This window comes from Ornithorhynchus anatinus, chromosome 4, assembly GCF_004115215.2.
Source record: "Ornithorhynchus anatinus isolate Pmale09 chromosome 4, mOrnAna1.pri.v4, whole genome shotgun sequence".
Lineage (NCBI taxonomy): Eukaryota > Metazoa > Chordata > Mammalia > Monotremata > Ornithorhynchidae > Ornithorhynchus > Ornithorhynchus anatinus.
Genome location: NC_041731.1, coordinates 118,916,706 through 119,916,808, shown reverse-complemented (window position 1 = coordinate 119,916,808; position 1,000,103 = coordinate 118,916,706). Strand labels below are relative to the sequence as shown.

General features: G+C 43.1%; 2 protein-coding genes and 12 non-coding genes across 22 annotated transcripts; 4 read left to right on the top strand and 10 right to left on the bottom strand.

Annotated features, from left to right (window-relative positions):
- The first annotated feature begins 63,328 nt into the window (after positions 1-63,328).
- LOC114811726 lies at positions 63,329-63,466 on the top strand. The gene has a single exon (XR_003759422.1). It is a non-coding gene; the product is annotated as a small nucleolar RNA SNORA7 (small nucleolar RNA).
- Positions 63,467-74,492: 11,026 nt separating this feature from the next.
- Positions 74,493-153,535, bottom strand: TAPT1 (transmembrane anterior posterior transformation 1). The gene is made up of 15 exons (XM_029063588.1): positions 153,488-153,535; positions 153,181-153,301; positions 131,434-131,564; positions 125,546-125,664; positions 103,740-103,902; positions 100,662-100,797; positions 99,780-99,877; positions 99,549-99,618; positions 93,235-93,315; positions 91,645-91,754; positions 87,199-87,258; positions 86,570-86,638; positions 83,644-83,720; positions 79,697-79,857; positions 74,493-76,686 (listed from the first exon to the last, which is right to left on the bottom strand). Exons 1-15 carry the CDS (start codon positions 153,533-153,535, stop codon positions 76,457-76,459), a joined length of 1,674 nt encoding a protein of 557 aa, XP_028919421.1. The 3' UTR covers positions 74,493-76,456.
- A 70,143-nt stretch (positions 153,536-223,678) lies between these two features.
- LOC114811385 lies at positions 223,679-223,816 on the bottom strand. Its single transcript, XR_003759089.1, has one exon. It is a non-coding gene; the product is annotated as a small nucleolar RNA SNORA7 (small nucleolar RNA).
- An 8,396-nt stretch (positions 223,817-232,212) lies between these two features.
- Positions 232,213-232,350, bottom strand: LOC114811676. The gene has a single exon (XR_003759372.1). It is a non-coding gene; the product is annotated as a small nucleolar RNA SNORA7 (small nucleolar RNA).
- A 56,721-nt stretch (positions 232,351-289,071) lies between these two features.
- On the bottom strand, positions 289,072-289,209 carry LOC114811761. Its single transcript, XR_003759457.1, has one exon. It is a non-coding gene; the product is annotated as a small nucleolar RNA SNORA7 (small nucleolar RNA).
- A 16,575-nt stretch (positions 289,210-305,784) lies between these two features.
- LOC114811530 lies at positions 305,785-305,922 on the bottom strand. Its single transcript, XR_003759227.1, has one exon. It is a non-coding gene; the product is annotated as a small nucleolar RNA SNORA7 (small nucleolar RNA).
- A 31,516-nt stretch (positions 305,923-337,438) lies between these two features.
- On the bottom strand, positions 337,439-834,832 carry LDB2 (LIM domain binding 2). 9 transcript variants are annotated; one of them, XM_029063421.2, is made up of 9 exons: positions 834,679-834,832; positions 701,434-701,509; positions 571,488-571,590; positions 424,832-425,004; positions 417,428-417,550; positions 415,924-416,007; positions 347,030-347,153; positions 344,412-344,563; positions 338,500-338,730 (listed from the first exon to the last, which is right to left on the bottom strand). In XM_029063421.2, the coding sequence occupies exons 2-9, from the start codon at positions 701,491-701,493 to the stop codon at positions 338,500-338,502; spliced, it is 1,050 nt and encodes a 349-aa protein (XP_028919254.1). In that variant the 5' UTR covers positions 701,494-701,509; positions 834,679-834,832. The 9 variants fall into 9 exon arrangements, with proteins under 9 accessions (XP_007662468.1, XP_001505683.1, XP_028919254.1 ...); XM_007664296.3 differs by lacking the exon at positions 834,679-834,832 and adding an exon at positions 341,763-341,910 and having other exon boundaries at positions 338,647-338,730; positions 344,412-344,560; positions 701,434-701,792; XM_001505710.5 differs by lacking the exon at positions 834,679-834,832 and adding an exon at positions 341,763-341,910 and having other exon boundaries at positions 338,647-338,730; positions 701,434-701,789.
- Positions 411,955-412,090, bottom strand: LOC114811794. Its single transcript, XR_003759490.1, has one exon. It is a non-coding gene; the product is annotated as a small nucleolar RNA SNORA7 (small nucleolar RNA).
- Positions 426,477-426,613, top strand: LOC114811938. Its single transcript, XR_003759633.1, has one exon. It is a non-coding gene; the product is annotated as a small nucleolar RNA SNORA7 (small nucleolar RNA).
- Positions 648,665-648,802, bottom strand: LOC114811714. The gene has a single exon (XR_003759410.1). It is a non-coding gene; the product is annotated as a small nucleolar RNA SNORA7 (small nucleolar RNA).
- Positions 781,372-781,509, top strand: LOC114811829. The gene has a single exon (XR_003759525.1). It is a non-coding gene; the product is annotated as a small nucleolar RNA SNORA7 (small nucleolar RNA).
- A 9,726-nt stretch (positions 834,833-844,558) lies between the features above and the next one.
- On the bottom strand, positions 844,559-844,696 carry LOC114811528. Its single transcript, XR_003759225.1, has one exon. It is a non-coding gene; the product is annotated as a small nucleolar RNA SNORA7 (small nucleolar RNA).
- Positions 844,697-896,571: 51,875 nt separating this feature from the next.
- Positions 896,572-896,654, top strand: TRNAL-CAG. Its single transcript has one exon. It is a non-coding gene; the product is annotated as a tRNA-Leu (tRNA).
- An 80,824-nt stretch (positions 896,655-977,478) lies between these two features.
- Positions 977,479-977,616, bottom strand: LOC114811633. The gene has a single exon (XR_003759329.1). It is a non-coding gene; the product is annotated as a small nucleolar RNA SNORA7 (small nucleolar RNA).
- Positions 977,617-1,000,103: the final 22,487 nt, after the last annotated feature.

Below are 1,000,103 nucleotides of genomic sequence, written 5' to 3'. Positions count from 1 at the left end.
GGGGGTGAATAAAGGGAGAAAGTTAAAGCAAAGCAGACGGGAGTGGGAGAAGAGGAAATGAGGGCCTAGTCGGGGAAGGCATCTTGGAATAACAATAATAATAATTATGTTGGTATTTGTTAAGCGCTTACTATGTGCAGAGCAGTGTTCTAAGCGCTGGGGTAGACACAGGGGAATCAGGTTGTCCCACGTGGGGCTCGCGGTCTTAATCCCCATTTTGCAGATGAGGTAACTGAGGCACAGAGAAGTTAAGTGACTCGCCCACAGTCACACACAGCTGCCGAGTGGCCGAGCCGGGATTCGAACCCATGACCTCTGACTCCAAAGCCCGTGCTCTTTCCACTGAGCCACGCTGCTGCTGGCTGGAAGGTGATGTGCTTTCAGTAAGGTTTTGAAGCTGGGGCAGGGGGGAAATAATCGCCCGTTGGATATAGAGAGGAAGGTGTTCCAGGCCAGAGGCACGATGTGGGCCAGAGGTTGGTGGTAAGATTGAGGTACAGTGAGAAGGTTGGCACTAGAGGAGCGGTGTGCTGGCTGAGCTGTAGTAGGATAGTAGTGAAGTGAGGTAGGAGGGGACAAGGTGATCGACTGCTTTAAACCCAACGACGAGGCACTGCAGTTTGATGCGGAGATGGGTGGGCCACCACTGGAGGGTTTTGAAGAGTGGGGAAACATAGCCTAAAAGTTTTGTAGAAAAATGACCCGGGCACCAGAGCGACATATGGACTGTAGTGGGGAGAGACAGAAGGCTAGGAGGTAATCGAGGAGGCTGATACGGTAATCAATGTGGGATAGGATAAGTGCTTGGATTAACAGGGTAGCAGTTTGGATAGAGAACATTGTACTAAGCGCTTGGGAGAGTATAATGCAACAGAGTTAGCGGACACGTTCCCTGTCCACTGTGAGCTCTTAAGAGAGATGAGTTGAGGATATCGACAAGGTTACTGGATTGTGAGACAGAAAGGACTGTCTACAGGGATGGGAAAATCTCAGGGAGGACAGGGTTTGGATGCAACATATCTATTTTGGACATGTTAACCTTTAGGTTTTGGCGGGACATCCAAGAAGAGATGTCTTGACGATAAGAGGAAGTGCAAGACTGAAGAGAGGGAGAGAGATTAGGGCTGGAGATGTAGATTTGGGTGTCATCTACACAGAGGAGGTAGTTGAAGCCATAATAATAATAATGATAATGTTGGTATTTGTTAAGCGCTTACTATGTGCAGAGCACTCTTCTAAGCGCTGAGGTAGATACAGGGTAATCCGGTTGTCCCACGTGAGGCTCACAGTTAATCCCCATTTTACAGACGAGGTAACTGAGGCACAGAGAAGTGGTGACTTGCCCACAGTCACACAGTGACAAGTGGCAGAGCCAGGATTCGAACCCATGACCTATTACTCCCAAGCCCAGGCTCTTTCCACTGAGCCATGCTGCTTCCCCATAGGAGCTAATGAGTTCTCCAAGGGAGTGGGTGAATAAAAGGGGAATAAAAGGGTGAAGGAGAATAAAGGGGTCCCAGAATTGAACTTTGAGGGCCCTACCACAGTTAGGCGGTGGGAGGCAGAGAAAGAACTCATGTAAGAAACTGAGAATGAGTGGCCAGAGAGGTAGGAAGAAAACCAGGAAACATCAGTGTCAGTAAAGCCAAGAGGAAATAACGTTTCCAGGAGAAGGGGGTGGTTCACAGTGTTGAAGGCAGCTGAGAGTTTGAGGAGGATTAGGATGGAGTAGAGGCCGTTGGATTTGGCAAGAAGGAGAACATTGGTGACCTTTGTGAGGGTGGTTTCTGTAGAGTGAAGGGGTTGGAAGTCATATTGGAGGGGTTCAAGGAGAGAACTGGAGGAGAGGAATTTGAGACAGCCTGTGTAAACAACTTGTTCAAGGGATTGAGAGAGGAATGGTGGGAGAGACATAGGGCAATAACGAGGAAGATATGGGGTTAAGGGAGGGGTTTTTTTAGAAGAGGGAGACATGAGCATGTTTGAAAGCAGTGGGGAAGAGTCACTGGTGCTCAAACAGTTGAAGATGACAAACAGAGAGGGAAGAGGGAGGGAGCATGTGCTTTAATAAGGTGCGAAGGGATACGGTCAGATTCATAGATGGAGGGGGTAGAATTTGAGAGAAATAAGGAGATCTCTTCTTGAGATACTTCTGGGAAAGAAGGGAGAGTTAAATAAGGGGCAGGAGAAGGGAGGGACTGGAGAGGAGGGGAGATTTTAGGGAGATCACTCTAGACGGTTTCAATTTTCTCGATAAAGTAGGTGGGCAAGTCATTGAGGGATGGGGGAGGCTGGGGAACAGGGGGTTTGAGGAGAAAGTTAAATATCTGGAACAACTGATGAGGGTAGTGGGCCTGGGTGTCATTAAGGATGGAGAAGGGCAGAGTTAAAGCAGGCAAATATGAAATTGGGATGGAACAGATCTGTCTGATTTCTAAATTTCTGTCAGCAGTGCTCTGTAGCTCATTCCCAGGAGCCAAGGGCGTGGACTGTGGAGGTGATTCAAGGCTGTGGGCTTTTGGTACAAGATCGATAAAGGGATGGGGAGAGAGTGAATTGAGTTCAGTAAAGACGGTGATGTTGAAGGTGTCAATTTGGTTGCTCTGGGAAGGAAGTTCGAACGTGGAGGCTTAAATGGGGCATGATAACTTGAGAAAATCAGATGGGGTCGGGGAACAGGATGGATTTGCGAAGAGACATGTGGGAGAGAAGGCAGGTGAGGCGGCTGTGATCAGAAAGAGAGATTTCAGAGGTGTTGAGGGTAGAGACTGTACAGTGACTAGAGATGATGCGATCTAGGATGTGCCCAGATTGTTGAGTTGGCTAGCTGGGGTGGAGCAGGAGGTCACTGGAGTTGAGGAGTTATCAAGTGGGCAGAGGAAGGGTCGTCCCTATGTGACAATTGAAATGCCCAAGAATCTGTGTGGGGATTGAGAAAGAGAGAAAGAATATGAGAAGGGGATCAAAATGCTTCAAAAAGTTGGAGGGAGGGCCTGGGGGGCAGTAGATGATTGTGACTAGTAACTGGAGTGGGTGGTATAAGCAGATGATAGGCCGGTATCCCACTTTAAACTGTAAGCTTCTTGTGGGCAAGAATCATGTCTACCAAGTCATGAGAGTAAGGTACTCTCCCAAGCTGTGCACACCATAAATGCTCAATAAATATTGACTGATTGAAGTACTATATTAAACTTAGGGATAGATAGTCATTCATTCTTTCAATTAATCATATTAATGAGCACTTACTGTACTTTACACTATACTAAGCACTTGGGAGAGTTCAATACAACAACAGACCCAAAATTATCTGATTGGACACAATTCCTGTCCTATATAGGGGTCACAGTCTAAGGGAAGGGAGAACAGGTATTGAGACCCCATTTTACTGATGAGGAAACTGAGGTTCAGAGGAGTTTAGTGACCCATCCAAGGTCACATAGCAGCAAATGGCAAAGCCAGGATTAGAACCCAGGTCCTCGACTCATAGGTCTGCTGCTCTTTCCATTATGCAGTGCTGCTTCCCAATGAGGTGTTCACTTATGCTGCACAAAGTACTGGTAATTAGAAGGGTTTGGGTAATGACAGTGCCTGTTGTAGGTAGTGAAGGAGTGGGAAAAATAATTAAAATACAAATTATTGCTCTCCCCCACTTCAAAACCTTATTGAAGGCAAATCTCCTCCAAGAAGCCTTCCCTGACTAAGCCTTCCTCTCCTCCTTGCTTCTTCTCCCTCTCCCTTCTGCATCGCTCTGACTTGCTCCTTCATTCATCATCCTCCCTCCCCTTCCCACAGCACATATGCATATATCTGTATAGATCTGTAAAGTCTTTATTTATTTATGTATTTATCTATTCATTTATTTATATTAATATCTGTCTCCCCTCTAGACTGAGTTCACTGTGGGCAAAAATGCGTCTGTTTGTTGCTATATTGTACTCTCCCAAGTGCTTGGTACAGTGCTTTGCACACAGTGAGCACTCAATAAATATGATTGAGTTTTTGTGTTCTACAACATGCTTTACCTAAACCATCCTACGGACATGGAGGTAGAAGACAAAAAGCAAAGAGAGATAATAACGTTGGTATTTGTTATTGGTATTTGTTAAGCGCTTACTATGTGCCAGCACTATTCTAAGCGCTCGGGTAGATACAGGGTAATCAGGTTGTCCCACATGAGGCTCACAGTCTTCATCCCCATTTTACAGATGAGGGAACTGAGGCACAGAGAAGTGAAGTGACTTGCCCACAGTCCCACAGCTGACAGGGATTCAAACCCATGACCTCTGGCTCCCAAGCCCGGGCTCTTTCCACCGAGCCACGCTGCTTCCCGTGTCTTACCTTGCTTGCCTCCCTTCTACTGTTCGTTCTTGCTAAGGGTCCATTAAGGCTTCTTTTCCCTTTTGTAGCCAAACCCCTCCCTGCCTGCTGAGAACTTACTGTTAAACCAAATGGGAACACAAAGAGAACCTCCTACTCTTGTCCATGTTAGGCAAGATAAAAGAATTCCTATCCCTGGACTAAGCCAGTGGAAGGAAAAGGCTATTGAAGCAATAATCAAACAAACAAAGTCGTTGGCTTACTCTGCTTGCTGTCATGGGGCTCCTGGTATTGGGACCAGGGTCCGGGAGTGACTGGGTGGGTGCGCAGAGGGGAAGGAAGGGCGTTTACACTGGGAGGATGCAAGCACACAGGAAAATGGTGTTTGAAACAAAACAGAACAGAAAAGAACTGTAAAAATAATTGAACTAGAGAGGAACAGCAAAGAAAATACAGCAGTTTAAAACAGTTTTCAGGTATTTCACGGCTCCAGGCTAACAGTTCTTTGTGAAAAACTGCCGCGATCTTCCCAACATTCTAAAGGTGTCAGGGGCCCTGGTCGACTCCGGGAGGGAGGGGAGGTGGAAGGGTCTTCTCCTTGGCGTTTTTTTTTTTTTTATGGCATTCATTAAGCACTTACTCTGTGCCAGGCACTGTACTAAGCACTGGGTAGATACAAGATAACTGTGTTGGACACAGTCCTTGTCGGGCACTTATATTTATTGAGCTCTTACTGTGTGCTGAGCACTGTTCTCAGTGTTTGGGAGAGTACAGTAAAACAATATAACAGATACATTCCCTGTGCACAATGAGCTTACAATCTAGAGAGACAGAAAATATAAATAAATTATAGCTATGTACATAAGTGCAGTGGGGCTGAGAGGGGGAATGAATAAAGGGAACACATCAGGACAATGCAGAAGGGATCTGAAGAAAAGGCAAAGAGGGCTTAGTCAGGGAAGGCCTCTTGAAGGAGATGTGCTTTCAATAAGGCTTTGCATGGAGGGAGAGTAACTGTCCATGAGGCAGGCTGTGGGTAAGAGGTCGGCGGAGAGCTACACAAGATCGAGGTACAGTGAGATCAGCATTATTCAATGGTATTTATTGAGCGCTTACTATGCGCAGAGCACTGTACTAAGCGCTTGGAATGAACAAATCGATAACAGAGACAGTCCCTGCCCTCTGACGGGCTTACAGTCTAATCGGGGGAGACGGACAGACGAGAACAATGGCAATAAATAGAATCAAGGGGAAGAACATCTCATTAAAACAATAGCAGATGAATAGAATCAATGTACATCTCATTAACAAAATAAATAGGGTAATGAAGATATATACAGTTGAGCGGACGAGTACAGTGCTGAGGGGATGGGACGGGAGAGGGGGAGGAGCAGAGGGAAAGGGGGGAGAAGAGGGTTTAGCTGCGGAGAGGCGAAGAGGTGGGAGGAACAGAGGGAAAAGGGGAGCTCAGTCTGGGAAGGCCTCTTGGAGGCGGTGAGCTTTAAGTAGGGTTTTGAAGAGGGGAAGGGAATTAGTTTGAAGGAGGTGAGGAGGGAGGGCGTTCCAGGACCGCGGGAGGACGTGGCCCAGGGGTCGACGGTGGGATAGGCGAGAACGGGGGACGGTGAGGAGGGGTGGGCGGCAGAGGAGTGGAGCGTGCGGGGTGGGGAGCAAAATGGGTGGGCTGGGGTGTAGTAGGAGAGTAGTGAGGTGAGGTAGGAAGAGGCAAGGTGATCGAGTCCTTAGTAAGCACTTAATAAATAACATCATTATTATTTAAAGCCAATGGTGAGGACTGAGGTCAGTCTTAATCCCCATTTACAGAAGAGGTAACTGAGGCTCAGAGAAGTGAAGCGACTTGCCCCAAATCACACAGCCTAATCCCAGATTAGGAGCCAGGTCCTCCTGACTCCCAGACCTGCACTTTGTCCATTAGGCCACACTGCTTCTCAGTGGCTGGGGGCCCCTGCCCTGGTCCTCAGGGTGATCCCACTGCATGGGACCTTTTGACCATTGAACTAGAGCTTCTCCCCCATCGTTTCATTACGCTGGCCACTTTGGCTTCTTCACAGATGTGATTTATCCACCAGATTTGTAAACTCAGCCTGACTGTCTGCTCCTTGAGAATAGCGATTGTGTCTACAAACTCTATTGTACTTTCCGAAGTGCTTCGTACTCTGCATACAGTCAGCTCTCAAGAAACAGTACTGACTGATACACTTGTATTGATAGATGACATTTGCTCTGGGGAAGCAGCACGGTGGAGCAGATAGAGCACGGACTTGGGAGTGAGAAAGTCATGGCTTCTAATCAAGCCCGGCTTTGCCGCTGGTCTGCTGTGTAACCTTGGGCAAGTCGCTTCTCTTCTCTTGGCCTCAGTTACCTCATCTGTAAAGCGGAGATTGAGAGAGTGAGCCCCACGTGGAACGGGACTGCGTCCAACCCAATTTGCTTGTATCTGCCCTAGCAATTAGTACAGTGTCTGGCATGGAGTAGGCCCTTAACAAATACCACAGTTATTATTATTAAAGGTTTGTATAGGTAAAAGTGCTTTTCAAGAAATATTTGTAATAATAATAATCATAATAATAGCAGCATGTGTCACACACTGTAATAATAATAATAATAATGTTGGTATCTGTTAAGCGCTTACTATGTGCAGAGCACTGTTCTAAGCGCTGGGGTATATGCAGGGTAATCAGGTTGTCCCACGGGAGGCTCACGGTCTTAATCTCCATTTTACAGATGAGGTCACTGAGGCACAGAGAAGTTAAGTGACTTGCCTACAGTCACACCACTGACAAGGGGCAGAGCCGGGGTTAGAACCCATGACCTCTGACTCCCAAGGCTGGGCTCTTTCCACTGAGCCATGCTGCTTCTCTGTACCAGGTGCTGGGGTAGATACAAGATAATCAATTTAGACACAGTTCACATGGGCTCACACTCAAAGTAGGAGGGAGAAAAGATAATGAATCCCCATTTTACAGATGAGGAAACTGAGGTTCAGGGAAGTTAAATGACTTGCCCTAGATCACCCAGCAGGAAAGTGGCAGAGCTGGAATTAGAATCTAGGTCCTCTGACTCCCAGACCTAAGATCTTTCCACTAGGCCACAATACTTCGGTTGAAAATTCCTTGCTTTGCCTGAATCTGCTGAACCCAAAGCTATTTCACTCCTTCATTCAATCGCATTTATTGAGCACTTACTGTGTGCAGAGCACTGTACTAAGTAATGATATTGTTGGTATTTGTTAAGCGCTTACTATGTGCAGAGCACTGTTCTAAGTGCTGGGGTAGATACAGGGTAATCAGGTTGTCCCATGTGAAGCTCACAATCTTAATCCCCATTTTACAGATGAGGTAACTGAGGCCTGGAAAGTACAGTCCCGCAGTACAATTTGGTACCATTTCTAAGTGCCAAATGAAAGTTCAAGGAGGGCTGTGTGGTGGAGACAAATCAGAATTTTTAGAATGATCTGTTGACTCCCACCTCATCCAGTGAAATCTGTTGAGTGCTTACTCCGTTCCAGGCACTGTACTAAAGCACTGGGGTAGATACAAGGTAATCGGGTTGGACACAGTCTCCGTCCCACATGGGGCTCATAGTCTTCATCCCCATTTTACAGATGAGTAACTGAAGCATAGAGAAGTGAAATTACTTGCCCTAGGTCACACAGCAGACAAGTGACGGAGTCTGCATTAGAACCCAGATCCTTCTGATTCCCAGGCCCTAGCACTTTCTACTAGGTCACCACGCTGCTTCTCCTACCCCCTCCTCCTCTTTGCCAGAAAGCATGTTGGACTTGTCTTCCCTTTGCTTCAGTCTAAATCCCCACAGCAGGGGGACTTCAGGAAAATCCCCGGAGCCTAGGAAAAATGACAGTCAGGAGGAATGGTGGTAAGGAGCACAGGGTCACAACAATTAGCCGTCAGCCAAGTGAATTCTCTGGCGAATCAGGAGGCATGTACAGGATGTAATCTGCCTCAGATTGCAGATCAACAAATCCAATCTGTTGCTTTTCAGTCTATCCATGCTGAATGCCAACTAAAAATACTAATGATGATGATGTTGGTGGCATTTGTTAAGTGCTTACTATGTGCAAAGTAGTATTCTAAGCGCTGAGGAGGATACAAGGTGATCAGCTTGTCCCACGTGGGGCTCACGGTCTTCATCCCCATTTTACAGATGAGGGAACTGAGGCCCAGAGAAGTTAAGTGAGTTGCCCGAGGTCACACAGCTGACAAGTGACAGAGCTGGGATACGAACCCATGACCTCTGACTCTTAAGCCCGAACTCTATCCATTGAGCCACGCTGCTTCTCAAATAGCAAAATCTCCCCATGTTAATTTATTAGATAAACCAGATATCAATAGAGTTCAGGTAGAATCAAACCGGTAGGACGGCTCTCTACAGACATAGATTTAGTCACGGAAAAATTCAAGTATTTTCCTATTGATGACTACACTTCGTGCAAATCAACAGGAACTGCAGCATATGCTTAGCATACACTAGAAGCTTCTCATATTTATTTCTACCTAATAATTTTTTAGCAGGCCTGTTTCCCCTACGCAAGGGCTTTGAGGTTTGTTATTTTATTAAAAATGATATTGTCTGAATTTTATGACTAGAAAAATGAATGTGGTGATGCTCACTGAATTTTATCTAGGTCACTTTGAAAGAAAGTCTTTTAGATCACTACACAACCTGCAATCTGAATCCAGAAGCAGCATGGCCTACCAGATAGTGCACAAGCCTGGGAGTCAGAAGGGACCTGGGTTCTAATCCCAGCTCCACCACTTGCCTGCTGTGTGACCTTGGGCAAGTCACTTCATTTCTTCCTGCCTCACTTACCTCATCTTTAAAACGGGGGTTACCAACAATTAATAATAATAATGATAATCATGATATTTGTTTAGCACTTACTATGTGCCAAGCACTGTTCTAAGCACTAGGGTAGCTACGAGGTATTCAGGTTGTCCCATGTGGGGCTCACAGTCTTAATCCCCATTTTACAGACCGTGAGCCCCAAGTAGGACATGGACTGTGTCCAAACTAACTAGAATGTATCTACCCCAGCATTTAGGACAGTGCCTGGAATATAGTAAGTGCTTAACAAATACCATAGACATTCAAACAGTCCAAGATATATAAACTGTAATAAACAGTGCTCCAGTTCTTTGAACGGTGCCTGGCACATAGTAAGTACTTAACAAATAGCATTATTATTAATAAAACGTGAGAAATAGGATGCTAGTAGTCTCACTTGCTACAGCGGTGCCCTGGTGTAGGCCACTTTATATTTTTTTTTGTTTTGCCTTTACTCTTTGGCTTATACTTACTATCTAAGTGCTGGGATGGATTCAAGAAAATGAGTTTGGATATAATAATAATAATTGTGGTATTTGTTAAGCACTTACTATGTGCCAGGCACTCTACTAAGTGCTGGGGTGGACACAAGCAAATTAGGTTGGATACAGCTCCTGTCCCAAATGAGGCTCAAGGTCTTCATCCCCATTTTAAAGATGAGGAAAGTGAGGCACAGGGAAGTAAAGCGACTTGTCCAAGGCCACAGAGCAGACAAGTGGCAGAGTCAGAATTAGAACCCACGACCTTCTGAATCCCAGGCCCATGCTCTATCCGCTACACCGTGCTGCTTCCCCCGTCCCACATGAAGCTCACAGCCTAATAGGGGAAATAGGGTTTTATCTCCATTTTACAAATGAGGTAACTGAGGCACAGAGAAGTAAAATCGCCTAAGGTCACACAGCAGATAAAAGGCAGAGGTGGGATTAGAACTCATGGCCAAGCTCTTTCCACTAGGCCATGTTTCTCTTCTCAGAGCCAAATAGAAGCCCACATTTGGATCTTCCTGAATAGGTGGAGAGAGTGGAGATGGGAGAGTCCTTGTGTACTCGAACAGACAACATGAGTAAGAGTCCACAGGGAGAATTGTGCATTGATGGTAGGTTTTAGAATTAGGCTCCTTCCTCTAATAATAATAATAATAATGTTGGTATTTGCTAAGCACTTACTATGTGCAGAGCACTGTTCTAAGAGCTGGGGTAGATGCAGGGCAATGAGGTTGTCCCACATGAAGCTCACAGTCTTCACCCCCATTTTACAGATGAGGAACCTGAGGCACAGAGAAGTGAAGTGACTTGCCCACAGTCACAGAGCTGACAAGGGGCAGAGTCGGGATTCGAACCTATGACCTCTGACTCCCAAGCCCGGGCTCTTTCCACTGAGCCACGCTGCTTCTCTAGACTGTAAGCTCCTTGTGGGCAGGGAATATGTCTACCGATTCTACTGTACTGTATTCTCCCAAGCAATGAGTGCAGTGCTCTGCATACAGTAAGTGCTCAATAAATATCACCGAATGAACGAATGAATGAGAAGAGGAAAGGGGAGCTTAGTCAGGGAAGGCCTCTTGGAAGAAATATGCCCTCAGAAAGGTTTTGAAGGCAAGAGTAATTGTCTGTCAGATTTGAGGAGGGAGGGTGCTCCAGGCCAGAGGCAGGATGTGGCCCAGGAGTCAGCGAGGAGACAGATGAGATCGAGGTACAGCTAGAAGGTTAGCATTAGAGGAATGAAGTGTGCGGGCTGGGTTGTAGTAGGAGAGTAATGAGGTGAAGTAGGAGAGGGCAAGGTGATGGACTGCTTTAAAGCCAATGGTGAGGAGTTTTATTTGATGTGGAGGTGGATGGGCAACCACTGCAGTTTCTTGGGGAGTAGGGAAACGTGTCCTGAACATTTAACATCTGGGAAACAGAGTAAAGTATGGACTGGAGTCGGGAGAAAGAGGAGGTTGGGTGGTCAACAAGGAGGCTGATGCAGGATGCGTGGTTGTATTAATGCAGTACCAGTTTGGATGGTGAGGAAAGGACAGATTTTAATAACGTTTTGACAGTGGGACCGACAGGATTTAGTAATGGCTTGAATATGTGCGTTGAATGAAAGAGAGGAGTCAAGGAAAACACCATGGTCATGGGCTTGTGAGACAGGAAGGATGTTGGTGTTATCTACAGTCGTGGGAAATGAAGGGGAGGAGAGGGTTTGGGCGGGAAGATAAGAAGCTCTGTTGTAGACATATTAAGTCGACGGGAGGACATCCAAGCAGAGATGTCTTGAAAGCAGGAGAAAATGCGAGACTGCAAAGAGGGAGCGAAATCAGGGCTGGAGATGTAGATTTGGATATCATCCGCATAGAGGTGGAAGTTGAAGCCATGGGAGAGAATGTTATCCAAGGGAATGGGTGGGATGGAGAATAGAAGGAGACCCAGAACTGCACCTCCAGGGACACCCACAGTTAGGGGGTGGGAGACAGAGGAGGAGCCCGCAAAGGAGACTGAGAATAAACAGCCGGAGAGATGAAAGGAGAACCAAGGATCTCTCAAGGATCTAACAATCTAGACGGGAAGACAAACATTAAAATGATGTGCAGTTAGAGAAAGCAGCAGGGTACAAATATATGTTTGTAAGTGCTGTAGGGGTGGGGGAATATCCAAGTGCTTAGCAGTGTGTTGACGCCAGTGCACTGGTGACACAGAAGGGATGGAGAATAAGGTGGGGAGAACTCCTAGGAGTCGTCTACACTCGCTGCCTTGAATTCCTCAACTCCAATTCTCTCCTGGACCCTCTCCAATCTGGCTTATGTCCCCTCCACTCCACCAAGACTGCTCTCTCAAAGGTCAGCCATGACCTCCTTCTTGCCAAATCCAATGGCTCCTACTCTATCCTAATCCTCTTCAACCTCTCAGCTGTCTTTGACACTGTCGACCCTCCCCTTCTCCTCCACACCTTATCTCACCTTGGTTTCACGGACTCCGTCCTCTCCCGGTTCTCCTCTTATCTTTCTGGCCGTTCATTCTCGGTCTCCTTCACGGGCTCCTCCTCCCCCTCCCATCCACTAACTGTAGGGGTTCCTCAAGGGTCAGTTCTCGGCCCTCTTCTGTTCTCCATCTATACTCACTCTCTTGGTGAACTCATTCGCTCCCACGGCTTCAACTATCATCTCTATGCAGATGACACCCAAATCTACCTCCTCCCCTGTTCTCTCCTCCCTTCAGGCTCATATCTCCTCCTGCCTCCAGGACTTCTCCACCTGGATGTCTGCCCGCCACCTAAAACTCAACATGTCCCAAACTGAGCTCCTTATCTTCCCTCCCAAACCCTGTCCTCTTCCTGACTTCCCTGTCACTGTGGACGGTACGACCATCCTTCCCGTCTCTCAAGCCCTCAACCTTGGTGTCATCCTTGACTCAGCTCTCTCATTCACCGCACACATCCAGTCCGTCACCAACTAACCTGCCGGTCTCACCTTTACAATATCGCCAAGATCCACCCTTTCCTCTCCAACCAAACGGCTGTCGCGCTGGTGCAAATTCTCATAATATCCCGACTGGATTATTATGTGAGCTTCCTCTCCGATCTCCCTTCCTCCTGTCTCTCCCCACTCCAGTCTATTCTTCATTCCGCTGCCGGGATTGGAGTTCCTCAAGGGTCAGGTCTTGGCCCTCTTCTGTTCTCCATTTACACTCACTCCTTCGGTGAACTCATTCGCTCTCAAGGCTTTGACTACCATCTCTACGCAGATGACACGCAGATCTACATCTCCGCCCCTGTCCTCTCCTCCTCCCTTTGGGCTCGCATCTCCTCCCGCCTCCAGGATGTCTCCACCTGGATGTCGGCCCGCCACCTAAAACTCAACATGAGCAAGACTGAGATCCTCATCTTCTCTCCCAAACCCGGTCCTCTCCCAGACTTCCCTATCACCGTGGATGGCACGACCATCCTTCCCGTCTCTCGGGCCCGCGATCTGGGTGTCATCCTTGACTCGTCTCTCTCGTTCGCCCCACGCATCCTATCCGTTACCGAGACCTGCCGGTCTCACCTTTACAATATCGTCAAGATCCGCCCTTTCCTCTCCACCCAGACGGCTACCTTACTGCTACGGGCTCTCGTTATATCCCGGCTAGACTACTGTGTCAGCCTTCTCTCTGATCTCCCTTCCTCCTGTCTGGCCCCACTCCAGTCTATTCTTCACTCCGCTGCCCGGCTCATCTTCCTGCAGAAACGATCTGGGCCTGTCACTCCCCTTCTTAAACACCTCCAGTGGTTGCCTATCAACCTCCGCTCCAAACAAAAACTCCTCACTCTAGGCTTCGAGGCTCTCCATCACCTTGCCCCTTCCTACCTCTCCTCCCTTCTCTCTTTCTACCGCCCACCCCGCACGCTCCGCTCCTCCGCCGCCCACCTCCTCGCCGTCCCTCGGTCTCGCCCATCCCCCCGTCGACCCCCGGGCCACGTCCTCCCGCGGTCCCGGAACGCCCTCCCTCCTCACCTCCGCCAAACTGATTCTCTTCCCTTCTTCAAAACCCTACTTAAAACTCATCTCCTCCAAGAGGCCTTCCCAGACTGAGCTCCCCTTCTCCCTCTACTCCCTCTACCGCCCCCCTTCACCACTCCTCAGCTTAACCCTCTTTTCTCCCCATTTCCCTCTGCTCCTCCCCCCTCCCTTCCTATCCCCTCAGTACTGTACTCGTCCGCTCAACTGTATATATTTTCTTTACCCTATTTATTTTGTTAATGAATTGTACATCGCCTCGATTCTATTTAGTTGCCATCGGTTTTTATGAGATGTTCTTCCCCTGACTCTATTTATTGCCATTGTTCTCGTCTGCCCGTCTCCCCCGATTAGACCGTAAGCCCGTCAAACGGCAGGGACTGTCTCTATCTGTTGCCCACTTGTTCATTCCAAGCGCTTAGTACAGTGCTCTGCACATAGTAAGCGCTCAATAAATACTATTAAATGAATGAATGAACGGATCATCTTCCTACAGAAATGCTCTGGGCATGTCACTCCCTTCCTCAAAAACCTCCAGTGGTTGCCTATCAACCTTCCCATGAAATAAAAACTCCTCACTCTTGGCCTCGAAGCTCTCCATCAACTTGCCCCCTCCCACCTCACCTCCCTTCTCTCTTTCTACTGCCTACCCCGTACACTCCACTCCTCTGCTGCTCACCTCCTCACCATCCCCCGTTCCCGCCTATCCCGCCGTCGACCCCTGGCCCACGTCTTACCGGTGTCCTGGAATGCCCTCCCTCCTCACGTCCGCCAAACTAACTCTCTTCCCCTCTTCAAAGCCCTACTGAGAGCTCACCTCCTCCAAGAGGCCTTCCCAGACTGAGCTCCCCCCTTTTCCCTCTGCTCCCCTCCACCCTCTGCTCCTGCCCCTTCCCCCTTCACTTCCCCTCAGCTGAGCCCCCTTTCCCTCTGCTCCTTCCCCCTCCCCCTCCTTTCAGCACTGTGCTCATTTGTATATATTATTTATTGCCCTATTTATTTTGCTAATGAGGTGTACATCCCCTTGATTCTATTTATCATGATAGTGTTGTCTTGTTTTTGTTTGGTTCTGTTTTGCTCTGCCACCTGTCTCCCCCGATTAGACTGTGAGCCCGTCATTGGGCAGGCATTGACTCTATCTGTTGCCGAATTGTACATTCCAAGTGCTTAGTACAGTGCTCTGCACGTAGTAAGTGCTCGATAAATACTATTGAATGAAGGAATGAATGAATAAGAGGTTAGTGAGGGATGGCTTCCTGGAGGAGAAAGGATTCTAATAAGGCTATGACGATAGGGAGAATGACAGTTTGTTGAATATGAATTTGGAGAGAATTCTAGGCGGGAAGAAAAAGCATGAGCCAGGGTCAGTGACTAGGTAGCCGAAAGCAAGTCACAGTAACTAGAAGCTTATCCACTTTCTTGAAAATGGATGTAAAACTCGTTCAATTACAAGATTTTATCTGGTAGTGCAGAACCATAACTTCTTCCTCTATTTTCACATGTTGCAATGGATGTATCAGATCGTTTAATTTCTATGAGGTCTTTGCTGAGCCGTTCCTCTGCATGAGGTATAATTAACTCATTGGCTTCTGCCCTACCCATTTCCAAAATAAACAGTCTCCCCAGCTCAGCACGTCCTTCTGTTATCTGCTCAGGAATCTCTCCAGTACTTTGAAAACCTGAAAGATCATATAAGAACGATCTGGACGAGAAGTAAAAGAATATGCAGGGAATTTTCCAGTGATTCTAAATTGCAATCACAAACACATCTGTGTGACAGTGAATATGGCAGTTTTAATGAACCACTGAGTACGTTCAGAACAGGGTAAACAGAAAAATTCAGCTTGCAAAACCAGACTAGCAGCTTGTGAATTTAACTCCAAGCAAACACACCTGGATCAGGAATACAAGAAACCTGACATTCGCTGACACTGAACAGACTGCAGGGAATTAGGGATTAGGAATTAGGCATTTCTCGTCAACTAGCTGGTGCCCCTGAATCCTCCTCGGGTGATTGAGCCTAGCCCAGCTACACTCAGGCTGCCACAGCTGACATCCCCAGTGCTTAGAACAGTGCTTGGCACTTAACAAACACCGTAATTATTATCCCTTCACAGTGCATTTTCCATCTCTCCTTGTCAGATTCTCTTCTCTCCCACCTGCTAATTAATAATAATAAAAATGATAATGATGGTATTTGTTAAGCACTTGCTCTGTGCTAAGCACTGTTCTAAGCCAGGGTGATCAGGCTGTCCCACGTGGAACTCATCCTTTTAATCCCCATTTTGCAGATGAGGAAACTGAAGCACAGAGAAGTTAAGTGAATTGCCCAAGGTCACAGCGGGCAAATGAAGGAGATGGGATTAGAACCCCTGTCCTCTGATTCCCAAGCCCAGGCTCTTTCCACTAAGCCACGCTGTTGTATTGTACTCTCCCAAGGGTTGAGTACAGTGCTATGCACATCGTAAGCACTCAATAAATACCATCGATTGATTCTTTCCACCTGCCCTGGCCACCTCAGGGTGGCAGTGACGTGGTTTTCTCCTCCTTCACCCCCGTTGCAAGGCTACAGATCTTCCTACCGGCCACAAATACACTTCCGCTCCTTCCCTATTTTGGCTGGGCTGCAGTGTCTTCCAGATTGCACCCTCTTCTTCCCCCTATCCCTCTGCTCCTCCCCCTCTCCCGTCCCATCCCCTCAGCACTGTACTCGTCCGCTCAACTGTATATATCTTCATTACCCTATTTATTTTGTTAATGAGATGTACATCATCTTGATTCTATTTATTTGCTATCGTTTTAATGAGATGTTCTTCCCCTCGATTCTATTTATTGCCATCGTTCTCGTCTGTCCGTCTCCCCCGATTAGACCGTAAGCCCGTCAAAGGGCAGGGACTGTCTCTATCTGTTACCGATTTGTACATTCCAAGCGCTTAGTACAGTGCTCTGCACATAGTAAGCGCTCAATAAATACTATTGAATGAATGAATTGCATAGGCTGTGCCTCTCCCGAAGTCTGGCATTCTTCAGGGTCATGACACCTATAATCCCCAACCTTCCTCTAATCCCTCAGACCAACCTGCTCATGCTCACTTGTGCTCAGCTGCAGTGCTCAGGTAGCTTCCACAGGTTTGTCTGGTCTTCTTTTTCCCAGTAGCCTGGAAGTTGCCATAATAATTAATAGTTGTCTATGTTAAGTGCTTACTATGTGCCAGACACTGTACTCCAACAAATACCATCATCATCATCATTACTAAGCCTACAAGCAAATCAGGTTGGACACAGTCCCTGTCCCTCATGGGGCGCACACTCTCAATCCCCACTTTACAGTTGCGGTAACTGAGGCCCAAAGAAGTAAAGTGACTTGCCCAAGGTCACATAGCAGACAAGTGGTGGTGCCAGATTTAGAATTCGTGACCTTCTAACTCCCAGTCCCATACTCTAATTGATACTCCGTGCTGCCATGATGCAGAATGGCTCTGGTTGGGCTCTGCTCCCCGATCAATAGATTCTGGTGCCCAACACATTTTCCTGCTTCCCCACTGATTAATCAATCAGGAGTATTTACTGAGCATTTACTCTGTGCAGAGCACTGCACTACACATTTGTGAGAGTACCATAGTTAGAAGACAAAAACCTACCATCAAGGAACTTACATTCTAGTGGGGAAGACAGACCCTACACCAAATTATAAGTCAGAGGAACATCAGAGTTGAGAGATGCACACTTGTGCTAGCAGGAGGAGGGAGCATTGTGAGTACCCAAGAGCTGAGGGAGGCGAGATCCCAAATGATGCTGAAATGCCACAGTGGCAATAATAGGGGTAAATAGGGTGGGATGATGAGATATTCATCAGAAAGGCCTCCTGGAGAAGATGTGATTTGATCAGTGCTTTGAAGTGTGTAAAGCTCGTCTCTGAACTGTAAGCTTGTTCTGTCTTTACATCCTCTGTTATATTTTACTCTTTCAAGCTCTCAATAAATACATGGATTGATTGTAAGCTCTCTGTAGGCAGGGAATGCGTCTACCAACTCTGTTGTTCTCTTCCGGGCGCTTAGTACAGTGTTTTGCACACAGAACGGGCTCTATAAATACTATTGATGAGAGCAGTGATCAGGTGGATGTGAAGGCAGGAGGACTGCAGGTACTTTCTGGGGTAGACGGGTCCTTCCAATTTCGCTAGAGGCTCAAGAGTTTGGAGATTTCCCATCTTCATCTACACCACTTTCCTGTTCCCTCAGCTAGCTCAGTTGATTTCCCGTGTCCAAGTGCTCGAGGTTAAATGTTCTCTTCCCACTTCCACAAAGCCTACAGCATGGTGCAGTGGATAGCGCACAGGCCTAGGAGTCAGAAGGTCACGGGTTCTTATTTTGGCTCTGCCACTTTTCTGCTGAGTGACCTAGGGCAAGACACTTCACTTCTCTGGGTCTCAGTTACCTCATCTGTAAAATGGGGATCGAGACCGTGAGCCTCATATGGGACAGGGACTGTGTCCAATCCAATTTCTTTGTATAGACCCTGGAGCTTAATACCGTCCCTGTCGCAGAGTAAGTGCTTAACAAATACCACAATTATTATTATTATTATTATTATCCCTTGGGGTTGGTAGTCCAGTTTTCTCTGTCTGCCTAATGACTCAAGGGTGGGTGGACCCGGAATAAATAATCGCTTAATTGGGCTTAATCAATCAACGGTATTTATTGAGTGCTTACTATGTACAGAGCACTGTTCTAAGTGCTTGGGAGAGCATGATACACAGAATTAGTAAATGTGTCCCTGCGCATTAAAAAGCTTAATCAATCAGTCAGTTGCATTTTTGAGCCTTTACCGTGTGCAGAGCACTGTACTAAGTGCTTGGGAGAGTACACTACAACAGAGTTGGTAGACACATCCCCTGACCACAGGGAGCTTCCAGTCTAGAAGGCCAGGGGTCTACTAGCCACCTCAGTCCCCATGCTTTGAACAACCTGACGGTGACTATCTTTCCTGATTTTGCTCCAGCGTCTGGATTCCCATCGCTTTGAGTAAGCGTCTCCTTTCTCCCCAGGCCCACTCCCTCGTCCTTCTCTCCATGCGTTCGCAGTTGACACCAATATCACCGGGAAATGCTATCGTTACTATGCACGCAACCTCGTTTATCTTCTCAGGTTATGACCCATTACCGGGAACTGAGCCTTCTCCTTCTCTAAAGGCAACTAAACCACAGTTTATACAAATAATAGCAAAGCGATGTGATAGTAAAAGCCACCAGGCTTGGAAGAAAAGCAGCTAAACCATTACAGTTGAGAATCTCATTCATTCTATTGCATTTTTTGAGCGCTTTCTGTGTGCAGAGCACTGTACTAAGCGCTTAGCACCTTTCTAAGCACTTAACCTCAGCACCAGAGCATGGATTATAAAATTTCCCATTAAATTTTATGCTCAGTCACGAAGACTTAGGCGACCAGAACCTGTGGCGAAATACCTGGTCAACCAATTAATCCATCAATAGAAATTATTGATTACGTACTGGGGGCAGAGCATTGTACTGGGGCCTTGGGTGAGTGCAGTGGAGTAATTAGACCAGATCCCTACCTTCGAAGTGATTACAATCTAATGGAGAAGTCGGACCAAGAATTCTTCTGCCCTCCCCCCACCCAATTTAGGAGAGGAAAGAGGAAACTAAGAGAGAGGATCTGGGTTCTAATTCTGACTCCACTTCCCTGCTGTGTGACCTTGGCCAAGTTACTTAACTTCTCTGTGCCTCATTTCCTCAGATGTATAATGGGGGTTCTCCCTCTCCCTCCAACTGTGAGCCCCATGCAGGACAGGGACTGGATCTGACCTGATTGCCTTGTATCTGACCCACTGCCTTGTATTTAACCATCTAATCTACATTGTTCGGCATGTAGTAAGTGCTTAACAATTATTATTATCATCATCATTATAGTTATTATTATTATCCCCGAAGCACAGGGGGAGATGTAAGGGAAGATACAGTCAGTTGTAATTATGGGACACAATTGCAAGATTTCAAAACAAAACCAAAAAAACCAGAAGTACCGATTTGGAAGGAATGAGGACATTAATATGTATAAATCACTCAGCCACATCTAAAGAATTTGAAAGGCATAAAGATCAAAGAAGAGGAATTATTTAGGAGTGTTTAGCTTGGAGTGCTAGGAAGAAATTAAAGGAAGTAAAATTTAGATTGAAAACGAGGAAAAAAATCAGCAGTGAGAATGGAAGTACTGCAGCTTGAGCAAGTGAAACACCTTGAAAGACCCTTTGAAATGCATTTTAAGGCGAGGTTAGGGCAATGTCAGAAGCCAGGAAGTAACAGATGGGACCAGAACATGTTGACATAACACAGTGAGGACATATTCCGTTTCAAGAAGGGCACTGGTCTGTCTACAGGAGAAAAGAGAGCCACAGACAGCTTCCCGCTGGGGAAGAATCTACCATCAACTTAGGATCAGCCTTTTCACCCACATTTATCTGGGAGGCAGTGTGGTCTGCTGGGTAGAGCATTGGCCTGGGAGACCCGAGTTCTAGTCCTGGCTCCAACCTTGCCTTGCTGGGTGTGACCATGGGCTAGACACTTAACCTCTCCGGGGCTCAGTGTCCTCAACCATCCCGACTCTGCCCCTTGTCAGCTGTGTGACTGTGGGCAAGTCACTTCGCTTCTCTGTGCCTCAGTTCCCGCATCTGTAAAAGGGGGATGAAGACTGTGAGCCTCACGTGGGACAACCTCATTCCCCTGTATCTACCCCAGCGCTTAGAACAGTTCTCTGCACGTAGTAAGCGCTTAAATACCAACATCATTATTATAAGAAGGGGATTAGATACCTTTGAAAGGCACCATGGCTTAGTGGACAGACCATGGGTCTGGGAATCAGGAGGACCTGGGTTCTAATCCCGGATCCGCCATATGTCTCCTGTGTGATCTTGGGCAAGTCACGTCACTTCTCTGGGCCTAAATTCCCTCATCTGTAAAATGGGGATTACGAGTGTGAGCCCCATGTGGGACGGGGACTGTGTCCAACCTGATTAACTTGTATCTACCTCCAGCAACTAGAAGAGTGCTTGGCACATAGTAAGCGCTTAACAAGTACCATAATCATAATCATCATATCTGTTCTCCCTCCCTCTCAGACTGTCTCATGTGGGACAGGGACATGGTCCATTCTGCTTATCCAGTATCTACCCCAGCATTTAGCATGGTGCTTGGCACATAGCGAGAGCTTGGTAAAGGCCATCATTAATAGAATATTTTTTAGAAAAATCACCACTGTCAAGCAGCTGGAGCAGTTTCAAAATTCAAAGTTTGGCAATGGATTCCCAGCACTCTCCTCCCAAGTCCTAGTCTCTCAGGTTCCTACTGCCTTAGGAATTGGGTCCATATAAGGACATTTTCCATTAAAACTCCCAGTTTAACCAGGATTCTCCATGGGGTGAAGGTGATGCTCAGTCCCTGATGGTGTTAGGATTGTGCCTACGCATCAGTACGATTGAGGGGCCCCCATCATTTGTCCAGACATAAGGTTTAGTTTCCCTGGTTGGTGGAGTGCCTTAACATAAATACTAATAACAATTCGACTCCCGGCTCTGCCACTTGTCAGCTGTGTGACTGTGGGCAAGTCACTTCACTTCTCGTTGCCTCAGTTATTTCATCTGTAAAATGGGGATTAACTGTGAGCCTCACGTGGGACGACCTGATTACCCTGTGTTCAGAACAGTGCTCTGCACAGAGTAAGCGCTTAACAAATACCAACTTTATTTTTCGAATCCCAGCTCTGCCACCTGTCAGCTATGTGACTTTGGGCAAGTCACTTCACTTCTCGGTGCCTCAGTTACCTCATCTGTAAAATGGGGATTAAGACTGTGAGCCCCAAGTGGGACAACCTGATTGCCCTGTGTCTACCCCAGCGCTTAGAACAGTGCTCGGCACATAGTAAGCGCTTAACAAATACCAACATTATTAATAATAATGAAAATTATGGTACTTCTAAATGCTTACTATGTGCTGAGCACTGTTCTAAGTGCTGAGGTAGATACTAGTTAATCAGATTGGACACATTTCCTGTCCCTCATAATAATAATATTAATAATGATGGCATTTGTTAAGTGCTTACTATGTGCCAAGCACTGTTCTAAGTGCTGGGATACCTACAAGGTAATCAAATTGTCCCATGCAGGCCCCACAGTCTTAAACCCCATTTTACAGATGAGGGAACTGAGACACAGAGAGGTTAAGTGGCTTTTCCAAGGTCACAGAGCAGAAAAGTGGTGGAGCTGGGATTAGAACCCATGACCTCTGACTCCCACACGCTCAATCCCCATTTTACAGATGAGGGAACTGAGGCCCAGAGAAGTTCAATGACTTGCCCAAGGTCACACTGCAGACGTGTGGCAGAGTCAGGATTAGAACCCAGATCCTTTTGACTCCCAGGCCCACGCTTTATCCACTAAGCCATGCTGCTTCTATGCATATGTATATAAGTGAAGGAGGTGTGAATTCAAAGCCTTATCGAAGGCATGGCTCTTCCAAAAAAGGCCTTCCCAGATTAAGCCCCACTTTTCCTCATTTCCCACTCCCTTCTGCCTCAATAATGTTGGTATTTGTTAAGCGCTTACTATGTGCCGAACACTGTTCTAAGCGCTGGGGTAGACACAGGGGAATCAGGATGTCCCACGTGGGGCTCACACTCTTAATCCCCATTTTACAGATGAGGTAACTGAGGCACAGAGAAGTCAAGTGACTCGCCCACAGTCACACAGCTGACAAGTGGCAGAGCCGGGATTCAAACTCATGACCTCTGACTCCAAAGCCCGGGCTCTTTCTACTGAGCCACGCTGCTCCTCACCCTGACTTGTTCCCTTTGCTCTTCCCCCTTCCCAGCCCCACAGCATAAAAGTCCATATCTGTCATTTTATTTATTTAAATTGATATGTCTCCCAATCTTTGGACTGTAAGCTCATCGTGGACAGAGAATGTGACTGTTTATTGTTGTATTTTACTCTCCTAAGCTCTAAATACAATTCCCTGCAGACAGTAAGAGCTCAATAAATACAATTGAATAAATGAATGAATGAATAAAGCCATGGGAGCAAATGAGTTCTTCAAGGGAGTAGGTGTCAATAGAGAATAAAAGAGGACCCAGAATTTCGCCTTGAGGGATTGCCACAGATGGGGGAGGAGCAAGAGGAGGGGCTGCAAAAGAGATCCAGAATGAGCAGAGAGAGAGAGAGAGAGAGAGAGAGAGAGAGAGAGAGAGAGGAAAAGCAATGAAGTCTAGTGATTAGAGTAGGTGCCAGAGAGTCAAAAGGAGCTTGGTTATAATCCTCACAACTTGTTTGCTCTGTGATCTTGGGCAAGTCACTTAACTTATCTGTGCCTCAGTTGCCTCAAATTTGTCAGGAAGATCGTCGGCCTGGACTAGGCCTGCGAGAATGCAACACAGTCTATAAATGTGCCGCTGCAATGAATGAAAAGGGACTCGTTTAAAGCAAGAATTGGTTTTGGTGGTGACTAAATCATATTCACCCCTTTTGCCCCTCATTCCAGTTGGTTGAAGCATTTTACATATTTGTTTTCTAAAGCCTACCAGGAAGACAAATGACGTTTAATTCAATTTCCTGCTGACAAATTTTAATGGAGGGTCAACCCGTCCCATCTGGAAGCAGGTGACGGCTTATAGACCTTTCGATTCCCACAAGTCTGTTTATACCAACCCATTAATCTGTGATATTTGTTGAACACTTACTATGTGCCAAGCACTGTGCTAAGTGCTTTGGAGAGTAATAATAATTTTGGCATTTGTTAAGTGCTTACCATATGCCAAGCACTGTTCTAAGCACTGCGGAAGATACAAGGTAATCAGGTTGTCCTATGTGGGGCTCACAGTCTTAATCCCCATTTTACAGATGAGGTAACTGAGGTTCAGGGAAGTGAAATGGCTTGCCCAAGGTCACATAACAGCCAAGTGGCAGAGCTGGGATTAGAAGCCATGTCTTCTGACTCAGAGGAGAGATCTGATGCAGATTAAATGAGAGAGTTGTCAAGGATAAAGCCAAGGTTACAAGCTTATGATACTGGGAGTATGGTGGTGTTATCTACAATGATTGGAAAGTCAGGAGGTGGACAGAGTTCGGGTGGGAAGATGAGAAGTGCGGTTTTGAACATATTAAGTTTGAGGTCGGGTCCTTTGACCCAAGGGCACAGGAATTTGTCCATTTATGCAATCCACATACACACATACACACACAAGAACATGCACATCGTACACTCACACAATCCCTGCTGGCATGAAAGATGAGATTGATTTGCATTTTTAAATACATTTTTATTTTTATTCCTCCCCGTACTATTTTCTTCAGGCCCTGGCCATAGCCAGAAATCTGTTCAGCCTGAGTAGAAAAAAAAATAATGCTAATTTTAGGTCTATAGCTATTAGCAGAAGCCACATATAGTACTGGAGCAAGACTGTGCTGTGTAGGACATTTGCATGTTCAATTTGAGAGCTGGTCATTAAATTTCCTGATAAAGGGATTTTTTTTTTTGCATGTCCTTCTTAGTTCTTAAATTAGTCCTGTGAAAGCCTATAACGTCAGTCACTATTAATGTTTGGAGTATCACTAAGAGGTTTATGAGAGTTTATATTAATCTTCTTGGGTTAACTTTTGTATCAGCACTGCTTCGGTTTTGTTACAGGATTGAAAGGATGCCACTCAATTTGCTTGGGCAGAAAACAGAGTTAACAGATTAAATATGGCTTTGATCATGGTGCTATGAGGCCATTTTAAGTAAATCTGTGCTCAGTAAGAAACTTCACAAGAGTACAATGTTGGGTTTCTCTTTTTGAGCAATTCATCATCTCTTTGACATGAAAAGTATTAACAGACTTTACCTTTCAATACATTACATGACATTACCACATGTGCAAATCTTAGTACTAAAATGAGAAAGTTAAGATCAGTAATGAGAATCAGTGTGGCCTAATGGAAACATTCCAGGTCTGGGTGACAGAGGACCTGGGTTCTAATCCTAGTTCTGCCATTTGCCTATGTGACCATAGGCAAGTCATTTAATTTCTCTGTGCCTCAGTTATCTCAACTGTAAAATTGGGAATCAGGCTGTAAGCACTTTGTGTATACCACCTGATTATCCTGTATCTACACCGGCATTCAGTACCGCACTTGCCGTAGAGTCGGCACTTTGAGTAGAGTTTCTACTCTAATGTTTAGTACAGTGTTTGGTGCATAATAAGCTCTTGACAAACACCACAGTTACTTTTCATTAATCTTAATTTTTATATTTTATCATATTATTCACAATGACGCCTTTCTCTACGACTTGATTTTCACATGGAAAGCAAATACCGCCATTATTTTTTAATCATTATTCCTATTATTAACGCCCTTTTTATCTAAAGCTTGACTTTCACTACCGGAGAACATCTGTTTTGTGTTTGAACTTAGTGGCCTTACTAAACTGGGAAGTGTTTTTCCTCTGAGAGTTTTTCAAGTTGTAATTTTCTCCATTCCCGTGTTCCTACCTAACCTAGTGTTTGGAAAGATCCCACTGTCCATATTCAGAATCAGTTTTGCAAGGTCTCTCTAGACTATAAGCTCCCTCATGGCAAGAGATCATATCTATCAATTCTTTGTATTGTATTTCCCCAGTCGCCCAGTCCAGTGCTTTGACATCGACTGATTTTCTCTCTTTCTGTATTTGTAGAAATAATCGAGAAAAGCAATCAGCTCCATTTTCCTTCTGCTCCATGCGTCAGTGCATCTCTTCTGCACAACTGGCTTCCCAGTAGAAGGAAAAGTAGGTTAGTGCAGAAGGGATGAATATGATGGTCATGCGTGTCATCCCGGGCACTCGGCATAATGTTATGACATCATGGGTACTGTTTTGTGGTAGTAAATTCGAGTTTAGCCAATCCTACAATGTTTCTTTGGGGGAACCCTGACCCTCCCCAACTATGTCCCACAGTCTGTCCCATAGTTAGGCTTCCCTCCTGATTCCAGTGAACTCTTATCTAATGCTGCAGCGGAGGTGAGGAGACTGGTGTAGCAGGAGCCACGGTAGAGGCTTTCCCTGACTAATCCCTCCTTTCCTCTTCTCCCTCTCCCTTCTGTGTCACCCTGGCTTGCTCCCTTTATTTATCTCCCCCAACCCCCCAGCCCCACACTTATGTACATATCTGAAATTTATGTAATTGTCTGACTCCTGTTCTAGAGGATAAGCTCATCGTGGGCAGGGAATGTGTCTGTTTATTGGTACATTGTACTCTCCCAAGCACTTAGTACAGTGGTCTGCAAACAGTAAGCCCCAAATAAATATGATTGATTGAATGAAAGGAAGGTTCAGCCCTTAACATTTAAAAACCGTCTATTAAAACTTCCAGACCAACTGTAAACTGGACTGCTCAGTATAATAATTGTAGTATTTGTCAAGAACTTACTATGAGTTGAGAACTGTATTAAATGCTGGAGTATATGCGGAATATGCAAGTCAGGAAGAGTCCCTGTCCGACAGAGCTCACAGCCTATGTAGGAGGGAGAACGGGTAGAATTAGACTCAGGTCTTCTGACTTCTAAGCCCATGCATTTTCTACTGGGCCATGCAGCTTTCCCCGATAAAATCTGACAACGGCCACCCGACCCTGCTCACATAAAACACTCTCAACACAAGAAGGATATTAGGAAGACTGTAAACTTCTTAAGGGCAGGGATGATGTCTACTAACTCAAGAGTGTATCCAACCCGATTTGCTTGTATCCACCCCAGCGCTTAGTACAGTGTGCCTGACACATAGTAAGCACTTAACAAATACCATTATTATTATTACAAGTGCTTAGTCCAGTGCTCTGTACTAATTAGTCATCCTTTACCTAGATCCACTCCTTCCTTCTCTTATTCCAGATGACTGAGGCCAGCTCTGAGGTTGACCTCTTAGAGCTAATGAGGAAAGAGAGAGTTTAGAGATCATTCGACTAGCCACCGAAAGCAGCAAAATGAATCAAAAAAGAGGCACTTGCCTTGTCCCTTTTTCTTAGTAAACAACATCTGTGAAGTGATAACAGTTTGACTTTTAGGAGCAAATATAAAACTGCGAGGGTTTGACATTATTAATAGCAAGAAAGCCTAAGTGATTGACATTTTAAGATGCTTTGCTCCAGATTTTCCTCTTGTTTGTCGGCTGAGGCACCAATTGTTCTCTCCATGAACGGGTACTGGGCAGCCTTCATTGTAATGGGGTGGTTTCAAATCAGGAGCCTATCTGAAAATTACTTAGAGCACTCAGCAAGGAGCACAAAAAGCTCCCGAGAGTCTTTGCCTCAGTTGTTTTTCCTTTACAAAGTCTTAAGGCAGATCAAAAGAAACTGAATGGTGCTAAAAGAAGCCACCCCAGACTGTGCTGATTCAGGTGTGCATGGTAAAACGGAGTTTGCAGCCTCTGATTTTCACAGCCTGCCTCTGAGATTCACTGAAAGGGTAGGGAGGGATGGAAAATGATATGGGGAAGGAATGTAAATGGCATTTTAATTAGAGATACAGATGATGGTGTAACCAAGGGTAGCCAGCTCACTGCCTGCTCTCCGCTCAGGTTGTATACATGAATTAAATACAGCAGGAACATGGATGGCTTGGTTGAGGAGTCAATTCAAAATAGCACTGCCTCTGCCTTAGAGAATCTCTATCCAAGCTTCAATTCTACAATCTGGATGTTTCTGGACATTTTTTTCTTAAATGTAGAAGACACTTTTTGATACAAGGACTCCTATATAATCAGGCCAAAATGTGTCTTTTAAATAAATAAAAAAATTCCTCGAACTGACAACATCCGTGCCAACCTTTCATTTTGAGTGTGGGGGTGGAAAAAGGCGGGATTTTAGAGGGAGCAAGGAGGCTGAGGCTTGTCAGTGGCAGAAATTAACACTTACAAGCTCTGAGATGGATGAGATCGTTAGATAGGACCCAATCTAAGTCCCACATGGGGCTCATTGTCCAAAAGGGAGGGAGAACAGGTATTTCTTACCTGTTAAATTACGTTTTTAATGGTATTTTGTTTAGTGTTTACTCTGTGCCAGGCACTGTACTAAGTGCTGAGGTAAATACAAGTTACTCGGGTTGGACAAAGTCCCTGTCCTACAAGTGGCTCACATTCTTAATCCCCATTTTACAGATGAGGGAACCGAAGCACAGAGTGACTTGCCCAAGGTCACAAAGCAGACAAGTGGCAGAGCCGGATCTCGAACCCAAGTCTTTCTGACTCCCAGGCCCGTGGTCTAACCACTAGGGCACGCTGCTTCTCTTGCCCAAAGTTACCGAGCAGGCAAGGGGCAGAGCCGGGTAGATCTTCCGACTCTGAACGTTGCGCTCTCTCCGCTAAGCCGAGCTGCAGAACAAATAGCTAGAAAGTCCCCACTTGGATGTTTCGTTCTTGCAGAGGAGAGATCTGATAGCTGTCAGAGACCTGGGGTGAGCGAGCCTGAGGGTCCAGGTCAAAAAGGACGGAGCCGCTCATCCCTTGGAATTGTCTCCTCAGCCGCCATCCATATTCCTGCTGTATTTACATTCATGTGTATAACCTATTGAGGAGGGCAGGAAGTGAGCTGCTGAAGCAGCATGGTGTAGTGGCTGAAGAACAGGCCTGGGAGTAAGAAGGTCATGGGTTCTAATCCCGGCTCTGCCACTTGCCTGCTGTGTGACTTTGGGCAAGTCACTTCATTTCTCTACATCTCAGTTCCCCCATTTGTAAAATGGGGATTAAGACTGTGAGCCCCATAGGGGACGGGGACTGTGTCCAACCCGATTTGCTTGTATCTTCATTCGCTCTTATTTATTCAGCGCTTACTGTGTGCAGAGCACTGTATTAAGTGTTTGTATCTACCCCAGCACTTAGTACGGCGCCTGGCATGTAGTAAGCGCTTAACAAATCTCGTTTTACAAGATCTAGTCGTCTCCGACTCATAGCGATTCCATGGATACATCTCTCCCAGAACCCCCCCACTTCCACATGCAGTCATTCTGGTAGTTTATCCATAGTTTCCTTGGTTAAAAATCCCGAAGTGTTTTACCGTGGCCTCCTTCCACGCAATCAACTTGAATCTCCACCCTCGACTCTCTCCCGTACCGCTGCTGTCCAGCACAGGTGAGATTTGACTTGTAGCAGATTGCCTTCCACTCGCTAGCCACTGTCCAAGCTAGGAATGGAATGGACAGCCCTCTGCTTGACTCTCTTTCCCAGAGTAGAGGCTGGTAGAGGATATCGTTATTATTATTATTGTTATTAGTATTCTCTAGACTTCAGTTCCCTCATCTGTAAAATGGCGATTGGGACTGAACCCACGTGGTTGCATCTACCCCAGAGCTTAGTACAGGGCCTGAACCACAGTAAGCACTTATATTTTGAGAAGCAGCATGGCATAATGGATAGAGCACGAGCCTGGGAGTCAAAAGGTCATGGGTTCTAATCCAGGCTCGGCCACTTGTCTGCTGTGTGACCTTGGGAAAATCACTTCACTTCTCTGTACCTCAACTGCCTCATCTGTAAAGTGGGGATCCAGACGGTGACCCCCATGTGGGGCAGGGACTGTGTCCATCCCGATTTGCTCGCATCCAACCCCAGATCTTAGTACGGTCCCTGCAAATAGTAGGCACTTAACAAATACCATAATCATTAATTATTATTACGCTTAGTTGCTCCACCACCTGTGTGATTAAAAAATTACTTATTTATATAATGTACTATAAATTACTTATTTATTCATATTAATGTCTCTCCCTCTCTAGACTGTAGCAATTAAAAATGAATTAATTATAATTTATTATGAATTATTCATATTAATGTCTGTCTCCCCCTCTAGACTGTAACATAGTTTAGTGGATAGAGTACGGGCCTGAAAATCAGAAGGACATGGGTTGTAATCCCAGCCCTGACACTTGTCTGCTCTGTGACCTTGGGCAAGTCACTTTACTTCTCTCTGCCTCAGTTCCCTCATCTGTAAAATGGGGATTAAGACTGTGAGTCCCCTGTGGGGCTGGGACAGTGTCCAACCTGATTAGCTTCTATCTACCCCAGAGCTTAGAACGGGACTTGACAAACGATAAGCACTTAAATACCATCATTAAACTGGTTGTGGGCAGGGGACATTTCTGCTTATTCTCCTGCACCGTACCCTCCCAAACGCTTAGAACGGTGCTTTGCAAATAGTAAACACTCGATAAATAACACTGAATGATTGATTATGCTCGTGGAGTTGGTAATTAAGACCGACAAGAACAATAACAACTGTGGTACGTGTTAAGCACTGCACTAAATACTGGGATAGATACAAGATAATCAAGTCAGACAAAGTCCCTGTCCCACGTGGGGCTCCTAATCAGCCATTTTTAAAATAGCTAGGTCACACAGGCCGCAAAAAGTGGTAACTGTTGCCTGCTGTCCTGTGCTGCAAATGAGTCTCGGATGGATAATTCTGCCATCTGCTTCACAACGTGCTGCTTCCCTACCTGCCTTCTCGCTTATTGCCCCTGCTGCCCCAGCCGGAACATGCCAGGCAGATACAAAAGCCAGTTGCACTGCGCAAACCCCATGCTCTCTCATCAATCTCTTAGCTCGGCATGGCTGGGAGTCAGAAGAACCTGGGTTCTAAACCCGGCTTCACCACTTGCCTGTGTGTGACCCTGAGCTAGTCACTTCCCTTTTCTGGGCCTCAGTTACCAAATCTATTAAATGGGGATCAGGACCGTGAGCCCCATGTAATAATAATAATAATAATGTTGGTATTTGTTAAGCACTATGTGCCGAGCACTGTTCTAAGCGCTGGGGTAGACACAGGGGAATTTTGGTTGTCCCACGTGGGGCTCACAGTCTTCATCCCCATTTTACAGATGAGGTAACCGAGGCACCGAGAAGTTAAGTGACTTGCCCAAAGTCACACAGCTGACAAATGGCCGAGCCGGGATTCGAACCCATGACCTCTGACTCCAAAGCCCGTGCTCTTTCCACTGAGCCACGCTGCTTCTCAGTCCATGTGAGACATGGACTGTGTCCAACCTGATTCGCTTGTATCTATCCTAGTGCTTGGTACAGTGCCTGGCACATAATAATAGTGTGGTATGTGTTAATCTCTTACTTGTTCCAAGCTCTGTTCTAAGCGCTAGGGTAGATATTCATTCAGTAGTATTTATTAGCGCTTACTATGTGCAGAGCACTGTACTAAGTGCTTGGAATGTACAAATCCGTAACAGGTAGAGACGGTCCCGGCCCTTCGACGGGCTTACAGTCTTCTGGTCGGACACAGTCCCTGTCCTGCGTGGGGCTCACGGTTTTAATCCCCATTTTACAGATGAGGTAACTGAGGCACAGAGAAGTAAAGTGACTTGCCCAAGGTCACGTAGAAGACCAGAGGCAGAACCAGGATTAGAACCCAGGAACTCTGACTTCCAAGCCCGTGCTACTTTCCACTAGGCCACGCTACTTCTCATTCATTCATTCATTCAATAGTATTTATTGAGCACTTACTATGTGCAGAGCAGTGTACTAAGCGCTTGGAATGAACAAGTCGGCAACAGATAGAGACGGTCCCTGCCGTTTGACGGCTTACGGTCTAATCGACGGGCTTACAAACTAGGCCAGGCTACAACGCCATAAAAATAAACCCAAAAACAAAGCCTCTTCCACCGCAGGGAGGCTCAGCCGATGTTTACAGAGGAGGATCCTGCCATCATTTCTCCTCAAGCAAAACTGCATCGGGAAGCGCCTTGCCTCGACGTGGGTGAACTCTGACTGGGTTCCAATAACTCAGCGAAGACACAGGAACCGGTCCGCATGGCAACGAGTCACTCGTTGGAAAGTAAACAGCCTTTTTCGTGCTCTAGATGTTAAATTACTCAGCGTAATGAGTTCTTTGGAAAGATGTTGTTGTTGTGACTTTGTGATGTGGATTCCATCTGAACCGCTGGGAAGTTTTAGTACTCCGGGGACTGAATGAAAATCAGCGGGCCAAAATTTGCCCTGAGATACTGTTCTCATGCAACTCACATTTTTCTATTCTTAGCACAATGGTTGTTTCAGAAATGTTCATTTCCACTCCTGTTGGCTCGGGAGCTGGTAATCATGACCTCAAAGGTCTTGGTAGAAAGAAATCCATAGTTACAACATTCCCTGTGAATACGTTTCAGCAGTATATAAATATACTGCAATCAAGTGCTATTATTCCCCTTTCCTCTCCACCCAAACGGCTACCTTACTATTACGGGCTCTCGTTATATCCCGGCTAGACTACCGTGTCAGCCTTCTCTCTGACCTCCCTTCCTCCTCTCTCGCCCCGCTCCGGTCTATTCTTCACTCCGCTGCCCGGCTCATCTTCCCGCAGAAACGATCTGGGCATGTCACTCCCCTTCTTAAACAACTCCAGTGGTTGCCTATCGACCTCCGCTCCAAACAAAAACTCCTCACTCTAGGCTTCAAGGCTCTCCATCACCTTGCCCCTTCCTACCTCTCCTCCCTTCTCTCTTTCTACCGCCCACCCCGCACGCTCCGCTCCTCCGCCGCCCACCTCCTCGCCGTCCCTCGGTCTCGCCTATCCCGCCGTCGACCCCTGGGTCACGTCCTCCCGCGGTCCTGGAACGCCCTCCCTCCTCACCTCCGCCAAACTGATTCTCTTTCCCTCTTCAAAACCTTACTTAAAAATCACCTCCTCCAAGAGGCCTTCCCAGACTGAGCTCCTCTTCCCCCTCTACTCCCTCTGCCATCCCCCCTTTACCTCTCCGCAGCTAAAGCCTCATTTTCCCCTTTTCCCTCTGCTCCTCCACCTCTCCCTTCCCATCCCCACAGCACTGTACTCGTCCGCTCGACTGTATATATTTTCGTTACCCTATTTATTTTGTTAATGAATTGTACATCGCCTCGATTCTATTTAGTTGCCATTGTTTTTACGAGATGTTCTTCCCCTTGACGCTGTTTAGTGCCATTGTTCTTGTCTGTCCGTCTCCCCCGATTAGACCGTAAGCCCGTCAAACGGCAGGGACTGTCTCTATCTGTTGCCGACTTGTTCATCCCAAGCGCTTAGTACAGTGCTCTGCACATAGTAAGCGCTCAATAAATACTATTGAATGAATTGAATGAATATTATTCCTCTGCTTATTCTTCTTGCGCCTCAAGGGCTCCGGTGAGTTCCACCAGGAGGAATGGCCTCAGGTAAAAGAACCAGGACCACCAACTTTAATAAGATCTTGTTTTAATCATGTGTTTTTAAGATTCAGATCTTTTATGTATTCGAACGATGTACAAATTAAAATGCGTTTCAAACCGTTCTTATCCTTAGAGGGAAAGGGGTTTTTTTATCCTATGGAAATTTAAATTCAAGATAAAAAATTAATGCTCAAGGAACTGCACGTTCACCAAGAAATTCAAGATAGGGAAAAATTAAAATAATAACTATCCTATTGGTTCTGCTTATTATATGCCAAACACTATGCTAAATTATGGATTAGAGACAAGATTATAATAACTCTGGTATTTGTTAAGTGTTTACTATGTGCCACACACTGTGCTGTATTGGACAAGCAGTGTGGCTTAGCAGAAAGGATACTGGCTTGGGAGTCAGAGGTTGTGGGTTCTAATCCCGGATCCTCCACTTGTCACTGTGTGACTTTGGGTAAATAACTTCTCTGTGCCTCATCTGTAAAATGGGGACAACCTGATGACCTTGTCTCTACCCCAGCATTTAGAACAGTGCTTGGCACATAGTAAATACTAGAGAAGCAGCGTGGCTCAGTGGAAAGAGCACGGGCTTGGGAGTCAGAGGTCACGGGTTCAAATCCTGGCTCTGCCACTTGTCAGCTGTGTGACTGTGGGCAAGTCACTTAGCTTCTCTGTGCCTCAGATACCTCATCTGGAAAATGGGAATTAAGACTGTGAGCCTCACATGGGACAACCTGATTACCCTGTATCTACCCCAGTACTTAGAACAGTGCTCTGCACATAGTAAGCACTTAACAAATACCAACATTATTATTATTAAATACCATTATTATTATTAGTATTGTTACTAAGCACTGGGGCGGGGTGAGGGTGGTGATATGCAAATCAGGCTGGACACAATCCGTGTCCCATATGAGGCTCCCAGTTTCAATCCCCATTTTTCAGATGAAGTAACTGAAGCCCAGAGAAGTGAAGTGATTTGCCCAAGGTCACACGGAAGATAAGCCGTGGAGCGGGGATTAGAATCCATGACCTTTTGACAATCGGATTAAACAGAGTCCCCATCCCCCGTAAGGCATGTAGCGAGTGCTTAAATACCACAATTATTATTAAAGGAAGGAGGGCAGAAGAAACGTTTTAAGAACATGGAAAAACAAAACCACAAACATCCCAGCTGAAAACTAGAGTCAATGACTAAGGATAGAGCGGCATTATTTATCACATAAGGAGAAGCTCTCTGAGTAAAAATGTGGGACAGAATTTGAGACAAGGAAGAAAAAAGAGAAAACAGAACCAGCGGTTGCAAACATCAAACTGACAACACAAGTGATGATCTTTTTGCTTGCAAAATGTGGTCAGGACAGTGGATCCCACATTGCACTTTTCTCCCACACACTCTTGTGAATTTCACAATCGATGGACTTCCTCAAATACAAAGGACAATGAGAAGCAGCGTGGCTCAGTGGAAAGAGCACGGGCTTTGGAGTCAGGGCTCATGAGTTCGAATCCCAGCTCTGCCACTTGTCGGCTGTGTGACTGTGGGCAAGTCACTTAACTTCTCCGTGCCTTAGTTCCCTCATCTGTAAAATGGGGATTAAGACTGTGAGCCCCACGTGGGACAACCTGATTCCCCTATGTCTACCCCAGCGCTTAGAACAGTGCTCGGCACATAGTAAGCGCTTAACAAATACCAACATTATTATACACACACACAGTCACTCTTTTAAGGATTCTGAAATTCTAAACAAGATTCCCTTTGTTCAGAGAAGCAGCGTGGCTCAATGGAAAAAGCACCCACTTGGGAGTCAGAGGTCAAAGACCTGCCGGTTTCACCTCTACAATATCGCCAAGATCCGCCCTTTCCTCTCCACCCAAACGGCTACCTTACTATTACGGGCTCTCGTTATATCCCGGCTAGACTACCGTGTCAGCCTTCTCTCTGACCTCCCTTCCTCCTCTCTCGCCCCGCTCCGGTCTATTCTTCACTCCGCTGCCCGGCTCATCTTCCCGCAGAAACGATCTGGGCATGTCACTCCCCTTCTTAAACAACTCCAGTGGTTGCCTATCGACCTCCGCTCCAAACAAAAACTCCTCACTCTAGGCTTCGAGGCTCTCCATCACCTTGCTCCTTCCTACCTCTCCTCCCTTCTCTCTTTCTACCGCCCACCCCGCACGCTCCGCTCCTCCGCCGCCCACCTCCTCGCCGTCCCTCGGTCTCGCCTATCCCGCCGTCGACCCCTGGGTCACGTCCTCCCGCGGTCCTGGAACGCCCTCCCTCCTCACCTCCGCCAAACTGATTCTCTTTCCCTCTTCAAAACCTTACTTAAAAATCACCTCCTCCAAGAGGCCTTCCCAGACTGAGCTCCTCTTCCCCCTCTACTCCCTCTGCCATCCCCCCTTTACCTCTCCGCAGCTAAAGCCTCATTTTCCCCTTTTCCCTCTGCTCCTCCACCTCTCCCTTCCCATCCCCACAGCACTGTACCCGTCCGCTCAACTGTATATATTTTCGTTACCCTATTTATTTTGTTAATGAATTGTACATCGCCTCGATTCTATTTAGTTGCCATTGTTTTTATGAGATGTTCTTCCCCTTGACGCTGTTTAGTGCCATCGTTCTTGTCTGTCCGTCTCCCCCGATTAGACCGTAAGCCCGTCAAACGGCAGGGACTGTCTCTATCTGTTGCCGACTTGTTCATCCCAAGCGCTTAGTACAGTGCTCTGCACATAGTAAGCGCTCAATAAATACTATTGAATGAATGAATGAATAATCCCAACTCTGCAGCTTGTCAGCTGTGTGACTTTGGGCAAGTGGCTTAACTTCTCTGTGCCTCAGTGACCTCATCTGTAAAATGGGGATTAAGATTGTGAGCCCCACGTGGGACAACCTGATCACCTTCTATCCAAACCTCCCCCCCGCCACCCCCCCACGCTTAGAGCTGTGCTTGGCACCATAGTAAGTGCTTAACAGATATCATTATTATTATAGTATAGTTATCAGTTTTGAAAAATAGGTTTTTATTAAAGCCATATCATGACCAGATAGATAGGACCTATGAAACAGCAATTGGATGATTCTCTCTCCCGCCCTCCCTGACCGCCATCTTCAACTGTCTGATCTCCAATGGCTTTTCCCCCACTGTTCTCAAACATGGGTATCTCACCTATCCTAAAAAAAAAAAAACCTCCTTTGACCCCAAGGCTCCTTCCAGTTATCACTCCATCTCCTTCCTACCATTCCTCTGCAAACTCCTTGAGCAAGTTGTTTACACCCGTAGTCTCCACTTCCTCTCCTAGAGCCCCTCCTATCTGGCATAACAATAGTAATAATAATGGTACTTGTTAAGCACTTAGTTTGTGCCAAGCACTGTTCTAAATGCTGGGGTAGATATAAATTAATCGGGTTGGACACAGTCCCTGTCCTACATGGAGCTCACAGTCTTAATCCTCATTTTACAGATGAGGTAACTGAGGCACAGAGAAGTTTAAAATGACTTTCCCAATGTCACACAGCAGACGTGGTGGAGCCGGGATTAGAACCTAGGAACTCCTGTCTCCCAGGCCCCTGTTCTATCCATTAGGCCACACTGCTTCCACTCCCTTCACTGCACAGAAACTGCCCTCTCAAAAATCACCAGTGTTCTCCTTGCCAAATCCAACGGCCTCTATTCCATCCTAATCTATCTCGACCTCTCAGATGCCTTCAACAATGTCAACCGCCCCCTTCTCCTGGAAATATTATCCAACTTTGGCTTCACTGGCCCCGTCTCCTCCTGATTCTCCTCCTCTTTGGTCACACTCTGTCTCTTCGTCTTTCACAGTCTCCTTCTCTGTCTCCCATCACGTAACTGTGGGTGTCCCTCAAGGTTCAGTTCTGCTTCTCCTTCTATTCTCCATCTACACCACTCCCTCGGGGAACTCATTTGCTCCCAGGGCTTCAACTACCATCTCTATGCAGATGATTCCCAAATCCAAACCTTCAGCCCTCATCTCACTTCTCTTCAGTCTCCCAGCTTCTCTTTCCTTCAAGACATCTCTACTTGTAGGTCCCACTGACAAGTCAGATTTAACATGTCCAAAACAGAACTCCTTATCTTCCCCAGCAAAACCCTGTCCTCCCCGTGACCTTCCTGTCACTGTAAACAGCATCAATGTTTACAAGCATCGTAAACACTTTAACCTTGGTGTCTTTGTCAACCCATCCCTCTCTCTCACTCAGCCCATATAATTAATCTGTCACCAAATCCCTTTAGTTTAACCTTCACAGCACTGCTAAAATCTTCCCTTTCCTCTCAATCCAAACTGCTACCAAATTAATCCAATCGCTTATCCTTTCCCTCCTTGATTACTGCATCAGCCACCTTAGTAACCTCCTTGCCTCCTGTCTCTTCCGACTCTACGCTAAACTTCATTCTGCCGTCCAGATCGTTTTCTACAAAAACGTTCAGTCCATGTTTCCCCACTCCACAAAAAGCTCCAGTAGCTGCCCATACATCTCCTCAACAAACAGAAACTCCTTATCATTGGCTTTAGAGCACTGGCTCACCTTGCCCCCTCCTAACCTTACCTCACTGCTTTCCCACTACAACCCAGCCCACATACTTGGCTCCTCTAATGCCAACCTATTCACTGTACCTCCATCTCTTCTATCTCGCTGCTGACCTCTTCGTAACAACCTGCCTCTGGCTTGGAATTCCCCTCCTCTTCATATTGGACAGATGATCACTCTCCCCACCTGTGAAGTCTCACTGAAGGCACATCTCCTCCAAGAGACCTTCCCTGACTAAGCTCTCATTTCCTCTTCTCCCCCTCCCTTCTGCATCACCTTTGCACTAGGATTTGCACCCTTTATTCACCCCTCCCTCAGCCCCAGAGCACTTACATATGTATCTATAATTTATTTATATTAATGTCTGTCTTCCCTTCTAGACTGAAAGCTCATTGTGAGCTGAGAACATATCAACCAACTTTTGTACTCTTCCAAGTGCTTATTTATAGTGCTCTAAACACTGAAAGCATTCAATAAAAAAGATTGGTGATGCAAAGGAATCAGAAACTTATAGACACATTTTTCCTCAAAACACTCATTGGATGGTAACATAAACCCTGTGTGGGCAGGGATCGTCTCTCTTTATTGCTGAACTGTATTTTCCAAGCACTTAGTACAGTGCTCTGCACACAGTAAGCGCTCAATAAATACAGTTGAATTAATGAATGTGCACCCTGCAGATTTAACTTCGTCAAGTTCTGTCTGAGATTTCTCCAAATCCAAATCACTTGAAAAATAGCTTGAGATAATTTTTTGACCCTGTCATCCCAAGTTTTCCTTGCTTTGAGTTAAACCATTTAACTTCACATTTAACTGGGCAGCATAATTAAACATAGGGTATTCATCTAGCACTCTCAGTTCCTCACAGGGAAATGACATATAAAGAGATAAAAAAAACCAGAAATGCAAGGAAAGACAGACCAATTTGGAATTGTAAAACCGAAGTGTGACTCACGGAAACGTTTTGTCTCCTCCTCCCCACCAGGGCCGATGTGGTGGATTTGAGCCGGGGATCCGTTGGTCTGTCCCCATCTTGAGGAAAGCACAGTGGGTCACAATTGCAGGGGGGCCACTCACCCCCCCACCCCCACCCCCACCCCAAGGGTTTCCCATTATGCAGCAGGAATGGGGTGTCATAAGGGTCGTCCCACCATTGAGCCCCCCCTGCACCCTCCATCACCATTCAGCATGAGGATAGTATAGTCACCCCCCCTCTAAACCTCTAAGTGGATCAGGAGGAGAAGCAACCCCTCACAGAGGGTGCCAGGGATGAGGGTGGCAGGACGGAACGATGGCAGGTCTCTCTCACCCACTCACCCTCCCCGCATCGTGCCCCTCCAGACCTCAGGTACTCTCCTCACCATGGGTCAAAGAGATGATCAGAGTGAAAACACCAAAGGGGCTTAATTTAATTTAATAAGATAGGGAGGAGTATTAAAGGGGAAAAGACTCCAGAGTAATTAGCAGGCCAAACCAAAGTCTGATCAGAACCTCCTAGCCTACCAATCCACAGACTCTTGCTAACTAACAAGTTTTCTCCTCCTTTTTAGTCATTCATTCAATTGTATTTATTGAGCACTTACTTTGTACAGAGCACAGTAATAAGTGCTCGGAAAGTACAGTTCAGCAATAAAGAGTGACATCCCTACCCACGCTGAGTTTACAATCTAGAAGGGAGGAGACAGACATCAAAACAAGTAAACATGCATCAGTATAAATAGAATTATCAATATACACACATCAAAACAACAGACATCAATATAAATATATAGCATTATAGATATAGACATAAGTACTCTTTCTTTAGAAGATCTTTCTTGTCTATTCCATTTGCACATTACAGAGCTTCTGCCTCCTTCAGCAAGGCTAAAAAGATTTGATTCTTTTCGGATAATCTACTCACAAAAGCTCATATTTCTGCCTTTCCATTTACACCTTCCTTTCATGACATCTTTCCCCAAGTCCTCAGATGATCGATTCTCCCTAAATAATCAGGTGGGCTTGAGTAGATGCACAATTAGCCCACTTTGATGAATTAGTTTGACTAACAGGTTTTATGGGTTTTTTTATGGCATTTGTTAAGTGCCTTACTATGTGCCAGGCATTGTACTAAGTGGGATAGATATATCAGGATGGACTACAGTCCCAGTCCCACATGGGACTCACAGCCTTAATCCCCACTTTAATAATAATAATAATAATGATGATGTTGGTATTTGTTAAGCACTTACTATATGCAGAGAACTGTTCTAAGCGCTGAAGTAGATATAGGGTGATCAGGTTGCCCCATATGAGGCTCACAGTCTCAATCCCATTTTACAGATGAGGAAACTGAGGCACATAGAAGTTCAGTGACTTGCCCATAGTCAAACAGCTGGCTCAGTGGAAAGAGCACGGGCTTTGGAGTCAGAGGTCATGGGTTCGAATCCCAGATCGGCCACTTGTCAGCTGTGTGACTTTGGTCAAGTCACTTAACTTCTCAGTACCTCAGTTACTGGGACAACCTGATTCCCCTGTGTCTACCCCAGTGCTTAGAACAGTGCTCGGCACATAGTAAGCGCTTAACAAATACCAACGTAATCATTATTGTTATTAAGTGGCAGAGCTGAGATTCGAACCCATGACCTCTGACTCCCAAGCCCGTGCTCTTTCCACTGAGCCACGCTGCTTCTCTACATATTTTACAGATGAGATAACTGAGGCACAGAGAAGTTGTGGCTTGTGACTTTCCCGAGGTCACACAGAAGACAACGTGGCAGAGTTGGGATTAGAATCCAGGTCCCCTAACTCCCAGACCCACGCTCTTTCCACTGAGCTGTTAGCTAAATTGTTTCTTCTGATTAACTGCCTCCCTCTTAATTGCATTGATTGATTATCCCTGGCACGAGCAGCTGATGAGTACTTAGTACAGTGCCTGGCATATAGGAAGTGTTTACCAAGTACCTAATAGTTATTAAACCAAAATAAACTCCCTCCTCTCTTTTTAAAGAGTTAAATGAACTAGCTTGTTACATGGAGGAAGGTGTTAGCAGCTAAACTGACCCCTCTCTTCCTCTATCTCTATTGAACCAGTGTGGAACTCTAAGCAATTCAACCAAACTTCTGGATTTGGGGAACCTTCTCTTTCTCCTCCCCTGTTCCCCATCCTCTTGGACCAGTACACCAGGCATTTAAGTAAACAGTAGAGTCTCCTAGGGCAGAGAGGCTCTGGTCAGGTGAACCCCATCTAATAATAATTATGGTATTTGTTAAATCTTACTATATGCCAGGCAGTGTTCTAAGTGTTGGGATAGGTACAAGATAATCAGGTTGGACACAGGCCCTGTCCCATATAGGGCTCACAGTCCTAATCCCCGTTTTACAGATGAGGGAACTGAGGCCCAGAGAAGTGAAGTGACCTACCCAAGGTCACACAGCAGACAAGTGCTTCACTCTGCCGCCCGGATTATCTTTCTACAGAAATGCTCTGGGCACGTCACTCCTCTCCTCAAAAATCTCCAGTGGTTGCCTATCAACCTTCGCATGAAGCAAAAACTCCTCACTACTGGCTTCAAAGCTCTCCATCACCTTGGCTCCTCTTACCTCACCTCCCTTCTCTCTTCTACAGCCCATCCCGCACACTCCTCTCCTCTGCCACCAATAATCTCCTTAGTGGGTCTCTTTCTCGCCTGTCCCGCCATCGACCCCTGTCCCACGTCCTACCTCTGGCCTGGAATATCCTCACATCTGCCAAACTAGCACACTTCCCCCCTTCAAAGACCTTTCCAGACTGAGCCCCCCTTTTCCTGTGCTCCTCCTCCCCTCCCCATCACCTTGACTCCCTCCCTCTGCTCTACCTCCCTCACCACCCCACACCACTTGTGTATATATGTACATATTTATTATTCTATTTATTTCACTAATGATGTGTATATATCTATAAATCTATTTATTTATATTGATGCTATTGATGCCTGTCTACTTGTTTTGTTTTGTTGTCTGTCTCCCCGCTTCTAGTCTGTGAGCTCGTTGTTGGGTAGGGATTGTCTTTATTTGTTGCCGAACTGTACTTTCCAAATGCTTAGTATAGTGCTCTGCACACAATAAGCACTCAGTAAATACGATTGAGTGAATGAATGAATGAAAGTGGTAAACTGGGATTAGAACCCAGGCCTATGCTCTATCCTCTAGACCATGCTGCTTCTCCTACTGTGGGGGCTTGTCTGATGCCTGGCTGGTGACCAAGGCCTCTCTCCAAGGGAAGAGTCCTCCCTGGGGGAAGGATAGCCTCCGATTATCTTAAACCAGGATGGGATGTCCTCCCTTCAATAATAATTATGGCATTTATTAAATGTTTATAATGTGCTAAGCGCTGGAGTAGACACAAAATTATAAATTCAGGTACAGTCACCGTTCCACGTGAGGGTCCCAATCAGTCAGTCTGTTATAGTTATTGAGTGTTTACTATGGGCAGAGCACTGTACTAAGCACTTGGGAGAGTACAATATAACAATAAAAAAGCATACTCCCTGCTCACAACAGGCTTATAGTCTAGAGGGGGAGGCAGACATTAATATAAATAAATACATTACAGATATGTACATAAGTGCTGTGGGGCTAGGGGGTGGGATGAATAAAAAGAACAGGTCAGGGTGACACAGAAGGGAGTGGGAAAAGAAGGGCTTACTTAGGGAAGGCCTCTTGGAGGAGATATCCCTCTTCTCCCCATTTTACGGGTGAGGAAACTCAGATCTGGAGAGCTCTGAGTAGTAGTAGCAGTAGAATAATTGATAATGATAATTGTATCCTTTATTAAGCAATGACTCTGTGCCAAGCACTGTACTAAATGTTGGGACGGATGCAAAATAATTGGGTTAGACACAGTCCCTGTCCCACAAAGCTCTGGTAGTCTAAGCAAGAGGGAGAACAGGTATTAACTACCCATCTTACAGATGAGGAAAGTGAGGTCCAGAGAAGTTAAATGACTGGTCCAAGTTCACACAGCAGTCAAGTGTCAGAGCTAGGAGAAAATCTCAGTTCCATTTTTTCAATGGAATTTGTTAAGCATTTACTATGCATCAGGCACTGTACTAAGCGCTGGGGTAGAAACAAGCTAATCACGTTAGACCCAATCCCATATAGGCCTCACAGTCTTAAACCCCATTTTCCAGATGAGGTAACTGGGGCACAGAGGAGTTAAATGACTTGCCCAAAGTCACACAGCAGACAAGTGGCAGAGTCAGGATTAGAACCCAGGTCCTTCTGACTCCCAGGCTCATGATCTATCCACTAGGCCATGCTGCTTCTCCACCAGACCATACTGGACCATCACAATCTCCACTTTGGGTGTTTTTCGATTTTTTAAAAAAATTGTACTTTTTAAGTGCTTACTATGTGTCAGACAGTATACTAAGCGCTGGGATAGATACAAGCTAGTCCGATTGGATACAGTCCATGTCCCACATGGCACTTACAGTCATAATCTAATTTTTCAGATGAGGTGACTGAGGCACAGAGAAGTGAAATGATTTGCTCAACGTCAGCTTTGTCAGCTTGTATAGCTGACAAGTGGCAGAGCCAGGATTCTAACATTACCCCAATGATGAGAGGAATAAGCACCGAAATCTTCCTTAGTGAATTTAGTGGACCTCGCCTGGAATGATTTAGGAAAAGAGCAAACGAGCTTTTCCCCCAAACCATTCTGTTTGGTTCTGCAAGAAGCAAAGTGGAAAAACAGAAACTTCTGCAAATGACACCCACCTGGCCAACTTTCCACTGGAATAGAAAATACTATTCCAAATGCAGTCAGTGAAACAAAAAGTAGCTCAGAGTCAAAACATGCAGACCCTTTAATTAGATCTGACCCACTATCTCAGCTGGGGGCCTACTTAGGGGGTTAGGGAAAATCCCAGTATTTTCCTGATCGAGTGTTCCCAGGGTCAGAAAAACTCACAGGTCATTGAGGCACTTTTCTCATGGCTTGTGGGACAAGATGCCATAAATGATGAATGATGGGAGGGAGCAGCACATCCTGGCCCGCTCCTCGCCCTGCCCCCACCCCCCCCAGTGATGTCACAACAGATGCCACCTATCCCCAGGGCTTTGACCTTGGACACTTAGAGCGGTCCACGTTACCTGCTTAATCCTGACTCTGCCACTTGCCTCGATCTCATCTATTTCACCGCCGACCTCTTGCCCACATCCTGCCTCTGGCCTGAAACGCCCTCCCTCCTCATATCCGACGGACAGTGACTCTCCCCAACTTCAAAGCCTTACTGAAGGCACGTCTCCTCCCAGGGGGCTTCTCAGACTAAGCCCCACTTTTCCTTTTCTTCAAATCCCTTCTGCGGCACCCTGACTAGCTCCATTTATTCTTCCTTCCTCCCGGCCCCACAGCACTTATGTACATATTCCCAATTTATTTATTTATATTAATGTCCATCTCCTCCTCTATACTGTAAGCTCACTGTGGGCAAGGGATGTGTCTTTTATATCGATATATTGTACTCTTCCAAGGGCTGAGTATAGTGCTCTACACACTGCAAGTGCTCAATAAAAATGATTAACTGACTGACTTGCCCGTTCTGCGACCTTAGGAAAGTCACTCAGCTTCTCTGGGTTTCAATTTCCTCACTGAAAAATGGGAATAAGGTGTCTGTTCTCCCTTCCCTGTAGACCTTCCTTGAATCCTACATGGGACAGGGATCGCAACTGATCCGGTCATGCTCTGTCTCCCCCAGGGCTTGGCATATAGTGAGCACTTAAAACATACCACAGATATTACTCTCCAAGACCCAGTTTCTTCCTTGGTAAAATGTGGACTAGCACTTAAAATGGCATGTACTACCACTTCTGTGAAGGACAGATGGATAATGCTGTGAAAAGCTTTGAACTACATCAGGCAAGGAACCAATTGCTCTACAAAGAGTACTTGGTCCCATGTGCAGAGCACTGTACTAAGCACTTGGAAGAGTACAATTTATTTTATCGTCACTAAATTGTAAGCTCACCGAGCACAGAAATTATTTTCCTAATCTGTTGTACTCCCCCAGGCATTTAGCAGAGTACTCTCCACACAGTAAGTGCTCAATCAGTTGCTCAATTGATAGTATTTATTGAGCACATTCATTCATTCAATAGTATTTATTCATTCAATAGTATTTATTGAGTGCTAACTATGTGCAGAGCACTCTATTAAGCACTTGGAACGTACAATTCAGCGGCAGATAGAGACAATCCCTGCTCAGAGTCTAAATGGGGGAGACAGACAGCAAAGCAAAACAGAACAAAACAAAACAAGACAACATCAGCAAGATAAATAGAATCAAGGAGATATACAGCTCATTAACAAAATAAATAGGGTAATAAATAATATATACAAATGAGCACAGTGCTGAGGGGAGGGGAAAGGGGAAGAGCAGAGGGGGAGGGGAGGGGAAGCAGAGGGAAAGGGGGCACTCAGTCTGGGAAGGCCTCCTAGAGGAGGTGAGCTCTCAGTAGGGCTTTGAAGAGAGGAAGAGAAGAGCACTGTACTAGAAGTGCTTGGGAAAGTACAATATGATAGAGTTGGTAGAAATGTTCCCAGTCCACAACGAGCTCGCAGTCTAGAGGGCGAGCCCGGTGGTAATATAATTAAATAAATTAATTAAGGATACATACAAAAGTGCTGAGGGGCTGAGGGAGGGGTGAAGAGAGGGTGCCAATCCAAACATAAGAGCAGTGCAGAAAGGAGTGGGAGAGGAGGAAATTAGGGACATATTCAGGGAAAGCCTCTTGTAAGAGATGTGCCTTCAATAAATCTTTGAAGGTGTCCTCTCCGTCCACTCCTGGTTCTTCTCATATCTTTCTGGCCGTTCATTCTTGATCTCCTTCGCGGGCTCCTCCTCCCCCTCCCATCCTCTAACTGTAGGGGTTCCTCAAGGGTCAGTTCTTGGCCCTCTTCTGTTCTCCATCTACGCTCACTCCCTCGGTGAACTCATCCGTTCTCACGGCTTCAACTATCATCTCTATGCAGATGACACACAGATCTACATCTCTGCCCCTGTTCTCTCCCCCTCCCTTCAGGCTTGTATCTCCTCCTGCCTCCGAGATGTCTCTACCTGGATGTCTGCCCGCCACCTAAAACTCAATATGACCAAAACTGAGCTCCTCATCTTCCCTCCCAAGCCCTGTCCTCTTCCTGACTTCCCTATCACCGTGGATGGTACGGCCATCCTTCTCGTCTCTCAGGCCCGCAACCTCGGTGTCATCTTTCACTCACCTCTCTCATTCACCCCACACATCCAATCCGTCACCAAGACTTGCCGGTCTCTCCTTTATATTATCGCCAAGATCCGCCCTTTCCTCTCCACCCAAACGGCTATCTTACTGGTACAGGCTCTCATGATATCCCGGCTGGATTTTTGTGTCGGCCTTCTCTCTGATCTCCCTTCCTCCTGTCTCTCCCCGCTCCAGTCTATCCTTCATTCCGCCGCCCGACTCATCTTCCTGCATAAGCGCTCTGGGCATGTCACTCCCCTTCCTAAAAACCTCCAGTGGTTGCCTATCAACCTCCACACGAAACAAAAACTTCTCACTCTAGGCTATGAGGCTCTCCATCACCTTGCCCCCTCCTACCTCTCCTCCCTTCTCTCTTTCCACTGCCCACCCCGCACGCTCCGCTCCTCTGCCACCCACCTCCTCACCGTCCCCCGTTCCCGCCTGTCCCGCCGTCGACCCCTGGGCCACGTCCTCCCGCTGTCCTGGAATGCCCTCCCTCCTCTCCTCCGCCAAACTGATTCTCTTCCCCTCTTCAAAGCCCTACTGAGAGCTCATCTCCTCCGAGAGATCTTCCCACACTGAGCTTCCCCTTTTCCCTCTGCTCCCTCTGCTGCCTCGCTGCCCCCCCTTCACCTCCCCTCAGCTAAGTCCCCTTTTCCCCCCTTTCCCTCTGCTCCTCCCCCTCTCCCTTCCCCTAGCACTGTGCTCGTCCGCTCATTTGTATATATTTTTATTACCCTATTTATTTTGTTAATGAGATGTATATCACCTTGATTCTATTTATTGTTATTGTTTTAATGAGATGTACATCCCCTTGATTCTATTTATTGCTATTGCTTTTGTCTGTCTGTCTCCCCCAGTTAGGCTGTAAGCCCATCAATGGGTAGGGACTGTATCTATTGCCGATTTGTACATTCCAAGCACTTAGTACAGTGCTCTGCACATAGTAAGCGCTCAATAAATGCTATTGAATGAATGAATGAATGAATGAAAGGTGGGGAAAGTCAAATATAAAGAGGAATAGTGATCCAGGCCAAAGGCACGGTGTGGGCAAGAGGTCGGCCATGAGATAGACAGGCTCGAGGTACAGTGAATAGATTGGCATTAGAGGAGTGAAGTGTGTGGGCTACCCTGTAGAAGGAAATCAGGGAGGAAAGGTAGGAGAGGGCAAGGTGGTTGAATGCTTTAAAACTAATGGTAAGGAGTTTCAATTTGATGCAGAGGTGGATGGGCAACCACTGGAGGTTCTTGAGGAGTGGGGTAACAAGGGCTGAATGTCTTTTGTAGAAAAATGATCTGGACAGCAGAGTGGAGTATAGACTGGAGTGGGGAGAGACGAAGCGGGAGGTCAGCAAGGAGGCTGATGTAGTAGTCGAGGTGGGAAAGGATAAGTGCTTGGATTAATGTAGTAACAGATTGGATGGAGAGGAAAGGGTAGTTTTTAGTAATGTTGCGAAGGTTAAAATGACAGGATTTGGTGACATTGAATAAATGGGTTAATAAATTAATCAATAAGTATTACTGATCAGTCGATTGACTGATTCCAATAGATGTGTGAGACTTGCTCTGCACATAGTAAGCGCTCAATAAATACTATTGAATGAGTGAATGAACACTCCTCTGACCAAGTACATTTACTTGTGACTCAGATTGCTGAGTGTCATTCGTTCATTAATTCTTTCAATCACATTTATTGAGCGCTTACTGTGTGCAGACCACTGTAATAAGCTCTTAGGAGAGTACGGTTTAACAATAAACAGACACGTTCCCTGCCCACAAGAAGCTTACAGTCTAGAGATGGGAAGACAGACATGAATATAAATATTACAATCTCCACAGATTTATGGAAAAACAGGACAGCAGAGGAACAGAAATGACAATCATGCCAGGCTGATTCTAGCATCTTTTCATGTTTCCCTTATTGGGGACGCAAGGCAACGTGGTAGGTTAGAAGTAGGCACTCCATAAATACAATCGATCGATCCACGCGGAAAAGACTAATAAGCAAATTATTCCTTGCCCTTTCCAACCTGGCTCCTATACACCTGCCCCATTCCCAAAGGAAGAACAAGGAAGGCTGCAGTCCCCAGGATCGACCCTATTCAGGAACAAATCTGTTCAGACCACTTTAGCCACTGCACAATCAATGGTGCGTCTTCAAACGCTACTGAAAATACATCCACCACACGAGAATTATAAGAAATGCAAAACAGGAAATTTCCTCGTTTGTAGTTACGGTAACATAAGGAGAGGCTGAACCCCAGAGATGCCTGATCAGACACCTGCCCCGAATCCATCGATCAATCAATCACAATTATTGAGCACTTACATTGTGTGGAGCACTGTACTAGGCGCTTGGAAAAGTACAGTACAACAGAGATGGAAGACACATTCCCTGCCCGTAAGCTCACAGTCTAGAGTGGGAGACAGACATTAATATAAATTAATGAATTATGGATACGTATGTACAAGCTGTGGGAATGAGGGAGGGGTGAATAAAGGGACCAAATCAGAGTGAACCAAAAGGGAGTGGGAAAAGAAGAAATGAGAGCTCAGGCAGGGAAGGCCTCTTGGAGGAGATGTGCTTTCAATAAGATTTTGGAGGTCAGGTGAGTAGATATCTGAAGTTTCTAACACTGTCATGCGCCGGAATCCGCAAGTGGAGAAACAGATGTAGCATCCCAAGTTATGTTGCTAGGTGACCTGCTTCATATCCTCCAGCATGGGATTGCTCTCGGGCCCTCCCGAGGCCACTAAGGGCTCAACGCAAGCCCCCAGGGTGTTGACAGAGCACGCTAACTCTTACCTTGGGACGAGGGATCTTCCTTCCTGGTGTCTGGGGGCAGAAAATCTGCAGAACTGGTGAAAGACAGGTTCAACAACACTCTAAATGTAAAGGGAACCAACCACTAAGTTGACACAACAGCTTCCTAAAAAAGCCAGAGGATGCTCAATCAATCAATGGCTATTTATTTATTCATTTTTTGTTAAGTGGTGACTGTGTTTCAGGCACTGAACTAAGAGCTGCGGTAGATGCAATATAATCGAGTTGGACACAGTCCAGGTCCCATATGGGGCTCAGTTTTAATCCCCATTTTACAGATGAGATAACTGAGGCCAGAGAAGTAAAGTGACTTCCCCAAGGTCATACAGAAGACCAGTGGTGGAGCTGGGATTAGATTCTAGGTCCTTCTGACTCCCAGGCCTGTGCTCTATCCACTTTGATTTAGGCTCACAGTCCAAGGGGTAGGGAGAACCCAGTTACTTAATTCTCATTTTACAGATGAGGAAGTACAGAGTAGTTTAGTGACTTATCCGAGGTCAAACAGCAGGTAAGCGGCAGAGCCAGGATAAGAACCAAGATCCTCTGACTCTCAGTCTTGGTGCCTCAGCCCAGCATCAATAATAATGATAATAATAATGATAATGATGGTATTTGTTAAGTGCTTACTACGTGTTAAGTACCTTTCTAAGCGCTGGAGTAGATACAGGGTAATCAGGTCGCCCCATTTGGAGTTCACAGCCTTAATTCCCGTTTTACAGATGAGGTAACTGAGGCACAGAGAAGGCAGATGACTTGCCCCAAATCACACAGATGACAGCTAAGAAAATGAGGGCTTACTTGGGGAAGTCTTCTGGGAGGAGATGTGATTTTAGGAGGGTTTTGAAGGTGGGAAAAGTGGTGTTGTTGGATATGAAGTGGGAGGGGATTCCAGAGCTGGGGGAGGATGTGGGCAAGAGGTGAGACAGATGAGACCGAGTCAAGGTACAGTGCATAAGTTGGCATTAGAGGAGTAAAGTGAGCAAGGTGGATTGTAGTAAAAGATCAGAGAGGTCAGGTAGATGGAGGAGAACAAGGTTGCGTATGACTCTGTCCAAGCCACCAACACGAAAATAAATTTCTCAGTCCTGAGGTCTTCCTAGATTGATTGGTGGCTCACCGATGTGTCTGTGAAGGGAGATTCTACCATCCTCACATCCTCTTGGACTTGATTTTCAAACATTTCCTCTAATTAGAGAGAAGCAGCAAAGCAGAGAGAAGCAGCGAAGCAGAGAAGCAGCGTGGCTCAGTGGAAAAAGCCCGGGCTTGGGAGTCAGAGGTCATGGGTTCTAATCCCGGCTCTGCCGCTTGCCAGCTGTGTGACTTTGGGCAAGTCACTTCACTTCTCGGTGCCCCAGTTACTTCATCTGTAAAATGGGGATGAAAACTGTGAGCCCCACGTGGGACAACCTGATCACTTTGTATCCCCCCAGTGCTTAGAACAGTGCTTTGCACATAGTAAGCGCTTAACAAATACCACCATTATTAACCAAGCTGCAGCAAAGAGTGCAGGATACGGTACTGAAGGCCTACATTTTCCCAAATTAAAAGCTCCCAAAGACTGCCGTCCCTAAGAACACTAGAAAATTTTGAAGTGGAATGTAATATTCATCTTATAAATTCCACTAATACCCACGTTTACAAAGTCAGGTCCTGTCTCTGATCTGATGATGGGTTTTCGACTCTTGCCTGTTTGGAATGTAGTGATTCTAAATGGCAGAGCTGCCCTTTGAATTATCATTTGCCGACCACTCAATCCCGGTCGACTCCTCCTCTAGGATGTAAACTCTTTATCAGTCAATCAATTTATGGTATTTATTGACTGCTTAAAGCATGCAGAGCACTATACTAAGTGCTTTGGAGAGAGTACAATGCAATAGAATTGTAGAAAAGATCCTTGCCCCCCAGGAGCTGACAGATGAGGGGGGAGACACACATTAAAATAAATTTCAGATGGATAAAAACATAAGGGTTGTGGGATTGGGATGAAAATCAAAGTGCTTCAGGGGTTCACACTCAAGTGGACAGATGATGCAGAAGGGAGGGCCAATAAGGGAAATGAGGACTTAGAGAAGAGATATGATTTTAGTAGGGCTACAGGAAGGAGCAGGATTTCATTTTGGGGAATCCATGTTTTTTATAGTACTTGTTAAGCACTTCCAAAGTGCCAGGCACTGTACTAAGCACTGAACCATAGGCACTGTAGAGAAGCAGCATGGCTTAGTGAAAAGAGCACGGGGTTGGGAGTCAGAGGTCATGGGTTCTAATTCTGGCTCTACCACTTAGCGGTGTGACTTTGGGCAAATCACTTAACTTCTCTGTGCCTCAGTTCCCCCATCTGTAAAATGAGGATTAAGAATGTGATCCCCACATGGGACAACCTAATTAACTTGTATCTACCCGAGCACTTAGAACAGTCCTTGGCACATAGTAAGCGCTTACAAAGACCATCATTATTATTATTAAACACTGGGGTAGATATAAGCTAATCAGGTTGGACACAGTCCATGTCACACTTAGGACTCGCAGTCTTAATCCCTATTTTACAGTTGAGGTAACCGAAGCACAGAGATGTTAAATGACTTTCCCAAGGTCAACATCAAACAGCAGAGCCAAGATGACTCCCAGGCCCGCGCTCTTTCTGCTAGGCTATGTTTCTTCTCTAATTGTTAGTTGAATCCATCAGCTAATGATGCCATGGGTACCCAAAGTTTAGGGCCTTGCATCTGGACACAGTTTCTTGGGAAGAGAGGAAATGATATGAGCAGAGTCACTACCGTGATCACAAACTCTGAGGTGTGTGTGTTTGTGTGCAGGTGTGGGTGTGCATTTTCAGGCAAACTTGGATAAATGAACTTACTTAAATGAGTCCTGCTAATCAATCAATCAATCAATCAATAAGTGATAATTATTGAGCATCTACTGTGTCCAGAGCACTCTATTAAGAGCTTGAGAGAGTACAACATAACAGAATCGGTAGATGTTCTCTACTCACAATGAGCTTACAGTATAGTGGGGGAGACAGATAGTTATATAAATCAATGTTACAGATATGTACCTAAGGGTTGTGGGGCTGCGGAAGGGGCGAATAAAAGGCGCAAATATAAGTGCAAGGTCGACGTAGAAGGGAGTGGGAGAAGAGGAAATGAGGGCTTAGTCGGGGAATTCCACTTGGAGGCAATGTAATTTTAATAAGACTTTCCATTGCTACAGCTAATGGGCAGTGTACTGAGTTATATTATAGTAACCTTAGAACTAGTTTCTGAAAACCATTTATTCCCCCCAAACCGTTGCAAAATTTACATTCGTTCTTTCAAAATTGATCACTTCTTTCCCTTCTCAGCACCTTCTCCCCACTGTATTAGGGCCAGAGAAGCCAGGTAACCCTCCGCCCCAGATACACTCAGAACCCCAACCCAAAATCCAGGGAAAATCAAGCTGAAGGGAATAGAAATGAGAGGCTGGTGAGGTCATCATGTATATTTTAGGCCAGCAGCCTGATCTCTTTTCAGCCAAAGACTGTCATTTCCCATTCACAGGGAGTTCAGGGACAGATGTGGTGAAAGAAAATCTACCTGCTTTCTCAAGGTTTTAGCTGGCAGCCTTGGTAGATATTGAGAAGGCTACCAAAGTGAAATAGTACCAGTGTTGGGCCTGATGAACAGCACGAGAAGGAAGAAGACTGCTTGCCATCTTGGAAAATGTGTCATTTCGGGATCCTTATTTCCCAGTAGTGCAATACCTCTCTCCTTTCCCTCAAAACTTTCTCTCAGAGAAGCAGCATGGCCTAATGCATAGAGCACGGGCCTGGGAGTCAGAAGGACCTTGGTTCTAATCCCGGCTCTGACGCTGTGTAACCTTGGGCATGTCGCTTCTCTGTGCCTCAGTTACCTCATCTGTAAAATGGGGATAAAGACTGTGAGCCCCCCACGGGACATGCACTGTGTCCAACCTATCTGGCTTGTACCTACCCCAGAATTTAGTACAGTGCCTGGCTAAGCGCATAATAAGCGCATAATAAGCTCATAACAAATACCATTAAAAAAATACGCCATGGCTTGGAAGCTACTTCCTTTATTAAAATAATTTATTTCCTCTCTTGGGAATTTGCGGTGAAATCCAAACCTGGCGCACTGCTATTTGCATCGTGTGCAGTTGAAGGTGTCGAGGGCCCAGTCAAAAGTGGCATGGGTGCTGCAGACTGGGGCTTGGACACAAGGATGGGATATGGGATATGGGCTTGGGATACGGGCTTGGCAAGGGATGGGATATGGGAACAACTGAATGCAGCTTGGGCAGAGTGGAATGCAGCACGGACACTGCAGAAGGTGAAATACCCCACTGGGTCTCAGTACCGGACTGGCGGCTGGGTAACCCGAGGATGGCCCCTCTTCCTCCGGTGTCTGTCTTGGCCAACCCCTCACCCGCTAGGACTCTAATCCCTAACGCATCTCTGCCGGTGCCCCCCTTGGTGGACCGAGACCTTCCTTAATAGAGCAGCGAGCCAAACGGTAGCCAAAGTATTCTGCTCCCTGAACCCAGCTCCCGGTGCAGCTGGCCTCCGGATTAGCACCTAACGCTCCCTGATTGACACGAGGCTGCTCCGCTTCTAAGGGGCAGTCCGGAAAATACCGTAGCCTCGTTTTTATCAATCGTATTTATTGAGCGGTTACTCTTTGGAGAGCACTGTACTAAAACGCTTGGGAGGGTACAATATAACAATAAACGGACACATTCCCTAGCCCACAGTGAGCTTTCTAGAAAGAAACTCCAAAAGAGAGCTCTTTGGAGCTCTGGATAGGTCAGGGCAAGCCCCTACTACTAATCGATCAGGGGCATCAGGACATTCCACAATTGCTGGAGATCCCTCGCTCCCCCCGGAGGCCTTGCTCATCTCCTTGGTCCTAGGGGATTAAATGAAATTCCTTCACCAGCAAGACCTTCCTGCCCCGGACACGTGAGGAGAAAAGTTGATCTGGATTCCGAGTGGTTTTATGGAATTGAATGCAGGTGTGGAACTGAGCGTCAGCCAACTCCTCCAGCAGGAGACAGACACTTTGGCACAGTCTGCCCAGTCCAGATTTCTCCTTCCAGGTGTGATCTAGTTTTCAACTGCAAAGAGGGAGACTATTAATAATTTCTTAGTAATTTTGGTATTTGTTAATCTCTTATTTTGTGCCGGACACTATACTAAGCACTGGGGTGGATACAAGCAAATTGGGTTGGACATAGTGCCTGTCCCATATGGTGCTCACAGGCTTAATCCCATTTTACAGATGAGGGAACTGAGAACCAGAGAAGTGAAGTGTCTTGCCCAAGGTCACACAGCAGACAAGTGGTGGAGCTGGGATTAGAACCCATGGCATATGGGCTGGTAAATCACTCTGTTGGAGGGAAATGTATGTGGGCAAGGGCAGGAAGGCAGAGAGGAATAAGGAGGAAAAGGCAGGGGGGATAGGAATGGAGGAAAGAGGGGGAGGGTGGGAGGAGGGGAAGGGCAGGGAAGTAGGTTCTTAGCTCATTCGGCATTAGATTTGCTAGGAATCTCTCCACGGATAAGGTCACTCTCAGCAGTTCAGGACACTGACTCAATTCTCCAATCCAGCTAATCTGGGAAGAATCACATTCTCCCTTTTGTACTGGATTGATTATGCACTGGTGGCTTTTCTAAAAAGACAGTGTTATTTAGAAGTCAAATACCTAAAACTTTTTAATTGCCAGTAAAGGCATTGTCTTTCTAAGAGGGTGGTTTGGGGCACAAGTTTTATTTTTAAGAGAATTTAATTGGAGACCAAAGAGCCAAAATTAGATAACTGGATTCCTATTCCATAAATCCACCCAAAACCAGACGGTCAAATATGGATCTTTATGTCAATTCAAGTTCTGTGAATTTGTACACAAAAACCACAAGCTGTGACATGTGACACATGGGCAGCTTCTCAACCGTGTGCAGCATCCAGGATGACCGACAACCCTTCTGGGACCACTTCCTCCATTCCCTCCCTGCTTCGCACCCTCCCTCCCCCACCCCAAGCCCCTGGGCTTCCAGAACTCCCGGGTTGGTATGGGAGAGAGGGCAAAAGAAGGCAGCACTAGTAAAAGGCAATTATTCAAAATCCAAGGGAATCAGGCCAGTGAGTAAATAGAGGAAGAGAAACTGGGAGAGAGAATGAAAGGAGAGCAATGGAAAAGGGAAGAGAGAGGAAAAAGAGAGAAGGAGAGAGAGCAGAACAGAAAGAGAGGGTAGGTCAGAGAGCGCACAGATATACGTATCTGTGATGTAGTTATTTCTATCAATGTCTGTCTCCCCTCTCTAGACTGTTAGCTTGTTGTGGGCAGGAAATGTGTCTGTTATATTGTTGTATTGTATTTTCCCAAGTGCTTTGCACATAATGAACGCTCAATAAATATGATTGAGAAAGAGAAAGAGAGAGAGAGAGTAAAAGGGAGAGAAAGGCATTCTAAGCATGGGATTTTAGATTTCACCTATCTACACTTCCTGTATTACCAGTGAAGAAGTTGACACAGAATTAAAGGCCCGGAGAGGATCTCAGAAAACATTTAGTTACTTGTACGCCTCTTTTGGGAAACCAAAGGCCAAATGCAGAGTTAGACCCACCTTGTATGAACCAAGAGCTCTACAAAAGTGCCCGAGACTACTCCCTTCTTTATATACTCATTGACCTTAGAGCACACTCGGCATTTACTGTATTTAGCATTTCCATGCCTGTTCTACATAAAGAACTTCAGGACCTGAGAGTCCCTAAGCTATAAGCCTAAACACTCCAGAAAGTCTGGGTAAATGAGTCTTCTAAATTCACTATAGACTGGATAAAAAAGCATCTATTGTGGAAGGAATTAGATTGGGGTTTTAGTCCTAATCTACCTGTGGAGGAGCTAAATACTATCCAATTGTGACTTCCCCTATTCATCCTCCCCCTTCGCCTATGCACTTAGGTCTGGACTCCTTAAACACTGACATTCACCCCATCCTCACAGCCTTATACTCTGCTATGTCTTCTCTATGTAATATATTTTTATAACCTTCCTCCCTCTACACTGTAAATTCCCTGTGGGCAGGGTTCCCATCTACCAATTCTCTTGTAGTCACCCAAGTATTTAGTACAATGTTCTGCACACAGTAAGCACTTAATACCTGTGCTTGGTTGAAATAGCTGGCTGGGCCACTGCTCTTCGCATCTTCCTCCACGGGGAATCCTGCTACGTGCTATCAGGCCTCTCACAGTCCAGTTTGGAGGAGGAGGAGGAATGACTGGCCCGGGGGGTGAGATTTAAGCCCTGTCCTGGCTCCTGACCGACTTTCCAGAACAGCTCAGAGTTTGAGGTGTCACTTTTCCTCTATTCAGCTCATGCCGCTGGAAATCAGAAACAGCAAGCTGCATGGAATATTACATAGGGAATTACGGAAAACATTATCTGGAGCTCAAAATGGTCCATGTTGAAAGAAAGGAGGTGAGGAAAAAAACACAAGAAATTGAAGAATGAGGCAGGGGAGGGAGTCCTTTCCCCTAAGAATCCATAATGGCCAGCAGAAAGACAGGTAGATGTGACTTCAAAAACCCCAGGTTGGCTGAGGTAACTCAAATATTTGGATAGTTAAATATTACTAAAACACCCAAGCCTGCGGAAACTAAAGAAAGCCTATGACTCTGCTTCTGTAGTGACTACAGAGAAGGCTATTGTTCTGGAATAAAAGTGAATAGCACTTTCTAAAAGCTACCCAAAATGGTCTCCAGCCTCGGTCACAAGGAAGCTAGCCAGAGTTGCTAGGAGACAAGTCGGTTCAAAAGGACTCTCTTAATATGTTCTACAAAATGGCCTGTGCAGGGAAATCAGCTTTCCTCCCTAGTGGTGCCTCCAGGACCGATCCAGAGGGAAAAGTCCCTTGGGAAACCCAGGTCTCTTCCTTATCGGGCCCCTCCTGGAATTCTAATCTGATGTCCATTAGCAGGAAACAACTGTTAATCGCACCTGCCCTGAGAGAGGCAGGGGGAAGGGAGGCGGTGGTAACCCTGGCCCTGGCCATCGCCTAGGGAGATGCAGGTGAAAATCAACACCTGGAGCGGTTAAGGGAATAAACAGGTGACCTGAGCAGGCAGCAGGCACCTCTGGCAGTAATAACAATAAAGATGGTGATAAAAATAATAATGGTATTTGTTAACAATAATGATTATGGTATTTATTAAGCACTCATTATGTGCTGAGTACTGTTCTAAGTGCTGAGGTAGATACATGATCATCAGATTGTCCCACGTGGAGCTCACAGCCTTAGTCTCCATTTTCCAGATGTGGTAACTGAGGCCCGGAGAAGTGAAATGGCTTGCCCAAGGCCACACAGCAGACAAACGGCAGAGCCGGGATTAGAACCCATGTCCTCTGACTCCCAAGCCCGTGCTTACTATGTGCCAGGCACTGTACTAAGCTCTGAGGTAGATATAAGCAAAGTGGTTGGACAGAGTCCCTGGCCCACATGGGGCTCATGCTGTTATTCCCCATTTTACAGATGAGGTAACTAAGGCCCAGAGAAGTGAAGTGACTTGCCCGACGTCACACAGCAGACAAGAGGCAGAGCCGGATTTCGAGCCCCGGTCTTTCTGACTCCCAGGCCCGTGCTCTATCCAGTAGGCCATGTTGCTTCTGGTGAAAAAACAGGGTTGGCATTCAGCACTAGTGAAATTCCCAGATGGGAGGCTAGGCAATCTTCACATAGTCACTCTATCACCAGATCTTTAGGTTATTGGCTTCGTTGAGCCAAGCACTCACTTACCATATCCCTCGACTACTGCATCAGTCTCCTGGTTGACCTGCCTGCCTCCTGTCTCTTCCCACTCAGTCCATACTTCACTCTGCTGCCCGGATCATTTTTCTGAAAAACTGTTCAGTTCACGTCTCCCCACACCTCATAAACCTCCACCTTCGCATCAAACAAAACCTCCTCAGCATCAGCTTTAAAGCACTCAATAAGCTGGTCCCCTCTCATCCAGCGCTTAGAACAGTGCTTGGTACATAGTAAGCGCTTAACAGTTATTATTATTATTCCCTTGCTGATTACCTATTACGACCCAGCCCGCACACTTTGATCTTCCAACACCAACCTGTTCTTTGTAGCTCTATCTCACCACCGTCACCTTGCCTCTATTCTTCCTCTGGCCTGAAACTCCCTCCCCCTCTACATATGCAGGGCTTAGAACAGTGCTCTGCACATAGTAAGCGCTTAACAAAATACCAACATTATTATTATTACATAGAACAGACCACCACTCTCCCCATCTTCTAAGCCCTATTAAAGTCACATCTCCAAGAGGTCTTGCCCAACTAAGTCCCTACTCCTCTCCCTTTTCATTCATTCAATAGTATTTATTGAGCACTTACTATGTGCAGAGCACTGTACTAAGCGCTTGGAATGTACAAATCGGTAACAGATAGAGACAGTCCCTGCCCTTTGACGGGCTTACAGTCTAGTCGGGGGAGACGGACAGACAAGAACAATGGCAATAAATAGAATCAAGGGGAAGAACATCTCATTAAAACAATAGCAATAAATAGAACAAGGTGATGTACATCTCATTAACAAAATAAATAGGGTAATGAAGATATATACTTGAGTCACCCTTACACTTGAATCCTTACTCTTTTAGCACTTGATAATCACCCCACCGTCAGGCCCACAGCAGTTTAATCTCCTTCTCCGTTGCATTGAACTCTCACAAGTGCTTAGTACAAAGCTCTGCACACACTAAATTTAACTTCTCTGTGCCTCAGTTACCTCATCTGTAAAACGGGGATTAAGACTGTGAGCCCCACGTGGGACAACCTGATTTACCTGGTATCAACCCCAGCGCTTAGAATAGTGCTTTGCACATAGTAAGCGCTTAACGAATACCATAAATATTATTATTAGATTGACTAGAGAAGCAGCGTGGCTCGGTGGAAAGAATATGGGCTTGGGAGTCAGCGGTGGTGGGTTCTAATCCTGGCTCTGCCACTTATCAGATGTGTGACTTTGGGCAAATCTCTGTGCCTCAGTTACCTCATCTGGAAAATCGGGATTAAGACAGTGAGCCCCACAGGGGGACAACCTGATTACCTTGTATCTGCCCAGTGCTTAGAACAGTGCTTGGCACATACTAAGAGCTTAAAAAATACCAAAACTATTAGGTGGATGAAATGAGTTTTGGGCAAGTCACTTCACTTATCTGTGCCTCAGTTACCTCATCTGGAAAATGGGGATTCATTCATTCATTCAATGGTATTTATTGAGCGCTTACTATGTGCAGAGCACTGTACTAAGCGCTTGGAATGTACAAATTGGCCACAGATAGAGACAGTCCCTGCCCACTGATGGGCTTACAGTCTAACTGGGGGAGACAGACAGACAAAAGCAATAGCAATAAATAGAATCAAGGGGATGTACATCTCATTAAAACAATAGCAATAAATAGAATCAAGGGGATGTACATCTCATTAACTAAATAAATAGGGTAATAAAAATATATACAAATGAGCTGACGAGCACAGTGCTGAGGGGAGGGGAAGGGAGAGGGGGAGGAGCAGAAGGAAAGTGGGGGAAAGGGGGCTTAGCTGAGGGGAGGTGAAGTGGGGGGCAGAGAAGCAGCAGAGGGAGCAGAGGGAAAAGGGGAAGCTCAGTGTGGGAAGGCCTCTTGGAGGAGGTGAGCTCTCGGTAGGGCTTTGAAGAGGGGAAGAGAATCAGTGTGGCGGAGGTGAGGAAGGAGGGCGTTCCAGGGCAGCGGGAGGACGTGGCCCGGGGGTCGACGGCGGGACAGGGGAGAATGGGGGATGGTGAGGAGGTGGGCGGCAGGGGAGCGGAGCCTACCGGGTGGGCAGTAGAAATAGAGAAAGGAGGAGAAGGGATGAAGACTGTGAGCCCCGTGTGGGACAACCTGATCTTCTTATATCCCCCCAGCGCTTAGAACAGTGCTTTGCACATAATAAGCGCTTAACAAATGCCATCATTATTATTATTAAACTGAGTTGAAGATAATGTCAAGGTTGTAGGCTCCTGAGTCAGGGATGATACTGGGGTGATGAGGCGTGATCTGGTCCCCCTATCAGGACTGCATCTGGAGAGTTTCCAGTGCTCTACTAGTTTGGGCTATTGGAGGGAGAGTCAAGACAAGGCCTGTCCATTCCTCTCCTAGCTTGGCCAGTGGCTAGTCAGTGGGAGGCCATCTGCTACAAGTCAAAACTCACCTGTGCTGGGCAGCAGTGGCATGGGAGAGAGACGAGTGTGGAAACTCAAGCTTACTGTGTAAAAGGAGACAGTGGTAAACCACTTCTATATTTTTACCAAGAAAACTCTATGGATACCCTACCAGAATGATTACGGATGGAGGTGGGACATTCTGGGAGAGATGTGTCCTTGGAGTCGCAGTGAGTAGGAGCCGACTCGACAGCATAAGCAAGACAGTGATGGGGAAGACAGAAGGAGGTCAGGATTCGGGTGGGAAACCGAGGACTTCTGTTTGGACATGTTTAATTTTAGGTGTCAGCAAGACATCCAAGAAGAGATATCCTGAAGGCAGGAAGAAATGCAAGACTGCAGAGGAGAGAGGTCAGGACTGGAGAGGTAGATTGGAGAATCATCCACAGAGAGATGGTAGGTGAAATGGTGGGAGCAAATATGGCTCAGTGGAAAGAGCACGGGCTTTGGAGTCAGGGCTCATGAGTTCGAATCCCAGCTCTGCCACTTGTCGGCTGTGTGACTGTGGGCAAGTCACTTAACTTCTCTGTGCCTCAGTTCCCTCATCTGTAAAATGGGGATTAAGACTGTGAGCCCCACGTGGGACGACCTGATTCCCCTATGTCTACCCCAGCGCTTAGAACAGTGCTCGGCACATAGTAAGCGCTTAACAAATACAAATACCAAATAGGTTTTCCAAGGGAGTGGGCGTAGATGGAGAATAGATGGGAACCCAGAACTGAACCTTGAGGTCCAGTTAATATCACTCAGTTTACAATTATAATTATTACAATAATTATGATAGAGAAGCAGCATGGCTTAGTGGAAAGATCATGGGCTTGGAAGTCAGAGGACGTGGGTTCCAATGCCGCCTCCACCACTTGTCTTTGGGCAAGTCACTTAACTTCTCTGTGCCTCAGTTACCTCATCTGTAAAATGGGGATTAAAAGCGTGAGCCCCACATGTGGCAACCCGATTACCCACTGCTGATTATCTACCCCAGTGCTTAGAACAGTGTTTGGCACATAGTAAACGCTTAACAAATACCATAATTACTATCACTGTTATTATTAAACAATAATAACAACAACGATAATAGTTCTCGTTAAGCGTTTACTGTATGTCAAGCACTTAGTGCTGGGGTAGATATAAGTCAGTCAGGTTGGACACAGTCCCTTTCCCAAATGGGGCTCACATTCTTAACCCCCATTTTACAGGTGAGGTAACTGACGCCCAGAGAAGTTAAGTGATTGCCAAGGTCACACAGCAGACACATGGCAGAGTCGGGATTAGAACGCAGGTCCTTCTGACTTCCAGACCCGTGTTCTATTCATAAGCCACTCTGATTATTAGGTCTTTTCTCTCCCCAGCACCTCCTTGATCTCGCCCTTCGCCGCTGGCCCATATCCTGACTCTGGCTTGGAATGCCCTCCCTCCTCAGATCTGACAGACAATTATTCTCCCTTCTTTAAAGCCTTGTTGAGAGCACATCTTCTCCAAGAGGCCTTCCCAGCCTAAGCCCCACTTTTCTTCATCTCCCACTCCCTTCTGCATCTCCTGACTTGCTCCCTTTGCTCTTTCCCCTTCCCACCCCCACAGCACTATGTCCATTTCTGTCATTTTATTTATTTGTATTGCTGTCTGTCTCCCCACCTCTAGACTGTAAACTCATTGTGGGCAGGGAATATCACTGTTTCTTGTTGTACTGTAGTTTCCCAAGCACTTAGTACAGTGCTCTGCACACAGTAAGGGCTCAATAAATACGATTAAATGAATGAATCTTGTTCACCCACCCCTCCATCTCCATTTTGGAAGCTTTGTCGGGTGTCTAGCAATCACGGGATTTGCCTGGCCAGTGGGGCAGAAGTTGTTCAACCAGACTGTATCCTGATTCCAGAGGAAACTGACATTAGAGATGGGATCGAGGAGCTACCTAATCTCAAGCAAGATTAAATTAAGCATCAGTTGACCAGAGTCACAACTCTTTCAGAGTTAGTTTGATGGATTTTGGCTATTTAGAAATGGGCCGGGTTCCTCCCTGAGGCTGTTTTGCTCACTCCTGTTCTAATTCACTCAGTGATTAGTGCTCAGTAAGTGCTTAAAACTATTATGATGAATTCCAACCTTCACAAAGATACACAGGTGAACGCTGGCAAGTTATATGTTGCTTGTACACATATACCCATTTTGAAACTCCATTACTAATTGGGATATATTAAAAGCTTCCACGCAAGAATGATTTTTTTTCCGAGTAAAGGAATAATTTTTACATGAATAGACAGGCATTTAAAATGGGGCCAATTGTTTGCTTGGGGAATGACCTGCAGCCTAATTAGATAGTTTATAATAAAGAGATCTTGGTAAATTTTTCTCTGTTGAAGGGGACACTTTATTGGTGCCAGTACTTTACGTAAATGACAGAGCTAATTAACATCGTTTTAATTAGAAAGTTCCTTAGATTGAACAAATCTGTTTTAGCCCAAGGTGCTGGGTGATGAGTTACCCCTAACTTTTCCTAGCCAGCCCATCACCCGGGGTGAGCAGCATTAACTGCGGTCCAGCCCTCAGCTAGAGCCCACCTACAAACTTCCAGTCATTATTCTGAACTCTCCGAAGCGCTTAATATAGAGCTCTGACACAGTAAGCGCTCAGTAAATACGATTAAATGAATGAATGAATACCGCAGGGTCCTCAGGTGCAGGGCATCTTAGGAAGACTTTTGGAAGAGACCTCACAAGGCACTCACAAACCAGTACTGGGAGCCAAGCATGTCAGACATGAGGATCTTTTCCAGGTCTATGGTCCTGAATCTCCTCTCTGCCCTGCTCCGCTCTCTTGAGGTATTCACATTCCAAACCTGAAGGACGTGATGATCCTGGACAGTTTCTCACTTGCTTCACTCCAAGAGAATGAGCGCTGAAGCAGCGTGGCCTAAAAGAAAGAACATAAGGTAGGAGACAGCGGACCTGGGTTCTAATTCCAGCTTTTCCGTTACTAGTTGTGTGACTTTGGGCAAGTCACTTAACTTTCTTGTGCCTCAGTTCCCTCTTCTATAAAATGGGGATTAAGTAGCTGTTCTCCCTTCCTCTTAGACTGCAAGCCCCATGTGGGTCAGGGACTGTGTTTAACCTGTTTACCTTGTACTCATTCATTCAATTGTGTTTATTGAGAGTTTACTATGTGCAGAGCACTGTACTAAGAGCTTGGAAAGTATATCTCCCCTAGTGCTTAGTACAGTGCCTGGGTCATAGTGAGCACTAAACAAAGGCCACATTGTCATTTTTGGATGCCTTGCTAAAATACCTAGTGTGTGAAGCATGTCCCTTCTTGAGACCAGGCAGTCAAAAGGAACTTAAAGAGATGTACAATCTAGCCAGAATCCAATCCAATACTTGGACAAGCTATAAGACTCTGATTGGGTACACAACGTGGGTGTGGGTTTTTAAGCTACATCTATTTGGATTCCGGCTGTTTTCGGTGCCCTTCTCCGATCATCCTTCACTCAGCAGACGGGGTTAATATATATCAAGGTTATAAGTTGGGCTACTGACAACTAGAGCTGCAACTTTTTATCAATTCCTGCTGACAGGATCTGAAACTTTATTGAAATTTTATTAAAATTTTAGTAGAGAAGGAGACCCCTCTCAGAGTCGCCCCTGGAGAGTTTTCAGGCCTCTACCAGTCTGGGCTCTGGGAGGGAGAGTCAAGCAGAGGCCTACCCATTCCATTCCTAGCTTGGCCAGTGGCTAATGAGTGGAAGGCAATCTGCTACAAATCAAAACTTACCTGTGCTGGGCAGCAGCGGCATGGGAGAGAGTCGAGGGCGGAGACTCGAGTTCACTGCGTCGACGGAGGCAGTGGTAAACAACTTCCGGATTTTTACCAAGAAAACTCTATGGATACACTACCAGAGTGATTGCAGATGGAGGTGGGGTATTCTGGAAGAGAAGTGATCATGGCATCGCTATGGGTCAGAGATGACTCGACAAGGCAAGGGAAAGAGAAAGAGAGAGAATGTTTCTGAAAAAACAAAATCATTACCTTTCCTTGTCCCCAGCTCCACTGTCGACGTTGCCGAAAGGGTTTAGAGACGGGACCTTCCTGACAACTCAATCTGAAACTTTATTAATAAGAGTGTGCGCCTGTTGGTGGGTAGGGATTGTCTCTATCTGTTGCCGAATTGTACTTTCCAAGCACTTAGTACAGTGCTTTGCACATAGTAAGCACTCAATAAATAGGGTTGAATGAATGAATAATAAAAATAATAATAATAATAAATATAGTATATGTTAAGCGCTTACTACATTCCAGGCACTGTTCTAAGCACTGGCCTAGATACAAGATAATTGGGCTGGACAGAGTCCCTGGCCCACATAGAGCTCACAGTCTTAATCTCCATTTTACAGATGAGGAAATGGAGGCCCAGAGAGGTGAAGTGATTTGCCCAAGATCATACAGCAGACAAGTGGCAGAGCCGGGATTAGAACCTATGACCTCCTGGCTCCCAGGCCTATTCTATCCATTAAGTCACACTGTATTAGAGACCAAGAAGCAGAGAGAAAATTTCATTAAAAATCAAAATCAGTATTCTTTCTCATTCATTCATTCAATTGTATTTGTTGATCACTGTGTGAAAAAACTGTACTGACACATTCCCTGCCCATAAAGAGCACACTTTCATCCACACTTCCATTGTTCCTGGAGCAGGGGTTGCCCTGCGACTTAGCAGAGAGAGAAAGAGAGAGACAGAGAGACACAGAGAGTGTGTGTGAGTGTGTGTATATGGGGGGCAAGTGGGGGTTGCTGAAGCTTTTTTAAAATCCTCCTGTTCCCAAATAATAGTGACAGCACAGTGGGACACAGAGACCAAGAGATAGAGAGAATATTTCTGAAAAATCAAAATCAGTATTATTCCCCGTCCCCAACCCTATCGTCCCTGCTAAGGGAGGGGTTTGGAGGCTCCATGGGGCAGAGTCACAGAGGGGAGATGGCGAGGAGGTGGAGGGGGTGCCTGGGAGGGGAAGAAACTGAACTCACCAGCACTGGGGGATTTCTTCTTGACTTATTTTTAAAGAAAAAGAATGGCTGCTGCCTCCCCTAACCCTAACCCTATCCACAGACTGGGAGCCCCAGCACTGGGGGATTGATTTTGGATTTAGGGGAGCTCTCCATCTCACTCTCTTCCCCTCCCTCCTGCAGCTGTGAGAGTGCGGTGGTGGTGGCCGGGGCAGGAGCCGCAGGCCTCCGTGACCAGCACAGAGACCCCGAGAGACCTCCGGCCCCACCCCGGCTCTGCCGGCCCAGACCGGGGCCCCGCTCTTCCGTAGGAGTCCGTTCCAGGTCACCCACACATGCTTTGGGTTTCGGGGGAAACTGGGCAGGCTCTCGCAAACATTCGGGGGTCTTCCTTTCTAGCTTCACAGTCTCACCTCCCCCTCCCCTGCTCCTTCTCCTGCTCAGCAGATAGGGTGGCCTGGGAAATCCAACTGACAGACAGATTGCCCCGAAGACATTTCAGATTGCCCTCTGATATATCATCTTGACAGATTTTGCCTGAATAATGAGCTATAGTAAAAAATGTGCTTCCTTTAGGGTGAAACCCTCTGATTAAGGTATTACTAGCTAGGAGACTGTAAGCTCACTGTGAACAGGGAAGGTGTCTGTTTATTGTCGTACTCTCCCAAGCACTTAGTACAGCGTTCTGCACACGGTAAGTACTCAATAAACGCGATTGACTGACTGACTAGCAGAGCTGGTTAATCAGAGAAAAGGAGGCAAGATAGTAAATTCAAACAAAGATAGATTTAAAGGCCTCAACTAAGATTTACCAAAGGAAATCTCCAAGATAGATCCTCAATCCCTCTTCCCCGACCTGCCTTCCCATCAGTGGGCTGGGAATGTGTCTGTTATATTGTCGTATTGTACTCTCTCAAGCGCTTAGTACAGTGCTCCGCACACAGTAAGCGCTCAGTAAATACGACAGACTGACTGACAATAGCTTAATCGAGGTGTGTGAAGCATCGCAGTGAGCAGGGACTGATTCCACCCAGTTATCAGGACTTGGACCACAAGGAATTGAGCAAAGGAATGAACTGACTATGGTGAGAACAGATTGTAACAGTTTTAATGTTCTCTCATTCCTGTCTGCCGTGTTCCTGCTCGGGGAGTGAGCGCAACAGGTTAGTTGGCAGGCAGGGGTGCAGCATGTGAAATGCTGCTTACAGCACTTACTACAGTGCCTGATAATAATAATTAATAATGATGGTATTTGTTAAGCGCTTACTATGTGCCAAGCACTGTTCTAAGTGCTGGGATAGATACAAGGCAATCAGGTTGTCCCACGTGAGGCTCCCAGACTTCATCCCATTGTCCAGATGAGGGAACTGAGGCACAGAGAAGTGAAGTGGCTTTCCCAAGGTCACACAGCAGACAAGTGGCAGAGCTGGCATTAGAACCCATGTCCTCTGACTCCCAAGCCCGGGCTCTTTCCACTAAGCCACGCCAGTAAGCGCTTAACAAATATCTTTTAAAAAAAGTTCATGAAAGAGTAATACATGCTGTGACATTACTGGAGGTTCTCATCCTAAATCCTGGTTGAAATGACCTCCAGGGTCCTTTAGGAGAGTTAGCTTCTCACATCCCAGCGTGGCTTAGTGGAAAGAGCCCGGTCTTTGGAGTCAGAGGTCATGGGTTCTAATCCTGGCTCCGCCGCTTGTCAGCTGTGTGAACTTGGGCAAGTCACTTAACTTCTTACAGTTACTTGCAGTTATCTCATCTGTAAAATGGGGATGAAGACTGTGAGCCCTACGTGGGACAACCTGATTACCTTGTATCTACCCCAGTGCTTAGAACAGTGTTTGTCACATAGTAAGCGCTTAACAAATACCAACACTATTATTATTATTTCTGGGTCCCAAAGCCCTCCAGTTCTTTCTTTCCAATGATGCCCCCTCCCATCCCACCCAGTCCACACTTTGCTCCTCTAATGCCAACCTTCTTACTGTACCTCCATCTCGTCTATCTTGCCGCCGACGTCTTGCCCCCGTTCTGCCTCTGGCCTGGAACTCCCTCCCTCTTCGTATCCGACGATGACTCTCCCCTCCTTCAAAGCCTTATTGAAGGCACATCTCCTCCAAGAGGCCTTCTCTGACGAAACCCTCCTTTCCTCTTCTCCCATTCCCTTCTGCGTCACCCTGACTTGCTCCTTTTATTCTTTCCCCCTTCCCAGCCGCAGAGCACTTATGTACATATCCGTAATTTCTTTATTTATATTAATGTCTGTCTCCCTCTCTAGTCTGTAAGCTTGTTGTGGGCAGAGAATGCCTATTAGTACTTATATAATACTCTCCTAAGCAATCAGTACAGTGCTCTGCATTCAGTAAGCGTTCAATAAATACAACTGATTGATTATTCAGCAGATTGGAAACTTCTACCCAGTTCACCCCAAATCTCCGCACCGGTATCTGAATCCCAGCACGCTCCCAAAGAGGAAGGAGTCATCGGGGACTAATCAACCACCCCCTTCCTGGAGGTGGCTACCAGAAGCTTGAGGGAAAATGCTACTTCCATGACCCCGACTTCCAGAGCATCTGCCCTTACCAGAGGTAGGCACCAAGGTCAGAGTGCTTAACTATTTTTTAATAGTCTAGTTAATTTGGTACCGATAAAAAAATTGGGGTTCATTCTGCCTTTCCTAGCTCTAGCACCGTTCCCCCAAGGCTAATCTGTACTTCTAGTAGGCATCCAAGGACCCCATTTTGCAACCTCTTCTTCCAAGATGACCGAGGATCCAGTTCCCCAACTGCTTAGCCCACTTCCTCACCAATCCTTCCCTCTGATTGGCTCAGCTTCCAAGACATTAATTAATAAGGCATTAATTACCCTTTCCTCAAGGAGGGTTTCCCTGGCTTCCTCTTCTCCCTCCTCAGTGTCAGGGGTCAGTTGGACTGTCTTGCACACGCACAGGCACGCACACGCATTCAATCATTTGTATTTATTGAGCACTTATTGTGTGCAGAACACTGTACTAAGCCCTTGGGAGTGTTGGTAGACCTGTTCCCTGCCCATAAGGAATTTCCCTCTCTCTCTCTCTGTCTCAATCCAGAATGTCAAGATCCGTGAGCCTCAAATGCTTGCAGCAGATCTTTCCATTTTTACGGAGGGGGAGGAGGAGAGTTTTGATTTCTTTTCTCTTCGGAAACTCAATTTGAAATACCTTTCTCTTCGGAAACTCAATTTGAAATACTATCTCCCAAACTCCAGGACAACCTGCTCTATTATCTCTTCTGCATATGTGTATTCCATTTAAAATGAAATCAATGGGATAATAAGCAAAGAGCCTCTGTCCTCTGTCATCAGATATCATCATCATTATGGACAAAAAAAAGTGTTATCTGCCTTCCTGGAAGGGACAAGTGACAGAACCTTCTCTAAAATGAATATTAGAATGTAACTCTACCATTTATTTATTTCAACATGATGCCAAGTGAATCGAAAGTTTTGTCCTTGGGCACAAAGGTGCTTTATTTACAGACACAATGAGGACTTTGAGTGAAGCTCTCTTTTTCTGAAATTTTGTCTTCCCCTGAACTCTACTTGAATTGAGATCATTTTATTCCTAATTTATTTGGTCTTGGTGGACTTGAGAATGAAGCGGGCAAATTAAAGGTCGGTGAACAATCCACCCTGGAGGACCATCCTGGGACACCGGATGCTGCATTTTCAGTTACCCAAGTCTCCATCAGGATGCTGAAACTCAACAGATTTCCAGAGGCAAGAATACCATTTTCTAAAACTATTTTGCTCAAGTATCCATCCTTGAAAAAAGGTAAACAGTACCATGGAATAGCCAGAGGTATGATTTGTGAGCCCGTTGTTGGGTGAGGATTGTCTCTATCTGTTGCCCGATTGTCCGTTCCAAGTGCTTAGTACAGTGCTCTGCACACTGTAAGTGCTCAATAAATATGATTGAATAAATGAATATCCATTCATTGACAGAAGAGTCGACATTTGTCATGAATTGTCAAGAATCGTCATTGACATTGACGGAAGAACTTTCCCTAATTCGGCAGTTATGTTTTAGCCCAAGGATGTAATAAAAACACCCGTTTCGGAAACTCTGGCTGTACTATTAAACCTATTTGAGCAAAGTGTGTTATATCCCATAACTATTTCACCATCAACTTTTACTGATTGCCATCACCTCAGGGCACATTCTCATTTCTGAAAAGTGGGTAAAGAACCAGGTGCAATTTGTGTATCCTAAGACTAGATTTGATATGCCCCACTGCCTTATAAACATAAGGGCTGCACTCTTGCAGAATCCCACGTTCAGAAAACTCGCATGATAGCACTCATCCTTCAGAGGCTTAATAAGGTCACATCTCCAAGAGGCCTTCCTCATTAAAGCCCTCTTTTTCCCCCACTCCCTCTCCCTCCTGGGTCATTGGGTCTGTGACCTTTGGGCATTTGATGTGGCCCCACCCTCAAGCCCACAGGCCTTAGGTACGTGTCTTTAAATTACATACGATAAATTATTTATTTGTTTGAATGTCTGCTCTCTCCCTCTGGACTGTAAACTCGTTGTGGGCAGGGAACATATCTATCACCTCTTCCCAGTACTTAGTAGAGTGCTCTGCGCACAGTAAGGACCCAGATACCATTGATGATGATCCCACATCTGATGTCAAAGGCTCTCAATCAATTGCTTCTGTTATGCCGTATCCAAATGCACATACATTGACGGAAGAACTTTCCCTAATTCGGCAGTTACGTTTTAACCCAAGGATGTAATAAAAACATCCGTTTTGGAAACTCTGGCTGTATTATTAAACCTATTTGAGCAAAGAAGTGTGTTATATACAGTACCTATTTCACCATCAACTTTTACTAAATACTTATTGTTGCACAGTACCGTACTATGAACTGGGGAAAAAACCGTACACTAAGAAATGACAGACTCCCTCCTCTAGAAGTCTACAATAGAGAAAACAAGAGGGAAAAGAACACATACAGTAAATTGAATGGTAAGCGTACAGATACAAATGGTAAAAACAAAGGCATGGAATTAAAGAATTAAAAGATGCACCCCTAAGTCTAACCCTAATTAGTGCTAAAGTGAGTAGAGTGACATTACAAGGTGGGAATTAACCAGGTAATGGCAACTGGAGGTGGTGAATTTTAAGGTTGTTGGAGCTGGTAAGGGTGTGGTTTGGCAGATTTGACTGGAGAAAGGGTTCCAGGCCAAAGGTTTTCGTTTTTTTTTTCAAATGGTATCTGTTAAACTCTTACAGGCACTCTATTAAACGATGGGGTAGATACAAGCTAATCAAGTGAAGTCTTAATCCCCATTTTACAGATGTGGGAACTGAGGCCCAGAGAATATAAGTGATTTGCCTAAGGTCGCACAGCAGACAGGTGATGGAGTCGGATTATACCCCAGGCCCTTCTGACTCCCGGGCCCGTGCTCTATCCACTAGACCATGATGCTGAGCAGTGGATTAGAATCAGGACATTTGTGAGAAGCAGCGTGGCTCAGTGGAAGGAACCCGGGCTTGGGAGTCAAAAGTCATGTGTTCTAATCCCGCCTCCACCTCTTCAGCTGTATGACCTTGGACAAGTTACTTAACTTCGCTATGCCTCAATTACCTCATCCATAAAATGGAGATTAAGACTGTGGGACCCAGGTGGGACCATGTACCCGACCGTGCTTGGCACATGGTAAGTGCTCAACAAATGCCATTATTATTATTATCATTGTGAGGAGTGAAGTGTGAATTGGGGTGTAGCAAAAGGCAAATGGATGAGATAGTTGGAGAGCCTCTAAACTAAGGATTAGGAATTTTCACATTTGGAACAGAAACGGGTTGCTCTGGCCATTGTTGAGGAGGACGAAGCATGTGAAGGGCATTTCAAGTTGAAAGAGGCAACTGAACGTAAGTTAGGTTGAAGGGAAAAGTTTAGGCAAGGAGACTAGAAAGAAGGCAGCTCTAATAACCCGGTTGGGTGATGAGAGGGGTCTAAACCAGGGTAATGGCTTTACTGGGAGAAAGGAAGGGATTGGCCTTTATACATTTGTCCCTGTAGATGAAAAAAATTGTTGCGTGCTCCACCTCCTTAGATTATTTTTTCACTCCCCAAATTTCTAAAGATTCTTCTGGACAGGTTTACTTATGTCTTTGTGGAAAATTAATATCATTTTTTATGTTTTCAATAAACATGGAAATTTTTTATGGTACTTGTTAAACTATTACTCTGTTCCCGGCACCGTGCTAAAGCATTGGGGTAGATACAAGCTAATCAGAGTGGTCATTGTCTATGTCCCACAGGGGCTTAGTCTTAATCCCCATTTTATAGATGAGGTAACTGAGGCACAGGGAAGTGAAGTGACTTGCTCAAGATCACACAGCAGACAAGTGGTGGAGCCAGGATTAGAACCCAGGTCCTTCTGACTCCCAGGCACATGCTCTATCCAAGAGGCCAAACTACTTCTCTATTTAGTCCTTCACCTGTAATGTTAACCAAGATATTTTGCCTACCAAAATAACATTAGCATGTCTATTTCAAATGATCAAACTATTTTTCATTACTTCTGATTTTCAAGCATCATTTTGCCTACTTCCAAAAGTGTACAATTGTTAGCTTTTCAACTCTCAACCTACTACTAAGATTTCATTTTCAGAGCAGGACACCGATTTAAGAATTTAGGAGAATGCAATAATAATAATAATAATATTGGTATTTGTTAAGCGCTTACTATGTGCAGAGCACTGTTCTAAGCGCTGGGGTAGATACGGGGTAATCAGGTTGTCCCACGTGGGGCTCACAGTTAATCCCCATTTTACAGATGAGGTAGCTGAGGCACAGAGAAGTTAAGTGACTTGCCCACAGTCACACAGCTGACAAGTGGCAGAGTCGATAGTTAACAGACACCATTGCTGCCCTCAAGGAATTTATCATCTCATCTTTACATAATTGGGACCTTGTTCTTATATCCATTTTCATTGTTTACAGAATAATTAAACTTGCCTGTCACCCATATCCCACTACAGAGGGCCAGAATCACACCTTTGGCTTCCTCTAGACCGAAAACTCCTGGTGAGCAGAGAATGAATCTACCAACTCTGTTGCAGTCTCCCAAGTGCTTAGTACAGTGCCTGGCACGAAATGAACACTCAATAAATACCATCGATTGATTGATGTAGACTCCCAAACACTTAATTCTGCTCCATCCACGGTAGATGCTCAGTAAATACCATTGATAATAATCGTAATTGCATTTGTTGAGCACTTACTAAATGCCAGTCTGTTCTAAGCGCAGGGGTAGAAACAAGATAATCAGGGTGGATACGATCCCTGTCCCACATAGGGCTCGTTATTTTAATCCCCATTTTACAGATGAGGGAACTGAGGCTCAGAGACGTTAAATGACTTGCCCAGGGTCACAGAGCAGACAAGTGGTAGAGCTGGGATTAGAACCCAGGTCCTTCTGACACTCGGGCCTGTGTTCTATGCACCGGGCCATCATGCAGCTCTACTAGTCCTCAGCCGTGAGTCTGCCAGCTTAGATTCTCCCCTCTAATAACTGGGCAGAAAGGAAGGCCTGCCCCAATAAATCACTAGCAAATGCTTCCATAATGTGGATCGATCAATGGTATTTATCGAGTGCTCACTGCGTTCACTAAGCTCTTGGGGGAGTACAGTGCAAGAGTTGGTAGACAGGGTCCCTGCCTACAAGGAGCTTACAGTCCAGAGGGTAGACATATACTAAAATAAATTACAGATATGTAAGAAGTGCTGTGGTGGGGTGACTATCAACCACCAATATTAACCACCTTGCCCCCTCCTACCTCACCTTGCTGCTCTACCACAACCCAGACCTCACACTTCGCTCCCCTGGTGCTAACCAGCGTGGCTCGATGGAAAGAGCCCGGGCCTGGGAGTCAGAGGTCATGGGTTCGAATCCGAGCTCTGCCACTTGTCAGCTGTGTGACTGTGGGCAACTCACTTCACTTCTCTGTGCCTCAGTTACCTCGTCTGTAAAATGGGGATTAACTGTGAGCCTCACGTGGGACAACCTGATTACCCTGTATCTACCCCAGCGCTTAGGACAGTAGTAAGCGCTTAACAGATGCCAACATTATTATTATTAACCTTCTCATTTTACCTCGACTTCATCTATCTCGCCCACATGAAATCCCGTCCCTTCTCATATCAGATAACTACTCTCCCCAACTTCAAAGCCTTACTGAAGGCACATCACCTCCAGGAAGCCTTCCCTGAGCCCTCCTCTCTTCTCTCACTCCCTTCTGCGCCATTCCTGTTCCTTCATTCATCCTCCTTCCCTTCCCCATATATCTGTAATTTATGTATTTTAATGTCTGTCTCCCCCTCTAGACTGTGAACTCACTGTGGGCAGGGAATATGTCTGATGTTATACTGTACTCTCCCAAGCGTTTAGTACAGTGCTTTGAATACAGTAAGTGCTCAAGAAGTATAATAATACTTACGAGGTACAGATCCAAACGCACAGGCGATGCAGAAGCGAGAGGGAGTAGGGGAAATTGGAGAGGATGTGATTTCGGTAAGGCTTTGAAGGTGGGGAGAGCGATGGTCTGTGGAATCTGAAAGGGAATGGACTTCCGGGCCAGAGCGAGGACACGGGCCAGGGGTCGGTGGTGAGATGAGGCTGAGATGATTACATAATTCTAGGTCATCTCAGCCCTCAAAACAATGTGCTTAATCCCTTCTGCCAGTTGCTCACCCATTTAGAAACATTCATTTTGTTCTTTTGGCAATGGAGGATGAGACCCATTCTCATTTGTTTCAATGCACAATGGCCATTTTGATTCCCAGATATATCCCAAACTTGTCTTAGTACGGATTCACTGATATTTATGGAGCACTTATGTGAGGAAAGCACTATAATAAGTGCCAGAGAAGAGTTCAATCAATGATAACTAAGGCACCATCACTGGTTCACAATCTACAAAGGGGAATAACAAAGTAACTGAATATCACCTGCGGTTTATATTAAAATGTGGATTCTGTAGAGGAAACGAGCAAAACAAGTGACCCACAGCTGCGATTTAAGAGCAATTATCAGCAAAGTCAATCTGTTCCGAGAATTATAGCTAGGAATAGATGAACAATAACAATCACAATGGGAAGCTATATTTATTAATAGTACGATATAATTGTGCATCACTTTCTCCATCTATTTGGTCGACGCACACAAATGCTTTATAACTTTTTCATAACACAAATTTAAGGAAAAGTGATTTGGTCTAAAAGCCTCTCCTCTTTTTCATTCTGGGGTACTTGAACAGGTTTTTTGAACATTCATCTTGTTGCTAAGACCAATCACTCCTAACCCCGCAGCATTACGTGGCTCAGTGGAAAGAGCCCGGGCTTGGGAGTCAGAGATCATGGGTTCGAATCCCAGCTCTTCCACTGGTCAGCTGTGTGACTGTGGGCAAGTCACTTAACTTCTCTGTGCCTCAGTGACCTCATCTGTAAAATGGGGATGAAGACTGTGAGCCTCACGTGGGAAAACCTGATTACCCTGTATCTACCCCAGCGCTTAGAACAGTGCTCTGCATATAGTAAGCGCTTAAATACCAACATTATTATTATTATTACTAGGCCACTTATTTTCGTGGGCCAGTTCGATATGTGTGCCCTCTTAAACATCTCCTTCAAATTTGCCACAATAAGAGGAAAAGGTAGCCACAGTGAAAAGTTACTATCAAACGAAGCTGTGAATGTTAATCGAGTCACTGAATAAATTCAGAGTCACAGTGGTTTAAAAAGATTACAAAATTGAATTTATTGAGTTTCACACAAGATGCACTTATAAAATTGGTACTGAATGTCATTTTAACAGAAGACATGGATATCATCCCAAACTCCCTGGAGCAACTGCCAAGTAACTGAAAAATTAAAAATGACATTATGTTAACTGAATATCTGAATTAAATTTGAAGGTACCACCATCCGAGTAAGCATCAACACACCAAAAACAACTGCTGCTTTCCGAATTGGGTCGCAGTTGTCATATTCCCCCCTGCTCTCACTGTTCTCATTCACCTTAGCTCCTAACCCAGCAGCTGATGATGGATAAGAAGAGGGAGGAAAGACAAATAATGCTAAGGGGCTTTCCTCGCATCAGATAATCAAAGTCTCTTCATTTAACTTCATGTCCTTCTTGGTGTATCGTAAACACATCTCTGTAGATTCCCCACTTTTCTCCCGTATCAAGAAGACTATTTTATAAAGTATCGTCAATTATTCCGCACGGACCTTCGTATACCAAACGCACAAGCTAAAGCTTTAAACCATGGCTCTTCTATCCTGTAACACACTATTCATTACCCAGTGAGATAACTTTTGTATTTCTTTAAGCCTGAAATACCTGCACTGAAGCCTCGCCCCTCTCAAATCGAAACAATAACCTCACGGGAAAGTACTTAGCATTAACAAAAGCTTCTTATTTGAAACCAGAAGTTACAACCCTTTAAAAGAAAATGCACGATGGCGTCTCTGCCCAAGATATGACAGGAAATTCCTCTTCCTGGAATGCAGTCCGGACGACACAACGAGCCAAAATGGAATTCTTGTTCGCAGTCTAACTCAAAGGACCTTTCTGTTGCTGTTTCCATATCACTCATACATACACACAAGCACGAGAAGGCTGCACTGTATTGCAGAAACCCAAACCCATGTCACGAGGCTGCTGTTCAACCTATTTAGGTAGCTTGCTTTAGAATTGCTGCTTTCCAAAAAAAAAAAAAAAACCAACATGAACACTGTTTGGCGGAACTTTGGAGTTCTCCTAAGTCACCAACAATGTTCTTAATCAAATGATTTAAAATGAAATGTAAGTTAACTTTTTCACATAGCACAAGGTAATTCACAATTTCACAGAGTGAAACCACTTTACCTTTTCAATTTAACACTGCCTGCTCTCAAGTAAAATGTGCCATTCTGTAACAAAATCTCTAGTTCTTTCACTGCAAAACACAACCAATACCTCTCTATCTTGCTTTGCAAAACAGTATAGAGAAAAATGACGAGACTTGATTCCTCAGTGACACAGAACCTGTTGTAATTTTCCCCTCCTCTGTGTGCTCTGGCCCTCTTCTCTGGTTTAGGTTTTTAGGATATAACACTACTGCACATTACCTGTCTCATTTAAGAAATGATTTTATTCTGATTAGTTCGGATACATCCTCAAGGGTTTTTCTGGTGCTACACAACGTCATTCTTGACTTTACTGTTTAACCTATCAAATGTTTATTTTAACGTTTTGGCAGATGAAGTGAAAGTCTGAAAACTGCTTCTGAAAACGGTACGGCACTGGAAAGTTAACTTCACGTAAAGCGATTCACATCTTTCCAGGCGTATCCTTACACCGAAGAGTCCTTGAAGCACAACAGTATATGTTCTGGAAGCACAGTTCGACCAAGCAAAAGTGGTTTTAATTTTGTTTCCGTCTATTTCCAGGAAAGTGAAACTGAAGCTCTGCCAGGTGGGTGAGAGATTTTCGTAATCCACCAAATTTTCCAAATAATTTTAAAGATCTCTGTTGTTACTTGATCTGACCTGCAACCAAGCCAAGTTACTTGTAGAGATGACTACTTCCTTGCTATTAATAATTTAAGGTTTTAAATAAATACGTAAGTGCCGTTTTTGGCAACTGTCCATTCTCAGGGGCAGACACTTGCCACCCCGAAGCTCAGGATCCTAAGCATATATATTCAGAGAATTTAGTCAATGCGGTTTCCACAAATTGTAAATCTGTCTATCTCCAACAAATCTTTCTTTGAGGATCGGTGTTTTAATTCGGGGTTTTCTTGGCTCAGGTCTTTCTCGTCCCCATCTGGGGTTGTCAGAAATTGATCCGAATTGCTCGTCACAAGTAACGGTGTGATGTTTTCCTTCTGAAGAACAGGCTGGCTGGTAACGGAAGCAGTTAAATTCTCTTCTGTGGGAATTCCTGTTGATAAAGCAGAATGCAATAATGTTGAGAAAGGCTTGACCAAAAAAAAAAAAAACAAAAAAGCAAACTCAAGTTTTGGATAGCTGATAAAATTGTTGTCTACCAACACCTTCTTTAGAACCAGTAAACTATCCATGAGTGTGTGAACACAACCTATTGTCCACCAACAAAATTCTAGGGGGAAATATTAGATGTGTTTCTCCAGGAAGCATTTTTGTTTTTAATTAATCCTTTCTGGGTAAAGGCCTCAAAAATCCTGAAAAAGCCCAACTTTATGTGATTATGACATTAAAAATCACTCCTGGCATGCATCCCTGACCCTTAAAGGAACCGTGGGCTGATTAAAGCAATTTTAAGAACTTCTGCCCTTCCCTTCTATTTTGGTGGGAGCCAGTGTGGAAAGGTGAACTTGTGGACTGAAAGTTGATTTTTGTTCCCTAGGGCGATAAAATCTGAGTTATGAGTAGAAGTTGATCATGGCCATAGGTGAAAGAGAATGGAGGTAATAAATGCATGGGCCAATGCAAATTACACATTTAAGTAACCTGTCTGAAAATAGGTATTCCTTGAAAAATTGAATAATAATAATAATGATGGTATTTATTAAATGCTTACTATGTACCAAACACTGTTCTAAGTGCTGGGGTAGATACAAGGTCATCAGGTTGTCCCACGTGGGGCTCACAGTCTCAATCACCATTTTGCAGATGAGGGAACTGAGGCACAGAGAAGTGAAGTGACTTGCCCAAAGGCACACAGCTGACAAGCGGCAGAGCCGGCATTAGAACCCACGACCTCCGACTCCCGGTTCTACCGGGGCTCTAGAACTGGGGAAGCTATGAGGTTAACTTCTATATATTTTTCTAAACGATTTATTCCCAACTTCAATAAAATGCCCAGGTGCCTAAGTTCTATTTTCTATCGAGTTAAGATTTTTTCACATTTTTGGGTCATTTACAATTCAGAAAAAATGATCTCCTTGAAAGGACTGGTCTCATATTTCAGACAGCTTCTATATTAAGCTGTCTTCTCAATTTCAGGAGCCAACTTTTTTTTAACCTTCTCTGCTAAGTAGTACAGATGCAATTAAATGGCTTCAATTTCAAAAAGCTATTATTGTGCTTTAGTCATAGTTCCCACTTAATTTTCTTAGTGATCTGATTCAAAGCATGGGAGATTCAAGTTCAGAGGAAGATCGCTTCAGGTCAGATGAAGCTAACCTAGATTTTTGGTGTTGGATTTGGTGCACTGAATGCCAGAGAGCTCCTGAAGCATAGATATTAATGATTCCAAAGAGTTTAACAATGATAATGCTAAGAGATGGGAGAGGAGATAGCTTGAAAAAATGCTTAGGAAATGTTTGGCTTAGAAGTGGTGCAATTATCGTCTAGACATTTGATTTTATAAAAGAAAACATACAGAATAATCTTCTAAAAACCAAGTTTCCTTTCTGCTCTTTGAAACTCATAAGATGGGAATACATTTCTGTGAAAACACTGAAGCATAGAACCTTTTTTTTTTAAAAAAAAAAAAAACAAACGTATAACAAACAAACCCTATCGTTTTGCTCCTTCGAAAGCAATTGGTCAATTTACAAAATACATTTTCTGCTGCCTCAGGGAAAAAATGCTTTCAGAATACATTAATAAGAAAACATTAAGTGACATTAGAAAATGTTTTGTTAATGCCCTGCACATATTAAGTGTTCAACAAATGCCACTGATTGACAAAATTTAAGAGGAGCAGTCGAGAACTCAACAGAGCATTTTTAAAAGTTTGAACCATTTGAAAAAAGCATACAGGAGAAAACAACATAAGTAAAATTATACAAAATGCATAATCTGAGTACCCCTATTCTTCCGACTGAATTGATGACTGAACATAAAGCTTTGAACTATTTTCATGAAAAACACACAGAACACTGTGTTGCAACTCCATCTGCAATGGTTACTTTATACAAATGTTCACAAAACTTAACCCAACTCCGTAACTGGCAGGACTTGTATCCCTCTATTTTATGCTGTTTGCAAGAGTGGTTAGCCTTTCGGTGAGAACGTAAAAAGATTCACGATGAAATATTATTAGTCCCCACTGAATTTCTTCCACAGGTTAAAAATCATTCTGCTGAACTGATGACAGAATGTTTCATTTATTCTTCATAATAATTTATAATAATTACCATATGCAAAAATATAGGCCCATCATTAAGCGTTTCTTTCACTGAACTAGTGTAATTGTTAAGCACTTACTATGCGCCAGGCACTGTACTAGGTACTGGGGTGGATACAAGTAAATCAGGTAGGACAAAGCTTTTGTACCACACAGGGCTCTCAGTTTCAATTCCCATTTTATGGATGAGGAAACCGAGGCACAGGGAAGTGAAGTGACTTCCCCAAGGCCACAGAGCAGACACAGAGCTGGGATTAGAATCCAAGACCTCCTGAATCCCGGGCCCATGCTCCATCCACCATGCCGCTTCTCCTTTCGATCTGTTCGGCTTAAAAAAATTGTATATATCCTATGCCTTATTGAGGAAGATCCTGTGAAGTGAGTCTTATTGTAACCCTTCTGATAGACTACAAGATGGTCTTTGAAAAATTTCAAAAATAACAGATTATTGTTCGTTCATGCTTCATTCTCTCAGTGCTTTGGCCGGAGCATGCAGGAGACCAATGAGGGTCCCCTTGCTAGCCCAGCTCCCAGTTCCAGGGCTCTACCTTGGGGAGAAATTGTGGAGAAAACCATGGATAGGAGCCTTATGGACTAGGAAGAGAGTAGGAAGATCACCAAAGGAGACCTGACATTTCTAAATGGATTTTACTGATTTGTTTATTTAAGCAATCCCTCTGTATCGTTTATTGAGAGATTGTATACAACCACTCCTTCAATCGCCAACTATTTTTCTTAACCGAGTAAAAACCAAAGCACATTCACTGTTTGCTGGAAGATGAACACAGAGTGAATGTCGACTTCATGACATCCCTTCTTAATAATACGGTCAACTTACCTTGGGAAGTTTTACATTTGTTCTGTGGTTTATTGGATGGTTTGCCTGGGGTACAGGTTGGAGGGGGATTAAACAATTTTTCTTCCATTTTGGCTTCCTTTACATATTGGCATGACTTTCCCAGCAACACAATGCTATTGAGGACTTTCAAAGATATCAATCTAAAATTAAAAAAAGAACACACAACTCAATTATTTCAAAGAAAATTTTAAAATCATTGAATAGTGTCATCAAAAATGCACGCTAAGGAGCTACCTTTTACAAGATCCAGGCCACACAACAAAGAGGGCACCATCCCATTCAGAAAACAAAACAGAAAAAGTCTGAACACCTGTCCAATGCAATAATATATTCTAGTGTGTATAAAAAAGGTAGAAGGGTAGTGAACAAATTGGGAGTTGAGATTAGGTATACTATAAAAATAACAATGGAAAGAGCATAGGCCAGTAATTCAGAGGACCTGGGTTCTAATTCTGACTTTGCCACTTGTCTGCTGTGTGACCTTGGACAAATCACTTAACTTCTCTGGGCCTCAGCTTCCTTATCTATAAAATGGGGGTTAAGACTGAGTCCATCACAGGACATGGACTGTGTCCAATCTTATTAATTTGTATCTACCCCTCTGTTTAATACGATGCTTGGCACATAGTAAGCACTTAAATACCATTAAAAAAAAAAGATTCACTATAGGGAACACAAATGAAATAAGAAAGTTTCCAATTTCTCCAACAGTTGTCTTGGCAATTGAGTTCAGAGGCAAACCAAATTATCTTACAGAACTCAGCTTAGATCCTGGTTTTTTTTCATTCCAGATACATGAAAGGACCTGGCAAATCATTCAACTGCATTTACTGAGTGCTTACTGAGTACAGAGCACTGTACTAGGCACTTGGGAGAGTACAATTAGAGTTGGTAAACACGTTACCTGCTCACAACGAGTTTCCAGTCTTTGCAAACTTCTCCATATGGAACAGACTTGAAGCAGTCTTAAATGAGTTTGGAAAAAGCTACAACTGAGTGCCTTCAGAGCAAGTTTTCTAAAGCCCTGAAAGATGTCTAAAAAACCACTCAAAATGGTCATTATTTCAGAAACACAACCAGTGACAAAATAAAGGGGAAAAAATGTGGATTCCGAGGTGCGACAGGTTCATCCATCGTTTGAGTGATTTGTTGATGCCTAAGAAAACCCTGCAGCAGCTTTACTGTGGTGTTACAACAATGTAGGGGAAACTGGGGGAAATAATACCTAGGATGCACGGAGAAGATTTATGGGAGAACACTTGAGGACTAATGACAAATTAGAAAGGCCTCACACCACGGGATTATTTTTAACCCAATGTGATTTAACCTATTAAATATTCCACGTAAACATTAAACATTAAACCCTTCCCTCAGGAATCTTGGTGAAACTACAGGTCTCCTTAATGACAGATCACTGGTGTACAATGCCTTTTTCTAAAATAGCAAATCCAGGAGCAGAAAACGAGATAAATTCCTGGGCCTCCGGCAAAATATGGTCAATTTGGCAGGGTAAATGCTGAGAATATAAGTGAAGCAGCTAGGAAAGGAAAAGTGCTTTTGCCACTAATAATGATGAAAATAATGAATGACTGACTTTATTAAGCACTTACTATGTGCTAAGTGCTGGGGTGTGGGATTGGACCCTTCCTCATATAGGGTTCAAAATCATTTTATCACCATTTCAGGAATGAGGAAATTGAGATCCAGTAACAGAGCTGGGGGATTAACAACATGCCTAATTTCATAATGTGAAACACTAGAGAACTGGCTGAAGCAAGGTTAATTGTCAAAAACATCTTTCAAATCCAAAATGAGATTAAAAAGAGAATCCCTCCAAATCCTTAGGACCCTGAAGACTGGACTCAGAGGCATGTGATCTGTACTTTGCATCCTACTGGTGTTCCTGCTCCTGCCATTCGCTACTTTGCCAGGCAACGTCTATCAATTCTGCTGTACTGTACTGTTTTATAAGTCAGCTCATAGTGGGCAGGGAATGTGTCCATTTACTGTTATACTGTACTCTCCCAAGCGTTTAGTACAGTGTTTTGCACACTATGAGAGCTCAATAAATATGATTCAATGAATCAATGAAGTATATTAAAGACATGTTCCTTGTGGACAGGGAATATGCCACTTTTTTATTTTGCACTTCCCAATCCTTAGCCCAGTGTACTGCACTCCATGGTCACTCAAATGCTATTACTACTGCTTGGTAGGCCGAATCATTTTCTGAAAAGATAGCTTGTGTTTATGTTTTCCAGGAAAGTTGTGTTGCTTCCACTGACTCTGGATTATAAACTGGTTACGGGCAGGAAACGTGTCTACTAACTCTGCGTTCTGTACATTCCCAAGCACTTGGGATAGTGTTCTGCACACAGTAAGAGGTCAATAAATACTACTGATTGACTCATTCATTAGAGATCCATAACAGGTGAACCTCTAGGCAAGGTAGTGGCCTGGGGGATGAATAAATTGTCTTGAGATGCTTTCCAGAGCTAGACAAAGGTACTGAGATACAGTGCCTAGAACACTGCCAAGCAACTAATAATAATGTTGGTATTTGTTAAGTGCTTACTATGTGCCAAGCACCGTTCTAAGGGCTGGGGTAGATACAAGGTAAACAGGTTGTCCCACGTGGGGCTCACAGCCTTCATCCCATTTTACAGATGAGGGAACTTAGGCCTGGAGAAGTAAAGTGGCTTGCCCAGGGTCACACAGCTGACACGTGGCAGAGCCGGGATAGGAACCCACGTCCTCTGACTCCCAAGCCTGTGCTCTTTCCATCAAGCCACACTGCCTCCTAATCTATTTATCTAAACTATCCATGGGTGCTCAAAAATACTAATCAAATGAACTTCCCCAGCGCCTGAAACCAAAAGACGGGAATGCTCCAAATATTAACCCTAGATAGGTCAGAAAGGGACAAAAACCTCCCTAAAGACAGCTTGGAAATTCCAACTTTTCCCAGGTCTTCTAACAAATGGGCTTAGTAACTACTTAGATGTATAGAGGATTAACTAGCTACTTACCATTGATACTCTTAAAATATGACCTTCATAAATTCTACATTAAGCTAAGTATACATTCTTCAAGACTATAGAGCTAATAAACCAGGGGCTAGAATATGTCTGTGCTCCAAATCATTAAATCATTTTTTTGAAGTAAGGAAAGTCTACTGTCATAGGGTTCTGAAACCACAGTTTCTGATATAATTGCATTCCACAAATGTCAATGACAGAGGATTGAAGTGAATGGAATTCTACCAATAGTTTTAAGTCAGTCAGTCAATCAATCGTACTTATTGAGTGCTTACTGTGTGCAGAGCACTGTACTAAGCACTTGGGAGAGTACAATATAACAGATCCCTTCTCCGGAATTAATACAGTTTTGTTTCCCTTCAAACCACAGGTTGCAGTTTCTACAGCGTGTCTGCTTTGGTCATTTTTGAAGTTCCTGATATGTACTTAGGATTCCACAGATCTAAAACCTTAACTACTCCAAATGTTGCAATCTTCAGAAAGGTTTACGCGATTCACTGATTAGAGGAGACACACATTAAAAGCGAACCTGCTTCTAATTATTTGCTTACAAATCACAATCTCAACATTTTAGATTTCACTGAATAAAGGAACTGGCTAAAGTATAACATACACATAAAATGGTTTATTACAGCTATGATAGTTACTCAACTGCACCCTTTTGTTCACGACCACCAACAGAGGCCTGAAAGGTAGGAAAGGCTGTATAGAATTTTCCTGGTTTCTGGGACTACTGTCTGCTCCCAGAGGAATTCCTTTTTCTACTGAACAGGGGTTCACTGCCTGCACCACAGGTTTAATGATTACAGGCATGTTAATCACCTCTGTTTTTAACATTTTTTAGAGTGTTTATTACATGCCTCAAAAATGAAGGATGGTTAATCTTACCCACAGTAGAAGAGAACCACACAGGCATAAGACAGAATTCCTTGTACCTTTATTGAGCTTGTAACAACTCTGATGAGCTAGAGAGAAACAAACACAAGAGCAAAAATCCTAAAGTCATACTCTCCCTCAGAAATACATTTCTGGATCTCGAGGCGGGGAATGGGGAGGAGGGGGAAAGGATAGACACACACATGAGAAGCCAAAGTCCCAAAAAGTGCAAAATGATAGCTCTCCTCACGAAGTTCCCCACTGGAGGGGGAATGTTACTTCTTTATAGAGATCTTTCTCTTCTCTCCCCTCATATTTTTTCCTGTCATGTCCTTTGTCTCCTAATATTCTACCATCTCTAGCCAGCCAACCTTTCACAGTACCTAAAGCTTTCACCAAACTTTATGTCCAGAATTTGGGTCGACCGCTTCCCAGTTACCATCTAGTGACCTCATCTGTGATGGCTAGTTATCATTTACTATCTAGCAGTTGGCATTTTTTAAAGTGAGGGACACCTAAATTCAATGTTCTTGTTTACCCTACAGAGATGTGAGGATTAAGAATTCGGGTAATTTCAAGTGTAGCACTTAAATCACTTTGTGCCTCTCAAAATAAAAAGGTTAGCTAAATGTTAATATGCTCACTAAAATGGCATTGTAAAATTAAAATAATACAACCAGAGGGTAAAGAAACAAGAATAATGACAGATCTGATATACTATCTTGTGCTTTGTAGGTGAAATGGGATTCTATATTTAAATCAATCAATCTTTTCAATATTTTCAGACACTAACAAAGGATTCATTGTCTAGCATCTCCAAAAGGGAACGGTGTTCATACCACCTCAAAAAAAAAAAAAAAAGATTTCCTTAAGTGTATTTAGCTGTTTCTATTTTAGAACAGCAAAAATGGCCATGTTTTGGTGGTTTATCTAAACCAGGTGACCATTTCAGAAATCAATTTAATAAACAGATACAATGGACTTCACTATCTTAGCCAAGAAGACCATCTGACTGCTTTTAAAGCAGCATTACCTCTCTGAACATTAGGATTAACTTAGTAAATTAGACCCTCTAACACATTACAGGTTAATACAGAATACTGAATGAGCTAATGCAAATATTAAAAAGTGAGCAAGTCTCAGTATTTCATTCTTCCTGTCAGGGAAAAACACTATGCCACTGTGGAAAAAAGTGACCCAGTTTCTGTAACTAAGACCATGTCTATTCCACTGTTTAAGGAAAAAAATACCCTAAATGAAAATCAAACAGTCACATATGTTGCTCAGGAAATTAAACACACTTTGAGATTTCTCTCTGGTAATCTGGAATGTACCAAGTACTGTCAGTTCTCCTATGAGTGTTTTCACTATGGGTCTTGGGTAGAACCCTGTTGGCCAATTAGCAAATGCCCTCCTGACAATCTGTAAAGAATGCCTTTGTGCATCTGGGTAGCGGTTGGCCAAGGCCTGCCCACTAAACTGCATGTTTTCCTTATCAGAGAAAAGCAATCCCTTCATCAAAGGAGAACTGAATGTCCTCACAGATCCATTTAAAATAAAATTTAGCCCGCTCATTCCATTTAGTTCTAAAAAGGCATAGTCTTTAGAGGCCTACAAAGTTAATAAAATACCAACACCTCACATCACTGCAGTGAAGAAATCATTATTTCTATCACAGGATTTCCTAAAACCGTGTTTACTACTGATACACTTAAAGCCTCTTAGGGTTACTGCGAGGACCTTGAAACTTGAAGCAAATGTGGAGACCCTAAAATGAAAAAATTGGGATACAATTATCCAACGTAAGATGCTTTCTGGGCTGGCATCTCGTGACTGAACATTTAGGATTCTGGCAAAAATGAGGGCAGTCAGAATTAGAAAGGAAGGACCCAACCTTTTCATCACCCTAGGACCTGGGAATGAACGGTCTGGCATGCTCTGAACATGTGCTGGGAACCAGCTAGGGCGAAACTACTGAACAATTTCCCAATACTTTAGCAACATGTTTTTTTTTTTTCATAGCTTCCCCTCCTCAGACCCAATTCCAGGAGGGTGGGAGAATGGAGATGAAACTGAGGTCCTGACCCCTATCTCCCTGTCTCCCTCCTTCAATAAATCTAAAGTGTCAGCCACCGCACTGAAACCCCTTTCCCTTCGCTGAAGTCCCTTTCTCTTTGGATAAGCCAATGAGGCATCATTCACTGAAACATCGTCATTCTCCTGGGAGGAGAGCAGCTCCCTTTTTCCTCTGAAGAGGCAAACCTGAGCTGGCTAAGGTTATGCTAAGACATGGGTGATTGCTGGTGGGGGTGGAAGTGAGATTTTTATCCTGTCTCTTCCTTACAACGTTGCCTGGCCACCGCCCATGTCGACTGGAAAGAGAGATGCACATTCCTCCAGAAATTCATCATCTATATATTCATAAAAGAAAAGAGTTGACACAATATTCATTTCCCTAGATTTTCATAAAGATTTCAAAGCAACTTTCTTTTCTACTTTTATTCAAAATTAAAAAAAATGCCATTACTATGTTGGACCATGATCCTCTCGGCCCAGATTCTGTCTCCATCAGCAGCAGTGGGATGCTGGGAGAAACCACATTATGGGTGCCATTTCTATGTTGATTCTGATGTTTAAAGACATTCCACTGAACATCCCTAACTTTTTTCCCTTCTACACCCCCATTTTTCCCTTTGGTTCCTGCTAGAGTTTATGGTTTTAAATCGAAACTTACGGGAAAACAATAAAATTCAAACAGATATTCTCTATCTAGCCATTTATTATTAAAAGCAAAAACTAAGCTATTCCTTTTTAAACATTCTACTAATGGTAGTTTTGTGCTATTTGTGTGTTAACCCACTAATAATTATTTTATTGTGAATTGTCACTATATCCCATTCCTGTTAGAGAGAGAGAGAGAGAGAGATAAAGTACTTACTAAAACAGCCAAAGGGAGAGGAATAAAACCCATCCTCCTTGCAACAGAGTCACTGTAATCTGTATATGCCTACAAAGGGGGAGGGAAAAAAACAAATCCATTTTCCATATTTCAAATTTTCTAAAATAAAAAGTTTTACTTGGAAAATTTGATTATTACTAGCAAATACTGATAGACAACTGCTCTGATGTTTGCAAGGAGGGAAAGGCACACCTAACTGCTGCTAGCTAGGAACTCTAACACTATTCTAAAGATACTGCACAAAGCCCATAAGAACTAATACTAGTTGTAAGGCTCCTTTAATGATGGGGTTGGGGATATTAGCAGCCAGGGAGAGAGAAGTGGAGGCAACTTGGACCTATTGCTGCTCCTCAGGGGATGGGGAATGAGGTGCAGGATGAAGTCAGCAAGATGGGATGTTGACAGTTTGGACGATTCTGGGACATTTTATGCGAACTTCTAATGACTGTCCTATATTTTTGTGCAGTTAATACAGTGGATGAGCTACTTTACCTGGTTCAAAAGTCTCGATTTACAAAACCCGTACAGTGAGAAAATTTAGATTTCTTGCAAAATTCCTTCTTAATTTAACAATTGATCTTGGAATAAAATTTTGATTTAATGCTTACATTTTTCTGTCTGCTACTAACAAGGTCAAACGCAAGGCTAGCTCTGTACTCGCTGTAGACCTAAAAATATAGATATTAAAAAAAGAATATGAGATCAACATGTTCTTCTATGCAACATTCATAACTTCATTAATAACGTTTGGTCATATAATATTTTTTAGAATATTTAATCTTGCAATACCAAGGGATCATCTTCCATCTGAGGCCCTCCTATTGGTCAAAATAGTCTAAGATTTATGAAAATGACAAAATGCACCATTGCCACAATTATCTAACCTCATAGAGAGCTGGTCGCTATACTAAACATACAACATGCCAAGTGCTGATCTGTTGTTGCCTTGTATGGAAATGGAAGACAGAAGTGTTTTTAGAACTATGTGGAAAGAGCTGTAAAATCAGTTTTCCAAGTTGACGGCACATCTGTGAAGAATTTAATGTTATACACTATAAAAGTTCTATTTTGGAAAGAACATAATTGGCTCTAACAGGGCAGTACTGAGGGTATGAATGATGGACTCTAAACCCCAAGTGTCTAAAACTCTGCTCTCTTGGAAACAGTAACCTATTGATCCTAATCATGAATCATTCGTATTTATTGAGTGCAGCCTATGTGCAGAGCACTTGGGAGCATACAATATATCGACTTAGTGCCCACAAGGAGCACTGTATTTACCACTATGCTTGATTTTTATGCTGTTTTCATATTTTTGGTGTTTCATTTTCCGTATGTACTTGTTGCCAACTTTCTCTCTGCCCTCTATTCTTTAGGCTGGGAGCACCCTGAGGACCAAGGATCGTGTCTACTTCTCATATATCTATTTTTTCCCCCATACTTAATCCGATGTTTCACACCCAAAGAAGTATATTACTTTTACTATTGAGACCCATGTTTGAACATATGGTAGGTAAATTGTAAGGATGCTGTTTTTATTTAAATAAATTATACTGACTACAGTCAGTTCTCAACATTCACGAACACCTTTTATGGATTTCTTTTCTGTGAGCTCTTCCTTTCTCAAACCACCTGTCCCCAAACTCTCCCCATCGCTTCATTCATTCAATAGTATTTATTGAGCGCTTACTATGCGCAGAGCACCATACTAAGCGCTTGGAATGTACAATTCGGCAACAGATAGAGACAATTCCTGCCCATTGACGGGCTTACAGTCCAACTGGGGGAGACAGATAGACAAAAACAATAGCAATAAATAGAATCAAGGGGATGTACATCTCATTAACAAAATAAATAGGGTAATAAATCGCTTGCCTTTAATGACCTGGGCACACACTTTATTGATAAAATTGAAACTATCAGGCAGTCTCCCAAAAATCTCCCGTTTCCCTTCTCCTGTCCCTTCTTTGACTCTCCCATCTTTCCAAGGCACATGTCAAGAGGAGGTCTCCTGCTTCTTCTCAAAATCCAGTTCTCCATCTGTTCCTCTGACTCCATCCCTCGGCAACTTCTCAGCGTTCAGTACAGTGCCTGGCACATAGTAAGCACTTAAATACCATCATTAGTAAAACATCTGACCCCTTTATATTAATAATAATAATGATGATGGTATATATTAAGCGCTTACTATGTGCCAAGCATTGTTCTAAGCGCTGGGGTAGACACAAGGTAAGCAGGTTGTCCCATGTGGGTCTCACGGTCTCAATCCCCATTTTATAGACGAAGTAACTAAGGCACAGAGAAGTGAAGTGACTTGCCTAAAGTTACACAGCTGACAAGTGGCGGAGCAGCATTAGAACCCATGACCTCTGCTATCTTCAACTGTTCTCTCTCCAATGGCTTCTACCCCCACTGCTTTCACACATGCTCATTTATCTCCTAACCTAACCCCCCCCAAGACAAACAAAGCAAAACAACCCCCCCTCCACAAAACTCTCCCTTGACTTCACGAATCCCTCCCTCACCTTCCTACCCAAGCTCTGTCCTTTCTTGGACTTTCTCATTACGGTAGGCAGCACCACCATCCCCCCATCTCACAACCTCGGCATTATCTTCTACTCATCTAATTCAACGCACATATTCAATCTGTCATCAAATCCTGTCTGTTCTACCTCCACAACATTGCTAAAACCCGCCTTTTCCACTCTACTCAAATTGCTACTATGCCGATCGATTAGACTGTAAGCCCGTCAGACGGCAGGGACTGTCTCTATCTGTTGCCGACTTGTTCACTCCAAGCGCTTGGTACAGTGCTCTGCACACAGTAAGCGCTCAATAAATACTATTGAATGAATGAATGAATGATCCATGAACCTCTAGACTGTGAGCCCGCTGTTGGGTAGGGACTGTCTCTGTTGCCGAATTGTACTCTCCAAGTGCTTAGTAGAGTGCTCTGCACAAGGTAAGCACTCAATAAATACGAGTGAATGAAGGAACTTCTCCTATCCTGCCTTGACTCCTGCATTAGCTTCCCTGCCGACCTCCCTGACCCCTGGTCTCTCCCCACTACAGTCCATACTTCATTCACTCTGCCTGGATCATTTTTCTAAAAAAGAGTTCAGTCCATGCTTCACCCCTCCTCAAGAATATCAAATGGTTGTCCATCCACCTGCATATTCTGGATCTTATGTATATATCTGCAATTTATTTTAATGTCTCTCTCTCCCTCTGGGCTGTAAGCTCTTTGTGGTCAGGGAACATGTCTACAAGTGTTATACGTACGATTACGAAACATTAGTTTTTTACTAGTTTACTGCAGCCTTTTTTCTATCCCAGTGCTTAGCAAAGTGCTGGCACAAAGTAAGTGCTTAACAAATATTATTATTATTATTATTATATGGCTAAACCGATTCCCTCCCATCTCTAACATCACTCAGAACAAGATTCCTGCTCTGTATGTATCCATCATTTTAAAAAAACCAAACAGCAATAAATTATTGAACCGAGCCAATTTATCTCCCTTTTGATGCTAAGAAAATGATCCTAAAAGGGGAATTTTTTTTTTACTAAGGGAACAGCAACAGAAGGATGAATATCCTCTTCCAGTAGTATATGGGAAACACTGACAAATATTAAAGGTAATTGAGTCTTCCAACAAAAAACTGTGTTAATAATAATAATGATAGTATTTGTGAAGCACTTACTGTGTGTCAAGCACTATTCTAAGTGCTGGGGTAGGTACAAGGTAATCAGGTTGTACCACAGTCTTAATCCCCATTCTACAGATGAGGTAACTGAGGCACAGAGAAGTTAAGGGACTTGCCCAAAGTCACACGGCTGAAAAGTGGCAGAGGTGAGATTAGAAACCACGACCTCTGACTCCCAACCTCATGCTCTTTACATTATGCCACACTGCTTCTCTAAATATAATAGTGTTAAATATCACACCAAATAGCATATTGATTTGTAATACACTTTTTGCAATCTTAGAAGAAAGTGGGCCATGCAAAAATGCTTGCGGCTTAAGAATGCCTATTAAAGGCATTTATTAAACTTGTCTTTGTAACTCATAAAATACATAAACATACAAAAGTGATATTTCTAATAGGGAGCTCTTTTTTTTTTTTTTAAGAAAAAGGGGATACGAGAAAAATGAAATCTTATCCTGTCCTTAAGGGTCTAAATTTAAAATTTCATTCTATGATCTACTAAATATCTACTTAATGTTCTAATCAGATATAATAACATCCCCAAAGTCCATAATACTTTAATGAGAAAGAATAAAATATTATATATGCCTCGGGAAATTAACAGGCCAGAATTTACATTATACTTTACAATCAAAACTAACAAGACAGCCAAGGAAAGTGCTTACGTACTTAAATTTCAATACTGGATCACATTTTAAAAATACAATGGAAGAATAATGTTTTTCAAGTCTAAAATTTCTAGGGAACAAATACCGCAACACCAGATGCCTCGATAAACTTTGGTCTCTAGGTATTACAGTCACTCAACAGTACACCTTTCAAAACTCTACATTAGCTGCATAAAGTCCCTCTGAGATTATGTCATCAGTGTTCCTTTTCTAGAATCTGATTTTCAGAACTATGGTTATCAGAGAAGTGGCAAAAATAATTCCAGGAGAAAGATTCTAAACATTTAAAAAATATATAACATGAAATCGTCAATTTTAAAGGAACCAATTAACTTCTTACACTGTGACTAGACACATTATTTGCTACTAGTCTGCAAAATTATATTTAATTTTTGCCCACCTGATCATACATAATAGATGGTGGAAGAAAAGAATCAAGAGGGTGAAAAATAGGGAGCTGGGGGCGGGGTGGGTGAATGGAAGAAATGAAAGAGGAAAGAAACCCAGAGATGGCAGGAAATATATTGAAAAGCTAATGGTAAAGAATAGTTAAAGAATATGGAAAGACCTTTGAGTGTTTTTTGGCCTCAACTAGTGAACTGTAATAAACACCCAAAAGCAGAAAAAATTTAACTGCATTAACCTAAAATACCAAGAAGCTTATTATGATACATACGTCTGCTGTTATGTCATTGAATTTGGTAATGAAAGCATGTTTTACAATGTCCACAGCAGTTTCTGATGCAATCACCATGCAGACATCCGGGAACAGCACCCAGAGGTGGTCTGTAGAATTAAGAAAGGCGTTAATTCCGTATAAAGAAAAGCTGCAACATTATGATCTTTCTAGAAGCCCCAATTCTCCAAAAGCAGGTATTCATTCCCCCTCTCAGCCCCACGGCACTTATGTACATATCTGTCATTTATTTATTTACACTCAGGTCTGTCCCCCCTTCCCTCTAGACTATAAGCTGGTTATTGGCAAAGATTGTGTCTGTTTATTGTTATACTGTACTAACCCAGGCCTTTAGTACAGTGCTCTGCACACAGTAAGCTCTCAAGAAATACGACTGAAAGAATGAATTTTGACAAGGAGGCTGAGACGCTTCCCCTCCACTGTCTGTGAATACGTATACTTTGTTGCCCTTGCCAAAGGGCTGTGAAGCTCTGTAACACAGATAGAACCGAGGGGCACCTGATGTGGGGAGCTCAGAAAGCCCAGTACAAAACTAAGCTCTAGGTCAGCGAGAGCTCTGCGCCTATTCTTGAGAGTCTGTAGAAACCACCCTGTTTGTCCCACTCTGTAGAGGAAATGAGCTGGAAGATAGATAAACTTGACAATGGGGACAGAACTAAATTTTCAGTATCTTAATTTCCAGTCTTTTTTAAAATCCAACAATCTATTGGGCATCTTTCATTCATATATTCATATTTATTGAGCGCTTACTGTGTGCAGAGCACTATATTAAGCGCTTGGATAGTACAGTTCAGCAACAAAGAGAGAATCTCTGCTCACAACGGGCTCACAGGCTAGAAGAGGGGAGACAGATATCAAAACAAGTAAACAGGCTTCAATAGCATCAATATAAATCAATAGAATTATGGATATATATACTCAACAAAACAAGCAAACAGGCATTAATATAAATAGAATTATGGATATGTACATATATACACAAGTGCTGTGGGGCAGGGGGAAGGGAATGATGGGAGGAGGGGGAAATTGAGGAAAAGGGGGACTTAGTCTGGGAAGGCTACCTGGAGGAGGTGAGCCTTTAGTAGGGCTTTGAAGAGGGGGAAGTGTGATTGTTTGGCAGATTTGAGGGACACGTGAGAACAAGGCATGGTGAGAAGGTTAGCACCGGAGGAGTGGCGTATGTGGGCTGGGATGCAGAAGGAGAGAAGGGACACCATGAGTCTTATGGAATACGGCAGAATGGATATTTGGATAGAGATCATTCCCACCCCATTTCAATACTTCTACACAATTTGGAACGGCCTATCTAAAAAAAAAATCAATTTCAATCCATACTCTGTTGCCACATGAGACCTGTCTTAAAATGGGCTATTATGTGCTGCTTTACAAAAACTACCAAATTGCTAGGTTGGCCCGTATACGCAAAATACATTGTTTACATATACAAACAGCTGGGCAGAGACCCAAGAGGAAATTATTTATAAACAAACACCATATTTTACCCAAATATATCTCAATATTCGTTCACAATTAGAACCGACACCCTAAAATATCTAAATTCTCAATTACCTGGATTCCAAGAGAACTGTTCCATGTTTCTTAGGCATACTATTAGTAAGAGGACGTAGTTTGTGAACCGTTCTTTAATATCTGAACAAAATGCAAAGAATACATTCACTGTTAGGTCTACCTAATGTTTTAATTATATCGAGATAATATGACAGTAAACATTTCTTTGTGCAGTAGTTCCTTTCTTTTTATAATCAGATCTGGAGGTCATTTTTCTGCAAATAACCCTAAGCACTAGCTTTCTAAAGGTTGCGAGTTTTACTTTATTCGGGTCTGAAAAAGATGACTTTCGTAACAAACTCACAAAAAATATCAAATCATCTTTAAAATAAGATTGGGAAGATTATTTTCTCTGCAAACAAAATTAATTACTAACTTTATACACTTTGTGATTTTCACCTACAGATCTGAAAAATGATTTTCATAGCGAACTGACTAAAAATATTATGCCATTATTTGGCTTTGAAAAAAATCCTGAATACAGGCAATACCACCTGAAGAAGACTAGCAGCAAATTTTCCATTTTACAGGAGACAAACAACAGGTATAACAAAGAAGGCTGCTGTCCCATAAGAACCAGAAATAAAAGTTAGGTCGTTTTTGGGGTGTTAATATTGAGCTCCTTTTCTTGGCGAAAAACTTTGCTAACTAGGAATACCATTGAGGTTAATAAAGCGAGAGAGAGAAACTACCAGAAAATAAACACAACGAAAGCATTTTGGACAGGCATCATCATATATCTGGGTTTCCTCTTGCACATCAATACAGATGTAGTAATCTATTTGGCCTCATATTTTACTTCGTAGAGGAGAAAATTACCTACAAATGATTACCCACCTTGGATCAAACTCCACTGAAAATGTACTGCTCCTTAGCATGGTAAGACCAAACTCTGATTTAAACTCTCTAGACTAAGCTGGTTGTGGGCAAAGAATGTGATTGCTTATTGTTGTACTTTCCCAAGCACTTAGTACAGTGCTCTACACACACTAAGCGCTCAATAAATACAAATGAATGCATCAAATTTAGTTCTAAGGATACCTCACTCTGCACTCCTTGCAAAGGTTTCCCGTTGCCCTTTACATCAAAATGCACTGCTTCACCATGAATTTCAGGGTTCTTCACCAGGCTAAGGAAATTTCTCCAATTCCCATTCCTTCCAGTCCTTGCCACCATCTTTCCCCAGGCAAAACCATTCATTAGTCTCTGCCATTTGCTATGCGTAACAATTCTGGTGAACTCTCCATATAAATATTACAGTGGCAAGCTCCTAGCGGTAAGTACATTCGCTTACATCCAAAGTTGTAATACTGTCCTTGGCACATAGCTTCACAATAAAATACATAATTCCATTTACCAAACTCATGCCTAAGACTGTGACCCATCACTTCCCACCTCTAACCAACCTCCCCCAAACACCACTCAGCATGTAAATCCTCCGCCCCAAATTCCAATCTGTGGCTAATTGGCAATGTTGCACCAACTCTTTTTCCCCTTTCTCCTTCTCCCTCTCAAATTCTCTTTCTCCCAGTGTAATCACCAGTAACTACCATTGAGGACAGAATAAACCCTAGGATGAACATATATTTTTCACACAAGACAAAATTCGGTGGGAGACAGTGCAGTAGTTTTCAGAGATAAGTAAACTTTCAAGATGGAAGTATCTTGAATTCAGTAGTTAAGTTTCATAATTATACAATTTACACATAATTATGAAGATGGATTATGTTTTAGAATGAGCCATGTATCCTTTAGAAAATTCATAAGAGTTGACTGATAGATTTGGGGGGTAAACCAGATCTGCCAAAATATCTTCAGTAATGTCAACTTCGATTACAAAGAAGCCTTCTTGGCGCATACACACATATCCAAAAAACACTGAAATTACTTTATACGGCTAAGAGAGTATAAGATTTTAAAATGCTGAACACAAGTCTGCATAACTCTAGGAAATGTAAAAAATGTGGTCAGATGGGGGTGGCTATTCAAGGCAACTGCTATATAACTCAGGGGTGAAAGTAGAAACTTTCTTATCTGTTCTTCCTCCCACTTAGACTGTGAGCTACATGTGGGACAGGGACTTCATCCACCTTCATTGTGGGCAGGGAATGTGACTGCTTATTGTTGTATTGTATTCTCCCAAGTGTTTAGTACAGTGGTCTGCACACAGTAAGTGCTCAATGAATACGACTGACAACCTGATTGACATATTTACCCCACTGTTTAGAAAAGTCCTTGACAAAGAACATGCGCTTAACTACCATAATCATTATAATCACTATATCCTCAATATCAACGGGAGTGATACTAAAAAAGAATTCTACTAAGCAAATGTGTTAAACTAAGATTGAGTTCAGATGATTAATTCAACTCTCTTTATATTGATGCCTGTTTATTTTGTTTTGATGTCTGTCTCCCTCTAGACTATAAGCCTGCTGTGGACAGGGATTTCCTCTCTTTACTGCTGTATTGTACTTTCCAAGCACTTAGTACAGACTGAGCTTCCCCTTTTCCCTCTGCTCCCTCTCTTTCCCCCCCTTCACCTCCCCTCAGCTAAGCCCCCTTTTCCCCCCTTTCCCTCTGTTCCTCCCCTTCTCCCTTCCCCTCCCCTCAGCACTGTGCTTGCCCACTCAATTGTATATATTTTCATTACCCTATTTATTTTGTTAATGAGATGTACATCACCTTGATTCTATTTATTGCTATTGTTTTAATGAGATGTTCATCCCCTTGATTCTATTTATTGCCATTGTTTTTGTCTGTCCGTCTCCCCCGATTAGACTGTAAGCCTGTCAATGGGCAGGGACTGTCTCTATCTGTTGCCAATTTGTACATTCCAAGAGCTTAGTACAGTGCTCTGCACATAGTAAGTGCTCAATAAATACTATTGAATGAATGAATGCTCAGTAAATATGATTGAATGAAATGAATGAATAGTACTCATGTTGCATTAATACATCAGTCAATGGTATTTACTGAGCACTTAAAATATGTATGGAGTACTGTATTAAGTGCTTGGGGGGCTACTATATAGCCCTCAAGTCCAACGGATGTGACAATATGCAATTACATATATATATATATGTAATTGCATTATGTATATATGTAAATTCATGTAGCTACTCTTCTCTTTGGAAATTTTATTTCATTCTAAATATATTCTGAAAATTCTTAATTGTAAATTCCATGTTCCCCCCCACAAAAGTTGAACTACTTAACTGCATAATGTTTTGCAGAACTATACTGGAGGGCTTTGTATTGGTAAAAAAAATACCAGGACAGAGACTCAGATGGAGCCCCAGACCAAAGGGAGCTTAAGCTAGAGAGGCGGGGCATCGAACAGATGTACACGGTAACAAGAAAAAATACATTTAACCAAAGCCATGAAAATAAAAGCAGTCTGTTCCTGCTGCAATCTTGTTTGCTCCAGGGGCTGCCTTGGTCTAGTCAGTAGAAACACAATTACTGGAATTACCTAGGAATAGGCAGAGTTTAGTTAATCAATAATGCCGATAAATGACTTGATTAAATCGGTTCTAATACCGTGTAAGGAACAAATGGAACGATAACTAGGGAACCTGAAAGGATGTAAATACTGGAAGATAAATTTTGGTGATTTAAGCGTATAACCCAGGCCAAAATACATAGAAACAGCCTGTTCTGCACAGTCACAACTGGAGCATGCTAAACTATACCCTGAATCATAAATGACTTGGATAAGCAGAAGAGCCAGATAAGCATGGTTCTGATAAATGAGGCTACGTTATATTTTAAGTGGTATGTACAGAAAAAAGACTAGAGGGAGATGGGTGAGGTGACAGTGTTTCATAGGTTTTCTGAGAAAATTTTTTTGCATTACTATTATTTATGGGCACCTTGAATGGGAAAACTGGTATAAGAAAATTTAACAATCAATCTCATTTCTATACAGACTATCACTAAAAACAGTGCTTTGTGAAAGCATGGTAATTTACCAGGGCCTTCTAAATATCAAATTTACACTCAAATTATTTCACTGGTAAATATGTTAAAATTTGATTCTGTTCTGCACACTAAAAAAATAGCATAATTAACCACTGAAATACAGGAAGAAATAAATTGCCTTGCTTGATTAATCCTGCAATAATAAAAGGGTTTCAGACCAATGTTATAGTGATTCAGAATTTTAATTATGCTTTTGCCTCACAGTTAAATAGATGAATTTGACCTTCCATTATGGTTCGCTAACCTGCCCAATCCTACTGGTTTATAAACTGTACGTTTGTTCACTTTTATTTGCCCATTACAAAAGGGGAAATCTGACATCTTTCCAGAAAAAGGCCATTACGAATACAGAAAATGGAGCGATTGAATTGGATGGGGAATAGCTCAGCATCTAATGAGGTAACAGCTGAATTATTTTTAACTCTGACAAGTCAGAGTGTGGCCAGGCCTTTCACTATAGCAGCGGGGCCTAACAGGACCGCTCTACTTCTGCCAGACTATAAAAACATCACTAAGGTGAAGATACTGCAGTGGCTATTAAAGAAAAGAGGTAAGCAGTCCATGAGGCAAAGGGGAGTAGTGTTGCCCAGTGGATAGGGCACGGGCCTGGGAATCCCCGCCCCACCACTTGTCTGCTGTGTGACGTTGGGCAAGTCACTGAACTTCTCTGTACCTGTTAACTCATCTGTGAGTCCCATGTGGGACTGTGTTTAACATGATTAGCTTGTATCTACCCCAGGGTCTGAGACGTAGGTAAGCACGTAATACCATAGGGGAAAAAAAAAAGTGAAGTCAGGGAACGTATAATAGGATGGGGTGGTCATAGCTCAGAATTTCCATAATGTCTGGCGGGGACAATTTGATTTACTGTATTTCTATGCTGTCACTAACACATCCCTCTTCAGGTAGAACCCAAATGGAGAATGATTTACTAACAGACTGCATCACACAGAGCCCAATCCATCGATTGTATTTACTGAGCGTTTACTGTGTGCAGATCATGGTAGTGCTGAAAGTGCTTGGAAAAATACAATAAAACAGAGGTGACAGACATGCTCTCTGCCCACAAGGAGCTTAAAGTCTAGAGGGAGAAACGAGACTAACATATTCAATGATATTAACTGAGCACTTACTATGTGCAGAGGACTGTACGAAGTGCTTGGGAGTACACAATGCAACAGAATTAGGAGACGTTCCCTGTCTATTATGACTATGGATTTGTACAAAAGTGATATGTGGGGCCAAGGGTGGGGTGGATACAACCAAAATCCAGAGAAAATCCCCATAGAAAAAATAAAAGTACAACCAGGGGATTGTTAATGTTCTTTCGCCCACCTTTCAAACCCCTTCTCAGGTGCCTTTCCTCTCATTTATCTCATGACACTGCACATTTTCTAAATCTTTACACTCTTTTACTACTGTACCCTAAAAGAAAGAAACCCGGCCTGGGTAATTCTCTGGTTGCTCCTGTAAACTCTCTCCTTGAAGGTGAGAACCACAAGAGACTGCTAGACACAATTTTTTCTTAGAACTAACAACTTCACGTTTTTACAATATCTCACTTGCATATTCCTTCCCAACGCTTGGTACAGTAATATGCACTTGAGAAGCAGCATGGCCTAGGGGAAAGAACATAGGCTTGGGAGTCAGAGGTCCTGGGTTTTAATTCCAGCTCTGCCACCTGTATGCTGGGGGAACTCGGGCAAATCACTTGACCTCTCCATGCCTCAGTTACTCCAGCTGTAAAATGGGGATTGAGACTGTGAGCCCCATGTGGGACACAGGGACTGTGTCCAAACCGATTAGCTTCAATCTACCCCAGCACTTTGTACAGTTCCTAGCACGTGGTAAACGCTTAACAAATATCACAAATACAATACAATAAATATTACCGCTACTACAATGTCCTTTTTCTTGCCTTCATTAGCAATTCAAAAATGTTGTTCAAAGAGTCCATAGTATTGCCCAGCACCAAAATCCAAACAGGGAAAAATGAGACTCCAGTGTCATGCATTAATTATAACCTGATGTTCCTAGTATCCAACACTAATAACTACGGCTCAACAAAATCCTCATCTCCTCCTTGGCAAGTCAGTGAAAAATCAATGTTGAGGAGATTCCCAATATTCCCATATAGCCTGCAAATAATGCAGTGGGAATCAGTGGGGTACTAAGCTAAGACAGAAAACAGTGACATCAAAGCCAGGACCTACAGACAGTTTATCACGCCAGGAATAATTCTGTTTGACCAAAGAAGTGAGTCAATCCTAATGCCTACAGATATTAAAATAACAATAGCAGTTCTGAGGAGATCCATGAATTGAACCTACCGCTGTTGGACATTTGAAATAGATTGTTCTTCTCAAACTTCTTAAAAACACTTCCTTTTATTTCAACAAACTGTAATTGAAACAGAAATTATTACTTATTTCACAATGGAAATAACGGAAAGTGCTAAATGATTTTAAATGGAAAGTATATGATTCATTCTGACACCATTTAAAACAGATACTACAATTCAGTTCTCTGGCATATGCAGTAAATTCACTTTTAACACTTACATTATTAGACATCATGATAGTAAGCAATGACTTGTTGTGGGAGTTAAAGGCTACATTGAGAGTCGTTGCTTGAACCATTATAAGAATAGCATGCAAGACTGTGAGCAACTATGTTAAGGAAATGACACTTTTATACCATGTTAGGATAACCAGTTTAAATGGTTTATTTTGCAAATACATACCAACGAGAAGAGAGTAGAACACGTAGTCATTTGCTTATTTTGGGTTCAAAATAAATCCTAGCCGAAGGGAATTTTCTTTGTACCTTAACCCAGTTGTTTCTGATATAGCCAGATTTTTCTGGATCAATCAATGGCATTTATTGAGCACTTTGTGTGTGTAGAGCACTGTACTAAGCACTGGGAGAGTACAATACTTAATGGAGTTGGTAGACACAGTCCCTGCCCATAAGGGGCTTACTGGTACAGTTTCAGAATAGGGCACTGTGCCAAATAAGCACTCAATAAATGTTACTCTCTCACTGCACCCCCATCCTCTTTAAACTTTCTCTCCCATTCCTTCACCTCGTCGGTGTCTTTTATAATTGTCTCCCCAGTTCCTCATGGCTCCCTGCACCTCAATCCCCATCATCACATCTCCAGAGCTCGTGTCATAAAGGAGGCTGATAACTGCTACTTCGCGTAAAGTAGAAACTCTCCTGCTCTAAAGCTGAAACGGGGTCCATTTAGAAACACACAGAATACATCATTCATCTTAATTCAAAATGACTCAAGACGAGTACTTTTTACATAATTACTACTTTCAGCCTGTTACTCCTGAAAGAAAAACTAATCAATTTTTTTTTAGCATTCACAATTAATCTCCAAAACGGCTTCTGACTTTAGGAAATAATTGCATAATTTTTCAAGAGTTAAAGGATACAGACATACAGCACTGCCATAAAAAAATGTGGAATCACACCAATATGAGCTCTTTTTCTTTCCTTAGGTTCAGTTGCTGTCCAGTAAAGAGCATCCAAAATATCTTGTCCAAATGATGAAAACAGCCGATCAGCCACCTGGAGGGACAGACTTATTTTTTTTAAACAAGAAAGTATATTTCAATGGAATTTGAAACGACAAACAAACCAAACATAATTTATACAAGCAACTCCAGAAACCCAAATGCTTTTTACCTTTTGCCCTACTCATTTACCTCTCTCCATTAAATATGTAGTAACAGCAAAGAGGCACAGGATAATATCATGTCAAAATCTTACTTTGATTAGTCTTGGCAAAAATGTATTCATATTCAGGAACTCAAATTTATGCCCTTCAGTAAAAAATACACGTGATCATTCCACCATGCTAGTCAATGTCACATCCTCCTCCAGACATTTTAAAGTCAATTCGAGTCATTATTTGGGGGTTTAGTACAGCAAGAAGGGCATATGTAGATGTCTTTACTCCTGAACACATATTTTGATGAGACTGAGCTAAAATTATTGCCATAAATTGAAGCATTTCCATTTTTACTATTTAAGCTATTTCAACTTCTGCCTCCTTGTCTCTCATTTCCCCCAAAGTCGTCGTGGGCAGGGAATGTGTCTACCAACTCTGTTACATTGTACTTTCTCATGAGCTTAGTACAGGACTCTGAACACAGTAAGCACTCAATAAACATGACTGATTGATTGCATATCTCAGCCAGATACTTCTTTCCCAGTTCTAAGTACAGTGCTTTGCCCACATGAGGTGCTAAATAAATACTTTTATTACTGCTCCTCCTCCTCTTCCCCACACCACATGAGGAAGAGAGTAAATGGCGAAGACAAAGTTAGTGACATTTTCCTTCTACCTGCCACACTTCTTCCACTTTTTCTACCTTCTGCCAATTCTTCCTCCAAACCAATTTCCACTCAGCCATCATATCATCATATAAGCTTCTTTTTTAGCCTTATAATAATAATAATGGTACTTATTAAGTGCTTATTATATGCCAAGCACTGTTTTAAGCACTGGGGCAGACGCAAATTAATCAGCCTTCCCATGAGGCCTCCTATCCCCTGCCTCTCCCACATTGCTTATGGCTGTCTGATCATAATCTTGAAATGCTCATCATACATTTCTCTGCTCCTCAGAAATCCCCAATGGGTGTCCATCTCCCTCTGCATTAAAAAATATAAATCCCCTTCTGTCACATTTTCCCAAGCGCTTAGAACAATGCTTTGCACTAAGTAGCTCAAAAAGACCCGTAACTATTGACTCCTGTGCTATTTCAGATGCAATCTCCATTTTGTGGGGCAGTGGCCCCCCTGAAATGAACAGGTAAGAAAGTCACTCTGGCCGAAAAGGTAGCTTCCCAATTGCACATGCCATTTCGACACAGAACAGTATTTCTCCAATGCTACACTGACCACAGAAAACACGTATGCACAGTTTGGCCAGAAAGGGGTGGGGGGTGCGAGATCAAACATACACTTCCTCTTATTCCAGGAATCAGCACTACAATGTCCATGTCAAGGAAATGGGGTCCTTCTTGACCTTGCGGTGTCATGAGAAGCTACCGGAATGACTGGGAGAGCATTCCAAACGTGGAGAAATCATACTAGGTGGTTTGAGTTCATTCATTCCCGATCTGCCCAATGATTGGAAGAATTTACCTCATGTAAAAGGGACGAATGATGGTTTAAATGATCAATCAATCCTATTTATTGAGGGTTTACTGTGTAAAGAGCACTCTACTAAGCGCTTGGAAGAGTTCAATGTAATAAAGTAGGTAGACATGTTCTTGAATTTATGTCTACATTTTTTACATGAAAATCTTTCATTTTATACCACAGATTGATCCGGTCTTTACTCGAACTGCTTTAGGTTAAAGATTAGGGGTTTTTTTTTATACTTTGCAGTGAAACCCACGAACATTAGTTTTACATTTAATGTTTTTTTTTCAAAATCAATGTTTAAAATGGTAAAGTTCCAGCAAAGGAGGCATTTTACCCTCAATATACAAAGAGATTATTTTCCACTACTTCCACAGAAATATATGCCTTTTGAAAGGACATTAAGAGCAAATGATGTCACCTTTCAGATGAGACTATAAACTTCTCGTGGGCCAGTAATGTGTCTGTTATACAGTTGTGTTGTATTCTCCCAAGTATTTAGTACAGTGCTTTGCACACAGTAAAAGCTCAATAAATACAACTGATTGACTGAGGATACAAACAGAAATGACTCCACTTTCTCATGACCCTTGAGCACATCATTATTTATTTACTTATATAAAAGATGCTTTACTGTCATTTAGCTTCTCTATTAAGAGGAATAATCCTCTAAACTGAAAGCTCATTGTAGGCAGGTAAAGTGTCTGTTTATTGTTCTTTCCCAAGCATTTAGTACAGTGCGCGGCACTGAGTAAACACTCAATAAATACAATTGAATGAATGAACTGAAGACTCCAAAGACATAGAAGATACGGGCTGGATGAATATAGAGTTGTTCACCAAAACCTATGCATAAACAGGTCTAGGGAAGCTTCGAGACGGGAGGTTCGATATTAGCAATAGAAAGAAAAACCCAACAAGGAGACAATATATAGAACGGTTTTTTCCTATTGTCAATTTGCTGAGACAGAAAATGGAAATAGGTTAACAAGGGGTTAGACTAATTTGTGGGGAAGGAAGGTGGGGGGGGGGGTCAACATTTGGCTCTTGGAGGGAACAGTTAAGGCTATGACAGGACTCAAGAAGGCTTTAAATAGAGGAGAAAAGTAAGAGATGCTTGACAGTAGACATCCTTGAGGATGGATATCCAGGAAGACGGCTACCATGTCATTTTTTTAAGTTTTTTTGTGCCTTTGTCGGGAACCGAGTACCAGTCTGTCTCAGTACAGCAGTTCTTGTGTTCTGAGGGAGAGAGAGTCAAACAAAATGCCAAGTGCAGGACAAGAACAAAGCACTTCAACAAGTATGCCAAGGCAATCAACATTTCTTTTAGAAAAGACTTAAGCAGATATCCTTACCTCCAGCATGTTGTAGATGATATATAGTTTTATGACAGATTGCCCTCTTATCAAGTGATACATCATAGAGTAATCAACATAATGCATCATGAAGTAGCAGATAACCAATATCACTCCTTTCAAAATATCACACACTTGAGCAGGCTGAAGCAAACGCCTGTCCCTGAAACATGTAAAACATACGGGAAATTATTAAACGCTAACCCATATTATGCATTGGTACAGTAAGGTAAGACCATGGAAAATTAGGTTGGATTTAGAAATTTTTGAAATAAAACAATCCAAACCCAAGAGACTAGCAACACTTAACTATCAAGTACAAAGAGAGGCATGCTCCTCTTCCTCTCTTTAGAATGAAACTTCAAACACTAAAGGCTAAAATCCTATATTTCTTATTTCTTGACATGGCTAAAGTCTAATACAGACTATGTTCAATGTGATTATTTTGGGTCTGCTCCAGTGCTTTATATTATCAACACTAGATATAGTAATGTAGCAACTAACAGAGAAGGCACTAACTTGCTTATTAATTAAATTCTATGAACACCCTAATTCCCAATTATTTCCATTATGCTATACTCCTATAACCCAGTTAGTACTGTTAACGGGTTTCATGAAAACGGGTTGAAATAAAAGTGTGATAAGCAAATACGATTTCCCTTTGGGAATAATGTAAAGTATATTCATGGGTCTCCAAGAACTAAAATGCTGATGTAAAACTATTTTAAAAAGTGATAAAAACCAAAACAATTATAGTTACAATATTAAAGAAGACAGAAAATATATGCCAGTAGTGCAAGAGTTTTGAATAGCTTCATGTCAGTGGGAAGAAAAATCACTTCTATAAGTGATATTAGATTAACTTTCCTGTTTAGGGAATCTGCCAGAGAAATAATGCTGCTTCTTCCTTCCTAGCTGCACGCACCCATTCCAGGGGACTTCTTGGCACTTCTCCACCCCCTGAATTTATCTCCCTGTCATCCTGTGTAGTCGAAACCCATGACGGTAGTTTTCTTTTTCCTACAGCTACAACGTGCTGGACATCACTGCTGGCGTTGGAGCAGCTACTCCAGCCCCGCTGTGCCTAGCGAGTAGAGCCTGCCTCCTGGACCTGAAATCTCAGGGAGGCATCGTTAGATGTAAGGGGGAGACAAGATGTGGGGGACAACTGGGAGCGGTGGAGGGGGACAAACTGGGGAATGTCTAAGGTTCCTCTCTGATACCCTCTTCCTCCTCCACCTGCTCTCTCCCTGTCTCAGCTGCAGTCCCTGACACTGTATCCCTGGATGAGAGTGTGTGTGTTGGGGGCTGAGGGGGGCAAGGGAGTGGAGGGAGGGAAGGGGCGGGACCTGTAGAAGCCACAACGGTGGGGGCAAGGTAAACTGGAAATGCATTACAGGAGTGAACATGAAATGGAAGAGGAGAATGGGAAGAGAAGCCAGGCACACACACCCAAGTTGCCCAACTCCTTGAAAATGGCAGGGATGCCACTGCACAGAGATTGGAGCTAGTTTTATTCATTCATAAGTTCAATCGTATTTATCGAGGGCTTACTGTGTGCAGAGCACTGTACTAAGAGCTTGGAAAGTGAAATATAGCAGTAAAGAGAGACAATCCCTGCCCACAATGGGTTCATGCTTTTATGTTTTCATAAATTTTATTTTTATAAATTAGTTTTATGTAATTCAACAGGAAAGAGATACACACATGTTTAGCCCAGCATAGCAGGGGTCATACTCTCAATTCCATGGTACTTTCCAATTAATCAGAGCCATTTTTTAATGGTATTTGTTAAGCACTTACTCTGCACCAGGCACTGTACTAAGTACTGGGGTAGATACAAGTTAGTTGTGTTGGACACAGTCCATGACCCATATCGGTGCTTTCTGTGTACAGATCACTGTACTAAGTACTTAGGAGAGTACAAGACAACAATATAACGGACAAATTCCCTGCCCACAGTGAGCTAACAGTCTAGGGGGTAGACAAGCATCAACATAGATTAATAATGTTGGTATTTGTTAAGCGCTTACTATGTGTAGGGCACTGTTCTAAGCGTTGGGGTAGATCTACATCTACAGATCTACATCTCCGCCCCTGTCCTCTCCATCACCCCTTCCCATCCCCACAGCACTGTACCCGTCCGCTCAACTGTATATATTTTCGTTACCCTATTAATTTTGTTAATGAATTGTACATCGCCTTGATTCTATTTAGTTGCCATTGTTTTTACGAGATGTTCTTCCCCTTGACGCTGTTTAGTGCCATTGTTCTTGTCTGTCCGTCTCCCCCGATTAGACTGTAAGCCCGTCAAACGGCAGGGACTGTCTCTATCTGTTGCCGACTTGTTCATCCCAAGAGCTTAGTACAGTGCTCTGCACATAGTAAGCGCTCAATAAATACTATTGAATGAGTTGGGGTAGATACAGGGTAATCAGGTTGTTCCACATGAGGCTCACAGTTAATCCCCATTTTACAGATGAGGTAACTGAGGCACAGAGAAGTGACTTGCCCACAGTCACACAGCTGACAAGTGGCAGAGCCGGTAGTCGAACCCATGACCACTGACTCCGAAGCCCAGGCTCTTTCCACTTAGCCACGCTGCTTCCCCATACATCTCTCCTTCTACAACGTGAACTCATTGTGGGCAGGAATTTGTCTGGTGTGAAACTGTACTCTCCCAAGCACATAGTACAGTATTTTGCAGGCAGTAAGTACTCAATAAATATGAGTGAATAAATGAATGAAGCGCTATAGAGTAAAGAGGAGGTAGACACTACCTCTGACCACACGTTTACAAACTACAAGGGGAGACAAACACAAAATAAGTAACAGATTGATGTAAACCTAAGTGCTGCGGGGTACAGTAAAATCAAAATGCTTCAGGGTTACAAACCCAAATGCCAAGGTGATGCAGAAAGGAGGGCAAAAAGGGGAAGTGAGAGTTTAGTCAAGGAAGTTCTCTTGGAGGAGATGTAATTTGAGTAGGGCATTGAAGGATGGGGAGGGAGATGGTCGGTGGGATAGAAGTGGGGTAAGTGAGCTCCAGGCCAGCGGGAATGTGTTCAGTACAGTGATCTGCTCACAGTATGAGCTCAATAAATACTACTGATTGACTTTCTGAATTAACTAACGACCATGGTACTTGTTAAGTGTTTACTGTGTGCCAAGCACTGTACTAAATGCTGGGGCATATCCAAGATAATCAGGTTGGACACAGACTAAATTGGAAGGAGTAGGATTTAATCCCTATTTTACAAATGATGACATTGAGGCTCTGAGAAGTTAAATGACTTGCCCAAAGTCCACGACAGGCAGTGCTAGAGCTTAGAATAGAACCCAAGTCTCCTGCCTCCCAGGTCCAAGCTCCTTCCCCTAGGCCAATCTGCTTCCCAATTTAAATACGGACAATGTCAAAATGGTATCTTTAACATCCATTAAGCAAAAAGCCATTTGTGCTGGCAGATTACAGCTGTCATTATCTAAGTTAAACAGATTATCTATGTTAAATTAAAACGGGCTCTAATCACTCTATCCAAGAGAGAGAAAAGATAAAAAAGGGGAGGTACTTAGGCCAAGGTACAAGGATGGTGAAGGAGAAAGCAGGACAGTGACCTCACTATGCAGTTAAATAGAATACTTGTGTTGTTGAAAGATAAAGGTTTTGAGCATGCCCACAGCCAACATGGTTTACCTAATATAATGAGGAATTTATCAGGAACTTTACCAATCGCATTTACTGAGCACTTACTGTATGCAGAGCATTGTACTAAGCATTTAGGAGAGTACAACAGAGTTGGTAGACACAATGCCTGTCCACAATGAGCTCAGACTAAAGGGGGAGGTAGACATTAATATCAAAAAATAAATTATGATTACGCATATAAGTGCTGTGGGCTGAGGGTGGGGTGAATACGGGGAGCAAATCAGGGTGATGCAGAAGCGAGTGGGGAAAAAAGGAAATGAAGGTTTAGTCAGGGAAGGCCTCTTGGAGGAGATGTGCCTTCAATAAGGCTTTGAAGGAGGGGAGATTAACTGCCAGATAAGAACAGTGAAGACGTTCCAGGCCAGAGGCAGGAGATGGGTGAGAGGTTGGCAGCGAGGTAGAGGAGATCAAGGTACAGTGAACAGGTGGGGATTAGATGAGTGAAAGAGTTGTAACAGGAGAGCAGCGAGGTGAGGTAGGAGGGGCAGGGTGATCAAGGGCTTTAAAGCCAATATTAAGAAGTTTCTGTTTGATGCTCAGATGGATGGGTAACCACTGGGGGTTCTTGAGGGGTGGGGAATCATGGGCTGAATGTTTACGCAGCAAAATGATCGGGGCAGCAGAATGAAGTATGGACTGGAGTGGGGAGGGACAGCAGGCAGGGAGGTCGGCAAGGAGGCTGATACAGCGCTCAAGGTGGGATAGGATATGTGCTTGCATTAATGCGGTAGTAGTTTGAATGGAGAGGAAAGGGTGGATTTTAGCAATGATGTGAAGGTTGAAACTAGAGGATTTAGTGAGAGATTCATTATGTGGATTTAATCAGAGAGATGAGTCCGGGATAATGCCAAGGATTCGTGCTTGTGAGACAGGAAGGTTGGCAGTGTTGTCTATGGTGCCAGGAAAAATCAGGGGGAGGACAGGGTTTGCGTGGGAAGATAAGGAGTTCTGATTTGGATAGGTTATGTTTGAGGTGACAGCGGGACATCCAAGTACAGATGTCTTGAAAGCAGAAGGAAACGCGAGACTACAGAGATGCAGAGAGTGAAGGGCTGGAGATGTGTTACTGTATTGGAGAAGTGACTATACCTTCCACTCTACCCTCTTTTCCCTTTTCCTTGCCCTACTCTTTTCCCAGCAAGAGATATTCTCCATTAATGTTCCAACTCAATGCCGTTAGAGCCAGTCCCAAGGTTTGAAGAATTGAATACAATATCAGTTACATTTTTTTTTACTAGCTAAAAGTGTGACTGAATTACCACTTCTAGTCAGACATCAGCAGGTTACAAACTCTCTTTTTCTACCTTTCTTTCCAGAATACAACTTCCACATTTTACATATGTCCCTTCTTACTGAGCCTGGAATAGGAGGGCTCCCCCCCTTTTTTATTTAATAAACGTTTCCAATGGGTTTAGATAATGCAATTTGAGTTTTGGGTTACAACTAATCTGGGTCTACTTGAAATACAATGCAGTGCTAGTTCCTCGACCTAGAAGAGCTTGGGCCTGGGTGTCAGAACAAGACTTAGGTTCTACGCCCAGCTCTGCCACTTGCCCGCTTTGTGACCACGGCGAGTCACTTGACTTCTCAGTGCCTCGGTTTCCTCAACTGTAGAACTAGGGTTCAATACCAGCTCACCTGCCTCCTCAATTAGACTCCCCTTCATCACTTGATCATATTTAAGGAAGTCTAAGCACTTGAGGGAGTACAACAATAATAATAATTAGGATATTAAGCACTTACTATGTGCCAGACACTGTACTAAGCGTTGCGGTGGGAAGAGAGCAAATTCACAATTTGCTGAACTGTACTTTCCAAGCACTTAGTACAGCGCTCTGCACACAGTAAGTGCTCAGTAAATACGATTGAATGAATGAAATCAGGTTGGACACAATCTCTTGTCCCACACTGGGCTCACAGTCTCAATCCCCATTTTATAGGTAAGGGAACTGAGGCACACAGAAGTGAAGTGACTTGTCCAAGGTCATAAAGCAGACAAGTGGTGGATCCAGGATTACAATGCAAGACCTTCTGACTCATTCATTCATTCATTCAATAGTACTTATTGAGCGCTTACTACGTGCAGAGCACTGTACTAAGCTTTTGGAATGTACAATTCGGCAACCGATAGAGACAATCCCTGCCCAATAACGGGCTTACAGTCTAATAGGGGGAGACAGATGGACAAAAACAAGACAACATAATCACGATAAATAGAATCAAGGGGATGTACACCTCATTAACAAAATGAATAGGGTAATAAAAATATATACCAATGAGAACAGTGCTGAGGGGAGGGGAAGGGAGAGGGGGAGGAGCAGAGGGAAAGGGAGCTTAGCTGGGGTGACCAAGGGGGGTGGGGGCGGGAGCAGAGGGTGGAGGGGGAGCAGAGAGGGAGCAGAGGGAAAAGGGGAAGCTCAGTCTGGGAAGGCCTCTTGGAGGTGAGCTCTCAGTAGGGCTTTGAAGAGGGGAAGAGAGTTAGTTACTCTCAGGCCTAGGGCCCAGGTCTATCCACTAAGCCATGCTGCTTCTCTAAGTGGACTGCTCAGGCTAGAGGGAGAGACAGACATTAATATAAATAATGGCTAAGCACACGAGCATACAAATGCTGTGGGGCTGAAGTAGAAGTGAATAAAGGAAGCAAATCCAAGGTCATGGGTGACCTAGAAGGCAGTGGAAGAAGAGAAAATGAGAATTCATTGGGACAGCCTCCTGGTGCTGTGCTCTTAATAAGCACAGGTGGGGAGAGGAAATTCCAGGTCAGGGGCAGGACATGGGTGAGGGACCAGGGGCGGGACGGCCCACAGAAGAGATTGAGAAGGCGTGGCCAGAGAGCTAGGAGGAGAATCCAGAAGAAGATAGTGTCGGTGACGCCATGGCTGGAGAACATTTCTAAAAGGGGGTGGCTGACGGTGTCAAAGACAGCTGAGAGGCTGAGGATGATTAGGATGGAGTAGAGGCCAAGAAGGTGGTCATTTCATTCAATAGTATTTATTGAGCGTTTACTATGTGCAGAGCACTGTACTAAGCGCTTGGGATGAACAAGTCGGCAACAGATAGAGACAGTCCCTGCCGTTTGACGGGCTTACGGTCTAATCGGGGGAGACGGACAGACGAGAACAATGGCAATCAACAGCGTCAAGGGGAAGAACATCTCCTAAAAACAATGGCAACTAAATAGAATTGAGGCGATGTACAATTCATTAACAAAATAAATAGGGTAACGAAAATATATACAGTTGAGCGGACGAGTACAGTGCTGTGGGGATGGGAAGGGAGAGGTGGAGGAGCACAGGGAAAAGGGGAAAATGAGGCTTTAGCTGCGGAGAGGTAAAGGGGGAATGGCAGAGGGAGTAGAGGGGGAAGAGGAGCTCAGTCTGGGAACGCCTCTTGGAGGAGGTGATTTTTAAGTAGGGTTTTGAAGAGGGAAAGAGAATCAGTTTGGCGGAGGTGAGGAGGGAGGGCGTTCCAGGACCGCGGGAGGACGTGACCCAGGGGTCGACGGCGGGATGGGCGAGACCGAGGGACGGTGAGAAGGTGGGCGGCGGAGGAGCGGAGCGTGCGGGGTGGGCGGTAGAAAGAGAGAAGGGAGGAGAGGTAGGAAGGGGCAAGGTGATGGAGAGCCTCGAAGCCTAGAGTGAGGAGTTTTTGTTTGGAGCGGAGGTCGATGGGCAACCACTGGAGTTGTTTAAGAAGGGGAGTGACATGCCCAGATCGTTTCTGCAGGAAGATGAGCCGGGCAGCGGAGTGAAGAATAGACCGGAGCGGGGCGAGAGAGGAGGAAGGGAGGTCAGAGAGAAGGCTGACACAGTAGTCTAGCCGGGATATAACGAGGTCATTTGTTCTATTAGAGAAGGCTGTGAGTCCCTCGTGGGACAGAGACCGCATTCGACTTGAATATCTTTTATCTACCTTGGTGTTTAGTACAGTTCTTGGCACAAAGCAAGCACTTAATAATAATAATGGTATTTAAGTGCTTACTATGTGCCAAGCACTCTTCTAAGCACTGGGACAGATACAAGGTAATCAGGTTGCCTCATGCAGGGCTCACCGTCTCAATCCCCATTTCACAGATGAGGCAACTGAGGCCCAGAGAAATTAAATGACTTGTCCAAAGTCACATAGCTGACAAGTGGTGGAGTCAGGATTAGAACCCGCGACCTCTGACTCCCAAGCACAGGCTCTCTCCACTAAGCCACACTGCTTCTTTCTTTGGATTCATAGGACTACAGAATGTCTGATACCTTAAACTTCAGTCTATCACATCTTTTCTTGGTAAAAGAAGTTCTGTCATTCACATTCCTCTGGAAAAGCTTCTTCCCCACTGACTGGGGAGCAATACAGAGCAGAAAAAACTGAGCCTCCCTCTCCACTCTCTAGGCATTCCAGGTACATGGAAAGTAGCACTAATGGCATTTACTGAGCCCTTACTGTATGCAGAGCATTGTGCTAAATGCTGGGAAAGAGTAAACAGGTTGGAATTAAGACCCAGACCCAGATCTTTTGAGGGTCTCACCTTACAAGTGACCTGTTGATAATATCTGTTGATAAGCTTTTCATATCCCAAAGTGCTCTGCTCTGTAATACCGGCTCCACTTTTTGCTAACGTGCTTCGCCCTTAGATGCAACCGCAAAGTAAGGCAAGGCTTATCGACCCAAGGTTATTATAGAGAGGGTAGTTTCTAGCTTATCTTTACCTCCACCGAGAACAGAGGAAGAGAAAAATGCCTAAATTTCACCACCAAGTTCTGAAATCGGATGTATGGCAGCACATTCAGAGAGTAAGAGATTGTTAAATACTGAAATGGGGTTGCTAGGAAAGATAAATTAGTCTCATTCTTCTGGGGCATTCTTAACTTTCTAGGATGATTCAGGGTAATTTGCCCTAAAGGCTGATCAGACCCCAGATGACTTTCTCAATATCCTTTCCCAAACTGCATTCCAGGGTCTAAGCCTTCAAGACAGAATTCTCAAGTTAAAGTGACACTAACGTGAACTGACAAACACTGAAAATAAAACTAGACTACACAATCTATTTTCCCTTAAACCTAGTCTTGACAGAATTAGAAAGGCTGAAGGAGAGAAAGGATAAAGGTGAGGACAACTGTACTCTGAAAATTCTTATTCAAATTACAGCATATATCTTCACTGTGGTTTACAGCTGACTTCCAAAGATGATTTGGATATGAATTGAGTGAAATGCTGAAAAAGAACTGGGAAAGTAAATTGAATTTGAGCTTAGGTAACTACGACAGGCTATTTTCTTCTCAAAATACAATGCCATAAAAAATGAATTTCCCACTGCATTCAGAGCAGGTGTTTTGTTTTTTTTTCTTTCTACAGAAGAGATGTGGATGAACAGCATTGACCTGCCTGAAGGCAGGGGCCTGGTTTGGATGATCTCCTGGGGTTCCCTGATTCTACAATTCTGTGATTCATTACATTGATATTTATCCTGAGGGAGGACACAATTAAAACGATGGACAATTGTCAAATCCTAAGGGACCTATATATTTTTGAGAAATCCCTTGATGAATTTGTATTTTCAAAACTAATACTTGAAATGATTTACATGTATAAATTTTATACATTAAGTCCCGCTACTTAATAAATAAAACCAACTAAAATGCAAAAGTTTAAGTCCACGTTATTGTTGCAGCCTCCCAACCACCAATCCCGTATCAATTAATAGTAATAAGATGAAACATGATTCTCTGCCCAGCTGGGTAGATAGGGCTCAGGGGAAAAAAAACAATCTTTTCAATGTTAAGATCTTATGAAGTTTTTAGGCCAATTTATAAAAAAATTAATACATCAACCAAGATAAGAAACCCTAATGCAATTACTGAAAGGACCACAATGCTCATGGTTAAATATGAAAAACAACTATACTCCTTTAAAATGAAAAACAAGCATTTTGCCCATGTGATTCAAAGGTTTTTGACCGTATTTACATGAAATTCACATCACGGTCAGGAAGAAAAATGTCTAAGTCTACACTTATATTTTCTTGACAAACACTGCCTCACTTCAACCACATAAATCTAGTATTCTAAACGGCACAAATAACTTGGACCAAAAGTGACCTCTATGTTATCGGGTTGAAAATCTCTAGATCTAGTTAAGCCCTTTAAAAGAAAATACCCTGCCTTCATGATTAGGAGAGTTCAAGCGACACAGAATCGGGATGCTCTAAGGCAGCTCCAGAGACACTCTGCTTCCACTGCTGTTTTCCCAGATTAGCGGTTGGATGGAGACATCTTTTACTGTAGGTGAAATCTACCTTGTATAAATTCAACTGCTTAGTTAAAAATGGGAGTTAAAAACTAAAGAACTCAAAACTTATGTCCAAAAAACCCATCCAGATCTAGCTTAAACATCTTAGTGTATCAGATAATTCCAGGTTTTAAATTTAAAAAGTGTTTACAGAGGTATGTATCAGACTAAAATTGTGTGTGCATGTGGAAGAGCAGCAGCCATTCAAAAACTATATATATTGCCTAGATCTAACAACTAAAATTTGTTATAAAAAAAAATGGAACAATCCAGATCCAATGCTTACATTTTTTAAAATAAAATTTCATTTATACTACATATAAGGAAGGCAGGCTGCAGAGAGAGTCAAACAGGCCATCATTTCAAATAACAATGACTTTTCCTTTTGCCTACTTATGCAATATCATAAACCAGATTTATTTTACCAACTATGAATGACTCAAAACACAGATAATTGTCCCTGGGCAAATTCAAATGGTATTAGTTCTTTCGATTTCAATGTAAAATTGCAGTTTGAGTCTTGCCTGGGTCTTAGGGATAGATGATGTTACTGAAGATTTTCACTAAGCTTGCACTGAAATGTGCACATGACACTTAAAGATCATTAAAACGGAGGTTTTATACGAAAAATAGCTTTTCCAAAAAATGAAAGGCATCTATCTGATCTTTTTAATATAATTTATGTGACAACCCTGAATTGGGAGAAGTGGCCGATTTATCCGGCACACTGCCTTAGCATTCTTGGGAAAAATTTAGAAACCATGATGTAGCATGTACTGTTTCCGTTTCTTGTTCCCATGATTCTTGTTTGTCTCGATCTAATTTTGCTTCTCTGGGATTTACTCCTCTCTGCCACACATCCTTATTTTAAAATCCTTGTCTGGACACGTCACAATTCTCTTGCCTTGGGGATGATTGTGGTTTTGAGAGGATTATGATTTCAAATAAAGAGTGGGCATGAAACAGGTGAACTCTTGAGAAATAAAGGTGTTATTTTCTTGTGTGTGTGTTTGACTAATCAATGATTTTTACTGCGCATGTAAGAAAAGTATACTATGCATTTGGGAGAGTACAACACAACAAAGTTAGCAAACACGTTCTCTGTCCACAACGAGCTTATAGTCTACAGAACTCAATGTCGTTTCTAAAGCAAAGGCATTTTCAAGTTTACGGGAAATATCAGTGAACTTTTATTGATATAAACTAAGTTTATCCATGAAAGCAATTTAAGCCACATTAACCTTGATATAATGACTGCTTTCCTGTTACTTCATTTTTCTCCCTGAAAAACATTCCTCTTTCTTGCATTAAAAAAATGCACCCACTAGTTCTCACTGCATTTTGAAATTAAGTGAGCTATATGTGGTGCTGAAAATAAACCCGGAAAAAATACTTGATTTATCCTCTTTCAAAGAAAAATGTTTTCATCTTAAATGTCAGTGAAATGGCATTCAACTGTAATTCATTTTGCAAACAGAGAAAATCTTACATGCACACTCAAATGGAAAAAAAAAATCCTGCAGCACAAAAAGTGCATCCACCTGATATTTAGGCTCTGGTGAGAGCTGTCTCAAGACAAGTAATACAAAATGAGACTTCAGATGAAGGTTAATTAGCAATTCAAAAATCACTCCTGATGGGAGCTAACATTTTAAAAAGGAACTTTATCACAAATCTCAGCCCTGGGACTGTCACTATACGGCATGTTCCTCTTATACGGTTCTGAGGTATTTCCGACCCCCACGAGACCTTGTCTTCTCTCTACCCGAGCTGATGTGGAACTCATGAAGGGCAGAACAGGAGAGAATTATCGAGGAGACCATCAAGTAGCTGGTATTTCTCCCTGTCCCTCATCCTCTTTGGTTCCCTAATCTACAAGCAGCAGCAGCTGAATGAGGGGCCCAGATATCAAGCGGTCTGCCTCTGATTGATTGGGGCAGTTTTAGTAACCTGCAAGAGGTGAAGAGGCCATTAGGAGAAAGGCTTGCAGCTGTTGGAGGAGAAGATATGATGTCCGAATAATTCTCACCTATTTGACTACAATGAGAGGCAACAGGGACAGAACAAAATGTTCACTTTGCAAAATATAAAAATGAAAGTGTCTTGTGGTTTTGCCTACACAAGTTATGTTAAAAAAAAAAACTTATTTTTTTTTAAAGAAGCTGAACCACATTTAGAGGCAAACTTTAAAAGCACAAATATCTCACAAGAGTTGCCCTACTTACATCCTCCATATGTAAATAACATACTCCACTTGAAGAAATCTGCAAATTTAAAATCAAAGTGGTCTAAGTTATTTCCAAGGTAATATTGAAATCTTTAATAAACCTGGAAATTAACTTACTGGTCAATGTCAGGGAGAATAAAGAAAGTTAGTTTTAAAAAGTAATTTTCAACAAGTAGAATATTTAAACCCTTCCTTTTATTTAAACAGTTTTAGATGAAAAAAAGAATGGTTCAGTAAAATTACAGGGAGAAATATTAGGACCCAGAATGTCCTTTACAGCTATTAGGAAGGGCTAACAGAAATAAATTGAAATACACTGAAAAAATGCCCAGCAAGTATAACTGAAGGGTATGAGTCTATGAGGTTACTCTCTTTTCCTAAAGCTAGGACAAACAGTGCAGAGTTAGATTTTTCCAGTATTTTGAAGGACAAGAAAAAGGGGCAAGAAGGTGCATATCAAATCACCATGTCCTAGTTACTTAATGATCCCTTTACCCCACATAAGTCATTAAATGGATAGTTTCAAAATATGCTATTAATGGCTATATTAATGTCATCTCTCTCTTTATATATATATATATATAGCCTATGCACTTTGGATCTGTACCTCTACCACTTCTCCTACCTTTAATTAATTTAAATGCCTGTCTCCCCTACTAAACTGTAAGCTCCTGGTGGACAGGGGTCATGTCTACCAACTTTATTGCACTGTACTCTCACATGTGCTTGGTACAGTGCTCTGCACGAGGTAAGCTCTCAAATACTACTGATTGGCTGTAAACTATATGACTAGGGTTGCAAATGTTTTCTTCCAACATAAAAACAGCAGGTTTTCAACAAGAATATTGAAGTGCCAAAACTGTATATTTTTATTTTTTTTTTTTTGCACTGCCATCCATACTGATTTTTACTGATGTCAATTTGGCCAAGTGTATAGAAGGAAAATCAGGGTTTACTCACCACAAGGAGTCCCTGTGACACCACATTCCATCCTATAAAGGAGGTGAAAGTGCTCCTCCCTTGGGTCTGATTTATGAGAGAGAAAGAAAGAGAGAAGGTTGTAATGTCGCTACGCTACGAGGAGTGTCAAGGTGAGGAAATGGGAACGACAAACTCTGAAGTGGCTAAGCTCTCCCAAATAGTAGGTATGTACCTGAATGAAGTGTTCCTAAAAATGGGCAGGCTAGAAATGCCCTCGTGGAGAAAACAAATTACAGATCTGCTACAGGAGACTAGAGTTCTCTTCACCCTACACATGTGTGTTTGTGCTGGAATGAACAGTCCCTGACAAAAATTAGGGTTGGGTAAAAAGATGAAGAAACTTAAAGCTGTATAAAAATTCATTTAAAAAAGGAGCTATTTGAGATGGAAAAAAACTAGACAGAGATGAGATTCAAAGGGAAGCAGCGTGGCTCAGTGGAAAGAGCCCGGGCTTGGGAGTCAGAGACTATGGGTTCGAATCCCCGCTCTGCCACTTGTCACCTGTGTGCCTGTGGGCAAGTCACTTAACTCCTCTGGGCCTCAGTGACTTCATCTGTAAAATGGGGATTAAGACTGTGAGCCTCACATGGGGCAACTTGATTACCCTGTATCTACCCCAGAGCTTAGAACAGTGCTCTGCACATAGTAAGCGCTTAACAAATACCAACATTATCATTATTATTAAAGGGAGGAAAAAAGCCTCAAATTCCAAACCCACTTATTTGGAATTAACCTTTCTAATTTACCAAAGATCAACAGTCGAAATAGATAGAATTTTCCTATGGAAGAAGCCTGTTTCATATGAAAAGAACTCTTTATTCCATTCAAGAATCTTGAAAAAAATGACAGAGCTACAAGTATACTACAATGAGATATCAGGAAAGAGTCATACACAGGTAGAGACAATGGAATATACAGAGGGGGCTAGCAGAAATGTGCAGAACTGGGAGTCAGGAGGCCAAGATTTTAAATCCTGGCTGGACCACTGTCCTCTTAGTCCTTGGGCCTCCTCATCTCTAAAATGGGGATAAAAGAGACTGTGAGCTCTATGTGGGACACAGACTCTGCCCAATCTAATAATCTTGTATCCTCCCCAGCATTTGGCACAGAGTAAGCACTTAATAAATGCCATGGTTATTACTACTGGGTCAGCCTGTTGGGTGACTTGGGCAGCCTAACTTCAGCATCTCCATTTTCTCATGTATCAAATGGGGATAAAGTAGATTTTGGGGCCCATGTGAGACAGGGACTGACTGATAACCATGCATCTACAGAGGGTTCAGTCATACTAAGCCCCAAATAAATGCCATAATTTCAAATGAATGACAGCAAGATAACTCCCTTTTTCTTTTAATCAAAGAGGACAATTTGGGAGAAACTTTTCCAAAAAATAGGTAGCCACTGCATGACTGATGTCCTGCCCCACCTCCCTGTAATTGTAAAATGTGATTCTCTTTAATGTTAAAATATGATCTAGCTGCCTTTTCTAGAAAATACTCAGACTCCTAAGGGTAAGGAGGAAAATCTGTATGGCGGAAATACTAAAATACAGGCAAGCAAACTTATTCTGAATTTAAATTGGATAGAATACCTTTTTCTGTGGAGACTTCATTTAAACTCAACCCTCCACATCTTTTTAAAAAATTGAATTCCAATCCCAAGAATTCTGGAAGCACCTCTCAAAAGAAATGGAAAAAAAAGTCTTAAGTTTCCAAACATGCTAACTAGGCACTCAGCACAGTGCTGGCTTGGCACACAGTCAGGCTTAATATCTGTTACTATATGATATTAATTCCACTCTACTTGCCACCTCTTGAATACTGTGCTTCAGATTCTAAATCCAAAAGTTTCCAGAACACAGTTAGTTGTTCAACATGACACTGTTCTGTAGAATAAGTAAAGCACCGATGACTTAGCTTCCTAAGATTCTGGAAGCATTTTCCTAGCTTGAACCTGCCACAGAGACCACATTTGTATTTTTAAAGGCCCAATATATTCCACTGATTTCTGGCTACCAACTTTCCTACTGGATGAGTGCCATCTCTCCAGAGGACCAGTGTTGTCTAACGGAGAGAGCAGGGGCCTGGGAGAGGACCTGGGTTCTAATCCCACTCCGCCACACGTCTGCTGTGTGCCCCTGGGCGAGCAGAAGTAATAGTATTAAGAACCTACTTTGTGTAGAGCACTGTTCTAGGCACTGTCACAACTTCTCTGTGCCTCAGTTAACTCCTAGGTAAAACAGGGATTAAGAGACTATGAGCCTCACATGGATCATCATGCACTGGGCCCAACCTGATGAGTTTTGTCTATCCCTGTGCATACTACAGTACCCGGCACATAGTAAGTGCTTAATACCATTAAAAAACTCAGCAGGCTTAGCATGACTATAACTACAGAACTAAGAAAATTATTGTGCCAACCTCTCAGTCGGGGCAAGAATATATCAAGCTCCAGATGAGACGGCCACTCTTCCTGACAGTCTGTCCTGCCAGGATAAAAGCAGCTTTTACTTGAAGGACTGATCTAAACCTCAAATGCAAGGCCAAAAACAGCAATTAAGTTGATACTGAAAAGTCTTTCTTATTAATTTATTAAGGGAAAAAACTGAAAATATAACTCGTAACCCGGAAAATGAAATCCAAGGTTAAAAAGAGGGCAGAATGATGTCAACTGTGTGTACGAGGGCCGAGTCACTTAACTTTTCTGTGCCTCAGTTTTCTCATTTGTAAAATGAGGATTGAAACTCTGATTCCCATGTGGAACACAGACTGGGTCCAACCTGACTGGCCTATATCTACCCCAGCGCTTAGTACAGTGCCCAACACAGAGTAAGAGCTTAACAAATACCATTTAAAAAGATGGAAAACTGAAGGGAGAAACAGGACATGAGCACACTTGCTTTGCTAAACTCCTGTACCTCATCCCCTTATCAAATAACATTATTAAAAATATACACCAGACTGAAGGAAAGAGCACTTTTGCTTCTTGCGAAAAGTCTATTTTAAAAGGATGGAATAAGATGACAGTTCTAGGCAGTGAAGAAATTTGGGAGCTGAATTAAGCTGTGAGGAGGGAATATTCAGGATTTACTGAATCAAAGTCTAGAAACAGTCGAAGTGTGTTCACACTTTCAGTTTTCATTTCATAGATTCACATGTCCTGCAAATATTAATGTTCCAAGAGTATGGGGCCTCTATTTTTAAAGACACCTGAAGTTTTTAAATGGCTTAAAATAAAAATTTCCACATTGCATCACAAATATATAGTTTAACAACACTGGTAAAATGTTTGTCACATTGAGTACTTCAACACAGAAAGGACATACTACCACAAGCTGTGAAAGAGGAGAGAATTCCTAAACGGGACACGGCTGCAATTCGGTGGTTGAATTGAAGAAAAACGTTTTATTTTGCGATGCGTATTTACGAAATAGAATGCCAGAACAGGGTAAGTCATGCACGGCCTGCTTCAGGCTGTTGACAGAGTAGCTTTCACACTAAAATAAAGCTTCAGCGGATTCAAGGTAGGCAGTGGAACAGACTGCCCTCTAGTGTAAATATACATAAAATATATATATATCTTTTTAAAATGCAAATTTCTAAGATGAAATATATCCTGGAATACGAAAGAAACTACCATGTCATTCCATTTACATCCCGAACTATGTCCATCACTGGACATACTCTGTCCATCAGGGGAAGCAGCGTGGCTAAGTGGAAAGAGCTTGGGGTTCGGAGTCAGAGGTCATGGGTTCGATTCCAAGCTCTGCCACTTGTCAGCTGTGTGACTGTGGGCAAGTCACTTAACTTCTCTGTGCCTCAGTGACCTCATCTGGAAAAAGGGGATTAACTGTGAGCCTCACATGGGACAACCTGAATACACTGTATCTACCTCAGCGCTTAGAACAGTGCTCTGAACATAGTAAGCGCTTAACAAATACCAACATTATTCCCACTGGGGGCCCTTCAGGACCAAGAGCAGAAGCAGGCCAGGGCTGGGGGGCGGTGGGAGTCAGGGTTGACAGCCTTCTGTACATCTTGGCCTTCAAAACGCCAAAACAAGAATAATAATGATGGTATTTGTTAAGCGCTTACCCTGTATCTACCCCAGCGCTTAGAACAGTGCTCTGCACATAGTAAGCGCTTAATTTATGCAGAGCACTGTTCTAAGCCCTGGGGCGGGGGGAGAGAAATACAAGGCGATCAGGTTGTTCCAAATGGGACTCATGGTCTTAATCCCCATTTTATAGATGAGGGAACTGAGGCACAGAGAAGTTAAGTGACTTGCCCAAAGTCACACAGCTGACAGGTGGCAGAGCCGGGATTAGAACCCATGAACTCTGACTCCCAAGCCCAGGCTCTTTCCACTGAGCCACGCTGCTTCTCCAAGACCGGATGGGTTGGGGGTCCCCGGCCGAAGCACCCAATTTACGGCCACTATAAAGCTATCGTAAGGCAGAGCGGCAGGAGGGGCCACGTTCCATGTCCTTCAGATGACGTCTCCAGCCTCAGATACAAGGGTCAGGAAAAACAAAACCTACGGGCAAACTGGGGGTGACATCACATTGGTCTTCGATTCTACCTCAGAATGGGTTCTCTGCTTTGGGTTGCCAATGTAGCTAACCAACACGATAACTCTGGCAGATGAAAGATCGCCTCAGAATATCTTCCTCTCCTCGGACAAATGCGATTTCACCTTTTGGGCTTCTCTGATGATTTCTTATCCTGCTTCCTTAAAATGGGGACTGCGATACGCCTCACTGCATACGGTGCGGCACCACAGTGTAAAATCCGAACGTGATGAATTGCCATTACACTTACAGATGCACATAAGTCACTTTCTTTCTAAAAACCCACTAGCTAATAAAGGATCGATGCAGGCTAAATTTCTTGTTCTTTTTTCTCTAAGGGAAACAGAGGGGAAGTTAGAAGATTATTCCTAAAAGTAAATCGCCACTGATTTAGATTGCTCACTGAAGCAAATAACTTCACCTACACACTACTCTGTGTGCAAATTAACTGACAGCCTATTTAACAATACATATGTGGCAGGAATAAACAACTACAAACAATCCACAGTGCATAAACTATTAAATTATACTCTACACTGCTCAAGCATATGGTCAGATTAAACACCATCTGACTCCAAACGTTCCATAACTAAGCTACTTCCCCAGGCACTTGAGTATACTTCAAAAATCATATCCTACTTCTCTACTCTGGGCAGTGGGAATTTCTTCTGTCCCGCTCCTCTGGCCAAGCAGTTGGTCCACTCGCGTGTTTATTCAGTGGCTCATTTCCCTCGTTAAATTTTACGCTAGAAGGAGGAAAGGACCATGGACCGTTTTCCCTTCAGTTCCCTTCGCAGCTAATGCAGTGCTGGACACTAAGTGGGTTCTCTATACACACCATTAAAATATGCATTTATGTTTTCCCTTCCTAAAGTCAGCGGATCAGATCAATCAGCCAATGACTAAAGTACAATACATTCTCAACAGCAATAATGGAGGGGTGCACTCAAACAGATCATTAAAATCCCGGGTGACACACAGATACGGTCAGACACTCACCGCTTTCCGCCGGGCCCCGGCATAATCACTGGGTTCAGTTTTCCTATTGTGGTGGTGAGTTTCACCGGCCCTAGACTCAGGCAAGCAGGATGGGACCTGGGCCAGGGTGAGCAGGGCAGATGCCTGAATGCTAGCGGATGGGAGAGCAGTAGGAGCTTTCCATAGTTAGGAGAAGGGAGGAAAGAAGAAATACGGGGCGGCAAAGGAGTGACTTTCTGAGCAGCTGAAGGTGAGGGTGACTCAGGACCTACCTCCCTGCTTCCTGGGGAAAATAGCCCAGACCTGCTAGCGAAGCAGCGTGACTCGGTGGAAAGAGCACGGGCTTGGAAGTCAGGTCATGGGTTTAAATCCCTGCTCCGCCACTTCGCTGTGTGACTTTGGGCAAGTCACTTCACTTCTCTGTGCCTCAGTGACCTCATCTGTAAAATGGGGATTAAGACTGCGAGCCCCATGTGGGTCAATCTGATCTTGTAGCACTCCCCCAGCACTTAGAACAGTGCTTTACACATAGTAAGTGATTAACAAATACCACCATCATCATTATTATTATTAAAATTGTGTCCTAGTGGATAGAGCCCGGGCCTGGGAGTAAGAAGGTCGTGGGTTCTAAACCAGGCTCTGATACTTGTCTGCTGTGTGACCTCGAGCAAGTCTCACTTCTCTGGGCCTCAGTTACCTCATCTGTAAAATGAGGATTGAGATTGTGAGCCCCGCGGGGGACAGGGACTGTGTCCAACCCCATCTGCTGGTATTCACCTCAGCACTTACGACAGTGCCTGGAACATAGTAAGTGCTAAATACTACAATTATTATTACTATTAAAATGTATAAGGCAGCTGCCCAAATGGGGAGGCAGCAAAGCAGCCGGTTGGAACGAAAGAGTATGGCCAATTCTTTCAAAATGGACACTTTTCATTTTCTGGCACCAAGCAGTCTGAACGGGAATTCCACGGAGGTACAGGACTGGAGGTCACCGCAATACCAACCTCTGGCCTGAGCCTGTGGCACAGGGCTCTCACTTCAGACGTGCAAGGCTGCCTGTCGGCCGCCAGCAGCACGACTGGCTCCTGCAGTGAGCTGCCGGGGCTCCCCCAAATCTCTTTCACCTCTGAGTCCCCTCCTCTTTCACCACTGGCAGTCTGACCCCGGCTGTTGCCGCAAAGCTCACTGACCGGACCACCTTCCTGCACCCCGTGGCCAGGGGGTCAAGAGCTGAGAGTAGGCATTGGCATACTGGAGATCCGTCCTCTCCCAAATCATCTCCTTCGGGGAAGGCCCAGCAAATCGGCAGGAATTGGGGCGGCTGGACATCAGAAGGGTGGCGAGGGGGCTGCTGCCCAATCAGATTTGATCGACCTGAACTAGGCACTGAATATGAAAATAAACGATTTCCCTTCTAATGCAGAACTTCTTAAATTATGAGGGAATAACTGGGGGAGGCTTTAAAAGCCTTGGCCCCACACTTTGGCCTGATGTGAATGAATTTTTATTTCCATTCTGCTGAAGAGAGGCAGAGAAGTCTAGAGGAGCATCGGAATAAGAGCCTGGAGATCTGGATTCTAGTCCACGTTTTCTGCCACTGACCTGCTGTGTGACCTTGGGCAAGTCACTTAACATCTCTCAGCCTCAGGTTTCTCACATGTAAAATGGACAGAAGATACCCGATCTCCCTACACCGTTACGACAGTGGTATCTATTGAGCACCAAATGAGGGCAGTAGCCAATACTAGGAGTCTGAGAAGTTCAAAACAAGTAAATGACATTCCCTCCCTCCTAATATAGGCGACAAACGGAACATATGTACTAACAGAATAATGAAACAAAGTAGTTGAATAAACTACCTACAAAAGTGCTCAGAGTAGATATAAGCAAGGACATAAATATTACAGATTACTGGTAGGCTTGCATGACTTGGAGTACAGGACATGAGTGGGCAAGACATGTTGGGGGAGGAGGGATGGCAGAAGGACACTGATTGTGGGGAACACTGTCCGTGGTCTGTTTGGAAGGGACGGCATTCCAGGCCAGAGACCAATAAGGACAAGAGATCTAACGGGGGAGAAGCAAGAGCTGAGTACGGTTAGAAGACTGGAGGAGTGAAGAAAACACGGAGTACGGTGGGGTGGCTTGGCTGACAGCCTTCAAGCTGAGGGTGAGTCATTTTTGTTTGATTCAGAAAGACAAGAAGCTGGTGGAGATTTTGAAGGATGGTGAAATGTGTGCTGAGTCACAGTCTGAGAAGATGATCAGTTCAGCAGGGATACACTGGATGGGGGAGAGGCAGGAGGCAAGGAAACCAGCAACAACAACAATAAAAAAAGACTATAGAACTGTAGCATAATGACTAGTTTGGACCAGGGTAGTAACTGGATGGTGAAAAGGGGTGGATTCACGACTTATTACGTAGGAAAAAGCCCAGCATGATTTTGCAATACAATGAATGGAATAATTCTAAGATACCGAGAAGTCCAGGATGACACCGAGCCCCACGTGGGACGGGAACTATGCCTAATCTGATTAGTTTACGCTTGGCATATAGAGCGCCCTCGATGACGCCCACAATTACTGTTATTATGTGGAAATTTCCTGACCCAGCAAGGAGACTGTGCAGAACGCTAATAAACTATATTATTAGTTTTCATTTATATTGAGTATCCTTAAGAGACTTTGTAAAATCTTACTCATCTTATTTAATAGAGTGATCCTCAAAATAACTCTGGAAGGAACTGTATTACACCAATGATGAAACCAATTCATCATTCTCCCTCCTTCAACAAAACCACACACCACATAACATAATAAAGAGCTATTCGACTGAAATATTCATTGTCCTGCCACTTATAAGATAAATGGTAATATAAGCCTGCTTTCAGGGAGATGAAATAAGCTTTGATAGGTGTCATTTATTTAAAAATATTATCAATATTGAATTAATTCAATGCCAAATCAATGAGAAAATGTAAAAATATTTTAAGATCATCCAAAACAAAGGATCATAAAAGACATCCAATTCTGAAAGCTACAAGTTACTACTTTTCCAAACTTACCTTAAACCGTAACAAGGCAAAGTGAAGAACCGGAACAGTGCCAGAAACACTCTCAAAGGAAGTAGGGTAAACACATATAGAAAAGCATCCAGGCACAGAAAAATTCCAAAAAACATGAGCTGGATTATTTTTAGAGAGAAAGAGAAAAAAGTAGGTTATATTTTAAAATGAATGGAAAACCCGTTTCAATAGCTCATTAACAGCTTTTAAATTCAACACAATTATCTTCTTCCCAGGAGTTCCCTTCCCCCAAAAGGCTCCTCCCCCGTATTCTCCTTCCATGGAAGGAACAAAGGATGCACAGTTTAGGATTACAAAAATGATAATAATAATTGTAGTACTTAAGCGCTTACTATGTGCCGCACACTGTTCTAAGCGCTAAAATAGATACAAGTTAATCAGGTTGGACACAGTCCCTGCCCCAGAAAGGACTCATTTTTACTCCCCATTTTTTTTTTTACAGATGAAGTCACTAAGGCCCAGAGAAGTGAAGTGACTTAATAATAATAATGTTGGTATTTGTTAAGCGCTTACTATGTGCCATGCACTGTTCTAAGCGCTGGGGTAGACACAAGAGAATCAGGTTGTCCCATGTGGGGCTCACAGTCTTCATCCCCATTTTACAGATGAGGCACCGAGGTAACTTAAGTGACTTGCCCGAAGTCACACAGCTGACAAACGGCCGAGCTGGGATTTGAACCCATGACCTCTGACTCCAAAGCCCGTGCTCCTTCCACTGAGCCACGCTGCTTCTCTAAGTGACTTGCCCAAGGCCACACAGCATGGAATCAGGATTAGAACCCATGACCTTCTTACTCCCAGGCCTGTGCTCTATCCACTATATCATGCTTCTACACCAAGCAGCAGGCCTGGGTGGATAATAATAATAATGATTAAAAATAATGGTATTTGTCAGTCACTGACTTTATGCCAACTACTGTACTAAGGTGCTGGGGAAGATACAAGATAATCAGGTCCCACATGGGGCTCATAGTATAATAATAACCAATAATAATTATGGTATTTGTTAAGCGCTTACTCTGTGCCAAGCACTGTTCTAAGCACTAGGGTAGATACAAGATAATCGGTTTGTCCCACGTGGGGCTCACAGTCTTAATCCCCATTTTCCAGATGAGGTAACTGGCATAAAGAAGTGAATTGGCCAAAATCACACAGCTGATAAGTGGCAGAGCCGGGATTAGAACCCACAACCTCTGGCTCCCAAGCCCGTGCTCTTTCTACTGAGCCATGCTGCTTCTCTAAATAGGAGGCAGTATAGATACTGAATCCCCATTTTTCAGGTGAGAGAACTGAGGCACGGATAATAATAATAATGATGGTATTTGTTAAGTGCTTGCTATGTGCAGAGCACTGTTCTAAGCGCCGGGGTAGATACAGGGTCATCAGGGTGTCCCACGTGAGGCTCACAATCTTAATCCCCATTTTACAGATGAGGTAACTGTGGCATAGAGAAGTTAAGTGACTTGCCCACAGTCACACAGCTGACAAGTGGCAGCCCAAGGTCACACAGCAACTAAACTGCAGAGCCGGGACTGGAACCCAAGGTCCCAGGATACAACCCAATAGAAATCCGAGGAAATAGTCCTCCCACAACATGGGCTGTTCTGGGTACAACCTGATCCACACACTGATTCAAGTCGATGTGAATTCCACACTTTTCAAATTTATTACTCCTTATTACAAAATTCCACACTTTTCAAACTTATTACTCCTTATGACAATCCCATTAGGAAAATTAGCAATGCATCCTGCCAATGGAGCAGAACCTTCAGGCCTTGGTTTTCTACTATATAGCTCAGAATATTAGAGCCCATGTTAACTTCGTACATATTTTTATTAAATTAAATTCTAGTAGATGCGCTGGAGGAGTTGATCTTTATGAAGTTTCACAATGAAATGCTCAAATGCTCAATGAATGCACAATGAAATGCTCAAATATTTCTGTAGAAGTGAGAGGTAAAGGCATGGTACTTTTGCTAAGATTGTCTCTATTTTCTAACCATAAAAAGTTCATTAGGCTACTGCCTGATGACATAGCTGATTTTATCAGAGTTGAAACTGGCATGCCTGTTGCTTTCCCTCACTACCACTGGAGTAAAACAGGGAAGTGTGGTAATTCCAGAACTTTTCATCCGATTCTACACGACCATAGTTCACGATGCACAGGGGACACCTGAAAACTGGTGTCAAAAGATACTTCTGACTCAAAATACAAAGAAAATAAAAACAAAACAAAAAAACACTTCTTCCTACTGAAATAAAATGAGGTTGTTGAAATTAAGACTTTATTTTAAGTCACCTAGGAGCTGCAGTTTGCTAATGACTGAGCTCTAGATATGTACAGGGAACAAGATGACCTGAAGTACACCGGCAGTGAAATCTGTCCTGCAGAAAACTTTCACCGAGGAAGTCCAATTAGGCCAAATAATAAAATCATATGCTTTACAGTAATTAAATATGGTCCTTGATGGGAAATCTCAATCTGTTAAGAGGCACATTGGGAAAAAGACCTCTGCTGACCTGTCCGCACAGGATGGATGCAATGGGAATGTGGCTCCTTTCAATCAGTGGTATTTATTGAGCCCTAACTGAGTTGGGGAGCACACCCTTCTGGAAAAAAATAAAGGCTTGTGCTTGATCCACTAGGTGAAGCTACTTCATTACTATCAGGGTCCAAATCTCATAACCCTGCACAGGAATAGGTGAGGAAAATGTAGGAGGATGGCCCAAACCAAATCCGGATACGGCCCTCGGGGAAAAGAGGTTTGGTCGCCTCTGCCCTACCCAACCAAAGACTTTCATCAGCATCTCCACTTAAAATTCTGTAAACCAGGCAATAATGCACAATAAGAACTGCAAATCAAATTGAGAAAGCCAACATGTCTCTTGGGAAATTCACCCAGAGTATGGGGACAATGAGTCATCAATCAAAATTCTCTAGCGGTGAGCTGAAACAGGCCTGCACTCCCATCGTAGACCAGGCTCTCTATGCCAATGAGATAGGCGATGCATTTAAACAGTTTTCCCCAATGTATTTTAAAAGCTTATTTTGCTGTCTGTAACGAAAAGCTTAAACTGCTAACAACTAGTTGACAAACAAGCTCAAAAATCTGCTGTCCCTGTGGAAAGGAAACCTCAGATTAATCTGAGATTAGAATAAAAACGGTTAGCATGTAATTGAAACCAGTGAAATTTTCCTCTAGACTGCAAGTTCGTTGTGGGTAGGGAACATGTCTACCAACTCTACTATACTTTACTCTCCCAAGCACTTAGTATTGCTCTACACAAAGTATGTGCTCAATAAATATGATTGCTTGATTGATTTAGGCAATTTCAAATACGTGACCACTGACTGTTATGTGGATTAGTTAACTTCTGCCAAGAGTCAGTCAATTCTGGCTCGAATCTCAGAGGACTCAGTTCCTGAGAGCAGGTTGCCCATGGGACTAATTTCATTGTAGAACAATTCACAAAACGGAACTTACAAGGCAATAAAAAATATGAAGATATTAACTGAGTTGTGCTCCCTTCCTTCTCAGAGTTCAGCTGTGCCTTGGCACGATGCACATTTTAGTTCTGATACAAAACACTCAACCTATCCGAAAAAGAAAAGCAGCCACCAGACAGTTGATTACCCAAGGCCAAGTAATTTCATCTACAAAACAAAACTGGCAACACCACCATAATGACTTCATTTCTCAACAATCAATTGCTGGTATTTACTGAGCATTTACTGTGTTCAGTGCATTATACTAGGTGTTTGAGAGCATAAAATGCGACACAGTTGGTAGATAAATTCCCTGCCCACAAGGAGCTTAAAGTCTGGGAAGGAGACAGACATTCATAAATTAATTATGAATATGTATTTCTAATTTGGGCAGGCATCACATCTCCCAATTCTATTATAATGTACTTTCCCAAGCACCTTAGAACACAGTGAGTATTCAGTAAATACCACCGACTGTTGGAACTTTATGGAGCAAGGTGGATGATTCCAATAGACTGTGTTGTTTACATAAGTCATCTTATTCTCTGGGGGGGAAAAAATAAGCCTCAGGATAGAAAAGAAACCCTTGAGCATTGCCACTTGACAGCTGTGTGACTTTGGGCAAGTCACTTCACTTCTCTTTGTCTCAGTTACCTCATTTATAAAATGGGGATGAAGACTGTGAGCCCCACGTGGGACTACCTGCTTACCTTGTATCTACCCTAGTGCTTAAGAACAGTGCTTGGCACATAGTAAGCGCTTAACAAATACCATTATCATTATTAATAATACCTGAAAAAGAGCATCACCACTAGAGAGTATCCCTCTATCAATCAAGGTTTGTGGAAATGCTCCCGATAAAAAGCTGATTTCTAAGTAGGTACAGTTAAGGAGCCATCCAAAGGCCAAGCTAAGAGGTAACCGTTACCCGTTCACCAGCAAGACAGAGTTTACTAGGCCAGAGTTTTCCTACTTGTTTGGTACTCGTTGTGGGCAAGGAATGTGTCTATCAGCGCTGTTGTACTGTACTCTCCCAACTGCTTAGTAGAGTGAAGCACAAAGTAAGTGCTCTAGAAGGGCACAGATTAGAACTCGGGGTCTCTTCCTCCCAGGCCCCTTTCCACTCGACCACGCTCTTTCCCATAAAGATTAGACACAGAAAAGTTGCTCCTAACTGGCCTTTTGAAAAGATTACAGGTATCGGAGAGGTGAGGTTGGCCTAGGCACTAAAAGAGAAGCAGCATGGCTCAGTGGAAAGAGCACGGGCTGGGGAGGCAGAGGTCATGGGTTCAAATCCCAGCTCCGCTGCTTGTCAGCTGTGTGTCTTTGGGCAAGTCACTTAACTTCTCTGTGCCTCAGTTCCCTCAACTGTAAAATGGGGATTAACACTGTGAGCCCCACGTGGGACAACCTGATCACCTTGTATTCTCCCCAGTGCTTGGAAGAGTGATTTGCACATAGTGAGCACTTAAATACCATTATTATTATTATTATTATTAAAAGGTGAAGAGGGTGGCTAAGTGTAACTGAGATTGAGGCAGAAAAGGCACCCAGGAAACAGGATTTCCCTCAGTTCAAATAGAACTGTCATGTTTGACTCAACAATGACGTACTCTGAAAATAGAATAACAAAATAATTTATTTTATTTGAGAGTTCTAATTTATCTGTGATTATGAGGGTTTCTGTTTTCCAATAAATTTTCTGCTGGGAGATAAATATTCTATCAGAGATTATTTTAAATAAGCAAATTTTTGAATGGAGGTAGCTCCAAAAAAAGGGGTTCATATTTGTGTCCACTCGTGCTCTATTAATGAGGAATAAAATCATTTAAATCAAATAAACCTACTCAAAGGTTTATTTTTTTCTAAAAAAGGTAGTGTAGTGTAGTTTAACCAAGTGTAAGCAATTTTTAAAAGTCTAGGTAAAATACATTTATCTCCCTCTGTCTAGTATTTACTGTGTTGGGATAAATGGAGCTGACAGTTGAACAACAAATAGAATGGAATCTCTATCCTATTTGCCTTTGCCTCACCTCTCAGTAAAAACAAAAATAAAGCTGTGAAGAAATAAGAATTGGAGAAGTGCAGTTTTAACAAAATTCAATATAGCCTGCAAAAATACTCCCCGTAAGTATTCATACTGTAGAGGTCACGGAAAGCTTACTATAAATATAACCACACAGTCTGCTCATTCTTCTACAATTCTAACCCTCCAAAACCTGACACACTGACATCAAAATAACAAATGGCATTACAGCCTCAATAGAAAAACGCCACAAAATAATGTAAATCTGTCAAACAGAATTTTTCATCATGAAGTACTTTTATGTGATTATCATTACAAAAATGAGACGAGAGAATTTTTAATGAATAACTCTACCTTTTCCAATTCTCTGGGTATTCGTAAACATGTATATACTCTCTCTCTTCGCTCTGTATACTTTGCCTCATTATGTTCAAGGAAGTATCCTCTCGTTAGTTCAGCACCGAGAAACCTCAACAATGAAAGTTCTGCAGAAAAATAAAAGGACACCAAACAGGAAGAATCAATACAAGTAGTAAAACTTGAAACTCACAGAAATGCAACTGACCATCAGGTGGCATTTTTATCCAGCCTTGGGTCACATTTAAAGAAAAAAAAAGGTATTTGTTCTACTTTTACTATGCGCCAGGCACTGTATTAGGGGTTGTGGTAAATACAAGCTGATCAAGTTGGACACAGTCCATGTGTCACAGGGGGCTCAGTCTTAATCCTCCTTTTACAGATGAAGCACAGGGAAGTTACACAACACACAACAGATAAGTGGCATCTGACTCCCAGCCCTGTGCCCTATCAATTAGACCGTGCTGTCTAACTGCTGTCACCAAACTCTCTTCTCCTCTTCAAAGCACTGAGAGCTCACCTCCTCCAAGAGGCCTTCCCAAACTGAACTCCCCCTTTTCCTTCTACCCCCCCCCCATCCTCTGCTCCTTCCCCCTTCCCCCTTCACCTCCCCTCAGCTGAGCCTCTTTTCCCTCTGCTTCCCCTCCCCTCCACACCCCACACTCCGCTCCTCCCCCTTTCCTCTCCCCTCAGTGCTGTGCTCATTTGGATGTATTATTTATCACCCTATTTATTTTGTTAATGAGGTGTACATCCCCTGATTCTATTTATCGTGATAATGTTGTCTTGTTTTTGTTTCATTCTGCTTTGCTCTGCCGTCTGTCCCCGCCCCGATTAGACTGTGAGCCCATCATTGGGCAGGGATTGTCTCTGTTGCCGAATTGTCCATTCCAAGAGCTTAGTTCAGTGCTCTGCACATAGTAAGCGCTCAATAAATACTACTGAATGAATGAATGCTGTTTCTACCTCTTGCCTAGATGGTCAAAGCACCTTTTTCTCTGGACTCTTTTATTCATGAATAGCCCCTCCAATTAATTTTCAATAGGCCTGTCTATCCCCTTATTTTGAAGATCCGAGTCATATTTTCCTTAGAGACTTTTACACTACTGCACCTCTACCAGTGCTAATCAATTCATCACAATCAGTGGTATTTACTGAGCACTTAAGGGGTGCAGAGCACTGAGCACTTGGCGGAGTACAAAAGAATTGGTGGACGTCACCTTTGCCCTCCAGGAGACTACAGTCCGGTGGGAGAGACAGACAACCTGTTACAAACAGGGAAAATGGCCCGAGTAACGGGATACGTACAGAAGTGCTGCGGGGCTGGGGATGGGGTGAGTATCGAAAGAACTTAAAGACCCCAGAACACAGGTGTGACAGAGGGAGTGCAAATAGGGTGGGAAAATGAGACCTTAGTCAAGGAAAGGTTGTCGGAGAGAAGGTTTTAGTAGGGTTTTGAATGGGGAGGGAGTTCCAGGCAGTAGAGAGGAGATGAGAAAGGACTGAATTCACTTAACATCTTTTGCAGCCATATGATACATCCACCATCCCATTCCTGCTTATAACCTCCTCCTCTACCTTACCATATGCCTAGAGTACTCTCGCTCGCTGTCTTTAATCACTCAAATAGCTCTTGAAATCATACTTCTGCCATGATGCCATTACGAACCGGAGGTGATGACTTCACTCCAACCACACTTTTGCTAAATAAAGGATGTCCTTGAATTAAGATGTTTAAGTTAAAGCAAAGAGAACTCATGCTTCTAAATTTAGCCTGAATATCCGTTTCACTTTCACAGCACTAATTTCCCTTATGGCATCAGCACAAGGGGCTTGGTGGTAGAGATGGGAGAACTGGTGCATGACATGGGGAGTTGGGGAAGAGAAAAAAAAAACTTTAAAAAGGGCTGGGGGAGGGGAACAAAATGGGACAAAAGGGTGGCAAGGAGTTGGGGGTTACCTGATTCCTAGGGAGGGGCAATATGTCCACCTTACTTTGAGTAGAGTAAAAGTTGGCTACCCTATTTTAGAACCTTTCTATGAATATGTATGCATCAATACAGTTACTGTATTTACTTGCTTCATTTTTGCAATCTCAAAACAGGAGAGGTGCCATCACGTGGTAGAGTCTAGCAATAAGGGGCACAGGAGGAAAAAAAAAAAGAGGAAGAAAGGGAGAGAAAAGGAAGAAAAAGTAAAAGCGCCATTTGAAAATAGGCATTCAGTGAATTGTTATGACCACCTCCACCTTCTCTTCTTCTTATACTCATGAACTTGAGTCTGGACCTGAGCAACCTCATTTTGCCTTTTTTTCTATATTTTTTGGTATCTTTTAAGTCCTTACCATGTACCTGGCACTGCACTAAGTACTGGGGTAGACATAAACCTAATAGGTTGGACACAGTTCCTGTAGTATATAAGGACTCACAGTCTTAATCCCCATTTTACAGATGCAGTAACTGAGGCAGAGAAGTTAAATGACTTTGTTCCTAACCCAGAGTGTACCACATAACACTGCTTTAAAAAAAAAAAATAAAGGAATTTCCTTTTCAGAAATTGGGGGGACGGTGGCGATATGGGGAAGAAAGTGTCTATGTCAATATAGTATGGAACTCACCTGCAATTGACATAATTCTGGAAAGTTTTAGTAAAATTCTCTCATCTTTTATCTACCTCAGCACTTAGCTTAGTGCTTGGCACATAGTAAGCACTTAATAAATACCATTATTATGATGATTATTAATAAAAACAGGATATCTAATGCTGCAAAATTATGGTGTTAAATGCTTCCTATGTGCTAAGCACAGTTCTATGAGAATCCACTATTTACAATATTATTCGTCTGAGAAAATTGGATCTGACTTTAAGAACAAGTTTTCAAGAACTTTACTTTTTAATGGTATTTATTAATGATAATGACATTTAAGCGCTTACTATATGTAAAGCAATTAAGCACTTACTATGTGCCGGGCACTGTACTAAGTGCTGGGGTAGATACGAGATTTTTGGGTGGGACACAGTGCATGTTCCCTATGGGGCTCCCAGTCTCAATCCCCAAATTAAAGATGAGATAACAGTCACAGAAATCAGGCGACACCTCCAGGGTTACACAGCAGACGAGTAATAGAGCCAAGATTAGAATCCAGGCCCTCTGACTCCCAGGCCCGTGAGGTCTGCTGTGCTGTGTTGCTGTGTCACACAGCAAACCTTGAGTAAGTCACTTACTTTCTCTGTGCCTCAGCTTCCTCATGTGTAAAATGGGGATTAATCCTACTCCCTACTACTCAGTCTGTGAGCCCTGTGTGGGACAGGGACTGTGTCCAACCTGATTAACTTGTATTTACTTCAGCGCACAGAACAGTGTTTGGCACAAAGTGCTTAACAAGTACCAAGATTATTATTTCAGCAGACAAGTAGCAGAGCCAGGATTAGAATCCAGGTGGAAAGAGTCTGGGCTTCGGAGTCAGAGGTCATGGGTTCGACTCCCGGCTCTGCCACTTGTAAGCTGTGTGACTGTGGGGAAGTCACTTGACTTTTCTGTGCCTCAGTTACCTCATCTGTAAAATGGGGATTAACTGTGAGCCTCACGTGGGACATCCTGATTACCCTGTATCTACCCCAGCACTTAGAACAGTGCTCTGCATATAGTAAGCGCTTAACAAATACCAACATTATTATTACTCCCAGGGCTGTGTACTTTTCACTAGGCCATGCTGTAATTCTGAAGACCATTTGTGTCTAACTTCCATGAAACTCTCTAGATCTAGTATTCTACTGATGCATGTATCTCTTATTTTCACTGAATATTACTATTATTATATTGAAGGACCTCTGTGCCAAACACTGTTCTAAGTGCTAGGGTAGATACAAGATAATCAGGTCAGTCACAGTCCCTGTCCCACATGGGCACACAGGATGAGTAAGAACAGATATTAAACCTCCATTTTACAGCTGAGGAAACAAGCACAGAGAAGCTAAATGACTTACCCCAAGTAGCACAGCAGACAGAGACAGGATTAGAACCCAGATCTTCTGACTCCCAAGCCAATGGACCTTCCTCTTGGGTAAACTATTACTTATCTATATACCTGTTCAGTGTTGGCTTTTATGTCTGTCCACATCAATATTATCTTTGAATGCTACAGGAAGACTGGCATCCTCAAATCACTAGCATAAATCATGTAAATAAATATGCTTAAAAGTGTTTGAGAAGCAGCGTGACCTAATGGATAGAGCACAGGCCTGACAGTGAGAAGGACAGGGTTGAATCCTGGATCTGCCACTAGTCTGCTGTGCAAGCTAGGGCAGGTCACTTCACTTCCCTGTGCCTGTTACCTCATCTGTAAAACAGGGATTAAGACTGAGAGCCCCATGTGGGGCACAGACTGTGCCCAATCTGAGTAGCTTGGCCCTTAATGTCCCAGCCCTTAATGTACTAGTGTACTATGTACCTGGCATATAGTAAGCGCCTAACCGAATACCGTTAAAAAAAAGGGGTTTGTAATATTTGCTACATTTTTGCTTCCTACTGTGATTCAGTATTAGGATTTTTTAAATTCTATAAACTTAATATCTTAAAGGAAACCTTATACAGTCAGCATTTTTTTCAAGGCCATATGAACCCTGGGTATTGACTAAAGGGAAGAATTCATTCAAACATATTTAATCATTTTTATTGAGTGCTTACTGTGTGCAGAGCACTGTTCTAAGAGCTTAGACTGTACTAAGCACTTAGCAATACAGCTATTCCCTTCAGTATGGTCAGCTTCATACTAAAGAGCTAACTGTGCACCCTAAAAGGCTTTTCTAGTTCTCAGCCACTGAAAATGACTACTTCAACTTACCAGGCTCCTAAATGTCATTTTCTTATTTCTGTGGTCATCTATCCATTCTAGAGAACCCTGTCATACAAAAAGATTCTTCTGAGACTAACCCAATATGAAGTTGCCTGAGTGACCTACCTTGGAGAACTCTGACTCCCATGGCTTCAACTATCAGTCAATGGGATCTTTCGAGTGTTGACTGTGTGCAGAGCACTGTACTAAGTGCTTAGGCGAATACAAGAAGTTGGGACACCTTCTCTGGCCACAATAAGCTTACTGAGCTTACAGTCTACCAACTCCATGCAGACGATTCCCAAATCTACACCTTCAGTTCTGATCTCTCTCCCTCTATGCGGTCTCATGTTTTCTCCTGCCTTCAAAACATCTCTACTTGGATATTCCACCAACACCTCAAATTTAACATGTCCAAAACAGAACTCCTCAACTTCCCACCCAAACCCTCTCCTCCCCTTGAAGTTTTGATAACGGTAGACAGCGTCACCATCCTCCCTGTCTCACAAGCCTGTAACCTTATCCTTGCGTGTTTTAACTCTGCCCTCTCCTCACCCTGGCAAAATTATTTCTCCACCCTTTCTGACACCCATGTCAACTGCCCTCATCAGCTGTTCCCTATGTTTAACTCCCTCCTCAAACCCTCTGTGCCCTGGCCTCTCCCAACCCTTGCTCATGAAAACTTGGACACCTACTTTGAGAAAACTGACCTCCTAAAACCTCCCACTCTCTCCCCCATCCTGACCTTTCTTCGACTCTCCTAACTTTCCCGGCAGTATCTCTATAGGATATCTCCCGCCTTCTCTCAAAATCCACCTCCTCCACCTGAACATCCGCTCCTATTCCTTCGCACCTTATCAAAACACTTGCTCCCTCCCTCCTTGCCTGCTATCTTCAACTGTTTGCTCTCTGACCCACTGCTTTCAGAGAGGTCCATGTCTCCCCAAATCTTAAAAAAACTCTCCCTTGACCCCAGAACTCCCTTCAGTTATCACATTTCCTTCCTACCATTTCTCTCCAAACTCCTTGAGTTGTCTACAGCTGTCTCAAATTCCCCTCCTTCAATTCTCTTCTTCACATCCTCCAATCTGGCTTTCATCCCCTTCACTCCATAGAAACCACCCTCTCTGAAGTCATCATGAACGATCTCCTTCTGGACAAATCCAAAGGCCTCTACTCCATCTTGATCCTCCTTGACCTCTCTGCTGCCTCTGAAACGTCGACCACCCCGTCCTCCTGGTATCATTATCCAACCTTGGCTTCAATGACTGTCCTCTCCTGGTTCTCCTCCTTACCTCTCTGACCTTCTATTACCCTCAGCATCTCTCATTCAACCCACATATACAATCTGCCTCCAAATCCTGTTGGTGCTATCTTCACAATATTGCTAAAATCCACCTTTTCATCTCCAGACCAACTGCTACCATGCTGATCCAAGCACTCATCCTATCCCACCTTGACTACTGCATCGGTCTCCTTGCTGACCTCCCTGACCTGTCTCTCCTCAGTCCATATCTCATTCTGCAACCTGGATCATTTAAAAATAATAAATAAATAGAAAAGGATCAGTCCATGTTTCCCCACTCGAGAACCTCCAGTGGTTGGCCATCCACCTCCCCATCAAACAGCAATCCTTATCAATAGCTGTAAAGCATTCCATCACTTTGCCCCCTCCTACCTTATCTCTGTGATTTCCTACTACACACACAAACCTTGAAACGCTAATGCCAACCTACTCACTGTACTTCGATCTTGTCTTTCTTGCCAGTGACCCCTCACACACAACCTGCCTCTGGCCTGGAACTGCCTCCCTCTTTATATCCAACAGAGGATCACTCTCGCCACTTTCAAAACCTTATTAAAAGCACATCTCTTCTAGGAGGCCTTCCCTAAGCCCTCTCATTTCCCCTAATTCCTCTTCCTCTGCTTCCCCTTTGCACTTGGACTTGTACCCTTTCAGCACTTGATGTTCACCTCACCTCTCAGCCCTAAAGCACTTTAGTACAATATCTATAATTATTGTACTCTCCCAAGCACGTAGTACAGTGCTTTGCACATTGCAAGTGCTCAATAAATATGATCATCTGATTGAAGGGACTCTCCAGGTCACTAAACTGCCTAAACTTATTCTGAAAATAAGTTCCCATCCAGTAGTAGGTAACAAAAGTCATTTAAAATAAAAATTGCAAGAATTTTCTGATTTTCAAGTATCACATATATTAGGAGGAAAATGCGCTTGTTTTAAGAAACAGCCCAAACCGTAATTACCGCAGTCAGTTTTAAATATTTTTTACTTCTTAAGAATCTTCTGGTGAGTAAGCTGATGCATGAACTTAACTGACCACTGAACTTTGATATCTGGCAAAGGGTAGATTCAAAGAGAATATGCAACGGTTAACACACAAAAGCACACAATCTTTGGAATTCGATCTCTGAACCAAAAGTAAACACTACCATAGGTCTGTGGTCACTAAGTCACCAAAAACGAGCTCTGAGCAAAGCATGAGAAAAATTATTAGAGCCTTGCCCTCCCCACCTGCCCAATGGCAATCTGAATTTTTCTACAATTCAAAACCATTGAAACAGTTGGAGGGTGAGTTTTCCTTTCCTACCCACCAACAACAGGGGGAGGAAGTCACAATCTTGCAACTTGTGTGCCAGGCCAAAAAGGATTGCAGCCCCCTGGACCGCTGCTCCCTGCCCTTGGAGCTCCAGGGTCCCCGGGGGTGGGGACTGAGGCTGCAGGATCTCGCCAGTTCCTTACTGCCGGGGAGAGGTCCATCTGATCGATCAATCAATCACATTTATAGAGCACTTACTTCATGCAGAGCAGTTGTACTAAGATCTGGGGAGAATTCACTACAACAAAGTTGGTAGACATGATCCCTGTCCACAAGGAACATACAGTCAAGAGGGGGAGACAGACACTAAAATAAATTATGGCCCCCATTTTGGAAAAGTCATGGCTGAGGACTAGTAGAGAAACAGTGTGGTCTAGTGGACAGAGCACGAGTCTGGGAGTCAGAAGGACCTGGGTTCATATCCCGGTTCTGCCACTTGCCTGATGTATGATTTAGGGCAAGCCACTTAATTTCTCTGTGCCTCAGTATTTCTCATCTGTAAACTGGGGATTAAGATTGTGAGCCCCATGTGGAACCTGGACAATATCCAGACTGCTTAGCTTGTATCTACCCTAGAGCTTAGTACAGTGTCTGGCACATAGTAAGCTCTTAACAAATATAAACAAAACAAAACAAACAAAACCCTTGCTTTTCTTATCTCTGTATCTGTTGTGTTTTGCTGTAGTTTCTTTTTGGGACTCAGTGATACATGAACTTCATCGCACTCGTCCATTTAATCCACTCACCAGCATTTTCCTTGGGTATGACTCCTCAGTCCCTAGAAACAGGGTCAACCCAGAGAAACCAGAGGATTATCTTTTCATTTCTAATCCTAACCCACTTTCCACCTACCCAGTTTGCTCTGAACATCACTAGGTCCCCCAATTTAGGTTTATTTCATGTTGTCTCTCTTTACATCTATTCTTTCCCTTTCCTAAAAGCATCCATTTTATCTTTTTTGGGACATTTCTCTAGCATTCTACAGCTCCCCCTAAATTATCTGCAATGATGCAGTCCTACTTAATCATTCCAGTATAGCTTAATACTTTTCACAACCTGGCTCCACCTGACTTCAAGAATTCTCCGTAAAGACTTTAAGCTAAATGCAATCTAATCTTGAATGACTGTTCTTACATTTTACTTCCAATTCTTGAGACTTTATATTTTACAAATATCATTCTTCACCATGTTATCTCTGAATCTTAAATTGAGATGGCTCCAACTGTCTCTAGTCCAAATGTTTTCCGATCTCTAACACGAACCTTCTCATCGTGCCCCGATCCCATCTCTCTCGCTGCCGACCCTTGCCCACGCTCTTCCTCTGGCCTGGAACTCCCTCCTCTTTCACATCTGAGAGATCACTACTCCTCTCCATCTTCAACACCCCTCTAAAATTTTATCTCCTCAAAAGAGCCTCCCCTGACCAACCACTCATCACCCCACCCTACTTGCCCTCTCTTCTGTATTCCTTCTGCACATGGGTCTGTACATGGGAAGCAGCGTAGCTCAGTGGAAAGAGCCTGGGCTTCGGAGTCAGAGGTCATGGGTTCGACTGCCGGCTCTGCCACTGGGCAGCTGTGTGACTGTGGGCAAGTCACTTAACTTCTCTGTGCCTCAGTTCCCTCATCTGGAAAATGGGGATGAAGACTATGAGCCTCACGTGGGACAACCTGATGACCCTGTATCTACCTGGTGCTTAGAACAGTGCTCGGCATGTAGTAAGCGCTTAACAAATACCAACATTATTATTATTACCCCTTAAGCGCTTGGATAATTACCCCACTATCACAGTATGTATGTACTTATCCCTACAGTCTGCCTCTTCCCCTATCAGTAATGTATTTAAATATGTCTCTCCCTCTCCATTGAAACCTCCTTGGGGGCAGGAATTGCGTCTACCAACTCAATCACTCAATCAGTGGTACTGATTGAGCACTTACTGTGTGCAGAACGCTGTACAAAGCGCTTGGGAGAGTACACCATAGTTGACATGCCCCCTGCCCATAGCAAGCTGAGTCATGATGTGCAGTGGGGTTGTTTCCAACTTTTACGGATGATTTGTGGTCACCAGGTAGTGGTGGAGCAGTGGTCTGAATCATAACAATAGTTTGCAGTACTTAGGAGCTTAGGGTGCACAGTCCCAGGCTATACTTCTTGTGTACCAGAGGGGAGGCAGTCTGATGCAGTGGAAGGGGAGCGAGGCCGGGTTCTGGAGGATTTACGTTTTTGTTCCGGTTCTGACTCTTGCCTTGCTGCGTGACCTTGGGCCAGTCACTTCACTTCTCTACATCTCAATTTCCTCGTCGGTACAATGGGTGTAATAATACTGGTCTTTCCCTACTTTCCAGGGGTGCTGTGAGGACTAAAATGGGTTTTGTGAAAGTATTCTGGGAAAGAAAGCATTACATAAAAAGCAAGATACTAGCAAGAGGAAAGAAAGAGATGTATCCACCAAACCCCACCAAAAGCAGCTAAACATCTTAAGTAAATTAATCCAGGTTATTTGTAGACTCCAGTCATCCAAAAGTAATAATTTTAGAGAAGCAGCATGGCTCAGTGGAAAGAGCACGGGCTTTGGAGCCAGAGGTCATGGGTTCGAATCCCGGCTCCGCCACTTGTCAGCTGTGTGACTGTGGGCAAGTCACTTCACTTCTCTGTGCCTCAGTTACCTCATCTGTAAAATGGGGATGAAGACTGTGAGCCCCACGTGGGACAACTTGATTCCCTTGTGTCTACCCCACCGCTTAGAACAGTGCTCTGCACATAGTAAGCGCTTAACAAATACCAACATTATTATTATTATAATTTGATCTAGGGGAGTAGTAAGCTAGTTCGTTCACTCTTTTTGGCCTACCTATTGAAAGAGAAAGGAGAGGTGCCTTTTAAAACAATAAGGAGGATGACAGATTCAATTATTGTACTTTTTAAATGGGATGGGATGGTAATGGGAATATGACTACCAACTCAACTATACACTCTCCCAAAAGCTTAGTTTAGGGCTCTGCACACTAAGCACTCAATAAATACGATGACTGATTAATTACCCACTCTGAATAAACAGCTCATAATGATATTTCATCGCTAATATTTGATTTTCTCGAGGCAGAATTCAGGAATGTCTTGCAATGGGACAGTGGGGAAAGTGAACCAATACTCCACCGTAATGAACTCTCCAAGGTGCTTAGTACAGTGCTCTGCATAAAGTGAGCACTCCAATGGCATTGATTCTTCTCTCGATGTCATTTATTGTGCACCTAATGAATGCATCGGTCCCGGGGATTCGAACACACCCTGTTTCTAATCCCACTTCTGCCTGCTAAGGCTTTCAGCGTGGCTTAGCAGAAAAAGCACGGGATTGGAAGTGAGAGGTCATGGGTTCTAAGGCTGGCTCCATCGCTTGTCAGCTGTGACTTTGGGCAAGTCACTTCACTGCCTCAGTTACCTCATCTGTAAAATCGGGATGAAGACTGTGAACCCTAAGTGGGACAACCTTAAAGCTCACCTCCTCCAAGAGGCCTTCCCAGACTGAGCTCCCCTCTTTTTCCCTCTGCTCCCTCTACCCCTCCCCTTTCACCTCTCTGCAGCTAAACTCTCTTCTCCCCCCTTTCCCTCTCCTCCTTCCCCTCTCCCATCCCACCCCCTGAGCACTGTACTTGTCTGCTCAACTGTATATATCTTCATCACCCTATTTATTTTGTTTAATGAGACGTACATCACCCTGATTCTATTTGCCATTGTTTTTATGAGATGTTCTTCCCCTTGACTCTATTTACTGCCATTGTTCTTGTCTGTCCGTCTCCCCCGATTAGACTTTAAGCCCGTCAAAGGGCAGGGACTGTCTCTATCTGTTGCCAACTTGTATATTTCAAGCGCTTAGTACAGTGCTCTGCACATAATAAGCGCTCAATAAATACTATGAATGAATGAACAATCTGATTACCATGTATCTATCCCAGTGCTTAGAACAGTGCTTGGCACATAGTGAGCGCTTAACACATACAAACATTATTATTACCATCAGTAGAGAAGATTACTGACTGAAAAACCACTTGTTCCACGAGGTGGGCAGCAAGCCGAGCCCAGGCCTGAGCCTGGAAAAATAGTGGAATAACATGGGTGGCAAAGACAGGCAGCAGCTACAAAGGCGATTGTCTGCCAGGCCCGACAGCTACCCACTGGTACTATGCTGCAGTCACTCTGGCCGTCTTCCTGACTTCCCTATCACTGTGGATAGTATGACCATCCTTCCCGTCTCTCAAGCCCGCAACCTCGGTGTCATCTTTGACTCGGCTCTCTCGTTCACCCCACACATCCGATCCGTCACCAAGACCTGCCGGTCTCACCTTGATAATATCGCCAAGATCCGCCCTTTCCTCTCCACCCAAATGGCTATCTTACTGGTCCGGGCTCTCATAATATCCCGGCTGGATTACTGTGTCAGCCTCCTCTCTGATCTCCCTTCCTCCCCTCTCTCCCCACTCCAGTCTATTCTTCATTCTGCTGCCCGGCTCATCTTGCTGCAGAAACGCTCTGGGCCTGTCACTCCCCTTCTTAAAATCCTCCAGTGGTTGCCTATCGACCTTCGCACAAAACAAAAACTTCTCACTCTAGGCTTCAAGGCTCTCCATCACCTTGCCTCCTCCTACCTCTCCTCCTTTCTCTCTTTCTATCGCCTACTCCGCACGCTCCGCTCCTCTGCCACCCACCTCCTCACCGCTCCCCGTTCTCGCCTATCCCGTCGACCCCTGGGCCACGTCCTCCCGCGGTCCTGGAATGCCCTCCCTCCTCACCTCCACCAAACTGATTCTCTTCCCGTCTTCAAAGCCCTACTGAGAACTCACCTCCTCCAAGAGGCCTTCCCACACTGAGCTTCCCCTTTTCCCTCTGCTCCCTCTGCTGCCCCTCGCTTCACCTCCCTTCAGCTAAGCCCCTTTTTCCTCCCCTTTCCCTCTCCTCCTCCCCTCTCCCTTCCCCTCCCCTCAGCACTGTGATCGTCGCTGCTCACTTGTATATACATTTTTATTACCCTATTTATTTCGTTAATTATTCTATTTATTGCTATTGTTTTTGTCTGTCTGTCTCCCCCGATTAGGCTGTAAGCCCGTAAATGGGCAGGGACTGTCTCTATCTGTTGCCGAATTGTACATTCCAAGAGCTTAGTACAGTGCTCTGCACATAGTAAGCGCTCAATAAATACTATCGATTGAATGAATGAATGAACGGGCAACACCTCATTGTGCTCCACCCCTGCCCTCCCTGTCAGTCCTCTTCTCACTGGGTCACAGAGGGCAACGGCAGGGTAGAAATGCCACTGTGCAAATGACCAGCACCAGAATCAATTCCTTCGTGCATGTAACAAACCCGTCTACTTGATTGAAAAGCAAAGCCCACCCACCAACAGGAGGCTTCATCATAGAATCCAGAGCACTGTATTAAGTGCCTAGGAGATAACGGAAAAAGAAAAACGAAACACACACATTCTGTGCTCTAAGGGCTTTACGATACAACTTAAGCAGTTGGACCACATAATTGAGATTAGCCTTCAGTTACATTTGTGAACAATAATGTGAATGGTAGCTTTGGTTTAAGCTATAGACTGTAAACTCCTAATTTCATTGAATGAATGTGTGAATGAAATTTTAAATTTATTTTCATTGTTCATCAATGTACAAGAAAAAAATACTGCTTCTACACGGTGAAGGATTCAAGGTTTGTTGAAGCTATTTTACACAAGTATAAGCTAAGCAGCTATAAAATCCACGGGCAGAAACTTCCTAAGCTAGATGTCATCTCCCCCATCCTCTGTTTTTAGTCAGTGGTCATCCCCCAGTTACGATGCCTTTAAAACCCCATTAAGAATCCTGATATGAAGTGACCAAAACACAGCTCAAACTTTTGCCAAATGATATGCCATTAAGAGGAAAAGTAGAAGCGTGAGCCTCTTCTAGACTGTGAGCCCACTGTTGGGTAGGAACTGTCTCTGTTGCCGAACTGTACTTTCCAAGCACTAAGTAGAGTGCTCTGCACACAGCAAGTGCTCAATAAATACAACTGATTGAAATACGTTCACTGACATGCCAGAAAACATTTTTCTTTGTCATTTTGTTGAATAAGTAAAACTGTCAATTTTTAAATGATTTAAATTCAAAGGTTTAAGGATTTATAGATTCCTTAAAATCAGCCCAGGAAAAAACCAATTTACTAAAAGTGTAAAATTAGAGCCATGCCACTATATTGTGAGCAAGGATTGTCCCTCTTTATTACTGTATTGCATCTTCCCAAGTGCTTAATACAGTGCTCTGCACACAGTAAGCGCTTAATAAATACAACTGAATGAATATATTTGCACCTAATATGCTAGTATTTATAGATTACATGAATTCCTCTGCCTGCTTTCTCCAACAGACTCATGTAACTTTTTGTTTTTTCAGATTTTTTGTTTTTTCAGATTCCAAAGAATATGACAAGGGAGGCAGTTCAGTCTCAAGAGTTTCACTTCTGTTCTGCTTAAATTGGGATGTCTGGTCAAGTTAACCTAGGAATCCCTAACAAACCTACCTAGCTTCCAAAGTTCTGAGCTCAAAGCAGTTTTGGATGAGAATTTAGCCCTGGGTCCAAGGCACCTGGAATGGAGATTCCCATTGGAGCACTCCTGAAATGGTGAGAAAGAAAGGCCAAAATATCGCTAAACTAAGATCAGGTTAAACAGTTTGGTCAGGGTTCAAATGCTAGTTGATGACAGTGGAAAAAATATCAGAGTTGAGAAAACTTCCTTCCTTAATCTCAACTATTCTGCATGCAATTAGAAAACACATGCACTATTCTGCAAGTAAGTAAAAACCAGGGAAAGAAAACAACCTAAAACACACAAAGGACATCTGACTAGATGTAATTAAATTGAACAGTATTTGTTGAACCCTATTATGACCACTTTAATGAAGGAAATTAAACAGTTTAACCAGAGTCACCATTAAATCAGGGCCCGGAATTTTAACGTCTTAATAAACCTTCTTCATACTGACCATGATGCCTTCATAATGATGATGATAATAATATTTATTAAGGGCTTGTGCTGTGCCAATCTCCCTTATTAAGCACAGAAGTACATGCTGGATAATCAGATCACACTATCAAAAATGAAACTACAATTTGAAACTGGTGCAGGTTCTCACAACACAGTTTTCACATACAGAGTTATTTGTTCAATGCGATTAACTGCATTTCAATACAACATTTCTCATAAATGGTCCTCAAATGATCAGGATTTAACCACTTACCCAAAATGCCGAACATCTGGATCAGAAGCCTAACAATTCCCATTTCCAGCTCCAGGTCAAAGAGCTTATTTGATTAAAACACCAAGAACTTTTAAAAGGAGATCAGCAGCTTGTCTTGGGGAAAACTAATTACATTTCCTCTGCTCCAACTAGAGTTCTAATCTATCCTACACTACTGAGCAAAAAGGTATTTCCTAATTCTGTGTTGTGAACAGCTTTATCCTATTTGAAAAATGACACTAGGTAGTGGTCCACTGAATTTTACCTACAAGAGACTCTTTCTACCCCTCCAGTCTACTCCCGAATCCTTCCAATTCTTCCTCCACACCATTTCCAGAATCTGCCTGTTCCTCTCTATCCAAATTGCTAAGACACTGGTCCAGAAATGTGTCATATCCTAGGATGACTACTGCATCAGCCTTCTTTTTGACCCTCCCACCTCTCCTCTCTCCAATCCAAACGTCACTCTGTTCCCCGGATCATTTTTCTATAGCACTCTGTGCTGCCCAAGTCTACTCACCCTTCAAAAACCTGCAGTGATTGTCCACTCCTCACCTCATCAAGCAGGGTATTCTGAGAACAGTGCTCGGCACATAGTAAGCGTTTAACAGATACCATCATTATTATTTAAACACTTGATCAAATCTTAACCTCTTATCTCCTCTTTCTTCCTGCTACAACCCCAGCTTGCCATCTTCCTTCCCCTCAAACTAGCCCATTCACTGGGCCTCTTTCTTGTCTCTTCTACCCGCATCCTCTCGTGTCTTCCCGGAGGGCTTCCCTGAGGAATCGCTAACCCCCTGCAAATGATATGCCCCAAATGCCATTTCAGGCCTTCCAATCTAATTGAAAACTGGAAATCGACTGCTGAGGACAGCCCAGCATGGCACACTGCCACGAAGGAGGGTGCGGCTCTCTCTAAGCAAATGCTTCACCTACAGAGGGACAAGGAGGCAAAAGAGAGCACAGTGCCAGGAGCCGCAAATATTAAGCACATCGCCACCATAAGCGATAACCTTTTCATGTGTCCAGTGGGACTGTGGATCCCTCATTGGACTTTTTCAGCCACACACGTACTCGTAGGTGAACTTCACCACTTCTTGGTATATATGTGTGTGTAAATCTTCATATAAATGCATAGATATTATATAGATATCGATCAATGGTATTTACGGAGTGCTTACTACATGCCGAGTACTGTGCTAAGTGCTTGGGAGAGTACAATGCAATGGAATTAGCAGACACGGTCCCTGTCCGTAATGAGCTTGTCTTTCTTATTCAAAGAAGTGGCAAGTCAGATATTCTCATTTTGGGGATGGACCTACCAAGGAGGATGTACAAAGCCGAACCAGGGCTAATACCTTGACCGTGGCCAGCAGACCAAAGCTGAATCTAACAACATGCCTGGAGACCTCAGTGAAAAAGAATGTGAGAACTACATCTTAATGGGAAAATCATGATATTTACACAACCATGAGCATTACAGACCTCTCTCTCTCTCCTCTCTCTATCACGGGAATTTAGCAATTCATCCTTTAGTGACCGATTTAACCACTCTGAATTACTTGTAGGGCAGGGGCGACTCTGCGGTATCTGGAGCCAAAGCAACAGATCGTCTGCAACAAGCCTCCTTCATGCTTCTGAAAACTTGATTCTTCTTTCTGCCAATCAAACACTTTCTGAACATCATCTGTGAGTCAAGAGGGGCAGCTGACCGATAATAATAATTTTGATCTTTAAAGGGCTCACCAAGAACTGTCACAAGCACTGGAGTAGATACAAGATCAACGGATTGGACACAAGTCCTGTACGAGATTCACAATCTAAGCAGGGAGAACAGGTATTTAATGACCATTTTACAGATGAGGAAATTGGGGCACAAAGAAGTTGAGTGACTTGCCCAAGGTCACACAACAGGTAAATGGCAGACAGGGGATTAGAACCCAGGTCATCTGACTCCCAAGCCCATGGTCTTTTCAATAAATCACTTTCACTCTTGACCACTGACTGTAAAATAAGGTTTCATATAATGGAGTAGATTAGTATAAAATACTGTATATGAAAATCAATCAAATGCTTAAGGAGATTATCTTCTAAAGTTTCCCAAAGATTGCAAAGATATATTTTTAATTCTGAAAAGTTGATTTTCTATTCTAATAAGTAAAACACCTCTACTTTCCCATCTCCAGCAAAGGGATTTCTGAAATTCAGATATATTTAAAGAAATAGTGGTGAAGCCTGGCATCATCCAAATCTATTTATCAGAGTGCTTTTTATCTTCCAGTGTACTCACTCAGCCAAAAGGCCAATTTAATTTTTTTTGCTTGGCTTAGTAATGCCTGCCAATCCCGAAAGTAAATAATCATTCAATATAGCATTATTTAATTGAGATGTAAACAAAACAACACAATTAGAAACTTGAGAAAAAAGATGAAAAGTTTAAGTGAACAACATGATGAACTTGAGCAATTTTAAGGATACTGCTGCTTCACTCTATGAATAAATCACATATTAAATTGGCTTCATTTTATAAATTCCAGCAAAACATATGTCTGATATGGGGAAGCAGCGTGGCTGGAGAAGCAGCGTGGCTTAATGGAAAGAGCCGGGGTTTGGGAGTCAGAGGACATGGGTTTTAATTAATCCCTGCTCCGCCGAATGTCCGCTGCGTGACCTTGGGCAAGTCATTTAACTTCTCTGTGCCTCAGTTACCTCATCTGCAAAATGGGGTTTAAAAGTGTGAACCCCACGAGGGAAAAGTTGATTACCTTGTATCTACACCAGTGCTTAGAACAGTGCTAGACACATAGTAAGTGCTTAACAAATAACATAATTATTATTTAGATAATTCAAAGAAAGCATCTGGTAGGATGCTATAAAACCATGAAAAAAAAAAACATTTGGTCATTTGCTATTAAAATATAAGCACTACCCTTTCTGTTTCAGTTTTCCCATATCACAGTAACGGAGGGAACAGATTATTCGTTTCACTTTCAGACTTGATGAGCTTCTGAAAAAAATCTACAGGAGTTAAGCATCCTTTCTTTAATTGAAAGTAAACACTTTTTAACTCCGTGATATGAAAAAAGAATTACTAACGGTTCACTTTTAAAACAATTAACAGCCGAGGAGATTTTTATCAGCTCATCTCTGACACCAACGTTTCTTTGAGGCAGTCATATTCACAGATGGAGTAGCATCGCTGAACATCAACTGGAAAAAATGGCAACTGTACTCACAGTCCTGACTTGCTCATATATGTTAGAAAAATGGACCGACCAATATCAAATTGGTCAGAAGATGGGCCACAAACCCTGAAAAAAACCCACCCATCTCCACCTGGCTCAAAATACTGAAACATGAGAAACAAAACCAGACGCAGTGTCGTCTGGTGGATAGAGCACAGATCTGGGCGTGAGAGGGACCTGGGTTCTAATCCCAGATCTGCCACTTGTCGTCTGGTGACCTTGAACAAGTAACTTAACTTCTCTGTGCCTCAGTTATCTCATCTGTAAAATGGAGATCAGGACTGTAAACCTCAGGTGGGACACGGCCTGTGTCCAACCTGATTAGCTTGTCTCACCCCTAGAGTTTAGAACAATGTTTAGCAATTGCGGCATTTTGTTGCGTACTTAAATACCATTATCATTACCGTTTCAATTTTAGAGACCCACCACCCGTCCCAGTGTTCAAGTGATATTTTTATATCTGCATGCCTCACCGTTGCACCGTTAATGAAAACATCACAACGATACATCGCTTAGCGGAACTTCGGAAACCACAACAATTTATTTTCTCTGCTCTGACAGTGACGTTCAGGTCGACGTGAGCCGCAGAGTTGGACGACTTTGAAAGAGGGAAGAAACATCCCCTGCAGCAAGGGGATCACACTCACACTGGGGCAAGGCTTTCCAAGAAGTCTTCCCCGGACAAGGAAGGTCTCTTCAATCAATCCATCCTATCTGTTGAGCATTTATTGTGAGCAGAGCGATGTACTAAACACTTGGGAGTAGAGAAGCAGTGTGGCTCAGCGGAAAGAGCACGGGCTTGGGAGTCCTTCGAATCCTGTCACTGCCACTTGTCAGCTGTGTGACTGTGGGAAAGTCACTTCACTTCTCTGTGCCCCAGTTTCCCCATCTGCCCAATGACGATTAAGTCTGGGAGCCTCACTGGGACAACCTGATTACCTTGTATCTACCCCAATGCTTTGAACAGTGCTTGACACATTATAAGCGCTTAATGAATTCCATCATTATCATTATTTTTTGTGCCTCAGACCTCTTATATGCAAAATAGGGATTCAATACCTGTTTTCTCTCCTACTTCCTACTTAGTGGAAAGAGCCCGGCCTTGGGAGTCAGAGGTCGTGGGTTCTAATCCCTGCTCCGCCACTTGTCTACCGTGTGAACCTAGGCAAGCCGCTTCAATTCTCTGGGGCTCAGTTCCCCCATCTGTAAAATGGGGATTAAGACTGTGAGCCCCATGTGGGACAACCTAATTACCTCCTACCTACCTTCATTAATATAGTGCCTGGCACATAGTAAGCACTTAAATACTATCCTCATCATTACTGTCTGTATCTACCGCGGAGCTTAGTTCACTGTCTGGCACACAGTAAGCACTTAAATACCACCATTATTCTTACTGCTTGTTATCTACCCTGGCGTTTAGTTCACTGTCTGGCACATAGTAAGCGCTCAACAAATACCATCATTACTACTATTGCTTGTATCTACTCCAGTGCTTACTAGAAGGAGCCAGAGCTTGGAAGCCAGAGGTCATGGGTTCTAATCCCGGCTCCGCCACTTGTCAGCTGTGTGACTTTGGGCAAGTCACTTCACTTCTCTGGGCCTCAGTGACCTCATCTGTCAAATGGGGATGAAGACTGTGAGCCCCACGGGGGACAGCCTTGTATCTCCCCCAGCGCTCAGAACAGGGCACACAGAAAGCGCTTAACAAATGCCATCATTATCATTATTACAGTGTGTGGCACATAGGAAGCCCTTGAGAAATTTGATGATAATAATAATAATGATTACTGTAAGCGCTCTGCAGACACGACGGGTGTTATTGTTGGGGCTGGACGTCGCCGGGCCTGGTCCCCTTTCCCTCTGCTCCTCCTCCCCTCCCCATTTTTCCTCCTCTTTCCCTCTGCTCTACCCCCTTCCCCTCCCCACAGCACTTGTGTATATTTGTATGTATTACTTATTATTCTATTTATTCTATTAATGATGCGTACATATCTATGATTTTATTTATCTATTTTGATGGCATTGATGCCTGTCTACTTGTTTTGCTGTCTGTCTCCCCCGTTTAGACTGTGAGCCCGTTGTTGGGCAGCAGGGATCGTCTCTACCTGTTGCCCAACTGTACTTTCCGAGCTCTTAGTACAGTGCTCTGCACACAGTAAGCGCTCGATAAAGAGTGCTCTGCACACAGGAGGTGCTCAACAAATAGTGCTCTGCACACAGTAGGAGCTCAGGAAATCGTGCTCTCCAAACAGGAGGCGCTCGGTAAATAATAAAAATGTTGGAATTTGTTAAGTGTTTACTATGAGCCAAGCACTGTTCTAAGTGCTCGGGTAGACACAAGGTAATCAGGTTGTCCCACGTGGGGCTCACAGTCTTCATCCCCATTTGACAGATGATTCATTCATTCATTCAATAGTATTTATTGAGAGCTTACTATGTGCAGAGCACTGTACTAAGCGCTTGGGATGAACAAGTCAGCAACAGATAGAGACAGTCCCTGCCGTTTGACGGGCTTACGGTCTAATCGGGGGAGACGGACAGACAAGAACAATGGCAATAAACAGCGTCAAGGGGAAGAACATCTCGTAAAAACAATGGCAACTAAATAGAATCGAGGCGATGTACAATTCATTAACAAAATAAATAGGGTAATGAAAATATATACAGTTGAGCAATGAGGGAACTGAGGCCCAGAAAAGTGAAGTGACTTGTCCAAGGTCACACAGCAGACAAGTGGCGGAGCCAGGATTCGAACCCACGCTCTCTGACTCCCAAGGCCGGGCTCTTTCCACTGAGCCACGCTGCTTCTTTAGTGCTCTGCACACAGTAGGTGCGCGATAAACAGTGCTCTGCACATAGCAGGCGCTCGACAAAGTATTCTGCACATAGTAGGCGCTTAATAAATAGTGCTTTGCACATAGGTGTTCGATAAACAGTGCTCTGCACACAACAGGCGCTCGATAAACAGTGCTCTGCACATAGTAGACGCTCGACAAAGAGTGCTCTGCACATAGTAGGTGCTTGATAAAGAGTGTTCTGCACACAGTAGGCGCTCGACAAAGTGTTCTGCACATAGTAAGTGCTCATAAAGTGCTCTGCACACAGCAGGTGCTCGATAAAAAGTGTTCTGGACATAGTAGGCGCTCGATAAAGAGTGCTCTGCATATAGTAGGCGCTCGATAAAGAGTGCTCTGCACATAGTAGGCGCTCGATAAAGCGTGTTCTGCACATAGTAGGCGCTCGATAAAGAGTGTTCTGCGCATTCATTCATTCATTCATTCATTCAATAGTATTTATTGAGCGCTTACTATGTGCAGAGCACTGTACTAAGCGCTTGGGATGAACAAGTCGGCAACAGATAGAGACAGTCCCTGCCGTTTGACGGGCTTACGCATAGTAGGTGCTCGATAAAGAGTGTTCTGCACATAGTAGGCGCTCGACAAAGTGTTCTGCACACAATAGGCGCTCGACAAAGTGTTCTGCACATAGTAGGAGCTCGATAAAGACTGTTCTGCACATAGTAGGCACTTGATAAAGAGTGTTCTGCACATAGTAGGCGCTCGATAAAGAGTGTTCTGCACATAGTAGGCGCTCGATAAAGAGTGCTCTGCACATAGGAGGTGCTCGATAAGCACAATGAGGGAATGCATAAATAGGACTGAGTGAGTGAGTGAGTGAGTGAAGTGTGTGTGGCGTGCGGGCCCCAGGCCCCTCCCCCCGCCCCGTCGGGTCCCGCCCCCCCCCCCCCCCGGCCCCGCACCTGAGCGGCCCTTGCTGGTGTCCCGGCGGCGGTCGCTCTCGTAGAAGCCGAGGGTCTCGGGGGGCGGCGGCGGAGAGGAAGGAGGAGGAGGAGGAGGAGGAGGAGGAGGAGGAGGAGAGGCCTGAGGGGCGTGAGGGGGCTGAGGGGGCTGAGGGGGCGGTGGCCCTGTGCCCCCGCCGGGCCCGGGACAGAAGCCCCGGCCGCCGCCGCCGCCGCCGCCGCCGCCGCCTCCCGCCGCCCCCTCGGCGCGGGGCTCCTTCTCCTTCTCCTTCTCCGGGCCGCCGTCGCCATGGCCGCCTCCGCCGGCCCGGGCGGGGTCCGAGGCCGCCTCGCCGCCCCCCGCCACGGCCGCCATGGCCGCCGCCGCCGCCGCCGCCGCCTCAGCCGCCTCGCCCCTCGCGTCACCGCCCCGCGACGCCCGTGACGTCACCAGGGCGCGACCGCCCCCTCCGGACCGCCGCGCGCACGCGCAGAAGCCCCAGCCCGCCCGTCCGCGCCGCGCCGCTCCGATCCGTACTCCGGGCTCCGGGCTCCGCCCGCTCCCGGCTCCGGCTCCGCCCGCTCCCTGATCCGCCCCGGGTCTTCGGGGTGACCTGGGGCCAGTCGCGGCGCTTCATAATAACAAGCAGGATAAGGGTGGTGTTTCTTCATTCATTCATTCATTCATTCATTCAATAGGATTTGTTGAGCGCTCACTATGTGCAGAGCGCTGTACTAAGCGCTTGGAGTGGACAATTCGGCAACAGTTAGAGACCATCCCTGCCCATAAGCACCTACTATGTGCAGAGCACTGTACTAGGCGCTTGGAATTCATTCATTCATTCAATAGGATTGATTTATTGAGCGCTCACTATGTGTAGAGCACTGTACTAAGCGCTTGGAATTCATTCATTCAATAGGATTTATTGAGCGCTTACTATGTGCAGAGCACTGTACTAAGCGCTTGGAATGGACAAATCGATGTACAAATCGGCAACAGATAGAGACGGTCCCTGCCCATAAGCGCCTACTATGTGCAAAGCACTGTACTAAGCGCTTGCAACGTACAAATTGGCAACAAATAGAGACAGTCCCTGCCCAAATGCGCCTACTATGTGCAGAGAATTCATTCAACGATATTTATTGAGCGCTTACTATGTGCAGAGCACTTTGCTAAGCGCTTGGAATGGACAAATCGACAACAGATAGAGTCCCTGCCCATAAGCGCCTACTATGTGCAGAGCACTGTTCTAAGCGCTGGGGGAGATACAGGATCATCAGATTGTCCCACGTGGGGCTCACAGTGGAAAGAGCCCGGGCAGAAGTCATTCCTTCATTCAGTCATATTTACTGAGTGCTTACTGTGTGCAAAGCACTGTACTAAGCGCTTGGGAGAGTACAACACAGCCACGAACGAGACACATTGCCTGCCCACAACAAGCTCACAGTCTACAGGGGGGTACTGACATTAATATAAGTAAATAACGGATATATACATATGTGCTTTGGGGATAGGAGGGAGGATGAATGAAAGGAGCAAGTCAGAATGCAGAAGGAAGTAGAAAAAGAGGAGGGCTTAGTCAGGGAAGGCTTCTTGGAGGAGATTCATTCAATAGTATTTATTGAGCGCTTACTATGTGCAGAGCACTGTACTAAGCGCTTGGAATGGACAATTCGGCAACAGATAGAGACAATCCCTGCCCAGTGACGTGCTTGCAGTCTATTCGAGGGAGACAGATGGACAAAAACATGACAACCTAATAGCAATGAATAGATTCGAGGGGATGTACACCTCATTAACAAAATAAATAGGGTAATAAATAATATATACAAATGAGCACAGTGCTGAGGGGAGGGGAAGGGGGGGCAGAGAGGGAGCAGAGAGAAAAGGAGAAGCTCAGTCTGGGAAGGCCTCTTGGAGGAGGTGAGCTCTCAGTAGGGCTTTGAAGAGGAGAAGAGAATTAGTTTGGCGGAGATGAGGAGGGAAGGCATTCCAGGATAGCGGGAGGACGTGGCCCGGGGGTCGACGGCGGGATAGGCGAGAACGGGGGACGGTGAGGAGGTGGGCGGCAGAGGAGCGGAGCGTGCGGGGTGGGCAGTGGAAAGAGAGAAGGGAGGAGAGGTAGGAAGGGGCAAGGTGATGGAGAGCCTCGAAGCTCAGAGTAAGTTTTAGTTTTGTGTGGAGGTCGACAGGCAACCACTGGAGGTGTTTAAGAAGGGGAGTGACAGGCCCAGAGCGTTTCTGCAGGAAGATGAGCCGGGCAGCGGAGTGAAGAATAGACCGGAGCGGGGCGAGAGAGGAGGAAGGGAGGTCAGAGAGAAGGCTGACACGATAATCGAGATGGGATATTATGATAGCCTGTAGCAGTAAGGTAGCCGTTTGGGTGGAGAGGAAAGGGCGGATCTTGGCGATATAAAGGTGAGACCGGCAGGTTTTGGTGACGGATCGGATGTGTGGGGTGAACGAGAGAGACGAGTCAAAGATGACACCGAGGTTGCGGGCCTGAGAGACAGGAAGGATGGTCGTACCGTCCACGGTGATAGGGAAGTCAGGTAGAGGACAGGGCTTGGGAGGGAAGTTGAGGAGCTCAGTTTTGGACATGTCAGCTCAGTTTTGGACATCAGCATCAGCCACCTCGCTGACATCCCCACATCCTGCCTCTTCCCTCTCTAGCACAGATCATTTTTCTAAAAAGTTCGGTTCATGTCTTCCCACTCCCCGATAATCTACAGTAGTTGCCCATCCACCTCTGCATCAAAAAAACTCCTTAACATCCTCTTTCAAGTTCTCGATCAGCTCCCTCACTCCTACCTTACTTTGCCGATTTTCTACTACAGCCCAGTCTATAGACTTGGTTTCTCCAACGCCACCTACTCACTGTCCCTCGATCTCATCTATCTTGCCACCGACCTCTTACCCACATCCTCAACGGCAGCATGGCATAGTGATTAGAGCATGGGCCTGGGAGTCAGAAGGTCACAGGTTCTATCCCCAGCTCCGCCACTTTCTGCTGGGTGGCCTCGGGCAAGTCGCTTAACTTCTCTGTGCCTCCGTCACCTCATCTGCAAAATGGGGTTTAAGACTGTGAGCCCCGTGCAGGTCAGGGACTGTGTCCAACCCCATTCGTGTGTATCCAACCTCAACGCTTAGTATAACAGTGCCTGGCATGTGGTAAGTGCTTAACAGATATTATTATTACTATTATTATCCTCCCTCTGGCCTGGAACTCCCTCCCCCACATTGCATGACACACCACCACTCTCCCCCCACTTCAAAACCTTATTAAGAAGCCAAAAGGCAATCTCCGATTCAGAACTCATTCCCTCTTCTCCCTCTCACTTCTGCATCATGCAGGCACTTGGATTTGTACTCTAAAAGCACCTATCTACCCCACCCAAAGTTCCACAACTCTTATGTACGTTTCCATAATTTATTTTAATATCTCCCCCTCTAGACTGTAAGCTCTCCGTGAGCAAGGAACGTATCTACCAAGTCACATTGAACTCTCCCAAGCATTTAGTATAGTGGTCAAAGTTAACATGTCCAAAATGCAACTCCTCATATTCCCACCCAAACCCTGCCCTCGTCCTGACTCTCCCATCGCTGCAGACAGCAACACCATCTCCCTGTCTTAAAAGCCTGTGACCTTGGTGTTATCCTCAGGACATCTCTCTTTCAACCCACGGATTCAGTCTGTTACCAAATCCTGCCTGTTCAATCTTCACAATACTCCTAAAACCACTACTTTTCCTCTCTAGCCAAACTGCTACACAGCTAAACCAAGCACTTTTCCTATTCTGTCTCGGTTACTGCATCGGCCTCCTCGCTGACCTTCCTGACTCTTGTCTCGCCTCACTTCAGTCCATAGCTCACTCTTCTGCCTAGATCATTTTTCTACAGAACTTTTCAGTCTATGCTTCCCCACTCCTCAAGAATACCCAGTGGTTGCCCAAACACTTCAACGTTAAACAGAAAACCCTTAAGCACTCAATCACCTTGCCCCTCCAAGCTTACCTCTCTGATTTCCTACTTACAACCCAGCCTGCATATTTGGGCTAATTCATTGCCAACCTACTCACTGTACCTCAGTCTCATCTATGTTATCACTGACACCTTGCCCAGATCCTGTCACTGGCCTGGAATTCCCTCCCTCTTCGTATATGACAGCCGATCACTCTCCCCACCTTGAAAACCTCCCCCTCCCTTCAGACTCGTATCTCCTCCTGCCTCCAGGATGTCTCTACCTGGATGTCTGCCCGCCACCTAAAACTCAACATGTCCAAAACTGAGCTCCTCGTCTTCCCTCCCAAGCCCTGTCCTCTTCCTGACTTCCCTATCACTGTGGATAGTATGACCATCCTTCCCGTCTCTCAAGCCCGCAACCTTGGGGTCATCCTTGACTCGGCTCTCTCGTTCACCTCACACATCCAATCCGTCACCAAAACCTGCCAGTCTCACCTTTATAATATCGCTAAGATCCGCCCTTTCCTCTCCACCCAAACGGTTATCTTACTGGTACCGACTCTCATGATATCCCGGCTGGATTATTGTGTCAGCCTTCTCTCCGACCTCCCTTCCTCCCGTCTCTCCCCGCTCCAGGCTATTCTTCATTCCGCTGCCCGGCTCATCTTCCTGCAGAAACGCTCTGGGCAGGTCACTCCCCTTCTTAAAAACCTCCAATGGTTGCCTAGCGACCTCCGCACAAAACAAAACTTCTCACTCTAGGCTTCAAGGCTCTACATCACCTTGCCCCTTCCTACCTCTCCTCCCTTCCCTCTTTCTACTGCCCACCCCGCACGCTCCGCTCCTCTGCCGCGCACCTCCTCCCCGTCCCCCGTTCTCGCCTATCCCGCCATCGACCCTGGGCCACGTCCTCCCGCTGTCCTGGAATGCCCTCCTTCCTCTCCTCTGCCAAACTAACTCTCTTCCCCTCTTCAAAGCCCTACTGAGAACTCACCTCCTCCAAGAGGCCTTCCCAGACTGAGCTTCCCCTTTTCCCTCTGCTGCCTCTCTGCCCCCACCTTCACCTCCCCTCAGCTAAGCCCCCTTTTCCCCCCCTTTCCCTCTGCTCCTCCCCCTCTCCCTTCCACTCCCCTCAGCACTGTGCTCGTCCGCTCATTTGTATATATTTTTATTATCCTATTTATTTTGTTAATGAGAAGTAAAACCCCTTGATTCTATTTATTGCTATTGTTTCTGTCTGTCTGTCTCCCCCAATTAGACTGTAAGCTCGTCAATGGGCAGGGGCTGTCTCTATCTGTTGCCGACTTGTTCATTCCAAGCGCTTAGTACAGTGCTCTGCACATAGTAAGCGCTCAATAAATACTATTGAATGAATGAATGAATGCTCAATAAATACTATTGAATGAATTGAATTGAATAAAAACACATCTCCTCCAAGAGGCCTTCCCTGACTAAGCCCTTAAATTCCTCTTTTCCCAATCCCTTCTGCATCACCCTTAGATTTGCGCCTTTTACTCACCCCTTCTTCGGGCCCACAGCACTGATGTACAGAGCTATAAATGATTTCTTTATATTAATGTCTGTCTCACCCTCTAGACTGTAAGCTCGTTGTGGACAGAGAACCAACTCAGTTATATCGTACGCTCCCAAGTACTTAGTACAGTGCTCTGCAAACAGTAAACATTCAATAAATACGATTGATTGATTAATCTGTACACTGTAAGTGCTCAATAAATCTTTGCTTGATTTTGAAAGTTCTCTGACTAGCAGTGGCTAAACTCAAAATTTCCAGGTGAACTAATTTCAAGCTGCTCTTTCCAATGGAACCTTTGCCTTGGGCGCACTATCCTTCTTTTTGCGCTCCAGAATTTTGAGGTGTGCACTGAGAATTACAAAAAAAGCTTTTAAACTGTTATTCTTACTTTTCTTCTGTAAAAACCATATCCAACAATCCAAGACTTGGGCGCATCTTAATACTGTAAGCTCGTTGTGGGTAAGGACCAGGTCTACAAACGTCCAAGTGCTTAGTACAATGCTCTGCACAGAGTAAGTGCTCAATAAATATGACTGATTGATTGACTGAAATCACACATAAGAGAGATGATAATACAAATGACCTTTGTTTCTTTTGTTCTCAGTTCAGGGTTGGGGGTTGACCTAAGGTGGACTTTACCCTTTTCTAATATCTACTTAACAGTATGGCAGAAAAATCTTTAAGAGTTTCCATGAGAGGTCACTGTGGCATTTCAAGCCCCAAACAATCCATCCGGTCCCATCTAAGTGCTACTACCAAAGATGCCTGATATTTTCACAGAGTTGTCTTCAATTAGTTTAGGATTTTAATATTTACCTAGGGTGAAATTGTTCTGTGGCCAGCCAGGAAGAGAAAGTAGAATTTTTTTTAAAAAAAGGGGGCGGTACAGTTTTAGACCCTGCTAAGCTATTTTTCCCCTGGTAGGACCTTAAGTAAGTTGCTCCCGTTCGCTTCACACAAACTTTTGCTCATAATGGCTAGAGAAAATTGTGCCCAGAGAGCCCAGCGGGGTAAATGCCTACTGATCGTGACTGCAGTGATACTGCTTTCTGTCATCGTGCTGACTACCACCTTGCTTATCTTCAAGAAGAAAAAGGCAGAACTGCAAAAGTGGCAGGGCAGAGAAACCACAGAAAACTTACAAGAAATCATCCTGGGGAAGGTGTTTCAACTTCATCAGAATGGTAAACCCGGACCAACAAAGGTGAGTGGTCATTAGTTCTTTTGCCATCTGCTCTAAAATCCCCTCGGGAGCCCCAGTGAAGGAACAAAAGGATGTAACCACTTGTTGAAACAGTGTGCCTGCTGTTCGGAAATCTGATGGAAGCCAAGAATCGGCAGAGAGTTTTAAAATTCTCTCCCCCTAAGTTGTACTTGGCGTTACAGCTGCTGCTAAGTGTTCTAAAGACGGGGGCAGGGTGATGAGAAACAGCACAATTCATCTTCCACTGTTTGGTTACTCTGTTCTGATAATCTACTTCTCTAATTCTAAAGAAATGCTTCCTTAGAACTCAGTTTTGCCTTTTCATCCTAGCTGCACTGATTTTAGAAAAGGGGGTTACTGATTAAATGAAGTTGATTTCAGGGATGAACTTTAGGGTTGGGGAGAGGGGAAGGGGGATTCATTCATTCATTCATTCATTCATTCATTCATTCATTCATTCGATTTTATTTATTGAGTGCTTACTATTTGCAGAGCACTATACTAAGTGCTTGGAGTGTACAATTCGGCAACGGATAGAGACAATCCCTGACGAACAATGGGCTCACAGTCTAAATGGGGGAGACAGACAACAAAACAAGTAGTCTGGCATCAATATCATCAGGATAAATAGAATCATAGATATATACAAACCATTAACAAAATAAGTAGAGAAATAATATATACAAATATGCACAAGTGCTGTGGGGAGGGGAAGGGGGAAGAGAAGAGGAAAGGAGTAGGGGGAATGGGAAGGGGTGGAGGAGCAGAGGGAAAAGGGTGACTCAGTCTGGGAAGGCCTCCTGGAGGAGGTGAGCTCTCAGTGTGGGGCTTTGAAGAGGGGAAGAGAGTTAGTTTGGCAGATGTGAGGAGGAGGGCATTCCAGAATAGTGGTAGGACATGGGCCAGGGGTCGACGGCGAGAACAGGCAAGAACAACGCACAGTGAGGAGGTGAGCAGCAGCAGAGGAGTGGAGGGTGCGGGCCGGGTTGGAGAAGGAGAGAAGGGAGGTGAGGTGAGAGGAAGCAAGGTGATGGACAGCTGTGAAGCCAAGAGTGAGGAGTTTTTGTTGGATGCGAAGATAGATAGGCAACCGCTGGAGATTTTTGAGGAGGGGGGTGACATGCCCAGGGCTTTTCTTTAGAAAGATAATCCGGGCAGCAGAGTGAAGTATAGACTGGATTGGGGAGAGACAGGAGGATGGAAGATCAGAAAGGATGGTGATGCAGTAATCCAAGCGGGATAGGATGAATGATTGCACTAACAAGCTAGTGGTTGGGATGGAGAGGAAAGGGCAGATATCCTTCCCCTACCAGCAATGTATCTTAATGTTTGCCTACGCCTCTAAATCGTAAAGTCCTTGAGGGCAGGACTAGGGTCTGCTTACTCTATTGTACACTCCCAAGTGCTTAACACAGTCTTGTCTTATGCCATCGGGTCATCTGCGACCCGTAATGGTACCATGGACACATCTCTCCCAAAACGCCCCACCTCCATCTGCAATCTTTCTGGTATTGGATCCATAGAGTTTTCTTGGTCAAAATGTGGAGGCGGCTTACCATTGCCCTCTTCTGCTCAGTAAACTAGAGTCTCCGCCCTCGACTCCCTCCCGTGCCGCTGCTGCCCAGCACAGGTGAGCTTTGACTTGTAGCAGATGGCCTCCCACTCGCTAGCCACTGGCCAAGCTAGGAACGGAGTGGGTAGGCCCCTGCTTGACTCTCCTTCCCGTAGTCGAGACTGATAGAGGACTGGAAACTCTCAGGTGTGACCCTGAGAGGGGTAACACAGACTAAGTGTTGAATAAATACCACTGATAGAAGCTTGTTGAGGCTACAGACTCTTGCCTTGTACTCTCCAAAGTGATTAATTCTGTGCTCTGAGCAAACGCTAAATAAATACCACTGATCGATTGATTGCTGAGCATTCTTGGGGGACTTGCAGAAGATCAGTACAGGTGGTTGAAGGTAATAATAATAATGTTGGTATTTGTTAAGCGCTTACTATAATGTTGGCATTTGTTAAACGCTTACTATGTGCCGAGCACTGTTCTAAGCGCTGGGGTAGACACAGGGGAATCAGGTTGTCCCACGTGGGGCTCACAGTCTTAATCCCCATTTTACGGATGAGGTGACTGAGGCACAGAGAAGTTAAGTGACTTGCCCACAGTCACACAGCTGACAAGTGGCAGAGCTGGGATTCGAACTCATGACCCCTGACTCCAAAGCCCATGCTCTTTCCACTGAGCCATGTATTTCAAGTTAGAAATTTTATTTTATTTTAGTTCTGACCCCATGGCTGGTTGAAACTGAAGGCAGAAAATGGAAAAGTTAACTAAGTCCTGAGGTGAACAGGCGTGAAGTCTAACGGCTGTGAGAAGAAAATCAACTACCCACTACACGAAGATCTGCAAAAGAATTCATTTAACATTTGGATGGAAAAGTATAAAGAAATGGATTTAGTGAAAAATAAATTGAACTTGGATTCCTTTAATCAGTGTTGCTACTTTGGTCATTGTGGTGAATTCTAAAAGTATTCATTAGATTTGGTAGGTCAACATCCGGATCTCTTGCAATCATCAGTCTAAAAAATGTCCTCGTGAAATTTGAACAAGTTGTTAACTGACAGGTATGGTGCTGGATAGAAGGTAAAAGTAATTTTCTCTGCTCAGTAGCTCACCGTTTAATAAGCAGTAATTTCCTCTGCTCGGTAGCTTGCCATTTAATAAGCAGAGATGTGTATTAGTTATCTGTTCTTTTTTTAAAAAACTCCAGAATGTTGTACTTCACCAAAGAAAAATCTTGGAGTTTCCTAAACCTAGGACACTTCAGTGCAAAAATCTTTCTATTTCTCTCAGAATGGCTACTTTTAATCAAGGGGAGAGGGTGTTTTATCCATCGTATTTATCAAGCACTTATTGTGTGCATTCATCATTCATATTTATCGAACATTTACTGTGTGCAAAGCCCTGTACCAAGCGCTTGGGAGAGTTGTGGTCTTATGCTGTCGAGTCGTGTCTGACCCACAGTGATGCCACAGACACATCTCTCCCAGAACACCTCACCTCCATCTGCAATCATTCTGGTAGTGGATCCGTAGAGTTTTCTTGGTAAAAACTATGGAAGTGGTTTAACATTGCCGCCTTCCGCGCGGTAAACGAGTCTCCGCCCTCGACTCCCGTGTCGTCGCTGCCCAGCACGAGTGAGATTTGACTTGTAGCCGTTTGCCTTCCACTCGCTAGCCACTGGCCAAGCTAGGAATGGGAAGGGTAGGCCTCTCCTTGACTCTCCCTCCTGAAGTCATGATTGGTACCGGGAAGTCTCCAGGTGCGACCCTGAGAGGGACCTTGGGAGAGTAACCTAAAACAATAAACACATTCCCTGCCCACAAGGAGTTTACAGTCTAGAGACAGACATTAAGATAGAACCCAGCATTAAGCACATGGGAGAATACAGTATAACAGAGTTGGTAGACATGTTCCCTGCCTACAGCAAGCTTACATACCTGAGGGAAATACATTTATTAAATAAATAGACCTCAGATAAATAATAATGATAATGATGGCATTTGTTAAGCACAGACTATGTGCAAAGCCCCATTCTAAGCGCTGGGGAGGATACAATAATAATAATAATGATGTTGGTATTTGTTAAGCGCTTACTATGTGCAGAGCACTGTTCTAAGCCCTGGGGTAGATACAGGGTCATCAGGTTGTCCCACGTGAGGCTCACAGTCTTAATGGCCATTTTACAGATGAGGTATCTGAGGCCCAGAGAAGTTAAGTGACTTGCCCAAAGTCACACAGCTGACAAGTGGCAGAGCCAGGATTTGAACCCATGACCGTATACAGAAGTGCTGTGGAGATGAGGGAGGGGTGAACAAAGGGTGAAAATCCAAGCGTAAGGGTGAAAGTCGAACCGAATCCAGAAAATCTTAGGGCTGCATGTCCACAAATATTGTTAGAAAGAAATGTCACTATTCATTCATTCATTCAATAGTATTTATTGAGCGCTTACTATGTGCAGAGCACTGTACTAAGCGCTTGGGATGAACAAGTCGGCAACAGATAGAGACAGTCCCTGCCGTTTGACGGGCTTACGGTCTAATCGGGGGAGACGGACAGACAAGAAAAATGGCAATAAATAGAGTCGAGGGGAAGAACATCTCGTAAAAACAATGGCAACTAAATAGAATCAAGGCGATGTACAATTCATTAACAAAATAAATAGGGTAACGAAAATATATACAGTTGAGCGGACGAGCACAGTGCTATGGGGATGAGAAGGGAGAGGTGGAGGAGCAGAGGGAAAAGGGGAAAAAGAGGGTTAAGCTGCGGAGAGGTAAAGGGGGGGTGGAAGAGGGAGTAGAGGGAGAAGAGGAGCTCAGTCTGGGAAGGCCTCTTGGAGGAGGTGAGTTTTAAGTAGGGTTTTGAAGAGGGAAAGAGAATCAGTTTGGCGGAGGTGAGGAGGGAGGGCGTTCCAGGACCGTGGGAGGACGTGGCCCAGGGGTCGACGGCGTGATAGGCGAGACCGAGGGACGGCGAGGAGGTGGGCGGCAGAGGAGGGGAGCGTGCGGGGTGGGCGGTAGAAAGAGAGAAGGGAGGAGAGGTAGGAAGGGGCAAGGTGACGGAGAGCCTCGAAGCCTAGAGTGAGGAGTTTTTGTTTGGAGCGGAGGTTGATAGGCAACCACTGGAGGTGTTTAAGAAGGGGAGTGACATGCCCAGATCGTTTCTGCAGGAAGATGAGCCGGGCAGCGGAGTGAAGAATAGACCGGAGCGGGGCGAGAGAGGAGGAAGGGAGGTCAGAGAGAAGGCCGACACAGTAGTCTAGCCGGGATATAACGAGAGCCCGTAGCAGTAAGGTAGCCGTCTGGGTGGAGAGGAAAGGGCGGATCTTGGCGATCTTGTAGAGGTGAAACCGGCAGGTCTTGGTAACGGATAGGATGTGTGGGGTGAACGAGAGGGACGAGTCAAGGATGACACCGAGATTGTGCCTATCTCTCTACTGCAGTCATTTGAGGATCCTGTATTCTCATTTTACAGGTACCAATACTTTTGCCTTTTTCTGAACCATTGGTAAGGGGAGAGTATATAATCTAGCAGAGTTTTTTTTTAGCAACTAGCTTCCTGAAAATCTCATGCTATTCTATTTTGAAAACTGTCCACAAGTGTTTTTTTTTTTCTTCTGCCCCAGTATGCAGAAACACAACTAAGCTCTTTGAGGGCAGGGATGGAGTCTATCAATTCTACTATGCATTCCCAACCATCCCAAGCAGAAACAACATGGTAGACTGGATAGACCACCGGCCTGGGGCCCAGAAGGTCATGGGTTCTAATCCTAGCTCCTTCATTTGTGGCCTTGGGCAATTCCCTCCAATTCTCTGTGCCTCAGTGACCTCATCCGTAAAATGAGGATTGAGAATGTGAGCCCTGAGTGGGATGGAGACTGAGTTCAACCCAATTATCAACCCCAGCACTTAGTACAGTGTCTGACACACAGTAAGCGCTTAACAAACACCATCATTATTATTATCTAGTACAGTGCTCTACACAAAAGGCACTAAATAAGCAGTGTGGCTCAGTGGAAAGAGCACGGGCTTTGGAGTCAGAGGTCATGAGTTCGAATCCCAGCTCTGCCACTTGTCAGCTGTGTGACTGTGGGCAAGTCACTTCCCTTCTCGGTGCCTCAGTTACCTCATCTGTAAAATGGGGATGAAAACTGTGAGCCCCACGTGGGACAACCTGATTCCCCTGTGTCTACCCCAGCGCTCAGAACAGCGCTCTGCACATAGTAAGCGCTTAACAAATACCAACATTATTATTATTATTAAATAATACTGGGCTGCTAGTGCTATCTATTAGACTGTAAGCTCATTGTGGGCAGGGAATGTGTCCGCTATATTGTTATATTATATTCTCCCGAGTGCTTAGTACAATGCCCTGCACACAGTAAGTGCTCAATAAATACGACTGACTGACTGGATATGGGAGGATGTGTGTCCCTTTCATCCCTCGGGGAGGGGAGCTCAGGTTTTGCGGTCATAATGATGGCAGCGACTGGAGTTTGGACTCTGAACAGCTCCTCTTCCATTCTTTGCTATATTCCTGGCAGAAATGGGAACAATGGCAAACCTAAGAATAATCAATCAAGCAATCCGTGGTATTTATTGAGCGCTTACTACACCAAGTGCTTGGGAGAGGACAATATTAGAGTTGGCAGACATATTTTCTGACCCCAGTGAGCCTACTATTAGAGGAGGAGGCAGACATTAATAGAAATGATTCATAATACATTATTTAAAGCAAAGTACATAATAAATAAGCAGAGCAGCAGCAGTCATAAAAAAACCACCAAACGAAGGAAATTTTTGATGCATTTGTCATTGCCGCCAATCCCATCATCAGGGTTTGGTCTCAGAACCTGAGATAGTCACCGCTGTTTCCACAGTGGTGGTTTCTATCCTAACCTGCTCCCTTAACTTGGGAAGCAGCTTGGCTCAGTGGAAAGAGCCCAGGCTTGGGAATCAGAGGTCATGGGTTCGAATCCCAGCTCTGCCACTTGGCAGCTGTGTGACTGTGGGCAAGTCACTTAACTTCTCTGTGCCTCAGTTACCTCATCTGTAAAATGGGGATTAAGACTGTGAACCTCACATGGGACAACCTGATTACCCTGTAATAACAACAATAATGTTGGTATTTGTTAAGCACTTACTATGTGCAGGGCACTGTTCTAAGTTCTGGGGTAGATACAGGGTAATCAGGTTGTCCCACATAAGGCTCACAGTTAATCCCCATTTTACAGATGAGGTAACTGAGGCACAGAGAAGTGAAGTGACTTGCCCACAGTCACACAGCTGACAAGTGGCAGAGCCGGGAGTCGAACCCATGACCTCTGACTCCGAAGCCCAGGCTCTTTCCACTGAGCCATGCTGCTTCTCCAGTATCTACCCCAGTGTTTAGAACAGTGCTCTGCACATAGTAAGCGCTTAACAAATACCAACATTATTATTATTATTATTATTATTATTATTATTATTATTACTATCTTCTGGACAGTGTAGTGATCAGAGAAGCAGCATGGCCTAACGGCAAGAGCACAGGCTTGGGAGTCAGCGGTCGTGGGTTCTAATCCCAGCTCCGCCACTTGTCTCCTGCATGACCCTGGGCAAATCTCTTTGCTTCTCTGTGCCTCAGTTCCCTCATCTGTAAAATGGGGATAAAGAGTGTGAGCCCCACGTGGGACAACCTGATTACCTTGTATCTACTCCAGCGCTTAGAACAGCACTTGGCACATAGTAAACGCTTAATAAATCATCACTATTTAGGTGAGAGCCTGTCAACCTGTAAATGCCCACTTCTTCCCTTCCTCCTTCCCTCAGTCAATGAACCATAAGTATTTAATGAGAGTCCACAGTGGGGAGGACACTGTACCGAAAAGCAGCATGGCCTGATGGATAGAGCACAGGCACGGAAATCAGGAGGACCTGGGTTCTGATCCCAGCCCCGCCACTTGTCTGTTGTGTGATCTTGGGCAACTCACTTATTTTCTCTGTGCCTCAAGTTACCTCATCTGTAAAATGTAAGACAGGATTATTTTACAGGATTATTTTATGCGGGACATGGATTATTCCTAATCTGAGTTACTTATATCCACACATTCATTCATTCATTCATATTTATTGAGAGCTTACTCTGTGCAAAGCATTGTAGTAAGCACTTGAGAGAGAACAATATAACAACAAACAGTGTTCAGAACCCCAGTACACCAGTGCTTAGTACAGTTCCTGGCACATAGTAAGTACTTAAATTATTATCGAATGTCGTCCAGCCGTTTCCGATTCATGGTGACTCTATGGTTATATTTTCTCCAGAAAGTCCTATCTTCTGCCATATTCTGTAACCTTGCTAACAGTTCTTCCATTATCATTGTTATGATTTCTAGCCATCTAGCTGCAGGTCTGTGTCTTCCACGTTTTCCCTGGACTTTTCCTAGCACTAGTGTCTTCTCCAGGGAAGTGGTCCTCCTGTGATGGGTCCAAAATATGCTCATCTAAGTAGAATCATTTGTCCTTCAGAAGACCACCTTGGCTTAATTTACTCCAAAATCCATCTGTTTTTCAGGCCGTCCATGGTATTTGCAAAAGCCTTCTCCAACACCACGTTTTAAAATAGTTGATACTCTTTCTATCCTCCTTTTTCACCAACCAGCTTTCGTATCCATATACAGTCACTGGAAACACCATAGAATTGACAATTAGTATTTTTGTGGCAATTGATACATCAGTGGATTTCATGATTTTTTTCAGGGTCTTCACAGGAAATCTCCCTAACATTAACTTTCGGTGTATTTCTTGACTACTAGTTCCTTCATTATCAATTATTCCTTCATTATCAATTATTGATCCCGGGAGAGAGAAATTGTCAACTATTTCAATCTTCTCTCCAAGTGCTATAAATGTGTTAAAACTTCTTCTTGGAAAGTAAATTGCTATTTGATTATAATGTAGCATGTAGTCCTTGTCCCAAAGCACACAGTCTAAGACATATCCTGCCTCGACTATTGCATTAGCCTACTCTCTGACCTTCCTCCCTTCAACGTCTCCCTTCAACAGTCCACACTTCAGTCTGCTTTCTTCTAAAAGTCATTCTTTTTATAATGGTATTTGTATAGTGCTTACTATTTATTCAACACTGTTCTAAGTACTGGGGTAGGTACAAGCTAATTAAGTCAGACACAGTCATTCATTCATTCATTCAATAGTATTTATTGAGCGCTTACTATGTCCAGAGCACTGTACTAAGCGCTTGGGATGAACAAGTCGGCAACAGATAGAGACAGTCCCTGCCGTTTGACGGGCTTACGGTCTAATCGGGGGAGACGGACAGACAAGAACAATGGCACTAAACAGCGTCAAGGGGAAGAACATCTCGTAAAAACTGATGGCAACTAAATAGAATCGAGGCGATGTACAATTCATTAACAAAATAAATAGGGTAACGAAAATATATACAGTTGAGCGGACGAGTACGGTGCTGTGGGGATGGGAAGGGAGAGGTGGAGGAGCAGAGGGAAAAGGGGAAAATGAGGCTTTAGCTGCGGAGAGGTAAAGGGGGGATGGCAGAGGGAATAGAGGGAGAAGAGGAGCTCAGTCTGGGAAGGCCTCTTGGAGGAGGTGAGTTTTAAGTAGGGTTTTGAAGAGGGAAAGAGAATCAGTTTGGCGGAGGTGAGGAGGGAGGGCGTTCCGGGACCACGGGAGGACGTGACCCGGGGGTCGACGGCGGGATAGGCGAGACCGAGGGACGGCGAGGAGGTGGGCGGCGGAGGAGGGGAGCGTGCGGGGTGGGCGGTAGAAAGAGAGAAGGGAGGAGAGGTAGGAAGGGGCAAGGTGACGGAGAGCCTCGAAGCCTAGAGTGAGGAGTTTTTGTTTGGAGCGGAGGTCGATAGGCAACCACTGGAGTTGTTTAAGAAGGGGAGTGACATGCCCAGATCGTTTCTGCAGGAAGATGAGCCGGGCAGCGGAGTGAAGAATAGACCGGAGCGGGGCGAGAGAGGAGGAAGGGAGGTCAGAGAGAAGGCTGACACAGTAGTCTAGCCGGGATATAACGAGAGCCCGTAATAGTAAGGTAGCCGTTTGGGTGGAGAGGAAAGGGCGGATCTTGGCGATATTGTAGAGGTGAAACCGGCAGGTCTTGGTAACGGATAGGATGTGTGGGGTGAACGAGAGGGACGAGTCAAGGATGACACCGAGATTGCGGGCCTGCGGGACGGGAAGGATGGTCGTGCCATCGACGGTGATAGAGAAGTCTGGGAGAGGACCGGGTTTGGGAGGGAAGATGAGGAGCTCAGTCTTGCTCATGTTGACAGGTTAACAGCGGATAAGGAAAGTGCTGAGGGGATGGGAAGGGAGGGGGGAGGAGCAGAGGGAAAGAGGGGAGAAGAGGGTTTAGCTGCGGACAGGCGAAGAGGTGGGGGGGGGGGGGTAGAGGGAGCAGAGGGAAAAGGGGAGCTCAGTCTGGGAAGGCACTGTCACCCCCCACGACAAGATTGTAAGGTCCTTGTGGGCAGGAATCATTTTTACCAACTCCGATAAACTCTCCCATGCATTTAGCACAGTGCTCTGCACATGGTAAGGACTTGTAGTAGTTACAGCACGGGCCAGGGAGTCAGGTCATGGGTTCTAATCCTGCCTCTGCCGTTTGTCTGCAGTGTGACCTTGGGCAAGTCACTTCACTTCTCTGTGCCTCAGTTACCTCATCTGGGGTTTGAGACTGGGAGCCCCATGTTGGAAAGCGACTGTGTCCAACCCGATTTGGTTGCATCCACCCCATTGCTTAATACAGTGCCTGGCATACAGTAAGTGCATAATAAATACCACAATTACTATTATACCATTGATTGATTAGAAAATGAGAGATTAGTTAGGGAAGGCCTCCTAGAGAAGATGAGATTTCAGTAAGACAGCGAATTTGGGGAGAATGGTGGTCTGTTGGATACTCATTCATTCATTCATTTAATCTTATTTATTGAGCGTTTACTGTTTGCAGAACACTGTACTAAGCGCTTGGAAAGTACAATTTGGCAACAGATAGAGATAATCTCTACCCAATAACGGGCTCACTATTTAGAAGGGGGAGACAGACAACAAAACAAAACAAGTAGACAGGCATCAATACCATCAAAATAGATAAATAGAACCGTAGATAATGCACATCATTAATAAAATAAATAAAGCTATAAATATGCACAAATATACACAAGTGCTGTGGGGAGGGGAAGAGGGTAGAGCAAAGGGAGGGAGTAGGAAGGATGGGGAGGAGAGGAGGGCAGAGGAAAAGGGAGAGCTCAGTCTGGGAAGGCCTCCTGGAGGAGGTGAGCGCTCAGTAGGGCTTTGAAGAGGGTGTGGGTTTTCCAGGTGGGAGAAAGAGTGGGAGTCAGTCAGGATTTATTGAGGGCTTACAGTGTGCAGAGAAGTTGGCAGGTTGACAAGAGTGAGGCACAGAGAGTAGTGTATATTACCTCCTCATAATTTATGTGGTTGACATATGACTATTCTGGGCAACGAGTCACTCATCACTTATCATACCATACTCATCATGAAAGAGTTTTCGTTAATGGGAAGTTTCCGATATTCAGCCTACATTTCTCACTCATTCTATTATTTTTAGTTTAATTCTCATGAAAGAGGATCACTAATTCATCTTTCTCCTCAGCGTGCACACTGTTCAAATATTTAGAGGCAGCAATGATGACCTCCCTGTCATTAAGCTCTATGAAAATTTAGCTCCTATAATATTTGTCGTAGATCACTTCCTCTCTTAACTTAATCATTTTTTTTTTACTGTTAGCCTTTGAATTCCTGCATCTTTCTATTACCAAAAAGATAAAAGTGAATACTATGTTAACTAAACCAATCATCTTTCCTTAGCTATTCACCTTCCTTTTTGCTGTTACAGTTTAGGGCAAATTCCTCTTGAATTTCCATAAACTTAATACAGTATTTTGAAGACTTCTGCTTTTCAGGATTTATGGTCTGTGGAAAATTTAGATTTCAGATCATTTTTCTCTAGGGATTTCTGTTTGTATTTTTAAAGCGCCTATCTAGTCATTTTTTGTGTTCTGTTTTATTAATTTAGCATTATTTATGTAATCCTGTTGTTATTGGTGTGTGACCTCATAGAAAGATCATGGAAAGCAATAAATATGAGAAGCAGCATGGCTCAGTGGAAAGAGCCCGGACTTGGGAGTCAGAGGTCAGGGGTTCTAATCCTGGCTCAGCCTCTCGCCGGCTGTGTGACTTTGGGCAAGTCACAACTTCTCTGGGCCTCAGTTACCTCATCTGTAAAATGGGGATTAAAACTGTGAGCCCCACTTGGGGCAACCTGATCACCTTGTATCTCCCAGCGCTTAGTACAGTGCTTTGCACATAGTAAGCGCTTAAATACCAACATTATTATTATGGAAATGAGACTTGGGCTCTAACTCTACTTCAACCACAATCTGCTATGGGACTTTGGGCATACCACTTATTCTCTCTGTTTCTCAGTTTCCTCATCTATAAAATGGAGATTAGATATCTGCTTTCCCTACCACTTGGGTTGTTCCCCTATGAAGGGCAGTGACCGTGTCTGCTCTGATTATCTGTTGTATTGTCCTCTCCCGAATGCTTAGAACAGTGCTCTGCACATGGTAAGCACTCAATAAACACCATCGATTGTTATCTAGACACAGAGTAAGTGCTTAACGAATATGATAATACTACTTTTTCATTCATTCGTGTTTATTGAGCGTTTACTGTGTGCAGAGCACTGTACTAAGTGCTTAGGAGAGTACAACAATAAACAGACATATCCCCTGACCACAATGAACTCAATAATAATGTCTGGGTCCTTAGGACAAAGGTCGATAAATAATAAATTCTTAATAAGTAGCATAATTGGGGACATTTAATGCCCAGTATGGTCTTAATAGCAAGCTTCTTGGTTCTTCCTTATTGGGAAAACACTGTGGCGTAGTGGAAAGAGCATAGATCTGGAACTCAGGGACCTGGATTGGGCAAGTCACTTCACTTCTCTGTGCCTCAGTTACCTCATCTGTAAAAATGGGGATCGAGACTGTGAGCCCCACGTGGGTCAGGGACTGTGTCCAACCTGATTCGCTTGTATCCACTCCAGCGCTTAGTATAGAGTGGGGCACACAGTAGGTGTTTAACAAGTACCACTTAACAAATCCTGGCTCTACCACTTGCTTGCTGTGTGAGCTTGGGCAAATAATAATAATAATAATGTTGGTATTTGTTAAGCGCTTACTATGTGCCGAGCACTGTTCTAAGCGCTGGGGTAGACATAGGGGAATTAGGTTGTCCCACGTGGGGCTCACAGTCTTAATCCCCATTTTACAGATGAGGGAACTGAGGCACAGAGAAGTTAAGTGACTTGCCCACAGTCACACAGCCGACAAGTGGCAGAGCTGGGATTCGAACTCATGAGCAAATCACTTAACTTCTACATTCCTTAGTTTCCTCATTTGCAAAATAGCGATTAAATATCTGTTCTCCCTCCTATTTAGAATGGAAGCCTCTTATGGGAAGAACTCCCACAGGACCTGACCTGATTTCGTATCCACCTAAGTGCTTTGTACAGTGCTTGGCATATAGTAAGCTCTATCTCTCCCCACTCCAGTCCTTACTTAACTCTTCTTCCTGGATCGTTTTTCTAAAAAACAAGAAACAAAAAAACCCTTTTAGTCCACTTTCCTCAAGAATCTTCAGAAGTTGCCCTTCCACATCTGCAGCAAACAGAAATTCCTTACCATCGGGTTCAAAGCTCTCAATCATCTCTCCCCCTCCTACCTAACTTTTTTTTAAAAATGGCATTTGTTAAGCACTCACTATGTGCCAGTTACTGTACTAAGGGCTGAGGTAGAGACAAGTTAATCAGTTTGGACACAGTTTCATGTGGGGTTCACAGTCTTAAACCACATTTTATGGATGAGGTAACTGAGGCACGGAGAAGTTAAATAAAGGTCACACAGCAAATAAGTGGTGGAGCAGGAATTAGAACCCAGGTCCTGCCGACTCCCAGGTCTGGGCTCTATCTATTAGGCAATTTCTTTGAGTTCCTCCATACAAACAACGCGGCCTCACACTTTGCTCCTCTAATGCTAACCTACTCCCTCTATCTTGAGAGAAGCAGTGTGGCTCAATGGAAAGAGCCAGGGCTTGGGAGTCAGAGGTCATGGGCTCTAATCCCAACTCCACCACTTGTCAGCTGTGTGACTTTGGGCAAGTCACTTAACTTCTCTGTGCCCCAGTTACCTTATCTGTGAAATGGGGATTAAGACTGTGAGCCCCATGTGGGACAACCTGATTTCCTTGTATCACCCCAAGCGCTTAGAACAGTGCTTGTCATGCCATTATTTTGAGAGTTTACGTCCTCAAAGAGGCCTTCCCAGACTGAGCTTCCCCTTTTCCCTCTGCTCCCTCTGCTCCCTTTCTGCTCCCCCTCCGCCCTCTGCTCCCTCCCGCTTCCCCCCTTCACCTCCCCTCAGCTAAATCCCCTTTCCCTCTGCTCCTCCCCCTCTCCCTTCCCCTTCCCTCAGCACTGTGCTCATTTGTATATATTTTTATTACCCTATTTATTTTGTTAATGAGGTGTACATCCCCTTGATTCTATTTATTGCTATTAGGTTGTCTTGTTTTTGTCAGTCTCTCTCCCCTGATTAGACTGTAAGCCCGTCACTCAGCAGGGATTGTCTCTATCTGTTGCTGATTTGTACATTCCAAGCTCTTAGTACAGTGCTCTGCACATCCCAGTTCTGCCACTTGTCAGCTGTGTGACCGTGGGCAAGTCACTTGAGAAGCAGCGTGGCTCACTGGAAAGAGCACGGGCTTTGGAGTCAGAGGTCATGGGTTCGAACCCCGGCTCTACCACTTGCCAGCTGTGTGACTTTGGGCAAGTCACTTAACTTCTCGGTGCCTCAGTTCCCCCATCTGTAAAATGGGGATTAAGACTGTGAGCCCCACGTGGGACAACCTGATTCCCCTGTGTCTACCCCAGCGCTTAGAACAGTGCTCGGCACATAGTAAGCGCTTAACAAATACCAACATTATTATTAACTTCTTGGTGTCTCAGTTACCTCATCTGTAAAATGGGGATTAACTGTGAGCCTCACGTGGGACAACCTGATTACCCTGTATCTACCCCACCGCTTAGAACAGTGCTCTGCACATAGTAAGATCTTAACAAATACCAACATTACTATTGCTATTGTTCCTGTCTGTCCGTCTCCCCCGATTAGACTGTGAGACTGTCTCTATCTGTTACCGATTTGTACATTCCAAGCACTTAGTACAGTGCTCTGCACATAGTAAGCGCTCAGTAAATACTATTGAATGAATATTATAGTAAGCGCTCAATAAATACTACTGAATGAATGAATGAATCTTGATCTATTCTATCTCACAGCCAAACCCTAGCCCACATCCTCTCGTTGGCCTGAAACTTCCTCCCCCTTCATATATAACTTGATCACCCCTCTCCCCACCTTCAAAAACCTCCTAAAATCACATCTCTCTCCAAGAGCCCTTTCCTGACTAAACCTTCATTTCCCCTACCTGCACTCCCTTCTAAGTTAACTGTGTGCTGGGGTTCGTATCTTTTAAGCATTTTGATGCTCACCTCAACCCCTCAGCACATGTGTAAATATCCTTATATTCTACTATTTCTCTTCTCTTTCTTCCCGAGTAGACTGTAAACCCCTTATGGGGAAGGGGAGCATCTCCCGAGTCTGGTATATTATGCTTTCTCAAGATAGTACATTGCTCTGCACACAGTAAGCTCTCAATAAATACCACCGATTGACCGAATGAGTCAGATCACAATGCTGGTGCAAACGGGTGTGGATGGAGGTACTTTCACTCATTCATTCAGTTGTATTTATTGAGCGCTTACTGTGTGCAGGACACTGCACTAATCGCTTGGAGAGTACAATACGGCAATAAAGAGAGATGATTCTTGCCCACACCAGGCTTACATCTAGAGGTGGGGGGGGGAGGCAGACATCAAAACAAGTAAACAGGCATCAATATAAATAGAATTATAGATATGTACATATATACATCAGTGCTGTGGGGCGGGGAAGAGCATGTGACTGGTCCAGAGTCCTCCAACAGAACAGCTTTTCAGTGCTGTCTGTCAGCAAATAGGAACACTTTCAGAATGGTTTTACCTTCACTTATTTGTCCTTCTGTGGGTGCAGAGTTTTTTACCTTTCTTCCATTTGGCTTTTTTCCGTAAGCGTTTAGCACGGCGCTTCGCACACAGTAAGCACTCAATAAATACAATCGAATAAATGCGATTGAATTTGGCGGCCCATTACTAGAAAGCCCAGATCACTTGCCGTTGAAATTCATACAGTTAAAGGTTTCTAGGGTCTGACTCATAGCTTGTTCACTGTCTTAGTTGATTACATTACTCAAAGACGATTGCGGCTTTCACCTTTCATTTCTTCATTGTCGTAGATTGGGAAACCCATGTGTGACAGGGACTGTGTCCAACCTGATGATTCATTCAGTCGCATTCACTGAGTACATACTGTGTGCAGAGTTCTCTCTTGAGCACTTGGGAGAGGACAAAATACAACTAAACAGATCTATTCTCCTCCCACAATGAGCTTACAGTCGAGAGAGGGAGACAGACAATAATATAAATAAATAAATTACAGATATGTACATAGTGCTGTGGGGCTGGGAAGAGGGATAAATAAAGGGCAAGGTGATGCAAAAGGAAGTGGGAGAAGAGGAAACGTGGGCTTAGTCAGGGAGGGCTTCTTGGAGGAGATGTGTCTTCAATAACGCTTTTAAATCGGGGGGGAAGAGTAATCATCCATCATATTTGAGGAGGAAGGGCATTCCAGGCCAGAGGCAAACCTTGGGTGCGGGATCGGTGGCGAGGTAGATGAGATTCAAGTCCACTGAGAAGCATAGCATTAGAGGAGCGAAGAGTGCGGTCTGGGTTATATTCAGAAGGTAGCAAGGTGAGGTAGAAGGGGGCTAGGTGATTGAGTGTTTTGAAACAGATGGTGAGGAGTTTCTGTTGGATGCGGCGGTGGATGGGCAACCAGTGGAGCTGCTTGAGGAGTGGGGAAGCATATCCCCCAGTGTTCAGTACAGTGCGTGGCATGAATAGTAAGGGCTTAAGAAATAGCGTCATTATTATTATTATTATTATTACCTTCATTCATCACTATTATTACAATTATTACTTATGCATTATTACCACATAATCATTCATTCATTCATTCAATAGTATTTATCGAGCCCTTACTATGTGCAGATTAAGCACTTGGAATGTACAATTCGGCAAGAGATAGAGACAATCCCTGCCCAATAATGGCAAAATCATTACCTAATAATAATCATTACATAATTATTATATTATTACATAATTATTACATTATTACATTCTTCCTCCAACCATTGACAAGTCCTTTACAAGACTACATCCCCGTCTAGACTGTAAGATAGTTATGGACGGGGAATGTATCTGTTTATTGTTATATTGTACTCTCCCAAGCATTTAGTACAGTGCTCTGCACAGAGTTGGCATTCAATAAATACAGTTGATTGATTGATTAATGCAAGGGCTACAGTAAGCACAGCTTTAGGCTCCAGCTTAGCAGGGCCCCTTGGGCATTCCACAGAGGTGCACCATTTCCCAGACTGAGCCCCCCTTTTCCTTGGTTCCTCCTCCCCTCCCCATTGCCCCGACTCCCTCCCTCTGCTCTATCTCCCTCCCCTCCCCACAGCACTTGGGTCTATATGTACCTATTTATTATTCTCTTTATTTTATTAATGATATGTATATATAATTCCATTTATTTATATTGATGATACTGATGCCCATCTACCTGTTTTGTTTTGTCTCATTGTCTGTCTCCCGTTGACTGTGAACCCATTGTTGACTGTGAACCAGTAGGGACTGTATCTGTTGCTGAATTGTATTTTCCAAGTGCTTAGTACAGTGCTCTGTACATAGGAAGTGCTCAATAAAAACGATTGAATGAATGAATGAATGATTTCAGCTGTGGCTACTGCAGATGGCCTTTGTGTGCCTCATGACCTTATCAAAATGGCTTCTGCCCTGGACCTGATGAAGATGGAGCCCCAAACAGACCTTCCATAAATGGGCCCTGCACATTTTCAACAGCGGAGGTAATCATTACAGTGCTCGTAAAGCGCTCACTATGTGCCGCACACTGTTCTAAGCACTGGGGTAGATACAAGTTAATCGGGTTGGACACAGTCCCAATCTCTCATGGGGCTCATAGTCTCAATCCCCATATTACGGATGAGGTAACTGGGGCCCAGAGAAGTGAAGTGACTTGCCCAGGGTCACACGGCAGACAGGTGGCGAGCCGGGATTAGAAGATCCTGGGATGTCCCAGCCCCGGGGTCTATCCACTAAGTCACACTGCTTCCCACAGTACAGGTAGCACAGAGAGCAGAGCAGGAGTGGTGTAGGTCTGCGGTTCCCACTCCCTGCCCTTCTCTCCCCACTCGTTCTGAAATTGGGTGTGTGTGACAATTACTTTCAATTTCTCAACTCTTGAAAGGGCAGGGATCGCTGACGGAGAAGAGAGAAAAGACTGTTTGAACTGCGGTAATAGTAATAGTGTTGATTGAGCGCTTACGCTGTGCAGAGCACTATTCTAAGCTCTGGGAGAGAATACACAGGTGGGAATTAAACATGGTCCCTGCCCCTTGTGAGTTACACTGTAAGCTCTTTGTGGGCGGGAAACATTTCTGCTAATTCTGTTGTGCTCTTCCAAGTGCTTAGTAAAATAGTCTGCATATAATAAGTGCACAGTAAGCATCACTGAATGATTGAATGATTGACTGAGAGGCGCTTGTATGTCCCAGGGCTAGCAGAGGATATATAACTGTAGGAGCCACTCTGTCTCTCCTCCCCACCCCAGATCCCAGTAAAATCTGTAAGAGGAGGTCCTGGATGGATGGGGAACAGGGACAGGCTTGGCTTTTCCCAATGGGAATTTCTCAGTCTCACTCCCTCGCTCAAGTGTGTGTGTGCTCACTCCTGTCTCATCTTGGTGGTCAGGGACCACCCATAGCTGTAACGCTTTGGGCTCTTTGCCAGAGATGGGTTTGGCTTATTGCTTTATCACTCTCCTATCCTGTCTCCGCTGTTAGGCTGGATTGTTGTTTTTTTGGGTTTTTTTGTGTAGGTTTTTTTTGCTGCAGACAGCAGAAATGTGGGGGAACTGAACCCAACTCTTGGCAAAAAGTCAGGGCCACCAAGGATTGCTGGCTTCCAAATCCCCTCCTTTCCTCTTAACATGGCTTCTGGTCCACTCTGGTTATCTCTATAAATGGGACACCCTCACAAAACGATTGGGCCCCAAATTCCAGGGGGCAGTGATTCAGTCCTGCTTCCACCTCTACCTACCCCTCTGCTATCCCACAATACAGCCGAATAACTGCAAGCGGAATCCACTAGGTGTATCAGGGCAGTGGATAAAAGTCTACTCTGCTGAACTATCCCAGAGTGCCTGTCCTCAAGATTATGCAGAAAGAGTCAGTCAGTCAGCCAGACAAATATATTTATTGAGTGCTTACTGTGTGCACAACACTTGGGACACATTCCCTGCCCACAACGAGCTTACAGTCTAGAGGGGGAGGAGGACAAGCATTAATATAAATATAGTAGAGCAGCAACTGGATTCAGATGCTTCATATTTATGCCACTGGGCCTACCTCTCCTCATTTAATAGTCTGGGTGCCCTAGGGCTATATGATTAGTACCGACAAATGGACCTTTAATGTTGAGAACCACAGTCACCAGACCCTATGAGGGAAACGGGAACTAACCTCATTATTATCCTTGGGAATGTACAGGGCAAAGCAAAAAACTGGGGCCCTCTGTGTTTAGAGAACTGTACTGGGCCCTTTTTTCAATGTCCTGGTCAAATTTCTAGACCAGGGAACTCTCTCTGCTGTTTTCCCAAATTATATTATTGCCTATCCTGTGCTATGGGCTGAAAATGCTATTAATTTCTGACTAAGAGCTATAGCTTTATAGAAGTTGTAAGTGAAATGTTCCTTAAATGTGTTTTTTTCCTACCTGCTATGGACTATCATTTCTGCTACATCATGTGTTTTCATTACATGGCCATGTGGAAAGATCACGGGCCTGGGTGTCAGAGGACCTGGGTCCTTTGTCTCCGTTCTGTCTGGGCTCTGTAATCGGTGCTGAAGATTTATGACTGAAGAACCATCTACGGCATTTTGCAAATTAATAGACCCACAGAAATTCCCTCTAATAGCTGGCTAGCACAGGTGGCCACCACCGTGATGGCTACCAGGGTAACCGATTTAATAATGTTGGTATCAGTCTTAATCTCCATTTTACAGATGAGGGAACTCAGGCCCAGAGAAGTTAAGCGACTTGCCCACAGTCACACAGCTGACAAGTGGCAGAGCCAGGATTCGAACCCATGACCCCTGGCTCCCAAGCCCATGCTCTTTCCACTGAGCCACAACCGATTTCTGGATCATGGTGTTCTGGAGCAGCATGGTTGGGGTCACTTTGACCACAAGTAGGGTGCAGCATGTAAAAATGTATATGTTTATTGTTGTAGTATACTCTCCCAAGAACTTAATACAGTACTCTGCACAGGGTAAGCACTCAATAAGTTCGATTGAATGAATGAATCCCTCCAAATGCAGTTTGTAATTCACTCTTTGTATTCTGTGTCCCACTGGAGATGTAGCTGGCAGGGAGGAGAGTTCAGATGGTACTGCGCAAACCACTGGCCTCAATTCCAAAGTCTAGGGCCAAGATTCACCCATTGTTCCTGACAGGAGGCTCCATCAGCCTGATGGAAGTATTAGGTAATGTTCTCTCCACAACACGAGTCTGTTTTGGTGCCAAACTGTCATTCATTCATTCATTCAATTGTATTTATTGAGCACTTACTATGTGCAGAACACTGTACTAGCGTTTGGGACAGTACAATATAACAATAAGCAGTCACATTCCCGGCCCACAGTGAGCATCCACAGGATGGCACAAGATCTAGTGTAGGAAGAAATGATTGGGTACATGATCATGGAGTCAGTCATCAATCGGTTGTATTTATTGAGCACTGTACTAAGCACTTGGGAGAGTACAGTAGGTCATGAAGCTGTTACTCCTCCCAGCTTTCGCCTTGCCATTTGAACCAAACAGTATTTTTGTGGTTTTGCCGCTTTGTTGTTCTCAAAGAGTAGCGCCAATGGAATATATTCTTAAGTAGTTGACAAAACAATAATATAGAGATTTATATTGAAAAATGTCAGTCACAGTGATACTTTCAAGCCATCTAGTACTTGGAATGGTAGTACTGATTAAGGATTTCCCATGTGCAGATCACTGTACTAAGCACTGAGATAGAATGCAGAGGTGGGAATTAGACATTCTCCCTGTCCCTCAGAGGACTCACATTCTAAAAATAAAAATGGGGAGAAGGGATTGGCAACAGATGTATAAGAAGAGATGAGATGAAACAATTAAGCCAATGAATGCAAAGCAAAAAGATGCAACAAGAGGAATTTCAGGCTCCTCACACCTCAAGAATACACAGTCACACCCACAGCCATAGTGAGTGCTCCAGCAGCAGCTGCCTGGTCTCCCTGAGTTTTATTCATTCAATCGTATTTATTGAGCAATTACTGTGTGCAGAGCACAGTACTAAGCGTTTGGGAAGTACAGTTCGGCAACAAATAGAACCAATGCCCGCCCAAAAACGGGCTCGCAGTCTAGAAGATTTAGTGGCGGCAGCTGCTTTTCTCCCTCTCACAGGGACAGTGTGAGGTGGGTCTGGATGGAGACTCTACGGTGAGGTGGACGAGAGCCGGGTCAGTCCGGGAAAGGAGAATGCCGAGGGCCCAGGGTAGGTCAGCGAGTCCCTGAAAGAATCACATAGCCAACTGGTGGACTGGTCCAGGAAGCGATCGGTGGCCTCGTGTGTGACCCAGGGTTACACAGGATGGGCCGGGAGCAAAGCTGAACTCTGAAGCTCATTGTGAGCAGGGAATGTGTCCATTTTTTGTTCTGTTGCACTCTCCCAAGCGCTAAATACAGTGCTTTGCACAGGCTTAGTGGAAAAGAGCCTGGGCTTCAGAATCAGAGGTCATGAGTTCCACTCCCGGCTCTGCCACTTGTCAGCTGTGTGACTGTGGGCAAGTCACTTCACTTCTCTGGGCCTCAGTTACCTCATCTGTAAAATGGGGATTAACTGTGAGCCTCACGTGGGACAACCTGATTACCCTGTATTTACCCCAGTGCTTAGAACAGTGCTCTGCACATAGTAAGCGCTTAACAAATACCAACATTATAAGTACGACTGAAGGATTGAATAAATGAGAACCATTGAGGAGAGGCGTACCTCGTAACTCATTAATTCTCATTAAACCGATTGTTCCTCTAATACAAATATTATTATTATTAGCAGTAATAGTAATAATAAGTTCTTGGGAGCATAAATACAAAAACGTTGGTAGACATGTTCCCTGCCCACAATAAGCTTACAGTCTGGAACGGGAGACAGACATGAATATAATTTCTCTCATAACACAAGGTTCATTCTCCCGCTCTAGTTTGTAAGCTCATTGTGGGCAGGGATGTGTCTGTTTGTTGTAATATTGTACTCTCCCAAGTGCTTAGTACAGTGCTTTGCACACAGTAAGTGCTCAATAAATATGATTGAATGAATGAATGAAGAATCTACCATATTATAACCAAAATGACCTTCTTTGTGATTTTGGAGAATCCTAAATAACAGAAACTATAGCGATTTGTTATATTTAATGTCCGGCTTGATGGCCTTGGTCAACAAAAATGATCAGGTAAGGATGGTTCATACATCTTCAATCAGAATTTCCTTCCTCAGAGATAATAAATGTATATCCTTTGTGTTTTACAGCAGGCAATTTTACTTTGGCAGCCTGTGTGAAATTTTAATTTGTATTTGGAACATCAAGGAGAAATCATCAGTTCTTTCCACAACACCTGCTTCTGCAGCAGGAATTCTGGAAAATTACAGGAAAAACACTGGACTAGAATTTCTCAAAAATGCTTTTTACCAGCATTTAACCATTTGGTCCAGTTTACCATGTCCCCCTGATAATATTTTCCAAATTTTCCTTTGGTCAATCTTTAACACCTAAAACTAGCTAGAAGCAGCATGGTCTAGTAGAAAGAGCAGAGGAATGGAAGAAAGGAAACCTGGGTTCGAATCCCAGCTCTGCCACTTACCTCCTGCGTGACCTTGGACAAGTCAATTGCTTCTCTATGTCTCAGTTTCTTCATCTGTAAAATGGGGATCATACACTTATAATAATGGCATTTGTTAAGTGCTTATTATGTGGCAAGCACTGTTCTAAGTGCCGTAGCAGATGCAAGGCATTCAGGTTGGACACAGTCCCTGTTCCACATGGGGCTCACAGTCTAATAAAGGGAGTAAGATTTAATTCCCATTTTACAGATGAGGAAATTGAGGCAGAGAAGCAAAGTGATTGTCCAGGGTCACACAGCAGACACGTGGCAGAGCTGGAATTAAAAGTCAGGTCCACTGACTTCCAGGCCCATGCTCTTTTTGCTAGGCTACACTGTTTCCCGATACTTGTTCCCCTTCTCCCTTAAACTGTAAGCCCTATGAGGGGCTAATTTTGGATTCACTAGACCATGCTGCTTCAAGCTACAAAATAATATTTTGTATCCACTCCAGTGCTTGGCACATAGTGAATTCTTAACAAATACCACAATTATCATTAACTATATAGCAATGAAAGAACATTACGTTCCAATCTTAACGTTAAAAAGGAAGTTTTCCCATCAGGCAATGTTATGCTCATCTCAACCTATTTTGTACTTGTGATCTCAGTATTTTACCCTTTGAAAAGGTTAGTGGGGCTTAGTGGGTGATATTGGACTAAGAATCTAATAACAGTCATAATAATAGTAAAAGATTAACTAATACAATAATGATAATAACAATGGTCCATCAGTCAATCATATTGATAGAGTACTTACTATGCGCAGAACACTAAACTAAGTGCTTGGAAGAGGACAATATAACAATAAATAGACCCAACGATTAGACTGTAAGCCCGTCAATGGGCAGGGACTGTCTCTATCTGTTGCCTATTTGTACATTCCAAGCACTTAGTACAGTGCTCTGCACATAGTAAGCGCTCAATAAATACTCCTGAATGAATGAATAGTAATACTGTGATATTTGTTAAGCATTTACTACGTTCCAAGCACAAGATAATCAGATGGGACACAGTCCCTTGCCCCTTTGAAGTAGGAGGAAGGACAAAAATTGAATCCCTCTTTTACAGTTCAAGAGATTGAGGTACAGAGAAGTTCAGTGATATGCCCAAGGTCAACCAGCAAGGAAATAGCCCAGGTAAGATTAAAACTGAGTTCTTCTGACCTAAAGGCCTGTGCTCTTCTAGTTCTCTAATCTGAGGAACAATTACTTTCCACAACCTGGCTCTGGCATGGAACACCCTCCCTCCTCATATCAGACAGATAATTAGTCTCTCCCATTTCAAAATCTTATTGAAGGCCCATCTCCTCCAAGAAGGCTTCCCTGACTAAGATCCCCTCTCCTCTTCTTCCAATCCCTTCTGCGCCGCTCTTACTTGCTCCTTCATCCATCCTCCATCCCATCCCCACAGTACATATGTCTGTAGCTGTAAATTATTTGTTTATTTTTCTATTTACATATTTATATTAATGTCTATCTCCGCCTCTATGATCTCACTGTGGGCAGGAATGTATCTGTTGTTATATTGTTTTCTCCCAAGCACTTAGGAGAGTGCTTTGCACACAGTAAGCACTTAATAAATATCATTGATTGAGGGAATAAATGAGCAATATCTAAAGAAGTAGATGCATATTTGGGTGAGAGGTACTCACCCATGTGACGTGTGATGTCCTTTATTTCTGAATCCGTGATAACTTTGTCCTTACTATCTGTTCATACACTTTCAAGGGTTGACTTTATTTTACTCTTGAGCTTCCGGGTGTCGTGGAGCCTCCCTCCCACCTTCCATCCAATCCTGATTCCACTCAGGTCCTGTCTGCAGCCCTTCTGTCTACAGTATTTAATAAGAACTGTGGTGTTTGTTAAGTGCTGATTGAGAAGCAGCATGGTCTAAGGGATAGATCACGGGCCTGGGAGTGAGAAGGTCATGGGTTCTAATCCCAGCTCCACCACTTGTCTGGTGGGTGACCGTAGACAAGTCAGTTAACTTCGATTAGACTGTAAGCCCGTCAAACGGCAGGGACTGTCTCTATCTGTTGCCGACTTGTTCATCCCAAGCGCTTAGTACAGTGCTCTGCACATAGTAAGCGCTCAATAAATACTATTGAATGAACTTCTTTATGACTGCAATTCCTCTTCTGTAAATTGGGGATTAAGACTGAGCCCTATATGGGACAGGGACTGTGTCCAACCCAATTATCTCATATCCATCCCAGTGTTTAGAACAGTGTCTGGCCACATCACAAGTGCTTAACAAAACCATAATCATCATTATCATCATCATTATGTGCCAGCACTGCATTAAGCACTGTGGTGGTTATAACCAAATCAGGTTGGACATAGTCCCTGTCCCACGTGGGGCTCACAGTCTCAAACCCCATTTTACAGATGAGGTAGCTGAGACCCAGAGAAGTGAAGTGCCTTGCCCAAGGTCACACAGCAGACAAGTGGTAGAGCCGGGATTAGACCCCACGATCTTCTGACTCCCAGGCTCATGGTCTTTCCTCTATGCTATGCCACTTCTCATAATTTAGTGGCTGGGCTTTTAGTGCTGACCATGCTCTCTCATCCAGCTCAATGTGTTCCAGAGAAGCAGCATGACTTAGTGGGAAGAGCACGGGCCTGGGAGTCAGAAGACCTGAGCTCTAATCCCGTCTCTGCCACTTGTCTGCTGTGTGACCTTGGGCAAGTCATTTCACTTCTCTGCACCTCAGTTATCTCATCTGTAAAATGGGGATTAAGACTGGGAGCCCCATGTGGGACATGGACTGTGTCCAACCCGGTTAGCTGGTATCTACCCCATTGCTTAGTACAGTGCCTGGCACTTAGTAAGCGCTTAACAAATACCACAGTTATGTGATATTATTACTATGCGGACGGCGTCTGCTTCCTTTGCGGTCCTGGCTTGGGTCCTAGGGAGCAATTTCTGTTTGATTCAAAGCAAGATCCTGAGTGAACCATAACTGTCGGAGCCAGGAAGTGGCTGTAGCCAAGCTGGTGAGGTCCCAGCTCACTCTCCCCTGTCATCAATACCTTCCCACTGCACCCAGCAACAGTATGCTCAAAAAAGCCCTAAAAAGGGCCTGATCAAACCAGGAAGACACTGGGGAGGCCTGTTCAAAAACAAAATCTCCTCACATTGACTTTAAAGCAGTCCATCACCTTGCCCCCTCCTAACTCACCTTGATTCTCTCTTTCTACAACCCAGTCCGCACGTTTCGCTCCTCTAGCGCTAACCTTCTCACCGTGCCTCCATCTCGCCTTTCCGTCCACCAACCCCTAGCCCACGTCCTGCCTCTGGTCTGGAACGCCCTCCCTCCTCTAATCCGACAACCACTCTCCCCCGCTTCAAAGCCTTATGGAAGGCACATCTCCTCCAAGAGGCCTTCCCTGACTAAGTCCCACTTTTCTTCATCTCCCACTCCCTTCTGTGTTGCCCTGACTTGCTCCCTTTGCTCTTTCCCCCTCCCAGCCCCAAAACACTTCTGTACCTATCTGTCATTTTACTTATTTGTATTGATATCTGTTTCCCTCACTGTAGATGGTGAGTTCATTGTAGGCGGGGAATGTCGCCATTTATTGCTGTATTGTACTTTCCCAAGTGCTTAGTACAGTGCTCTGCACACAGTGATTGCTCAGTAAATATGACTGAATGAAAGGAATGAAATACTCTTGTCCTGCCTCAAGGTGCCTGCCAACAAGTTTCAGGAGAGGGGAGGGGTGTTCTTTCTGTGCAACTCTGGCAAAACCCTCGAGACAGTTATTTGAATGAGAGAATGTTGGTATTTGTTAAGCGCTTACTATGTGCAGAGCACTGTTCTAAGCGCTGGGGTAGATACAGGGTAATCAGGTTTACCTACGTGAGGCTCACAGTCTTCATCTCCATTTTACAGATGAGGGTAATGAGGCACAGAGAAGTCAAGTGACTTGCCCATAGTCACACAGCTGACAAGTGGCAGAGTCGGGATTCGAACCCATGAACTCTGACTCCCAAGCCCGGACTCTTTCCATTGAGCCACGCTGTTTCTCTAGGCAGTGTGGCCTAATGGAAAGAGCATGGGCCTGGGAGTCAGAGGATCTGGTTTTAATCCTGGCTTCCTGACTTGTCTGCCGGGCGACCTTGGGCAAGTAATTTCATTTCTCTGGGCCTCAGTTTCCTCATCTCTAGAATTGTAATTAACATTGTGAGCCCCATGTGGGACATGGGACTGTATCCAGCCTGATTAGTCTGTATCAACCCTCATTCTTATAGCAGTGCCTGGCAATAGTAAGAGCTTAACAGATACTGTGAAAAAAATATGGGGGGGGAGGAGTTCTAGGAAGAGAACCCAAGAGGAGAATGGCAGATGGTGGGGAGGAAGGAAGGGAAATGGGGATGAGGGTTGGGTGGAGAATAAAGGTAAGAAAGAAAAAAAGGGTCTCTCCCCTGTGTCTTGATTACGTTGTTGGCAGTCTCCCCAAGTCAGAAGCTCACTAAATAAGTCCTCTTGGGCCTTCTCCATTTCAAAATACTGGTTTTGGCTAGTGATTCAAAGGAGGCTTGTACATCCTGAATCTTGAATTCAGATTCCACGGTTATAAGATTGGGCACAGCTGAACTTAGCAGAAACACACAATATCATGGTGGAATTTATTGCTAGTACTTTACCATCAATAAGATTTTTATTCTTTAGGTCTGCTGATGGCTGACTTGAAGGCACAATTTTACCCTTCCAGACCTTGACTTGTCTCCCTAGAGAGAAGGGAGGGGAGGGAATGGGGTTGGAAGAAGGAACTAGCCTCTTTAAAAAAAAATGTGGAGTTTATTAAATGCTTACTATGTGCCAGGAACTATTCTAAATTCTTGGGTATATACAGGCTTTTCTGTGCTACTTCTGGCTTCCAGACTCTTCCCCAGTGGTAAGCTCCTTACCATTAGCTTTAAAACAGTCAATCAGCTTGTCCCATCAATAATGATAATAATAATGTTGGTATTTGTTAAGTGCTTATTATGTGCCAAGCACTGTTATAAACGCTGGGGTAGAGACAAGGTAATCAGGTTGTCCCACGTAGGGCTCACAGTCTTCATCCCCATTTGACAGATGAGGTAACTGAGGCACAGAGAAGTTAAATGATTTGCCCAAGGTCACATAGCTGACAAGTGGCGGCACCGGGATTAGAACCCACGATCTCTGACTCCCAAGCCCATGCTCTTTCCCCTAAGCCACGATGCTTCCCTAAAAAGTATTTAAGTGCTTACTATGTGCAAAGCACTGTTCTAAGTGCTGGGGGGATACAAGGTGATCAGGTTGTCCCACATGGGGCTCACAGTTTTAATCCCCATTTTACAGATTAGGTAACTGAGGCACTGAGAAGTGAAGTGACTTGCCCAAAGTCACACAGCTGACAAGTGGCAGAGCCAGGATTTGAACCCATGACCTCTCACTCCCAAGCCCGGTATCTTTCCACTGAAAGTTGTAAGTTGTTAAAGACTTACTGTGTGCCAAGCACTGTTCTAAGATCAGACATAGTTCTGTCCCACATGAGATTCACAGTCTGAAGGAGAGGGAGAACAGGTATTTAATCTGTGTCCAACTGTGTCCAACCTGATTTACTTGTATCGACCCCAGCTGGTGTTTAACAAATACCATAATTATTAATTTTTACTATTAGTATTAATCGCTTTTTTACAGATGAGGAAACTGAAGCACAGAGAAGTTAACAGACTTGCTCAAGGACACAGCAGGCAAGTGGCAGAACTAGGATGAGAACCCAGGTCTCCTGACTCCCAGTCCCATGGCCTTTCCACTAGAACAAACTGCTTCTCTACAATATTCATTCAATCATATTTATTAAGCATTTACTGTGTGCAGAAAAGGTGAATTGGAACTGGGAGTTAAAATTTCATATAAAAGCTACTGGGTGAGTGGAAACAGTGATTTATTTGTGGGAAATGTCATTAATTTTATATATGTGTCTTTTATTACCATCCTAAATCATATAATTTTGATTAAGTGGGCAATTACTGCCTTTTTGATTTTATTTGTTTCATCTTCCTGCCTATGAAAATAAAATTATTCAGATATTTCTTCGGTTAACTTCACTTGCTGACTTTCACTGTGACATCGTGATTAAATCCCCTTTTACTGTACTGAGATAGACATTGCTCTAATTTACATAAATGACTTTTGGATATGTGAGGATCCAATTATGCTAAAAGCGAGATATCTATTGATTTGGGGGGAGTAATTAGCCAGATAACGCAATGATATTAAACAGAACAAATGTCTGATTAAGGAGTTTGCCAGCATTTGTCTTGATTTAAATAGAGCTGCCAAAGATCTATGAGGGTGTAATATTGAGAAAGAAGAAGAGAAAACATAGGGTATTTTGGCACAAAACTACTTCAGTAGATTTCAGAGGTTAGATGTTTTTTGCCCTGTCACCTTTGCAGGATGATGGTGTTTTTATTTGCTAGAGGAATCTGTGATGTGTTAAATTCAAATTAACATTTAATCAAATTAAGTGCTTCTGGGTGTAGTTTCAGTCAATCATTCATTCATTTAATCGTATTTATTAAGAGCTTACTGTGTGCAGAGCGCTGTACTAAGCACTTGTGAAAGTAAAATACAACAATAAATGGTGACATTCCCCGATTACGTCCTCCTTTCTCCTTCTTCCACTCCCTTCTGCACTGCTATTGCACTTGGACTTGGACCCATTATTCACCCCTCTCTCTGCCTCACAGCACTTGTGTACAAATACATAAGTTATTTTTATTTATATTAATGTTCCTTCATTCATTCAATAGTATTTATTGAGCGCTTACTATGTGCAGAGCACTGTACTAAGCGCTTGGGATGAACAAGTCGGCAACAGATAGAGACAGTCCCTGCCGTTTGACGGGCTTACGGTCTAATCGGGGGAGATGGACAGACAAGAACAATGGCAATAAAATCTCTCTCTCCCTCTCTAGACTGCAAGCTCATTGTAGACAGGGAGTATGTCTACCAACTCTATCGTTTTGTACTCTCCCAAGTGCTTATTTAGTACGGCCCTCTGCACAGAGTAAATGTAAGTACTCTGCACCCAGTAAGCGCTCAATAAATACAACTGAATGAATAAATATGATTAACTAAACTCAGCCCTTGGGAGAATAAAATATACCGGGTTGAAAGACACGTTGCTTCAGCCCAAGGAACTTTCAGACTAAAGTGGGAGATGAACATTAAAATAAATTACGGACAAGTACATAGGGCTGTGGGGCTGGGGGTAGGGTGAAAAGCAGAGAAGCAGCGCAGGCACGTAGATAGAGCACGGGCCTGGGGGTCAGAAGGGCCTGGGTTCTAATCACGGCTCTGCCACCTGTCTGCTGTGTGATCTTGGGTAAGTCACTTAACTTCTCTGTGCCTCAATCTCCTCTATAAAATGGAAGTAAGACTGGGAGCCCCACGTGGGACAGGGACTGTGTCCAACCTGATTAACTTGTATGTACCCCAGTGCTTAGTAAGGTTCCTGGCACATAGTAAGCGCTTAACAAATACCATTAAAAAATGCAAGCGCTTCAAGGGTATAGATCCAACTGCAAGGGCATTGAAGAAAGGAGACGGAGTAGGGGAAATGAGGGCTTAGGTCTCCTGGAGGAGATGTCATTTTAATAAGGCTGTGAAGGTGGAGATGTGATGGTCTGTCAGATATGAATCATGCTAAACATACCATAAAGAATAACTAGGGCTAAACCTCTTTTGGAACTCATGGATTCCTTGGATGCATGTGGTAATAATGATAATAATAATAATGATAGTGGTATTTGTTAAGCACTTACTATGTGTCAGACATTGTACTAAGCACTGGGGGGATACAAGCAAATTGGGTTGGACAGAATCCCTGTCCCACATTTTACTTATTTATTCTTCATTTTACATTCTACTTATTCATTCATTCAATAGTATTTATTGAGTGCTTACTATGTGCAGAGCACTGTACTAAGCGCTTGGGATGAACAAGTTGGCAACAGATACAGTCCCTGCCTTTTGACAGGCTTACGGTCTAATGGGGGGAGACAGACAAAAACATAGCAATAAATAGAATCAAGGGGATGAACATCTCATTAAAACAATAGCAAATAAATAGAATCAAGGTGATGAACATCTCATTAACAAAATAAATAGGGTAATGTAAATATATACAGTTGAGGGGACGAGTACAGTGCTGAGGGGAGGGGAAGGGAGAGGGGGAGGAGCAGAGGGAAAGGGGGGAAAGGAGGGCTTAACTGAGGGGAGGTGGGGGGTATTGTCTCACTCCCCATTTTACAGATGAGGTAACTGAGACACAGAGAAGTTAAGTGATTTGCTCAAGTTCATATAGCAGGCAAGCAGTGGAGCTGGGATTAGAATCCATGTCCTTTTGACTCCCAGACCCGCACGCTATCCACTAGACCATGCTGCTTGCATGCCTACTAATAATAATGTTGGTATTTGTTAAGCGCTTACTATGTGCAGAGCACTGTTCTAAGCGCTGGGGTAGATGCCGGGTAATCAGGTTGTCCCACGTGAGGCTCACAGTCTTCATCCCCATTTTACAGATTAGGTAACTGAGGCACAGATAAATTAAGTGACTTGCCCACAGTCACACAGCTGCCAAGTGGCAGAGCCGGGATTCAAACCCATGACCGCTCTCAAGAGCTTATCATTGTCCTCTGCACAAAGTGAATGCTCAATAAATTCTACTAATTGATTTTTTTAATGGTATTTGTTAAAAAAATCTGTGCCAAATGCTGTTTTAAGCACTGGGATAGATACCAATTAATTAAGTTGGACACAGTCCCTATATAATATATAGTTAAGGAAACTGAAGCTCGGAGAAGTTACTTGCCCAAGGTCACAAAGCAAGCATTTATCAGAGTCAGGATTAGAACCCAGGTCCTCTAAATCCCAGGTTTGTGCTCTTTCCACTAGGCAACACTGCTTCTCTGATTGATTAATTGATGGAAGGCAGTACCTGCCCCAGTGACAGTTGTTCAGAGGAACGCCGCCGCTTTTTTTTTTCCATTCTTCTTGTCATTCTACTGTGCGCTTCCCAGGGATGTAAGGCCAGTATCCCAGAGTTTATGCCTTCAGAGAACTAGCATGGGCTCCTGGATAGAACATGAGCCTGGGAGTCAGAAGGACCTGGGTTCTAATCCTGAGTCCGCCACTTGACTGCTGTGTGACCTTGGGCAAGGCACTTCCCTTCTCTGTGCCTTAGTTAGCTCATCTTTAAAATGGGGATGAAGACTGTGATCATGTATCCAGCCTGATCTGCTTGCATCCACTCCAGCAATTACTACAGTGCCTGGCTTTAAGGATTCTGTTTCCCCATCTCCCACGAAGCAGAGCTGAACCAATCAACAGTCAAATCAGAGGGCAAACCAGAGAGAAACCAGACAACAGGTCAAGACTAACAATAATAATAATTATTATTATGATATTTAAGTGCTTACTATAGGCCAGTCACTGTACTAAGCGCTGGGATGGATTCAGAGAAGCAGCGTGGCTCAGTGGAGTCAGAGGTGATGGGTTCGTATCCCAGCTCTGCCACTTGTCGGCTGTGTGACTTTGGGCAAGTCACTTCACTTCTCGGTGCCTCAGTTCCCTCATCTGTAAAATGGGGATGAAGACTGTGAGCCCCACGTGGGACAACCGGGATTCCCCTGTGTCTACCCCAGCGCTTAGAACAGTGCTCGGGACATAGTAAGTGCTTAACAAATACCAACATTATTATTATTATTATTATTCAAGCGAATCAGGTTGAGGTTGAACACAGTCCCTGTCCCACGTGGGGCTCACAGTCTCAATCCCCATTTTGACCACAGATGAGGTAACTGAGGCATAGAGAAGTGAAGTGACTTGCCCACAGTCACATAGCTGACAAGTGGCAGAGTCGGTATTCGAACCCATGACCTCTGACTCCCAAGCCCGGGCTCTTTCCACTGAGCCACGCTGCTCCCATGATCTGCTGACTTCCAGGTCCATATTCTATCCACTATGCCATTCTGCTTCCCGTAATAGCTAAACAGTTCCCTTATTCAGAGTCCACCTGCATCTGCCCCTCCTTAGGACAGGATGGACTCAAATACCAGTGACAGTGTGAGCTTTCCATCATTCCCCTAATCCAAACTCGAGGGCCTACCTGACCAGAGAAAAACTGCTTCACCCCATCACAACCAGGACTCCCATCAGGCCCTCCTCCAGTCCGGGGAAGACTCAAGCACAGGCAGCAGCGGGAGTCCTTTTTTTCAAAATGGCATTTGGTAAAACATTGACTTCTCTGTGTCTGTTTCCATATCTGTAAAATGGGGATTAAACCCCCATTTTATATATGCCAGGCACTGTACTAAACGTTGAGGTAGATACAAGCTAATCAGGTTGGATGCAGTCTGTGTCCCACATAGGGTTCACAGTCTTAATCCCCATTTTAAAGGTGAGATAACTGAGGCCCAGAGAAAAGAAGTGACTTGGCCAGTATCACATTTCAGACAAGTGACAGAGCTGGGATTAAAACCCTCCTTCTGACTACAGGTCTGTGCTCTATCCACTAGGCAACACTGTTTCTCTCTTTATAGAAGGTTGGAGAAGCCTCCGTATGGCTAGCGATGTGGCTACCAGTATGGCTCCAGGTGTGACTTCTGTGACTGTTGGCCTGCTGCTCCTCTTGTACAAATAGTTATCCTTTTTTTGTTCCATCTTTACTGATGTGTAATTTTTTATGGTATTTATTAAGCACTTACTAATAATAATAATTATAGTATTTTCTCTGTGCCAAGCACTGTAGTGGGCATTGGGGTACATATAAATCATTAGATTGGACACAGTCCCTGTCCCAAATGGGGCTCACAGTCTAAGTAAGAAGGACTGGGATTGAATCCCCATTTTACAGATATGGAAACAGACACAGAGAAATCAAGTGATTTGGCCAAGGTCCCACAGCAGACAAGTGGCAGTCAGAATTAGAACTCAGACCCTCTAACTCTCAGGCTCATGCCCTTTCCTCTAAGTCACATTGCTTTTTCATATGGCTTCTTCCCTTCTGTTTTCAAACATGATCGTGTAACTCCTAACCTCCCCAAACTCTCTCTTGTTCCCATAACTCCCTCCAGTTATTGTCCCATCTTGCTCCTTCCACTTCCTTTCCTCCATTTCTCTCCTTGACCCCCTCCAATCTGGTTCTGCCCCTTCATTCCACGTAAACTGCCCTCTCAAAGATTCACCAATGACCTTCTTGCCAAATCCAATCTATTCTACTCCATTCTAATCCTCCTGGATCTCTCAGCTGCTTTCGACACTGTAGACCACCTCCTTCTCCTGGAATCATTGAGGAAGAGGTGTGGCCCAGGGGATAAAACACACACCTGGGAGTCAGAGGACCTGGGTTCTAATCACAGATCCACAGCTCGTCTGCTGTGTGACCTTGAGCAAATCACTTTTCTTGTCTTGTCTTAGGCCGTTGAGTCGTCTTCAACCCCTAGTGATGCCGTGGACACATCTGTCCCAGGATGCCCCGCCTCCAACTGCGATCATTCTGGTAGTGGATTCATAGAGTTTTCCTGGTAAAAATCCGGAAGTGGTCAGTAAACGCGAGTCTCCGCCCTCAACTCTCTCCCATACCGCTGCTGCCTAGCACAGGGGAGGTTTGACTTGTAGCAGATGACCTTCCACTCGCTAGCCACTGCCCAAGCTAGGAAGATAAAGGACAGGCCTCTGCTTGACTCTCCCTCCCTTAGCCAAGACTGATAGAATACTGGAAATTCTCCAGGTGTGACGGAGAGGAGCCCTTCAATTACCTCATCTGGGAAATGGAGATTAAAACTGTAAACCCCATGTGGGACATGCATGAACTGTGTTCAACCTGCTTATCTTGTATCTACTCCAGTGCTTAGTACAGTGCCTAGCACATTATAAGTGTTTAAGAAATACAGTTTAAAAACAAATAAAGCAAATAAACAAAAAAGTTTCCAACCTTGCCTCTTCTGAGGCTGTCTTCTCCTGCTTCTCCTCCTATTTCTCTGGCTGCTCATTCTCAGTTATGCGTCTCCTCTCCTTCTCCCCTGCCACCTAACAGAGGGAGTCCCTCCAGGTTCAGTTCTTTTCTCCATCTACAACACACTCCCTTGGAAAACTCATTCGCTGCTAGGGCTTCAACAACCATCTCTATGAGGATGATTCTCAAACTTACATCTCCAGTCCTGATTTTTCTGCTTCTCTGCAGTCTCATATTTCCTCCTGCCTTCAGGGCAACTCTACTTGGACATTGCACTGACATCTCAAAATTAACTTGACAAAATAGAACTGCTCATCTTCCTACCCAAACTCTGCCAGCCCCCTGACTTTCATTCATTCATTCATTCATTCATTCATTCATTCATTCATTCATATTTATTGAGTGCTTACTGTGTGTGGAGCTAAGCACTAGGGAGAGTACAACAAGTGATAAACAGATACATTCCCCGCCCACAATGAACTTACAGTCTTGAGGCTGGGAAACAGATAAGACAAATAAATAAATTACACATATGTATACAAGTGTTGTGGGGTTGGAAGTGGGGATGTACAAAGAGTGCAAGTCAGGGCAACTCAGAAGGGAGTGGAAGAAGAGCAGAGTGGAGATTGATCAGGGAAGGCTTCTTGGAGGAGATGTATCCTCATCACCTGGGGGATGAAGGGTGTGAGTTGAGTAATTGTCTGTTGGATTTGAGGAGGGAGGGCATCCTAGGCCTTAGGCAGCACATAGGGTGAGGGGTCAGTGGCGAGATAGACAAGATGAAGGCACAGTGAAAAGGTTAACGTTAGCGGAGCAAAGTGTGCTGGCTGGGTTGTAGGCGGAGAGTAGTCAAATGAGGTAGGAGGGGGCAAAGTGATTGAGTGCTTTGAAGTCAATGGTGAGGAATTTTTGTTGCAAAGGTGGATGGGCAACCGCTGGAGTTTCTTGAGGAGTGGGGAAACATGGCCTGAATGTTTCAGTAGAAAAATGATCTGGGCAGCAGAATGAAGTATGGCCTAGAGTGGGGAGAGACAGGAGGCTGGGAGGTCAGCAAGGAGGCCGAAGCAGTAATCCAGGTGGGATAGGATGAGTGATCGTATTAATGTGGCAGCAGTTTGAATGGAGAGGAAATGGCCGATTTTAGCAATGTTGTGAAGGTGGGACCCATAGGATTTAGTGATGGATTGAACATATGGGTTGGATGAGAGTGAGGACTCTAAGATAATACCATGGTTATGACTGGCTTGAGAGACAGAAAGGATGGCACCACTATCCCTCCTGCCTTACAATCCCATAACCTTGGCATTATTCTTGACTCATATCTCTCATTCAGCCCACATATTCAATCGGTCCCCAAATCCTGTTCATTCCATCTTCACAAGATCACTAAAATCCATTCTTTTCTCTCCAACCGAAAAACTACCTTGTTGATCTAAGCACTTATCCTATTCCTCTTTGACAAATACATCAGCCCCCTTACTCACCTCCCCACCTCCTACATCTCCCCACTCCAGTCCTCACTTCCCTCTACAAACCACTCAGGCCATGCTTCTCCATTCCTCAAGAACCTCCAGTGGCTGCCCATCCACCTCCCCATAAAACAGAAACTCCTTATCATTGACTTTAAAGCACTCAATCACATTGCCCCCCTTATCTTACCTTGCCAATTTCATTCTACAGCTTACTTCTCTCCTCTAACTCCAAGCTACTCACTTTACCTCAATCATATTTATCTCACCACAAACCTTTTTCCCATGTCCTACCTCTGTCCTGGAGCTACCTTCCCACTCATATCTGACAGACCATCACTTTCCCCTCCTTCAAAGGATTATTAAAATCCCATCTCCTCCAGGAGACCTTCCCCGGTTAAGCCCTCATTCAAAAATTAATAATAATTATGGTATTTGTTAAGTGCTTATTATGTGCCAGGCACTGTATCAAGTGCCGGGGTGGATAAAAGCAAATTGGGTTGGACACAGTCCTAGACCTTTATGGGGCTCAGTCTCAATCCCCATTTTACAGATGAGGTAACCGAGGCATGAAGAAGTTAAGTGACTTGCCCAAGGTCACACAGCATACAAAAAACAGAGCCGGAATTAGAACCCATGACTTTCTGACTTCTAGGTCCATGCTCTATCCACTACACCATGTTGCTTCTCAAATTATGGAACTCATTAAGCGCTTACTATGTGCCAAGCACTGTCCAGCATAGCTCAGTGGAAAAAGCCCGGGCTTAGGAGCCAGAGGTCATGGGTTCGAATCCCTATTCTGCCACTTGTCAGCTGTGTGACTGTGGGCAAATCACTTAACTTCTCTGTGCCTCAATTACCTCATCTGTAAAATGGGGATTAAGACTGTGAGCCCCACTTGGGACAACCTGATTAGCGCTTAGAACAGTGCTCTGCAAATAGCAAGCACTTAACAAATACCAACATTATTATTATTATTACAAGGTAATCAGGTTGGACACGGTCCCTGTCCCACAAGGAGCTCACACTCTTAATCCCCAGGCTCACACTCTTAATCCCCATTTTACAATTGAAGCAACGAAGGCTCAGAGAAGTTAAGTGACTTGCCCAAGGTCACACAGCAGACACGCGGTGGAGCGAGAATTAGAATACATGACCTTCTGACTCCCAAGCTTGCTCTCTATTCACCTCCCCCATCTTCCTTCAGCTTTGTCCTTGCACTTGGATTTGTACCCTTTATTCACCCCACCCTCAGCCATGCAGCATTTATGTTTATACCTGTCATTCATATTAATGTCTGTCTCCCGCTCTAGTCCGTAAGGTTCTTGTGGGCAAGGAGCATATCTACCAAATCTGTTATGCAGAACTCTTCTAAACCCTTAGCACACAGTAAGCATTTGATCAAAACAATTGATTGAGATTTCTTTGGCCAACCCCTTCCCTGACTTATTTTTTGGGTAATTCCCTTGGAGGCCTGGGCTATGACTATATATCATCTTTGTACTTATTTCTCCCCACTTGATAGAGTGTTTTGCCCACAATACTATGATTTCCACCACCAGTCTCTTAACCTTCCCCGGCCCAGTCCAGCCTGTGCCTCTCTACTGTTGATCTACTGACCAAATCGAGTGGAAATAGCCTAGGCCGGGAAGTCATTCATTCATTCATTCCATAGTATTTATTGAGCGCTTACTATGTGCAGAGCATTGTACTAAGCGCTCGAAATATACAATTCGGCAATAGAGACAATCCCGGCCCAATGACGGGCTTACAGTCTAATCGGGGGAGACAGACAAAAACAAGACAACATAATCACGATAAATAGAATCAAGCGGATGTACACCTCATTGACAAAATAAATAGGGTAATAAAGATATATACAAATGAACGGATGAGCACAGTGCTGAGGGGAGGGGAAGGGAGAGGGGGAGGAGCAGAGGGAAAGGGGGCTTAGCTGAGGGGAGGTGAAGGAGGGAGGGTGGAGGGGGAGCAGAGAGGGAGCAGAGGGAAAAGGGGAAGCTCAGTCGGGAGACCTGAGTTCTAATTTTGCCTCTGTCACTTGCCCGCTGGGTGTACTTGGACAAGTTAGTTATTTATCTGTGCCTCAACTATAAAATGGGAATGCAATAGCCATTCTCCCTTTTCCTTATACTCTCACCTGATTGTAGTATACTATCCCAGTGGTTAGCAGAGTGCTCAGCACATAGTAAATGCTTAACCGATATCATAATTATTATTATACATTCTGCTTCCTAACTGCGGGTCCCAACACAACTCAAGAGCTGACCTGCTGCCTTCTTGCCCGGAAAGGACCTTGGGGTGTTTCTTCTATCTCTTTCTCTTCCTCCTCTTCTCGCTGCTACTTCTGTTGCCAAAGGGAGACTTTCCATCATAATAGAAATCAGAATGGACTTACAGCTATATATTTTTAAAAAAATCACAAAAACAGGCCTGAATAGTCCCTGTTAATTCCAGATCGGCGCAGACGATTATTTTTGGCGATAACTTTTAATTGAGAGGATAATTTTCCCACTGATCAATCCTCTCGGAAAATATCTGTCTCGTCCAGTATTTGGGGGGAAGGAGGAGGGGGAGGCCTGATTGATCCGGACATTAATATAAATAAAATCTGAAAATTATCTCACGGAGTTTTCAGTTCGACTCCAAGTACCGAAACTCTGAGATTGAAATTCACAGCTGAAACCTTGAGTAAAATGTAAATCGCAATTGTGTAATGAATAAGAACCTGTGATTTATTATTGCATGCTGCCATCTGCTGTTTCGCTCTTTAAATGGCATTTGCACCTCGGATTGTAAGTGTCTATTTCCCATCCCATCTCTAAAACATTTGGGGATCGGAATGGCAGTTGCCGTACCCTCAAATCAAATATAGTTGTGCACTGCGGTGCTGTACAACAAATAAAGATTGGGGAAAAAGAGCATATTCAGAGGAATCAGAATCCCAAAGGAACTGAGCAATTCAAACCAACCCCATACTTGACCCCATTCCTAAACTAAGCCAGAATAATAATAATAATGTTGGTATTTATTAAGCGCTTACTATGTGCAGAGCACTGTTCCAAGCACTGGGGTCGATACAGGGTAATCAGGCTGTCCCACGTGAGGCTCACGGTCTTAATCCTCATTTTACAGATGAGGGAACTGAGGCACAGAGAAGTTAAGTGACTTGCCCACAGTCACACAGTTGACAAGTGGCAGAATAGGGATTCTAACCCATGACCTCTGATTCCCAAGCCCGTGCTCTTTCCACCGAGCCACAAACAGGTGGAGATCGTTAAGAGGTCCATGTGTGTGTGCTTACGAGATTCCTGAAGGAGGTGGAGTTTAGATGGACCAGAGGTTTAGACTTCTGAATGAACTAGAAAGCTAAAGTAGGGTGGCCTAGGGGATAAAGTACGGGTTTGAGAGTCAGAGCATCTATGTTTTAAATCCTGATTCTGCTACTTGTTTATTCTGTGACTTTGGGAAAGTCATTTAACTTCCCTATGCTGCCGATTGCTCGTGTGTAAAATGAGGGTTAAGACTGTGAGCCCCATGTGGAACATAGACTGTATCCAACCCGAGTGGCTCTTATCTACCCCAGTACTTAGTACGGTCCCTGGCAGAGAGGAAGTGCTTAGCACATATCATGAAAAAGTAATCAAATGAGAAACTAACTGGAGAGTGAATGGGACAAAAAGTAGGTCTGTGGGGAGAGGTTTCGCTTCTCAGATGAGGGAAGCTGCAATGTGAATTTACAAGAATATCGTGTGGTCTGAGAAGGAGGAAGAGCTTCTTTCTGCTTGGGACTGACTGCAGAAGAAGTGACTGGTGAGTTTTGTATTGACATATTCTGCTCCTTGCTTGATTTTTCAGGTGTACATATGCCATCGAGTTTCCTGGTAGAGGAAATTATGATGAAAATCATGATTACTGCTGGGACAATCAATTTTAGGAGGAGTCTCAAGCAAAACCATTTTGAGCACACTGCCCTGGCTGATGGTTTCATGGCATGAAATAGGGCTACAAATCATTATTCTTGGTTTCTAAGGATAGATGAAGGTGGTAACGAGATGGAAAAAGGGGACAAGGGGAAGAGAAAGCCAGAGGAACAAGGGACTCCTGAATCCTGTGGTGTTTCTTCAGGATAATCCAAGCATCTGTGATGGGGTGTGCTTTGTAGAGAGGTTTTCGGTTGGCTTACAAACTCGTCAAAGAGTCCTGTCAGTTCTACAGATCCCAAGGGGAAGAAGTTGAATGACCACCCAACATGGCGCCGCTTCTCCCCATCAGTCATATTATGTAACCTGCCACAGGTTCGGTGAGGGGCCGGGTGCTTTTCTCACTCGATTTCTTATGATTTTTTTTTTTAATAAAAAGAGAATGAACATAAGCCTCCTTGCTGTCTGAAGATTGTCACAGGTGCTTTTCTGTTTTACCCACTGGAACACTCACTCTGGATGGCTGGCTCCTAACCCTACCACACTCTCAAGCAGTTGGTACTGGCAGTGATAACAGCCACGGAAAATTGCTCCCCTTCTTTTCACAGCCTTATTGAAGGCATATCTCCTCCAAGAGGCCTTCCCTAAGTTCCTTTTCTCTCCTCCCACTCCTTTCTGAATCACCCTGAATTGGTCCCCTTATTAATTCCTCACCCCAGCCCTCCACCACTTATATACATATCTGTAATCAATGTATATTAATCTGTCTCCCCCTCTAGACTGTAAGCTCAGTGTGGGGAGGGAATATGTCTTTTCAGTGTTGTACTGTACTATCCCAAGTGCTTAGTACAGTGCTCTGCACATAGCAAAATGCTCAATAAATATGATTGACCGAATGGTAGCGACAGCTCTCAGCCCCTGGCTGGAAAAGCCATGGTTCCCACTCCAATTGCAGTCCTGGGTGCGGCGGTGATGGCGACAGGTCTCCATGTTCAGCTGGGAAAGCCCCGGTGGTGGAAGCCCAAGCTGGGGTCTCCCCTGCCCCTGGTGTGGGAGTCAGATCCTGAGGAGAATCCCATCTGTCTCTTTCCAGGTACCACCCCCCGGTCAGACAGCCAGGAGACTTTGTGACTTGCAGTATGCAGGCAGCAGGTGCTCTAAACTCCTTCTTTCATGGATCATCTTAAAACATTTCACCTGATTAGTGATTTGTAGGGTAAAATGTGCCAATCTGCTGTGGACCCCGATCCAAGACGCCAAGAGGGACAGATTTCTAAACCCATTAGCGTCCTAGCTATTTTATCCAGCTTGGAATGGCATGGGCATAATCCCATCAATTTAGTTCCATCCATGGAAATGGACTTGGTACTTTTTGAAGCATAAAGTTATATCTGATAATCTCGGAATCTGAATGAATCTATTGGGCCAACGTCATGGCCTAGTGGATAGAGCACGGGCCTGGGAGTCAGAAGGACTGGGTTCTAATTTCAACTCCACCACTGGTCTGATGTGTGACCTCAGGCAAATCACTTAACTTTGCTTTGCCTCAGTTCTCTCATCTGTAAAATGGGGATTAAGACTGTGAGCCCTCTGTGGGACAGGGATTGTGAGCCACCCTATTATCTTGTACCTACCCCAGTGCTTAGTACAGTGCTTGACTCATAGTAAACACTTAACAAATACCAGAACTTCTGGACTAAAACCAAATAGTTACTTGTACCTGACTTTCTTATTCACAGCATGGTGTAGTGGATAGAGCACGGGCCTGGGAGACAGGAGGTTATGGGTTCTAATCTTGGCTCTGCCACTTGTCTGCATGTGACCTTGGACAAATCACTTTAATTCTCTGGGCCAAAGTTCCTCATCTGTAAAATGAGGATAGGGACTGTGTCCAACTCAATTTGCTTGTCTCTATCCCAGTGCTTAGTACAGTGTCTGGCACATAGTAAATGCTTAACAAATACCATTAGTATTATTACTGAGTCAGGCTAGTGGTCCCTTCATCTCAATAGTCTGTCTCTGACGGGATCACAGGTTGATCATCCTGGAAAACATCTATCCTAAGAGTTAGGGATGTATTCTCTAATGTCCTTAAACTGTTTCTTTAATGGTACAGACTTCATTAAATCTTGCTGCAGTAGCTTAGAATGGATTATTCAGAGAGTCATTCTGATTGAAAGTAAAACAAAACCTCATATTAGTTTGGATTTGTTATGTTAATGTTATTTAATCTCTGAAAACTAACTAACCTCAATTAACATTGTGAATATTTTGACCTGTAATGACCAGTTATTCCATTACATTATGTAAATTCTTTGCATTGTAATTACAATTTAGCTTTGTCGATAATTGGAATTGTTTGCCTTCTGGTAATGTAGCACAAATGATCACCCCTCACCCCCCATTAATCACAAGGCATACCTTAGTAGAAGTCATAAAGGAGAAAGTGATAATATCACTAAACTCTTGGTATCTGCTTCATCCTTGTTTAATATGCTAAACAAATGTCATCAATTAACTTTCAGATCATTTTTAGAATGCTGGATGGTTTATATAAATATCATCAGGACAAAAACTCCAATTTGACTTTGGCATATTTTATTGGGAGGATGCTCTTACATAATATTGCCCCTCTTTCTCCATGGCATACTAAAAAAAATAGAAATGGATAGCATATATTTTGGCCTCTTACTGTTCTGTATGTTGGAAGATGGTTAGGGTTAGGGTTATATTTTATATTTAGTTATAGGGTTATATACTATATGTGGGAAAATATGCTTTTTTAGTTTGTAACTTGTTGCTCATTTTAGTTCTTAAAATGTATTTCTAGATGCCTCCCCCTCCCTTTTCTATGCATAGACAATCAGGATCAGGGTCTAGGTGTATGCTGTCATCCTGAGAGACTCTGAACAATCTTCACTATCTCATGATGATGATTTTACTTTTGTTCAATCTTAAGTAAGTTGATCATTGACTGCTCTCTCAGGTTGACCTTTGTCTGTACCTCATTCCCAGAATTCCACAGCCCGGCCTGAAGTTGAGTTTTTAGAATATTCTTAGAGCGTTTCCTTAGACTGTTCTTGCTGGGTCTATCCCATTTCAGATTTTCCCTCTACCTCACAAGCCCAGAAGTAAAGTGTTTTTTTTTCTTTTTTATGGCATTTGTTGAAAGTTTACTGTGAGCCAGACATTGTACTAAATGAAGTAGATACAAATTAGAGTGGACAAAATCCTTGTCCCATGTGAGGCTCACAGTCTTAATCCCCATTTTACAGATGAGGGAAGTGAGGCACAGAGGAGTGAGGTGATTCGCCCAAGGTCACATAGCAGACAAGTGGTAGAGTCAAGATTGGAACGTGTCCCTTTTTTTTTAAAAAAAAAGGCATTTAAGTACTTACTATGTGCCAGGCACTGTACTAAGCCCTGGGGTAGATGAAAAGCTAATCAGGTTGGACCCAATCCATGTCCCATGTGGGATGTAGGGTCTTAAACCCCATTTTACAGATGAAGTGACTGAGGCTCAGAGAAATCAAGTGCCTTGTTCAAGGGCATATAGCAGACAAGTGGTGGACCCGGAATTAGAACCCAGGTCCTCTGAATCTCAGGCCCATGCTCTTTCCACTAAGTCATGCTGTTTCTCTTCTTCTACAGAGTAATGTTTTAGTGCTGGTAGGGTCATTTAAAACAGTTAATTACATTTGTTATTTAATGTTAAATAAGCCAGATGTTATTGATGTACTGAAGACTCACAGCAATGAAAGCTAGATATATCACTTATGCTTGGTAACTTCAAAGAATGCTGCTTTCTGTGATTACTGATGGGATAAAAAAACAAAGAAAAAAACAAATCACCAGAGGCCACTCTAAAGTGGTGCCTGAGAGCCGAGAATATTTTGTCTTTTATACCTTTTCTGAGCTCTTAGAAAACTCTGAATTCATCAGTTGTGAGCAGTCAATTCATGCAGTCTTGAGCTCATTTATCACGGTGACACCTTTCAAGCTGCTAGATAATGATTGAGAGTCATCTATGAGCGATTATTCAGTCTTTAATCTGAGAATTATTTACATAATTTACCTGCCTAAGATATGAAAAATAATTGTAGCCTGGGATTAAATATGAGCACTTGGCTCACTCCTCACTGCATATTTATGAATAACTGACTTTACTGGGATCGGGTCTACTTCATTATACTCTCCCAATCACTTAATACACTGATCTGCACACAAAGAGTGCTCAATATTTAGCACCAGTTGATAAAAGGAGCTCAAGGCATTATGAAGACTCAGAGAATGAGAATCAGCCTGACTAAGCAGTGTGGCCTAGTGGAAAGAGCACAGGCCTGGGAGTCAGAAGGATCTGGATTATAATCCCAGGTCCTCCACTTGTCTGCTGTATGACCTTGGCAAGTCACTTCACTTCTCTATGCCTCAGTCATCACAACTGTAAAATGGAGATTTTACATGTAGGACAGGGACTGTGTCCAACCTCATTAGTTTGTATCTACCCCAGTGCTTAGAACAGTTCCTGGCACATGGTAAATGCTCCACAAGTATCATTAAAACAAAACAACAACAAAAAACTAGGAAGAGAGCCAGGATTAGAAACCGGATCCTTTGACTCCCAGGCCCCTGCTTCTTCCATTAGGCTGTGCTGTTTGCCATGGAAAGAAATCGACACAGATACATTGGTGTATTTATATTGTCAGAGTTTCAACAATAGGGCAAACAACTTTTGGTTCATCAGAAATACATAAGAATGTTTACAGATAGTCACCAGAAATGATTAGACTTTACAACTGACTGCTTATATGCACGAGTGCTTTTGAAGGGTATGAATGTACAAATATTTATATAAATATGTGATCCTTTCAGGCATCTGGGTTGATGTGACTAGGGGTGTTGGGAGTTAACCAGGGAAAACTTTTGGGAGGAAGTGGGGTTTTTGAATTTGGGGAGAGTTGTAGTCTGCCAGAGAGTAGGGGACTGGTGAGGGATTTCCAGTCAGAGGAACAGCATGATTGAGGGTTTGAAAATAGAAGGGTTAAGAACTTGGTATGCATGGATTTAGTTTTTGGTGAGTAGAAGCAACTCTGTTTCTTCTAGGCAACAATCCTTGCAAGCTAAAAAAAATACTAACAAGATAGAGTGCACAGAGAAACAAACTTTCTTGACATGGGAATTAAAGTAGGTGTGTTCTGGACCCTTGGTTCCCTGCCTGCTTGAGATGAGCATTTTAAGCAAATCTCCCTTTAAAAAGAAAAAATTTTTCTAGAATCAAATGTTGTCTAGGTTCATATGTAAATGAATTCTTGCCCACGATATTTTACTAAAAGAAAAAAATGCTGAGCAGCAAATTAAAGATTAAGAGCTCACTATCTTTCAAAAAACAAAAGGCTGGATCAGTAGTATAGTCAAACGTGCTGAAGTGTAAATAAATTAATTGGTGACAAATCAATGTGAAGTAAAGAGTAGTGATTTCAGGTCTTCATCACTCTTTGTGTGTTACTTAAAATCCAAAAAAAATAAAGATTCAGAAGATGAGTTTGCATGTATTATTAATGATGTGATTAAAAGGTGAATCTCTGCACGTGAGAAATCCTTCACACAAAACTGTGCACTTTATAAAATATGAAGAATTGATGTTATTCTAATAGGAAAAGACTAGAAGACAATACATATTTTATAGCGTTAACTTTTGTTAAATGTGATACAAAAGAAAACACCACTACAGTTACCTAAAATGTAAGGAGGTTTCCAGTCAGCTACCAATTAATGGCATTTACTGAATACTTATTGTACGCAGCCCAGAGTGCTGATGGCCCAAAAAGGAAAAGAAATAACTAAATGTTTTGAGGATTCCAAATCCACTTGGGAAGTTCTTCTGAAGGTCCTTGAGCCACACCCAGTTCCCTTTCAAAGCCCAGGTTGCATTCCCACAGCCAGTCCCACCCACCAACCAGAATCCAAAACCAAACAGCTGAGTGTCAGCGTGATCTCTCTAACTGACTTCCTCTTACACGCACAGTTAATGAAGGATTCCAAAACTTTGTGATTTCCCCTTCCTATTGCCCAGCTAAGCCCATCTTTTTTTTGTTGCTTTGTCCCCTTCTCCCCCTAATTCAATACTCTATAACCCTGAATCTTTCAATTTAAACAAACAAACAAAAACTCCAGTCTTTCCTTACTGCAGCCACTGGGATTCTTGAGCTGTGGGATACAAGAAGGTAGGGTCATAATACATGAAGCAGAATGCAACAGCAGTTGATAGTCATGATTCCTATCCTCTAGCACTAAATAAAAAATTACAAATAAAATTACATTTGGCAGAGAAGCATTCATTCATTCAATCATATTTATTGAGCACTTACTGTGTGCAGAGCACTGTACTAAGTGCTTAGAATGTATAATTCAACAACAGAGACAATCCCTGCCCAACAAAGTCTAAAAGGGGGAGACAGACAGCAAAATACAAGTAGTCCGGCATCAATACCATCAAAATAGATAAATGCATTCATAGACATATACACATCATTAAATAAAGTAATAAATATATACAAATATACACAAGTGCTGTGGGGAGGGGAAGGGGGTAGAGAGAGGGAGGGAGTGGGGGGAATGGGGAGGGGAAGGGGGTAGAGAGAGGGAGGGAGTGGGGGGAATGGGGAGGGGAAGGGGGTAGAGAGAGGGAGGGAGTGGGGGGAATTGGGAGGGGAAGAGGGGCAGAGAGAGAGGGAGGGCTCAGTCTGGGAAGCCCTCCTGGAGGAGGTGAGCTCTCAGTAGGGCTTTGAAGTGGGGAAGAGGGTTAGTTTGGCAGATGTGAGGAGGGAGGGCATTCCAGGTCAGTGGTAGGATGTGGGCCAGGGGTCGACGGCGGGACAAGCGAGAATGAGGCACCGTGAGGAGATTAGTGGCAGAGGAGTGGAGTGTGCGGGCTGGGCTGTAGAAGGAGAGAAGGGAGGTGAGGTAGGAGAGGGCAAGGTGATGGAAAGCTTTTAAGTCACGAATGAGGAGTTTTTGTTTCATGCAAAAGTTGATAGGCAACCACTGGAGATTTTTGAGGAGGGGAGTGACATGCCCAGAGTGTATCTGTAGAAAGATAATCTGGTCAGCGGAGTGAAGTATAGACTGAAGCGGGGGTAGACAGGAGGATGGGAGATCAGGAGGCTGATGCAATAATCCAGTTGGGATATTTCTGCACCAGCAAGGTAGCAGTTTGGATGGAGAGGAAAGGGCGGAACTTGGCGATATTGTAAAGGTGAGACTGGCAGGTTTTGCTGACGGATTGGATGTGTGGGGTGAATGAGAGAGCAGAGTCAAAGATGACACCAAGGTTGTGGGCCTGTGGGCCTGTGAGACGGGCAGGATGGTAGTGCCGTCCGCAGTGACAGGAAAGTCAGGAAGAGGACAGGATTTGGGAGAGAAGATAAGGAGCTCAGTCTTGGACATGTAGTGTTTTAGATGGCAGGTGGACATCCAGGTGGAGATGTTCTGAAGGCAGGAGGAGATCCGAGCCTGGAGGGAAGGAGAGAGAACACTGGAGGAGATGTAGATTTGGGTGTCATCTATGTAGAGATGATAGTTGAAGCCGTGGGAGCGAATGAGTTCACCAAGGGAGCTAGAATAGATGGAGAACAGAAGGGACCAAGAACTGACCCTTGAAGAACCCCTACAGTTAGGGGATGGGAGGGGAAGGAGGAGCCCGTGAAGTCTACTGTATAGAACAGGGGGCCTGGGAGTCAGAAGGACCTGGGTTCTAATCCCGGCTCTGCCATTTGTCTGCTGTGTGACCTTGAGCAAGTCTGGGCCACTTCTCTGGACCACAGTTACCTCATCTGTAAAATGGGAATTAAGACCGTGAACTCTGTGTAGGACAGGGACTGTGTCCATCCCAGTGCTTAGTATGATGCCAGACACTTAGTAAGCACTCAACAAATACCAAAGTTATCAGTATTAGTACTACAACAGATTAAAGGCTAGATTAAACAGTCTTTTATGGATTCAGTCATACATCCTTCTCTGCCCATCTCCTTCAGAGGTGTAGGATTTAAACAAGCATTAGGGAAGAAACCTGGAAAAATATCACAAAAAATTAACATTGCCTTTGGGGCTGTTAAGGTTCTGCATGAAAACCTTAAGGATCTGAATGGACAAAATGCTATCCAATTATCACCCTCTTGCTATGACATGAACCAAAAATGATAATTGTGCATCAGAACATGTACTATAAGTGGAACAAAAGGATTATTTCTATTGATGCTGAAAAGAAAAATGGAGCTGGCTGTGGCCTTTTAACCTAAAATGCTTCTCCAAGAACAATCTATGACAAAAAGGTGTAATTAATCATTGTCAGAACACTACTTTTTATAGCTGCCTCTGGTGAAATCCTTTTGCTTCAAAAATGTTTTCTACATTTATTTTTTTACCTGTAATTACTAACTGAAAGCCCCATCGAAGGGTGAGCGATGGGGAAGCCAGTTGGGAAGGGAAGGAGCTTAGAGAGGAGGCTTGAGGAGTTATGGTGGGGCTTAGTAAGTAGGGGAGCGTTGAGGGGGAAGTTCTAGAATAATAATAATGTTGGTATTTGTTAAGCGCTTACTAGGTGCCAAGCACTGTTCTAAGCGCTGGGGGAGATACAGGGTAATCAGGTTGTCCCACATGGGGCTCATACAGTTTTAATCCTCATTTTACAGATGAGGGAACTGAGGCACAGAGAAGTGAAGTGACTTGCCCACAGTCACACAGCTGACAAGTGGCAGAGCCGGGAGTCGAACTCATGACCTCTGACTCCGAAGCCCAGGCCCTTTCCACTGAGCCACGCTGCTTCTCCAGCAGTCAAAGCCACAGAAGCAGGGATGACTGGAGAGCATCAGCCTGGAGTTTCTTGGGAGAGGAAAAGCAAAAGAGCCAGAGAGATGTCATTCTCATTATCCCAACCCCATTCTCCAAGGCCAGATCCCTTCTCCAGCAACTCATCCCTCAAGCTTCCCCAGGCTCTGACCTGTTTCAAAAGGCAAAATAGTCACTACTCCCTCCAGAGCAGTTGTCTTATGCTGTCAAGTCATGTCTGACCCATAGAGACGCCATGGACACATCTCTTCCAGAATGCCCCACCTCCATAAGCAATGGTTCTGATAGTGTAGTCATAGAGTTTCCTTGGTAAAAATACGGAAGTGGTTTACCACTGCTTCCTTCCATGCAGTAAATGAGTCTCTGCCCTTGACTCTTTCCCATCCTGCTGCTGCCCAGCATGGGTGAGTTTTGATTTACAGCAGATTGACTGCCCCTCACCTACCCCTGCCCAAGGTAGGAATGGAATGGGTAGGCCTCTGCTTCACTTTCCTTCCTATAGTAGAGACTGGTAGAATACTGGAAACTCTCCAGGTGCGACTCTGAGAGGGGATTGCAAAGCAATACTAAGGTCCTATCTCCTCCAAGAGGTCTTCCCTGATTAAGCCATCTTTTCCCTGGCTTGCTCTCCCTTCTGCATCATCCTTGCCCTTCTAACTGTGATCTTTAGACATTTGATATTCGCCCAACCCCACAGCACTTATGTATGTATCACTGAATTATATAGTATTGTTTATTTCATATTAATATCTTGTCTCCCATTCTAGACTGTAAGCTTATTATGAGCAGGGAACGTATCTACTAATTCTGTTGTATTGTACTTTTCCAAGTGCTTAGTACAATTCTCTGCACATAGTAAGTGTTCAACAAATATGACTGATTCAGGTGGACCCCAGAAGACCCACCAATCATGGTGACAAAATTAGATCAGGCCCAGAGAGTGGTTTAAATAGAAGACTTCCTGCTTCTGCCCATTGGTGGCGTGAAGTTTGAGGAACTGGGGCCCTTTGGAGCGGGAAACGTGACAGAGGGTGGAGATGGTCCCCCAGACTTGGATGTGCCCTGAGTCATCCTACCACAGCCACCCCTTCAGACAGTGATTCACACCTGCTCTAAAGCAGTCACTTAAAGTTGCAAGGTAGCAGACAACCACTATCCTGTTAGTACAGTCACTCCTCATATCCCATCTGGATTACTGCATCAGCATCCTTTCTGATCTCCCAACCTTCTCTCTCTCCCCACTTCAGTCCATACTTCACTCTGCTGTCCAGATTATCTTTCTACAGCAACACTCTGGACATGTTATTCCCCTCCTCAAAAATCTCCAATGGTTGCCTGTTAACCTCTGTATCAAGCAAAAACTCCTCACTATTGGCTTCAAAGCTCTCCATCTCCTTGCCCCCTCCTACCTCACCTCCTTTCTCTCCAAATACAACCCAGCCCACACACTCTGCTCCTCTGCCGCTCACCTCCTCACGGTCCCCTGTTCATGCTTGTCCCGCCGTCGACCCCTGGCCCATGTCTTACCACTGTCCTGGAATGCCCTTCCTCCTCACATCAGCCAAACTAACTCTCTTCCCCTTTTCAAAGCCCTACTGAAAGGTCACCTCCTTCAGGAGGCCTTCCCAGACCAAGCCCCCCTTTTCCTCTGTTCCTCCTCCCCTCCCCATTCCCCCTACTCCCTCCCTCTGCTCTATCCCCCTCCCTACCCCACAGCACTTATGTATGTATGTATATATTTATTATTCTATTTATTATCTATAATTCTATTTATTCATATTGATGCTATTGATGCCTGTTTACTTGTTTTGATGTCTGTCTCCCCACTTATAGACTGGAGCCCATTCTTGGGCAGGGATTGTCTCTGTTGCTGAATTTACTTTCCAAGTGCTTAATACAATGCTCTGCACTCAGTAACTGCTCAATAAATACTAATGAATGAATGATAGAGCCATTTTTGTTATTTATTGAGCACTTACTTTATACAGAGCACTGCACTATGGGCTTGGGAAAGTTCAGTTCAATGGAGTTGCTAGACACATTCCCTGCTTACAGTCTAAAGGGGAACACAACATTTAATATAATTTATGGATAGGTACACACATGCCACACAGGAGAATATCAAATGCCCAGAGGGCATAAATAATAATAATAATAATGTTGGTATTTGTTAAGCGCTTACTATGTGCAGAGCACTGTTCTAAGCGCTGGGGTAAACACAGGAGAATCAGGTTGTCCCACGTGGGGCTCACAGTCTTAATCCCCATTTTACAGATGAGGGAACTGAGGCACAGAGAAGTTAAGTGACTTGCCCACAGTCACACAGCTGACAAGTGGCAGAGCTGGGATTCAAACTCATGAGCCCTGACTCCAAAGCCCGTGCTCTTTCCACTGCGCCACGCTGCTTCTCATAAATGACACTGAAGGCAGAGGGAGTCTATGGGGGGACATTGGGCTTAATTAGGAAGTCCTCTTGGAGGAGATGTGACCTTAAGAAGGCTTTGAAGGTGGGGAATATTCTCATCTGGCATACATGGAGGGCGAATTAGTTCCAGGCCGGAAGGAGGGCTTGTGAAAGAGTTGGTGGTGCTATAGTTGAAATTGGGGCACAGTTAGCAAGCTGGTGCTAGAGTAGTGAAGTGTGTGGGCTGAGCTGTAGTAGGAGATCCTTGAGGTAAGGTAGAAGGGGGCAAGCTGACCTGATGCTTTAAAGCCAGTGGTGAGGAGTTTCTGTTTTATGTGGAGATGGATGAACAACCACTGGAAGTTCTAGAGGAGTGGGAAATTGTGAACTGAAGGTTTTTGTAGAAAACTGATCTGGGAAGCAAAGTGAAGTATGGACTGAAATAAGGAGAGTGAGGAAGCAGATGCAATAGCCAAGACAGGATAGGACAAGTGCTGAGAACAACACTGTAGTAGTTTGGATGGAGAGGAAAGAGTGGATTTTAGTGATGTCGTGAAAGTGGAACTAACAGGATATGGTGACATTAAATTTGTGGGTTATATGAGAGAGATGAGTAGAACATAACATTAAGGTTCTGGGCTTGGGAGATAAGGAAGATAGTGGTATTTTCTACAATGATGAGGAGCACAGGGTTTGGGTGGGAAAATAAGGTATTCTGCCTTTGACAAGTTGGGATTGAGGTGTTAGTGGGACATCCATTTGGAGATAATCTGAAGGCAGGAGGAAGAGACAACAGGACCGGAGATGTACATTTTGGGAAGTGTTTGTGTAAAGATGGTAGTTTCAAGCTCGTTGTGGGCAGGGAATGTATCTGTTTAATGTTGTATTCTACTGTCCCAAGCACTCGGTACAGTGTTCTTCACACAAGTGCTCAGTGAATACAATTGAATGAATAATGAGTTCTCTGAGGGAGTGGTCATAGATGAAGAACAAATGGAGAACCATACCTGAACCTTTAGAGAGCCCCACTGTCAGAGGGTGGTAAGCAAAGGAGGAGCCCATGAAGAAGATTGAAAATGAGTGGCCAGAGACAAAGAAGAACCAGGAGAGGACAGTGTCAGTGCAGTCAAGTTTGGATAATTTTTCAAAGAGAACGGCGTGGTCCACCATGTCCAACGCAGCTGAGAGGTGGAGGAGGATGAAGGTGGAGTAGAAGGAAGTTGTTTGTGATCTTAGGGGGCTGTTTCTATAGAGTGAAGGAGGCGGAAGCCAGATTGGAGCGGGGCAAGGAGAGGAAGTTTAGGCAGAGGATGGTAGGAGGCAAATGGGGCAATAACTGGAGGGAGCCGTGGAGTTAAGGGAGGGATTGAGTCGTTCCGATGGTTGGGCCACATATGCCTTGTATGTTTTAAACTAGATCTATCTCACTATACAACGGGGCTCTATTTCTTGAAAATGAAGTCTTATTGAGGGCTATACTTTCCCTTACACTTAAAAGTCAGAAATTAGGATCCATTCTGGAACCTCTGGAGAGGTAATATCAAATTCCTTTTCATGATTTTTACTGCAATAGTGATAAGCATTACTAAACCACTGTTAAATCATTAATAAAATAATTGAAAGTGTAACATTGCATTTTAAATAAATGAGATATATGGTGATTGAAACTTTGCAGGAGGCTGTAGGAAGTAGAAGCTTGCTCTATGAATATGGTAGTGGTTTTTGAATTTTAGGGAGGAATTTGTCCCTTTTAGGCCTGAACAACAGCCTCTTTTTCTCAAAGAACTTGTTAGTGGGCTAACTTGTCAGTTGGTCAGCTGAAAGAACCCAGGCTTAGGAGTCAGAGGTCATGGGTTTTAATTCCGACTCTGCCACTTGTCAGCTGTGTGACTTTGGGCAAGTCACTTAACTTCTCTGCCCCTTAGTTACCTCATCTGTAAAATGGGGATTAAGACTGTAAGGCGTGGGATAACCTGATTACCTTGTATCTACCCCAGTGCTTAGAACAGTGCTTGGCACATTGTAAGTGCTCAACAAATACCATCATCATCATCATTCATTCATTTAATTGTACTTTATTGAGCACTTATTGTGTGCAGAGCACTGTTCGAAGTGTTGGAGAGTGATGATAATAGTAATTGCGGTATTTGTTAAGTGCTTTGTGCCAGGCACAGTAGTAAGTGCTGGGGTGGATACAAGCAAATTGAGTTGGACACAGCCCCTGTCTCACGTTGGGCTCACTGTCCCAATCCCCATTTTACAGGTGAGGCAACTGAGGCCCAGAGAAGTTAAATGATTTGCCCAAGGTTATACAGCAGACAAGTGGCAGAGCCAGGATGAGAATACTCAAGCCTGTGCTCTATCCACTGCCCCATACTGCTTCTCTACAAAATAATATAACATCCAGTTGGAGATGACCTGAAGGCAGGAGGAAGAGACATTATGACTGAATTGTAAATTTTAGGAATTCCTGCCCACAAGGAGCTTACCGCCTAGAGACTGTAAGAAGCCTAGTGTTCCAAACTTCTGAGTACTACTGCCCTCTTCTCTCCTTTAGTATTTACTTCTTCAATCCTATTTGAAAATCCATTTATTTGCTATTCGAAAACTAATACGTAAAACATTTTAATCCCGACTTTAGCTAGTGGTAGAGAACCACAAATTATTTTTCTTTCTTTTTTTTTTTTTTATCTCGCAATGATGCATTAGATTGCCAGAATTCAGTGAGGTTCTCTTTGGACAAGAAGTCTTCTAGATGAGATGAAATTAATCACAGGCACCTGCATCATCCATTTTAAAATTAATTTGCCTCCTCCCTCTCTCTTAGACTGTGAACTCTGTGGAATAGGGACTGTGTTCAATCTGATTATTTTATATTTACCCCAATTCTTAGTACAGATTTAGACACATAGAATGGGCTTAATGATCAACCAATCATATTTATTGAGCACTTACTGCATACAGAGCACTGTACTTCGGAGAGTACAGTATGATAGAGTTGGTAGACATGTTCCCTACCCACATAAAGCTTACAGTTCTAGAGGGGGAATTGTTATCATTATTAATCTGTGACTATCTGGGTTTCTTAAATGACTTGAACAGCTGATGTCAGTGGATGGCAGAGCTTTCTCCAAGATCTTTTCATTGTTGATCGTTTAATTTTGGCCTGGGTGGGGAGGAGTGGAAGTAAGGTTTTCTTACTATAGAAAGAAGTGGACTGGTTAAGGGTCACAGAGCAAAGCATCATATCTGTAATTTTATTTACTTGTATTGATGTCTATCTCCCCTACTCTTGACTGTGAGCTCGTTGTGAGCAGGGAATGTCACTATCGTTGTATTGTACTTTCCCAAGCGCTTAGTACAAAATCTGTCCCTTTCTCTCCATCCAACCAGCTACCATATTAATGCAAGCACTTAGGATAATCAAGGCGGGATAGACTATCCACCTCCTTGCTAACCTCCGTGCCTTTGTCTCTCCCCGCTCCAGTCCATACTCCGTTCTGCTCCCCATCTCATTTTCCTTCAGAACTGTTGAGACCATGTTTCCCCACTCCTAAGAAACCCCAGTGGTTGTCCGTCTACCTCGGCATCAAACAAAAACTCCTCACCATTGGCTTTAAAGCACAAAATCACCTTGCCCCCTCCTACCTCACCTTGTTTCTCTGCTACTACAACCCAGCCCGCACACTTTGTTTCTCTAATGCTCACCTTCTCACTGAGATTGTACCTCAATCTCATCTATCTCGCCACTGAACTCTCACCCACATCCTACCTCTGGCCTGGAATGCCCTCCCTCCTCATTTCAGACAGATAATGGGTCTCCCTGACCCCAAACCCTATTGAAAGTGCATCTCCTCCATGAAGTCTCCCCTTACTAAGCCCTCCTCTCCTCTTCTCCCACTCCCTTCTGCACCGCTCTTACTTGCTCCTTCATTCGTCCTCCCTTCCATCCTCACAGCACATATGTATATATCTGTGTATATATCTGCAATGTATTTATTTATATTGTCTGTCTCCTCCTCTGGACCGTGAGCTCACTGTGGGAGGAGTGTGTTATTTTGTATTCTCCCAAGCCAAACCAAGTACAGTGGTTTGCACACAGCAGGCACTCAATAAATACAATTGAATAATGAATGAATCGCTTAGTTGGTCAATCGTTTTTATTGAGCACTTTGTGTGTGCAAAACACTGTACTGAGCACTTGGGAGAGTACAATATAACTATCACAGACACAGTCCCTGCTCACAGTAAGCCTACAGTCTAGAAGGAGAGCCAGACATTAATATAAATAAATTTGCAGATATGTACATAAGTGCTGTGGGGCTGGGAGGGGGGCTGAATAAGAGGAACAAGTCAAGGTGATGCAGAAGGGAATGGGAGAAAAAGGAGGGCTTAGGGAATTCCTCTGGAAGAAAATATGCCTTCAGTAAGGCTTTGAAAATGGGGAGAGTCATTGTCAGGTATGAGGAGGGAGAGAGTTCCAGGCCAGAGGCATGGTGTGGGTAAGAGTTTGGCGGCCAGATAGGCAAGATCGAGGTACAGTGAGAAAGTTGGCTTGAGTAACCTGTAGTAAGCCAAACTGCTTACTACATCCCTTGGTTGACTGTTATTGAAATGTGATTGTAACCTAGTCTATGAGATAATTTCTTTGTAAAATTAATTAGCAATTCATCACACTCTCATTTCCTCTCCTATATAGTATTAGTGGTTTAAGATTGGAAAGTAGAAGAAGCTGGAAATTCTCTGAACCTCCCTACTCCCTTCCAAAGGGGTTCCACTCCTTCCCTATTAAACTAGGAGCTTGTTTCTTTTCTCCTTGTTCGAGGTTAGAGGGGTTCCTCTGTGAGGGTTCTGGCCTGCTTGGCTGTTGGTAGAGAGGCTCAGTGGAAATCTGAAAGCAGCTTCTGAACTGTGGTGACAGCACCAGCCTCTTCGGCTCAGGCTGCTGGCAAATGTAGATAGAGGAGGACAAGACTCGACTTTGTTTAATCGTTCCCTTGCTCTCTCTTCCTCCCCTATTCTCTTTTGATCCACGTGTCTCTGTCCTACAGGTCACAGGCATCTTCAGCATAAACCTCGAGTTTGAAATGACTTTAGCCTCACCTATTTTACGTCACTAATTCTTAGGGATCAAGAACCTGGCAGAAAAAAAAAAATCTATGCTTGTGCAATCAATCAGTCGCTTTTATTGAGTGCTTACTTTGTGCAGAACACTGTAGTAAGCGCTTGGGGGAGCACAATGTAAGAGTTGGTATACACGTTCCCTGGACAGAATGAGCTCACGGTCTAGAAGATAATACAGACGTTAATATAAGTAAATTATAGATATATACGTAAGTGCTGTGGGACTGAGGGAGGGGTGAATAAAGGGTGGAAATCCCAGTGCAAGGTGATGCAGAAGGGAATGGGAGAAGAGGAAATGAGGGCTCAGTTGGGAAGGCCTCTTGAAGGAGACATGCTTTCAGTGAAGTTTTGAAGAAGGGGAAAGTAATCATCCGATATGAAGGGGAGGGGCAGTGATTGGGGCCAGAGATTGTGCTAGTGGTTGTGGTCTTTATTGTGCCTCTTGTACTACCAACAAGTGAGGAGGCAAGGGCTATACCTTCTGTGATAAAGGTTTCTGAAGATGGAAGGGTCCAAGAGGCATCCCGAAAATCATCTGGCTAATGTGGATGAAGTCCAGCTAGACCCAGAGCGGCATGGTTATTGAGAAGCAGCATGGTGTAGTGAATAGAACACTAGGAGTCAGAAGGTCGTGGGTTCTAATCCTGGCTCTGTCATTTGTCTGCTTTGTGACCTTGGACAAGCCACTTCACTTCTCTGTTGCTCGGTTACCTCATCTGTAAAATGAGTTTTGAGACTGTGAGTCTTACGTGGGACAGGGACTGTGTCTAGTCCAATTTGCTTGTATCTGTCGCAGTGCTTAGTACAGCACCTGGTACATAGTAAGCACTTAATACCATAATTATTATTATTATTGTTAAATATCCACCTGCTGATTCCCAGCCCAGCATCAGCACTGTGCCCCTGTCACCCTTGTCACATTGCTTATAAATGGGACCTACACCTTAAAATTATATATAATATATATATTCTTCTTGCCCACCTGCACTTGTGTTGCAATACCACTCATTTACTGGTTTGATGTCGATCTAGCACTATCTAAAAATTCCTTGGCTCAGGTCTCAGTCCTGAAGTTTCAGGACTGAGGATTATCTTTCATTCCTCACTGGAGACTCTGTTGTCATAAAGGTGGCCACGGACAGCACTCACGAATGCTGGACACCCCTTTGATGGCTCAGAATAACAGACGTACGTTAGACCTGTTACCTAGGTTATGGAACCCAGCTGTTATTAGTTATTTAGAACGTTTTGTGGAAATCTGCGAAACCTCTAGCCAGTCCCAGTAGTGTGCCCTGGTCTTTGCTGAAAAAATAGTGTGTATAAAGTGCTTGAAGAGTACAAATCGAAGTGAAAGTGTTACGCAGAAGGGAGAGGGAGTAGGGGTTGTGAGAGCTTAGCTGGGGAAGGCTATTGTGTGCTTTCCCTGAGTTCTGTTAAACATGGGCACTGCTCCCGAGCCACAGAACTCGGCCAGGGGATGCGGAATACTTTAACAAAAGCTGCACAATTAAAACGACCAACCAGTGTCTTACTTGGACAGGGTTAGACTGGTCTCTGATATAAAATCAGATAAGTGGTGACCTCACTTGTTAATCCCATGAAAAATCTATTTTTTTTTTGCATTTTGTGAACTAATTTATTGCACTGAGGTTCTTGTGATCCAGTAATAACTTGACCTGAATCAAATATTTGCTTAAATACATTGATCAGGTTGTAGGGGTCAGTGCTTTTCGTATTTTTCTCTTGAGACTTCTCTCACAAGTCACTACTTCCTACTCTTCCACAGAAACAGAATACAAGGGGTTTTGACGCTGTGATGTCTTGGGGGCATTAACGTATTTTCACTTCATTTCTAAGACTTCTGATTGGTCGATCATGATACCAATACATTTATACCACTAAATAGAATTCATTTATGACTGGCCTCTGATATGCCAACTAGCTCGAGCTGTTTCTTTAAAGAAATCCATTACAATCTGTAATTACTGTTAAACACACTGTCATAGAAAAACCAGCAAACAAGTCACAGCAGGTAACTATTGGTAATTCTCTCCAGTGATCTGAAAGATCAACCCCTACGGCTGTGGCTTGCCTTTAAGAGAAACCAAATGAGGGAAGAAAAAGGCAATAAATAAACTCAAATGTCCATTTCAACATCTGATGAATACATCAGTGTCTCTTGGGGAATAAATCAAGGTCACTTGGTTTCTCAAAGGTAATGAAAGGATTTAGAAATTTGGGCAAAGATTGTAATCCAGGCTACCAGTCCAAGAGAAAGTGCTTTGGTGATCATTTTTAGTAGTTTACTTGGCTCATCCTCCTTTTCTAATTGGCGTTCTAATGGACATCCACTACACTGTAAACTCACGGGCAGGGAAAGGGCCTTTTTATTGTTATTTATTTTGTACACTCCCAAGGGCTTAGTACAGTGCTCTGCACACAGTGGAGCGCTCAGTAAATACAAGTGAATGAACATTCCTCAATCAGCAGTGCCAACTGTGAAGTTTAATCATTACCCCTGTTCCAGTACAGGTTGGCACATTTTGCTCTATGAAATATTATTCAGGTGAAATCCTTCAAAATTATATGACAAATTGGCAGTTTTTAATGTTTTAAACTCCAGAAGAAAGTACCCAGAAGCAGTATGCCATAATGGATAGAGCATGGGCCTGGGATTCAGAAGCTCATGGGTTCTAATTCTGGTTCTACCACTTGTCTTTGTGACCTTGGGCAAGTCACGTCACTTCTCTGGGCCTCAGTTACCTCATCTGTAAAATTGGGATCGAGACTGTGAGCCCCACTTCGGACAAGGACTGTGTTGAAGCAACGTGGCTCAGTGGAAAGAGCACAGGTTTGAGAGCCGGAGGTCATGCGTTCGAATCCTGGCTCTGCCACCTGTCAGCTGTGTGACTGTGGGCAAGTCACTTTATTTCTCTGTGCCTCAGTTCCCCCATCTGTAAAATGGGGATGAAGACTGTGAGCCCCATGTGGGACAACCTGATTATCCTGTATCTATCCCAGCGCTTAGAACAGTGTTCTGCACATACTAAGTGCTTAACAAATACCAACATTATTATTATTATTACAACCCAATTCGCTTATACCCACCCCAGCACTTAGTACAGTGTCTGGCACATAGCATTTAACAAATACTAGAGTTATTATTATTATTACCCAAGCCAACTGTGCCCACAGGGACAGTCACTTGGGTCACAAGTATGCACGGTTTCCTCCAAAACCAAAGCATGTGTGGGTGAACCTGGAGCTGATCCCCACAGCAGGGGGGAGGGCAATCCCTTCTGGACCTTTTGCTAAGCGGTTAATACAGTCCTCAGCACAAAGTAAGTGCTCAATAAATATGATTGAATGTCAAGAAGCAGCTTGGCCTAGTAGAGAGAGCATGGGCCTGGGAGGCAGAAGGACCTAGGTTCTATTCGCAGCTCCACCACTTGTCTGCTGTGTGACCTTCGGGCAAGTCACTTAAATTCTCTGTACCTCAGTTACCTCTATCTATAAAATGGGGATTAATAATAATAATGATATTTGGTAAGCATCTGCTATGTGCCAAGCACTGCTCTAAGCTCTGGGGTAGATACAAGGTAGTCAGACTGTCTCACAAGGGGATCACAGGCTTCATCCCCATTTTACAGATGAGGTAACTGAGGCACAGAGAAGTTGTGACTTGCCCGAGGTCACACAGCAGACATGTTATGGAGCTGGGATTAGAACCCAGGTCCTCTGGCTCCCAGGCCCGTGCTCTATCCACTAAGCCACTCTGAGTGTGAGCCCTATAAGGGACAGGGTTTATGTCCAACCTGATTTGCTTGTATCTACACCAGTGCTTTGTACGGTGATTGGCACCTAGTAAGTGCTTAACAAATGCCATAAGTATTATTATTATTATGAAGAATGAATGAATTCCCCGCTACAGCTAGGGATCTTCTGTCAGGGCATGGAGAGTTATTGCCACTGCGATCCCCCTCCCAGCCCCACAGCATTTGTGTATATATGTACATATCTATAATTCTAATTATTTCTATTAATGCCTGTTTACTTGTGTATTTATTTATAATTCTATTTATATTGATGCTATTGATGCCCATTTACTTGTTTTATTGTCCATCTCCCCCCTTCTAGACTGTGAGTCAACTGTGGGCAGGATTGTCTTTTGCTGAATTGTACTTTCCAAGCCCTTAGTACAGTGCTGTGCACACAGTAAGCCCTCAATAAATATGATCGAATGAATGAATGTGGTCCACCAGGCATCGGGAGGAGTGGGAGCAGGGCTGGGCTGATGGGGCAGGGCTGCTCTTGGGATCGCGGTAGGGCAAGGAGATCGGGAGGGTTGCGAGGAGCCACTGAGGCTACCACCTCCACTGCCATGTTTGGGCATGTGGTAGGGTTAGAACCCAGGGTGTATTAGGGTTGCTGATGGGTGGGGGTAGGTAATAATAATAATAATGTTGGTATTTGTTAAGTGCTTACTATGTGCCGAGCACTGTTCTAAGTGCTGGGGTAGACATAGGGGAATCAGTTTGTCCCACGTGGGGCTCACAGTCTTAATCCCCATTTTATAGATGAGGGAACTGAGGCACAGAGAAGTTAAGTGACTTGCCCACAGTCACACAGCCACAAGTGGCAGAGCTGGGATGCGAACTCATGAGCCCCGACTCCAAAGCTCTTTCCACTGAGCCACGCTGGTGCCAGATGGCATTTGGGAAGCAGCGTGGCTCAGTGGAAAGAGCATGGGCTTTGGAGTCAGAGGTCATGGGTTCGAATCCCGGCTCGGCCACTTGTCAGCTGTGTGACTTTGGGCAAGTCACTTAACTTCTCGGTGCCTCAGTTACCTCATCTGTAAAATGGGGATTAAGACTGTGAGCCCCACGTGGGACAATCTGATTCCCCTGTGTCTACCCCAGCGCTTAGAACAGTGCTCGGCACCTAGTAAGCGCTTAACAAATACCAACATTATTATTATTATTATTATTATTACTCCCCCCTGTCAAAAAATGCAATGATTGGTTCTAGTTCTGCCCCTTCACTTTAGGGTTGAGAGAACCGATAGGATTCCCAGACAAAGGTGTAAGACAATCAAATGCCTCGTACGCAGCTCTCACTCCATTTTTTTCCTTATTTCCTCTCCGTTTTCATTCATTCATTCAATAGTATTTATTGAGCGCTTACTATGTGCAGAGCACTGTACTAAGCGCAGTCAGTCATATTTATAGAGCACTTACTGAGTGCAGGGCACTGTGCTAAGTGCTTAGGAAGAGTTCCAAACAGCAATATAACTGACACATTTCCTGCCCACAACCACTTCACAGTCTAGAAGTCACACTTTTGTGTTGCCTCTGCACTTGGGAGCCGTACCCTTTAAGCAACTGATAGTTATTCCACCAATCTCAGCCCCACAGCACTTGTCTGTCTCTTCCTGTACATTTTGAGCTCCTTTTGGGCAGGGATTGCCTAGTGCAGTGTTCTGCACACAGCAAATGTTCAAAAAATGTTCAAAAAATAGTTGCCATTGTTTTTACGAGATGTTCTTCCCCTCGACTCTATTGCCATTGTTCTCGTCTGTCCGCCTCCCCCGATTAGACCGTAAGCCCGTCAAACGGCAGGGACTGTCTCTATCTGTTGCCGACTTGTTCATTCCAAGCGCTTAGTACAGTGCTCTGCACATAGTAAGCGCTCAATAAATACTATTGAATGAATGAATGAAAAATCCCACTGACCGAGGAGTCCTTTTCAAAATTAAATCCACACTGCTTTGAAATGACAGTGGTGAACAATTTGGTCCGTGAAGTCCAAAAGTTGAAACATGGTGGTGACTGTGACCCTTTTCCCAGACCGTGATCAGTGTTCACTTGGATTTGTAGTGTCACTTGCCTAGACCATCTTTAGAAAATGATTTATGAGGCCTGATAAATGCCTTTAGTTGAATAGCAAGTATATTTTCAAAACCCAACTACAGCCAGAAACGGAGAACAGTTCTCCACAAGATGGAGCTGTGGACCAATGAGAATATTCATATTCACAAACGAAATATTTTTATTTCCCCCCTCCTTTCATGTTTTATCGTTTCCTGATGTACTGCATCTTGACTTTCTGCATTAATTCGGTATTAAATAGTCCCGTTCTGGAATACCATCTCTCATGTTCATGATTTAGATATTTATTTTTACATCATCCTCAATGAACTTTGAAAAACTGTCACTCGGAGCCCATTTCAAAGGCACGAAGTTACCCATGTTTTATACATAATCTCCAATTTACTAAAATGCTGTGAATATTTACTGCTAACATCTATTCTTCCTGAGAGAGGGGGAAGATCTGAGGAGAGAGGAGGAAGAAATAGAGGAAAGCCATAACTTTGGCCCTACAATCAAGCAACATATGTTGGAGTCATGATAAGCTTGCTGAGTGAATATAACAGAGGGATAATCTGCATATGATCAATTCTGCCTTCATTAAAAGGCTCCTCATTGTCTTTATAGGGGAATGTATCTAACTTTAAAACTTATCTTTGTAGCCAAACTGTCCTACTCCTTTTGCTCTCTTTTTTCCCTAAAGAAGCATGAATTAAATGACTTACTATTATGTTGGAAATTGCATACACAAGAAAAAATGAAACAAAAAGCTAGGTAAACCTTCAACTTGTCTTTACCTAGCACTGACTTTAGGGTATTGAGAGGTTGCCAGCCTTTCCCAACTTCAGTCTATACCTCATTCTGCTGCTCAGATCATTTTTCTATAAAAATGTTCAATCCATCTGTGCTCACTCCTCAAGAAATTCCAGTGGTTGACTGTTCACCTCCCTATCAGATAGAAACTCCTCCCCATTGGCTTTAAAGCACTCACCTCACTTCCCTCCTACCTTGCTTCACTGATGCCTCAATTTCCCCTACTCTCTCTCCCTTCTGTGTAGCCTATGCACTTAAATGGTATTTAAGTGCTTACCATATGCCAAGCATTGTGCTAAGCACTGGAATCTTGTCTTATGCCGTCGAGTCGATTTCGACCCACAGAGACACCACAGACACATCTCTCTCAGAATGCCCCGATTTCCATCTGCAATCGTTCTGGTAGTGGATCCACCGTTTTCTTTGTAAAAATATGGAAGTGGTTTACCACTGCCTCCTTCCACACAGTAAACTTGAGTCTCCACCCTCGACTCTCTCCCATGCCACTGCTGCCCAGCATGGGTGAGTTTTGACTTATAGCAGATTGTCTTCCACTCACTATACACTGGCTAAGCTAGGAATGGAATGGGTAGGCCTCTGCTTGACTCTCCCTCCTGTAGCCAAGACTGGTAGACTACTGGAAACTATCCAGATGCAGTCCTGAGAGGGGAAAGCGCTGAGGTAGATACAAGCTAATCAGACTGGACATAGTTCATGGCCCACAGGGGGCTCACCTCTATTATTCCCTTTTTACAGATCAGGTAATTGAGGCCCAGAGAAGTGAAGCAACTTGCCCAAGGTCACCTAGCAGACAAGTGATGGGGCTGGGATTGGATGCCCCGGTCCCCTGATTCCCAGACCTGACCTCTTTCAACTAGGTTAAGATGCTTTGTTCTGCATGATTTAGATGTACAAACTTGGAACTCCAATGTCAGAGTGCAGGGGCCCGGTTTAGAATAGCAGGATCCAGCAGCTGTTCAGACAGGCTTGAGTGGCCTCAACTCAAGCAGTTTTATTGTTGTTATGCATTTGTTAAGCGCTTACTATGTGTCAAGCACTGTGGAGGAACTTGGTTTGAAGGGACCTGGGAAGACTTGGCTCAGCTGAAGGAGAAAACAGAGCTGAATGGTCGGTGCCGGGCACCAAACAACCCTCAGATGAGTCGTCTGAGACACATTAAGTCATCCAATTGTGTTTAGTAAGCACTCAGTGAGTGCAGAGCACTGTACTAAGCATTCGGGAAAATACAATACAGCAATCAAGTGTGACAATCCCTGATCTCAAGCTTATCAGTTATGTAGCCTCATCTTGGACAGAAAACACAGTCAAGTTCTTTGAGGGCAGGGATCATGTCTACCAACTGTATTGCACTATACACTTCTAAGTGCTTACTAAAGTGGTCTGCACACTTTCATTGAATCCATATTTATTGAGCGCTTACTGTGTGCGGAGCACTGTACTAAGAGATTGGGAGACTACAATATCACAAACACATTCTTTGCCCACAAGGAGCTTGCAGACAGACATTATGACCACCATTGATATGATTCTATAATAATTATAATTATTCTTGTTAAGCATGTACTGTGCACCAAGCACTGAGGTAGATAAAAGACAATCTGAGTGGACACAGTCCTGTCCCATGTGGAATTCAAGTTCTAAGTAGGAGAGAGGTTCTACAGATCCTTCTGAGGCTCAAGGCAGATTTTCATTATCCCTATATCCCCATGCTAAATAATAATAATAATAATGGTGGTATTTGTTTAGCCCTTACTAAATGCAAAGCACTGATCTAAGCGCTGGGGGGATACAAGGTGATCAGGTTGTCCCATGTGGGGCTCACAGCCTTAATTCCCATTTTACAGATGAGGTAACTGAGGCATAGAGAAGTTAAGTGACTTGCCCAAAGTCACACAGCTGGCAAGTGGCGGAGCTGGGATTAGAACCCATGACCTCTGATTCCCAAGCTGGGGCTCTTTCCACTGAGCCACGCTGGTTCTCTGCTAAAGTGGGAGTGACCTGTTCCTTGTGGATAGAGCACGGGCCTGCGAGTCAGAAAGACTTGGGTTCTAATTCCACCTCCACCACTTCATTCATTCATTCATTCAATAGTATTTATTGAGTGTTCCACCTCCACCACTTCATTCATTCATTCATTCAATAGTATTTATTGAGTGCTTACTATGTGCAGAGCACTGTACTAAGCGCTTGGAATGAACAAGTCGGCAACAGATAGAGACAGTCCCTGCTGTTTGACGGGCTTACAGTCTCACGTGGCCTGTGACCTCGGGCAAGTCACTTCACCTCTCTGTGCCTCAGTTACCTCATCTGTAAAATGGGAATGGAGACTGTGAGCCCTATGTGGGACAGAGCCCGTGTCCAACCCAATTACCTGTATTTACCCCAGCTCTTAGAACGGTCCCTGGCACAAAGTATAGAAAGTGATTTAGACCTGGGTTAGTGAGCCCTTGGTAATGGGATAATCATCTCTGCCATTGTCACTTTCTTTGCCAACTAAAGAGGCAAAGTAGTGATAGAAATAATACCATACGATATGAGAGATGCAAGTGTGGCCTAGTGGAAGGAAGGATTATCCAACCTCGCCTTCAGGGACACCGTTCTCTCCAGGTTCTCCTCCTACCTCTCTGGCCCCTCATTCTCAGTCTCTTTTGCAGGCTCCTCCTCTGCCTTTCACCTCCTAAGTGTGAGGGTCCCTCAAGGATCAGTTCTGGGTCCCCTTCTATTCTCCATCTACACCCCTTCCCCGGTAGAACTCATTGGCTTCCATGGCTTCAACTACCACCTCTATGAGAGTGATACCCAAATCTCTTCTTGGATGGCCTGCCATCACCTCAAACTTATGTCCAAAAGAGAACTCCTTATTTTCCCACCCAAACCCTGTCCTCCCTAGGACTTTCTCATCACTGTAGACGGCACCACTATCCTTTCTGTCTCACAAACACATAACCTTGGCGTTATTTTTTTTATGGTATTTGTTAAACACTTACTATGTGCCAGGCACCGTACTAAGCACTGGAGTGGATACAAGCAAATCGGTTTCGATACAGTCCCCGTCCCACGTGGGGCTCTCGGTCTCAATCCCCATTTGACAGAAGAGGTAACAGGCACAGAGAAGTGAAGTGACTTACTCAAGGTCACAAAGCACACAAGTAGCAGCGCTGGGATTAGAAACCATGCCTTTCTGACTTCCCGGCCCTTGCTCTATCCACTATCATGCTGCTTCTCCATTGACTCTTGACTCCCCTCTCTCTCTCGTTCAGCCCTCATATTCAATCTGTCAGCAAATTCTGTCGGTTCCAGTTTCATAAAATCCACCCTTTACTCTTCAAACTGCTTCCACGTTAATCCAAATACTTATCCTAACCCTTCTTGATTATCATATCAGCCTCCTTGCTGATCTCCATGCTCCCTGTATCTCCCCACTCTAGTCCTTATTTCATTCTGCTGCTTGGATCATTTTTCTACAGAAACGTTCAGTCCACATTTCCCCACTCCTCAAGAGCCTCTATCCTTTGCTCATCTTCCTCCGCATCAAACAGAGACTCCTTACCATGGCCTTTAAAGCACTCCTTTCCCCGTCCTGCCTTACCTTACTACCCACCTACTGCAACCCAGCCCACAAGCTTTTCTCCTGTAATGCCAACTTACTCACTTTACCTTGATCTTGACTAGCTTGCTGCTGACCTCTTATCTGTGCCCTGCTTCTAGCCTGGAGTGCCCTCCTTCCTATCCAACAGACAGTTATTCATTCATTCATTCAATCGTATTTATTGAGCACTTACTATGTGCAGAGCACTGTATTAAGCACTTGGAAAGTACAATTCAACAATACTCTCCCCACCTTCAATGCCTTACTGAAGGCACTCCAAGAGAGCTTCCTTTTCTTCCTTTCCCTTCTGCACTGCCCTATATGCTCCCTTTATTCACCCCCTCCCACTGGCTCCGCCACACAGCACTACGTATATATCCAGAATATATTTCTATTAAGGTCTGCCTCCCCCTCTAATAGTAATAATGTTGGTATTTGTTAAATGCTTACTATGTGCAGAACACTGTTCTAAGTGCTGAGGTAGATACAGGGTAATCAGGTTGTCCCAAGTGAGGCTCACAGTCTTCATCCCCATTTTACAGATGAGGGAACTGAGGCACAGAGAAGTGAAGTGACTTGACCACAGTCACACAGCTGACAGGTGGCAAAGCCTGGATTCGAACCAATGATCTCTGATTCCCAAGCCTGTGCTCTTTCCACTGAGCCACACTGCTTCTCTAGACTGTAAGTTCATCGTGGGCAGGGAATGTTTGTTATACAGAGAAGCAGCGTGGCTTAGTGGAAAGAGCACGGGCTTTGGAGTCAGAGGTCATGAGTTCGAATCCCGGCTCTGCCACTTGTCAGCTGTGTGACTGTGGGCAAGTCACTTAACTTCTCTGGGCCTCAGTTACCTCTTCTGTAAAATGGGGATTAAGACTGTGAGCCCCATGTGGGAAAACCTGATTCCCCTATGTCTACCCCACTGCTTAGAACAGTGCTCTGCACATAGTAAGCGCTTAACAAATACCAACATTATCATTATTATTATTATACTGCACTCTCTCAAGTGCCTAGCACAGTGTTCTGCACACAGTAAGAGGTCAGTGAATATGATTGACTGGGAAAGGACCTGGTTTCTAATCTTGGCTCCACCACTTTCCTGCTTTGTGACCTTGGGAAAATGCCTAGTTACATCATTGGTAAAAAGGGGATTAAATACCTCTTCTCTCTCCCTCTTAGACTCAGAGCCCTATATAGGATTGGGTTTGTGTCCAATAGGCTTATTTTGTATCTGCCACCATGATTAAAGCCGCAGTTGGTATAGAGTAAATGTTTAGCTATTATTATTATTATTTTTAGTTTAGGCCAGGAATCTGAGAAAATGTATTACTTAAGCCTCTGAAAATTTTCACATGTCCTATTTGCAGGTTACAAAGATCTGAACCTTGGTTTCCAAATGCCCAGAACTTAGTCGAAACTAGGTTGCATTATCAGAAAAAATAATTCAGAGAAAGTCTAAAATAATGTCAGTTTTCTGCACATCCTTAATCTTAGGTCAGATTATTATTATTATTATTATTATTATTATTATTATTATTATTGTACTAGTTAAGTGCTTCCTACTTGAACTGTGAACCCCATGGGCGGCAAGGACTCTGTCCAACCTGATTGACTTGTATCTACTCCAGTGCTTAGAAGAGTGCTTAACCCATAGTAAGGATTTAACAAATGCAATAATAATAATGATGACCAAGTTTGTGTTGAACTACTGACACATGTTTGTCCAGCTTCACAGAGGGAATAAGGTCAGGATTAAACTGTAAAATCGTTGTGAGGATCACACTTTCTGGATTGTGAAGAAAACATACTATAGGGAATAGACTCCATACATCCCCTTGGAAAGAACTAGGACACATGGTGTGTTTTGTCTTTTGAGAACTTCTGCTCTACCAATCATACACCAAATTCCTATACTTTCCAACTGAGCTCCCGTCATAAATTGGATGAGGTTTTATAAGAAGAAGTAACGTGACTAAAACACCTTTGTCTTACTGCAGTAAAAACTGATGCCGATGAGGTAAGCCAGCCAGATTCTTATTTTTCCCTTCTTCTCCTGGCCTATTTCTTCCTGGCTCCAAGCTCCCACTGAACCTGCCCTAAAGAAACTTCATTGTGACCCCCTTTCTAAAGCTGCTGCCCCTCAGTCCACTAGCCCCCTCCCCCGATGCCAACAGTCTGCAGTAAGAGACCATCCAGCTAACGAACCCAAGGCAGAGAAGAGAGAGGCCAATCTCCTGTGCAGTGGGGAAGAGCCAGTCTGCCTGGGAGCCGTATGCTCTCCACATTAACTGGGAAAATCAATAATTCCGCAATTCGCTGAAGATATCAACGGTCAGTCTATCTTGAAAGGGAAAAATAATGCTTCAGGCCAATTCTACAATCTGTACTCAAACCCAAACTCCCACTTGAACTGGGCTATAGAAAATGAGCACAATGCTGGTTTGTTTTGTTTGTCTTTCTGAAAGAAAAAGTGGGACCCTGAAATTATCTTCAAGCAACCCACCTTTGTGAAAATGCTGACATAAGTCCCACTGACAACCTACCAACTTCTCATTATCAGCTACACTGATTGTAAAGAAGGTCCCAAGGTGATCAGTTTTTCAGCAAACTGAACACGTTTTCTGAACTCTGTTTGTTTAGTGGAAGAACATGGCTGCAGGTGGCGAGAGACCAAGGTTCTAGTCCTGACCTTTAAGGAGGGGAATGCCTCCTGGGCCTGTGTCGTTAATAACTGTGGTATTTGTTAAACACTTATTATGTGCTAAGCATTGGGGTAGATACAAGATCAACAGGTACCATGGTCTAAGTAGGAGAGGGAACTGGTATTGAATCTCCATTTTAGGGATGAGGAAACAGGTCCATATAAGTTAAAGGACTTGCCTAAGGTCACCCAGCAGAGATTAGAACACAGGTGGTGGCGAAAGGATTAGAACACAGGTTTTCTGACTCCCAGGCCTGTGCTCTTTCCACTTGACCATGCTGCTTCTCACTGGTGGTGAAGGATTTTGACTGAAGAAACAGCTTGGCTAACAAGAATGGAGAAGACCAAAATGGCTTTCAAGGCTACTGTATCCTGAGTTGTGCCACTTCAGTACAGAGTTGGCATTGTGCTGTGGACACTGGGCTGAATATTGGACCTTGCATTTTTTTAAAGCTATTGCAGGTATTGCACAATGTGCTGCACCCCTACCCTATACTTGCTCATAGCCCTGCTCACCTCAGTGGGGTCACAGTTGATATGGACAGGAAGGTGAGTTGTGCTGGAAAATCCAATAACCCTAGAATCAGTTGCTTCCATCAGTTTTCTGACTGTGAAGTATCAGGATAAAGGCTCATCCATTGTTCTCTACCGGAGACTCTCTATTATCCCAAATGCACTAGTTCCACCTTGTCCCCAAAATTTGTTCATCTTGGAACCTTTTTTTTTTAAAAAAATTGCAAAACAACAATATAAGCTCGTATGTGTATCAGGCCACACTCCCCCACTCCCACCCCCACACACATGCACACATTTTTAGGTGTTTACTGGGTCTAAATTTAAAGGTCAGTATTGTTGGAAACAGTGAAAAGAGAATGAAAGAATCTTGGAAGAGAATGATAAGCACACCCACCCTGCCAAATCAAAATTCTTATCTGGAAGGTACTTTTACATTTTAAATATTAAAGCGATGTATCTATTTTTCAGAAATCACATTATAATTGATATTTAATTCTGAAATAGGGAGAGCTGCCTCCCATTTCAAAAAGGACAATGAATCAGTCCATTTATGAGGTCATTGTCACGGAAAAAAGAATGACCAAAACTAAAACCAAAGTCTGGATAGTTTACTGCATATCATTTCCTGAACTGGAGGTTAGACTTTGGACATCTGAAGTGCTACGGTCATGGACCGTGAGATTGTGCATTGGGTTCAAAGGAACATTTTAAAGCATTCTGTTCTTGCACTAGCTCAGTAACACCCAGAATCTTCTGACTTTTTTTCCCCCTCCAAACTTCATTAGCCGCTCTGTCTTCTCATGCACAGCGGAAAGTAAGCCACAGAATTTGATTGGTTGTATGAAATTTGAGATTTTGTGAAAGTTCTCTGCTAGAACCCATGCCCAATTACTGTCAAGGGTTTGATTTTGTCACTCTAAAAGCCCCATGGATTAGGTTTTTCAGAATAAAGGAAAAGGCGCTTCTGAACTTTTTGCCGCAGTTGGATACTCAGTCACAGAATAGTCTTCATACTACCAGAACATTTACAATGTAAACGTTTTCTTTTCAAGGTCAGGGTTTTAAAGCACTAGGCTGCTATTGAAACTGCAGGGTCAGTGCCTGAACAATCCTACTGATATTCTAAAAATAAGAAGCTTTATTTTCAAACTGCAGGATGTGGTTTAAAAGGCAAAGTCTCAACATTTTTCTCTCTTGCTTCCACTTGTATCCAATTTCTAACATTTTTTTTTTTTTGTTCCACACAAAAGGAAGCCAATTGCCGAGAATTGCATAAAATTAACCCTCTTGGATTCTAACACTAAAGCCCAGTTACATAGTGCCTGAAATATGCTATTAGATTCATAATGGTTAATTCTCAAACACATTAAAAGTCAACCTGAAATGCCAGTGGAGATAAAATTATATAGCTATTAAAAAAAAAAAGTTGCAGTAACTTAGGTTCTATGTTGGCAGTCCCCAGTTTAATCCCTGATTTAAAGCAAATTACGTTGAAAACTTCTTTATTTTCAGGGAATAAGTTGTCCACAGACCTTCCCATGAAAACTTCAATCAGTCTCTGACTAGAATGAAGTAGTCATTTCATCTTGCCTTATGCCACTGAGTTGTTTCCAACCCACAGAGACACCACAGACACATCTCTTCTAGAACGCCCCGCTCTCCATCTGCAATCGTTCTGATAGTGGATCTACAGAGTTTTCTTGATAAAAATCTGGAAGTGGTTTACCATTGCTGCCTTCCACGCAGTAAACTTGAGTCTCTACCTTCGACTCTCTCCCATGCCACTGCTGCCCAGCATGGGTGAGTTTTGATTTGTTTTGATTTGATTTGAGTTTTGAGAAGCAGCGTGGCTCAGTGGAAAGAGCACGGGCTTTGGAGTCAGGGCTCATGAGTTCGAATCCCAGCTCTGCCACTTGTCGGCTGTGTGACTGTGGGCAAGTCACTTAACTTCTCTGTGCCTCAGTTCCCTCATCTGTAAAATGGGGATTAAGACTGTGAGCCCCACGTGGGACAACCTGATTCCCCTATGTCTACCCCAGCGCTTAGAACAGTGCTCGGCACATAGTAAGCGCTTACCAAATACCATCATTATTATTATTACAAATAATAATAATAATAATAATAATAATGTTGGTATTTGGTATTATTATACCAAATGTTGGTGTTGGTATGTTGGTATTATTATAATAATAATAATAATAATGTTGGTATTTGGTAAGTGCTTACTATGTACCAAGCACTATCTAGCAGATTGCCTTCCACTCACTAGCCACTGCCCAAGCTAGGAATGGAAGGGGTGTGACTCTGCTTGACTCTCCCTCCCATAGCTGAGACTGGTAGGATTCCGGAAACCCTTCAGATACGACCCTGAGAGGGTAGTCATTTCATCCTCATCATATATTGTACCACATTACCCTCTCCTCATCCATTCATTCATTCAATCATATTTATTGAGTATGTGCAGTAGAATGTGCAGAGCACTGTACTAAGTGCTTGGAATGTACAATTCAGCAACAGAAACAGCGTGGCTTAGTGGAAGGAGCATGGGCTTGGGAGTCAGAGGTCGTGAGTTCTAATCCTGGCTCTGCCACTTATCAGCTGAGTTACTTTGGGCAAGCCACTTAACTTCTCTGAACCTCAGTTACCTCACCTGTAAAATGGGGATTACTATTGTGAGCCCCACGTGGGATTACCTTGTATCTACTACAGAGCTTTAGAACAGTGCTTGCCAAACAGTAAGCATTTAACAAATACCATTATTATTATTAGTAGTAGTATTATTAATAATCCCTGCCCAGCAACAAGCTCGCAGTCTAAATGGGGTAGACAGACCGGAGTTTTGGAGACACGTATATTTCCCAGGGTACCATTTTGACTGTAGCCCGTTAATGGGCAGGGGCTGTCTCTATCTGTTGCCGATTTGTACATTCCAAGCGCTTAGTACAGTGCTCTGCACATAGTAAGCACTCAATAAATACTATTGAATGAATTTTGAATTGCTCTTACAATGCCCTTGAATCTTCACTCTCTAGTGAAATGTGTTATGGCCTCCTGGGTAGGATTCATGTCTTCCAACTCTACTGTGCTTTCCCAATCTCTTTGCCCTAGCTCTAACACTTACCAAGTGCCACTATTATTACTCCTATTGTTGCTGTTCTAGAAATTTAATTTTTTGAACAAATTGCTGTTGCCAAGTAATTAATAAACTGCTACAGATGGGGAAAATATTTAGAAGTATTGATTAGTGTTATTATTTAAACTCCGTATTAGGTTATGTACCTAGCTGTAATTATATATTAACGTCCATCTCCCCTTCTAGATGGTAAGCTCGTGGGCAGGGAATGTGTCTGTTATATTGTACTCTCCCAAGTGCTTGGGACAGTGCTCTGCACACAGTGAGTGCTCAGTGAATATGATTGACTAAGCGATTTGGGGGAAATGTGCTTGTAATAATATCTTGAAGGAGATTTAAGAGTCGACTCCAAGGCAGTGCCAGGGACGCTGAAGCAGCAGAGTTTTGTGCGGTGCTGAAAATAGCTATTGGAAAGCATGGAAAGTTCTGGAATTCATTTTTGAAGAGGGGTCAATATTCACACATCCATAATGATACTACTCATTAATTATTTCACTGTTTACTATGTGCTATGTGTGCACTATCCATATGTTCAAGTAGATATAAGATAATCAGGTCAAATTCAATCCAGTCTCTCAAGGGGCTCACAGTCTAAGTAAGCATGAGAATAGGTAATGGATCTCCTCTGCACAGATGAGGAAATGGAGGCACAGTGAGAAGTTAAGTGACTTGCTCAGGATCACACAGCAGGCAGCTGCAAAGCCAGCATTAGAATTTAGGTCCTTTGACAGCACAGGAGTTTAATTCAGAGAACAGAAAGAGGAGGAACTAGCAGACTGTTTCAGGTCTCCTGTTACCTTGTCTAAACTTCCCCCACAAAAACTTATTAATTGAGCAAGATGATCCAAGGCATTAATCAGAAGAATTAAGGACTACAGTCTGCAATCATTTATCTTGATTAATGAGGAAGAGGGATGGTCCAGATAATTGAAAGGCACAGATAATCCAAAAGCTTCCTACCACATTTGTCAAGCATTTCATGTTTCTCTTCCTGTCAAACATTTTATCGGGCATGCTACCAGGTAGTGGGATGGGTTGATTTGAGAATCAATCCATCAGTCAATTTATATTTTTGAGCACTTACTGTGTTCAGGGTGATGTACTAAGCACTTGGGAGAGTACAGTGTAGACATATTACCTGACCAAAAGGAGCATACAGTCTAAAGAAGGAGACAGACATTTAATGTAAGTTCTGGTTATGTACATAAGTGCCATGGGGCTGAGGGAAGGGTGAATGAAGGGTGCAAATCCAAGTGCAAGAATAATGAGGAATGAGGGCTTAGTTGGGGAGGGCCTCCTGGAGGAGATGTGCTTTAAAAAAAGGTTTTGAAGGTGGGGAGAGTGATATGAAGGAGGAGAGAGTTTCAGGACATGGGTGAGAGGTTGTGGCTTGATAGACATGGAGCCACAGTGAGAAGGTTGGCATTAGCAGAGCCAGTTGTGTGGGTTGGGTTGCAGTAAGAAATCAGAAAGGTAAGGTATGAGCAGAAGGTGATTGAATGCTTTAAAGCCAATGGTAAGGAGTTTCTCTTTGGACTGGGTGTTCTGGACGAGTAAGGAAACGTGGACTAAATCATCAGGCAGAAAAATATCCGGGCAGCAGAGGGAAGTACGGATAGGTGTGAGGAGAGACAGGCAGTAGGGAGGTCAGCGAGGAGGCTGATGGAGTATTCAAGCCCAGATAGAATAAGTGTTTGGATTAGCATGGGGGCAGTTTGGATAGAGATGAAAGGGCAGATTTTAGATATGTTATGAAAGTTGAATGAATAAGATTTGATGATGGAGTGAATATGAGGGTTGTATGAGTGGAGAAAAACACCAAGGTTATGGGCTTGTGAGATAGGGAGTTAGTGATATTGTCTACAGTGGTGAGAAAGATGGGAAGGACAGGGTTTGGGTGAGAAGGTGAGAAGTTCTGTTTTGGACATGTTAAGTTTGAGGTGTTAGTGGGACATCCATGTAGAGATGTCCTGGAGACAGGAGGAAATGAGGGACTGCAAAAAAGGAGAGAAACAGGGTCAGAGATGTAGATTTGGGAATCATTTTCATGGAGATGGGAGTGGAAGTCATGGGTGTCAATGAGTTCTCCAAGGGAGTGAGTGTATGTGGAGAATAAAAGCAGAGCCAGAACTGGGAGGCAGAGGAGGAGCCCATGAAAGACTGAGAATGTTCTTCTCCCCCAGTTCCACTATCCAGCAAAGATATCCCCCAAGCCATGAAATGACCAAAAGGTAAAGGCAAAAAGCCAATCCGGCAATCCATCCATGGCATTTATTGAGTGCTTAGTTTGTGCACTGTACTATCCTGAGCACTTGAGATAGTAATATGCAGTAAAGTGCGTAGAAACAATCCGTGCCCACCAGAAGCTTACCCATCCCCTGTAAGTTGTTGCTGAGTTGTCAGTGAGCCCAGATAATAATAATAATAATGATAATGGTACTTGTTAAGCTCTTACTATGTGCCAGGCACTGTACTGAGCACTGGGGCACTGTACTAAGGGCAGAATGAATCAGAAGGGACCTAGAGTTCACATCTTCACCACCCATGGAGCAACTGATAATACAGGGCCACAAACTGCAGTAGTTCTTAAATGCTTGCTTAGTTCAGAACCAGTCTTCAGTTCAGACTAGGTAAGACCCAATCTGGTTCTGGATTTTCAAGCAGTAACTGCTCTGCATGATGAACTGTCGCGAGATCTAGCAGCAAAAGCACAGAAGCACTGAGTTCTTATTCTGACTCTGCCACTTGGCTGACCTGATTAACTTGTACCTACCTCAGCACTTAGAAAAGTGCTTGGCATATAGTAAGGATTTAACATATGCCATTAGAAAAAAAGAATACTGAATTAGTTGTGTTTCTAGGCAGACTGCTAAGAAGCCTACTATTGTATGTGCTAGTTACACCTACCTTTTTTAGAGATGGGGAAGGAATTATCTGTAAAATGACTGTATCAGGTAAAGCAGCATGGCCTAATGGGAAAAGCAAGGGCCTGGAAATAAAATAACCTTTGATCTAATCTCAAATCCACCACTTGCCTGCTCAGTTTCCTCATCTATAAAATAATAATAATTATGGTGTTTGTTAAGCACTGACTATGTGCCAAGCACTGACTATGTGCCAAGCACTGTTCTAAGTGCTGGGGTAGATACAAGGTAATCAGGTTGCCCCACATGGGGCTCACAGTCTTAATCCCCATTAAACAGATGAGATAACCAAGGCACAGAGAAGTGAAATGGCTTGCCCAAGGTCACACAGCCAAGTGGCAGAGTCAGGATTAGAACCCACCTCCTCTGACTCCCAATCCTCATAAAATTGAAGATTCAGTATTTGTTCTTAGACTGTGAGCCTTATGGTGGACTGGGACTGTTTCTGAACTGATGAACTTATATTTACTCCAGCGCTTAGAACAGTATTTGACACATAGTAAGTACTTAACAAATACCATGGCTATTATTAATTATCAGGCAGAGATAATATTGGCTATGTGTAACTGCCTGTGGCATTAGGCTATTTTCCAGGACAAGGATCTAGGGAGATAAGTGTGATGATAACTGCAAAGACTTGATGCTTTTTAGAAGCCAGATGTGCAAATAGAATGGGAACATACTTCTGAATGCTTGGGGGTGTCTCAACACAGAGCAGGGACTGCTTGAATTACAAAAGCCACTAGAAATAGAACACTCCACTCTGAGCGATTCAGCTCTTCCCACTCTCCATGGCTCTCCAGGTCTCTGTATGTTGCTTCAAACTAAACGTGTGAGAATTAAAGCTCTCAATGGGGAGAAATGAACCCAGGGCAGGTTTTCAAAAGGCAGTCTCATATTTCCAATGCTTTTAGCTAGCACTGGAATGATGGCAGAAAGTCAAGCATCTATGAGTTTGGTGATAGTGTGGCCTGGGGGAAAGAGCCTGGGGTCAAGTTAGGAGACCGGGTTCTAGTCCTGGCTCCTATAATGCACCTCCATCTTGTCTATCTCACTGCCGAATTGCTACCCACATCCTGCCCCTCTGGCCTGGAACGTCCTCTTCCTTCAGACAATTACTGCTCCAACTTCAAATCTTTTCTGAAGGCATATTTCCTCCAAGAGGCCTTCCCTGACTCAGCCCTCCATTCCTCTTCTCCCGCTCTCTTCTGTGTCACCTTGCCTCCCAGCCCCATAGCACTTTATATATAGATCTGTAAATTCTAGACTGTAAGCTCGCTGTGGGCAGGGAGTGCTATATTGTTATATTGTAATAATAATGTTGGTATTTGTTAAGTGCTTACTATGTGCAGAGCACTGTTCTAAGCGCTGGGGTAGATATGGGGTAATCAGGTTGTCCCACGTGAGGCTCACAGTTAATCCCCATTTTACAGATGAGGTAACTGAGGCACAGAGAAATGAAATGACTTGCCCACAGTCACACAGCTGACAAGTGGCAGAGCTGGGAGTCGAACCCGTGACCTCTATCTCCGAAGCCCGGGCTCTTTCCACTGAGCCACGCTGCAACTCCCTCAAGCATTTAGGACAGTGCTCTGCACACAATAAGCACTCATTAAACATGATTGACTGACTGACTGCCAACCTGCTGTGTGACCCTGGGCACACAGTTTCTGTGTGCTTTGGTTTCCTCACTGGTGAAATGGAGTTAAAATACCTGTTCTCCCAACTTGTGAGCCTCATATAGGACAGCCCATTGTTGGGCTGGGATTGTCTCTATCTGTCGCCGAATTGTACATTCCAAGCACTTATTACAGTGCTCTGCACACAGTAAATAATAAATACAATTGAATGAATGAATGAATGAATGAACGGTACTTGTCCAATCCGTATTACAGATATGATACAGATACGTTAGAGATATCAATAAATTACACCAATGGTTAAGATGGAAATGTCTATCCTACTGGCCACAGGAGAAGATGGAATTGCTTCTGCAGTAGTCATGTGGGTTCATAATGAGCTATTTCCCGCCACCAGAAGCCACATCGTGAGGCAGCTGGGAAGAAGAAGGGATGCAATATCTGATTATGGAAGAACATATCTCAGAGGCCTCAATAATGGCAAGGACTGCCATGCCCTCGCCTGTCTTGTAAGCAATCTGCTCTGTAAGATACTCTGTGACTTAATAAAGGATAGGGGAGCCTTTCTACTTTCTCGAGAAAAGTAAATATAAAGAAGGAAAAAATGAAACTCAGCCTAACTGCAAGAATTAGACTTACAGATATAGATGGAAATATAGACAAAGATACGTAGAGAAAAAGGCAATGCTCCCTTTCCACTTTTCGCCCTGCTGCTGGCTGGCCCAAGTAGAGCCAGGGATGCGGGCCAGGGCAGGGCCGCAGGGCAGTGGGAGGGAAATTGGCAGCCCTCTCCCCTCGGGCCCCCAAAGAAAGGACTGATCCAGCCATGAATACGGCCCCCGTCAGATATCAATCGAGGGGAGGGGACCCGGCGTGCATCCGCTGCGAACCCAAAATCCTCCTGCGAATAATGAACTCCTCCCCAGGTTGTTCTGGGATTTGTCTGAATGGACGGGGCTCAGTGTAAAGACCCCGGGCTTGGGAGTCAGAGGTCATGAGTTCGAATCCCGGCTCTGTCACTTGTCAGCTGTGTGACTGTGGGCAAGTCACTTAACTTCTCTGTGCCTCAGTTACCTCATCTGTAAAATGGGGATTAACTGTGCGCCTCATGTGGGACAACCTGATTACCCTGTATCTACCCCAGCGCTTAGAACAGTGCTCGGCACATAGTAAGCGCTTAACAAATACCAACATTATTATTATTATATATATGTAATATATAAGTAAACTCCTCTCTATATATCCATATATCCCCTGCTAAATTAGATCTGGGTCTATTTATTCTACTAAGCTCTCCCAAGTGCTTAGTGTAGTATTCTGCACAAAATACTCAATAAATAACACTGGTTGAGTCAGACTTTGGGCAGGAACTTCAGAACAGGGCATATGCTGGTCAGGGTGGTGGTTATCTACTCTGAGCCTATTTAGAATCAGTCTATCAATGATATTTCTTGAACCCTTAGTGAATGCAGAACTCTGCATTAGATTCTTGGAAGAGTATAGTAGAATAATAATTATGATATTTGTTAAGCACTTACTATGTGCCAAGCACTTTTCAAAGCACTGGGATGGATACAAGCACTTGTGTATATATGTTGATATTCATTATTCTATTTATTTTATTAATGATGAACATATATCTATAATTCTATTATTTATATTGATGCTATTGATGCCTGTCTACTTATTTTGTTGTCTGCCTCCCCGCTTCTAGACCATGAGCCTCTTGTTGGGTAGGGATTGTCTATCTGTTGCTGAATTGTACTTTCCAAGTGCTTAGTACAGTGCTCTGCACACAGTAAGCGCTCAATAAATACGAATGAATGAATGAATACAAGATAATCAGGTTGTCCCGTGTGGGGCTCCCAGTCTTAATCCCCATTTTACAAATGAGGTAACTGAGGTGCAGAGAATGAAGTGACTTGTCTAAGGTCACACGGCAGATGAGTGGCGGAGCCGGGATTAGAACCTTCTGACTCTCACGCCTGTGCTCTATCCACTAAGCTATACTAGTTATAATAAGTAGACATAGCCCTTGACTTCTGGGAGATTACAATCTAGTGTGAGAGACAGACATTAATATGCATTACAGATGTGAAAAAGAACTGAATATAAGGGGAAGTTCATAGGTACTGTGGAAGATGGGGGTGAGATGATACATAAATGTCTATAGGTGAGGACTCAAGTACATAGTGGGAAGAGATTAGTCAAAGAAGGCTTTCTGGAGGAGATTGTGATTTTTTTTTTTTTTTAGAAGGGGTAGAAACACAGCCTCAACCCAGCAAGAATAATAATACTAATAATAATGTTGGTATTTGTTAAGTGCTTACTATGTGCAGAGCACTGTTTGAAGCACTGGGGTAGATATAGGGTAATCAGGTTGCCCCATGTGAGGTTCACAGTTAATCCCCATTTTACAGATGAGGTAACTGAGACACAGAGAAGTGAAGTGACTTGCCCACAGTCACACAGCTGACAAGTGGCAGAGCCAGGATTCCAATCCATGACCCCTGACTCCCAAGCCCAGGCTCTTTCTACTGAGTCACGCTGCTTCTCTACCCCCTTCCCAATCTGCCAACCAACTTCTAGTCAGACAAAGAAAAGGTTCTCCCAAACAAGGTGGATCCATCAATGGAATCCATGAGCCATCTTTTAAGCTGTACAGCCTCAGTCAACCCTGTGATATATACACGTTTCCTCCAAAGAACCCCATATGCATCCCCCTTAACCTATGCATTAATGCCAATGTTTATTCCCATACAAATATGGGTCAGATTAGAAAGTAACACGCATTGCAAGGCAGGGGTCAGCACAGTAGTGCAACAGAATAGTAATAGTAATGATATTAAACACTTCCCGTGAGCTAATCTCTGGGAGAGAATACACAGGTGACAATTAGACGTATTCTCTGTGTTTTAGGTACATACACTGAGAAAGAATAATGTCTATTTGTTAAGCGCTTACTATGTGCAAAGCACTGTTCTAAGCGCTGGGGGGATACAAGGTGATCAGGTTGTCCCTCATGGGGCTCACAGTCTTCACCCCCATTTTACAGATGAGGTAACTGAGGCCCAGAGAAGTTAAGTGACTTGCCCAAAGTGACACAGCTGACAAGTGTCCAACACACACTGATCTTTTGAGCCATGTCTATATGCAGCAAGAGAATTTTCTCATCATTAGTATAGTCTCTGAAAACCAAAAAGCCCTTTGTTTATGGGTGTGCTTGTTTGCAACCACTACGGAGGACTGTACTAAGGGCTTAGGAAGGTTTAGGATAAAAGAGTTGGTGAACATGATCAAATTGAAACATAAATGGAATTTTCTCCTAAGGCAGGGTGTTAAACTGTGTGACTGTGGGCAAGTCACTTAACTTCTCTGTGCCTCAGTTACTTCATCTGTAAAATGGGGATTAAGATTGTGAGCCTCATGCGGGACAACCTGATTATCCTGTAATTCTACCCCAGCTCTTAGAACAGTGTTCTGCACATAGTAAGCGCTTAACAAAGACCAACATTATTAAATTTAGGAACGTCCTCAGATCAGTGTATTTGGGTTAAGTGTCCTCTTCAGATGCCTGAGAGTGTAATGCCATAGTAGTAGGAGTATTCACTGCCTATAGGGTGGCAATGAAGGATATGGAAGAGAGAGAAGAGGAACAGAAAAGGCAGTTCAATCTTCCAGACGATGCTTAGGGGCATCACTTGTGCCACGGATTTCAGGGAGGGGCTCTAGCGTGGATTCAAACTTTCCCAAGCCACGTATGAAGTGTAAATCCCACAGCCTGCAGAGGTGCTGGCAAAATGATGTGACTGTCTCAGTCCCCAAAAACAGTCAGACCCTGCTAAATGATCCCTTGGGAGAAGTCAAGCTTGATATCCTGACTGAAGTACTTTCAGGTCACGAATTTCGTTCTTTAACAAAGTGATTTACAAATGAAGTGTTGAAAAGAATTTGGGACTGGGAGCCAGGAGACCTGGTTTCTAATCCCAACCCTGCCATTGACCTGCTGAGTGACCCACTTGACCTTTTTGAACTGCAGTTTCCTTATCTGTAAAATGAGGATGATACCTACTCTCCCTCTCTTTTAGATTTTGGTCTCCTCCCATTTTGGACAGGGACTGTGTCCCTGCTGATTGTCTGTATCTCAGTGCTAATGCACTTAGTAAATAAATTAATACATGCAATTATTAATATAGAGCTTGAATTTCACTTCCAAACACTGGCCAACAACAGGGCAGGTGTGTTAGAAGGCAACAGGCAAAAAAAAAAAAATTAATTGAATCATTGTGGAAGAAAATTCAAAGGTATGCCAGCTGAAATCTTTTGGATTGGAAACCAAAGAAATAAAAATGATATTTGCCTTTTCCCCGGCCAGTTGGAAAGGTCTCTGCTTCCCGTCTGCTCCTCTGTTTCTCCTAGGTTCGAGCTAGTTTCATTGTTAACCAGAAGACAGCACTGACAATGTCTTCACAAATGATCTCATTTTGATAGTTGTGAAAGATTAAGCCTTCAGAACAATGGATTTTTACTCTTGTAAAACAGCAGGGGGCCTTTGTACACATTTTATATAAAGTATCAATATTTAGGCATTCTCACTACAGCACTGAGCTATTTTATCAACTTTCACATTAAGAAAAGATGCCACTAACTGCATTACCTAAAATGATCATAAAAATACCTGTGTTATCCTTTTGATGAATCTGACCTATAATTAGATTATATATACACACACATATATATTCATATATATAAAATAACTGCAGGAGGCCTCTGAAAGAACAGGAAAGAATAGAGGAGATGAGGAGAGAAACCAGCTGATTGTAACAAGCTCAGTGGGGAGTGAAAAGGTAAAAAAAAAAAAATGGTTATTAATAAAAAGGATTTTCATCTTGGGGGAAACAGCTGCATTTCTTAAAAGTAATATATTTTACTTCCATTTGGGGTAAAATGGAAAGACGAATCAAAATATCAGAGGCTAGTAAGATGGAGAAAATTGTTTTAAAATTATCTGGAGAAAAATAAACCAGACCTAAGTTAAGAAACAGCCAAAGCATCACCAAATGTAATTATTCATTCAGTGGTATTTATTGAGCACTAACTGCGTGCAGAGCGATTGACTAAGTCCTTAGGAGAATACAACACAGCAGAACTGGTAGACACATTCCTTGCCACCAGGAGCTTACAGTCTAGAGCTGCAGTACTGTGGGAGTGAGGTGGGGCCGGGAGGCAGTGAATAACAAGTGCTTGAAGGGTGCAGATCCCAGTATACAGGTGATGCAGAAAGGATCAATCAGTCATATTTATTGAGTGCTTACTATACTAAGCGCTTGGGGGAGTACAATATAACAAGAGTTGGAAGACACGTTCCCTGCCCACAAAGAGCTTACAGGCTAAAGGGGGATACAGATATTAATATAAATAAAATACAGATATGTACATAAGTGCTGTGGGGCTGAAGGAGAGTGAATAAAAGTGCAAATCCAAGTGCAAGGGAGAGGGAGTAGGGGAAAAGTTGGTTTAACTGGGAAGAGGCCTCTTGGAAGAGATAAAATTTTAATAAGGCTTTGAAGGTGGGAAAAGTGGTGGTCTGTCATATAAGGAGGGAGAGTGAGTTCCAGGCCAGAAGGAGGATGAGGGCAAGAGGTTGCTGGTGAGAGAGACAAGATTAAGGTATAGTGATATAGACTGGTATTGGAGAAGCCAAGTGTGCAGGCTGGGTTGTAGGATATCAGCAAAGTAAGATAGCGGGGGTTACTCTCAGCTGATTTTGACACTGCGGAACACCTCCTTTTCCTGGAAACATTTTCTAACTTTGGCTTCACTGACAGTGTCCTCTTCTGGTTCTCTTTCATCTCTCTTACTGTTCCTTCTCATTCTCTTTCACAGGCTCATCCTCTTCATCCCAACCCGTAACTGAGTCCCTCAAGGTTCAGTTCTGGGGCCCTTTCTGTTCTCCAGCTATACCTACTCCCTTGAAGAACTTATTTGCTCCCACAGCTTCAAAACCATCTCTATGCAGATGATTCCCAAATCTTCATCATCAGACCTGACCCCTCTCCTTCTCTGCAGTCTTGTATTTCCTCCTGCCTTCAGAACATGTCTACCTGCCCTGATTAGGTGGAAGCTGTGAACATGAATGTGACAACAGTTAACAGGGAAGGAAGTGAGTGAATTTATCCCTCTTCTTTTCGTGCCCCATCTTCTCCTCACTCTTTCATCCCCACATAGCTCTATTTCTCTCTCTCTCTCTTTCACCCCATCTCTTTCTCTCTACCTTTTAATCCCTTCTCATTCATTTTGTCCCCCCCACATCTCTCCTTTTCACCCTATCTCTTTCTCCACCTTTCACCCTCATTTTTCTTTCACTCCTTTTTATCCCCCCTTTCTCTCTCTTGCTCCTATTTTCCCTCTCCTTTTCATACCATCTCTGGATGTCTTTCAGTCTGTTGCTGTCTTTCTCATTTTTGCCTCAGCTCTCCCTCACTCGTCACCTCCCACCTCTCTGTCTCCTTTTCACTTGTAATGCTGATGCATGCTCTCTCTCTCATACACACACACACACACACACACATAGACTTTCTCTGCTAAGGAAGGAGAGAATAAGGTTTTTTTTTTTTGTGATCCTCCTCACATCATTCCTATGAGAGATGCTTTCAGAAGATAATACAGTCCCAATTTCACAAATGAGATCTATGGAGACACAGAGAAATCCAAGCCAAGGCTAGAAGTAAAAACCAGACCTTGAAATAGTCAGCCAGCTACTATATCAGATTTGGTTCCTAAGACAGTCACTGTGGAATGTTTCATATGATTCAAAGTTTTTCTTATGCCAAACAAGGAATAATTACATTTTTCTACTCAACTTCTCAGATGTTGTTTTAAAAAACTACACAGGGCCAGAGCAAAATTCTTCAGGTGTCCCTGATGCTCATGAAAGACAGAGAATGGGAAATCATGTAGGATAAAGGGTACTAAAATGGAGACTCCTTGTGAGTTTCTCAATGCCTTCCAAATGTTCACCTTAAACCTGATCCATCTAATACCGGGATCTTCTGGAAATGATGATGAACCTCAAGATACTAAGTGGGATGAAAACAAGCATTCACTGTGATCAGGAGATGACCACGGACTGACTTTTTCTTTAAAGAGGTTTTTTTTTTTTTTTGGCCATCCTATTATTCTAAATCCCTTGATACAGGAAATATTTCCTGACGTCCCGTTTTCTTACAAGGTATGTCAGTGCATGAAAACTCAGCTCTAATGAATGGAACCAGTTATACTGAACAAGCACTCAGCAGCATAAGTTATTTTAATGGACCCATCACTTGAAACTAAACTTTCACCATCTGTTCTACCCTTTAACTGCAAATGCAAAAAGAAAACATTCCCAGTGGCATCATAAAAAGGTAGATATAAGTGATTTAAATGCATGTTTGGTTCTGTATTCAGTGCAACGCACACCTAGAAAATGGCTTGTTTCAGATTTTTATTTTATTTTATGGCAACTCAGTATTGCAAATCAGTGAATTTCTTGGTTAAAGAAAAAAAAAAAAATGTCCCTACAGCTTGAGCAGAGACTGATAAGGTAGCCAGAGGCATGATTTATTCAGAAGGGAAATGCATTAGAAAAAATTCACATAAAATAAATTAAAAACCAATAATATCAAACTTAATATGGTGAGTTGTTTTCTTGCTAAGTGACTGGAAGATCATAGAAATTTGTGAAGTCAACTTAACATATAGAATAGTCTTTTATTCTAGCAGTAAAATTATGGATCTGCATTGACACGTTTGCTTTATTGATTTTTGTCCGCTTTACTGCAACACATGGATTCTCATGTTTCACAAATTGTCAGTTATTCTTAATTTATGAAACTTGATGATTCTGCATTGCATTTGGGTTTGGTAATTTCCTGTGGAAGTTTTCACCCAAAGGCATTCAGCCCTGGCTTCGTTTTCTCCGGTCTCCAAAACTTTTCTGTCATCATCGGAGCCATAGAAAGTCTTCATTTGATGGTGGGAGGAAATTGCCTCAATGGGGAAAAGCTATTTGCAATTGAACAAGAATGCATATCTGCACTGAGAGCCCTCAGTACCTCCTACACAGACACAGATACTGATCTGCTTAACCAATAACTTTTGGGGTCTTGGGAAATCTCTGGCTGAGATGTCTTCAAATCATCTCAGCAAGTGCCACTTCTCTGGTGCAAGTGGAGATCTAATAATAATAATTATGGTATTTGTTAAGCACTTACTATGTGCCAAGCACTGCTTTTTTAAGTGCTGGGGTAGATACAAGACTGTCCCATGTAAGGCTCAGAGTCTTAATCCCCATTTTACAGATGAGGTAACTGAGGCACAGAGAAATCAAATGACTTGCCCAAAATCACAAAGCGGAGCCAGGATTAGAACCCATGATCTCTGACTTCCAAACCCGTGCTCCTTCCACTAAGCCACGCTGCTTCTCACTAAGCCACGCTGTGAAATTCACTGCCATTGCTCTTCTCTGATAATCAGTCAGAGGTATTTATTGAGCATTTACTCTCTGCAGAACACAATACTCAGTGCTTGGAAGAATACAATACAGTTGGTAGACATGGTCCCTGAGCAAGGGCTGAACGAATACCGTAATTATGATAATACTTTCCATGATGCGGGGGCCTATTCTCCTGGCTCACTTGCTACTTTCTGGTCCAATACCATTCTTCTCATTTCTGCAGGAGAACTACACATGTTCACCCCTTCACTTGAATAGAGTTTTAGAAAATAGGATTTCTCCTTTTTTCTTCAATAGTTCCGCATCTAATATTACTTTCCATGGTGGCACAGCAGTGGTACTGGGAATGATATTAATTGTAATTATTTTTGTTTAATGGTATTTGTTTAGTGCTTACTATGTGCCAGACTCTGTATAAAGCACTGGGGTAGATACAAATTAATCAGGTTGGACCCAATCCAGGTCCCACATGGGGCTCACAGCCTTAATCCTCATTTTACAGATGAGGTAATTTAGGCAAGAGAAGTGAAGTGACTGGCCCAAGTCACACAGAAGATAAGTGGCGGAGCCGGGATTAGAACCTCTGGTCCTTCTGATTTCCAGATCCCATGTTCTATCCACTCAGCCGTGCTGCTGTTTCACTCATGCTTCAACAAATATTTCTCTTCTACTTTTCTCCAGTTCTTCCTTTCTCTTTCATTCATCCATTGTCCCCAGAACATTATGTTGGCTTGTGATTCCAACTTGTTTATATCCTCAATGTAGGTGGAAGGCAGTTAAATGTGTAAGATCATTTATAGGAAGTTTTATATCACCCAGCAGTCTACTTAATAATTATTCTAGGCTTTGAGTCCATTGTTGGGTAGGGATTGTCTCTATTTGTTGCCGAATTGTATTTTCCAAGTGCTTAGTACAGTGCTCTGCACACAGTAAGCACTCAATAAATACGATTGAATGAATGAATTGAGGCATTCATTAAGTACTTTACATATGATGCAGTGCTTTGTGCTGGTGTAGATGCAAGATAATTAAATTGGTCATGGTACCTACCACACATAGGTCTCAGAATCTAAGACATAGGGAGAGCAGGTAGCTTATCCCAATTTATAGATGAGGAAATTGAGGCCCATAGTGGTTAAGTGACTTGCCCAAGGTCAACACAATAGGCCAGTAGCAAAACTGTGATTAGAATCTGGGCTTTCTCCTGGTCCTGAGCTCCGTCCCCCCAGGCCACCCTGCCTCTCAATTTCTTTGGCTAATTCTAATTTCAAACATCTTATATTTGCGGGACAAATGCACACCAAGGAGTAAAGATCATTACAGTTTGCAAACTCATTCGATTGTATTTACTTAGTGCTTACTGTGTGCAGAGCACTGTATTAAGCTCTTGGGAGAGGGCAAGAGAACAATGAACAGACACATTCACTGCCCACAGTGAGTTTACAGTCTAGAGGGGGAGGCAAACATTAATATAAAAATAAATTATAGATACATACATACTGTGCCTCTATCAATCTTCAATTGCTCAGTGTAAATTCAGCAAATATAAAACTGGGGTTCTTATTCGTTCATTCAATCTTATTTATTGGATACTTACTGTGTGCAGAGTATACATATTTGAATATAGTTTCACTCCCAGGCCTGAAAATTTGAAATTAGCCTGGAAGACTAGCCTCTTATTAAAGTGTGACAGACAGTGGGTTTACAATCTCTAGGAGATGGTGACTTAGGGTAAATTTAGTTTTCTCTATATTGTAACCTAACTCTCATAGCAGCATCACTAAATTAGTTCTTTAAAACATTAAATAAGATAATTGGATACATGTGATATGTTCTCACAGGCTGGCGGGTTATTGTATTCAACTTCTCCTAGTTTTCTCTTAGATCTTCCCAAGTCATCTGTCCTTCAGCTGCATCTATTTGAATTACACTAATTTGTAATTCTGCTCATTCCATCTGGGGATCCAGATTTGTCTAAACGCGTTCCAAACTGGGCTAAATTTTGCTCAGCACCTGGGTAAGCATATTGGTTTTAGCATATTTATACAAATTGTTCGTAAAATATCAGAAACAGTCAGCTCAGTCCAATCCAATTTTATGCAACATTCTCTGTCACTTAATACTGTTACTACCACTATTATTACTATTAATAATTATTATGGTATTTAAATTTCTCTGACTTGGACTGTGAGCCCTATGTGGGACAGGGACTGTGTCCAACCTAATTATCTTTGTATCTACCCCAGCACTCAAAATGGTGCTTGAGAAATAGTAAATGCTTCACAAGTACTATTGAAAAAGACATTCATTCATTCATTAGTATTTCCTGAGCGCTTACTAAGTGCAGATTAGGGGGGCTCAGTCTGGGAAGGCCTCCTGGAGGAGGTGAGCTCTCAGTAGGGCTTTGAAGAGGGAAAGAGAGTTAGTTTGGTGGATGTGAGGATGTGACTTATACTCAGGGACCTCCAGATGTTCTCACCTAGCCTAAAGGGATCAAACTTCTGTTGGTTGATTGAGAAGTGTTGAACAGAGAGGAGTGAGGAACGGGAACTGGAAGAGAAGGAAAAGAGAGAGGGGAGAAGGACCTCAGAGAGTCTGGGCCTGTGGGTTCACACCTCACTCACTCATTCATTCATTCATTCAAGCATATTTATTGAGCCCTTACTGTGTGCAGAGCACTGTACTAAATGCTTACTCATTTATTCAATCACATTTTTTGAGCGCTTACTTGGTGCAAAGCACTGTACTAAGCTCTTGGGAGAGCACAACATAACAAACACACACATTTCCTTCCCACAACGAGCTCACAGGGAGCGAGACATCTCAGAAGCTGCCGCTTTCTGGAAGTTCGGCCGCCACCCAGGCCTGGGCAGAATGAGTACTGCCGCTCCCTTCCTCTTCTCCCATTCCCTTCTGGGCTGTCCTGACTTGCAGATCTACATCTCCGCCCCTGTCCTCTCCCCCTCCCTTCAGGCTCGCATCTCCTCCTGCCTCCAGGACGTCTCCACCTTGATGTCGGCCCGCCACCTAAAACTCAACATGAGCAAGACTGAGCTCCTCATCTTCCCTCCCAAACCCGGTCCGCTCCCAGACTTCTCTATCACCGTGGATGGCACGACCATCCTTCCCGACTCTCGGGCCCGCAATCTTGGTGTCATCCTTGACTCGTCTCTCTCGTTCACCCCACACATCCTATCCGTTACCGAGACCTGCCAGTTTCACCTTTACAATATCGCCAAGATTCGCCCTTTCCTCTCCACCCAGACGGCTACCTTACTGTTATGGGCTCTCGTTATATCCCGGCTAGACTACTGTGTCAGCCTTCTCTCTGACCTCCCTTCCTCTTCTCTCGCCCCGCTCCAGTCTATTCTTCACTCCGCTGCCCGGCTCATCTTCCTGCAGAAACGATCTGGGCATGTCACTCCCCTTCTTAAACAACTCCAGTGGTTGCCCATCAACCTCCACTCCAAACAAAAACTCCTCACTCTAGGCTTCAAGGCTCTCCATCACCTTGCCTCTTCCTACCTCTCCTCCCTTCTCTCTTTCTACCGCCCACCCCGCACGCTCCGCTCCTCCGCCGCCCACCTCCTCACCGTCCCTCGGTCTCGCCTATCCCGCCGTCGATCCCTGGGCCACGTCCTCCCGTGGTCCCGGAACGCCCTCCCTCCTCACCTCCGCCAAACTGATTCTCTTCCCCTCTTCAAAACCCTACTTAAAACTCACCTCCTCCAAGAGGCCTTCCCAGACTGAGCTCCTCTTCTCCCTCTACTCCTACTCCCTCTACCACCCCCCCTTCACCTCTCCGCAGCTAAACCCTCTTTTCCCCCTTTCCCTCTGCTCCTCCCCCTCTCCCTTCCCATCCCCTCAGCACTGTACTCGTCCGCTCAACTGTATATATTTCCGTTACCCTATTTATTTTGTTAATGAATTGTACATCGCCTTGATTCTATTTAGTTGCCATTGTTTTTACGAGATGTTCTTCCCCTTGACTCTATTTATTGCCATTGTTCTCGTCTGTCCATCTCCCCCGATTAGACTGTAAGCCCGTCAAACGGCAGGGACTGTCTCTATCTGTTGCCGACTTGTTCATTCCAAGCGCTTAGTACAGTGCTCTGCACAGAGTAAGCGTTCAATAAATACTATTGAATGAATTCATCCCCCCTTCCAATCCTACAGCATTTATGTACATGTCATTTATTTGTTTATGTTAATAACTGCCTCCCCCTCTAGACCATAAGCTCGTTGTTAGAGAATGTGTCTGTTACACTGTTATATTGTACCATACCAAGCACTTAATACAGTGTTCTGCACAGAGCTTACAAGGTGGGGAGATTCGGATATGAAGAGGGGGAACGTTCCATGCGAGAGGCAGGATGTGGCTGAGAGGTCGGGAGTGAGGTTGATGAGATCGAGATTCAGCGAGTAGTTTGGCATTAGATGAGCAAAGTGAGCAGGATGGGTTCCAATAGGAGAGCAGCAAGGTAAAGCAAGAAGGGGCAAGATGATTGAGTGCTTGACAAATAGTAAGTGCTTAAATATTAATATTAATAAAGACACATAGACGTGTAAAAATTTAGTAGTTGGAGAATTAGCATTTATTGAGCACCCACTGGGGTCAATACACCGTAATGTACTATGTTTGTTACATTACCAGAACAAATTACCTACCAAAATTTATGGTGATTTGACTGAACATCAAACCCCATGGGCACCAGGCCCAGTTGCTCTCCAGTGGAGTATATTCAGATAGAGTCAGTGGTAGATGCCAGCACAGCCAGGAAATAGCACATTTCAGAATTCCTGAAGTCACCATTTCACTCTTTCTGTAGCAAGTGTGGGAAATGCTTCAATCAAATTGCCCAGGAGAATTCACCTGAATAATGATACCAAAGTGAATGAAGCCAATTCAGATTAGGGATTGAAGATAACTCACTTCCAAGTGAGTCATACGTTGGGCGCAAGTCTTGAGAAGCAGTGTGGCTCAGTGGAAAGAGCCCGGGCTTTGGAGTCAGAGGTCATGGGTTCGAATTGTGACTGTGGGCAAGTCACTTCACTTCTCTGTGCCTCAGTTACCTCATCTGTAAAATGGGGATTAAGACTGTGAGCCCCACGTGGGACAACCTGATTCCCCTGTGTCTACCCCAGCGCTTAGAACAGTGCTCTGCACATAGTAAGTGCTTAACAAATACCAACATTATTATTATTATTAAAATAATTTACTTTATGCAGGTCCAGTATTAACCTCCAAGTCCAATTTTTGCTTCCTCTCCTTACACATCGGATAGAATACTGTACCTCTTTTTCATCAAATTTTATACAGAGCTTCTGCATCACCTCTCTCCAAGGGACTCAGTGAACTTTGCAAATCATAATGACTTTTTATTATTCAATATTTGCTCAACACCGGAAGACTACCTGTCAGGGGTTGGAGCAGACATAACCCTGGGCGAGTGGATTTTCAATCTCAATTAGGCCCCAACGTCCTTCCATCTCACTTGACCGAGGCACTGAATTGTCAATCTCTTAACCCCAGTGAGCTGTCTTCACAATAATTCAGGACGAAAGAGCAAGACAGGATTATTCTCTAACTCAGCCCATGCAGCCCAAATCCATCAGCCTGACTGTGTGGGTGTATATATATATGTATATTTAATCATCCCTCAATATTTTCAGCATTAATTGTCACTCTCACCATTGTCCCAGAGGGGACATATCTGGTGTCAGTAGGTATGAATCCCTTGGGGAGGTGTTGCAGCAGTTGGGGACCTGATTGACATTTCAGGAAGATGATCTGTGCTCTGCGATTTTGGTGAACTGGAGAAGAGAGAGAATGGAGGCGTACAGCCCAGGCAGGAGCTGTTGAGTTAGTCTAAACGTGAAGCACTGAGAGTTTGAATCAGGGCGGTGCCTATGACAAGAGAAAGGAATGAGTGAATCTGAGAAATATTATAGAGGAATTGCGGCTGTGTTGGTAATAGATTAGACCTGGGTGAATGACAGAAAGAGAGGAAAGTATTCAAGATGACTCCAGGTTTGCAGCGGCGTGGCCTTGTGGGAAAAACATGGGCTTGGGAGTCAAAGGATTCATTATTTGGTCTCCCTCCTACTTAGGCCATGAGCCCCCATGTGGGACAGGGACTCAATGATCTTGTTTCTACCATGGTATAGGGTATGATGCTTGGCATATAGTAAGCGCTTAACACATACCATCATTACTGTTGAGAGAGAGAGAGGAAGGGAAGGGAGAATTAATCGATCAGTAGTATTCTTTGAGTACTTAGTAGATGCAAAGCAGTGTACTAAGCACTTGGAAGAGCGCTAGGAAGAGTGCAATAGATGACTTCAGGAATTCTGAAATGTGCTATTTCCTGACTGTGCTGGCATCTACCGTTAACTCTATCTGAATATAATTGAGCTGGTAGATATGTTGTCTGTCCACAAAGAGCTCACCTAGAATGGGAGGCAGATGTTAACAGGAATAAATGAACTGTGGATCTGTTCCTAGGTGCTGTGGGCTGGAGGTGGAGTGAATATCCGATATATGGATTAATTTATGCTGTGCCCCCTCCCACACCCCCACACAAAAAAATGCTTTCTGAATCGAGGAAAAAATGATTTACTCCATAGGTGTGAGGCTGTATATTCTGTGTTTTCTGTAATAGTCATGTTGTTTACATCACTTGAAGAAAAATGTGTTCTCTTCCAAAAGGAGAGTCTTGGTCAGGAGGGATCTTTGGGTTTTAAACTCCAATCTGACATATGACTGATTCTGATTTTAAGTCTGTTTACTATTTTAAATTGAAATGACTTCAGGAAATGTTTGTAGAGGATCAAAGCTCACCTGTCCAAAGCTGATTTGAAAATTACTCTGAAAATTTCCATTTAGAAAGGTAGAAAATGGCTGCGTTGACTGCTGAGTTCGAAATATTCCCCTGACTCCTGAACCTCCAGCTGGAGTTTAAACAGCCCAGAATAGCCTCGTGCCTGTGGGGCACAGATTTGGGCTATCAGTCAGTCAATCAAACAATCAGTGATATCTACTGAGCAGTTACTGGGTGCAGAGCATTGTACTAAGCGCTTCCTGTTGAGTATCAAGATGCTGATTCTTAATTATCTGTAATACACGTATATCTAAAAATATATGGTCCTGACAAAGGTTCCAAGTTGTAAACACCTTCTCCTCTCTCTTCGGGGACATGTGACAATGAGGACTCTCCTTGCAAAAGCACAACCAGAGGAAATGGGTGGGCTTTGCACAAGGACCAGTGGGTGGTTGTGCTCCAAAACCTCAGGGCAGAAGTCCCTCGTTTACATCCCCCATGCTCAATTTTTCACTTCTCCCTTGATCCCCTAGCACTACAGTGGGATGGAGGTGGAAAAGCTGAAATATCATCGGTCAGTCAGGCAGACCAGCTGGCAAGAAGCAGTATTACCTAGAGGAAGGAGCATGGGCTTGGGAGTCAGGGGACCTGGGTTCTGTTCTCGGCTCTGTCTCGAGCCTGCTTGTGACACTAGACAAATCACTCAACTTCTCTTTCCCTCAGTTTCCCTCAGTTAAAATGGGGATTCAATACCTGTTCTCCCTCCTACTTAGACTGCAAGCCCCATGTGGGACAGGGACTGAGTCTTACCTGATTATCTTGTATCTACCGCATTGCCTAGTGTCCTAGTGCTTCCCCTTCTAGACTGTAAGTTCATTAGAGGCAGGGAACATGTCTGCTAATTCTGCATTGTACTCTTTCAGGTGCTTAGAATGGTGGTCTGCATGTAGTAAGTGTTCCACAAATACCAGTGATTGATTGATTAATAGTACAGTGCCTGGCCCATAGAAAGTAAAACAGCCTGGTCTAGTGGATAGAGCACAGGTCTGGGAGTCAGAAGGACTGCTCAGACACCTGTCTGCTATGTGATCCTGGGCAAGTCACTTCACTTCTTCTTTGTACTTCACTTCCCTCATCTGTAAAATGGGGATTAAATCTGTGAGCCCCTCATGGGACAGGGACTGTGCCCAACCAATTCACTTGTATCCACCCCATTGCTTAGTACAGTGCCTGGCACATAATAAGCGCTTAATAATTACCACAGTCATCATCGTCATCAATACTATAATTATTACTACATTAAGACTCTAAGAGTAACTCTAAAACCAGATTGGTCTGCGTAGCACAATCCCATGTAGGTGGTTCATTTGGTTTGCAGCTTGATTCCTTGTGCAGATTTGGATTCAAGCCAGATATTTCCATTGTAAAATTCTCTTCCGCAAACACGATCTTGCTGAAACAAGACCCTCTGATTTTTGTATCTACCCCAGTGCTTAGCACATTATCGCTTAACAAATTTCACAATTATTCTGCATAATCTTGCCCAGCACCCTTCTCCTCCTTGCCTCTGTTAGACCTTGTGCCCGACTGAAGGAAGCTGGAGAGTTAGTAGTGAGGATAAATTCTCCCTTTACCACCTCTGATCTGGCATCCTGGAGTGATACAGCCTAGCAATGCTCATAAAAGCAATTAGGCCTCTCTGCCATTCCAAGGTTAGGGAAGAGAGGGCCAATCAATCAATCACCTGTATTTATTGAGCACTTACTGTGTGCAGAGCACTGTACTAAGCGTTTGGGAGAGTTTAATCAATCAAAGTCTCATTCAAGGCACCCTGACTAAGCCCTCATTTCCTCTTCTCCCAGTCCATTCTGCATCACTCTGATTTGCTCCCTCAAGCCCACAGCACTTATGTACATATCTGTAATTTATATTAATGTCTCTCTCCCCCTCTAGACTGTAAGCTCATTGTGGGCAGGGAATATGTCTAACAACTCTGCTATATTATACTCTTCCAAGCGCTTAATACAGTGCTGTGCACACAGTAAGCGCTCAAAAAATATGATTGAATAATATTTGAGAGCTTACTATGTGCAAAGCACTGTACTAAACAATTGGGAGAGTACGATACAACAGAATTAGCAGACTTGTTCCCTGCCTAAAACAAGCTTAAAGGCTAAAGGGGACCAAGTGGTTAAGCAATCTGGCTGTTGGGTTCCAAAACCAGTTTTTTAATTTCACTTTTGATTCTCAGAGCTGATTTCTATAGTGATCATAGGTACCTGACCTCATTTCCTCATTAGAAGCAACATGGACTAGTAGAAAGGATACCTGGGCATCAAGTGGCCTCATTTCTAACCCTTCAGCACCACTTTCTAATCCCTTCTACACCACTAATTTGCTGTCTGACCTTGGAGATGTCACTTGACTGCTCTGTGTCTGTTTCCTAATTTGTTTAAAGGGGATTAAATGCATGGTCTCTCTCTTTCTTGGGTGATGAATCCCATATCAGACAGAGACTTTGTCCAGCCTGATTACCTTGAATGTACCAAAGCACTTATTACAGTGCTTGGCATCTAGTTAGCACTTAACCAATACAACACTTTTTTTTTTAAATTGTTATTTTCATGATTCTCCATGTTAGACTGTAATTTCCTTGAGGACCAGGATTGTGTCTACCAACTCCATTTCACTGTACTTTCCCAAACAGTACAGTGCTGTTCTGCATACAGAAAGCACTCAATATAAACTAATGATTGATTTTTTCCATCTTTTCCTCAAACTTCTTGTGAGGAGTAAAGAGGCATCTAAATCATCTTCATAGGGTTCCTGAGAAAGAGGAGCTCTGTAAATTGGAAGAATCATTATAATGTATTAATATATCAGGAGATTGAAAGGTGAAGGATTTCAGCAGTAGTTGAGCGCAGTTACTATGTTGAGCATAGTTACTAGGCTCTGATGTTCGGTGATGTCTTATTGGTGGTGAAGAGTGGAGCCCTTGTTTGTCGGAAGTTGGCAAGGTTGCATGTCACTTTTGACAGGTAATCCTGCTCTCAAGGATTGTGGATACATTTAGTCCCCCCAACTTGAGGGCAGTTGTCAATACTGACTCACTCTCTCTGTGAATATGTAGTGCGTTTGGCTTTCAAATTCCCTAACTCTTAATCTCTTCCTATTAAACATTAAAAAATGCAGGAGTCACTGCCATGTGCAAATGAAAGGAGGAATTGTATCAGACAGTGAAATTCAAGAAGTCAGCTAAGAGCCAAATGTATCTGCAAAATAAAGAAACGAAAGCCACTTTTGCGCTTATATGCACTAACATTATTTTTCTTGCTCAGGAAAGTGGCTAAGAAATAAAGACAACCCTTGAACTAAACTCCCAGTGGCGGCTGAAGGCCAGAATCACACTGGAGGCCATTCAGATGATGGGGGCTTGGTAGAAATATTTTCTGGGAGCTGTGAATATTTTAGAGCAGCAGCACAAGAAAGTGGATGCCAAGATCTTCCCTGGTCCCATCAATTTTGTGACATCTTTCACTTCAAGGCTCAGCTTGACAGTTTAGGCAGTGTGAAACATGTAATCAGTAGAAAACCATCGTTCATTCATTCAATTCACTCACTGTTGCATTTTTGGGTGCTTACTGTACAGTGTAGAGAACTGTACTGATTGCTTGAGAGAGTAAAATAGGACAATAAACGGACACATTCCCTGCTCACAATGAGTTTACAGTCTAGAGACAGACATTAATTTAAATAAATAAATTACAGATATTTAATTATATTAAGTAAATTAATTAATTTACTACTACAATGATTTGGAAATACTTTACCTGGGAAGCTCAATTGTATTATACTCTTCCAAGTACTTAGTGCAGTTCTCTGACTATTGTAAATGCTCAATAAATACTATTGGTTTATTGATTGATGGCAAAGATGGTTATTGATGCCACTTTGACAGGCGAAGTTGGGATTCCTAGAAGTGAAATTTAAATAGCGATACTGAAGTTTGACCTTAAACCCAAATCTGCGTGATTTAATTATTTTCATTATTTAAGTCTTAAATTGAGTTCTAATTGGCCAACATTTATCAAAACATCTCTACATTGTGGAGTTTTCTTCTTAAAGATCATTAAGTAGTTTAGTAAGCTGGAACTACTAAGCAGTGCAGCAGCAATACTACTAATAATAGTTGTGGTATTTAAGTGTTATGTGTAAAGCACTGTACTAAGCGCCGAGGTGGAGACAGTCCCTGTCCCGCATGGGGTTCACAATCTTAATCCCCATTGTACAGATCAGGTAACTGAGCCACAGAGAAGTTAAGTGACTTGCCCAAGGCCACCCAGCAGACAAGTAGCAGAGCCTGGATTAGGTAGGACCTATGACCTTCTGATTCCCAGGCCTGTGTTCTATCCACTATGCCACACTACTGCTCTGGGGTGGTTACAGGCAAATCATGTTAGACACAGTCCCTGTCCCACGTGGGGCTCACAGTCTTAATCTCCATTTTACCAATGAGGGAACTGAAATACATGGAAGTGAAGTGACTTGGCCAAGGTCATACAGCAGAGAAATGGCAGAGCTGGGATTAGAACCCTGGTCTTTCTGACTCCCAGAACCATGTTCTATCCACTAGGCCATGTTGCTTTCCAGTGTACCTACTGTGTGCAGAGTGCTGCAGGGAGATAAAAGGTGTCCGGGACCCAGTTCTGGTTGGGGGAAAAGGAAAAACACAAAAGTAATAGCTGTGGGAGTTGAATAGTAACGGTACTTTTTGAATACCTACTGAGTGCAGTGAACCGCACAAAGTAGTTGCGAGGTACAGAAGCAGGTACCATCCAAAAGGAGTTTGCTCTCCAATGGTGGGGTGAGACATAGAATCATTGAAATGCAAATGTTCTCACATGCTGAGGATGATTATAAATAAATCATAATGATAATTCTGGTACTTGTTAAGTGCTTACTAGGTGCCAAGCACTGTACTAAGCACTGGGGTAGATACGAGTTAATCAGGTTGGACACAGTCCATGCCCGACATGGGGCTCACACTCTTAATCCCCATTTTACAGATGAGGTAACTGAGGCCCAGAGAAGTGACTTGCCCAAGTTCAAAGAGCAGACACATGGCAGAGCAGGGATTAGAACCCAGGTTCTTTTGACTCTCAGGCCCCTGCTCTTTCCACTAAGCCATGCTGAAGGAGGTGGCTGAAGATTGATTATACTTGCAGTGCTGTTAATTAGTCCGGATCACCCAAAAACATACTAGCAGCCATAAAGTTCAGGAACAGAGGGCAAAGAACCTAATATATGCATGTGACTAAAAACTCCTACCCTACAATTTGGCACAGATGGGGGTTGAGAGGGAAAATACTTATCAGATGAGTCAATTTCTGGTCTACTCATTTGGGACAAATATGTGGCTGGAAAAACTTTGGGTCTACACTGATAACTCAAGACATAGCCAAGACGTATCCCCTGTGGGCAATACTGTAGAGAGTTTTTGCTATACATAGCTCATCAAACATAGCCCAGGATATCATAAGGCATAGGTCCTCATTTAGAAAAGGCCCATGTACTATCAACATATAAGGTTCTATAAGATTGTTACACAGTGGCTACAGTTATTAGCTGGAGGATGAATTAATATCACTTCATTGCAATAAAATGATCAAGGCAAGATATTTGCACAAAGAACAGAACTGCCCCATTTGAACAGCTCAGAAATCAAGCTATTTCAGAGATAAATTCCTCCTGTTCTATTCCAATCTTCTTTCACGCTGATGACTTGTTTCTTATTAAGGATACATCACTTACTTTCCATTAAACCCTAGTACATCAGCTTGGGCATTTTCTGCCTGAAATATTGAAATTCTAAAATACTGCAATTATTCTAAGATACTCCCAAATTGATAGTCTTTATTAAGTGCTTGCTCTGTGACTCGTACCATACTAAATTCTTGGGAGAGTACAGTAGAAATGAGCCCTGACCTCAAGAGGCTTGAAATTTAGCAGGGAAGACAGACACTAAAATCAATTTCAGATAATAATAACAATAATTTATTTTACTGTTAAGCACTTACTATGTGCCAGACACTCTTCTAAATGCTGGGGTAGATACAAGTTAATCAGTTTGCACACAGTCCCTGTTCCAAATGGGACTCAAACTCTTGTGGCTTAGTGGCAAGAGCATGGGCATGGGAGTCAGAGGACATGGCTTCTAATCCCGCCTCTGCCATTCGTCTGCTGTGTGACCTTGCGCAAGCCACTTAATAATAATAATAATGTTGGTATTTGTTAAGCGCTTACTATGTGCCGAGCACTGTTCTAAGCGCTGGGGTAGACATAGGGGAATCAGGTTGTCCCACGTGGGACTCACAGTCTTAATCCCCATTTTACAGATGAGGGAACTGAGGCACAGAGAAGTTAAGTGACTTGCCCACAGTCACACAGCCGACAAGTGGCAGAGCTGGGATTCGAACTCATGAGCCCTGACTCCAAAGCCCATGCTCTTTCCACTGAGTCACACTGCTTCTCCACTTAACTTCCCAGGGCCTCAGTTACCTCATCTGTAAAATGGGGATTAAGACTGTGAGCCCCACGTGGGACAACCTGATTACTTTGTATCTACCCCAACGCTTAGAACAGTGCTTGGCACGTAGTAAGCGCTTAACAAACACCATCATTATTATCATCATTATTATTAATCCCCATTTTGCAGATGAGGTTACTGAGGCCCAGAGAAGTGAATCAACTTGCCCAAGGTCAAAAGGCAAACATGTGGCGGAGCCAGGATTAGAGCCCAGGTTCTTCTGACTCCCAGGCCCATGCTCTATCCACTAGACCACACTACTGGCAGCAGAATTAAAAGATATGTGCATAACTGCTACGGGGTGAAGAATAGGTACATAATTTCTTAGGCGACGTGTGGCAGGAAGTGCTGAAGTTTCATTGAAGAGGGACTAGGTGGAGGTAAGAGATTAATCAGGGAAAACCTCCTGGAAGAGACGTAATTCCAGAAGATTTTTGAAGATGGGGAGAATGGTAATCTGCTGGAGGTAAATGGTGAGAGAGTGTCAGGCAGAAAGGAGAACGTGAGCAAGAGGTTGGCAGCAAGAGAGGTGAGAATGAGGCACAGTGAGTAGGTTGGCTTGAAAAGAACAAGCATGTGAGCTTGGGTTTAGTGGGAGAGGAACAAGGATAAGCAGGTAGCGGAGAGCTGATTTAGCAAGAGAAGCAGTATGGCCTAGAGGATAGAGCACAGTCTGAGGAATCAGAAGGACCTCGGTTGTAATCCCAATTCTGCCACTGTCTGCTATGTGACCTTGGGCAAATCACTTAACTTCTCTGTGCCTCAGTTATTTCATCTGTAAAGTGGGGATTAAGACTGAGCCCCAGGAGGGATAGGGACTGTGTCTAACCTGATTAACTTGTATCTACCCCAGCACTTAGTACAGTGCCTGGCAGATAGTAAGCTTTTAACAGATACCTTAAAAAAAGAAAACTGATGGTAAGGAGTTTCTGCTTGATGTGGTGAAAGAAGGCCAACCAATGGGGGTTTTAGAGGAGTGTCTGATTTTTGAAAAATCATGTGCTAGAAAAATGATCTACACAGGAAGATATGGGATTGGAGAAGAGAGAAACTGGAGACAGGGAGGTCTATGAGGAAGGATCCAAGTTTAAAGATCGGAAAGAGCCCACCACCCTCTGCCCAAGTTGCTTTTGTTGCCTGGGTTAACAGGAATCCTGTATGGTAGTGTTAGACAGGTAGGCAGGGGCCCAAAAGACTCCTTTCCCTCTTCCCTGACCAAACAGTTCTTCGGACCAGCCAAATTTGCTGCTGGATGTTGGCCCTTGGGTTCTTGGTTTTGGGACACGTAGTTCACATCCCACTCAGCGAAAATGAACTCTGTTGAGTTGAGTCCAGGGAATCAAGGTCCTCTCCTTTCCCCACCACCACCTACTCACCCCAAATCGAGGAGAGTGTCAGTAAATATAGTGGCTTGGTCCAAACTTTGCATATTTCATGATTCCTTTTTTCTCACTCACAGCTCATCTAATTTCTCCTTGATTACCGGCAGTAAAGATGCCTCATTCACCTCCCCCGGGAGCCTCCTTCACTTCCTAATTACTTTTTTCTGCTAAGAACATTTTTGTAATACTGTATCTAACCCAAATTTTCCCTTCCATAGCTCCAGGCCATTGCTCCTTAGCCTAACATCTTCTAAAACTATGAATAATTCCCTTGATTAATTTATATTGTTATCTTGAAGCTGTTTATACATTGAAATTCTGCCCCCCGAGTCTTCTCTCTTTGCTAGGCTTTATAAAGATTTGGTTCTCTTAGTCGCCTCTCCTTCATCGTACCCTCCGGCCTCGTTACCTCTATGGCCTTTCTCTGTTTTTATCTTCTGGAATCGTGGAGCTTGCCCACGATATACTCAGTGAAAACATTTTGGACTCTTTAAAATGGCGTGGCTCTCTCAGTTTGCATATTTGAGTTTTTAAAACACAAAATGGTGTCTTTCAAAGAGAGGACTAGTCACTTTAAGGCTTCAGGGACTAAAACTGATCACTGAGGAGAAAGTGCTGCTCCTTCCACAAATAATAACAATTATTATGGTATTTGTTAAGCACTTACTCTGTACCAAGCACTGTTCTAAGCGCTGGGGTAGATACCAGGTAATCAGTTTGTCCCACGTGGGGCTCACAGTCTTAATCCCCATTTTACAGATGAAGGAACTGAGGCATAGAGAAGTGAAGTGACTTGCCAAGGCCACGCAGCAGACAAGTGGCAGAGGCAGAATTAGAACCCATGACCTTTTAACTCCCAGGACCATGCTTTATCCACTAGGCCGGGCTCCTCCTCCTTCTCCTCATCAGCTGGTGTATAGATACCCATTCCAATCTGTCATATTCATTGCATACCCACTTTTGATTGCTACAACTGGGGTAGGTAGTGTAAAGAATGGGTGGCCAGCATGCTGGTCCAAACCCTTGTATTTATCATCAATAAATACTTACTAAAGCATCAGGGTGCACATCAAAATATATCAAAATTTAATAAGGAAGTCAGTAAAGCCGGTAGCTTCGCCAGTGTTCTTGACTCTTCTATTTCATTCAACCCACATATTTCACCTGTCACCAAGTCCTCTTAATTCTACCTTCAAAACGTATCTAGAAACTGCCTTTTCCTCTCCATCCAAACTGCTAATACTACCCTAATCCAAGCATTTATTAACTGCCTTGGCAACTGCATTAGCCTCTTTGCTGATCCCCCTGCCTTCTGTCTCTCTCCACTCCTGCCCATAATTCGCTCTGCTGCCTGGATTATTTTTCTAAAAAAATATTCAGTTCACTTTTCCCCACTCCTCAAGAACCTTCAGTAGCTACCCATCTATCTCTGTATCAAACAGAAACTCTTTACCTTCAACTTTCACTCAACTCAGTCACCTTGGCCCCTCCTACCTTACCACTCTGACTTACGACTACAACCCAGCCCGCACACTTCACTCTTCTAAAGCCAAGTTACTCACTGTATTTCAGTCTCATATAACTCACCGTTGATCCTTTGCCCATGACCTTCCTCTGGCTTGGAATCCCCTCCCCCTTCATATATGATAGACCATCACCCTCCCCACCTTCCAGACCTTTTAAAAATCATACCTCCAAGAGACCTTCCCCAACTAAGTCCTCACTTCCCCTATTCCCTCTCATTTCTGCCTCACCTATGCACTTAGATGTGTACCCTCTAAGCACTTGATATTCATCCTCCTCTCAGAAACATAATGCTTATGTATATATCTGTAATTTATTTTATTATCCGTCTCTCTAGACTATCAGTTCCTTGTGGGCAGGGAAAATGTCTTCCAATTCTGTTACAAGGAGAAGCAGTGTGGTTTAGCGGTTATAGCAAGGGCCTGGGAGTCAGAAGGTTGTGATTTCTAATCCTGGATCTGCCACCTGTCTGATGTATGATCTTGGGCAAGAAACGTCACTACTCTAGGCTCAGTTGCCTCACTTGTAAAATGGGGATTAGGGACTGTAACCAAGCTGAGTAACTTGCATCTACCCCGGTGTTTAGAATAATGCTTGGCACATAGTAAGCACTTAACAAGTGCCATTAATAATAATTAATATTAATTATTACTACTAGAAATTATGGTATTACTCTCCCAAGCACTTAGTACAGGACTCTGCACACAGTTAGCACTTAGTGAACTCCATTGATCTATTGACATATAGAGAAAAACAGTGTTCTGGATGCTTGTTTCATTCAAGGCATAGTGGATGGAGCATGGCCCTCGGAGCCAAAAAGTCAAAGGTTCTAATCCTGGCTCTGCCCCTTGTCTGCTGTGTGGCCTTGGGCAAGCCACTTCACTTCTCTGTGCCTCAGTTACCTCATCTGTAAAATGGGGATGAAGAACGGGAGCCCTGTGAGAAACATGGATTGCGTCCAACGAGATTTGCTTGTATCCACCCCAGTGCTTAGTGCAGTGCCTGGAACATAGTAAGCACTTGACAAATGTCATATGTACCGTCACAAAAGTTTTGAATAGAGTTCCATGACAGTAATTTATGTAGAGGGGTCCATCTGTTCAGTTCAAGTTCACTCCTTATTCAGTCGCTTCAGTCAATAAATCAGTGGCATTTCTCAAGTGATTACCATGTACAGAGAACTGTACTAGGTGTTTGGGAGTGTATAATGCATTAGAATTGGTAGATATGACACCTGACCTCAAGGAGTTTACAGTATACCAGGAAAGCTAACCTTTGTTATAGTTCCATTTGTTTGTCCAGCTAAGGGGCAGAGAATGGATGAACATAAATACCTAAAAGTTCAGGGAATCACCAGCAATTTTAATTATATATGAGCATCTTAAGAATTGGCATATTTCTGCCTGCCCTTGATAATCTGATCCTTCTTCTCAAATACCCAGAATATGTTGTCATTTATCTGTCCTTAGTTATTCAGTTAGCAGCATTTCTCGGTTGTATTTATCTATAAGAGATCTGGTCAAGGCTAGACAAGAATTGTCGAGGTGGTTACCAGGTTTCCAAATCAGGATGCATACTAATAATAATGATGGTATTTGTTAAGCGCTTACTATGTGCTAAGTATTGTTCTAAGCGCTGGGGTACATACAAGGTAATCAAGTTGTCCCACATGGGTCTCACAGTCTTAATCCCCATTTTACAGATGAGGGAAATGAGACACAGAGAGGTTAGGTGACTTGTCCAAGGGCCCACAGCAGACAAGTGGCAGAGCTGGGTTTAGATCCCATGATCTCTGACTCCCAAGCCCAGGCTCTTTCCACTAAGCCAAGTTGCTCCTCATATGTATGTATGTGGAGGTGACAGTTTTATGCTCTGAGGAAAAAAAAAAAGAATTTTCACCTATGTCTTGGCGATAAAGATCTCCATTGATTGTTGAGAAATGCTAGACTACATGGTTAGACTCGGCCGATTCATGTGGTAAATTACCTCCGCTCTGAGCCTATGTCTTCAGAGATGTTTCTGTAATTGTCCTTGAGTCAGCTGTAATAATAACTGTGGAATTTTCTGAGTGCTTATCATGTGTCAAGCACTGTACTAAGTGCTGGGTGGATACAAGATAATCAGGCCTCACATGGGGCTCTTGATCTACATAGGAGGGAGAAAAGGAATTGGATCTCCAGTTTGGAATTGAAGGAATCGAGGCACAGAGAAGTTAAGTGAGTTGTCCAAGTTCTCACAGCAGGTTTGTGGCAGAGCCTGGATTAGAACCCAGCTCCTCTGACTCCCAGACCCAAGTTCTTTCCACTAAGCCATGCTGCTTTCTAAAATAATATACTGCATTGGCTGGGAAATGAACTCAGGTCAACTAATTGGAAGGCAGTTCTAAGACTCAAGCTCTTTGATCGACAGCTTCATTTTGGTTTGTAAAACTAGAAGGCTACCACCCAGTATAACCTCTTCAGTTTCTACTGAATTAAGAAGCAATTCAAATGTACTTTCCAATCACATTAGGTTTTTTTTTTTTAGTTTTAACTGCAATCCAGGATTAAATTGCTTGATTTAAGAAGGGTAAGCTAACTTTCTTAGTCATGGACTCCAGTTTGTTTATTTTTTAATAATAATTACTGGGGTGAAAATATTTTAATTTTCTTACATCTGTGTAATTAATATGACCATTTTAGAAATCAATTATCTTTGATAATTACCATTGGTGATATGGCTCATAAACTGAACACCAGCTTTGCTAATGAACTGAATGAAACATAATTTCTTGTTGTTCAAAGAAATGATCAACTCTAATCAGCAGTAAATTCAATCAAAACTTACTGACATCGATTGAAATCATATTAGAGTTTGTAAAAATAGAATAATTAGGCTCATCTTGTAAGTTACAGGTATTGTAACCACTGGAAGAAACAGGCATATTAAGTAATCTTTGTCGGTTGTTGCTAGGCTGGCAGATGCCAAAACATATAATCTGCATAAATAAATTAGCAGCAGTCTTTTATTAAGCAGCACTTTAGCTTTGTAGGACTCAATTAATTCATTTATTTATTTGAACTGCTCAGAATGGCAGGTCGAGCAGCTGTTTTCTCCTGTCTTTGTGTCTAGTCTCCTACTTACTTTGTTTCCATTTTATTTTTCCTGTTCTGCTTTATGCCGACACAGAAAGGAAGAAAGTCCAGGTCCCAATTTTGATATTTCCTTACTTTTTTTCCCCCTTCTCCTCTCTTCCCAGTCCCATCACTTCTAGATATTTATACTATTGAATTTTAAGGCCATTTCCCAAAAATAAATCGGGGCTTGTATCTGCTGGTGGAATAATAATAATAATAATATTGACAGTATCTATTGAGCACTTATTCTCTGCTAAACATTATGCTAAGTGCTGGCATGGATACAAACTTATCAGATGAGACACAGACCTTGTCCCACTCTGGACTCAGTCTAAAAGGGAGACAGCGTGGGTATTTGATCCTCACTTCCCCCTTCAAAGACCTACTGAAGTCTCACCTCCTCCAGGAGGCCTTCCTAGACTAAGCCCCCCTTTTCTTCAGCTCCCCTTTCCCTCCCCATTGCCCTGACTCTCTCTCTATACTCTACCTCCCTTCCCCACAGCACTTGTGTATATAAATACATATCTATAATTCTATTTATATTAATGCTTCTTTTCTTGTTTTGATGTATATATGTGCGTATATATATATATATATGTATATATAATTCTATTTATATTGATGCCATTGATGCCTGTTTATTTGTTTTGATGTCTGTCTCCCCTCTTCTAGACTGTGAGCCTATTGTGGGCAGGTACTGTCTCTCTCTATTGCTGAATTGTACTTTCCAAGTGCTTAGTACAATGCTCTGCACACAGTAAGTGCTCCATAAATATGAATGAATGAATTAAATGAATGAATTTTGCAGAGGAAGAAGCAAAGGTACAGAGAAGTTTAGTGATTTGCCCAAGGTCACATAGAAGGCAAGTGGTGGAGCTGAGCTGGGTCTAGGGGCTGGGTCTCCTAATTTTCATCCTGTGCTCTTTCCACTAGGCCACCACCTCCCTCATTGTTTAATGGCCCAGCTTCATCATCTGGCCAGTGATTAAGAATTCTTGGACAGAATGGTGTCTTTTGAGGCTCATCATTTCCAGCTCACTGGTTAGTGATGTTCATTTTTGAAATACCTTTGTGTTGCTGCTGTTTTTCTGCAGTGTTTGTGTAGTTGGGCCTATTTTGTCTCTCCTGTTTTACTGTAAGATCCTCGTGGGCAGGAAGTGTTGTTAGCAAGGTCTCAAGCTGAGTCAGACCAGGCTCCCTCTTCCATCTCCTGGTAGGTGTTTTGGAATGTTCTGAGAGAGACTGGCTTTCACCCAGTATGGTGAAAAGCACTATCAGTTCTAGGGTTGAGCTAGGGAAGTTTTTTCCAGTTTGGAGTTAGTCCTTCAATCAATCGAATTTACTGAGCGCTTACAGTCTGCGGACCTCCACACTATGGACTTGGAAGGGTACAATAAAACAATAAATAGACACATTCCCTGCCCACAATGAACTGACAGTCCAAATGGGGAGATAGACATTTATATGTGGGATCTGTGACAAAAAGCCACTCCTGTGCCTAGGATTCAGCCACAGCGTTCTACATGTAGGAATGTGTTTCACTCTGTCCAAGATAGAAGCATACTCTAGTGTGTAGAGTATGGGCCTGGGAGTCGGGAGAACTTGAGTTCTAAACCCAGATCTGCCACTTGTCTGCTGGGTGACTTGGGCAAGTCATTTAACTTCTCTGTCCCTCAATTACTGCATCTGTAAAATGGGGATTAAGACAGTGAGCCCTAGGTAGGTTGGGGACTGTGTCCAATCTGATTATTCATTCATTCATTCAATAGTATTTATTGAGCACTTACTATGTGCAGAGCACTGTACTAAGCACTTGGAATGTACAAATCGGTAACAGATAGAGACAGTCCCTGCCCTTTGATGGGCTTACAGTCTAATCGGGGGAGACAGACAGACAAGAACAGTAGCAATAAATAGAATCAAGATAAATAGAATCAAGATTATCCTATATCTACCCCAGCAATTAGTACAGTACCTGAAACATAATAAGCGCTTATCAAATACCATAATAAAAAAGGGGTATAAAGGAAGTTTGAGTGGATTAATTTGACTATGAGCATAATCTGTGAGTGATTTCACTTGTGGCCCTGTTTCTCAATTTCTGCAATTGGGGCACTCAAGACAGCATATAACATAAAGAATTGCCTGGTATTCAGATCTCTAGTTTGGTTTAAAACTTCAGTGGCTGTCAAAGCTAACTTTTAAATTTTTCCTTTAGCATTCTCTATTGTGACCTCTCCTATACATGCAATTTGTTAAATCCTGATTTTGATCTTGCCTGGTCTTGAAGTTCAGTTCAGTCCAGGGCATCTCAAAGTTCTCCAATGATCTCCTTCTTGCCAAATTCATTCATTCATTCAGTCATATTTATTGAACGCTTACTGCCTGCAGACCACTGTACTAAGCACTTGGAAAGTACAATTCAACAATAGAGACAATCCCTGCCCACAATGGGCTTACAGTCTAGAGGGGGGAGACAGACATCAAAACAAGTAAACAGACATCAATATAAATTCATAGAATTGTAGATAAATACATATATATATATATATATATATATATATATACTGTGGGGTGGGTGGTGGGGAAGAGAAGGGAGGAAGTCGAGGTGACATGGAAGGGAGGGGGAGCTTTGCAAATCCAACAGTTTATACTCCATCCTAATCCTCCTAGATCTTTCAACTGCCTTTGAAACTGTGGACCACCCCCTTCTCCTGGTTATATGATCTGACCTTGGCTTCACGGACGCTGTCCTCTTCAGGTTCTCCTTCTATCTCTTTGGTCGTTTATTCTCGGTCTCTTTTGTGGGCTCCTCCTCTGCCTCTAATTCCCTAATTGTGGGAGTCCCTTAAAATTCAGTTCTGGGTCCCCTTGTATTCTCCATCTACACCCACTCCCTTGGAGAACCCATTCACTCCCATGGCTTCAATTACCATCTCTATGTGGGTGATTCCCAAATCTTCACCTCCAGCCCTGAACTTTCTCCTCTGCAGTCTTGTATTTCTTCCTACTTCCAAGACATCTATACTTGGTTGTCCTCCTGACACCCCAAACTTAACATGTCCAAAACAAAACTCATTTTCCCACCAAAATCCTAATTCCCTATCATCATAGACAGTACCACCATCCTGCCTGTCTCAAAAGCCTATAATCTTGACATTACCGTTGACTCATCTCTCTCATTCAACTCACGTATCCTATGAGCTGTTCTACTTTCATAACATTGCTAAAATCTGCCATTTTCTCTCCAGCCAAACTACTATTATGATGATCCAAACACTGATCCTATCCTGCCTTGACTACTATATCAGTCTCCTTGCTGACCTACCTGCCTCCTGTCTCTCCCCACTCCAGCCCATACTTCACTCTGCTGCTCAGATCATTTTTCTACAAAACTGTTCGGTCCATATCACCCACTCCTCAAGAACGATCACTGGTTGCCCATCCACCTCCACATCAAACAAAGCTCCTTACCAATGGCTTTAAAGCTCTCAATCATCTTGACCCCTCCTATCTTACCTCACATATTTGCTACTAGACAAGATAATCAAGTTGCACACAGTCCATGTATCACATAAGGATCACACTTTAAGTAGGAGGGGATGTCAGCTGTTTAGTCCCCATTTTACAGATGAGGAATCTGAAGCACAGTGAAGTAAAAAGTGACTTACCCCAGGTCACACACAGCAGGCTTGCAGGGTCCCAGTTGCTCATTAGATTGTAAATTATTGAGGGTAGGGATGGTGCCTGTTGGTAATTTCTCTGAAAGCAGGGAATCTGTCTTGCAATTCTTATATTTTGCCTTGAGGAAGTGCCTTGATCACTCAACTGGTAAAGCGGGTACTACAGAAGACCTGGGCATCGTTATGATGCTAGTTCTCAGGATCCTAAAAGTGCTAAAAAGCTCTGAGGCCTAGTGGAAAGAGCCCGGGCCTGGAAGACAGAAGACCTGAGTTCTAATCCCAGCTCTACTGCTTGTTCACTGTGTGAACTTGGGCAAGTCACTCAATTGCTCCATGACTCAGTTTCCTCATCTGTAAAATGGGGATTCAGTATCTGTTTCCTGTACCCCTGCTCAATGTTTCTCTTCCAGAGAGGCTTCATTCTCCTTCAAACTAGAGAGATGTTTTCTGGCATGGATCACCAGCACTCTTTAGCAGCAGAGTCAAAAGCTATTGAGGTATTGTCTGATTGACCAGGACACTGTATGGGAAAGGTGATCTGTGAAATACAAAGCAAACAGAAAGGTCTCTCTTCCTTTATAATCCAGATTTCCAGCTGTTTCATTACGTTTTTCAGTTTGTTACCAAACCTTGCTAGGCAATGCAGGACTGTATAAATGAGTCAATTCAATTAATATCTTTAGATGGGTTTATTTGATTGTTTTTTTTAATCCAGAGGCCTGTCATTTTATATTTAAGTTGACCACAGATAACTACACATAGGCAAATACTGTAACAGTTCAGTTCAGTGTTATGTCCCATAACTCTCTAAGTCCACCCATCATATCTCATCCCAGAAATTTTCAGAGCCTTCTAGGAATAGGTAAAAAAAATATTTTTCCACACTCCCCTTCTCTCTTACTCAGATGTCTTAAATCTTGGTGTGCCTATAGCACACACAAAGATTTAAACTCCTCATTGTCATAGCAGATTTTTTTTTAACCTGTCTGAATACATTAGTATTGAAACTGGTCACACTCCCTCCCCTTGAAGACAGTAAACTCCTTGTGGTCAGGGAACATGTCTACCAACTCTGTTATGTTGTACTCTTCCAAGTGCTAATTAAATCCCATTGATTGATTCAGACTCTCTCAGGAGGAGCCAAAGGAGATATGATTTTAATAAGGCTTTCAAAGTGGGAAGAGGAATAGTCTGTTGGATATGAAGGGGGAAGGAGTTCCAGGCCAGAGGCAGGAAAGAGGTGAGGGGTGGGTGGCAAGATAGACGAGATTAAGGTACAGTGAGTAGATTGCATTAGAGGAGAAAAGTGAGTGTGCTGATTTGTAGTAGGAAATCAGTGAGGTAAGATTGGAGGGATCAAGGTAGTTGAGAGCTGAAAAGACAATAGGAAGACGTTTCTGTTTGATATGGAGAAAGATGGACAATCACTGGAAGTCCTTGAGGAGTGGGGAAACATTGACTGAATAGTTTTGTTGAAAAATTATCTGGGCTGCAGAGTGAATCACAATCAATAAATGGTATTTATTGAGCACTTATGTGCAGAGCGTTGTATGAAGTGCTTGGGAAATTAACAGAATTAGCAGACGTTATCTGCCCATAATGACCTTACAGTCTAGGAGGGGGAGACAGACCTTAATATAAATCAAAAGGTAATTTATAAGATATAATTCAAAGATATGTACATAATGCTATAGGGTTGAGGGAAGGGAGAATATCAAATGCTCAGAGGTCACAGACTCAAGTTCATAGATGATGCAGAAGGAAGAGTGAGCCAGGAAAAGAGGGCTTAAATGGTGAAGGACTCTTGGAGGAGAAATTCATCAATTGTATTTATTGAGCGCTTACTGTGTGCAGAACACTGCACTAAGTGCTTGAAAAGTACAGCTCAGCAATAAATGATCTTGTGAAGCATGGACTGAGGTGGGGAGAGACAGGGGGCAGGGACTTCAGAAAGGAGGCTGATGCAGTATTCAAGGTAGGAAAGAAAAAGTGCTTGGATCACTGAGGTAGTAGTTTGGATGGGGAGGAAAGGGTGGGATTTAGTGATGATGGGAAGGTAGAACTGACAGGATTTACAGAATAAATATGTGGGTTAAATTAGAAAGAATCGTCGAGGATAAAGCCAAGGTTACATGCTTGTAAGAGGTGAAGGATAGTAGTTTTGTCTACAGTAATGGGAAAATCATGGGGAGGACAGGATTCACTTGGGAAAATGAGGAGTTCTGTTGTGGACATGTTAAGTTTGAAGTGTCAGTGGGCAGGAGGAAATGCAGTTCTTTGGAGAAGGAGAAAGATCAGGGATGAAGATGTAGATCTGGGAATCATCCATATAGAGAGTGGTTAAAGCTATGAAAGCAAATGAGATCTCCAAAGGAGTGAAGTTTAGATGAAAACAAAAGGGGACCCAGAACTGAGCCTAGAATGGCTCCCACATTTAGGAGCTGGGAGGCAGAGGAGGAACCTCTGGAGGACTAAGAATGAGCAACCAGAGAGATAGGAGGAGAACCAGGAGAGGATAGAGTCAGTGAAGCCAGGTTGGATAATGTTTCCAGAAGAAGGAGGTGATCAACAGTGTTGAAGGCATCTGAGAGGTGGAGGAGGATTAGGATGGAATAGAAGCTATTGGATTTGGCAAGGAGATCATTGGTTACTTTTGAGAGGGCATTGTCCCTGGAATGAATGGAATGGAAGCCAGTTCAGAGGGGGTCAAGGAGAGAAAGTAGAGGCAGTGAGTGTAGACAGTTCACACAAGGAGCTGTGAGAGGAGTAATATGAGGGAGAGGGGTAGATATCTGGAGGGATCCATGGAGTTAAGGGAGTGTTCTTTTTGTTTTGTTTTTAGGATAGGGGAGACCTGATCATGTTTGAAAACAATGGGGAAGAAGCCATTAGAGAGCCAACAGTGGAAGATGGTGGTCCGAAGGGAAGAAAGAAGGGGCATGTGCTCTGATATGGTCTGAAGTGATGGGGACAGAGGTGCAGGTGGAAAGGGTAAATTTTGAGAGGAGACAGGAGGTATCCTCTTGAGATACTGCTGGGAATTATGGGAGATCAAAGCAGGAGCAGGGAGAGGGATGGACTGGAGAGGAGTAAGGGAGATTTTAGGGAGATCATGCCTGATGGTTTCAATTTTCTCAAAGTATATGACCAGGTCATTAGGGACACGATATGGGGGATGGATGAGGAAAGCGGGGGTTCAAGAAGGAGTTAACATCTGAAACAACTGGCAAGGGCAGTGGACATGGAATCGATAAGGATGGAAAAATAATGTTGCCGGGCAGAGGAGAGGGCAGAGTTATGGCAGGAGAGGATTAATTGACATGAGCAAGGTCGGCTTGAAAACTGGATTTCTGCCAGCAGCCTTCCACAGCTCCTGCACAGGGATGAAGGATGTTCCTGATGACCTTTCCTCTGCCCACTTCTTCTCACTAATTACCTTGATGGACCTCCTGCTCTCCCCACTCACCAACTTGCATACGCTCTATGTGACATTGGGCAAATCACTTTACTTCTCTGTGGTTCAGTTACCTCATCTATAAAATGGGGATGAAGACTGCGAGCTCCACATGGGTCATGGACTGTGTCCAACTTGATTGCCTTGCCTTGAAACATCAGAGCTTAGAACAGTGCCTGGCACATAGTAAGCGCTTAACCAAGTACCATTAAATAAAATAAAAATAAATTTAAAAAATACACTCAATTTCATCATCTCTAGTCACTGTACAATCTCTACCCTCACCAATTCTGAAATCCTCCTCATCTTCCTACCCAAACCCTTTCTTGCCGCTGAATTTCCCATCACTGTAAACAGCACCACCATCCTCCCTATCTCACTAACCTGTACCCATTGCGTTATCCTCTTATTCGAGCCACCTGTCACCAAATCCTGACGGTTCAACCTTTACGACTTCGTTAAAATCCACCCTTTCTTCTTCAAACTTTCTTCTTCAAACACATTATTCTAAACATTTATCCTAGCCCATCTTGACTACTCTATCAGCCTCCTTGCTGACCTCCCTGACTCCTATGTCCTGTGCCGTGCATACGTCACTCTGTTGCCTGGATCATTTTTCTACAAAAATGCTCAGTCTGTTTCCCCATTCCTCAAGAAGCTCGAGCAGAAACTTCTTATCATTGACTTTAAGGCACGCAATCACCTTGTCCCCTCCTACCTTACTTCAACTGCAACCCAGCCCGCACACTTCACTCCTCTAATGCCAACCTACTCGCTATACCTTAATCTTGTCTGTCTCACAGCAGATCTCTTGCCCACATCCTGACTCTGGCCTGGAATGACCTCCCTCTACTTATTTGACAGGTAATCACCCTCCCCAGCTTCAAAGCCTTATTGAAGGCCCATTCTTCAAGAGGCCTTCCCAGTCTTGCCCCTCACATTTCTTCTTCTCCCATTCCTTCCTGCATCCCCCTTGTACTTGAATTTGCACCCTTTATTTACCACTCCCTCACCCCCACAGCATTTATGTACATATTCATAATTTATATAAATACCCGTCTCCCCCTCTAGAGTATAAATTCATTTTGGAGAGGGACTGTGTCTAGCAACTTTGTTATACCATTTTAGGGGATGTTGTGCCCTGGCTCTGACCCGCCAGAGTTTCAAGGCTGAGGCCGTGTTTTCGCGGTTATGGTATGCACCCTGGACACGTGCAGATCGAGCTGGTAAACACCTTATCTAAGCTGCTTTGCTTTTGTAGTGATGTCATGCGGCATATAAAGGGGTGGCCCTAGTTAGGCCGGGCGTGGTGTGTCTCCTGTGCCCTGCCACCACCCAGGGCTGTCCCATAAGTAACTTCCCCAAATAAACCACTTTTATATAGATCTCACTAAGCATGACTGGCATAGTCTGCTTCCTTTTCCGGAATCTTGGCAACTCAATGGCATGTGCCGTTACAACCGAATTCTCTCAAGTTATTAGTACAGTGCTCTGCACACAGTAAGCCCTGAATAGATATGATTTATCTGACCACAACCTCCTTATTTGCCTTCTCTCTCTCCCACACACCTTTCCCACAAATCTATCCTGTTCTCCCACAGAGACCTCCAGCCTTTTGACCTCCTCCAATTTTTAAAACTCATCATGCCCAATTTTGTCTCCATACCCAAACTAGTCTAGTTTCTCCTGATACACAAATCCACACCTTCAACACCGTCCTTTCCAGTGAACTCAATTTTTTGTTCTCATTTCCCTCCCTTGATCTAGTATCACCAGCTCATAACTCTGGATCATCTCTTCAGGTTCACTTCCTCTATACCTGTGCTAGAACTGTGGAGCTGCTGCTGCTGGAAGAAACCCAGATACCAGTCTAACTCGACCATCTCAAACTTCTCCTCACCTGCTTTAATTCTGCCCTCTCCTCCACCCAGCCACAATATTGCTCTATATTTAATGACTCATATGATCCTTTCCCACACAAGCTGTTTCAGAGTTTTAACTCCCTCCTCAAATTCCCTGCTTCTCTATCCTCTCTGCTCATCAACTTACCCCATATTGACCTTGTCAAGTACTTCACTGAAAAAATTGAAACCATCAGGTGTGATCTACTAAAATCTCCCTTACTCTTCTCCAGTCCTACTTCTCCTACCTCTGCTTCAATTTCCCCCTCTTTCCTGGGAATACCTCGAGATTTTCCACCTCCTCTCAAATTCTGCAACCTCCACCTATGCCTCTAACCTCATCTCTTCTCACCTTATCAAAATAATTGCCCCCTTCCTATCTTCAAATGCTCACTTTCCAATAGTTTCTTTCCCATCTGAAAAAAGTCCCTCCCTTTAGTTATTTTCCCATCTCCCTCCTACTATTCCTCTTTCAACTCCTTGAGCGAGTTGTGTACACCTATTGCCTTTATTTACTTCCTCACATCCAATTCTCTCATTGACTCCCTGCAATCAGGCCTCTGCCTTTCCCTCCACAGAAATCTACTTCTCTAAGGTCACCAGTGACCTCCTTCTTGCCAAATCCAATGGCCACTACTCCATCCTAGTCTCTAGCATGGCCTAGTGGAAAGAGTTCAAGCCTGGAAGCCAGAGGACAAAGGTCCTAATCCTTGCTCTGCCACTTATTTGCTATGTGATGTTGAACAAGTCACTTCTCTGTGCCTCATTTCCCTCATCTGTCAAATGGGGATTCATAACTTGTTGTCCCTCCTATTTAGTAATAAATAATAATAATACTAATAATGGTATTTGTTAAGCACTTACTATGTGCTGAGCACTGTTCTAAGCACTGGGGTAGATACAGGGTAATCAGATTGTCCCATGTGGGGCTCACATTTTCTAATCCCCATTTTTACAGGTGAGGTGACTGAGGCCCAGAGAAGTTAAGTGACTTGCCCAAGGTCACACAGCAGACAAGTGACAGAGCCGGAATTAGAACCCATGACCTCTGACCCCGGGCTCTTTCCCCTAAGCCATACTGGGAGCCCATTATGGGACCTGATGATAGTGTATCTACCCTAGCACTCTTTACAGTGCTTAATACATAGTAAGTGCTTAACAAATCCCACAGTTATTGTTATTATTACTATTATTATTATAATATCTTCACAACATTTCTACAATCCCCCTTTCCCTGTCCATCCAAACTGCTACATCACTAATCCAGGCACATATCATATCCCACCTTGACTACTGAATCAGCTTCCTCTCTGACCTCCCAGCTTCCCGTGTCTCCTCTTTCCACTCTGCTTCCCGCATCATTTGAAAAACAAACATTCACAACCTTTCAGTCCCTATCTTCCTCACTCCTCAAGAACCTCCAGTAATTGCCCATCTACCTCCACATCCAACAGAAACTCTGTACCATTGACTTTAAGGCACTCAGTTAGCTCTCTCTGTCCTACCTAACCTCGCTGATCTACTACTATAACCCAGTATGCATTCTTGTACTCTAATGCCTACCGACCTTCTGTAACTCAATCTCATCTGTTCCCCTACCAACTCCTTGCCCGTGTCTTTCTTCTGGCATGGAATTCTCTCCCCCTTAAGTTCTGAGAGTTTACACTTTCCCACCTTCAAAATCCTTCCAATACTGCATCTCCTCCAAGAGACCTTCCCAGAATAATTCCTTTATTTCCTCTTATCTGCCCTCCACTTCCAATAACCTATGCCCTTGACTATGTACCTTATAAACATTTTGATACTCCAGCCCCACAGCACTTATACCCCTACCCTTATACTCCATTTCCCTTATTGTAATTTATTTTAATCAATCAAGTGTGTGCAGAGCACTGTACTAAGTCCTTGGGAGAGTACAACACATTTTAATGTCTATCTTCCCTGTCTACTGTAAGCACTTTGTAGGTAGGCATTGTTTCTTCCAACCCTGTTTAATTAAACCTTGTCAAGTGCTTAATACAAGTGCTCTGCATTCAATAAAAACTTAATGACTTTCACTGATGGACTGAAAAAAAATGCATTTTAAGAAATGTATCGATAAACCAAGTTGTCATATTTATTACCATACAGTCCAATTCTCTCTAGGGCCAGCAATACTCTGGCAAGGGAATTACTTATTTTGGTCACTAAGGGACAGTTGCTGTATAAATTGTGCCTTCACTGCAGCCCTCCCATGTTCTAAATTAATAGTACCCACGAAGTACTCTTTACCAGTGCTGCAATAAAGCCCATTTTCCTTACACTCAGCCATATTTATTAAGAGCTTATGGTGTGCAGAGCCCTGTACCAAACACTTGAGAAAGTACAATACAAAACTAAACGATAGGGCTAAGGCATTGTTAGGAAATTAGAAAATATTTGTCCACCACAGCGAGCCTGTTTGGATGTAGTGTATCTACGTGAAGGAAGGAAAAGGTTTGGTGCATTCATGTGGCGTTGAATAATAATAATAGTAATAATGATATTTGTTAACAGCTTACTATGTTCCAAGCACTGTTCTAAGTGTTGGGGTAGATACAAAGTAATCAGTTTGTCCCACGTGGGGTTCACAGTCTTGATCCCCATTTTATAGATGAGGTAACTGAGGCACAGAGAAGCTAAGTGGCTTGCCTAAGTGGTGGACAGGTGACCAGTGATGGAAACAGGATTAGAACTCACGTCCTCTGACTCCCAAGCCCGTGCTCTTTCCACTAAGCCACACTGCTTCCCTGAACACAGTGAGTACTATTCTAGGCCATTTGCCATCCAGGAATACAACTCCATACTTTGGGAGAACTGGATGTACATTAGACACTAGTGTAATCGGGCACCCTTTTTATAATAATAATAATGTTGATATTTGTGCAGGGCTTACTATGTGCAGAGCACTGTTCTAATCGCTGGGGTATACAAGGTAACCAGATTGTCCCACATGAGGCTCACAATCTTCATCCCCATTTTACAGATGAGGTAACTGAGGCACAGAGAAGTTCAGTGACTTGCCCACAGCCACACAGCTGACAAGTGGCAGAGCTGGAATTCGAACCCATGACCTCTGGCTCCCAAGCCCATGCTCTTTCCACTGAGCCACGCTGCTTTTTAGGAGCTGTTTGTAGTAAAATTGCAGAGTAGCAATCTTGATGATGGGCTTTCTTGCTTCTGGTGATAGTGCTTCAAGTTCTGCCTGTCACGTTGCAGGAATAATGATCAACGTCATGATTAAAAAAGGAATGAAAAAGCTTCATTCTGCAGTCCTATGATATGTAAAACCCCCATCAATTATGGTAACAATTTAATGTATCAAGAGAGCCAAACTGGGTAAAACTTGTTATTTGACAAAAGAAATGAGGTCTCTACTACATTAACCACTGAATATCCTTTTCCCTACTGTTAGCTCTGAGCAATTTCAAAAAGCAGCTTCAAAATTTAGACAAAGAAGAAGCCAAATGTATGTTGGTAACTCCACCAGAGTGATTTCACCTTTATTTTATTGGAAAGGTCATAATGGTATTTGCTAAACACTTGCTATGTGGATACAAACAAATTGGGCTGGACACAGTGCCCATCCCACACAGGGCTCACAGTCTTAATCCCCATTTTTACAGATGAGGTAACTGAGGCACAGAGAAGTCAAGTGGCTTGCCCAATGGCACACAGCAGACAAGTGGTGGAGCCGGAATTAGAACCCATGACCTTCTGTCTCCCAGGCCCCTCTTGTATCCACTACTCCATGTTATTGACTACCGTGAGAGTAGTCACGTGTACCCATGGCGCTTATGTGGGGAGATAATAATTAAGAATAATGATTATGGTATTTGTTAAGCACTTACATTATGGCAAGCACCCAAGTGCCTGGGAAGATACAAGTTAATCATGTTGGACAGGGTCCCTGTTCCACCTGGGAGGAAGTAGTGCACAGTTTTTGCAATTGAGGAAATTGAGGAACAGAGCCGTTAACCAGCTTGCCCAAGGTCGTCCAGAGACAGGATTAGAACACAGGTCCTCTGACTCCCAGGTCCATCCTCTTTTCACTAGGTCATGCTGCTTCCCAGGGAGATCTACAAAGAGAGACTCTTTTTTTTTTTTAAACTCTCTGTTCATGATGAGGGTCTTAATTATACCAATCAAGAAGACATCCTTTTATAATGAACTATTTATTTTAATTCCCACTAAGATAAATAAGTACATCTCTACAATTAAAATATGCTGATTGAACTATCAGGGCCAGGCATACATCTAGTATACATGTAGGCTACTTGACAAAAATGGCTGTAGAACGTTTGAAAGTCTATGAAAGGATTAAAAATTATTCCTCCCACACGCTTTGAACAGGAACGAGGCAAGGTTTCTCCGGCCCTTGGCAACAAAACTTTCTCACTCATTAGTCCAGCATGAAGAGTCCAGCAAATCCCTTCAGGCACCATTTGGATCAAATATTTTCTGAAATGTATCTGACATCGGTAGAAGGGAATGTGGAAATCATAATACTGTAATCCTAAAAGGCTCTGGAGTCCCTTCTGGAATTTAACTAATATTTCTGCATTTTCAAGGGCATTAACATGATTTGCTAACACAGAAGTATTTTTCAGTATTAAATATGACCCTGTGCATATTTGTACAGAAATTTCCAATGCACCCAACTATAGACTGTGTTCATTTCTGGGTCTGAGCAGTGTAGATCATTAAAACTCTTCCAGAAGGAGTACAGACAAAAACCTTGTTTGACAGAAATTGAGGGAGAATTTCCTATCCAATTAAAATGACAGGAGCATTTAGGATATCCAAATGCTTAGACTTTAACTCTGAGAAGCATTCAGGTTTATCTCCAAAAGCCAAACTGAAGTCAGTGCCACATTTTCAATAAAATAACAAACAATAGCTATTTTTTCAGCAAAATAACATCTCAGATTTGACACACCCAAATTATGTCTCATCTATGCTCTCTTGCTACAATTTTATTTCTCTTTCTCTAAGCCAAAATGGCTCGACAGACCCGGTACATGGGAAGGCGTTGAAGCGGGGAAGGGGAGGGACAGGCTAACATGAATCCAGAATTGTCCATTTAGGCATGCTAGAACCTAATCTATGGTCTATCTTGGGTAGGTCACCTCTTTCTATTTAGGAGGAGGGGGAGGCGGGGTCATCTGTCCCTGAGTAGTAAATGATTTGGCCCCAGTACTTGTCAGTGATATGCCCATTTGGCAAAGTCCACATTTTTTTTTTTAGTGGTATTTGTTAAGTGTTTACTATGTGCCAGGCACTGTACTAAGCACTGGGGTAGATACGAACAGCTTGGACACAGTCCGTGTCCTACATGGGAATCACAGTCATAATCTCCACTTTACAGATGAAGTAACTGAGGCTCAGAGAAGTGTCATGACTTGCCCAAGCTCACACCACAAACAGTCTAAATGGGGGAGACAGACAGCAAAACAAAAGACAACATCATCAAGATAAATAGAATCAAGGAGATATAAACCTCACTAACAAAATGAATGGGGTGATTAAATAATATACACAAATGAACACAGTGCTGAAAGGAGGGGAAGAGCAGAGGGTTGCGAGGGGGAGAATTCACCTGGAGGTTGAGAGGCTCTTGGACCAGTAACTTTTCTCTTTCCCTCTCTGTTCTTCCAAGAATGTGGGTGAAATGGAGATGAATAAAATGTGTGTGCATGTGTGTATGTGTGGTGAATTCATATGGTTGCAGGGGAGGCAGACGTGTGTCATGTATTTGTGCACGGAATAGTATCAGTAGCATTTATCGAAACTTCCTTTGGTACAGTGCACTGTATTAGACACTTGGGAAGTACAGACTAATGAAGTGGCACATTCCCTGCCCTCAATTAATCAATTGTGTTTACTGAGAACTTACTGTGTGCAGATCACTGCACTAAATGCTTGGGAGAGTACATTATAACAGAGTTGGTAGACACTTTCCCTCTCTACAAGGACCTTTCTTCCAAAGGAGAGACAAATATAAAAATATTTACAACTAGAGTAGTAAAAATAAATTGAGAAGACATATATACACATGAGTGCTGAGTTTAATGTAAATAAGTTCATAGGACCCTGAGTAGGTTGAAGGGATGATGTGGCTCAGGGTTCTTGGGAAATGAATCAGGAAAAGCTTGGAGGAGGAGGTGGGGTTTTAGTAGGGATGTGTGTGTGTGTGTTGTGTATGTTGTATATTTGGCCATAAAGTAGTTGTGTATGTTGTATATTTCACCATATAGTAGTTGTGTATGTATATTTGGCCATAATAATGTTGGTATTTGTTAAGCGCTTACTATGTGCAGAGCATTGTTCTAAAAGCTGGGGGAGATACAGGGTCATCAGGTTGTCCCACGTGAGGTTCACAGTTAATCCCCATTTTACAGAGGAGGTCCACAGTCACACAGCTGACAAAGGGCGGAGCTGGGATTTGAACCCATGACCTCTGACTCCCAAGCCCGGGCTCTTTCCACTGAACCACACTGCTTGCTCATAATAATTTGGTATTTGTTAAGCGCTTACTATGTGCAGAGCACTGTTCTAAGCACTGGGGTAGATACAGGGTAATCAGGTTGTCCCACGTGGGGCTCACAGTTAATCCCCATTTGACAGATGAGGTAACTGAGGCACAGAGAAGTTAAGTGACTTGCCCACAGTCACATAGCTGACAAGTGGCAGAGCTGAGATTTGAACTCATGACCTCTGACTCCTAAGCCCATGCTCTTTCCACTGAGCCATGCTGCTTCTCTAGCCTATGTTGTTCATTTATGCATACAATAATTGTGTATATTGTGAATTTGTGCACATGATAGCTGTGTATGTTGTGTATTTGTGCAGAGAATAGTAGTGGTAGTAAGTTCACAGAGCCTGAGTTGGCTGAAGGGAAGATGTGACTCAGAATGCTGGGAAATGAATCAGGAAAAGCATATCGAAGGAGGAGGGTGTACTCAAAAAGAGAGTGGAATTTTAAAAAGCAGTGCGGATTCGAACCCAAGACGGTGACACAAGCAAGGAAAAGTAACACTCAGAGACAGTGCTGGATAGATCAGAAAAGGGAGGAATATGACCGAGTGCCCGTTCACCTCCGGAGAGGTACCAGTGACACAACGGCCCCCTCTCCAGTTTGGCTGTGCCTTTATTTACAACATATAGGAGAACTAGCCAATCACAGAAGAATTTGGACAAATGTCTTTTCTTCAATGACAAAAGAGACTCTTCAAGCAAGCCTTATCTGTTTTGGGTAAGAAGCAATCTCCTGTCCCCCGGAATTTGCGGATGTGGTATACATCCCACCTGAAATGGGGGACTTCCTGAGGCAAGAACAATCATTTAGATCGAGCTGCTATCCTCAGAATGCTGTTCCAAAACAGAGGGGTTTTAGGGGAAGGTTTATCCGATGTGGGGAGGGAGGGAGCTCTAAACTGGGGGAATAATGATATTAATGGTGGTATTTGTTAAGCATTTACTGTGTGCCGAGAACTGTACTAAGAGCTGGGATGGATACAGTCCCTGTCCTATGTAGGGCTCACAATCTCAATCCCCATTTTACAAATGAGTTAACTGAGGCACAGAGAAGTGAAGTGACTTGCCCAGGGTCACACATTGCACATACGGAGGAGCCAGCGTTAGAACCGATGACTTTCTGACTCCCAAGCCCACTATGCCATGCTGTGAATGAGGGGTTGAATGTGAGAGAGAAAAGAACTAGGTACAGCTAGAAGTTGGCTTGGGAGGAACAAAGGCTGCGAGTTGGGAAATAGCAACTGAAGAGAGCAGATAAGTAAGGTTAGGTTAGGTGAGGGTCAAATAGTGTATATCAGGTTTTTGGAGGGTTTTTTTGCTAATCAACTATAAAATGGCAGCTAAGCTGTAATAATTTTAGGATTCAATAATTGCATATTTTCAGGTATGAGAAAGAACCACACCCTTAATATGAAGTCTGGCAAGTGCTGGGTCCTACATACCAGGCAGGGTTGAGCTGTTCCGTCACGTAACGCTCCACCTTCCGTTTCTAACCTCCTCCTTCTGTCCTACACGAAGGAGCATCTCCCTCAGTAGTGACTGCTGATAATGGGCTACTTGTGTTTTCTATATTTGCTGGAATATATTCAGGCCAGTAAGCAGTGATTGGGTATAGTGGATGTGCAAATTAACATAAACCAGGACTACCCCATCACATCTTTCAATGATCGCTCTGTACGTAGGTTTAAAACAAACTACAACGTGAATTTGAAAATAGTCAATATTCTTGCTCTCTCATTGCCCTTGGATGGAGTCTGCTCAGTCAGCTTAAACATTTGTTCATGTATTATCAAAATATTTGCTTGGGGTTTTATTGACTCTTCATGCATGTGTTAACATCTTCTCTGCTTCTAATATGACTGTGTTTATTATGGGTTGAGGGTGCTGGGAGGATTTGGAATCAGCCAAACTGAGGAGGCAGAGAGAGAAGCCTTCTGTTTCAGCAGACCAGGGAAAAATGAAAACAGATTTCTCCCTCTCCTCTCTTTCTATCTTAATTATGGGCAGGGAGTGTGTCTGCTAATTCTGTTGTATTGTACTCTCCCAAGCGCTCAGTACAGGGCTCTGGACCCAATAAGGGTTCGGTAAATGCAATTGATTGATTGTAATGTACTGTCACAAGCGTAACGAAAGAGTTCAAAAACTGGCTTCTCTAAACGAGAGCATTTTAAATCCAAAAGAACTTGGTCTCCCTTCTGCTTTTGTGTCCAGGCCTAACTAAGTTCTTGCTGGGTGAATGTCGACATAGAAGAGATAATTTGGCTTCCGGCCCAGAAATGAGATCTGTACATTTTGTATCTTAGGGACAAGATTTAAGGAGGACGTGCCTCCAGAAGCAGTTGATTGGTTAAATATATATTTCTTCCAAACATTTTCCCAACTGAGCACCAACTGTTTTCTCTCCCTCAATTCAAAACCTTTCTGCCTTGTATCGGCAGCACTTAATAGGGAGCCCCGCCCCCTTTCTTTCATTTAGAACTCTTAATAGAATTATTAATGATTATGTTTTGCATCTATATCGTATCTTCCTACTAAGAGTCTGAAAGTAATTCTGGTAATGCCTCCGAGAGGTCACTATTCCTCCCATTTTACAGGCAAAGAGCAGCCCAGGAATAATCTGATCTTCAGCATCAACTAAAGCAGGAGGCTCTAAGAGCGATTTGGAAAATCGATGGGGCCCTTCCTCCATTTAGGTTGTCTCCTTGTCTAATTGTACTGGGGTTGGCCTGTTTCAGCTGATGCTATTTATCAGCGGAGTGTGGTAGAGGCAAAAGGTAGTGTAAGATATAGTACAAGCAAATGAGGGGAACCTTTTGCTTATTATTATTATTATTACTGTAAATGAGCTATTTGTTAAGAGCTTACTGTGTACCAAACACTATACTAAATCCTGGGGTAGAACAAGATAATCAGGTAGAACATCATCCCTGTCCCACATGGGGCTCATAGTCTAAGAGGGAGAGAGAACAGGTATTTAATACCCATTTTGCAGATGAGGAAAATGAGGCCCACAGAAGCAGCATGGCCTAGTGGAAAAAGCATGAGCCTGGGTGTCAGAGGACCTGGGTTCTAGTCCCCAGTCTGTTAATTCCTTGCTGTGTGACTTTGGGCGAGTTACGTAACTTCTCTGTGACTCAGTTTCCACAACTGTGAAATGGGAATTAAATACCTGTTCTCTCTCCTATTTAGACTGTGAGCAACAAGAGGGACAGGGACCGTGTCCAACCCACTGAAAACTTTATTTTTTATTTTCATTCACCCCATCTCCAACCCCACAGTACTGATTTACATATCCATAATTTATTATCAGGTTTGTCTCCCCCTATAACTGTAAACTCCCTGTTGGCAGGGAACATGTTTACCAATTCTGCTGTTTTGTAGGCTCCCCAATTCTGCTGTATGGTAGGCTCCCCAGCACTTAGTACAGTCCGCTGCACATAGTAAATGTTCAATAAATACTATTGATTGATTGAATAACTTGGACCTACCCCAGCACTTAGAACAGTGCTTGACACATAGTAGGCATTCAAAAAATGCCATTAAAAAAAGGCAAAAGACTCTGAACTCTGAATCCTGGGCATGTGCTCTTCCCTCTCAGTCATGCTATTTCTACTGAAGAAAATAACCCCGGGAAGGAATATAAAATTGTTTAGGGACATGGACCTTTATTTTTGACTATCTGGCAGCTAGGAATGGACTCAGAGAATGGACATGAGAGCATAGAGCATTCTGATTTTTTTTCAGACTCCTTCCTGCCCCCAAAGATGAGTGCCTAGCTGAACTCACAGATATCTGGATCAAGGGGGCAGGGAGGACAGGCAAGGAAGAGCTCCCTGTGGGCACGGATCGTCTTTACCTACTCCTTTGTATCATACTCTCCCAAGCACTTAGTACAGTGCTTTGTCTAAAGGAAGCGCTCAGTCAGTAACATTGACTGAATGCGGAAATTGCCTCTTTCTCCTTTCCAAGGGACAGTGACCACTGAAAGTCCCGGCCCCATCTGACTTGGCTTGGTCATGCCAAATTGGGCTAAGATCATGGAGCTAGGATCATTTAATAATAATGTTGGTATTTGTTAAGCGCTTACTATGTGCCGAGCACTGTTCTAAGCGCTGGGGTAGACATAGGGGAATCAGGATGTCCCATGTGGGGCTCACAGTCTTAATCCCCATTTTACAGATGAGGGAACTGAGGCACAGAGAAGTTAAGTGACTTGCCCACGGTCACACAGCCAACAAGTGGCAGAGCTGGGATTCGAACTCATGAGCCCTGACTCCAAAGCCCATGCTCTTTCCACTGAGCCACGCTGCTTCTCCACTCTTAGTTGAACATTATTGCTGCACTGTTGTATTAGGAAAAGAGTCCATGTGCAATGCCTTGCTATGCCAAACGTTTGTCGAGTGCATCACTGAGATTCCCTGTTGATTTTAGAGCTTTGTGAGGGGGAAGTTTTGCGGTGGGTTTTTTTTTTTTTTTTAAGGAATTTGTGTATTGTCGCAGAGTGTAATTTGCATTTTCTCCCTTATAAAAACATTCTCTGCCGTGCCTCTGGCAAAATTTTATGGGGGGGAAAATCATGTGAGACTCTGATTCCAGTCATATACTGGCTAGAGTTATTCAGCTATGGACAGGCCCCTTCCTTTTGTTGCCTTTTTTCTACTGTTGGAGAGCTGATTCTATGCAGCTGAAAAACTGGAGATTGAAAGTAGGTGAACATGAGGATGAGTCTGAATGTTGGAATTATTCCCAGAGCCACTGAGGAAAAACATAAAGGAAGGCATCACTTAATTATCAGACTCCGAGGCTCTGTCTATCTCTATGCAGAGGCATTGCTCTGGATGGGAATGTACAACCAGAAAGGGGAATTACGGCCAAGCTCACCATCGCTCTGATCATATGACTCTCCAACCTCCCTTTTCCCCTTAAGTCCTGCTCAGTTCTGCTAAGAACTGGGTCAGATCAGAACTGGTCTCCAAGGTTTGAGCAAGTTGATTGGCATTGTGTGACCTTGGGCAAGTCACATCATTTCTCTATGCTTCAGTTAGCTCATCTGTAAAATGGGGATGAAGACTTTGAACCCCATGTGGGACAACCTGATTACCTTGTATCTGCCCCAGCCCTTAGAATAGTGCCAGGGACATAGTGAGTGCTAAACAAATAACATTATTATTATTATTATTATTATTATTATTATTATTATTATATTCATCCAGGATAACTTCTCCCCTTAATGGCATTTTGGCAGACCTCAAAGTAGAATCTGTCCATCTGTGAATTGGTCAATACCACTGCTTGAACATGCCTGGGGGGAGGGAATTACATTAGGATGGGCAGGAGTTACAGAGGAAGAAGTAACAAACCAATTTTAAAAAAGCATATAACCAGGATATGTGTGGGTGTTTGTAAGAATGTGAAGGAATGCACATGAATAGGTTGAGGAATGAAAGGATTAATGTTGAAATTCCTCTCCTGGAGAGGTTTGTGTAAGCTTCTTGTAAGCAGAGATCTCATCTATTAAATTTTTACCAAGTCCTTTGTATAGTGCTTTGCACATAGTAAACAGTAAGCTCATTGTGGAAAGGGAATGTGTCTGCTTATTGTTATATTTTACTCTCCCAAGTACTTACTACAGTGTTTTGCACAAGAGCTCAATAAATACAATGAATAAATTTTAAAAAATAAGTTTTCGATTGAGTCACCAGTTCCCCTAAATAGCAGTTAATAATAACAATAATGATAATAATAATAATGATCCTTGTGATATTTGTTAAGCTCTTACTATATGGCAGGTACTGGGGTGGATACAAGCAAATCAGGTTGGACACAGTTCCTGTCCTGCACAGGGCTCACAGTCTTAGTCCCCATTTTTTACAGATGAGGTCACTGAGGCTCAGAGAGTTAAGTAACTTGCCTAAGGCCACACAGCAGACAAGTGGCAGAGCCGCGATTTGAACCTGTGCCCTTCTGACTTCCAGGCCCGAGCTCTATCCACTACGTCATCCTGCACGCTAAGCACTCAGGATGCCAGCAGTCAGGGCGAGGAAGGACTGACCAGCTTTCAGGAGCCAGTTGGAAACAGACTAGAAGCCCCGCTGTGTACTGAAATTGTGACCCGTGAGGAAATAGCACTGTGCAGACCCAAAGATGATATTCACATCACAGGAGACATATTTCCCTTTCAGGGTCATATTTGGAGAGTTTCCAGTACTCTACCGGGCTCAACTATGGGAGGGAGAGTCAAGCAGAGGCATATCCACTCCATTTCAAGCTTGCCCAGTGGCTAGTGAGTGGAAGGCAATCAGCTACAAGTCAAAACTCCCCTGTGCTGGGCAGCAGCTTCACGGGTGACGATAGAAGGTGGACACTCAAGTTGACTGTGCAGAAGGAGGCAATGGTAAACCACTTCTGTGTTTTTACCAAGAAAACTCTACGGATCCACTACCAGAATGATTGCAGATGGAGGTGGGGCGTTCTGGGAGAGGTGTTCTTGTTGTCGTTATGGGTTGGAGGCGACTCGACGGCATAAGACAAGACAAGGAGACTTTGGAATGGTCTTGTCAAGTGTATGCAACGTGAAAACGCACACTACTCCTGCACTGTAGACAGTGTGGATGGGAAGGGAAATGACAACTGTGAAGAATCGGGGCGTTAGGCAGAGAAAGGCCTGAGATGGGTCGGCCTGCACAAGGGGAGCTGCAGCGGGGAGAAGCAGGGTGGCCTAGCGGATAGAGCACGGGCCTGGGAATCAGGAGGACCTGGGTTCTAATCCCAGCTGCTGTGTGACCTTGGGCAAGTCACTTCTATGTGCCTCAGTTCCCGCATTTGTAAAATGGGGATTAAGACTCTCACTCACTAAATACGATTGAATGGTTACCCACAGTTTTAATGATCATCGAGGACATGAGACTGCAGTATGGAAGAATTAGGTGATGGAGGGTAGAGGGAAAGTGCACCCTGGATGTATCTGAGCCTGTGAGGATAGTCACTTGGGAAGGTATCTAGTCTTGGGTTCTAGTGGTGAGTATGAAGGCTAGGGAGGTAACAGTATGGGATGGAAGGGTGGTGCTAGGCTGTGGTTCAAGACTCTGCTGGAAACAGAAGGCAGTGTGGCCTAGGCCTGAGAGTTAGGAGACTCAGATTCTAGTCTCAGCTTTGCCACTTTCTGCTTTACTCTGTGACCGTGGGAGGGTCAGGCATGGAATAATCGATAGAACACGGGCCTGGGAGTCAGAAGATCATGAGTTCTAATCCCATATCCAACACTTGTCTGCTGTGTGACCTTGGGCAAGTCACTTCACTTCTCTGGGCCTATTACCCCATCTGTAAAATGGGGATAAGATTGTGAGTCTCAAGAGGGACAGGGACTGTGTATAACACAATTTGCTTGTATCCACCCCAGCGCTTAGTACAGTGCTTGGCACATAGTAAGTGCTTAACAAATACCACAATTATTATTATTATTTAACCTCTCTGGGCTTCTGTTTCTTTATCTATAAAAAGGGATAGATTGCGAGTGCTGTATGGGAAACTATTACATCCAAATGGAATATCTTTCATTTTCCTCAATCATTCGTAATTATTAAGCATTTACAGCATGGAGAGCACTGGACTAAGCATTTGGGAGAGTACAGTGAAATAGAGTTGGTAGACAGGTTCTCTGCTCACATGTCTCTGACCCATATGTTCTATGACCCTTAGCGACTCCATGGACACATCTATCCCAGAACGCCCTGCCTCCATCTGCAATAATCCTGGAAGTGTTTCCACAGAGTTTTCTTGGTAAAAATACAGAAGAAGCTTATCATTGTTACCTTCTGTGCAGTAAACCTGTCTCTGCCCTCGACTCTCTCCCATGCCGCTGCTGCCCAACCCGGGAGTTTTGACTTGTAGCAGAAGACCTTCCTCTCGCTAGCCACTGGTCAAGCTAGGAATGGAATAGGTAGGCCTCTGCTTAACTCTCCCTCCCATAGCCGAGACCGGTAGAGTCCTGGAAACTCTCCAGGTGGCATCCCGAGAGGGGCCTAATTGATACACATTCGGACATTTTAATCTTACTTTTTGAAAATGACTTCATTGTACAGGCCGTAAGCAGGTTACACAGTAGTGAGACTTCACTGCCTCACCAAAAAAGTAATTACAAAGTTGCTTAGTGGAAAGAGCAAAGGACTGGGAGTCAGGCGACTTAGGCAAGGTACTTACTCTGGCGGCAGGGAACGTGTCTACCGTCTCTGTTATATTGTGCTATCCTAAGAGCTTAGTACAGTGCTCTGCACACAGTAAGTACTCAATAAATACAATTGATTAACTTTAATGATCTGTTCTTTAGTTCCCTCATCTGCAAAATAGGGATTCAATTCCTGTTCTCCCTCCTACTAAGACCGTGAACCCCATGCGGGACCTGATTATCTTGTATCTACCCTAGCGCTTAGTATGTGCTTGGCACATACTGAACGCTTAACAAATCCCACAGTAATTATTACCTGTACTTCAGTTTCCTTATCTGTAAATTAGGGAATAGATTCCTGTTCTCTCTTTCCCTTAGATGGTGAGCCCCGTATGAGACAGGGACTGTTTTGAAATTGATTGCATTGTATTCATTCCAGTGCTTGGCACTTAGTAAACACTTTATCAAACACCATCATTATTATTATTATTGTTATTCATTTCACACAGAAAATAGAACTTTTTCAAATGGCTTTAACAAAGTCCTATCTTTTTGGTTTGATTTTTTTTCTTGTCTTGTATAATTCAGTCATTTATACTGGGTCACATCATGCAGAGAGAGGATTCATAAAGCTCACGTACTTTACAGTATGATTTTAAAAACTGTACTGTTTGTGGTAAAGCCCACTTTTTATGGAGGTTCTCTCCCTCCTAAGATAATGGACTTTTTCATGAACCAAGGCTTTTCAAACATTTCGAGCTAATGAATTACTTCAACTTTGAAAACAATGATTATTCAGATTGTGTCTTGTTGCTGACATAATTCACTCACAGTGAGGGATTCTATGGGTTACAGAGTGATGCTTAACGTACAAATTCTACTTTCAGATTTGTAAATTTGTCCTGGATGACATGGGAGCAGTCATCTCAAACCCCTGAGGAAGCTTCCTACCTAGCCATGTCCTCCTTTTCCTCAACCAGGGTTCCATATATGTCACCTGGATTTGTCAGGGCAATTAACAAGCAGAATTAGTCATGCCACATGGACATGCATGTTAACATGATTACTTTAATGATAATTAGAATAATTTGCAAGTTAATCTTAACCTTGTTAATGACTTTGTTCAAAAAAGGATTCTGTGAAGGGCATTTTGCATATTAGAATTGAAATTCTTTGCTTGTTGAATGGTTCTTTAAAAAAAATTATGAATCAGAGTGTACTAGTTATATAGTTCAGTGGAACCAGCTGCGAAAGTTGGATTCTCTTTGATCTCAGTACTATATGATTTCTTTGAACACCTGGACAATAGTTCTTAAAAGAATAGAGGTTTGTTCTCTTCTTAAATTTTCGAGTAAATAGAGATAGCTTGAATTGATTCTGGAATGAAGAATTCATAATAATCCGTAATTATGTCCTTTGAAGTAGACTTAGGACATGGTTGATTAGCATAGGAGAGGAGGAAACTGCTATATCCAGAGGTCTGGTGGATGCTAAAAAGGGGGATAATTAGACTATGAAGCTAGCCCACTCATGTGGGGTTCACTCGGGGACTACCGATTGTTGGACAATAAAATCAGAATGGAAGGGGCAGAATTTGGTAGCATATTTTAATATCTACAGAGCTGGGGGAAAAATTAAGGACAGTTGTGAAGTGATCCTTGCCTGACAATCCTGTCAGTTCCTCCCACATGACATTTCTGGAATCTGTCCCTTCTACTCCTTCCAAGCTCCTTCCAATTTGCCTCATTTAGGCTTGAATACTGCATCAGCCTCCTTACGGGCCACCCTGCCTCCCGACCTTCCTCTCTCCAACATATGCTTTGCTCTACTTCAAGATCATTTGTCTAAAACTATTACTTCGGGCATGTCACCCCACTTCTTCAGTGGTTGCCCTTTCCTTTCCACATCAAGCAGAAACTCCTGACACTTTGTTTTAAACACTTGTTCAGCCCTCTTTCCCCTACTAGTTATATTACATCATCTTTCTTTTTTTTATGGCATTAAGCACTTATTATGTTCCAGGCACTGTACTAAGTGCTGGGGTAAGTACAAGCTAATCAGGTTAGACACAGTCCCTGCCCCACATGGGGCTCTCAGTCTCAATCCCCATTTTACAGATGAGGGAAGTGAGGCACAGAGGAAGTGAAGTGACTTGCCCAAGGTCACACGGCAGTCAAGTGGCAGAGCTGGGATTAGAACCCAGGTCCCTCTGACTCCAGGTCCCCTGCCCTAATCAGTAGGCCACACTGCTTTTCTAATCTTTTTCCATTACATCCCAGAACACTTAAAGAGACAGGGGCTGTGTCTAATTTCCTGATCCAAGCACACCGTACAGTGCTCTGCACCATTGTAAGAGCACAGTAAATGATTCTTATGAATGCTTTTAATTAAATCTACTCATGGTGCCTCATTCTCAGCTGTCTCTCCAGCCTGCATATCCAGCTTTTTTTTTATGGTATTTCTTAATCACTTACTATGTGCCAGGCACTATTCTAAACTCTAGGGTAGATAAAAGGTAATCAAGTTGGACACAGACCGTATACCCCAGGGTGCTCACAGCTGTAATCCCCGTTTTACAGTTGAGGTAACCCAAGCACAGAGAAGTAAAGTGACTTGCCTAAGGTCACACAGAAGACTAGTGGTGGAGCCAGTACTAGAACTCTGTAAACCCATCAAACGGCAGGGACTGTATCTGTTGCCGACTTGTTCATTCCAAGCGCTTAGTACAGTGCTCTGCACATAGTAAGTGCTCAATAAATACTATTGAATGAATGAAAGGTTCTTCTGACTCTGAGGCCTGTGCTCTATCCACTAGAACATGCTGCTCCTAAACAGCTTCACATTCAACAGACCACTGCTTTACCTATCTTCAAAATCATATCTCCTCCAAGTGGGCTTCCCCAATTCAACTCTAATCTCCCCACTTTATATTCCCAACAACTGCCATTTCAATCTCTCCCTTCCATCATCAACCCCTGATGGTATTTGTACATATCTTATAAGTGCTTGTAAGTACTCAGTAATTACTAGTGATCGATAGATTGCAAGGGGCACGTTGTCCTGAAGTGATTATGGCAAATTTCAGTCTGAACAATACAGAGAGAAAGTTAAAAAAAGTATATATTTACAGAAGACCATAGCAAGATCCTCTTTCTTATTATGCTATTGCCAAATGAGATTAAAAAAAATGAAATGTTTTGTATTGGCACATTTATTTTGAACTTAAGCCCAAGGCTGTTTGCAGCGACCATGTCGAGGAAGGAGAAACTACAATTAGAGAGTTGCATGTAAAACGCATTTTAATATTTGAAGTCTGTCATTGGAATGGATAATGATCTAGGCTTCTTGGGGGTTTTCACCTGACTTTCTAACTAGGCCATTGTTTTTATCCAGTAATTAGACAGTCGTGAAAGTGAGCCTGGGTCCCAAGTCCTACTAGGCACTAAAAAGTTCAGGATGGAAAATTTCCAATAAAGGTTTCAGAGAAAATGGTAAATCTGACACTCCCTTTGGGATGTAGGCCCCTTGAGGTTGCTGATGTTCTTGGAATTAAATCCATCATCACTGTGACAATGCTAAGTGTGGGAAGAGTGAGCAAAAATGTTGTGGGTGGTAAACATTTTTTGTGAATGTACACAATTTGGAACGGATCTCCAAGGCTGGATAGCACTTTACAGCATTTATGGCAGAAGAGCATATGTGACAGCAAATAGATTTTGCTGAAGTCTTGGCAATTACAAAATCCATTTAAAGGGGGTTTACTGAAAGCTAAATGACAAGTTAAGGGAAGAGTCAATAGGCCACAAGAGTTTTTTGTAGTCGATGAGAACTTGGCTGTGGAGGAATAGCTTTGTGCCAGAGTAAATATAATGGCTGCCCTGTGTAATCTTTAACTTCACCAACTCCGAAATTCCACTCTCTGACCTATCTTCCACGGTCCCTACCCCTGCAAATCTGTCCTGTTTCTCCACAGAGACCACTGGTATTTTGGCCCCAACCAATTTTCCAAATCCATTTGGTCTCTTTACCTAACCTATCTTCCCTTGAACTACCTTACAATCCTATCGACATCCATGCCCTTTGCCCTTGCCAGTTGTTCGAGATGTTTAATTCCCTCCTCAAACCCCCATCCCCCTGCCTCCCCATCTCTTGCCTCTAATGACCAGACCACCTAATTTATTGAGAAAATTCAAACGATCAGGCATGATCTCCCTAATATCTCCCCTGCTCCTCTCCAGTCCCTCCCTCCTCCTGCAACCTTCTTCAACTCTCCCGTCTCTCCCAGCAGTATCTCGAGGAAATATACTGCCTTCTCTCCAAATCCACCACCTCCACTTGTGCATCTGATCCCACCCTTTTGCACCTTATCAAAGAAGCATTTGTCGCCTCTCTTCTTCCCTCCCTGACCGCCCATCTTCAACTGTTTGCTTTCTGGTGGCTTCTTGGAGAAGCTTGCTTTCAAACATGCTCAGATCTTCCTTATTCTAAAGAAACCCCCTCCTTGGCCTCACAGCCCCAACCAGTTACTGCCCTATCTCTCTCCTACCACTCCTCTCCAAACACCTTGAGCGAGTTGTTGACACCTACTCTCTCAGCTTCCCCTCCCAGTTCTCTCCTTTACCACTCTGGCTTTCATCCCCTTCACTCCACAGAAACAACCTTCTCAAAGGTCATAAATGATCTCCTTCTTGCCAAATCCAGTGGCCTCTATTCCATCCTAATCTTCCTAGGATTAGGATTGTCTACCATCCCCTCCTCCTGGAACTATTATCCAGCCCGACACTGACACTCTCCTCTCCTGGTTCTCCTCCTTTCTTTCTGGCCACTCCTTCTCAGTCTCTTTTGCAGGCTCCTCCTCTGCCTCCCATCCCCTAACTGTAGGTGTCTCTCAAGGTTCAGTTTTGGGTCCCCTTCTATTCTCCATCCCTTGGAAAACTCATCTGCTCTCTTGGGTTGAACTATCACCTCAATGCAGATCATTCCCAAACCTACAGCTCCAGCCCTGATCTGTCTCCCTCTCTGCAGTCTTGTATTTCCTCCTGCCTTCAGGACACCACTTGGATGTTCTGCCATCAGCTCAAACTTAACATCTCCAAAACAGTACTCCTTATCTTCCTACCCAAATCCTATCCTTACCTTGACTTTTCTATCACTGTAGATAGCACCCACAGGCCTGTAACCTTGGCATTATCTTTGACTCATCTCTTACATTCAACTCACATATTCAATCTATCACTAAATCCTGTCAGTTCATCCTTCACAACATCGCTAAAATCCACTCTCTCCATCCAAACTGCTATTGTGTTAATCTAGGCATTTATATTATCTGCCTTGATGACTGTATCAGCCTCTTGTTGACCTTCCTGCCTCCTGTCTTTCCCCATTCATTCATTCAATCGTATTTATCGAGCGCTTACTTGTGAGCAGAACACTGTACTCAGCACTTGGGAAAGTACAATATAACAATAAACAAGCACATTCCCTGCCCACAACAAGCTCCAGTCCATACTTCGCTCTGCTGTTCGGATCATTTGCTGAGCTCTTTTTGTACAGAGCACAGTACTTAGCACTTGGAAGAGTACAATACCATACAGTATAAACATTTAGTACAGTGCTCTACCCATGGTAAGTGCTCAATACCATTGATTTATAAAACAGATGAACTGGCGGGAACTTTGGTCTGACCCAATTAAGTATTATGGTGTAAGATTGGTGAATCACTAAACCTCCTACGTTCCCAGTCCATAAACTGGAATAATAGCCCACCATAAAACTTCATAATGGTGTTAAAAGGTTCGGGAATGGTGCTTTGTTATAGCTAGTGATCACTGTGTTTAAAACATTCCTGCCAAATATTTACTATTCACTTAATTTTAAAGTGCTGATTTATTCTCGCAAAACAGTTTAGGTTAAAATGTTTAAATAGGTTTTAATGAATAGATCAGATCATTACCAAAGAACATAAAGGTATGACATTTTAAGACATTTTAAGACATTTTGAGAAGTGGTGTGGCTTAGTGGAAAGAACCTGGGCTTGAGTATCAGAGATCATGGGTTTTAATCCCAGCTCCTCCACATGTCAGCTGTGTGACTTTGGGCAAGTCACTTAGTTTCTCTGTGCCTCAGTAACCTCATCTGTAAAATGGGGATGAAGACTGTGAGCCCCAAGTGGGACAACTTGATTACCCTGTATCTACCTCAGTGCTTGGCATATAGTCAGAGCTTAACAAATGCCATCTTTATCATTATTATTATTTTACCATTTAAATCTCATTAGAATCGCTTAACAGTTGACAAGCTAGCTTTGTTCATAATAACTAAATGTTAATTAAAGAAATCTGATGCCTTGAAATTCTTCCCTGTTTCCTTAGTATCCATGGGTGTTCAGTTGAATTAAAAGATCACTGTAATAGAGTCCTTTTGTATCATTTTGAATATGAAACATAGGGTATCTGTGTATTCCCTCTGAAATCAACAGTTAAAAGTCATTTCTGAAATGGGACTTTGCACAAATTAAAGCAAGTGGAATTCTGTTATTAGAGATATCTATGTTCTCATCACAGAAACTTGTGCTGGCAGAAAATATCAGAAGGGCTTGGATAAATTTATTGGACAGTAAATGTTCCCCAATTGGACACTAATGGGAAAGTTAGCCATGGAAAGGGGAATCCTTAAGGAAGTTGAATATTGAGCAGAAAGATCATCACACAGTTCCTTGAAGCAGTCTGCCGCCAGTATTGGAAATGAAGGTTTGAACCTGAGGGAACCAATACCTCCAACAATTGCCCATTCATCCCCCATCAAGCAGAAACTCCGAATCATCTGCTATCACTTATTATTATTATTAGTAGCAATAATCTCTCTCATCCTTACTTATCCTTGCTCCTCTCCCACTATATCCCCTTCTCCTCTTCCCCTCTACACTGTAAACTGACTCTCATTCAGCCCACATATTCAATTCAGTACTAATTCTTGTAGGTCCCAACTTCACAACAGTGCTAAAAACCACCCTTTCCTCTCCATCCAAACTGCTACCACGTTAATACAATCGCTTATCTTGAAGCAGCGTGGCTCAGTGGAAAGAGCCTGGGCTTCGGAGTCAGAGGTCATGGGTTCGATTCCCGGCTCTGCCACTTGTCAGCTGTGTGACTGTGGGCAAGTCACTTCATTTCTCTGTGCCTCAGTTTCCTCATCTGTAAAATGGGGATTAACTGTGAGCCTCACGTGGGACAACCTGATGACCCTGTATCTCCCCCAGCGCTTAGAACAGTGCTCTGCACATAGTAAGCGCTTAACAAATACCAACATTATTATTATTATCTGGTCCCACCTGGATTACTGCATCAGCCTCCTTGCTGACCTCCCAGCCTTCTGCCTCTCCCCATTCCAGTCCATACTTCGCTCTCCTCCTGCCTTGATCATTTTTCTACAAAAACTTTCAGAACATCACCCCACTCCTAAAAACCCCCAGGGTTTGCCCATTCACCTCTGCATCAAACAAAAACTCTTCACAACTGGCTTTAAAGCAGTCCAACACCTTGCCTCCTCCTCACCTCTCTACTCTCTTACTACAACCCAGCCCGCACACTTCGCTCCTCTAATAGGTGAGATCTGTGCCTCGATCTCCCCTATCTCACTGCCGATCCCTGGCCCACATCCTGCCTCTGGCCTGGAAAGTCTTCCCTCCTCAAGCTGACAGTTACTCTACTCCCCCTTCAAAGCCTTAATGAAGGCACATCTCCTCCAAGAGGTCTTCCCTGACTAAGCACCGACCTTTCCTCTTCCCGCATTCCCTTCTACATCAGTCTGACTTACTCCCTTTTTTCTTACCCCCTCCCATCCCCATAGCACTTAGGTACATACCTGTAATTTATGTAGATTAATGTCTGTCTCCTCATCTCTACTCTGGAAGCTAATTATGTACAGGGAATGTGTCTGTTTATTGTTGTATTGTACTCTCCCAAGCGCTTAGTAAAGTGCTTGACACATAGTAAGCGCTCAATGAATACGAGTGAATTGAATTGAAACATTGAGTATAGTCCTTTGTCCACAGTAAACACTCAAAAAATACCATTTATTGATTAATCTAGAAATTACAGATTACAAAAGTAAAAATTACCTGAAGGGAGAAAAAGCTTTTTTCTGTCTTCTTGAGCCTGAAAACAAGTTGGGGAAAAAGATATAGATATCACAAGTGCCAATTCAGACCTTAAAATGTTAATTACCCGTCTGTATTTTGTCTAGTGAATGGAAAGATAATGCAGATACTTTAACTCTTCCTTGTAAATATTGAAATATTAATTGTGAGTTAATGACTTCTTCCCAAATAATAAAGGCAGGAATCATATTTTTGTGTAATATCCACACACACACAAACACTTTTTTTTGTATTTCATGATGCATACTCTGCTTCCCTTTTTACTGCATGGGGATTAGTAGGCCTCATTAGTGCTTTTCTTCAGGTTGGATGACTTAAAACTGAAATAGGTTTACCCCGATGTATCTTTATGCACCCAAGAGTTTGATTTCCTAGTGCCTCTGGGAATCATTTAGAAATATGATTCATGCTTCGAATTTGGAAAGTGCACAACTCAGCACTTCCAAAAAGGTTTTCCATTCTTATGAACTTATGTTTTGATGCTATTGATGCCCGTCTACTTGTTTTGTTTTGTTGTCTGTCTCCCCCTTCTAGATTATGAGCCCATCGTTGAGTAGGGATTGTCTCTGTTGCTGAATTGTACTTTCCAAAAGCTTAGTACAGTGCTCTGCACACAGTAAACGCTTAATAAATTCGATTGAATGTTCCATCAAGTCAGATTTTTGACCCACTGTTCCAACTGTGAATGCTTTGAGAAAGGTATAGATACGAGCTGGGAGCGCACACAATTCCAGGAGCGGGCTCACAGTGATCCCCCAGGCTGGGGGTGACAACTTTTGGGGACAGTGCATTTTGTCACTGTTGTGCCTTGCTTCACTTCCCACTCTCTTCGCCCCCCTCAACCTGCAGCGCTGCTGGGAGACTCCAGCTGTCACTCCCTTCTGCAGTGCCCTGACTTGGTCCCTGAGAAGCAGCAAATCCTAGTGATGGAGCATTATTATTATTATTCACATCTGTGTGCCTCAGTTACCTCATCTGTAAAATGGGGATTGAGACTATGAGCCCCAAGTGGGACAGGAGCTGTGTCCAACCCAATTTGCTTGTAGCCCCCTCCCAGAGTTTAGTGCAGTGTCTGATACATAGAAAGGATTTAACAAATCCACACATTATTCATTCATTCAATAGTATTTATTGAGCGCTTACTATGTGCAGAGCACTGTACTAAGCGCTTGGGATGAACAAGTCGGCAACAGATAGAGACAGTCCCTGCCGTTTGACGGGCTTACAGTCTAATCGGGGGAGACGGACAGACAAGAACAATGGCAATAAACAGAGTCAAGGGGAAGAACATTATTATTCATTCCCCCACCTCCACAGCACTTATGCACATATCTACAATTTTATTTATTTATATTAATGTCTGTCTCCCCCTCAAGACTGTAAACTTGGTGAGGGAATGTGCCTGTTTACTGTTGTACTCTCCCAAGCGCTTAGTACAGTGCTCTGCACATAATAAATAATCTATAAATATGACTGAATGGTGCTGGCCTGTGCCATCTTCCCCTCTGGCTTTCAAACTTCCTGTACTAGGATGACTGCAGCCATCCTTTCAAATAATTTTTCTGTCACCCTCCACAATACTGGATGGTGTCCGTCAGACCCAGCTGAACACTGGAGAGTAAGACAGAAGGTCGTGGATTCTAATCCTGACTCTGCCATATGTCTGTTATGTGACCTTGGGTAAGTCACTTCACTTCTCTGGAACTCAGTTACCTTAACTGGAAAATGTGGATTGAGACTGTTAACGCCACTTGAGAAAGGGACTGTGTCCAACCCGATTTGCTTGTATTCACCCCAGTGCTTAGTACACTGTCTGGCACATAATAAGCACTTAACAAATACCCCAATTATCATTATTAAAAAAAAAAAAAACTGGGTGACTGACCACAGTGGCAAGACATGCTCATGTATTTTGCAGAGCACACACTGTCATGTAAGAAAAAGTACCCACAGTGATGATAATTTTATTTCTGGTATTGGTTAACCATTTACTGTGTTGGGCACTGTTCTAAATCCTGATAAAGATACTAGATGATGATGATGATAATGGCATTTATTAAGTGCTTACTATGTGCAAAGCACTGTTCTAAGCATTGTGGGGGATACAAGGTGATCAGGTTGTCCCACGTGGGGCTCATAGTCTTAATCCCCATTTTACAGATGAGGTAACTGAGGCACAGAGAAGTTAGATGACTTGCCCAAAGTCACACAGCTGACAAGCGGCAGAGCCGGGATTAGAACCAGTGACCTCTGACTCCTAAATTCGTGCTCTTTCCACTGAGCCACAGTGCTTCCCATAAGCATAGATAATTAGGTTGGTTCCATAGATAATTAGGTTGGTCACAGTCCCTATCTCATAACGTTGGTATTTGTTAAGCCCTTACTATGTGCAGAGCACGGTTCTAAGCGCTGGGGGAGGTACAGGGTAATCAGGTCATCCCACCTGAGGCTCACAGTTAATCCCCATTTTACAGATGAGGGAACTGAGGCACAGAGAAGTTAAGTGACTTGCCTACAGTCACACAGCTGACAAGGGGCAGAGCCGGGATTCGAACCCATGAACTCTGACTCCCAAGCCCGGACACTTTACACTGAGCCACGCTGTGGGGCTCACAGTCTAAATCAGAGGGAGGAGGATTTAACCCCATTTTACACGTGAGGAAACTGAGGCAAAGAGAAGTTAAGTGACTTGCCCAAGGTCGCACAGGAGACATGTGGCGGAGTCAGGATTAGAATCCATGACCTTCTTTCTAACTCTCCAGTTTTCAGCTGGTTCTTATGGACCTCATCGAGTACTGTGGGAGTGGGGGTGAGAGAAAAAAGATTTGAAAGGGTGGCTGCAGTCACCCTAGTAGAGGAGGTTTGAAAAACAGCCGGGAAGATGGCTTGCCCAAGGTCATGTAGCAGACCAGTGGTGGAGTCTGGATTGGGGAAGCAGCATGGCTCAGTGGAACGAGCCCGGGCTTGGGAGTCAGAGGTCATGGGTGCGAATCCCATCTCTGCCACTTGTCAGCTGTGTGACTGTGGGCAAGTCACTTCACTTCTCTGTGGCCCAGTGACCTCATCTGTAAAATGGGGATGAAGACTGTGAGCCTCACGTGGGACAACCTGATTACCCTGTATCTACCCCGGCATTTAGAACAGTGCTCGGCACATAGTAAGCGCTTAACAAATACCAACATTATTATTATTAGAGTCCAAATCCTCTGATTCTCTTGTCCATGCTCTATCCACTAGGCCTTGTATGCATCATCCTTGAATCTATCCCAGTGCTTCGCACATAGTAAGCACTTAACAAATACCATCATTATCATCCATGCAAGTGTGGATTGAAAGGGGGAGAGAAAGGAGGCCGTTGCCATAGTCAAGGCAGGATAGGATAAATGCTGGGATTAACAAAATAGCAGTTTGGTTAGAGAGAACAGGGAGGATACTAGTGACGTTGTGAATTCAATAAAGGTGGTGTTGCTTGTTAAGCTATAATTAGCATTTTGTGTTTGAGTCATTTTCATCAAACCAGGTTTAGTGGCGTCAATTATCCCAGTCTGTTGATGCCTGCCTGGTAAACGCTGAAAACACTGTTGCAGGCAGAGCAACCTGGTGAGCAGCAGTCAGACAGAGCAGCTGATGAGAAACAGTGTGGCATGGTGCAAAGAGCACCAGACTGGGAGAGGTCCTGGGTTCTTATCCCGGCTCTGCTCCTTGCCTGCTGTGTGATCTCGGGAAAGTCACTCGACTCCTCTGGGCCTCAGTTTCCTCCTCTGTCAAGCAGGGATTAAATACCTGTTCTTTCTCCCCTTTAGACTGTGGGCCCTGGGTGGGACAAGGATCTGATTTTGCTTGATCTATTTGATCTTTCATTCATTCATTCAATAACATTTATTGAGTGCTTACTGTGGGCAGAGCACTGTACTAAGCGCTTGGAAAATGCAATTCGGCAACAGATAGAGACAATCCCTACCCAACAACGGGCACCCAATCTAGAAGATCTGATAATCTTGTATCTACCGCAGTGCTTCATACAGTGCTGATAAAGAGTATCCACTTAATAAATCCCACAGTCATTATTACGTCACAGTTGGTAGGCACAATCCCTACCCTCAAGGTGCTTAGAGTGTAGTGCCAAGTACACCCACATAATGAGGGACATTCATTCATTCAATTGTATTTATTGAGCACTTGCTATGTGCGGAGCACTGTACTAAATGCTTGGGAGAGTACAATACAATGATAAACAGCCCAGAGAAGCAGTGTGGCTTAGTGGAAAGAGCCCAGGCTTGGGAGTCACAGTTCATGGGTTCTAATTCTAGCTCTGGCACTGATCAGCTGTGAGACTTTGGGCAAGTCACTTAACTTCTCCGTGCCTCAGTTACCTCATCTGTAAAATGGGGATTAAGACTGTGATCCCCACGTAGGACAATCCGATTACCTTTCTACCATCATTATTATTATATTATTATTATTCCCTGCCTACAGTAAGCTCACTGTCTAGAGTTGGGCGACAGATATCAATACAAATAAATAAAATTACAGATATAAACATAGGTTCCTTGGGGCTGGGAGGCGGGAAGGGCGAAGGTAGCAAATCAGGGCGACGCAGAAGGGAGTGGGAGAGGAGGAAAAGTGGGGCTTAGTCTGGAAAGGCCTCTTGGAGGAGATGTGCCTTCAATAAAAGCTTTGAAGTGGGAGAGAGTGGTTGTCTGTCTGATTAGAGGAGGGAGGGCGTCCCAGGCCAGAGGCAGATCGTGGGCTAGGGGTCGGCGGTGAGAGAGGCGAGCTTGAGGCACAGTATATGTGCACTGTCATTGATTTCTTCAGTCAAACCTACCTCAATAGGTAGCCTTCACAGCCCAGTGACATCACATATCACACACACCCTGAAACTATGAAGGATATTAAAGTATGTGAACATAGAGTATATTCAATATCTGTTCTACCCTCTACTTAGACTGTGAACCCAATGAGGAACAGGGACAGAATCCGACCTGATTTTTTTGTTTGTTTTGGTCGTTGTTATGCTCTTATTATGTGCGAGGCTCTGTACTAAGCACTGGGGTAGATACAAGCTAATCAGGTTGTTCATAGTCCATTTCCCCCTAGGAGCTCAAGGTCTTGAGACCCGTTGTTGGGTAGGGATTGTCTCTATCTGTTGCCGAATTATACTTTCCAGAGCTTAGTACAGTTCTCTGCACACAGTAAGGGCTCAATAAATACAACTGAATGAATGAATGAAGATGAGTTAACTGTGGCACAGAGAAGTGAAGTGACTTGCTCAAGGTCACACAGCAGGCAGTGCTGAGCACTTAGTACAATTTTCTGCACACAGTAAGCACTCAATAAATATGATTGAATTGAATGAATGAAGTGGCAGAGCTGGGATTAGAACCCAGGTCCTTCTGACTCCCAGGACCATCTTCTATCACCTGATGGCTATTCTGTCTCTACACTAGTGCTTAGTACAGTGCTTGGCACCAGTGTTTAATAAATGTCATGAATCAGAGAAGCAACGTGGCTTAGTGGAAAGAGGCCCGGCTTGGGAGTCAGAGGTTATGGTTCTAATCCGGTCTGCCACTTGTCAACTGTGTGACTTTGGGCAAGTCACTTAACTTCTCTGTGCTTGTTACCTCATCTGTCAAATGGATACTAAGACTGTGAGCCCCATGTGGGACAATCTGATTACCTTCTATCTCCTCCGTGCTTAGAACAGTGCTTAGCACATAATAAACGCTTAACAAATACTATCATTATTATTAATATTATTATCCTTCATATTTAAAGATGAGGCAGTGGATAGACCCTAGATATCCTGGATCTACCCTTATCTATGTAGGTTCAGTTCCAAGTACTTGATCTGGAGAGAGGTGAGTGTCAACATTTTGGAGCATTAATACTTCAGGACCTCATTCTGGCCATTCGATCTTACAATCCCGGGGTCATAGGGAAATTGTCCAATAGCAATTATTGAGTGACTAAAGTCAGTGAAGTCACTGTGGTCAAGGTAGATACAAACTTTCATTAGGGGTTTTGGATACTATCACATAATAATAGCAGGGGCATTGATTGTGCATTTCCTCCCTCTGATTTAGATTGTCAAGCTCTGTACTAAGCACTCGAGCACATACAAAATAAGCAGATTGGATAGAGTCCCTAGTTAAAATGGAGCTTATAGACTAAAGGGGAGGGAGAGTAGGTATTGAATTTTACAGATGAAGAAATGAGGCACGGGGAAGTTGAGAAGCAGCGTGACTCAATGGAAAGAGCCTGGGCTTGGGAGTCAGAGGTCATTCATTCAATAGTATTTATTGAGCGCTTACTATGTGCAGAGCACTGTACTAAGCGCTTGGGATGAACAAGTCGGCAACAGATAGAGACAGTCCCTGCCGTTTGACGGGCTTACAGTCTAATCGGGGGAGACGGACAGACAAGAACAATGGCAATAAACAGCGTCAAGGGGAAGAACATCTCGTAAAAACAATGGCAACTAAATAGAATCGAGGCGATGTACAATTCATTAACAAAATAAATAGGGTAACGAAAATATATACAGTTGAGCGGACGAGTACAGTACTCAGCACATAGTAAGCGCTAACAAATGCCATAATAATTATCATTCTTATTATCATTTTCTGTCAGATTTAGGTTGAAACTAATACCGGCTCTGCCGCTTGCCAGCTGTATGACTTTGGGCAAGTCATTTAACTTCTCTGTGCCTCATTTACCTCATCTGTAAAATGGGGATTTAAACTGTGAGCCCCATGTGGGACAATCTGATCACCCTTTATCCCCACAGCGCTTAGAACAGTGCTTTTCACATAGTAAGTGCTTAACAAATACCACCATCATTATAATTATTATTATTAAGAGTTTTGCCCACAGTCACTCAGCTGTGCTCTTTCCACCAGACCACACTGCCTCCACTTCTTGGTAGCTCCGTGTAAAAACGTATATAGCAATGACTACTGGGTGTGGACTGCCCCATGTTGAATTGAATGTGATAACAGCTTATTCACCTTTCCTCGACCCCCTTTCTGAATGGCTTTGGGTCAGCCTCGACAGCAATGGCAGGAAACCAAACTCGACAACCTGTTCAGTGGTGAGTTGTTCCGGAAAAATCTCGCCCTTCAGGTAGGGTTAACCCGATGCAATTTTCTATATGACCTTGTCCTGGAGGGTCACCGTGGATCTGTAACTTTATGCTGATGCCGAGAAAGAAGCCCATAAACATTTGCAAAGATTCTGGCATGTGCATTTCCAGGGCAGAGGCATCATTCAGTGGTGGCTATTTGACAGCCTCAAGGATCTTTGATAGCGTTCCCATGTTACTAAGCTGATAGCATTTTTTCAGAGCACCAGAAAGTGTAGCTTATTGTGAGCTCCCAGCTTATCATGTCCTCAAATATGTTTATAACAAATAGATTAAGAATAAACTTCTAGACTGTAAGATCGTGGTGTGCAGGGAAAGTGTCTGTTTATTGGGTACTGTGCTCTCCCAAGAGCTTAGTACAGTGCTCCGCACACAGTAAGCATTCAATAAATACGATTGAACGAATAGCCTAACCCTCAACTGCATTTCACTTTACTTGGGATAGGACGGACTCAAGAGAGGGTCATTATTCTAAGCAGCTTTGTCACTTCCCTGCTGCATGACTTGGGCAAGTCACTTCACTTCTCTGTGCCTCAGTTTCCACATCTGTAAAATGAGGTTACACTACCTGTGTTCTTCCTTCTACTCAGATTGTGAACACCATGTGAGAAAGGGATTCTGTCCGACCAAATTATTTTGTATCTACCCCAGAGCCTAGTAAGTAAAAGCTTGGCATATAGTGTTTTTACAAATTACCTTTATTATTATTATTGTTATTAATCTTGTTAGCTCACCCTAGGTAACCTTAGAATCTTAGTGATTTTTTCTTACAAACACTTGGAAAACACAGTGGTCTCTAAGGCTTGAGGAAAATCCCAACAACAAAGGTTATTTTTTCTTGCTGGTCTTGTCTTATGCTGTCGAGTCGTCTCCGACCCATAGTGACTTCATGGACACATCCCGCCCAGAACGTCCCATCTCCATCTGCAATAATTCTGGAAGTATACACATAGAGATTTCTTGGTAAAAATTCAGAAGTAGTTTACCATTTTCTCCTAACTTGAGTCTCCACCCTCGACTCTCTCCTGTGCCACTGCTGCCTAGCACAGGTGAGTTTTCATTCATTCATTCAATAGTATTTATTGAGTGCTTACTATGTGCAGAGCACTGTACTAAGCGTTGAGTTTTGACTTGTAGCAGATTGCCTTCCACTCACTAGCCTCTGCCCAAGCTAGGAATGGAATGGGTAGGACTCTGTTCCACTCTCCCTCCCATAGCCGAGACTGGTAGAGTACTGGAAACTCTTCAGGTGCGATCCTGAGAGGGGAGGAACTCCTTAGGTCTAATTAACGAGGGAGATGGAAAAAAGTTCTGTGTTGAGTGCTGAACAGCAGTCACAGCTGGGGAAGTTTCAGCATCAGTATCAGTTGGCATGGAGAAGTTGTTTTGCTTTTGCCTGTACAAGAGTTCTTTTCCATTCCTCCAACTCTCACCGTCCACATTAGTATTTACTCAGTGCCTGCTGGGAGATGAGCACTGTATTTGTTACTCTCCCCCTCTAGACTGTAAGCTTGTTGTGAGCAGGGAACGTGTCTTCCAACTCTGCGTGATACTCTTTTAAGCCATTAGTACAGTGCTCTGCATACATTAGACAATGAATACCATTGATTGATTGATTGATTGGTGGAAGAATATCCCTTTCTTCCCTGGCCTTCCCACCCCAACCCTCAACTCTAATCTCTCATCCAGGTTCAGATTTTGATGTTGACAATTCCATGACTTTGATTTGAAAGTAAACACCACCATGGGTTAAACTGAAAGAGCCAATTTCTAACAGGGATTTTTCAATCAATCAGTGATATTTTTTGAGCATTTGTTGGATACAGAGAGCTGTACTAAGGACTTGGGAGAGTACAGTAAATTGTCTTAATATTTGACACTCAAAGGAAGTGGTTTGTGTGATTAGCACAGTGATAAACACTTTGTGCAGTGCTATGCACACAGTAAGTGCTCAATAAATACCAGTGATTGATTGAAACCTTATCCTGAGGGTGGATATCATGCGAAGCAGCATGGCTTAGTGGAAAGAGCACGGGCTTGGGAGTTAGAGGTTGTGGGTTCTAATCCCATCTCTGCCTCTTGTCAGCTGTGTGACTTTGGGTAAGTCAGTTAACTTCTCTGTGCCTCAGTGACCTCATTGGTAAAATGGGGATTAAGATTCTGAGGCCCATGTGGGACAACCTGGTTACCTTGTATCTGGCCCCGCACTTGGAACAGTGCTAGGCACATAGTAAGTACTTAACAAATACTAATATTATTATTATTATTATCATAAGGATGTCCAAAGCATGCATATTTACCGGGTTTGTTGGTTTTATTTTAAGGTATTTGTTAAGGGCTTACAATGTGTCAAGGACTGTTCTAACTGCTGGGGTAGATACAAGTTTGTCAGGTTGGACACAGTCCCTGTTCCACATGGGACTCATAGAAGGAGAATTTCATCCACATTCTAAAGTTAAGGAAACGGAGACACAGAGAAGTGAAATGATTTGCCCAAGATTAGACAGCAAGGAGAGCCAGGAGTTAGAATGCAGGTCCTGCGTCCCAGGACCATGCTCTTTCCACTGAGCCAGGCTGCTTGGCTTCCTAAACTTTTTCCCTTGAATCAACCCCATAAAACCTTGCAAATACATGACAACCAGGCAGAATACTTGAAGCCTTGGTCCTTTCTTCATGCCAAATCATGAGGGTTTTTTTAATGGAAATTGCAATTTGAATAAGTCTCAAAGAATCTTCCAAGCCTTCTTGAAGGTTCATCTCTTCCAAGAGACCTTCCCAGACTAAGCCCCACTTTTCCTCATCTCCCACTGCCAATGGGTCACCCTGACTTGCTCTCTTTGCTCTTCCCCCCTCCCAACCCCACAGCAATATATATATCTGCCATTTAATTTATTTGTACTGATGTCTGTCTCCCCACATCTAGACTTTTAAGCTCATTGTGGGCAGGAAATGTGACTACATATTGTTGTATTGTATTCTCACAAGCGCTTAGTACAGTGCTCTGCACATAGGAAATGCTCAGTAAATACGATTGAATGAATGAATCTGGGGGCTTGATTTTGACTCTGTACTTTGCATCTGATAGTGGGTCAGAAAATGATTGAAAGAAAAATTCCAAGAAGAAGAGCATTAAATGTTGAAAGAAAATGAGTTAAAGACAACACCTGGATTATTTTAGCTATTTTTTTTTTTCCTAAAGGGTCTGGAAGAACTAATGAATGCAATTCTTAAAAGCTTTTCTAGTACTTAAACCCCCCAAGAGATCACTCAAGGAGACGGTTAAAACTTTATGTGATGAAATGCGAGCGGGAGTTACATATGGGAAGTGTTAAATGATTTCTTCAAATGTAGCGTTTGCTAAATGTCTTCTAAATACATCTCTAAAGAAGACACTGGCAGTTTGCACTGTAGTTCCTCAAAACAGCGGTGAATGCGTTATATACGATGACTTCGAACTTGTTGAGAAACAGAGGTATTAATTAAACCCGAGTGATTCAGGACCTGTACATCTCCAGGGAGCTAATGAAATTCCTTTCAACATGCCATAGGAGGCTGAAAGGGAAAGCTGTGTTCTAATGGCACTTTTGCTGGATTCCACAAACAACTTATTAATATGATCCCAAACAATGAAGCAGGGCATTATGGAAAGCCGGATAAACATGGCCCATCGGGGCCCTGTAGCTTCCAGCCTAGAGATACTCTCTTTCCTGGTGAAGTTCAGTGAATCAATAAATGGTATTTATTGATCACTCACCAGGAGCAGAGCACCATGCTGGAAGTTTAGCACTGTATTAGTCTTGAGGTTTATTGAAGGTACATCTCCTCTAAGAGGCCTTCCCTGACTAAGCGCCCCCTTTCCTCTTCTCTCACTCCCTTCTGCATCACCCTGACTTGCTCCCTTTATTCATTTCCTCCTCTCAGCCTCACCACATTTATGCACATATCTGCAATTTATTTACTTATATTGATTGAGAAGCAGTGTGGCTTAGTGGAAAGAGCACAGGCTTCAGAGTCAGACATCGTGGGTTCTAATCCCGGCTCCGCCGCTTGTCAGCTGTGTGACTTTGGGCAAGTCACTTCACTTCTCTGGGCCTCAGTTACCTCATCTGTAAAATGGGGAGTAAGAGTGTGAGGTCCACCTGGGACAACCTGACTACCTTGTTTCTACCCCAGTGCTTAGAACAGTGCTTGTGACATAGTAAGCACTTAACAAATACCAGCGTTATTATTATTATTATTATTATGTCTACCCCTCTAGACTGTTCACTGTGGGCAGAGGACGTGTCTGTTTATTGTTCAATAGTATTTAGTATTTATTGAGTGCTTACTATGTGCAGACCACTTGGAATGAACAAGTCGGCAACAGATAGAGACAGTCCCTGCCCTTTGATGGATTTACAGTCTAATCGGGGGAGACGGACAGACAAGAACAATGGCAATAAATAGAGTCAAGGGGAAGAACATCTCGTAAAAACAATGGCAACTAAATAGAATCAATTATAATTATTGTTATAATGTACCCTCCCATGATCTTAGCACAGTGTTCAGTAAATGCTTAATAAATACAGTTGAGTGATGGAATGACTGAAGCTTTCCCTATCCAGTCTCTGGGTTGATGTTCAGAGACTGCTCTTTCTTAGACTTTCTAACTCAGCTCTTGCCCCCCTTTTTCCTCCCACCAAAGGCCTCCTCATTACCAACTTCTAAAATCAGTCTCTGGGGAAATCAGCAAGATGGGGTCAAGGGAAGCTAGTGGCAGGGTAGAGGGGAAGAAGGTTGAAGAATGCTCCCTTTCCATCCCGGTGCCATGGTAACAGGATTCCTGGGTGGCCTCAGAGGCTGCAGTAACTTTTGCGACCTACTTGCTGCATCTCCGCATCCTAACATGATGTAGAGCTTGAATTTCTATGCAATTGTGGCTAGTATGGAGACCAGGTTCTACTGTATCAATCAATCAAGCCATTGTATTTATTAAGTGCTTTCTGTGTGCAGAGCACTTGGGAAAGTACAGTAGAACAATAAACAGACACATTCCCTGCCCACAACAAGATTATAGTCTGGAAGAAGACAGACATTAATAAAAATAAATAAATTACAGATAGATACATAAGTGCCATGGGGCTGGGAACAGGGATAAATAAAGGGAGAAAGGCAGGGTGATGCAGCAAGGAGTAAGAGAGGAGGAATAACAATAATAATAACAATGGTATTTGTTAAGCACTTATTATGTGCTAGGCACTGTACTAATCCCTGGGGTGGATACAAGCAAACCGGGTTGGTCAATCCCTGTCCCACATGAGGCTCACAGTCTTAATCCCCATTTTACAGGCAAGTGAAGTGACTTGCCCAAGACCACAGAGCAGACAAGCGGCGGAGCCTGGCTTAGAACTCATGACCTCCTGACTCCTCGGCCCGTGCTCTATCCACTGCACCATACTGCTTCGAGGAGGGCTCAGTCAAGGAAGGCCTGTTGGAGGAGTTGTACTTTGAAGGGGGGAGATAAGTACAGTCGTAAGTACAAGAGACTTGGTCAGTATCTCCCCTTTCCCGAAACAAGCTTAAAATCTAGAGAACAAATTTATAGTCCAGAGGATTGTATTGAATTCTTTTTGCATGCAGTGCACTGTAGAATTTAGTGCTTGGGAGAGTACAGTCCAGTAGAGTTGGTAGACAGGATCCCTGCCCTCAGGGAGCTTACACTGCAGTGGAGGAGCAGACATTAAAATACGTTACAGACAGGGGAAGCGGCAGTGTACGAGTATCTGAACATAAATGCTTGGGGACTGGGGATGGGGTGAATATCAAACTGCTTAAGGGGGACAGACCCAAATGCTCTTATTCTCTCTATATGCACAGTGTTCTTCTCCCTCTGTGGGTAAGACTGTCCAGAGCTTTCAAAGTTGTTGATGTCTCCGAGTGGAGCATTTTTTATTGCTTGTTGCTGGGAATCCCAAGGGAAGGATAGCAGTAGTTTGATATGAAATTAAATTCCCCAGTCGAAAGTAACCCTGTTGGCCCGTCTCTATTGCATTTTTGCTCTATTTTAATCTTTAAATTTTGACAGAAGAATGCTTTCTTTATTTTTGTAATTACGAAGAGAGGCATTTTGGGGCTTTTGTGTTAAATTTCTTTGCTTTGGCAGCTTTGCTTCTTTCCAAATAAGAGTTTCATGAAATGCTTAATTCATTATTTTTTTTTCCCGAAGACGTTTTATTTGCAGATTCGTTTTTCTTTTGAGTCCTCTTTCTTTCAGCGTTCACCTCTGGGCCACTGTTCGTCCTTATTTTAGGAGAGATTGGGAGAAAGCAGAGATGATAATAATGAATAATTAAGGTATTTGTTAAGCGCTTATTATGTGCCAAGCACTGTTCTAAGCACTGGGGTAGAGTCAAGGTAATCAGGTTGTCCCACGTGGGATTCACAGTCTTAATCCCCATTTTACAGATGAGGTAACTGAAGCCCAGAAAAGTGAAGTGACTTGCCCAAAGTCGTACAGTTGACAAGTGGCTGAGCCGGGATTAGAACAGCATGTCCTCTGACTCCTAAGCCTGTGCTCTTTCCACTAAGCCATGCTGCTTTCCCAGTAATAATTATGGTATTTGTTAAGTGCTTACTATGTGCCAAGCACTGTTCTAAGCGCTGGGGTAGAAACAAGTTAATCACGTTGTCCCACGTGGGGCTCACAGTCTTAATCCCAGTTTTACAGATGAGGTAACTGAGGCACAGAGAAAGTTAAGTGACTTATTCAAAGCCACACAGCTGACAAGTGGTGGTCGGGATTAGAACCCATGACCTCTGACTCCCAAGCCTGGGCTCTTTCTATTAAGCCAGGCAACCTAGATGAGGTTGAAGGGCAAGGGCAGTAGTGACAGTTACTTCTTCCTTTCTCTTCATTTCCCTTTTCCCATCCTCCTTTAGTCCATGTCGAATTGAACTCTTCCAATAGTGGCTCCTCCACTTGTCTGCGGTGTGATCTTGGGCAAGTTACTTCACTCTCTGTACCTCAGTTCTCTCATCTGTAAAATGGGGATTAAGACTGGGAGCTCAATGTGGGACAGGGACTGTGTCCAATCCAATTTGCTCGTATTCACCCCAGTGCTTAGTACAGTACCTGGCGCAGCGTGGCTCAGTGGAAAGAGCCAGTGCTTCGGAGTCAGAGGTCAAGAGTTCGACTCCCGGCTCTGCCACTTGTCAGCTGTGTGACTGTGGGCAAGTCACTTAACTTCTCTGTGGCTCAGTTCCCTCATCTGTAAAATGGGGATTAAAAGTGTGTGAGCCCCATGTGGGACAACCTGATTACCCTGACTCTCCCCCAGTGCTTAGAACAGTGCTCGGCACCTAGTAAGCGCTTAACAAATGCCAACATTATTATTATTATTATTATTAAATGCTTAGCAAATACCATTATTATGATGATGATAATGATGATGATGGCATTTGTTAAGCACTTACTCTGTGCCAAGGTTATCTTAGTAAAGCCCTCTGTACACAGTAAGTGTTCAATAAATATCACAGATTGTTTGATTGATGTCTACCAAACTTCTGACATCACATGTTTCTACAGGTGCTGGAAAATCAGTTTGGCAAATTAACATTTTATGGCCTTATTATTAGTATTAAAGTAGTAACTAAAAAGATTTCATTGGTCCTCCCGGCATCGCCTAGTGATGGCAGTCAGCACTGATGGTGAGGAGACCATTGGTTTGAAGATATTATTTAGATTTACGAGTTGTTCTTTGCTTCCCAGGGGGAAGGCTGTTCGCTTGACATTACTTTCGGGAGAATATCTCCTGGAGAGCGCTGCAAGGGGACAGGAATCTAAACTTGGCAATGATCCCGGAACTGTGAAACATTGGAACTGCAAAGAATGGGTGGGGGGTAGGGAGAATGGGGCCTGGAAGAGAAGCAACATAACCTTCCTAGTGGAAAGAGCACAGGACTAAGATTCAGGAGACTGGGGTTCTAATCCTGACTCTACCACTTGCCTGCTGTGTCACCCGGGGCAAGTCACCTCATTTCTTTGGGCTTCACTTTCCTCATCTGTAAAACAGGAATTAAACCCCTGTTCTCCTGCCCCTTGAAACTCTGAGCACCGTGAGTGCCAGGGATTGTGTCCGATATGCTTCTATTTTATAAATTCATTCATTCAGTCGTATTTATTGAGCACCTACTGTGTGCGGAGCACCATACTAAGTGCTTGGAAAGTACAATACAGCAATAAAGACAATCCCTGCCCACAAGGGCTCACAGTCATATTGCTTAGTACAGTGTGGCATATACAAAACCATTAACAAACGTCATTATTATTATTATTTTATTCATGTTGCTTCACAAGTATTGGAATATGATTTTTGTCTTAAATCCCTGCCAGAAGCAGCCTGTCACCCTGACTTGCTTCCTTTATTCACCCCCCTTCCCAGCCCCACCACACTTATGTACATATCTGTAATTTTATTTATTTATTGATATTAATGTCTGTCTCCTCTTCTAGACTGCAAGCTTGTTGAAGATAGGGACTGTGTTACATTGTTATATTGTACTATCCCAAGTGCTTAGTACAGTGCTCTGCACACATTAAGCTCTCAATAAATATGATTGATTGAAATGAATCACCTGTGACTTGTTTAGACCGGAGTAGGTTCCTTTGGCCGTGACCTGATTTTAGGGGGTCTGGTCTAATGCCCAAGGATAAGGTAGGGGCAAAGCAAATCAAACCCTGATAAACTATAAGCTCTCTATGGGCAAGTATCACATTACGAGAAGTAGCGTGGCTCAGTGGAAAGAGCCCGGGCTTGGGAGTCAGAGGTCATGGGTGAGAAGCAGCGTGGCGCAGTGGAACCAGCACGGGCTTTGGAGTCAGGGCTCATGAGTTCGAATCCCAGCTCTGCCACTTGTCAGCTGTGTGACTGTGGGCAAGTCACTTAACTTCTCTGTGCCTCAGTTCCCTCATCTGTAAAATGGGGATTAAGACTGTGAGCCCCACGTGGGACAACCTGATTCCCCTGTGTCTACCCCAGCGCTTAGAACAGTGCTCTGCACATAGTAAGCGCTTAACAAATACCAACATTATTATTATTATTATTAATCCCGGCTCTGCCACTTGTCAGCTGTGTGACTTTGGGCAAGTCACTAAGCTTCTCGGTGCCTCAGTTCCCTCATCTGTAAAATGGGGATGAAGACTGTGAGCCTCACGAGGGACAACCTGATCACCCTGTATCTGCCCCAGAGCTTAGAACAGTGCTCGGCACCTAGTAAGCGCTTAACAAATGCCAGCATTATTATTATTATTACATCTACGAACTATATGGCACTGGGCTTTCCCAAGCACTTAGTACAATGCTGTGCACATGACAAGCATTCTATATATGCCATTGATAATAATGATGGCATTAGTTATGCGCTTACTATGTGCCAAGCACTGTTCTAAGCACTGGGGTAGATACAAGGTAATCAGGTTGTCCCACGTGGGGCTCACAGTCTCAATCCCCATTTTACAGATGAGGTAACTGAGGCACAGAGAAGTCAAGTGACTTGCCTAAAGTCACAAAGCTGATAAGTGGTGGAGGCGGGATTAGAACCCACGACCTCATTGATTGATTAGTGAGGTTCCGGGTGTTATTTGGGTAGCTGTGAGGAGGATAAAGAGAAGGTTTCCGTGTAACAGGAGCACCAGTTCACTTAAGAAGATACTAACACAGTCTCTAATAATAATAATAATGTTGGTATTTGTTAAGCGCTTACTATGTGCCGAGCACTGTTCTAAGCGCTGGGGTAGACATAGGGGAATCAGGTCGTCCCACGTGGGGCTCACAGTCTTAATCCCCATTTTACAGATGAGGGAACTGAGGCACAGAGAAGTTAAGTGACTCGCCCACAGTCACACAGCCGACGAGTGGCAGAGCTGGGATTCGAACTCATGAGCCCTGACTCCAAAGCCCGTGCTCTTTCCACTGAGCCACGCTGCTTCTCCAGAGCAAGGTAGAGTGGAAGCAGCTTGGCCTAAGTAGTTAAAGCAAAGGCATGGGAGACAGAGGACCTGGGTTATAATTCCAGCTCTGTCACTCGCCTGCTATATGACCTCAAGCAAATCACTTAACTTCTCTATGTCTCAACAGTAAAATGAGGATTCAATATCTGTATTCCTTCTTACCTCTAAGCCCCATAACCTCTCTATGTCTCAACTGTAAAATGATTCACTATCTGTTTTCATTCCTTCTTACCTCTAAGCCCCATGTGGGGTAAGGACTGTATCTGGCCTGAAAAATTTGTGTCTAATCCATCGCTTAAGAACAGTGCTGGACACATAGTAAGCACCTAGCAAATATCATAAAAAATTTAGAAAAAATGAAGAAACTTCAAAAATCCTCGAGTAGACACATCATCAAAACTGGATTGAATCCTTAGAGCTGTTCTTCAGTTTGACAATGACCTGGCTTCCAAAGACACTGCAGCTCTGTCTTTGACTTACTTGGCCACTTTATCCACAGGAATTCACACCACAGCACAAGTGACTGCTCTGATCTGTTTTGTTTCTACCTCAGTAATAATAATGATTAAGGTACTTGTTGAGCACTTACTAAATGCTAAGCACTGCTGGGGTAGATACAAGTTAATCAGGTTGGACACAGTTCTTAGACCACATTGGGCTCACGTTCTTAATCTCCATTTTTTACCGATGATGTAACTGAGGCACAGAGAAGGTAAGCGACTTATCCGAGGTCACAGAACAGACAAAAAAAATGGCGGTATTTGTTAAGTGCTTACTATGTGCAAAGCACTGTTCTAAGCGCTGGGGGGATACAAGGTGATCAGGTTGTCGCACGTGGGGCTCACAGTTTTAATCCCCATTTTACAGATGAGATAACTGAGTCACAGAGAAGTTGTGACTTGCCCAAAGTCACACAGCTGGCAAGCGGCGGAGCGGGGATTCGAACCCATGAACTCTGACTCCCAAGCCCGGGCATTTTTGGCGGAGTGGGAATTAGAACCCATAACCTTCTGACTCCAGGCCCATGCTCTATCCACTACACCATATCAATGCTTACCATATAGTAAAGACTGAATAACTATATTACTTGGACTTTAAGCCCCATGTGGGACAGGGACTGGGGTCCAACCTGATTAGCGTATATCTACCCCAGTGCTTAACACAGTGCTTGACCCATAGTAAAACCTTAATAAAAACCATAATTATTATAAATTAAAATAATTATTGTTTGTATGGTACTTGTTAAGCACTTACTATGGTACTGGTTGGATACAGTCCCTGTCCCATATGAGACCCGTAATATAAGTAGGAAGAAGTGCAATTTAATCTCTGTTTTATAGATGAGGAAACTGAGGCACAGAGCAGTTAAGTGACTTGCCCAGGCAAGTGGAGGAGCTGTGATTAGAACCCAAGTTCTCTGACTTCCAGACCCATGCTGTTTCCACTAGATCACCCTGCTTTTCATTAAAATTGTGGCCTAGAATTCCTTAAAGAGAAGAGAAGCAGTGTGGCTTAAGTGGAAAGAGGTTGGGCTTGGGAGTCAGAGGATGTAGGTTCTAATCCCGGCTCCACCACTTTTCTGCTGTGTGACCTTGGGCAAGTCACTTAGCTTCTCTGGGCCTCAGTTAAAATGGGGGTAAGACTGTGAGCCCCACGTGGGACAACATTATCACCTTGTATCTTCACCAGCACTTAGAACAGTGCTTGGCACATAGTAAGCACTTAATAAATACTATTAGTATTATTATCATTATTATTAAAGTGTCTTTCAGGGTGGAAAAAAAAGTGTGATGAGTGTCCATCCCCTTTCTGAAGAAACATATTCAAAATCCTAGGACCATTGGCTGAAAGGGACCACATTTCTGGACTTCATTCAATCTTATTTATTGAGCGCTTACTGTGTGCAGAGCACTGTCTATTTTAATAATGGTGATGATGATAATGATATCTGTTAAACACTTCCTGCGTGCCAAACACTGTACTAAGCACCAGAGTAGATACAAGATAATCAGGGTGGATATAGTCCCTGTCCCACGTGGGGCTCATAGATTAAGTGGGCAGGAGAACAGATACTGAATCCCATTTTACCAAAGAAGAAATTGAATTGACTTGCCCAGGATCACACAGCAAGCGATGACAGAGCCAGGATTAGAACCCAGGTCCTCTGACTCTCGTGAATATACTCTTTCCACTAGACCGTGCTGCTTTGGCCACCCAGACAGCTCCCATCCCCTTTCCGCGGCTTAAAACGCAGAATTCAGTGCTCTGCACAGAGTAAGCGGTGGATAAACATTATTAATTAATGGACTAAATTGATCGCTCAGAATAGCCCTGGGCATGTCAGGAGGGGTGGGGGCACACGCATGTGTTATAGGAAGAGCGGGAGAGGAACCTGGACCGAGGGAGCTCACTAGCGTTCCTTGGAACCGGGCACCTGGCATTCGGTTTGACTCATCGCTGTTATTTGGATCTTAGGCTGCAAAGCCTAAAGGGAATATGTCTTGAGCAGAGCCAGAAAGAGTTGGCAAGCTCCCAACCGTGCCCATTTTGCTGCCTTCTAGGCATATGCTCATCACATGCTCCCCTGAAGCGTTTATCTCCCTCAGCATAAGGCGAATCTTAGTCTAGTTCTCCAGATTGTCACTGCAGTAATTGCAGGCAGAAGCATGGATAGAGGGGAAAATCCAGAAGGGAGATCAATCAATTAGTGGGATTTATTGAGTTCTTTCTGTGTGCGCAGCTCTGTACTAAGTACATGGGAAAGTCGAATACCACGGAGTTGGTAGGCCCACAAGAACCTTACAGTCTACGGGAGAAGACAGACATTCAAGTAAATTGCAGATCGAGGAATTAGTCGAGTAGAGAGAGAATGTTTACGTAATTATCGTGGGAGTCTAAGTTGTACGCAACCTGTGTGACTTTGGGCAAGTCACTTTACTTCTCTGGGCCTCAGTTACCTCATCTGTAAAATGGGGATTAAGCCCCACGTGGGACAACCTCGTGACCTTGTATCTACCCCAGTGCTTAGAACAGTGCTTGGCACATAGTAAGGGTTTAACGAATTATTAGAAGCAGCATGGCCTAGTGGAAAGAGCAAGGGCTTATGAGTTAGAGGTCATGGGCTCTAATCCCAGCTCTGCCACTTATCAGCTGTAAGACTTTGGGCAAGTTACTTAACTTCTCTCTGCCTCAGTTACCTCATCTGTAAAATGTCCCAAGTGGGACAACCTGATTACCTTGTATCTACTGCAGCATTTAGAGTCACTGTACCTAAAACTCATCTGTGTCACTTCCAGTCTCTCGTCCGTGTCCTGCCTCTGGCCTGGAAGACCCTTCCTCTTTATATCCTCCTGACGATCACTCTCCCACATTCAAAACTTTACTAAAAGCACATCTTTTCTAAGAAGCCTTCCCCAACTAAGACCTCATCTCTTCTTCCTCCACTCCTTTCTGTGTCACTGCTGCATTTAGATTCATAATTTATTAACCCCACCCTCGGCCCCACAGCGCTTTTGTACATAATCATAATTTATTTATATTAATGTCTGTCTCCCCCTGTACGTTGTAAGCACTGTCATATTGTACTCTCCTAAACTCTTAGTTCAGTGCTCTGCTCACAGTAAGTGCTCAATAAATACAACCAACTGATTGATTGAATATAATCAAGTTGATAGATGATCCCTGCCGATCCATCCTCTCTCTCCCCAACCACTTCCCTGACATCTCCCTTCCCTGCCCTCTCCCATTTTCATCCTGTTCCCTAGCTCCATCCTCCCCGCTTCCCCATCCTCTGCTTGTCTCCCATCCTCCCCCGTCCTCATCTTCCCCCTCCTCTATCCTCTTCTTCCTCCATCTTCCCCCTCCCCTATCATCTCCCTCCCCATCTTCCCTCTCCCCTTACCCTCATCCCCCCCATTTTCCCCCTCTCCATCCTCTACCATCCTCTCCCTCATCCTTTTCCTTCTCCATCCTCTCCCTTCCCCATCGCCATTCTCTTCCATCAACCAGTCCTGCCCCTCTTCTTTCCCATCTGTTGCCCTCCATCAATCCCAAAGCCACCATTCCCTGATTCTATGTTCCACTGTTCCTCACTGGGCCCTCCCCATCTGCCCTTGGCCACCTCTTCTGCCCTGCCTCAGCAGTGTCGCCTACCTGGATGTAGATCAATGATCTGTGATGGAGAGAATTGGTAGAAGTGCAGAATTTGGTGAGAACTGCAGTCAAGGCTGCCCAGCTTCTTAGTTGCCCTAAGCATGGTAGGAAATACTCAGCAGTGTCAGGAAATGCTGGTCACTCTAAGGATCATTTTTGTCATGGTGGCTATTGTGGCAGGGGATATACTTTCCACCTCTGAAGACAAGGAACACTTATTCTTTTCTTTCACCACCATAATTACCATGGCTGAGGGCTTCCGTTCTTCCACTTAGTACAGTGCTCTGCACTCAGGAAGCACTTGATAAATACCAGCGATTGATTGATTGACACCTTGGCCTAAGGCCTGTCAGGGTCCCCAGACCAGTGAGCTTTCCAGTTGGATTATAATCCCCAGGTGCAGATCATTCCGATGGGAGTCCAGTTGGAGCGTTGTGTCCAGTCATGTGATGACCACAGGATGGCCATACCGAGGAGATCTCTCTGGCCCGGAATCCCTTGATCTGGTCAAGCAATTCTCCTTTCAGTCCAGTTGTTGAGGGAAGGCTTGAAACTCCTCAGTCAACTATGTGGTTCTTTGTTTGGGAAGGGTATAGCAAAAGGGATGGAGCTCAGAAGCTAAGAGTGTTTCCATTTTCAAAGGTTCTGCATTTATTTACTGATAAAGGAGGAATAATATCAGGCAATAAATCTTTTAGAAATGAAAATGCTAATACCAATCTTAAAAGTTTAATAAGGAAGACCCTTTAAGTGTTCTTATGGAAATCTAAGTGATTAGCATTTTAAAACATTTAAAATTACAGTGTGTGATTGTAATATTGTTGCAGCAATGCCTATAAGGGAGGCATTGGGCTTTTAATGGAATCGAGGAGGCATTCAATTATTTACAGGGAAAAGTTACTGCTGATAGACTCATTGATTGAACGGCCTCTGTCTCCACATTCCACAAGTGCTCAATTGGAGCCAATTTGTTCTCTGCACATCAACTCGCTTCAGACTTCTTCCATTACAGTTCGCTTAGCACCAAACTTAGGCAATCAGGTTGGCCCTGTTGAACTTTCCACATGCTTTGGTGCCAGGCATTCTTGCATTTTAATTCTTTTATCAACTGATGGCCTTGGGGGTAGTCTGTTGACTGCTGAGCCCCATCAAATTACTCTCTTGATCTCAGCTCCTCTCTAAAGGACACCTTCTCAGCTGCACTATGGTATAGGGATGGGTATGCATATTTATAATAATAATAATAATTATGGTACTTGTCAAGCATTTACTATGTGCCAAGCACTGTTCTCAGTGCTGGGGTATTCATTCATTCAATAGTATTTATTTAGCACTTACTATGTGCAGAGCACTGTACTAAGCGCTTGGAATGTTCAATTCGGCAACATATAGATACAATCCCTGCCCAGTGACGGACTCACAGTCTAACTGGGGGAGACAGATGGCAGAGTAAAACAGAACGAAACAAAAGCAAGACAAGACAGAACAAGGGGGAGATACAAGGTAATCAGATTGGTGGCAGTCCCTATCCCAAATTCATTCAATAGTATTTACTGAGTGCTTACTATGTGCAGAGCACTCTACTGAGCTCTTGGAATGTACAATTTGGCAACAGATAGAGACAATCCCTGCCCAATGATGGGCTCACAGTTTAATGGGGTTCACAGTCTTAATCCTCATTTTACAGATGAGGTAACTGAGGCCCAGAGATGTGAAATGTCTTGCCTAAGCTCACACAGCAGAAATGTGGTCGAGCCGGGGTTAGAACCCAGATCCTTCTGACTCCCAGGCCTGTGCTCTAGCCACTAAACGATGAAACAGACTGCTAATTAAAGGATGATGGGAGGAGCTTGGAAGGACAGTGGTCTAACCTTCCCAAGGACTTTTGGATCCAGTGTAGCAAAGGTTTGCTGTTAATAGAGCTCTCAATAGCATGGCTAGTTTGGGAAAACATGAGCTCAGTGTCACCGGATGACTGCAGGGTTCAGTGCCGTCTGCCTCACCTGTGCGGGTGGGGTGACCCTCCCAGTCCAGAAGATTTGGGCCAGGTAGGAAGAAAAATGGGAAGAAAGGGGAGACCAACCCCCCCTTCTGAAGGAGTGTGGCCTTGTGGAAAAAGCAGCATCTTGGGAGTCAGAGAACCTGGGTTCCAATCCTGGCTCCACCACTTGCTGGCTGTTTGATCACGGGTAGTCAGTTCTCTGTGCCTGTCAGTCGTATTTATTGAGCACTTACTGTGTGCAGAACACCCTACTAAGCGCTTGGGAGAGTACAATATAAATTATAATAGATGCATGCCCTGCCCACACTGAGCTTACAGTCTAGAGGGGGAGTCAGACGTCAATATAAATAAATGAATTACAGATATGTACATAAGTGCTGTGGGGCTGGAAGGGATGAATAAGGGGAGCAAGTCTGGGCAACGCAGAAGGGAGTGGGAGAAGAGGAAAGGAGGGCTCAGTTAGGGAAGTCCTCTGGGAGGAGATATGTCTTCAGTAAGACTTTGAAGTGGGGGAAATTGTCTGTTGGATACGAGATGGAAGGCCATTTCAGGCCAGAGGTGGGCGAGAGATCGGTGGTGAGATGTTTGAGATCGAGGTACAGTGAGAAGATTACCATTAGATGAGTGAAGTGTGAGGACCTCAGTTTCTTCAACTATAAAATGGGGATAAAAGAGCTAATCGCCCTCCATCTTAAACTGATAGTCTCATGTGGGACAGGGACTGTGTCCAAGCTGATCATCTGAATAGTAATAATAGTAATCATAATTGTAGTATATGTTAAGTGCTTACTATGCGCCAGGCATTGTACTAAGCACTGGGGTGGATACAAGCCCCTCAGGTTGGATACAGTCTCTGTCCCATGTGGAGCTCACAGTCTCAATCCCCACTTTACAGATGAGGTAACTGAAGCCCAGAGAAGTGAAGTAACTTTCTCAAGGACACACAGCAGACCAGATGGCGGAGCTGAGATTAGAACCAAAGACCTCTGACTCCCAGACTTGTGATCTATCCACTACACCATGTTATATCTACCCCAGGGATTTAGTACAGAGTTTTTCCTGTAGTAAGCACTTATCAAATATTATTATTATCATTATTGTTACCATTATTATTACTCTCTATACCCATCTCACTTCGACCCCCTTGTTTAAAAACAGCAGGCCATCAAAGAAGTCCATGAACCATCAGTACTTGATTCTTTCAATTGAAAGAACTATTCATATTTATTCAATCATATTCAATTCAATTCATATTCATTCAATCATATTTATTGAGAACTTAGCATGTGCAGAGCACCGTACTAAGCACTTGGGCGAGTAAAATAAAACAATAAACAGACACGTTCCCTGCTCACAAAAAGCTTACAGTCTCAAGGGGAAGACAGACATTAATATAAATAAATAAATTACAGATTTAATAGATTACATATATAATTAAATTAGAGATATTACATCACGTAACCAACTGTGAAGTCTCAATTTCCAAATATTTCCAAAGTGAGAGCAGCGTGAATTGTGATTCACCACTGATGCCTCTTGCTTTATTTCAGCTGTCAATAAGAAGAATGCATTTATGTAGCTATTTAGCAATGGATGAAAACACTTTAGCAATCTTAGAAATATTCCCATGATGAGGTAGTAGCCAAGACCTGACGATTCGAAAGGTAAACATTGCGAGAGTACAGTATGAAATGGAATGGACACACGCCCTGCCCACAGTAAGCTTAGTCTAGAGGGAGAGACAGGCATCAATATACATGAATATATTTCAGATATGTGCATAAGTGCTGTGGGGCTGGAGGGGGATGAATAAGGGGAGCAAGTCAGGGCGACGCAGAAGGGAGTGGGAGAAGAGGAATGTGAAGACCTAATGATTCGAAAGGTAAAAATGCCGTTTACCTACTCAAGGGTTAGAAAATGAAGACAGAGAAGGTGTTGCGTTCCTTCCTAGGCATTCACAATGACCACTGGGACAAAGGCCAAATTAATTAATTACGGCACGTTGCATGATTGCTAATATATGTAGCATTGGTTAAGCCCTTATTAGGTGCCAAGCACTGTACTAAGTGCTGGGGTGGATAGAAGATCATCAGATTCCACATGGGCCTCACAGTCCAAGTAGTAGAGAGAACAGGTATTGAATCTCTATTGGACAGAGATGCTATAAAATGGGAATTAGGACCGTGAGCCCCACGTGGGAACAGGACTCTGTCTGATCTGATTATCTTATCTTGCAGCACGGTGTAGTGGCTAGAGCTCAGGTCTGGGAGTCAGAAGGTCATGGGTTCTAATCCCGCTCCACCACCTGCCTGCTGTGTGACCTTGGGTGAGTCACTTCACTTCTCTGGGCCTCAGTTCCCCCATCTGTAAAATGGGCCTTGAGACTGTGAGCCCCACACTGAACAATGAACTGTGTCCAACCTGATTGCCAGCATCCACCCCCCAGCGCTTAGTACAGTCCTGATGCATAGTAAGTGCTTAAGAAATACCATAACTATCCAGCACTTAGAATAATTTATGGCACATAGTAAGCGGTTAACAAATACCATAATTATTAATTATCATTATTATCTTTTACCTACCCCAGCACTTAATACAGTACCCGGCAGATAGTAAGCTCTTAACAAACACCATTAATTAAAAAAAACCCAAAAAACAAAAAATCTATTAAGTCTCATCAATTTCTTTCCTTGCCCTAAAGATGAAACGTTTTGCATCTACTCTTCCAGGTGCTCATGAACAGTGTGTATCAGAGTACTTTGAAAGTGACAATCATTGTCTAGACGACTGAAGCTGTAGCTTCAGAGAATAAGAACTCCAGCAAGCTCTGTGAGCAAACTGCAGCCATGTGCTACCATGGCTCTTGGGCCTGACCATGAGGTTGCTTGCAAGTGAAAAGACAGGGCTGGCTCTGCGCTCAATTCATCTGAATAATAATTCATAATAATTGTGATATTTGTTAAGTACTTACTGTGTGCCAGGCACTGTAGTGAGCGCTGAGGTGGATACAAGTAAATCGGGTTGGACACAGTCCCTAGCCTACTCAGGCTCGCAGTCTCAATCCCCAGTTTACAGATGAGGTAACTGAGACGCAGAGGAAGTGAAATGACTTGCCCAAGGTCACACAGCAGACAAGTGGTAGAGCTGGGATTAGAACTCACGACCTTCTGACTCCTAGATCCAGTGGTCTATCCACTAAGCCATTTTGCTACTGAAAAGCTCAGTCAGCCAGTTCTCAGTAGCTGAGATCCGACATGTAGAGTGACCTTGGACTGTTTGTTGTAAAAAGCAGTGGACTCCACCAACAGAAGCAGTGTGGCCCAATGGAAAGAGTATGGACCTGGGAGTTAGAAAGAATTGACTTCTAATTCTGGCTCTACCGCTTGTCTGCTGTGTGATTAGGGCAAGTCACTTCACTTTTCTGTAAAATGAGGATTGGCTATAAGCCTCATGTGAGACATGGACTGAATCCAACCTGATTAGCTTGTCTCTAACCCAGCATTTTGTACGGTGCCTGGTACACAGTAAGAGCTTAACAATTACCATTCAAAATAATAATAGTATTAATAATTAAAAAAACATAAACAGCTAGAGCCGATTAGCTCCCCCGATTAGACCTCCCCCGATTAGACCGTAAGCCCGTCAAACGGCAGGGACTGTCTCTATCTGTTGCTGACTTGTTCATCCCAAGCGCTTAGTACAGTGCTCTGCACATAGTAAGCGCTCAATAAATACTATTGAATGAATAGAGCCACAAATTACTATGTAGTTTCACTGTAATTGGGTAAGTACTTACTATATATCGAGCATTATTCTAAATGCCAGGATAGATACAAGTTATTCAGGTCAATTACAGTTCAGGTCCTACATGTGATTCACAATCTTAATAGGAGAGAGGGCAGGTATTGAATCCCCATTTTACAGATGAGGAAACTGAGGCACAGGGAAGTTAAGTGACCTACCCAAGGTCTCATAGCAGGCAGGTGGCAGAGCTGGGATTAGAACCGTGGTCCTCTGACTCCCAGACCTGTGGGAGACAGAGGCCTTTCCATTAGGCCTTAGTACAGTGCTCTGCACATAGTAAGTGCACAATAAATACGTCAAGCTGCTCCTTGTAAAGAGTGGGGAGAAGGTTTTTAGTGTTTCACTGTAAACCAGACTACCACATTTCCAGCTCCCCATCTGCCCAGCTGCTTATTTCCCTTTCCTTTCAGTAAATAGGAACAACACTTTGGGAGGGGTGATGCAGTTGTACTTGAGAAGCTGGGATTTGAATCCATTACGCTTGCTGCATGATTTGGGTGTTTTTGGAAGGAGCCGCTTGAATAAGGGTTACAGTGATGATGTAGAATAGGAGAATAACAAAACCTGTGACTGAGTTTTACTTGCAAAAGAAACAGGGATTAAGTAGAGTTTTAGGCCTCTCCCCTCTGCATCAACTATGCGGCGTGGCTCAGTGGAAGGAGCCTGGGCTTGGGAGTCAGAGATCATGGGTTCAAATCCTGACTCTGCCTCTTGTCAGCTGTGTGACTGTGGGCAAGTCACTTCATTTCTCTGGGCCTCAGTTCCCTCATCTGTAAAAGGGGGATTAAGACTGTGAGCCTCACGAGGGACAACCTGATTACCCTTTATCTACCCCAGCACTTAGAACAGTGCTCTGCACATAGTAAGCACTTAACAAATGCCAACATTTTTTTTAAGCACTTTGAAAAATACCATAGCTCCACAGCATTTATGCAAATAATTGTATACCCTACTATTTCCCCTATTCTTAATCTACTTCAATATCTGTCTTCCCTGTCTCTAGGCTGTAAACTCATTCTAAGCAGGAAACGTGTCTATTATTGTACTGTACCCTTCCAGGTGCTTAGTGTAGTGTCCTGCATACAATAAGTGCCCAATAATAATAATAATAATTGTGGTACTTGCTAAGTGCTCACTATGTGCCAGGCACTATACTAAGCACAAAGGCAGATATAAGCAAATCAGGCTGGACACAATCCCTGTCGGATGTGGGGCTCGTAGTCTCAATCCCCATTTTACAGATGAGAGCACTGAGGCCCAGAGAAGTGAAGTGACTTGCCCAAGATGACTCAATAGACAATAGGCAGAGCTGGGATTAGAACCTATGACCTTCTGACTCCCAGGCCCATCGTATATCCACTACATCATGCTGCTAGTCAATAAATAATGACTGACTGACTCCATCTGTAGACTATATGCTCCCTGTGGACAGGGATTAAAGCTGCCAACTTTACTGCATGATACTTTCCCAAGTGCTTAATACAGTGATCTGCTCAGAATAAGCGTTTAATAAATTGTTGTGGACAGGGAATGTGTCTATCAACCTTATATCACATTTGCCCACTCAGTACAGTGCTCTGCACACTATGGTGCCCAATAAAGGTCATTGATCAGTGAATACTATTGATCGATTGAAATACACTGAGGCATTTTAGAGAACAGGTTTGCTCTTTTTAGTTCTTTATTTGCAGGGAAAAGTAAAATTTAGTCTTAGAAATGCATTTGGGAGATTCCATATCAGAGCAACATATGACAGATTATATTTGACAATGAAAGCATTTGTTTCCTATTAAGAAATTATTTTCTTCCATTTTAAAAATGAAGTGTAGGACTCACCATGATGCATTCTCTGACTCGTTGGGGAGAGGGAAAACAACAGTCTTATTTCTGGGGAGGAATAGGTTAGATTATTGGAATTTAAGAACTCTGGAATAGACTTAGTTACTTTCGTCACATAGGTTCTTTGTATCGAGAACACATTTGCAAATGGAGCTCTTTAATTATTTGTAGAGATTCATACTTGCTGTACATTGGGAAACCACAAACTTCAAAAATCCAAGTTAAAAAGTAACCACAGATGCCTGCAATTGCTCTCTCTAACTATAAGTGAACCGCAGAAAAGTCATTATTATGATGTTCGCTTTTCATCCATTACGATGGTAAACAATGTTCATCAGTGGATAAAAAGAGGACATTTGTCTGGTGGAATAGCCTTTTTTTCCTGTGGTGTTTCTTCACATCCTCTCTAATCCCACCGAGTCAATAATTTGCAATTGGTCTTTCACTCAGTAGTGAGAATTAGTAAATTTTTTCTCTAACTGCAGAGTGATTATCTGAGTATTGTGAGCTTCCATACTCTGCAGAATTCTAATATTACCAGCACCTTACAAATTTACTTTGGGTCTAAATTTGGTTTCTTTTTTTCCCTGAGTTTCATACTGACTTATCTTTATGTTTAATTTCATGGTTTGGAGAAGAAAACTACACTGAATGTTGATCTGCAGTTATTTGTGGGTGCAGTATTCCCAGCCAGCGCTGAGTGTAGAAGAAGAAAAATATATTTCCAGGCACAGTCACTTCTCCCATAATGGGTTTTTTCAATCAATCCTATTTATTGAGCTCTTACTGTGTGCAGAGCACTGAACTAAGCCCTTGGGAGAGGATAGTGTAACAGAGCTGGTAGACACATTCCCTGCCCACAGTGAGTTCACTAAGAATTGTGTATAGAACACCGTTGGGGGATTTGGGAATATTCTTCTATCAAGGCAGGTCTACGTGGATAGAACAGATTTTTGGAAGAAATAGATGTGCACAACTGCAGAACACCACTCAATATGTTTGCTTTCCTTAATGCAATAATGATAATAGTAATAATAATTGGGGGTTTGTTAAGCACTGACTATGTCCCAAGCACTGGGGAGATAGGATCAGGTCAGACAAAGTCCCTATCCCTCGTGGGCCTCACAGTCTAGGGGGAAAGGAGAGCAGATATTTAATCTTCATTGTAGAGATGAGATAACTGAGGCGTAGAAAAGTTGTTAAATGATTTGCTTAAGATCCAGTGCTTGGGACATAGTGTTCTATACAACAGTGTTCTATACAAAACTCTTAGCTCATTTTGGGGAGGGATCTTGACCAGAGTCGTATAACAATCTGGATCTCTCAACCTCCCATTTCTTGGATTTTTTTTTTCCCACTCGGCAATGCTGCCTCCAGAGTTTAAGGCGGTGTAAGTCCCACTTATGACAAATGTGACTGGATTTAGGATAATAAAGCTGTAGTCGTTCAGAGCAAATGCCTCCAGAGAACTTGGAAACTCGGCTTTCCTCTTACAAGTGTCTTTAGGGGACCGAATAACTGGATTCCATTTCTCACCATTAGAGAAGGGAGGGTGCCTACATTCTCTAAAATCTCCCAGAGGATTGGGAGTGATCTAACTCCCGATTCTGCCGCTGAGGGAGCAGATTCAGCCGCAGAGCTTTGGAAACGCTTTCACGGCCAAGAGAAAAGCTTAGAATTCCTTGAACAGTCCTTGCACTGTTGCTAAGGAAACAGGCCCTTGAACTCTACTGAAGCTCAGGCTGTGCAGAGATGAAATCAGGGCAGATGCACAAATGAGCCTGTTCCTCCAAGATGAGGGACCGTTAGCTTCTAAGCCACAGAAGATGCAGCTGAAATATTTTTATAATTTCCATAACAGCCCAAGAAACTGGCTAGAGAGTGAACCTTTGGAGCCCCTCCCATCCTCATCAGCTGCCTTTAATTCATTGTGGCTATAGATATTGCTGGCTGACAATTGTGATGAAAGAATCTGGAGGCATTGAGAGAGAGAAGCACCTCTTCTGGTAACATTTTAGGGGTCAAGTTGAGGGGATGGGGAAGGATTCAGTCTACCTTGCAGGCTGGTGCTTTCAGGTGCTCTTAAAAAAGAACTTTGGATATTAGTTTCATATGTAGAGCTACACTTTTATTTCACCTCTGTTCAAGAGAATTGGAAAATATTTATCTCAGCTATTGGAGGGTTCACAGGTAGACAGAATATGGGGGGTTGGGAGGTAATCTTTGGCAAGCCCAATTTTCATGGAGGAGATGTCAATCAGGCACAACACCTTGTCTCTTGTGAAGTTGACGGTAGGTTGATCTCTAGGGACTGTGAGACCCCCAGGAAAGAGAATGGAGAGAGAGATGATGGTGGCTTGTATGTCCCAGCCTTCCTGGGACATGGAATTTTAGTAATAGTGTTGAGGAAATTCATTCATTCATTCAATACTATTTATTGAGCGCTTACTATGTGCAGAGCACTGTACTAAGTGCTTGGAATGTACAATTCGGCAACAGATAGAGACAATCCCTGCCCACTGATGGGCTTACAGTCTAATCGATGGGCTTACAGTCTAATCGACTGTAATCAAAATCGACTGTGTTGCAAAACCTCATCTTTCCAAAATGCTCAGATCAAAGGAATTATTTGTTATACAACTCCAAAATCTATTTGAAGTTACATCTCCTCCAAAAAGTCTTCTCTGACTAAGCCCTCCTCTCCTCTTCTCCCACTTCCTTCTGTGCCGCTCTTATTTGCTCCTTCATTCATCCTCTCTCCCATCGCCACAGCACATATGTATATATCATTTATTTATTTAATCTACTTATTTATGTTAATGCCTATCTCCCCTCTAGACTGTGAACTCGTTGTGGGCAGGAATGTATCTGTTGTTATATTGTACTCTCCCAACTGCTTAGTACAGTGCCTTGTACACAGTAAGGGCTCCATAAATATAATTGAATGAATGAATAATAGCAATAATAATTATGGTACTTGATAAGCTCTTACTATGTGCCAAGCACTGGGGTAGATACAAGCAAATCAGGTTGAAAACAGACTCTGTCCCATATGGAGCATACACAAATCCCCATTTTACAGATAAGGTAACTGAGGCACAGGGAAGTGAAGTGACTTTCCCAAGGTCACACGTATGGCAGAGTTGCCATTGTTTTTACGAGATGTTCTTCCCCTCGACTCTATTGCTATTGTTCTTGTCTCTCCGTCTCCCCCGATTAGACTGTAAGCCCGTCAAACGGCAGGGACTGTCTCTATCTGTTGCCGACTTGTTCATTCCAAGCGCTTAGTACAGTGCTCTGCACATAGTAAGTGCTCAATAAATACTATTGAATGAATGAGCAGAGTCGAGATTAGAACCTAGGTTCTTCTGACTCCCAGGTCCATGCTCTATCCACTAAGCTTCTCTGCTTCTACAATAATTGTGGCATTTATAAGCGCTTACTTGGTGCCAGGTACCGTACTAAGGACTGGGGGAGTTACAAGCAAATTGGGTAGGACACAGTCCCTGCTGTCCCACTTAGAGCTCACTGTCTAAATATCCATTTTACAGATGAGGTAACTGAGACACAGAGATAAAGCTGACTTGCCCAAGGTCACACAGCAGACAAGTGGCAGAGCCGGGATTAGAACTCATTCAACCCATTAGAACCCATGCCCGTGTCTCCCCTATCCTAAAAAAATCCCTCCCTTGACCCCACAGCTCCTTCCAGTTAATGCCCCATCTCCCTCCTACTATTTCTCTCTAAACTCCTTGAGTGAGTTGTCTACACCCAATGTCTCAAATTCCAATTCTCTCCTCTATCCCCTCCAATCTGGCTTCTGTCCCCTTTATTCCTCAGAAACCGGCCTCTCAAAGGTCACCATGATCTCCTTCTCATCAAATCCAACAGCTTCTACTCCATCCTAATCTCCTCGACCTCTCAGTTGCCTTCGACACTGTGGACCACCCCCTTCTCCTGAAAATATTACTGCCTCGGTCCTCTCCTGGTTCTCCTCTTATCTCTCTGGCTGCTCATTCTCAGTCTCCTTCGTGGGCTCCTCCTCTGCTGCCCACCCCCTAGCTGTTGGGGTCCCTCAAGGTTTATTCATTCATTCAATCATATTTATTGAGTGCTTACTGTGTGCAGAACACTGTACTAAGCACTTGGAAAGTACAATTCAGCAACAAATAGAGACAGTCCCTACCCAACAATAGACTCACAGTCTAGAATGGGGGAGATGGACAAAAAAACAAGTAAACAGATTTGGTTCTGGGTCCCCTACTGTTCTCCATCTACATCCATTCCATTGGAGAACTTAATCACTCCCATGGCTTAACATGCTTAGAACAGTGCTTGGCACACAGTAAGTGCTTATCAAATACCATTATTATCTACATCTCCAGCCCTGATCTCCTTCCCTCTCAGCAGTCTCACATTTACTCTTGCCTTCAAGACATCTCTACTTGGATGTCCTCCCGTCACCTCAAGCTTAACATGTCCAAAACAAAACTCCTTATCTTCCCATTTAAATCCTGTCCTCCCCACGACTTTCCCATCACTGTAATAATAATAATGATGGTATTTGTAAAGCTCTTACCATGTGCCAAGCACTGCTCTAGACAGCACCACCATCTTTCCTGTCTCACAAGCCCTTAACCTTGGCGTTATCATTGATTTCTCTCTCTCCTTCAACCCACACAGTCAATCCATCACTAAATCCTGTCAGTCCCACCTTCAAAGCATCGCTGAAATCTGCCCCTTCCTCTCCATCCGAACTGCTGTCACGTTAATACAATCACTCATCCTACCTCCTGGATTACTGCATCAGCCACCTTGCTGGACCTCCCAGCCTCCTGCTTCTCCCCACTCCAGTCTATACTTCACTCTCCTTCCCAGATCTTTTTTCTACAAAAACTTTCATGACATGTCACCCACTCCTCAAATAACTCCAGTGGCTGCCCATCCCCCTCCACATCAAACAAAAATTCCTCACCATTGGTTTTAAAGCAGTCCTTCACCTTGCTCCTCCTTCCTTACCTTGCTACTCTCCTCTCACAACCCAGCCCGCACACTTCACTCCTTTAATGCTAACTTTTTCACTGTGCCTCAATCTCACCTATCTCGCCACCAACCTCTCACCCATGTCCTGCCTCTGGCCTGGAATGCCCTCCCTAGAGAAGCAGCATGGCTCAGTGGAAAGAGCCTGGGCTTGGGAGTCAGAGGTCATGGGTTCGAATCCTGAATCTGCCACTTGTCAATGGTGTGACTGTGGGCAAGTCACTTAACTTCTCTGTGCCTCAGTTACCTCATCTGTAAAATGGGGATTAAGACTGTGAGCCTCACTTGGGACAACCTGATTACCCTGTATCTCCCCCAGCACTTAGAACAGTGCTCTGCACATAGTAAGTGCTTAACAAATATCAACATTATTATTATTATCCGACAGACAATTATTCCCACCCACCCCCTGCTCAAAGTCTTAATGAAGGCCCATTTCTTCCAGGAGGCCTTCCTAGACTAAATCCTCACTTTCTTCTTCTCCCACTCCCTTCTGCATCACCCTGACTTGCTCCATTTGTTTTTCCCCCGCTCCAAGCCTCACGGCACTTATAGTCATATCTGTAATTTATTTATTCATATTAATGTCTCTCTCCCCTCCTCAAGACTGTGAGCTAGTTGTGGGCGGTTAATGTGACTGTTTATTGTTCATTCATTCATTCATTCATTCAATAGTATTTATTGAGCACTTACTATGTGCAGAGCACTGTACTAAGCGCTTGGGATGAACAAGTTGGCAACAGATAGAGACAGTCCCTGCCGTTTGACGGGCTTACGGTCTAATCGGGGGAGATGGACAGACAAGAACAATGGCAATAAATAGAGACAAGGGGAAGAACATCTCATAAAAACAATGGCAACTAAATAGAATCGAGGCGATGTACAATTCATTAACAAAATAAATAGGGTAATGAAAATATATACAGTTGAGCGGACGAGCACAGTGCTGTGGGGATGGGAAGGGAGAGGTGGAGGAGCAGAGGGAAAAGGGGAAAAAGAGCGTTTAGCTGCGGAGAGGTAAAAGGGGGGGTGGCAGAGGGAGTAGAGGGAGAAGAGGAGCTCAGGCTGGGAAGGCCTCTTGGAGGAGGTGAGTTTTAAGTAGGGTTTTGAAGAGGGAAAGAGAATCAGTTTGGCGGAGGTGAGGTGGGAGGGCGTTCCGGGACCGCGGGAGGACGTGACCCGGGGGTCGACAGTGGGATAGGCGAGACCGAGGGATGGTGAGGAGGAGGGTGGCAGAGGAGCGGAGCGTGCGGGGTGGGCGGTAGAAAGAGAGAAGGGAGGAGAGGTAGGAAGGGGCAAGGTGATGGAGAGCCTCGAAGCCTAGAGTGAGGAGTTTTTGTTTGGAGCGGAGGTCGATAGGCAACCACTGGAGTTAAGAAGGGGAGTGACATGCCCAGATCGTTTCTGCAGGAAGATGAGCCGGGCAGCGGAGTGAAGAATAGACCGGAGCGGGGCGAGAGAGGAGGAAGGGAGGTCAGAGAGAAGGCCGACACGGTAGTCTAGCCGGGATATAACGAGAGCCCGTAACAGTAAGGTAGCCGTCTGGGTGGAGAGGAAAGGGCGGATCTTGGCGATATTGTAGAGGTGAAACCGGCAGGTCTCGGTAACGGATAGGATGTGTGGGGCGAACGAGAGAGACGAGTCAAGGATGACACCGAGATCGTGGGCCCGAGAGACGGGAAGGATGGTCGTGCCATCGACGGTGATAGAGAAGTCTGGGAGAGGACCGGGTTTGGGAGGGAAGACGAGGAGCTCAGTCTTGCTCATGTTGAGTTTTAGGTGGCGGGCCGACATCCAGGTGGAGACGTCCCGGAGGCGGGAGGAGATGCGAGCCTGAAGGGAGGGGGAGAGGACAGGGGCGGAGATGTAGACCTGCGTGTCGTCTGCGTAGAGATGGTAGTCAAAGCCGTGAGAGCGAATGAGTTCACCGAGGGAGTGAGTGTAAATGGAGAACAGAAGAGGGTACTCTTCCAAACACATAGTACAGAGCTCTGCACGCAGTACGTGCTCGATAAATATGAATGAATGAATGACCTTCTGACTCCCAGGCTCATCCTCTATCCACTGATTGAATTGATAAGCTCTTAAAGTGTGCAGAGAACTGCTCTATGCATTTGGGAGAGTACAGTAGAGATGGAACGTGTCTGTTTACTGTTCATTCATTGATTCAGTCATATTTATTGAGCTCTTATTGGCTGCAGAGCACTGTACTAACCGTTTGGAAAGTACAATTCAGCAACAGATAGAGACAATCCCTACCCAACAATGGGCTCACAGTCTAGAAGACTGTTGTACTCTCCCAAGCACTTAGGACAGTGTTCCAAACATAAATACAATTGAATGAGATGGATGACACATTACCTACCCTCAAGGAGCTGACAGTTTAATGGGGAAGACAATCATAAAATAATATGCAATTAGGAGGTAGGAGCGCTGAATAAGCAGGGAATGTAGATGAATATGTGCATAAAGCATTACAGGTGGTTTTAAGTATATTAGTGTGGAGATGAGAATCTTGGGAAGGAGCACTAAAGCCCTCAAGAAATGGGAGTCAAATACCTGATTTTTAATCCCGGCTCCACCACCTGACTGCTGTGTGACCTTGGGCAAGTCACTTAACTTCTTTGTGCTGTTGTCTCATCTCTAAAATGGGGATTCAGTACTAAAGTCCTCTTGTGATATAGGGACTGTGTCCAAGACAATTATCTTTTAACTATCCCAGCAATTAGCACAGTAGTTGGCACCTAGTAAGCGCTAAACAATTTAACCAATCAATTAAGTGAGAAGCAACTTGGCCTAATGGAAAGAGCGCAGTCCTGGGAGTCAGAGGACCTGGGTTCTAATCCTGATTCCACTACTTGCCTGCTATATGACCTGGGGCAAGTCACTCCACTTCTCTGGGCCTCAATTTCCTCATCTGTAAAATGGGGATTAAGTCTGTGAGCTCCATATGAGACAGGGACTGTGTCCAACCTGATTAACTTGTAACTACTCCAGTGCTTAGTACAGTGCCCAGCACATACCACAGTTATTATTATTATTAAAAGGGTAATTAATCAAGGAAAGCTTCATGGACCAAGTGGGATATCAGAAGGGCTGGAAAGGTGGGGAATTTGGCTTTCTGGAGAATGTGGAAGGTGACAGGGAAGTTTAGGTGAGGGAGGTCTTAAGGAGGGAGTATAGAGACCTGACACAGAGAGAGGGTGAGCTTGGGATATGAGTAGGAAATAGAAAAATATAAAAAGAAAATCTGTGGATGGCAAGGGGCCACTATATTTACTTTTGATACATATGAAAACCACAACTCAAGTATTGATTATAAAAATGTATTCAAAATCCAAGTACTGCAGAATTCTGATTACCTAAAATACCTTCAGGGAAGAATTACTTGCCTTTGATATCAACGCGCTGAAAAGGAAGCACGGATGACAAGTGATTTGCTTGAATCCGCTAGTGGCTTGCGTTGATGGATTAACTTGGTGTACTGGTCCAGCATTCGTAATATCCCTAATATATCAACTGTTAGGCAAATGCCCTCAATAGGCTAAGTTGATGATTCCTTTCTACCCTATAAAATCAAGAAAGTGTATCTCTCAGGAGCCTTTTTCCAAACCCTCTGTTCGTGGAATTTGTCCCTCACCTCATGTAACAGTAATGAGTTATCCTGGTATTGTGTGTGCATTTGGTTTTGTGGCAGATTGCATGCCACCCTTTTCCACTGAAAAGTAAGCAAGCATTTGAATGAAGGCCACTGAAAAATGGTTGACATTCTGGCAAAGCCCCCAAACAGAAAGTCCTTCATTATCCCACCACTAAGGGAATGGTAGCTCTTCCCTTTCCCCTGATACAAGATTGCCTATTTAATCAATCAGTCATTGGTATTTATTGACCACTTCCTGTGTGCAGAACACTGTACTAAGTGCTTGGGGGAGGACAATCGATCAATAGCATTTATTAAGTATCTATTGTGTGTAGAGCATCATACTAAGCACTTGGGAGAGGGTAAAAAAAGACAACTGTTCTCTGTCCTGAAAGAGCCTACAATCTAGCCTGGGAGACAGTTACAAAACAATTTAGAGAAAGAATGAAAAAGAGAATAGAAGGATGTATAGTTGAATAAGTGCTTAAAGAGTAAAGTATTATTCAGAAGTGCTTATGGATGGCTGTAAATGCAAAAATGCTGAAGTGAAGCAAACACATTGAGTTATAGTTGGGAGACTAGGACTTGGGTAGGAAAAGGTAATTGGGGAAAAGCCTCCTAGAGGAGGTGGGATTTCAGGAGGATTTTGAAGATGGGGAAGGAGTTTCAGGAAGGTGGAAGGGTGTATGTAAGGGGAAAGATGAGAATGAGGACCGGTGAGTTGATTAGCGTGAAAGGAATGAAGAGCGTGAGACTGGGTATAGTTGGAAGAAGACAGGGTAATTACACTAGAAAGAGCTAATTGAGTGCTTTAAAGTTAATGGTCAGGAATTTCTGCTTGAGGTGGAAAGAAATAAACCATCAAAAGCTTTTGAGGAATGGAGAGATGTGTAGAATATTTTAGAAAAATGATGGCAGCAGCAAAAGAGGCAGTTGGAGGAAAGGTGTTTAGGGAGGAGGCAGATTCAGTAGTCCAGTTGCGATATGATGAGTGCTTGGAATAGATGTTTGGATGGAGGGAGAGGACAAAGGGTTGGGGGATCTTGGAAATGGGGCGAAAAAACTGTGATACAGCAAGAGAGTGAATGGGAAAGTCAAAAGAGAACAAAGAGTGAAGGTTAATAGCCAAGGTGGGGCAGGGCTTTGCTGAATGTGATGGGAAAATTTGGTTGAGGAGTTTGGTTTAGCAGAACGTCCATACAGTGGTCGATGTTACTAAATGCTATCTAAAATCACATCTTCTACAAGAGGCCTTCCCTAAGCAGGGAAGCAGCATGGCAGAACGGATAGAGCACAGTCCTGGGAGTCAGAAGGTCATGGGTTCTAATCCCAGCTCCTCCACTTGTCTGCTATGTGACACGGGCAAGTCACTTCACTTCTCGGTGCCTCACTTACCTCATCTGTAAAATGGGGATTGAAACTGTGAGCCCCACAAGGGACAGGGACTCTGTCTAATGTGATTTGCTTGTATCCACCTCAGCACTGTGCCTGGCACACAGAACTTAACAAATACCATAATTATTATTATTAAGAACTCAATCCCCTTACTTCCTCTCTCTTTGGTGTCACCCACGCATTTGGAGCTGCCCTACAAGTCAATCATATTTATTGAGCACCTACTGTGTGCAGAGCACTGTCAAAAGTGCCTAGGAGAGTACAATATAACAGAGTTGGTAGACATGTTTCCCTCTCACAGCGAGCTGATATTCACCCCACCTTCAGCTCCACAACACTTAAGAACATATAATTCATTTTAATATCTGTCTTTCCCTCTACACTGTAAGCTCCTTGTGAGCCGCAAACATGTCTACCAACTCTGTTGTATTCTTTGGAGAAGCAGCATGGCGTAATGGATAGAGCATGGGCCCAGGAGTCAGAAGGTTGTGGGTTCTAATCTCGCCTCTGCCACTTTTCTGCTGTGTGACCTTGGGCAAGTCACTTCATTTCTCTATGCCTCAGTTCCCTCATCTGTAAAACAGGGATCTAGACTGTGAGCCTCACGTGGGACAGGGACTATGTCCAATCCGATTTGCTTGCATCTACCCCAGTGCTTAGTACAGTGCCTAGCACAAAGTAAGCACTTAAGATATACCACAATTATTATTACTCTCCCAAGTGCTTTGTACCATCTCTGCACCTAGTAAACACTCAATAAATTTGACTGATTTCCTGTTCTTGACATCAATGGGACATAGAAATTAAAAGTAATCAAGGAGGGAACAGTACAGTTTAGTCTCTGGTCTGATCAAAATATGTTGGTAGTTAATAGACAAACTTCCTGGCTACTCCTGTAACTAAAAAAGGCCAGAACAGATTGCTTTTGTTGTTAACACAGTTTATTGTTGGCAAACTTATTGGCAAAGCATACATAAAATACAATTGTATTATAACACATCGACTCACTGGGTCTTTACATGTTTGAGCTGAACATATTAATATGGAAATGAAAAAAATTAGTTCTCTTATAAAGTTTCACATAAATACACTGAAATCCAAAAGAGGGGAAAAACAAAACGGTTTAGGGCTTTACAAAAATATTATACAAGAAATATACTATGGATAGAAATAACAATAAAGCCAACTCAGATACAATGCAAACACAAAGTTTTAGATTTATTAAACTGCCCACAAAATTAACGGATTGCATGGCTTTGCTTTAAAATATCTGGATCAACAGCAATTTTACAAAGCAGAAATGCTCATAGAACGGGTGGTCTTTCTCCACAGAAAAATATTTTTCATGTCTTTGATGAAAAAAAGAGGACATTTCTTGTTTCAGCACTCGTTCAATGACTGAAGGACTAAGGTTCGACATGAAGCATAACAAATGATAATTGCTGGATCCTCTCAAAGGTTAACCCCTGATGGAAGAATGGGGGAAAAATAAAACCCAACAAAGAAACTCAAAAACACAAACAAAAACTAAAATTACATTTAAATTACTTTCCAAAAGCTGAATTTTTTTGAATGTTCAGGTGCAAGTTGAAAAGCAGAAAATATTTTACAATATTAAAAAGTCATCCAGAGTTATGTTCGGTATAATTAATGAGATCCTGAGCACTGAGGACTTCTTCCGATATGGCCTTGATTTTTGATGCAAGAAAAACAAAAACAAAAACATGGTTAAAGATTTGCCGTGAGGTGCTACATACCCTTTTCAATTATTTTAATTGAGGTCAGTGCCAGTATCCGTGTCATATGCGAGGCCTCCGAGAAATATATGTGGAAGCGTATACAGGATAATCCTCTCAATAAAAATCAGCTGCATTTTTAGAAATAGATATCTGTGTGGAAAGTTGGTTTATTTGTAAGTAAATGCTCCGAGAGAGTAAGCCCCACCCTCCCCCTGCCAGAGGAAACTGCGGGTTCTGAACAGAACTTATTGAGAAGCCTGTGGGGTGGGATTTTCCGATTTGGTCTCCTGATTAGCAGGAGGTTTGCTATTCCATGGGCTGTTGTTCCCCAAGGCGGGGGAGTTGTTGAAGTCTTCCTCCTCATCCAAGCCATTGGCTGCATCGTACTGTGTGTTCTCTAATCGAGTGATGAGCCTTTCGTCTTCATCCCCAAACTCTCCTCCCATCAGAGTGGGTTCTCCAACCACCATGACATCCTGTGAATGGCATCCAAGATTATTACAGGGAAACCTTTAGAGAAAGAAACTCAACTTAAAATAGCCTCAAGAGGGGAGGGTGAAAACGCACAATATGATCAGACATTCCTGTTGGAGCATCATGCAGATTGGATTTTCCACATGAAATCAATAGAGTCTCCCACAAGGTTGCATCCCAGCGCGTTTGGATGCTCGACGTTCGGTCTGCCCTCCAGGGACAGGTGGTGCCGAAATGTAGCAGAATTCCCCTCCAGATTTTAAGTGGTCCAACTCTGGGATCGTTTCAGAGGACTGTTAACCAGAGAGTCCTGAGTATTTTGTTGTTAAGCCTCAGTTAAAACGCAGTACTTTCCTTTCCAGGCATGGATTACTTTGTCAAAAAGTTGCAATTCAGAGTCCCGTACCTCTCGCGTCAATCCTCCCTTCGTGTCTACATTTCTAGTTAAAACCTAGGGCTCATCGCAGATGCCAACAGAGGCATCGTCTCCACCTTCCCTGGCCAGCAAGCCAGCCAGGCCCCTTCATGCAACCAATATACTTGACATTCTGCTACTTAATTATGGTAATTAATTTAGGTAAAGTTTTCGATAAAAACAATGTTCACACTGATTTGACAATTTGCATAGCTAATTAAGTCATTAGCAAAAACCTGCTGATTGCCAACAAGCCCTGAATTCACCATCTGTTATTTCATGGTGCCTGTCACCTAGCCACGCCGAGGCAACCCTGTCGCCAATCTGTGCAATAAGAGACCGAGCTGTCCAGCTGGTCCCACAAAAGGGAGCTGAAGAGTGCTAATTATAATTACATTGATGAAGCTAGCAGTCATCAAAAACTGAAGCATGCAAGAAGGAAAGAATCCGTCTCATCACTGCTTTAAGTACAAATTGTCTTTCTGTGAAAACAAGTAAACCACCTAAGGTACTGCAGCACATCATGGCACTGTTGCTGAGAACTAACCAGCATGGGGTGGAAAGGCCCAAAGCCAAACTGGAAAGCAAAACTCCCCTGCTGACTCCGCTCTCTTTCAAGGGGGGAAAAAATAATAATTAAAAAAAACAAAATACGTTGTGGGGCTTAACCATTAACGTGCAGTGGAAACTTCTGCTGGTGAGACTCCTGCAATACTCTCCTATTAAAAGAGATGAAATTCCAGTTTCCGAGCAGCTGTTCACCATCCCCACTGGGGCCAGAACAAGAGGAAATGGCCTTAGCAAACTGCAGCAGGAGGGCTCTAAGTTAGAGAAAAGTAAGACGGGAGTAGTGGGATATCACCTTTTAAAAGCCAGACAGCTTTTTATCAGTTTGCAGTGGGTGAGGGAGAGGGGGCTAAAGTCACCAGAATGAATATGGGTGATCTCTCCAAGTTCTCCTAACTTGTCATTCTTTGATTAAGCAAGTCCTTCAATGTGATATTATAAAACTATCCCTTACAAAGCATCTCTTTCCACCAACCCTACCTAGGACTCTAAAACATGTGATTGTAAAGAACTAAAATCCCCTCAGTAGGATCTAAGGACTTTTGCATAATGATTTTTTTCTTCCCTAACAGATACTCTAGGCAAGTGTTTCAGTATCCATATAATTAAAACAAGCAACTTATGATAAATATTTACACTGCTTCACTATACTGGTTAGCAAAGCCTGACAAGCTGGACAAATTTATGTGCTAACTTCGAGTTCCAATGTTTAGGAAATAGGGTAAGCTATGAAATGGTATTCCAACATCTTTTTTTTCTTTTTCTTCATCTGGTTTTCTCTATGAAATCAGTAAAATGAAATATTAAAAACAGAAACACTCAGCACTACCTAAAAGCTAACCACATAAAATGTGTACTTGGTAAGTATAGTAATAAAGGTGTTAACAGCTCAGAATTTGATCTAAGGTAGACACATGCACTTCAAAATAAACATTTACTTTGCAGTGATGAACAGAGCAGGCTGCCTTATAAGGAAGTGAGTTCAAACCTCAGAGGGACATCGCGGGGGAAGGGAAGGCAGTAAATTAGATGTGGAATGGTGCCTTAAAAAACACACACACACGTGCGCACACACATGCACACACACACAAAAATCCCCACAATTTCAGGCCACATTGGGTCATTTTAATCAGAGATGAAAGGTCTCCAGTCACCCTGGTTAAACTATACAGCAAATGTTCAGACTTGGGCTTTTAGTATGGAAAAATGTCCGCAAACTGGACAGAATTTGGAGAAGAGCAATAGAAGAAATTGGGACCGGGAAGAAAGACGTAGTGGATAGAATATGAATAGTGTAGCTAGATGATGATCATGGAATGCTAAATTCCATGGTTAATTGTTGACTCCTTTGGAAGTTACTCAGGATTACGTACTTCAGGTCTGGCTAGGTTCTGAAGAGGCAGGGGGAAACAGTGTAACCTGAGGTCTTGTTTGGGGCTGAAGATATAGCACTGGCTTAGAGAAATGGTAGGAAAATGAGCCAAAAAGACAATATTTAAGCTCAACACTGAGGCAGGGAGGGGAATTCCATTTAGAGTCTCCATCGCCTAAGACACCGAGGCAAATGATGCCTGGGTGGAGCCTTAGCAATCTGCTCAAATTTGAGGATGACTTTCCATAAGGGACTTCGATGAAGCATATCGAACTTTAAAGTATTTGATCTTATCCTCCCCCAGATGATGCCAATCATGCTTTTCTCTTGAATATAGATGATCCCTGATTCTTTACTATCTAGATATCAAATCTCAGGTGCAAGAGTCATCCGGCTATTTACTGCTCAAAAAGTAAGTAGAGGCACATAATCAGGAGATCTCTCTAGGGGAAGGTGGCACCGGGCTGCTCAATGATAACTTGCAAAAACACACCCAATTAGTGCTAGGGACCATCTATCTCCATCAGAGTCCAACTTTCTACAGCGAAGGATAGTCTGTCATCATTATTCCGGGTTGAAGCACACATCCCCTCAGTTTCCCTCGGGTGGAGGCCTGAAGATCCCACCATCTCATTCCCCCTCAACCTCCTCTCGCTAGTTCCCGTGCAATGACCACCAACCTCTGACTGGTTGAGGACTGGAAGAGACTCCTTTCAGAGCCCCTCAATGCTTCTCCTTAAATTGGCCAGAAGGGGTGACTGTTGTTGAATGACACAAGGCTCCATCCCTCCCAGGGTTGAGGCTGCAGCTCTGGAGCGCTCCTAGCTCCTGCTCATGGAGTGAGAAGCAGAATCAATCAATCAATGGTATTTATTGAGCGCTTACTGTGCGCAGAGCACTGTACTAAGCACTTGGGAGAGTACAATACAACAGAGTTGGTAGACACGTTCCCTGCCCACAACAAGCTTACAGAATCCGAGTGTTAAAACCTAGTCTCTGTCATGGGAGCACACACCACTGTTGATATAGATCACCTGCCTTGGTTGGAGTAGCACAAGGAAAAAACAAAAAAACCAAACCCAAGTTTGTTCATTATTTGAACTCTTATTCCATCTAGTCTGTGATTAGGGGGAAAAATGTTCAGGGAAGGCCTGGTGAGACTAAGATTTTTTTTTTTTCATGATCATGAAACACTGTAAATACAGCAGTGGGTCAGGTTTAAATTACATGTCGTCTAATTCTGAGAATCCCATATCCAAAGGAACAGAGTTATTGCAGCAAAATTTACAGCAAAAACTCATGCCATCTGAATCTTTTCCGGAACTGCTGCGATGGTGGATAACTATTGAAAGACGGTGGAATTTTCCCCTCGTTCTTACATTCACTTAGCAATTGATACTACAAAGGGTGTATTTTGGTGAGCTGGCTTACCATTCTACCAAATCTACCTAGGAATCACCTCATTTACCACTGAAGTACAGTTACTATAATTTAAGAAAACAGGCTTATCTTTTCTTCCCAACACTCAGTAAGGCTCACACTCGAGCAGTGGCCATGCTCATTTATCTAGATGAGGCATATTTTTTTCCCTCCATGTTTTCTGGGCAACCTAAAATAATCATATCTCTGTACTGACAGCAAAAAGGATCAGTCTGTCTTACAGGTGTGGTGGAGTCAAGTAAGACCCTTTTCCTTTCTGGAATTATAGCTGGTTATAGCTGGGAATGGGATGCTGCTTGGGAACCTGGCTTTTTGGTCAGTTAAGCCCCAACCACCAAGGACCTCACCCCTAAAATTCTCCTTTCCTTCTCCAAGACCCTGTCACTGAAGAGGAGGGAATTAAAACCTCTCCTCTGGGTGGGGCCTACTCAAAGTGAGGATCGTACATTGGCCAGGGCTATCCAGCCAACAGAAGAAGGGCTGGGGAGTGGTGGCGGACAAGGGCTCATGAAGGGAAAGAGAGAGAACCAAGGAGGAAGTAGAGCAGAGAAGAGAAGATTTGGAAGGAAGTAGCTGGAGGTGGGGTGGTTTATCTGGGGAAATTCCCCATATCTCGCCTGGACTGGCTGGCCCTAGTTTGAAGGGAGTTGCAGGAGATGAAAAGAGAAGACAGCACAAGTCAGAGAACAAGATCTAAATTCCATAAGAAGTGGGGACCAGGATTTTTTTAACAGATCAGGGGAGAAGAATTGCGGTAAGACAGTGGATATACATCCCCACCAAGCTGCTGTGCGTTAGAGTTAAAAAAAGAATGGAAAAGGAGAAATGTGAAATGGAATCAGAACAGAGATAGGAAAAACTTCAAAGAATTGGGGAAAGGCCAAGAGATGTACAAAACAGATAAATGCTTAGTACAGTGCTCTGCACAAATAAGTGCTCAGTCAATCAATGGTATCGAGCAGATTCTGGTTGCACAGCACTATACTAAGCACCTGGGAGACTACAATACAACAAAGTGAGTAAACACATTCTCTGCCCACAAGGATCTTCAGTCTGCTATCTATCGATTGATTGAAGATGGCATCAGGTTTGGCATGGACTAAATTTGACAAGAATTTTGGTTAAATGATAAGGTACAGAGTGGGGGGAAACCTTCAAAGACACAGAATGGGAGTAAGCTGGAGCAGAGAAAAGGGATTAAATGTACTTGAAGAATGGAATTTCCATGACCCACCACATCAAATTGCATTGTTCCTAGCCAGCCTGTTCCTACACTGACCTTCTGGAGTCACGTGACTACCAAGAACTCTGACCACCCATTCCAACTGGCCTCTTAGTTGGTGAGGGAGAGGGGGAGACTCGGTAACAAACAACTTGACATTATGACCAAAACGCTGTACCCAGGGCTGAAAACTTCCCTGAGTTAAGCTAAAGGAAAAATACTCTACCGAGGCAGGCCATTGCTAAATAACTCCATAGAAGTCTTTGCCTTAGAGTGAAAGAAGGTGGTCCCAGCGATGGAACCAGGGTCACTCGAAGTGGAGAGTCATTTGGGCTTTCCCCTCTTACTGGAGTGATCAGAGGCTTGATATGGTCTCACAGGTATGCTAGAGGTTACCACCAGATATTGAAATTCAATCCTAAATGACTGTCTCCTGCTTTAGATTCTGAAGGATTTTTAATTCAGGTCCCAGTGCAGCCCGGATTCTTAATATTCATGTCTAATTTCCAGCTCACAGCCCAAGGTTGTCTTAGCAGCTTTTTTTATTACTCTCTCTCTCCCCCCACTAGAATTTATCTGTAACTAAAATGGACTTTAATTCGCTCTTTTAAAGGACTGAAAGGCATAAGCCAGTTGATATGGGGCCTAAGAGGAAAATGAGACTTACAGGTACCTGACTGGTCAGACTCAGGTTTGCAGCTGGTGTTTTCTTCTTGCTGCTGGTGCTGTTTGCATTGTTGCCAGCGCTGCTGTTGGAAGTGCTGCTCGTGGAATTTTTCCTTTTTCTCCGTTTGGTGGTTGGCTGTCTTGTGGGTTCTGCTGTAATACGGGATGGGGAGAAAATCAATTCCAGAGAAAAAAAATGTTCCACAGCAAGTCCCCGAGCAAACTATGAGCAACTTAATGAGATACTTATATAAACATAGATATGTAATTTTCATATATACTTATATAGAGAGAAATACATCTACACATTTGCATATGCTTTAATAAAATCCCTTTGCCTAGTTCCATATTGTGAATAACCCTGACACCCCATAGAAGACTAAGGTTATTGAAGAGGTATTCTGTGTTTAAACTAAAAGTAAGGAAAGGAAAGGACACTGTGAGCCCGCTGTGAGATGGGACTGTCTAACCTGATTAGCTTATATAAAAATGATAATAATAATGATATTTGTTAAGTGCTTACTATGTGCCAAACACTGTTCTAAGTGCTGAGGGTGATGCAAGGTAATCAGGCTGTCCCACGTGGGGCTCACAGTCTTAATGCCCATTTTGCAGATGAGGTAACTGAGGCCCAGAGAAGTGAAGTGACTTGCCCAAAGTCACACAGCTGACAAATGGCAGAGCTGGGATTAGAACCTATGACCTTTGACTCCCAAGTCTGGGTTCTTTCCACTGAGCCACACTGCTGCTTTTATCCACTCAAGTGTTTAGTAGAGGACCTGGCGCATAATAAGTGCCTAACAAATACCATAAAAAAGATGTTCCTTTGGAGAACTGCCCAGTTGAGGGGTGCTAAGAGCAAAGAGTGACAATCCCTATCTGCAATGAGCACACAGTCTAGAGGGAGGGAGACAGACATCTATATAAATTAAATTACAGGTATATACATAAGTGCTTCAGTTCCCACTACTAAGCACTTGGGGAAGTACATCAGAAACATGACAGGTTTCCACAAGGGTTTTCACTGGGACTCTGGAGATCAGATCTTCGACCTGCTTCATCGTTTGATTCTCCCAAGGTGACTGGTGACAGCCTCACTCAATCAAAAACATCTCTTGGCTTCTGGAAGTATCAGTCTTGAAGCTATGGTCACAGAGAGGGTGGAGATAGATACGGTTTCTAAAGTGGACAACTCTGTTGGGGTTGATGGGGATCACTGCCCCAAAAGCTTTTATCTTTATCTTTTATCTTTATTATCTTCATTCAGGACTTATCCCTGCTAACCACAGGTGTGGTCAGACTGAGAGTTTACATGTAGGTGGTATTTGTTAAGTTCTATGTTCTAGGTGCTTGGGTTGATACAAGATAACCAGATTGGACACAGGTCCTCACCTGTATGGGACTCCTGGTCTAAATAAAATGGAAAGCAGGCATTGAATTACAGATGAGAAAACTGAGGTACAGATAAACTGAGTGATCTGCCCAGGGTCACACAGCAGCTAAGTAGCAGAACAGGGATTAGAACCTAGGTCCTTTGACTCTCCGGCCCAAGCTTTTTTTCCAATAGGCCACATTGTTCAATAAATATTACCACATCTACTAGAACTGACGGGGAACCATATGGGACTGGGGCTTTTATCAACTTGATTATCCCAGTGCTTGAAACAGTGGTTGACATTGAGTAAGCAGCCCTTAACAAATTCCACAAATATTATGGAAGGGGTTGAGTTTAGGCATATTAAAATAATGCATATAAAAATAAGATAGTTTCTGTATCTTTCCAACATTCTAAATGTGTATTTGGAAAAGAACACTACAACATCGGTTTTACTTAAGATCTCAGGGCCAGTAACAGCAGACCAAGGTATGGATAATAATAATAGTAATAATGATATTTCTTAAATGTTTAGTACATGCCAAGCACTGTTCTAAGCGCTGAGGTAGATACAAGGTAATCAGTTTGTCCCACATGGGGCTCACGGTCTTAATCCCCATTTTACAGATGAGGTAACTGAGGAACAGAGAAATTAGGTGACTTGCCCAAAGTCACACAGCCAACAAGTAGTGGAGTCAGGATTAGAACCCACAACCTCTGACACCCAAGTCCGAGCTCTTTCCATTAAGCCATGCTGCTTCTCTGATAGAAGACAGAATATAGAAGGTGAACTTTATATTTTTTGATTCTGAAAGTTCCATGGCTCACATTAATAATTACTCTTTATAAAAATAATTTTGAGTGAGTGCATATGTTTTGCTTTTATGATCAATGAGGCTCAACAAATGCCTGGGAGTGAAAATATTTTAGATAGGAAGACAATTAATATTGACTTGGAGCTGTAATTTCAAAAGCCCAGTAGGAAGCCACGGTATCTAAACGGAATTCTGGGGAAGGCAGGGAAGAGAAATGCATTTTACATCCTATTCATGCTTATTTGGGCTTTTGATAAATATGTTTCTAAATAGTAAAAGTATAACTTGCTTGGACCTGTGAAAGGAATACCAAATTGAATATCTTATCAATGTTGTTCATTATTTAGGATTCACAATCTTTAAAACTCATTTCACTCCCATCTGGAATTCCTGGAAAAACTGTTATGTGAAAGAAGAAATAAACCATACCTGGTGGGGCTACCATCCGCTGCCATTTCTGAAACAAGCACGTCTTCAGACAGTCTCGAGGACTGAGGTTGTAAGTTTTGTGTCTTGACATCAATTCCTGCATTGGCTCCAATATTACACACAACTGAAATGAGTTCAAAGAAGTAGGTGTTCATATTTTACAATGTTAATTGGAATGAATAATTTAAATTAATAAAAACAATTGAAATCCTTCTATATCCTTTTCTCTCTTCAAAATTTTGACTTTTTAAATCAAATTGGAGAAGATTTTATTTGCAATTTTCTGTTGCTTGACCAGTGCAATTGTCTATTCACAAACATTCTCACACCATGAGTAGAATGTTAAGTATTGAGATGGAAGGCGAGAACTCTCCCTTTAGACCTTGGCATGTACGGAGAGAAAAGTTTCCTTGATGCAGGGAATGTTTCTGCCAACTCTACGGTATTTAACTCTCCCAAGAGCTTAGTACGGAACTCTACAAGACACAGTAAGCACTCTATAAATACCATTGACTGACAGATTAAAGATGTTATCTGCTTTCTTCACCTGCTACTCCTCAACCTGCTGTATTCATTTTTCTCAAGCCAACCTTCTGGTACCTCACTCTAGATTCTTCAGGCTTAGAACTGCTTCCCTCCATCGGACAGATCGCAGCTCAACTCAAATTCAAATCCCTCCTAAAATTCCATCTCTTCCACCATGCTTTCTCTGGTTAATTTCTCCACATTTCAAGACTCTATCATCCCTTTATGCTCTCCTAAGCATTCCTGTAAACATGACCACTCACTTTATTTATTTTGACCATTTTACTTGCAAACCCTTTTGTTGTTGAGTCCCCAGTTAGGGTGAAACTCCTTGCGGGCAGGGAAGGGATCACTTCCCATGTGCCTAGAATACAGTGCTGTGCCCAATAAGCACACAATAAATGCTACTACTTCATGTGAATGACCAGAATTTTAGTAGCGAAGTTTCTGAAATCTCCACTGGCACGCATTCCCATAAGCTCTCTAAGGTCCATTTTTTTTTTTGATTGTTAATTCCTCCTTGCATATTTTATAAACCTATTTAAAATATTTTGCTAGCTGGTTAATATTCAACTCTGATGATAAGGATCATAGAAAAGGCTAGTCCAAGATGGAAAAACCATTTGGATTTCCTAAGCCTTTTTAATTGCTTAAAAAAGGATGAAAGAATGACTACATTAAAATCAACTAAATATATGGGGGTCAAATAACCCCTGGGAGAATATGGCCATTTGAGATCAATTACCACTTGATACTCTGAGTTCAGTGGTAAAAGGGTGCCAATAAGCAATTGAAATCTGACTGAAACAAGTGTTCATTTTCTGAGACCAAAAAAAAATAAAATAGTCAAACAGCCCAAAAGATGGCTCCCAAAGAGATGATAATTATAATCAACGGAGGGCAAATCTTTAGGAACATCAAGGTCATTAAGATAGTCATCTTAATATTTTCCCTAATTTTCAGGCATGTTTCCCACTCTTTCTCCATTGCTCAAAGACTCCCTTAGGGGGGAAAAAAGTTTCCTTCATTTCCTCTGTGAAATTAGTGAAAACCACATTATTGACTTGAAAAAAGTACCAGTTAAACTCCTTTTTCCAGATAATACTAGAAACCTGTATAGAAGTTGAAAACTAATATGCAAGTGGCCAAAGCTGCTATTGCTGGGTTGTTTAGTTGTATTGCAATTCTTTCATTCCTGCCTCAGGTTCTGCTACATTGTTTTCTCGAGAACGGGCAAATCTGAAAGTAGTACCCCTGAAATCTGGGTCCTCATTCCACTCTCTTCTTTCGTTTAATTGATTCTGGATGCTTATATTGAGTTCCCTTGTGCTACTGATCCTCTGCCTTTTAGAAACTGGTCAGACTCCCTACAGTTTAGACACCACAAAATATCATTTCCTTATCTGTGTTATCGAAGTGTACAACATTGGCCGAATTATGAGGTTCTTTTTTTGTTGTTATTTGGATTTGACACCTCAAAGATTGCTTCTCACTTTAAATTTGGTGATTTTTCTAGTAGGATGAAATTAGGTAGAAATTATTTTTAAGAAGCCTCCTAAAGTTGCAAGGACCACCCCACCACCCCCTCAACCATCGTCTTAGAGGAAACTGTCCCTTGAAGATGGAATGCAATACTTTGAAGCAACATAAGCCTCAATCACAGCTGACCCTCACTTCAGGGTCTGTCTGCATCTTCTCCTTCCTTTCTTTCATCGAATGAACAACGAAGACTGTTGCAGAAACCTTGGGAAATTAAAATCTGGATATTCTGGAGCAAATGCCCTTAATTCCTATTTCCAACACAAATCTTCAACTTAGTGAGCAGACTCCCTCCTCTGCTAGGAACATCTCTAGCTTTTAGCTTGCAAAGAGAGGAAGAGAGAATGGCACATGGAAGAGGTTTGTTTAGTGATTTAATACAGGAACTGAAATCAAGGGAGAGAAATAGATGAAAAGAATCACAATCCTTGAGAGATTGCCTGGTCTAGTTTTCTATTCGGACTAGTTTCCGAGGTTGGCTAAGCATGCATCAGACACAATATGAAACAGGGTCAGAAATGGAGCAGGACTGAAAAGCTGAAGGGATTTCTCAGGTTCAAGAGTGGGGGTGTTAAGAAAAGGGTTGGTAGTAATTTGATGAGAGAAATACATTTAACTGGCTCATTCCTATGGTGTGAACATTAATGGTGAGAAGAATTTCTTTAGTTCGATGGTGGCTATGGGCATACCTTGAATTCTGATCCCTGAGGAGACTGAAATTATATTCTTCTAGCCACAGCATGCCCTCTCAGGGTTGCACCTGGAGACTTTCCAGTCAGTACTCTACCAGTCTTGTCAATGGGGGGGGAGAATCAAGCAGAGGCCTAGCCATTCCATTCCTAGCTTGGCCAGTGGCTAGCGAGTGGAAGGCCATCTGCTACAAGTCAAGACTCCCCTGTGCCGGGCAGCAGCGGCATGGGAGAGAGTCGAGGGCGGAGACTCAAATTTACTGCGAGGAAGGAGGCAATGGTAAACCCCTTCTGTATTTTTACCGAGAAAACTCTATGGATCCACTACCAGAACGACTGGAGATGGAGGTGGGGCGTTCTGGGAGAGATGTGTCCATGGTGTCGCTATGGGTCGGAGACAACTCGACAGCATAAAACAAGACAAGCCACAGCATCCTAATGGTTTTTGCTTTTATTCTGTAATTTTTTCCTTATATTCTGTCAGGGTTCTTTTATTTCATTTCCTGATGTGTCTGTCTCCAGTCCCCTCTTCTCTACTTATATTCTGAGACTGTGAGCCCCTTGAGGGTCAGAGACCAGGTCTCACTTCCACCTTTGTATTCCTTCCCAGCACCTATGACAGTGCTTCGCACATAGTAAACATATAATAAATGCTCTAATTACTTTATGCTTGCTCCTATTTCCTGCCCAAGACAAATTGTGCATTGCAGCAATAACTACACCTAGGGTAATTACTCTTGTTATCTTTATTCCCAGATGATCTCACTCTTGGCAAAATTCCTAAAACTATTTAAATGTCTTTTGCAATTTCTTTCAATTTACATTTTACATGGATGTTAAGATAGGAAACCTGAAAAATACAGTGGGCAAATGTACTTCGCAGCAATGGGGCTGTAATGGTTTAAAAAAATTATGGATATTAAATTTTGCAGTTCGTTTTGGTGACTTGAAGACCCTGCGAGGAAACCAAAATGACTAAGGGCCAATTGCTGAAAAAGGCAAGGATTATTGTCAAATTGCATTTACATTTTAAATTTAAATTGACTCTTTCATTGGCATCTTTTGTGCTTGAAAAGAACCGGTTTAAAAATACAAGAGCAAGTAAACACCCAAGCCACAGACATCCCTCATGTCATTTCTGACTACATATGCAGAATGTAAATTGAAGAACTAAGAAGAATTTCATGCAAAGAGACTTCCAAAGAGAAGGGAAAGAAAATTTCTACACATTCTTATTGAATTCTCATTAAAAAAAGCAACCGACAAGCTGGTTGAGCACGTTCAGATGATGTTGAGTGCACTGTATTAAATCATGGTGATGAAAAAGAACAGAGGAGCATTCTATATATGCGGTTTGGATTTACATGTGAAATGCTGGAATAATTAATGAACAGTTACATTTGTTGAAAATTCTTTATGCCTGGAAAAAGCAAAATGTCTGAATGATTTTATATATATATATATATATACACACATACATACATATATGCATGTATGTATACATATACAAACATACAAAAGTCAGGTTAATCATTAGCTAACATTGAGCTGATATATATATATCAGTTCAATGTTAACTAATATTAACCTAACTTTTGTTCTGTGTATGAAATAATTTTGGTTCAATGTACAAACTTTTGAAGTAAATACATTTTTCACACCACAACAGAGGGCAAATACATTCTCACCCGACATAGCTAAATGACCCCCTGAATCCACAAACTAAAATGGATCTAGCAATACCTGAAGCCAAACGTATTTCTTCATCATTACCTGAATTCTCTGCACACGTTTTAACATCACTCTACATTAGTGATATTACCAACGTTAACCGTAGTCCTTCCCTGTGAAATTTATTTTCACATCAGTCACGCAACATCTGAAAGCAGATCTTGGAAGCCAATCTTGCCATCTTAGGAGCAGATTTTTAGGGTTTAACCAGGTTCTGGTGCTCCCCAAATTTGTTAATTCAAATAATCCCTCCTTCTTTTCTTTTGATGTTGAGGCGGTTACTTTGCTGTTTGTGAACTGCAGGTGGCAGGATAACTCAACTAAAACTCTTCTCTCATCAATGAGCTCTAGAGCATCAAGTCGGTACATTCACTGAAGCGATGCCTTGTGGAATAAAGACGAGAATGGGGGGGGGGGGGCAGGGGGGCGATGAAGGAACCATCTGGTCCCCTCAGTGTGGTAAAAAGAATATTGTCATCCGCCTGGTATCTTTAGAGCAGGAAACCCAGTTAGGCGGCATTTGCCAGGGGATGGTGCACTCTCAAAATGCAAGGAGGGAAGAAATATCCTTACAAAATTCAGTATTCGACACTGCTTTTCTCGTCCATGAAGAAACTACAAACTAATCATTTCTGCAATTCGACCTGTTGAAGGGTGCTTATGGAAGTAAGTCAGGGAGCAGGGAAGTAGCGTAGTCTAATGGATGAAGCTTGGGAGCCAGGGGACCCGGGTTCTAATTCCTGCTCTACCATGTGACTGCTGTGATCTTGGGCAAGTCATTTAATGTCTCTGTGCCTCAGTTTATCAGCTGCAGAAGGTGGCTGTTCTTCCTCTTACTTGACTGTGAGCCCCATGTGGAAAAGGGACTTTATCCCACCTGTTAACTTGTATCTATCTCAGTGCTTAGCTCAGCACTCAGCATGTCAGAACCTGACACTGGTAAGTGTAGGGAGGGTGGTAGAAATCTTTAAGAGACTATGAGGTTTCTTTTAAACGACACAACTATCTTTAGTTTTAGTTTTTGGCAGCTTCCACTGGTGGAGAAGCTGGACCAATCACCTGGTAATGGAGAAAAAATACTGGAAGAGTGTAATCACCAGAGACTTTTCAGCTATTCATAAAAGTGACAAGGAGTACCATCAATCGGAGTTTTGTTCCCCATCCAATTCTCAACCAGGTCTCGAACAGTGATGCCACTTCTGGAAAAGAGGATCAACACACCCATTGAGGCTGTTTCTCAACTCAAAATAGGCTAATGTTCTTAAAATCAAATGGGTGGTTTTCTTTTTCCAATGAAGCTACACCTTGAAATACCTTCAAATATTTACTGTGGGGCCAGACTTTGTATTTTACAAGAGAGAGAGCACCGCTTCCCAGTGGAGTAACAATCAATAGTATTTATTGAGTGTTTACTGTGTGCAGAGCACTGTACAGGATAGTATAATACAAATAAATTTGATTTCTGAGGATTTAGTTCCTCTCTCACTGGGTTGACCAGAACTTTCAAATGGAAAGAGTGTAAAAGTTGTCATGGAGTGAGCAAATGTTCAGGTCACTTAACGTACAGGAAATTCTGGGGAAAATGGTCTGTCCGGTTACCCTGGCCCTGAGGTGGTTATGGGAAAGATATGTGAAAAGAAAGCACAAACACCTCTAGTCTCTATTGCTTTAACACTAAAATGGGGCTTTGGGGCCACCATAATCATGAAAGAACAAAGTCGCCTCCTCAAATAGCAGTGTGAACAACTGCACACTTCACCACCTCTTCCATCCTCTCCTTGCAGGCGCTAGAAAGGAGAGACAGGTTAAAAAAGAAAGTTGTGCAGAGAGAATAAAGTAGTGTCTTTGTCCTCTTTCTTCCTTTCCCCAGGGTGCCTGAATCTGCTTCTCTCCCTTTCAGTCTATCTTTATCTCTGCTTCTGTCTGCCCCTCTTGATGTATGCATGTATGAGTGTCTTGTCTTTTTGGGGTGGGCTCCTCCTGTCTCCTGTAAACAAATGTGAGCTCCAAAAGAGGGAGACAGTTTAGGATTTCCCGATAAAAATGTAAAGCTAGCATCTGTCTTTTTGTTGTCTTGGGGGGGGTGGGTGTGTGTGTGTCTGTTTATTATTATACTCTCCCAAGCTCTTAGTACAGTGCTCTGCACACAGTTAGTGCTCAATAAATGCAAATATCGGACTGACTTTTGGGGCAATATGAATTATGATAACTAGGTGCTTCATTCATTCATTCGATCATATTTATTGGGTACTTACTGTGTGCAGAGCATTGTACTAAGTGCTTGGAAAGTGCAATTCAGTTTTACGTCAGCATGAGTGAGAACCCATGGCTTCCCCAGGGACTTTTTTATTTTAAAGTTGACCAAAATGGATTGGGATTCTTTCAATCTGAATGCTCACTTATCAGTCCTAGAGGGAGTGATGGCACCTGTGCCTTTTATTTCCCTCCCCACTTGACCCCCCCAAAGGTAAGTGCGAGTGAAATACGAAAATAAAACCCCCCCACCAATATTATTTGAAAATGGGAGGGCCTAGACCCTACATCTTTTGGTCAGAGAGGAGTTTAGAGTTTTCTGGTGGAATTACTAGCCAGCCAGGCTGCAATTAACTATGGTACCATCCAGACCAGCAGGGCTCTCTCTCTGCCTTGGGATAACCCTAGGTTAAAATCATGTCCTTGAAGCAATGAAGATGGATAATGACACTGATATTTTACTCCTTAATGTCTCTGCTGATTGTTTTTCAAAATTTAACTATCAATAATTTACACATGTGTGAACAAAAATACCATAATTTATGAATCAGTAAAATGTGAATTACAAGGAAAGCAAATGAATTTATTTTGACTGAGGGTGAGGGTACCTTTATTAATTAAGCAACAAATCATTTCTAAAATACTAACTTATTAAAAGATGGGAGAGATAAATTTGAAGCCTAAAATACTCAAGTGATTACCAGCCAGTGCTTGGTTTTGTTTTTTTTTTTTTTTTAGAATTATAATGAGGAAGCCTAAAAGAACAACTGACTCTGTCTTGGAGAAGGAAAACAGGGGAGAGAATGGTAGCCTGTTTCAAGTGCTGTATTTCCTGCAATTTCAAGATAGATTATTATTTAGGTTTATTTCCAAACGAGATTAAAGGTAAATTAGTGTAAAATTCAAAACATCCTCTTTTTTATCTAAGCATTTAGTCAGAAGAGGTTTTCCTCTCTCAAGCATTGTGTGAGTGGATTATTCTTGAAAGTTAGAACGCTGGCTATAGAAAGATGCTATTGCTCAGGGAAAACAAACAAAACAGTCCTGCCCTCCACTTCTCCGGTTTGTTCCTAGCAGATGTGTTTTGATCTGGTCAGAGGAGCTCATCTTGCATTGAGGAATGTTTCAATTTTGATATACATTCACTCCTTGGTCTATCTAACGACAGTAACAACAATTGTTAACTCTTTACTCTGTGAAAACGTGAAAAACAATGTACTAAGCTCTGTGGTAGATACAAGATGACTAGTAGGGGGACAGGGACTTTGTCCAACTTGATTTGCTTCTATACCACCACAGCACTTAGTGCAGTGCCTGGCACAGTACCACAACTGTTATTAAGAAACAATTCCATCAGGGGCAAATCAGCTGCTGCTGCTGCTGCTGCTCCTGCAATACGTGGATACCATCAATGAATCCTATTTATTTAGCGCTTACTGTGTGCAGAGCACTGTACTAAGTGGTTGAGAGAGCATTAATTCAATCTTATTTATTGAGCTCTTGCTGTGTGTAGAAAGCTGTACTCAATGCTTGGGAGAGTACAATAATAATAATATTAATGATGCTTAAGCACTTATTATGTGCCAAACACTGTTCTAAGCTCTGGAGTAGATACAAGGGTTATCAGGTTGCCCCATGTGGGTTAAGTGAGTTGCCCAAAGTCACACAGGGGACAGGTGGTGGAGCCGGGATTAGAACCCACGACCTCTGACTCGCAAGCCTGGGCTCTTTCCACTAAGCCACACTGCTTCTCTAATATAATAAAATATACTATAGCTAATATAAAAATAAACAGACACATTCCCTGCCCACAACGAGCTTACAGTCTAGAGGTAAGCCTTGTAACAGAGTTGGTAGATATGTTGCTGGCCCACAAGAAGCTTACAGTCTAGAGTGGAAATGGACAATAGTATATGTAAATAAATTACAGCTATGTGCTTAAGTTCTGTGGGGCCAAGGATGGGATAAATAAAAGGTGTGAATCCTTTATTTGAGGGCTTAGTCAGGCAAAGCTTCTTGGAGGAGATGTGATTTTAATGTGGCTTTGAAGGTGGGCAGAGTGATCGTCTGTCAGAAAGGACAGAGAGAAGCAGCATGGCTCAGTGGAAAGAGCATGGGCTTGGGAGTCAGAGGTCATGAGTTCGAATCCCGGCTCTGCCACTAGTCAGCTGTGTGACTGTGGGTGAGTCACTTAACTTCTCTGTGCCTCAGTTACCTCATGTGTAAAATGGGGATTAACTGTGAGCCTCACGTGGGACAACCTGATTACCCTGTATCTACCCCAGCGCTTACAACAGTGCTCTGCACATAGTAAGCGCTTAACAAATACCAACATTATTATTATTATTTCAGGCCAGAGGCAGGACATGGATGAGGTGTCTGCAGAGAAATAGACAAGACTGAGGTACAGTGAGAAGGTTGGCATTAGAGGATTGAAGTTTGTGGGCTGGGTTGTAGTAGAAAATCAGAGAGGTAAGTTAGGAGAGGGCAAGGTGATTGAGTGCTTTAAAGCCACTTGCAAGGAATTTCTGTTTGTTGAAGAGATGGATGGGCAACCTCTGAAGGTTTCGAGGAGAGGGGAGACATGGACTGAACTGTTTTGTAGAACAAGCACCAGAGTGATGTAGGGACTGGAATGGGGAGAGATAGGAGAAAGGGAAATCAGGAAGGAGACTGATGCAGTAATCAAGGAAGGATAGGATAAGTACTTGGATTAAAATGGTAGCTGTTCGTATAGAGAAGGATGGATTTTGTAAAGGTTGAACCAACAGGATTTGGTGACATTATATATGTTACAGTATAGGAGAGATGATTCAAGGATGATGCCAGCTCTTCAATAACATGGGAGTTACAAGTTCAAAGAACTCCACGTTAAGGAAAACTTACATAATAATAATAACTGTGATATTTGTTAAGCACTTACTATCTGCCAGACACTGTTCTAAGTGTTAGGGTGAATAGAAGCAAATCGGGTTAGATACAGTCCCTGCCCCACTTGGGGCTCACGGTCTCAATCCCCATTTTACAGATGAGTTAACTGAGGCACATAGAATTGAAGTGACTTGCCCAAGGCCAAACAGTAGACAAGTGGCAGAGTTGGGGTTAGAAATCATATTCTTCTGACTCCCTGGCCCTTGCTCTATCCATGCTGCTTCCTCAGTAATATATACAATAATATATACAGCTTGACTTCTTGTGGGTAAGGATCACATCTACTAACTCTATTGCACTGAACTCCCCAAAGCACTTCATACAGTGCTCTGCACACATTAAACATTCAGTAGATACCATCGGCCGATTGACCCGCAAGTGTTCGACACGGGCGTATATGCGTTTTCGGGCAACCATTCCTGGAATTCCACAAGAGTGCTCTTGCAAAAATACACATGTTGCAAGTGAACTGGATGTACTCTGTAGTGGCTGGGAAACACTCGCCAAAACCCTCGGTGGTAGCCCACTGGGCCTGGCCACTCAGCTCCTCCATACTTCTCAGCTGGACCTAGATCACAAATGTCAAACTCATTCCGACAGATGGACCACTTCCGCGATTATACATTTGTATACCGGGTGCCCATAAAAAGAAAAAAAGCTGCAAATTGCTAATCAGTTCTTTGGAACACTTTTAATTCCCGTATAACCAAAGAAATGAAACTGGTACTCAAAACTAATTTTATGAACGAATTAGAGGCATGGGACCGCTTACATAGGCAGGGACTCATAGTCCAAAACTTAGAATGAGGAAAAAAAAGAAAAGCAGAGAGTGGGATTATAGCCAGAGCAAGTGGACTAACAGGAACCCTTTGAGAGTCACACAGTAGGTCTCCATAGAGGACAACAGGAAAGAGGAAGATGCAGCCGACTCCTCGGTGGGCTACATGTAGCATCCCCAATACCCTCTCCCCTGCTGCCCTGACCCAAAAGTTCATTCATTCATTCATTCAATAGTATTTATTGAGCGCTTACTATGTGCAGAGCACTGTACTAAGCGCTTGGGATGAACAAGTCGGCAACAGATAGAGACAGTCCCTGCCGTTTGACGGGCTTACAGTCTAATCGGGGGAGACAGACAGACAAGAACAATGGCACTAAACAGCGTCAAGGGGAAGTTGCAAACTGGAGGGCCAAGGTGGGTCATAGGATTCCCTTCCTAAAAGGGCAGTACCATTGTCCTCTTCAGCCCTCCTCATAAGTCTTGGCAGCAGAACCTCCTTCATTCTGCCAACTTTGTCTGATGACAATTACCAGTCCAGCGGGTGCATCCCAAACTCGGGTACATTCTTTCTCCTAGTTTATGCTCGGACCTAAGTGTGTTCATGCTTAGAGAATTCAGAAATCATTCAGTGGGCCTATCTTTCTATGCCTTTGAGTGTGATCCTGCATATAGAATTACCCAGACAGCCCAAAGAGTAGAGCCGAGACAGAGGCCTGTCAGAAATTAGGTCAAGTATGAAAGAGACAAGTCTTCAGACAAGGAGGTTGTTCCAGCAGAATTGAAAACACAACCCTCAAAAACCCATTCTGTCATCCTGAAGGCTGCTGCTCCTCACTGTCAGTGGATCTCTGCAAGATTACGTGTGGATTGTACTCCCACCACCTAAAAGTCAACATGCCCAAAACAGAGCTCCTTATCTTTCCTCCCCAACCCTGTCCTCTTCTTGACTTTCCCGTCACTGTGGATGGCACAACCATCCTTCCCTTCTCACAAGGCCGCAACCTTGGTGTCATCCTTGACTCTGCTTTGTCATTCACCCCACTCAATCCATCACCAAAGCCGGTCGATCTCACCTTCACAACATCGCCAAGATCTGCCCTTTCCTCTCCATCTAAACTGCTACGACTTTAGTACAATCACTCACCCTATCTTTACTGGATTACTGCATCAGCCTCCTTTCTGATCTCCTAACCTCCTGTCTTTCCCCACTTCAGTCTATACTTCACTCTGCTGCCCAAATTATCTTTCTACAGAAATATCCTGGGCATGTCACCCTCCCTCCTCAAAAATACCCAGAAGTTGCCTATTAGCCTCCGTATCAAGCAAAAACTCTTCACTATTGGCTTCAATCACCTTGCCCCCTCCTACCTCACTTCCTTTCTCTCCTTCTACATCCCAGTCCGCACACTCCGTTCCTCTGCAGCTACGTCCTCACTGTGCCTCGTTCTCGCCTGTCCCGCCATCGACCCCTGGCCCATGTCCTACCTCTGGCCTGGAATGCCCTCCCTGCTCAAATCTGCCAAACAATCATACTACCCCCCTTCAAAGCCCTACTGAAGGCTCACCTCCTCCAAGAGGCCTTCCCAGACTAAGCCCCCCTTTTCTTCAGCTCCCCTTCCCCTCCCCTAGCCCTGACTTGCTCCCTTTGCTCTACCCCTCTCCCTGCCCCACAGCACTTGTGTATATATTCATATATGTAAAATTATACTTATTTATATTAATGTCTGTTTACTTGTTTTGATATGTACATATTTATAATTCTATTTATATTGATGCTATTCATGCCTGATTACTTGTTTTGATGCCTATCTCACCCCTTCTAGACTGTGAGCCCCTATTGTGGGCAGAGATTGTCTCTCTTTCTTGCTGAATTATACTTTCCACATAGTGCTCTGTACACCGTAATCACTCAATAAATATGAGTGAATGAATGAATGAATGAATGAAGCCCTGGTGAGTGGGCTAGTGAGTGGGTCTGCTTTCAGAATCTTTCTGCCATAATTCCTCTTTATTCCTATCTAACAACCTCTGCCTCAAATATCCAGCCCATTTTTTTTTATGGTACCTGTAAAGTGCTTACTATTTGCCAGGCACTGTACTAAGTGCTGGGATAGATACAAGATAATCTGTTTGGACTCAGACCCTGTCCCACTTGGGACTCACAGTCTAAGTAGGAGGGAGTAGGATTTAATCCCCATTTTATAGATGAGGAAACTGAGGCATTTAGAAGTTAAGTGACTTGCCCAAGGTCACATAGCAGCCAAATGATAGAATTGGGATTAGACCACAGGCCCTCTTACTCCCAGGCCCATGCTCTGTCCAGTAGGCCACCCTGCTTCCAACTTTCCTTCCTAGCCTCTTTCAGGTTCCAGCCAATCTCTAGGATGTACAAGAGGAAAAGAAATGTAACTTCTAGGGAAGTGTGTATTCCCTAGGACACAATACAGTCAGTGTGGTCCACACAAATGCTAATTAAAACCAGAAGATAGAAAAATCACTAACCTCTCACTGTTTAGAACAACAATTGCCTGGTAACTAAGTATCCATGCTATTCAAGCAAAGCCCAGCCTAAGAGAACAAAACAAATATTTCCAGGCTCACAGATTTTTGACACACACCAATTGATACACATTTTGATTAGACCTTGTTCAGCTTTACATATCCATGTTTTCCACTTAAAAAGTGATTCTAGGGTTATTTTCACTTTGATTTTTAGTCCTGATTAAGTTAAATATGGTTATGACCATTCAACCAGATTGTCCTATCCTATAGATTCAGGGATGATCTAGAACCTCAACTGGGTAAATTAGTTTACTTTTGATTAGGATTGGTTCCATTGTATGGGCACTTACTCAAATTGATATTGACACATAAGTAATGTTAATAATGATAATAATAATGATAATAATGATTGTAGCACTTATTAAGCACTTACTATGTGCCAAACAATGATCAAACTAGACACAATCTCTTAAACATATTTGGATTTACACTGTTTGTCTCCCTCTCTAAACTCTAAACTCGTTGTGGGCAGGGAATGTGCCTGTGATATTGTTGGGTTGTACTCTCCCAAGCACTTAGTAATAATAATGGTGTTTGTTAAGTGCTTACTATGTATCAAGCACTGTTCTAAGCGCTGGAGTAGATACAAGGTAATCAGTTTCATTCATTCATTCATTCATTCAATAGTATTTATTGAGCACTTACTATGTGCAGAGCACTATACTAAGTACTTGGAATGTCCAAATTGGTAACAGATAGAGACAGTCCCTGCCCTTTGATGGGCTTACAGTCTAATTGGGGGAGATGGACAGACAAGAACAATAGCAAATAAATAGAATCAAGGCGATGTACATCTCATTAACAAAATTAATAGGGTAATGACGGGGGGCTCACAATCTTAATCCCCATTTTCCAGATGAGGTAACTGAGGCACAGTGAAGTTACGTGACTTGACCAAAGTCACACAGCTGACAAGTAGTAGAGATGGGATTAAAACCCATGACCTCTAACTCCCAAGCCCGTGCTCTTGACACTAAGCCAGGCTGCTTCTGTAGTTCAGTGCCCAGTGCAAAATGAGTGCTCAATAAATACGATTGATTAATTGAGGCGGGGACATATATGACATATAAGACATATATGACCTATACAACATACAATCGTATATGACAGACCATCACTTTCCCCAACTTCAGAACCTTATTAAAATCACATGTCCTCCAAGAGTTCTTTCCCAATTAAGATCTGTCTTCCTATACCCCCTCTAACTTCTACACTGTTACCCTCAATTCCACAGCAACTATGCATATAACTTGGAATTTATCTGAATGTCTGTCTCTCCCCACAGACCGTAAGATTCCTGTGGACAGGGAGCATGTCTGCAAACTCTGTTGTTCTGAACTCTCCAGAGTGCTTAATACAGCACTCTCTGCACAGTAAACTCCCAATACACACCACTGATGGATTGATTAATTGAAATAGAAAAATATGAGGGTGGAATAATGGGGGAAGTTTAAAGTTAGGCGGTGATAGAGGGCAGCCAGAGAGACCAGAGATAAGAGGAGAGGGGCTTCTAGGTCTCCTTGTGGAATCACCCAAGAGAGGCACTTTGCCCATTTTATTTCCAGCTAAATAGATGATGACAATGATTAAGTAAAAGTTGGCTAACATCATGGAACTTCCTCTGAAAATAAAAATATATATCGATTCAATGACATTATTTTTCTATAATTGATTAGATTACACCATTCTGGGTAATTTGGGTAAAGATAGGGTATCTAACCTTGGTTAGGGCCCCATCCTCCATTTGCAACATTGTTGCAGTGAGAAACATGGCTTCGATGTAAGAATCTGGAGTCAGGGGATGCCTGGATTGATGACTGTGGGCAATCTCATGCATTAAATCTGGGCTTTCTATGTATGGGGCTTTGGAGATGGCACCTCAGATCAATCAGATGGCACCTCAGATCAACCTTAAAAGTCTCAAGACTGTATTTCCTTGTCTTCACTAGCAATTCAATTAGCGACGGTGAAAAACCCACTTTAGTTCAAGTAAATTGAGGGAGTAGTAGGATTGGAGGGAATCAAGTGTAAAATTAGGCACTAAAGATTGGAGCCTTCCAGCATCTGTTATTAGTTCGCTTCTTTCATTCCCAGTGTTTAATTTGCCTAGGGCAGACCGATCTTACTTGCTGCTAGATACTTTTAGGGAACTTACATGTTACCTAATGAAATGTAGGTTAGAGTTTGCGACGATCGGTTTTATGATCCCTAACTGAGGCTAATCCAAGCGAGCGCTTACTTCACAGAGTGCCTATAATAGTCAATGTCAGCTTGGAAAAACAATGGTCTTAGTATTAAATGAACATCCACAGTGGATTAAATAATAACTTCTTAATAAAAATGAGTTACAGAGGATCAGTTCTATGTATTTTTCTAAGATAAACAGAGCTGAGATTCCAAAAACACGATGCTCATTTCCAGTTGCCCATACCTTCGTCTATTGCTAATAAAAATGTTTTAGCATCACTGGAGACCACGTATCTAGTACTTTTAGGGGGAAGAGGGTGGGAATGACACCTGTTTAGAAGCCGCATCTGGAGTACTAACATCCAGAACGAGCAAATACACTGCCTTCTCAACACCACCGGATAAGGCTAACTTTTGTTTTTTGCTGAATATTTTTCCCAGAGATTCAACAATGTGCACTTTGGTGAAGTAAGTTAAACACGAACGCTCATAAATGAACCTTCACACTCTTAATACTATGGGTAAGGGAATTTTCATATGATCCTTGAGAGACACCAGTGGCAATTTAGTCAGAACATGGCTGCCTCGTTCAAGCAGTTTAGTCCCTGCTGAACATTAAACAAGTTGTTATTCTTTCCTAGTGCACTGTTTGGTTATTTTAAGCACCATCAAAATGTTAGAACCTAAGGCTTTCAGGCTATAGAACCGTTTTCCCCCAGGTCTCTGCCCACACTGGATTTTGTAGGACAATGTGGGAATACTGAATCTTTGTCTCCGGTGGAAGCACCTAGAACTCGGCAGTCCTGGGAACTCATCCCACATCGGCTCTGATATCAATCTCTGGCTCTCCAGTTTCTGTCTGACACACAGGGAAAAGGAATGATTTCTCAATAATGTAGCTTTCGGCTGCTCTATTGCTCCCAAGTTGCATAGCTCACCATGTTCCTACCCAGCTCCATTTCAGGAGGCATTTCAACTGCCAGGAACTGAGAGGCTGAAAGAGAAACTGAATTCATTTCAATGAGGGCAGCCTTTAAAAACTTCATTCTTCTGGATGTCTGAGAGGGGAGAAATATGGATTGGCATTTTAACATGCCAGGGTCTGTTCTAATTTAGAGAGAGGCAAGTGGGTAGGGATATTGCCCAATCTTAGGCACAGAATAGTGGAATCTTGTTGCCGATTTGAAATCCATAGTAATTTCCCCTCCTATTAAGTATGCTGTGTCTACCTAGTACGAGTGAACGACTAATGAATTATGTGGGTAATTTAGCTCTGAGAGAGAGCACAACCAAGGTAGTTCAGGTCAAGATATCTACTTCAGGGCTTGAGTGATCCTGCTGGGTTTTCTACGTAGATAAAAATAATCACTTAATAATTGTTAAATGGTTCCCACGGCTTCAGCTACCAATTTTGCCACCCTGATTATTTTGTATCTACCTCAGTGCTTACTACAGGGCTTGACAATAGCAAGTACTTAAAAAATGCACCGATTATTACTAAAATAGTGATTATAATAATAATACCACTTCTATTGAGGTGACTCCCAAATCTATCTTGTTAACCTTGACCTTTCCCCTCATTTGCAATCTCACAGGTCCTCTTGCCTAAAGGTTATCTCCCTGTGGATGTCTTACTGGCATTCCAAGCACAATGTTTTTAAAATCAAATTCCTCAGCCTTGCTCCTAAAATTCTCTAGCACATTTCTCCATCTCCGATAAAAAAAAATACTGTCCTCCCTGGTTCTTTTGTCTGCCTTACTCTCTTTCAATCTTCAAAATTAGCCTTTTGTAAAATCCTGTCTTTTCAATGCATTATTCTCCTTCCCCTCCAATTCAAATTGTCACCATCCTGGCCCAGGTCCTAGCCACATCCCCACAAGGCTACTGTATCAGCCTCCTCCCTGGACTCCCTGCCTCCAGCCTCTCCCCTCTTTATAGTTCACTCCGCTTGAATCATCTCTCTAAAGTGTCATTATGCACACATCTCTTCAATCTTCAAAAGCTCGGAAGATCTCATTCTCTCGGCATCAAACCGAAACTCCTAGTCATTGGCCTTAAGACCCTCCAGCAGTTCTGACCTTCTTACTTTACTTTCTTTTCCTACTACATTCTTCTTTTCTTCCAAGATAGGTTTTTACTTTTTATTATTATTATGTCCCATTCTCATATCTCATGCCTCCAATTCCCTTTCTCCTGCCTGGAACTTCCTCCTCATTCCAGTCTGCTAGACCACTGTTCTCCCCATATTCAAAACCCTTCTGGCATCCCACCTCCTGCAGGAGGCTTTCCCTGATTAATTTGGGATTAGGTTGGGATTAGGACACCAAGTGGTATAGAGTTGTAAAAGGAGTAAACGCCAGAAAAGCTAGCGGGGAAGCTAAAACCGAGGTAAGCTGGTAGTTCCCCAATCAATTAATAGCATTTATTGAGTTCTTTTTATGGGCAGATCACTGTAATAAGAGCTAATTAACTTGTAAAACTCAAGGAAAACCAGCAAGGTCTAGTGGATAGGGCATGCGTCTGGGAGTGAGAAAGACCTGGGTGCTAATCCTGGCTCTTCATTTGTCTGATGTGTGATCTTGGGCAAGTCATTTCTCTGTGCCCAAGTTACCTCGTCTGTAAAATTAGGATTAAACCTCTTGTAGGACACTGACCTTGTCCAACCTGATTAGCTTCTACCCCTGTGCCCACTACAATGCCTAGCATATAGTAAGTTCTTAACAAATATCATAAAAAAAGGAAAATGAGCATAAATATGAATAGATAACAATAACAATAATAATGGCATTAAATCCTTACTATGAACCAAGTAGTGACCTAAGCACTGGGGTAGATACATCATAAACAGGTCAGATGGGTCAGCCTCTTTTCCACATGGGGGCCACAGTCTAAGTGGGGACAAGGGGAAACTGTGGTACAGAACAGTTAAGTTATTTACCTAAAGTCATGAAGCATATAAATGGCAGAGCAGAGATTAGAACTCAGGACTACTGATCCCCAGGCTTGCCCTCTTTCCATTACACCACACTGCTCACATAAAGAGAGCAGCGTGACTTAGTGGCAAGAGCACAGGCCTGGGAGTCAGAGGTCGTGGGTTCTAATCCCAGCTCTGCCACTTGACAGCTGTGTGACTTTGGGCAAGTCACTTTCACTTCTCTGTGCCTCAGTTACCTCATCTGTACAATGGGGCTTAAGACTGTGAGCCTCACGTGGGAAAACATGATTACCTTGTATCTTCTTCAGTGTTTAGAACAGTGCTTGGCACATAGTGAGCGCTTAACAAATACCATCATCACCATCATAAAATTAAAGAAATACTTCTGATGGGGAGAGGAATTTTTTTCCAAAAAATGAATACAAGCCCAAGAAATGTAGTCAAAATACACGGACCTTCTCTCCTCCTCTATATCCTCTTTTCCTTCTCCTGAACTCTTCCCCCTTTTCTCCCCTCCAGCAAAGGGGAATGAGTTCAGCTAGGTCAGCAATTTCTTCTATAGATGAATTCCAACTTGAAACCTCCTGGTATCCAGTGGTGGATCCATACAACCTCATTTACCACTCCTCCCATTTCCCCAGGAGATAACACAGGTAGAGAGCCCCTCCCAGGGTTTGCTTATGATTCCGTTATTAGATAACATGCTCTCCTCTCCTTCCCGGAAAATTCATGAAAGGAAAGCTTTGAAATATGTGTCAGGTCCCTCTATATGCTGCTATTTCTCTCTCCCCAACCTGGAAATGGTTTAGGCAATACATTGAGGGTCCAGACCATATATTACTCCTTTCTCTTTAGGCAGGCTGAAAACCTGAAACACATCTCTTAATTTCATTATGTTTTTTTTAATGAATAACTGTCTCCCTCAGAAGGACTTCATTGCTTAGAGTTTTTTTCCCCCTTTTCCTCATATTAAAATGTCAGATGCTTTCCCATCCCATCCTGATTCTACTTGTCAAAATTTCTTCACTCTATTCAGACCTTTTACCTCATGTGCTCGGAGATGTATTTCTTCCTGCCTGTCCTCTCTGCTTTGTCCACTAAAATAAAGACCTGTCAGTCCCCTTCTCTAATTCCTGAATTGATTAAAATCATTGACTTTTAAAACCCTTCAGGGGGTATTATTATTTCAGACCCACTTTACAGTTCAGACCGGCCTGGCCAGCTACGGCGCCCTACACCTGAGCCTAGGACTCAAGCCTGGCAAGGGCTGCATTTCTGTCACTCAAATCTTCTGATAAAGTGGGTACGGAGTGGGAGTGAGGGAAAATGAACATTTCCAGCTTGAGAAGGATGCTCCAGCTGGCAGCGGTAAACTGGGTATCTTCCAGCAAGAGTGGTGGGGAGAAAAAAAAACCAGCCATTTCAGTGCCAGAATCTCCTTCTGGGCTTGTATGTTAGGGCCAATTTCCAGATCTACCCTAACCTAGTGAACAAGCAATCCCCTGCTATTAATTCACTCTTCTCTAGCCTTGAGAAAAAAAACAAACTCCCGGTTCCAGCTGCTCCCAGCCCAATTTTCCTTGGCTAATTTCTTGAAAACCTCTACAGTAACTGGAGATACCTGTAACAAACTGGCTACTCTTGACTGGGATCGACCTCTTTCCATCTGTATTACCACTTTGTCAGTTGTTCTGAACATGGTCAATGGTGCAAAGGATTCTGGTCCTTTGAACCCACGGATGCCTATCAGAAAGAAGTTTGGGTCTCTGTTCCAGGATAAGGGCAGCCATTTTTTAAAAAAAGTCTTATTCCTTTCTAATTTTCAAATCAGTGTTAAATACATTCATAGTGATTCTCAATTTGACAGAGCCTCTGCCACATAACCCAGTTATTCACTGGGAAAAAGCCCATAGCCTAGCATATCTCATTTTCCTTTTGATCTCAAATACCTATGACTCATTACCCAATATGAATCACTGAAAGGGTCTGCGCAAGACAAACTGAAGTCATTTTGGAGGGTGGGAGGGGAACCTAAACAAAACAACACACACACACACACACACACAAACACACATAGACTGCACCTCAACTGAAAATTGGGAGTCACTTGCTGAGGATAGATCTGGATGGTGCAAAGTCATCAAGAAGGGAGTGGATCGCCCCTTTTATTTAAATGATATTTTTTTTTACTACGTTCCAGGAACTATACTAAGCACTGGAGTAGATACAAGTTAAGCAGGTTGGACACAGTTCCTGCACCACACGGGAATCAAAGTCTTCAAAACCATTTGACAGATGAGGTAACTGAGACCCAGAGAAGTGAAGCAACTTGCCCCGGGTCATACAGCAAAGCGGCAGAGCCGGAATTAGAACCTAGGTCCTTCTGACTTCAGGCTCCTGTTCTAACTACTAGTCAACACTGCTTCTCTTTGCTTCTCTTCTAGCAACAGCTTCAGATGGAAAAAGTGTCAGGGGAGAAAATCTCAAGGCTCAACCTTTTCACGTGCCCTGGACTGTGGACCCCACACTGGTCTTTTCAGCCACAGACATACTCGTGGGTGAATCTTGTCATCAGCGGTGTCTTCTCTCAGCACAATGCCCTGCACACAATAAGTGCTCAATAAATACAACTCTTTGCCAAGAACTGTACTAAGCGTTGAGGTAGATTCGATCCAATCCAATCAGACATAGCCCCGTAGGTTTCCCACAGGGCAGATATGAGTCAAGGAAGGAACATTCCACTCCAACATTCCTCTGAAAAATTCATGTGGCCCCTCTGTGACCTGGCAGATATGGACCGCTATTTTTCCTGAATGGTGCTACTGTATTTCCCTGTACTTTATGCACTGATGGAAAACATAATTGCACTTCTTGAAAGCTTTTCTAATCTTCTACTTCCTCATGTGTCCCTCAAATAGTATTGTTGGCAGCTTGAACGTATTTATTTATCACTCTACACAATGGCAACTTTTACTTTTTTGTACCAAGTTGGAAACCCTAAACAATTCTGGTGGATTTCTCAGGGTATTGTTATTTCAAAAGGAGTTCTCTCTTAATTACCCTTTCCAAATGCCAGATTTGGGCTTGCCACCAGCTATCCTGATCCCAACAGTATCTTTCGGAAACAGGCCAGGAAAGGTCTATTTTCCTGCACATCATCTCCCTTCACTATCGTGTGTGATGTTGCCGAATGACATTTCCTTCCTCTCCATTTCTCCAAACGGCAAACAAACCATTATTCAGGACTTCTGAGTCAAATGCGAACACCTGATATTTCTGATATGCAAACAGTTCGCTTTTTCTATTTGGGCAACAATGAGACCTTATCGGTTTTGCTGCTTTTCATTTTGATTAAAAAACGCATCCACTATCGTTCCTCACCTGTGTCCTTGGCAACTCCCAGGAGTTCAGATAGATTCTCAAATGTTGTTTGTCTTGCTCGAGGCATTCTTGATCCCAAACGAGTCAGAGTCACATAAAACCCAAGGCGGCATACAAGCCGCTTGACAACTGACATGCTCTAGTGAGCTGGCAAATTCAAACTTGCTGCCAAGTGTAGCGATGATGTAGTAGTCGGAGTATTTATCTAGCATTTACTGTGTGCTAAGTGCTGCACTAAGCTCTGGGAGAGAATACGCGGGTGGGAAGTCAACAGGGTCCCTTTCTCTTACGGGGGGATCACAAGCTAAGAACAGGTGTGATGTTCCCCAGCCCAGGGGGTGCAATTAATAATTACAATAATAATAATGATACTAAGGATGATAATAATAATGGTGGTATTTGTTAAGAGTTTACTATGTTCCAGGCACTGTACTAAGTGTCAGGATTGATACAAGCAAATCGGGTTGGAAAATCCCTGTCCCATAAGAGAATCACAGTCTTAATCCCCATTTGACAGATGAGGTAACTGAGGCACAGAGAAGTGAAGTTCATTCAATCATATTTATTGACCTCAGTGTGTACATAGCACTGTAGTAAGCACTTGGGAGAGTACAATATAACAAAAAACAGAAGTTCCCTGCCCACAACGAGTTTACAGTCTAGAGGTGACTTGCCCAGAGTCACGCAGCGGACAAGTGGCAGAGCTGGGATTAGAACCCAAATCTTTCTGACTCCCAGGCCCGTGCTCTATCCACTAGGCCACGCTGCTTCTTTAATTAACTCAGCGATTCCCAGGAAAGCAAGCCAAATCAGAATTAGATTTGTGAAAAAAATTTTTACTTTACCCGGATCAATTGTGATCATTACCTCGCAACCAAACTGCCTCCAGACTGTTCCTATTTATGATCTGGACTGTGAACAGGGCTCATCTTGTGTATACCATACTCTCTGGCTTATACCACACACTTATCACACACCTACTCTGAGCGGAAAACACTGTGTTAAGTGCTTGGGAGAGTTCAGGAGAGTTGTAAATCCAAAAGCAGTATGGGTCCATGGAAAGAGCATGGCCCTGAGATTTAGGGGACCTGGGTTCTAATCCTAGCTCTGCCAGGTGCCTGCTATTTGACTTCGGGGCAAGTCACTTAACTTCCATGCCTCAGTTTCCTCATCTGTAAAATGGGGATTAGTTACCTGTTCTCCCTCTTCCTTAGAATTATGAACCCCACGAGGGGCAGGGATTTTACCTGATGTGATTAGTTTGTAATAATGGCAATTATGGTATTAAGCGCTTACTCTGTATCAGGCACTGTACCAAGTGCTGGAGTGGATACTAGCAACTCGGGTTGGGCACAGTCCCTGTCCCATGGGGGGCTCACAGTCTCAATCCCCATTTTACAAATGAGGTAACTGAGGCACAGAGAAGTGAAGTGACTTTCCCAAGGACACACAGCAGACAAATGGCAGAACCTATGACCTTTTGACTCTGAAGTCTGTGCTCTATCCATTAGGCCATACTGCTTCTCTAGTGCTTAGCACAGTGTGTGGCCATAATAATTGCCCAACAAATATTATTATTGTTAATAATAACGATAATAAATATTATCAGCTCCTTTTCAGTCCAGAGTTTTTTTTAATGCTATTTGTTAAGTACTTACTACATACTAGACACTGTTCTAAGTACTGGGGTAGATAAACGCTAAACAGATTGACACTGTCCCTGTACCATATGGGGCTCGCAGTCTTAATCCCCATTTTACAGAGGAGGTAACTAAGGCACGGAGAAGTTAAGTGACTTGCCCAAGGTCACACAAGTGGCAGACCTGAGATTAGAACCCATGTCCTTCTGACTCCCCAAGCGAGTGGTCTATCCACTAGGTCAAGCTGCTTTCTTTACAGATTGCATTACCCTCACTGGAGGGCCAGATGTCCCTATCAGATATCTTTTTTATTTTGAGTATTATAAATAGATATCTGCAAGGGCATAGCAAGCCATGGATTTCTGGCACGCCAAATCCAGTCTTCAAAAGAAAAAAAAAATCCCATCTTGTTTCTATCCCGCAGTTCAAGCACAAATGCAGTGTTTTTCACAGAGCTTGTTCTATTTTTAGACAGAATTGTAGGAAGTGTGCAGCATTAATAAATGGGAGAGAAGTACAGGACACTACCACGTGGTAATGTGCCAACGCAAAAGCTCGCTTGGCCTTTAGCCAATGAACTGTGGTTGGATGTTAGAGCAATGAAAGTAAAAACACCACTTACAATGGAATGATTAATAAGATGACAAACTTCCATGCATTCATTTCAGAGTCTTCTATGCCAGCTATATTAATACCAACATATTTTCAACTTTATTAGTAAAATTGCTCAGCCTGATACTGTTACAGGTGCACTGGGAAGGCCTCTTAATTCAATTTCAAATTGCAGGGAATAGGGAGAATATCAAACTCCTTTAAAGGTGCGAAGTTTGACAAACAAAGCCTGATCTCTGGACAGTAATAAACCAGTCTCGGTCTCCACTTCATCCAACCATTGAGCGATGACCATTAAGCCCACGGTAATGGATGTCTGCTCATGTAATGGTGGTATACTTGGCTCATTTGTGTTTGCTAAGATGGCATCATGGTTTGGTGGTAATTATCTAATGGACTTTTTAGTGAGTTGGAATTCCTGGGTCATTTCTGTTTGAGGGAAGGCTTGTGAATCTTGATTGCTACTTTATTATTATCATTATTTAATATTTACTGCATACCATCAGGTGCTGAGTGTATCACGGGATGAAGAATCTCAGAATTAGATACACGTCCTGCCTACCCGGGTTACGTAACAAAGTATACTGACAAACAGAATTAGAACCTCCGCCCCATCAGAAGATGGTGAGAAGGAGCGTGACCTGGAAGAAGCAGCATGGTCTAAGTGGATAGAGCATGGATCTGGGAGTCAGAAGACACTGGGTTCTGGTCCCGGCTCTGACACCTGTCCACTGTGTGACTTTGGGCAAGTCACTTCACTTCTCTGTGCCTTAGTTACTTCATCTGTAAAATGGAGATCAGGACTGTGAAGCCTATGTGTCACCCCGATCCTCAAAAAACTCCAGTGGTTAGTCACCCACCTATGCATCAAACAAAAACTCCTCACTATTGACCATAAAGTAGACCACCATCTTGCCCCCTCCTAACTCACCTTGCTACTCTATTACTAAATCCAGCCCACACTTCACTCATCTAATGCTAACCTTCTCACTGTGCCTAGATCTTGCCCATCTCACGGCTGACCCCTAGCCCACATCCTGCCTCTGGCCTGAATGCCCTCCCTTCTCAAATCTCACTCTCCCCTTCTTCAAAGCCTTATTGAAGGCACCTCTCCTCCGAGAGACCTTCCCACAGAAAGCCCCATCTGTCTTCTCCCACTCCCTTCTGTGTCATCCTGACTAGTTCCTTTTGCTTTTTCCCACTCCAAGCCCCACAGCACTTATGTACATATATATAATATATTTATTTGTACCAATGTCTATCGCACCCCCTCTAGACTGTAAGCTCACTGTGGGCAGAAGATATGACTGCTCGTTGTACTGATCTCTCACAAGCACTTAGTACAGTGCTCTGCACACAATAAGTGCTCAATAAATACAATTGAATGTGGAACAGGGACTGTGTCCGACCTGATGTGCTTGTAGCCACCCCAGTGCTTAGAACAGTGCCTGGCACATAGTAATTGCTTAACACTACTATCATTATTATTATTATTGTTATTGTTACTGTTATGACTGCTGTAAGAGGCGGGTCCCAGGGGGACAATTTAGCAGGAGGGAATCTGAACTGGTTCTCGTTGAGGCCAGCCTCGGCCTGTTGGAAGGACCTTCCCAGAACTGGTTTTTGAAAGAGAGGAAACCGCCATTAAATCTTTGCCGAATACTACTTCTCTACTTCTGATTGAATTTCACGGACTGTGGTTCTTAAAACATAAAGTGAGAATTTCCCCAGGAGAATGGTTGCAATGGGTTTGGAGAGAAAGAGAAGCCCAAGACCTTTCTCCTGCTCTTCAATAAATACCAAACTTTCAGGTCCCAGGGACTCTCACCCAGAGTGGACAGATGGATGTTTATATAAAAGACCTCATTTTGCAATAAAATTCCATTTTGAGGTCATATAAAAACAGCAATTACTGGAAAATGGAACTTTTTAATTAAATATATTCAAAGGAAGTACAGATTAATGACTTTAAAGTAGGAGGGTATTTAATGCTTACAGTCATAGCTCATCCCTTTCTGAAGCTGTATTATCATTGCCAACGATGCTTTTAAGTATTGATATTTCCTGCATTTCTAATATTCTGAACTATATTCATAACAATGTAATTAGTAACACCATTAATATTAGGCAGCAAATAAGGACTTCACACTATTCATTATACCATGATACATTTCATGGAGAGCAGTATGCTCTAATTTTAGGTTTCAAGGTAAAGGACCAAAGACTTCAAAAAGAAATCTTTCAGAGAATTATATATTTCAGATTGCTTATTTCTCCTTGGAGATGACTAAATAAAAATGTTTACAATTCCTGCTGCAATAAAATCAGTTTTTAAAGTTTAAAGGTGGATAAATTTGGCTTAGCTCCTGGATGTTCTATATACTATGTTCTGATAAATATTCTGATACTGTTTATTTCCATTCCTCTTCAAATCATGTGATTAAAAAAAAAAACCGGGTAACAAAATTGCACATATAGATTGCGATTGCAAGATGTAGTGCCATGACAATTGTTTCGTACCTGCAGCATGGACTACATATCCTCTGATGACCATCCAGATCAAGAGGTCCCAATGTCAAACACTTTCTTTAGAAGGACAGCCACTGCAAATCCTAAATCATGGCCCGCAGCCTTACGTTTTTGCAATCATTATTGATTAGACATCTGTTTCTTCTTGAACCTTTGTTTGACACTACACACATTTGAAATTCAAATCACAGATCTAGTTTCCCTCGAGAATTTACAATCCCTCCTGCTTAAAATACTAATAAAGTAATAATAATGATTATTAATAATGCTAATAGTATTTGTTAATCATTTACTACATACAAAATACTGTACTGAGCATGGGGTAAATACAAGATAATCAACTCGGTCACAGTTCCTGTTATGCATGGGGTTTACAGACTAAGGGGGGAGAGAGAATGGGTATTTCATTCCTATTTTACAGAAGCAGGAAATGAGGTATAAAGAGGTTAGGTGACTTGCCCAGGGTCACACAGCAGGCAATTGGCAGAACTGGGATTAGAACCCAGGTCCCCTAAATCTCAGGCTCATGTACTTTCCACTGCTTCCACACTACCTAGAATTTCCTCCCGGTTCATAGCTGACAGACCACCACTTCCTCCATCTTCAAAGCCCTTCTTAAATGACATTTCCTCCAGGAAGCCTTTCCCAATTAGCCTCTTACTTTCACACCCTATTTATCCTTCCTTTTGCACCACCTATGCACTTAATTCATTCAGTCATATTTATTGAGCGCTTACTGTGTGCAGAATACTGCACTAAGCGCTTGGATAGTACAATTCAGCAACAAAAAGAGACGCTCCCTACCCAACAATGGGCTTGGATCTCTCCCCTTTAAGCACTTTGTTACTCACCTCACCCCTAGTCTCGCAACACTTATGTCCACATACTTATATGCTAAGGCTTTGTAATATCCGTCTCCCTGACTGGATTGTACAGTCTGTAAGGGCAAAGATCATGTCTCCTTACTCTCAGGTACTCTCCCAAGTGTTTAATCCAGTGATCAATCCAGAGCACTATACTAAGCGCTTGGGAGAGTAATAGTAATAATAATATAATAATGACATTTGTTAAGTGCTTACTATGTGTCAAGGACTGGACTAAGTGCTGGGAAGGGTGAATACAAGCAAATCGGGTTGGACACGGTCCCTGTTCCATGTGGGGCTCACAATCTCAATCTCTATTTTACAGATGAGGTAACTGAGGCACAGAGAAGTTAAGGGACTTGCCCAAGGTCACAAAGCAGACAAGTGGCAGATCTGGTATTAGAACCCAGGACCTTCTGACTGCCAGGCCCATGCTCTATCCACTACGCCATGAGTATAATATAACAGAGTTGGTAGACACATTCCCTGCCCACAACGTACCCTGCACACAGTTACTGCTCAATAAATACAACTGATTGAATCTAATAGTCAATGCACACAAAACATCCATGCTTCATAATAATAAAAAGAATAATAATAGTGGTATTTGTGAAGTGCTTACTATGTGCCAGGCACTGTACTAAGTGTCGGGGTGGACAGAAGCAAATCTATCTGGACACAGTCCCTGTCCTACATGGGGCTCCCAGTCTCAATCCCCCTTTTATATATGAGGTAACTGAGGCCCAGAGAAGTGAAGTGATTTGCCCAAGGTCACTCATCAGACAAGTGGCGGAGTTGGGATTAGACCTCATGACCTTCTGACTCCCAGGCCCCCGGGCTCTATCCACTGTGGTATGCTGTTTCTCTGCTTCTCTACTTCTCTCTGTTTCTCTACTTCTCTCTGCTTCTCTTCCAAACATCTTTCTGTGGTTCCTGTGTGAGATCAATCTGGGGCGCAGACAGAGAATTTTCTAGGTTAAAGGACCAGAGGGGAACTCAATCATCTGATTGCTACTGAAACAGATGCTTGTCTCCATCTAGCAGAGTCTCTGCCTCTCAGAGTTGTTATGAGGAGAGAAAGTCCATGGGTTCTCCCCTGTTTGATCAGTTGTCATGTTGCACAACAGAGTGTGAAAGTCGCAAGGTTTCCTGCTGACCCGGCTTCTACCTCGGCTCCAGGTTAAAAAGTCCTGGGGCCAGGTCTGGATAGCAAGAGGGGGCAGGGAGGGTACGGTGGGCCCGTGACTGTCCCAAGCTTGGTTTCCCATTGCTACCAATGGGAGCAGAGAAGCACTAGAGAAGCAGCATGGCTCAATGGAAAGAGCACGGACTTGGGAGTCAGAGGGCGTGGGTTCAAATCCCAGCTCCACCACTTGTCAGCTGTGTGACTGTGGGCAAATCACTTAACTTCTCTGTGCCTCAGTTACCTCATCTGTAAAATGGGGATTAAGACTGGGAGCCTCACATGGGACAACCTGATTACTCTGTATCCACCCCAGCGCTTAGAACAGGGCTCCGCACATAGTAAGTGCTTAACAAATGCCAACATTATTATTACCAATGCAGCTTGAGGTTGGCTCAGAGATCAAAGGTGCAGGTTGAAAAGCAGAATCCACACAGAACTCTAGGGAGAGGGATCTAAACCTGCCAACCCACATCTACAGTAAAGCCAGCCCCAACTAAAGCAAGGAAATTGCATTTAAGCAGGAACATTTCCAAAGCATACAAGAAGAATATTCTTTTTGTGGCAGCCTAGCTATCTCCACGGCTTGGCAGTCCTCTTTGCGATGCATTTAGGAAAAGCAGTAAAACGTCAACTTGGCAGTATGTGATGCCCGTCTGAGAGGGAGGGATTGAGGGGCTCGGGTTCGCACAGCCAGGGTATGTGGCCCTCACCACTGTGCACTTCCTTGTCAGCTCACCTTTCAGTTTCTAGTGAGCCTCTGGTTGACAGAGATTATATCCTGGAGGATAGACTGAGTGACCGCCCAAAACGCATCTAATATAAAGGATAATTGCAGTATTAGTCACGAGTTTACCCACATTCCGGTCACTCTGTGGAGCTCTGGGGAAGATAACATATAATCAGGTTGGACACAGTTCCTGCTTGACATGGGGCTCATTCATTCATTCATTCATTCATTCATTCATTCATTCATTCATTCATTCATTCATTTTCATTCATTCATCCATCCATCCATCCATCCATCCATTCATTCATATTTTTTGAATGCTTACTGTGTGCAAAGCACTGTACTAAGCGCTTGGGGGAGTACGACACAACAACAAACAAGACACGTTGCCTTCCCACAACAAGCTCACAGTCTACAGGAGGTACAGACATTATTATAAATAAATAGCAGATATATACATATGTGCTTTGAGGATAGGAGGGAGGATGAATGAAAGGAGAAAATCAGGGTGATGCAGAAGGGAGTAGGAGAAGAAGAGAGGAGGGCTTAGTCAGGGAAGCCTTCTTGGAGGGGATGTGCCTCACTTCTTGAAGTGGGGGAGACCAATTCTCTGTCTGTTATGAGGAGGGAGGGAGTTCCAGGTCGGAGGTAGAATGTGGGCAAGAAGCTGGCAGTAAGATAGACAAGATCGAGGTACAGTGAGGTTTGTATTCGAGGAATGAAGTGTGCAGGCTGGGTTGTAATAGGAGAGTACAGAGGTGAGATAAGAGTGAGCAAGGTGATTAAGTGTTTTAAAGCCAATGGTGAGGAGTTTTTGTTGGATGTGGAGGTGGATGGGCAACCACTGGAGTGTTCTGAGGAGTGGGGAAACGTGGTATGAATGTTTCTGAGGGAAAATGATTCAAGTAGCAGAATGGAGTATGGACTAGAATGGGGAGAGACAGGAGGCAGAGAGGTCAGCAAGGGGGCTCATACAATAATCAAAGTGGGACAGATTAATGTGATAGCAGTTTGGATGGAGAGGAAGGGGTGGATTTTGTTGTGAAGGTAGAATTTACACGATTTAGTGATGGCTTGAATACGTGGGTTGAAGGAGAGAGAAAAGTTAAGGATAATGCCAAGCTTATGAGCTTGTAAGACGAAGGATTTTGGTGTCATCAACAGTGATGGGAAAGTGAGTAGGAGGACAGGGTTTGGGTGGGAAGATAAGAAGTTCAGAGTTAGCCATATTAAGTCTGATGCGATGGGAGAAGAGATGTAAAACAAGTAGAGATGCCTTGAAAGAAGGAAGAAATGTAAGATCTGAGCTGGAGAAGTAGATTCGGGTATCATCAGCATAGAGGTGGTAGTTGAAGATGTGCAAATAAATGAGTTTTCCAAGGGAGTGGGAGAAGATGGAGAAAAGAAAGGGATTCAATCAACTTGCCCCTTCCTATCTCACCTCATTACTCTCCATTCATTCATTTAATAGTATTTATTGAACACTACTATGTGCGGAGTACTGTACTAAGCGCTTGGAATGTACAATTCAGCCTGCACACTTCATACCCCTGGTACTAACCTTCTTGCTGTACCTTGATCTTGTTTATCTCACTGCTGACCTCTCGCCCATGTCCTGCCTCTGGCCTGAAATGCCTCCCTCCTCATATCTGACAGACAATTACTCTCCCTCTTTTCAAAGCCTCATCAAAGGCACACACCTCTTCCAAGAGGCCTTCCCTGCTCTTCTCCCACTCCCTTCTGGGTTGCCCTGGCTTGCTCCTTTTATTCATTCCCCCCTTCCAGCTCCACAGCCCTTATATTTGCCTATCTGTAATTCATTTATTTATATTACTGTCTCCCCCTGTAGACTGTAATAATAATAATAATAATTAATAATTATGGCATTTGTTAAGCACTTACTATGTGCCAAGCACTGCTCTAAGTGCTGGGGTAGATAAAAGGTAATGAGGTTGTCCCACATGGGGCTCACAGTCTTAATCCCCATTTTACAGATGAGGTAACTGAGGTACAGAGAAGTTAAGTGGCTTGCCCAAAGTCACACAGCTTATAAGTAGCGGAGCCAGGATTAGAGCCTACGACATCTGACTCCCAAGCCCGTGCTCTTTCCACTAAGCCACACACTTAGTACAGTGGTCTGCACACAGCAAGTGCTCAATAAATACAACAGACTGACTAAGTAGACGGGAGAAATGGTATTGAGACTCCATTGTAAAGATGAAGAAACTGAGGCATAGAGAAGATTTGCATCAAGAAGATTTGCCTCAGGTCACTCAGCAGGCAAGAGGGAGAGCGTGGATTAGAACCCATATCTTCTAATTTCCAAGCCTGTGCTCTTTCTATTAAGCTATGCTGCTTCTCCACGATCCCACTTTCTTTTCCCTGGATGCTGGTTCAATAGAACTTGCAACTCAATCTTCTGACCCTTCTCTTTGAAGCCCCAAATGGGATGATGAAGAGCTCCTTAACGAATGGATCAGCAATCACCACCTCTCTCTCTTGGGATACTCCATGCATCTATCATTCGACAGCTCAAACTGGACAAGATTAATCTGTTAAGTAAAAACCCAGGGAAGGATTTCTTAGACCAAGCTGGCTCAGCACAACAGAAGTAAAAGCATAAACATTATGCAGCGAACTTGGTTAGGGAAATCCGGAGAGGTGCACGATGCTCACTTGTGATCTGGACAGGTTTTTGAATAATAAACGATTAGGAGCGGGGGAATTCATTCATTCAATAGTATTTATTGAGCGCTTACTATGTGCAGAGCACTGTACTAAGCGCTTGGAATGTACAAATCGGTAACAGATAGAAACAGTCCCTGCCGTTTGACGGGTTTACAGTCTAATCGGGGGAGATGGACAGACAAGAACAATAGCAATAAATAGAATCAAGGGGATGAATGAGGTACAGAAAATCAACTGACCTTTGTCTCTGAGCCTGGGTTGTTTGTAATAATAATAATAATAATAATGGTGGTGGTATTGATTGAGCGCTTATTATGTGCCAAGAACTGTTCTAACATGTTTTCCTGTAAAATATTTGGGTTGATTTCCTGCTTATTGAACAATACTTTTAGGTAAGGGGCTGTGTGCATTATTATTATTATGATGGCATTTGTTGTGCTTTCTATGTACCAAGCACTGTTCTAAGCACTGGGGTAGACACAAGATATTCAGGTTGGACAGAGTCCCTGTCCCAGATGGGGCTCAAAGTCTAAATAGAAAGATGTAGGATTTAATCCCCATTTTATAAATGAGGAAACTGAGGCACAGAGAAATTAAATGACATACCCAAGATCACACAGAATATAATAGCAATAATAATAATAATAGTAATGGTAGTATTTGTTAAGCACTAGCCTAGCACTGTTCTAAGCACTGTGGGAGATACGAGGTAATCGGGTTTTCCTACAAGGGGCTCACAGTCTTAATCCCCATTTTACAGATAAGGTTACTGAGTCACAGAGAAGTTAAGTGACTTGCCCAAAGTCACAGAGCAGACAAGTGGCTAAGCTGGGAATAGAACCCAAGTCCTCTGACTCCCAGGTCTAGGTTCTTTCCACTAGGTCACACTGCTTGTTTGAGTGATAGATATAAATACCGGACATCAACATCGTTAGGATGAGCAGGCAAAGGAAGAGTAAGGTTCTTTCATTCATTCAACAGTATTTATTGAGCTCTTACTATGTTCAGAGCTTTCTCCACAAAACATGGAAATATGGAGAAAGTGTTTCTGCATCAGCTATAATAGTTTTGCTATTGTAGGGGACATTTGGGGAGGGGGAAACTTTGATGAGAAGACTTATAAGTAACCATTAGGGTATTGGCTGTCATAATGTGAGACGTTTGACAGAAAGAGATAAAATGGTAGCCTCTGAAATAATGAAACAGTTGAACAGTTTCAAAATCTCTAACTGACATCAAGGTCGATTTGTCTTAATTGTCAGGTAAAAGGATCTAAGGGTGCCAGAATGAAAAGCTCTCCTTTAAGAGGTCTTTCTTTTTCTTGTTCTCTTTTTTTAATGGTACGGGTGAAGCGCTTGCTATGTGCCAGACAACGTACTAAGCACTGGCTTAGTTACAAGGTAATCAGGTTGGGCACAGTGTGCCTTTCCCACATGGGACTTACGGTCTAAATTGGAGTGAGAAAGATATAATCCCCATTTTATAGAAGAGGGAACTGAGGCAAGAAAAGTTAAATGGTCACCCAGCAGACAAGAGGCAGACCTAGGATTAGAACCCAGGTCTTCTTAATCCCAAACTCACAGTCTTGCCACTATTCATTCATTCATTCATTCAATAGTATTTATTGAGCGCTTACTATGTGCAGAGCACTGTACTAAGCGCTTGGGATGAACAAGTCGGCAACAGATAGAGACAGTCCCTGCCGTTTGACGGGCTTACAGTCTAATCGGGGGAGACGGACAGACAAGAACAATGGCACTAAACAGCGTCAAGGGGAAGAACATCTCGTAAAAACAATGGCAACTAAATAGAATCAAGGCGATGTACAATTCATTAACAAAATAAATAGGGTAACGAAAATATATACAGTTGAGCGGACGGGTACAGTGCTGTGGGGATGGGAAGGGAGAGGTGGAGGAGCAGAGGGAAAAGGGGAAAATGAGGCTTTAGCTGCGGAGAGGTAAAGGGGGGATGGCAGAGGGAGTAGAGGGGGAAGAGGAGCTCAGTCTGGGAAGGCCTCTTGGAGGAGGTGATTTTTAAGTAAGGTTTTGAAGAGGGAAAGAGAATCAGTTTGGCGGAGGTGAGGAGGGAGGGCGTTCCAGGACCGCGGGAGGACGTGACCCAGGGGTAGACGGCGGGATAGGCGAGACCGAGGGACGGCGAGTCATGCTGATACCCTGTATTCTAGAGATCTTTTTTGAGGAGTACAGAAACACTACTTGCAAGCCAAGGCCTCTTCCCTATAGAATGACCTGCTGGTTTGGTGCTAACAAAGCTCCGGGTTGGGAAGCTGGTAGATCCCAAAGACTTGAACCTGCACAAAGTGCTGGTCTCACTGGTCCTCCACCACAAGCCCATTGCTCCCGAGAGGAAAAACAGAAACATTAGAAGAAGTGATAAAAAATATATATATATTTTTTATTACACTACAGCCAATTCCTCCTTTGGTGAGTTGTATATTCTCTTTCTTGTCTGCTGTCAATGCAGTCCACAGTGAAGCAGAAAACACAAGGAAATTAGGGTTGCTGGAATAGCAGATAGTAATAATAATAATAATTGTGGTATTTGTTAAGTGTTTACTATGTGCCAGGCACAATCTTAATTCCCATTATACAGACAAAGTAACTGAGGCATAAGGAAGTGAAGCAACTTGCCCCAGGTCACACAGCAGACAAGTGGCGGAGCCGGAATTAAAACCCAGGTCCTGTTGACTCCCAGGCCCATGCTCTACCCACTAAGCCACACGGATAACAGGCATCCAACAACCGCCTCGGCCCATGAGGTTTTGATTTGGGAAACAGCTCCGTTGGGGTCCGGGGAACATACACATTCATTCTTCAGAAATCCAGAAGATCATTTCCCTACTTTTACATTATTGTATTCACAGTCCTTTAAGGAAAAATTCCTGTGGTTTCTTGGCATCAACCCAGCCTGAAGGGACTATCACAGAAAAATAGGCTCCATGGCTCAGGAAGCTGAAGCCCCCCTGACCTCTCTGTGAGCAAAGCATTGTGTCCCATATTCAAGAACAGAGATATAATTGTGGCATTTAACTATTTTTAGGTGCCAAACACTGTACTAAGCACTGGGTAGATGCAAGATAATCAGGTTAGGCACTGTCCCTGGCCCACATGGGGCTCACAGCTTAAGGGGGAGGGAGATCGTGTTTTGAATCATCATTTTACAGATGAAAAAACTGAGGCAAAAAAGTTAAATGATGCCCATGATCACCCAGCAGTCAGAGGGCAGAGGCAAGATGAAAACCCAGGTCCTCTGAATCCCAGGCCTGGGCTCTTTCCACTAGACCATGCTGCTCTAGAAGAGTACTGTGGCTCAGTGGAAAGAGCCTGGGCTTGGGAGTCAGAGGTCGTGGGTTTGAATCCCGGCTCTGCCATTTGTCAGCTGTGTGACTGTGGGCAAGTCACTTCACTTCTCTTTGCCTCTCAGTTACCTCATCTGAAAAATGGGGATTAACTGTGAGCCTCACGTGGGACAACCTGATTACCCTGTATCTACCCCAGTGCTTAGAACAGTGCTCTGCATATAGTAAGTGTTTAACAAATACCAACATTATTATTATTATTATTATTATTACTCTAGTGCTTAGGAAAAAGCTTGGCACATAGTGAGTACTTAACAAGTGCTATATATTTTTTTCCTTACCCAGTCCCTCTGTGCTTGCATAATATGAAGGATGGGCAAACTGGCCAAGATTAAAGAGTCTTTACAACAGAAGAGAGCAAAGGAAGAGATACAGGAAAATTGGAAGAAACCTGAACCAGAGTGAATACATTTGTCTAATGGATATCCAGGATGAAGGGCACTTCAAAAGGTGAATTCCTATAACTCTTTATTCTACCCTTTCATTCATTTAATCATATTTATTAAATGCTTACTGCATGCCAAGCACCATACTAAGCACTTGGGAGAGTACAGTATAACAATAAACATATTCCCTGACCACAACAAGCTTACAGTCTAGAGATGGAGACCAACATCAATATAAATAAATAAATTATAGATATGTACAGATAAGTGCTGTGGGGCTGGGGTGGGGGATGAATAAAGGGCTTTTATGAGTTAATTGACAGTCATTTCTGCTGTAACACAGTACTTGTGTTCTTAAAGAACCCCATGTTACAGGAAAATAACATTCTTGCCGGCATGGAAAATGTCTACCAACTCTATTGCACTGTTTTCTCCCAAGTGCACAGTACAGTCTCAGCACATAGTAAGTACTCAAAAAATACCACTGATTAATTAACTGAGTGATGGTAACCACTGATTCAATGGGATTTAGTAAGTTTGGGAGTAGATGATTTAGAGCTACCACCATGATTGACCTTTTTCAATTCTGATTCCGATTCCTATATTTTTGATACATCCACTGCTAACAGAATGTTTTTTACTCAAATCTCTCCTTTTCATTTTGCTGTACTAAAGACTGAACAGAATCTCTTGCTTTAACTTCAACCCAATGCTTATGGAAGAGATTGGTCTACATTTTACTAAGTGCTTACTGGGTATCAAGCTCTGTTCTAAGGACTGGGGAAGATACAAATAAATCAAGTCAGATACCATCCCTGTCCCTTATGGGGTTCCCAGTCTCAGTAGGAGGAAGAACAGGTATTGAATTCCCATTTTACAGTTGAGGAAGCTGAGCCACAGAGAAGTTAAGCGAGTTGCCCAAGGTCACACAACAGGCAGTTGTCATAACCGGCATTAGAACCCAGGTTCATTCACTCCCAGACTTGTGCTTTTTCCACTAGGCCATCCTGCTTCCATTACCTGTGTCCTGTCTCTCCCCACTTTAGTTCATACCTCACTCTGCTGCCCAGATCAATTTTTTACAAAACCATTCAGTACATGTTTTCCCACTCCTCGAGAACCTCCAGTGGATGCTCATCCACCTTTGCATCAATCAGAAATTCCTTACTTTAGGCTTTAATGCCCTCCATCCCTTTGCCCTGCCTACCATACCTCCCCGATTTCCTACTCCAATCCAACCCATGCACATCACTCTTTTTACTCCAACCTTCTCACTGTACCTAAATCTCATCTATCTTAGTGCCGACAACTCACCTGCATCCTTCCTCTGGTCTGAAACTCCCTACCCCTTCTTATCCAACAGACCACCACTCTCCCTACCTTCAAAGCCTTATTAAGAACACATCTCCTCCAACAGACCATCTCTAAATCCTCATTCTTCTTCCCCCACTTTCTACATTGTCCATCCACTTGAATTTGCACTCTTATTCATAACACCCTCAGTCTCACAGCACTTAGGTACCTAAGCCATAGTTTATTAGTTTATATTATCATCTGTCTCTCCCTTGAGACTGTAAGCTCCTTATGGACTAGACATGTGCCTACCAATTCTGTTATTCTGCGCTCTACCAAGAGCTTTAGTTCAGTTCTCTGCACACAGTAACTGCTCAATAACTATGATGGATTGATTACACAGTAAATAATTTGGTTACCCTTAACCATCTCTTCTTCAAGCTAATCAATTAGTAATATTTATTGACTACTTATTGTGTGCAAAACATTGTATTAGGCATTGGTCAGAGTATGAGAGAGAGAGAAAAAAAGTTCCTACCCTCAAGGAGTTTACAGTCTAGAAGAACCTGGACTCCCAGCTTTTCTTCATTGGACCGAATTTCTATTTCTTCAATCAATTTTGTTGCTTTCTCCTGGGTCCTCTCCATTTTCTCTAATTCTTAAAGTGTGGTGACCAACTCTAAAATTTGGCCAATAGAATAGAAGAATCACTTCATGACTTCCATTCAAGTCAACGTACTAAATAAATGGAAAAGCAGTGTGGCTCAGTGGAAAGAGCCCGGGCTTGGGAGTTAGAGGTCATGGGTTCTAATCCTGGCTCCGCCGCTTGTCAGCTGTGTGACTTTGGGCAAGTTATTTAACTTCTCTGTGCCTCACTTACCTCATCTGTAAAATGGGGATTAAAATTGTGATCCCCATGTGGGACAACCTGATCACCTTGTATCCCCCTCAGTGATTAGAACAGTGCTTTGCACATAGTAAGCACTTAACAAATGCCATTATTATTATTACTATTATTATTAATGGCACTGTGTTGTTGAGTCATTCAGCTTCGAGCAGACCGCAGGCCTCAGACCCTTTTCTGCTTTGCTTCTTCCAAACCAGTCTTCTCCCATCAAACATTTGCGTTGTTTGCTCATCCTTTGCATTTGTCTCTCTCACATTTCATTTTATTTTTGAAGAGTCATTTTCCTAATTTATCTAGGTCACTTTGAATGTTGTTCCTCTTTCATTTCATCTAAATAATCAGTAGAATAAAACTGACTCCGGGGTTGAACCCTTAGAGGCAAAACTTTATGTGTCCTCCTGGTTGACACTAACCCTTCGATGATCATCCGGTACCAACTATGTCTGGAGTCAAACTGAAACCATGGCAGGGAGTGTTAGCTGAAGGTGCATCAGTAATCTATTTATATTAATGTCTGTCTCCCTCTCCAGACTGTAAGCTCACTGTGGGCAGGGAATCTATTATATCATTGTGTTGTACTCTCCCAAGAACTTAGAAGAGTGCTAAGCAGACAGCTCAAAAAATATATCTAATTGATTGATTGATTGATCATGGGATTTTCTAAGATCAGGAATGATCTTCGGCTACCTTCTTCTATTTTTGTGTTTTCACGGTCCTTTCTGAAGCCAACTTTCTTTTCCAAATGGCATTTCAACGCAGGTTCCCAAGTGTCTGCCATCCCTCCCTTCACTGACACTTGCTCAGCAGATGGTGCAAATGGGTTGGCAAACACAGTATTTGCTGAAATCAATGTCAAAAATATAGCCTGCTGACTTCTTTGGTGCTGTGCCTAGTGGCACCACCTCAGAGTTAGTGAGACTGACAATGCCCGCAAATCATCAGGATTAACTTTGATAGCTTGCTACTTGTATTTACTTTCTTGTTTTGGTGAGTTGTTAATGAAAATTTCCTCCCATGGCGTTATTCTTCTCCTCCTTGTCTCCTTCTCCCAAGTGTGGTTATAAGCTTACAGTACCATGAAATAATAAAAAAGAAAATGATACCTGCACTGATTTTACAGAGGGAAGGTGAAAGAGGGATTCACACAGCAGGAAGCAAAGGTTTTCTTTTTTGTGACATGGAGTTGAAACTCATCATCCCTTACTGGCTGTCTGTACTTCAGTAACAATGCAGAGAGGCAACTTTGGGATGGGTATCCAAAGTCAATCTATCAATCAATCAATATATCAATCAGGGTATTTGTTGAGTGCTTACAGACAAGAAAAAACTTCCCTTGGGGGGGTGATATTTCTTTCCATTTTCATCTGTGTTTTCCTAATTAGCCATAAGGAGAAAAGCAGTAACCACAATGGTCTATTTATTATTTTCCTATCAGAATTCTGTTCCGCATTTTAGGTTGCTGTGGGGCAGGGGGTGGGGAGGGGATTCTATTCATCTGTTGATGATTCATTTGTTAGTTGCTGCTCCTGGACACCACCTCTAAGGAGAAGTCAAGAATTTGCAGCTGGTCACTTCCTCCCATGGTAGTCTTGGGTAGGGCCTAGGATTGGGAAAAAGTAGGAATCTTGACCTCTGCAGCTATTGTGGTATCTCTTTCTCCTACTCCTGTTTCCCTCCTCTCCTGTCTAGGGGCTCCTCCCATTGGCTTAGCCCTGGAAGAGGATCAGGAAAGGAGAGAAGGACAAAAGAGAGGTGAGGTAAGCCCATGAAGAAAGGATATGGCAAGTGCTTGAACCAGTAGGGATGGAGAGGAGGGAATGAACCCAGAAGATACTGTGGAGATAGAATTCAAAGGATTTAGTGACTGACTGAATGTGTGGTTTAAAGGTGAGAGATGAATCAAGGATAATTTAAAGGTTCTGGGTTTGTGAGACAGGAAGGAGGGTGGTGTTGTCTACAGTAATGGGAAAGTTGTGGGGAGGAGAGAGTTTAGAAGGGTTGATGTCAAGTTCAGTTCTGGACATGTAGAGATCACAGAACAGAAGGACATCCAGATACAGATGTCCTGAAGGCAGGAGTAAATGCAAGGCTGCAGAAAAGGGGAAAAAGGTTGGTGCTGGAGATGTAGATTTAGAAATCAATCAATCAATAGTATTTATTAAATGCTTACTATGTGCAGAGCACTGTACTATTTGGGAGGATACAGTTCCACAGAATTAGCAGACTCATTCCCTGCTCATGACGAGTTAACAGTTTAGAGTCATCGACAAACAGATGGCAATTGAAGGCATAAGAGCAGGTGAGCTCCCTAAGTATAAATGGAGAATAGAAGGAGTTCCAGAAGCAAACCTTAAGGGAAGCCATTTCAGGCAAACCTTCCGCAAATCTGTCACTTTTGCTTTCTTTACTTTTATTGTAAAATCTGTGTGGTGGGAATATCAGGAATATGTGTCCTTACTTTCCGGCTGGCCAAAAGAGATAAAAATGTTATCACTCTCCAGGGTGCCTAGACAGGGTGCCCAAACCAGAAATGTTATGATTGCCTTTCTTGACATGGTAGGATGGATGCCTTGACTTTCTGGAATCACTGTTGCAGTTATGTATGATCTGTGAAATGAAAACTCCATCTTCAGTGCTCAGAGGACTCATAATTATTGTGTAATGGCTACTTTTCTTTAATATTCAGCATGAAGGTGGGCAGAAAAGCCCAACCAGCAAAAAAATAAATTAAGAGGATACAATTGGGAGGGAAGATCCTTCTGAGGTTTTAGCCTTCATTTTCCACTCTTGAAGGTACATTCCAACAACTCTTTGAGAGGAAGACCCAGCTTCTCCCTCCTGTACACTAATTAGAACATAGACATTCATGCCCCTCTGTAAAAGTTGACCAGGCAATATAGCAGAGAGCCCACAAAATCACACCTTTAAAATGAAAGTTTTCCAAATACGTGAGTTTTCTTCTATCTTCTCCCTTGCCCAGGATCCTAAATTGACACTGCTCACCTCAAGACCCTAGAAAGCTGGAGGGAGAAGATTGAGGGACTGACATAAAGGGAAAATTAGAAAGAGCCGGCTCTAACATTGCCCAACTATGATAGTGGGGGGTGAGGGGCACATTTCACACTAGTTAAGCCACCTTGTGTCAGTTTTTCTGTGAGAAAAACTGAAGATAAAGTGAGTTTAAACAGGCGCTCATAAGCCAATCACATGGGGATAGATTAAAAAAATAATAGAGATTACTGAATTATATGATTAATTGAAGTGGATGGTAAAAACTACCATCATTAAAGCGGTTTAAAGTCAGGTTTACCACGCAGTAAAGAGTGCTTGATGCTGGCTTGCCTCTCATTTTTCAAGATTATCGATTTCTCTTTAATATGCACTCTTATATATGGGGCAGTATTAATGTCCCCAGGAACCTGCTTGGGTCTCAAGGTCTACTAAGAGCCTCTTTTAGTCACACACACCTTTTACTTAAGGGGTGATCAAAATTCTTGCTATTGTTTCTTTGCAAGCTCATGGGCTCATAGGCAGTGGAGATGAGGTATTTTTATTTATTCAATTGTATTTATTGAGAGCTTACTCAAATGCAGTGATTGTATCCCTGAGAGTGGACACCTGTTAATTGTAATAATTATAGAATCCAGAGAGCAAAGCACTTTCCCATCCATTATCTCATTTTGCCCTGCTATATCCCTGGGAGGAAGGGAGAGGCAGGTATTACTATCATCCCCATTTTACAGATGAAACCATTCATTCAATAGTATTTATTGAGTGCTTACTAAGTGCAGAGCACTGTACTAAGAGCTTGGAATGTACATCTTGGCAACAGATAGAGACAATCCCTGCTCAATGACGTTGAGCACAGGGAAGTTAAGTGTACTGCCTAAGATCCCACAGCAGAGTAGGAAGAGACTAAAACCCAGGTCTTCTGGTTGTCAGACTCAAGCTCTTCCCACCAGGCCTTATTGTCAGTGGGTGCAAACTCTAGATGACCCTATTAATGATGATGGTATTTGTTAAGCACTTACTATGTGCCAGGCACTGTACCAAGCGCTAGGGTGGACACAAGCGAAACGAGTTGGACACAGTCCTTGTCCCATGTTTGCTCACAGTCTCAATCCTCATTTTACAGATGGTGTAACTGAGAGATGGTGCACAGAGAAATGAAGTGATTTGCCCAAGGTCACACAGCAGACAAGTGGTAGAGTCAGGATTTGAACTCATAACCTCCTGACACCCAGGCCCCTGCTCCAGCCACTATGCCAGACTGCTTCATTATTAGGGCAAGAGGAAGAGAGAAAGAGCCCAGGGAATTATCCTTGCTGTGTCTTTTCAAGATGCAGATCAGCATCACTCCCCTCAAAAAAAATGAGCTGGGAGGATCCCAACAGTGGTTTATCGACCAATCGATCAATTAGTGGTATTCATTGAGCATTTACTGTGTGCAGAGCACTGTGTTAAACGTTTGGGAGAGTACACTATAGCAGAGCTGGGAATAGAAATATATTATGGATATATATATATATAAGTGCTGAGGGGCTGAGGGTGGGGTGAATACTAGAAAGTTTGTAGTTATGGTATTCCCAGCCTTGTTTTCAATACATCCAAAGTGGAGATCGGTGATTGGGTTTCTGAGTCCAGTTCACCTGAGATTCAATGTTGGGGCTTGTGGAGACAAGGTGGCAAATCTGTGGAATTCAGTGCTGTGACTAAGAGGGCCAGAGCCAGGAGACAATGGCATGGCCCAGTATCCATTCAATTCTATCGCATTTATTGATCGCTTACTGCGGCAAAGCACTGTGGTATACATGCAAGTTGAATACAACTTATATGGCAAGCTGCATAGCCTAGTGGAGAGGCCTCAGGCCTGGGAGTCAGAGGACCTGGGTTCTACTCCCACCTCCACCACTTGTCTGCTGTGTGACATTGGGCAAGTCACTCGACTTCTGTGTGCCTCAGTTGCCTCATTTGAGGAGGTGGGGATTAAGACTGTGAGCTTTGTGTGAGACATGGACTGTGTTCAACCCAAATTGTTTGTACCTACCCCAGCGCTTAGTTCAATGTCTGGAACACAGTAAGCGCTTAACAAATACCAGAATTATGATTACTATTATTGGGAGGTATCATGGCCTAGTGGAAGGAACATGGGTCTGGGAGTCAGAGGACCTGGGTTCAAATCCCAGCTTTACCAGTTGTTTGCTGGGTGACCTAGAGCAAGTCACTTCATTTCTCTCAGTTTCTTCAACTGTGAATTGGGGATTCATTACCTGTTCTCTCTCCTATTTAGACTCTGAGCCCCACGTAGGAGAGGGAAGGTGTCTAATGTAATTAACTGGTAATTTACCTCAGTGCTTAGAAGAGTACTTGACACATAATAAGAACTTATCAACTATAACAGTGGTAATGATAATACTACTATCACTAATAATAATAATAATCCAATGAAGTGGGGAGCTATTTACTGGTATAACAAGTCTGCTCCTTAAATGGCTACCTCTTTCTAGCCCCAGGTCAAGAGCCTTGATTCCAGGGGTTCATTTGGTCCCATCCATAGGTGAATTTTCCACTAGGTTGAGAGGTGAAGACCCCTAAAGAGCACAAATTTAGAGCACAGAGCTCAGCGTTTCCCCTGGTTTAAAGTTCTCCCTTGGTCATGGTCCCGGTCTTATCCTCCTTCTCTCTACGTGGCTATCAGCCACCCTGGAGTTTAGGAGCTTCCTGTGACACCCCAGGCTGGCTTCCATTAGGGGAGTCAGAGACGAGAGCTAGAAAAGCCAGAGCTGCTCTTCTCTGGGATGATCGGAGTCCATGGGGACAAGGTTTATTTGTGTCTCTTCACTGTTTGCGACGTTTTTGCGTTTTTAATGGTATCCTGCTAAGCACTGTGGTAGGTACAGGTTTATCAGGTTGCACACATTCCATGGTCCTTTGGGCCTCACGGTTTTAATTCTCATTTTATTTATGAGGTAACTGAGGTGCAGAGAAGTGATGTGACTTGCCCAAAGTCACATATAAGACAAGTGGTGGAGCTGGGATTAGAACCCAGGTCCTCTGACTTCTGCATGCTCCGCTCACTGGGAGCATCAGTTGGGGCCAGAGGGTAGGGATAGTGCTGGACGGCATCATGACTCCAACAGAACTTGGCCATGGAAATTCACATTTAAGGAAAATCACAATGTACTGCTGAAGGCATGATTGGGCAGAAGAGTTGAGCAAGCAAGCCAGGATGGTATCAGGGAAGATAATTTTGCTTGGTGGCTTTAAAATAAGGTTGGATTTGGGGAGAAAGGTAGAACATCTTTTCCTATCACTAACGCAGAGATTTTTCCCTGTTTTCCTAATTATTTCAGCTTTGCAATAGTAGATCCTGCAGGCAAAGTACCTGGTATTTCTCACGTAACTGAAGCCACCCGGACCTCCCACTGAATGCCCATAATACACTGATGCTCTTCAACGGATCCATAGATAAAAATGTTGATATCATAACTAACTTTAAATGCACCGCCTGGACTATCTTATTACTTTAATAACACGGCTGATACTAGCTATCTAACTTTGATGCCCAGAAAATTGGAAAAAAAGTTCACAAAGTGAAGATTTATAATCATAAAAATATGTCCACGATCAGCATTAATATATCACTCTGCCTGAATCCACTTCAATTATATATTTAATTTAGGAGAGGGCTCCCAAGGTAAAGGTTTACCGGTGTTCATCAGCAAAGGCATTTCCTAGATTTTCACCAGCTATGCTATGTTAGATATTCACGCTGCCCATTTTATTAATGCAGAAGGACTTGAGTGTTATTAAGTGCGAGCCTCAGACAGCCCCTGCAGTTACAAATAAAGCGGCTAATGAGAAGAAAAACTGCCCACACTGCTTCATTCCCCAAGCTCCAGCCATCTCTACGCTAGAATGCAGTGACAAATGATACTTCTCACCCTTCTAACGTCACCCTTCTCAGATTGTAGATTTAGATGGATAACTTGACTGTGAGCATTAGGCAAAGAAGTCAGCACCTGTCTCTGCCACGGGGGATCCCCCAGAACCAAATACAGCAATCGCCACCCCGGAAAGGATAAATCTGCACGTGAATTTATAAAAATTAAAAGGTCAGCGAGGTAAAGCTCAGGAATACACTTATCTCATTTTTTCCCATTACGATTTAATTGAAATGAACTCTGGTAACTGGGAGAAAAGTTATATTGTAAGGGCCATCTGATTTGAAGTGATTAAACACGGGTCTAAATCTATCTCCTTGCAATCAGCCTGATGTGCTTATAATTCAAATTTGCAAATGGGGAAACACGCAGGTATAATAGAAAATATTAAATCATAATTTAGTGCTGTCAAAAAGGACCATATAATAAACAGAACAGCTAAACTGAAGCCAAGATTTGCAAGTCAAGAATCCAGGGTCTAGAATCGAAGGCACCATTAAAACCATCCCTATGCTCATCCTAAAATCTGAATCGGCCCCTAGCACCTCAACTCATTTTAAGGAAATGAGAAGGTGAAATATAATAATCTCAAATAATTTTCCCAAAAAGGCAAGGGCTGTCTATTTTGCTGAATCTCAATCTATTTTCTTAAAAGACTGATATAGCATGCGCAGTTATGGAGGTGTAATGGAGACTGAAGCAGAGATAGAGAGAGTTGCAAAGGGGAGGCATCAGAATTCTCAGCTGCTCCTGGAGATGGGAAGGGGTGAAAGACTCCCTCAGCCTGGAGCTCAAACCCAGAGAAGGAAGGAAACATGCTAAGTTAATAATAATAATAATAATGATGATGATGATGCTGATATTTGTTAAGCACTTGACTATATGCCAGACAATGTATTAAGCACTGGGTCGGACAAAAGCAAATGGGGTTGGGTACAGTCCCTGTCCTGCATGGGGCTCAAAGTCTCAAACCCCATTTTACAGATGAGATAACTGAGGCCCAAAGAAGTGAAGTGACTTGTCCAAGGTCACACAGCAGACAAGTGGCAGAGCCTGGATTAGAACCGATGACTTTCTGACTCCCAGGCTTGTGCCCCATCCACTACGCCTTGCTGGCTAAAATCCTTATGTCTGGACCTGGAGTCCAATGAAGAGGCAGAATGCTCCTGGCTCCGGAGCTAGGATGGGGAGAGGCAAGAACTCATCCCGGGTCTCCAGTCCGGCAAGAGCGAGGGCATGGTCTCATGGGAATTTGGAAGCATCTCCCTCCACTGGGTCCGGAAGGGAGTCTGGGCGCGGACCCCCTCCCAGCTATGGCTGGAGAGAGCCTTACCCAGCCTCAGCAGGAGGAAGCTATAGCCTATCTCATTCATTCAGTCAATCATATTTATTGATTTACTGAGCGATTACTGTGTGCAGGGCAGTATACTAAGCACTTGGGAGAGTACAGTATAACACAAAACAGACACATTCCCTACCCACAACAAGCTTACAGTCTTGCAGCAGCCCACCTGGGAGGCAGTTAATCAGAAGAGGAGCTGCCCTCTTGCAGCTCAATTTCTTTCTGACTGTCCTCTAGCGTCATGGTGGGGCATGGGGAGAGGAGGGACAAGGCATGTGGAGGGTGTTTGGCCTCCTGCCCTGCCAGCAGAAGCTGTGGAGATGAAGCTTACCAGTGCTTAGAACAGTGCTTTGCACATAATAAGTGCTTAACAAATGCCATTATTATTATTATTACAGGGACTCAATCGCTCAGCCTCTGTAAGTATGTTTTGGACAGGGACTATGTCTGTTTATTGTTATATTGTACTCTCCCAAGCACTTAATACAGTGCTCTGCACACAGTAAGCACTCAATAAATACGATCGACTGACACTGAGTGGTGCCTTGGAGTATTACGAGGACACAAGCGCAGAAAAGCTCATTGGTGTTGGGTCACGAGGTGTTGCAAGAATGAGTACGGGAGCCAAGGCTACTCAGAACAACTTCCATCTTTCTTTCGGGGCCACCTTCTTTGGGGGCCATCAGGGGCATGGGTGTGTGGCAGGAAGATAGAGAAGCACTGGGCTACTGGATTGCGAAGTGCCAGCTCACCAGGGGAGAGGAATTCTGGGAAATGGAATCGGTGCCATTTAGATTCAAAAAGAGCATATTAATTTTACAGCTGACAGTCTCCAACTGCATTCACGTTGCATTTCATGAAGGCGACGGCTAAATTTTCTCTTGGCAAAGGTGGGATATGTGGAGAGCAAGAAAAGCAGGAAGATTTAAATAGCTCTGTCCAAGAGGAATAAAAAAAACGAAAGACTTCTGGGAAGAAGAAAGCCTTGGGATCTGAAATTTTCTCTTACTGGGATTTGCTTACAGCTGGAAATGACTAACCTGAGCCAGACTAAAGTATTTATTCCATAAAGCTTTTATGCATCTGGAAGGAAACAATAATAATAATTGTGGTATTTGTTAAGTGCTCATTATGTGTTGGGCACTGTACTACGTGCTGGGGTAGATATAAGGTAATTGAGTTGGACACGGTCCCTGTCCCACATAGGGCTCACAGTCTTAATCCCCATTTTCCAGATGGGGGAATTAAGGCACAGAAAAGTTAAGTGACTTGCCTAAAGTCACACAGCAGACAAGTGGCAGAGCCGCCATTAGAACCCAGGTCCTTCTGACTCCCAGGCCTGAGCTCTATCCACTAAACAGCATTGAACTTTAGCCCATCACCACATAATGGTCCCTCATATGGGATCTTGTCTGAAGGTATGCTGTGGTTAACCCGACGAAAAAGGCTTCAGTGACTAGAACCGTAATTGGCTCTACTGGAACTCAATAAATATATAAATACTTGCGGACAATCATTGACGCTTACAAAGGGGCAGTCTGAGAACCTAGTAAAAAGAAGGTTAACGGCATTTGGAGCTGCCCTTCAAGGTATCCACGTCATTAACCAAGAGTGACTAAGAGTGGGTTGACTGATTTTCTCTCAACTGTGCCCCGAGGAGCCGACAGCTTCCCAGAACTATGGGTATTATTTATCCCAGTATCGACAGTCGTGTCAACACAGAGCATACCTATTGCTCTTTTGTGAAGACTGATGGAGCAATCGGGAATCTTATTATTCCAGTAGTCATAATCACCGAAGACATCCACTGTGCCAGGTGTCTTAAACAGAACATAGATGTTTCGGTGCACGCCACTTGAAAGAATTCCTATTTCATATTGAAACGAATTGGCCTCAATATAATTGGAGGGATTGGAAGTGTATTACTGACCCCTGGAATTATGGGAAATGTAGTCTTCCTCCAACAATTTTGACCTTCAGGATGTAATCTTTTATAGCTAGATACCTGTCTCTTGGTTGGCATATTTTCGGTCTTGCGACTGCAAGAAAGACTTCAGGAGGAAGACAATCAAAAGCTGTAGTAAATTATAGACATTATTCTAGTTCTTCAGCGTAGAAATGGAATAGGAGAATTCTGTTATACGCACCCCAGCCTCACAAGTGTGCACATCTCTTAGCAGCATTTAAACAATTTCTAGTCACAGTTCCCGGAGTAAACAATTTCCTCTCTGACTGTTGGAGACCAGAAGTCCATCATGGGCAGGGATCGCATCTACCAACTCAGTTGTATTGTATTTTTCCAAGAGCTTAGTATGGTGCTCTGCACACAGTAAGCACTCTATAAATGCAACAAATTGATTGATAGATTATTGCTTTAGCTAAGAACAAAGGTAAATCCTTTCTATTCCTCCCTTACCCTCTGCCCCTCCTCCCCTCCCCATTCCCCCTACTCCTTCCTTCTCCTCTTTCCCCTTCTGTTCCCCACAGCACTTGTGCATATTTGTATATATTATTTACTCTATTTTATTAATGATGTGTATATATCTATGATTCTATTTATCTTGATGGTATTGATCCTACTTGGTTTTTTTTTTGTTGTCTGCCTCCCCCGTTTACACTGTGAGCCCATTGTTGGGCAGGGATTGTCTCTATTATACATTCCAAGCGCTTAGTACAGTGCTCTGCACACAGTAAGCACTCAACAAATACGACTGAATGAATGAATGAAATTCCTCGAGCTATGGAACATGATAATAACTGTGGGATTTAAATTCTCACTATGTGCCAAGAACCGTACTAAGATCTGGGGCAGATACAGCATACACAGATTGCAAACAGGCCCTGTCCCATATTTAATTTCTATTCTTCCTCCTATTTGGACTGCCCTCACAGTCTAAGTAGGAGGGAGAATAGGAATTGAATTCATATTTTAAAGATGAGGAAGGTAAGGCACTGAGAATTTAGGTGACTTGCCCCAAGTCACACAGAAGGAAGGTGGCAGACCCAGGATTAGAACCCAGGTCCTCTGACTTCCAGCCACACGCTCTTTCCATTGGGCAATACTGCTTCTCTATAAGAGATTGGATGAGGGTTTTGGATTGCAAGGCTAAGGAGTAAGAATTGGGAGAAACCCCCACAAAACTGCTTCATTATCCCTAAACAAAGATGAAAATAGCAAAGATGATAAAAAATCTGAAGATAGCTTATTATCATTCACCTTCTCAAGCACGATTCTCAAATGCTTAGTAGAGTGCTCCGCATACAGGAAGCACTCAATAAAAAGCATTGGTTGATTATGCTCCTTGAAGGTAAGAACTAACAAAAATAATCTTCCTCATTCTTTTACACTTTTGTTTCTGAAATACTTTCAAAATGTTATCTCTTCGCAATAGTTTTTGACAGGATTTTTCTAGAGTGATGAACACACAACTTTTTTTTAGCCATTTTACAAGAAAATTCATTTTTTTCTCTCCACATTATTAGTTTATTGACTATTTTCCTTTTAGGTTGTACCCTACCCTATTCAGGCTTATCATATTTCATATTTATATTTCACAGTTAAATTTCAGAAAATGCTTAAAGAGTGACTGCAGTATACATCCTACTCGTTCTCTTCACTCTATCTATTCTCTGTTTTTCCTCACACTTCCCCTTAGTGAGGTTTTCCTCTCTTTCCCTAATGGCCTCAATTCCATAATTAGTCTTCTTTGACATGTTTTTTATTATGCCTATCTATCTTATTTTTAAATTATTCACTATTGCGGGAGTCATATAATTCATAATTTCCATTGCCTTGACCGCTTCACCCCTGCTACCTTTCTTCACTACAGTTTTTCTAACTTCCATGGGCCGACGGTCTTGAAACCTTCATGTATTTCTGTGTGCTCCCTGGCCTCTGCTCCACTGCAGTTTGGCTCTCCTCCTCCCCCATCCCCGTACCCTCCCACTTACCCATTAGCTCCAATCTCTTAAGAGAAGCAGCATGGTCTAGTGGACAGAGCATGGATCTGGGTTCTAATCCCGACTCTGACACTTGTCTGCTGTGTGACCTCGGGCAAGTCACTTCACATCCTCCTTCCCCTCCCCACAGCACTTGTGCGTATTGGTATATATTATTTATTACTCTATTCATTTTATTAATTATGTGCATATATCTATTATTCTATTTATCTTGATGGTTTTGATGCCTGACTACTAGTTTTATTTTGTTGTCTGTCTCCCCTGTTTAGACTGTGAGCCTGTTGCTAGGCAGAGATTGTCTCTATCCGTTGCCGAATTGTACATTCCAAGCACTTAGTACAGTGCTCCAAACACTCAATAAATACATTTGAATGAATGAATGAATCTCTGTGCCTCTGTTACCCCATCTGTAGAATGGGGATTAAGGAAATGAGCCCCATGGGAGACAAGGACTGGATCTAAACTAATTAGCTTGTATCTACCCCAGTGCTTCCCAGTACTTCCCAGTACTTCCCAGTACTTCCCAGTGCTACCCCAGTACTGGGTCCATAGGAAGTGCTTCACAAATACCAGAGAAAGAGAGAGAGACAGAGATAGAGACAAAGATATCGACAGATGTCTGTCCAGCAATATTCCATTGAGAAACCAGGAGTGGGCAGAAAACCATCACAGTGACTTGAATATTAAATTACTGGAAGGCCAAAAGCTGGATTAGGCACAGCTGCTGCAAATGTTTCTTTTGGTTCTAAATCTTGTCCAGGAGAATACATCTCTTTGGACTAGTCAGTCAGCCATATTTACTGAGTGCAGAGCACTATGTGCTTGGGAGAGTACAATATAACAAAGTAATAGATCCATTCTCTGCCCACAGTGTGCTTACAGTGTAGAGGGGGAGACACATAGTAACATAAATACATACATGACTGATATGCACATAAGTGCTGTGGGGCTGGGAGAGGGAATAATAATTACAGTATTTGTTAAGCACTTACTATGTGCCAGGCACTGTACTAAGTGCTGGGGTGGATACAAGCAATTCAGGTTGGACACAGTCCCTGTTCCACATAGGGCTCACCGTCTCAATCCCCATTTTACAGATGAGGCAACTGAGGGCCAGAGAATTGAAGTGACCTGCTCAAGGTCACACACCAGACAAGTGGCGGAGTTGAGCTTAGAACCCATGACCTTCTGAGTCCCAGGCCTGTCCTCTCTCCACTACACCATGAAGGGAGCAAGTCAGAACGATGCAGGAGGGGGAGGGAGAAGAGGAAAGGAGGGCTCAGTCGGGTAAGGCCTCTTGAAGGAGATGTGGCTTCAATAAGTCTTTGAAACTGTGGAGAGTCAATGTGTGGTGGATTTGAGGAAGGAGGGCATTCAGGCCAGACGCAAGACATAGGTGAGAAGTTGGCGGCAAGATAGATGAGATCGAGGTACAGTGAGAAGGTTAGCATTGGAGGAGTGAAGTCTGTGGGCTGGATTGTAACAGCAGCTTAGCGAGGTGAGGTAGAAGGGGCCAAAGTGATTGAGTGCTTTAGAGTCAGTGGGGAAGAGTTTCTATTTGATTCAGAGGTGAATGGGCAATTACTGGAGGTTTTTGAAGAGAGGAAAAACATGGTCTGAATCTTTATGTAGAAGAGTCATCCAGGTGGCAGAGCAAAGTATGGACTGGAGCGGGGAGAGACAGACAGCTGGGAAGTTGCAAAGATTCTGATACAGTAATTAAGGCAGGAGAGGATAACTTATTGGATTATCCATTCATTCATTAAATTGCACTTATTGAGCACTTACTGTGTGCAGAGCACTGTACTCAGGGCTTGAGAGCGTACATTACAACAATAATCGGTCACATTCCCTGCCCGCTATGAGCATACAGTCTGGGGGGGAGACAGATATCAATGCAAATGAATAAAATAAAATTACAGATATAGTCATAAATGCTGTGGGGCTGGGAGAGGGGAAGAACAAAGGGAGCAAGTCGGGATGACAAGAAAGGAGTGGGAGATGAGGAAAAGGGGCTTGGTCTGGGAAGGCATCTTGGAGGAGATGTGCCTTCAGTAAGGCTTTGATGGAGGAAGAGTAATTGTCTGTCAGATCTGAGGAGGGAGGATGTTCCAGGCCAGAGGCAGGACGTGGGTTGGGGGTCAGTGGTGAGATAGGTGAGATGGAGGCACAGTGAGAAGGTTAGCACCAGAGGAGCCAAGTGTGCAGGCTGGGTTGTAGAAGGAGAGAAGCAAGATGAGATAGGAGGAGGCAAGGTGGTGGGCTGCTTTAAAGCCAATGATGGATTAATGTGGTAGCACTTTGGATGGAGAGAAAAGAACAGATTTTAGCGACATTGTGAAGGTCAAAGCGACAGGATTTAGGGATGGATTGAATATACGGGTTGAATGAGTGAGAGGAGTCGAGGATGAGCCCATCATTGGGCAGGGATTGTCTCTATCTATTGCCGAATTGTACATTCCAAGCTCTTAGTACAGTGTTCTGCACATAGTAAGTGCTCAGAAAATACTAGTGAATGAATGAATGAATGAATGAATGAACGAAGGATAACTCCAGGTTTACGGGTTTGTGAAACAGGAAGGATGGTGATGCCGTCAACAGTGACCCAAAAGTCAGGGGAGTACGGGGTTCATGTGGGAGGATAAGGAGTTTTGTTTTGGACGTGTTAGGTTTGAGAGGTTGGTGAGATATCCAAGTAGAGATGTCCTAAAAGCAGGAAGAAAGGTCAACTGGATGACTTTGCCCCCTATTGGGCCCAGATGGCTATCTCTTTCCCCTCCCTTCCCCCCTGCTCCCAGTGAGCTCCATTGCCTAGGGACACACTATCCCTGCTATGCATCGATAAGATGATAATTTCTTCTATGTAAGACCCCTTGTTTTAGGCTTTCCTGAGTCTTCCACTAATTGCTCCCAGAAGACTCTATTAGACATTCTTAAGAACTTACAGTATGAGAAACTCAGGCAATAATTCTGAACCAGTCCCTGATTCATGGTGCCCCACACCCCACAGGAAAGAGGAAAGCAACTGGGAGAAAAAGAATTGACTAAAAAACAAATTAGAAAGAGCAACAGGGTGTTCCTGTGCTTCTTCATTTCCACACCATTCTCAAACTTCTGTCTGTACCTGGTCTGGTATTTTGTCAAAAAGTTATTTGTGACTTTGCCTCCCACAGTACAATAATAATAATATTAATAATGATGATAATTGTGGTATTTGTTAAGCACTTACTGTATGCCAGGCACAGTACTAAGCACCGAGGTAGATACAAGAAAATCAGGTTAGACACAGTCCCTGTCCCACGTGGGCTCACAGTCTCAATCTCCATTTTACAGATGAGGTAACTGAGGCCCAGAGAAGTCAAGTGACTTACTCAAGGACACGCAGCAGACAAGTGGCGGAGCCGAGATTAGAACCCATGATCTTCTGACTCCCACGCCCGTACTCTATCCACTAAACCACGTTGCTTCAGCATGCAACAATATGGTTGGATACTACGTCTGCACTGATTTAAAAATGGAGCTAGCCAGCCCCGTCTCCACCAGCAAGGCCTAATGGAAAGAGCATAAGACCAGAAGTCAGGACACTCAGAATCTAGTCCTTGCTCTGCCACTTTGCCTGCTTAATATCTCTATGCCTCAGTTTCCTCATCTGTTAAATGAAAGGAAATACCAGTTCTCCCTCCTTGTCAGAGCACCTCAGGTGGAGCAGATATTGTGCTTGATCTGATTATCTTCTGATCTGATTGTTTTGTCACACCCCATCTACCCGACGCTTAACACAGAGCTTGGTTCCTGGTGAGTGCTGGATCAATCACTCACTCCATCAGTGGTATTTATTGAGCACTCATTATGTACACAGCACAGTATTTAGTGCTTGGGAGAGTACCACACGACAGAGTTGGCAGACACATTCCTGATCACAATGAGCTTACAGTCTAGAGTTGTATGCACACCATCACTATTCTTACCCAAATATGGACCGCATCTTGACTTGCTTGTGTACCTGGCTAGTTCAGTTGCTCTGACTCACAGCAATAGGCTGTTCTACTTTGAGGGCTAGTTCTAAGTCTAAAGAGATGTAACCTCTCGTGAGTGCTGCTATGTTGAAATGTATGGGCATCTGGTGTTGTAACACAACTAGCTCCAATCAGCCTTGCTAAATAACATGTACATTCAGAATTTCAGAGGAATATGGTGGACATCAACAGTTTTCTTCCCATACTCCCAAGTCTTACTGTGTCTCAACTACCTACACTGTACAAAGGAAATTCAAGACAGCACTAATGCATATACCTAAACTTTATTTCTTTATATTAATGTCTAGCTCCTCCTCTAGACTGTAAGCTTGCTGAGGACAGGGAAATTGTTTACTAACTCTGTAGTGTTGTATTCTCCCAAGTGGATAGTACAGTGCTCTGCACACAAGTGCTCAATAAATACGATCCATTGATTGATAAAAGGATGCCCAAGAGACCCCCTATTCCCTGAAAAACAAATTAACGGAAGAGCTTTTGTGCTTCAGCAACCAGAATTATATTTTCTGGAGGTGATTTTTTTCTCTGCTTTTGAATCCACATGCAGGAAACATTATTTGTAATAATAATAATAATAATAATGATATTGGTATTTGTTAAGCACTTACTATGTGCCAAGCACTGTTCTAAGCCCTGGGGGAGATACAAGGTAATGAGGTTGTCCCACATAGGGCTCACAGTCTTCATCCCCATTTTATAGATGAGATAACTGAGGCACAGAGAAGTTAAGTGACTTGCCCAAGGTCACACAGCTGACAAGTGGCAGAGGCAGGATTAGAACTCATGACCTCTGACTCCCAAGCCCGTGCTCTTTCCACTGACTGTTGTTGGGTAGGGATGGTCTCTGTCTGTTGCCAAATTGTGCTTACCAAATGCTTAGTAAGCGCTCAATAAATATGATTGAATGAATGAATGAATGAATGGCAGAATATTGGCAATACAACAGAAGGGACCGTGCCTATGGAGAAGCAGTGAGAAGCAGAATAGCTGAGAGGAAAGAGCACAGGTCTGGGAGTAAGAGGACTTGGGTTCTAATCCAGGTTTCACCACTTTGCCCGCTGTGTGACTCAGGGGAATCACAACTTCTCTGTGTCTCAGTTTCCTCATCTGTAAAATGGGTATTCCATACCCGTATCCCTCCCCTTTATATTGTGAACCCCATATAGGACAGGGACTGTGTCCAAGCTAATTGTCTTGTATCTACCCAGCACTGTGTATACAACTTGGCACATAGTGTGTACTTAACCAATATCATAGCTTTATTATTAGTGTTATTATCAACATCACTGAGAGCATCCCATACTTTGGTTCAAATAATGATTTGCCAGGGTTGGACAGAAATGTGCCATTTTGGGGTTGAAATTCACTAGCTAGTGTAATAAAACCATTTTTCTGAAAAAAACGTAAATCGTCAAATACTTGGTAGAATTTCTGATTTCGGCTGAAAACCTGACTTTCATTTTAAATTCCTGAGGACTTTTTCCTAAGTCAGATTCTCAAAACTGACAGTTGTTCCTTTGGGTTCACCTAAGAACTAAAATCCGTGTCTAAATCAAGTCCATTTTCTCATAGTAGAAAACCACACACAATAAACAAACCATTTTTTGTTTGTTTATACACATTGTCATTTCCATGGCTTGAAAATGCCCAAAGGCAGAAAAGGAAATTAATTGGATAAAATTGGATTTTATGGGAACAAAAGCCCTCTAATAGGAGAAAACGTATGCGATGTATTTGGTTAAAACTTGAATGAACCATATACCTTTGTAATAAAATAAATTGTTCTATCTCCATTCCTATTGAAATTAACCAGCCCCAGCTATCTAACTTCAGGCAGTCAAAGAAAAAGATCAAGAAATCTCAAATTTAAATATCATGTTCAGGAGTAAATGATCAGGATTAGTTCTATGATTATCAATAATGGATTCCACAGACATAAGTCCTGCTCAGCAATTGGAAAACATCCTCCCTTTGGGTTAAACTTCTTTAGTTGTTCTCAGAAACTGCCGTGCACCCTGGGTGCTTTTAAACATCCACATCTGACAATGATTTCTGTGGGGCAGTAAGCCTGTTTCTCAATAAAAGCTCTCAGAACTGTGCACAAAAAAAGTGAGTCTCTAATTCATTCCCTTGTGGTATTTCTCTATGTGTATGATGAAACCCTAGAGTCCTATTCACTTCTCATTGCTATTTTGCATTTAAAATAACAAAAAAAAATCCTGGATAGCGAATGGCCCTGGGCACCCAAGCAAAGACACCGATGTTATTTTGAATATTAAATCTGCAGAAGCAGCCCAAAGTACTCATCCCTCACTAAAATCACCCTCGATCAGGTACACGCAATTGTGTGGCACAGGGGTGTCAAACTCAGCCATAACCCTAATTGATGTGTGTGAGTAATGACCTCTTTCCTCTCTCTAAACTTCTCTTTTTCACTTTCTACACTTCAAAGGAAGCCTGCAAGCAAGGTTCCTCTCTTCAAAGTAGAACAAAGGGAAAAGAAGAGTAAATTTTGAAAGTTCAGGACTGCTGGACTGTGACCAAATTGGAACATGTAACTGTTTTGGAAGCTGGGGAAGAGTGGACAGAAATTTGTTTATGAAGAGGATTGGGGAGGGGGTGGACTGTTACAAAATTGATACAAACTAAAACCTAGTTTGCCTGGAGGGCCTGCTTTCCCAGTGTACAACGAGAGGAATCTTGTTTTCCATCTGTTTCCGTCTGGAGTTCCTTGCACTATTTCTGCAGCTAACTGAAGGGATTTGAATTTCTGGTGGTTACGCCGAGTTCTGAGCTGAAATCACTGAAACAGAAGTCGCCAAACACCTCAGAGGCTTTGCTGCAATCATTTCTTAGATTGTGAGCGTTCCCCAGAAGGACAGGGTCTTTGCCTAATTCCCACCTGTGTATCCTCTCCCAACGGTTAGCACTGTGTTCTGCACAGAGGAAGTGCTTAAAAAATACTATTACTACAACTATCAATCAATCAATTATATTCATTCAGCATTTACTATGTGCAGAACACTGTATTAAGCTCTTGGGAGAGAACGGTACAGCCGAGTTAGCAGACATGTTCTTTGCCCATAATGAGCTTACAGTCTAGGGGGGGAAACGGTCATGAATATAAATAATTTGTAAAATATAATTTAAAGATAGGTATAGGAGTGCTGTGGGGTTGAGGATGGGGCGAATACCAAATGATCAAAGGTCACAGATCCAAGGATACATAGATGGCACAGAAAGGAGAGGGAGCTGGGACACAGACAAGAGGGCTCCATCTGGGAAGGCCTCCTGGAGGAGATGTGACCTTAATAATGCTTTGAAGGTGGGAAGAGTAGTGGTCTGGCTTATATGGAGGGGAAGGGAGTTCCAGGCTAGGGGGAGGTTGTAGGAAATGGGTCACTGATGTGACAGATGAGATAGGGACGCACTAGGTTGGCTCTAGTATTGCTATTATAGTTACCTCTTGACTGGGACTACTCTACTTGGCTCCAAATATCCCAACAGCATAGAAGAAAAACTCTTGGTTTTATTTCATGAGTGATTACTGTTGCCTTTAAAAATAAATACCAACATAGGCAACTCCTTGCATTCATTGAAATGGGTAAGAAACTGAGGAGAGAGAGCCCGGGCTTGCGAGTCAGAGGTCATGGGTTTTCATCCCAGCTCCGCCATTTGTCAGTTGTGTGGATTTGGGCAAGTCACAACGTCTCTGTAACTCAATTATCTCATCTATAAAATGGGGATATATGGGATTAAAAAGGGGATTAAAATGAGCCTCACGAGGGACAACTTGATTACCTTGTATCTACCCCAGCGCTTAGAACAGTGCTTGCTTGGCACATAATAAGCGCTCAACAAATACCATCATTATTATTATTATTATTATTAACATCATGGATGTTCACATTCTGTCCATGTGGTGTCTCTTCAATTGAAAGGATCTTCAAAGTGATCCCTGACTCATCCCCTTACAACTCCCTTGTGTTCATCCTATTGTTTTAATCAACTGGCATCTTTTTCCCCTGCCCCTCTCCCTCTAGTCTCCTAGAAGCAGTGTGGCTTAGTGGAAAGAGAATGGACCCGGGAATCAGAAGGACGTGGGTTCTAATCCTGACTCCACCACACGTCTGCTATGTGGCCTTGGACAAGTCACTTCTCTGTGCCTCACTTACATTATCTGTAAAATGAGTATTAAGATTGTGAGCCCCTTGTGGGACAGGAACTGGGTCCAACCTAATTACCTGTATCTACCCCAGCACTTAGAACAGTGGTTGGTACATAGTAAGCACTCAAGTATAATAATAATAATAGCAATCATTATCATTATTATTATTAGTCATAGTCTTTCCCCTATCTTCAGTGGGAAACAGTGTACGTTTTTGAAGCCATTCTGTCAACAGGTAGAAAGTTCAGTACTATGGGCTTAGGTTGTACATTAAGCATAAGACTTTTTATTTTGCCTTGTGGGACCTTATGACCCAAGACTTCACACCTGGCCTGTTTAGGCCAGCAGCACGGAGTCAAGTCGCAGCAGGCAAAGTCAACAGTCCATCCTACTGAACGGCCAAACTAGGTCACAACTTCCACATTTCTCTGTGCCATTCCTTGACCTCATTCCTGATTGCCTGGACACTAATGGGAAGGACTGAAGCGGCACCAACATTTAGAAGCCCGGAAAGGCCGCCGCAGCCGTGGTGGTCAGTTGGCTGAGGTGCGAGTGTCACACTCTGATCCATGAGGACCCTGAATCTCTGCTCCTCCACATTGCGGCCCCCTAATTCTTATCCTGTTCATCTTTGTCCTTGTCAGGGAGGATGTTTTTCTGTTCCTATTCTTTCCCTTTTCCTTGTTTGTCTGTCACCAGGCACTTCTCTTCACATTACTTCTAGATTGTGTGCCCCTGGCATCTTAATTCCCATCCATGGGTGTAAATTTTCCCCACATAGAACAAAAGTAATGAACTACACGTGAACAACACAATCAGGCATTTGATACTAGTATGATTACTACTACTTGTGCTTTTTATTTTTATAATATTTAAGTGCTTACTAAGTGCCAGGCACAGTACTAAGCTCTAGGGTAGATACAAGCTAATCATGTTGCACCCAATCTATGCCCCACACGGGGCTCACAGTATTAATCCCCATTTAGCAGATGAAGTAACTGAGGCACAGAGAAGTTAACTGAATTGTCCGAAGTCACTCAGCAGACAAGTGGCGGAGCCGGGATTAGAACTCAGATCCTCTGACTCCCAGGTCCGTGCTTCATTCTCTAGGCCACACCACTGTTCTAGGAGGGATGACCATGAGGACAACACACAATCATTAGAAACATGAAAAGAAAATCATGATAAAAGTGCTGTAAGGGGAGTGGCTTTTAATTCTGCAAATGGGAAGGAATACATCTCTCCTGTTTTGGGAAAAAGTCACACCTCGGATGTGCTATAATCAATCTCGCCTCCAATCCCAATTGGAAAGATTGGAGAAGTAGTAGTTAGGCTGGAAATACCCTGGAGTCTGAAAGACTGGGTCTAGAGTTTTGACACCTTTGGTTCTTCTCCTCTGCCATCTCTGGCCTTGGGGCAAGAAAATGGGCTTGGGAGTCAGAGGATGTGGGTTCTAATCCCGGCCCCGACACCTGTCTCCTGTGTGACCGTGGGCAAGCCACTTAACTTCTCTCTGCCTCAGTTACCTTATCTGTAAAATGGGGATTAAAACTGTGAGCCCGACGAGGGACAACCTGATTACCTTGTAGCTACCAGCACTTAGAACATGTGTGGCATGTAGTAAATGCTTAACAAATAGCATAATCATTATATTTATTATCTCTAATAGTATCACTTTGACCTGGTAAAGAATTGTGGAAGAACCCTACTTAAGAGAACTTTCTACTTTTCTTCATCTCTACAGTAAGTATCATAATGTTGAACACAGTTTATAGGTTCTTCAGATAGAAAGATCCAGAGAGGGAGGAGAGGCATCCAAAGGAAAGGAGAGGAAAGAAATAAGAAAAGGAAGGAAAAATGGGTGAAAAAGCCTTCCTCTTGAACACCAAGGGGGCTACCACATTTCCCTTCCATCTTTTAGAATCTACTTTTCTGTTTCCGGTTCCCTGAAATGGAACCGGAAATACCAATATCAATCAGTGGAAATATCACTCAGTGATATTTAAAATTAATTGGAAATATTGATCAGTGATATTTATTGATCACTTACTGGGTCCAAAGCTCTGTTTGAAGTACTTGAGAAAGTACAATACAACAGAGTTGGTAAATACATTCCCTGTCACAACGAACTTACGGTCTAAAGGACGAGCTGACAGTCTAGCGTAAAACTGACTTACGAGTCATTTGAAACTTTCAGGATGGTTCTTAAAGTTACAAAGAGTTCCCCTGGCACACTGCATTTCATGTAAATGGCATGGAGATGATTTTCCAAAGCTAATGGTCGCAATCGTGTAGGTTTTGTACAGGATCTTATTTAAATTAGATTTTTCAATTCTTCATTCCATGGGAAAATTAAATGAAAAACAATAGCTAGCATTAATTCAAACCCTTAACAGTTTAGTGCTATTGGTCAAGGGATAGATAGCTAATAACCTATTTTTCTGCTGCAATTCTCAGATCATCGAGAAGTCTATTGATCGCATGAGTGCAGACTCCAAGAAGTCATCCAACGAAACAAAAACATGAAAAATCTAGATGAAAGAAATCTCAATTTGCCAAATGAAAAAAAAAATATATTTCAAGACTCTAAAAGAAGTCCCTGCCGCTTTGAGGGAAAGTATTTAGAACTGTTATACAGAATTCAAAATTTAAGGATCTCTGGTTGACCTTTCTAACTGATAGTGAACAAGGGAAAAGGTGGGTAAAACAGTGATAGAAATGGAAATGATATCTTCTGGACATTCTGATGACACGCCTTTGAAACCATGTATCCCTTGATCACCCTGAAAAGTCTTCTGGAAGCAGTGAGGCTTAGGGGATAGAGCACAGGCCTGGGAGTCAGAAGGACCAGGGTTCTAATCCTGCCTCCTCCACCGTCTCTTGTGTGATCTTGGATAAGTCATTTTACTTCTCTGGGTCTCAGTTCCCTCATCTATAAAATGGGGATAAAGACTGTGAGCCCTATGTGTGACAAGGACTGTACACAACCCAATTTCCTTATATCTACCCCAGCTCTTAGTACCATGGCTGGCACAGAGTAAATGTTTAACAAATACCCCAGTTACTTTTACTATTATCCCACTGTGCTCACTCTTATTGCCACAAATGTCCAGAGCTTTTCTGTAGTCACATATTTCGCCACATTTCAGATCATGACGAGGTTGAGGGGGTTTTCCAACATATCTTGGGGTGTCCAACATGACTTACATTGGCTCCATTGCATTTTGATCTTATTCAAAATCAAATTTTCAATTCTGGCTTGAATGGGCTCCAGCCCAACACACCCACTGAGCCAAACACTGAAAATAAAAATGACAAATCCTATCCAAAGCTGACTTTTACGCTTGTGTTTATTAAGACATCCTCTCTCCCTTCTCCTTGATTGCAAGTAGAAGAAAAATGGAATTCATTTCTTTCTTCAAGTTTAAACACTTATTATTTAAAAACACATAAAAATACTAATTATGGAACCAAGTAAACATTTCAGCAAAATAGTTTCAAATGCAGAGTTCGAAACTGAAATGACTGCATTTAGGGAAAGGCTTTTCATGGCATGATTTCACTATTCTGAATCAGGAGTTTTCATTTCAAAGTTACAGAAGAAAATAATTAGAAAAGGAGGAAATGGATTCCTAAGTGTATGGGCTAATGTGAGCTCCCATCATGAGTTCCACGTCTGAACAGAGCTAAGCACTCTGCTTGCCGTTACTGGAACAAGAGCAAAGATTGCCCTTAAAAAGCATGTTTCGGACTGAAAGCAGTTGAAAGACAAAGCCTTTCAGGGCTCAAATGTGTGTTCAGATTCAGATCCATCAAGCAAATTCAGTGAAAGAGCACGGGTTCATGTTTTTGTCTGTGGGTCCCCTGCTTGTCCGATTGAATGTTTACACATTCACTCTTGGTGGGGTGTTCCTAGGGCGGCTGTTTTCAAGCCACTCCTTCTCCCCCCTCAACAAACCTTGACCTGGAAATGGAAGCAGTGTGGCCTGGTGGAAAGAGGACAGGCCTTGGAGCCAGGAAAACCTGATTCCTCATCCTGGATCCACCACATATCTTCTGGGTGACCTTAGGCAAGTCACTTCACTTCTCTGTGTCTCGTTTACCTCATCTGAAAAAGGAGGATTAAGACTGGAAGCCCCACAAGTGTCATGGACTGTGCCCAACCGACTAGCTGGTATCTATCACAGCACTTAATACAGTGCCTGACAAATAGTAAGTGCTTAACAAATGGCATTTTTGTAAGTGGGCAGCCATGCTTGCTTTCTCTTCTCTGATCCTCCCAACACTTCTCCTGTCCATCATGCCAACAGAAAGCCGATAATGATAATAATAATAATTATGGTATTTGTCAAGCGCTTACCATGTGCCAGGCACTTGTACTAAGTGCTGGGGTAGATACGAGCACAGCAGGTTGGACATAGTCCCTGTCTCATGTATGGCTCGCAGTCTCAACCCCCATTTTCCAGATGAGGCGCAGAGAAGTAAAGTGACTTATCCAAGGTCACATAAGAGACAGGTGGCAGAGCCGGGTGTGAGTGAAGCACTGAGAACACCACTGCCCTCATTGCTGGATGTTTGGAAGTCACAGCCAACCAGATTGAATTTAGCCCAGCTTGGGGATGATAGGAGGGAGTAAGAGTGAACCATCTGTTTTGGCAGCTTGCCTGGGCAGTCTGCCCTAGGGCAGGCCCTGCGAGGGTCAGCAAGCATGAGAAGCCTTAAGCCATTCATCTTAAGGTTAAGCTGACCATTCAACCAGATCTCACACCGAAAAAGTCCAGTTTTCAGCTGGCCAGTCCACCCTCTGTTGGCCACAGATAGAGGACTGGGTACCATTACATCCAATGTTTTTATTCGGAAGCTCCAGCCTCTCTGGTACCTGCCACTGAATCCTACTATCAGGAAGAGCTCAATAAATAGCATTGATCAGGGGGTTGAATGATGGGCAAGAGCCAATGGACGCATCACCTTCACTTCTCCTGGGCAAATGTACATATATACGAATAATAATAATAATGATAATAATAATTATGGTATTTGTTAAGTGCTTACTATGTGCCAAGCACTGTTCTAAGCACTGGGGTAGATACAAGGTAATCAGGTTGTCCCATGTGGGGCTCACGGTCTTAATCCCATTTTACAGATGAGGTAACTGAGCCAGAGAGAAGTGAAGTGACTTGCCCAAAGTCACACAGCTGACAAGTGGCAGAGCCGGGATTAGAACCTCTGACTCCCAAGCCCGGGCTCTTGCCACTAAACCACGCTGTTCCTCCTCTCCCCATACCCCCTCCCATCTCCATCAGCCCCACTCGCTCCCTCTTCTCTACCCCCCCCCCTCTGCCCCAGAGCACTTGTGTGTATATATGTAAATATTTATAATTCTATTTATTTTACTAATGAGATGTATATATCTATAATTCTATTTACATTGATGCCTGTTTACTTGTTTTGATGTCTGTCTCCCCGCTTCTTGACTGTGAGCCCGTTGTGGACAGGGATTATCGCTCTTTGTTGCTAAATTGTACTTACCAAGCATTTAGTACAGTGCTCTACACACAGTAAGTGCTCAATAAATATGACTGAATGAATGAATGAATGATGGAACGACCCTTGGGTCTGACAATCATTGACACTGGCTGAGTGTGTTTCAGAAGCCATTATACTGACCCTAGGGTAGTCCCATGCTTCAGATCAATCGATCAATCAGTGGAATTTACTGAACACTTACTATGTGCAGAGCACTGTACTGTTTGGGAGAGTACAGTACAACAGAATTAATAGTTACATAGAGCTTAAAGTCTAGAATTGGTAGAGCTTACAGCCTAGAGGGGGAGACAGACTTTAATATAACTAAATAATAGGGGAAGTGATGTGGTCCAATGGAAGGAAGATGGGCCCGGGAGTCAGAGGACACAGTTACTAAACCCAGCTCTGCCACGTGCCCGCTGTGTGACCTTTGGCAAGGCACTTAACTTCTCTGTGCCCCAGTTACCTCAACTGAGAAATGGAGATTCAATTCCAGTTCACCCTCTTATTTAGACTATGAGCTCCATGTAGGACCTGCTTATCTACAGTGCAGTACAGTACGGTTCTTGGCACATAGTGCCTAGTGGAAAGAGCACGGGCCTAGAAATCAGAGGACCTGGGTTCTAATCCTGACTCTGCCAATTGCTTGATGTATGACCTTGGACAAGTCACTTAACTTCTCTGTGCCAGTTTTCTCAACTGTAAAATGGGGATTCAATACTTGTTTTCCGTCCTTCTGAAGACTATGAGCCCCATACCGGACAGGGACTGTATCTGACCTCACTGACTTGTACCTACCCCAGTGCTTAGCGTTTGACACATAGTAAGCATTTAACAAGTACCATAAAACAAACATCATAATTAGATGAATACATAGGTGCTGTGGGGCTAAGGACGGGTGAATACGAAGTAACCAAATGGCACAGATCTAGGTGCAGAGACAACATGGATGGGAGACACACAAAGAAGTTGTGTTTCCAGTGGATCCCCAGAGGTCTTGTCTTGCCTAATGCTGTCGAATTGTCTCTGACCCATAGAGACGTCATGGACACATCCCTCCCAGAATCCCCCACCTCCATCTGCAATCATTCTGATAGTGGATCCATAGAGTTTTTGTGGTAAAAATATGGAAGTGGTTTACCATTGCCTCCTTCCATGCAATAAACTTGAGTCTCGGCCCTCCACTCTCTCCCATGCCACCCAACCCAGCATGGGTGAGTTTGACCTGTAGCAGATTGCCTGCCACTCGTTAGTCACTGCCCAAGCTAAGAATGGAATGGGTAGGCCTCTGCTTGACTCCCTCCCATAGCCGAGACTGGTAGAGTACTGGAAACTCTCCAGGTGCAATCCCGAGAGGGGCCCCCAGCAGTTTTTCTTCCCCAAATCCAGATCAAAGTCAGAAAGACTCACGGTGGGGAAAGAGACAATGTTTTCTCCATTTAGCAGTCTTTTGGAATCCAAAGAAGATAATTCTGCCCAATGACTTTACTCCACATGCTCTGTGCCCGAATTCATCATTACAGTACTAGCTAAAAGGTAATAAGATAATAAGTACAGTGCTCTGCACACAGTAAGCGCTCAATAAATACGATTAAAGTACAATTCAATGAATAATTAACAATGGGAGGGCATCATCTTCAAAGCCCTTTTAAAAATCACATTTCCTCCAGAGCATTATGTACAGCACTCTGCACACAGTAAGTGCTTAGCAAATTCCACTGATGGATTGTTTGATCTCAAACATGGGTCAGCTTAGCAGTTTCTGGAACCCAGTCACCAAGTGTCGATGACTTTCTGACCCAGGGTTCACTCCATTGTTTGCCCAGGGGGAATGAAGGTGATGTATCCATTGTCTTGTGTCCATCGTTCAACCCCCTGATCAATGGTATTTACTGAGCACCTCCTGAGAATGGGATTCAGTGGCAAGTGCCAGAGAGACTGGATGCTTCCAATGAAAACAATGGACGTAAAGGTACCCGATGCTGTATCTGTGTCCTACGGGGGTGGGCTGGCCAGTTGAAAACTGGACTTTTTGGTGTATGATCTGGATGAATGGTCACCTTAGCCTTAAGATGAATGGACACCTCTCCTGCCCTTCTATTTCCCCTCTACTGCCTCTTCAACACTTCCACATCACCTACGCAGTAGGGTACTCTCTCCCGCCTCTCCTTCAGGTAACACTTATTTACACATCTTTAAACTCTGCTGCTGCCATGACTTGTGATTTATTTTGATGTCTGTCTCTCCCATTAGATTGCAAGCTCTCTGAGGGCAAGGATCATGTCTACTTACTCAATCACACTTCCCTAAGTGTTTAGCACAGAGTGATAATTCAATGAATATTATTGACTGATTAACAGAGAAGATCACAGAGTTCATCGTCTTCTGTTGGAAGAGACGTTTCACCTTAATGAAAGAGATTCCGGCATCGGTCAATCCCAGCCAGCAGGATTATGAATGAATGAATAGTATTTGTTGAGCGCTTACTATGTGGCAGGCACTGTATTAAGCACTGGGGTAGATATAAGATGATTAAGTTGGACACAGTCCCAGTCCCGTATGGGGCTCACAGTTTTAATTCCCATTTTATAGATGAGGTAACTGAGGCGCAGAGAAGCAAAGTGACTTGCCTAAAGTCACACAGCAGACAAGTGGCAGAGCTGGGATTAGAACCCTTCTGATGTCCAGACCCATGCTCTCCCTGCTAGGCCATGCGGTGAAAGTATTTTCACCTCTATGATGCCACAGTGACCATGATATTTTGGGAAAATGGCAGGGCCAATGAATAGTTAAACATGGATAGAATCTGATCAAAAATTTCAGGTTCAGCAAGGTTCCCACCCTGACTTCTGTTAACACTTCCCACCTTATTGGTATTCAACACTCTGTTTTACTTAGGGTGTTTTTTTTTTTGATGGGTAATGTCTTGGGCCTCCTTTTGAAGGGATTTTGCTGATCACCTGCTATGGAATGCCTTAGGAATCAATGTACTTGTTTTGATGAAACTGGATTATCGTAATTGTTTATTTTCTAGAGAGCTTAATTGCACTGTATTGAAGACTCTGCTTATTCTGAATGCAGCAGCCTGGACTATTTGAAAATCTTTACCCAATCTTCCCATGAAGTGAAGTATTGATTTTAAAATTCTTCCCCTGACATACGAGGCCTTGAATTGATTTGCTCCAGCACACCTGTCCAACCTGTTCTTAGTTTATATTGGGGACTCATTTCAGACCCTAATTGTCTCTTTATTTAAACCATCCTGATGATGACCTTACATCAAGAGGAACTTGGGACAACAGGAGGGAGAATGAACTTTGACCACAAAAATTTTTCATCAGTACCCGTGTTAAAAACTGAGGAAACCGACGTTTCAGGCTGCCCTTTATCACTGATGCTCAGTCTGTCCTGAACCCTGTCTAAAGTGCCTCATCTTGGCAATTCTCAGAGGGAAAACTGGACAGGCCATGGCAGAGACGAGCCAGCTCCCAGTGCAATCATGGCTAGTACTAAGGGAGCTATACTGGAACACAACACCTGATATTTTCCCCCGTAGAGGCCGGTCTGAACCGGATTGGGGAAGTCAAGCAGAATGAGCTTGGCAGCCAGATCTAGACACGCTGGGCAGGGAGAGAAGGAAGAGGGTGGTGAAGTTTGCTAGACTATGGCAGAGGTCAGGAGGGAGAAGCTTAAGACCACATTACATCTAGCGATTAAATGCCTCAGGCTGACTCTGTTCCCAGGGAGGAAAAGACTGCGATGTAAAGAAAATATGTGTTTCCTACTTGCAAAGTACTTTACCTTCCCAGCAACACTGTGCAGCTTCTCTCACTTCAAAGAGAAAGACTTTGAAGCTCAAGATAGCTAACTGATGCCCATGGTAAACTAGTCCTAGGGGCAGATTTGTGATTGATGGCTTAGATTTTCCCAAGCCTAGAGTTTCCAGTCTGGTTTAGCTACCGAGGCATAATGCCTTGCTTCCTGGAGGCTTTTCTAGAAATGTTGTTTTCTTCTCGAGGGAGTATTTTTTCAGGATCTCATGCTCCCATAACTAACCGAATCATGAGCCTGCTTATCGTGCAGTCTCCCAGCCCTCATTCGATGTTCCCCCCAGTTTAACTGTCCATAACCATGGGTTCCAGTCACAGTCTCCATGGATAGCACAACCGTCAGCAGGCTCATTCTCAAACGTAAAAGACAAGGATATTGGCGTCTATTTTACTTTAAAATGGAAACTTTCAAGAGGAAGCATTTCAATGTGCACTCTCTAGTCTTCCACTGGGGAATACTTGCCGAAAATAAAAATAAGCTCACAAACTGACTGCACTCCAAGGGTCAAAAAGCAATTTGAGTAAATGCATTATTGAAAGGAAAAATCCTAGCCAATGTAGTACAAGGATGAGGAAAGAATTCAGGATCCCAAAGGAAAAAGGATGTGGAACTTAGCCGAGGTCTTCATTTAGAGGCTCAATGTTGAACTTGGAGGACCAGAGTGATTCTGTAACTGAAATCAAACCCCTTCCCATTTGTCTGTAATTTCATGCTAAAAACCAATGAGATGCAAGACACTCTCCCCGACACACAAACAATACACAAACACACACACACCAAATTTTGAGACCACGAATTGTGTATGAAATGCATAGTATAGAAAATAATCCTTTGGTAAACAGTCAGAAGTGGAGTTCAAAATTTGAGGTACGATTACTATGTAAAGCCAGTGAAAATATATATGTTACAGGGCTAAACAAAGACACTTCAGCTTTGTTTTTATGCACTAAACAATACCCTACTTTCCTCTGAAACCTATTCCTCAGTTTAGGGCACATAGATTTCTGAATAGAAACAGTTGTCAAGAATTCAATAACAATGAATCAAGATCCTGAGAAAACCAAAAGGAAACAATGTGAATATATGTATATATATTTATATATATATCTATATTTTTTTTCCCTGAGAAAAATCTTATACCTTTTGAATAATTAACTCAAGGAGTCATACACACATGGAAATAAGGCTCAGCACATCCTCATCCAGGATTGTGTTTTGTAATTATCATCCCTTGCTGAAAAAAACAATATTTCTCTACCTTACCTGTCTGGCACACGCCCTGCTTCTGTCTCCTTGGCTACGAGATACATGTAACCTTTTAAATATGATTTGCAGTAATTGGCAAGTACAAGCAGTCTTACCCTGAGGTAGTTGAGGGTGAAGTTGGTCAGACCCATTCGGGTGATGTTTTTGGACAGCTGCTCTAGCACCTGAGGGTCTTGTGCCTGCACCGAAGAAAAACCCTTTTTCACTTGGACATTCTTAAGGAAATCATGCTCATGGTCAGACATTTTACATTATTCTTTGGAAATGGGAGGCAAAGCATGGTTTTAGCACTTCATGTTTACTGAAGGTCAGGGGAGATGACCAAATTCATCAGAGAAGCATGTTTAAGAGAAACTCAAGGAGCAATTAGAGTCAATCCTGCAGGCCTAATGCACGCAAATGTTCAGCTTACTTTAATTCTGCTTCACCGTGTGACCAAGGAGGATGGGATCTGGCCTAAATGGAACATTCTTGCCCTGACATGTTCATGACCAGGGTCATTAAAGTCTGGGCAACTAATGGATGTTACCATATGCAACAGTGACCGAGATGATGTGCTTTCAATTTGTGCATAACCCTGTTTCCTGACCAGTCCGGGTTCCCTTGAGGGTTGAGTTTTGTTTAACGCCTTTGAGTCGAGGGTTGAATTTGAAAGCTATGGCCCCTGTCCCTGAACACCTGAAGGTTCAGAGTCCCAACCCACCAAACCAAGCTTGGGACTATTCTGCACACAGTAAGTGCTCAATAAATATGACTCAGTGAATGTTGTCAACTGCTTTAATTTCTCAAAGAGCTGAGGGAAGTCACAGATGGGAAACCCCACATCCTTTTGATTTAAATTGCCAAATGTTTTTAAAGAAGGGATGCAAAAATCAGAAGCTTGGCCCAAATTCTACCTGGAGGGAAACAATCCACCACTTTACTATGTGCGTGGGTCTCTACTAGCACAAACATAATGTTGTCTAAACATGTAAAACTGTGCTAGAAATTTTCCCGTCTCTTTCAGATCTGTTTTTCAAACTGGAAGCTTCCTTTCCCTAAGGAGGTCGGGGGGGGGGGGGGGGGGGGGGAGATAGGGATTGAAAGGCAGAGAAAAATGAAAGCAGAGCTCAGCTTCAGTTTCAAACCCCTCCTCTGAGGTCTGTGATCTCCACCACTGAGGGTACACGAGGGAATCAAGTGGCATCAGGGTTGTTGGATAAAGAGAACCTTTAAAATCCCAACTCCATATTGAATTTGTAGGTGTATTTTTCCTTCTAGATGCTTCCACTCCACAATTTCATTTTTTTCAATTTTTCACTTATCGAGAACATGTTTATTTTCCCTACAAGACCATGAATGATAACGACAACCTGGGACACAGAGAAAAATATCTTAAAATGTTTACTGAGGTAACATTGATTCTGAGTTTAAAATAATAGACAATTATAATAGAGGCTTAGAACACCAACAACGAAGCAAAGTAGAGTGAAAATAAGGGCTCTCAGATTAAAGTAGTGGCCAGAGAAACTAAATATTTACAGCTAATTGTATTAGGTGTGAAAAGTACTGGAATCCTAAAGGAGACAATCTTAGCTCCAGTGAGAAAGGATTACTTACATGCATGGCTAGAATGCTGCGAGGGACTAATTCTCGGTATTGTCTAATGGTAAAGTGCCATGTTTTTATTCTCATGAGATCATCAAAGGTAAACTCCAAGATCAGGCGTCCTTCTGTGCATACCTAGGATTGGAAAACAAAAGCAACAAGGTTTTCCAAGATGCACTCTGTGAAATTAAATTAAATACGAAAATGCTCGTCATTAGTGGGGGGAGATTTCATCATCCCAAGAAAAAGACATTAGTGAAGCACTGAAGGATTTCTCGGGTTTTCTTCCTTTGAAGAAACAGCTTGTTACAGTGCAGCTTTTATAGCGTCATGCCCTTCAAACTTTATTTATGTGTCATTCCCATTTTCCTTTTGAATTGCCACTGCTAGTTAACAGCAATAAAAACTTGGAAATGGATGGCTTTGTTTTGAATACCTGAATACCAAACTGAGCCAGGGGTCCTAGGAGGAAAATACTTCCTGAAGAGGTGGGTGTCTATCGGTCTGGTTGAAGCCATGGCAAGTAATTCATCGTCTCACATTGGAACCGGTGGAAGATAAACAGAAATGCAATAATTGGTGGCAACGCAACCACTGGACTGTCAACAGACACCTGAATGGAGAGGAACTGAGCGGCAGCCGTTGTGGTCACGCCTAGAAGAATGGTCCTTCAAGGCGGCAGGGAGCCCATTCAATTGGCAACTCTTATGTCATATTCATATGTCATATATCATAAGTCATATGACATATTCATATGATATTGGAGAAGCAGCGTGGCTTAGTGGAAAGAGCCCAAGCTTGGGAGTCAGAGGTCGTGAGTTCTAATACCGGCTCCGCCACTTGTCAGCTGTGTGACTCTGGGCAAGTCACTTAACTTCTCTGTGCCTTGTTACCTCATCTGTAAAATGGGGAGTAAGACTGTGAGCCCCACATGGGACAATCTGATAATCTTGTATCTATCCCAGCGATTAGATCAGTGCTTGGCACATAGCAAGCGCTTAATGAGTACCATTATTATTATATTCCAAGGGCCTTCTCTGGGCAAAAATTTCTAGGATCAAATGGACAAAAGAGCACTTTTATCTTAATCAAACACTGCATCATTTTGGGGAAAACGCCTTGTAAAACTCTGGGAGCTTGTTTGTTTGGCTCTTCACAGCCCGAAGGGCTAATCATTTCAAAAATTTAGAGAAGCAGCATGGAGTAGTGGATAGAGCACAGGACTGGGAGTCAGAGGTTGGTGGGTTCTAATCCCGATTCTGCCACTTGTATGGTGTGACCTTGGGCAAGTCACTTCACTTCTCTGGGCCTCAGTTACCTCATCTGTAAAATGGGGATTGAGACTGTGAGCCCCACGTGGGACAGGAGCTGTGTCCAACTGGATCTGCTTGCATCCATCCCAACGTTTACTACAGTGCCTGACATGTAGTTAAGTGCTTAACCAATACCATTATTATTAAATAGGAAGAGACTCATCTCTATAGCCTTTCCAGGACCACTGCCCCATAATTGTTGATATCACAGGTGAGACTCTCTTAATGGATTCCAATTCCTGGGCAGCTTATTTCTAGTCCGGTTGGTCTTCCAAGACAAGTTTCTGCAATCTCAGGCGGTGAAGGGTGAGTGTGCTAGGGAAGCAGCGTGGCCTAGTGGAACGAGCACGGGACTGGAGTCAGAGGACCTGGGTTCTAATCCCAGTTAATAATGTTGGTATTTATTAAGCGCTTACTATGTGCCGAGCACTGTTCTAAGCGCTGGGGTAGACATAGGGGAATCAGGTTGTCCCACATGGGGCTCACAGTCTTAATCCCCATTTTACAGTTGAGGGAACTGAGGCACAGAGAAGTTAAGTGACTTGCCCACAGTCACAAAGCCGACAAGTGGCAGAGCTGGGATTCGAACTCATGAGCCCTGACTCCAAAGCCCGTGCTCTTTCCACTGAGCCACGCTGCTTCTCTAAAACCTGGTGGGGGACCTTGGGCAAGTCACTTAACTTTCTTGTTCCTCAATTCCCTCGTCCGCGTGGCCTAGTGGAACGAGCACAGGACTCAGAATCAGGGGACCTAGGTTCTTATCCCGGTTCTGCTACACACCTGCTGGGTGACCTTGGGCAAGTCACTTAACTTTCCTGTGCCTCAGTTTCCTCGTCTGGAAAATTGGGATTCAATACCTGCTCTCCCTCCTACTTACACTGTGAGCCACTTGTGGGACCTGCTGACCTTTTATATACCCTAGCGCTTGGCACACAGTAAGCACAAAACAAGTATCACAGTCATTATCATTATTTGTATTATGCAATGATGATATCCTCCCACTCCTGAAGAGAGGGAAGCAGGTCAGTGACCTGGCTGGTTTATCCCCAGAGCTCCATTAGCATTGCAAATGATTTACTCAGGGCTTTCCAAGGAGTTGCGCAGGGATTAAGCCACACAATTCCCACGGGGTGTTAGTGTGCCAGAAGGGACCTGCCCCGAGGGGGGCTGAGAAAAGGGTGGGGGCTGTAGGAAGCAGTAATTAGCAAAATGCCCTTACACTATAACGTCCAGGCAGCAGGATGGCATAATCCTCTATTTTACAGAAAGGGGATTACTGAAAGTTTAAACAAATATTAGCTGAGTTAAATGCGGAGCTGCTTTATTATCGCATCCAGATCTTCCTTGTTATGGACTGCAAACCCAGAAGGTTACAGGTTCTGATTTACTTTGAATTAGAGTGATATATTGCCAGTCATTCTGATGGGTCACTCAGCCGGACGGGGAGGGTCAAGTAGAATTGTGTTCTTTACCTGCTCTAAATTACCAAACCCACACCGTGAGGGACATTCGCTTTGAGATCCTTCGGGCAGTCAAAATGTTATGGGTTCATGAACTAGAAACAAGCAACAGGTCATTTGTGGCCTGGTCTTTCTTTCTCTCTCTCTCTCTAAATGACTGGTTCCTGTGAAACAAGATGAGCTTCTCGGGCTGCTGTCTTCAGGCCAAAGATTTCATTGCTTATTTATTTATTTATTTGTTTATAGTATTTGTTCAGCACTTATTATGTGCCAGGCCCTGTACTAAGTGCTCAGGTACAGACAAACTAATCAGGTTGGACACTTCCAGGACTCACATGGGGTTCACATACTGACCTCCATTCTGCAGATGAAGCAAATGAAGCACAGAGAGATGAAGTGATTTGCTCAAGGTCTCACAACGAAAAAGTGGCAGCGGAATTAGAACCCAGGTCCTTCTTACTCCTGGCCTCAGCTCTATCCATGAAGCCATGCTGCTTTTCTTGCCTCTATTCATTTTACTTGGTTACATCTCACAGGATCCTTCATACCCTATGCATCTTTGGAGGACATCGAACTCTGGTGGGGAGGAGGGGTTATTTTTTGTGTGTATGCACTCGCTACCAAATAGACGTAGCAAGAAACACACCAAGAATCAAGAGGCACCCACACCCTCACACTGAAATAGTAGAATGCACCTAGCCCCCCAAAAAGGAAAGAAAATTCTCTTCTTTCAGAGAAATTCTGTGCATCGCTCTTAATCAATACAATTAATGTAGCTTTTCTCTAAAGTTGGCCTTTTTTCTTGCTAAAGCCACCTTTCACAAAGAATCCCCAATCCAAAGGGTCCCCAATTAAGAAAACATTTTCTGTTGTGCTGAATTCATGTTACCGTACTGTGAGCTCTGACATTTTGTTTCTGTGGTAACCAAAATCAGCTGATTAGTTGGCATGGCAACAGAAAAGATGTAATCCCAGCAGACACACTCTAATCATTGCCCCCCAGCACAGATGGTCTCCGGAGGATCAACAAGAAAGAGGCTGGCAGGCACTCGGCATATCACGTGCTGGCTGGAGACTAGGCCAGGAACAAGAGAACTAAAAAAAGAACATTTCTCCAACTAACCAGTAGCTTTTTAACCCTTTCCTTCCTTCGGCTATTTGTGGCACGAGAGTGAGGTTAATACTCAAGTAAATAACTTCAGCATTGCTTTCGTTAAACCTCACGGACACTTCGTAAAGCACTCTCCTGTTCACCTTCGGACACCATTTCTGTTGGTTAATTCCCAGACCTGTCCAAAATTGCTTTAGTTGGCTATACCTGGGTTATTTCACAGTGGTTAGGCAAACACATGCATGTGCGATGTAGATGTAAAATCATACAATCTTTTAGTATGGGGACAGAAGTATATTTTGAACCACTGTACAGTATTATACTTGTTAACTAACGGTGATTAAGTCACTGTCAGAGACATAAATAAGGGGACGCTTTTATTGGGAAATTGGAGGATGCATCTTAATGCTATTTTCTTGCAGTGCTGAGCTATGTAAAATTAATTTAGTTGAAGGCAAGATAAATAATAACAAGAAACATAATGTGCAAGAAGGCAGCGTGGTTTTATAAATTCCACCACAAATACCTATGTCTGCAAAAATGATAAACCTGGGACAACCCCAGAGGAGCTCTAAATCCTGCTTCAGTACGTAAAAATTAAAAAAAAAAGTCACCCCAGAGAGAATTAAGTTCAGCATCAGATGAGATTTTTCACTTTCAAATACAGAACAATTTTGTTTTTTTCTTTTATGAGTTGAGCTGCCCCCGTGATGATTCATATGCTTTTTATTTCCCATGGTTTTTTTTATTTCTATGTTGTTTTATTTCTCATTTTCCCCCAAACTGACATTTATTTCAAGTAAATATTTCAATATAGTTTTAAAACCAAATGCTTATTTATCCAATAATCATTTTAATGTAATCAGAAAATCCTAAAACACATAATATACACCAGAAAGCTATTAAATGGATTACTGTGGATTAAGGTTGCTGTGGATTCTGGACTCACCAGTTGACCGAGTATTTGTAAGAGCTGTTGGGATCTGTTGGGTCAAAAGCTAGTCAGGGAATTATCATTTATTGATAGTGTTAATCAGAACAATGTGATGAAGTACTTGCCTACTGATGTCAGGATACTTATAAAGGCTAGGAAATTATCACTGCTCAAATTTACTGAGCTTTTTTCCAAGCTCTATTTTAAAATGACATAATAGACACTAGAATATTATTCTAGGCTCTGAAAGAGCACCTGTGTTGTGCTTATCCCCAGTAATACTCTTACTGAAGGAAGGAGATTTCTTTTTAGATCTATCAAGGACAAAATAATAATTTGAAGTTTTCTCCCTGGAATAGTATAACCATCTTAAAGCAAGTGGAATTGTCAAATTTCTTAAAAATAAATGTGCATAATTAGTTTCCAGAGTAATATTACATTAGGATATATTTTTCCAGAAAGAGATATTTTTATTTTATGTTTCATCCTAATGCTACTTGGCAAAAGTTGTAATAAAGTACAGCAAATCAGTGGCTTTATTTTCTTAGGATGAATATGGTTTCTGAAGGGAAACTTTGGAAGAAAAATTTGAATTGGCCTAAATTTTCCTAGAGCAAGCTTGATAACCATAATGATAATAATGACAATTGAGGTATTTGTTACAGTGTTACTACGTGCCAGGTACTGTATTAAGTGCTGGGATGGATACTAGCAAATCGGGTTGGACACAGTGCACGACCCACGTGGGGCTCAGAATCTCAATCCCTATTTTAGAGATGAGGTAACTGAGGCCAGAGAAGTGAAGTGACTTAACTAAGGTCACACGGTAGATAAGTGGCGGAGCCGGGATAAGGACCCGTGACTTTCTGAATCCCAGGCCCACGCCCTATTCACTACGCTATGCTGCTTATCAGCAGGGACACTACAATGCCACAAAAGATCAATGTTTCTGGAGCCACAAGTCCCACTTTCAGGCCCATTCCAGGACGTTGGATGCCAGCATCGAGAAATCGTGGGAGAAAATATTTCAAGTATCACTTGATTCCCAGCTCACTGCTACCTTGGTTCTCTTTCTGTAATTCAGAGAGGCTGTTGGCTCCTTGTGGGCAGGGAGCATGTCTACCAACTGAGTTTAGTGTGGTGTGTTCTATACAGTAAGAGTTCAATAAACACCATTGATCCATTCATTGGTGGTGACAGTTTTGGGAGGCTTTCTGTGCCATTAGGAAACCGATTCATACCACATCCACCCTGTCTTAACCACTCCAACCTACCAATTTTCACCTCTGTCATGCTGAACTGCAAACCCCTCAATCATGAATTGGCTAATGAATCATTAAAACACAGGTGAGCGGGTGGGTGTCTCTCCTTGCTCCCACTGACACAGGCAATAGCCCAAGTAAATTATCCTGGACTCAGGGAAGGCTAAGCAAACCCAGAATTCATCAAAATTCAGGGGCCAAAAAAATGTTTGTAATTCATTATGTGGTAGGTTTCCAAATTTTTTTTTAATGAATGTGAAATTTTAACAGTGATTTACACTACATTCAGCAAATGCAAGTTTGGAGAAATCTACACACAGAAGAGTAAAAAGAAAGAAATACATAAAAGGACCTTAGCAAGGTTTTTCTTTCTGATTTGCTGCAGCTAGTAGAAATGCCCCTGCAATGTTGGTGCTTTAAAAGCAGGAGGGACAATTCAATCTACTGCCAAGCAATGTGTGGATTTTGATTCCCTGAGAAACGGTCAGAAATCTGATTCAAAATGAACATCAAAGATGAGCACATTATATGCAACCCAAGTACCATTCCTTTCCACACAGGGTGAACCACTTCTTCCATGCATGAAATGCCTATTTTATAGACAAGGGATTTTTTTCTGTCTTCTGCAAACTAATTTCGTCTCTGACTAAACTTTCAACTGTTAAAACTAGAAGACACCATAAAGCCTATTTTATTTTTCCCCTTTTTCACCTATCAATTTATCTTTCATATATCACTGGGAAAAAAAAAAACTGGACTAATTAATTTTGGAGAGCAATTCATTTGGCTAGTCATTTTTGCAGTTACTATAATCTACCTTTCTCTGATTCACATTCTTGGGCTACAACACAAGTTTGGGTTTCCTTTCCAGTAGAAATAGCTTTGGTCATGCATTTAAACTGTTTTTATTAAACTGCTTAAAATATTTATGAAAACATTTTAACACATTAGGTTTTAGAGAGTTCTCATAATGATACCCAAATTTAGGCTTAAACAAAACTGAGAATGTTCTTTAACAGTTAGGAAACACTTTAAAAAATAAATAAAAGGTCCCTGGAAAAAGCTCCATAGGCAACTTGAATCTTACTTCCTTTTAATATTATAGTTCTAATTTCCTGGCTCATGTGCTCTTTCTTGGATACTTGATAAGCAGATATAGAGAGGTTCACAAAGATCATCAGCCATGAACCAAAAAAAAAACAAACAAAAACCTCCAACTGGTCTGAAAATGTCTGAAGTATACAAAATCAGCTCAACCTTCCAGAACAATAATTACTGTCTTTCAGACCACTAGCAAAGCAAAGAAAAGCATGCTTTATTTAGTGTCTCCCAGTACCTTAGTAAACATGGGTTTTCCATGCTGGGTAACCATGGTGCACTGATCACAGTCCACTGTGATGGATGAGTTGTGGTATGACTCTTTGGAGTGCTTGAGAATGTAATACAGGTCCGTTACACCTCCTTCAAAGACAGTGCTAAAATAACGAGGAATCAGAGTCCTTCCAATTGCTGTGAGAAAAATATGAAGAAAAAACAAAAAAAGATAAATACTTAAACTATCTTTCAAAAAAGAATAACCACCCCCCACAAAAAAGTCCCCTCAAAGCTACAATCGATGTCACTGAACACAGTTCCTCTTAAAAATATATATTATCCTTTAAGACCTACAACACGTATGTCTGTTTAATACTGCCATGAAACAGTGGAGATTTCTCTCCAAGCAAATTAAGGCAGTTTGAAGGGTCATATTTTTCCATCTTGAATTCATTCAACTATACTTTCATCAGGAGCATAATTTCTAATACATGGTGAGAAAACATCACAGCTAATTAGGAACCCTAGCTATATGAATATGTAGAACATTACATATATGAATTAGAACACACGATTCATGAATTACAGATGTAGAGCTGATTAAGTTGAGATTGGCCATTACTAGTGGGATGACCATTCCAGATTTCCTGCAGCTATAAAAGGCACATTCATTCATTCATTCATTCATTTATTCATTCATGTTTATTGATCATATCTGGGATATCTGGGGCACCTGGGCCAGATTCTGCCACAGCCTGTGATAGCCAATGATTTCAGCAGGCTGGTGACAACTTTGGAGAGCTCCCCTTCCCGAGGCCAAGATGTCTCGTTGGCACCTGTGACAAAGACACTGACCTCTGAGCTAAACAGTAGTGATCAGATGATCGCGACCAGACTGAGGCAACTAGAGAAAAATCCTCTTGCCTCTTTAGTTAGGTTTCCCTGAAATCCCTGCTTTAGCATAAACAATGGATAAATCAATGGTACTTAGGGAGCACTTACTATGTGCAGACCATTATATTAAACGTTTGGGGGAGTACAATAAAACAGAGTTGGGAGACAACTTTCTCGGCCCACAGTGAACTTTCAGTCCAGAAGGGGAGACAAACATTAATATAAATAAATAATTTATAGTATATCATTTTAAGATATGTATGTAAGTACTGTAGGTTTGAGAGTGGCACAAATATCAAACGCCCAAAGGTCACAAATCAAAGTGAACCAAAGAGGCAGAAGGGAGAGCGAGCTGAGGAAAAGGGTCTTGGAGGAGATGTGACTTAGTAATGCTTTAAATGGAGAGAGAGAGGTGGTTTGGCATTTATAGAGGGAGAAGGAGTTCCAGACAAGGGGGAGGAGGTAGGCAAGGAGCTGACAATGAGATAGAAGAGCTCTGGGCACAGTAAGTTGGCGTTAGAGGAGCAAAATGTGAGGGCTGGACTGTAGTAGGAGATCACTGAGGTGAGGTAGGAGATGAGCAGTGATATGAATATAGAAGCAATAAGTGGCAGATTGAATATGTGGATGGAATGGTGCAGCTGAGTCGAGGACAACGCCAAGGTTATGGACTTCTGAGGACAATGGAACTGTCTACACTGAAGGGAAAGACGGGGAGAACAGGATTTGGGTGGGAAGATGAGTTCAGTTTTGGACATATTTAGTTTAAGGTGACCCTCTCAGGATCACACCTGGAGAGTTTCCAATACTCTACCAGTCTCGGCTATGGGAGGAAGAGTCAAGCAGAAACCTACCCATTCCATTTCTACCTTGATAGTGGCTAGAGAGTGGAAAGGAATCTGCTACAAGTCAAAACTCACCTGTGCTGGGCAGTAACGGCAGGGGAGAAAGTTGAGGGTGGAAACTCAAGTTTACTGCATGGAAGAAAGCAATGGTAAACCACTTCCATATTTTTACCAAGAATACTCTATGGATACAATACCAGAACGATTACAGATGGAGGTAGGGTGTTCTGGGACAGATGTATCCATGAAGTCATTATGGGTCAAAGATGACTCAAAAGCATAAGGCAAGACAAGTTTAAGGTGATGGTGAGCTATCCAGGTGGAGATGTCCTGAAGGTAGGAGGCAATGCAAAACTGCAGAGAAGGAGAGAGATCAGGAGTGGAGTTGTGGATTAGTAAATCATCCAGAGAGAGATAGTGGCTGAAGCCATGAGAGCTAATACGTTCTTTGAAGGGAGTGGGTGTAGATGGAGAATAGACGGAGACCCAGAACTGAGCCTTCCCCACTGTCAGAGGGTGGGAGGCAGAGAAGAAGTCTGAAAAAGAGGCTGGGAAGGCTCTGTCAGAGAGACCGGAGGCGAAGCAAGAGAATACAGTGTCAGTGAAGCCAAAGTTGGATGAAGTTTCAAGGAGAAGGGGGTGCTCTATAGCGCTGAAGGCAGCTGAGTGATCTAGGAGGATTAGGATAGATTAGAGGCTGTCAGATGTGGTAAGGAGGTTATTGATTACCCTAGAGAGGGCTGTTTCCATGGAGTGAAGGGGGCGGAAGCTAGATTGGAAGGGATCAAGGAGAGAATTGGAGAGAAAGTGGAGACAGTGAATGTAAGCAATTCTCTCAAGAGGTTTGGAGAGGAATGGTAGGAGGAAGATGGGGTGATAACTGGAGGGAGCTGTGGGTCAAGGGAGGGTTTTTTAGAATGGGGGTAGGTAAGCATGTTTGAAAACAGCTGGGAAGAAGTGGTTGGAAAATGAACAGTGAAGATGGCAGGCAGTCAAGGAGGGAAAAAGGGAAGGGGCGAGTGTTTCTACAAGGTGTGAATGGTGGCATCAGAAATTTAGAGAGGAGGTGAGAGATCTCTTCTTGAGTTAATACAGGGAATATAGGGCGAGTTGAAGACCGTGTAGGACGAGGGGGAATGTAATTAACGCAAGCGTAACCTCTTTTCTCTAATTGTTGTCAGTCACCTGTAACATTCGTCTGTCCTCTCTCTGGGAAATTTGTCTGTTTTACATTGTACAATGGGCACTGCATGGTTGGGGTTATTTTGGGTTTTGTTATTGGTGACAGGGTTTACTTTGATTCTGTTTCAGTCATCTTTTATTCTGTTGTTTTGCATTGGGTTATTGTGATACCCTTTTTTCTTTATTGATTCTACTTCTCTTTGGCTTGCATTATATTCATTTATATAGCTATTCAATTTTACCTGCAGTTTGATCCTTTTTCTTCAACCCCTTTGGGGAAGGCCTGGACCATTCATTTGGCAACGGAACATCTGGTTCTTAATACAGTTCCTCTTAAAAGCCTACAAATATTCTGGCACTAGGTTAGACTTCGCAGGAGTAGAGAGACACTGTGCGTGTCCCCTGAGAAGCAGCATACTTTCAGACCTACAAAGGGGTGAGGGAAACCCAGCAATTGACCACAAGACCGGAGAAGTCTACCTTGTATATCAATTTATGGCAACTGTGACCAGAACGGGAGAAGATACCTGGGGGGTTCGAGGTGCTCAGAGCAATTTGTCACTGTGACCTGGTTGATGGGAGTGTTGTGGGTGTCACCTTTGTCTTATGGTTATGGAGGTCACAAAGGGGGAGCTGTGAGAGGCTTGCTCAGACCTGCCAGGCACCCACCCTGATCAGGGGTCAGTGGAATATTCTGGGAGGGGACTGACTTCTCGGCCAATAGGATGCTAAATTAAGAGAAAGGATTCAGTTTGAAGTTAGCTGTGAACTGTGCTGTGGAGTTAGTTGAGGACAGGTGTCATCTGTTCTTCCTGAGGTCCAGGAGAAAGATCTGCATACGGTCACAAATTTCTCTCTACCCAAACTCTTCCTGGGATAAAAAGGGTGTGAATTAGTTTGCTTTTGACCTTAACCTGTGTATAATTTTAGGGAAGCAACATGGTCTAGTAGAAAGAGAATAGCCAGCGTATAAGATCTTAAATGTATCCCACTCCAGAAGCCCCTCTATCTTTCAGGTTGTCTTTCTCCACGTTATTTCTCTTGCTTGCCTTCCAAAAATGCAGTGACTACGCTGTGCCCAGTATTTCAACTTCAAGGATATAAGAGTTTAATAAATTCTAAAATTAGTTCTTTTTTATCTGATATTTCTCAGGAGGTCCAACATTTTGTAACCCTTTGACAATCTCACTGTACTATACATACCTTTGTGCGTGCACCTACCAGCTCCCCCACAAACACACATTTCTCATGAGGATATACAGGATATACAGGAGGATATACATTTTTTGCCATTTTAATTTAATTAGAGAACTCTAGGCCTATTATGTCAGCAGAAGACTTTGGGATTAACTTGCAAAATGTTATTTCTATCGTGAGCTCTCAGTATTGTGCCCTGTCAAATGCAGAATTAACACTTGAAGTTAATTTTGCACATTTCCCACCCTTTTGGCCTGAAGCTGATTACTGCAAATCAACATGAATGGTGAACATAATAGGGCAATCTGAGATTTCTGCTGATTAGGATAAATGTATATTTTTGGAATGCGGGATCGGTGTGAAAATATTTTACCATCACATCAATGAGAGTTCTATAGAATTATGAAGTGGTTGATCCTATATTTGGATCTTAAATACACATTCATAACTTGAGAGTAAACGCTGAAATGCAAGTCAATACTCCAGTAAAATGGTGTATTGTGCTCTGATGACACTGAAGGAAATAGGGGTGAAAGTGATGATGACGAGCCCATGAGAAATGGAGCCCACAGTTCTGACCCAAATGGATAAAAGTCAGGACTGTCATAGTCATAGTAGATCTGCTTTGTGGAAGCAATCATCCCCACACAATAGCACAAAATCACCCATTGCAGTTATCCTTGAACATTAATATGGACGCAGCTATCTTTGTTAGGGAAAAGAAAATCACAAAGGAATCGTGCTGAGCAGAGTTCTTCACTATTCTTGGAGCAGCAGTGTGGCTTAGAGGGGCTTTGGAGTCAGAGGTCGTGTGTTCTAATCCTGGCTCCACCACTTGCCCACTGTGTGACTTTGGGTAAGTCACTTAACTTCTCTGTACCTCAGTTATCTTATCTGTAAAATGGAGATTAAGACTGTGAGCCCCACCTGGGACAATTTGATTACCTTGTATCTACCCCAGGGCTTAGAACAGTGCTTGGAACATGCTAAGTGCTTAACAAATACCATCATTATTATTATTATTAAACATTTAATCACCATAAAATTAATAACGATCTGGAGCTTAATTTATTATTATTATCATTAATAATAATTGTGGTATCTGTTAAGTGCCAATTAGGTGCCAGGGACTGTTCTAAGCAATGGTGTAGATACAAGGTAAGTGGGTTGGATGCAGTCCCTGTCCCACATGGGGTTTGCAGTCTTAATCCCCATTTTACAGATGAGGGAACTGAGGTCCAAGGAAGTTAAGTGACTTGCACAAGGTCAGACAGTAGACAAAAGGAAGAGCCAGGGTGAGAATTCAGGTCCTTCTGATTTCTGGGTCCATGTTCTATCCACTAGGCCACTCTGCTTCTGGTACTTTTAGTATTTGAAGGGGATACGACTAGTGAGACATTATTATCAGTCAGTCGATTATATTTATTGAGCGCTTACTGCATACAGAGCACTGTACTAAAGGCTTGGGAAAGTACAAAATAACAACAAACAGATATATTCCCTACGCATAGTGAACTTACAGTCTAGAAGGGGAGATGAATGACTTGCCTAAGGTCACATAGCACACCAAAGGGAAAGTGGGCTTGGAACACAGATCTTCTTTTGTATCTGTGGCTAGCCCATTGTGACTCCTCCGCTATTTATTTCCCACCTGTGTATTCTTTCCCAGAACTTAGTATGTTGCTCTTCACTCAGTAAGCATTTAATAAATTATAATAATAATTATGGTATTTGTTAAGTGCTTACTATGCACCAAGCTCTGTTCTAAGTGTTGGCACAGATACAAGGTAATCAGGTTGTCCCACATAGGGCTCACAGTCTTAATTTCCATTTTACAATGAGGTAACTGAGGCACAGAGAAGCTAAGTGACTTGCCCAAAGTCACACAGCAGACAAGTGCCAGAGCAGGGATGAGAACCCACGTCCTCTGACTCCCAAGTTGTGGACGTGTATTTAAATGTTGAGGGGCTAAGCAAAGTTTAAATTGGCAAAGTTTACCCAAGTTTAGAAATAATCATTAATGAAACCTACTAATGAATATAATTTTGAAACAAGTGTATGTCATTTTAAGCCCGTCAAATGGCAGGGACTGTCTCCATCTGTTGCCGACTTGTTCATTCCAAGCGCTTAGTACAGTGCTCTGCACATAGTAAGCGCTCAATAAATACTATTGAATGAATTTAGATAACTAAAACAGCATCTCCAAAACAGGTGAGACTACTTATATCAATTTTGCATGGTCTGAGGGTAGGCAACACTATAAAGTAAGGGGGAGGAGGGAATTGTTTTATAGAACTGGGGCTGGAATGTCCACATCTGAATATCATGGAAAAGATAATTATGCTTCAGGGAATAATCATTTTAAAAAATTCATTTCTGAATTAGAGCTAATTTTGAATTTTATAACATAAAAAAATCCCATCTGAGACCACTTAGTTTTGATTTGTTTCTACTTTTGAGTATTTATGTGCCCCATCCATAAACATTCAAACTCTATAAACAAAAGAACACTGTCTTGTTGGAAAGACACAGCTTGCATGCCAAGTCTGCATTCCAAGACTTTTTTTTTAATAGAGAAGGAATATCCTTGAAAATGAGTTTTCAGAACAGCCAGATTCAAATTCCACCAAATCTGTAGGGGAATGCCTGACGGAGGGACCGGCTGCCATCTTAACTTGTGTGGCTCCTCCTGTTCATCCTGTCTGGAAAAACAGTGGTTCTTCCTTGGCTTAAATGTCGAAGGAAACAATACTAGATCTTTGTCCCCTTTGCCCAGTGAAGCCTGGATTCCTCATCTCCTTCTACAGCTGTCTTATGACCTTCTCATTTAAACACTGGAGAGAGAGTATATAAACGACAGCTCTAAACTTTCCATTAACCAACGATGTTCTTCACTTCTCTAATTGATCAACATTCATGAAATTAAAACAGAGGGGCAGCACAATCAATTTATATTTGCCTTTCTTTCCATTTGGTTTATTTGTGTTCTTTTCCCTTCAATAGCCTTGCACAAGTTCTTTTGCTTTGCATTTGAATGATCGTATTATCGTGTAACTTTAATAACATCTCTTCAAGATTCAGCGTTTGAGCATTTTGTCCTTGTAATTATTTTTTTCCCCAGAAAGAATATTTTAACCGTATGGGCTTATAAGACTGTGAAGAAGAAAGTTTGAAAGGCAAGGCAAAGAAGTTTATCCACAATTTTATGACAAATCACTGTCAAAACATAACAAACCACCATCAAACTTCCAGAACTGTAACCAAATGTATGAATATATATATATATATATATATATATATATATATATATATATATAAAAAGGAAATCAGGGAGGGAGGACACTTTACAGGAACAACACATCCCTCCTAAGCATAGAGGGTAAAACTTTCATGGAAAATGACAGAAAAGTCTGAAGAAATGAGAACAGAAACATGAAATTCAAATCAATTTGTGGCTCAGATTGGAAGTTGCTTGTGGACAGGACCATGTCCAACCAGATTTGCTTGTATCCAGTCCAGTGCTTAGTACAGTATCTGACATATAGTAAGCGCTTAACAAATACCATAATTATCATTATTCTTATTATGTCTACTACTATTATACTCTCCATAACACTTCTTACAGTGCTCTGTGCACTTTTGGTGTTTAATAAAAATTATTAATAATAATAATGTTGGTATTTGTTAAGTGCTTACTACGTGCCAAGCACTGTTGTAAGTGCTGGGGTAGATCTAAGGTAATCAGGTTGTCCCACGTGGGACTCACAGTCATAATCCCCAGTTTACAGATGAGGTAACTGAGGCCCAGAGAAGTGAAGTGACTTGCCCAAGGTCACACAGCTGACAAGTGGCAGAGCCGGGATTCGAACCTATGACCTCTGACTCCCAAGCCTGTCCTCTTTGCACTAAGCCATGCTGCTTCTCTAGTTGAAGCCATCTAAAAGGAGATGAACTCAAGTCTTGCAAATTATCCGGTTAGTAATCCTCTCTTCCAATGGATAAATAAATAAATTGATCAATCAATCATATATATTGAGCCCTTATTGTGTACAGAGCACTGTATTAAACACTTAGGAGAGTACATAATAACAGAATTCGTAGACACATACCCTGATCACAGGGGACTTACCGTCTAGAGGGGCAGATAGATATTTAAATAAATTCTGGATATGCACATAAGTGCTGGGGCTGAGGGAGGGATGAATAGCACCATGGCTCAGTGGAAAGAGCTTGGTCTTAGGAGTCAGAGGTCATGGGTTCTAATCCCAGCTCTGCCACTTGTCAGCTGTGTGACTTTGGGGAAGTCACTTCACTTCTCAGTGCCTCAGTTACCTAATCTGTAAAATGGGGATTAAAACTGTGAGTCCCATGTCGGCCAACCTGATCACCTTGTATCTCTCCAGTGCTTAGAAGAGTGCTTGGCACATAGTAAGTGCTTAACAACTACCACCATTATTATTATTATTATTAAAGGTTATAAATCCAAGTGCAAGGATGCCATTGATTAGAACTGACCACCACAGTTCACTGAGTGATTAAAGAAGACGGGACACCTGAAGAGAGGATCCCTTCTACTGGGATCTCATAAGGATTAAAAATTATTGGATTAGGATGTCCATTAAAAAACACCTAAAACAAGAATCTTTTGAAAGAGACTGACTGTGTGTGTGCGTGATTAAAAACACCAAACAGGTTTAAGAGCAGATTTGTGAAACTGCCACACCCAGAGATCTTTAAAAATAAAATAATGTTCTGACAATGGATATTTTCAGTTGTCACCTTTCTGGGAGCAGGGAAAGGGACCAGATGCCAGGGCTCCGCATGCAGTAAGGGCTCAATGAATATGATTGACTGAATGAATGAATGACTGCCCGCTGAAGCTATTTTTGCTTGGAGTCTATGCTATCCAACTGATGATGAGGACTCAGTGGCTGAAAGCAAAGAAGGGTCCCCAGTATTATTCCTAAAATTTTCATGATCTATGATACTATATAAAATGCCTCTAAGTGGACTGGAAACAGGTCAGAAGGTAAGAAGAAGTGCAGCCTACAGGAAAGATTATGGGACTGGGAGGAGAAGAGGGCCCAAATTCCATCTCTGTCCCTTGCCAGGGTGTACGATCTTAGGCATGTCACTCAACTTCTCTGTGCCACAGTTCCCTCCTCTGTAAAATGGGGATTCAATGCCTGTTCTTCAGCCACCTTAAGTGGGTGAGCCCCATGTAAGATGGGGACCGTGTCTGATCTGCTTGTCTTGTATCTACCCCAGTGCTTAGTAGAGTGTTTGGCATGGAATAAACACTTAACAAGTACCACAATTATCATTATTGTTAATTTTAGGTATAAATAGAGGCTTGTCCTAAATGGTGGTTCTGAAGCCTATCTAGTTAATGATAACCATCGTGCAATTATTAATTCAATCGTATTTATTGAGCACTTACTGTGTGCGGAGCACTGTACTAAGCACTCACACAGTACTAAGTGCTTTCTTTCAGCTGCACTGGTATCATCAACTCATCATTTTCCTTCCAGTGGCTGAGTGGTTTGTGCTGTGTCACTAGAAATGTTAATCGAAGAAATTCTACAGTGTTTCTTGCAGGACACTGGACTTTCACTGAAGTTTCAGGGGTCTCTATAGGTTTGCCATGGAATTTAGGAGAGCCATTGAGGAAGGAAATTGAGTATTCTGAACCTGACACTGACACTGAGGTAATCAAGATCAACTATAACAATGAAGACCAAATTGTGTGCCCCATCAGTGTCTGTTGAATAGCTATGGGAAATGAATTGGTGGTGAAATTCCATAGGGTCAGGGTTCATTCTACAATTCCCCCTCAGTTCCCCAGCTTAGAACAAGAGCCAGTGTGTTGGGAGATAAAACAAGTCTCTCTCTCCAATCATCTAGGATACAACTGGAGCTCCTGGGAGAGGCAGCAGGGGAGAAAACTATACCTTAAATGTATCTTCTTCCACCCTCAGAGAGTTAGTACCTAATACAATGCTAGGCAGTTTAGTACAGTGCTTTGAACTCAGTAAGTGCCCAAGTGAATGCCTAAATGAATACTGAAACTCCTTTGAAGTAGTATGGCCTAGCAGAAAGAACAGGTGTCTGGGAGTCAGAGGACCTGGGTTCTAACCCCAGATCTGCCGCTTGTCTGCAGTGTGACCTAGGGCAAGTCACTTGACTTCTCTGGGTTTCCTTATTCCTGAAAATGGGGTTTCAATCCCTGTTCTCCCTCCTAGTTAGACTGGGAGGCCCATGTGGGCCAGGAACTGGGTCCAATCTGGCGATCTTGTATCTATCTCAGTGCTTGGTACAGAGCTCAGTACATAGTAAGAGCTTAACAAATACCACAATTATCATTGTTGTTGTTCTTAACCTGACAAGTTAAAATTGATTTAGGTCACTATACTTAGGACTTAGCATAGAGATTTTGTGAGATTGGGCTTTTTCAATCATTTGATAAAGTCTTGCAAGTAATTCCATGAATCCTAAGGTTTTGTGAGCATATACAAATTGATAATCAATATGATCATTCATTCTATTCCATTCATTAAATTGTATTTACTGAGCTCAAGTCACTTAACTTCTCTGTGCCCCAGTTACCTCATCTGTAAAATGGGGACTAAAACTGTGAGCCCCAAGTGGGACAACCTGATCACCTTGTATCTACGCCAGCACTTAGAGCAGTGCTTTGTACATAGTAAGCGCTTAACAAATGCCATTATTATTATCTTTATTATCACTATGTGCAGAGTACTGTACTAAGCGCTTGGGAGTCAGAGGTGGTGGGTTCTAATCCCAGCTCTGCCACTTATCAGCTGTGTGACTTTGGCAAGTCATTTAACTTCTCTATGCCTCAGTTACCTCATCTATAAAATGGGGATTAAGACTGTGAGCCCCACGTGGGACAACTTAATTACCTTGTATCTACCCAGCGCTTAGAACGGTGTTTGGCACATAGTAAGTGCTTAACAAATACCAAAATTATTAAATTTTTAACAATGCAATAATAAACCGATACATTCCCTACCCACAATGAGCTTACCGTCTAGAAGTGGGCGGCAGACATTAATATAAATGAAAAGATATAAATTACAGATATGGCATGCTCCGGTAATAGAAACATAATAAGAATAATGATAATAATAATAGTATTTTTTAGTGCTTATTATGTGATAGAATCTATGGCAGATACAGTGTAATCAGATCAGACAGTCCTTATCACATACGGCGCTAGGTCTAAGGAGGTGAACGAATAATTAAGATCATTTTGGGATGAACAGATATGAACCATACCATACCAGTGGATATTAGTTGTTAGACTTCAAAATATACCCAGAATATTTTCTTGTTCTGCAAGTTACTGGTGAATGGCTTGCTTTTGATAGTTGAGAAAATTAATAAAGAAAGTAAAACTTAAGACACTGATTGAAACAATTCAGAAAAGCAGTCCTTGCTCATTTTAAGACCAGTAGAAGGATTCCGGAACTTGGAGATGGATGAATGTCTGCTACCTGAACAAAAAGGACTTAAAGAGGAAAAATACAATAGTTTTAGCGATCAAATGAGATTTCAAACTTTCTTCTTTAGAGCCGCATAAACTCATGCAGGCCTCACATTAAAAAAAAAAGAAAAGGAAAAATAATAGGTTTTAGTCAATGTCAGTCAAATGTACATTCTTCATAATTCCAAGTGAAATCCCTCTCAATAATACAAAGAGAAGGTAACAAGCTGCATATAATAACAATAATGCTTGCACAATAGGGGTGGAACAAATCTGAACAAATGAGGAAATGACCTCTTCCTTTAACACGTCTTTTCCTTAGCTGTGGGATATTTTCCACACCTCACAGGCAATCATTATGCAATCTTATCTCTCTTTTTATATTTGCTACAACAATGGAGCGTGCCTTTTGTGCGCAACAAATGACTTTGTTTCTTATAGTTGCAATTTCCAGTTTCTAGAAAAGAGGTCCAAGGAGTGGGCAAGTAGTGCCGGTCTTTTGTTAAGCTCCAAAGAAATCCCATGAAGTCACTTTTCTTAGAAAACTTAAGCACGTGACACACCTATTCATTCATTCATTCAATCGTATTTATTGAGTGCTTACTGTGTGCACAGCACTGCACTAAACGCTTGGAAAGTGCAATTCAGCAACAAAGAGAGGCAATCCCTGCCCACATGGGCCCACAGTCCCATTCATAAAGAACATTAAATTCAGTTTACTCTGGGAGGGTACTGTGAGATTAGCAGACAGGATCCCTTCATTGTAAACTCATTTTGAGCGGGCAGTATGTCTACCAACCCTGTATTGGACTCTCCAGTACAGTGCCCTGCACACAGTAAGTGCTCAATAAATACGGCTGAATGAATATAAATGGCCTACTATTGATATCAGTTACTTGGCTTCAAAGTCAATAGAAGCTGAGCACAGACAACTAATCACTGAATTCATGTTATCTGTGGGCTATCAATCATTTGTATTTATTGAATGCTGACTGGGTGCAGAATTAAATGCTGGAAATAGTACAGTACAGTAATATAACACATTCCCTGTCCACAGGGAGCTCACGGTGTTGAGAGGGAGACAGATATTAATATAAATAAATAAATAAATTACGGTTAGGGACCTACATGCTGTGGGGCTGGGAAAGGGGAATAAATTAAAGGGAGGAAGTCTGGGCAACACAGAAGGAAGCGGAAGAAAAGGAAAAGAAGGCTTAGTCAGGAAGGCTTCTTGGAGGAGATATGTCTTCAATAAATATTTGAAGGTGGGGAAAGTAATTGTCTATCAGACATGAAGAGGGAGGGCATTTCAAGCCAGAGTCAGGATGTGGCTAGAGGACAGCGGCAAGATAGACTAGATCAAGGTACAGCGAGTAGATTGGCTTTAGAGGAGTGAAGTGGGTGGGCTGGTTTGTAATAGGAGAGCAGTTAGGTGAGGTAGGAAGGAGCAAGGTGATTGACTGCTTTACAGCTGATGAGAAGCTGTTAGGTGCGGAAGTGGATGGGCAACCACTGGAGATTCTTCAGGAGTGGGGAAACAAGGACTGAACGTTTTTGAAGAAAAATGATCCATACAGCAGTGGAGTAGGGAGAGGCAGGAGGCAGGGAGGTCAACAAGGAAGATGATACAGTTATCAAGTGAGAATAAATGCTTGGATTAATGTGGTAACATGGTAATGCCGGATAAACCTGACTTCTTTCATTCATGGCTCGGGAATAATATTCCAATGAGAAATTACCCTAAATCCCTTTAATTATTTTAAAGTTGAATGACGGCAAAGAAAAGGTACCAAGAAAATGAACTTCTGCCACTGGGGTCATAAGCAATTCAGCCCAGTATATGTATTGTTTGAAGCAGCGTGGCTCAGTGGAAAGAGCTGGGCTTGGGAGTCAGAGGCCATGGGTTCAAATCCCAGCTCAGATGTTTGTCAGCTGTGTGACTTTAGGCAAATCACTTCACTTCTCTGTGCCTCAGTTCCCTCATCTGCAAAATGGGGATGAAGACTGTGAGCCCCACGTGGGACAACCTGATCACCTTGTATCCCCTCCAGTGCTTAGAACAGTGCTTTGCACATAGTAAGTGCTTAACAAATGCCATCATTATTACTATTGTGTTGAATAACATATATGAACTTCAATAATAAGTGGACTATATATATATATATATATATATATATATATATATATATCTCCATCCAAAGTGCTACCACTTAAATACTCATCCTATCCTGCCAGGATTACTGCATCAGCCTCCTTGCTGGCCTCCCAGCCTCCCGTCTCTCCCCATTCTAGTCCACACTTTGCTCTGCTGCCCGGATCATTTTTCTACAAAAAATGTTCAGGACACGTTTCCCCACTCCTCAAGAAAGTCCAGTGGTTGCCCATCCAGCTCCGCATCAAACGAAAACTCCTCACCATTGGCTTTAAAGCATTCGATCACCTTGTCCCCTCCTACCTCACCTCTCTACTCTCCAACTACAGCCCAGCCCGCACACTTCACTCCTCTAATGCTAACTTTCCAGCTGTACCTTGATCTCATCTATTTTACCGCTGACCCCTCACCATCATCCTGCTCTGGCCTGGAACTCCCTCCATCCTTATATCTGACAATTACTTTCTCCCCGTCCAAAGCCTTATTGTCCAAAGCCTTATTGATGGTACACCTCCTCCAAGAGGCCTTCCCTGCCTAAGCCCTCCCTTTCTTCTCCTCCAACTCCCATCTACCTCCCCCTGATTTGCTCCCTTTGTTCATCCACCCTCCCAGCCCCATAGCACCTATATACATATCTATAATTTATTCACTTATATTAATGTCTGCCTCCCCCACCTCTAGAGAAGCAGCGTGGCTCAGTGGAAAGAGCTCGGGCTTGGGAGCCAGAGGTCATGGCTTTGAATTCTGGCTCTGCCATTTGTCATCTGTGTGACTGTGGGCAAGTCACTTAACTTTTCTGTGCCTCAGTTACCTCATCTGCAAAACGGGGGTGAAGACAGTGAGCCTCACGTGGGACAAACTGATTACCCTATATCTACCCCAGTGCTTAGAACAGTGCTCTGCACATAGTAAGCGCTTAACAAATACCAACATCATTATTATTATTATTAGACTGTAAGCTCATTGAGGACAGGAAATGTGTCAGTTTACTGTTGTATTATACTCTCCCAAACACTCAGTACAGTACTCCGCACACAGAAAGAGCTCAATAAATCTGACAATAAATGAATAAATGTCTGTGTGTATATATATATATGACCATTATAATATATATATATCTCATATGTTATCATACGTAGATTTCCATATCATACACTTTATTATTGAAGGTCATTGGACTCATTCAGGATTCTGTTGCTAAAACACGATTTTATATTGACTGTAAATCACATTTGCATTAATTGCCTTTTGTAATTCCTACTGATGTGATTTTTTTTCCTCAGCCACATTTTCAGTCATTACAGGCTTTACATTTGAGTTGCTCCATGCGGATGTGAGCTACACACTCTCATCTTTATCCACGAACCCCGGCAGTTTGAAAAGCATAATGATTGGCAGGGGTTAAAGTGCAGTTTTATTGGTCCAAAGGAAATCTGTATGCATTCTACAGCAGCAAACCAGGTATTCACTATCATCAAGATGGCAGCTTTTACTGCTAACTCGGGTGACCATTTGTCCATTTTTATTTCTCTGGATGACAGTCACAGTTTCAGTTGGTTTGTCGCCTGCCTGGAACAGACGCCTTTCTGTCTGTTACTTTTGTCCTAAGCAGACAGCCTCTCTCAGCCTCGGCTCCTGCTGCCAAGACCCAGAGCTCAGAGGATTCTTCAGGTGGAATTAGGAAGGCTCCTAGAGATTGTTGCATTTGATGTCATTTCATTATGTTGCGCACCCAGCATCATACATGTGTTGTTTCTAACAATTTCTCTTTCGACTGTAGACTGTAAGCTCCTTGTGTGCAGGGAGTGTCTACCAACTCTATGAGAAGCAGTGTGGCTTAGTGGCAAGAGCATGGGCTTGGGAGCCAGAGGTCATGGGTGCTAATCCCGGCTCCACCACTCGTCAGCTGTATGACTTTAGATAAGTCACTTAATTTCTCTGTCTCAGGAACCTCATCTGTAAAATGGGGATTAAAACTGTGAGCTTCATGTGGGACAACCAGATTGCTTTGTATCCACCCCAGCACTTAGAACAGTGCTTGGAACACAGTAAGTGCTTAACAAAGACGCTTATAATTATAATTAGATTGTACTCCTCATCTATCAACGGGGATTAAATTGTACTCCCTCTTAAACTCTAAGCCTCATGTGGGACAAGGACTGTGATCAACCTGATTATCTTATATACACTGCATACTTAGTACAGTGCACGGTACACAGGAAGTCCTTAACAAGTATCATATTTATTAATTAGTATGACTCTTCCAAGCACTTAGTACAATTCTCTACACAGAGTAAGCACTCAATAAATGCCATTGATTGATTTCTTGATTGATTCTCCACACACACCACAAGCCACCCTTTTCAAAAAGACATTTCTGATAAGAATTGTTTCTGTGTAACTGGAGTTGTTCCCCCTAGCCTCGAACTCCCTGCCTTTCTATGTATGCCAGACCATTGCTCTCTCCACCTTCAAAGCATTATCAAGGTCATGCCTCCTACAAGAGGTCTTCCCTGATTAAGTCCTCTTTTCCCTGGCTTGCTCTCCCTTTTATGTCACCTACGCATTTGGAACTGTGACCTTTGGATATTTGATATTCACCCCAACCCAAACCCACAGCATTTATGTGCATGTCTTTAAATCATATATTATAAATTACTTGTTTATTTACATTCACCTCTATAAGCCCCTCTAGACTATAAATTCATTATTGGAAGGGAACGTTTCTGTTAATTCTGTTGTATTGAACTGGCTCAAATGCTGAGTACAGTGCTCTAGACATAGTAAGTGCTCAATAAATACCATTGATTGATAATTGGATAGTAAGGAAAAGTTGAAGAATTTCCTACTCCAAGCATTTTTAAAAGTCACAAAAAGCTACAGTTTCAGCAGAATGTCCCCTGAAGTTGTGAGAAGCTGAAGGAATGGGGAGGAAGTATTATTCTCTTTTACACCTCTGGATCCCAGTTAATATTTACTCTCTTTTCTGTTCTTGCTGTATCTTTATGTCACTGATTTCTACTTTGGAATGTTTTAATTACATTCTTAACAGAGGTTTACAAACATCAATCGTCACTACGATGACACCCTTGAGTGGTCATTTTTACTTTTTATACCAACACCTAATGTCTATAGCTGAGGGGTTTTTTTGTTTTTTTATTTTAACCCAGTGGACATTTCAATGATGGTAGTAATTGCATTTGAGGTGCCAGTATACAGACACTTCGCCTATTTGCCCATCTGCGTGGTCACAAGCTGGACCAGATCGATGAATCTTTAGAGGACAGCACTAATAGGCTGGGACTCTGAGCTGATTCGAATGGTGGCTAGTACAACACCATAAATGCTATCTAATTATCCTATTTAGCACATAGCATTTATAGCACCTAATGAGATGTGCAGTACAGTTTCAACATTCCTCTCCTAATAAAAGCAATAAAATCATTTACTGCAATGCAGTTTTTAGAACACTGGGAGCTGTTTCTGCATTGAGAAGAGGGCTGAAAACCACAGCAGCAGAAGCACAGTTCTGCTTTCTGCCTTCTTCAGCCTCTCCTAGCAACAGCCGGCTAGTCTCAAGCGGTGTGTACCATGTCCCTATGATGTCATTAACAATGGCAAAGATTGTTTCTTCAGAGAAATTGTTTCATTCTTTTTCCCATGTGGGAAACGGATGCGCTTTCCTTCCTTCCTCCTCTGGCCATCCTTCTCCTCCTCCTCCTCCCCCCCACCCACCCCGGTCTATACTCAGTCTCAAATATAGGCCTGCATTTTGGCATCGCAGATGATGGGATGGCAAAAATTCATACCCACAGCTCAGCCACATGTGACCGGGATCCCAGAGCCAAACTGGGGTCCAAAGTTTCTTTGACAACAGTCTCATCAGCTTCAGCCTCAAAATTTCTCTCAAACCTAACTGGGTCTGGCACTTGGTCATGCCCATTTGTTCCTCCCAGCACAGCTAGCCAATCTGGTTTTACCTATTCAGAAATTCTGTCTAGGGCTTAGGGTGACAATGAAGATAGTAATATAATAATAATAATTATGGTATTTGTTAAGCATTTATTATGTGCCAGGCATGTACTGAGAGCTGGGTGGATACAAGAAAATTGGGTTGGACACCGTCTCTGTCCCACGTGGGGCTCACAAGTTCAATCCCCATTTTACAAATGAGGGAACTGAGGCACAGAGAGGTGAAGGGACTTGCCCAAGGTCACCCAGCAGACAAGTGACAGAGGTGGGGTGGGAGAAAGGACTCTATCTGATTGAGAGCAAGTGATCCTTTCCCCTAGAAACAGGAGAGGCAAGCACTCAGTCCTGCAAAATTGGAGAAGCAGCATGGCTTAGTGGGCAGAACATGGGTCTGGGAGTCAGAAGGATGTGGGTTCTAATCCTGGCTCTGCCACTTGTCTTATGTGTGACCTTGGGCAACTCACTTCACTTCTCCATGCCTCAGTTATCTATAAAATGGGGATTAAGACTGTGAGCCCCATGTGGGGCAGGGACTGTGTTCTACTTGATTTCTTTATATCTACCCCAGGGCTTAGAAAAGTGCTTGGCTTAACAAATTTATTTATTAGAGATTGGGGTGAGCCTGGGAAATGAGACACCCGGAAAGTGGTATACAGAGGGGCACACACAACAAACCCAAACCCCACAACAATCGTGTATTTAGGAACGAATACGCCTTAGGGACACTTTGGATGGTCTCTCCTTAGTCTTGGAGCATGAATAATTGCTTTTGCTTCAGTGTACAGAATGGTACTGCTCTCAGTCAGGAGGAAGAGCACGAAGTTGGGAGAGAGAAACAATTAGATTAAGATTTTTATATCTTGTACATATATAGGTTCATATTTATTGAACAAAAACTCATAAAATGCCATGTGGTCAGGAATACGACTGATGGAAATTTAGAAAAGCTGTTAAATGGATCAGGAATTCCATAAAACTAGGGGTTAGCAGTAAGGGCAGGGAAACCAGCGTCATTTTCAAATGGCTCGAGTTCAAAAAAATCTCAGATTGCACCCTGTCAAAGACTTTTTGCTTTAACTTTTAAACCCCTATATACTTTATGAGAATCAGAAACACACCCACAACATTCCTCTTACACAACTCACCAAATGTTGTTTTCTAAGCGTTATGTGATGTCCAAGAAGCCCTTTGAGATTTTTAAAAATAAGGGTTGACTTTTCAATCTCTCAAGCAGAAAGTAACGTTTTCCAACCAATACAGACCCCAAAAATATTGGATGGTGATGGTGGCACATTCTGAATCCACAAAGTCCTATGGGATACAATGGATTCTCACAACCCTAGTTACTGCCGAGTGTGTCATATGAAAACGACTACTGATTTTTCAATACCTACAGAACATGAAAGTAGCATAAATTCCAAAGTAATCCAGCTTCTTTCCCTCACCATAGAGGACTTCTCCAAGTTAGAGTCCCTGTCAGTTTCTTTGGGAGCAGAAATTACTTCAAAGTAAAAATTGATTTCTGAAAATTGTTAGCTTTATGTTTCACTTTGATGCAGATCAAAAAGAAAATAAGGATGCTTCCATTTGCTTCATTCATTCAATCATATTTATTGAGCACTTACTGTGTGCAGAGCACTGTACTAAGTGCTCGGATGCTCTGTACATAGAAGAGAGTGAAAATATCCAAGAAAATCTCCTAGATAGCGGAGAGTGGGAGGGTTGACTAGATTTTAGACAAATCTGCTTTTGTGCTGGCTAGCAAGAGTTACTGTTTCAATTTCCTAACTCGAAACTGCTTTCTCTAACCATTGTACAAAAGTGGAAAATCAAACCTCCAGGCACAGCAGATATTTTCTTGCAAGGAATCTAAGTCAAGAATTAAATGGAAGTATGCATGATTAAACCTGGTGGAATAGGTGTAACTAATAAAAAAAAATTGATTGTCAACTGTACGTCATATTCATATTCATGTCCCACATTTGGAGCATCGTCACCTTCAATTTCCCTCTCCTAAAAAAAGTTTACAGATTTCTACTTTTTTCTTTACCACAGCTAAGTGATATTCTCACTTCTGGTCAGCATCAATCAGCATGGCATAGTGGAACGGGCCTGGGAGTCAGAAGGGTTCTAACCCTGGCTCCGCCACGTGTCTGCTCTGGGACCTTGGGCAAGTCACTTCACTTCTCTGTGCCTCCATTCCCTCATCTGTAAAACGGGGATTGAGACTGTGAGCCCTACGTGGGACAGGGCTTGCGTCCAACCCAATTGGCTTGTATTCATTCATTCATTCAATCAATAGTATTTATTGAGCGCTTACTATGTGCAGAGCACTGTACTAAGCGCTTGGGATGAACAAGTCGGCAACAGATAGAGACAGTCCCTGCCGTTTGACGGGCTTACAGTCTAATCGGGGGAGACGGACAGACAAGAACAATGGCACTAAACAGCATCAAGGGGAAGAACATCTCGTAAAAACAATGGCAACTAAATAGAATCAAGGCGATGTACAATTCATTAACAAAATAAATAGGGTAACGAAAATATATACAGTTGAGCGGACAAGTACAGTGCTGTGGGGATGGGAAGGGAGAGGTGGAGGAGCAGAGGGAAAAGGGGAAAATGAGGCTTAAGCTGCGGAGAGGAAAAGGGGGGATGGCAGAGGGAGTAGAGGGGGAAGAGGAGCTCAGTCTGGGAACGCCTCTTGGAGGAGGTGATTTTTAAGTAAGGTTTTGAAGAGGGAAAGAGAATCAGTTTTTCTCTGGTCTATCTACCCCAGTTGTATCCACCCCAGTGCTTAGTACAATGCCTGGCACATAGTAAGCGCTTAACAAACACCACAATTAAGTGCTAAGTATAGTATTCTGCACTTAGTAAGTGCTCAATAAATACATTTGAATGAATTTTTCTCCTGTCTCAGCTTCTCCATTTTTTTTATCTTTCCTTCAATCGGTCCAGTCTTAATGTTTCTGTGGGAACCACTTTCTTTACTTCCTCTTGACCACACCACAATCCTTTGCAAGTCATTTTAATCAAATAATAATGATGGTATTTGTTAAGCACTTACTATGTGCCAAGCACTGTTCTAAGCGCTGGAGTAGATAAAAGGTATTCAGGTTCTCATAGTCCTAATCCCCATTTTACAGATGAGGTAACTGAGGCCCAGAGAAGTTAAGTGACTTGCCCAAAGTCACACAGCTGACAAGTGGCAGAGCTGCAATTAGAACCCACTACCTCTGACTCCCAAGTCAGTGCTCTTTCCACTAAGCCACAATTTCAATTTCTTGTCACATTTTTTAAATCTCACCTTCACTACCCACTTCTGACTGGGATAGGTTAATGGGAAGTTTGTGTATCTTAAGCCCCTCCTCCTTAAGCTCCGATTCCCTGGAAAGAAGAAACTCTTGATTTTGTAGACAAAAGTCAGAGGGCTCCAGATTCCAGCAGGCCACAGAATCCAATGAAAAGAAGAGGAAAAATTGGCCCAATCCACTCTTCCCTGCCAGGAGTCTTCCTCCAAAAGAAAGGGAGAAGAACGGCTTTTAGCAAGGCCTGGGACCAAGAAAAGTCTGGACAAATCCCTGCTTGACCCTGCTTTAATGCAAAGAACCTGGGAAATCTTGTTTCTGTCTAGACCCTTCTCTCCTGGAAAAGTTGAAGAGTCCCAGGAATCCAACTCTGATGAAGAGTCTCATCTGCCACCAGCAGCCAGCTGCAGCTGGGTACTATGGGGAGCTGAAAAGAGCAACAGAATCCCAGTGAAGCCCAGGGATAAGTATAAGGGAGGGGCTACGACAGACCACCACATTCCCCACTGTCAAAGCCTTATTAAAATTACATCTTTTCCAAGAGGCCTTCCCTGATTAAGCTCTCTTTTCCCCAACTACATCTTCCTTCTGCACTATCTATGCACATGGATCTGTACCCTTTAAGCACTCAATTGTCACCCCACCCTCAGCCCCACATCACATCTATATACGTGGGGGACCACGGGAGCACGGGGAATGGCAAGCGGTTGAGCCAAGAAGCGAGGAGAACACGTCCCAGGCTATTTGGCACACACCTTCGCCCCGACTTCCTTATCAGAGGGAGACCAGATGAAAACATCTCTGATCTCGGATGCCATGCGTGACTGCATACCCCTGGGGGCCTCCCAAGGCTGACTTGTTTTTCTCAGCCTGGACCTATTTGCTAGGTACTCGCTTCTCGGCTCGGCCGCTTGCCATTCCCCGTGCTCCCGTGGTCCCCCACGTATATATCCATAATTTCTTTATTCTTATTAATGTCTGTCTCCCCGTCTACACTCTAAGCCCACTGTGGACAGGGAACCTATCTACCAACTCTGTTATATTGTGCACTCCCAACCACTTGGCATAGTGCTTGGAACACGGTAAGTGCTCAATAAATACCACTGATTGATTCATTGGGAAAGCTCTGTGACCACAACAGACTGTGTGCACTAGGCAAACCTTAATAATAATAATAATAATGTTGGTATTTGTTAAGCGCTTACTATGTGCCGAGCACTGTTCTAAGCGCTGGGGTAAACACAGGGGAATCAGGTTGTCCCACGTGGGGCTCACACTTAATCCCCATTTTACAGATGAGGGAACTGAGGCACAGAGAAGTTAAGTGACTTGCCCACAGTCACACAGCTGACAAGTGGCAGAGCTGGGATTCGAACTCATGAGCCCTGACTCCAGGGCCCATGCTCTTTCCACTGCGCCACGCTGCTTCTCATGGAGGTATTAGCTAAGTGTTTACGAGGTGCCAAGCACTGAACTAAGCACTGGAGCCAATACAATATTTGCCCAACAGTCACAGTTTCTGTCACACATGGGCCTCTCTGTCTAATTAAGGAGGGGAACAGATATTCAATCTGCATCACGGAGATGAGGAAACCGAGTCCCAGAGAAGCTAGGATGCTTGTCCAAGGTCATAGAGCAGGCCAATGGTAGAGCCGCGATTGGAACCCAGGTCCTCTGACTCCCAGGCCCTGCAGTTTCTCTATAAATTCCAGTGATTCAGAGCCTGCACTTAACAAATACCATAAAAAAAATCGTGTCAGTGAGGACTGGTGTTTGAACTGTCCCCTTCCCACCTAATGAATTCCCACCCTTCAGTGGATAGTAAGCTCTGCCTCCTTGACACTTCTCATTGGTCACCTCACTGATTATTTTGTGCAAGGGATCATTAATCCATCTAGATGAGAGGATACAGGGATTGGTAGCGGGTTGATTGGCAAGTGACCCATCCAGACCTTTTGTCTCTGGATTTCTCTGTGGCAACAATGAAAATCAAACAAGATTTCCTTCAACAGAAAAACAACACAAGAGAGCTCATGAGGATGCCATTATATTCTCTTTGATTTGCATCAGAGTGCAATATGGAACAGAAGACAGTGCTAAACAGAATGAATTATGTAGAGGGCAGGAAAAACATCACAGTCAGAACAAACAGAGCCACTTTTAAGCAAACAATCCATCAGTGGTATTTTTTTGAGCGCTTATTGTGTGTATAGCACTGTACTAAGCACTAGGGAGAGTACAAAAAAATAGACAATATGTCTGTTTACTGGGGGGCAAACTGACAATAAAAATAAATTACAATTGGAAGAAACGTCCTGAAACCTGGGATCAGGGATGATGCTGGCACAGGCCTACCTGCTGTGTACTCAACAATTAAATGAGGAGTCTTCTATTCTCAACAAAGTTGTACTAAATTCATCATCATCTTTCACTGAAACCATGGGCACTTTTAACGTATTTCTAGTTTAGGATTCTCTTCTATGAGGTTATGGGAAATGTAGCAACAGAAAGTCATATAGTACCTTATTATTGTGATTGATGCCCAACCTAAAGGAAGGGTGAATGGGAAGTTTGAAAAAAGGCACTCTGCTCTCTCAGATAAACATTTCCATTTGCAAATATTACTTAGTGCTGATTTAATTTTAGCAAGCAATTTTGGGGTATCTAAGGAGCACAATTTTAGTCATATTACATCTTGAGTGAATCAACTATATGAAGTTGGCTTTAACCGAGCAATATGCCCAACATACTCTTCTATTCTGCCTCTTTCAAAAATGTGACTAATTTATGAAGACCAGAACCCATAATTTATTGGTCTAAAGCTGCAGGGCTTGAGCAACTTATATTGCATTCTTGACATTCCTTTCCCAAGGAGACAGATGAAACTACATGAGACTTCAGGAACAATTTTCTCCAAATAAAGGCTCACTTCTCCATCAATGATTTGGATGATGGATTAGTAGTCATCATCTTTCTTACTCCTGCGATAACATATTGGGAAGAGCAGCCAGTACATGGGACAATAGGATTAACATTCAAAATAACTTGGAAGGTTCATGGTCTAATGGAAAAGGCATGGGACCTGAAGTCATGAGCTCCGGGTTTAGTCCCGCCTCTGACCTCTGGGTGACCTCAAGCCGGTCACAACCTCTCTGGGTTACAGTTTTCTCATCTGCAAAATGGGGACTCTATTACCTGTCTGTGATAGAAGCAGTGTGACTCAGTGAAAAGAGCGTGGGCTTCGGAATCAGAGGTCATGGGTTCGACTCCCGGCTCTGCCACTTGTCAGCTGTGTGACTGTGGGCAAATCACTTAACTTCTCTGTGCCTCAGTTACCTCATCTGTAAAACGGGGATTATCTGTGAGCCTCACGTGGGACAAACTGATTACCCTGTATCTGCCCCAATGCTTAGAAGAGTGCTCTGCACATAGTAAGCGCTTAACAAATATCAACATCATTATTATATTGTGAAGATGAGATAATTAAGGTGAAGGTACTTTGGAAAAAAAGGTTTTATAGAAAAAAGCAAAGTTCCTGATGATTAGTAATACTAATTATTGTTAATTATCAATTATTTTTATTATTAATATTGATTATGATATTTAAGTGCTTACTATTATGCCAGGCACTGTACTAAGCACTGGGATAGATATTGGCAAATCGGGTTGGGCACAGTCCCTGTCCCATGTGGGGCTCATCGTCTCAATCCTCATTTTACAGATGAGGTAACTGAAGCACAGAGAAAGAAGTAAATTGACTTGCCCAAGGTCACACAGCAGACAGATGGTGGGGCCAGAATTAGAGCCTGCGAGCTTCTGACTCGCAGGACTGTGCTCTATTCCTTAGGCCATGCTGCTTATTTTGCCAGAAATAAATATCAAAGTCAGCAAACCAATGAAGACTAATTTCCTAGAAGGCCAAAACAAGATCTGTGAATGCAACACATATCATGATACGCAAGGCACAAGAATAATAGCATAAGATCTAGGGGTTCCTATGTCCCCTAGAAACCGAACATGAATTTTAAAGTGTATATCCACGATATATTTAGCCATACTGTAGGAAGTAAATGAATCTTCCTCTGTGTTTTACATTGGTTAGGCCTAAATAATGTGCTCGAGACTGTAAGCTCCCTCTAGACTGTTAGCTCTTTGTGGGAAGGAAATGTGTCTGTTTATTGCTATACTCTACTCTCCCAGGTGCTTAGTACAGTGCTTTGCACCCGGTAAGTGCTCAATACATACGATTTCCTGACTTCTCTATCCAGCATTGGTTTCCAGAGCCAAGACAAATATAGAGAAAGTGGGAAGAGCATGGAGAAGAAGAATAAAAATAACCAAACAAAAAGTGTTTGTGGTAAATTTCTTATACTACTACTACTAATAATAATGATATTTCTTAAGCACTTACTATATGCCAGGCACTGTACTAAGCGCTCAGGTGGATACAAGTAAATCAGGTTGGGCACAGTCCCTCTCTCACATGAAGCTCACAATCTCAATCCCCATTTTATAGATGAGGTAACTGAGACCCAGAGAAGTGGAGTGACTTGCCCACGGTCACATAGCAGACAAGTGGCAGAGCCAGGATTAGAACTAATAACCTTCTGACTCACAGGCCCATGCTCTAGCCACTTCGCCATGCTGCTCCTTGAGGGCAGGGACCCAGTCCACCAACTCTCTCAAATGCTTAGTATAGTGGTCTGCACATAACGAATGTTCACTAAATACCATCGATCGCTTGCTTGATTGATTGAATTACAGTACTTTTCTTACAGTAGGTAAGCTGGGCTGTTGAATTCTACTCCAGCTGTTGACTATAATGCACTGAGGCATAAACTGGGCCTATATAGAAAGCTTATAATTTTGATTTAAAGCTCCTTCACAGGGGATGATATCATATATATTAAAATCCATGTAGCCTTATACACACATGCCATATATATTACATGGATTTTAATTTAGCAGTCTAATTCTTTAAAATACTCCAGAAAGATGAGGAGATGGAAAAGATCAATAGGTCCAAGAAGAGCTAGGTTAGGTTAAAGGGAGAGAGGTCCCTAATAAAATGTTTTCATTCCCAAACACTTTCGCATTATTTATGTCATTTTTGTTCTCACAACATCTTCATGAGGTAGGGAGAGGTAGGTTTTCTTACTATTATCCCCAGTTTGCAAGTGGGGAAATGGAGGCAGGAAGAAGTTGCTTAATTTGTCTCAACTCACACAACAAGATAGGGGTAGAACTAAAACTAGAACCCAGGTCCTCTGACTCCAGGTTCTGTGCTCTACCCATTACACCAACCAATCAATCAATATTATTTATTGTGGGCTTACTGTGAGCAGAGCATTCGTTCATTCAATCGTATTTATTGAGCACTTATTGTGTGCAAAGCATGGTACTAAACACTTGGGAAATAGTATAATAATAAAATTGGTGGTATTTGTTAAACACTTACTATGGACAAAGCACTGTCCTAAGTGCTGGGGAGATTCAAGGTTATCATGTTGTCCCACATGGGGCTCACAGTCTTAATCCCCATTTTACAGATGAGGTAACTGGGTATAATAGAGTTGGTTAATGTGATCCCTGCCCACAAGAAACTTTTTAGACTCTGAACTCCCCAAGAGACAGGGACAGTGTCTAATTTCCAATTGTGTATTCTTTCCCATCTCTTAATTTAGTTCTTTGCACACAGCAAGTACTTAGAAAATCAAATTTATTGAGTGCTTACTATCACTGGACTAAATACTGGAGAGAATACAGTATAACAATATAATGGACATAGCAGGAGAAGCAGCATGGCTCAGTGGAAAGAGCCTGGGCTTGGGAGTCAGAGGTCATGGGTTTGAATCCCAGCTCTACTACTTGTCAGCTGTGTGACTGTGGGCAAGTCACTTAACTTCTCTGTGCCTCAGTTACCTCATCTGTAAAATGGGGATTGAGACTGTGAGCCTCATGTGGGACAACCTTTATCTACCCCAATGCTTAGAACAGTGCTCTGCACATAGTAAGCGCTTAACAAATACCAACATTATTATTATTCCCTGCCCAAAATGAGCTTACAGTCTAGATGAAGAGCTTACATTACTGCTATTTACTGCTCAAGAGAAATGTTAGGGATGATAGAGAGGAAAGTTAGAGTAATTTGAATACTAAAGAAAGGTTTAGATTCATGAACAAAGGTTAACGACAAATTATTAGAGGGAAAGGTTTGGGACATTATAAGGTATAATCTTAACCTTCTATTGGAGATCGAGGAAGGTAACTATTACACTGTTCTTCCAATCTATCCAATCTATCTTTGGTTTCAACTTCGAGGACAGACTTTGGAGCTAGATGTACCATTGGTTTACTCAGAAATGACATTTCTTAAGTCTACAATGCTAGTGAATCACCATATTTTTTGGTATAAAAACTCAGGATATTTTTTACTACTTTCCATATTCTACTCAACCTATACAGAAGGCAACCAAAGGCAGAAAGTCAAAAATGGAGTGTGAGTCTTTCAGTTTCTCTGCTATATGATATACCTATCATCCCCTACTTGGAGTGGGCTTGGATCTCTGCTGAGGCAGACCTGGGTATGATTAAACAAGAGACTGATTGCTTGGGACATCCCTTTGCGCCTTAAATAGAGAGTTCTACCACAGAATAATCCTGAGTTTGGAGTCAATTTTTGAGATTCAACACAATTCACTCCACTTTTCCCAAAACTACCTCTTCAGCTCTAAGTGCTGGGGCAGATAGGAGTTTATCAGGTTGGACACAGTTCCTGGCCCAGATGGGACTTACAGTCTAAATGGAGGGAAGAGGATTTACTCCCCATTTTAAAGATGAAGATATGTCTCATCTTTTGATTTGCTCAAGGTCCCACAGCAGGCAATTGGCAGAGCCTCTATGTGGTTAATTCCCAAATCTCTCTTACCATCCTCCACCTCTCTCCGGTTTAAGATCCTGCATTTCCTCTTGCATCCAGAGAAGCACCACATGGACATGCAGTAAAAATAGACTAGACTATAGACTAGACTAGACTAATGGAAAGAGATTGTATGGTTCCAACTTAAAAATATAATGAGAAATACGAAAAAATAATCCTAATCAATCAATCAATTATATTTAGAGCACTTACTGGGTACAGAGCACTGTACTAAGCACTTGGGATGATACAGTGTAACAGAGTTGGTAGACAGGCTCCCTGTCCATGACGAGCTCGGAATCCTAAACTTGGAAGTACGTGGTCAACTGACTCCATTTTCCCCAATCACCTATGATCTTTTCTTTCACATTTTATGTTCTTCACAAGCTTATTTGCTATGCTTAGAATAATCTGCTACTCCCCTCTTCAGTCCCATAGGCCTTGATTTTAGGTTTACTTCCTTTAGAAGAACCTTCCTAATTAACACAGAACTTCCATGTTCCTTTGCACCCACCAAACCTCACTTTTTCTGTATGTATCCAAGTAGCAATCAGCCAGTCAGTGCTATTTACTGAGTGCCATCCGTATGCGGAGCACTGTACCAACCGCTTGGGAGAGTATAATGTAATAGACTTGGCAGGCATGACTCTTGCCTACAAGGTGCCTACAGTCTAGAAGGGGAGAATAATAATAATAATAATTGTGATTTTTGTGCCAGGCACTGTACTAAGCACTGGGGTGGATACAAGCAAATCGGGTTGGACACAGTAGTTGTAAAGCACTGTACTGTTTGGGAAGTACAAAACAATCAAGAGAAATATTCCGTTTACAGGGACTTTACACTGTAATGGAAGAAGCAGTCACTAAAATATATGCAAAGTAATCAGGATTAATAATTGAATGTACAGTTCAATAATGATATACATATAAATCAAGCATCGGTATTTATTGGGAGCTTACTGTGAGTAGAGCATATACTAAGCCCCTGGGAGAGTACAATACAGCAAAATTAGCAGACATAAATACTGAAGAGGAATATATGATGATGATGGTATTTGTTAAGTGCTTACTATGTGCCAAGCTCTGTATTTACAAGGTCATCAGGTTGTCCCATGTGGGGTTCACAGTCTTAATCCCCATTTTACAGATGAAATAACTGAGGCACAGAGAAGGTAAGTGACTTGCCTAAAGTCACTCAGCTGACAAGTGGCGGAGTGGGGATTCGAACCCATGACTTCTGACTCCCAAGCCTGTGCTCTTTCCACGAAGCCACTTTATGCTCTTCTCTCTCATCAATGACTCTTTTAACTCATGCCCTTCCTCCTGACTGGAACTCCCTCCCCTTCACATCTGACAGACCACCATTCTTTCTTATTTTCAAAGTCCTACTGAGAAGCAGCATGGTATAGTGAATAGAGCCCAGGCCTGGGAGCCGGAAGGGCGAGGGTTCTAAATCTTTGCTCTGCCATTTGTCTGTTGTGTGACCTTAGGCAAGTTGCTTCATTTTTCTGGGCCTCAGTTCCCTCATCTGTAAAATGGGGATTGAGACTGTGAGCCCCATGTGGGCAGGGACTGTGTCCAACCTGTTTTGCTTGACTCCACCCCAGCACTTAGTATAGTGCTTGGCACATATTAAGTGCTTAACAAACACTATAATAATAATTATTATTGTTAAAATGGCATCTCAATCAATTGATAGATCACATTTCTTGGTAACTTACTGTTTGCAGAGCACTGTACTAAGTGCTTCGGAGAGTACAATATAACAGAATTTGTAGACACATTCCCTGCCCACAACGGGTTTACAGCCTGGAGGGGGAATATCTCTTCCAGAAAGGCTGACCTAACTAATCTCTCACCTCCCCATCCCATTTACTCTCCCTACTACCAGTCAAAACTACAGTAGGGAGAGCCAAACAGAGGCCCACCCACTCCATTCCTAGCTTGGGCAGTGGCTAGCGAGGAGAAGGCAATCTGCTACAAGTCAAAACTTCCCGTGCTGGGGAACAGAGGCATGGGAGAGAGTCGAGGACAGTGTCTCGTATATTGCAGGGAAAGAGGCAATGGTAAACCACTTCTGGTTTTTTTTTTTCAAGAAAACTCTATGGATCCACTACCAGAACAATTGCAAGCGGAAGTGGGATGTTCTGGAAGAGATTTGTTTATGGCGGCGCTAGGGCTCGGACACAACTCAACAGCATAAGATAACAACGGTCTCTATACTCCTTGAGCACCTAGGTACACTACCCACATCCCCACAATACTCACAAGTGGTTTCTCCCTTCCTCTAATTTATTTTAGTGCTTGTATCTCCCAGTGGACTGTAAGCTCCTTGAGCCAGAGATCATGTCTACATTCCCTATTATACTCTCCCAAGAACTTAGTGTGATGCCCTGCATAAAGTAAGTGCTCAATAACTATCATAAATCAGGGCAGGGCCTCTGTCCAACTTCATTGGCTTGTATCTACCCCAGTGTTTGGAACAGGGCTTTGCACATGGTAAGTGCTTAAGAAATACCATCATTACTATTATTATAAACACAAGTGCCTTTGACACTGTCGACCATCCCCTCCTCCTCCATACCTTATCTCACCTTGGCTTCACGGACTCTGTCCTCTTCTGGTTCTCCTCTTACCTCTCTGGCCGGTCATTCTCGGTCTCCTTCGCTGGAGCCTCCTCCCCCTCCCATCCTTTAACTGTTGGAGTTCCTCGAGGGTCAGTTCTTGGCCCTCTTCTGTTCTCCATTTACACTCACTCCCTCGGTGAACTCATCCGCTCTCACGGCTTTGACTACCATCTCTACGCAGATGACACGCAGATCTACATCTCCGCCCCGTCCTCTCCCCCTCCCTTCAGGCTCGCATCTCCTCCCGCCTCCGGGACATCTCCACCTGGATGTCGGCCCGCCACCTAAAACTCAACATGAGCAAGACTGAGCTCCTCGTCTTCCCTCCCAAACCCGGTCCTCTCCCAGACTTCTCTATCACCGTCGATGGCACGACCGTCCTTCCCGTCTCTCGGGCCCGCGATCTCGGTGTCATCCTTGACTCGTCTCTCTTGTTCACCCCACGCATCCTATCCGTTACCGAGACCTGCCGGTTTCACCTCTACAATATCGCCAAGATCCGCCCTTTCCTCTCCACCCAGACGGCTACCTTACTGTTACGGGCTCTCGTTATATCCCGGCTAGACTACTGTGTCGGCCTTCTCTCTGACCTCCCTTCCTCCTCTCTCGCCCCGCTCCGGTCTATTCTTCACTCCGCTGCCCGGCTCATCTTCCTGCAGAAATGATCTGGGCATGTCACTCCCCTTCTTAAACAACTCCAGTGGTTGCCTATCGACCTCCGCTCCAAACAAAAACTCCTCACTCTAGGCTTCGAGGCTCTCCATCACCTTGCCCCTTCCTACCTCTCCTCCCTTCTGTCTTTCTACCACCCACCCCGCACGCTCCGCTCCTCCGCCGCCCACCTCCTCACCGTCCCTCGGTCTCGCCTATCCCGCCGTCGGCCCCTGGGCCACGTCCTCCCGCGGTCCTGGAACGCCCTCCCTCCTCACCTCCACCAAACTGATTCTCTTCCCCTCTTCAAAACCCTACTCCTCACCTCCTCCAAGAGGCGTTCCCAGGCTGAGCTCCTCTTCTCCCTCTACTCCCTCTGCCATCCCCCCTTTACCTCTCCGCAGCTAAACCCTCATTTTCCCCTTTTCCCTCTGCTCCTCCACCTCTCCCTTCCCATCCCCACAGCACTGTACTCGTCCGCTCAACTGTATATATTTTCGTTACCCTATTTATTTTGTTAATGAATTGTACATCGCCTTGATTCTATTTAGTTGCCATTATTTTTACGAGATGTTCTTCCCCTCGACTCTGTTTATTGCCATCGTTCTCGTCTGTCCGTCTCCCCCGATTAGACCGTAAGCCCGTCAAACGGCAGGGACTGTCTCTATCTGTTGCCGACTTGTTCATCCCAAGCGCTTAGTACAGTGCTCTGCACATAGTAAGCGCTCAATAAATACTATTGAATGAATGAAAGTGTTGTGGGGAAAGTTTCTTAAACATTAAAAACAATGTTCATCCTGTCATAATTCAAGATGAACTAAATGAAGATTTGCCCCAAATCCTCCTTCCCCAATCAGGTTGGAAGCAAGCAGGAGAAATCTGAGTCTGCCTCTTAGGAAAGTTGAAGTTCAGAAAGTGAAGAGAAGAGATGAGCAACATAAAAACCAGTGCTTGTTCTAGACAACCATTCCTAGTGCCTTCCTATAGTGCCTCTTTTTCGTTTATTTGGAGAATGGAGTTTTCTCATCAGTTCTTTCATTTCCCTGTAGACTGTGAGCCCGTTGTGGGCAGGGATTATCTCTCATTATTGCTGTATTGTACTTTCCAAGTGCTTAGTACAGTGCTCTCCACACAGTAAGCACTCAATAAATATGATTGAATGACTGAATGAATAAATTGATTGTTAAATGCTAGAGATGGCAGATTGGTTAATAAAATTTTAGTTTGGGGAATTACTCATGGAAGGCTAATGGAGGTGGACTTTTAGGAGGACTTTGAATTTGGGGAGGACTGTGGTCTGTCAGATATGGCGACGGGGGGAGGGAGGAAGGGGAAAAGGGAGGGAGAAAGGGAGGGAGTTTCAAGCTGGAAAAGTCGTGTGAGGACATGGAATCAGAATATTTGAGAGCAAAGTTGCCTGTGAATATATTCATTGAATATATTCATCCCATATCTGTCCCAGTTTTACTGACCTTCAATATTCAAAATGCTTTGAGATTCGAGGCCATAACTACTAAAACTTTAGAAATCCCAGAGAGTTTGGCACACGGCTATGAACCATATGGGCATGCAAATATCTGATGATGATGATGATAAACTGAAATAAAGTTGAAGAAGACTATGAATTCTGAACAAATAACATGTGACTAATACTAAAATAAAAGAGCAAATTGAATTAAAGTAACAATTTTCCACTGTTAAGATTGACAATCTTTTGTTTTCTCCTACTTCTATTTTATTCATCTTGGACCACTGAAATGAATAAAGAAAAATGCGTTTGCAGGATTGACGGTTACAAATAATCTAGGCTCTAACAAAGGATTTACAACATTTTAACAAAAATAGGGCAAGATTGCAGTCCTGTCTAATGAGAGTTACCACCCTCAACTCAAAAATATAAAGAGAAAAATTTTTCTATATTTTCCCTTAACAACTCTATAGACTCCTTCCATCTCTCTGGGTCACCTTGACAAAACAGTTTTTCTAAGAAGAGAATTAGAGTCGAATTGTACTATTCATTTGCCAAGAAAACTCTTTCCTCAAATGATTCTTTAATGTGAGAATAGTAACAGAATTTTGAATAGGACTTGTTTGCACCTTCTCGTTTCAAAGATTTCAAAGATTTCCAGATGAACTTCAAGATCCATCAATCAATCCATCCATCAATCAATAGTATTTTTTGAACATTTACTGTGCGCAGAGCACTGTACAAATCACTTGGGAGAGAACAATACAATAGAGGTGGTAGACATGTCCTCTGCCCATAAGGCTCTTACAGAGAAGCAGAGGCAGGGTGGTCTAGTGGATAGAGCATGGGCCCGGGTATCAGAAGGACCTGGGTTCTAACCCTGGCTCTTCCACCTGTCTGCTGTGTGACCTTGGGCAAATTACTTCACTTTTCTCTGCTTCAGTTTCCTCATCTGTAAAATGGAATGAAGGCTGTGAGACCCACATCATATGATAAGGATTGTTACCAGCCTGATTATCTTGTATTGTCCCCAGCGCTTCATACTGTGCCTGGCACATGGTGAGTGCTTGACAAATACTGCAATTACTATTATTACTGCAGTCTTGACTTCCTTGCAGATCTCCAATGAAAAGATCAGGTTTTGGTGCTTCTACTACGCACGTTTTGTTGCATATGTTGATGTGTAGCTACAGTAATTCTGAGCTCTGGCTGTTAGGTTTGTTCCTCTTCAGACTGGCTTCTCTCTCAAAGAGCATTTACCATTTCCAATCCACTCCCCAATAAGGCATTTCCCAATCTCCAAAAAAATCATCCCTTAAAAGCTCATCTCAGTACACTCTCCTCTTCAATCACTGAGGCAAAGGGTTTGTGCTTTGATTTGGACAATCATTAACTCCCTTCTTGCTGGTCATCTTGGAAACCTGGGCTGGCTGACTGAGTGCTAGGTGGGATTTTGGAGAAACCATGCAAAGTACCCTGAACCTGTCTTTTTTTAAAAAAAGAAATGGCATAGCCCCTACTATGTGTCTAAGAGCTGAATGGAACTAGGCTGACTCAAATGAATTTGGGGTATGGGCTAATAAGCACTTTAAAATGATTGCTGGATTTCCAGCAGTGGCTCTGAATCTCTTCTAGGATTCTGCCATCTCATGTACTATTCTGAAGTGGTTTCAAATCCTGGCTATGTCATTTCCTCCTGTGCAACCTTTGCCAGTCATTATTTAATTTCTCTGTGCCTCAGTTCCCTCTGCTGCAAAATGGCCAATAAAGGTGTATTCTCCCCAAACTTTGACAATGAGCCCTGTTTTGGCAGGGACTTCATCCAACCTGATTATTGTATAATTACCCCAGTGCTTAGCATGGTGCTTGACAGATGGTAGTTACTTACATACCACTAGGATTATGATGATTATTATAGCTGTTATTATTAGACTCTTCAAAATTTTATGAACAGGACCTCATTGTAAATAGATTGATTTTCATGAACTCACCTAAAAGTCTAGATACCTTTTCAATGTCAACTGAGGAAATTCTGTGGGTTGAAGCTTTTCCACCTTAAAGCATTCTCCTCAGTGGAAATCACAGATCCCACCTGGGTACAGAAGTAGTACATCAAATTCTGGAATGATACACAGTTCTGAAAATCTGTAACTCTCCACTTCCCTTGACGGCTACTAACGTAGTCAGCTGAGAAGCAGTGTGACCTAGTGAAAAGAGCAATGGCCTGGGAGTAAAAGGACCTCTGTTCTGATCCTAACTCTGCCACCTGCCTGCTCTTTGACCTTGGATGACTCTCTTAATTTCTCTGTTCCTCAGTTTCTTCCCTACAAAATGGGGATAGTTACCTGTTAACACTCCCTACCCTCTCCCTACACACTTAGACTGTGAGCCGACGGAGGACAGGGATGGTGTCTAAACTGATGATCTTGTAACTACCCAAGTGCTTAGTTCAGTGCTTGGCACATAAGCACTTAACAAATTCCACAGTAATTACAGTCACACTTTTCAAGATGTAACTTCTTCCCATCTTCTTCAAGTCTTAATAAGCAGCAGTCACTTTTCTAGAACAGGATATTAAGTATCTTCCTTCTTCTCAACTGAATGCCTCCTGGCAAAGCACTCCTCCAGATTTCCCAGTTACTCTATCAATAGAAATGGTTTTATTGACCTGACTCACTCACAGTATGGACAGTCTCACAGTGGGAAACTTTTTTCAGTACAGCTTGCCAAAACAGGCCAGGATTAGTAAGAATACAAATTTAACCAAGATTGAAGAGTTTAGTAGTGAATATTAGGAAAAGTGATAATATTTTATATTACTTTTAATTGCCTTGTTTTCATTTCATTGCCTACTAACTATATTTCTGGGAGCTTTCTTTGGAAATGATGGATTTTTTTTTCATACCAGAATGATGAAAGAGCATTTCCTAAAATGATTCAATAAAAGTAAAATATTTTTGAACTAGAGAACATGAATCTTGAATATTATTCTTTCTCCAGACAAAAAATAGTAAAATGTCTTCGGATAATACAGAGGAACAATTCATGTGTGCCTATGATATTCCAGATTCAAAGTGTTGCTTCAAGTTTCTGGAAAGGCTAGGACTAAGGAAGTAGCGATTATCCAAAGCTAATTACTCATATTACAGATCCTTTAGCATTTGAAAGCATTACATCGATTCTATATTTATAATACTTCACAGTTTTACATCTTGATATAGAAGAGCCGGTGATCTATTTAAAAACTGCAAGCGAATGCCTAATATAAGGAATTAAACTATTCTCCACTTAAATAGCTTTGGATTTTTCTGAAAACCTTTTGAAATGGGAATTTTTCAGCAAATTAAAAACGTCTTTTTAAACCATCCTCCTCTTACTCTTCAGTATTCATGCAGCAAAGAGTAAGTATTCCAGTGGTTTTTGCTGAGCAATTGTTTTGTTGATTTTAAGTGCTCACTCAGGTTTTATGAAAACCCTTGCTGTAGAGTTGTCTTTGGCAAAGAAACCAATCCTGCTGGAATGTCATTAAAAATGGCAGATCAAGTCTATTCAGTGATCTTGTTTATGCCTAGGGTAATAATGAATGCGCTGGAGATTTATTGCAACTACACGGGGAAATTCTCGCTTCGACAGATCTCTCAGTACAGACCATGGACTAAAGCAAATATTTCCAGCAATTTGCTGAATCACTATCTCACAAATTAGCCAGTCTCCTGACTGAGTCTTTCATGCGAACAGTTAGTGCACTGTTCATTCGGTTTCCTTTCCTTCATCCCTACTTTTCATATATTCCAGTCAATTAACCTCTATGACCACTCCACGTTTTTTGTCCTCTTCTCCTTTCCCTCTTTGGGTTACCTCTTCATTTTTCTCCTCCCTTCTCTATTTTTTTTTGGCTAACAAATCAATCACAGAAGTTCATCTGCTGGGAAGATGTTGATGCCTGAAACCACTAGAGAAAAATTCTGAATCAAATTGAAGGAAAAAATATAATTCTACGCTTGTTTTGTGTTCTGTTTTACACAATAATTAATGTTGGTATTTGTTAAAGGCTTACTATGTGCAGAGCACTGTTCTAAGCACTGGGGTAAACACAGGGGAATCAGGTTGTCCCACGTGGGGCTCACAGTCTTAATCCCCATTTTACAGATGAGGGAACTGAGGCACAGAGAAGTTAAGTGACTTGCCCACAGTCACACAGCTGACAAGTGGCAGAGCTGGGATTCGAACTCATGAGCCCTGACTCCAAAGCCCGTGCTCTTTCCACTGCGCCACGCTGCTTCTCCTCTTGGTTATGTGAATAAATGAGATACATTATCATCGTCATCATCAATGGTATTTTTTGAGCACTTACTGTGTGCAGAGCACTGTACTAAGCACTTGGGAGAGTACAATAAAACAGAGTTGGCAGACACATTCCCTGCCTACAACACGCTTATAGCCTAGAGGGGGAGACAGACAGAAATATAGGATACAGAAGGATCATGGCTAATTAATCAATCAGTGTTATTTATTGAGCACTTACTGTGTGCAGAGCACTGCACTTAAACATTTGGGAAAGTACAGTAAACAGAATAAGAATATATGATCCCTAGCCCTAGTGGAGGAGACAGATATAAAAATACATTTCATGGATAGGTACGTAAGTGCTCTGGGAGTGAGTAATAAAATATACAGCTAATCCAAAACACTATTTTGGGCATAATTAATCAATAGTACTTAGTATTTGCCAGTATTTTCATGAATAAAGAGATGTTTATTCATTCATTCAATCGTATTTACTGAGCACTTACTGAGTGCAGAGCACTGTATTAAGCGCTTGGAAAGTACAATTTGGCAACAGATAGAGGCAATCCCTACCCAACAATGGGCTCGCAGTCTAGAAGGGGCTTCTTGCATATTTTTATATAGGTTGCTTCCCCTACCTCCAACTTATTTCATTAGTTAGGTGACAAGATTCTAGTTCAGTGGAAATAGCAGAGGCATGGTATTCAGAAGACATGGGTTCTAATCCTGGCTCTGCTCCTTGACCCCTGTATGACCATGGACAAATTACTTAACTTCTCTGTGCCTCAGTTACCTCACTTATACAATGGGGACAAAATACCTGTTCTCTCCCCCATTGGACTGTGTGTCCTATGTCTTATCTGACCTTCTTATATTGTATCAACCCCAATGTTTAGTAAAGCACTTGGGGAATAGTAAACACTTAACAAATACAACAATTATTGTTACTTTTATTATTAGGGTAGGGAAAGGAGAGATTAATCTAGCCTGGATTATTTAGATTAGATGGTCCTGGAATGTCCTCCCACCTCAAATCTAACAATGACTCTCCCCGCTTTCAAAGCCTTTTTGAAGGCACATCTCCTCCAAGAGGCTTCCCTGATGAAACCCCACTTTTCCTCAGTTCCACTCCCTCCCACATCACCTTGACTTGCTCCCTTTGCTCTTCCCCCTCCAAGCCCCTCAGCATTTATGTCCATATCTGTCATTTTATTTATTTGTATCCATGTCTACCCCGTCCCTCTAGACTGTAAGCCCATTGTGGACAGGGAATGTCACTAGTTATTGTTGTACTGTACTTTCCTAAGCACTTAGTACAGAGCTCTGCACACAGTGCTCTATAAATATGATTGAATGAATGAATGCATTAGTCAGGGAAGTCTTCCTGTAAAAGACGTAGGAGATGTGATTTTAGGAGAGCATAATAATGATGGCATTTGTTAAGCGCTTACTGTGTCCCAAGCTCTGTTCTACATTCATAATAGTCTCGCAGATATGAAGAGGAGGGTGTTCCAAGCAGGGGGAAGTATGTGAACAAGAATATGATGGAAACCTCTTTGCTCCTCTAAAATCTTCCAGAATTTGGAGCAAGTAGTGAAATTAAATTCTATTACCACCCTAACCCAAGAGGGAAAGGAGGAGCGGGGAAGCAGCAAACTATAAAATAGACATAATTTGGGCAGCATAAGGAAGGAGGAGAAGAAACAAGAGTCCCAGATAATCCACGACTGGATCGTCAGTCCATGAGTAACTATTTCTCGCAAAAGGTTGGGAAATTCAGTGAAAATGCCAAATGTGATTTTTTTGTGTCTCCAATACATGAATGGCTGAATCATGAGGCATGGGAACTAAATTTTCCTTAAATGCTATGACAGAAATAACCCTGAAAGACCGCTTAATCATTTTCAAGTTCTGTTCACTTGGATCAGTAGATTCCATTCATTCATGCCACTCTCATTTTTCTCAGCTTTCTAACTACTCCTGGGTCGCAGCCACATCATCCATTATATGGTGATAATTCAGGTCAGTGAACATCCCTGAGCACAACTTGTTTGTGAGGATCTTACAGCTGGAGTGAGAGAGATACACTGCAATCTGTGGTAAGGACTATTCTATTATTTTTTACACTATTAACACCAATTTCAGCTGTTTTAAGAGAAGGCTTACAAAGTCAATGTACAACACATGTGTTATATTATTGGGAAATATTTTTAACGAGGAAATGACTATTCGACTTCTAATAGTTTTCCACCCCTCAGAACTCATTTTTCTTAAAATCCTCACAGTTTTTGAACATTTCCATAAGAGCACATTCAGTTAACGATATTAGCTAAATTTAAACTGCATCTATACCAGAGATAATTAATTCACAGATGAAGGATTCAGAAGCTGATAGTTTCTGAAGTGAAAAGAAGGGCAACATTTTTTTTTTTAATGCAACAGAGAAAATAAATTGATGGAAAACATCTGAAAATTAAAAAGTGGTCAGTTTAAACTTTTACTCCATATTGGAAAACTTTTAAAGAAGAAAAAAATTAAGCCTGAGAAGTTACAAAAGCAAACGAATTTAGAACTCAGCTTCGTACTTCATTACCTTAACCGATTGCTTTGAATTACTTAGTACCCTCACTCTCAGGAGACTTCTGGACTCCTGGTCTGGATCGTGAGTTTGAAGGCAGTTATACATTTAACTCAATTTACAATTTGGTTGGCCAACATTTGACCTTCGGAATTACATTTCTAAAGGATCCTGTCCCTCTGGGGGAGTAAAATTCAGGTGTGTGGAAAAATAGCTTCAGTAGAAGACTGTGTTCAAATTCAGCTGTTTCTTCGATGAATTTGATTATCTTCTTTGAACCCGGTTGGGCCTAGCTTTTTGCTCTTCCAGATTTATAATAATAATAATAATTATGGTATTTGTTAAGTGCTTACTATGAGCAAGGCACTGTACTAAACACTGGGGTAGATACAAAATCAGAATGGACACAGTCCCTGTCCCATGTGGGGCTCACAGTCTCAATCCCCATTTTATAGATAAGGTAACTGAGGCCCAAGAAGTAAAGTGACTTGTTCAAGGTCACACAGCAGAGAAGTGGCAGAGCTGGAATTAGAACCCATGACTTTCTGACTCCGCCATCCTTTAATATAGTGTTCTGCAAACGGTAAGCACTCAATGCCACTGACTGAGTGATTGATCAATTTTCACTTGTCTTCTTTTCCCTGCCCCTGCCTGCAAAATTTTGGGTTTGTAGGTAGCTAAACCTGATGGGGTTGCACTATCAGTCATTAGGAAAAAAGCATCTGCCCAAGGTCAAAATGTTAATAGCTCCATCAGCAAGAAATAGCTAATTGAAGGGACATTAAAGATTTCTAATAGGAGAAACAGGCAGGGCAGAGTTTTCATAAACCAGAGTTATCAGTCCCTACTCAAACAGTGGTTTTCGGTAACCAAGATGTACATTGGGGGAGGACAACCGGGTCTAATCAGTTAATCAATTAATCTAATCAGTTAATGAGAAGCAGCATGGTGTAGTGGAAAGAGCCCAGGCTTGGGAGTCAGAGGTAATGGGTTCTACTCCGGACGCTGCCCCTTATCAGCTGTGTGTCTTTGGAAAAGCCACTCAACTTTTATGTGCCTCAGTTCCCTCATCTGTAAAATGGGGATTAAAACTGTGAGCCCCATGTGGGACAACCTGATTCCCTTATAACTACCCCAGTGCTTAGAACAGTGCTTGGCACATAGTAAGTGCTTAAAAAATACCATTATCATTAATAATAAATTGGGGCAGCTGCTCCAATTAGATGGCAGGGAATGTGTCTACTAACTCTACTGTACCGTGCTTTCCTAAAAGTTAGTACAGTGCTTGGCACAGTAAGCAGTCAGAAAATTCAACTGATTAACAGTATGATGTAATGACGCCATAAATCCCAGTTTATGGTAGGGCAGCACAATCCTCTAGCCCCAGGAAACTGAGGTGATAATATGGCATTGGGTGCTGATAGGGTAAGAAATTGGAAAAATCAAGAGACAAATGAGATGCATTCTACTGGTTGAGGGGGACAAGGAAACAAGGAGATCAGTTTTTGAGAAAATGCAGGCATATGAGAGGTATTAAAAAAAAGTTGTGTCTCATTGTTAGGTAACGAAAAAAGTTCCAAATGGGAGAGACTGAAATTTCATACTTTTAACATTTTTTTAAAAATTTCTGTTTTCACAAAAAAGTCACTTTGGATCAGAAATGTTAAGCCATAACTAGAATGGGAGGCCAGGAAGCCACAGGAAAGAAGAATGGATGTACTGAAGACTGTCCAAGCAGATTAAATGCATGCGAGTTGGAAAACTTGATGACTTCTTTTCTTTATTAAAAAATTGAATGATGATGGCTGGAACAGAGCCAGTAGCAATCTTTATTTATTTATTTGTTTATTTATTTATTTATTTTTTGAGAAGAATTGGAATAAGGATAAGGAAACTGGAAAAGGGTGAATATTGTCCCTCTCTTAAAGAAAAAATAAACTACCCTGAAAATGAAAAACCTATGGATCCCACTTTCATTCTTGGAAAAGTAGTTCACATAATCAAAAACACCCATTTGTAACATCAGTCTTGGAGGAATAGTTCAAGTGGCAATTTGGGGGATAAGTATTTTAATCAATCAATCAAATGCATTTATTGAGTGCTTACTGTGTGCAGAACACTACTAAGCATTTGGGAAAGTACAATATAACAGAGTTGGTAGACATGTTCCCTGACCACAAAGAGGTTACAATCTATGGGGGGATATATACATTAAAATAAAATACAGATATGTACATAAGTGTCATGGAGCTGAAGGTGAGGTGAATAATGGGTGAAAGTCCAAGCTCGGGGGTGGTGCAGAAGAGAGTAGGAGAAATGAGGGCTTAGTCAGGGAAGGCCTTCTGGAGGAGATATGATTTTAATAAGGCTTTAAAGGTGGAGAGAATGATTGTCTGTCTGATATGAAAAGGGAGGGATTTCCAGGCCAGAAGCAGCATGTGGGTGAGGGGTTGACGGTGAGATAAGATCAAGATTCAGTGAGGAGGCTGGTGTTAGAGGAGTGAAATGAGCATGATATTTTCCATAAAAATTGTGCTCTCTGTTTTCTGTCAAGCACATCGGATGGGGTGGTGAGCACCTTAGGGAATAAGGTTAGAATGCAAAATTCTCATTCCAAATGAGAAAGAGCATGGCCTAGTAGAAAGAGCATGACCTTGGGAGTCTAATCCCAGCTATGCCATTTGTCTGCTGAGTAACACTGGGCAAGTCTCTTCTCTGTGCCTCACTTACCTCATCTGTAAAGTGAGGAATAAGACTGAGCCCCATGTGGGAAACAGACTGCGTCCAACATGATTAACTTGCATCTACCTTGCGTGGCTCAGTGGAAAGAGCACAGGCTTTGGAGTCAGGGCTCATGAGTTCGAATCCCAGCTCTGCCACTTGTCGGCTGTGTGACTGTGGGCAAGTCACTTAACTTCTCTGTGCCTCAGTTCCCTCATCTGTAAAATGGGGATTAAGACTGTGAGCCCCACGTGGGACAACCTGATTCCCCTATGTCTACCCCAGCGCTTAGAACAGTGCTCGGCACATAGTAAGCGCTTAACAAATACCAACATTATTATTACCCTACAGATACACCACTTAACCTCTCTGTACCTCAGTTACCTCATCTGGGGTACAGACTGTGAGCCCCAAATGGGACAACCTGATTACCTTTATCTACCCCAGTGCTTGGAATAGTGCGTGGCCCAGTGGATAGAGCACAGTCCTGGGAGTCAGAAGGTCATGGGTTCTAATCCCAGCTCAGCTACTTGTCTGCTGTGTGGCTTTGGGCAATCACTTCACTTCTGTCTGCCTCAGTTACCTCATCTGTAAATGGGGATAAAGACTGTGAGCCCATGCAGGACAGGGACTGTGTCCAACCCTATTTGCTTTTATCCTCCCTAGGGCTTAGTACAGTGTCTGGTACATAGTAAGCACTTAACAAATACCATAGTTATGTTTAGACTGTGAGCCCATTATTGGGCAGGAATTGTCTCTGTCTGTTGCCGAATTGTACACTGCAAGCACTTAGTACAGTGCTCTGCACATAGTAAGCGCTCAATAAGTACTATTGAATAAAAGTAGTATTGAATAAATACTATTGAATGAATATAGTAAGCACTTAACAAATACCATAATTTAGTGCTTAGAACAGTGCTTGGCACATATTAAGCGCTTAACAAATACCATTATTATTATACACATACACAAATTTATGGCAGGAGACAGGACGTTCTGGAGAGGGTGTGTCCATGGAGTCGCTATGGGTCAGAAATGACTTGATGGCATTTGAAGAAGATCCCAGTGCTTAGTATGTATGCACTTAGTAATTACATAATAAGTACTTAACAACAAATACCATTTTTTAAAAAATGAACTTGATTTAGTTAGAGAGCGAAAGAGTTGTTAAATTTAATCACATTTAGAAGGAAATGTGTGACTAGTTTACTCAGCTGAAGGCAAAAATCAATCCATTGTATTTACTGAGTGCTTACTGTGTGCAGAGCACTGCACTAAGTGTTTGGGAGAGTACAGAACCACAGAGGTGAGGTAGTAAACACATTTTCTGCTCAGAAAGAACGGTGCAGATATAATAATAATAATAATGTCGGTATTTGTTAAGCGCTTACTATGTGCAGAGCACTGTTCTGAGCGCTGGGGTAGATACAGGGTAATCAGGTTGTCCCACGTGAGCCTCACAGTTAATCCCCATTTTACAGATGAGGTCACTGAGGCACCGAGAAGTTAAGTGACTTGCCCACAGTCACAAAGCTGACAAGTGGCAGAGCCGGGATTTGAACTCATGACCTTTGACTCCCAAGCCCGTGCTCCTTCCACTGAGCCACGCTGCTTCTCTATGAATATGAATGTTGATGTAGGGAAAGCCATGTTTAAGTACGCTCTTGAATGAAATGGGGATCACAGTGGCCCATAAGCTCAGGGAGAAGCACTTATGTATATCATAATATTAAGGTCAGCCAGTCAATCATATTTATTGAGCACTTACTATGTGTAGAGCACTCTACTAAGCCCTTTGGAAGTACAGTAATAACAACAGAACAGACACGTGGCCTGCCCACAACAAATTTACAGCCTAGAGGAAAAAGGAATACCAAGATATGTGCTTAGAAGAAGGCAGACCTTGTGAAGTAACCATTTCCAGTGGCATTGGCCAAGATCTTCATTAGATGAGAATATGCAATTTGGTTGCTTCAGCTTGATGGCCTCCTCCTTGTATTCTGGGTTTGTTTTAGAACCTGTCCATCCCGAGGCTCCCTGGGGAGATCTGAGCGATGGTTTATCCCTGGTAATTCACAACGGGGACCCAAGAGGGACCACTACTTAGTCCAGAGGCTTTCTGGGGATTAATAGCTCTGGAGCAATAAAGGGGGTCTGAGGTCTGACTTCCGGGAACATGTTCAGCAATAATCGCTTCACCCGGGACCTTATGACACTCTTACTTAATGCAAATTTTGTTACATTACATAATTTATGCTGTGAAGTTGGCAAAGTGATGTCCAGAATGTCTTCATGCTGGTCACTTTATTAGTAGTAGTAGTAAAGAAAATGACAATGATAATAATGATAATGATAATAGTATTGTTTAAGCACTTGGTGTATGCCAAGGACTGTACAAAACTTTGGGGTGGATACAAGATAATCAGGTAGGACACAGTTCCTCTCCTACTTGGGGATAATAATAATACTAATGATAATGACGGTATTTGTTAAGTGCTTACTATAAGCCAAGCACTGTTCTAAGAACTAGGGTGGATACAAGCAGATCGGGTAGGACACAGTTCCTGTCCCACATGAGGCTCCCAGTCTCAATCCCCATTCTACACATGAGGGAACTGAGGCCCAGAGAAGTTAAGCGACTTGCCCAAGGCCACACAGCAGACAAGTGGCAGAGTCGGGATTAGAACCCATGACCTTCTGGCTCCCAGGCCCATGCTCTGTCCATTATGTCATGTTACTTCTCTGTCACAATCTAGGTGGGGGAACAACAGGTATTTGATCCCCACTGTACAGATGAGGAAACTGAGGCTCAGAAAAGTTAAGCCACTTGTCTAAAGTCTCACACAGCAGGCAGATGGTGGAGCCTTGATAAGAATCCGAGTCTCTTGAGCCCCTAGTTCTGTACTCCTTCCTCTAGGCCAATCTGCTTCATAGCCCTAATGTACTTATAACATCCGTAAATTATTTATTTACCATTCATGTCTGTCTCACCCTTAGACTATAAACTCACTGTAGGAGAGGAACATGTCTACTAATTCTATTACACTGTACTATCTCAAGCACTCAGTACAGTACCCTGCACACAGTAAGCACTCAATAAATATGATTGATTGACTGCTTCACCCTGCTTACTAAATGAGCTAAACTGAACGGGTGAGGCTTCCTTGTTTAGTAAGCCAGGAAGTTTAGGAATTATCTATTGAAATAGAGATGACAAAAGATGGCTAACTATACCAAACTCAGAGAGCTAACCCCCCTCTAGCTATCAAAATCAATAAATCAATGGCATTTATTGAGCACTTACTGGGTGCAGAACACTGTACTAAGCACTTGGGAGAGTATATGTAACAGAGATATTAGACACGTTCCCTGACCACAGTAAATCTAAAAGCTTGTAAAAAAACCCCTCATGGTTATATTCAGATGAGAGATGATAGTCAAACCAAAGCCACCTCATTTGGAAATGGATCACTTTTTAAACATCAACAGAGCTAAAGTTGTGACAAAATGTCTGAGGTCTTTTTGTGTGTGTGTGTGTGTGTGTGTGTGTGTGTGTGTGTGTGTGAAAAGAGTAACTTTTATTTTGAATGTTAGCCGTACACAAAAACATCTGAAATGAATAAACTTTTAAAAATTGCTCGGCTTAGGACATAAAAATAAATGCCTAAACAGATTGATTGACTCCAGGGACCAGGAGTTTTGCATGCCAACTTTCAACCGCAGGCAAACTTTTATTGCTGAGTTTTAAACCCTTGAAAAATCAGAATTTAAAATGGAAATGCTGACAGACTTTTTACTGTACTACTGCTAATAGGAATCAACATCAGAGGAGTAAATTTAAAGCAGGGCTGTAATTTTCTGATGTAGTTTTTTTTTTTCTTGTAAGGATCCACTGAAACCAGACAAACAGAATTCAAAGTTGTTGTTTTTTTCCCAAAGTACCTTGGCAGCACTATCTGTTGAGAGAGTCAAAATGCACTGAAATGCTTTGGAAACTTTTCTTTCCTTATACAGGTAATTAAATGATCTCTAAAATCTACTCCCTGCACACAATTATTATGTACAAACACAATTACATAGTGTTTTTTGCTTACTTTTTAAGGTAACATGTTACTTTAGTTGCTCATTTCATTATATGTTATAGTTCAAGCATTCCCTCAGGACAATTTGTTGTTGTTGTTGTTTTGAGAAGCCTGTTTGCTGACTAGTGTGAAAGGATCACTCAGGAGATGCGATTAGCAGTCACTTGTTTCAGTAAACATTGAATGTAACATATGCCTCTCAAGTAATGTGTATCCAAACATACAATTTACAAATAATTAACATCATGTTAATTAGTCACATTAATTTATGCCACTTTGTGGAATTATTTCCTCGGAGTCTTTAGGAATGCTGCCAGCAGTTTGAGCCAAAGAGTGTAAAAATTTGCTTGAAGTAAGTGATTCGCAGCTTGACTAGGAAGCAACTAGAGGGTAGGAAAACTGATGAAAGATCATTATGTCTCGGGGGTGGACTAAGGCAGACCCGGAAGCACAGAGATTCAGGATGTCTTGAAACATTTCATAGAAAGAATTCTCTAATCACATATTTTTTTTCCCCACTGTCAAGAAGCCCATGGCTTTGTAAGTTTGAGCCCCTGGCAAAATTTTGTGAAGACTGTGGGTTAGTTCATATGATCTGTTTCCAGAAATCACCAGCTGAAAACAAAGCTTCTCAGCAAAGAAATACCAAAATTAAGATGAGCTTCTCAAAATAAAATGGGGAACCATTTGGAGTCTTCGTATGTCTTTTGAATTTTGGCACCATCTCAGGATTTCAACCTATCTATTCTTAAGAACAGTTAAACACAGCCAGACATTTCGGGAAGCATAATAAGTGCTCAAGGATAAGAGAAGCAAAGCATTATTTTTTTCCTAATGGTATTTCTTAAACACTAAGCACTGGAGTAGATACAAAATCACTGGGTTGGATACAGTCTCTGTCCCACAGAGGGGTCACAGCGTGGCTCAGTGGAAAGAGCCTGGGCTTGGGAGTCAGAGGTCATGGGTTCGACTCCCAGCTCTGCCACTTGTCAGCTGTGTGACTGTGGGCAAGTCACTTCACTTCTCTGTGCCTCAGTGACCCGCAGCGTGGCTCAGTGGAAAGAGCCTGGGCTTGGGAGTCAGAGGTCATGAGTTCGAATCCTGGCTCTGCCACTTGTCAGCTGTGTGACTATGGGCGAGTCACTTCACTTCTCTGGGCCTCAGTTACCTCATCTGTAAAATGGGGATTGAGACTGTGAGCCCCATGTGGGACAACCTGATTCCCCTGTGTCTACCCCAGCGCTTAGAACAGTGCTTGGCACATAGTAAGCGCTTAACAAATACCAACATTATTATTATTATTATTATTATTAAAATGGGGATGAAGACTCTGAGCCTCACGTGGGACAATCTGATGACCCTGTATCTCCCCCAGTGCTTAGAACAGTGCTCTGTACCTAGTAAGTGCTTAACAAATACCAACATTATTATTAATCCCCAATTTACAGCTGAGGTACCTGAGGTACAGTGAAGGTAACTGGTTTGCTCAAGGTCATATAGCAGACAAGTGGTGGAAGCAGGATTAGAATCCAGGTCGAGCCTCATGCTCTATCCATTAAGTCACACTGCTCTCCACACTGTTCTTTATGGATAGGGATAAGCAAAAACATAAATAAATGAGCAAAAGATATCCAAGCTCATTAATTTGGTGTAGTCAGTATGGAAATTGTTTCTGAAAGGGCTGAAGTACGTGCTTTCTCCTCTAGACTGTAAACTTCTTGTGGGCAGGGAACATGTTGACCAACTCTGTTATAGCGTACTCTCCCAAGTGCTTAGTCACCTCTCAGGGTCAAACCTAGAGAGTTTCAAGAACTCTATGGGAGGAAGAGTCAAGCAGAGGCCTACCCATTCCATTGCTAGTTTGGGCAGTGGCTAGTGAGTGGAAGACCATCTGCTTCAAGTCAAAACTCACTCGTGCTGGGTAGCAGTGGCATGAGAGAGAGTCAAGGGCGGAGACTCAGGTGTACTGCACGGAAGGAGGCAATGGTAAACCACTTCTGCATTTTTACCAAGTAAACTCTATGGATTCACTACTAGAACGATTGCAGATGGAAGTGGGGCGTTCTGGGAGAGATATGTTCATGATGTCGCTATGGGTCGAACACGACTCAAAGGTATAAGACAGTGCTCTGCACATAGTGAATACTTAATATATATGACTGCTTTTTTTTTTTTCAAACTTGGGTCCTAATAGAGAATGGAAAAATTGAATGGAAAAATTCAGGACTTGATATTCCCTTCAGAGTCACTTTGCCATTCTGGATCTTTTCAATGTGGATGCAAAGCCACTGGACAATGTTTGATTGGACACTGACTGTTTCATGCCCTCACTCTTTGTTTTGGGGACCACCGCCCAAAGCCATTCCAAGTGAGATAGGCTTTAATCTGAACTTAGAACTATTATTTGGTTTCAACTGTGGCTTGGAAATATATCTTCAACTTGGGGTTGTAACTCATTTAAGCAAGGAAGCAGCCTAGTTTAGTGGAAAGAGCATGAGACTGGGAATTCAGAGGAGAGAGATTCTAAATCCAGCTCCATCACTGCCCTGCTGTGTGACCGTGGGCAAATTACAGCGTGGCTCAGTGGAAAGAGCAGGGGCTTGGGAGTCAGAGGTCATGGGTTCGAATATCTGCTCTGCCACTTGTCAGCCATGTGACTGTGGGCAAGTCACAACTTCTCTGGGCCTCAGCTGCCTCATCTGCAAAATGGGGATTCAGACTGTGAGCCCCGCTTGGGACAACCTGATCACCTTGTATCCCCCCAGCGCTTAGAACAGTGCTCTGCACATAGTAAGCGCTTAACAAATACTAACATTATTACTCACACTCTGTGACTTTATTTTTTAAGGCATTTGTTAAGCACTTACTATGAGCCAGGCACTGTTCTAAACACTGGGGTGTAAACAAGCTAATCAGGTTGCCCACATGGGACTCAGTCTTAATCCCCTTTTTACTGATGAGGTAATTGAGGTCCAGGGAAGTGAAGTGACTTGCCCAAGGTCACAGAACAGACAAGTGGCGGAGCCGGTATTGAAACCCAGATCCTTCTGACTCCCAGATCCATGCTTTATCCATTAGGCTACACTGCTTCTTTTTATTTCTCTTAGTATGACCATTTCCACATCTATAAAATGGGGATCTTCTAAGTAGCTAGCTCCATTTGGACCAGGATCTGTGTTCTGATCAGATTATCTTGTATTCATTCATTTTTCATTCATTCAATCATATTTATTGAGTGCTTACTGTGTGCAGAATACTGTACTAAGCACCTGGAATGTACAATTCGGCAACAGATAGAGACGATCCCTGCCCAACTACCCCAGTGTTGCCGGTCAGCAAGTGCCTAGTAAATGTCATAACTAACTACTGAAATTTAGTGATAAGACGTTTCTGGTGACCATCCAGTAAGAGAGAGTACTTCTACTGATCCTAGATTAGATATATTCAGATTACCTCATTCGATTCTAATGCCCCTCATTCTTGGACTATGAGCCCCACATGGGACAGGGACTGTGTCCAGCCTGATTATCTTTTATCTATTCAACACTTAGGGCAGTGATTGACACATAGTAAGCACTTAAAAAGTACAATAATAAGAGAGGAGCAGCATGGCCTAGTGAGTAGAGCACAAGCCAGGGAGTCAGAAGGACCTGGGTTCTAATCCCAGCTCTGCCACTTGCAGTTGTGTGACTTTCAGAAAGTCACTTCACTTCTCTGTGCCTCAGGTAGCTCATGTGCAAAATGGGGATTAAGCCTGTGAGCCCCACGTGGGACAGGGACTGTGTCAAACCTGACAACTTTGTATCTACACCAGAGTTTAGTACAGTGCCTGGCACAGAGTGAGTGCTTAACAAATACCCCCTTCCCTCCCTCAAAAATAAAAAGAGGAGAGGAGGAACCTGCTCAAAAGACAAGAAAGCTATCTCTTTTACTATTCAATCAGACCTTGGATCTTCTGTTTTGATTGTAAAGACACAAGTTAGCACTAGATGTGATATGACATGAGCTTTTATTCCCTGTGAACTGGGTGGAGGCCAATCACTTCCTTTAAATCAATAATAATCCTAATAATTATGGTATTTGTTAAGTGCTTACTAAGTGCCAGACACTGTACTAAGTGCTGGGGTGGATACAAGCAAATCAGGTTGGACACAGTCTCTGTCCCACATCCCCCTCACAGTCTCAATCCCCATTTTACAGATGAGGTAACTGAGGCAAAGAGAAGTGAAGCGACTTGCCCGAGGCCACCCAGCAGATGTGGTGGAGCCAGGATTAGAACCCATGGCGTTCTGATTCCCAGGCTCATGCTCTATCCACTACATCATGCTGCTTCTCAGGAATACGAAGAACCCGAACGATGGAAATTCTTAATCTAGGAACATCTGGACTGAAACTAGTGAAAGAGTTGAATGGCTGTTTCAGTGAAGTGATAGTGAAGAAAATTTCTTTTTATTACTAATCTTCTTCATATTTCAGAAGCCCTAAACTTTCAGCCTGTGCATGACTTCATGAAGGTAGTGTCACACTGGGTCGATAGCTGAGAATATAGCGGGGAAGTGCTGAGCAGGAGAAAAAAAATACATCCTTTAACATGACCCAGGGATCGGCGAAAACCCATGAGAAAAGTCTTCCTCTAGAAACCAAGGTGTTTTAAATGGGAGCTCATCCCCACATGAAATTGTAGATGGCCCCTAGACCACCTTAATAATAATATAATAATAATAATGTTGGTATTTGTTAAGCACTTACTATGTTCAGAGCACTGTTCTAAGCGCTGGGGTAGATACAGAGTAATCAGGTTGTCCCACTTTAGGCTCACAGTCTTCATCCCCATTTTACAGATGAGGGAACTGAGGCACAGAGAAGTTAAGTGACTTGCCCACAGTCACACAGCTGACATGTGGCAGAGCCGGAATTCTAACCCATGACCTCTGACTCCCAAGCCCGTGCTCTTTCCATTGAGCCATGCTGCTTCTCTTATCGACACCAACCCCCCCTCCCCACGTTCTCTCCCAGAATCTAAACTTTCTTCCTGTTGGGCTTGACATCATCCCACACTCCCTGCCTCACCATCATTCTCCCCTATCCCTTCTCCCTAAAACTGCATCTGCCATCATTGCTATATTGCATCTCCTCCAGGAAGCCCTTCCTGATTAATCACTCATGTCCTCATTCCCCGATCCTCCCAACTGCTACTTCAGAGTTTCTGAGATACCTAAGCACTTGGGTTCCCAAACACCCCAGTGGCAAGTAGGTACTTGTCTTCAAACTCTGTTGCTTGACCCAACCTGTAGTATGTGCTCCTTGACGGCGGGGATTATATCTCCTAACTATTACACTCCACCAAGCTTTTCAATTCATGCTCTGCACATACAGGTTCTTAATAAATACTATCAATTGATTGATTGATTGATTTCAAGTATCTGTATGCAGGTCAGTCTACTGGGTGCTTAGAAACGTATGCTATTTAAGTCATACTCTTTGCAGAGTTTAAAATCTAAGTCCCAGGTTTTAAACATAGAGAATCCACTTATCTCAAAATATCACAGTGACTGAAGCTTCCCATCTGAACTCTTGGCCAACCATCCCATGTACAATGATTACTATCAATCTACTGCACATCCTCCTTTGTATCCTTTAACTTTCACTTCTTCGTGGCATGGGGTTTCTTTACTCATTCCATTCATTCATTCATTCAACTGAATTTATTGAGCACTTACTGTGTGCAGAGCACTGTACTAAGTGCTTGGGAGAATTCAGTAGAACAATTAATGGACACAGTCTCTGCCCAAAATGAGTTTACAGTCTAGAGGAGGAGACATACATTGATATAAAGAAGTAAATTACAGCTATGTACATAACTGCCATGGGGCTCGGAGCGGGGATGAATAAAGGGAGCAAGTCCTTCACTCCTGCCTCCCCATAGAGAAGCAATGTGGCTTAGTGGAAAGAGCATGGGCTTGGGAGCCAGGGGTCATGGGGTCTAAATCCGGGTCTGCTACTTGTCAGCTGTGTGACTTTGGACAAGTCACTTAACTTCTCTGTGCCTCAGTTACCTGATCTGTAAAATGGACATAAAGACTGTGAGTCCCACATGGGACAACCTCAATACCTCGTATCTAACCTAGTGCTTAGAACAGTGCTTGGCACATAATAGGTGCTAAACAAATACCATTATTATTATTATTATTATAGTCACTTCTTAATTCTGATCAGTTGTTATCTTTAACCTTAAATACCTCAAAATAAGGAATATATGCTGGCATTTTATTTTCTACCTACTTCCTATTTACCTGCTATGGATTACGTTAACACACATTCCTAATCACTTCATTACCTGTAAGTATCAATCAAACAAACAAATTTATTGAGCACTTATTGTGTGCAGAGCACTATATTAAGAACTTGGTAGGGTACACTATAACAGAGTTGGTAGACAGGTTTCAGTCCATCAATCAATCAATCGTATTTATTGTGTGCTCACTATAGGCAGAATACTGCTTCCTGCCCCCACACCCCACAGTCTAGAGGGGGAGAGAGGCATCACTGGAAATAAATTGTAGATATGCACATAAGTGCTGCGAGACTGAGGGCAGGGTGAATAAAAGGAGCAAATCCCAGTGAAAGGGTGACTCAGAAGGGGATGAGAGACGAGAAAACAAAGGTTTAGTCCGGGAAAGTCTCTATATTATGACTAAGACATTCTATTTTGACCAAGTATTATGACTAAATCTTAATAAATATTACGATTAAGTATTTTTACTCAAAGGCAAAGTCAGCACCATCATCTCCATTATTATTATTACTATGATTGCTTGTTCAATGTCTATGAACCGTATAGCACTGATGCTATGCAAAAGATGTGAATTGAAGAGTTCCTGTTCACAAGAAAGTTACAGTCTCCTGGGAAGGGGGAGGACAAACAGAAAAATAACAAACCCACCTCCTCCCCATTCCCAGTCCAGAAAAGTTGAGATGTCCCCAGTCTTTTAAATATTTTAAAGATACTGTATTGCTAGCCCTTCACTCTAGGAGAAGGTCCGGGCTTGGAGTCAGGATGATATGACACATTTGGAGGAGGGGGCCTGAGACTACAACCCCATGAAAGACCCTGCCCCAAGGGCAGGGTCTCGAACCATGCCCCTGTCCTCCCCCCACTTTTCTTTTTATTTGTTTTTTAATAATATTTGTTAAGTGCTTCTTATGTGCCAGACACTACACTAACTGCTGGGGTGGATACAAGGATGGATAGAGGCCAAGTCCCACATGGGGCTCACACTTTTAATTTCTACTTTACAGATGAAGTAACTGAAGCTCAGAGAAGTTAAGTGACCTACCCAAGGTCACACAGAAGACAGGCGGCAGAGCCGGTATGAGAACCCAGGTCCTTCTGACTCCCAGTCCTGTGCTCTATCCACTATCCACTCCAGCAGATGACAATCTACATTCTTGCACATATATCTTATTGCTCCAAACCAGGTTGAACCCAGGGTTAAGAAGACCTTGCTAAGTTTGGGGTTTCTAAGCAATTACTCCTTCCGTTCATCGATTCCTGCATCTATATGTTTCTGACATTTATCATCTAAGTCACCCTGTTGGTTACTTCTTCTGTTTATTTTTCGATCTTCTTTTTCCAGTCCCGTTTAACTGACATCCAACCTAGCTTGCTTGCAGAATCACACTTACTTATAGGAGTGTCAGCAGGTGGTGGGTGGTTGTGAAATCCCTCTTCTGTTCCTTCAGCACGTCCCTGTCACCTAAGCTTTAGAGACCCCTCTTCTCCCCAACTCCTTTCCGCTACCTTATTTATTTATCTTTAAACTGTTTTTACCAAAGAATCAATCAGTTGTATTTATTGAGCACTTACTGTGAGCAGAGAACAGTTCTAAGTGCTGGGGAGGTACAACATATCAGAGTTGATAGACACATTCCCTGCACACAATGAGTTGACAAGTCTAGTGGGAGAGACAGATATTAATATACAAAAATTAAGGATATGAACCTATAATTCATTTTAGTGTATGTCTCCCCGCTAGACTGGAAGTTCCTCAAGGACAGGGATGATGTCCACCAACTCCACTGCACTCTCTAGCAGTTACTACAATGCTCTGCACAGAGTAATCACTCAAATGCTACTGATTGATCGATATACCCACTGACAGACAGATGCAGAAACACATGGCCAGATAGGGAGGGGAATCTGATACACAGCACAAAAATCAAACCAAGAACACAGATATGTTTATGTTGTCACTCTTGGATTTATGGACAGGAGTGGGGAAAGGAAGGGATGGAGGAAGACAAGGGAGAGAGTAGATTGGCAAAGGGAGGAGGGAGTGAAGTGATTTTCATGTCAATGTGCAATTGTTTAGATTACCATTTTAAGATTATGCATCAAACAGAAACTCCTCACAAGCTCTCAGTCATCTTGACCCCTCCTACCTCACCTCACTACTCTCCTACTACAACCCAGCCCACACACTTCGCTCCTCTAATCCCAATCTACTCACTGTACTTCCATCTCATCTACCTCCCTCCCTCCCTCCCTCCTCATATCCGACAGATAATTACTTTCCCCAACTTCAAAGCCTTAATGAAGGCACAGCTCCTCCAAGAAGCCTTCCCTGACTAACCCTTCAGTTCCTCTTTTCCCACTCCCTGCTGCATTGCCCTGACTTGCTCCCCTTATTCACCCCCCACTCCAGCCCCCAGCACTTATATAAATAGCCGTAATTTATTTATTGATATTCATCTCTGTCACCCCCTCTCGACTGTAAACTCATTGTGCGCAGGGAATGATGTCTGCTATATTGTTGTGTTGTACTCTCCCATGTACTTAGTTTAGTGCTCTGCACTCAGTAAGCACTCAATACATGTGCCTGTTCCCTTGATTGATTAGCCTTTGTTTTTAGGCCTTGAAACCATGGACGAAAATCTGTCTTGGTTTTGGAGTCATTTGGTATTATGTTTCCTCTTCAGAAGAAATCTTTGCGTAATTGCATTTAGAATATCTTCTACAAAAACCTTTAGTAATAACAGCATCTTTTAAGTGTTATACATTACATTCTTTGGGGGCATTTTTGAGTCACTTCAATTTTGATTCACTTTGGTCCTTTTTAATATTTATCCCATATATTTCTGAATACATGAAAGCTATTCACTAATGTCCAGCACACCATTGAGAATATGAAAGCGGCAAATTCATCATGGGTTTAAAGAATGCTTTAAACTTCAAAGCCATTTGAAAGAGAGCTATACCTATTTTGCCCAGCCTGGAATGGCACATGGTGAGAACAGCACTGTTGGCCATGTGGGAATCTTAAAATACATTTGAAAATAATTTTTCTTAATTGAAAGAGGCCATTTTGAACCTAGTGCTGGATAAGAACAACTGGCGGGTAAGTAGGAGGAATGTTTGTGCCATTGGCCCACTTGGGGTGGTAGGAGGGGGAGTCAGGATGAAGAGAAGACTCATATCAGATCCCATAAACCAAGCTCCATTTTCTTTAAGGTCTGGCTTCACACACGTTGAGGGATCCATTCTCTCTTCAGAGATCCTGGGGAAACATGGATCCCGTTAATAGCCTTTGCCCTTGCGGTGTTCAGTCCTTCGGTGTTTAAGCACTAAAGTGCTTCGGGTGGCTGAAAATGTATGGAACTGGATGAATGCATGGGGATTTCTGAGGCGGAAGGTAATGACCATCTAACATGCAAATTCATAAATGAGTATCAATATGTAGTTACACTTTTTTTAATGAGTGTAATTTATCCAACTGACCTCTGGAAGTGTTCCTGCCTATTGCCAATGAATGTCATTTAAAAAATTTGTATTATTTGCTTGATGGTCCATGATAGCATAACATATTTCCTTATTTGACAATGAACAAAAGTGAAAAGATTAGACCAGAGCCCTCAACAACTGGTTCAGGGCCATTAGTGTATCTGTTTATCATCTTGGAGGGAGTTTTTGGTTTTTTGTTTTTAATGTTATTTGTTAAGCATTTTCTATGTGCCATTCATCTCCTCACTCTTGTTCTCCCAGTTTGGAACTCCTTTCCTTCCCAGATCTGCAAAGACTACAGCTCTCGTCACGATAAAAGCCTTCCTAAAACACCATCTCCTCTAACAAGGCCTCCCAGATCAATTTCCAGCATTCTACTAAGTCTTATAAACCCATTAGGTTCCTCTAGTAAACTTATGGATTTACCATATTTAGATATTTATGTTTGTCCCCATCTCTTTGGTATATATATTTATTCAATTATACACTCAATTATTTATCTTGACCATTCTAGTAGTAAATATGTTTATGCCTGCCTCTCCTATTCGAGCCCACATTCTTTGTGGGCTGGGAATGTGTCAGTGTTTTGTATTTCTAAAGGATTTGCTATACTGCACTGCAATCAGTCAATTAATCCATCGGTTGCATTTATTGAGCACTTAAAGTGTATTCCATCTATCACCAAATCCTGTTAGTTCAACTTTCACGACCCTGTTAAAATCTGCCCTTTCCTCTCCAACCAAACTACCACCACATTAATTTAAGCACTTATCCTATCCTGCCTCGATTACTGCATCAGCCTCTTTGCTGACCTCCCTGCCTCCGGTCTCTCCACGTTAATAATTGCGGTATTAGTTAAGATACTGTGTACCAGGCACTGTACTATGTGCTGGGGTAGATGCAAGCAAATCGGGTTGCACAGAGAGAAGCAGCGTGGCTTAGTGGAAAGGGCACGGCCTTGGGAGTCAGAGGTCGTGGGTTCTAATTCCAGCCCCTCCACTTTCCAGCAGTGTGACTTTGGGAAAGTCATTTAACTTCTCTGTGCCTCAGTTACTTCAACTGTAAAATGGAGTTTAAGATTGTGAGCCCCATGTGTGGGACAACCTGATATCCCAGCGTTTAGAACAATGCTTGGCACAAAGTAGGTGCTTAACAAATACTATCATTAGTATACAGGCCCTATCGCACATAGGGCTAACAGTCTTAATCCCCATTTTTCAGATGAGGTAACTGAGGCACAGAGAAGTGAAGTGACTTGTCTAAGGTCACATAGCAGGCAAGTGGTGGAGCTGGAATTAGAACCCAGGTCCTTCTGACTCCCAGGCCCGTGCTTTATCCACAAGGCCATGCTGCATCTGTCTCCTGCCTCTCCCTACTCCACTCCAGTCTGCTGAATGGATCGTTTTTCTACAAAATGGTTCAGTCCATGTTTCCCCATTTCTCAAGAACCTCCAGTGGTTCCTCATCCACCTCTGTGTCACACAGAAACCCCTTATCATAAGCTTTAAAACACTCAATCATTTTGCCCCCTCTTATCTTACCTACCTGACTTCCTACTACAACCCAGCACACGCATTTTGCTCCTCCGATGCCAATGTACTCACTGTCCCACAGTCTCATCTATCTCACAGGTAACGCCCTACCCGCATTCCTGCCTCTGGCCTGGAATACCCTCTTGCTTCAGGTCCAACAGATGCTCTCTCTTCCCATCTTCAGAACTTATTAAAAAATCAGGTCTCCTCCAAAGGTTTTCCCCAACTAATTCCTCATTCCTTTGCAGTACGATTACATCCTTTATTCATCCCATCTCAATCAAACGACACCGCCACTAGTCTGCTCTGTGATCTTGGGCAAGACACTTCTCGGGGCCTCAGTTACCTTATTTGTAAAATGGAGATTGAGATTGTGAGTCCCACGTGGGACAGTCTCTGTCCAATCCAATTGGCTTGTATACACTCCAGCGCTTAGTACAGTGCTTGGCACATGGTCTTACGCTGTTGAGTCATCTCCGATCCATAGTAATGCCATGGACGCATCTCTCCCAGAGTGCCCTGCCTCCATCTGCAATCACTCTGGTAGTGTTTCCAGAGAGTTTTCTTGCTAAAAATATGGAAGTGGTTTTCCATTGCCTCATTCCACACAGTCGACCTGAGTCACGGCCCTAGACTCTCTCCCGTGCTGCTGCTGCCCAGCTCAGGTGAGTTTTGACGTATAGCAGATCGCCTTCCACTCGCTAGCCCCTGCCCAAGCTGTGAATGGAACAGGTATGCCTCTGCTTGACTCTCCCTCCCATAGTCGAGACTGGTAGAGTCCTGGAAACACTCCAGGTGCGACCCTGAGAGGAAGCCCGGCACACAGTAAACGTTTAACAAATATCACAATTATTATATCCATAATTTTATTTGTTTATATTAATGTCTGTCTCCTCCTCTAGACTGTAAGCTCATTGTGGCCAGGGAACATTGTCTACCTACTCTTACGTGGTACTCTCCCAAGTGCTTAGTGCAGTTCTCTGCCCACAATAAGTACTCAATAAATATGATCGATCGATTGTAGAGTACTGTACCAAGTGTTTGGGAGTGTACAAAGTGTTAGTAGACACGATCCCTGCCTTCTAGGAGCATACAATCTAATGGGGGAGACAGATGCTAAAATAAATTACAGGTAGGAGAAGGAACAGAGCATAAAGATATGCGTATGAGTTTGGGTGAGTGGAGTGAGAACCAAAGTCCATAGAAGATGAGGACTCGAGTACATATGCGATGCAGTAGTGGGAGAAAATAGGATGTGGAGACGACTACTGATTGTTAGCTCTAGACTATTAGCTCGTCACGAGCAGGGAGCGTGTCTACCTACTCTGTTTTATTGTACTCTCCCAAGCACTTAGTACAGTGCTCTGCACACAGCAAGTGCTCGATAAATATAATTGGTTGATTGATAAGGCTTCCTGGAGGAGATATGATTTCAGTGGGCCTCTGAATATGGGGAGAGTGGAGGTCCACTGACTATGGGTTGGGGGAGGTGGTGCACCCATTGCACCAAAAGTGGGTGCTCAATAAGTACCAAAACTACAAACGCTGGGCCCCATAAAAACAACATTCTGGGCTCCTGTGTGGAAATCAACTGGATCATTGACTTCCTTTAGGGAGAAATTCCTTCTTCTAGGCAAGAAACTGAAGGAACCCATGTGGCTTACTGTGAAGCTATGTGCAGGAGTCGCTTGCCTTGGCCACTTAAAATCCACATATAGTTTCTGCATCTCTGATGTTCTGCAGCGTGGCTTAATGGAAAGAGCCCGGGCTTGGGAGTCAGAGTTCATGGGTTCGAATCCTGACTCTGCCACTTGTCAGCTGTGTGACTGTGGACAAGTCACTTAACTTCTCTGTGCCTCAGTTCCCTCATCTATAAAATGGGGATTAACTGTGAGCCTCATGTGGGACAATCTGATTACCCTGTATCTACCCCAGTGCTTAGAACAGTGCTCTGCACATAGTAAGCGCTTAACAAATACCAACATTATTAATTCAGAGAGAGAAGTCAGTGGGATCCCCCTCAGGGTTGCACCAGGAGAGTTTTCAGTACTCTACCAGTCTTGACTAAGGGAGGGAGAGTCAAGCAGAGGTCTACCCAATCCATTCCTAGCTTGGGCAGTGGCTAGCGAGTGGAAGGTGGCCGGCTACAAGTCAAAACTCCCCTTTGCTGGGCAGCAGCGGCATGGGAGAGAGTCAAAGGCTCTCAAGAGTCTCAAGTTGCGCGGAAGGAAGCAGTGGTAAACCACTTCCATATTTTTACCAAGAAAGCTCTACGGATACACTTCCAGAATGATAATAATATTAATAGTGATGGTATCTGTTAAGCGCTTACTATGTGCAGAGCACTGTTCTAAGTACTGGGGTAGATACAGGGTAATCAGGTTGTCCCATGTGAGGCTCACAGTTTTCATCCCCATTTTACAGATGAGGTAACTGAGGCACAGAGAAGTTAAGTGACTTGCCCACAGTTACCCAGCTGACAAGTGGCAGAACTGGGATTCGAACCCATGACGTCTGACTCCCAAGCCTGTGCTCTTTCCACTGAGCTATGCTGCTTCTCTAATGATAGCAGATAGAGGCGGGGCGTGCTGGGACAGATGTGTTCATGGTGTCGCTATGGGTCGGAGACGACTCAACAGCATAAGACAAGCCCATGGGAATGGAGACGCCTTGAATGAGGTAAATGGGCCTGATGTTGATGGATTTGCCCAGGGGGCATGAGGAGTGAGCTCTACTGTCTAGTAGCTCATGCTGGGGGGTGAGTAGGATCCTCTGCTAGAAGGAGCAGGGTCTGTCCCAATTTCAGCCAGAGCCCATTTTCTCCCATTTCTTTGGTAATCTTGGACCTCCCTTCATAGCAACACATTAGATGATAGTAGATCTGGGGTTACACTCCCCCGGCCCTTATACGTACTATGCCCATTCCCTCTTCCCTGCTTCCCATCTCAAGGTTGCAGCAATGGAGAGGTGACCACTGCTCAAAAGTGATGGAAAAGCAGCAAAGGCATGGATATAGACAAAGAAATGGGCAAAAGTTGTACGTTTTTCCTCCACAGTAACATGGCTCTGAAAAGATTTACATTTCTAATGCCAATCTGTAAATTTCCCTATTGAAAATCAATCTTTTCTTTTAAGAAAACAAACTCTCAAAAGCCAATCTCATCCCGGCGATCTTCAGTGCACTTTTATTGTTCCAGTTCACAACTAAGTGCCACGCTGAACCTAGTTTGAAGGTTAAGCCTTCTCCCAAGGGTACCTGGCCTCTCACAAGTTATGAACTCCCCAAACGAGTCCATAACAGAAATATCGATAGATGAGTGGCCACAGTGACTGCTCTGCAATCAGTGGAACTCTGAGATCATTGGGTTGCAAGCACGCAGAAGCCTTACACTTCGGGCTGTACATCTCTCTGGTTCCCAGGACAGACATGACCCCGGTGCGTATGTTTTAATGAAAGCAGAGCACTCTACTGCATGGGAAATGGTGTCAGCCTGAAAAATACATTTATGGAATACTTCAGAGTTGTGTTTTCAGTAAACTTTGGTTGTGCACACAACTGCCATTTTAAGACAATGGGAACTGCCTGGGTGACCATGGTTTGAGCTAAACTTGGCAGAATGATCTTTTTGTCTTCCTTTTGCAGAGGCTTATTCTACAGACACATGTTTTTGCTTAGAAATGTACAGAGGTGAATAAATCACTTGCTCGGCATTCCCTTAGAGCTGGCTATATTAACTTTCTTGGCATGATCTCACCACTTAAGTCAACATGACTTAAGAATTTATATAACAGGGTATTTGTCTTTAATCCATACTTTTTCCTGAATCTAAAGGCCCATCTGTTGAATAGGAAATAAATGCTATCCTTGCCTCAAAGACCAAATTTTTCCAACTTACATTTGTTTTTAATCAACTTATTTGACTAATTTCAATTTTAAATAGGCAGGAGAGATATAGTTCTGGGTATTCCTGCTGGAGAAATCTAATTTTTCTTTACCTAATATATGAAGAAGCACAATGTAATCAGCCTCCTGAGCAAAGTTAATGGACAAAAATTCATAGCATTATAAGGAAAATGGAGTCTCCCCGTTGTCTTTATGAAAACATAAGATAATGGACTGGATCTAGTATCTATTACTCAAGATTGGGAAGCAGCGTGGCTGATTGGAAAGAGCCTGGGCTTCGGAGTCAGAGGTCATGGGTTCGACTCCCAGCTCTGCCACTTGTCAGCTGTGTGACTGTGGGCAAGTCACTTAACTTCTCTGTGCCTCAGTTACCTCATCTGTAAAATGGGGATTAACTGTGAGCCTCACGTGGGACAACCTGATTACCCTGTATCTACCCCAGCGCTTAGAACAGTGCTCTGCATATAGTAAGCGTTTAACAAATACCAACAAATACCAACATTAAGATTTCAGATTTCAGTTCTCAGTTCTGCTCTGTACTTGTTTATGATGATTGATGGTATTTAAGTGCTATGTGCCAAGCACTGTTCTAAGCGCTGGGGTAGATACAAGGTAAGTAGGTTGCCCCATGTGGGGCTCACAGTCTTAATTCCCATTTTACAGATGAGGTAACAGGTGCAAAGAAGTGAAGTGACTTGCCCAAAGTCACACAGCTATGTGGCAGGGCCAGGGTTAGAACCCACAACCTCTGACTTCCAAGCCCAGGCTCTTTCCACTAAGCCATGCTACTTCTCATTAAATGATTAGATTAAGATTTGTACAATTCTACAAACTGGTATATTCCTCTGGCATGCTTTAACTCTGTCCTCTCCTCTGCCCAGCAAAACTATTTCTCCATCCTGATTGACATTCATGCCCATTACCCTGTCAGTTGTTCCAGATATTTAACTCCCTCCTCAGGTCCCCTGTCCCACCGACTCCTCCATCCCTTGCCCCCTGGCCTTTACTTCATCAACAAAATTGACACTGGCATAATCTCCCCTGCCCCTACTTCAACTCTCCCATCTTTCCCAGCACTAACTCCAGAGGAAATCTCCTGACTTCTCTGAATATCCACCCCCTCCACCTGCGCATCTGACCCCATTCCTTCCCACCTCATCAAACCCTTGCCCCCTCCCTTCTTTTCTCCCTAACTGCCATGGTCAACTGTTCACTCTTCAATGGCATCTTCCCCGCTGCTTTTAAACATGCCCATATCTCCCCCTCCTAAAAAAACCTTCCCTTGACTCCACAGCTCCTGTCAGTTATTGCCACATCTCCCTTCTACCATTCCTCTCCAAAATCCTTAAGCGAGCTGTCTACACCCACCACCTCAAGTTCATCTCCTCCAATTCTCTCCTTGATATTCTCCAATCTGGCTTCTGTTCTCTTCAATCCACAAAAACCACCCTCTGGAAGGTCACCAATGATCTCCTCCTCGCCAAATCCAGTGGCCTCTACTCCATCCTAATCCTCCTTTAACCTCTCAATCTCCTTTGACACTCTCTACAACTCCCTTCTCCTGGAAACATCATCTAAAACTTGACTTCACTGACACTGTCCTCTCCTGGTTCTCCTCGTATCTCTTTGGCCACTTATTCTCAGTCTCTTTCACGGGCTCCTTCTCTGCCTCCCATCCCTTAGATGTGGCTCAAGGTTCAGGTCTGGGTCCCTTCTTTTCTCTAACTACACCTACTCCCTTGGACCCTTGGAAAAGTCATTTGTTCACACGGCTTCAATTATCAACTCTATACTGATGAAACACAGATCTACATCTCCAGCCCTGATCTCTCTCCCTCTCTGCAGTCTCACATTTCCTACTGCCCTCAAGACATCTCTACTTGGATGTCCTCCCATTACCTCAAACTTAATATGGATAAAACTGACCCAAACCTTGTCCTCCTGCTCACTTTCCCATCACCGCTGATAGCACCACCATCCTTCCTGTCTCACAAGCCCATTACCTTGGCATTATCCTTGACTCCACTGTCTCGTTCCATCCATATATTCAAGCCATCACTAAATCCTGTCAGTTCTACTTTCACAACATTGCCAAAATCCACCCCTTCTTCTCTATCCAAAGTGCTACCACTTTAATGCAACCACTTATCCTATTGAGCATTGACCACTGTATCAGCCTCCTTGCCTCCTGTCTCTCCCAACTCCAGTCTATACCCCATTCTGCTGCCTGAATTATTTTCCTTCAAAAACATTCAGACCCTTCTTTCCCACTCCTCAAGAAACCATCCAACTCCATTTCAAACAAAAACTTCTCACCATTGGTTTTAAAGCATTTAATCACTTTGCCCTCTACCTCACCCCGCTACTCTCCGACTATAAACCAGCCCACATACTTCATTCATCTAATGCTAACCTTCTCACTGTACCTTGCTCTCATCTATCTCATCACCAAACTCTCGACCGCACCCTGCCTCTGGCTTGGAACACCTTCCCTCCTTATATCAGACAGATAATTGTTCTCCCCCACTTCAAAACCTTATTGAAGGCACATCTCCTCCAAGAAGCCTTCCCTGACTAAGCCCTCCTCTTCTCCCACTCCCTTCTGCACTGCTCTTACTTGCTCATTCATTCATCCTCCCTCCTATCCCCACAGCACATATGTATACGTTTGTATATATCTGCAATTTTTAAAAAATTTAATCTATTTATATATTTATATTAATGTCTGTCTCCTGTAGACTGTGAGCTTGTTGTGGGAAGGAATATGTCTGTTTGTTGTTATATTGTACTCTCTCAAGTGCTTAGTACATTATTTTGCACACAGTAAGTGCTCAACAAATACGATTGAATGAATCAATGAATTAATTCAATTTTCCAATCTCCGTGTAATGTCTATTACTTAGTTAACTACTGGTTAACTTGGTTCTACCCCAGTGCTTGGAACAGTGCTTGGCACAGTGCCGGGCACATAGTAAGTACTTAACAAATGCCATTAAAAAAAAACTAAAACCCCCTCAAAAATGCAAAAAACCCAAACTACAGGCCACTGAGTCCATCAATGGAAGGAAATTCAAGTCAGCGAATCTATTTTCTGGCTTCCAGTTTAATGGAACCCAAACCAACCCAGAAAGATACCTCTTGTAAATAGATTTCACATAGGAAAATGCATGCAGATTTTGGGCTTTGAGAGATTAAATTCTGATTTAAATTTTTATCACAACATGACAGACATGATTTTCTCATCAAGTTTCCAAACTGGGGACTACTGTTATTTTGGCTTTATTTTCTTGCAGCTGGATTCTTGGCCTGAAAGAGGATGTGTCCTCGAAGCCTCTGCATGGTTTCCTCTTCCTTCAGCTCCCACTGTTGTCAGCTCCTTGAAGGATGGGATTGCAAAGTCTGTTGTATGTTCTCACTGCCATGAGGGGTTGGAAGAGTGTCTTGTCTTATGCTGTCAGTTCATCTCCGACCCAGAGCAACTCCATATATACATCTCTCTCAGAATGCCCCACTCCATCGGCAAATGTTCTGGTAAGGTATCTATAGAGTTTCCTTGGTAAAAATTCAGAAATGGTTTACCATTGCCTTCTTCCGCACAGTTAAATTGAGTCTCTGCCCTCGACTCGCTCCCGTGCCGCTGCTGCCCAGCACAGGTGACTTTTGACTTGCCCAAGCTAGGAATGGAATGGGTATACCTCTGATTGACTCTCCCTCTCGTAGCCAAGACTGGTAGAGAAGTGGAAACTCTCCAGATGCGATCCTGAGAGAAGGGTTGGAAGAGTATGGTAGGCATAAGTAGAGGAACGTCAGCTGGTGAAGAACCAGCTGAAGAACTAAAGAACCATCTAGAGCTTCTTGCATTGTGGACAGGCCCAGCAGGAATCTTAAAAATAGCTGGCTAATGTGATTAGTGTAGGCCACAGCAGCAGCTGAGGTGGCTAACGAAATAAACACTCATGGGTCTATGTGAGTACAGAATCAGCACTGTGTTGCCCGCACTTCAATTGCAAATGGTTTTTGTAGGTTACATCTTTGCATGCATTTCTTGATGTCTGTGCACCTAGTCAATCATTTCACTTGCTGCTCTAGCACCATGGGCAGGAACAATTGTGTGTGAGTTGGGCTACACAATCACTAGGATTATAATCGATTCCCTCATGCAGGTCTTAGATTCCAAGACTTCATGTTTGGACCAAATTTCATCTGCCATGTATGGCAGGGGACTTCATCTATCCATATTCCCAAATGTTTAGCACAGTGCTCTGTGTGGCTTAGTGGAAAGAGCACGGGCTTGAGAGTCAGAGGTTGTGGGTTTTAATCCCGCTCCACCACTTGTCAGCTGTGTGACTTTGGTCAAGTCACTTGACTTAACTTCTTTTTGCCTCAGTTACCTCATCTGTAAAATGGGGATTAAGACTTGTGAGCCCCGCGTGGGACAACCTGATTACCTGGTAGCTTCCCCAGTGCTTAGAACAGTGCTTGGCACATAGTAAGAGCTCAACAAATACCATTATTATTATTCACAGGGGCTCAATAAAAGCCATTGACAGCGGCCAAAAAACCCTCACTGAGAACTGAGTGTCCCTCCTAAACACTGTAGCCTAGTGGATAGAGCACAGGCTTGGGGGTAGAAGGACCTGGGTTCTAATCCAGGCTCTGGCGTTTGTCTGCCATGTGTCTTTGGGCAAGTCACTTGGCTTCTCTGGACCTCATTTCCTTCATCTGTATGGATTAAGATGGGGATTAAGTCTGTGAACACCGTGTGGGACGCTGACTTTACCCACTTGATTAGTTTGTATGTACCCCAGCACTTAGAACAGTTTTTGACACATAGTAAGTGTTTACCATACACCATCATCACCATTATTATTATTCCAATAGTTTGGCAAAGAAGAGAAGCTAAACCTTCAAAGGATACTTTATATCGCCAAGATCTGCCCTTTCCTCTCCACCCAAACGGCTATCTCATAATATCCCAGCTGGATTATTGTGTCAGCCTTCTCTCTGATCTCCCTTCCTCCTGTCTCTCCCCACTCCAGTCTATTCTTCACTCCGCTGCCCAGCTCATCCTCCTGCAGAAACGCTCTGGGCATGTCATTCCCCTCCTCAAAACCCTCCAGTGGTTGCCTATCGACCTCCACATGAAACAAAAACTTCTCACTCTAGGCTTCAAAGCTCTCCATCACCTTGCCCCCTCCTACCTCTCCTCCCTTCTCTCTTTCTACTGCCCACCCTGCATGCGCCACTCCTCTGCTGCCCACCTCCTCACCGTCCCCCTTTCTTGCCTATCCCACCGTCGACCCCTGGGCCACGTTCTCCCGCGTTCCTGGAATGCCTTCCCTCCTCTCCTCTGCCAAACTAATTATCTTCCCCTCTTCAAAACCCTACTTAAAGCTCACCTCCTCCAAGAGGCCTTCCCAGGCTGAGCTCTCCCTTTTCCCTCTGCTCCATCTGCTCCCCCTCTACCTCTCCTCAGCTAAGCCCTCTTTCCACCCCCTTTCCCTCCGCTCCTCCCCTTCTCCCTTCCCCTCCCCTCAGCACTGTGCTTGTCCGCTCAACTGTATATATTTTCATTATCCTATTCATTTTGTTAATGAGATGTGCATCACCTTGATTCTATTTATTTGCTATTGTTTTAATGAGATGTCCATCCCCTTGATTCTATTTATTGCTATTGTTTTTGTCTGTCTGTCTCCCCCGATTAGACTGTAAGCCCGTCAAAGGGCAGGGACAGTCTCTATCTGTTACCAATTTGTACAATCCAAGTGCTTAGTACAGTGCTCTGCACATAGTAAGAGCTCAATAAATATTATTGAATGAATGAATACTATTGAATGAATGAATGAATACCAGGGGAGATTTTAGCCCAGAGTCAGCTTTATGGTTCACAACGCAGTCGCTTGTCAGAAAGAACTGAATTTTGGTATGCCTATGAGGGGCTGAGATATGGAAAGTAGCCCAACTCCCTCCCAGTAATGTGCCTGGTCCCTCAGGATCCACTCCTTAGGCCATTTCTTGTTCCTCTGCCTCCACATGTCAACCCTCTCCCCCACCACCAGTCTTGAAGCACACCACTGCAGCCCCTCAAATTCCCCATCTGCAAGGGCTGAAAAGGCCTGAAAGGAAGCAAGACTGGAGTTGGATTTGGGAGTGAACAGATGGTGAGGAGGAGGAGGAAGTGGGGAGAGAGATGAATGTTGGACCCTCTCTGAATCATCCCTACTTCCACCACCAGCTTCAGATCTTTTCTTCCTCCTCCTCTGCCTCCTCTCTGTTCCCCTCCCTCTTCTACTCCCCTTTCATCATCCCGATTCTCACCCCATCCCTCTTGGCTTCCTGGCTTTGCAGACTACCGGGCACAGAATATAATTACTTCCCAGACTATCCTCAGGAACTCCAGTGGAAATCCAACAGGGATGCAGGGCAGTGAGGTAGGAAAGGCTAGATTTGACTGCAGCACCAAATCTGTTCAATAATATTACTGCCAGGAGATATCCTCTAATTCACAGTGCAACTGAAAAAAACCTCAGCTTCTGTGCATTTTGTTTTCGCCCCAGAGAAACAAAATCTGGATGTGGCTGGGTATTTACTGACTATACAATTAAGGCTGCTTACAGTTTACAGTTTGTGTACCACTGTTGGCTCAATCATTCCACATGCTAGTCCATTAGGGCCAGGTTTAATTAAACAAAAAAATCCTTCTGGCTACCCCATCATGGTAGTCTGAGTCTTTGTGGCCTTGCACAGGATGCTGGGTTGGAGGAATCAGGTGAAAATTTTACTGAAATAGGCCGTCGGAGAGACAACGTCTATATTTTCAATTGTAATGCATCTAAAACATGTCCATCCAGAGATGATACTGGATTTCCTCTCCTTTTTTGATTATAGCAAGTTAGATCACAGTTGTCTTTAGGAGAGTTTGATTGTGCCCAAATGGTAACTTGTACCATATTGTTTTGGTCTTACCTACTGGAGCTTTATCTCTCCCTTGGCACTAGCATTCTTTGAAGTTGGAGGGCATCCTCATCCCCAGAAGGAAAGATTCATGTCAAGAAGACTGGAAGAAAACTAATGTTTATTATCTAATCCTCTAGACTGTAGGCTAATTGCGGGTAGGGATAGAGCACGGGCCTGGGAGTCAGAAGGTCATATGTTCTAATTCGAGTTTCGCCACTTGTCTGCTGTGAGACCTTGGGGAAGTAGCTTCACTTCTCTGTGCCTCAGTTACTTCATCTGCAAAATGGGGATTGAGACTGTGAGCCCTGCATGGAACAGGGACTGTGTCCAACAGATTTGCTTGTAACCACCCCGAGTTTAGTGCAGTTCCTGGAACATAGTAAGCACTTAACAAATACCAACGTTAATTAACTCCATTGTATTATACTCTCCCAAGCATTCAGTGCAGTGGTTTGCATACAATAAACTCTCAATACCTTGATTGATAATCCCCTCAAGTCTTTGTTTACCTCCCTAGGTACCTAATCCGAGAGTGTTCATTTAAACTGCTCATTCTGAGATTGATTCAGCTACTTGCTCTTTGCGTGTCATCTTCTTTCCCTTCCTGGGCATTTGGTTCCCCCCATATACAAAACGACAGCAACAGTTCTGATCTCCCTCATAGAAGAGCCACAGGAATGACTGGCTGAATAGGCTCAAGTAGGATCAGTGTCAAGCAGGACTAGGAGAAATTAAATGGCTCAGTGGAAAGGGCGCAGAACTTGGAGTGAGGAGACCAGGCTTCTAATCCTTACTCTGCCCCTTGCCTGCTGTGAGACTAGGCATGTCAGTTAACTTCTGTGCTTCAGATTCTTCACTGGCAGAATGGGGATTCAATACTTGTTCTCGCTCAATCGGCCACATTTATTGTGTGCTTACTGTAGGCAGAACACTGTCCTAAGCACTTGGGAAAGTACAATATAACAAAATTGCTAGACATTCACTGCTCACAAAGAGCTAACAGGTATATACATAAGTGTTGTGGGGGATGAAGGTGGGGTGAATATCAAATGCCATGGTGATGTAGAAGGAAGAAGGAGTGGAGGAAATGAAGGCTCAGTTGGAGAAGGCCTTTTGGAGGATATGTGAATTTAATAAGCTTTTGAAGATTGGGAGAGATGATTTCTGTCAGATATGAAGGGGAAGGGCGTTCTAGGCCAGAGACAGGAGATGAGTGAGTGGTCATTGGTGAGATAGATGAGATTCATTCATTCATTCATTCAATAGTATTTATTGAGCGCTTACTATGTGCAGAGCACTGTACTAAGCGCTTGGGATGAACAAGTCGGCAACAGATAGAGACAGTCCCTGCTGTTTGACGGGCTTACAGTCTAATCAGGGGGGACGGACAGACAAGAACAATGGCAATAAATAGAGTCGAGGGGAAGAACATCTCGTAAAAACAATGGCAACTAAATAGAATCGAGGCGATGTACAATTCATTAACAAAATAAATAGGGTAACGAAAATATATACAGTTGAGCGGACAAGTACAGTGCTGAGGGGATGGGAAGGGAGAGGTGGAGGAGCAGAGGGAAAAGGGGAAAAAGAGGGTTTAGCTGTGGAGAGGTAAAGGGGGGATGGCAGAGGGAGTAGAGAGAGAAGAGGAGCTCAGTCTGGGAAGGCCTCTTGGAGGAGGTGAGTTTTAAGTAGGGTTTTGAAGAGGGAAAGAGAATCAGTTTGGCGGAGGTGAGGAGGGAGGGCGTTCCGGGACCGCGGGAGGACGTGACCCAGGGGTCGACGGCGGGATGGGCGAGACCGAGGGACGGTGAGGAGGTGGGCGGCAGAGGAGCGGAGCGTGCGGGGTGGGTGGTAGAAAGAGAGAAGGGAGGAGAGGTAGGAAGGGGCAAGGTGATGGAGAGCCTTGAAGCCTAGAGTGAGGAGTTTTTGTTTGGAGCGAAGGTCGATAGGCAACCACTGGAGTTGTTTAAGAAGGGGAGTGACATGCCCAGATCGTTTCTGCAGGAAGATGAGCCGGGCAGCGGAGTGAAGAATAGACCGGAGCGGGGCGAGAGAGGAGGAAGGGAGGTCAGAGAGAAGGCTGACACAGTAGTCTAGCCGGGATATAACGAGAGCCTGTAACAGTAAGGTCTTCCTTACAGTGAGATCAAGGTCTTCCTCTTCAACTGCCATTGAGTCGCTTCCGACCCATAGCAATTCCATGGACACACCCTTTTCAGAACGTCCCAATTTCTGTCAAAAAGTCGTTCTGGCGTGTGTATACATAGAGTGTTCTTAGAAAAGAGATGGAAGTGGCTTACCTTTTTATTTATTGCCTTTTTCTATGCAATAAAAATGTGAGTCTTTGCCACTGACTTTGTTCAATGTTTTGATCACTTTATTATCTGCCTTTGACTCCCACGCCTCTGCTGCCTAGCACAAGTGAACTGACTTTGATGCTTCAGCTTAGACCTTTCCATTATGGCAGAGCTCTTAAGCTTCATTAGCATACACAAAATCTCCTGCCAGAGTAAGGAGTCAGTTCCTCACAGATGGAGGTATAGTAAGTAGACTGAAGCAGCATGGTGTAGTGGATAGAACATGGGTCTTAGAGTCAGAAGGCCCTGGGTTCTAATCCCAGCTCTGCTACTTGACTGCTGTGTGACTTTGGGCAAGTCACTTCACTCTCTGTGCCTCAGTTACCTCACTTGCACAATGGGGATTGAGACTGTGAGCCCCATGTGAAACAGGGGCTGTGTCCAACCTGATTTGCTAGTATCCAACCCATCGCTTAGTACCGTTTCTGGCACATAATAAGTGCTTAACAAATGACATTATCATTATTAATATTATTATTAGATTGGCATTAGAGAAGTGAAGTGAGCGTGCAGGACTGTAGTAGGAAACCAGGGAGGTAAAGTAGGAGGGGGCAAAGTAATTCAGTGCTTTAAAGCCAGTGGTAAGGAGTTTCAGTTTGATGTGGAGGTGGATGGGCAACTCTGGAGGTTCTTGAGCAGTGGGGAAATATAGTCTATATAGTTTTGTAGAAAAATAATCTGGGCAGCAGAGTGGAATATGAAATGGAGTGGTAGGCGGATACAGTAATCAAGGTGGGATAGAATAACTGTTTGGATTAATATAGCAGCAGTACGGATGGAGAGGAAAGGATGGATTTGATGATGGATTGAGTATGTTAGTTGAATGGAGAGATGAGTAGAGGATAATGCCAAAGTTACTGGCTTGTGACACACGAAGGATAGTGGTACTGTCTACAGTGATGGGAAAGTCGGGGGAAGACACGGTATGGGTGGGAATATGAGGAGTTCTATTTTAGGCATGTTAAGTTTGAGGTGTCAGGACGACAACCAAGTAGAGATTTCTACTGTGAACCCTATGAGCGACAGGAACTATGTCTGACCTGATTGCATTATATTTGCCCTAGAGCTTAGCTCAGTATTTGGTACACAGGAAGCTGACACCATTGTTATTATTATTATAATGATGATGACGCTCCTTGAAGTTGGGGACCAGATGTTTCTCCTCTGCTGAACTTTCTCAAGTACTTAGCTAAGGGCTTGGCCCTCAGTAGGTGCAAATCGATTGACTGGTTGACCTAAGAGATGCAAGAGTGAAAGAGACAAAGGGAGAGAGTTGACTCGGAGAACTTGGGGATGAATGGTTGGGTAGATTGACCCTGCTTAAGGGAAACTAATAGGCTCAAAGCTAGGGGACATGTCTGGAAACACCAGACCAACCAAAGGAGTCAAGAGATGGGGGCTATTTCATGGCCTCCTTTTCAAATGTTCAGAGAACCCATCAAGTATGAGAGTGCCCCCAAGAAACTTCTTCTCAAACAGCTGGGTGCTTTAAGCTACAATTAGATTATGTGAGAAGAAATTCAAGAAATAATAGCTGCTTTCTACACATGATGACAATGGGTTCTGTCAGACCTTTCCTTGATGTTTGGAAGGAATTCTCTCAACAGAAAATACTCTGCATGGAGTCCATTTGAGCACAATTTATAGTGTCTACTCTCTGATCATTAGCATTTTTACATTTATTGAGCACGTATTGGGGGCGGATCCCTGAGAACACGCCATAGAAGTAAAAGAGATGATTCCGCAGCATCGGTCGGTCATAGATTTCAGTGTGAGAACACAGGAAATGAGGCAAAACCTCTGGGTTTGTGATGAGAGGGAGTAGGAAGGAGTTTGCATTGGCAGGAAGGGGGAAGCCAGCACCATTGGAAAACACAGAAACTTTTTCAGTGCCCTGCACCAGGGAAACATGAACTGAGGCTGCTGAGAAGGAAAGAGTTAAAGGAATCTAATCTGCACCCTTGTTTATTTGCGTTCCGGTTTCCTTTTTAAACTACTCTACTGGGAAGAGCCACAAGACTTCCTTGCTCCTTATTAAAAACTGCAAAGACTGCTTAGGCAGCAGCTACTGTAGGTCACTACTGCAAGCAGAGTGTAACAGTAAACAAGGATGGTATCGGTGGAGGGAGAAGAGGTGGTTCATTAACATCTTAGTCTAGCTGTAATTAAACATTCTTATCTCATCTGTTCCGCCCCCAAACAGCAGCAATTATTCTGTCCTTCTAGTACAGGGGTCAAGAACCTAAGGCTCATGACCCACATCCGGTTCATTTTGGAATCAAATGTTCATTTAAGCGTTGAGGCCCACCTGCAAACTCAGCACCACGAGGACAATGCCTCCACATCAAAGAACCACACAGGAAACTGGGCAAGAAGGAATAGAGATGCCACATCCCCCTGGGCCAGAAAGGGGACAAGAGACTGCCCATATGGTGGCTTCAAGCCTCATTGGATGCCTGAGAGGGCCCAAGCTATTCTAATCTCCTTCAACCCCTGACGTTTAGTCTCTTCCCCCCACCCATACCAAGCAGCAGAGGCACCAAGGCAGTCTGGCCAGGTTGGGCAAAGATGGGGATGACGGCTCACCCCTTACCCTTGCAGGGCCGAAGAGCAGCCCCTGGATAGCCCTTGGGTGTCACACAGACTGATAGGGGCCACACACGGACTGTTGGCTGGGCAAGAGAGCACTGAAGCGGTGTTTGCCGGGGCGGGGAGGAAGGTGGAGAGGACCAATTCATCTGTTGTGCAAGGCATTACAGACCGTCATTCCAGATCTGCCCACCCAAGGGTGTTGGGTCTTGGAGGTTAGCACCTTTGGTGGTGGTGGAAGAGGAAGATGAAGAAAACAATTAGATAAAAGTGCACAATTCTCTTTCTCTATCTCTCTTTCTACCTCCCCTCAAGAAAGATTGTTCTTGCCAGGTCCTTCTCCTTTCCCCTTTTCCCCTCCTCATCAGTTTCTCCTGCTGCTCCTCATTCAGGTGGAATTTTCCCCCTGAATCAGGTCCATGGATTGGGCATCTTGGGGACTGGGACACACCCTTTTGGCAAGAGCATGGGCTTGGGAGTCAGGGTATGTGAGTTCTAATCCAGGCTCCTCCACCTGTCTGCTGTGTGACCTTGGGCAAGTCATCTCAGTTTTCTGTGCCTTAATGACCTCATTTGTAAAATGGGGATTAAGACTGTGAGCCCCATGTGAGACTTATTACCTTGGACCTATCCCAATGCTTAGAAGAGTTCTTGGCACATAGTAAGTGCTTAGCAAACACCATAGTTATTGAGAAGCAGCATGGTGTAGTCAACAGAGCACAGGCCTGGGACTCAAAAGGTCATGGGTTCTAATCACAGATCGACCACTTGTCTACTATGTGACCTTAGGCAAGCAATTTCACTTCTCTGGGCCTCAGTTACCTCATCTGCAAAATGAGGATTGAGACTGTGAGCCCCATGTGGGACAGGGACTGTGTCCAACCTGATTTGCTTGTATCCACCCCAGTGCTTAGTACAGTACTTGGCACATAGTAAGCCCTTAATGAATATTGTAATTATTATTATTACCACAACATAATCGATAAATCTTATCATTGAGCACTTACAGTGTGCAGAGGACTACATTAATCATTTGAGAGAGAACAGAACAACAGACACATTCCCTGCCCACAATTAGTTTATAGTCTAGAGAGGAAGACAGACATCTAAATAAATACATTACGGATTTGTACAGAAGTGTGGTGGGGCTGGGGATGAGGGTGGTGAATAAAGGGAGCAAAGCAGGGTGACTCTGAAGGGAGAGGGAGAAATGGAAATGAGGGCTTAGTCAGGGAAGGCCTTTTGGAAGACACGTGCTTTCAATGAGGCTTTGACAGTGGGGAGAGTCATTTTCACATATGAAGAGGGATGGCGTTCGAGGTCAAAGGCAGAACGCGGGCTAGAGGTCAGCAGGGAGAAACCACCGGACTGGCCAGCTAGAGTTGACCGGTTGAATCCTCCAGGTGGACTGTGGGACCCCACCCATTCACCCTCCAGGCTCAGTGGCATTTCAGAGTTGGACGGGAAATAGGGAGGTGATGGGCAGGGGAAGAGCCAGCTGATGTTTCCTCAGAGTGGTAATAGTCGCTCAATTCAGCACTTCCCAGTATTTATTCAGCACTTCCTGTGTGCACAGCATGGTACTATACACTTTGAAGACTTCCCTCTAGACTGTGTGTTCTTTGCGGGCAGGGGACATGTCCCACAGTAAGTCCCCAATAAATACCACTGATTGGTTGAAAGTACAATACCGTGGAGTAGGTAGTTTCTTCCCTTTTTCTTTCCTCCTTTCTCTTCCTCTCCCTTCCTTTTCCCATTCCCTCACCCTTCCTATCTTTACTAGCAGCAATAGCTGTTGCTATGAAGCAGTTACACGACACAAGGATGCCATCACACTGCATCCCACGCAGAGAGATGTGCAGATTTCATCCCATGGTGATGTCACATGTCTCAATGTAAAGCTCTTCACAGATCAACACAACAGCTCAAAGGTTTCATTTTGTTAGAATTCTGAAATAAAAGAAAGGTTGCTGACCCCTTTTCTAACTACACAGGGAAACATTTACATCAAGAGATGGAAAAAGAAATCTGCCTATCTCCTGTGAAAGCAACCAGAAAGGGGCATTCTGGAACATCCCTGTCATTCTCTACATGCATCCTTTCGAAGAGAAAGCTGGGATTTTCTCCCGGGAAATTATTTTCCATGGGATCAGAGCATCCAACTATCCTGTCCAATCTACCCATTGCATCAGAGCTGTGTCCCCTAACCTTCGAGGGGATCTAGGGAACTGAAGGTAAATGTCCGCAACTTCCCACATGAGAGGCAGGAATCGGTATGGACCTAAAGAGTGGAATGTCGGTTGCCCTAAAATTCACAGTTGGGAATCTATGAAATTTTATCATTCTGAAATGTGGCAAAAAGATAGAGTTTACAAAAACTTTTCAGGAAAAGAAAAAACACTCTCTGAAAAGACACTAACTCAAGGGAAGACAAACAGAGATATAAGGCTACTGTTGGGTGATATTACTTGGTAAAGGGCAGTTACCAGACAACAAAGTAAGCTTGACTGTCTGTGGGATCGAGTCACAGGTTCTTTGCTTGGAGAAAACACACAGGCTGATGCAGAGTTGGGGTTTTCTGGCCATTTGTGTGTCTATTTTTGTTCCCCATGCAATTCTTTTCTTTCCCAATCTGTATGCCAGAGACTGCAGAAGGAGAAAAGCTCTTACTGGCAAAAGGTAAAATAAAGATGAATACAAAAATGACTTTCCATTTTTTCCTATTTCCACACTCGTTTTATGATTTCTCTCATGCACAGAAAATCCCAGAGACTTTCTGGTCTGGGTGTCAAAGTCACTGAGGAAACTTTGGGGGAAGGCAGAAATAATGTGCCTTGTCGGTGCTGGGAAAGGCGATCTGAGAGATTTCCCACCTAATAATTTCCATTTTATGATTTTTCAGAATTAACTGTTTAAAACAAATTAGAAATAGATTAAACAAGGTACCTTTGGTCAAACAGAAAAGCAATTACATGATAGGAAATTGTAATAATCCATCACAGCATTCTGGTTAGGACTCCCACAGCTTTCCTGAGGGTTTGGGAGGGGGGAGGGAGAGACTTTTTATTTTTCCATCATGCATCAGGTATTTGCTGTGCAGTAAACAAACACCAAATGATTTTCTAGAGTTTCAAAGGGCTCAGGATAGGGATAGATACACTGGGTGATGCAATTGGCAGAACAGTGACAATCCTTGTACGTGGCTCCTAGAGGGCAGGGAAGGTCTCTACCAACTCTATTTCACTGTTTTCTCCCAAGTGCTTAATGCAGCGCTCTGCACACAGTAAATGCACAATAAATGCCACTGAGCGATTAAAATGTCTTTCCTACCTTAGACTACATGAAAAACCATTTTCATTTGAAGTATTCCATAACAATTCCAATGGGTGGAATATGGTTTTTTTCTTTCCATTAGGTACTTTGATTTCAAAACATCTGCCTTAATATGGAAGCTGGCTATCTCTAGAACTACGGGTTTATTGGGTTTTCTGGTTACCCACATAAAACATGTTCTCAAAGCCTATTTCAAATGGTCATTTCCTGGGTGGAAATTCAGATTATGTTGTAGTCTGGGCTGAATCAGTCCCTGGTTGTATCTGGAGCTAATCAGCTTTGTGGTGACGCCATATGGTGTGGGATGCCTTTATTCCACACTGCATACGATGTCACTGGACCTTCAGCAGCAGAGAGAAATCCAAAAGTCCCCCAGAATATCCTTCCCCAACTCCAAGACATACCACAAGAGGATCGATCCTTCCTGGGTCACAAGCCCATATCCATGGTGTTATCCTTGACTCCTCTTTCTCATTCAAGCCACATAATCTATCACTAAATCCCATCAGTTCAGTCTTAACAAACTAAAATCCACCCTTTCCCCACCATCCCAACTGCTACCCTGTTAATCCAAGCACTTATCCTATCCCACTTTGATCACTGTATCAGCCTCCTTGCTGACCTTCCTCCCTCCTGTTTCTCCCCACTTCAGTCCATACTTCATTCTGTTGCCCAGATCATTTTTCTACAAAAATGTTCAGTCCATGTTTCCCCACTCCTCAAGTACCTGCAGTGGTTGCCCATCCACTTCGATATCAAACTTCTTATTATCTGCTTCAAAGAGCCCAATCACCTTGCTCCCTCTTACCTCACCTCACTACTCTCTTACTACAACCCAGCCTGCATGCTTTGTTGCTCTAAAGCCAACCTCAATCTCGTCTACCTCACCGCTGACCTCTCGTCCATGTCCTGTCTCTGTTGAGAAAAGCTTTCCTTTATTATCAGAAAGACAATGGCTGTCTCTTCCTCCAAAACTTTACTGAAGGCACATCTCCTCTAAGAAGCTTTCCCTAAGCTCCCACTACCTTTTTTCCCACTCCTGACTGTGTCATCCTGACTTGCTCCCTTTATTCACTCTCTCTCTTCACAGCACTTATGCATATATCTGTAATTTATTTAATTATTTTAATGTCTGTCTCCCTTTCTAGACTGTAAGCTCATTGCGGGCAGGGACTGTGTCTGTTATATTGTTGTGTTGTACTCTTCTAAGTGCTTAGTACAATACTCTCCACACAATAAGCGCTCAATTAATATGATTGATTGATCTTGAGAGGGGAGGTATACCGGATCCCCATGGTCATTTAGGCTCCTCTAGAGACATGTTCAGCTCCCCTTAATAGCGTTCTCCTAAAAGGGAGATAAGGAAAAGGGCAGCCACCCCTTGTTAACCCTGAAAATGCAGTTGGAGGTGATGGACCAGCAAGCTGGGTCTTGGCCCCTATAGGACTAGCAACCAAGGGAGAATCTCCACACTACAAACCTGGGGGGAAAAGTCAACAGTTTTTTCACAGTTCATTCTGGTTTGTTTCTCCCCTGAGTTCAAAATTTGGAGACTGTTTCCGGGACAGCAGCAGCTGGCAATTTCTCTGCCAGGAAAGCAGGTGTTGCCAGTGGGCGGGAAGAGGCTGACGCCGGATGCTCTGTCTCTTGGACTGATCAGGGGCAGCCAACCAGTGAGCCCCATCGTCTCCTCCCTCCATGGTGCTATCCTCTTTTCTACCCACTGCTCTAATGGCCAGCGACCTGTGTCTTTAACTTTCCATCATTCCAAGTGGGTTCCAGAGGCCCTGAAGAAAGACAAGTTTTTCACCTGTGTATGTATTCAATCGCATTTATTGAGCCCTTACTGTGGGCATAGCACTGTAACTAAGAACTTGGGAGAGTTACCATAAAATAATAAACAGTCACGTTTCCTGCCCACAAAGAGCTTCCAGTTTAGAGGGCAGATTGGTAAGGGCTGCTATGGCAGAAGCAGTTTACCCAGCCGAAGGCCACATTGTGGGCTGCTTGGGCCTTCAGCACTGGTAGCCCGTGTAAATCCTGTCCTGACTGTAGTGACAACCTTTGTCCATCTGCCTGCTAGTGGAGGTTTAAACAAGGTATCCACAGGCAACAGAGCTCTGGAGTCAAGGATAAACCAGATTCTTATTCTCCAGCTGTTTACAATCCAACAGAAGAGAGTGGATGGCAAGTAAGCCACTCGTGTAAGCTTGCTGTGGGCCGGGAAAGTATCTACCAACTCTATTGTATTGTACAGTGGTCTGCACACAGTAAGCATTCAAAAATACCACTGACGATGATGATGATGATCAATATGCACAAATAATTATGCTGTTATCTGATAGTTCCAGAGGACGGGCAGATGGGTGATTCTGCTGGTTATTATTATTATTAATTCATTCATTCAATTGCATTTACTGAGTGCTTACTATGTGCAGTACACTGTACTAAGAGCTTGGACAGTACAATTCACCAGTAAAGAGAGACAATCCCTGCCCACACCATTTTTGTAACAATTATAATGGTTTTATTAAATGATTATTCTACTATACCATAAATAGCATGACACTATAATATCTTAATATAAAATACTATACTCTCTTATTTATTACAAGATAATCAAATAATCAGATCAGACACAGTCTCTGGTCTACATGGGACTCACAGGGAGAGGGAGAATGGATACCTCATGCAATTCTGCACATAAGGACACTGAGGCATAGAGAAGTTAAGTGACTTGGTCAAGGTCACACAGCAGGCAAGTAGCAGAGCAGGGTTTAAAATACAGGCCTCCTGATTCCCAGTCTCTGCTCTTTCCACTAGGCCACACTGATTTCCCGATTGTAGAGAAATTGGTCTGGAGGGATTACAGATGTACGGTGAAGGGAGGAAAGGATCAGACTTGGGGGACAGGAGAAGCAGAATGGCCAAGTGGATAGAACACAGGCCTGGTAGTCTGAAGGACCTGGGGTCAAATCCCGGCTCTGCCACACATCTGCTGTGTGACCTTGGCCAAGTCACTTAATTTCTCTGTACCTCAGTTCCCTCATCTGTAAAATGGGGATTACTACTGTGAGCATCATATCGGATATAATCTGCATCCAACCTGATTAGCTTGCACATACCCCAGCCCTTAGGATAGTGCCTGGCACGTAGTACATGCTTAACAAATACCATTAAAGAAAAAATTAAAAAAGGAGGAAAGTTGGGGCTTTGCATTTAGGAAAAAGGCTAAAGGGTGGGCAAAGGAGTACTGAGCAGCTTCCAAGAAGTCCCAGAGACCCAAGGTTGGGAGAGCAGGATAGCTTGGGCAGAGTGGGCTCTGAAATCAGGCAGGCATGGTGCAACAATGCGAGGAATAGAATGAATCGCAATTAGGGTATCTTCTAAGTGCTTACTTTGCGTCAATCCCTATTCTAAGCAATGGGGTAGGTACAAGCTAATCAGGTCGGATGCAGTCCCTGTCCCTCACGGGGCTCACCGTATAAGTAGGAAGGAGATCAGGTGTTATTGATCAGGTGAAGAGCTTCGAAGGCCAAGCAGAAGTTTATATCGATCATGGCCCATTAGTGGGAGCACTTTGTGCTTGCTCAATACAGATAACAACAATAAATATTGAACAAGGTCAGTGAATTTCCCTTGATGATAGAAACTAATCACTATGACACATGAAATGAGTAGATGAGGTGAAGTCTCCAGACTGGGTTGATCAGTAGCCAAAATGAAAAACTGAGCTCCTTTTGGTAGCTGTTACATTGGCCTTGCTTATGCAAATTATAAGATCAATTTAATATTGAAAAGGCCAAGAATGTGTAGATCTAATCTCTTTTTATAAAGAGAGTCATCTTCCCTGGGGCTAGGAGAAGCAGCGTGGCTTATGGATAGAGCAGCGGTCTGGGAGTCAGAAGGATCTGGGTTCTAATCCCAGATCTGTCACGACTGCTGTGTAACTCTAGTGGTCACAACTTCTCTGTGCCTCGATTCCCTCATACATAAAATGGAGATTATTCTTAATCCATAATAATAATGTTGGTATTTGTTAAGTGCTTACTATGTGCCGAGCACTGTTCTAAGCGCTGGGGTAGACACAGGGGAATCAGGTTGTCCCACGTGGTTCACAATAGGGTTCGGGCTCGTTGGGGGTTTTGTCTGGGATTCCATGTTTTCTGTTTATGAATAGAACTCACAATAATAATGGTATTTGTTAAGCACTTACTATGTGTCAAGCACTATTCTAAGCACTGAGATCCCTGTACCACAAGACGCTGACAGTCTTAATCCCCATTTTACAGGTGAGGTAACTGAGGTGGAGGGAAGTAAAATGATTTGCCCAAGGTCACAGAGCAGACAACTGGCGGAGTCAGGATTAAGATTGTGAGCCTCATGTGTGACAGGGACTGTATCCTATATGATTAACTCATATTAACTCATGATTAACTCAGATTAACCCCCAAGGTTTAGAAGAGTGCTTGGCAAATGGTACGTGCTTAACAAATACCATTATAATAATAATAACGATAATAATAATATTATAATAATATTAACCAACTAAGGAGGTACCTAGGTGTGATGTTATTTCCTCTCCAAGGAGGTGACATTTGTTGAAGACTGACAGCAGATTACCCTACCTAAATGATGTGACCAACAAAAGTTCTGGATCCCGTCCGATATCATTCTGCCTACAGGATATCCACTTACAGTGGGAATCTACAGTGGCACAATATGTATTTTGTGCTGAATCTCATTTCACTCCAGTCCAAATCTACCAACACCCTTGTTAAGTGATTCAGAGATGGTGGTTGATGACTACTAATATCAGAAACCATTTGTTGTAAAGGGGCATGGAGGTCGGAATCATTTCTCTTCACTGAGTCATCAGTAAGTTCATGAACAGAAAACATGGAATCCCAGACAAAACTCCCAACGAGCCCGAACCCTAAGTAATAGCCCATCTTCGACCCAGTAGGAAAAGCACTGAACTCACTGGAACATTCTTGGGAAAGCAAGAAATAAAATCCATATGTATGGGACAAAGACCATAAGAAGAATGGCACATTATTTTAATTGGCATAAAATTTAACATTATTCATAGCCCAGGGTGTCTTGGAACTATGATGAGGCTACCAGCCAGAGGATATTTCTACTGCGGTGAAAGGAAGTGACAGACCAGTATTAACTTTGGGTCAGTCAAACATCATATTTATTGAGTACTTACTGTGTGCAGAGCACTGTACTGAGCATAGGGAAGAGTACAACATGACAATATAACGGACACATTCCCTGCCCAGAAGTAGTTTACGGTTAAGGAGCACACTGGAAGAAAGCAACAACTTAAAAAATGTGTGAATTTCCGCATTACTAGGCCAACCCAGAGACTGGATACAGGGAAGCCAGAAAAACATTCGAACAGAAGAGCAGTTGCCAAAGCCTCTCCCAGACCGGAGGGCCGCTAGACCATCAGGATCATGTAACTTGATGGATCATGTAACCTGAACCAGCCCAGAAACTTCTAAGTCATTTAACGTCTCTGTGCCTCAGTTACCTCATCTGTAAAATGGGGATTAAGACTGTGAGCCCCTTGTAGGACAACCCAATTACCCTGTATCCCCCGCCCCCAGCGCTTAAAACAGTGCTTTGCAAATAGTAAGCGCTTAACAAATATCATTATTATTATTATTATTTACTCTACTCCCAAGGAGCTGACAAGGAAGGGACCTTCAGGCATGAGTGAGCGAGAGGGTTCATATAGGGAAGAAGCTGGACCTAGTGGAAAGAGCATGGACTTGGGAATAATAATGTTGGTATTTACTAAGCGCTTACCATGTGCAGAGCACTGTTCTAAGCTCTGGGGTAGATACAGGGTGATCAGGTTGTCCCACGTGAGGCTCACAGTTAATCCCCATTTTACAGATGAGGGAACTGAGGCCCAGAGAAGTGAAGCGACTTGCCCACAGTCACACAGCTGACAAGTGGCAGAGATGGGATTCGAACTCATGACCTCTGACTCCCAAGACCGGGTTCTTTCCACTGAGCCAAGCTGACCTGAGTCCTCATCCCAGCTCTGCCACTTGTCTGCTGTTTGACCTTGGGTAAATCACTTCACTTCCCTGTGCCTAAATTTCCTCATCTGTAAAATGGGGATTAAATCCTACTTCCTCCTACCTAGAATGTGAGCCCGATGCAGGTCAGGGACCGTGTCCAACCTGACAAGCTTGCATCAATCCCAGTCCTGAGGGCAGTGCTTTGCACATAGTAAGCGCTTAATAAGTGCCATTAAATGATATATCATTAGCATTAATAACACTATTACTATAATAATCATTTATACGTGTCAATAATCATAATTGTATTTGTTAAGGGCTCACTCTGTGACAAGCAGTGCATGAAGTATTGCAGCGGCTACAAGAAGGTCACATCAAATATAGATAACATTCAATGTGTGAGTACAACACTTGTCAGGCAGGCTAAGGAGACCACGAGCAAAGATCTTTCAGCTCTTGAAGACCAACTCCCAGAGAGCACACTAGACTCTTTTGGAAGAGCCAATTTTTGGCAGCCAGCAGGCTTATCAAAAGGGACATCTTGAAGATGTTTAATTTTAAAAAATGAAAAAAAAAATAATAGCATTTGTTAATCGTTTACTATGCATCAAGCACTGTTTTAAGCACTTGGGTCCTTACATGAGGATTAGACACAGTCCTTTGCCCATATGAGGTTCACAGTCTAAGGAATGAAAAACAAATATTTCATAGAAGCCTGAAGCACAGAAAAGTTAAGTGACTTGCCCAACATCACACAGCCGGCAGGTGACAGAGCCAGGGTTATTAATAAAAGGTTGGCTGAAGAAACCCACCCCTGGGGTCAACACTGATGGCACACAAAAGTATTGAGCACCCCTTGCTACCCTCACAGCCCTCCCCGATCTCTATTTACACAGCACTGACAGGGCAGGAATATGGATGGATGGCCATTCATGCCCACCCACTCAGTGGACAATGAAAATGTGAAGCTTCTATTATTTTATTTCAGGCATGAGTGAGCGAGAGGGTTCATATAGGGAAGAAGCTGGACCTAGTGGAAAGAGCACAAATAGTGCTCAACAAATAGTTATACAACAGATAATCACTATATAATATCCTTTATAGAGACACACGGCCTAAGTTTTTTGGTTTTTTTTTAATAATGAAGAATTGTTTACCAGTAGTCTAACATTTGGATAAAAAGATACACACACACACACACACACACACACACACACGGTTCCTGCCACCATCCACTATTTATGTTTATTCAGCATCACATCCAGAGGAATCCTCATAAACCATTTCAAATAAAAATGCTCATCAAACATGGTAGAAAGCCCAAAGTATTGACACTGGGTTTTCCAACTGCAAAATTGGAATCTATTCAGTTTGGCTTCAAAGCCGGTTTTTCACTACGTGTTTCCGACTGGGTCAGGAAGATCAAATTAGAGAATCATTTTCCAACAAAGTGAGTCTGTCTGGATTCAATGTGACGGGGTGTCAGAAGAAATAGCTGTGAGAATGTCAATAGCTCTGGGTGTGGTTAGTACCGCAGCACAAGTTTTCCTTCATGTGGGGTAAAAACGATACCACTATATTATGGAAGACCTGGCAGAATAGCATTTTATGCTGTTAGAAAAAGTGTCAGAGAAATCAGAAAGTGCAGTTTTATCAATTAACACTATGCCATCACACACAATTCTACTATGTGTGTATGTGAGATGATGATGATGTGGATTTCACTTCACTTGGACTGAGCAATCATTTTGGTTACTACCACACATTCCCAGCATCTCAAGGTAGAAGGTAAAACATCCTGTCTCCATAATTGACTCATACTTTTATCATTTGCAATTTAACTACTTGGCTTTGATGTTTTATTAATAAGGGGGGCACTTGTTAAATGCCTACTATGTGCCAAGCACTGTAGTAGGAGCTGGGATAGATACAAGATAATCAGGTTGGACACAGTCTTTGCCCCACATAGGGCTTCCAGGCTAAGTAGGTAGGACTGAAGTGGGGGCTAGCAATAAGGCCCTTAATAAAATGCAGAATCACCTTCAATTTTTAAAAACTCAAGTAAGAAAATCCATTTCCTGACTTTTTGAAAGGAAATCAAACTTTTTTTTCTGATGGCCACGCTTTGATTCCCAGGAGCTTATGAAAAAAGGAGCATATGTGTAAATAAAGATAATATTGTAATTAATTGCTTATTTTCCAGGAACTGTTGTTTCCAACCTTGTTCATCTCTATGCTGATTTTATATAGCCAAAAAAGAAGACAAGTATGTTAGATTGCTAGTGGGATTTGAGCTGTAAATAAGTAAGGAGTAGGTGCTTCCTACGTGGTTGTAATTCTGATTTACTGATAAGAAGCAAAGCTGGGGAAAAAATCTATCAAAACTTCAGAATCTGAACTGATTAGGGTCCCCAAACCGGTCAGCTTCAGGAGTGGGAAACAGGTGGCTGCAGAGGTGGCGTTTCATTTCATTTCATGCATTTCAAATACTGAGATGGAGGTTCCCAGTCTACTAGATGGACTGATAATTCACAAATGAGTGGTGGTCATGGTCCCTTTCCCTCCCTTCTATGAAACCTGAAATCTGCAGCCTTCACATGATCACAATTTATTTTGGTGGGAGGAAATTTCTAATGGATTCATGATTTTTCCTTTTGTCTCTGTTGAATGAAGCTCTAATTTGTGAAGTCCTTGAAAAGCAGGTTTCATCCTAATCCACCGTCCTGCAAAAATGGAACAAAGTTGTAACTGACATCAGTGATCCCAAGGCAAGATAAGAAGTAGCCATTACAGAATGCCCGCTGGGATATACGAGATGGTCACCTGAGCTCTTCAAAAGGATCTCTGAAATGAGCTTCCTTGTTTTTAACTTCAGACACCCTCCAGAACATTCCAAGAGTATTTCATCCTAATAGATTTGTATGATTTCCTCTTAAATTGTTCTTTGTTTCCTCCCAAGCAAGGGCTCATATTCTTCCTCTTGTTTAAAACTCCCACTCCCTTCATATCTCACAGGCCACCTCTCTCTCCATCTTCAAAGTCCTAAAAAATCCTATCTCTTCCAGGAAACCTTCCCTGACTAACCTCCCATCTGCCCTTACCTTTTTTCCTCCTTTCTGCATCAGCCATGTCCTTGGGGTCATACCTCTTAAGCACTTTGATACCCCTCTTGAAGCCTCACATCACTTAAATGCATATCTTTCTTTATACTTTGCTGTTTCCCCTACTTCCATTTTATTTTAGCTTTTAGATTATAACCACCTAGTTGGCAAGTGTTTTGTCTACTAACTCTATTGTACTCTCCCAAAAATGTAGCCTGGTGCTCCACATACAGTAAGCACTCAATAATGATAATAATAATAATAATAATGTTGGCATTTGTTAAGCGCTTACTATGTGCAGAGCACTGTTCTAAGTGCTGGGGGAGATAAAGGGTAATCAGATTGCCCCACATGAGGCTCACAGTCTTAATCCCCATTTTCCAGATGTGGGAACTGAGGCACAGAGAAGTGAAGGGACTTGCCCACAGTCACAAAGCTGACAAGTGGCAGAGCCGGGATTAGAACCCATGATCGCTGATTCCCAAGCCCGGGCTCTTTCCACTGAGCCATGCTGCTTCCCAATAAATGCCACTGATTGAAATAAAGCAGCTCAAAAAGCTAGGTATGGAGTTTCAGGTGATGTATGAATAGAATTATTCTTACACACAGAAGAATTCCTATCAAGTAAGAGATTTTTAAATTTTGGCTAATGAATAAATGCACATATTTATGTAGCTCCCCAGTTATAATGCATTTAGAATATTCATGGAATATAAATTGAAATCAAATAATGATGATGTCCTAAACCATTTTAAACGCTTCCAAATGGTTCAATCAAGCAACTGTATTTATTGAGCGCTAACCGTGTGCAGAGCAAAGTGCATGGGCAAGTATAACATAACAAGTTGGAAGAGTGTTTAGAACAGTGCTTAGCACATAATAATAATGTTGGCATTTTTCAAGTGCTTACTATGTGCCAAGCACTGTTCTAAGTGCTGGGGGAGATACAAGGTAATCAGGTTTTCCCAGGTGGGGCTCACAGTCTTCATCCCCATTTGACAGATGAGGTCACTGTGGCACAGACAAGTGATGTGACTTGCCCAGTGGTGAAACCTGGATTAGAACCCATGACCTCTGACTCCCAGGCCTGTGCTCTTTCCACTGAGCCATGCTGCTTCACAGTAGTAAGCGATTAACAAATACCATCCATTATTATTATTACTATTATGTTCCCTGTCCACAACAAGCTTTCAGCCTAGACGGGGAGACGGACGTTAATAGAAATAAATAAATCATGGCTATGTACATAAGTTCTGTTGGCTGAGTGTGGGATAAATATCAAGCGCTTAAAAGGTCTTATCTTGTTTTATGCTGTCCACTGGTCACTGACCCATTGCGATGTCACGGACACATCTCTCACAGAACGCCCGCTCTCTACAAGCAATTGTTCTGGTAGTGGATCCATAGAGTTTTCTTGGTAAAAATTCAGAGGTGGTTTACCATTGCCTCCTTCCACGCAGTAAACTCGAGTCTCTGCCCTCGACTCTCTCCGATGCCGCTGATGCCCAGCACAGGTGAGTTGTGACTTGTAGCAGATTGCCTGCCACTCACTAGCCACTGCCCAAGTTAGTAATGGAATGGGTAGGCCACTGTTTGACTATCTCCCATAGTTGAAACTGGTAGAGTACTGGAAACTCTCCAGGTGTGACACTGAGAGGGGGCTTTAAGGGTGGAGCCTACTTTTAAAATGGATAATAATAATGGTATTTGTTAAGTGTTTACTATGTGACAGGCACTGTACTAAATGCTGGAGTGGATATAGGTAAATTGAGATGGACACAGACTCTGTTCCAAGTGGGGCTTCCAGTCCCAATCCTCATAAAACAGATGAGCCCACTGTGGGCAAGGATTGTCTCTATTGCTGTACTGTACTTTCCAAGCGCTTAGTACAGTGCTCTGCACACAGCAATTGCTCAATAAATACATTTGAATGAATGAATGAGGTAACTGAGGCACAGAGAAGATGTGACACGCCCAAGGTCACACAGCAGACAAGTGGCGGAGCCGGGATTAGAACCCATGACCTTCAGGATGCTTCTAGGTCACACATAAGTCCTTTTGCAGAAGGACTTATAGTTATTGAGAACTTCTGGTGGGCACAGAGTGCTATAAAAGGCTCTGGTGAAACTTTCAGAAGAAGCAAAAACACCCCAAATTAATGATAATAATAATAACAATAATTGTTAAGTGCTTACTATGTGCAAAGCACTGTTCTAAGTACTGGAGGAGTACAAGGTAATCAGGTTGTCCCACATGTGGCTCACAGTCTTAATCCCTATTATAGAAATGATATGCCTGAGGCACAGAAAAGTTAAGTGACTTGCCCAAAGTCACACAGCTGACAAGTGGCGGAGCCAGGATTAAAACCCATGACCTCTGACTCTCAAGCCCGGGCTCCTTCCACTGGGCCACACTGCTTTTAAATTCGTAAGTGAATATTTCTATTTTGGGATGATAGATTGAAATTTTATCATTTGCCACTGTGGTTTTAGAAGATCAGTTTGTAACTGATAATTGCTGCCAATGAATCGATCCATCCATTTGTCATATTTCTTGAGCCGTTACTGTGTGCAGAGCACTGTAGTGAGCACTTGGGAGAGAACAATATGACAATATAATAGAGACATCCCGGCCCACAACAAGCCCCCGAAGGTCTAACTTCATTGTGCTATCGGACTTAGTCTTTGCAATGCCTGGTTCCGTTTGCCATTTTGCTCATTGTTATTTCAATTTTCCTATAGTCCCTACTGTGAAGAACCATGTCACCTGATAGACACTTTCTCAACTAATTTATATATGGCTGTTATCTCTCAGCTGTCCCCAGTAATTCTTTATCATCCAAGACTGAGGTTCACTGTACTTTAAAAACCACTTTTCTGCCTTTCATATATTCTGAAAACTTCACTAACCTCTGTAATCTATGAAATTCTAGACACAAATCCACGGCAAATTTGCTTGAATGTTGCTTTTGGTTCAGGGAAATATTGAGGCCTGTTGAAAGTAGCTTTTCTTTTGAATTTGCCCAAGCGGACATATAAATCTTGTCAATAATGGGAAAAGAAAACTTCATTTTTCCTGACAGAGTGCAACAACAAATAATATACAAGTAATAGTGGTATTTTGTTCAGCTAGAATTCAGATAATCAAGAATATTCAACAAAATAAATGGATAGCTTCTGATTGCTCATTCATCATGCTTAGATTTACCATGGTGCTGACAGAATTATAGTCCATAGTTTCTAAAAAAAAATTAAAATGCTTACAAAGGTGGGAAATTTTAGAGAACCAGCATGGCCTAGTGGATAGAGCAGAAGAACCTGGATTCAGAAGGACCTGGATTCTAATCCCAGCTCTGCCACTTGTTTACTGTGTGACCTTGGAAAAGTCACTTCACTTCTCTGGGCCTCAGTTACCTCACCTTAAAAATGGGGATTAAGACTGTGAGCCTTAAGTGGGACAGACAGGGACTGTGTCCAACCTGACTTGTTTGTATCTACCCCAGGGCTTAGAACAGTGCCTGGCACAGAGTAAGCACCTAACAAATACCACATTTGTTAAATTTATTATTATTAATACTTGGCTACCTAGACATACGCAACAACCCTTGGTAAAACTGGATGAGAAATCAGGGATCGTGGATTTGATTACATTATCTCCAGACTTGACTGCCTAATATGTCTCATGTCTCACGTCACGATGGGATCACGTCCCCAGATTCTTTGGCATTCTTCCCAGGAGACCTACGTATTCTCTCAAGGGACCAGAAGACAACAAATGTCTTTTTTTCCCCTATGCCCACACTTCACGCTTTCCTGTAGACTTAAGTTTCCCGAGGGCAGACTCTATTTCTTTTTTTTTTTTATGCCCTAGGAGGTAATAGAACAATTACAGGTCCACCAAAACTACAACACATTTCTCAGTGATCTCCTTTCCCCCCACACTCAGCCCCATGAGGGAAAACGACTGTGTTTGGCAGGATTAGCTTTCATCTACCCCAGTTCTTGGCACATAGTAAGTACTTAACAAATCCACATTATTACTATTATTATTATTACTGAGAAACCTGGGAAATAGGAAATAGGAGAGCAGATATATGGCACAATATGTATCCAAACTACACCAGCAACATTTTCACAGGTATTCAGGATGGACAGATACTGGAAAGACACTGAAGTGATAATCAAAGATTGGTGAGCAGTGGATAGAGCACGGGCCTGAGAGTCAGAAGGACATAGGTTCTAATCCTGGCTCTGCCACTTGTCTTCTGTGTGACCTTGGGCAAGCCACTTCACTTATCTGGGTCTCTGTTATCTCAGCTGTAAAATGGGGATTAAGACTGTGAGCCCCACGTGGGACAGGGGCTGTGACCAACCCGATTTGCTTGTATCCACTCCAGCGCTTAGTTCAGTGCATGGCATATAGTAAGGGCTTAACAAATACCACTTTTATTAATAATGATAAATGAACTGTAATACATATGAACCTTCTAAAGAGTTCATAAAGTCAGACAAAGTCAATTCACCTGTGCAAGGCAGCAACGTCAGGGGAAAGAGTCAAAGGCGGAAGGTGAAATGATTAAAATGATTTCAAAGACAATGGCTGAGACTCAGGGTTTTACTGTGTGGTAGAAGGCAGTGGTAAACCAAGAAAACTCTATGGATACACACACCAGAACGACTTGATGACAGATGATGGGATTTTCTGTAAAGGAAGTGTCCATGGAAGTGTCCATGGAGTCACTGTGGGTCGAAAATGATTCGATGGCATTTGAAGAAGAAGAATGAGTTCATAGAGGATGAAACCTAGTGTGCTCAGAACGTTTTAGTAGTTACTGTACCTTCCTGATCTATGAATATTCACTCATTCATTCGATCGTATTTATTGAGTGCTTACTGCGTGCAGAACACTGTACTAAGCACTTGGAGAGTACAATTCGGCAACATATAGAGGCAATCCCTACCCAACAATGGGCTAGAAGCAGGGAGACAGACAACAAAACAAGTAGACAGGCCTCAATAGCATCAATACAAATAGAATTATATAGACACATCATTTATAAAATAAATAGAATAATAAATATGTACATATATACACAAGTGCTGTGGGGCGGGGAGGGGAGTAGAGCAGAGGGAGGGAGTGGGGGCGATAGGGAGGGGAGGAAGAGCAGAGGGAGGGAGTGGGGGTGATAGGGAGGGGAGGAAGAGCAGAGGAAAAGGGGGGCTCTGTCTGGGAAGGCCTGAATACAACAGATGGGGAGCAGCGGCCTGAAGGCTGGGGTACGGAACTTCTGGAAGACGTGAGGCGAGATGTGAAATACATAATCAATTAATCAGTGGTACGTATTAAATGCTTCCTGTGTGCAGAGCATGGGTACAGTACCGGGACACCTATGGTGCCCATGTTTCAGATGTGCTAGAGACCACAACATTGAGTATCACTGGGGTATGACTATAGGCAGGCAGGCTAGCAGCAATCCACTTCGGTTTAGTGTAGTCACCACTGCTGGATTCTAATAATAATAATGTTGGTATTTGTTAAGCACTTACTATGTGCAGAGCACTGTTCTAAGCTCTGGGGGAGATACAGGGCAATCAGGTTGTCCCACGTGAGGCTCAGGGTCTTAATCCCCATTTTATAGATGAGGGAACTGAGGCCCAGAGAAGTTAAGTGACCTGCCCACAGTCACACAGCTGACAAGTGGCAGAGCCGGGATTCGAACCCATGACCTCTGACTCCCAAGCCCAGGCTCTTTCCATTGAGCCACGCTGCTTCTCTACTGGCTGTATCCCTTTTTAATGACCCTCAAAGAGTCATATTAGGGATGCAGTGTGGCCTGGTGGAAAGAGCATGGGCCTGGCAGTCAGAGGATCTGGATTCTACTCCCAGTTCTACCACTTGTCTGCTGTGTGACCTTTGACAATTGACTTCACTTCTCCATGCATCAGTCACCTCATCTTTAAAATGGGGATTAAGAGTGTGAGCCTTAATGTGTGGGACAGGGACTGGGGCCAACCTGATTAAGTTGTATCTACTCCAGGGCTTAGTACGGTGCCTGGCACACAGTAAGCGCTGAACAGAGACGACTGAAAAAACAACAAAAACACCAAAATAATACTCTTCATTTGTGACATAAATAAATGGAAGTTCAGTGAATGGGAGCTGAAGGCTATTATGCCCTAAAGCATGTGTTTCTACCACATGTTACAATGCAACACCTTGGTGAAAATTAGGCCACATCATTCCAGCACCACACTGTCTGGACAGAACACGATCTGATGTCAGACAAAACAGTTGTACACAAGTTGGACACAATGTGAGTACAATCGTGCATTTTACTCCAGATGGAGTTCAGAAAGGAGAGTAAGCTTGGCATAGCCCATCAATGGGCAGGGATTGTCTCTATCTGTTGCCGAATTGTACATTCCAAGTGCTTAGTACAGTGCTCTGCACAAAGTAAACACAATAAATATTATTGAATGAAATTCTAGAAACACTGACTGGGTTGGTATCTCACAGCATCCTATGTTCATTCAATTATATTTTTAAGCGCTTACTGTGTGCACAGCACTGTACTAAGTGCTTGGAATGTACAAAGTCAGCCATGTGACTTTGGGCAAGTCACTTCACTTCTCAGTGCCTCAGTTACCTCATCTGTAAAATGGGAATTAAGACTGTGAGGCCCACATGGAACAATCTGATCACTTTGTATCCCTCCCAGCGCTTAGAACAGTGCTATTCTTCACTCCAGTCTATTCTTCACTCCGCTGCCCGGCTCATCTTCCTGCAGAAACGATCTGGGCCTGTCACTCCCCTTCTTAAACACCTCCAGTGGTTGCCTATCAACCTCTGCTCCAAACAAAAACTCCTCACTCTAGGATTCAAGGCTCTCTGTCACCTTGCCCCTTCCTACCTCTCCTCCCTTCTCTCTTTCCACTGCCCACCCCGCACGCTCCGCTCCTCTGCCGCCCACCTCCTCACCGTCCCTCGGTCTCACCTATCCCGCCGTCGACCCCTGGGCCACGTCCTCCCGCGGTCCTGGAACGCCCTCCCTCCTCACCTCCATCAATCTAATTCTCTTCCCCTCTTCAAATCCCTACTTAAAACTCACCTCCTCCAAGAGGCCTTCCCAGACTGAGCTCGCCCCTTTTTCCCTCTGCTCCCTCTACCCCCGCTTCACCTCTCTGCAGATAAACCCTCTTCTCCCCCCTTTCCCTCTCCTCCTCCCCCTCTTCTACCCCACCCCCTCAGCACTGTACTCCTCCACTCGACTGTATATATCTTTATCACCCTATTTATTTTGTTTATTTTGTTTAATGAGATGTGCATCACCCTGATTCTATTTAGTTACCATTGTTTTTATGAGATGTTCTTCCCCTTGACTCTATTTATTGCCATTGTTCTTGTCTGCCAGTCTCCCCTGATTAGACTGTAAGCCCGTCAAAGGGCAGGGACTCTCTCTATCTGTGGCCGACTTGTACACTCTAAGCGCTTAGTACAGTGCTCTGCACATAGTAAGCACTCAATAAATACTATTGAATAAATACTATTGAATGAATGCTTTGCACATAGTAAGCACTTAACAAATGCCATCATTATTATTATTACAATTCGGCAAAAGATAGAGACAATCCCTGCCCAACGATGGGAACTTGTGTGTGTGTGCAGTGGAGAGTTGTGGGTTCTTCCTAATCTGACACATGTGAACTAATATGCCAAACTGTGTACTCTCAAATGTGATTTATGATCTCACGCAGCTTGACCTCTTGACAGACAGACCTGGTCAAAGGAGTCCCAGAAATGAAAGAAGACCAGAGGTGTTAGACTAAGAGGTTGGAGTGAGGGCCATCTTTCCCTGCCTTTGAATGGGTAAGTCTTAAAATAACTGAGGTATTTCTTTAGCTCTTAGTAGGCGTCAAACGCCGTACTAAGCGATGGAGTAGATTCATTCATTCAATTCATTCAATTGTATTTATTGAACGCTTACTGTGTGCAGAGCACTATACTAAGCACTTGGAAAGTACAATTCAGCAGACGATACAAGATAATCAGGTCCCACATGGGTTCACAGTCTAAGTAGGAAGGGGAACAGGTATCGAACCCCCAATTTGCTGATGAGGGAACCGAGGAATGGAGAAAAAAGTGACTTGCCCAAGGTTGCACAGGAGATGTGCATCTTTTAGGAGATTGATTTGTTTGAGGAAAATGAAAAATCACATCAGAAAATGATTATCTTCAGAAGGAAGGCTACCAAAATGGCTAAACCATTTCAGCTGAACGTCTGAGTCAATCAAGGTAATCTGGCTGGAGAAGTTAATCTTCATTTGTGATCACTGCAATTAAATGACTACCCTTGTTCTCTTATATCACTGTGGTGATTTGTCATTTGAAAGACTAATACAAACAACAGTACACTGGTTAAAAAAAACATAAAAATAATAAATGTCACCTTAGGGAACACTAGGGATTTAATGCACTTGGATCAGAGGTGCTTTCCTTCCATAAACCGTGTATCTCTTCTGAGCACTGAGCTTCCTCTGAAGACACTGAGTGCTCAATGCTTAGAGGAGACCCAAGAGCTAAAGTCTATTTGAGCCTCTGGTTGCTACTTCTAGTCTATTGTTCTCTCCCAACTGCTTAGTACAACACCCTATACACAGTATGCACTAAGTAAATACCATCAGTTGATTGGCCCATTCCAGCCAATTTTAAAATGTAAAACAAGTTTATCATTAAGAAGATTGGTGAAATTTTAAGTTTGCGACATAAAGGGTGTCACGATTGAGGATTGACATTTTTGAGAGAAATGACAGGGTGATGCCACACGGAGAACAAATAAAACCAAAGAAAGCTCATCGTTACTGGTGAAACAGCGAATGGGAAACATCTTCCTGTCTCTGATGTCAGAGCTGACTCCAGGGGCCACTGGAGTCACTTTTTCTTGCTCTCCAACCAGATGGGACCAAACCCTTTTGCTCAATTAATGGGTTCAGTGCTTGTTAATTACCCAGGCGGTTTGTGGTGAAACAAAATTGTGTTCCCTTATTAGATCCCCAATATGGTTTGCCTTACTGTTCTTGCAGAGCATTTTTTAATTGTTGAATTTGTGACATCACTATGATTTCCAGGGCAATATCTAGTGAACTGTAGATATACCCAGCTCCCCTAGAACATGGAATCCTTCATTAAGGTCATGTCATGCTATAAAACCAACTGATGTCCAGCATGGTGTGGACGTGCACAATAGCCTCTTCCACCCCGCACTGCACCGAATCCAGGTAGAGACACATTGTCGACCTTCAAATGCATGTCTTCTGTTTTATTTTCCTACCACAGATCTTAAATGGATTGATCTATGTTTTTATTTTGATTATCATTTGTGTAGTCAATTACTTATTCTCTTATTTCATTCTGACATCCCTGAATTTCTTGTTATATCATGCTAAGCACGTATTTTTAAAGGTATTTTTGTCTGTCTTCCCCTTAAGATTGTGAGTTGCTTTAGAGCTGGGAATATGTCTCACTTCTGATGACTTTTCCCATGTGCTTAGGACAGTGATCCGCTCCCCCGTGACTACCCCTTCAACTACTCTCTCAATTGTCTTCATTGACTACCTTCTTGCCAAATCCAGCAGCCTCTACTCCATCCAAATCCTCCTCGAACTCCCAGCTGCCTTGGACACTTGACCACTCCCTTCTCCTAGACACATTATCTATCCCTAGCTTCACTGACACTGTCTTCTCTTTCTCCTCCAATCTCTCTGACTTCTCGTTCTCAGTCTCTTTAACAGGCTCCTCTTCTGCCTACCACCCATTAACTGTGGGAGTCCCTCAAGCTTCATTACTGGGTCCCCTTCTAGTCACCTTCTACACTCCTTACCAACCCACCCAAACAATCTCCTCCCTCTATCTTTCCTGTCACTGTAGACAGCACCACCATCCTCCCTGTTTCACAAGCCCGGGAAGCTTGGAGCTGTTTTCAACTCATCTTTCTCATTCAACCCATATATTCAATCTGTCACCATATCCTGTAGATTCAGACATCAAAGCATCATTAAAATCTGCCCTTTCCTCTTCATCCAGACTACTACATTAATCCAAGCATTTATCCTATCCCAGCTTGATTATCGCATCAGCCTCCTTGTTGACCTCCCTGCCTCCTGTCTCTCCCCACTCCAGTCCATACTTCAGTCTGCTGCCCAGATCAGTTTTCTACAAAACTGTTGAATACGATCCCCAACTCTTCAAGAACCTCTAGTGATTGCCCATCCTCCTACATGTCAAAAGGAAACTCCTTACTATCACCTTTAAATCACTCAATCATCTTCTCCCACTCCCACTTTATCTCACTTTCCCACTACAACAGCTTGCACACTTCACTCCTCTAATGTCAACTTATTCACTGTGCCTTGACCTTGTCTATACCGCTGCTGACCTCTCCCACGTCCAGCCTCTGGCCTGGAATGCCCTACCTCTTCATATCTGAGAGAGGATCACTCTTTCCACCTTCAAAACCTAATTAAAAGCAAATCTCCTCCAAGAGGTCAACTCATTTCATTTCCTCTTTTCCCACTCTGAGTGTCTATTGAAAGTGGATTCATCAATCAATCAATCCATCGATTGTCTTTACTGAGCACTTACTATGTGCAGAACACTGTACTAAGTACTTCTTCCACTCCCTTTTATATTAACCTTGCACTTGGATTTGTGTCCTTTATTCACCCCTCCCTCAGCCCCGCCGCAATCCTTTATATATCCAGAATTTATTTATTTATATTAATTCCCATCTCCCCCCATATACTATGTGCTTGCCATGGTCAGAGAACATGTCTACCAATTCTATTGTATTCTACTCGCCCAAGTGCTTAAGACAGTGCCCTAAACACAGTAAGCAGTCAGTGAATATGTTTGATTGATTCACATTCAGTAGGCACTCAATAAATACTACTGCCAGAGCAATGATCCTTAATTCTCCTGCTGTATCTATCCAAAATGCCCAGTGAAACTATCAGTTCTAGCAGTTGTGGGTTCACAGTTCTGGTTGATACCACAGACAGGGGCATGGGGGTAAAAAAATATAAACAGAAATTTGGGCATTTACATTGGTGAGGCTGCTCAAATAAGTGTTAGCTTTAAGTCTGTGGGGTATTCATAGAACACAAAAAGCAACTGCTTTCCAAAGAATCTAAAGTATCAGTGTTTTGCATTGATTAGATTGTCTTACATTCTTTCATTACTCTGTGCAGAGCACTGTACTAAGCACTTGAGAGAGTATAATACAACAACAGACACATTACCTGACCACAACGAGCTCACAGTCTAGAGGCGGAGACAGGCATTAATATAAATAAATGAATGAATAAATGAATAAATAAATAACCAATATATAGGTATATGCTGTGAGGATGGGAGGAAGGATGAACGAAGGGAGCAAGTCCAGGCAACACAGAAATGTGTGGGAGAAGGGAGTGGGATGATTCTTTTATAATTCTTTTTCATTAGGACCTTCGTGGGGGGAGGAGAATTACAGTTGGAAAGAAATATTTCCATATTTGATTGGAAACCTGGTAGCCAAAATAGGGTTAATTCCAAACTATCCTCAGAAACTACAGAATTACAGGTACTGTACTTCTAGTACTCTAGCCATGCAATATTTATAACCGTCATACAACTTTAATTTTTTCTTCTTTGCCTTGGAAAGAAAGAGTCCTTTTTTTTTAAAAGTACAGCAGTGCAGAAAAAAATGAATCTCACTTTAGTTTGGAATTTTCCACTCCTTCAGCTTCCCTCTTGGAAGGATGGCATTGTGACGGTTTCATAATCGAAAGAGTTAGGAAAGAGTCTTTGAGACTGGTAAATTTTAGAAACATTAGATGCTCCAAGAGGCTGGTTTAACCTCTTGCTGAGGTATCATCTGAGGGCAGGGATCATGTCTACTGGCATTAACTGTACTCCCAACCATTCAAGATAGGGTTCTGCCCAGAGTAAATGTTTAATAAGTACTTCTGATTGACCGATACACTTATGCATTTTTCTAAAATAAGCGGGCCCATATAGTGGCACTATACTAGACATCGAAGGGATCTCAGGTCATCTCTGCCCATGATTATTAATGGCCCTCCAGGTTTTTTTAAGTGAACTGAGATTTTTCTTGGATGATAATACTTAATAATCCTTGTTATATTTGTTAAGTGCTTACTATGTGTGTCTTGAGCTGGGGTAGATACAATACAATCAGATCACACAGATTCTACCCCACAGATGGCTCACAGTCTTGGGGCGGGGGAAGAGAACAGGGATTTAAACCCCATATCACAGATGAGAAACCTGAGGCACAGAGAAGTTAAGTGACTTGCCTAAAGTCACACAGAAGGCAAGGGGGCAGAGTTGAGATTAGAATCCAGGTCTCCTATGCCCTAGTCTTGTCTTTTTCCCACTGGCCATACTGCAAACTTGCTCTTGGCGGGAAATCTGTCATAGAAGGTACATGATGCATTTGTAAATCTAAATCCTCTTTCCACAGAAAAGCCTAGGAAGGTCCATCGTGATTTAGAATCTTTCAGATCAGTTCTTCACAATTTACAAACCACCTGGGTACTGAAAAACCTAAATCATCTTATTCCTTCTCATCAATAACAGGCAACACAAAGGAAAATTGAGCATAGATCAGCGTGATGGGACAGGAAAATGACCCATTAGGTTCTGTGCCTATATTTTGGGCAGAACAGAATCAGGTGACTGGGGAATGATGGGATCATTAGCAAATTGATTCTTCTGAAAAATAAATTAATTTACTGGTAGTTTTTAATCCAATCCCAGAATTTTACCTTGAAATGGGCCAGAGCAGCTAAGCAAGGAACATCTGAAATTCAGCCACCCACTCAACAGCTCTGAAAACTGCTCATCATCATCATTATCAGTGGTATTTATTGAGTGCTAACTTTGGGCAGAGCACTGTAATAAGCGCTTAGGAGAATAAGATAGTTTGTAGTCACATTTTCTGCCTGCAACAAGCTTGCTCACCACAAAAAGGAGGTTGTAGGTCTTCGGCGTGCGATAGCGCTGCCCAGAAATAGCTTAACTCTAACCCCCAAGATGTGATAGCATTGTGGACAACGAGAGGGAATCCCCATCACCCTGGCTACGATATTCCAATTAGAAATTCTATTCGACACTGAAACGGTGCTAGAAATAAATGGAGATCAGCAGACCATGTATTCTTAGCCTTATGTCTTTCTATGCTACAAAAGTCTATCCTATTTGCATATTCCTCAGGATCTCATCATGCAGAACATCCCTGTAAAATCATTTGCATTTCTTTTTTTAAGTCCATCACTGATTTACCAAGAAAGAATCATCCATTTAGCAACTTTAGAGGACTTTATGTTTTTAATGTAATAGGTTAACCAAGAATATAACTGTTACAAAGGCTATCACTGCCAACACCCAATCTGCAGATGATAACACAGGAGCTGATAGTCAGATGATAATAATAATGTTGGTATTTGTTAAGCGCTTACTATGTGCAAAGCACTGTTTTAAGCACTGGGGGGGATACAAGGTGATCAGGTTGTCCCAAGTGGGGTTCACAGTCTTCATCCCCATTTTACAGATGAGGTAACTGAGGCTCAGAGAAGTTAAGTGACTTGCCCAAAGTCACACAGCTGACAAGTGGTGGAGCCAGGATTAGAACCCATGACCACTGACTCCCAAGCCCGTGCTCTTTCTCCTGAGCCATGCTGCTTCTCTATGTGCATATGTGATGATGTACATGTGTGTACATATGTGTGCAGATGATGTACATATGTGCCCATATACACATGTGTACATATGTATACAGATGGTGTACATATGTGTCCAGTGAGATTCTGCCCTCACTGAAGCAGGTTTATTTTGGGGCTCCTTTGGTCGGGAAGAATTGGAGAAATTGGACGAACCCCATGAAGAGCCATGGAAATCATTATTGGGCTGGAAAATGGACCTGCAGTAAGAATTCAAGGCAATGGGATTGTTTAAATGAGAAGTCTTGAGTAATTATTTAATAACCATCTAAATGATATGAGAATGGTCTTCACTGAAATTGGAAAAAAATAGGCACGGATAATAGCAGAAGGAAGATGATTTGGAAATAAGTAAGATCTTATTGGCAACACCGAACTAGTCGTTGCTCGATCAATCAACAGTCAGTCTGATTAATTGTGCATTTACTCTATGCAAAACACAGTACTGAGTGCCTGGGAGATTACAATAGAGTTAGCAGACCTGATCCCCACTCTCAAGGAGCATATATTCTACCAGGGGAGACAGACATGTAAATAAATTACAGATTACAGAAAAGCAACATAATTTAAAGATATGTATTTAAGAGGTATGGGGTAGGGGTTTGCGGGGAGTACCCAAGTGCATAAGTGACACCTTGAGAAGCAACATCAGCTAGTGGGAAGAGCACAGGCCTGGGAGTCAGAAGACCCGGGTTTTAATCCCGGATCTGTCACTTGTCTGCTGTGTGACCTTGGGCAAGCCACTTAACTTCGCCCTTCCTCAGATAGCTCATCTGTAAAATGAGGATTAAGACTGTGAACTCCATGAGGGATAGAAACTTTGTGCAACCAAGTATCTTGTATCTACCCCAGTGCTTATTATAGTGCCTGACACATAGTAAGTGCTTCATAAATACCATTTAAAAAATAAATGATGAAATTAGAAGGCCCATCTCCTTTTCTGGAAAATAACACTCTGTGACAAAACCCATCATTTGACTGAGTTAGAGAAGGCAGGAATAGGACTAAAAATAATAATCATATTTGTTAAGCATTTATTATGTGCCAAGCACTCTACAAAGCCCTGTGTAGATACAAGATAATGAGGTTGGACACAGTCTCTGTCCCACATGAGGATCACAGTCTAAGTAGGAGAAGAAATACCGAATCCCCAGGATTAATTTTTGGAGAAAAGTGAAGCATAGAGACATCAAGTGACTTGCCCTAGGGTCAGGCAGTAGTTAAGTGTCAGAGTACGGATTAGAACCCGAATCCTCTGACTCACAGGTCCAAACTTCTTTTTCCACTAAGCTAGACTGCTTCTCTTTCTGCCACACTTGAAAAACAGCAACACTGTACTGTGGCAGGATTCATTCATTCAATCGTATTTCTTGAGCACTTACTGTGTGCAGAGACACTGTACTAAGCACTTGGAAAGTACAATTCGGCAACAGATAGAAACAATCCCTACCCAAGAACAGGCTCACAGTCTAGAAGGGGCAAGTCAGACAACAAAACAAAACAAGTAGACAGGCATTAGTAGCATTGATATAAATAAATAGAATTATATATATATATATAAAATAGAATTATAAGTATAATAATTATACTCAGCATCTCAGCATCTCCAGGACCACACCCACTTTGAAATTTTGTGCGCAATTCTCTACACCCATCACTTCTCTGAAGGCCAAAGACCAAATAAATCAATCTGTTAATGGCGTTTGTTGAGTGGTTACCATCTACAGAGCACTGTATTAAGCAATACAAGAAGTATTGTATGGAAGTATGGGAGGAAGCAATAAAACAGAGTTGGTAGATGAGATTCCTGTCCACAAGGGATACCTGCTGGGATACTGAAAGAAGAGTTCTAGGACCTGACCCCAGGTCCTAGTCTGGTCAGAGATAGCATCAGAAGCAACCCTGGACTGCTGGGCTTTGGCTTAGTCCACTAGCTTCAGAGGAAACAGTATGGCATAGTGGATAGAGCAGGGGCCTGGGAGTCAAAAGGTCATGGGTTCCAATCCAGGCTCCACCATTTGTCCGCTCTATGGCCTTGGACAACTCACTTCACTTCTCAGTGCCTCAGTTACTTCATCTGTAAAATGGGGATTAAGACTGTGAGCCCTTTGTGGGACAGAGATTGTGTCCAACTCGATTTGCTTGTATTCACCCTAGCGCTTAGTACAGGGCCTGGCCCATAGCAAGCGCTTAACAAATATGACTATTATTGTTAGGAAACAGATTCTTGTACTTTCTCAAACCCTTGGATTGTACCCTCCCAAGTGCTTAGTATGGTACTCTGTAAACAGTAAGCGGTCAGTAAATACCATTGTCTGATCTACTTCTTGAGCTGGATAATAATTCTGGATTCAGAAGAAACAATATTCATTTGTGCCAATGTAGGTAATCGCATACACTATGAAGAGCCAGTAAAGCCTGTCTCTTGAGAGGATTATCTTTCCATTTTGATGTTTTCTTAGCAAAGACAAATGGTCTCTCTCCATCCAGTTCACATGTGATGAGTCACAACATCACTGAATTGACATTCCACGGGGCACATTATGTTCTGATGTTCCAGAAAGAAATTAAAATTCCCTTTGGTTAAAGACTTCTTCTTTGGCTGGCCCACCAAATCTAGAAGAACAATCAGGCTTGAAATAAAGTAGTCACCATGCACTCCAGGTAATAGAAGCCAGAGCTAAATAACAAGAGCCAAGCCTGATGGCATTGTCAGTACATCCATATTCCTCACTGCTTTCCTCCTGCTCACATATTAACCAGTGGCTGAAAAGTATTTAAGTCATCTATCATACTTTTCCCAGCATTTAGTACAATGCGCTACACTCATGGTGCTCAATGAATACCATTACCTACTATAAAAAAGCCATTTGCCAAACTTTCTATGTTCACTTTCCATTTGCTTTTCTTTCCCCCAAGGCAAAAAGTGGTGGAATAATGGAAACTAGGCTCTCTGTTCCACTGGATTAACTGGGAAATGAGCTTCTGCTTAGCATCTATTGAGCACAAGATAAGAAGTCTTTTGCTTCTACAGAGACCAAGAGGAAGTGACCCCTGGAGAAGATGAGCTTCATGGACTTGTCAGTTCTGTTCCTCCATACCCTCAGTCCTTTGACGTTAAGCCTCACGGAGATTGAGGAGGTGTTATTTCTCCAGGCCATGTGAAGACTGATTTCTGTCCGTCAGTTCTCTCTGCAGTGGAAAAATCAGCCCACTGAACCCCGTGAAGCAGTTACCACACTCCTTCCTACTGAACACTTCCCTTAAAATCAAAAATCTACTTACTTCTGTCCCAAGCATTCAGTCATATTCGATCACAACCCACCTGCAGGAAAAATTCCTAATGAGAACCTGACAGGGTATTTCTGTCTGGAAACAACACTTCAGACGTTGGATGGTTAATTCCCCTCAGGCAGATGTGCCGGCCAGACTTAGCAGACATTTAGAGTGCTCTGAGTATAAAGAATGAAATAAACTGGATTTGGGGAAAGGGAAGCCCTTCCTAGCCCTCAGCTCATGTATGAGAAGCAGCATGGCTTGGTGGATAGAACATAGGCCTGGGAGTCAAAAGGACTGGGTTCAAATACCGGCTCTGCCACTTGTCTGCTCTGTGACCTTGGGCAAGTCATTTCACTTTTCTGTGTCTCCGTTCCCTTATCTGTCAAGTGGGGAATAAGACTGTGAGCCATGTGAGACAGAGATTGTGTCCGACCCGATTTGCTTATATAGAACCCAGCACAGTGTCTGGCACATAGTAAGCACTTAATGAATACCATTATTATTACTATTGAGAAAAAGCAGTAAAGTTATGAATAAAGGGGGCAGCTGTGAACTTTATCATAAAAGAATATTTTGAATAAATATTGGAATCCTTGCAATCCCTGCAGTGAAGATGTGGAATGGTATATTTTCTCCAGCTACAGGCAGAAAGACAATACCTCAGGGTTGCAGTGGACAAGATATTTCATTTTTCGAGTGCTGTTTTCCCAGTGATTACCTGACAAGAATCTGAGAAATGTATGCTAGTTATGGTGTCCTGCTGTTACCCAGCACAGGAGCAGGAAGCAGCGTAGGATATGGTCTCTTTCCCCATATTGACTGTGCCCACTTTTCTGCTCACATAACTCTCATCAATAGGTAAGTGCATACCTATTAATGATTTATTTTCTGAATAGCTTGCTTTTGATTTTCCAATCTCGATGTGTGCTCTCACTCTTACCTATAATACCCGCTTGGAAGCTCTTTGAGGACAGTGTGTGTTAGGAGCTCCTACTGAATGGTCCTGAGAATCTTCTTCAGAGCTAAGAACAGAACTTCAGTGGGAAGTAGCGTGGTCTAATGGAAAGGGCACAAGCCTGGGAGTCTGGGACCTGGGTTCTAAACCTGTCTCTGCCACGTATTTGTTGTGTGACCTTGGGTGTCACTTAACCCCTCTGGGCCTCAGATCCCTTATCTTTAAAATGGTAACTCAATGCCTGTCCTCCATCCTACTTCGACTGTGAGCCCCATATACCTGATTATCTTTTTTTTTTAATGGTATTTGTTAAGCACTTATTATGCGGCAAGCACTCGTTCATCTCCGCATGAAAAAGAAACATGCCTCGTTCTTGTCTTTGCCTGCCAGAGACTCCTTGCACATTCTCTTCTTCCATCCTGGAATGCATGGCTTAGTGAAAAGAGCAGTGGCTTCGGAGTCAGAGGTCACGGGTTTTAATCCTGGCTCTGCCACTTGTAAGCTGTGTGACTTTGGGCAAGTCATTTCACTTATCTGCACCTCACTTACCTCATCTGTAAATTGGGGATTAAGACTGTGAGCTCCACATGGGACAACCTGATAACCTTGTATCTACCCCAGCCCTTAGAACAGTGCTTGGCACATAGTAAACACTTAACAAATACCATCATCATCATTATTATTATTATCTAAGCTCTGGGAGTAGATACAAGCTACTCAGGTTGGACACAGTCCCTTGTCCACATGGGGCTCACAGACTTCATCCCCATTTTTCAGATGAAGTAACTGAGGCACAGAGAAGTTAAGTGGCTTGCCCAAGGGAGCACAGTGTTTGAGCCATAATAAGTGCTTAACAAATATCACAGCTATTATTAAACACCACTGTTGATGATGAAGGTGTCTAATACCCCAAAATGGTTCCCCAAGAAATTTGAGGGGAAATGGTCTGGGCCTGTAGGCTGGTGCTTTTGCTTGGAAAATTCAACTGATTAGAACGGCCATCTCATTTCTTCCATCATACTTCATCAAGAAGGGTAATAGAGAAAAAGGCCAAAATGATCTCTGTCAAGATAATGAATAATCATTTTGAGGGTAGAGCCTAATTATATAAAATCAATAATTTAATTTCCCAAAATTCTTTTTAAATAGAGAAGCTGTTCTGTTCACTTTAAGACCCCAAACCCTTGATTGCTAGTTATAAATGAATCTGAAAGAGATGGGAGAGATGGGAAAAGAATTCCTAGAGTAGTTCAAATCTCTCTTTTTTTTCAGTTTCCAGATCATTCCCTGGAATGCAGATAATACTCACCCTGTCATAATGCTTTCAGACCAGAGTGATTTGGCTTCAGCAGATGTGTCAAAAAGAACAAAAAAAAATTCTCCCTCCTTTTAATCTGCTGATGCTAAACTTCTAATAAGCACATTTGTACACAAACTTGCCAAATGCTTTCATTTGCTGCCCACATTGTTCTCCATATAAACTCTCCTAAAATTGTGTGTGTGTATGAGATGGTAATGTTCTGTTCTTTCACTGGAGGAGGAGTTGGGTTTTCAGGTTATATTTAAAAACGTTAAGGAAAGGAAACAGGGCATCATGGAAAAATTCCTCCTTCCTAACTTTCTGATAAATTAACCTTGCTTGACTCCTGACATTAGGAAGGTGAGGAGTTACAGTCCCACATAGATTAACTCTGCCTCTCTACCAAAAATCTCCTAATGCCTGTAATTAACGAAACTTCATTTCAAGTTGGAGAGAGCTGCCTCGGTCTCTTTGGTGTAGAAGGGGCCACATGAATGTTTTGTTTTAATTTTGTATTATTTTCATCTTCTTAAAGTATGAAAACAATTTTCTATATCATCTGAATGAATCAAAATTCACTAATTGTGGGAAGGCTGGCAACGATATTCTAAGAAGCTGTTACACATTGCTTTGAATTGGCTCCTTAGGAGATATGGTACAAAGATATTATCCAGTCCTGGTATGGCAAATAACCATCAAATGAGCTTAGCTCCTTTCTGGGATTTAAGCCTACTCTCTGGTAGTTCTGTTGATTTTGATCAATACATAGGTACAGCATGAATGTTGAGATGAACACGGTTTTCTCATTAAAAAATCAAGGAAACTGAATTACTACTGTAAATGATAGTCGACTAACGAAGATTTAGTGAAAAAAACACTGCTTCACAAAGATTGCTTTAGCAACCAATATTGGCCAAGTTCACTTTACGCAGAGGTTTGAAAATCCACTGTCTAAGGAATAGGGGAGTCTAGACGTGAAACAAGCTACATGCTGTTTCAGCAATACCATTCTATGGCTATTAAAAACCCAGTGTAAAACAAAATGAATCTTTCAGCAAGTTATACAACTATCAGAATAGCAAATTCTATGAAACTCAACATTGCCTTTATCATGTCTCTCTGTTGGATTCTGCAGATGGGGTTCAGGAAGAGTCCTCCACAATTTTGCATACAGATGGATTCACTTAGACTAATATCATTGAAAGACCCTCATAGAGAAGAGAGGTGGATGCCATGGAGCAGTAAGAGGTGACAGTGATTACACTATTCTTGTTAATGAAGAGGGGATTACAGGAGGAGACAAAGTATATGGACATGCATTCATCTTGAAATAGCTATATGAATACATAAACACATTCTTTTAAATATGAGTAAATTGAATTTGGAAGCCAGAAAGAAGCAATCTAGTCAAGCTGAGACCATGTCAATCAATCAATCAATCAATGATATTTATGGAACCCTTACAGTGTGCAGAGCATTGTATTAATGAAGCTGGTAGACATGTTCCCTGCCCATGAGGAGCGTAAAGGTTTTTGTTTTGTTTTGTTTAATCAAATGGTATTTGCTAAGAGCTTACTAGGTACCAGCCATAGCACTAAGCTCTGGGGCAGATAAAAGCTAATCAGGTTGGATGCAGTCAATGTCCTGCATGGGACTCACAGTCATAATCCCCATTGTACAGATGAGGTAACTGAGGCAGAGAGAAGTTACATAACTTGATCAAGGTCTCACACAGACAAATGGTGGAGCTGAGATTAGGACCCAGGTCCTCTGACTTCCAGGCTCCTGCTCACTCCACTAGGCAACTCTACTTTTCAGTCTAGAAGGGAAACAGACATTCAAATAAATTACACATATGGACATAAGTGCTATGGGGCTGAGGTTGGGGGGAATATCACATGATTATCTTTTTGTATCTTGTGATTACAAAAAGTCTTCTAAAAGATAAGTTCTGCACTGAATATGTAGCTATTTATAGAGAAAATCCAGAGGAGGCCATTAAAATAATTGAGATGGAAAAATATAAGGTCATATATGGGACATAGCTGACATTTGGCCACTAGTATTGTTCATCATAATTCAGCATGATTTGGCTCCTGAAAGCAAGGTAGCAAGTCACTTGGATAAATTCTTCATGGTCAGCAAATAGGCTTGACTAACAGCTGATATCCTGGGGTGTGAGGAGCTTCCCCCACCCCATCTTTCTGATATTGCCTTGCTGGCATGCCAGGCACTGCCCAAGTATTCATGGTCATGTCGGGAGTGGGGAAAGAGGGCATCGGTAGGTGGTGGAAGTCTTCTCTGTAAACAAGGTCAGCACAATGGTCTGGTTCCTGAACTCGGATCTGCACCCCTTAAACATTCGACAGTCACCCCATCCCCAGCCTAACCGCAGGTCTAGGCTCCCCTGTTCCTTAGATGATGGATTTTCAAACCTCTAAATAAAGTGAACCTGGCCAATATTGGTTGCTAAAGCAACAATTTGTGAAACAGTGTTTTTTTTCTAAATCTTGGTTATGTACATATCCTTATACACCATTTCCCCTAACCATAATTCATCCACTATTACTGCTATTCACCTCTCAGGGACACATCTGGAGAGTTTCCAGTACTCTACCAGTCTCGACTATGGGAGGGAGAATCAAGCAGAGGCATACCCATTTCATTCCTAGTTGGCCAGTGCTAGCGAGTGGTAGGCAATCTGCTAAAAGTCAAAACTTACCCACATTGGGTAGCAGCGGAATGGGAGAGGGTCGAGGGCAGAGACTCGGGTTTACCGTGCGGAAAGAGGCAATGATAAACCACTTCTTAATTTTTATCAAGAAAACTGTGAATCCACTTCCAGAACGACTACAGATGGAGGTGGGGTGTTCTGGGAGAAATGTGTCCATGGCGTCGCTATGGGTCAGACATGACTCAACAACATAAGACAACAACAATTATTCCTATTATTCTTATAATTATTATTACTATCCCTCGAGAGTCAGGGTCTGTATCTAACTCTCATCTACATACTCTTTCCCAGCATTAGTACAGTGCTCTGTACACAGTAAGCACTTAATAAATTCTATTATTACTATTATGATCATTCCCTCCTGTTTTAGATATTACTAAATTCTGCAACTTAATATTGTGGACCTACACCATCACTGTGTTCTCTCTATATTTTATCTAAAACTTAAATAAAACTGAATATAATCATACTTTGGTTATCCACACTATTGGAAAGCCTCTTAATTAAAATGTCGTATAAAAAAGCTAAAACATTTTATGGAAAATGGATTCTAAAACATACCAAAAAAAATAAACCCAGGAATTTAATCAACCCTTTAATCATCAACAGTTAACAGAATTGGATGGACCTGTTATTTTCAGTAGCAAGCTGAACCCACTTTCATAGTGATAATTTCTAGGGTTAATTGTTGCAGCTTAGTCAATGCTATCTTCTCCACCAGCTTTATTTTTATCTGCCAGTACACCAATATGCCATGATTAGCATAAATTAAACTAAATGAATTCTGTGGGTTACTAAATTATTTTACACTGATCTATTTTTTTCCCCCAAACATTTAAAGGTTAGGGATGGGTGAACAGTTTGATGGTGAATTCCTGCAGGCAGCTGTTCTCCTTCAATGAAGAAAGGCTTAAAAACTAGGTGATTGATTTTCAGAAATGTTTGGAGGAAAATTCAACACGAAAAATGTCATCCTATAAGATGTCATATCATTACATACTGCCCTTTCACAGCAGTACATGTGTGACCTGGTGCCTAAAAGCAGGGAACTCTGCATGTATACTTGGATAATGTGGACTGATTGGGAGAAACGACACACAATTTGTCTAATGGGTGTTAGATGAGAAACTTGGATGGTGTTAAAAATGAACCCTGTTGCCCTCCTACCAGTCTTCAATAAATAAGGGGAAACTGCATCTAGTACATTCACCCGGTTCTTCCTCACTATGATGTCCCTATTGCCTTTAATTGAAAACAGAGCATCTGCAGATATTATCAAAGAAATGGAAATTGCTTGGGCTTCAAGTGAAGTATGAGAAAGAGAGTTACACACAGGTTGAGGAACTAAACATTTCTGAGGGTCTTAATCATTTGATTAAGTTAAAATCTTCGGGCACATCAGTTTTTAGTGACTTCTTAATGGAAAAAAAAACTCACTCGTTTTCTCCAAAATCACCATCCAAGGGACATTTCACTCGACTGACCATCAACATGCACAGAGCTCTGTGGTGAATGGCCCAACCCTCTTTTCAGCCCCAGCCCCAAAGATCTCAAAGCGCCCAAGCCCCTCAACCCACGATAGGCAATTCCAGGGACCCAATGTTTTGAATTAATATTAATTCAAATATTTATACTAATAATATTAGTATTCCCTTGCCACAAGGTCACATGCTAACTCATATAAATTTAGTTGGAAACATTTTCAAATTCAATCCTTAGCATCACTTTTAAGGATGATATTCCTACCCACTCCTTTTCCCACCTAAGATTTCCTAATCATTTTCCAAACAACCTGGAATAATGGAAAATTTTTCCTTATAGCTTTCAACAATCCTTCAAGCTCCATTACCAATGTTTCCTCTCTTCCCTGTTGTGGAGAACACCCAGACACTCTCTTCCATAAGACCTTTTTTTTTTTTTACGTGAAGTCAGCTAATTCTTAAGAATTCAGAAAAATGATTCTGAATAGAAAATAGTATGGGCATTCAAATAGTTTCATCAAACTCCCTGATATTTTATAAAGCCAGATCTTCATGACCCAAAAGTAATAATTACATTTTCCATTTGTTCTTTCATGTTTATGGAGGGGAGCTTTGTCAAAGGGAGAGGTAAGAAAATGAAGGACTGCCTGGGGTTACTGTGACCAGTTAAAGAGAAGACATGGAGAGGGGAGGTGCACTGAAATCTCTCCAACATATCAAATGTAAGTTTAAGTGATGCAAAATAAGCCACAACTCACTCCTGACAGCTGGCTTGTTTCATGATAGAGGAATAACACAAAGGGAAATGAATAGAATACGAAAAGTAAGAAACAGCTTCTGGAGAGGTAAGCTCTAGGAGAGAGGGAAGAAGAAATAGAATCCACCCAGCAATTAGTACAGTGCCTGGCACATAGTAAGTGCTTAACAAATACAAGCAAATTGGGTTGGACACAGTCCCTGTCCCACGTGGGGCTCAATCCCCATTTTACAGATGAGGTAACTGAAGCACAGAGAAGTGAAGTGACTTGTCCAAGGCACACAGCAGACATGTGACAGAACCGGATTGGAAACCATGACCTTCTGACTCCTAGGTTTGTGCTTTATCTGTTATGTCATGCTGGGTGTCTTAGTGGAGGCCTGGGAATCAAAGGTTCAGGGTTCTAATTCCAGCTCCACCATTTGCATGACCTTAGGGAAGTCACTTAGATTCTCTGTGACTTAGTTACCTCATATGTAAAACGGGGATTAAAACTCTGAGCACCATGTGGAACACGGATTGTGTTCAACCTAATTATCTTGTTTCTATACCAGTGCCTGGCACTTAGTATACTCTTAACAAATACCATTAAAAATGACAGGTTATACTGTAATCAGCTCATGGAACAGGATATGTGATGAGATTGGTAGATTTTCCTCCTGCAGTAACTGAACATTTTCCTTTTTTTGCCTATTTTTTTCCCTATGGTATCTGTTAAGCACTTACTATGTGTCAAACACCGTAATAAATACTAGAGTAGATACAAGATAATCAGGTTGGATTACCCCACATAGGGCTCACAGTCTACATTTGATGGAGTAGGATTTACTCCCCATTGTACAGACGAAGAAACTGAAGCACAGAGAAGTTTAGTGACTCACCCAATGTCAGACCGCAGGGAAGTGGAAGAGCTGGGATTAGAACCCAGGTCCTCTGACTCATAAGCCTGTGCTCTTGCTACTTGGACACACAGCTTTTTTTCCTTCTGTTGCATGAACAGGTTCTCTGTAATCAATCAATCAGTGGTATTTCTTAAATGCTTACTTAAGGGGAAGTAAGCACTTGGGGAAGCAGCGTGGCTCAGTGGAAAGAGCCTGGGCTTCGGAGTCAGAGGTCATGGGTTCGACTCCTGGCTCTGCCACTTGTCAGCTGTGTGACTGTGTGACATTTGTTAATGAATTGTACATCGCCTTGATTCTATTTAGTTGCCATTGTTTTTACGAGATGTTCTTCCCCTTGACGCTGTTTAGTGCCATTGTTCTTGTCTGTCCGTCTCCCCCGATTAGACTGTAAGCCCGTCAAACGGCAGGGACTGTCTCTATCTGTTGCTGACTTGTTCATCCCAAGCGCTTAGTACAGTGCTCTGGACATAGTAAGCGCTCAATAAATACTATTGAATGAATGAATGAATGAAAGTCACATACCTTCTCTGTGCCTGTTACCTCATCTGTAAAATGGGGATTAACTGTGAGCCTCGCGTGGGACAACCTGATGACCCTGTCTCTACCCCAGCGCTTAGAACAGTGCTCTGCACATAGTAAGCGCTTAACAAATACCAACATTATTATTATTATCACTGTTTGAAGAGCACTGTACTGAATGCTTGGGAGAGTATAACACAAAAGAATTGGTAGACACATTCCCTAGCTACAGTGAGCTTACAGACTTTGAGGGGACGAGGCATTTCAGGAGTCAGGGAAGGTAGGGAGAGCTATTCTCAAACAGAGGGAGTCCAACCAACCCAGCGTGGCTTAGTGGCAAGAGCATTGGCTTGGAAGTCAGAGGTCAGGGGTTCTAATCCCAGCTCCACCACTTATCAGCTATGTGACTGTGGGCAAGTCACTTAACTTCTCTGTGCCTCAGTTACCTCATCTGTAAAATGGGGATTAATACTGTGAGCTCCACGTGGGACAACCTGATTACCTTGTATCTCCCCCAGCGCTTAGAACAGTGCTTGGAACATAATAAGTGCTTAAAAAGTACCATTTTTTTTTCTGTTTGTTTCTCTGCACTTGATGGACAGGCCCAGTGTCAGTCAGTCAATCAATCAATCACATTTATTAAGCATTTAATGTGTGCAGAGCACAGACGGTAGGTGCTCAATAAATGCTAGGAATGGAGATGATGGTGATGATGATCAAAAGCTGAATATTCCAAAAGTCTTATTGTTTTTTCTTTCAATCTTATCCTCCATAAATCTTTTTCTTTAATTTACCAAAGTGGCTAAAAGCAAGAGCTAAAATTATATGAATGAAATTCCCCCCAGTTCAATTCCGGAGCCATTGAAAATGACCTGGGAAATGGCCCAGAGACATGAAATCAAGGGAGAAGGCATGGTCATTAGAAAATTCACAGGCTCAAGAAGCTCAAGAACCCTCTGAAAAAGTGAGTGATTCTTGCAAATCGAAGGCCAATGTAAATTTCCAGTCTTTGATAATAAAATGAGTACATCACTTGGGAATCAGAACATAAAAAGTGCCTCAGAAGATCTCCCTAGAGGCAAGCGGAATATCTGAATACTTTCAATTTTCTATCTTGTACCTAGTACCGCACTAACTTGACTCGGCGGCCTGCATTCACTATTGAGCAACCATCCACACCTCTTCCGGTGGCAGGTTGGTTAATCTAATACAGCAAAAAAGGTCAGCCAAACAAGAGGCCATTCTCCTTTGTTAGCTAGAGCTTGGCTACAAAGAGCCAAGGGGAGCTCATTAGTTTGATGGGATATATTCACAGGATCAATGAAGTATATCATAATGATTTTATTTCAATTATGCCAATTCCAAAGAGAATGAGCTCTGCTCTGACCTTTGGTTCATCTGAACATCCCTTGGTAGCAACTGAAAAATTTAGTTAGCCAGCCAAAGAGAACAGAATTAGCACGTGTCTGGAATCCTGGCCTCAAATTTTTCCTGAAGCTTTTACCAGAAAAACTTTATGTACATAGGAGACAACTACTTTAGGCCATTAGTGGCAAGGTCATTTGAAAGGAGCAATTTTTAGCCTGCATTTCTGTGATATGCCCATCATAAAGTTAAGGGGCACCTAAAGCACTCATGCCATGAGATTTCTGACAAAGAGTTACCTTGGGATGGACAGATTCAATCAATCAAGCAATCATATTTATTGAGCACTTACTGTGTGCCCAGCACTGTACTAAGTGGGTGAGAGAGTACAACGTAACAGAGTTCGTAGGCATGTCCCCCACCCACAGTGAGCTGAATCTAGAGGGAGAGATAGATTCTAACATAAATTTTGGGTATGTAGATAACAGCTCTGGGACTGAGGGAGGAGTGAATAATGGAAACAAATCCCAGAGTGAGGGCAACATAAACAGAAATGGGAGAAGAGGAAATGAGGGCTTAATCGGAGAAGGCCTCTTGGAAGAAATGTGGTTTTAATAGGGCTTTGAAGGTTGGGAGATTGATCATCAGTTGGATATGAAGAAGGAGGGAGATCCAGAGGAAAAGTCGATGGAAAGATAGACCAGATCGAGATTCAGTGAGTAGGTTGGAGTTACAGGAATTAAGTGTGCAGGTAAGGGTTGTAGGAGGAAATCAGGGAGGTAAGGAAGGAGGGGGGAAAGTTATTGAGGAGTGGGGAAACAAGGACTGAATGGTTTTGTAGAAAAATGATCCTTGTAGCATAGTGATGTATGGACTGGAGTGGGGAGATATAGGATGCAGGGAGGTCTTCAAGGAGGCTGATGCGGTAATCAAGATGGCATAGGATAAATCCCTGGATTAACATGGTAGCGGTTTGGATGGTGTGGAAAGGGTGGATTTTAACCAAGTTGTGAAGGTTGAACCGACAGGATTTGGTTACAGATTAAATAATAATAATAATGGTGGTATTTGTTAAATGCTTACTATGTGCAAAGCACTGTTCAAAGCACTGGGGGGATACAAGGTGATCAGGTTGTCCCACATGGGGCTCACAGTTTTAATCCCCATTTTACGGATGAGGAAACTGAGGCACTGAGAAGTGAAGTGACTTGCCCAAAGTCACAGAGCTGGGAAGTGGCGGAGCCGAGATTAGAACCCATGACCTCTGACTCCCAAGCTCTGGCTCTTTCCACTGAGCTACACTGCTTCTCTGTGCTTCTCTAATAGAAGTAATGCCACTCTGCTTCTCTAATAACCCTCTATTAAATATGAGGGTTGAATGAAAAGATGAGTTGCCTGGGGATAACACCAAGGATCACGCCAGGCTTTTGAGAAAGGGAGGGTAGCGGTCCTGTCTACAGTGATGGGAAAGTCACTGGGAGGACAGGGTTTGGGTGGGAATATGAAGAATTCTGTTTTGGACAATTTAAGTTTGAGGTGTCAGCAGGACATCCAAGCAGGGATGTCATGAAGGCAGGAAGAAATTTGAAACTGCCAAGTACAGTGATCAGGGCTGGGGATGCAGATTTGGCAATCATCGGCATAGAGATGGTAGTTGAAACCATGGGAGCACATGAATTCTCCAAGGAAGTGGGTGTAGTTAGAGAACAGAAGGGGATCCAGAACTGAACCTCGAGGGACTCTCACAGTTAAGCAGTGGGCGGCACAGGAGGAGCCCGCAAAAGAAACAGAGAATGAGCAGCCTGAGAGATGTCAGGAGAACCAGGAGAGGACAGTTGAAGTCAAGGCGGGATAACGTTTCCAGGAGAAGGGGTGATCGACTCAGAAGGAATCCTGAAAATAGCTGACTAACGTGGGTGGCGAAAAAATACCTGCTGGTTTGTGGTGCTTCTGCACAGTACTGGCAATATGCTGCAATCCCTTTGGGCACAAATGGGTTTTTGCCTGTAAAATCCTTCAGTGCAGTTCACAAATTCCTAGAGCTTAATACAGTGTTCTACACACAGTAAGCGCTCAATAAATATGATTGAATGAATGACTGTGCAGTCCCCTACCTGCCAATAATAATAATAATGTTGGTATTTGTTAAGCGCTTACTATGTGCCGAGCACTGTTCTAAGCGCTGGGGTAGACACAGGGGAATCAGGTTGTCCCACGTGGGGCTCACAGTCTTAATCCCCATTTTACAGATGAGGGAACTGAGGCACAGAGAAGTTAAGTGACTTGCCCACAGTCACACAGCTGACAAGTGGCAGAGCTGGGATTCGAACTCATGAGCCCTGACTCCAAAGCCCGTGCTCTTTCCACTGCGCCACGTGCCAATACACACACTGCAGTCACTGCCCCACTGGGAACACAATCGGTAGGCGGAAGAGTAGACCTGGGAAGTTCCTTCTGGTTGGTTCTTGGTCCTCTTGGTAACTAGACCAACTCCTTGCCTTCGCTCATGACTGAAAGCCAGCCAACGAGTTAGACTGACAGCCCCTTAATGGCAGGGGTCATGCAGGCCTGGGAATCAGAAGGACCTGGCTTCTAATCCCAGATCCACCACTTCTCCGCTGTGTGACTTTAGGCAAGCTGCTTCACTTTTCTGGGCCTCAATTATCGCATCTATAAAATGGGGATAAAAACTGTGAGGTCCTTGTAGGGTAGGGACTGTATCCAACATAATTAACTCATACCTACCCAAGCATTTAGTACAGTGCCGGGCATATAATAAGCGTTTAAAAATGCCACAATTATTGTTATTAATTCTACCTCTATTGTAGTCTCCCAAGGGCTTAGTACAGTGTTCTGCACAGAGTAAGCACTCAATGACTATTCCTGCTCGATTGATTGATGGAAGACTCCATTAACATCAAGTGGTACACTTTGTTGCTGCCCAGAGAGATTATATAACTTGCTCAGGGCCAAACAGAAACTCTTTTACGGAATTAGAAATAGACATGGGGCTATGGGCTCTATACTATTTTGCCTGAAACAATACACTTTAATTTTTACAAATGACTGCTGTAAACAGTTTCTTGGCTGTAAACTCGTTGCGGGCAGAAAATGTGCCTGTTTATTGTTATACTGTACTCTCCAAAGCACTTAGTACAGTGCTCTGCACATAATAAGTGTTCAATAAACACACCTGAATTGAATTGAATTATCCATCGATTATCTGTTTGGAAAAAGTAGCACGTTTAAAGATACTGTATAATGAGTGTTACTGATCACTCAGTCAAGACTGTTTCTGCTATTAATAGCAACCCATAGATACATTACATTTGGAGTATAGGTTGCTTCAAAGGTCTCAGCACAGTGCTCTGTACACAGTAAGAATGCAAAACATATAATTGATTGATTCACTCAAAGGATGGGGTGTGCCTGAGACAGTGAGAACAAATTGAAGGAAGAAGATTAATTGAGATTAATCTGGTCTCTCAAATGTGTCTATCTCTCAATGAAATTTGATGAGTCTTGAGAATGTTCTGTACTTCATCAGCCGATCAACAATTTAACAAATAGACAATTCTCATTAGCACCTAGTCAACTGATGGAAATATTCCTAGGGCATAGAATAAATGGCAAAGAAATTGAAGATACTTTTTTTATTTTTAAAAAGATCACCTCGGCAGCAACTTACAGCTGAATTGAGTCTTTCAGACCCTCTGCCAGACAGCTATTTAGCAGGTCTGCTAGAGGGAGTCCCAGTAAATGCTGATGAGAAAAAAATAAAAATCAGCAGATCTGAGTTTGGGTTTCAGATGGTGAAAGGAGACCAAATCCATCTTTTCATGTTGCCAAGAAAAGGCTTGATCTTTTTTTAAAACCTTTAAATAGACTCAGGTTGCTAACAATTGAGAAATCTGAAGCATAGAAATCACTGAGACCTATTGATTTTTTAATATCAACTTATAGTAAATGCTTTTAAAATTGGTAGGTTCATGGCAAAACTACTGACACCTCAGTTCATAAGTAAATGCTCAAAATTAACCACTCGATTGCAGATTAAATGTAGACTACCTAGAATGTATCAAGTTCAATGCTCTCATTCTGAAAACGCTTAAAGGCAGGTCTGCGTATTTGGCCACGGTCTTGGACACAAACATGAGCACCAGCAAGGTTTTTTTGGTGCCATGCTGACTCCAGGTGGGGCTTGGATAAGCACGACACTGAGAACAAATAAAAACTGGAAGAACATTGGCTAGGGCACGCTGGAGCCATGCCATCCTGGGGGGTTTACGCCAGCTGCATATGTAGCTTCTGGGCAATCCTATCCCATTCAATCAGTCAGACAGTTAATTAATGGTATTTATTGAGTGCTTAATCGATCCATCAATCTTATTTATTGAGTTCTTACTATCTGCAGAGCACTGCATTAATTCATTCAATTATATTTGCTGAGCATTTACTATGTGCAAAGCACTGTACTAAGCACTTGAGAGAGTATAATACAACAACAAACAGACACACTTTCCCTGCCCACAATGAGCTCACAGTCTAGAAGACCAAGTACTTGGGAAAATACAATATAACAGAGTACGTAGATATGCTCCCTGCCCAACAATGAGCTTACAATCTAGAGGACTTTAGTGAGCAGAACACTGTATTAAACTCTTGGGTGATACAAAAGAGTTGGTAGACATGACTACTGCCCTCAAGGAGTTTTCAATCTAATGTAGGACTTTACAATCTATTTCCCTGGGGGGGGGGGGGGGGAATACATCAGGGAGATGAGAGATAATTCAGGGAAGGCTTCCTGGCAGAGATGTATTTCTACTGGGACTATAGGGCTGAACAACAGTGTACTCATCAATTATAAACTCTTCACAGGGAAGGAGAGGACTAAAATGTATCATAATCCAAGAACATAAGCCCATTGCACCACATCATCAAATCCTAGCTCTGACCATTGTGCCAGACCAGACTTGAGCCCCCCAAAATCAGGGGTTACATGCCCTCATGAATAATTGGGCCAGTGGGCTTGTGGAACCTGTAGGTCCAACAACTTATCGAGGTAGTTAAAGCTACTCTTGAGCAATGTGGCCATTGCTCTGGCGCATAGCCCTCTGAATCGCCTGACCCAGATGGGGCTGAGAGATCCAGGGAGCTATAAATGCGATGGACGAAGTAACCTAGCAACCAGGCCTGGCCGATGCAGCGGGTTTCCACCTTAGGTTTAGAAGTAAAGTGTTCCTTGAAATAAGAAACTCCAATTGGGAATAGCAGAGGCACTCCAGCCCTGCCATAATTGCCCAGAAGGATTAATTTCTCCGTTTTAATGATCACTATGGATAATCACAAACTTGTTTAGGAAATGTCACAAAAGTGACATTAGACCTGAATTCTTAATGGCAAATTCTAATGCTGCATGAAATGCTGCTTTGTTCATTGTGGGCAGGGAATGTATCTGTTTCTTGATGCACTATAGTCTCCAAAGTGCTTAGGACAGTGCTCTGCACACAGTAAGTGCTCAATAAATATGATTGAATGAATGAATAAAATTCCACTGGACTTTAAGGTCCTTGCGGGCAGGGATCATACCTACAACTGTTCTCTTCCAAGTGTTCTGCACAGAATAAGTACTCCATAAATACCACTGATTGAAAATTTAAATTGAACTATCCATGACTAAGGCCTTATTTCCCCTATCCTCCCTTCTTTATCGATTAATTGTTTTTATCGAACACTTACTGCGTGAAGGGCACTGTACTAAGCACTTAGGAGAGTACAAAAACCATCGAAACAGATACAGTCCCTTCCCACCACGAGCTTACAGCTTAGTGGATGAGTTTCCTATGCCCTTGGTTGTGTATCCCCTGAAGCACTTTGAAAGTCATTTCATCCCACAACATTTCTGTAAATAGTCTTACACTCTATTATTTCCCCTATCCTTACTGTATTTTAATATGTCACCCCCTCTAGATTGTTAAGCTCCTTGTTGGAAGGGATCGTGTATATTGATTCTATGTTGTATTTTTTCAAGCCCTTAGTAGAGTGCTTGAACACTAAGCACTCAATAAATACCATCGATTGATTAAATATTCAGTATTCTAACACAAATCCATTTCCACTCCTAGGCTGCTGAGATACCCCAAAGCAAAAGCAGCCACTAAAGCTAAGCCAGGGCACATAGCTAAAGGTTACTGACCCAAGACTCAAGCTTCGGCACCTTTCCATCTGAGGAGTATCTCGGTTTGCAAAGCTCTCGTCCCTCTAGACTGTAAGCTCACAGTGGACAGGGAACGTGTCCTCCAGCTCTGTTACACTGTAGTTTCCCATGTGCTTAGTACAGTCCTCTGAACACAGTAAGTGTTCAATGAATACAACTGATTGGTTCATCTCAAGAGGCACTGCAGAGGCAGAATCTCTGAATGCTGAAAAGTGAGATGGGATTGACAAAGGATAAAGGCATATGATTCTCATATTTTGCAGTGCTTATTACCATGTGCTAACTAACAGAGTGCGGGGATAAATACAGGAGCATCAAACCTACTTCCTGTCCCTTATCCATTTCACAATTTAAGAAATCGGAAGAGCAGATATTTTATCTTCATTTTACAGGGGAGGGAACTGAGGCCCAAAGATGTGGCTTGTCCAAGATTACATGGCAGGCCAGTGGAAGGTTGGGATAGAACCCAGGACTCCTGATTCCTAGTCCCAACACTCTGTCTACTAGGCAACACTGCCTAAAAAGATGGTGAATTTTTTTTATGATTAGTCTCCTCAGCTCATGGCTTCCTGCCTGACTTTTCATTTTTAACCTTTGTCTCTTCTGTTTTTTCCTTGCATCTCTTCCCTGATTTATTTTTCTATCCTACCTTAAAAATTCATGCACACACACACACACACACACACACAAAGATGACCGTAGAGCAACCTGGAAATCATTTGTTTTACCATATCATCAACTAACTTCTGTTTCCTCTTCTTCAGTTAGCCTTTGTCCTCTCAATATATGGAGGTACCACGCCTCAGTTTAGGTAGTGTGAGCCAAATCAAGGTTCCCTTTACATGGGAAAAGCTTTCTCTTTGCTCAGAGGGAGGAGTCTCCCTTCAGTTTTTGTAACTTTTGGGCATTTTGTCAGTGCTGAAGGTTTAAATGTTAGTTGCCGCCCAAAAGATCAGTGGTAGTTTTCAAGGCCAAACCTTGAAGTCTTCAAGGTTCAAACCTTCAGTCAGGGATTCTGAGGAGGTGGGAACAGGATGGAGGTAGGGCACAGATGTAGAAGCTGAGAAAAGAAATAAAAGGACCACATCCAAAGCATGCATAATTTTAGCAGTGACAAACTGGAAATTAAGGAAGTCTGTGAAGGGTAGTCTGGGAGAAGAATATGGTAGTGGAAAATCATGGATAATAATAATCACTATTACTACTGGTTAATCATTACTAGTCACTAATAATCATTACTAGTACTACTACTAATGATTATTATAATAATAGTATTTGTTAAGGACTTTGGTCAAGCATTCTATTTAGCATTGGGATGGGTAGAAGAGAAGCAGCGTGGCTCAGTGGAAAGAGCCCGGGCTTGGAAGTCAGTGGTCATGGGTTCTAATCCCAGCTCTGCCACTTGTCAGCTGTGTGACTTTGGGTACGTCACAACTTCTCTGGGCCTCAGTTACCTCATCTGTAAAATGGGGATGAAGACTGTGAGCCCTATGAGGGACAACCTGATCACCTTGTATCCCCCCAGCATTTAGAACAGTGCTTTGCACATAGTATGTGCTCAACAAATTCCAACATTATTATTATTACAAGATTGTGCACATGGGGTTCACCTCTGAAATGAGGAGGAGATCAGGTATCTTATTTATTTAATTTTTAATGGTATTAAGTGTTAACCAAATGCCAGGCACCATACTAAGCCCTGGGGTAAATACCAACTAATCCGGTGGGCACAGTCCATGTCCCACAAAGGGCTCACGGTCTTAATCCCCATTTTACAGATGAGGTAACTGAGGGACAGAGAAGTTAAATGACTTGCCCTATGTCATACAGCAGACAAATGGCAGAGTGGGGATTAGAACCCTGGTCCTCTGATTCCCAGGCCCATTCTGTTGCCCCTAGGCCAAACTGCTTTTTGCTGAATTGGTCCAAAAGGAGATGGCAATGGGGAGTACAGGATGGAAGATAAGTAAGATAGAAGACAATGTTTCAGGGGGATTCCTGGAGCCAAATGAGAAAGCTAAAGGTCCAAACCAAGACCCAAATAGAACACAGACCCTCCATTCAAATCAATCAATTAATCAATGAATGATATTTACTGAGTACTTACTATCTGCAGAGCACCGTTCTAAGCTCGTGGTAGAATATATTGCAATGGAGTTGGTAGACACCCTACCCTCAAGGAGCTTTCAGTCTTACGGAAATAGAGAAACCACTTCAGCCAAGGAAAATGGCTCTGGAAAAATCAAGGGAGATTTGCTTGGATTAGCAAAGATTCTTTAGACCACTTTATCAATCAATTGTATTTACTGAGTGGCTCCTGTGCAAAGAGCACTGTCCTAAAGTGCTCAGGAGATTACAATATAAGGGTTGGTAGTCATGTCCCCGGCCCACAAGCCTAGAGGGGGAGACAGATGCTAAACCCCAAAGTACAGATCTGTGCTGTGGGGTGAACAAAAGGTACTCAAAGGGTACAAATCCCAGTGTAAGGATGATGCAGAAGGGAGAGGGAGTAGGGGAAATGAGGGGTTAGTTGAGGAAGGGTTCTCAGAGGAGATGTGATTTCAGTACAGCTTTGAAGATGGGGAGAGTGATGGTTTGTCAGATGTAAAGAAGGAGGGAGTTCCAGGCCAGAACCCTTTTTTTTTCTTTTTTTCCTTGAGAGAGCCGAGAAAGCTGGAAACTGGGCTTCTGAATCTCAAGAGGAAACAGAGTTTTCCCTTCAGTTCCTAGTGACACAAACACTATTCCTTTCAGGGGGTGACATTTCGCTGAGGAACTCCTTCTACATAAACACTTGCAAGCCTTTTTTAACATTGGAAATTACATCGCCAAACCTAAAAGCAGGCTGAGTTCAAACTCTGTTCATCTTAAATGAAATACGCTTTAAACATAACACATTTTTGCTTACAGTGGGTCAGTCAGGGTCAGAAAATTGGATCTGATGAAGTTTCCTCTCAGGAATTACATTTTAAAAGTCACAGTTTTCGTTTTGAATGCGGCCTGAAAAACCCAGCAGTGGGCCAAAAATTAACCAATCTTTGAAATATAAAGCTGCATAATCTGTTGTATTTCAGGCAGTCTTTATCCTCAAAATCCCAGATCTTTGTTTAAGCTACAAACGGACTATAAAATTCAGCCCACTGCCCTCTTCTTATTATCCACATCCCTGCACAAATCAAATGAAGCTTTTGCTGTAAAGCTGATAAAAAACACCATCCACATGAGCAAGCTGATGTATTTAAAAAGTGGTTATCATTTCTAATCCTTTCCCTTCTCTCCAGGGAATATCATTTTTCTGTGAAACACACAAAACTCTACCACTGAGTACACATCAGCACTTACACTTGTTTTGATTAGGGATTTTCTGAAATAACATTGAACAAAGCGTTTTATCATTATCATTGATTTTTAACACCTTGGGAGTGAATCTGACAGTAGTGCAACTGTTTAATATCAGTGTGTAGCAAAGGATAGTTCCTCCAAATATTTGAACTCGTAATCCAGTTCAGAAACCTTAAGAAATGAATCTTTCTTTTCAGAGCTTGTGATTGCTGTTTTTACTTCACTACTGGTGGTTCAGATCTTTCTATGAATCCCAGTTATTCAGGAAAAACAAATTCTTAGATCAACTGCTTTCCAATCTCTCCGGCATGGATAAAGCTACCTGATTTTTTTTTTTTTAATCATATTTGTTAAGTACTTACTATGTGCCAGGCAATGTTTTAAGTGCTGGGGAATATAGAAGATAATCAGTTGGGCACAATCCCTGTCCTATATGGAGTTCATTATGTTAATCCCCATTTTACAGATGAGGTAACTGAGGCACAGAGAAGTGAAGTGACTTGCCCAAAGTCACACAGCAGACAAGTGGCAGGGCTGGGTTTAGAACCCAGGTCCTTCTGACTCCTGTGCTCTATCCCCTAGGACACGCTGCTTCTCTCTTGAATCTACAACAGTGCCTAACACAGTGGCTGGCACAAAATAGGTGCTTAAAGTATAGAATTTTTAAATAATGGAGTCAAGAATCAAGGGGAACAGGTCAAGCAGAACAAAAGGTAGAAATAGCACAGCTTGCAGACCACTTAGCATAACTCCATGCATAAAAATGTGACTGACTGTAGCACTAGAGAAAACCAGACACCCCTTGCTGCCCCAGAAGCAACAGAAATACGTTACATTTTGTACGTTACTTGAACTATATAATGTGGCATTATAGAATATAATGTGCCATTATATTCATTCATCCATTTATTTTTTCAGTCATATTTATTGAGCACTTACTGTGTTCAACAAAGCACCATACTAAGCACTTGGGAGAGTGCAATATAACAATAAACGGACACATTCCCTACCCACAACAAGCTTACAGTCTAGAGATTGCATTAAATATACTTCATTATAACCATAATAAGAACACCCAAAAATGTTCTGTGGGGAAAGCCCCAGAACCTAGGGTGTGTCTCTGGCAGGACAACCCAACCCCTCCCCAGAATGATTGGGTTCCCCTCCCTGTAAGCGTGGATGTGGCTTCCAAGGCCGAGGTCAAAGGGGGCTGGGCATTGGCAATAAAATGACGAGACACCTATCTTGGACTGGAATCAGACCTGCTGAAAGATGGACAGTCCAGGAGAAAACTGAATGAAGGGCCATCCTGTCCAAAAGATACAGCCTCATCAAGTCACCCTATAGTAGCTCATATCTTTTGAACCAGCAGAGCTGGAATTAAATAGGGGCCCACAGCGTGAAATCACAAGGATCTCACCTTTGCAAAAGGGACAGATGCAGATATTTGGGTGGCCCAGGACTCTTCTGATGCGGATACACATGGAGGAAGTGTTTTTAGGAGGTGAAACTTAGTGCCAGTATTTTGAACAACTCTCTTAGGCCGAGTCCGGCAGGAATTCACGGAAGCAAGGAGTGGGGCCAAGTGGGCTCCTCTCGTATGGCTGGGGCCCCTGGACATCACCTTGACATCGCAAAGAAATACAGTGCTAAGCGTTTAATATAGTGCTCTGCACACAGTAAACACTCAAAATATACATTTGACTGACTCACTGACTTGACCACCGCTACCTGGGAGGAACTTTTCGGTTCTTGCTTCTTGGACACTCCAGAATGGTGAAATGCCAAAGCTAATTTCTCTGCATCGTTTCCTTTGGAGATTTCATTTGGTACATCAAGATGTCACCTTTTGGGCCTAAAACAACTACTGCAGGAAAACATGCCACTAAAAATCCTTGGCCCTCAGAGAGAGATCCACCGTTCTCTGAAAGCCTTCAAACTGAAGATGAAATTCAAAGACTGCCTCTCCAGGAGTCTTTGGACATTCCTTCAGAAGTGCACCCATTCCTCAGGAACCATTTTCTGTTGTCAATTTAACCCGTCACTCACTCGCTGCTCAGATTTCAACCCATCTCATTATGAATCTGAACTTGACAAGCACAAATAAGTCAGTCTCTCTAATGAACGGTTATTTAGAGACAACCGGCTTTCTACTCAAACTTGAGCCCTCGGCCTTTTAAAAGGCACCGTGGGCTTGCAGGGAGTTTTCTTTTACAAATGCAAATACGATTATGAGTTATGCATTTCAATGCATCTTGAAAAGGTAAAGAACTAAACTCTAGGACTCGCAATAACAATGAATGTCTTTTTATCCCCTGCTGAGTAGCAAATGTTGCTTCATTAGTGCAGATCTTGGCACAATGAGGCTTGCATCCGAAGCGCTCAGTCCTGAACCCAAAGAAGCTGCACGTTTCATGGAACATATGATTATTAACCTACATCACGCACATCACAGTGGTCTCAGTGTATTGTTTTTCTTCAACTAATTTAACCCCTCATTAATAACCTTAATTATTATGCAAAGGGTAGCATTTACGCCGCACAGATAGCAGGAGATTGCAACGTAGAACTCGTTACCCTCAACAGCTGAAGCACCAAGAGTCAACTTGGAAATCATGAGGAATTGTTTAATACAAAGGGTCTGTCAAGGGCATACAATAACTGGGATTCCAGAGTATGGATTTTCAACACACAAAGAATCCCCAAAAACCAGGGTTGATAACTTGACAGAACAGAAAACCTCAAACGCAGACAACCTGATGGAGGTACAGCGAAATGAAGTCAGTCTGATTTTGGAAACAGTTTGCCCTTTTCACATGAAATTACAAGAATCAACATTATTTCTGCTTAACAGTCTCTCTTTCGTGAACTCTTTGAGGCACATGAGAAATAAATTGGAGTCACTAACAGTCCACTGGGCCTGCTACTGTGGCTACCGAATGGAAAGTAACACAAATTACCATTTGGAAAACTCAACTTGACTGAGTGTGGACACATACTTTAAACCACCAGAGGCTTCTTGCGGGGGAAGATAGGTAAAGTTGGATGGGGCTAAATGCACTCACCAGATGGCAATTCCTGCTGAAGCGAGACCTAAATTTAAGCTCACAAGAGTCAAATTATTTTTATTTAACATTTTTCCCATCAAGAGTCATATAGAGCAGACATAAGTGAAGCAGCGTGGCCGAGATGAAAGCTCAGAGGGCTGGGAGCCAGAGAGCCTGCATTCCAATCACTTGCCTGCTGTGTAACTTTGGGCAAGCTGCTTTATTTCTAAGTGCCTCAGTTTCCTCATCTGTAAAATGGGGGTGAAATACCTCTTCTTCCTCTTGGATAATTATTTTTATTATTATTGTTGGTATTTGTTAAGCGCTTACTATGTGCGGAGCGCTGTTCTAAGTGCTGGGGTAGATATAGCCCTGTGTCTACCCCAGCGCTTAGAACAGTGCTCGGCACATAGTAAGCGCTTAACAAATACCAACATTATTATTATTATTATTATTACAGGGGAATCAGGTTGTCCCACGTGAGGCTCACAGTCTTAATCCCCATTTTACAGATGAGGGAACTGAGGCACAGAGAAGTGAAGTGACTTGCCCACAGTCACACAGCTGACAAGTGGCAGAGCCTGGATTCGAACCCATGACCTCTGACTCCCAAGCCCTTTCCACTGAGCTACGCTGCTTCTCAATAATGAGCCCTCTTGTGGGACAGGGACTGTGTCTGACTTGATTATTTTGTATCTACCTTGTGTGTAATAAATGCCCCAATTGTTATTATAAAATGCACACCTATAAAGATATGATTGCAAAGGTGAAACTGAGGCAGTGTGGGAGAGAGGTCCTGGAGGGCTCTCAGCGTAGGAACAAGAGCTCACAGACTGCTCTGGTAATAATAATGATTATAATTGTGGTATTTGTTAAGTGCCCACTACATGCCAAGGACTGAACTAAGTGATTGGGCAGATGCAAGACGATCAAGTCTCATATGGGGCTCTAAATGAAAGGCAGAACAGGTATTGAAACCCCATTTTGTAGATGAGGGAAATGAGGCACAGAGAAGTCAAGTGACCAGCCCAAGGCAGCACAGCCAGTACGTGGTGGATCCGGGATTAGAACTCAGCTCCTTTGCCTCCCAGCCCGTGCTCTCTCCACTAGGCCACGCCGCTTCTACTAGATCACACTTCACTTTTCATATACAACTAACTCTTCGGCATTTGACAAAAGCCTTCTGTGACTCAAATACCATTATCCGGGAGAAGCTGGAGAACGGAAGATGTTCTTATGCCCCACCCAGGTTGATCAGCAAATTTACCATCTTTTCTCCTAGCAATCTTTTCTGAACTTTTTGAGATATACTGTGTCCAACTGAAATCCATATGACAAGGGGGTGTTGAGGGCCAGACCTCCGATATGGATTTCATGACTGATTATGCTCAACTTTAAGAATTTCAGTCAGATGCTTAAATGTTATAAATTCTGGAACTCACCACCTCATCCACTGCCTAAGAGGATTAGTCTATGTCTGTCACCAGTCTAATGACAAGGTGGAAGAGCTGGAGATGCGGGAGGTGAGATATCCGGTGAGCCCGATTCTAAACCCTCTTGCGGCTGCCTCCCTGTCCAAGTCCAGTGATGCCTCCCTTCTGGGAGGCCCCACCTTCCACCTCCTCTCTGTCCCCTGGAGGGACAGTGACCTTGGGGGCTGGCGGTTACGGGGGAAAATGGCCCGGGCGGGCACGAGCCTTCCCAAGAAGCCGGGACAGAGCCCCTTCAGGTTTTCCTCCGGCTCTTAGGTGCCCGGGATGGTCTGCCGAAGAGCTGGAGCATGGCTGAGGCCGGTGGCCGTGGTGCAGGTGTTGGGGGTGGTAGGAGCAGCGGTTCTCTGTGTCTGAGCGGGGTGCGGATGGACAACCGGGCGGGGACGGGACAGGAAAGGAGTCTGATTTAGAAAAATTCTGAGCAATCTCTCAGTCTCTTGGTCCCACTGTGACTTCACCCCATCAATCGATCGATCGATCTGATTTATTGAGCTCAGTGCACAGCACTGTACTAAGCTCTTGGGAGAGCACAATATAGTGGAAGCAGCATGGTGCACTGGATAGAGCATGGGCCTGGGAGTCAGAGGGTCATGGGTTCTAATCCCAGCTCTACCACTTGTCTGCTGTGTGACTTTGGGCAAGGTAGTTCACTTCTCGGTGCCTCAGTTCCCTCATTTGTAAAATGGGGATTAAGACTGTGAGCCCTATGTGGGTAAGTGACAGTGTCCAACTTGATTTGCTTGTATCCACTCCAGTGCTTAGTACAATGCCTGGCACAAAGAAAGTGCTTAACAAATATCACAACTATTATTATTAGTACTAGTAGTATTAGAAAAAGGTGGTAGACATGTTCCTGAGAGTCAGGAAACTGGGTTCTAGTCCACCACTTGCCTGTTGTGTGGCCTTGGGCAAGTCACCTAACTTACATATGTCACAGTTTCACATTCACCAACTATTCTCCCTCCCCTTTAATGTAAGCGTGCTACGTGGGACAGGAACTAGACTAATTCTCTCGACTGTGAGCTCGTTGTGGGAAGTAATGTATCTGTTGTTATATTGTATTCTTCCAAGCGTTTAGTACAATGCTTTGAACACAGTAAGTGTTCAATAAATACTACTGAATGAATGAAAGGAACTCTGTCCGACTTGATTATCTTATATCTACCCCAGTGCTTGGCCTATGGTAAGCACATAATAAATACCAAAATTAATTAATTTGTCAGGAGTTTCTGCATACTCACTTCCTCCTCTGCATTCTATCTTCTCCTGTCTTCTATTCCTTTCCAAAACAGCAGCAGCAGTGCCAAGGTGTAAAAGAAGTAGGAGTCCAATCAATTAAACGATGGTATTTATTGAGCACTTCCAGTGAACAGAGCTCTCTATTGAGACGTCTCCGTGGGAGAGCAGAAGCGAGCACCTGGAATCCCTTGACTTCCCATTTGCCCTTCCACTTTCTGTCCATCTCAGCACTGATCAACCTCCTAATGTACCACTCCTCTCTTTAACCTCATCTACTCCCACTCCCTGCTATTGTCTCATGTCGCTTTCATGGCAATACTACTATTATGTAAAGTTTAAATGTCCCCGCAATTAAAAAAACCACCACCAAAACTGTGGGTGGGTGGGTGTGTACAGTTATAAATCTTTACCCCAATTCCTTAGCATATATAAAAATGTTTTCAATTTCCACTAGACTGTAAGCTTCTTGAGATCAGGGATTTTATCTGTGAACTCTACTGTACTGTACTCTCCAAGGACTTAACATGGTGCACTGAACACAGTACGCACTTGATACATATCATTAACTGATTGATTTCCAATAAAATTAGAAAAAAATGTAGCATCTTTTAAGTGCTTACTATGTCTCAGGCACTGTTTGGAGTAGTGGGGTAGATAGAAGATAACCAGGTTGGACACAATCCCTGTCTCACATAGGGCTCACAGTCTTACTCCCCACTTTACAGATGAGGTAACTGAGGCAAAGAGAATAGAAGCGACCTGCACAAGATCACACAGCAGACAAGTGGCAGAGCCGATATTAGAACCCATGCTCTTCTAACTACCAAGCCCATGCTCTTTCCACTAGGCCACACTGCTTCTCCCTTCCCCCTGACCCGTATCATGCTATTTCTTTTGGCCCTTGATTAAACCTGACCTCCACAACAGTTATGCTTTCTCCTCTCCCCAGCACTCATATTCTCTTTAGCCTAACTTCCCATATGCCAGACAATGAAAACTGCCAAATTTCCCTAACTCTTTAGAAGAGGTTGGTGTGAGACACTGAGGACAGAAAAGAATGAACTAGTTTGACAGCCAAAGCCTCAAAACATGAAATCACTGTCTACTGGTAAGCGTGGCTCTAGACTGTAAATTCATTGTGGGCAGGAAAGTTGTCTATCAACTCTGTTATAGTATACTCTTCCAAGTGCTTAGTACAATGCTTTGCACCTAGTAATCACCCAGTAAATATGATTGACTGATTGATTATTGGCCTCAAGAGAACTAATTAAAAAGTAGTGAGATCCACTTTTTTTTCTCCTGTATTTTTACTTACTCTGCCTTCTTAACATCTCCCCATCTCCTCCTAAAAAGCCATGTAACAATACCTGAATTTTCCCTGGGCTTCCCTTTTGCCTTCAGCACTTTTATTGCTGTGGTGTGACTCTAATGATAACAGGCTTGCGGTAAAGGGAAAAATCCCTTTGTAATGCACAGATGCTAGGGAGAATATAGAAACCACTACTTTTATTTTTCAAGATAACAGATTTGTTCACAGAATAAACATTCAGCCTTTAAAACACCCGTTTAGAACTTGTGGCAACTAGCTTCTGGGATCAAAAAGCAACTTGCCCTAACCCCAAATCACAGACTCTTGTTCAGTAGCTGAGCCTCAGATCAACCCATAAACAGTGGCAAGTAGGGGCTTAGCACGAACATGGCGACTAGGCGAATATTACATCTTGGTCAGTAATGTTGCAAGAATAGAACTCCTCAGACCTGCCACTGATAAGCCATCGCATGTAGAGTAAAAGGAAAAATTGCTACTTTTGTTATCTTGTAACCAAAATGAATACAAATATGATAATTTTTCATAAGAACAAGAGACTTGGTGATAAAAGGCTGAGGGAGTCTCATGCACTGAAATAGAAACTGTCTTTCCTGCATCTTTAATATGATATGATGTAGACAGGCATGCTGCAGGAGATTAGAAGTTACCCACAAGCTTTATTACCTTTGATTTTTAGCCGTGTGATACATAAAATTAATTTGTATTTTGCTGTAGAAAATGCAGCATTAATGATATCAAATGTCTATGTGAACTTTTTTCTTTATGTGGGCGTATGGAATCCTTGTTTTTTAACTTGCCAACTTACCGTACCTCGATCTCTACCATCTCACTGCTGACCCCTTGCCCACATCCTCCCTCTGGCCTGGAAATCCCTTCATAAAGGACAGACCACCACTCTCCCCACCTTCAAAGCCTTATTAAAAGCACATCTCCTTCCAGAGGCCATCCCTGCTTAAGCTCGCATTTCCTCTACATGGTCTCTCTTTCAGCATTACCCTTGCTTTTGAATTTGCATCCTTTATTTACCAGACTCTCAGTCCCACAGCACTCATGTACATATCTGTAATTTATTTATAATAGTGTCCATCTCCCCTTCTGAATCTTAAGCTCCTCGTGGGCATGGAACGTGTCTACACAATATGCTGTAACGTCCTCACAAGCACTTAGTAAAGTGTTTTGCAAACGGTACAGTAAGCACTCAACAAATACCACTGATTGATTTGGGGATCATTCACTACAGCACAGAATAATCCGCGGTATGCAAAATGGGTTGCAGTGGCCAATTCAAACATTTTCCTTTTAAAGAAGTTGAAAAACAAGGATTCCATAAGCCTACATAAAGAAAAAAGTTCACATAGACATTTGATATCATTAATGCTGCATTTTCTACAGCAAAATACTAATTAATTTTATGTATCACATGGCTAAAATCAAAGGTAATAAAGCTTGTGGGTAACTTCTAATCTCCTGCTGCATGCCTGTCTACATCATATCATATTAAAGATGCAGGAAACACAGTTTCTATTTCAGAGCATGAGACTCCCTCAGCCTTTTATCAGGAAGTCTGTTGTTCTTATGAAAAATTACCATATTTGGGTTTAATTAAATAATAACTACAATAATAATTCTGCCATTTGCTAAGCAAATAATTCTGCTATTTGGTAAGCATTACCAAGTTCCAGGCACTGTGCTAAGCGTTGGGGTAGATAAAAGGCAATGAAATCAAACATAGTTCTTGTACCATTCATTCATTCAATAGTATTTATTGAGTGCTTACTATGTGCAGAGCATTGTGCTAAGCACTTGGAATGTGCAAATCGGTAACAGATAGAGACAGTCCCTGCCTTTGACGGGCTTACAGTCTAATTGGGGGAGAAGGACAGACAAGAACAATGGGCAAAATAGCTCCTGAAAGCAGGGATCGTGTCTACCAACTCTAGTTTTCTGTCCTCTCCAAATCACTTAGTCCAGTGCTCTGCACACAGTAAGCACTTAATAGAGAAGCATTGTGGCTCCGTGGAAAGAGCACAGGCTTGGGAGTCAGAGGTCATGGGTTCTAATCCCAGCTCCACCACTTATGAGCTGTGTGACTTCGGGCAAGTCACTTAACTTCTCCGTGTCTCATTTACCTCATCTGTAAAATGGAGATTAAGACAGTGAGCCCCAAGGGGACAACCTGATGACCTCGTAGATACCCCAGTGCCTAGAACAGTGCTTGGCACATAGTAAGCACTTAAAAACTATTATTATTATTAAAAAAATATTTTTGTTGATTGACTGGGCTCACATTCCAAGGGGGCAGAAATCATTCATTCTTTTAATCATATTTATTGAGTACTTACTGTGTACAGAGCACTGTATTAAGTACTTGGGATGTACAACTCTGCCAGAGTTAGAGACAATCCCTGCCCAACAACGGGTTCACAGTTTAAAAGGAATAACAGGGATTGAATCCCCATTTTACAGATGAGGGAGCTAAGAAGTTTAGGTGACTTGCCCAAGGTCACAAGGCTGGTAATGGAACCCATGTCTCTTGACTCCTGGGCCTATGGTCTTTCCACTCGGCTTTCCACTGATGCTTTGTTCCGGTATTTCCTGGCTCCGGGCTTGCAGGTGCCAAATATGACCCAATGTGGGAGATTCCTCAGTCAGCTGGAGCGGCATCAATGAGGGGAGGTTGTGCAAGACTAGTGAGGGCCTGGAACTTCAGCTGACACCATTTTAATAATAATAATAATAACGGTACTCATTAAGAGCTTACTATGTGCCGAGCACTGTTCTTAAGCACTGGGGCAGATACAAGGTTATCAGGTTGTAATCGCGGGGGGCTCACAGTTTTAATCCCCATTTTAAAGATGAGGTAACTGAGGCACAGAGAAATTAAGTGGCTCGCCTGAGGTCACACAGCAGACAAGTGGCTTAGCCGGGATTAGAACCCATGCCCTCTGACTCCCAAGCCCATACTCTTTTCACTAAGCCACAATTTTGGTATTTCAATAGTGAGAATTGGTAAGAGGAGCCTGAAAAAAGGACAAAATGAAGAAGGTCTGTCTTCAAACATGGGCCTGGCTCTATACAAAGCCTTATTTATCAGTGGGTTATACTTATTGAATGCTTATTGCGTGCACTGTAAGAAGTACTTGGGAAAATACAATATAACAGAGATGGTAGACACAATCTCTACCCACAAGGAGCTACAATCCCTGAGTTGGTACCCACAGTCCCTACCCTCATTCTATAGGGGGAGACGAACATTGAAATACATAATGGATATGGGAAAGAGTAAAGTACAAGGATATGTACATAAGTGCTGAGGGGCTGGGGTGAGGATCAAACAAAGTGCTGAAGGGGCACAAAGCCAAGTGCATAGATAAGGGAAGGGTGGGTAGAGGAAATAGCTTAATCTAGGAAGGGCTCTTGGAGGAAAAGTGACTTTAGAAGAATTTAGAAAGTGGGTAGAAGGGTAGACTGTCGGATACGAAGGAGGAGGGAGTTCCAGTCTCGAGGGAAGAATTTGGCAAGGGGTCAGCGGTGGGATGGACAAAATCGAGGGTTGGCATTAATAGTAGTGGAATATGCACGTTGGACTACAGGAGCAGGTTATCAGTGAAGTAGGGTAGGATGGAGAGAGCTGATTGAGTGCCTTAAAGCTGATAGTAAGGAGTTTCTGTCTGATGCAGAGGTTTCCGAGAAGAGGGGAGATGTGGACTGAGCGGTTTTTAGCAAAATGATCCGGGCAACAGAGTGAAGTATGGAAAGGGAAGAGACAGGATGCAGGGAGGTCACTGAGGACACTGTTGCAATAGTCAATTCATTCATTCATTCATTCATTCAATCGTATTTATTGAACTATAATAAAATGTAATATAATATGCAATCTAATTATAATATATAATCATATATAACTACAAACATATAATGTTATATAATATATTTATGATATATAATCATATAACATATAATACCATATGATTACGATTATACAACTACAATTATATAATTTTAATAGGATTATATAATATAATTATAATATATACTACAATATATATTGAACTGTACTAGTCACTTAGAAGACTACAATACAACAATAAACATATACATTCCCTGCCCATAAAAGCTTACAGTCTATAAACACAACTGATTGATTGATTGATTGAGAGTCAAGGTAGGAAATGATAAGTGCTTGGATCAGCATGGTAGATAGAACTGACAGGATTTAATGACAGACTGAACATGTAGGTTGAATGAGAGAGAGGAGTCGAGGATAACGTCCAGGTTATGGGCTTTTGAGGCAGGGAGGATGGGGGTGCGGTCAACAGTAGGAGGATGTTGTAGGTTTGGGTGGGAAGATGAGGAGATCTGTTTTGAACACATTAAGTCATGTTTAGCTATAAATGGTGATCCAGCGTCCAAGGTCACAGATCCTCACCACATCTGACTGGGAAAGCAGCATTGAGCACAGGCCTGGAAGTCATGTGACCTGGGTCCTACTACCAGCTCTGTCACTTGCCTGCTTTGTGATCTTGGCCTCCGGCCTGGAACACTCTCTCTTCATAGCCGACTGATAATTACTCACCCCTCCTTCGAAGCCTTAATGAAGGCACACCTCCTCCAAGAGGCCTTCCCAGATAAATAAAAAAAAAATTGTGGTATTTGTTAAGCGCTTACTATGTGCAAAGTACTGTTCTAAGCGCTGGGGGATACAAGGTGATCAGGTTGTCCCACGTGGGGCTCACAGTTTTAATCCCCATTGGACAGATGAGGTAACTGAGGCACAGATAATTAAGCGACTTGCCCAAGGTCACACAGCTGACTAACGGCAGAGCCGGGACTAGAACCCGTATCTGACTCCCAAGCCCGTGCTCTTTCCACTGAGCTACGCTGCTCCTTTCCTCTTATCCCACTCCTTTCTGCGTGGCCCTGACTTGCTCCCTTTATGTATTCCCCCTTCCAGGCCCACAGCACTTGGGTACATATCTGTAATTTATTTATATTAATGTCAGTCTCGCCCTCTAGTCTATAAGCTCACTGTGGACAAGGAACATATCTGTTTATTGTTATAGTGTACTCTTTCAAGCACTTAGTACAGTGTTCTGCACACAAAAAGCACTCAGTAAATACAGTTGACTGACTGACTGGCTCCACCCCATCCCGTCTTCTACCACCCTGGTGAGAAAGAGAACAGCACCCAGAGCATGCATTCTCTTTTTGATTTCACACATATCTCACACTTTGATTACTCTCACACATTCCTAAAAGGAAAGAAATGATATCTGGTAAGCATTTCCTGTTTGCCAGTCACTGCGCTATGGGTTAGCGTAGATAGAAAAAAGATAATCATGTTAGACACTGACCACGTCCCACATAGGATTTACTGTCTTAATTTCCATTTTACAGATGATTTAACTGAGGCATAGAGAAGTGAAGTGACTTGTCCAATTTCACACAACAGGCAAATGACAGAATTGGATTTAGAATCCAGGTCTTCTGACTCCCATATGCCTTTTACACAAGGCCACACCGCTTGTTAGGGTTTATTTAACCAATGAATCAATCCCAGAGATAGGGGTAGGTTTAATATTCCTCTTAATATTTCCACAGCTGCTTCTGTTTTGACAAGGGCTGGTGCACTATTTTCTTAAATAAGGCATGGAGCTGGTCTGACGTTAGTTTAGCAGGGTAATTATCAAGTGAAAAATAGCTGCTGCACCACTGTGAACCTGCATACCTACTCTGTTAATTACTGATTGGGTCCCATGTTAGAAAAAAAATAAGAGTAGAGTTTTGAGACTTGTATAAAACATATTTGGGCACAAAATCTAAAAATGAAGAGGACTAGTGCGGCTGCAATTAGTAGTTTACATATATGATCGATCAAATATTGTTTATGCTTTTTCTACAGATTCTATTATACTGGGATCCCAGAAACAAATGATCAACATTCACGAAAAAACATGGGAGTTGAACCTTAGTGTGAATTCCTTGGTAGCAGATGGAATAAATGGACTTAACTTTAACAAATGGTGGTGAGACTTCAAATAAATAGCATAATAGACCTTTTCAAAGAGAATTTTACATGGGCAAATACATCTCACAGGTAGCATTACATAAGTACAATTCTTGGGTTATTTTCAAAGAGAAGTCAGCCATGAGCTCCTTTGCGGAATTACCCTAGGCGGCCTTTATCAGTGAAACGTGTCAGATGTTTTTCTTTCACGGTTACACATCACCGAGAGATGCTCTCTGGAGCCAAGGAGGCAAGAATGCTAACATCACTGCACTGATTTTCACAGTAACAACAACGATAAAGATAATAACAATAATAATAATAACGACGACTCTGGACAGGGATCAGGTCTACCTTCTCTCTTGTTTAGGACTTTCCCGTATGCTTAGTAAGGTCGTCCACGCACAGTAAATGCTCAATAAATTCCATCGATTGATATTTGTTAGCTCATTACATGCCATAAACACTGCAGCCAATACAAGGTCATCAGGGTGGACACAATCCTGTGCTCACATGAGACTCACAGTCTAAGCGGGATGCAGAACAGATATCTAATGCCCATTTTATAGGTGGGAAACCATGGCACAGAGAAGTTAAGATACTTGCCGGCGGTTTGGTCTTGGGCAAATGGTGGAGCCAGGTTTAAAAACCAGGTTCTCTGACTCCCAGTTCCCTGCTCTTCCCACCAGGCCACAGTAAAATTCCGAGATTATTTTTTCCATTGTTCTCGGTGCAACTAACCTGACAGAGCAAATGATACATTTTCTAAATTGAAACAAAGATAAACAATCAAAGTACAAATAAGATTTTTCAAAGAGGGAAATAAATAAGACCTAAGTATTTCTGAAATGCCTATAAAAATAATTTAATGCTCTTTTAGTCATGGTTAATAGAGGATCAGCTTCTAATGGATAAGTAGGGTGCTTCCTTGCAAGCCACCTAGTCTCCTCTATTTTTCCCCCCAAATTTTGATTTTTTCTTTTTTTTTCCTTAAATACACTGCATTTTTACCCTTCCAAGCTCATCCTAAAAAGTCAAGGCTGCATGTTGCACACGGGAAAATAATGTGAATTGGGCATATGAAAACACATGGGGCAAATTTAATAAATTTAAACAAACATAAAACACTGTATAATTAGGTAAAGGTAATTCTGCTGCAATGCATAATAAAACTTTAATATATCAAACCCTCGGATTCAATGTGTTGCTAAATCCAAATGCCACAGTCTGTTGGAATTAAACAATAAATAAAAAAGCATATGTACCCAGCTAGGTAATTTTCGAATGTATCCTTCCAATTTTTAATGAGATGAATCTCAAAATATAATTAATGTGGTTTTGTAGAAGTGCTAATTTAACTGCACACACACACACAAATGGCTTTACTTTTACCCTACCAAGGAAGATTTTTTTCCCTATTGGATATGCAATAGAAGTGAAGACCGTGAGTGACATTTGTTCTGATTGCTCACACAGACGGGCACACATCATCCATTCAGCACAATAAATCAAGAGCATAATACAGAGCTGATAAAAACAAAACACAAATTTACTCAGAGGTCAGAGCCAAATATGAGATAAAGAAACAGATTATTGAACCAGACCTTCTGATTCTAATGAAGGGCTTATAGAAAAAAAATGGTTCTGAGAAAGAGACTAGAGTTGGAAATTGCTACTCACTCCTTTAGCAAAAGGAGTATTATGCTCAGTGTGGGCAGGAATCTCATCTACCAACTTTACTGTACTGTTCTCTCTCAAGAGCTTAATACAGCGCTCTGAACACAGTAAGCACTCAATAAATATGACAGAATGAAATATGAGCAGTTGTTCATTCAATTGTATTTAATGAGCCCAAACTGTGTGCAAAGCACTGTTCTAAGATCTTGGGAGGTGTACAATATAACAAGAAACGGACACATTCCCTGCCCACAGTCTAGAGATTGATTAATTGATATTACCAGTGAGGTAAGAGAGAAGGAAGGCGACCTGCCCATGGTCCCAAGCACATGTGGCAGAGCTGGGATCAAAACTCAAGTCTTCCTGATTTCCAGGCTTATGCTCTATCCACTAGGCAGCACTGCTTCTCTGCTACTTGTCTGTGTGACCTTGGGCAAGTCAATTCATTTTTCTGTGCCTAAGTTATCTCATCTGTAAAATGCAGATTAAGACTGTGAGCCCTAAGTGAGACAGAGATGGTGTCCCACCTGATTATCTTGTAGCTACCCCAGGGCTTAGAACAGTGCCTGGCACATAGTAAGTCCTTAATAAATAGAATTCAAAAAGAGGTGGTGGGGGAGGGATAGTGGTTCACTGGATGGGAATGCCATTTTAGTGTTGGGTGGTTGAGGTGAGGGTGGTGAGGGAGGGGTAGGGTGGTGGGGGTGTGGCAGGGAAACTTTCTAGGACAGACCCAGGGAGCATGACATATCAGAAGAGTTGCCAGGGGAGGTGCCGGGCTGGGAGACAATTGGAGGATGTTCGTTATGGACAGGAATGTATCTCTTTGTTGTTATATGGCACTCTCCCAAGCGCTTAGTACAGCGCTTTGCACACAGTAAGAGCTCAATAAATACGATTGAATGAACAGATGAATTTTCATAAAGGGGGAAGGATTTTGATGACCTAAGGAGGAGACATCCAGAGGAAGGGAGATCCTGAAAAGATAGGAAAACCTAGGAAAGGGGAGAACAGGCAGCAAGGGCTGAGGGTCAGATTCCTAAAAAGGGGTGTGTGTTGGAGGAGGGAGGAGGGTTGCAGCAGGAACTGTCAAAGCAACTTCTGGGATTGGCATGTCAGTGGCTGCCTAAAGTATCTCTTCCGGAACACCTGTATCCAGCAGTAGCTCTCCCTCCCAGCCTGATGACGGTTCCCACCCAGTGTGTCCGAAGTGGCAGGGCTGTCACCCAACCAGCCGGTCCAGTCGGACACCTCTTGGGGTGGGGAACTCATGCAGAGGAAGGCACCCAGCAACAAACCCTGCCTCAGCTCTTGCTCCGCTCCCAAGACAATTCTAGGCTGAAGAGAGTGAAAATCAGCAAAATGCGAATATTAAGAGTCTCAGTGTTCACCTGAGAGGGAAAAAGGGCTGTCTCCTAAATCCCTCTAGATTCCCATTCTATAAGCTGATTTTATGCCATCTACTTTCCTCCGAGAGGAGGTGATTTTAATCTTTTGGGGGGAGGTTGGGAATGCAGGTGTATAGACAAGGGTGGATATAATAATAATATGATAATGGTATTTGTTAAGCGCTTACTATGTGCCAAGCTGTTTTCTAAGTGCTGAGGCAGATACAAGGAAATCAATCAGGTTGGACTGAGTCCCTGTCCCACAGGAGGCTCACCCTCTTAATCCCCATTTTCAGATGAGTCAACCGAGGCACAGAGAAGGGAAGTGACTTGCCCGAGGTCACAGAGCAGGCAACCGGCGGAGCTGAGATTAGAACCCACGGCTTCTGACTTCCAAGCCCATGCTCTTGCCACTAGGCTATGCTGCTTTTGGTTCCTCCCCGAATTTCTGTTTCTTCCTCGAATGAGTTTTGCCGAATGCTCAAGAACATCTTCTTTCAGAGTGGGTAGTTCTGTGGTTCTAATTTAAATGAAAGGGAGTGAAATATGTTCCAACACGGGGCTGGCGGGAGTATGATTAAAAGAATCATACTTGCAAACCACCTTCAGAGACTTTCTGAAAGACATGCTCTTTGAGAAAAAAACTTTTCAAAGTCGTTGCCTTGATGAAATAGGAAATTTGCAAGTTAACCTAGGTAACATTTGCTTCCAGAAGGCCTGTCTCTCTGGGATGATTTCTTTTATTACATGTGATGCAATATTTGGGAAAAAAAACGTATTCAGGAAAAATAGAAAACTACTCTTGGAATGCACACATCTCTACCAAGCACAATAAAAATCCAGCTGGGTGAAGAGAGCCAATAATAAGGCTGGAGAAAAACAGCAACCGGAGATACAGAATCCTCTGGGGCTGGTACAATATTCTTGACCTTAGGGGAATGTGTCCAAAGACTCAATATATAAAAATGCACATTGCAAACAAAATTGAAGAACTTAAATATCGCAATACCAAAAGAATAAGGGGAAAGGGGAGAATGTGGGCAAAGGAAACATTAGAGCAGAACAGCAAGCCAATGTAGAAAAGGATCAAATGAGAAGCTACTTAGTGATTATCGATATCCCTAATGGAGCTGGGAAATGTCAATTTCTGAGGAATGCTTGAAACTGAGGCTGGCAATGCCATGTCTGGATGAGGTGGCTGGAGCATTTTGATAGGATTATTTTCCCCTGGAAAATTGCCCCTAATGCCCAAGGGATACATGTGAGGGCAGCGGAGTCCTGTCCTGACAAAGATCATGACATCACAGCTGTGGAACTGCGGGCCTGTGGATTTGGCTCACAGTCAAACTGGGAGACACTGTGGTCCGGCACCAGACTCAATGATAGACAGCATCTTGGACACTTCCAATTCCCAGCAATATTCTCCTAACTGGCTGTCACTAGGGAAGGACGTGAGGATAGTTTCATTTTAGGGAGCATAGGAAACGGTTACGGAATCAGCAGGAAGCAGTGGAGCAAGAATTGGGGGGTGAGGAGGGAAAGAACTTCAGGTGGATTGTTGGAGGGGCTGAGAAGCACGATATTTGAAGCAGAAGCTGCCGCTGAAAGGCTCTCTTAATCCATCAATCTTATTTATTGAGCGCTTACTGGGTACAGAGGGCTGTACCAAGTGCTAGGGAGAGGACGATATAAGCCAGTTAAGAGGTGTCAGCAGCCTGCAAGCCAACAGAATCAAACCAATCCTGTCTAGAGGAGCACCCCATTCCAATGAATTACTCAATCAGTGATATTTATTGAGCACTTACCATGAGCAGGGTACTGTGATAAGCACTTGGGAAAACACATTTAATTCATTCAATCATATTTACTGAGCGCTTACTGTGTGCAGACCACTGTACTAAGTGCTTGGGAGAGTAGAGAAGCAGTGTGGCTTAGTGGAAAGAGTATGGGCTTGGGAGTCAGAGGTCAGGGGTTCTAATTCCTGCCTCTGCCACTTATCAGCTGTGTGACTTTGGGCAAGTCACTTCACTTCTCTGTGCCTCAGTGACCTCATCTGGAAAATGGGGATTAAGCCTGTGAGCCCGACATGGGACAACCTAATAACCTTGTATCTATCCCAGAATTTAGAACAGTGCTCTGCACATAGTAAGAGCTTAACAAATACCATCATCATTATTATTGTGATTACGTTATAACAATAAACAGATACATTCCTTGTTCACAGTGAGGTTATAGTCTAGAGGGGCAAACTTACAGTAGAGAGGGTTACAGTTACTGTTGGTTGGCATAATCTCTGACCTCAAGGGGTTTACGGTCTAGTAGGAGGAGCTTACAGACTAGAATCCAAGTCAACCAGGTGATCCATCATGAACAAACTCTCACTAACTGCACACCAGCCTTCCCTCTTCCGGCTTCTCACACTATCTGTACCTCCCCATGCTCCTGTGAGCCAGGACCAGGAAGGTCAATCAATTAACGGCATTATTGAGCATTTACTCTATGCAGAGCACTCTACTAAGCTCTTGGGAGAGTAACGGAATTGGTAGAATTAGAAACCAGACTGTCCGATGACCACCTTGTTGGTAATGCAGATTCCTGCCTGTTTCTCCAAGGTGAGGGATGTAGAACCTGGATTGGACCAGATCTCATTTTGCCTTATAGTTCCTTCTTGGGCAATAAAAATCCATCCCAAAAGATAAAGGGTCCACCTTATCACTGGAATGGAATGAGCATTTTGCAGAGAAACAGTAGAGTCTGATCCCACAGTGAGTCAACTACTCTCTTGGGAAATCTCAAAACTATTCTCTGCTGCTCAGTTGCTCACCCGGACTAAGGGAGATCATTCACTAGAAGATTCATGCTGTGAGTCCAGCCAGTCAATCACTCAATCTGTGAGTGGGTAGGTGCCACTTGCATCATAGAGAAGTCATGGGAAGGTCATAGATTCTAATCCTGACTCTGCCACATATCCGCTGGGTGACCTTGGGTAAGTCACTTAGTGGAAAGAGCCCGGGCTTGGGAGTCAGAGGTCATGGGTTCTAATCCTGACCCCACCGCTTGTCAGCTGTGTGACCTTGGGCAAGTCACTTAACTTCTCTGGGCCTCAGTTTCCTCATCTGTAAAATGGGGATGAAGACTGTGAGCCCTACGTGGGACAACCTGGTATCTACCCCAGTGCTTGGCATGTAGTAAGCACTTAACAAATACCAACATTATTATTATTATTCTCTGTGCCTCAGTTACCTCATCTTTAATAAAAGGGGATTTAGACTGTGAGCCCACTGTGGGACAGGGACTGTGCCCAACCTCATTAACTTGTACTACCCCAGAGCTTAGAACACTGCTTGGCAAATAGTAAGCACTTAACAAGTACTATAATTACGATTATTATTCTCTGTACCTCAATTCCCTCCTCTGTAAAATGGGGATTGAGACTGTGAGCCCCACGTGGGACAGGGACTGTATCCAACCCGATTTGCTTGTATCCAGTCCTGTGCTTAGTACAATGCCTGGCACATAGTAAGTGCTTAACAAATACCATTATAATTATTATTAATGACATCAAATGTCTATTCTGTGCAGAGCCCTGTATTGAGTGCTTGGGAGAGTGTGATGCAGTAGAGTTGGTAGACATGATCTCTGCCCCTAAGGAGCTGACAATTTAGCTTCAGAGAGAACAGGTCTCCCAGACTCCCCTGGTATCTGAAAAATCCTCTGGTATCCAACCAGGTGATCGGAGGAAATCTGTTGTGCTGGGATCATCCCACATCATAGGATCGAGATCGCGAGGAAAGCCCACAGGTGACTCCAAGCCACCTGTGGACAATCAGCACGTTGGACAACTTGAAAATGAAAATAAAGGACGTTAAAAGTCGAAAGCCCTCCGAACCTCCCGCGGGGCTTAAACCACTTTACTCCAGCAGAAGCTAATGAAGGCAGCTGAGTTTCCAAGGAAACAAGTCAAACGGGAAAGGAAGAGGAAGTGAAAGAGGAGGGGAGAAGAGATGAATACATTTCTAGCCCTGATATAACAATTTGTTTCTTGTACTGCTCTAAATGCCATCTGTTCAGGGGGAAATACGTGGTTGTAGGTGAGAAATGTACTTCTAGGATGGAGTTCCCCATTACTGAATTAGAAGCAACAGTGTTGACTCAGCCAGCATCAAACTGTCTACATTGGCACAGTCTAAAGGAAAAAGCACTAAAAAGGAGAAGCGGCACTGTGTAGTGGATCGAGCACGGGCCTGGGAGTCTAATCATGGGAGTCATGGGTTCTAATCCTGCCCCGCCACTTGACTGTTGGGTTACAGTCGCTTCACTTCTCTGTGCCTCAGTTCCCTCATCTGTAAAATGGAGATTGAGACTGTGAGCCCCACGTGTGACAGGGACTATGTCCAACCCCATCTGCTTGCATTCACCCCAGCGCAGAGTACAGTGCCTGACACATAGTAAGCGCTTCACAAATATCACAATTATTGTTATTACCTTTTTAGATTGAACTTTCCCTTGATCCCTAATGAAAGAAGTCATGCGCCAGTTAGAAAGAGGACAGAACTGAGGGCCAAAAGATCTGTGCTGTATTCCTGGTTCTACCACTTGCCCGTTTGGTGACTTTGGGCAAGTCACTTGAATTTTCTGTGCCTCACTTTCCTCACCTGTTAAATGGGATTAAATACCCATTCTTCCACCTCTTTACACTATGAGTTGCTAGCGGGGCTGGAATTGTGTCTCATCTATTTTTCATAGGTGTACCCAGTAGTGCTTGGAAAATAATAAACAAACAACTATCATTATTATAATGATAATCCCGATTAGACTGTAAGCCCGTCAAAGGGCAGGGATTGTCTCTATCTGTTGCCGACTTGTACATTCCAAGCGCTTAGTACAGTGCTCTGCACATAGTAAGCGCTCAATAAATACTATTGAATGAATGAATTATTATCACTGATTATTAGTATTATTTCCATGGAGCTGTCACAGCCAATGCGAGAGTTTATATGAAACACTTGGAGTACTCGGGAAGAAAGTCACCAAACATATTCAAGGTGCTGTTATTGTCTGCGTTCATCTTGGCACCATAAAAGAGCAAGGAGGAGGGCTTATCCCTTGGTTTCCTGAACTTTGACAAAATAATGACCACTGTCACTTCCGGAAGTCTTAGGAAATACACATCCAGTGGATTTCAGAAATGCCCACATTCATAGGTGGGTTTGCAGCTCTTCAAATTCAAATTGGCAGTGTAAATTCCCAGAGCCATAAATTCACTGTGGGGACAAGATTTTCCTCACAAAGCTTGGCTAAACCTCATCTGGAGGGTTCATTATTACCTAGCATTGCCGTAATTTGGATAATTTGTTACAGCTGCAAATGTAATAGCGAATCCTTACGTTCCTTCCCGCAACTATTTTCTTCATAGATACAAAGCCTTCAGCTAATTAGGGGGTAACGTAGACAAGCTCCAATTTCTCGTTCGGTGACGGCAAAACCTTTCACATTTGTGCAGAACTACTTGACTGGAAAGGGTTAACCTTCTCTGCAGTGCTGCATAAACTCTGCACATTCTTCTTACTGAGCATGCTTCATCCTTCCTGGCTCCAGGCTTGGGCTGTCAATCACCTGTCACTCCCAGCCACATCATCACCGTGTGCACATCACCAAGCTGTCAGCCCGGCAGCTGACAGGTCTCCTGCTAAGGGCTGTCGATCAAACGAGTTTCTCTTATCTGTTCTGGAAATATTTTCGTTCCAAGAAACAAAGAATCTGGACAACAATGGATCACAGTCTAGCATTTCTTCCTTTACACGTGGCAAGATCTTAAGAGGAAATTAATCTATTTTACCTCCAGATGCAGGTGGAGGGAATCCGCTGGGTTTGGATACTGTAATATGGTTTTTTTGGGGGGTCCCTAATAAATTCTTCAACGACCAATGGGTGCGCATAAACAAAGATGCCGGGCATTTGGCAGGGTTTCACCTCTCCAAAAATCTCACAGAAGAAATGGATACAATGTTGAGAGTTATTCAGCAGATAGATACCATATTCAGGGGATTTTACGGGTACAAGACTCCCTGGGCTCCCCAAGATTTCCCCTAAATCAGCAGCATCTTATCTCCAAGACTCATCCCATCGAGGCATTCGTTCATTCGATGAGATTTACTGAGCGCCTACTCTGTGCAGTGCACTGTACTATTCCTCATCTATGGGCTGAGGGCTGGAACTCCACTAGGTAAACACCTTGTGGATAGAGCACGGGCCAGGGAGTCAGAAGGACCTGAGTTCTAATCCAGTCTCTCTCACCTGATTGCTTGTGACCTTGGGCAAGTCACTTCACTTGTCTGTACCATAGTGACCTCATCTGTAAAATGGGGATTAAGACTGTGAGCCAATGTGAGATAGGTGCTGTGTTCAACACGATTTGGCTTATATCCACCCCAGTGCTTGGTACACACAATAAGAGCTTAACAAATGCCAGAATCATTATTTTAATTCCCCATCTACCCTCACCATCAGTACAGATCTGTCAAGAGGGACAGCCAGAAGTGACCACGTAGAAAGGCTCACATACAACAAACACATACACATACACACACACACACGACAGGGGTTTGCAATTGTTCCTGATCACTCAGGTAACAGGCCTTTATTGAAAGAGGGCTCTTCAACTGCATCTCCCACTGATTCCTTTTAGTGGGGCAAGGAATGATGATTTTACAGGGGAAAAAAACGGAGATCTTGCTGGTGCCACAAAAGCATCACCACTGCATCATGACAGAATTATGCAAATGGTAATGGATTAGCATAATTCATAGCGTGGAGTGTAGCATGAAATGTAGGTGGAGGGGTTCTGACTGAATCTGACGTCGAAGACCTTAGCGAGAAAGCTGGGAAGAGTTTGTTCAAAGGTCACTGAAAATTAAAAATAAAACCTTGTGTCCTTACAGCTTTCAAAAGCACTTGCAGGAATTCAGACTTTCAATCGTGATTTTTTTTTTATATATCAGCTACCCTGCAAATCTCTGAATTGGTCTGTATTTAACTGCCCATGCTTAGTAGATAGTCCAGCCATTATGATAGAATTTGTGACAACAGGACACTTCAGCCAGTGACAAATTCTTTCATATGCAGTACTGTTTTCTAGAAACAACCCTTGTGCTGATCTAACTGGACGTTAATTGCTTTTGTGCTGATATATCTATGCCTTGTGGACTGATAACACAACTAGCAAATCTGATATCTGACAAGTTGACTCAACCTAATCAGGACAGATCAGCTGTTACCAATGTAGCTACAGGCTGTAATTTGAGGATCTTTACAGTTATCACTCGCTTGAAAGGCAGGAAACTGTAATTCTGTCAACACTAATCCAGAAATGTGTGTTCAGAGGAGCTGAGATTCTTCCCCCCAGAAAAAAGATAGCACTTGTCAAAGAAATACCTGAGATAATTGATAAAAGGAATTAGAAGTGGGTGAGTGATATACTGACAATCAGTCACTTCAGAGAATGAAAAGAGAGCCTTCCGATTCAGACCGTTAAACACGGAGTGTAAGCTGTCAAGGAAAGGGCAGGGTCAGTAGGAGTGAACCGCTTGAAACAATTTACTAAGCCGTTTTTACTTATCATTGTGTTATTTGCTTCTTGTTTTCCTTGCCATCCAAATACTGAAACCAAGAAAAATTCTAACCTTCAAAAGAGATTTCTCAAGAAAGGTACCTAGGGCAGGTGCCATTTACCAAAATGCCCTTATGGGAACCGGACAACTGTCAGGAGCAGAGGTATTATCCGCCTGACAGCGCCATTCTACTATGAAGATCCTCATGGTTTTATCCCAGGCGAAAGGTAACACAAACAGAAAGTTCATATGGGAACAATAAGCATCTCTTACTGTATCGCTTTGGTCCATCTTCCAAACAAAATGAAAGGGTTAATGTGGCATCGTCTTCAAAAAATTCGGTAGCGAAAGCATCCCACCAGAGGTTGTCACTATCCTAGAAAGAAGCAAAAATTGTTTACTGAAGAGGAGATAAACGAGAGAGAGTGATTAAAAAATAAAATAAAATTCCAAATCTCCACCTGTTTCAATAGCATGGCGGGGTGGAGTAGGTGTGTGTGTTGGGGGGTGCACATGTGAGCATGTTCAAAAGAGGCTGCTCATTTAGTTGAATAAGAAGGAGATTCCAGTTTAGTTAGCTACTTATTACAAACCGAATGAAAATTAATTATTAAGACTACAGCTGTGTAAATGTAATACACCTTTTATACACAGTGTCAAATCTAAACATTTTAAATATAGCAGTTTGTACTCAATACAAAAAAATCTATTGCATTTAAACTTGTTTTCCTTTTTGGTAACAAAGATATTAGCTTTCCATCATTCTTTCATTAACACAATCATATTTACTGAGCGCTTACTGTGCACAGAGCACTGTACTAAGCACCTGGAAAGTACAACTCGGCAAAGAGACTAATCCCTACCCAACAACAGGCTCACACTCTAAAAGGGGGAGACAGAAAACAAGTAGACAGGCATAAATACCATCGAAATAGATAAATAGAACAATAGATATATACATATCACTAACAACATAGAATAATAAATATGGACAAATATACACAACAGCTGTGGGATGGGGAAGGGGGTAGAGCAGAGGGAGGGAGTAGGGGTGATGGGGAGGGGAGGAGCAGCAGAGGAAAAGAGGGGCTTAGCCTGGGAAGGCCTCCTGGAGGAGGTGAGCTCTCAGTAGGGCTTTGAAGAGGGGGGAAGAGAGTTAGTTTGGCGGAGGTGAGGAGGGAGGGCATTCCAGGACAGTGGTAGGACGTGGGTCAGGGGCCGATGGCGGGACAGGCACACAATGAGGTGGTGAGCGGCACCAGAGGAGCGGAGTGTGCGGGCCGGGTTGGAGAAGGAGAGAAGGGAGGTGAGGTAGGAGGGGGCCAGGTGACGGAGAGCTTTGAAGCCCAGCGTGAGGAGTTTTTGCTTCATGCGAAGCTTGATAGGCAACCACTGAAGGTTTTTGAGGAGGGGAATGACATGCCCAGAGTGTTTCTATAAAAAGATAATCTAGGCAGCGGAGTGAAGTATAAACTGAAGTGCGGAAAGACAGGAGGATGGGAGATCAGAAAGGAGGCTGATGCAATAATCCAGTCGGGATATGATGAGAGATGTACCAGCAAGGTAACAGTTTGGATGGAGAGGAAAGGGTGGATCTTGGCGATGTTGTGAAGGTGAGACCGGCAGGTTTTGGTGATGGATTGGATGCCTGGGGTGAATGAGAGAGCAGAATCAAGGATGACACCAAGGTTGCGGGCCTGTGAGATGGGAAGGATGGTCATGTCATCCACAATGATGGCAAAGTCAGGGAGAGGACAGGATTTGGGAGGGAAGATAAGGGACTCAGTCTTGGACATGGGGCTCAGTCTCATGGACAGTGAAAATAGGGAAGAAGAATAATACTTTTGAATAACTTATTTGAAAATCAATTTGACTCTACACACTGCACTACTTCTATGGTAAAATCTCTAAACATGCCACATCCTCATATCATCATAAATGGTATTCATTGAGTGCCTATTGTGTGTAGAGCACTGTACTAAGCACTTGAGAGTACAATATGACAGTTGGTGGACACATTCCCTGACCACAACAAGCTTACAGTCTAGAGGGTGACAGATATTAATGTAAATAAATAATTTATAACACAAATTTATAGAATACACTATAAATAAGCAATAAGAAATGGCAGAATGAACTTTAAACACAGGCTTAGTGAAAATTGTGACACCAAGAGGAAGAAATGAATGCAATGTTGTATTCTGTGGGTAACAAACACAACAGTAATAATTCTGGTACTCGTTAAGGGCTTACTAGGTGCCAAGCACTGTCCTAAGCACTAGAGTACATACAGGTTAATCAGGTTGGGCACTGACCCTGTTCCATACTGGTGTGTGTGGGGGGGGGGGTCACACTCTTAATGCCCACTTTGCAGATGAGGTAACTGAGGCACAGAGAAATGAAGTGACTTTTCCAAGGTCACCCAGCTGACGTGGTGGAGCCGGCATTAGAACCCAGGCCCTTCTGACTCCCAGGCTGATGCTCTATCCACTAGGCCATGCTGCTTCTTGTGCAGCTAGTGGAAAATCTTGACATGCCCAAGACTGACAAGCTAATTAGTCATGCACACCCACAGACTAATACAACCTAACCACCCAAAGAGTCACCTTTGGACTTGAAGGTTCTCTCTCACTCCCCTTCCCCCCGCCCCTATATTTATAGATATAGGTCTTCAAATTACTAATGAGGTTTCTGAGTGACATTCATTTAGAAGTACGTACTGTTATAGGCTGCATTATGAAATGTATTTGTCCAGAGGAGAGGTGAGGAATGCAGTAGAAAATGATCATTTGAATGAAGCTGATGATTGTCTTGGAATGACGAGTGCATCCATCACTTTTCCAGAAACCATTTTAGGGCTAACCCAGGCAAAAAACATCTGAATGGCTACTGTCCCTTATGGGTCATCGTGGGCTTCCTGTGGGATGGGAAATAGCGTGGGCTAGTGGAAAGAGCCCAGGCTTGGGAGTCAGAGGACCTGGGTTCAAACCCCAGCCTCCCTACCTATCTACTGCGAACTAGTTACTTAATGTCTCTGTACCTCAGTTTCCCCACCTGTAAAATGGGGATTAAATCCTACTTCCTCCTACTTAGATGGTGAGCCCCATGTGGGACAGAAACTGAGTCCAACCAAATGATCTTTTATCACCCCAATACTTAGTACGATGCTCGGCACACCGTAAGTGCTTAATAGGTACCATTAAAAAAAGGAAAAAAGATGGAGCTAAGAAGAATTTGGAAAAATCTCATCCTATTAGCTGGCCTTTGCCTCCACTGCTTTGTCCAGAATGCAGAACCTTATTTCCCTGGATTGCCCAAAACTGTGTTGGGGTCTATATCTAATGGTATTGTGCTAGTTCCAGATGTTGAGGACGAAATCATACACAGCTGCAGGCACACAGGAGTAATAACAGTATAATGGGAAGCAGCATGGCATAGTGGAAAGAGCATGGGCTTGGGCATCAGAGGTCATAGGTTCAAATCCCTGCTCGCCACTTGTCAGTCATGTGACTTTGGGCAAATCACTTAACTTCTCTGTGCTCAGTTACCTCATCTGTAAAATGGGGATGAAGACTGTGAGCCTCGTGTGGGACAACCTGATTACCCTGTACCTACTCCAGCGCTTACAACAGTGCTCTGCACATAGTAAGCGCTTAACAAATACCAACATTATTATTATTATTATTCTCTGTGCCTCATTTACCTCAACTGTAAAATGGGGATTTAGACTGTGAGCCCCACATGGGACAACCTGATTATCTTGCACCTATCCCAGTGCTTAGAGAAGCACTTGGCAACTAGTAAGCACTTAACAAATTCCATCTTTATTATAATTATTATCATCAATAATAATGATAATAATAATAATGATAGTCAGTTACTGAGTAAGTCATTAAGGTGTTGACCAGAACAGGCCTTCACCTGTTAGGGAATGAAAAAACAAATCGAATGGGGACTGAGAATTTATTTAATCAATCTCTCCTTGCAAAGCAGAGCAAAAATGATAAATGAACACTGCCTTTCACAGCTAGGACCTTCCTGATAGACACCTTTCCACATCACCTCGACTCACCCCCTTTGCTATTTGCCCCCCTCCCTGCCCACCGAACTTCTGTATGTATGTATATATAATTCTATTTATTTATATTGGTGCCTGTTTACTTGCTTTGATGTCTATCTCCCCCCCTCTAGAGCGTAAGCCTGTTGTGAGCAGGGATTTCTCTATTGCTGTATTGTACTTTCCAAGCGTTTAGTACAGTGCTCTGCACATAATAAGCACTCAATAAATATGATTGAATGACTGAATGAACTCTTAAAATAAAATAAAAAATCCTGGATCATACACAGGAAAGGAGGAAGAGTAGTGGATTAAACAAAGGCCTATGATAGCATTCCAGAATATAAGCAGCAGACATTTTCACAGCATTCTTGCCTGAGAAAGTGCAAGAATTGAGAGTTTTGCAAGGACTGGCCTTGTGAGTAAACAGGATTATACTGGAAGTGAAGCCACAATATTTCAGAAATGCAGGATATTTTTATCTGGAATCTTTCAAAACTAGCCCTACCTATTTCACAAACATGTTCTCTGCGCCAATGCAGCCTGCATTAGGCAGGCATATTGTTTTCATAATTATGACATTCATGAATAATTATAGCATTTATTAAAGAACTAACTGATGGGGAAAATACAAGGTTATCAGATGAGACACAGCCTCTGTCCTACCCGGGGCTCTGTCTGGAAATGTTTTTGGTCAATTCTACACGGAGATAAACTAGCAATGTGCGTCATGCCAATATCCATTTGGGAGTTATGAACGTGGAAGCAAAGAGGTGCCTTTGGCTCACTGAAAGAAGGCAAGTCCCTCTTTTCCTGATCCTCCTAAACCCAAAGGGGCATCCTGCTCTTTGAATGTGTGTTATTTTCAAATGCGATATTCAAATGCATTCTTCCTGGAATTTATAATGCAATATTTGCATGGATCTCATTTGCATAAAACTATGCCAAAAGGCCTGAAGGTGTCCAGGATAGGCCTTTTCCGACTCAGGTAAACTTTGGAGGTCAATCCAACCACAGGATGCATCACAAAGACTGATCGTCACTTCACCTCCTTCTTTTAAGTCCCTCTCCCTTCTAGGAAGGCACCTGATAGCCCCTTGGCTAAGACTTAAATCACTCTTTGGGCCAAATTCACAGAAATCAGTGAGTTGCTATCAGGGAAATCTAAAAAGACTCTGGATTTTTTCAAAGTGTGGTCAAGAATTACTATTCGGCATGTGGCTCTTTCGTTAATCTAATTCTTAAGACCTGAGGGACACTTAATGGAAGAAATAAGAGGATGGTGGAATGAGGGCTGTAGCCCAGCCAGAAGGAGGCAGAGCGACAGTACTCTGCACACAGTAAGTTCTCAGTAGATACAACTGATTGACTGATTTATTGAAGGAAGGCAAATGGCTCCAGAAAATGTCTCAGCCTTTGTCCATTGCTTCCAGAGGTTTCTGAGATTTTTTTGTTGTTGTTATTGTTCTCCTGCCTGGGTTCCTGTGCAAACCTCTATATTTAACAGAAAAGGATAATTCACTGTCTCCTCTGCAAGACCCAGCAAAAATCTGCCAGGATCTGCCAGAACCAAGCTTTGAATTTGAATCTCATCTCCTCATCCCCTTTTCCTTTGCTCCTCCTCCCCTCCCCATTGTCCCTACTCCCCCCCTCTGCTCTACCCCCCTCCCCACAGCACTTGAGTAGATATGTACATATTTATTATTCTATTTCATTAATGATGTGTATATATCTATAAATCATTTTATTTCTATTGATGCTATTGATGCCTGTCTACTTGTTTTGTACTGCTTTGTTGTCTGTCTCCCCCCCTTCTAGACTGCAAGCCCATCGTTGGGTAGGGATTGTCTCTATTTGTTGCCGAGCTGTACTTTCCAAGTGCTTAGTAGAGTGTTCTGCATATAGTAAGTGCTTAATAAATACGACAATCAATGAATCTCCTCAGCTTTCTGCCCTCTGACCTGTCAGTCACTCAATCATATGTATTGAGTGCTTCCTGTGTGCACAGCACTGTACTTAGCACTTGGGAGAGTACAATATAGCAATATAACAGACACAATCCTTGCCCACAGTGAGCTTACAGTCTACAGCGAGAGAGAGAGAATAATATAAATTAATAAAATTAGAGATATGTACTTAAGTGCTGTGGAGATGGGGGTTGGTCAATAAAAGGAGCAAGGCAGGGCAACATGGAAGGGAGTTCAAATCAGTCTGTTGGGTTGTCATGCAGGAATGTAAGGGTTTAGTGTTCAGTTAGTAATTCAAAATATTATCTCCCTCCCACACTGTCTTTAGCTTCCTGAGATACGCCACGACCACTCTATTACTCTATTGAGCTATCTTGCGAGTACAGTTGTTATGACACCTCATACCAAATGTGTACACTTTATGGGTCATAGCCAGAATGAACTGCATTTGCTTGTTTCTCAATTCCTTGGCACAGTCTTTAACACTAGATTGCTAGGAGCTCTTGAAAGATTGATGCTTGCCTGCATGGGGAATGAAAGCCAACTTACTGAATGCTTTCCTCAGTAAAGTCTTCTCCCAGTGTAATTTTGTGTATTAGAGCAGAGCTTGAATGAAACCAATGGAAATCCAGCAAGCTTGTACCCCAGACAAGGCTTATCTGCTCCTGAAGGGCTAACCTTGAGTAAGCAGCTTGGCCTAATGGAAAGAGCACAAGCCTGAGAGTCAGAGGACTTGGGTTCTAATTCTGGCTCTGCCACTGATCTGCTCTGTACCTTGGGCAAGTCACTAACTTCTCTGCGCCTCAGTTCTCTCATCCGCAAAACAGAGAATCTACACCCGTTCTCCTTCCTACTTAAACTGTAAGCCCCATGTGGGATCTGATGATCTTGTATCTATTCCAGAACTTAGTACAAGCTTGGCATATAGTAAGCACTTAACAAAAAACACAATCATCATTCTTATTATTCTTGTAAACATTTCAAACAAAAAAAGCAGTGGTTTATGGGGAGCCCTTGGGATAAAGCACAACAGACAAATTAAGGGAGAAAATATAGTATACTCACTTTCTTACACTACAGAGTAACAACACCTGCCATGAAACTGCCCAAATACCATAAATATGTGTCCAAGGAATAATCATGGCCTTTACTGAGGGACCATTGGGTCCATTACTCTTAACCAAGTAATTGGGAAAAATACAATGGAAGTGTGAACGTATGCTCCTCGTCCATAAGGACCTCGAGGGGACGTAACAGGAAGCACAAGTCTTCCAGAATGAGCTTGTATTCTGAACTGTAATGAAGAAAGACTGGCTGGAATCAGCCTGGTGTGGGCAGCTTTTGCCTCTCTTTATTGCTGAATTGTACTTTCCAAGAGCTTAGTACCATGCTCTGCACACAGGAAGCACACAATACGATTGAATGAATGATCAATCGATTGTATTTTTTGAGCACTTACTGTGTGCAGAGCACTGTATTAAACACTTGGGAGGGCACAGTATAACAGACGTGGTAGAAATGTTCCCTACCCACAACAAGTTCACCACATCCATTTTTGATGGCTTACTAGGTGGGTGGCATGGGCCAATTCTTAATTTTTCTTGTGGTTTTGTATATTGCATACTGTTGTATTGCTGCCTTATTTTACCCAAATTTAGACAGAAAAACTCTGAAGCTAATTGATAGTGCTGGCCATCTGCAAATAAATAAAAATGTCTAGATTCGGTCATTTTGAACATGGCCAAAGGTGTGGACTGTGTAATTTTGGCAGATTTTAATTAGATCAAAAACTCAAAGGAATGTACCGATTCTACTCAAAGTGCCATTTGCATTGCCCCAATTAAATCTTTTGTCTTTCCTCATAGGTGGACTCAAGTCCAGTTGTATCCAAATGATGAACTCATTTCAACGGAGCAACCCAAGGCATTTAAGCATATGTATATATGTATTTATAAATGTATATATAAATGCAAAATCACCCTAAAAAGCATTGCCAACCCTCCATCTCTTCTGCCCCTTCCCCTACATCCCCTCCCCACTATCTTCCTCTTAGGAAAAAAAATCCTGAAGTCAGAGCAGCCCCCGGGCATCTTTAACTTGTGCACTGACAGGTTACGTGGGACTTTGCCAGAGTAATTATTTTTCTATTCAACAATAATGAGAAATTACCATGGCAACTCCTTTGTCACATGACACACACACACACACCCATGCAAAGAAAGAAGTATACCATAAATGATTTATTCCTGGAGAACTATGTTTTTATTAAAACCAACTTAATCACATCAGAAGTGGAAGGAAGAGTGATGGAGCCCAAGAATGGGGTTAGTAGAAAAAAGTTGACTTTTTTTTGTTTCCGTTGGGTCAAGAAAATCTAATGAGTGCTTACTGTGTGCAAAGCACTGCACTAAATGCTTGGAGAGTACAATATAACAACAAGTTGACATATTCATTCATTCAATAGTATTTATTGAGCGCTTACTATGTGCAAAGCACTGTACTAAGTGCTTGGAATGTACAATTCGGCAACAGATAGAGACAATCCCTGCTCAATGACGGGCTCACAGTCTGCCCACAACGAGCTCAGTGTCTAGAGGGGGCGACAGACACTAACATATACAACAAATAAATCAACATATGAATACACAAAAAATTACAGATATATACAGATATACGCATATGTGCTATAGGGATGGGAGGGAGGATGAATGAAGGAGCAAGGAAGAGTGGTGCAGAAGGGAATGAGAGGAGAGGAGGGCTTAGTCAGGGAAGGCTTCAGAGGGGAGATATGCCTTCAATAAGGTTTGAAGTAGGGGAGAGCAATTATCTGATTGATAAGAGGAAGGAGGGCATTCCAAGCCAGAGGTTGAAAGGAAGGCAAGAGGTCGGGAGAGAGACAGACAAGACTGAGGTATATCAGGTATTTGTATTTGTTAAGCGCTTACTATGTGCCAAGCACTGTTCTAAGCGCTGGGGTAGACACGGGAATGAGGTTGTCCCACGTGGGGCTCACAGTCTTAATCCCCATTTTACAGATGAGGGAACTGAGGCACAGAGAAGTTAAGTGACTTGCCCACAGTCACACAGCTGACAAGTGGCAGAGCTGGGATTCGAACTCATGAGCCCTGACTCCAAAGCCCGTGCTCTTTCCACTGAGCCACGCTGCTTCTCCAGAAGGTTAGCAATAAAGGAACGAAGTGTGAGGGCTGGGTTGTAGTAGGAGAGTAACCTTTCTGGCCTTTTCCTTTTCTACTCACCGACTTGTATGCATAGATGTGAACACAACCATTCATTTTAGATATTTTTATTGTGCCATTTCTCCTGCTGTTGTTTTATGCACTTGTCATTTAACCCCTCTAGAAGGAGATATTTCAACTCCCATGAGTGAGATCCAAGAAGAGATTGATGTGAACTTGATTTAATGCTACCTGAAGTCTTATGGGAGCAAATGTTTGTAGAAGCCCACTTTCCTACATCTCTTCATTTCCCATAATACTCTTTCCAAGCCCTACTCACAAATAGGCTCATAAAGGCAAAGGGTCATCAAAATGTTGTCTGTCGGCACATCCTAATAGCAACAAGCTAGTGAAGACTAATTTATGCCCCCAGGAGACAAACCCCCAACTAGATTAATCCCACTGACATTTCTCCAAAATTGTGCACCTCTAAAATGATTTTGTCAGGCTGTTTGGTCCAGCATTAATGCCCAACTTTATTCTGTTGTAAACAATACTTCTGAAGATAACCAATACATTTCCACTGTCCTGGAATGCCCTCCCTCCTCACGTCTATCAAACTAACTCTCTTCCCCTCTTCAAAGCCCTACTGAGAGCTCACCCCTCCAAGAGGCCTTCCCAGACTAAGCTCCTCCCTTTTCCCTCTGCTCCCCTTCCACCCTCTGTTCCTCCCCTTCCCCCTTCACCTCCCCTCAACTGAGCCCCCTTCCGTTCTACTCCCCCTCCCCTCCCCGCCCCACCATTTGTTCCTCCCCCTTCCCCCTTCCCCTCCCCTCAGCACTGTCCTCATTTGTATATATTATCCTATTTATTCTGTTAATGAGGTGTACATCCCCTTCATTCTATTTATCGTGATAATGTTGTCTTGCTTTTGTTTTGTTCTGTTTTGCTTCGCTGTCAGTCTCCCCTGATTAGATTGTGAGCCCATCATTCTGCAGGGACGGTCTCTATATGGTGCCGAATTGTACATTCCAAGCGCTTAGTACAGTGCTCTGCACATAATAAGCGCTCAATAAATACTACTGAATGAATGAATTTCCAATCCTTTGTCGCCATTTAACAAAATATTAAACATGAGGAACCTGTTATCTCATTCCTGCCTATAATCAGCCAAAATAAATGCTTGTCAGAATCCAGATTCTAAGACAGATGTAAAGAGAAAGAACACCTGTTCACTTGACCTTTCTAATAAGTGTATGTGTTTGTTCGGGCCGGTGAGGGGAGGGATGGAATTGGGAAGAGGAATTTTTAACACTTTAGATTAACCTATTGCAGCTAAATGTTGGAGAAATATTTCTCATGTCCCGTTACTGGCAAATCTCTAGCCCGTTAGCTCCTACTGTGGTTTTTGTCATTTTCCAAAAGCCAATTTTCCATGCTAATTTGCTGGATAACCCAGGAGTTCTGCCTTAGCTAATGAACAAGCCAGTGGATAAGTACATAAGAACAATGATGCTGAACTTGGTTGCCATTCTCATGGATGGATTATGTGCCATAATCTGATATATTCTATTCTCATATTCACAGGTTCTCTTTAAAAACCTGATTACTCCTTATGATAGTTGGTCTGAACACTATCTCTGGAAAGAGAGGAACATAAAGGCTGGCAGAAAAAACACGCAGCCTTGGCAATGGACGTAAATTGTTCTCCATTCTAGGATATTCCCATATCATCCTGCCAAAAATTCCTAGGTGTCTAATGCAGATCATTCTCTTGAATTGACTCATCAATTAATTAATTAATTGTTAGCTGTCCTATGGAAAAAAATTTCTCTAGGATTTTTAACAGGGGAAAGAAACTACTTTCCACTCATAATGAAATTCTGCAACTTAAATCCATGCTCAGAGAAACATAGTCCAACAAATTTTTAAAAATCCCATGCATCACATACAAAGCCAATTTCAAAATATCCTTATGAGTCATTTCTCCATACGCCACTATGTTTCCACTGTGAGAGATCTATTGAAATGGCACCCATATTACATCAGGCCATAAATGTAGGGTCTGTGTTGAAACCTGGTATTATTTGCTGAGACAGAGGCTCATATTTCTTGTAAAAAGCCACCTATGAATTCAGACACTAATTCTCTGATCCAATATACAACTGGCAGACTCAAGTATACACCTGGGAGAGTTTGCAAAATGCAAAAATACTTTGATGATCCACCCCAATTATATTTGAGGAGTTAATCGGATTTCTAACATGCATTTCCCTCATAGTCACAGAGAACCTACTAAGTTGCTGAACTACAACACAGGTCATAAGCATTTCACGGAAAAGACAATCAGTACAAGCAGAGTAGGTTATTACTCTGAAGGGAGGCAGAGTACTGAAGTAAGCTCGTTGTCTCTAGACTGTAAGCTTGGCGTGGGCAGGGAACGTGTTCGTTTATTGTTGTATTGTACTCTCCCAAGCATTTATTACAGTGCTCTGCACAGAGTAAGATCTCCACAAATATGACTGAATGAAGATTCACCTCCGCAAAGTTGGTTTCAATAGTATTTATTGAGCACTTACTATACGCAGAGCACTGTACTAAGCACTTGGAATGTACAAGTCGGCAAGAGAGAGAGACAGTCCCTGCCCTTTGACGGGCTTACAGTCTGGTCTGGTTTGTAATCAAGCACTCAATTTAAAAAAATTTATACTTTTAGCTTTGAACCACAATGGACAGAGAGCCACCTCCAAACATCCAAATTGCATTCAGCCATCAGAAGGCTTGAAGTCTCCTAACATCTGCACAGATTTGGCTGTCCTGGGAATTTCATCAAGATCCTGAAATGCTGTATGAGTAATGACTGAAGAGAAGGCACCAAGCTGATTGGTTCCCCATTTAGGACTAGATAGCAGCTTTTGCAAAAAATCCAGGTTTATCCAGTTTTCCATCTGTTACCCTTGAAGACACAACAAGAATCCTGAGAGCTGGGGTTGGACTCCATTTCTCATCCTCTGGGATGCTCTTCCAACTCAGCAGATTGCAAATACAATTACCTCATTTGTTGTCTTTGAGAAAGTCATTTAGGAGTGCGTAGATTTTACCACGTGATCTGGGAGTTCCCTAACTGTGGTGCATTATAACTGGTTGCATATAGGCTAGGGTGAAAGTCACTTCACTTCTTTGGCCCTCAGTTACCTCATCTGTAAAATACGGATTGATACTGTGAGCTCTACGTGGGCCTGGGATTGTGTCCAACCTGATTTGCTTGTATCCACCCCAGCGCTTAATACAGTTCCTGGCACATAGTAAGTGCTTCACAAATACCACAATTATTATTATCCATCATATTGAGTGTTTTCTGTGTGCAGAGCCGTCATTCAGTCAATCAAATTCAGTAAGTCAATTGTATTTATTGAGTGTTCACTGTGTGCAGAGCACTGTACTAAGCACTTGGGAGAGTATGATATGACTACGTGCCAAGCACTGTTCTAAGCACTGGGGGAGATGTATGTTAATCAGGTCAAACTCGGTCCCTTTCCCACATGGGGCACACAGTCTAAGTGGGGGATGAGGGGAGAGGTCGGGGAGGATTGGGGGGGGGGGGGGGTTGGAGAAAGGGTTGAGATGTTTTGGCCAACTGGGGGAGGATGGGGTGGAGGGAGTGGCAGGATCTGTAATTGGTGGGGGGAGAGGGGAGCGCTGTCAGAAATGTCAGAATTGAGGAGAGAGGGAGTTCCAGGGCAGAGGCAGGATTTGTTCACTACTATTTATTGAGCACTTACTATGTTCAGAGCACTCTACTAAGCGCTTAAGGATATGGGCCAGGAGTCAGAAGGGAGACAGGTGAGATCGAGGCAAGTGAGAAGGTTAGCATTAGAGGAGCAGTGTGTGCGGCCTGGGTGGTAGAAGGAGAGAAGTGAGGTGAGGTAGGAGGGGGAAAGGTGATGGACTGCTTTACATAACCACAACACCCCTGACTTATCTAAGTAATTTGGGCAATTCCTGCCTAAAGAATGCAGGTAATCACTGATAAGTAGTTTGGTCAGAGCAATTTGGAAATGTGATTGTGTGATGAGAAAGTACTGATTAGTAAAGAAAAGAAAGTCTCATGTTATTCATTAAGCTTAGTTTGTCAAAGTACATTATATACTTTATATACTTAGGAGAGTGTAACAATATAACTGATATATTCCCTGCTCACAGTGAGTTTACAGCACTTGGGAGGGTACAATATAACAGAGTCCCAGATTATGTGTAGCAGGTAACAGGCAGAAACAGAATTGTTAGATTTGAAATATCAGATTTCTAGTATTTGAGAGACCGTTTGGGAGTTCAATGACTGAAGTGAAAGCATATCTTCAGACTTTTTACCAAGATAGCTAAGTAGCTTTGATGAAAGCATAATATATTGGTTTATGGTAAATATTTTAAAAATGTAAATACAGACCAAAAATATAGGACAGGGAACTATCCAACTGAGAAAGCTACCCCAGGGAGTAAATTGACTATTCAGTCAGTGGTAGCTACAGAAACAGTAGAGGTACTAAGAAATCACTAAGAGCTCTTTAATGTATAAGAGGTTTACAGAAACTAGTAATAATAATGATGATGATAATGGTATTTTTAAAGTGCTTACTATGTGCCAAGCACTGTTTTAACTGCCAGGGTAGAAACAAGTTAATTAGGTTGGACACAGTCCCTGTCCCACGTGGGGCTCACACTTGCTTCATGGTCCAGCTATTTCAATAGTAAATCTGGGCAGTGTTGTTATTTGCTTGTTTGCTTGTTGTGTGATAGGAAAAAGAAAAATGAAGTAGAAACCTGAACCTGGCTGGGAGACAGGGAAGGGAGTGTAAAAATCCTCAATAATGCCAGTCCCCAAGGCCAGAACTGGAGAGCTCTGAACAGTGGATTGATGGTGACTAAGGAAAAAACCTTCTTCCCTCCCTTTAGCTTTTCCTAGTTCTGGGGTTTGCAGCTTGCCCTACATTTCTTGTTCACTTGACAATTATTGGTGATGGTGAGGGTCTGTGAGTTATCGAGAGGAAGAGTTAATTAATTTACTATGGTAATTACTAAGCCCTTACTATGCACCAAGCACTGCAGGAAACTCTGGGTAGATACAAGATAATCAGGCCCCCAGGGGCCTCACAGTCTAAGTAGGAGGGAGAACAGGTTCAAAGCTCTCCATCCCCTTGCCCCTCCTATCTCACCTCCCTTCGCTGTTTCTACTGCCCACCCCGCACATATTGCTCCTCTGCTGCTCACCTCCTCACGGTCGGTCCCCCATTCGCCCACCTCCTCACGGTCGGTCCCCCATTCGCGCCTGTCCCACCGTTGACCCTTGGCCCACATCCTACCGCTGTCCTGGAATGCCATTCCTCCTCACATCCACCAAACTCTTCTCCCCTCATCCAAGCCCTCCTGAGAGCTCACCTCCTCCAGGAGGCCCTGCCAGACTGACCCCCCCCTTCCCTCTGTTCCTCCTCCCCTCCCCATTCCCCCTACTCCCTCCCTCTGCTGTTCCCCTTTCCCCTCCCCACAGCACTGTGCATATTTGTATATATCATTTATTACCCTACTTTGTTAATGATGTGTATGTCTGTATGATTCTATTTATCTTGATGATGTTGTTTTGTTTTGTTCTGTTTTGCTTTACTGTCTGTCTTCCCTGTTTAGACCGTGAGCCCGTTATTGGGCAGGGATGGTCTCTATCTGTTGCCAAATTGTACATTCCAAGCGCTTAGTACAGTGCTTTGCACATAGTAAGCATTCTATAAATATTATTGAATGAACAGGTATTGAATCCACATTTTTCAAATCAGAGAACCGCTATTCAAACTACTTCTCCTCCAGAGCTTATCACAACAACAGGGGAAAAAGCAACAATAACAAAAAAAATACAAAATAAACAAAGCATGTGTCCTGGAGGCAACAATACGATGTAATCCCTTTTTCTACACTTTGGTCACCATTGTGAGCATCGATTCATTTTGACGTTGACCTTTGCACTTGTTTATGGTATTTGCTGCTCTTCACTGAATGCAAACTGCTTACATCAGTGAATGGAGAAATACACTCTCCATCTACCCCTTTCACCAGGTGCTACCTACCCCATCTTCAAGCATGAATAAAAACTACCCACATACATCTATCACTCTCAAAAGAAAACCACTGATTCACCAACTTTAATGATTTTCCCCCTCCTCCATCCTACATGATTTAATTCAGTGCTGCAAACACTTTCCATTGTTGCTTCGTTTACACAAATAACTGAAGAGTCTCGCCAGAGACCTCCCAAGTTTCACATTAGCCTTTACTCTCCCGTGAAATATTTGTTATGTAATCATTTGCTGGGAGGCAGCAGTGGAACCGGGGAAAAAAACTACACAAGCAGAATAGCGGTGGAGTAGTCAAAATCATTTCAGGAGTAAACACTAATGTCATCTTAGGCTAAAAGAGGAGAAGAGATTCTGGGGCAAAGCAAAGTAATGTATGGATATGTCAAATAAAAACATGGTCCATCTGAGGTAAACCTAATTTAGACCAGAAAACAATGAGCTAGAAAATAAAGGAAGAAAGGAAATTTTTTAGCTTCGTTTGTAAAGGCATTAAAGATCCACCCCAAAAATCAGCAAAATTTACATTGATGATCTAAACGTCAGCCCAGAAAGGACTCAATTATGCCCACATTGTACACCCTCCACCATTCTCCTTACAATTCCCCTCTGGGACCCGACTCTCTCCCTTAAAGGAGAGCAGTTGCCTGACCCTTCTTTCTCCTTTTCCCACTCCCTTCTGCGTTGCCCTGACTTGCTCCCTTTATTCATCCCCCTTCCCAACCCCACAGCACTTATGTACCTATCTGTGATTTATTTATTTATATTAATGTCTGTTGTCCCAATCTAGACTGTAAGTTCGTTCTAGGCAGGGAATGCATCTGTTTTTTTATTATTTTGTACTCTCCCAAGCACTATGTACAGTGCTCTGCACATAGTAAGCACTTGAATATTATTGACTGAATAAATGACCCCCATGCGATCAGGTTTTCTATCAGCCCTTTCACCATCTTGGAGGGACTCTGATACTACCAGCGTGAGTACAGTGCTCTGCACACAGTAAGCACTTAATAAACACGAATGAATGAATGAATGAATGAATGAATGAATGAATGAATGAATGAATGAATGAATGAATGAATGAATGAGGCCGTCTCCCTTTTAGAACATTGAGAAAACCATCACTGGGGCTGTAACTTCTGTGAATTTTGCCTGAACCATGAGGAATTTAAAACTCTGTTGGATCCAGTCCTATTTATTATATCTTTATCTTTTAATTTGTCTATGTCCATTGCCAATTCCTTACTTCTTACTCTTAAATTGTAAATCATTTGTTAGCCAGGGACTATGTCTACATCTTATCCATGAACTTCTTTCCCAGTGTTTAGTATGATACTCTGTACCTCATAGGAGCTTAAATCTATTTTTTCCAAAATGATCAGCAGAAACTTACTGATAGGAGTAAGATAGAGAAGCAGCATGGCACGGTGGAAAGAGCACAGGCCTTGGAGTTAAAGGACCAGAGTTCTAATCTCATTTCCACCACTTGTCTGTTGTGTGATCTCAGGACAAGTAATTTAACTTCTCTGCTCCTTGATTACCCTATCTGTAAAATGGGGATCAAATCCTTTTCCCTCTGACTCAGATTGTAAGCCCTATGGGGGGCAGGGACTGTATTCAACCTGATTGTCTTGTAGAGCCCAGCATTTAGAACAGCGCTTGACACTATCAGTATCAGGGCTCATAGTCTTAATTCCCATTTTACAGATGAGGTAACTGAGGCACAGAGAATTGAAGAGGCTTGCACCAGGTGACATGGTAGACAAGTGGAGAGGTGGGAATAGAATCCACATCTTCCACTAAGGCACGCTGCTTCTCATTTAGGGAGTAGGTTGTGCATTAGAGGAGAAGTGTGTGGTCTAGGTTGAAATCGGAGGAGAGCTGATTTGAGTATCTTAAAGCTAACGGTAAAGAGTTTCTGTTAGATGCAGAGGTGTGGGAGTGGTAACCACTGGAGGTTGATTCATTCATTCAGTCATATTTATTGAGTGCTTACTGTTTCCGAGCACTATATTAAGCACTTGAGAGAATACAAGAATAAACAGACACATTCCCTGCCCTCAATGAATTTACAGAGAAATTATGAATTAGGATATATGGACTGAACACTTTCTTTGAAAAATGATCTGGGTAGGGAATGAAGTATGAAGTATGAGCTGGAGTTGAGAGGTAAAGGAGGCAGAGTGGTCAGTGAGGATGTTGATGCAGTAGTAAAGACTGGTTATGAGTGGTTGGATCAGTGTGTCAACAGTTTGAATAGAGTGGAAAAGGCAGATTCTAGAGATTTAGCAATGACAGAACCGACAGGATTTGGTGACAGATTTAATTCACAGGATGAATGAGAGAGATGAGTTAATGAGAAGGTCAAGGGTCTGGGCAGTGAGACAGGGAGGATGATGGTGGTGTCTACGGTGATACAGTGATATGGAAGATGGGGGGAGTATAGGGTTTAGGTAGGAAGATAAGGTACTCTTTTTGGATATTTTTTTTGTGTGTTGGTCGACCATCCAAGGAGAGATGTCCTTTTTTTAATGGTATATGTGAAGTGGTCACTATGTGCCAGGCACTGTACTAGGCACTGGGTAGACACAAGGTAATCAGGATGGACATAGTCACTTTCCCACAGAGGGGCTCACAGTTTCAATCCCCATTTTACCGTTGGGGAAAGGAGCAGGCACAGAGAAGTTAAGTGATGTGCCCAATGTCACACAGCAAACAGGTGGTGGATCTGGTATTAGAACCCAGGTCCTTCTGACTCCCAGTCCCATGCTCTATTCCCTAGGCCATTTGCTTACCTGTAGAGAAGTAAAGATAGGGAAGGAGAGGTGGATTGGGGAATAATGGACATAGAGCTGTTAGCTAAAACTGTGGGACAGAATGCATTCTCCAAGGGAATGGATGCAGATATAATTATTATATCCAGAATGGAATAGAACTGAGCCTTGCAAGACCCCTACAGTTATACGGTGAGAAGCAGAGGAGGAGCCTGTGAAAGAGATTGAGAAGGAGCAGCCAGAGAGCTAGGAGGAGAACCAGGTGAGGACGGTGTCAGTGAAGTCAAGGTTAGGTATGTTTTCCAGGAGAAAAGTGTGTTCCACAGCATCCATAGAGCTGAGAGGTAGAGGAGGAGTTCAAAGAAATAACTGGAGGAGATAAAGTAGAGGTAACAAGTGTAAACAACTGACTCAAGAAGTTTTGGAAACAAATGGTAAGAGGGAAATGGGGCAATAACTGGAAAGTGCTGTGAGGGCCAAGGGAGGGTATTTTTAGGATAGGAGATGCATAAGCAGGTTTGAATGCAGTGAAGCAGAAACTAATGGAAAACGAGCAGTTGAAGATTGCAGTCAGGGAGGAAAAAAGAGAAGGGGAGTGTATATTAAGCCTACACAAGGGAAGTCATACACATAACCAGCATTTTTATGGGCAATACTGAGCTAAAGGTTGTGACACAAATTCTGCTACCTAAGCAGCACACCGACTAATGATGTAATGATGGACAAGGAAAAAGAAAACAGACTCGAGAAAACCAACACATGCTTTGAGAGACTGTTAGAATGTGGTGGCAGCATAGGATTTGGTTCCAGATCAAACTAAAGGTCCCCAGAACAGTAGTGTTGTCCAACCTATTTTCAAGAAGCAGCGTGGCGTAGTGGATAAAGCATGGGCCTGGGGGGGATCAGAAGGTCATGGGTTTTAATCCCGGCTCTACCACTTGTCTGCTGGGTGGCCTTGGGCAAATCACTTTACTTCTCTGTGCTTCAGTTACCTCATCTGTAAAATGGGGATTGCGACTGTGAGCCCCACGTGTGACAGGGACTGTGTCTAACCCAATTTGCTTGTATCCACTCCCGCACTTAGTACAGTGCCTGGCATATCATTAGCACTTAACAAATTATATAATTATCATTATTATTATTATGATGGCAATGACACATGGAGCATACACTGGCTCCTTGAGCAGCTTCACAAGAGTCTCTCACAGGCAAGACTCAGTACTGATTGTCATGACAAATCTCAAACAATAAAGTTACGGAATCCTGGGAATCTCCTGGCATTGGCGCTAAGCTCGCCTTAACACAGCTATGTTGGATGCGTCACTTGAGGAGAATGAGCAAATCCAGGAAGCCCAAACAGCTGCTGTATGAGCTGAAATTTGAAAACTGAAAGCAAGGCACGCTAGAGGAAGCATTTTAAGGTCATAGTAAATCAAAGTCTCGGACAGTGCTGTATCCCAGTGGAAATCTAAGTCAACTGCTTAAAACAAACTGGCATGGTATACTCAATCATATTTAGTGAACAATTACTATGTGCTTAGCACTACACTAAGCACTTGAGAGACTACAGGCAAACTTAACTTTCAGGGGTGTCTTCGCAGATCACGAGGGAAACTATGTATACATTTGAGGGGGACCAAATGATTTGAAATATCCAAATGATTTGACTTTGAAAATGATCTCTTTTCATGGTATTTGTTAAGCACCTACTATGTGTCAAGCACTTTTCTAAGCACTGGGATAGATAAAAGTTTATCAGGTTGGACACAATCCCTGTCCTACATGGGGCTTACAAACTAAGTAGGAGGGAGTATAATTTAATCCTCATTTTACAGATGAGGCAACTGAATCACTGGGATTCAGTGCTTGGACACATAGTAAGTGCTTAACAAATACCATAATTATTATTAAAACCCTGGTCCTCCGATTCCCAGGCCCATGCACTTTCCACTAGCCCATGTTACTCCACTTCCAAAATAAACTGCTTAGCATTCTTTTTAGAAAAGGTTTAGTTTATGTTATTAACTGTGTAGACAAGAGCTTAATTTAAACATATATCTGTAGTTGAGGATACTTCACAGTTATTTGCAAGCATGAAGGTCCTCACTGTCTGTTTAATTTGCTTTGTATACTGTATAGAACAATTCCATGTACAGATAGATGCTTAAAAAAAGCAAGATTATATGTTGATGAGAAAAGTGTATCACATTTTCTGGCTATTTATGTTCAAAAATGAGGTCTTTATAGAAAATCTTTTCACCTTTATACTGTTCTAAGGCACTAGGCAAAGATTTGACCTATTTCAGAGTATGTCTACACTGACAAAAGCAATAATCAATCAATCAGTGTATGTACTGAACACTTCTTATGTGTGGAGAACTGTACTGATCAGGAGAATAGAACATAAAAAAGTAGGTATAGATCATCCCTGCCTCTAATCAACCAATCAATCAAAATCAATCAATAGTATTTATAGAGCACTTACTATGTGCAGAGCACTGTATTAAGCACTGTAGAGAGTACAATAAAGTAGAATTAGCAGACCCTTTGCCTGCCCATAACGAGCTTATAGAGGGGGAGACAGACTTTAATATGAATAATTTATAAAATATAATTTAAATATATATACATAAATGCTGTGGGGTTGGGGGCGGGGTGAATATCAAATGTTCAAAGGTCACAGATCCAAATGCATAAACAAGAAGTCGGTAACCTGAGAGGTAGGCAGACATCACAGTAAATCACAGATCGATATGTAAATATATGCTGTGGGGCTGGGGGAGGAGTAAATATCAAAGTGGAACAGACCCAAGTACATAGGCGACACAGAAGGAAAGGCTAGGATAGAGAAGGAAGGGCTTGGTTGGAGAAGCCCTCTTTGAAAGTGATGCTATTTTAGGAGGGTTTTGAAGGTGGTGATCTGATGGATATAAAGGGGGAGGGAGTTCTAGGCCAGAGGGAGATGATGGGCAAGAGTCTGGTGGTGAGAAAGATGAAATCTTTACCCCTGGGCCACGTCCTCCCGTGGTCCTGGAACGCCCACCCTCCTCACCTCCGCCAAACTAATTCTCTTCCCCTCTTCAAAACCCTACTTAAAGCTCATCTCCTCCAACAGGCCTTCCCAGACTGAGCTCCCTTTTCCCTCTGCTCCCTCTACCCCCCTCTTCACCTCTCTGCAGATAAACCCTCTTCTCCCCACTTTCCCTCTGCTCCTCCCCCCTCCCGTCCCATCCCCTCAGCACTGTACTCGTCCGCTCAAATGTATATATCTTCATCACCCTATTTATTTTGTTACTGAGATGTACATCACCTTGATTCTATTTATTTGCTATTGTTTTAATGAGATGTTCTTCCCCTTGATTCTATTTATTGCCATTGTTCTTGTCTGTCCGTCTCCCCCAGTTAGACTGTAAGCCCATCAAAGGGCAGGGACTGTTTCTATCTGTTACCGATTTGTACATTCCAAGCGCTTAGTACAGTGTTCTGCACATAGTAAGCGCTCAAAAAATACTATTGAATGAATGAATGAATTAAATTGAGGTTCAGGGAGGCGGTCATTGTTAGAAGAGGTAGGGTTGTCGTGGGAGGTTAGTGAAGCTACATAGGAAGGGAAGAGTCAATAAAGTGCTTTAAAGCAAGTGGCAAGGAATTTCTGCTTGATGTGGGGATAGATGGATGATCATTGGAGAGTTTTGGAGAGGGGACACACAGATTGAGAGGATTTTATAGAAATGATCCACCCAGCAGTGTGAAGAGTGGTCTGGAGAGGGGAGAGCAAGGCGGCAGGGAGGTCAGCGAGACGGCTGATGCATTAGTCCAGGAGGGATATGACAAGTGCCTGGGTCAGCATGGTAGCAATTTGGATGAAGAAGAAGGAGCAGATTCTAAAAACGTTGAGAGAGCAGAATTGAGAGTTGTGGATTTTCATTTCACTTTGGCCATTGACTCTTTTTTTGAACCACTGCTTCAGTGGTACACACATCACTAGGATTAACATTGCACATGAGGTGAGTGTAGGCACTGAGAGACTGTGGAGAACTGAAGACTATCAGCTGAAAGCCCTAAATACGATTAATGGGTCTGAAAATAAGATTTAAGAAAGAAGGTTAAAGGAGCCAGGATTATTTAACCTTCAGAATAGAAGGTGGAGGAGACACATCTTGAACCAAGGAAGGAGGGCAGCTGGTCTTCATCTCCACTGAGACCCAAAAGAGGGGAAATAGGCTTAAACTCCTGCTGGGAAGATAAACTGGATTTATCTGACAGTAGGGTGGGTTGCTAGTGAAAGATGCAGTTGATTTCTCCAGAGACCTATGAATTTAGGAGAGATGCTTATCCCGATGAGAGGATTTAAAACGAGGCCCCGCCTGAAGGCAATAATGGAAGAGGTGATTCCAAACAGCCTCCCTTAGCTTTTACATATACATCAATTTATGTATCCCATTCAATTATTCATTATTTCTTACTGTTCCTCATTCCAGTTGCATCTTGGTTTTCCACTCACTCCCTCTGTAAATATACCTCTATAGATGCCTCTCCCCCTTCGAGTCCATGCTTTACTATGCTGCCCGGATTATCTTTCTACATAAGCGTTCAGGGTATGTCACCCCCATCCTCAAAAATCTCCAGTTGTTGCCTATCCACCTCTGTATCAAGCAAAACCCCCTCACTATTGGCTTCAAAGCTCTCCAACACTATGCCCCTCTTACTTCACCTTCCTTCTCTCCTTCTACGTCCCAGCCTGCACGCTCCACTCCTCTGCACACACCTTCTAACTGTGCCCCGATCTCATCTGTCCCACCACTGACCCCTGGCCCACATCCTGTGGAAAGAGCTCAGGCTTGGGAGTCAGAGGTCATGGGTTCGAATCCCGCCTCTGCCACTTGGCAGCTGTGTGACTGTGGGCAAGTCACTTAACTTCTCTGTGCCTCAGTTACTCATCTGTAAAGTGGGGATTAAGATTGTGAGCCTCATGTGGGACAACCTGATTACCCTGTATACCCCGGAGCATAGAATAATAATAATGTTGGCATTTGTTAAGCGCTTACTATGTGCTGAGCACTGTTCTAAGTGCTGGGGTAGATACAGGGTAATCAGATTGTCCCACCTGAGGCTCACAGTTAATCCCCATTTTACAGATGAGGTAACTGAGGCACAGAGAAGTGAAGTGACTTGCCCACAGCCACACAGCTGACAAGTGGCAGAGCCGGCATTTGAACTCATGACTTCTGACTCTCAAGCCCGGGCTCTTTCCACTGAGCCACACTGCTTCTCTAGTGCTCTGCCTATAGTAAGTGCTTAACAAAAACCAACATTATTATTATTATCCTACCTCTGGTCTGGAACATCCCTCTTCTCAAATCTGCCAATTACTCTCCCTCCATTCAAAGTCTTACAGAAGGCACATCTCCAAGAGGCCTTCCCAGACTATATTCCACTCTTCCTCATCTGCCACTCCCTTTGTGTCACTCTGATTTGGTCCCTTTGCTCTTCCCCTCTCTCCCCGCCCCACAGCACTTATGTATCTATCTGTAATTTTATTGGTTCATATTGATGCTTGTTTACTTGTATTGATGTCTGTTTCCTGCCCCTGCCCCCGCCCCCACCCAGACTGTGAGCTTGTTGTGGGCAGGGATTGTCTCTCTCTATTGTTGTATTGTACTTTCCCAAGTGCTTAATACAGTGCTCTGCATACAATAAGCGCTCAATAAATACCATTGAATGAATGAGTGAATGAATATACAATTCATGTCTGCCTGCCTCCCCTGACTGGATTGCCCACTTCTCAAAGGTAAAGACTGCATCATACTCTGGCTGCATGGCCTAGTGGACAGAACACGGGCCTGGGAGTCAGAAGAACTTGAGTTCTAGTTCCAACTCTGCCACATGTCTGCCGTGTGGCCTTGGGCAAGTCACTTCACTTCTCTGTGCCTCAGTTACCTCATCTGTAAAATGGGGATTAAAATGGTGAGCCCCATGTGGGACATGGACTGTGTCCAACCCAAGTTGCTGGTATCCACCCCAGCGAGTAGTACAGCGCTTGACATGTAGTAAACAATTTACAAATGCCTCAATTATTATTATTATTATTAATATTAATAATATTGTCATTATTATTTCCCAAGCCCTCCCTTCCTCTCTCCCATTCACTTGTGCATTGTCCTAACTTGTTCCCTTTATTCATCCCCCCATCCCAGCCCCACAGAACTTACTCACATATCTGTCATTTCTTTATTTATATTAATGTCTGTCTCCCCTCTAGACTGCAAAATCCAATGGCTCCTACTCCATTCTAATCCTCCTTGACCTCTCTGCTGCCTTTGACACTGTCGACCATCCCCTCCTCCTCCACACCTTATCTCACCTTGGCTTCACGGACTCTGTCCTCTCCTGGTTTTCCTCTTACCTCTCTGGCCGGTCATTCTCGGTCTCCTTCGCTGGAGCCTCCTCCCCCTCCCATCCTTTAACTGTTGGAGTTCCTCAAGGGTCAGTTCTTGGCCCTCTTCTGTTCTCCATTTACACTCACTCCCTCGGTGAACTCATTCGCTCTCACGGCTTTGACTACCATCTCTACGCAGATGACACGCAGATCTACATCTCCGCCCCTGTCCTCTCCCCCTCCCTTCGGGCTCGCATCTCCTCCTGCCTCCGGGACGTCTCCACCTGGATGTCGGCCCGCCACCTAAAACTCAACATGAGCGAGACTGAGCTCCTCATCTTCCCTCCCAAACCCGGTCCTCTCCCAGACTTCTCTATCACCGTCGATGGCACGACCATCCTTCCCGTCTCTCAGGCCCGCGATCTCGATGTCATCCTTGACTCGTCTCTCTCGTTCACCCCACACATCCTATCCGTTACCGAGACCTGCCGGTTTCACCTCTACAATATCGCCAAGATCCGCCCTTTCCTCTCCACCCAAACGGCTACCTTACTGCTACGGGCTCTCGTTATATCCCGGCTAGACTACTGTGTCGGCCTTCTCTCTGACCTCCCTTCCTCCTCTCTCGCCCCGCTCCGGTCTATTCTTCACTCCGCCGCCCGGCTCATCTTCCTGCAGAAACGATCTGGGCATGTCACTCCCCTTCTTAAACAACTCCAGTGGTTGCCTATCAACCTCCGCTCCAAACAAAAACTCCTCACTCTAGGCTTCAAGGCTCTCCATCACCTTGCCCCTTCCTACCTCTCCTCCCTTCTCTCTTTCTACCGCCCACCCCGCACGCTCCGCTCCTCCGCCGCCCACCTACTCACCGTCCCTCGGTCTCGCCTATCCCGCCGTCGACCCCTGGGCCACGTCCTCCCGCGGTCCCGGAACGCCCTCCCTCCTCACCTCTGCCAAACTGATTCTCTTTCCCTCTTCAAAACCCTACTTAAAACTCACCTCCTCCAAGAGGCCTTCCCAGACTGAGCTCCTCTTCTCCCTCTACTCCCTCTGCCATCCCCCCTTTACCTCTCCGCAGCTTAACCCTCTTTTTCCCCTTTTCCCTCTGCTCCTCCACCTCTCCCTTCCCATCCCCACAGCACTGTACTCGTCCGCTCAACTGTATATATTTTCGTTAACCTATTTATTTTGTTAATGAATTGTACATCGCCTCGATTCTATTTAGTTGCCATTGTTATTACAAGATGTTCTTCCCCTTGACTCTATTTATTGCCATTGTTCTCATCTGTCCGTCACCCCCGATTAGACTGTAAGCCCGTCAACCGGTAGGGACTGTCTCTATCTGTTGCCGACTTGTTCATCCCAAGCGCTTAGTACAGTGCTCTGCACATAGTAAGAGCTCAATAAATGCTATTGAATGAATGAATGAATGAACTGCAAGCTCGTTATGGGCAGGGAACGTGTCTCTTTATTATGTTGTACTCTCCCAAGCGCTGAGTACAGTGGTCTGCCAACAGTAAGCACCCAATTAATACGACTGAATGAATGAATCTTCTATTATAGTTCCCAAACTATTTAGTACACTGCTCTGCACACAATAGGTGCTGCAGAAATGCTACTGAACAAATATTCAGCTAGACATTATTAATTAGGAAGAGATATAAATGGGATACCTTTGCAGTTATGGAAGTTGAAATATCCACCTCAGAGGTGGATATGGGAAACCATCTTCCTCTGTTCTCTCCTACATTTTGTGCTCAAAACACGCTTACCTGGGATGGAGCAGGAATTGTTCCTAGCAGCAGCTAGGAAAGCCTCTTACCACTCAAATGCCCCTTTAGGTATTGAGATCTTTTAGGAGATATATCATGTCTTCTCCACATTGCCAGCTGTGTTTTCCTACTGGCCACCCATGTGTCTATTCTAACAGCCTGCAAACAGCAGATGGTCAACACCCCAAGTTATTATTATTAAAGACAATAACAATAATTGAGGCATTAGTTAAATGCTTACTACGTGACTAGCAATGTCACTAAGCATCAGGGTAGAAACAAGATAATCAGGTCAAACACAGCCCCCGTTCCTCATTGAGCTCACAGTATAAATAGGAGGGAGAACAGTTATTTAATTCCTGCTTTTCAAAAGAGAAAACTGAGTCTCAGATAAGTGAAGTGACTTGTTCAAGGTCACACAGCAAATAAGTGACAGAGTGAGGATTAGAACCAGCTTCCCCTGACTGCCGGGACTGTGCTCTTTGCACTAGGTCATGGGTGTTGCCCTCCCTCCCCAGAAAACTTGCATTAGAGTACTTGTTCTCATTCATTTGTTCAGTCAATCGTATTTCTTGAGCTCTTACTGTGTGCAGAGCACTGTATTAAGCACATGGAAAGTGCTTAATCAGTCAACTAGTCAACCCTAGTTTGGGACAAGGACTGTGTCCAATCTGATTTGCTTGTATCCAACCCAGTGCTTAGCACAGTATCTGGTGCATAGTAAGCACTTAACACATACCATAATGATGATGATTATGCTTATGCGACAGTGGGGATGGTGATGCTGACTACAGTGATGGAAAAGTTGGGAGGAGGTCAGGATGGGTATAAAGAAGAGTTCTGTTTTTGACATGATGATGATGATCATACATTCTCACACAGTCCTAAATGAACTTTTTTAGGATGAATTAATTCGGGTGAATTAAGGTGAAACTGTGAACCACAAATCAATCAATCATATTTATTGGGTGCGGACACTGTATTAAGATCTTGGGAGAGTACAATTTAACAGAGTTGGTAAGCAAGTACCCTGCCCATAACGAGCTTCCAATTTGGCACCCAAATGATTAAAATAGTGTTGTGGTCAATATAGCTCAAATCAGCCTTGCTTCAGAGTCCAAAGGACAGAGGCAGGCTGGAGCTTCGGGTCAGTGGAGAGTTTCCTCTCTTCACTTATTCTGCATAATGCCAAAAGATTCTGCTCATTGACTTCTCTTCTCCAATACCCGCTAAATGCTTCTGGTCCTCCCAGAAGGTCCTTGCTATTCCATAGGCCTTTGCATTGGTATTTTTTCAACATTTTCTTACTTCCATTCTCTTTTTAGCTTTCACACCAAATTCTTGTGTAGAAAATTGCAACAACACTTGTCACTTTTGTAAGATTTAAATCTCGCAAGGCCCAGAATCACATACTCCCAGTACAAATTTGAGTACAAATTAAAAATGGAACCTACTCTGGAGGGCTTTAGATAAAAGCAGCATTATTAATAAGCTCTCTGTAGTACAATATAGAAAATGCTGTTTGAACTTTTGTAATGAAACCCTGCTTAAGATGGCTATTTCTGAATATCTTATTAAAAGGTTTATTCAGTAGACAACAGAATTATTTGTCTCATCCTTCACTTTATTTTCAACAGCAGAAATACTGGTCTGTCCAGTGACTGTACTATCAAATACCTGTAACTTGCCCATTTGACATATTTTTCATTTCAAACATACTTAATGTCAGCAAGGATATGAGACACATTTGTTCTTAGAACACAATACTTCACAAAATGGATGCTGATCTGATTCAAGCAGTCTTGTCTGGTCATCCTCAGTGAAAGCAAAAAATGTTTTTGCCGTAACCAAGAGAATTACAGTGTGTGATTGGAGAAGCTTGGATAGTAATTCCTGCACAGAAGCCAGCGATTACATATTGTAACAAATTAAAAACTCTGAAAAAAAGTCTATTTAAATCTCCCGAGAAAGACTATTTAATAAAACAAACAGTGGTATAGACTATGACAGAATTCCATTTGCCATGGAATTCCATCCAACTGCTTTTGGCTGCTACAGAAGCAATTAGAGGGGGCTGGGATTTAATGAAAACGCAAAGAAGAGAAACACAAAGCTAATCCCTAACAAGTGGCTGCCTATTTATCCAGCTCACCACCACCAAACTATGAAACTCTATGTGAAGTTTTTACCTTTGTCTCTCAACTGTCCAGAGGAGCAGAAGCTCCCTAACTCCTCTCCATAATTACCAGCCACCCTTTGGCTGCAATACACAACAAAACACATCTGCTTAAATGAAAAAAGGCAAGTAAAGGCTAAACGTAAACCACTAGAATGTCAAGACCACAGCCAAGTGTGGCCATTTATGCTGCCAAGAACATGAGTCAAATAATGAGAGACAACCTGAGCTTAGATTCCACATCTCTTTTATTTTTAACTAAAGCGCGCACACATTTTTCATACAGTATTTGATAATCCATTGGGCTTTCACCTCCAGGCCCATAAACATCTAATGAAATTTTAAACATCACTTCATCACAGTGGGGATCTACAAGCTTCTCTCCTATGAACTGAAATCCTTCTGCTTCAGACTGTGCAGATCTGTTAGATCGGCAGTAACGAGTTGGCTTGGTGTTTCGTGCCTTTTGATGGATTATTTTTGGCCATCCCCACCTTCAAACACTCGATAAAGGGGGACACCATGTGGCTTAGTGACTGAGCAACAGCCTGGAAATCCATGGCTTGGGAATTCTAATCCCAGCACTGCATCTGAATCGCACTGTAACTTGCCTTTTGTTTCGTTGGTCTTGGGTATAAAATGGGCATCGCCAATCGTAACTATGCTCAAGCTCCAAGAGCCAAGACCATAGAAATCTTGAGATTCGCTGAAGTTGGTGGTTATGCACTACTAGGCGTTTCTAGGTAGTTAATAATAATAATAATAATAATGTTGGTATTTGTTAAGCGCTTACTATGTGCAGAGCACTGTTCTAAGCGCTGGGGTAGACACAGGGGAATCAGGTTGTCCGACGTGGGGCTCACAGTCTTAATCCCCATTTTACAGATGAGGGAACTGAGGCACAGAGAAGTTAAGTGACTTGCCCACAGTCACACAGCTGACAAGTGGCAGAGCTGGGATTCGAACTCATGAGCCCTGACTCCAAAGCCCGTGCTCTTTCCACTGCGCCATGTAGTTCACCTTCTCATTTCTTTCTGATACTCATTCAGTCCCAGGCACCATATATAATACTGGGATAGATACAAGATAATCAGGTTGGACATAGTTCCCATCCCCCATAGGGTTCACGGTCCAAGTTGGAGGGAGGAGGATGTAATCTCCATTTTACAGATGAGGAATTTGAGGCACAGAGAAGTGAAGTAACTTGCTGAAGGTCACACAGCAAATCTACCCCCATTGTATAATACAGTGCCTGACACATAGTAAGTGCTTAACCAATACCATAAAGCACTTTAATGAAGCAATTTTAGTGTGAACACAACGTAACATTTTTAAGGAATGAGAAAAACAAGATTAATGTGGATTAATAGATTAAAGAAAAAATCCAGGATAGCAAGTGAACTGCAAATGCATTTTACAGTTGGAGACCAGAGAAATTACCTTGTTGAAGGTAACATGAAATTAAGAGTTAAGGGACAAACCATGACTTGCAGCAGTACGCAGGAACCATGATGAGATGTGAAAGTGTGGAATTATAGACTGCTCAAGATCCAAAGCATTTTGAGAGCAATTGGCAAATAGGCAGGGGGCCAGAAATGGGCAAGCTAAAGAACAGGCTGTTTAGAATATATACGCAAAGAAGATATCATACATAAAAGAATGCAAACAATGAATAGAATGGGTGTGATGATAAAGCAGAAATATGAAATGCTTCAGCATTTCAGTATTAAATAGGCCCTGGGTGCAACATGAATGAATATCTATACTGTAGACTCCAGACTGTAAGCTCGTCTGGGCAGGGAATATATCCATTTATTGTTACATTATACTCTCTCAAGCACTTAGTACAGTGCTCTGCACACAGTAAGTGTTCAATAAATACGACTGAATGAGTATCTGTGTTCCTGGGACCAGTTTGGTTTGGCCTGTGAGTGTCTAGGGAAAGAATCCTTGGGCTTAGAGGGTAAGTACACTCAATTCTGCTGTAACGCTGTTTTCAGTATATGTCTTGGATAAAATGTAATTAGGGAATTAGAAAGCACTTTTTACGAGATGTTCTTCCCCTTGACGCTGTTTAGTGCCATTGTTCTTGTCTGTCCGTCTCCCCCGATTAGACTGTAAGCCCGTCAAACGGCAGGGACTGTCTCTATCTGTTGCCGACTTGTTCATCCCAAGCGCTTAGTACAGTGCTCTGCACATAGTAAGCGCTCAATAAATACTATTGAATGAATGAATGAATGAATACACTGCAATCCTGTCGGGTTCATGTGGCCTGTAACTGAAGAAACGTTTTGTGTGCGTGTGAATAGCATCACTATGGACATAGCACAATGCCACTTCTCCTTGACAAGAAGTTTTGTGAGAACACGACCCTAGCATTATAGGAGAACTATACGGTGTATGTGTCCTTCAGGAAAGGAGATGAATTGGAGAAATTAAAGGATGAGCCAGTGGATAAGTGCAGCCGTGACCTCAGCCAATCAGTGAGTTTGGAAAAGAAATGAATGCACAAATGAATTAATCAACCAATGGCATTTATTGAGCATATACTGCATGCAAACACTGAACTAAGCACTTGGGAGAGTACAATACAACTGAATTGGTAAACACATTCCCTGTCCATAATGTGCTTGTAGTCTAGAATAAAATGCAGATATGTACATATGTACTGTGGGACATACGGAGGGGTGACAGATATTAAAATATATTATGTAATTGTGTATAATCAATCAATTGTATTTTTTGAGTTTCTTACTATGTGTAGAACAATGTACTAAGCACTTGGGAGAGTACAATATAACAGAGTTGGTAGACATATTCCTTGCCCACAATGAGCTTACAGTCTACAGGGGAGATAAACATTAGTATAAATCAATGAATTATGGATATGTACATAAGTGCTGTGGGACTGAAGGTGGGGTGAACACCAAGTTTTAGACTGAACCAGAAGGGAGAGGGGGTTGGGGAAATATGGATTTCGTTGGGAAAGACCTCTTGGAGAAGATGCAATTTTAATAAGGCTTTGAAGATGGGGAGTGTGGTGATCTGTCAAATATAAAGAGGGGAGGGAGTTTGAGATCAGAGGCAGGATTGGAAAAGAATGATAGTATTTGCTGTTGGTTGTAAATGAATGATAATATTTGCTGAGCACCTGTTTTCAGAGCACTGTACAAAGTGCTTGAGTACAACAGAATTGATAGACAAACTCTGGGGAAAATAAAACATAGAGGTGTCCAGAAACTGAACATATTGGCTTGACAGTCTAGGGGTCATAGGCAAAGGGGCAAATTTTATTCATGAAAAAAGCCATACAAAGGTTAGAAACTTTCATCTCTGGTAATAGAGAAATTCAGAGAAAGTGAGTGCCCAGTAGCATATTTCATTCAACAGTATTTATTGAGCGCTTACTATGTGCAGAGCACTGTATTAAGCGCTTATATTTGGAAAGCAATATATGTATATTGCTTTCCATTTCTATATTTGCATAGTTTATATATTTATATTATATTTATATATGTATCTTTCCAAATGTGTGTGGGGGTGTATATATATGTGTATATATATATATATATATATATATGTATACATTTGTAGGGGATATGGATAAAGTTATTAAATGAATTACAAGTAGGAAGAAGTAATGAAGTACAGATAATTTTATAAGTACATGTAGAAAAGTCAATGAAATCACTTGACTATCCAGGTCTTTTGGAGATGAAGTGAAAGTGATTCAAGGAAAGCAAAAATGATTGATTTCCCTCCTTTCCTAAGGTGGACCCTCTAAGTTCTCTTGCCAGACGTAGAGAGGCAGGGATTCTCTTCGGATCAAAGAGCACCAAGGGGAGCAGTGGAGACTTTCCTGTCCCTATCTAATTCCAGCTCCTATTCTATGCTTTTGGGCAAATCACTTAACCTCTTGATGTCTCAATTTCCTCATCTGTAAAATGAGGATTAAATATCTGTTCTCCTTCCTAAGTGGGCAGAGACTGTGTCCTACCTGATTATCTCATATGAACCCCGACAATAAATCAATCAATCATATTTACTGTAAGCTTACTGTGTGCAGAGCACTGTACTAAGCACTTGGGAGAGTACAATGTAACAATATAACAGAGTTAGTGGACACATTCCCTGCCCACGAAGAACTTACAGTCTAGAAGGGGAGAGAGACATTAATGTAAATAAATTTCAGATATGTACGTAAGTGCTATAGGGCCCTGGGATGGGTGAACAAAGGGAGAAAATCAGGATGACACAGAAGGGAGTGGATGAACATTGGAAAAATTCCTGACACAAAGTAAGCACTTATCTACTAACATTAGATTATTATAATTTACTGATAGCACAGTGGCTGCCACATAACCACTTTTTCTTTAATATGGTTACCTAGCAAGTAGGTTGCTTTTACATGTGTGTGTGTGTGTGTGTGTGTGTAGTGGAGGGAGCTACTTACACACATATGCTTAAGGAATCACAAAACCTTAATTATTGGTGCTTCTGGAAAGTGTCAAGTTAAATTGCTTTAGATTAGGAAGTACCTGTAGAAAGCACTTGGGAAGTCACCTGGGTGAAAACTACTTCATGAATATCTACCTATTCATTACCAATTGGAGGACCCATTACTCTGTGATTTTTCACAGGATATGAAAATTATGAATTATGAAAATTATGCAATTGAACATGAGTTAGCTGGTAAGGAAAGTTAGGCCTTCCCAGCACCTACTGGTAGTACCACACCTAGAACTTTCCATTGCCTCTACATCACCAAGCTAAGAGATCAAAGTTCATATTTCCCCACTCCTCGAAACCGCCAGCGGTTGCCTATTCAACTCCATATCAAATAGAAATTCCTTATCCTTGGCTTTAAAGCACTCTATTGCCTCATCCCTTCCTGTCTTACCTCAATTTTGTCTATCTCTCCACCAACTCCTTGCCCACTTTCTGCCTCTGGCCTGGAACTCCCTTCCCCTTCATTTTCAACAGATCAGCATTCTCCCCACCCTCAAAGCCTGATTAAAGTCACATCTCCACCAAGAGGCCTTCCCCAACTAAGCTCTTATTTCCCGCATTCTCTCTTCCTTCTGCAAGGTCCTTCCAATTGGATTTGTGTCCTGCAAGCACTTGATATTCACCCTATCTTCATTTGCACATAATTAATGTACAGTTCTATAATTTATTTTAATGTTAGTCCCCTCTAGACTGCAAGCTCCTTGTGGGTAGGAAACATGTCTATCAACTCTGTTATACTGTACTCTCCCAAGCACTTAATACAGTGCTTTGCACAGAGTAAATCCTCAATAACATGATTAATTGATCATTGTTGGAAAAGCCCTATAGGCAAAAAGGGTTGGATAGCCAAAGGATTATTTGAATCTTCAAGGCACCTTCTCAGAAACACCACTTCTTAATTCCCATTTAAGCTTTATGGAAGAATGGAACACAGAGTACAGAAAATATGCCTCTGATCCTAAGTACCACCCACATTTCTGAGCCACTGAAGAAAAGTGCAATGTCACTTTCAGGAGCAGAATCTAGGATTTCAGGTTCCTATTAACAAGTATCATCTTCAACAGAATAACCGCTTTGCCTGACAGAAGGTTTGGGGTATTCAAACTTAGTTTTGCAGTTAGATTGTCCTGAAAGGGAATTCAGGGGTGGAGCCTGAGTTGTCTGTAGAGGGGTGGTTGCTTTATTTGGGTAAAATGCTGGGAGATAATGTTTCCAAATAATCTTATAATAATATTCTCCTACAAACCATATGGAATGCCTCCCAAGATTCCAAGATGGATAAAGGGGGCTGAATGAAGAAGCAAAACCCTGGGAATGACTTAAGCTCTCCATTTAGAAGACTAAGCTTCTCTATCATGACTAGAGAATCTCCAATTTCAGGGATGTTTCTGTGGTTAAATTAGCTCTTCTTACCTAGAGAAAAGATCAAAATCCTGTGTCTAAAAGAGGGGCCCCAAATCTTTTAGACTTGAGACCAAATCTCAAAAACAACATTCTCAAATTCAAGTACAAAAGATGCTTCACGCTAAGAGAACCAAGAGAGGAAAATGCAATCTCATGCTTATTACCTGATATTAACAAATGACTAAAAAGGGACTCTGAGTGGAGACTTGCCAACAATGTTTAATTATTTTAAAACTCATTCTTACCCCAGGAAAGATAGCGGCTTATATACTTGGAGGCGGCATGGATTAATGGAAAGAGTAGGGAGTCAGGAGATCTAGGTTCTAATCACAGTTTAGCCTCTAGCCTGCTGGGTGACCTTGGGCAACAGCTTTCATCATGTGTCTGTGGCCAGCTCCATCTCCCACTCTTCAATTTTAGATTGTGAGTTTCCTGAGGTACAATAAATAATGATGGTATTTGATAAGCGCTTAACTAGGTGCCAGGCACTCTATTAAGTGCTGGGGTTGATACAAGCAAATCGGGTTGGACAAAGTCCCTGTCCGATGTGGGGCTCACAGTCTCAATCCCCATTTTACAGATGAGGTAACTGAGGCCCAGAGCAGTGAAGTAACTTGCCCAAAGTCACTCAGCAGACATGAGGCCGAGTCAGGATTAGAACCTATGAGCTTCTGACTCCCAGGCCCGTGCTCTTTCCACTACACCATGCTGCTTCTAGGACAAGGAGCAATGTGGCTTAGTGGAAAGACCACAACAAGTCTGGGAGTCAGAGGACCTGAGTTCTAATCAGAGGACCTGAGTTCTAATCCTGCCCACATTTATTTTCTCCCAGCATTTAGTACAGTGCTCTGTACACAATAAACACTGAATAAAACTATTGCTACTGCCACTAAACTTTTATGTGCCTATATATCTATAATTCTAGTTATTTTGATGCTACTGTTGCCTGTCCACTTGTTTCCTTTTGTTGTCTGTCTCCCCCCTTCTAGACTGTGAGCCCTCTGTTGGGTAGAAATTGTCTCTAGTCATCGCTGAATTGTACTTTCCAAGAGCTTAGTAAAGTGCTTTGCATACTGTAAGTGCTCAATAAATGTGATTGAATGAATGAGTGAATGTGCTTCAGTTTCCTCATCTGTAAAATGGGAATAAACTACCTGTCCTCTCTATACTGTCAGCATTTGCAGAACAGGAAAAGGGTCTTATCTGATTATCTTGTATCTACCCCAGCATTTAGCACAATCCTTGACATACAGTAAGTGCTCAATTCATACTTTTATTATATTTCTTATTAGTAAAATGTCCAGTGTGATTCACAGGATTTATAAACTGCATGATCCACTACTCTAACTTTTCTCTGTCCTCTTATATCTAAGTTTCTGGATGGTTCACTAGCTTTAGTCAATAAATCAAATTTTACTAAATGGGCAAGGATTGTGTCTATCAACTCGGTAGTAATGGACTCTCCCAAGGACTTATAATAATGATCTGCACATAGGAAGTGCTCAATAAATAGCATTGATTGATTGATTTGATGAGACATAACTCTTAGAGAAGCAGTGAGGATAACGGATAAAGCAGCAGTCTGGGGATCAAAGGATCTGGGTTCTAATTCCAGTTCTGCCACTTGTCTTCTGTGTGACCCGGGCAAGTTATTTCAGTTTTCTATGGTTCAGTTACCTCATCAGTAAAATGTGATAAGACTGTGAGATTGTGAGCCCCTTGTGGGACATGGACTGTGTCCAACCTGTTTAGCTTGTATCTACCCCGGCATTTAGTACATTGCCTGACCCATAATAAACACTTAACAAATACTATTAAAAAAGGAAGAGGACAAAAGGCTAAATTTTTCCTTAATTCTCTCTCCTTAGTCAATTAGTTGTGCTTATTGAGGGATTACAGAATAATAATAATAATAATGTTGGTATTTGTTAAGTGCTTACTATGTGCAGAGCACTGTTCTAAGCGCTGGGGTAGATACAGGGTAATCAGGTTGTCCCACGTGAGGCTCACAGTCTTAATCCCCATTTTACAGATGAGGGACCTGAGGCACAGAGAAGTTAAGTGACTTGCCCACAGTCACACAGCTGACAAGCGGCAGAGCCAGGATTCGAACCCATGACCTCTGACTCCCAAGCCCTGACTCTTTCCACTGAGCCATGCTGCAGAGAGAGCACTCTACGAACCACTTGGAAGAATATAATAGCATCAGCAGGTAAAAGCTCTGTCTTCTAGGACTTTATAACTTGCTTATAAACCAATTTATATTTAACCAAGCTATAATTTCAGGGGTGACAAGAACATCAAACAACTTTAACTCATTAAGTGACTGTCATCCTCTCCATATGAGATATATATTCTCAGCTCCTATTCAAAACCATAAGGGATTCCAACCCACAGGTTTGTCACTGGAAAACAAAATGAACAAAATTTGCCCTGGATGCAATTTTATCACAGTACTTTTGCTGTTCAGCCAACAGTAGTCATTGCAATCGAGTGGCTATTGTGTCCTCTTCTCAGTATCATTTAGACTTTTTCAATAAATTATTAAATGAGGCTTCTTGGCCACTTTGAGGAGACTAGCCTTCACGTATGTATCTCTGTAGCAGAAATGGACAAAAATGGAAAAGGCAGCATGGCCGAGTGGACAGAGCACAGATCTGGGAGTCAGAAAGACCTGGGTTCTAATCCAGCTCTGCCAGCTGCCTGCTGTGTTACCTTGGGCAAGTCAATTAAATTCTCTGTGCCTCAATTACTTAATGTGCCAAAGGAAGATTAAGAATTTTAGCCCCATTTGGGACTTGGACTGTGTGAAACCTGATTACCTTGCATCTACCCCATATGAATATATGATAAAATACTCTAAAAAAAATTGGCACTGCTTTTGTCACACTAATAGCCAACTGTCCCACCATGATTTAAACTAGTGAGGATTTTCTTGGTAGTCTCTGGGCAAATATTGCAGAACAAATCTCATATTGACTTTTAAAGTTTTTTCCTACAGGGAGAAGTATGGCTTTTGACCTTAGGTTTCCACTGTTGGTACTTTTCTTATCTCTTTTACAGATGAGCCTTCTGTTGTTTGAGCTTTATATCTACTCCCACAGGGGACACCCTGTTTAGATTCTATCATGCTTAAAGGCAGGAATCACAACTTGCTCTTCTTTCAAAACTGATCAAGGATCAAGACCCCATGCAAATTTCCTTCCGCCTCAGTCCCTGCTGCCCAATTCCACAGCAGGGATACAGCACTGTAATTCCTATGGGTCCAGAAGGGGAACAAGCAGATGGGTCAGAGGTTCCTTCAAAAACACACTCCAGGACAGCATGAAACCGATGTATTTCTAGAAAAACGGTGCAAGATGATCTAGACTGTAAGCTCGTTGTAGGCAGGAAATGTCTGTTTATCGTTACATTGTACTCTCCCAAGCGCTTAGTACAGGGCTCTGGCCACAGAAAGCTCTCAATAATTATGACTGATTGACTTACTATCATGTTAGTCTGCGCTCTGTGTGCAGCACACGTGACATCAGATGCATTTCCTTGCCCGATATCCTCAAAGGCCATCGGTGGTCACCCTACAGTCATCCCCTAAGATCACTGGCCACGGTTCATCAAAGGAAGAGAATCACACTCTGTGTATCTTCGTAGGTTTCAGAAATGCTGAGAAATCGTTGTGAGTCAGCAGTTGCCACAACTAGAGTAAGTTCTCCCCATTTGGCCAAGTGAGCAGTGCAATATGATGATGTCACATGGTGTATGCCACCGAACAATTACAATTATGGTATTTGTTAAGTGCTCACTATGTGCCAGGCACTGTTCTAAGCACTGGGGTAGATACAAGACAATCAGGTTGGGCATAGGCCCTTCTCACATAAAGCTCACCTTCTTAATTCCCATTTTCCAGAGAAGGGAACTGAGATACAGAGAACTGAAGTGATTTTCCCAAGGTCACACAGTAGGCCAGTGGTGGAGCTGGGATTAGAAACCATGTCCTTACGATTCTCAGGCCCATGCTCTATCCACTAGGCAACACTGCTTCCTCTTACATCACCAGGTAACATGAAAGGACAACCAATCCCTTCCTCGCACTGCGTGTCTTTCTAAAGTCCGCCACGGCCTAAGAGAAGCCAGTGTTAGCGCTTATTAGGACTTTCAGCTAACTACCACATTAGTCAAATGTTAGTGGATGTAAAACGACTCTTTCTAGAAATTAATCTCTTTGACAAAGATGTCTGGCACCCAAAACAATTCTTTTAATACCACGAATTCAAGTTTGAATTATGGAATACTCACTAGGGATGCAATCAGGTAATTTTCAACTTGGTCATACTTTCAGATTAATGCCATCTGGATCCATGTTCCAGTTCTCCATTTTCTTACTGCTCCATGGGCTTTTTTCATTTTGAGCCCAACTGCCTGGATATAGAAATCTATTTACATAAGTACCTGTCATTATTAACTGCTGAGCTTTCTCTGACTCATAATCATGACTGCTTCCCATATCACTGCAACAGTTAAGGGTACTTTAGAATTTCCATGATAAATCCAGCTCCTCGTGATTTAATATCTCGCCAGCTTTTTTTTTTTTTGTATTTACAGTGGACCAAAACAACACATGGCTTGTTAAATCAGACTTTTTTTTGATTTTTACAATAGGTGCAGCTGCTTTCAATTTATAAACACTACAGTTTTCAAATCTTTGATTTTTTTGTCAACATCAAAATCTGAACCAATTTAATATTGAGAGGTATGTAATCAAGTTATGGGTTGGAGCACAGAAAGTGTAAGTGTTTGTGTAGACAGAGAGAGATACATTTTGAGGGGCAAGGGAAAAAAACAATCACATATTTTTTCGGTGCTTGCTCTGGTCAGAACACTATACTAAGGGCTTGGGAGAGTACAATACAACAGAGGTGAGAGACATACTTCTCGCTCTCAAGGACCTTGCAATCTAGTGGGATTACCAGTTACTAGAAAGTGATCTTTTGGTTACAGTAAAATTAATGGGTATCATAAAGAAATGTTGTAAACTCTTCAGTGTTCCCCTGAGTGGAAACTTGGAAAATTCCAGATAACTTCAAATAGCAGCTCAAATGATAAAATTTGAGTTTACCAGACTATACACTGCTTTGTAGAGACTCCGGGTAGGCACTTTGCATATTTCCTTTAAGTAAATTAAAGTACCCAAATGGCACTTCATGATTGTCAGTGTCTATGGGGCGGAGGGGCACTTATCCCATTTCCTATCAGTCTCTCCCCTGTCCAGTATTAACATAAAACTCGCAGGCGACCTCTCACTCACATCCTAGCTCTGGTCTGGAACACTCCCTCCTCATATCAGACAGATAATTGGTCTCCCCCACTTCAAAACTTTATTGAAGTCACATCTTCTCCAAGCAGCCTTCCCCGACTAATCCCTCCTCTCTTGTTTTCCCACTCCCTTGTGTGCCACTATTACTTGCTCTTTCATTCATCCTCCCTCCCGTTCGTGTATATATCTATAATTTACCTATTCATTTATTTATATTGATGTCTGTTTCCCCCTCTAGACAGTAGCCCAGAGAAATGAAGTGACTCGCCCAAGGTCACAGAGCAGACATCTGGCGGAGCCGGAATTGGAACCCATGACCTTCTGACTCCCAGGCCCGTGCTCTATCCACTAAAACTTCCTTGGGGCCAAGTAGCACGTTAAGCACTGGAGAAGATGGAATAGAGTCAGGTTGGACATTGGACATCGCTGGGGCTCACAAGTCTAAGAGGGAAGGAGAATGGTATTTTATCCCCACGTGGGAACAGATAAATCAAGTGCCTTGCCCAAGGTCACGCAGCAAGTATGTGGTATAGCTGCGTCCTGACTCTCCAGCCTGTGGTCATCCCGCTAGACTACTTGTCATTAATTATTGGAGCCATCCCAGAGTTTTGTAGCTCCCTTGTGCGATTTTAGAAAAATGCACAAATATCCCTGACCTGAAAGTTCTGGCTAACCTAGTTGGCCTACTTTACACCAAACCTTGCTGTTTTCCCTTATGTCAAAATATTTTACTCAGTATCTGGCTGGAGGACGCATGGTATTCACCCAGTAGCGCAAATGCCCCAGAGTGCTGAGTTGCTTCTCACCCATCTTCCCACCTCCTCTACCCTCACAGTAGTCATGTGATACGGGGAAACTGTACAAGCACAGCGTGTGTTCTGCGGCCAGCACACCACCCACCCCTTGTCCACACCTTCCCCTCTGGCCTGGAACCTCCAACCCTTATCCAACAGACTGCCGCTCTCTGAGCCTTCAAAGCCCTCCTAGAATCATATCTCCAACGAGAAGCCTTCTGTGATTCTTTCCCCTTTCACCCTACTCCTAGAGGTCCTCCCATAGGCATCCCCTCTGCACTCTCAGACCTGTACCGCTTAAACAATCGATATTCACACCACCCTCAGTCCCACAGTACTTATGTGTATATCTTTATTCTGTCCTATTTGCCCCATCTGTAGTTTATTTTAATGTCTTTCTTCCCAGCATGGCATAGTGGATAGAGCAAGGGCCTGGGAATCAGAAGGTCATGAGTTCTAATCCCAGCTCTGTCGTTTTCTGCCGTGTGGCCTTGGGCACATCACTTCCCTTCTACGGGCCTCAGTTCCCTCATCTGTAAAAATGGAGATTGAGACTGTGAGCCCAACGTGGGTAGGGGTTGTGTCCAACTCGATTTGCTTGTATCCTCCTCAGCCCTGAGTATAGTGACAGGCACGTAGTAAATGATTAAATGCCAGAGTTATTATTATTACTATTATTATCATTCCCCTTTAGACTATAAGCTCATTGTGGGCAGGGCACATATCTATCAGCACAATTGTACTGAACCCTTCTAAGAACTTAGATTAGTGCTCTGCATGCAGTAGGCTCTCAATGAATATGGTTGACTGATTCTACCTAAATGATATGGTTAGTCTGACTCTTCTCTATACAGGCATGCCCCACAAAAATTCCTGAATTTAGGAAATATGGTTGGAGAGTGAATGGTTGGATCATGGGACACACGACCATACACCTGCAGATTACACATCGGATATGTTCAAGAAACTCTCTAAAAGTTACCTGTGTGCACCACACAGTAAGCACTTAATCAATACTGTTAATCCTATTGATCAATCAACTGTATTTATTGAACATGTACTGTGTGCAGAGCACTGTACCAAGCACTTGGGAGACAACAATATAACAGATGTGGAAGGCATGTTCCCCGCCCACAAGGAGCTTACAGTCTAGAGGGAAAGACAGATATTAAAATAAATTACTGGAATGTACATAAGTGCTGGGGTTGGCGTGAATATAGGGTACAAATCCAGCATTTAGTACAGTAAAACAATACATTTTATTGAAGAGGGAATTGTAATAATAAATATCAACAAACTATTATTTAATCTTTTTAAAATAATTCAAAGCATAACATCACAACACCAAACGAGTCATAATTTGACTGAATCAAAGAGGCTGCAGAAATAGAAATCTGTTGTCTTGACTGGGATTTTTTTTTTAAATTTTATTGAATAATTTGTCCAATTTAAGTTGGATCGCAGCCTTCTTCTTGTCTTTCTTTAGCACTTGGCAATAAGCTAATTCCTCTGAACACCTCTCTCCATTAGATTCTGTTGAAATCATACTTATAAACCCATCTACTTCCTTGAAATTTGGTGCATAATCCCAAGATTTTAGTTGGTCGTTGAGACCAAAACTTCTTCATCTGCTTCGGGAATCGTAGGCTGAAGTGTCAAAGCTTGATGAAGTCTTGGTTGGGCAACAATTTCCATGAATGAAATGCAGTTAACTAAATGGATATCATGATGATGTCCACATCATCCCTTTCTAAATTCATTTTCCTTTGTATTTCAACGACTTCTATGATTTTCTGCTCAGGGGGAGACTTTTCAACATCTTGAAAACACAAACTATAGACAGACGGAGTTTTCTCCAGACCCCGTCAATATTGATTCTTCAATCTCAACTCAGGGGCTGGGGTAAGGGAGCGATTTCATTCAGTGCTATTTATTGAACACTTACTGCATTCAGTGCACTTTACTAAGCTCTTGGTAAAGTACAATATAATAGAATAGTACACTCTATTGGAATTTTTTGCAGGACGTATCCTTGTGGATATGGCTGTATCATGGGATCGTTATAACCAGGATTAAGGCAACGAAAGCTGCTAGTTAACAATAATAATAATAATAATGTTGGTATTTGTTAAGCACTTACCATGTGCAGAGCACTGTTCTAAGCACTGGGGTAAATACAGGGTAATCAGGTTGTACCACGTGTGGCTCACAGTTAATCCCCATTTTACAGATGAGGTAAATGAGGCACAGAGAAGTTAAGTGACTTGTCACCAGGGACTGCCTGTCCTCCTGCTCTCTGTGTCACAAATGAACATATATTGTACACTGAGAGCTAAAGATTTGAAATGTTAAGGGCTTTCATTAATACAGGACTTCCTGAGATCTTCTCTGTAACGCAAAATTTAACTTACCAGGGGATCGCCTACTAGCTTTCATAGGAACAAGTTTTATTAATCAATCAATCAATCATACTTATTGAACACTTCCTGTGTGCAGAGTTGTGAATTAAGAGCTTGGGAGAGAACAGTATAATCCAGTTGGTAAACATGTTTCCTGCTCACAGTGAGCTGACAGTCTTGAGGGGGAGACAGACAGTAATATTAAAAGAAAATTATGGATATGAACATAAATGTTGTGGGGCTGAGGGAGGGATGAATAAAGGGTGCAAATTCAAGGGCAGAGACAATTCAGAAGAGAGTGGGAGAAGAGGAAATGAGGGTTTAGTCAGGGAAGGCCTCTTGGAGGAGAAATAGGTACTTCTAATAAGGTTTTGAAGATAGTGAGATTGACTGTCTGTAGGATATGAAGAGGGAGGGCATTCCAAGCCACAGGTAGGATGTGGGTGAGAGGTCAGTAGTGAGATAGATAAGATGGAGATACAGTGAGTAATTTGGCATTAGAGGACAGAAGTGTGAAGGCTGGGCTGAAGGAGGAAAGTAGAGAGGTGAAGTAGATTAGTAGGGAGGAGGCATCATGCTTCTAGTCTTAGATCGTACGGCCCCCTGAGGGACAGGGACCATGTCCACCTGTATTCTCTCTGAGGGCTTAGTACAATACCCTGCTCACAGGAAGTACTTAACAGATATTACTATTAGTTTTTGTGGTATTTATTAAGCACTTACTATGTGCCAAGCCCTGTACTAAGTGCTGGGGTAGCTACAAGATAATCAGGTGGACACGGACCATGTCCCACAAGGGACTCACAGCATCAAATTACTTAATTCAATAGTATTTATTGAGCGCTTACTATGTGCATAGCACTGTACTAAGCACTTGGAATGTACAATTCGGCAACAGATAGAGACAATCCCTGCCCAATTATGGACTCACAGTCTAAATGGGGGAGATAGACAACAGAGCAAAACAGAACAAAACACAAATAGTAGTCCATTTTACAGATGAGGAAACTGGAGCACAGAGAGATTAAGTAACTTGCCTAAGGTCACACAGCAGACAAGTGGCAGAGCAGGGATTAGAACCCAGGGTCTTCTGACTCCCAGGACCACGCCCTATCCGCAAAACCCTGCTGCTTCTCGGTGTCATCCTTGACTCGTCCCTCTCGTTCACCCCACACATCCTATCCGTTACCAAGACCTGCCGGTTTCACCTCTACAATATCGCCAAGATCCGCCCTTTCCTCTCCACCCAAACGGCTACCTTACTATTATGGGCTCTCGTTATATCCCGGCTAGACTACTGTGTCAGCCTTCTCTCTGACCTCCCTTCCTCCTCTCTCGCCCCGCTCCGGTCTATTCTTCACTCCGCTGCCCGGCTCATCTTCCTGCAGAAACGATCTGGGCATGTCACTCCCCTTCTTAAACAACTCCAGTGGTTGCCTATCGACCTCCGCTCCAAACAAAAACTCCTCACTCTAGGCTTCGAGGCTCTCCATCACCTTGCCCCTTCCTACCTCTCCTCCCTTCTCTCTTTCTACCGCCCACCCCGCACGCTCCGCTCCTCTGCCGCCCACCTCCTCGCCGTCCCTCGGTCTCGCCTATCCCGCCGTCGACCCCTGGGTCACGTCCTCCCGTGGTCCTGGAACGCCCTCCCTCCTCACCTCCGCCAAACTGATTCTCTTTCCCTCTTCAAAACCTTAAAAATCACCTCCTCCAAGAGGCCTTCCCAGACTGAGCTCCTCTTCCCCCTCTACTCCCTCTGCCATCCCCCCTTTACCTCTCCGCAGCTAAAGCCTCATTTTCCCCTTTTCCCTCTGCTCCTCCACCTCTCCCTTCCCATCCCCACAGCACTGTACCCGTCCGCTCAACTGTATATATTTTCGTTACCCTATTTATTTTGTTAATGAATTGTACATCGCCTTGATTCTATTTAGTTGCCATTGTTTTTATGAGATGTTCTTCCTCTTGACGCTGTTTAGTGCCATTGTTCTTGTCTGTCCGTCTCCCCCGATTAGACTGTAAGCCCGTCAAACGGCAGGGACTGTCTCTATCTGTTGCCGACTTGTTCATCCCAAGCGCTTAGTACAGTGCTCTGCACATAGTAAGCGCTCAATAAATACTATTGAATGAATGAATGAAAGTCCACTTCTCTTAGTAATAGTCTACTACTATAACTCACTGCAAATAAGGAAGAACTGATATCCAAGACCAAGGTCACCCTAGAGATTCAAGTTGGATCCCAGGCCTTACTCACATCTATCACTGAGATCATATTGCAACAAGACAACCCATCAAGAATCACCACTGCCATTTTACAGGCAGAATAATGGGCTCATAATGGCTGAAATATGAATAAAGGGCTTAATAATGGCTTGGAGGAGTAGCACACTCACCCTAAAGTGTTTTCTGAGAGTAGTGAGCATGTTGAAAGAAACTTCAAGTAATACTTATATTCCCCCAGCCCTTTCTCCCATCAGCCTTTGTCTCCTTCATAGGATACCGTAGCCTAGAATATTTTTACCTGGACTATTCCACTCTATGCCAAACAAGGATAAGGAGTTAGTTCTTGCTCCGGGATCCCTCCTGATGCAGCCTAACTTACGACAGTTTATTTTGCCATCAATCCATCAATGAATGGTATTTATTGAGCATTTACTATATGCAGAGCACTGTACTAAACACTTAGGAAAGTACGATACAACAGAGTCGGCAGACCTGATCCCTGACCACAAGGAGCTTACCGTCTACAGGGAGAGGCACACTAAAAGAGGTTGGCTTTTAAAATTATGATGCAGACATATCCCATGGTATAACATAAAGGATTACGTTAATTGAAAATGTGAGACTGGATGGCATCACATGGTGTATTTTCCTTTAAACTTATACTTTACCAAATTAAGAGCTGTTGTAGGACCTCTGGAAGAGTAATATGAAATATCTTCACACTTTACACACTGTAATGCTAAATGTCACTAAATCACTATTTCATCTTTACTAAAATCAAAGAAGGACACCACTGCTAAAAATAAGGATTTGTAATATAAGAATAATTATAATAAAAATAATAATTTTGGTTTTGTTACTATGTGCCAAAAACTGTACTAATCGCTGGGGTAGATACAAGACAATCAGACCCAACATGGACCTCACAGTTTAAATAGGAGGGAGAACTGATATTGAATCCCCATTATACAGACGAAGAAACTCAAGCACAGAGAACTTAAATGCCCGAGGTCACACGTAAGGTACATGACAGAGCAGGATTTAGAACCCGGGTCCTTTGACTCCCAAGCTCGTGGTCTTTCCATTAGGCCACATCACTTATCTATGATTCCTTACGGTTCCTTACAGGAGCTTGCAAAATTTGACATTTTAGTTTGTAATGGAAAAACCACTATCTATTCCAACATCTTGCGATGCTGAATTATTGAGGTTCTCTGAAGTCCTTGTTGGGCAAGGATTCCTCAATGAGATGCAATGAACTCATCAGCATCATCTCCTTTCCCACATCCTCCCCCTAGCCTGGAACTCACTCCGCCTCCATACATGCCAGACCACCACCCTCGCCACCTTCAAAGCACTATTAAGTCATATCTCCTCCAAGAGGCCTTCCCCGATTAAGCCCTTTTTCCTGGGCTTGCTCTCCCTTCTGCATCAACTATAGACTTGGACATTTGGTATTTGCCCCATCCCCAATCCCACAGCACTTGTGTACATATCTTGAAATTCTATGCAAGGATTTATAGGCAAGGATTTGTAATATAATAATAATTATAAAAAGAATTGTGGTGTTTGTTAAGCACTTACTCTATACCAAACACTGTACTAATTGCTGGGCTAGAGAAGCAGCGTGGCTCAGTGGAAAGAGCACGGACTTTGGAGTCAGGGCTCATGAGTTCAAATCCCAGCTCTGCCACTTGTCGGCTGTGTGACTGTGGGCAAGTCACTTAACTTCTCTGTGCCTCAGTTCCCTCATCTGTAAAATGGGGATTAAGACTGTGAGCCCCACGTGGGACAACCTGATTCCCCTATGTCTACCCCAGCGCTTAGAACAGTGCTCGGCACATAGTAAGCGCTTAACAAATACCAACATTATTATATAAGATAATCAAACCCAACAAGGGGCTCACAGTTTAAGTAGGAGAGAGAACTGATATTGAATCCCCATTACTCAGATGAGGGAACTGAGCCACAGAGAAATTAAATGACTTTCCTGAGGTCACCCAGAAGGTACCTGACAGAGCAGGATTGAGGACCCAGGTCCTTTGACACCCAAGCCCTGACTGTCTTTCTCCTCCTCTAGTCCATAAGCTGAGAACATGTCTGCTAATTCTATTATACTTTACTCTCCCAAGCGCTTAGTACTGTGCTCGGCACGTGGTAAGTGCCCAACAAATACCACTGATGGATGGATTGATCCTTTTCACACAGCAGTTGCCTCTGCGGCTCAACAACTCCTTCGATCTTCCTTTCAGGGATTCATTTCTTTCATTAGGTCGTATTTATTGAAGGATCTATTCAACGCTTCAATGCCTTGAAGATCAGAGACAAACTGTAGACACTCAGAACTTCCTCCAAGATCCCTTCGTTGTTGATTGCTTAATCTCATCTCCAGCAGGAGGGATTGGCTTACCCTTTGCTCCTACACATGTACTAAGTCTTCAAACAACATGCCTTGCTTGTACTCTGGTGCTGATTGAATCCCGAGGCCTGGCTGAATTACAGTTTTTAAAATCTGCTCAACTAGGATTTGCAGGCTCTCCTGAGCCCAAAATACCAAACCTCCTCAGAATTAATACTGAAACATTCACTCTATTGTTTCTCCATTATACAAGTCTTATGGTATATTTAAGATCAGTCACTGAATCCAGGCCCCCTGGTAGAGGACAATATGAGAGCCGTTTCTAACCACAATGGGATGAGTCAGATAGAATTAGAGCTTTAATTCTGAATTTTCTGGCTTTGGTGGGTTTAAGTCAAATCTTCTGTGTTCCTTTCATACAATTTATACTTAATTATATTTAAAGGCGCTGTAGGTAGAATTTCATTCTAACTAATAATGATCAAGTCGTCATCTCCCTGGGTAGTGGTTTCAAGGGTCTCATTTCTATTTGCTTGGGTCAAAAGGTATTTCTTTCTCTGAGGGAAAGGGATTTTGATTCACAAGCCAGCATTCAGAATCAAAAAGGCATACTGCACATCTATCTTAGTTCACATGACTGATATTTGGTTAAAGACTATGCTATTGCCATCAGTCTCACTTTCCCTACTCCATTTTTTAAGTTGGTAGGAAGGGGAGTGCAGAATTACTCTTTCCAGCAGTTTTTTCCTCTCTCTTTTTTTTTTTTGGTGCTTTCTCCCTTTTCCCAGTTTTCCATATCATAATTACAATTACTAGATAATCATAATAATAATGGTATTTGTTAAGAGTTTACTATGTGCCAGTAACTATACTAAGCACTGGGGTAGATACAAGCAAGTTGGGTTGGACACATCTCCATTTTACAGATGAAGTAACTGAGGCACAGAGAAGTGAAGTGACTTGCCCAAGGTCACACAGCAAACAACTGGCAAAGTCAGGATTAGAACCCATGACCTTCTGAGTTATTATCTTTTCATGATTTTCCACAGGATAATCTACAAGGTGCTACCTAGAAAATAAGCACTAGGAAAGACATGGACCCTTCCTTCTTCCTTTCCTTAAAGTGACAGGGTAGGTTTAGAAATTATCATTATCTTCATAATAATAATAATACTAGTATTTATTAAGCATGAGATGCAGCATGACCTAGTGGCTAGATCATGGGCCTGGGAAACAGAAAGATCTGGGTTCTAATACCCGCTCTGCCGTTTACCTTCTGTGTGACCTTGGATAAGTCATTTAATTTATCTGTGCCTTGGTTACCTCATCTGTAAAATGGGGATTGAGACTGTGAGCCCCATGTGGGACAGGGACCGTTTCCAACCTGATTACCCTGTATCGAACTCCAGCACTTAGTTCAGTGTCTGGCACATAGTAAGCATTTAACAAATAAAAAGCTAAACAAAAAAAACCCCCAACAGAAACATTTATTACGAGTTCAACCCTGTAGGAGATAAAATACATTAGATGATACCCAGTCCTGTCCCACATAGGGTTCACCGTCTGAGGAAAAGAGAGAACGGGTATTTAATTGTGATTTTACAGAAGAGGGAATTGAGGCAGAGAGAGGTTAGGTGGTCTGCCCAAAGTCAGACAGGAGGCGAGTGACAGAGTTGGGATTAGAAAGCAGGTCTCCTGACTCGCAACCCCACGCTCTTTCCAGTAAGTCACAGTGCTTCCCAAAGAATTTCCATTTTGCTCGTGCCTTCAAGCTCTGAGGCTTGTCGGGTGGCTTCCCTTGGCAACTGCTGATCCACAGTGGAAAAACTCTCAAGCACATCTGCGCCTCTCGAAAGCATGAGGGAAGGAAGGGAGGACCAGGAGGAAAATAGAATCATTTATTCCAACATATGCATGCAGGCTTTTTTTGGCTGGAATTGTTCTGCATGGCCGTAAGGCCCTTCTGAAATTGCTCAGACCATCTTTAGCTCTGTTTGCCCTTTCCCCCACATCTCACGCCTCCTAGTATAGTCTAATTTCACTACCCAGGTGAAGACAATATTAATATTCATCATCATTAATCTAATTAAATCAAGCTAAAGTCTAGTTATGCTTAGGTGCAGCTTTAATGGTACAAAAATGCCATTTGAAAAGAAAACCACCAAAAAAACTCTCAATCTGGAAAGCTGCCAATCAATTAAGAATTAGGACTTACAGGAAAACACAAACTCCAAAATCCTGACCATTGTACCATCCTGCTTCTAACAGGAATTACAGTTTAAAGGGTCCTGCGGAATCAGTAAAAACATATTGGTTTCTAAAAGGCCAAATGATTATTTTTGCCTAACAATGTTTTTCAACTCTTTGCCCCATTGGAAAAAAAAATAAATCATACTTTTATGTTGCAGCTTTTATTGTGAGTTCATCCCCATGCAACATTAGAGGTGAATTAGCCTGATGGAATTAATAGAAAATATATGTCTCTATAGTAGCATCGCTACTTGTGTGATTTCCTCCAGATTTTAACTCTGCGTACAAACCAAATCCTTGTTTTGACTGTGTGGGGGAATTGCATAAATCTCATAACGTTTCATATATTATCCATCTGACAAAGCCAGCCAGTTTCCAATGTAGCAGTAGCCACTTCTGAATAGCTATTGTTCTCTAGCTATTGTTTCATGCACATGCAATCTGCGTGTAGGAAAAAATAAAATAAACTCTAGTAGGGGAGACCAAATGCTAATTTTGAACTCGAATGGGTGTTGAATCCTCCTCAGACCTGAGCGGATTTTGGGATTGCTACCGTCCAAATCTCAGGTCCGGTGCAGTCCATATCAGAACCTACTGCAACAGATCTGGCCAGGCTTACAGTGAAATCTGCATTTTCCATTGCTGGTTTTACTGCCTGCTTGCTAGGAGGTAGGGTAGGGTCTACACTCTGGGGCTAAATCAAAGTGAAATAAAATAACTCTCACAGCTGGCAGAAACAGTGGATTTAAATCTTACTACCACACTATTGCACCTTGTTCTGAAACAGGGATTTACGAGGAATGGTTCCTAAAAGCCCTTAGAGAAGTTGTTTGTGTCACACCTGGGAGAATTTAGACATCAATGGAGGGTGGGAGAACACCCCGCCCTCTTCCCCCCAACACACACCCCTTCGCTCTTGCATTTCCTGCTGAACACCTGTGGAGAAAATAGATAGCAAAGCAAATGATCATGCTTGCTATTGGTGGAAAACCTTTTTAACTGCCCAATATAATGGAAGCAACATAGCCTAGTGAACTGCGCACAAGACAGTGTCCAAAGGACCTGGGATCTAGTCCTGATTCTGCCACTTGTCTGCTGTGTGAACTCGGGTAAGTCACAAGTTCTCTGTGCCTCAGTTACCTCATCTGGAAAATGGAGATTGAGAGTGTAAGCCCCATGTAGAACAGGGATTGTGTCCAAGCTGATTCGTTTGTATCTACCCCACCACCTAGTACAGTGCCTGGCATATAGAAAGCCCTAATAGAAATACCATTTAAAAATAAACACTGTTCAAGACAAGTGACCTGATTCAAAGACCCTAATGTGCTGCCTATGTCAGTATTGACTTGAATCACTGACGGCTTGATCTGGTGGAACTTGTTTTCCATTCAGGCATCCATATTTTTGCTTACTGGTGTTGATTTTATTAGGCCCTCTTTCTCTGTGGTATTCTGCAAAAAAACCCACTCACATGCAGAACCCTCCTCCCCCTGACACAGAGACATATGGTGAGCAGTAACATGGCCTAGTCGATAGAGCACAGGCCTGGGAGTCAGAAGAGCCTGGGTTCAAATCCTGGCTCTGCCACTTGTCTGCTGAGTGACCCTGGGCAAGTTACTTCCCTTTTCTGTGCCTCAGTTCCCTCATCTGTCAAATGAGGATTAATACTGTGATACTGTGAACCTCATGTGGGACAGGGACCGTGTCCAACACAATTTGCTTGTATCCACCCCAGCATTTAGTACAGTGCCTTGCACATAGTAAGTGCTTAACAAATATCACAATTATTCTTCTTCTTATTATTATTAAGTTTCATCTTGTCAAAGATCTTGTGAAACAATGATTGTATGTATCCTGATTATCTTGTATCTACTCCAGCATTTAGTACAGTGCTTGGCGAGTATTAAGTGATTAAGTAACACCACAATTCTTATCATAATTTTTTAATCTACACAAGTGGAGAGCAATTGATTTTCTTCTTTCAATCTGATTTAAAAAAATAAAGGTGGCCCTGCTCATTGCTATAAACTAGAATGCACTTTACTTTCTGAGGATTGCAATTCCCATAGTGGCGGAATCAAATACAGAGCAGTGAAATTGGGAAAAATGTTTTTCACCCAAATTCAACCATACACAAGTTCCAACAGTTCTTTCCTCAAGACCAATCTATGCGCCCAATAAAAAGGCTTGCTTTTCCTGTGGCCGAATTCCCAGGGTTACTATTAATGAATACGCTGTCCGATTCCAGCTGCCACCACTCTCCAATCCACGATACTATCACTAGGACCAAAGTGATGAGAAACAGGGATCCCGTTTTGGTGAGTGGTGAATTAGAACATTCACTGAAAAGGTCTTCGTGGTTTAAAGTCGAATGTGTGGGCATGAAAACAGAGACATTTTCTGAGGAAAACACATTCTAGGCTTCAATCGCAAAATGAAATTGGCAAATGAAGGCTTCTGGAGCAATGATAGCTTGGTCTGTGTGCACACATTCTTTAATTTACCAGTTAGTGTGAGGTGGGCAGGCTAAGAGTGTAAGGGAAAATTACAGTTTTACCCACTGCCTCCAAAAATGTGCATCCATACACACATGTACACACATTTTCTATAGATTTTTATTTTCATGAGCAGCTAAAGGGCATGTGACGTTGTTAAAGTGTGAAGTCCTATTGGAAAAAGATGCCCTGTGTCTTTCACCTTCAGTGTCCTCTCCCAAGTGCTTAGATAAATGACCTGCACATAGTCTGCTGTGAATACACACTACTGATTGATTTAAATTGTGATCTTCCCACCAATGAACGATAGGATGCTGCCTACTGAGCTGGGAAAAGGTGGGGTCGGGGGGCAGCGGGCATCTTAACTACAATATTTACTGATCATTTACTGGGGACAGAACACTATATTGTGCATGTGGGAGAGTACAATATAAAAAGAGTTCATCCATTCAGTCATTCAACTGTATTTACTGAGCACTTACTGGGTGCACAACACTGTGCTAAGCACTTGGGGGAGCACAGTATAACAAAAAACAGGCACATTCCCTGCCCACAATGAGCTTACAGTCTAAAGGGGGAGGGAGACGTTAAAATGATTTATGGATGTGTACATAAGTGCTGAGGGTGGGGTACATAAAGAGTATAAATTCCAGTGCAAGGCTGACTCCGAAGGGAACAGGAGTAGGGGAAATGAGGGTTTTGATGGGGAAGGCCTCTTGGAAAAGATGTGATTTTAATAAGGCTGTGAAACTGCGGAAAGTGATGGCCTGTTTGATATGAAATGGGGAGGATGTGAGCAAGAGGGTGGCACCAAGATGGATGAGACTGAAAGTAGTACAATGAGTAGGTTGCTATTAGAGGAGTGAAATCTGTGGTTTAGGTTGTAGTAGGAAACCAGCAAGGTAAGATAGGTGGGGGCAAGGTGATTGAGTGGTTTAAAGCCAATGGTAAGGAGTTTCTCATGATGTGGAGGTGGATGGGCAACCACTGGAGGTTCTTGAAGAGTGGGGAAAGGTTCTTGAAGAGTGGGGAAACATGGACCGAATGTTTTTGTAGAAAAATAATCTGGGCAGCAGTGTTAAGTATGAACTAGAGTGGGGAGAGACAGGAGGCAGGGAGGTCAGCAAGGAGGCTGATGTAATCGTCAAGGTGGCATAGGATAAGTGTTTAGCTCAATACAGTAGCAGTTTGGATGGAGAGGCAAGGGCGGATCCCTGTCTCACACACCCATAACCCTGCCTTTATCCTCCACTCATCTCATTCATTCTGAACACTCAATCTGTCACCAAATTCTGTCAGTTCAACCTTCACAAGATCACTAAAATCCAGTGACCAACTCTTTGCTGAAATACACAAACCTAGGTTGTATAATTGGGCCATCACTTGCCCCTCTTCACTGCTCCATAACTAACCAAAACTTCCTCCAGATCCCTGTGAGCGCAGGCCTTGTTTCCCGAGCTGTAGGACTCAGAGGCCAGAGCTAAGATGGAGGGAGGATGAGCAATGAAACTGAAAAGAGGTATTTCATTTGCTACACTACAGCAAAGCCACCAAATATTTCATCCTGGGTTTTCTGAGCCCTGGACATTTTTATGGAAATGCCACAGTCCAAAGTGAAAATTTCATATTTCTACAGAGCTTTACTCTATTCTTTGCATCATATTTTGAAAAATGAATTACTAGAAACCTTAAATATAACCCAAAATTCAGCCTTTTTACCCAAATTCCTTTAAATATTTATTTACCTGTCATTTATTACTTCAAAAAATATTTTAAAATGTTTTACAATGCTACAAAAATAATAGCATTTGGTCGATTATGTCTCTGTAGAGGGTTATTCAACCAGAATTCAAGCATTCTGTGTTCACCTGTGAGAGCTCTCTAAGGGAGGGCTTCCATTGAATAAACTATTTTTGTTGCAAAAAAAAGGTTAAAATACGGTCTGGTAAATTGTAGTACTATTAAAGGTATTTATTAAGTTCCTGTGGTGTGTGCTGAACACTGTAGTAAGTGCTGGGAAAGAATATGCAGGTGGGAATCAAACCTGGTTCCTGTCCTTTAGGGAGTTTACAATGTAAGGAAGCACCTTGTTTAAGATCAGTCTGCTTGGCAGGCCTGGACCTTTCAATTATGCATACCATAGGTACTGAGTCCACCTGCCCTACACACACACAGAAATCAGGCCATTCTGGCTCTACCCAGTGACCCCTACAACCGATGAGGTCGGGGATGGGAGCAAAGACAGCCCCCTCCACCCCTCAGTTTAGGGGCACCCGACGATTAGGCAAAATGTGGAGCAAGGTTATTAGCAAAATTTGCTACCCTACTCCTTTCTCTTGCACTGACCTCTTGCTCACTCCTTCCCTCCTGCCTGAAACCCCCTCCCCCATTGTACTCATTCAAATTTATTGAGCGCTTACTGTGTGCAGAGCACTATACTAAGCACCTGGAAAGTACAATTCAGCAATAAAGAGACAATCCCTGACCACAACGGGATCACAGCCTAGAAAAGGGGTGACAGACATCAAAACAAGTAAATAGGCATCAATAGCATCAATATAAATAAATAGAATTATATATATGGTCCCCCTGCATATCCAGTTGAAGCTGTGAGCCCCTTTAGAGTCATTCCTTCATTCATTCAATCATATTTACTGAGTGCTTACTGTTCATTCATTCATTCAATAGTATTTATTGAGCGCTTACTATGTGCAGAGCACTGTACTAAGTGCTTGGAATTTACAAAATGGTAACAGGTAGAGACAGTCCCTGCCCTTTGACGGGCTTACAGTCTAATCGGGGGAGACAGACAGACAAGAACAATGGCAATAAATAGAATCAAGGGGAAAAACATCTCCTTAAAACAATAGCAAATAAATAGAATCAGGGTGATGCACATCTCATTAACAAAATTAATAGGGTAATGAAGATATATACAGTTGCGTGGACAAGTACAGTGCTAAGGGGAGGGGAAGAGAGAGGGGGAGGAGCAGAGGGAAAGGGGGGAGAAGAGGGTTTAGCTGCGGAGAGGTGAAGGGGGGGTAGAGGGACCGGAGGGAAAAGGGGAGCTCAGTCTGGGAAGGCCTCTTAGAGGAGGTGAGCTTTAAGTAGGGTTTTGAAGAGGGGAAGAGAATTAGTTTGGCGGAGGTGAGGAGGGAGGGCGTTCCAGGACCGCGGGAGGATGTGGCCCAGGGGTCGACGGCGGGATAGACGAGAATGGGGGACTGTGAGGAGGAGGGCGGCAGAGAAGCGGAGCGTGCGGGGTGGGCAGTGGAAAGAGAGAAGGGAGGAGAGGTAGGAAGGGGCAAGGTGATGGAGAGCCTTGAAGCCTAGAGTGAGTACTGTGTGCAGAGCACTGTACTAAGCACTTGGAATGTACAATTAGGCAACAGATAGAGACAATCCCTGCCCAACAAAGGGCTCACAGTCCTTGGGGTCACAGTCTCTTGCAGGTCAGCAGCAGAAAGCTGAAATGACTTTCCAGTGCAACTGTATTGTTGCTATCCCAGATATGAGCACAGCATTTGAAACACAGTCTAGCTATAGTGATCCTCCTTACTCAAAGAAGATACCACTGACGCTGAACTTTAACTATGAGTACACATATGGCTGAAGAAGCTAAATGTCGCAGTCACAGTCCCGGCCACATCAAACAACACAGAAATCTGGTTGTGTTGTGATCTTTAACGTTTGCAGCACGAGACACTGTTCACGCTGTCATTATTTTGTTTTTAATCATCGTTTTGTCTCTTACTAAAAAGCTTTTGCTCAAAGAGACCTTCTCTTTTCTTGGCACATAGTAAGCATTTAAAAGCCACCATTATTACTATTATTATTGTTGAGGGAGGCTTGGTTCTTCAAATAGAAATACTGAGCCTAGAGGCTTACAGTGCTGTACAGATCAGCAGAAAACTGGACCGTTCAGATGAAAACTGGACAAATGGGCAGCAGGCTTCCAGTCTCAGCATTTCTGTGACCAGTAGAGCAGTCCTTGCTCCACTCTCTTTCTGAATCTCCTAAATGTGCCTGAAAAAGGTATCATGGCCGAAAGCAGAACGAGTGATAACTCTCACTTATCAATCAGCTTAATGAAAACGATAATGCAATTTCTTAGGCACCACGTGGGTGGTGCCGGGATAGATACAAGGTAACTAGATCAGATCAGTCCTGTATCAATCAGTGGTATTTATTGAGCGCTTACCGCGTACAGAGCAGTATACTTAAGAAAGTACAAAATAATAGTGTTCACAGACACTGTCCCTGACCATTAGGGAGCTGTACCCTTTAGGCATTTGGTATTCAATCCAGTTTCAGTTCCATGGCACTTATGCGTATATCTATAAATTATTTATTTATATTAATGTCTGTCTCCCCCTCTAGACTGCAAGCTCCTTGTAGAGAGGGAACATTTCTACCAAGTCTGTTGTATTGTCCTCACCCAGGTGTTACTACAGTGCTCTGCACACAATAATCACTTAATAAATAGCACTGAATGCTAAGAGTTTACAGTTTATTCATCCCCCCTTCCAGCCCCACAGTACGTATTTACTTCTCTGTAATTTAAAGTCTCTCTCCTCCTCTAGACTATAAGCTGGTTGTGGGCAGGAAATGTGTTTATTTCTTTATTATGCTCTCCCAACACTTAGTTCAGTGCTCTGCACACAATAAGTGCTCAATGACTCCAACTGAATGAATGAATGGATACAGTGTATGACGAGAGACAGAAAATACAATACATTCCAGATGGTGGAAATAGCAGAGTATAAAGATATGTATATCCTGGGAAGCAGCGTGGTTTAGTGGAAAGAGCTCAGGCGTGGAAGTCAGATGACTTGGGTTCTAATTCCGGCTCTGCCACTTGTCTGCTTTGTGACTTTGGGCAAGTCACTCGAATTCTCTGTGCCTCATTCATTCATTCATTCAATAGTATTTATTGAGCGCTTACTATGTGCAGAGAACAGTACTAAGCGCTTGGGATGAACAAGTCGGCAACAGATAGAGACAGTCCCTGCCGTTTGACGGGCTTACGGTCTAATCGGGGGAGACGGACAGACAAGAACGATGGCAATAAATAGAGTCAAGGGGAAGAACATCTCGTAAAAACAATGGCAACTAAATAGAATCGAGGCGATGTACAATTCATTAACAAAATAAATAGGGCAATGGAAATATATACAGTTGAACGGACGAGTACAGTGCTGTGGGGAAGGGAAGGGAGAGGTGGAGGAGCAGAGGGAAAAGGGGAAAAAGAGGGTTTAGCTGCGGAGAGGTAAAGCGGGGGTGGCAGAGGGAGTAGAGGGAGAAGAGGAGCTCAGTCTGGGAAGGCCTCTTGGAGGAGGTGAGTTTTAAGTAGGGTTTTGAAGAGGGGAAGAGAATCAGTTTGGCGGAGGTGAGGAGGGAGGGCGTTCCAGGACCGCGGGAGGACGTGGCCCGGGGGTCGACGGCAGGATAGGCGAGACCGAGGGACGGTGAGGAGGTGGGCGGCAGAGGAGCGGAGCGTGCGGGGTGGGTGGTAGAAAGAGAGAAGGGCGGAGAGGTAGGAAGGGGCAAGGTGATGGAGAGCCTTGAAGCCTAGAGTGAGGAGTTTTTGTTTGGAGCAGAGGTTGATGGGCAACCACTGGAGTTGTTTAAGAAGGGGAGTGACATGCCCAGATCGTTTCTGCAGGAAGATGAGCCGGGCAGCGGAGTGAAGAATAGACCGGAGCGGGGCGAGAGAGGAGGAAGGGAGGTCAGAGAGAAGGCTGACACGGTAGTCTAGCCGGGATATAACGAGAGCCCGTAGCAGTAAGGTAGCCGTTTGGGTGGAGAGGAAAGGGCGGATCTTGGCGATATTGTAGAGGTGAAACCGGCAGGTCTCGGTAACGGATAGGATGTGTGGGGCGAACGAGAGAGACGAGTCAAGGATGACACCGAGATCGCGGGCCCGAGAGACGGGAAGGATGGTCGTGCCATCGACGGTGATAGAGAAGTCTGGGAGAGGACCGGGTTTGGGAGGGAAGATGAGGAGCTCAGTCTCGCTCATGTTGAGTTTTAGGTGGCGGGCCGACATCCAGGTGGAGATGTCCCGGAGGCAGGAGGAGATGCGAGCCCGAAGGGAGGGGGAGAGGACAGGGGCGGAGATGTAGATCTGCGTGTCATCTGCGTAGAGATGGTAGTCGAAGCCGTGAGAGCGAATGAGTTCACCGAGGGAGTGAGTGTAAATGGAGAACAGAAGAGGGCCAAGAACTGACCCTTGAGGAACTCCAACAGTTAAAGGATGGGAGGGGGAGGAGGCTCCAGCGAAGGAGACCGAGAATGACCGGCCAGAGAGGTAAGAGGAGAACCAGGAGAGGACAGAGTCCATGAAGCCAAGGTGAGATAAGGTATGGAGGAGGAGGGGATGGTGGACAGTGTCAAAGGCAGCAGAGAGGTCAAGGAGGATTAGAATGGAGTAGGAGCCATTGGATTTGGCAAGCCAGTCACCTCATCTGTAAAATGGGGATTATTCATTCATTCATTCAATAGTATTTATTGAGCGCTTACTATGTGCAGAGCACTGTACTAAGCGCTTGGGATGAACAAGTCGGCAACAGATAGAGACAGTCCCTGCCGTTTGACGGGCTTACAGTCTAATCGGGGGAGACGGATTATGACTGTGGGCCCCAAGTAGGACAACGTGATTACCTTGTATCTACTCCAGTCCTTAGAACAATGCTTGGCACATAGTAAGCGTTTAACCAATGCCATTATTATTATTATTATTACATAAGTGCTGTGGGGCTAGGATAGATACCGAAGTGCTTCAGGGAAACCCAACCAAGTGTCTAGGAAATGCAGAGGGGAGGGCAGAGAGGAAATGAGGTCTTGATAATGGAATGCCTCTAGGAGGAGGTGTGATTTTAGGAGAGTTTGGAAGGTAGGGAGACTGATGGACTGCTGAATAGGAAGGAAGAGGGAGTTCCAGACCTGAGGAAGGACATTCCCTAAAGATCGGCAGCAGAATAGAAGAGACATAAAGTACAGAGAGTAGATTGTTGTTAGAGGAATGAAGGGTGCAGATGGAGTTGAACAGGAAGGTGAAGCAGGAGGCAGGCAGCTGACTGAGTGTATTAAAGCTGATGGTAAGGAGTTTCTGTTTGATGAACAGCAGGATAGGCAATGATTGGAGATTTTTGAGGAATGGGAAGATATGTACTGAATAGTTTATAAGAAAAAATGATCTGGGCAGCAGAGTGAAAGATGGACTGGAAAGTGGGGAGACAGAGAGATCATCAAGGAGACTGATGCAAAAATCAAGGCAGTATATAAGTGCACACATTAGCATGGTAGTGGCTTGGATGAAGAGATAAGGGCAGACTCTAAAGTTGTTGTGAAGGTCACAATATGTCACAATTTTGTGACATTTCGAATGTGTGTATTGAATGAGAGAGATGACTCAAGATAAAGCCAATGCTTTGGGTTTGTGAGGCAGACTGATCAAGGAGCAATAGGGAGGTTTGGCATAGTGGATACAGCACAGGCCCGGGAGTCAAAAGGTCATGGCTATTTATCCCTGTTCTGCCACTTATCTGCTGTGTGACCTTGGACAAGTCACTTTACTTCTCTGTGACTCAGTTACCTCATCTTTAAGATGGGATTAAGACTGTGAGCTCCACGTGGGTCAGGGACTGTGTCCAACCCAATTTGCCTATATCCACCCCAGCACTTAGTACAGTGCCGAGCATATAGTACTTGCTTAGCAAATATTGTAATTATTATTATTGTTATTTCCCTCTGATGCTCCAGAGAGTGTATGGCAGTGTCCTTGAGCACTTCCATGGACAGACCTTATTTCCTTTGCCTTAAGGGTGAAGGAAATAAAATAAAGATCTCATTCCACCCAAGAGTGACAAATATCAATCCCACTGATGTCAGAAACATGTGTTTAGTCCTGTTAAGAAAGTAGGTGTGCAAGGACAGTAAGAAGCCAGTTACAGAGAAAGCCACCATGGAAACCAAGGAAGTTCAATGAAGCAAGACATTATCAATGACCACCGGAAGTTTAGGAGCTGAACTTATTGTGCTTGGCAAGTGGCCCCTTTGAGATGACATAAAAAGGGCAAGATTATGGACTCTCCATCCTTCACCATCACTTGAAACCACTTAACTGTCAATAGTGCAACTTCCGGAAGGAAATTCTTAGTAGAGCTGAATGATTTTGCTATTTTTTCTCCATAAAGCAAAGAATCAGGAAGTATAGAGTTAAAGTAAACATTAGTGGTACTTTTTACGGCTGTACAAGGAACACAGCAGCAAACCTTCATGTGAAGGTATTCATGGCAAAAAAGTCTGACTTAGTTTCACCAAATGTTCAGCAGTTCCATACCAAACCCTGGCTCGGTTTTGGAGAATAATAGCTTTCATAAATTAAAAATTAAAATATGACTTCCTAGAATGTGACCTTTATTGCACCCAAGTACCATATAGAGGTTTATTTCCTTTGTATAGTATTGACCAAAATTCTTCTAGTGAAAACCTTGAATCCAGGTCAGTTCACAAGCCTGCATTTGTTTCAAGTTGTGTCCCTAAACTTTTGTCAGTTATAGAGCTTTGGGAAATGGTCTTAAACCTTTGTTGGCCTGTAAAAAAAAAGACTACATAGGAATAGCTGATAAACTGGTATTGATTTTCACATATCACCCTTGTCAAAAGGATTTATTGAAGTGTCAATGTGAGTGTAGTAAGCATCATAGCAGGATAGCTCGAAGGATTTATAGGGAATCTACAGGCTTTAATACACTTGGAGGTAAATAGCCAAAAAGGACGGCATATAGATTGATTCTTGTCATGTGGTCAATGAGATCTTTATTCCCCTAATTGTCAGTATTGACAAACAGTTCATGATCTAAATGAGCACCTGGACATCCCTCCTAAATGGAAGCATTCCAAATGGAGCTTTCCTCGCTTTTTCTTGCTTAATGTTCTTAAGTATGCCTTATCAGTAACATGGCTCAGTGTTACTAGACAGTGGGACATAGCTATTAATTAAATCTTCTTCACCATAAAACTTCTGTCAAAGGGAGAGGAGGTAAAGCGAGGTCACAAAGCACACAGTAGTTAACTCAATGATAAATGTATTTGGTATCCATTTGTCAGGGAACAGAACAATTTCAATGGGGTTCACCCTTCAAAGAATTCTACTTGTTCATCTTAAGTGAAAAAAAAAAAACTAGATAGATCCAACCAGCAAACCTTTTACATTCACCCATCCTGCAGCCTGTCAAAAATCTAAGGTAGACATTTCTAGGGGAAAAAAAAAAACATTTAGCAAAGGTGTTCTGCAGTTAGTGTTTGATCTTCTCACTGACTGGTACTTTTAAAACTCTTAATGTATCCAATTCTCTTCATGAAATTGATGCACATTTAAAAATCTTAAATCTTTGGATGGGTTGTAAAAACAAAGTTTCAATATGTGCTGTTTAAATCCAAGGTGCACACACCTCCACGAGCAATGACACACAGGTATCTCAGAGGTCTCTGATAGAGTTATTCTTTTAAGCACTTTAATCCACTTCTAGGAAGAGCATTATGAAATTAGAAATCGTTTAATGTATGGTACGAATATACATATATACCTACATTTATGTATGTGCATATATAAACCCAGACTTTGGCCTGAAAATTCCCTATTCCCCATCACTTATAGAGTTGACCAAAATTTCAGTGTTTTTCACTCTGTATTCAGATGACAGAGGTTTGGCTGCACATACATTGGCAGCAAATATCGCCTGGGATCTCTAGAGGCCAGCTGACACTCAATTGTCAGATTCCTTACTTTTAAAGGAACTGACAACCCAGTGTGATCTTACAAATGTCTCCCATGTCCAATTATCACTGGCCATTTGGGTGAATGACAAGACATCCAAGGGGAAAAAAAAATTCTGCCCTTCAGATTCTTGGTGATGGTTGTTTTTTTCATGCAACAAAGGGCTCCCTGCTAAGACCCAAGGACAGAAATTGACTCTGTTTAGAATTATGGAACTGCATGCATTCATTTCAAGTCAGAATTTTTCTGCTTCCAATACACTTCCATAATTCTTCCATACTCCATTTGATCATTTATGTGCCTTATTAAAACATACAACACATAATGATGGTGATACATTAGAAAATGGAGCAAGAAACGTTTACTGAATGACATCTTTGGGAACATGAATTATAAGAACTATGAGACCTACTTTATCCTGTTTCAGAGGATAATCCTGAGCAAGGATCATAAAGATCAATTAAGAATAAGAATGGTGAAATAACAGTATTGTATTTAATTGTAATTGTATTGTGCAACAATGGTAATTGTATTCGTTTAGAGGCTTCTTCCAAGAAGCTTAAAAGGGTCGTACCAACATTCTGTATTTAATCTTTATCACCCGCCTGGGAGTGTTTCTGGATTGGATACCCACCACATACCAATTTTATAGATGGCAGAAGGAGGTGAAATGGGCTTTCTCAATCTTAAGAGTACACAGGAACACAACCACGTGGGAAGCAGTGTGGCCTAGTGGAAAGGGCATGGGCCTGGGAGTCAGAGGACCTGAGTTCTAATCCCAACTCTGCCACTCGTCTGCTGTGTGACTTTGGGGAAGTCAATTCTCTGTGACTCAGTAATCTCATCTGTAAAATGGGGACTGATACTGGGAACCCCATGTAGGACATACAGCATGTCCAATCTAATTAGCTTGTATCTACCCCAGAACTTAGGACAGTGCCCGGTGGAGAGTAAGCGGTTTACAAATACCACAGAAAAATGACACTAAAAATGCCATTCATGCATCAGACCAATGGCCCAGCCAGCCTCTGTCATAATACTTGAAAGAGCTGTCTGCTGGTTGACTGGATGTCTGTTTCATTAGAAAACAATGCGCTTACAACAGTGCTTGGCACATAGTAAGCGCTTAACAGATACCATCATTATTATTATGTACCATCTAACTCTTGCAACATTTCCCTCTATATTCCTAACTTTATCAACCAGGGGATTAAAACTGAACAGGACTGATTCTCACGCTATCATGTGATAGTCCATTCTTCACTCTGCTGGCTGAATCATTTTTCTTAAATGTCCTTCTGCATATGTTTTTCCATTTCTTGGAAGCAGCCATGGAACCTAAGTTATCCATTTGGATTTTTTGTTTTTTCAGAAGCCACTTCTGTGGGGTTTCAGAATTCAACTGACAATCACGATTTATATTTTGGAAACCCTCCTTTTCGAAGGATACCACACGACTAGGGAGATGAAAGGTTTGGGTTTGAGCCTTAAGCAAGTTTGTTTTGCTCTCAGAAGAGATACAGGATATATGGAGAAAGAGAACTGTTTAGTTCTTTGATGTTATTTCTTCATATGTGCATTTTCAGCATAGCCTTGTGTTAACCATGAAAATTTTCTAAGGCCCAGAGCCTGAAAGACACTAAACTGGTAGAATTAGAATTCTAACAGAATTTCAAATATGACCATAAAACAGATTCTTAACTTTTCATAATTTGTTATAGGCTGAGGTTTTGGAACAGTAGTAGTATTAGTCAATCATATTTATTGAGCACTTACTGTGTGCAGAGCACTGTGCTAAGCGCTGGGGGAGTACAATACAATGGAATTAGCAGATATGCTCTCTGCCCATAATGAGTTTACAGTCTAGAGAGGGAGACAAACTTTAATATGAATGAGTAATTTATAATACACAATTTAAAGATATGTTCATAAGTGCTGTGGGGTTAGTGGTGGAGCAAATACCATGTTCAAAGGTCACAGAATGAAATACATAGATGATGCATAAAGGAGAGCGAGCCAGGGAAAAGAGGGCTTAGTTGGGGAAGGCTTCTTGGAGGAAATAATAACAATAATAATAATAACAATAATAATAATAGTGTTTGTTCAGTGCTTAGTATGTATCGAGCACTCTTCTAAGTGTTGGGATAGATACAAGTTAATCAGGTAGGGCACAGTCCTTGTCCCATGTGGGGCTCACAGCTTTAATCCCCATTTTACAGATGAGGGAACTGAGGCACAGAGAAGTGAAGTGACTTACCCAAGGTCACACAGAAGAGAAGGGGCAGAGCTGGGATTAAAACCTGTGGCCTTCCCGACTCCCAGGCTTCTACTCTATCTGCCAGGCCATGCCTCTTCCCTTAGTAATGCTTTGAAGGTGGAACTCCCCTTCTAGATTGTGAGCCCATTGTTGGGTAGAGATTATCTCCATTTGTTGTAGAATTATACTTTCCAAGCGCTTAGTACAATGCTCTGCACACAGTAAGTGCCCAATAAATAAAACTGAATCAATTAATTAATTAATATGGAGGACAAGGGAGTTCCAGGCTAGTGGGAGGATGTGGAAAAGCGGTTGGTGGTCAGACAGCCGAGAATGGGGCACAGTGAGTAAACTGGCACTAGAGGAGCGGAGTGTGGGGGCTGGGCTGCAGTAGGAGATTAGTGAGGTGAGGTAGGGTGGGGTGAGCTGACTGAGTGCTTTCAGGCCAACAGTAAGAACTTTCTGTTCGACATGGAGGTGGATGGGCACCCACTTGACGTTTCTGAGGAGGGGGAGACATGGACTGAACATTTTTGTTGATAAATGATTCATGCAGCCAAGTGAAAAATGGATTGGAGTGGGGAGAGCCAGGAGGCTGGGAGGTCAGCGAGGAGGCAGATGTGGTATCAAGGTCGGTTAGGGTAAGTGCTAGGATCAGCATAGTAGCAGTTTGGAAGGAGCGGAGCGGGCAGATTTTGGCAATCTTTGTTTTGAAGGTAGAACTGACACAATTTGGTGACAGTGAATAAGAGGGTGGAATGAGAGAGATGCCAACGCCAAGTCAAAGGGCTTGTGATAGGAAAGGCAGGGGTAGGACAGGGTTTGGGTGGGACAATAAGGAGTTCTGTTTTGGTCATTTTTAATTTGTGGTGTCGGTGTGACATCCAAGTAGATATGTCTTGAAGACAGGAGGAAATGTGACACTGCAGAGAAGGAGTAGGGTCAGGGCTGGAGATGGTGATTTGGGACTCATCTGCATAAAGACGGTAATGGAGATACTGACTGCAGTCATCCAAGAGCTCAAAAAAAGACCATGGATTGATTGTTGAAGAGCGTGAGTGCCACAGACAGCATCTCTTGCACACTTTGTGTATCCAAATTCTGGTAAGCGCTGCTCAGACACAAATGGCAGGACGAACGCTCGACTTGCTTTTGCAAGAGGAGCCGATCTGCACTGAGCCATCCACACTCTCTAGCCTGGTGCTGCCATATCCGTCACTACCCAGTGAGCTTCTCTTCAGCCGATCATCGATGAAGATGTTAAGGGCCCTCTGTGGATGACTTCCTCTAGGGGCTGTTTATTTCTCTGCCCTGTGCTTACATACCTTTAGCTAGTGTTTCATCTCAAGAGAATATTAATTTCTATGCCAATTTGAACTAATTTTTCAAGGGAGGATTTCATGAAAATTGAAGGCACCACAGCAAATGCTTGACTTCGATCAAGAGATAACATGACTAGATCTCTCTCACATGTCCTTTAAGTTATCCCCCCTTCAAAGGCCTTCCCAGACTAAGCCCCCCTTTTCCTCAGCTTCCCCTCTCCCGCCACCTCACCCCAACTCGCTCCCTTTGCTCTACCCCCACTCCCCGCCCCACAGCACTTGTGTTAATAAATGTATCGTTATTAAATATGTACATATCTATAATTCTATTTATATTAAGGCCTGTTTTACTTGTTCTGATGTGTATATATATATATATATATATATATATATCTACACATTTATTTTTATTGATGCTATTGATGCCTGTTTACTCGGTTTGATGTCTGTCTCTCCCTTCTAGACTGTGAGCCCATCGTGGGCAGGGATTGTCTCTCTTCGCTGCTGAGTGGTACTTTCTAAGCGCTTAGTACAGTACTCAATAAATATGACTGAATGAATGAATGATCTATTTTGTATTATAAGCTGCTAGGGGACACAGATTCAGATTCACTTCTGACAAACTTTTCTGGGGCAAAGCCAAAACACGCAACAAAGGCCATTTTGACATTCATTATCTACCATTACTCTTCACAGTATTGACAGCATGTCTTTTACGCAATCATTCTTTCTTCCCTCTAGACTGTAAGCTCATTGTGGTTAGGGAACGTGTCTACCAACTCTGTTATATCTTACTCTCTCAAGTGCTTAGTACAGTGCCCTGCAAAGAGTAAGCCCTTAGGAAATAAGATTGATTTCTTATATCAAATAAGCTGTGTCATTAAATGATAATTTAAATTAAAAATTCTGGAAGAAGTTAACACTTCCATAACAGTGTAACAATAACATCTGAATACTACAAGTGATATTTTGAGATATACGCTTCATTTTCTGAGAATTAAAATTGAACACAATGTCAGCTAATTGGTTTTCCAAAGATGTAAGTTATTTTAGGCAGAATATGTTTTTTTCCTGAGCTATTAAAATAAGGTAGACTATTTTTTGGGGGGGGGTGCGGGGGAGTTTGCTAGCATGCTAGCAATATTAACAACAATATGTTACGATTTCAAATAAAATCAAGGATTTTAAAATTTGGAAACTGGCATTCAAGACACACTGGAGACAGATGGACCTTGGAAAAATGCTTTCAAATGCTTATTTCACAATTTAATTGGGTCAAATACCAAATTTGTTTCTTTTTAGTCAATTTCATTCTACCAGATTTCAGAAATATATTTTGACAGGCAAGTACTCCTCAGTTGTGTTTAAAGTGCATTTTTTTAAGTTTTGCTCCAAATTTGAAATTAAAAATCCTGATAAGAAAAGTTATAACATTCCCCTCACAAAACGGTTGAATTAATTTTATAGACCATTTATAGGGTTGGGTATAATCTATCAAATCACGTAGGCGATTCAGGGCAATACATATATTTTATATCAATGTATTCATATATATTGCCCTGAATCACCTACATATTTAATATTATTATTTAATATTTAATTTGAATATAAATATTTAGCAATTTAATATTATTATTTTAAAATGTCAGCTAGAAATATCTGGTTATTAAGACCAATGTATATTTGGCATTGGGATCTGGATAATCTAATAATAATAATAATGATGGTGGTATTTGTTAAGCACTTACTATGTGCCAGGCACTCTACTAATTGCTGGGGTGGATTCAAGCAAATCCGGTTGGACATGGTCCCTGTTCCACTTGGGACTCACAGTCTCAATCCTCATTTTAAAGATGAGGCACAGAGAAGTGAAGTGAAGTGAGTTGCCCAAGGTGACACAGCAGAAAAGTGGCAGAACAGGAATTAGAACCCATGACCTTCTGACTCCCAGGGCCAGGCTCTATCCACTATGCCATGCTGCTTCTAGATAACTCACCGGTGTAGATTGGACTTTATCCTCTGCACATAGTAAGCGCTCAATAAATACTATTGAATGAATTTATTTGCTATTGTTTTAATGAGATGTTCTTCCCCTTGATTCTATTTATTGCTTTTGTTTTTGTCTGTCTCCCCCGATTAGACTGTAAGCCCGTCAAAGGGCAGGGACTGTCTCTGTTACGGATTTGTACATTCCAAGCACTTAGTACAGTGCTCTGCACATAGTAAGCGCTCAATAAATACTATTGAATGAATATAGCAATAATATATTAGGATGGGACTGTTTTTTAAAGCATTTAGAGGCAGACATTTTCCAGCCTTAAGGAAGACTTTACTGTTGGGAATGACTTGTGTTGCATTAGTAATGGCATCATACTTGTCTAAATATTTACCAATTTGTCCTTCTATTTGACCCATAATACACAAAAAAATTGCCTACTTAGTACTATCATTCAGATGCATAACTATGATTGTTCTGAGTGTAATTATTAGGGTTACCACCCTGTGGGCAGAGAAGTCAACCAAATCTGTTAAATTGTACTTTTTCAAGCACTTAGTAAAGTGTCCTGCTCACTTAACAAATACGATTGATTACCGTGAGATTATCAAAGAATATGATGAATGTTCAATTTTTTTTTCTTTTTTCTACTCTCCTTAACACTGCACAGATTCTTCACTGGCTGGCTTGAGAACTACTGACTAGACAGCATAAACAGGAGACATACATTTACTCTGCAGTTGGCAGAGTTTCACTTTAAAGTTTGAATAATAAAATAAGTACTTCTGGCTCTAGACAAAAATTGTACTCATTATAATCTGATATTCTATTATTTAAAGTCATCAGCTCTTGGAATTTCTGCATTTTCATAACCTTTTTGTGTTGTTGTTTTACTAGAAAGAGTGGTGACAATAATATCTACCGAAAATAAATGCACTGTACTAAGCATCCACAAGGGAAATAGAAGTGCAAAACAAATTCCTGGATCACAACACTTTTTTTTTTCCCATAGTAAAAAAGAATTTTGCTCAGAAAGAATGAAAGAAATTTGAAATAAAAATGTCACTGCCAACTTTCTGACCTGGGAGGAATATAGTTCTTGGGTAGAAATAAACCTAGAATAGAAAGGCTAAATTTAAATTTAGAGGTAACTCTTAATGCTGCTTGATTTTTAAACTTTTAGAAGGCAGGGAAAGTGTCAGGTTCTTTCAACAAAACTTCACTGGATCTGTGTGGGACTGACTAGATAGGAGTGAATGAAGCCCGTTGTGGGCAGGAAACATGCCTTTATCATTACACAGTACTCTCCCAAGTGCTTAGTACAGTATTTTGCATACAGTAAATGCTCAATAAATACAACTGAATGAATGCTAATTAAATTGTATTTTCAGCCCAATATTGAAACAAACTGCTAAATTGGCCATTGGGTGGGGAGCAGAGGATGGCAAGATGAGAGAAATAATCAGGGTGGCCCTTCTGGAGGTGATCAGAAGGGCTTCAGAGATTCAAGGAGCAAGGGAGCTGCCAGATATGAAAGGGAGGGAGTTTCAGGTCGTGAACAAGTGTTTGGAAGCAGGAGAGATGAGAAAGAGGCACAGGGAGCAGATGAATTTTGAGTTGGGGTGTAGCAGGAGTGAAGACCAGAAAGGTAGGGGGGAGAGTGATTGAGCGTCTCTTGCTTCAGAGCCATTGTATTCTCTTCCCAGGTTTGCTTAAAGATGAGTCCCTCACCTGAAACATGGAACTAGGAGGCTGGAGTCAGAGTAGAGGGAGAGTGGGTGCTGAAAATAAAAATACTGGACATAATGCCTAAATCCAAATAGGCAGGAGACAAGCTGAATGGTCCAGTATAAAACCGAACTCCTATGTACTCTATTCAGAGATGTGCTCTACTCCTTTTCTGTTAGGGTTGATCCCTCTCTAGCAATCCAGCAATTCTAATTTCTCAGATCTCCCATTCAGGTTATGAATGGAAAAACTGTCCAGAAGAGTAGTAGAGTGACATTTGTGTGTTTGTTACTCTTTTGCACCACACTGTTTGGTAATTAAGCCTCTGGCTGCAGCTCAGAAAAGCAATAACCATGAACCGCAAAGAAGTCTGCTGATTAGCAAGGTACTGCAGCTGCCGTATCAAATCTCCCCCCATCTAACCTACTGTGATCCTCGTGTTTGTTTCCTCTTTCTCCAACTGAGATGAAGGGAAAACTGAATTGCGCGTTCTAGTGTACAATCTTACCTAATTATGCTAGCTGATCACTTAAAAGTAATGTTTGCACACAGACATGGAAGATGCTTACAAGAACCAGCTGGTTGATAAAGGCTATAAGTGAGGATTTGATTCCTTTTCAAAGAAGTGTTAACTGTTTACATCTATTTTTAAATGCTGCACGACAACACGAGTTACTGAGCTGTATTGTAACATAATACGTACATGGATTCCAGGGTTGCACCGTCCTAAAAATAAAACCACTACTTTGCATCTATATCCTATAATCGATTCACACTGCTGCCATCCAAGGGAGGTCAAGGATGTTACCCTCGGAGAGTAGAATGGGAGAGATGCCCTTAGATTACACCCAGCTCCATGTAACACAGTTAGGCCTCCTGCCATAATAATAATAATAATAATAACTGTGGTATATGTTAAGCGCTTACTGTGAGCCTGGCACTGCATGGAGCACTGGGGTGGATACAAGCAAATCGGGTTGGACATAGTCCCAGTCCCATGTGGGGCTCACAGTTTCAATCCCCATTTTACAGATGATGGAATTGAGGCACAGAGAAGTGAAGTGACTTGCCCAAGGTCACACAGAAGGGAAGTGACAGAGTCAGAATTAAAACCCCTGACTTTCTGACTCCGAGGCCCACGGTCTGTCTACTTCACCAAGCTGCTCTCACAATGGCATGAGGGCTTTCCGACCATAATCTTACTACAGAACCGTGGAAGAAGAATACATGGAAATGAGAGGATATGATTCTAGTGGGAAGAAGAGGAAGCAACGGAACAGAAATTCTGGGGAGACTCTTAAAAAGATCCCAGGAGGTCCCAGAGGAGCACGGCTCATGGAAGAATCCAATGGCAAAAGTGAAAATACCGAGGGGTTGGTGACGAGAGAAACATGGTTCCTACTCAATCAATCCATCAATCATATTTACTGAGAGTTTACTGTATGCAGAGCATTGTACTAAGCATTTGGGAGAGTACAAAATAACAGAGTATGTAGACACATTCCCTGACCAAAGCCCCACAGCAAGCTTACAATGTAGACACAGAGGCAGGCATTGATATCAAGCGGCATGGCGTAGTGGCCTGGGAGTCAGAAGGTCATGGGTTCTAATCCCTGCTCCACCACTTGTCTGTTGCATGACCTTGGACAAGTCACTTCACTTCTCCATGTTCCAGTTACCTCATCTGTAAAATGGGGATCTAGCCTGTGAGCCCCACATGGGAAAGAGACTGTGTCCATCACAATTGGTTTGTATCCACCCCAGAGCTTAGTACAATGCCTGGCATATAGTAAGCGCTTAATACATATCATTATCATTATCATTATAAATAAATGTTATGGATAACTATAATAATAATGATAATGTTGGTATTGGTTAAGCGCTTACTATGTGCAGAGCACTGTTCTAAGCACTGGGGTGGATACAGGGTAATCAGCTTGTCCCATGTGGGGCTCACAGTCTTCATCCCCATTTTACAGATGAGGTAACTGAGGCACAGAGAAGTGAAGTGACTTGCCCACAGTCACGCTACTACCGACAAGCTGACAAGTGGCAGAGCCAGGAATTGAAACCATGACCTCTGACTCTCAAGCCTGGGCTCTTTCCACTGAGCCACGCTGCTTCTCTGTTGAACATAATTATTGAGGGGTTGGTTGGCAGGGGTTGGTTGGCAGGGGTTGGTTGGCAGGGGTTGGTGAATAATAATGTTGGTATTTGTTTAGCGCTTACTATGTGCAGAGCACTGTTCTAAGTGCTGGGATAGATTCAGGGTAATCAGGTTGTCCCATGTGAGGCTCACAGTTAATCCCCATTTTACAGATGAGGTAACTGAGGCACAGAGAAGTTAAGTGACTTGCCCACAGTCACACAGCTTACAAGTGGCAGAGCTGGGATTCGAACTCATGATCTCCGACTCCCAAGCCTGGGCTCTTTCCACTGAGCCACGCTGAATAAACACAGCAAGTCAGGGCAATACAAAAGGGAGAGGGAGAAGAGGAAAAGAGAGCTTTGCCAAAGAACACCTCTTGCAGGAGATTCATGTAGCTTCCAGTAAGGTTTTGAAGGTGGGGAGAGTAATTGCCTTTCAAATATGAAGAGGGAGGGTCTTCCAGGCCAGAGGCCTGACTTGGGCAAAGGATTGACAGTGCCCGAGATAGAGGTACAAAGAGTAGGTTGACACTAGAGTAGCAAAGTATGTGGGCTGGGTTGTAGTAGGACAGCAGCAAGGTGAGATAGAAGTGAGCAAGGTGATTAAGTGCTTTAAAAGCAGTGATTGGTATTTTCTGTTTGATGCAGAGGTTCTTCAGGAATGAGGAAACATGGATTGAACGTTTCTGTAGAAAAATGATCCAAGCAGCAGAGTGAAGTTTGGACTGGAGTGGGGAGAGACAGGAGGCAGGGAGGTCAGCAAGGAGGCTTGTTACAGGAAATCAAATCAAAGTGGACTAAGTGCTTTGATTAACGTGGTAGCCGTTAGGGTGGAGGTGAAAGGGTGGATTTCAGTGATACTGTGAAGTTTGAACCAAAAGGATTTAACGATAGATTGAATACGTGTGTTGAATGTGAGAGGTGAGTCAAATATAATGCCAAGGTTTTGGGCCTGTGAGACAGGAAGGATGGCGATGCTATCTACGGGGATGAGAAAATCAGGTAGGGGACAGGGTTTGGGTGGGACAATAGGGAGTTCTGTTTTGGGCATCTTAAGTGTGAAGTGTCTTCAGGATATCCAAGTAGAGATGCATTGAACGCAGGAGGAAACGCAAGACTTTAGAGAGGGAGAGAGATGAGGCTGGAGAACGCATGAAGCCTTAGGTGAGTGTAACTTTACCACTGGAAATTACAATCCACAAGGACCCCTTATTAAATCAAGATGTTCCCAGCACTCGATTTCTACATCCGTTACTGCAGACGAGCACCATTTCATCCAAATGAATGCAGTGTTCAGATTGGATCCTATAAAGCCACATCCATAAAAGGAAACCCCTAGGGCAAGTGAAGTCACTGTGTTTTAAATTTCGGGAGAGCTATTTGGGAGAAAAATAAGAATAGACACACCTTCTTATATCATCTATAGTTCTAAAACACAACATTTTACCGTTCCTCCCGACCCCGACTCCCACTTCACAATCCCTTCCCCCCCACAAGGAAATACTAAGGATTCCACTGTTAGAATATGAATATTCACTGGAAAGTTAAAATATGAAATTGCTATTCAGAGGACATTGTTATGCAAAGGACATTGTCTATCACATGCACAGAAATTTCTCTTGCTTCACTCTAGTGAACAATGTTATTCCTGCAGAATGTTTCATAATATACAGAGCTGCTTCTGTACTCTTTTAAATACCACCTAAATCTCATACATACAGACCACTACACACATACTGTATAAAGTAAAACCTTCTCCTGGCCCATTTATCATTTATTAAATCATTTATTTTGTTGCAAATGTTTGAGAAAAACTGCTATTGTCTTCAAGCTCAAATATTTTCAGAAGGGTGGGGTCAAAAACAAAGACAAAAATGATAATAACTGTGGTACTTGTTAAACCCTAAACATTTACCAAGCACTGTGCTAATCAGATAATCAGATCAGATACAGTCCATGTCCCACATGGAACTCATAGAGTTCCCACATAGATAAACAGCCTGGCTCAGTGGAAAGAGCACGGGCTCGGGAGTCAGAGGTCATGGGTTCTAATCCAGATCTGCCACTTGTCAGCTGTGTCACTTTGGGCAAGCTACTTTACTTCTCTGTGCCTCAGTTACCCCATCTGTTAAATGGGTATTAAATCCTAATAATAATAACAATAATAGCATTTGTCAAGTGATTACTATGGGCCAAGCCCTATTCTATGTACTGGGGTAGATACAAACTAAGCAATTTGCACACAGTCCCTATCCCACATGGGGCTCACACTCTTAGCCTCCATTTTACAGATGAGGGAACCGAGGCCCAGATTTTAAGTGACTTGCCCAAGTTTATATGGCAGACGTGCGGTGCAGCCGGGATTAGAACCCAAGTCCTTCTGACTCCAAGCTCATGCTCCAACCCCTAAAGACATGAGGCTTCTCTACTCCTACATCCTCTTCCTTATACTGTGAGTCCCATGTGGGACAGGGACTGCGTCCAACCTGATTAACTTGTATCTACCCCAATGCTTAGAACAATGCTAGGTATATAGTAAGCACTTAATGAGTGCCATAATGTATACACAGCCCAGGGCCCTGATTCATCTCACTGCTCCACTGACCGTGAAGAGGAGGTACACAGAACCCAGAAGGAAATGGGGAAGGAGAAAAGGGTCAGCCAGTTAAGCAGGACACAAAGGAAAAAGGGTCAGGCATCGGCCATGGGAACAAGGAGGGTGGGGGGCTGAGATAGGAGGTACATGAATGGACATGACGAAGGTGGGGAACAACACTCGATAGAATGTGAGGGCTGGGATTGGGCTGGGATTGGTGTGAGGGTGGGATGAGTTGAGAAAAAACCTTGACTTTCCAATGTCCCCTTTTCTTTCTCCCTCTGCCCTCCCTCTTCATCGTCCCCTATCTTCTCTCCCTTTTTGGATTTTTTTCTTCCCTCCCACCCCCAACACAAGTCCCAAACGGTGGGATAAGGCAGCTTCAGGAGGCGGTAGTCTCATTTTTTAAAGGTGTGGCCACAAAAATATATGGCGATTGAAGGGGCGGCCACAGCAAAATGTGTTTTGAGAAACACTCTTCTATTTTATTCTCTTTTAAGCTAAGCCTAGCTGGTTTAAAGGTTCATTTGTAACAGTGTTTGGGGTACCTGGTGATGTGGAAAGATTCTAATAAGGGGCTTAATGTCTGCAGAATCGGGAAAAACTTGTTCCATGGCAAAGGCCAAGGGATGAGCTTATAGTCTAGAGGGGGAGACAGACACTGATTGTAAATAAATTGCACTTATGTACACATCTGTAATTTATTTATATTAACGTCTGTCTCCCCCTCTAGACTGTAAGCTCATTGTGGGTGGGGAATATGTCTGCTTATTGTTATATTGTATTCTCCCAAGCGCTTAGTACAGTGCTCTGCACACAGTCAGCACTCAATGAATTCGACTGAAGGGATGAGTGACTAAAAATGCCCTTTTAGAATTCTGATTTTTTATTAATCCTTATATTTTAAGAAAAACAAAAACCAAAAAAAAAAAAAAGCAAAAAAATGAAAAAACCCCCGAGGCAATTAAACTCTAAATCAGGAAATTGTATCGGCTATCGTGTTGGTACAAGCTCTCATAATATCCCAACTGGATTATTGTGTCAGCCTCCTCTCTGATCTCCCTTCCTCCTGTTCTCTCCCTGCTCCAGTCTATTCTTCATTCCACTGCCGGGATCATCTTCCTATAGAAATGCTCTGGGAATGTCACTCCCCTCCTCAAAAACCTCCAGTGGTTGCCTATCAAACTTTGCACAAAACAAAAACTCCTCACTCCTGGCTTCAAAGCTCTCCATCACCTTGCCCCCTCCTACCTCTCCTCTCTTCTCTCTTTCTACTGCCCTCTCTATTCACTCTGCTCCTCTGGGGCTCACCATCTCAATGTCCCCTGTTCATGCCTATCCCGCCATCGACCCCTGGCGCCCGTCCTACCGCTGTCCTGGAATGCCCTCCCTCCTCACGTCCGCCAAACTAACTCTCTTCCCCTCTTCAAAGCTCTACTGAGAGCTCACCTCCTCCAGGAGGCCTTCCCAGACTGAGCTGCCCTTTTCCTCTGTTCCCCCTCCCCTCCACCCCTTACTCTTCCCCCTTCCCCTCCCCTCAGCACTGTGCTCATTTGTATATTTTATTAATTACCCTATTTATTTTGTCAATGAGGAGTACATCCCCTTGATTCTATTTATCTTGCTGATGTCTTGTTTTCGTTCTGTTCTGTTTTGGTTTGCTGTCTGTCTCCTCCGTTTAGACTGTGAGCTCGTCACTGGGCAGGAATTGTCTCTATCTGTTGCCGAATTGTACATTCCAAGCATTTAGTACAGTGCTCTGCACATAGTAAGTGCTCAATAAATACTATTGAATGAATGAATGAATACCCAGGGGAAAGGTCCTTAGGCATTATTCCTGGTCTCTGGTCTGTTCAAGGACAATCCTACCAAAGGACTGTATAACCAGGAATACAAAAGAGGCAATTCAGAAAGGTTTGATATGGGTTAATATCATCTTCAAAGGGACTTCAGTGTTATGGAAGATGAAAGAAATCAGATGTTAAGATGCATTCCTATTCCTTACACACGCCATTCGTTTTTTGCCTCATATCTATTCAGTTCATTTACACTTTACTTGGTAGGAAGCAGCCAGATCAAAACAAGAAACAGCCTGCATTCTCAAAATGTTCAGGAATTTGCTTCTCAACTGGCAATTTAGGTGGTGGTGGGTAAGCTGGTTAAAACGAACGTGTACTGAAATAGTCCAATACGGGAAGAACTTACTCTAACATTAAAGCATTATTTCTAGAAAAATAACTTGATAACATTTCAAAATTAAATTAGGAGAAAATATTTTGCTTTTCCAAATTTGGCACATCAATACCTGCCTTAAAAAGTGGAGCAAATACATCTAGGCCAATATTCACTAATCCTCTTTTGAGCCACCAAACCTCCTTTATAATGGCACTAGCTACTATCTTTAGACTGTAAATTCAAAGGACAGGGGCTCATTTTATTCTGGGATTAAGCATCTAGTCCCAATAATAGAATATCAAAAGAGGAGTTTCTCTTATTCAGTGGCTATTTCATTCTCCTGAGTATTTTATGTGTGTCATAAAAGGATCACACTCAAAATAAATCCATCAACTGTATCTATTGAGTGCTTTCTATGTGCAGAGCACTGTACTAAGCACTTGAGAAAATACGATATAATAGAGTTGGTAGGTTCTGCCCACAATGAGTTTACAGTCTAGAGGGGGAGATAGACATTAATATAAATAAATAAATTGTGGCTATGTATATAATTGCTTTAGGGCTGAGGGAGGAGTAAATAAAAGGTGAAAATCCAAATATAAGGGTGACATAGAGGGAGTGGGAGAATGAGAGCCTAGTCAGGGAAACCTTCTTCAGTTCTGTTGGCCTAGAGATTAACCATATTCTAGTGCCCACATTTCTTCATGGTTCTGGGGGTTCTGGCTAAAATTCAATAAAAAGGGACCCCATAAAGATGGATAATGAGACACCCTGGCTAATTATTTTGATGAATCATCTTTTGACCAGGATTTTATGTTACTACATCCTCCCCTCTTCTCCCATTTACAACACAGCCTGCACATTTCACTCAGCTAATACCAACCCAATTAATGTGCCTTGCTCTCATCCTTTTCACCATTAACTCCCCATATCTAATGCCAAAGTAATTTGGAAAATTGATTATATTCCTTCGATTTCAAAAGCTCTCCCACTCTTCCCATACCTAGAATTCTGTTCACATCTGACAGATTACCCTTCTACCACATTCAAAGCCCTTGTCTTGTCTCATGCCATCGTGTCATTTCCGACCCATAACGACACTATGGACACATCTCTTCCAAACGATCCGCTCTCCATCTGCAATCATTCTGGTTGTGTATCCGTACAGTTTTCTTGGTAAAAATGCATAAATTGTTTACCATTGCCTCCTTCCAAGCAGTAAACTCGAGTCTCTGTCCTAGACTCTCTCCCATGCCGCTGCTGACCAGCACGGGTGAGTTTTGACTTGTAGCAGATTGCCTTCCACTCACTAGCCACTGGCCAAGCTATGAATGGAAGGGGTAGGCCTATGCTTGACTCTCCCTCCCATAGCCGAGACTTGTAGAGTACTGGGAACTCTCCAGGTGCGATCCTGAGAGGGGCAGTCAAAGCCTTACTAAAAATCATCTCCCGCCTCCAGGACTAACTTGTTTTCTTTCCACCTTATTTCCCACTTCAGTGACTACACTTGAGACAATACTCAATAAGCAACTAGGTACACGCTATATCCCCATAGCACTTAGGGATATACCTTTATACTTGGTTGCTTCCCCTACCTGTAATTGGTTTAAGTGACAGTCTGCCTCAGTAGACTGCAGGATCCTTAGGTTAGATACCTTGTCTACTTTACTGCATGGTCTCAAGCACTAATACAGTGCTCTTCACAGAGTAAACACTCAAATTAATACGATTGATGGGATGCGGGATGAGGAAGAACAGCAGCACATCTGGTTGTTCCAGACTGTGAGCACGTTGTTAGGTAAGGATTATCTCTGTTGACAAATTGTACTTTCCAAGTTCTTAGTACAGTGCTCTGCACACAGTAAGCACTCAATAAATATGACTGAATGAATGACTCTTCCCCTCTAAGGATATCCCAAAAGATGTAGCCAATTTGTGGCACTTTCACACCAAGGAGCTCCATTCAATGACAGCATCCCTGAATATACCAAGTCAACTGCTTGGAGTAGTCCAATCTGCACCCTGAACATATACCTTTTTCCCTTTTGGAGCAATCTAACATCATCTCCTATGTCTTTTACTCTTCTCATCCAGTGTAGAATGTTTTGCTCATACGGCTTTTGAAATTGAAGGAATAGAATTAATTTTCCAAATTACTTTGGTATTAGCCAAGATGATCTGTGGGAAGAACTCTGCAGTGCAGTGAGGATTAAACACTGAAATGTGAAAAGGCCAGCAGAAGTCTGGAACTAATTAGAATAAAGAGTGCTAGTTAAGTGACCTTGACTTTTAGAATGACATTACACTGATCTTCACAAAATGCTCAGAGAAAGATTGATGGCCTGAATCAGATTGCTGGATTCAATGGACTTGGAGAAATACTTATCCACTTTGGTGAAGGATGGGGATTTAAAAAAAAGAAGTTCTGTAGAATTGGGTTTGAGCAGGAAATGGGCTAGCTCTCATTCTTGGACAAAATCAAGTTTCCATGGACAATGGGATCTGAGCAGAAATAGTTTTTCAGAACTCAGAGTAATACTGCCATATGAAGGATTTGAGGTTTGCAGAAATAGAGAAGATTCCAAGATTTACAGCACCATCTATAAAATGCACCCACTCACTTTTGTGGCGCACCTTCACTGGAAAGCTAATGAATCACTGTGCATTTTATCATGCCAATAATTTACCTAGGATTAAACACTTGACAAGGGAACCTATGTCAAGGTTTGCTCTGCTTGTACTCTGGGTTTCCCTCTCTGCCCTCTGCTGCATTATTTCCTGGTTCTCCTAGAGCATTTCTCTTCATGGTATACTCTCCCAAGAACTCTGATTTCTTGGAATAGGCTTATTGCAAACAAAACAAAAAAAAAAGTACAACAAGCATCCAAGAGACATCGCTATAGAACTGAGAACACTTGGTATCCATCCCGAAAATCAGATTAAGGATTTGTCCAAAGGGTAAATTTGACTTCCAGTTCATTGAAATCATATCTCCTCTCATAGGAAAACCACACAAATTTGTGTTCCCTAACCAGAGTCTTTCTTGCAGGAGACTACATGGCTATAATACAGCATTAACTAGAAGAACAGATACAGCTGTAAGCAGAGTTAATTTAATTCACACTATTTTTTTTTTCAGGCCAGTTGACCAGTATCTGTTCTCTTTCCTTGCCTGGATTTTAAGCGATGGAAAATTTCCTACAATATTTCAGAAATGTTTCTATTTGTCACTGTAGCCAAACCAGTTAGTTGTCCTTGAGAGTTCTACTATCTCGGGGTAGATTACATTTGATTGAAGATGAGATTGTATTAAAGCAGCAGTGAAGACATTATCTACCACCCCAGTGTCCCAGTGTTGTGAATTTAGGGTTATCAGTCATTAATGAAGAGGAGAGAAAACTTTCCACCAGTTTTTGGCTTTCATCCCAATATCTGAAGAAACACAAATGACTGAACTGCAGTGCCAGAATCTAACATTTCATTTGCTAAATGGAGAGCTTTTGTGATATTGGTTTGGCTCATGGGGGAGGGCACTGACTATCTGAGTTGGAAATCAAACTTAAATCTTGCAGGCTTTGGGTTCACTTGCAATTGAAGAAACCTCAAAAACTCAAATCTCCTTGCCTATTGGAGTTTTCCCGAAATAAAACTTTCAATCAGTCAATCAAGGAGAGTTGTTGTGCACCTTGTTATGTACAGAGCACTTTATAAAGCCCTTGAGAGGACAACACAACAGAGTTAGCAGACACATCCCCTGCCTACAGCAAACTTACAGTCTAGAGGGTGAGAGGCTTTGGTGAGTCAAGTGAAAAAGAATCAGTAACATGAGCTAACTTTTTATTAAAACACACATGGAAGAGAAACAGAACAGCTTGAGACAACATGCTTGAATTTAATCAAACACCAACTGTTGGAAAAGAATTATGAGATGCTCCATAGCCTAACAGATGACAGGGTTCATCTATCCCTAATGACCAAACCGTAAGAAACTTCCAGAAAACCTATAGGTACAGAATAACATTAGAATGCAGTCTCTGTTTTCTGGACTTTTCATTTTTCATCCTGTGACCAACAGAACATGCCCATCAATTGAGGGTGCATTCCTATTTCTGGAGTCCTACATCCGGAAAAGGAACTTTTACATTTCATCTCACAAGGACTCAACTCCCTGATGACTTTTTCCAATCACCGAGACATGGCCACAGTACCTGCAGTGACTGAGTTTCCTTGTTGGTTAGTAAACACAGAAGGTCTTTAACATAGCCCTCTAAAGGCAATGTGCCGTAGTGGATAGAGCATGGGTCTGGGAGTCAGAAAGTCATAGTTTCTAATCCTGGCTCAGCCACCTATCTGTTGTGAGACCTTGGGCAAATGGAGATTGAGACTGTGAGCCTCACGTGGGACATGGATTTGCTTGTATCCAACCCAGTGCTTCGTACAGTGCCTGGCACACAGTAAGTGCTTAACAAATATCATTATTATAATTATTATTGTTCTCATTGTTTAATATCACATTTCATAAAGGATACTGGTCCAGTTGTAAGTTAACAGTAACACTGGGTGTGCTAAACAGGTGCACTCTAAAAGTTTTCAAGAAGGGTTAAGGCCAGTGCAGAATGGCCAGTAGATAGGAAGAGTTTAATCTGAAATGAAACTAGTACATGACTCATCCTTCGGGGCATTTAGGAAAATAAAATCAAATAAAATAAAGTTTGTACAGATTTGGGTAGCAATTACCCTACGATGTATGATAGTCTGCTCGTATCAGTGAGTCAGTTCTGTCAGTTTTGGGGTTTTTTTCCTATTTGCTGTTTCTTTAAGGCCTCTTCCCTGCAATCAGCTGCGGTCACCACTCTGCTCCAGGGAAGAGCCAAGGCCAGGAAGGGAGTAGAAACAGTCCAGAAAATGTGTTCCCTGATCAAATCTGCAAACATGCCAAATCCAAACAGAATAAAACCAACAACATCCCTTTAGAATAGCTCTCTTGCAGACAAAAATATGTGCTGCTCTGGACTTTTCTGAAGCCTCCTACATGATGTTATAAATGTGTATGTAGTCCATAAGAGTGTCATTTTTAAGCATATGTAACTGTAGCAAGCAATTCCTCATGCCATCTAAATGAGCATTTTTATGGAACCTATAATTGTCGAACGTATGTGCTGACGTAGCCCTCCTGTCAAAGGCTTCACCATATGGCACAAATCGGGGAACTAAAACCTTCTCTTGCATTTATGCACAGGTACAAAACATTTGATTCAGAGACTACAGATTTGATTTCCACAGCCTCAGGTTTAGCTCCGTTCTTCTAGAAACAAAGGGTCCATCCCTGTGTTCCTTTCCAGCCCAATCTCATGGACAGAGAAAAAGTCTGTTGAGGAAACTTAGTTACTCAAAGTGATCTCCCGACCTTCAGGAGGACCATCAACCATTTGGTTAAATGAAAGCTGGGAAAAGCCTCCACCCAAGACGGAGGTTTGTTCCTGACTACCCTCCCTCCTCATGACTAATCATTCCCATTACTCAGGCAGTGGAAGCTTGTCACTTTTTAGAAATGGCTAAGTGCAGTCAAAAAGCGTTTAAGGGATATCACTTTCAAATCAATGCACATATGTTCTTGATTTTTTTTAACCTTTATTTCAATACTGTTGGCTGAGGAGAATATTTTGGGGACGGGAAGGGGGGTGTTTTCTCTCACACATTCCTCTCCCCGGAGCGGGGGTGGAGAGAGAGGAAATTGTGAAGAATAAAAAGTTACTAAGGGAAAATATCAGTATGTGCATTTGGATGGGTGGGGAAAGAACGGATACTCTATATCTCTTCTGTTTTTCATTTTGTTCGAAGAAGTCAGCACAAGGGTAGGCTATTGTGCATTGAAATACCCAGAACCACATCTCTGAAAGGAGGAGCAGCTCCGTTCGGGAACATTCCGGAAGGTTTCCCGTGTTGGAGTGTCTTTTTTCACCCGTCTTCTGGCACACCCAAAACAAGCTCCATGAGATCGGCTCTATTTCATGCAAACTCATAACCTGTGAAATTGTATTTTGATTGTGCCCACTACGTACCTCCTGTGTTATCTACCAAGTGCCCAAGGAAAATTGTGGAATTCCTTTTTCCCCCCACATCGGAAAAGAGTCAGTTATTACAGCTTTTAAAATTCAGCTCAGGCATAACCATTGCTTGCCTTGACATTTCTGAGCAGACTTGAATTTCCACAAAGCACAACTAAGGCATCCAGTGTACTGAGTTCTGTTTCAGAACATTGAAAATGTGATTGAATTTGCAAAAACAAAGTAGGGTAAATATTTCTCATTGAATATCTGAAGGAGATGAACAAAATATTCAAATTTGATTATAGCATGGTTTACCCAAGTTCTTATGCTTGCAGAATCAACTTCTTGAATATTGTTATGCAGACATGGCCACCCCTTAACATGTTTGTTTAATAAACTAATCCTTTATATATAACAAACATAAATTCAAACAAAATCCTAATCTCCCATACAACTACCGGAGGATGAGACCAGAATGTTTTCTAACACATCTACACAGGTACTAGCAATGTATATTTGATCTCTGTCATATATGCTTACTCACAAGTACGACGTGTTTTTCCCATGTCCTGGCCAGTTCAATTACATGTTTCAGAAAGTTTAAACAGATATTTCCCAATGAGATAGTTGGAAATGAGCGGCAGATGGCATTTCTAACAGATCTTTTTACAATTAAATTTCAGCTGCATATATGATGCCACAAAACCAGCCTATTTGCAACACAAAGCCTGATCCACGTATCCTCAATGAGATCAGGGCAGCCTGCATGGAATTCACGCATTCATTCTAGGGGTCTATAAAAGAGCCATTGCTCTGCAACTAGGAAGACCTCATCTATTTTCATGGCTACAGTAAGTACATTTTAATGTTGTAATCCCTTCACATATTTTTGAGCTCCAATCTTTATAATTCTACTCTGTATATTATTTTTCACTAGACATCTCCAGATACAAAGCACAGTGAAGCAGCTCAAGTCTAACAACCCTACTGCAGGTAGAAAATTTTAAACCTCGTGACTGCTAAACCTCGAGATGGAAATCGTAGTGGCTTCCTGACCTCAATGAGAATAGTAACATCACGAGAACTGCCCACAAGGATGAGTGGTGTTGAAAAAGAAAAAAAAAAGGAAAGAAATGGAAGAGAATAGGCCACTGAGAGAGGAAAAGAAAGTGACAGAGGAAAAAATATTCCAGAGTGGGATCTACTAAAGTGCATACTTTTAATATTTTTAAAGGGTAGGAGAACCTTTTTGCCTACCCATATGAATGAAGCTGGAGTCTCTTTTTGAAATAGTATTTTGTGTGTCCAATGAGGCAGGAATTGTGCATCCTACATTAGCATTTTCAGCCACACGATGGACTCATAGGTGAACTTCACATTCAGTGGTGTCTTCATAGAATGTCAGTCATTTGTATTACCGAGAACTTACAGTATGCAGAGCGCTGTATTAAGTGCTTGGGAGAGTGCAATATGACTATAAACGGACCATTCCCTGCCCACAGCTAGCTTACGGTCAAGAGGGGGAGACAGACATTAATATAAATAAATTACAGATACAAATGCAAGTGCATTTTCTTCAAGTATGAAGAACAACTATGTTCGTCTTTTAAAGCTGCCCAATTCAACACTGCACAATGAACACAATCCACGAAATATTTCAACATAATCATCCCCTTAAATGTAACAATTGATATTCATGGCCAAAGCCCATTTGTCTGATGATCCATCGGGGCTGGATCTGGGGGATGGGGTGGCAGTCTGAACTAGGGGAGTGAGAGGAGAAGAAAGTGTGGGCTCTTTCCCTCCCCTGTACTGTCTTCGTCCTTCCCAGCTTTGAGCCAATTAGGTGTGCGTGACTCCGGCTTGGAATTAGATGAACGAGTGGCAGCCCAGGGGAAGTAAAAGAACTTCTAAGCAGCCACTACATCATGGTGACCTATCTGGACCCCCAGGTAACTGACCCCAAGAGGCCTCTGCAGCTGTGGCATCTGAGCAATTGTGCTATTGCCCCACTGTGAATTTGGTCCTGACATCAAATTCAATCGGATTTATTGTGTGCGGAGCACTGTACTAAGCGCTTGGGAGAGTACAATACAACAATAAACAGAAACATTCCCTGCCCACAACAAGGTTACAGCCTTCCATCTTCTTTCAGTGAAGGGGCCACAAAACAGCAGCGTTCCAAGAATTCTCCCATGCTGATACCTCCAATCCCAAAACACTTCATTCTGCATCTGCCTCAACACTCATTGAGGAAACTCTTGCCCTGACTATGTAATACTCATTTCTAAGCTCCCTGATCCCTCACACTGTTTACAGTATTGCTAATAATACTAATAATTAATCACTTTGCTACTTGTTTAGTGCTTACTATGTGCCAAACACTGTTCCAAGCACTGGGATTGATACAAAGTAATGAGGTTGGACACAGTCCCTGTCTCACATGGGGCTCATAGTCTAAGTAGGAGGGAGCAGGATTAATCCTCATTTTACAGATGAGGAAACTGAGGCATAGGGAAGTGAAGTGATTTGCCCAAGGTCATAGAGCAGATACATGGCAGAGACAAAATTAGAACCCAGGTCCTCTGACTCCTAGGCCTGTGCTCTTTCCACTTGGCCATTTTGCTTCATTGTTGTCCCCCTTCACCAAGCAGTGATTACCCAGGTTAGTACAAGTTGTCTAAATTTTGACTACTTTCTATCTCAATCTTTCTTTAACAATAATAATAATGATAATAATATTTGTTAAGCACTTACTATGTGACAAACACTACACTAAACAATGGGATACATATAAGATAATTAGGTTAGCCACACCCTCTAAATAGGAGGGAAAACAGGTATTAAATCTCCACTATAGAGATGAGGCAATGGGCACAGAAGCTAAGTGTCTTGCCTGAGGTCACCCAGGAGGCAAGTAGCAGAGCCAGGATGAGAACTCAGATCTTCTGACTCCAGGCCCATGAACTTTCCAATAGGTCATGCTGCTTCCCACTATCTTCCCACCTCATCTGGCACCAGCTACTTTTGCACTTAATGTACAATCTTGATATTGGTTGAAGACACAACCTCTCTGCTATCAGACTGTAGAATGTCGACCCTAAACTATAAACTGTCAACTCTGTTGTATCATACTCTCCTAAGCACTCAGTAAATTGCTCTGGACACAGTAAGTGCTCAATAAATACCGATGAAGATAATAATAACAATAATAATTATTATTATGGCATTTGTTAAGCGCTTACTATGTGCAAGGCACTGTACTAAGCTCTGGGTGATTATGGTATTTCTTAAGCACTTACTACGTGCCAAACACTGTTCTAAGTGCTGAGATAGGTAATCTGGTTGTTGGAACAACCAAGGTAATCTGGTTGTTCCACATGGGGCTCACAGTCTTAATCTCCATTTTACAGATGAGGTAACTGAGGCACAGAGAAGTTAAGTGACTTGCCCAAGGTAACACAACAGACAAGAGGCAGAGCCAGGATTAGAACCTATGACCTTCTGATTTCCAGGCCCGTGCTCTATCCACTATACCTTGCTGCTTCGTGCCACCAGATTCTCCACCACATCAATATTATCATGTTCAAAAATCTCACCTATTGATATTTTCCCCAAGATAATTTCTTTTCAGTGTCTTTCTCCTGCTTTCATCTGATTACGAGTCTGAAATTGTACTAATCCTACAAAGAAGGGGGGCAGTTGGTTATACCAAACTAGATCAGACTATACTACATACTGTTGATCCTGAAGGTATGCAAATGGGAACTGCACTAACAGAAGAGGTCACACCTCAGGGGTAGTAACTGAGTCCCCCTGAATCAAGTCACTTCACTTTAAAGCACTCGATCATATTCCCCACCACTAACTCACCTTGCTACTCTCTTACTACAAACCAGCCCTCGAACTTCGCTCCTCTACTGCCGACCTACTCACTCTATGTGGGCCCACTGTTGGGCAGGGATTGTCTCTATCTGTTGCTGAAATGTACATTCCAAGCACTTAGTACAGTGCTCTGCACATAGTAAGCACAATAAATATGATTGAATGAATGAATGAATCTCAACCTCATCTGTCATCTCACTGCTGACCCCTCACCCACATCCTGCCTCTGGCCTGGAATGCCCTTTTTCATATCTGACAATTACCCTTCCCATCTTCAAAGACTTATTGAAGGCACATTTCCTCTGAGAGGCCTTCCCTGATTAGGTCCTCATTTCCTCTTTTCCCACTCCCTTCTGCCCTGCTCTGACTTGTTCCCTTTCCCTCCCCACCTCCCACAGCACTTATGTATACATCTGCCATTTATTTTTTATGTTAATGTCTGACTCCCTCTCTAGACTGAAAGCTCACTGTGGGATCAGAATGTGTCTGTTATATTGTTGTGCTGTAATCTCCCAAGCCCTCAGTACAGTATTCTGCACGCAGTAAGCACTCGATAAATTTGATTGATTCACTTCTCTGTGCCTCGGTTACCTCGAAAATGGGGATTAAATTCTACTTCCTCCTACTTAGGCTGTGAACCCCATGTGGGACAGGGACTGTGTCCAACCCGATTACTTTGTGGCTAGCAGAAGGCTTAGTACAGTGTTTGGCACATGGAAACTGCTAAATAAATACCATTAAAATATTCAACTGACTAGACAAGAAGTAAAATGTTTAATAGAGGCAAATATATTGTCAATGGCATTAAATATTGTATATTTCTCCAGCTAAAATACATGGAAATCAGACCTCTGAAGGATGCTAAATTACCCTCTGTGGTAGTTTGAAGAGCACTTCTATAGCTCTAAAAGCACTGAATAGGTAAATCTTGTAAATATTTGGTTGAAAAGAGGGAGAAGTAACATGTGTGTGAACATTTATATAGGGAGGCAAATTGAGATTCTGCATTTGTAACTGGCACAATACTTGAAATTCCTTATTAATACAATCATGTCACTGACAGGAATATGTGAGATTCTTTCATATTAAGATGCTAAAACCATATTGTCTGGACAATACAAATCACAGCTAGAAAGTGTTCTCTGCCATAAAAAAAAGAATTCCAATGGTTTCTGAGGATCTTTGATAACAACGTCTCTTTATATGACACTGACAGACATCAAGTGGATGTTTGTCAAAGTACCTTTCCCAAATGTCTAAATAAAACAGGTTTCCTTTGATAAGCTTTCTAATGATAGCTGAAGCCTGAATTCATGCTTTGCTTCTATTTGCATCTCTTTACTTTAATGTCCCAAACATTTCCTTCAATTTTCAGTCTCTTTTGGAGTTAGCCTGACAACTGTGTGAAACTCTGAACTTCGAGCTTTTAATTTTTTCTCTCAAAAATATAAGCCCGGCCATCTCTCTCACCCACGAAATTCAGAGACAAAGAGTGAATGAGAACCACTTGGTGCCAGTACATTGAAGAAAAAATCCAGAAAGAGACCAGAGCTATTTAAGTATGGGGAATGGCTTTAGCTTTATGACCAGGGAGTTAGTAGATCCTATGTGATGAGATACTGCTTTATTGTACAACACAGATTTTCCAGGAGGTTGTGACCAGGGAGTTAGTAGATCCTATGTGATGAGATATTGCTTTATTGTACAACATAGATTTTCCAAGAGGTTGATGCAAACCCCAGATTTTTAGACTACCTAGATTTGGCCACTCAATTTTATATTTACAATCCGCTGAACTGTAAACTCCTTGTGGGCAGAGACCATGTCTACCAATACTGTCTAGCACTCTGCCAAGCACTTAGAACAGTACTCTGCATACAGTAAGCACTCAATAAATACCACTGATTGAGGGGGCTAGCCAAGCAGGAGGATTGGACAATCCTATCCCTGTCAATTCTCACCAAGGCTCTGTTGTAAGGAGGTCCAAGGTCAATTAGTGTAGAACTTGTCCTCCAGGAACTCGGGGGATTGTATCCTTGCAGAACTCGGTCTTAAAAATAACTTCCGCTCCAGTATTCCTATGCCCAACCCCACACATATGCACAGAACCAATTCTTCTGACAGCACACTGGATCCGGGCAGACACTCAATGTCAGAAGAATGTTCCCTAATTCTGCTGTCATTTCTAGCCAAAATTCATAGTGAAAACACGTGTTCTGGCAGAACTGAGTGATCTGAATCGCTTATGTTCTTGCTAAGCGGTTAGTGCTATAAGATGATGGTAAAAGGAGGCATCAATTTGCATGCTATGACTATGCTTCAGTTTTCTCCTTCCATTTCTGCTCACTCATTTCAGCCCCCATTCAATCAATTAATGGTATTTACTGAGGACTTATGTGTGCAGAACACAGTACTGAGATCTTGGGTTAATGAAATCGAGCTTTTGGACAGGATCCCTGCCCTCAAGGAGCTTACAATCTGCATCATTTTAAAAGTTATCTACGCATTCAAGTAATCACATTTCTTTTTTCTATGGTTATATTTTAAGTGCTGAGAAGGGAAAGTGCCTACCAACTCTGCTATACTGTACTCTCCCCAGTGCTTAGAACAGTGCTCTGCACACTGTAAGTGCTCAATAATTGTGACTGATAGATTGACTGATGTGCCAGACACTGGGCTGTGAGCTGGAGTAGATATAAGACAGTCAAGTTGGACACAGTCCATGTTCCACATGGGGCTCATAGTCTTAAATCCCCATTTAACAAATGAAGTAGCCGAGGCACAGAAAAGTTGAAGTGACTTACCCAAGGTCACACTACAGACAAGTCGAGCTGGAATCAGAACCCAGGTCCTTCTGAGAAGTACACCATAAATGCTTAACAAATTCCCTTAAAATGCACATGCCTATAATGCACTCCCAAGCATCTTCAAGCACGCTACAAGGAAGGGATAAAGCTATGCAGAATTAATCAGGACTAGCTCATTCTGGTCTTTCTTTTGCCAATTGCTTGTCCTTTGCTTTTATGCCCGTACCTAGAAGGTAACCAGAAAGAGAGCTGCAGTGAGTTCTAAAACCAAATGAGGTTGCTTATGAAAAATTTGTCCATTTTTCAATGGAAACTTCCAATTAGTGAAATGCATGTTCTGCATAGTCCAGCTTCTGCTGAACGCATTACGCTCATATCTGCCAGACTAGAGCTCTTTCTCTCTTCAGAGACCTTCCCAAAGCCCACCTCCTCCAGGAGCCTTCCCTTGATTTATCTTCTCCCCAGAACACATTCTCCCAAATAGCAAGTCGAACATTTCGCATCACCTCAGCCTTCTTCATTCACAACCATCCCTAGTACGTTTACACGCATCAACTTACATGTTCTACTACTTTAACAATTGCTTTTTTACTCATCCATCTTTCCAGTCTCTTCTTTTTCCTAACCATGAATTACTTCATGTCTGTCTTCCCTGACTGATTGTCAACTGCCCTAGGGCAGAGATACTGCTTTTGATCTCTTTTATACACTCCTAAATATTTAGTACAGTGCTCAGCATACAGTAGGCACTCAATAAATACCAGATTTTGATTGATTAATCCTACTTGTGAATAATAACTACTTCAAGGGACGCACAACCTCTTTGGGGCTCCCAGGCTCTGTTTCAAATGACCTCTGGATGGTCCAGGAAGACACGTGGAACCCTCAACTGTGACAGTCTGTGATTTGGGCAATGAAAAAAAATCACCTTTTTTTTCGCTTTGAGCAGATGAAGTGAACAGTATTTAAGCACAGCAAAAATCCCATATTTACTTCCTTTTCTTAAAGTTGGTCTCTTCAGCTTCACTTGGTAGTCCTAAACAGGTAGGGTTCTCTTAATCAATCAATCATAATTATTGAGCACCTACTGCATACATAGCACAGTACTAAACTCTTGGAAGAGCAGCTCGTTGTGGGCAGGGAAGATGTTTGATTTTATACTGTTAAAAATAAAAATGATAATAATGATGTTCTAAGCGCTGGGGTAAATACAAGGTAACCAGGTCCCACGTGGGGCTCACAATCTTAATCCCCATTTTACAGATGAGGTAACTGAGGTAACTGAGGTAAGTGAGGCACAGAGAAGCCAAGTGACTTGCCAAAGTCACACGGCTGATCAGTGGCAGAACCAGGATTAGAACCCCTGACCTCTGACTCCCAAGCCCGTGTTCTTTCCACTATACCACAGTGCTTCTCTGTTCTCTCTCAAGCATTTAGTGCAATACTTTGCACACAGTAAGTACTCAATAAATGTGATTAATAATAATAATAACAGAGTTAGCAGACACATTCCCTACCCACAGTGAGCTTATTCTTTAGGCCAAATATTCATTCATTCATTCAAATGGATTTATTGAGCGCTTACTATGTGCAGGGCACTGTATTAAGCACTTGGAATGTACAATTCAGCAACAGATAGAGATAATCCCTGCCCAACAACGAGCTCACAGTGACTGCCTTTATCTGTTGCCGAATTGTACATTCCAAGCGCTCAGTACTGTGCTCTGCACATAGTAAGCGCTCAATAAATACCATTGAATGAATGAATAAATGGGGGCTCACAGTCTAAATGGGAAGCCAATGAGATTTTGGCTGCCGCCTCTTACTTCCAAGCCTTCTGAGACAGTGGCAATCATGTACTACTGTCTAAGCAGTAGTATTTATTGAGTTCCCTAGGCACCTGGAAAGTGTATATTGAAATTAAAAAAACTGCCATGTTCCCTGACCCCATGGAGCTTACTTTCTATGGATTGAGACAATCATAAAATTGTTTTTAAGTAGAGTCGTCAAAATACGTAACTGAATAAGCACTTAAATACATGTGCATGAAAGAGCAGGGGCCTGGGGGTCAGAGGACCTGGGTTCGGATCCCACTCCAACAGCTGTCTGCTCTGTGATCCTGGGCAAGAAATTTAGATCCTCTGTGCATCAGTTACCTCATCTACAAATTGGGGATTAAGACTGTGAGCACGATGTAGGACCTGAACTGTGTCCAACTCGATTATCTTGTATCCAACCCCAGTGTTTAGTACAGTGCCCGGCACGTAGTAAGCACTTAACAGATACCATTCAAAATGTGTATAAATAACTCTATTTGCCCTCAGAGTGGTCATAATCCAAGGTAAAATCTTCCCAAAGATAGAATCAATTCTGTATTTACACATGTATGTTCGACGAATCACAATATCTCAACGATGGATGCTTCTGGAGAAGCATTGTGGCTTAGCTGAGAGTAATAATAATAATAATAATGTTGGTATTTGTTAAGCGCTTACTATGTGCCGAGCACTGTTCTAAGCGCTGGGGTAGACATAGGGGAATCAGGTTGTCCCACGTGGGGCTCACAGTCTTAATCCCCATTTTACAGATGAGGGAACTGAGGCACAGAGAAGTTAAGTGACTTGCCCACAGTCACACAGCCAACAAGTGGCAGAGCTGGGATTCGAACTCATGAGCCCTGACTCCAAAGCCCATGCTCTTTCCACTGAGCCACGCTGAGTAGGGCTGGGAGGCAGGAAAACTGGGTTCAGGTTCTGACTCAGACACTTGTCTGCTCTATGTTCACTGGCACACTATTTAGCCTCTTATGTCTGTTTCCTCATCTGTAAATTGGGATAAAATAATATTCGCTCTCCTTCTTAGACCTCCTCATTGACCTCCTGCTTCCAGGCTCTTCCCATTCCAGTCCATAATTCACTCTGCCATATAGATCCTTTTTCTAAAAAAAAAAAAAAGTCCAGTCCACGACTCCCCACTGCTCAAAAACCTCCAATAGCTGCCCCTTCATCTCTGCATCAAAAAGAATCTCCTTAAAATACTCTTTAATGCACAGGGACCACGTCTGATCTGATTCTGTGTCACCTATCCCTGAGCAAAGAACAATGCTTGCCACATAGTAAGCCCTTAATAAATACCAAAGTCATCATCACTGTTATTATTCCGTAAAGTACAAGGCCGGATAGCTTCATATCTAGGAAATCAGTGTATAAAGCACTTGCAAAGCCTTCTGGATGAACGTAGCTTCATGACTATCTGTTCGTTACCAATTACAAATGCCATTAGTGTGAGCTCATAAGACAGCAAAGTATAATTTTGAAGTGAAAACCTGGGAAATGTGCTTTGTTCCTACTTTTCCTAATCTGACACATGATATCTTTAGAATGCTGCAAGTTCACCTCTCAAACTCAGATATCACATTTGGTTTAAACCTTCTGAAATGTTCCCTCGGGCCTCAAAACCTAACTTCCTATGAGAAACAGAAAAAAAGTTATGCAATTATGTTAATGCAAAATTCTGTCACTAATAGTTAATCATACAATTTAAACCAAATATTTTCAGGAAAACCGGTTACCAGGGCTTTGACATAAATATTTGATTATGTTTATTTCCCTCCGTTAGTGAGAATTTAGGAAACAGAAAAAGAAAGCCCATTTTCTGCTTATCAAAACCTTTTTGCCTGCATCTCAATAACAGGATGAAGATGACTTCCCATTAGGAACCAGTCAAAAGGAAATTCCCAACTGTCAGTGAAAAACATTTTCAAATAGGTCTACGGTCTCTGTGCCCCTCTGTCAAAAATGAGAGTTTAATAGTTGTAGTTCTAGCACAGTTTATGATGAAACTCAACCTACTGGGAAATAGGAATAGTAATAGTACCTATTAAACACTTACTATACTGCAGAGCAATGACTGTACTAAGCTCTGGGAACTGGACACAATCCCTCATCCTCAGGGAGAACACAGTCTAAAACTACAAGTGACAAGAGGGGGATAGAGGGGAATTAGCGAAGCAGCTTGGCTTCGTTGGAAAGAGCACGGACTTGGGAGTCAGAGGTTGTGGGTTCTAATCCTGGCTTGGCCACTTGTCAGAAGTCACCTAACCTCTCAATGCCTCAGTTATCTCATCTCTAAAAAGGGGATGAAGAATGTGAGCCCCTCGTGGAACAAACTGATTACCTTGTATCTACCCCAGCTCTTAGAACAGTGCTTGGCACATAGTAAGCGTGCAACAAATAATATCATTAATGGAGGTAGCTAGTATGTAGATTTTAAGCTCCTTGTGGGCAGGAGTAACATCTACCAATTCTGCCGTACTTTTCCAAGCACTCAGTACAGTGCTCTGGACACAATGAGCACTCAATAAATACCACTGTATGATTGAGAGATGTGATATAACCAAATAATGTAAAGATAATTCATTCATTCACTCAATCGTATTTATTGAGCGCTTACTGTGTGCAGAACACAGTACTAAGTGCTTGGAAAGTACAATTTGGCAACAAATAGGGACAATCCCTACTCAAAAATGGGCTCATCAAATTCACCTTGAGGGTGGGGAAATCATATCTTCCTTCTCTAGAATGCTGTCCCAAGCTGTCACAATAAGTGCACAGTAAATGCCACTGATTCACTGAAATAAACCCGGGAAATATAACTAAAGAATAAATTCTGACAATACCAGAAGCCCTTCCCTGAATGTAGTCCTTCACCATCTTTACTAGTCTTTACTAGTTCTCAATTAGAATAGCTGACACACTTCAGGCATAACGTAATATTAGTGAAGATGGGGGCAGTTTGGAAATGAGGATTTTTACTGAAATATGAACCAGAAGCATTGTTATTCAGACCAGGTTCTTCCAGTAGATGGGAACTCTTTTCTCAACAAGGTATATCGCCTGCAGTGCTACCTGGAAAGGGTGGTTGTCAAGACCTATTTTTTTAATCCTATAAAAATTTAACACCCATTCTTCTCCTTTCACCAGGCACAGAATTCAGTCCACAGAATTATCACCAATCAGTTTATCTCTGAGCCTGGAAGGAACTTTGGGTAAGTCACAGGAAAAAGGTGGGAGCATTGTTTGTGTTTCCTGCTGGCCAGAACTCTAACATATTGTTAAGGTTTTGTTGTTTTTTTTGTTGTTTTTTCTATCACATAACATCATAATTATTTTGGTAACATCCTCTCTCCAGTCAGAACCTGATACAATATTTATTGACTTATACAGAGTCTGCGTCAATAGACCCACTCCTTATTAACTTATGGTTTTGTTTTGAAAAATTCTGTTTAAATAAAAACTTTGGTACATATCATGTGATCAGTCACTCTCAGTGCCTTGTAATGTTTATGCAGGGTTCTGACAAAAATAATTTGTCTTTATGAATTATATTTGTAAACAGCAAGGATAACAATTACGATGTGCAGAATGCTGTACTGAGCTCTGGGAATTAGTCACAATTTGCTTGCATTAGTGGAGGTGCATGCTTTTGATTCATCTGTGTTCCACTTAATAAGAATCATTTAACTAGATATTAAACTGTACTTTGAAAGTAATAATACAAAAGCTGTCATAATGCTACTTTTCTAGTTTTCCTTTCCTAATTATTTATTTCTATTTGATTAGAGACCCATTTTTTCAGAAGTGAATCAACATGTTGAGAAATGTTATGTGCATCCTAGGTACCAAACAGCCAGGATTTCTTTGTCATTTCTTTGCATTTAAATTTCTCCTCCAGACTGTAAACTCACTGTGGGAAAGCAACACGTCTCCCAACTCTGTTCTACTGGAAGCTGCATGGCAAAGTGGATAGGGCATGGGCCTGGAAGTCAGAAGGTAATGGGTTCTAATCCCGGCTCTGCCACTTGTCTGCTGTCGTGGCTTAGTGGAAAGAGCACAGGCTTGGGAGTCAGAGGTCACGTGTTCTAATCCCAGCTCTGCCACTTGTCAGCTGTGTGACTTGGGGCAAGTCACTTAACTTCTCTGTGCCTTAGTTACCTCACCTGAAAAATGGGGATTAAGACTGTGAGCTCCACATGGGACAACCTGATTGCCCTGTATCTACCCCAGCGCTTAGAAGAGTGCTTGGCACATAGTAAGGGCTAAACGAATACCAGCATTATTATTATTATTATTATTATGTGCCTCAATTACCTCATCTGTAAAATGGGGACTAAGATTGTGAGTTCCATGCAGGACAATTTGCTTGTATCCTCTTCACTGCTTATTACAGTGTCTGACACTAGTAAGCACTTAACAAATACCTCAGTTATTATTCATTCATTCATTCAACAGTATTTATTGAGCACTTACTCTGTGCAGAGCACTGTACTAAGCGCTTGGAATGGACAATTCGGCAACAGATAGAGACAATTATTATTATTATCACTCTCCCAAGCACTGTGTACAGTTCTCTGAACCCAGTAAGCACTCAATAAATATGATTGAGTGACTGACTTGTATAACTCGAACGTACAAAAGAATCAATGTACCAATGTAGCACTAAGATTCCATAATATCTCAACAAAAGATTTTGCTAAATATTGATTGGCAATATATGCTTCTTTGAAATGATAGCTGCTCTTTGTAATGAGAGAAATCACATTCTCCACTACCATCACAGGCCGGGAATTTGTTGTGCAAATTCTTCCCTAGATTGCAAAAACAGAGTCAATAAGGTATTTCAGTGCCGTTCTGAACCCTTGTAGCTTTATGTCCTGGATGCTTCATTGTTATTCAGAAAATGAAAGTTTAAAATGTCGCCAGTTGAAAATATATAACTGAAGTTGAACTTTACATTACGGCGGCGGGTTCTGTGAGTTTGGCTCAATTACTCGCTCCTTTTGTTTTTAACGCATCTCTCTGCGGAAGTCAGAGCTCTGTATCAAGCCTAAGTGATCCATCTCAGTTCAAATTGGAGGAAAATGATACGTGGTCCTCACTGAATACATTATAATATTCTACTACCCCCAGTTGTAGGCCAGAAGTACTGTGAGTTTGTCAACATACAGGATAGACCCAAATTTCCACATTTTGCATACAAGTCATCCCACCTTCCAGTGGCATAATGCAATTCCAGGATCGTTTAAATAACAGAAATATAGAGCTATTTCTTGGGTTGAATTAGGATTATGAGAAGACATATGCATAATTCTGCTGGGAAAAAGTTAATATCTACTGTTCAGAGGTGATATCTGAATCTACCCTGCAACCCTATTATATCTTTCCCAATAGGGTGTTCTGATAAGCAATTTTTACTTTTAATATAACACTCAAAGCTACGCACGCTCCTTTTGTATATACTGCAATAAAATCATAGTTACCTCATTACTCCCATTTTTCAGCTGGAAAAAAACAAAAACAAACTGTGTTTCAGATTTGTTCCTAAAGTAACCAAGCAGACCTGTGATGAGAACTTGGGGTGCTTTATAATGATAATAATAATAATGTTGGCATTTGTTAAGCACTTACTATGTGCAGAACACTGTTCTAACCACTGGGGTAGATACAGGGTAATCAGGTTGTCCCACGTGGGGCTCATAGTCTTAATCCCCATTTTCCAGATGAGGTAACTGAGGCACAGAGAAGTTGTGACTTGCCCACAGTCACACAGCTACCAAGTGGCGGAGCTGGGATTCGAACCCATGACCTCTGACTTCCAAGCCCGGGCTCTTTCCACTGAGCTACGCTGTTTATCACAAAGCATGCTTGATTGCCAGCAATGTAAGACTGTGAGATTGTACCTATCATTATTATAATTACTTGTGTGTTGTTATTACTATTATACTCCTCTAAGAATTGTGCTATTTGCTAAGCACTTACACTATGCCAAGCCCTGTATTCGAGTCTCACATGGGGCTCCAGACCAAGTAGGTGAGAGAACAGGCACTGAAACCCCATTCTGCAGATAAGGAAACAGGCACAGATAAGTTGTGAGTTGTTCAAGATAACACAGCAGGTTGAGGGTGGAGTGGGGATTAGAACTCAGGCCTTCTGACGCCCAGGCCCGTACTCTTTCCATTAGGCCACACCACTTATCTAGTCAAACATTAGGGTTAGCACTGTCAACTACAACATCTGAGCATGAGAAGTTTTCAAGGCCAACTAATATTACAACCTGGTTACATCCTTTAAAAAACAGGCTGTTTTCATTCTAAATTTCTCCATTTTACCTCAGGAATTCAAATATCAAACTAATAGGGTGAAATCACTCATTCGGTGGTATTTATTGCATACTTCTTGTGTACTGAGCCCCATACTAGGCTCATGGGAGAGTATAAATTAGTAGGCAGACTTGATTCCTGTCCTCAAAGAGGTTGAAATCTGGCTTTCGAGCCCGGGCCCCGGCTCGGCTCTGGAGGAAGCCAAGGCACCTCCACCATGAGGTGCTAAAAAGTTCAACGGTTTCCCACGGGACTTGGAGGAAATTCAAGTATGAAATCAGATGATAAGAGAAACAGGAATAAGACCACGGCCCTCCGCCCCACATGTGGCAGATTTAAACTGTGTCAAGATGCCAAGATTGTCAGCCTGGAGCTGCAGGGAAAGGGAAAAGGAAAAGGGGAAAGGGAAGGGCATGTTGGTTGACCAAAGACGTAATCCATCACAGGGCTGGCTGGCTAACTCGAGGTTTCCTGCATGATGACATTCATTGAGGACACTTCCTTCAAGGTCTCAAAGAGAAAAATAACAAGGGCAAATGAAATCAAAGCAATGATAATAATAATAATAATTAATAACAATGATGATGATATTTATTAAGCGTTTACTACGTGCCAAGTGCTGGGATGGACACAAGCAAATCAGGTTGGACACAGACCCTGTCTTATGTGGAGCTCACAGTTTCAACCCCCATTTTACAGATGAGGAACCTGAGGCCCAGAGAAGTGAACTGACTTGTCTAAGGTCACACAGCAGGGATTTGGTGGAGGGAGGATTAGAACCCATGACCTTCTGACTCCCAGGTCCATGCTCTATCCATTACACCTTGCTGATTGTCATTACTCACGGGAAGCAAAATGGCTTACTGGAAAGAGCATGAGCCTGGAAGTCTGCCTCTCCCCTCCCCCCCACCAACCCTCTCCCCTACTTTTCCATCCTTCCCTGCAGTATCCTCAGAGGAGATCTCCTCCCTCCTCGTAAGTGCCACCCCCTCCACCTGCGCCTCGGACCCCATCCCCTCTCACCTTATTAAAAACATCGCCCCTGCCCTCCTCCCTTCCTTAACTTTTATTTTTATTTACTCAATCTCCAATGGCTCCTTCCCCTCTGCCTTCAAACATGCCCACGTCTCCCCCATCCTAAAAAAACCCGCTCTCGACCCCACTTCCCCCTCCAGTTATCGCCCTATCTCCCTACTACCCTTCCTTTCCAAAATCCTAGAACGAGTCATCTACAATCGATGCTTAGAATTCCTTAACCCCCATTCTCTCCTGGACCCCTTCCGATCTGGCTCCACTCTACCGAGACTGCTCTCTCTAAGGTCACCCGTGACCTCCTTCTTGCCAAATCCAATGGCTCCTACTCCATTCTAAGCCTCCTTGACCTCTCTGCTGCCTTTGACACTGTCGACCATCCCCTCCTCCTCCACACCTTATCTCACCTTGGCTTCATGGACTCCGTCCTCTCCTGGTTCTCCTCTTATCTCTCTGGCCGGTCATTCTCAGTCTCCTTCGCTGGCATCTCCTCCCCCTCCCATCCTTTAACTGTTGGAGTTCCTCAAGGGTCAGTTCTTGGCCCTCTTCTGTTCTCCATTTACACTCACTCCCTCGGTGAACTCATTCGCTCTCACGGCTTTGACTACCATCTCTACGCAGACGACACGCAGATCTACATCTCCGCCCCTGTCCTCTCCCCCTCCCTTCAGGCTCGCATCTCCTCCCGCCTCCGGGACATCTCCACCTGGATGTCGGCCCGCCACCTAAAACTCAACATGAGCAAGACTGAGCTCCTCATCTTCCCTCCCAAACCCGGTCCTCTCCCAGACTTCCCTATCACCGTGGATGGCACGACCATCCTTCCCGTCTCTCTGGCCCACAATCTCGGTGTCATCCTTGACTCGTCCCTCTCGTTCACCCCACACATCCTATCCGTTACCGAGACCTGCCGGTTTCACCTCTACAATATCGCCAAGATCCGCCCTTTCCTCTCCACCCAAACGGCTACCTTACTGCTATGGTCTCTTGTTATATCCCGGCTAGACTACTGTGTCAGCCTTCTCTCTGATCTCCCTTCCTCCTCTCTCGCCCCGCTCCGGTCTATTCTTCACTCCGCTGCCCGGCTCATCTTCCTGCAGAAACGATCTGGGCATGTCACTCCCCTTCTTAAACACCTACAGTGGTTGCCTATCAACCTCCGCTCCAAACAAAAACTCCTCACTCTGGGCTTCGAGGCTCTCCGTCACCTTGCCCCTTCCTACCTCTCCTCCCTTCTCTCTTTCTACCGCCCACCCCGCACGCTCCACTCCTCTGCCGTCCACCTCCTCACCATCCCTCGGTCTCGTCTATCCCGCCGTCGACCCCTGGGCCACGTCCTCCCGTGGTCCCGGAATGCCCTCCCTCCTCACCTCCACCAAACTGATTCTCTTCCCCTCTTCAAAACCCTACTTAAAACTCACCTCCTCCAAGAGGCCTTCCCAGACTGAGCTCCCCTTCTCCCTCTACTCCCACCGCCCCCCCCATCACCTCTCCGCAGCTTAACCCTCTTTTCCCCCCATTTCCCTCTGCTCCTCCCCCTCTCCCTTCCCATCCCCTCAGCACTGTACTCGTCTGCTCCACTGTATATATTTTCATTACCCTATTTATTTTGTTAATGAAATGTACATCGCCTCGATTCTATTTAGTTGCCATTGTTTTTATAGATGTTCTTCCCCTTGACTCTATTTATTGCCATTGTTCTCGTCTGTCCGTCTCCCCCGATTAGACCGTAAGCCCGTCAAACGACAGGGACTGTATCTGTTGCCGACTTGTTCATCCCAAGCGCTTAGTACAGTGCTCTGCACATAGTAAGCGCTCAATAGATACTATTGAATGAATGAATGAATGACCTGGATTCTTCTTACCTTGCTACTGACAGGGAATGTGTCTGTTATATTTATTGTTCATTCAATCATATTTAATGAACGCTTACTATGTACAAAGCACTGTATTTGTGTTTCCCCAAGTTTTGCACACAGTAAGTGCTCAATAAATATGATTGACTCATTCATCATTTGATTGAATGATTCATTCATCAGATTCTGCTGTGTGAACTTGGGTAAGTCACTTAACTTCTCTGTGTTTCAGAACCCTCACCTGCAATATGGGGATTCAATACTTGTTCTTATTCCTACTTATACTATGGGACATGATTATTTTGTATCTACGCCAGTGCTCAGTACAGTGCTTGGCACATAATAAGCACTTAAAAAACACCAGAATTATCATCATTAATCATCAACACCTCCAAAATTCAAGGAGCTCTGTGGATTACACACAGGCCTGGCTCCAGGCTCAACACTGCAGAGAAGCAAACTTAACAACCAGGTGAATATTGCCTCTTTTTCTTCTTAAATGTTTCATGGAAAGCAGAAATATTGCTTTCATTGCTCAAGCCAAGTCACCTTGGCTAAGAGAAAAAAAAAAAAAACTCTTTATAAACTCTTCCGCCAAAGAATAGCTGGAATGAACCCTTAAGTGTCAGACAGGGGCTTCCACTATCAAGGTTCACTTTTGCAGACAGATATACGAGAGAAGCTTCCCTTGAAATATAGCTCCTTCAAATTTCACTTGCACATCCAAAAATAGGATTGAGAACTTAATGTTTTCACATTCAGAGTCAAATTTTCATCAGGGTAGGGGCAAAAGGCAGTTTAGGCCTGCCTCTCCGTTTCGTTTTGCAAAAAGACAAGTGCTCCGTAAACTCAGATCAGCTATACAACAAGCTACATAACACGACAAATAATAAGTTACATAACAAAATAGTTCATTCATTCATTCAATCATATTTATTGAGAGCTCACTGTGTGCAGAGCACTGTACTAACTGCTTGGGAAAGAACAATACAGCAATATACAGTGACATTCCCTGCCCACAAAGAGCTTACAGTCTTGGGGGGACAGGGAGAGAGACAGATATCAATACAAATAAATAAAATGACAGATATGTCCATAAGTGCTGTAGGGATGGGAGGGGGGAAGAGCAAAGGGAGCCCATCAGGGTGAAGGGGAAGGGAGTTGAGGAAAAGTGGGGCTAGTTGGTCTTGACTCTATTTATTGCCATTGTTCTTGTCTGTCCGTCTCCCCCGATTAGACCGTAAACCCGTCAAACGGCAGGGACTGTCTCTATCTGTTGCCGACTTGTTCATTCCAAGCGCTTAGTACAGTGCTCTGCACATAGTAAGCATCAATAAATACTATTGAATGAATGAATGAATGAATTTTGTATTATGGGAAAATTGCAGTAGAGTTACCACTTAGAGAGAATTAATGGGTTAAGGGATAAGTGGCTTGAGGATGCTACCATGGCTTGCTTACATATTTTCAAACTAATTCCTATCTTGACATGTTCACCATTTTGACTGCTGCATCAGCCTCTTCACTGACCTCCTTGCCTCCAGTCTCTCCCCTCCCTAGTCCATACTTTCTTCTGCTGTCCATATCATTTTACTCTCCACTCCTTAAATAAAAAATCTGCAAAATCTGCAAAAATCCGAATATTGGCTATAAGACAATCAGTTCTCTCCCCATTACCTCTCCTCTCCCCTCTTCCACTTTAACCCAGCCCACACACTTCACTCCTCTCATACCAACCTACTCACTGGGCCTCGATCTTTTCCCTCTTTCCATCGACCCATTACTCATGCCCTCTCACCTGTCTGGAACTGCCTGGCCCTGGCAGACCCCTACTCCCCTCATGTTCAAATCCTTACTAAAAATCATAACTCCTCCAGGAAGACTTCCTTGACTATGTTCTCATCTCCCCATGATGATGATTTTGTATTTGTTAAGCGCTTACTATGTTCCAAGCACTGTTCTAAGTGCTGTGGTTGCCCGTCAAATGGCAGGGACTGTCTCTATCTGTTGCCGACTTGTTCATCCCAAGCGCTTAGTACAGTGCTCTGCACATAGTAAGCGCTCAATAAATACTATTGAATGAATGAATGAATGAACAAGGTAATCAAGGTTGTCCCACTTGGGGCTCACAGTCCTAATTCCCATTTTACAGATGAGGTAACTGAGGCACAGAGAAATCAAGTGACTTGCCCACAGTCACACTGCTGGTAAGTGGCGAAGCCGGAATTAGAACCCAAGACCTCTGACTCCCAATCTTGTGATCTTTCCACTAAGCCATGCTGCTTACTAATATCCCCTTTCATCTGCATCACCTAATCACTTGAGTCTTTACCCACTACATATTCTGGTTGGCAGAACCTCCCCCATGAATGTGCTACGTGCATATACTTATACTCTGTTTTTCCCCTATCATTCATCAATAATAATAATAATGATGTTATTTATTAAGTGCTTACTATGTGCAAAACACTGTTCTACGCACTGGGGGGGGGAAATACATGGTGATCAGGTTGTCCCACGTGGGGCTCACAGTCTTAATCCGCATTTTACAGATGAGGGAACTGAGGCAGAGAAGTTAAGTGACGCTCAAAATCACACAGCTGACAAGCGGCAGAGCCAGGATTAGAACCCATGACTTCTGATTCGCAAGCCCGAGCACTTTCCACTGAGCCATACTGCTTCTGTGTCTCTAACCCCGCCACAGCACAAGCTCTTTGAGGGTCTTCATTCATTCATTCAATCGTATTTATTGAGCGCTCAATGTATACAGAGCACTGTAGGGATCAAGCCTCCCTATATTACTGTACCCTCCCCCAAGCATTTAGTTCATTGTTCTGCACATAGTGAGTATTCAATAAATATCTTTGATTGATAGCAGAATGCTTTTCTTTCAACCACTCGGGAAGCAGTGTGGCCTACTGGCTAGAACCCGGGCCCCAGAGTCAGAGGATCTGGCTTCTAATCCCAGCTGTCACTTAATAATAATAATAATAATAATAATGTTGGTATTTGTTAAGCGCTTACTATGTGCAGAGCACTGTTCTAAGCGCTGGGCAAGATACAGGGTCATCAGGTGGTCCCACGTGAGGCTCACAGTTAATCCCCATTTTACAGATGAGGGAACTGAGGCACAGAGAAGTTAAGTGACTTGCCCACAGTCACACAGCTGACAAGTGGTGGGGCTAGGATTCGAACTCTTGACCTCTGACTCCAAAGCCAGTGCTCTTTCCATTGAGCCACTTGTCTGCTGTTTAACCTTGGGCAAGTCACTTTACTTCTCGGTGCCTCAGTTTCCTCATCGGCAAAAATGGGGATTTAATACCAGTTCTCCCTCCTACTCTAAGCCCCATGTGGGACCAGATTATCTTGACCCAGTGCTTAGTACAGTGCTTGGTACATAGTAAGCGCTTAACAATTACCACAATTATCTTTGATTATAATTAGTTTACTACATTAAACATTATGCTACAAAACCAGAAGACAAATGTCATTCAATCAATTCATTCAATCAATCATATTTACTGAGCACTTACTATGTGCAGAGCACTGTACTAAGCGCTTGGAAGTATAATGCAGCAATAAAGAGACAATCCCTGCCTACAAATATTGTCTCAAAGAGGGAAGACAGAAAACAATAGAAGTAAAACGGATAACAATCTGGTACAATCCAGGATAACCAAGGTAAAGCCTGGGACATTTAGCTATTTTATGCTTTGATGGATGCTAACACACTTCACACATAACTGCTACTTTCTAGACAAGATCTGCTTTTACCAACGTGTTAATCCTAAAACTGATTCAAACCGTAGGAAGAAAGTTTCCTGATTTCTCCTCCCAAAATTCAGGGTCAGCTCAGGTGGGCATTAAAAGGGAAAGCAGCATGGCCTAGTTCAAAGAGCACAGGCCTAGATGTCAGGGAAGAAGGGTTCTAATCCCAACTCTGCAATTGCCTGCTGTGTGACCTTGGGAAAGTCACTTAATTTCTTTGTATCTCAGTTTCTTCATCTGGAAAATTAGGATTAAATATTTGTTCTCGCTGATACTTAGACTGGGAGCACTATGTGGGATGGGAATTGTTTGTGATCTGTAAATAATGCTGCTGTTCCAGAGCTTAGGACAGCATGGAGCACGGAGTAAGCACTGAAGAAAAACCACACTTATAATTAATATTATTAAAAGAGATCACAGGCATTGGATTTAGAAGAATTTTCTTTCACCCACTCAGCTCTTGGAATAGGCCTGTCAATGTCCTGAAATACTGGAATGTATTTAAAGGTCTTAAAAGAAACCAAAAGCCACTGAACTACTTAAAAGCAGTTTCTGGAGGAGACAGCATTATAAGGTCAAAGGTGAAGAAAATTTCTGGATAAAACTTTACAGGGATTAAAAACTGGAAGGAAATGCCTACCCAACCCTGAAAACTACTTAAAGATCTTGGGGTCTGGTAGGTTCAGAGAAGCAGCGTGGCTCAGTGGAAAGAGCATGGGCTGGGGAGTCAGAGGAGGTGGGTTCTAATCCCAGCTCTGCCGCTTGTCAGCTGTGTGATTTTGGACAAGTCACTTAACTTCTCTGTGCCTCAGTTACCTCATCTGTAAAATGGGGATTAAGACTGTGAGCCCCATATGGGACAACTTGACCACCTTGCATCCCCCCCAGTGCTTAGAACGGTGCTTGGCATACAGTAAGCGCTTAACAAGTACCACCATTATTAATAGTATTATTACCCCAGCACTTAGGACAGTGCCTGGCACATAGTAAGCACTTAACTAATGCCATAAAATAATAAAATACAATGATTAGAAAGCCTCAGTCTGGAACAATGAAGGCTAAGAGAGAATAGAGAAGCAGCGTGGCTCAGTGGAAAGAGCCCGGGCTTGGGAGTCAGAGGTCATGAGTTCAAATCCCGGCTCTGCCACTTGCCAGCTGTGTGACTGTGGGCAAGTCGCTTCACTTCTCTGTGCCTCAGTTACCTCATCTGTAAAATGGGGATGAAGTCTGTGAGCCCCACGTGGGACAACCTGATTCCCCTGTGTCTACCCCAGCGCTTAGAACAGTGCTCTGCACATAGTAAGCGCTTAACAAATACCATCATTATTATTATTAGAATAGACTTTGTACAATAATGAAAGGGGTGGGCAGGGTGAATGCAGAGTTGTTGATCATTAAAGTTTGCAAAGTAAAACTTGGGGGATTCACTGAAGCTTGAAAGTGATGCAGAAATCAAACAAAAACCTTTTCATACACGGGGTGATAACATATGAAGGGGAAAACATCACTAGAATCAAAATGGTGGACATATACTCAGGGATGATCGCCCCTAATAGGTTATTAGAGGAAAACATAAGGGCTGCTAGAGTGTATTTTACAAACCAGGAGGTTGGAGGTGAAGGGGAAAACTTTGTGAAAAACAGGAATCACCCTTTCCCTCCCGGTATTGTGTGTTTTGGAGATGGAACATTGGGTTGGATGAAATGTCAATCTGAACCAGGCCAGACCTGCTCATGTTCTCGTGAAGAAGAGAGCTGGTGGGAAGGGAGGGTGTGGGAAGGGAGAGTTCAATCAAATTTATTAAGCGATTACTGTATGCGTAGCACTGTACTAAGTGCTTGGGAGAGTACAATATAACAATAAACAGACATATTCCCTGCCCACAATAAGCTAGGGATCCCAACTGGGATAAAAGGCACATATTCCTATCATCATCATCATAATCATTAACAATTATATTTATTGAGCTCTCACTATGCACAGAGCACTCCCTTCTGCATCACACTGACCTTTCTTTTTTTTCCCCCTGCCCACCCCCAGCCCCACAGCACTTATGTACACATATGTAATTGGTTTATATTAATGTCTGTCTAACCCCTGCCTCTATACTGTAAGGTCATTGTGGGCAGGGAATGTGTCTATTTATTGTCATATTGTATTTTTCCAACTGCTTAGTACAGGGCTATGCAATGAATACGACTGAATGAATAATACAGTGTAATAGAGTTGATGAATACATTCCTGGTTCACAACAAGCTTACAGTGTACAAGCAGCATGGGGTAATGGAAAGAGCATGGGCCAGGAGTCAGAAGGTCATGGGTTCTAATTCTGGTTCTTCTACTTGTCTGCTGTGTGACCTTGGGCAAGTTACTTCACTGAGCCTCAGTTTCCTCTTCTGTAAAATGGGGACTGAAACTGGGAGCCCCACATGGGACAGTGACTGTGTCCATCCCGATTTGCTTGTATCTACCCCAATGCTTAGTACAGTGCTTGGCGCATGATAAGTGCTAAACAAATACCATAATTACTATTATTATTATGTAAGGAGGAATATCAGTAAATGTCACAGACAGGGACTATGGCAGGGTTACATTCAGGAGACAATCCACAAAGGTTATTTCGCATATTCCTTCACATTCCAACACATTTCATTAAAGACACCAAGACATTTGCTTTCTCCTTTGTTACTAGGAAGGGAAAAAAAACTTAGAAAAAGCACAAAATGGGAAATTCAATGCTGTTAATGTCAATAATAATGGTAATAATAGTAACAATAATAGCATTTGCTAAGCACTTACCCTGTGCCAAGCATTGTACTAAGCTGCATCTACTTGGATGTCATGCTGACACCTCACACTTAACATCTGAAACAGAACTCCTTAACTTCCCACCCAAATCCTGTCCTCCCTTGACTTTCCTATCACTGTAGACTGTACCACCTTCCTGCCTGTGTCACAAGCCTGTAACCTTGGCATCATTCTTGATTCATCTCTCTCATTCACCCCACACATTCTAACGTTCAGTTCTACCTTCACATCTCTAGACTCCATCCTTTCCTCTCCATCTAAACAGCTACCATTCTGAACCAAGCACTCATCATTTCTTGCCTTGACTACTGCATCAGTCTCCTGGCTGATCTGCCAGCCTCACTCTATCCTATTTCTCCCCTCTCCAGGCCATATTTCACTGTTGCCTGGATCATTTCATTTTCTGAAAAAAAAACAACTGGCTCACAAACCTCCAGTGGTTGCCCATTCACCTAGACATTAAACAGAAACTCCTCACCATCAGCTTTAAGGCACTCAGTCAGCCCTCTCCTTGCTACCTAACCACGCTTTATTTCTTACTACAACCCACCCTGCACATTCCACTTCTCTAACAACCACCTGTTCTCTGCAACTTGACCTTATGTATCCCACCACCAATCCCTTGTACACATTCTCCCTTGGGCCTTGAATGCCCCCCTTTCATAACTGACAGATTACCACTCTCCCCACCTACACCACCCTCCTAAAATCACATCTCTTCCAAGAGGTCTTCCCCGTCTAAACCTTTAATTTCCCCTATCTGCTCTCCTGTCTGTGTTGCCTATGAACTTGTCTCTCTGCTCCTTCAATGCTTTGATATTCATCCCACCCCCTATTTCACTTATATAAATTTTCTTATAATCTTCTACGTCTTCTATCCCTAATCTATTTTGACACTTGTCTTCCACTATAGATTGCAGGTTCTCTGTGGGTAGGGGTTGCATCTATGAACTCTGTTGCACTGAACTTTCCCAAATGCTTTACGGTTTTCCATACATGATAAATGTTCAATAAATACCATTGATAGATTGATACTAAGAGCCAAGGTAGATCCAAGATAATCGTTCCAACACAGCCCCGAAACACAGGCTCAGAGTCTAAATATCAGTGAAGGCAGGCAGTGCAATTCCTGCTTCATGATGATTAACCAATTCAGGTCACCAATATCCATTACAGAATTTTAATGCTATGTACTGCCTGCAACTGCAAAGGCATCAATTAAATGTACATTCAGGCTTTTTATTACAACTTATGGCATTCCCCAAAATGAGCTTTTTAACTTACATTTTCTCACTTCCTCCCTGTCCTCAAAAAAGATTACAGTTTTAAAAAAAGGGTAGAGTGAACTGCTCCTGAGTTCTGCAAGGAAAGCTTTAAAGGAAATGTCTCTTAAAATGGAAAATCTCTACTGCACTCAGCAGCAGGAGAAAAAAAAGTAAATGCACGAATAAATCATCACGTGTGCCTAGTCTATGAGGAGAAGGAAGGAGTCATCCAATTTAGCAAAGGAATTAGAGAGGCAAAGTTTAAGTACTGGGAAAATATTTTCCTTAAATCTCAGCTACCCAACAATTTCATGAATGTTCAGTACTCAGAACCTATTTTATTCTCTCTACTTCCAACCTAGTGTATCGATTATACTGTATCTCTCCTTTATTTATTCTTCTTGCTTTATCATTATCAAAACAAAGGAGTTGAAAACTTACTTAAAGCATAGTTTTATGAGCTTAAGCCTGAAATACAGCAATGAAAATGTTTAAAAATCTTAGTAATTTATCCCGATTTAAGCTGCTTTGAATAAAATCTCTCTACTACTTGACAATGAAATGTAAAACTTAATGTACATTCTATACAGCATGTGCAATGTGGGTTAGTTAATGTTGCTATGGAAACCTTCACTTTTGCATTTACTGATTTTAATTTAGTGACATTTGCAGATTTTAGAACAACAAAAAGGTGATACATTTCAAACACAAGCTTGTGGGGGTTGCTTTTTTTCCCTACTTGGATTTGCACTGGGTCAATCATAAATCCTTGGATGTATTCACATTGTAGGAAATACAGCTAGAGTCAAGAACTGCCGACAATCAAGAATTCCCAAATAGTGGTCCCTATCTCCTCCAGGACTTGACTGCCACTGAACTTTAAAAGCTATCCTCCCTATCCAGCCAGCCCAATCATCAAGCGATTCTTCCATCTTAATAACTGTGGTATTACGATACACCAAGAAAAAAAATTAAAAATTTCCTCCTCTTTGTAAGTAGAGGAGGAAACTGAATTATGCTGGGAGCCTCCATAATTAAAGTCCAGATTTCAATTCCCCTAAAAACGAAGGATGCAAAAGGTAAGGAATGTCCAGTGTGGTTTCCTGAAGGCCTGCCTAGAGATCTGTGGGTTAAGTCAGTCCAGGAAATGAAGAAGAGGGAGTGGAACCAAACAAGGAGATAATGCATCACTTAAGGCTGCCTGGGAAAAGACAAGGGCAACAAGAAGCGAAAGGGCTTAGAAAGCATGAGAGGCACTTTTCATACGCAAGAGGCACTTGAAAGAAAACAGGACCGCTAATAACTGAGAGATGAAAATAATGAGGGTTCTAAAATGCTGAGATATCAGAACCCTCCCTCAAATCAGTCTTTAATATTAAAAAGGGGACTAGTAAATAATGGAAATTATGCCTCCGTAGATATTAATTAAAAAGGGGAAAGGGGCTGTTGGAACACATAGTGTTTAATGGAAACAGAAATATAGACGCAATATGGTGAAATTGAGCAGCATGTTTATTACAAGATGTCTGGCTCCTCTAACAAACCATGGAAAACACAGGGAAGGCTCTCCTTTTGGTCAGTAGTTTGGAACAGATGCTGACTAGAATGACAACACGAGCAAGCAGTGCTGAACAATTCCCTTCCCCAATTTTACACTGTCCAAGGAAAGCTGGGAGAAATGGCCAGCCTAACCACTGGAGAGGAAGGTGAGGGATGAATATGTGGTGACTGGAATCAATAAAATTGCAAGTTAGTGTTTAAATTTTTCATTTGATCCTTGAAACCTCTTGCCCCATGAATGGTTTTGGTGTATGAGAGACAGACACATCGTCACCTACACGAATGTGACCTTTGAGTCCTGAGATAGTAAGGGCAATGAATTTTAACCTTGCTTATAGCTTGACACCCACTGCTCTTTTCAGGTACGGAAGTCAGCTGTGCACAGCCAAGTAAAGGCTGAAAGCTTCCACACAGAACGTGCGCGGCTTCTGGTGTTGCTTTCTCACCTGTCTCAATCTCACAACACTCCCAATCATTTAGTACAGTGCTCTGCACACAGAAAGTGCTCACTGATGATGACTGATGATGCTCGGAATCAGCAGTCCATCCTGACTGCTGCATGCCCAGCTGGTCTGCTCTTCACTGTGGTTCGCCCATCAGCTCCCTGCTTCTTTGCAACCATTTGGGACTGGGCTCCAGCTCACCTAACCAAGGAATTTATTATTCAGAATTTTCAATCAATCATTAGTATTTACTGGGTACTTACACTGCAGAGAGCATTTTTCTAAATGCCTGGGAAAGTACAATAGAGTTATCTTGAGAGCTTACAGTCTGATGTGACCAGACAGACACTAAAATAAATTACTGGAGGGGAAAGCAAGAGAATAAAGATAAGTATAAATGTGCTTTAGAGAGTGAGGACCCCATTGCAAAGGTGAGTCAGAAGTGATGAAATCGCAGCAGGAGGGGGCCTAGTGGGTGAAGATGAGAGATTGATCAGGGAAGGCTTCCAGGTGATGTGAGTTTTAGTAAGGCTTTAAAGATGTGGAATCCATCGGTCTGCCTGATGTGAAGACAGAGGAACAAATAATGTGAAGGAAACTGTAAAATTACTGGGATTGCATTTGGATATACAATTTGCAAACTCCATTTTTGTAAGTCCTTTTTGGCTGAAATTCAAATATGGATTTTTTTTTAAGTTATATGTCTTTGTGGAATTGGCTATGAACTTTACTTCCTCTTCCCCTTCAACCTTGCTAATGATTCACAGAGGAGTCAGAGATGTGGGAACCTGACCGGAGACATCACCTGAGATATTTAGATTTCCTTCCATTATCCTGTTTTGGGAGATAGTTAAGCAGCTTTAGCCTTCTGAAGATCACCAGTTAGAAAAGCATTCACAAACCAAGTCAATAGGTGCCCCAGATAAAAAGATTTAGGTCATGATTCACTAAACAACATTAGCAGCTGAAGTTACAATATTGGGGGCAGTATTATCTCTGAATCTCTGAAGAGGAGGTATCAGAGGATAGGAATGAATACCTGTACAGATAACTTTTGTTAAAATATTGGTTCCCAACCTATCAGAGGAATTCTCACACCCTATGAGAAGAAATTAGAGGGGAGTTTTACTAAAGAAAATGACAATAATCCAGGGAATTTAGAGTTGTGTTGTCTAATTTTCTAACTGTCTCATGTCACCTCTTGGAAACAATAAACTTGTCATGAGCAGACAACTTGTCTGCTAATTCTGTTGCACTTTATTCTCCCAAACGCTTAGTACATTGCATTATACATAGTAAATGCTCAATAAATATCATTGATTGGTTAGGATACAGGGTCATTCTGCAATGCACATAGTGTAAGCTTTCTGGAAGTACATAGGCGCTAAGAAGGAAAATCCCAATCCATTCCAACTTTATATATTGTGGAATATTTTCCTTCTTGATAATTTCTATTTACTTATTAACCAAGATGGTATTCAAGACTCCAGTATAATCTTTGAAATCCACTTATAAATGGAACCCAAAGTCCCTACAACCCTTCCAGATCTCAGTCAGAGCAATCATAGTGTTCAGTTCTGTTTTCATTCTCTGTTAACCACATATCATCAGCAGAAGCTCAAGGAATAGGTAAAGCGACAAGATGACCAGAGCTCTGAAAGCAGGGCTGGACTTGTTCTAAAAAAAAAGATAAGAAAATCCCAGGATGAAGACTTAATGTGTAAAGTGACGGGAGAATTTTCTCTATTTCCTGCTGCTGCTTGTTTTCTATAGCCTTTGGAGCAGGCCAAAGGGTTCTAAAGAAGTCTGCCCTCCTACTCATTTCCCTGACGACGTGTGGCTCACACATACACTGACCCACTGATATTTTCCTAGGATCCTAAAAGGTCTAATGACTCCGAAGGCAGGCAGGAGCACTGGGCACTACTTCATGCTTTCCCAATCCAACCGCCATTCTCCTACTGTAGTTGCCCAAAATGGTGGGCACAGAAGCAGATCCCAGCCACAATTGTCTAAAGCCCCCAACCCATCAAGGTTACTAATTGTTCAGCAGAGCTGAGCTCTTGGGTCCCAGACATCCTCAAATGTTTGTAGATACCTTCTCTACACCCCCCTCCCCACCCATCCATGCTTCAGAGGGGAAATTCTGCTACCCACCGAGCTGGGCACTTTGTCTAGAGGTTGTCCTGTCGTTGGTATTTATACTTTTTGAGTCATGGTAGAAACATTTAACACATTATGGTTTCTAAAAGACAACTGGTTGCACTTTTAAATATGCACAATAGTGTATGTATAGTACATAGTAGTATTGATTAGCTTTTACCTACCCCAGTACTTAAAACTGTAGTTGACAAAGAGTGAGCACTTAAAAAATACCATTATAACATATCACTAAAATTTGTATAGTTTAGTAACATGAAAATACCCTTCTTTCAAATGCAAATCTGAAAAAGAGAACTTTATTTTCCTCTTCCTAGGAAAAACATCCCACCTTCTGCTGTCTTTAACATCAAAGTTCCAGCCACAGCACCACATATTTCCTCTGCAATGAAGGAGTAGAAGGGGCTGAGAAACATGGGAAATAAGCATAGTAAGCAAATAATAATAATAATGGTATTTGCTATTATCTAGAGTAGACAGCCCATTTTTCCAAATCACCAGGTAATCGGAAGCAAGTCTGCTAGCAGACAGAAGCGTTTGGATAAGTGAGCAAAATTTGATGTGGACCTGTCAGTTAACCAACTCCACTGGGTTCTGTGATCCAAACTTTGGATTATTTGAACCATCTTCAGTAACAAGTCATTTGCATAATTGGCTTTCAACTGATTTCAGCATTAGTTTCTGAGTCATTGCGTCAGCAAAACAGCATCTACTTGAATGGCATTCCGGTCAAAGTACTGAACTACAAGGTGACATATTATTCAATAGAAAAAAGCTTCCATTTCAAAACTACACCTTACAACAACAGGAGTGTCAAAAAGTTTTTAAACTGGCTCAGGAAGTATCACTACCTTGTCTTCTGAAATGCAGTCACTTCCCAAGTAGTACACACAAGTCCTTCAGGTCTGAAAAATCCTTCTGTTGGTATCTGAAGCTGTGGTTTAGTAAAACTTTGCCTCTGAAACTTCAGACGATTGAGATGATTCAGTTTTATGGAAGGCACCAGACTTTCTACCCTCATTTTGTAAGGGAAATGATTATGGAATCTGATGTTCAGAGCAAAGATATTCATTTCTACTGAAAACAAACGACAACAACAAAAGACTCGGCACTTTCACACGAACAGTGTCTCTGGCCTCCATACCAGGCTACCACTTTTGTAGTGGATGTTTCCAGTCAGGAGGAGATACTGCCTGCCATAACCCAGATTTTCCTTAGGGGTTCCGAAGACCAATCTGTCACTCTCAGGGCTTTGGCAAGAACACTGTTCTAGGCATTATAGCTTTTGATTAGAAAAACATCTTCTAAGAGCTGAGGCGCTCCTTGTGGGAACTTGTGGTTTGGTTTCATTATAATTGTCAGAAAAGACAATGCTGATTTTTTTCATTCAATCGGATTTCAGTGGTATTCGCTGAGCGCTTCCTGTGTGCAAAGCACTGTATTTTACTGTACTGTACTCAGGCTTTCCAGGTTCAACTCATGAAAGAATGTTTAAGAGGATATTTCCTTTTCTTGAAAAGCAACAGAGGTCCATAGGATTAAGAATCGGGATTTTAATTTCATTTTGAAGGAATGATCTATAGATATCCTTTGGAGAGGACCCCTTTATTACTTGATTTTCACCCTATCCACAGCCACACAATCCTCAGTCCCATGGCAACTCTACACGTAATCTTACATTGTTATTTCCACATGCTGAAATTCATTTTAACATCTCTCCCTGTGTAGATTGTAAGTTTGTTTTGGCACCGGACATCCCTTACAAACTCCATCTTACTGTCATTTCCCAAGTATTTAGTAGACTGGCATGCACACAGTGAGCTCCTGATAAATATCCTCGATTGACTGACCCTCAGTCTTTCAGAAACAAATGTTGTCAGCATCAACAATCAGGGTATTTCACATCCTATTTGGTTTTGAGATTCCCAAGGTTAGTACTGAGCCAAGTGACTGGAATATGGATCAATCACTCATTCACTCATATTAAGCCCTTACTGTGTGCAGAGCACTGTACTATCAAAATTATAATAATAATGAATGTGTCAGATACTGCACTTAGCGTTGGGATGGATACAAGCAAATCCTGTTGGACACTGCCCCTGTCCCACGTAGGGCTCACAGTCTCGATCCCCCCTTTACAGATGAAGTAACTGTGGCACAGAGAAGTGAAGTGACTTATCCAAGGTCACACAGCAGACAGGTGGCAGAGCCAGGATTAGACCCAATGACCTTCTGACTCCCTGACCCATGCTCTATTCACTACCCCATGCTGCTTCTCAATCACACTGAGCCCTTCCTGTGTACAGATCACTCTACTAAACACTTGGAAGAGTCTATACAGTTGGTAGACATGTTCCCTACTCACAACAAGCTCATAGTTACAGAGAGATAGAGACATTAATATAAATAAATTACGGATATGTATACAAAAGCTGTGGGGCTGAGGGAGGAGTGAATAAAGGGTACAAATCCAAATGCAAAGGTGACACAGAAGGGAGTGGGAGAGGAGTAAATGAGGCCTTAATCGGGAATGGCCTCTTGGAGAGATGCTTTTGATAAAGCTTTGAAGATTAGGTAAGTAATTGTTTTTCGAATCTGAAGTGGGAGGGTGTTCCAGGCCAGAGGCAGGATGTGGGAGAGAGGTCAGCGGGGAAGTAGACGAGATTGAGATAGAGTGGGTATGTGGTGATCTGCCATAGGATTACCAGGTATAACAAATCCTGCCAGTTACCAAGGAAATGGATTTCATTTATTTTCTCAGCTACATTCTGAAAATTATATTTTGCTGAAAAATATAAAAAGTAACCAAGTGTCCTGATTTTGGAATAACTGATAAGTGTTTAAAAATGAAAAGTTTTTGATATAAATCTCTGTCTTGGGAATGCAATTTGGCAATTCTCTACTACAGACCATAAGTTAAACATCCAATACTGTGAGTAAATTGTGCCTCCTTGGGGGGCTTCTGGCTTGAAAGGATCTAAGTTACAATTCAAATAATGATTTGTTCAATCTCTAAAATTTCCCTCTTGAGGGGGCTCATTATTTTGTGACCCTTTGTGCTCCTGAAATTTTGTCCCTTGTGAGATATTCTCCCTTTTATTTTCTACCTGGCATTGGCGGTAGTAAGTCACAGGGCTGGTTATTGGCCAAGGACACAAGGATGAAATGCACATGTTTCTGCAATCGTACATCACCAATCATGTCTACATGGTGCAAAAATCAAACAGTAAATTAAAATCATTTCACGATTCTGCCAGGGATTCATCGGTTCTCACCTGAGCTGTCTCGAAGAATTTTCTTTGCTAGAAACTCCATCCTTAGGCGCATATGGTGGATGATTTAGCCACTGGCCTGGGATCCTGGCTACTACTCTACATAGCTTCTTCCCTCCCCCTCGCTGCTTTGATAACAGCCTGACTCTAGCAACAGCCATTGGGTGATTCTAGTTTGAAATCAATCAATCAGTGGCATTTATTGCATGCTTACTATGTGCAGAGCTCTTGGGAGAATACAATGCAATAGGTGGATCTGTTGATGGACCTGGATCTGTGAATCACATGGTCAAGGAGATACCACGATTCCTGGAGCCACTGGAAGCCAGGACTAGGAATAGTTCATAAGCATTGGTCCTATCAGAGTGTAGTCGCCACTAACAGTAGATTGGCACTCAACATTAGCCCGATCTTAAATTCACCCCATACAGTGGAAGGCCCAGGAGAAAGCATCCCCCACCTGAAGAACACTGCCAAGACTCGTTCGCTGAGAAGAGTAACGACACTTTCAGTTTAGTGTGAATATTAATCGGTTTACAGATTAGTTGAAGGCAGAATGATGAATTCTATGGCAAACTGAATTCTGAGTGGTCAGAGGGGAGTGGGATTATTTGGGACACACGTGTCCATTTGAAGGGGAAGGAGAGAGGAATTAGAGACCGCATCTTGGCAGTGGCTGCTCTCCTTGAGCAGAGGCTGCAAGAAGACTGGGAAACTACTGCTGGCTCTGCAAGTAACAAATGCACCAAGTCAGTAAAGATCCTCCTTATGTGCCCAGTGTGGTCTAAATTTGCAGCCACGCCCACACACGAAGCAAATCTCACTCAGTTGCGTCATCTTTGGTCATAAGGGACAGCTAAATACAAACTACTTTACAATTAGTAATCACAGTGAGGGGAAACAGATCATTTTGGGCATTCCAAACATCTGTTCCACTTTTCCGCTTGACCAGTTTGTGAGTCACAGCCCTTTCACATTCGAGGACCTTCCAGAATATGTAGGCGACCAATAGCTCAAGCAAAATCCCAGTTCCCAATACCGTTTCCAACTCCATTGCTAAATTACTAGATAATCCTGCAAGCACTGCACCACAGAAGCCCTTTTCCCTTCCTCATTCCCAACTGTTTGCTCTTCCAGCTTCATTTTGTCCTGCATGAGGATCGGACTAAAGCAGTACTCGTTTCCTTAGGGACCATCCCAATCCTAACAGGGAAGGAGGCTTGAAAGAGGATGTAAGGTGGAAAAATTGGGCATGGGAGGTAGAAGACTGGGACTCAACTCACCTTTATTTCCTAAATTCCTTTCGTTCAAATGCCAATCTTTCACCTCCTTCCCATCCTTTTCTCTGGATCAATCACCTTCCTGCAATACCACTAACATTTTGAGATAGATGTGGGGCTCTCCTTTGATTTTTCTCAGGTTATAGCAGGTGTGTGTGTGTATGAGAGAGAGAGAGAGAGAGAGAGAAACACAAACACAGAATTACTGTTCTCCATCTTTCAGAATGGGGCAAAGGGCTACCTAGTAAAGCTTAAAAATGGTAGGTTTCTAAAAGGAAACACTTCAGAGAAGCATGGTGAACATCTGGAATCCATTATCATAGGAGGTTGAGGAGAGAGAAAAGTAACAGTAGGTTCAAAAGGGATCTGGATAAAACTCATGGCCAACAGGTCCATAATGAGAAAGAAGGGAATATTAGGAAGCAGAGGGAAAAGCTAGTTATGTTTGATATTTCATCCATACTCAGGATGGATTTCAAGGAGTAAAACTTTGCACTATCCCTTCGAAGCATCCTTTAGAGACAGAATAGGGGACTGGCAGAACCATCGGTCTGGCCTTAGCAGTAACATTTCTTTGGCTCTTACATATTCTCTTGGTGGTTTGCCTTATGGTCAATTAGAATTGCAAATGTATATTTGGAAACGGTGTTTGATACATAGTAAGTGCTTAATAAATATGAGAAACAGAAATGAAAACAAAAAAAGATTAGCTTGTTACTAGGGATTAGGGAAGCAGCATGGTGTAGCAGCATGGTTTAGTAGAAAGAGCACGGGCTTGGAAGTCAGAGGGTTCTAATCCCGACTCCACCACTTGTCTGCTGGGTCACCTTGTTAAAGTCACTTAACTTCTCTGGGCCTCAGTTACCTCATCTGTAAAAATGGAGATTAAAAATTGTGAGCCCTACATGGGACAATCTGATTACCCTATATCTACCCCAGCGCTTAGAACAGTGCTATGCACATAGTAAGTGCTTAACAAATACCATAATAATCATTATTAGTGGATAGAGCATGGGCCGGAGACCCAGAAGGTCATGGGTTCTAATCCCATCTCTGCCACATGTCTGCTGTGTGACAAGACACTTGGGCAAATCACTTGACTTCTCTGTGTCTCTATTATCTCAGCTGTAAAAAAAAAAAAGGGGGAATTAAGAGCATGAGCCCAACATAGGACAGGAACTGTGTCCACCTGATTAATTTATATTACCCCAGCACTAAGAAGAGGCTTGGCACATAATAAGCAATTAGCAAGGACCACAATTATATTATTATTATACTTACCTAACCAGTAACCACTAATGGATTGTAAATAGCAGAAGGACCATCCCAAGGACTAACATAGGGAAAAGATGGGCTCTGCCTCTAGATCCATCTGGAGCTTTGGGATATTGGACAGTCCAGATTGCAGTCCCAGTTACAATTCAAAGGGCGAATTTTCAACTAATCCCCTGATTCCTCTCTATTTTCTTTCTCCATTTGTCACTTACCTTACTGGAGGGTCTCTATAGCCTATTCCAAACTCTTTAGCTATAAATTGGGATATTATTAACTCTCATGCTCTTACTTCAAGCTGGAAGAAGTCGTTCATCATAAGATGGTATAAAAAAGGCACAATCTTGAGTTAAGGAAAATTTAATTCTAATAATACAAGGTTAATGGGATACGCTTTCATTAATGAACAGGTCTGTTTGTAACAAGTACGGTAATCTAGAACAAATCTTTTCAATAACTAAATATTCAACTCTTTGGCAATTTGCATTTGTGTATTTTTGCAATTTCCCCCAGACTGTAATCTCAATTTGGGGAGAAATTGTGCCTACCAAATCCATTGTATTATACTCTCCCAAGCACTTAGTACAGTACTCTGCACACAGTAGGCACTCGGTAAATGCCACTGATTGAGAGGCAACAGAAAAAATTTAACTCTGGGACTTAAGTGATCAGACCCTCTGATGTTATTTTGGTACATTCTCTGATTCTACTGAAATATTCACCAACTTTTTGTGAGCAGGGATTGTATTCTCTAGCTCCATTCATTTATTCATTCATTCAATCATATTTATTGAGTGCTTACTGCTTGCAGAGCAGTGTACTAAGCACTCCAGAGAGTACAGTATAACAATGAACAGACACATTCCCTGCCTACAATGACCTTACCATCAGGGTAAGACAGGGAGACAGACATGAATACAAATAAATAAAATCAAAAGATAGGTGCATAAATTCTGTGGGGCTGGAATGGGGGAAGAATAACAAATGCACCATGCCAGTAAAGGTCCTCCTTATGTGCCCAGCTTGGACTAAATTGTCAGCCACGACCACACATGAAACAAATTTCACTCAGTTGCGTTGTCTTTGGAAATGAGGACAGCTAAATACAAACTACTTAACAAGTAGTAATCACAGTGAGGGGAAACAGATAATTTTGGGCATTTCAAACATTTCTCCAGGTGGGGCTGGGATGGGGGAAGAGCAAAGGGAACAAGTAATGATGATGCAGAAGGGTGTAGGAGGTGAGGAAAGGTGGGGCTTAACGTGAGGCTTAGTCTGGGAATGCCTCTTGGGGGAGATGTGCCTTCAATAAAGTTTTGAAGGAGTAATTGTCTGTTGGATTTAAGAAAGGAGGGGATTCCAGGCCAGAGGCAGGCCGTGGCATCTGGCATCGAGATAGGTGAATTAGAGGCACAGTGAGAAAGTTAACACTACAGGAGTGAAGTGTGTATGCTGGGTTGTAAAAGGAGAAAAGCAAGATGAGGTAGGAGGGGCCAAGTTGGTGGAATGCTTTAAAGCCAATGGTGAGGAGTTTTTGTTTGATGTGGTGGTGGATGGGCAACCACTAGAGTTTTCTGAGGAGTGGTGACATGTCCTGAAAGTTTTTGAAGAAAAATGACCTGGCCAGCAGAATGAATTATGGACTGCAGAGTTCGGGGAGTGGGGAAGGAGGCTGAGAGGACAGGAAGGACTGTGTCCAACCCAATTACCTTGTATGAACCCCAGTGTTTAGTACAGTGCTTGACACACAGTAAGTGCTTAACAAATACCACAGTGACGATCATCATTCCAAGGCCTTAGCACAGTGGCTCTGTACACAGTAAGTACTTCATAATTACTACTGATTGACTGATTTCCTTCACAGGGCTTCAGGCGGCTTAATAGCTCAAATCTGTAAAATTTTAACAAAATTTGGGATGCTTTCAGAACTTTACACTTAGCAACATCATGCTAACTGGCCAAAGATAGAGCATGTTACTTTCCTCCTAATATTGAAGCATATGAGTTGTTTTCTGGATGGTGATTTATTTACTGGTTTAACTCACCTACTCTGATTTTTCTTCATCAGATAAAGGACCCTTGTCTCTAAAAAGGCCCACTTTGGGAAGAAAAGTTAACAAGATTCAGGGTTTTCTCATCACTTTATGGAGAAAACAACAGAATTATTTGGGGATTCCCATTGGCTGAAACACTGCTTTTTAACTTGGATGAAGGCATTATTCATTCAGGATACTGTAAGAAATATCAAGATGTTTCCCTCAGTCAAAAAGAGTTATGCTATAACCCTTATATAATTCAGTATTTGGGGACAAAAAAATCAGGAAACAGGGACTTTTTCAGGTGAGGGCCAAAATGATCACTATTAAATTTAGTTTTGTTTACAAGAAAAATATGTTAAAATAGTCATTTTTCTTCACTCCACAGGGAACTGATCCCAGAATCCTAAAAATGATCAGTTCTAACCTGGTCCTGCCTGTTCAGATGCACGCATTACTTAGCGAGCCACAAGGTGTCACAGTGGCTCAACGGGTAGGGGCTCCTGTCAGTCTAGACACTCAGATTTTGGCATCAGGTTGAATACCAGGGCTGAGACAGCTGCCATGGGAGCTGTGCTGCCTGTATACAAGCGCAACTCAAACAGTCAGCGGAGGGGGCCGGGTGGCCGTGTTACCTCTCTTCAACTTGGTATCTGAAACAGTGTTACCTAGTGGCTTCTGGCACCTCTACCAACCTCATTTCCCTGAACTTTGAAACCAGTCAAAGCCCAGAGAGGTAAACCTTTCAACCTTCTGTTGGTTTGCCACTGCCCAACATGCAGGACTCTGGCCATCATTTTCAACAGAGCAGCTCTGCTTCTAGTACTCTCACTGTGGCTTTAAGAGAAGCGGTTTGGCGTAGTGAAGAGCGCTTTGGCCTGGGAGTCAGACGATCATGGATTCTAATCCCAGCTCCGCCACTTGTCTGCTGTGTGACCCCGGGCAAGTCCCTGCACTTCTCTGTGCCTCAGTTATCTCATCTTTAAAATGGGGATTGAGATTGTGAGCTCTATATGGGACAGGGACTGTGTCCAACTCGACTGCTTGTATCCACCCTGGCGCCCTTTCTTCTCCATCTAAACTGCTACCTTGCTGGTACAATCTCTCATCATATTCCAACTGGATTATTGCATCAGCCTCCACTCTGATCTCCCATCCTCCTGTCTCTCCCCACTTCAGTCTATACTTCACTCTGCTGCCCTTATCTTTCTACAGAAACATTCTAGGCAAGTCACTCCTCTACTCAAAAGCCTCCAGTGGTTGCCTATCTACCTTCGCATGAAGCAAAAACTCCTTACTCTTGGCTTCAAAGCTCTCCATCATCATGGCCCCTCCTACCTCACCTCCCTTCTCTCCTTCTACAGCCCACCCCGTACACTCCGCTCCCCTTCCGCTCATGTCTTCACTGTGCCTCATTCTCACCTGTCCCACCGTCAACCCCTGGCCCATGTCCTACCACTGACCTGGAATACCCTCCCTCCTTACATCCGCCAAGTTAACTCTCTTCCCTTCTTCAAAGCCCTAGTGAGAGCTCACCTCCTCCAGGAGGCCTTCCCAGACTGAGCCCTCCCTTTCTCTCTCCTCCTCCCCTTCCCATTCCCCCTACTCCCTCCCTCTGCTCTATCCCCTTCCCCTCCTCACAGTACTTGTGTATATTTATATTATTTATTACTCTATTATATTAATGATGTATATCTATGATTCTATTTATCTATTTTGATGATATTGATGCCTATTTGTTTTGCTGTCTCCACCTTTTAGACTGTGAGCCTGTTGTTGGGCAGGGACTGTCTCTGTTGACAAATTGTACATTTCCAGCACTTAGTACAGTGGTCTGCACACAGTAAACACTCAATAAATACGATTGAATGAATGAATGGCACATAGAAAGCGCTTAACAAATACTATTATTATTACTATTATTAGAATCAGCATTAAGGGGAAGTAACAGCTTTCATTCATGGTAACAAGAATGTATGCAGGACTTCCCTCTGGTTATAAGGGTGATCACCCACCATGCACTGGGAATGGTTTTGCTTTAGAGTAATGAGAAGCAGCATAATACATCCCACAGGCAGGGTATCAAACCTGAAGCTCCTGGGGAAAGGAAGAGGGCAAGGAGGAATTCAAGTCACCAAGTGATTTTCAGAACTAATTATCAGAACAGTAGCCAGCACTCAGCACTGCCCTGTAGGAAAACTACGGAGCATTCAGTCCTTGGAACAGGAGAACTGCATACCTTCTGAGACCATCTGGAGGTGGTGGAGATGATAGGACTGAGGAACGACAGAGGAGGACAAGCACTGAATGGTTGTTGAAGGACATCACAGAAACCAGACCAGGAGACACACACAATGCCACGTGATAAGCTGGCAAAAAGGGTTTATCATCATAAGTACGATTTTGCAAAAGAATGCCAGTTGCACCCTAACAGAGTTTTTCTTTCTGTGGGGACCTGAGCCCCTACACTTGCTCCAGAACCATCACATTCTCCTCCTAAATCCCTGTGAACACACCCCAAGAGTCCAAGTCATGTATTTTGGTAGCTGAAGCTGCCATGAGGGAGGGAGTCTGGGCACTTCAAAATACTGGACATGAAAGCATATGGTGACGTATCGGTCTCAGATCAGAGGCAGACCAGCAGAAAACTGGGCTGCCCAGTCTACAACTGGATGAACAATCACAGTGGATGAATATTCACATTTTTAATCCAGAATTAAACAGAGGCCCTTAAGATTCTAGTTTTCATACCGTCACTCTATTTTAGAAATTATTCTTTTAATATCAGTAATTTTCACCCTATGCATGTCTATCAACATAAACTATGAAGCAGCATGGCCTAGTGGAAAGGGTACAGGCCTGGGAATCAAAGGACTTGGGTTCTCATCCCAGCTCTGATACTTGTCTGCTGTGTAACTTTGGGCAAGTCACTTCACTTCTCTGTGCTTCAGTTATCTCATCTCTAAAGTGGGGATTCAGACTATGACCCCCATGCGGGACACGGACTGTGTTCAACATCATTAGCTTTTATCTACCCCAGGGCTTAGTACAGTGCCTGGTACATAGTAAGCACTTAAATACCATAAGCAAAACAACAAAAAAAACCAACAGAACATAAACAAAACTGGGTAGCACACTATTTTAAAAGTTACCTGGCTACAAAGACCTTGAATACATTTTCTTAGGAACCAACAGGGACTCTACTGAGTGTTTTAGGTTCAGCTACCTCTGAGCTCTCCAAGATAATAAAAAAAAAAAAGTCCTGAAAAAACACCAGCCTAAAGATCGCATGAAGGAGAGCAGAATAGAGAGGCTCTAACCATCCTCCCTGTGGTTAGTGTGAATTTTCTAAGGTCTGAGCTGTACTTTTAGTTTTTCTGCAATGTTTCTGGCTAATTGTTGTCAGAGAAATTAAAGGCAATATGCTGTCTGAAACACAGTGCAAATCTTGCCGGCTGAACACATGCAAAACTTGCAAGGATAGATAGAATCCACAAAAAGCCTTAGAGATTTCTTCAACAGCTCATGTACGCCCACACCGCCATTCTTAGACAAACTTTATCCATACAGTGCATCACTGGGAAGTTAGATTCTCCTGGGAAATCTTCTTAATTAAACAACAGATAATGAAATAAAACTTGAGATGAAGGCATCGACTTCAGACTGCTGTGTTCACACAGAGATCCTATATTGCAGAAGGAGCATGGCTTAGTGGAAAGAGTGTGGGCATGGGAGACAGAGGTCATGGGTTCTAATCTCTGCTCTGCCACTTACCAGCTGTGTGACTTTGGGCAAGTCACTTTTCTTCTCTGTGCCTCAACAGTAAAATGGGGATTAAGACTATGAGCCCCACGGGACAACCTCATTACCTAGTATCTACCCCAGGGCTTAGAACAATGCTTGGCACATAGTAAGCACTTAACAAATACCATGATTATTATTATTATTACAATTTTCTTGGTAAGAATCCTTCTGGGTTAATGGGAGTAAGCTTGGAAATTATAGATTTCATTTCTCAATTACTTTGAAAAGACATATGACAATAGGGTCATATTGGTGGGAAATCAATTAATTGTATTTGAGCCCTTAGTCTATACAGAGTACTGCATTAAACGATTTGGAGAGTACAACATAACAGATTTGGTAGGCATGTTCCCTGCCCACCAGGAGCTCATATTCCAGAGCATAGAAGAAAATTGGTTCCAATCTACAACATTAAAAGTTTGGGATTTTTTTAAATTCATTTTTAAACGTTCTGATTTCTATCATTTAAAAAGTGATTCAATTTTTCAAATTCCCAAGATAGAGTGGAGAACCATCCAGATCATTGACAAATACCAGGAAATTTGAGCCAGGGATGTTGTTTTCATTGCTCCTAAATGGACAACATTGTTTTTCTTATAGAAAATAAAATGGAGAGAGCAGTTGGAATAAAGGGAAGAGATTTGCCCTGCTTTCCTTTTCAAAAACAATATGCTAATTGCCAAATGTATATAGTGTATAGCCTATATCATAAGTCACACCTACACAAAATTTGGGCTTTCATTGTTTCTCAGCTAAGAATCCTTGTTGAAACCATGTTAACAATAGTAATTATTATGGTATTTGTTAAGCGCTTACTTTGTGTCAGGCACTGTACTAAGCGTTGGGTGGATACAAGCAAATTGAGTTGGACACAGTCCCTGTCCCACGAGAGGCTCAGTGTTTTAATCCCCATTTTACAGATGCGGGAACTGAGGCATAGAGAAATGAAGTGACTTTCCCAAAACCACACAGCCGACAAGTGCTGACTGATATTTCCTTCCTGGCTTCCAAATAATTGTGAGTCTGCAGCAATTTTAATAAAAAAAAAAAACAGCTCCCACTAATGAAAACGACTTAAAAACTTCATGGAAAATAAAATCAGTACAATTTGAATTTATTTTCAAAGGCAATTGCGATAGAAAAAGGTTGGGAGTATTGTTAAGAATGCACTCTTGCTTTCAGTGAACATTTGCAGAACAGTGACTTTTTAAAAAACTTTATGGACCACAAATTTCAATTTGTTAGGGAACTTCAGGAAAACGGAAATATTCTTGAATAAAACATCTTTTCAGAGCTTATTTCCCCTCTCCTATTTTCCCCTCCCCCAAATTTAAACTTGTTTTAACTCCAGTCTAATTATCTACACACGATCAGTGATCTGTTTGTTATACGAAGTTGCTACAGAACAAATATGATGTTATAGCATGGAACTAAATGACTAAAGCATTCAAAAATGTATCTCATGGAGAAAAGGAAAAGATTTTTTAAACAGAGAAAATTAGGGAAGCAGGCTGCAAAAAGAGCAAAAAAGGCATTTATGATTTTCACAGACTTTTGCTCAAAATGAAGGCCCAGGTTCAAGTTCCATGGCCTTCTCAAAGTTCTGATCAATCTAGGACATAAAATAGGCTGTTTTTTTTAATTTTCATTTTGTTTCAGCACTTTAATTTACACTTAATCCTGACAATGCTTTCTGTACAAAAAATGATGGCCACATTTTAGGAAGGAAAAACAAGATTTTGTGCCAATTTTATACATTTTTTTACAATGTTATTCTCTCATAGTGATAGCATAAATAAAAAGACTACAGCTTGTCTTCATCATCTTGTACAAGAGTTCTGACTTTATCCCCAAGAGAAATCATAGGAACTGGAATGGGCAACAGAAACGAAAGCTTACTAATTCTACCCTCCAAATATTTAATCAACCAATCAGTGGAATTTATTGAGCACTTTATTACCCCTTGTGCATCAAAAACTAAGCAAACTTTCAAAGCACTCTGTGAAACTTGACTGCTTAAGAACTTCATTCACCTGGTAATTATCTCCTAAAATAGGCCTGGTCTTCATTTGTTTTATTGTTTGATTTCCTTGAGAAGTTTTTTTTTTCATCATTTGTCAACTTTTTTTTTTTTTAATGTGATCTTTGGAGAAAAAGAAACAAGGAATGGTTATTTTAATTAGTCAATATCTTCCCCAGGAATAATCCATACTCTGCATCATCCCTGATTTCTCTATTTTGCCAAATATAATTCCATAAATAAACTGAAACATACACATCTGTTATCTTCTTTTCCCAAAATATCAGATATCCAAATCACTCAAATGCTAAGTTTCAGAGTGAAACGGGGTCAACACAAAACAATATTCACAGTGGGATGAATTCCCATATTTCACTCATCTAAGAACAATTTCAGGGTGAACTGAATAATTTTAAGTCACTACCCACAGGAATTTCACTTAGTAAACATTAGGAAACTTTCAGTGCGTAATATTTTTCTTGATTAAATTGACTCGGTTCAGGAGTTGCAAAAGAACATTAACTTCCCAATAGTGCAAAATATGTGCCTTGCAATTAAGACAGTTGTTTTTGTCATTATATCCCTTGCTTTACAAATAGGGTGAAATATTGTAACGAGGCATAGTGAAAAAGTTACATTGGTTATTTTGTCCATTAAAATACTGGAGGGTAAAATTTTGTTTGATGAACAAGGATAAATCATTGACACTTGTGTCAAAGGCCCATTTTCTAGCTCCTTCCTCCACCCCAAGAAGGATATAAGAACCCAGGAGGTGCTGCCTGATTTCAGCCTGGATAGTATGCCGCCTGGCTCTTATTTCCTTCCACGGCTGCACAATTTTCTCTTCTGACAACTGAGATTCAAAGAGTTCATGGAGATCTGGACTGAGGACTGTGGGTAAAGGCACAGTGTAGGGCAAAGCCTACCCTCCCTCTGACCCCTTCTTATCTTGGCGCCATTATTTTTGTCCTCTGACAGAGCGAAGAATAAAAAAATCAGAGCCCCGCAAACTAGAAGAAAACTTCCTACCATTCTTTTGACATCCACCTGAACTGCCAGAGAAAGAGAACGCTGTTTTGAAAGTATCTACTGCTTTCTCAGGTGTTTTCTGGTTGAGCTAGGTTTTATGGATTAGAAATGAAAGCATCAGCCACCCCTTTCCTGCCTTCAAATAATGTCCTAGTTCCATTTGTCTGGGAGGGAGGGTGAGGTTCCCTTGTCATAAAATGCTGTAAGCAGCAACCCTCAGATAATTGGAAATACACAGGAGCAGGCATGAGGAGAGGAGACCTAAGAAAGGTAGCCTCTCTGGGGTTGGAGAAATGGAACCAAAGAGAAAGAGCAACCCAAGAACCCATTCAAAACGCGATCCTCAGCCTAAGTGGTGCCGAATGGTCAGCTCACTTGCGGCCCGGTCTTCTCCGCCTGGTCTCTGATGATGTTTTGAGGGGTGCCACTTCTAAGGTGGTCTCTTCTTCACTTCAAATGCCCCTTCAAGAAGAAAGCTCGGGTAGCAAACCCTACTCAAACACTTTACTAGATTTTCACTGCGTCTTGTTAATCGGTATGCTCCGATCCCTCATCTGTAAAGTGTGCCTGCCCAGGGCCAGGTGGGGAGGTGAGGAAATTATCCAGATCAGTCAAACCTGCCAAAAACCAAAACCCCAGCCATTCTTTAGAAGGAATGAGGGCCTTGTTTGAATCTTACTACGCTTGTTGCTTATCATATATGCCATGTCTGCTCTGTGACCTTGGGCAAGTCACTTAACTTCTCTGTACCTCAGTTAACTCTTCTGTAAAATGGGGATTAAGCAGGTGAGCCTCATGTGCAACAGGGACTGTGTCCAACTGGATTACCTTTTATCTACCACAGTGCTTGGCACATAGCCAGCACTTGACAAATAACAGTTATTATTTATTATCTTAACTGATCAAGTTCACAGGTGATGGTTTAATTCTCCACCTCACAGCCTAAGGGGAAAACAATCACCTTCCTGTGCCTTATTAAAGTGCTCTAGGGTTGTTTGGATGCAAGATACAGATGCCTCGCTTTACACCAATCTTCTCCCCATTGGTTAGAGTGGAGAAATCAGAAGAGAGCTTTAATAAACCGGAAAAATATTTGTTGGTTTATAAGGAATATTAATCACGAATTGTGTCTCCTCCCAACTTCCCCACACTCCTATGATACAAGATGAGAATATTACTTTTGAAGGTAAAATCTTAAAGGCACTGACCCTGATGTGAATTTTTATATTTCAAAAAGCTACAGAAATATAAGGTGATACATGAGCAGTTCCGTTCACATACGACTGTCACATTTTGTCCCAAGACACTTGAGGGTCTAATCAGAAAGAGTGAAAGGTCTGGATACATCTCCCTTATGCAAGTCTCAGTATGGTTGTCTACATAGATGGATTTTTTAAAACTTATTCTTGAATTCTCCCCTTTATTTTGCTCAAATGGATATAGTCCAAGAAGTTAACCAAATTGAAGCTGTCACAGAAAACTTTCCACTAAAGTTATGTGCTTTTCTGGCAATTTTATTTCAATAGAAAAAAAAAGTGGCCTAGTTTAGGACTTTAATAAAAATCAAATAAAAACGTGTAAGACTGAAGAATCAAAAAGTTAATGTAGTTGTTTTAAAGGAATGGCTGTTTTCATGAAATGTGCTACAGATGCTGAAGTCCTGTCTTAGATGCAAAACAAATGTAACCACTTTGTGTCTCCTGCTGAAATTTATGGGGGTTGGAGCGATGGCATAAAACTGTGTCTTCCAGCTCAGAGTTGGCCAAACAACATGGGAGAGGGAATTGGTTAACAGAACAGAGCAAAAGCTACCTTGGCTCACAACTACTGGCCAAGGGGAGAAAAACGCTTCACCCAACTCCTCTAAAACTTTCTGAAGCGTATGGCTGTCCAAGAGACACTGCAGCTAGCTATAGTTTTAAATTGTTCAGATCTTCTGGCTGACCAAGGATTGAATTATAGCTTCCACCATTCTCTTTCTAAATACCATGCTTTTTTTTTAATCTCAGATTTTTCACCAACACATCCACTTGACTTAGACCTTTTCCTTCCTTCCAATTCTTAAGGCAGTGTAATTGCCACATCAGTTTGTGCAGGAATGCGATACTCCAGCTCACACTTGCAAGAAACAAATAAGCAGTAACATCCCCTTATACACACACAAATATCAGTCACTGCCAGCAGTTAACGACCCAAGGCAAAAGGAAGGCCAGTTAACATTTCTATAGAAGCAATGGTCTTCTTGGAGATAACTGCTATTATCAACTGTATTTAACATTTTCAAAGCAATAATATGTGCAGGACGGGTGGAAAAAAACCAGTGACAACAGTTAGAAAATCAGTCATTCTCAGGCAGTTAGCCAATCAGAAAGGGGGTCACATCTTGTTAGCTGCATCATATACATTAAACGTCATGAATTCTCCCTGCTTTAGCTGACTATTCAGGCATGTGTGTTTTATTTCATGATAACCTCAACTCCCTTTAAGAGTTATGATTCATCAATGAGGTTCATCTTAAATTCCACCAAAATAATTCACTAAGGCTCTTGGCACGAGTTCACTGGGCATTTGCACTCTTCTGAGGACTATTCATATTTTAAGATTTACTTTTTCTTGAAGTATTTTCAGGGTAGCCTCTGTAAACTGCCTCTGAAATATCTTCAACACAAAGCATGTGCGCTGCACAAAACACAGGCACATGGACACAAATGCAGCCTAATTCAAAAGGCATGCTTTCACTCCACAAAGTAAGATTTCATTAAATATTTAAATGGCAGGAGGCAAGTTTAAGCTTTTACTCAAAAAGTCCTAAAAGTGTTTCCATTTCTTCTTCTCCCCTAAGTTCTCGTACTACCAGTTGAGGTTAATGGTCTTCCATGCACAATCACCATAGCTAAAGACTAGTAATAGATTATACAAAGCATTACAAGCCCTGAATGTGGAGTTTGCATTTCGAGACACTCTGTCAGTTGTGTGCTAAAGTCAAGAACTAATTTTCTCTCTCTCACCAAAGGCAACCGATTTCTTAAATGAATAGTAACAACGTGCATTTTTAATTATGAACATGTGTACTTTAAGGGGAGTGCTTGGACAAGTTTTGAAAGTCTGCTTCTGATGCTATCCAAGTCACCTTTACCTTAAATTCCATGACTTTGAAAACACAAATGTAGGTTACAGCAGACCTCTTTTGGAATTTGCAAAATGATTTTCCTCATCCCAAACTATCATCCAGTACCTGAAAATATTCTCTCTGCGAACACCGGCACGACAGACACGGAACAAATCACACACTATAGAAAGAAGCATCTCTTCAGCTTGCTACCAGGATAAATCCTGGAGTACTCTGCTGTATTTTACAATCCCAGCCTAAACTCCAGTTGTTGGTTGAAGCTGGAAAAATCACGAGGGATTAGCCCGTGAAAGTAGTAAATGCATTAGGAGGTTCGTTCCAGTCTACGTTGCGCTGTCTAATGGGACGCTTCATCTGGAATTCACCCTGAAACCTATCTCGGTCCATGCACAGCAAAAGAAGGCTAAGGGGACTTACCTCAGTACGAGACTGCAGCCTCTTGTTCATTTCATATATTCGGTACTCTGGTTGCACCATGTATGGTGTGTGTCTCCTATAAAATGGGCCAAAAGGAGAAGAATAGAAAGGGTCATGTGGTGTGCTGGACATCTTGCCTGCTTGCAGAAAATCAAGCTACACAGAGTATCATCAACATCCATACAGAGCACATGGGGCTGTGTGTTCTTTACAGTACAAAGTAGCAGCACACACACAAACACACACAGGCAGAAGCACACTGACTGAAACTGCTGTTGGAGCCCTCTATAGCAAGAGACTGAGAAGGAAAGAGAGAGGGGAGAGAGAGAGCTCGAAAGAGAGGAGGGAGAGGGAAAGAGAGAGAGCACAAGCTCAAGAGAGGGAGGGAGGGAGGGAGGGAGAGGGAGAGAGAGGAGAGAGGAGGCAGGCTGGATAGCTTCAGGCATGACTGCTTGTTTTTAAAGAAGCAGTTTGTGGAGGGGTCACTTCCTGTCCACACTGTAGAGTAGTTCAAAAATATAATTTTCCTCTCTGCCTGACAGAGGTCTAAGGTTTAGTTTTAATTTTTTCCCCACACACACACACACACACACACCAGGACCCCTTAGGAACCTGGCAGCCAGGCTTGTTAGCATATAGGTGGTTTACCGGCTGCCGGATTCAATCCCTCTCCTAGAGGAACACACTTGTACAATATCAGAAATGTGATTACTCCAAAATACATAAACACGGGGCACAACAATGCCAGGCATTTAAAGCTAGTGATTCACTTCAATGCAATGATGTCTCGCAGGAGAGATCATGCCATTCGGAGTCCAGGCATTTATCTCCAAGAGTTTCAACAGACTGTTTTATTTCTGCCAATCTCCCCCTCGCTCCCGACCCCCACCCCCCACCCCCAAAGAATGATTCTTTCCACAGTCTGACAAGTTAAGAGAGGTGAAGGGATTTGATCTTTTACCCCAGTATTTAGGTTGGGGAGGTGGGTGGGGAGCGCCTAATGAGAAAGTGTATGAAATAAATCATCTGAATCATACTTTTTGTTTGAAGCAGAATAATAAAATGTTGAAAGCAAACCTGGAAAGAAATAAAAAGCAAAGAAATAGAGACCAGCCACTAAATAACCCCTGAAAATTCAGTTGAGTAGTAAATTGTAGGTAATCTAATGGATCATCCTAAAAGAATATAGCCAACTCCAATGGAGAACTAGGCTTTCATTTTCCAGGACTGAAGTATATAAATCTTTCACCAATTGCAGTATATTATAACTGGAAGGAGGCCAAAACTGCCCACTGGAAAAAAAAAAAGGACACCTAAAATGAGAATTGAATGATCTATATGATAATCAAACTCTGCTGGATCCACTAAGACCCAATAGGCGGGGCCTTGAAAAACATTTAATACTTGGAAAAATTAACCAAATTAAGGTCATCTGGAGGTGGCAAGTGGGAGACTACTGACAAACATAGCTTGGTCACAAACTAATTAGAGATATGAACTAAGACGTCTCTAACAAAGGAATGGAAGGATGATGAACATCCCACTTCCAAAATTGAACAGAGGTCCCAGGCTTTCACAGGCCAACTGAGGGTGAGTACAGTACTGAACTCTGAGTACAGGGCTCTGCACACAGTAAGCTTTCACTAAATACCACTGATTGATATATCCCTAAAATTACAATAATACCATGTAAAGGCATTTATAGTAAACACTTCTTAAATTATTGACAAGGTCTTTCTTTTTTTCCCCCTCAACAATATATGAGGCTCAGGGCACTGGTGGAAATTTATATTCTGGTGCTGTTAAGCCTTATGCCAGCCGGCGGGGAGACTGGTGTTACTTTGGGAATTCTAGGAGGTTTTGCAAGAAAACCCAAACTGGGCAGTCTTGCTTGGTATCACATCATAAACCCAAAGCCCAGCCCAACCATTTTTCCAGGGCTCACCCAAAATGGCCAGGTCTCAATCTCAAACTTTAGCTGATGACCATTTTGGTGTAGTGGCTGCACACAACCTGGCATTTCTTCTAGTTTTCCCCTTGGGTTTTTTGTTGCGCTATTAGATCACATTATTCAGAGCAAAATTAAGCAGCAGGGTGCAATCGTGCTAATCAAAATCTGGAATAGCAGTCTGAATCTATTTGATAACCATGGTTAATTTTTGCAAAATTCTAAGATTTCCACCAAATATCCCTGTGCACCTATAGTGGGTAAGAATATTCCTCGTTCCTACAAAAATGACTCCCTCTTACCAGTATGTATAACGTAATCAGTGATCAAGTTTGTTTTTTTTAAGCTTCTTCTGAGTACGAAAACCTAGACTCTGAACTGTAGGGAGAAATAAAGGGAAAAAGGATGTGATCTCCACTGACAAAACAAAATAAACAAAATAAAAAAAGTTTTGATCTACTGAGGGAGGCAGGACCAACACAAATACACAACCATGGGGCAGACAGAGACCACAAAAAACTGAGGCTGTGAAATGTAGAATCAAGAAATCCACCGAGCAGTTTCTCCGAGCGCTTAGTACAGAGCTCTGCACACAATAAGCACTCAAAAAATGCGATTCAATGAATACTAACTGCTTGGTTGAGTACAATATAACTGTAAAACTTGCACTCTTTAGGGGGAGATAGATATTTTAAATTCATCATATTTATTGAGCGCTTACTGTGTGCAGAGCACTGTACTAAGCGCTTGGAAAGTGCAATTCGGCAACAGATAGAAACGATCCCCCCATCTGTTGTACTGCACATCCCCGCATTTGCTGTATTGTACTTTTCCAATAATAATGATGGTCTTTGTTAAGCAGCATGGCCTAGTGGCAACAGCCCAGGCTTGGGAAGCCAGAGGTCGTAGGTTCCAATCCCACCTCCACCACTTACAAGCTGTGTGATCTTGGGCAAGTCACTTGGGCTTCAGTTACCTCATCTGTAAAATGGGGATTGAGACTGTGAGCCCTACGTGAGACAAGATGATTACTCTGTAACTCCCCCCAGTGCTTAGAACAATGGCTGGCACATAGAAAGCGCTTAACAAATGCCATTATTATTATTAAGTGCTCACTATGTCCCAAGCACTGATCTAAGCCCTAATGGGTTGTGCCTAAGTAATGTGGGGGCGAGGGTGGGGTGACTATTAAGTGTTGATAGGGTACAGATTCAATCGCATACGAGATGCAGAAGGGAGGGGGAGTAGAGCTGATAAGGCTCAGTCAGGGAAGACCTCCTGGAGGAGATGGGATTTCAATAACGCTTTGAATACAGGAAGAGTGTTGGTTTGTCCTATATGAAGGGGGAGGGAGTACCAATCCAGAGGGAGAATATGAGCATGTGTCAATGGTCAGAAAGACAAGATTGAGGTGTAGAGAGTAGGTTGGTATTAGAGGAGCAAAGTTTGTGGGCTGGGTTTTAAGTAGGAGATCAATGTGGTATGATTGTCAATCAATCAATCGGTGAGTATCAATGAATCAGTGAGTCAGTAGTATTTATTGATCACTTACCATGTGCAGAACACTGTACTAAGTGCTTGGGAGATTAGAATAAAACAAAATTAGGAGACACGTTCCCTGACCTGAATGAGTTTATGGTCTCAAGAAGGAGAGACAGATATTAATATAAATAGATGATTTTTAATATGTAATTTAAAGATGCACATATAAGTGCTGGGGGGTTGGAGGTGGGGCAAATATCAAATGTCCAAAGGTCGAAGATAATATTAAGATAATAATTAATAATTATGTTATTGGTTATGCACTTACTGTGTATCAGGCACCATTCTAAGTGTTGGGCACTGTTCTAAGTGCTGGATCCAAATGGATAAATGACTCAGAAAGGAGAGCAAGTCAGCAGAAAGTGGGTTTAACTGGAGAAGACCTCTTGGAGGAGATTCATTCATTCAGTCATTCAATCATATTTATTGAGCGCTTACTATGTGCAGAGCACTATACTAAGTGCTTGAAATGTGCAATTCAGCAGCAGAGACAATCCCTGCCCAACAATGGGCTCATAGTCTAAATGGGGGAGACAGACAACAAAACAGAAGAAAACAAAGCAAGTAGTCTGGAGACGTGATCTCAATAATGACAGGAACTGATAGATTAGTGCTTCTAAATACGAGGGTCCTAAGGAATGAGAGAGGTGGGTGATCAAGATCAGAAGGATGAGCAGACCAGTAGATTTGATGTAATAATATTGATACTACTACTACTAATAATAATAGTGGTATTTGTTATGGGCTTACAATGAGGCAAACACTGTACTAAGTCCTGAGGCAGATAAAAGATAGTCATGTTGGACAAAGACCCAGTCCCACAAGGGGTTCACAGTCTAAGAAGAAGGATGAAAATCAGAAGGCTGAGCTGACCAGTCCATTTGATATAATAATATTAATACTAATACTACTAGTAATAATAAGCATGGCCTAGTAGATAGAGCACGGGCCCGGGAGTCAGAAGATCATGGGTTCTAATCCAGGCTCCACCACTAATCTGCTGTGTGACCTTGGGCAAGTCGCTTCACTCCTCTGGGCCTCAGTTACCTCATCTGTAAAATGGGGATTGAGACTGGGAGCCCCACATGGGACAAGGACTGTGTGCAACCCGATTTGCTTGTATCCACCCCAGAACTTAGTACAGTACCTGGTACATAGTAAGCACTTATTAATTAGCATAATTATTATTATGGGCTTACAAAGAGCCAAATACTGTACTAAATCCTGAGTTAGATAAAAAAATAATCAGGTTTGACAAAATCTGTGTCCCACAGGGAGTTCAGAGTTTAAGTAAAAGGGTGAAGATCAGAAGAATAAACTGACCGGAAGATTTAATGTTAATATTACTATAAATAATAATAATGATCGTGGTATTTGTTATGAGCTTATAATGAGCCAAACAATGTACTATGTCCTGGAGTAAATAGAAGATAATCAAGTTGGACAAAGTCCCTGTCCCACATGGGGTTCACAGTCTAAGTAGAAGGGTGAAGAGGTAGTGTATTGTCATTGTACAGATGAGGGGAGAATAAGCAGGTGGGCAAATTAACTCTTTCAAAGCATCATCATATCAAAGAGGAAGTTGAGGCTGGTGCCCTGAAAGAATGATGGTCCAATTTTTACAAGTCCTTCTCAGAATACACTGCACTGCCTCTCACTAACCACAGTCGTGCTGAGGGGTCATTTGTAAGGGAAGGTCTGGAGCACAAATCTATTGGGACGTGGGGAATTGCTGCCGGAAGGGTGGCTGGTTAGCAATCTCCAAATCACTGTCTTGGGGGTAGGTGTCTCTAGCTACCTCTGCTAGCTAGCTCTACATCAACAAACAAATTCAATTTATCACTACGTCCCGTCGATTCCACTTTCACCACATCGCTAAAATCCACTCTTTCTCCTCCATCCAAACTACCTCATTAATCCAATCACTTATTCTATCCCATCTTGATTTCTGTATCGGCCTCATTGCTGATCTTCATCCCTCTTATCTCTCCCCACTCCAGTTCATACTCCACTCTGCTGCCCGGATCATTTTTCTACAAAAATACTCAAGGCCATGTGTCCCCTCTCCTCGAGCGCTTCCATTGGTGGCCCATCCACCTCCGCATCAAACAGAAACTCCTTATCATCAGCTTTAAAGCACTCAGTCACCTTGCCCTCTTCTACATCCTTCTACTTCACCTTGCTACTTTCCTACTAAATCCCAGCCCACATACTGCCCATCAAACTGCTAACGCATTTACCCAAGCACTTATCCTATCTCTCCTTGATTACTGTATCAGCCTCCTTGCTGACCTCCCATCCTCTCGTTTCTCCCCACTCAAATCCATACTTCACTCTGCTGCCTCGATCATTTTTCTACAGAATAGTTCAGGCCATGTTTTCCCTCTCCTCAAGAAGCTCCAGTGGTTGCCCAGCTACCTCTATATCAAACAGAAACTCCTCGATCATTGGCTTTAAAGCACTCCACCATCTTGCCCCTTCTATCTCCCCTCACTACTTTCCTATTACAAGTCAGCCTGCAAGCAGTGCTCCTCTAATGCTAACCTATTCCCTGAACCTTGATCTAGACTATCTCGCTGCCAACCTCTTGCCCACCTCCTACCTCTGGCCTGGAATGTCCTCCTTCCCAAAACCTGACAGACAATTACTGAACTTCTTACCCTCTTTAAAGACTTACTGAAGCAAATCTCCAAGAGGCCTCTCCTGACTAAGCTCTCTCTTCTTCTGCTGCTTCCTCTTCCTTCTGTGTCACCCTGACTTGGCCCATTTATTCATCTCCCATCCCAGCCCCAAAGCACTTATGTATTTATCTGTAATTTTATTTATTTATATTAATGTCTGTCTCCCCCGCTGTAGACTGTAAGCTTGTAGTAGCCAGGGAATGTCTCTGTTATATTGTACTCTCCCAAGCATGAGGTATAGTGCTCTGCAGATAGTATGTACTCATTCATTCATTCAATCATATTTATTGAGTGCCTACTATGTGCAGAACACTGTACTAAGTGCTTGGAATGTACAATTCGGCAGCAGATAGACAATCCCTGCTCAACAGTGGGCTCACAGTCTATACAGGGGTGACAGACAACAAAACAAAACAAGTAGTCTGGCATCAATACCATCAAGATAAATAGAATCATAGATATATACACATCATTAATAAAATAGAGAAATAAATAATATATACAAATATACACAAGTGCTGTGGGGAAGGGAAGGGGGTAGAGCAGAGGGAGAGAGTAGGGGGACTGGCGAGGGGAGGGGGGGCAGAGGGAAAGGGAGGGTTCAGTCTGGGAAAGCCTCCTGGAGGAGTGAGCTCTTAGTAGGGCTTTGAAAAGGGGAAGAGAGTTAGGTTGGTGGATGTGAGGAGGGAGGGCATTCCAGGACAGTGGTATGTTCCAGGAAGATGGGCCAGAGGACGACGACGGGACAGACGTGAACGAGGCACCGTGAGGAGGTTAGCGGCAAAGGAGCCGAGTGTATGGCGTGGGCTGTAGAAGGAGAGAAGGGAGGTGAGGTAGGAGCGGGCAAGGTGATGGAGAGCTTTGAAGCCAAGAGTGAGGAGTTTTTGCTTCATGTGAAGGTTGATAGGCAACCACTGGAGGTTTTTGAGGGGAGTGATGTGCCCAAAGTGTTTCTGTAGAAAGATGATCGGGGCAGCGGAGTCAAGTATAGACTGGAGCAGGGAGAGACTGGAGGATGGGAGATCAAAGAGGAGGCTGATGCAATAATCCAGTAGGGATATGATGACAGCTTGTACCAGCAAGGTAGCAGTTTGGATGGAGAGGAAAGGGTGACTGCCTGACACTTCTCCCCTCTAATGCCAATCTACTCACTATTCATGAATCTTGACTATCTTGCCACCAACCTCCTGCCCACATCCTGCCTCTGGTCTGAAATGCCCTCCGTTTCCGTAACCAAAAAATAATTACTCTCCTCACCTTTAAAGCCTTATTGAAGGCACAGCCCCTCCAAGAGGCCTTCCCTGATGATGCCCACCTTTCCTCTTCTACTCCCTTCTGCATTGTTCTGACTTGCTCCCCTTATTCATACCCACCTCCTAGCCCCAGAGCAATTACATACATATCTGTAATTCATTTAAAATAATGTCTGTCTCCTCTCAGATTATAAACTCACTGTGGGCAGAGATTAAGTCTGAAATATTGCCGTGTTGTACTCTCCCAAGTTCTTAGTACAGTTCCGTGTTCACAGTAAGCACTCAGTAAATACAACTGATTGAGAGTTCACCTCATCCCTTGGAGCCAGGATGATGGCGGAAGTGAAGGTAAGATGTCGTTTTTTGCCTCCTGTTGGCAGGACATGCCTATCTTGGGATTCAGGATTGGGCATCAGGCTCCTCCACACCCTCCACCTCACCCCGGTCCACCAAGCTGCTTTAGCACTTGATCTGGGCACATGATAGATGGCCAAACTTTGAGTTACTATAGTGGTGCTACTCTGTGAATGCTGGACTTCGGGGTGGCAGAGCTGGAGTTACCCTCTTCAGCTGCTATCGCCTTAGATTAGATGGCCCTCTCTGGTCTGGGCACCAGAGCTACCACTTTTTCTTTGGTGGTGGCTCTGGAATATAGCAGAAGCAGAAGCACAGCAGAGGGTAAGCACCCCTTTTTGGTTTCCTCTTCCCTTTCATAGCCCTCACTTCCCCTTCTCTCTAGATGCACCTACCTTCTTCAGGACTCTCTGGCACTGCCCCCATTTCAAGGTCTGCTCCCCATGTGGCTAGGTTCACCTTAGTCTGCCCTAGCCTAGTCAGGAAGCTTGAAAGAGCGTCGGGGTCCCAGCGCCTCCAAACAGCATCTGCTGCCCTGAAAGTCCCATCTCAAAACTTTACTCATTAGGTCAATCATTTATTGAGTACTTACTGCATACTTTGCACTTTACTAAGTGCTTTATAGACTATAACAGGATTGGTAGACATGTTCCCTGCCCACACATCAGTAAAGAAAAGTTGGTGATCTTAACCTCACCCCCTCCTCTGTAAATCTCTTCGAAGAGAGTTCCTTCCTGCCCTCTTTTCACCCATTCCATCTTCAAGAGGAAGAACAGGGAGAAGGTCGCCTTGTCGTTTACCATTCTGCACTGCCCCAAATGCCTAGTTAGTGTGTGTGGCATTTCTTGTGTTTACTATGTACCAGGCACTGTACTAAGCACTGGAGTAGATACAAAATAATCACATTGGTCGGGAAGCAGCGTGGCTCAGTGGAAAAGAGCCTGGGCTTCGGAGTCAGAGGTCATGAGTTCGACTCCCGGCTCTGCCACTTGTCAGCTGTGTGACTGTGGGCAAGTCACTTAACTTCTCTGTGCCTCAGTTCCCTCATCTGTAAAATGGGGATTAACTGTGAGCCTCACGTGGGACAATCTGATTACCCTGTATCTCCCCCAGTGCTTAGAACAGTGCTCGGCACATAGTATGCGCTTAACAAATACCAACATTATTACATGGGGCTCACAGTTTTAATCCCCATTTTACAGATGAAGTGACTGAGGCCCAGAGAAGTGAAGCGACTTGCCCAAGGTCACACAGCAAACAAGTGGTGGATCTGGGATTATGACCCAGGTCCTTCTGACTCCCAGGTCCATGCTCTGTCCACTACCCAACACTGCTTCGCCTCATGCAGCACAATGTACCAAGGAGAATTAGCAATAAAAGTATGACCACTCTGGTTTCTCCTAATTGTTTCTACCGCTACTACTAGGATTTTAGTTCTAGTCTCTGAGCTGAGAGCTCAATGCCCTCCCCAATCACTCAAGGGATTTCTCTCCACAGGGAAGAGTACTGGCATCTACTCACAAGGGATGACAGGACAGGACAGCAGAGGAAGACATAGCTAGCCTGGGAAGCCAAGGCCTCAGCCTTGATTTCCTGTCCCTCTGGCAGTCCCCAACCACAGGGGGCTAGGGAAATTTATTTAGTCCTTTTGTAGTTTGGGGCCAGGTTGGAGGGTTGTAATAATAATAATAGTGGCATTTGTTAAGTGCTTACTAAGTGCCAGGCACTGTGCTGAGAGCTGGGGTGGACATAAGCAAATCGGAGTGAACACAGTCCCAGGTGCAGCATGGGGATCCCAGTTTTAATCCCCATTTTACAGGTGAGGTAACTGAGGCACAGAGAATGGAGGTGCCTTGCTCAAGGCCACACAGCAGACAAGTAGCAGGCCTGGGATCAGAATCCATAACCTTCTGATTCCTAGGCCCCTGTTCTATCCACCATATCGTGCAACCTCCCTCTTGTCCTTATAGCCCAATGGGGGTTCTGGAGATAAGCCAAGGATCCGTCTATATTTTGCTAGGCACGCAACACTGGGATAAGAAGAAGAACAGTGGTATCTGTACATCGCCTAGCGTCAAGTACTGTAGTAATCGCTGGGGGAGAAGATAATTGGATAAAAACACAGTGCCCATCCCTTACGGGGATTACAGACCAAGCAGAAGGGAGAATAGATATTGAATCTGCATTTTACAGATGCGAAAACTGTGGCATAGAGAGATGAAGTGACTTGTCCAGTCTCACACAGCAGTCAAGTGGCAGAGTCAGGATTAAAACCCAAATCCCAGACCTCTGAACTTTCCACAGAGCCACACTGCTTCCCATAAGGCCAGTGTCTGGTACCAGGGCCTATTATGAAGAACACCTGTTTAGCTCAAAGGAAAAAAAGCTAAAGCCTGTAGATCCAGGACTGCTTTCCTCAGTCACCATCACAGTAGAGATGTGCCGGTTCTCAAGTCTACTGAGCCTGGGACTCCAGCTGCTGCCTCTTGGCTAATCATGGCAGCAAAGCAGAAGATGAGGCACCATTCGAGGTTATGGATCTTCTTGCCTCTCTCCCCCTTTGCCACCCTTTCCTTCTTTCTTTTTGATTTTTCTCCTCCTCTCTCTGCCTATGCCCATTTTAGGCCCTAAAGTGACCAGAATTTGAATCACTTCAATCTCTCCTCAGTCAGTCTGCCTAGTGTGGGCCCTAGACCCCAAATGGGAGTCCATCTGGGATCCCAGTGGTCTGGCAGTCCAATTGGAGCACCATGAACAAACCGGGACTCTGAGGTCAAGATGACAGAAAGGTGGGCACTCTGAGACCCACCGAGGTCTGGCGCTGACCAAATGTGGAAGCAGTACAGTCTCATGGAAAGAGCATGAGCCAGGGAGTCAGAAGGCCTGGGTTCTAATCTCAGCTAATGACTTGCCTACCTTATGATCTTGGGAAAGTCACTTCACTGTCTCCACCACTTGTCTGCTGTGTCACCTGGGGCAAGTCACTTCACTTCTCTATGCCTCAGATACCTCATCTGTAAAATGGGGGTTGAGACAATGAGCCCCACATGGGACAGGGACTGTAGCCAATCTCATTTGTTTAAATCCACCCCAGCATTTAATACAGTGCCTAGCCAATAGTAAGCACTTAACGATTACCACCATTTACTTCCCTGTGCCTCAGTCTCTGCATCTGTAAAATGGGGATTGAGACTGTGAGCCCCACATGGAACAGGGACTGTGTCCAACTCTATTTGTTTGCATAGACCCCAGCAGTTAGTACAGTGTCTGGCACATACTAAGCACTTAAATATGATCATTTACTTTCTTATGCCTCAGTCTTCCCATCTGTTACATGGGGTTTAAATTAGCTGTCCTCTTAAGCAGTTGATATTCACCCCAGCCCACAACACTTACATACATATCTTTATATTCCCTCATTTCTCCTATCTGTAATTTTATTTAATGCCTATCTGCCCCTCCAGACTATAAGCTTTTTATGGGCAAGGAATGTACTTTCCAAGTGCTTAGTATAATGCTCTGCACACAGCAAGTGCTCAATAAATATGATTGAATGAATCATATCTATCATATTGTACTCGCCCAAGTGCTGAGTAAAGTGTCCCCCCCTCAGTAAATGATCTATAAATACCACTGATAGATTGATTTCACCCTTAAATTGTGAGTCCCATGTGGGACAGGGATTGTTTTTGACCTGACTGTCTTTTATCTGCCCAAATGGTCAGTGTAATGCTTAGCACATATTAAGTACCTAAAAAACATCACAAGGCTGGGATCCTTTGGGGCCGCTGCTGTGACTCCAGGATCAGCTCAGGGTCTTCTCACCCTCACCAGGGCCCAGTGCTATCTGGAGTCCTTTCGAGCCTCCTGAAGGCCATTCTCCTCCAGGCTCCCCTTCAAAGTAACTCAACTTCACATCAGTGAGGCTTTATTATAATTATTATTGGTATCATTAGTAAATGCTTCCTATATGTATTATAACAACTGTGGTATTTGTTAAGCATTTACTATATGCCAAGCACTGTCCCACATGGGGCTCACAATCTTGATTCCCATTTTACAGATGAGGTAACTGAGTCACAGAGAAGTGAAGTGACTTGCCCAAGTTCACACAGCAGATATGTGGCCGAGCTGGGATTAGAAGCTATGTCCACTGACTCCGGGCCCATACTCTTTTCACTAGGCCACTCTGCGTTAGTTAAAGCCCACTCCACACCTTACTTCACTCTGCTGCCTGGATCATTTTTCTACAGAAATATTCAGGTCATGTTTCCCCACATCTCAAGAAACTCCTGTGGTTGCCCATCCAACTCCGCATCAAGCAAAAACTCCTCCTCTAATGCTAACTTTCTCACTGTACCTCGATCTCATCTCTCTTGCTTCAACCCCTCACCCACATAATAACAATAATAATAATAATGTTGGTATTTGTTAAGCGCTTACTATGTGCAGAGCACTGTTCTAAGCGCTGGGGTAGACACAGGGGAATCAGGTTGTCCCACTTGGGGCTCACAGTCTTAATCCCCATTTTACAGATGAGGGAACTGAGGCACCGAGAAGTTAAGTGACTTGCCCACAGTCACACAGCTGACAAGTGGCAGAACTGGGATTCAAACTCATGAGCCCTGACTCCAAAGCCCGTGCTCTTTCCACTGAGCCACCACATATTACTTCCATGCTGCAAAGTCCTCCCTCCTCAAATCCAACAATTACACTTCTCCCACTTCATAGCTTTACTGAAGGCACATTTCCTCCAAGATGCCTTCCCAGACTAAGCTCCTCTTCTCTCTTCTCTGTGGCTTGGTGGAAAGAGCACAGGCTTGGGAGTCAGAGGTCATGGATTTGAATCCCGGCTCCACCACTTGTCGTCTGTGTGACTTTGGGCAAGTCACTTAACTTCTCTGGGCCTCAGTTACCTCATCTGTAAAATGGGGATTAAGACAGTGAGCCCCATGTGGGACAACCTGATAACCTTGTATCCCCGCCAGAGCTTAGAACAGTGTTTGGCACATAGTAAGTGCTTAAGAAATACTATCATCATCATCCTCACTTGCTCCCTTTATTCATCCCCTCTCCCAGCCACACATTTATGTACATATCTGTAATTTATTTATGTATATTAATGTCTGTCTCCCCTCTAGACTTTAAGCCCTTTGTGGGCAGGGGATGACTGTTCTTTGTTACGTTACATTCTGCCAAGCACTTAGTACAGTGCTCTGTACTCAATAAATACGACTGAAAGAATGAATTAATTAAATGCTTATTATGTGTCAATCACTGTTCTAAGTGTTAGGCTAGGTACACGTTAATCAGCTGGGACACAGTTCCTTTCTTACTTGGTGTTCACAGTTTAATTCTTAGGTAGAAACTACTGCCATGTGGAAAGAAGGAAAAGCAAAGATGGATGGGCAGCAGACTGCTCATTTTTGACTTTCCTTCATGGACTAAGAGCTGGGCTGTGGTAACTGAAGATTCAAAATCTCACCTCCTCTCCAGTTTCTGGGTTCTGCCCTGAAAGAAGTCCTCCTTGGTTGGGGAGGGGGTGGGTGTCAGTTTGCTTCTACTGTTTGATTAGAGTTGCAAATGGGCTGGGTTGAAAAGAGATTGTAAAGGTAGAGGAAGCAGTAAAACAAACAGAACATGGGGCTGTGGGGGTGGAGGGGAGCCTTTTCTGGTTACATCTCTGCTCCTCTCAGTCACGCCTGGGAGGACATGAGGAATGCATTTCCCATGATCCAATGCAGGCAAACAGCTCCAGGGACCATCAGGAAACTCCTGAAGGGTGATTCTTCCCAGCCTGGATCAATAATGATGGAACTCAATCACTTATTGTGGGATCAATCTGATTATTTTGTGTCTGCCACAGTCCCATCCCACATGGGGCTATCATTTTGTGGCTGTTTGTAAAATACTCTTCCAACTTACTGTTTTCACCTTCACACCCACTGTTGCATTAGGGGGATGGTGGGCTCGCAGAAACAGCCTATGCCTCTCTCACGAGACAACAATGGGACGTAGTGGAATAAGCACAGGCCTGGGAATCAGAAGAACTGGGTTCTAATCCCAGCTTTTCCTCTTTTCTGCTGTGTGCCCTTGGGCAAGTCATTTCACTTCTCTGAGACTCATCTTTCTCACCTGTAAATTATGGATTAAATCTTACTCTCTCCTTCTGTGAACCCCGTGTGGGACAGGGACTATGTCCAAGCTGATGATGTGTTCTAGTACAGTGCTTAGTATATAGTAAGCACTTAAGTACCATCATTTTTATCATTATTAAAATGGGGATTAAATACCTGTTCTTATTCTCTCAGAGTAGGAGAGGGATCATGTCCAGTTGGATTATTATAATTTACCCCAGTGCCTCTAGATGATAAACTCCTTGTGGTCAGGGAACATATCTACCAACTCTGTTGTGTTGTGCTCTCCCAAGGGTTTAGTATGGTGCTCTGCACCCAAGAAGATATCAGTAGATGACCCAGATTGATCTATTGACTGATTGAGCACAGGGTAATCCCTTTCATAGAACAATCGCTCATGATTATTAGCCAGCTCTGAGCATGCACATACCTGTATGCATCCACTGAGGAAAGTGTTAGCAGAGTGATCCGTGAGTGGCTTTCTGTCTGACCACTAGAGACCTATCCTCATAGTCCACCCACCCTGCAACTGCTGGTGCCTCCTGCTCATTAATGACTGGATTGGTGCTCCTGGTGGCCATCTGAGGCGGTGGCTTCTCGACATGGCCTAGTGGCATCATCTGGCTGTTGCCAGGCCCCTTTCATCCCCTGCAGGATAATCACACTCTCTCCTCCGAAAGGTCAGCCTTACGCTCATGAGGTAAATGTGGAAATTCTAGCTCTAAAAATGGAACTCTGAGATTTTACCGATTCTGACACTTTCCTAGCCACAAAACGAATAGCTGTTCTGTCATTCTGCAGCAAAATGGTGGCAGTGAGGCTAAGCCTAAAGAGCACAAACAGCACCCTGGATTTCATCCCAGCCCCCCCAGGGCCTCATTCCTCTGTCTTCAGAAACTCACTCAACCACCCAGGACTTCCAGAGAATGGGGTTACAAACTACAACGCCCCCTCACCCCCACCACACACACACACTCTCACACAAACAACAGAGAAGCAGCTTGGGTTAGTGGATAGAGCCTGGACCTGGGAGTCAAAAGGACCTGGATTCTAATCCCAGCTCTGCCATTTGTCTGGTGTGACCTTCATTCCTCTGTGCCTCAGCTATCTCATCTGTAAAATGGGGATTTAGACTGTGAGCTCTAAGTGGAATAGGTACTTGTCTAACCTGATCAGCTTGTAACTACCTCATTGCTTAGTACAGGCCTTGGCACATAGTGAGCACTTAAATACCGTAAAAAATAGAAAGCCTGACATTTTCTGGTTGAAAGACAAATAAGGGAACATATGTGGAGAGATTTATATTCATCAGTTAAAAGATGCTTTATAAATTATAGATGTCTATAGCATAGCATCTCTAAAGATGGGGGATGGCGGGAAATTTGGATTTTCACAATTATAAGAGATTCCCTCACTCTTCTTGTCGCAAGCCTATCATGTCACAATAGTTTAAAAGGTATTTGCCTATTTGAACCAAATACTAATGAAATCCCTGCAGCCTAGTACTGGCCTCCTCCCAGCTTCATTTCTGACTGTGACAAGCTACACAGAACATGACACTGTTAGTCAATCCTTCAAAGAATGGTATTCATTGATAGCTTTCTGTATGAAGAGCACTGTAGTAACTACTTGGGAGAGTTCCTTAAAACACTCCCAAATAGTTGGTAGTTGGTAGACCCATTCCCAGCCCACAAAGAGCTTACATTGAAGAGGGGGCAAAGTAGGCATTAAAATAAATTATAGATGGATAGGTCGGTCAACCGTATTTACTGAGTGCTTACTGTATTAAGTGCTTGACACAGTACAATATAACCAAGCTGGTAGACACTTTTCCTATCCACAACCAGCTTCACATACATAAGGGCCGTGGGGTTGAGGGAGGGGCAACTATCTAAGTGCTTAAAGAGTATAGATCTAAGAGCATAGGAGAGAGAGACACGAGGGTCAAGAAGGGAAGTTATTTAGTAAGGGAAAGTCTTTCAATCAATCAGTGTACATACTGAGTGCTTACTGTGTGCAGAGCACTGTACTGAGCACTTGGGAGAATCAAATATAACTGATTTGTTAGATATGTTCCCTGCTCACAGAAATCTAACAGTCTAAAGGGGGAAGCAGGCATTAAAATAAATTAAGGCTATATATGTAAGTTCTGTGGGGCTGCGGGTGAGGTGAATAAAGGGTACAAATCTGAAAGCAAGTGAAACACAGAGGGGAGAGGGAGTAGGGCAAATGAAGGCTTAGTTGGGGAAGGTCTCTTGGAAAAGGTCTGATTTTAATAAGGTTTTGAAGGAGGGGAGAATGATGGTCTATTGGATATGAAGGGGGAGGGAGTTTCAGATCAGAAGCAGGACATGGGCAAGGGCGGCAAGATAGAAGAGAGGTAGGGCAGAGTAATGGGGTGAACAGTGAACAAGATCGGATCGAGGTAAAGTGTAGGCTGTCAGAGGAGCTAAATAATTCCGGTTGGGTTATAGTAGGAGACAAGTGAGGTAAAGAAAGGAAAGACCTAATTAAGTGTCTTACAGTGTATGTTGAAGAGTTTTGTTTAATGCAGGAATGGATTAGCAACCACTGGGTATTTTTGAAAAGTGTGGAGATAATAATAGTAATAATTGTTATGGTATTTAAGTACTTACTATGTGCCAGGCACTGTATTATGTGTTGGGATGAAAACAAGCAAATCTGGTTGGACACAGTTCCTGTCCCAAGTGGGCTCACAGTCTCCATCCCCATTTTACAGATAAGGAGCTGAGATAAAGAAAAATGAAGTGACTTGCCTAAGGTGGTGATGATGATGATGGCATTTGTTAAGCACTTACTATGTGCCAAGTGCTAAGTGCTTTCTAAGTGCTAAGTCCCATTCTAAGTGCTGGGGTTGGGGGGAGTACAAGGTAATCAGGTTGTCCCACGTGGGGCTCACAGTCTTAATCCCCATTTTACAGATGAGGTAACATGAGGCACAGACAAGTTAAGAGACTTGCACAAAGTCACGCAGCTGACAAGTGGCAAGCCAGAATTAGAACAAATGATCTTTGACTCCCAAGCCTCTGCTCTATCCACTACACCATGCTGCTTCCCATGGGTCAATGTGTGCTGAGGAGTTTTCACAAAAGTGATCTGGGCAACAGAATGAAGCATGGGCTAGAGAGAAGAGAAAAAGGAGGCAGGGAGGTCAGAGAGAAAGCTGATGCAAGAGTCCAGGTAGGATAATAATAATAATGGTATTTGTTAAGTGCTTACTATATGCCAAGTATTGTTCCAAGCAGTAGTGTAGATGCAAGGTAATCAAGTAGTTCCACAAGGGGCTCACAATCTCAATCCCCATTTTACAGATGAGGGAATTGAGGCACAGAGAAGTTATGTGGCTTGCCCAAGGTCACACAGCAGACAAGTGGTGGAGCTAGGGTTAGAACTCACATCCTCTGACTCCCAAGTCTGTGCTCTTTTCACTAAGCCACGCTGCTTCGCACCAGCATAGTAGCAGTTTGGATAGAGTGAAAGGAGTAGTTCCTACAAATATTGTGAAAGTTGAACTGACAATTTGGTAACAGACCGAATATTTGAGACGAATGAGAGAGATGAGTCAAGGATAATGCCAAGATCACGGGCTTGTGAGTCAGGGAGGATGGTGGTACTTTCTACAGTGATGGGAAAATCTTGGATCTTGGGGAAGACAAGGTTTGGGTAGGAATTCTATTTTGGACATGTTACTTTTGAGATGTCAGCAGGATATCAAAGTAGAGTTATCCAGAAGGCAGAAGGAAATGCAAGGCAACAGAGAGGAAGAGAGGTCAGGACTAGGGAGATAGATTTGGGAATCATTCCCATAGAGATTGTAGTTGAAACCACGGGAGGGAATGAGTCCTCCACAGGAGTGAGAGGGTACAAATGGATAATTAGAAAGGGACCCAGAATTTAGTCTTGAGGGCCCACTGATGGTGGGTTGGAGGTGGAGGATGAGCCTGCTAAATTATGGTGTTTGTTAAGTGCTTACTAAGCATCAAACACAGTACTAAGCACTAGGGTAGATACAAGCAAATCAGGATGGTCACAGTCCCTGTCCGATGTAGGACTCACAGTCTCAATCTCCATTTTATATATGAGGTAACTGAGGCACAGAAATGTGCCCAAGGTCACACAGCAGACATAAGGCAGAGCAGGGATTAGAATCCATGACCTTCTGCCTCCCTGGCCCATGCTCTATCCACTATGCCATGCTGCTTCTCAGTGCTAAAGACAGTGAGGAATGGACAAGGAGATAGGAAGAGATCGAGGAGAGGACAGTGTCAGTGAAGCCAAGGTTAGATAAGGTTTCCAGAAGAAGGAGGTGATCTACAATGTTGAAGGCTGCTAAAATATTGAGGGAGATTAGGATGGAGTAAAGGCCACTGGATATGTCAAGAAAGAGGTGATTGGTGTTCTTCAAGGGGACAGTTTCCAAGGAGTGGAGAGGATAGAAGCCAGATTGCAGGGGTTAAGGAGAGAACTTGTCGAGAGAAAGTGGAGGCATGTGTAAGCATCTTGTTCAAGGAGTTTGGAAATTAGTGGGAGATGGAGCAGTAACTGGAGCAGGCCTTGGGTTCAAGGAAGGTTTTCATTTTTTAGGACAGGAGATCTATGAGGATGTTTGAAAGCTGTGGGGAAGGAGCCATCGGAGAGTGAGTGGTTGAAGACGGAGGTCAGGAAAGAAAAGAGTGATGGGGCAAGTGTAAGATTTTGAGAGAAGGCAGGAGATCTCTAGCAATATTGATGGAAAGGATGAGAGAGTCTGAGAGTTGGTAGGAGGAGGGTAGGCCAGGAGAGCTTAACGAGATCATACCAGATGGTTTCAATTTTTTGATACAATAGGTGGCAAGATCATTAGGGGAAATCCGTGGGGGAGGTGGGGAGGATACTGGTTGTTTGAGGATGGAGTCTAAAACAACCATGTGGGCACTGGAGCATGGGAGCTAATAAGGATGGAGAAGTATTGGTGCTGAGTGGAGAAGTTGGAGTTCTAGCGGGTGAGGATGAGTCTGAGATTGATGAGCTTGGCCTGATGCCTGGATTTCCAGCAGCAGTGCTCCAAAGCTGGTGTGCAAGAGCAGAGGAAAAATACTGTGGAGGTGATCTAGGGCTGTGGATTGGTGGTATAAAATGGATGGAGGGACAAGGAGTGAAAGAATTGAGTTTAGTAGAGAGGGAAGAGTTGAAAGCAAGGATATGGGCATTGAGAGGAGGTAGATTGGTTATGGAGATCAACTGGAGCATGATGACTTTGGAAAATTGGAGGGGATTGAGAGCTTAGAGGTTGCTGTGGCGGAACAGGGAAGTTTTACAGGGAAGAGGGATGTGGAAGAGAGGAGGCAGGTGAGGAGGTTTTGGTCAGACAGAGGAATTTCAGCGTTGCCGAGGGTAGAGATTATACAGTGACTAGAGATGATGAGATTGAGCAGATGTCTTAATTGGTGAGTGGGTCAGGTGTGATAGAGCTGGTAGTTGGTGGAATTCAGGAGTTAGAGGAAGATCCAATGAGTAGACATTTGGGAATATATATATGGATACTGAGGGTCACTGTAATAATAATAATAACGATGGTATTTGTTAAGCACTTTGTAGGGGATGTTGTGCCCCGGCTCTGACCTGCCAAAGTTTCAAGGCCAAGGCTGGGTTTACGCAGTTATGATATGCGCCCTGGATATGCGCAGATCGAGCTGGTAAACACCTTATCTAAGCTGTTTTGCTTTTGTAGTGATGTCATACAGCATATAATAATAATAATGTTGGTATTTGTTAAGTGCTTACTATGTGCAGAGCACTGTTCTAAGCACTAGGGTAGATACAGAATCATCAGGTTGTCCCACATGAGGCTCACAGTCTTCATCCCCATTCTGCAGATGAGGTAACTGAGGCAAAGAGAAGTGAAGTGACTTGCCCACAGTCACACAGCTGACAAGCGGCAGAACCAGGAATAGAACCCATGACCTCTGACTCCCAAGCCCGGGATCTTTCCACTGAGCCACGCTGCTTCTCAGGGTGGCTCTAGTTAGGCGGGGCATGGTGTGTCTCCTGTGCCCTGCCACCACCCAGGGCTGTCCCGTAAGTAACTTCCCCAAATAAACCACTTTTATACAGATCTCACTAAGCCTGACTGGCGTGGTCTGCTTCCTTTTCCCGAAATCTGGGAAACTCAATGGCATGTGCTGTTACACACTTACTAAGTTCCAAGCACTGTTTTAAGCACTGGGGTAATAATAATAATAATGTTGGTATTTGTTAAGTGCTTACTATGTGCAGAGCACTGTTCTAAGTGCTGGGGTAGATACAGGGTAATCATGTTGTCCCATGTTAGGCTTACAGTCTTAATCCCCATTTTACAGATGAGGTAACAGAGGCCCAGAGAAGTTAAGTGACTTGCCCACCGTCACACAATTGACAAGTGGCAGAGCCAGAAATCAAACCCATGACCTCTGACTCCCAAGCCCGGGCTCTTTCCACTGAGCCACACTGCACTATGTCAAAACAGGCTCGCACTATCAGAGGAGTAGCCATTCACTCCCTACCTGCAATTTAGACAAGCCCGGAGTACAGATCCATGTTCTAAAAGCAACAGAAGTCCTGCTAATCACGGGGCAGGGTGCATGTCTGTCATTGGAGAAATGGATGTGCTGTGGGGCCAGTTCAAGGGCGGGGAGGGGAGCAGTGTCAGTCCCCAGGCTCGTTTTTTAATCAGGCTGTTCGTAAGTGCTTAGTAAAGTGCTCTGCACATGGTAAACACAACACATACTACTGCATCAAAGTCCCATCCTCTTGAAGTGTCTGGAGGAGGGATGACATTTTTATCAGCTTCCACATCCTCCCAAAACAAGGAGCCATTTAAAAGTTACAATCCCTAACCGGAGCCAGAGGTAATCACATTTTTTCGTAATAGTGATGCACTGAGCTACAGAGTGTTGTCTTTTTCCCCTCTCTGCCCCTTACCTAATTAAATTATTCAGAATGGAATAAAGCCAGAGGTGGGCTTGAAAATGAAGAAAAAATAAAGGCTGATCAGAAGGTCCAATGCTTTGTACCTGTCTGCACCGAGGCCCTAGATTTATTTTCTGTCTAAACATAAGACCGAGTGTCTAAATTCAATATTGAGCTCACAATACCTTAACTCTTAAATCCAAGAGGGAAAAAAAATCTGGATTAATATGTAATCCGCACCTATTATGTTTAATATATTCAGTTATTCCTAACAGTGGGTGATGAATATTAGCACAGGATTTTGAACTTGCCTTTATTACATTATTTTTGCAGTTTACTGCTGCTGAGCCAAATTCTCCCCATCCTTAAATTATTCCCTGGTTCATTTAGGCACCACTGGAAACTGAATTAACTCTTTCGAGTCTCTAGGAAGCTATTCAGTAAGTTACTATTTCAGTACATTCACTGGCACCCTGGAGATTGGAAAGACTTAATTTGGCTTTGAAAGATGCCTGATTTATAGCTAAATAAAAATCACTTTAGACTTATACACCTGTGATTATTGTTACAACAAAGAAGCATTGTCTATGTTTCCTCTAAATGAAGAGGAATCAATGCTTGATGTCAAAGCCACTTGCCCTTCCAAAAAAAATAAGTGTGAATCTGGAATGTTGTTTTAATTTAAAATCAGAAAAGCATTTATCGCCATGATAAGGCAAGGTGCTGGCAACCTACTTCCATCCTCAGGTTGGTTTTGGATTCACCTAGTTGAGTAATACAGTGCAAGAAATGTAGGCACTCAAGAAATGCATGCAAATGACTGAAAAAATACTTATCTATTAAGTGGTATGCAAAGCCTGAGCAGTTATATAACCAGTACTGTCTATTCTGTAGGATCAGATGGTCACCTGATTTCCCCAGGCTCAAACATACTTCATAAATGTAAATTTTCTTTCCATCTCTCTTCCTTTGTCACACAGTTGACCCACCACAGCCTCCATAACTGTCTAATTTACTGCAACCTCACCATGGTTTTGACTGACTATTCTGAAAATTTCTTCTGGGAGTCACAAAAGATAAGACTGAATTTCAGGGAGAGATATCCTTGGTTCCCAATACCTACAGGTAATCCTAGAAGTGGTTGAGATTAGACAATGGCTTCTAGACAAGTGTAGATGAGAGAGGAGAATGAGGGTCATTTTGATGAATTTTAATTAAATGTCCTTTGGTACTTGTACCTGAAGCTGCTTTAGCAAAGGAGAAATGATCAAGATTTAGAAATAAATACTAGCCCTGCTGGGAAATTCCCAGCCAAAGAGTGAGCAGTATAGCCTAATGAAAAAGAGAGTGGGCTCAGCATTCAGAGGGCTTAGGTTCTAATCCTGGCTTTGCCATTTGCCCACTGTATGACCTCAGACATATCACTTAATTGTTCTCTACCTCAGTTCCTCATCTGTAAAATAGGGATAAAATACCCATTCTCCCTTCCCATAAGATCGAGTTTCATGTGGGCCAGGGACTATGTCTGAAAGCACTGTACAGTTTCTAATCCAGCACACATTTTTGTGTCAGTCACTCCATCAAATGTATTGAGCGCTTACTGTGTACAGAGCACTGTATTAAGCACTTGGGAGAGGATGGTATAACATAATAAAATAATAACAACAGTACTTGTTAAGCACTTACTATGCGCCAAGCACTGCTCTAAGCTCTGGGTAGATACAAGATAGGTTGGACATAGTCCCTGCCCTATACAAGGCTCACAGTCTTAATCCCCATTTTACAGATGAGGGAACTGAGGCCCAGAGAAGTGACTTGACCAAGGTCACACAGCAGACAGGTGGTGGAGTCAGGATTAGAATCCATGACCTTCTGACTCCTGGGCCTGTGCTCTAACCACTAAACAACGCTGCTTCTCAATTGCAGCTGAGAGAGTCACAAACATATTCCCTGCCCACGGTGAGTTTAGGGTCTAGAGTGTAGTGGTCGGCACATAATAAGCACTTCCTAAATAGCGCAATTGTGATTAACAGTTTAGCAGAGGTAGGGAGAGTAGGAGCAGTGGGGGCAAAGACAGAGAGTGTAAGCAGGAATGACTGGGCTACAGAGTAGTCAGAACTAGTCAGTTTGGGGGGGAAGAGAACCCAGGGAAACAGACTGAGGCAGAAACATACAAAGAGGGAAAGGACATGAATCATAGATCTGAAAAGGAGAAGGAAGAGCTGATCTTACCCTTCTGGGGGCTTCAAGACCCTTCCAGCTCACTGAAGAGAAGGAGACACAGCCCAAACCCACAGAGTCCACGTTGCGGCTCCCACATTCTGGGTCCCACCAGCCTTTCTGGGGCACGCTCACCTAGCATTCCTTCACTCATTCATTCAATCGTATTAATTGAGCGCTCACTGTCGCAGAGCACGATACTAAGCGCTCGGGAGAATACAGTGTAACAGTCAACAGACACATTCCCTGCCCACAGCAAAGTACATTCCGAGCTTCTAGGAAGTTTGGGACAAGGAAGGAAAGTGGACTTACCTGGAGGTGGAGAGTGACACAGTAGTAAGGGAGATTGGAGCCGGAAGTAGAGAACCGCCTGATGCCCAGCTGGGACTCATTGCAGAAAATTGTTAAAGGCTATGGGGATCAATTAGCCCAGGGATTGGGGGAGGCAGAAAAGAGGGCTCAATTAATTTTTTTTATGGTACTTGTTAAGCACTTACTGTTTACCAGCCTCTCAGGCTTGTGCTCTATCCATTAGGCCATACTGCTTCCCAGTTGCAACTGAGAGAGTCCTAGGAGTAGGGTGTGAGAGGAAGCCTCCTAACAGCCTGGTAATGTGAAGGATTAAATCATGGCATAGTGGATAGAGCATGGGCCTGAGAGTCAGAAGGTCAGGGGTTCTAATCCTGACTCCTCCAGTTGTCTGCTGTGTGACCTTGAGTAAGTCACTTCACTTCCCTGTGCCTTAATTTCCTCATCTGCAAAATGGAGATTGAGACTGTGAACCCCATTTGGGACAGAAACTGTGCCCAACGTGATTTGCTAGTATCCAGCCAGGCACATAGTAAGTGCTTTCTAAATACCAACATGATTATTATTATATCGCAAGGGCAGCTGTTTGCTCAACAGAACCTGGTCAGTCAGCCAACCCATCATATTTACTGGGTGCTTATTGTGTGCAGAGCACTGTACTAAGTGTTTGGGAGAGTGCAGTATAGCAATAAACAGATCCATTCCCTGTCCACAACAAGCTTGCCGGAGAGGCTTGGGAGTCAAAGGACGTGGATTCTAATCCTGGGTCTGCCACTTTGCTGTGTGATCTTGGGCAAGCCACTTTACTTCTTTGTGCCTCAGTTACCTCATCTGTAAAATGGGGATTAAGAGTATGATTCCCATGTGGGACAATGTGATTACCTTGTATCTTCCCCAGTGCTTAAAACGGTGCTTGGCACATAGTAAGCACTTAACAAATACCATTATTATTATTAGAGGAACTGGTCACTGGGGTCAGCTTTCTGTGCCCTGAGTAGTCCACAGGGTGGCCCCCCTCACAGTCTGGTGGCTCTGGCTCTTCCTCCTAACACAGTCAGTTAGCACTGAATTTACCTCCTTCTTCCAAGGAAAGTTACTTTTAGCTAGATATATTTTTAGCTTTGGTATATGCCACAGATTTAGCAGGAATTGGATCCATGTGGTTTATCGTGCTCTCCAAAGTGCTTACTAGAATGTTCTGCACACAGTAAGCCCTCAGTGAATACGATGAATTAATGGAACATAGTGCCTACTGTTTTGTTGCTAGAGATAATTTCAGTAGAAATAGTTGGGATGGATTAGGGGTGGAGGGGTGGTATGGAGATTTTGGAAGTAGAGAAGGATTCAGTCACCTTGTCCATTTAGGGAAGAAGAAACATGACCCTGTTACTTGGGGAAGAAATTGTCATCATAATATTAATTGTGGTATCTGTAGTGTTTACTATGTGCCAAGCTAAGTGTTGGGATCGATAGAGTGCATTCAGATTGGACACAGTCCCTGTCCTACATGAGGCTCACAGTTTAAGGTCAAGGAAATTGAGGCACAGGGAAGGTATGTAACTTGCCTAAAAACACACATCAGGATTAGAACCCAGGATTCACAACTCTGAGTCCTATGTTCTTTTCACTAGGCAACCCTGCTTCTCTATCTCCTTGTGAGACTTTAACCAAGCCAATGAACTGCTTTCAACCACAGTGTCCCATTTGAGTAAACTAAATTCTCTTTTGCCGAACTGTACATTCAAAGTGCTTAGTACAGTGCTCTGCACACAGTGAATGCTCAATAAATACGACCGATTGAATGAATGAATGATTAACCATACAAAAGCCATCCCCTCATTCGCCAATTATCAGAATTCCATCAACAAGTCTGATCAGTAAAAGCACTTGCAGCCTATTTTTAAAATTTTTTTCAAATGGTATTTGTTAAGCACCTACTATCTTTCTGGTACTTACTAAGCGCTGAGATAGAAACATGATAATCAGACTGTACACAGTCCATGGGCCAAATGGGGCCCACAGTCTTAATCCCCATTTTACAGATGAGGTAACGGAGACATAGAAAATTTAAGTGACTTGCTCAAGGTCAAATGGCAGAAAAGTGGCAGAGCTGGAATAAGAACCCAGGTCCTCTGACTCCCAGACCCGTGTTCTTTCCACTGGACCATGTTGCTTCTCACTGTGCATATGCCTTACTTTATATTCAGGTTCAGACCCCAAACTACCAAGCTCGTCCCAAATATAATCTCATCAGAGCAGAGAATCTAACTGAAGGAAATAGAAATTCAGAACTGAAACCTGAATCACCCCCTAGAACAAGTAGCATTTGTGATTAAAATTATAATTGCTATGCATGTAGTGTTGGGTAACCTTTCAGGAACTTTTCTGGGAAATATTTGAAAGCCAGTCTATGGGGCTTTGATCCCAGTGGGATGAATTTCAACTACTTGGACTGTGAGCCCCCTCTAAACTGATTATCTTGCTCAGTGCAGTGCTTGGCACATAGTAAACACGCAACTAGTACCGTTAAAAACAGCAACAGAAACAAAAAAACTAAGTCTACCCCAAGCATATCCCTAGAGGATCCAGTTTGTCATCCCTCCTATCTCCCTTCATCCTTCTCCTCTTCCTCCTCTTTCTCCTCTTTTTCTTCCTCCTCCTCCTCCATTTTTGCCCTCTGCCTTTCCTCCCCTGCCCCTTCCAAGGATCACCCCCCAGTACCCTGCCCTCCCCTTCCTCCACAAAATCCTGGGCCGGAGAAAATATGACTGTGAGAAAAAAAATGCAAGATCAGTCTGGCTTGTACCCAGCCATATTTCCATGGTCTTGGGAGGATTGCAGTGAAGTTCTGCTTATCTCATGGGGACAAGTCTCAGGGTCCTCTGGAAGACGGCCTCAAACCCCTGGAAACTGCCTCCTGATTTGTTCATTGATGATGGATTTAAACTCATTCAGGGTGCAGAGGCCAGACCTCTTCTACAAAAGCCAGAACTTTGGCATAAATTTTGCTGGAAATCATCTCCTCTTTCTGATTCTTCTAAAACAGTTGTCTCCCAGGACATCAGTAGAAATGATTTATGGTGGCCATTTTGTAGCTCTAGGTCCATTTCCATCTTGGTTCACACAGATCACCTCCTCTGAGCGAAGTTTGGTTTTAACCCTAAGGATGTCCTTGGAGCTAGAGCATCTGGAAGCAGAAGGTGCTTTGGAGCTAGAAATTGAACAAACATAGTTCTAGCTGCCTCTTCATTCACTTTGGTCCTTTCTCTTTGTTTTAATCTGTTGAGTGTTAACCACTGGTTAGAGTAAATGTTGTCTCTAACAGACCTATTATAGCTAGAGGTTCTCATAAGGTAGAGCTACCCATTACAGATGCTTGTGGCAGGCAGAGGTCGTGGGTTCTAATCCCGGCTCCGCCACTTGCCAGCTGTGTGACTTTGGGCAAGTCACTTAACTTCTCTGTGTCTCAGTTACCTCATCTGTAAAATGGGGAATAAAACTGTGAGCCCCACGTGGGACAACCTGATTACCTTGTATCTCCCCCAGAGCTTAGAACAGTGCTTGGCACATAGTGAGTGCTTAATAAATACCATCATTATTATTAAATGAGCATGAACACCACTTCAAAAGAGCCAAAAAAGCCTCACTCACACGTTAACATTTGAACAATTCACCTCGTTCATTGCACCACAATTCCATGAAGGCTCCCCATGGATCGGAACCTCTAGTAGCTAAATAATTCAATTTGCATGGAGAGGAAACTTCCTCTTACTTACCTACCAAAAGATTCTTGGTAAAGCCAGAAATTTGGCAAAGGCTATTTCAGTCGGCCTTATCAACCAGAGAGAATAAGAAAGCTACTAAGATCCCACCCCAAGTTGCCCAAAATTCAACATACAGCCAAATGTTGACAATCTGATTTTCTCCTGTTCAGATTTGAATCTGTGATTTCAGCTCTACCACAACCCACACCTGGGCCAATGGACACCACAGTCAGCTGCTTCTGAGATTTATACTCATTCAGAATATGTGTAGTAAACAGTACATCCTGGAAAGAGGGCACAAATTTGCTTATAGGGACAATAAAATCAACCACACCACTCATGCCCTACTTGGAGGAAAGTGTGTCGTGCCTCACTGGAGCAAACTCCATTAATTAGCATATGCTAATCTTCTCAATTCTCTCATCTTAGAGCAGAGAATGAAAGGCATTCACCCTCTTTTTATGGTATTTGTTAATTGCTTACTATAAGCCAAATATTGCTCTAAGCACTGCGATAGATACAACATAATTGGTCGTCCCTGTTCCACAGAGGACTCATGGTCTTAATCCCCATGATAAAGGTGAGGTAACTGAGCCATAGAGAAGTTAAGTGACCTGCCCAAGGTCACACATCAGATCATCCTAGTTCTGCCAATTGTTCTCTTTGTGACGTTGGACAAGTCACTTAGCTTCTTGAGAAGCAGCGTGCCTCAGTGGAAAGAGCCCAGGCTTGGGAATCAGAGGTCAGGGGTTCGTATCCCCGCTCTGCCACTTGTCAGCTGTGTGGCTGTGGGCAAGTCACTTAACTTCTCTATGCCTCATTGACCTCATCTGTAAAATGGGGATTAACTGTGAGCCCCAAGGGGGACAACCTGATTACCCTGTATCTACCTCCAGCACTTAGAACAGCACTCTGCACACAGTAAGCGCTTAACAAATACCAACATTATTATTATTATTCTCTGTGCCTCAGTTTTCTCAACTGTAAAATGGAGATTAAATATCTGCTCTCCCTCTTACACAGATTTGAGCCCCGTGCAGGACAAGGACTGTCACCGACCTAATTAGCTCGTACCTACCCCAGAGCTTAGAACAGTGTTGGACACATAGTACACCCTTAACACATACCATAAAAAAAAGTAGCAGAGCTGGGATTAGAACCCAGGTCCTCTGACTCCCAGGCCTGTTCTCTTTCCACTAGGTCACTCTGTTTCTCACTGTCTCTCTGCAGGACGTCTCCCAGGAGGGGATCAGACAATCAATCACCTGCCGGTCTGAGTTACAAAAGTGTCAGATAAATTTTCATTAAATATCCTTAACTAATATGTTTACTAGGTGAATTATCATTATCATCATCATCATCATCGATCACTCAATCAGTGTTACTTATTGAGTGCTTACTATATGCAGAAGACTGTACTAAGTACCTGGGAGAGTCCAATCCAACAGAAGCTGGAGACATGTTCCCTGACCTTAATGAGTTTACAGTGCAGAGGGGGCCAGCAAAATCTTCTTTTGCAACCTAGCTGCGCAGAAGAGGGGTCATCCTCCTTGCTACATCCAGAAGGCGTGTAGTCAAGGGTAGAAAAGGGAGAAGAGAAGCCTAAAGAAGGCCCAAAACCCATGAGCTCTGGCTACCAGAGATTGTTTGGGTCTTCCAGCCTCTGGTCTCTGTTTTTGCCAAATCAGCTTGAATCACAGGTCCTGGCTTCTTTCATCTAATAATGATGATGTTATTTAAGCACTTACTATGTGCCAAGAACTGTTCTAAGCGATAGCACTTTTATCTGTCTCTAGAAGCGTCTTAATGAGAGACCATATTCTACTAATAATAATTATACTATTCGTTATAAGTGCTTACTATGTGCCAAGCACTCTGCTATGAGCTGGAGTAGATAAAATGCAATGAGCTCAGACATAGTCTCTGTCCCAGGTGGGGTTCACAATCCCCACCCAAGAGAGGGAGAACAGGTATTCATTCATTCATTCAATAGCATTTATTGAGCGCTTACTATGTGCAGAACACTGTACTAAGCGCTTGGAATGTACAAATCGGTAACAGATAGAGACAGTTCCTGCCCTTTGACGGGCTTACAGTCTAACTGGGGGAGATGGACAGACAAGAACGATGGCAATAAATAGAATCAAGGGGAAGAACATCTCATTAAAACAATAGCAAATAAATAGAATCAGGGTGATGTACATCTCATTAACAAAATAAATAGGGTAATGAAGATATATACAGTTGAGCGGATGAGTACAGTGCTGAGGGGATGAGATGGGAGAGGGGGAGGAGCAGAGGGAAAGAGGGGAGAAGAGGGTTTAGCTGTGGAGAGGTGAAGAGGGGGTAAAGGGAGCAGAGGGAAAAGGGGAGCTCAGTCTGGGAAGGCCTCTTGGAGGAGGTGAGCTTTAAGTAGGGTTTTGAAGAGGGGAAGACAATTAGTTTGGCGGAGGTGAGGAGGAAGGGGGTTCCAGGACTGCAGGAGGACGTGGCCCAGGGGTCGTCGGCGTGTTAGGCGAGAACGGGGGACTTTCATTCATTCATTCAATAGTATTTATTGAGCGCTTACTATGTGCAGAGCACTGTACTAAGCGCTTGGGATGAACAAGTCGGCAACAGATAGAGACAGTCCCTGCCGTTTGACGGGCTTACGGTCTAATCGGGGGAGACGGACAGACGAGAACAATGGCAATAAACAGAGTCAAGGGGAAGAACATCTCGTAAAAACAATGGCAACTAAATAGAATCGAGGCGATGTACAATTCATTAACAAAATAAATAGGGTAATGAAAATATATACAGTTGAGCGGACGAGTACAGTGCTGCGGGGATGGGAAGGGAGAGGTGGAGAAGCAGAGGGAAAAGGGGAAAATGAGGGTTTAGCTGCGGAGAGGTAAAGGGGGGATGGCAGAGGGAGTAGAGGGAAAAGAGGAGCTCAGTCTGGGAAGGCCTCTTGGAGGAGGTGAGTTTTAAGTAGGGTTTTGAAGAAGGAAAGAGAATCAGTTTGGCGGAGGTGAGGAGGGAGGGCGTTCCAGGACCGCGGGAGGATGTGACCCAGGGGTCGACGGCGGGATAGGCGAGACCGAGGGACGGTGAGGAGGTGGGCGGCGGAGGAGCGGAGCGTGCAGGGTGGGCGGTAGAAAGAGAGATGGGAGGAGAGGTAGGAAGGGGCAAGGTGATGGACAACCTCGAAGCCTAGAGTGAGGAGTTTTTGTTTGGAGCCGAGGTTGATAGGCAACCACTGGAGTTGTTTAAGAAGGGGAGTGACATGCTCAGATCGTTGCTGCGGGTAGATGAGCCAGGCAGCGGAGTGAAGAATAGACCGGAGCGGGGCGAGAGAGGAGGAAGGGAGGTCAGAGAGAAGGCTGACACAGTAGTCTAGCGGGGATATAACGAGAGCCCGTAACAGTAAGGTAGCCGTTTGGGTGGAGAGGAAAGGGTGGATCTTGGCGATATTGTAGAGGTGAAACCGGCAGGTCTTGGTAACGGATAGGATGTGTGGGGCGGTGAGGAGGAGGATGGCAGAGGAGTTATTTAACCACCATTTTACAGATGAATAAACTGAAGCACAGAGAACTGAAGTGATTTGCCCAAGGTCACACAGCAGGCCAGTGGCAGGACTAGAATTAGAATTCTGACTCTGAGTCCTGTGCTCTTTCCACCAGGCCTCAATATAGCTCATGTAGTTTTTCAGATAAGACTGACTTTGTTCTCCCAATGCTGCTTTGTGTCCGTTCACCTTTCCAGGACTCAGACACCCCATTAGAAAAGCAGCCCAAAGCTCACACTGCCTATCAAATGCTCCCAAATCCATTATGTTCCAGGTGTTCTCTATACTACAAGCTCATTGTGGGCAGGGAAAATGTCTACCAACTCTGTTATAGTGTACTCTCCCAAGCACTTAGTACAGTGTTCTGCACACAGTAAGCTCTCAGTAGATACAATAGATTGATTGATTGGTTATAGGATATAATCAGATGAGCCTTTTAAAAGGGTGCTTTCACAATAACGAAGTAATTAATTCCTGTGTGTGGGATAGAGACTGCCAGATTTTTCTGGAATTACCAGTGGTCAGCAGGGCAGGACAGCTCTGATCCTGTGGGAATTCCCTCTCTGCATCTGCCCAGATCCTCTATGATTACACAACTGTGGAATTTGTTAAGCACTTATTATGTGCCAAGAACTGCACTAAGCACTGGTGGATACAAGATACCCAGATTGGACACAGTTCCTGCCCACAAAGACTCACAGTCTATGCAGGGGGAACTACATTTTAATAACAATAATAATAATAATGTTGGTATTTGTTAAGCGCTCACTATGTGCCGAGCCCTGTTCTAAGCTCTGGGGGAAATACAAGGTAATCAGATTGTCCCACCTGGGGCTCATAGTCTTCATCCCCATTTTCCAGATGAGGTAACTGAGGCCCAGAGAAGTGAAGAGACTTGCCCAAAGTCACATAGCTGACGAGTGATGGAGGCAGATTAGAACCTATGACTTCTGACTCCCAAGCCCAGACTCTTTCCATTGAGCCAAGCTGCTTATCTATTTTACAGATAAGGAAACTGAGGCCCAGAGAAATTCAATGACATCCCAGTTCACATAGCAAAACAATGGCATAACTGGGATTAGAATCCAGGTCCTCCGATTTCCAGGCCTCTGCTCTTCCCACTAGTCCACACTGCCTCTCCTGAGTAGTTATGTGACTCCCTGAGCTTCCTTTGGAGAATAAATTTGCTCATATGGCTTCAACTACCACCTCTATTTGGATGATCGACAGATCTACGTCTCCAGCCCTGATCTCTCTTTCTCTCTGCAGTCTCGCATTTCCTCCTGCCTTCAACACAGCTCCACTTGCATGACCCACTGCCATCTCGAATTTAACAGGGCCAAAACAGAACTCATTTTCTTCCTACCCAAACCCTGTCCTCCCGCTGATTTTCCCATCGCTGTAGAAAACACCACCATTCTTCTTGTCTCACAGGTCCATAACCTTGGCGATATCTTTGACTCATCTCTCTCATTCAACCCACACATTCAATCTATCACTATATCCTGTAGGTTCAACCTTCATCGCATCGCTGAAGTCTGCCCTTTCCTTTCCATCCGAACTTCTACCATGTTACCCCAAGCACTTAGACTGCTTTGTCTTGATTACTGTATCAGCCTCCTTGCTGACCTCCCTGCCTCCTGTCTCTCCCCACTCCAGTCTATATTTCACTCTTCTGATCAGATTATTTTTCTACAAAAACATTTAATCCATATTTTCCCGCTCTTCAAGAAACTCCAGTGGTTGCCCATATACATCCACATCAAACAGAAACTCCTTAGCATCGGCTTTAAAGCGCTCAGTCACCTCACCTTCTTCCTACCTCAGCTCAAGCAGCATGGCTTAGTGGAAAGAGCACGGGCTTGGCTCTGCCAGTTGTCTGCTGTGTGACCGTAGGTAAGTCACTTAACTTTTCTGTGCCTCAGTTCGCTCATCTGGAAAATGGGAATTAAGACTGTGAGTCCCACTTGGGACAACCTCATAACCTTGTATCTACCCCAGTGCTTAGAACAGTGCTTGCCACATAGAAAGCGCTTGACAAATTCCATCATTATTATTATTATCCTCTTCTCCCCCTTCCTTCTGTGTCACCATGATTTACTCCCCAGCCCCGCAGAACTTATTTAACGTCCATGATTTATTCATTTATATCAGTGTCTGTCTTCCTCTCTAAACTGTAAGCTCATTGTAGTCAGGAAATATTACACGTACTCTCCCAAGCACTTAGTACAGTGCTCTCACACAGTAAGCACTCAATAAATATGATTGATCAATTGATTGACTTCAACCATTCCCCCTGGAGAAAGCCCCAGGGTGAATGTGTTATAGGCTTTTGCAAAGATTACTCTCAGGATGAAGGGGTGTCAGTGCGGTGATTTAAAACACCAAGAGTGTCCGGGGCAAGGTAGCAACAGGATCAGGGGCCCTCTTCATTGCGGCTCTTTTCCAAGAAGTAGTTTGCAGTAGATCTCAGTTTCTGCAGCTGTTAAATGGGGCCAATCTCTGGCAAATGGACCCTCAATGTGTCACTGGGTCTATGCCCTGCCTCAAGGCACACTAACAATACTTAGAACTGTGTCAACTGGTAAGTGTTTACTGTGTGCCAAGCACTGTACTAAGTGCTGGGGTAGATACAAGGTAATCAGGTCAAATACTGTCCCTGACCCACATGGGCCTCACAGTCTAAATCGGAGTGAGACGAATCCCAGCTCTGCCACGTGCCCGTTGTGTGACCTTGGGCAAGTCACTCAACTTCTCTGTGCCTCGTTAACCCATCTGCAAAATGAGGTACCTACTCCCCCTCCTACTTGGACTGTGAGCCCTGTGTGGGACAGGGACTGTGTCTGACCTGATAATCTTGTATCTTCCCCAGTGCTTAGAACAGTGCTTGGCACATAGCGCTTAACTAATAATACAGTTTTTATGAGAAATTAGTATCAGTTTTATCGATGAGGAAACGGAGGCACAGAGAAGTGAAGTGACATGCCCAAGGTCAAAGAGTAGGTGTGTGGTGGTGCCGGGGTTAGAAGTCAGACGACTTCCAGGCCCGTGCTCTTTCCACTAGGCCACAACAACAACATTTGTACAGCAGCATCCCAGGGCCAATATCTTGGGGCTCTCCAATAGGTCACCTTCAGGATCCAAATTTTTAAAAATTCTACCCTTGCCCCATTTCCCCAAGTTATGAGTCAGTCAGATAACACAGCCAGGGTGACAGTGACCGTATTTGGTAACAAACAGCACCGGAGAGAGGTTCCTCTTTACTGTGGGTAGGTTTGATTAAGTGAACTCACTGTTGTGACTGAAGAACCCTCTTGGCTGTTCCTGCAATTTCATTTAATGACTTATTACCCCACTAAGGTTAGCTTGAACATGCTTTTGTTGCTTCCAATATTACTACCTTAAACTTGTACTTTTTAATTGATGTTACAGTGTTTGGGGGAAAAAAGGATCTGACCACATCCTGTAAGATAGGAAAAGGCAGGTATTTTTATTTCCATTTTCCATATTAGAAAACTGAATCAATAATTAGTGAATCTGTTTATCCCCTCCTAGAATGTGAGCCTGTTGTGGGCAGGGATTGTCTCTATTTGTTGCTGAATAATTGTGCCTTCCAAGTGCTTAGAATAGTGATCTGCGCACAGTAACCGCTCAATATATACAATTGAATGAATGAATGAATCAATTAATTAATTAATTAATGAGTAGGTAAGTGATTCTCCTGATGTCACATAGTAGGCCAGTGTCCGAGCTGGACTAGAGTCCACATCCCCTGGTTCCCAGGACCCGGGCACTTCCTACTAAATTATTCCCCTTCCCCAGAATTTTGTTTGGTTTTGTTTTATTGTCATTTTGTTATGGTATTCATTAAGTGCTTACAAGGTGTCAAACACTGTTCTAAGAGCTGGAGTAGGTACAAGTAAGTTAGTTTGGAAGCAGTTCCTGACCCTCATGGAGCTCACAGTCTAGATAAGAGAGTTAAAACTGATCTTGAAGAGGAAAGGGGCTGCCAGGGAGAAGGGCCCTCACCGTGCTCATCTCTATCACTCTGTTGCCATGATTCAAAGGCTCAATCCATGGAAGAGGGGCTTTCATTAACTGGAAGCTCTAAAGGTTTGGGGGGAAAGAGGAGGAACGTTATTATCAGCTAGGAGGAGCAGGACTGTGGCCCACACTCCTATGTATTTTAATCAACTTTCTTCCTTCTACTCATCCACTCCCTTCTCTCACTAGATGCCAGCTCTGACCTCTCCCGCTTGCGACTGCTTCATCACCCCCCAACTCCTTTGGGGAACTCCCCCCTACTTCACGTCCATAGACCGTGCTTCTCCCCATCTTCTCAGCTGTTCTAAAAACTCATCCAGGAAGCTTTTCCACACTTAATTTCTAATGTTCCCATTTCTGCTCACCCAACTGCCATTTCGGTATTTCTATAGAACCTATGCACATGGCTTGTCAAACACCCCTCCGGCACTTACAAACATATCTTTTGGCTTGATTGTTTCCGCCTACGTATAATTTATTTTAGCATGTCTCTTTCCCCAGCTATTATCGTAAGCTCCTTGAAAACAGGGCTTGTGTCTACTAAAGCTACTGTGCTTTGCAAGCACTCAGTACACTGCTCTGTAGTAGTAGTAATAAAGTTCATTCATTAGCATTTTTGGAGCGCTTAGTATGTGCAGAACACTGTACTAAGTGCATGAAATGTACAATTCAGCAACAGATAGAGAAAATCCCTGCCCAGTGATGGGCTATTAAGCACTTTGTACAGAGGAATTCATTAAGCTCTAGGGGAAAAAATGCCAAATATCATACATAATAATGTTAGCATTTGTTAAGCGCTTACTATGTGCACAGCACTGTTCTAAGCGCTGAGGTAGACACAAGGGAAACAGGTTGTCCCACGTGGGGCTCACAGTCTTAATCCCCATTTTACAGATGAGGTAACTGAGGCACAGAGAAGTTAAGTGACTTGTCCACAGTCACACAGCTGACAAGTGGCAGACCCAGGATTCGAACCCATGACCTCTGACTCCAAAGCCCGTGCTCTTTCCACTGAGCCATGCATAGTCTGAGGTCCTTGTGGGGTTCACAATCTCAGAATAAAGGAGGGGAGAAGGGAAGGGCTACAGACATAAGGCAAGATCAAACAATAAAAATATAAAAAACAATGTGAAAAATAACAATAATAATAATGTTGGTATTTGTTAAGCGCTTACTATGTGCCAAGCACTGTTCTAAGCACTGGAGTAGATACAGGGTAATCAGGTTGTCCCACGTGAGGCTTGCAGGCTTGAACCCTTTTTACAGATGAGGTAACTGAGGCACAGAGAAGTTGAATGACTCGCCCAAAGTCACACCTGACAGGTGGCAGAACCGGTATTAGAATTCATGACTTCTGACTCTTAAACCCGTGCTCTTTCCACTGAGCTACACACCATATAGATTTATATCTATATATGCGCATATGGAGGGAAAAAAAGGAAGAGAAAGAGAGGGAAAGAGAGAAAAAGAGGAAGACAGAGAGAGGGAGCAAGAGGAGAGGAATAGGGCTGAGTGGCTAAAGGAGCAGAGTTTTGTGCTTCTAATACCTTGGAGTCTAACAGTCACAGCTGGAATAAATGATTGATTTTGTCCCAGGAATCACCAATCGATGAATCAATGGTATTTACTGAGCACCTACTGTGAGCAGAGTTCTATTGTAAGCTCTTGGGAGAATGCAATAGAATTGGTAGACACATTCCCTGACCACAGGGAGCTTACAGTCCAGAAAAGGAACTTACTCTTTAGAGGACTGAAGCAACCATTCAAGGAAAGAGGAGACTATATTTGGACAATAATAATAATAATAATGGTATTTGTTAAGCACTTACTATGTGCAGAGCACTGTTCTAAGCGCTGGGCTAGATAGAGGATACTCAGATTGTCCCACTTGGGGCTCACCTTTTTTAATTCCGTTTTTTCAGATGAGGGAACTGAGGCCCAGAGAAGTGAAGTGACTTACCCAAGGTCACATAGTAGACAAGTGGCAGAACTGAGATTAGAACCCACGACCTCTGACTACCCAGCCTGGGCTCTTTCCACTCTGCAGACATTCATTCATTCATTCATTCATTCAATAGTATTTATTGAGCGCTTACTATGTGCAGAGCACTGTACTAAGTGCTTGGAATGACCAAGTCGGCAACAGATAGAGACAGTCCCTGCCGTTTGACGGGCTTACAGTCTAATCGGGGGAGACGGACAGACGAGAACAATGGCACTAAACAGCGTCAAGGGGAAGAACATCTCGTAAAAACAATGGCAACTAAATAGAATCAAGGCGATGTACATTTCATTAACGAAATAAATAGGGTGATGAAAATATATACAATTGAGCAGACAAGTACAGTGCTGAGGGGATGGGAAGGGAGAGGGGGAGGAGCAGAGGGAAATGGGGGGAAAAGAGGGTTAAGCTGCGGAGAGGTGAAGGGGGGGTGGTAGAGGGAGTAGAGGGAGAAGGGAAGCTCAGTCTGAGAAGGCCTCTTGGAGGAGGTGAGTTTTAAGTAAGGTTTTGAAGAAGGAAAGAGAATCAGTTTGGCGGAGGTGAGGAGGGAGGGCGTTCCAGGACCGTGGGAGGACGTGGCCCGGGGGTCGATGGCGGCATAGGAGAGACCGAGGGACGGCGAGGAGGTGGGCGGCAGAGGAGCGGAGCGTGCGGGGTGGGCGGTAGAAAGAGAGAAGGGAGGAGAGGTAGGAAGGGGCAGGGTGACATAGAGCCTTGAAGCCTAGAGTGAGGAGTTTTTGTTTGGAGCGGAGGTTGATAGGCAACCACTGGAGGTTCATTCATTCATTCAATAGTATTTATTGAGCGCTTACTATGTGCAGAGCACTGTACTAAGCACTTGGGATGAACAAGCCGGCAACAGATAGAGACAGTCCCTGCCGTTTGACGGGCTTACAGTCTAATCGGGGGAGACGGACAGACAAGAACAATGGCACTAAACAGCGTCAAGGGGAAGAACATCTCGTAAAAACAATGGCAACTAAATAGAATCAAGGTGATGTAAAATTCATTAACAAAATAAATAGGGTAACGAAAATACAGTTGAGCGGACGAGTACAGTGCTGTGGGGATGGGAAGGGAGAGGTGGAGGAGCAAAGGGAAAAGGGGAAAATGAGGCTTTAGCTGCGGAGAGGTAAAGGGGGGATGGCAGAGGGAGTAGAGGGGGAAGAGGAGCTCAGTCTGGGAACGCCTCTTGGAGGAGGTGATTTTTAAGTAAGGTTTTGAAGAGGGAAAGAGAATCAGTTTGGCGGAGGTGAGGAGGGAGGGCGTTCCAGGACCGCGGGAGGACGTGACCCAGGGGTCGACGGCGGGATAGGCGAGACCGAGGGACGGCGAGGAGGTGGGCGGCAGAGGAGCGGAGCGTGCGGGGTGGGCGGTAGAAAGAGAGAAGGGAGGAGAGGTAGGAAGGGGCAAGGTGATGTAGAGCCTTGAAGCCTAGAGTGAGGAGTTTTTGTTTGGAGCGGAGGTTGATAGGCAACCACTGGAGTTGTTTAAGAAGGGGAGTGACATGCCCAGATCGTTTCTGCGGGAAGATGAGCCGGGCAGCAGAGTGAAGAATAGACCGGAGCGGGGCGAGAGAGGAGGAAGGGAGGTCAGAGAGAAGGCTGACACGGTAGTCTAGCCGGGATATAACGAGAGCCCGTAATAGTAAGGTAGCCATTTGGGTGGAGAGGAAAGGGCGGATCTTGGCGATATTGTAGAGGTGAAACCGGCAGGTCTTGGTAACGGATAGGATGCGTGGGGTGAACGAGAGGGACGAGTCAAGGATGACACCGAGATTGCGGGCCTGCGGGACGGGAAGGATGGTCGTGCCATCCACGGTGATGGAGAAGTCTGGGAGCGGACCGGGCTTGGGAGGGAAGATGAGGAGCTCAGTCTTGCTCATGTTGAGTTTTAGGTGGCGGGCCGACATCCAGGTGGAGATGTCCCGGAGGCAGGAGGAGATGCGAGCCTGAAGGGAGGGGGAGAGGACAGGGGCGGAGATGTAGATCTGCGTGTCATCTGCGTAGAGATGGTAGTCAAAGCCGTGAGAGCGGATGAGTTCACCGAGGGAGTGAGTGTAAATGGAGAACAGAAGAGGGCCAAGAACTGACCCTTGAGGAACTCCAACAGTTAAAGGATGGGAGGGGGAGGAGGCTCCAGCGTAGGAGACCGAGAATGATCGGCCAGAGAGGTAAGAGGAGAACCAGGAGAGGACAGAGTCCGTGAAGCCAAGGTGAGATAAGGTATGGAGGAGGAGGGGATGGTCGACAGTGTCAAAGGCAGCAGAGAGGTCAAGGAGGATCAGAATGGAGTAGGAGCCATTGGAATTGGCAAGAAGGAGGTCATGGGTGACCTTCGAGAGAGCAGTCTCGGTAGAGTGGAGGGGACGGAAGCCAGATTGAAGGGGGTCTAGGAGAGAATGGGAGTTAAGGAATTCTAGGCATCGATTGTAGACGACTCGTTCTAGGATTTTGGAAAGGAAGGGTAGTAGGGAGATAGGACGATAACTGGAGGGGGAAGTGGGGTCAAGAGCGGGTTTTTTTAGGATGGGGGAGACGTGGACATGTTTGAAGGCAGAGGGGAAGGAGCCCTTGGAGATTGAGTGGTTAAAAATAGAAGTTAAGGAAGGGAGGAGGGCAGGGGCGATGGTTTTAAGAAGGTGAGAGGGAATGGGGTCCGAGGCGCAGGTGGAGGGGGTGGCACTTGCGAGGAGGGAGGAGATCTCCTCTGAGGATACTGCAGGGAAGGATGGGAAAGTAGGGGAGGGGGTTGTTGGGGGGGGAGGGGAGAGGCGGAGGTGTGACTTTTACTTTTAAACACTGGAGGTGTTTAAGAAGGGGAGTGACAGGCCCAGATTGTTTCTGTAGGAAGATGAGCCGGGCAGCGGAGTGAAGAATAGACCGGAGCGGGGCGAGAGAGGAGGAAGGGAGATCAGAGAGAAGGCTGACACAGTAGTCTAGCCGGGATATAACGAGAGCCCGTAGCAGTAAGGTAGCCGTTTGGGTGGAGAGGAAAGGGCGGATCTTGGCGATATTGTAGAGGTGAAACCGGCAGGTCTTGGTAACGGATAGGATGTGTGGGGTGAACGAGGGAGACGAGTCAGACATGAACCATATTGTTACGATAACAGCAAATAGATGGTTGCAATGGGTCTACCCTATTGCTTAGAACAATGCTTGACCTATAGAAGTGTTTAATAACTTAAAAAAAAGTTAAAACATGACTTTTAATTTAGAAAAATGCATCTTAAATTCAGTACTTATATTTTAAGATACGTCACACTGCATTTAATTTATTCCTAAATAAAATCTGACTCATGGAAATTATAAGGGACCATCCTCCTTTTTCTGAAGCAGGAGTTCTAAACATTCTGTCACAGAGACACAGAGAAGCAGTGTGGTCTAATGGATAGAGCATGGACCTGGGAGTCAGAAGGATCTGGGTTCTAATCTCTGCTCTGCCAATTGTCTGCTTTGTACCTCGGGCAAATGAATTATCTTCTCTATACCTCAGTTACTTTCTCTGTAAAATGGGCATTAAGACTGGGAGCTCTATGTGAGACAGGGGCTGGTTCCAACCAGATTATCTTGTATCTTGTATCTATCCCAGTGCCTGGTAGATAGTATGCAGTTAACAAATACCATAAAAAAGATCCATAGGCAGAAATGGAGAGAGACAGACAGAGAAAAGGATATTGAACTGAAATTGAGTCTTAAATAGGCAGAGAAACAAGTATATTTTCAAATGTTGAAACTACTATAGATGTCTGCTTGTTCTTCATTGTCATCTGGGGTAGATACAAGCAAATTGGGTTGGACATAGTCCCTTGTCCCATGTGGGGCTCACAGTCTCAATCCCATTTTACAGAAGAGGAAACTGAGGCACAGAGAGGTGAAGTGACTTGCCCAAGGTAACACAGCAGACAAGTGGCAGAGCTGGGATTAGAACCCATGACCTTCTGACTCCCTGGCCCATGCTCCATCCACTATGCCATGCTGTTACAAGGTAGTGGGAATAATTCTGCCTCCCTGGTCTGATGATTCTTGGTGACCCCAAAGAGAAAAGAACTTTCCCTTCTCTTTCAAGCTATCCAAGTGGAAAAGAGACCACCTTATGAAGCTGACAGGATAGTCTTTCCCATTCTGGATCGTCTCACAGGGCAAGGATTCAATACTCGAATGAGAGAATGGGAATGAGAAGACACAAATCTGTTCCACGGTCCAGTGAAAATCTAGCAAGCACACCCCTGATCCAACAGGGTATAATCAGACTCACCCTTTTTGGTTCAGGCACAGATTTTTTTCACACAATTTCATAAATTGCTTAAATATTCCATGATAGACTTTCCACAAGTAAGTTTAGGGCTATTGGAGTATTGTAAAGAAGCTCAGATAATTACATTTCAATAGGATAATCACCAACATTCTATTGGCTCTGAGTTTGAAATGGAATAAATGTTTAATGAACCAACTGCCTTTCCTCCTACTCTCCCATACTTCCAACCACCAACTTCATGCTAAAATTGGTGGGGTTGGGGGGTGGGAATACAGTTCTCCAATGGGGATCTTTTCAACTTAGCCATGCCCCTCCTAAATAACATTCCTCTTGCCTGGACACACATGGGTAATCTAATAATAATCACGGAATTTGTTAAGTGCTTACTATGTACCAGCCACTGTACTAAGCACTGGGGTGGATACAAGCAAATCAGATTGGAAACATTCCTGTCCCGCACAGGGATCACAGTCTTCATCCCCATTTTACAGATGAGGGAACTGAGGCAAAGAAAAGTGAATTGACTTGTCCAACTCCACACAACAGAGAAGTGGGGGAATGGGATTAGAACCCATGACCTTCTGACTTTCAGGTCTGTGCTCTATCCACTGTGCCATGGTGTCTGCCTATCCCTGTAACTTTACTACAGAGCAGCAATGTGAAGGAACTAAAATTAACTGGTGAGTCCAGAGAACAGAAACAGCTAACAAATGTATCTCTGTTAGACTGCTGTCAGGAACAAGATTTTTATCAGAAATGTTGTTTTTCAAAAGTCACCAGAATAATTTCCTCCTAATAAATTTCCATCTTATTCAGAGGAGCTAAAAATCTGACAGTAGCTGCAAACCTCCTGGGAGTAGGAGAAGCTGGAGCAGCTTTGTAGCACTGGATTAGATATGTAGGAATAGACCCTCTAAAAGTGTGTTTAAAGATATGGGGGCATTAGTGAGGCTGAAAGTCCCTTGAAAATCACATTTCTCTTTCAGTTAATGGCAATTCCTTTCCCTTTAGATTAGAGAAAGCAAGTTTGCATACTTATTCGTTTTTGGAGAAGAGAAAGGAAATTTTTGCCTGTAGCTTTGATTCAGGGATGTTAAAATGGCAGTACTGAGTGGATGCTGCCTAATCTTGGCTACTTTCAATTTCTCTGAAGTAATCCAGTCCCATTTTTATTTAAAAAAAAGTTTATAAAAATGCCCGAAAGAACAGTCTTGAAGGCTAATAACCCATTAGTTCATTCATAGTGCTAATGATTGGTTTAATTGGTAAAGTCATTTATTTAAATTAGTTAACATCCAATTCTACCCCCCCTTCCCCCATAGAATTATTTCATTCATTAATGGAGACCAGGGGCCCTTTTTCGGTAAATAGGATGGGTAGAATAAAGAACAATGTGCCTCTATATCCTGATCAGCAAACACATTTAAACCCCAAACTCTCTGCCCCTCCCCCTGGGGTCAGAGAGCAGCCTCTTTTGAACAATGAGTAATGGAATGCAGTGAAATGTAGGGTAGAAAGTGGGGAGGTTTAGGGGGGAGGGGGAGGAGGAACAGTATGTAAGAAGAAATACTATTCAAGGCAACAAACTCATTTCATTTGTGATTTAGAGAGGCGACTGCACCTTTTCCTGAACTTTTCAGGGAAGGGATGAATGGAGAGCCTGAGGTTGTGCAAGAAACTCCTATTTAGACATAAAACGGCAGACTCCCTTTTTCAAAACTGTGTCATTTGATGTTAGCTTCTAAGACAAGACGTCTTGCTCATAGTTGACAAAAATCTAGATATCGTTCTAGATACGAACTTAAGTTTACTTGTGAAGTTGGCGGGGGGCTGCTTAAATCAGAGAAAATGAAAGAAAAGGATGGTATAATTAACATACTGTTCAACACACGCCTGTCAATTCCTGAATCAGTCATGTTGCCAAAGAGTGTATTTTGATGAGAAAAAAGAAAAAAGAGGGAGGGAGGGAGAGAGAGAGAGAGCTATGCAAGAACAGTTAATATTTCTTTGGGTCAGGCATTTCAGTTTTTACGTTCCGTGGCTTTATTCCTTCAGTAATCGGGTTTTATGTGAATTTTATTGTATTCTCTATATATTTCAAGTAGCAAGTTGATATTAAACTCCGGTGTTCATACAATATTATGGAAGTCTATACATAGCAGCCGAGCCTAGCAGTGGCACCCTTCCTCTTAATTGAATAAAGATTTTAAGCTGAATGCTCTGCACCACTGACTAGGCAGGAAAGCTATTTTCCTTGTGAAAGTTTCCATCTCATGAATACCCTCCCACACTCCTCCATTTCTGCCTCACGAAGCCTCCCTCAACCAGCTCCCCGCTCCCACCCAGCTCCTACTGAGAGGTCACATGGCAGCAGGAGAGCCAGGCCCCCTGTTTACATCTCAGTGTGCAGAGTACACTGGGAAGAATAGCACTTAATTGCTCACCATTTCTAGTGATTAAAAATACGAAAAAAGAAATGACTCCCCCCGCCCCTCCTCCCCCTTCCCCTCATATACTCCCTACCGTATATGTAGGTGCTGTTCGTATGGGGGTGGGTGTAGTGAGTTTAAGAACATGTCAAGGTTCGAACGCTAGTGGACCGCTGCTTAACCGAGGTATATCATTATCATTTAAGGGAGCTGGACACCAGGTGAAGCAAGGGAAGGGAGTTGTGGGGAGGCAAAAGCTTAGCAGACTATGACCTGAAACAGAATGTGCTAACCCAAGTGAAAAGTGTCATGCCAAACATGATTTAGAATTTGGAAAAGAAGCACTCTAATGGTGAGATTTCACTGAGATTAAATCGAAATTGAGTAGATTTCCAGTGGGCTCTACTGCGAAGAAGCACACTAAGGGGAGAGACTTGGGGACTTTTTCTCCGGGGATTTATGTGGTTATACCTCCAGATGATCTCGTAACAGTCTGAAAATGAGATACAAAGAGCTCTATTCTGCCCTCATTTATGCAGCACTTAACTCAGATTTTCATGCCATTTAAACAAGAATGCCACGTAATGTGTCTCAATCGTTTCAATGTTACCAACTCTCGGTTTTCTCTTATCAAGATTATCCCTCACAACTTATATTTCCCGGAGGAGCGGAGGTAGGTTTTATCAAAGTTCATGGGGAGAGGGCAAAGATAATGGAGGAAGAAGGAAGGTGAGAATAGGAGTCGGAGAGAGAGGTTGAAATTTCACTGGAAGGGGAAAATAACAAACCAAATGAACAGATAAATAAGTGACCTCAAAGATTAGAGATGCATTTTGTTTTCCTGACATTTTTCTACCAGCATAATTTAGCCAGTAAAGCATCCATAAATGCTAGGACAGAAGCAACGTTCCTTAGTGGATAGAGCACAGGTCTGGAAGTAGGAAGGATTTGACCTTTAATCCCAGCTCTACCACACATCTGCTGTGTGACCTTGGGCAAATCTTGTCACTTCTCTGGGCCTCAGTTACCTCATCTGCAAAATGGGGATTAAGACTGTGAGCCCCATGTGGAATGGGGACTTTATCCAACCTGATTAACTTGTACCTACCCAGTGCTTAGAACAGTGCTTGGAACATAGTAAGTGCTTAGCAAGTACCATTATTATCATTATTATTACTATTACTATCATTATCACTATTATTATGGGGATGGATAGATATTATAGCTCATGGAAATGTATTTAGGTAATTAAATCACATTTATCATGGTGATAGAAAGCTGACTCTGGAGGGGAAATAATTTAGGAATGATTGCTTGAGTTTGCAAGTCTCATTGCAGCTAAGTTCCTTTTGACCTGCATCACAAAATGACATGATAAAAAATATTAGTAATAGCAGTAATAATTCTGGTATTTATTAAGTGCTTACTTTGTGCCAGGCAATGTACTAAACCCTGGGGTGGATACCAGCAAATTGGATTGAACAAAGTCCCTGTCCCAGTTGGGACTCACAGTCTCAAAACTGTGAGCCCTTTGTGGGCAGGGATTGTCTCTACTTGTTGCTGAATTGTGTGTTCCAAGTGCTTAGTACAGTGCTCTGCACACAGTATGTGCTCAGTAGATATGATTGAATGAATGAATGAATGAATGAATGAATGAATCACCATTTTACAGATGAGGTAACTGAGGCCAAGAGAAGTGAAGTGACTTGCCCAAGTTCACACAGGACTTAAAAGGAGAGAAGGGAGGTGAGGTAAGAGGGTGCAAGATGATGTAGAGCTTTGAAGCCAAGAGTGAAGAGTTTTTGCTTCATATGATGGGCAACCACTGGAGATTTTTGAGGAGGGGGGTGACATGCCCAGAATGTTTCTGTAGAAAGATAAACCGGGCAGCAGAGTGGGAGTATAGACTGAAGTGTGGAGGAACAGGAAGTTGGGAGATCCAAAAGGATGCTCATGCAGTAATCCAGTCAGGTTAGGATGAGTGAATGTACTAACAAGGTAGCGGTTTGAATGAAGAGGAAAGGGCGGATCTTAGCAATGTTGTGAAGGTGAGACTGGCAGGTTTTAGTGATGGATTGGATGTGTGGAGTATGAGAGAGTGGAGTCAAGGATGACACCAAGATTGTGGCCTTGTGAGACGGGAAGGATGGTTGTGCCGTCCACAGTGACGGGAAAGTCAGGGAGAGGACAGGGTTTGGGAGGGAACATAGGGAGCTCAGTCTTGGACATGTTGAGTTTTAGGTGGCAGGAAGACATCCATGTGGAGATGTCCTGAAGTCAGGAGGAGATGTGAGCTTGGAGTGAGGGAGATGTAGAACTGGGTGTCATCTGCGTAGAACAAATGAGTTCACCAAGGGACTGAGTATAGATGGAGAATAGATGGGTACCAAGAACTGACCCTTGAGGAATCTCTATAGTTAATAATGTTGGTATTTGTTAAGCGTTTACTATGTGCAGAGCACTGTTCTAAGCGCTGGGGTAGACACAGGGGAATCAGGTTGTCCCACGTGGGGCTCACAGTCTTAATCCCCATTTTACAGATTAGGTAACTGGGGCACAGAGAAGTTGAGTGACTTGCCCACAGTCACACAGCTGACAAGTGGCAGAGCTGGGATTCGAACTCATGACCTCTGACTCCAAAGCCCGTGCTCTTTCCACGGAGCCACGCTGCTTCTCCTAGTTAGGGGATTGATTGTGTGGGCGGGGGTGAGGAGCCCATGAAGGAGACTGAGAATGAACGGACAGAGATTAGAGGAGAACCAGGAGAAGAAGGAGTCAGTGAAGTCAAGGTTGGATATCGTGTTGAGGAGAAGGGGATGGTCGAAAGTGTCAAAGGCAGCTGAAAGGTCAAGGAGGATTAAGATAGAGTAGGATCTACGTTCTAAGCGCTGAGGTAGATACAGGGTAATCAGGTTGTTCCACATGGGGCTCACAGTCTTAATCCCCATTTTATAGATGAGGTAGCTGAGGCACAGAGAATCAAATGGCTTGCCCAAGGTCACACAGCAGACAAGTGACAGAGGCAGGATTAGAATGCACGCCCTCTGATTCCCAACCCGAATTATTAATAATAATAATAATGGTATTTGGTAAAAACTTAGTATGTACAAGGCACTTTACTAAATGCTGGGGTGGATACAAGCAAATTAGATTAGGCCCAATCCCTGACCCATGTGGGGTTCAGAGTATCAATCCCCAATTTACAGATGAGATAACTGAGGTACAGAGAAGTGAAGTGACTTGCCCATGGTCACACAGCAGATATGTGGCAGAGGCATAATTAGAACCCATGATCTACTCTGTCTCCCAGGTCCGTGGTCTATCCACTGCACCGTGCTGCTTCTCATGGTTGAAAGGAAGTCCTTCTGGTCAGCCATACCCACCTCCCCAGAAGCAAGAGGATATGGGAAAGCAACAGAGTTTAAAGATACACATATAAGTGCTCTGTGGGGACGGAGTCAGGTGAGCACCTAAAATGTTTGGGGATACTGACTTAAGTGCACATATTACAATGGGGGAATTCCTTAATGCAAGGTTCATGAAAAATGCAGCTCCTACTTTAAAGGAGAGCAATTTTGGTGTCAGATTGGTTTCTAATATATTTCAGTTCATTTAGAATTAATGGTTTGAACACAGCCTTTAAGTTCAAACCATATGTTCGACATTTAAAGAGCAGTTGTAAGTTATTCTGAAGAATTGCTCCTGAAAGAGGAAGATTCAGGTGGAAAGAAGGGATGAGAGAAGGGGAACAGAAGAATGGAAGTTTGTACAGCCAAAGCCTTGTTTCTTCTTGACTCCCTAGGCTTTCCCTCATTTTCCAGCCCTCTTGGTTCTTTCCAAAGTATTTTAATTAGAAAGGCCATTTCAGAAATCATGATCCAGAGTATTGTATAACTAACTATCTTTTTAGAGAGGTCCAAAACCATCCATCACCCCTAAAGAATCCTACTGAAGTTCCTGTAGAGTGGAAAAACATCACAGACTAGCCGCTGGACTTTTAAAGGGATTTCACAGGGAGAATTCTGGTTTTGAGCACCAGATAGGATGAGAACAACATGAAGCACCTATCTGATGTTTTTTCAATCAATCAGTCATTAACCACTCACTCAATGAATCAGTGATATTTATTGAGTGTCTATTGGGTATAGAGCACTCTACTAAGCAGCCAGGAGAGTATAAGAGAGTTGGTAGATATGTTCCCTGCCCAAGATGAGCTTACAGTCTAGGAGGGGAGACAGACATTAATATGTAAAATGATTCATAATATGGACACATATTGGGTGCAGAACACTGTACTAAGTGCTTGGGTAAGTACTGTGAACAGAGTTGGTAGATGTGATCCCTGCCCATAAAGAGCTTATAGTCTATAGGGGGAAACAGACATTAAAAGAAAGAAAAAAAAATCAGGGATCAGAATTCATGTCAAATTTATTCTCGTGGCTCTGGTGGCAGAATGGTACTCTCAATGACAGAAAGCATTTCAGCTGTTTTTTCTGCCAAATTACTCCCCTCACCTTACTGCTATCCTGGAAAATCCCATGGCTGCTCTGAAAGTTAAACAGGCTGGCAAAGCTGTGTTAGTTATATATCATCTCCTGAGTCACCAACATCCCTGGGGAGCAACTGCCATTGGAGATAGCTTCTATCCCACCAAAGGGCAAGCAAGAGGTTATGCACTTTTGGGGACAGAGCTGAAGTGTTGAAAAACCATGTTTGCATGACCTCAATCTAATGATTTTCAGTCTTTTGCTGGATTTGCAACAACAGAACTAATAGCAAATCTCCAAATCCCTCTACTGTTAGTTGCTTAACAAGACAGATTCTGCTTTGGCTAAGAAGCACACTGATCCTTCAAAAAATGTTTTCGAACCAATGTTTGTCGCAAGCCTACTCAGGTTATGAGTCACTGGGAGGCTGCATGGTGAAGGGAAAGGGAGGAAAGGGAGAAATGTCCAGGAATTTCTACAGCAGGGAAACTTCTCACTCCCTCTACCTGAGGGACAAATGTTTTGCTTGGGATATTAGTCACACAGTCATTTGGAGGGGAGGAATTAGGCAAAGAATTAACTAAATTGTGGCATATGTTAAAGCACTGATTATGTGCCAAGCACTGTATTCATAAAAATAATGATAATAATGTTGGTATTTGTTAAGTGCTTACTATGTGCAGAGCACTGTTCTAAGCGCTGGGGTAGATACAGGGTAATCAGGTTGTCCCACATGAGGCTCACAGTTAATCCCCATTTTACAGATGAGGTAACTGAGGCACAGAGAAGTTAAGTGACTTGCCCACAGTCACACAGCAGACAAGTGGCAGAGCCAGGAGTCGAACCCATGACCTCTGACACTGAAGCCCAGGCTCTTTCCACTGAGCCAGGCTGCTTCCCGCACAGAGGAAGATGTAAAGCACATATATATACACATCCTGTCTTATGTAGAGCTCACAGTCTCATCAGAGAAAGAACAGAAATTTAATACCCATTTTAAAGGCGAGGAAATGGAATACCAGAAAAGCTAAGAGGATTGCCTAAGATCTTACAGCACGCAAGTCCAAAATGGAACTCATCTTCCCTCCCACACCCTGCCCTCCCTTGAATTTCCAATCCCTGTAGTTGACATCACCATCCTCCCTGTCTCACAAATCCATAACCTGGGCATTATCCTCTACTCATCCCTCACATTCAACACACAAATCCAATCTGTCACCAAATCCTGAAGAGTCTATGTCCATCGCATCTCTAGAACCCACTCGTTTCTCTCCATCCTGTTACCATAATGATCCAAGCATTTACTACTGCATCAGCCTCCTGGCTGACCTCCCTGACCCTTGTTTCCCCCATCATCATCATCAATGATATTTATTGAGCACTTGCCACGTACAGAGCACTGTACTAAGCACTTGGGAGCGTTGGCAGGCATGTTCCCTGACCACAGTGAATTTAGAGTGCAGAAGGGGAAACAGACTTAATAGAAATACATAATGTATAATATATGCTTCAGAGATCTGTACTTAAGTGCTGTGGGAATGATGGTGGGGCAAATATCAAATATCCAAATGTCACAGATCAAAGTCCATAGCCAATGCAGCAAGGAGAGGAAGCAGGGGAAAAGAGGGAATCAGAGAAGGCTTCTTGGAGGAGAGGTGACCTCTCCTCTCCAGTCCATACTTAACTCTGCCACCCATATCATTTTCCTAACACAAAGTCAGTCCATATCTCCCCACTCCTCACAAACCTCCAATAATTTCCCATCCATTTCCACATCAGTCAATCAATTCCATTTATTGAGCACTTTGTGTAGAGAACTGTAATAAATACTTGGGAGAATACAATATAACATACATGTTCCCTGCCCACAAGGAATTTACAGTCTAGAGGACTACAGTCCACAAAAGTCCACAAGAGTAGGCAAGAGTCTACAGTTGTCCCCCCCTTTAGACTGTGAGCCCGTTATTGGGCAGTGCTTGTCTCTATCTGTTGCCAAATTATACATTCCAAGAGCTTAGTACAGTGCTCTGCACAAAGTAAGTGCTCAATAAATACAATTGAATGAATGAATGAAAGGACTGCATCAAACAGAAATTCCTTACCATCAGCTTTAAAAGCACTCAATCAACTTCTCACTCGGGGCTTCAAGGCTCTCCATCACCTTGCCCCCCCCCCCCCCAACTCTCCTTTCTTCTCTCTTTCTACTGCCCACCCCGCACACTCCCTCCTCTGCTGCCCACCTCCTCATCGTCCCCCATTCTCACCTATCCCACCATCGACCCCTGGCCCACGTCCTCCCAATGTCCTGGAATGCCCTCCCTCCTCACCTCTGCCAAACTAACTCTCTTCCCCTCTTCAAAGCCCTACTGAGGGCTCACCTCCTCCAGGAGGCCTTCCCAGACTGAGCTTCCCCTTTTCCCTCTGCTCCCTCTCCTGCCTCTCTGCCCCCCCCTTCACCTCCCCTCAGCTAAGCCCCCTTTTCCCCCCTTTCCCTCTGCTCCTCCCCCTCTCTCTTCCCCTCCCCCCAGCACTGTTCTCGTCCGCTCATTTGTATATATTTTTATTACCCTATTAATTTTCTTAATGAGATGTACATCCCCTTGATTCTATTTATTGCTATTGTTTTTGTCTGTCTCCCCCAATTAGACTGTAAGCCCGTCAATAGGCAGGGATTGTCTCTATCTGTTGCCGAATTGTACATTCCAAGCGCTTAGTATAGTGCTCTGCACATAGTAAGCACTCAATAAATACTTTTGAATGAATGAATGAATGAACTTGCCTCTTTCTGTCTTACTTCGCTGATTTAATACTACAACCTAACCTTTACTTCTTTAACACCAACTTAGTCACAGTACTAAGATCTTGTCTATGTTGCTGCCGAGCCCTTGGCCAAATCCTCCCTCTGGCCTGGATCGCCCTCTTCCTTCAGTTATGACAGCCTCTCCTCACATTCAGAGTCACTCTAAAATCACATCTCTTCCAGGACTTTACATTCTATGTCACTTATGCACTTGGATATGTGTCCTTTAAACACTTGATATTCACCCCATCCTCAGATCCCACATCACTTATGTAGTCTGCCATTTCCCCAATCTGAAATTTATGTCAATATCTGCCTTCCATTTTAGACTGTAAGCTCCTTTTGAGCAGGGATAATGTTGACCAATTTTATTGTATTCTTTTCTTCCCAGTGTTCAGTTCAGAATTCTGCACGCAGTAAGCACTCAACAAATATGATTAATTGATTGACTGATGTGGCGGAGTTTGGATCCAAACCAGGTCTCCTGACTCCCAGGCTTGAGCTTTTTCCACAATGTCACCCCACATCCCAAAATGGCAAAGAGGACATGGCTTGGAAAGTGTGATAAACCTCAGAGCCCGGTGACTCCTCTGCCGCCCACCTATCGCTCCTCGACTCTGCCAACCTCCTGCTCCACCACACATCGCCCACTCACCAACTTGGTCACATCCTCAATCTCGTCATCTCCTATCGCTGCACTAATTCCTCCCTCACCAACTCTGAAATCCCTCTCTCGGACCATAACCTTCTCACCTGCCTCCTCTCTCACACTCTCTCCCCCTCAAATCCGTATTACTCCCCCACAGAGACCTCCACTCTCTTGATCCCATCTGTCTCTCCAAAAGCATCTCTCCCCACCTTGCACCCCTGTCCTCTCTTCCCACTCTCAATGATCAGGTCACTGTTCTCAACTCCACCCTCTCTACTCATCTCAACTCACTCACCCCCCTTTCCCTCCACTGCTCTCGCTCCTCTAACCCCCAGCCCTGGGTCACTGCCTCTGTCCGCCTCCTATGCTCCTATGCTGGAGCTGCCGAGCACTGCTGGTGAAGGTCCAAGCACCAAGCCGACCTTATCCATTTCAATTCATTCTTTCCTGCCTTAACTCTGCCCCTCTCCTCTGCCAGGCAAAACTACTTTTCTTCCCTCATTGACGCCCATGCCCGTCACCCCCGCCAATTGTTCCAGACCTTTTATTCTCTCCTCGGGCCACCTGTTCCTCCCCCTCCCCCCCCCTCCCCACTCCCAAGGATCTGGCCACCTACTTCACCATGAAAATTAACACAATCAGGTCTGAGCTCCCCAAAGTCACTCCTCCCCCTTCTGCCTCCCCGCCCCAACCCTCTCCCCTACTTTCCCATCTTTCCCTGCAGTATCCTCAGAGGAGATCTCCTCCCTCCTCGCAAGTGCCACCCCCTCCACCTGTGCTTCGGACCCCATTCCCGCTCACCTTATAAAAACCGTCACCCCTTCCCTCCTCCCCTCCTTAACTTCTATCTTTAACCGCTCAGTCTCCAGTGGCCTCTTTCCCTCTGGCTTCAAACATGCCCATGTCTCCTGCATCCTAAAAAAACCCTCTCTTGACCCTACTTCTCCTTCCAGTTATTGCTCTTTCTCCCTCCTACCCTTCCTTTCCAAGCTCCTAGAACGAGTCATCTACACTCGCTGCCTAGAATTCCTCAACTCCAATTCTCTCCTGGACCCCCTCCAATCTGGCTTCTGTCCCCTCCACTCTACCAAGACTGCTCTCTCAAAGGTCACCCATGACCTCCTTCTTGCCAAATCCAATGGCTCCTACTCTATCCTAATCCTCCTTGACCTCTCAGCTGCCTTTGACACTGTTGACCATTCCCTTCTCCTCCACACCTTATCTCACCTTGGCTTCACGGACACTGTCCTCTCCTGGTTCTCCTCATCTGTCTGGATGCTCATTCTCGATCTCCTTCATGGGTTCCTCCTCCCCCTCCCATCCTCTAACTGTTGGGGTTCCTCAAAGGTCATTTCTTGGCCCTCTTCTGTTCTCCATCTACACTCATTTCCTCGGTGAACTCATTCGCTCCCACAGCTTCAACTATCATCTCTATGCAGATGACACCCAAATTACATCCCCGCCCCTGTTCTCTCCCCCTCCCTTCAGGCTCGTATCTCCTCCTGACTCTGGGATGTCTCCACTGGGATGTCTGCCCACCACCTAAAACTCAACATGTCCAAAACTGAGCTCCTTATCTTCCCTCCCAAGCCTTGTCCACTTCCTGACTTCCCTATCACTGTGGATGGTACGACCAACCTTCCCGTCTCTCAAGCCCGCAACCTTGGTGTCATCCTTGACTCGGCTCTCTCATTCATCCAACACATCCAATCCGCCACCAAAACCTGCTGGTCTCACCTTTATAATATCGCTAAGATCCACCCTTTCTTCTCCACCCAAATGGCTATCTTACTGGTATAGGTTCTCATAATATCCTGGCTGGATTACTGTGTCAGCCTCCTCTCTGATCTCCCTTCCTCCTGTCACTCCCCACTCCAGTCTATTCTTCATTCCGCTGCGCAGATCATCTTCCTGCAGAAATGCTCTAGGCATGTCACTCCCCTCCTTTAAACCTCCAGTGGTTGCCTATCAACCTCCGCACGAAACAAAAACTTCTCACTCTAGGCTTCAAGGCTCTCCATAACCTTGCCCCCTCCTACCTCTCCTCCCTTCTCTCTTTCTACTGTCCACCCCGCACGCTCTGATCCTCTGCCGCTCACCTCCTCACCATCCCCCGTTCTCACCTATCCCAACATCGACCCCTGGCCCACATCCTCCTGCGGTCCTGGAATGCCCTCCCTCCTCACCTCCACCAAACTAACTCTCTTCCCCTCTTCAAAGCCCTACTGAGAGCTCACCTCCTCCAGGAAGCCTCCCCAGACTGAGCTTCCCCTTTTCCCTCTGCTCCCTCTGCTCCTTCTGCTGCCCCTCAGCCCCCCCCTTCACTTCCCCTCAGCTAAGCCCCCTTTCCCTCCTTTCCCTCTGCTCCTCCCCCTCTCCCTTACCCTCCCCTCAGCACTGTGCTCATTTGCTCATTTGTATATATTTTTATTAACCCATTTATTTTGTTAATGAGGTGTACATCCTCTTGATTCTATTTATTGCTATTGTTTTTGTCTGCCTGTATCCCCCAATTAGACTGTAAGCCCGTCAGTGGGCAAGGATTGTCTCTATCTGTTGCCGAATTGTATATTCCAAGCACTTAGTACAGTGTTCTGCACATAGTAAGCATTCAATAAATACTATTGAATGAATGAGTCCCTGGCAAGGACCTGATGAGGAAGGAAACTTTTAGCTGATACTAGCCAGAAAGGTTAAGATTCGGGGGGTGAACTAGCAGGGAAGGACCTGTGCACACAAACAAGCTTCAGAGAAGAGTATAAGAATGTTTCAGGGATGCAGTAACCCCTGAATTTTAAGGAGGTACTACTGGTTGGCAAGAAGCTAGCTTTTACTCCTGGATCTAGTTTAAGATTCTAGTGCACGGTTTCTGTTGCCGATGAAATCTTTAAACCAAGTCAACACTAAGGATGCATTTATAACCACCCCAAGTGCCTGAGTGATTTCTGGATGTAGAACCCATTGCCTCAGAGAGATTGATTTCACTGGGAAGGGATAGGTGATTTGCGTGTCCTCCCAGTCTCATCAGCTAGTCTCTGGGGTTGCAGAGCAGGGTGGCTGATCTCCGAATGCTTCTTGAACCTCTGAGGATTTCTATAGCTGATGGGCACTGAATGGTGGCAGCAGAGTGCTACAATCTTGGAATTTGCTTACGTGGAATCCTAAGAGATTTGCTATGTCAGGTGTAAATTGCCATGGAGACTACCAACTGGGGGCCTGACTTCAAGGGGCCAGAGGACAAACATGAAAGAACCTGAAAAACCTTAAGTGGAATACCCAATTTGAGATGTTCAGTCTTTCACAAATACCCAAGTTCTCATCAATATCACAGTTACAAGTATGGAATTCATGCCTGCTACCTCTCTATTGGAAATATCTGATCAAAATATTTGATCAAATATTTTTAGTGGCTTCTGTGCCGTTCAATATTTCTGAGATAAACTTTGTGTGTAAAGCAGAGTTTACAATAATCAACTAAACAACAATTACAGCTGTCGGGTCATGCTATTTGACTGAGGGATCAAAACATATAGTGTAGGTCAACTCTTCTAATCACCCTTGTGATGAGATTGTAACCTCTAAAGCAGGAAAAGACCTAATATGCCTGTTTCGGCCCTTACAGTGCCTGGCATATCTCAATAAACATGATCAAACTATCTTAAGCTGCCGGGTCTGTAAAATTGGACTGAGATCTCATAAGATGAAGTTCCGAGATTTCCAATATGTCTTTCTCTCAACCCCGGCTCAAATTTTGTAGTATAGATGGGAACAAAGATATAAAAGCACAGAACAGAAAGGAAACAGTAATAATAATAATAATAAAATAACTGGGATCCCAAAGTGGATTCCATTTTCCATAGCCAGACCCTCAATGACTGATTCTTGTCACCTTTTCATAGCACCTGTCAGCTATTTGTTTTATATTTCTGCAAGATGAGCCTCCTACCTTATATGAACAATACAGAGAATAAAATATACCACAAATGGAACAAGGCAACTTCCATTCTCAAATAAATAACTTGAGTCCATGGGTGATGCTCAAAAAATAGTATTATTCATTCATTCAGTAGTCTTATTGAGCGCTTACTATGTGCAGAGCACTGTACTAAGCACTTGGAAATGTACAATTCGGCAACAGATAGAGACCATCCCTGCCCAGTGATGGGCTTACAATCTAAATGGGGGAGACAGAGAGCAGAGCAAAACAGAACAAGACAAAACAAGACAACATCATCAAGATAAATAGAATCAAGGAGATATACACCTCATTAACAAAATAAATAATATATACAAATGAGCACAGTGCTGAGGGAAGGGGAAGAGGGAAGAGTAGAGGGTGGGAGGGGAGGGGAGCAGAGACCATAACAACGATAACGGAAGAGCCATTAGAAAGGTTGCAGATTATGGCAGAGGACAGGACGTTCTGGAGAAAGTATCTATGGAGTCTCTATGACTCTGAAGTGACTCAGTGGCATTTAATAATAATAATGATATTATTAATTAACTGAGGCACAGAGAAGTAAAGTTACTTGACCACTGTCACACAGTCATCAAGTGGAGGAGCTGGATTTAGAACCCGAGACCTTCTGACTCATTCATTCATTCAATAGTATTTATTGAGCACTTACTATGTGCAGACCACTGTACTAAGCGCTTGGAATGAACAAGTCGGCAACAGATAGAGACAGTCCCTGCCGTTTGACGGGCTTATGGTTTAATCGGGAGAGACAGGCAGACAAGAACAATGGCAATAAATAGAGTCAAGGGGAAGAACATCTGGTAAAAACAGTGGCAACTAAATAGAATCAAGGGGATGTACATCTCATTAAATAAAGTAAACAAAATAAATAGAGTGATAAAGATATATACAGTCGAGCGGACAAGTACAGTGCTGAGCAGGTGGGATGGGAGAGGGGGAGGAGGAGAGGGAAAGGGGGGAGAAGAGGGTTTAGCTGCGGAGAGGTGAAGGGGGGGTAAAGGGAGCAGAGGGAAAAAGGGGGCAGCTCAGTCTGGGAAGGCCTCTTGGAGGAGGTGAGTTTTAAGTAGGGTTTTGAAGAGGGGAAGAGAATTAGGCTGGCGGAGGTTAGGAGGGAGGGCAGTCCAGGACCACGGGAGGACGTGGCCCAGGGGTCGACGGCGGGATAGGCGAGACCGAGGGACGGTGAGGAGGTGGGCGGCAGAGGAGCGGAGCGTGCAGGGTGGGCAGTAGAAAGAGAGAAGGGAGGAGAGGTAGGAAGGGGCAAGGTGATGGACAGCCTTGAAGCCTAGAGTGAGGAGTTTTTGTTTGGAGCGGAGGTTGATAGGCAACCACTAGAGGTATAAACACCACTGGAGGTGTTTAAGAAGGGGAGTGACATGCTCAGATCGTTTCTGCAGGAAGATGAGCCTACTACTACTACTACTACTACTACTACTGACTATCCCTCATGGTAGGCACCTATCCCAAATATGCATGCCTCTTCTTTTCCTTCCCAGTGCTATCCCAGCTCCATGATGGTGAAAGAAAATGAGGGAGGGCGCCCTACAAAGATACCATCTTAGAAGTGCATTCTCCCAGATTTATTCTAAATGAGACATAGAAAAGGGCTGTGCTCCACTGAGAGTGTATAATTGGAGTCATCCAGGAATTTAGTTGGTTCCCTTCTCTGAAAGAGAAGGAAATTGCTGGGAGCCATTCAATCAATCAATCAGTCATATTGATTAATTATTGCAGAGCACTGTATTAAGCATTTGGGAGTATACAGTGTATCAGAGGTGACAGGCATGCTCCCTTCCCCACAACAACCTTACAATCTAGAGGGGGATGCGGACATTAACATGAATATATAAATGATAGGTATGTACAGAAGCTCGGTAGGGCTGAGAGAGGGGTGAACGAAGGGAGAGGAAGAGGAGGAAATGAGGACTTAGTCGGGGAAAGCCTATTGGATGAGATGTGCTTTTAATGTGGCTTTGAAGGTGGGGAGAGTGATCATCAGTCAAATATGAAGAGGGAGAGTACTCCAGACCAGAGGCAGGACATGGGAGAGAGGTCAGCAGTGAGATAGACAAGATCAAGGTACAGTGAGAAGTGAAGTGTGTGTGTTCTGGGTTGTAGTAGGAAATCAGTGAGATAAGGTAGAAGGGAGTAAGGTGATTATACGCTTTAAACCTCTGGGAAGGAATTTCTTTTTAATATGAAGATGGATGGGCCACCACTGGAGGTTCTTGAGGAGTAAGGAAACATGGACAGAACAGTTCTGAAGAAAAATGATTCAGGCAGCAGAGGCTAGTATGGACTGGAGTAGGGAGAGACAGGAGGCTGGGAGATGAGCAAGGAAGCTGATGCAGTAATCAAGATGGGATAGGATAAATTCTTGGATTAATGTGGTGGCTCTTTGGATGGAGAGATAAGGCAGATTTTAGTGATAATAATAATAATATTAATTCTGCTATTTGCTAAGTGCTTATTGTATGTCAAGTGCTGGGGTAGAGACAAGAGAATCAGGTCCCATAGGGAACTCACCATCTAAGTAGGAAGGAGAATAGGTATTGAATCCCTCTTTTGCAGATGAGAGAACAGAGGCATAGAAAAGTTGAGTGACTTGCCCAGGGTCACACAGCAGACAAGTGGCAGGGACAGAATTAAAACCCAGGTCCACTGACTCCCAGGCCCATGCTCTTTCCATTAGGCCGTGCTTCTTCTATGATGTACATATTGAACTGACAGGAAACAGCAATTCCCCTGCCTCCACCCACAGTCATGATATAGCCCCCCCCCCCAATCTAAATAATTGTATTTGTACATATTTATTATTCTATTTGTTTTATTAATGATGCATATATATCTATGATTCTGTTATCTATTTTGATGGTATTGATGCCTATCTACTTGTTTTGTTTTCTGTCTCCCCGCTTCTAGACTGTGACCCTTTTGTTGGGTAGAAACTGTCTCTGTTGCCAAATTGTACTTTCCAGGCGCTTAGTACAGTGCCCTGCACACAGTAAGCACCCAATAAATGTCACTGAATGAATGAATAATTTGAATTGAACTAGATGACTTAAAAATCAACACGATGAGAAAAGAAAATTTCAGAGTGGCTTGGCTTCCATTTGCCTTTCTTTCTCAACCTTACCTACATCTTTCAGTCCACATGTAGTGTTGGGATTGGAAAGAAAAGGGACCACTTATATTAGTTCTCCAAAGACTCTTGAGCATAGGAATTCATTAATTCATTCATTCAATTTTATTCATTGAGGGATTACTGTGTGCAGAGCACTGTACTAAGCACTTGGAAAGTGTAATTCAACAAAAGACGCATAGTGACACAACCAGGCATCTTTGACCCCGACTAGACCCTGCAGCAATTTTCCCATCTCCCTTCTTCCATTCCTGTCCAGATTCTTTTAAGAGGTTGTACTCCGCTACTGCCTCCACTTCATCTCCTCCTCCCTCCATGATTCTCTACAATCTGGCTTTCCTCCCGCTTCACCCCGGTGTAACCACTCTTTCCAAAGTCACCAGTGCCATTGTTCTGGCCAAATTTAATGGACTGTACTCTGTCCTAATTCTCCTAAACCTCTCAACTGCCTTTGACAGTTTGGGCCTCACCATTCTCGAAATGCAATTTTCCTGAATGAGTCCTCTCTGGATCTCCTACCTCTCTGGGTAAACCTTCTCAATCCTTTTTTGCTGGGTCCTCCTCTGCCTCCCACTTCCAAGGCTCAGTCCTGGGTTCTTTTCTCACTCCCCCTTGGAATACTCATCCACTTCTATGACTTCAACCCCCACCTCCACGTGGATGAGTCCCATATGTCAGCTTGCTAGCCCAGATTTTTTCTCCTCTGCAATTCTACATCTCCTCCTGACTCCAGAAGTTCTTTACATGGATGTCCTGCTAGCACCTGAAGTTCAACATTTACAGAACTGAACTTCTCATTCAACTTCCAATTCTTTCCTTCACTTGACTTTCCCATCACAGCCCAATCTATCAGTGGTATTGAATGAGTGCTTATCCCTTACAGCACACTAGACCATGCATTTGGGAGACTATAATGGAATTAATAATTATGATTCCTACCCTTAGGGGACCTACTGATAACACACCACTGTCCTCGGCTCTCGAGTCCCTAACTTTCATTCATTCAATCTTATTTATTGAGCGTTTACTGTATGCAGAGCACTATACTAAGCACTTGGAAATAATAATGTTGGTATTTGTTAAGTGCTAACTATGTGCCAAGCACTGTTCTAAGTGCTGGAATAGATACAGGGTAATCAGGTTGTCCTACTTGAGGCTCACATTCTTAATCCCCATTGTACAGATGAGGTAGCTGAGGCACTGAGAAGTCAAGTGACTTGTCCAAAGTCACAGAGCTCACAGGTGGCTGAGCCGGGATTAGAACCCATGACCTCTGACTCCTAAGCCCGTGCTCTTTCCACTGAGCCATGCTGCTTCAGTGCAGCAATAGAGACAATCCCTGCCCACAACAGGCTTACAGTCTAGCATGGGTCGACAGACATCAAAGCAAGTAAATAGGCATCAATATAAATTAATAGAATTACAAACATACATATATAAGTGCTATGGGGCAGGAGACATGATCTTCAATTCCTCCCTCTCTTTCAACCCTAATATTCAGTCTGTGGCCAAATCAAATTAGCTTTTCCTCCACATTATAACAGTGATCCGGCACTTCCCTTAAATCCAAACCATAAGCATGCTGCTCCAGCACTTGTCATATCCTGACCTGATTACTGAATCAGGCCTCTCACTGACCTCCTTGCTTCCAGTCTCTTCCCTCTCCAGTCCATATTTCAATCTGTTCTCTGGTTTATTTTTCAAAAATGACATTCCATGCACACGTCCCTTAAATGGTTCTCTATTCATCGCTGCATCAAACAGAAGCTGTTACCCAGGAGGATGGTTTACTTCTGGATGACACCAAAGAAGCAAGTCAGCAAGCCCAAGATGGTGGATCTTGATGTGTTCCATGACTAAGGGCGGACTCTAATGAGGATAGTGTGGTGAGCCCACAACAAGCTGCCTTATTAGTGACTGTTTGTGATCCCACGGGGAACATCAAGGAAGAAACTCGCAAAGACACTGATGGGCTTTATCCTGAGACCGGTGATTGCCGGTCTATGGGGGGTGGACAATGGAGGAGGCCTTGTCTCCCTGCTCTATCTGGTTAAAGGGACCTGGACCGATCACTGCCATATAGAATCCCAGCTGCTCCCTAAGGCAGATAAAAGGTGGTCACTTTGAATCGTGAGGAGGCATGCAAAAAAGCAGCCCTGAAGCACCTGGAGCAGAAGCACACAGAGGAGAAGCAACGCTGAGAGCAGCAGAAGCAGCAGGAGCGCATCACTCGAACGCAGCAGAATGTAGTAGCACTTGGAAGCAGAAAGAAGAAGCATCAGCAAAACAGGGTCCCCTGACCAGCAGACTGGTAATGGACTTTTGGTGGAGTGGAGTGAGAGCGTATATGTGTATAGCTCCCTTGCACGTTGGTAAAAATAAGCAAAGAAACTTTCCACAGTAGCCTTTGTGGTCAGTGGTGTGGTTTGACTACTCTGTGTCACTGAGGCTCCCCCGATCCAGGAAAATCCTGGTTGGAATGATCCAGGGGCTCCTGACTCACAAATGGCAGAGTTGTACCAAGCAGGACCTTCCTGGATGGGGGGAGCCCTCAGTGACACTTAGTACAATCAAACTACACCACTGACCACCAAGGTTACTGTGGAAAGCTTTTTTACAGAGTTTCACCAACATGCAAGGGAATGACACATACACAGTCTCACTCATTCCACTCCACCAAGTGTCCACTACCATTCCGCTGGTCAAGGGAGCCCATTTTGCTGATGCTTATCTTTCTGTTTCCTCATGCTGCTTCTCCTGCTTCACTGCTGTTCTCCTCCTTGCTTCTCCCCAAGTGCTTCTTTGTGCGTGCTTTCTTGCTCTGCATGCTTCTTCAAGAATCAGAGCGACCACCTTTTATCTGCCCTAGGTTTTGCAGCTGGGGCGCTCCGTAGCAGTCATTGATTAGTCCAGCCCCATTAGAGCAGGTACAGAAGGACATGCCTCCCTCCATGCTCCGCCCCCACAGACCAACAAACACTTGTCTCAAGTAGAGCCCATCAGTGCCTTGGCAAGTTTCTTCCTTGTTCTTGTTGGCGGGATCATAAACAATCACTAATTAGACAGTTTGTTGTGGGCTCACCACAGCAACGCTACCGCTGAATGGCTACGGAAGCAGAATGTCGACCTGTCAACTGACGACAGGCCATGAAGAATTTGCCTCTGTGGGCCTATCTGACAAAGAGACGGGGAGCTGACTGTTGACTAGGGGAAGGAATAAGTAAATGGTCAAACAGATAAAAGCCCAGATCGGCCGGAAACACTTGCTCAGCACCTAGACCTGCAGACTTGTGAGGAGACCTCCTGGGAGAGAATGAAAATAAAGGCACTTGAACCAGAACGAGCTACCGTTGGAGTATTTTCTATGCCTTGCCTCTCCAGGGAGTGGTAGTACAAACTCCTGACCTCGGGCTTTAAAACACTCCATCAGCTGTCTCCATCCTATTTATCCTTGCTCCTTTCCCATTACACCCTTGTTCACACACTTTGTTTTCCTCAAGTCAACCTACTCACCTTATTCTCCTCTCTCCAGTCACCAACCACTTGTTCGAACCCAGTCTTCTACCTGTAATTCCCTCTACATCCAGCACACCACTCCTCTCCCCATTTTAAAGCCCTTTGGAAATTGTATCTCCTCCAGGAACTTTTCCCTAATTCCCCACCCTATATTCCTCCATTGTCTTTTCAACACTTCCATGGATGGATGGATGTGGTCAAATGGCACGGTCTTCTGCAAAATAGTCTGTCCCTATTTCCTCAGGAGTGTGAGAGCACGCTGTTAAATCCCAGCTGATTTTAGAGAATACAAGTTATACTTTGGACGATATAAATAAGTAAGGCAAGGAAAAGCCCCTGAAAATTTTGAGATTAGAAATCCTGTTTTCCTAAATGTACTGTTTCAGAATCTGGGCAAATAAGGTCTGTTGGCCTTTATTGCAGGGTCCATGTTTTTCGAAACCTGGCATTCTCTCCCCTGCTAAACAACATGTGGTCTAGATTTTATTTTTATAATGATGAAAGCATTACAAATTGCAATAGAATAAAATGTCACATGTTCTGAACATTTGAAAAGCAATGAAACTGTTCAGCCTGAATTCTAACAGAGAACAAAGCTTTAAACAATGGCATATTAAGGAAAAGTGAAATATTTGTTTATACAATTGTTTGAAAGTTCACTTTGAGTATCAAGCATATTTCATGACCACAACACCAAAGTGATAACCTCTGTGTTTGCCTAGTCAATAATATCATATGCTGGAAATCCCACATATTATTTCTCCAACAATATCTAAAGCTAGGCAGAGTGTCTAGGCAAATAGAGAAGAGCCTACTTGAAGATCAGCCTCATTCACATTTTAAATTAATTTTTAAATGTGCCACTTTGAATTGAATTAAAATGGGACTTTCATAATAACTGTTAGAATTGGGAAATTTGTATAAATTGGATGGTGTGTGGTAGTCTCATTTAGGTTTGAAATTTTAGAGCATGAAAGTCTTTTGAAAGACATATGTAACAAATAAACAAATGAATATGATTATTGATGGATTTGTGCATGGTGAACGAGTTATGAACCAGAGCATTGGAACCTTTGTCTAGAAATTAAGCTTCATGTGGCAAGGAAGCCAAAGAGGAAAGTGCACCAGAAGATTGCAAATCTCAAATTCACTAGTAGCTTCTGGAAGACCTGTCACTATTCTAGCTCATTTTTTTCTGGATCAATCTCATAGAAATGCTTATATGGTGGTGAGCTAAAATACTTCACATTACTCCTCATGGGACTTCCTGAAAGTCTCAAACATTCTTAAAAGTACATACGGGCTTAATATTAGAAAATCCTCTATTGAAATATCTTCCCCATTGAGAGAGTACAGTAAAAAAAATGTATATATCACAGGGTTCCCTTGTAATATAATGAGTAGCAGCATTACCTAGTGGAAAGAGTATGGACTTGGAAGTTAGAGGACCTGGCTTCTAATTCCAGTTCTGCTGATTCCTTGCTGAGTGACTTTGGACAGGTCACCTAACTTCTCTGTGCCTTGGTTTCCTCATCTGTAAAATGGATAATCAATACCTGTCTTCCCTCCTACTTAGACCGTGAATCCCATGTGGGGCAGGGCCTGTGTCCAACCAAATTAATTTATATCTACCCAAGTGCTTAGTAGAGTGCTTGACACTTAGTAAGTGATTAACAAATCAACATCATCATCATCATCAACAAAATTCAGGATCTTATTTGTGTCCACGAGAGGAAGGAGTTTGCCATTCCTTGGAAAAGAATGAATAATATTAATAATGGTGTTTATTAAGCCCAAACCTTGTGTTAAGCGGTAGAGTTGGTATAAGCTGATCACATCAGGCACACATCCCTATTCAATATGGACTTCATAGTCTAAATAGGTGGGAAAACACATTTTTTCCTCATTTTACAGATGAGGAAGATGAAGGTACAGAAAATGTACAGAAAAGTACAGAAAGCATGCAAGTGGCAGAAACAAAACTAGAACCCAGGTCATTTAATTCCCAATTGCTGTTTCCACTAATCCACACTGTCTCCCAGTGGAGATGGCTAGTAAACCTTTTTATTTTAACCCATTAAATACCCAATAAAAACTGTTGGGTTCTAATCCCAGCTCTATCAATTGTCTGCTGTGTGACCTTGGGAAAGGCACTTCATTTTTCTATGCCTCAATTATCTCATCTGTAAAACGAGGATTAAGACTTTGAGCCCCATGGGGGACAGGGACTGTGACCAACCTGATTATCTTGTATTTACCCCAGTGCTTAGTACAGTGCCTGGAACACAGAGAGTGCTTATTAGATACCATTAAAAAAACCAAAACTGCTATGCACTGTTTTTCTCTTTCATTCATTCAATAGTATTTATTGAGCGCTTACTATCTGCAGAGCACTGCTCTAAGCGCTTGGAATGTACAGTTCGGCAACAGATAGACAATCCCTGCCCAATAACAGGCTCACAGTCTAAGCGAGGGAGACAGACAGCAAAGCAAAGAAGAACAAAACAAAACAACATCATCAAGATAAATAGAAACAAGGAGATACACACCTCATTAACAAAATAAATAGGGTAATAAATAATATATACAGACATGCACAGTGCTGAGGGGAGGGGAAGGGGGAAGAACAGAGGGCGGGAGAGGAGGGAAGGGGAGAGGAGGAGGAGCAGAAGGAAAGGGGGGATCAGTCTGGGAAGGCTTCCTGGAGGAGGTGAGCTCTCAGTAGGGCTTTGAAGAGGGGAAGAGAGTTTAGCAGTGAAGAGGGAGGGCATTCCAGGACAATGGTAGGACATAGGCCAGAGGTCGATGGCGGGACTGGTACAAAAGAGGGACAGTGAAGAGGTGAGCAGCAGAGGAGTGGAGTGTACAGGGTGGGCAGTAGAAAGAAAGAAGGGAGGTGAAGTAAGAGGGGGCAAGGTGATGGAGAGCTTTTATAAGTAGCTGTTCAAAATGATTCTTTCTGTTCCTTTTTTTTCAGCATTTCAACTAGAAGGAAACACTAAAGAACATGCAGTTCTTGATAAGCTGAGAGATGGGGTTCCCTTTACTCTTAACTACAGAAACAAACAGAACCATTCGAAAGAGCACAGACCTGGGAGTCAGAAGAGCTGGGTTCTAATCCCAGCTCTGCCAATTGCCTGCTGTGGGACCTTGGGCAAGTCACATCACTTCTCTGCTCCACAATTTCCTTGTCTGTAAACTGGGGGTCCAATACCTGCCCTCCCTTCCACTTAGGCTGTGAGTCCTATGTGGATCAGGGGTTGCGTCTGACTTGATTCATTTGTATCTACCTTAGTGATGATGATGATGATGATATTTGTTAAGCGCTTACTATGTGCCAAGCACTTTTCTAAGCGCCAGGATAGATACAAAGTTATCAGGTTATCCCACATGGGACTCACAGTCTTAATCCCCATTTTACAGATGAGGTACCCGAGGAACAGAGAAGTGAAGTGACTTGCCCAAAGTCACACAGCTGACAAGTGGCGGAGCCAGGCTTAGGGCTCTGACTCCCAAGCCCTGGCTCTTTCCACTAAGCCACGCTTAGTGCTTAGTACAGATTACTACACATAGTAAGCACTTTACAAATAATAACAATAATAATAATAATTATGGTATTTGTTAAGCGCTTACTATGTGCAGATCACTATTCTAAGCACTGGGGTAGATACAGAATAATCAGATTGTCCCACGTGGGGCTCACATTTTTTAATCCCCATTTTTGCAGATGAGGTAACTGAGGCCCAGAGAAGTTAACTGACTTGCCCAAGGTCACACAGCAGACAAGTGGCGGAGTTGGGATTAGAACCCATGACCTCTGACTCCCAAGTCCTTGTTCTTTCCACTAAGCCACGCTGCCATCATCATGAATTACTCCATCAAAATAGGGTTAGGAAAGGGAAATCTGGAAAAGAGGGAAAACAAAAAAAAGAAAAGAAAAAGAAAGGAGGGACAAGACAACTAACTAATCAACCAGTGGTACTGATTGAGTGCCTATAGTATGCAAAACACTGGACTAAGATCTTGGGAGAGTCTTATCCTATGCTTGCTTGTCCTCCACGCAAGAAGATTTCACTATTTCCCTCAGTCATCCAAAGTAGTCTTGGAAGTAGTTCCAAACAGAGAGGTCTTTCACGTATAATAAATTTTAAAAAAATTATGGTAACTCTTAAGTGCTATGTTGTAAGCCCTGGGGCTGATAGAAGGTTTTGAAATTGGTCCAATCGTGTCTGACCAGTAGACACACCATGGACACATGTCTCCCAGAATGCCCCACCTCCATCTGCAAACATTCTGGTAGTGCATCCACAGAGTTTTGTCGGTAAAACTACAGAAGTTTAGTTGCCTCCTTCTGTGCAGTAAACTTGAATTTCTGCCCTCGACTCTCTCCCATACCGCTGTTGCCCAGAACAGGTGAGTTTTGACTTGTAGCAGATTGTCTTCCACTTGCTTGTCACTGGCCACACTAGGAACGGAATGGATAGGCCTCTGCTTGACTCTCCCTCCTGTAGTCGAGACTAGTAGACTATTGGAAACTCTCCACGTACGACCCTGAGAGGTTGATTGGGAGAGTACATTACAGCAAATAGACACAAACTCTCATCTCAAGGAGGGGTAAACAGGGACCTCTGAAAAGAGACAACTCACTATGACCCTCTCTTTTTTGTCCATTAAAAAAACAAAATCTTGTAACAAACCTGGCTTCGTTCATTTTTAGACCATTTGGGGGTTACTAAGATCTCTAAGAATCCTGTCCCCCTCAATTCATGGGGGTGTGATAACAGATTATAACACTTCAAACATATGGTTCTTGTCTTTTTTCAGAACACTGCAATGTGCCTGAAAGTAGCAGCATTACCACTTTCCTTCAAATTTAAAATCCTTTCAGATATGCCTGTGTAGGTAGAAATTGTTTTTTTTTTTTAAAAAAATGATGAAAGCTGACTTTGTAATAATAGACATTTAGATGGCCTTAACTGCTGTTATACCTTTTAATTCCCCCTTGGGCCCTTTGTGTAAAAGCCATTAATATGGGAGCAACTTCTGTTAACAAGATTCTCCCCAACATTTTCTAAAAAATAAATTAATGGATGAATTCATTAATTAAACTAGTGAGAGTTTTCTTAAAACAAGCTAAAAATTAACCCTTCTTCTTAGGATAGGCTTTCACCTTTCAGCATTTGAGGAAAGTAGTCTGAAAATTTGGTCAGTACTGGAAGACAACTAGTAGAAGAATGCCATCTAGAAAACCTTGCAAATAAAAAAAAAATGCACTACCAGATAATTTTGTCTGAATCATTCAGGTAATTACCCAACTTTTCTGGGGCCACTCAGACTCAAGAGAAACAACATTATTCAATGAATCATTCATATTTATTGAGTCCTTACTCTGTGTAGGGAATTGTACTAAACACATGGGAATTGATACACGTTCCCTGCCCACCACAAGCTTATAGTCTGGGGGTGAGACAGGCATCAATATAATTAAATTAATTTTGGATACTAGGATGTTTTCCTAAATACTGTGGGGCTGAAGGAGGGGGTGCATAAAGGGTAAAAATCCAAGGTCAAGGGCAACAAATGTGTGGGAAAAGAGATAATGAGGGATAATTTTATTTGCTAATTTCTTACTATGTAACAAACACTGCATTAAACTCTCATATACGGTCAGGTTAGGCATAGTTCCTGTCTTGCATGGGGATCACTAAGCAGGAGGGAAAACAGGCATTGAATCTCCACTTTACAGATAGTTGAGGCACAGAGAAGTGACTTGCCCAAGATCATATGGCAGGCAAATGGCAGATCTAGGATTAGAACTTATTTCCTTTAACTCCCAGGCCCATTCTCTTTCCACTAGGCCATGATGGGGTTTTTTTTGTTGTTTTTTTATTTCATCTTTGAAGGGTGGGGGGAGGAAGGGGACAGTAGAAGGAAAACAGGAAATTAGTAGCTGTAGCATGGAAAAGAATCACAAGAACTTTCTATTTCAAAAAAAAAATTACGTGTTTAAAGATCCACCCAATTTTCACATCTATCCTGCCTCTTTACTGTCTCAAACCCCCCACCCTTAGCTGCAGAAAGATTCTGATAACCTGCATCCTCTGTAAAGAGCCTTCCTGAACCATTCTGCTCTCAGCAGCCTGCTAAACTGCACTTTATGTTTCCCCCTTTACAATGTAGTTCCCAGTTTTGTGTGGTGGTTTTCTGTTTCCATATGTCTTTTAATTGTTAACTCTTTGGAGCAGGCCTTCTTAGACTTTGAATGGTGTAAAGGCTCTCCCCAAATACCCTGTGTACATATGGTAATAGCAGGCCTTAATAGCTGTGCAATCTCTTCCTTTGCAGAATGCTACAGAAGGACCTTAACTCCTTAGTGATGTCAAAAACCATTTTTTCTTTTGAGCAGTTTTTTTAATTTAATTTTATTTTATTACTTTCTATCATCGGTTCTAATTTAACAACAGAAGCCATTTATTTTTTCCCTGTGTTCTGGAGGATTGGGTTTTAAAAGATACTAGCTGGCTATGGTTTTGTCCCAGTTTAAAAAAAGAAAAAGAAAAAAGGTATAGTTCACAGAAATATATCTGGAAGGCTTTAAAAGATCACTTTAGTTCTAAAGGGCACACAACCTGCAGTTTTAACGATATCAAGGACTAAAATACTAATGTATCATCGAGACAGAGCATCCCTCCCTTTCAGCCCTAGAGTTGAAAACAAAAGAACTCTTGGAAAAATCAGAACTTTCTGCTTCCAGAAGAAAATGAACTGGGGAAGTCCCCATAGCCTCTGAACCCACAAAGCTCATCTTCTCCAATAATCTAAACCACCAAGCTAATACTCAGATCACTTCACAAGCATAAACAAATAGCAGAATGTTTCTTATGTCTCCCGTCGATATGTAGGATTTTGAGTTGGATTTATACTACTACTTTAAAAGGAGTTTTCCGGCCTATTCCCGAAGCAGGCACTGAAATGGAAAGAGGATGCCTCTGATCATTGTTCACAGTCAATGTTTCTGGCTACATCAATCAATCAGTTGTAGTTATTGAGTGTGTACTGTGCAAATCATTGCACCAAGCACTTGGGAGAGTACAATAGAGTAAGAGCTTAGTACAGTCCTCTGCATACAGAAAGCGCTCAATAAATATTATTGAATGAATGAACATTGTTGCTAGACAAAGAACCCTGCCCACAAGGAGTTTTAGGTTAGATGGAGAGACAAACTCCTTGAGCAAGTTGTCTACACCTGCTGCTTCCACTTGCACTTCTCCAATTTACTCCTTGACCCCTGGTAATCTGGATTCTACGCTTTTCAATCTCTGGAAATCGTTCTCTCTACAGGTCACCAATGACAACTTTCTTGCCAAATCCAATGGCCCATATAGTCCATCCTAATCTTCCTCAACCTCTAAGATACCTTTGGCACTATGGACCATTCCCTTCTCCTGGATACATTATCTAACCTTGGCTTAACTGACACTGTCCTCCTCTGATTGTCCACAGATCTGGCTGCTCATTCTCAGATTCTTTCACAGGCTCCTCCTCTGCCTCCCACCCTCTATCTGTGAAAGGCTCAGCTCAGGATGTCCTTCTATTCTCCATCTACATCCACCCCACTGGAGAACTCATTCACTCTTATGGCTTCAACTTCCATCTATATGTGGACAATTCCCAATTCTACATTTCCAGCCCTTGACTCTCTCCCTCTCTGCAGCCCCACACTGTCTCCTGCCTTCTAGACATCTGTATTTGAATGTCCTTCCAGGACCTCCCACTTAACATGTCCAAAACAGAACTCGTCATGTTCTCATCCCATACCCTGTCCTCCTCCTCACTTTCCCATCACTGTAGACAGTGCCACTAACTTTCCTGTCACATCAGCCCACAGCCTCGGCATTATCTTTAACTCATCACTCATTTTCAACCCACATATACAATCTGTCAAAAATCCTATGTGTTCTATTTTCACAGAATCACCCAAATCTGCTCCTTTCTATCCATCCAAACTGCTCTTATGCTGACCCAAGCATTTTTCACATTCCACCTTGACTATTGCATCAGCCTCCTCACAACCTCCCTGCATTCTATCTCCTCCATCTCCAGTTTAAACTTCATATTACTTCCCAGTCATTTTTCTGAAAAAACTTCCTCAAAAATCTCCAGTGGTTGCCCATCTACCTCATATTAAACAGAAGCATATTGTTATTATTATTATTACTACCTATTAATAGGAATTTGTGAGGTTAGGTAGGAACAAGACTACATGTCTAAAAGTGGCTCCTTATCTTCCCTCCCAAACCCTGTCCTCTCCCTGACTTCCCTGTCACTGTGGATGGCATGACCATCTTCCCTGTCTCACAGGCCCGCAGCCTTGGTGTCATCCTTGACTCAGCTCTCTCATTCACCCCACACATACAATCCATCACCAACGCCTGCCAGGCTCACCTTTTCAATATTGCCAAGATTCGCCCTTTCCTCTCCATCCAAACGGCTATCATTCTAGTACAAGCTCTCAGAATATCCCGACTTGATTATTGTGTCAGCCTTCTCTCTGATCTCCCTTCCTCCTGTCTCTCCCCACTCCAGTCCATTCTTCATTCCGCTGCCCAGATAATCTTCCTACAGAAACAGTCTGGGCACGTCACGCCCCTCCTCAAAAACCTCCAGTGGTTGCCTATCAACCTCCGCATGAAACAAAAACTCCTCACTCTTGGCTTCGAAGCTCTCCATCACCTTGTCCCCTCCTACCTCACCTCCCTTCTCTCTTTCTACTGCCCACTCCAGACACTCTGCTCCTCTGCTGCTCACCTCCTCACCATCCCCCATTAACGCCTATCCCGCTGTCGACCCCTGGCCCACGTCCTATCACTGTCCTAGAATGCCCTCCCTCTTCACGGCTGCCCAACTAACTCTCTTCCCCTCTTCAAAGCTCTACTGAGAGCTCACCTCCTCCAAGAGGCCTTCCCAGACTGAATCCGCCCTTTTCCCTCTATTCCCCTCCACCCTCTGCTCCTCCCCCTTACCCCTTCCCCTCCCCTCAGCACTGTGCTCATTTGTATATATTATTTATTACCCTATTTATTTTGTTGATGAGGTATACATCCCCTTGATTCTATTTATCTTGATAATGTTGTCTTGTTTTTGTTTTGTTCTGTTTTGCTCTGCTGTCTGTCTCCCCCAGTTAGCCTGTGAGCCCCTTATTGGGCAGGGATTGCCTCTATCTGTTGCCAAATTGTACATTCCAAGTGCTTAGTACAGTGCTCTGCACATAGTAAGCGCTCAAAAAATACTGCTGAATGAATGAATGAACAAGAGATCCGATTGCCATTATTCATTTAATCGTATTTCTTCAATCACATTTATTAAGTGCTTACTGTGTGCAAAGCAATGTACTTAATCAGGACTAATCAATTGGAGGGTACAGGAGAAATACTTGAAAGTAGTGTCACATAGGCATCATGGGCTCTATGAGGTCTGTCTGGGATTGAGGAAAAAAAGTCTTCTCAGGCCATTCTCCACCTTAATGGTCATGATTAATGGTATTTATTAAGCGCTTACTATATTAATGTCTATCTCCCCCTCTAGGCTGTAAGTTTATGGGCAGGAAACGTGTCTGCTAAGTCTGTTGTATTATACACTTCCAAGTACTTAGTACAGTGCTTTGCACTCAGTAAGTGCTCAATAAATACAATTGATTGATTGTAGAGCATTGTACTAAGCACTTGGGAGAGTACAGTCTATGTTCTATAATTGCTTGTTCAACCAACAGTATTCACCGAATGCTTTCTTTGTGCAGAGTACTCTATTAAGCTCTTGGGAGAGTACAATATAATGTATTTGTCATCATCACCATAATCAGTGGTATTTGTTGAGGGTTTATTGTATGCAGATTGCTGTACTAAATTCTTGGGAGAGTACAGTAGCAGCATGGCTCAGTGGAAAGAGACCTGGCTTGGGAGTCAGAGGTCTTGGGTTCAAATCCCGGCTCAGCCACTTGTCAGCTGTGTGACTTTGGGCAAGTCACTTAACTTCTCTGTGCCTCAGGTACCCCATCTGTAAAATGGGGATTAAGACTGTGAGCCCCACGAGGGACAACCTGATCACCTTTTATCCTCCCCAGAACTTAGAACAGTGCTTTGCACATAGTAAGCACTTAAAAAATGCCATCATCATTATTATTATTATTATTACAGTACAACTGAGCTGGTAAACATGTTCTCTGCCCACAAGGGATTTATGGGCTGGAGGATAGGGTTGGTATTCATTCATTCATTTAATAATATTTATTGAGTGCTTACTGTGTGCAAAGTATTGAACTAAGCACTTGAGAGAGTATGATATTATGATCCCTATCCCCAAGAACCTTACACTTCCACATTTCATCCTGATTCATGTTGGAAAAACTGGTCTCTAGGAATGAAGTGATATGGGATGGAAGGCCTGGTCTGCATAAAAAGGGGATGCCCTTTATCTGGAAAATCAACTCCTGCACACATTATTTCATAGACCCACATTAATAATGTTGGTATTCGTTAAGCGCTTACTATGTGCAGAGCACTGTTCTACGCACTGGGGTAGATACAGGGTAATCAGGTTGTCCCACATGAGGCTCACAGTTTTTTTAATCCCCAATTTTAAGGGGTTCAAACCCTCTAGACTGGAAGCTCCTGCGGGCAGAGAACATGTCTACCCACTCCATTATATTATACCATCCCAAGTGATTAGTATTGTTTTCTCCACACAGTAAGTGCTCAACAAATACCATTGACTGACTTATTTTAAAAGCCATTTCCTGCACCCCTCTGCCTCTTTTTAGGGTTACCTCATAAACCATTCCAACTTCATTTATACAGTTCTTTCTTTATCCTTATAGAAATTGTGGAGCTATAAAAGCAACAACAGCAAAAAGAAATTCAATCTCGGGGGAAATTTATGAAAAATCTAGCTATGCCAAGGATTTTCCATGGAGATATGAAGCATATGTGATCTCAGTAGAAGAGTCTACAGTATGTTACATTAAGTGCCAGAGTGAGAGTTCTTTCCATTTGCTTTCTAAAGCATTGCTGAGGGGGAAAGCATTAAAGCCTCTAAGACCAGCCTCCCTACAGGCCTCGTTTAGTCTATTTCAACACATTAGAATATGCTCGTCACCAGCTGCCAGTCTTGAATGGCTCCCTGGTGCTGTTTGGCTGAAAACTGATGAAGCAGAGTCGATAAACTGCCTGAACTGTTTCCGTGGGTGGGTTGGCTGGGAGAAAGAGGTTGACAATGGACCGATTATTTGTTAGAAGAAACGGAGGCCCAGAAAGGTACGGTAAAAACTCACTCCAAATCCCTAGTCCCATTTAGAACCAAGAATTTAGGATTTACCCCTCCAAATCCACAGTTTTTTATGGCATTTGTTAAGCACTTACTATGTGTCAAGCACTCTCTAAGTGCTAAGGTAGATCCAAGTTTATCAGGTTGGACACAGTCCCTGCCCCACAAGGAGTTCACAGCTCACAGATACACCTACTGTTCAGATATTTAACCAGACAGGACAGAGTTATTCTCTTGGGGATGACACTGATTTGGGGCACAACAATTCGGAGTAGAAACAGCATAATCTTGGAAGAAATCATTCAGTGGCTCAATCAGAGGTATTTACTGAGTGCTTACTTGTGAAGATCACTCTATTAATCACTTGGGAGAATACCACACGAAAGGTACACCTGACCATTCAGGTAATCGATAATATAATCAATCAAGATCAATCTGTGGAATCCAAGAAAACCTATCTTGGATGAAGTTTCAACTCCTTGTGGGCAGGGAACGTGTCTACCAACTTTGTTATATTGTACCCTCCCAATACAGTACACTTCACAGAAGAAGTGTTCAATAAATACAGTTGACAATGCTGCACTGAAATTGAAAATGAATCCCCGAAAAGGTTGGTTAGCTGGGTAGCTTTGGTCTCCTGTCTGTGCCCCATGGAGGGCATTTTAGTTATCGAATTCCTGGAGAATGAGGACAAAAGATATAAGTGGAGTAAAGGAAATTGGATACTGTCTGGTGATGAGGGATATGTCAGTGGGGAATTATGGTCCAGAGAAGTGGGTCAGAAACGTGGTCAACAACCATAACAATGTGTGGGAATTCAAGAAGACTATTTGCTTTATAAACAAGGGGAATATGTTTTAACAACTGGAATCTCTTTTGGATAAAAAAATTGAAACTGGGGAAAACAAGAAGCCCAAAGAGGAGTCTTAGAGACCCATGGTATCTGCCCCAAATAGGGTTAGAGTAGACAGGGTAAAGTGAGCTTGTTGATTTTATTTTTTTTTCATGGTATTTGTTGAGAGCATTCATTCATTCATTCATTCATTCATTCATTCATTTAATCATATTTATTAGGTGCTTACTGTGTGCAGAGCACTCTACTAAGTACTTGGGAAAGTACATTGCAACAATAAAGCATGACAATCCCTGCCCACAATGAGCTCACAGTCTGTGAGGGGACAGGGGGAGAAAGACATCAATACAAATAAATAGACATGAATACAAATAAATAAAATTACAGATATATACATAGGTGCTGTGGAGTTGGGAGAGAAGGGAAGAGCACAGGGAGCAGGTCAGGGTGATGCAGAAGGTAGTGGGTGATGAGGAAAAGTGGGGCTTAGTCTGGGAAGGCCTTTTGGAGGAGATGTGCCTTCAGTAAGGCTTTGAAGTGGGGAGAGTAATTGTCTGTCGGATTTAAGGAGGAAGGGTGTTCCAGGACAGAGGTAGGATATGGGCCAGGGGTCAGCAGCATGGCAATCACTGTTTTAAGGACTGGAACAGGTAAAAATCAATCAGGATGAACATAATCCCTGTCCTGCATGGAGCTCACAGGCTGTCGGGGAGAACAAGTATTGAATCCCTATTTTACAGTTGAAGAAACTGAGGCACAGGTAAGTTGTGACTTGCCCAAGGTAATACAGTAGGCAAGCAGTATATGCTTAAATAACTTATTTTGTTTAAAGTGTCTCGAGCAGGGCATTTTCATTTTTGTATCCCAGCTTGTGGAATAAAGAAATAACTGCCTGCATTTTCATCTTCAAGTTGTGGCGATTATCACAGACAGAGAGAAAACAAGACAAGCAGCATGGTGCAGTGGAAAGAGCCCGGGCTTGGGAGCCAGAGGTCATGGGTTCGAATCCTGGCTCTGCCACTTGTCAGCTATGTGACTGTGGGCAAGTCACTTCACTTCTCTGTGCCTAAGTGACCTCATCTGTAAAATGGGGATTAAGACTGTGAACCTCACGTGGGACAACCTGATTCCCCTGTGTCTTCCCCAGGGCTTAGAACAGTGCTCTGCACATAGCACTTGACAAATACCAATATTATTAAGAGAGAAACAGAGAGAATAAAACTCACCTAATCACTATATTTGCTAATGGCATTATAGCAACATTTCAAAACCACGTATACCCTAAATTTAAAACTAGAGCAGGCAGTGCTCCAGAGAAAAAAGATCTAATAAAAGGAATAATAATGATGGTATTTGTTAAGTGCTTACTATGTGCCAAGCACTGTTCTAAGCACTGGGGTAGACACAAGGCAATCAGATTGTCCCACACAGGGCTCACAGTCTCAATCCCCATTTGACAGATGAGGTAACTGAGGCCCAGAGAAGTTAAGTGACTTGCCCAAAGTCACATAGCTGACAAGTGGTGGAGCAGGGATTAGAACACATGACCTCTGACTCCCATGGCCATGCTCTTTCCACTAAGCCACACTGCTTCTAGAACCTTAATCTGCCTTTTCAAGTTCCTTTGTTTCATGTGCATAGATACTGCATTATTTACAGAAGTGTATACAATAATATGAATATGATTTTTATCTATATTTATGACCTCTAATATGAAACAGAAATCTTCCTTAAATTTTAAAATTAAAGAATTGGGCTAGAAAACTATATTCAATAGACTAATCTAGCAGGTTAAATTTATAAACCATTCAAAGCGCTTAGTACAGCACTTAGCACAGTGCTCTGCACACGGTAAACGCTCAAAAAATTCAACTGAATTCAAAATCAACAGTCATGTAATAATAATAATAATGATAATAATAATTTGGGTATTGTTAAGCTCTTTATTTATGGGTAAGTTTTCATTTAATTGAGTAGGTATGATGATAATTTGATCCATAGTGTCATCGACCTGAAAATAGTACATATATAATATACTATACCAACATGAATAGTTTGTACCACATCCGCTAGGACAATGTTCTCCACACAGTAAACATTCTACAGGTACCACTGATTGATTGATATGTCACATTCTGAATGCCCCCAAAGTATTGCAAATATATTCAGTAGGCAACAAATGAGATGCCCTTTTCTATAATCCATAATCACTTAAGGCCACATTTATTGCATACAAAGAGCACACTAAGTCTTACAAAAAGGACAAATTGTTAGCAGCATTTATGCTTATACTGTCAGTAGTATTATACAAGATTACAACAATGTTATTCACTTTGTCTATCCTGAAAGCTGAGACTAATTTAGCTGCCTACTGGTGTCAACCCCTAAAATGTAAGTGAATTAAATTCACCCACCTCTTCCCTCTACCAAGTTACACATTGGTTTAACAGCCTTTAGTTGGTTTACTCTGTTGTTCCCTTCTAATGAGAATGAATACTTGGTTTTGCTACAATGTGAAATGTTGTCCCCAGGCATTTCTCTGTTTAGAATAACACCTCTGGGTCTTGAAACAAGAGTGAAATCAGTGACTTGAGTGAATTATTAACCTTGTATATATGCCTTTTCCTTCCCCACCACAAAGTGGAATCATTTACATTAGAACCCAGGGTTGCTTTGAGAATCCCTGAGGAATATCATGAGCATTTTATACTGGAAAGATGTCTTTTTTTAGGAATAACATAATAAAAATAGATCTTTCTAAAAATAAGGCATTTTAATACATCTTGGGCTCTTGATGCTTTGAAGTGACCCATTTCCTATGTAAAAAATGGCACTTGCAGCTTCTTGGTTTCCTCAGGCACAGGACTAATTCATTCATAACTTAGAGGGTAGAGTTCTCCCTACTCAATCATCCCCAACACCACTGCTTGTAATAAGCATTCTGGCTGTTTCCTTCTAAACAGAACCCAGCTTCAGTGGGATGCTGGGGTAATATTGCTCCGAGATGAAAGGAGGGGACTTTTAATGCAGGTACTGAGAGGTGAAAACCAAAAAAGAGTGGGAAAAATAAGTACCTATGATGGAAATACACTTTGTTGCTGGTCGTTTTGACCTAGCTACAGTTTAGTGTGCTCTTAGTGCCCTGTCCCTAATTTCCTCATATAACCTCTTGAGCTGATTTATCTCCTAAAGTTCTCGCTAGGGTTGGTTCTTCCCTACAAAATGCTCGCAAAGATTATCAAGCAGAAGAGGAAAACAGGAAGTATAAGTGGGTAATCAAAAGTAAAAATCTCAAACTTTAAAAGAATCAACATGAATATAAATTCTTAGAGGGTAAGTACAATATGGGGTGTCAGTTCTGTTGAGGTCTGGCATTTTGTGGACACTCACCTCATGTGATCAGGCTTTTGGAGCCCATGTTGATCCCACAGTAAGCATCTAGAATGTGAGCAAGAGCCCCAAACGTTACTTGTCCAGTGCCTTTTCTGGGAAGCTATAGCCAAGTTTATCTTTATCACAAAAATACTGAAGCAAAGAACTGCCAGCACTAAAGCTAGTGTTCGAACGGAGGAGTACCTCTACTAAGAAGAAACCTGGAGAGTGGCTTAATGCTAGAAGGAAAGAGAGCTTCCCATGCCTGTGTCTGGACAACACAACAACATGCTACACAACCAATATGCTAAATGAATCAGAAGATTTTCCTTTCATTCAGTTGTATTTATTGAGCGCTTATTCTGTGCAGAACACTGTACTGAGAGCTTGGAATGTACAATTCAGCAACAGAGACACTCCCTGCCAACAACGGGCTCACAGTCTAAAAGACGGGCTCACAGTCTTGGGGGACTGAGCTTCCCTTGTCCCTGCCAAAGAGACAATTCTTGGCAACTGTGGCTATATTCACATGGTGTAAGGGGTTTGTTTAAAATGATGACAATGATGGCTGGTCTTTTTGAGATTACTGTAAAATAGATGAGCCATCTGAAAAATTGATCCCAAAGATACAGGCTCGTGGCAGGGCGGTCTAGGGGGAAGGGGATTTTTCAGATGGCTGGAATACTATTGTCTCTTGAATAAGCATCATAACTTCTAGTTCACACCAACCCCAAACTAAATCCCAGACACACATCCCTCAGAAGGTGTGAGTGTGTGTGTGTGTGTGTGTGCGTGTTGAGATGGGAATGGGCAAAAATGATCTCTTACCAATGTGACAACCTCGAATAATAATAATAACTGCAGTATTGGTTAATCATTTTCTATGTGGCAGGCACTGTACTAAGCGCTAAGGTGGACAAGCAAACTGGGTTGGACACGTCCCTGTCCCACATGGGGCTCCCAGTTTCAACCTCCATTTTACAGATGAGATAACTGAGGCACAGAGAAGTAAAGTGACTTGTCCAAGGTCACACAGCAGACAAGTGGCAGAACTGGGATTAGAACCCATGACCTTCTGACTCTCAGGCCGGTGTTCTATCTACTACACCTTGCTGCTTCTCCAAGAAGACTCTAGGCAAAAAAGGATTGAAAATTGAAAAGTGGTGTAGAAACAAAAGCCTGTTTAATTCTGGTTCCTCAAAGTAGCTCTATCTGAATCATATTCTACATATTCTTTTTTTCTCTCTCTCTCTTCTGGGAAAATTAAAGATTGACTAAATCTTCTCCTTCTCCCTTCATGCCTGTCACCCATGGATTTCCTTCCCTACCATCTGTGCATCTAGGAATCCAATGGGAATGCAGTGCCTGGGTGTATAAACCACATGAGAGTGGGAAGGCTGTTCACAAGTAGTGATTTCAACAGCCGTATCAAACTACCTGACAGGCTCATACGGTCTTTCAGAATATGATCACAGAGTGACATGCAGGTGTTAACCCACATACTTTAATTGTCAAAAAGCTAGCAAATATCTTTCTGTCTATCTTGGGTTGTGAGGTTCTGAAACCAAGTCTCTTTGGACCCAACTATTTAAAAATCAATTTTACTTTGAAAGCTTGAATTTTGTATTTCATTTTTCTATATGTAGTGTAAAACATATGATTCTTTAGGAATACCATAAGAAGAACTTGCAGTTTTAGAAATGTAACATAAAGTCCTCAAATCAATGTTTTTTTCAACAAAAAGTGTCTGCTAAATGTGTTTCTCCCAGGGGACACGGATATATAAAGTATTGAAAATGAAAAGGAAATATTAAGTACTTAGAAGGTAAATATGGTCTGTAAATGCATTGCAGTGCAGATTATTAATTTCCTTACTAATGCCTACCATTTCTGAGATTGAGTTAAAATCTTTCAAATATTCCAAGGGGTTATCACTTTAGGGGAGATTGTAAAACAAACTGTTTCTGAAAACATTTCCAATCATAAAAATAAATACTAATCTAGAAGAATGAACCTTGGCGCATCTAATGAATTTCTGATCGAAGTATCACAAACTCCACCAGCATCAATTAATTAAGGCTATTACTATTTTGGGGAGATTATTCAGCTTTGTTACCCTTGTTTTAGTGATGAAGTATTGGGGAATGATGAAATGTAAAAATTAAGGTCACAATGTGTTGATTTCCTAACCCTTAGTCAGTCTCTGAGTGGGAACAGTCCGATTAGACTGTAAGCCCGTCAAACGGCAGGGACTGTCTCTATCTGTTGCCAACTTGTTCATCCCAAGCGCTTAGTACAGTGCTCTGCACATAGTAAGCGCTCAATAAATACTATAAATACTATAAATACTATTGAACAGATTTAGAGCCATTAAAGTGGTTCACCCCTCTCAGTGTCACCCCTGGAGAGTTGCCAGTATTCTACCAGTCTCAGCTATGGGAGGCAGAGTCAAGCAGAGACCTGTCCATTCCATTCCTAGCTTGGCCAGTGGCTAGCAAGTGGAAGGCAATCTGCCACAAGTCAAAACTCACCCACGCTGGGCAGCAGCGGCATGAGACAGAGGAGAGGTTGAAGACTCGATTTTATGGTGCGGAAGGTGGCAGTGGTAAACCATGTCCATATTTTTACCAAGAAAACTCTAAGGATACACTACTAGAACGATTGCAGATGGAGAACGGGGCGTTCTGGAAGAGATGTGTCCGTGATGTCGCTATGGGTCGGAAACGACTCTATGGCATAAGACAAGACAAGAGTGGCTTGAGTCAAAGGATGACCAGTATGGAAATGAATATAAAAGGAGGAAGACACTTGTGGAGTGAAAAGACCAAAATTACAATTGATTTTAAATGAAGCAAATCCCCTTTAAATGGAAATATTCTAGCAACTCCAGTATAGGAGTAGCCCAAACTGTTGAAGATTATCTAGTTTGGTCAAGCTTGACTCATTTGAGTTTGAGAGTGGGTCATCCAAACAAGCTCACCCTGGGAGACCCAGACCCACCCTAAAACAATCTCAGGTACAAAATCTCTGGGGAAGCTGTCTCAGTTTAAGGATTCCTTAAAGGCTAATTTCACTGCTCAATAATCTGAGGTTTTAGGCCATAGTAATGCCATGCCTGGGTTAGACCAGTGTGGTCCACACAGCCTGGTGTTACCTCTCCAAAAATATCCTTGGAAAACCAATGGGTCCTATTTGAAATCCATCCCAATAGTTAGAGAGGTACTAACCAACAACCCAACTATTCCCTTTTACATGTCTCTCTTAATTTCTACTGATGCTTTATATTCTGTCTCATCCAACAACATCACCCAAACTCCTCTGGACATATTGATAGCTCTGGCCTGAACAACTTCCTGTGGTAATGAAAGCCATATGGACCAAAGTGAATGAGTCGACCGCCAGGCTTATTCAAAAGTAACGCGAGACTTTGATTTGGCTATGGGACTGACCTGGAATCCTGAGATTGGGATATTTTCAGACAACCTGTGAGCCCCAGGTGGATCAGGGACTGCATCTGACCTGATTATTTTGTTTCTCCCTTATTGTTTAGCTATGGTCTTAACACATATAAATTAAAATTATTATTATTATTATTATTATTATTATCAATTATAACATGGTCTAGTGGACAAAACATGGCCCCGGTTGTCATGAGGCCTGGATTTGAGTTCCAGCTATCCCACTGCCTTGGGAGTTGATAGCAAGCGGATCACTTCACTTCTCTGTACATTTGTTTCCTCATCCATAAAATGGGAATGATAATGATAGATAACTCTTACTACCTCACTAGAATGCTGTGGGGACCAAGTGAGATAATTGATGTGACAGTGTTTCAAAAAATTACAAAAACATACTCAGCAAATTCAAGGTAGACTTCTTGGCCCATAGTATGTGCTAACCAAATACCATTAGGAAATGAAACAAAATTGAAGGTAAAAGATGGATTAAGCAAAATTTAAGCCAGTTTAGACCACTGGGAACAGGTGAAGGGAACAGAACTCCTAGAGGAATTCTAGGCCAGATTGTTTCTTTCCTGAACTAAGGTTCTTCACCAAGACCATTCCAGAAATGCAGTGAGGCAAATGATGATAATAGTTGTAATATGTGTTAAGTAATTATTAAGTGCCAAATCCTGGGGTAGGATACCAATACACTCAGATCATACACAAGCACAGCCCACACGGGGCTCACAGTTTAAGGGGGAGGGAGAACAGGTATTTCATCCCAATTTTACAGATAAGGAAACTGATAATAACTGTGGTATTTAGTAAGCACCTACTACGCGCAAAGCACTATACTAAGTGTTGGAGTAGATACAGCATATTCATTCATTCATCCATTCATTCAATCACAATTATTGAGCTTTAACTGGGTGCACAGCAGTATACTAAGCATTTGGAAAGTATAATTCAGCAATAAAGAGAGACAATCCTTTCCCACACTGGACTTACAGTCTAGAAGGGGGAAGACAGAAATCAAAACAAGTAAATAGGCATCAATATAAATAAATAGAATTAGAGATATGTACACATCAAAATAAATAAACAGGCTTCAGTACAAATAAATAGGATTATAGATATATGAATATATACATAAGGGCTGTGGGAGGGGAGATGGGGGTAGAGGAAAGGTAGCGAATTGAAGTGATGTGGAAAGGAGGGGGAGCTGAGGAAAAGGGGGCTTAGTCTGGGAAGGCCTCTTGGAGGAGGTAAGCTTTTAGTAGGGCTTTGAAGGGGGGAAGAGTGATTGTTTGGCAGATGTGAGGAGGGAGAGCATTCCAGCCAGAGATAGGACATGCGCCAGGGGTCGATGGGACATATTCCTATCCCACGTGGGGCTCACAGTTTAAGAGTGAGAGTGAACAGTTATTGAACCTCCATTTTACAGAAGAGGAAACTGAGGCACAGAGAGGTTAATGATAATAATAATTGTGGTATTTGTTAAGCACTTACTCTGTGCCAGGCACTATAATAAGTGCTGGTGTGGGTACAAGCAAATTGGGCTATCACAGTCCCTGACCCACTCATAGTCTCATAGTCTCATAGTGTGAGCCCCACGTGGGACAACCTGATTCCCCTGTGTCTACCCCAGCGCTTAGAACAGTGCTCCGTACATAATAAGCACTTAACAAATACCAACATCATTATTGTTATTATTATTATTATTAGTCTCATCCCCATTCTACAGATGAGGGAACTGAGGCCCAGAGGAGTGAAGTCATTAGCCCAAAGTCACACAGTAGGTAAGTGATGGAGCTGGGATTAAAACCCAGCTTCTCTGACTCTCAGGAAGATGCTCTCTCCAGTAGGCCACAGAAGTGGGAGAACCAGGATTAGAACCTGGATTCCCCTGGGCCATGCTGTCTCTTATGTATTTCAGCTTCATTGTTCATTTCCCTTTGGTAAATGAACCTGTAAATGAACCTTCCTGTGTGATGTAGACATTTGATTTCTCCCTTCATTCCTAGACAAATGTCATCAGCCCTCACCAGTATGCAACAGGAAGAGAAAACCCTCTCCCTCTTGTGTCACATTATAATGGGTGAACAAATTTAATAGCAGGTAAATGTAAGACAAATAAAGAAAAACATTCTGACGATGGTGCTATTTAGCACTCAGTCCTCCTTCTCATCTTTAAAGCACTTTACAAATACCAACTAATTAATACTTCGTCACACAGCATGTAGTCAGCCTGTGGAATTCATAGCGCAGAGAATTAAATATTGTAACCATACAGTAGAAAGGGGATGAATAATTTTATGGCTAACGATAGCATTTCTGATTAAGCATTCTAAAGGACCAAATATGAAATAACCAAATTAAATCTTCTGCTTCAGGGGGCAACCAGATCAAAAATTGAGAAAGGATTGCATCCCTCTCCCATCCTCTGATTCAGTACAAAGAAATGTGATTTTCAACTAGCATTCTGTAAGATTTTCCCCTGTCCGTGAAGCACTCAGTCCCATCTACAGAAAAAGACCATTCTCTTTAAAAAACTGACTCCCCAAGTGTCTTTCCATGGGGTTCCTCATCTGCACCTAGCCCTGATTAATTTCATCGAAAATGCTTGAAAAGTTTTGCACCTATTTGCTACCTTTTCTTAACCTTCGAAGCCATCGTTTTTACCTCAGTCCTTGCCTTCCACAACCATTTGCACTGGGCCCGAGGACTTGTTTTTCATATTATTCTACTGCTTCCTTAAAGTATGCTCCCACTTGAGCGAATCGGAAACATAATGAGAAATATGACGTGTTGTGATATTGCTTGGCTGCTTAAGTAAGTGAATGTGTGACCAGGGAGCCATTTCAGTGGGGGCAATGGGAGGAAAATGACTCACTAAGTTAGATTTGTCCTGCCCAGAGTAATGTTCAGTAAATCCCACCTAAATACTAACAAATAATGCAAATAAATCCTACTAGGGAGAATGGCTGCTAAAACCTAAACAAGGAATACTGAAATTTAGTGGAATAAGAGGGTGTGGGAAGTGCTCCACACACAGTAAGCGCTCAGTAAATATGATTGAATAAATATGGAAGGACAGCGAAGACCTCTGAATGGTTAAGATGGGGGATTAAAATGAAGAGGAGCAGAAGTAGGGAGAATATGACCCGTGAAAGTTGCTAAGGGCTATTATTAAGATTTATTTGGGACATCTTATGCATGCTTATATAACCTCAACCTTCATTACAAACTCTTTATTCATGGTGGACATAAAAGAGCTAATCTAGAATGGGAGCTCCTTGTAGGCAGGTAACCTGACTACCCACCCTCTTGTATTGTGCTCTCCCTTGTTCTTTGTACAATACTCAGCACAAAGTGATCAGTAAATACTAGTGATTCATTAATCGCTCAGCATTTAAGTTTGTAGACTACACAGTCCTAAGAATTTCGTCATGATTTACTGATAACAGTTCTTTTTTTAAATGGTATTTGCTAAGCATTTACTATGTGCCAAGCACTGTTCTAAGCAATTGGGTAGATACAGGCTAAACAGGTTTGACATAGTCCATGTCCCACATGGGCTTCACAGTCTTAACCCCCATTTTACAGATGAAGTCACTGAGGCACGAAGAAGAGAATTGACTTGCCCAAAGTCACACGGTAGACACGAGGTGGAGCGGGGATTAGAACTCAGGTCCTACTGACTCCCAGGCCAAGCTCTATCCACTAGGCTATGCTCCTTCTCACTAGGCCATGCTTTTCTTCGGCCTGGCCCTTTGTAGTGCTTAAAACATGAATCGATTCTAGTCACCAAGTAAAAGCTATAGAATCCTATATGAATTCAGCAGAATGGAGGTTTGCCCACATTATCAAAGACATACTGCCATGCAGTTTACTTTGATGAAGAAATTAGTCTTCTCCCTCATAAATTAGTCTTCTCCCTCATAAAGAACCTAAATATCTTTACGTATCTACTGGATAGCCTGTAAAACGAATGCCGGAATAATCACTCCTTTTTACCACTTGCTCACCTGGTAGACATTCCCAAGTAATCCCAGGTTTTAGTCATAACACACTTTTACAGGAATAAGATACTCTAGAGAAAAATTGGCCAGTCACCAAAAAGCTTAAGAGCCCTGTTTACACACTGTATCGTTTGCCAAAGCTCGTTTCTGGGACAAAAAGGGACTGGGATTTTGGGCCCATTTTTAGTTTACAAATTACCCATGGCAGGGGGCCACTCTACCTTCCAGGCACACGAATTCAGAGTCTATACGAGTCTAATGAATGCCATGTGATCATCAGTCTCAATGAACCAAAGAGCGCAAGTACGAGTAATAGCTAGAGGAACAGCTGATAACACTTGCCAAACTGGCAAATACAAAAGGAACAATTTACTTCAGTTTCATTACATTATTTAGATTAGAGTTCAAATTCCTTATGGGGAGGTGTCATTTCTTGCTTTATCATCAGTGGTATTTTTTCTTCAGTGGTATTTACTGAGCACCTACCATGTGCAGAGCACTGTACTAAGCACTTGTACTTCCAAAGACATTAATACAGTGCAGAGCACACAGTAGGTGTTCAATAAATGCTCTCACTGCTACTTAAATTCTAAACATATTGGAACCCCACCAAGTTGGAGCTTAAACTTCTGATACTGAGGTTGGTAAAGAAAGATTGTACCCAAACAATTACCAAAAAAGGCACTTGTCTATTAAGATGCATAGCTGAAATCTTTCTATATTGTTAACCTCTTATGGGCCAAGGATTATCTAATTTTCACCCATGTATTTTTTTTTCCAGAGTTTAATAGAGTGCTTGGCTTTCAGTAGTCGCTTAGTAAATACTATTATTTGTTGGTGCTATTACTGTTACTACCACCACTAAAATAGGATGGAACAAATGTTTTCTTGTCCCATAGAGTGGTTTGGAAGCAATCCATGCTACAAAGTCTCCAAGATTGAATTTCTACAGATGTGACTGGAAATTCAACATAGGTCTGGCAATGAAGCACTTTTACTCCTTTATGCCTTCCTTTTCTATGATCCACGCTAATCAGTCGGGAGAATGAAGCATGGTGTTTCCATGCATTAATGTTGCTGCAAGTCTCTGATGAAGCAGAGAACTCGTTCTTTGTCCTAACATCCCAGAAACTTTGTGATTGCCACTCTGGGATGTGAGGCTGTGTTCCACTTAATAAACAATAATGACAATAATAAAAATGATAATGATACACTCCTACTATGTGCTAAACATTTTACTAAGCATGGGAGTAGATGCAAAATAATCAGGCTGTACACAGTTCCAGTCTCACATAGGAAATGTAGTATAACAAGAAGGAAGAAAAGCAATTTAATCTTAATGGGTGTGTTCACCTTAAGAATTTTGATACTTTCCCCCTAGCCCCACAGCAATTATGTTCATATCCTTATTTTTTGGCATTTCCCCTATCTACGACTTATTTTAATATCTGTCTTTCCCTCTAAATTGTAAACTGCTAGTGAGCAGGGATCATATCTACCAACTCTTCTGTACTGTACTCATCCAAGCATTTAGTATAGTGCTCTGCACACCATAAGCTCTCAAGCAGCATGGCTTAGTGGAAAAAACACAGGCTTGGGAGTCAGAGGTCGTGGGTTCTAATCCCGGATCTGCCACTTGTCAGCTATGTGACTTTGGGCAAGTCACTTAACTTCTCCGTGCCTCAGTTACCTCATTATTAAAATGGGGATAAAGACTTTGAGCCCCATTTGGGAAACCTGATTACCCTGCATCTCCCCCAGTGCTCAGAACAGTGCTGGGCACATAGTAAGTGCTTAACTAATACCAAAATAATAATGATTAATAAATACCATCATTTGACTGATGAGTATTCTTATGATTTTGTCATTTAAGTGCTTACTATGTGCCAAACACTGTTCCAAATATTGAACTAGGTACAAGTTAATGAAGTAGAAACAGTCCTGGTCCCACATGGGGCTCACAGTCCAAGTAAGAAGGTCACTAGGCACTGGATCCCCATTTTACAGATGAGCAAAAGGAGGCACAGAAAATCAATCTATTCATCAATGGTACTTATTTAGGGCTTACTACCTGCAAAGCACTATACTAAATGCTAAGGAGAGTGCAATACAGTAGAGTTAGCAGAGCATTCCCTACTCACAAAGAGCATATGGTCGAGATAAGTTAAATCAGTTGCTCAAGGTCACATAGCAGACAACTTGGAAGAGCCAGAATTAGAACCCAGGTCCTCTGACTCCCAGTCCCATGGTCTTTCCACTTGGAAACACTGCTTCCACTTACCAGAGTTCCTCATGCACATTTAGTTTCCAAAGTTTGTTTTCCTGTTACAATAACAGACAGGAGTATGGGATTCCTTTGCTTTTTGATTCCCTCTGCCTCCTAAAATAGGCATTTGATTTCTGGTGAGAATTAAGTCACTGGGCCACTGTAGTGATTCTCTTTTCTATAAGTTTCTCCACGGAGCAGTTGCAATGGCTTTGCCCATCAAACCTTGTCTATTATTCTCTATCTTTTTCTCTCTTCATTTCATTCATTGTCCAAGGTTTCTTTCTGCTGCTTGGAAGAGATAGTGGTATTATTGACATCAACAGCTGCTGCTGGGCAATATATTTCACACATTAAGCAAAATGCTTGAATGATGACCTTTTTAATGAAACCAATGAAAAGCCTAATGCCATCGATGTGCTTTCCTTAATTTGGACTGAAATTATTCGGTGTACTTGCTGATTAAGCCACTTCAGCAATGAAATCCCAAATATTTCTTCCCCATCCAAACATGAGAACAGCTGAAAATTATACCCAAACCTATATCTGGACTTACATGATCAGTAGCTCTGAACACTTTTGAAAGAGCTGAAAGAGTAAGACTGATAGGCAGGTGACACATTAAAAGACAAAATCCTTTAAGGAAGAGCACTCCCCACCAGAAAGTGAAATAAGAATATATCTGCTGTCAGAGTGTTCTAATTATTTGGAAGGACATGATAGGTACTCTCTATTATACTGTTTAGTTTTGAAAAGCAGTAAAAGGAAGGTCAGGACAAGAACTTTTTCTGGATGCCTCATCAGTAATTTGGGAAGAGAGTTCTTCTCTTTGCATCAGTAAGCCACAGATCAGCTATTCGGCTCAAGAAAGATTCCCTGCTTGAATCCAGATTGGCAAAGGGAATGGGCATTTTCTTCTACTTTGGAACGCAACCAGTCCAGCTATTAGGTGGGAAAGGGAAAGGGGGTATTAGAGAGAATCAGACCAAGTATACTAACTCTGGGGAAATTGATTTTGATGTACCAGATGAATGCAAGGCTGCAGTTGGGAGGAAAAATCAGAGCCCTTGGACAATCAAGTGTCAATTCTTGTGATCTTGATCAGCAAATGAGCCCAGAGGGGTGAAGTGGAACTTTAAGATTAAAGATGTCATAAATCCAAGGAGATAGAACCACTAGGTTTTCAGCCCCGGATAGTAGTTATTGTATTCCTAACCAAAGACCATGTTCAAGACAAGTGTTCCATTATTATAAATATTAATCATAATTACTGAGCACTTACTGTGTGCATAGCATTGTACTAAGTGCTTGGAAGAGTACAATATAACATCAGACATGTTACGGCCCACAACTAGCTCAAAGTCCAGAGGGGGAGACAGAGATCAGTATAAATAAATAAATAAATAAATACATACATACATAAATAAATAAATAAATAAATAAATAAATAAATAAATAAATAAATAAACTAATACATAAATTACAGATCTACACAGATATATACATATGTGCTGTGGGGAAGGGAGGGAGGATGAATGAAGGAGCAAGTATGAGTGGCACTGAAGGGAGTGGGAGAAGAGGAGAGGAGGGGTCAATTAGGGAAGGCTTCCTGGAGGAGATCTGACTTCAATAAGGCTTTGAAGTGGGGAAGAACAATCATCTGTCTGATATGAGGTGGGAGGGCATTCCAGGCCAGAGGTAAGATGTGGGTGAGACGTCGGAGGCAAGATATACGAAATTGAGGTACAGTGAGAAGGTTAGCACCAGAGGAAACAAGTATGTGGGCTGGGTTGTAGTAGGAGAGCAGCGGGGTGAGGAAGGAGGGAGCAAGATGGTTAAGTGCTTTAAAGCCAAAGGTGAAGAGTGGATGGGCAACCACTGGAGTTTCTTAAGAAGTGGGGAAACACGGTCTGAACATTTTAGAAGGAAAATGATTTGGGCAGCAGAATCAAGTATGGACTGGAGTGGAAAGACATAGGAGGCAGGGAGGTCAGCAAGGAGGCTAATATAATAATCAAGGTAGGATAAGATAAGTACCTGCATTAATGTGGTAGCAATTTGGATGGAGAGGAAGGGGTGGATTTTGGCGATGTTTCTTGGAAGGATTACTAGACACATTTTGGTCCTTTGGTCATACTCACCTCTGTTAGCAGAATTATCCTTGATTGTAAAAAGCCACTCTATATATCATGGAGTATCTTGCTACATAGCACTACACAACAAAGTCATTGATGACTAAAGAAAAGCAGATCCCAACAGCTTCAAATGGGTGAGCCCCCTAATCCTTTTTACCTCAACATGCTAAAACTAGTTCTGGGTGGAGGGATCATCCCCCTAACGCTCCTCACAGTTGGCAGGGGGGTGAGATCACTGTATGCATAGCGATGACTTTCTCCACCTCTCCACTTGGGGTTGGTATTAGATTAAAGTTAGGGAAGAGTGGAAAAAAAGAGAGAAGGGGAAGTGGTCTTAGAGAACCAGCAGGGCCTAGTGGATGGAGCACAGGCCTGGGAGTCAGGAGGACCTGCGTTCTAATCCCAGCTCTGCCACTTGTTTGCTCTGACCACGGGCAGGTCACTTCACTTCTCTGTGCCTCAGTAACCTCATTTATAAAATGGCAATTAAGACTGTGAACCCCATGTGGGACATGGACTGTATCCAGCTGATTAACTTGTATTTACTCCAATGCTTGACAGACTGCCCGGTACATAGTAAGTGCTTAACAAATGCATAAAGAAGTGGTGTAGTAGAAACTCATAAATATAATAAGATTAATAATGATGAAATAACAATTGTGTTATTTGTTAAGCACTATCTCTGTGCCAAGTAATGTACATTACAGTGGGTTCAATTCAGGATAATCAGGTTGGACACATTCCCTGTCCCACATAGGAACCACCCTAAGGTCATCTCTATTTTGTTACTTCCTCAGTAATCATAATTAGTATTATTCTTCATACAATAGTATTTATTGAGTGTTTACTGTGTGCAGAGCACTGTACTAAGCCCTTGGAAAGTACAATTCAGCAACAGATAGAGACAATCCCTACCCAACAACGGGCTCACAGTCTAGAAAGGGGAGACAGACAACAAAACAAAACAAGTAGACAGGCATTAGCAGGTTATCCTCATGTCTAATGATTCCAATAAGTCTTTTTTTCCTAAGGAACTTTTCAGTTGATCGTATTTTCTCTTAGCCAGAGAGAAAAACAGCTCAATTCTCCATCTCTCAATTATTCAATCAATTGATATTATTTATTGAGTGCTTAGCATGTGCAGAGCACTGTATTAAGTGGTTGGGAGAGTATAAGACGACAGAGTTGCCAGGCACTTTCCTGCTATAAGAGCAGGGCCTTTATAAAGTTTAATTTATTCATTTTCCCCATCTAAGAGGGGTTTTCCATGGTAGTTTTCAATCAACCAATCAATGGCATTTATTGAGTGTTTACTGAGAGCACTGTAGTACAAGAATGAGAGAGCACTGTAGTACGAGAATGAGGGAATGCAGTATAATAGAGCTGGCAGACATGTTTCCTGCCCAAAATGAGCTTATGGTCTAGAGGGAGATACAAATATGAATATAATATATAAATTATGGTGATGTACATAAGTGCTGCGGGGCTGAGGGAGAAATGAATAAAGGATGCAAATCCAAGGGCAAGAGAGACACAGAAGGGTGTGGGAGATATTGGGATATTGGAGTGAAAATTTTTCAAGATGTTGATTTGGATAATAATAATAGTAGTAATAATAGTAAAGTCAAAGTGGTAGCATTTGTTGAACTCCTATTTGATATGGTGCACTGGACAGGGTGATTGGGAAGCACAGAATCATTAGGTGACTCATTCCCTGCCCACTAGAAGCTTACACTCTGACAGGGGACACAAACCTAAAAACCTTTTCCTCAATATCAAATAAATAAATGAAGTGACATATATAAATAAGTGCTAAGGAGGGTGTAAAGAAATTCATAAATGCTAGATTTGGAAGAAAGGATGATGTCTCTTGGGGTGTAGGAAAATTAAATGGAGAGAACTTGTTGAGGGAGGCAGGATTTGAGGAGCTTTTTTAATATGGAGGGAGCTGTGATCTGTCTGATACCCCTTTCTTTTCTCCATCTACACCCACTCACTCAAAGAACGCATTCACAGGCTTGTCTTTAGCTACCACGTCTATGAGGATGATTCCCAAATCTCTCTCTCCAGTCCTGACTTCCTTCCTCCTCTTCAGAACATTTCAGATTTCTCAGAACATCTCCACTTGGATGCTTCAGTGACAACGCAAACATCTCCAAAACAGAACTCCTATCTTTCCACTCAAACTCTGTCTTCCTCACAACTTTCCCATCACTGAAGTGTTATCTCTCTCATAAACCTGTAACCTTGGCATGATCCTCAACCCATTTCTCACTTAATTCATATATCAAAGGTCACCAAATCCTGTTGATTCTGTCTTGACAGTGTCGCTAAAACTGGCCCTTTCCTTTTGACAGTGATCCAAGCTCTTATCATATCCCACTTTGAATACTGCATCAGCCTCCTTGTTGACCTTCCTGTCTCCTGTCCCTCCACATGATAGTTCAAACTTCATTCTGCCATGTTGCAGAGAAGCAGCATGGCTCAGTGGAAAGAGCCCGGGCTTGGGAGTCAGAGGTCATGAGTTCGAATGCGGCCTCTGCCACTAGTTAGCTGTGTGACTGTGGGCAAGTCACTTAACTTCTCTGTGCCTCAGTTCCCTCATCTGTAAAATGGGAATTAACTGTGAGACTCACGTGGGACAACCTGATTACCCTGTATCTACCCCAGGGCTTAGAACAGTGCTCTGCACATAGTAAGCGCTTAACAAATACCAAATACCAACATTATTATTCTGATCAGATCATTTTTCTACAAAAACATTCAGTTCAAGTTTCCCCACTCCTTAAGAACCTCCAGTGGTTGCCCATCTACCTCCATATAAAACAGAAACCCCTAATCATCAAATTTAAAACACTCAATCAGCTTGCCCTCTCTTATTTTACCTCACTGACTTCCTAACCTACTCTCTCTACCCAGATCTCATCTATCTGGCTGCCAACCTTTTGCTTATATCCATCCATCACCTAAAACCCCTTCCCACTTCACATACGACAGACCACCACTCTCCCAACCTTCAAAGCATTAATAAAATGAAATCTTCTCTAAGAGGCCCACCCAGACTAAACCCTCATCTCCCTCTCCTGAATCATCACTGAAGTTGGATTAGTATCCTTCATTCATCTCATTCTCAGCTCCACATCCATATGTGCATATCCAAAATGTATTTTAATGTCTATCACCCCTCTAAACAGTAAGCTCCTTGTGAGGAGGGAACATGTCTACCTATTCTGCTAAATCATACTCTCCCAAGAGCTTACAACAGTGTTCTGCATTCAGTAAAACATCAGGAAAATTACTGATTGACATTAATTGATTGATTGATAGATTTGGGGAGGGAGGGAGTTCCTGGCCGGAAGAACAGCATGTGCAGGAGAATTGAGAGGGAGGTAGAACTAGATGTTTGGCTTGGGAAGCTAGTGGAGGACTGGTAGGTGAATGGAGTAGAAAAGTAAGGCAGGCACTAGATGGTGGAGAGATTTAATACGATGATGAGGGGTTTCTGTTTGATACCATGAGACACAGGTCGAGCCAGTGGGGGCCTTTGAAGATAGGAGAGGAGCAATACTTTAGGAAGGCGATCTCATTATCAGCATTTGAGTCATTTTACTCTTTGTTTCTCCCTCTCTATACCCTCAGAATTGTTGCAATATCATTAGGGCTGTAACTGCACTATATATGGTTTACAATTCACTTTTTGGTCAAAGCAATTTCATGGTTGCCTATTAAATGGGATGTCACCGTCTAAAAAAAAACCCTGCTTCTCTCTATGTGTATTTTCATTCACTAATTAAAAAGGGAAAAGATGGGACTGAAGGGCTTGCCTTGGCCTTTTGGACCAGTGATCGGTAACTTGTCTACACTGTTGGGGTAGAGTTCATTGGTTGGATGAAAACCCCTAACTGAGTTAAAGCTTGGAACTGATGTTGAGGTACAAGGGCTGGGCAGGGACTGTCTCTCTTTGTTGCTGAATTGTACTTTCCAAGCTCTCAGTACAGTGCTATGCACACAGTAAGTGCTCAATAAATATGACTGAATGAATGAAGGGCTGGTTTCCTAGCTCTTTGTCAACAATTCATTTGTATCTCTTTCCAGCAGCTGGGAATTCAAGGGCAGGCTAGAATGGCTATCTAAGTAAAAATCCAGAAGAGCCATGTTTCTGCTTCTATGCGCTGGGGTGGATACAGGGTAATCAGGTTGTCCCCCATGGGGCTCACAGTTAATCCCCATTTTACAGATGAGGTAACTGAGGCACAGAGAAGTTAAGTGACTTGCCCACAGTCACACAGCTGACAAGTGGCCAAGCAGGGATTCGAACCCAAGACCTTTTCAATAGTATTTATTGAGCGCTTACTATTTGCAGAGCACTGTACTAAGCGCTTGGAATGAACAAGTCGGCAACAGATAGAGACAGTCCCTGCCATTTGACGGGCTTACAGTCTAATCGGGGGAGACGGACAGACAAGAACAATGGCAATAAATAGAGTCAAGGGGAAGAACATCTCGTAAAAACAATGGCAACTAAATAGAATCAAGGCGATGTACATTTCATTAACGAAATAAATAGGGTAATGGAAATACATACGGTTGAGCGGACGAGTACAGTGCTGAGGGGATTGGAAGGGAGAGGTGGAGGAGCAGAGGGAAAGGGGGAAAAGAGGGTTTAGCTGCGGAGAGGTAAAGGGGGGGTGGCAGAGGGAGTAGAGGGAGAAGAGGAGCTCAGTCTGGGAAGGCCTCTTGGAGGAGGTGAGTTTTAAGTAGGGTTTTGAAGAGGGGAAGGTGGTGGGAGGGCGTTCCAGGACCGCGGGAGGACGTGGCCCAGGGGTCGACGGTGGGATAGGCGAGACCGAGGGACGGTGAGGAGGTGGGCGGCAGAGGAGCGGAGCGTGCGGGGTGGGCGGTAGAAAGAGAGAAGGGAGGAGAGGTAGGAAGGGGCAAGGTGATGGAGAGCCTCGAAGCCTGGAGTGAGGAGTTTTTGTTTGGAGCGGAGGTTGATAGGCAACCACTGGAGTTGTTTAAGAAGGGGAGTGACATGCCCAGATCGTTTCTGCAGGAAGATGAGCCGGGCAGCGGAGTGAAGAATAGACCGGAGCGGGGCGAGAGAGGAGGAAGGGAGGTCAGAGAGAAGGCTGACACAGTAGTCTAGCCGGGATATAAAGAGAGCCCGTAGCAGTAAGGTAGCCGTTTGGGTGGAGAGGAAAGGGCGGATCTTGGTGATATTGTAAAGGTGAAACCAGCAGGTCTCGGTAACGGATGGGATGTGTGGGGTGAATGAGAGAGACGAGTCAAGGACGACACCGAGATCACGGGCCCGAGAGACAGGAAGGATGGTCGTGCCATCCACGGTGATAGAGAAATCTGGGAGAGGACCGGGTTTGGGAGGGAAGATGAGGAGCTCAGTCTTGCTCATGTTGAGTTTTAGGTGACGGGCCGACATCCAGGTGGAGACGTCCCGGAGGCAGGAGGAGATGCGAGCCCGAAGGGAGGGGGAGAGGACAGGGGCGGAGATGTAGATCTGCGTGTCATCTGCATAGAGATGGTAGTCAAAGCCTTGAGAGCGAATGAGTTCACCGAGGGAGTGAGTGTAAATGGAGAACAGAAGAGGGCCAAGAACTGACCCTTGAGGATCTCCAACAGTTAAAGGATGGGAGGGGGAGGAGGCGCCAGCGAAAGTAGACCGAGAATGACCGGCCAGAGAGGTAAGAGGAGAACCAGGAGAGGACGGAGTCCGTGAAGCCAAGGTGAGATAAGCTATGGAGGAGGAGGGGATGGTCGACAGTGTCAAAGGCAGCAGAGAGGTCAAGGAGGATCAGAATGGAGTAGGAGCCATTGGATTTGGCAAGAAGGAGGTCACGGGTTACCTTAGAGAGAGCAGTCTCGGTAGAGTGGAGGGGACGGAAGCCAGATTGGAGGGGGGCTAGGAGAGAATGGGAGTTAAGGAATTCTAAGCATCGATTGTAGACGACTCGTTCTAGGATTTTGGAAAGGAAGGGTAGTAGGGAGATAGGGCGATAACTGGAGGGGGAAGTGGGGTCAAGAGCGGGTTTTTTTAGGATGGGGGAGACGTGGGCGTGTTTGAAGGCAGCAGGGAAGGAGCCATTGGAGATTGAGTGGTTAAAATGACCTCTGACTCCCAAGCCCGTGTTCTTTACACTAAGCCACGCTGCAAATGTAGTTCATATATTTCAGTCATAACTGCTAGTGAGGTCCAGGCATGCATAAGTATATATTTGCTTCTGGAATCCGCTGGCCTTCTGACAAGATTGAAAGCAGATTTACTGGAGGTAGGACAGGTTTCTCTCCTATGAATTGATGCTTTATCACAGCAGGGAAGTTTGCGTATGCTGATGAAACTTAGAGCTCTGCCATATAGGGCTAACCATAATGGTTAAATCATTAATTTTGTTAATGAATTGTACATCGCCTTGATTCTATTTAGTTGCCATTGTTTTTATGAGATGTTCTTCCCCTTGACGCTGTTTAGTGCCATTGTTCTTGTCTGTCCGTCTCCCCCGATTAGACTGTAAGCCCGTCAAATGGCAGGGACTGTCTCTATCTGTTGCCGACTTGTTCATCCCAAGCGCTTAGTACAGTGCTCTGCACATAGTAAGCGCTCAATAAATACTATTGAATGAATGAATGAATGGAAAGGTCTAAGCCAAAGCATCAAACAAATTCGATTCACCTGAGCTGGGTGGCAGCCGTGTGGGAAAGAGTCAAAGACAGTTGATAAAGTGATCAAACTGTTGATAAAAGACAACGGCAGAGACGTGTGTTTTTACTGTGTGGAAGAAGGCAGTGGTAAACCATTTCCGTATCTTTACCAAGAAAACTCTATAGATACACAGAGAACGATTTTATAAGAGAAGATGGGATGTTCTGAAGAGGGTGTGTCCATGGAGTTGGCAATTGAAGAAGAAGGGAGGGTTTAGGAGATGAAACCAAGCCAGGTCAAGTTTCAGGTCATGACTTTCCTGACCATTACAGTCATGTTAAAGGTCCATCATTCTTCAAATGAAGAGAATCCCATCTCTTAGTCTCTTAATTTAGTTTCCCAAATTTTAAAAACAAATGAACTAAGAGATCTCATTTCTGTACCTTGGTCTTATCTCAGTACCTCAGTTTTATCTTTCTTTCTGCAGACCCCTTGCCCACATCTTCTCTCTGGCTTGGGACTCCCTTCCTCTTCATACTTGATGTGCCATCTCTCTTTCGATCTTCAAAACCCTATTAAAATCCCAACTCCTCCAAGACACCTTCCCTGACTAGCCCCTTACTTCTCTGCCTTAGCTCTCCTTTCTGCCATGCCTATGCCGTATACCTGGATTCCCCTGAAGAAAGAGATTGTGCTTGTCATACTGTTATATTGTACTCTCCCTAGCACTTAGTACAATGCTCTGCACACAGTAAGCTCTCAATCAATACAATTGACTGACTGATTTACTTAGCAAATACCACTGAACAAAAAGAAAATTATGTAGTCACTGTTGAAGTATTTTAATCTTTTTTCCTGCACTTCAGAAAATGCCCACCCAGGCCCCAGTCTTCGACTCAGAAAAACTTGGTCCTCATGTGGAGTTTATTTGGTACTTGTATCTACCCCAGCACTTAGTACAGTACCTGACACATAGTAAGCACCTAAAATATACCACAATTTTTTTTTTTAATTTTTAATGGCCCGAGAATTGCCCCAGATCCATTGGCAGGGCAGTTTTCTCCCCCTCTAAGACTATGAGCAAATTGTCGGCGTGACTGTTTATTGTTATATTGGGCTCTTCTAAGTGCTAGTACAGTGCTCTGCACACAGTAAGCACTCAATAAATTCAACTGAATGACTTAAACACTTTGATATTCACTCCTCCCCCAGCCCCACAGGTCTTATGCACATATCCATCTGCAATCTATTTTAATGTCTGTCTCATCCTTTAGTATGGAAATCCTTGTGCGCAGCAATTGTCTATACCTACTCTGTTGTATTAGACTCTCCCAATCAATCAATCATATTTATTGAGCACTTACTATATGCAGACCACTATACTAATTGCCTAGGAGAGTACATTATAATAGAGTTGTTTGATACTCTCCAAACCTACAGTGACCTTACAATCTAGAGGAAGCTTAATGCAGAACTTTGCACAGAGTAAGTGCTAAATAAGTATTTGTAATGTCATCATTTTTACATAGTCAAATGATCTTTTTGTTCTTACAAAAATATTATGAGAGAGAGAATTATTATTGTAACAAAGCTAATAATAATAATCAAGGTATATAACAGTATTGGATATGCTTTTATTCTTTGCCAAGCACTGTTCTAAGCACTGTGATAGATACACCACTGTGGGCAGGGATCATCTCTCTTTATTGCCTTACTGTACTTTCCAAGTGCTTAGTACAGTGCTCTGCACACAGTAAGCAGTCAATAAATATGATTGAATGAATGAATGAATGAATTAAAGAATGAATACAAGATAATCAGGTCTGACACAGTCCCTGTCCCACATGGAGATCACAGTATAAGTAAGATGACAAAGAGGTATTTAATCTTTATTTGTAAAATCTGTAAAATGAGGGAACTGAATCCCAGAGAAGTTAAATCTAAGATCACACAACAGGCACGTGGCAGAGCCAGGATTAGAATCTAAGTCTTCTGACACTCAAGCCTGTGTTCTTTCCACTAGTCCAAAGTGATGATAATTTCCTAAAGCCTATTCAATTCCTATTATATGTACATCTCTGAAATTGTTAGTGTATATGAAGGTTAAAAATAGCAGCTTCAAGCAGGTTTTAATTTGATTATTGAAGCCATCTTCACTGTCCAGGTCATGCTTTATAAAATCCATTCCTTGTATACCCCAATCCACTTGTCCGGGGCAAGAGTAACTAATGAAAAAGGCTGAAGCAGTTCATTTTACTAATTCTGTAACTCCTGGCCGGGAGGTAGGTTGTCCAAGGTTTTGAAAGCTGGCTATCGATTTCTACAATTCCTGCCAGGATCATTTTCCAGGCAGAACCACATCCATCCATGGGCCTCAGGAATTGTAGCAAAGACCTTAATAGAAATGCATGTCACCTTTCGGCCCTCAATCCATTAGACAACAAACTGTCATAGCCCGAGAAAAAGCTCTAGGAACATTTGGTTCCTAATGTAACAGACGCTATCAATGATATCTGCTTCCTGACACCTGGCCCGAAGGAAGAGGAGTCAGCAGAGGGGCCAGAGTTTATCAGGCAGTACCAACGCAGATTCCTCTAACAATTCACTTCCCGATCCTGCCAGCGGCTCATTCTTTTTACCTTTCCATTAGTCGGCAAATGTTCATCTTTGAATAAATAAGTTTGAGAGAGTGGAAACTTTTCCCCAGTTATACTTTAATGGTGTTAAGACATTGATAACATTATTTCCAGTCACTTCATTGATTTTTAAAAGAAAGAAAATAAAAAGAAGCCTAAATGACGCTATTATGTCAGCTAATTAAAATTGTTCTTTCCTGTTACATTGGATTCATTTTTGAGGATCATTACTTTCCTTGCGGCTTGTTTCAATAGCTTGGTTTAAGGTTTCCCGTTAAGGACAGAAAAGAAAAAAAAAGGAAAGAGCCGCCTTAAAGTTGCAGACACTCTGAGCACATATGTCATATGTAAATGTATGCATTTTAGACATGAAGGAACTGAAAAATGACTCCTTATAAGGAGAGAAACAAGACAACAGAGAAGAGACTGTGAAATGTTCATTGTTTCTAAGTTTTGATTGTATATTCATAGCATTAAAAAAATGGATGCAAGTCATGCTGGTGATCTTGGAAGAATTGTTAACACACTCCTGTGCAAGAAAGATAAGACCCTATTGTTCTGCCCAGCTGGTAATTTTGAACATGATTTTTTTGTTGATGCCCAAAGAGCATTTGACAGACTGAGATGCCATTTTGCCTTTTGCCACAGTACATCTTACTCTCAAGGCAGGAGTTTCAGTCAAGTCAAATAACAGTTATTAAAAGTCTACATGCACATTCCACTGTGCCAGGTGCTGGACAAAAGTTAATCCAAAATGACAATGATGTGCTTTAAGGACAAATACCTTTGGCAAGAGGCCATTGATACAAACTATCTACGTCCGCTTCTAATTGAGCACATGTGGGTGAAAAACCTATTTGAAAGGGGAGAGTGGAGAACAAGAAAATGGAGAACAGTAGAGGCCAAGGGCCCTGATTCGAAGAAGCCTGCTATCTATTAATACAAGACTAAAATCTAATGAGGCTTAATGCTGTATCATTTACCTCATTTTTACTACTTATCCTTTCAAATTTTCTAGAAAAAACACACTCCAAGAAAAACAAAACAACAACAACAAAAACCCAAAACCAATGACTGCTTATGATACCAGAAGAAGTACTCATTTGGTATCCAACAAATTTCTCGACGGAACCAAATGCTCAACTCTCAGGGTAATGTTTGCCATTTATTTCTGCTCTGATGACAGCGTGAATACATGAAATCTAAGCTGTGGCAAAGCAGGGATAGAGTAAATGGTTTAGATGAAATCAAATGTGACCCTGGGAAATCCACAGCATTGAAGGGAATGGTTCTAATTACAAGACCCAGAGTGAAAACTGAGCTCGGAAGATACCTGCTCTTCCCTGGAGCTAGGGAATGAGTACGAAAGCTGTAGAAGACTGCCAGCTTTTACAGCACATGGATTTTATGGCCTCTCACTCCATTAAAAAAAAATAAATAAGAAGCCTGAGGCAGCTACATATTTAGAAGCAATGAAAATCCCAACCTGTTTACTTCTCTCAGGCAGTGGAATCCGAGCCCCGTCTAGCCTCACGATCTATGACTAAGACTCAAGGAGAATGAATTAAAATGCTTTTGCTTTGTTTTAATCTGGGTTGTGACATATGGTCCATGTCTAAAGATCAAGGGCTCATCCTGACTTTTCTGAGGTCTAATAAAATCGTAGAGCCCTAATGGAAGTGGATCATTTAGAATCTTCAAGCAGGCAGGCACTTCATTACAATTGCAAACTATTTAAAACTGCAATGTGTTGAACTAAGTGAGGCGTTCTGATTAGAGGTAGAGAGGAAATGAAGAGACTATAAACATAGGATCACGAAATCATCTAAAATCATTTAAAAAAAAATTTCAGGGATGTCCAGTCATGGGTGAGGAGTACTTGAGATTGAATGGCAGAATACCTAAGCCATTCTGATGAAGAATTCATCAAGGAGGGTTGGACTGACTGGTGGGCGAGTAGAGCGACCCCTGTAGCTAGTAATCAATCCATCAGTGGTATTTATTATGAAGTTACTGTGTGCAGAGCACTCACTAAGGGCATGGGAAAGAACAGTACAGTAGAGTCGGTAGACGTGATCTTTGCACTCAAAGAATGTCCAGTGTATTTAGGAACTGGGATGTTAAAATGCATTACAGCTCGGGGAAGTGGCAGTGTATAAGGATGAAAATATAAGTGCTGTGAGGATGGAGGTGCAGCGAGTATTCAAGTGCTTAAGGTGTTCAGACCGAAGTGCACACTTGATAAAGAGCGGCCGGCAAATGATGTGGGGAGATGTCAGTCATCACTGTGGTTTTACTCAAGCTGCTTGGCATAGTGAGTAGAGCACAGGCCCTGCAAGTCACTTCACTTCACATACAGATCAGTTATCTAATCTGTAAAATGGGGATAGAGATTGAGACGCCCAAGCGGGACAGGGACTTTGTCCAATCTGATTTGCTTGTAAGCACCCCAGAGCTTAGGAGAGGACCTGACATATAGTAAGTGCTTAACAAATGCCATTATTATTATTATTATTAGCCAGTTCCTCATTGAAGGAGGCAGCATCAATATCTGCCTGAACCCGCTGGCTCTGCTTGGATTGAACAATGTCTGGGGAAGATGCGTAAACAGCCTGCAGTATGAAAGGACTCCCCTGTCCATTTGAATACTATCCCATCTGCTGTAGCATCTCCACGAGGCCCGCAACTCTTCCCAAGTACCCTGTTAAGAGTCTCTAGACCTTAATTGGGATATCAACTAAATATACTTTTACACAGCACTTAGCCCCTAATTCAAAGCTTATTAACAAGTCCAAACTGGAGGATTTTACCTTTTTTCCCTAAAAGTCTTTTAGTGGAAAAAATGCTGGACTCGGAAACAGGCGACTTGTATTTTAATCCCAGTTCCACCAATCAATTAATGGTATTTATTGAGCACTTACTACATGCAGAACACTGTTTTAAGTCACTGGAAGAGTACAATACAACAGATTGTGTAGACATTTACCCTGACCACAAGTAGCTTACATCTGCAGGGGAAGAGAGACATTAAAATAAACTCCCCACTACTGAAGCTCTCCATCAACTTGCCCCCTCCTACCTCACCTCCCTTCTCTCTTTCTACATCCCAGCCCGCACACTTTGCTCCTCTGGGGCTAACTTTCCCACTGTGACTCATTCTCGCCTGTCCTGCTATCCACCTCTGGCCCAGGTCCTACCTCTGGCCTGGAATGCCCTCCCTCCTCAAATCCACTAATCACACTTCCCCACTTCAAAGCCCTTTTGAAGGCTCACCTCCTCCAAGAGGCCTTCTCAGAATAAGCCTCTATTTTCCTCAGATCCCCCACCTTTCCCATCGCTCCAACTCACTCTCTTTGCTCTGTGACCTCCCCATCTCACAGCAGTGTATATATGTACATATCTATGATACTGTGTATTTATATTAATGCCTCTTCCCATGTTTTGATGTTTGTTTCCCCCCTTCTAAACTTTTAAGCCCATTATGGGCAGAGATTGTCTCTCTTTATTGCTGAATTGTGCTTAACAAGCACTTAGTACAGTGCTCTGCACACAGTAAGCACTCAATAAATACAACTGAATGAATGAATAAATAACAAAAGGGGAAATAGCAGAGTATAAGGGTATTTACATACATATTATCTGATCTGATTGTCATATAAACATTTATATATATATATATATATTCATATGAAATCCAGCAATTAGCACAGTGCTTGCCACATAGTAAATGCTTAGCAAATACCACAATTGTAATTATCATCACTTTTCTCTTGTATGGAAGGAGGATATTAAAGTATTTGTTAAATGCTTACTATGTGGCAAGCACTGTGCTAAGTGCTGGGGTAGATACAAGTTTATCAGGCTGGACACAGCTCATCTTTTCCCCAAATACACACAGTGCCCTGAGGGATGCTGAGGGAGAAAAAGAGTCAACTTTTCAAGTTCCCTGACCTCTCCTGTCCCTACATGGCTCAGTCATGAAGGGGAAATTTGACTCACTGCAAAGAATGTTATTTCCATGCTATTTAGGGATCTGAGTAGAGTAAAAAAATCTTATCAGAAATCTTGTTCTTTGGAGAGTTCTCTTCCCATCCTGCACACCCTGAAGGTTCAAGGAAATTCCTCTACCTCTGGCTACTTATCGCAATGGAATCACCGGGCCTCTTGAAGTTCACCCAGCACTTAACTAATGGAGTCACCATTTCCAGGGAGAAAATCCAGATAAAGTCTCTAGCCTTCATTTGCCAGAATAAGTGGGAGTAGCAGAGTTTCAGAGACTGCCAGGGTTGTCACATGAAAACTCTTTTAGAGAAAATAGCTAATTTGAGTAACTTTCAGAAAATAATTTGCATTTGAAGAAAATGTCAGAGTTATTTAACTGAAGATAAGAAGTTGAACTGAAAATGTAAATGATTGGGGAGGGTGGTCTCTTTACAAAGGAAGATAGTGTCACTTTTTAGTACAGACACATTTCTCTTTACAAGGTTTTCAAATGATAATGTTCTTCTTGAAGAATGTTAAATGTCTGAGTCGTAAATTTCAAATTGTCATTGCATGATGAGTTAGTTCTGAGATGAGAGAAAGTACTTCTTGCTTTTAATTCCATCAGCATTTAGGCTAAGGAAAATTCATGGTTGAGTTGCAGATTTTACTGAACTTTATCCCAAAGCTGAAAAGTCTACTTCGGCATCAGTTGGTCAGTCCTAGATGATGAAATGGACACAATTGGAAGAGCACGAGCCTGGGAATCAGAGCACCTGGGTTCTAATTCTGCCTCTGCCACTTGCCTGTTCTATGACCTCAGTTAAATCACTTTACTTATCTGTGCCTCAGTTTCTTCTTCTGTAAAATGGAGGTTCAGTACCTGTTCTCCCTTCTACTTAGGACTGGAAACTCCTTGTGTGTCAGGATTAGAGCAGTGCTGGACACAAAGTAAGCACTTATAAATACTCATTCAGTTGTATTCATTCAGTCATATTTATTGATCGCTTATTGTGTGCAGAGCATTGAACTAGGTGTTTGAGAGAGTATAGTATAACAATAACAGACACATTCCCTGCCCAGAATGAGTGTACAGTCTCCAAAATAATAATAATAATAAGGATATATAAAGGAGGATACTTTGGCAATAAAATTGGCTAATAATGTCAAGCCTCAGTGAATCTCGATCACTAAGTTCAAGTGAAAAGACCATGTTCTAATGTAATAATTGTGGCTTTGTTAGCATTTATTTTATGTTCCAAGTGCTGTCCAAGGGAGTGAGGTAATAATAATAATAATGTTGGTATTTGTTATGAGCTTTCTATGTGCCAAGCACTGTTCTAAGCACTGGGGTAGATCAGGGTAATCAGGTTGTCCCATGTGGGGCTCACAGTCTCAATTTCCATTTTGCAGATGTGGTAACTGAGGCACCAAGAAGTTAAGTGAATTGCCCAAAGTCACACAGCTGACAGGTGGCGGAGCCGGGATTAGAACCTATGACCCCTGAATCCTAAGCCTGTGCTCTAGACTCAAGGTAATCTGGTCAGACACAGTACTTGTCCTTGGGGGCTCACAGTCTAAGCGCTTAATACAGTGCTCTATGCACGGTAAGTGCTCAAAAAATATGATTGAATAAAAAGGGGGGAGAACTGTGCGCTTTTCATTAGACAATTCTGTTTCTCCACCCAAAAAATGCACACGGATTTTAGAGGAATGAACACTGTTGTGCACATATTTCTGTGAGTCCCCTGAAGGAGGGACCCTGTCCAAGTCCACCTGTGTACTCTTTCCCTGCACATAGTACAATGCTCTGCACAAAGTGCTTAGTAAATGCTGCTATTATTAGAACTGCAGGAACATATGTGACTATAAAAAGGCAGCCCAGTCTGTTGCCAAACCAGAGATGTAGAGAAGACGACTTGGGGAGAGAGAATCCTCACCCTAGGTAAAGAAACACAAATTCTAGTTTTCCCATGGATTCCTTTTACAGAAAGTCATTTTTGCAAGTCATCTCTCCCCACTGGAAATGGCCAGTGCTAACTTCAATTACCTCCAAGAGTTGATGTGAAGGAAGTTTTGTACATTCAGTTGCCCTGAGGATGCTTTAAAATACTAGGCTGATTCATGCAAGGAAATACATTCTTGCGGATCAATCGATCATCGTTTTTGCAAGAATTATAGATGCCATGAGATCTATTTGTGTTGCTCTTTTTATGACCTGTCGTGGCACTTGATTGGATAGATTTAGACCTTATCAGGTGAACGTGACTATATCACACTCTAGTGGCTGGATTGCATAGAGCCTATAAACCCTACTGTACATTTTGTTAATAAAAAATCTCCACTCAATTGTTTTTGGAGTCTGAATTCCAGTCCTATATTCATTAGGATGTATAAAAGGTCTCCACCATCATAACTGGTGTTTGATGAACACTGATAGTTATTTTGCATGGCTACTTTTAAATTAATTGCAGTAAAATCATAAATATTATCAAATGGTTCTGGATTCTCTGGGCATATTTAAACAATCGATGATATTTACTGAGCACTTACTTTGTGCATAGAACTGTACTAAGCACTTGGGAGAGTTGATGATAGAGGAGATGTCTGCTCAAGCTTACCATTTCGCTGATGGGTGTTTTTCTGAGGGAGAGGCAAGTGGCGCCTGAATTGGTTTAATTCTCAATCTGGAGCATATTAACCAAATAACTACAAAATATCCATTGAATAACATAAGAAAGACCATACTAGATCAGTTCAATGCCCCAGCCAGTCCAATCTGTTTCCTATAAGACACAAAATATGATGCTTAGAAGAAGAATGCAGTAGATTCCATTCCTATTCTCCAGCTATCTGTAGAGCTTCACCTTCTAATTGTCCTAGCTTTTGTTTCTTAAAAAGCAAAAACAAAAAAGACCGTGGACCTGTTGTCTATGAACTGAACCACACTTGTATTAAACTTTCATTCGATTGAATTTGTTGAATGCTTACTGTGTGCAGAACATTGTACTAAGCACTTGGGAAAGTATAACACAACAATAAACAGTCACACTCCCTAGCCACAATGAGTTTAGAGACTAGGGACTACTACTGTTACTATTTTCAGCCTACACAACATTCTGTGGTAATAAAGTCCACATGTTCTTCCCTACCCTCTACTGTGTCAAATGTTTCCTTGAGCTAGTGTTCAACCTAAAGCTTCAGTGGGTGCCCTCTTGTTCTGGAGCTGCAGGATCTAGTGGACCACAGTTCCCTTTTTCATTCAGGCCACATCTCTGTAGATGTCAATCATATCTTCTCTCATGCTTTTGATTTTCCAGAATGAAGATCCCTGCTCTTCTTAGTCACTTCAGCATAATGACTCTATCACATGGAGAACTCAGTCTCTTCTCCATAATCCATTTCGCTTCAGGCTACAACCCTTCAGTTTACCTGTTTAGTACCAGTACTGAAGAACTGAAAGTACTCAATCACCTTGCCTCCTCCTGCCTCACCTTGCTACTCCCCGCTACAACCCAGCCTGCACACTTTACTTCTCTAATGTTACCTTTCTCACTGTACCTCAGTCTTTTATGTCTCTCTGCCTACCTCTCATCCAAGTCTTACCTCTGGACTGGACACCCTCCCACCTCGAATCTGACAGACAATTATTCTCACCCCTTAAAAACCCTACTGAAGGCACATCTCCTCCAAGAAGCCTTCCCCTACTAAACCCTCCTGTCCTCCTTACCCTCTCTCCTCTGTGACCCCCTAACTTACTTCCTTCATTCGTCCCTCCTTCCCAGCCCTACAGTGTTCATTCATTCATTCAGTCATATTATCGTGGTCTGTGTGCAGAGCACTGTACTAAGTGCTTGGAAAATACAGTATGAAAATTTAAAAAATCCCTTCCCCAAACTGGCTTACAGTCTGGGGGTGGGTGGGAGAGGGAGAGACAGACATCAAAACAAGAAAATAGGCATACTTATGTACATATCCCTAATTTATTCATATTAATGTCTGTCCCCCTCTCTAAATTTTAAGCTTTCTGTCAGCAGGAAATGTGTCAGTTTATTGTTATATTGTTCTCTCCCAAGTGCTTAGTAGAGTCCTCAGCACATAGTAAATGCTCAATAAATATGATCAAATGAATGAATGAGTCCTACAAAAGAGACTGAGGAGGTGCATCTAGAGTGCTGGAAGGACCATGATTTAGTGACAAGAGCATGGGATTGGAAGTCAGAGGACATGGGTTCTAATCCCGACTCCGCCACTTCTCTGGGTGACCTTTGGCAAGTCACTTCACTTCTCTGTGCCTCAGCTGCCTCATCTGTAAAATGGGGATTGAGAGTGTGAGCCCACGTGGGACAACCTGATTACTTTGTATCTACCCCAGCACTTAGAACAGTGCTTGGCACATAGCATACATAGGTTAAAAAATACTATAATTATTATTAATATTATTATTAAGAATGAGGAGTGGAGGGTAACAGTAAAGCCAAGATTAGATAGTATTTAGAGAAGAAATACCTAGCCTCTTACGTGACCCTGCCCCTCTCCATCTATAATTCCAATGACACCCTTTGGTCTTCCAATGCCAACCTACTTAATGTACTCATTCCCATTGCTTCCCTCTGGATAGGAATTCCAACTCCCTTCACATCCATAATAACAATAATAATAATGTTGGTATTTGTTAAGCGCTTACTATGTGCCGAGCACTGTTCTAAGCGCTGGGGTAGACACAAGGGAATCAGGTTGTCCCACATGGGGCTCACAGTCTTAATCCCCATTTTATAGATGAGGTAACTGAGGCACAGAGAAGTTAAGTGACTTGCCCACAGTCACACAGTTGACAAGTGGCGGAGCCGGGATTCGAACTCATGACCTCTGACTCCAAAGCCTGTGCTCTTTCCACTGAGCCACACTGCATCCATTTCCTGGCCCACTGAACATATATACATATCTATATTTTCTGCTACTTCCCTTATCTGTAATGTACTTTAAAATTTCTCCCCGACTCAATTGTAAGCTCATTGAGGGCAACCAACTGTACTGCCTAATACACTGCCAAACATTCAGTACAGTGCCCTGAACACAGTAAGAACAGAAGAAATAGCACTGATTGAAGCCCCCCTTTTCCTCTGCTCCTCTTCCCCTCCCAAATGCCCTGACTGGCTCCCTTTGGTCTACCTGCCCCCACATAGCACTTGCATATATATACACACATTTATAATTCTATTTATTTATATTAATGAGTTGTATATCATATATAATTCTATTTATTTATATTGACGCTATTATTGCCTGCTTACTCGTTTGATACCTGTCTCCCCCTTCTAGACTGTGAGCCCGTTGTGAGCAGGGATTGTCTCTGTTGCTGAACTGAACTTTCCAAACGCTTAGTACAGTGGTCTGCACAGAATAAGAGCTCAATAAATATGATTGAATGAATGAATGATTGATTGATTTTTCTCAAAGTCCAAGCTGGCTAGTCAGTCAGTCAAACGTATTTATTGAGTGCTTTCTGTGTGCAGAACATTTTACTAAGAGCTTGGGAGAGTAGAATATGACAATATAACAGACACATTCCTTGCCCATAAAGAGCTAGGATATTAAACAATCACTGGACTAAGACTAAGCCCCCCTTTTCCTCAGCTCCTCCTCCCCTCCCCGTCACCCCAACTCACTCCTTTTGCTCTACCCCCCATCCCCGCCCCACAGCACTTATGTATATATACATATTATGTATATATATATGTAGCTATAATTCTATGTTTTTATATTAATGCCTGTTTACTTGTTTTGATGTGCCCATATCTATAATTCTATTCATTTCTATTGATGCCTGTTTACTTGTTTTGATATCTGTCTCCCCCTTTCTAGACTGTAAGCCTGGTGAGGGCAGGGATTGTCTCTCTTTATTACCAAATTGTACTTTCCAAGCGCTTAGCACAGTGCTCTACACACAGTAAGCACTCAATAAATATGACTGAATGAATGAATGCATGAATGAATATTCTGATTTAAGAGTTTGATGTCGCTTTGGCAATAGAAACTTTCTTCTGAAAGAGGCTTCTAGCTTCATAACTGGATTCAATAATAATAATAATGATTAGGTCCCAAGCCCCAAGGCAGCTACAACATAATCAGCTAAGGTCACAGTTCCCGTCACACTTGAAGCTCACATTCTAAAGGTGAGGGAGGGCAGGTAGTTTTAACCCCATTTTACAGATGAAGAAAGTGAGGCAGAGAGAGATTAAGTGACTTGCCAAAGTCCAACCAGCAGGCAAACAGTGAAGCTGGGATTAGAGGCCAGGTCCAGTGATTCCCAGCCATTTGTTCTTTGAAGTAGAAGGGCACATCCTCTCTAGTTCTCATTTTCAGAGTCAAAGGTAAGGAGGTCACAGAAAGAAAGGCTGTATTTCAAATTATAATGGAGAAATGTTCTTAACTTTCCCAGAGACAGGGAGTTCTTGGAAAATGGAAAATCTATCAAAACTTAAACCCTTAATCCATCCCCCAAGGACTAACCAGGCAGCAGAAGATCCTAATCACTGAGTTCCAAATCCTATTTCCTTTCACACACTAACATGTTTCAAGCAAAATACCTCCCAATCTCGAGATTTAAAAATGAAGTGGCAGGGATTTGTTCCACAACTTTGGGAGATTTTAGGGCAGTGGACCTGCCTTCAAATTCAGGATGAATGACACGGTGCTTCTTTTTTCTCATGATGACAAGTCTTAGGTTCCCAAGTGGAACTCATTCCAGTATGCCATGAAAATATCAGTAGCCTTATCTCTACTGGCCATGGTCTCCTGGAACACCAAAATGTTTCAAAGGACAGAGCACTCTAGCTGTCTCAGAACTCATACTCGCCTGTGATAAAAGTCACCAAAGTACTAAGCTAAAACGACTTAGTTGGCTAGAGGAATGGAAGAGAGTAGCATGGCCTACTGGATAGATGATGAGCCTGAGAGTCAGAATGACCTGGGTTCTAGTCCCGGCTCTGCCACTCGCCTGCTGCATGACCTTGGATAAGTTTCTCTAGACTGCAAGCTCACTGTGGGCAGGGAATGTGTCTGTTGATTGTTATATTGTACTCTCCCAAGCGCTTACCACAGTGTTCTGCACACGGTAAGTGCTCAATAGATCTGATTGAATGAATGAATGAATGCACTTCTCTCTGCCTCAGTTACCTCATCTGTGAAATGGGGTGTAAGAGTGTGATCCCCATGTGGGACATCGACTGTGTCCACCTGATTACCTTGTATCTACCCCAGCTCTTAGAGCAGTGACTGGCACATAGTAAGTACTTAACAAATGTCATTTAAAAAAATAAATAGTGACCCCTTTCAAAATGATAAACATCAGGAGTTCACAATGGCCGTTATTGGATTTCCTTAGCAAGATGCCATGCATCTTAGGAACCAGGAGTATTCAATGTTTGCTTCAGTTGCTAGGGTAAAATCACTTTTTTCCCCTGAAGAAAACTGTAAATAGTCATATAATTGCCCAGAACATAGATAACAGCTCTACCCACAGCAATTTTTATTTACATACCCATTTTTTTTGCCCTAAAATATATTATGCACTAGAAAATGAATGCTTAAGATCCAAAGTACCTGGGCATTTGCACATTCTGTATCTTCAACTATTCAGCCCACCCCCAGCCCCACAGTTCATATGTACATATCTATTAATTATTTTGTCATATTAATGTCTTCTCCCCATCTAGATTATCAGCTCAATGTGGGCAGGGAATGTGTCTACCAATCCTGTTTTATTTTTGTTAATGGTATTTGTTAAGCACTTACTATTTAAATACTATTCTAAGTGCTGGGTTAGCTACAAGCTAATTAGGTGGGACACAGTCCCTGTCCTACATGGCCCTCACAGTCTAAGAAAAACATGTATCGACATTTTACAGTTGAGGAAACTGAGGCATAGAGAAGTCAAATGAATTACCCAAGGTCACCCAGCAAGTCATTGCCAGATCCAGGATTAGTACCCAGATCCTTCTGACTCCCAGGCCCACTGGGCTACACTGGCTCAACTTTGCACTCTCCCACGTGCTAAGTACACTGCTCTACAAACAGTCAGCAGTGAATAAAAACCGCTGATTGATTGCTGGCAAGCAATTTTATCAAAATCATTTGTTTTTAGGGTTGAAGAAATGGGCAGATCTTTGGGACAAGGGAGCCATGTTTAAAATCCCTAAAAAGCCAGGAGTGAACATGTTTTGTGTGGGGGTCGGTTATCACAAGCAGCTCATAATATGCCCAGTAGCTACCATTCTTAATCTGCTGGTGTGCTCTCAGAGAATTAAAGTAGCTGTGGACTTTCCAGATCAAACAATTAAAAAAAAAAAGCTCTGGTTGCTGAAATACCAACTTTACCACCTGATACAAGAGCACCAGCTGATAACCAGCTGAGACACTGTCTGTCTAGCTGAACTGTCTCAAGTAGCATGTCTTTGGGTGAAAGAAAGAAAATAAATTTAGCCAAGCAGAACCAGGAATGAATGCAAGGGGAGACGTAGCCCTGACTGCACTGCAGAGGACATTCAAAGTGACTCAGTGGTGCAGATCCAGCAGGAAATACATTTCCTGGGAACACAGCCAATTCATATTCTGAGATGCCAATACTGGGGCCCCTGGAAAGTACTCAGCTTTACCCCACATGGTCAAAGCAAGACTGATGACAGTCTAGCTCCAGTCACTTGTGTCGAGTTCCAGAATGGGGTTGTTAATGGTCAACTGGAAGGCTGGATTTGGGAGGCCAGTGATAGAAGGAACTGAGAAAAGGAAGATGAGGCCAAAGCAATCACAGAGAAAAAGCAGAGAAGGAAAATGAGTGAGTGGTGAGACTCCTTTTCTTCCCAAACTCTGTCCTTCCCCTGACTTTCCCATCACTGTAGACAGCACTACCATTCTTCCTGTTTCACAAGCCCAAAACCTTGGTGTTTTGCTTGACTCCTCTCTCTCATTCAACTCACATATTCAATCCATCACTAAATCCTGTCGGTTCAACCTTCTCAACATAGCTCCCAGGATTGTGGTCTTTCCACTAGGCCTCGCTGCTTCTCTTGAGCCTCAAATTTCTTTCTGCATTTTTGAAAATGATTCCAAGTTATTTGCAGAATGAAATTGGATAGTCTTCTTGAAAACTGAAATTTTGCCCTAGGGGCCAAGGCCTCCCAAATTTGCTGACCATGGCAAGAACCTGGACAAAAGTAGAAAATATACTATAAGAGCATAACCAGTTCAGGTTATTAATAACAATAAAAATAATAATGAATGTGGTATTTGTTAATTGCTTACTATGTGCCAGGCACTTTGGTAGATACAAGCAAATTGGGTTGAACACAATCCCTGTCCCATATGGGCTCACAGTGTCAATCCCCATTTTACAGATGAGGTAACTGAGGCACATGGAAGTGAAGTGACTTTCCCAACGTCACACAGCAGACAAGAGGTAGGGTCTGGATTAGAACGCACAATCTTCTGACTCCTAGGCCCATGCTCTATTCACTATGCCATGCTGTTTCTCTTCTGCCCACACTTATAGCCCGTGTTAATGGACTTTTCTGTCAAACCCAGGTTGGTTCCATGATAGACTCTAGAGCTGTACATGGTTCTTTTTCTCAGTTCTGATGAGACTGCTGCTTCCAAGCTTGCAGTTAGTAGGGCAGCTTCCCCACACTGCATTTGCAAAATGAATGCCACAGTTCTGTAGTAAGTGTCTTTGATCCAAATTGTCTTTTCTTTCCCTTCCTGGGAGACCTACCTCAAAGCCAGCTGTCCACTTGTCAGCACCCAGCCAAACAAATAGCTTCTCCATGTTCCAACTCCAAAAGAATGTGTAAAGCCAAGTTGCCTGGCCAGGTTTGCTGTTTATAGAAAGATGTCTTACTAAAACTAAACTTGGATGCTATTTTGACATTATCTTTTTAAAGATTGGGGGCATAGGCTTCCCTATGCTAATAAAGTGTTTCCCAGCTTTTCATATGGATCTCCTTTCCGGTGAGTTTTCTTTACAGTCATTACCGTGATAAAAATTTCCACTACAATACCTCTAGCTAATGCTTCAGGCTTTCATGTTTCTTTTACATCTCCGCTGTTCAAATGTCAGCGATTTTAGCACTGAGTTTAACCTTTACACATTTCCACCTTTGATTCTCAGGAATTTCCAGTTTCTTTCCTCTACCGGATTTGCATAGCAGTAGGGAAGGGTGTAGCAATCACAAGGCTTCCCAGAGTTCACTTGGAATTCCTCTGTGGCAGGCATTGAGGAGCAACTCTGCAGTGTTCAACTGGTAGTTTAGCAGGAGAATCTCTGGAAAAGCTTGTCTGGGAGCTGCATATTAGCTGAAAGCTATTTTTGTGCTTGCTGAACAAGCCTGAGGTGGCAGGCAACCATCTTACGCCTGTTATAGAGGCTATTGAAGGACTGATGCCTGTAGAAAGAAACCAGCTGCTAGCTGGATCATCAATCACCCAATCAATCAATCGTATTTATTGTTGAGTCGCTGTACTTCACGTTTGTTAGCACGTGACAGTGTTTTCTGTTTGCCTTCTTGTCTTTCTTTCCTTGGCATTGCGTCAGGCAGGTCTGTCCTGGGCAGGTCCCATTTATCAGCAGGGATTTAGCACTGTCTGACGCTTCCTTTCATCCTCAGAAACAGTCTGGCCTATTTGAAAGGACATGGATTCTAATTCTGGTTCTGCCACTTGTCTGCCCTGTGAACTTGGGCAAGTCACTTACTTTCTCAGTGTCTCGGTGACTTCATCTATAATAGGGGGATTAAATTTTCAAATCTCTAATTTAGAATAATTTAGACTACTGGGACAGAAACCTGGTCCTGCCTGATTAACTTTTTTTTTAAAAAATGGGTATTTGTTAAGCACCCACTATGTTCCAGGCACTGCATTAAGTATGGGGTAGATAAAAGATAATCAGGTTGGACACAGTTCCTGTCCTATCTGGGGCTCCCCATTTTACTGATGAGGTTAGTGAGGCAGAGAGAGGATAAGCGACTTACCCAAGGTCACACACAAGACAAGTGGTGGAGCTGGAATTAGAACACAGGTATTCTGACTACCAGGTCCATGCTTTTCCCACTAGACTGTGAGCCTGTTGTTGGGTAGGGCTTGCCTGCCTCTGTTGCTGAATTGTGCCTTCCAAGTGCTTAGTACAGTGTTCTACACATAGTAAACGCTCAGTAAATATGATTGAATGAATGAAAGAACAGCTACCATGTCATGAAGTCTTGATTTTGGAGTCTTTCCATCCCCCCTAGGAAACTCTTAGTTCTTTCAAATCCAGTTGGGAGGATTAAGGGTCTTTTCGACTACCTGGAATGACTACCCTGAGACTCCAATTCCAAAATCTTTTGTTGACAAAACCAACGGTTCTGCCCCCATTCTGGGAAGTCCAAGAGGACAGGGATTCCCTTGCCCCATAGTGTTGGCATCCATGATTAATAATAATGATGGTATTTGTTAAGCACTTACTATGCACCAATCACTGTTCTAAGTGCTGGTTAGTGCTGTCTATCCTTTTGTGTGGCAGAGTAATACACAAGGCCTAATGGAAAGAGCACAGAACTAGGGGTCGGCAGACCTGGGTTATAATCACTTGCCTGCCATGTGACTTGGTGACTTGGGTAACTTTTAGTTATCTCTGTCTCAGTTTTCGCATCTATAAAATAGGGATTAAATGCCTTGTCCTCCTTCCCTCCAGGATTGTATGCCCCAAATAGGAGGATTGTCAATTTTATTGATTAGATCGTATATACTCCAGCAATTTAGAATGGACTCAATATTTTTAAGTTGTTACTTCAGAAGTCTGAATGCTATGGGTTAAGGATACAGGGAGAGAGGAAACAAAATTAGTGATAATGGTGCCATTTGTTAAGTCTTTACTAAGTGCTGGGACAGATAGAAATTAAGAGGGCTAATTGAATACCAGGCTCAGGAGCAGGTACAGCCTATCTGGGCCAGTTTATACTGCCACAAAGTGGCTGCAGAAGTAGGAGCCACTCTTCTCGAGCTGGACCTCGTGCTGTCTGTCACCAGCATCCTAGAGCCAGCTTCCCTGAGCCAGTTGGGCTTGGGGCTGGGGCTTCTTCCCCATGACAGGTTTAAAAGCAGCAGGAGACAACTAAATTCAGCAAGACAGCAAGGAACGAGACCCAGAGACTGTACATTCCCTGTGGGCAGATATCACTATCCCAACTCTGTCCTATCGGATCTCCCCTCTAGACTGCAAGCTCCCTCTAGATTGTAAATCCATGGTCGGTAGGGAATGTATCTGTTTTATTGTTACTTTGTATACTCCCTGTGCTTAGTACAGTGCTCTGCACACAGTAAGCGCTTCAGTAAATATGACTGAGTCTCCAGCTGCTTAGAACAGTTATCTGTACAAAGTGAACATTCCATAAATACCACTGATTGAAACCTCTTTCCCCTTCTTGCCCCTGGGCTCTCCCTTTTCTTCCCTGGTCCCTTTCTTCTATTCATCCCCTGATTCCGTTTTTCCTGGATCCTCTTTATTCTTCTCTCTAGGTGTTTTTCCATTCCCGCCCACTGGCCTCGTGTGCCACAAGGCATGATCAGAATTCTAATAACCTTCATCTCATCCCAGCCGGGTGGGCAGCTCTGCGGAGTGGTTGTTCAGGGGCTCCTCTCTCCTCAGCCAGTCTCTGAAATTGGTCAGGGGTCAGGGGTCAGGGGTCAGGAGGAGGAGAAGGAGGAGGTGATAGTGAGAGAGGGGGCAGGTCAGGAGGTTGGGGTCGAATAGAAGGATTTCAGAGCTGATGAGGTTGAACAATATATAGCAAATAGAGATGATGAGATTGAACCTGTGACCAAATTGGTGAATGGATGAGGTGGGGTGAAGCAGGAGAAAGGTGGATTGAATGAGAATCGGGCAGCGGAAAAGTCATCGGGAATATTCATGTGAATATAGAACCATCGTAGGTAGGGAATGTGTCTGTTATTGTTTTGTACTCTCCCAAGCACTTAGTACAGTGCTCTGCACATGGTAAGTGCTCAATAAATATGATTGAACGAATGAATGAAGTTCCCGAGGATCAATGAAAGGAGAAACAGCATGGTGGCTTAGTGGAAAGAACATGGGCTTCGGAGTCAGATGGTGTGGGTTCTAACCCCCGAATCTGCCACTTGTCTTCTGTGTGACGTAGGGCAAGCCACTTAACTTCTCTGTGCCTCAGTTATCCCCTTTTCCCTCTGCTCCTCCACCTCTCCCTTCCCATCCCCACAGCACTGTACTCGTCCGCTCAACTGTATATATTTTCGTTACCCTATTTATTTTGTTAATGAATTGTACATCGCCTTGATTCTATTTAGTTGCCATTGTTTTTACGAGATGTTCTTCCCCTTGACGCTGTTTATTGCCATTGTTCTTGTCTGTCCGTCTCCCCCGATTAGACTGTAAGCCTGTCAAACGGCAGGGACTGTCTCTATCTGTTGCCGACTTGTTCATCCCAAGCGCTTAGTACAGTGCTCTGCACATAGTAAGCGCTCAATAAATAAATACTATTATCTCGTCTGTCAAATGGGGATTAAGACTGTGAGCCCCTTGTAGGACAACCTGATTACCTTGTACCTACCCCAGCAGTTAAAACAGTGCTGGGCACATAGTAAGCACTTAACAAATACCACAATCATTATTATTATTATTATTATTAAGAGAGAAGAAAAGTAAGAAAGATGTTGAAATGGTTCAGAGAGTTAGAGGTGGACAGATAATAACAATTACTGGAGTGGGTGGTAGACAAGGATCGAGTGCACTTCACAGGAAGGGAAAGAGAGGGATTATGGGTGGGGTTGTATGAAAGCTACATTTGGGGGGCAAGGAAAACTTCTCCTTTCCTACGGAGACTTGGGGCCTGGGAGAAGATGAGATAAGATGAGGTTGAAACCCCCACTCAGGCTTTCCTAAACAGGGCATTTTCCATTAGGCTAAGCTGGAGAAGGAGGATGGTGAGGTTATCAACTAAAATGGGAAAGTGTGGAGGAGGAGTGGGTTTTAGACATAATGAGTTTGAGAGATACATTTAGTTTCCTTTTCATTATCTTGTGTATTTCTCCCCTTAAAATCAAAATGCATTCCCACATTTCTTTTGGAAAAACAAATAGCTTTAACCTTTACACATTGCCAAAGGTCTCTTCCATATAAAACTATTTTAAAAAGTAACAAAATTACTCTGCTCTAATCGTCCTCTGAAACTGCATTTGCTTAGTCAGGAGGCAGAGTACAGCAATAACAGCAGTAACTGCTGGAATTCTGTAGTTTTTTTCTTCTGCAGAGCTCAAAGCACTTCTGGGGTGTAGTGGGAAAGATCATCACAAAAGGACGATCTAGTTCCTTAAACCCCCAGGGTCAGAAGTTTCTGTTTGATGCAGTGGGGAATGGATAAGCATTGGATGTTTTTAAGTAGTGGGGAGACATGCTCAGTACAGTCTTTTAGAAAAATGATCAAGGCAACAGAGTGAAGTTTGCACTGGAGATGGGGAAACTGGAGGCAGAGAGGTCAGTGAGGAGACTGGGGCAGTATTTTTTTCATTTACTTTTATATTTACATATTATTTTTTATAAGAGAAGCAGCATGTCCTATTGGATAGAGTACAGGCCTGGGATTTATAGGAACCTGGGTTCTAATCCCAGCATTGCTACCTGTCTGCTGTGAGACTTTGGACAGGTAAGTCATTTAACTGCTCTGTGCCTCTGTTATCTCATCTGTAAAATGGGGATTAAATCCTTGGTAGGACAGGAGACATGTCCAACACGATTACCTTGTATCTACTCCAGGGCTTAGTAAAGTGCATGGCATAAGCACTCAATAAATACCACAATTATTATTATCATTATTGTTATTATTTAAGTAAGATTATGACAGGTTTCTGGACCAGCTTGGAAATGGTTGGATAGAGTAGCATGACACAGTGGATAGAGCATGGGCATGGGAATTAGAAGGTCATGGGCTCTAATGGGTTCTATGCACTTAACAAATGCCATTATTATTATTATCATTATTATTAAGGAGGGGAAAGGGGCAGCTTTCTAGAGATGTTTCATCACAAGAACTGACAGGATTCAGAAACCGAATGAATGGGGAGTTGGAAGAAAAGGAACAATAATAATAATAATAATAATTGTGGTATTTGTTAAATGCTTACTATGTGCCCAGCACAGTTCTAAGTGCTGGGTCGGGTTATCCCATGTGGGACTCACAATCTTCATCCCCATTTTACAGATGAGGTAACTGAGGCCCAGAGAAGTTGAATGACTTTCTGAAAGTCACACAGTTGGGATAAGGAAGCACTGAGAATACTGCCAAGTTTCCAGGATTGAGATATGGGGACAATGGTGACATTGTAAGCCCATTGTGGACAGGAGTTGTCTCTGTACTTTCCAAGAGCTTACTACAGTGTTCTGCACACAGTAAGCAGTCAATAAATGCAATTGAATGAATGAATGAACTGAGACGGGAATGCTAGGCAGAAGAGAGGATTTGGGAAATGAGATGAAGAGTTCAATTTTAGATATGATGAGCATGATGAGCTGGCGGGATATTCATGTAGATATGTTCTAGAGGCAGGAATTTGTAATTGATTTATATAATATTATCTAATTTATTTTTATGTATACCTCTGTAATGTATTTATATAACTATAATTTCTTTGTATATATATATAACTGTAATTTATTTATATTAATGTCTGCCTCCTCCTCTAGCTCTCTGTGGGCAGGGAATATGTCTGCTTATTGTTATATTGTACTCTCCCAAGCACTTAGTACAGTGTTCTGCACACAGTAAGTGTTCAATAAAATAAGATTGATTGATTGACGTGAGATTATGGACGAGAGCAGTCGGCTAGTGAGGTATATTTGGGAGCCATCTGCATAAAGGTGGTAGCTGTAATTGAGAAGCAGATGGGCTCCCCAAGGCAGTGAGTGCAGATGGAGAAGACAGGGGGACACAGAAGTGAGCCTTGAAGGAGACCCCCACCACCCCCTTCCAGTTAGGGGGCGGGAGGCAGAGGAAGAGCCTGCAAAAGTGAAAAAGAGGGAGTAGCTGGAATGGTAGGAAGAGAACCAGGACAGTGTCAGAAAAGTCAAAATGTCATAATGCTTCCATGAGAATGGAGCTGATCCATAGAGTCAAAGACAGATTAGGGGTCGAGGAAGATTATGATGGAGTAGACTCCATTGGATGTGGCAAAAAAGGAAGTAATTGGTGATCTTGGAGAAAGTGATCACAGAAGAGTGAAGGGGGCAAAAACCTGTACTAAACACTCAGTAAGTACTTAGTAAGTACTAAGTGTCTCACAAACTGAAATCCCACTGGTGGGCTCCTATAACATTTTATCATCCCTTCATTCATTCGATCATATTTATTGAGCAGTTACTGTGTGCAGAGCACTGCACTAAGCGCTTGGTAAGTACAATTCAGCAACAGCTAGAGTAAGTCCCTGACCACAGCGGGCTCACAGTCTAGAACGGGCTCATCTTCTTTCCCCATGCCACAAAGACTACCAAAGTTGCATACTTTAATATTGACCATTCTGACCCAGAAGAATCAGAAGCCTATTTTCAGGCTACAACATGCAGTGTCATTTTTACCCTTATGCCCTTTTTCTGTTTCCAAAATGATGTAACCTTCCCCTCATTTCTGTTTCTTAACACTAATATTCAACAACAAAGAACTGGGGATACTGCAGAAGAAATAAGGCACCTTTTTCAACTAAATTCAGTTTTCGAATCATGGGAAAAATACTGTAGGTATCTAAAAGTGAAAGCATCCATATGTTTAAACAAATTCAAACTGAAATTTTAATCATTTAAATGTTAAATCATCCTCTTACTCTCTTGTTGTAAAATGTCCCAAACTAATTATAGCCTGTATTTGCAGAGTGACTTCATTCACAAAACTCAAAAATTTGAAAAATATTTCCCCCTGAGATTAGGAATTTTTTTTTAAGATATCCTATGCTTTCTGAATGAGGAGGTAGATTGCACTTCTTTGAATCAGACATTAAGCCCTAAACCCAGTCAGTTGGACTTCTGCAAGGAATGCAGCACACTCAATATCATGAGCTTTCCAGTGCTCAACGCACCCATTCTGAAAATAATTTAGTTCTTCTCTAAAAACTGTCTCTCATCAATGTTCTCATTTAAGATGGATTCCTATCTCAAATAATCTACAGCAATGAAGTCAAAGTAGGATCTGCCACCCACGCGGCAAATTCAAGACTACATCTGTGTTTTTTGTTTTTGTTTTTATATTATTTGTTAAGTGCTTACTATATGCCAGGGACCATTCTAAGTGCCGGGGTCGAAACAAGTTAATCAGGTTGGACACAATCCCTGTCCCACATGGGACTCACAGTCTTAATCCCCATTTAAAGATGAGGTAACTGAGGCACAGAGAAATGATGTGATTTGCCCAAGGTCACAAAGCAGACAAGTGGCAGAGCTGGAATTAGAACCCAGGTCCTTCTGACTCTCAGGCCCCCGTTCTAGCCACCACGCCACCCTGCTTCTGTTGAGAAAATTAGTGGGATGGAAGCATTCCAGTTACAAGCCAGTGGAAGCAAGGCACAGCATTTCTAGTGTAGCTGTCATCAGCTTACTTCATTCTAGTCAAGCTGTTGCTCCCAAAGAGGAAGATGTCTCTGGACTGTAAGTATCTTGTGAGCAGGAAGCATTTCTACTAATCCTATTGCATAGTATTCTCCCCATTGCTTAGTACAGTGTTCTGCACCCAGTAAGGGCTCAATAAATAACATTGATAGATAGTCCTGTATCGTAAACAGATACCATCTCTGACTCCTTGACTAGTGCTAGTAGTAGCCTAGTGGAAAGAATTTGGGCCTGGGAGTCAGAGGACCCAGGTTCTAAACCAGACGCAACCAATAGTCTAATTGTATGACTTTGGACAAACTACTTCACTTCTCTGTGAAGTGACAGAGAAGTGCTGCTTCTCCAGAGAAAGCAGCGTGGTTTAGTGGACAGAACACAGGCTTGGGAGGCAGAGATTGTGGGTTCTAATCCCGGGTCCACCACTTATCATCTGTGTGACTTTGGGCAAGTCACTTTACTTCTCTGTGTCTCAGTTATGTCATCTCTAAAATGGGGAGTAAAACTGTGAGCCCCACGTGGGACAGCTCGATTATCTTGCTGCACTACCCTCAAATAGGGAAACAACTCTTTTTAAAACACTTCTAAGATACAAAGATGCAAAAAGGAAAACGGCATCAAGAGAGGAAAATATTTAGCACAACGCAGAAAGGGACAACCTTTTGGTGTTCACAATGGGGCTGGAATGGTGGGTCCCGCTTCGGCCTTTTCAACTACATACACTCTCATAAGCGACTTTAGCCTTCAAAATTGAAGGTCAGTGATGTGTGTGTGTGTGTATAGCTACAAACATGATATGGATTATGCGTACTTGTATAAATCATATAATGCATTTACACATTTACAAGAAATGCCCGATGGATAGGCATTAATATTCTTATTTTCAGCTGTAGTTCTAAATATCCTAATTTGTAGATGATACCTACAATTATGTAGGCGAAACATACGACCTGAACACAAACAGCAGCAGCTGCAGCCGTAACCTGGCAGGCCCACTCTACAAATCAGAAATTGGACTACACAAAGTTCCTAGGGATTTCTCTCCTTTCTTTCTACAATATGATACAATGGAGGCCTTCCAAGACTGAGCCCCACCCCACCTTTCCTCTGCTCCTCCCCGCATTTCCCCATCGCCCCTACTCCCTTCCTCTGCTCTACTCCCTTCCCTGCCACACAACACTTGTGTATATTTGTTCATATTTATTAGTCTATTTATTTTACTAATGATGTGTATATATCTATTATTCTATTTATCTGTTTTGATGGTATTGATGCCTGTCTACTTGTTTTGTTTTGTTATCTGTCTCCCCACTTCTAGATTGCAAGCCCCTTGTTGGGTAGGGATTGTCTCTATTTGCTGTCGATTACTTTCCAAGCACTTATTACAGTGCTTTGCACACAGTAAGAGCTCAATAAATATGATTGAATGAAGAAATGAATGGAATCTGAGAAAGCACTGTGACTGCAGGACATATATTTTTAACAGCTTAAGAATTATTTTCCCCAATCTGTTTTAGAAACAGAGGCAAATAACTAAAAGAGAAACAGTACCATTTGAGATTCCCTCCCACTTTCAGTAACAAGTCAACCATCCTCAGCCTATTGGTAAATTCAGTTGCCACATCCAATAAGTGCTTAGCCATAAAATATGCATTCAATAAATATTAATTTTTGAGGAGTATGGTGGTTTAACATTTTCACATGAAGATAACCTCCCCCCATTGCTTTGTATGACATATATACTATTGATTACGATGCTCTGTACTTGTTTCTAGTCATCTAAATTAAAATCCAATCATGCACTTTATTCTTGTTTCTCTAGAAGCTACTTTTAATGGACATAAGGAATAGGAATTAAAGATGAATCGAGAAATAATAGTAATAATAATGTTGGTATTTGTTAAGCGCTTACTATGTGCAGAGCACTGTTCTAAGCACTGGGGTAGATACAGGGTAATCAGGTTGCCCCACATGAGGCTCACAGTCTTCATCCCCATTTAAAGATGAGGTAATTGAGGCACAGGGAAATTAAGTGACTTGTCCACAGTCACACAGCTGACATGTGGCGGAGCTGGGATTCAAACTCATGACCTCTGGCTCCCAAGCCCGGGCTCCTTCCACTGAGCCACGCTGCTTCTCAATGAGTAAGATGATTAACTATAGTTGAAGGAATGTTGCCCTGGTAGTATTAATTTTCATTCTGTTCTTTTTTTTAATTTAAGAATTCATTAAATGCAGAACTCTTCTCCTGAACTGAACCTAGAGGACATGCCCTTTGCTGTTGGTGACAGTGCATTGCACTGTATTTCTCAGAAGATACATGAGAAAAGGAAACTGCAATAAATTAAACTAAAAAAATCCAAAGGTTTTTTTGTTTTTTTTCAAAATAATAATTGTCCTGATTTGCAAAGATTTAGGAGGATTGGACCCAATTCTCAGTTTCCAATTAGTGGTCTACAGTTTCAAACACAACTTTAATATTCAGATTCCGCATCCTTGATGTTGAACCAGAGAATGTTGCTCTGCTGTTAAGAGTAGTTGAAATAATGATTTGGTTCCAACTTGCTTAATATGCAAGTTCTCCCAAATGATGCATCATAGGCCACTCTTTTGCTATTTTTCTTTTGACACTCCATGAGGGCTAACCTTGTGATATAAGTATATGCTCAGAACTATTCCTGTGTTGAAAGCTAAAGCTTGCAAGTGAAGGGTAGTGACGCTAGCAGCATATGTTTATAATTATGAATACCATCAGGGAGTTCAGCCCTACTGAAGTAGGGAAGTGAGGCCCAACCTTCAGGAAAAAAGTGGTGCGTGGAGAGTTGGGGAAGGGAGAAGGTAAGCAGAAAAAAAAAGCATTTCAGGGAAATGGAAAAACCTTGGTGGTGAAAAGAAGTACTGGTTTCAATCTGGCTCCTGAAGAAATGTCATCATTTTTCCTGAACGAGAAATATTGAAGAACAAATTCTTGCTTTCGGAACTGGGCACCAGTCCTGGGCAATGTTTTATAATCCAAACCTGGAGACTAAATTTTCTCCGGCATGAGTTATGGCTAGAAGTTTGCACAAACTAATGTAGGTCAGCTACCTGAAGCAGAGTAGAATCTAAATGGAGCTTTGATGGTAGAGTGATGTTCAGTGACACTAGAGAGGTGTCTTGGCCAGATAACATCGCGGAGGGCAGGAAAGCAATGACTTTAGCAGATTAACTGGGGAGGAGTAGGAGGAAACAATTTTGGGAGTAGGTGAAATAGTAGTCTCCCTGATGTGGCCTTAACTCAAGAGCACAAGGTTGGGGATCAGGAAACCTGGGTTCTAATCCCAACTGCCACTTGCCTGCTCAGTGGCTTTGACAAGTCACTTGTCTTCTCTGGGCTGCAGTTTCCTCATCGGTGAAATGGGCATTAAATTCCCATTCTCCTTCTCCCTTAGATTGTGAATCCATGTGGAAGACAGTGCTCTGCATAGAGTAAGCACCCAATAAACACAATTGGATGAATGAATGAATATGATTATATTGTGTCAATCCCAGTGCTTAGCAGAGTGCTGGCCATGTAGTGCTTAACATATTTCACTAGCTGTAATTATTATTATTGTTTTTATATTATCATTATTACTCTGATTTGGGGGAAAATAGGCAGCGTGGCTAAGCGGGAAGAGCCCGAGCTTGGGAGTCAGAGGACGTGGGTTCTAATCCCAGCTCTGCCACTTATCACCTGTGTGACTTTGGGCAAGTCACTTCACTTCTCGGTGCCTCAGTTCCCTCATCTGTAAAATGGGGATTAAGTCTGTGAGCCTCACGTGGGACAATCTGATTACCCTGTATCTACCCCAGCGCTTACAGCAGTGCTTGGCACACAGTAAGCACTTAACAAATACCAACATTATTATAATTATTAATATTATTTGGCCTCCAGGAAGTAATAGCTCCTAAACCCATTCCGGGCCGGTTCTCACTGCCTCCTGGGCAACTGAAATTCCTTGTTGTGTGACCTTGAGCAAGTTACTTATCTATGACTCAATTCTCTCATCTGTTTCTGAGCCCCACATGGGTCAAGACTGTGTCCAACCTGATTAGCTTGTATCTACCTCAGCACTTAGTATGGAGCCTGATACATAGTAAGTGCTAACTATACCATTAAAAAAAGTTTACCTCTAAGTGGTGGCCCCAGTTTAAAGAAAGGGTGGTCAGGACTCTGAGCCCCATGTAATGATAGTAATCATTCTGGTATTTGTTAAGCACTTAAAGTGTGCCAAGCACTATATTTAATGATAATATTAATAATAATGATGATATTTTTTAAATGCTTACTATGTTCCAAGCACTGTACTAAGCACTGGGGTAGATACAAGCAAATTGAGTTGGACACAGTCCCTGTCCCACGTGGGGCTCACATTATCAATGCCTATTTTGCAGATGAGATAACTGAGGCACAGAGAATGAAATGACATGCCCAAGGTCACACAGAAGGCAAGTGGCAGAGCTGGGATTAGAATCCACGATCTTCTGATTCCTAGGCCTGTGCTCTATCTACTATGTAGTGCTAGAGTTGATACAAGCAAATTGGGTTGGATTCAGTCTCAGTCCCACATGGGGCCCACAGTCTTAATCAGTATTTCACAAATGAGGTAACTGAGGCACAGAGAAGTCAAGAGATTTGCCCAAGGTCACACAGAAAACAAGTAGTGAGTTGTGAGAAGAACTCAGGTCTTAAGCAGCATGGCTCAGTGGAAAGAGCACAGGCTTGGGAGTCAGAGGTCATGGGTTCTAATTCTGGCCCCGACGCTTGTCAGCCATGTGACTTTGGGCAAGTCACTTAACTTCTCTGTGCCTCATTTCCCTCATCTGTAAAATGGGGATTAAGACTGTGAGCCCCAAGTGGGACAACCTGATCACCTTGCATCCCACAGCACTTGGAACAGTGCTTTGCACATAATAAGAACTTAACAAATACTATTATTATTATTATTACTCTACCCATGACCTGTCCTATGTTCACTCTGGATGGGTGCACATGGTACCCAGGACTCCAAGCTGGCCCAGTTGTGACAACCAGATCAATGGCTCACTGGCTGCCGAGGAGCGGCTAGGATCCCCAGTCACTTCGCTTCTCTGTGCCTCAGTTACCTCATCTGTAAAATGGGGATTGAGACTGCGAGCCCCACATGGGACAGAGACTTTGTCCAACCTGATTTGCTTGTATCCACTCCAGTGCTTCGTACACTGCCTGGCACATGGTAAGCGCTTAAAAAATACCGCAATTATTATTGTTATCACTCATTCAATTGTATTTATTGAGTGCTTACCATGGGCAGAGCACTGTTCAATACAGAGCTTGGGAGAGTACAATACAACAATAAATAGATAAATTCCCTGCCCACCTCAGGAGCCAGCATCCTCACCAAGGCATTTCCTGACTCAGTCAGAGCCTTTACCTCTCAATCTTTCCTTTTGTTCTCAGCCTGCTACTGTTCATTTCCCCTACCATAGATGCATCCCATTAACGGGGATCTCCAGCAGCACAGAAACATTGTGGCCTGGTGGAAAGAGTACAAGCCTGGTTGCTAGAGGACCTGGGTTCTAACCCCAGGTCTAACACTTGCCTGCTGCGTGACCTTGGGAAAATAACTTTTTTCTAGATTGTAAACTCCTTGTGGGCAGGGAATGTGTCTACCAAATATGTTGTTTTGTATTCTACCAGGCATATAAATACAGTCCTTTGCAAAGAGTAAGTAGTCAGTTAAAATCACTAATTGATTGATTCTCTCTATCTCAGTGAGGAATCCCCTTCTCTTTGACCACATTTTCTGATGCTTCTCCCCCTCCCCCGTTCTGCCCACCAATTGTGCAAAGCTCTGCCCATTGTACTTGGGATACAAAGTCACAATAAAACGGCTTTGGTTCTCAAATAACTTGAACATTAACATAATTCCAGCTCACTAAGCATTCTCTTTGCTGGAGAAAATAAGGGAAAGTAAATTGAAACCAAGAGTTTTGGATCCACAAGTCCACTTCTCCTCAATCCCCTTAGTGATTTCTTTTTTTTACTATCATATTCCTATTCAGTGTCTTTAAACAGTGGTGATCAAGAATGAAAACAATACTTCAATATCACCCCAAACCCATAGAGATAGCTAGCTAGCTAGATATGTATAAATACATCTATTCATGTAGCTTAATATATACCCGTAGTTTGAAGGTCATGAAAATTGATATTTTATCAGTTAAGATCAGTTTAAGAATTGCACTTCTAGGACACAAAATCCTACTCTGGTTACATTTTTGCCCTTATTTTGTTCCTTTATAAGGACTCAAAGACTTGGTTTTTCTAAAGGATAAAAACAAATCGTTTCCCTTCACCAACAACTCTTGGGAGTCTAAATATACGTTGCTTCCACTTTCTGATGTCAAGAGCAAATAATAACTCCTGGGTCAAGACCAAATACTTCATTTCAACTGAAAAGAAACTCTGCTGATCAAATTATTTAAAAAGTGACAACCGATTGATAACAGAAGGCGGCTTCTAGCGTAAACTGCAGTTATTCACTCCCACAAATACTGTAATGTGAGAGGATAACTAGCAATGAGTCTAGGAAGAAGTAGATTTCCTCCCTGATTCTTAGTCAGAGAAAGAAAAAATATTCTCCTAAGGATGGATGTCTACCTGAGCAAGGAACCACAGCCTGGAAGGTTGAAAGTGCAACTGGGCCTCGATAACTTGACTAGCCAGTGGAACCTCCTGGAAGCCCTGGACATTTCCCTGTGCAAGAACCAGCTAGTCTCAATGATGATATTTGTTATGTGCTTACTATGTGTGCCAAGCACTGTTCTAAGCACTGGGGTAGATACAGGATAATCAGGTTGTCCCACTTGGGGCTCACAGTGTTCATCCCCATTTTACAGATGAGGGAACCGAGGCACAGAGAAGTTAAGTGACTTACCCAAAGTCACACAGCTGACAAGTGGCAGAGCCGGGATTAGCACCCACGACCTCTGACTCCCATTTCCGTGCTGTTTCCAGTAAGCCACAGTCCAATGACTCAATCAATCTGGACTTTGCCTTTTCAGCAAAGACCGTGAGATTGTCTCTGGATGATGAGCTTGTTGTGGGGAGGGAATGTGTCTGCTGTTGTACTCTCCATGCGTTTAGTACACAGTAAGGGCTCAATAAATACGACTGAATTACACATCAAATTGAACGAGGCGTCTTTACAAAGGACAAACAGAAGACTGCCTCGACCTTCAAGGAAATACATTTGTAGGTCTTTTTCTTGACAAGACAGGGTCAGATATTTCCCTTGTCCATTTGCTATGGGCAGCATTTAAACAATTTAACCTGAAGATTTGCTTTTTGCTGTTGTGGCATGTTTCCTTAGAATTCTAAGTGCTGGAAGAGGCCTTCAGGGGGTCATCCGGTCCTGTCCCCTGCCTCCCGGATCCTGAAGGACCAAGTGTTAATGGACTTCCTTTCATAATAGAAAGAGAGTTCCTATTTACACTTTTCCACAAGGATTTTTCTCCTGGCTGACTTGACCCTAACATGTTCCCCATCTGTCTAATATCGGTAAAGAGAAACCATTAGCTCAAGGGAGAAATTTGATGAACTCCCTACATTTTCACCTTAAACATGAAAAATGTTCAGGCAAATTACTCCTCGGCTCAGGGAATTTTATTAACACATTAAATGAGAAGTCAGTGACACAGTTAAGTAATCCTTTGGAGGAAAACCTCCAGATTCCTACTTGTTTGGGGTGGTTTTGGCTAGAACAAACCAGCTGTGACCAACTCTGCAGATCACTTAAACATGTACAAGGCAAATTAATGGCTATGGTCTGGAAAAAGTTAGGGTTTTGATTTATCAGATATACTCTCTACATATTATGGGTTTAATGGGAAAAGGGTCTGAGTTACATTTAATTTTGGAAGCAAAATTAGCATAACATGAGTTCAAAAAGGAAAAAGCCGTAAACAAACACACATCAGTGTAAACACAGGATGGTGTACTACTGTTCAAACATGCTTAGTAAATGTCTGGACATACTCTACAGGAGAATAACCACTATTGTGAATTTTCTGACTGAAGTTTTGATTTGCTATTAAAATACCTAGGATTCAAATTAGGTAAAATTTAAGCAATGATTACATTCACTTTCAGCATATATCTCTATCATTTGGGTGGGAAAAGCACTATATAAATCTAATAATACATTTTTAAAAAATCAGTCCGTGCCTTAGAATGAAAAAATCATCTCAGCAAATCTTAACCATTCAGTTTTGATTTTGAAATTATTCTCTTAACCATACCTATCTATACTTTGTAACAGGGTTTTTATTTCTGACTGACTTAGATTTGATTTTGGGGGTGAAAAGGAAATTTAGAAAAATAAAATTAAGACATAAAACATACTTCCAATACCCAAAAGCTCAAATTTCAATATATAGCACTCTCATTTTTCTTTGGATCCTGCTACTTCCTAAACTTAATATTTCTTAGATCATTTTAATTGGTTGAGGATTGAAATCCTGGAATTATGATCAGTTCATAAATCAGATCCATAAATCCTATTTTCACATTTTACTTCAAAGTTCCTACTCAGAAAGGCTAAGCCTGCTTTTTTTCCATCATGTCCTAAAAGTTAAGTCTAGTAGTAATGAGTTCCCTAATAATGTTGGCATGTTACAAGCTGATTATTTAGCCTTGCATAAAAGTAGACAAACTTGGCCACATTGGCCAAAAAAAATAAACTGCTGTGCTACACTGTGCAACCATTAAACACAGAACCTTTATCTGTGGTGGTTCTGGTTTCTAAACTTTGAATTAAGAAATTACCTTGGATAAATTTTTTTTCTATTTTTGTCTTTTTTGGGGATTTTTTTCATGTGTATTTTTATTACCCCTGAACGCTTTTGTAATTTTGCCACTGCTGCTTGAGATAAGTGATCTTGTGTTTTTTTCCAAATATTGCTATTTTTCTAAATTAGGAATTTAGTTTATTTCTTCATATTTGTTAGTATTAACAGGCTTGTACTAAAAGACCCTATTATAATTATTGGAGATGTTTTCTTATTATTTATTTCATTTGCTAAGCATTTATTATAAATCTCAGTAAGGATAAGAGTTCAGATTTGTCCTTACACAGGGGACTCACAACAGGAGAGCTTGTGAAACACTGTGACAAATACAGAAGGAACTGTAGGTAAAGGACAATGAGAGCAGCTAGAAATACAGTGGCCTAGTGGAAAGAGCATGGGCTTGGAGTCAGAGTTAGAACTTAGGCTCTGCCAATTGCCAGCTGCATGACCTTGGGCAAGTCACTTAATATATCTGTGCCTCAGTTTCCTCATCTTTAAATTAGGGACTCAATACTGTTCTTCCTCCTATTTAGACTGTGTGCCCCATGCGGGACAGGGACTGTGTCTGACCTGATTCATTTATATTTACCTCAGCGTTTAGAACAGAACTTGATGCATAGTAAGTACTTAACAAATACAGTCGTTATTATTATTATTGTTATTATTATTATTATCAACACTTCCAGTCTTCCACCCTTTATGACAGGAATCAGCCAAATGTGTTTATTGAGTGCTTCCTATGTACAAAGAACTGTACAAATACATGGGAGAGCACAATTCATTAGAATCGGTAAACATATTCCATGCTTTCAAGGTTCATGCAGTCTAGCAGGGGAGAATTGCAGCTCTAGTTTTTATCTGTCCCATTCCTTCCCTTTGGTTGGAAACTGATTCCAGCAAGACAGCTAGAGCAGGTAAAATTCATTATAATAAATATAATAATGATTATAATGATAAAAATAATATTTGTTAAGCACTTACTTTGTGCCAGACTGTAATAAGTGCTGAGGTAGATGAAAAGTGATTGGGTTGGACGCAGTTCTTTTCCCACATGGGGCTCATGGGCTTAATCTCCATTTTACAGATGAGTTTACCACCGGCACAGAGAAGTGAAATGACTTGCCTGAGGTCATTCAACAGACAAGTGGCAGCTTCAGGATTAAAATCCGTGCCCTATCTACTAGACCACACTGCTTTCCGACTCTTGCTCTCCTTGTCATCGTTGCCTATTTTTGGTTGTTTTTGAACATTATGACTCAACTCACAAGAGTTCTTTGGTTCATTGCCTGAATTAGCTTTCTCAATAGTCTGAAGAACACTTTTTTGCTGTCTCTCATACTATGAGATTTGATTTCAGGGGACGAGTCTTAAATAGACACCTCTTCAATTTGAAATGGAATAGTATTAATGCTGCAAGCCAGCTGAAAAAGGCTGGTTTTGGAGAAGCCAAAATAGCCCTAAGAACCAACAGTGGGGCAGCAATTAAAACAAAAAGAAAATGCCCAGCAATAAGTACTGTCAGAGTGTCATGTGATTACTGAGCTAACAGTATGGTGGCTTCATTTTGGAGAAGAATAGCAATAATAATAATTGTGGTATTTGCTAAACACTCACTATTTGTCAAGCACTCTATTAATTACTAGGGTAGATACAAGTTAATCAGGTCAGACACAGACCTTGACGCACATGAGTTCACCATCTGGCAGGAAGGGGATCATCGGTGGTATTTATTGAACGCTAAATGTCCTACTTGGTGCAATTAACCCTTTTCTCTTCATAAAAACTGATACCCTGTTAATTCAAGCATTTATCCTATCCTACCTTGATTACTACATCAGCCTCCTTGCTGATCTCCCTGCCTCCTGTCTCTCCCCACTTCAGTCCATACTTCACTCTGCTTCACAGTTCATTTTTCTACATGTTCCTCCGTGCCTCAGAAACCTCCAGTAGCTGCCCATGCACTTCCACATCAAACAGAAACTTCTTAAGATACTCTTTGAAGGACTCAATCATCCTACCACTTCTTACTTTGCCTTCTTGGGTGTCTACTACAACTCAGCCCACACACTTCACTCTTATAAAGCCAACAAACTCATTGTACCTCTATCTCATTTAGCTCACCGTCCGACCTCTCCCCATGTCCTGCTTCTTGCCTAGAAGTCCATCCCTCTTCATATGCAATAGACAAACAGTCTCCCCATCTTCAAAGACTTATTTAAAGCACATCTCCTCCAAGAGGCCTTCCCTGATTAAGCCCTCATATCCTCTTTTCCGATACCTTTCTGCATCACATTTCCACTTGGATTTGTACTCTTTTTTCATCCCTCTCTCAGACACACAGCACTTATGGACATCTACATAATTCATTAATTTTTATATATTTAAATTATATATTTACATATATATGTGTATGTGTGTGTATTAATGTCTATCTCACCCTCTGGATTTCAAACTCTCCGTGGGCAGGGAATGTGTCTACCAACTTCGCTGTATTGTATTCTCCCAAGAGCTTGTACAGTGCTCTGTAAACAGTATGCACTCAAAAAATTATGATTACTTGACTGATTGATTGATCAAGTAGACACACTCCCTGCCCACAAGGAGTTTGCAGATTAGATGGGGTTCAGGCATCCAAATAAATTACCAATAAACATATTCAAAGTCCTGTAGGGAAACAGTATTTAGTCCTTATTTTACAGATGAAGAAACTGAGATACCGAGAAGTGACTTGCCCAAGGTCTCACAGCAGGCAAATGGCAGAATTGGGATTATAAACGAGGTCCTCCAAATCCTAGGCCCGTGCTTCTTCCACTAGGCCTTGCTCCTTCTTCACAGTGAAGTGTAACAAATGAGCCCACTACTTTTATCACAAATGTATGATTCTGGCAGTACACTTTGAACTTATTGCAAGTCTAATTCACACTAGCTAACATACTGATTTCTCTGTGTACTATAGGACACTGCTACTCTCTTGTTCTACTTGTTATTTTCAATTTCCAGCCTCCAAAATTACCTGTGAAGCAGAGGAAGCCTTTTTGTCTCAGTTTCAAGCCACCTGGGAAGACTGAAGCTAAGCAATCTGACTGACCAAAACATTTCGTTAAAGGGCCTTCTCCCTTCTCTTTTGCTTCTCTTTCTCCTCCTCCTTTTCTTCCTCTCTCCCTTCTCCCTCCCTCTGATGGAGCCTTTGTGTCTAGAGCTCTTTTGGCAAAACAAAAGGAAGGCATTAAAGAGCTATCAACCACCTGGTATGTATTGGAAGTTTCTCTTCATTTCCTCCCAGACCTTCTTGCTTTTATGACACCTAATGAACTGCAAAGGGGCATTTCCTTTTGAGACAATCCCTTCTCCCACTCGAAGTACTCCATACTTAAGCCAGCTTTCAGCTCCTGCAGGTAAACTGTTTTTTCAAGAAAGAACAGTTCAGGTAGAAAGCACTTGGTTTGCAGAAAAGAACAGCTCCAGATATATTTCAACTTTCTATACACAATTTCAATCAGAGGAGATCTCATCATTTGTCGGGAGGGGATGCAGAAAAATGGGGTGAAAAGGGCTTAAGGACTCTCCCAGTTTGCCCTCAAGAAGCTTAACTTCCTTGAAAAAAGCACACTGCTAACAGACTCAGACAGGTACATCCATCAAAAAAGGAAAAATAGTCTGAGTTTATTTTTTCTTTGCTTCCCTTCTGCCTTACTTTCCATTTGTATTATTATTATTTTTTTGCTGGAGGAAATAAGCTAGAGAGGGAGAGAGTTGGGAGGGAAGGCAGGGAACAATTAAGGTGAAAGAGACAAAAGCAAAGAATATGAGTTATCCCTCCAAAGAGGAGAACCGGGTCATAGAGGAGGAGCTGGTGCAATTGTATCCATTCCTCTCCCTATTACCTCTTAGAATCCCATATCTTTAATAGTAAATGCAGGCTGCTAATACTCATTGTAAAGTGTCTGTGGGTAATTCAAGCATGGATAACAGGAACATTTTTAATGATGACAGAGAGTTCAGAAAAACATAAAAAGCTCTGTTCTTAAAGTATAACCTCGGAGCAGTACCTCCAGTTTGCAGGATCTTTGTATCTTCATGTACACTGCCCTAGGAATTCAGCAATCAAGTCTTCACTCTGGTGTATTGAAAACAATTGAGCCTGTCTTGTCCTCTTTTATGCTTTCATTCTCCTTATGCACAGAAGGAAGCTTTATAATGGTTTCCATAATCTATGGGATGAAAAAAAATAGAAGGCTTCTAAAGGACCTGGATATAGATGCCCTGCGTATGGAAAATCCAATTGAACGTACAAGTGGAATGCCTTTTTCAGAGTTCGCACCTGTCAGCACTAAAGACCTTTGAACAGAGGTTTTCAAGGCCTTAAATTGCACTCCTCCAAACCTTATGTAGGAAGGAAAGGCTTCTCACAATTGTTTTTAAGGCCTTCCACCAACTCAATCAAACTTACACATCTGTTCTCTTCACTGTCTACTCGCCAACCAATTATCTTTGCCCCTCACCCAGTCACCTTCTGCATCTTACTCTTGACTTTTCCTCTTCCACCCCCTCACTCACAGGTTTACCCTGACTTGGTGCTCCCTGAAAATCCCACAGACTTCAGTTCTCCCCATATTCAAAGTCTTCCTGAAAGTCTCTTTCAAAAAGTCTTTCCTGATTAATTCCCAGCCTGCCAAGTTATACAACTGCTTAGGAGAGAAGCAGCATGGTCTAGTGAATACGACTGAATGAATGGTGAAAGTAGTTGGGAGTAGAAGACCTGGATTCTAAGCCCGGTTCTGCCACATATAAATGAATGAATGCAAAGAAATGATTGATTGAATAAGCCTGTCACCCCCACCTGTAAAATGGGGATTAAATCCTAGTCCCTTCTACTTAGACTGTGAGCCCCATGTGAGACAGGGGCTGTAGTCAACCTGATCAACTTGTATCTATCCCAGTGCTTAAAACAGTGGTTGGCACATAGTAAGCACTTAACGAGTATAATTATAATCATCATTTAGCCATCCCTAAACATCTATCTACTTATTATACTTATCCTGAGAACCTATGTATATACATTTATTTTGTACATAAATTAACTTATTTTGATTATTCTCCTTCTGAACACTTTCATGACTGCCTTTCCTGTGGGAGTATAAGCCACTTGTGGACAGGAAATGTGTCATTTCTTTGTTTTGTACCCCCTCAAGGGCTCATAACGGTGCATCACAGAGTGGCTTTGTGAAAAGAGCACAGGTTTTTGAGTCAGAGAACTGGGATGTAACTTGCTACTAAGCCACGCTGCTTCTCTGTATAGTAATGGTGACACCTCCTATTTGAATAGGCCAAGATGGATTTTATCCAAATCTGGTGAGGATGAAAAACAATGTAAGTCCCATCTGTCAAAACACAACAATAACTGATACTTTCATTTCCGGGCGCAAATGGTCTAAGCAGAGTCTAACAATCTCGTGAGCTTCAAACATATTTTAGTTTTGTATACAAGCTCCTGTTTTCCTCTTTTAGTTTGCACGATGTGACAAGAAGGTCATATGTTAACCTCAGCCTGCTATCACAGTCAATTACCTAGAGGGAGGAAACACGAAAAACAAACTTTTCTATTTCCTGATCCAGTCGATGTAAAATAAAAGCAAGGTATGATGGTAACGGTACTTTATAGCCCTATCCCTCCACCAAAGTTTTAGTTATCAGACAGAGCCATCAGAGACAAAGCTAAAGATGTTCTGTTCCTTTCTGTGTGATACAATCTGCAGAAGTGCTACACTTAACCATTGGATTATTTCTTATTATAATCCTTACATATTTAAAGAAGTGGTCGGTAATTGCATTTCTAAGTCTTTGCCACAACCTCGCCAAGCTGCCTCCAAGGGGAGAAAAGAAGCTTTTAAATAATTTAGATATCCGACCACCTGAAAAAGATTTGAGTTCTCTCCAGTGCAGTTATTTTGCTTTTGCTTCCCCAGAGGTTTTGGGTTTATTTCAGATACAGCTGAAACGGTCTGTTGGTCCTCCAGGCTCAACAGTGATCCTGGATAAAACATTAGAGTGCCAGGCAACTTTACTTTTGAACATTAGAAATTCATATAGCAGCAGAAGAAAATAACGAAGAAGAGGTTGTTATTTGTATCTAAGAAATGTTCTGTTTTTCTCAATGGTCCTGCAAATTTAAACTCAGAGTCCAAAGGACATTCCCAGCAGGAAATGGATAGTGGACACTGGAATCACACCACGGGAAAAAGAGGAAGGTGAACCATAAGGGAGGGATATGAGCTGCCTAGCTGAGATCCTGGGACTGGATGGGAATAAAGAAGGGAAAGAGAAAAAATTAAATTTTCTTATGGTTTTTGTTAAGCAATTGCAGGCATTCTACTAAGCGCTGGTGTAGGTAGATACAAGCTAATCATGATGGACATAGTCCATGTCCAACATGGGGCTCACAATCTTAATCTCCATTTTACAGATGAGGTACCTGAGGCACAGAAAAGTTAAGTGATTGTCCAAGATCACACAGCAAACAAGTGGTGGGATTAGAACCCAGGTCTCCTGACTCCCAGGCCTGTGTTCTATCCCCTAGGCCATGCTGCTTACTGTGTGTAGATCTCTGTATTAAGCATCTGGGAGAAGTCAAAGGACACTCAGTTGATAAACGTGCTCCCTGGACACAAAGAGCATTCAATCTAGGGAATGAACTATACTCACCACCTTTCTTCTTGACCTGCTACAAACCAGGCATTGATCCTTTCACTTCTTGGAGACCTCACTTACCAAGGTCACGAATGACCTTTCCATAGCTCAGACCACAGACTGTTGTCTTATGCTATCGAGTCATCTCCGATCCAGAGCAACGACATGGACACATCTCTCCCATGACACCCCACCACCATCTGTAATCATTCTAATAGTGTATCCATATAATTTTACAGAAGTGGTTTATCATTGCCTCCTTCCACACAGTAAATTTAAGTCTCTGCTCTTGCCTCACTCCCATGCCGGTGCTGGCCAGTACAGGTAAGTTTTAACTTGCAACAGATTTCTTTCCACTCGCTAGACACTGCCCAAGCTAGGAATCGAATGGGTAGGCCTCTGGTCTATACTGAACTCCCCAACCTTTGCCCTTTAAACTCCTCCTCTTCTTGATTTTCTCCATCCTTGCCAATAACATCTCCATCTTCCCTGTCCCACAAGCCTACAACCATGCTGTCATGCTTGACTCATCACTGATGCCTTTCAACTCCCACATCCAGTCAAAAACTAAATCCAGCTGGATCTTCCTCCACAGTCCTCTCAGATCTGCCCTTTTTTCTCCATCCTAATAGTCACCACTTCGGTTCCAGCTTTCGTCATATTAGAAGCGTGGCCCTAATAATAATAATGTTGGTATTTGTTAAGTGCTTACTATGTGCCGAGCACTGTTCTGAGCGCTGGGGTAGACACAGGGGAATCAGATTGTCCCACATGGGGCTCACAGTCTTAATCCCCATTTTACAGATGAGGTAACTGAGGCACCGAAAAATTAAGTGACTTGCCCAAAGTAACACAGCTGACAAGTGGCAGAATCAGGATTTGAACCCATGACCTCTGACTCCAAAGTCCGGGCTCTTTCCACTGAGCCACGCTGCTTCTCTGCCACGTGAAGTATGATGGCCCAGTGGAAAGAACATAGGCCTGGGAATCAAAGGACTTGGGTTCTATTCCCAAGCACATAATATTATGGATACACTAGATGTGTTCAACCTCCTCACTGGTGTCCTACCTTCCAGGTTTCACACTTTCAGACTACACCTAGTCCCCTGAAACATGGTTCAGAAACCTCAGTTCCCTTCTCAAAAACCTCCAAAGGTTACCTACTTCCTTTGCAAAAAGCAAAAATTCCTCACCATTGGCTTCCTGGCTCTCCAAATGATTTCTCTTCATTCAGTCCGCCCAGGTCATCTTCTAATTTTACCCGGCTCTTGACCCTTCTACCTCCAATAGTTCATACTCAGGCTATTTCCCTGGCCTGGAACTCCCACCCCTTTCAAAGCTGACAGCTCACAGCTCTCCTCCAACTTCAAAGCTCTGCAAAGTCCAATTGGGCTTCCCCTAATTAATTCTAACATTCTAAATTATATCAAATTTAGCACTTACATTTTTCTATCCACCCTCAGCATTTATATATATATATATACACATGTTATATATATATATGTTCATTTATGCTTAATTATTTATTCAGCTATTTTATCCTGTCATACTTCTATTGCTTGTTGAACCCTTACTCCTCCTCCTGCTCCCATTATTTATAAATTACTCAAATCATTCTGTGTCTCCCATTAGACTGTAATAATTATGTTGGTACTTATTAAGCGCTTACTATGTGCCAAGCACTGTTCTAAGAGCTGGGGTAGATCCAGGGTAATCAGGTTGTCCCACGAGAGGCTCACAGTCTTCATCCCCATTTTCCAGATGAGGGAACTGAGGCACAGAGCAGTCAAATGACTGTGGAAGACAGTGGAAATGTCTTTTGCTTCTGCTGTACTTTTTCCACATCTTTAGCACAGTGTTCTGTACAAAGGAAACAGTGAATGTAACTGATCAACTGATCGGTATATGACAATAAGCAGCATTTTAGTACCCAAGGGGTTGGAAAACCTCCATACATTGATGATGCCTATTTTAGAAACTTTAAGTAGTAGTGTAAGGTACTGTTCAGTCTTGGAACATATCGGCTACTGTTTGGAAATCAAAATAAGGTCCCATGCATTTTTTTTACCTAAGCCGAGATAGATGAGATGCTCTACACTAAAATTTTCTCTGAGACAGATTTTCCAATATTCCACCGCCAAGAGCTGAGCATTTTGGGGATTGGCAGTTTGATAGGAAACATCCAAACTGAAGAATTCATGTTTTAATGATACAAGGGATGTAAAGCATTTTATTTTTACAACTACAGTGTGCCCCCCAAAATATGTCGGGGCTCATCAAAACATTGAGGGCTTGTAAGGTTTTGTTTAGCAGAACTGGGAGTACAGCCTCAGGGGCTCAGAAGTGAGTGCACCTAAAAGCGATAGAGTCATTCATTCAGTAGTATTTATTGAGCGCTTACTATGTGCAGAGCACTGTACTAAGCACTTGGAATGTACAATTCGGCAACAGATAGAGACAATCCCTGCTCAATGACAGGCTCACAGTCTAAACCTGTGGGCGAGAAAGCTTTATTTTATTTTATACTAAGTGGTGGCAATAAACCAAGTGTCTGTGGAGAGCACAGTGGTAAATGCCTCCTTTGGTCTTCTGAAATAATAGTTGACTAGCATTTGCTGTTGGGTAAGATGGATGACTGTTAGAACGCTGGGCTTTTCAATTAGCTCTGAGGAAGCAGACCCATGGCTGTATCTAAGACCCACCTCTAGCATCGAAATTTCTCTTTTCTGGTTGCTCCGAGTTGAGCACATTCAGTTTCAGGAGCGATATGGGTTGTGGTATTTTGCTGTCTTTGTTGAATGCTACCGTTTCACAGCTATTGTTCTCTACTGTTACCCAGCGTGAAATTCAAAGGTTTTGGATCTTTCAGTTTTAATTTCTATTGTGCAGTTGATTTGCCTTGTGAATTGTTTGAGCTGGGTTAGATGACAGATGAGATAGGCAACTCCTCCCAGGCAGAAACATGATGCAATTAATTTGGAAATCAAACAGTATAAAAAACAACATGAAACAAAACACGTACATGCATAAGTGTGCACACACACACACACACACACACACACAAAACAAACCTAGAATGTGAACAAACTCCCACCCCAAACATTTATGGATGTAAAACTTGTCTCAGTACTTATGCCTGTATGTGTACTTCAATTGCACATTTAATTTTGTATTCTCATTTATTCTGATGTTTCATCCTATTAATTCTACTCCCAATCAGATCTTTGCTCTTCCTGCTCTTTTCACCATTTTAAAGTATATTTTGTCTATCTCCCAAACAAACTGTAAGGATTACATGGGCAGGAAACATGTGCTTTCTCTTTTCTACATAATGAAAATCAATAATAACGGTATTTGTTTAGCACTTACTATGTGCCAAGCACTATTCTGATTGCTGGGGTAGATACAAGGTAATCAGGTTGTCCCACATGGGGCTCAAGAGTCTGAATCCCCATTTTACAGATGAGGGAACTGAGGCTCAGATAAATTAAGTAGTTTGCCCAAGATCACACTGCTGAGAAGTGGCAGGGGCGTGATTAGAACCCATGCCCTCTGACTCCCAAGCCCGTGCTTTTCCCACTAAGCCATGATGCTTCTTCCAGCTACTTTCCCTAGTTCTTCAAACCACAGGAGAGTACCCAGACACTTAGTACAGGACATTGTATTCCCTAGGTGTTCACTAAATACCAATACTATGACTATTACTATCACAGTTACTCCTATTACTATTCATTCAATATTCAATAGTATTTATTGTGCTCTTACCATGTACAGAGCACTGTACTAAGTGGTTGGAATGTACAATTCGGCAACAGATAGAGATAATCCCTGCCCAATGACAGGTTCAGAGTCTAAACGGGGGAGACAGCAAAGCAAAATAGAACAAAACAAAACAAGACAACATCATCAAGATAAATAGAATTAAGGAGATACACACCTCAATAACAAAATAGATAGGGTAATTAATCCTCTGAGTACCACTGCTATTACTTCTATGACTATTACAATTACTGCCATCTCCACCAAAAGGACTTCTCTCATGTGACTGTGCAAAAAGGTCCCCTCTATGATGTTCAAGGGAGATATTTAATAATGTCCGTATTTGTTAAGTGCTTACTATGTGCAGAGCACTGTTCTAAGCGCTGAGGTAGATACTGGGTAATCAGGTTGTCCCATGTGAGGCTCACAGTTAATCCCCATTTTACAGATGAGGTAACTGAGGCACAGAGAAGTTAAGTGACTTGCCCTCAGTCACATAGCTGGCAAGTGGCAGAGCCGGGAGTCAAACCCATGACCTCTGCCTCCGAACCCCAGGCTCTTTCCACTGAGCCACGCTGCTTCCCCATATTTCCAAGTGTCAGGTTTATAACAGGCCTTCTGGGCGCTCAATCAATTGATGGAATTCATTAAGCACTTACTGTTTGCCTAGCACTGTTCCCTAGCAAGAAGCTCAAATGAGGGAGTAGCCGAGGAAGCAGGTAGAGCAAAAGCCAACATACTCCAGGCTGAACCTTTGGATCTCAATCAATCATACAATTGTATTTATTTATTGAGCACTTACTAGATGCAGAGCATTGTATTAAGCACTTGGGAGAGTAGAATACAGCAGAATTGGTAGACACATTTCCTGCCCACCACGAGCTTACAGTTCTGAGGGAGAACAGATGTTAATCTGGAGATGAAAGAATAAGGGAAGGCAATGCTACCCTGTTTACTGAATATCTCCCATTCCATCCCTTGGTTTGAAAATGTCCTTTCTATCTCCTCCTCTTCTATTAACTCATTTCTTCCTTCCCCTCTGCACTTCTGTGAGAACCTCAAAGAATAGAACTCACATATATTTTCCTAAAAGAAAGACATGGAAGAATCATCAAAGGTTCACAGAGACTCAACGAGTTGACTATTAAGAGCTTCCCTGTAGGAAAAGCATCTCCTTCCCCTGATTTTAAAAATCAGATTTATTTGGTGAAATGGCAGATATGCATATTAAATGTCCAGGTAACCCTGGATCTTCAAAGAGGTGAACCAATATTAGCAGTCACGATTTTTAAGAGATGTCACTCATTCATTCCTTCAGTCGTATTTATTGAGTGCTTACTGTGTGCAGAGCCCCCTCTCAAGAAAGCAGTAAGGAGTCAAGTCAAATGACTCCCTACTGGCTCTAGAAATATCCTACTATGTGATCTGAGGTATGTCACTTAACTGTGCCTCAGTTTGCCCATCTATCAGATGGAGATTCGTTCCCTGCTCTCCCTCCTACTTAAACTAGGAGTCCCATGAGGGATAGGGACCTGACTATCTCATGTACAGAGGTTGACACATAGCAAGCACCAATAAATACTGTTATTATTACTATTAAGCACTAGAAAGGAAACAACAATCAATCAATCAGTGGTACTATGGAGTATTTAGTGTGTGCAAAACACTGTACTAAGCGATAGAATAAGGTTAGGTACACCTTTTTAAGACAGCATCATTGTATCATGGAGAAGAGATACTCTTTTACATACATTAGATTATAATTTGGTAATTTCCCTGTGGGCAGGGAATTTGGGGATTAATCTAGCTATCTGGAGGTAGACGCACAAAATTTTATATAAAGGATAAAAGCTCTGATGAAAACAGACACTATTCCTTTAATGTTTGATTTCAAATCGATTGCAAATAGTTTGCCCATTGAATCACGAGGAATAAAGTCCTAGTTACAAAAGAACAATAGTGGTAATAATTATGGTATTTGCTAAGCGCTTAACTATACGCCAGACACTGTACTAAGTGCTGGATGATGGAGTTTCCTGCTTTATATGGCAAGTCCTGGACTGGTAACAAAGACTTTAGGACCAAGAACTTGTGTGAAGGAATTGTTTATTGAAGCAATATAACCTAGTGGAAAGAGTGTGGGCCTGGGAGTCAGAGAACCAGGGTTCTAATCTCCGCACACAGTAAGTGCCGAGGGCATGTAATGGCAGCTTTTATCCCAGACCTGGCCTGCCATAGCATGTTGGGAAAAGTTGGGGGCTGAGGCCTGGTGTTTAACTAGTTGGAGATAAAGAATGTGTTTTCTCGGCAAGAGCTTTGGGCCACATGGAAATTGAAATTAGGTTACAAACGAAATCAGTTTCATTATAAAAATCATTCTACTGATGAAGAGGCAAGAAAAACACCCTTGTCAGGACAACTACTGTTTTCTTTCTCATTTTCAAGCTCTTCAAACTTTTTCTTAGACTCCCTACTCCCTTCTCCTCAGCCTCTTCCTCCTCCTCCTCTTCCTCCTCCATACAGCTGTAGTATAGCAACGGCACCGCATATACAATTTATGAATGGGAGTCCTTTGGGCCACCCTCATTTAAACATGCAATAGAGCTAGATGGTTCATGTCCATTTTTATTTGTAACTGCCATCTTACAGGTCCATAAGGAAAAATCCAAGTAAAATGAATCCTACTCTGGAGTTCAAACCCCACAAAGACACCGCAACAATTCTAGGAGAAGTGCAAATGAGCAGAATTCAGGAACTGAGCCAATTCTGGATGCTGAGCAGCTTTGTGAGGAAAAAAGGGGCAGGTTCTTCATTGCCACAAGACTTCAATATTACAGTCCATGGAAGGCCACAGCTTTTCCTGCTTCGGCGGGATGACTGCCAACTAGTGCATTACTTACATAATGGTATTAGAAATAGGTAACTTAGCCTTGCAGATAGGCCCTTCGCTGCCAGCCCAATTGACCAAAGGCCAGAGGTTAATCATGTCGGTTTATTCACAGTGGAGGGGGGTGTGTCTTAGGGATAAGACAAGCTAGCAAGATGATTTAGTGGTCTGGATGACTTTGTTATACTGGTAGGTAATATGCTCGAAGGTAAGTATATTGAAAGTTGTGACCCCTAAGAGGTAGGATATTAGGCATCATAGGTAGCCAATGGTCCTTACAGCAAGGGATGATAAATTTCCATGGCCATGATGTGAAAGGGATTTTAAAAATTGATATTTATTAAGCGCATACGATGTATTAAGCATTGGGTATTGTCTTATTCCGTGGAATCGTTTCCGACCCATTGTGACACCACAGACACATCTCTCTCAGAACGCCCCGCTCTCCATCTGCAATCATTCTGGTAGTGGATCCATAGACTTTTCTTGGTAAAAATGCGGAAGTGGTTTACCATTGCAACCGTCCAGGTAGTAAACTCGAGCCTCCTCCCTCTACTCTCTCCCATGCCGCTGCTGCCCAACATGGGTGAGTTTTGACTTGTAGCAGGGTGCCTTCCATTCGCTAGCCACTGGCCAAGCTAGGAATAGAATGGGTAGGCCTCTGCTTGACTCTCCCTCCCTTAACCGAGACTGGTAGAGGACTGGAAACTCTCCAGGTATGATCCTGAGAGGCGAAAGCATTGGGTAGATACAAGATAATCAGGTCAGACACAGTCCCTGACTCACGTGGGGTTCACATTCTAAATAAGAGAAAGGATGGTATTGAATCTCCATTTAACAGATGAGGGAACTGAGGCACTGAGAAGTTAAGTGACTTGCCCAGGGTCACATAGCAGGCAAATGGCAGAAATGGGATTAAAACCCAGCTCCTCTAATGCCCAGGCCCGTGCTCTTTCCACTATGCAACACAGTTCCTTAAATGCTCACTTGTTCTCAAACAGTGCAAAAAGAATAAATAAAATTTAATGTTCCATCAGAAATCCACATATGTGTGAATCCTGAAGGTGGATACATACATAAAATGCAAGAGGTGGCTGATAGATAAATATGATTAGATTAAATTAGATTAGATTTATAAATTAGTCAAAGAAGATTTGTTGGAGGAGGTGGGGTTTTAAAACGGGGGAGTGGCTTTGGGGGTAGGGAGTGGAGGGTGTCCAAGTATCTGGTGCTAACCTAAGCAAGAGGAAAGAGGCAGAGAAAATGAGAGTGAGATTCAGCCAGGAAATGAGCAAAAAGTGTGAGCAGGGGAGTAGTGGACGCGGAGAGCAGATAAGTAAAATGGAGACGAGAAGCAGCGTGGCTCAGTGGAAAAGGGCACGGGCTTTGGAGTCAGAGGTCATGGGTTCGAACCCCGGCTCTGCCACTTGTCAGCGGTGTGACTTTGGGCAAGTCACTTCACTTCTCGGTGCCTCAGTTACCTCATCTGGAAAATGGGGATTAAGACTGTGAGCCCCACGTGGGACAACCTGATTCCCCTTTGTCTACCCCAGCGCTTAGAACAGTGCTCGGCACATAGTAAGCGCTTAACAAATACCAAAATTATTAATTATTATAATACGTTATATTGTATTCTACTTGGCACAGTGCTTTTACACCCAGTAAGCATTTAATAAATATGATTAATTGATTGTCATGAAGTCAATGGTCAAAATCTTTGGGAAAAAGCTTGCACGCCTGCATACTAGTAGATTTTCCCTCACTTGCTTAAAGACATCCTTTTAACAACACTAGTTTGAACACAGATGCTATTTTCAAAGCTTTAAATGCAGCCGACTCCCATTTAACCAGGCCAATGAGGCTCAAGATGTATCAGGGAAACTCACAGTTAAACCAAAGTCATTTTAGTCAATAGGATCAACTTCCGCCCTCTCTTTCCCCTTCGTGTAGGTAGTAAAATGAAGTCCACAACGAGGAGGAGATTGGCATAAGATTGTGTTTGGTTACTTTCAAAGTGGACTGGGCTTACTATCAATTCTACCACTCCCAAAGTGAAAGTGTTGAATTCCTAACCAATATGGCACCACTGGGGCTCCCCCCACTCCCTCCCCCTCAGTCATAATGACTCAATCTGTGGCCAGCCTGGCAATAGCCCCCTGTGTGCAGCCCCACTGGGCCAGACAGTGGGCAAAGTCCTCCCCCAACTAGGGGACTGTCCGTTAGTGCTTAGTACAGTGTTCTGCACTCAGTAAACACTAAACAAATAGCAGTGATTGATGCTTCGGGACCGCCGCTGGTCCCAGCGAATTCCTTTTTTTGGTCATCTTTTTAAATGAAAAGGAAATGAGCCCGAGGCTTCTCAAGTTGTGTCCTCTGCCCTCCCTTTGAGGACGCTGCCCTTGGGCAGCAGGAACCCTCCTGAGCTCTGGGCACCCCACTAGGAAAGGCCAGCCTGGCTCCCTCCCTTCCAGCAGTCATGAGCATGATAGTGGCAGCAGCGGGGTGGTAGCTCTCTCCCTCTGCCTTGGGGATCAGACTGGGAAAATGAGCCAGGACAGCAGAAGGAAATACATTTTCCTGCTTCTCCCACTGTATCCACTGCTCCTGAGCCCGGACAAATGAGCCAGGACAGCACTGGGTAATGTATTTTCCAGCTTCCTCTGCTGCAACCACTGTTTCAGGGCCCGGGAAAATGAATCCTAGTATGCATTTGGATCTGTACTCTTTGGGCACTAGATATTCACCCCACCCTCAGCCCCATGGCACTTATGAACAGATATAAACAGAGGGCTTCAAGCTCCCCATCATCTTGCCCCCTCCTACATCACCTCCCTTCTCTCCTTCTACAGCCCACCCCGTACACTCCGCTCCTCTGCCGCTAACCTCCTCATGGTCCTTCGTTCTCGGCTGTCCCGCCGTCGACCCCTGACCCACATCCTACCACTGACTTAGAATGCCCTCCCTCCTCACATCCACCAAACAAGCTCTCTTCCCGCCTTCAGAGCCCTACTGAGAGCTCACCTCCTCCAGGATGCCCCCCCCTTTCCTCTGCTCCTCCTCCCCTCCCCAACACTCCTACTCCCTCCCTCTGCCCTACCCCCCGCCCCACAGCACTTGTGTATATATGTACATATTATTCCTTTTAATTTATTAATGATGGGCACATATCTACATTCCATTTATTTATATCGATGTTATCGATGCCTGTCTACTTGTTTTGTTTTGTTTTGCTGTCTGTCTCCCCCCTCCTAGACTGTGAGCCTGTTGTTGGGTAGGGATTGTCTCTATTTGTTGTCAAATTGTACTTTCCAAGTGCTTAGTACAGTGCCCTGCACACAGTAAGCACTCAATAAGTATGACTGAATGAATGAACAGATCCATATTGCTTATTCATAGCAATGCCTTTCTCCCCCTTTGACCAGTAACCTTGCTGTGAGCAGGGAGCAGGTCTACCAACTCTGCTGTATTTTGGTCTCCCAAGCACTCAGTACAGTGGCCTGCCCATGTTAAGTACTCAACAAAAAACATTATTTGAGTGATTGGTTGATTGATTGATTGAAGGCATGTTTCCTCAAAAGGCCTTCCCTGACTAAGCCCTTTTTTCTCTTCTCCTGCTCCCTTCTATATCACCCTGACTTGCTCCCTTTATTCAACCCCCCTCCCAGACCCAAAGCACTTCTGTAGGTATCTGCAATTTATTTATTTATATTCATGTCTGCCTGCCCCATTCTAGACTGTAAGCTCTTTGTGGGCAGGGAAAGTGTCTGTTTATTGTTATATCTACTCGCCCTAGTGCTCTGCATACAATAAGCGCTAAATTAATATGAATTACTAATTGATCCAGGACAGCAGAAGGAAGCCCAGGTGAGCTAAGCCTGGGTTCCTTCCTCCTGAACTTCACAGAAAATCCTTTCTCCATCTTCCCTGGCTTTGCCACCAACTCAGAGGATTGGGAAATTTACTAATTCAAACTATGGGACGAATCAATCAGTAGCCATTAAAGAAGGCCAATTTGACATATCATCCTGAAGGATTTTGCCTAAAGGACATTATGTAGAGCAAAATATGCCAACCTGTCATGGAACCATAAAAGGAATTGATTTGACTTTTCCTTTCTTCCTCCCTCCTTCTCTGATCGGATGGTGCTGAAAGGACTGAAAATGAAATTTGGTGGATCATTCCCAAAAGGAAGAGTCAAATGAAGTCTACAGGTTTTCAGTCAGCAAACAAAAAAAATCACTCCCTCCTAGTCTTAGCCTTAAATATTTCTCCTTCACCCCACCCACTTTGGCGACTAAACAGATCAGCTAGTTCTGTCTTGGTCATCACTACCATATGTGAACTGAGTGACCTGGTTATAAAAGGCTTTGTATCACAACTCATTATTAACCCCAAGAGCCCTCCGTGTCCAAGGGTTTGGAGTTTCAGAAGTTTCCACTCCTTGAAAATTAGCCAAAGAGAAGCACATTTGGCAAGGTGATGTGATCGTTAGAGTGACAACTGAAGATTCAACAGTGTTTTAATAGAGGTTTCCCCCATTGTTATAGGAAATCTGGCCTGGAATGGGACAATTAACCCACTCGGTAAGACACTATTCCCTCTACAGTGAAGCTCTGTGCCTCCACTTACAAAAACACCCCAGTACTTTGCTTCATCTTCCTTTGCTTACAATGTTTATATGCTGGCAGGGAGAGCAGCTGTGATGGATTAGGCACTAATAAATCAATGGCAGGGAACACACTGTACTATCAACTCACTGGTAGCATAAGTATTCTTCTACATGCAGCAACATTTACCTGCCTTTTCCCCAAGAATAAAATTGCTTTTTTCAGTGGTGACTCACAAGAGAAAAAGATCACAGTAGGTCAAGACACATCAAACTATATACCATGCATTCAGTCTTGTTCCAATTTCACAGAGGTGAGGATTATTAATCTGGTGATGGGGTTGGGAGGCGGGTGTCTAGGAAAATACCAATCTTCTCTCCAGACCATGTCTAGGCAGAAGCAAGCTGGATACCCCACGGGTGTGGCAGGAGATATTTTACAAAAACAAAGCCCCAGTTTGGCAGATTTGGGAGCTCACATTTCCCAGAACGTCCATTTGGATGACAGACTGCTGACTCCCGTAGCTTCTACAAGGAATCTGGGAGTCATTATATATCCTTCATTAGTATTCAAGAACCATCTGGTGGCTATTAGAAAATAAACATTGTAATACATTAGACCCTAAAAACAATTTTAATTAACATCAAGGTCTGTCCTGGACCCACAAAAGAAGAGAAAATCAAAGGAGAAGGTAAAAATTCCATCTTTCTTTGTCCCATTAGGTTTAGTGACATCATGGGCGTCTGAAGCACAGATAGTATAGTGTATTCTTCGGGGATGATATAATCACATAATCTGAGGATGGCTTTGGATCCATTAAAAATGGAGTGGCAGTAGAGTCATTAATATTTTGAGGATTATGTAGACTTTATGTTGATTTTCGAAAGGCAAGCAAGGGAGAACAGTGCATTACATGATAGGATTCAGTGTGCCTGTAGAATTATTGCCTTTTCTTGGAACTCTAAACATATAAAACTTTGGAAAAAAAATTATGTGCATGTTCCAACAATCCAACAACGTATTGTTCTTCCACTCCATTAGGAAAAAAGTTTGAAAGGCAAAAAAACAACTTCCCACTTAAACGTGAGTGGGTCAAAGCGAGTGAATTTACTAGACCTCCCTTTACATCTCTAATGGGTGAAGCCCATTGAGCATATTGAAACATTTCAGCCCACTGTGTTCCTAGGAAGTTAACTAACACTGACTAAATTAAGAAAACAGAATAAATAAAATCCTTCCCCAAAGAAGCTGAGAGAAGCAATAAGAAAGCAGGGAAACAAAAATGCAGGCGAAGAAATTTCTGACTCATTTTCTGCTCTGTCTCCAGTAGATCCTCAATCAATCAATAAATCAATTATATTTATTGAGAACCTACTGAGTCCTGTGCACTATACTTGGGAGAGAAGCAATATTGAACAAGAGCAGTAAGACACATATTCCCTGCCCTCAAGGAATTGGCAAGCGGAAAAAAAAGTTTAGGTACTGAGAGCTGAAGGAAAACACATACAAAGCTGGAAGCAGAACACTCACACCAGGATGAAACTCTTGAACAAATGATTGAATGTATGTGTGAATGGATAAATGTTATATGAAGAAATAAAATTCTATGTATGTACAAGAGTTCTGTGGAAAGGATTGAAATATAAAAGTGCTCAGGGTGGAAGCTGGTTTGACATCTGGGGTGTTACCTGCAAGTGCTTAATACCATTGATTGATTGATGGATTGATTGTTATGAATTGGAGAAGCAGTGTGGCTGGGATAGAGCAAGGGCCTGGGAGTCAGAAGGTCATGGCTTCTAATCCCAGCACTGCCACTTGCCTGTTGTGTTACCTTGGGCAAGTCACTTCACTTCTCTGGGCCTCAGTTACCTCATCTGTAAAATGGTGATTAAGACTGTGAGCCCTATGTGGGACAGGGACTGTGGCCAACCTCTCTCACCCCCAATGATCTGGCCACCTATTTCCTCACGAAAATCAACACAATCAGGTCTGAGCTCCCCAAAGTCACCCCTCCGCCTCTCCCCTCCCCCCCACCAACCTCTCCCCTACTTTCCCATCCTTCCCTGCAGTATCCTCAGAGGAGATCTCCTCCCTCCTCGCAAGTGCCACCCCCTCCACCTGCGCCTCGGACCCCATTCCCTCTCACCTTATTAAAACCATCGCCCCTGCCCTCCTACCTTCCTTAACTTCTATTTTTAACCACTCAATCTCCAAGGGCTCCTTCCCCTCTGCCTTCAAATATGCCCACGTCTCCCCCATCCTAAAAAAACCCGCTCTCGACCCCACTTCCCCCTCCAGTTATCGCCCTATCTCCCTACTACCCTTCCTTTCCAAAATCCTAGAACGAGTCGTCTACAATCGATGCTTAGAATTCCTTAACTCCCATTCTCTCCTAGACCCCCTCCAATCTGGCTTCCGTCCCCTCCACTCTACCAAGACTGCTCTCTCTAAGGTCACCCGTGACCTCCTTCTTGCCAAATCCAATGGCTCCTACTCCATTCTGATCCTCCTTGACCTCTCTGCTGCTTTTGACACTGTCGACCATCCCCTCCTCCTCCATACCTTATCTCACCTTGGCTTCACGGACTCTGTCCTCTCCCGGTTCTCCTTTTACCTCTCTGGCCGGTCATTCTCGGTCTCCTTCGCTGGCGCCTCCTCCCCCTCCCATCCTTTAACTGTTGGAGTTCTTCAAGGGTCAGTTCTTGGCCCTCTTCTGTTCTCCATTTACACTCACTCCCTCGGTGAACTCATTCGCTCTCACGGCTTTGACTACCATCTCTACGCAGATGACACGCAGATCTACATCTCCGCCCCTCTCCTCTCCCCTTCCCTTCAGGCTCGCATCTCCTCCTGCCTCCGGGACGTCTCCACCTGGATGTCAGCCTGCCACCTAAAACTCAACATGAGCAAGACTGAGCTCCTCATCTTCCCTCCCAAACCCGGTCCTCTCCCAGACTTCTCTATCACCGTCGATGGCACGACCATCCTTCCCGTCTCTCAGGCCCGCAATCTCGGTGTCATCCTTGACTCGTCTCTCTCGTTCACCCCACACATCCTATCCGTTACCGAGACCTGCCGGTTTCACCTCTACAATATCGCCAAGATCCACCCTTTCCTCTCCACCCAAACGGCTACCTTACTGTTACGGGCTCTCGTTATATCCCGGCTAGACTACTGTGTCAGCCTTCTCTCTGACCTCCCTTCCTCCTCTCTCGCCCCACTCCAGTCTAGTCTTCACTCCGCTGCCCGGCTCATCTTCCTGCAGAAACGATCTGGGCATGTCACTCCCCTTCTTAAACACCTCCAGTGGTTGCCTATCAACCTCCGCTCCAAACAAAAACTCCTCACTCTAGGCTTCAAGGCTCTCCATCACCTTGCCCCTTCCTACCTCTCCTCCCTTCTCTCTTTCTACCGCCCACCCTGCACGCTCCGCTCCTCCGCCGCCCACCTCCTCGCCGTCCCTCGGTCTCGCCTATCCCGCCGTCGATCCCTGGGTCACGTCCTCCCGCGGTCCCGGAACGCCCTCCCTCCTCACCTCTGCCAAACTGATTCTCTTTCCCTCTTCAAAACCCTACTTAAAACTCACCTCCTCCAAGAGGCGTTCCCAGACTGAGCTCCTCTTCTCCCTCTACTCCCTCTGCCACCCCCCCTTACCTCTCAGCAGCTTAACCCTCATTTTCCCCTTTTCCCTCTGCTCCTCCACCTCTCCCTCCCCATCCCCACAGCACTGTACTCGTCCGCTCAACTGTATATATTTTCATTACCCTATTTATTTTGTTAATGAATTGTACATCACCTTGATTCTATTTAGTTGCCATTGTTTTTACGAGATGTTCTTCCCCTCGACTCTATTCATTGCCATTGTTCTTGTCTGTCCATCTCCCCCGATTAGACTGTAAGCCCGTCAAACGGCAGGGACCGTCTCTATCTGTTGCCGACTTGTTCATCCCAAGCCCTTAATACAGTGCTCTGCACATAGTAAGCGCTCAATAAATACCATTGAATGAATGAACCTGATTACATACCTACCCCAGAGCTTAGAACAGTGCTTGGCACAAGGTAAGTGCCTAACAAGGAATATAATAATAATGATTATTAATTATTGTTATTGCTATTAATTCATCTGGGAAAGTGCCCTGGAAGAGGTGTTGTTGACTGACTCATTTGGGAGGAAAACTCCTTCCTGTTATCAGCCAATCAATGGTGGGATTCACAGTGTGCTTATTGTGTGAAGAGCATATACTACGCATTTGGGAGAGTACAATAAAGCAGAGTTGGTAGACACGTGCCCTGCCCACAATGAGCTGTTTCTGATTTATGTTTAATATTAACACTCTTTAGAATGATACCTCTCCTACTCCCACTACTATTAATGAAAATAATGGTATTTACCAAGTGCTTACTAAATGTAAGCACTGTACTAAGCCCTGGGGTAGACACAAGATTATTAGGTCCCTCCTGGGACTCACAGTCTAAGTAGGAGAGAAGAACATTATTGAAACCACATTTTGCAAATGAGGGAACCAAGGCACAGAGAAGTTGAGTGACTTGCCCAAGGTCACACAGTTGTCAAATGGGCATTAAAACCCAGGTCCTCTGACTCCCAGGCATGGGCTGTTTCTTCTAAGTCATGCTGCTTCCCAAAGGTCAAAAAGACAGAAATGAGCAAAGACCAAAGCTATGGCTTTGTAAAGCCTTCTCATTTTTTAAAGAGCCAAGATGAGGGTGTAAAAACATGAAAGGACCAAATATCAGAATTTTCTTCAGATATTGCAGAAACCATAAAATTCACCCTATTTTATCCATATTTCAAAGGGAAACATATTTTTATTAGAAAATATGATGCCTGTTTATAACGGTGAATCATTTGCTTAAACAATTGGAAAGACCTTGTGAGTCGATTCTAGTTTCACTCCATACCAAAAGGAAACCATGTATGGAGAAAGAGACAGATGGGGAAAGAACTTGAAACTCTTTCTAAACAGAAATAACTTCACTCGAAAGCTATCCTCCTCCCTAACATTCTTATTTGCTACTATACCAACAGTTTCCTCCTGAGTAAAATGGGAATTAAATGCATATCCACTCTGCCCCTTAAAACTGTAGGAGCCCTATGTGGGACAGGGACTGTGCAGATCTGATTGTAGTATATCTATCCCAGTGATTTGTACAGTGCATGGCACTTGGGAAGCACTTAACAAATACTACAATTATCATTATATTAATTATTTTATTACTATTAACATTATCATTGTTATTATCATTATCTTTATCATCACTATCCACTAGGCCCTGCTGTTTATACTACCCAAAGTCTGATTTGGGGAGAGTAGTGTGTACTTACTGAAGTATATAAAGAAGGAATGATATGCTGGGTCAGCACAACGTCCATCTAGCCCAGTATTCTGTCTCCTACAGGGTAGTAGACTATGACATACCAGCCCTCAGAAAGCACATGACTCTCTTCTCATCATAGCCATATTTTTGCCAGTTTTTGCCAGTTTTCAATTAAGCAATCTTATTTACTGAGCACTTGCATGCAGAACACAGTAATAAATGCTTGGGAGAGTACAATGTAAGAGTTGTTAAATGCATTCCCTGCCCACAAGGAGCTTTATTCTAGAGAGGAAGACAGATATTATAATAAATTATATTCTAAGTGCTGTAGTATTGGGGGTGTGTGGATGATATCAGGACACAAATCCAATTGTAAGGGCAACACAGACAGGAGAGGGAGTAGGGGAAATGAGGGCTGGGTTGGGGAAGACCTCTTGAAAAAGATGTGATTTGAATAAGCCTTTGAAAATGGGGAGAGTGATCTTCTGTCAGATATGAAGGGAGAGGGAGTTCCAGGCCAGTGGCAGGATAGGGGCAAGGAGTCAACCGTGAGACAGAGAAGATCGTCATCATCATCATCAGTGGGATTTATAGAGCACTTACTGTGCATAGAACATTGTACTAAATGCTTGGGATAGAACAATACAACAGAATTGATAGGAAAGTTCTCTGCCCATGAGGAGTTTACCACCTAAGGTGTAGGGAGCCAGACATTAATATAAATAAATCATTTTATAGTTATACAATTTATAGATATGTACGTAAGTGCTGCAGTGTTGAGGGTTGGCCAAATTTAAAATGCCCAAAGCTCCCAGGTCCATATGCACAGACAAGGCAGAAGGGAGGGGGAATCAGGGAAGAGAGGGCTTAATCAAGCATCACCGATTAGATTGGTGTAAGAAGAGAGAAGCAGCATGGCTCAATGGAAGGAGCCTGGGCTTGGGAGTCAGAGGTCAGGGGCTCGAATTCCGGCTCTGCCACTTGTCAGCTGTGTGACTGTGGGCAAGTCACTTAACTTCTCTGTGCCTCAGTTCCCTCATCTGTAAAATGGGGATGAAGACTGTGAGCCTCACATGGGACAATCTGATTACCCTGTATCTATCCCAGCGCTTAGAACAGTGCTCTGCATGTAGTAAGCGCTTAACAAATACCAACATTATTTTTATTATTATTATTAAAGTGAACATCCTGGGTTGTAGTGGGAAATCAGTGAGGTAAGATAGGAGCAGGAGAGGTGAATCAGTACTTTAAAACCGATGGTGAGGAGTTTCCATCTGATGTAGAAGTGAATGGGCAACCCCTGGACATTCTTGAGGAGTCGGGGAAGCAAGGACAGAACTTTTTTTAAAAACTGTATCATTAGATTTCCCTAAAATCCCTAAAAGTATTCGTGTAGTACTACAATAATGATGATGATGATGACAACAAGAAGAAGTAGTGATATTCTTTAAGTACCACATACCGAGCATTATACGATGTGAATATTAATGTTGTGGGGGTGGGGTGAGTATCAAGTTGGTACAAGATGTCTGATTTAGTCCTTCTCTGACATGAAGTGTACAGTTTAAGAGGGAGGGGGAATAGTTAGTTCATCCCCATTTTACAAATGAGGAACCTGAGGCAGATTGGCATAGTGGATAGAGCACGGGCCTGAAAGTCAGAAGGACATGGGTTCTAATTCCGACTCCACCACCTGTCTGCTGTGTGACCTTGGGCAAATCACTTTACTTCTCGATGACTCAGTTACCTCATCTGTAAAAATGGGAATTTAGACTGTGAGCCTGTCACCCATCGCCGGGGACAGGTTCTTTCGGAATCGGCGTGGCGAGAGAGGCCAGGGATGGAAAACCTGAGTTTTGTATAGTATTTATTCCACGGGGTGAATTGAATTAATTATTTAGACATGACAAATCGGCCTTCCCTTTTGGGAGAAATATGGTGTTAAAGCTTCCCTAACGGGAGGAATACACTGGTATGTTATTCGCACATGGCCGGACACCCGAGCCCACTTATGATTTACTGACAATGTGGTGAGGCGGCTGGCTCCCACCATGTGATCGCCCCACCCAGGAGGAATCCACCTTTGCGTTAAATACACTTATGCGTTAAACACTAATGAGTTACATACACTTATGAATTACATACACTTATGTGTTACATACACTTAAAAGTTACATACACTTATGCCCTAAATCCAGTTATGCATTACCCACTTATGTGTTACTTGAGCTTGGTGAGGTGGCTAGCTCCCACCCTGTTCTCATCCCACTGGGGAGGCAGCCACTTAGACATCAAATCCACTTATGTGCTATTCGCACTTGGTGAGACAGCTACCTCCCACCCTGTTCACATCCCACTCGGGAGGCACCCACTTAGGCATCAAATACACTTAAACGTTACATACCCATGGTGAAGCGTCTGGCTTCCAACCCCTCGAGCGCTCAGCAGGACGGGATACTCACCCATCCCACGGCTCCTCACTCGGTGCAGGCAAAGCGGCCTTCTCACGCTCTGAACAGAGGCGACCCGCAGCCGGCTGCTGCAAATCCCATTCCTCTGCACAGAAAGTTAGAGGCGCCAGGTATTTATCACCTGTGCCCCTAGCCATTCCAGCTTCCGGCCTCAGTTTATGCAATCTCTGCCCTCCCCTCTCCTCCTTTCCTAATTAAATTGGCACGGGGGCGAGGGACACCTTCTGTATTCCCAACTTGGACTGTCAATCTGGCAGTTTCGGTTGTGGGGGCGGTGTCCCACCCTCACTTCCGAGTTCTGCCTGCTGGCTCAGGAGGTCATGAGATAGCATTTGACCTTGAGATGGTCGGTACCACAGGGTCACCTTGGGACAGGGACTTTGTCTAACCCGATTTGCTTGTGTCCATACCAACATTTAGTACAGTGCCCAGCACATAGTAAGCGCTTAATAGATACCATAATTATTATAGGGAAGCTATAGTGGCTATCACATGGCACAGTGGATAGGGCATGGGCCTGGGAGTCAGAAGGTCATGAGTTCTAATCCTGGCCTCGCCACTTGTCTGCTGTGTGACCTTGGGCAAGTCACTTCAATTCTCCAGCCCTGAATTCCCTCTTCTGTAAAATGGGGATTAAGACTGTGAGCCCCATTTGGGACAGGGACTGTGTCCAACCCAATTTGCCATTATCCACCCCAGCACTTAGAATGGTATCTGGCACATAGTAAGTGCTTAGCAAATGCCGTAATTATTACTATTATTAATTGAGTGAATTGCTCAAGCCCACCCAGCAAACAAATGGTGGAGACAGCATTAGAACCTGGTCTCCTAACCCCCGTTTTATATTCTTTCTCCTAGGCCATGCTGCCTTTCTGTAGTCTCTGTAATAAATTGCACTATTTCTCTTTTTCCCACTTTTTCAGTTTCTGTTTGGATTATTCAAACCTGGATTGAGAGTCCTTTTGTAATTAACTCTTGATCCCCTGAGAAGCATGGAGTCCTCATTTATAATTTTAATTATGCTTATCATAGTCATCATGCTATGCTAAAATATACACTAACATTCTTGAAAAATGGGTTTATTATGGAAATTTCCAGTGACCTTTTCTGAACACAATACTGAAGTGTACCCACCAGTTTAATCCTAGGAAATTTATGAGACCAGGTGACACTGGCCTTTTGGAGGCAACCATTCAGAGTAATGTTTTCCCTTAAATTCCTCAAATAGACAGCTCAAGGACCAAGACAAGCTGACAGTGTCTTTATCCTGAGTGGTGCAGAGCATCTGGAAACATCTTTTTTTTTCCTAGAAACAGGGAGAATTGTGGCAAATTGGTTGTCACTTTAAAAAAAGCAGTCAGCATTCTGTTGGAAGAAGAGACCTTCTGCCAGTTAGCAAGTCCATCAGTCACCCATGCTTCATTTCAGCTCATTCAAGGATTCCTGTATCTCTAGACTGTAAGCTTGTTGTGGGCAGGGAAGGTGTCTGTTATATCGTAATCTCTCAAGAGTTTAGCAGAGAGCTCTGTGCACAATAAGCACTCAGTAAATATGATTGATTGACTGACTTTACAGCTGCCGAATGATATAATCATGGTAATACTAATAACAGTAATCATTAAATGCTTACTACAGACCAACCGCTGTGCTAAGTGCTGGTGTAGATACAATGAAAGCAGATTGGACACAGTCCCTGCCTGATACAGAGCTCCTCAAATCCTCCTAATAATCACTCTTCCACCCTTTGGAATGCTCACCTCCTCCAAGACGCCTTCCCAGACTAAGTCCCCCTTTTCTTTAGCTCCCCCTCCCTTCTGCATCACCTCAACTTGCTCCCCTTACTCTTCTCCCCTCTCCCCTCCCCACAGCACTTATGTATATATCTGTAATTCTATTTATTTATACTGATGTCTGTTTACTTGTTTTGATGTGTACATACCTATAATTCTATGTATTTATATTGATGCCTGTTTATTTGTTTTGATGTCTATCTCCCCCCTCTAGACTTTAAGCCTGATGTGAGCAGAGACTGTCAATTGCACTTTCCAAATGCTTAGCACAGTGCTCTGCACCCAGTAAGTGCTCAATAAATACTATTGAATGGATGAACGAATCAAGGGGGAGGGAGGACAATGTCTTAACCCATTTTTCAGATGAGGAAACTGAGACACAGAGGAGTTATCCAATCACAGACAGCAGGCAAGTGATGCAACTGGGACTCGGATTAGGGTCCCTGTCCTCCAGATCGAAGCACATGGTCTCCCACGGGATAAATTCCCATAGGATGACCATTTGTCTACTGGAGCCAACCTGACTTCATGTGGAAACTTTACCATTGAGTTCTGTGAGGAAGCCAATCAGGGAGGTTTGGGGGCCCGTTGGCCACTGGGTTAGGGTTTCCTTTGTGGTTGGTGGAAGGTCAGCCCTCGGAGCACTTTTTAAAACTTACCCACGCGGCCTGCAGAGCAGAATGCCAGCAGGTATGGGGGCTGTTCTGCGGCACTGTAAACCACAAGGTTAACAATAATAATAATAATGGTATTTGTTAAGCACTTACTATGTGCCGAGCACTGTTCTAAACACTGGAGTAGATACAAGGTAATCAGGTTGTCCCACGTGAGGCTCACAGTTTAATCCCCATTTTACAGATGAGGTAACAGAAACAGAGAAGTTAAGTGATTTGCCCAAGGTCACATAGCAGACAAGTGGCAGACCCTGGATTAGAACCCACAACCTCTGACTCCCAAGCCCATGCTCTTTCCACTGAGCCACACAACGGCTGCTCCAGCTGCGGTGGCACACGGCTCTTTTGGAATGAAATTCATCTCGGAATTGTGCTTGGATATGAAAGCTTGGGGCTTTCATTTGGGTCCCGGTTTCCAAATGTTGAGAAGATGAATCTCAGCAACACGACCAATTCCTGTTCTCCATCCATTTGGCCACTGTATTCAGGCATATTTTGGGTAGATGATGCCTAATGACAAAGGTGAAACAGGGAGGAGTTCTAGGGGGGGCTGAATCTGACAACAAAAGGATGGTTTGGGGTGGAAAAGGGACTATAATAGTGTACCTTTCCTGGGCCTTTTCCATTCAGAATGAACGTTCCCTAGGAACAATTGGCTAAGAGGGGAAAGCTATATCCTAAAGCTATATCCTTTCTCGAAAAGGATGTGCACTTAAATTGTCTTGGCAACCACCGTGACGGTTAGTACTGAGCTATCCATTCTCTCTCACACACTCTTCCTTTTCCCAGCAGCACACATTGGGTCATGGCTGGTAGGGAAAATGAGTGCAATCTGCCATCACAGCACAAACCCTCTGGACCATCATCCTTCCCCACTACACATAGGAGCCTATACTGAAGACTGAGAGACTCAAATGAAGAACCCTGTGGATGTCTTTCTTGCTACCAGGAGCGATAGTAAAACTCAATGGACTTTTCTGAAGAGAACAAGCTTAACAACTGCTTAAACCAATTTTCCAGAAAGTTCCCAGCCATCATTAAAGCCCATAACCATATCTGAATTGTTATCCAGATAGCGTGCAAGAGGATGGAATATTTTTTCTGGTTTTCTCCTTGCCAGTCAATGGAATTTGTGGAATTTATCAATCATTGAAATTTATTGAGCACTTACCGTGTGCAGAGTATGTACTGAGAGATCCCTGCCCAAAAGGAGCTTACAGTCTAAAGGGAGCTTTGCTATTCACCTCACTCCCACCCCCTCAGCACTTATGTACATATCTTTATATTCTGCTGCCTTCTCTCATTAATCAGTCACATCTGTTAAGTGTTTACTTTAAGGAGGACACTGTACTAAGCACTTGGGAGAGTAAAATATGACAATATAACAGGCACCCCTCCCTCTGTGCCTCGACGAGAGTGAGGAGGGGGAGGAGAGTAAGGGGTGGGGGGGTTGTCTCGGGGGTTGGGAGATAGAGGCGGGGAAGGGGCCTGGGTAGTGCAATATAACAGGCACATTCCCTGTCCTCAATAAGTTTACAGTCTACAGGGGGAGACAGACAAGAATATAAATAAATAAATTACAGATATTTACATAAGTGATGTGAGGCTGGGAACAGGGATGATTAAAGGGAACAAGTCAGGGTGATACAAAAGGGAGTGGAAGAAGAGGAAAGGAGGGCTTAATCAGGGAAGGCCTCTTGGAGGAGGTGTCTTCAAGACGGCTCTGAAGGTGGGAAGAATAATTGCCTGTCGGATATGAAGAGGGAGGGTGTTCCAGGACAGAGGCAGCATGTGGGTGAGAGGTTGGCAGTGAGATAGCTGAGACTGAAGTACATTGGTTGGGTTAACACTAGAAGAGCAAAGTGCTGGGTTGCAGTAGGAGAGTGTGGTAAGAGGGTGCAAGGTGATTGAGGTATTTAAAGCCTATGGTAAGGAGTTTCTGTTTGAGGGAGAGGTGGATGAGCAACCACTTGGGCTTCTTGAGGAGTGGGGAAATATGGGCTCAATGTTTTTGTTAAAAAACGATCTGCGCAGCAGAGTGAAGTATGGACTGGAATGGGGAGAGACAGGAGGCAGGAAGGTCAGGAAGGAGACTGGTACAGTAATCAAGATAGGATGATTTGCGTGTACACTCCCCAGAAATAAGGACAGTTCCTGGAACATAGTAAGCACTTAACAAATACCACAATTATTATTATTGTTATAAGTGCTTGGAGTAACATGGTAACAGTTTGGGTGGAGAGAAGGGGCAGATTCTAATGATGATGTGCAGGTTGAACTGATAGGGTTTAGCGATGGATTGAATATGTGGGTTGAATGAGAGAGCAGAGTCAAGGATGATGCCAAAGTTTTGGGCAGTTGAAACAGGAAAGGTGGTGGTGCTGTCTACAGTGATAAGAAATTCAGGGGGAGAACAAGGTTTGGATGAGAAGACAAGGAGTCCTTTTTTTGGACATGTTAAATGTGAGGTGATGGCAGTGTGTCCAACTAGAGTCTTGAAGGCAGGAGGAAATGTGAGGTTGCAGAGAGGGAGAGAGTTCAGGGCTAGAGATGTAGATTTGAGAATCATTGAGAATTCATTCAGTCATTTATTAAGCACTTACTGTGTGCACAGCACTGTACTAAGCTCTTGGGAAAATACAATACAACAATAAGCAGCCGCATTCCTTGCTCACAACAAGCTTATAGTCTAGAAGTGGGGGAGGCAGACATCAATATAAATAAGTAAAATTACAGATATGTACATAAGTGTTGTGGAGCTGGGCAGGGGGAAGAGCAAAAGGAGCAAGAATGATGCAGAAGGGCATGGGAGATGAGGAAAGATGAGGGGGCAAGGTGGTGGAGTGCTTGAAGGCCAAAGGTGAGGAGTTTTCGTCTAATGTAGAAATGGATGGGCAACCACTGCAAAGGGGTGGTAGTTGAAGCCAAGGGAGCAAATGAGATTTTCAAAGAAGTGGGTGTAGTTGTAGAATAGAAAGGGACCAAGAACTGAACCCCAAGTGACACCCACAGTTAGGGGGTGGGAGGCAGAGGAGGAGCCTGTGAAAGAGATAGGAGGAGACCAGGAGAGGACAGTGTCAGTGAAGCTGAAGATAGATAACGTTTCAAGGAGAATTTGGTGTTGAAGGCAGCTGAAGGTCAAGGAAGACTAGGCTAGAGTAGAGTTTGCTGGATTTGGAAAGAAGGAGATCATTTTTTGGCTCATTTTGGAGAGGGAAGTTTCTGTGGAGTGAAGGGGACAGAAGCCAGATTGGAGGGGGTCCAGGTGAGACCTGGAGGAGAGGAACTTGAGACAGTGGGTTTAGACAACTAGCTCAAGGAGTTTGAAGAGTTTGAAGAGTTTGAAGAGTTATTGTAAGAGGAAGATGGGGAAAAATACTGGAGCGAGCCAAGAGGTCATTCATTCATTCATTCATTAGTATTTATTGAGTGCTTACTATGTGCAGAGCACTGTACTAAGTGCTTGGAATGTACAAATCAGCAAAAGATAGAGACAGTCCCTGTCCACTGATGGGCTTATAGTCTAATCGGGGGAGACAGACAAAAACAATAGTAATAAATACTAACAAGGGGATGTACATCTCATTAAAACAATAGCAATAAATAGAATCAAGGTGATGTACATCTCATTAACAAAATAAATAGGGTAATGAAAATATACACAAATGAACGGACGAGCACAGTGCGGAGGGGAAGGGAGAGGGGGAGGAGCAGAGGGAAAAGGGAAAAAGGGGGCTTAGCTGAGAGGAGGTGAAGGGGGGGATAGAGAGGCAGCAGAGGGAAAAGGGGAAGCTCACTCTGGGAAGGCCTCTTGGAGGAGGTGAGTTCTCAGTAGAGCTTTGAAGAGGGGAAAAGAATTAGTTTGGTGGAGGTGAGGAGAGAGGGCATTTCAGGATAGCAGGAGGACGTGGTCCAGGGGTCGATGGCGGGATGGGCAAGAACAGGGAATGGTGAGGAGGTGGGCGGCAGCGGAGCGTATGGGGTGGGTAGTAGAAAGAGAGAATGGAGGAGAGGTAGGAGGGGGCAAGGTGACGGAGAGCCTTGTAGCCTAGAGTGAGAAGTTTTTGCTTCGTGGGAGGGTTTTTTTGTTTGTATTTTTTAGGATAGAGGAGACATATTAAAACAATGGAGAAGAAGCCACTGGAGAGAGAACAGTTAAACATTTGAAGATGGCTCTTAGGGATGGAAGAAAGGACAGGGTATGTGCTCTGATTAGGTGCAAAAGGATGGAATTGGGTGCACATGTGGAGGGGGTGATTTTGACAGAAGGCAGAAGATTTCCTCTTGAGCTACTACTGGGATAGATAAAGAGTTGAAGAAGGGGCAGGAGAAGGAAGGGACTGGAGAGGAGCAAGGGAGATTTTAGGGAGTTCATGCCTGATAGTTTCAATTTTCCCAATAAAGCAAGTAGTAAGGTCTTTAGATGCAAGAGAAAGGAGAGGTGGAGGGACAGGGGGTTTGAGGAAGGAGGTAAACATCTGGAGCAACTGGTATGGGCAATGAGCAAAGGCACCAGTAACATTGGAGAAAGTTTTGTGGATAGAGGAGGGGGCAAAGCTAAAGTATGCGAGTATGAACTTGAAGTGGAGGAAGTTGGCCTGATATCTAGATTTCTGCTATCATCACTCTGCGACTCATGTACAGGAGTGAAAGCAGTGGACTGTGGAGGTGATCCAGGGCTGTGAGGTGGTGATATATTGTTCATGGAAAATCTGAAAAAAGAGTCAACTTGGGAACTTGTGGATGGATAATCTTCTCTTAAGAGTGTCACTTCCAAGAAAGTTCCTGACCGGTCCGGGAGGCAAATGATTGGCATCTGCTCCCCAGGAGTGCTGGCGGAGCTTCACGGCTATTCCAGAAAGGGACAGAAACTCAAAACCTATTTGTTTCATCCACTCTACATTCTGCATGTAACTATTTTGCACTGAAATTCTGAAACATTTGTAGAATCAACTGATGCTATGTAACTGGGAATGTTAGCAGTCATCCACTTCCTGCATTCATCAACATAAGAACACCCTTTCTCTCTGTCTCTGTTCTCAAAAGACTTGGGATCTTTCTTCATCCACTTTCCGGGGCCGAAGGAAATCGTAAAAGGTCAGACAGGCTGAAAACAGGGTAAAAGTCTGGACCCTGGGGAGAGAAGGGGAGAAAAAAACTGTCAATTCAGGAGGGAAGCAGGATTTCTTGCCCATTTGGGATGTAGGAATTCATGGTTCAGGACTTCAAAAATGTTGGTTTTGTCTCTTTCCCAGAAAAAGATATCTTGGTGCTTAATACAAGGATTATCCACAGTAAAATAAAGTTAACTTCCCACAAAATCCACCTAACCTTATCTGTGTAGAGAGGGCCACTATGGTAATTCAATGTGTCTGTGTGAGTGGTTCCCTGTTAAAACTGCCCTATTGTGGTTTCTAAAGGGACAAGCTGAATTCTGGGTTGGAAAGAAGGAGGAGTAGAGGGTTAAGGGCAGGGTGAGAGACATGAGGAGTTATGAGGAAAGTCACGAGAGTCATTTTAAAGTACAATACTCCAGCCTTGCTTTGCCACCAGAGCAGAGCACTAAATGGTGTCCCAGTGCCTTAAAATAGCTAATGGATTTTCCTAAGGAAAAGGAGCTAGAGAAAGAGAGATAAAGGGGAAGAAAGATGGAGAGAAAGAGAGAGAAGGTATATTGCACTCTTCTAAATGTTAAGTATGGTTCTTCCCACCCAATAAGCAATCAATAAATACAATTGATTGATTGACTGATTGAGATGAAGAGAGAAAGAGAGAGCGAGAGAGGGAGAGGAGCAGAAAGAGAGAGGAAGAGGGAGAGGAAGAAGACAAGGGAAAGGGAGAGGCAAAGGGAGAGGAAGATGGAGGGAGAGGGAGAGAGGAAGAAGGGGAGGGGGTGGTGGAGAAGAAGATGGGGAGAGAGGGAGAGAAAGAGTAAGGGAGAGAGAGAAAGAGTAAGGGAGAGAGACAGAGAAGGAGACACAGGGAGGGAGAAAGAGAAAAAGAGGGAGAGAAGCAGGCAGATAGTTCCTAAAGTTAATTAATTAATAATGCTACTTTTTCATTCATTCATTCAATAGTATTTATTGAGCGCTTACTATGTGCAGAGCACTGTACTAAGCGCTTGGAATGTACAAATCGGTAACAGATACAGTCCCTGCCCTTTGACGGGCTCTTAAGCTCTTACTATGTGCCAAGCACTGTTCTAAACATTGGCAAAGATACAAGGTAATCAGGTTTTCCCACATGGGGCTCACAATCTTAATCCCCATTTTATAGATAAGGTAACTGAGGCACAGAGAAGTTAAGTAGCTTGCCCAAGGTCACACAACAGACGGGTGGTGGAGACGGGATTAGAAATACCGTCCTCTGGCTCCCAAGCCCGTGTTCTTTCCACTAAGTCACGCTGCTTCTCAAAACACCTTAAAACCTTCCCAAGTACTGGACACCTTAAAGATATGATCCCTGCTCTCACAGAGCTTATTACCAGCTCAGCTATAGATGACTTAAGGCTTCAGATATTGCATCAGCAATATCTTTAATTGCATCCATTGGCTTCCAGGAATCCAAGCCATATCTCAGAGAAATGAATAGATCTGTCTCTTCCTGGACGTGGCAAGCTGAAGATGAAACACAAGATTAGTTTTTCTGTGTTACCGGTTGTCTACTTATGCCAGGTGAGTGGGAGTGATTATTCACACTACAGGCTGGAGCAGCCTTTACAGGAGACACCAGATCCTATTGGCAGTGAGGGATAGGAAGAGCTGGCTGGAGCAGGCTGGGATCGTCTGACCATCATTGGACAATTGGGGTAATGGCTCTGCTGGATGGAAACATCCATTAAAAAGGAATTGGGAAAAGAACAGGAGCTTCGGGAATCTAGTACGCAGGAGAATGCAAGAAAGATAAAAGAAGGGAAGACAATGAGGAATATTGCAAGGGTTGTGGTAAATGAATGAAAGCCCTGAGAGTGATAATTAAAAGGCAACCCAGAAAGCTCGGCAGTCCAGCATAATGTAACCATCTTCAACTGAAGGGTAGTTGTCTCTTTTTGTAGCCGAATTCTACTTTTCAAGCGCTTAGTACAGTGCTCTGCACACAGTAAGCGCTAAATAAATACAATTGAATGAATGAATGAATAGGAAGAAGGCAAAAGTTCTTCTCTGGGTTACCTTTCCTTCTATTTCTGTAGGATCAATTTTATAGGGATGGGAACTGAGACCCAGAAGACAGGCATCTGGCTAAAAGCCATTATGTCAAGAAAAGATTCAGGATTATAATACTAATAATGGGGATGATGATGATGGTAATAATAATAATTGTCAAGCACTTAATATGGGTAAAGCACTGTTCTAAGTGCTAGGGTAGATACAAGGTAATCAGGTGAGACAAAATCCCAGTCCCACATGGTCTCAAAGGCTAAGAAGGAGAGAGCACAGATATTTGAATCTTCATCAAGTTGGATGAGGAAACTGAGGCCCAGAAGTTAAATGACTTGCCCAAAGTCACACAAATAGCTAGGAATGGAGGAGGAATCCAGGTCTTCTGACTCCCAGGCCCAGGTTCTTTCCACTAACCAGGCTACTTCTCTGAATTTTGCTACTGACTATAAGCCCGTCAATGGGCAGGGACTGTCTCTATCTGTTGCCGAATTGTACATTGCAAGCGCTTAGAACAGTGCTCTGCGCATAGTAAGCTCTCAATAAATACTACTGAATAAATACTATTGAATGAATATTAGATTCCTGATTTCTAACTCAGCCTGAACATCCAGCAAAAAATAAACAACCTCCTAATAAGTACTGATTTTTGGCAAAAAATGAATAAAACACCCAAAGTCACACTACCATAGCTCCCAAAATACTTAAACTTGAAATCATACCTAATGCATGTATTCACATAAAATAAAACACATTATCAGGCTCACCAAAGAATAACTCATTAAAAGGTTCAAGTGCTTCTTTTCTTCTACAATTAGTATCATCTCCAAAGGCCCACTGTTCACATTCATCCCCAACTCCCAAGCTCTTGAACAAAGCATTTCTGCTTCCCTGCCATTTGCTCCTAGCACCTAAGAATAATCAATAAACCTTCATTAATTCAGGAGAGACTGACATTCATCTGATCTTCTCCAGGACTGCGCATTCCCAGCTGGTCTTCAGTAGCGCCAACCCTAAGCCCCAGGTACGTGGTTTTTGTAGCAGAATCACTCCCCAAGTGACAAATGGGTTTTTTTCTGGGGAAGCACATGGCCTAGTGGAAACAGCAAGGGCCTGGGTTTCAAAGGACATGGGTTCTAATCCCAGCTCCACCACTTGCTGTCTATGTCATCTTGGGCAAGTAAGGTAATTTTTCCGTGCCTTGGTTTCCTCAAATCTAAAATGGGGATTCAATACCTCCTCTCCCCGCCTTGATTAGACTGTGAATCCATCTCAGACAGGAACTGTATCTGATCTGGTTAATTTGTATCTACTCCAGAACTTAGAACAGTGCTGGACGCAAAGTGAGCACTTTACAACCATATTTCTTTTTTTAAAGCACATGAACTTAATGTTTAGAAGATTTTCATGGGCTCCTTGAAGACATAACACTGATAAATTGACTGACTGATTGGTGCCCAGTTATTTTGGCAGTATACCTATTAATAAATTGTTCTGAATCAATACTTGGAAATTCTCCAGTCTGATATGAACAGATTGCTAATTCTTTTTCTTCTAAGCTTCTCGTGAGCAAGGATCATATCCACCAACTCTATTATATTGTACTTTCCCAAGCTCTTACAACAGCATTTTACTCACAGTAAGTGCTCAATAAATAGAATCGAGTGATTCATTGATTGATAGATCCCCACCAAAATCACTTTGCTTGTATCAGTGTAGCCACTCAGCGATTATTCCTGTACCTGGATGTTCTTAAAACGCATGTCCCACTCGGTGATGACTGACTTGTATTGTAAAGTCTGCCTGACTGTAATACATTCTATTGATCAAGATGATGATGTACCTGATCTACCAATGTATTTTGCAACTAGCCTATGAGAATGGCCCATAATCAGATATTTTTCATTTAACTATAAACACAGGAAGCACCTCAAGAAGTCATCTGGTCTAGCTTCTAGCTTTCCATCATTCGAATGCCTGCCTGGAAGCAGGAAATTCAAACAGAACAGAGAGTTTTCCATCTTTTACAAAAAGCTCTCCATTGTTGGTGAGCTTAGTAGCTGACATAGAAATTGTTCAGGAAAGAAATAATGCCCTGTGTCTAACTGAAGCCTTGCTACAATTTAAAACCATTTCCTTTAGCTACAACTGGTTTATAAACCATTCAATCATTAGATTGTAAACACTTTGAGGTCAAAGACCATATTTTTTACTTTGTACCTGCCAAGTGTCTAGCACAGTGCCCCATACACAGTAGGTGTTCAATGAACACCACAGAATAGATGAATTGTCAAAAGTCAGAATGCTGAGCAATCAAGAATTACTGAGAACAGAAAACCGACAACCCCCAAATGTGAAGTTTAATCACTGACAGAATCAAACAAAGAGCATTTAGACCAGTTGCTGACTTTTGGTCCCAGCTAGGTCTAAAGTCAAGGGTCAAGGGTTAGGTTTATGGATAACGTTTGGATATAGGATTATGGAAATGGATAGGATTACATTTCAGGAATTTCAGTGATTCTTGGCCTGTGAATGATTGGAAGTGTTGAGCTTTGACCAATGTAGGTTCAGATTTCAGTGATGATGATGATATCCAGATTTTTCTCCTCCTTGAGTTTTTATCAATTTTTTCCCTCAGAATCTTGTTCTTTACTTATCCCCTCTGGCTTACAAACTCCTCATGTTACTTTCCCAATTATGTATTAAGTCTCCCTAATTGCGGGCAAACATATAATTGAAAACTGTAGTCCTATAGCCCTAAAATTGTCACATTCAGAAAGCCGATGTTCAAATCACAGACCTAATCATACCATTTCCTTCCATTTACAGCTGACGTTTGGATTGGAGCTCTGGTTTAGGTGTGGAATTTGTCTTGGAGTTTTACTTTAGGATTTGAAAATGGTTTGGTCCAATCTCAGGAGTTTGATATTTTATCTTTTGAAAAATGGTTATGAAACAGAATATTCTCAATTATCAAGGATTTGCCAATAAATGAACCGAACCCAGTGCAGCTTCTTACTTTGTTTTTCTTTTTGGTTTTAAATACTCAAAATTTTCAAGTTAGCAAAAGTGAATAATTGAAGTTTCACTCTATTTGTCCCAAATGATATAAAACAAATATCTTTCAGATACAATTCAATACAGGGGCTAACATTTTATATTATGGAAAATGGTATGATCATTGACCCCTACACAGGATTCTCTTTGTGACACTCAAGCACTCAAGAAATTGATAAATTATTTAATGCTTATTGGGTGCAGAACACCAGACTAAGGGTTTAATAAACTAAGGACTTAAAAACTAAGGACTTAATAAACTAATAAACTAAAATAAACCCTTAGTCCCCATAAAACACTGTATCTATGTCCGTAATTCATACTCTGCTCTTAATGATTAATCAAAATGGCACGTTCTAAGGGAAGATGTATTGAGCCCACAGCAAGTGGCCTTATTAGTGACTATTTGTGATCCTGTAAACAAGATAGAAGACACTCTTGAAGACACTTATGGGCTCTACCTGAGACAGGTGATTGCTGGCCTGTGGGGATGGAGCAAGGAGGGAGACGTGGCCTTCTTTCCCTGCTCTACCTAGTAAAGGGCCTAGACCAATCAACGACTACCATGTAGAGTTAGCCATAGCTGCGATGCCTAAGGCAGATAAAAGGTGGTCATTTCGAATCGCAAGGAGGCAGACAGATGCACAAACAAGAAGCACGCTGAAGCACGCAGAGAAAGCAGCAAGCCAGGCACACAAAGGGGCATGCAGCACTGGAGTAGCTGAATCAGAAGCAAGCATTAAGAGCAGCAGAAGCAGCATAAGAGCAAAACTGAAAAGCAGCAGAAGGCAGCTGCGCGTGGAAGCAGAAAGAAGAAGCATTGACAGAAGGGGCTCTTTTGACCAGCAGACTGGTACTGGACTCTCATTGGAGTGGAGTGAGTGAGTGTGCGTATGTGTCACTCCCTTGCACGTTGGTAAAAGTCCGTAAAAAAACTTTCTACAGTAACCTTGGTGATCAGAGGTGTGGTTTCACTTTACTATGTGCCACTGAGGCTCCCCTGGTCCAGGAAGGTCCTATTCGGTACAAGCCGGGGAAGCTCGCGACATTCGGGTCACCAAGAAGAAAGAGATGTGCATTATAATGATGCCAAATTCTAACTTTCTGCCCAGAGTCGGCTTGATGAGGTTAGAAACCTGGGTGAAGCACAATGTCACCCAGCCCAGGGTCCAGTAGCAGATGAGCCTCAGTGACATAGTCTGTGGAGCAGGAGTTCAGCCTGGCACTAATCTGAGGATGAGGAAGTTTCTATCTTGACCATAGTTCTCACTGATGTGGCTGACTCCTCCTACCCTAAAACTGCCCGCTAGAGAACCCAAGAACCTGAGGGTGAGTGGAAGTGCAGAACCAGTGACGGTGTTGCTATGTGGGTGTTCCGAGGTCACCTCTACCTCCTCAGGGCCTATAGGGCTTGGGACAGACATTTTCCTAGCCTCTCCTTCCTCAGGTCCACTTCTATGATGCTGTTGATGCCTGTTTACTTGTTTTGCTGTCTGTTCCTCCCCCCCCCTGGGCTGTGAGCCCATTGTGAGCAGGCATTGTCTCTATTTGTTCTAAATTGTACTTTCCAAGCTCTTAGTACAGGGCTCTGTACACAGTCAGCACTCAACATCTCAGTCCTTGATGTTTTAAGCTTCACCAAATTGTAGTTGCCTCACCTGAAAGAGAGGCCAGTGAAAAGGACCTTCTTCATGAGAGCACGGTCACAGCCAGAGAGGGGTTCTTTACAATTCTATCAAATAGAACTGGCAGGCAGATTAGGGATGGGAAGTCAGGTGACAAACCCCCTGGTGGAAGGTGCTGGTTTGCCATCATGTCCCATAAACAACCTGGGCATTCTGAGAGGAAAATGGCTCTTTTGCCAATAGGCAGAAAGCTTCAGCCCAATGGGTTGGAGACGAGCTCTGCATAAAAGCATGGAAAGGACATTAAACAGTTAGAACTTGTGAAGCTGATCTGGGCGCTGGATCATAAGAGTTCCAACGAGGAAAGTATGTCTCTCTACTTTTGTTTGGGGTAAAAAAAAAAAAAAAAGCTAGAGTGAGTGAATTTTGGGGCTTCCTTAGACAACCCATTTCCCACCATTTTCCCAAGCTTAGCCTTCAGGCGTGGTCAGTGCCAAACACATGATTTCTAGGAATCAGATCATCCATGAACCTCAGCGGCTCTAAGATATCTTTGAAAGCTCAATTTTCTGTTAATATTCTTCCCAATTTGTAGTACTGATTAAATTCTGAATTTGGTTATTACCATATTTGAGAATTTGATTCAAGCATTGGTTGCTGGGCTTTCAAACAACTCCAAATTGGGTCCTAACAGGAGTTTCTAAACCCAAATCTTCCTTGGGTAGCTCTAAAAACAGGATCAATCAGTCAATCAAACTGCCATTTTTACTGAGCACTTAATCTATGCAGAACACTATACTAAGCTTTTTGAGGACAGAACTTGTATCTATCAACTCTATTGCCCTTCCAAGAGCCTAATACAGTGCTCTGGACAAAGTGAGTGCTCAGTAAATACTACTGATTGATTACTATGCATTTAGGAGAGTACAGTGGAATTTGTAACCATGATCCCCATCTTCAAGGGACAAACAAGCTGAAGAGACAGGCACTAAAATGAATGAATTATTGCTATTGTTTTTGTCTGTCTGTCTCCCCCATTAGACTGTAAGCCCGTCAATGGGCAGGGACTGTCTCTATCTATTGCCGATCTGTACATTCCAAGTGCTTAGTACAGTGCTCTGTACATAAATACGAATGAATGAATGAATTAGAGATAGGGAAAGCAACAGAGTTTAAAATAATGTTTATTAGTGCTGTGTGAAGAAGGGGATGGGGGAATACCTAAGTGTAAACTAGTTTGGAGTTGGAGAGATAATAATTACCTCTAATTTTGCTCTCAAGAATTAAGAGCTTCAGAGTCTAATATAAGGGATATGAAAAGTAATCTATTCTAACTTAATAAGAACAGTGAATGAGCAGCACAAAAAACTTCATGATTTTGGAAAGTTGTCTGCAAGTCTTGCTTCAGTTTTGTTTTTTTTTCCCCCTCACTCAATATCTTTCAAAATTACTGACCTAGGACTTTGGTTGTCTGTTCTTCGCTGATGATTTCAAATCAGGAATATTGCACAGAAACCAAGACTGAAATCTAATAAAGGAGAACATCTTTCTTTCTTTCTAGAGATATAGAGGAGAGTTAATCTGGTGGAATGCTAGAGGCAACCAGAGAGAAGCCATGCCTGTTGTTTAGGATGTTCAAGGTTGGTGGATGGCATTTATATGAGTTTTTAATTGAGGAAGTGGGCCAGGGTGGGTTCTCAATGTGGAAGGGCTGGAGGGTTTGAAAGAGCAATGGGAAAACTTTAAGAGGAGTATGTGGGAGCACAGCTCTGTGTTGAATTTGGGTTGTTTAATTTCCCTGTACTGTCCTATTTTCCCAGGAAGGCCTGTGGGGGACGCGGGGGGGTTTTGCCCCCTCTTCGACTGACATAAATTCTCCACAGTCGATGGAGCAGAAGCTGTGAGGCCTGGATGGCTGTAGAGTCCTCCAATCGCAAAACAGTGGCCTGCACCCTCTATCTAATAATTATCACAATAATTGTAGAATATCGTTAAACGAAGGCCTGCACCCTCAATCTAATAATTATCACAATAATTGTAGAATTCAGTAAGATCTCACTATGCGCTATGTTCCCTGGTAGATCCAAGATAATTTAATTGTGAACCATCCCTGCCCCACATGAGGCACATAGTCTAAGTGGAGAACGGACAGGGTACTTAATTTCCATTTTACCCATTATAAAATGCTTTGTGAGCAGAGATCGGGTCTACCAACATTTTCAAACTCTCTGAAGAGCTTCGTACTGTGCTCTGCACTTACACAATGATCACTCAATAAATATCAGTCAATTACCAATTAATAGTATTTATTGGGTGATTGAATTGATTGATTGATGAGGAACCTGAGGCAAGGAGGAGTTAAGTGATTTGTTTAAGGTCACATAGCAGGCAAGTGGCAAAACCAGGATTACAGTTCTAGTCTTGTGATTCTCAACCCTATGCTCTTGCTCCTAGGCTACATTGTTACAGCTTCTATTTTCTCTAGTTGATAGGACCAATGTGGAAAATCCAGTGGAGAAGCAGTATGGTCTAGTAGAAAGAACACAGTTCTATTTGTCAGGGAAAAATCTTGGTTCTAATCTCATGCTACCACGTTAGTAGTATGACCTTGTGCAAATCATTTATCTTGTCTGTGCCTCAGTTTCCACATGTGTAAAATGGAGATGAAGTACCTATTTTCCCTCAACCTAGTCTGTGAGCCCCTTGAGGGAAGTGGACTGTGTCTCTGATCTGATTGTCGTGAACCTACCTCAGCACTTAGTTTCGTGTTTGGCACAGGGTAAGCACTTAACAAATACCATAATTATTAGAGGGTGAAGAAATGGCCAGAGAAAAAAGGCCGAGAACCTAGACTCTGAGGGGGTGGGCAGAAAAGCTAGGGATTCTGGCAAAATTTAAAAATGCAGTGGGAATAAGGGCCTGGGTCATCGAGGGATCTGCGGATTATGGAATCAGCTGGGGCTCCTAGAACACATCTGCAATAATGCTGTTACATCTCTCTGTGACAGAAGGGTGATGGATGGCTGGTTTTCATCTGACTCCATCTCAGTGGAGTCTTGTAAAAATAAAAAAAAAAGGAGAGAGAGAAAGAGTTCTGCACAATCCCATGACCTCTTCAGGAGGCCACACAAGCAGGAAGCATGATGATCGCAAGCATCCCTCATGCTTTCCCACTGTGGAGAAGCAAAGAACAGAAAGAAAAAATACAAAGGAACCAAAGCATCTGGGAGGGATGTACTGGAAGGTGCACAGAAGGCAACGGATCTATGCCCATCCATGGCTCTATCTTAAGGGTAATTTCTCCCTGAGCAAAAGAGGCCGGAAACATGGTTTGTGCAATGCGAGGAAGGAGTTGGTAGAAAGGAAAGGCCAGACCCATCTGAGGGTCCAGCGGATCCTCCAATTCTGTCCAACAAACTTCTCCTGCTTGCAACATTTTTGGGCCTTGAAACACCAGAAAGTAAGGGGCAGGCCCTTCTCTTCCTCTGCCAATAATAACAGTAACCCTATTAGTATTTGTTAAGGGCTTAACACTGTTCTAAGCACTAGGGTTGATAGACAATAATAAAGTTTGCACATCCCCTGGACCACACTGGGGCTCTCAGTCTAAGCAGGAAGAACTAAATTGAACCCCAATTTCATAGATGAGGAAACTGAGGCACTAGTATTTTGCCTAAGGCTGCACAGTAAGCAAATGGCAGAATTAGAACTAGAACCCAGATCTCTTGACTCACAGGCTCCCACTCTTTCCACTTCTCATGAAAGAGAAACAGTTCTGAGAACAGGAACAGTCCAAATTTAAGAGAATTAAATCCCTCTCATCTTTCTCTCACCACAAGCAGCCCAAGGTTTTACAGTGATCCGCTACTGCCAAATTTGCAGTGCCGACTTTAGCCCTCTGCAATTTCATGTAGATTCCTGATGCTCCTTGGAGGCTTTGAACTTTGTAAACATATGCATATGTATATAAATGCATATCCAGTTTATTATAGCTATCATCCTAAAGGTGCTTAGCCTGTTTAGAAAAGAACTGATGCTAAGCTCTTTTCTCTCCGCAGGCTCAAACTGAAACTGCACCTTGCTTTAAATCGATCAAACAATGGTATGTATATACTGAGTGCTTACTAGGTGCCGAGCACTGTACTAAGCATTCGAGACAAAACAAAACAAGAAAAGTGGCAGATATTTTCTCTGCCCTTGATAAGCTGTTGTGTTTCCTTCCAATATTGCAACTGGCTAATCTACGTTCTTGGGAAATAATTGGCCCTAAAAATTTTAATCCTCAAACAGGACATTAATACCAACTTTATCAACTTGAGTACCTAAGTGAGCCAATGGATTGCTAAAACAAATTCATTCAATAGTAGTTATTGAGCACTTACTTTGTGCAGAGCACTGAACTAAGCAGTTGAAATGTACAATTTGGCAACAGATAGAGACAATACTTGCTCAGTGATGGGCTCACAGTCTATCTGAAGATAACCGAGGGGAAGATTTCAATGAGTTTCAATGAAGAGTGTTTACCTTAAGAGAAAACCTCCACAATTCTTTAGCTTTCAGTCCAGAAAGCATCAATCAATCAATCACATTTATTGAGCACTTACGATGTGCAGAGTACTGTACTAAGTGTTTGGGAGAGTACAATACAACAGAATTAGAAGACACGTCACCTGCCTATAACAAGCTTACAATCTAGAGGGAGAGACAGACATTAAATGATCAATAACATTTTTGCTAGTCATGCTCTCTCTTACGTGTGGGTTTTAGATAAAAATTAGTAGGCATAAACAACATGTTGGTTCCCTTTTGCTCTAAAAAATATAAATGATTATTATTCATAGACATAAATCCCTTAGTATACATGCCCTCTTACCTACAGGGGGAGAAAATCTTTAAGAAAAGAATATTCATGCTCATGGACATTTTTTAGATCTCTTGGATTTATCTGCATTATCCTTCCTCAGCATTTACTGACACCCGAAAAACCTATCTTGAATAAGGGCTGCCAATCTCTGGGCCTCATCCAGGTCCTGCTTAAGCATTTTTGTATCTCTGGGTCCCCCTTCCCTTAGCTATGCCCTTCTTTTCCCCACCCCCACCTATTTTGCTCACAAATCCAGAGAGTCCTCCAACAGAAGGTAGGGGGGTTTCACAGAGTCGCTCAGCTGCGCTGCCTATCCCAGCCATGAAGAAGTGTCAAAACTGCACTGCTTCCTTGTCCCACTTACCAAAATGGCAACATTTTTAAATTAAAAAAAAATATATTGTATTTGTTAAGCGCTTACTATGTGTCAGGCACTGTACTAAGGCCTGGAGAGGATACAAGCAAATGGGGTTAGACACAGTTTCTGTCCCACGTGGGACTCAAAGTCTCAATCTCCATTTTACAGATGAAGTAACTGAGGCCCAGAGAAGTGAAGTGACTTTCCCAAGGTCCCAGAGCAGACAGGTGGCAGAGCTAGGATTATAATCTATGACCTTCTAATTCCCAGAGCCATGCTCTGTCCACTATGCTGATAACATTTTCCATGCATATCCATCTTAAATATTCCCTTTGTTGTACTAAACTCTCCCAAGCACTTAATGCAGTTCTTTGCATGCAGTAAGAGGTCAATAAATACGATTGAATGAATGAACCTTTCTGTAAGGGTACAGTATGCCTTACAGTTTCTTCTTTAGATGTGGTTTTGGGTTTCACTGGTGTCCATACTCTGTCAGGAGCCCAAAAGCATGAGAGAGAGAAGACAACCTCCCTCACTGCTAGGTGGCTGGGTAGCTAAATGAGGATGTGAAAAAAACAGCCCGGAAAATATAATTGCACTTAAAGGGTACTGGGCCAAATGAAATGTAAGCTGTATCACCACAACGGTTGGTACAAACATTACATTCTTTTCTAGCTTTTAACTGTATTTTGTTGCTGCCACTCTCACCCCTCCCCAGGTGCCATTGCATGGAATTCTAGCTCTCTTCATTGTCTGCAAGGGAAATGAGTGTGTTAAAGTTGTGTATAAATGCTGCCTGAGCCTATTAGCTTGCTATCTTGGTTGTTGGAGAATTACTGAAAGGGCAGGGTATTCAGCTGGGAAATTCACAGGGTACACTCTCAATTTCCTTGTTCATATGTCAGGAATATTCAAACACACTTGTGCAAGGATTTAATGCCAAGCAATGCTCTAAGTATTAGGGGAGCTACAAGATCATCAGAACGGATCGAGTTCCTGTCCCACAAAATCTAAGATGTTGCCCCTTCTGATTGCCCTCTCTGCCTCATTCTTCTTGCATTTTATTATCACCCACCTAGTTTTCCCTCCTTACTTCCCCAGTGCTGCTGAATGCTCTCCAATCCCAAACACACACATGCACACATGCCCACACAAACACATACAGAGGCAGACCCTAACGTTCATCAACCTCCTACTCAACCCCTACCAGAGCACGAGTTAAAAATAAACTGTAAACTCCTTGTGGACAGGGATCATGTCTACCAATTCTATCATATTCATCCCTCCAAAGAGCTTAGTAGGGTGATCTACATACAGCAAATCCTCAATAAATAGAGAAGCAGCCCAATAACGAGTAGACCATGGACCCGGGAGTCAGAACAACCTCGGTTCGAATCCTTGCTCTGCCATTTGTTTGCTGTTTGACCTTGGGGAAGTCACTTACCTTCTCTGTGCCTCAGTTACTTCATCTATAAAATGGGAATTAAAAGTGTGAGCCCTATTTGGGGCATGGACTGTGTCCAACCTGATAAGCTTATACCTACCCTAGTGTTCTGAGCAGCATCTGGCACATAGTAAGCACTTAATAAATATCATAAAAAATGAATACATTGATTGATTGATTGTATGATATTGGGTACGGCTTATTCCAGAGAGGATATTCCACACACTTTTCAATTTCATTTTATAACCTGTCTTGTGAAAAAAAAATTACTGCATCACTCGAGAATGTGTCAGTCTTGTCTGGATTTAATTTTCTCTGTAAAATCAGCTTTATGGAGATTCAAGTCTGAAAAGAGCTTGTCACTTAGGAAGTGGCATGGCCTAGTATGTAGAGCATGGGCCTGGGAGGACCTGGGTTCTAATCTTGGCTTTCCCACTTGCCTGCTGTGACACCTTGGACAAGTCACAACTTTTCAGTGCCTCAGGTGTCTCAACTGCATACATACCTGTTCTCCCTCCTACTTAGAGTAGGAGTCCCATATGGGCCATGGACTGCATCTGACCTGATTAACTTGTATTTATCCCAGTGCTGAGTTAAGTGCTTGACTCATAGTAAGCATTTAACAAAAACCCTAACAAAGCAAAACAAAAAAAGCCAACTGTGTTGGAGCTGCTACTAAAATGAAATACACCTGGACACCTGGGCAGGAAAGGTTGGGTAGTCTAGACTGACAAAGAGGCAAAGGAGCATAGGACACTGTGGATTCAGAGCGGAAGAGTTTGGGGTGGAGGTGGAGTCAGGTAAGCCACACCAGTAGTAAAAAGAGCAGGGAGGGTGAGGATATCTTGGGCTTCTTATAGACATGGATCCAAATGACCTTAGAAAGACCGTTTTTGAAAGGGACATCAGGAATTCACCAACTAGCCCTGGCTTCAAACAATTAATCCTATTTACTGAGCGGTTACTGTGTGCAGAGAACTGTACTAAGCACTTGGGGGAGTGCAATACAACACAGGCAGTGGTAGACATTCTCTGACCACAGTGAGCTTCCAATCTAGAGGGGGAGACAGACATTAGTATAAAGAAATTAATTACAGATATGTACATAAGTGCTGAGGACTGAGGGAGAGGTGAAAAAAGGAAGCAGTGAGGGTGACACTGCAGAAGGGAGTGGGAAAAGAGCCTTGAGGGAAGAGTTTCAGAGTTGTGAGGGAAGTGGCAAGAATTTAGTGGTTGTACAAAGAGGAGTCCTCTTTGTTCAGTGGGGAAATTGATACCCGTGATAAGAAGACTACAAATATGTTCATCCATTCTCATATGAAGTAGGGTGACTTTGAGGCCTAGAAATAGAGTTAAAGGTACACTGTTGCTAGGGAATTACAGGTCCAAATCTCATAATATTAGCGTGTTAGGAAACTAAGAGCCAGCTCATATACTGTGTGCAGATTGTTTATGAAAGACTTCAAATACCAAGGCAATATGAGGGCATCAGAGGTCCCAGATCCTTGTTTTAAGAATAGTAGTTCTTCTCAGGGGTCTTGGGCTAAAGTCTTAGTGGAGAAATCAGATTCTGGAATTGTCATCCAAGGGGATTAATAAATCAGATCAGCCTCTTCTAAAATTAAAACCAAAATCACCTTTGGCTCATAAGATATAGGCCACGAAACACTCACAGATTACAAAAAGCAGGAACACTGATTTTTGGTGAGCAGCTACCTGTGAGGATAGATATCTCCCAAGTCCAGTCAGGGTAAAATCATTTTGTACTTTACAGATTTTAACAATTGACTCTATTTTTTTTTTCCTTTTGGTAGTTTACTGAGTTGTATCCACAGTTTGCAATTAAATAAAACATAAAATTAAGGCTATGTGAACATGATCCTGTCTAGACTGTAGTCCCGTATTTTATGTTGTTTTTCCCCAATTATTTTTAAATTGCAAGGCCCTTGCAGAGAGGGATCCTGTTGAATTCTCATCCATGTGTTTCTTTCCCACTACTAAATAGGGTGCTTGCACATAGCGGGTGCTGAAGAAATCCTCCGAATGAAGAATTAATGTAACAAAGTTTTCTGAATTTAAAATAAGAATTAACTTTACCTGAGCTCCTTAACTGCCTAGGTGGCTTACACACAGGAAATTTAAGGAGGTTCCCATTATTTTCGTTGTTATATTTTTTTCCTGATTTTCTTTTCTAATAAACCGTTTCCTTCTAGAAAATTGATTTCTTTTTCAATCATGAGAAATGAAACGAAAGACTAAATTTGTCCCCTTGGGAATTTTTTTAAAGAGTCATTCGGCATCAGTATTGAACCTCTAAAAATCTGGAGCCCAGTCACATGACTTCTAATCTAGCATCAGACCACTAAGCAATAGCACACTGGCCTTGATTCTTTCTTAACCCACAACTCTGTACTTTAGGCAATTCAAAACAGAAAACAATTATAATGGGAAGAGTGCAAACCATTTCTTCATATTGACTATTTCTCTAATCAGCGGGAAAGTGTTACTAATGGGAATAGAAAGGAATATACTTCATCAGTGGCATCTTTTCAAAGATATCTTCTGAGAACAAAAGTGAAAGTTATGATATTGCATTTTAGAATATCAATTTGACGTGGATTATATAGAAAACAGGACTGATTTCATGAATGAAAGCTCTTAAGCTAATTTCTATTTGTATTCACACAACATCATCAGGTTTGTTACATTCATACAGACATACTCTTTTGTACCCATAGCTGCATGGCAAAAATGGGAAATGGCTGTTGATTTATTACATGTAAACAGAATGAATAAGATAACATTTTATTTGTTAGAAACCATATAAAAACAGCTATAAAAAGATGCAATTCAAGTAGTGTATGCCCTTATCAATAAATCCTCCTTATTTTAGAACCATGGCGTATATTATAATAAAAAAGATAATTAAAAGCATTGAATTACGGAACAGTATCATTATATCAGGAAATACTGTTGCAACAATGAGCCACACTAGGAAGATTGTGTGTATTACTGCTCTTCTTAAAAGTGGAAGATGAGGTTTTCGTGTCAAGAGGGACCTGATATTTACTATATGATTTCGACAGTTAAATAACTAATGTGCTTCAGATAAAATCCGCTGTAGATTGTAAACTCCTTGTGGGTGAGGATTTGTGACTGTGTCAAGCAACTCAGTAGTACTGTGCTTTCCCAAGCACTTAGTACAAAGCTTGGCATACAGTAAGTCCTCAATATATAGCACTAATTGATTAATGGATTGAAAATCATCAATGTTATCTCTTTAATGCTGTTTACAAACATGCAGAGGGAAATGTGATTGCTAAATCCAACAATGCTTATAATTAGAGACCAGAATTACTGGTAAATATAACAGCATGTGCAAGATGGAAACAAGATGGAGCTGGTCAAACATTGGTATGATATGAGAGATTTGAGGAAAACATTTTTTTTTTTTTTTTTTTACTTTTCCTCCTCGGGGTTCTTAGTTTCACCAGTCCTGGTAGAAGCTGTCTTACTAAAGACTGTAACAAGGATTTTTGTACTCAGGCTGTCTCCACATTCTGCACTAGCTTTTCAGGAGAATTTCAGTATTTAAAACCAACACATTCTACAGATTACTCATTCAGAGAGCAGCTGCGTGTGGGTCTTAGGAACCAAATTCTGCATTTTATCCCTTCTCAGGTCAATGCCCCCACCTCTGCCGGCCAGTTTAATATGAGAAGCTGGCTAAGCTTTGTTGTAGAGAATAAGCACACACAATATTTTCTCCTGGGAGTTAGTTCATGCAAAACACTGCCCCGCTGAGAGAGTGGAAATTTACCCATAAGACATTCTTCCAGCAGCAAGACTCTGGAGGAAACCTGATCAGAATTCTTAAAGCGGTGTCTTGATTTTCTCCATAATTCTTTCAAAGTTTCTCAGGGAAAAAAATAAACCAAATGTTTAAGGTTTATGATACCTGGTCAAGACAGGCACAGTGAGCTATGGCCTAATTTAAGAACAAAACTGAAAAAGAGTGGCTTATTTCCAATAGCTTCTCTCCTACTATATCTTTCATGAATTCTGTTACTGTTCCTCCTTTAGACTTTGGTTTATAGTCACTCTGCAGTGCTTCAATTGATCAATGCATCAATTTTGTTTTTTTTAACTTCCATCTAGTCAATGAGTTACTTTAAGCCAAGTAGCTATTATTTTGCCAAGTTTTTGTAAGCTCACAGATATATTTTCACGATTTGTACGTAGTTCAAGTGACACCGATTTAGAGCTGAAGTGCTACATGTGTTCTTAAACAGCGTAAATCATCAGAAAGCTTATCTGATTCTTTGTTGCAAGGTCTTCTTTACAACAGCTCTTGAAACAACTATTATGGAGTTCTGTCTTCACAATTATTTTTGGAAAGAGGAAAGTTTAATGGGAGTGCTAGCGAGCTAAATTTGCATCCATTCAGTATCTTTCCTTCTTCCCTGACCCAAAGATTTGAAATCCTGATGCCAAGGGATGCGATGATATTCCAGATGAGCTGAAGGAAAGCACATTTTAAGGGATTGCCTGAGTGATTCATTCATTGATTTGTTGACCAGGAGTGAAGTGAACCAGCTGGCTGAGAGAGAATAGCTTCTCCGATTAAGCTCTCTTTTCCCCGTTCCCTCTCTCTTCTGCGACGTCTATGCACTTGGACCTGTGACCTCTGGTCTCAGTCCCACAGCAGTTATGTTCACATCTATGCATTAACTATTATAAATTATGTATTTCATATTAATATCTGTCTCTCCCTCTAGACTGCAAGCTTGTTGTGGGCAGGGAACATGTCTAGCAACTCTTTTGTACTGTACTCTTCCCAGAGCTTAGAAAACTGCTCTGCACTCAGTAAGCACTCAGCAAATAACACTGATTGACTACCTGGTTGGGTGCCATGAAAAGGGGACAAATAGAACTGCTTCTTCAACCATTACTTTTCCTCTCTGAGAACACACTTGGATGTGTTGATTTGCTAAAAAAAAAACATTAAAAATCTCTATTTTACTAAATAGAATGCTCAGTTGCAAAATGTATACAACTGTGTAAATGAAAAATCTTGCAGATGGGAGGAGGGAAGGAAAGAATGGGACCATTTAATTTATTTTAATCAGCCAGATCAAGAAATTGTAAAGTTATTGAAAGGAAAACCTTTGCTGAAGCAGAGAGCAATTATGTTTTGCACACAGAACACCCTTTAAAAAAAGACCATGTGTTCAGAATAAAGAATCTTGGTAATGTCAGTCATTTTAACTTCAAATTCTTTTAGCTTTGTCTTCAAAAATAATGCAAAAAGTCCATATTGCATAGGGCTTTCCTTGCACAGAATCAAAGCAGGTGGTTTCTGAAATTTTACCTGGAAATGGTCTGAATGTATTTTCAAAGGTGCTTATTTTAAAATGTAAAAAATAAATTGCTTTAGCATTCTCGATTAGCCTCTTTTAAACAGTTAGTTTAACACCCCTAGACATCTTAGAGATCACTCATGGAACAAGCCCCCTGAGTAAATTAAACTTTAGCTAAATTAAAGTAATGGGATTTTCCCCATTTATGAATGTCCCTTTCCAGAGGAGAGTTGCTGAAAAGTGGAAAGATAGGTGGGAAAATCAAAGTACAAATTGGCAGTCTAATTTAAATGGAATGTTTTAAATTGTTAAAATTACTGGTGGGAGGATGAGAAGAACACTGCATCCTATCGAAGAAGTGATCTAGAAGATACTATTATGGGGAAAGGAGTCAAGATTTTTCCTCGTGGTAAAGCTTTCCATCTTTTCTCTGTTACCTTTGGAAGTATTTTTTTTTCACCAACTGATTTACTTTGTAAATTTAAACACACGTATTTCTTTTCCCCTTTGGAATTTAAGTATGTATGGAACTGTTGCTAAGCGAAACCTACAGACTACTACTGACTTTGATTCTGACCATCCAGGCACTATCAACTTCAATTTGACTTTAAACAAGGATGAGAAGATTGCTGTGTAGATAGCTGGTGGTTTATAATTCCCTGGAGCCATTCATGTAAGTTTTTCATTTTCAGCAGTGGAAGTCTTATGTAGATACTCAGATGTGAGTCTTTTTCTGACCCAGGATATGGGAGTTTGTTGTGCAAATTCCATTTTGTAATAGGTTCAACTAATGTGTCGAACCCTGAATAGAAATTGTAAGGTTCTCAAAATAAAGGTGTTCCATTAGAGGCAGTATTGTTATCCTAGCATTTAATGTAGTAAGTTTTAGTGTCGGTCTATCCCCAGCACACTCCCTCCACAACTCATCTCCAGTTGCTTTTCTTCTCAACCCCTGAACAACACGGTGCAGAGGGCCTAGGACACCCTTATCTAACAACTGCCCTTTACATTGCTACTCGCTTACAATGCGTCAGGCTCTGCAGAAAGCGCTGGGATAGATATAAGATTATCGAGTTTGAAACAGTCCCTGCCCCACATGGGGCTCACAGTTTAAGGAGCAGGGAGTAGGATTTATTCATTCATTCATTCGTTAATTCATTCATTCACTCAATCATATTTATTGAGCACTTACTGTGTACAGAGCACTGTACTAAGGGCATGGGAAAGTACAATACAACACTAAACAGTGAATTTCCCAGCCTACAGCAAGCTCACAGTCTGGGGGGGGGGGGAGGGGACCGACATCAATACAAATAAATAGAATGACAGATATGTACATAAGTGCTTTGGGGCTGGGAGTGGGGAAAAGTAAAGGGATCAAATCAGGGCTATGCAGCGGGGAGATGAGGAAAAGTGGGAATTAGCCTGGGAAAGCCTCTTGGAGATGTGTCTTCAATAGGGCTTTGAAGTGCCGCAGGGAGGCAGGGAGGGCATTCCAGGCCAAAGACAGGAGGTGGGCTAGGGTCGGTGGTGAGACAGCAGAGATCGAGGCACATTGAGGAGATTAGCACTACAGATTTTACAGATGAGGAAACTGAAGCACCGAAAAGTGACTTGCCCAGGAACACAATGCATGAGTGGTAGACCTGGGATTAGAACCCAGATTCTCTGACTCCTTGGCCCAGGCACTTTCCACGAGACCACACTGCTTCTCTATGCTGCATGAGACACCCCAAAACAACAGAAGTAAAACAAATCATTTGTACCAAAGAAAGGATAACCCCTTCTTGATCCACTTTCCTCCGAGGATTGAATTGACAAATGACTCTTTCTCTTGTAGTGGCAAGTGAACCTGTCTATCAACTCTACTGCATTGTTCTCTCCCACATATCTCGAACAGTGCTCAGCACAGTAAGTGCTCAGTAAATGCTATTGATTGCTCGATCGATTGACAATGTTACCTGAGCAAATGAAGATACATTGAAACCTGCTGTCATGTTTGCAAAAATATATATTTTTAATAAGTAAAACTACAAAGGTAATCTAAAAAGGGATCCTACTCGAGATTCTTGTAGTATACAAAATGCTATATTTGTTTTCCCCAGGGGCTTTGCTGTACCAAACCCTAAATTTGTTCATGAGAGTATTTAAGGATGTTTCTTCTTCCCTTGTGATATTCTCACTGACCATAAGGAGCACAAGAGATGCACAAAGGCAAGACATTTAAAATTTTCTCTATGTTTGGCTTTGGGTTTTCATACTTTCACATCCTGTTTTAAAGGACCTCTTTTCTTTCCCAAGCTTGAAATTCTGTGGAGTTTCATTCCTCTGGAAGATATGATTATACTAAGAGATATCCTTTAAATGACGCTATTATTCAAAATGAGAACCTTTTCTAACAGCATCACTATTTGTAGAGTAGAGAACTAAATAAATGTCTCCCACGAGTGTCTAAATGCAAAATAAAAAGTAACCACTCAACTTTAATAGTTTAAAAAATGCTATTAAACATAATGGCTCCTTGACATTCAGGCAGCACTATGTTTTAAGTGATCTTCATTTTTAAAGAACTATTTTATTTACATTTTAAATATTGATGGCACTCCAAGTCTTATGCACATAAGAATGGTAAGAAAAAAAAATTGGTTTTTTTTACAATTTATTTTGTCATTTAAGTGGCCACAAATCCACAAATTCCAGAGTTCCAACTTCCTCTCTGTTGTGGGATCAGATGGCTGGGGAAGATGTCCCAAATGAATGGATGTGATAAATCAATCAATGGTACTTAGTGAGTTGAGCACTGTACTAAGTGCTTGGGAGAGTATAACAGAGGTAGACAAAATCCCTGCCTTCAAAGAGCTTCCAATCTAATGGGGAAGAGACAGAGAAAAAGAGACAATAAATAGATAAATTACTGGAAAGGGACGCAACAGAATGTAAGGCTCAGAACCCAAGTGCTATGGGAGAAAGAAGTGTTGATGAAGGAACAATTTAAACTTTCGAGGATCATTTTCTTTAGCCCTTATGGTTTACTCAATTTATAGTGAAATGGCACCGAGAAGTAAAATCATTTGTCCTGTTTTAATGAAAATAAAGGTAAAATACAGTGGCTATTTGCAAGCAGATAAGAACTACACCTCTCATATTAAGTAGTAAAAGCCAAACTATAAATGTATAAGACCTTGGAATGTCAGTGGGGATAAGGAGTTTGAGCCCAGGTGAGAAAATTCTGGGTCAGGAAATACTGAGACAAATTTAAGATCTACAACTACCAGAATGCTACTGCAGAGAAGAGAGGTCCACATTTACTACTCACAAAGAGGGTTGGACTCTCCTGGAGAACATTCCGGCCTTTGAGACTATCTGAACCAGCAACATGGAAGTTTGCCTAATTGGATGGTAGGGGATGGTCCAATCCTGTTGACCAACTGGGGTTTTTTTTGTTTGTTTTTGATTTTACATAAATTCCTTCTAATCAAGAACAACCATTAAAATTATGGCCAATATCTTGAGCATTCCCAGCGATGATACAATTTTAACATTTATTGACTAAATATTTTACCAACAGGTTGTTGGGATCAGCATGGCCTATGTGTCAGAGGACCTGGATTCTACTTCTAGCTTGGCAACTTGCTTGCTGTATGATCTTGCTGTATGATCTTGGGCAAGTCACTTAACTTCTCTGAGCTTCAGTTTCCCCATCTGGAAAAATGTGGATTCAAAACCCATTCTCCCTCCTACTTAAACTGTGGAACTACTTAAACAGGAACTATGTCCAACCTGATCTAGCATCTTAGTTCTTACTAAATATTTAACAAGTAGGGGAGTCTGAGAAGTATCTCCAGGGGCATTAAAAGTCCAAACAGAAGCTGGACGTGTAGTAGGTGTTTGACCATAGGATCATTTAACCAGATGAGATGTGTCGACGAAGGAACTTGACTGAAGGGGAAGAATGAGTGTCACTACACAAACCACTAGCACTAAAATCAATTCCTTCGGGCAATTTCTTGGTCCTGAGTTATCAGGACCATCCATCGTTTCCGACCGGAGTCTCCATCACTGTCATCAGTAGCTGAGCTGGGGAAATTATCAGAAGAAGTATATGAATGATACCCTGAAGTCCAATTTCAAGTAGTTCAGGTGCAAAAGTGGGATGCTAGAAAAACGATCACCATGGTTGCTGACTTGACATACGGCAATAAAAATGGGATTGATTTCTTTAAGTTGACCCACACCTGTGAGGTAAAGACAGAGTTGCAGAGAACAAATTTGAAAAGCAACAACTTCACAGCTCCAAAGGAGCATGATCTCAGGTAGTCACATCGGCATAGAAGTATGCTCAAACATTGGTGACTTGGGCTCTATTTATACCAGGTCAGACTATCACCTGCAACAACAGCTTCAAGTATGATGGTCTGTGTAGGTATATTTATCAAGCAGTGTGATAAAAAGAATATCTTCTGCCTCCAACTCCTCTTTCACACTGTTCCCCTGGCTTGGAATACCCTCATTTTCCAAATCTGACACATCACAGGTCTCCCCTCTTTCAAAACCCCAATTCCTCTACCAAGTCTTCCCTAATTAATTCTCCAGCACCTGAACTGTACACATTTATCAACCAACTCTGAGCACTTATCAACTTGTTCATACTCTTCCTCAGCACCCTTCCATATATGTCTGAATATATGTCTATTCAAGTGTACATTCAATTACTGCTCCTGTAATTATTTTTATGTTGTCTCCCCCATTAGAGTGAAAACACCTTGTGAGCAGAGAACAAGTCGCTTCTTATTCCGTACATCCAAGCACCCACTTTATCCAGTGACTTTCAACAACTCCTACTACTACTACTTTTGGACAGTAAAGGCTCCTTGAGATAATCCTTTTTTGGTCTGGCATTCCAATAAATAAGCTACTAGGTTTGCCAGAAAGGGAATTCCACAAAGTGAGACAGAATTAGTAATAAAACTCTTTTCAGCCATAAAGTGACAATGCAGCATTTTAAGGAACAGCTGTGAGTCTCTCTTCAAATGTGTCAATAAGCACAGCTGATCTAAGTTATGAAGCTGTCTTCCTAGAAGATGTCGATACTGACACGGAGGTTCTAAGAATCCACAAATCACAATTCAGAAACCAATCTCCACCAGGTTTGACAAATACTGCCATACCTAAGCAATAATGATTGAGACACAGGGCATTTTCTGGGGATTAATGACCAGCTGGGAGGAGTTGATAGCCAGCCCAAGGGGGCAGCTGAGGGCCATTAAGCCCAGTCAGTCATTAATCTTCAGGAAATGCCCTGCACCAAGGTCATTACCGCTATCATAAACTTAAAATGAAGGGAAAAAAAGGCAACTCTTTTTTTATGGGTGATACAGTTACAACTGGCACATACTGGGCACTGCTAAGAGGTTTAACCAATCAGATTTCTTGAATAGTCTCAACATTCCATGCATTTTATAGTGTTCTTTAATGACTAGGCAGAGAATGATTCGGGATAGTTTATGGAGCAAATCAATTGAGGTATTTATCTTCCCAAGAATACAATGAACCTTTTCTCTGCTACTCTACTTCAAAACTGATGTTAAGGATGGGGGCTTCTCCCTGAAATATTTCCACTGAACTGTAGGATAAGGACACAGGCAGAGGGAAAATTGAATATAAGAACAAGGAAGATTTCCTTAGATGGAATTTTCATTCTACCTGTGTTAGGTTGACTGAATGTTTTCGGCCCTCGTAGTCTTGTGCTAATATTCTGAGAACACATCAGCTGTAAGGTCTCTGAACTGTGCTTTTAGGCAGTACTATAATCAGCCTCTTAAATGGATAATAGCTGGCTTAATGGCCAAAGCAAGGCCATTTGTGTATTCCCAGCCTCCAGGTAGTTGCCTATTTTAAAAGGTTTGTTTAGGGGTGTGTGTGTGTGTGTGTGTTTGTTTTTGTGTGTTTTTAAAAGCAAGTAAATATCCGAGATACTGGAAGTGAGCTGAGGTCTTGGGAATGTAGTGATATCACACCTGCTGAACTAATATTAATTTTTGGGAAGGGGGCAAGGGGTTGGAAATAGCAGGATGATGCTTTAAAATGGAGGATTGGGAGGTAAGGGCTTCAGCTGTAAGGCAGGATGCCAATATCTGGTCTGTTTTGGAGTGGTACTGGAGAAGACTAGGAGGAGATGAAGTAATCTTAGAGAGGAGAAATGAAGCCTGCCCAACCCACGGATTGGTCAGTAACTCTGAAAGATTAAAGAACATAGATATTAATGCAAAGAGCAGTACAGAACCAGGGAAACAATGTCATTTTGTGACTGGATTTTAATGTATGATTTTGCACCTTGTACAGGTGAAGCCTTACCTGTGGAAATTTAGCTTGGCCTGGTGGAACAAACATGAGCCTGGGTGTCAGCGGGCTTGGGTTTTAATTCTGGCTCTGCCACTTTGGACAAGTCACTTAACTTCTCCAGACCTCAGTTTCTTCATCAGTAAAAAAGAACTGAATTCTTCTTCTTCCTCCCTCTTGGAGTACGAGCTCCTGTGGGACAAGGGCTGAGCCTGATCTAATTGTATTGTATCATTATTCCAGTGTTTTAGTGCAGTGTTTGAAACATATTAATAGCTTAACAGATAACACATTGATTACCACTTGTGCTAAGTAATCATTGTTGACTGATCTTTTTGATACCTGAACTATATTTATCATTTGTAATTTTTTAAAAAATTTTATAGCAAACAGAAATCTACAGTCTTATTGGAATTAGTTAGTGCTCAGTTAATACCACTGAGGAGGAGGAATTAGGATCCAGAAAGCCTTCGGAGAACAGCTACATCTATGAAAGCATAAGAAAGCAGTGGAAAGAGCATGGGCCAGGGAGTTAAAGGACCTGGGTTCTAATCCCACATCTGCTTCCGGTGTGACCTTGGGCAATTCACTTCACTTCTTTATACCTCAGTTTCTCCAACTGTAAAATGGGGATTCAATGCTTGTCTCCCTTCTACTTTGACTGCAAGTCCCGTATGGGACATGGGAAAGAGATGGTGTACCAAGTGGTATAGCTAGGATTAGAATCCAGGTCCTATTGACTCCCAGGCCTGTGTTCGATCCAGTAGGCCACACTGCTTCTCATAGCCCATTGCCCTCACTACTTGTTTCAGATGTTTAATAGCCTTCTGAAACTTCTTCTCTCCCCTATCTCTTGCCCTTAATGACCTAGCCACACACTTCTATTGAGAAAGTTGAAATCTTATCATGCGTGAACTCCCTAAAATTTCCCCTGCTCTTCTCCAGTCTCTCCCAATTTTTGACCCTTATTTGACTTTCCAAGCAGTATTTCAAGAGATCTCCTGACTCCTCTCAAAATCTAGCCCATTCACCTGTGCCTTTGACCCAATCCCTTAACACCCTATCAAAACAGTTTCCCCTCTGATTGCCATCTTCAACTATTCACTTTCAAGGGGTTTTTCCCCACTACTTTCAAACATACTCATTTATTTCTAATCCTAAAACAAAAAAAAGCCCCTATAATTAAAAAAACCCTTGTCCAATGGCTCCCTCCAGTTATTGCCCCTCCTCTCTCTTAACATTCCTGTCAAAACTCCTTGCCCAGTTTATATACATCTGATGCCTCCACTTCCTCTCCTCCAAATCTCCCCTTGACCCCCTCCAATCTGGCTTCTACCCCTTCGTTCCACAGAAACCACCCTCTCACAGGTCACCAATAAGCTTCTTCTTGCCAAATCCAGTGGCCCCTATTCCAAAGTAATCCTCCTTGACTTCTCATCTGCCTTCAACACTGTGGACCACTCAATTCTCCTGGAAACATTATTTAACTTAAGCTTCACTGACGCCGTCCACTCCTGATTCTTCTCCTAGCTCTCTAACTGCCCATTCTCAGTCTCTTTTGCAGGCTCTTCCTCTCCAACCCCTGCCCCCCAAGCTGTGGGAGCACCCCAGGGTTGAGCTCTGAGTCCCCATCTATTCTCCATCTATACCCACTTCCTTGGAGAACTCATTCACTCCCTTGGCTTCATCTACTACGTTTATGCAGATGATTCTCAAATCCACCTCTCCAGCCCTGACCACACACTCTCTCTCTCTGCAGTCTTGTATTTCCTCCTACCTTCAAGACATATCTACTTGGATGTCCTGCCTTCACCTCAAACCTACCATGTTCAAAAGAGAACTCCTTATCTTTTCACCTAAACCCTGTTCTCCCTCTGACTCTCCCATCACTATAGCAGCACCACCATCCTTCCTGTGTCACAAGCCCTTGGTGATATCCTTGACTCTTCTGTCTCATTTAACCCACATATTTAATCCATCACTAAGTCCTGTTGGTTCAACCTTCAAAAGATCACTGAAATATGCCCTCTCCTCTCCATCCAAACTGCTATCGTGTTAATCCGAGCATTTATCCTATCTTGCCTTGAATACCGTATCAGCCTCTTTGTTCACCTCCCTGCATCCTATCTCTCTCCACTGCAATCCAAGCTTTACTCTGCTGCCTGGTAATTTTTTCTACAAAAACATTCAGTACATGTTTCCCCATTCCTCAAAAACCTGCTGGACTGGGGACCAAAAGACCAGGATTCTAATCCCAGCTCAGCCACATACCTACTCTGTGACCTTGACCAAGTCCTTAACTTCTCTGTGTCCTTATTTCCTCATTTGTAAAATGGGGATAAAATACCTGTTCTCTCTCCCTTTTAGACTGTGATCCTGCTAACTCTATGTAGAGCTGGTTATCTTTTTTTTAACCTAATTCTGAGCAAAATATAAGCATTGAATGAATATCATGAAATAAATAAAAAGGCCAATACCAATATGGCTCATAGTTCCAATCACACACACTCACACACACAAACTGTCCATTGTTGTGTGGTCTTCATTGAGGTTTTTTGCATCTTTCACTGCTTTTGTCATTTGTCCCTTTGAAGTTTTTGATCAAAAGTATCTGCTTTTTTCTTTATAGCACTATGCCATGCTGGTCTCTCCTTGACAACTGACTCTTAGTTTTCCACTGGATTTAGCATGGTCAGAGGTTTTGTTTGTTTGAGTGCTTAAAACACTTGCTCTGCCCTCCTTGTTTTTGGTTTTCCAATTTCAGTGTGCCATACAACAGCTGTTTGGGTATTCTGTGGGCATTCATTAGTAAAAATAGTACTTATTAATCACTTACTGTGTATCAGGCACTGTACTGAGTGCTGGGGGAGAGTCAATGTAAGCAATTTATAGTAATGTCTTCCTCCCCTTCTAGACTGTAAGCTAGCTTAGGCAGGGAAAATGTCTCTTCATTGTTTATTGGGAACACTCTCCCAAGAGGTCTACACACAATAAGCATTCGATAAATATGGTTGATTGACTGAATGAACAAAGATCCTGTCCCTGTCAAATGGAACTGAGAGTCTAAGGGTTTAGGAAAATAGGTATTTAATCCCCAGAATGCCCTCCTGTGCCACCTTGGGTTAGTCACAATTCACCTGTGCCTCAATTTTCTCTTCTGTAAAATGAGCATTAGGCACCTGTTCTCTCTTCCCCTCAGACTGTGAAGATGTGAAAAGAATACATTTTTCCACTCAGCCTATGTGATAATGCTTCATAAATATTTAAAGCTTGCAACCAAATAGTGAGGAAAGACCTAGAACCAGATATTTGCTTGGAAACTGAAAGAAAACCCTTTTCTGGTAACCCAACCTTATTAGCCCATGAACAGCTATGCCAAGTTATTCCTAATCATTAATACCAAAACTATTCCATGGCCATGCTGAGTGGGGCACGTGAGGAGAATGAACATCTAGTGAAAAATGGACTGGACTGGAGATTGGGAGACCTTGGTTCAAGTCCCAGCTTCTAGAGATTACCTCACCCCTGCATTTACAAAGCCTTCATACTCATAACTGTCAGTTCAAGAAGTCCTTCTGGGTTCTCCCCCTTATCCCCCTGTTCCTTGACTCCTGCCACTCTTCAATTTCTGAAGATATAGTTGTGCTGTTCCCAAATTTAATTTGTGCACCCACCCATCCTCTGGATGTTCGTACAGTTCAAAGAAAATATGTATAAACCAGAAAAGTTGAGAAAAAGTTTTTTGAAGAGGTGAAAATAATATTTTTTTGCCTTCCAGCCTATGCGACAATGCTTTATAAATATTTAAACCAAATATTTTTCTGTTCCTGTTACTTACCGATGGAAAGACATCTCCTATGTGTTAATATCGTCCTGCAAAGGAAATCAATGTCCAAAGTGCTAGCTAGCCTGAGATGCTACAAAATCATATATATAGAGAGAACATAATCTAAATCCTCTTGTAACACATTTTTAAGAGAGTGAATTCAAGCACTCCGTAGACTGGTCATGCAAAGTTAAGGTTCTCACAGCTGTGCTGGAAACATTCCTAAGAGAACATGCACTTTCCTTCTTGCCAGTTTTTAAGAATGCTTGTTAACCTCATGTGGATTTCACCACCCACCCCTAAATTCAGCTAGCATCGGTATGAGCCACGAAGCACTGTGGTACTGACTGTTACCTATCTTGAAACCTAGAAGAAAGTTTCCTGAGCCCAGGTGCAAGTTGTACCTTAATAGTTCCAACACATTTTATTCAATATTCCATTCATGATTTGTGTTTTCATGTAAAGATTGAAACGGGTAATGGTCAATAGATTACAGATGCACGTCCCTCTCCCTCTCTCTCTTTCTTTCTGTTTCTCTATTTCTCTCTCTTTCACTCTCTTACCTCTCAGATTATGTGTATAACTATTCAGTTATTTTTTTTAAACAATGTTGAGAGCGATTTCACTTCCCCTAAATTATCACACCCTTTACTCACCCCTCCCTCAGCTTCACAGCACTTATGTACATGTACATGTAATCCCGGCTCTGCTGCCTGTCAGCTGTGTGACTTTGGGCAAGTCACTTAACTTCTCTGTGCCTCAGTTACCTCATCTGTAAAACGGGGATTAAAACTATGAGCCTCACGTGGGACAACCTGATCACCTTGTATCCCCCCCAGCACTTACAACAGTGCTTTTGCACACAGTGAGGGCTTAACAAATACCATCATCATTATTATTATGTCAGACTTGGTTTATTTATATTAATGTCTGCTTCAGCCCCTAGACTGTAAAATCACTGTGGCCAGGGAACCCGTTTACCAACTCTGTTATGTCATACTTCCCAAACATTTGGTAGAATGACCTAGTGGATAGGGCCTGAGAGTCGGAAGGATCTGCGTTCTAATCCTGGCTCTGCAGCTTGTCTGCTATGTGACTTATAGCATGTGACTTAACTTCTCTGTGCCTCAGGTATCTCATCTGTAAAATGGGAGTTAGGACTGTGGGACAGAGACACGTACAACCTTATTACCTTGTATTTACCCCAGTACTTAGAATAGTGCTTGGCACATTGTAAGCACTTAACAAATTATTATTATTATTATTATTATTATTATGACCAGCACACACACTCATAGTTATTATTATATACTGTATGATATGATAATTAATCGTGATAAGTAATAAAAATTAATAATGATATGTAATCATTCCCTTGGATTACTAGGTTTCAGAATTCCAGAAGCCTAAGGGCAATCTTGACATGGGCAATTCCTCACTAGCCAGCAAGAAGCCCCTAGGTATTAGCCCCTGGGTATCAATTTTGGTTGAGCTTCACAACACACTGCTAGACTGATTCCACCCCATCCAGGGACGCCTGCTACAAAATGCCTCAAGCAGAGGTCACTGGGAGCATAGAGGTGTACCCAGACCAGGGCTTGGTGGGCTTCTTCATATCCTCCTAACCAGGTCACAAGCGAATCAGGACCCACGTCTTGGACTGAGCAAGATTCTGGCAGAAATCATTAATGAGGTAGAAAATAGGGCCAATGAGAATAGATGGTGCTTAGGTTAGCACACAGAGGATGCTTATTTTTCTCACTGAACTTACGATGAGGAGAAATTAATTTTAGCTGGGTGAGATGGAGGCAGGAGGAATTTCCAGATATGAGGGGTTCTTAGATAATTCCCTAGATGGGGGAGGAGGAGAAAAAGGAGGAAGAGGACTTATGGTACTCCCTCTCTCCAGGCTCACATCTCCTCCTGCCTTCAAGACATCTCTACTTAGATGTCCTCCCATCACCTCCAGCTTAACATGTCCCTAACAGAGCTCCTTATCTTCCCTCCCAAACCCTGTCCTCTCCCGGACTTTACTGCCACTGTAGATTAGCACAATCATCTTTCCCATCTCACAAGCCCATAACCTTGGAATTATCCTTGACTCTGCTCTCTCATTCAAACTTCATATTGAATCCATCACCAAATCCTTTCTGTCTCACCTTAACAACATTGCTAAAATCCGCCCTTTCCTCTCCATCCAAACCTCTACTACCTTAGTACAATCACTCATCCTATCTTGCTTAGATTCCTGCATCAGCCTGCTTTCTGACCTCCCAACCTCTTGCCTTTCCCCATTCCGGTACACAATTCACTCCAATGTCCGGATTATCTTTCTACGGAAACATTCAGAGCATGTTACTCCCCTCCTCAAAAATCTCCAGGGGAGAGGCAACCTATCTACCTTCTTTTCAAACAAAAACTCCTCACTACTGGCTTGAAAGCTTTCCATCACCTTGACCCCTCCTACCTCACCTCCCTTTCCTCCTTCTACATCCCAGCCCACACTCTCCAATCACTCATCCTATCCCGACTGGATTACTGCATCAGCCTCCTTTCTGACCTCCCAACCTCCTTTCTCTCCCCAATTCAGTCCATACTTCCCTCTGCTGCCCAGACTATCTTTCTACTGAAACGTCTTGGGCATGTCACCCCCCGCCTCTAAAATCTCCAGTGTTGCCTATCAACCTCCATATCAAGCAAAAACTCCTCACTCTTGGCTTCAAAGCTCTTCATCACCTTGCCCCCTCCTACCTCCCCTCCCCTCTCTGCTTCTACATCCCAGCCCACACACTCCACTCCTCTGGTGCTCACCTTCTCACTGGGCCTTGTTCTCCCCCGTCCGTCCCGCTGTCGACCCGTGGGCCCACGTCCTACCTCTGACCTGGAATGCCCTCCCTCCTCAAATCTGCCAAACAATCACACTTCCCCCCTTCAAAGCCCTACTGAAGGCCCACCTCCTCCAGGAGGCCTTCCCAGACCAAGCCCCCCTTTTCCTTAGCTCCCCCTCCCCTCCCCCTAACTTGCTCCCTTTGCTCTCTGCTACCTCCCAGCTCATAGCATTTGTGTATATATGTACATTTCTATAATTCTATTTATTTATATTGATGCTATTGTTGCCTGTTTACTAGTTTTAGTGTCTGTCTCCCCACTTCTGGATTGTAAACCCATTGTGGGCAGAGATTGTCTCTATTGCTGAATTGTACTTTCCAAGTGCTTAATAATGGTGGTACTTGTTAAGTGCTTACTATGTGCAAAGCACTTTTCTAAGCGCTGGGGGATACAAGGTGATCAGGTTGTCCCACATGGGGCTCACAGTTTTAATCCCCATTTTACAGGTGAGGGAACTGAGGCACAGAGAACAATTATAATAATAATTATGGTATTTGTTAAGTGCTAACTATATGGTGAGCACTAAGCGTTTTCCACTGAGCTCCTTGCCCACAATGAGCTTACAATCTAGAGACTGCAGATTCAGTACTCTACTATTACTAATAGTACTATTATTCCTTTCCACTGGAGGTAGACAGCTGAAGCCAAAAACCCAAGGCCAGATCAAGAGCAGTGAACTGGGTCAGTGAACGGGGCTGATAGCAGTGCAGGATTTCATCTGGGAAGGAGTGCTTTCTGGGAGCAGGAAATGCATTGGTGGGGCAGAACACACCCCACTCAGGAGCCCTGCATCTCCCCAAATTGGGCAGGAGTCAGGATGGCCGAGTGGTCTAAGGCACTGCATTCAGCTTGCAGGCCTCTTTAGAGGCGTGGATTCAAATTCCACTTCTGACATACATTTTTAAGTGTTCAGTGCACACAGTAAGTGTTCAAAAAATATGATAGAATAAATAATAATAATAATGTTGGTATTTGTTAAGCGCTTACTATGTGCAGACCACTGTTCTAAGCGCTGGAGTAGATACAGGGTAACCAGGTTGTTCCACATGAGGCTCACAGTCTTAATCCCCATTTTACAGATAGGGAACTGAGGCACAGAGAAGTTAAGTGACTTGCCCACAATCACACAGCTGACAAGTGGCAGAGCTGGGATTTGAACCCATGACCTCTGACTCCCAAGCCCAGGCTCTTTTCACTGAGCCACACTGCTGCTCGAATGGTGAAGGCCAAATGACTCAACTTAAATGAACATATTTTGGACACATAATCAGGAGGACTGATTCTCTGGAGAAGACACTAATGCTAGGAAAAGTCCAGGGAAAATGTAGAAGAGGCAGACCAGCAGCTAGATGGATAGAGAGCATATGACTGATAACGGAAGAACCTTTAGAAAGGTTACGGATTATGGCTGGGGACAGGACGTTCTGGAGAAAGTATAGCCATGGAGTCCGTATAAATTGGAAACGACTCAACCGCACTTAATAATAATAATAATAAATGGTGAAATTGCTCCTTGGGCATACCCAGACCTCCAGAGCTCTCTACTCTCTGGGGGAGGGCATGTGGACATTTTCATGTTTCATCGATTCTTGCTTTATTGAAGGGAAAGCAATCACCGTATTTGGGGCTTTGGTTGAAACAGGCTTAAACACATAAAAACAAAGCCCAAATCAAGGAGTCCCTTGCTGCATAGTTGGAGAATGCCCTGGCTGGGTCTGGGTCGTGATAATGCTCTGAGATCTTGGACCGATGTCCATGATGTCTCTATCACAGAGACTAACTGTGGCTGGAATGAGCGGAAATGCAAGCAAAAATCCCCAAGCACTTCTCCCTCCCCACAGCTGTACCCTTCACTGGAGCTGCTTCAGGACAATACAGCACAGTAGTAGTAAAACATACCATTAATTAAAATAATGAAAACAATCACCAGCAGTTAATGCATGGCTGAGATGAGAAAATGGATTCTCCAGAGCTGATTTCCAGGCTTTTAGGCTTCCTTATCAGGACACCGCCACCGACCCTATGCTGCCCGTGGTGTCCTGTAAGCTGTCCCGGTGACCCACAGGGAGGGACCTCTCCCAGAGGGACCGTCCTTTCTCGGATCAGGAAGGAACGGTTCAGCCTTTGTATGCCCCCCAAACCCTCCTTTCATTCGGGAAATCTTTCTAATTAAACGTGTTGGAAGGGAGTTTGATCAGAGAAGGAAAAGCTATTTCCTCTTCTCTTTCAAAAACATTACGTTGCCTAATGCTTTGGGATGAAGCCTGAAAAATGAATCCTGCTGAACAAATAGATCACTTGCAGGAATCCAGGTTGTTTCAAGAAATAACAGTTTTCTGATGATGCCCCGGTCTTGCTGAAAATTCAAAATGTAGTCTCATTCCTCATTTTCTATGCCTCGGAGGAGAACGCTGAAGGAACCTATTAATAGCATATTTATTTTAGAAGAGGTAGCGTATTTGAAACTTGGATTGTAATGTACAGAAATAGATGCTCATGTACTCTCAAAGCAATGTAACTCTCTTAATGGAATAATCTTTTCAAAACGAAATCTCTGCTTTAATGAAATGTTCTTCTCCCTGCAATGGGAGAGAAAAATGACAACAAAGCAAAGCCCATTTAATGGGCTGTAATTTATATGAATGATCTCAGAGCCTCATAAGAATGTATGTTTAAGCTTGGGGATGATTCTTTGGAAGCTCGATGTTAAACTGCACTTCTGTAATGCACAAGGCTGTTAATGTTACAAACCAATAGACATTTTGTTTTAATTTTTTGGGAAAATGGAACTCGTAAACATTTATCTTAGAAGGTCAACAGTGCATGCTTTCTCTTGGCCAAGCAGTTCTAATATCTTGGTGCAAACTAGCAGTAACCTCCTGCAGATTTTTTTTTAAATGCTCAAATGTTTAATTGTGGAACACCTTGAGACTATTAGTAGAACTTCAGGACAGGAACTTCATTTTCTAGTCTTTCTAGTCTTTTCAGGGGGTTGAACCAGTCCAGCAAACCTAAATAATAAAATCAGACAGGGCTGTTTGGTCAGGCAGAGCTAGCAGGGCTAGCTTGACACATAGTAAGCACTTAATAAATATTAATGTGTTAATAACATTAATAAATACCTCAGGAATTTCTGTGCATTTTATTCCCAAAGCAACTCGGGACTTTGTAACTCACTATTCACCCTGTGCTCCCCTGATTGTCAAAACCCTAAAACAGAGAAGCAGCATGGCGCAGTGGAAAGAGCACGGGCTTGGGAGTGAGAGGACATGGGTTCGAATCCCAGCTCTGCCACTTGTCAGCTGTAGGACTGTAGGCACTTCACTTCACTGGGCCTCAGTTTCCTCATCTGTAAAATGGGGATTAAAACTGTGAGCCTCATGTGGGTCAACCTCATTACCCTGTATCTACCCCAGTGCTTAGAACAGTGCTCTGCACATAGTAAGTGCTTAACAAATACCAACATTATTATCATTATTATTAAAAACCCACTTTCGCTAGGAAGCCTTGCTAATTAATTCACAGCAACCCAACAACCACTATTAGCACCTTTATATTTATATTTATCCTCAGCTCTTATGTATATTCAGTTGTGCAATGATTTATTTGGTTATTTTATGCTGGCATATTCACTGCCCATCACAGCCCATCTCTACTTAGTTAATACTTGCTTTTCCTCCTGCGGTTGAGAAGCAGCGTGGCTTAGTGGAAAGAACACAGGCCTGGGAGTCAAAGACCTGGGTTCGATTCCCAGTTCCCGATGCATATCTGCTATGTGACCTTGGGCATGCCACTTAACTTCTCTGTGCCTCAGTTACCTCAACTGTAAAATGAGATTGAAGAATGTGAGCCCCGCATGGTACAACCTGATTACCTGAACGGTGCTTGGCACATAGTAAGCACTTAACAAATACCATAAAAATAGTAATAACAATAAAGTAAATAATTTCTGTCTCTCTCTTGCTTTAGATTTTAAACTCCCTGTGGCCAGAGAATGCATATTTCACTTCTGCTGCACTTTCCCTCTCACTTAGTACACTTAGTACAGTGCTCTGCATTCACTAGATGCTAAGTAAACATCACTGATTGATGGACTTACAACAGGACTTTGATGCATCCATATAGAAGTAAGAAAACAGGAGTTCTGGATTGGGTGTCAGGTGTCGGAGAGCAGGTATGAATAATAATGATGATGATGATTACTAATGATAATAATGATACTTAAGTGCTTACTATATGCTAAGTACTGTTCTAAGTGCTGAGGTAGAGACAAGCTAATCAGGTTGGACATAGACCCCATCCCACATGGGTTTATACTCTTAATCCCCATTTTATAGATGAGGTAACTGAGGCCCAGAGAAGTGAAATGATGTGCCCAACGTCACATAGCAGATATGCGTCGGGAACTGGGAATCGAACCCAGGTCCTTCTGACTCCCAGGTCCGTGCTCTATCCACTGAGCCATGCTGATCAGGATTATCTAGCCTGAACCTTATGCACACCCTGCCCTAAGCAACATGGAACACACTGGGTGGGAAAACAGTGTGGATGGTGGCACATAACCTCAACCAGCCCATGCCAGGCTCTACTGCTGCAGCCAAATGGCCCAGCCTCATACAGGAGGAAGAGAGAGGAAGGAGTGGGTGTTAGTTGAGAATGGCAGTAGATAGCCCACCTCAGAGCTTGAGGACCCATGATTCCACACCCCCAAATGCTCACAGCTGCCATTCTTTCTCTGGAAATGCCTCCCTCAGTAGGAAGCTTCTTATTAGGCTCCTGCTAATCCCATGGCCATATTGGAGGCAGGGAGAGACATGGCCAAATCTAAGACAAGGCTGGGGTCCAGGACTGAAGGCTCTTCAATCTCCTGTCAGCGACCATCTTCCTCTCTGACACCAGAACCATCTTTGTCTCTCCCATATGGGAATGCCCACCTCCTGAAACCTCTACCTGGTTCAGACTCAGAAGCATCAGTTTATAATAATAAAAGCAATAACAATAATAGTGATATTATTGTTAGAAGGACCTGGATTCTAATCCCTGCTCCACCACTGCTGTGTCACCTTGGGCAACTCACTTCACTTCTCTGTGCCTCAGTTACCTCATCTATAAAATGGGGGTTAAGACTGTGAGCCCCATGTAGGATAGGGACTGTCTCCAACTTGATTAACTTGTATCTGCTCCAGCACTTAGCACAATGCTTGACAAACAGTAGGCACTGAAAGAATACCATCATTATTATTATTATAAAATGGGGATTAAATCTTACTTCCTCCTGTTTAAGCTCTGAGCTACATGTAGGGCAGGGACTGTGAAGCAGCATGGCTCAGTGGAAAGAGCCCGGGCTTGGGAGTCAGAGGTTATGGGTTTGAATCCATGCTCTGCCATTTGTCAGCTGTGTGACTGTGGGCAAGTCACTTCACTTCTCTGTGCCTCAGTTACTTCATCTGTAAAATGGGGATTAACTGTGAGCCTCACGTGGGACAACCTGATTACCCTGTATCTACCCCAGCGCTTAGAAAAGTGCTCTGCACATGGTAAGCGCTTAACAAGTACCAACATTATTATCCTGTACTTACCCCAGTGCTTAGAACAGTGCTAGGCCCACAGAAGGAGCTTCACAAATAACATAAAAAACAGAAGTTGCAACCATCTAGAGTATAAAGATGCCCTGCACCATGAGGGAGTTCAGGCTTGGCAATCGGGGGTGAGGGTAGGATCAGGTGCTGGTTCCCCATCTAAAACTGCACCACTTCAGAGAATGTTTTCCATGAATGGAGGACACTCTCCGTCTCCCTGTCAGAGATGCCACATTGGAGTTGGAGTTGGAGAAGGAAGAGCTGGGGCTTGGCATTGATGCCAAGGCCCCAGGAGATACCTGAATTCCCAGGACCAAGAGCCTGATCATCCATCTATGAGCAGGTGAAGTGGGGAAGAGGCAAAAAAAGAATCTTTGATTATTAAAAGAGTAGGTGCCATGGTTATTCATTCATTCAATCGTATTTATTGAGCACTTACTGTGTGCAGAGCACTGTACTAAGTGCTTGGAAAGTACAATTCAGTAACAGATAGAGACAGTCCCTACCCAACAACGGGCTCATAGGTCACATCCTATCAAAGATACATTTTCTGCTTCAGGGATCGGATTTATAACAAAAAATAATTATTTTTTAAAAAATAGTTATTGTCTCCAACTGCCATCATGCCTCTCTCTTTCCCTCTGTGCTCCCCTTTCTTTGGTTTCAACATCACAGGGCTGTTGTCAGGTTTATAATCTCCCTTCCCTTGATGGTCTCTGAGTGAAGTACTCACAGACAGACTTGCCTCTCCCCTCGTCTTCAAGGGTGTCCACTTTGGGCAGTCATAAAGATAAAGGGAGAGGGGAGGAGAGTGCAGTAATAATAATAATAATAATGATAATAATTATGGTATTTGTTAAGTACTTACTATGGGCCAGGCACTGTACTAAGAACTAGGGTGGCTACAAGAAAATCGGATTGGACACAGTCCCTGTCGCACATGGGGCTCACAGTCTTAATACCCATTTTACAGATATGCTGAGGCCCAGAGAAATGAAGTGACTTCTCCAAAGTCACACAGCAGACAAATGGCAGAGCTGGGATTAGAACTCATGACCTTCAGACTCCCAGGCTTGTATTCTATCCATTACACCATGCTGATGCAGAAAGTAAGGGTGATTCTCTAGATTGTGTGGAGCTATGCTGAGATTGTCCCAGTGTCCATAGTACCTTGGACATTTAGAGGGGTTTCATCCTGCCCCTTGACCCAAATAGAATCCAAAACCTGGGTGGCTAACATCACCATTTGATGGCTCTGAGCTTATTTATCTGAGCTTATTTTAATTATTAGAGAAGCAGCGTGGCTCAGTGGAAAGAGCACGGGCTTGGGAGTCAGAGGTATGGGTTCTAATCCCGCTCTTCCACATCAGCTATGTGACTCCACTTCTCTGTGCCTCAGTTACCTCATCTGGAAAATGGGGATGAAGACTGTAAGCCCCATGTGGGACAATCTGAGTACCTTGTATCTACCCAGTGCTTAGAACAGTGCTTGGCACATAGTAAGTGCTTAACAAATACCAAAATTATTATTATTATTATGGCTGAATAGTAATTTTCCCAAATTCAGGACCTTTCATAAGGCTGCCCAGCCTGATATAGCCCTTGAGTACTTCTAGTTAGTCAGTCATATTCATTGAGTGCTTACTGTTTACAGAGCACTGTACTAAGCACTGGGGAGAGTACAGTATAACGATACAGTGGATACATTCCCTGCCCACAATGAGTTTACCGTTCAGCGGGGGAGAAAGAGCAGTCTGAAAAACATTAACAAGAGTGATCCAAGCCCAACCCATTGTTTTGATGAGATGTTCATCCCCTTGATTCTATTTATTGCTATTGTATTTGTCTATCTCCTCTGATTAGAATGTAAGCCCGTCAAAGGGCAGGGACTGTCTCTATCTGTTACCGATTTGTACATTCCAAGCGCTTAGTACAGTGCTCTGCACATAGTAAGTGCTCAATAAATACTATTGAATAGTTATTGTAGTTTCACTGTAGGCAAAGCTGTCTACTTGCCTCAAGGTCCAGTGGACAACACCCATCACTCAGCCACTGACCCTCCCCAAAATAAAAAGAACAAATGGCCAGCTGAGCTAACAGGCACCAGGAACCCACCACAGAATCTAACTGGAATATCGATTCCCAGGCTAGCACTCCAATATAAAATCCCAGCAAAGACAGGACACATACCAGCACACCCAGACACACACACACACACATCCCACTCCCTTTTGCAAAATAACACCATAAAGCATATAATGTTTCCTTAACTTTAAGATTCCTTGGGCTTTTGTTTCAATTAGTCATAAAAACATCAAGGATAAAAATATTCTTGGAGAGATGCCATTTAATGTTTTATTGATGGAAACTGTTCTCTGGATTAACCATTTCCAAACAGGCTGGGAAATTTATGAAGAGCAGCATCCTTTCTCCCTTTAAATACATATGGGAAAACAGCATAGAGGCAGAGGAGAAATGGAAGGCAAGGAATGGTGTATTGTATAAATAACTCTCATGTCTTTGAATGGCTTGTGAGACTACGAAAATGACTGTCAAATTCTTGACATTTTTTTCCTGTTTTATGGGGTTATTTTAAAGTGTGATTTACACGGAGAAATGATCACAAACTCGGTTTAGTCCTTCTTGTATTTTAATTCAAATAGTAAAAGTAACAAACTCTCTTGACACCATCATCTCCTATGAATACTAATTATGTCACTACCACAGCGTGTCTCCTAATCTTTCAGAAATAATGCGAGAATTACTGGGATGAGATTGTAGCAGGATGGCATTAGAAATATATTTTGGGCATTTGTCAAAACCAGTGGTTTCCTAAGCGTAGTAATGGGTTTAAGTGCACGTCTAGAAATCCCTTTGTAAAAGAGGCAAATTAATGCAATAGAGATAAATTATTTTTCCTTATACAAGTACCTTCACCAGAGACCAATTGCTATAGTCGGTTCCAGATTCTGTGTGCTTAAAGATAGCCTGTTGTATTATCCATGTGAGAAATTGAGTTCATATAAAGTAGAATATTCGGCCAGAAACGTCTTTCGCTTCTAGCCTGCAGCTGATTTACTGTCATTAACGGACCTGATCCTTTTCTAAGACAGGACAGGCAAGATAGCCTCAGGACCAAAAATGATCCAGAGGAGTCAAGCAACTCAAATGTCAGATGGTTGGGAGGGGTTTCAGTGTAGCCACTATTCATATCATATTTACTGAATGCTTACTTCCCAGCGTGCTCAGTGGAAAGAGCACGAGCTTGGGAGTCAGAAGTCATGGGTTCAAATTCCAACTCTGCCACTTGTCAGCTGTGTGACTGTGGGCAAGTCACTTATCTTCTCTGTGCCTCAGTTACCTCATCTGTAAAATAGGGATTAAGACTGTGAGCCTCATGTGAGACAACCTGATTACCCTGTATCTACCCCAGCGCTTAGAACAGTACTAGGCACATAGCGAAGCACTTAACAAATATCAACATTATTATTATTATTATTACCGTGCATGCTTACTGTGTGCACTGTGTATGTTTACTGTGTGTACAGAGCACTGTTTTAAGTTCATGGGAGAGTAAAATAAAACAATATTATCATTATCTCCTGGCCAGCCTGGCTCCCACAAGAGTTTCAAGCATGCTCACCTCTGCCTCGGTTGCTTCTGAGGCAATTTCTCCAGTTCCTGAAAGCTGTGGAGTGAAGCTGTGAAAGAAGCAGCTTGCCCTAGTGGTAGACATGGGTGGACCTGTAAGCTGTAAGCTTGCTGAGATCAGGGAATGTGATACTGAAAAGAAGAAGAGGGATGCGAATTGGCGATGTCGATTTAGGAATCATCCACATAGAGATGAGAGTGGAAACTGTGGGAACAAATGAGTAGAGAACTGGAGGAGAGGAACTGGCGGCGATAAGTGTAGACAGAGTTGGTCTCAAACTCCCTTCCCACAACAAGTTTACCATCTAGATTAAGAGACAGACATTAATACAAATAATAGCTATGTACATTAGAGCTGTGGAGCTGAGGGTGGGGTGAATATCAAGGGTTTTAAGTGTCTAGACTTAAGTGTATGGGTGATGCAGAAGGGAGAAGAAATAGGGGAAGTGAAGGGCTTAGGTAGGAAAAGGCTCTTAGAGAAGATGTGATTTTGGTAAGACGTTGGAGGTGGGTAGAGTGTCATCCTATCATATACGAATGGAGATGGAATTCCAGGCCAGAGGGACCTGGTGGACAAGGTGTTGGTGGAGTGACAGACAGACTGTGGTACAAAGAGTAGGCTGGTGTTAGAATTGTTATTATTAATGGATTTACTGATAAGAGCAAAATTTTGGTCATGGTAGGGAATAGTGGAAGAAGTTGCATTACTATTTTTTGCTGCCAATGCTTTCCTATGTAACAGGGGACGTTTGATGACTTAATGCTCTATTGATTTTCCATGATGTGTGAGATAATGTGCAAACACAGCATAGCTCTCGCGAGGATGATCTTCATAAGAGATTATTAAGAGTACTTTTATAATTTATTTCTTTCCACTTAGAAAGCGTTACATAATCTGGCGGTGTCCTACAAATTAGAAATTGTGTCTTTTTAACTTAAATTTGAAGGGTAAAAAGTTGGCACTTTCTGAATATTTCGTTATAGCTGTTTTCACACTCTACAAAAGCATATCTAAAGATCAAGCTTCTAACCTTCTTAGCATATTATAGACACATCGTAAATTCAGCAGATTTTTTTTTTCAGAAAGCTCAACTAAGGACATGAAAAGACAATCAATCTGCACAATATTCCATCCTTGCTCAGAATAATAAAGTAGATTCACCTCTGATAGATCCAAGAGTCTTTTTTATCATGTTATACAAACCAGAAATTGAGTCCAATCTGTACACAACCATCACCTAATTTAATTGTCTTGGATCCCAGTGTCTAGTAATTCTAGTTAAGCTGTTTAGGAAGCAGTGTAGCTCAGTGGAAGGACCCTGGGCCTGGAAGTCACAGAGGACTGGGTTCAAATCCCAGATCAGCCAAATTTTTGCTATATGACTTTGGGCAAGTCACTTAACTTCTCTGAGCCTCAGTTATCGCATCTGCAAAATGGGGATTAGAACTATGAGCCCCATATGAGACATGGATTGGGTCCAACCTTATTAGTTTGTACCTACCAGTGCCTAGTACAGTAGCTGACACATAGTAAGTGCTTGGCCAATGCCATTTATGAAAGTTACGCTGGAAACAAAAGGATAGGCAGTGTATAAGGAAAGCTGAGCAAAAATTCATCCTTTCACGTTTTGAATCATCTGCCTGTCTTTTATACATCTAGATCAGGAAAAGGTTTCTGAGCATAAGGCTTCTTTAGTAGATACCTTCTCTTTCAGATTGATGAACTGCTTTCACAGAAACCTAGGCTTATTGTTGTAAAATAAAAGGTTAAAGGGAAACAGAGGACACCCAAACAGAACTGCTGGGGTATTTTAATTTTACACTTAAGCATGTCTATATCATCATCATTTCACACTTTATATTTTTATGTTGGCAAGACTGCAAATCAGCATAATTTCATGTATTTATCTGAACATTAACATTCCCACAATGAGCCAGAAATGCTGAATTCTTAATACTCTCCTTAAAATTTAGCTACTTGCTCTAACATCCATCATTTCATCATAATTTTAGAATAGTAAATTACAAATACATGCTCATAAGCATGACATTCCTATGTGTTCTTTAAGGAGAGTATTCCAGAGCCTTGTTCTGATTCTCGTCTATCAAAGGTAAACCCTGTCAAAATAATTTATAAGGTATTTTTTTACCATTAGATATTGTCCAGAGGATTATTTTTGTAATATTTTAAATTTCTGTAGAAACACATTGCTAAGGATAATAATTATGGCACATAACATTATTCATTTGAGGCTACTGTAGCTCCTAAATATGTTATTGTTTTTCCTTCAGTTTCTTTTTCAGCCTTTAATTCTTAGGCAGAGTTCATTTAAGTCTGGCCTTATTCTAAGCAATATTTTTTTTGATCAATTTGAGACTATGGATTTCTATTTTGATAATCTTTTCCATTGCATCACAAAACATTTTTAACAAATAATATATGCATATAAAATGTTACATATATAAAGTTTCTTTATAGCAGTAAAATATGTAGGTATTTAAGATCTTAGCAGCATTAGAACATTATAGATGCTTATTCAGAAATTCTCTTTTGTCCTAAGTGGATCACTTATGTTTTCTCCAGCCCAAAACTCCTAGTAAACAGTTTCTTGGCTATGAGTTTCTTTATTTGCTCAAGCAATGAAGGCTTGCACTTCTTCAAGAACAGGATTAAATGTTTTTCTTTTAACTGTGGTGTTTCATATATTTCTTAAATTATACTTTGGGTCTGTCGGGTGTCTATAATGCTTGTCTACAAACACTTTGAAAAGACCATATTTGACCAAAATATTTCAGACCTAACTTAGTCTTAAAGAATGCTTTCATATTCCGCATGAGCAGCAAATAACTGTGTTTTGGTGTTCTTACCTTTGGTTAAAACAGAGTCCAATTCTTATATGGCCTCCTGTATATTTAATGAGGCACAAATAAGGAATTACTTCATTTTAAAAATTAATCTTTTTTTTACCTCCAACGTTGTCTCCAGAGCAAAAGAGAATGTCAATCAGATCAGGATTCATGTAACAATCTCTACTGTAGCTTTCTCAAAAATGCAGTACAGCAATATAAAAGTCCAATGGGAGTCCTTGCCCAGTTCCATAATGTACACTATAGCCAGATTTTAAACATCTGTAAAATACTGTTGATAAATTGGCTAGATGGAATATTTTCTATTTGATTTTTTAAACTCAGTGCTTTCATGTTCGATGAGAATCCTTGAGCATCCCTCACAATTTTCAAAGAAATGAGATCTGGCATAAGAATTCTTCAACAGTACTGAGGGTGCTTTTCCCCTGGACTACTTTAATCCTGCTGTACATATTGGTCTTTTTTATATATAGCGTAGTATTATTGAATTTAAAAAAAATATAAGTAAGCCCATTATGGGCAGGGAATGTGTCTGCTAATTCCATTGTCTTGTACTCTCCCAAGCAGTTAGTAGAGGGGTCTGCACATAGTGAGTACTTGGGAGATAATATTGATTGATTGAGAAATACAACCCTGAATTGAAAAACTGCATCAATGCAGATTTCATCATATACCACTCAATGGTATTTATTGAACACTTAATTTGTGCAGATCACTGTACTAAGTACTTGGGAATATGCAATACTACAGAGCTGATAGATACAAACCTTGCCCACAGAGGAGCTAACAATCTGCAGGGAGAGACAGACATTAAAATAGATTACTGACATGAAAAATAGTAGAGTTTAGAAACGGTTATATGAGAACTGTGGGGCTGGGGTGCTTATCAATATATATAAATGGTTAGTTGCTTTAGAAATGGGGACAGTTGTTTCCTTCCTTTATAATGGGGTTGGTTTCCAAAAACAGGTGTTGCAAAGAGAATCAGGGTAAGGCAAATCCAATTTTAACTTTTAAAAAGGGACATTAGGTTGTGGATTACTTGAGGGATGACTCATTTAAAGGAGAACCCACCACAGGATAGTTCAGGAATATCCCAGTCTTCAAATGATCATGATATAGAAATCAATCAATCAATGGTACTTATTGAGCGCTGACTATGTGCAGAGCACAGTACTAAGCACTTGGAAGAGTACAATACAACAGAATTGGCATTAGAAATAGAAAGACCAGAGATACGTTATGCACTAATCACTGGCATATTCCAGTATCCTTAAATCCCACCTGACAATTCCAATTGGGTTCCTCCCCATGATGATGATGGTATTTGTTTAGCACTTACTATGTGCCAAGCACTGTTCTAAGCACTGGGGTAATAATAATAATAATGATGATGGTAATTGTTAAGCACATACTATGTGCAGAGCACTGTTCTAAGCGCTGAGGGAGATATAGGGTAATCAGGTCATCCCAAGTGAGGCTCACAGTCTAAATCCCCATTTTACAGATGAGGTAACTGAGGCACAGAGAAGTTAAGTGACTTGCCCACAGTCACACAGCTCACAAGCGGGTAGATATGAGGTAATCAGGTTGTCCCACGTGGGGCTGTCAGTCTTAATCTCCATTTTACAGATGAAGTAACTGAGGCACAGAGAAGCTCATTGGCTTGCCCATGGTCACACCGCAGACAAGTTGCGGAGCTAGGATTAGAACCCATGTCCTGACTCCCAAACCCGTGCTCTTTCCACTAAGCCAGGCTGCTCCCCATCCCTTTCTCCCTTCACCTTGCCCCCATAGTGCCATTTGCAGACTAGGTTCTCTGACTCAGGAAGGAGGTAGCACAGAAGGGTTGAAAATGGATGGAATGGAGATCTTTTCTCCCTTTCTCCGATTCCATGTTGCTCTCTGCCGAAACATGAAAATTCCCCATTAGCTTATATATTTACTACGAGCAGCCACAGTGCTCCTTCTCTTCCACCCCAATTCTGTCCTGCCTTTGGTGGGGCAAGGAAGGTGGTGGTGATAGGATTTGATAAGAAGTGTGGGTCAGTGGAAAAAGCATGGGCTTCGGAGGCAGAGGACGTGGGTTCTAATCCTGGCTCTGTCACTTGTCAGCTGTGTGACTTTGGACAAGTCACTTAACTTCTTGGTGCCACAGTTACCTCATCTGTAAAATGGGGATTAAGACTGTGGCCCCACGTGGGACAACCTGATAACCTTGTATCTACCTCAACACTTAGAACACTGCTTGGCACATACTAAGCGCTTAACAAATACCCTCATTATCATTATTATTGATAGGGGCTTGCTGGGAATTGCTATCGCATAACAGTTTCCCGTCAGCTTCCAAGTAGCTAGTCTGAAGCGATCCCTTGTTTCCATGATATAAAAGCAGACAGGCTCAGTGAGTAGGGATGTAGGTGTCGGAGGAGGGAACCGGGAGCCACACTGACAGAACGGCAAGAGGGAAAGTGCCCTGCTCAAACTGAAACATTTCCTTGCCATCCGGGGCAAGCAAGTAGGGTCAGGAGTCAGATATCTGGCCTTTGGGGCTTCCCGCCTGTACCCTCAGAGCATTATCTTGCTCCATTTCCGCAGGAGGTAGTAGTGACTTCAGCAGGATTCCAGCTAGTCCCTGGTATACAAAACACAAAAAGGTTGGGAAGTTGGGTAAAGGTGAAGGGGATTGTGATTGAAATGCAAGCAGTGGTAACTAAAATTCCCCAAAATAATGGAGGGTATAAGGGGAAAAGGAGGATGGAGTCATCAAGGTGATTAACAGTGTAATAGTGTAATTTTGAACTGGACTCATTCAATCATCAATCAGTCATATTTACTGAGCGCTTCATGTGCTCAGAGCGTACAATATACTAGAGTTGGTAGATACTTTCCCTATCCACAATAAGCTTACAGTCTAGAAGGGGAGACAGACATTAATACAAATAAATTACAGATTTGTACATTTGTGCAAGGGAAGGAGGAGTGTCTGTTTATTGTTGTATTTACACCCTCCCAGGCACTTAGTACGGTGCCCTCCACGTAGTAAGCACTCAATAAGTAAGACTAATTGACTGACTAAAGGGTGCAAATCCAAGTGCAAGGGCAACACAGAGGGGAATGAGAAAAGAGGACACCCCATCGTGTCTGTTACTTCATTCATTCAATAGTATTCACTGAATGCTTACTGTGTGCAGAGCATTGTACTAAGCACTTGAGAGAATACAATCCTTGTTGTGTCGGGACTGATTCCCGGAAAAGAACTTCAAAAATATCATTTAAGTCTGTGGGAAAATTTATCCCATGGTATAGTTCCTCCCTGGTGCAGAGAGGAACTCCTGACTATTGATTTTAAAGTACTCGATCTCCTGACCATGCTTACCCACGCTCCCTGCTTTCTAGACTGTAAGCTCTTTGTGGGCAGGGAATGTGTCCGTTTATTGTTATACTGTACTCTCTCAAGAGCTTAGTATAGTGCTCTGCACACAATAAGAGCTCAATAAATACGATTTAATGAGTGAATGATTACACCCCAGCTCCTCTCAATTGAACCATCTCAACATGCCTCATTGTTATCTCTCTTGCCACCAAGCTGTTGCTCAAGCCCTTCCTTCTATGGAGGCGGCTAGTGGTCACTGTGGCTGTGGGTGTGTTTCTGGACAGTAATGAATTGTACTTTCCAAGCGCTTAGTACAGTGCTCTGCACAAAATAAGCACTCAATAAATGTGATTGACTCTTAGAAAACCACTCATTCTGCCCCAGTACCTTAATGAGCTATGCTTTTATCTTCATGTCTTCACGTTTTGTTTCACCTCTCCTTACGTATTTGACACCCTCCCCATTTTTTAAAAATTATGATTATTTTTAAGTCGTGAGCCCCAGAGTAAGTACTAAGTACTTAGCCCTAATTAATCTCTCATCTCCTCACTCTATTTCTCCTGTGTCTCCCAAGTCGCTCTGGGCCTCTCACCCTCCTCCCTGCCCCACTGACACACATGTACATCTCAGTTTCTCATTCTTAAAATGGGGATGCAGTACTTGTTCTTCTTCCTACTTAAACTGGGAACCCTCTAAGACACAGGGACTGTATCTCATCTAGTTGTTCTGTATCTACCCCAGCGCTTAGTATAGTGATTGACGGGTAATAAATGCTTAACAAATAAGTGGCTACTTTTCTGCTTCCCTCTCCCTGTAATTTATCATATTGTCTGTCTCTCTAGATCGACTGTAGGTCAGTCAATCCAATTTATTGAGCACTAACTGTGTGCAGAGCACTGTACTAAGTCTTGTAAGCTCCGCGAGGGCTAGGATCATGTCTACTAGCTCGACTGTACTCCTCTAAGTGTTTAGTGCACTGCTTTTCACAGGAAGAGTGCTCAGTAATTGTCAGTTATGGCTCCCATTTTTGAGGCTATGTTCTGGGGCAGACAACTTTGAGCCTCATGTGGGAGAACCTGATTACCTTGTATCTATCCCAGCGCTTAGAACAGTGCTCTGCACAGGGTAAGCGCTTAACAAATACCAACATTATTACCTCTAGCCTAACCTACCCTTTCCAAGGGAGCAGTGTTGTGAGCACTGTCTTATATTAGGGAACTGGCTCTTTAATCACCCCCTATTTTGATATTTCATGTTCAGGAGGGCTGTGAAGTTTATAATGATAGACTTCCATCTGTGGTGGCTCCAGGTCATAGAGCATTAAGGAGGGATGGACACTGTCCTAACCTTGTAGAAATTCAGTTCAATCAATCAGCCAGTCAATCATACTTATGGACAGCTTTCTGTGTGCAGAGGACTGTACTAAGCACATGGGAGAGCATTCTTTCATTCAATTCATTCAATCATATTTACTGAGTGCTTATTTTGTGCAGAACACTGTACTAAGCGCTTGGAAAGTACAATTCAGCAATAGAGACAATCCCTGCCCACAACAGGCTGATAGTCTACAGATTGGTAGACATGTTCCCTGACCGCAGTTAGCTTACAGTCTACAGGGGGAGATATAAATTAATTCCAAATCTGTTCATCAGTGCTGAGGGGCTGAGGGAGGGGTGAATCAAGGGAGTAAATTCAAGTGCAAGGGTGATGCAGTCCTTAGTACAGTGCCTGGCACATAGTAAGTGCTTCATAATTTCCATAATTATAATTATTATTAGAAAGGAGTAGGAGAAGAGGAAAGAGGGGCTTAGTCATGGAAGGCCTCTTGGAGGAGATGTGCCTTCAATGATTCTATTTATTTGCTATTGTTTTAATGAGATGTTCTTCCCCTTGAGTCTATTTATTGCCATTGCTCTTGTCTGTCTGTCTCCCCCGATTAGACTGTAAGCCTGTCAAAGGGCAGGAACTGTCTCTATCTGTTGCCGATTTGTACATTCCAAGCGCTTAGTACAGTGCTCTGCACATAGTAATTGCTCAATAAATACTATTTAATGAATGAATGAACATGTAATTAGGTTCATGATGATGTGCAGAGGCACATGAGCTTCTGAAATAGGGGAAGGTGTCAGCAACAAAGGAAAATTTATGAGTTTTTCAATAACAAAAAACTTGTCAAAGCACACCACAGGCATAGCAGACTTGTACTTAGATAAGATAAAGACATACATGAAGAGAGATCTATATAAGCATCTATTTCTCTTCATTATGAGCTGGGGACATGTCTGTTAATTGTGTTGTATTGTACTCTCCATCAGTGATTGGTACAGTGGTCTGCACATGGTAAGCACTCAATAAATACGATTGATTGATTTACAGATTCTCTCCATCTTTTGAATTGTTACAACTGTTATAGCTCCAAAGTTTTGTTTTGTTTCAGTTTTTGGGGGAGGTTTGTCATAGTACTTCCAAAAATCAGGAAAGAATTGGAGAAATTCCCATGGCATCATATTTCCAATTTTAAACATACTCCCTTATCACTGAGCACAACTGAGTACTTTTATCAGTTACACACTCTAAAACACCATTTTTTCCCCTTGACCTATGCAGTTTGGTGTACCTCTGGTGTTAACTGGGAATTTGGTGATATCATCAAAAAAAAATTTCATTATATAGCATTCAGACCACTGGAAGGGAGTTGTATTTTCCTCATTACTTTATCCATATGTATGCCTCCTGTGTTGATACTGAAATACTTTTTTTTCTGGATTCTATGCTTTCCTATATGCAAAACATGGCTTTTCTACAAAAACCAAACAAACAAACAAAAGAACAGAGCTGTTTCTCTGGAGAATTAAGTCAAGGACATTGTATTCAATTTTTATAATGAAATACAGATGTGTCATTTAAAAGCAAATCCTGCTTCTCAGGAATTTAAATAGAATAGCACAAAGAAACTCCAGCTGGTTAACTTTAGGGGACTGCCCTGGTATCCTGGCAACTCTGAAGTGGTATTTGTTAAGTGTTTATTACTCGTCAATCACTATACTAAGCGCTGGGGTAGATACAAAACATATCTTATCTTAAACATAGTTTAAGTAGGAAGAAGATCAGGTACTGAATTCCCATTTTACAGATGAGGAACTAAGATGTTTCTCTTACTCCTTTGCCCATCTACCTGAGCTTTGATATGGCCACCGGATTCGGCAGGAAAGCAGGGGTATGGGGGCATAAGATGGGGGTAAAATCTATAGCAAAAGGCAACGAGGCCCTACTGAAAAACACACAGAAAGGTGAGTCCCGAAATGTGGATTGCTTTCCAGTAGCTTAGAACAATTTAGTATATCAGTAAGCACTTAAGCAAATAATAAGGGCAGCGTGGCTCAGTGGAAAGAGCACGGGCTTTGGAATCAGAGGTCATGGGTTCGAATCCCAGCTCTGCCACTTGGCAGCTGTGTGACTGTGGGCAAGCCACTTCACTTCTCTGTGCCTCAGTTCCCTCATCTGTAAAATGGGGATTAAGACTGTGAGCACCACGTGGGACAATCTGACTCCCCTGTGTCTACCCCAGCTCTTAGAACAGTGCTCTGCACATAGTAAGTGCTTAACAAATACCAACATTATTATTATTATTATTATTGTTAAGCGCTTACCATGTGCCAAACAATGTTCTAAGCACTGGGTAGATACAATGTAATCAGGTTGTCCCACGTGGGGCTTACATTCTTAATCCCCAATTTACAGATGAGGTAACTGAGGAACAGAGAAGTTAAGTGGCTTGCCCAAGGTCACAAAACAAACAAGTGGCAGAGTCGGGATTAGAACTCACATCCTCTGACTCCCAAGCCTGGGCTCTTTCCACTAAGTTACGCTGCTTAGTACAGTGCTTTGTACACTCTAAGTGCTAAATACACTTGATTAATTGAATCCTGATTCAGACACTTGGCTTCTGTATGCCCTTGGACCAGTCACTTAAATTATCTTTACCTCATATTCCTCATCTGTAAATTGACCATTAAATAGCTTTTCTCCCTCCCTGTTAGACTGTGAGGTCCATGCGGCACAGGAACTCTGCTGATCTGATTGTATGGCATTTCTCATAGGGTTTAGTACAGTGCTGTCATTTAGAAAGTGTTTAACAGGATTCTAGAATTCTCTCTTTGGAATGGGAGCAAGTCATTTTGTTGTTCTGTACTTACTGAATGCCTTGCTATAGTGCCCGGCACCAAGTGGGTGCTCAATAAATAATAATTGTGGCACTTGTTAACCACTTCCTGTGTTCATTCAATTGTATTCATTGAGTTGTATTTAGTAAGACCTTACTTTGGGCAGAGCACTGTACTAAGTGCTTGTAAGAGTACAATATTACAATAAACAGACACATTCCCTGCCCACAAAGAGCTTATGTGTCAAACACTGCTCTAAGCACTGGGGCACACTCAATATATGCAGATCAGACACAGTCCCTCTCTCAAAATGGGGCTTACAGTCTAAGTAGAAGGGAGAACAGGTTTGAAATCCCCATTTCACAGGTGAGGAAATAGAGAAGTCAGTTGACTTGCCCAATGTCACGGAGCAGGGAAGTGGCAGAACAAGAATTAGAACCCAGATCCTCTGACTCCTGGGCCCATGTTCTTTCCATTAGGCCACACGGTTTCTCTAAACGATATCACTATTACTACAATTACTACTAAGCAGCGTAGCTTAGTGGAAAGAGCACAGCCTTGGGAGTCAGAGGACATGGGTTTTAATTCCGGCTCTGCCACTTAACTGCTGTGTGACCTTGGGCAAGTCACTTAACTTTTCTGTGCCTCAGTTACCTCATCTGTCAAATGGGGATTAAGACTGTGAGCCCCACATGGGACAACCTGATTACCTTGTATCTACCCCAGCCCTTAGAACAGTGCTTGACACATAGTAAGCACTTAACAAATACCACAATGATTATTATTATTATTACTAAATTCTACCTGTCAGATGATATGCTGGCATGGCTTTCAGGATAGGGCTGGGGCAGGACCAGTAGTCTGTGATCTAACAGTTGAAATCCTAGCTACACAGAAAACAGAAAGTGCTCTCTTCAAATGGTAGCTTTCTGCTAAATGTTACATTTTACCCTAGCAGATTAGAGGTCAGGGCAGTTATTTCCACTGGAACCTCCTCCCCCAAAATACGTGTGTTCTGGTCACCATTCCAGAGGAGCACAGACCCTTCACGCTCCCACATAAACCCTTGGAAGATCTGACTTCACTCTGGAGAGTCACCAGAGGTAAACAGCTTACCGTTAGACTATAAACTCTTTGTAGGCAGGGAATGTTTCTACCCACCCTGTTGGGTATTGTATTCTCCAAGTGCTTAGTACAGCGTTCTGCACAGAGTCAGCATGCAATAAATACCATTAATGGTTTGATTGCTTTACTAATTGTTGTTGTTTGGCAATTGTACTCTGCATCGGGAGCATGGCCAGGCTCCTATAAAATGAATATCGTATTACCGCAAAATAGCCTGGTAGAAAGAGCCTGTGTGTTACAGGACCTGGATTTTAATCCAGCCTCTACAGTTTGCTGGGTGTGTGTCCTTGGGGAAGTCACTTAACTTCTCTGGGCCTCAACTTTCTCTGTGAAATGGGAGTTAAATGACCATTCTCACTCCTCCTCAAACTGTGGGACAGAGACTGAATCTGATCTGATTCTATTTTATCTGTTCTAGTGCTTTGCCCCGTGCTTCTCTTATATATTGTGGTATTTGTGTATTTGTTTAACACTTATTTTGTGCCAAGCACCGTACTAAATGCTGAGGTAGATGCAAATTAATCAGGCCAGATATAGGTTCTATCCCACACAGGGCTCACAGTCCTCCCTCTTCATATCTGAAAGATCACACTCTCCCCCTTCAAAGTCTTACTGAAATCACATCTCCTCCAAGAGGCCTTCTTTGGCTAGGCCCTCATTTCCTCTTCTCCCACTCCCTTCTGCGTTGCCCTGGCACTAGGTTATCAATTTTCATTCACCCTTCCCTCTGCCCCACAGCACTCATGTACATATCCACCGTTCATTTATTTATATTAATGTCTATCTCCCCCTCTAAACTGTAAACTTGTTGTAGGCAAAGAACATCTCTATCAACTCTTATAATGTACTGCCCCAAGTGCTTAGCACAGTGCTTGGCACATAGTAAGTGCTTAAGAAAGACCACAGTTATTATAATGATTAGGAAAACATGAATCCTAGTACTTACCCTTTCTACCATGGGGCCAGTGAGGTAACTAAATAAGCCCGTATTGTCAGAAGAACATCCCAATTTCCTAAGGGTGTTCTTACTAAAAAGGGTACTGAAAACATGTACTTAGTGTTGAAGTGTGTGCATAATGCAACATGGATAAATGTGTATCCACTTAATACCCATGACATTTTTCAGCAGTCAAGCCCATCATTCATCTAAACTAAGCCAAAACCGCCTGCTTAAATGAGTAACTTGCTCTGCATTCATTTTTTTATGGATGTGTGTAGACCTTGACTTGTCAATCCACCTGAGCTAGAACCAACATTTGATACTCATTGCCTTGTTAATGCTCTTAATCTAAAATGTCTGGGCACTAAAGGTTAAAAAGGGAAGGCTCTGTGCTTGTTTACTGTGGCTCTACAGTAAAAACAAAAAAAAATTAATAACTCATCCAGGATTGAAAATGCAGAAGTAAATTACACTCAAGCTAAATTAATCTATATGAATTAGACTAATATTTAAATTGTTTTCTTTATATGAATTTCATTAAGGTTACAAAAACATCATGCTGTGCTCGGGTGTTAAGTGGTTCAGGAATAGAGTAGAAATGCCAAAAATTAATAGCACAGCTGTGCGCAAACAGAATTCGTATTTTGATTCCATTAATTTCTCACTTCTTGAGAAAAATACTACCAGAACATTCTAAAGTTGGTGTGAACAGACTGTTGAGGATGGGTTATTTAATACACACAACACAGGAAGACAAAGCCAACTTCAGGGAGGGGATGGGGAGGAGGGGAGGAGAAACCCACAGATGGGAATGGAATGACTTCCCCATTTTTCGAGTTTGATTTACCTACCACTTGTTCAAGCTGCTTCAACTACTCCCTGATTCCGAAGTCAGCATTTATGTTTTCTACAAAGTTTAAATATGTCAATGAAGAATCCATAGACAGTGGGGAAAGCCACTAAAGAAGCAGTAACAGTAGTAAAAATAATAATGATGGCATTTGTTAAGTGCTTACTATGTGCCAAACACTGTTCTAAGCACTGGGGTAGAATTAGGGTTATCAGCGTGTCCCACGTGGGGCTCACAGTCTTAATCCCTATTTACAGATGAGGTTCGTGAGACACAGAGAAGTTAAGTGACTTGCCCAAGCTGACAAGTGGTGGAGGCGGAATTCAAACCCACAACCTCTGACTTCCAAGCCCTTGCTCTTTCCACTGAGCCATGCTGTTTCTCTTGAACTAGTAGCAGTAGTAATAGAAAATACTATTGGTAGATTTGTAAAGGTATTTACTGAGTACCCACTGGGTGTAACGCACCGTACTAAGTGCTTGGGAATTTTTTTTTTGTTGGTATTTGTTCAGCGCGTACTATGTGCTGAGCACTGTTCTAAGCACTGGGGTAGATACAGGGTAATCAGGTTGTCCCACTTGAGGCTCACAGCCTGAATCCCCATTTTACAGATGAGGTAACTGAGGCACCGAGAAGTTAAGTGACTTGCCCAAAGTCACACAGCTGACAAGTGGCGGAGCCGGAATTAGAACCCATCACCTCTGACTCCTAAGCCCGGGCTCTTTCCATTGAGCCACTTAAGAGTAACATTTCCTGTCCTCACAGAATTTACACATGAGATGGAGAAAGACATAAACATTTTTACAAATGGGATAGTCAAAATTAACTGACTGAACAATAGATCATACATATATACATTTGTGCAGAAGAAAGGCAGTAATGTAAAATTTGTTACTGTTAGAAGCGGCTGATGGATCGATCTGGGTGTGGGGAATTCACTGGGGAAGGCTAGTTGGAAAAGGTGGTATTTTAGAAGGGCTTTAGGGGAGAGCCATGATCTGTTGGATTCGGGACAGGGGGCCTTCCGGGCTGGTTCAAGCCTGAAGCCTAAACTGCCTTGTCAGTCAGTCAGTCAGTCAGTCGATTGTATTTATTGAGCTCTTACTGTTTGCAGAGCACTGTAGTAAGCACTTGGGAGAGTGCAATAGATCAATGTAACGGACACAGTCCCTGCCCACAGTGAGCTTACAGTCTAGATGGGGAGCCCGTTGTTGGGCAGGGATTGTCTCGATCTGTTGCTGAATTGTACTTTCCAAGCATTTAGTATGGTGCTCTGCAAGCACTCAATAAACGAGATTGAATAAATGAATGAGACAAACATTCATAACTCCAGTCGCTAAAACTGAAAGTGCTCCATCATGAGTTCAGGAAGTCCTGTTCCATCATTAGAGCCCTCTCTCCCTCAGAACTAAGCACATTAGAGCAGACTGTTGAGAGACCCAAGAATGCACCAGGCTTCAAGGCCATCTCTCTAGCCCAAGAATGGACCAGGCTATAGACATAACCCTTTAACCCAAGGCTAACTCAGGTCAACACTGGACTTCCAAGGACTGATATAGAATGATAGGCATCTCTGCTGGCACCCTCTTCCGGAGGACTCTACGTAACAAGGGCATGTTTTATGGCTCCAGATCCTCTCCTAAATCTCTTTACGTGGACATGTTGCATCTACATTGGGGGTCCAAGTCTGAAAGCAATAAACCAGTGGTATTTGAGAAGCAGCATGTCGTAGTGGAAAGAGTCCCAGCCTGGAGCTCAGAAGGACCTGGGTTCTAAGCCCACCTCTGCCATTTGTCTGCTGTGTGACCTTGAACAAACAATAATAAGTAAGAATAATAATAATTATGGTATTTGTTAAGTGCTTACTACGTGCCAAGTACTGTACTAAGCAGAGGGGTATATACAAGAAAATCAGATTGGACACAGACCCTGTCCCATGTGGGGATCACGGTATCAATCCACATTTTACAGATGAGGTAACTGAGGCTCAGTGAATTGCCCCAGGCCATACAACAGACAAGTGGCAGAGACAGGATTAGAACCCAGGACCTTCTGACTCCCAGGCCCATGTTCTATCCACTACACCATGCCAAGTCCCTGAAAAATAACTTCACTTATCTGTGCCTCAGTTCCCTTACCTGTAAAATGGGGATTAAGACTGTCAGCCCCACGTGGGACATAGACTGTGTCCAACCTGATGAGCTTATAATAATAATAATAATGATATTTTTAAGTTCTTACTATGTACCAAGCACTATTCTGAGTGCTGGTGTAGGTACAAGGTAGTCACATTTTCCCACATGGGGCTCACAGTCTTAATCCCCATTTTACAGATGAGGTAACTGAGGCACAGAGAAATTAAGTGAATTGTCCAAAGTCACACAGCTGATAAGTGGCTCAGCCGGGATTAGAACCCACGACCTCTGAATACCAAGCCTGTACTCTTTCCACTAAGCCAGACTGCTTCCCAAGCTTCCCACCGTATCTACCTAAGTGCTTAGTATAGTGCCTGGCATAGATAGTATGCACTTAACATATACCATAAAAAAATATTGAGCACTTACCTTGGAGAAAGAATCATACCAAGTACCCGGGAGAGTATAGTAAAATAGAGAGGATAGACATTTTCAAGCTTATCAGGAATAAAAGATGTGGATTTCATTGCTCTGGGTAATGGGCCTGCCATAACGCAAGGATTGCTTTCCTGAGTTCTCATTTGCTATAGCTAGTCACTGGACTGCTTGAGGAGCAACATTTGGGGTCTGTTGGGGAAAGCAAGGGTTAAATTTGGGGTGGCCATTGTGAGACGTTTGCTCCTCCCCAAGATAACAGCATGGCCTAGTGGAGAGAGCATGGGCCTGGGAATCAGAAAGACCTGGGTTCCACTCCTAACTCTACTATTTGTTGGGTGTTTGACTTGGGGCAAGCCACTCAACTTCTCTGTGCTTCAGTTATTTCATCTGGAAAATGGGGATTAAGACCCTGTCCCCCATGTGGAACATGAACTATGTGCAATCTCATTAGCCTGTGTCGACCCTGGTGCTTAGTATAGTGACTGGTATCTAGTAAGCATTTAAATGCTACAAAAATTAACAGTGATCAAGCAAATTGTATTCTAAAAGCTGGGGCAGTCTCAAGACAATGCACCATTTTCCATGGTGCCTATTGGAAACTGATTGGAAACCCTGCTGAGATGAAGGTGAAAATGACCACTGAAGAGCTGACCCGTTGTCTTACCTTGAAAACCAAACAGGTACCTGGTCAAAGTGATGATTTTTATGGTGTAGGAGACTCATTTTAATGACCCTGTCAAGCATATGTAACATAAAAGTGCACTAATCCTTCACGGTAGACTGTGTGAGCCAGCTTGGGAGACACCATCACCACTCTAACATCTGAGCAGCTTTCAGGGGAACAATGGATCATAAAAATGTCAGGCTGGCTGTGAGAGAGGGTGGTCTGCCAAGAAGAGAGAGGTCTGGGGAAAGATTCTAGCGCAGACGCTAACCTGAGCAAAAAACTCAGCTCTCTTCACACAACAAGTGTCTACTGCAAACTCGTTGTGAACAACCAATCAACATTTCAATCAATCGATCAATTATATTCATTGAGAGCTTACTGTGTAGAGAGCGCTGTACTAAGCATTTGGGAGAGTACCATATAACAGAGTTGGTAGACACATTCCCTGCCCACAGTGAGCTTACAGTCTAGAAGGGGGAGAAAGACATCAATACAAACATATAAATTATGGATGTGTAAAGAAATGCTGTAGGGCTGAGGGAGGGGTGAATAAAGGGAGCAAATCCAAGAACAAGGGTGACCCAGAAAGGAGTGGGAGAAGAGGAAATGAGGGCTTAGCCAGGAAGGCCTCTTTACACAGTAAGCAGTGAATAAATACTACTTATTGACTAATTCCTGTTGGAAAATCCCAGGATGTGAACTAACAAATAGAATTAACAAGTAGATCTGCTCCAGGCCATTACCCAAAACCACAAGCATCGCTGGCAAATGGACAATAGAGGAAGGACCTGTTTAGGATTCTGGCTAACAACGTCATAAGCGAAAGCTAGAGGTTGGGAGCCTCTTGTAGGGCAGAAGACTGCTAAATGCAGCTTCCTGAAGGTCCAGAAATTACTACTGCTACTACTACTAATAATAATAATGATTGCGGTATTTATCAAAAGCTTAACTATGTGCCAGGCATTGTACTAAGGACACAGATGGACACAAGCAGTTAGATGCAGTCTCTGTCCCTTTAGGGCTCCTAGTCTTAATCTCTACAGATAAGGTAACTGAGGCCCAGAGAAATGATGTGACTTGCCCGTGGTCACATAGCAGACAAGTGGCAGAGAGGGATTAGAACCCAGGTCCTGTCTTCCAGGCCCGTGCTCTATCCACTAGGCCATGCTTCTTCTCCCCCATTGCTATTCTGGAAAGAAGACAAAGCTGATCAAAGGCATATGGCAATGAAGGCCATTGCCAAGCTAATTACCCCTCTCGGGGTCGACCCTGGAGAGTTTCCAGTACCCTACCTTTCTCAGCTATGGGAGGGAGAGTCAGGCAGAGGCCTACCCATTCCATTCCCAGCTTGGGCGGAAGCTAGTGAGTGGAAGGCAATCTGCTACAAGTCAAAACTCACCCATGCTGGACAGTAGTGGAATGGGAGAGAGTTGAGGGCAGAGACTTGAGTTTACTGCCTGGAAGGAGGCAACGGTAAACCACTTGTGGATTTTTACCAAGAAAACTCTATGGATCCACTACCAGAACTACTGCAGATGCAGAGTGGGGAGTTCTGGGAGAGATGTGTCCGTGGTGTCGCTATGGGTCGGAAACGACTCTACGACATAAGACAAGACAAGGCAGGCTAATTATTTGGAGATAAAAGCAACTCGTTTTCTAAGTAGTGACCCAGATCATTTTCAATGTTGCCCGAAGGGTAAGGAAAATAACCCCTTTCCACTTGCTACTATTTAACCATTCTCCAAGTTGGGCTGAGAACAGGATTTTTCAGTTAGGGGAACAATAAGATCCAAAGTTCTATCTTAACTTGCCAGGGGATATGATCTCCCTTGGTTATCTAGAAGTCAAGCACAATTTGGTTCGAATAGGCTTCAAGGTTATGAAACTGGAACAAGGCAAATATTTCTGATTTGTTAAAGGGTAAATATCTGAGAGACTCAAGGGAAGACTTCAGTCCTGGAAAATGAATGGTCATGTTTAGTAACAGTATTATCCAGGTATAATCCCTTTAATGAAATCCACAGGGTGCCAGAATCACTTTACATTAACATGTTTTATTGTAAAGGAATCAGGCTTTGCTTCCTCTGGGATTCTGGGGACCCCTGGGCAGGTTGTATTGGGAATGTCAGGACAGGGTGACCTAGTGGATACAGTGTGATGTGGTAGTCAGTAGACAAGAGTCCAATCCCCAATTCTCATACTGGCCTGCGGTGTGATAGAGGACAAGTCCACATAACCTCTGAGAGCCTCAGTTTCCTCATTTATACAACAGAGGTGAAATTTACCTTTTCTCTGTAATTGTGAACCTTATGTGGGACAAGAGCTGTGAAAAATCTAACTGTTTTGTAATCTACCTCAGAGCTTAGTACAATGGTTGGTGCCTTCTAAGCAACTCCCAATTCCAGTGGGGGGAAAAAATGGTGGGGGAAATAACGATAATAATAATTGTGGGGAAAAGCACTGGACACCCCCCAGACTGCAGAATCCTCTGGGCTGCCTAAAGTGGTTGGATTGGTGCCTTTCATTGGTCAATCAACCAATAGTATTTACTGAATGCCTTCAGTGTGTAAAGCACTGTACTAACGGCTAGGGAGAGAAATCTTTTCCAAGCTATGAATCCTCACTTCATTCACGTGAACTATCTTCAGGTCAGACAAATCAGTCCTGAAGGGTGAAACATGCACCAGTCCAGAATTTTTCAAAATCCTGATTTTAGAGCACTAAAAATAGTCTTCTGCAGCATGAAACACAAAGCCATGGTTCATTCCTGTGAGTCATGGTTCAACAAAATGAAAGCTACAAAGTTATTATGGGTTGAAAGGAGATAAGGGCATTAAAAACATTTCATTGTAATGAGTTCTCAGTTTTAATGGGAAATGCTAAAATATGCTTTCACATGTTATAGATTTTAACCCATTTAATGGGTTAATGTGAAATGTGAAAACGAGGCTTACTGACACCATCCAAGGGAGGAAAGAATACAACCCTCTGTAAGAGGCATCTCCCCCTCTAGACTGTCAGCTCGTTGTGGGTAGGGAATACATTTGATGTTATATTGTACTCTCCCAAGCGCTTAGTACAGTGTTATGCACACAGTAAGCGCTCAATAAATATCACTGAATGAATGAGGCAGAAAGAGTGCTAAAGCTTTAATTCCTGATCATTTTCTTCCAGTTTAAGTGGGAGGTCACATGGAAAAAGCACAGAACTAGGAGTCAGGACACCTGGGGTCTAATCCTGGTTCCACCACTTGTCTGCTGTGTGACCACAGACAAGTCACTTAACCTCTCTGTGCCTGTTTCCTCATCTGTAAAAATGGGGATTAAATTTCCCCTTCCTCTCACCCTGCACTCTGAACGCTGTGTCTGATAGTGGAGAAGCAGTGTGGCTCAGTGGAAAGAGCATGAGCTTTGGAGTCAGGGCTCATGAGTTCGAATCCCAGCTCTGCCACTTGTCGGCTGTGTGACTGTGGGCAAGTCACTTAACTTCTCTGTGCCTCAGTTCCCTCATCTGTAAAATGGGGATTAAGACTGTGAGCCCCACGTGGGACAACCTGATTCCCCTATGTCTACCCCAGCGCTTAGAACAGTGCTCGGCACATAGTAAGAGCTTAACAAATACCAACATTATTATTATTATTATTACTGTGTCCAATTCTCTGATATTGCATGTCTCCAAGTACTTAGAACAATGCTTGGCGCACATTAAGTACTTAAAGGATACCATAATTCTCTTCCTCCTTTTCCTCCTCCTCTTCTCTTTCCTCCTCCTCATTATTATTATTATTAGCTTTATCATTATTACATGTAACACAGGTAGAAGCAATTCAGTTTTTTCCCCAACCATTACCTAAAGTAGAATGTCCCAGGCATTTAATTCCATTTTGTCATAATTGTTTATATAATGGGTTCAAGTTATCTTGAATTTGACCTTGAACTTCACTTCTTATTAGAAGTAGTAGATATGCTTTCTCATCTTTTATATATGAGGAGCTGGAATTCTACCAAGTGCAGTCATCTTTATACTCCTCAGAGCTGCTCACCCCTATTGATTTCCACATGAGTTTTTCATCCCTCAATCACACCTCAATCCCTGCCCACAACACTACTCTCCTCTATTCAGCCCTTCTTCCAGTCCAATATGTTTTCTCATTTCTCTTTTCCCCTCCCATTGCTTCCTGCCCCGATTATTCTCAGCTGTCCTGCTCACCAGTAAGTCTCAAGTGCCCTTTCAAATCCGACCTCCAAGTCCACATAAGGAAAAGTTATCTCGAACTCTCTTGGGACTTCAATAGCTTCTCACTCTTTCATTCCCATCTGTTCAAGTTGTCTGCCCTTTTCATTCACCTAATTCATTTTTGGTCCACTTCCAGGTGGGGGTTGGTACCTAACATATTAGTATTGGTTTAAACAATTAGTTGAGCATCAACGACATCCAATTCAAGATGCTTATAATCCAGCATTCTAGATTTTTGATCATAAAATTCCAAAAAGTCTTCAGATTTAGCACATGAATGAATACGCACTTGGGTTTCTGCTACGATACCTCCCATATGTCCGAGGCACCAAACCAGACATATTAACAAGGCCACCACTGCTGTTACTCGGCTAGATGGAAAACTAATACAATTTAAAATTGTGGTATTTCTAAAGCACTTACTATGTGCCAAGCACTGTACTAAGCAAAGGCTTGCACAAAATGTAATCCGGTTGGACACAGTTCCTGTCTCACGTGGGTCTCTCAGCCCCCTCTAGAGTGTAACCTCATTGTCCGCAGGGATCATCTCTTCCAATCCTGTTATATCGTTGTACTCTCCTAACGCTTAGTACTGTGTTCTGCACACAGAAAACACTCAAAAAATGTGATTGATGATTAAGTAAGAGGGAGAACATGGATTGCCCATTTTGCTTATGAGGAAACTGAGGCCCAGAGAAGAAAAGAACTTCCCAGGGCTACACAGGGGAATTGGCAGAGGCAGGAATTAAAACCCAGATCCTCTAACTCCCAGGACTATGGTCTTCCTGGTAGGCCAATTTTTGAAGTTAGGGATTATGTCTACTTATTCTGTTCTCCTCTTCCAAGTTCTTAGTACACTACCTCTGCCCACAGTAAGCACTCACTAAATAGCACTGAGAAATTGCTACAGTTATGCCTGTGACTGTGGGCAAGTCACTTAACTTCTCTGTGCCTCAGTTCCCTCATCTGTAAAATGGGGATTAAGACTGTGAGCCCCACGTGGGACAACCTGATTCCCCTGTGTCTACCCCTGCGCTTAGAACAGTGCTCGGCACATAGTAAGCGCTTAACAAATACCAACATATATGCAGCCACTTACCTGGAGTTCCGCCTTATAAAGAACAGCAGATTAGATGCCCGTCATGTCAGACAGGAGTTCCACCTTGAATCCTGCCTTCTAACCCTAGATTTGCTCTGAGTTACTTTTTCTCAAAAATCCCTCTTACTTCTGGTCTGTTGTGTCTGCCAGTGAAGACATGACTGATGATTCAGAATTAAATGTAACCGAGTGGGTTGTCAGTGACAGATATGTAATACATGCACCAGTACTAGTTCTCACGTCAGTGCTAAAATGAACTATTTCCCCTTAAGCAGCTAGTAATTGTATTTCCGATCTTTTTTTTCGCCTGGTTTCATAAATTCTGGGAGTCTAGGTGTGATGGAAAATTGTTTGAGAAGACATGTTGAATTTGGATGGTTAGTCCAGAAACACTCTTTGAAATCTCATTCCTTCAAATCTCATTCTTCCAACAACTTAAAAGTGTTGAAGATTAAGTGCTACAAAAATCCATTCATCAAACCAGTATATTATTTTTTAACAACTGCTTGAGTGGTTTTTAAAAAAAGGATATCTCTGTTACAAAACAGTTTTATATTGTCACATTTACATCTCCTGGAAATTGTTTTTGAAAAGGCAGTTGTATTGCCTTAAGTGATCATTCAAATCAACAAACACTGGCCTGGAAGTGTTTTTCCTCTTACAGTGGCCGAATCTCAGTCCTTCTCTTCATGATTTCATCTCATTCCCTTTGAAATGCCTCAAAAAAGTGTTTGGGGGATAAACACCTTCCTTGAGTCTGGAAGATATGCTCTGATATCAAATTCCATTGGAGTCGGCCTGTCTGAAATCAGGGGTTCAAGGGTCTGTGAATTAAGATATGCATGTGACCTATGGTTTAGGAATTTTTCTAAACATCTTAATCAGTTCTATTAATTTCCAGGTGAACTATGATCCAAAATGGTGCCACCTCCCCCTGCCAACCATAGGAGGTAATCTATTTTGGTTGTTTTTTTTAAAAAAATGGCATTTGCTAAGCGCTTACTACGTTCTAGTCACTGTTCTAAGCACTGGGGTAGATACAAAGTAATTTGGTTGGACACAGTCCCTTTACCACATGGGGCTCATAATCTTAATCCCCATTTTACAGATGAGGTGACTGAGGCCCAGAGAAGTTAAGTGACTTGCCCAAGGTCACAAAGCAGACAAGTGGTGGAGCCGGGATTAGAACCCAGGTCCTTCTGACTCCCAGGCCTGGGCTTTAACCACGAGGCCACTCTGGCCTGGTTTCTGCCCCCTGCATGTGGCCCTTGCTGGGCTGGGCTGGGTTGGGCAGGGCTGGGTAGCACTTACCAACAGGGACCTTCCTGGACCGGGGGAGCCTCAGTGACACAAAGTAGAGATCAAACCACATCTCTGATCACCAAGGTTATGGTGGAAAGTTTATACTTAATTTTACCAGCACGCAAGTGAGTGACACATACACACTCATTCCACTCTACCAAGAGTCTGTGGTCAAAAGAGCCCATTCCGCCAATGTTTCTTCTTTCTGCTTCCAAGTGGGGCTGCCTTCTGCTGGCTGCTCTCCAGCTGTTTCTGCTGCTCCATTGCTTACTTCTCTCTGGGCCTCAGCGTGCCTCTGAGGTGCTGTGTCTCACTCTCCGTGAGCCTCTGTCTGCACGTTCCTGATCTCAGTGTCATCCCTCGTTTGGACCACTGCTGGCCCCAGATTTATTTTTTATCATTTCTTTTTTTCAATTAAAGGAAAAATGACACGAGGTTTCTTGCTGATGCTGTCCAGTTTTCCATGGTCCATGGTGATGGAGAGCAGGACCTCAGGCAGCACAACCTCTCCGAAGGGTTACCATGGAACTACTTAGGTTTGAGCTGACTTTCTGATTAGAGGGGAGAGAAAAGGTCCTCTCCTCTGTCCGTGGTCCAGCAATGGAAACCGCGTGGACGCATCGCCCTTCATTCACACAGCCTGGCAGTGACGAGAATGTTAATCTTCTCACTGTGCCTCCATATCAGCTAACTTGCCATGTCATGTCCTGCCTCTGGCATGGAACGCCCTCCTTCCTCAAATCTGACAGACAGTTACTCTCCCCTACTTCCAAGCCTTATGCAAGGCACATTTCCTCCAAGAGGCCTTCCCTCACTAAGCCCTCCTCTCCTCTTCTCCAACTCCCCTCTGCATCGCCCTGACTTGCTCTCTTTATTCATCACTCCATCCCAGCCCCACAGCACTTATGTACATATCGGTAATTTTATTTCCTTTTATTAATATCTGTCTCCACCTCCAGGCTTTAAGCTCTTTTGGGCAGGAGAGTGTGTCTGTTTATTATTAGATTGTACTCTCCCAAGTGTTTCAATCAGTGTTCTGCATACAGTAAGCTCTCAGTAAATATGATTGACTGACTGACTGCTTCAGAAAGCAGTGGGGAGAGCTTCAGTGTGATGTGTGTGATGGCCCAGCCTGGGGATCAGCTCCAGATTACCTCAAACGTGGCCAGGAAGCATGCACTCTCCAGAGGAACTGGGAGAGCTCCCTCCCCACAAGCATGGCAGGGATCAGCTTTAGGTTCACCCCCAAGTGTTCTGGTTTGGGCAAAAATCGTGGGTGCCCATAGTCAGCCTAGATTCCTTACTGCCGAGCTTCCCGGAGAGTCCCGCCTGCCTCACTCTTCCCTGGCTCAGACAAATGGGAGACCTACTAATGGGAATGATGAGGAGATCAATCACTAATCATTAAAAAATGCACATTTGTCATAATAATAATGTTGGTATTTGTTAAGAGCTTACTATGTGCAGAGCACTGTTCTAAGCACTGGGGTAGATATAGAGTAATCAGGTTGTCCCACTTGAGGCTCACAGTTAATCCCCATTTTACAGATGAGGTAACTGAGGCACAGAGAAGTTAACTGACTTGCCCACGGTCACACAGCTGACGAGTGGCAGAGCCGGGATTCGAACCCATGACCTCTGGCTCCCAAGCCCGGGCTCTTTCCATTGATCCACGTCTTGAAGGATTTTGCCTGAATAATGTCACATAGAGCCAAATGCACTAACCTGTGGTGGGACACATTTTTCTCTGCGACGTGAGAAAAATCAGTGAATCTTGAGACCTCCAGAGGGTGATTGCCTTTAGCCTTAATGTACAACAACAACCGCAGAGGCAGCTATGGCTTCATTAAAAGAGAATAAAATGATCCTTCTGAACCTTTGGACAGTCTTCCAGTTGCCCTATTTTTCACTGAACAGTCCCATTCTCCTCAGGCTAGTCAGGAGGAAATGCCATTTTCAGTTTCCTCAGCCCAGAAGGAAAAAACGCCCTAATGCACCCCACTTTCTCTGTTTCCTCTCCCGCAGTTACTGTCTTCAGCAGATAGGGAGTTATGTAATGGAACATAACACAAACGCACACACACACGGTTGTCCAGTCTACAAAGCCTTTGGGACTCTTGTCTGACTGCAAGTCTCACAGGTAATTGAAACCTCTGCGACCTCTCCTGAGAATCGGGGAGACCTAGTGCCAAGAGCCCCAGTCTGGGATCTAGGATACTAGGTTCTTATCTCGACTCTGCTATTTCCTTACTGTTTGATCTTCGGCAAGTCACTTAACTCATCTTTGCCTCAGTTTCCTCAACTGTAAAAACTGAGAGTCAAATACTTGTTCTCCCTTCTCCTTAATTCTGTGAGCCTCATGAGAGATAAAGACTGTATCTATTCTGCCTCTGTGCATTTACCTCAGTTCTTGTCTTATGTATCGAGTCATCTCCGACCCATAGCGACGCCATGGACGCATCTCTCCCTGAACGGTCCATCTCCACCTGCAATCGTTCTAGTAGAGTATCCATAGAGTTTTATTGGTTTAAGTGGCTTACCATTTCCTCTTTCCTTGCAGTAAACTTGATTGTCCACTCTCGACTTTCTCCCATGCTGCTGCTGCCCAGCATGGGTGAGTTTTGAGTTGTAGCAGATTGCCTTGCACTCGCTAGCCACTGCCCAAGCTAAGAATGGAATAGGCAGGCCTCTGCTTTACTCTCTTTCCTGTAGCTAACACTGGTAGAGTATGGAAAACACTCCAGGTGCCAACCTGAGTGGGGACTCCCCCCTCCCACCATGAAGTCTTTGTATATAGCAAAGAATTAAATGCATAATTATTTTCATTTCTTTTGTACACCTCCCAGCTTCTCAGTTTCCCATTGGCCAAAGTCAGAAATTACTTGGAGAAGTGAAAGAGCAATAGTCTGCCCACCTTGAAGGAAGCATAGCTACTCCTCCTGGGCCTTCTTCCCTGCAATCTTCTCCCATAGTTATCAGGGTCACAGTGTACACGTTATAATCAATCCACAGTGAGTGTACCAAACAGCCAAATGTCCTGCTTGAAGGCTGGCAAGGTAAATACACAGATAAAAAAGAGAAACTACATTTTCCAGGAAGCAAAGGGGCTGATTTACGACCCTTTGCACCAGAGAAAGAGATAGTCCTGGGTTGGGCAGAACTCCCTGAATTTTTCTGGTAGGGTTGGAGAAAGAGCTGTGGCTCCACTTTTTTTCCCCTAACACTGGTCAAGTGAAGATTTTCTTCAGTCTCCAAATAAGCAGCTCCACGTGGGTAAGCCCATATGATCTTCTTAAGCTGATGGAAAGACAGTCCAAAGAAGTGGGATTGATGACCTATTTTCCAGTGTAAACCCCTGTTTGCCTGTCCTTTTTACATTATTTTAAGAATAATAATTCATGATTTTGGTACTTGTCAGTGTTTATTATGTGTCAAGTGCTCTACTAAGTGCTCATCATAGGCAGGGAACATGTCTGCTAATTCTGTTGGATTGCAGTCTCCCAAATGCTTAGTACAGTGCTTTGCAGGTGATAAGCGCTCAATAAATACTATTGATTGATTGACTGAGGCAGGATAAGCAGATTGGCTACAACACCCCCTTGGTGTACAGTCTAAGAAGGAGAGAGAATTCCCTTTTGACAGATGAGGGAACTGAAGCCCAAAGAAATTGTGACTAGCCTAAGGTCACTTAGGATTCAGGATTAGAACTCAAGTCCTCTGACTCCCAGGCCCATTCTCTTTCCACTAGGCCATGCTGTCGGTAGACAAAGATAATCAACCTTTTATATGTCTTAAACGTACTATGACAGAGTTCTGCTAAGGTTCCTGGTCAGATTCCATATCTCATTTAACCATTTTGAATGCTTCATCCATGGAAGGGCTAGTAATGCTTTTCATTCTAGGAAATTTAGAAAGTTGGCTACTCTCCAATAACCAAGTGAGAGAATGCCGTAGTTAAGCTATCAGTGGCTCCACCCATTGACCCAAAATACTTTTCTTTCCAGACTTCCTGAGAAGCCCAACTGCCTAGAAGGTGATTCCATTTTACCACAACATAAAGGCAATATGAAATCCCTTCGAGTGTCTTCCCACATCTTTAGGCTGAATTGCTGCTAAAAGATGAGTAAAGATGGAGGCAATAGAGAGAGATGGTGACTGAGATTTGATAGATGATGTGGAAGAATCCTGGATTGTTCAGTTCTGAGAGTGAGACTTGGGAGTGAGCCTTCCTTCCGTACTGCAGGTTTCCTAAGTCTTTTCTAACGTAGCATTGTGTACCATAGAGAGAATTATTGGTTTTACTCCTCCTTAAATTTCACATCGAGAAAGGTTTGTGGAAGAAAATACCAAGCTAAGAGAGAGCCAATGACATTCAGCATCAGACTGTGAAGTAACCAAGGCAATGAAAGAAAATGGATGCTTTAAAATATGTGACCTGTCTAATATACAATATATAATCAAGAAATATTCGGAACTGGATTCCCCCCCCCATTTTTTTACATTTCTCCTCTATAGTGATGCCTTTCTCAAGCAGGGAACTGCCCAAGTGAGCTATTTTTAATTCACCTGTGTTCAAGTGGAGATCACATGTGACCCACTACAAACGGTCTCATTTCTCCCCCAGTGCAGTGTTACTGTTGGAAACCTCTGAGGTAAATGAAAATAAAATGGCTGAAGGAAAAGGACAGTTTAAATTGTATTTCTTTTAAGCTGCTTTAAATCCTTGAACAGAGTTTCTTTTTTCCCATCCCTTTTCTTAGATTCTTCCATCTCTGGTGTGCATATGAAAAATGCTTGGCAAAAAGTAAAGATTCTATTTTTAAAATGATCTTTCAGGGCAGCACTCATTTAATGAGATTACACAAGCCTCCTTTCTGTGGCTTTATCGTTGAGGAACACCGAGACTGAATCATAGTGTTCAGAATAGAAATGAATCTGGTATAATTTCTCCAAACACTGCTACATTCTCCCACTGCAAGTTTTCTTTTCTCTTATTCTTTCATTCATTCAATCCTATTTATTGAGTGCTAACTGTGTGCAGAGCACTGCATTAAGCACTTAGCACTCTACTATCAGGTATCAGGTAATAGGATGCTATTATAAAAATCCAAAAAGGAAAAAAGAGTGAAGATAGATATCACAATCAACCAATGGTATTTATTGAGCACTTGATGTGTGCAGAGCACTGAAATAAGTGCTTGGGATAGTATAATAACAGACACATGCCATGACAACAAAGAACGAGTATTGCCTAGGAAAATATGGACCTAATAAAGATGGCCCAAGGTTTATCCCCAAATGCCAAATGATCCAAGAGGCAGAATATTTAGCCTCCTTCATTTATGTGATGTCTTGATAGGCTCTTTGGGGCAAAACCAAAATATAGAGTCCTTTCCTTGTTTCTATCTGTTGCCGAATTGTACATTCCAAGCGCTTAGTACAGTGCTCTGCACATAGTAAGCTCTCAAGAAATACTATTGAATGATTTCCTTAGACACATTTTCAATGCAGAGACAAAGAAACAAGCATTCAGAAAGACACATACACATTTCTATACCTCCAAGGAAAAGAAGATGCAGCTGACTATGAAAATTCAGGGGCAGGGTCGCAAGGTGGAAAGAAAAGCTCGTTGACTGTATAAATGTCTGAGAATAATCCACATCACACTTAGAAAGAAGGGAGTTAGGACCAAAGGTGAGTGGGAGATTTTTGCCAGAAGAGAAGAGTGAGAGGCTTTAGATCCAAGAGTCGGAGGTTGTATTAACTGAATTGAAGGAATGTGGGGGGGATAGATGAAATATGAATTTCAAACCACTAGAAGTTTGAAATGAAGAACGGTGATGATGATGATAATAATAATAATGTTGGTATTTGTTAAGCGCTTACTATGTGCAGAGCACTGTTCTAAGCACTGGGGTAGATTCAGGGTAGTCAGGTTGTCCCACGTGAGGCTCACAGTCTTAATCCCCATTTTATAGATGAGATAACTGAGGCACAGAGAAGTTAAGGGACTTGCCCACAGTCACACAGCTGAAAAATGGGAGAGCCGGGATTCAAACCCATGACCTCTGACTCCCAAGCCCTTGCTCTTTCCACTGAGTCACGCTGATGGTGATGCTGCTGTAAAAGAAGACAAAGAACCAGAACTAGAAGCAAAGGAAAATAGTGAGGAGCAGTGTGGCCTTGTGGATAGAGCACGAGCCTGGGAGTCAGAGGACCTGGGTTCATATCCCGTCTCTGCCAAGTGGTTGCCGTTCAACCTTGGACAAGTCACTGAACTTCTCTGTGCCTGTTTCCTCAACTGTAAAATGGGTATAGCTGTTCTCTCTCTTGTATAGACTGGGAGCCCCATGTCGGGCAGGGACTGTGTCCGACCCAATTAGCTTATTCCTGCACCAGCATTTAGAATAGTGTTTGACTCACAGTAAGCCACTTAACAAATACCATAACAAAAAACTTTAGGCTAATCCATCCTGGACATAACTAAGAATTTGTAGAGACAAAGAAAAGACAGAAACAATTAGGAGCCACAAGCCATGGGCACAAATTGAGTTAATTAATTCACCCATTCCTTTCTTCCTTTAATACTTTACTATGTTCCTACTGTGTGACAGGTATGAGAAATGAAGGGGAGTGAGGCATTGAGGTTGGGATTCTATCTCGTGGCAAAGACTGATGTCCATCATTCCAATAGAATTCAGGACTTTGAGCTGAGTGGAGAATTTGGGAAACGCATGGTCTAGTGGATAGAGCATGGGCCCGGGAGTCAGAATGACCTGGGTTCTAATCCCGGCTCCACCACTTGCCTTCTTCGTGACCTTGGGCATATCACATCACTTCTCTGGGACTCATTTACCTCATTTGTAAAATGGGTCTCTAGACTGTGAGCCCAAAATGGGACGGGTACTGTGCAACCTAATTACCTTGTATTTACCACAGTGCTTCAAACAGGGCTGGGCACCTACTAAGCAACTAACAAATACCCCTCTAGACTGTAAGCCCCTAGTGGGTGAGGAATGTATCTGTTTACTGTCTACCAACTCCGTTATACTGTTCTCTCCCAAGCGCTTAGTACAGTATTCTGCATACAGTAAGTGCTCAATAAATATGATTAAATGAATGATCATTGTTCTGACGAAAGTGGAAGATACTGACTAGGCAGCCCAGGTTGCCTCTCCTCATCACTGTCAAAGGTTCCAGTCTTGTCTCGTCTTATGCCGTCAAGTCGTGTCTGACCCATAGTGACGCCATGGACACATATCTCCCAGAATTCCCCGCTCTCTATCTGCAATTGTTCTGGTAGGGGATCCATAGAGTTTTCTTGGTAAAAATATGGAAGTGGTTTACTAATGCCACCTTCTGCGTAGTAAACTCGAGTCTCCGCCCTCGACTCTTTCCCATGCCGCTGCTGCCCAGCATGGGTCAGTTTTGACTTGTAGCATTTGCCTGCCACTCGCTAGCCACTGGCCAAGCTAGGAATGAAATGGACAGGCCTCTGCTTGACTTTTCCTCCTGTATTCGAGACTGGTAGAGGACTGGAAACTCCCCAGGTGCAACCCTGAGAGGGGACAAGGGTTCCAGTAGAAATAACATTTTCGCGAGGACAAAGGATCAATCAATGCTCTATAATCACTCAATAAATATGATCGACTGACTGACAATTGATGGCATTTAGTGAACACTTACTCTGTGCAGAGCACTGTCCTAAGTGCTTGGGAGAATCCAATATAACAATATAACAGACATATTCCCTGCCCACAATGAGCTTACAATATCTGGTTCTTTCAGATGGCGCTTTGGATTGAGGAGAAACTGAAACTCAGCTGATCACAACCTCTTTGTAAGTATAAAGTGGGAAGACTACCCCCCAAATATTTTAATATTTTATGAAATTTTAAATTTTAATAAACCTCCATTATAACCCAATGAATTATCTCTCAATTTTCTATTTCATTTGACTTTATATTCAAATCAACCAATGGTATTTTTTGAGTACTTACTTTGGGCAAAGCTCTGTACTAAGCACTTTTTAAATGGTATTTGTTAAACTCTTAATGTGCGCTTTGCACTGTAATGATAATAATAACAATGGTGTTCATTAAGCGCTTAATAATAATAATGATAATGATGGCATTTGTTAAGTGCTTACTATGTGCAAAGCACTGTTCTAAGCACTGGGGAGGATATAATCAAATCAGGTTGGACACAGTCCCTATCCCACGTGGGGCTCACAATTCCAATTCCCATTTTACAGATGAGGTAACTGAGGCACAGAGAAGTGAAGTGACTTGCCCAAGGTCACACAGCAGATAAGTAGCAGAGACAGGATTAGAACCATTGACTTTCTGACTCCCAGGCCCATGCTCTGTCCACTAAGCCATTCTTAGAGACAAGCTGATAGTTTTAACCCCCACTTTTTTTTGCAGATAAGGGAACTGAAGCACTGAAAAGTTAAGTGATTTGCCCAAAGGTCACACAGCAGATAAGTGGAAGAACCGGAAATAGAACCCTTGACTTTCTAACTCCCAGGCCCACATTCTGTCCCCTAAGCCATTCTTAGATACAAGCTGATGGTTTTAACCCCCATTTTTTTGCAGATGAGGGAACTGAAGCCCTGAGAAATTAAGTGACTTGCCCAGAGGTCACACAGCAGACAAGTGGCAGAGCTGGGATTAGAACCCAGGTCCTTCTGACACCCAAATCCATGATCTATCCACTAGGCTACACTGCTATGCTTGGGAGAGTACAATAAAATTGAGTTGATCCCTGTGGGCTAGAGGGGGACATAGACATTAACAGAAAATAGAGAAAATAGAAAATAGAGCAAGGTGATAACGCAGGTGATAGGTGATAGGTGAAAGGTGATAGGACATGCATGTAAGTGCTGTGGGATTGAGGGTGGGGTGAATATTAAGTTATTAAGTGGTACAGATCTGAAAGTGCGGTCAACAGAGAGGGTAGGGCAGGTGTCAGTATTTACTGAGTGGTTACTTTGTGCAGAGCACTGTACTAAGTACTTGAGAGAGTACAGTATAACAATAAATAGGCACATTCCATGTCCACAATGAGCTTTCAGTCTAGAGGGGGAGATGGCCATTAATATAAATAAAGGACAGATATGTACGTAAGTGCTGTGGGGCTGGGAAGGACTTGAATAAAGGGAGCAAGTCACAATGATGCAAAACGGAGCGGAAGAAGAGGAAATGAGGGCTTAGTCAGGGAAGGCTTCTTGGAGGAGATGTGGTTTTAGGAGAGTTTTGAAGGTTATGACAGTGGTGATCTGTTGGATGTGCAGAACATGGAAGTTGTTTCCCCTTGGGGCTCTGGAGGAGCATGGAACCCAAGAACCCAATCGGTCATTGGTATTTCTTGAGCACTGGAAGAGTACAATACAGCAGAGTTGATAGACTTGTTCTCAGCCCACAAGGAGCTTATAATCTAGAACGGGAGATAGATATCAAAATACAATATGGATATGTACGTGCGTGCCGTGGGGCTGGGATTGAAATGAATATCAAGTATTGAAAGGGTACAGATCCAATACTTCGGTGACACAGAAAGGAGAGAGAGTAGGGGAAATGAGAACTCAGCTGGAGACGCCTTTTGGAGAAGATGTGATTTTAATAAGGCTTTGAAGGTGAGAAAAGTGGTGGTCTGCAGTTAATGAAAGAGGAGAGGGTTCCAGGCCACAGGGAGTACAGGCGCAAGGGGTTGGCGGTGATATACATGAAATGGAGATACACTGAATAGGTTGGTATTAGCGGAGTGAACCATGCAGGTTGGGTTGTAGTAGGAACTCACCTCTGAAGCACTTTTTACTGACTGAGGCTCATTTCCAGGGTGGGCCCACTTGTTGGAAGGGTGGAGAGGTGATCTATGCTCCCTCTGGACTCTTTAATGGACAGCTTCCTTCCTCCTCTTCCAGGGAGCACTACCCAGTTCCTGGTCTCCAGCAGATCTGAGGCATCTCAGATGATAGTTACTGGTCCACTGAGATGGACTAGCGTTTTAACTGTTATCCGGGTCTAGCCTGCCAGAGGCTTGAGGTGACCTCCAAGTGGCTAGCAGCCTGGGGCGATGCCTCCCAGCATGGCCAGAACCGGGAGAACAAGGAGAACCAAGAAGAACCAGGATGACTCTGAGGAACCGGCTGGGCCCCTCTTCCTCTGTGGAGTGCTTGAATTGGGGAGTCATGGGGGCTAGGCTGGATTGCCCTGTCAATCGATTAATGTTATTTACTGAGCACCTGTGGTTTTCAGAGTACTGAACTGGGCATTTGAGAGAAATGCCAGCCCCACTGACCCCTTGCTCATGTCCTCCCTCTGACCTGGAACTCACTTCACATTCATACCATTCTCCCCACTTTCAAAACCCTCCTAAAATCACATCTCCTCCAAGAGGCCTTCACTAAGACCTCATTTCAACTATCCTCCCTTCCACTAGGAGGGCAACATGGCCTAGTGGATAGAGCTTGGGCCTGGGAGTCAGAAGGTCCTGGGTTCTAATCCCGATCTGCCACTTGTCTGCTCTGTGACCTTGGGTAAGTCACTTCACTTCTCTGTGCCTCAGTTACCTCAGAAATCAGATCCTCTGACTCCCAGGCCTGTGCTCTTTCCACTAATAGTAATAATAGTGACAGTATTTGTTAAGTTCTTACTATGTGCCAAGCACTCTTCTAAGAGTTGGGGTGATCAGGTTGTACCACGAGGGGCTCACAGCCTTAATCCCCATTTTACAGATGAGTTCACTGAGGCACAGAGAAGTGAAGTTATTTGCCTAAAGTCACACATCTGACAAGTGGTGGAGGTGGGATTAAAACCCATGACCTCTGACTCCCAAGCCCATGCTCTTTTCACTAAGCCACTAGACCATTCTGCTTCACAAGTGCTCTTAGTAATTTATTGCTATTGTTCTTGTCTGTCCGTCTCCCCCGATTAGACTGTAAGCCCGTCAAACGGCAGGGACTGTCTCTATCTGTTGCCGACTTGTTCATCCCAAGCGCTTAGTACAGTGCTCTGCACATAGTAAGCGCTCAATAAATACTATTGAATGAATGAATGAATAAGTGCTCAGTAAATACCATTGATTAATCGATTGATTGATTGAGAAAGCCTGGAACTCCAGGCCCTGTGCAGCCTAGCTAAGCACCACAATGAGATGTGTAGCCAAGATGATGGGGATGTGTGGTCTGAACAGGTACACAGATTGTAGGATTGCCTCCAGCCCCTCTCCCTCTTCACCCTCTACTCCTATGACTCTCCTCCAAATGGTACACAAAAATCCACCACATCAAAAAATATTAAGTAAAAGGAGAGAGGAAAGGCTGTCATATTGATGATGATAATAGTAACTTTTGTTAAGCGCTTACTATAAGCTAAACATTGGGCTAAATGCTTTGGTTGACACAATACGATCAGTTCAGATACAGTTCCAAAATGGGGCTCACAGTCTATGTGAGAGGGGGAACAGATATTTAATCCCAGTTTACAGGTGAGGAAACTGAGGCACCAAGAATTGAAATCACTTGCTCAAGATTGCACAGCAGACATAGATTTGGAGCTGGGATTAGAATCCAGGTCTCCTGACTCCAAGACTTTCTCTTTCCTTTCTTAATACCCAGGAGGGAAGTTTCCACGGCTTTACGTTTTCCTGTTCTACTGCTGTCACAGGAGACTACCAGACAGCATTCCCTTAAAGCTCCAGTGACCTTTCACTCCTCATAAGTGATAGAATACATGTACAAGGCAGGCCAGAACCTTCTCCCTGGGCTAATCTTAATAATGAATTGCTTACTATGAAATATTCCTCCCAATTTAAAAAATAAAAATAAATGGGTGCTCCAAAAAGCACCTTCAGCGAATGCCTAAATGAGTGATTACCGAGCCACACAAAGGAACATTTGTTTTCTCTTTCATTATTAAAGCAAGAAAACAATAAAGTTAAGAGCAGGCCACCACCAATCATTAGCAAATCCTACTAAAGAAAATCAAACACACATTGAAACCTCATTCCTGGCTGATTTAGAGTAATTTCACTGACTGAATCATCATTTAACCAAATAAAACTTTCCTCCGTGTCAGTACCAGCTTAAATTTGAGTGTGATTCATTCAGCACGATCCTCACAGTAGAATGATTTGGTTTGATTATTGTTGGGACCAGAAATTTCCCCATCATCTATCACCTTAAACCCAAATGCCTGATCTGAACCAGCCTCGAAAAGGATGTGTCAATTATCATAATCAAGAAGCCTCACTCACTCACTTGACTGAGGGAAAGAGATTGATATTAAGTACTCGGTAGGCATGCAAAGGAAAGAGGTGGCTGTCAATAGAAGAGAAATATTAACAACAACAATAACAATAATAATAGTGCAGTTTAAGTGTTTACTCTGTGCCAAGCACTATACTAATGGTTGGGGTAGATACAAGATAATCAGATTGTACACAGTCCCCGTTCACTTGGGGCTCATAATCTACACAGGAATTAATCCCCATTTTGCAGATGAGGGAACCGTGGCTCAGAGAGGTTAATCTCTTGCCCAAGGTCACACAGCAGACAATTGGTAAAGCCAGGATTAGAATTTAGTCCTCTGACTCTGTGGCCCATGCTCTTTCACTAGCCCATGCTGCTTCTCAATTACTGGGGCATTAGCCATCGAGAGGACAAATAACATGAGAGAGAGTCAAAGGCAACAAAAATTCAGAAAATAGCCCATGCTGCTTCTCAATTACTGGGGCATTAGCCATCGAGAGGACAAATAACATGAGAGAGAGTCAAAGGCAACAAAAATTCAGAAAAAAACCTCCTCATAACCACGACCGTTTTTTAATGTAAGTCTGTTTACCAGTTGGTTCTCTGGAGAGAGCTACTAATAATGCACTATATGTATTCTTTGCTATTACAATTATGACATTATTAATTTATATAGCACCAGAGACACACAAGGGACTTCATAGTAATTAAGTTAAAGATAAGTCAGGATTGGCTTCTGACGAACACAGAGACAATACAATACATACACCACAAAAAGAAGCAGTAGATTTTATGCAAAATAATTATGTTTGTAATGTAGTTTCTGATGCTCCAATGTTGAAACATTTGTGAAATTGAATGAAGATGAGGTGTCTAATATGATACACGATTGAGAAAGTGGAAAAAAAAAAATCTTAGAGTAGATGTAACTAATACCGAAGATTGCAGTGACTCTATCTTCCTGTTGAATGTAGAAGGAAGACTTCCCAGCGAAGGGCATTTTCAATCAGTGGTATTTACTGAGTTCCTCCTGGGTCTAGGGCAGGAGGTGCATAAGTACAAAGAACTAGAATCAATCAATTATATTTGTTGAATGCTTACTTGCGCAGAACACTGCACTGAAAGAAGACACAGAACGAGACACAGGTCCTGCCCTCAGGTGCTTTCAATCTAATGGAGGGTAGGCAGGAAAAAAGACAAGCCTCTAACTGCTCTTACAAGCAAAAGTGGCAGATGAAATAGAGGAAGAAATGGTGGATACAGAAATAGTGAAGGCAGAACTGTAACAACTGAGGAGCTTCTTAAGCCCTTAATATGTGTCAAGCACTGTACTTAGTGCTGGAGTTGATACAGGATGATCAGGTGGGACCCAATCTCTGTCCCACGTGTTTCTCACAGCCTAAGTTTATTCATTCGTTCATTCATTCAATCAATCTTATTTACTATGTGCAGAGCAATTAATCAATCAGTAGTATTTATTACTGCTTGTAGAGCACTGCACCGATGGTCTGGGAAAGTAGAGTATAATAGAGACACAGTAATAGCCACAATTTCTGTCCACAAGGAGCTTAGGTTCTACAGGGGAGACCTACATTAAAATAGATGAGGGTTAGCGGAAATAGTAGAATATAAGAATATAAAGAATTATGGAGTTGGGGTGAGCGTGCCTAAAGGGTACACAGCTAAGTTCAAAGGTGTTGCAGAAGGGAGGGTGGGTAGGGGAAAGAAAGGGCTTAGTCTTGGAGGTGATTTAATTGTAAGATGGTTTTGAAGAGGAGGAGAGTAGTGGATGGTGAGATATAAAGGGAAGACTGTTCCAGGCCCGAGGGAGAACATGGACAAGAGGGCAGTGGTGGGATAGACAAGATTAAGGTACAGATAATAGGTTGGTTGTTTGAGGAGAGGAGTGTGCAGCCTGGGTCATAATAATAATAATCATAATGTTGGTATTTGTTAAGCGCTTACTATGTGCAGAGCACTTTTCTAAGCACTGGGGTAGATACAGGGTAATCAGGTTGTCCCACGTGAGGCTCACAGTCTTATTTCCATTTTACAGATGAGGTAACTGAGGCACAGAGAAGTTAAGTGACTTGCCCACAGTCACACAGCTGACAAGTGGCAGAACTGGGATTTGAACCCATGACCTCTGACTCTCAAGCCCATGCTCTTTCCACTGAGCCTCGCTGCTTCTCATCATAGTAGGTGATCTGTGATGCTAGGTAGGAAGGAGAGAGCTGACTGAGGGCCTTAAAGTCAGTGGTGAGGCATCTCGGTTTGTTCTGGTCAGCGAGACCAAGTCTAGCGTCTCCCCTTCCAGCAGCAGATATTTGGGAACCAATGATGTTAGCCAGCTAGAGATGGGAAGAGAGCTGAGTAAGGAGAGGATTTGGATTCACTCTGATGCTAGTGGCGGAGCATTTCAAGAAAAGAACTGCAATTTAGAAATAGCATCTGTTTGTTTGGCTCCAAGGAATGCAGCTCATGAGGGGTATCCATTTCAAACTGAAACCAGTGTATTCATTCAATCATATTTATTTAGCGTTTACTATGTGTAAAACACTGTGGATGTGCACTGTGTTTCTGGATGATTCTTAAACCTAGAGGATTTGTGTTTGGATTTTGTTTCAAAGCAATGTCCTATTTGTTTTTTCCCTGCCTTCATCCAGTATCTTGGCCAACATGGCAAGGTACAGCAGTTTCCAGTCAGCGAAAAATGTATGATTTATTACATTTTCCTCATCTTTGGCTATCTGTGTGTTTAACATGAGCAAGAGGGTTCATTTATGGTTTTAATTTTGGCATATCTTAATACGGTCCCCAATTTGTGTAGTGCAGTTTTATAAGCGGCCACCCTGTATGCTGCACTGATTGCCACAAAGTCTGGTAACTATTATAAAAAATAAAAAAGTGTAACAGGAAGATGTTGGGCCATAAAAGGAACTCATTAGTCTAAACAAAATAAAGCCAGAACCTCTCCAGACTTTACCAGGCTTGAAGAAAGGCCTGTTTGGAACAGATGGGGCTTACGCCATCCTTGGAAATCACTTTAACTCTAGTCTGGATGAATCACTGGCTGAGACTGTTTACTTTTCCGAGAAGATGGAACTTCTTCCGCTTAGGCAGAATTTTCTTTAGTCTCCGAGAGGGCAGACCGAGAAAGAACGTCTCAACAAACTTTAATTATGCCTGCCCCTTCCCCCGGCCCTCCTGCCACCTCTGTTGGCTCCCAAATATACCATTTGTCAAATTACTTTCCATTTACATTTTGTCAACTTTATATATGATATTATTGCTCAAAAGTGTTATGAGTCTCTCAAGATAAGTAAGGCAAATGGTCCAGGGAGTGGAGACCCAAGGCGCAGTGGAGAGAGCACAAGCCTGGGAGTCAGAAGGTCATGGGTTCTAATCCCAGCTCCACCGCTTGTCTGCTGTGTGACCTTGGGCAAGTCACTTAACTTCTCTGTGGCTCAGTTTGCCATCTGTAAAATGGGGATTGAGACTGTGAGCCCAATGTGGGAAAGGGACTGTGTCCAACCTGATTAACTTGTACTTGCATATGTACATATGTATGTAAATGCTTTGGTCTTTGGAAGGCCAATGACTCCTACTCCATTCTAATCCTCCTTGACCTCTCTGCTGCCTTTGACACTGTCGACCATCCCCTCCTCCTCCATACCTTATCTCACCTTGGCTTCGCGGACTCCGTCCTCTCCTGGTTCTCCTCTTACCTCTCTGGCCGGTCATTCTCGGTCTCCTTCGCTGGCGCTCCTCCCCCTCCCATCCTTTAACTGTTGGAGTTCCTCAAGGGTCAGTTCTTGGCCCTCTTCTGTTCTCCATTTACACTCACTCCCTTGGTGAACTCATTCGCTCTCACGGCTTTGACTACCATCTCTACGCAGATGACACGCAGATCTACATCTCCGCCCCTGTCCTCTCCCCCTCCCTTCAGGCTCGCATCTCCTCCTGATACCGGGACGTCTCCACCTGGATGTCGGCCCGCCACCTAAAACTCAACATGAGCGAGACTGAGCTCCTCATCTTCCCTCCCAAACCCGGTCCTCTCCCAGACTTCTCTATCACCGTGGATGGCACGACCATCCTTCCCGTCTCTCGGGCCCGCGATCTCGGTGTCATCCTTGACTCGTCTCTCTCGTTCACCCCACACATCCTATCCGTTACCGAGACCTGTCGGTTTCACCTTTACAATATCGCCAAGATCCGCCCTTTCCTCTCCACCCGAACGGCTACCTTACTGCTACAGGTTCTCGTTATATCCCGGCTAGACTACTGTGTCGGCCTTCTCTCTGACCTCCCTTCCTCCTCTCTCGCCCCGCTCCAGTCTATTCTTCACTCCGCTGCCCGGCTCATCTTCCTGCAGAAACGATCTGAGCATGTCACTCCCCTTCTTAAACAACTCCAGTGGTTGCCTATCAACCTCCACTCCAAACAAAAACTCCTCACTCTAGGCTTCAAGGCTCTCCATCACCTTGCCCCTTCCTACCTCTCCTCCCTTCTCTCTTTCTACCACCCACCCCGCACGCTCCGCTCCTCTGCCGCCCACCTCCTCACCGTCCCTCGGTCTCGCCTATCCCGCCGTCGACCCCTGGGCCATGTCCTCCCGCGGTCCCGGAATGCCCTCCCTCCTCACCTCCGCCAAACTGATTCTCTTCCCCTCTTCAAAACCCTACTTAAAACTCACCTCCTACAGGAGGCCTTCCCAGACTGAGCTCCTCTTCTCCCTCTACTCCCTCTGCCACCCCCCCTTTTACCTCTCTGCAGCTAAACCTTCTTTTTCCCCTTTTACCTCTGCTCCTCCACCTCTCCCTTCCCATCCCCACAGCACTGTACTCGTCCGCTCAACTGTATATTTTCCATTACCTTATTTATTTTGTTAATGAATTGTACATCGCCTTGATTCTATTTAGTTGCCATTGTTTTTATGAGATGTTCTTCCCCTCGACTATTTATTGCCATTGTTCTTGTCTGTCCGTCTCCCCCGATTAGACTGTAAGCCCGTCAAACGGCAGGGACTTTCTCTATCTGTTGACGACTTGTTCATTCCAAGCGCTTAGTACAGTGCTCTGCACATAGTAAGCGCTCAATAAATACTATTGAATGAATGAATGAATGAACTCAACTTGGATTAGCATATTTTGGACACATAATCAGGAGAACTAATTCTTTCGAGAAGACATTAATGCTAGGAAAAGTCCAAAACATGGAAGAAGCAGACCAGCAGCTAGATGGATGGAGACCTTAACAACGATAATGGAAGGACCGTTAGAAAGGTTATGGATTATGGCAGAAGAAGGGACGTTCTGGGGAAAATGTATCCATAGAGTCCCTGTGAATTGGAAATGAATCAATGGCACTTGATATGAATACTAACACATAACTGCTGGGGGTCGGGAGAAGGGGGCTGTGAAAACCTAGTGCCCAAAGGGTACAGCTCCAAGTGTTTAGTCTACACAGGAAAGAGAGGGAGTTGGGGATTGAGGGATTAATCTGGGAAGGCCTTTTGGAGGAGATGTGATCTTAATATGGCTTTGAAGATGGGACGAGTGGTGTTCTGGAATATATGAAAGTGGGGGGAGTTCCAAGCTAGAGGGAGGATGTGGTTCTTGACAAGATAGACAAGATCAGGACACAGTGAACAAGTTAGCATTAGAGGAGTGAAGTGAGCAGGCTGTGTTGTAGTAGGAGATCAGTGAGGCAAGATGGGGGCAGTGAATAAATTGAGGGCTTTAAAGCTGATGGTGAGGACATCCTGTTTGATGCAGAGGTTGACTGGCAACCACGGAGGTTCCTGAGGAGTGGGGAAATGTTGAGTGAACTATTTTGTAGGAAAATGACCCATACAGCAGAGCAAAATGTGGACTGAAGTGGGGAGAAATAAGAGGCAGGGACGCCAGTGAGGAGGTAGATGTAGTAATCGAGATGGGTTAGGTAAAGTGTCTGGATCAACATAGTAGTGGCTTGGATGGAGAGGAAAGTGTGGGATTTTAGCATTGTGATAAATGTAAAACTGACAGGATTTGGTGACAGACTGAATATGTGGATTACTATGAGAGAAGACTTGAGGAGAAAACAGAGGTTAAGGGCTTGTGAGATGGGGAGCATGGTAGTATTTTCTACAGTGATGGGAAATAAAGGAGCACCTGCCTCTGCTCTCAGCCAAGGCCTCCCCTTGCAGAGGAGACCCTGCAGGTACCTTCTTTACTGGAGTCCCCCCCTTAGACACCTGGCATTTGTCCTTATCAAGGCCTCTATGATGTCTGAAACAATGACCTGCACATGCCCTGCAGTGACCTGAAACGTGACCTGCCCAAAGTCAGTCCCAAGCTATGATGGGGCGGGGGGGGGGGCTGGTGGTGTCCTGCAGGGTCGGCGGCTCTAGGAGACACCACAGGCCGTACTCTGGAAGAGGTCCTGGGGGAGACACCATGGCACCTCAGCATCAGGGTGTGTCAGGGAAGAGGGCAGTGGTCCTGGGCTGCATAGAACCTTCTCCAATGGTCATTTTGGAGTTTGATCCCCAAGCACAAATGCTAAGATGAAGCCTCTGCCTTGTAATCTATAGTTGATAGTCTGAAGAGTTAGAACATTCATGCAAGGGCATCCGTGCGCAGATGAGGACAACCTGCCAAACCCCTGAAAATGGAAACTCTCCAAGTCAAAAAGGTTGACTCAAGGCTCTCTTCCCTTCAGCCCACCCTATTAAAGTGATCCTGCCTATAGATTTGCCAGATGTGAGGAAAGTACAGAGCACCCTCACATTTATCCTTTGTAAGTTAAATTAGGGGAAAAGATGAAAACCAGAAAGAAAAGTCACTGTTTTAAAAGATAGAGAGGCAGTGTGGTCTAGTAGAAAGAATGTGAGCCTGGGAATCAGAGGACCTGGGTTCTTATCTGAGCTCTGTCACTTCTCTGCAGTGCGACCTTGGACAAGAGGCTGAACTTCTCTATACTTCATTTTCCTGATCTGTAAAATAGGGATTAAATACTGCTCCCTCCTACCTAAACTGTGAACCCCATGTGAGATGGAGTCTGTGTCCAACCTGATTATCTTGTATCTGCCCTGTCATTTAGTGGAGTGCTTTGCACATAGTAATTGCAGAACAAATATCATTACCATTACTGTTATTATTATTATTCATTAATAATAAAAATTTCAAATGTCTGATGAATGCAAGATAGAAAAGGGTGATAAGAAAGTAAAAGATCAATAGTATTGATGAATATTTCAGTGACCAAAAAAAGATGGTACACCTAAAGCAGCTCAAATAGAAGCAGGATATTAGGACAATGAAAGATAATTTTGGGGGTTTAACAAAAAGAACTTCACATTAAAATGCACAGCTATAAATGGAAAAGTATCTCAAAGTGCTTTTTTTGCACTATAGTGGAATAAAAGTCTCAATTTATAGTAAACCAGATGTAGCAAACAATAGCTCATGGAGCTCACCATGTTCATTCAATAGTATTTATTGAGCGCTTACTATGTGCAGAGCACTGTACTAAGCGCTTGGGATGAACAAGTCGGCAACAGATAGAGACAGTCCCTGCCGTTTGACGGGCTTACAGTCTAATCGGGGGAGACGGACAGACAAGAACAATGGCACTAAACGATGTGACAACGTGTGACAACATGTGACAACGATGTCCAAGTGAAATTTAGCCATGGACTCAGTGGTTAGACTAGTATCAATCAAGGGTATTTATTGAGCACTTACCATGCACAGAGCACAATATAATATTAATTGTGGCATTTGTTAAGCACTTACAGTGTGCCAGGAACCATACTAGGAACTGGAGTGGATACAAGCAAAATGGGTTGACACAGTCCCTGTCTCCATGTCGTCCATGACCTTTTCCTCTCCCGCTCTCTCCTCCTCCTTGCCCTTTCAGAAACGTGGCTCACTCCCGAAGACACGGTCTCCGCCGCTGCTTTCTCCAGCGGAGGCCTCTCCTTCTCCTACTCCCCCAGATTCACCGGTAAGGGAGGAGGCGTCGGCTTCCTCCTCTCACCCCGTTGCCGCTTCCGCACTATCCCTCCTTCCCCCTCCCTCTCCTTCCCTCCTTCAAAGCCCATATCATTCGCCTCTTCCACCCCCTCCAGATACTTGTCGCTGTCACCTACCGCCCTCCCGGTCCCACCTCCGACTTCTTCAACCACCTAGACCCCTTGCTGACCTTCCTTCTCTCCTTCTCTCTGCCCACTCTGATCCTCGGAGACTTCAACATCCATATGGATGTACCCGACGACTCCTCTGCCACCCACCTGCTATCCCTCCTCGACTCTGCCGACCTCCTGCTCCACCATACCGCGCCCACTCACCGACTCGGTCACACCCTCGATCTCGTCATCTCCTACCGCTGCACTATCTCCTCCCTCAACGACTCTGAAATCCCTCTCTCTGACCATAACTTTCTCACCTGCCTCATCTCTCACACTCCCTTCCCCTGCAAATCTTTGCTACTGCCCCACAGAGACCTCCACTCTCTTAATCCCATCCTTCTTTCCAAAAGCATCTCTCCTCACCTTGCCGCCCTGTCCTCACTTCCCACTCTCGATGATCAGGTCTCCGCTGTCAACTCCACCCTCTCTACTCATCTCAACTCTCTCGCCCCCCTTTCCCTCCGCCGCTCTCACTCCACTAACCCACAGCCCTGGATCACCTCCTCTGTCCGCCTCCTACGCTCCTATGCTCGAGCTGCTGAGCGCTGCTGGCGGAGGTCCAAGCATGGAGCCGACCTCACACACTTCAACTTTATCCTTTCCTGCCTTAACTCTGCCCTCTCCTCCGCCAGGCAAAACCTCTTCTCCTCCCTCATCGACACCCATGCCCGTCACCCCCGCCAATTGTTCCGGACCTTTAACTCTCTCCTTAGGCCCCCTGTTCCCCTCCCCGCATCTCTCACCCCCAATGATCTGGCCACCTATTTTATCACAAAAATCAACACAATCAGGTCTGAGCTCCCCAGAGTCACCCCTTCCCCTCTCCCCTCCTCGCCACCAACCCTCTCCCCTACTTTTCCATCCTTCCCTCCAGGATCCTCAGAGGAAATCTCTTCCCTCCTCACAAGTGCCACCCCCTCCACCTGTGCCTCGGACCCCATTCCCGTTCACCTTTTAAAAAACATCGCCCCTGCCCTCCTCCCTTCCTTAACTTCTATTTTTATTCACTCAATCTCCAATGGCTCCTTCCCCTCTGCCTTCAAACATGCCCACGTCTCCCCCATCCTAAAAAAACCCTCTCGCGACCCCACTTCCCCTTCCAGTTATCACCCTATCTCCCTACTACCCTTCCTTTCCAAAATCCTAGAACGAGTCGTCTACAATCGCTGCTTAGAATTCCTTAACTCCCATTCTCTCCTGGACGCCCTCCGATCTGGCTTCCGTCCCCTCCACTCTACCGAGACTGCTCTCTCTAAGGTCACCCATGACCTCCTTCTTGCCAAATCCAATGGCTCCTACTCCATTCTAATCCTCCTTGACCTCTCTGCTGCCTTTGACACTGTCGACCATCTCCTCCTCCTCCACACCTTATCTCACCTTGGCTTCACAGACTCCGTCCTCTCCCGGTTCTCCTGTTATCTCTCTGGCTGGTCATTCTCGGTCTCTTTCACAGGCACCTCCTCCCCCTCCCATCCTTTAACTGTTGGAGTTCCTCAAGGGTCAGTTCTTGGCCATCTTCTGTTCTCCATTTACACTCACTCCCTTGGTGAACTCATTCTCTCTCACGGCTTTGACTACCATCTCTACACAGATGACACGCAGATCTGCATCTCCGCCCCTGTCCTCTCCCCCTCCCTTCAGGCTCGTATCTCCTCCCGCCTCCAGGACGTCTCCACCTGGATGTCGGCCCGCCACCTAAAACTCAACATGAGCAAGACTGAGCTCCTCATCTTCCCTCCCAAGCCCGGTCCTCTCCCAGACTTCTCTATCAACGTGGATGGCACGACCATCCTTCCCGTCTCTCAGGCCCGCAATCTCGGTGTCATCTATGACTTATCTCTCTCGTTCACCCCACACATCCTATCCGTTACCGAGACCTGTCGGTTTCACCTTTACAATATCGCCAAGATCCGCCCTTTCCTCTCCACCCAAACGGCTACCTTACTGCTACGGGCTCTTGTTATATCCCGGCTAGACTACTGTGTCAGCCTTCTCTCTGATCTCCCTTCCTCCTCTCTCGCCCTGCTCCAGTCTATTCTTCACTCCGCTGCCCGGCTCATCTTCCTGCAGAAACGCTCTGGGCATGTCACTCCCCTTCTTAAACAACTCCAGTGGTTGCCTATCAACCTCCGCTCCAAACAAAAACTCCTCACTCTAGGCTTCAAGGCCCTCCATCACCTTGGCCCTTCCTACCTCTCCTCCCTTCTCTCTACCACCCACCCCGCACGCTCCGCTCCTCTGCCGCCCACCTCCTCACCGTCCCTCGGTCTCGCCTATCCCGCCGTCGACCCCTGGGCCACGTCCTCCCGCGGTCCTGGAACGCCCTCCCTCCTCATCTCTGCCAAACTGATTCTCTTCCCCTCTTCAAAACTCTACTTGAAACTCATCTCCTCCAAGAGGCCTTCCCAGACTGAGCTCCCCTTCTCCCTCTACTCCCTCTACCACCCCCCCTTCACCTCTCCGCAGCTTAACCCTCTTTTCCCCTCAACTCCCTCTGCTCCTCCCCCTCTATCTTCCCATCCCCTCAGCACAGTACTCGTCTGCTCAACTGTATATATTTATATTACCCTATTTATTTTGTTAATGAAATGTACATCGCCTTGATTCTATTTAATTGCCATTGTTTTTACGAGATGTTCTTCCCCTTGACTCTATTTATTGCTATTGTTCTTGTCTGTCCGTCTCCCCCGATTAGACTGTAAGCCCGTCAAACAGCAGGGACTGTCTCTATCTGTTGCCGACTTGTTCATTTCCAAGCGCTTAGTACAGTGCTCCACACATAGTAAGTGCTCAATAAATACTATTGAACGAATGAATGAACATGGGGCTCACAGTCTCAATCCCCATTTTACAGATGAGGTAACTGAGGCCTGAGAAGTGAAGTGACTTGCCCAAGGACACACAGCAGACAAGTGTTGTTGCAGAATTAGAACCCACAACCTTCTGACTCCCTGGCCCGTTCTCTACCCGCTACACAGTGCTTACTCCGGGCCTGGAAAGAATTTCCCCAGGGAGCATTAGACACAGTCTCTGGCCCTCGATGGGCAAGTGCATCAGGTCGGCATAACTGCATCACATCTTGATTAATCAGTGGTATTTATTGAGACATTTTTGGGTGCAGAGGACTGTATTAAGCCCTTGGAGGGCACAATACCATGGAGTTAGTAAACCGCCTCCTTCCTCGCCATCAGGGTCCTGGGGCAAGAGGAACAGCAGATTCTAGCGGAGGACCAAGCACGTGCCGGAAAGACCCCGGGGAGCCGATAACTGGGCAGATGTTACATAAACACCTACGCTAGCCAGAAACGAGCTTCTTGGAAATACACTTTACAGGGTATTCGGCCTCTGCCAAAAGAGGAAAATAACACTGAATAGCATGACAGAGAATACATACTTTTTTATCATAAAACGGACTCAAATTTCAAGGGGAAAGAATATTTTCATTTTGTTAGACAGTGGCCTTGCCAATTTACGGTTGATTTAAGATAAAATCATTCACCATAGCCACCTTCAAATACACAAACAGAAGAAAGGTCTCCTCCTCCTGTACTATAAAAAGGAGTGCGTAACTATGAAAACCTCAGATCTTCCCTATATGATCCCGGAATCATTTTCTGCTTCAAGACAAACTTTTTCCTTCACAGAATGTAGCTGACAGACCATTGTAGAAATGACATGAGGAGTATGTATTATCTTCCGGGTAGTCATCTAATAACTTTCAGTATCCCACTGTTAAAGTTCATTCAGATTAGCTCTCATTTTCTTTGCAAAGAAAAGCATTTGGTTATCAAAATATGTACCATACGATAGCTCAGAAAACAGGGAGAGGAAAAAAAAAAAAGAGATCTTCATTCTGTTGTAGCAATAAAGGTTCCCTTCTCCAGTGATAATCAACTCTGCATAATTAAAATAGCTCAGACTGCTGAACTAATTTTCAAACTGGAGGTTTCTTCCTGTAGCAACACCTACAACACAAAGTTTCTACTGTGAATGAATTTAATCGTGAGTCTAATTACAATTTTAATGAATATCTCCAGCACTGCATGTAAACTTGCATTATGCGGATGTGCTATTTAGTAGGGTATTTTAAGGTCTTACATTTAATATAAAGGCCTGCTTTGGAAAGCAGTCACACAGAAATAGGATTTTTTTTCCCATTGGGAATTATTACTTAAAGCAAAGTGTAAAAGGAAGTTAATCTTAATTACCGTTGCTTCCTTGGTGTTATGTCTAATTGTCTTTAAAATGTTTGCCCCAATAAAAGGCAGAAAAATATAAACATAGGCCATTCAAATATTTGAAAGTGATTCATTCTAACCAAAACTCAAAGATAAATAGTTCTCCATGATACACTGGGAGTCGGCAATAAATTATTATTAAACAAAAGATAGAGATGATATAGATTTAGCTCTTTAAGAACTCTCATTTTAATAAAAGAAAATTAATCCATGATCGTTTTGAAAATAATATCACACTGAGACTAAGGGGTAACAGCGTGACTTAGTGGAAAATCCATGGGACTGGGAGGCAGGAAACCTGAAGTCCAAGCCCAGGTCTTCCACTGGCCTGTTGAATGACCTTAGACATATCACTTACCCTCTATATCCCGCAGTTTCCCTCAGTTAAAGAAGCAGTGTAGCTTAGTGTATTTCTTCATCTGTCAAATGGGGATTAAATGCCTTTTCTGCCTCCTACTTAGCTTGAGAGTCGCTCGTGGGAAATGGACTTTGTCCCCCCGATAAACTTGCATTACCCCGTGCTTCAACCAGTACTTCACACATAGGAAGAGTTTAACAAACACAAATAGAGAAATTATTATTAATAGTATTCTTATTACTGAACTTCCCAGGGTAGATATTTATCCTGAAAGAGTGGAAAAATCACAATTCTACTGAGTAGCCCTGATAAGTGTGTGGGAGGAAATAATGGCTGAATGAGGAAAGGGGAGTTTCGGGAAATGAGAAGTTAGAAACCTGGCTGAGAACAAAATAGTCAGCAGGGTCAGGCTACCTTGTTGAAACAGGCCAAGGGGTGGTGAAGGGCAAAGGCAGAGAAGTAGAAGCGATGTCACTAGATTCTGATTGATAATTCATCCCCGCCCCCACCCCCACCACTATATCACAGTGGCAATAAGACAGTTGAGGGACCGTGGTGTAGGGATGTTTGTCGGGGGGTGGGGAGACGGCCTTTCGCTCTCCTTCCCCCACCTCCCTGTTCCCCCGCCCTCCACCACGAGATGCCCTGGCCTATCAACCTTCGCACGAAACAAAAACTCCTCACTCTTGGCTTCAAACCTCTCCATCACCTTGCCCCCTCCTACCTCACCTCCCTTCTCTCTTTCTACTGTCCCCCCATAACTCTGCTCCTCTGCCACTCACCTCCTCACTGTCCCCCGTTCACACCTGTTCTGCCATCGGCCCCTGGACCAAATCTTACCGCTCTCCTGGAATGCCCTCCTTCCTCACATTCCCCTCTTCAAAGTCCTATTGAGAGCTCACCTCCTCCAGGAGGCCTTTCCAGACTGAGCCGCCCCTTTATCTTTGCTCCTCCTCCCCTTCCCACCCTCCCTCCCTCCCTCTGCTCTTCCCTGTTCCCCTCCCTCAGCACTGTGCTTGTTTGTATATATCATTTATTACCCTATTTATTGCAATAAGGTGGATATCTCCATGATTCTATTTATCTTGATGATGTTCTTTTGTTTTGTTCTGTTTTGCTTTGCTGTCTCTCTCCCCCATTTAGACTATGAGCCCGTTACTGGGCAGAGAATGTCTCTATCTGTTGCCATTCTCTATCTGTCTCTATCTGTTGTACATTCCAAGCGCTTAATACAGTACTCTACGCATAGTAAGCACTCAATAAATACTACTGAATGAATGAAATGAATGAATGAACTACATGTTAGAACTGCCGTCTACTAGATGCTAAATACCTCGAGAGCAGGGACCATGCCCTTCATTTTCAATGCACTCAAGTGCTTAATAAGAATAATAATTTTATTAAAAATAAGGCATTCATTAACACTTACTGTCTTCCAAACATTGTGTTAAGCACTGGGGTAGATTAAATGAAAACAGATCAGCCTCAATCCCTGTCCCTCATGGGGCACAAACACGAAGAGGGAGGGAATATAGGTTCTAAATCCCCATTTAAAGGATGAGGAAGCTAAGGCATGGAAAAATTAAGTGTCTCGCTCAAGGTCAACTACCAGGCAATGCTATAGCCCTCTATTATTATCATCATCATCATTGGTAATAATAATAACAATAATTGTTTAGAGCATATTCTGTGCCAAGTATTATACTAAGCACTGGGGTAGGCATAAGATAATCAGGTCAGACACAGTCCCTGCCCCTCAACGAGCTCACAGACTAAAGGGAGGGAGGAAAGTTATTAAATCCCAATTTTAAAGATAAGTGAATTGAGGCACAGAGAAGTTCAGCGATGTGCCCAAAATCACATAGCAGGCAAGTGGTGGAGACAGGATTAGAACTTGGGTCCTCTGTCTTTCAAGCCTATACTCTTTCTATTAGTCCAATGTATTTTCCAGTACAGCTGAATTGATTGATCTTGTAAGGGCTGCCCCAGCTAAAATTCTTAACTTGTCCTTTTTTTTTCTCTGACTTTTCTTCTGCTGAATCATTATAGTCCTTTCATACTATTAAACTAGACCTCTCTTGAGCCCACAGATATTTTTGGCCTGAACAGCTCCTTGAGGTAATACCACTCTGTGTTTACCACCCACTGGGTGAAGTATTTAGTTTGTTTGGAACAGGCCACTTCACGGTACAACAGCTGACCCTTCGTTCTCTTGTGGGACTGATGAACAATAACTCTGTTTTTGTCTTGTCCAAGCCCTTCATGAATTTGTCCAGTTTGATCTCAACTCCTTACTCAGCTTCTGCCTTCCCAGACCATCCTCTACTCTTGGTCTGTCACGCCATTGGTCCAGTGGCAAGCATATGGGTCTGGGATGCAGGAAGCCTGGGTTCTGCGGCTCGGCCATAAGGTATGGAGGGTTCTGATCGAAGAACCACCTAGGGAATATGGAGAAATAGACAGACCCAGCAAGAATCCTGAAAAATTGCTGGCTATCATGGTTGCTAAAGATCAGAGCAGCAGAGCAGTTGTTCAATCAATTGTATTTAAGTGCTTACTGTGGGCAGAGCACTGTACTAAGCACTTGGGAGAGTACTATGCAACTGAGTTGGTAGGCATGATCTCTGATCTCAAGGAGCTTGCAATCTAGTAGGGGAGAGAGACATTAAATAAATTATAGATAAGGGTATAAATGTACATAATGTGCTTGGTGGGGGCAGATCCAAGAGCTTAGGTGATGCAGAGGGGTGAGAGAATAAGGTGAGGAGATATGCAGTGAAACAGGGGAGGCTTCCTGGAGGAGCAGTGGTCTGTCGGATATGAAGGGGGAGGGAGTTCCAGCCAGGGGGAAGGACGTGAGTAAGAGGTCGAAGGGCAAGAGAGACAAGATAGAAATACAATGAATAGGTTGGTGTTACAGGACCTACATGTGCAGGTTGGGTTGTATTGGTTGAGGGGCAGGAGGGGGGAGAACAGATTGAATGCGTTAAATCCTTTATGAAATGCTTTTCCAATCCACTCCAAGTCTGATCTCTCACCCTCAGTGTGAACATACCTCACATTACACTTTAATGTCATCAGAACCAATTTACTCCTAGGTAAGATTTAAGGAACATCATCTTTCTCACGTGCTTTCTTCTCTGCTTTTCCAAGTTTCCTCACCCCAGCAAGTTCCATAGGGTTTGCAGTTAGCTGTTTTCCACCAGGACATTTATATAGATTGGAAGTCGTGAAAGTCCTTAGATGGATCCCCCGGGAAGCCACTTGATACTTTACCTAAATAGAAACCGCTCCTTTCACGAACACTCCTTTTTCGCTATGGAATTGCTGAGTTCCTGTTCTTTATCCACTTTCACATTACTTTATCTTCAGGATCCTTGGGTGTTTTTTTTTTCTGGAGAGACTAGGAACTTTGGTCAAGTCTTTTATCTTAAATTCTTCTCACCTTTATTACTCTATTCATGTTATATCTCAAAGTGCTTCCTGTTGCTTCTTTTCTTTAGTTAAACTGACCTGTCTTTTGGAAGAGTGAATGTTTCTCTCCATGTCCCTTACTTCCTCAGAATCATCTTTTCTCCAAGAAAAGCATTTAGAATATGTGTGGAGATTATCCAGCCTTCTCACTCCACCAATAGTGTTTATCCACTGCCCACTGTGCAAAGAGCACACAATAAAATTAGAAGATATGATCCCCACCCTCAAGGAGTTTACAATCTATCATGAGAGATAAACACTAAAAGGAATTACAGATGGGAAGCAGAAGGAAAATGAGTTGTTCATTCCTTCATTCATGCAATCGTATTTATTGAGTGCTTACTGTGTGCAGAGTACTATACTAAGCGCTTGGAAAGTACAAGTACGATTTGGCAACAAATAGAGACAATCCATACCCAACAATGGGCTCACAGATTAGAAGGGGGAGACAGACAACAAAACAAAACAAGTAGACAGGCATCACTGCCATCAAAATAGATGAATGGAACCATAGATAAATGCACATCATTAATAAAATACAGCAGTGAATACTTACAAATATATGTAAGTGCTGTGGTGAGGGGAAGGGGGTAGAGCAAAGGGAGGGAGTAGGGGTGATGGGGAGGGGAAGAGGGGCAGGGGGAAAGGAAGGGCTCAGTCTGGGAAGGCCTCCTGGAGGAGCTGAGCTCTCAGTAGGGCTTTGAAGAGGGGAAGAGAGTTAGTTTGGCAGATGTGAAGAGGGAGGGCATTCCAGGTCAGAGGTAGGATGTGGACCAGGTTCTGACAGCAGGACAGGCGGGAAGGAGGGACTGTGAGGAGGTTAGCGGCACAGGAGCAGAGTGTGCGGGGTGGGCTGTAGATGGAGAGAAGGGAGGTGAGGTAGGAGGGGGCAAGGTGATGGAGAGCTTTTAAGCCAAGAGTGAAGAGTTTCTGCTTCATACAAAGGTTGATAGGCAACCACTGGAGATTTTGGAGGAGTGGGGTGACAAGCCCAGAAGGTTTCTGCAGCAAGATAATCCAGGCAGACGAGTGAAGTATAGACTGAAGAGGGGAGAGACAGGAGGATGGGAGATCAGAAAGGAGGCTGATGCAGTAATCATCAGTTTGGGTGGAAAGGAAAGGGTGGATCTTGTACTTAGGGAAGCAGCATGGCCTAGTAAAAATAGCACTGGTCTGGTAGCCAGGATTCCTGGATTCTAATCTCTGTGATTTGTCTGCTGTATGATCTCAGGCAAATCACTGGACTCCTCTGTGCCTCATTTACCTCATCCGTAAAATGGGGATTAATACTGGGGGCCCACGTGGGATATGGACTGTGTCTATCCTGATTAGCTTGTATTTACCCCATTACTTAGTACAATGCCTGGCAAATAATAAGTGATTAACAAACACCATAATAAAAAGTTAGAGCTAAAGTAATAAGGTCTTAAAGATAGGTTCATATATGATATGAAAGACTGTGAGTACTTTCATAATAATAATGATGGCATTTGTTCAGTGCTTACTATGTGCAAAGCACTGTTCTAAGCGCTGGAGGGATACAAGGCGATCAGTTGTCCCACGTGGGGCTCACAGTCTTAATCCCCATTTTACAGATGAGGTAACTGAGGCACAGAGAAGTTAAATGACTTGCCCAAAGTCACCCAGCTGATAAGGGGCAGAGCGGGAATTAGAGCCCATGACCTCTGACTCCCAAGCCTGTCCTCTTTCCACTGAGCCATGCTGCTTCTCAAGTGGCTGTGGAGTACAGAAGTGCTTAATTGGCCACTGGAGGATAAGCTAGAGAGAATAATTAATCAAGGAAGTCTTCATGGAGGAGATACCATTGATTAAAATACCTGTCCTCCCTTTTACTTAGCCTAAGAGCCCCACTTGGGACAGAGAATATACCCAACCTCTATAATCTGTCTCTACCCCAGCACTTGTAGCAGTGCTTCACATATAACAATAATAATTATAATAGTATTTCTTAAGCTCATACTATGTTGCCAAGCACTGTACTAAGTGCTGGGGTGGATACAAGCAAATTGGGTTGGACAAACAGCCCCATCCCATGTTGGGCCCATAGTCTCAATCCCCATTTTACAGATGAGGGGATTTACACACAGTGAAGTAAAGTGATTTGCCCAAGGTCACACAGCAGAGAAGTGGCTGAGCCGGGATTAGAACCCATGACCTACTGACTCCCAGGCCCGTGCTCCTTCCACTATGCCATCCTGCTTCACATAGTATGTGCTTAAGAAATCTTATGTTGTCTTATGTCATCGAGTGATGCCATGGACACATCTCTCCCGAACACCACCATAATGATAAAAGATGCATATCCAAATACAATCTCTCTCTCTCCATAAATATACATATACACATGTGTACATATACAAATACAGATACATGTATATACATCTCTCTATATGTATTTCGCTCTCTCTGTATATAAATGTTCCTCCATAGATAAATATGTCTATCTACGTATATGTATACCTATCCTCAGTATGCAACGAAGGGCCATAAATAGCTACATAAGTAAAACAAGTAGCTGTTGGATTGATATGATTCATTGTGTCCTTCTATGTTCACTCTCTGGTGGTAGCAGAGGGTCCACAGACTCAGCAATCAATCAGTCACAATTATTAAGTGCTTACTGCATGCAGAGCACTGTATTGAGCACTTGTGACAGTATAACAGCTGATAGATACGTTCCCTGTCCCTCCAGAGCTTACATGCTAGAGAGCGTAACATTCACTAAACCATCTCATTTACCATATAAGCAATTTTCTCATATTTTCACCATCATGGCCGAGACCCCCAACAAATACAAATTCTGCCCTAATACAAACACACCCAGTTTCACAATAGCACAGGTTTTCTCTAAGCACTGTGGCTAGAATGCGGTTAGAAGATTGGAGAACTTTGGTCGAGCAGTTTGAGCTCATTTCCATTCAGCACGACACAATGTTGGAATAATAATAATAACAATAATAATAATGTTGGTATTTGTTAAGCACTTATTATGTGCAGCGTACTGTTCTAAGCGCTTGGGTAGATACAGGGTAATCAGGTTGTCCCACGTGAGGCTCACAGTCTTCATCCCCATTTTCCAAACGAGGTAACTGAGGCACCGCGAAGTGAAGTGACTTGCCCACAGTCACACAGTGGACAAGTGGCAGAGTATGGATTTGAACCCATGACCTCTGACTCCCAAGCCCATGCTCTCTCCACTGAGCCACGCTGCTGAACATTTTATTCATTTCTACTGAGGTCTGTCTCTCCCTCTAGACTGTAAGCTCCTTGTGGGCAGGAAATATATCTACCAACTCTTCCATATTTTATTTTCCCAAGCACTTAGTACAGTGCTCTGCACAATATTAGTGCTGAATCAGTATCACCGATTGATTGATTCATGTGGGCACATCTGCTCAGCCGACAATCGGTTCTCTAAAATGATTTTTTCCTTAAAGCAGGGTTTTTTCAGCAATGCAAATCTGCCTTATAGGAGAGGCGACTGTAGCTTCAACTTTGCTTCAACTTGGATTCGTTAAGTCTGTAGTCAGAAAAACCTCAAAGACAGATGGTGTCCCATCTGGAACTGTTGAGCAGGAAGGGAAGAAGCTAATAAATTTGCACATACTCCTCAGCATGTAGAGTTCTAAGAACATGACAGGTAATTTTCACCATCTTATTCTCTTTAAGAGGAAGTCAATGGCAGCAAAAAGCTATATCCCCAAGCTTTCCATAACCCCCCACGTCCCTTTGCCTTGCCCAAGCCAACTACTCATAGCACACATTTTACCCCTTCCAATGCCATACTTCCCTCCCAATACCTATAATTTTCCCTCTCTTATCATGTACCAAACAGGGGCAAGGGGTTTCACATGCCAAATCATCCATAAAATTGAGTTTAAAAATGAACTGTCACATTTGCTAGATTATTTCAGACAAAACTTTGGCAGCCAACCATTTACATTTGTGGATCTTGAATTATCCAGATTATTTGTCTTCACTTCAGCCAATGCCTTTGAAAGCAAAACCAACATTTTCCTAAAAAACAGCGGTAATTTACATGTTTCTCAATCTAACAAAGAGGTGCAGCAGTGTTTTCAACCCAATGAAATGCAGATTCTTCCACTTGTACTTTTTTTGCTGAGGTCCCACAGAACAGCTGGAAAACAGGACATTTTAATTCACTCCAATGTGTTTTTTTCCCACACTTGTTGCAGACAGGTCTACAGAGAGAGTAGTCTGAGGGTTTGCCCAGATGATGGATGTTAGATATAATGATCAATCAATTGTATTTATTGAGTGCTTACTGTGTGCAGAGTACTGTACTAATTACTTGGGAGAGTACAAAATGACAAAGCTGGTAGACTTGTTCCCTGCCCACAATGAGTTTACAGTTTAAAGCGGGGGAGAGAAATCAATAGAAATGAATACATTTTGGATATGTACATAAAGTGCTGTAGGAGAGATGAATAAAGAGTGCTAATCCAAATGCAAGAGAGACACAGAAGGGAATGGGAGAAGAGGAAATGAGGGCTTAGTCAAGGAAGGTTTAATTAGGTTTTAAGTGCTTAAAGGCTCATTTTTCAATATAAGTTCCAGAATATTTAACCTCCCATCCTGTGTTTTCACCATATATTATGGCTCAAACACAGTGACAGAATAAAGGAGGGTTCCTAGAATGAGTGTTTGGATAGAGCATTTCTCAGTGTCGGAAAAGGTTGTATGTGTGTGCCCGGTATTGGACAAAAGGGTGAGCGTTATAATAGAATTCAAGTTTTCCTGAACACAAAGTTCTGCAGTAATATGACCCCATCCATCCCCATGTTATAGAAGATGTGGGTGAATTTTGAATAGTAGCTACTCAGTCACAAGGGATAGATATTTGATCAATTTTTTTTCCTATCCCCATACAGACACCAGTTGGTAGTCTGTCAGCTTGTTGTGGACAGGAAATGTGCTGTTCATTGTTGTAATGTGCTCTCCCTAGTGCTTAGAACAGTGCTTTGCACAGTAAATGCTCAATAAATATGACTGAAGGAATGAAGGAATGAATGAATGAAGAGTGATCCTGGAACTGAGGGAGATGCCGTTATCAACATTTACTTAGGAGAACAGCAAAACCTTCCCGAGGAAGTTTCTCTTCAACTTCCACCCATCTTCTATTCAACTGCAAAACGCTGGCAGCTGCAGGATTTCATGAGGAAATACTGAAACTTCGGGAGTAGAAAGGAGTCTCAACAAGAAATGGAAATGAAAGGCAGGAAACCAAATAAAGCTGTTCAGAGAAGGGAAGGTTTCTAGGGAATTAATAAAGCAGCAAAAAGACCCAGTGACTTGGTCTGGGCAGGAGACAGTAAAAGGAAATTAAAATGGAAAAGAAACACTAGCCCCCTGAAATGAATAACACAGTAAAGGCAGCTAAGTCTTCAGTGAATTCCAGAATGACTGAGTTCCTCAAACAAGGGCTCGAAGAGGACAAAGGACAACAAGGAGTATAGAAGGGGAGACTAGAATAGAGATGGTTAATTCACTACAGCTGGAATTAAAAAGGGAAAGAATTCATGGAGGAAGGGAACATAACACAAATCAGCAGATCCAGATGATCTGCATTGCAAGGTCTTGGGGGAATTAGTTAATGAACGTACTGAACCACTAGCAATTATTTTTAAAAGTCAAGGAGAACAAGAGACAAGAGCACCTGAATGCTTTTTGAAAAGAATGAAGAATATTTTTTTTTTCTTCCTCCTCTGTCTCAGGACAGGAGGAATCTCGTTATAACCGAAAGGAAAATTTCATCATAATGAAATACTGGGGAATTTAAGGCAAAGGCCAATTTCACTTTGCACTGGTTTCAGACCTGAAAAATTATATTGTTCTATATTAAATAAAAGAGACACACGCTGCAAGTTAGTTGTAATGAAATTCTTCTTGTATTGCAGTACAATGCCTTTTAAGCTCTTAGAACACCTACTTGGAGAGAGTGTATTCTTGTGTTTTCCCACTGAATGGCTTGCTAATATTGGACTATTCAGTCCCAGAAAGCTGCCCTCGTTTGCTCTTGGAAAATTCCTGCTATTAGTAGCTGATGCATGGGCAGTTAAGGATGAAATTTATCCCATTCTGGACATATCTTAAACATAAGGGGGGATTTATGGGAACATACACTATGAATAAAATAAAGAGGAGCCAATATTCTATTACTAAAATGCAGGACTTGTTTCAGTGAAGAATCACTTTGTCTAGTTACAGCCAAGTTTGACAGTGGGAGATTCAAAAAGGGGTACGATGTTGAGCAGTAGATTGAATTTCTCTCTGCAGAATGAAGAGCAATCGAAGTTGTACCTATGGCCAAATCAATATGGATCATATCCTAGTTATGGGGAAAAGGAAAAAAGGCCCTTAGATTTGAAGAGGGCAGAAGGAAGTAGGAGGGTGAAGAAAAATTTCAAACAGAGCAGCATGGCCTAGAGAAAGACCCGGGGAGTCAGGAGCCCTGCTGCTGTGGAGCCTTGGGAAAGTCACTTTTCATCTCTATGCCTCAGTTTCCTCCTCTGTTCTCCCTTCCCCTTAAGCTGTGAGCCCCATCTGGGGCAGGACCCCATATGATTGATTTGTACTGTCTTCTCCAGTGCTTAGTTCATCGCTTGGTAGGAAATTGTAGACTGTAAGCTCTTTATCACCAGGGATTGTGTCTACCAACTCTACTGTATTATACTTTCTCAAACTCTCAGTACAGTGCTCTGCACACAGTAAGTGCTCAATCAAAACAGAAAAGCAAAGCAAAAGTTTGCCTGAATGACTGGCAGTAGCAAACGCTTTACAAATAGCACAGAGCTGGATGTGGAGTCATAGAGAAAGGAACTACCAAATGATGATTCCACTTTCAGGGCAGACTTTGCAGTCGAGCCACTTGAAGGACAGATTTGTGCCTGCTCTCAGCCTCGCTAGACCGGGGCCAAGAGTGGGCATTGGTATCCTTCTGCAGTCTTTGGTAGGGCTACTCTGCTCTTGGGCCGTACTGCCATTCAAATGGTCTGCATGTTTGGATGGGAAGTCCCAACCACCCCTCTTCCGTCCAACCCGCCTCAATCTGAAAAATCGATCAACCGATAGAATATTTACTGAGCACCTTTTGTGTGCAGAGCACTGGATGAAGTGTTTGGGAGCACATAATAGAATTAGGAAGACCCAGGTTTGGGATTTGAAATGGGTTGTTATGGGTTAATCAATCAATGGTACGCAGCACTGTACTAAGCACTTAAGAAGTAGCGAGGCTTAGTGAATAAAGCACAGGCCTGGGAGTCAGGAAGACCTGGATTCTAATCCTGGCTCAACCACTTGTCTGCTGGGTGACCTTGGGTAAGTCATTTCACTTCTCTGGGCCTCAGTTACCTCATCTGTAAAATGGGGAATAAGACTATGAGCCCTGTGTGGGACAGGGACTGTGCCCAACCTGAGTGCCTTGTATCTACCCCGGCACTTAGAACAGTGCCTGGCACACAGTAAATGCTTAACAAATACCATTCAAAAAAAAAAAGATTGGAGCCATATCAGGTCCAAGGAAGCTCAATCAATTAATAGTATTTATTGAGCACTTGCTATATGCAGAGTTCTGTACTAAGTGCTTGGGAGAGTACGATACAGCAGAATTAATAATAATAATAAAAATAATGGTATTTGTTAAGTGCTTACTATGTGCCAAGCACTGTTCTAAGCCCTGGGGTAGATACAAGGTAATCAGGTTGTCCCATGTGGGACTCACAGCTTTAATCCCTATTTTACAAATGAGGTGTCTGAGGCACAGAGAAGTTAAGTGACTTGCCCAAAGTCACACAGCTGATAAGTGGCAGAGCTGGGGATAGAACCCACGCCCTCTGACTCCCAAGCCCGTGTTCTTTCCACCAAGCTATGCTGCTTCTCTTAATAATAATGATAAATGATAATTATGGTATTCAATTAGCTCTTACTCTATTCCAGGCACCATACTAAGTGTAATGTTCTTGTCTGTCCATCTCCCCCGATTAGACTGTAAGCCCGTCAAAGGGCAGGGACTGTCTCTATCTGTTACCGATTTGTAAATTCCAAGCGCTTAGTACAGTGTTCTGCACATAGTAAGTGCTCAATAAATACTATTGAATGAATGAATGAATGAATAAAATCAAATCGGGCTGGACACAGTCCCTGTCCCATGTGAGGCTCACAGTCTCAATCCTCGTTCTACAGATGAGGTAACTGAGGCACATAAAAGTGAAGTTACTTGCCCAAGGTTACACAGCAGAAATGTGGGGGAGCCGGGTTAGAACCCACGACCTTCTGGCTCCCAGGCCCATGCTCTACCCACTACACCATGTTGCTTTACAGTCTTAAAGAATATCTCCTGGAACAGTGAATAATCAGTATTTGAGACGATGTTTCTGGGGGTCAGAGTCATGGTAGACAAAGTCTGGGGAGCACTAGGTGCCGTTGACAGGACTATTGAGTCCGGGAGCCCCACCCACCACTCTTTCTCAGTGGAGATCCTGGAAGACCTTCCTCTCTCTCCTCATTCCCCTGAGGTGCTAAATTGATTCTCTGGAAATACAAGAATCCCATAATGCTCTATTCCCTTGCTTATCCCCTTAGCCCTGTGATTGAGTCATCAAAGTAACATTAAAGGAAATGATCCATTTAGAGGAAGACCAGAAACCTTGGAACCTGCACCCTTAGTGTGGCTAAGCTTGTGCTTCCCTCCTTCTGGTAAACTTTCTCAGGAAATGCATTTCACGCTTGTCTATCCAGGTAAAGCCCCACAGTTTCTACAAAAAGGTGAAAATTATAAATGCCGAAATTCATTTAATACAGATATTTAGAAAAGTTATCCATGGATGTGTGTATGTGTGTGCATTTCTGCCTTACTCTGCCTATGATCTTTGTTTTTGGAGCTCAGCTGGTTGGAGAAAGGATGAGAAAGAGCCCCTGCTGAAAGAAATCCTCCTGCGTGGGAGAAACTGCTTGCTGTGTGTTATAGACACTAAAGTTGAATTTTTTATGTGTTTTTCTACTTGGATAGTTGCCAAATCTACTTCTCCAGCCCTGACCTCCCTCCTTCTCTGCACTCTCTCATTGTCTCCTGCCTTCGGGGCATCTCTAATAATAACGATGGAATTTGTTAAGCGCTTTACTATGTGCCAAGCACTGTTCTACACTCTGGATGTGTCCTACTGACACGTCAATCAATCAATCTGGTATTTATTGAGTGCTTACTGTGTGCAGAGCAATGTACTAAGTGGTTGGGAGAGTTCAACACAAAAAAATTAGTAGACACATTTGTTCCTTGCCCGTAATGAGCTTGAAAGAGAAATCTTTGCACCCAAACCCTGCCCTCCCTCTGTCTTTCCTAGCACTGTAGACAACACCATTATCCTCCCTTTGTCACAGGCCCCAAACCTTGCCATTATTCTCCATTCATCACTCTTATTCAACCCATGTATTAGATATCACAAAATCCTGTCAGTTCTACTTTCATGAAACTGCTAAAATCTCACTTCTTTCATTCATTCATTCATTCATTCAATGGTATTTATTGGGCATTTACTATGTGCAGAGCATTGTACTAAGCGCTTGGAATGTACAATTCAGCAACAGATAGAGACAATCCCTGCCCAACAACAGGCTCATAGTCTAAACAGGGCAGACAGACAACAAAACAAATAGACATCAATACCATCAAGATAAATAGAATCATAGATATATATACACATTAGTATATACTTCTCCATCCAAACCACCACTACACCAATCCAAGCAGTTACTCTGTTCCACCTTGACTATTACATCAGCCTCCTTGCTGACCTTCCTGCCTCCTGTCTCTCCCCTTTCCAGTCCTTACTTCATCGTGCTGTCTGCATCAAACAGAAACTTAGTACAGTGCTCTGCACACAATAAGCGATCAGTAAATACAACTGATGGATTGATTTTTCTCAACTCTGTCAGATATTCAGGGAAAGTGTCATCTCCACTCAGTTGCAGTGCCCAGTTAGCATATGGCCAAGAAATTTCCATTATATCCAAACCGCATCCCTTGCAATACACAAGCTTTGCCTGTGTATTTGTGTACTTTGTTCTGGCAGAAAAAAAAAATTAATACACATAGATCATTTTCTTTATGTATCGCCTGGAGGGGGTTCAGCCATCAAGAAATCACAAGACAGAAGGGTGGCAAAGTATCTCTGCTTCATCCACATTCCCCAACAGTCAGTTCCTGATACCACTTATCTCTTTGGAGTTCAGAGGGGTTTTGGCAGTTAAACTCAATGGTCTAGATCAAATATACATCTAATACTTGCAGGATATGGTGCGGAATACGCTGCACTAAGAAGGGTTAGCCTGGAGAATGCAAGACATCACATCTCCAGAGTCCTCCTGGAGACTAGTTTCTCATTACGGTCCCACTGAAGGAGCTCGTTATCACCCCTAGAGCAGGGCTGCTTAAAACAGAGGGAATACCAGAGGTGAGCTGTGAGCTGGTGGCTGGTGGCATCTGGAAGTGGCTTAGTAAAACATCCTCATGGCATGGCAGAAAGACCATGAGCCAGATAACAGGGGATGTGAATTCTAATTCCGCCTCTACCTCTTGCCTGTTGTGTGACCTTAAGCGAATTGCTTAAATTCTCTGTTTCTCAGTTTCCTCCTCTGTGAAATGGGGATTAAATACGAGAAGCAGCATGGCATAGTGGCTAGAGCATGGGTCTGGGAATCAGAAGGTCATGGGTTCTTATCCCAGCTCTGCCACTTGTCTGCTTTGTGACCTTGGGCAAATCACTTCGCTTCTCTGTGGCTCAGTTACCTTACCTGTAGAATAAGAATTGAGACTGTGAGCCCCACGAGGAACAGGAACTGTGTCCAACCTGATTTGCTTGTATCCACCCCAGAGCTTACTTAGTACAATGCTTGCCATATAGTAAGCACTTAACAAATGCCACAATTATTATTATTATTACCCGTTCTTCCTCCTTAGACTGTGAGCCTCATGTGAGACAGAGACTGGGCCATGTGTGTTTCCTGGTACCTGCATCAGTGCTTAGAACAGTGCTCAGCAGATCATGTAGAGCATGGGACTGGGAGTCAGAAGGTCATGCGTTCTTAATCCTGGATCGGCCACTTGTCTGCTGTGTGACCTTGGACAAGTCATTTAACTTCTCTGGGCCTCAGTTATCTCATCTGTAAAGTGGAGATTAAGAGTATGAGCCCCATGTGGGACAGGGACTGTGTTCAACCTGATTGACTTGCATCTACCCCAGTGCTTAGAACAGTGCTATAGTAAGCATTTAACAAATAGTATTATATTTGTTATATCATTAATAACAATTATAATATTTCTCTCCTAAACTTAGCATCAGGGCGGTCTCATTTTCTCCACTCCTAGGACTGCTCCTTAACGGTTAGTCAATATGTATGGAGCAAGTGTGTTATCACCACCAATTTCACCACCCACACTTTCTTCCTTATCTGCTCCTGTTAGTATTTTTTCTTGTTTCCCAACAGGAAGATGACCATCTCCACCTACCACTTTCTCAACCTGAGAAGCCCACTTTAGGTGAGAATGATAGAGGACGAGGAGGAAGAGAAGGAGAAGGAAGAGGAAAAGCACAAGGGAAAAAAGGAGGAGGGGAAAGAAAAGGAGAAAAAGGAGGAGGAGAGGTAGTAGGAGGAGAAAGGAGGAGGGAGAGGAGAGGGAGAAGGAGGGCGAGAGAGAAAGAAGAGGAAAAGGAGGAGGAATGAGACGGGGGAAAAGTGGATAGATATGGCTACGGTCAGGCAGGAGTTCGTTATGGGCAGGGAACTTGACTGCTAAATCTGTTATAGATTACTCTCCCAAGCATTTAGTACAGTGTTCTGCACATATTAAGGGTTCTATAAATACCACTGATTGAGTGATTGACCGTGCTTCTTTCCAACTGAGGACTGCAAACCTCCACTGTTCATCTTTGCCCAGGCAGGATTGCTGGACTGCTACCTGTCACCTTCCTTAAGCTAAAGAACTGACATCTTGAAAAAGAGTCCTAACCTTTTGATCTTCATATCCTGGATTAGACATCCCTGATACCTGGGCCATAGCAAAATATTTGCCACTTTCTTCTGTGACTAGCTCCTCTCATTCTCACATTGACAGTACTTGGATGAGGGGGCAAAAATAATGTTTAATATTCATTCTTTTCATGGTGCTTAATACAATTATTAGAAGAAGCGTGGTTCAGTGGAAAGAGCACAGGCTTGGGAGTCAGAGGTAATGGGTTCTAATCCTAACTCTGCCACTTGTCAGCTGTGTGACTTTGGGCAAGTCTGTAAAATGGGGATTAAGAATGTGAGCCCCACATAGGACAACCTGATTACCTTGTATCCCCCCCAGTGCTTAGAACAGTGTTTGGCACATAGTAAGCACTAAGCAAATTCCATTATTATTATTATTGCAATATTTTGCACACACTAGCTCTTCAATAAATACTACTGAATGAATGCATGCATGAAGGAAGGAACGGAAGAAGGTCAATTTAAAGAAACTGCTTTTTTAAAAAAATGCCATTGGTCGCCCCTGCAGTTTCCCATTTTGAGTGAGTGTTTTTATTCTTGTCTCGTAAGCTGGCCTATGTATGAGAGTCCAATTCCTGAAAGTCAGTGAAAAAAATCCTTTTTGTGAATCACTCACTCATATTTATTGGATGCTTATTCGGTGCAGAGCACTGAATTGAACGCTTGGGAAAGTACAGTATGAAAGAGTTTGCAGACATAATTTTCAGTAAAGACACATTTTGCATGTAAAATCTTGAGTCACAATCATGAGGCTCATTACCAGAATGTGTGTGAGTTGAATACTACATAATCAAAAGCTGAGATGAATAAAATGAGCAGAGTGCAGGTCCAAGAAGACCGAGGCATCTCTGGCAAGACAACTCCCCATTGGGGTGCAGCAAGAACCCTGCAGAGCTGTTTTCTATTAGATCTTTGCTTTCCTTCTGGCCAACATAGTGGACTAGAAAAAAAAGAAAATTGTAATTTGCAGAAGCTCAGAAATCATGGCCCTGAGGGTTTCACAAGTCTTCTCCCTGGGTAACAAATAATAATTATGGTATTTGTTAAGCACGTACAATGTACCGGGAACTGTACTAAGCTACCATGCCTTAATTAATTCGTCAGCTTGCTCAATGACCTCCCAGTCTTGTCCAGTCTATACTCCATTCTGCCACCCAGGTAGTTTTTCTAAAAAAAATAATTCAGTCCACATCTCCCCACTCCTCAAAAGCCTCCATTGGTTTTCCATCCACCACTGCATCAAACAGAAGCTCCTTGCCATCAGAATCAAGGCACTTACTCAATCTGCTGTTCTCCTACTACAACCCAGCCCAGATACTTTGCTCCTCTGACCCCAGCTTGCTTCCTGTACAGCTACCTCATCTGCTTCACCTCAGAACCCCTGCCCTCCTCCTCTCTCTGGTCTGTTGCTCCCTCTTCTTTTATATTCAACAGAATCATATCTCCTCTAAGAGTCCTTCCCCAACCAATCCCTCATTTCCCCTATTTTCCCTCCCTTCTATGTCATGCTTTGATGCTCACCCCACCTGCAGCCCCACATCACTTTGGTACATATCCTTATAGCCTGCCATTTATTTTATCTGTAATTTCTTTTAATGTCTACTCCCTTAGACTGTAAGATTTGGGGGGCTGGGATCATGTCTACCAACTCTGTTGTATTATACTCTCCCAAACACTTTGTACTTAGTAAGCCCTCAATAAATACCACTGATTGGCTAACACCTGTGGTCAGACAGCGTGGGGCCTGAGTAAATTTCTGTGACTCAGAAGCCTCATCACTATGAGGTCATGTGTTGCTTCTGCTGCCCTGAGAGATCTTCAAAGGCTTCCATGTCAGATCCTAGCCAGGAGGGGCACTTTGACCTCCCAATTCTTGTCCCCTGATTGGCGACTCCTGGGTCTTTCCAATAATCATACAAATTATCACATTAATCCCAGCACTTATCCTATCCAAGCTTGAATACTGTATCAGCCTCCTTGCTGATCTCCCTGTCTCCCTTCCTCCCCACTCCAGGCTATACTTCACTCTGCTGCCCACAACATTTTTCTACAAAAACATTCGGCCCATGTTTCCCCAGTCCTCTAGAACCTCCAGTGGTTGCCCAATTTCTCCCCCGATTAGACTGTAAACCCGTCAATGGCAGGGATTGTCTCTATCTGTTGCTGAATTGTACATTCCAAGCGCTTAGTACAGTGCTCTGCACATAGTAAGCACTCAATAAACACTATTGAATTAATGAATGAACCACCTCCACACCAAACAGAAACTTCTTACCATTGGCTTTAAAGCAGTCTATCACCTTGCCCCCTCCTACCTCACCTCATTACTCTCTTACTACCACCCAGCCTGCACTCTTCGCCCATCTAATTCCCACCTACTCATTATAACTCCATCTCATCTATGTGGCCAACCTCTCACCCACTCCCCACCTCTGACCTGGAATACCCTCCCTCTTAAAAACCGACAGACTATTACTCTTCCCACATTCAAAGCCTTATTGAAGGAATATCTCTTCCAAGAGGCCTACCCTAAGCCCTCCTTTCCTCTTCTCCCACTCCCGTCTGTGTCACCCTTACTTGCTCCCTTCATTCATCTCCCCCGTTCCAGCCCTACAGCGCTTATGTACATATTCGTAATTTATTTAGTTATAGGAATGTTTGTCTTCCCCTCTAGACTGTAAACTCATCATGGGCAGGGAATATGCCTGTTATATTCTGCTTTCCCAAAAACTTGGTACACTGCCCTGGACACAGTAAATCCTCAAGAAATGTGATTGATTTATTGATATGCACTGTGTACTAGTGGACAGTAAACTGGTCTGGGAATCATAGGACCTGGGTTCTAACCCCAGATCTATGACTTTACTGTTGTGTGATTTTGGGCAAGTCGTGTAACTTCTCCATGCCTCACTTTCCTCATCTGTAAAATGGGGATAACATCACTGTTCTCCCTTACCCTTCAACTGTGAGACCTATGTGGGACAGGGATTGTGTCTAAAATGATTACCTCGTATCTGCCCCAGTAATCAGTAGAGTGCTTGGCACAAAGGAAGGACTCAATTATTATTATTACTGTTACTCTCATTATTATTATTTGCTTTCTGTCTCTAAACTGAGCCATAAGGTTGCAGTTGAGGTGGGTCCCCTCGGACAGTCCTTTTGTGTATAAAAATGGAGAACACACCAAATATTTTACTTGAGCTTTTCGGGAACACATTTAATAATATAAAACAGATCATAAGTCTTTTTTCACTTTCAATTTTCATTTCAGTCTAGGCTAACTCTCTGCCATCATCAGTTTTCTTTAACAACTAACAGCGTTATCCTTTATTTTCCTTGAAGAGTTGAATCATTCTATTTTTGCTATGACAAATCAGGAAGAGAGTAAGCAAAAAGTCAGGCAAACATGTAGTTGGCATCCCATGGCTTACTTTTCCTTCTTTTATTCCAGTTCATTTTTCCTTAGCGTCTTTCTGAGCATCATGAGAGCAAGTAAACAAGGAAATTCATGTTCCTTAATAAAAGCATTATAGCATACCCGCTTAGCTATTACAGGATTTCAAAGACTAATAATAGGCCAATCAAATCATTTGAATTGGCTGCAAAGAAATAGGCCAATCAAATCATTTGAATAGGCTCCAAAGACATGTTTTGTTATTCTATGAACATTTTAAGAAAAACATTTAAGGAGCAAGGACAAATAAACTAGTCCTTAACACCTTCTCTCTCTCTTTTTTATTATTTCAGGGTATTTGGTAAGCACTTACTATGTACCAGACACTGTATAAAGCCCTGGGATAGATACAAGTTACTCAGGTTGAACATAGTCAATGTGCCAGATGGGGCTCACGGTCTTAATCCCATTTTACAGATGAGATAACTGAGATACAGAGAAGTGAAGTGTCCTGCCCAAGGTCAAACAGCAGGCAACTGGCAGACCTAGGATTAGAACCCAGGTCCTTCTGACCTCCGGGCTCATGGTCCATCCACTAGACCGCACTGCTTCTCTTTGCATTTTCACTGCCTGACCAGCTGCAGATCTCTCTAACAATCTATTTCTAACAAAGGTTTTTCTCCATTTCTGTGTACTCCACTTAATATCCAAAGTCGACTACAAGAGGCTGGCCATTTTCTGGAGACAAAGAATGGCAGGCTGGGAGCCTGGACCTCCAATTGGCTCACTTGCTGCTTCATCTCCAAACTGAACGTAGTAACACCTGCTCCTCCAGGAATGAGGAAAGGATAAATGATCCTTGTTCTGCTCCACCAGAAACGTTTCTTAAATCAAAACTTGAGCAAAACATATGAGAAAATGGATGGTCATACATTTATAGTCCCTCTCCGTGAAATTAATTGTAATGCCTAACTCCCCATGTAGATTATTAGCTCTGTGAAGGCAGGGACCTAATCTACTTTATTACTTGTTCCCGAGTGCCCAGTAGAGTGCTCTGCATAGAGTGAGTACTCATTAAACCATAGGTCGATCCATTGAAGCTTGTGCCTCTTTAAAAACGTCTCTGTGCTTCATTAGCAACATGGTCCAAACGGCCACATGGTTACGGAACTGGAGGGTGAGCAGGAGGATGGTACCCTCTCCATTTGAATCATAGGAGGGAACAGCATGGCTAAAAGGAGACCCGAGTTCTAATTCTGACTCTGCCGCTTGCCAGAGGTGAGACCTTGGGGACTCTCCTAATTTATCTGTGCCTCAGTTTCCTCATCTGTTTAATGATTACATCCCTGTTCTCCCTCCCCCAACTCTGAGAGCCCCACATGAGTCAAGAATTCTCTCTGATCTGCTTAAATTGTGTCTATCCCAGTGCATGGCGCACAGTGAGTGTTTACCCGATGTCACAGTTATTATTCTTGAGATGCCAGGGTCTCTGTAAACTCATCCTCTAGACGATATGCTCATAGCGGGGAGGGACTGTGTCTGTTTATTGTTCTATTGTACTCTCCCAAGAGCTTAATACAGTGTTGGGCACACAGTAAGTGCTCAACAAATGCCAATGAATGAATGAATGTACTTTCCTCACCACCTCAGATCCACCTGCCCTGACTTTAAGAACCACCACAATGGAAGGGCCAGGCTGGACCTGGAAATACCCCCTCACCCCACGCTAGACTGTAAGCTTGTTGTGTGTCTGTTATATTGTACTCTACCAAGCACATGGTACAGTGCTCTGCACATGGTAAGCGTTCAATAAATATGACTGACTGAAGCAGCATGGCCTAATAATAATTATAATAATAATTATGGGATTTGTTAAGTGCTTATTATGTGCCAAGCACTGTTCTAAGAGCTCGGGTAGTTACAAGGTAATCAGGTTGTCCCTCGAGGAGCTCCCACTCTTAATCCCCATTTTACAGATGAGGTAACTGAGGGAGAGAGAAGTTGTGTCTTGCCCAAGGTCACACAGCTGACAAGTGGCAGAGCCGGGATTACAGAGAAGCAGCATGGCTCAGTGGAAAGAGCCCAGGCTTGGGAGTCAGAGGTCAAGGGTTCGAATCCTGGCTATGCCACTTGTCAGCTGTGTGACTGTGGGCAAGTCACTTCACTTCTCTGTGCCTCAGTTACCTCATCTGTAAAATGGGGATTAACTGTGAGCCTCATGTGGGACAACCTGATGACCCTGCATCTACCCCAGCACTTAGAACAGTGCTCTGCACATAGTAAGCACTTAACAAATACCAACATTATTATCCCATGTCCTTCCCAAGCTTGTGCTATCCACTAGACCATGTTGTGTGCAGGGAACATGTCTGACAACTCTGTCATACTGTACTCTCCCAAGTGCTTAGTACAGTGCTCTACTGGCTCAGGATAAGAGGATAGTGACACTAGTAAAGTCTTACAAAATCATCCCCCAGGCCCTGTGAAGACTCTGCTAAGGAGTAACATTTGTCTACGGGACCTTGACCAGTCATCACTCCTGAAACTAGACCATGAGGGGGGGAAGCCTGGTCAGAGGCAGGGGACTTGGTCACTGTGGAGGGGCTGGTGCCCTTTCCGAACATGGCTCCCTGAGAGAGTCACTGGTGGTGCCTGAGAAGTTCTGGGGGGTGGACAAGGAGGACCAGAATCAATCTATCGATCAATCAGTGGTATTCATTGATTGCTCACTGTGAGCAGAGCGCTATATTAAGAACTTGGCAGATAACAAAATAATAGACTTGGTAGACACATTCTGAACATCAGAAGGCCCTGGGTTCTACTCCCAGTTCTACCACTTGTCTTTTGTGTGACCTCGGACAAGTCACTTAACTTCTCTTGCCTCAGATACCTCATCTGTAAAATGGGGATTAAGACTCTGAGCCCCATGTGGGACAGGAACTGTTTCCAACCTGATTAGCTCATATCTACCCCAGCGCTTAGTATAGTAACTGACACATAATGAGTACTTAAAGGAGCAAGCAGCATGGCATAGTGGATAGAGCACGGCCCTGGGCATCAGAAGGTCGTGAGTTCTAATCCCAGCTCCTCCCTTGTCTGCTGCATGACCTCGGACAAGTCACTAAACTCTCTTACCTAAGTCACCTCATCTGTAAAATGTGATGAAGACTGTGAGCCCTATGTGAGACAGGGACTATGTCCAACCTGATTTGCTTGTATCCACTCCAGTGTTTAGCACTGTGCCTGGTGTAGAGTAAGCACCTAACAGTTACCATAATTATTATTATTAAATATCATTGGTATTATTATCACATTCCCTAGCCACAGTGAACTTAGGATCTAGAAGGGATAGGCATTAATATAAATAAATATATTGCACAGATATATATAAGTGTGTTGGAGGTTGATGGAGGGGTGAATAAATGAAGCAAATTCAAGCTGTGCAAAGGGAGTGGGAGAAGAGGAAATGAGGGCTTAGTTGGGAAGGCCTCTTGGAAGAGATGTGCCTGCAATTAAGGCTTTGAAAGTGGGGAGAGTCATTGTCTGTAGGATATGAGCAGGGAGGATGGGCTAGAGGTGGGAAGCATGGCTTGCTAAAGCTCCCTTCCAACTAGCTTGGCAATGTCCTCCCGAGTTTTTAATTCTCTATTAGGTCGATGGCAGGCTGATTTTTCTTCTGGACATTTCCACTAGGCGGCTGAGGTTTCGTAACCATATAGGACTCACGTGCTGTGAAAGACAATAGATCTTCACTGGGGAAGAGTCCTTATGCAGTACAATCCCTGAATTCAATTTCCAAAAACATCCATAAACAATGGGGGCGATTGATTAAACATGATCCCAAATCAAAATTTAGCGACTCCATTCCCAAATAAATATCAGTTTATAGACAGAGAGTCACTGTTAGAAGTGCAAGCTCTGAGGTTAAACTGCCCCAAAAGTTCAGGTGGAAAATAGGAATGAGGCAGGAGGGATTTGTTTTGTCAGCTATTTCCATCCCATTGAAGCTCGTTCTACCCAGCTCTACTGGGGAATAGATCCCAGTGGGATTCTGGATCTTTGCCTGACAACCATACGTCCACCAACTTTTTGGGAGAAATAGAGACAAGGGTGGCTAGGTGGGGACGCGGGGGTTTGGATCATGGTTCCAGCAGCCCAGGACCATTCTGGCTCAGTGAGCAGGATCTCCCTCATGGGCCCAGGCTGAGATTCTAGGATCCAGGACTCCCCAGGGATTGATTTGTTCCATTCTCCATGTGACTACCACCCTTAAACATAGATCCTCCATTTGTACATTCCAAATACTTAGTACAGTGCACTGCACACAGTAAGTGCTCAATAAATATGACTGAATGAATGAATGAATCCTCCATCGTTTGAGCCATTCCACCATTGCTCCAGACTCTGGGGTCTGAGCGGAAAGAGCAGTCCTGGGTCCCAGCAATAGGTCATTTAAGATACTGTAGTATTTATTAAGGACTTACTCAAAATAATAATAATAATTAATAATCACGGTATTTGTTAATCACTTACTATGTGCCAAGCACTATTCTAAGAGCCGAGGTAGACCCAAGGTAATCATGTTGGCCAACATGGGGTTCACAGTCTTAGTCCCCATATTACAGACTTGCCCAAGGTCACATAACAGACATGTGGCAGTGCCGGGATTCAAACCCACATCCTGACTCCCAAGCCCGTGTTCTTTACACTCAGCCAAGCTCCTTCTCTAGTGTTTAGAACAGTGCCTGGCACACAGCTGTTAACAAATGCCGTAATTATTATTATTATTACATCATTGATGACATTTATTGAGCACTTACTGTGTGCTGAGCACTGACCTAAGCTCTTGGAAGAGTACAATACCAGAGTTGGTAGACATATAATAATAATAATGATGGTATTTGTTAAGCGCTTACTATGTGCCGAGCACTGTTCTAAGCGCTGGGGTAGACATAGGGGAATCAGGTTGTCCCACGTGGGGCTCACAGTCTTAATCCCCATTTTACAGATGAGGGAACTGAGGCACAGAGAAGTTAAGTGACTTGCCCACAGTCACACAGCTGACAAGTGGCAGAGCTGGGATTCGAACTCATGAGCCCTGACTCCAAAGCCCGTGCTCTTTCCACTGAGCCACGCTGCTTCTTGCTCACTGCCAACTAGACATGCTCACTGCCAACTACAAGCTCACAGTCTAAAAGATGAGCCGGGTAGGGGGCAAAAATAAACAAGAGGGAACTAGACACAAACTCCTTCCGCTCAGTAAACACGAGTCTCCACCCTCAACTCTCCCCTGGGCTGCTGCTGCCCAGCACGGGTGAGTTTTGACTTGTAGCAGATTGCCTTCCACTCGCTAGCCACTGCCCAAGCTAGGAATGGAATGGCTATGCCTCTGCTTGGCTCTCCCTCCCATAATCAAGACTGGTAGATTCGTGAAAACTCTCCAGGGGTGACCCTGAGAAGGGAATAGAATATTCTAGTTACAGAATAACCAGAGCTTGTATCAGGTTGGAGGCTGATTGGGTAGAAAGGAAGGGAAGACCAGGGAAACAACAAGGTCTAGTGGAAAGAGTATAGGCCTGGGAGTCAGAGGACTTGGGTTCTAATCCCAGCTCTCCCATTTACCCTTATGTGACCTTAGACAAGTCACTTAACTTCTCTGTACCTCAGGTTCCCCATCTGTAAAATGGGAATTCAATACTTGTTCTGCCTCCTACTTAGACTGTGTGTCCCCGGTGGGACTTGACTATCCTTGGTTCAAATCCCAGTTTTGCCATTTGTCTGCTGTGTGACCTCGGGCAAGTCACTTCACCTCTCTGGGCCTCAATTACCTCATCTGTAAAACGGGGATTGAGACCCTGAGTCTCATGTGGGACAGGGATTGTGTCCAACCTGATTTGCTTGTATCCACCCCAGCACTTAATACAGTACCTGGCACATAGTAAGCACTTAAATACCATAATTGTTATCATTGTTATTATTATTATTATATCAACCCCAGGGATTAGTAAAGGGATTGGCACATAGTAAGCACTTATTATTATTAACACTTCCATTCTTATTATTAATTCTATTGTTATAATTATCATTACTATATTGTGAAGGACTGACTGGAGATTGAAGTGTGAGAGCTTGGACACGGTGGAAGAAGAGTGAGGGGTGGCCAAGGAGAGTTAGTTGATTGAATGCCTTAAAATCGATGGTCGGGCATTTCCGCTTCATGTGAAGATGAATGGACAGCCGCTGGACACGTGAAGAGTGAGGAAACTTGTGCAGAACTATTTTTTGTTTTTAGAATATTGAACCAGGCAATAGAGTGAAGAACTAGAGGGGTTGGGGAGGCTGGAGCCAGGGAAGGGGCAGCAAGGAGGCTGAGGCAATGGGTATGAGGAATATGACAAGTGCCCGGAGCCATGAGAATCCTGGCTCTGCCACTTGTCAGCTGTGTGACTGTGGGCAAGTCACTTAACTTCTCTGGGCCTCAGTTACCTCATCTGTAAAATGGGGATTAAGACTGTGAGCCTCACGTGGGACAATTGATTACCCCTTATCTACTCCAGTGCTTAGAACAGTGCTCTGCACATAGTAAGCGCTTAACAAATACCAACATTATTATTATTATGTGACGGTGGTCTCTGGAGGTTCCCTCTGGAGGTGGGGGTGGGTGGGGAGCTGAAGTGGCTTCCCTTCCCTTGGGCTCCCCAGGGGAATCGGGCTCATTAACATTTGTAAGATTGTTCCAGATGGAGCTACAGCTGCTGCTCCTGCTTGAGCTTCTCCCCATTCATGAGACATAGGGAAAGAAACAAAAACATTGAATGTGGGAAAGATCAATAGCAAGGGAAGAATGTTTTTCTAACTCTTCTACCCACTCCCAGACATCTGAGTCCAAAGAGAAACAACTCATAATCCTGGAAGATGAGTTTGGGGGAAAAAGAAGAAACTCAGGGAAATTAGAAGCAACAGTGAAAACCTAGTTTGCCTAAAACAATGAGTCTCTCACCCATCAAATAGCATGCTTTTCTAAAGCTAAGAAGTTCCAATTTTTCCTGAGGAAAAGGGTGGGGGAGGAGGGGAATAAACCTCTGGGGAAAAATAAAAGCACTGGGGGAAAAATAAGACCTTTTTTTCCCTAGGTGTCCCGGGCTGGGGCTGGAAGTGGGGCTCCAGTTGGTTTCTATGGGGCTTTCCGATTTTGAGGGTCCTTCCAGCAGGCCAGGAACACTGCCTGACCCCAGGCCATCAGAGGAATCTGCCTTCCTGGCACAGAGCTTTCCCAAGTTCCCTGGGGTCTCTGGCACTCAGCAACACAGTATCAGGCAGGATGAAACACCATCAATATTGTTTAAGGCGCTCCTGCTGCTCCAGCCAGTACAGTGTCTAGCGAGGCTTAGTGGATGGAGCGTGGGCCTGAGAGTCAGAAGGACTTGGGCTCTTATCCCGACTCCACCACATGTCTGCTGTGCGACCTTGGGGGAATCACTTCACTTCTCTGGGTTTCAGTTACCTCATTTGTAAAATGGGGATTAAGAGTATGAATTCCATGTGGGAAAGGGATTGTGTCCAATCCGACTTGCTTGTATCTACCCCAGCATTTCATACAGAGCTTAGAACAGTGTTCTGCACATAGTAAGCGCTTAACAAATACCAACATTATCATTATTATTATAATACAGTGCTTGGCACATAGTAAGTGCTTAACAAATACCATCATTATTATTATTATGTTCCTTGTTTTGGGGTTCTTTCCCCCCACCTCCACCTCCTAATCCATTCATCTAGGGACAAAGTAATCTCCCTAATTAGTAAGCCTATTATCAGGGCTTCAAGGTTAAAAGAGTTGGCCTAAATTCTTTAGCAAAATTCCTCTAACATCACCAGGTTTCTGTGTCAGAAAGCCCAGAAGAAAAAAAATCATCATTGTCATAGTGTTAAGAGTATCAAGGACTTACTGGGAACAGGGCAATCTGCTAAATGCTGGAAAAGAAAACCTGGGTAGGATTTAGACACACATCCTGGCCTTCGAAGAACTCGTAATTGCCAAATATAAATTGGAATGAGGGGGTTGGCAAATGACACACAAGAAAAGGTGAATCAATAAAATACAAAGACAACATAAAAGACATAGATAAGTTGACACAATTAAAACCAAAACTAGTAGAGTGTGGTAGCTAGAGAAAGAGATTTCCAAAAGTGACTGGGGAGTGAGGAAGTGTAGTGTTTGGTCTGGCTCAGCCTCAGCCAGTGGAGCTGAGGGCAACATCAGCTTTGGGCAGCTGGCCACTGTGGGCATAGCTGGCCTCTCCCTAGTATGGCCGCCTGCCACACATGATGCAGGCAGCGGAAGGGCATCCTTGCGACCATCTAGATTCTAAGCTCGACGAAGGCAGGGAATGTCACTGTTTATTCTTGTACCCTCCCAAGCACTTAGTACAATGCTCTGCACACAGTAAATGCTCAATAAATACAATTCAGTGAATGAATGACCATCTTACAGAAATCCCCCCAAATCATGGTCAACAGTAGGATATTAAAAACAAACCATAAATGCAATCTACTGAAACTCTTAAGCTTAAATTAGCTCGTTTCAATGTTTCTCGGCTTTACGAGTTCTGAAGAGAAGCAGCATGACCGGGTGGAAGGAGCCCAGGCCTAGGAGTCAGAGTTTCTAATCTCATTGCTGCCAACCGCTTGTTCTGTGACCTAGGACAAACCACTTAACTTTGTGCCTCATTTCTGCTATTCTGCCTTCTACGTAGACTGTGAGCCCAAGCGGGACAGGGACTGGGTCCAACCTAATCAATTTGTACCTGCCCCAGCACTTAGGATGGTGTTTGACGCAGAGTAAGTGGTTTAACAAATACTATAAGGAAAAAAAGTCCATGTAGACACAATGACCCTATCTGATTAGGGAAGCAGTGCGGCTTAATGGCAAGAGCCCAGGCTTGGGAGTCAGAAGTCTTGGGTTCTAATTCCGGCTCTGCCACTTATCAGCTCTGTGACTTTGGCAAGTCATTTAATGTCTCTGTGCCTCAGTTCCCTCATCTGTAAAGTAGGGATTAAGACTGTGAGTCCTACGTGTGACAACCTGATTACCATGTCTCTACCCCAGCATTTAGAACAGTGCTTGGCACATAGTAAGCACTTAACAAATACCATCATCATCATCGTGTTCCTGAGTTAGCTTGCTACTCCCTCATTTACCCCAGTGAAGTCAGTCTTGCCTGAAGAAAGACACTAGAATCCTCTCTGCCTCCACTGAACCATCTCCTTCCTCCAGTCCCCAGATTTCTTTCCAGTTGAACAACGTGAGAAGCATTCATTCTTTCATTCGATCATATTTTTTGAGTGCTTACTGTGTGGTACCGTATTAAGCACCTGGGAAAGCCCAGGAAAACAGCGAACACATTCCCTGCCCAAGTGTGCTCATGGTCTAGAGGGGGAGACAGACATTAATATAAATAAGTTAAATATATATATACACACATACACACACACACCGAGACACATATGTGCTGGGGGGATGGGAGGGAAGATGAATGTAGGAGCATTCCCTCTTCCTTGTCCCTCCTGCTCTTCCTCTCTCTCCTCCTTCCATCTTCCTCCTTTTTCTCTCCAAAGCAGTTAGCTCAGTGCTCAGCACAGAGCCCTCAGTGAACGTCATTGATTGATTGATTGGTGCAAGAACTAATTACTTCCTACAGATTTTATCGAACTGCTTGCTAGCTTGCCTGAACCAATCTATTTTATTTGAACAAATGAATGACAATATAGTACTCAAAACCTGGCTTGTAAGTCTTTTCTGGCTAGACCAATCAATCAGTGGTACTGACTGAGTGCTTACTGTGTGTACAGAGACTTTACTAAGCTCTTGGTAGTACAATAGAACGATATAACACAGTCCTGTTGCCCACCGTGAGATTTCAGGTAAGAGACTAGCATCATATCTCCATTTCTACCAATTCAGAAACTGAGAGTTATCTGTTTTTGGCCTCACCCCTACAAAATAGGCCCTTCCCACCTAGTCACGGTTTAATATGATCTCCATTTTTCTAATCTTTGCCTGCATTTCAATCCCTCAAGTTTCTGAATGATTCTTGCCAACCTCTTGTGGATGACCAGTATTTTTCTACTTCTATTTCAGTATGAAAACTCAGTGGCTTCGACATGTCTGGACTCACGTGGAGCCTCTTCGGAAAGGGCCCAAGGAAAGAGACTTGTGGAATGTCGGGCCGTCGATGATGAACAAGACCACCCAAAGGGACAGATTTGTATGACTCTCCACCCTTCAAGTGATTCCCAGGTACCTATGTAGCTATGAAGGGCCAAAGTTTACCTAGTTGTTTTGGTGTCAGAAAATGCCTGATGTATGAAACAGGAAAAGTGCAAACTTTGTAGAGAGAGCCCTTTTTTGGTGGGATTTAAAATGCTTATTGCTGCAGTGATAAAGCAGTGCAATTTCTCTCATCAGTGATTCAAACCCTCCCCCTCCTGCAATCCCTTCTTGTCCAAGAGCACATCGTGACTCTGTTCTAAAAGAACACAAGGTCAAGTTGAGAATAATAATTTTAGCAATTAGTCGTGAGTTTCCACATCAAAAAAGTGGTTTCTTGTTGAGGACTGTTTTCTAAAGTAAGTCTGGTGACTGGGGGGGACAGGAGGGCAGAGAAGGTCACAAAACTTCTTTTCTTCCATCATTGACACCCATGCCCATCACCCTCGCCACTTTTTCCGGACATTTAATTCTCTCCTCAGGCCCCCTGTTCCTCCCCCTCCCCCAACCCTCACCCCCAATGTCTGGCCACCTACTTCATCATGAAAATTAACACGATCAGGTCTGAGCTCCCCATAGTCACCCCTTGTCCTCCTGCCTCCCTCCCCCTCGATCCAACCCTCTCCCCTACTTCCCCATCTTTCCCTGCAGTATCCTCAGAGGAGATCTCCTCCCTCCTCGCAAGTGCCACCCCCTCCACCTATGCCTCGGACCCCATTCCCGCTCAACTTAAAAAAAACATCGCCCCTGCCCTCCTCCCCTCCTTAACTTCTGTCTTTAACCGCTCACTCTCCAATGGCCTCCTCCCTTCTGCCTTCAAACATGCCCATGTCTCCTGCATCCTAAAAAAACCCTCTCGCGACCCCACTTCCCCTTCCAGTTACCGCCCTAACTCCCTACTACCCTTCCTTTCCAAGCTCCTAGAACGAGTCGTCTACACTCGCTGCCTAGAATTCCTTAACTCCCATTCTTTCCTGGACCCCCTCCAATCTGGCTTCCGTCCCCTCCACTCTACCGAGACTGCTCTCTCTAAGGTCACCCATGACCTCCTTCTTGCCAAATCCAATGGTTCCTACCCTATCCTAATCGTCCTTGACCTTTCAGCCGCCTCTGACACTGTCGACCATCGCCTCCTCCTCCACACCTTATCTCACCTTGGCTTCACGGACTCCGTCCTCTCCCGTTTCTCCTCTTATCTCTCTGGCTGTTCATTCTCGGTCTCCTTCGCAGGCTCCTCCTCCCCCTCCCATCCTCTATCCGTGGGGTTCCTCAAGGGTCAGTTCTTGGCCCTCTTCTGTTCTCCATCTACACTCACTCCCTTGGTGAACTCATTCGCTCTCATGGCTTCAACCATCATCTCTATGCAGATGACACACAGATCTACATCTCTGCCCCGTCCTCTCCCGCTCCATTCAGGCTTGTTTCTCCTCCTGCCTCCAGGACGTCTCTACCTGGATGTCTGCCCGCCACCTAAAACTCAACATGGCCAAAACTGAGCTCCTCATCTTCCTTCCCAAGCCCTATCCTCTTCCTGACTTCCCTATCACTGTGGACGGTACGACCATCCTTCCCATCTCTCAGGCCCGCAACCTCGGTGTCATCTTTGATTTTTAAAAGAAGAATTCAGAGGAAAAGTTAAATTACATTTGTAAATATCTAATGCAATACATTTATGTTTCTACTGAAAAGTTGAAACATCCACAGAAGTTGACAAGACAATTGGGCAGTATGTGTATCTAGAGATGCTTTCAAGAAATTTCATTATTGATGTTGGTTTTTGTATCTCTTCCTTAGAGCTCACCTCCCTAAACAGGAATCGGTCACATCAGAAATACTGCTGTTCTTATGTATGAATCCCCGTTTTGTAGCAATTTGAGGCTGTTTTTCTACATTATTCATTCTACATTCATTTGTTAATGAATTGTACATCGCCTTGATTCCATTTAGTTGCCATTGTTTTTACGAGATGTTCTTCCCCTTGACGCTGTTTAGTGCCATTGTTCTTGTCTGTCCGTCTCCCCCGATTAGACTGTAAGCCCGTCAAACGGCAGGGACTGTCTCTATCTGTTGCCGACTTGTTCATCCCAAGCGCTTAGTACAGTGCTCTGCACATAGTAAGCGCTCAATAAATACTATTGAATGAATGAATGAATCTTTGACTCAGCTCTCTCGTTCACCCCATACATCCAATCGGTCACCGAGACCTGCCGGTCTCATCTTTATAATTTCGCCAAGATCCGCCCTTTCCTCTCCACCCAAATGGCTATCTTACTGTTACGGGCTCTCATAACATCCTGGCTGGATTATTGTGTCAGTCTTCTCTCTGATCTCCCTTCCTCCCATCTCTCCCCGCTCCAGTCTATTCTTCATTCCGCTGCCTGGCTCATCTTCCTGCAGAAACGCTCTGGGCATGTCACTCCCCTTCTCAACAACCTCCAGTGGTTGCCTATCAACCTCCACATGAAACAAAAACTTCTCACTCTAGGCTTCGAGGCTGTCCATCACCTTACCCCCTCCTACCTCTCCTCCCTTCTCTCTTTCTACTGCCCACGCCGTAGGCTCCACTCCTTTGCCGCCCACCTCCTCACCGACCCCGTTCTCACCTATCCCTCTGTCGACCCCTGAGCCACGTCCTCCCGCTATCCTGGAATGCCTTCCATCCTCACCTCCGCCAAACTAATTCTCTTCTCCTCTTCAAAGCCCTACTGAAAGCTCACCTCCTCCAAGAGGCCTTCCCAGACTGAGCTTCCCCTTTTCCCTCTGCTCCCTCTGCCCCTTCACCTCCCCTCAGCTAAGTCCCCTTTCCCCCGCTCCTCCCCCTCTCCCTTCCCCTCCCCTCAGCACTCTGCTTGTTCGCTCATTTGTATATATTTTTATTACCCTATTTATTTTGTTAATGAGACGTTCGTCCCATTGCTTCTATTTATTGCATTGTTTTTGCCTGTCTGTCTCCCCCGATTGGACTGTAAGCCCGTCAATGGGCAGGGATTGTCTCTATCTGTTGCCGATTTGTACATTCCAAGTGCTTAGTACAGTGCTCTGCACATAGTAAGTGCTCAATAAATACTACTTAATGAATGAATGAATGAAAGATGCCTCAGAGCTTAAAATGACTAATAATAGTAATAATAATTATAGTATTTATTAAGCACTTAATATGTGCCAGGCACCATACTAAGCACTGGGGTAGATACAAGCAAATTGGTTGGACACGGTCCCTGTCGCCCATGGGGCTCACAGTCTCAATCCCCATTTTATAGATGAGGGAACTGAGGCACAGAGAAGTGAAGTGACTTACCCAAGGTCACATAGCAGACAAGTGGCAGAGCTGGGTTTAGAACCCACTATCTTCTAACTACCAGGTCCATGGTCTATCCACTACACCATGCTGTTTCTCATAATAATTATTATGGTATTTGTTAAGTGCTTACTATGTGCCAAGCACTGTTCTAAGCACTGGGGGAGAAACAAGGTAATCAGGTTGTCCCACGTGAGGCTCCCATTCTAAATCCCCATTTTACAGATGAGGTAACTGAGGCACTGAGAAGTTAAGGGGCTTGCCCAAAGTCACACATCAGACATTTGGCAGAGCCGGGATTGAACCAACGTCCTCTGACTCCCAAGCCTGTGCTCTCTCCACTAGGTCACACTGTAGTCAACATTAGGGTGAGTCCCCTGAAAAGAGAGGCTTTCATGTCATCAGCGTGGTTCAGTGGAAGGAACCTGGGCTTCGGAGTCAGAGGTCATGGGTCCGAATCCCTGCTCCACCACTTGTCAGCTGTGTGACTGTGGGCAAGTCACTTAACTTCTCTGTGCCTCAGTTCCCTCATCTGTAAAATGGGGATTGACTGTGAGCCTCACGTGAGACAACATTATTACCCTGTATCTACCCCAGTGCTTATAACAGTGTTCTGCACATAGTAAGCGCTTAACAAATACCAACATTATTATTATTATCTGTGTCCCAGGGTCCTACATCCACATACTGGGAAATCAAATAAGTTTAAAGGAACAGGAGGAAGCAGCATGGCCTAGAGAATGGCATGGCACGGGTCTGGGACCTAGCCTAGCCTGGGAACCTCAGCTCTGCTACATGCCCGCTGAGAGACCTTGGGCAAGACACTTAATTTATTTGTACCTGGGCTTGGGAGTCAGAGGTCATGGGTTCAAATCCTGGCTCTGCCACTTGTCAGCTGTGTGACTGTGGGCAAGTCACTTAACTTCTCTTTGCCTCAGTTTCCTCATCTGGAAAATGGGGATTAAGACTGTGAGCCTCACGTGGAACAAGTTGATTACCCTTTATCTACCCCAGCGCTTAGAACAGTGCTCTGCATATAGTAAGCGCTTAACAAATACCAACATTATTATTGTTACTTCAATTTTCTCATCTGTAAATTGGTGATTCCCCATGCTTGTTCTCCCTCTCCCTCCTCAGACAGTAAGCCCTATGTTATCATTAAATAGGAGGATCATATATCAAAAAGAAAGCTTTGTTGAGGCAGGTAACTGTAGGGAGCCCACAGAGGCCATTTTGTTGGCCAAGAAGCCCATTCACAAGTGACTGCTTTTTTAAACCTCTGAGCAAGAACATGGAGGAAGGAACTGGGCTGCTCTGCTCCATTCATTCATTCAGGCATATTTATTGAGCGCTTACTGTATGCAGAGCCCCGTACTAAGAGTTTGGAATGTACAATTCGGCAACAGGTAGAGACAATCCCTGCCCAACAGCGGGCTCACAGTCTAAAAGGGGGAGAGAGTCAGCAAAACAAAACAAGTAGACAGGCGTCAATACCATCAAATCCTACAGGGCAGAGCACTGTGAAGCCAGTCCACCAGGTGAGCACAGGGGAAAGAGTAGCCTTCCCTCCCTGCTCTATCCACTAACGGGCCTGGGTCGATCAACAACCGCCTCATAGGAGCTGCCACAGTACCTGAAACAGTGATTTGGGAACCGCTGCGACCCCTGAGACAGAGGCAGATAAAAGGCGATCCCCTTAAGTCATTAGACGCCGGCCAGAGACAAGATGACACGATGAGAACATTGTCTTCATGAGCTAAGAACCAGAACGCATTAGGGGTCTGTTGTGTGGCAGAGTGGTCCCTGCAAACCACCAACCAGCTAAGATTTGAACCCGAAGCCCAGGCTGACTCTCGCAGCCCTGGCAAAATGCCACAGTCAACCACAAACCAGCTAAGACTTGCACCAAGAGTCCACACTGCTGCTCGCAGTCATCTCGAACCACCGAGGGGGTCCATCCATTTCCCCCTTCAATCAGACTTGGAATTGAATACAGCTTTTCATTTTTGAACCTGTCACAGAGTTCCCAGTCTCAGAAATTCCTGGTCAGTATGTTTATTAAGGATCAGTCTCAGATATACCGGGCCAGTTAGATTACTCATTCATTCATTCAATCGTATTTATTGAGGGTTTACTGTGTGCAGAGCACTGTACTCCCAGCCACTGGGGTCGGTTAGTATAGCAAAGGTTCCCAGCTCAGGAGGAGGGGCTGGTTTGGAGCCCATAGAAATTCCTGGTCATTTATATCTGATTAAGTTCAGTCTCCGAGGTATTAGACCAGATAGGATACTCCTGACCACTGAGGTGAGTTACAATAGAGCAGATTCCCAGCTCGGGAGGAGGGGCTGGTTTGGAAGCCATAAAGCAGGCCGCCGGATGCTCGTGACAGTATATCATTAAAATCCCCCCTTTTCTTTCCATCCAAACTGCCGCTTTGCTGATCCAAACACTTATTCCATCCTACCTTGACCACTGTGTTTGCCTCCTTGCTGGCCTCCCTGCTTCCTTTACCTACCAACTCCAGTTCATACTTCACTCTGCTGCTCTGATGTGGATAGGGAATGTGACTACCAACTCTATTATAATGATATATTGTACTCTCCCAAGTGCTTAGTATAGTGTTCTGCACACTGTAAATAATAATAATAATAATGATGGTATTTGTTAAGCGCTTACTATGTGCCAAGCTCTGGAGTAGATACCGGGTAATCAGATTATTCAGATTATCCCATGTGGGGCTCACAGTCTTAATCCCCATTTTACAGATGAGGTAACTGAGGCACAGAGAACTTAAGTGACTTGCCCAAGGTTATATGGCAGGCAAGTGGCAGAGCCGGCATTGGATCGCATGTCTTCTGACTCCCAAGCCCGGGCTCTTGCCACTAGGCCTTGTTGCTCCTCATTAGGCCATGATGCTCCTGATTTAGAGAAGGAATGTAATTTAGTGGATAGAGAAGGGGGTGGGATTTAGAAGGACCTGGGTTCTAATCCTGCCTTTAGTTCAGTATCTGGCACATTACCTGTTCAGCATTAGAACCCAGGTCCTTCTGACTCCCAGACCCGTGCTCTTTCCACTAAGCCACGCTGCTTCTCTAAGTGCTCAAAAAATACAACTGACTGATCATTTTTCTAAAAAAAATTCAGTCCACATCTTCCCATTCCTCAAGAACTTCCAGTGGTTGCCCTTTCTCATCTGCATCAAAAAGGAACTTCTTACCATCGGCTTTGAAGTGATTCATCATCTCAACCCCTCCTGCCTTTCCTCACTGATTTCCTGTTACAACTTTATTGGCACACATTTTTTTTCCCTCTAATGCAATTTTATTCACTGTACCTCAGTCTTGTCTATCTTGCTGCTGACTCCCTGTCCACATCCTCCCTCTGGCATGGAGCTCCCTACCACAGACTCCTAATCTTCCCATCCTCAAAGTCTTATTAAAATCACTTCTCTTCCAAGAGATAAACCCCAATTAAGCTATCTTTTCACCTATTCTTCTCTCCTTTCTGCATCGCTTATGCAACTGGATCTGTACCTTAGAAGCATTTGATAATTACCCCACCCTTAGCTCCACAGCACTTTTGTTCATATATGTAATTTAATTATGTGAATGTTGACTGAGCGGTCCTTATGGTCAGGGAAGAGTCTACTATCTTGACTGTATTACACTCTCCCAAACGCTTAGTACAGTGGTCTGCATGACATTTAATAAATTCGAGTGATTGATTGATAGCCATTTTAGAGGAAAGCAAACTAATAATAATGATGATGTTGGTATTTATTAAGTGCTTACTATGTGTCAAGCGCTCTTCTAAGTGCTGGAGTAGTTACATATTAATCAGGTTGGACACAATCCCTGTCCCACGTGGGACTCCCGATCTTAATCCCCATTTTACAGATGATTCATTCATTCATTCATTCATTGAGTGCTTACTATGTGCACAGCACTGTACTAAGCTCTTGGAATGTACAATTAGGCAACAGATAGAAACAATCTCTGTTCAACGACAGGTTCACAGTTTAATCTGGGGAATCATTCATTCAATTATATTTGTGAAGCGCTCACAGTGTGCAGAACACTGTACTAAATATTTGGGAAAGTACAATACAGTAATAAACAGTGACAATCCCGGCCCACAATGAGCTCACAGTCTAGACGGCGGGCGGGGGGTGGCGGGACGGGACGGGACAACACAGACATCAGTAAAGACACTGATAAAAATACAGATATATACATATGTGCTGTGGGGCAAAGAGGAGTGGAAGAGAAAAGGGAGTAAGTCAGGGTGACGTAGAGGGTGTGGGAGATGAGGAAAAGTGGGCACTCTTGAAGGAGATGTGCCTTCAGTAAGACTTTGAAGAGAGGGAGAGTAATTGTCTGGAAGGGAGTGAAGGCATTCCAGGCCAGAGCTAGAAGTTGGGCCAGGGGTCAGGGGCAAGACAGGTGAGAATGAGGCATAGATGAGAAGGTTAGCACCAGAGGAGCAAAGTGTGTGGGCTGAGTTGTAGAAAGAGAGAAGCGAGGTGAGAGAAGCAAGGTGATGGAGAGCTTTAAAACCAATGATGAGGAGTCTTTGATACCGAGGTGGATAGGCGCCCACTGGAGATTTTTGAGGAGGAGGATGACAAGTCTTGAACGTTTCTGTAGAAAGATGATCAGGGCAGCGGGGTGAAGTATGGTCTGGAGTGGAGAGAGGTAAGCAGTGGGAGGTCCGAAAGTTGGCTGATACAGTAATCTAGGTGGGATAGGAGCGGTAGCAGTTTGGGTGGAGAGGAAAGGGCGTATTATAGCAATTTTGTGAAGGTGGCACATACAGGATTAGGTGATGGATTGAATATGTGGTTTGAATGAAAGAGAGGAGTCAAGGACAAAGCCAAGGTTATGGCATTGAGTTTACAGTGATTGGAAAGTCCAGGAGAGGACATGGATTGGGTGGGAAGATAAGGTACTCTGTTTTGGACATTTAAATTTGAGGTGAAGGGAGGACATACAAGGAGAGATGACTTCAAGGTAGGAGGAGATGTGAGCCTGGAGGGAGGGAGAGGATTCAGGGGAGGGGATGTAGATTTGTGTGTCATATGCAAAGAGATGGTAGTTGAAGTCAAAGAAGCTAATGAGTTCTCCATCTATACTCACTCCCTGGGTGAATAGAAGGGGACCAAGAACTGAATTTTGAGGCACCCCCACAGTTAGGGAGTTGGAGGCAGAAGAGACTGAGAATGTACCTGAGGTACAGAGAAATTAAGTGACTTACCCAAGGTCATACAGTAGATAAGTGGTATAACCAGGATTAGAACCCATGTCCTTCTGACTCCCAGGCCTTTGCTCTATTCACTAAAAGAACCAAAAAACTTAGTACCAACAAGCCATTGCTATGTCCCCTAGATCATCCATAGCCCTCAACTGAAAAAAAAAAAAAATATATATATATATATATAATACACTCCTCACCTAATAGTTTACCATTTTGCTTTTCAGTACAGATGTGGTGGGAAAACAGCCTATGCAATTGGTTAGCTTCAAAGTGGCATTTAATGCCATTTGTTTGCAGATGGTCTGTCAGGCTTTTCTTATTCTGGCAATGCTCTCTACCTGCAGGAGGTTTGAAATGCTAAGAAACAAATTCCCCTCTCTCTGAAATGGAGCTTAGTGAAACCCTGGTGAGCACATCATCAGTGAATAAAGAGCTCCCTGTAGAGTAACCAGCATTTGGAAGGGGTATTAACTCTTTCAGGGCAATAGTCAATCACTGGAAGTTCAGTGGGAGCAGTGACATGCAGTGGGTTTAAAAGTAATTCACACACTAAAAATAGTGTCACATCATGCTATGACAGGTACCTAAATAAAATTGAAATAAAGATAGAGGTTTTCCTGGCTTCCCTGTGATTGCAATTAGAAGGGAATGATGAAATGCAAAAAGGTATTAGTATCAGAGATATTATCTTAGACTGTGAGCTCATAGAGGGCTAGGAAATGCATTCACTTCTCACCTGTGTATTCTTTTCTTTGTGCTTAGTACATCGTACTGCCCACAGTGAACATCTATTAGATAGTATCAGGACTATTACTACTCCTACTATTACTGGAAAGAGGGAAATAGGGTGGGGTGATGAGAAATTAGTTAGGGAAGGTTTCTTGGACGATATATGATTTCATCTGGGCTTTGAAGATGGGGAGAGTGGTGGAGGTAAAGAGGGAGGGACTTTCAGGAAGGAGGGAGAGTGAGCAAGTAGGATAAGAGATAATAGCCAGATGCAAGAAACTGACCAGTGTTAGAGGAGGGAATCGAGCAGGCTGGGTTGTAGTGTCAGAGGAGGAAAAGTAGGAATGAATAATAATAATGTTGGTATTTGTTAAGTGCTTACTATGTGCAGAGCACTGTTCTAAGCACTGGGGAAGATACAGGGTAATCAGGTTGTCCCACGTGAGGCTCACAGTCTTAATCCCCATTTGACAGATGAGGTAACTGAGGCAGCGAGAAGTCAAGTGACTCGCCCAAAGTCACACAGCTGACAGGTGGCTGAGCTGGGATTAGAACCCATGACCTCTGAGTCCTAAACCCAAGCTCTTTCCCCTGAGCCACGCTGCTTCTCTATATATGGAGCATTTACTGCATACAGAGTGCTGTACTAAGTACTTGGGGAGAATATAATACAACAGGAGGTGGAAGTTATGCTCCCTGCCCACAGCCTGGCTTAGTGGAAAAAGCATGGGTCTGAGTTCTAATCCCACCGCTGCCAGTTGCTCACTGCACGACCGGAGTAATAATAATAATGGTGGTATTTGTTAAGCATTTACTATGTGCCAGGTACATAGAGAAGCAGTGTGGCTTAGTGGCAAGAGCCCAGGCCTGGGAATCAGAAGGTCATAGGTTCTAACACCGGCTCTGCCACTTGTCTGCTGTGTGATCTTGTAACAAGTTGCTTCACTTCTCTGGGTCTCGGTTCCCTCATCTGTAAAATGGGGATAAAAGACTGTGAGCCTCATTTCGGACAACCCGATTAACTTGTATCCACTCCAGTGCTTAGAACAGTGCTTGTCACATACTAAGCAATTAACAAATATCATCATCATCATCAGGCACTGCCCTAAGCACTAGGGTGAATACAAGCAAATAGGATTGGACAGAGTCCCTGTCCCACATGGAGCTCACAGTTTTAATCCCCATTTTACAGATGAGGTAACTGAAGCATAGAGAAATGAAATGACTTGCCCAAGGTCACACAGCAGGCAAGTGGCAGAGCCAGGATTAGAACCCACATCCTTCTGATCCCAGGCCCATGCTCTATCCACTAAGCCATGCTGATTCTCTTAGCAAGTCACTTAAATTCTCTGTCTCTCAATTCTCTTTTTCACCCTCCTTCTTAAACTGCGGGCCCCATATGGGATAGGGATTATGTCTAACCTAAATAATTTGTACCTACCCCAGTGCTTAGAATAGGGTTTGACACATAGTTAGCACTTAACAGATACCATAAAAAATGGAGCTCACAGTCTGGAGGGGAGGGATAGGGGAGAGAGTTGATTGAGTGAATCAACTGGATCAAGTAAGTGTTTGGAAGTACAGATGTACCTGGTCCAGGTAGGGGAAGGTGGACTTCACACATTTGGTATCTCTGAGGCTGGAAAAAAATCGGCCCCTCTAGGAAGTGGGTGGCACAGGGAAAGCAGTTGCTGATACCAGACATGTGTCCGGTGTCACCTGCCTAAAGCCTCCTTTCCTTTTCTCCCACTCCCTTCTCTCCCACCTTGGCTCGATCCCTGCGTGGCTCAGTGGAAAGAGCCTGGCCTTTGGAGTCAGGGGTCAGACTCCCGGCTCTGCCACTTAGCTGTGTGACTGTGGGCAAGTCACTTGACTTCTCTGTGCCTCAGTTACGTCATCTGTAAAATGGGGATTAACTGTGAGCCTCACGTGGGACAACCTGATTACCCTCTATCTACCCCAGCACTTAGAACAGAGCTCTGCATATAGTAAGCGCTTAACAAATACCAACATTATTATCCCCCTTCCCTGCCTCACAGCACTTATATACATATCTGTAATTTTCTTTATTTATATTAATGTATGTCTGTCCCTCTAGACTGCAAGTTCACTGTGGGCAGGGAATGTGTCTATTATACTGGTATAGTGTGCTCTCCCCAGCACTTAGTCCCGTGCTTTGCACAAGATAAGTACTCGATAAATACGATTGACCGATTGACACGTGTGACTTTGCACGTGTTACAGGGGGCATGCAACGGAACACAACGACACTTCACAGAACAGTTTGTTGAAGTCAGAAGGGTAGCAGTCATTGCTCCAGCTTTCCTCGAGGGGAGTGCCCGCCACCCCACGCTTGCTCAGGAGTCAATGCCATCCCCTTCCGAGCCCCTGTTTTCACAGGAGCTGCCTCCGAGCCACGGGACTCAGAGGGGGCTGAGTTGGAAGGTGGCTGGGCACTTAAAATTACTAAAGACAAAAGGAAAGCATACTTTAAAATAGAGAATTGAGAATAACACATCAAAATGTCAGCAATATAAGAATGGTAAAAAAAAAAGACAATACAACCTATTAACATTTTTAATCTTATTAATCTCACAAACCCCTCAAGATTGGTGTGCTTCCAAAGTTCTGAAAAGGAACTCATCATACATAGACTCTTCAGAGTTGCAATTCTTTTCAACTTCTCAACTACAGCCACCCCATCACCCTCTTAATGGGGTTTCTGGAACCCGCTTCCTCTCTTTCTCACCACTTGGTATTGGCTCCAGAGTTTCTACCACCCCCAGACCCTAGAGAAGCAGCGTGGGCTAGTTGAAAGAACACAGGGGTCGGAGCCCTGGCTTCTAATTACTGCTTCACCATATACCTGCTGTGGTAACAATTCATTCAATAGTATTTATTGAGCGCTTACTATGTGCAGAGCACTGTACTAAGCGCTTGGGATGAACAAGTCGGCAACAGATAGAGACAGTCCCTGCCGTTTGACGGGCTTACAGTCTAATCGGGGGAGACGGACAGACAAGAACAATGGCACTAAACAGCGTCAAGGGGAAGAACATCTCATAAAAACAATGGCAACTAAATAGAATCAAGGCGATGTACAATTCATTAACAAAATAAATAGGGTAACGAAAATATATACAGTTGAGCGGACGGGTACAGTGCTGTGGGGATGGGAAGGGAGAGGTGGAGGAGCAGAGGGAAAAGGGGAAAATGAGGCTTTAGCTGCGGAGAGGTAAAGGGGGGATGGCAGAGGGAGTAGAGGGGGAAGAGGAGCTCAGTCTGGGAAGGCCTCTTGGAGGAGGTGATTTTTAAGTAGGGTTTTGAAGAGGGAAAGAGAATCAGTTTGGCGGAGGTGAGGAGGGAGGGCGTTCCAGGACCGCGGGAGGACGTGACCCAGGGGTCGACGGCGGGATAGGCGAGACCGAGGGACGGCGAGGAGGTGGGCGGCAGAGGAGCGGAGCGTGCGGGGTGGGCGGTAGAAAGAGAGAAGGGAGGAGAGGTAGGAAGGGGCAAGGTGATGGAGAGCCTTGAAGCCTAGAGTGAGGAGTTTTTGTTTGGAGCGGAGGTCGATAGGCAACCACTGGAGTTGTTTAAGAAGGGGAGTGACATGCCCAGATCGTTTCTGCAGGAAGATGAGCCGGGCAGCGGAGTGAAGAATAGACCGGAGCGGGGCGAGAGAGGAGGAAGGGAGGTCAGAGAGAAGGCTGACACAGTAGTCTAGCCGGGATATAACGAGAGCCCGTAATAGTAAGGTAGCCGTTTGGGTGGAGAGGAAAGGGCGGATCTTGGCGATATTGTAGAGGTGAAACCGGCAGGTCTTGGTAACGGATAGGATGTGTGGGGTGAACGAGAGGGACGAGTCAAGGATGACACCGAGATTGCGGGCCTGCAGGACGGGAAGGATGGTCGTGCCATCCACGGTGATGGAGAAGTCTGGGAGCGGACCGGGCTTGGGAGGGAAGATGAGGAGCTCAGTCTTGCTCATGTTGAGTTTTAGGTGGCGGGCCGACATCCAGGTGGAGACGTCCCGGAGGCAGGAGGAGATGCGAGCCTGAAGGGAGGGGGAGAGGACAGGGGCGGAGATGTAGATCTGCGTGTCATCTGCGTAGAGATGGTAGTCAAAGCCGTGAGAGCGGATGAGTTCACCGAGGGAGTGAGTGTAAATGGAGAACAGAAGAGGGCCAAGAACTGACCCTTGAGGAACTCCAACAGTTAAAGGATGGGAGGGGGAGGAGGCTCCAGCGTAGGAGACCGAGAATGATCAGCCAGAGAGGTAAGAGGAGAACCAGGAGAGGACAGAGTCCGTGAAGCCAAGGTGAGATAAGGTATGGAGGAGGAGGGGATGGTCGACAGTGTCAAAGGCAGCAGAGAGGTCAAGGAGGATCAGAATGGAGTAGGAGCCATTGGATTTGGCAAGAAGGAGGTCATGGGTGACCTTAGAGAGAGCAGTCTCGGTCGAGTGGAGGGGACGGAAGCCAGATTGGAGGGGGTCTAGGAGAGAATGGGAGTTAAGGAATTCTAGGCATCGATTGTAGACGACTCGTTCTAAGATTTTGGAAAGGAAGGGTAGTAGGGAGATAGGACGATAACTGGAGGGGGAAGTGGGGTCAAGAGCGGGTTTTTTTAGGATGGGGGAGACGTGGGCGTGTTTGAAGGCAGAGGGGAAGGAGCCCTTGGAGATTGAGTGGTTACTCAATCAATCAGTCAGTGGTATTTATTGAAACACTGTTTGCAGAGAGCTGTCCTAAGCACTTGGGAGTGTAGACTATAACAGAGTTGGTAGACACATTCCCTGCTCAAAACAAGCTTGCAGTTTAGAGGGAGAGATATTGTGATTTTGGGCAAATCACAACTTCTCGGTGCCTAAATTATCTCATATAATAATAATAATGACATTTGTTAAGTGCTTAGTATGTGCCACGCACTGCTCTAAATGCTAGGGGAGATACAAGGTAATCAGGTTTTCCCACGTGGGGCTCACGTTCTTACTCCCCAATTTACAGATGAGGTAACTGAGGCACAGAGAAGTTAATTGACTTGCCTAAAGTGACACAGATGACAAGTGCCAGAGCCGGGATTAGAACTCACGACCTCTGATTCCCAAGCCCATGCTCTTTCCACTGAGCCATGCTGCTTCATTCAATCGTATTTACTGAGCACTTACTCTGTACAAAGCGCTGTACTAAATGCTTGGGAGAGTACAATACAAGAATAAACAGACACACTGGCTGACCACAATGAGTTTACACTCTAAAGGACCTGCTTTCCCACCTACCTAGACTCTAAGTTTCATGTGGAAACTCTCTCTGACCTCCCTTCCTCCTCTCTCGCCCCGCTCCAGTCTATTCTTCACTCGGCTGCCCGGCTCATCTTCCTGCAGAAACGATCTGGGCGTGTCACTCCCCTTCTTAAACAACTCCAGTGGTTGCCTTTCAACCTCCGCTCCAAACAAAAACTCCTCACTCTAGGCTTCAAGGCTCTCCATCACCTTGCCCCTTCCTACCTCTCCTCCCTTCTCTCTTTCTACCACCCACCCCGCACGCTCCGCTCCTCCGCCGCCCACCTCCTCACCATCCCTCGGTCTCGCCCATCCCGCCGTCGACCCCCAGGTCACGTCCTCCCGCGGTCCCGGAACGCCCTCCCTCCTCACCTTCGCCAAACTGATTCTCTTTCCCTCTTCAAAACCCTACTTAAAACTCACCTCCTCCAAGAGGCCTTCCCAGACTGAGCTCCTCTTCTCCCTCTACTCCCTCTGCCACCCCCCCTTCACCTCTCCGCAGCTAAACCCTCTTTTTCCCTTTTCCCTCTGCTCCTCCACCTCTCCCTCCCCATCCCCACAGCACTGTACTCGTCCGCTCAACTGTATATATTTTCATCACCCTATTTATTTTGTTAATGAATTGTACATCGCCTCGATTCTATTTAGTTGCCATTGTTTTTACGAGATGTTCTTCCCCTTGACTCTATTTATTGCCATTGTTCTCGTCTGTTCATCTCCCCCAATTAGACTGTAAGCCCGTCAAACGGCAGGGACTGTCTCTATCTGTTGCCGACTTGTACATCCCAAGCGCTTAGTACAGTGCTCTGCACATAGTAAGTGCTCAATAAATACTATTGAATGAATGAATGTGGAACCTGATTATCTTGTATCTACCCCAGTGTTTAGGATAGTTCTTGGCACATAGTAAGGACTTAAACACCACAGTTATTACTATTTTTATGCAGGGATAAAACCTGAATTCTGAATCCCTTGAACACATCCTACTAACGCAACATTATACTCAGTCCTACAACTAAGTCAATCCTTCCTTACCCTCTGCTCTTCTGGGCTGAGATTAAATAATCCATGATGAAGGAATTTTTGACAGATTTTTAAGGCATTAAAGAGACAGTCAGAGAACTGCCAAGGTACTGTACTGAAAAAGATGTTGAAAAGATTTATTCATAATAATCATAATAGGAATTATGGTATTTCTTAAGCACTTACTATATGCCAAGCACTGTTCTAATAATAATAATGTTGGTATTTGTTAAGCACTTACTACGTGCAGAGCACTGTTCTAAGCGCTGGGGTAGATATAGGGGAATGAGGTTGTCCTTCATCCCCCTTTTATAGATGAGGGAACTGAGGCACAGAGAAGTGAAGTGACTTGTCCACAGTCACACAGCTGAGAAGGGGCAGAGTCGGGATTCGAACCCATGATCTCTGACTCCCAAGGTAATCAGGTTGTCCCACATGGGACTCACAGTCAATCTCCATTTTACAGATGAGGTAACTGAGGCCCAGAGAAGTGAAGTGACTTGCCTAAAGTCATATAGCAGACAAGTGGCAGAGCTGGGATTAGAACCCACATCCTCTGACTCCAAATCCCAGGCTCTTCCCAGTAGGCCACGCTGCTCCTCATTTAGAGAAGGAACATAGCTTAGTGGAGAGAGCAGGGGGTGGGACTCAGATGGACCTCAGTTCTATTCCTGCCTCTGCCACTTGTCTGCTGTGTGATTTTGGGAAAGTAACAACTTCTCTGTGCCCCAGTTATCTCAACTGTAAAATGGGGATTAAAATTGTGAGACCCATGTGGGACATGGACCGTATCCTACCTGATTAACTTGTATCTACTCCAGCATTTAGTGTGGTATCTCGCAGGTTACCTGGTCATAATTAGGACCCAGGTCCTTCTGACTCCCAGGACCCTGCTATATCCACTAGGCCACACTGCTTCTTAACTTACAATGAGCAACTGGATGAGATGGCTCAAAAAAGAATATTAAGAACAAACTCTGAAAACAAAACATGGGAAAGAGAACCAGGAGCAGAGTCCAAACCCTTGGTGAGTTGAAAAAAGTGAAGAACAACTATATTGAAAACAGAGGCCAAACCTGGGAAACCATGGAGAGGAGGACCTGTGCAGTTGGAAGTAGACTAACAGAAGAAGTTTGCAAGTCATAATTTGCCCCAGGGAGGCTACCCAAATTTGAACATGAAAATAGGGATGAAAAAAGTGTAACGGAGAAGGGTCAACTGAATGAAGGGACTCTGCTGCCCCAGCCTTGGGCTCGCTGTGGAATCGGATGAGGCTGCGAAGTTCTCCAGACGATATATTGTGAAAATGAAAGGATCTACTGATCAAAAGAAAAAAGCTTTCTGAAATTTGGAAATCCCCTTGAGTCCAGTAGTTCCTGCCTTCCAAACCCAGCAGCGGCTCAGTGCCGGAGCATTTGGGCAGGCTCTCTAGAGACAAGTCACAGCCCCATGGCTGTACTGTGGGAGCTCACATTGGCTGTGACCCATTCTGGGGCAGACCAATGTTTTCTGTAGCATTCAGATATAATTGGCTTAATTGCCACTCTAATGATGCATGGCCCCATATGCACACTACCTTTCCCTCCAAAACTAGAGCTAGGGTCTTGTAGAAATTAACACATCAAAGTGTAAGAGGAAATGTTTTACTGTGCTATTATCTTCAGAGAAGCAACTGTTTTCTCCTATGCCCAGTTTTCACACAATGCATTTATTTTGATCTGTTCTCCTCCTTTGTCTTTTTTTTTTTAACTCCTCTGCAGGACATTATGCTTAAAAGAACAAAGAGGAGCAAGTGACCCAATCGCTTCATAAAGTGGCTCACTCTCCTCCTCCTTTAAATTTTGGCTCAGGAGAACAGTCCCTGCATTTGCAATTTTCTAAATAAAATCCAACTCCAGTAGTTGGAATAAAAAGGAAATCCGACCCCGGAGTGTGGAGGTCAGTGGAGGTCTCCTAGGATCCACTCCAGAATTGCAGTCATTCTCTGTTGCTTTCCAAGATGTTTATCTCTTTCCACAGATTGCCGAGAAAAACACAGTGCTGTCCTGACAAAATATTTATAATACATAATAATATCGGTCATATCTGTAAGGGC

Excerpts from the sequence above, each read along its gene's own strand:
- TAPT1 (XM_029063588.1), bottom strand. The coding sequence starts at position 153,535 with ATGGCGGCCGTGGCGGGGGGCGGCGAGGCGGCCTCGGACCCCGCCCGG. Across the intron at positions 153,302-153,487 it reads CGGCCTCGGACCCCGCCCGG|GCCTCTCCTCCTCCTCCTCC; the intron begins GCCGGCGGAGGC and ends CACGCCCCTCAG. Across the intron at positions 131,565-153,180 it reads CACCAGCAAGGGCCGCTCAG|AACTTTCATTGTTGAGGTTT; the intron begins GTGCGGGGCCGG and ends ATTTTTCTGCAG.
- LDB2 (XM_001505633.4), bottom strand. The coding sequence starts at position 701,565 with ATGTCCAGCACACCACATGACCCTTTCTATTCTTCTCCTTTTGGCCCA. Across the intron at positions 416,008-417,427 it reads GCAGCATTCTAGCCATGCAT|GCACAAGACCCTCAGGTGCT; the intron begins GTAAGTAATCCT and ends TCTTCGGTGCAG. Across the intron at positions 347,154-415,923 it reads TCACCCTCAACTACCTCAGG|TTGTGTGTAATATTGGAGCC; the intron begins GTAAGACTGCTT and ends AACTCATTTCAG.